At 41.8% G+C, this 1,153,433-nt stretch overlaps 4 protein-coding genes across 6 annotated transcripts; 2 read left to right on the top strand and 2 right to left on the bottom strand.

Moving 5' to 3' along the window:
• The first annotated feature begins 233,490 nt into the window (after positions 1–233,490).
• Positions 233,491–942,904, top strand: LOC126411634 (cadherin-87A). Of its 2 annotated transcripts, XM_050081379.1 has the most exons (39): positions 233,491–233,636; positions 577,860–577,908; positions 632,640–632,709; positions 673,369–673,440; positions 721,138–721,337; positions 727,977–728,105; positions 728,943–729,068; positions 738,537–738,671; positions 743,778–743,970; positions 746,823–746,935; positions 747,817–748,014; positions 758,332–758,487; positions 758,789–759,027; positions 780,202–780,313; positions 784,417–784,572; positions 784,686–784,850; positions 789,660–789,783; positions 799,988–800,179; positions 805,575–805,672; positions 806,300–806,455; positions 823,471–823,603; positions 829,130–829,345; positions 851,633–851,790; positions 853,418–853,690; positions 867,644–867,830; positions 881,867–882,087; positions 882,178–882,375; positions 886,570–886,741; positions 886,841–887,043; positions 887,642–887,756; positions 891,958–892,247; positions 898,846–899,021; positions 900,424–900,559; positions 906,601–906,725; positions 906,893–906,994; positions 910,065–910,179; positions 917,882–918,070; positions 927,936–928,089; positions 941,707–942,904. In XM_050081379.1, exons 4-38 carry the CDS (start codon positions 673,380–673,382, stop codon positions 928,086–928,088), a joined length of 5,715 nt encoding a protein of 1,904 aa, XP_049937336.1. In that variant the 5' UTR covers positions 233,491–233,636; positions 577,860–577,908; positions 632,640–632,709; positions 673,369–673,379; the 3' UTR covers position 928,089; positions 941,707–942,904. The 2 variants fall into 2 exon arrangements, with proteins under 2 accessions (XP_049937336.1, XP_049937335.1); XM_050081378.1 differs by lacking the exon at positions 632,640–632,709.
• LOC126411661 (uncharacterized) lies at positions 931,703–941,576 on the bottom strand. 2 transcript variants are annotated; one of them, XM_050081380.1, is made up of 2 exons: positions 941,449–941,576; positions 931,703–933,376 (listed from the first exon to the last, which is right to left on the bottom strand). In XM_050081380.1, the coding sequence occupies exon 2, from the start codon at positions 933,120–933,122 to the stop codon at positions 931,725–931,727; it is 1,398 nt and encodes a 465-aa protein (XP_049937337.1). In that variant the 5' UTR covers positions 933,123–933,376; positions 941,449–941,576; the 3' UTR covers positions 931,703–931,724. The 2 variants fall into 2 exon arrangements, with proteins under 2 accessions (XP_049937337.1, XP_049937338.1); XM_050081381.1 differs by lacking the exon at positions 941,449–941,576 and adding an exon at positions 933,740–936,777.
• Positions 942,905–977,720: 34,816 nt separating the features above from the next.
• Positions 977,721–1,053,330, bottom strand: LOC126411687 (cytochrome c oxidase assembly protein COX18, mitochondrial). Its single transcript, XM_050081382.1, has 6 exons — positions 1,052,725–1,053,330; positions 1,049,526–1,049,663; positions 1,023,371–1,023,518; positions 1,015,412–1,015,536; positions 988,994–989,104; positions 977,721–978,142 (listed from the first exon to the last, which is right to left on the bottom strand). The coding sequence occupies exons 1-6, from the start codon at positions 1,053,148–1,053,150 to the stop codon at positions 977,939–977,941; spliced, it is 1,152 nt and encodes a 383-aa protein (XP_049937339.1). The 5' UTR covers positions 1,053,151–1,053,330; the 3' UTR covers positions 977,721–977,938.
• A 180-nt stretch (positions 1,053,331–1,053,510) lies between these two features.
• LOC126411618 (replication factor C subunit 5) lies at positions 1,053,511–1,146,970 on the top strand. Its single transcript, XM_050081377.1, has 8 exons — positions 1,053,511–1,053,664; positions 1,117,761–1,117,825; positions 1,121,606–1,121,733; positions 1,123,608–1,123,770; positions 1,123,981–1,124,140; positions 1,128,399–1,128,610; positions 1,138,226–1,138,303; positions 1,146,619–1,146,970. Exons 1-8 carry the CDS (start codon positions 1,053,615–1,053,617, stop codon positions 1,146,771–1,146,773), a joined length of 1,011 nt encoding a protein of 336 aa, XP_049937334.1. The 5' UTR covers positions 1,053,511–1,053,614; the 3' UTR covers positions 1,146,774–1,146,970.
• The last annotated feature ends 6,463 nt before the right edge of the window (positions 1,146,971–1,153,433 follow it).

Genomic DNA, 1,153,433 nt, shown 5'->3' with positions numbered 1-1,153,433 from the left:
AGATGTGCTAATGGTGACTGTGTGTTGAAAATGGCTCAAAGAACACATATTGATTACGCTATGAGGGGTAGAATACTAGGACGACTGGAGGCTGGTCAGAGATAGTAGGGATAAAAATATTATGAATTTAATTTCAGTTTTTATGTTTCTCGCTGAATACATCTGATTTACAAAGAATAAATTTATTTGCTTGAATAATAAGAACACAGCAGGTCGTAGCACTAGCCCCCGGTGTGCCACAAAGTGTGATCTCAAGATTATGGCAACGATTCCAGCAGACAGGAGACGTGTTCAGCCGCTATAGTATGGGATATCCACAATGTACGAAGACCGATATATCACCGTCACTGCCTACAGACGGCCACAGAGTACTGCAGATAGCCTTTCTCGGGACCTTACCACAGCTACTGGAACAGTTGGCTCCAGACGTCTACAGACGACTGAACAGACATGGTTTATTCGCCCAGAGACCTGCAAGGTGCATTCCACTGACCCCTGGCCATAGGAGAGCCCATAAAGCTTGGTGTCAAAAACACAGTACATGGTCATTGGAACAGTGGTCCCAGGTTATGTTCACGGACGAGTCCAGGTATATAGTCTGACCAGTGATTCTCGCCGGGTTTTCATCTGGTGTGAACCAAGATCCAGATACCAACCCTTAATGTCCTTAACAGGGACCTATATGGAGGTTGTGGTTTCATGGTGTGGGGTGGGATTATGGTTGGTGCACGTACACCCCTGCATGTCTTTGACAGAGGAACTGTAACAGGTCAGGTGTATCGGGACATCATTTTGCACCAGTATGTCCACCTTTCCAGGTGTGCAGTGGGTCCCACCTTCCTCCTGAAGGATGATAACGCACGGCCCCACCGAGCTGCCATCGTGGAGGAGTACCTTGGAACAGAAGATATTAGGCGAATGGAGTGGCCTGCCTGTTCTCCAGACCTAAACGCCATCGAGCACGTCTGGGATGCTCTCGGTCGATGTATCGCTGCACGTCTTCAAACCTATACGACACTTCAGGAGCTTCGACAGGCACTGGTGCAAGAATGTGAGGTTATACCCCAGCAGCTGCTCTACCACCTGATCCAGAGTATGCCGACCTGTTGTGCGGCCTATGTACATATGCGGGGTGATCGTATACCATATTGATGGCGGAGTACAGGCGCAGGGAACAGTGGCGTGTGGAATCACATGTGTTTCGGGACGGCTTTCTCAACTTGTCACCGATACCGTGGACTTACAGTTATATGTCGTGTGTGTTTCCTATGAACCTATGCTATTAGCGCCAGTTTTGTGTAGTGACACGTTGTGTGTCACCACATTCTGCAATTATCCTTAATTTATGTGCATGATTGTATTTACCTTGGCACTAACTGTAAGTTGTCAGTGAATGAGGTTGCCAGTAGGGATTTAGCGGTGCAGCTCGCTCGCTCGATCATTTTAAGGCATGCGTCGAGTCTAAATGACAATAACACAGCAACAAAAGGTGTTTTCCATCTTCTGTTTCAATAGAATGGAGCTAGTCTTTATCTCGTGGGCATTCAAGCTCCGAACGAGTTATAACCGGCTTCTTACCTCAAGGTCACCGATACACTAGCAGTAAGTGCTACTTATACTGAAGGTCAAGCCCAACCCGCCTCTCCACAGGGAACCCCAGTTCCCCCCCCCCCCCCCCCCCGCATTTGTATGTGTGACATTCAGAGTCACTATCTCTCCTTCCTCCTTGCACTCTGGACCGGTAGGAATCAAGCCCTCTCCACCTTTTCATACTACAGCAACTGCGTGGGCTGCGTCATTCAAGGTTTATATGCTGTAGTGAGAAGATCAGGTTTATTTGGACTCAGGGTACAGGTATTTGCAATAAATAACAATACTAATAAATTAATTTTATTATAATTACTATTTTGTGAGATTCGTCATTCAAGGTCCGTTTTCCATAGTAGCAGGGAAGGGTATGCTTGGGATCAGGGTGTGGGTAGTCGTTATAAGTAATAATAATAATAATAATAATAAGTTAACTTTGTTATTATTCGAACTGTGTGAGTTGCTTCATTCGAGGGCTGTACACTGTAGTACAAGGACCATCAGCATAAGCATCCTAAATTAAAAATGGCGGTAAATATCATAATTTATGAGGTAAGGCACTTTTACGCTAGGATATGTGTATAAATTAATGACACCGTGGAATATTCTGCAAAATGGTGCTTAATATTAACGTAATTTATCTACATCTACATCTACATCTATACTCCGCGAGCCACCTTACGGTGTGTGGCGGAGGGTACTTATTGTACCACTATCTGATCCCCCCTTCCCTGTTCCATTCACGAATTGTGCGTGGAAAGAACGACTGCTTGTAAGTCTCCGTATTTGCTCTAATTTCTCGGATCTTTTCGTTGTGATCATTACGCGAGATATATGTGGGCGGTAGTAATATGTTGCCCATCTCTTCCCGGAATGTGCTCTCTCGTAATTTCGATAATAAACCTCTCCGTATTGCGTAAGGCCTTTCTTGAAGTGTCCGCCACTGGAGCTTGTTCAGCATCTCCGTAACGCTCTCGCGCTGACTAAATGTCCCCATGACGAATCGCGCTGCTTTTCGCTGGATCATGTCTATCTCTTCTATTAATCCAACCTGGTAAGGGTCCCATACTGATGAGCAATACTCAAGAATCGGACGAACAAGCGTTTTGTAAGCTACTTCTTTCGTCGATGAGTCACATTTTCTTAGAATTCTTCCTATGAATCTCAACCTGGCGCCTGCTTTTCCCACTATTTGTTTTATGTGATCATTCCACTTCAGATCGCTCCGGATAGTAACTCCTAAGTATTTTACGGTCGTTACCGCTTCCAATGATTTACCACCTATGGCATAATCGTACTGGAATGGATTTCTGCCCCTATGTATGCGCATTATATTACATTTATCTACGTTTAGGGAAAGCTGCCAGCTGTCGCACCATGCATTAATCCTCTGCAGGTCCTCCTGGAGTACGTACGAGTCTTCTGATGTTGCTACTTTCTTGTAGACAACCGTGTCATCTGCAAATAGCCTCACGGAGCTACCGATGTTGTCAACTAAGTCATTTATGTATATTGTAAACAATAAAGGTCCTATCACGCTTCCCTGCGGTACTCCCGAAATTACCTCTACATCTGCAGATTTTGAACCGTTAAGAATGACATGTTGTGTTCTTTCTTCTAGGAAATCCTGAATCCAATCACAAACCTGGTCCGATATTCCGTAAGCTCGTATTTTTTTCACTAAACGTAAGTGCGGAACCGTATCAAATGCCTTCCTGAAGTCCAGGAATACGGCATCAATCTGCTCGCCAGTGTCTACGGCACTGTGAATTTCTTGGGCAAATAGGACGAGCTGAGTTTCACATGATCTCTGTTTGCGGAATCCATGTTGGTTATGATGAAGGAGATTTGTATTATCTAAGAACGTCATAATACGAGAACACAAAACATGTTCCATTATTCTACAACAGATTGACGTAAGCGAAATAGGCCTATAATTATTCGCATCTGATTTATGACCCTTCTTGAAAATGGGAACGACCTGCGCTTTCTTCCAGTCGCTAGGTACTTTACGTTCTTCCAGCGATCTACGATAAATTGCTGATAGAAAGGGGGCAAGTTCTTTAGCATAATCACTGTAGAATCTTAAGGGTATCTCGTCTGGTCCGGATGCTTTTCCGCTATTAAGTGATAGCAGTTGTTTTTCAATTCCGATATCGTTTATTTCAATATTTTCCATTTTGGCGTCCGTGCGACGGCTGAAGTCAGGGACCGTGTTACGATTTTCCGCAGTGAAACAGTTTCGGAACACTGAATTCAGTATTTCTGCCTTTCTTCGGTCGTCCTCTGTTTCGGTTCCATCGTGGTCAACGAGTGACTGAATAGGGGATTTAGATCCGCTTACCGATTTTACATATGACCAAAACTTTTTAGGGTTCTTGTTTAGATTGTTTGCCAATGTTTTATGTTCGAATTCGTTGAATGCTTCTCTCATTGCTCTCTTTACGCTCTTTTTCGCTTCGTTCAGCTTTTCCTTATCAGCTATGATTCGACTACTCTTAAACCTATGATGAAGCTTTCTTTGTTTCCGTAGTACCTTTCGTACATGATTGTTATACCACGGTGGATCTTTCCCCTCGCTTTGGACCTTAGTCGGTACGAACTTATCTAAGGCGTACTGGACGATGTTTCTGAATTTTTTCCATTTTTGTTCCACATCCTCTTCCTCAGAAATGAACGTTTGATGGTGGTCACTCAGATATTCTGCGATTTGTGCCCTATCACTCTTGTTAAGCAAATATATTTTCCTTCCTTTCTTGGCATTTCTTATTACACTTGTAGTCATTGATGCAACCACTGACTTATGATCACTGATACCCTCTTCTACATTCACGGAGTCGAAAAGTTCCGGTCTATTTGTTGCTATGAGGTCTAAAACGTTAGCTTCACGAGTTGGTTCTCTAACTATCTGCTCGAAGTAATTCTCGGACAAGGCAGTCAGGATAATGTCACAAGAGTCTCTGTCCCTGGCTCCAGTTCTGATTGTGTGACTATCCCATTCTATACCTGGTAGATTGAAGTCTCCCCCTATTACAATAGTATGATCACGAAACTTCTTCACGATGTTCTGCAGGTTCTCTCTGAGGCGCTCAACTACTACGGTTGCTGATGCAGGTGGTCTATAGAAGCATCCGACTATCATATCTGACCCACCTTTGATACTTAACTTAACCCAGATTATTTCACATTCGCATTCGCTAATAACTTCACTGGATATTATTGAATTCTTTACTGCTATAAATACTCCTCCACCATTGGCGTTTATCCTATCCTTGCGGTATATATTCCATTCTGTGTCTAGGATTTCGTTACTGTTCACTTCCGGTTTTAACCAACTTTCCGTTCCTAATACTATATGCGCACTATTTCCTTCAATAAGAGATACTAATTCAGGAACCTTGCCCTGGATACTCCTGCAGTTTACCAATATTACGTTAACTTTTCCTGTTTTTGGTCTCTGAGGACGGACATTCTTTATCAACGATGATAATGTCCTCTCTGGTAAGCCGTCAGGTATTTTATCGTTTCGCCCAAGGGGGGGTCCCTCTAACCTAAAAAACCCCCGTGTGCACGCCACACGTACTCTGCTACCCTAGTAGCTGCTTCCGGTGTGTAGTGCACGCCTGACCTGTCTAGGGGGGCCCTACAGTTCTCCACCCAATAACGGAGGTCGATGAATTTGCAACCATTATAGTCGCAGAGTCGTCTGAGCCTCTGGTTTAGACCCTCCACACGGCTCCAAACCACAGGACCGCGATCGACTCTGGGCACTATGCTGCAGATATTAAGCTCAGCTTGCACTCCGCGTGCGATGCTGGTTGTCTTCACCAAATCAGCCAGCCGCCGGAAGGAACCAAGGATGGCCTCAGAACCCAAGCGGCAGGCGTCATTCGTTCCGACATGTGCTACTATCTGCAGCCGGTCACACCCAGTGCGTTCAATAGCTGCCGGAAGGGCCTCCTCCACATTACGGACGAGACCCCCCGGCAAGCACACCGAGTGCACAGTGGCATTCTTCCCCGACCTACCCGCTATTTTCCTGAGGGGCTCCATAACCCGCCTAACGTTGGAGCTCCCTATAACTAATAGGCCCGCCCTCTGTGACTGTCGGGACCTTGCCGGAGAATCGGCCACTGGCCCAACAGGCGAGGCACCCTGTGGTGGCTCGGAAACGATGTCATCACCACTAGGAAGCACCCCGTACCTGTTGGAAAGGGGTAAGGCAGCTGCCACGCGGCCAGATCCCACCTTCGCCTTTCGGCCAGGCACGCGCGAGCCCACCACTGTCCGCCATTCACCCTGGAGTGATGGCTGACCGGTAAGATGCTCACTGCCGGAAGACGCAGCGACATCAGGGGTTCCATGTGATTCCAAGGCCACCGAAGTAGGCATAGGTCTCACCACAGTTGCCCCAACGCCACTACGAGCCGACGCCTGCGCCTCGAGCTCGATGAGCCTAACAGACAAAGCCTCCACCTGCCCCCGAAGAGTGGCCAATTCTCCTTGCGTCCGCTCACAACAACCACAGCCCCTACACATGACTATGTTTACCCTACTCTATACGGTGACAAATTCCCAAGATAATCTTCTGATGAGCTACTCTGATAATCAAGAAACACTCACTGAAATACGAGACGCGAAAACTACGCTAGGTTTTCCCAAAAAAACAATTTAAAAGCTAAGCGCAGCAAATAAGTACAAAAACGCTTTATACAAACAGTACTCGCTGCTGCTGGTGCTGTCGCTCTGGCTGTCACAAGACAACTGCTGATTCAAGTGACTAGTGGCTAACGGCCGCGAAACAAACAAAAGACGGTTTTAGGGCGCTTTCTGTTCTAAACGATCAAGAAAACACTAAGAAATCTAACACGAAAACTACGTAAAGTTTTATCAAGAACTGTTAGTTTATTATGTAATATACTTACTAAAATTATATGACATCATGACTTACTCTGGAAAATGGCGGAAAATGTTAGTTCATCCACTCCTCTATGTGAATTATGTGGACAGAGTCTTACCCTACTTAAAAAATAGTAGCAAATATTACCGTAATCAGTGGTCCAAAATGATACCTTCAAGTTTCATACATGAATTAACGCAATAAGGCACCGAAGTATGAAGCCTATTCTGTAAGCATCCTACCTCTCATTGCAAGTTGCTACAATTTCAGCACGTTTTCCACACAAATAACCAGCGTGAGTACGGGCCAACGCTATTAGTAACACGTCCCTGTAGTATTAATGTTGTTCATGACGTACAAAGAAGGACAAAAAATTTGCACACACAACATTGTAAAAACAATTACCCTGACCACAGCCATAAATTTGACGTCGCAGCTTATTTAAAAAAAAAAAAAAAAAAAAAAAAAGAACAATAACGTCAGTACTAGGAAGCTTTAGAGACGTCAGACACTGAAAGAACATAGTTTGCTTGTGAATAATGATGGAATAATCCGACCAGGAGCGCTTATAAACATCACTAAATTTACGCTATGAACATCCTCCCCACGCCACAGCTCCACGACGGGGGAATAACCAACGTGGACGCTGGTACCCGCGGGCTATAGAACATGCCATGCCGTGGCCGCTAGCAACAGTCGAAAGCATCCCAGGCGCACACTGGAGCGAGAGCAATTGAGAAGCAAAATATTTTTCTCCTCTATGTTGCACCACGAACCGACCGTCAAGAACTTGTCCATGAACAGCAGGCAGGTGCAAGTAGCAGGCAGAGCCGCTTCTATCAAGTGAGAAAAAGTGTGAAAAAATTGAGCATTTTTCACAACTTAGAGAATTTTTCCTTTACCTTTTATAATTGTTCTGCCTGATTCCGAAAGATCTAACTCCGTTGCCAATTCATAAATTATAACTTTTCCATCGAATTCTTTGACAGTATTAAGATTACATTCCAAAGACAATAATTTTCTTTTCTTGTTTGATGCAAATGAATCAGTTCTGCTTCGCCATAGAATCTGTCAATCAACTCCATGAATGAAACGAGTTCATAATAAACAAGTTCGAACCTGTCGTAAACCAAGCACTGTGTGGGTGAAGTGGGCAGCGCTCAAACAGATGTATCGCAAACTCCACATTCGCATAAAACCAGATACTGTAAATTGCAGTGTTACTGTACTTGGGATCACCTTAGATTTGAATGCAGTCTAAAGTGGAATGATTCCATAAACCGAAAAATGATACACTTGGATCTCATATTGACATTGTTGTTGTTACTGTTGTGAGCTTCAAAAAAATGGTTCAAATGGCTCTGAGCACTATGGGACTTAACATCTGAGGTCATCAGTCCCCTAGAACTTAGAACTACTTAAACCTAACTAATCTAAGGACATCACACACATCCATGCCCGAGGCAGGATTCGAACCTGCGACCGTAACGGTCGCGCGGTTCCAGACTGAAGCGCCTAGAACCGCTCGGCCACACCGGCCGTCTGTAAGCTTCAGTCCGAAAACAGGTTTAATGTAGATCTCCATGTTACTTCATCCTGTGCGAACATCTTTATCACCGAGTAACTACTACAACCTATATCCTTCTGAATCTGCTTATTGTATTCATCTCTTAGTCTGCCTCTACGTTTTTACCTCCTTCCAGTACTAAATTTGTGAGCCCTTGATGTCTCAGAATGTATCTTATCAACCGATCCCTTCTTTTGGTCAAGAGGTGTCACAAATTTATTTTCTCCCCAGTTCTATTCAGTACTTCCTCATTAGTTACGTGATCTATCCGAGTAATCTTCAGCGTTCTTCTGTAGCATCACATTTCAAAAGCTTCTGTTCTCTTTTTATCTATCGTCCAAGTTTCACTTCCATACGCGGCACCACTGCACACAAATATTTTCCGAAAAGACTCCCTGACATTTAAATCTGAATTCGATAGTAACAAATTTCTCTTCTTCAGAAGCGCTTTTCTTGTCATTGCAAGTCTACGTCTTACATCCGCTCTACTTACGGCCATTATTAGTTATTTTGCTGCCTAAATAACAAAACTCATCTGCTACTTTAAATGTTCCGTTTCCTAATCTAGTTCTCTCAGCATCACCTGATTTAATTCGACTGCATTCCATCATCGCGTTTTCATTTTGGTGGTGTTCATTCATATCCTCCTTTAAAGAACACTGTCCATTTTGTAAAACTGCTCTTCCAAGTCCTTTGCCGTCTCTGACTGAATTACAATTCCATCGGCAAATCTCAAATGAATAATTCATCGGATAAATTGAAAGAAATAGAGGTAGCAGCGGTAAAACACAGGTAGCGAAATGCTATTAACAACTTGCGCAGAAATCAGACGGCAGTTCTACGAGCCGAGTGACATGAAGGGAAAGCAGTGGTTCAAAGCGAGTCAGACAGGGTTGTAGCCTATCCCCGATGTGTTTCTGTACGTATACTGAACAATCAGGAAAGGAAACCAAAGAAAAATTTTGAGTAGGAATTAAAGTTCAAGGAGAGGAAATAAACACTTTGAGATTTGCCAATGACACTTTAATTCTGTGAGAGACAGAAAAGAACCTGGAAGGACAGTTGAACGGAATGGACAATGTCTTGAAAGTAGGATATAAGACGAACATCAACAAAAGCCAAACAAGAATAATGCAATGTAGTCAAATAAAATCAGGTGATGCTAAGGAAATAAGTTTAGGAAACGAGATATTTAAAGTAGTAGATGAGTTCTGCTATTTGGGCAGCAAAGAAATTAATGACGATAGAAGTAAAGAGGATGTAAAGTGTAGACTGGCAATGACAAGAAAATCATTTATAAAGGAGAGAAATTTGTCAACATCGAATATAGATTTAAGCGTTAGGACGTCCTTTTGGAAATATTTGTGTGGAATGCAGCCATGTATGGAAGTGAAACATGGACGATAAACACTTTAGATAAAAAGAGAATATAAGTTTTCGAAATGGGGTGCTACAGAAGAATACTGAAGATTAGATTGGTCGATCATGTAACCAATGAGGAAGTACTGAATAGAAATGGGGACACAAAAAATTTCTGGCACCACTTGACAAAAAGAAGGTATCGCTTGATAGGACACATATAGTATTGGAGGGAAGTTTACCTGATAAAAATCGTAGAGAAGACCAAGAGATGAATACAGTAAGCAGATTTAGAAAGATGTAAGTTGCAGTAGTTGTTCGGAGATGAATAGGCTCGCACAGGATTGAGTAGCATACATCGGGCTGAAGATCACAACAATATAACAACGACAACTCTGAAACCTTATCGTCTCTGCAGCTCTCTTCCACGTGTAAATTACTTTATGATTCTTAAACCAGATGTTAGCAATAATTAAATTATATTGTGTGAAAAGTTCTACCAGGCGGCTTCCCCTTGCACTGTTTTCCTCCAGCCTGTATTCATCTATTATTTTCCTTCTCTTCCTTTTCATACTATCGAATTTCAGTCCCCACGACTATCAAATTTTCGTCTCCCTTAAATAACTGAATAATGTGCTTTATATCATACATTTCTTCAATCTCTCCCTCATCAGGTTAGATAGTTGGCATACAAACTTGTACTACTGTGGTAGGTGTGGGCTTCGTGTCTATCTTGGCTACAATAACGCATTCCCTATGTTGTTCATCGCAGCTTACCTGCATTCCTATTTCGTAATTAATTATTACACCCATTCCTGCATAACCCCCATATGATTTTATATTTATAATCCTGTATTCACCTGACCAGAAATCCTATTCCGCTTACCAACGAACTTCACTAATTACCACTATATATAACTGCAACCTATCCATTTCTCTTTTTAAGTTTTCTAACCTACGTGCCCAATAAATGGATCTAACATTCCAGGTTTCGATCCGTAGAACGCCAGTTTTGTTTCTTCTGATGATGACTTCCTCCTGAGTACTACCCTCCCGGAGATCCGAATGGGGGACTATTTTACCTCCGGAATATTTTACCCAAGAGGATGCCATTAACATTTAACCATACAATAGAGTGCATGCATACGGGAAAAATTACGGCTGTAGTTTCTTCATGCTTTCAGCCGTTCGCAGTACCAGCACAGCACTGCCGTTTTGATTGATGTTAAAGTCCAGATCAGTCAGTCATCCACAATGTTGCCCCTGCAACTACTGAAAAGGCTGCTGCCCTCTTCAAGCACCTTACGTTTGTCTGGCCTCGCACCTACGGTACGGGTCTCAGCGTCACTGAGGCACATAATCCTCACCACCAACGGCAACGTCCATGGTTCATTTGGCTAGGATATTGACATTACCACTGATAAAATCACGAGAATTTCACTGATGGAGGAGAAAAGTGCTCTGTGCGCGACACACGTAAGCACACAATTTGTCTACATGACTTACATTAGAAACTAAAACTACAGCCCGGCGTTTACTTAATGGTGAGCTATTCATTATAATTCTTAATCATTTTTTCTATTATTCTCTTTGGTGATGTCAGTGGAGGGGAATTTATTGCTTTAGATACATATAAAATTGCCTGATTTTGATATTAACAGACTGATTTTGGACGAGAGTGATTACGGGATGGAGAGACGGCCAAAGATGCAATGAGCGCGAATACGCCGCATATCACATCGCCACTGTGTGGAAGGTTTGGGCTGCAGCAACTGAATCGACAGGGCTTCTCGGTAATGTTATTTTACAGCTTGCTAGTGCCTATCACCAAACGAGTGTTTAACAATATTACAGCAGTGCATTATTTAAACAAAACAAATACACTATTTAGAACTAGCTGACGTTGAAATATGGTTGTTCTAACGGACTGAGCTCTATGGGACTTAACATCTATGGTCATCAGTCATACCGTAGAAAACTTAAGTTTTTAATATAACATTTGGTAGTAGCAGGAGGCAGTACCAAAACAGCGATACTGACAGTCATATTGTAATCAGTCTCTGGATGGAATTCTTTGTTACATATGTGATACCATTGCTCTGCTGGAAGACTAAATATTGGTGATAAGAGAATGAAGTCTCAAAATCACGGGGGAGGGGGGTCTATACAAAGGGTGATTCTTATCAATCTTTAAACTCCTTAGCAACGTAGATGACCCTCATATAAGTCATTTAATATAAAGCGCACGTGGCCGCAAACTTCAAGAAGTACCCCTAAAGTGGATTACAAGTGTTGAGCGTGTGACATCACATCCTAAATGCGGAGGCGTATTTTCAAGCCATGTTCTAAGGGATGATTGAGCGATACAGTAATTGCATACAAGCAAATCGTACAAATTTCGAACACCTTTTGTAAAAATGATCTGTTCAGATGTAGAAGTTAAGAAATTATTGTCCTCGCTGTAACCAATTAAAAGCTGTATTTATTTTGTGTTTCTGCCCTCCCCCCCCCCCTTTTACAGACGTTATGTAGTAAAGAAAACATAGGTTATTTACGGGTAATGACGCAGTTATGAAGCTTACACTTTTTTTACTTGTGACGCAATATGGTAGGTTTCTCTTGTACTGTACTCTGCAATAAGCCAGCGGAGACTGTAAGACCAATAAATAAATTAATACCTCAATGCAAACACATAATTGTCTCACGCAATGAAAAAAATACTGCCTGCCAGACGAAAGACTTGAACCCTGAGCCCCACGCGCTGAAGTTGCGCAGGTACGGAAGAAACCAAACCGACGTGAATACTCGACTGGTGTAGCGACAGACAGGATGGCTCAACTGCTGGACGTACGGCGTGGTACGTCATCTGGTGACGTCACATGTTCAACGTTTGTCATCCACTTTTGGGGTATTTACCGACAATTGTAGCCATAATGGTCTTATATTATTACTTGCCTCAGTGTCGTCTACGTCGCTTCGGAAGTTTTTAAACATTAATAAGGATCATTCTATGTATAGCATAGAAGACTATCGTTTAACATAACATATGGTAATGTCGTGTGGTTAAGATATGCATCAAGGAGGACAATCTACACTCCTGGAAATTGAAATAAGAACACCGTGAATTCATTGTCCCAGGAAGGGGAAACTTTATTGACACATTCCTGGGGTCAGATACATCACATGATCACACTGACAGAACCACAGGCACATAGACACAGGCAACAGAGCATGCACAATGTCGGCACTAGTACAGTGTATATCCACCTTTCGCAGCAATGCAGGCTGCTATTCTCCCATGGAGACGATCGTAGAGATGCTGGATGTAGTCCTGTGGAACGGCTTGCCATGCCATTTCCACCTGGCGCCTCAGTTGGACCAGTGTTCGTGCTGGACGTGCAGACCGCGTGAGACGACGCTTCATCCAGTCCCAAACATGCTCAATGGGGGACAGATCCGGAGATCTTGCTGGCCAGGGTAGTTGACTTAAACCTTCTAGAGCACGTTGGGTGGCACGGGATACATGCGGACGTGCATTGTCCTGTTGGAACAGCAAGTTCCCTTGCCGGTCTAGGAATGGTAGAACGATGGGTTCGATGACGGTTTGGATGTACCGTGCACTATTCAGTGTCCCCTCGACGATCACCAGTGGTGTACGGCCAGTGTAGGAGATCGCTCCCCACACCATGATGCCGGGTGTTGGCCCTGTGTGCCTCGGTCGTATGCATTCCTGATTGTGGTGCTCACCTGCACGGCGCCAAACACGCATACGACCATCATTGGCACCAAGGCAGAAGCGACTCTCATCGCTGAAGACGACACGTCTCCATTCGTCCCTCCATTCACGCCTGTCGCGACACCACTGGAGGCGGGCTGCACGATGTTGGGGCGTGAGCGGAAGACGGCCTAACGGTGTGCGGGACCGTAGCCCAGCTTCATGGAGACGGTTGCGAATGGTCCTCGCCGATACCCCAGGAGCAACAGTGTCCCTAATTTGCTGGGAAGTGGCGGTGCGGTCCCCTACGGCACTGCGTAGGATCCTACGGTCTTGGCGTGCATCCGTGCGTCTCTGCGGTCCGGTCCCAGGTCGACGGGCACGTGCACCTTCCGCCGACCACTGGCGACAACATCGATGTACTGTGGAGACCTCACGCCCCACGTGTTGAGCAATTCGGCGGTACGTCCACCCGGCCTCCCGCATGCCCACTATACGCCCTCGCTCAAAGTCCGTCAACTGCACATACGGTTCACGTCCACGCTGTCGCGGCATGCTACCAGTGTTAAAGACTGCGATGGAGCTCCGTATGCCACGGCAAACTGGCTGACACTGACGGCGGCGGTGCACAAATGCTGCGCAGCTAGCGCCATTCGACGGCCAACACCGCGGTTCCTGGTGTGTCCGCTGTGCCGTGCGTGTGATCATTGCTTGTACAGCCCTCTCGCAGTGTCCGGAGCAAGTATGGTGGGTCTGACACACCGGTGTCAATGTGTTCTTTTTTCCATTTCCAGGAGTGTATTTAAACTGTAAACAAATTCACTAAGGCAAATCCACATTGTAAAGTAGGACCACTGCCGGATAACTATGTATCACAGTGTTCTATACGTAGAATTACAGAACGTGGATGGCCCCGTTAGTGTGGATAATTTCAGGGTGTATGGAGTAAGGGATGGTTTGTTGCTAATGCAGCTGTGTCAAACAGCCCAAGTACGGACTGCAGCCAGAGGCAAATCGTCTGTATACGTTTCACAACGGAAAATCCTGGAAATTAGAGGTGATACACAGGTTTACTGACAATCACTCTTTAGCTTCATTACCAAGTTCTATTTAAACCTGTGAAATAATTATATTTAACGTGCATTTGTTTTGGTAAAATAGTAAACTAAAAGGAAATTGCTTCGCCATTCCGTTTATTGGGGTCAGACACTTGCTATGTTGCCGATAGAACTAACACTTGGTAAGATGATGATACTGGGAAATATGTTTCTTACTTGTGGTTATTTATTCGCAACTACGGCAAGCAACAGCTCCAACACCTTCCCAGAGGTTTGTACTTTTTGGTATGGAAATTGTGACCCCGCGGGGTAGCCGCGTGGTCTAAGGGCGCCTTGCCACGGTTCGCGCGGCTACCCCCGTCTGAGGTTAGTCCTCCCTCTGCTATGGGCGTGTGTGTTGTCCTTAGTTTAAGTTAGATTAAGTAGTGTGTAGGCCTAGGGACCGATGACCTCAGCAGTTTGGTCCCATAGGAACCTGCCACGAATTTCCAAATGGAAATTGTCATCAAGGAAAAAGCATTTTCTGATAGCAGGCACTCTGATCATATTCCTATGCCACAGAAAGCATAGGACGGTGAGTGGATGAATGATGGAGAGGAGACAGTATTAAGCTTCGATTTATAACTATAGTGTCTAACCCTACACACACACACACACACACACACACACACACACACACACACAAAGAAAGCATGAATAGAGTTGAGAAAATTGAAAAATACAAAAACTGAGACTGACCAGGAATGAAAACCAGCAGCTTCAGGTCCATAGATGAGAACAAAATAAACATGACAAAGATCAAGGATGTGCTGTATATAGCTATCTACAAATCAAAAGTATAAATAGTCTCAAGAGGTGATGTGAAGGACCACGTGAGTCTCATAGTTTTGTAGAAAAATCCATAGGTAGAGCAAAGCTCAAGAAGTTTAGGGCCACGATTGAGACTGAGTTGCATGAAAAATGCGCACACTAAACCAGACAAGAAAAGCAATGTTAATTATATGGGAACATCTAGTGAATGTCATTGTCTCTACAACAATATATCAGAGAATGCAAAGAACATCTCTACATCACTAAACTTGAAGATATTATTGCATTTTGGTCAAAGCGTACCCACTTTCAGACTCACTGAGAATAAAGAATACATTGGAGTACTGCAATACAGAAATATATTGCAGACGGATGCCTACAGTTATATCTTCAGCATCACAAACCGTAATGTATATATTTTAAATTGATCATTTGATCATGACATCACTTCAGGTTATAACATTTAAAATTGGAGCATATACTGACAATACTGGTAAAATCGTCTCACAAGACTGGTTGGTTCATGATCTCAGCTTAAACAAACCCAGACATTCACAGGCTGGAACAGATTTGTAGCACACCCATCGAAATGTATTATAAATTTGTTCACAGCGTTCTCCTCTTGGTAACGTCAGGCACGTACACTACACTTACTTCATCGATTGTAGAGAAAACCTTTAATAAAGTCAGTCATCAGTACCTGTGTCGTATGTTGCAACATTTTCAGAATTCCATAGGCAACTATCAAATTAATAACGAGTACTGTCGCCCGGCATTTATCGGTTTAGTATAAAGGATCGTAATATAGCGCATTTTTGGAATGCTGAGAGAGAATCGACAAAATTGTAAATAGTATTACAGGAATGCGACCATTCATCAGTGAGCTTGCAGAATTTACAAGCAGGAGTGTATTTGTTACTAAAAAATTGCACAAATTCTTTAACTGAGGAGTCAAGAGCTTATAACCTGGTCATGTGAAAATGTCACTTCCAATTACGACTCCTAAAATTAGAGGACATGTTGATACTACTGACAAATACGCATTACGTGATTGTTTAGTTCATGATGTTTCCAATGTATGTTAGGTGCTCCCACACTACTGCTCTAACGTTGCAAACAGACAACAGTATATCTGAAAATGTGTTACAGTTCCGCCATAATATGCTAGTGTCAATATGCTGTCGTAAAAATACCTAAAAAGTGATAAAGAGTGATAAACCGCAAATTTTCTGCACGTCATTGTCCCAAATTCATTTGTGGGGCACTTTCACTTTGACTGTATTATGATGCAATTTCCCAATAGTGCTGCAGCAAAATTTATTGACACGGAGACTTGGCAATACGAAAAAGTAGGAGTGGCTCTCCTTCCTTATCCTCTAACATAAAAATGGCGACATTTGTGCTGTGACACTTGTCACAAACAAGCGAAATGTCATTGCATTTATCTCTTGAAAGCTTTAAGCCACGTTCATTCCAGATCTCGAATGCATATTATTAAGATGCCTAAGAAATGCGTGTACAAAATCTATGTTACTTTCGAACGAGATCTATCTGTACTAACAATGTAAATACACTTGAATTCCGCAGGACAGTTCCGGGTGAACGTAACGTCATACCACAGTCACTTGAGCTTATTTGAAGACAACGTATGCTAGCTACAAAAATTCTGCTCTGCTCATCTGAATGCTCACTCCACAGATACTCTTACTCCATGCCTGCAACGAGACCTGACATATGCGTGTGTGATGAAACGTCACTCGCAGCGCCTTTGTTTCCATTGCAACAAATACACCACATACACGCACGGATATATACACTTACGAGAGAAAACGTTCTGACGTTTAATAGCTTCTTTATCCCTCTGTGGAACGAAATATATCAGGGATCAGACAGTCTGTTGGTAAGTTGTGGATATACGTTGTATTAGAGTTAAAGCACAGTTCAAGTAATTTGCGTAAATAACAGGCCGCTGATTTGCGCACGCAATGGTGACGCCTGATAGAGACCCAGATGGCTCCATAGGATTTACATCTGGCAAATGTGGTCGCCGAGACATCAAGGTGAGCTTACTATAAAAGTCCTCAAACTGCAGTACCACGGTTCTGGCTCTGAGACAATTATACAGCAGAGAATGACATCAAGTCGGGAAGACATAAAGTATAAAGGGATGCAGAGCTTCGCAGCTGTCAGCACGTCTTCGATTACTACCATAGGTCCCATGCAAGCACAAGTGAATGTCTCCCATAGTATAATACTGCTTCCACCACCCTGTGCCCATGGCGCGCTGCACGTTTTGAGCCATCGTTCACCTCGACAGTGGTAGCAGTGGGACAAGGGGGTATTATATCACATTGCGGGTTGCCTATATCAGGGCCAAGTATACATTAAGGGCAAAACCTATTGTTCTCTTTTGTTTGACAGGCCCTTAACCTATTATTCTAAGAAGGGGATTAAGACTTCCTGGGAATAATCCATCGTTTTGATTGACAAGTCCTTAATCTGTTGTTCCCGAAACCCTTCCCCCTCCTCCCCCTCCACCTCCTCCTCCACCATCTGTCAAGGAACTCACCTCGTTATACAAGCACACTTTGGATATCAATGTGATTGACTAACTAAATCGAACAGTTAATTAAATACACATTCTGGGAAACCCACAGCCCTCCCCTCCCTTCCCCCTTCCGAAAATTTGCGAGAAAATGAAACAGACTCAGGTGATAAGTCATTTGGAGTGAAATTGATTGTAGTGTATGGAGTATTGTCTAAGTTGTTTAAACAATATTCGATACACTGCAATCGATTTCCCTCCAAATGGCTGAGTCTTTTTCCCGCCAATTACGGTAGGAAGAGGGCTGCAGAAATTCCCAGAGGGTGGATTTAATTGACTGATCGATTTAATTAATTAGTCAATCACATTGATATCAAAAGTGTGCTTGTACCAGCAAGATGAGATCCCTGAGGGATAGGGAGGAGGAGGTAAAGGGGGAAGAGTAGGAGGGGCGAGGGTTGGACAACAATAGATTAAGGACCTGTCAATCAAAAGAGAGCAAAAGGTTTGCCTCTTAATGTATACTTGCCTTTGATGTAGGCAATCAGCAATGGGTGCTGATACCTCCTCCCCCCCTTCCCCGTGATATGATCAATGGTCGAGTCCCAATAGTTGCATGCCCACTGCAATCGTAATTGCCATGTCATTGCGTCAACATGTGAACACGTAGGGGTGGTCTGCTGTGGAGCTCCATGTTCAACAATTTACGATGAACGGTGTGTTCCGAAACACTTGCACATGCACCAGCGTTGTGTTCTTTTGAAAGAAAGCAGACAATTCTCCGTAACCCCACGTTCTGTGAAGAGTCGTGGACGTCCAACCATTTAGCGCCTAGTCGTAGTTTCACTGTCCTTTTAACTCTTCCCATAGATGTTCACGACAGTAGTGTGTGAACATTCGACCAGCTTCGCCTTTTTCGAGATACTCATTCATAGGCTCTACGTAGTAATAATCTTCCCTTTGTCAAAGTCGATTATCTCAATGTAGTTCCCCATTTTCAGCTTATATCTTCGCTAGGTTAATCCCCTGTCTGTGTCTGTTCAGTTCACATACTTTTCTTACCGTGTCACATGCCTGCAGTGCGACCAGGTGGTATCCAATGTCGCACTGATCATAATGTTTAGGATTATCAGCGTACATACATCCAACACTTACACAACAGGTTAATATTTGTCTGAGACAATGGGCAACATTGTATACACGGTGAAGCGAAATTCACCCACTCGGGCTTCGCAGCGGGACTCCTCTCATGCCAGAGATAAAAAAATTTATGTCACAAAATTTTGTCCAGCGAGTGCATCTGGCACAAAAAGGACATAAATGAGTGGCAGTCTGGCAACACTGTAACCACATGTATGATAACTACCTCTATCAGCACGTATTGGTCATACTATACAGCTGGTGCAGTGGACAGAGTTTTGGGTAGCATGCAGGGGGGTCGAGTATTCGATACCTGGTTGGGGCGCTTTTTTTATTTGCTAATTTCATTCTGACATTTCATACTGTAATATACACCGTTTCTCAGGTCACATGTATCAACATTTTGTAACGCTGGACATAGCAAATACATGGTTAGACAATTAAGAAACAGATAATTGAAACAAATTACCTGTCATAGGACAGAATAACTACAAAAACAATATCAGTTTGGAGATGCTAAAGATGACAGCGCAGTATAGTAACGCAGCATCTACTTGTCATTTATACTACATGTAATATGGGGGCTCAGATGTCGCACATTAGCAACCAGTGACAATAATAATGTCCATATTAATGACTGCATGACCTTCACAACAGAATGTGTTGTCCTCAACACAACAGATGCTCAAAGGGACCTCTGTTCGCGTCCAAACATTGCGCAACCCGCTGGATCATACAGCTCTGGACCCTTCGCAGCAAAGCTGTCCACAGTAACAAGAGCAGCATGAACAGGCACTACCAATTCTCCTACATTCGTAGGTGTGGTAGAGCACACATGCTCCTTCAGGTGTCCCCACAGGAAGAAATGCAGGGGATTTAGGTCGGGTGAACGCGGTGGCCATACAACTGGACCTCCATGTCCAAGCCATTTCCCTGGAAATGTTCTGTCCAAATACTATCGCACTTTAATTCCAGAGGGTGGTGGTGCACCTTCATGTTGGAACCATATCCTCTACCGAACATATAGTGGAACATCTTCCAGCACATCAGGTAGATAGTTTGAGAGGAATCCATTATACTGCTCAGGCAACATGTATGGGGCTAAACACCTGTCGCCCAACATTTCGGCCCAGAAGTTGATACCAAAACGAACTCGATATCCACAGTCGCTGGTAACGTGCGGGTTAAACTCACACCAATGGTGGGTATTGTGTATATTGAAGACACCCTCATGAGTAAATGCTGCTTCATTCAACCATATTGCAGTGTTCACAAAGTCATCATTGGCTTCCTGTTGTTGTTGGAACCATTCACAGAATTTCATATGCTGATGGTGATCTGCAGGTTTCAGGTGTTGCGAGAAAGCATAATGTTAGGTGTGCATCCCATGCTCGTGCAGCACGTTAACGACCGTGCGTTCCGGGACACACAGCTGCCTTGCTACGCTACGTGTACTTTGCTGCGGTTCTTGGTGTGTGATGACCTCCAGGATAACTTCCTCAGTAGCTGGAGTAAGGTGAGTCCTTGGACAAACTCTGACCCACGATGGTGGAAGGAGAGAAATGACTCCCCAAGGCGCAGCTCCAAACGACGAAATACATTTTTATCTGGATGGCGTCTACGAGGATATCTAGCAGCATATTCATGAGCAGTAACACGATCCCGGTTATCAGATGCACCAAGGAACAGAAGCATATCCACATATTCATCGTTTGTGAACGCCACTCGTCTGCCACACTGGTTTAGAGTTTTCCAATGGGAAAATTCGATACGCGTACACATGTACATTGGAGTCTCTCATGGGCGTCTTACTCCGCTCACAACTAGTTCCTGTCTGATGGACAGCACCTGTAGTATAATCACGCTGTCAGTCATGCACGCTAATCCACTGAACGTGCATTACCACTCTGACAGATATTGATCAGCATGATTCCTCCCTACATTGATAATTGTGAAATGTTCAGTTTCGAATTGCACTGTTTCCCTGACGGTAATAGACGTGATGTTTCCTCAGTCCCATAGATAGAACAATAATAATGCCAGAAATATGTATTAAACAGCATGCAGTTCCCAGACTCAATGTTGCAAGGCATAATTAGTGGGACCATGATGATAAGACATACAAATAGTGACCGAGTTTGGACATTATTTGCAAAGCATGTTACTAGTCCGACTGGTAACGTAAAGCCCTAACGACATGTGATGGACCTGAACGAGACCAGAATAATAGTTCGTAACAGTCTGTGGGACCATTGTAGGAGGGTACAAAGAAAAAAGGTTTCGCATCTAGTAGATGAACTGGTAGGAATAATTGTAAGCGTAGGCTTCTGCGGCCGTTGTCTTCTTCAATAAAATTCTTCAGGGTATCAGACCGCATCGTCATAATTTAAAATGCGCCAACGTTTCAGCCAGCGTTGCAGCTAGCCTTCATCAGGGCCTTACGTTAACTGCTAAATGAACACACTTGATTCCTTAAATGGTTGCACGAGAAAACCGTGTCGTTACTTGATTGGCTGTAAAAGGAGGAGGAGGAGGGGTGAAAGGTATACTTTATTGGTGTTTCCTTTATTATCTGTCATTGGCTGAAATAGCTGTTTTCTATTGGTCTTTATACTAATCCACCCCATTGGAGGAGACGGACGAATAGCGAACAGGTGATGGCTGTGACGTCACACTGTTTCCATGCTGTCCAGAAGCCGGCTGCGGCGTGCCATTGCTTTGTGTGCTCGCGACCACTACTGCGGCTATCCGCCTTTCTGCATGGGCCGCCACGGCTCTGCCGCCGATCCGTAGCCCTGCTATTGCAGGCAGCCAAGACCTCGGAAGCTTGTACCCGTCCTCTCTATTCATGTTGGCGGGTCTTCTGGCTATTTCTATCGCCTCTCTAATCTTTCTTTTGAAAGTGAGAGGCTGTTTCGCCAGGACGCGGGCTTCTTGAAAAAATATTGGTTTCCCGCACTCGTCTCGGTGTTCCGCCACTGCTGACTTAGTGTGTTGTTTCAGGCGGATATATCTTTCATGTTCCGAGAGCCTTGTGCTATTCGGACGTCCAGTCTCACCTATGTAGACTAATCCACACGCACAACCAATTTCATACACGCCAGCTGTGTGTAGTTTGTCAACTGCATCCTTGGTAGAACCGAGCATGTCTGATATTTTGTTTCTGCTTCGGAAAATTGGTTTGATGTTGGCTTTTCGTAGAATTTTGCCAATACGTTCGGTGACCCCTTGTACATATGGTAACACAGCAATGCTCTGTGCCTCCTTCTCCTCTTCCCTATTAGTCTTCTCCCTTGTCGACATGGTGCTGTCTATCATCTGCTTCCCATAGCCATTAGTTCCGAAGATGGACCTGAGGCGTTCAAGTTCTGTCTTCAGATGTTCTTCGTCGCTTATCCTGTACGCTCTCTTCGTTAGCGTGTGCAGGGCGGACTTCTTCTGCGTGGGGTGATGGTGGGAGGAGGCGTGAAGGTACCTGTCCGTATTGGTTGGTTTCCTGTACACTTTGTGGCCAAGTTTACCATCAGGTTTTCGATAAACTTCCACGTCGAGAAAAGGCAGCTTCCCATTCTTCTCTGTTTCCATTGTAAACTGAATTTTCCTATGCTGTCGGTTAAGGTGCTTGTGGAAGTTCTGTAACTCCTCTTCTCCGTGGGGCCAGATGACGAAAGTATCATCGACATAGCGAAGCCAACAATTTGGGCGTAATGGTGCGGACTGGAGGGCTGTTTCCTCAAATGCCTCCATGAAAATTTCTGCTGCGATAGGCGATAGGGGAGGGCCCATAGCTACACCGTCAGTTTGTTCATAAAATTGACCTCTCCACTTGAAATAGGTGGTCGTCAGACAGTGGCGCCCAAGCTCACATATATCAGGTGCCACGCGTTCTTCTAGGATGTTCACAGTATCTGACACTGGGACATTCGTGAATAGGGATTTGACGTCGAAACTAACCATCAGATCTTGGTCCGTAACACGCATTTCCTTTAGGAGAGACACGAAGTGAGTGGAATCCTTAACGTAGGACTCGGTTTGGTGCACTAGGTGTCGGAGCCTAGGTGCCAGTTCTTTCGCTAGGTAGTAGGTCGGCGAATTTATACTGTTTACTATGGGCCTTAAGGGGAAGTCGGTTTTGTGTACCTTCGGTACACCATATATCCTTGGTGCCTGTGTCACTTGCGGGATGAATCTTCTGGCCTTGTCGAAGTTGATTCTAGAGTGCTTGAGCAGTGCCTGCGTCGTTTTGATTACCTTGGCCGTCGGATCTCCCTGAAGTTTCTTGTAGATAGGTTCTGCGAGAATATCTTCCATTCGTTTGTTGTAATCAGTTGTGTCCAAGACTACAGTGGCGTTGCCCTTATCTGCCTGTACCACTACTAAGTGGGGGTTGTCCCTGAGTTCCTTGATGGCATGGTATTCCTCAGCGTTGATGTTTTGCTTCGGTGGCTTTGCTTTATTCAGAACTCTGACCGTTTCCTGCCGGATCTTCTCCGCCTCGGCCTGTCGCAGATGACGTACCGAAGCCTCTACGGATTCTAGGATATCTTCTTTTGGAACTCGCTTAGGTGCGACTGCGAAATTCATCCCCTTGGCCAGAATTGCTGTGGTTGCTTCGCTCAAAGTGTGGCTGGAGAGGTTGACCACTGTCCGTCGCCTGTCCAGCGTCAATGTTTCGTCCGTGGCTTTCTGTTGTAGTTTGTCGTACTTTCTCATCTGGCGGTTAGTAATACTATTGCTGGTCCTTGATGCTTGCTGAAAGGTTAACCTGTCGACTTTATCCCAGTCTTCCATCTGAAGTTTTCCGGCCAGAAATAGGTGCAGATCACACAAATTCCTGTTGTGAGCATCGAGACTTATGCGGATGTGGCGGATCCTTTCCCGTAGCAATGCTTTACCCGCTTTAACACAGATATTCCTCGCCTTGTTCGTTTTTATGTGAGACGGCAACCGCAAAGAATACGGCACAACACTCGTGTCTCTGCATCTCTTCTAAAAAGCAAGGTCATTCAGCAGTTTACACCTTTTTAACCGCAGTGCTTCTAACTTCTTGATGTTTCCGTGGATTTCCTGCCCATACAGGTTGGTTAAATGTAAGCGTAGGCTTCTGCGGCCGTTGTCTTCTTCAATAAAATTCTTCAGGGTATCAGACTGCATCGTCATAATATAAAATGCGCCAACGTTTCGGCCAGCGTTGCAGCTAGCCTTCATCAGGGCCTTACGTTAACTGCTAAATGAACACACTTTATTCCTTAAATAGCTGCACGAGAAAACCGTGTGGTTACTTGATTGGCTGTAAAAGGAGGAGGAGGAGGGGTGAAAGCCATACTTTATTGGTGTTTCCTTTATTATCTGTCATTGGCTGAAATAGCTGTTTTCTATTGGTCTTTATATTAATCCACCCCATTGGAGGAGACGGACGAATAGCGAACAGGTGATGGCTGTGACGTCACACTGTTTCCATGCTGTCCAGAAGCCGGCTGCTGCGTGCCATTGCTTTGTGTGCTCGCGACCACTACTGCGGCTCTCCGCGTGTCTGCATGGGCCGCCACGGCTCTGCCGCTGATCCGTAGCCCTGCTATTGCAGGCAGCCAAGACCTCGGAAGCTTGTACCCGTCCTCTCTATTCATGTTGGCGGGTCTTTTGCCTATTTCTATCGCCTCTCTAATCTTTCTTTTGAAAGTGAGAGGCTGTTTCGCCAGGACGCGGGCTTCTTGAAAAAATATTGGTTTCACGCACCCGTCTCGGTGTTCCGCCACTGCTGACTTAGTGTGTTGTTTCAGGCAGATATATCTTTCATGTTCCGAAAGCCTTGTGCTAATCGGACGTCCCGTCTCACCTATGTAGACTAATCCACACGCACAACCAATTTCAAACACGCCAGCTGTGTGTAGTTTGTCAATTGCATCCTTGGTAGAACCGAGCATGTCTGATATTTTGTTTCTGCTTCGGAAAATTGGTTTGATGTCGGCTTTTCGTAGAATTTTGCCAATACGTTCGGTGACCCCTTGTACATATAGTAACACAGCAATGCTCTGTGCCTCCTTCTCCTCTTCCCTATTAGTCTTCTCCCTTGTCGACATGGTGCTGTCTATCATCTGCTTCCCATAGCCATTAGTTCCGAAGATGGACCTGAGGCGTTCAAGTTCTGTCTTCAGATGTTCTTCGTCGCTTATCCTGTACGCTCTCTTCGTTAGCGTGTGCAGGGCGGACTTCTTCTGCGTGGGGTGATGGTGGGAGGAGGCGTGAAGGTACCTGTCCGTATTGGTTGGTTTCCTGTACACTTTGTGGCCAAGTTTACCATCAGGTTTTCGATAAACTTCCACGTCGAGAAAAGGCAGCTTCCCATTCTTCTCTGTTTCCATTGTAAACTGAATTTTCCTATGCTGTTGGTTAAGGTGCTTGTGGAAGTTCTGTAACTCCTCTTCTCCGTGGGGCCAGATGACGAAAGTATCATCGACATAGCGAAGCCAACAATTTGGGCGTAATGGTGCGGGTTGGAGGGTTGTTTCCTCAAATGCCTCCATGAAAATTTCTGCTGCGATAGGCGATAGGGGAGAGCCCATAGCTACACCGTCAGTTTGTTCATAAAATTGACCTCTCAATAGGTGGTCGTCAGACAGTTGCGCCCAAGCTCACATATATTAGGTGCCACGTGTTCGTCTAGGATGTTCACAGTATCTGACACTGGGACATTCGTCAATAGGGATTTGACGTCGAAACTATCCATCAGATCTTGGTCCGTAACACGCATTTCCTTTAGGAGAGACACGAAGTGAGTGGAATCCTTAACGTAGGACTCGGTTTGGTGCACTAGGTGTCGGAGCCTAGGTGCCAGTTCTTTCGCTAGGTAGTAGGTCGGCGAATTTATACTGTTTACTATGGACCTTAAGGGGAAGTCGGTTTTGTGTACCTTCGGTACACCATATGTCCTTGGTGCCTGTGTCACTTGTGGGATGAATCTTCTGGCCTTGTCGAAGTTGATTCTAGAGTGCTCGAGCAGAACCTGTGTCGTTTTGATTACCTTGGCCGTCGGAACTCCCTGATGTTTCTTGTAGATAGGTTCTGCCAGAATATCTTCCATTCGTTTGTTGTAATCAGTTGTGTCCAAGACTACAATGGCGTTGCCCTTATCTGCCTGTACCACTACTAAGTGGGGGTTGTCCCTGAGTTCCTTGATGGCATGGTATTCCTCAGCGTTGATGTTTTGCTTCGGTGGCTTTGTTTTATTCAGAACTCTGACCGTTTCCTGCCGGATCTTCTCCGCCTCGGCCTGTGGCAGATGACGTATCGAAGCCTCTACGGATTCTATGATATCTTCTTTTGGAACTCGCGTAGGTGCGACTGCGAAATTCATCCCCTTGGCCAGAATTGCTGTGGTTGCTTCGCTCAAGGTGTGGCTGGAGAGGTTGACCACTGTCCGTCGCCTGTCCAGCGTCAATGTTTCGTCCGTGGCTTTCTGTTGTAGTTTGCCGTACTTTCTCATCTGGCGGTTAGTAATACTATTGCTGGTCCTTGATGCTTGCTGAAAGGTTAACCTGTCGACACCAATAAAGTATACCTTTCACCCCTCCTCCTCCTCCTTTTACAGCCAATCAAGTAACCACACGGTTTTCTCGTGCAGCTATTTAAGGAATCAAGTGTGTTCATTTAGCAGTTGACGTAAGGCCTTGAAGAAAGCTAGCTGCAACGCTGGCCGAAACGTAGGCGCATTTTAAATTAGGACGATGCGGTCTGATACCCTGAAGAATTTTATTGAAGAAGACAACGGCCGCGGAATCCTACGCTTACATTTAACCAAGCTGTATGGGCAGGAAATCCACGGAAACATCAAGAAGTTAGAAGCACTGCTGTTAAAAAGATGTAAACTGCTGAATGACCTTGCTTTTTTGAAGAGATGCAGAGACACGAGTGTTGTGCCGTATTCTTTGCGGTTGACGTCTCACATAAAAACGAACAAGGCGAGGAATATCTGTGTTAAAGCGGGTAAAGCATTGCTACGGGAAAGGATCCGCCACATCCGCATAAGTCTCGATGCTCACAACAGGAATTTGTGTGATCTGCACCTATTTCTGGCCGGAAAACTTCAGATGGAAGACTGGGATAAGGTCGACAGGTTAACCTTTCAGCAAGCATCAAGGACCAGCAATAGTATTACTAACCGCCAGATGAGAAAGTACGACAAACTACAACAGAAAGCCACCGACGAAACATTGACGCTGGACAGGCGACGGACAGTGGTCAACCTCTCCAGCCACACTTTGAGCGAAGCAACCACAGCAATTCTTGCCAAGGGGATGAATTTCGCAGTCGCACCTAAGCGAGTTCCAAAAGAAGATATCCTAGAATCCGTAGAGGCTTCGGTACGTCATCTGCGACAGGCCGAGGCGGAGAAGATCCGGCAGGAAACGGTCAGAGTTCTGAATAAAGCAAAGCCACCGAAGCAAAACATCAACGCTGAGGAATACCATGCCATCAAGGAACTCAGGGACAACCCCCACTTAGTAGTGGTACAGGCAGATAAGGGCAACGCCACTGTAGTCTTGGACACAACTGATTACAACAAACGAATGGAAGATATTCTCGCAGAACCTATCTACAAGAAACTTCAGGGAGATCCGGCGGCCAAGGTAATCAAAACGACGCAGGCACTGCTCAAGCACTCTAGAATCAACTTCGACAAGGCCAGAAGATTCATCCCACAAGTGACACAGGCACCAAGGATATATGGTGTACCGAAGGTACACAAAACCGACTTCCCCTTAAGGCCCATAGTAAACAGTATAAATTCGCCGACCTACTACCTAGCGAAAGAACTGGCACCTAGGCTCCGACACCTAGTGCACCAAACCGAGTCCTACGTTAAGGATTCCACTCACTTCGTGTCACTCCTAAAGGAAATGCGTGTTACGGACCAAGATCTGATGGATAGTTTCGACGTCAAATCCCTATTCACGAATGTCCCAGTGTCAGATACTGTGAACATCCTAGACGAACGCGTGGCACCTGATATATGTGAGCTTGGGCGCCACTGTCTGACGACCACCTATTTCAAGTGGAGAGGTCAATTTTATGAACAAACTGACGGTGTAGCTATGGGCCCTCCCCTATCGCCTATCGCAGCAGAAATTTTCATGGAGGCATTTGAGGAAACAGCCCTCCAGTCCGCACCATTACGCCCAAATTGTTGGCTTCGCTATGTCGATGATACTTTCGTCATCTGGCCCCACGGAGAAGAGGAGTTACAGAACTTCCACAAGCACCTTAACCAACAGCATAGGAAAATTCAGTTTACAATGGAAACAGAGAAGAATGGGAAGCTGCCTTTTCTCGACGTGGAAGTTTATCGAAAACCTGATGGTAAACTTGGCCACAAAGTGTACAGGAAACCAACCAATACGGACAGGTACCTTCACGCCTCCTCCCACCATCACCCCACGCAGAAGAAGTCCGCCCTGCACACGCTAACGAAGAGAGCGTACAGGATAAGCGACGAAGAACATCTGAAGACAGAACTTGAACGCCTCAGGTCCATCTTCGGAACTAATGGCTATGGGAAGCAGATGATAGACAGCACCATGTCGACAAGGGAGAAGACTAATAGGGAAGAGGAGAAGGAGGCACAGAGCATTGCTGTGTTACCATATGTACAAGGGGTCACCGAACGTATTGGCAAAATTCTACGAAAAGCCGACATCAAACCAATTTTCCGAAGCAGAAACAAAATATCAGACATGCTCGGTTCTACCAAGGATGCAGTTGACAAACTACACACAGCTGGCGTGTATGAAATTGGTTGTGCGTGTGGATTAGTCTACATAGGTGAGACGGGACGTCCGATTAGCACAAGGCTCTCGGAACATGAAAGATATATCCGCCTGAAACAACACACTAAGTCAGCAGTGGAGGAACACCGAGACGAGTGCGGGAAACCAAAATTTTTCAAGAATCCCGCGTCCTGGCGAAACAGCCTCTCACTTTCAAAAGAAAGATTAGAGAGGCGATAGAAATAGGCAAAAGACCCGCCAACATGAATAGAGAGGACGGGTACAAGCTTCCGAGGTCTTGGCTGCCTGCAATAGCAGGGCTACGGATCGGCGGCAGAGCCGTGGCGGCCCATGCAGACAGGCGGATAGCCGCAGTAGTGGTCGCGAGCACACAAAGCAATGGCACGCCGCAGCCGGCTTCTGGACAGCATGGAAACAGTGTGACGTCACAGCCATCACCTGTTCGCTATTCGTCCGTCTCCTCCAATGGGGTGGATTAGTATAAAGACCAATAGAAAACAGCTATTTCAGCCAATGACAGATAATAAAGGAAACACCAATAAAGTATGGCTTTCACCCCTCCTCCTCCTCCTTTTACAGCCAATCAAGTAACCACACGGTTTTCTCGTGCAGCTGTTTAAGGAATAAAGTGTGTTCATTTAGTAGTTAACGTAAGGCCCTGATGAAGGCTAGCTGCAACGCTGGCCGAAACGTTGGCGCATTTTAAATTATGACGATGCGGTCTGATACCCTGAAGAATTTTATTGTGGTAGGAATGAATTCACGCCCAGGATGTGGAAGGGCTTCTTTCAAAGCTGACCAATCTTCCATTTCCACGATTGTAGTATGTAAGTGCAAATGTTTTCTAGAGGACCCACTGCAATTTATGTTGACATGTCAGATACCGTACCACCTGAACTACATTTATAAAATAAAAAACATATGCCTCAACCCAGAATCGAACCCTCGACCTCCTGCATGCTAACCCAAAATTATATCCACTGCACCAACTGCACAGCACGACTAGTAAGTGCTGACAGAAGTAGTTACCATACATGTGGACAGTGTTGCCAGACTGCCACTCTTTAACGTCTTTCTTCTGCTGGATGTACTTGTAGGACGAAATTTTGAGACAGACATTTTTTTTTTATCGCTGGCATGTGAGGAGTCTTGCTGCGGAGCCAGAGTGCACGAATTTCGCTTCACCCTGTATACACAAGCGAATACTCGCAGTGCCTGCTGCCAGCAACCCTAATGGTAGGCTGCACTTGTCGTAAAAAGTTATCGACCATAATTTGGATGAACATACATGAATACTTCTACTTTTATATTAGATTTTCATATTTTTATCTTAGACATCTAGCCTTTCATTCGGAGACAGATTTGACGCATCTGTCCATGCTAGTCCATTATGTGCTAGTCCACTACGTGTAAGCTTCTTCATCTCATCATAAGTATAGCAATGTTTCATCCATTTGTGCCTGTTGCTGTATTCAAGCCTTCATCTCACCCTGAAGTTTTTAGCCACCATAAATCCCTTCATGACCGAACTGATGAGTCCTTGCCTCCTCAAGATGTATCCTGTCAACTGATCCCTTTTTTATACTCAAGTTGTGCCATAAATTTGTTGTTCCCAAATTCGATTCAGTTAATTATTTGATCTACCTGTCTAATCTTCAGCACCACATTTCAAACTCTCCCATTTTCTTCTTGTCTGAACTGTTTATTCTCCACTTTTTACTTCCACAAAAGGCTTCATTCCAGCTAATCAGATTCCCCTAGCGCTGCCTGATTTAACTCTCCTAAATTACATTACCCTTCTTTTACCTGTGTTGTTGTACATCTATTAACATGTTTTGAAGACACTATCCATTCTGTTCAACTGCTCTTCCAAGTCCTTTGCTGTCTCTTGCAGTACTACAGTGTCATTGCAAACCTAAAAGTTTTATCCCATTTCCAAATTTCTCTTTGGATTTCTTTATTGTTTACTCAAAGCACAGATTCAGTAACATCGGAGATGGATTAAAACCCTGTCTCACTTCTTTTTGAACCATTGCTTCCATTTTATATCAATCTACTCTCACAACTGCAGTGTCATATCAGTGTAAGTAGTGTTTTAGCGCTGCTACCTTCAGAATTTACAGTATATTATAGAGTACAATGTTAAGAGCTTTCTCTGGCTGTGCAAATGTTATAAACATGCGTTTGCTTGTTTAACCAGTTTTCTGTAGGGTCAGTATTGCCTTGAATGTTACTACGTTTCTCAGGAACTCAAACCAACCTCCCCCAAGGTCAGCTTCTGCCAGTTTTTCCCATTCTGGTGTAAATAATTCACGAAAGTTATTTGCAACCACGGTTTATTAAACTGCTAGTTAGATAATATTCACATCTGTCACCATCTTCCTTCTTTGTAATTGGAATTACTAAATTGCTCTTCAAGTCTACCTCAGATACCTTCCACGCCGGGTGGAGCATTTTTCTCATGGTCGGCTTTCCCAAGGATCTCAGTCATTTTCAGGGGACATCATCTACTCCAGGGGGGTTCTTCGTACTTAGGTCTTCCATAACTTTGTCATATTCTTCCCACTGTGTCATACTGCCTTCAAGTTCGTTTCCCTTGTGTAGCCTTTGTATATATATTACATCCACCTTTTAGCTTTCCCTTCTTTGCTTAGTGTTGGCTTGTCTACTGAGCTCTTGATATTCATACAGCTGCTTCTGCAAAAGTGTCTTTTATTCTGTTGTTGACGGTATCTATTTTTCCCTTGCTCATGTATGCTTCTACAGCCTTGCATTTGACCTCCAAAAATTCGAGATTAATCATTTTTCATAGCCTGTCAGCCTCGTTTTTAGAACTCTGTTCCCTTGCACTTGCTTCATTTGCTGCATTTTTATGTATCCTTCTGTCATCAAATTCAAAACCTTGTAAATAAATATTTACATAATGATACTAATTTGTTTGATTAATGTTCTCATTAATTTTAGCAATACTGCATAATATCCATGATTTGTCACTGTTGTAGGTTAAAGCTGTTTGAATTACTGTTGTGTGTTCATATCTTACTTTATATTAAATGTATATCACACCTATTTTACTAGATTTAGAATGATATTTTCATTTATATTATTTTACAATGATGAGTATGGTTTTAACGTGAATTCTAGAAGAATATCTATCCAGGACCAATTTAATTCCTCAGAGGTTTAATTACTTTCATGCATAATCAACAAGCAATATGCGAACAGTCCACTTTCCCTTGGGAATGCAAAGTACTGAAACAAAGGAATCCGTTACAATCTCTCGATGACAAGTGACTGCTTCCATGCACAGATGAATGCGAATTCCGTATCAGTATTAAAGTTGCCAACAGGCTTTGAATTTTCCACTGTCCCCCCACCCCTCAATAGTTCGAAGTTCAGGCTAGAAATCATGCTCCAAAAATAAGGCTATGTAAAGCTGTGTTCAACAACAGCAAGATTTTCTACATTTCCGTATTTGCCGGATTCTGATAGAGAAGTGCACCATGAACAGTTAATATGACAAACACGTAGTGAATGACTTCGTGCCTGCATTATTTGTTGATTGCCCACAGCAACGTAAAGTGTAAAACTTTGAGTAAGAATGTATTTATTTTCTGGTATCAGTACTGTTGGCGGTTATTACATTACAAAAAAAAAGTAAACATAGGAAGTAGTTGAACGTTAGTGCTACAGTTTGGGTGGGAGCGAACCAATGTGCAGAAGGCAGTCTGCAGTCAGCGACGTGAGCGGCGAGAGAGCAGAAGAGGCCCTGTCACGCGGGTTGCCTGCACACCCGATTATCACCCCCTGATTGGCTGCCGTATGTCCGCTCTCCCACCCTACTTGGGCAGCGCGTACCCGGGAATTCGCGGCTTAACTCCAGGCGGTGTTGCAAACCGCCTCTCCCTCCCTCCCACCGCAACCCGACCAATCCCCTCTCTCTGCACTCCGCATGTCATTTGTCCTGTTATTCGGAAAATCCTGCGTGACGTGCGCCGCTCAGTGCTGATAGTATTATGTCGTCTGCTGCACACGCTTCTCGTTTTATTAATCTCTCACGGGACGAGCTCCAAATGCAGAGCCTCGACGTTTGGCGCTACTGCCTGAATGAATGTAATCCTTCCGAAAACCGTTGAGCAGATTTATCAGGTTGAGCAAAAAAAGGTCTGTTCACCTCTAAATCACCTTTTGCCATGATGCGTTATGCGTAGGTTACGCAAAATGAAATGGACGATGAGCAGAGAGAAAACTAGCACGAGAATTTCGTGAGTACCCGCCTCTCATAGCTACTTCGAAACCCTTTTCCACAATCTACAACGAATAACGGGGCCAATTGCTGTAGCCTATTAATCAGCAAAAGAAAAGAGAAAATGAGAAAAACCACAAATGCATCTCAGATTTCACAAACCGAGACACAACAACAGTCATCATAACAGGGTGTCGTTATGGTGCTGAACCTCATTTTAAACGTAAAGAGAGACAGCGAAGAAGTCCAAAGGAGAGAGTGAAAACTAATCAACAAAATTTCAGGTCCAGTTTATACTAAAGAAGCAACACACAGACTAATAGCAAGAAACTGAAAAGTATGCCAACATTTGTTCAGATACGAAAAAAGGCAGGCTAAAATTCTATGGGTATATTGAGGAATGGAACCAAGCAGATTAATGTTATTATTTGACATCGTCAGTGAGGGAGATATGCGATCTGTTGATTTAAAACGTGTTTGGATAAAAATTCGACGTCAAATCGCACATTTTCCATACTGATTACCGGGTTTCGGCTCATTACCGAGCTCTCTTCAGATTTAAAAATACAGAACATTGCATATAAAAAGTGAACAATAAAAAATATATTCAATACTTGAATTTCCATTATGCAATAAATACCGATCTAGAATGTTGTTCAGTGTCTGACACTCATTACACATCGTCGAATTTTTTAGAGTTAAGTCACCCTAGTTAAATAAAAAATTTTATAGACGTAACGGAAAAGTATTGAAATGTGTCAATACAAAATGCAAAAATATATGGTGAGTAATATGAAGTACCTTACCCAAACTGAAATTCTTAGTTGGTTAAGTAAATTGGCAACGTTCATCACTAATCAAATGTGATTAGAGTGCTCATTTTGCGACACGTAAGTACAAACAATCGACAATAGTGGTAGCTGCATCGCCCGTGAGTGGATGTAAACAAGATATCGTTTCTGACATTCATATCAGGAACAAGTAACAGTCTGACAGCTGTCAAGCAACTGGATGAGATGTAGCGCCATGGCTGTACGAAAACTCTGCCTGCAAAATAGCGCTGCCATCCTACTAATATAGTACAGACTTGACTGTAATAATTTTTTTATAAATTTACGTTATATAAATGTAAGAAATTATATTCATATCAGTACGTTTGTAATAAACAAACACTGAGTATTCCCGGTTCGTTAAATAACAAAAAATAAAGAAAACAGGAAGCACTGAATATCAGGGAATTACGTCCAAAAGTATGGCTGGAGATAGTGCATTATTTTAAATACAGAAAAATATAACATTATTACTGATCAAAAAACATAAATTCGTAATATTGAATGTTGGGACGAAATAATATGGTAACCCGAAGTCTAGGTGCGAGATTCAACTTGCTCGATCAATGACTGTGATGACCAATTAGTATATATGTGCCTAGCCAACAGTAATGTAACTGAGCCATTTAGTGTTTTGCTATCTTGACGTAAAATTTTTATCCACACATTCAAGCAGATTAATTACAGAGGTATTGGAATCCTAAGAAAGTCGCAGTAAAGCTAAAATCGAAACAATAAAATGAATCAGGGCTGTAACAAGATCTGAAGGAAACATTAATAACAGAACTTGGAAACAAATTTAAGCAGCACGTTCACTATTGGACAGCCGACCCGGCTAAACTCACGATCGGAAAAGGGCTCGTTCTGAGAGAGTGAATGTAAAATGGACACAAAGCAAAACTAAAACAAAATTCTGAAAATGCTCTTTAGTGTACACCACGTAGTCCAGTCGGAACCGAATGTGAATAATGATAATAAACAAAGAGAAGAGAATACATAAAGAAATGGGAAATTGCTTCCATAAAAGTCTCTTAGATTCCACAGAATGAAACATCATCAAACTGAGACAGCTAAAGGAGATAGTGTCTGTGATACACATTCGACTAAATGGCAAGTTTGACGAATATCCCCGTGCAGTGGTGGAGCACGTAGCCTTTCAATAAAGCATGATCATAAGACCCCCATGATGACGTACCCACAGTGCTGTTTCGATATCCTATTACACGCCACAGAGTTCTCACTGCCGCCCATTGGTTCCTCCGAATTGTTGTGTTAATTGTCGTTCGGGTACGAGGTACTCCAACCTTTGTTGTGCGTTAAATAAAAATTTAGAGACTCTTTCAGCTGTCTCACAGCGTTTGCCATCCAACAGTGTACCAGTCTGAAGTTAATTCCGTCTATCGTCTTTGCAGAAACTTATTGAAATTTCGTAATGTAATGGAAAAGGTATAATACTTGGGTTTTATTTGTCCAATAATGTATTATCAAGGCGCTACTTTTATCGATCGTCTGAAGGGAAGCTTAGAGCGTTATTCCATTGTTCAGTTTACTGAGCGTTAATAACATAGTGAGTAAATTTGAATTGATCTGTAATTTAAGATATTCGTATTATATTAGCTGCTCCGCAACTGCGTGATCCCATCTTCAGATGCCCGTAAAGTTATTTTACTGAAATTCACATAGATCATCGAAATCGAAACTGCATGCGCGGATTTCGAAAACAGGATTATCTTTAAAGAGATGAAAGGAATTATACGCTACTAACATGGCAGCTGTTAAGGACTCTATACTACACTATATACCTTCGCCTACAGCCGGTTTCATTAAAAAGAAATAATCCTTTACAATTATGGAATCCACTGAATTCACTGGAGATCTTTCGTAGGGAGCTGCTAGAAACTCACCTTAACTATTCGCCATAGTGCAAGCCAGAGTATAGCACATTGTTAAGATACACTGTTTTTAGTGTTAGTGCAATCGTAACTAAAATCGAGTCTCGGAATCCGTACGACAACAACATACGTATTACCACAATCACCACTCTTCCACTTTCATTTCTTTTTTTGTTTAATGTTACACGACAAATCACTTAATGCTAAAAGCCGTGAATTCAACTAAATACCTAGGAATTACAATTACCAACAACTTAAAATGGAAAAAATGCACAGAAGAGGTCGCGGGGGAAGGCGAACCAAATACTGCGATTTATTGTCGAAACACTTAGAAGATGCTTGTGCGTCCTCTTTTGGGGTACTGCTGAGCGGTGTGGGATCGTTACCAGATGTTGTTGTTGTTGTGGTCTTCAGTCCTGAGACTGGTTTGATGCAGCTCTCCATGCTACTCTATCCTGTGCAAGCTTCTTCATCTCCCAGTACCTACTGCAACATACATCCTTCTGAATCTGTTTAGTGTATTCATCTCTCGGTCTCCCTCTACGATTTTTACACTCCACGCTGCCCTCCAATACTAAATTGGTGATCCCTTGATGCCTCAGAACATGTCCTACCAACCGATCCCTTCTTCTAGTCAAGTTGTGCCACAAACTTCTCTTCTCCCCAATCCTAGTTACGTGATCTACCCACCTTATCTTCAGCATTCTTCTGTAGCACCACATTTCGAAAGCTTCTATTCTCTTCTTGTCCAAACTAGTTACCGTCCATGTTTCACTTCCATACATGGCTACACTCCATACAAATACTTTCAGAAACGACTTCCTGACACTTAAATCTATACTCGATGTTAACAAATTTCTCTTCTTCAGAAACGATTTCCTTGCCATTGCCAGTCTACATTTTATATCCTCTCTACTTCGACCATCATCAGTTATTTTATTCCCTAAATAGCAAAACTCCTTTACTACTTTAAGTGTCTCATTTCCTAATCTAATTCCCTCAGCATCACCCGATTTAATTTGACTACATTCCATTATCCTCGTTTTGATTTTGTTGATGTTCATCTTATATCCTCCTTTCAAGACACTGTCCATTCCGTTCAACTGCTCTTCCAAGTCCTTTGCTGTCTCTGACAGAATTACAATGTCTTCGGCGAACCTCAAAGTTTTTACTTCTTCTCCGTGAATTTTAATACCTACTCCGAATTTTTCTTTTGTTTCGTTTACTGCTTGCTCAATATACAGATTGAATAACATCGGGGAGAGGCTACAACGCTGTCTCACTCCTTTCCCAACCACTGCTTCCCTTTCATGCCCCTCGACTCTTATAACTGCCATCTGATTTCTGTACAAAATGTAAATAGCCTTTCGCTCCCTGTATTTTATAGCTGCCACCTTCAGAATTTGAAAGAGAGTATTCCAGTTAACATTGTCAAAAGCTTTCTCTAAGTCTACAAATGCTAGAAACGTAGGTTTGCCTTTTCTTAATCTTTCTTCTAAGATAAGTCGTAAGGTTAGTATTGCCTCACGTGTTCCAACATTTCTACGGAATCCAAACTGATCTTCCCCGAGGTCCGCTTCTACCAGTTTTTCCATTCGTCTGTAAAAAATTCGCGTTAGTATGTTTGCAGCTGTGACTTATTAAACGGATAGTTCGGTAATTTTCACATCTGTCAACACCTGCTTTCTTAGGGATTGGAATTATTACATTCTTCTTGAAGTCTGAGGGTATTTCGCCTGTCTCATACATCTTGCTCACCAGATGGTAGAGTTCTGTCATGACTGGCTCTCCCAAGGCCATCAGTAGTTCTAATGGAATGTTGTCTACTCCCAGGGCCTTGTTTCGAATCAGGTCTTTCAGTGCTCTGTCAAACTCTTCACGCAGTATCTTATATCCCATTTCGTCTTCATCTACATCGTCTTCCATTTCCATAATATTGTCCTTAAGTACATCGCCCTTGTATAAACCCTCTATATACTCCTTCCACCTTTCTGCCTTCCCTTCTTTGCTTAGAACTGGGTTGCCATCTGAGCTCTTGATATTCATACAAGTGGTTCTCTTTTCTCCAAAGGTCTCTTTAATTTTCCTGTAGGCAGTATCTATCTTACCCCTAGTGAGACAAGCCTCTACATCCTTACATTTGTCCTCTAGCCATCCGTGCTTAGCCATTTTGCACTTCCTGTCGATCTCATTTTTGAGACGTTTGTATTCCTTTTTGCCTGCTTCATTTACTGCATTTTTATATTTTCTCCTTTCATCAATTAAAATCAATATTTCTTCTGTTACCCAAGGATTTCTATTAGTCCTCACCTTTTTACCTACTTGATCGTCTGCTGCCTTCACTACTTCATCTCTCAGAGCTACCCATTCTTCTTCTACTGTATTTCTTTCCCCCATTCCTGTCAATTGTTCACTTATGCTCTCCCTGAAACTCTCTACAACCTCTGCTTCTTTCAGTTTATCCAGGTCCCATCTCCTTAGATTCCCACCTTTTTGCAGTTTCTTCAGTTTCAATCTGCAGTTCATAACCAATAGATTGTGGTCAGAATCCACATCTGCCCCTGGAAATGTCTTACAATTTAAAACCTGGTTCCTAAATCTCTGTCTTACCATTATATAATCTATCTGATACCTTTTAGTATCTCCAGGATTCTTCCAGGTATACAACCTTCTTTTATGATTCTTGAACCAAGTGTTAGCTATGATTAAGTTATGCTCTGTGCAAAATTCTACAAGGCGGCTTACTCTTTCATTTCTTCCCCCCAATCCATATTCACCTACTATGTTTCCTTCTCTCCCTTTTCCTACTGACGAATTCCAGTCACCCATGACTATTAAATTTTCGTCTCCCTTCACTACCTGAATAATTTCCTTTATCTCGTCATACATTTCATCTATTTCTTCATCATCTGCAGAGCTAGTTGGCATATAAACTTGTACTACTGTAGTAGGCATGGGCTTCGTATCTATCTTGGCCACAATAATGCGTTCACTATGCTGTTTGTAGTAGCTAACCCGCACTCCTATTTTCCTATTAATTATTAAACCTACTCCTGCATTACCCCTATTTGACTTTGTGTTTATAACCCTGTAGTCACCTGACCAGAAGTCTTGTTCCTCCTACCACCGAACTTCACTAATTCCTACTATATCTAACTTTAACTTATCCATTTCCTTTTTTAAATTTTCTAACCTACCTGCCCGATTAAGGGATCTGACATTCCACGCTCCGATCCGTAGAACGCCAGTTTTCTTTCTCCTGATAACGACGTCCTCTTGAGTAGTCCCCGCCCGGAGATCCGAATGGGGGACTATTTTACCTCCGGAATATTTTACCCAAGAGGACGCCATCATCATTTAATCATACAGTAAAGCTGCATGTCCTCGGGAAAAATTACGGCTGTAGGTTCCCCTTGCTTTCAGCCGTTCGCAGTACCAGCACAGCAAGGCCGTTTTGGTTAATGTTACAAGGCCAGATCAGTCAATCATCCAGACTGTTGCCCCTACAACTACTGAAAAGGCTGCTGCCCCTCTTCAGGAACCATATGTTTGTCTGGCCTCTCAACAGATACCCCTCCGTTGTGGTTGCACCTACGGTACGGCCATCTGTATCGCTGAGGCACGCAAGCCTCCCCACCAACGACAAGGTCCATGGTTCATGGGGGGCGTTACCAGATAGTATCGAGAAAATTCAAAGAATAGCAGCACGTTTTTTACCATCGAGAAATGGGGTAAGAGTGTCAAGGACATGATACAGGATTTGGGATGAACATCATTAAAAAAAAAGGGCATTCCTCTGGGCGGCAGGATCTTCTAACAAAATTTCTATCACTAACTTTCTCCTCTGCATGCGAAAATGTTTTGTTGACGCCGACCTACAACGTAATAAATAAGTGAAATCAGAGCTCGCGCGGAAAGGTATCGGTGCTCGTTTTTAACGAGCGCTTTTCGAGAGTGGAGTAGTAGAGAGTTATTGTGAAGGTGGCTCGATGAACCCTCTGCCAGGAACTTCAGTGTGATTTGCAGAGTATCCAAGTAGATGTAGATGTAGAATGTTGATCATAATACGTCTTGCATAATAATTTATGGTAATTCACGTGGTAATATGACGATATGACGTACATACATTGACGTATTTTAGACTTCATGGCGTTCAAAGTGCCTAAATGTAATAATTGATATATGTCTTGACGAAGTTTTTTTATTGCATCTGAAGGTGGCAGCTAGGTGCCGAAATCAGTAATGTGAACGTTACTTATTTTAAGTGATCATGACGTCATAAACTATTATTCAAACATATATGAAGATCTGATGCTTCAGTTTGGCAGCATGTCAGTTTTTAAATAATATTCTTGGTCTGGTGAACTTCTCCGTTCTAGACACGTCTGTAGAACAGGAGCATCCTGGCACACGGAAGAGGTGAAGGCAAACTCTGTCCCTTCCCTTGAGCTTCGTCCGTTCCTGTGCTTAGCCAACTACACTCCGTGTTTAGATTCAAATGTCGACTGACTCAGCGCCATCCCCACCATGTTGTGTCACTGGACGTCAGTGTAAAAAAATGGTTCAAATGGGTCTGAGCACTATGGGACTTAACTTCTGAGGTCATCAGTCCCCTAGAACTTAGAACTACTTAAACATAACCAACCTAAGGACATCACACACATCCATGCCCAAGCAGGATTCGAACCTGCGACCGTAGCGGTCGCGTGGTTCCAGACTGTAGGGCCTAGAACCGCTCGGCCACTCCGGCCGGCCGACGTCAGTGTAGAGAGGTGTGAACTTATTACGGCGCTTACCGCTCCGTTAATGAGGAAACCGCTACTGCCTCACAGTGTGTCCATTTATCTTCAAGGTAATAAACGTTCCCATAACTGCTCTGACCGACACCTGTGTACGTCCTTTGCAGACGTTGTGTGCAAGCCTCATTCCACACTCCTGTGTGCTCACTTGACGTTCTTGCCGTGAAGTTTTAGCGGCAGCTCTGTGCATTTGTTTAAATGTACACTTCTTTGTGAGTGTGATTCTACCATAGCACCATTTTGGTCTGCTAGTACGACTTTATTAAGGCATGTCTCGTTCATTTTGATTATTTATTTAGCACTCTGTCCCGCGTTTACACCATATTATATTGCTAGTTTTTGACTAGGTCTCTGCGGTTTCATCCGATTCGACGTGTACGTCAATGTAACACAGAGCCGTTTTATTGGTTTTAGCACGTCGTAAATAGAAAGGCCAGTAACAATTCCTTATTCACATTTACATTCGTGCAGTCTTTATACTTTTTTTGTTATCCCCATAGATAATCTGTAAATGCCCCACGAAGACGGAACGCGTTGTTAATAAAAGAAAAAGTTTCCACCAAGCCTGTTTCTTAATTCAGATATTCTTCATACGGTTGCTGTATCAGACAGCCTATTGAAGTGAAAAAAATTTTATGTTCTTTTCTTCATCATACAGCCTTAAAGATTGTAAAAGCCCAAATATGAACATGATGGACAATTATATCTGGTGTGATACATTCTTCGCGACCTTCTGCACTCTCACGTGGAAAATCATTGTAGTTCTGCAGTTGAGAATGACATTTCAGAGATTTGACAGCTACAGTTGACTTCTTTATTTATTTATCGTTTCATAACCAGTTTCTGGGTCAAAGTCTCATTAACGTTTGTAAATAGGCCACAAGGTACCGAAATGAGAAGACAAAACTACTTCTCGTACAAATTTAACTCAGTAGTACAGGGTTGATATCACATTGCAATGGACCTCCCACTAATGGAAACGCTTACATTACTCGCCCGTCTGCCTCAGCAACTACAGTTATTGAATTCATTATGGGACCAGATCCCAGAATTGACTCTCGAGGAGCACTTGGCTTCCAAATATACTTACTTACTTTGTGTTCTGCCTTACGGCAGGTTGTCATGGGGGAAGCCTCGTCAGAGAGGTCCACCGCATGAGCGTCTAGGGAAGTGATTCCAGTGGTGGTTTCCCGTTGCCTTCCACCCAATCCCTGAGTGGCGAAAATCTCCGACCCAGCCGGGAATCGAACCCGGGCCCCTTGGCGTGACATTCCTCCGCGTTGACCACTCAGCTATTGGGGCGGACTCCAAATAGACAACACCTTACAAAACCGCCTACATCAGTGTCCTGTCACTGCCTCTGTAATTACGAAGTCTACTGATAGGCTATGAATTACATTCGCCTTCGTTAGCCGGAACACCTCCTACCACCGTCCCTTCCAAAACTCTGTACATATTTCCCCTAAAAAACATGCACCTGGTGCTAAAAAGAGCACTGATGCTGGCATCAGATGACGGCGACTACTGGGTTGTCATCCCACCACAGCATCATCTGCGTGTCAAACCTGCTGGATGCTGACCACTGGGGTATGACTCGCTTGGAGGCACTCCAAAGATGGCACAACTACTGGCCCGGCATCACGGAGGGCTTCGTCATACATTCCTACGGGACCTGCCTGTCAACCCAGTCTGCACCCCTCAACGGTTCCATGCCTGGCCAAGGCCGCGGCGCCCTTGCGAGCACGTCCATATGGATTTCACCATCTCCTTCCTCAGAGAGATGTGGCTCAAGGTCGTACACTTATTTTCCAACTTGCCTTATGAAATTCGAATGCCAAATTCCACAGCAATGGAGACAACAAGTGCCTTGCAAATAATACTTGCCACTGAAGGGGCCCCAGAAACAACCGCTTCGGTCAGTGGCACTCAATTTTATTCGAGTATAAATCGTTTTCTGCTGAGGGCAACCGCAGCTGAAGTAATCCATGTTTCTCAAACAGCCCGTTTTCAGCTGTACATGAATTCAGATGTAACGCACCTGTCAACGGCACCGTTCCACTCAGCCTCCAACACCTGCGCAAAAAAAAGAAGCTAGCAGCTGTACACAGGATCGACGTCCTGACTCAGTTCCTGGCATCCAACTGGACCACACCGATATAGGGGCGCATTCCAGCTGAGCTGAAGCATCACCACGGACACTAGATCCTTTGAAGCCTCCTGAGACCACGGACAACGCCAGGTCAACCGTTGTGGCCACTATTCACTTAGCACAAGAGTTTTTGCCTTGCTCCTTTGGCTGATCCCCGTACGGACACTAGGCGTCAAAGGAACCGCTTGGGGACATGTTTAACGACATATACCTCAAGACAACCACCTGGTGCCAACTCTATACAACTTCAGAGACGTGGCACACCCGCATCCTCGGATTCAGCTGTTGGAGTTGGTCCCCCCATGGAACGTGACCCTCCTTCACCTCTGCAAGAGTGACTTCCAGCAAAGACCCGGAGACCGGGACACCAGCTCCAGTCGACACCAGCATCGGCACCACGCCCCTGCTGCAAGCAGAGGATACAGCAACACCTGGTGTCGAGATGGACAGCAAATCTTTACTTTTTTATTAAAGATGAAATTCCTCCAGCTGTACATAGGATTTCATATTTATTTGGCTACTAGTTTCGAAGTTGCGTCAACGCCATCTTCAGACCCGTACACTTTGATGATATAAATTGTGTGCGGCTGAGCACTAGAAGTCCGCGGTGAGACCAATACGTGCTCCACATGGATGGCGGGCAGTAACTAGTGACAAGTTACTAGCGACTAGTGACTAGTAACTAGTAACTGTGACACTAGTTACTGCCCGCCATCCATGTGGAGCACGTATAGGTCTAACCGCTGACTTCTAGTATTCAGCCGCACACAATTTATATCATCAAAGTGTAGGGCCTGAAGATGGCGGTGACGCAACGTCGAAACTAGTACGCAAATAAATGTGAAATCCTAAGTACAACTGGAGGAGTTTCATTTTTAATAAAAATTATACCAGATGATGTCCCACCATCATCCAATTCAAATATGGATGTACAAAGAATCTTTACTTTGGTTGCCCACCCACACCTCCCCCCCCCCCCCCCCTCTTCACTCCCAGTACTATAACGATGATACCGACAGGGTCACTTCTGGCCCTACACGCCGATTAGACGGTGGAAAGATGCTATATAATCATACGACAGCGGGCGTCACAATGACCTGGCTGCTTATGTCAAAGCAAAGACGAAACCCAGCCACCTAATGGCTGAAAGGCACTTCGAATCGTGTTGTGCCAAAGTTTCTATCTCGCTTATAACGTACTTTCGCGGCCTCGCTGTTAACTGGGTTTCAATTTTGAATTGTTGTTCCACAACTGACGTAGTTTATTGGCCCTGTAATATCTGGATTTTCGTCTTGGTGTGTGTTACAATTTGCGTTGATCCGACGCGGACTGAAATTGCGTACTTTAAAGTGATTACAATGATTCAGTCTTTTCTGTGTAATAGTCTGTGTTGCACAGTAGCAGAGGTAAACGTATGCTTCACCAATATTCTGGGACAGATCGTACAAGTGTTTTATTAACATACTCGTTTGTGGACATTCTACTTTCCCGATATCTTACCAATGAACCCAAGTCTGCCGCCTACTTTAACTGCGACTGAGGACATGTGATCATTTCATAACTTAGTTATTCAAGTCCACAGCTCGCTGTGGAGGTATTTGCTGGACGAATCCGACTGACATGACGCCTTAGTCAATATAATGGACTGATATTTGAGTAGAGTGGAGCTCAAATGTCTTATGTGCGGTTGGTGTCCCCACTTACCAGGGGGGAGGAATACCGAGTGTATGTGAACCAATTGAGGAAATTTTCTTTTCGGAGATAATTTCCATTGTAGCTTGCTTGTGGCAACAGACGACTTTTAATCTCGTGAGACGTCGGTACCTTTTACCGTCAAACATCAACGACAGGGACTCCATCGACAGTGTTACAGGGTGTTGTAGGAGATCTCTAGCTGCCTTGATATGTTTCCAGATGGTATTGTTACTGAGAAGGCTATAGAGATAACATGATAATTTACGCCCTTATGTCTGAGAAGTACTAATTTTTGCCTTCTACACACTAACGGTTTACTACATGAATAGGGGTAATTACTCAAGAGCTAATGTCTTCAATGAGACTTCATATGTCTCTCGTGGTGTGAGTTTCTTCGTAAATTGTTATTCCTAACCAGCATAAGTTTCCTTCATTTACATACCCATCATCTTGGCAGGCTTCGAAAGGGGACGAGTTATGTCATGTGGCGACACGCATTCGCATTGTGATATCAATTGTCGGCAAAATTTTCAGATTGTATGTAAGAGTCAGAATTTAAAAGAGCTTTGGACGACTTGAAATTAAATAAAGCAGAAGGGAATTCCATCGAACTTTCTAAAATCAGTGCATGAAGTGGCAACCAGACGACTGTTGCAGATGGTGAGTAGAATGTATGAGACTGGCGACATATCAGACTTTCGGAAATCCACACAATTCCTGAAGAAGCAAGGATAGGTAAGTGCGAAAACTATCGCACAATCAGCTTAAAAGCTCTGCAAATAATAATACATAGAAGCATGAGAAAGAAAACTGAGGATCCGTTAGATGACGACTGGTTTGGCGTTAGGAAAGGTAAAAGCACCAAAGAGGCTGTTATGGCGTTTCGCATGATATTGGAAGCAAGACAGGAAAAATCAGGACACGTTCATAGCATTTGTTGACCTAGAAAAAGGGTTCGACAATGTAAAATTCTGAGAAAAACAGGAGGATGTTATAGGGGAGGACCAGTAATTACAATATGTACAACAAACAATAGGGAACATGAAGCCTGAAAGACCAGGAACAGAGTGATATAATTAAAAATGGTGTAAGACGAGGATGCAGTCTTTCGGACTTATTGTTCAATCTGTTGGTTGGCTGAATTGGGGCAGGGCACCAAACAGCGAGGTCATTGGTCCCATCGGATTAGGAAAGGATAGGGAATGAAGTCGGCGGAGCACTTTCAAAGGAAACATCCCGGCATTTGCCTGAAGCGATTTAGGGAAATCACGGAAAACCTGAATCAGGATGGCCGGACGCGGGTTTGAATCGTCGTCCTCCCGAATGCCAGTCCAGTGTGCTAATCACTGCGCCACCTCGCTCGTTACTGTTTAGTCCGTACACTGACGAAATAATGAAGGAAATAAAAGAAAAGGTCACTAGTTGGATAAAAATTCAGGGTGAAAGGATATCAATGACAAACTTCGTTGACGACAAAGTTCCTGTCAGTGAAGGTGAAAAAGAATTGCGAGATCTGTTGAATGGAATGGTTGGTCTAATGAGTATAGAATGTGGTATGAGGGTACACCTAAGAAGACGAAAGTAACGAGATTAACGATAAACTTACATCATGATGTAGATGAAATTGAGCAATTCTGCTACCTTGAAAGTAAAAATAGCAAATGACGGACGAAGGAAGAAGGCATAAAAACGAGACTAGCACAAGCAAAGAGAGCATTTCTGGCCAAGAGAAGTTTACTAGTATTAAACATAGGCCTTAATTTGAAGAAGAAAATTATGAGACGTACATTTGGAGCACAGCTGTGTATAGAAGTGAATCATGGATTACGGAAAAACGAAAAAAGAGAACTGAAGCGTTTGAGATGTGATCCTGTAGAAGGATGTCAAAAATTAGGTGACCTGATAAAATAAGGAATGAGGAGCTTCTCCTCAGAAGAAAGGAATATACAAACCCCAGAAGAAGGGAAAGAATGACAGGACACGTGTTAAGACACAACGGGATAACTTCCACAGTACTAGTAGGAGCTGTAGAAGGTAAAACTGTAGGGAAAGACAAAGATTGCGAAATAGCCAAGAAATAATTGTGGACGTAGGATGCAGGTGTCACTGGGAGATGAAGAGATTGGGGGAGGATAGGAATTCAAACGAGTCAGAGGAACAAACAAACAAAAGTGTAATAATACATTATTGTAGCGACACCAGAAATAAAAGTAAGCAAGAAATGTAAATACTCCTTAATGACAACGTCTTCTGTTATTGAAAGGCTGTTACTGAGTCCTGAACATCAAAAGAAGGGCCGATAACTAATTTTCCTTTCTGGCAGCCATGTCGTCACAAGCCTTGTTTTTCAAGACAAAACACAAATGAACAGTGCCCTTGGGATTAGTCTGTGCGTCACTGCTTTCTTGCCCTGAATGCGACGTCTACGTTCAGATATTCGCCAGACGCCTAGGCTGCTGCCAGGTTATTTGCCGGATTACCCGCCCCCCGCACGCTTCGCAGGACCTCTGCTTCTGCGTCACCTCTTGCCGACGCTGTTCCCCACCACGTCTGCCGCCCAGAGACGGCAACCAGCACGACTAATTACAGAACTGCGCGCAGACAAACAGCCGCAAGCCTCGCTGCGCCTCCCAACACCAGCGCACAGCGAACAGCCGCGGCGCGCAGCAGGCGTCCCGCACGTTATTGCGGGGCGTTCCATGCTGTTCCTGCAACTCCGAGGAGTCAGCACGCCACGGCACGGCTGTCTTTCCCGTCAGTGCTTTAGCCGCTGCCTTTAACATGCATGGTGTCTATGACGAAGGTAATGGTTGTGTTTATCGTGTGTGAAGTACCACTGGGCTGAGCCCGACTGACTTCTGAATGCTCTTGGGGATTTCGTGAAGATTAGGTATTGGAATTGTGTGTGTGTGTTTTCAGTGCTTAATCTTGTGCCTGATATTTCACCTATGTGTGTTATTACTCACTTAAGTGGCGCGTAAGGATTAATTTTAGGCGTTTGTGAGAAGCTTCTGCTGGCTCGTGTTCTAAATTTTGAATGAGAATGTGGAACGAAGTTCGTGTTGTTTCGTAACATTTTTTGGATTTGTCCTTAATAAGTGTGTGAAGGGTTCAAATGGCTCTGAGCACTATGGGACTTAACATCTGAGGTCATCAGTCCCCTAGAACTTAGAACTTGTTAAACCTAACTAACCTAAGGACATCACACACACCCATGCCCGAGGCAGGATTCGAACCTGCGACGGTAACGGTCGCGCGGTTCCAGACTGAAAGCGCCTAGAACCGCTCTGCCACACCGGCCAGTTAAGTGTGTAAATGGTGGGTTGGCCTGAGAGGTCTCTTATGTGTGTGTTGGGACTTATCTGCCAGCTCCTGAGATGACTCGGAAAACCTTGCTTTGAAGCCGCTATAGTCAGTGTCTGAAGCCATAGACCATACTTCCAAGCCATACAAGACGACCGGAAGTATAAGCTGGCGCCAGAGGAGGACTTTGCACTGAACAGTTAATGCGTCACCTTTCAGGAGAGGATACAGCGTACAGAAACGAGTGCAGCCTTTGTTTGTGCATTGGTGCGTCGTCGATCTATTTCGAGGACAAGGTAGATTATTGGTGGTTTCTCCAGGTCAGTTCTCTGCCATTACTTGTGAGTTCATCAATTCAGGGAGCCTGATTTTGGGGTTTATCTTTATCTTCCATCTATCACACCACTTTTTTATATGGATATGGTGTCTGTTCTTTCGGACATGACCAGTTCTGGCAATACCGGCCATGACCTTCTTCTTCTGTCCGGATGCCCACATATTCTCCGAACTCTTACGGGACTTGGTAAGAATGTCTTCCACGAGTAATGAGTGGGTTGGGATGGGACACTATGTATGTAGTGTGTGGACATACAAGGTGAGAATGTGGGTCTCGCGGGAGGCGTGTGCGAGATAGTCCCTGCAGTGGCGCTATCCTCGGTGCCCTCGGTGGCTCAGAACGATCACCGGCATGGGAGCTCAGCGTGTTCGGTCAGAGGGTTAGCTGCCCTCTGTAATAAAAAAACTGAGTTAATCGATCAACGACGAACTTAAACCGGTGTCTCACGACGAGCAAATGCAACGAACGAAAACGAACAAAATGAGATTAAAAAAAAGGATGGGTATAGCGTCTGCCATGTAAGCAGGAGATCCTGGGTTTGAGTCTGGTCGGGGCACACATTTTCACCTGTCCCCGTTGATATATATCAAGGCCCATCAGCAACTGAAGGTATTAATATAATTCTAACTTTGTAATCTTGTTCAAGTAGGTGGCGGTATATGTGGAGGAAGCTGCGACTACTTTTGCAATGACGGTTTCATCAGCATAGAGAGCAATCTCTTCACCCATCTACTTAGGAATATCATTTGTGTATATGGTAGAAGAAAGGAGTCAATGATCAAGATAATGTGTACTGGGCACCCCATCTGATCTACTGTAGCTTATAATACGGTGTCGTTTAACCCTTCACGTCCCAACTGCGGTCTCGCAGACCGATAGAGTTAATTGTTACTCCGTTGCTAACGCATAATGGTGGTGCAGGTGATCACAGTGTAGCGTAGTTGCTCTTTCCCGAATCTGCCGTGGTTTCCTTTGTCAGTAGCCGCTTGAATATGAGGTGGACTTATACTATTACTGCTTATTTCGTGATAGCGGTCTCTGGGACTTAGCGTTATGAATTCAGTAATTAGATCTACGTCTACTGTTCATGTTTAACGGACCCTGACTTTGGGGATACTGTTTTGAGCCTTAGCTTCCCAGTTCGTTTTTTGCTCGCACACTGTCCCGGGTGCGGTCTGAGTGATCGCTATATTTAATAGCCGTAAAAATTGCATTCAGCGATTTCACTGGAACGGTTCAGATTTTACGTAAAAGGTTACATTAATAGTACACAAGAAATATATATTCAAACAAATTTTAAAGTTTACTTTTAGAAAAGAAACGCATTTAAACAGAGAACTACGCAAAATAAAGATAATGCTATGAAAATTCAAATACCCTGCACTCCAAATTTTACTTTTTGCTACATTTTCATTGATTGTTACACATGTAATAATAAAAACATAAAAGTCTCCCAAGAAACATTAAGAAATGAATATTACACTAGTACATTTTAGGCGTTTAGTTTCTTCTCAGAGGTTTTCTTTGTACTCGCTGGAAATTTTTGTAGAGGTATCGAAGTCAGATCGCCTTCTTGCAACAAGAGCAAGTATAAGATGACCTCTTCGGTTTTGGGTCACAGATGGAACATGTTTTGCGTTTTTCCAATCGTTCTACAACAACTTCTACTTTTGTTCTGATACACCCAAAACACGATGAAGGATACATGAAGTTCACAGGGTACATGATACTTGTCGACTCTCTATTTATCGATGGTGTCACTAACGAGTTTACAAGCTTCTTCAAAAATTAAAACGGTTAACTTGAACATTGTCAAGGACAAACGCATTCACCCCACTTAAGTCCAGCATGTGGGAAAACAGTGCCACTGGCCATCGTTGAAAGAGGCTTCGACGAGCAGTGATTTTGTTTCAACCTAATGTATTTCTAGTGTAACCTCCAGCTCAAGGCTCAGTCTCAACACTTGTCTTCATCACTGTGATCACTTGCTTCATTCAAGGAATCCACAGGTGGCAAAATAAATTCACTATCTGATTCAACATCACTTCCTAAACTGTCCTCAAACCATTTGAACTACAAACAAGCAGTTTTAGTTTGGATGTAGATTTCAAATCCTACACGTATGTTTTTTATGGGGTTTGCATAATAACTGGGTAAATATTTATGGTTATTACTTGGTGTGTAATACAATAATTTGAAATTTTTACAATGGGGTCATAAAATATCACAGGTTGTAACGCGGGAAATACATATCCTCCTATTTCCATCTATTGTACTATAATTTGTTTTCCTTATTTTTGCTACCTGAATATATGATATTTCTGTGTCTTTACATATTGTAATTGTTTTACTATTTGTATATATATATATATTTACGCATTTATTTCGATGTATAATTGGTTTGTTGTGTAAAGATTATTTGTATTTTTACGCTGGGTCTTGCCTAGGGAAAACTGCTATCGAACGATTACATCGATAGGTTGTGTGAAGAATCAAAGTGTGTAGGATCTTTGGTAGTGTTAACTCTGCCGCGTGGAGTGCGGGCAGAGCATGAGGGAGTCTGGCTGGAGTAGTGCAGTGGAGCAGGTGTGTTGTGTGACGTTCCCGCGAGTTGCCGCGCTTTCGGGGTTTGGCAGCATGTAATTGCGCTCGACTTGCGATGATAGTTTCTGACATGGTGTCGCGGACGGGAAGCATTAGCTGGCGCACATCAAGAGCCCGTTTCGTCTGGTGACCGTGTTGAGAAGAAGGCGCGCCAACATCCAGCTTCTGCAACAGAGACGGCCGACAATGAGTGACTGTCGCCACCTCCTCGATCGACGGCTTCAAACCTTCAATCAACCAACAAGGAAGACTAAAAGCACGTAAAGTTTCAGAACTGTATGGCAGACCTCAGCTTTTCAAATTGTTCCATTTGCCTCGCAAAATTACAGCAACTTAGCATGAACCTTTGTTGCTCATTGTCCCAATTGCATTGCCAAGCAGGGTCCCTTCCTTTTCCGAAATGAACTCGAGTGTCGTTGAAATTCAAACGCCAGCATTTAAATAATATAATTAGATTTCACTGCTTTAATTTCAAAGTTCAGTTAAAGTATTCATAGCTGGATACAATATTTAGGTTACACGAGCACAAATTAAGACTGCGAGTTTTGTTAGCATATTTTAGCTTACCTGTGACTGCAGCTCAGCTTGGTACGTACTAAATTTTACTATTGTTAATAGTTCAGAATCATTTAATTCAAGTTCAAAGTTAAATCTCTTGTTTCTAAATTGCGTAGAGTCAAGTTGCTTTTGAAATGATTGTTGAGATAGTCCAAGACTAACCGTATATTACTGGATTTCGATGTGCTTCAGAAAGAAAGCTCACTATTAAATTCAGTCACTAAATTAACTTTCGATTTTCCGGTTTTATTAATTCTTTTGCTAAATTAAGTCAGAGTGTAGCGAAATTTATTACTTCTGACAAACTTTCAGTTTTCACACTACACGTGTCAACCTTCAGTTGCCACGCTTCTAGTGCTAATTATATGTGTAATAACCTTTCTTTTTCAGTTACTATAGTAATTGTCCTTGGGACTGGCGACCGTGATTTCCCCCAAATCTCAAATATCTAATTACCGCTAGTTAATTGTTAACGTAACGGCCGCACATTTACTTTCTTTATTAACTTTACCCCTTTTCAAAACTAATTTCCACCAGTTTCATTTGCATTTTTCCTTTCATTTAGATGTAACCCTTTCCTCCCTCTTTACCGAGAGATTAACTTCGGTGACGATTGCTTTCCCAAATTTCCATTAGGTACACGCGGTTTAATTTTTCACTGTCATTAAGGTCGATAAGTGAGGGGGAGGTTACAAGGTGTACAACATGTGATTTTCGATGTCGTACTTCAGTTTTGTTACGAAAATAAAAACCTGGCAACAATACATCTTCTAAACCGACATTTATATGTCTATTGTGTAGAATACAGGTAGAAAATACGTACATGTGCATTATTAAAACAAATTCACAGTTAGGAAATGCGTTACAATGCTTGAAACGAGGTGTTACGTTTTATTCGTCATGGATGATGATGTACGTTTCGAAAGGAGCTACAATCTCGAGCATGCTTTAGCAGATTTACAGAAGAGTGATACTGATGATGATTCAAGCTTTGGAAATGAGGATGAGAGTGATCTGATGTAGGTATGATAGAGGAAGAAATACAGCTCGGAGACGAAGTGGATTTGAGTAAATGTGAAGAACATGATTATGGTATCAGAAAACTAGTGCGCCTACTTGTGTATCTAGAAGTGGACAGGTGACATACTTGATGTGCGTAAGCAGATTCAAGGAATGTAACACACAGAACTGACATATTCCACGTCACCTTAGACCACAATTACAGACAAGGGCAGATTGTCTCACGCTTTTATCACCAACCACATGCAGAGTATAATGGTAATGCACACCTAAAATCGTTCAGACGACAGTAAAATACTACATCCATATCATGAACGCTAGATTGAACTTGACTCTACAGACCTGCAGGCGCTCTTTGGTCTACTAATAATAGCTGGCTTACACAAGGCGCATGGGAAACCTTCGAGTGAATTTTGGTCGGATGAGAATTGCATACCTATTTTTCGAGCCACAATGGCCTTTCAAGATTAATTAATAACAGTATTGTTACATGATGTGTGGTACATGAATACACTCATGCTCATAAATTAAGGATAACGCCGATACATGGTGAACCAACGCTCTAGTGGGCGGTTTGATGGTTTACATCACCTCGGGGCATGACCATGTGGTGCATTTGACCTGCCGTCGTCGCACGGTGGCGCTGGCAGCAGTCCACATATGCAGAGGTGTGTTGGTGCATGTCAGAGTACGGTTCAGCAAGTAAGTGTGCAGACGTTTTCAGAAGTGTTGATGGTGACTGTGTCATGAAAATGGTTTCAAAGAACACACATTAATGACGTTACTAGGGGTAGAATGATAGGGTGACTGGCGGCTGGTCAAATGCGGCAGGTCCCTCCGTGTGCCAGAAAGAGTAATCTCAAGATTATGGCAACGATTCCAGCAGACAGGAAATGTGTCCAGGCACTACAGTATGGGACATCCACAGTGTACAACACCACCAGAAGACCGATATCTCACCAGCAGTGCCCGCAGACGGCCACTGAGTACTGCAAGTAGCTTTGCTCGGGACCTTACCGTAGCCACGGGAACAGTTGCCTCCAGACACACAGTCTACAGACGACTGGACAGACATGGTTTATTCGCCTGGAGACCTGCAAGGTGTATTCCACTGACCGCTGGTCACAGGAGAGCACGTAAAGCCTGGTGTCAAGAACACAGTACATAGTCATTGGAACAGTGGTCCCAGGTTATGTTCACGGACGAGTCCAGGTATAGTTTGAACAGTGATTTTCGCCGGATTTTCATCTGGCTTGAACCAGGAAACAGATACCATCCCCCTAATGTCCTTGAGAGGGACCTCTATGGAGGTTGTGGTTTGATTGTGTAGGGTGGGATTATGATTGGTTCAGGTACACCCCTGCATTTCTTTGACAGAGTAACTGTAACAGATCAGGTGTATCGGGACATCATTTTGCACCAATATGACCGCCTTTTCAGAGGTGCAGTGGGTCCCACCTTCCTCCTGATGGATGATAACGCACGGCCCCACCCAGCTGCCATCGTCGAGGAGTACCTTGAAATAGAAGATATTAGTCGAATGGAGTGGCCTGCCTGTTCTCCAGACCTAAACCCCATCGGAGTATCTCTGCATATCTTCAAACCCGAAGGACGCTTCAGGAACTGCACCTGATCCAGAGTATTCCAACCCGTTGTGCAGCCTGTGTTTGTATGCATGGTGATCATATCCCACATTGATGTCGGGGTACATGCGCAGGAAACAGTGGCGTTTTGTAGCACATGTGTTCCGGGACGGTTTTCTCAACTTGTCACCAGTACCGTGGACTTACAGGTCTGTGTCGTGTGTGTTTCCTATGTGCCTATGCTATTAGCGCCAGTTTTGTGTAGTGCCACGTTGTGTGGCACCACATTCTGCAAGTGTCCTTAATTTATGAGCATGAGTGTATTTTGTGCTAAAATAACTTTTGGAACTAAACTAACTAAACAATGCATACTAACTAAACAATACATTTCAAACATAGCTAGTATATAATTACAATTTATATGTAACTTGTAATATCGACATTGTGCATGGGTCTATCAATATATCATTATTATTTTTTTGGACATATTTTACTTTTTGTCGACATAGAGTTGCCAGAATCACGTTGTAGTCGAAAGAGACCCCAGGTGTATAATGTTTCTCCACAGCCGCACCACGTAAGAGTTAACACGCTGACAGCCACGAGCCCGCCGGCGGTCACAGTAGAGCTACACGTCTAGCAGCGCGCGTCGTGTCTGGCCTGGCCTGGCGGTGAAACATCCGTCACTATGCGTGCAGCAGTTAACGTGTTAAAAGCGTCATCGCCCTGGGAAGAACGATGAGGGCTGTTCCCAACGCCCAAGAGAGGCTGAAAAGAGGTATTTTGACCAGCAGAGAGGTAACGCACGTCCTATCTGGTCAATAATTTGTGGTGTACAGTCGAATCAAATCAGGGAAGCTGACAGATCTATAGGGTGATTCGGCTGCACCTACCGCTGTAGTTTCATGCAACCCGCAATGTTATACCTGGATTTCATAAACCAGGTGCGAGATTTTCATATTCTCTCGTTCGATACGTACAAACTATTAGACATACAGAGAAAGAAAGAGCAGGGAGTTTTTGTTGCAAATTTAATGTAATTGATTTTCGTATTGGGATGTGGTCCGCAGCTCGTGGTCTCGCGGTAGCGTTCTTGCTTCCCGTTCACGGGATCCCGGGCTCGATTCACGGCGGGGTCAGGGATTTTCACCTGCCTCGAGATGACTGGGTGTTGTTGTGTCGTCTTCATGATCATCCCCATTACGGTCGGAGGAAGGCAATGGCAAACCACCTCCGCTAGGACCTCGCCTAGTACGGCGGTGCGGGTCTCCCGCATGGTTCCCCTACGGTCTGTCAAGCAGTATGGGACTTCATCATCATCATTGGGATATGATTTCGATGAGTCCCCGGTTTTCGAGTTATTCAAGAAAAATCTACAAAAGTGACCTTCAATACCACCTCCGTCCCATATTGATCCTTGACCAGTCAGGATTTCTGGTACATTGTTGATAGCACTCCCTCCCACCACCGTACATAAAAGTCCGACTAGACGAACTATTACCGAACTTCGACCTTTTACAATCTCAAATATTTGAACTATTAAACCACCAGCAAAGTCGGTTATTTCGTTAACGTTATTAAATTAAACTTCCCTGTGAAGGTAATGAAAGAAAAATTACTTTTGCAAACGTTGCTCTAAAGCAAAAATTCGATCCAAACTTCACCCTTACAAGCACAGTTGTTTCGTAGTCAGAAAGCCTGACGAATACAACGATGTAATAGTTTACATGTAAACAACAAGTTTACATGAAATGATAATTAAATTAAGACCCTAAGCTGTCGACAGGCGTTAATATACATCAACTGGGACAATTAAAAATGTGTCCCCCGAACGGGACTGGAACCTGGGATCTCCTGCTTACATGGCAGACGCTCTATCCCGCTTTTTTCATTTTGTTCGGTACTGTTCGTTGCGTTTGGTCTGGGTGAACGTCACAAGACATCCATTCAAGTTGATCGTTGATTCCTTAACTCAGTGTTCGGTCAGAGGGCTGCTCGCCATCTGACCGAACACGCTGAGCTTCCGTCCCGGCAATCCATCTGAACCACCGAGGGCACAGAGTATAGTGCTACTGCAGGTATTTATCCCTTGCACGCTCCCCGTGAGACCCACATTCCCAACTTTAATGTCCACACACTACATTCGTAGTGCCCCTGCCCATTACACTCATTACTCGCAGCAGAGAATCTTACCGGTCCCGTAAGCAGGAGATCCCGGGTTCGAGTCCCGATCGGGGCACACATTTTCAACAGTCCCTTTTGATGTATATCAACAGCTTAGGGTCTTGATTTAATTATCATTTCATTCTAAGAGAGCTGCATGGTCACCGATGGTATCTGTTCTTTTGGACACGTAAGAAAGAACACATACCATGTTCATATAGTTAAGGCTAACCGGCCATTGACCTTCTTCTCCTGTGCTGCATACACACGCATTGCCCGAACGCTTACTGGACTCGGTAAGATTGTCTGCCGCGAGTAATGAGTGTAATGGCCATGGTTCAAATGGTTCAAATGGCTCTGAGCACTATGGGACTTAACATCTGAGGTCATCAGTCCCCTAGAACTTAGAACTACTTAAACCTAACTAACCTAAGGACATCACACACATCCATGCCCGAGGCAGGATTCGAACCTGCGACCGTAGCGGTCGCGCGGTTCCAGACTGAAGCGCCTAGAACCGCTCGGCCACACCGGCCGGCTAATGGCCAGGGACACTTCGAATGTAGTGTCTGGACATGTTGGGAATGTGGGACTCACAGGGAGCGTGCAAGGCGTAAATCCCTGCAGTCTCACTATTCTCTGTACCCTCGGTGGCTCAGATTGATAGAGTGTCTGCCATGTAAGCAGGAGATATCGGGTTCGAGTCCCGGTCAGGGCACACATTTTCAACTGTCCCCGTTGATGTATCTCAACGCCTATCGACAGCTTAGGGTCTGCATTCATTTCATTCTAAGAGAGCTGCATGATCACCGATGGTATCTGTCCGAAAGAACAGATACCATCTTCATATATTCAACAAGTTTACAATTTGTAAGTGCTCGAGTAAGCCAATTGCCAATTAAGACCGAAAAATGTTGAATGTGGGATATAATTCGTGCGGTAACAAATTTTTGTACAGTGGTAGGAGATACTGCTACGAACAACATACTAGAAATCCTGATATGTGGAGACTGAATGTGGGAGTGGAGATGCATCTGAAGGTCACTTTTGTACGTTTTTCTTAAATAACTCGAAAACTATGGCGTCTAGCGAGAACGTATCCTAGTACAAAGTTTAACTACATTAAATTTACTACAAAAAGATCTCATTCCTTTTTCTGTAGAAGTAATAGTTCGTGCATAGCGATTGAGAGAATATGAAAATCTTGCGCGTGGTTTATTGCACGTTGTTTATTGCAGGTTGTATAAAACGGCGGCGGTAGGGGCAGCTGAATCAACCGGTACATTGAGAATTGAGACCCTAATGGCGGCACAGTAAGACTGCAATAGTCGGGCGCTCACTAATCAGGTAGATCAGACAGTCCGATACGCATCAGAAGTTTTCGTGTATTTTTGCCTTGGCGCAATTGGCAGTACAGTCGGACGCCTTCGAGAAACAGCAGAACCGTTCGGCGCGTCGCCTCGTCAGCAACAATTTTCTGCCTCTCTGGGCGATTATATTCTCACCAAGATATGCAATTTTCTTTGCTAGTTTTGCGTTAGTATCAATAATTCTTCATTCACTGGACTTAAGTTTGCAGGACTTCATTTGCATCAGTGCAGTTTTATTTAATATTTTAATAATCTGCCATCAGTAGTGAGCTACTTCTTCTACTGTCAAATCGACTACAGCGGAGTAAAAAGTACAACTCACATGTCGTGGGCTGAGGCTTCTGAAGCCCGAAAGACTTTTGTGAAATTCGCAAGAGCAGCCAGCTACAGATCGTTTCTGACGAAACTGCACATCATAGAAGATAATTTTTGGGCAAAAAGGAGTTCAATCCAAGACACAGTTTAGCATTTCTGCCAAATAAACTGCTATATCTGCCTAATGTAGTGTAGGATCCACGCGAGCACGCATAAGCGCCGCAACACACGTGACATGGACTCGACTAATGTCTGATGTAGTGCTGAGGGAATTGACACCATGAATCCTGCAGGGCTGTCCATAAATCGGTCGGAGCACGAGGGGGTGGAGATATCTTCTGAAGAGCAAGTTGCAAATCATGCCAGACATGCTCAAGTCAGTCTTACAAGAGTGTTCCTGGAGCCACTCTGTAGCAATTCTAGACGTGTGGGGTCTCGCATTGTCCTGCTGGAATTGCCCACGTCTGTCGGAATGATCAATCGACATGAATGGATTCAGTAGGTCAGACACGATGCTTACGTACGTGTTACTTGTCAGAGTCGCATCTAGACACATCAAGGGTCCCATGTTACTCCAACTTCACACGCTCCACACCATTACAGAGTCTCTACCAGTTTTAAGTCCCCTGCTGACACGCAGGCTCCATTGATTCATGAGATTGTCCCCATACCCGTACACGTCCATCCGCTCTATACAATTTGAAACGAGACTCGTCCGACAGGCAATATGTTTCCAGTCATCAACAGTCCAATGTTGGTGTTCACGGTCCCCGGCGAGGCGTAAAGTTTTGTATTGTGCAGTCGTCAAGGGCACACGAGTGGTCCTTCGGCTCCGAAAGCCCATATCGATGAAGTTTCGTTGAATGGTTCGCAGGCTGACACTTGATGGCCCAGCATTGAAGTCTGCAGCAGTCTGCGGAAGGGTTGCACTTTTGTCACGCTGAACGATTTTCTTCAGTCGTCGTTGGTCCCGTTCTTGCAGGATCTTTTTCCGGCCACAGCGATGTCGGAGATTTGATGTTTTACCGGATTCCTGATATTCACGGTACAGTCGTGAAATGGTCGTACGGGAAAAATCCCCAATTTTCATTGCTACCTCGGAGATGGTGTGCCCCATCGCTCATGCGCCGACTGTAACACCACATTCGCTCACTTAAATCTTGATAATCTGCCGTTGTCGCATCAGTAACCAATCTAACAACTGTGCCAGACACTTGTTGCCTTATATAGGCTTTGCCGACCGCAGCGCCGTATTCTGCCTGTTTAAATAGCTCTGTTTTTGAATACGCATGCCTCCACCAGTTTTTTTGGCGCTTCAGTGCATAATCGGCAGCACTTAACGCACCATCACCCAGTTGTTCACAACACTGTAAGTCGACTGGAACTCCAACAGCACTCTGATTGTGCTCGTTGTCATCTGCTGAAGCTGTTCCTCGACTTCACTGCAGTGCACCGCGTGTCACCAAAGAATAGACAAAGTGCTCCCTCCACACGACGGCCATTCGTGCAGACCGTCGTTTACCCCGTCGTCTACCGTGCGGCCCTTGGACTGGACTCTAACAGACTGACCGTGTCTCTACAGCAATTAACCACCCCTGCGGCAACTCAGTCATGCCTACACCAAACGAGTATGGCCCTTTCGCAGTTAAAGGCACCGGCGCCGGATCTCAACTTGTCAGACACTACCTGCAGTGGCCTCCTGCACTGGTTAAAGGAGAAGTTGTTGCTTTCTCTCGGCACAGCATAATGACCACCCCCATCCGTCCGCTCTCCTAGCTGTCCCCTAGCAACTGCGCTCTGGCACCACTGTCCCATCTCCAAAAGCAGGACCGATGGCGCAGTGGAAAACAGCCGTGGCGTTCGACACAGCTCACTGAGGCTCATGTCCCCCGCTGACCTCATGTTCGCCTTTAAGCCAAATTATCCACTGGAGAATTTACGGTTTAGAAATAATCTTCTCCAACATAAAATTTATGCAACCTCCTGAAAGTTGGACACAGGCAGACGTCATGTTAAGCAAGCTCAGACATAGAATGATGGCAGGCCGACCTCATTCAAGCCGGGAGGCCAATTATTTGGAATGTTGGAGTAACGAGCAACACAGCGATGAAGGTAATGAGACCCAATGGAAATTTTCATTGCTAACAAACCTGCCACCGTCCTTCTTAAAAGTCCGCAGCCCGTGGTCGTGTGGTAGCGTTCTCGCTTCCCGCGCCCGGGTTCCCGGGTTCGATTCCCAGCGGGGTCAGGGATTTTCTCTGCCTCGTGATGACTGGGTGTTTTGTGATATCCTTAGGTTAGTTAGGTTTAAGTAGTTCTAAGTTCTAGGGGAGTGATGACCATAGATGTTAAGTCCCATAGTGCTCAGAGCCATTTGCACCATTTTGAACCTTCTTAAAAATTCTGAAGCAAAGATAATACATTTCGTTATAGGAGCAGTCAAATGAAAACCGAACACCCGCCACAACCGGATCATGGTATAATTCCATAGAAAAGTAATAACCACACGCTTTAAGACACCTATAGCACTGGGAGAGGAGACGATCAATACCTGTTTTGCAGAGCGCGGTCGGCCGCTGACGTATCGACATCCGCACCCATTCTTGCACTTTCTCGTTCGACTGAAATCGACATCCGCGAATGTCTTACTTCAGGTCGCCAGAGATGTGAAACTCACAACGTGAAAGATCCGGGCTGCACGGAGGGTGTTGCAGTGTTTCCCATTTGCTGAATCGCAGTCTTCTTCCGATTGGCAGTGTGTGAGTCGACATTACCGTGCAACGCGATGATTCCTTCTGAGGGCATTCCTTGGAGTTTTGAATTTGTGGCAAGTCGAAGCTTCTGAAAAGTGTCTTCATAGCGCTGCGTATTGATTGTGGTTCCACACTCGAGGAACTAGACGAGCAGACGGCCCCTGCAGTCGAAGGTCATCACAATCTTACCGGAACCATACCATTGTCCTGTTGTGGCGAGTGTTCTGTTTTCATTTGACTGTCACTTATAGTACTAGATACCGTATTTCTGTTTTCAAGGCGTATACCTTTGTATTCATTAAATTTCGATAACTGTCGCTGACAGAATACCTGAGAATCTGTCAGGTACACGCAATGGGCTGCAGCCTGTGCAGACGGAACTGTAACTAAACCATTCACGAATCAAGAGATTGTCTTGGAAAATGTTTCCCTGACTTCCTCCAGGAACTGTTCGCCGGTCGAATAGTTCAACGGGGGCGAATGGTGGCTGTGAGAGAAGGACCGATATGGCGTGGTGGGCAGTGCTCCTTTCAATTCGACTTCAATTTCCCGTCGACACTGCCCAGCCAGGACGCTGACGCTGTAGAGGGCGCTGCTGTCATCGCCTTGTCCCAGGTGCAAAAGTACGCATCGCCCATTGCGAGTCTTTGGCGAGAGTTGAAAATGGTTCAAATGCCTCTGAGCACTATGGGACTTAACTTCTGAGGTCATCAGTCCCCTAGAACTACTTAAACCTAACTAACCTAAGGACATCACACACATCCATGCCCGAGGCAGGATTCGAAGCTGCGACCGTAGCGGTCGCGCGGCTCCAGACTGTAGCGCCTAGAACCGCTCGGCCACTCCGGGCGCCGGCGAGAGTTCCACTGGACAGCAAGCAGTAGGCTGAAACGCTGATAGAGCGTGACTGCGTTGGCCCGAGGGGCACTGGCTGATTTGGCATGTGGACTCCCATGTGTCAGCGATGAAGACGTTAATGTTGTTGGTATCCTCCCGTGGCAGTTACATGTACTTTTGGTCGGTGGCTGTCTTAAGGAATCTGATAGGCTGAGCCGTTTCAGTGGTCACTTATAGCACCTGGATTTAATATCCCGTTGCTGGATACTTGCTCATATACCTACTAATATTTATGTCATTGTAGTTTTTGATTTTCAAAACAATTTGCCACATAATTTATTATTATCAAATGGCATTTGTGATTCTTTTAGGTTACGTATTTGGATATGTTGTGCTTTTGAGCGAACAAATCATGGTGTCATATATATACATAGACTAGTCAACTTACGTTACGACCACGTATTTTCGTCGTCGGGCAATTACAGGCGGCAAGTGGAAGCACTAGCAGTGGAGGATGTATAAAGCATGTCGGTGTGACGCGGAAAACAAAGCAGTAGTTATAATGCAGAAACAGAGCGATTTGTCTGAAGTCCAAACGGGCATGATCATTGGCTTTCGGGCCAAGGGTAAAAGCAATTCCCAGACAGCTAAGTTCGTAAACTGTTCGAGCGCCACTGTGGTTAAAGTATCCAGTTCATGGCAAAATGGTGCTCTACAGAACCGTTGCCGAGGCAACTGTGGTGCACCACGGGCCTTAGACGACAGCACTGAACGCCCGCTGTGGAGATGTGTGTGGGCGAATTGACGTGCAGCTTCTCATAGTTCCCCCACCAGATGAACCAAGGGGTGTCCACAGCAAGGGCCTGGTTCGTGCACCAATGTTGACTAATGTTCATCAGCGGTGGAGGCTGGGATTTGCATGCCAGTACCGCAACTGAACGTCCACTGAGTGACGACAGGTGGCCTTTGCAGATCAATCAAGTGTTATGCTTCATTGGCGTGAAACATCTGAAACAATCGTGGGAAGGGTCCGGCCCGGAAGAAGGAGCCTTATATTCAAAAAAATGTTCAAATGTGTGTGAAATCTTATGCGACTTAACTGCTATGGTCATCAGTCCCTAAACTTACACACTACTTAACCTGAATTATCCTAAGGACAAACACACACACACCCATGCCCGAGGGTGGACGAACCTCCGCCGGGACCAGCCGCACAGTCCATGACTGCAGCGCCATAGACCGCTCGGCTAAAAGGAGCCTTATGGTCTGGGAATGTTTCCATGGCATTCCCTGGGTAATCTTGTCATTATGGAAAGTACTGTGAATTGATAAAAGTATGTATGTATCTGTGGGGCCATGTCAGCCCCTATGTGATTTGTTTCTTTCTCGACACGAGAGCATCTACCAGCACGACAACGCGTCATATCACACAGCAAGCAGAGTACATGCGTAGTTCGAATACCAGCAAGGTGAGTTTACCGTACTTCTCTGGTCACCAAACTCTCTGTATTTAAGCCCAGTCGTGAATCTTTGGGACCAACTCGATAGGGCTGTACGCGTCACTGTCGTGTCCTGAGTTATATCGACATGTGTTATATTCATAGTTCTTAGCTCGTTCGTTCTGCTCGAAGAGTGGAAGGAGGCGCGGGCAGCTTCTGAAACTCAGACATCTAGAAGGAGTAAGCTACTGCTAAGGTGCAGGATACGGAACTCGTTGAGAAGTGGTTAATTATTCATAAGATTCCTATAGCTTGATAACTGAAAACCCCTACTGGCACTGCCTTGCATTAATTTTATCAGTTAAACCCTTTGATCTGGAATCTATTTCTCTGAATGCTACGAAGCCGAGGCTGGCGAATCGTACTAAGTTCCCACGTCTGCCGTAGAGCGACACGGAGCTTGTGTCGTTATACTCCGCAGATCCCGACTGACCACTGGATCCTCCTGACCCCCTATTTATACATCTTTCGAGAGTCACAGCTTCTAGAACATTCTATATCTCCTGCCGAGAGGCTGACCACTTACTTGGTGTATTTTCATCATAATGCGATGTGTGAAAGCTACTGGGATCTCTGTTTTGAGTCCGGCCACAGCGGTCATTTAGTCACGTAATATTATTTGTCTCCTGGCGCCGCTTCGTCGCCGCTGGTTAGTATCATCTACAAATACTGTTGCAATGCTTCTAGGAGCTTGAGCTTAGCTGCTTTTCGAGCTGAATAAGTCTTAATTTATAATTGTCGCTGATTGAGATTCGCAACACCATGACTCCTCAACCGAGAAACCTATCGCAGCTTGCCACGGCACTGGAAGCAACAGCGTTCCACAACCCTATCGGTACCTTCCAGAACACTGTTGACTCACTTCGTGCGCGTCTGCGCTGCAAATGTAGGTTACTCAGGCATTTCTTAGGTCATCACATTAATGTGACTGGACAGCGGAGTACCTTCTAACAACAGTGGTGACAAGTCATGGTATACCTCCTAGTATAGCGTTCAATATCGTTTTGCCCGAAGTGGAGCAGTAACACGACGTGGCATGAATTCAAAAAGTCGTTGGAAGTCCCCTGCAGAAACACTAAGCAACACACCCGCTATAGCCCTCCATAACTGCTAAAGTGTTGCCAGTGCAGGATATTGCGCAAGAAGATATCTCTCGATTAAGTCCGATAAATGTTCGATAGGATTCGTGTTGGGCGATCTGGATGGCCAAATCATTCACTCTGACCAGAATGGTCTTCAATCCAGTTGTGACCGGTTGTGGCGTGGTGACATGGCGCATCGTCATCCACAGAAATTCCATCGTTGTTTGGGAACTTAAGACCCATGAATGGCTGCAAGTGTTTTCCTCGTAGCCAGACATTACCATTTTCACTCAATAATCGGTTCAGTTGGATAGGAGTGCTCAGCTCAGTCCATGCAGACACAGCTCACACCGTTATGGAAGCACCACTAGCTCCACAATGTCTTGTTGACAGCGTGGGTCCATGGCCTCGTGGGGGCTGCGCCACATCGAACCGCACTATCAGCTCTTACCAATTGAAATGGGGACTCATCTGTCCAGGCCACGTTCTTCATCGTCTATGGTCCAACCGGTATCGTTACGAGCCCAGGGAAGACGCTAGCGGTGATGTTGTGATGTTAGAAAATGCACTCGCGTTGATTGTCTACTGCCACAGCCAATTAACGCTAAATTTCGCTGCACTGTCCCAACGGATATGTTAGTCGTACGTCCAACACCGACTTCTACGGTTATTTCACTTTGTATTTCTTGTCTGTTAGCTCTGTCAACTCCAAGCAGACGCGGCTCGACCTTTAAGTGAAGGCAGTCGACCACGGCGTTACCCGTGATGCGAGGCAATACCTGAAATTTGGAGTTCTTGGCATACTCTTGACACGTGGATCTCTGAATACTGAATTCATTAACCATTTCCGTAATGGAATATCCCATGCGTCTAGCTCAACTACCACTCCGCTTTCAGAGTCTTCATTCCCTTCGTGCTGCCATAATCAAGTAGGGAGCCTTTTCAGATGAATCACTTTAGTACAAATGAAAGCTCCGCCAATGCACTGCCCTTCAATACCTAGTGTACTTGATACTACCGCCAATCTGCATATGTGCATATCAGTATCCTATGACATTGCAACCTCAGTGTATTTGACACTGGACAAATTATTATAAGGTGTATTGAGCGCTTTCGTCATAGTTCTCCCACTCCTTTTCCGCTTGCTGTCGCTCACTGTATATGCACGATAAGAGAAATTTCGTTATTTCTCCTTTCTGGTGTTGCGGTTTTAAAGGCCGCCAGTGCAGATATCACTTGAAATATGTTAAGAGTACACTTACGTTTACCGCAACTGAAGTGACTATTAATGCGGCCAGTTTCAGAAAATGTTGTTCCATCTTCAGTGAACGCACTTCAGCACGTTAGATCTTTTCCTTTGGATGCAACATAATCTCTTCCAGCGTCCGTAACGTCAAAAAGGACAATTCTATCGTGGCAGTGGTGGTGTGTTCGTAACATAAGCCAGTGGTAAGCTACTGTCGTGACACATACACCCTCACCATGTAGACACCGTAGGCGCCTTTGTTGATCCTTCCACGCCGAGTCTGCATTCTCAGCATCGAGTAGCACAGCAATGAAGCGCTGATTAATTCCCGCCTCCGGACTGTTCCTCATAGCTGCCGCCCTTTATACAGCAACGCTTGCTGCGCGCCCTTTTGTGTGGCATTGGTCTCAGACAGCGGCGTCGTCAGCCGCTTTATTCTGTTCCGTTCTCGGAAAGCCAGCCGACACCCTGAGATCCCCTCAACCACAGCCACGGCTGTCGACTAAACGTCGCCTGTCTCCTCTCGCGTCAAACGCTTTAATGAACGTTTCATGCGGCATTTGCCGGCAAAGAATTGTCGCCAGTCACGAACGATGTTATAACTAGCGCGTAGTGTCATAGTCATGGAAATATACACTACTGGCCATTAAAATTGCTACACTACGAACATGACGTGCTACAGACGCGAAATTTAACCGACAGAAAGAAGATGCTGTGATATGCAAATGATTAGCTTCTCACAGCATTCACACAAGGTTGGCGCCGGTGGCGACACCTACAACGTGGTGACATAAGGAAAGTTTCCAACCGATTTCTCATACACAAACAGCAGTTCACCGGCGTTGCCTGGTGAAATGTTGTTGTCATGCCTAGTGTAAGGAGGAGCAATGCGAACCATGACGTTTCCGACTTTGATAAAGGTCAGATTGGAGCCTATCGCGATTGCGGTTTATCGTAACGCGACATTGCTGCTCGCGTTGGTCGAGATCAAATGACTGTTAGCAAAATATGGAATCGGTGGGTTCAGGAGGATAACACGGAACGCCGTGTTGGATCCCAACGACCTCGTATCACTAGCAGTCGAGATGACAGGCATCTTATCCGCATGGCTGTAACGGATAGTGCAGCCACGTCTCGATCCCTGAGTCAACAGATGGAGCCGTTTGCAAGACAACAACCATCTGCACGAACAGTTCGACGACGTTTGCAGCAGCTGGGACTATCAGCTCGGAGACCGTGGCTGCGGTTGCCCTTGACGCTGCATCACAGACAGGAGCGCCTGCGATGGTGTACTCGACGACGAACCTGGGTGCACAAATGGCAAAACGTCATTTTTTCGGATGAATCCAGGTTCCGTTTACAGCTTCATGATGGTCGCATCCGTGTTTGGCGACATCGCTGTGAACGCACATTGGAAGCGTGTATTCGTCATGCGCATACTGGCGTATCAACCGGCGTGATGGTATGGGGTGCCATTGGTTACACGTCTCGGTCACCTCTTGTTTGCATTGACGGCACTTTGAACAGTCGACGTTACATTTCAGATGTGTTACGACCCGTGGCTCTACCCTTCATTCATCCCTGCGAAACCCTACATTTCAGTAGGATAATGCACGACCGCATGTTGCAGGTCCTGCACCGGCCTTTCTGGATACAGAAAATGTTCGACTGCTGCCCTGGGCAGCACATTCTCCAGATCTCGCACCAATTGAAAACGTCTGGTCAATGGTGGCCGAGCAATTGGCTCGTCACAATACGCCAGTCACCTACCTTGATGAACTGTGGTATCGTGTTGAAGCTGAATGGGCAGTAAACGCCATCCAAGCTCTGTTTGACTCAATGCCCAGGCGTATCAAGGCCGATATTACGGTCAGAGGTGGTTGTTCTGGGATTTCTCAGGATCTGTTGTTGTTGTTGTGGTCTTCAGTCCTGAGACTGGTTTGATGCAGCTCTCCATGCTACTCTATCCTGTGCAGGGTTCTTCATCTCCCAGTACCTACTGCAGCCTACATCCTTTTGAATCTGCTTAGTGTATCCATCTCTTCCTGTACGATTTTTACGCTCCGCGATGCCCTCCAATACTAAATTGGTGACCCCTTGATGCCTCAGAATATGTCCTACCAACCATCCCTTCTTCTAGTCAAGTTGTGCCACAAACTCCTCCGCAATTCTATTCAATACCTCCTCATGTGATCTACCCATCTAATCTTCATGATCTATGCACCCAAATTGCGTGAAAATGTAAGCACATGTCAGTTCTAGTATAATATATTTGTCCAACGAATACCCGTTTATCATCTGCATTTCTTCTTGGTGTAGCAATTTTAGTGGCCAGTAGTGTATCTGCACCGCTCACTCGCTTGCATGTTTAGTATTTGCTAGCAGTTTGCTATCAATATTTGGTGAACACACTGAATGTCTCAACTAAGCAGGAGAAAAGCATAACTGGAGGCAAAATGTCGACAGGGCATCTAGCCACTTCCACAGCGCGCGACTGCTACGGTCGCAGGTTGGAATCCTGCCTCGGACATGGATGTGTGTGATGTCCTTAGGTTAGTTAGGTTTAAGTAGTTCTAAGTTCTAGGGGACTGATGACCATAGATGTTAAGTCCCATAGTGCTCAGAGCCATTTGAACCATTTGAACCACTTCCACTGACAAAGACTCCCCTGGCCAATTTTCTGTTTTATTGATTCAAAACGAACCGCCCGTGCCAAAGTGTCTACACCACTTCCCGTCAATCACCTATGTTAAGTACTGACAGGCGTGGCGAGTACTTGCGTGGGTGACCGACTGGGTAAGAGGCGCGCTGGTTACTATTTTCCCCTTTGCGGCACAGGGGACAGGAGGCGTCGTGGAGTGAAGTGCCTGATCACCAGTCCTTACGCCGGTGTCCGGCATTAAATTCCAAACTTCTCGGCAGTGTCTCATGATGTGAAGGCATGCGACATTGTTGATGGTGATCCATCCGTCAAATGGGGACGTTAAACTCGGAGGCCCCATTATCGCTCTTCGCAAGGATTAGGCTATGTGCCGGCACCGGGTTTCACACTCTCCCTTCTCTCAGCATCCTCAAAGCGATCATGATACTACTCCTCACATACAATCATTGCAGTCGCCTGCACTTAAGATACACTTAACGCAGACAGCTCTCATACTTTGCAAAGGAAATATGCCTGCGTATGAGAAATAGATCCTGCATGGTCTCAGAGCCGTTCTTACCATAAGATATTGCTTTATTATAATTTCGTTTCCATTACATATCACGATCTAACATGTGACAAAATTGAAAAGTTGAGAGAGGACAAGTTACTCTCTCACCTATCTTTCATAAAGATTCTTGTTACAGGGTTACGCACCTTGAGTGAGACTCTAGAAAGTAATCGGCCTGAGCTGACGTTGATGGAGCCTGATAGGGCCTAAAGGCATCAGGTATTTTTATGGTTCTTAGTTCGTAGAAGCAGCATGTTGGAAGTTGAAAGCAAGTGGCGGCGAGCCCATAACTCAGCAAATCTCGCTGGACAGGCCCACAGCCACACAGGGCAGACACAGTACCCCCTAGTTGAGACCAGTCTCCTGCTGGATAATGCCACTATACCTACATTGGCGCCAGACGAAGGTTGGGCTGGGGACGACGGACTGAAGGGACACGTTTACACAGTGGAGTCGTAAATGGGGCACTGTGTGCAGCGCCACGCCTAGTAAAATTTCACAAGTTTTCAAGTTCGTTGATACTGCAAATAGGCCTGTGACTCACTTTCACCAGACGTCTCGGTTGTATAAGAAACTCTGACGTTTGAGATAGAATCTTTATTACACCTCATAGCTAGGGCTAACATGCTCAGAGGCACAGGCGATTTAGTTAAAGATATTTAAGACTGTACGTGTTTGCTTGTTGCCACAGTAAGCGACATGATTTCCGAGGAAAACATCTTCTCCCACCACGAAAACTTAAAAAAGCCAGTAATTGGCGATTTCTTTCCAGAGACGCACAATTCTTCACTCTTGCGCTGGTTCGACATGAGTTTGTGCTGTAGTGTAGTAGGGGAGATTTAGCGCCTCTAAATCCCTGTGATTGGCCCAAGACGGGGTGAAGGAGGTGTCGTTCATGCACTTTGCGGAAAAACGGAATTTTTGTTATCTGGAGAGGTGCGATACACTGGGGTTCTGGACTTTGGTCTGGAAGTTTTCTTCTGCTCGAAGCTCTGGCATCTGTGGTTGGTGCTTAGGACCTGTCCTGACTTCACTTGGAAGTAATTAGACTGGGAGCCCCTGGTGAAGTTCTTACTGTACTGACAGTGTGACTTCAAACATCTCCCATCTCCAACTACTCGTTTGCTGAGAGCACACATATTCGTTTTTGGTTTACCAGTCTTAACGTTTGGTATCCTTGTGCACTCTGTCGTATAAGTGAGCCAAATTGGTCATTGGTACGACCAGCTAACGGGTGTGTCATACATTGAAATCTACTGTGATTTCAGGGCTCTGGTAGAGAGTAAATTGCGATCCGTCTGCCTGATCGCTAAACTGTGAGATTTTGCATTTCTTTCGTGACCACGATCGATTCACAGGTGCCACCTTACACCTCGCCCTGGCCGCACACATCTCGCCAGCTGCAAGTTACATCACTACACGAAGCAAACAGGGTAACGTACTGCTGCGCCGGCCTTGTCGTGGCATATAAATCACAATTGCCACCTGTTCTCAACTGTTCTTATATATATACTTCTGTAGTTTATCCATGAAAGTCTGCTCAGTGACAGATCAATTCAGATTGTGTTATCCACATTTTTAGGGCCAGAGTACTTGACTCACTTCTGCCATCCAGGATCCTTGTCCATTGAGGTCTCAAACCACCTGCATGTTGTTTACAATTTTCTATCATAACATGTTTTGCAGAAATAATGTTTGTCAGTCTTTGTTTTGAGAAAATAAATGTTGTCAATAAACTAGGTTTTGTATACGTTCTCAATCATTTTATATAGCCCCCAAACAGTTTTAGCTTTCTTTGTGTTGTCAGTAAACTAGATTTTGAATACATTCTCAGTCATCTTTTTATAGCCTCCAAACAGTGTTAACTTTCATTGTGGAGTCCCTGCCAGGATAACTTTCATTGTGGTATCCCATGCCAGGATGACTTTCAAACTCTTTACGTAAAACTACATTAAATCTTCGAAACAGAGAACACCTTAAAATATGGAGTAAAATTTAATTACTTGCACAAAAACAGGATCTTGTGTGACCACTGTCAAAAACAGTATACTGAAAAGACAGCAAGAAACTCTAACAGGTAAATATATGAAGTTTAAGTTCCGCATTCTGGCTGTAGCCGAATCAATTGGGCCCGAGCAACCGCCATGATATCCCCTGTAAATGACGTCAACGGACGCGGTATGTGTGGGGGACATCCAGACAGCACCATGTTTTCCCGGTCGTTGATGGCTTTCTTGTCCCTGGAACCTTTACTAATCACTCGAGCACCTGATTAGGTGGCTACATAAGGCTCAGGACACTCCGTGCCAGTCCTCCCACGAAGGAAAAATCCCTGGCAGTACCGGGAATCGAACCGGCTCTCCTGCAAGATAGTCTGTCGCACTGACCACTCAGCTATGTACAAGAACAAGAACCTCTAAAACGAGTTTAAAATCGTAGTCGTACAAAAAACAAAATCTTATTGGGCACATAAGCATTAAATAACAAAATAACGCCAGTTGGTGCTTTCTGCAACCCATCACAGACTTCTGGCTGCGTGAATCGCACTAGCGTCCTAAATAAAATAGAAGTTTTCTGGGATTGATGGTACGAGTATAGTCAACTAATGGATTTCGTATCTGACCAAAGGAATGCAGAAAGTTGTGCTATTTGACAGGGGGGGGGGGGGAATCATATGTGGTGTTCCCCAAGGCCCAATCTTGGATCCACTATTGTTCTTCGTGTATGTAAACGATACGCACAGGTCACAAAAGTATTGGCATAGCGATATGTACGTACACAGATGGCGGTAGTATTGCATACAGAAGTTATAAAAGGGCGATGCATTGGCAGAGTTGTCATTTGTACTCAGGTGATTTATGTGAAAATATTTCCAACCTAATTATCGCCGCACGACGGGAATTAGAAGACTTTAAAAGGGGAATGGTAGTTGGATCTAGATATATTAGACATCCCATTTCGGAAATCGTTACGGAATTAAATATTCGGAGATCCTGAGTGTCAACACCGTGCTGAGAATACAAAATTTCTGGGGTTACTTCTCACCATGTATTATGCAGTGGCCAACTGACTTCATTTACCGACCGAGGGCAGCGGCGTTTGCATACACCTGTCAGTGCTAACACAAAAGCAACATTGTGTGAAATAACCACAGATTTAATTGTGGGATGGACGAAGAATGAATCCGTTAGTACAGTGTCAAAAAAATTGGCGTTAATGGGCTATGGCAGTAGACGACCAATGGGAGTGCCTTTGAAAACAGTATGACATGGCCTGCAGCGCCTCTCCTGGGCTCGTGACAATATCGGTTGGACCCTAGACAACTGGAAAACCGTGACCTCATCAGATGAGTCCCGATTTCAGTTGGTAAGAGCAGATGGTAGGAATCGAGTATGGCGTATGGGTTGTCAACAACACAGTGTGCAGGCTGGTGTGAGAAATGACATGTTCTCTCACCTATTTTTCGTATAAAGAAAATTATTACAGATTTTCTTACAACCTTACGCACCGTGAGCGAGACTGTAGAAAGTTAACGGCCTGTGCAAACGTTGATGGTATCTGATAGGGCACTAGAAGCATGGGGTATTTTTATTGTTCTTAGGTCATAGAAATGGCATGTTTGAAGCTGAAAGCAATTGGTTGCGAGTCCATTCCTAAGTAAATCTTACTGGACAGGTCCACAGCCATACAGGGCAGACAGAGCAGCCCCTAGTCGAGACAAGTCTCCTGCAGGACAATGCCATTATACCTGCATTGGTGCCAGCTGAAGCCTGGGCTAGGGGCAACAGACTGAAGGGACGAGTATACACAGTGAAGTCGTAAACCAGGCATTGTGTGCAGAGCCACGTGCAATAAAAATTCGCAAGTTTCCGTGTTCGCCGATACTGCAAATAGGTCTATGACTCACTTCAGACGTCTCGGTTGTATAAGAAACTCTGGCGTCTGAGAAACGTTTAGAGATAGAATCTTTATTACACCTCATAGCTAGGACTAACATGCTTCAAGGCACAGGCGATTTAGTTAAAGATATTTAAGGTTGTACCTGTTTGCTTGTTGCCATAGTAAGTGATGTGACTTCGGGGAAAAACATCTTCTGCCTCCACGAAAACTCAAAAAAAGCCTGTAATTACCAGTTTCTTTTTTCATTTTATTTCCCAAGACGCAGGTTTCTTAACTCTTGTGCTGGGTTGGTTCGATACGAGTTTGTGCTATCATGTAGGAGGGGAGATTTTGCGCCTCTAAAGCCCTGTGCTTGGCTCAAGACGGGGTGAAGGCAGTGTCGTTTTGCACTTTGCGGAAGAACGGAATTTTTTTTATCTGGAGATGTGCGATACATTAGGGTTCTGGACATTAGTCTGGAAGTGTTCATCTGGTCGAAGCTCTGGCATGTGTGGTTTGTGCTTAGGACCTGTCCTGAGACTGACTTCACTTGCCAGTACCATTAGACTGGAGAGCCTGTGGTGAAGTTCTTATTGTGCAGACAGTGTGACTTCAAACGTCTCGGACTACTCGTTTGCTAAGGTTACACTTACTCGTTTTGCTTTACCAGTCATGACGTTTGGTATCCTTGTGCGCTCTGTCGTTATAAGTGAGCCAAATTGGTCCTTAGTACGACCAGCGAACCGGTGTGTCTCACACTGAAATCTAGCATGATTTCAGGGCTCTGGTAGAGAGTAAAATGCGATCCCTCTGCCTGATCGCTAGACCGTGAGATTTTGCATTTCTTTCGTGGCCGCGATCGTTTCACAGTGCCGCCTTACACCTCGCCCAGCCACACACATCTTACCGTGACCTCATCAGATGAGTCCTGATTTCATTTGGTAAGATCTGATGGCAGGGATCGAGTATGGTGCAGTATGTGTTGTCAACAACACAGTGTGCAAGCTGGTGTGAGAAAGGACAAGTTACATCGCCGCACGAAGCAAACAGGATTATGTACTGCTGCTCCGGCCTTGTCACAGCGTACAGATCTCAATCGCCACTTGCTCTCAACTGCACCTATACAAACGTCTGTAGATTTGAACAACCAATCTGCTCAGTGTCAGATCAATTCAGATTGCGTTATCCATATTTTTAGGGCCATAGTACTTGACTCACTTCTGTCACCCAGGATCCTTGTCCATTGTAGTCTTAAACCACCTGTTAGCTGTTTACAATATTCAATCATAACTTGTTTAGCATAATTTATGTCTGTCTTTAGTTTGGGAACATAAATGGTGTCAGTAAACTAGATTTTTCATACATTATCAATCATTTTTATATACAGGGTTATTACAAATGATTGAAGCGATTTCACAGCTCTACAATAACTTTATTATTTGAGATATTTTCACTAAGCTTTGCACACACATACAAAAACTCAAAAAGTTGTTTCAGGCATTCACAAATGTTCGATACGTGCCCCTTTAGTGATTCGGCACACATCAAGCCGATAATCAAGTTTCTCCCACACTCGGCGCAGCATGTCTCCATCAATGAGTTCGAAAGCATCGTTGATGCGAGCTCGCAGTTCTGGCACGTTTCTTGGTAGAGGAGGTTTAAACACTGAATCTTTCACATAACCCCACAGAAAGAAATCGCATGGGGTTAAGTCGGGAGAGCATGGAGGCCATGACATGAATTGCTGATCATGATATCCACCACGACCGATCCATCGGTTTTCCAATCTCCTGTTTAAGAAATGCCGAAAATCATGATGGAAGTGCGGTGGAGCACCATCCTGTTGAAAGATGAAGTCGGCGCTGTCGGTCTCCAGTTGTGGCATGAACCGATTTTCCAGCATGTCCAGATACACGTGTTCTGTAACGTTTTTTTCGCAGAAGAAAAAGGTGCCGTAAACTTTAAACCGTGAGATTGCACAAACCACGCTAACTTTTGGTGAATTGCGAATTTGCTGCACGAATGCGTGAGGATTCTCTACCGCCCAGATTCGCACATTGTGTCTGTTCACTTCACCATTAAGAAAAAATGTTGCTTCATCACTGAAAACAAGTTTCGCACTGAACGCATCCTCTTCCATGAGCTGTTGCAACCGCGCCGAAAATTCAAAGCGTTTGACTTTGTCATCGGGTGTCAGGGCTTGTAGCAATTGTAAACGGTAAGGCTTCTGCTTTAGCCTTTTCCGTAAGATTTTCCAAACCGTCGGCTGTGGTACGTTTAGCTCCCTGCTTGCTTTATTCGTCGACTTCCGCGGGCTACGCGTGAAACTTGCCCGCACGCGTTCAACCGTTTCTTCGCTCACTGCAGGCCGACCCGTTTATTTCCCCTTAGAGAGGCATCCAGAAGCTTTAAACTGCGCATACCATCGCCGAATGGAGTTAGCAGTTGGCGGACCTTTGTTGAACTTCGTCCTGAAGTGTCGTTGCACTGTTATGACTGACTGATGTGAGTGCATTTCAAGCACGACACACGCTTTCTCGGCTTCTGTCTCCATTTTGTCTCACTGCGCTCTCGAGCGCTCTGGCGGCAGAAACCTGAAGTGCGGCTTCAAGCGAACAAAACTTTATGAGTTTTTCTACGTATCTGTAGTGTGTCGTGACCATATGTCAATGAATGGAGCTACTGTGAATTTATGAAATCGCTTCAATCATTTGTAATAGCCCTGTAGTCCTTACAGTGTTACCTTTCATGTGGTTGCTCCATAATGGTGTGGGCTGTGTTTACGTGGAATGGCCAGGTCCTCTGGTCCAACTGAAGTGAATATTGACAGGAAATAGTAATGTTCGGCTACTTGGATCTCACTTGCAGCCGTTCATGGATTTCATTTTCCCAAACAACGATGGAATTTTTATGGATTACAATATGTCATGTCATGGACTCCATTTTTTCAAACAACGTTGTAATTTGTATGCATGACAATACGTCATGTCATGAGGCACAGTTGTTCGCGATTGGTTTAAGGACGTTCTGGACAATTCGACCGAATGATTTGGACATCCATATCATCGTACATGAATCCCATCGAACATTTGTCAGACATAATCGAGAAGTCAATTAGTGCACAAAATCCTGCACCGCAACACTTTCACAATTATGATCGGCTATAGGGGCAGCATGGTTCAATATTTGTGCAGTGGTCTCTCAATTACCCGTTGAGTCCACGCCACGTCGAGCAGCTGCACTGCGCAGGGCCAAAGGAGTTCCGACACGATATTAGGAGGTGTCTCAAGACTTTTGTCACCTCAGTGTACAACAAGCAGAATCAGCTGTCTTTGCAGATGACCCTAGTACTGTAATTGACCCAAGCATACACACAGAAGCAAAATAAATGGTAAACAGCGTTCTTGGAAGTATCATTGATTGGTTCTCTGCGAATGGCCTCACCCTCTATTTTAAAAAGACGCAACATAATTATTCAGTACTGAACCTCTAGGGGTACTACCACAATGATAAATGTAACGCATGGTGAGGAGTCTTTAAAATTCTTAGTGTCCATACTGATGAGAATTTAAACTGCAAAACAGAACATTTTGGAACTCCTAAAACAACTTAGTTCAGACTCATCTGTACGTAAAATCATTGCAGATCCTGGAGAGAGACAAATAAGATGACTTAGTTCGTATGTTTTCATTGAATAATGTCATGTGGAATAATAACATTCATTGCTCCAACTACGATTGTGTTTAAACAAAAGGGCTGCACAATGCACTGGCGATATGAAATGTCTGACAGACAATGTAAAATTTGAAAACAAATTGAAAAGTTTCTTCTTTACACCTCCTTCTATTCCGTAGAAGAATTTGTATTATTACCGTGTGTATAATCTGATTCGTAGGAATTACTATCTCACTTTTGTATGATTAAAAAAAACGAAAACAATATAAATATAAATATTCAGCATGTAGCCATATTTACAAATTAATCTGCTATGTGACTGTAAAATGACTCATTCCACATTACGATATATCGTATGAAATGATACGTAGGACACGAAACTATCTCTCCAGCTAATATTACCTTAATTTTAATCTTTTAGATAATTGGAATCTTCACCTGCTTTTACTTTAAAATGTCAACCTACAATCAAGGTGGCTTTTATTATACGACGGCGCTGAATTATGTTGGTAGCCGAATGAAAATATGTACGTAACTTTCTCTGTAGCTCAACTTCCATAACTTCAGGAGTTTTAACTGAATCCTCGCCAACTGACGACCTGCGCTTCGCGGTAATTCGATATGATTTGCCTGGCGCTGTTTTATTCTTCCTTTGCACGCTTCCACTCTACGTACTTTTATGTCACTTTCACTGTCTTTGTGCTATTGTACGCCCCATTTCCTTTTCGTAATAAATAGCTCTGAAAATGGTCTAAAGAAAAAGTCTAACCTGATTATCTAACAAAAAGTCACCTACACAATGTTTGTCTTTTCACAATAAATGCACAACTGTCCAGTTCACTCGCTTCGAGCATCACATATCCTTTTGCAGTTGAATTCTTCGTGGAGAATAGGTATTTCACGTTGAAAGAGACGTATTTTTTTCTTTTCGTTAAACAGTTGCCGTTTTGCCTATCCCCGATGCAGCGCCGTTCTCGGCGATCCATGTACGTGCGTTGAGTTGTTGCAAATGTTGACTGCGTGCAACAGACACATCAGAGGCAAGTCTCTGTTTACTTTTCTTAGTGTTTATTTGCAATATCTATTAACTGAACATCCATACGAATGTGTAATACCCAGTGTCTGGTTTCTCGTGTGCAAAAGGCGTGAAAGTAGTCGAAATTCATCGCTGCAATGAAAAGAAAATGGCTTAGATCGTTCACGATGAAGTGCAAAGGGGGTAACCATCGATTACACAGGAAATTTGGTGCCTTAAGTTGATCAAAAAACTTACGAAAACAGTAAGTTTTCAATTTCATCCTAGTCTATACAGTATTTAAGTTTCAATAAGAGGTCTTTACAAAAATCCTGCAGACCGTTTAAACTACCACAAGCCATCCTTAGCTTATATACGAAGGGCCATTCGGAAAGTAAGTTCCGATCGGGCGCGAAATGGAAACCACTGTGAAAATCAAAAATGTTCTATTTGCAACAGCTACATATTCCGGCCACCTCTCTACATGGTCACTGCTCAGACTTACACATTTGTCGTAGCGTTGTACCCACTTTCCAATATCCTCGTCATAGAAGGCAGCCGCCTGTGCTTTCCTCCAATTCTCTGGGCTGATCTACAGCTCCTTGTCTGCCAGAAAGTTGTTTTCATAGCCAGCAGTTCATGTTAGCAGAGACGAAACACAGCGCGAGTCAGTTACGGGCTTTATTGTGGGTGGTCAAACAGTTCCCATCGATAAGGCTGCTGGAGCATCTTCATTGCCCCTGCAGAGTGCGACCGAGAATTATCACGAAGGATCCCTGTGACAGTTATGTTATGCGGGCTACATGACCTAAGGCGAAATCTCTCACCAGGCCCTCATACTTGGCGGGAGACACTATTTTCTAGGCATGTTTACGTGCTCACCGTGGGCTCAGAACTAACAATAGCGGCATGACGCGAACGACTGGCATACTGGTAACATTGCCAACACACATGTGCAAAGCTACATCGGATTTTCACCGTGGTTTCCATTTAGTGACCGATGGGAATTTTCTGAATAGCCCTCCTATCACATATATGGAGTCCGGTGCCCAATCTAATAGAGTAGGGACTGCTTTGAATTTTCTTGTATAGTACAGTATTAATCCAGTAAATACTGCCTGTTACTAAGCTTAGAAAAACTGTACAGACTGTCAGCCCCACGACGCCAAAATACCAGCTCCGCAGACATTAGAGAAGTGGCAGAAAATTTTGAGAATGGAATTCAGATGTTGGCTGCTTATCATAAGTGCCTTAATGTTGACGGAAATTATATGTTGGAAAATAAGTATACATTCACGTGGCTCTGAAATTGTTTTGAAAATGCTTTTCCGTTTATTTAATCAAAAACCATACCTCGTCAGTACAATAGGTTACGAGGCAGGACTAATAAAAAATAAAGAAAAGTTAATGGGGTGGTTTTACCGCATCAGAAGTTCAACATAGTTTCCCTACACTTGAATAAACGCACACAATGTTCACACACTCATATCAGACTTTCACAAAAATCCTCCTTTGGAGTAGGATTCCATGGCCAGTGTTATCTTGAGTAGAATAATTTTAGATATTAGGCCGCGACATTATAAAACATTGAAGCAGCCAAACTGCCGATGTTTCGACCGCCCTGAAGAGGACCGTAGAATGTCGGTCGAAACTTCTCCAATTAAGTTGCTTTAGTGTTTTACGCTGGGTGATAAAATCCATGGAATAGTGACATGAAAATATGCAGACGACGGTAGTATCGCGTAGGTTTGATAGGGCGGTGTATTGGCGGAATTGTCATTGGCAATCAGTTGATTCACGTGAAACAATTTCCGACATCGTTCTGGCCGCACGACGGGAATTACAGACATTGAACGCGGAATGGTAGTTGTAGCTGGACACATAGGACGTTCCATTTCGGAAATAGTTAGTGAATTCAATATTCAGAGATCCACAGTGTGAAGAGTGTACCGAGAATACCAGATTTCAGGCTTCACCTCTCACCACGGACAACGCAGTGGCCGACGGCCTTCACTTAACGACCGAGAGCAGTGGCGATTGCTTAGTGTTGTCAGTGCTAACAGACAAGCAACACTGCGTGAAATAACTGTGGAAACGATGTGGGACGTACCATGAACGTATTAGTTCAGACGGTAAGGCGAAATCTGACGTGAATGGGCTAAAGCAGTAGACGACCGACCTGAGTGACTTTGGTAACAGCACGACGTCGTCTGCTGCGTCTCTCATGGGCTCGTGATCATGTCGATTGGACCCTAGACGATTGGAAAACCGCGGTTGGGTCAGATGAGTCCCGATTTCAGTTGGTAAGATCTGATAGTAGGGATCGGGTGCAGCGCCTACCCCACGAAGCCCTGTACCCAAGTTGTCAACAAAGCACTGTGCAAACTGGTGGTGACTCCATAATGGTGTGGGTTGTGGTTACATGGAATGGTCTGGATCCTCTGGTCCAACTGAACAGATCATGTTATTTATGGACTTTATGTTCTAAAACAACGGTGGAATTTTTATGGATCACAATGCACCCTATCAGCGGCCAACAACTGTTCGCGACTGGTTTGAAGTACATTGTGAACAACTGGAGCGAATGATTCGGCCATCCAGATCACCCAACATGAGTCTCATTGAACATTCGTGAGGCATAATCGAGAGGCCAGTTCGTGTACAAAATTCTGCACCACAACACTTTCGCAATTATGGACGCCTATAGAGGCAGTATGGCTTAATATTTATGCAAGGGACTTCCAACGAGTTGTTGAGTCCATGCCGCGCCGAGTTGCTGCAGTACACCGGGCAGGAGGAGGTCCGGCACGATATTAGGAGGTATCCCATGACTTCTGTCACTTCCGTGCATAATGACGCAGCCTAATACCAAACATTATTTCCTTGTTTTGCATGTTGCTCACTTGGTGTACCTACAGAGACTCATTCTATAGTAGATTCGTATTGATAACACCAAGTTTCGTCATCCCTACTGACTTTTTTTCCAGAAAAGAACTGTTCACCTTTTTCATCAGTCAAGCTGCTGCACGCACCTAAACGTCTTTGTTGGGAGTCAAGGTGTACGGCCAAAGTTTGCATACGGTCTTCTCTTCTTAGAAACGTTCTGGAGAATGTCTTAAACACTTGATTTAGATTTGTTTAGCTCATTGTTCCATTGTGACTTGAGAGACAACAACGTTGTAACGGCGTAGAATAGTAAAGAGCAGAAATCAGAAAATTTTATTATAATTCTTCAACAATGCCGCAGGCAAGCTCAAGTCATGCCAGAGACAGAGGCGGGAGCAGGAAGGCAGCCAGTATGATTGCAAGTGGGTCAGGTCGACGATGCACTACGACACTGTCAGCAGAGTGAAGATATGCATGAATCAGAAACGAGACTACGACAGAAAACCAGATGAAGCGAGGCAAGCGTATTTGTAAAGTCGTAAAACTTGCTGCTACGACTCGATCTCTTTCAAAAGAGCGCACAGCGAGGAAACGACACAGCAGTCAACAGCCTGTTGAGTGGAAATAGCAGAATAAGGAGGATACATGCGGTCATTACAAACCGACCCTTGCGTTATAGCCTTACGACAGTTCCCTCTAAATGCTCCAGCTCTCGTCGTGAGTTGAACATTGGGATCGATGGCATTCACAGTAATAGCACTCGATTCAATGATTACGGTAGTGTAGAGAATCTATGTCTTGGATGCTTCTCCACTGTCTATGAACTAGCCGAAGATGTACTGAAGATGATGACATTTACCTGATGAACCTAATGTTCCTCGTCGCTTACCATCTATTGATGGAAGAACTGACTGTCTTCAGGCGACACAACATCGCAGAGAGCTGTCAGTACCACTCTTCGGCACGGAAGCCAGCAATAGGGCCTCATGGGTCTACGTTCATATTCAGCACTCAGGAGCCTGACACCTGCCAGGGGATGGAGAAGATCAGCTGACCACACCAACACCGAAACCTGCAACATCGCACGTGGGTTATCAAAGGTCATCGTAGAATTGCAGTGGAACCGAGCACACTTAAACACCCAGCTCGAGTACCACTTCGTCCTCGACAATGGTCGCGCCTGTTCACGTGTACTCCGTTGCGGTGCCAGAGTCGCTTACATCTTCTCCGGGGCTACCCCGACTTCATCCAGAGGTGTCTCCGCTTAGCCCTCTGTAACGTTGACACACTATAGCTGCACCCTATTTAACACTGCCTGCTCACAACTGCTTGGTCGAATTCATACCTGTTGTTGACAGTGGTTAGTTCAAACAGCAGCCTCCGACATCGCTCCTACGCCAGGAATAAAATCAGTCTTGGAACTTATTGGATGGATGGTGTTCTTACTTAAAAAGTATGTTTCGTATTTACGTTTTCAGACAGAAAAAAAGAGACCACAATAGTGACGTATTCACGTCTTATAAATCGTTATTTATCATTAGATGTTAAGATAGTAAAAAAAAAAAACAATTTTGTCAAGGTCCGATCACTCGCGAAATTAATAACATCATGTAAATCCGATGATGCTTTGCGCAGATGTGTTGCGCGGTGTCTCTTGTATATTTCAATCGCATCACGTAGCACTTTTCCGTTCTGAGCACACACTGGACGCGTGGAGATGCATAGAACAATAGTGTCTCCTGCCAAATGGGAAGTGTGTGCCCTCATTCGATTTCTTCTTGCTGAAGAGTTCCACCTGATTTCATGCACCCACACAACGTAACTGCGAAGCTCAGCAATGTTCCTTGAACTCTAAAGTACGACGTACTGACATTCATGATGGAGGCTATCAGGGAATTAGCGAATGTTCAAATGGTTCAAATGGCTCTGAGCACTATGTGACTTAACTTCTGAGGTCATCAGTCCCCTATAACTAAGAACTACTTAAACCTAACTAACCTAAGGACATCACACACATCCATTCCCGAGGCACGATTCGAACCTGCGACCATAGTGGTCGAAGCCAATGTCAACCGATGATATTGTTCAGCGGGTGGAGCAGGCGATTCGAGATGAGCATCTACGAAGAGCAATTCAGACCAAACGAAGAGGAATGTTGCCATCAGACATTGCCCTTCTTCATGACAATTCTCGGTACACACAGCAGATGTAACTAAGACTCTCCCGCATCGTTTTCTACGGGAAGTTCCATACAGCCCGGACTTGGCTCCCTCTGATATTCATCCCTTTGCTTACGTGCACCGCTGGACGTGAAGATAGCATTTTCGCACAGACAACGAGCTGCAGACCAGCGTACAGAATTGGCGGAAAGCACAAGCGGCTGGTTTCTGTAACGACGGTTTTAGATAGTTCGTACAACGCTACGACAGATGTCTAAGTGGGAGCGGCTGCATTGCAGAGATGTTTTTGCAAGGTGGAACCAAATACTGCAGATAAAACATTTTTGATTTTAGCTCTAGGTTCCATTTTGCGACCGATCGAACTTAAACGCTCACGCTTGTAAAAGCCACAGTCATTGCAAAGCAGCACCTTGTGCAGTGTAACCGCAAACACAAACAATAGGGGCATCTTCAGTATGTAAAATCATTTGAAATAAGCCAAAAACATCGGCTGACAATTGGTTTTCCATTTTGCCCAACGAACCATTTCATTCTTTACACAGCACCTCGACACCTCAAACAGTCTCTAAGATAAATCACAGGGCAAGTGGGAGTCACATCTAGCTATGTTGTTAGTCTGACGGCTGCAACTCAGTAGTGTTGCGGCAAGAAACTAAATATTCGAGACTGCCGTTTTGCAATGAAGCTGTTATGCAGTACAACAGCGCATTTTGGCCTTACATCATGCTTTATACTGAGGTGACTAAAACTACTGGATAGCAACCTCATCATCTATACACGGCTGTAATATCGCGTACCCTATGTAGAAAAGGGCAATGTACTGGCAGAGCTATCAGTTGTACACAGGTGATTCAGGTCAAAATATTTCCGACGTGGTTATTACGGGAATTAGTAGACTTTGAACTTGAAATGGTAGAGCCAGATGCATGGGACATTCCATTTCGGAAATTGTTAGGGAATTCAGTATTGCGAGATCCACTTTGTCTAGAGCGTGCTGAGGACAGCAAATTTCTAGCACTACCTCTCACCACAGACAAGGCAGTGGTCGACGGTCTGCACTTAACAACCGAGAGCAGGGGCATTTGCGTGGAGTTGACAGCGCTAATAGATAATCAAAATTGTGTGAGATAACCACGGAAAGCCATGTGGGACGTACAACGAACGCATCCTTTAGATGGTGCGGAGATTGGCGTTAATGCACTGGGACATTAGACGATCGATTAGAGAGCCTTTGCTAATCACATCGCCTACAGCGCCTCTCCTCGGCTCGTGACCATAGACGATTGCCAAACCATGACCTGGTCACATGAGTCCCGATTTCAGTTGGTAAGATCTGATGGCAGGGACGGAGTATGGCGCAGACCCACGAAGCCATGGACCGATGTTGTAAACAAGGTACTTTGCATGTTGGCGGTAGCTCCATAATGGTAAGTGCTTTCTTTAAATAGTATGGACTGGATCCCATCGAAAATTTCTAGGACATAATCAAGAGGTCATTTCTTGCACAAAATCCTGCATCAGCAATACTTTTGTAATTATGGACTGCTATAGAGGCAGTATGAGTCATTATTTATGCAGGGGAATTCCAAAGACTTGTTGAGTCCTTGCCACGTCGAGTTGCTGCACTACGCCGGGCAGTAAGAGGTCCGGCACGGAATTAGACGATATCCCATGACTTCTGTCATCTCAGTGTATTATTTTATGGGAATGAACCACTGCTTTTAATCTGGAATTAGTATGGATCACAACACGTCTATTATTTGACACTCTCTGTGCCTGCACTGCGTTGAGTGGTTGCCGTCTTTTCCAGTGTATTGTTTTGCCATGGCTAATGAATTATTACCTGTTTGGAAACGCGATGTACTTAGAAATTAGCGAATGTAGTACCTCACGAGATACAGTGCTTTTCAAACATTTTTGAGGCAGAAAACAGTATAAACGCGTAAACGCGTAATCATTATGAGCCGTGTGCGGCTCGTGTTCATGCCGTTTATTGCTTGACATCTTGCCTTTGCAGTACTACCGTCCCGTTTCTTGGTTCAAATGGCTCCGAGCACTATGGGACTTAACTTCTGAGGTCATCAGTCCCATAGAACTTAGAACTACCTTAGCCTAACTAACCTAAGGACATCACACACATCCATGCCCGAGGCAGGATTCGAACCTACGACCGTAGTGGTGGCGCGTTCCAGACTGTAGCGCCTAGAACCGCTCGGCCACTCCGACCGGCGCCGTTTCTTATTCGATTTACTGGCGTCACTGAGTTGCTGGCTTGCCTGCCCATGAGTGGCAGCAGCAGCACTTATCTATAAGAGCACTCATACTATCTTTGGAGCGACCGCTTGTATTTCCAGGTCGTCGAGTGTCTTGAGTCGGGACGGAGCAGCAGTGAGGTCCGAACGGCTATGACTCGCCCGACCGTTTCCGACACACAACTTGAGTGGGGACCACCTTGGTTGGTCGGTCTGTCGGTCGTCTCATCGGAGTCGTGTATTTGGTCGCCGACCGCTTCTGGTTTCTCCGTGTGTGTCGACTTGTGATTCGTGCTTGTTGTTCCACAGTCACCGGTTTCAGTATTGTTCGAGTTGTTTGTGGAAATGTTTCGTGGAATCGTTTGTAGTTTGTGTGGTTTGACTGAGCAGCTATGCTGTCTGCGTGCTGCAGGCAGTCGATCGGTTGGGACAGAGTAGCAAGGAAATCTCCGCGGCGCGAGGTCAGGCTGAGTCTGTTGGCGGCGTGCACGCGCGGTCGGATTGTGACGACTTGGACACTGAAGTTCAGTGACCAGTTAACGTGTTATGAAACCTCAACTGATGTGACATCTCTTCATTCATTGCCGGTTGTTGTTTCCTGGGCCGTTCTGGCTAGCAACAATGTATGCTGTGTTGAAGTCAGCGAAATTTTGCAGCCGTCATCCTGTATGGTCTTTAACTATTACATTGGTTGTTATTTATCAGTGAAGTGACCAGCGGTATTTTCTGCCTTGTGGTCGTTGACGCCCCAGTTACCTGCCATGTTTATGCTGTTTGGCATGACATGTAGTTCGACAGCCTTTTAGTTGTTTGTTCATATTTTTTTCTTGGAGTGGTTATTATGCCTTGGCTGGTTTTAGACGCCAATTTTGGAAGACGTAGTGCTGCTGGTATCTTCGTCCTCGTCTGATACTTTCCATTGCCGTGCCGTTGGTCGGGCGGAAGGGAAATGATTAGATTGTTGGTTGGTCCTTCAGCCGTCCCTGGGTCGGTTTGCCATCTGGTTGTTTAACCTTACTTTTGGCTGCCTGTCTCACCTCACCTTACATTAGAGCCACCTCCTCAGGCCAAACCTTAGAACGCTTCTGAGCACCACTGTTCTGTTGGTTTTAGATTGTGATTTTCATTTTAGTCTGAAGCACTGTGCGAGGCCTTCAACCGTCTTAAATTAAAATTTGAAAATTGCTTTGTTGAAAACTGAGTTGTTCAATGCCTTGTGTGTGGCCTTTTAAAGGCCTTCAGCTGCATGAATACTTTAAATCAAGTTTTAATAACTCATGTTCAGACCTTCAGCCATTCTTGTTTTGGTGTGGTTTTGGGCCTTCAACCTAGTAAGTATCGCAAGTTTTCTTAACTAGGCCTTCCGCCTTATCGTTTTAATTTGATACTTTTAAGGCGATGTCTAATTAAGTCGTTCTTAGGAAAATAAAAGTTTGTGTGTTTGTGCAACTAACAGCAACTCATTACGGCCCCTTTCCACAACCATAACCTGATCCGCTCTATCCTGCGAAACCAACTTTCGCATTAAATACGACGACAAAACGCGTCCCTCAACAAACCCACAGCCGTGTTGAAAACCATTTCGGTGTACCGAGAATGAACAGTGTGTTTATTTTTATAAGATGGGCTAGCAGTAACCGTGAAAGAGGTATAAAGCATATAATACTTTGGTGGATCTATAAAAGAACACTACAAGATCGGAAAGAAGCAGATAAAAGTGCAAAATTTTTAATTACTATTGACAGTAGAGGTGTGTAATTCACCGAAGTACATAGTAAAAACCAGAACGTTTTTTGCCAAACAGTGATTTAAATAGATTTTCAACCTAATACAAATGGTAAATAACCACAGTTGACATTTAAAATTCTGTCGGCGAAAGATGCGCACTTTTCCGCTTATGTAAGTGTACATGATGGCAGTTGTTCTCGTTGTTACTTCAACACACGAATCACTGACTAAACAAACGCCTGCTGTGAAGGAAAAACTAATTTTGCTGACGGCAATGTACAACATAATAAAATGCGCCGTGTCTGCCTGGGATTCTGTGAAGCCTGTACCGCGCAACTGTCTGTATTTTTTTCAGTTATTCCCGGCAGGTAGCACAGTAGCTAGTACACAGGGCTCTCATTCGGTAGGACGACGGTTCAAATTCCCGTCCGGACATCCTAATTTACATTTCTGTGCTTTCCCTAAACCGCTTAAGCCAATACCGGACTGGCTGCTTTGAATGGACTCGGCTTGTGCTCTGTCCCTGGTAGGACTTTAAACCTCAATTTTTCTTTCCTTCCTTGTTCTAATTACTTATTCTTCACTTTCATTATGTTCATATATCAAAAGGGTTCAGTTAAAATTAAAGGAGAAAATTAGGGCTAGCAGTTTTTGTAAGTTATCTGTCGTTTTTTAAAAAGAAAAGGTTTATTCTCCTTTCTTCGCCACACAGTCATCTACAAGCTTCCATAGTTCGTCAGTAGATCGTAATGTTACTCCATTTCGAGCTGAGAGAATCAGAGAACAGTAGATATACTCGGAGGTATATGTAAGTGCTCTTCGAATGGTTCGAATGGCTCTGAGCACTATGGGACTTAACTTCTGAGGTCATCAGTCCCCTAGAACTTAGAACTACTTAAACCTAAGGACATCACACACATCCATGCCCAAGCAGGATTCGAACCTGCGACCGTAGCGGTCGCGCGGTTCCAGACTTTAGCGCCTAGAACCGCTCGGCCACTTCGGCCGGCAAGAGCTCTTCCATCCATCATAACTGAATTGCACCTAAACAAGCAATTCAAAAACTATATTTTCAAAATTTAGTAGCTACAGTTCAAGGAAGGCAATCGACGAACTAATAACTCAAGCATAAAGCCTACACAACACCTAATGAATTTTTTTCTTATTTGACTTGTCGATGTCAGCATCCTTGGAAGTACCAGAAATAACTGGAAACTGGCGTACCACATGGTGCAAAAGTCTAGACATGGGTGCACCACGTTGATCTATCTTAAGGAAATGAAGGCTTATCTACACTATTGGCCATTAAAATTGCAACACCATGAAGATGATGTGCTACAAACGCGAAATTTAACCGACAGGAAGAAGATGCTGTGATATACAAATGATTGGCTTTTCAGAGCATTCACACAAGGTTGGCGCCGGTGGCGACACCTACAACGTGCTGGCGTAAGGAAAGTTTCCAACCGATTTCTCATACACAAATAGCGGTTGACCGGCGTTGCCTGGTGTAATGTTGTTGTGATGCCTCGTGTAAGGAGGAGAAATGCGTACCATCTCGTTTCCGACTTTGATAAAGGTTTGATTCTAGCCTATCGCGATTGCGGTTTATCGTATCGCGACATTGCTGCTCGCGTTGGTCGAGATCCAATGACTGTCAGCAGAATATGGAATCGGTGGGTTCAGGAGGGTAATACGGAACGCCGTGTTCGATCCCAACGGCCTCGTATCAGTAGCAGTCGATATGACAGACATCTTATCCGCATGACTGTAACGGAACGTGCAGCCACGTCTTGATCCCTGAGTCAACAGACGGGGACGTTTGCAAGACAACCACCATCTGCACGAACAGTTAGACGACGTTTGCAGCAGCTGGGACTATCAGCTCGAAGACCATGGCTGCGGTTACCCTTGACGCTGCTTCACAGACAGGAGAGCCTGCGATGGTGTAGTCAACGACGAACCTGGGTGCACGAATGGCAAAACGTCATTTTTTCGGTGTTATATCCTAGCCAGTAATGCCACCCGAGCCCGCTGCCAAAAGGTTGGCAGCATCAAAGTCCGGACGCCGTCCGCATAAGCAGCGCCAGCGAGACAGGAAATCGCCGCAAGTCTGCGCGCGCCACAGCTGGCTTCTGGCTTCTTAAGCGCTGGAGTCGCGAGCGCTAGGACAGTTCTGTATTCGCCGCTCAGTTGTATACTCGTCACCGATTTGTGTACTTGCTAGTCAGTTGTGTGTTCATCGCAGCAGAGTTGTTGTTTGTCGTCAGCCGACGCTGACCTAGCCGCTCCGACTCGAACTAGACAGATCTCTGTAGACACGGAGTTCACTACTGTTTCTGTATCTTCGTTAATAAAGATAAGTACCGACTTTTATTTAATCAGAGTGTTTGGGTTTTCATCTTTCTGTTCACTGTTCCAGCGGACCGGTCGGCCCGCTATTAAAAGTGTGGCGGTGACTTCGTAAGCCGTTTCTACAGCGAACTGCTTGTCGCTACGAACACCGCCACAAAATTCGGATGAATCCAAGTTCTGTTTACAGCATCATGACGGTCGTATCCGTGTTTGGCGACATCGCGGTGAACGCACATTGGAAGCGTGTATTCGTCATCGCCATACTGGCGTATGACCCGGCGTGATGGTATGGGGTGCCATTGGTTACACGTCTCGGTCACCTCTCGTTCGCACTGACGGCACTTTGAACAGTAGACGTTGCATTTCAGATGTGTTACGACCCGTGGCTCTACCCTTCATACGATCCCTGCGAAACCCTACATTTCAGCAGGATAATGCACGACCGCATGTTGCAAGTCCTGTACGGGCCTTTCTGAATACAGGAAACGTTCGACTGCTGCCCTGGCCAGCACATTCTCCAGATCTCTCACCAACTGAAAACGTCTGGTCTTGGGTGGAGAAGCAACTGGCTCGTCACAATACGCCAGTCACTACTCTTGATGAACTGTGGTATCGTGTTGAAGCTGCATGGGCAGCTGTACCTGTACACGCCATCCAAGCCCTGTTTGACTCAATGCCTAGGCGTATCAAGGCCGTTATCACGGCCAGAGGTGGTTGTTCTGGGTACTGATTTCTCAGGATCTATGCACCCAAATTGCGTGAAAATGTAATCACCTGTCAGTTCCATTACAATATATTTGTCCAATGAAGACCCGCTTATCGTCTACATTTCTTCTTGGTGTAGCAATTTTAATGGCCAGTAGTGTATTTTATCCCATTTCATTTGCCTTCTCGGGCCAGTTTCACAATTTTAACCAATAAATTACCAAGAATAATACCAACAAGAGCTTGGGTATCGAGCTAGTGTAAACAACGGCTTCACTTTACTGGAGCGAGCTGCTTGAGGATACAATTTTCTTTTAGAGTTCCTCTTCACCTTTTGTTTTTCAAAATTAGAATACATACATTTCTGATGATTCCACTAAAACACGGAGGGCGCCTCTATAAAAATGAATCTTAAAAAATTATTTGTGTATTAGACACAAATTTCACTCTAATTTTGTAAGATGGAAAAGTTGTCAGAGAGCTACACGAAGAATAATTAACATTTAGAGGAAGGAGAGGAACGGAGAATGCTACTGTACTGTTAAGAATGCCTGGGGAAAGATTTCTTGAAAAACCAAATGTGTATGCGTGAGTTCATTTAATAGAGTGAAAGGCATGAGCAAGAATAAAAATAGAGTGCAGAAGAAATAATGCCACTGCTAATAATAAGTAACCTTTTTCAACACTAATGCGGAAAATGCCGGGATGGTTCCTCTGAAAGGGCACACCAGATTTCCTTCCCCACCCTCCTCTAATCCAAACTTGTGTTCTGTCTCTAATGGCTTCGTTGTGGACAGTATGCTAACCTCTGATTTGCCTTTCCTTTCTTTTTCTAAATATTGATTCTTCCCTTTCATTCTGTTCAAATCTTAGGAAGGACGTAAAGGAGGAAATTAGGTTTAGCAATTTTTGTCGTAAGTTAGCTCTCATTATTTACAATAGAAAATTTTGTTTCCTTTCTTCGTCACACTAAAATTCCTCTACCAGCTTACACAACTCATTACTTGGTGGTAGTGTTATTCCGTTTAGAGTTGACAGAAACAGAGAACTAAAGAGAAAATCGAAAGAATTCGTAGAAGCTCTTCCATACTGTATGTAAACAATTAATGTAAAGGAAGGCAATGAATTATTCTCTTAGTTGTGTTCTCAGCAGCAACGTCTTTTGAAGTATCAAAGATAACAAGAGGAAACTGGGATAGCAAATGGTGCAAGAATTTGGACAACGGCACATCATGCTGATCTGCCCTTAGAAAACTTTTCTGTAATCAATAGTTATTCATTATTTCCTAATTCGTTTGTCTTATTGGATACAGTTTCACAATTTTAAGCAGTAAATTTTTGAAAAATAATATCGGCAAACGTTTAGACACTCAGCTGGGACAAACAACGACTTGCCTTTACTAAAATCTGACCATTTCGAGCTGTTTGCAGAGTACAATTTTATTTTACACTTCTAACTCACTTTTTGTGTTTCGCAATCGCAATACACATTTACATTAATGAGCAGGGATATTAGTCCCATGATTTCACCGAAACACTGATAATGCCTGTCTAAAATAAGGAATTTTAAAAAAAATTATGTATTACTAGACACAACTTCCAATGAAGTTTTGGTGCTAAAGCTGAAAGATAGCTACACAAAGAACGATTAACTTTCAGAGAAAAAGAGAAAGTAGAGGAACAAGGAACGCAAGTGGACTCTTAATAATGGCTGGGGAAATACTTTATTTCTTGATGCAAAAGTTTGTGAGCAATATTTCTGGATTTGTAAAAGCATCCAATAGAGTGAAATGTATGAAAATCCAGGAGACTATTAGAAAGAAGGGACGCTATTTTTATATGCCACAATAAAATAGAGTGGAAAACAAATAACGGTACTGCTAGTTACAAGTAAAGTTTTTTAACATTTGTTTGGAAAAATTATCAGAAATGTCTCTTGGTAAAGGGAGATAAGGCATTTAATGCAAAGCTCAGGTACAACAACACATAATATTCTGATAGTGCTGAAAAGCAGCGTAAGAGGAGCCGTTCATAAAAAATAAAAAATTGAATTTACTCTTTGATATTGCGAGTAATGATAAAGAATGAGTCTTACAGCAGCGTTTAGAACCTTTTGAGATGTCAGCCTGCAGGAACTTACGAAAAATTAATTTATGAAAAAGACAGTGAGAGAAAAGTATTAATAGCAATTAAGAGTAGGCAAATGCACTGGCTGGTGTACTAGACGTAATCAACACAAAAAAAAAAAAAATTTGGAAGAACGTGTGCAAAAGCTGATGGGAAGAAGGCGTCACATTACAGAAGATAATAAATTAGTCATACTATGAGGCGGAAAGGACAGTGAAATCGAGAAAGACTAAAAAATTGTGAGCTTGAAAGGTATGCCTTTCTCGTACACTACTGTATTTCAGTCAGTCGAGAACTTTGAATTCTTTGCAAAATGTATCCCCGAAGAATTCCCATTCACTTTGGAAACATCTTGTCACAGCTGAAGTTGATATATTTTGACATGATATTATATCATTTATTTACAGACCTTTCCTGGGCATATGAGTATAGTTTGCAGTATGACCGAGTGAGGTGACAAAAGTCATGGGATACTTCTTAATAATAGTGTGTCCAATCATGTTTTCCCGAAGTAGAGCAGCAACTCGACGTGGCATGTACTCTACAAGTCGTTGTAAGTACCACGCTGAAATACTGAGCTATGCTGCAATTGCGGAAGTGTGACCTCTTGATTATGTCCCATAAACGTTCGTTGGGATTCATACCGGGTGATGTGTGTGGCCAAATCATTCGCCCGAATTGTCCAGAATGTTCTTCAAACCCTTCACGAACAGCTGTGGCGCACTACCATAAATAAAAATGAAGTCCATCAATGGCTGCAAATGATCTCCAGAGAGCCGAATAGAACCACTCCCAGTCAATGAGTTGGATCGGAGGAACCACTTAATTCAAAGTAAATACAGTCCACACCATTATGAAGTCACAACCAGCTTGCACAGTGCCTTATCGACATCTTCGGTCCATGGCTTCTTCTGGGGTCTGTGCCACACTCAACCCTACTAACTGCTCATACCAACTGAAATCGAGAGTCATCTGACTAGCCCACGATTTTCCAGTCGTCTAGGGTCCAACAGATATGGCCACGAGCCCAGGAGAGGCGCTGCAGGTGATCACGTGCTGTGCGCAAGTGCACTCGTATCGGTCGACTGCTGCCACAGCCTGTTAATGCCAAACTTCGCGTCACTGTCCTAACACTTACTTCCGTCGTACGTCCCACGACGATTCCTGCTGCTAATTCAAGCAGTGTTGCTTGTCTCTTAGCACTGACACCTCTACGCTAACGCCGATTTTGTTTTCCTTTATTGATTTTCGATTCCCCCCGAAGGGGGCGGGCTGGCAGCAGCTTAGTACACCGCTCTTCAGCCTACAGAATTTTTAAAACATGAGAAGAAGCTAATAAACAATAAAAGCATGCCATAAAACGGTGACTTAAATTATAAAACGGCGGAAAATTGTAGAAAGTTAAAACATAGAACAAAGGGTTGGCGATGCTATTAAAATACACAGGAAGCAGAGGGGTAAAATAGTAGACAGACAATTACTCGTAAGAAAACATTACGACAATCTGGTTTCTGTTCACACCCAACGACAGTATGATTTCCGTTCGCAACACTTCGAAAAAGAAGCACAACACTTAACTGAAGATGACACACCACAGCCAAGTGGCATATGAGGTGGGGGGGGGGGACCTGGACAGATGAGGGGAAAAAAGGGAGGACGAGAAGAAAACCGAAGTGGGGGAGGGGGAACCGACGGAGGGAGAAGATTCATAAGGGTGGGGGGGGGGGGCAGGGCAGACACCAGAGGGAATGGGAAAAGCCAGAGGAGGGGAATGCAAAAGGACTTTGGGGAGAGAAGGGAGGGATAAATGGAGGGAGAGAGGGCATCATCCAGGAGGGAGAGTCGACGGAAGCCACCTTGGGAAAGGAGATGAAGGGTGTAGAGATGGAGGGTAGGGGGGACACAACAGCGAAGGCGCAGCAGAGGGCGGAGGTAGGAGAGGAGGGGAGCAACCAGGGGATGAGGGGGATCAAGGTGGCGGGAAGTGTAGAATACACAACAGATACGTTCGAGGAATAGGAGCAGATGGGGGAAAGGAATCAGATCGTAGAGGATCCGAGTGGGGGGTGGGAGACGTATACGGAAGACAAGACGGAGTGCATGGCGCTTGAGGATCTGGAGGGACTTATAGAATTGCAGGGAGGGGGCGGTGGATATCCAGATGGGACTGGCATAACAGAGGTTGGGACGGATTAAGGATTTGTAGGTGTGGAGGATGGTAGAGGGGTTCAACCCCCATGTCCAGTCAGAGTGGAGTTTGAGGAGTTGGAGGTGGTTGTGGGCTTTGGATTGGACAGAGTGGAGATGAGGATTCCAGGTGAGGTGACAGTAAATGGTGAGGCCAAGGTAGTTGAGGGTGAGGGAGAGGCGGACAGGACAGACGCAGATTGTAAGGGAGAAATCAAAGAGCTGCAAGGAGCGAGTGCCTGGGTCTTGGAAGGACAGATTTTCAGGAGCCACTGGTTACACCAAGGTGATTCTAGACAAGGCGTTAGGACTGTTGAAGGGTAGGAGCGAGGGTAAGGAAGGCAGTGTCATCGGCATACTGCAGGAGGTGTACTGGAGCGGGGGGTGGGAGGGGGGGGGATTGGGGCATATCTGCTGAGTACAGGAGGTAGAGGAGAATTGAGAGGACAGAGCCCTGGGGCTGTGGAGGTGTAGGAGGTGTGGGAATCGGCGTTATGGATGGTAACATAGGAGGGGCGGCAGGAGAGGATGGAGGCAATCAGACGGACACAGTTGACAGGAAGGGCGTAGGTCTGGAGTTTAAACAGGAGACCAGGATGCCAGACATGGTCGTAGGCCTTTTTGAGGTCGAGGGAGACAAAAATGGCGGAGCAACGGGAGTTAAGATGGAGGGAGAAGGGATGAGTGAGGCATAGGAGTTGGTCATTGGCAGAGAAGGAAAGTCAAAAGCCACATTGGGTGTTAGGGAGGAGGTGATGTCAGTGGAGGTGGTGATGGATGAGCTGGGTAAGGATGGATTCCAGGAGCTTGCTGAACACCAAGGTGAGACATATGGGGTGATAGGAAGAGGCATCAGATGGAGGCTTGTTGGATGAGGGAGGTTTCCCACAGGTTGGGGTATCAGGCAGTGGCAAGGATTATATTGTAGAGGGTGGCAAGGACTGCAAGGAATGAGGGTGGACAGTGTTTGAGGTGGCATTAGGTAATGCGGTCGTGGCTGGGAGCAGAGTTGTGTTTAGTGTGGAGTCTGAGGCTGATGTCCTGTGTAGTGATGGGAGTGTTAAGTTCAGATGGTGGTGTGTGCCCCAAGTACTGGAACCTAGGAGCAAGGGGAGAAACAGAGGTATCCGTATGGTTGATGACATCAGGAAAGAGGGGATAATCAAATTGAGGATCATCTGGGATGGAAAACACATCAGATCCGTGAGAGGCAAAGTGGTTGGCCTTACTGAGGTTGTCAGGAAAGGGACGGTCATCAAGAAGGAGAGGGTACTGGGGTGTGGGGCTGGGGGGTGGGGCGGTTCCCAGTAAGGCAGTGGAAAGCAGACTAATACTTGGAAGAGTTTGGTGTTGAGTTGTGTACATATCTGTCGCCAAGTGTGGCGTTTCTTCACAGTAATCATGTTGCGGATGTGTTGTTGTAATTGCCAGTGGTGAGTGAGTGTGTCGTGGTCACGAGTGCGGAGAAAGGAGTTGTAGAGGTGGCAGGATTTATGAAGGAGAAGGACAGCCTGTGGTGGCCGGGCTGGGCGGTGGGGGTGGATGGCTTTTGTAGTAATATTGGTGGTGATGTCGTCAGACCTGGTCTGCTGCAGAGAGGCAGCAGGGCAGGAGATGTCATCAGGAGAATGGAGGGTAAGGTCGTGGCCATAGATCTGGGTGTGAATGGAGTCCCGGTAGGCATCCCAGTTGGAACAGGAGTAACCAAGGACCACTTTGGGAGGAATGTCAGGGTGAGGAGCAGGGCAGGGATGGCGGCCATTAGAAATAGTGAGGAGAATTGGAGCATGGTCACAGCCAATGAGGTCAAGGACATCTGCAGTGATGCGCCAAAGGAGGTTGGGAGAGGCGAGGATCACGTCAGGAGTGGTGTTGGATTCAGGTCGGGTGTGCTGGGAGAGGGGAACCAGGTCTCCCTGGAGGGTGCTGATAAACCGAGGCCACTGCTGGAGGTCGGCAGGAGCACAGCTGTGGATATCACATAGGTGGAGAAGCTGTGGTCAATGTGAGCCAGGAAATCGTATGGGATGGGGGTTCGAGGGCAGACATAAATGGTGGCACAGGTGACAGTAAGGGAGGGGAAGAAGAGGCCGAGGGTGAGATGCTCGGCAGGATTGTTGAGGAGAGGTTGGGGCCAAACAGGGAGGTGCTTCCTGTGGCCTATAGCAACCCCGCGATGCGCTAGAGGGTACAGGTTATTAGTGTGGCAGAGGGTGTAAGGAGCTGTAGAGATGGAGATACAGGGTTGAAGGAAGGTTTCATTTAGGATGTAGGCATCCACGCAGTGCTGATGGAGCATGTGGAGGAAGAGGAGTTTATGGGTGCACAGGGAGCGGTTATTATGGTGCAGGAACTGTAGTGTTGTCATGCCTTGGGAGAGGAGAGTTAGACAAGGGTGATGAGGGAGGTTGAAGGTGAAGTGGGCCTGATTGTGGGAGAAGGTGGCATAGGTGGTAAGATGGAACGGGCAGCGAGGGCTATTTGGGAAAGGGCGTGGGAGCATTGGAAGGGGTGGATGTTTTGGAGCACAATGGTGATGAAATGGAGGATGTCCTCTTCAGCAGGGGGAGGGCGGACAGAGTTGTTGGGGTGGATGGGGTCATCAACGGTATGGACAGGGACAGTGAGCTCAGAGGTGACAGGAGGTGGTTTCGCTTTACACTTCGAGGAGTAGGTAGGATGGTGTTCGTTACAGGTATTGCAGGAGGGGGGAGTGGTGAGGTTGGGGCAGTTCTTTAAGAAGCCTGAAGCTTTGCAGTGAGGACAGGTGGAGTTAACATTGTCATTGTACTTGAAGCAGCGTCACAAACGCCTTTGCTCTCAGTCGTTAAGTGAAGGCCACAGCGTTGTGCGTGGTGAGAGTTAATGCCGAAACTTGGTATTTGGCGCAATCTTGAGACTGTGGATCTCGGAATATTGCATCTAACGATTTCCGAAATGGAATGTCCTATGCATCTTGCTCCAACTATCATTGCGCGTTCAGAGTCTGCTAATTCCATAACCACGTCGGAAATTTCTTCACATGAATCACCTGAGTACAGATGGTAGCTCCCTCAACGCACTGCCCTTTTATATCTTGCGTACGCGATACTGCTGTCATCTGTTTGTGCATATAGCTATCCCATGACTTTTGTCACCTCGGTGTATATCGCTGCACAAACTACGATTCACTTGGGACGTCATGTGGCGCAGTGGTTACATGTAGAACGGTCCATTCGAAGTGGGTTTGATCCGAATATCTGGAGTTTCTCTAGCAAATTGAGTTAATGTTTCGCAAAACTAAACAGCGCATTCTCAACCACTTCTTAGTTCCATATTTCAGACTAAACTGAAAATTCTCAATCCTGAAAGCTTTTACTTTAGCCTGTAAGTTCATAAACTACTATGACCCCTTTTTGCAATGCTCTGAACTTCACGCCTTTACGGAAAATATAACTCATAAGTGAACAAAGGCAATTGGACTAATTTGATTTAGATTTCGCAGTTGCAAAGAACTTTCTCAATGGAATACTTGGGGGGGAAGGGGGATTAACATAAGCTAAACCAAGAGATAACTGCAACTATAATCTTTACAACAGATCTCGTGCAGCTGCTCACTAAGTGTGTATGTAATGGACACATTATAGTTGCAGTTGGTGCAATGCGAATGTATTTTTATTCTGCGTTCTACACCTACTAAACTGAAAAACATTTGAGCTAGTGTGATAGCCAAATATCGAAATTCCATTCACTGCAACCAAGTGCCTTGACGTTCCACTGAGCAGGAATTTACATGGCTAGCTGAAACTTTTATTCAAAAATAAGGAAGTGCCATTAGTGCTGAACACAGTTTATTTCACCTCTGCTTAAAATATAGTGAAAGCGAAACGTAATTTGCTCGAGAACGTAATTCTTAACTGAGCGTATTTACAGATTTAATAAAGATCAGAAGAGTGAAAAATAAGTTCGTAAGAATGCTAAATTATGTGGGTTCTGAATATACACTGAAGTGCCAAAGAAACTGGTATAGGTATGCGTATTCAAATATAGATATATGGAAACAGGCAGAATACGGCGCTGTGGTCGGCAACGCCTATATAAGACACCTATGATCATCGGCAGTCATAGCCCTGGATGGAAAATTTGGATCATCTTGAACTGTTTTGTGCAGTTTGGGACCGTCTGAAACCAATAGTCTCATTCGTCGTCGTTTATAATGCGAGGAACGAACTTCATTGAAATTCATCAGGTAGAAAGCGCCATCATGTCCCGTCATGTCCCGTCTGAAATTCCAACGATTTCACAAACATTGTGGAACATCTGTCTTCTGTCCTTGTTAATCATTTCACGCACTTTCCCCATAGTTTCCGGAATTGCGCATGATGGCGGTCGGTTCGAGTATTTGTGACCCTCCCAGCCTTCTTTAAATCGATTAAATCACTCAAATGGTCTTTCTTGGCTCAAAGGTTGCTCTTAAAAAGTCCATCTTAGGCATGCGATGGTTTCAGTTGCAGTTTTGTGGAGCTTAAAACAAAACGTAATACATACCCCTTGTTCCTTCGAGCAGCCTTTCTGTAACTCGAAGACACAGAAAAACACGATGTAAAGAAATCAGCAACAAAGTTCTCAACGATGCAGTCTCAGTGACACCACGGGGCAGACTGGTAATTGAGAGAAACCAGTGGCGCCTAGCAGAGAAAGTTTGTGTTGCTGATTGTTTGGGTAGCAGTTCATCAATTCCCCAGGCCAACAAATTTTTTTTTTTTACTTTCTATGCGCGCACTAAAATGTGCTTTGGTCTTACTTAAAATATGTATTTGGAAATCAGCCTAACAACTTATTGCCTGATGCGTAGGAGATTTTATAAAATATTTGCACAACTGTTATTTTTACGATTATTTCCAATGAATACGGACAGTTTTATTCTGTAATGATATTCAGTAATTCTTTGTAAAAATTGTGAATGATCCTTACTGTAGACCACTGCGTAGTTCAAAGTGATGTGTTCGTGTATGCTAAGCTGCTTACTTAAACTACGTAAGCCACACAAAGCCGTGGCTCTCGGCACACATATTTGTGCTCCAACGCCCTCTAGTGGGCGCCATGTCTTTTGCAGCGCAGACAGCTCCGCTTAACACTATAGTTGTAGCCTCAAGCCAGTTAGGTTTCTTGTTGCTATTAAAGATTTGATTGATGAAGCTTAACCTTTAATTGACAATACACGACTAGTGTGTTAAAGTCGTGTTGTATGTATCAGAGATTCGCATTTTATTGCTCTCATCTGTTATTTTATTGTAATGACTATTACAAGCTGCATGTAATATCTGCCATATGTAAAAAGAAATATTGCTTATTTGTCGGGTCATCAGATATTGGGATAATCCCGAAACGCTTCATAACAAGAAACAATAAATAAATTCACAAAAGACACAGTGATTTTTTTTTGCAACTTTATTAGCATTTCAGCGACTCTTTCATAATTGTTTTGATAATAGTGTTTCATTCCTCTTTAAGGATTTTCAATCAATTTAAATTTTTTACTTCCTGTTAGGTAGTAAATTAATTCCATTCTGTTCCTTGAATTCAAAGCCTACTTGTGTTTACATGTACTGTTTTGTTACAATGTCACTTCTTTATAGCACAAAAAGTTAACAAAACACGTGAGACAGTGGCATACGGGACGGTACATCGGCCGACATCTTTTCCTTTGCACCCTCGGTGTCATGTTTATATTTCTGTTTTAGTTTGTTCGTACGGACTTTAGAAAGTAAATATACATGTCCCACTTTAAGACCATTGCGCAACAAGAGTATTGCATCGTCAGAAGAGAGTATATGTTCCCGGTTTCCTTCGGAGACAGTTCTGCTGCGGCACGGATAACAGGCGCATCACAGTGTGCGAGTGAAATGGCGCGGCAACTGGAAACGTACTCCAAAGCTGAAGCCCGTGGGACAGTACTGTTATCGTGGGCAAACGTCTAAACTGTACACAGATTCACCGTGAAATTCTGGCAGTGCTGCGTCCAGCCGTAGTGAAATGGTGACAACAATTTCACGAACGCCGCGTAGACGTGGGTGACACTGATCCACAGCTCAGTCCAGATGCTGCACCACGAGATTTCCGCCTTTTCTGCATAACCGAAAGGAAGATGAGGACGTTCACACAGCGGTTCTCGAATGGCTCCGTGACGAACGACCAGATTTCTATTCGCAGAACACTTCGACTACTGTTTACTGCGACTTGGTGACTATGTCGACAAATAGTGACAACTATCTGTGTCACTTTCAAGAGTGGTATAGAATTCAATAAAAGTTACATCTCCCGTCACAGTAATGTTTAAGTTACTTTTTGAAATCCCCTTGTACTTTAGGACATTTTAGTCAGAAACACAAGAATAGTGGACATCCAGAAGTTTCAGCTAGTACACACGCATAGTTAAAATGTTCAAGAATTCAGTTACCACGAACCCAATAAATTTGAATTTGGCCAGTGCATGACAGTGTACGTCTGGCACTGGTGAAACTGCTGTGCACCTCTGTTAAGCAGGTTGCCGCGACTTGAGTAGTAGGCGTTATTCAATTCCGAAAATATACGACGGCTATACGGAAAGTAAGAGCCAATCGGTCACTTTATGGAAACAACTATAAAAATAAAAAATATTTTATTTGCAACAGTCAGCTACACCTTCCTGCTGCTTCTCTACGTAGTCGTCGCTACGACCTAGACATCAGTCGTAGGCTTGTAGCAAGTTTCCGGTGCCCTCGTCATAGAAGACAACCGCCTGTGCTTTCCGCCAATTCTCTACGCTGGTCTCCAGCTCGCTGTCTGTGCCAAAATGTTATGTTCGTAGCCAGCGGTTCATGTGAGCAGAGGTGAAACCAAGAGAGAGCCTATTACGGGCTGTGCGATGGGTAATCACGCCGGAACATCTGGAAACGGAACTGAATCATCTGAAACAGGCATTCGAAAAGAATGAGTACTCAAACAAAGATATTAATAGAGTTTTAAGACCTAATTACAGCAGGCCAAAGGACAAGGATGGTACACAACAATGGAAGAACACGGTGTCTTTACCTTTCATTAGTAAGGTTACAGATCTAATCGTCAAAATTTTGCTGAAACATAAAGTGAAACCGGTATTCAAACCTACCAGAAAAATAGGACAAGTACTTCGTTCTGCTAAATATAGAAGGCCACCATTATCATCTAGCGGTGTGTATAAAATTCCGTGTACCTGTGGCAAGGTCTATTTTGGTACTACGGAAAGAAGTGTGAATACTAGGGTAAAGGAGCATAAAAGTCTTTGCCGACTGGGTAAAATAGATAAATCGGCCGTTGCGGAGCATGCACTTCAGTTCGGTGACCATGTAGTTATGTTTTCTGAAACTACAGTTTTAAGTGCTACCACGAACTATTATCCACGACTGTATAGGGAGGCTATTGAAATTTACGAACATGAAGATAATTTTAATAGAAAAGAAGAGGCCTTGAAATTAAGCGAGATATGGACAGTGGCGTTACAGAACCAATAAATGATTTTTATCTATGACGGGCTATTATAGATAGTTACATTTTATCTTTGACTAGTTTTCTCTCTGCTACTATGTCCAAGCTAGACCACGCCCGCTTTCCTCGGTATTTAGGCCGCTCTCCAACGCCCGACTCGTCAGTCGGCAGGACTCAACAGGACGAGCCATAGCTCTGAGGATGTCCAACGTACTATTGGACGAAACGTTAGGAATAGAAGTATTCCATGGACCACGGCCATATAACCCGAAAGAATTATCAACAACAGTACCATCCGGTCGTGAAAGCCTTAATTGTATAATCACACACTTCTCACCGAAAACGGTCCTCGAGCGTCTTCACTGACCCTACAGCGTGCGGCAGAGAATTGGCATGGAAAAGAAAAGGCACAGCAGGTACATACGCTATGTGGGCTGCGTAACATAAGGCGGAATCTTTAAACAGGCGCTAATACTTGGTGGGAGACATTCTCACGTGCTCACTGTGGGGTCAGAACTAAAAAGAGCGACGTGCAGCAATCGACGGGCATGCTAGAGGCACTGCCCAACACATCGGTACAAAGCTTCATCGGATTTTCACTGTGGTTTTCATTTGCATCCGATCGGCTCCTACTTTCCGAACAGCTCTCGTAATTTTGTTGGGCTTCCGTTAAAATAGATTTACGTTTACGAAAACTACAGTTCGGTAGTTTTACTGGACTACATTAATGACATAGTAAATGATAGGATGATGGGCAGTATTCGTAGCATTGGTAGGGAAAGAAACATAAATGAATTTGTGAGAGAGGAATTGGGAGCCGACAACTTCTATTAGTTTTCTTTTTGTTTGATTTATTTTGCACATAATTAGAACCGACAATCTTTAGGTGTTAGTCCATTGTGTATTCTCTATCCTTATAACACATAAATTGCGATTTAAGTAAATACATTAGATTCTCGCCTAACTTTTGCACTTTTATGTAATAAAAACAATCAATTTTGAGACAAGTACAGATTACACGCAAAACACAAAATGTCCGTATAATTATTGTTGTTATTTTGTATTCAACAAAACGTTCTTCATCATAGAGTTTCCTGTTATAAGTATCAAAGTTGTTTAGCAGTAAAATGTTTCATACACTGAAGCGCCAAAGGAACTGGTTTAGGCACGCGTATTCAAATACAGAGATATATAAACAGGCAGAAAGAGGGCTGCGGTCGGCAACGCCTATACAAGACAAGACTTGTTAGATCTGTTATTGCTGCTACAACGGCAGGTTATCAAGATTAAAGAAAGTCTGAAAGTGATGTTATAGTTGGCGCACGAGCGATGGGACACGGCATCTCCAAGATAGCTATGAAACGGGAACTTCCCCGTACGATCATTTCACCAGCTGCAACTGGAAAAAAAATCCTGTAAAAACGGGACCAACGACGACTGAAGAGAATCGTTAAACGTGACACAATTACAATGTCATCGGCAAACCTCAAAGTTTTTATTTCTTCTCCATGAATTTTAACTTCCACTCCGAATTTTTCTTTTGTTTCGTTTACTGCTTACTCAATATACAGATTGAATAACATCGGAGATAGGCTACAACCCTGTCTCACTCCCTTCCCAACCACTACTTCCCTTTCATGTCCCTCGACTCTTATAAATGCCATCTGCTTTCTGTACAAATTGTAAATAGCCTTTCGTTCCCTGTATTTTACCCTGCCACCTTCAGAATTTGAAAGAGTGTATTCCAGTCAACATTGTCAAAAGCTTTCTCTAAGTCTACAAATGCTAGAAACGTAGGTTTGCCTTTCCTTAATCTGTCTTCCAAGGTAAGTCGTAGGGTCAGTATTGCCTCACGTGCTCCAACATTTCTACGGAATCCAAACTGATCTTCCCCGAGGTCGGCTTCTACCAGTTTTTCCATTCGTCTGTAAAGAATTCGTGTTAGTATTTTGCAGCCGTGACTTATTAAACTCATAGTTCGAAAATTTTCACATCTGTGAATACCTACTTTCTTTGGAATTGGAATTATTATATTCTTTTTGAAGTCTGAGGGTATTTCACCTCTCTCATACATCTTGCTCACCAGAGTTTTGTCAAGGCTATCAGCAGTTCTAATGGAATGTTGTCTACTCCCAGGACCTTGTTTCGACTTAGGTCTTTCAGTGCTCTGTCAAACTCTTCACGCAGTATCATATCTCCCACTTCATCTTCATCTACATCCTCTCCCATTTCCATAATATTGTCCTCAAGTACATCGCCCTTGTATAGATCCTCCATATATTTCTTCCACCTTTCTGCTTTCCCTTCTTCGCTTAGAACTGGATTTCCATCTGAGCTCTTGATATTCAAACAAGCGTTTCTCTTTTCTCCAAAGGTCTCTTTAATTTTCCTGTAGGCAGTATCTATCTTACCCCCAGTGAGACAAGCCTCTACATCCTTACATTTGTCCTCTAGCCATCCCTGCTTAGCCATTTTGCACTTCCTGTCGATCTCATTTTTTGAAAAGTTTGTGTTCCTTTTTGCCTGCGTCATTTACTGCATTTTTATAGTTTCTCCTTTCATCAATTAAATTCAATATATCTTCTGTTACCCAAGGATTTCTACTAGCCCTTGTCTTTATACCTACTTGATCCTCTGCTGCCCTCACTATTTCATCTCTCAAAGCTACCCATTCTTCTTCTACTGTTTTTCTTTCCACCATTCCTGTCAATCGTTCCCTGATGCTCTACCTGAAACCCTCTACAGCCTTTGGTTCTATCAGTTTATCCAGGACCCATCTCCTTAAAATCCCACCTTTTTGCAGTTTCTTCAGTTTTAATCTACAGTTCATAACCAATAGATTGTGGTGGGAGTCCACAAATTCCCCTGGAAATGTCTTACAATTTGAAACCTAGTTCCTAAATCTCTGTCTTACTATTATGTAATATATCTGAAACCTTCCAGTATCTCCAGGCCTCTTCCATGTATACAAACGTCTTTCATGATTCTTGAACCAAGTGTTAGCTATGATTAATTTATGCTCTGTGCAAAATTATACCAGGCGGCTTCCTCTTTCATTCCTCACCCCCATTCCATATTCACCTACTACGATTCCTTCTCTTCCTTTTCCTGTCATCGAATTCCAGTTACCCATGACTATTAAATTTTCGTCTCCCTAAACTATCTGAATAATTTCTTTTATCTCATCATACATTTCATCAATCTCTTCGTCCGTTGCCGAGCTAGTTGGCATATAAACTTGTACTACTGCGATGGGCGTGGCCTTCGTATCTACTTTGGCCACAATAATGCGTTCACAATGCTGTCTGTAGTAGCTTACCCGCATTCCTATTTTATATTTATTATTAAACCTACTCCTGCATTACCCCTATTTGATTTTGTATTTATAAATCTGTATTAAACTAACCACAAGTCGTGTTCCTCCTGCCACCGAACTTCACTAATTCCCACTATATCTAACTTTAACCTATCCATTTCCCTTTTTAAATTTTGTAACGTACCTGTCCGATTAAGGGATCTGACATTCCACACTCCGATCCGTAGAACGCCAGTTTTCTTTCTCCTGATAACGACGTCCTCCTGAGTAGCCCCGCCCGGAGATCCGAATGGAGGACTATTTTACCTCCGGAATATTTTACCCAAGAGGACGCCATCATCATTTAACCATTCAGTAAAGCTGCATGCCCTTACGGCTGTAATTTCCCTTTGCTTTCAGCAGTTCGCAGTAGCAGCATAGCAAGGCCGTTTTGGTTAGTGTTACAAGGCCAGATCAGTCAATCATCCAGACTGTAGCTCCTGCAACTACTGAAAAGGCTGCTGCCCCTCTTCAGAAACCACATGTTTGTTTGGCCTCTCAACAGACACCCCTCCGTTGCGGTTGCACCTACGGTACGGCTATCTGTATCGCTGAGGCACGCAAGCCTCCTCACCAATGGCAAGGTCCATGGTTCTTGGGGGTGGGGGACGCAAACATAGTGATCGAAATGAGGTGACGCCCGGGGTAGATACTCAACACACACAATCTAGAGCTAACGCGGTTACGATCTTAACTCATCAAAGCTACTAGTATAACAATCGTTGTCTACGCTTACTTCCGATGGTGTACCTTAGCCTATGGTATCTTTACAATTCTAACAGTCGTTACTCAGATTTGAACGTGACGGATACCATTATATTCGCGGAGTCTATTACGTTGGTATCCAGAATATGGAGGCCGGAACCAATTCTTAGTTTTGCAATGTCTGGAAATCTTGCGTAAATGCATCAGTCTCCTATGGTGTCCAAGGAATACAAGAGATTCGTGAATCGTTTATGTCGACTACATCTGTAATTCCCTATTCACGACAACTGTGCTCTGCTAACCAATGCGAAGTCCGTGGCAGAGGGAACTCCGCATTTCATCACCTAAGAGGGTTTCTCCCCATTCGATTCGCGAATTGAGCTCGTCTCTGGGAGCGCGCTAATTAGCCTAATCCAATTAGTCTAATCTCGTCAAAGTGGCTCCTACCGAGTACTGTAAGTATTCTTGTATTCCTCACTAAATACTAGTTAGTTAAACTACATAAGTAGCCTTTCACGGGATAAGTTTCACGAGCCACTTCAAATGTTTCAGCATTTTCTTTACTCTCTGCATGGTACAAACGTGTGACCATTCGTACTGCCCTTGTTTGTATACTTTCAACATCCCCTAACAGTTCTATGTGGTTTGGATACCACACACTGGGGTAGAATTCTACTTTTCGCTCGACTGTGTTGTAAATAATCTCCTTTGTAAAAACGTATTTCTCCAGTATCCTACTAATGAACCCAAGTCTCCCAACTGACTTACCCGCTGCTAAGTCTGTTTGATTTTGTCATTTGGTACCACTTCATATTCTTACAAAAAATGGTTCAAATGGCTCAGAGCACTATGGGACTTAACTTCTAAGGTCATCAGTCCCCTAGAACTTAGAACTACTTAAACCTAACTAGCCTAAGGTCATCATACTCATCCATGCCCGAGGCAGGATTCGAACCTTCGACCGTAGCTGTCGCGCGGTTCCAGACTGTAGCGCCTAGAACAACTCGGCCACCCGGGCCGGCTCATATTGTTACAACCGGGTATTTCCAACAGATGACTGTGCTCGTAACATATTAAATTTTCAGGTTTTCAAAACACAATTTTGCATTTCAGATTCAAAGCGAGGTGTTAATCGATGCACCACATTTAAACCTTGTCAAGATCTGAATGAATATTTATGCAGCTTCTTTCGCACAATTTCATTACAAATAACTACATAATCTACAAAATAACTGAGATTACTGATAATATAGTCTGCCAGTCCTTAATATGCTAAATGAACAACAAGAATCCTAAAGGAATGTCAGTGTGTGAACTGTCCTTTCTTGGAACCGTTAGTCACAGCTGTTTTTCTTTTTTTTTCGGAATCTATGATAGATTTTGGTCGAAAGAGAGGTAACACCACTGCAAAGTCTGTATACAATGCGACAGGGTCTGCTAGCTAAGTGGTGTGACTGGTATGCCAATAACTACGGAGCACCTTGGCCCAATTCCCGTACTGTCATGGATTTTTCTTGGTGGGAGGACTTAAATGTGGAGGTACTTGAATGAGAAGCAACTGCCGTAAGATTTGGAGAATTGGCAGCGGCCGGGAGAGTGGTGTGACGAACCCACGCTCCTCCATACCGCATCTGAATGACGCCGGTGGTAAAGGATGACATGGCGAACGGTCGGTGCTGATGAGTACGTCAGGGCTAGGGCACATAGTACTTCTGAAGAAAAAAACCTTTTAAAACGGAGTTGACCTTTTCTTCCATACCCTACATTTCAGTTTTTGTGTCTGGACACTACCTTTGGTGCCAATGATGACCAAAATCTTTTTGGATTTCCTGATAGGTCTTTCGATAAGATTCTGCCACAGTAGTCGAAGGCTTCGAGTATTACCCTTTTGACGGCCTGAATCGTTTCGTTTAACGTACCTAGATTTGTGATTTATTTTACACATGCTGTGTAGTAGTTCTTGTTTCTTTAGAAGTTCCCTGAAGAGCCTGTACACAATGGGGAGCCCCTACCATGACAAACTGTACTACTTCGTACATATCTCTCCAGTGCTTGCTCAACTGTTCCTCTAAGCCTGAGCTACAGTTTCCATACTCACTCCTGCCCTGAGCCTATTTTTTCATGTTCATCCTTGAGTTATGGCATTATTGCTTCTTTATCTAATTTACTGAACGTACACCCACTCGTTATAGTTGCCTTTTGTACTTTTGTAGTTATTATTGCTGTAACTGCCCATGGTGTCTGATGCTAAATTCAATGTGACATCCTCGAACGTCAGCATTACCTTGAGCCACATTATGATTCACCGGTGGACTGACCTTCACGATTTTAGAATGAATGAATAAAAATATCATATATTTTGGAGGTAATATCCTCTGTTTACAGAGTACAACTCTTTCCATGTAAATAGCCACGCCTATTAAACATATGCATCAATCTCATTAAGCTGGAAGACACTTGCAAAATACTCCACGTCAAACATAGTCGAATGACGACAGTGCATCCTCCAACTTTTGCTAATTTTTTTGTAAATAAATAGAATTAATAAATATACTCTTTTCAGTATAAAGCTGTTTTCTGCTTATATTTATTAATTCTATTAATGAAAATAAGCATAAAACAGCTTGATACTCTACTGTGGCACAAAGGCCAGTAGCTCCGAAGAGATATTTCCTCTTTCTTACCGTGAACATTAAACAGCAAGTAAATTTCGTGTTGTAGAAAACAATACTGCTCGGTACATATCCATGGAACTAGGCGTAGAGGAGACGCGTGTTAAATACAGTGCACTTAGCAACACATTATCTTTTCTACCGGTGTTTCAATCTAGTGATTGATTTTAGAATCACATAAAGGACCGCGCACAAGAGACCGACATAAATAGTTTCCAATATTTTCTACTGTTTTTGTTGCTGCAAGATATGGGGCTGTGATTTGTGGAGCATTTGTAAACATTTTTGGTTCAACACATTAAAGTGCTTTAGAGTATCTGCAATGTATTGTTAGTGCATCAGTTACTGAATTTTACAGCGAGTAAATTTCTATACATTTTGAAAGTTAGTTATACAAAAGGGCGTTCAAAAAGTTTTGCACAGTCGTCTCTAATTTTTTTTTTTTTTTTTTTTTTTTTTTGTTTTGCCTGAGGAGAATGAAATTTTTTTTTAACATACTTGTGGCATTTAGCTATAAGTTGGTGTATAAAAGTATTTTCTTTTAATTACAGGTGAGCCATAATGGACAGTGAAATAGATGTCAAACTGTGTTTTGACCGCGTCATTAACCAGGATGAAACAGGGTTGTTTTTGTCCAAACCTGAGAGCAAAACCCAATCCATGGAGTGGCGTCATCCGGGTTCTCCTCAGAAGAGGAAGCCAAGACTTTCACGTACAGCAGGCTGAAAGGTGATGGCCTCATTCTTCAGGGATCAGTGTGGTGTTATTTCATTGACTTTTTGGAACCTGGCTCCAGAATTAACCGGGCCGCTACTGTTTGTCACTGGACAAGCTGCGACGTGCCATCAGGACCCACAGATCACAGCTTCAGGGTCAGCTCATCAAGCTACACCATGACAATGCCAAACCCCTTACAGCCCTAATGACGCAGGAGAAAATAAGGAAAATAGATTGGAAAAGTGTTCTTCATCCTCCCTACAGTCCGTACTTGGCTCCGTCTAATTTTTACCTCTTTGGTCGTCTGAAGGTCCACCTGCGCGGTTAGACATAAAAGCGAGAACGACATTACTTCCTGTGTCAAGCGATGGTGTAAAAGTCAATCCCTAGAATTTTCCAAAAGTGCGTTTACATCATGGAAAGAACGTTGAGCCAGATAAATAACGTAGAAGAAGGTCGTTAAATTCAGTACTGAAAAGATTTTCTCGATGGCAACGCTTTAAAATTCCAGTAGCGTATTTGTTGCTAGGTACATGATCATGTTGTAACTTAGAACACTTTTTCACATTTGGCGTCATTTCTGTAATTTCAGAAAAAGACTGCATCGCACATTAAATAAATGCCGCCGTTTAAAAATGGAATAAGAAAATACATTAAAGTTTTATTGTAGGGCTGGCTAGAGGCAAAAGTGTGGAAAGTGTTTCAAGTTACAACACTCTCCCCTACTTCAAACCTTAGAATGTGGCAGACAGCGACAGCCAATATATTCTTCTTTCCGTACCCGTCTCACACGTTGCCTCGAAATACTTCTACGTTATGCTGCTTACTGCCTATTATTGTTGCCCGTCCTGTAGCATGCTGTGTTAGATTCATTTACCCAAGTACTCCTGGGTGTCCCTCTCAGTCTCTTACGAAAATAAACAGGGTGGGCCTTAATAAAACTGACAGGCTGCAGGAACGGTTCCTGACTGGAAATGGAGGAAAAAAGATCCCGTGAACATGTGTCCTAAAACGCATCGTTGCTACGGTAGATGGCGCTGACGAATGAAAGTTCCTCGGACCACGTGCCGGTTGTTCCTTGTGAGTTGCAGGGTGTGTGATTGATGCAGCGTACTGTAGGTAGGAAAGTAGTCCGGTATTCATGTCGGGAACAAGCTGAGATGGTGTTTACGTACGGCCAAGCAGATGGAAGCGGTCGAGAGATAGCACCGCTATACCAAAACAGTACCTTCACAGACACCAATCACATCACACAATATCTGAAGCCCTTTTTGGGCGTTTGTATGATCAGACAGCCAAATGTGCAGAGAGGCGGCGGACTGTGCGCACACTACATTTGGAGGACCAGGTTCTATGGGATATTGAGACGAACCGCTAGACCACCGCGGCCGGCTGTTCTGGTGTTAAGAGTCCTTAAAAGCAGATGTCGAATGAATTCAGAGACGCGTTATTACTATCACTAACATCGCAATTGGTCCTTGTAGACTATCTCCGTCCGAACAGGACTCGGAAGGCCCAACAGTACTGAGCGACCGCCGTGTCGATCTCAGCCTATACGCGTCACTCGATGCGGTTATGGAGAGACATGTGGTCACTACGATACTCTCCCAGCCATTATGAGTTTTCGTGAGCAGAGCCGCTACCTTTCAGTCAAGTGGATCTTCTGTTGGTCTCTCAATGGCTGAGTGCACAACGCTCGCCAACACCACTCGGATGACTCGGACAGGCGCCATCCAAGTGTCAGCCAAGCCCAACGGCACTTAACTTCAGTGATCTGGAGGGAACCGGTGGAACCACTGCGATGAGGCCGTTGGCGATCAGTGTAGCCCATACGAAACTGTAACTCACGTGGTCTGTAGCCTGTTATTTTACTTTTGTTTCATACAGAAATGATCCGCCCTGTTTTTGCTTCATGAAACTATGCACAGCAGGAGAGGTTCTCCATTAACTGATCTAGGAAAGGGGCTAATTCTGCAGCCTAGTCCTTGTAAAATCTGTCTTAATTTTCTTGAAATACCTGGGATGTTTGTATCAATATTTCTTACACACACTTTGCAACAAAATTAAAGGGTAACTTTTCGAAAAAATGTAACTGTCTTCCTTTGCAATGCAAAAGTTTACATTTGGCTCAAATGTGCCTACAAACTTACTCTGTATGGTGCAAAAGCGTGGTGCCCTCCGACCTCACATTCGGGTTCGGTAATGCTTCGAACACCCACGTGTCGACAGTTGCGAAGAAAAGGCCGGAGCCCAGAATTTCATGTTAGGTGTAAGGTAGGTTAATGGTGTCAGATTGGTACCAAATTTCACCAATACTCTGTCCAGTGCCACCTTGGACGTGGATGGAAAGATCGTCATTCCCCGCCCACCCCCGCCCGCCTTCTCTTACCACGTATCATCATTCTTTCAGTGCCTCTAGGATGGAGTCGTATGTCCGGCCTTTGTATCTGCACAGAGAGTGTACTAATGTGTGCAAACTTAGCTTACCACTTAGCGCGCAAATGGACAAAATGTCTGAACAGTCTTCTCAAGCCCAAGTTGTCAAACAGATAATCCAAATAAATATGAACCTGGCCCTGTAAGGCAGCTAATATCAGGTGCGGATTGTGACAAGAATCATTAGAAATATTGCTGTCAAATAACTAGAATGCATGAATTAATAAAAGTGCAAGTTTAGGGTCGGTTCTAGAAAGACAACACAGCTATTCCCTTGTTTAGTCTGCATACAATTTATCAACTGTTGCTTTCAGTGGTCAAGTGATAAACAACAATCATTTTCAATTACTTTTGACACTCAATAACAAAATATTTAATTCTTGGACATATTGAAATGACTATTATTAAAATCGTTATCTTTAAACATGAAAATTTTTTATCACAGGAAAGAATGATTATTAAAAATCCTCATCAGCTCCTTTAAAACTATGTTGTCGTAACTGGTCAATGCACTGAGTTGGTGGAGGATCAATTTACTTTTTGAACCAATGAAAAAAAACTCATGTCCTTAATGTGAGGGTAGGTTAGTATCCTAGGTTTACTGTGGCCTAATGCACGATGGTACTTTATCAAGCAGCATCTGCAACAGCGTTGTCTCCATGCTGGACATGAAACACTGATTCCCTACTCTAGCCTTGACTGAATTTACTCACTTTCCTCTGTTCTGTAGAATGTTAATCTTTCCCTAGTTGAAATAATGGCTATTGCGTACTCGCTACAGGTTGGAGCAACGTACACAATTTCGTTGTGCACAAAAATTCCCACAGGAATAATTACTTACTGCTTTGCTATCTGTCGCCATGATATGTGAAGCGTATCGTCCTCACGTCGCAGAAAGCAAAGCTCTCAATGCCCTCGCTTATTTCCACACACTTGTGCCGTCTGCTGTGTGTGTGTGAGAGAGAGAGAGAAAGCAATTTTAGGTCTCAAAATGGTTTTATATAATGGGAATCTCCCCATCGTGTCGCATCTGCATCGCCAAGTATGGCTTCAGCCAATCACTGTCTCGCTAGAGGTGAATACATTTTTATTTTTCTTGCTGACGCACAGCCTAGCTCTGTTAATGACTTACCCTCAGTCCCGGCCTTATTTACGTGAAAAGGAATAATGTATTGTTCTAGCCTTCTCCCTATCTGCACTGAAACTCGCCGTTTTCTTAGTAAATGGGAGTTTTACGATATCATTAACCAGCTGCTAGGTTTGTCTCCAAAATGTTCCATGCCATTGTCCATTCATTGGTAGATATTGTTTTGTTAGTTTTCGCTACATGAGATTAACTGCAGTTGTCTTTTGTTGATATAACATAATTATTATTTTCTGAGGATCTCATACTGTATTCTCCTGTTGTTATGGATCAAGCTCATGTAAGATCCACAAAATCCGGACGCCTTACACATGCCGTCCCTTCCAAATTAATTTTGTGCTGCTGTGATCAATGGTTGAGGCATTTCTCATAGCACTGCAAAATTATAAATTCAAATAATTTAATTATTATCCAGCTACTTGTCTATCTTATGCTATATGATGTTTTAACATTATATTTTGATTTGAAATGTATTGCTTTACATGGCATTTCCTATTTAGATGATTATTATGTGGCTCTCCAGTCCTTTATAGATAGTTATTTGACTAATCTTACAACATTTTTCTCTAGTACTTGTGGTTAACTTCTATTAGAATGGTTCATCCAACCTTTAGATTCTCTCTTTACAATAACTTCAGGCATTCCTAATTCTCAGACATTCATGATACTGGTCATCGTGAAAGATGAGTGAAGTTAAGGAAGTGTTTGTTTCTCTTATATCTACTCTCAACATTTAAATGCTACATCACTATTGAAAATTGCCTAAAACATCTTTATATACTTAAGTGGACATAACATATTTGGAATAGTTAATATTTTTGCGTATTTCCATGTATATTAACACAAACTTTATATTCATTGACATTATTTATCATTAAAAACATGTTTCCAGAACATATACAATACACAAATTTTTATTAACATATATTTAGATTGAATGGACATTTACAAATTCCACATGAAATACAAAATATAAAACATGGTACATTTACTAATATACTTTAACGACTTACATATCGAATTACAGAATACAAATAAAAGACATAAAGTATTAATTCTCAGTGGTACAGGTGTGACTGAATATTTACAGGCATCACAACTCCTTGCTGAAGTGATTATCTTTTGCAGTCTTTAAAATAAAACTTTGAATTTGTCACATGCATCACTTTCTTTCTTGACACACTTTACACTTTAAAATTTTAATTGGCTTTGGTTCTCGATGCTGCTGTCGATCAGTGGTGGTTGATGATGCTAGTCAATTGTAGACGCTGTATGATGTTGATGAAGACCTTCGACATTTACAGTTCGAGCACAAATGCCATTACATGGTCGATTCCATGTTGCATTGTTTTGATGACAAACTGCTCATCCAAGGCAATGCCATAATGTGATAACATAGGTGGCATAGTCCTTCATTGGTTTAGTTGCCATTGTGGTTGAAAATATAGCCCCTCAATCGTTGCTGCATTTTGATGTCCCCATTATGCGTTCTCTGTTTGATGGTTTGACCGCCATTGGTTGGCTTGTTAGTTAGAATGAAATAACTGCCATGGTTTTGTTGATCCTGCCAAATCTCACACTGGTTTAAGTTACAAGATTTAGAAAGCAATCATTCTGTCTTCTGCCCTCATCTTGGGACCCTATCTTTTCTTCGTTACTTGCTGTGTCTTCATGTCATCTTTCTTGGAAATTGGAACTTCTCGGGTGTAGGGATAGGAGACGTTATTCAGCGAAATTTATTCGGAAGGACAACCAGTTATGTTGTTATGAGATATGGTCAAGTCTGAATCGATAATTTCTGAAGTTCTGTATCTGTTTTCAGTTATCAACTTCTCCTTCTGGAATATTGAGAGAAATATTCTGAGTTTATTTTTCTAGGTGGTTGTACTAATGAGTTGTTGTAGACGGTTTGTTACTGTGCATCGCTGCTAATGGATTTCCTTGACCTTACTCGCAGATGTGTGGCCTTTGTCTCCCTCCCTGCTACTGGGTTTTCCTGTCCTCTCGCTATTGGGGTGAAGCGTGGGACAATATTCTTCCAAATACACCTGGCTCGGTCTCCATATTAAAGTGAAGTGTGAGACAGTTAATTCCTTACTTATGTCTTGAGTTTGTCACCAATTCCATATTGTGCAATCATATAAACTCTCACACTCAGACCGTAGCTACCCATCGACTTTCTGCTGCTGTTGTCAGTTTGTTTCCCTTCCCCCAGATGACTGTAGTGACATTGTGTTGTGTGTCTTCTTTGTTTCATTTGTTTTACAGTGACTTTTGCTCAGTGCAACTACTTACAACTTTCTTTATCTAAATTTACTAAGAGTATTACATTTGAACATTTACATGAATAATACAAACTGAACATTTAAATAGTTTTTTCGGTACCTTACATAAAAAATTAAAATATATTTCTGACACATTAAGTTACTTCATTCTAAAACGGTTCCTTTACTTCTCGAATGAGCATAGATTGATGATGTGTAGGTCAGTTAATTAGTACATCATGCAATTAGTTTTCTTTTATTTTTCTAATCTACTTTAATGATTTAAATGATTAGTATTATTGTGCCTATATTTGAATATTTACATGTTTGTAGCTCATCCTGTCTGCTTCTTGATATCTGCTGCAACCTGAAATATATCTACTTTTTTTTTTTTTTTTTTTTTTTTTTTTTTTTTTTTTTTTTTTTTTTTTGCTGTATCATCTGCGTTCCATTTACGTTTTAGTTTTCATGGATAATTGCCATATGGCCACTGCAATAATTATCATTCATTATAAGCCTTAAGGTGGCTGACATGATGTAAACCTATATGTTTTGGGTTCACCAAATCTACTGCATTTGCATGAACCACTTTACTAATTAGTCATGGGTTCTTTATAAACTGCATAAAATTTATGGCAGACCTGTTTTCTTTTATTACATAATAAGTGAGTTCTAACAAGAACCAACTGTCCCACAGTTAATAACCCATGTGGACCCACCTTTGTCTGCCTGTGCTTCCTTTTTGCAGCTGCTCGTTCTATGTTTTTGAGTGCTAATTTTATTATCTGCTGATGTGATGGCCTTCTGGGTGGAGGGAACTGTAAAACTTCTCTTACCCTGTCCAATGCGTCTGTAGAACAGCACGTCATTCTTCAGCAAATAGTGCTGACGAATATCAACCGAGTTCTTGTCCTTCCACTTATGTTTGACCATTAACACCTCTGGGTCTTTGTTCTCTTCGTTTGAAATGTTTGAGAAAGCTGTTGTTACGTAGTTTTCAAAAGGAACTCCTCTTATGTAATATATATCAATTTGGTCTTCATCTGCGCCAAACTTCATGTTACTTGCGGTTGCACCTTATGAACACTGAGAAAGATAACCTGCTAAGGTGTTTGCCGGTCCTGTGATATTTTTTACACAGAAATCATACTCTTGCAAGATTAAAATCCACCTTGCTATTTCCTTTTAGTTTGTCTCCTAGTCACACATCTGTGTAATCGTGTTTGATTTGGATTTTAGAGCCTGGAAAGTATTCTTTAAGTGTGACAATACTTCACACTTAGATTCTAGGGAGTCGTCAGATTCTACGTTAAGCATGTCTGTACTCGCACCGTGATTGAACTTGTATATTTGTTATCTGCCTCTGAGAGTTTCAGATTCAAATTTTCAGCTGTGTCGTCATTTATTACGACGCTGTTTCCTGTGTCTGGTGTGATGATTACATAGTCTCGGTAATACTGCGGTACTATGTCCTCGTATGTGCCAAAATTGTATACGCTTGAATCTGATTTATCAGATTGTTCACATACTTTATAATCTGGTTCGTCTTCCGATCCCAACGGAATATTTTCCTTGTTATTTTCCTCTCCATTATCAACTCATTCTTCCCGATGTTGTTCGATTCCTGCAATCCATAATGCTTCAGATTCTTTCTGCTTTTCTTTCAAAGTTGTGTGGAAGGATTTTAGTAGATCAGGTGTACTCATCTGTACTTCCTTCTTTTTTCTATAACCTGTATTAGCCGTTTTTGTCGGTTAATACTGTCGTTTTGATCAAACGTAGTGTCACAGATTACAGTAGGATATGTATTATCCTCTTGAAAATCATTTTTCGTCTGTGCAGACTCAAACATCTGCACCATATATATTAACGCTTCGTCATAATCAAATGGTTCCAGAGTTCATGCTCATCGTCAGTGTCAATCCAACCTATCTCGTCCTAATATATCAGTTGTGACTTCCTCCCTATTTGTAGTATCTGTGCGGACCTTTGATGATCTTCCTGTCGTTCCGTTTAGAGCCTGGCAAGTATTCTTTAAGTGTGACAATACTTCACACTTAGAGTCTAGGGAGTCGTCAGATTCTACGTTAAGTGTGTCTTTACTCGCACCCTGATTCAATTCGTATATTTGTTATCTGCCACTGAGAGTTGCAGATTCAATTTTTCAGCTGTGTCGTCATTTATTACGACGTTGTTTTCTGTGTCTGGTGAGAAGCTTACATAGTCTCGGTAATACTGCCGTACTATGTCCTCGTATGTGGAGATTTTAATTTGCCGGATATAGACTGAGAGACTCAAACGTTTATAACGGGTGGCAGGGACAAAGAATCCAGTGAAATTTTCTTAAGTGCATTATCTGAAAACTACTTTGAGCAGTTAAACAGAGAACCGACTCGTGGCGATAACATATTAGACCTTCTGGTGACAAACAGACCCGAACTATTTGAAACAGTTAACGCAGAACAGGGAATCAGCGATCATAAAGCGGTTACTGTATCGATGATTTCAACGGTAAATAAAAATATTAAAAAGGTAGGAAGATTTTTCTGTTTAGCAAAAGTGACAAAATGCAGAGCAAAAGTGACAATAAGCAGATTTCAGAGTACTTGACAGCTCAACACAAAAGTTTCGTCTCAAGTACAGATAGTGTTGAGGATCAGTGGACAAAATTCAAAACCATCATACAATATGTATTAGATGAGTGTGTGCCATCAAGATCGTAAGGGATGGAAAAGAGCCACCGTGGTACAACAACCGAGTTAGAAAACTGCTGCGGAAGCAAAGGGAACTTCACAGCAAACATAAACATAGCCAAAGCCTTGCAGACAAACAAAAATTACGCGAAGCGAAATGTAGTGTGAGGAGGGCTATGCGACAGGCGTTCAATGAATTCGAAAGTAAAGTTCTATGTACTGAATTGTCAGAAAACCCTAAGAAATTTTGGTCTTATGTCAAAGCGGTAGGTGGATCAAAACAAAATGTCCAGGCACTCTGTGACCAAAATGGTACTGAAGCAGAGGACGACAGACTAAAGGCCGAAATACTAAATGTCTTTTTCCAAAGCTGTTTCACAGAGGAAGACTGTAGTTCCTTCTCTAGATTGTCGCACAGATCACAAAATGGTAGATATCGAAATAGATGACGGAGGAAAACAATTAAAATCGCTCAAAAGAGGAAAGGCCGCTGGACCTGATGGGATACCAGTTCGATTTTACTCAGAGTATGCGAAGGAACTTGCCCCCCTTCTTGCAGCGGTGTACCGTATGTCTCTAGAAGACCGTAGCGTTCGAAAGGATTGGAAAAGGGCACAGGTCATCCCCGTTTTTAAGAAGGGACGTCGAACAGATGTGCAGAACTATAGACCTACATCTCTAACGTCGATCAGTTGTAGAATTTTTGAACACGTATTATGTTCTTGTATAATGACTTTTCTGGAGACTAGAAATCTACTCTGTAGGAATCAGCATGGGTTTCGAAAAAGACGATCGTGTGAATCTCAGCTCGCGCTGTTCGTCCACGAGACTCAGAGTGCCATACACACGGGTTCCCAGGTAGATGCCGTGTTTCTTGACTTCCGCAAGGCGCTCGATATAGTTCCCGACAGTCGTTTAATGAAGAAAGTAAGAGAATATGGACTATCAGACCAATTGTGTAATTGGATTGAAGACTTCCTAGATAACAGAACGCAGCATGTCATTCTCAATGGAGAGAAATCATCCGAAGTAAGACTGATTTCAGGTGTGCCGCAGGGGAGTGTCGTAGGACCGTTGCTATTCACAATATACATAAATGATCTTGTGGATAAAATCGGAAGTTCACTGAGGCTTTTTGCGGATAATGCTGTAGTATATAGAGAGGTTGTAACAATGGAAAATTGTACTGAAATGCAGGAGGATTTGCAACGAATTGACGCTTGGTGCAGGCAATGGCAATTGAATCTCAATGTAGACAAGTGTAATGTGCTGCGAATACATTGAAAGAAGGATCCTTTATCATTTAGCTACAATATAGCATGTCAGCAACTAGAAGCTGTCAATTCCATAAATTATCTGGGAGTAGGCATTAGGAATGATTTAAAATGGAATGATCATATAAAATTAATCATCGGCAAAGCAGATGCCAGACAGATTCATTGGAAGAATCCTAAGGAAATGCAATTCGAAAACAAAGGAAGTAGGTTACAGTACACTTGCTCGCCCACTGCTTGAATACTGCTCACCAGTGTGGGATCCTTACCAGATAAGGTTGATAGAAGAGATAAAGAAGATCCAACTGAGAGCAGCGCGCTTCGTTACAGGATCATTTAATAATCGCAAAAGCATTACGGAGATGATAGATAAACTCCAGTGGAAGACTCTGCAGGAGAGACGCTCAGTAGCTGGTACGGGCTTTTGTTGAAGTTTCGAGAACATACCTTCACCGAGGAGTCAAGCAGTATATTGCTCCCTCCTACGTATATCTCACGAAGAGATCATGAGGATAAAATCAGAGAGATTAGAACCCACACTGAGGCATACCGACAATCTTTCTTTCCACGAACAACACGAGACTGGAATAGAAGGGAGAACCGATAGAAGTACTCAAGGTACCCTCCGCCACACACCGTAAGGTGGCTTGCGGAGTATGGATGTAGATGTAGATGTAGAACGTCAGTCAATCCTCACGCTTCCCAGGATTTGGTGGTCGTAATTCAACCTCTATCTGTGGTTCGTTTCTCTGGTAATTACCTGAAGTATTTGCCTGTGGCTGCGCTCTCGCACCACCTCCCCATCTGCTTTCTCTCCATTGACCTGGGGATCTCTGATTAAAGTCAGTCTGTCGGTTATCCCGAGTTCTCCAGTTTCCATATCTGTTTTCCTCTATATTCCTCCTGTTCCAACCACTATTAAAAGCCGCGCAGGATTAGCCGAGCGGTCTGAGGCGCTGCAGTCATGGACTGTGCGGCTGGTCCCGGCGGAGGTTCGAGTCCTCCCTCGGGCATGGGTGTGTGTGTTTGTCCATAGGATAATTTAGGTTAAATAGTGTGTAAGCTTAGGGACTGATGACCTTAGCAGTTAAGTCCTGTAAGATTTCACACACAAACTATTAAAACTATATCCAGCACGCTATTGTCTAAGGTTTCCACTACTCCCATTGCCGTAATTGTTCCAATTTCGATCAAAATTCAATCACAATACTGGCCTACCATTGCTACCATTATTGTTATTCTCCTTGCTATTAATTGTTCTTTAAGAATCACTCTGTCCTGAATCGAGACGTCTCTGAGCGTCGTTTCCATATATGAATTCTACATCAACATTATCGGCCCCACGTCCTATCAAGGCTTGTTGATACTTCATTGGCAGTTTCGTTTTGCATATTTGAATCAATTTTCCGTCGCTATATGGGTTATCTAAGTATTGGTTCCTTTTAGCCATATTCTCAAAGAATCAGACTGCTGTTTTCTCACGCGAATTTTGAATGAGACATTTTGTAATGACCCCTATTTTATTCTCATCTGAGCCTCAGGAGACCAGTATCTTGCTATAAAGGCAGCTCTAAACGAATCGTACGAATCCCAAGTTTCTGCTATCTTCTGCATAGTTTCAGCAACACTTTCCTCCATATGTGCGCAAATAGAATCTAACTTATGTTTCAATGGCCAATGTATCAGTATTCCTTCTTTAAATTGGTCAATAAATGTGCGATGGTGAAGAGTATTTGCATCTTCCTCATAGTGCTGGTATTTCCACACTGTAAGAAAGTGGTTATCATCAAAACCTCTCGCTTCTCTCTGTGATATATCTGCTGGGTTTTGAAGAGTGGAATTCTGTCCTTGTTTTGCGTCAAATCTGCACAAACGTGTGTAACTTGGTTCATTCTGTGGCATTTGTGCCGTAGAGTCACTTGCAGGTCTCACTGCGCGATAAACGTGCATAACGCCCGCTACCGGCTCTGTATCTTGACGTGTAAGCAATTCTGGCTCGTTAGACGCCGTACTGAAACCCGTCGGTATTCGTCCCATAGGTAGTGGAATTGCGTAACGCGTCCCTATGGTTTATCAACGTATATCACGCTTTGTGCTTGACGTACTGAACCTTGCTGCAATCCACGCTCTTGTATTCCAGATTGACCTGTTATTCTTTCTTGAACAAGTGGTCGCAATCCCAACTGTTCCCTACGGTTACCGTGATGTTCTGGCATACGCTGGTTTGGACTAATTTCCCGTTAGCGGTTTGCGGTTTCGGACTGGCATACACATGTGCCTTATGCGTACCCTTTCAGTTGTATTATCGGCAACTGCTGATTTTGCACTATTCACAGTAGTATCTACCGACACTAGAGTGGATTCTGTCGTCGTCTGCAAATCCTCACTAACACTTTCAACGTAACCACGACCTTCGATCGAAAGTAAAACTTCAGATCTCAGCCGTTGAAATTGGTGTTCGTTTTTCTCTTGTATTTTTAAAATACAAGCATAGAATTTCTTTAATGCTGCTTTTGTCGATCTTTTATGAGACTTCGTCTCAGAAATAATATGTTTCGCTTTCGTCGCCGCTTTGATGGCAAAAGCCTCGACCTTTTGTTTAACCTTTTTGATAGTTTGTTGCGTATCTTCACGCATCTGTTTGGACAGTTTCAATGTCTGTTCTCAGTTGTTTGTGCCCTGTAACGAGCGTCTGCAGCGTGATTTGGGCTTCCTTTAGTTCGAATTTGATCTAATTGGCCTTTAATATTATCAAGCGTTTTTTTATTTCCTTGTTAGTTCCTTTCAGCCTCAGTGTTATGCGCCCTTCTAATTCCTTTTGCCCTTGTGTTATGCACCTTCTACACGCTTTTCCGATTCTTGAAACTGTGTTGTTTGATGTGTTACGCGCCTCTATACGCTTTTCTGATTCCTGAGATTGTTGTAATAAACGCTGCAACGTTCCAAATATGTAGGCGTTTTCATCGACACCATTTTCGCCACTTGCCATCTGACGCAACCGTTCCCTGTCTCGTTTTCCGTGAACTGTGTACTTCACTTTCGAACATAGTGTAGGAGCACTAACACTCATCTTTAATGAAATTGAAAGCCTGATTCATTCAATATGATTACGTTTCGTTCAGTATACTGCAAATCACATTTACATTTACATTTTTTTTTTTTGCTCCAATTTGGGTAAGCTTATTATTTGGGAGGTTCACGTGTTTTGTACCTTTGTTGATTTAAGCTGATTAGCTACACCGAGGTTATCTGCTTCTGCTATTCATGTTGGCAGTTGCTCCTGGTTCGAACTCAGGAACATTTCATTCATCTTCTTTGATAAAAGAATTTTGGGGAACCGTCTCTGCTTAGCAGCGCTGTCATCAGTAATATCACCATTGTTATCGCACAGTGAAGGTCTTGAATATGTCTTTCCGCTTGTGTGCTTTACATATATCCAGTATCTCTTTAGATCCTCTGCCAGATTTTGAGACAGCTTCGTCGTGGAAGATATTAAAAGCATCTCGCATTGAAGTTCTCACTACATTTTCAAGCTTCTGTAAAGCTTCGCCAATCTTGGAGGCTTTGCGTTCTTTTAAATTTGGCAAGATTTTTTTCGTTGCTGCTCCAACAGTTTTCTGACTTGTTTTGTGTACCATGGGGAATCAGTACCACCTCTTATTAATTTATTTGGTGTATGTCTCTCAATGACCGTCAATACTATTTCTTTGATTTTAAACTATATCTGGTTTACACTTACATACTCAGATAGGAAGGAGCGGAGACTCTTAGGAAAGCCTGAAGCAAATTTTTATATCCTTCTGAAATACACTATCGATGTACTTGGTGTTTATTTTTGGTGGGTTTGGGTCTTACGGTATTCAGTCTCGCTACAACAACCTAGTGGTTCCTAATCCCTGTATCCATCATGACCCTCCCTGTCTGCTCAGGAAAGAAAAATTGGTTCGTGGACTTATGCCGGAAGTCTTCGGCCTCCTCGTCTGATGATTTATATTCAAAATTTAGGTAGTGGCGGGGTGGGCGATTACGAATCAAACATTCTCTCCCGCCAATAGGGAGCATCATGATGGATACAGGGACTATCAACCACAAGGTTATCGTGGCGAGGGTGGAGGAGTGGACAGAGATTGAGGGTAATCTTTTGCCCTTGAGGTGTGAAACTGCTTCTAAAGGCGGAAGCAATGATCAGCGGCATGTGGACGCAGAAGGTAATGGAAACCATTGCATTAAAGACACATAATCTGTATCCAGAGGACATGTCTCCTGCAGTTGAGAAAAAGGATAAAAATGTGAGATGATGATATGGCCATTGATAAAATATTCCGGAACAGTACACCATTCGGATCTACAGGGAGGACTGCCAAGTGGGAGGTGACCATGAAAACCAATCAACAAAGGATAACGTTCTACAAGTCAGGGCTAGAATGGCAGAAGTGTGAATGTGGTAGGAGAGCTAGAAAATATAAAAAGAGAAATGCTAAGGCTCAATCTATGGTGGGGATCAGTAAAATGAATTGGAAAGAAGACAAAGATTTCTGGTCAGTTGATCGCAGAGTAATAGTATAACGGGACTAGAATTCATTATAAATGGTAAGGTAGGGCAGAAGGAAAGTTACTGTGAACAGTTCAGTGATAGGCTTCTTCTCACCAGAATCGATAGCAAACCAACACCGACAACAATAGTTCAGGTATACATGCCGACATCGCAAGCCGAAATGAAGACATAAAGAAATTACATGAGGATAATGAAAAGATCATGCAGTACGTAAAAGGAGATGAAAATCTAACAGTCATGTCGGACTGTAATGCGATTGTAGGGAAGTAGAATAAAGGGTTACGGGAGAATATGGGCTTGATGCTAGGAATTATAAGTAACACATTGACTTCTGTAATAAATTTCAGATAGTAATAGCGGATATCTGTCAAGAATCACAGGAGGAGGAGATATACTTGGAAAAAGCCGATAGAAATGCGAAAATTTCAGTTAGATTACGTCAAGCTCCGGCAGAGATTCTAAAATCAGATATTGAATTGTAAGGCGTACCAGGAACAGACATGGAATCAAAGCACAATTTACTAAAGAGTAGGCTGAAGTTTAAGAGATTAGTAGGGAAGAGTAGGGCGCAAAGAATGAAGAGGTACGCTTGAATTTCGCAGAGGCTATAGCTGCTGCGATAAGAAATAGCTCAGTAGGCATTTCAGTTGAAGATGAATGGACATGTTTAAAAAGGGCAATCAAAAAAGTTGGAAAGGTAACCGCAAAGAAGCCGTGGGTAACAGAAGACATACTTCAGTTGCTTGATGAAAGTAGGAAGTAAAAAATGTTCAGGGAAATGCAGGAATACAGAAGTACAAGTCACTCAGGAATGAAATAATTAGGAAGTGTAGGGACGCTAAGCTGAAACGGCTGCATGAAAAGTGTGAAAAAATCGAAAAAGAAATTACTGTCGGAAAGACTGACTCAGCATACAGGAAAGTCAAAACAACCTTCGGTGGAATTAAAAGCAACGGTGGTGACATTAAGAACGCAGTGGGAGTTCCACTGTTAAATGCAGAGTAGATGGGGGAGAGATGGAAAGAATACATTGAAGGCTTCTATGAGGGGGGACGACTTGTCTGATGACGTGACAGAAGAAGAAAGAGGAGTCAGTGGAGAAGAGATAGGGGATCCAGTATTAGAATCAGAATTTAAACGAGCTCTGATAGGCTTACAATCAAATAAGGCAGAAGTGATAGATAACATTCTATTATTGTGGGACAACAAAGCGGCTATTCACTTTGGTGTGTAGATGTATGACTCTGCGATATGCTATCTGACTTTCGGCAAAACATCATCCACACAATTCTGAAGATTGCAAGAGCCACCAAGTGCGAGTATTATCGCACTATCTGCTTAACAAATCATGCATCCAAGTTTCTGACAATAATAATATACAGAAGAATAGAGAAGAAAATTGAGGATATGATAGGTGTCGATCAGTTTGGCTTTAGGAAAGGTAAAGGCACCAGAGAGGCAATTCTGAAGTTGCAGTTAATGACGGATGCAAGATTGAAGAAAAATCAAGACACGTTCATAGGATTCATCGACGCGGAAAAAGCGTTCGACAATATCAGATGGTGCAAGACTTTCGAAAGTCTGTAAGGGGTAAGCTACAGGGAAAGACGGGTAATATACAATATGTACAAGAACCAAGAGAGAACAACAAGAATGGGAGACAAAGAACGAAGTGCTCGGATTAAAAAGGGTGTAAGACAGGGATGTAGCTTTCACCCCCACTGTTTAATCTCCACATCGAAGAAACATTGACGGAAATAAAAGTTCGAGACTGGAATTAACATTCAAGGTGAAAGGATATCAATGATAAGAATCGCTGATGACATTGGTGTAATTAGTGAAAGTGAAGAAGACTTACAGGATCTGTTTAAATGAATGATCAGTCTATTGAATTCCAATTATGGATTAAACAAAGAAAGACGAAAGTAACGTGAAGTAGCAGAAATGAGAACAGCGAGAAACTTACCAGGATTGGTGATCGCAAAGTAGACGAAGTTAAAGATTTCTGCTATCTAGGATGAAAAATAAGCTATGACGGACGGAGCAAGGAGGACTAGCACTGGCAAGAAGGCCATTCCTGGTCAAGAGAAAACTACTAGTATCGAACATAGGCCTCAATTTGAGGAAGAAATTTCTGAGAATGGAGAGAATTTGGAGCACAGCATTGAGTGGTAGTGAAACGCAGACTTTGCGAAAACTGGAAAAGAAGAGAATTGAAACATCTGAGATGTGGTACTACAGAAGAATGTTGAAAATTAGGTAGATTGATTAGGTAAGGAAAGAGGAATTTCTCTGCAGAATCGGAGGAAAGGAACACATGGGAATAATTGACAAGAAAAAGGGATAAAATGGTAGGACACCTGTTAAGACATCAGGGAATAACTTACTAGGGTACTAGAGGGAGCTACAGAAGATAAAAATTGTAGAGGAAGACAGAGACTGGAATACATCCAGCAAATAATTGAGGACGTAGGTTGCAAGTGCTATTCTGAGATGAAGAGGTTAGCACAGGAGAGGAATTCGTGGCGGGCCGCATCAGATCAGTCAGAAGACTGATGAGTCAAAAAAAAAAAAAAGTCAAGTATGTTTTCACAATCATTTACACTTCTGGTGGGCTCCTGAACTAATTGTTCAAAATACTTTTCTGAGAACGCATGCAGAACGGTTTCGGAAGACGTTTTATGCCTACCTCCGACTTCAAGCACGTATTTTCGTCAACACAAAGCGGGTACAATAATTTTATCTTCGAACTCTTCCATTTGGTCCGTGTTTGCATGGAAAACAGTAATATCAGAAATTGGGTCCGCCTTGATTCAAAACACCTTGTTATTCGGTTATTTTTTTATTCTCCAAACTAGTTTCAGCGACAAATATCACTGTCATCAGTGGGGTTGGTGGTGATATTTGTTGCCGAAGCTAGTTTGCGAGGATAAAGAAATAAACGAATAATAAGGTGTTTTGCATCAAGGCGGACTCAATTTCTGATAATACAAAGCGGGTAGATTGAAGTCATTACCAACAATTACTGTATGAGGGGATAGCTATTTGAAATGAGCCTCAAGTTTTCTTTGAACTGTTCAGCATCATCAGAATCAAGGGGAAGGTAAAAGGAAATAATTGTCAGTTTAAACCCGTGGTCAGATATAACCTCTGTCCGTACTAACTCACAGGAACTATCTACTTCGATTTCACGACAAGATAAACTACTTCTGACAGTAATAAACACTTCTCCACCAACTATTTAATCCACCCTTTCTGGACGAAGTTTTCGTAAAAATTTCGAGTGAACTTGTTTCCAACTTTAGCCAGATTTCCGTACCCATAACGATTCAAGCTTCAGTGCTTTCTATTAGCGCTTGGCGGCTCTGATTCTTTTCCAACACAGCTATTATAATTTACAATAGCGATTGTTTTTAGGTCTACTTTCTTATGTTTGTCCTGAACCCTTTCAGACTACCGCTTTTTCTGTAGTTCCTCGAGACTCTGTAACTTAAAAAACCACACAGTCCCCTCCCCCGCTTCCCATGTATCCGCTTCGTGTGTGTGATGGTCCCCTGTCCTATTATTAAGCGGAACCGAAAACCCACCACCATATGGAGCAAGGTGCTGGATCTGCAGTCCACACGATCGCAGAACTGTCCGAATCTCTGATTCAGACACTACACTCGGCTCTGTACCAAAAGACCACAGTCGGTTCTGTCGCCGATACTACTGATAGCGAGCTGCACTTTCATCTCGCAAACAAGGCTGGCGGTCATTACTATCCAGCTAGTCACCCGGAACCAGAGAGAATCTTTCTAATCCAAAGCGATACACATCATTAGTTCCGACTTGCGCCAATACCTGCAGTAGGAATCACCTGTGCTCTTCATGACATCCGCCAGCACCATTTCCAAACTGGAATGACATCTCCCGGTATGCACACAGAGTACACTCTGGAGTCTTCCCTCTGTTTGGCAGCCATATCTCAAATGGGCGCCCTTTAACATTGGAGCTCCCAACTAGCAGTAAACCCTTCCACTGTGAATGACCAAACCTTGCGGGCCGAGAGCCTTCATCTGGAAGAGGGTGAACGACAGCATCTGGCTCAGAGACTTCGTCGGCTACAGCTAGCGCCCAGAATCTGTTCGTTATACAAACCGGGCTGTCACTTTTACTTCCTAAATATCTTACTTATTTCCTTACTTCTTTCTTTATTTACTTATCATCTTCCTTACTTATTAGTTTTAATGCCTACGTCCTCCTGTCCTGTTATAATAGACCATTGTGGTTTTGTGTTGCTCCAACCTACATTCACGTTGATGACTGTTCGTCAGTAGCTCCATTCACAGCTATGACAGGTAAATGTAATGTTCCTGTTATGATAGGTTACTAAAATTATCCAATTTTTTTAAAAATTTAGTATTGCCCAACATCGTTGAAGAATACAGAGAGATGAAGAAATAGGGGAAGGAGCTTCATTCAGACCACGAAAAAAACAGGAGCGAAGGAAGCTGAACGTCCCGTCAACAGTGCTGTCACTAGAGATGGGCCACAAACTCGGATTAAAAAAGAATGGGGAGAGAAATTGACTGCGTCCTTTTCAAAGAAACCTTCCGGACATTTGCCTGGAGAAAAAACCATATCTGCATGGCCAGATGCGGATTTGAATTGTCGTCCTACCGAATGAGAGCCCAATGTGGTACATATTGCGTCACCGCACATGATCAGAAGTAGCAGGAGATAACAGGAGGTAATTCAAAATGCGAGGCCGCCATTCTTATATGTAGAGTGGAAATAAATAATCGGATGAGTGCCAAAACACTGAGTCCGAGTTTTTTTTTTTTTTTTCGACAAAAATATTTTAATGAAGAAACCTCAACAATATTTTTTGTTTATTGTTCACAATAAGATTGCAAAATTTTTTTAAGTTCCTTCTTTTATCAATGAAGATAAATATTTTATTCTGAAGACCGTAGAACATGCTAAATTCCATACAGGTATCGGCAAAATCAAGGTAAGTGCCAATGAAAGAAATTTGAAGCATTTATCAGTTTTGTTAATAATAAAAGTATTACATATACACTGTCCTAGGATTAATTTATTTTTAATCCTTCTTTTAATTTAATAGAGCACAAAGCAATTTTAATTGATTAACTGTTCGGAAAATGTTGTATTAGTTGCTTTCAAATAGGGCAGCATCTCTTGAAAATCTTTTTTCTTTTCAGCTGAAAAGTTGTTTTTAGATTGTTGTGACGGTAAAACAAAGTTCGTTATCAAGTGAGCGGTAATCCGTTTCTTAAAATCGGGAGTTGGTGGTCCAGTCTTCAAGTTCGTTAAACATTTTTCTCATCTTGACGACGCCATATATAACTTGTTTCACTTGAATCCAGCTACATTTGGAAGTATCTATTTTCGCTGTGTAGCATTCACCATAAGTTTTACAAGGTCCTTAGGTACTTCACACTCTGGCGGCTTTTGAATCTGGGCAAAATCTCTTTCACTTGCTGAAAACAATTACAAAGCTTTGTGGCACTTAGCCCGCTTTAGCCTCACAAGTGGTCCGGCACATATCACTCATGCTATCTTTCGGGACTCATTGCACAACTACAAATGATTGCAACGCTTAGGCGTTGTCGGCAACGGCACTTAGCACGGTTCTTTTTTCCCCTTAGTCCGTTATTGATTTCCGTTCTATATAATAATCTTTACAACTATTGCTAAGTACAGATAGATAAGACATTAATAATTTATTCATCTAAAGAAGTAACATGCTAAATTTTTGAAACAGCCACTCAAAAGATTATTTTACTAAAGAAAAAGGGTAGTGTGAAAAGCCACTACTTAGAACATTTCTCACTGCGACCAGAGCGTTGAAACTAAAGCCACAGAAGTCGTCTTTGTCGGAAGGTGGGAAGGCTGCCAGTGGGGGTGGAACGAGACAGGGAGTAGTAGGAAATGCCAGCTGGGCGCAAGGGCGACGCGCGCGCGCACACACAAACACACACACACACACACACACATACACACACACACACACACACACACACACATATGCACATACGCACACACGCAACAGGCCGTCTATTCAGAGACGTCATCCAGCTGCAAGCCCGCAATCTCGTGGAATGCACTGGTAGCTGACTGCAAATTTTTGAAGTAGATAATAGTTTTTAAGTTAAACAGAAAATATTTACTGTCTGTTTTGTTGCTGCCAAATGGCTCTAAGCACTATGTGACTTAACATCTGAGGCCATCAGTCCCCTAGACTTAGAACTACTTAAACCTAACTTAACCTAAGGACATCACACATATCCAAGCCCGAGGCAGGATTCAAACCTGGCACCGTAGCAGCAGTGCGGTTCCGGACTGAAGCGCCTAGAACCTTTCGGCCACAGCGGCCGGCTGTGTTGCTGCCAACTGCGCTTTAATTCTCCTGGGAGGATGAGTCGTCTTTCTTCATTGTTATTGAAGTTGTCACGTTCAATGCTAAAGTTTCTCTAGGGCAGTGAAACATATATTGCAAGTCTTCCTCCTTCGATGAGTCCGAGATATACGCTAAAACTAAATGCATGGGTTATAGCAGTCACCATAGCTGACACGCCCCCAACAGTCTAGAAAGCGAAATCAAAATTGGCTGCAGCCTGTCCATCGCCAGTACAGGGGAATGTTATGTGGGTTACAGCCTTTCAGCGGATAGGCAAAATAATGACAGCGCTGGACGTGAGTGGTAGGAAACAAATAGATGCGAGAAAACCGAATGCGGCAGGGCAAAGCATCGCTCCACGCCATAATAAATTATGCCAGTCAATGCGCCGCGCTGAGGTCAGCGTGCGCGCCTGAGGGTGGGGCGCTTCGTTCACGGCTGGAGCAGAAGAGAACTTCGTACTTCGTGGTATCAGTGGTAAATTTTGCGCGTTGCAGCTGTCCTTAACTGGTGATTAACTACCATTTGCCCACAGCCCTGGTCATTAACGGGACGCGTTAGAACGTGAGCAGATACTTCATAACTAATCCAATGCTTTTCCAGTTGATTGTAACATAAAAAAAGAAGGCTTTCACATACGTGATAAAATACCTTTAACATTTAGTCTCCGTACATAATCTGTGATGTCTTGAGGTCTCACATACTGTTCTCCCTTCTCCCTCGTAATTTCTTCATAGTGAGCAGCTATTTCAAAAGTAGCCATAAAATAACTATCTTTTAATTCTTAAGACAAAGAGCTTGGATCAGTAGTCTAGATGTGCAAGAACATTCATGTAAGCATCTTAACAGGGTGAAGACAATTACAATTAATGTTTTTTAATAAAATAGTCTTCGTTGCGAAAGTATCACATTAATGACGTGTTTCCCCTTTTTAGGGAGTTGTTAGATCATGATTGTTTGAGAGACTTTCGTAGAACTATTAGGCTGGAAAATAAGCATACGTCGAGATTGAGCTACTGAAACATGTGCTTCCGATACAGCCATGACGGCAGGTGCAGTGGAGCAGCGATAGGACCACACCTACAGATTTATGCACTTAGGAGGCGGATAGACGAATCTGTCAAAGGGATAGTCTCATTACGTGGCCAGGTGAATCCAGAGACGAAATGGACTGAACCTGTTATGTAGGAAAGGATAATTGATGGAAAATTTAGACTGCACATGCAATAAAGTATGTTCACGATATCAGCTGAAAAAGCAATCAGTATAGAAATACGAAACTCCGAAAGGAAAATAAATAAAATTAAGGAAGTATTCTCCAAAATAGCCTACAGCGTATGGACTTTTCTGGTCAATGTTGGTTCTATTGAATCTTCGTTTTCATACAAGTTGAATAAATACAAATCTGAGATTTGAAGACGTGGAAAGTATTTTATTCATATACAATCTCAGCTTCTTAAGCTTAAATTCTGGCCTCATCTATTCATCACTTGATTAACATTGTCTTATTTGAGATACCGTTAACGCGCTCTATCGTGGCAGTGACGGAACTGTTTCGCACTCCGTGCATCTAATTATTTCGCTTATGTTAGTAAGTCCATCTCTGTCTCTATAGCCAGTGTTACACTCTTCTTTTCACTCCCAGTTCAGATGGCGTTACCAACGCATGCTCCATTTATCGTTACTCTGTGTCCTTCCGGCTTGTGCGTATTACCATATTTCTTACCACTATTTGGTCCGGATAAGATAAGAGTAACACCAATAGTAACATATGTATGTGGAGAGAGGGAGGATACTATTGATGCTACTATTGGAGAAGAAAGAAAGAAATAAATAAGAATAGGTACGTCAGGATCCAAAGAGAAAAGACGGCAGATCCCAAAGACAGCAAAATAGATCAGCGAATGTCTCTCAGTCCGTGATATCCTGATGTCCTACGAAGGCGAAATACTTCATTATAGCAATATTATTTTAAAAAATAATCTTTATATGGCTGCCATACCAATCGGGCAAATGCAGTAGGGAATGTTGTATAATTAATTTTGTTCAGCAACTGAATATCAGCAATTGTCTTAAATCGCAAGTGCACAATGTATCACAGTCAACAACAGTGATCATATGATTGCGTAGCTAGAAACCAATGTTGTGTACCACTTTTTGAATGAAATCACGAAATTAAAATGGCACTCAGATCGAAACACGGGCAAAATACTAAATGTTTCAGGAAGCAGAAGCTACGCCACATGCCTTTATAGGTGTCTGAGTATATTAACGCATATAGAACACGATTCTATAGAATTAAAACACGCGTTACTTTCACAAAATCCCGACATCAGTTTCTCATAACGTTTAGCACTGAGCTGATGGTAAGTATTGATACTGACATGGTTTGTTTTCCGATAATCTGCCACACTTTATCAGAATAAGTTAAAGTCATTGTTCTGCAAGTTTATTGCAACCTCGAAAAATAACTTTCTTTTCCGCACTCTCTACGAATGGCAGGAATCATCAGTGCCACTGGAATGTTAATTTCCCGGTGGTAGGGTCCACGACTGAGACAAGCATTTGAATTAGAAACTCGAGTAATGCTAGAATATAGTGTCTTTATCATCACTTTGGTTTTTCTGTCACAATAATTTCTACATTCTTCATCCAACCATCGTACTTCTTGTCAAACGTAAAAGATGAACTCCACCGCATAACTAACGCTTGTATCACATTTCGTCTGACCTCTTACTAATAGCTTCAACGTTTTCATGACGCCCTTCATCCTGTCATCTCAACTGAAGATGCCGTTTTGTGTCCACTAATTATGGTAGTGGTATGTTCCTATAGGACCAAACTGCTGAGGTCATCGGTCCCTAGGCTTATACACTACTTAAACTAACATACGCTAAGGACAACCCACACACCCGTGCCCGAGGGAAGACTCGAACCTACGACGGGGGTACCACTGCGAACCGTCGCAAGACTCCATATACCGCGCAGCCACTAATAATGTCGACCCTACAACCACATGGGGCTCACACCGGATCCGTTTACTTGATTGTCTGTACGGCTAGACTGCTGCACTTAGTTTTCACATATCTAGGTCTTTTCTACACTATTGGTCATTAAAATTGCTACACCAAGAAGAGATGCAGGGGATAAACGGGTATTCATTGCACAAATATATTATACTAGAAGTGACATGTGATTACATTTTCACGCAATTTGGGTGCATACATCCTGAGAAATCAGTACCCAGAACAACCACCTCTGGCCGTAATAACGGCCTTCATATGCCTGGGCATTGAGTCAAACAGAGCTTGGATGGCGTGTACGGGTACAGCTGCCCATGCAGCTTCAACACGATACCACAGTTCATCAAGAATAGTGACTGGCGTATTGTGACGAGCCAGTTGCTCGGCCACCATTGACCAGACGTTTTCAATTGGTGAGAGATCTGGAGAATGTGCCGGCCAGGGCAGCATTCGAACATTCTCTGTATTCAGAAAGGCCCGTACAGGACTGCAACATGCGGTCGTGCATTATCCTGCTGAAATATAGGGTTTCGCAGGGATCGATGAAGGGTAGACCCACGGGTAGTAACACATTTGAAATGTAACGACCACTGTTCAAAGTGCCGTCAATGCCAACAAGAGGTGACCGAGACGTGTAACCAATGGCACTGGACACCATCACGCTGGGTGATACGCCAGTATGGCCATGATGAACACACGCTTCCAATGTGCGTTCACCGCGATGTCGCCAAACACGGATGCGACCGTCATGATGCTGTAAACAGAACCTGGATTCAACCGAAAAAATGACGTTTTGCCATTCGTGCACCCAGGTTCGTCGTTGAGTACACCATCGCAGGCACTCCTGTCTGTGATGTTGCGTCAGGGGTAACCGCAGCAACGGTCTCCGAGCTGATAGTCCATGCTGCTGCAAACGTCGTCGAACTGTTCGCGCAGATGGTTGTTGTCTTGCAAACGTCCCCATCTGTTGATAGCGTTCTCGCTTCCCGCGCCCGGGTTCCCGGGTTCGATTCCCGGCGGGGTCAGGGATTTTCTCTGCCTCGTGATGACTGGGTGTTGTGTGCTGTCCTTAGGTTAGTTAGGTTTAAGTAGTTCTAAGTTTTCGGGGACTGATGACCATAGATGTTAAGTCCCATAGTGCTCAGAGCCATTTGTGCCATCTGTTGACTCAGGGATCGAGACGTGGCTGCACGATCCGTTACAGCCATGCGGATAAGATGCCTGTCATCTTGTGCTAGTAATACGAGACCGTTGGAATCTAGCACGGCGTTTCGTATTACCCTCCTGAACCCACCGATTCCATATTCTTCTAACAGTCATTGGATCTCGACCAACGCGAGCAGCGATGTCACGATACGGTAAACCGCAATCGCTATAGGCTACAATCCGACCTTTATTAAAGTCGGAAACGAGATGGTACGCATTTCTCCTCCTTACACGAGGCATCACAACAACGTTTCACCAGGCAACGCCGGTCAACAGCTGTTTGTGTATGAGAAATCGGTTGGAAACTATCCTCATGTCAGCACGTTGTAGGTATCGCCACCGACGCCAACCTTGCGTGAATGCTCTGAAAAGCTAATCATTTGCATATCACAGCATCTTCGTCCTGTCGGTTAAATTTCGCGTCTGTAGTACGTCATCTTCGTGGTGTAGTAATTTTAATGGCCAGTAGTGTAGTAAAGTATTTGACTTTCGCGTTTTATGGAGTGGATAAACACCCAGATAAGCGTCCTTGAATATTTAGGATACGAAATTACATTTCGTGCATTTAATTTAAGTTCGTTGTGCTCTTCTGAATTATTAGCCAACGGGGGCGCAATACAATAGGTTACTGCAATTAATAGTTTGCTAATCATAAACATATCCGTTAAATATGTTTACACTTTGATTTTAAAATACGTATTGCATTATTCAATTTTTCTCTGGGCAACGATTTTGCCAAACATGGCTGATGACTGTCTGCTCCAAGCAGCAGAAATAACGATCATTGCATACGCCAACAGTTGTGGTGCCACGATTTAAATTGGAACAATCAATCAACAGCAACGTTGCCATACAGCTAGTGTAAATAATTTTATGGTACCTGACGATAAGTTGATCGAAACTGCTAGTTAAAGATGGTTTATCTCAAAGGCAGCTCTTCATGGTTGTGAAGCATGAATTTTTTCTAATACTTATCACCCGCTTAGAAGGTACTGATAAATATGTGGTGCCAGAAAACAGCGGGAATAAACCAGAGAACTAACTCCGCATTCGGGAGGATGATTTGACTAAATCACGTCAGGAAAATGCTGGGATAATTCCTTTGAAAGGGCACGGCCGACTTCCTTCCCCATCCTCCCATCATCTGATGGGACCGGTGACCTCGATTTTTGGTCCCTTCCCTCAAATCAACCAAACAAACTCAGCGCATTTCGATTTCAAATCTTCCTATCTCCTCCTTCTGAAGTCCAATGAACTTGCCCTCTGATCAACTATATGTGACGCACGTACTTTCCTGTGGATGTAGCCGCTCCGCGAACGTTAAAAGATGCATATTGGCAAGTGGATACTTTCTCTAAAATCCTATTCTTTCCTAAATGTTTTTATATGAGTGGCAGTCCCTCTTAGTCTAACGAGCCGGGATTAAATAAGACAGCTCCTACACCGCTAGCGGGACCCCTTTTCCTGTCTGAACTGCGTTAGAATAAAAATCAGCTCCAATCATTTGACATTTCCAGCAGTCCTCGCTTAACCTCCCAATCTTTGACATATAGTGCGATGGGTTAAAAGAAGTCTCGTTATAACAACTGAAACGTTTCAGTATCAAGAAGTCGCACAGAAACAAAACACTTAATTTAAATCCAGTCAAGGTTGACTCAAATCTATGCTTTTAGCTCTAGCAACTAATATATGGTGTCTGCCGAACCGTATTACACCCCTGTGGTAAATCACAGCTTCTGGTCTCAATGTCGTGCATGATACCAAGCATGTGCTCTACATTCCACAAGGATCTGTCGTCCAACTCTCAATTTGTGAGAACTCTAGGAAAGCACTACTCGAGTGTTTGGGATCACAGCTGAGTCGGATTAAAGGAAGACAACGAAGTAGTTCAGAGGCGTATTGCTAGATTTGTCACCTGTAAGTTCGATCAATGCGCATTACGTAAATGCTCCGTGAACACAAATAGGAATCCATGGAAGGAAGACGACGTTCTTTCCGATAAAATCTGTTGAGAAATTTAGAGAACGGACGTTTGCGACAGACTACAGAACGATTTTACTTCCACCAACATACATCTCGCGTAAGGATCGCGAATATATATGCAAGAGGACTCTTTCCGAAGTTTAGTCAGACGTTTTTTCCTCGCTCCACTTGCAAGTGTAACCCGAAAGAGAATGAAAAGCCTGCTAGAAGGTACCTTAAACCATGCACTTTATGGCGGCTTACGGTGTGTGTATGTAGATGCAGATTTAGAAAAATATTTAGTTCAGTGCAATCCTACAAAATAGTTTCACGTATCAGTGAACACTGCAGTTACAGATCACATTTAGTAACGGACATTTCCTTTCGTTCCATTGGACCCCGCTCCCCTCGCGCCCACCCCGTTTCTCTCCCTTATTCACTTCCACGTAATATTAATTCTCTGGTTTATGCGCCCCCCGGCATGACCTCGCACATTCAGACGTTTCATCTAGCCGCCCAGAGACCTGAAAGCGTTAAGGTGCTGTCCAGATTGAATCCGCCACGTGGATTAACGACAAGGTCTGGTGAGTCGGCCAGCCTGCATGTGGTATCCATATCCATCTAAGGTGAATACCTGAAGGTACCTACATCTAGCCTCTGATTCACGCTACGCAAACATTTATAAAACCTTCTCACTTCTGTACATGACATTTACTCTAGAAAATGCCGACCCCGTACAGCAGCATTACCATTAAAGTACTGTGGTAGTCTGGCCACTTGAGTTAAAGTTGCAGGAAGACTATGTAAATACAGAAAACCTTTCCCATGTGTCAAACTTACCCTCCGAGTGAAATGACAACAACTCGCAATAATGCAATTCAGAAAAGACTACTGCGGCCTCAATGACAAGAAACGTCGTCCGTACTAGGGAAGTCGCTCTACAACACTGTTCCCTCAACAGCAGAACTAGTCCTATCACGGTAAAAGCCATCATAACACTACACGCTAATATTAAAATAGTAATGTCCCGATAATGTTATTCCTGTGAAAGATACTTCTTGGACCGTATCGTGCTTAATGGAAAGATATCGGTCTAATTTTGTTCCTCTAAAGATTTCTGCTGGAAGCAAGCAGTAGCAAGATAAACGGGAATCGAACCAATTTTCTATTAGTAATCAAGTTAATTGTAATTACGCAAAAGAAAACCGTCACCAGCCTAATTAGGCGAAGTTGTACTCATTACTAATATGGTTCAGAAAGAAAGTTAGCTATTGGGACTGACTACTTGATACTGAATTTCTGCTTTATTGATCAGATACAAGACATAGCACAATTTAGCAAGTACGGTATCATTGATTTGACCTGAATTACACATGAGGAGTATTAATGCGTTTAGGCAACAACAGGTTCTCAATAACACATACTATCTGTACATTACAGTAGGAAGGTAATGATAATTAAAGGTAAGTGCTAATGGTGGAGCACTACCGGCTTGGACAAGAGATTCTTTTGTCAGTTTAACTATACGAAATTACTGCTATTGAAATAGTTATGAAATAATTGTATTTTTATTGATTATTATTTGCATTCTCAAGGAACATTCATTTCCTTATATTATCTAGCTCAAGTGGAACGTGTCATACATGGATCTAGTATAGTTTGAATATTTATAGCCATTTCTTATCCTTTATTGCTGTTATTGTAATATGACATTTAAAACTGGCTCAATTATTAGCTTGGGGACCCATAAACTAATCTATCGGAAGACGCAGATCAAGGCTGAACACTTAAGATACAACACAATATGAGCAACACTGTTAACTACATAACACATGAAATTGGGAACACTATTATTTCAATAAGAATAATTTTTGAACTGAATACTTTAAATATTCTCTTTGTACTTCTACATTGATGAAACTTTAACTGTCCATTTATGAAAACTACGTGGAGTATTTCAAAACGTATGCTCACAAAATAATTGTGTACTTCACAACTCCAAAAAGTTTATAAACTTTTGTTAAGCAAGATAATTGCTCTTCAGTTCAGAAAATTATAATACTCGGATTTATCGTAGCACTTGGGACAGGACCCTGACTAGGTAAACGCTTAAGGATAAAATATGGTGGCTCAAACAATGTTTACAGAAAAAAACTTATTATTGAAAACGAAACCACATAAATGCAGTACTCAGCTGATAATTTGAAATTAAGGTAGATGCAGCGTCCATCTCCTGTGCTAGTAAAAAAAGACAGCGAAAATATCCATGGCTCTTCCTGCCTAACAAACTCTGAAATTTCTCTTCTTAGTGGCGGATGTTCATAGTGCACAGCTATCCAAAGTATGCCATGAATAATAAGCCAAATTACTTCAGCATCTGAGGCTATATTTTATAATGTTGCAGTTCTTCTCGCCTCATTCTGTTCACAAGATGCGCACTTATTGCCTGCTATCTACCGACTGACTTATACCACAAACGAGCTTCGCAGTTCGACCGCCAGACGTACTTTTTTAATACCCGCCTATCCAGTGCCGTTGCCATGTTTCACATGATCACAAACCTACTTTCACTATGCGTAAACCAGTATTACAATCGAAGTTAGAACATTGAAATTACATTCATAGATTAATTACAAATACATAAATTATCATAAATAATGAATAAAACATTTACATGTTACATCAAAGAGCATGGTTACACAGAAGTCATATTAAGTAAAAACATACAAAGAAGTTAGATAAGACCATTATAAGTAATATCGATAGTAGCGTTACACCTCGCAGAACTATAAATGTAAGTATAACCACTCCTAATTAAATACATATTGGATACTTTATTTCTATGGGAGTGATTCAAATGAATACTTCAATTACACTCCTGGCCATTAAAATTGCTACACCAAAAAGAAATACAGATGATAAACGGGTATTCATTGCACAAATATATTATACTAGAACTGACATGTGATTACATTTTCACGCAATTTGGGTGCATACATCCTGAGAAATCAGTACCCAGAACAACCACCTCTGGCCGTAATAACGGCCTTGATACGCCCGGGCATTGAGTCAAACAGAGCTTGGATGGCGGGTACAGTTACAGCTGCCCATGCAGCTTCAACACGATACCACAGTTCATCAAGAGTAGTGACTGGCGTATTGTGACGAGCCAGTTGCTCGGCCACCATTGACCAGACGTTTTCAATTGGTGAGAGATCTGGAGAATGTGCTGGCCAGGGCAGCAGTCGAACATTTTCTGTATCCAGAAAGGCCCGTACAGGACCTGCAACATGCGGTCGTGCATTATGCTGCTGAAATGTAGGATTTCACAGGGATCGAATGGAGGGTAGAGCCACGGGTCGTAACACATCTGAAATGTAACATCCACTGTTCAAAGTGCCGTCAATGCGAACAAGAGGTGACCGAGACGTGTAATCAATGGCACCCCATACAATCACGCCGGGTGAGACGCCAGTACGGCGATGACGAACACACGCTTCCAATGTGCGTTCACCGCGATGTCGCCAAACACGGATGCGACTATCATGATGCTGTAAACAGAACCTGGATTCATCCGAAAAAATGACGTTTTGCCATTCGTGCACCCAGGTTCGTCGTTGAGTACACCATCGCAGGCGCTCCTGTCTATGATGCAGCGTCAAGGGTAAACCGCAGCCACGGTCTCCGAGCTGATAGTCCATGATGCTGCAAACGTCGTCGAACTGTTCGTGCAGATGGTTGTTGTCTTGCAAACATCCCCATCTGTTGACTCAGGGATCGAGACGTGGCTGCACGATCCGTTACAGCCATGCGGATAAGATGTATGTTATCTCGAGTGCTAGTGATACGAGGCCGTTGGGATCCAGCACGGCGTTCCGTATTACCCTCCTGAAGCCATCGTTTCCATATTCTGCTAACAGCCATTGGATGACGACCAACACGAGAAGCTATGTCGCGATACGATAAACCGCAATCGCGATAGGCTGCAATCCGACCTTTATCAAAGTCGGAAACGTGATGGTACGCATTTCTCCTCCTTACACGAGGCATCACAATGACGTTTCACCAGGCAACGCCGGTCAACTGCTGTTTGTGTATGAGAAGTCGGTTGGAAACTTTCCTCATGTCAGCACGTTGTAGGTGTCACCACCGACGCCAACCTTATGTGAATGCTCTGAAAACCTAATCATTTGCATATCACAGCATCTTCGTCCTGTCGGTTAAATTTCGCGTCTATAGCACGTCATCTTCGTGGTGTAGCAATTTTAATGGCCAGTAGTGTATTTATTACTATGCGAATGAGGTAATACAGAAAAATTACAGATATATCATTCTCCGATGTAGACCCTATGATGTATAAGGCATGCATTTCACCATTTCGGAAGAGCAGTGATACGTCGTGAAAAAAGTTCTTTTGTTTGTGAATGCAGCCATTCGTGTACTGCGGTTATCATTTCATCATCGTTCTATACGCTGTCTCCTTTATAGATGAGATACTGAAGTCGACCATTCACCTACTCTGCTAACGTCCTTACGTGCTCATTCCATTTTATATCGCTTTGCAACGTTACACCGAGATATTTAGTCGGCGGGACTGTATCAAAACATCACACGACTACTTTGTTCGAACGTTACAGCATTGTTGTCACTACTCATTTGTATAAACTTAGTTATCTGCGTTTAAAGCAAGCTGTCATTAATCACATCAACTAGAAATTTTACAGTCACTGGCACCGAATCAGGTTCAGCTTTCATCAGAAAACACAACAGAGGTCCACCTAGCCCTCCAGCGAGCTCTCGCTAGACACCACTGAAGTCGCAAATGGCGGTGGGTTGTGGTCTGTGAAATGAATGCTACAGGGCGTCCAGCTCCGAGAAGTCCTTGAAGTAATCGATCTATAACAGTTCGTCATGCCATCGTGGTGTCAACGCCTGCTCAGATTGCTGCTGCAGATGCAGTACCATAGCCAGAGTCATACGCCGAACACTATGGTATTCCCTCTCGGTACTGCCTAGTGGCCTCTCTTCTAGAGACCATACACTCTCGCAACAACGCTTCCAGCAGTCATGCACAGTGACTACACCCTGCTAAGTCTTTCTGCATTATTGCAGAGGGAATTTCAAGCTTTTGGAAGTCCTATTATACTATCATCATAGTGGCGCTGCTAGCGCCATCTTACGCAACTGGCGTGAGATTTGAATAGACATCATCTTTAAAATGTACAAACACGCGTACCGACTTCCGCTTTTTGGTTTCTTTTTTCATCAATATAGTTCGTAGATTAGCTGTTGCAGTTCGGACAGTGTGTGTACCACCAAAGGTGATTGGTGTAAACTGTGTGTTGTGTGACTTTTAGGCACTAACAAATGTGTAACCGATCAACTTCCAATTTGTAATGCGCTATGTAAGGGTACAAGCAACACTCTTAAATGTTCTAACAGGACAGTACCCGTACCATCACATAGTCTCTTAACGTATGAAAAGACAAGAGACAAGGGAAGTTACCATTTTTTTCTTCACTCGGTATATACAGTGTAAGCTAAAAATTATGACATCGAAAGACAAAATTATATGTTGGATATGCAAGCCGGTCATCGTTAAATCACTTAGAACAAACGAAAAAAAAAGAGAGAGATCCAGTATTTTCAGGATTCTTAGGCGTAATCTCACTTTTAAGACATGAGTTACTTGTGTGATTCAGAACAGCATGCTGCGGTAAAGAGTCTGAGATAAGTCGATACAGAGTGGTGGACGGGCGAGGTTTAGAGCGCGACGCTCATAAAGCGGGCTGCCACTGCCGTCCCCAGACCGGCGTTCCAATAGCCACCCATGTGGAAGATTCTCCGATGACGTTTGCAGCTTAACCTTCAGCTTGTGGAACAACTAAATCCAGCATATTACGGCCAGTGAGTGGAAGTTTTAGTCGGAGGGCAGAAAGCATTAAGACATCAATGTGATTTTCAGCCAGGGAGTGACATTTCGCTCGTGGAAAGAAAGTTAAACTGCAAAACTGGGAGGATGTAGAAAACTGAACCGACTCATCACTCTGTGCGGTTGAACGTGATTTACGGAAATAAAAGATTTTGTATGACGTTGCAAGTGAGGTAGTATCTGTCTGTACGAATTTTTTCCTCGAAACTAGTAGAGCGTCACTGATCTCTGAAGTCGCTATAGTATCATTACGTCCATTGTGAAATGCTGAGGCGAAGAATTACGTCATCCAGTGAGATAGGCACCTTTTCTTTATGAATCAATGTCCACTGTATAATTGTATAATAATAGGAAGATCGTCTGCATTTGACAAATGCAGTTTGAAAGGTTCCCGTCTAACCTCCTTGCCTAGGGACTCCAGATGAAAGTTGATGTCGTCAAGCCCTGAATGAAAATTGCGCAACGGATAACTGGGGAGGGGAGCTTGAGAGCGCTACCTAGAGAGCGTGCACTTTCTGTACGACACTAGGCAAGGGGCTGGAGTGCTGACACGCTGATGTGTGGGTCCCAGCATTCTATATCTTTTATTTTAAATGAATCCCTTTAACTTGACTTCTTTGTGATTTTTAAGGTATGTTAAAGATTGATGACAATTGATTACCTATTTATTTTAAACATTATCATTCGATTTTACAGCGATTGCAGCAATTGTTCCAGTTTATAGATATTACAATTTTACAACTTACAGCTCGGGTATATTATATACTAATCTGCAAGCACATTTCTACGGGCAAGACGGAATTGCGTTAACCAAATGTATACCACCAAAGTCTCCCAATATTTTACATAGGACAACCATTATGTGAGGAGGATAACGGGAAAACTGGGGACCAGATACATTAACACAGGAGGTGAAATTTCAGAAATTAAACGAGAACATTCATTTCCTTACACACTCCGTAGCTGGAAATAAAAGAATTAGTACAAATATTCTAATACCTCTCTTCACCGCGTGAACATTGAGACAGACGCACTGAGGGCACGTCTGCTCACTTACCCGTCTTCTGTAACAATTCTGGAAATATGGCGGGCACCCGGAGGTCTTCCTGGGCCCCGGTGGAGGTGATGGTCGAACCACTTAGCCGTGACCAACCTCTCCACCCCAAATCTTGTGAGACTGGAACGTCTTTGACTTTTACCTGCCTGTGATGTCTCTCTGATCCCCTACCTAGGAGTGAGGTTGGCATTACAATTCTACAGAACTAGTTCCCAACTAAGATTTGGCCACGCCTTACGGAAAGGTGTGAGGAGGATTAGGAAAGTTCATGTGCAGATTTACATTCACGTACAAGAAAAGCATAATACACGTCACATAAAAATACGTATTATGAAGCCTGACACATTTATTTCCACCCGTACACATGGTTCTGTTGTATTTGTTTGTATTTCTCGGTGCGAGCGAGCAGCGAAACCTGCTGCTTATAGAGCGGAAACTACTGTGCCGTTTCAAGTTATCGCAGATGATGACTAAGCACTTCACATGCACTCTTTCCCCTTCGGCCTTGTTGCTTGATCCTCTAACAATAATTAAAAATAAGAATTTTTTTCACAGTTTGCGAGACATCCATTCCCTCTATCGCCTTTACAAAGCGCGAAACTCCACCAGCCTTTCGTTGCAGCATTGTTCTGCTGGAAAAGTGAGTTCAATACGGATGTCAATTTTAAAAACAGCAGCTTGCGAAGTTCCAGATGTGGTAGAACGGAGAGAGAAATTTGTAGCCTGCTATGTGACGAGTAACGCACATTGAACAGCCCACCATACACCGGAGAAAAAGTACCAAGCAATGGATCTACATCTACATCTACATTCATACTCCGCAAGCCACCCAACGGTGTGTGGCGGAGGGCACTTTACGTGCCACTGTCATTACCTCCCTTTCCTGTTCCAGTCGCGTATGGTTCGCGGGAAGAACGACTGTCTGAAAGCCTCCGTGCCCGCTCTAATCTCTCTAATTTTACATTCGTGATCTCCTCGGGAGGTATAAGTAGGGGGAAGCAATATATTCGATACCTCATCCAGAAACGCACCCTCTCGAAACCTGGCGAGCAATCTACACCGCGATGCAGAGCGCCTCTCTTGCAGAATCTGCCACTTGAGTTTATTAAACATCTCCGTAACGCTATCACGGTTACCAAATAACCCTGTGACGAAACGTGCCGCTCTTCTTTGGATCTTCTCTGTCTCCTCCGTCAAACCGACCTGGTACGGATTCCACACTGATGAGCAATACTCAAGTATAGGTCGAACGAGTGTTTTGTAAGCCACCTCCTTTGTTGATGGACTACATTTTCTAAGCACTCTCCCAATGAATCTCAACCTGGTACCCGCCTTACCAACAATTAATTTTATATGATCATTCCACTTCAAATCGTTCCGCACGCATACTCCCAGGTATTTTACAGAAGTAACTGCTACCAGTGTTTGTTCCGCTATCATATAATCATACAATAAAGGATCCTTCTTTCTATGTATTCGCAATACATTACATTTGTCTATGTTAAGGGACAGTTGCCACTCCCTGCACCAAGTGCCTATCCGCTGCAGATCTTCCTGCATTTCGCTACAATTTTCTAATGCTGCAACTTCTCTGTATACTACAGCATCATCCGCGAAAAGCCGCATGGAACTTCCGACACTATCTACTAGGTCATTTATATATATTGTGAAAAGCAATGGTCCCATAACACTCCCCTGTGGCACGCCAGAGGTTACTTTAACGTCTGTAGACGTCTCTCCATTGATAACAACATGCTGTGTTCTGTTTGCTAAAAACTCTTCAATCCAGCCACACAGCTGGTCTGATATTCCGTAGGCTCTTACTTTGTTTATCAGGAGACAGTGCGGAACTGTATCGAACGCCTTCCGGAAGTCAAGAAAAATAGCATCTACCTGGAAGCCTGTATCTAATATTTTCTGGATCTCATGAACAAATAAAGCGAGTTGGGTCTCACACGATCGCTGTTTCCGGAATCCATGTTGATTCCTACAGAGTAGATTCTGGGTTTCCAAAAACATGATACTCGAGCAAAAAACATGTGCTAAAATTCTACAACAGATCGACGTCAGAGATATAGGTCTATAGTTTTGCGCATCTGCTCGACGACCCTTCTTGAAGACTGGGACTACCTGCGCTCTTTTCCAATCATTTGGAACCCTCCGTTCCTCTAGAGACTTGCGGTACACGGCTGTTAGAAGCGGGGCAAGTTCTTTCGCGTAGTCTGTGTAGAATCGAATTGGTATCCCGTCAGGTCCAGTGGACTTTCCTCTATTGAGTGATTCCAGTTGCTTTTCTATTCCTTGGGCACTTATTTCGATGTCAGCCATTTTTTCGTTTGTGCGAGGATTTAGAGAAGAAACTGCAGTGCGGTCTTCCTCTGTGAAACAGCTTTTGAAAAAGGTGGTGCCTCATGGATGATGGTGGAATACCTATACTAATATCATAACTGTAAATCCGTCCTGTTTGTATGTTTTTGAACACTTTAATCGCCAAACTATCAGACGATTTTCTATGATGTTTTCACTGAAAACTTCAGAGTAGCTTGGGGCAACGTATAGGCTTTATGTAATGAAAATCAGATCACTAAAAAAAAGATACCGTAATTTTTTGTCTCTCTGTCTGTCTATCAGTTTGAACACGAAAATCTTCAAAACTACTAAATGAATTTTCAAGGCATCTTCTCAGATAGCTAGAATACAGCTTTGGGCACCGAAAGGCTATATTGCATCAAAATCGGATAACTGAACAAAAGATTATAAAAATGTATGTTTGCGTGTGTGTGTATGTATGAATGTTCCACATCTCCTTCAAAACCAATGGACTGATTTCAACCAAACTTATTAAACATATTACTTATTGTCTGGAAAGAATCACTGTGGGGGTAAGAACCACCTACCTATCAAAAGGATGCGGTTGAAGCTGAAAAAGAAGTGTAGGCCACGATGTACGAATACCCAGATTTTATTCACCCAGTATTTGAGAACAAAAGCACTTAGAGATTTAAACTTTAGACCTAATTTCAAACCTTTACGTAACATTTTGTCGCCACCATCCTACAAAATATGGTGAAAGGAAAAAAAATTATCGCTTACTACATTTTCGTTCTTCATATTCGTATCACGCATGCTGCTTTAATTTTCTTCTCCTTTACTACTAACTTTAGTCGCGACACCTTTTGCAGACAATCTTCACATATACGACTGAACGTAGCTGCAAAATTGTATCGTTGTACGACACGTAGTTCAGGATATATGACTTCATAAACACTGAAATGCGTGAAGAACTGCCGCATCGTGCATGACGTTTCTTATCATTACTAACCCGCTAAACCAACTTCGATGAAATTTGGCGACGAGTTTGCTTGAATCCTGGGGAAGAACGTAGGCTACTTTAGGAAGTGAGTAGTTCAAATGGTTCAAATGGCTCTGAGCACTATGGGACTTAACATCTGTGGTCATCAGTCTCCTAGAACTTAGAACTACTTAAACCTAACTAACCTAAGGACATCACACACATCCATGCCCGAGGCAGGATTCGAACCTGCGACCGTAGCAGTCGCGCGGTTCCGGACTGAGCTCCTAGAACCACGAGACCACCGCGGCCGGCGAAGTGAGTAGTACAAGATACTTATTGATTTGAATATTCATCCAGTATTTGAGAATGAGAGCACTTAGTGACTTGCAACAAACTTTAAACATAATTTGAAACCTTCACCTAACTGTTTCTCGCTTGCACGCCCCGCAAAATGATATGCTGTAAAACTTTCGCATCAGGCATGACGTCATAACATTTAAAGTTCTTACTTCTTTGCTGCTAAGTATGTTCGCAACACATTTAGCAGACAGTATCTTCATATGACGCTGAATGTACCTACAAAATTGTATCATTCTACGATACACAGAGAGAGGGAAAAGGAAATGGACAGACATAGGAGGGAGAAGGAGATGGATAGAGAGGGGGCAGAGAGGTGGGCAGAAAGAAGGGAAAGGAGGGGATGGACTACTAGAATTGAAATAAGTATATACCCAGGCAGTGCCATGTACTCAGCTAGTTGTGAATAAACAAAGAGGCCTGTTATCACGAGTAACTTGTTTACTGCACAGTAAATCCTACTCGCGTATTACTTTCGTGCACAGAAACAGTTGCAGTCATTCGGCCATTCATTGTGCAGTCAACAACTCGCGCGATGCCAACGGGTCTAGCACCGAGGCTTGCAAAATATATGAATGGCGAACATGTAGAAGTGTGCTGCAGCCACTCATCCCCGCGAGGGTTAACGGTCCGCTCCTCCGTATCGCAAGATGCATAAGATTACGTTACGTCCAGACGGATGTGACCTTCTTGGTTTATGTTAGGCTACGATACGAAAGTAAATCATGTGAAATGTACGGGAATCCTTCTGCAAGTAGGTCACCTACTGGAACACATATTTTAGGCCTTCACATGCAAAATCTAAAAGTGTTTAAGCCTACCAATTTTAAAGATTCGGTTCCCTTAATTTTATTGCTGGAAAACTTAGCGACGTAAACCAGTGTTTTTCAGGTCGTATAAACAATAAATTAATTTAATCAGTCGATGATATTCTGGACATTTTCAACCTGGAAATGTTCGTTCACTTACGACGTTCATATTCATATAACCTAAAAGCTTTTAATGCAGTCATAGCACTCTCAATTACACATTGGGTATATTTAACACACAGTAGTTTCACGATGAATTCTAACGTAAGTTGTAATTTTTACCTTATTGTACGACGGGCCACGCAGCCATCCAGCGTTACAGAAGTGCGGGTAGCCTTCCCCATAAATCGCAGGGGCTACTTGCCTACCAGAGCGCACACGCCTCGCCTGTAGGCAGCAGTGGTACCGCTAAAAGAGGGCGCATTCAGTACGGACCTATTCGCTGCCGCAGGATCACGAGTTCGAAAATGGTCTTACCTGATCCGATTCAACAGTATTTCTTTAGGCCAGCACAAGGCTACGGAGAGTCAGTTCGCCACGGACGAGCTCTCTAGGCCATAAGGCTGGCCGCTGCAGCAGTTTTTCTATCAGAAGCTCTTCTGGAGTCATCCCACGACGTGTCGTGGAACAAGTTAGATTACAAGATATATATATATATATATATATATATATATATATATATATATATATACACATGAATAGTGTTAATATTAATGTTACTGAAATTTTTAGTTCTACACAGGCAACTACTTTTAGAGGAACAATTTTTTTTTTTTTTTTTTTTTTTTTTTTTAGCAGCCAGCTGCCGTCTTCGCACTACCTCTACAGCGTGGACCCTCTGGACTGGGTATTTTTGGCCGACACAGTGTTTCTGCGTAACCCGACATTCTGTTCCTCGTGAACCAATAAACTGACTCTAGAAACTGGGAATCAGTTTTCTACGGTTTTCATTCCTCTGGACTTGTCACTTCAAAGACAGCGACTTAATTGAGATGTGTTGTAAATACACTCCGAAGGAGGTGGACGGTCGTTTTTATTCGTTTTAATAAACATACTTTCCATTGACATCTTGGATCTTGGATATTCGGGAGTCCAGCCGGATGTTCGCGTCGCTCTCGCCACAGATGGAACACTCGACTCGGCGCGGACCGATTAGGGAACGCACAGCTCCTCCCAGGCATAAATACTGGACTCGTTCGACTCAAGGGCCAGTCTCAGGTAGCACATGAGGATACAGCGAAGCACGCTGTTGGAATATCGTGCGAGAACGACGCGAACATCCGGCTGGACTCCCGAATATCCAAGATGTCAACAGATCGCCGGGAAAGCATGAAGAGACACTTTCCATTGTTTACCTGAGCGTTATTTTCTCTGCGCCACAATATGTGTGGGCCACTTCACTTCCTACGTTCTACTCCCTGTGGCGGAAACAGTTGAAGATTGCTGGGTGGTGACCACCCAAGACAAAATTAAGTTTTTTTATGAATTATCATTTGACCTTGATTCCGTAGCCAGTATGTGAATCACAGTACAAATGCAGAGTAAGCAGTCAGTTGTCATGCTGTACTCTCCCATTCGTAGGTGGACCGACCGACATTTCTCGTCCGCGCATTTACGCCCGCCCAGGGGCCAATGAAGTTGCGAACTGCTGCGTCGCCCTGTTTGTTGTTCCCGGTAAGCCGCCATAGCCCCGCCAGTACGCGACCAAACAGTTTTGCAACTGATGTAGCTCGTGCGCGGTAGTTTAACCCCGTTCGGTTGCTTCCATTGGCAGAATAGCGCATCCTGAGGCTTCCAGTGATCCTCTATCTCCGGTTAACTATTGTAACCAGTTATCTCATGGCCGTGGTTGTATGCGGGTCCGTTTCACTATTCTACATCTACATGTATAGGGTGATTCAAAAGTCATTTGAAAATGCACTAATTCACAAAATAATGTTGGTATAGATAAAACTTAACACACGTGTCTGAAATGACATATGGTTTAATTGAAACCGGAAACGAGTGGGGAAACCGACCAGCAGATAGCGTTGGACAGCAATATGTCAGTAAAGCCGCGTGAGAATCGTGTGGAAAATGAGTTATAATGAGAGACGGAATCAGATGCGCCAGCAATGGCGGCGTATTGACTTTACAAGTATCACTTACAACCTTTATCCTCAATTATTTGCTGGATGTATTCCTATCTCTGTGGTCCTCTGCAATTTTTACCCTTGCATCTGCCTCTAATATCATGGAAATTATTCCCTGATGTCGTAACAGAGGTCCTGTCTTCCTGACCCTTCTTCTTGTCAGTGTTTTCTATATGTTACTTTCCTTTCCGATTCTGCGGGCAAGTTACTCATTCTCTGCCTTATCAGTCCACCAAGTTTTTTCCTATGGCACCACAACTCAGACGTTTCGATTCTCTTTTGTTTTGGTTTTCCCGCAGTCCATGTTTCACTACCGTACAATGATGTGCTCCAAACGTACGTTCTCAGAAATTTCTTCTTCGACTTAAGACCTATGTTCGATATTAGCAGCCTTCTCTCGACCGGTAATGCACTTTTTCCTAGTCTGCTTTTTACGTCCTCCTTGATCCGTCCGTCGCGGATTATTTTGCTGCCTAGATAGAAAAGTGATGACCAATTCTAATGTTAACTTTCTAGCTGTCCTCATTTTTGCTACTTCTCATTGCTTTCCACTTTCTTCGATTTATTCTCAATCCATTTTCTTCATTCATTAGACTGTTCATTCCATTCAGCAGATCATGTAATACTTCACTTTCCTTGAAGATAACAATGTCATCAGCGAATCTTATCATTGATATCCTTTCACCCTAAACTCTTGAACCTTTCTTTCATTTACCTCCTTCGATGTATAGATGAAACAGTAGGGGCGAAAGACTACACCCTGGCCTTACATCTTTTTTAATCTGAGCACTTCGTTCTTGGTCATCCCCTCTTATTATTCCCTCTTGGTTCATGTATATATTGTACATTAGCCGTCCTTCCCTATACCTTACCATTATTTTTCTCAGAAATTCGAACAAATTTGCATCATTTTGCATTGTCGGGCGCTTTCTCCAGGTTGACAATCTAATTAATGTGTGCTGACTTTTCTTCAGTCTTGGTTACATTATCAACCGCAACGTCAGCACTGCAAATCAGGTGCCTTTACCTTTTCTAAAGCCGAACTGAACGTCATCTAACACGTCCTGAATTTTCTTCTCCATTCTTCTGTATATTATTCTTGTCAGCAACTTGAATCCACAAGCTGACCGTGCGATAATTCTCGCATTTGTCAGCTCTTGCTGTCTTTTATTGGTGCGTTACGTTTTCCGAAAGTCTAATGGTATAACGCCAGTCTTATATTCTACACACCAGCGTGAATAGCCGTTTTGCTGCCACTTCCTCCAATGATTTTAGAAATTCCGATGGAAGGCTATCTATCACTTCTGCCTTAATTGATCTTAAGTCGTCCAAAGCTCTTTTAAATTCTGACTCTAATACTGGATCCCCTATCTCTTGCCCGTCGACCCCTGTTTCTTCTTCCACCACGGTCCGCAGCTCGTGGTAGTGGGGTAGCGTTCTCGCTTCCCACGCCCGGGTTCCCGGGTTCGATTCCCGGCGGGGTCAGGGATTTTCTCTGCCTCGTGATGACTGGGTGTTGTGTGATGTCCTTAGGTTAGTTAGGTTTAAGTAGTTCTAAGTTCTAGGGGATTGATGACCATAGATGTTAAGTCCCATAGTGCTCAGAGCCATTTGAACCAAGCCTTCCACCACGTCATCAGACAAGTCTTCCCCCTCATAGACCCCTTCAATGTTATCTTTCCACCTATCCGCTCTCTCCTTCGGATGTAACAGTGGAATTTCCATTGCAGTCTTAGTGTTATCCCCCTTGCTTTTAATTGTACTGTATGTTGTTTTGACTGTCTTGTATGCTGAGTCTGTCTTTCTGACAATCACGTCTTTTCCGATTTCTTTACATTCTTCACGCAGTCATTTTCTCCTAGTTTCCCTGTGTGGCGCGGCGGGTTAATAATAATTAATAACCAGTCAAAAATCATAAATATTAGTAAATTGGAAGTATTGTTCGCCGTCTTTTACGAGAGCCTGAAAACTATTTCTGTGGCTAGCCAGAAAGCAATGGAGAACATACTAACCATAGTTCCCAGTCTGCAAGTCCACATTCTTGTCCAGCCCACTGAAAGAAATGTTTCTATTCTCTATTTGCTCAGCGGAATCAGGACTATAACTATAAGTGAAGATTTTGAGTTCTAATTGACATATATTTGGTAAAGTTTCACACGCACAACATCGTAATATTCATTATGTAAATACTAATAATAAATCTCTCTATCTGAAACAGCACTATGAGCAGTCCAGAGTTCCTATTAAGTTGACCTTCGCCCTGACTTCTGATAATCAAAATAGTGTTCGCCACAAAAGTGGAAAATAGCTGTCACAACTCGCCTCACGGATTTGTTAACCTTACGGGCGGCACACAAAGTTACTTCTGCGAAATCTAAGCGGTTCAGGACTGTGTACACTCCTCGCGAGTTCACTTCCTATTATTACCGAAAAACATGAACTTAATTGCAATCTGGCTGTGACGTCGTCTGAGGCATCACGTACTCCGGCGTTTTACTGACTTGGATCGTACGGTGGCTGGATACGAAGTGAAGACTAGTCTCACCTCTCGAGCTGTATTTATATACTGACGCAGGAGACGGCCAAGAGAACATCCTGCTGTTATCCGCTCTATGCCCACGGTAGCAGCCTCTAAACGACCGCTTTCTCGTACACATAATATTTTATAACAACGTCAGGAATCAATTTAGAATCTTCCTAATATTTGTATGAATGTAGTTAAGTTGGATAAAATCACAGAAAAAGTTTTAGCTCGCCTGCATTTGAACTTTGCCACCTAGAATTCTTAGAACAGAACTGTCAGTAGAACCTGATCTCTGAACTACACCTTTAAGAGATCTTATATTTGTTACTATTTACATCCCGGCCTAGAAGCTTGTTATAGCTCTATTATTTAATAGGTTTCATCACGTGCTGCAACCAAAACTTTCTAGCACTAATATAACGGATACTTAATCTACTAAAAATAAGGACTTTTGTACCGAATTTCGTTTTCAGCAAATTACTCGAAAACTATTAGAGGTGGCTCAATGGGGTTACATAATTAATATTTTTAGTCTAAACTGAAGCTTCATACAAATTCTCATACTTCTAAGTCTAATATTTAGCGCCTTCAATGTTTCTTAAAAACGTGGATTCTGACAAAAATATTGCCTTAATCACGTTGAGACTTGTACCAGTTAATTTTGACATACATCTGCACATTATGACCTGTTTAAAACGATGCATTTAAGGAAAAATATTATCTGATCAATCTGAGATTTGACAGTTTAAACATTAATATACTAAATAACGTGCTGACAGAGTTTGGAAAAGCAACTTTCAATTCCACGGTGCAATGCTTGCATGCTACACACAGACGCGTTGTGGTGACGTGGCGCTACTAGCAGTGGACTGGTGTAAGTCCCGGCACACTCGCTCGCCTCTGTATCTCTCAAATGATACAGCGCTTGTTTCGCCACACCTGCGCTTCTTATTTATTTCGTTCCTACATGATTTGTATTTCTGTATTCCTGAATTTCCCTGAACATTTTCGTACTAACTTCTTTGGTCTATCAACTGAAGTATTTCTTCTGTTATCCACGTTTTATTCGCAGTTTCTTACCTTGTACCTACAGTTTTCATTCCAAGTTCTGTAACTGCCCTTTTTAGAGATGTCCATTGCTCTTCAGCGAAACTGCTTACTGTGGTATTCATTATCACAGTACCTACAGCCTCAAAGAACTTCAAGCGTGTTTCTTCATTCCTTAGTACTTTCGTATCCCAGCCATTGTGCACTGATTAATTCTGACTAGTGTCTTAAATTTCAGCCTACTGCTTCATCATTACTAAATTGTGATCTGCTCCTAGGTACGCCTTACAATCTAATACCTGATTTCGGAATCTCTGCCTGAACATTATACACTCCTGGAAATTGAAATAAGAACACCGTGAATTCATTGTCCCAGGAAGGGGAAGCTTTATTGACACATTCCTGGGGTCAGATACATCACATGATCACACTGACAGAACCACAGGCACATAGACACAGGCAACAGAGCATGCACAATGTCGGCACTAGTACAGTGTATATCCACCTTTCGCAGCAATGCAGGCTGCTATTCTCCCATGGAGACGATCGTAGAGATGCTGGATGTAGTCCTGTGGAACGGCTTGCCATGCCATTTCAACCTGGCGCCTCAGTTGGACCAGCGTTCGTGTTGGACGTGCAGACCGCGTGAGACGACGCTTCATCCAGTCCCAAACATGCTCAATGGGGGACAGATCCGGAGATCTTGCTGGCCAGGGTAGTTGACTTACACCTTCTAGAGCACGTTGGGTGGCACGGGATACACGCGGACGTGCATTGTCCTGTTGGAACAGCAAGTTCCCTTGCCGGTCTAGGAATGGTAGAACGATGGGTTCGATGACGGTTTGGATGTACCGTGCACTATTCAGTGTCCCCTCGACGATCACCAGTGGTGTACGGCCAGTGTAGGAGATCGCTCCCCACACCATGATGCCGGCTGTTGGACCTGTGTGCCTCGGTCGTATGCAGTCCTGATTGTGGCGCTCACCTGCACGGCGCCAAACACGCATACGACCATCATTGGCACCAAGGCAGAAGCGACTCTCATCGCTGAAGACGACACGTCTCCATTCGTCCCTCCACTCACGCCTGTCGCGACACCACTGGAGGCGGGCTGCACGATGTTGGGGCGTGAGCGGAAGACGGCCTAACGGTGTGCGGGACCGTAGCCCAGCTTCATGGAGACGGTTGCGAATGGTCCTCGCCGATACCCCAGGAACAACAGTGTCCCTAATTTGCTGGGAAGTGGCGGTGCGGTCCCCTACGGCACTGCGTAGGATCCTACGGTCTTGGCGTGCATCCGTGCGTCGCTGCGGTCCGGTCCCAGGTCGACGGGCACGTGCACCTTCCGCCGACCACTGGCGACAACATCGATGTACTGTGGAGACCTCACGCCCCACGTGTTGAGCAATTCGGCGGTACGTCCACCCGGCCTCCCGCATGCCCACTATACGCCCTCGCTCAAAGTCCGTCAACTGCACATACGGTTCACGTCCACGCTGTCGCGGCATGCTACCAGTGTTAAAGACTGCGATGGAGCTCCGTATGCCACGGCAAACTGGCTGACACTGACGGCGGCGGTGCACAAATGCTGCGCAGCTAGCGCCATTCGACGGCCAACACCGCGATTCCTGGTGTGTCCGCTGTGCCGTGCGTGTGATCATTGCTTGTACAGCCCTCTCGCAGTGTCCGGAGCAAGTATGGTGGGTCTGACACACCAGTGTCAATGTGTTCTTTTTTCCATATCCAGGAGTGTATAATCTAACAGGTATCTTCCCGTATCTCTCGGCCTTTCCCAAGTATAACTCCTTCTCTTGTGATTCTCCTACAACCGCATTCCATTCCTGCATGACTATAAGTACTGAATTATCCGTTCAGTACCCTCATATCTCCTCATCCTCTCCTTACGACGTCGGGATGTATTCCTGAACTGTTGTTGTCGACGTTGGTTTGTTGTTGATTCTGATGAGAACCATCGTGTCGCTGCACTGTTCGCAGTAACTCATTCTCTTACCTACCTTCCTATTCAAAACGAATTCTACTACCGTTACACCAGTTTCTGCTGCTGTTGATATTACCTTATACTCGTCTGAGCAGAAATCCTTGTCTTCGTTTCATTTCACTTCACTGACCCCCATTATAGCTAAATCGAGCCACTGCATTTCTCTTTTCAGATTTTCTAGCTTCCCTAGCACATTCAAATTTCTGATAGTCCATGCCCCAACTCGTAAAACGTTACCATACCGTTGGTTATTCGGTGCCAGTGATATTCGTCAGTGATAAAATCCACCGTCATTACGAACTTAGCCACCGATTTATCGACGCGGAGAGCATTCTACATCTACATGAGTACTCTGCAATTCACATTTAAGTGCTCGGCAGAGGCTTCATCGAACCACAATCATACTATCTCTCTACCATTCCACTCCCGAACAGCGCGCGGGAAAAACGAACACCTAAACCTTTCTGTTCGAGCTCTGATTTCTCTTATTTTATTTTGATGATCATTCCTACCTATGTAGGTTGGGCTCAACAAAATATTTTCGCATTCGGAAGAGAAAGTTGGTGACTGAAATTTCGTAAATAGATCTCGCCGCGACGAAAAACGTCTTTGCTTTAATGACTTCCATACCAACTCGCGTATCATATCTGCCACACTCTCTCCCCTATTACGTGATAATACAAAACGAGCTGCCCTTTTTGCACCCTTTCGATGTCCTCCGTCAATCCCACCTGGTAAGGATCACACACTGCGCAGCAATATTCTAACAGAGGACGAACGAGTGTAGTGTAAGCTGTCTCTTTAGTGGACTTGTTGCATCTTCTAAGTGTCCTGCCAATGAAACGCAACCTTTGGCTCGCCTTCCCCACAATATTATCTATGTGGTCTTTCCAATTGAAGTTGTTCGTTATTTTAACACCCAGGTACTTAGTTGAATTGACAGCCTTGAGAATTGTACTATTTATCGAGTAATCGAATTCCAACGAATTTCTTTTGGAACTCATGTGGATCATCTCACACTTTTCGTTATTTAGCGTCAACTGCCACCTGCCACACCATACAGCAATCTTTTCTAAATCGCTTTGCAACTGATACTGGTCTTCGGATGACCTTACTAGACGGTAAATTACAGCATCATCTGCGAACAACCTAAGAGAACTGCTCAGATTGTCACCCAGGTCATTTATATAGATCAGGAACAGCAGAGGTCCCAGGACCCTTCCCTGGGGAACTCCTGATATCACTTCAGTTTTACTCGATGATTTGCCGTCTATTACTACGAACTGCGACCTTCCTGACAGAAAATCACAAATCCAGTCGCACAACTGAGACGATACCCCATAGGCCCGCAGCTTGATTAGAAGTCGCTTGTGAGGAACGGTGTCAAACACTTTCCGGAAATCTAGAAATACGGAATCAACTTGAGATCCCCTGTCGATAGCGGCCATTACTTCGTGCGAATAAAGAGCTAGCTGTATTGCAGAAGAACGATGTATTCTGAAACCATGATGATTACTTATCAATAGATCGTTCCCTTCGAGGTGATTCAGAATGTCTGAATACAGTATACGCTCCAAAACGCTACTGCAAACCGACGTCAATGATATAGGTCTGTAGTTCGATGGATTACTCCTAATACCCTTCTTAAACACTGGTGCGACCTGCGCAATTTTCCAATCTGTAGGTACAGATCTATCGGTGAGCGAGCGGTTGTATATGATTGCTAAGTAGAGAGCTATTGTATCAGCGTAATCTGAAAGGAACCTAATCGGTATACAATCTGGACCTGAAGACTTGCCCGTATCAAGCATTTGCCACGTCGACTCTTCACTGGTTGTGTAACATGTTGTGGACAGACGAAGCCAATTTCACTGCGAGGATCTGTCAAAACCTACAATTCCAGAATCTGCGCTACCGAAAATCTTAGAACTGGCTTGGAAACCCCATTGCTTGACAAGAAAGTCAATGTGTAATGTGGATTAACCTTGTCAGTCGTGATGGGATTCTTTTTCTTCGAGGAAATGCTGGGTTCAGCTTTTCAAAATGTCAGTGCGAGGGTGCCAGGTACGCTGGGTAGCCGGCCGCGGTGGCCGAGTCGTTCTAGGCGCTTGAGTCCGGACCCGCACGACTGCTACGGTCGCAGGTTCGAATCCTTCCTCGGGCATGGATGTGTGTGATGTCCTTAGGTTAGTTTGGTTTGAGTAGTTCTAAGTTCTAGGGGACTGATGACCTCAGATGTTAAGTCCCATAAAGCTATTTGAATCATGCGCTGGGTACGTTAGAGAACAGCAGCATCCCTCTCCTGACTGATAAACGCTTGCTGGATGGTACGACTATTATGCAGGGTGACGAAACAGCCCATATTGCTACACGTGTGAAATATCTCTTGCGCATATCGTTTGGTAAGGATCGCGTGCTGAGCTGCCACTTCCGTCGTGCTTGGTCTCCCAGGGCCCCGACTTTAATCCGTGTGATTGTTGTTTGTGGGGTTACCCGAACTCGAAAGTCTACCGCGATATTCCGACCCCATTAGGAATGCTATAAGACACCCGTGGTCCTGGGATGCCGGCACGGTAGCTCAGCGTTTTCGGTTGAAGGGTTATCAGAGTGACTGGATCAACGATGAACTTGAAGGTTGTCATGGGACGTCCGCCCCGAACAAATGCAATGAACAAAATGATTAGTGATCAAAACGTCCTCGGTATCGCATTCGAACGCCGCCACCGCTTAAATTTTGAATACAAATCATGGCGGTCGAAGACTTCCGGTATAAATATCATCCTCATTCTGCCAACGACCTTGTCAAAGAGAGCAGAGGAGCGGACAGAGGTTCAGGATGCTCTCTTGCTCTTGGGGTGGGAAACCGCCCCTAAAGGCGGAAGAACGAGCAATGATCAACGATATGAGGATGCAGAAGGCAACGGAAACCACTGCATTAAAGACGCATAAGGTGTACCTCAGAGCATGTGGCATGTAACTGAGAAAGTGTCTTGATGATCTCTGCATTAGCAAGAGAGTCCAGACGAGTCCTCCATTTGGATCTTCGTGAGGGGGCAGCCAAGGGGTAGGTGACCACGAGAAAAAGGTTTAATAACCAACGAAAGGATATCGTTTACGAGACTGGGCGTGGAATCTCATAAGTCTGTACTAGGCAGAAAAGCTAGAAAATATGAAAAGGGAAATGCAAAGGCTGCGTCTAGATACAGTGGAGATCAGGAAAGTGAAGTGGAAAACAATTTCTGGTCAGATGAGTATAGAATAATATCAACAGTAGCAGAAAATGGTATAACGGGGTAGAATTCGTTCTGTTACTGTGAACAGTTCGGTGGTAGGGTTGTTCCCATCAGAATCGACAGCAAACCAACACCGGCAACGATAGTTCAGATAGTTCAGGTTACATGCCGACGTCGAAAGCTGAAGGTGAAGAGACATAGAAAGTATATGAGGATACTGAACGGGCAGCGCAGTACGTAAAGGGGGAAAAATGGCTCTGAGCACTATCTACATCTACATCTATACTCCGCGAGCCACCTTACGGTGTGTGGCGGAGGGTACTTATTGTACCACTATCTGATCCCCCCTTCCCTGTTCCATTCACGAATTGTGCGTGGGAAGAACGACTGCTTGTAAGTCTCCGTATTTGCTCTAATTTCTCGGATCTTTTCGTTGTGATCATTACGCGAGATATATGTGGGCGGTAGTAATATGTTGCCCATCTCTTCCCGGAATGTGCTCTCTCGTAATTTCGATAATAAACCTCTCCGTATTGCGTAACGCCTTTCTTGAAGTGTCTGCCACTGGAGCTTGTTCAGCATCTCCGTAACGCTCTCGCGCTGACTAAATGTCCCCATGACGAATCGCGCTGCTTTTCGCTGGATCATGTCTATCTCTTCTATTAATCCAACCTGGTAAGGGTCCCATACTGATGAGCAATACTCAAGAATCGGACGAACAAGCGTTTTGTAAGCTACTTCTTTCGTCGATGAGTCACATTTTCTTAGAATTCTTCCTATGAATCTCAACCTGGCGCCTGCTTTTCCCACTATTTGTTTTATGTGATCATTCCACTTCAGATCGCTCCGGATAGTAACTCCTAGGTATTTTACGGTCGTTACCGCTTCCAATGATTTACCACCTATGGCATAATCGTACTGGAATGGATTTCTGCCCCTATGTATGCGCATTATATTACATTTATCTACGTTTAGGGAAAGCTGCCAGCTGTCGCACCATGCATTAATCCTCTGCAGGTCCTCCTGGAGTACGTACGAGTCTTCTGATGTTGCTACTTTCTTGTAGACAACCGTGTCATCTGCAAATAGCCTCACGGAGCTACCGATGTTGTCAACTAAGTCATTTATGTATATTGTAAACAATAAAGGTCCTATCACGCTTCCCTGCGGTACTCCCGAAATTACCTCTACATCTGCAGATTTTGAACCGTTAAGAATGACATGTTGTGTTCTTTCTTCTAGGAAATCCTGAATCCAATCACAAACCTGGTCCGATATTCCGTAAGCTCGTATTTTTTTCACTAAACGTAAGTGCGGAACCGTATCAAATGCCTTCCTGAAGTCCAGGAATACGGCATCAATCTGCTCGCCAGTGTCTACGGCACTGTGAATTTCTTGGGCAAATAGGGCGAGCTGAGTTTCACATGATCTCTGTTTGCGGAATCCATGTTGGTTATGATGAAGGAGATTTGTATTATCTAAGAACGTCATAATACGAGAACACAAAACATGTTCCATTATTCTACAACAGATTGACGTAAGCGAAATAGGCCTATAATTATTCGCATCTGATTTATGACCCTTCTTGAAAATGGGAACGACCTGCGCTTTCTTCCAGTCGCTAGGTACTTTACGTTCTTCCAGCGATCTACGATAAATTGCTGATAGAAAGGGGGCAAGTTCTTTAGCATAATCACTGTAGAATCTTAAGGGTATCTCGTCTGGTCCGGATGCTTTTCCGCTACTAAGTGATAGCAGTTGTTTTTCAATTCCGATATCGTTTATTTCAATATTTTCCATTTTGGCGTCCGTGCGACGGCTGAAGTCAGGGACCGTGTTACGATTTTCCGCAGTGAAACAGTTTCGGAACACTGAATTCAGTATTTCTGCCTTTCTTCGGTCGTCCTCTGTTTCGGTGCCATCGTGGTCAACGAGTGACTGAATAGGGGATTTAGATCCGCTTACCGATTTTACATATGACCAAAACTTTTTAGGGTTCTTGTTTAGATTGTTTGCCAATGTTTTATGTTCGAATTCGTTGAATGCTTCTCTCATTGCTCTCTTTACGCTCTTTTTCGCTTCGTTCAGCTTTTCCTTATCAGCTATGATTCGACTACTCTTAAACCTATGATGAAGCTTTCTTTGTTTCCGTAGTACCTTTCGTACATGATTGTTATACCACGGTGGATCTTTCCCCTCGCTTTGGACCTTAGTCGGTACGAACTTATCTAAGGCGTACTGGACGATGTTTCTGAATTTTTTCCATTTTTGTTCCACATCCTCTTCCTCAGAAATGAACGTTTGATGGTGGTCACTCAGATATTCTGCGATTTGTGCCCTATCACTCTTGTTAAGCAAATATATTTTCCTTCCTTTCTTGGCATTTCTTATTACACTTGTAATCATTGATGCAACCACTGACTTATGATCACTGATACCCTCTTCTACATTCACGGAGTCGAAAAGTTCCGGTCTATTTGTTGCTATGAGGTCTAAAACGTTAGCTTCACGAGTTGGTTCTCTATCTATCTGCTCGAAGTAATTCTCGGACAAGGCGGTCAGGATAATGTCACAAGAGTCTCTGTCCCTGGCTCCAGTTCTGATTGTGTGACTATCCCATTCTATACCTGGTAGATTGAAGTCTCCCCCTATTACAATAGTATGATCACGAAACTTCTTCACGACGTTCTGCAGGTTCTCTCTGAGGCGCTCAACTACTACGGTTGCTGATGCAGGTGGTCTATAGAAGCATCCGACTATCATATCTGACCCACCTTTGATACTTAACTTAACCCAGATTATTTCACATTCGCATTCGCTAATAACTTCACTGGATATTATTGAATTCTTTACTGCTATAAATACTCCTCCACCATTGGCGTTTATCCTATCCTTGCGGTATATATTCCATTCTGTGTCTAGGATTTCGTTACTGTTCACTTCCGGTTTTAACCAACTTTCCGTTCCTAATACTATATGCGCACTATTTCCTTCAATAAGAGATACTAATTCAGGAACCTTGCCCTGGATACTCCTGCAGTTTACCAATATTACGTTAACTTTTCCTGTTTTTGGTCTCTGAGGACGGACGTTCTTTATCAACGATGATAATGTCCTCTCTGGTAAGCCGTCAGGTATTTTATCGTTTCGCCCAGGGGGGGTCCCTCTAACCTAAAAAACCCCCGTGTGCACGCCACACGTACTCTGCTACCCTAGTAGCTGCTTCCGGTGTGTAGTGCACACTTAAGTGGGACTTAACAACTCAGGCCATCAGTCCCCGAGAACTTAGAAATACTTAAACCTAACTAACCTAAGGACATCACACACATCCATTCCCGAGGCAGGATTCGAACCTGCGACCGTAGCGGTCGCGCGGTTCCAGACTGAAGCGCCTAGAACCGCTCGGCCACCAACGGGCGGCGTAAAGGAGGACTGGAATGCGGTTGTACAGAAAGAAGTAGATGAAAGGGTTACGGTAGAATAAGGGCTTAGTAGTAGGAAAGAGAGGGGAGAAAGGCTAATTAACTTCTGTAATAAGTTTCAGCTAGTAATAGCGAATACTCTGTTCAAAAATCGCAAGACGAGGTAGCATACGTGGAAAAGGGTGGGAGATTCGGGAAGATTCCAGTTAGGTTACAACTTGTTCAGGCAAAGATTCTAAAATCAGATACTGGATTGTTTGGTGTACCCAGGAGCAGATATAGTATCAGACCACAATTTAGTAGTCATGAAGAGCAAGCTGAAGTTTAAGAGATTAGTCAGGAAGAATCAACACGCAAAGCAGGGGGACACGGTGGCGCTAAGGAATGAAGAGATACACTTGAAGTTTTCTAGGGCTATAGTTTTGCAGTAAGGTACAGTTCAGTATGCAGCGTAGTTGAAGAGGGATGGACATCTCCAAAGAGGGCAATCACAGAAGCTGGAAGGTACAAAGAAGGTAACTGCGAAGAAACCATGGGTAACAGAAAAAATACTTCAGTTGATCGATGAAAGAAGGAAGCTCAAAAATGCTCAGAAAAATTCAGGAACACAGATATACAATTCGCTGAGGAATGAAATAAATAGAAAGTTCATGGAAGCGAAGATGAAATGGCTACATGAAAAATGAGAAGAAATCGAAAAAGAAATGATTGTCGGAAGGACTGACTCAGCACATAAAGTGAAAACAACCTTTTGTAAAATTAAAAGCAAAGCTGGTAACATTAAGAGAGCAACGCGAATTCCATTGTAAAATGCAGGGCATATAACGGATAGGTGGAAAGCGTACATTGAAAGGCTCTGAGGGGAAGATTTGTCTGATGTGATAGAAAACGAGATAGGAGTCGATTTAGAAGCGATAGGGGATCCAGTATCAGAATCAGAATTTAAAAGGGCTTTAGAAAACTTAAGATCAAATAAGGCAGACGGCATAGATAACATTCTATTAGAATTTTTAAAATAATTGGGGGAAGTTGCAACAAAACGACTGTTCATGTTGGTGTGCAGAATGTATGAGTCTCGCGACATAGCATCCGACTTTCAGAGAAATATCAGGCACGAAATTCCGAAGACTGCAAGAGCTAAGAAGCGCGAGAATTGTCGCACAATCAGCTTAACAGCTCATGCATCCAAGTTGCTGACACGAATAATAATGATAATGGAACAAAGACTGAAAAAAAAATCAAGATACGCTAATCAGATTTGTCGGCCTGGGAAAAGCGTCCAACAACGTAAAATAATGGAAATTCGTTCGTAATTCTGAGAAAAATAGGTACAGGCAAAGACGGGTAATGCACAATATATACATGAACCAAGAGGGAACAATAACACTGGTAGACTAAGAACGAAGTGCTGCAGTGGTTAGACACTGGACTCGCATTAGGGAGGACGACGGTTCAATCCCGCGTCCGGCCATCCTGATTTAGGTTTTCCGTGATTTCCCTAAATCGCTCCAGGAAAATGCCAGGATGGTTCCCTTGAAAGGGCACGGCCGGCTTCCTTCCCTGTCCTTTCCCAATCCTATGAGACCGATTACCTCGCAGTCTGGTCTCCATCCCCAAAGAACCCAACCCAACCCAACGAAGTGCTCAGATTAAAAAGGGTTAAGGCCGGGATGTACTCTTTCGCCCCTACTTTTCCATCTACACATCGAAGAAAAGAAACGAAAGAAAGGTTCAAATGTGGGATAAAGGTGAGAGTGAAAGGATATCAGTGATAAGATTCGCTGATGATACTGCGATCCTCAGGGAAAATGAAGAAGAGTTACTTGCTCTGCCATGATCTGCTGAATGGAATGGTCTAATAAGTAAAGAATATGGATCGAAAATGAGTCGAAGGAAGAAGAAAGTGGTGAGAAGTAATAGAAAAGACACAGCAGTGATTGTCACGAAGTAGATGGAGTTAATTCTGTTATCTGGCAGCACAATAACCAATGGCGGAAGCAGCAAGGAGGTCATCAAATGTAAACTAGCACTGGAAAAAGGGCTTTTCTGACCAAGATAAATCTGATAATGTCAATCATAGACCTTAATTTTGAGGAAGAAGTTTCTGGAAATGTACGTTTGGAGCTCAGCATTGTATATAGCGAAACATGGACTGTTGAAAACCGGAACAGGAGAGAATCGAAACATTTGTGATGCGGTGCTAGAGAACCTACCCTACAATTATCGGTTGATACGACAACGAGGGACGTTACGTTTTTACGTGACTCTCCGGTAGCCAACTACCAGAAATGAAGTTAACTTTACTATAAGTTCTTTACAAAGAAATGAGTAATTTAGATAAAATATATTTGTTTTCCAGAAGAAGACATTGAAGAAATTGATAGCGACTTGGACACTGATTTTAATGATGACGATAATGTTGCTGAGTCTGACAGCTATTAAAAACATTCACTCTTATCTTTCAATCAACTATTTTTTTTTTATTTCATCCCACTTTATTTTCGTGCCATTTACTTAAAAAATCATTCGGTGCGATTGTTCCGAGTAAGAATTTAAGGATTGCAAATGGTTCAAATGGCTCTGAGCACTATGGGACTCAACTGCTGAGGTCATTAGTCCCCTAGAACTTAGAACTAGTTAAACCTAACTAACCTAAGGACATCACAAACATCCATGCCCGAGGCAGGATTCGAACCTGCGACCGTAGCGGTCTTGCGGTTCCAGACTGCAGCGCCTTTAACCGCACGGCCACTTCGGCCGGCCTAAGGATTGCAGCTTATTCATTGGCTTCCAGCATAGACTCTCGTAACTCACAATATGATCTCGCAATGATTTTTGAGTATCGAAAAGTTGTCTGATTAATGAGGTGCTGCACTAAATTTGTCTGATACCAATTTTTTCTGCATTTATTTTCTCATATCCAACGATTTTCTGACGCAATGCTTTGTTACCGATCAGTAAAATTTTTTAACATTTTCATAACGACCTGCCGGCCGGAGTGGCCGAGCGGTTCTAGGCGCTTCAGTCTGGAACCGCGCTACCGCTACGGTCGCAGGTTCAAATCCTGCCCCGGGCATGGATGTGTGTCATGTCCTTAGGTTAGTTAGGTTTAAGTAGTTCTAAGTTCTAGGCGACTGATGACCACAGCTGTTAAGTCCCATAGTGCTCAGAACCATTTGAACCATAACGACCTCTTATTTTTTTCTGAGAAATTATTTTTGCGCATTATTTGACGCAAATCTACTAGTAGGACAAATTTTCAGACGGTTTGCTATGATTTTGTATTTTGATTCAATTTTTCTTTTATTTTTTTAAATGGTACCCTAGGTTTCAGCTACTCTACAGGCGTCTGAAACACATGTTTTTGGTGTTTTAAAGCTATCATTCAGCTACATTCCAGAAATAAGACGTTTTGCTATATTTCGGTAAAATTTGTTGACATTTTTGAAAATGTGATCAGATCAGATGTGAAATTTCTGAAATTACTGTAGCATTTTTTTGTTTACAATGATCTAATCTATCGATTTGATATGTGTTTGGCCGTATTGCAGTATGTTAAAATTTCGTCCTGGACTGTCTTACTGTGATATGAGACTTCGAGCAACGCCACAGAATCTAGATGACCGAATAGGAAGTTTCACTTATATGAGTAAGTGGTGTCCGAAAGACCAGACATCACGCGTAATCCGCAGCTATGATAAATGCTGTGTAAATTTAAAGTGGAGGAGGGAGCACAAAAGGAAAAGCAAGAGACTATTGATGTCAGCTGCACCGGGACTTTATGCAGAATCAGGGGCGACGAGTAAACATATGTGCCGGGTCGGAACTCTGACACGGAACTTCCTGGTTACTATGCAGTTGCGTTAATCCGGGGCACTGTGTTCATCGCAACTGCGCGGACTTTCTCGGCACGCTAGGTGGGAGTGTCGATCGGTCAGGAAGTGTACCGACACAGTTCGCGGAATTACGAGGGACACTGTGTCTGTACGGCACCGTGGTTAACACAATCGGCTAGGTAGCAGGAGACACCGGGTTCCAATGCCGGCCTTCCACGTATTTTCACTCGTTCTACATAAACTCCCAGTTCAGCCGACACCAATAGTTCTTTCCCTTTCCTTCCTTCTCTCCTTCCTCCATCTTCAGTTTACATAACATGGAAGTTTCGCTACCATGAATAAGGAACAAGGGATATACGTATCACTCTTATTATGAACTATTGTTTCTCTTTTAGGGTGAGAGGCACCCACATGCCTTGCTCATACTGTGGCATCAAGCAGTCAGGCCTGCAAGATGAGTGGTCTGCCAAGCGAGTGGATTCATTCTTAATTTTATCGAGTAACATGAACTCTAGTACTCACACTTAAGTTACAAGTTATCCTCCTATATGATTAATACGCAACGGAAACACGCATCTGACCTATCAGTAATTTACAGAACTCTGACTGTACACTACGCACTGGCAATACCACATTTTCTTTTTGTCTTTTATTTAACGGCTTTTGTCAACACGTGGCCACCGCACTGAATATGAATGGCGCACACATTATAAACTCGGGACATTATGACAACATACAATTCGAAGGAAAAATCCACCAGTCTTTTTCTTTTCACTATCTTATTTATTCCGATAAATTCTCTAACCTAAACACACAAATTCTACAACCTACAACAATAACACATGAGAAATTCCGCCCAGTGGGCATGGCTTTACAATGGTGAATCTCTACATTATGGTCTCGTAATTATTTTAACGCTACAGTGCACTTTCTGGATAGGATGGTGGATCTTTTATTATACCTCACACTTCGACTCTCACAATCATCACCACGTAACTTTCCTCCAGACCGAGCGGTACCGAAGGAACAAGCATAACCCACTAATCTTTTGAAACTACCTCGCTACTCTCCCATGCAAACCACACATACCCAAATTACATGACATACACCACACTACAATATGAAATACTACACAAAGAATGGTTACAACATTTTCACTTTCAGCTTTCCCACTTCAATTAATATTTATCCCAGTTTCACACGACACTGCCCCACTTTGTAATTCTACTTTCCTACTGTGAACTCTGGAGATATATGCACGTCTTCCTGTGCAATGCAAGCCAAGTGGCGTTGCTGGATAGACGGCCGACTCACCTTGATTCTCTCTCAGAGTTTAAATCTAGCGTCACACGGAATCATATCACACAATTTAACATTAAGAACATCACACACGCGAGTCCTCAACTGATACCATGGACGAGTACTTCTCTTTATCCTTTGTCTCATACACAGATTGAGACTCACACAGTACTCACCACGTGGAAGTACTCGTCTCTAATTTCAAGTCCTGCACACGCCATTTCTTAAATATTTCAACTTATGGTACACACGCTATTTCTTAAATCTTTCATCTTATTGTACACACGCTAGTAATTCAGCTTAACTTAAGCACACGGAAGTATTTCAACTTATTGCTACACGTGGTTTCATTGTGACCGTTGGTCACTTCTGAAGATTACTACAATCAAAGATGATCATATATCCACATTCACTATCTGCGGTTAGCAGACGACCATACATTCATTCATTTCACAGATCTCACCAAACTGGATGTAGGGATTTACTTTATGGGAGTGCACATGTGATCAATTAAATAAATAAATTGTCATTCTTTCCCACACTGGTAGCCGGCCTCGCTATATTAATTGAAATTAAGTTATTTTACAAAAAAAATGTGTTGTTCTGACAAAAATAATGAAGTATGTTGTACCTATTTTCAATGTCGGGCGGTACTGTACCCTTTCAAGGGTTGTGACGTTAGTAGTTATAAAAGAACAAAAATGCCACCAAAAATGTTTGTTTGTTCTTTAGGCCCCACGTGAGACTGCACGAATTGGCTTAGCGGGCCAATCAAACGCATTTGTCGCTATTACTCTTGACAATTCTTCACAGACGTCCAATGCTTGAAATATGAAGGTATGATCGAGCGGTGAAAAATGATTAATGTTCGCAGTTCACATTTACCTTTCATTTAAATACAACTGAGTCTATTAATCTCAACACCAAATAAAGGTAACGACGGTCCGATGTATGAATGCTTAAAACAATGGAAAACGAGAGCAGTATCTCACGTTAACTAACGCGTAATTTTCGGGAAAGATCTCGGAAATAGAAGTTTATTCAGAGCATGTTTTAAAGTTAGTTCCACACTTGTTCGTCCACGTAAAACCACAAGCTCAATTCACTCACAAAATTAACCGTGGAAATGTTTTTAAACTTCTGTCCTCTTCATCTAGCGTGAAGTTCACACTGTATCTCAACGCGCTGAAATATTTCGAAGTATTCGTAGCCAACGTGAGCGAAAAACACAAGTTCCCAATTTACCACTTACAAATTTTTTGTAGACTACCAAAAGGCGAACTAATCACCGCACATACGTAGGTGTTCACCGCTGTGTCTCTGGCAAACAAATAACGCTAGGCAAAATGGCCGATAGTAGTTTAAGCACTCATGTTGTCGCGAGTAAAGTCAACATCCTTCCGATTTCCAATATAATCTTATAAACTACTAGATTAGCGCCCGCTGCTTCGCTCGCGTGGACTGTACGGTGCGTACAATTTTTTTTTCTTTTACTGGATTTTTATATTGTTAAAAGATCTTCAAAACTGTGCACGGTAATCAAGACCATAGAACCATCGTCTATTCCGAACGTGCTTCTGGCCAAAAAACGTTTCTGATAGCTTGAGTCGGAGTCTTTTTTAATCCTGCCTTTCGAGTTCTTGTAGTGATATTTCTGCTGGGCAATGATGTGTCAGTCGGTCAGGATATTTCCTTTTATATACACTGAGGTGAGAAATGTCATGCACATAGCGATATGCACACATACAAATGGCGGTAGCATTGCGTACACGAGGTATATAAGGGCAGTGCATTGGCGGAGCTGTCATTTGTACTCTGGTGATTCATGTGAAAAGGTTTCCGACATGATAAGCGCCACACGAAAGGAATTAATGGAGTTTGAGGCAAGACGCATGGGACATTCCATCTCGGGTATCGTTAGGAAATTGGAAATTTGTGCTAAGGTCTTATGGGACCAAACTGCTGAGGTCATCGGTCCCTAAGACTGCGCACTTCTTAATATAATATAAACTAACTAACGCTAAGGACAACACACACACCATGCCCGAGGGAGGAGCCGCGCGGACCGTGACAAGGCGCCTGAGACCACGCGGCTACCCCACGCGGCGGTATCGTTAGGGAATTCAATGTTCCGCCGTTCACAGTGTCAGGAATGTACTGAAAATACTAAATTTCTGGCACTACCTCTCATCATGTACAACGCAGTGGCCGACGGCTTTCACTTAACGAGAGAGAGCGGCGGTTTTAGGGTACAGTTGTCAGTGCTAACAGACAAGAAACATTGCGTGACATAATCGCAGAAATCAATGTGTGACGAACAACGAACGTATCCGTTAAGGCAGCGCGGCGAAACTTGTTGTCAATGGGCTCAGGAAACAGACGACCGACGCCAGTGCCTTTGCTAACTACACGACGTCGCATACAACTCCTCTTCTGGGCTCGTGACCATATCGGTTGAACGCTAGACGACTGGAACAACGTGGCCTGGTCAGATGACTCCGGATTTGAGTTAATAAGAGATGATGGCAGGCTTCAAATGTGGCGCATACCCCACGAAGTCATGGGACCCAAGTTGTTCAAATGGTTCAAATGGCTCTGAGCACTATGGGACTTAACTTCTGAGGTCACCAGTCCCCTAGAACTTAGAACTACTTAAACCTAACTAACCTAAGGACATCACACACACCCATGCCCGAGGCAGGATTCGAACCTGAGACCGTAGCGGTCACGCGGTTCCAGACTATAGCGCCTAGAACCGCTCGGCCACCACGGCCGGCTGACCCAAGTTGTCAACAAGGGACTGTGCAAGCTGGTAGTGGTTCCATAATGGTGTGGGCTGTGTTTACATGGAATGGACTGGGTCCTCTAGTCCAACTGAATCGATCATTGACTGTAAATGGATATGTTCGCCTAACTGGAGACCAATAGCCATCCATGGACTTCACGTTCCCCAACAATGATGGAATTTTTATGGATGAAAGTGTGCCATGTCACCGGGCCACAATTGTTCGCCACTGGTTTGAAGAACATTCTGGACAATTCGAGCGAATGATACGTCTACCCCGATCTCGAGACATAAATCCCATCGAACATTTATGATACATAATCAGGAGGTCAATTAGTGTCAAAATCCTGCACCGGCAATACTTTCGCAATTATGGACGGCTATAGAGGCAGAAGCGTTCTATATTTCTGCAGGGGACTCTCAACGATTTGTTGATTCTATGCCACTTCGAGTTGCTGCATTATGCCCGAAAAAAGGAGGTCCGACACATATTATGAGGTATTCCATGACTTTTTCACCTCAGTGTATACGTCAGTGTATCTATAGATTCCAACGCTGACAAAAATAGTTCAGATGTACATGCCAGCTTCGCAAGCAGAATATGAAGAGAATGGTAGAGGGATTAGAGGGGAGAGAGACTGAGTTCTGCAATAGATTTCAGCTAGTAGTAACGAATACTCAGTTCAAGGATCACAAGAGGAAGAGGTGTACTTGGAACAGGCCAGGGGACACTGAAAGATTCCAGCTGGATTATATCACGGTCAAACAGAAATTCTGGAAACAATTATTAGATTGTAAGGCTTATCCAGGAGCAGATATAGACTCAGATCATAATTTAGTGATGATGGACCTAAATTAATTACCTAGTATAAAATACTATGGTCGGCAACTGGAATAAATATAGAACACTGTGGGCTATTTTTGCGACTATGTGCAACTCATTCGTTTCCAACTTGTCTAGCTACTTTGTGAGTTGCAAATGCTACCACATAGCCACAAAATCTTTTCTATGAAAGAGACATTCATACCTATTGGTGTTAAAACATTTTACTCCTGACGACAAAGGGTAAATGTCACAATAAAAACCTATTTTGTTGAAATATTGGTTTATTCTTTTATTTCGCAGTTTTATTACCTTCGGTTCTCAAATGTTGTACATTCGTTTCAGTAATATTTTGAGAGGAACCATTCAGTATCAAACACAGACGAGGACTGAACTTACTTGTTATTGTTATAGCAAATGCTGCGGAGGAAGTATGAAACAGGGCATGACAGTGACACTGTATTTCCTTGTTCATGTTATAAAATGACAGCGGAGTGATTGATTTGGTACTTTCTTGCGTCTGAGAAGAACTGCGAGGCCAAAGACAATATTCTCGAACTACGGTCAACACCAGGCAAGGAGAAAGTTCACTGTTTAGACAGTGGTACTTAAACGAAGTCGTTGTTTGTGACGCTTGCCAACAGCTCTCCATAGCAGCACATCAGAAAATCAATTCTCTCCAGTCAGCAGGTATTGCACTTTCAGTTATGCGTGTCGGCAGATAATAGGGTCGGACTCCTTCCTCTTTGGTTTCGTGTACAGGCAAAGAGCAAGTCTCGTACACGTCAATAATGCTTACGCAACTCTGCAACGCATTCGATAAATTGAGGACAACACTAGTTATCATCTATCCTTGTGGTTACCAGAAAACAATTGAAAATGGCGTATGTGATGCAACAGGCTAGATCAACATAATGAGAAATCCAGTAAAATTTGCTTAATTAAAAGGCCAAAGGCAAATTTTAAAAATTGTTTTCCGCATAGCCACGAATGGAGTTATAATAGGAAGGTTGCCCAGAAAGTATCGCACCGCATTTTTTTTCCTTCAACAATTCATTATTGAACATAATGAGAATTACACACACGAAAGAATGGTGTTTTATCTACACACTCTATTTTTCCACGTTATCTCCATCCCTTTCTGTGGTCTTCCTCCAGCGCCAAACCAAGGGCGTGCATGCCCTGTCGGTACTAATTCTTGCCCTGGTGATGGAGCCAGTACTTCACTGTGTGAATCACATCCTCATCGTTCTCAAAATGTCTTCCACGAAAGGCATCCTTTAGTGGCCCAAACAAGTGGAAGTCCGACGGGCTAGGTGAGGGCTGCAGGGTGTGACAGCAGTGGCTGGTCTCCCCGACCGCTGCAAATAGTGGAGCTGCGCCGAACCTTCTGATGACCTTACCCTCCGTACCCAGCGACTAACTGTACTTCCGTCGCAGCAGATGCTCCATAGACTTTGCACAAGCGTTTGTGAATATTCCCCACAATTTCTTTCTCTCCAGTGATAATATCAATGACGGCACGTTGCTTGTAACGTACATCACCTACAGACGCCATTTCGAAACTGTCCTGCAGCTACGCTATCTGTCGGAAGTGACGGAAACTTGGTGAGCCCACTCAGGAGACTTCAAATAATACATACGTAACTTTTCGCATTCGTAGCATTTTTTCCGCTGAGAAAAAAAAATGCTTACTTTCTGGGCAATCCTCGTACGTACCTCGTAACAATTCGATAGTTTCGTATACGGAGTGGGTCAGAAAATATTACACAATTCACTGTAGCTAGGGGGAATTATATTTTGTAGCTAAACGTGGCTCCTTTGAACCTCTGAAGCTGTCAGTAAATAAATGATCTTTTCAATCATTGTAGTATAATCATAATTGTTTACAAGTCTTACGGAGATTCAAATTCCTATTTTCGGACTGCATTCTGATTACGGCGCTACTATTCGTCCAAGATAACCTGTATTCTGGACTATCATGTGAGCAACTTGCGGCATCTATTATGGCGGTTCAATTTGAAATCCTTTTTGGCCTCTTTGTTAGTAAGGTGAGAACTGACCAAAGTACCATCGATACCGTTGTTTGCTAATGGCCGTCCGGTGTTCGAGAAGATTTGTGAGAATCACCTCAACGGTATATCGGAATAATGTCGCCATCAGTTTCTAGCAAGTATCGGCCTTTTTTGTCGCGAAATTCCTGAATGCTTGCATTCCATTGAGTGCCTTCTGCTCTTAGCTGGAAATGAAATACCCGGATTTCTTGATGCATTGATGACTTTCTGAGACTGCTGTGAATAACTTCCATAGAAACTTTGCAGATGAACGTTCCTTAAAACTTTTTCATCTTCCCTATCAAAAGTTGTGGAACCTACCGACAACAATTTTTCCCGTGTCAAAAAATGGTTCAAATGGCTCTGAGCACTATGCGACTTAACTTCTGAGGTCATCAGTCGCCTAGAACTTAGAACTAATTAAATCTAACTAACCTAAGGACATCACACACATCCATGCCCGAGGCAGGATTCGAACCTGCGACCGTAGCAGCAGCGCGGTTCCAGACTGCAGCGCCTAGAACCGCATTTGCCGTGTCACAATAGTTCATACAAAGTTAACAAAGATTCTTTATGAAATCAACGATATGGTGTTTGATGCTTCTCGTAGAAGCATATTCATAATTCTGGATGAGTTTATCAGTGCCGGGTATTTAAACTGACTTAACGTTGTCTGCAGCCGTCATTTTTCCTTTATTGGCTTTACTACTGTAAAATTCCGGTATTAGACCACTATTAAATATACCGAGCGAGGTGGCGCAGTGGTTAGCATACTGGACTCGCATTCGGGAGGACGACGGTTCAATCCCGTCTCCAACCATCCTGATTTTAGGTTTTCCGTGATTTCCCTAAATCGTTTCAGGCAAATGCCGGGATGGTTCCTTTGAAAGGGCACGGCCGATTTCCTTCCCAATCCTTCCCTAACCCGGGCTTGCGCTCCGTCTCTAAAGACCTCGTTGTCGACGGGACGTTAAACACTAACCACCACCACCACCACTATTAAATACCTATAAAGCGGAAGCACTGTACGTCCAATGTATTAGCAATCACTTAAGCATTAAACGTAGAAACACAGTCATGCATACTGGCATCAGATTTTTCACTTTTTCAGTCTTTACATGAAACTGCAAACAGTAATCTAAATGTGTGATTGCTAAATTAATCTATCTTCTTACAGCACAGAAGAATAACTGGCATTCTGTTATCTGTACTTAAGAAAATATTTTTTCTTGCTCTTTCCGCCCTTCTCAGTACACTTATTTATAATTTTTTCTTTGTTGATAATATAGTCTCAATGGGGTGCAACAAGGCACGCCTTGTTATGCGCTTTTACCCTCAACGGTTTCAGTGTCGTAGAAGATATTTGTGCTGTTGCAATTGACACAGGAAGAGAAGATCCCATTGAAGGAAAAATTCCTGTATTGCAAAACTGCAAATACTCATAGCCTGGCAGAAATGTTGCATTTGCAGCTTCCCTTTTCCGTTTTGCCATCCGTAGTTTGATCTCTGCCTTAGATTAGGAATGCAGTCACTTTCGTACTCCGTAATTACTTTGTAGTACTACGTAGCCAGACTTTCTGCATCCCTAGTCACTGGCCCCTTGGACCTTGTTGATGATGAGCAGATCTTTTGGTAGAACTGTGTAGAGACTGTAGTGACTGAGAAAATCTTTCTACTAGATCAGTACGTATTATGTCAAGAATAGTGAAAAAGACATTCACCCTTAAAGAAGCTTCCGTGTCTGATGGAGCAGCGTTAGGACTGTTAACTTGTCGACAAGTGGTCCTGAGTGAGCGGTGCTTCCTACAATATGTGGTATTTTTTTGCTTGATCGTACAGCAGCCTGAATTCCGAACCACATTTTCACACTTTGTTTTCAAAACTGAGAAACTATCGGTCAAGACCTCAGTTGCCTTGCTAACATCAGTAATCTCTTTTTGGAAAAACCTATAGAGAGGTAATGTTTTGATGAGTACATACATCAGCAAGACACGCGAGAGTTACGATGAATTCTTCATTGCTGATTGCATATAAAATCATCCTAGCTGTTACACTAAAGATATCACTCGAAAAATAAGACCATTGTGAAATTTCCTCAATGAATGATACCATTATATCAACTTTTTTTAAAAAAAAGAAAGGAAAGAAAAAACATGTTACAGACACGAACCTTCCTATCCACCTTGTTCCACACTTCGAGACTAGCTGGTTCCCTACATGCTTAATATCATTTATTTTTGGTGAAGCTGAAAGAAAAGAGGCGATCCCAATTGAGTTTCGCACTAACGATATGACAGAGCTCATAGAAACAGACAGGTGTAAAGAATGATTTAAACAGGGGTTCGTTCCGCGTTAATATATTCTTCCTTTGTGACACAAAGAGGGGGGCGGGGGGTGGTATCTGTTGTAGCTCCAGTGCATTTACTAAAATCGAGATTAAGACTTCTCACAGTGTTTAGCACAGTTTCACCTAATTTTTCTCCAGTCATTTGAGGCCTTTGTTCTCTTCATCTGCTTTACCTTTGTCTCAAATTTTGTCATCTTTCTCATCCTCTAAAGATTCCTATGGATTACTATCAGTTTCAGAAGGTGAAGAGAAATCTTCATTCACTTGACGTTTGTGGTGAACTCTGAGACTTTGTTTCCACAACTTTTTTTTCTGGCTCTCGACGACTAACGAAACCTATGAAATTTTCTCTGATCACACCTCGGTAAATATATATCTCGGAAAAAATCAGTGGTCTCTTCAAACCCAATACTGTAGAATCCGTTTTCTTAGGTTCTGTGGAATATTTCCGAAATAATTTCTTCGCCATAGCATTCAGTCAAGTCATTTTGCACAGTTTTACTAAGAAATGTACCTCTTTTACTATCAGTGCTGCTGACTCAGTATCTGCACATTCTTCGACATGAAATTTCACCAGTTCTCTAAAGTTACCTTTATTTGATAGACTGAACTCTTTTGAGATAACAGAGCCATCACCTCGATGCCCTGTACAAGGTATGTTCTGTCGCCCAGGAAATACAACGTTTTGCAAAGAAAATGACAGCTTTTCTTCGGTTTTCTGTACGCGTCCACTTGATTTTCAATCGATTTCTCGGCGGTTTTCAACAAAACTAGAAATTCATTAGCTCTTTCTGAAGTTTGATGATGATGCAGCGTTTTGGTGTGGCATTCAGAATCACCGTCTTTTCCTAGTTACTTAGAGAATTTTGTTAGGGGTTCGATCACTATCGTGCTTAGCTTCATTCCTCAATGACGATCTCCCTTAAGAGCAGGCACAGAAAAAGGACAGTTTTCGAAGTACGTCTTTTTTTGATGATGACAAAATTAAACGTGATTTGTATTTACCTAAATGTTCTTGTTTCAAATATCTTCTTTCAACCTTCTATCCCTTGTTGTGGTCAGAATGTGGAAATTCGTATTCAGCAGGAGGTTCCCAGTGACTCTCCAGTATGGTGGCAAGCACTCCGTCTGAAGGTTTACGAGGAGAACACGACAAGCGCCACAACCCGTTTTCTCAGAAACTTCGCTCTGTGAAAGAGCAGTCAAAATAAGTGAATACGTGATACGTGCCTCGGCTTATCCGCAGGTAGTCGACCATTTCTGAGAAAACGTCGGTCAAAGTTTTCGGCGCAATTTAGATACATTTCACTGTGCGGTACACTCAGCCGAAATGGTGACGGAGTGGCTAGCGTTGCAATCTCCCACTTATGCGGCCTGTGTTCGATATCCGATTATTATTTTTATTTCTTATTTACCTACCATGTCCGTAGAAGGCTACTACACGAATATTTCTCATGAAGTTAGGGGCGTTTTATTAATTGTAAAATTACAACTTGGTTTCACTATAAGTGTCGTACATGTATTACACAACCTGTGTTTGGTATTTTCAAGGGTTTCAATCTTTTTAAATTTTCGTATTCCTAAATTTCATTTTTATATCAATTCTTACGTTAATTCTTATATTTTATTCTTCTGTGTATTCTTCATGAAGACCTGTGCATACCCTTGGATTATACCGATCGTAGAAACGTTATAAAAGTAGAAGCTCCGAACACAACGAACATCGAGCGAGGGCAAGTTTTCCATAGTGACGTTCTTCGTATGAAACTCAGTATGGAAAAAACGTCGTTAAAATTGCTCAAGATTTCACGCGTTGGAAAAACTTCGCTGCAAGCAACGCATAATGGATCGTTTTACCGAAAAGTGGCACTTGCAACTGATTATGGATCAAGATACACTGCAGGAATTTCACCGAAAACACTTTCAAATAATTTTCTCATTCATTTATTGTTTTTTCCTTCCTTTCTTTAATTGATTCATCAACGTGCAACTAGTAGATAATAAAGAGAACTTTATTCCAATAGACATTGGAAAAAAATCATGTAATAATCTTCTACGAACGTGAGTAGAGGAATGAAAAACTAAAATTAAAAGTAATAATTGGGTTTCGAACACAGAGCACAAATATGCTATGCTCGCCATTGTGCCACTGCCTCAGCTGAGTTGTGTCGTCGCTAAAAGACACATAAGGTACCTTGAAAACTTTGAGAGATCAGAAACGGTGTAGTAACTACGGATAGACCAAGACACGTATTCGCTTACATAAACCCCTTTCCCACTGAGCGAAGTTCGTGGTAAATCAGGTTATAGCACTTCTCGTGTTCTCCTCGCTAGCCTCAGTATGTTTTCATAATTAATGCTTGAAGCTGAAATATGATCCGTAGGTAATGAAGCTGAGGAACAGCTGACTTGACCATCTTGGGCCTGAAATGTGTCACCCATTGGAAGCTCCGAATCGTCAACATGCTCATTTGGTCTGGAAACTAAAATGCATACGTAGCTCTGAAATCATAAACGTTGTGTGTTGAACGCTTTTGCCACACAGGCATAGACGTGAACGAACAGTTACACTGCATGCAGATATGCGCTGTAACTGTTCGTCGCACATTTTTGACAGGATTTTCGCATCTTCGGAAATACTGTTTTCGACTATGTTACGACGATTTGAAAATGTGTCTCGGCCCGAAACTAGTCATCAAGTGAATAAAAAATGTAAAGTTTGCAACTCTGGACAGATTTTAGGTTGTGCCGATTAACAGAAGTTGCTGCCCATAGCTATTCCAGCATGCTGGAAGTTCGAAAATATTTTATACATTAAACACACGCGACACTGCAGATGCTACTCATAATTCCATCTAGAACACGATGTAAATTACCCCTTTTGCTCACATGCCCCATTTCCTTTATTTCGGTTACTGTAAAGTCTCTCGTTGTGTCAAAAAAATATTACTTTGTATAATCACCGCTGCTTCACTCACTTGCTTAATATCGCTGTCACATCTTATCTGTTTGTAATTTAGGACCTATTAAAGACAAGATTATTTTGTTCACTCACACCTTTGGAGTATGTACAAGTGATGTAATTTGTCTATAGTCCAGTAGTTAATGTGTCGCATAGTTTCTTAGTTAAATGATCTTACGTCATATTTACATTGAAATAATTCCTCTTGTTTTATTCCTAATTCTAACATTAACACTCTTCATATTTGAAAATTGAGATACTCTGTACATGCACTAGTTTGAAATCTTTGATCCAACAAAACTTCACTGCACCACATAGTTATCTTTGTATCTGATGATGGCGCAACAGCCGAAATCCGGTAGGTGTAACAAATAATAAATACTGTAGAATATTACACCGGTGTTGTTTGCCTTTCATTCATAAAACTGATTTGGTTTGATCAATTACTCTCATCCGTTTACACCTGAAGATGATGGATGACCATCAAAATACTTTGTGTGTTTATCAAAATACTCTCTACTTCCTAATTTAGCTTTACAGCCGCAGCCTCAGAAACAGTCCACTAACAATGAGAAATGTTGAGTAATCTCATAAAACTAATATCAGTCTCAAATAATGTTATTTTAGTAACCTAAATTCCGGAATTAGGTAAAACAGGAACGAAACACACTGGTCCACATAATGCATCAGGAGCCATTCAACATTTTTTCAGAGAAGAAAGATGTTATTTTTTTAAACTCTTTTCACGACCCACGGAACTGAAAAACTCGACACTGTCAAGATGGACTGTTTGGAAAGGCAACTGAATGCTGGGCGAGCAGTCCAACAATAGTATCAACGACAACAACAGGGGCAAAACAGACAGTGCCGTATGGACGACGCCAGTCCTTGCCGGCGCTCGCAGTTCGATCAGGACGGAGAGCAGAAGACACTGGTACGTTCTCCCAAGCACACATAGCGGCGTGACTCGCGGAATACGGAAGGAAATGACTAAATCCAGTCACCTATACTCTAAATTTGTTTGTTGATCTTTGACGTAGATTACAACACTGTTGGTATTTAATATTAATTTACTTTTACCTCTCGGTGGGAGAAGTGGGTGGGGGGGGGGGGGGGGGGGGAAGGCACCTCTTAATCCACTCTTGGTGATATACAACGAAACAAAAATTACGCATCTGCCTACTTCTCACCATTAACAGGCTACAGTGATTGTAGCGTTATAGATTGACTTTTATTGCATTCATAGTGTGGAATTGATGCCTCATGCAACCCGCATTTCGTTATATAGTATCACACAATGCATAAAGGCTTGCGCTGCTGCCCATTAGCAAGCAGACGAGATCAGTAGACCACCCCTTCCCACAAACAACGGATGGCCGGAGAGCTTGAGAACCCGGTCCAATAGTTCTGAAGTTCACATAGATAAAGCTGTGATACACGCATTATTCATATTTTGACTATTCATGTTTACTGTTCAAATGTTTGCGTAGAGTTCCAGTTAGGCGGATCACTTATCCACACTGCTGGCTGTCTAATTATGCTTTCAATAACTCTAATTTCGCGTGCCAAATGAAGTTAAAGGTTTAATTTCATTTCATTAAATAAACCGACCAACCGTGAGAAAACCGTGAGTGGGCTGTTATGAAGCTCAAACTACCTCACTAAAGTAGTCTAAAACATACTTTCAGAGAGACATTATGTGTGTGCGGAGAATGCAGTTCATCACGCACTTTGTGACTAGCTTTCAAGCTGGTGGTATGTGTGCATTACATGTTCTAGTATCACGTACTTAAAAGTGACTTAAGTGTTAAACCAGTCTCCGAATATGTTCGTACATGCAGTATGTGGCTAGTATTCCGAGGTGCAATACATGTGAGTGAAGGATGTTATATTTACCGTAAAAGTGAATTGCTAGTTAAAATTCCTTCGGGAACATTGTCGTGCTGTTTCCACATGTAGACAAACACGTATGATGACTGTAGTGACATATTATTACGGTGCACTATAAGTGATAATTAGGTTGTGGGGTCTCTTACGCAAACTTTGATGGTAAACTGGTTATTGAGAAATAAAAACTTCTTACGCAAACTTTGATGCTAAGCTGATTGTTAAGAGATGAAAGCTATTTCAAGTTTTCTGATTTTGTAATAAAAAATATTAATCAGGTGACACATCGGAACTGTTAAATTGCATTGTCGTTGTATTGAATACTCCCCCACACTACTCCAAAGATTCAATGATCAATGCGTGCACGTTAGGATCTGCGACCGACGGAGATGAAAAGTGGGGACAACGAGACAGCTACACAAGACTCAAGGTACGCGTATCACCCCAAATTCACGCTAGGAGATGATCTGGGGAAAATGCTGGAGGTTATCTTACTAATTACTCAGCGTAGCCGTCCACACACGCAACGACTCTCAAGGAAAAACTTGCGCAGTAAGTAATGTGTCACTGCGGGAACATTCCGTATCTCATGCTAATTAGTTAATTAGTCATGCAAGGAACCGCTACACTTGGAATCCTTCAGGCAGGGAAAACTGCCGTTAAGCAGATCATTTTGGTGGAGTGGAAAATATTCTGAACATTGAATGTGAAACTACTACGCTTCACATTCTTTTGGAGAAAAATAGCCGTTAAATAGTTCGTATTTGGTGTAGTTAAAATTATTCCGAACGTTGATGCTGCGTATGAACTTTGAAAGAGTGACTAAGCAGTACATTTCAGCATGAAATATTATGAGATAACGATTAAAGCATGTGAGCTTTGGAAACGATTACCAAATAGTGAACATTCAACGCGAAAAAAAAAATCGATTCTGTGTAACTGATATTAGATACAGCTCAGATACTGAACATTGAAAAGGAACAGTGATTTTGCATTGTCGTCGTTGAATGCTTCATGAACAGTAAATGTTTGGATGTCCATGACCAAAAATTACGGTAAAGGCTATTATTTTATCCATTTTGGTTGGAGAACATAGCAGCTTTTTTCGTAAATTACCCTGTAACAAATACTGCAACCAGTCACAAATATTTTTGAAATGATTATATTATACCATTAATAGTTTCGGGTCTGAGCCCATCGTCAGATGGTAGCTTCGACTTCGTTTACATTTGTGTCCGAAAAAATTTAAAATTTTTATGATGCAAAAGATTTTATATTTGCGTCTTAAAAATTTAACCTTTTTTGTGATTACGTATTTTTACACTGTATAGGTTGTACTTACATCCTGAAAAGCTCTCCTTTACATATTATAGGACAAGAATCACTTTCCTTTTCAAATCCGCGTTGATCAATGAACTGAACTAAAAACAAGATGACGGACACATTTGTTTAAATCGGCTGCTGATTTGATGTGTAATATGTGTACAGCTATGTTGTACTTCCAGAGTTACCAATAAAAGAAACAAACTCAGTAATTAAAATTAACTTCCTCAAATATAAAAGAATCAGTATACTAAAAATTTATGAGCTTGCTGAACTGCTAACTTTAATGCTATCACATAAGTATTTCAGCATTAACAAAAAAAATTATGAGCTGAAAGATGGCCTTGCAATGGCAGTTGCCTAGCTAGCCTGCTAGCCACCATTTACATAAATCACATAGAAATATCCTTTCTCAATGTCAATTTGACAATAAAGAAAAAGTGTATTACAAATGCTATCTGGATTACACACCTATCTTATTTGATGGAACGGAGAAGAAATTGATCAGTTTGCAAAAGAGATTAACAAACTCCACAAAAAATTACTGTTGGTAATGGAAAAAATTTCTTGGATCTAAAAATTAGTAAATACAATGATAAGCATATAACTACAATGTACAGAAAATCCACTACAACAGATATCACAATGGCATCATATCGGACAATGCTTAACAGAATTGAAAAAATCCCTTTGGACACTGAAGATAAACTACAAGAACTAACAACAATCAAACTAATAACCAACACTAATGTTTACAGCTCTGACACCATCACTAAACTTCACAATAGATTAAGAAGAAGTACAGAAACAAAGACAGCTCTGAGTCCAAACAAACAGCACTTGAGCACAAATAGCTCCTCAAAATTCTGTAAACTGTCTGCATACCAGTCATTGGTAAAGTGTCATATCAGACTGCAAACTTATTCTGTGCCTAAAATATCAAAATTAGTTTTTCCACAAACAACAAAATGAAAAACAAAATTGTTCAAAGCATAACTTCAAAAACTAAAGTAAACCACATATCTGACATTTATAAACTAAATTGTTCTGAGTGCCGCAAATTTTACATTGGCCACACTGGTAAGAGTTCCAACGTACGATTTCATGAACATATGGATGCTCTCAGGCACAACAACTTAAATAAGTTAACTTTCACTACTCACTTGGTCCAACACAGACGTAATCATGGAAGAAAACTTAAGAATATTACAGTTGACCGAAAAAGGAGTATAGATGAATTTGTTGGGAGAATTAGAAATATGCGACCACATCCACAATAAACCTCATTGTTAACCGAATTATCAACTAGAATTGAAAAAGCAAAGGTACCTCCAAAATTTCCTACAACTCCTATAATTTGAAACGATAGAAACAATAATTAATGACAGGGTGAAAATTCTTAATTGGCCATTACCAGCGTCTTTCAAACCTACATTATTAAATGTCCAACTACATAAAATTATGTGTAACTTGTAGAAGTATCTTTGAAGTAACTCCAGAAGTATAACACATCTGTACGTAATTACGTTCTTTAGCACGTCAGATCAACAGCCGACGTAAAAAATCGTAGCCGCCATGTTGTTTTTAGTTCAGGAAAAAGGAAATCAATCATCTGTCCTATGGTATGTAAAGGAGGATTTTTCAGTATGTAAGTACAATGTATAGAGCGTATATAAATGTAAAACTATGTAATCACCAAAATTGTTAAATTTTAGGACGCAAATATATGCTCTTTTGTAAATTACGAATCACAAAATATTTGTGTATTTTAGGACAGAGGTGTACAGAAGTCAACACTATCATCTGACGATTGGCTCAGATCAGAAACAAGTAATGGTATAATAAAATCATTTCAAGAAAACTTGTGGATGGTTGGACTATTTCCTACAGTATGATTAGCGGTAAAAGCTATTTTCATAGTGGAGTAGTAATCGCGTTTTTGCGAACTTTTGGCTTCTGGGTGACTTCTTTAAAATACATAGGCATCATCCACAGAACACAGGATTTAAAGAACTGCCTGACCATGAGTATGGGCCGCCTCTGCGATAAAATACAGGATTGGTTGTTGGACTGCCAGAGACTCCTGCCTTGTTTTATTTTCGAAGCATTGCCAGCGACCTGTAAACACGTTTTGCTTCTTACTGTATGTATGTACTATATCTGCGATGAAATAATTTCGAACATTTTTATATATCGCAGTTTGTGGTGTAAATCTCCTTATGTTAAGCTTAAAAAGGACTTTTTAAAGGTCAGGTTTTAAAAAATTTTGATTCCACTTAGGACTTTATGGGACGCTTACATCATGTATGTGCCGCGATGGAACTGCGTTGGTTATCATGTGCACATATATGGACGTGTACTCTACATTTCTGTAGCGCGTTTCACTAAATGCACGTTGCTTGTGATGTATTGGTGTCGATGGGGAGACTGGATAAATTATATTTAGTATGACGCTGTTCTATATCTCATTTTGTTATTGTTTCACTAGCCCATATGATCAAGTGTTTGTTACTTACACTACTCTCTTATTCACTGCAAGGCGTTTTTGTAGATTACACTTCTTCTTTAATGTTAACAGCTTTCTGTTGTTATTCATTCTGATAACTTTCAAATCGTTTTCCATGTTAGGTGGTTTAATACCATGCTTTTTTTTAATTCGTACTTCCAGTTCCTCACATGTTCTTTGTTCCTTGTTTTCATATTTCTGTATGTCGTGTCCAGATTACTGATTTCACATCGCTCAACTGGTAAATACTTACTCCGTGATATATGTCTGGTTTTGCTATAGATGTGTGTAAATTTGACTCCAGTATGTTTCTCATTCTGTGTGCTATGTGAAAACCTCCTTTCTATAATATATGTACTATCCTATGTCTTGACTTGTGTGTGTATTGTATCGAGGATTTTTTATATTTGTTACTATTGTCATTAGCGTATAAAATGCTCTGGGTGCACTTGTCTCGTGAATTCACTATCAGAATCCAAACTTTCGATAATAATCACTATTGTCTTCCTCAAGAAAGCAACTGATTACCGAAGCAGTAAAAGAATCACGCAGATATGACAGTGTGGTTCCCATTGATATCAGAGATTAAATTGTCTCCAACGATGAAATGCAACTTCAGCACCTCTGTCTCTGTTTGAATAACGAGCTAAAGTGGTCAAAAGAAATGTTGCGTATTGTTTATTATGTATTCTGGACATAATAGGAAACAAAATCGATTTTTTCTGTCAGATACAGTCGTAAAAAAACATAAATAAAGCAGATAAACATATTTCCATTCCATAAAAACAAAGAAAATAACAAAAACAGAGTCTTACAAAATATTTCGCTGCATACACGACAGTTTCTTTTCATTGTCATTTCCTTCAGACGTTGTTTATGAACGAATTGGCCCTTCTAGTAATTGGACACACTTCCGAATTCGGTTAGGCGCACTCTTTACCAAATTGTCCAGATAAGCCTGCGGGATATTGCCCCATTCCTCCACAGCGGTCTCTATGATGCCCCGCAACGTCTCTGACGGGACTGGACGATTGCAAACCGCTCGTTTTACTGTGGTCCGTGCATTCTTAGTGCAGCTGAGATCCGGTAAATATGGAGACTATTCAACCTTAGATTCTATGCTCCACTAGGAAAGTTTTTCAAGATTGTGATGATCGGGGAGTGCACTGTCATCCGTCAGTGTGTATCCCATTCCAATATGCTCACCAAGTGGAGCCACAATGCGCGCAAGGATGGCGTCCCGATACTTCACAGCAGTCATCCTCCATATACTGGCAGAAGGGGTGCGCTGGTGCCCTACTAAACGTGGCTGAACCTCCTCGATGAGGGTGGCGGCTTATGATACAGTTAGGGAGTACAGCTGTCTTTGTTGCCTCCACACACGAATATCAGTATTGTCAGGATGCAGACTGATGCAGGTTTCGTCAGCTAAGAGCGTCTTGCCCCATTGCTGCGTAGTGCACGAAGAAAGGTTTCGCGCCCTTATGATAAGAGCCCCACCCCTTAATCGATTAAAAGGAGATTTGAGAGGTGTTCTGGCACAGGTCATGGAGCCTGTTTCATATCGTTTGTGTTGACTCCTGCAGCTGTTTGGAACTACCGCCACACACTTGTAGCATCAGCAAAGCGTCTTACTGTTATAGGCAGATATCAGTCTTGCACGCTCATTGTTTCTCTTCCGCGACCACTTCTGTGACGAGCCTTAACTTTCGCCAGAAACTTATTCCAGCTTCTAGAGACATCACTTTGACTCACAGCGATATTTTTTGCGACGTCCGCATGTCTCATTCCCTGCCCCATTACAATGGCTATATGGAGCCTCTGATCGTATATTTATTGTTGTCTGAACCATACGGAAGCAACGAAACTCTCGTAATGACACACAGTACAAGTACTGCAATGTCTATGGGTGACGCAGTTCCTATAGACTGCACATGCTGCCCCCTCACAGTAGAAACATGAACTGTTTCCGCTAGAATTAAATTACTATCAAGCCAATGTATTGATCCCATAACGTATTTATGGATCACAACGATCAGTATTGAAGTTTCATCTATATGTAACATTTATTTTGACCACTGTATAGTACGGGACATACACTTATGCTATCTCTCGGTGTTAAGCTCTTGCCTGCATGCAGCACACTGTGTGATTGCCGTTTGTTGACACGCATTTTGAATTCCACGGTCCTGTTCATGGCTGAGTCTCAGTACATGGAAGCCTGGTCTAGAAACAAAGACGCTGCAAACGACATTTCACTGTTGGACACCACCACATCTGTGGTATTCCGTTACTTCTTAGACATCAAGTCGCTTTGCTGATAAGATTAGCCATAGTCCTCATTAGAAAATATCCCTAATAAGGAGATCCTCTAGAATGTACAATATGCCAGAAAACAAGAATACACGATAAACATTTACAAAGAAAAGCAAATGTGCTAAAGTACTGTGGCCCCACATTATGAAAAAAATTAATATATTTATAGGATCACTTTGTTGCCTGTCTGTCTGTCTGCCTGCCTCCTTTTTCTCGGGGATTGGTAGGGTTGGAATTTATAACACACACCAAGGTGCACATCTAATAACTCAAAAAAGTCTTAAACATATTTTCATTTACAAGGTAAAAGCAAAATTGTCAAAAAATGTGTAAATGTTCATCTCATTAAGGTGCATGCGATAATTCTTAGGCTGTTGTAGCCATGCAACATCAAATAGAAAAATCATTTTACAGCATTTATTCACAGTGGTCACGTTACTCCGCTGAATTTGTACATAAGTCAGATTGAACTAACATTAAAGTAAGTGACTAAATCTTTTTGAAGATTATTTTGATTTTTAGTATTGATTCCACGAGCTGAGCTGTTAGTTTGAAAAAAAGATATCTTTAATGGCATATTTGATTCAGGAATAAATATATTCGAAAGCAGTAATTAGTACTGCCAATTACCTAAAGAGGTCTCTGCAGGAGACAATGGTGGACATTGCCGAATACTCTAATTTTCGTAGAGAATTAATGCGATAAGTGCAGCAAGAACAGTTTATACAACAAATCCGTCACGAAAGACGTGTTTCTGTCTCTGATTGTGAGTTCTGTACTGCCAGTGTTACGTCTATAGTTTTGGGTCGCTTTATCTTCTGCTTAATTTTTTTTTTTTTTTAGTTCACTTGATCCCCTCATGTGGGTGCTGTACTCACTGTTTTTCTGTGTGTATTGTAGTGTTTCTATTTGGTCATAGTTTAGTCTGTTAGAGGGATCGTATTTAGTATTTATGCAATGTCCATGCAGAAGGTGATATACAATAAGAAGGCACTAATAATCCATTTCGAATCTAAGGAACTACAGAAGACATATAAAGTTAATATAAATATTTACTTATTGAGATTAGATACAGCAAAATTTAACGAGTTTCACAATTTAAATACCTCAGTAAAACAATTCAGGAAAAAACCGGAAAAGTGCGAGTAGGAGTCGCACTTCGAGGGTTCCATATAAACATAGCTATGTGTCTAGATAGTTCATGCGCCCCTGGTGTCGAGAACATCGAAGATTTTTGCCTGTTATCAACTGTGAAACTGGCAAGATATAGGAATCCTAAGACTTTCAAGAATGGTTTAATTTCAGGTTTAAATTTTAAATTATGTATGTAATTTCACATTCGCTTTTGTAGTTTTTTATTTATTTTATTAATTTTGTAGTTATACTAATGTGTTATGATAATTGACAGTGGCAGACTCATTGATTTAGATTGTTTTCGTTCCTATTGTGACTACTGGCAAGATTTTATGGAAGTCTCCAGAGAAGAAAAACTATATAGCTGGCCGTAAGGCTATTGTTATTACGCAAATGACGAACTTCATCCCAAACAATGGAAGTGCAATCTTGTATCAATTTCCAATGCAATGTAAGGTTTTAAAGGCAAAAAATTAACAAATTTCTGTTTTTTCCGTTACTTGAATTCTTGCTTCTTGCCAAGTTTCATAACTGTTGGTCGACAGGAAGTACCATAGAGGTTTTTATTGCATGGACTTCGGAACTTAATTTTTTGGCACCGTCAAGAGCCCATAGACCTTGGTGTGTGTTATAAATTCAAACCCTACCAATCCCCGAGAAAAAGGGGGCAGGCAGACAGACAGATGGGCAACAAAATGATCCTATGAATTTAATAATTTTTTTTCATAATGTGGGGCCACAGTGATAATATATTTCTTTAAAGTCAGTACCGCCATTAGACTGTTTTTTATTTGCAATGTTACATAACACGAGAATGACTTCGGCTTTAAAACACCATTATCAAGTGTTTTAATGTTATACAGTGTCTAAGATGGCATACTGTCGTATTTTAGCGTATTTTAAATACGAAAGTATGCCATCTTAGACACTGCATAACATTAAAACACTTGATAATGGCATTTTAAAGCCGAAATCATGATCGTGTAATGTAACACTGCAAATAAAAAACGGTCTAATGGTGGTACGACTTTAAAGAGATCCTATAAAAGTTCAATTTTTACCGATTGAGGTACTGAACCCTAAAAATGGAATCCAAATAAAAGCAAACATAGCTAGATGCCAAGACGTGGAAACCGTATACAGACTTACCCAAAATATCTACAGGGAGAACTACATCTCCAAGCACAGTGATCCGTGGATGTGCTCATATCGATTCCGGCCGTTGGTTGAACGTCTCTGGTTCATTCCCTAGCGACGACCTTCCTGGCGTTACGTTAGGGGGCTGCCTTGCAGCTTGAAAGGATTTTTACAGCATGCTTGGCTTTCTGGGGAGTCTTGTCTTGAGGCTATTCCACTCACAAAGAGTTCTCGCTCGTCGAGGACAGAGTAGTGGTCGCCGTGGTTTGTTTGGTGGCTGTTTACCGTGGAGTGTATGGCGACGCTATCTGACGAATCAATGCTTCCCTCAGCCTTCGTGAATGCGGGTTGCGTCTTCTTTCTAGTGCATTGATTTACGGGTGTTGTCCTTTCAGTGTTCCTTTTTGCCTGTGGAGTATGCTGGTTAAATAAATGGTGAACACTTGTTTGCTTACGTTATGTGTTGGATGCGATTTGCGGAAGCCCCTATTCTTTGCTGAGCCCTGCTAAATGAGGCGTGTTTGTTTCACTTCTATAGCGTGCATAGATCTTACTTTAAAAGTTGATGAGCATCCTTGGTAACTGGAACATGTCAGATTTATTTTTCAGACGGTCGTAAAGGGGGTTACTTTTGGCTGACGCTAGTTCAATTATTATCTGATTAAGTTGTGGGCTTTGAAGAAAATTAATGGTGGCCGTCAACTACGTACCCTCAGAGTCAAAGTTGAAATATTAAAAGTTTTGGATGGTTTCGTTGTCTAGGGGCTGGGATACGTAGTTGCCAAATATTGCTGAGTCTACAGTATACAATATGAATATACACATGAATCGAATGGTCGAAGGTTCTAATCACTCGGCAATTGCGAATTCTGAACGTAACATAGAAATTTATAAATGAAAGATCACAATTAAATAAAATTTGCAGGTACTATTTTTAAGGACTTTAAATGATGAGAAAGATAGCAGAAGTACCTTTAAGAACGCTGTTTATTACTGCAAAACTATATATTGGCGTCGATGGTCCACCAATTAAATAAAATATAAGTTGAAATATAAGTTGAATAACAGGGAAACAATAGATTCCTACTTCATATTATTAGTTTTCAGCAACAGCATAGCTCACAAGATATTCACTTCTAAACACATACTACGTCTTCACCGCAGAAGCCACGGAAATCTCACAACTGCACAAGTCCTGCAATCATGCGCAAACTGCCCAACACTCTCCAAGTATTTCCTGCAACCATCCGATACGCCTTCCCATCCAGCACTTCCCCATGTCCTCTGCGACCCGATGCTCCCCCATTTCCATACAGTCTCTCCACTGACTCCGGTAGTCGCCTACCGAAGTAACGAGCGCTGTGATTGGCTAGAGCTCTCCCGCCATGTTTCCAAGCCAATGCACAGTCAGAAACATATTGAAACACATACGAAATACTGGATAGACATTTAAATGACTTGAAATTAAATAAATATTCCTACTGCTGAACCATAAACACGCTGTAACACACATTATTAAATACATAAACAGATTAAATAAACATACATCAAAGGAACAGAAACAAAAGTAGGCCAGTAGCCTAATGCCTCTGTGCTTTCTAAAACACAGTAAATATTTTACCAATTTATTCATGAATAGTATATATCGGATATAAACAAAGACATAGACAAATAAATATACTTATTAAATTGCTGTAACCGTTTTTTCGTGTAACTGTGGAGTACTTATGGCCTGTGCGATCAATAGTAATCGGCCACTTTGACCTCCAATAACTCATGTACTATTCAAGTTACACGTCTGTAGTTCACACGAATTTAGGTTTAGACTAATAGCTTTCTAAAGACACCTCGATCGACAAAATCGGATGAACCGTTTATACACTCCTGGAAATTGAAATAAGAACACCGTGAATTCATTGTCCCAGGAAGGGGAAACTTTATTGACACATTCCTGGGGTCAGATACATCACATGATCACACTGACAGACCCACAGGCACATAGACACAGGCAACAGAGCATGCACAATGTCGGCACTAGTACAGTGTATATCCACCTTTCGCAGCAATGCAGGCTGCTATTTTCCCATGGAGACGATCGTAGAGATGCTGGATGTAGTCCTGTGGAACGGCTTGCCATGCCATTTCCACCTGGCGCCTCAGTTGGACCAGCGTTCGTGCTGGACGTGCAGACCGCGTGAGACGACGCTTCATCCAGTCCCAAACATGCTCAATGGGGGACAGATCCGGAGATCTTGCTGGCCAGGGTAGTTGACTTACACCTTCTAGATCACGTTGGGTGGCACGGGATACATGCGGACGTGCATTGTCCTGTTGGAACAGCAAGTTCCCTTGCCGGTCTAGGAATGGTAGAACGATGGGTTCGATGACGGTGTGGATGTACCGTGCACTATTCAGTGTCCCCTCGACGATCACCAGTGGTGTACGGCCAGTGTAGGAGATCGCTCCCCACACCATGATGCCGGGTGTTGGCCCTGTGTGCCTCGGTCGTATGCAGTCCTGATTGTGGCGCTCACCTGCACGGCGCCAAACACGCATACGACCATCATTGGCACCAAGGCAGAAGCGACTCTCATCGCTGAAGACGACACGTCTCCATTCGTCCCTCCATTCACGCCTGTCGCGACACCACTGGAGGCGGGCTGCACGATGTTGGGGCGTGAGCGGAAGACGGCCTAACGGTGTGCGGGACCGTAGCCCAGCTTCATGGAGACGGTTGCGAGTGGTCCTCGCCGATACCCCAGGAGCAACAGTGTCCCTAATTTGCTGGGAAGTGGCGGTGTGGTCCCCTACGGCACTGCGTAGGATCCTACGGTCTTGGCGTGCATCCGTGCGTCGCTGCGGTCCGGTCCCAGGTCGACGGGCACGTGCACCTTCCGCCGACCACTGGCGACAGCATCGATGTACTGTGGAGACCTCACGCCCCACGTGTTGAGCAATTCGGCGGTACGTCCACCCGGCCTCCCGCATGCCCACTATACGCCCTCGCTCAAAGTCCGTCAACTGCACATACGGTTCACGTCCACGCTGTCGCGGCATGCTACCAGTGTTAAAGACTGCGATGGAGCTCCGTATGCCACGGCAAACTGGCTGACACTGACGGCGGCGGTGCACAAATGCTGCGCAGCTAGCGCCATTCGACGGCCAACACCGCGGTTCCTGGTGTGTCCGCTGGGCCGTGCGTGTGATCATTGCTTGTACAGCCCTCTCGCAGTGTCCGGAGCAAGTATGGTGGGTCTGACACACCGGTGTCAATGTGTCCTTTTTTCCATTTCCAGGAGTGTAAGTAGTAAGTGCACAGAATGTGAGGCGTAGCGCGGTATACTGATCCTGCCTTGGAGGCGGTTAAGTGGGTGATGTGTCTCAGAGCTGGATAGTGAAAGATGGTGACGCGAGACTGGACGCACATGTAGTTTATGTATCAGCTGATAGAGGACAGTATTGGATAGGAGACTGTGATTTAGTCTCGATTGTGCCCAATAGAGTGCACTAAAGTAATAGAATGTTTTTCATGAACTGTTCTAGTATTTTTATAAAGTGTTATTAAGTCTTTTTGTGTAACTAAAATGTTATAAATGTGTTTTAGCAATATGAATGATACGTGAGTGTGGTTTAAGGTTAATATGAAGATAATGGTTTAACGAGTTATGTAGTGGGATTCCCCCCCACCATGAACCATGAACCTTGCCATTGGTGGGCAGGCTTGCGTGCCTTAGTGATACAGATGGCCGTACCGTAGGTGCAACCACAATGGATGGGTATCTGTTGAGAGGCCAGACAAACGTGTGGTTCCTGAAGAGGGGCAGCAGCCTTTTCAGTAGTTGCAGGGGCAACAGTCTTAATGACTGATTTATCTGGCCTTGTAACACTAACCAAAACGGCCTTGCTGTGCTAGTATAATAATAACGTCGTGTGACGAGGGCCTCCCATCGGGTAGACCGTTCGCCTAGTGCAAGTCGTTCGATTTGACGCCACTTCGGCGACTTGCGCGTCGATGGGGATGAAATGATGATGATTCGGACAACACAACACCCAGTCCCTGAGCGGAGAAAATCACCGACCCAGCCGGGAATCAAACACTGGCCCTTAGGAATGACAGTCCGTCACGTTGACCACTCAGCTACCGGGGGCGGACTGCTGTGCTGGTACTGCGAACGGCTGAAAGCAAGGGGAAACTACAGCCGTAATTTTTCCCGAGGGCATGCAGCTTTACTGTATGGTAAAATGATGATGGCGTCCTCTTGGGTAAAATATTCCGGAGGTAAAATAGTCCCCCATTCGGATCTCCAGGCGGGGACTACTCAAGAGGACGTCGTTATCAGGAGAAAGAAAGCTGGCGTTCTGCGGATCGGAGCGTGGAATGTCAGATCTCTTATTCGGGTAGGTAGGTTAGAAAGCATAAAAAGGGAAATGGATAGGTTAAAGTTAGATTTAGTGGGAATTAGTGAAGTTCGGTGGCAGGAGGAACAAGACATTTGGTCAGGTGAATATAGGGTTATACATACAAAATCAAATAGGGGTAATGCAGGAGTAGGTTTAATAATGAATAAAAAATAGGAGTGCGGGTAAGCTACTACAAACAGCATAGTGAACGCATTATTGTGGCCAAGATAGACACGAACCCCACACCTACTACAGTAGTACAAGTTTATATGCCAACTAGCTCTGCAGATGATGAAGAAATTGATGAAATGTATGATGAGATAAAAGAAATTATTCAGGTGGTGAGGGGAGACGAAAATTTAATAGTCATGGGTGACTGGAATTCGAGAGTAGGAAAAGGGAGAGAAGGAAACATAGTAGGTGAATATGGACTGGGGGAAAGAAATGAAAGAGGAAGCCGTCTGGTGGAATTTTGCACACAGCATAACTTAATCATAGCTAACACTAGGTTCAAGAATCATGAAAGAAGGTTGTATACATGGAAGAACCCTGGAGATACTAAAAGGTATCAGATAGATTATATAATGGTAAGACAGAGATTTAAGTACCAGGTATTAAATTGTAAGACTTTCCAGGGGCATATGTGGACTCTGACCACAATATATTGGTTATGAACTCTAGATTAAAACTGAAGAAAATGCAGAAAGGTGGGAGTTTAAGGAGATGGGACCTGGACAAACTGATTAAACCACAGGTTGTACAGAGTTTCAGGGAGAGCGTAAGGGAACAATTGTCACAAATGGGGGAAGGAAATACAGTAGAAGAAGAATGGGTAGCTCTGAGGGATGAAGAAGAAGTGAAGGCAGCAGAGGATCAAGTAGGTAAAAAGATGAGGGCTAGTAGAAATCCTTGGGTAACAGAAGAAATATTGAATTTAATTGATGAAAGGAGAAAATATAAAAATGCAGTAAATGAAGCAGGCAAAAAGGAATACAAACGTCTCAAAAATGAGATCGACAGGAAGTGCAAAATGGCTAAGCAGGGAGGGCTAGAGGACAAATGTAAGGATGTAGAGGCTTATCTCACTAGGGGTAGATATTGCCGACAGGAAAATTAAAGAGACCTTTGGAGAAAAGAGAACCACTTGTATGAATATCAAGAGCTCAGATGGAAACCCAGTTCTAAGCAAAGAAGGGAAAGCAGAATGGTGGAAGGAGTATATAGAGGGTCTATACAAGAGCGACGTACTTGAGGACAATATTCTGGAAATGGAAGAGAATGTTGATGAAGACGATATGGGAGATACAACACTGCGTGAAGAGTTTGACAGAGCACTGAAAGACCTAAGTCGAAACAAGGCCCCGGGAGTAGACAACATTCTATTGGAACTACTGACGGCCTTGGGAGAGCCAGTCCTGACAAAACTCTACCATCTGGTGAGCAAGATGTATGAGACAGGCGAAATATACCGAGCGAGGTGGCGCAGTGGTTAGACACTGGACTCGCATTCGGGAGGACGACGGTTCAATCCCGCGTCCGGCCATCCTGATTTAGGTTTTCCGTGATTTCCCTAAATCGCTCCAGGCAAATGCCGGGATGGTTTCTCTGAAAGGGCACGGCCGACTTCCTTCCCCATCCTTCCCTAATCCGATGAGACCGATGACCACGCTGTCTGGTCTCCTTCCCCAAAACAACCAACCAACCTCGTTGTCTGGTCTCCTTCCCCAAACCAACCAACCAACCAACCAACAGGCGAAATACCCTCAGACTTCAAGAAGAATATAATAATTCCAATCCCAAAGAAAGCAGGTATTGACACATGTGAAAATTATCGAACTATCAGTTTAATAAGCCTAAACTGCAAAATACTAACGCGAATTCTTTACAGACGAATGGAAAAACTGGTAGAAGCCGACCTTGGGGAAGATCAGTTTGGATTCCGTAGAAATATTGGAACACGTGAGGCAATACTGACCTTACGACTTATCTTAGAAGAAAGATTAAGGAAAGGCAAACCTACGTTTCTAGCATTTGTAGACTTAGGAAAAACCTTTTGACAATGTTGACTGGAATACTCTCTTTCAAATTCTGAAGGTGGCAGGGGTAAAATACTGGGAGCGAAAGGCTATTTACAATTTGTACAGAAAGCAGATGGCAGTTATAAGAGTCGAGGGACATGAAAGGGAAGCAGCGGTTGGGAAGGGAGTGAGACAGGGCTGTAGCCTCTCCCCGATGTTATTCAATCTGTATATTGAGCAAGCAGTAAGGGAAACAAAAGAAAAATTCGGAGTAGATATTAAAATCCATGCAGAAGAAATAAAAACTTTGAGGTTCGCCGATGACATTGTAATTCTGTCAGAGACAGCAAAGGACTTGGAAGAGCAGTTGAACGGAATGGACAGTGTCTTGAAAGGAGGATATAAGATGAACATCAACAAAAGCAAAACGAGGATAATGGAATGTAGTCGAATTAAGTCGGGTGATGCTGAGGGAATTAGATTAGGAAATGAGACACTTAAAGTAGTAAAGGAGTTTTGCTATTTGGGGGGCAAGATAACTGATGATGGTCGAAGTAGAGGGGATATAAAATGTAGACTGGCAATGGCAAGGAAAGCGTTTCTCAAGAAGAGAAATTTGTTAACATCGAGTATAGATTTAAGTGTCAGGAAGTCGTTTCTGAAAGTATTTGTATGGAGTGCAGCCATGTATGGAAGTGAAACATGGACGATAAATAGTTTGGACAAGAAGAGAATAGAAGCTTTCGAAATGTGGTGCTACAGAATAATGCTGTAGATTAGATGGGTAGATCACATAACTAATGAGGAGGTATTAAATAGAATGGGAGAGGAGGAGTTTGTGGCACAACTTGACAAGAAGAAGGGACCGGTTGGTAGGACATGTTCTGAGGCATCAAGGGATCACAAATTTAGCATTGGAGGGCAGCGTGGAGGGTAAAAATCGTAGAGAGAGACCAATAGATGAATACGCTAAGGAGATTCAGAAGGATGTAGGTTGCAGTAAGTAAAGGGAGATGAAGAATCTTGCACAGGATAGAGTAGCATGGAGAGCTGCATCAAACCAGTCTCAGGACTGAAGACTACAACAACAACAACAACAACGTAGTGGGATTTAGTGTGGGAACGTTTCGAAGAAGTATGGATGTGGACAAAGGGGATTTTTGTGGAATAGAGTTGTAAAATAAGTTTTTGGTAAAGAGAAAGTTAATTCAGGTATAAATAACAATAGTAATTAACTTTATGTATAAACAAAACTTTGGCATATTAGATAATTATGTCGGTAAAAAGTGCAGTCGTTAGGTTTACTATTTTGCGATTTTTTATTGATTAAAAGCGCGGACTGACGTGGGAGAATGTTCTTTTGCTATTGGCTGTTGAGTAAACTGACCAATGGTAAAGAAATATTCTTCGCACGCCTTTCACTGCTGGTAGAGAAGATAGTATTCTAGAGAGGAGTCGAAACCTAGCCATGAAACAGTTCGGACGTGTGTAGTAGTAGTTCCGATGTAAATGATAAGTTGCTGGATCTAGAAGTTTTTCATACATCGAAAGTCTTGTAAAGTGACGGCATAATTATTCTGATGGGTGTGTAGAAATTTCGGATTTTTTAAATGAATTTGTGACGATAAAAGATATAAATTCCACGTGGCGTATTGGCTAAAACCTGTGACTGCATTAGGTACCGACAGACTTAATATTTGGCGAGCATTCTCAATCAAAAACAATCCGTATTTTTGTAGCTATTACGTTTTCGGGAAATGCAGCACCATAAACTTGTTAACGTGAGTGAAAGGGAGTGTGAGTGACTGTGTTAAGACTAGCACGGGCTTGGCAATGATACTTTCTGACCTAAGTTTCAGAATATACTAATTAAGGACAAAAATTCCAACCTTTCATTTCGTGTGAAAACTTTCTCCAAAAACGTAGATTAGTGACTTTAATTCCAGCCTGGTTCACGTCCAAGTACAGTAGGTTTCGCTCGGCTTCCCTACTGATAATCTGCTGAGACAATGTTCACAGGTAGGTGCAGGTTCGTCGTAAAGGGAAGGAAGGAAACGCGCCGCCGCAAATGTATATTAAGGTCTCCTCTGTGAGAGTTACTTAACATGAGAATCTTTAACTTTGAGACTTCTCAGTTGTAGGAAGATTAGCCAAACAACTTTAAATAGAGGTTTTTATAACTCAGAAGAAATAAATGCAAATTTAAATTGATATTTAAATGACAGTAAATGTTCTTATGCATTATATGGGACTGGAAGTGTAGTACAATCTCTGACAGTTAATACTGCAAAGATTTAGGTTGATTATTTTGCACTTGAGTAATCAATGCATGTAGAAGTACAAGGAAACTTTATGCACCGTGAAGTCTCGTATGACCAGCCCTGTGGTAATGGATACTTAAATAAAAATCAATCACCAATATTACAATGGTTGTTAATTCAGTGCACACGAGTTGCCTTGACTGAATGAACTTAAGAACAGGCCTATCACTGAATAGTTTCATTATAAAAAGTATGAAAGGGGACATTGGCACCAGATATTAACATGTTGTGGGGACATTGATGTATGAAATCTTCGTTTGTTCCAAGATACCGCAAACTTTTCCTATGACCATTGTACATCCAAATTATCCATGCACTTTATCTTGTTTGAGGAATATTGAAGAATCGTATTTAAAAAGAAGAAGATTTGACTTCCATGAACATTATCGCATGTTCGTCTGAATCCTGGTTATACTACAATTTGCATCTGTGCTGTTGTTACACATGGTCACAACAGCAGCTACACAAGACATAAAAGTCGTTATCCATTAATTAATTCATTGCACTGACTTGAGGAGAAGAGGGACAGTGCATGATGTATCCCCAAAATCAGATACTGCAAATCATGTATAAATCTAATGAATTGCCTGAGTGTGGCTTATCTATGCATATAAGCATCCTCTTTTTGAAAAAAGAATAATTATTACAAAAGTATTGTAAGTATCTTTAAAACATATGTTGTTACTGATAATAAATCATAACGTAATTTGTTATATAAGTGTTATTATTTATAAACTATAAGTAGTATATATATAGTGTTACCAAAAGGTACGACCAAACTTTCAGGAAACATTCCTCACACACAAATAAAGAAAATATGTTATGTGGACATGTGTCCGGAAACGCTTAATTTCCATGTTAGAGCTCATTTTAGTTTCGTCAGTATGTACTGTACTTCCTCGATTCACCGCCAGTTGGCCCAATTGAAGGAAGGTCATGTTGACTTCGATGCTTGCGTTGACATGCGACGCACTGCTCTACAGTACTAGCATCAAGCACATCAGTACGTAGCATCAACACGTTAGTGTTCATCACGAACGTAGTTTTGCAGTCAGTGCAATGTTTACAATTGCTGAGTTGGCAGATGCCCACTTGATGTATGGATGAGCACGGGGCAATAGCCGTGGCGCGGTACGTTTATATCGAGACAGATTTCCAGAACGAAGGTGTCCCGACAGGAAGACGTTCGAAGCAATTGATCGGCGTCTTAGGGAGAACGGAACATTCCAATCTATGACTCGCGACTGGGGAAGACCTAGAACGACGAGGACACCTGCAATGGACGAGGCAATTCTTTGTGCACCATGTACAGCGTGTGCAGGCACTATCAGCAGCTGATTGGCCTCCACGGGTACACTTCTGCGAATGGTTCATCCAGCAATGTGTCAATCCTTATTTCAGTGCAAATGTTCTCTTCACGGATGAGGTTTCATTCCAACGTGATCAAATTGTAAATTTTCACAATCAACATGTGTGGGCTGACGAGAATCCGCACGCAATTGTGCAATCACGTCATCAACACAGATTTTCCGTGAACGTTTGAGCAGCCATTGTTGGTGATGTCTTGATTGGGCCCCATGTTCTTCCACCTACGCTCAATGGAGCACGTTATCATGATTTCATACGGGATACTCTACCTGTGCTGCTAGAACATGTGCCTTTACAAGTACGACACAACATGTGGTTCATGCACGATGGAGCTCCTGCACATTTCAGTCGAAGTGTTCGTACTCTTCTCAACAACAGATTCGGTGACCGATGAATTGGTAGAGGCGGACCAATTCAATGGCCTCTTGACTTTCATTTATGGGGGCATTTGAAAGCTCTTGTCTATGCAACCCCGGTACAAAATGTAGAGACTCTTCGTGCTCGTATTGTGGACGGCTGTGATACAATACGCCATTCTCCAGGGCTGCATCAGCCCATCAGGGATTCCATGCGAAGGAGGGTGGATGCCTGTATCCTCGCTAACGGAGGACATTTTGAACATTTCCTGTAATAAAGTGTTTGAAGTCACGCTGGTACGTTCTGTTCTGTGTGTTTCCAGTCCATGACTAATGTGATTTGAAGAGAAGTAATAAAATGAGCTCTAACATGGAAAGTAAGCGTTTCCGGACACATGTCCACATAACATATTTTCTTTCTTTGTGTGTGAGGAATGTTTCCTGAAAGTTTGGCCGTAACTTTTTGTAACACCCTATATACACTCCTGGAAATTGAAATAAGAACACCGTGAATTCATTGTCCCAGGAAGGGGAAACTTTATTGACACATTCCTGGGGTCAGATACATCACATGATCACACTGACAGAACCACAGGCACATAGACACAGGCAACAGAGCATGCACAATGTCGGCACTAGTACAGTGTATATCCACCTTTCGCAGCAATGCAGGCTGCTATTCTCCCATGGAGACGATCGTAGAGATGCTGGATGTAGTCCTGTGGAACGGCTTGCCATGCCATTTCAACCTGGCGCCTCAGTTGGACCAGCATTCGTGCTGGACGTGCAGACCGCGTGAGACGACGCTTCATCCAATCCCAAACATGCTCAATGGGGGACAGATCCGGAGATCTTGCTGGCCAGGGTAGTTGACGTACACCTTCTAGAGCACGTTGTTTGGCACGGGATACATGCGGACGTGCATTGTCCTGTTGGAACAGCAAGTTCCCTTGCCGGTCTAGGAATGGTAGAACGATGGGTTCGATGACGGTTTGGATGTACCGTGCACTATTCAGTGTCCCCTCGACGATCACCAGTGGTGTACGGCCAGTGTAGGAGATCGCTCCCCACACCATGATGCCGGGTGTTGGCCCTGTGTGCCCCGGTCGTATGCAGTCCTGATTGTGGCGCTCACCTGCACGGCGCCAAACACGCATACGACCATCATTGGCACCAAGGCAGAAGCGACTCTCATCGCTGAAGACGACACGTCTCCATTCGTCCCTCCATTCACGCCTGTCGCGACACCACTGGAGGCGGGCTGCACGATGTTGGGGCGTGAGCGGAAGACGGCCTAACGGTGTGCGGGACCGTAGCCCAGCTTCATGGAGACGGTTGCGAGTGGTCCTCGCCGATACCCCAGGAGCAACAGTGTCCCTAATTTGCTGGGAAGTGGCGGTGTGGTCCCCTACGGCACTGCGTAGGATCCTACGGTCTTGGCGTGCATCCGTGCGTCGCTGCGGTCCGGTCCCAGGTCGACGGGCACGTGCACCTTCCGCCGACCACTGGCGGCAGCATCGATGTACTGTGGAGACCTCACGCCCCACGTGTTGAGCAATTCGGCGGTACGTCCACCCGGCCTCCCGCATGCCCACTATACGCCCTCGCTCAAAGTCCGTCAACTGCACATACGGTTCACGTCCACGCTGTCGCGGCATGCTACCAGTGTTAAAGACTGCGATGGAGCTCCGTATGCCACGGCAAACTGGCTGACACTGACGGCGGCGGTGCACAAATGCTGCGCAGCTAGCGCCATTCGACGGCCAACACCGCGGTTCCTGGTGTGTCCGCTGTGCCGTGAGTGTGATCATTGCCTGTACAGCCCTCTCGCAGTGTCCGGAGCAAGTATGGTGGGTCTGACACACCGGTGTCAATGTGTTCTTTTTTCCATTTCCAGGAGTATATATATATATATATATATGATGTCCCATTTATCTTGACCATCCTAAATAACTGTTTGTCCTGATGCAAATTACAAAATGTTTCAAGCAAAAGTTCTTTAGCTGTCAGGGTTACATCATTCAGCATGATTTCCTTCGTTGTAGCTTTGTTTTCTTTACAAAGATTTGAACAGTGATACGACTTTTTTCAATGGTAGCCTGTATTTTTTATTCGGTAATTCATCTCCTCTCCTAAAGACCTGCTCAAAAATGTATCACAGTGTACCATTCACTGAAATACAACGTTATTAATTACATAACACAAAATTGACTTTAAGCCTGGGATCACAAACTCGTCCACTTGCTGGAGTTGTCAGAAAACAAATGAAAACCAAGTAAAAACATAACACAAAATTGCCTTTGACTCTCCTGTACCATTGCCCAGGAGTAGAACATTGAAAGGTGGTCATAGTGGTGATCCAGGACGTCGCTACACTGGTGCTCTCATGGAATGAAAAAATTATTTACTGCTTCCAGTGTTGTCTTCTGAAGAGAATTACAAGCAAGCATCCCTGCATGTCCTCTGGAGTTGTTCGAATATCGCGATAGACAAAGCCTATAATGTCCCCAAAGAAATAAGTCCAGAGCTTTTAAATCAGTAGACCTAGCTGGGCAAGTAACTGTTCCTCCTCTACCGATCCATTTGGCAGGATACCTTCAGTACAGAACACGACGTGCACCCAAGGCATTATGCCCTGGACATCCATCGTGTCGATACCACATAAGCATTCTACTTCCTAGCGGCTCTTCATCCAGAAGAGGAGGAAGAATTCATCTGAGGAAGTTGACATACGCTGTGCCGATTAGACTACCACTGATGAAATGTGGACCAATAATTGTAATACCAAGTATCCCACAACAGACGTTAACTCTCCATTGACGCTGATGTGCCACTTGTCTAAGCCATCTATGGTTGTCACTGGACCAATGATGCATGTTACTTGTATTTAACTGTCCTTTGTTAGAGAAGGAACGTTCATCGGTAAATATAATATTGGAGAAGAAGTTAGGGTTGGCGAGGATTTGCTGCTGTGCCCACTGACAGAACTGTAAACGAATCTCGAAATCATTCCCATGCAATTTTTGATGTAGGTGTGCATGGTAGGAATGGAACCGGTGAGGTGTAAGAATACGATGTATACTGGTTTTAGGAATCTCAGTCTCGTGTTCAAGCTGTCGTGTGCTCAGATTTGAATTCTTAGCAACAGAGGCGAGAACAGTAACTTCGGCAGCTTCGTCTGTGCGAGTGCTACGACGACTGCGTTGTCCTGGGTTGAAACTTCCCGTTTCCTGAAGCGTCGCAACAAGACGAGAAAACATCCGTCGGGAAGGTGGGTTCTTGTCAGGATATCGCTCCCTGTACAGTTCCGCTGCCTGCGTAGCGTTTCGCCTTCCTTCAACAACAATAATAAAAGAAACGTTATGTCGATGCTGTTTGTAGGAAGGACAGCCTTTACTGTATGCCTACTCTACACAACAGTATTTAAAAGGACTAAACTACTGTACTAAATGCACCTGTACATAAGAAAACAGTATTGCAATTACTATTTTGTTAACTTACATTCCCCTTAGATGAGTAGCATTTCTACCTTCTCTTCGTTGGCGTACATTCTACTCACACAACTCTTCGACCGGCGACGGTTGACGGGATGACGGGTGTGCTTTCTTCTTATGTTTACATTTGTCCTCCGTCAACGTCAGCACGTGGATATGTTCCATTACCCCGAGTACCTGCACTAAGCACTGGGAGCGTCAACGTCAGTGTTGTGCTATGTAATTAAAAACGTTGTTTTTCAGTCAATGGTACATTGTGATACATTTTTGAATAGGTCTTTATGAGAGGAAATGAATTACCGAATAAAAAACACAAGGTGCCATTTAAAGGAAGTCATACCACTGTTCGTATCTTTGTAAAAAACAAAGCTACAATGAAGGCAATCATGCTGATTTATGTCCCCCTGACAGCTAAAGAACATTTGCTTGAAACATTTTGTAATTTGCATCTGGACAAACAGTTATTTAGTGTGGTCAAGATTAATGGGACACCATATATATATATATATATATATATATATATATATATATATATATATATATATATATTACAGTCTATTACAAATAATAACATACTAACACACACGCATTTTATATATATATATAATGTGTGAGAAAAAATGTTTACATGGTACACACAATAATGATATATAAAATTTGCAAGCACACATAGTGTGCAGTCATTCACATGCATACACATATACACATAGCTAGGACAAATGCTTCATCTAGCTATTCTGCATACAAACACATGAAGGCACTCTCACATACATGCAGACACATCAATCATGCTTGAGTGAATAGTGTCAGAAGAAGAGGGTCCCAATCCCATCCAGGCAGATGAAGCATTTCTTCTCCTGGTGCAGCATACACCTATAGCCCCATGAAAAAAGGACTACTTGGTACATCATATGCAGGAAAACATTGCTCTTGTGCAGCCACTCCTTGTAGTCCTTGATCATGAGAGGCTACGAGGCTGTACAATGCTCACCCTTAGCCTTAGCATGTATATGGTATGCACACATTTTGGATTTGAGCTTTACAACTCCACAATATATGAACTTTCGCCTCATTTTTCGTCAGACTGATAATCTTCTTTCTCTGTTGTGTTATGTAATAAAAATTATAAGCTGCAATGTCGAATACCTTGGGATTGTACCTAATTACTTCATATGAGCATAGCCTTTCATCCAATAGAAGGAACTTTCTGTATCCATATAAACTAACTTGACAGCAGTAAAGTTTGGTGCTGCAACTCGTAGTGGTATTGCTACTTGTGGAGTTTGGATAGGTCCAGAATACACATACAGATTTAGGCAGGCTTCGTGAACTCCATAGAAACCTTAGCCATCTCTGTAGCAACTACCTTAATTGAAGATTGTGACCTGCTTAAAATTTGGCTTGGTAATGTAACGCCCATCCAAAAGGAAAAATAAATTAATTATGTGGTGGGTTCTAATGTTCTTCGTGGTTTTGCCGAAAATAGAATTATTCATTAATTTAGAAAAATCTTTTTCAGAATCCTACATCACAGGAGCCCTCTGTTCGGTATTTAGGTTAATGTCCTCCTTCCACTGGGGATGCTGGATGAAGGAGATACTGTGGGTGATTCCAACAAGTTTCATCCCCAACCTGAGACATTGCTGCAGGGTTTTTATAGTGTAGAATGTGTCACTGCTTATTCCTTAGTGTTGTCATCAGCTTGGGAACGAAACTATTTCATTGGACTAGGCGCTCTGGACATATTGGAAAGTTTTTTATGTAAAATGTATTTTAACCATCAGCTGTTTATTGTCCCATGTGCCAGTTATACAGAACAGTAATGATAACGGCATACTATTGACATCCATTTCTAAGGTGCCAATGTAGAAACAGCATACACTCATATAACATTTCACCAGTGATGTGTTATATGATTGTATGTTGTTTCTGCATTGGCATATTAGAAATGGATGCCAGTAGTATGTCATATCATTACTGTTCTGTATATCCATCACAGTTAATAAAGATGATTTGAAACCTAATGCCTAGGTGGTTTTTGGCACTGTTTTTGTACCACATAGCGCAACACATTGGTTTTGACCTTAATGTTTGTCAATATAATAATTATTTCTTGTATATGGATTACTAGCCTCCTGAGAATCATTTAAGTCATTGGCTTTATGTGTCACCACAGTAATCTCTATTTACTCACCTGATAATTGTCCTTGAACTTTTAAGAATAGCCCTTACAATTTGAAGTGTAGATGATTTTTGGGTTACAACTGTATAATTACACATGAAGTTTGTTGTTGCATTACCTGGCACTATATAACTGATCATCTTCTAACGATGTTCGCAATTATATACCACTGTTTGTTTTAATTTAATACGTTAGATACAGTCTCTTTTGAAAATATCATCTAGTTAAAAAAAAGATACTAGATGTTTCTGAATTTGCACCCTGTCTTATGTGTATTATTCCATAGAGGGTGTTGCTGCAAGTGAAGTAGCACTGAATATCGATGATGCACTTTATATTAATATTATTTATTTTATTATGTAATTTGTTTTGCACCATAAACCAACTGCACTCATTTGTTATTGTAAACATATCTGGTTTCACTGATATGTGGTTCCACTTCTATCTTGCGACCGTTCTTACTGTAACTTTCAGTATCAATGTTTCTCTGTTTTTGTTTATATTTAGTCAAAGATGTCGGTAAAGATGTTCCATTCTTTCACTTTGCCACTGATGCTAAAGTATGCTGTTATATTCCCTATGTAGTGAAAATGCAGTATCTTTGATATAACTTGACTGCTGAGGGATTTTTCCAGTGATTGTTCATCTTGTTTATCCTGTGACATTTTTATGTTTGACATAAAATATGACTGCCAGTATTCTAAGAAAAATTGGTTATACAATTGCGGATAATTTCGATATGGTCCAGCTTCAGAAGAATATGGGATGTTCTTAACTAATCTGTCACACCTTGTAAGTATAAAAACGGTATTTTGCACCCATATATTGGTTGAGTTTTGCTGTTTTTATATGCATTGTACTTTCATAATTTTTTTTAATATTCATATTGATAGACATCCTGGATTATGGTTAATAACTGAAATCGGTAGATGACTAATGGGACAATAAACAGGCGATGGTTAAAATGCATTTTACAAAATGCTTTACAGCTGTTGGACCTCACCTTATGGAGACATTATTAACAGTGGCAAGTCGTCGTGCATGTCATGCAAGTTGGTGGGATATTCCTGGTCTATCTCCAGGACATATCCCTTACCAGCACAGCAGCCACATAATGAATCATTTCCTTCAATCTGATGAGCCCATCTTTGGAAAGCCATCAGGTCCATCCAAATGGTAGAGTTTGTTGCATGGCATACCCATAGAGATTGTTTACATCTACATAAAATTTGCAACTTAGATTGTCAGATGGGCTTTGTTCCTCACTCATTCACGGGTTTTTCACCTTGGCATACTGGCAAAGTCCCCCATAAGTCCCACTTTCGGAAAAAGCAACATATCGACATTGGCGACGAGTTCATTGTTGACATATGTCTTGTTAAACACTGTTTCGCATGAGAGCCCTTCGCGGAGTAATAGAATACTATATGCGCCCGTACATGCTATCCTGAATTTCTTAAAAACGTCTGTGAGCAAGTGCACGTATGTGTCCATGTACAATTTAGCATATCCCTAGCCGGCCGCGGTGGCCAAGCGGTTCTAGGCGCTTCAGTCCAAAACCGCGTGACTGCTACAGTCGCAGGTTCGAATCCTGCCTCGGGCATGGATGTGTGTGATGTCCTTAGGTTAGTTAGGTTTAAGTAGTTCTAAGTTCTAGGGGACTGATGACCTAAGATGTTAAGTCCCATAGTGCTCAGAGCCATTTGAACCATTTTTTTTTTTTTTTTTTTTTTTTTGCATATCCCTATAAATTACAGATACTGAACTCCTCCCAAATATTCACCATACACCCGTACTCGGTATCCATTATAATTGCTCCTGTTAGTTTTCTAGTGAATGCATTTATATCGAACAATGTGCTTTGATGGAGTCTCTTCATCGAATCCAGGTATATAAACAGAAAGACCACCTTCTTTGTCACAAGTTTAATCTTTGCATCATCATCTTTGGTGATATTCATATCCTCCCAATCCACTGTCTCAGCAACTTTCTGAAGAGGTGGTGCACGAATCATAGTGAATCCAGGAAGCAGGGTAATATTCTTGACGTGGTTTGCTTGGAGAGTGAAATGTGTTTTGTCTACATTGTCACATATGACAGTAGCCTTATCATTCTCTAAGCTGAAATCACCTTAGTGCTTAACAAGAAAGTGACCATCATACCTGCTACAGTTGTATGCACTGGGCTGCGCTGAAGAACTTCCCCATTAGATGTCAGTGGTCTCTACATGGAGTTTTCGCTTTTCTATGTAAATGCAGCCCACAAATATGTCATTCAACTGCCTCCTCGTATAATCAATCGTTCTCCTGTGAGTTGGCCATTGGAATGTTTTTGGTATAAAGAGAATCAACACTCAGCACAAGCTTTTCTAAGTCAGAGAGAAATCGCTCAGGGTTCTTCCTATGACTCAATTTTGTTATGACTAGAATCATATAAGCATACACTTTGATATACCATCAAATACAATATGTGTTGTTCTGTGAAAGTGGTGTGAGAGGCTGTTCGGATCACATTCACAATGCACCACAGGAGCTACTAGTATGTGTTTTATTAAGGAGAGTCGACTATTTGTCTGATCTTAATTACATGCACTGACAGTGCAAATCTCAAGTTACAGAATTTTTCAATCGTCCACAAAAGCTCTTATGATTCTTCTTAAAGTAACTTTTCCTCAGCCCAGAATAAAAATATTGCATAACGCGTTGGTATTTTCTGAAGGTCTTTTTTGTGGTTGTGATAAGCTGCAACCACTGTGACCACACAGTGTCATATGGATCAACCAATTGCACAATCTTTTTTTTTTTTTTATTTTTACAAGCGGTAATCTTGTTTTTATCCTGCATTAAAACTTAAATACGGTTGCTGAACGTCAGCCACGTTCAAGATTGTTTATAAAGAGTAGTTTTGAAGAGTCATTAAGAGTGTTTAGGAAAGTGCAATTAACAGCACGCACAGCAGTGACACTGAATGCAGCATTGATGCATCTCACACTACATACAGCCCCCCTCCCCCCCGCCCCCCAGCAACTGGGAAACGGAATACATGTGACCTTACTTCATCTGTATGTCTGTATGTTATTGTTACTATCTTATTTCCTCTGTCATGGCAGCTACACTATATCTAGATGCCTCCGAGACCACCATTGTCAGTGGGTGAACATGCAATGGTTTTAGGTGCTGTTTGTTTCTTCAAAGTTAGGGGAAGGGGGAGGAGAGGCGACAGTAGGTTTCCTGTGCATCCGAAAGTGGCACACTGTCTTGGAATATCACTGTCATTAGTGAAGGGATTAGGAGCCGCTTCAAAGGAAAATGATGAAAATATATTACCCAGGTCAAGAAAAAAGTGCAGTGTGTTTGTCCAGAGTATACGAAAATTCAACTCAGTGATTTTACTTTGTGCACAATATGAAGAACTATTCACGATTTTTACACAAATAAGGTATTCCCCATAGTTAGAAACCTCCACCTGAAACTGATAGAAAATATAGCAGGGTTTTTACCAATATTTTAATCTCTACTCTTTTGAAATCAGTTAAAAGATTCGGATTCCGTTTCAAAAACTTAACAGAAAACCAGTGCTAATTGTGTCGGTGACAGCTGCTGTGTCTGTGCATACCTACCTTAGAAAAATGAGAGCGCTATGAACACAAGGCTACAAGATCTTCTTTACAGACGTGGTCTGGTGAGGGCAGAATCACACAATGAAGTATGGGTGGCAAGAAGATGCGGTTCATCTTTTTTACAAAATCAGAACTGAGAGTATGTTCAGGAAATTTATGGATGGTGTAGTTGGTTCAAGACACCGCCAGGAGCTGAAAAATGCATCATAATTTTATACATCGGAAATTAAGAAACACTTTTTGATGGTCCAGAACTTCTTCTTATTGGGAAGAAAGGAACCGAGGATTACTACAACGAAACGAATTCGGCTCATTATCATAAATGGTTCAAGAATGTCCTCAATTGAGCCTCAAATATCAGTCTTTGTTATAGATCAGGCGCCATATCATACAATGGTCGATTTTTCAACTAAAACCCGTGCTTGTCATGGCTGAAAGATGAAATCATGATGATTTCAACAAATTCACTAAGGCACAGCTGATAGTACTAGTCAGCCCTTATTTTCAAAGGCCAGTAAAGGAACTGGAACAAGTAATTAAATAACTGCGACCAGACGTAAGACTTGTTTGATTGCCAGAGGCTCATTGTCAGCTGAACCCATTCTAGTTCATATGGGCTGATGTAGAGAGAAAAGTAGCAAAAACAAATATGGATAACATATTAGAAAATGGTAAAAGTAGGGAAGTATTTAATGCTTTATGCTAAAAAAAAAGCCTTCATTCTCTGGACAATGAATAGTGAACATGCCAGGGAAACTAACAACTACTGGGAGAAATTTGAATTGTCTGAAAAAGTTACTCATATAGAGCCTTTCATAATCAACATGAATGATAGCAGTTCTTAAACTTAAAGAACTGGAACACTGTCATTCTTCAGATGAAAAATATTGATAGATAATTATCTAACTTAAAGTGTGTAAATAATGTAAATAGCTCTTATAAAAATGTACAGTATGACATTTGTAAATGGAAGCAAAAAATTTTAAACCAACCATTGGGGGCCCAAACTCTCATCTGAAGAGATGATAGAAAATGGATATTTTTTATACGACAAAACAGAATCAGTCTGAAAGTGTAAATAAAGCTATGTTCCTTCGGAGCCGCAGTTGTTCGTGGCAACATAGCCCCTGTTTCTTGTACCGCACCCGCAGCTAATTGCACAATCCAACATGGACACAATGACTCTTCGATATTGCTCTTCATAAAACCCGTATCACATTGTATGGTCACAGTGGTTGCATCTTTTTACAGCCACGAAAGAGACATTCACAACAAACCCATGCTTTCTGCTTATGGCTATCCTGGACTGAGAAAAAGTTACTTTAGAAAAATCATAAGAACTTTTTTTTGGATGATTGAAAAATTCTGTAACTCGAGATTTTTACTACCAGTATAGATGCCTGTAACCTATTAAAATTTCATTAGTAATGAACTAATACATTTCAAGCTATATCGCTATTAAGTGAACTGTCCTAGCGAAAACATCCAAAATTGGACGATCATTACTACAATCTGAAAGAAAAATATTAAACTTTAAAACCAGCCTAATGCAGAATAAAACAAGAAAAATATTGGCATACCTCATTTTTCAACGGGCTATTGGCTCACTTGAAATTAAAGCCTAAATTCGAGTCTCCACAGTAAAAAAATCCTTTAGTAGTATGCACTCGAAGTCAGCGTATACAACAAAGGAACAGCGTTCCTGGTGGTGTGCATTCTTAAGATTAAAGCACTTCTTAACCCCAGCGGTCATTTATACACATATCTGTGCCTGGATGGAGAAATCAATTAGATGTCTTTCTAAATACTCACGCTTAGCAAAAGAGTTGCATTTTGGGTGAAAAGTAAGCGAGACAGTTTCTTAATCCAGACATAGTGACGATTCTCGCTTCCAGAGAATAGTAATAAATATACATATTTGGGATGAGGGCCTTCCGCTTTAGAAAAGCAGAGAGATCCAACTATATTGTGCTTCACATCCCCTGGCCCGGTTTTTTCTTCTTTTTTTTCTCGTCTATAGCCATACTGTAAACGTGAACCAAACAACTATGGTCCTGCATCTCAAATTTTGGTAGGTGTGGGATCTTGCAGGGGAATGAGATGCCTTTGAAGTCATAGTACCACTCTGCAATTGACTCACCCCGCAACACCAAACCATTCTTCCCCCAAATTTTGATGATGCTTTTCTCTCCAACAGTACTGCCTTCTTTGAGATGATGCATCAGCTAACAGAAGAAAACTGCTTTGCACTTGATGGGGGGATACCACTGCGTGTTGATGATTTCAGGGAGCTCCCTTTACAAAAATGAATGAAAGCACGATGGAAGGCAGCCGGATCTCGATATCCCGCGTTGCTGTTATCAATGTGGGACTGCAAGAGCCAGTCACTGAAAGCACTGGCTGATCTAATGATTTACCTGGTTTTCATTACTAAGAAAGGATCGATGAGCCGTACTGCTGCTACACACAGGACTTCACCATGGTGATCGATTGCAAAATGAACGCAGCAGACAGGACGCTCCAGACCAGCATCATAGGTGGTGATCACGGCAAATGTGCTGGAGTCGATGCTCCAGGCCGTGGTGCTTAAGGCCGCTAATTTGAGGAACCAGGCCTGGGAGATGATGACGATGATGATGATGGGCACATCATCGGCCCAGGTTGCAGCAATGGGGTACATGCGGAGAGCACAGCGAGTGTGATGATCTGGGTTCTGATGCTTGCGGATGCCAATTTGAGGGACAGGCTGAGCTGATGTGTACATCAATACCAGTGGCATGTTTAGGCCACCTCCAGATAGCTGCAATACTTTTGCAAAGGAAGAAATGAGATTGTTAAGTGTCAGTCAAACACACACATGCAATAGATGTACACACTCATCAATGATAATAATTCCTGATACACTGTGGGTCACAAAGGGGCTCTAACTGTTATTCCCATTCACGTCATTCAGAATGTTATACATATATTCGGATATTTTCTCATTCAATAAAACACATTACTAGCTATGTTGTCATCAAGTGCATCTAAAAGAAAGAACTAATCATGAGCACTCTATGCAAGTGTAAATTATTATTTGTAGAATATGTGGGAATACGTATCTAGTCCTCAATGGTCGATGACATCCCCCACAAACTGTAGGTAGATAATGGGGTTATGGCCCATGGCAGTTCAATGTCGGTAGCTGAAATAGAAAAAAAAATGGGAGCACATAAGGACTGTATGCAAGAATCGGAGAAAAATTAAGAGAAAGACATACAAATTAGGTGTACTTACACTCGTCCTCCTGCAAATCACCCATTAGAAAAGCCATAGCTTCGTCATCGAGTTGTAGTAACGCCTTGTTACTGTCTTGCTCATACTTACGTATGAGAGAATTCAGATCATCTAGGGAAAAACAGGGTCTTATAAGTACTGTCCACAGTTTTTTGAGAAATCACGTAATTGTGTATAGTCGGCCGGGGTGGCCGAGCGGTTCTAGGCGCTACAGTATGGAACTGCGTCACTTCTACGGTCGTAGGTTTGAATCCTGCCTCGGGCATGGATGTGTGTGATGTCCTTAGGTTAGTTAGGTTTGAGTAGTTCTAAGTTCTAGGTGACTGATGACCTCAGAAGTTAAGTCCCATAGTGGTCAGAGCCATTTGAACCATTTTTTTTTAATTTTGTATACTTACATTCCTGGAGAAAAGCCATCAAAGACTTGTGCTGGTATATCTTTGTCGCCCGATAAGCAAGGATGCTTATCTGCACCATCGTCATTAGCACTGCCAGACTGCATAATAATAATAATGAGCGTATGGCATTGGTGGCCGGGAGACCCCTCGCGGGACGGTTCGGCCGCCGCTCCACAAGTTCTTTAACGCCACTACGGCGACTTGCTAGTGAATGAGGATGAAATGATGATGAAAGACAAACAACACCCAGTCATCTCGAGGCAGAGAAAATTCCCGACCCCGCCGGGAATCGAACCCGGGACCCCGTGCGCGGTAATCGAGAACGCTACCGCAAGCCCACGAGCCGCGGACGGCATACTGAAGCTTCATGTTCATACAGTGGTCGACGATGATAATCGGCTGGAGGACGGGCTGCTCAGGCAAGGCAGCATCGCCACGCATTTCCCATCCTGCACGCGCTGGTGTTGCAGTCATCTGCTTGCTCATATCATATATTTCATCATATCGACACGTTCTACAAAGGAAAAATTGCGAATCTGCGATGGTATTTTTCGTGGTACGAAAGTAGCCAGCCCTCATATGTGTAATTTCAAGAACTCAAATCACATCACCAATGCTATTCTTCAGTCAGCTTGCGGATACCGCATGTTTCAGCATCTTGACATGTCCTCAAAGTACGACAGCAGTCGGTGCAGATAAGCGAGAACTCGGCGTTCTTCTTTTTGCGCGCTATTGCTAGCAGTGTGCGTGCACGCGGCTACAGGAAGTCGATCCCGGCACGGCGCCCTCACGTGGCTGTCGCGGCGCGAGCAATTTCTCGCAGCTGAGCGGCCCTGGCTGGCCGCGGTTGGCTATCGATGCTCGCCCCGTGCAGCGCGGCTGTCAGCGAGGAACGTGGAGAAACAGTTCACTCCTCACATAAGGTGTGTGCATCGATTCGTGTATTGGATGCCTGGCATTCTACCATATACAGAGAGGGCTGTGTTTGAATATGGCAGCAGGCTGCCGTCGCCCGCCTCCGATTTCAGTGCCGTATAGACTAGCGGTTCTCAACCTGATCCTACCGCACACTAGAATGCGTTTCAGCTGTCGTGTTGGGCTGTAGGCGGTAGAGGTTTAAAAAAAATTCATTAAATTTTCAAAAAATTTGACATGAAATACTTACGTAATTACTGCTATTTACTTAAACTTTCTGTAGCTTTGCATCATAAATTGTACAATAATTATTGTAGTTTACTTTAACTTTCTGTAGCTTTGCATGATAAATTTTATAATGAAAAGTTACTTTCCTATTTTATAAAGCACCATTAGAGTCGAACCAGTGGTTTGTTATAAAATTTTACTGCGAACAGAGATACAAAAGTGGTTCGCAAGTAAAAAAAAGATTACTGCCCTTGCTCTAAACTTATTCCCCCCTGCTCTTCAAGAGAAGCAGAGGCAGCACATGTTAAATATTTACATGAAGCCTGAAAGTGACTGATAAGTCGACTTAGAAGTGTCTGTACAATGGCTGTACCTTTGCTATTCTATGTAAGAATATTTTTGCTAATCCGATGTTGCCGTATCACACTATCACACTTGAATAGTCATTCAAGGGTAATTTTTTGTATGACAATATTACGAAAACACCTGTGTCATGCAATGTATCTCTATGACTCGAATAATAACCGATCTGATTCGTTTTACGTGCTGCTGTCACAGATAAAGCACTGTCGGATCTCCTGCCACTCTGACCATGCTTGAGAGACAGGAAATCAGGATTTTCAGTAATTCTCGACGTCCATCGTCTAGGACAACCTTATAATGGTGCCACAGCACACGCACGCACACACACACACACACACACACACACACACACACACAATTTAATTGTATGTACGTCTGGTTTAGACATAACAGTCCTGGCTACCACCAGCAGGGTAGTGGTGTAGAGTGGGTTGCGGCATGCTTTGTCTAAGTGGTTTACTGTGTTGGAATGTTGCATCTGCATAACAAGCTAGAGACTTCATCTGCATTGCATAGAGTAACACCAAATTCTCTGGTGTACTCTGCAAAGCTAGAGGCGTTCACAAAACGCCCTATGTTACAGCAATATCATATGCAAAGCCATGTATATAATGGATATAAATTCCTCTGGCTAAGGAGTATTTTCAGTGTGCGGCTCACCTCTTCTGCTTCGTCACGTCAGTCATACACTCTGTTTGATAATGTAGATTCTATGTCGCCGATTAACTATATTTCCAGCAACATTTAAAATATAAAGTCGCTTATACACTACTGGCCATTAAAATTGCTACACCAAGAAGAACTGCAGATGATAAACGGGTATTCATTGGACAAATATATTTTACTAGAACTGACATGTGATTACATTTTCACGCAATTTGGGTGCATAGATCCTGAGAAATCAGTACCCAGAACAAGCACCTCTGGCCGTAATAACCGCCTTGATACGCCTGGGCATTGAGTCAAACAGAGCTTGGATGGCGTGTACAGGTACAGCTGCCCATGCAGCTTCAACACGATACCACAGTTCATCAAGAGTAGTGACTGCCGTATTGTGACGAGCCAGTTGCTCGGCCACCATTGACCAGACATTTCAATTGTTGAGAAATCTGGAGAATGTGCTGGCCAGGGCAGCAGTCGAATATTTTCTATGTCCAGAAAGGCCGGTGCAGGACCTGCAACATGCGGTCGTGCATTATCCTGCTGAAATATAAGATTTCGCAGGGATCGAATGAAGGAAAGAGCCACGGGTCGTAACACATCTGAAATGTAACGTCCACTGTTCAAAGTACCGTCAATGCGAACAAGAGGTGATCGAGACGTGTAACCAACGGCACCCCATACCATCACGCCCGGTGAGACGCCAGTATGGCGATGACGAATACACGCTTCCAATGTGCGTTCACCGCGATGTCGCCAAACACGGATGCAACTATCACGATGCTGTAAACAGAACCTGGATTTATCCTAAAAAATGACGTTTTGCCATTCGTGCACCCAGGTTCGTCGTTGAGTACACTATCGCAGGCGCTCCTGTCTGTGATGCAGCGTCAAGGGTAACCACAGCCATGGTCTCCGAGCTGACAGTCCATGCTGCAGCAAACGTCGTCGAACTGTTCGTGTAGATGATTGTTGTCTTGCAAACGTCCCCATCTGTTGACTCAGGGATCGAGACAGCCATGCTGATAAGATGCCTGACATCTCGACTGCTAGCGACACGAGACCGTTCGGATCCATCACGGCGTTCCGTATTACCCTCCTGAACCCACCGATACCATATTCTGCTAACAGTCATTGGATCCCGACCAACGAGAGCAGCAGAGTCACGATACGATAAAGCACAATCGCGATAGGCTACAATCCGAACTTTATCGAAGTCGGAAACGTGATGGTACGCCTTTCTCCTCCTTAACAAGAGGCATCACAACAACGTTTCACCAGGCAATGGCGGTCAACTGCAGTTCGTGTATGAGAAATCGGTTAGAAACTTTCCTCATGTCAGCATGTTGTTGGTTTCGCCACCGGCGCCAACCTCGTGTAAATGCTCTGAAAACCTAATTATTTGCATATCACAGCGTCTTCTTGCCGTCGGTTAAATTTCGCGTCTGTAGCACGTCATCTTCGTGGTGCAGCAATTTTAATGGCCAGTAGTGTAGTTCATTTGCCATACGGTCTCGATATTTGCGATGTGCTTACAGAAAAATGCCAAATATTTTGCTGCTAGATACGAAAGTCATTAATTATAGCAATATTACCAACCATTTTCAAGCAGTCAGAAACAATTCACCTATAGGAGTGATTTGACTAGCATTTAAATTATATGTGCAAGGTTCTGGTATTAATTGACTGAAGCTAGGAGTGTAATAGGACTGGTCTGCACACGGCAATAGACAGAATGTTCATCCTAACAAGCTGAGGATAGTAAAAGTATCTGGTCAATACTTCTAGCTTTTTTTCGTATACATCCCACATAATCGTGTTTAGATTCTCATAGTATCTTACGTTAATATTTACCACACTTTTACAGAATATACTATGATGTCATACACACCACAGTTTCAAAGTATCTCACCTCGACATTTTTTTTTAACTCTAAACTCGTCGACTCTGCGACGGGTAGTGAAAATTAGACTCTCTTTTTGGTGGATGCAGAGCCTCTAATCGCGTTATCTTAATGTCAGGTAGCTAATTCTACCAACTTTGGTCTATTCCACCACATTTTATGGCTGGTTACACTTGTCAAGTTCCACTTCCAAATTCGTATAGCCTAGGAAACATTTTAATTATTTAAGATGACCAGTAAAAACACCACCATCCAAGCGGTTTTCTTTGCTAGCGTAAGAATAAGGACACAACCTAATAAGAGGAATGCAAAGAATGACTACTCATCTCATGGGACCTGGCTGGTTCACTGACAGATACATATATCTAAAGGAGCCAATGTGTCGAGCAGACTTAACATATTACCTACTATGAGCTCATAAGCTGGTTACACGACCATAACGTCGCCTTTCGTTCCTTAATGGTTGTTGTCTACACCATATATTCCAGTTTTCTTCTTCTTCGTTCTTGACTTTGATGTCACACATTTTTTGTTTTCGTTTGACGGGTAGCAAAAGTTTGTCTTTCTTTATAGTCGAGGCAGTGACCTAATCGTTTTGTCTTAACGTCTGGCAACTAATTCTAAAAATTTGTTTTTACGCTTCCATTTTCGTCTGTTCCACCACTTATTTTACTGCTGGTTACACTTGAAAAGGATGACATTTGGTCATGCTAACGTCATAATGACATGCTGTCATGCTAACATCATTATTATTGTTAACTACATTCTTTCTGCATACAGGTTTAATTAACTTCGCTGGCTCCAATAAATATGGCACAGAGGTTCTACATTAAAGCAGGAGAAATATATTATTTTTACCACAGTACCCGCAAGCAACATTATTCCAGCGGTACTGCCTTTCCTGTGTACGTAATTTGGTCATCTCGACATGTCCTATAATAGTCAATACTTTTTTTTTAGCAGTCGCAGACTCGGCAGAAATGCGTGTGTATAGGGAGGGACTGAGACTTGCAGAAATACGAGTTCAATTAAATATTTTAATGTAGATATGCACAGAGGGCAGTGCAAGACGTTTTTCCTCGATATCCATACCCTAATCCGCTCACCACAGACCAGTGGAGCAACAGCGCATGATCGATAAATAATTTAGATACTTTTTGAGTGTGGGCTAGATTGTGACAATGTAATAAACTCCTGCTCAAGTGCTGTTTTGGCTGAAGACCTACGCTTAATATTAGGCAGCTAATTATTTACAATGCACGAACCTTTTCTGTGGATTAACAGAGTAGACATATAAACATACATCCACCAGTTTCCGAATTTACTGCCACTTGATTAACATTTTGCAGACCACACTATGATATCATTATTTTTTTATACTCTGAAAGTATCTTACCACAGTGTATGTATGACATGTATAGTGTATATATAGTGATACGCCAGCATGAAATATTATGCCAGTGTAACACCAATATGATTTGATTCAAATGGCTCTAAGCACTGTGGGTGGAACTTATATTTGGGGTCATCTGTCCCATAGACTTAGAACTATGTAAACCTAACTAACCTTAGGACATCACACACATCCATCCCCGAGGCAGGATTCGAACCTGCGACCGTAGCAGCCGCGTGGGTCCGGATGGAAGCGCCTAGAACCGCGCGGCCGCAGTGGCACGCCGCCAATATGATGCTGGCATGATGCTGTTGCGATGCGAACACGATGCCAAGCATACACCACGTGCACTGGATGATGCTAGCGTGAGACATGTGTGAAGAATATGTGACACCATTGCAATGCCGATGTGACACATGTGTAAAACCATGCATACGTTGCATACGTCAGTGTGACGCCATCAGATCATTCAGATACCTTTGGGGCAAGAAATTAATTTGTTTCAACAAGTACCTGAACACTAAGGAAGAGTGGGGAGTATATTGCTCAAAAACAGTCGGAGCCTCTTCACTCTCGTTATTTATAAAAGAACCTGATTTTACAGACCATGCTACGACGTCCTTTTATACTGTCAAAGTATCTTACCACAGTGACGGTCCCTAACTAAGCGCATCTACATTCCAACAAAAAACATTGTTCGCAATATGTTCGCTGTACTCTGTACCAGTCACCTCCGTCTTGTGTGGTAAATTATAATGCAGTCACCAACAAAGAAGAGTAGGGCTACATGCAGTGGTCATGACAGCATCTCAGTAGTACCAATTTTGAAACTGCAGGTTATGTATGTTTAAATAGAGTGCTTTTATAAACTGCAGCTTTGTGTGTTGTTACTAACAACTCACAGGGAAATAACAAAAATATTTTGGTGTTTAAATGTCATTAGAAAAATTTTAAGGCTATTGTCAATAGCCTTCAGCACTGAGAACTCACGTAACTTAAAAACTGAAAATAAAAAAATAATAATGAAAGTATGAAATGTTTGATTCTTGTATACCCATCACCTTGCCACTCGCAGATCCAGGATTCACGGCATTTCGCAAACAAAACTCAGACATTACAGTACGTCAAGTAAATCAGAAAGCCTCTGTGGATCTGAAACACTAATATTTTGAGCGGGAAAACATCGAGAAAAAGAAAGCCACAATCGTAAAAAAATTGTGTCCAAAATTTGTAGACGAGCAATACCGGCTCAGAAGCAATAAGGAAACCCAACAATACACAAATATCCCTACTGACACTAAAAATAGGAGGTTAAGGTTCTATGATTACATTAAAAGAATAAACCCAGGCAATATCCTTTCTTCCAAGAGTGCTAGTTCTGAAAGGTTCGCAGGAGAGCTTCTGTGAAGTCTGGAAGGTTGGAGACGAGGTACTCGGGGAATTACAGGTGTGAGTGCGGGCCGTGAGTCGTGCTTAGGTAGCTCAGACGGTAGAGCACTTGCCCGCGAAAGCCAGAGGTCCCGAGTCCGAGTTTTAATCTGCCAGGAAGTTTCAGACACTCAACTTTTTTGACAATTGTAGTAACGAAAGCAAACACGATGAAATGAGCTGGCGAGATCAAAATTGGTCTGAAATTGACAGGAATTACTCCAGAAGATGTCCGAAACCGCGAATTCTTTAGGTCTAAAATTCACAGATAGCAAGTTGACCATAGAAGAAAACTGGAACCCAACATGGACTGAAGAGAGAAATGCAGCCCACAGAATGAAAATGAAAGAAATATGGACAGAAAGGAACGCAAATTTCGCACCTGTAAGTACTTTGTGTACTCCTCATGGGCTTATTCGCAAATAATAAATACACTGCCGATAAACAGTCAGTACGCCTAGAGAGACGGATTTTGATGCGATGACAGCGTATGCCACCTGGGGGATAGTTCATGTACTAATAATGGTTTCAACGTCGTCCGTGTAGTGGCATAGCTACCAGGGGGCCGTTTGTGTCTACACTTTAATATGGAACGCCCACAGCCAGAAGGTTCAGTGTGCTGCAGACGTGTGAAGCAAGGAGGCAACCATGCCACGGAGACGCACTCGTGCTTTCGACAGCCAACTGAGCCAGTGGTGGGATGGCCCTTTCGAAGAAATGCCACGCAAGTTGGAAGTGCTGCGTCAGTTGTGCAACGACGCTTGTAACAGAGGCCGCGTGAACATCTCACACCCGTGGCAGAGGTTCTGGACGCCCACGATCGTCTATTATAAGGGCAGAAGTGGCAGATCGTACAGCTATCACAGCACAGATAAGAAGGCTTGTGAGCCCAAACGTGTCAACAAGAACTGTTGCGCACCTGATACGAGGGTCGTTTGAAAAGTCCGTGCAAAGTCCGAGAGATGGCACCACTGGCGCGTATCGAGATCATGTTTAGTTAGTAGCATTTTTAGAAAGAACGCACACCAAGTTTCAGCCATATTGGTCTATTTCTTTGTGTTTGGCATTCGTGTGATTCAAGGAAGTCGAGTGAATGTCAAAAAATGGACGAGAAAGTATTTCGTGTGGTGATTAAACATTACTTAACGAAGGGCAAAATGCCTCAGGAGACTAAAGAGAAGTTTGATAAACATTACGGCGACTCTGCACCTTCGATTAGAACAGTTTATAAGTGGTTTCAAAATTTTCAGAGTGACCATATGGGCACAAGTGATGCTGAAAGTTCTGGACGCCCTGTGGAGGTTACGACTCCAGAAATTATTGATAAAATCCATGATATGGTGATGGATGACAGAAGAGTTAAGGTGCTTGAGATTGCTCATGCTGTGGACATCTGGAATGAACGGGTACATAATATTTTGCATAAACATTTGGACATGAGAAAGCTATGCGCAAGATGGGTTCCGCGATTGCTCACGTTTGACCAAGAACAGTATCGTGTGAAGAGTTGCAAGGATGGTTTGCAGCTGTTCCGAAAGAAGCCGCAGAACTTTAAGCGTCGTTTGGTCACTGTGGATGAAACATGGATACATTACTATACTCCTGAGAATAAACAACAATCTAAACAATGGGTTACCAAGGGAGACTCTGCACCAAAAAAAGCGAAGACCATTCCTTCGGTCGGAAAGGTTACGGTGACTGTCTTTTGGGATTCGCAAGGGACAATCGTCATCGACTATCTGGAAAAGGTTAAAGCTATTACAGGTGCATATTATTCATCATTTTTGTACCGTCTGAAAACCGAGCTGCAAGAAAAACGCCAGCGACTGGGCCGCAAAAAAGTCCTTTTCCATCAGACAATGCACCAGCACACACCTCAGCAGTTTTAGTCGCAAAATTAATGGAAATAGGAGTCCAACTCGTTTCACATCCCCCCTTTTCTCCAGACTTAGTTCCCTCGGACTACTGCGTGTTCGCCAATTTGAAGAAATGGCTGGCGGGACAAAGATTTTATTCAAACGAGGAGGTGATTGCAGCAACTAATAGCTATTTTGCAGACTTGAACAATTCCTATTATTCGGAAGGGATCAACAAATTAGGACAGCGTTGGATGAAGTGTACAAGTCTAAAAGGAGACTATGTCGAAAAATAAAAAAAGGTTTACTCCAAACACGTAAGTATTTTTTATTTTTGTATGGACATTTCAAACACCCCTCGTATATTAGCAGTGGGACTGCAGGAACGCACACCTCTAGCCTGTCTTCCATTCTGTCCATAGCATCGACCGTGATGAAAGCTGATCCTGCCTGCATGCAAGTGATGATCGTCTGCCCTTACGACGTAGGCCTGGTGAGCGCTGACTCGTAGAGGCCATTCGTCCGAGACACAGTTGCCCAACCGTAGGCCTTATGGCCTGGAGTACGATAAGCTACAGGTCTCTTTCACCTTTGGTGTTCTGGGAGGGGACGCTGAGCACCGTTCGCTCGGTGCAGAGTGTTGTTAGGCCCATTCTTTTCCCTTTCTTTTGTAAGTAGGCTGTTTATGTTTTCTCTATGTAAGTAGGCTGTTTATGTTTTCTCTATGTAAGTAGGCTGTTTAGGTTTTTTATTGGTAACGCCACCTCTGTATGAAAATCACTGGCTGTGCTGTGGGCAGTCTGTGTCTGCTTTGCATTGTTGTAATACTCGCCATTGTGGTGTTAGGCAGCTGGCTGTGAACAGCGCGTAGCGTTGCGCAGTTGGAGGTGAGCCGCCAGCAGTGGTGGATGTGGGGAGAGAGATGGCGGAGTTTTGAAATTTGTCATGAACTGCTATATTTATATATGATGATATCAAGGTAAATACATTGTTTGTTCTCTATTAATATCTTTCATTTGCTAACTATCCCTATCAGTAGTTAGTGCCTTCAGTAGTTTGAATCTTTTATTTAGCTGGCAGTAGTGGCGCTCGCTGTATTGCAGTAGCTTGAGCAGCGAAGATTTTTGTGAGGTAAGTGATTTGTGAAAGGTATAGTTTAATGTTAGTCAGGGCCATTCTTTTGTAGGGAATTTTGAAAGTCAGATTGCGTTGCGCTAACAAAATATTGTGTGTCAGGTTAAGCACAGTCTTATGTAGAATTGTTCTAAGGGGAAGTTTCATATGTCGACCCTTAGCCGAGGATACCTCACTGGAATCTTCTGATTTTTTTCTTGTAGTTTGTGTAATTAGTGTAGCTTTTATTTATTGCTAGCGCGTAATTGTAGAGAGAATCTCCTTTGTAGTTGTAGTTTTTCATTGTTGTACAGTAAAACAGGTGTGGCATGCATGTAGATTTGCACCAAGTATTTCGCAGCTGCAATTAACTAGATATTATTTTCAGTGCTATTTTAATGTGTTCTCTTATTTTTGATCTTCAAATTGTGTTTTTCTGTGTTGTCGTGTGAAATACTGTGACAATAATGGCGTGTGAAAAACGTAATACTAGGCTCCAAAGTAAACTGAGAAATGACAGTGAAAATGAAAGCAGTATGTTAGCGCCACCGCGTAATGAATTAACTGATGTTCAAAGTAGTAATTTGGTAATTGTGCATAGGGAAATGGAGCGGGCTGCAAACAATGGTGTACACAGTGAAACAGGTAGTGAACAGGGAAGCATTATCGATCGATCGGTCGGCAACAGATCGCCTCAGGAATCAGAAATAACAGGACACAATTTCGCAAATACTGTAGATTCAGGTTTTGGGTCATCACCGTTTTCTCAAATAAGTCAAGACACATTTTCTGCTTGTCAAAATGTGAATGTTGCCGGTGCAAATTCACTGCCGAAAAGCACTGAGGAACATGTTTCAGACACCAATGCATTGTTATTACAATTAATACAACAAATGGGACAAACACAGCAAAAGCTTCAAAAGTTAGACACACTGGAACAAAATCAGAGACAAACACAGCAACAGCTTCAAAAGTTAGACTCATTGGAACAAACTCTTGAACAAACGCGTGAAGATTTAACTACTGAGTTACATAACATTGAATCGAAATGTCAAAAAGTCTGTAATGACGTAAAAACTCAAATTTGTGAGCATTTCCAACCTATTTTTTCGCGTCATGAAAATGCATTACAGAATCACGAAGCAGCCATAAAAGAACTGCAAACTATTGTTCATGAAAATCACAACACCTTGCAAGCTAAAATTGACGCAGTTGCATCTACCGATTCGGTTACGCAACTTGCAAAAAGTCAAGAAAACTTAAAAGACACAGTAGATACGATTTCAACACAAATGGACACTCTGAAACTTGGTTCAGAAAAACACACTGAGGAAATGTGTTCACTATCGGAGAAAGTAGCCGAACTTTCGGATCAGGTCACTAACTTATCTACAAAGGTAGATGATGATCTGAATGACACAAGACCCGTAGCCTTCACTGACACAGAAGAGTATGAACAAATAAGAAAATTCAAACAAAATCAGAATCACATTAATACACAACACCAAAGAGAAATCCGGGAAGTACAAGATCAGCTGACACAGGTAATACAAGAATTACGTATTTCAGAGGACACTCGCGCTCCAACACGGGAAGAGGGACTTAGAAACACGGAAAAGCTGCAAAATAATAACACAGGGCATTTCGGAAGTAATGAAAGAAATTGGGAATGTGCACCGAATTTTGAGATGGAACGGCCGACACGACCTAACAATGACCGATATGCGACTCGCCGACATGATGATTTTGACTATAAGCTGTTCATTACTACACGTAAATTCAAAACATTTAAGAATTCTGGCAACGACATTCATCCACAAGCATGGCTCCATCAATTCTCGCATTGTTTTCCTCCCAACTGGTCGTTAGAACACAGATTAGAATTTGTGTGTGGCTACTTGGAGAATGAATCAGCTGTAAGAATGCGATCGGTCATTCACGATTGTCACAGTGAAGGAGATTTTTATCATGCCTTCCTCTCAGCATATTGGTCTCAAGCTACACAAGACCGGGTAAAATATAGCATCATAATGATGAAACATTTCGAACAATCTGAATTCTCCAGTCTTGTGAAATATTTTGAAGACATGTTGCACAAGAATCAATATCTTTCAAACCCATACAGCCCCTCAGAACTCATCCGCATTTGCTTACTCAAACTGCCCGAACATTTGAGACATATTATTTTGGCAGGGCGTTGCAAAGACGACATTGAAGCTTTTCAGGGACTGTTACAAGAACTAGAAATTGACACTGATAATCGCGGAACGCGAAAACAAGGACACAACAATTACAGGTCACATCCGTCACAATTCCGTGACGACAGAAACAATAACCGGACACGACTGGTCTATTCTTACAACGCAAATCGTGACCTAAACAGACACCACCCATATGACAACCACTGGCAGAGTAATAATTGTTACAGAGGAAGATCGCATTTCCCTAGTAATGACCACCACAGAGACAATCAGAGAAACAGACAATTTGGGAACCAAAATAATTATTATCAAGGGAGACAGAATAACTTTAGACGCAACGGTCCAGCGCGCAGTTACGATTCAGGGAGAAATTCTCCACCACTTAACCGACAAGAAAGACTCTACAGGAACTACCGACATGACGACAGACGATGTGATCGTAACGACAGACCTGAATTGCATCAGAACTGGCGGGATTCAAACAGAGCAGGGCCCTCTCGTCACGGTGAATTTGTAGAAGTTAGGTCTCCAAATCCCAATAACGACGCGCGCCAACAAAGAGACAATAGGCAATGACTCGCACAGCAGGCAGCCGCGTGCGCCCGCTGGCTCCGAGAAAAATAACATAAGACGCTAGCCTTGAGAAAAATTTTAGCATTCTTTACCGATGTATACAACATGATAATTCTTTGAAGTTGAAACTCTGTGCACTAGGAAGAGTAAAGGTTTACACCACATTTCACATGTAAAACCGTTTATTGAAAGATAATCTGCTTTTTAACTTAGTCTTTCTCATAAAATTTTTCGCTTCACATTTCTAGTATGCTTTGTCAGACTTAAGAAACTGTTAACATGCTACAATGTTTGAAGTTAAATATCCAGTCTAGAACCTAGGGAACATTTTTAAACAGAAATTACGAATGCATTATTATAGTGAACAGACGACACAGTGTTGTATTTGTACATTCTTGCTTGTTAGTTGCACGATTACGTAACGACTATCAGGCTTACATACTTAGGACATATACCAGTACTGCTAATGAGATTTTAATGCAACATTTTGGTTTATTTGAAAATACATTCTGAATTTAATGTGCTTTCTGAGAGATACCAGATGACACAGAGGTTAGTTTATGTGACAGCTACACGATTTTATCACGACGCTACTAATGAGTGACAATTTACAATGTTGATTTTGCGGTGTTTCTGTTTTATATCTGCACAGTTTTTCTGTATTATTCTGGAAAGTAAAACATGTTTTAGTAGTAACTTTTATGGTATAGCAACAATGAGACAGCCTTTTTTCGTGGCACAACAATACGTTACTGTACAGTACTTTCTTCATCACGCCAATAAGCATAATAACTACGATATCTATACGCAAAGCATTTCACTTTTGTTTATCATGAGGTAAGTACATTGGCTTCTGCAGAACTTAGCTTTCGGAGGAAAATAACTACGACACTTCCACAGAGATTATCTTACAACAAGATGCGCATTTAGCGCTACAGGACACGCATTTCAGTGATCAATTTTATACTTAAAACATTTATTTTTAAAAATTTTTGAATTACAAAGAAAGTTTTCCGTGATATATTTCATTCCATTGGTGTAATCTGTAACACCTGAGGGTATAATTACATTAATCCTCAGGGGGGTACACGCTTACTTTGTGTACCATGTGTGTGGCAGCCACAAGGAACCCTAGCTAATATGGTATTTGCTTATACAACTTTACACATCGGTACCATATTTCTCTAACACACAAATTACACAGCTATCTGATCATTTAACTGAGAGAGACAAACATTTATTTTTACTATATCAGTGACAGATGTTTACGTAATTACACAGTTGGATAACTTCACACTTATGAAACTGTATTTTGTCTGTACTTTGTAAACTGTTCATATTTTTTCGGAATCATTGTGATACTATGAGAGCTTTGAATGATGTATTTGGTATGAGATCATGATTTTTAAAGTACGTTTGAGGCAGATGACACTTTTGACATGAGCAGAGAATTTTTTTAATTATTGGAGGAAGCTACGACGATTTTGAGATTTGACTGGAGTGTTATGATGTTATTATTACGACGACGAGGTGTATTATGTTGTTGAGGAATGTTTATTATGCTACGTATTTCTCATGATGAAATATTGATGAAGTGTCGACGAATATGTATATGTATAATAAGGTAAGGAGTAATGAATAGTGATTAGGGACTCTGATTTATGAAAAGGATGTTGGAAACCAAGAAACGTACTTTAAGAGTTATGAAAAGTGTGTGTGTATGCGTGAATGTATTACAATGCAGACGAAAATTTTTTTGGACACTGTTGTATCAATAGGATTTTCTTTCTACAGATTTGCAATGCTAATTCTTGACCTGTGAAATATTTTTATATGAGACTGCCACTGTAGAGGAAACTGTTGTCGTAAATATTTCCGTAAGAAAATTAAGTGACCACCTGCACGTAATGCATCGTGGGCACCCAGCTGTGTCAGCCGCCCGGAGAAAAAGCCATTAGGTGGAGAAAAAAGAAAAAAAAAAAGAGGCCATTAACCTCGCTTCTGACATTCCTTTGTAGAAAACATCGCAAATATGACACGCTAATAATAACTTGGAAACATTCTTACATCTGCAAACCTAATAATGACAAGTGTCTTTCTACGAGAGTTGAGAGCTACTGACTTACGAAATGCCACATGACTATTGAATGATATTTTTATGCTTTGCTTTTCATAGTTGCTTATTTCATTTGATATCTGGTTTCCAGCTGTGTTGCAGCAATGCTTTTATAAAATGAAATGCATTTGTTAATGTGAACACTTTCTGTCAACAGATCTATTAAATAATTATTTTATGATCCACATTCTTTAAAAAAAAGGAGCACTTGGAAAGGAAAGAACAATAAGAAGGAACTAATAACAGTAACACATAATTTTCTTTTCAAGTACATTGTAATATTTCTTTTTACAATCAGTTGTTGTGGTGCACCACTTTAATTACATAGATATTAAGATGTGAATATACATTTCCCTTATCTGCATTGTTGTTTTTACTGTAATATTTTTTTCTGCTTGAGCTATGTCATGTTTTGATATAAGTTATTACAATTGCTGCTGCTAGCTTTGCCAATCTGTATTTTTTGTCATTGCTGCTTGTGTTAATTGTTTTGTGCTGCTGCATTGCCTCGTCCCTTAGTTTAATATCTGAGCTCAGTAGATTTAAGTTAGCTTAAGAGGGGGTAGACTATATAAGAAACGAACTATGGAGAATAGGGGAAGAATGCTTTGAAAGTTACATGAAAACGGTTTGGGCCTAAATGAGTATTGTACAATCAGAAATAATTATTTTGTAAGAAATATGAACAGAATACAGAAAGCATGCTTAGTTAGAATTTTTTTGGTGGAAACAAAGGATGAAATAAGATGAAAGATATATGAAGTTTTGGGTTGGACTGCAGTACCAAATGTTACACTGAAAACGAACCCTGTCCTTTCCTATTGGTGTTATCCCCCTATGTGTTTGTGTACCCTTGTGTATTTGTTTTCTTCCTGTCTCTGTGTAGTTTCATAGAATTTTTTCTTCTTTTAATATTAAGCTACATTCACTATGATGAGGAATACTGTTATCCTCAAATATAATTTGCATTAATAATATGTTATCTACCTTGTAAATATGCTTAGACATTATTTATTCTGGTTTGTTGCTCACATGTGAAGGTGATGTTTCAAAAGTTCTTGTGATCTTTATGTATTTACTTATGTCATAATTCCTGTAACACTGACGTATATGTCTATTTCTATTCTTTTGTAAAGCCTGTACTACAAATGTTATCTGTATTATTATGTTTTAATGATGTATTTTGTACCTTTGTTATTGTATTCTTATGTTATAAAATTGTAATTGTCACCAGTTCATGACATTATTAACTTGTTAGTTACATTTCACTGCACACGTTTCTGTTGGTCATAGTATGTGGACAATATGTGAGAAGTAGGGACTGTTAGTGTTTGCACGTGTGTTAATAACTCAGCAAGGGACTGGATAACAGCATTGCTGGTTCTAAGGACAATTTCAAAAACTTTGTGAGTGCACAAGTGGTGGTTTATGGACTTGCTATATTCTCCGCAAGATTCTTCGATGGTGAATGTGCACCTGCACAATCGCAACAGATGGCTGCTGGCCTTCTCTACAAGGACTGCAGTGGGTCTGCACCTCTGGTGGCCCACCAATACCACAATCTCTACCAGGACTACAGTGGGTCTGCTCTGTGATGACCTACCTACAATATTCTTCAAAACGTCGAATGAACTCTGCTGTGGGTTTGCTCTGTTGTGGCCCATTACCTGTCAGCATGTCAAGAGTCAGCACTGTCTTTCCGCTGGAAGGCCAACACTACTTCTTCAAGACTGCATGGAAATCCACTACTTCTGTGTGCATTTTCTTTTACTGCTCAGACTTTGAGAAAAACACTGCTATTCTCCTGTTATGTACGATTAGGACTGTCTTTATGGACTGTGAGAAAATTTGAGCTTTTGACCAACATAATATCAATAAGTGTGTGCATTTGATTTCTTTGTTATTGTAATTATGAAAAATTTTATCAAATCATTATTGGCCACTGCCCAAAAAAAAAAATTTGTAAAATTTTTTGTGGGGAGCATGGGGGCTATGTAAGTAGGCTGTTTATGTTTTCTCTATGTAAGTAGGCTGTTTATGTTTTCTCTATGTAAGTAGGCTGTTTAGGTTTTTTATTGGTAACGCCACCTCTGTATGAAAATCACTGGCTGTGCTGTAGGCAGTCTGTGTCTGCTTTGCAGTGTTGTAATACTCGCCATTGTAGTGTTAGGCAGCTGGCTGTGAACAGCGCGTAGCGTTGCGCAGTTGGAGGTGAGCCGCCAGCAGTGGTGGATGTGGGGAGAGAGATGGCGGAGTTTTGAAATTTGTCATGAACTGCTATATTTGTATATGATGATATCAAGGTAAATACATTGTTTGTTCTCTATTAATATCTTTCATTTGCTAACTATCCCTATCAGTAGTTAGTGCCTTCAGTAGTTTGAATCTTTTATTTAGCTGGCAGTAGTGGCGCTCGCTGTATTGCAGTAGCTTGAGCAGCGAAGATTTTTGTGAGGTAAGTGATTTGTGAAAGGTATAGTTTAATGTTAGTCAGGGCCATTCTTTTGTAGGGAATTTTGAAAGTCAGATTGCGTTGCGCTAACAAAATATTGTGTGTCAGGTTAAGCACAGTCTTATGTAGAATTGTTCTAAGGGGAAGTTTCACTTTCAACAGGAAGATGAGATGTTGTTCCGATAGGATAATGCTCGCTCGCACTCTGTCGATGAAACTCAACGTGTTCTCCAAGACGTGCAGCAACTTTCCTGGCCAGAACGATCTCCGGACTTGTCTCCAATCGAGCAAGTGTGTAATGTGACAGGACTCGTGAGACTCATTGAACCATAAAATTGCTACTGGTTCCCAAAGGTTATTAATCAGAATTAATGCACAAAATCTAAAGTGGAAGTGGGTACCAAGGAATAACTGGTGAAATTACACACAATTTTCAGTAACACTCTTTATTCACATTTGGTGCAAGACTTAACGATATTTTTTTTTTAAAAAAGAAAACCAACAATCATTTAACGAATAAGTCACATTTTACGATAAGAAAGGACTTTTATATTATTAAATTATTATAAAAAATTTCACGCCAGTAAAAGGCGTAGAGGCAAGCAATTTAACATATACAACGCGACGCTGTATAATATTTCAAGCTCAGCTAAATCACAGGTGAATTTCACTCCATTGATAAATGAATACAATTTGAATATACAACTTCACTTTTGGGCAGACATATTTCCCATTTGGTTACAACAGCCGTAGCTACGGCGGCCCACAACAGCCTCACTCAGGCTCATTAAATGGCGCAGAATCTAACTTGTCTGCAACATATAAAGACAATCCTGTTTAAAAAAGTTCTCAAAATAGAAAAACCAAAACGCACGCACACGGGGGGGGGGGGGGGGAGGTTAATAACATTAACATTTCCAAAATATATAAAAAAACAAATTTTACAAATATCTGCCAGTTAACTCACGGCAAACACACACGCTCACAAGATAGGACTTGCGAACTTTTACAACATTCTCCTTTTAATGCAACAGTTTATACCCGTAATGAAATGGCAAACTTTTGCATGGCAAGAAAACACACTAACAACCAACTACCTGTACAAAACACATAAGCACGTTGAGTAAAAGCCTTAAAAGGTATTGAATTGGAAAAACACACAACAGTTTTTGCTGACTAGAAACAATATTTTAAAAAATCCATTACGGCGTACATTAACAACCTTGCTTGATTATAGCCAAAGATACATAAACAGAAATTTACTTAAGTTACAGCTTCCAGATGAGCATGAATTCGTTATGCAGTTGACTAGTTCTTACCACGAGGCAAAAGGAATTTTTCTTCTTTCTTAGAGTACCTTTTACAAGTGAGTCTAGTTATACTACTTATGGCAGGCGAGAGAAAGCATCGAGTCTTAGTGCCTTTAAACAGTACAGCCATTGGTGCCTTAGACTTTCACAGACATGGCAGAGGCTAACAGTCGAATAACCCGTAGGTAAGCTGGGAGGGGAAAGAAGCAATCCGAACCACAGATTTATTCTGACTCCCCCCATACACCTTTCGTCCTCAAAGGGGACAAACGGACCACCCTTTCTAATACTACCACCTTCCCGCGGGTGGGCAGACGAGAATGAATGGCGGGAAACCCCCGAAATATACGGCTGGTATAATTAACAAGAATAAGTAAATTGAATTCAATTAAACTTCATAAAATCTGTTAACAATCAATACTCAACTTCTGGAGCGTTACGACTCCCAGGACTGAACCAACGCTGCACCTCCAAATGCTCTTCAACGGACGCAGGAAGGCGCGCCGATTTTCAGAACCTCCTCGCCGGTCGACAGCATACGGCCGAACTGCAGATTAGGCCCCTCGCGGACCCACGCTTAGGAAGATTCCTTTCGCGACGAGCAGTTAACGACCCATACCACGGAGCCGCTGCTCGCGTCGCTTACGCTGATGCCGCGGTCTGCGTGCTGTCCCTCTAGCACCGGCAGAGAAGTCGCTTCTTGATGTCCCGACTGCCAACTCCCCACGAGAGCCCATACAGCCACTTCTTAAACCCACGCGAACAGCCCACTTTTCCCCTTTCCCGCTAGAGGAAGACACCGAAGCCTTCAATTGCGACAACGGCGCCACCGCCAGAAAACGGAGAGCGACTGCTTCACGCTACGCGCTGCGGCGCGCTTTTCAAAGCTAACTTTACTACTGGTCACCCATCATGCAACAACTCTAACAGATATACAGGGTGTTACAAAAAGGTACTGCCAAACTTTCAGGAAACATTCCTCACACACAAAGAAAGAAAATATGTTATGTGGACATGTGTCCGGAAACGCTTACTTTCCATGTTAGAGCTCATTTTATTACTTCTCTTCAAATCACATTAATCATGGACTGGAAACACACAGCAACAGAACGTACCAGCGTGACTTCAAACACTTTGTTACAGGAAATGTTCAAAATGTCCTCCGGTAGCGAGGATACATGCATCCACCCTCCGTCGCATGGAATCCCTGATGCGCTGATGCAGCCCTGAAGAATGGCGTATTGTATCACAGCCGTCCACAATACGAGCACGAAGAGTCTCTACATTTGGTACCGGGGTTACGTAGACAAGAGCTTTCAAATGCCCCCATAAATGAAAGTCAAGAGGGTTGAAGTCAGGAGAGCGTGGAGGCCATGGAATTGGTCCGCCTCTACCAATTCATCGGTCACCGAATCTGTTGTTGAGAAGCGTACGAACACTTCGACTGAAATGTGCAGGAGCTCCATCGTGCATGAACCACATATTGTGTCGTACTTGTAAAGGCACATGTTCTAGCAGCACAGGTAGAGTATCCCGTATGAAATCATGATAACGTGCTCCATTGAGCGTAAGTGGAAGAACATGGGGCCCAATCAAGACATCACCAACAATGCCTGCCCAAACGTTCACAGAAAATCTGTGTTGATGACGTGATTGCACAATTGCGTGCGGATTCTCGTCAGCCCACACATGTTGATTGTGAAAATTTACAATTTGATCACGTTGGAATGAAGCCTCATCCATAAAGAGAACATTTGCACTGAAATGAGGATTGACACATTGTTGGATGAACCATTCGCAGAAGTGTACCCGTGGAGGCCAATCAGCTGCTGATAGTGCCTGCACACGCTGTACATGGTACGGAAACAACTGGTTCTCCCGTAGCACTCTCCATACAGTGACGTGGTCAACGTTACCTTGTACAGCAGCAACTTCTCTGACGCTGACATTAGGGTTATCGTGAACTGCACGAAGAATTACCTCGTCCATTGCAGGTGTCCTCGTTGTTCTAGGTCTTCCCCAGTCGCGAGTCATAGATTGGAATGTTTCGTGCTCCCTAAGACGCCGATCAATTGCTTCGAACGTCTTCCTGTCGGCACACCTTCGTTCTGGAAATCTGTCTCGATACAAACGTACCGCGCCACGGCTATTGCCCCGTGCTAATCCATACATCAAATGGGCATCTGTCAACTCCGCATTTGTAAACATTGCACTGACTGCAAAACCACGTTCCTGATGAACACTAACCTGTTGATGCTACGTACTGATGTGCTTGATGCTAGTACTGTAGAGCAATGAGTCGCATGGCAACACAAGCACCGAAGTCAACATTACCTTCCTTCAATTGGGCCAACTGGCGGTGAATCGAGCTCTAACTTGGAAATTAAGCGTTTCCGGACACGTGTCCACATAACATCTTTTCTTTATTTGTGTGTGAGGAATGTTCCCTGAAAGTTTGGCAGTAACTTTTTGTAACACCCTGCATGTGGACAGGTCGATCTGGTGTGGCATAACGTATCCCAGGACAACATTCGCCTTCTGTACGATCGACTGGATGTCAAAGTCAGTGCATGCATTACCCCTCATGGAGGCTGCGCCACGTACTAATATGGGTTTTTCACCATGGTTCGACACCTGGTACTTCAGAGTCATTTGTGCAATTAATCTGTAAATACAATCACTTCATTTACTCCATATGCACTGTTGCAACAATAAAACTTGAGTGAACTGGAAACCTCTAAAAGGATGCATTTATTTTTTTCAGCAATGTACACTCCTGGAAATGGAAAAAAGAACACATTGACACCGGTGTGTCAGACCCACCATACTTGCTTCGGACACTGCGAGAGGGCTGTACAAGCAATGATCACACGCACGGCACAGCGGACACACCAGGAACCGCGGTGTTGGCCGTCGAATGGCGCTAGCTGCGCAGCATTTGTGCACCGCCGCCGTCAGTGTCAGCCAGTTTGCCGTGGCATACGGAACTCCATCGCAGTCTTTAACACTGGTAGCATGCCGCGACAGCGTGGACGTGAACCGTATGTGCAGTTGACGGACTTTGAGCGAGGGCGTATAGTGGGCATGCGGGAGGCCGGGTGGACGTACCGCCGAATTGCTCAACACGTGGGGCGTGAGGTCTCCACAGTACATCGATGTTGTCGCCAGTGGTCGGTGGAAGGTGCACGTGCCCGTCAACCGGGGACCGGACCGCAGCGACGCACGGATGCACGCCAAGACCGTAGGATCCTACGCAGTGCCGTAGGGGACCGCACCGCCACTTCCCAGCAAATTAGGGACACTGTTGCTCCTGGGGTATCGGCGAGGATCATTCGCAACCGTCTCCATGAATCTGGGCTACGGTCCCGCACACCGTTAGGCCGTCTTCCGCTCACGCCCCAACATCGTGCAGCCCGCCTCCAGTGGTGTCGCGACAGGCGTGAATGGAGGGACGAATGGAGACGTGTCGTCTTCAGCGATGAGAGTCGCTTCTGCCTTGGTGCCAATGATGGTCGTATGCGTGTTTGGCGCCGTGCAGGTGAGCGCCACAATCAGGACTGCATACGACCGAGGCACACAGGGCCAACACCCGGCTTCATGGTGTGGGGAGCGATCTCCTACACTGGCCGTACACCACTGGTGATCGTCGAGGGGACACTGAATAGTGCACGGTACATCCAAACCGCCATCGAACCCATCGTTCTACCATTCCTAGACCGGCAAGGGAACTTGCTGTTCCAACAGGACAATGCACGTCCGCATGTATCCCGTGCCACCCAACGTGCTCTAGAAGGTGTAAGTCAACTACCCTGGCCAGCAAGATCTCCGGATCTGTCCCCCATTGAGCATGTTTGGGACTGGATGAAGCGTCGTCTCACGCGGTCTGCACGTCCAGCACGAACGCTGGTCCAACTGAGGCGCCAGGTGGAAATGGCATGGCAAGCCGTTCCACAGGACTACATACAGCATCTCTACGATCGTCTCCATGGGAGAATAGCAGCCTGCATTGCTGCGAAAGGTGGATATACACTGTACTAGTGCCGACATTGTGCATGCTCTGTTGCCTGTGTCTATGTGCCTGTGGTTCTGTCAGTGTGATCATGTGATGTATCTGACCCCAGGAATGTGTCAATAAAGTTTCCCCTTCCTGGGACAATGAATTCACGGTGTTCTTATTTCAATTTCCAGAAGTGTATTTGCCGAGAAATGTTTTTATGTAACGTAATGTTTAGAGCGATTCTGAAATAGTAATTAAGGGGCAGTGAGGTTACCGTTTCGCCTTTGGTTATGCTGTCGGAAGCAGCGCTATACTCCGTAAGAGCTCGGCACGCCCACCTGACGGCTGCCGGCGGCTGCGCCCACTGCCGCCCCCTCGCCACGGCCTCCTGCTTGGCAGCGCACTCCAGCGGCCGAGCACTGCGCATGCGCGCTCGCTGCTCCCTCGCCGCCACCAACACCGCCGCTGGAGTCGCCAGTAGGCTGCCGGCTTGCGGTCGAGCTGGTGATGTGAAGTGTAGCTGTGGAGCAGGCCGACACTGCCCGACTCCGAGCGTCTCGTCTCGCCTACGAGTCTGACATGTGACAACTACCGTCGCCCGACACAACGCTTCAACTGTTACGCCATCGACAAGGTAAGTGTCAAATGAGTGACTGCGTTACCTAATAGTGCACTCTCTGGAGACTACTGTCTCAGCGAGTGTGCTACCTGTGTCTTCTGCTGTGAAGGCCACGTCAGACTCTAGGCACGAGGAAAAGACACGCCACTTGACAGCAGGCAGTGCTTCACACTGTAGACTCCGACAGTGGATACATATTTACACCATAAAGCCCGCTTATCTTGTGCACAGCAACCGTCGATGCAGACAATACACTTCTTTTGTGTCCCATACCGGATCTTTAAACCTCTTACTATTTTGACCAATCATCACATGTGCTGTAAAAGTTTATCGTATAAAAATTTTTGTTCTGTATTTCTGGGCTTTTTGTATTCAAAGCACTAAGTGTTTTATCAAAATAAGGACATATTCTGAAGGCCATACTTTATTGGCTGATGCTGTAATAACTTAAAACATAAATGCTTTTTGCTTTCCCCTACACCTAGGTAGTTGTTACTTCCATCACAGTCCAATAAGACGACAATACCAATGAGAACTGTTTTCTTGCTTCTATTGTTCTACCTCTGCTTTCTTTTCGTTACGTGATACACAGTTATTTTTCAGAGCACACCTGAACCTATTTTCGCTTACTTAAAATGCCCAGCTTAGAACAATCACAATTATCTACCATAACAAAGGCAAGAACGTATGTTGATGAAACGAAAGCAAATAATGTGCAATCGGTAGACTACGTGTGAATATTACCTGAGAGTGAACCATTGGCTAAGAAACGCATTGTAATATATTAGACGAGGTGAAATAGTGGCCTCTGTTTGATCCTACCCTTCATTATCGACTTTTGTAACGCATTTGGCTCTACTGAAATAAATGTGAACTGTTGAATTGAAGTTAATCTATTTGCATTAGATTATTATTAGATTTTGTACACTGCGAACCGCTTAATGTCTTTCATTATCAATCTGAGTAAAGTGCATGTTGTTGGATACTATATGATAAAAATTTTATAAAGCGAAGATCGCATAAATATTTCTTTATTTACAACAAACTGTTTCGACAGACACTGGCGTCATCTTCAGGCCTTAAAAAAATTGTTGTAAAAAGGGGTTCATTTTGATGAACTTCATGCGTAGTTGTCAGGTTAGTGGCGTGAAGTTCCAACTGAAAATAAATCCGTCTTATAACAAAATTTTTGAAGACCTGAAGATGGCAGCAATGCCTGTCGAAACAGGTTGTTGTAAATAATGAAATATTTATGCGAAGTTGGAGTTAAAAGGTTTTTACCAAGTAAAACAGATAGCTCCTTCTGATTTCTCAACATGAGAAAATTCGATATGAGTTCAAGCTCTGTGTTTGACACACCGTATCCTCTAGGCAGAGGAAACTAAGATCATGTGTGATTTATTACATGAATTTGGGTCGTAGATTTACTCTCTACTGTGATACTTTATAAAAATTGAAGAATATAAAGCTAAAATGTTGAGATTGCTTCTCTTCGACTGCCCCACTACTGAAGAAATAATCAACTTACGCTGTCATACTCTGATCCATGCTATCGCATTATTCTGCGTTTGAATGCCTGCCCGGCGCGTACTAGCACATACAGATGACATTAAGAAAGGACTGACAGGATCGTCAATGAGAGAACATGAGCAATGGCTGCGGCGAATGAAGAAACTAACCCTTGTATACTCTGTGCTTCAAAAGCTTTACCACTGGCCGTGTTTCCATTGTGATCAAAAGGCGTGTGATGTTGAATGTCCACGTTCCAACCTTGACACATACCCACTTTCTGCTTTCTGTGAGTTGTTTACTGGAGAAAGTAACAGTAATTACGTTGACGAGGCCCTTTTGTAGTAGTTAGACTAGAAGAACACTGATTTCTTCTCTTGTTGGAGTTTTAATAAGTGACCACGAGAAAAGGCGATTTGGATTCAGACCTATTCCGGGACGCAGCCGAAACTAATCAAGATCAACACTCAAGACTGAACACCATCAAGCAATGCTTGGTTAATTACTGCGTGGATACCAGACACTGTACAACACCTCACGACGCAGCTGTCACGATTCGGCCGATCGCTTGTCTGGAATATTATTGTGAATATTACTGTGCGTGCCGTTGCATTCGCCAGCGCTTTGCAGCGTGCTGCCAGTCGGGACTATGGTCCCGTTAGACGGCAGGTCTGTTCTGGGCAGAACGCCGACCCCCGTGGCCACCTCTCCTCCCCTCCCCCCCCAAGTCCCCCTTCCCACCCCCCACCTCCCACACCGCACCTGTCGCGGCCTCCTCAAGAGATCGGCACAGCGCGTCCGGGAGTGCCGTGACGCCACGCTTTCTTACGCGCTGATATCACCGGCTCTGAAATGTCGCTGTGGCTCAGTGCAGTGTTTTACGTCTGAGTAATAGCAGCAAAATGCTGCGCGGTGCAGAAATACGAAACAGTTGTACAGGAGAAGAAACAACTCCGCAGGTAGAAGTAGCCGTGGGAGAAAAGTGTGGTAACGCGAGAGGCACAATTGACCCTACGAATTTTAGTAGAGTATAGCCTGGAGATAGACAAGCCTACCTTTGAAACTTCCTGGAAGATTAAAACTCGAACTCGGAACCTTTGCCTTTCGCGGGCAGGTGCTCTACAATCTGAGCTACCCAAGCACGACTCACGCCCCGTCCTCATAGTTTTACTTCCATTAGTAAAGCTGTGAGGACGGGGCGTGAGTCGTGATGGGTAGCTTAGAAGGTAGAGCACTTGCCCGCGAAAGGCAAAGGTCCCGAGTTCGATTCTCGATTCGGCACCCAATTTTGATCTGGCAGGAAGTTTCATATCAGCACACACTCCGCTGCAGAGTGAAAATCTCATTCTGGAAGCCTACCTTTGTAGATTTAGAAAACGCTTTTTCCAACGTTGACCACTGTTAGCGAAAACTGCTGTACTCGGAAGGAATGGTATGAATCACTTCACTGTCAGAGCATTTGTAGAACAGTTTATTCATTATAAGTGATTAAGATTACAGAGAGATGAAGTATATGCAAGGTCAGCAGTGCCCTCTTTTGTATGCCCCTGCAGGTAACTGTTACGTCAAGATCAGACTGTGGGGAGAGCAGTCAAACGAAGTGGAAATGTGCAAGCAAGTGCCGGCATGCCTGATCGATGTCAAAGGGCGCGATATCAGCACTGAGCAAGTTCAAAGGGGGCTCGTACAGGGCAAATTGCTAAGACCGTGAAGCGTATGTGGAGCCAGTGAGTAGAAGAGGGTGCTGCACTGTGACGAGCTGATACCGGACCATACGATGTGACCACAGCGCGGGACGAACGCCATCTTGTCTGACAGAACAGCCTTGTCCGCAGAGTTGAGTTGACGTGGGAGCACTGCAACGAGTGTGGACATGGCTACATCGACGGTTCGACGCCTTTACGAGGAATGAACTGTGATGCGCATGCCATTGTGTCGGCTTTCACCGACCGAAAGTTATCAATGGCTCAGAGTGCGATGGGTACGTGAGCGCCATCACTGGCGTTCTGAGTGGCTTCAGCTTGTGCTACAGAGACTGGCAGCGTGCATGTTAGACGCTACCGTTATGACAGTTACCGAACTGACTGTATCATTGAGCGACACGGTGTACAAAAGTCAAGTGCGGCGGTTTGGGGCGCCGTTACGTACTGAGGGCAATCTTAATGGCTACCGCCATATCAGTGGCGTCTTACAGCCGAGGCAATGCCCTCCCTGCAGGCAGACCCACATGCAATATTTCCCCAGCCACGTGTGTGTGTGTGTGTGTGGGGGGGGGGGGGGGGGGGGGGGGAGTGACGTGCAAGCTTTCATCGAAGAACAACGGGTACCACACTTCTGTGGCATGCCTGCCTTACATATCACCCATAGAACATGACTAGGGAATGCTCAGCTGGCAACTTGTACGTTCTGGTCCTCCTGCAAACACTGCCAACGCTTTGTGGACATACCTACAAAACACGTAGCAGTGTTTTCGACAAGTGCATACCAAGGCCCTCTCTGATTGCGTGCCATGAAATTGGGAAGACCACATAGATAATATGGTGGGGAAGGCGAAATAAAGATTGCGCTTTGTTGGCAGAACACTTAGATGATGCGACAAACCCACTAAAGAGACAGCCTACATTACATTTCTCCGTCTGCTGGAATATTGCTGCGCGGTGTGGGATCCTTACCAGGTAGGATTGACGGAGGACCACGAAAAAGTACAAAGAAGGGCAGCTCTTTTCGTGTTATCGCGCAATAGGAGTGAGAGTGTCACTGACGTAATACGCGAGTTGGGGTGGCAGTCACTGAAACAAAGGCGGTTTTCTTTGAGGCGAGATCTGTTCACGAAATTTCAATCACCAACTTTCTCTTCCGAATGCGAAAATATTTTGTTGACACCCACCTGCGAAGGGAGAAATGATTATTATAATAAAATAAGCGAAATCAGAGCTCGAAAGGAAAGATTTAGGTGTTCCTTTTTCCCACGCGCCATTCGCGAGTGGAATGGTAGAGGAGTAGTATGAAATCGGTTTGATGAACCCTGAGCCAGGCACTTAAGTGTGAATTGCAGAGTAACCATGTAGATGTAGATGAATAGACACGACGTCTAGAGGCTGTGATGGCAGTATCTGGGGGCTGCGCACTCTACTGAATTTGAGTATTCATCGAACCAGGAAAGTGCGGGTTCAACCCTGCAAAGCCGGCCGCGGTGGTCTCGCGGTTCTAAGCGCGCAGTCCGGAACCGTGCGACTGCTACGGTCGCAGCTTCGAATCCTGCCTCGGGCATGGATATGTGTGATGTCCTTAGGTTAGTTAGGTTTAAGTAGTTCTGAGTTCTAGGGGACTGATGACCACAGCTGTTAAGTCCCATAGTGCTCAGAGCCATTTGAACCAGCCAACCCTGTAAAAATGGATATTACTGGGGAGGACGGGTGAGTCCACAGCATACTCGGCATGTAGAATTTAAGTTCACCACTACGTCATCGAGAACGTAGAGATATACATCCTGGTTCATGTTTACAGTAACCTAAATCAGCGGCTCAATGGTGTGAAGAACACACCGAAAACATCACAGAAGCACCTTCCGTCTGTATTACGCACCCTCCATTCAATGCCAGTTAAACACCTTATAGGGCGTTGGGCTGACAGTGTACTCAGCACATTGCATGATTCGCAAAGAGGCAAAATAACGACTCCCCCCAACTACACTACACGCCTCCAGCCAGCTACAGTCCGTTTACTATACTTCACCCACTGAAGACGTGCAGCTTTAGGCTCTGCTGTGGGCAGTGGCCTTTTTCTAAGTACCCGACACCAAATGTCCATTGCAAGCAATTCGAAACGTTCGCTCGGAAACTGGTTAAGAAGGACTTGCATTCAGCGACAATAGCAATTCCTGTCGGGTTTTAAACCAATTTTCATTGACAAGACGTGACATTCGTTTCCCACATATGTCGTTTAGGACCTTTTTATGACCACTGTTCATCCTCCGTATTACTTGTACGTAGTTGCAGAGGATACGCCGTTCTTTGTAGACATGCCGGACTGCCCGTCCAAAATCCAGGGAAGTTCATTCTTGGTGTTGTCATGGGAATATTCAAACACGATGTCTCCTTTTGGCTGCGTAATGCAGCAACTCGACGTGGCGTGGACTCCACATGTCGTCGGGATTTCCCTGCAGAAGCATTGAGCCATGTCGCCTCTATAGCTGTCCATATTTACGAAAATGTTGCCGGTGCAGCATCCCCAGCACGAAGTGACCGCTTGATTGTGTCCCATATCGGACGATCTGGGTGCCCAGATCATTCCCTCGAACTGTCCAGAATGATCTTAAACCAAATCCTGAACAATAGTGGCCCTGTAACATGGCGCATTGTCACCCATAAAAATTCTATCATTGTTTGGCTGTAAATAATCTACAGCTAGCCGAACATAACCAATTCCAGTCAATGATCGGTTCAGTTGAACCAGAGCACCCAGTCCCTTCCATGTAAACGCAGCCGACATGATTATGGAGCCACGATCGGCTTGCACACTGCCTTGTTCACAACGTGCGTCCATGGGTTCGTGGGTTCTGCGCCACACTCGAAACGTACCATCAGTTCGTACCAAGTGAACTCGGTTCTCACCTAACCAGGCCACGGTTTTCCAATCGTCTAGATTTTAACGAATATGGTCGTGAGCTCAGGAGAGGTCCTGGAGGTGCTTACGTGCTGTTAGTACAGGCACTCGCGTCGGTCGCCTGCTGCCACAGCTCATCACCTCCAAATTTCGCCACACTTTTCTGACGGTCAGGAATGCGTTCGTCGTAATCGTACGTTGATTTCTGAGGTTATTTCGCGCAGTGTTGCATGTTGTTTAGCACAGAAAACTCTACGCAAACGTAGCTGTTCGCGGCTATAACTGCCCACGTCGTGTTGTGCCGACTCCACTGTAGCTTGAATGGATTTTTAAGTTTGTTTTATATGCTCGACTTCTAATTTCACCACACAGGTCTCCAGGATTGAGCAGTTATTGCCAGATGACGACACGCAATACAGTTTGTTAAAGCGGAGTTCTCCGTTATTAATTATGTTTTTAGATTTAATTTTATTACTCGTACAGAGACTCAACGTTTCTTTGTTTAACAGCGCGTCGTCAAAATAAGTATGAAATGCTAATGTCTTTGCAATACATAATGTCGACTATTGAGTTAAAGTTCCTACCTATTTTGCCATTTTAAAGAAGAGAAACCTTAAGCGCTTCTGATTCTATAGTCTCAGTATCAAATGTTCACTAATTTCAATTTAGTTCCTATCTCAGTTCAGTATTTAACACAAATTATATATCAATGTCATTTCAGAGATATTACGTCGGTTCCACACTAACGGAATAACACGTCATTGTCATTTAACATCACTTTTATTAATAATCCTTTTTCTTATGACGTAAATGTTAATGAATGATCACTATCTAGGAGGAAAGAGGGATTGATCCGAATCATGAGATAATAGCTTTTAATGAGCCCGCAATCGTTAATTAAATAAGAAGTCATGTTCAAGGATGATATGCGAACAACTTTCGTTACGTCCGTTTTCACGTATCCGTCAAAACTAATTCTGTCGCCCACAATTCAAATTAACACTGACGTTAACCCCTTTTGTCGGAACATCGAATCGTAACTATTATGTGAAAGTTTATTCTAGTCCCCGAATTAATTCCTTTCAGATACGCGCACGACCGAACAGCAAAACGGAAGACAAACGACTTTTTTTTAACAACCGAACAACGCAATGACGTTACATTACGACAATGTCCACCCAATGAACATCTCTTTGACTTTATCTTTTCTACTCTGCTTAATTAAATTATTCCTAATTACAATTTATTCAGCTATTTAACGAAAACATCTAACAAAAAATAAAATAAATTTATCCCAACGTAAAAGATCCGTTATACGGCCATTAAGTGGATACAGTCGGCCACTGTGTTGCTCATGGTGACAGGTAATGCATGAAATTGGGCATTCTCAGCACTCTCTTGACACTGTAGATATCGCAATATTTATTTCTCTTAACGATTTCCGAAATGGAATATCCCATATCCAAGTACTATTTCGCGTTCAAAACCCGTTAATTCCGGTCTTACGGTCATAATCACTTCGGAAACCTTCTCACATGAATCACATGAGTACAAATGAGAGCTCCGCCAATGCACTACCCTTATACATTTTGAGTACGCCATACTACCGCCATCTATGTATGTGCATATCGCTATCCCGTGACGTTTGCCGCCTCATTGTATCTACAAAGCTTTAAGGCGACCAGCCTGTTATTGTACGGAGCGGTTAATATATGGAGCGATCAATTTAAAGCGACCAGCGTGTTATTGTACGGTGGGGTTAATATATGAAGCGATCAAAAAGTTTCCGGTTGAGGGGGGCTGCAGCAGCGTATACGCAACGTAGCGCGATTTCGATGACGGATAGAAGCACCGACGTGTAGGAAAGCGATTAGTGTGGCATTCGTGTCTTTCCGACGTTTGTGTGGTAAATACGGAAACGTGGGTTGTCGCGACGTTATTACCAAATGCATCCGAATAGGACTGACGTGTTGTTATTCTCTTCTTGGTTACCGAAGGACAAGCACTGGTAGACATCCATCGGAGAATGAAAAATGTGTGTGGGGCAGCATGTCCATGGAAAGGGTCCTGTTTCATGGTAATGCACGTCCCCGTTAACGTAAAAGTTACATCTCAACTCGGATACCTTCCAGCACAAGTCCTGCAGTCCTGGTCTCCCCCCATGCGATTATCACATCCTTGGCCCTTAAAAAAAGCTTTGAAGGGCCACGATTCCTGTCGGACGCGAATGTGAAGCAGGTAGTTACGGACTTCTTCACGCAGAATGACAAGTTACCAAATGGGTATCTTCACGCTTTTGCGTCGATGGGATGATTGCATCAATGCTCTCGGCGATCGGCACACCGGTTCTGGACCGTACTTCCTTCGACCGGGAAGTTTTTGATCACCCCTGATATTTTCTCGGGTGAGCTTGGGGTGTTAGGAAACATCAGTTAGTATACAGCAGATATTTGATTCAGTACACTTCTGAGTACAGTTCAAGTGTACATGCAGCACATTAAGTAGCTCTAACACGGTCCATCAAGCATATACAAAGAAGAGAGGAGCGAACGATCGTAAGCGTTTTTAAGTGGCAAGAGAGAGTAACAAAAATGATGGAGAACCTCTGCTGGTAGACACTCGGAGTAAGACGCCGTCTTCTCGCGAGATTCAGCTCAGGAGACGTCATACCTGCCTCGCAGGGTAGAAAAAGGGAATATTTTTCAGCAGCCACGTGTCCATCACGCAGACAATACTTTGGTGCACTACTGGTCGTTCATTACCCAGTATACAGGCTGACCCAGAATTCCAGCGACAAATTTTAGAGCCTGTTCAGGGATATCTTCTGAGTATTTTAGCATAAGGGATCCACGGTCACCAGTGGCTCGGTACGGAGTAGTAATGTAATTATGATTTCAATGTTTTGAACATGGCTGTGATCGCCGGCCGGAATGCCCGTGAGGTTCTAGGCGCTACAGGCTGGAACCAAGCGACCGCTACGGTCGCAGGTTCGAATCCTGCCTCAGGCATGGAAGTGTGTGATGTCCTTAGATTAGTTAGGTTTAATTAGTTCTAAGTTCTAGGCGACTGATGACCTCAGAAGTTAAGTCGTATGCTTTGAACTAATTAAACCTAACTAACCTAAGGACATCACACACATCCATGCCCGAGGCAGGATTCGAACCTGCGACCGTAGCGGTCGCTCGGCTCCAGACTGCAGCGCCTAGAACCGCACGGTAACAGGATGTAAATCATAAAAGCAAGGGGGAGGAAAACAGTATTTAATGGCCTAACACGGAAGTGGATAACCAAAATTAGCTATCAGATATCTTTAAGCAACGGCTTTAAGCCAGTGAAAAAATTTTTATTGTGCGACTGCAGTTGTTGGTTATCCGCTTCCCTGTTAGGCCATTAAATACTGTTTTCCTCTCCCTTCCTTTTATGATTTACATCCTGTTAATTTGTCAATCACTGTTATATTAATTTCGTATATATGTTGTTAAACCTTTGTAAATTCTGCTACTAGATGGCGCGAGCTGTATCATGTTCACGTCGTCATTTGCTACGGCCTGCTCGCGCAGTCGCTGTTACTCACTCGTGTCCTATACCACTGTGGTGCCCGTAGTGGCATATTTATATATTGTTTTAACATTTTGACTATACCTGTTATGTATTCAGGTGGAAAATGTTTGAATTGTGGTTTTAATGTTTTGACTATGAGTATTTTTATGCAATTTAATTTGTAAAAATTAAGTGTTTGTTCTAATGCCTACCTGCTATTAACGTACCGTCATGAGATATTGTTAGGTAAGGTAACAGTTTCTTCTGAAGAAGGCGCCCCTAGTTAGCGTTGAAAACTATGATTTAATCGTTTTACTCTCGCAACTATCTTTGTTTCTGTGAAAGTATCTTCACAACAGTGAAGAAACCTGTAAACTGCAATAACCAAAACGTACGACACACAGCACAGAGTAATGCAACAGCTCTCAGACGAAACAAGTGCACTGTGAAGTGGTTGCTATCGCTGTGGGAACAGCTCAGCATAGCGCCGTTGTAGCGGTTTTCGACTGCATTCAGTGAACTCATACACGGGGTGCATATCGGCCAACACTTCATCTGTAAACCTATCCACAGTACTGCTGTGTCGGTAGTTTTGGTACCGTACATAAATGACGTAGCAAATAGTAGGATTATCGGCAATATTGTTAGCATTGGTAGGGAAAGAAACGTAAATGGATGTGTAAAAGAGGAGCTCGGAGCCGATGAATTCTCTTTTTTTGTTTGTTTAGTTGTTTGTTTTGCACATGACTAGAACCGCACATCTTTCAGTCCATTGTGTATTTTATATCCCTATTGCACATAAATTACATTTTACAGTAAAAAAAATTGTTCAAATGGCTCTTAGCACTATGGGACTTAACAGCGGAGGTCATCAGTCCCCTAGAACTTAGAACTACTTAAACCTAACTAACCTAAGGACATCACACACATCCATGCCCGAGGCAGACTGAAGCGCCTAGAACCGCTCGGCCACTCCGGCCGGCTTTTACAGTCAATAAAAATTAGTTGATCGCGTAACTTCTGGGCTTTTATGTAACCAAAGCAATTACTTTTGATGAAAATACAGTTCACATGCACAAAATAAAAAATCTATATAATTATTGTCATTTTGTACTCAATAGAACGTTCTTCATCATGATCAAAGGCAAGAGTTTCCTGTTATTATTGATAAACGCGAAAACTGTGTATGAATAACAGAATCACGATTTATGTACACTTGACGAAGTATTGAAGCGGTGTTTGATATATTCTTAATGTGCGGGTTTTTAATGTTATCTCTTTTTGAGGAAATTGCGTTTCCAAGCGCTATATGATAAATTTGTGTTGTTTCTTATTTTTACTACAACGTCCTCAGTTTCACGCTACAAATCAACAATTTTCGAATGAAAACCTGAATTAAATATTGACAATTTCAGTTTTGCTTTGAATACTGTTTATTTTTAAGTAACAGACAAGAGGAATACTATGTAGAACAAAAATGTCAAGTTATTTACGCGGCCTAGACGGTTCACTGCTTCCCGTTTCTAGAGAATATAGTAAGACACTGATCGCATACGTACATAAAGTGGTCGATGGGAGGTAAAGATCCAATAGGTATGCAACATGCCTAACGTAAAGGTAACACGGGTTCGATCTTAACTTGCGAGGATTACTGGGGAAACTACCGTAGTCCACAGTTACTTACGATTACGGTAACCTACGATAGTTTTATAACACTAAAAAAGCCACACGTTGCATACTGTCGATATCTGCACTGTTTTGCACTATTTTCAGTGATTTACAGATACAAAGCTAACTGGGGTAAGAAGCCAAATGAAATGCGGTAACCCTGTAAGGAGCTGCCGGAGACCATCGGTTCCTTATACCAGAATACTCAAAAGGTATCCCCGAACAACCTCTGAGAGTTTGTCGGTAAAGTTCTGGTTCACCCTGTATAATGGCTTTCGGAGTAGAACACTAGAAGCATAGTGGTAACACGTAACTGCGGATATGGTGGCGCCATTTATTGGTAGACAGACTGACGCGTGCGCACCGTTTGATGTTGCATAGCGCCAGTGTGGTTTCACGCCGAAGAGAAGGTGGTCACACAGGTTATCGTCCACTACCGAACATGCAGGCAAGTAAGCAGGAGCAACGAGAAGTGATTCAATTTTTTGGCGGCGGAGGGAGTTGGAGGCCGTGAAATGTATCGACGGATGACGGCTGTATACGGTGAGTACAGTCTGAGTCGTTCAAGTGTTGTGGAATGGCGCAGATGATCCCTTGAGGGGCGCAAGTCACTGGAAGACGATGCTCGTCCTGGACGGGCTCATCGTGCCCTCACGCCGGAAATGATTGCGGAAGTAAATGCTTTAGTGTTCGACAACCGCAGAATCATCGTGGACGAGATCCATCGGTTACTGGGTATTGCTGTGGGCACCGTCCACGCCGTAATACATCAACACTTGAACTTTCGAAAAGCCTGTGCGCAGTGATTTCTCCACCAACTGACCGCCGAACAGCGCAATACTCGAATGGCGTTGTCTCTGAGTCATGTGCAACGTTATCATGAGGAGGAATACGGCTTCCTGTCGCGTATTGTCACAGGTGACGTAACATGGTGTCATCGTTTTCAACCGGAAAGCAAGCGCCAGAACAGGCAGAGGAAACATGCGACCCCACCAGCTCCAAAGAAATGAAAGGCCGTGCAAACCAGTTCTGGTGAGGTCATGATGTCCTTTTTTGACCACAAGGGCCTACTGCTTGTCGAGTTCCTGGAACGGGGAACACCATGAGTGACCAGCGTTATTAACCCACTTTACATAACCTTAGACGAGCCATCAAGTCCAAACGCCGAGGCATGTTGTCCAATGGCGTTATCCTCCTGTGTGATAATGGCCGCCCACACATGGCCAATGCGGAAAAGATGACATTGCAGCAGTTTCGGTGGGAAACGCTGGAACATCCACTTTCATGTGTTTGGACCTCCAAAACAAGATATTCGGGGACATCGATTCGCAACAGACGACGAAGTGTGTGACTGGGTCCAGGCCTGGATCCGACACAACCTACTAGCTTCTTCTGGGATGGAATCGAACGGCCGGTGTCGCAGTGGGATAAATGTGCCAACAGTTTTGGCGAATATTTTTGAGTATGTATACTGTGTATAATTACATTCTTGAGTTAATAAAATCGTTACCGTTACTTTATACTAGTGACCGGGTTTCATTTGAAAGCCGCTTATAATTTTGGTATAATCTTCCCATAAGTGAACATTTTCAATTGTTAATACAGTATTTTACGATATTGTTTCTAAAGGAAGAAATCAGATGAGATTTAAACACGCTTAAATACAACATGACTGTCCCGGCATAAATATGTGAATGGCAGTAATATATTATTCTATCATTCACGTTTAAATATCATTATGTTCGTAACGTATAGACGAAATGCGTTAGTCTCGGGAGAGAGCTGCACATCTACCTGAAACGAGAGTAAAATTGCTCACATTTGGAGTGGCCTGCACGTCAGTACCCAACCACCTTTACGCCCTGCATTCAAACCGTGAAGTCGTGACCCCATTTAAGGGATCGCGGTGCTAACGATGTTAACAAGCCTGGACTTCATATCTGACTCATTAAATTTCCTGTGGCAAAGATGAACAGAAGGCAACACGACTTTCTCATCTCCCCTCTGAATTTGTGTAGAAAAATTGCGGTTGGGCGATGTGAGAGAGTTAAGCTAGTGTTTCTGATTAGCTGTGGCAACACAATTTCTCCGTGATATCCCTTCTTTTAGCAAAGTATGCAGAACAACTTATGGGACAGAGATAGTGACAGAATTCATCCGAAAGATTCGTTGTGGCGAATTGCATTTCCAGAGTAGGCTCGATAACTTGCACGAATGTTGAGCAGTCAAGCGGGCGATTGCATCTGTCGCTCATCTTTGTAATTGTTTTTGTCTCTGACGATCAACGTGTCGACCGAAAGTTAAACAAGAACATTTCCTCTTTTTGAGGTGAATTTCTTTCTACTCTACAAAGAAGCACATGCTACGATGAACATTTGAGACAAAGTAAATCTGTGTAACGGACTGAGATTGCTACCTTTTCGTAGGCAGTGCGCTACCAATTAGTGCATCTGTGTATACTTCTCTGACCGAGCCTTAATTTTGTCACCTGTCTCCTTCGCTTGCAACGAACTGACAAGTCATAAGAGATACTTGGAGTTCGTCTCCGCACTAAAATTGGAATGTGAAAGGGTGCAGAAATTCTAAGAATTAAAAAAAAAAAACTGAAACACGGGCAAATGTATCAAGCTAAAATTTTTCCTCCCCTTATGGCGAGTATGAATGAGGAAACGTGTAGAGTTGCAGCGTAATTTCTGGTATTGATTTATGTTATATGACGTAATCCTGCGGACTCGTTTTTCACTTATGTACTGTCCATATTTGACTCTGGATTTGAACACATTGTGTTGGAGCGCAGCAGCTGATGTCGTGACGTCAAAGCAAGTTCAGAGAGACCTCATCACCAACCGTAGCCCCAAGGAAAACACGAGACAGAAGATTCCTTGCACCATAACGAACAAGGGTAATACTCATTTCGTAACAGTTTCTGTAACCGTGATGTCATTTTGACTGCACGTGCAATATCGACGATCGCATGATCGGCTATCTACTTTGTGACAAGAAATAATATGAATGTTATTGCTCCTCGATTCACTCGCAGCAATTTAAACTGTCCTCTTACGTTCCGGCCTAACCAAACGCTTTGAAATCGCTAAATATGTATTTTATCCTTCATTCTTAAATGAGACGGAAATGTAAATCTAATATTGCAGAACATACTTGTATTACATTCATAAGGAAGTCCCAGTGTGTGTTAACAACGTTAACATGAACAAAAAACAGAGTGTAACCAGATGCGAACCTTTATCTTTTTAACTCCAGGAATCACGACGGCCGGCCACTGGTGGCCGAGCGGTTCTAGGCTCTTCAGTCTGGAGCCGCGCGACCGCTATGGTCGCAGGTTCGAATCCTGCCTCGGGCATGGATGTGTGTGATGTCCTTAGGTTAGTTAGATTTAAGTAGTTCTAAGTTCTAGGGGACTGATGACCTGAGATGTTAAGTCCCATAGTGCTCAGAGCCATTTGAACCATTTTTTTTTAATCACGATGTTATCCATTGCGCTAGCAATTATTCGTGCGACCTTTGTCTCTTGTCTTGGGTATCATAGTATCTTTTGAAGGCTAATATCGTTAATGCGTTATTAAGTGACACTTAATGATAATGGTAACTTCTGCGACTAATTTTCAGTGATCGATTACCTTGAAACGGCATACTGCAAATTATAATACAATCTTGTTTCACGATAAATTAAATTATTGACGATAGCAATTCACTCCTGAGAGAGCGCTCTTAAGAGTGAACGCGTTAGCGGTAGGTAAATTATTATGCGACATTTAGTTATAGCAATAATTATAATGAATAATTCAAAGAATTACGTGTTTTTATAATCTCCCATACGCTTGCATGAAGTCTTGTGAGAGGCCCGTATCGAACGCTAACGAAAGTCGATAGTTGTAACTGCGGTCGTCGATATTGTGCGTGGCGTCATGTTTGCAGGAAGTAGTGTAAAATGATTGCTACCCAATGAACAATGCTGAAGAAGAAAACATCGAGTTTGGAAGCATATTTTAAGTAGTGTCTTGTGTGAAGTCTCGAGATGGACCCCTCATATGGTAGTATCGCAAGCGCAAACACATCATACATCATAAATAAAGTAAATTGTTAACGAGAACTCCAGTGAACCGATTTAAGTAGAATGGGTGAATAACTGTTTTGTGTGGCGGTCTACGGTTCGAGAGCGGTACGGAGTACTGCACTGTCATCACGGGCACAGTTAAACGCAGTATTACCAACAAATGCGTGCGGCACCCCTGCAGATGATACGCAGAAGATTCACCTGGCGCTGCGGAACACGTAGAATCGTAAAAGAACGAAATGAATGGGAATAGAGCAATTGGTATCGGACTACTCGAAAAAAGACAAGCATCTAACAAGTGGAGGCCACGACGTTTGGAACGCGGATTTACTGCAAACTTAGTACACTCGTAGAACTCCATCAGGACAACAAAACGTGTAAGCAGTAGCACGTACTTCTCAAGCGTTACTGAGGAAATCGCAAGATAATTTTGGTCGTCATATATATAGCTGTGCTTGGCCATTTTTACCACGAAGCGACGGCAGCCGAGTTGAGCCGGCACGGTAGCTCAGCGTATTCGGTCTGAGGGCTGGTTGGCCTCTGTAATAAAAAACTAAGTGGAAGGATCAACAAACTAATTCTACCGGATGCCATGTGACGTCCGCAACGACCAAACACAACAATCAACAACGAACAAAATGGAAAAAAAGTGGTTAGCGTTCAAGCCCCGTATTCGCTGGATCGAGTCCCGTTCATCAATTTTTTTTTTATTTTCTACCCAGTCATTTTCTTTACTATTTATATTGCAATTGTTGTAATGGGAAAAATACGTGTAATCATATATATATATATATATATATATATATATATATATATATATATATATATATATATATATATATATATATATATGAAGACAGTAACTGTTCTCGAAAGAACAGATTACTGTTGTTGACCGTGCAGCTTTTCCCTTGAATAAATGATGACTAGCTGAAACCTTCAGCTGCCGACAGGTGTTGTTGATCTACCTCGTTGTGTGCCCCGACCGGGACTCGAACCCGGGATCTCCTGCTTACATGGCAGGCGTTCTATCCATCTGAGCCACCGAGGACACAGGTGAATAGCGCGACTGCAGGGACTTATCCCTTGCACGTGTAATCGGCTGAACTTTTATTAAATTTACAATTTTATTTGGCAGTCTACATTTTTTTATCACAAACAATATAATATTCATAACCATCGACTAGTGAACGACCAAATGCATAAAGTGATACTGAAAATGCATGCTTGTCCGTGCCTTCAAAATTGTTCGTATTTAATCGAAAGAGAACGAGAAATAGCCTTTCGTGATGACGCTATTAAAATACACTCGATACTGCATGGCCAATTATCAGCGCCGATATTTAAGGAAATGCTGCATTATGCATGGTTTGCTTCCAAAGTATCGGCTGAAAGAGAGGTTTCTGAAAATGTTGACGAGGTTGGTTTTTCCACGGAAAACCTCAAAACACCTTGCGTATGCGGAAACATTGCATTTATTCAATGCAGCTGGTGTCGTTTAACTATATGCTTGCCATGTTTTTACGAAAAATACCATCCTGCAACTTGTACTCGTAATGTCGAAAGCGACGATTAATTGCACATCTTTCGAATGCCGTCTCTGCCGGTCAAAACCTGGAGGTAACAAATCGTTTCGGGCTCCTTCCAGGTATAAGGGATTTCTCAAACCACGGACAAGCGTACATTTTCAGTATTTCTTCATGCGTTTGGTTGTTTACCAGTCGATAGTTACGAGTATTATATTATTTGTGAAAATAAAAATTTGTAGACTGCCAAATAACATTGCAAATTTAATAGTTCAGCCGATTACATGTGTTTTTCCCATTATATCAATTGTAATATACATAATAAAGAAAACGAGTGTGTTATAAATTTAAAAAAACTGACCAACGCGACTCGATCCAGCGATTACGGGACTTGAACGCTAATATCTTTTTTTTTAATGTAGTTCGTTGCGTCTGGTCTGGGCGGACGTCACAAAACATCCGTTCAAGTTGATCGTTGATTCCTTGACTCAATTTTTTTATTATAGAGGCCAACCAGCCCTATGACCGAACACGCTTAGCTACCGTGCCGGCATACCACTCGGCTGCTGCCGCTTCATGGTAAAAATAGCCACGCACAGGTGTATATTTGACGACCGATATTATCTTGCGATTTTCTCAATAACTCTTGAGAAGTACGCGCTACTGCTTACACGTTTTGTTGTCCTCATAGAGTACTACCAGTGTACGAAGTTTGCACTAAATCCACTTTCCAAACGTCGTGGCCTCCCCTCCCCTTGTAAGTTCGAGATCCGGTCCGGCAGATAATTTTAACTTGTCACAGGTTATTGTCATTATTTTTTTGCATTTATTATGGTTTTCTGGATTGCAATAAAGATTTTTAAAAATTATATTCCTTCCACGCAGCAAATGCAAACTTAAACGATGGTGATCCCTAATTAGCCTATGAAATATGCTCTAATTGAACGTCTACGGCATGACAAATACTTGTCTTGACGAATTTTGTAAAGCGTTGTGGAACTGAAACCTGCACGCTGTTTACGCATTAGATGTGAACTTTACACTCATCGACCGTGGCCACCATTCACCTTCAGCTGACCGTTGCCATGTCAGATGTGTTGCTAGTAACGAAACAAAACGATCGGTAAAGGTTTTCAAAAATTAATGGGACCGACGGTCTGGAAACATCACTAACCCATTTTTTTTCGGGCTGAAGCATCTGTCATGCTACACGAACTTGTTTCATTAGATGGTGGCAGTGCGTTAAAACCTAAGACAGTCATCAATCGCAGGTGCCTGGTTTGGCATTAATATGAAAAAAATGGGACGCGTGCAATAGATAATAGTAAGGAGGTGAAATATTCATGGATCAAATATTTATTATTACTATTGCAATTTCGGCCTAGATCCGATGGGACTCTCACAGTCAAAAGGTTGCATTTTGACGATGACATGAACTCATGTCAGATAGTTTTATATTCTCACAAAATGTAAGTAATGTACATTTCTCTCCAATTTTTATAATTGAGCTACTTTCTTAATTAAATATTTGCTTAATTATGTATATACACCCTGTGCTTCACTTTTGTATTTTTGTGTTTAGGTAACTTTTGCAGTGTTACTTGAAAATCGCCATAAGGCCGAAATTGCAATAGTAATAATAAATATTTTATACAGTCAACGGCGACTATGATGTCTTTTAAGAAATATTATATTTCTCTGAATCGCAACCATGAGAAGTTAATTCATGGATCAGTTATGTACTGCAGGCGCCCCACGTTGTTTGTTTTAAATTCTACATCTATTTTCGTAACTACTATAAATTCTCGAGCACAAATTTTCAGGACTACCAGTATGCTGTTAGGAATCTGGACGGGGCTACGATAAATTATTTAATACTCTTTAGTTCTCTTTAAAAACTGGTTATATTACAAAGTTTTTTATTTAAATAGTTATTTTCTTCTTTTTAGTCTTGTGTGCGTCAAATTTTCAATCGATTTCGAACGTTTCGGTGAGATTACAACAGAGACATGTGGTAAATTCCAGGGTTCTTTCAGTCTCTTACCTGAGCCAACCAACAAATTGCTTCCTATTATGATTGTCACGAAAAGACCTCGAAGAAACATAACAAGAGGGAAATAGCAGTAGTACACAAAGCTCCCTTCGCTACAAACCAGACACGAAAGGGAGTTAATACTGCATTGTTCATTCAGTTCTGAGATATAGTATGCTAAAAATTTTAATTATCTAGCGCTTGGGGAAGTTAGTTTAATATCAGTTGCAAAAATTTCACCGTAAACAAACAGACAACGTTAAAAAAGAAAGCGGAGATACGTGCCAGTTCATATTTGAAAAACTCCACAAGTTTCAAAAGAGAAACAACGGCGTGAATCTCTTCGGAACCAAATCAGCAGGAGAGGCGAAGACGTAAACTCAGACAGTCAGTGAAAACAAAAATAAATTGTCTGAGGAACATTTGCCACTGCATTCAAAAACTTCAAAAGCTGTTCCTGAGGAGAAATAAGACCTTCAATGTCCAATTAAAACAGTATTCCAGAAGCATGGTTCATGATGGGGCACACATGGTTTATGGAATTGGAAAAAAACTTGCAGTGTATCCCTTTGTCTAATTTTTCATCATCAGGCACAATTATCCACATATCATCTGATAACGAGACTGAATATCTCGAGATAAAATACAAAGCAAAAGAGCCCTAATTTTGCCTGTAAAAGCGTTTTTCAGCATCTTACTAGTTTAACAGAGAACACGGTTTAGTAAAATACTAGCCGGTAATGACACGACTTGAGATGTAATGTCATACACAAATAAAAGCTTCGCGCCAGACAATTAATGTAATGCAGAAATACATAGTACAACGTTCTAATCCTATAGTTGTAAGACACAGTATGTAAATTTATACTGGACTGTGAATGATTACAAAAAAATTGTTCAAATGGCTCTGGGCACTATGGGACTCAACTTCTGATGTCATCAGTCCCCTGCAACTTAGAGCTCCTTAAACCTAACTAACCTAAGGACAGCACACACATCCATGCCCAAGGCAGGATTTGAACCTGCGACCGTAGCGGTCGCGCGGTTCCAGACTGTAGCGCCTAGAACCGCTAGGCCACTCCGGCGGCGAATGATTACACTCTCATAATAAATGTATCATTACGTAACACATAAGGGAAAGTGGGAGGGGACGGGGACATAGTGCCAATTTAAGCAGAATACTATTCTTTTGACACATTCATAGTCAGTGATCCCAAGCCAACTACATGTGAGATTGCTGTAGTTCCTCTACTTTTACTATGCTATAACGTATTACATGTAAAAAAAAAAAAGAAAAGAAAACGGTACAGTGAAGTTTGATTTGAAATATCAACAAGATGCGATTGTGCACGATTCACCACAGCATGAGGTAAGTATCCGCAGCAGTTAGGGCACTGTGCGCCAAAGAAGGGAAGCTTGTGTTAAATACTAGCTGATAAACGCGGCATTCCCGGGTCTTCATTTTGCCAATTTTCTATTAGAAACGGAAACAAAAAATGAACACCGTTTGTAGTGTAAATATCGAAAAAACTTCATTTCTACGTTTCCGTGGAAACACCTTTGAAATTATGAAACAACGGTACAAAGAAATACGCATAATGTACAGATGTATAACTGCAGCTGCTTCGGGTGTTTACAACGCGATTTTGTAAACTTCTCTATGATAATGCATCTTCATAGCACTACGAAAAAAAAAAAAAATGGAAGTCACATGCGTCGTTACAGAGCGTAGGGGAGCGATGCGGGAGACCCGCACCGCCTTACTAGGCAGGGTCCTAATGAAGGTGGTTTGCCGTTGCCTTCCTCCGACCGTAATGGGGATGAATGACGATGATGATGAAGATGACACAACACCCAGTCATCTCGAGGCAGGTGAAAAATCCCAGACCCCGCCGGGAATCGAAGCCGGGACCCCGTACTCGGGAAGCGAGAACGCTACCGCGAGACCAGCCAGCTATTATTTTCGCCTAAACCTGTTCGCGCTTCGCAGGTGAAAGCTGTCAAAAGCGCTGCCAGGTGTCAGGGATTTCCTCAAGGTGGCTCGACTGCAGGAGTGTCTTAGTAGCAAAGAATAAATATATCGACACTTCATGCACGATGCGGCTGTATTAAAACTTCACGCATGATGTGGCATTTTTTTGACGCTTCTCAGTGTTTGACGTAATATCTCTTGAACTATATGTCGAACAATAATGATTCTGATCTATGTGTCGTACAATGATATAATTTTTTAGGTACATTCATCGGCCTATGTGGATACTGTCTGCAAAATGTGTTGCAAATAGAGTTACTAGCAAATATGCAACAAATTTAAACGTTATGCACAAAGCGGTTTTCCATGTCCCACACTGTTTATGACATCATATCTCCTGACCTACGATAAGTGGGTGGCTTTTGTCCCGACAGCGATTGTTGCCTGATAGCAAGGGACATTGTACCAAATCTGGTTGAAATCGGTGGTTTCGGAGCAGATATGCAGCGTTCGCGCGCGCACACACAATATATACCAAAGTGAAAATAATGTCAGTTAAAAGTATATGGCATTATCTGTTAGGACATTAGAACAGATGTGGACTTGTTTAAACAGTAATATGGAATGTGTAATAACTTTCATTTTCACATTTCCTCAATTTTTAGAATTTTATTTTCTCGTTTAAGCAATTATCACAAACATAGTCTTTTTGAATTCTTCCCTCTCCAGTAAATGCAGCATGATTTCAATTAGAACACACATCGCACCTGTTCCATAATTCTTTGCCTTTACCAGCTTCTCCACAGATGCAACCTAATTCATTAGGTTGTTTACTCCTTGTTGGTTGTAAGCGAAAGGTGGTATCTGTATCACACATTAACAAACTTCTCTTCTTCAGACACGCTTTTGTTTGATACAGTTTACAGTTCTGTGCTCAATCTGAGTGGATTCTTCAATCCCTGTATTTTACCAGTTTTGCTTTAAAAAACTGTAAATGTGTTTGTGAATGTGTGGAGAACATCGGTTTGCGCAGCTATAAACAGTGACTTCTCAATGTTAATAAATGTAACTGCGAGGCGACACGCTTTCGTTGCTGACGTGTGTGCTCTCTTTTCAGTAGTTTCAGCACTGCGTTCACTTTACTTGTTCTAACTGTTTTATAATGAATTTGAAGTTTCTGAGAAACAGTGATGACTTTTCGATCATTTCACAAAATTTTCCCACCGTGCTCGTGTTACAAATCATGTTTGCAGTTGACGTGAGTTAATTAACTTACGTATACATACATTTACAATAACTAATTGATTATTCATGAGGTCCTCCTATGCAACTGGTGGCCGTTTTCTGTGCAATTATTTGGTTTTGCTTTGCTTACCGTAATTTTTACGACTTATTGTGTGATTCTTGTCTAATCTTTTTGCTTTTATTTAGCTACTTCTTTGATGAAATTAGTCAATTTCGGTAACATGTTGCACACTTTCACTCTCTAATTAGCCTTTATATTTCGAAAACGTTAGCCTTAATTTTCGAACTCTTAGGTATAAACACACAGGGTCATAAGAACAGTCAATCGGAATGGGAGGTCTATTTTGCCATTGTAAAGGGAAGAAATGGAAGTGAACAAAAGGAAACAGAGGATAATATCATAACAGTCGGCAGACTACAGGTAACAATAAAATGACTCAGAGGACGCCGCGCGTTGTAACTGCGTGGTCTATGGCACCTTGCCACGGTTCGCGCGGCTCCCCCCGTCGAAGGTACGAGTCCTTCCTCGGCCATGAGTGTGTGTGTTAAGGTAAGTTAGTTTAAGTTAGATTAAGTAGTGTGTAAGCCTAGGGACCGATGATCTCTACAGTTTGGTCCCATAGGAACTTACAATAACTTAGAGAACGAATGTTATGTGTAAATACCTGGGGAGCAATTCGTGGGGGGATCAGAATGCCGTAGAAACATTTTATTTCACACAGAAGCATACCGACAATCCCTCTTCCCACGAACAATACGAGACTGGAATAGAAGGGAGAACCGATAGAGGTACTCAAGGTACTCTCCGCCACACACCGTCAGGTGGCTTGCGGAGTATGGATGTAGATGTAGATGTAGATGTACAGACAATTACTGCACTGGCGAAACTGCGTTTCCCCCATTCAGTGGGTATCAATGCCCACTTGCCCAGATTCACGACTATTTTATTTCGTTCGCAGTCTGTTCCGCTGCTCTGACAGCCGCCTCCAACAACGGCATTTCCACCCCAAATTAGATCCGGCCACACGTCGGATTTATAAAAAAAAGAATAAAACAAATTGTGCCTGACACGGGAGATCCTTTTTCTTTATTTGGTGCCAGCTGCCAATCACTACGCGGCAATTCGTGTGTGTGAAAAATTGTGTTTCGCCACAATTTTCATGAGAATTATTTTTTGTCGCCTTTGGGGCTTTGTGTCCATGCTTGCCGCCTTTGAGCGATGGAACCAATTTCCTGCGTTTGATGTCCTTGCCTGTAGCACTTCAGTCTCAGTACACGCTAAAGCCTCGCCGTGAGGATTATTATGGGAGTATTATCCAGTCATGCTGTATCTATTTTCTTGGGATTCCAGTAATACGTAGTTGAAGTATGAGAGTAGTTTCTCGACAAACAACTCGACCTCGTCACATTCGTGCTTTAAAAGTATAAAATTAGCCGATTGCATTTTATTTCCTTGTTTAATTCTTTTTTTTTTTTTCACTTCTACATCTGCGTCAGTGACGCAATGTCATAATATGCACGGAACTCACTAACACTAAATAAAGCAGACCAATGCATAGCTGGACTAAGACATTTCGGAACAAAAAAAAGTATCAATATACTGTACATACAAATAGGTATCATAAGGTTCCTTGCAGAGTACGAACGTGTGAAAATCATGGGAAGCAAAAACGGGAATGTCCGGACCAAATTAGCGAATCTGTATTCTTTTGCATACTTCTCAATGGATTTTAGTGACTTTCAATTATTATAAAAAAATAAAGTACAAGTAAATCACTTCACCAGGTGAAATAAATGCATAAATAATCATTCACGCAGACAGTATTGTTCACTGTTTCACTTTTTTCAGTGATTTATGTCGCCATAAGACGGTTATACGGACCTAACGAGAAGCACAATAAATTTTTTAAGAGAAAAGCTTCCAACTTGGGTTTTAAAATCTGCGGTTTGTCAACAATAACTTTCAACTCTCGCGAGATGAAGATTTTTCCTGTGATTTATATTCACTAAATGCTTGCTGCTGTTCTGTTTCACGGCCTCAACCATAAATCTGATAAGCGAGAACATGTATGCGATGCCTATCTAAGAATCTGCAGCTCGATAAATATAGCTCTCTTCGTGAATTAACACCACGTGGGTAAGGACGATTCGCTTTCTAATTACGAAAGCTATTTCTTAGAAAAAATGATATCCTATCGAAGCGGATCAGTGATTCACGTACTGCGAGCTTTCTTCTTTTTATTCACATACAGTCGTATCCTATGATAGTACCGGTTCTATGACATTACCGGTTTTGGCGAATGTAAGCCAAAATCGATCATGACTGTGTTACAAATTAAATTAAATTCACAAGACCATTTCTCTTTACACTGAGTTGCCTCAAAGTATTATTCCATATATAAGGCATGACTGTATGCAGAGTAAACAATATTTAGAGTTTCTTGGGTACCGACAGTGGACAATATTCTCGTCGGAGTGGTATCTGGATTCAGCTATTGCAGTTCGTGGAGGATACGTGATCTTACCATGGCCAGAAATCTGACGTCTTCGACTTTGCAAATTGTGCCACCATTATAATGAAGTTAAACATCGACACGAACAGAATTGTGTGTAAACAGTAGTGCTGTAGTTTATTGAAATTAAAACTCGGCCTATTAACTCTAAACCAAGAGCTGTCTCATTGCAAAACATAAATTGCTACATTATTCTGCTTCTGAATTGAGTCTGTAACAATTATGCTTGTATCACACACAAACGAAACAGCTTTAGAGCTTTCTGCTCCAGTCAAAAGCAAGACGTTAATATATATGTGATGTGTGTGTTTAGAAAGTGTTGACATTGCAACACGCAAATTGGCTGTTACCTTATTCCCCGTTAAGTGGGAGTTAAAAACAACCTCCTGTTACGTACTGCAAAGGCAAGATTGAAACCACTTAAATACCTTTTTCTGTATTCATAACATTGTCATTCATTTAGTAATACACTGTAATCTACACAATGAAAATCATTCCTTGTGCTTATTGTGTATTAACTGGTGATGTCAGTTGTGCAGATGGGTCATACAGTTATCTAGACACAATATGTCAGCGGCCGATCTGGCTACCATCTTCAGGCGAGAAAGCTGTGCAATTTTCATCGGAACTTACTCGTCCCAAAACAAAAAGAAGTGCCTGGCGGATATTGTGATACGCAAACAGAACGACAGCAGCGCTCCTGGTGGCCTTCCAGTCAACGTCTCGTAGTTGGGGTTCACAGTTATGTAATATCTTGCAAATGACGTCGTAGTCGTCTCTTGACTGTAAAATTATTTATTTGTAAAATCCAATACTTCAGTTTCGATCGTGAGGCCATTGTCATGTGGAAATAATCGCGCTTTATCACATGACATGACGTGACACAGGAACTAGTTCCGTCGCATTCTGTTCCTGATTACGACCTTCTTGTGAGTATTGCACTCTTTGAATTGCGTTGTAAATATGTTGCTTGTATCCTGCCAAATTTTTAGTCACGTCCGTAATACTGCGTATGGTAAATGATTCCACATTTTACTTTCATAAAAAACAGCAGTTGATTTAGTCGCACGGTATTCTGTGGACACTTACCTGTTGTTACTGCTTACGAATCCGTGTGTTAACTGCGCGATTTAAGTGCACTGTAACTACATTGCTCGTAATCTACGTTATTTATGTTCTCGCCCGTTTTTCGTTCTTTCTCGCACTTAACGTGGGCCTCCAAAATATACATCCTCTGCAAACCACTGTGAAAAGCATGGCATCAGTGGCAAGAAGCACTTAAAAATCGAGCTGTTCTCACAAGGAGTCTAAGCAGTAACAATTATACATAAGCTCACAAAACACCATCCGAAAAAATCAACTTGTTTTATATGAAACGGAAACAATTACATAATAGTTTACTCCGCGCAATATTACGGATGCGAGCAGAAATCAAGCAAGATACGAGCAACATATTTACAATGCAATTCAAGGAGTACAGTACACACTTGTCGTAAACACAAATAGAATATGTTGAAAAATTGGAAATTTGTGGTAAGATCTTATAGTACCAAACTGCTGAGGTCATCGGTCCCTAAGCTTACACACTACTTAATCTAACTTTAAGTAACTTACGCTAAGGACAACACACACAGCCATGACCGAGGGAGAACTCGAACCTCCGACGGGGGGAGCCGCGCGGACCGTGACAAGGTGCCCAAGACCGCGCGGCCAGGATATGTTGAAACTATCTTCTGTGAATTACGAAAGGAGAACAAATATGGAGGACATCAAATCATCCAATAAGAAAACAAGGTGATTACGGAACGATAAACTTGCAACGCTCCAAGTGGGCTGACAGCGAACAAGGCCGTGTTATCGGAAGTCCCAACAGGAGTTTCACACCCGGGTGTTTCATACCGGTTTTTTTTCTATTTTTTTTCACTCCTGGCAGCGGGATGGGCTGTTCGAGATGCGCCCCATGAAGAGACGAGGTTTTATTCAGCCAGTTATCAGACAAGCAGATAGTGGAGCAAATGGAGGGGCCCAATTGGAAATAAATTGGAGGGGTTTGCCGGTTCCGGCATACGCCTTACAACCAAGGGAAACCTTCCGAAAACCTATTTCATACTGTGTGCCGCGGCTCTCTTATACGTCGCGGTAGGTGAACATCTCGCGCGCCAGAAATTGTCGCTGCTGCCCCCTAGCACAAGCGAAGGTACAGCACCAAAGTGTTGAAAGCTGGAACAATCGATGAACCGCTATCGAGCATCTCTGTCAATAGATTCTACTGGTCGAGTAAAAGAAAATTGTTTATTAATGTCAGCATACAACTATACATATAGTGACAAAATCCACAAACACTGAAGTAACGAAAGTCACGGAATAGTGATAGGTACATGTACAGACGGCAGTGGTTTCGCGTACACAAGGTATCAAAGGACAGTGCGTTGCCGGAGATCTCATTCTTACTCAGATGATCCATGTCAAAAATTTCCCACGTCATTATGGCCGGGCGACGGGAATTAACAGACTTTCAACGCGGAATGGTAGTTGGAGCTAGGCGCACGGGACATTCCGTTTCGGAAATTGTTAGAGTCTTCAATATTCCGGTATCTACAGTGTCAACAGTGTACCGAAAATAAAGAATTTCAAGCCTTACTTTGCACCACGGACAAAACGCCGACGGGCTTCAATTAACGCCTGAGGGCAGGGGCATTTGAATAGATTTGTCAGTGCCAACAGACAAGCAACACTGTATGAAATAACCGCAGAAATCAATGTGGGATGTACGACGAACGTATCCGTTACGACAGTGCTGCGAAATTTGGTGTTAATGGGCTATGGCAGCAGACGACCGATACGAAAGCCTTTGTTCACAGCACGATATAGCCGGCATCGCCTCTCCTGGGCTCGTGACTGTATCGGTTGGACCGTAGACGACTGAAAACCGTAGCCTGGTCAGTTGAGTCACAGTTTTACTTGGTAAGAGCTGATGGTAGGGTTCCAGTGTGGCGCAGACCCCGCGAAGCCGTGGATCCAAGTTGTCAGCATGGCCCCGTGCAAGCTGGTGGTGGCTCCGTAATGGTGTGAGTTGTGTTTACGTGGAACGGATTGGATTCTCTGCTCCAACTAACCGATCATTTATTCAAAATGTTCGGCCGCTTGCAGACCATTTTCAGCCATTTATGTTCCCAAACAAGAGCGCGCCTTGTCACCAACCCACAATTGTGCCGGCCGAAGTGGCCGTGCGGTTAAAGGCGCTGCAGTCTGGAACCGAAAGACCGCTAAGGTCGCAGGTTCGAATCCTGCCTCGGGCATGGATGTTTGTGATGTCCTTAGGTTAGTTAGGTTTAACTAGTTCTAAGTTCTAGGGGACTAATGACCTCAGCAGTTGAGTCCCATAGTGCTCAGAGCCATTTGAAAAACCCACAATTGTTTGCGAGGTGTTTGAAGAACAAGCTAGATAGATCGAGCAAATGATTTGGCCATCCAGATTGCCCGACATGAATTCCATCGAACATTTATGGGAGATAATGGAGATATCCGTTCGTGCACAAAATCCTGCACCGGCAAAACTTCCGCAATTATGGACCGCTACAGAGGCAGCATGGCTCAGTATTCCGGCAGAGGACTTCCAACGACTTTTTGAGTTCATGCCACGTCGATATGCTACGCTGCGCCGGGCAAAGGGAGTGCAACATGATACCGTACTCAGAGCATCGCGATGGTTCGTTTAGTGCTGATCTATGCAACAAACGGATTACCAATAGCTTTTTTCTGTTTCTTGTGTCGAATGACCGGCTCTGAAGGACGTAGTGATCCTGCGCTACGCATCTTTCTGCCTTTTATGCGCTGAAGTAATTGCGAGTCTGTGGGTGTAGTGCACTGAGCGTTTTAGCGCGGAACTGAGCGAGATAAAGAAGCTCTTCCCTCCCGACCACCTGGTGGGCCACAAGTGGCACAAGGTCGGCCGTGGTAGACGCCGAGCCTCAAAGGAGATGAAAACTCGCTGGCGAGATGAAACAAGAGAACTGCTCTGAAACTACAAATTTCTTGAGCGACGACCTGTAGAGACGGGCCCAGGGCCAGTGGCTGAGCGTAAATCTACAGGGTGGGAAATGAAATAAATTCGTCACGATGCTGCACAATTCTGATGCAGGTACATAAGCGCCGACATTTAGGCAAGGAGTATGTGTGGCATTCGTGTCTTGCCGGTGTGTGTGCAATAAGTGCAAAACGTTGAGTATGACGACTTTACTGCCAAATACGTCCAAACAGGACCAACGTACTGTTATTCTTTTCTTGACAGCCAAAGGAATATACAGGGTGAGTCACTAACTATTGCCACCTACAATAACTCCGAAAGTATGATAGTAGCTGAAAAGTTTGTGGGACAAATGTTGCACGGGACAACGGGGTCCTAATATGTTGTTGTTGTTTTTTTTTGTTTTTTTTTTTTCCTAGATGGGGTCGTGTTACAGATAAGATGCTAAACTTTGTCTTTTTAAATGGGATGCTATTGTTTGCTACTTATTTTCTGATAGCGGCTATCAAGACGAATCCAATGATGTGTAACGGTAAGGTCTTTGAAGGTCAACAAAGGTTACAAAGGTGGCATGAACATCGATTTACAGAAGGTGTTCGAAGTGATGACCATTGGTATCAATGCAGTGCTGCAATCTTCTTATCATGAATTGAGTGGTATTCCTCATCACATCGGCACTTATCAAAGCACATGCTTTGATGCTTCTCTCTTGTATATCGTGCAAATAGTAAATATTCGCGTATGGTTCAAATGGCTCTGAGCACTATCAGACTTAATATCTGAGGTCATTAGTCCCCTAGAACTTAGAACTACTTAAACCCAACTAACCTAAGGACATCACACACATCCATGCCCGAGACAGGATTCGAACCTGCGACCGTAGTGGTCGCGCGATTCCGGACCAGCGCCTAGAATCGCTCGGCCACACCGGCCGGCCATTCGCGTATGCATCTAACGTGCCTTTGACATGTAAACTTTTTTGGCGACGAGTCAACGGAAAGGCTCTTGTTCTTTCTAATTGCTCACATTTACTTGTGTCATGGCTTCGCCAGATGTACTGTCCGAATTTTATCGCTTGCAGAATCAGCAGACGCAGGCGTTATTGGATGCCCTTGGACAGCTCGTCCGGGGTCAACGTGCACTGCAAAACGATGCGGCCGCCGCCGCTTCACCGCTACCGCGGTCACAACATGCCGTTGCACCCCAATTTCGTCCCTACGAACCAGATAAGGAAACATGGACGGAGTGGTCACGCCATCCTGCTTTAACTTAGCGCGTGCCTTTCGGCTTCCTCTCATTGTGTCTAGGCTGTCTTGTCTAGACACAACATAAACACCATTCAACGGTTTCGCAATAGAACACTAATAGGAACGGTAAGACCAGTATCGTCGAATCAAGCGAATGTGAATGATGTATTCCTTCGAAGATCATATCGATATGCTTCTCATTTACGGAGAATGCCAACGAAATTCAGTGGCAGCTAGAGACTTATACACCGAAAGATATCCTCAACGTACTCTCCCTACACGTCGTACATTTAAATATGTATATGATAAATTGAGAAAAACTGGATCTTTAACGCATCTGGAACATATCCGGCAAAGGAAAGTTACTAACGAGAAAACGGAAATTGGTACTCTTACGACTGTGGTTCGAGATCCTTGTGTTAGTTCGCGTCAAATCGCAAAGGAATCTGGCATGCGCCAGAGAAGTGTTGTTCGTGTTCTGCATCACCATTAATATCATCCTACTGATTGTACGTGTCGCACTGAATTCTGCCGATGGGCTCAACTTCAGATTCAGAGGGATGCACATTTATTAATTTGATTTTATTTACTGACGAGGCTACATTCACGAACCATGGAAATGCTAATTTGCATAACTTGCATTATTGGGCAATTGAAAATCCGTGTTGGCTGCACACCAAAAACGTTGGTCGGTGAATGTATGGTGTGGGATCCTCGAGGACAGGATTATAGGTCCCTATTTGATTGAAGTAAATCTTAATGGTAGGAAGTACACCACATTCCTGCAAGAAACATTAGGTCTGTTATTGGAAGAAATACCTTTAGGAACAGGGAACAGATTGTGGTATCAACGATGGGTGTCCGGCACATTTTTCGCTGATGGCTAGAAATGAGTTGTAGAGACAATGCCTAAATCGTAGGGTTGGAAGCGGAGGAGATGTGTCGTGGCTGGCTCCTTTGCGAGACTTGACGGCTCTGGAATTTTACTTGTGGAGATTCGTAAAAGACATTGTTTATGAAGGCTTTCCAACTACACCTGAAGATATGCGAGAGAGAACTGTCAGAGCATGTGCTTCGATAAGTTTCGATGTGATAAGGAGTACCACTCAATCCATGATAAGAAAATTGCTGTACTTCATTGATACCAATGGTGATCTCTTCGAACACCTTCTGTAAATGGACGTTCATGCCACCTTTGTAACCTTCGTCGATCTACAAAGACCTTACCGTTACACATCACTGGATTCGTCTCGATAGCCGCTATCAGAAAATAAGTACCAAACTATAGCATCCCATTTAAAAAACAAATTTGACCTTCATATCTCTGACGCGACCCCAGCTAGCAACAAAATACCAACGTCATATTATGGCCCCCGTTGTCCCATGCAACTTTCGTCCTACAAACTTTTCAGCTCCTATCATACTTTCGGAGTTATTGTAGGTGGCAATAGTTAGTGACTCACCCTGTATATAGGCAGCATATTTACGGAAAGCCACCGTTGTGGAAAACTGTCAGAATGTGTGCTGCTACTTCGTGGCAACGCACGTCCACATATAGCAAATGCAACGCAGGAGCTACGCCGACTCGAGTGGGAGACACTAGAGCACAACGCCCTATAGTCCACATGTCTCCCCATATGATTATCGCACCTCTGGTTCACTAAGAAAATCTTCGAAGGGTCGACGATTCGTGTCGGACACGGGTGTGCAGCAGGCAGTTACGGACTTCTGCTCGCAGGAGAACGCGCTGTTTTAGCAAACGCGTATCTCCAACCCGGTTCGTCGGTGTGATGATTGCCTCAGTGATCACAGCGGTTTTGCCTGACTGGCGTTCCGATTCTGGACTGTATGGTCCCTTATTATGGGCCTATACCGCTGACGTCAATCAGTTATAGAATTACGGAACATCTGTGCTCACGCATTAAGATGTTTCCGGAGAGGGAGAGTCACCAGTATGAAAACGGACACGGATTCAGTAACCAGAGATCTTGCGAAACACGGCTCACTCTGTTCGTGAATGAAATCCTGAGCTTCGTAGGCAAAGGCGCCCAAGTTGGTGCTGTGTTCCTCGACTTCTTGAAGGCGTTCGATATAGTTCTGCACTGTCGTTTAGTGAAGAAAACACCGAATATCGGACCTGATTTGTGACTCGATTCAGAACCTCCTAAGAGATAAGGCTCCATACGTTACCCTTAACGGGATTAAATCCTCAGATCTGAAGGTAATTTGTGGTGTACCCCGGGGGAGTGTTATAGAGCCATTACCACTTCAGTCACATTAATGTGACCACCTGTGAAAAATGTGAATAACCAGCTTTTACAATGTGGAATGCTGCGAGACGTGCAGGAAGAGAAGTAGGAAGGTTGTGGAAGACAACGACGGGGATGTGGGGCCATGCCGACTCCAGTGTCGTGGCCAGCTGCTTTAGTTTTCTCGGTTGAGGATGCATGGCGCGAACATTCCCCTACCATCACTCACCCTCTCCTCTGGCCTGGACCCTTCCGATGAATGTTGTAGGGCCGTACACGTCAACGACCATCTGTCGTATGGAGTAATAAACTTGATTCATCTGAAAAACCCCATATATCGCTACTCAGTGGACGTCCAGTTGTGGTCTGACATGCAAATTCCAGCGTTCATCTGCGAAGAAAAGCAGGCAAACTGAGTCCTTGAACCAGGCGTCTGGTGCGGAGGCTCGTACACAGCAAAGTTTGCTGAACGGTCGTTGAGAAGACACTTTTGGTAGCCCCTTGGTTCATCTGGCCGGCCAGTTGCTCGACAGTTGCACTTCTATTCGCCCGTACACATCTCTGCAGCCTTCGTTCACCCCTGTCGCCTGTACATGAAATGTATTCACGGGTTCCAACATGAACAACCATCATCTGTACAATGGGACGACGACAATGAAAATTTGTGTCGGACCGGGACCTAACACCAATTTACCAGTTATCGCGAGCGGCTGCCTGACCGTTAGGCTATCTGAGCATGAGTCATAGCCAAAATCAAACTCCCATAAGTCGCCCTTTATGTGTCTACAACCTGCACTTGTACATTGATTAAGAAGCGGGAAGTCGTGCTGGGATAGCCTAACGATCAGGCGACCGTTCGCGATAAGCGTGAAATCCGGTTTCAAGTCCCAGTCCGGCACAAATTTTCACTGTCGTCATTCCATTATTCAGCTGATGGTTGTGCCTACTCGCAACGGCTGTAGTCGCCGCCGTGCCTGTTCCTTTGGACATGCGTGCATGTCTGAAGGAACATTGCGTGGTATTTCTGAACAATACAGCACTGCAGAATCGTACCTGCCATATATAGCCCGTGGTGGACTACAGTTTCCTCGGTGCCGGTTTCGGATAGCGCCAAAATGCACCGCACGGTACAATTTTATCACGCCGGCACGCTAACAGTTTACAAACTTAGCTGTTTCGGAAATGCTTCAACCCATGGCCACAAAGCCAACTGTCATGCCCTTGTAGACATCAGATAAATCGCTCCGTTTCCGCATTACGACAGTGACTGACGGCCCGCTGACACGCTTTTTATACCGTCCATTGCTAGTGCTGCCACCTGTCGCCTTTGAATGGTTGTGACAAGTTGACGTCGAACTTAGGCAGTGGTCACATTTATGTGACTCGACCGAGTGTATAAGTGATCAAGTGGACAATGATGGAATCTCTGTGAGGCCTGTCTACAGGGAGGTTGCGGAATGCAGAAAAGCCTGCAAAGGATCGATGACTGGCGCACAGACTAACAGTTGAACCCTTTACATAAATGAATGTAACGTAATGCGCGTTAATAGGCCAAGAGATACATTACTGTCCGATTACGGTACTAGTGGAAAATCACTGGAAACAGTAACAACTGCAAAGTAGATAGTGGTAACCATCTTGAGTGACCTAAAGTGGAATGAGCACATGAAACCAATAGTAGGAAAAAGCAGATGCCTGGCCGAGACTCAGTGGGAGAATCGCAGTGGAATGTAATTCATCCACCGAAGGAAGTGGCTTACAAAATGACAGCTTCTTGAGTATAGTTTATCAGTCAGGGACCCTATAATGGATTATACTGTAAATGATGAAAGTATGTGAATGCAGCTTGCCGCTAACTTGGTGTAATGTCTCTCACACATAAACCTGTACAGTAAAGTAAGGGCCTCCTGTTTTATCTTTAGGCTGATCCGTGATAAGACAGGCAAACAATTATACTAATGGAGGATTCTGCGTATTTTCTCTAATTTCATTCGCTCTCTCTCTCTCTCTCTCTCTCTCTCTCTCTCTCTCTCTCTCTCTCTCTGTCCTTTATCTATATACAGTTTTAAATATAATATTTCATTACGTGAACTCAGCCCAATAGAATCTCTGGTGGAGCCCTTCGTCTTAATATTCAGCGGCTGGCTTGCTGTAAAAGATCTTTATATCTATTATTATTGTTAAGCGCTGCATTCAGTTGGGAAAATCGATCGTTTGAACAATTCGTTCATTTTACAACAGATTTAGAATTTCAGATGTGTCCGAAGCCTTTTTGGACGATTTTATAAAATCTCGGTGATTGCAGGCTCTCTTCGCACAACTGAAACTTCCCCACTAATTACAGGGCCAAGACAATCATCAATGATTCAGACAGAGAACTCATTCGTCATTCACTCTAGAATAAAAGGGTCACAAACCTTATTTCTGGGGAAAATTGTATATTCAATCCATCTCCATTACATGTTCCGTTTTCTGTTGATTCCCAGTCTTACTTAATTTGCGTTTACAGTTTTTCTCTCTCTTCAAATAACCCGCTAGTGGCACAAACGTTAATAGCTCGCTTTAGCGAGAAGAAGAGCAAATATGTCTCTTTTAGCAACCCGACAATCTTCCAACCTATACTTCCGAAGCTGTCCTAGTTATCCCTCTATAATAACCATGGAGAATACATATATGTATCTCTGTTATTCCAAAGAATAAGCGTACTAGAAAAATACCTTGGCGTCGACGAGCTGCCGGCGCATATATTACTAAAAAATCCGATCAGATACTTTTCAAAAGTGAATAACTGTGGATGATTTGATTGACCATTATTAATTATTGTTTGGTAGAGGGTAATTTTCCGTGGGGAGATTACAACCCTTAACAAACAGGAGTATAAGAAAAACTAGACAAGAAGATCCAATGAAGAACGGCACGTCTCGCCACGTTGTTGTTTAGAGCGCCTCGGTGCTGAGATAACTCCTGTGGCATGCGCTACAAGAGAGGCATCACGGAGGAGGCTGGTCACTGTTTAAATTCCGAGGGCCTACGTCCGAAGAGGAATTGGACAATATGTAACTGCTTCCCGCTACATCCCGCGAATTGACCTCAACGAGAAAATCAGAGAAATTAGAACTAATATGAAAGTTTGCCGACAGTCGTTCTCCCCAAGCGCCACTCGCGAATGGAATTAAGAAGCGGGTATCCGTTAGTGGTAGAGGAGATGGCCTGCACAGTATCCAAGGGGCGATCAAAAAGTTTACGTACGAAAGCGTTGCTGCAACTTACATGCAACGTAGCGCGACTGCGATGCTGGTACATAAGCACCGACATGTAGGCAAAAGATTAGTGTAGCATTCGTGTCATTCCGATGAGCGTGCTGTAAATGCGAAAACGTGAGCTATAGTGACTTTATTATCAAACGCGTCCAGACTGGGGCCAATATGCTGTTATTCTTTTCTTGGATGCCGAAGGACAAACGCCGGTAGTCATCCATCGCAGAATGAAGAATGCGTATGGGGCATCACGTCTGTCGGAAACCACCGTTGTGGAATGGTGCGCCAAGTCCCGTGCTGATCGCAGTCCGACAAAATGCGCCGATCGATCTGGGAGACCAGCCTCATCGATTACGAAAACAAGTGGAAGACACTCGAGCACACGCCCTTGTCCTGACCTCGTCCCATGTGATTATCATCCCTTCGGTCCCTTAAAAAAGGCCTTGAGGAGTTGACGATTCCTGTCGAAGATGTGCAGCAGGCATTGACGGACTTCAAGCAGCTGGACTGCCGTTTTACCATACGCTAATCTTCAACCCGGTGCGTCAGGCAGATGACTGTCTCATGGCCCACGGCGACTTTGTCTGATTGGCATACCGATTCTGGATTATACGGCTCTCGAACAGAAACTTTTTGATCGCCCTTTATATTACTAAATCGGCTGCCTACCTAACGATTTCCAAGGGCAACAAAAATTTGATTTTCATTATGTCTCACAATTATTGGCCAAAATTAAAATTTAAAATGTTGTCATAATCTACTGTCTAAGAGACATAGTCTTATCTTAAAAATTTAACGCAGTAAGAGAGGAACTACAGTTAGAAACTGTATGTTATTCTCGAGGTGAAGTAAATGATGGCGCGCAATTCCCTGAATTTTGTTCACAAAGTATTTGAGAAAAAGAGCACTTAGCAACTTCCAACAAATCTTACTCATAATTTCAAACTTTTACGAAACTTTTTCTGGTCGGCACCTCTCCTCTCAAAATGATGAAAAGGAAAATGTTACTTCGCTTACTACATTTTCGCTGTTAATACAGTCAAACTTTAGCGTCAGGCATTACGTTTTAATTTATTACTTCTTTGCTATCAATGTATGGTATAGGAAACGTTGGAGAGACAGGAAAACGGACAACTGAAACCCTTCAAGCAATGTGTGACAGAAGCCTGAGCGGTGTCCAGACCCAGATGGGAAGAACTGATCAGTTTAGGAATGTTATGTGGTTGAGTCAAGGAAGTGCGGTGTCAGCATTATTATTTCCAACAGTGCTGGACGAAATTGTGAAAGAGCCAAAAGACGATCACAGAGGAAGGGAGACTATGTTATTGCTATTCACACACATCGAGAGATTTGGAATGAAATGTGGTGTAGAGAAAAGCAAGACTATGTTGGTAACCAGAGGATACAGGGAAGGCAAGATATAAATTAACAGTAAAGGATGGGATACTGCAATTGTGGATAACCTCTATTTGAGTAAATAGGAAACGACTTAAGTGAGGGAGAAATTAGCGAAGGATACAACAGAGCAATGTATTTCACCAGGGTGTGAGAGGGTTAGTCTGAGGAAGGGGGATGCCAGTGAAATGTAACGAAGTGCAATACAAGACGTGCTCTACACTCATGCTGGCGTACGCATAGGAGACCTGAGTAATGTCAAGAACAGAGGAGACTAAAATCCAATCCAGTGAAATGAAATTCTCAAGAAGTATATTAAGAAAAACGAGGATAAATATAGTAAGAAATGAAGATGTTAGAAACGAAACTCGAATAGAAAAGCTGAATAAGAGAATTGGACATGTAAAGAGAATGGAAAAATACCAAAACGAATGATGGAGGCAAAGTTTGAGGGCAAGAGAAAGACCTACAACATGATTTATTGACTCAGTAAAGACGAGTTTAATAAGAAGGAATCTGGGCTGAAACAAAACAGTTATAGAAGAAGAATAGTGGAAACACTGAAAAAAGTGGAGAAGTACCTTAAATATTCCAACGCAACCTGATGCTGGATAAAGGGGTAACGAAGATGACGGTGATGTTATCGACTCTACTAGCAACACCGTTTGCAGACAGCATCCACATATACAACTGTACATACCTGCAAAATTATGTCACCGTACGACAAAGTGTTCATGAGATACGATGTTAAACCTTGAGATGGGGTAAGTTGCTTTTGCTTCAAATGAAGCTCAAATTACTGGACTATATTCATCCAGTGTATCATAACGATAGCACTTAGCGATTCCCAACAAACTCTGAGCACAGTTTCAAACCTTTCCTAAACTTTTTCTCGCTTACATGCTGGAAATCAAATGTTAACACATTGACTCATTCGCAGCCCCACGTTTAGAAGCTGTTTTACATACGAAACTTCGATTCTTTAAAGAACCAGGGGTTTACTAGTTGATGTAGATGCAGTAAAATTTTAGGCAACAAATCTGAACGAATAGATTGCACGAGTGCCGTGAAAACAATTTGATAACAATTTGACACTATCAATTGAAGACATAAAGTTTGCAAATGGGTCCGTGATCATATTTTTGACACTTTATTTTACAGGTCCGTCTTGATTACACAAACTTTTACACTTCACTATTACCGGTTTCGGCTACTGCCTCCTTCAGCACTTACTGTTTACTTACATGTTTAGTTTGACGTTGATACTATACCAGAATATTTTATGATCTGAAGATGGCAGTAACCGAAACCGGTAATAGTGAAGCGTAAAAGTTTGTGTTCAAGGCGGACCTGTAAAATAAATTTGACACTATTTTTAAATAATGTACGAGTAGTCTCGTTATTTACGATCTACATTGAATCTCACACCATCTTTCCAATCGAGCGGCAGATTACAATATCTACATTGAAAATGTGGATTTCAAGTACAATAAGTGACAAAAGTAATGGAATACCTCTTGATATCTTATGGCTCTGAGCACTATGGGACTCAACTGCTGAGGTCATTAGTCCCCTAGAACTTAGAACTAGTTAAACCTAACTAACCTAAGGACATCACAAACAACCATGCCCGAGGCAGGATTCGAACCTGCGACCGTAGCGGTCTTGCGGCTCCAGACTGCAGCGCCGTTAACCGCACGGCCACTTCGGCCGCCTCTTGATATCTTATCGGACCTCCTTTTCTCCGGGGTAGCGCAGCAACTCTACATGGCATAGATCCAACAAGTCGTTCGAAGTCCCCTGCAGAAATATTGAGTCACGCTGTCTACGCAACCGTCCATAATTGGGAAAGTGTTGCCTGTGCAGGATTTTGTCCACGAACTGATGTCTCGATTATACCACATAAATGTTCCATGGGATTTTCTTCGGACGATTCTGGGTGGCCAAATCATTCGCTCGAATTGTCCACAAGGTTCTTCAGTCTAATGGTGGCCATGTGACAGCGCGGATTGTCATCGATAAAAATTCCATCGTTGTATGGGAGAATGAAGTCCATGACTGGCAGAAAATGGTCTCCAAGTAGCCGAACCATATCCCATGAATAATCGGTTCAGGTGGACTAGAGGACCCAGTACATTCCGTGTAAATACGGCTCACACCGTTATCGAGCCACTACCAGCTTGCACAGTAATTCGTTCACGACTTGAGTCGGTGGCTTCGAGGGGTGCGCGCCACGCTCGGTAAGTGAAGGCCGTCGACCACTGCGCTGTCCGTGGTGAGATGTAATGCTTTTGGTATTTCCGGCACCCTCTTGGCGCAGTGGCTCACGGAATATTGAATTGTATAACGATTTCCGAAATGGAATGTCCTACGCTTCTAGCACCAACTACCGTTCCGCATTCAACGTCTGTTAATTCCCTTAGTGCAGCCACAATCATGTACGAAAAATTTTGATATGAATCGCCTCAGTACAAATGACAAGCCGGCCACTGTGTCCAAGCGGTTCTAGGGGCTTCAATCTGGAACAACGCGGCTGCTACGGTCGCAGGTTCGACTCCTGCGAGTGTCGCTAGAGTTTTACGTTTTTGTGTGATGTCTGGCCTTCTTCCCAAAATATTGGGATTGAAGTCTTAATGTGCTGTCCAGTGGTTTGGTCACCCATTATTTGTAAGTGGTCACTCAGCCACCGTTAATTATTTTTACCTGTTTGTACTGCTATTTTATTTTTAGTTTTATCTCCCTGTTTTGATGTGCTGTGTCCAATCTTGCAATTTAAACAATACCAATTCTCTCACAATTCGGCTCTGAATTGCACTTTTGGGAACGGGCGCTGATGACCTCGCTGTTGTGCGCCCTAAAACACTGATAATCATTATCATCATCGACTCCTGCCACGGGCATGGATGTGCGTGATGTCCTTAGGTGAGTTAAGTTTACGTAGTTATAAGTCTACGGTACTGATGACCTCAGATGTTAAGTCCCATAATGCTTAGAGCCATTTGAACCATTTAGTACAAATGACATCTTCGCCAGTGCATTGCCCTTTCATGTGTACGCAATCCTGTCGCCGTCTGTAAATATGGCTATCGGTATCCCATGACTTTTGTCGCCTTATATTCCGCGAAAGCTGCAATAGCATCTAATTCCCTACTCGGTTAACTACATTTGTTGCGCAGTTGAAACGCAATAAAAAGAAAAAGAGGTTCGAAGTAACGTCAACTCAATGGTTCTGTATTTGGCAGGTACTTTCGTGGAAGTAATATCATTGAATGACGGACATGTAGGAAGAAATCGCAGGAAAATACATGACTTCTTCTAGTCTGGACCGGCCTCGTGAGTTTCTCCTCAGTGGTGGTGCTTCCCTGAAATAACAGCAGTCTCTTTCACGTTGTGCAATGGCCAACAGCTGGTGACGCGCCGCTAAGCGCTGGAAGTCTTTGCTCGCCCACACACCACGCCACGCCACACCGCGCCTCGTGGCTTGCATGACTGGGCCAGCCGGTATCGTCTGGGGCCTGCCGTTACCACCGGGGCCGGCGAACGGCGGACCGCTAGCTGCCTGCCTGCCTCGCACAAGGACGGCGCGCCTGGCCCACATACTGCTGCAAGTACGCCTCAGCCCACGTCCGCCGTGCACACGGAACTCCAGCCTGTAAGGCACAGCTGGTGGTGTCGCGGCCGGCCACTGGCGGCGTGCTGTAGTTAAACTCCCCCTTGCTTCCATTACTGCAATACCAACTTCTACACTCGCAAGCCTCCTCTCCTGTTCAGCGTACATTCTCTCTAATTTTACCGTCATATTAAACTGATAGTTCGGTAATTGTCACATCTATCAACACCTGGTTTCTTTGGGATTGGAATTATTATATTCTTCTTGAAGTCTGATGGTATTTCGCCTGTCTCATACATCTTGCTCACTAGATGGTAGAGCTTTGTTAGGCCTGGCTCTCCCAAGGCTGTCAGTAGTTCTAATGGAATGTTGTCTACCCCCGGGGCCTTGTTTCGAGTTAGGTCTTTCAGTGCTCTGTGGAACTCTTCACGCAGTATCATATCTCCTATTTCATCTTCAGCTACATTCTCTTCCATTTCTATAATATTGCCCTTGTATAGACCCTCTATATACCCCTTCCACCTTTCTGCTTTCCCTTCTTTGCTTAGAACTGGGTTTCCATCTGATCTCTTGATATTCGTACAAGTGATTATCCTTTCTCCAAAGGTCTCTTTAATTTTCCTGTAGGCGGTATCTATCTTACCACTAGTGATATACGCCTCTACATCCTTACATTTGTCCTCTAGCCATCCCTGCTTAGTCATTTTGCACTTCCTGTCGATGTCATTTTTGAGACGTTTGTAATCCTTTTTGCCTGCTTCATTTACTGCATTTTTGTATTTTCTCCTTTCATCAGTTAAATTCAATATCTCTTCTGTTATCCAAGGATTACTAATAGCCCTCGTCCTCTGCTACATTCACTATTTCATCTCTCAAAGCTACCCATTCTTCTTCTACTGTATTTCTGTATACCATTCGTGTCAATCTTTCCCTAATGCTCTCCCTGAAGCTCTCTGCAACCTCTGGTTCTCTCAGTTTATCCAGGTCCTATCTCCTCAAATTCCCACCTTTTTGCAGTTTCTTCATTTTCAATCTACGGTTCATAACCAATAGATTGGGGTCAGAGTCCACATCTGCCGCTGGAAGTTTCTTACAATTTAAAATCTGGTTCCTAAATCTCTGTCCTACCATTATATAATCTATCTGAGACCTTCGAGTATCTCCAGGCCTCTTCCATGTGTACAACGTTCTTTTATGATTCTTGAACCAGGTGTTAGCTATTATGAAGTTATGCTCTGTGCGAAATTCTACCAGGCGGCTTCCTCTTTCATTCCTTACTCCCATTTCATATTCACCTACTACGTTTCCTCTTCTTCCTTTTCCTACTATCGAGTTCCAGTCTCCCATGACTATTAAATTTTCGTCTCCCTTCACTATCTGAATAATTTCTTTTGTCTCATCATACATTTCATCAATCTCTTCGTCATCTGCGGAGCTAGTTGGTATATAAACTTGTACTACTGTGGTACGCGTGGGCTTCGTATCTATCTTGGCCACAATAATGCGTTCGTAGTAGCTCACCCGCATTCCTACTTTCCTATTCATTGTTAAACCTACTCCTGCATTGCCCTATTTGATTTTGTATTTATAACCCTGTATTCACCTGACCTGAAGTCTTGTTCATCCTGCCACCGAACTTCACTAATTCCCACTATATCTAACTTTAACCTATCCATTTCCCTTTTTAAATCTTCTAACGTACCTGCCCGATTAAGGGATCTGACATTCCACGCTCCGATCCGTAGAACGCCAGTTTCCTTTCTCCTGATAATAACGTCCTCTTGAGTAGTCCCCGCCCGGAGATCCGAATGGGGGACTAGTTTACCTCCGGAATCTTTTACCCAAGAGGACGCCATCATCATTTAACCATACAGTAAAGCTGCATGCCCTCGGGAAAAATTACGGCTGTAGTTTCCCCTTGCTTTCAGCCGATCGCAGTATCAGCAGAGCAAGGCCGTTTTGGTTAGTGTTACAAGGCCAGATCAGTCAATCATCCAGACTGTTGCCCTTGCAACTACTGAAAAGGCTGCTGCCCCTCTTCAGGAACCACATGTTTGTCTGGCCTCTCAACAGATACCCCTCCGTTGTGGTTGCCCCTACGGTACGGCTATCTGTATCGCTGAGGCAAGCAAGCCTTCCCACCAACGGCAAGGTTCTTGATCATGGGGAGGCGGGGGGGGGGGGGGGGGGGGGGCTCGATAGGATAAGTCGAAGGAATGAGCAGGCCAGGCCATTCACCGAACATCCTCTCGTTGCAAGAGCTCCTCCATCTGCGTTGTTCGACGCCTCGTGCATTGTCATCCATAAATATGAAGTCAGGACCGAATGCATCAGTGAGAAGGCGCTCCTGGGGAAGGAGTACAGTGCCACAACGACGTTGACTGATGAGTGTACCGTGTTCAGAGATTTGGAGGTGAGTACCCCTATGCTGCATTATGCCTCCACATACCGTAACACCTGGACCACCAACAACTATCACGTCCGACAATGTGTGCATTACATGTTCCCATCTCTTCTCTTACGAGGAACATACAGCATTTCTCAACATCCGATTTCACTAGTGACCTATGTCGTAAAAAAAGGTCTAGAAAACATCCAAGGTAGCCGTAGCTATGCAGTAACAAAACTAAATAAGCGCTCGTATTTTTGTATCTCGCCAGTAATTCTTCGCATTATTTCCCTACAGCGCTCAAGTAATGAATGCTATAAACGGAGAAATTACGGCACCCTTAAAAGACAGTCATTAAGCTTGCTAGGCAGCAATGAACTTGTTAAATGACTGGAAATAACTAAAGGTTTGTATCCTTTATTTTCGGGAGTTAAAGTTTTACAGCTTCCTCATCGTCGAGTATCGTTTACACAAGTAGGATCTTGCATATACTACTATGTAGCCAGTGACAAAAATTGCAAGGTGTGAAGAAAACTAAAACGCCGGCGTGAGTAGTCGAGCGGTTCTAGGCGCTTCAGTCTGGAACCGCGCTACCGCTACGGCCGCAGGTTCGAATCCTGCCTCGGGCATGGATGTGTGTGATGTCCTTTGGTTATTTAGGTTTAAGTAGTTCTAAGTTCTAGGGGACTGATGATCTCAGATGTTAAGTCCTATAGTGCTCAGAGTCATTTAAACCATTTTTGAAACTAAAACAGTTTTATTTCACGGGCACAACTAAGAACCATAAGCGATGTGTGTCATACAACAAGTTAATATAAATCGTTGGAAACCAACAAATGTGGCAATATAGCTCACTAGGTTTCTTTCTTTTATTTATTTATTGAAAATAACTTTCGAATGTAATCGATGCAACCTTTTCAGATATGATTGTCTTTACAAAATTATAATGTTGTCGCACACACACAAATAATTCGTACAGTAAAATAACAGCACAGTATAAAAATAGAATCCACCACTATACCCCCGCAGATACACGAATACACTGCCTACTCGCGGTATTTTGACGGAGAGTTAGTAGCCAGAGTAGCCACCACCTCCAGCTCACAGAGTAGCTGGACGAGCTGATTTAGTCATCTGTTGTTGAGTCTTCACGCGTGTCTGGAGCAACGCTGTTCAGAGCTACTTCCGCCGCTATAGAAGGCATTGTGTCGGAGGACAGACCTCGAAAAGGTCACTATCGACACGCCGCCACAAATATTTAATTGCTGAAATTTACATGAAAATGCTGTGAGACGATGCAGCCATTTGGATACACTTTTAATATCTTTTCTTATTTCTTTACCATACTTTTATTTTTCTAACAACCTTACACGTTTCAACGTCCCGTCGTTTTCAAAAGCAGTGTTACGTCAGTCATATAAAATTGTTCATTAGATACATTGTATCACATAAACATTCTCGATTACGAGACAAGTGGAATATTTAATTCTGTTTGAAGTAACCTGGGCCAGAGATGTACTACGAAGTCCTTCCTTTCACCGGTGACAGTCAGACGCTCCTTGCGCTATTGAGCAATGAGAATCGGGTGTGCGATAACAATAATGTGCTGGTGCCTAAGTTTACAGCGTTTTTGCCTCACACACGTACTATAAGGGTATTTTCCCTTTTTTCACGGTACGATCGGCCAAGAAATTGAATCCACATTGAAAATCCGGTGAAGCTACTCTGCAGATGTGATGCGCGGTGTCTCTAGGACGTCCGTCGACCGTGTCATGTCCCAGTTTTCAAATCTGAGCACCCAATGAGCACGTGAAGATGCGTAGCACGTGAAGACGTCTATAACGATAATGCCTCCTGCCGAATGTGCAGTGCGTGACGTCATTCGTTCTCTTCTTGTTGAGCGGTTCCGCCTGATTTCATGCAGCCCACATAACGTAACGGTCGTGTGTGCCTGACAGCGAAGTGCGGCAGTGGTGCAGGAAATTTAAATTAGAATGTACAGACGTTCCTGATGCAGGCAGTCAGGGAAGGAAGCGAGTGTCAACCGACAGAGTCTTGTTCAGCGAGTGGATCAAGCGATTCGAGAAAATTGGCCACGAAAGAGGTTCAAGAGGCTCTGAGCACTATGGGACTTAACATCTGAGGTCATCAGTCCCCTAGAACTTAGAACTACTAAAAAACTAACTAATCTAAGGACATCACACACATCCATGCCTGAGGCAGGATTCGAACCTGCGACCGTAGAGGTCGTGCGGTTCCAGACTGAAGCGCCTAGAACAGCTCGGCCACACCGGCCGGATAGGCCACGAAAGGCGGTTTAGAACAAACGGAGAGGAGTGTTGTCGTCAGGCATTGCCCTTCTTCATAACAATGCTTGGCCGAACACGGCAGCCGCAACAAGGACGCTCCCACTGAAGTTTCAGTGACAAGTGTTTGATCACCCACCACACAGCCCGGACGTGGCTACCTGTGATGTTTATCCGAATACTCACATGAACCACTGGCAAAGAGCACAGCGTTTTGGCACAAACAATGAGACGCAGACCACTACAGAGAATTGACGGAAAACACAGACAGCTGCTGTCTATGACGAACGTAGTAGAAAGTTGGTACAATACTACAATAAATGTATAAGTCGGAGAAGCGACTATGTCGAGAAGTAGCTAAAAGTTGTAGCTAAATGTTGCAAATAAAACATTTTCAATTTTCATTTTGGTTTCCATTTCTTGACTGATGGGACTGTGAAAAAAAATTGTTCATTAGATACATTGTATCACATAAACATTCTCGATTACGAGACAAGTGGAATATTTAATTCTGTTTGAAGTAACCTGGGCCAGAGATTTACTACGAAGTCCTTCCTTTCACCGGTGACAGTCAGACACTCCTTGCGCTATTGAGCAATGAGAATCGGGTGTGCACTCGTGCTTCCAACAAGATAGGTCATATTCTAAAGAAACGCTTTGTGAAATGTGCTTTTCAACTTCTGTGTAAATTTAGGGCCCTTAGAGGTTTGTAGAAGAAAATAATGGTTTCCAAAAGCTCGGTGTTTATCATATCCCCTGCAATTGTCAGCCGGGACTGTGAAGGACTGTTACATAGAGCATAAGCATACACGCTTATAATAGCGGGGCAAATCTGCGACTGCGTGGTACGTCATAGTATGGAGTACAAAAATACATATATTCTGGCGTGTACTTCGAGGTATTGTGACAGGGTTATTAGGAAGCTCTAGAGAAAACTGAAAAGAGATTTTTATAAACAGACACGTAGGTTCCTGCATATATTATGCTTGCAGTCCGGCTCTCTTTCAGCTTAAACAATATACAGTGCCTGATAGAGAAGTGAAGCAGCCAGAAGACGTGGTCGGACGTTAATGTAATTTCGTACTCCACCACTGTCGATGGGTATGTAAATGCTTATTGTTGCAATTCTCTGCGACAGGTAGAGCAGTTACCAGAGTGCATCAGTGTTGTTCGTATTTAGTGTGGTTACCAGGCCTGGTAAGGTATGTAAGGAATGTGAACAGCGTCAGTGATCACTGTGAAGGACACGGAGGTGCCGCGTACTCGTGTGGGACAGCGTTATCAGCTCCTAATGAGAGTTTGAAATGGGTCTCATTGAGCGTCTCCATTTGACCGGCTGCCCAAGTCGTGCAGTATCCAGGTCTGTGGGGCATTCGGATATAACAGTGGCCTGATGTTGGACTGCATGGAGACATGAGGTAGACAAACTCCAATCGACCACGTCTGGGAACCACAAGGAAGGGTAGCCATATTCTGCACCAAGCGCTTCGAAGCTCCGTCACATCTGCACCTAACATCCGAAAACAGCTAATGGTATCTCTGGAACGTAATGTGGCGTCCCACAACTTTGGTCAGAGACTAGCAGCAGTAGTACCAGGGAATAACCGTCCTAAGCGTTGGCTACCGTGAACACCACAACACAGACGGCTTCGTTTGGGGTGATGCCGAGAGAATGAAGCATGCACAGCTGATGAATGTGTCGCATTGTGTTCAGCGATGAATCGCGGTTCTGCGTTACCAGGGATGAGCCTCATCGCAGAGCGACCTGGGGAGAGGTCTCGTTCTTCCAATGTATTGGAGTCCGCCCCCGGTGGTCGTTTGGTCAGAGGGCTACTCGCCCTCTGTAATAAAAAATCAACGATCAACTTGAACGGATGTTTTGTGACGTCCGCCCAGACCAACCGCAACGAAAAATACCGAACAAAATGAAAAAAAGTGTTCTGCGCGACAGAATGTCAAACCTAACGGTCCGGGTTCGATTCCCGGCTGGATCGAGATTTTCTCCGCCCAGGGACTGGGTGTTATGTTGTCCCAGTCATCATCATTTCATCCGCATCGACGCGCAAGCCGCCGAAGTGGCGTCAAATCGAAAGACTTGCACCCGGCGAACGGTCTACCCGACGGGACGCCCTAGTCAGACGACATTTATTTTATTTAATGTATTGGAGGGGCACAGTGATGTTACTCATGCGTCACGGTGTGGGGAACCATAGGGTATGACTTCAAGTTTTGGCTGGTAGTGACTGTGAATACTGTGATGGCACAAAGGTACATCAGTAACATACCGCATCCTCACGTGCTACCTCTTACACGACAGCATCGTGGTGCCATGTTTCAGCAGGACGATGCTTCTCCGCACACGGCACGCATCTCTATAAACTTTCTACGTGATGTTCAGGTACTCCAGTGGCCAACAAGATCACCAGATCTGTTCCCGATAAAAATAAAAATAAAAAAGGTGTGGGACAAGCACGGAAGTATCCAGGATATCAAGGACCGGTTAAAACAGTTAAGGGCCAGCTTGCGCTAGGAGAGGATACAATGGTCTTATGGCTCCCTTCCCAACCGAATCAATACTGCATCCAGATCAGAGGCGCCCGAACGTCATATGATAAGTGGCTCATACTGTCAAGTTCTTTATAAATTTCATTCGAGATTATAACCACTGAAATAACATCACATACCCTCTCAACCTATGGAGTTTCATTCCGTTTCCTCCTTTCCTTCTGGGTGCTTTACTTTTTTTTCAGTTACGGTAGTGTACAAACAGAGTTAGTGCTAGAATGAAAATTTCATTCTGCAGTGGACTGTGCACTGATACGTAACTTTCCGACAGATTAAAATTGTATGCCGGACCGAGACTCGAATTTGGGACCTTTGTCTTTCGCGGGTAAGAACCATCTTATCCCGAATTGGAGGTCTCGGTCTGGTACACAGCTTTAAAATGTCCTGAAGCATCAGAGTTAGTGCTGCATGCTCGTTATATGTAAATTGAAGGTGGAAGGTGGAGGGGGCAGGAGAAAGGAAAGAAACGAGATTACTGATGTCAGCTGGACCGGACATTACGTCGTTTCAGCGGCGACGGGTGTAAATGTGCACCGGTCCGGAATTCGAACCCGGGATCTCCTGCTTATTCGGCAGGTGTGTTAACTACTGCGCTATCAGGGACACAGTGTCATCGCAACTGCACGGACTGCCTCGGCACGCCTCACTGCCGACCCACATTCCCACCGAGCGCCACTATCCGCAGTCCCTGTCCACCATGCTCACTACTCTGAGATCCGCTTACGAGGTCGGACGTACTGGTGCACCCACAGGGAACATCGTGGTCTCTGTTCTTTCGGACATGTCCAAAAGAACAGACACCCTGCATTTATGTAACTACTTGCTCCCCTTTTCACTAATGTTTCACAATCGATAAAAAATCTGACGTTGGCCGTCTTTGGTCGTGTGGTGATGCTAGTCGTTTACTGTGGGTGTTGTCTTTCTACAAGCGCCTCTTCGGTTTTCCCGTCGGTGCAGCTTCGCGGGACTTACGTTTTAAGCTGCCATGCGCTCTCGTTGCATTTGTGCCGTGAAAGAGATAGGGAATTCGACAGCTGAATTATCGGTGGTTGTCGAAGATGTTACCCAATTGTATTCCCGTAAGTTATTTGAACATTCGATTCATCGAGAGACGCTCTAAGTTGAATTGTACCATGTCATTTCTACATCCAGAAACTTTTGCTGCTTAAAGTGACACACTGCGGCGGCGCGGTTCCTTCCGTCCCTTTACGACGAACCTGCACCTACCTGTGAACATTGTCTCAGCAGATCATCTGTAGGGAAGCCGGGCGAAACCTACTGTACTTCGACGTGAATCAGGCTGTTATTAAAGTCACTAATCTACGTTTCGGGAGAAAGTTTTCACACGAAATGAAAGGTTGGAAATTTTGTCCTTAATTAATATATTCTGAAACTTAGATGAACAAGTATCACTGCCAAGCCCGGACTAGTCTTAACACAGTCACTCACAATCCCTTTCACTCACGTTAGCAAGTTTATGGTGTTGCATTTCCCGAAAACGTAATAGCTACAAAAATACGGATTATTTTTGATTGAGAATGCTCGACAAATATTAAGTCTGTCGGTACCTAATGCAGTCACAGTTTTTAGCCACCGACCTGCTCAATACGCCACGCGGAATTTACATCTTTTCTCGTCACAAAATTCACTTAAAAATTCCAAAATTTCTACACACCCATCGGAATAATTATGCCGTCACTTTATAACACTTTTGATGCATGAAACACTGCTAGATCCGGCAACTTATCATTTCCATCGGAACTACTACTACACACGTTCGAGCTGTTTCTTGGCTAGGCTCCGACTCCTCTCTACAATACTCCAAGTCTTCTCTACCAGCAGCGAAAGGCGCGCGAAGAATATTGATTTACCATTGGTCAGTTTACTCAAAAGCCAATAGCAAAACAACATTGTCCCGCGTCAGTCCGAGCTTTTCATCAATAACCGATCGCAAAATAGTAAACCTAACGACTCCACTTTTTACCGACGTAATTATCTAATATGCTGAAGTTTTGTTTATGCATAAAGTTATTTACTATTCTTATTTATACCTGAATTAACTTTCCCTTTACCATAAACTTACTTTACAAATCTATTCTACAAAAATCCCCTTTGTCCACATCCATACTTCTTCGAAATGTTCCCACACTAAATCCCACTACATAACTCGTTAAACAATCATCTTCATATTAACCTTAAACCACACTCACGCATCATTCATACTGCTAAAACACATTTATAACATTTTACATACACAAAAGGACATAACAACACTTTATGGAAAGACTAGAACAGTTTATGAAAAAAAAAAAATTCTATTTCTTTAGTGCACTCTAGTGCACTCTAAATCACAGTCCCCTATCCAATACTGTCCTCTATCGGCTGACACATAAAGTACGTGCGCGTCCAGTCTCGCGTCACCATCTGTCACCATCCAGCTCTGAGACACATCTCCCACTTCACCGCCTCCAAGGCAGGATCGGTATATGGCGCTACGCCTCAACCCAAAGTCTTTAAAAGCACTCGTTTGTTAAATATTTAGTCCGTTCGTGACGATCTGTGGTATCCAATCCTCGAAATACCACAATTTTAGTTTCCCTTGTTAAAATTATCGTTCTACGTTTAGCGGCAATGTAGCCTAAGCTGTATACGGTTGTTGAAGTTATCTGAACAGCACATCTGATCACTGCTGTAATTTTAGCAGGCCATGCAGGATGCTCCAATAGAACGCAAAGTAATTGCAGATGCCACGGCCGTAGTTCGCGAAGTGCAGACAGCAGCAGACGTCCTCGAGACGAAGCGGTGGCACACCACTACAGGGCAGCCTTTAGCCGCACGGTCACGTGACCAGATTCCTGAGGCGGCGAGGCGGCCGGTACAGATCGGCGCAATGCCAGCTGCAGCCACGGGCTGCCCGCTTGCTTGGGTGACTTCCCGGCCCCCTGCGTCACAGTGCTCACAACACGCCCACTGTAAAGGCTCCAGTCCTGCCCTACCGCAGAGCTCAGCTTACACCACGGCCCGGTGTTCATATGCCCCTTTCAACGGCTGCTGCTACGTCACGCCGCTGACGGCTCTCTGCGTACATTAATGATAACGCGACCTGCAAATGGAGTGGAAATTTCCCCGGAGGACAGTGACGCACGTAAAGCTGTGACCTCTAGTACTGTGATAGATTAACTGTTCCAGTCAAATAACCTCTGAGATCTCACGACCTAGCTTCCAGAACCTCTATGTCTATGAAGTCACAACCTACCTTCCAAGTGCAGCTACCCAACCGCTCGTTATGACCTCAAACAAGCTTACATCGCTTAAGCTGCGTCCAAATTGCGACTGTTTGTTCGTGCTGTATACGTAGAATGCGCAAAAATAAATTAAAAAACGCAATAAAGCCCTGTTTTGAAAGTTACCTGTTACCAGCCGCAAAGTGCAATTCTGCATAGCAGAGATCTACTCTAGAGTCGGCCAAAGATCCGTGACAGGTTTCAGATGCGAAGCTCTAACGGCTGCAGGCTAAACAGTTGTCTACAGTTCAGCAGCCTCCATACAGCGAACGTCAGTACGTAGCGCTACACCCACATAGTGCAAGTAAGGCCGAACGAAGATTCATTAATTTTAGAAGCGTTTCAGTATTGTTTGTTAGTAAAAAGAAGGACGCAAACAGCTAATCGTAATACATACGAGGGTGAGTCAAATGAATACCTTAAATATTTTTTAAAATATCATTTATTGTGCAGAAGTGGTTCAAAGTTGTATCACTTTTCAACATAATCTCCCCCACGCTCAATGCAAGTCCACTAGCGCTTACAAAGTGCATAAATTCCTTTAGTAAAACATTCTCTTGGTAGTCCGCGCAACCACTCATGCACCGCGTGGCGCACCTCTTTATCAGAACGGAACTTATTTCCTCCCACTGCGTCTTTGAGTGGTCCAAACATATAGAAATCACTTGGGGCAAGGTCTGGTGAGTATGGTGGACGAGGAAGACACTCAAAATGCAGGTCAGTGATTGTTACAACTGTTGTACGGGCAGTGTGGGGCCTTGCATTGTCATTTTGCAAAAGGACACCTTCTGACAACAATCCACGTCGCTTTGATTTGATTGCAGGCTGCAGATGATTTTTTAGTAGATCTGTGTATGATGCACTGGTGACAGTGGGCCCTCTAGGCAAGTAATGCTCCAAAATGACGCCTTTTTCGTCCCAAAAGAGAATTCTTCGTTTCTGGTTGGTGGAAGTGAACCCAGGTTTCGTCCCCAATAACGATTCTTGCAAGGACGCCATCACCTTCTCGTTCAAAGCGCCGACACGTCATTCTCTCATTTCAGGAGTCAGCTGCCGTGGCACCCATCTTGCAGACACTTTGTGAAACTGGAGCACATCATGCACAATGTGGTATGCTGACCCATGACTAATCTGTAAACATGCTGCAATGTCATTCAGTGTCACTCGGCGGTTTTCCTTCACTATGACTTCAACTGCTGCAGTGTTCTGTGGAGTCACAACTCGTTGTGCCTGACCTGAACGAGGAGCAGCGTCCACTGAAGTCACGCCATTTACGAACTTCCTACTCCATTCGTACACTTGCTGAAAAAAATGGCTCTGAGCACTATGGGACTTAACAGCTGTGGTCATCAGTCCCCTAGAACTTAGAACTACTTAAACCTAACTAACCTAAGGACATCACACACATCCATGCCCGAGGCAGGATTCGAACCTGCGACCGTAGCAGTCCCACGGTTCCGGACTGCGCGCCTAGAACCGCGAGACCACCGCGGCCGGCACACTTGCTGAGGTGACAAACATGCATCACTGTACTGAACCTTCATTCGTCGATGAATTTCAATAGGTTTCACACTTTCACTACACAAAAACCGAATAACCGAACACTGTTCTTCCCTGCTGCAAGTCGCAAGTGGGGCTGCCATCTTTACACTGATACTGCGACGGTATGTGTGCATCTGCACTATGCTGCCACCTACAGGCCATTTTGCACACTGTTTGTAGCACGCTTACCAACTTACAGGATAATGGCGTGAAATTTCTATATGTTATTACAAATTTAAGATTTTCATTTGACTCACCCACGTAATATATATATATATAGCCCTTAAAATTGCTACACCAAGAAGAAATGCAGATGATAAACGGGCATTGGACAAATATATTATACTGGAACTGACATGTGATTACATTTTCACACAATTTGGGTGCATAAATCCTGTGAAATCAGTACCCAGAACAACCACTCCTGGCCGTAATAATGGCCTTGATACGCCTGGGCATTGAGTCAAACAGCTTGGATGGCGTGTACAGGTACAGATGCCCATGCAGCTTCAAAACGATACCACAGTTCATCAAGAGTAGTGACTGGCGCATTGTGACGAGCCAGTTGCTCGGCCACTATTGACCAGACGTTTTCAGTTGGTCTGAGATCTGGAGAATATGCTGGCCAGGACAGTAGTCGAACATTTTCTGAATCCAGAAAGGCCCGTACATGCCGTACATCTAAAATGTTACGTCCACTGTTCAAAGTGCCGTCAATTCGAACAAGAGGTGACCGAGAAGTGTAACCCATGGCACCCCATACCATCACGCCAGGTGATACGCCAGCATGGCGATGACGAATAAACGCTTCCAATGTGCGTTCACCGCGATGTCGCCAAACGCGGATGTGACCATCATGATGCTGTAAACAGAACCTGGATTCATCCGAAAAAGTGACGTTTTGCCATTCGTGCATCCACGTTCGTCGTAGAGTACAAATTTTCAAATGGCTCTGAGCACTATGCGACTTACGTTCTGAGGTCATCAGTCGCCTAGAACTTAGAACTAATTAAACCTAACCAACCTAAGGACATCACACACATCCATGCCCGAGGCAGGGTTCGAACCTGCGACCGTAACGATCGCTCGGTACCAGACTGTAGCGCCTAGAGCCGCACGGCCACTCCGGCCGGCCGTCGAGTACACCATCGCAGGCGCTCCTGTCTGTTTTGCAGCGTCAAGGTTAACCGCAGCCATGGTCTCCGAGCTGATAGTCCAAGCTGCTGCAGACTTCGTCGAACTATTCGTGCAGATGGTTGTTGTCTTGCAAACGTCCCCATCTGTTGACTCAGGGATCGAGACGTGGCTGCACGATCCGTTACAGCCATGCGAATAAGATGGCTGTCATCTCGACTGCTAGTGATACGAGACCGTTATGATTCAGCAAGTCGTTCCGTATTACCCTCCTGAACCCATCGATTCCATATTCTGCTAACAGTCATTGGATCTCGACCAACGCGAGCAGCAATGTCGCGATACGATAAACCGCAATTGCGATAGGCTGCAATCCGACCTTTATCAAAATCGGAAAGGTGATGGTATGCATTTCTCCTCCTTACACGAGGCATCACAACAACGTTTCACCAGGCAACTCCGGTCAACTGCTGTTTGTGTATGAGAAATCGGTTGGAAACTTTCCTCATGTCAGCACGTTGTAGGTGTCGCCACCGGCGCCAACATTGTGTGAATGCTCTGAAAAACTAATCATTTGCATATCACAGTATCTTCTTCCTGTCGGTTAAATTTCGCGTCTGTAGCACGTCATCTTCGTGGTGTAGCAATTTTAATGGCCACTACTGTATATATTTTCGAATTTACCTTCCAAAGACTTGCCTGGGTGACAGAAGAGTGAGTCGAGCCGTGAGCCGAGATCGGTTAGCTCAATGTGTTACGTACATGTACAGCGACTGCACATTTATTTAATTATAAGCAAGCTCCAAGAAATTACAGAAAATATTAAGCTCTGATAACAAATGCCGACTTCTGCACTAACATAACAAACTTGAAAAAGCAGAATCTAAATCCCTCTTATCTAACCATATTTCACGTTACATGCTGGGACGAAGCACTTCATTAGGTCGTAAATTTCAGAATAGTAATTCAGGGTTTGATACGCGTTTCTTATTCATCTTACAGTTCCAACCACATACACTGAAGGTGACAGCAATCAAGGGATCTCTCCAAATCGCGTGTCAGAGCTCCTTTTGCTTGCGTAGTGCAGCAGTTCGACGTAGTGTGGACTACACAGGTGGCCGGTAGTCCCCTGCAGAAATGTTGCGGCATGCCCCCTCTATAGCCGTTCATATACGCGAATGTCCTCCCGGTGCAGGATTTTATGCACGAACTTACCTCTCGGTTATGTCCAGTGTCGGGCTATCTGGGTGGCCAAATATTTCGCTCGAGTTGTCCAGAATGTTCTTCAAACCAACTGCGATCAATTTTGGCTTGGCGACGGGGTGCATTGTCATACATAAAAAATGAATAATTGTTTGGGATCGTGAAGGCCATGAATGGCTGCAAATGGTCACCAAGTAACCGAACATAGCCACTTACAGTTAATGATCGGTTCAGTTGGACCAGAGGATCCAGTCCACTCCATGTAAACATAGCCCATACCGTTATGGAGCCATCATCAGCTTGCACAGTGCCTTGCTGACAATTTGGATCCATGGCTTCGTTGGGTTTGCAACACACCAGATATTACAAGTTGAAATCAGATCTTACACACTGAAAACCGGGACTCATCTGACCACGTCCAGTCGTCTAGTGTACAACCGATATGGTCAAAAGCCAGGAGAGTCGCTGCAGGCGATGTCGTGCTGTGAGCAAGGCACTCGCATTGATCGTCTGCTGCCATAGCCCATTAACGCCAAATTTCAGCCCACTGTTCCAACGGACCCGTTCGTTGTATGTCCCACATTGATTTCTGAGGTTATTTCACGCAGTTTTACTTGTCTGTTGGCACTGACAACTCTATGCAAACACCATTCGTCTCAGTCGTTTAATGAAGGCCGTCGGCCACTGCGTTGTCTATGGTGACAGGTAATGCATGAAATTTGGTATTTGCGGCACACTCTTGACACTGTGTACCTCGGAAAACTGAATTCCCTAAAGATTTCCGAAATGAAATGTCGTGTGCATCTAGCGCCAACTACCACTCTGCGTTCAAGGTCTTTTACTTACCGCCGCGCGGTCATAACAACGTCGGACCCCTTTTCACATGAATCATCCGAATACAAAAGACAGCTACCTTTTTGTACCTTACGTACGCGGTACTACTGCCATGTGTATATGTGCGTATCCCATGACTTTGGTGTCCTCAGTATACATCTCTCTGCCTGAATGCACCAATCTTCATTTTAATTCAGTATTTCGCAAAACCGGCGACCAGCGCCATCCCTGATGAGAGGGTAAGGGAGTTGGGGTTCTGACCCTCTCGGTAGTGACCCATAAGGGCCTAACTGACACTGCTGTTCTTGCTATGCATTCGACTTTGGTTCGTAAGTCAAACTTTGAATGTTATGAAAGTCAGTTCGTCAATCGTCGGTAGAGCACTTCGCGAAAGGCAAATTTCCCCGGTCCGACACACAGTTTTAATATAGCAAGAAGTTTCATACTAATGCAAATTCATTGTGAATGTAATGCTATCATTGACACATTTCCCAACAAAGAGGCAAGGAAACCTGTTTTATGTGCTTGGCAATTTATTAAGTATATAACTCTGTTATATTCATTTATAAGAGTGCACAACAGTATGTTATGTGTGTTGGCAACTGTACATCACTGTACCTTCCAATGGAATGTAGTGTGGACGCCACATTATCGATGATGGCTCTAAGCATTATGGGACTTACCATCTGAGGTCATTAGTCCCCTAGACTTACAACTACTTAAACCTAACTAGCCTAAGGACATCACACACATCCATTCCCGAGGCAGGATTCGAACCTGCAACCGTAGCAGCAGCGCGGTTCCGGATTGAAGCGCCTAGAACCGCTCGGTCACAAAAGGCGCCACATTATAAATGCTTTCCTAGTGTGTGAGTAGTTCCCTGTGTATGGACTGTTACACTGACGGAAAAATAATCAGGACAATAAAAAATAATTAACGTTGAGTAATGAAATTTCGGGAATACATTTGTCTAGATGACATATTGAAGTGATTAATATTACAAGATGACAGGTTAATGTAAGCTCGAGATAAGCCATTGCAAATGTGAAATGCTGATACATTAATAACGGATGTAATCGCCAGGATGCTTACAGCAAGCATGCAAACGTGCATACATTGTGTTGTGTGGATGCCAAATGTCAGTTCGTGAGATGCCTGTTGCACTTGATCGCTCAATGCAAGGGCGGTCAGCTCTGATTGTGCATGACGCTGGAGTTGTCGTCCGTTGATGTTCCACATGTGCTCGATCGGAGACAGACCTGGCGATAGAGCAGTCCAAGGCACCATGTCGACACGCAGTAGAGCATGTTGGGTCACAACAGCGGTATGTTGGCGAGCGTTATGCTGTTGGAAAATAGGCCTTGAAATGCTGTTCATGAACGACAGCGCAACAGATCGAATCACCAGATTGACGTACAAATTTGCAGTCGGGGTACATGGGATAACCTCGAAGCTACTCCTTATGTCATACGACATCCCACCCCAGACCATCACTCCAGGTGTAGTTCCACCGTGTTTAGTACGCAAACAGGTTGGCTTCAGGCCCTCGACTGGCATCCTTCTAACGGACCTACTAGCATCACTGGGACCGAGGCAGAACCAGTTTACATCGGAAAACATAACGATCTCCACCCTGCTCTCCAATGAGCCATTGCGAATGGCGGTAGTTTGGGGTCAGTGGAATGCACGCTACAGAGCGTCTGGCTCGGAGTTGTCCTGGAAGCAACCTCTTTGTAGTAGTTCGCTGTGTCACTATAGCGCCAACTGCTGCTGCAGATGTTGTGCGATGTGCCAGAGCCATACGCTGAACGCGGTTGTCCCCCCTCCCGGTAGTGTCACGTGGCCAACCGGAACCCAGTCTTCCTGCGACTGTACATCTGCATTCCTGCCAAGTCTTTCTCCAGTGTCACACAAGGCACACCCATCATCTCGTAGCCTTATTACACGTCTTCCCTCAAACTCAAGAGGTGTTGATAATGGCGTCTTTGTCGACTTAAAGGCATTCTTAACTAACGTCAACTCACCACCTCCCATCTCGAATGTAATAACGCTCACGAGCGTTACAGCGAGTATTTAAGGCTAATCTGATCTGCATTCTCATGATGGCGCGACTAGTACCATTCTTATGACGCGAATTTTGAACAGACATCGTCTTCCAGATCTAGAAACACGTCTATCAACTTTTGTTTGTGCCGCGCAACTCCTTGTTTTTCTCGTCAGTGTATATTCAAAGACGTACCATGCTGTAATATGGAACTACCTATGTTGAAATATTTTTTTTGTAGTGCACTTAGAAGCCTTTAAATAAATTTTGTGAGGACTTTTTCTAAGAAATTTTTGTAACGAAATGGAAGACCTCAAAGAGTTCTTCGACAGGACTCGTGCTGGTACTGCAAGGGCCTGACCGCACATTACCTTCCGCCCGCATCCTTTCTGACACGTGACCGTTCACAGCAGCTGCCGACAACACGCCGCTCTCCGTTCTGCCCAAGCACTACTGCCCATTGTCGAAAACGCTCTACAGCGTATACTGTGGTGCCGGGAAGGCCTGTGCGTCAGCCTTAGGCGATGCGAATTGCTATGGCAGGGGCACCTGTATGGTTAATAGAGGAACCCTTCGGAAAAAGGGAATTCTCACGGCACCAACAATGAAGTTGAGTAGTTATATATCATCTGTCTTCGAGCATAAGCATCTGTGCAACAAGTACGTAAGCGGTGCAGATTCAAGTCCTACGAGTGGTTTAGTCCTACCACTGGTAACTGCGAAGACGCGAGACGCGAAAACATCACTGGTCGGAGATGGAGCGTCATAAGTTTGGCGCATCTCTGACTCAAGGCGAAACAACTGTGTTTACAAACCCTTAACGTTTTATAGGCTAGGACTCTCTTCTCTACGTTTCCCTGAAGTGGGTACAGGCGGACAAACCCTCGTGTCTGATTTCGGTAGGCGACACAGGACTATCCGAAATGTGCTCGACACCCTCGTGTGTCGCCGCGAGGTATAATTCCTCGTCTTTTTGGGTCCACGTAATATAAGCAACTGTCACCTGCACGGCGTTTCGTGGGGACGAGGCTGACTTTCGTTGCTTCACCGTTACCGTATTGGAAATCCCTTGCTTGAAGCCTTTGTTCAACGTTCCCCAGCCTACAAGACCTATGGTTTATGGTTCAAATGGCTCTGAGCACTATGGGACTCAACATCTGTGGTCATCAGTCCCCTAGAACTTAGAACTAATTAAACCTAACTAACCTAAGGACATCACACGCATCCATGCCCGAGGCAGGATTCGAACCTGCGACCGTAGCGGTCACGCGGCTCCAGACTGACGCGCCTAGAACCGCACGGCCACACCGACCGGCCCTATGGTTTATGATTTTGCATTAGTGGTAGCTAGCAACCATGTGCTTACAGCAGGCCTGATAGGACTGTCGCTATTATTATTATTATTTCGTGTCAAGGAAGGTACAAATTCAAAATACTACAATATCTACAATTTATACATTAGATTTTGTACTTGTCAAATTGGCTTTGAGGTCCAATATTAGGCAGTTTGGGTTGCCGGGACATTTGCTGAAACCAGGTCCTCCATCGTGCAGGCTTCGGGCAACTTCGGGAAGACCAAAAGATGTTTAATAAGTTCTCCACATCTCCAGTAATGTAGACCCACTGCTTAACGTTTTGTTTGCATCGCGTCACTCCAGTTCGCAGTCTTTTCAAAGTCTTCCACGTCTTGTAGGGCAGTTGAAAACCAGCAGTCGGATTTTCCCTTAGGTTTGGTTGTTACTTCCAGTTGCCTTGTTTCGCCACCTATTCAGCGAGCGGAAGTTGTTGATGTAATGGCTTAGGTTGTTCGAAGAAAGCTCTTTCTCGACTTCAGTCTAGGACATGATGTTTCGTTTCCAAACATGGGATGCCTGAATCATTTTCCTGTTTCTGCTTCTCAACCTCTGTCGCTGTTCTTCGTCTACTATTCGGGGCCGCTAATCCTATAAGATGGTATATTCTGTCAGATGGAGTTGGTCGTAGACAACCAGTTATAATGCATACTATCTCGTTAAGAGCGGTATCAACGTGCCTGGTGTGTGCAGTTCTACCAGGCTGGTGCAGCATATTCTGCCGCAGATAAACAGAGAGAGAGAGAGAGAGAGGGAGCAGACATACGTAGAACATTTGGTTAAGGGACCTCTCCCCCCCCCCCCCCCCCCGTATGTGCTGTTTAGTGAGCTTGCTTATAATATTATTTCTGCTGCAGACTGAGATTCAAGTCTCGCAATGGTCTTTCAAAGTAAGTGGACGGTCGAGCTTTACCCCGAGGTATGTAGCAGTGTCCGTGTGTTATAGTTGCTTTCCCCTCCGAGTTACTTGCAGTTTCTCGGAGTTACTTCCAGTTTTCTCATAGGTTGTCTGTTTCTCAGGAGAAACACTTGGACCTTGTTTTGGAAGGATTAAGCTTTAGGTGGTTGTTGTCATAGTATTCTGCCAGATCTTCGAAGATTGCAGTGCAGTAAGTTTCAGTCCTACCTCCTCGAAGTTCTTCTTTGGGCTGCAACCGCTGTGTCGTCGCATATATGAAAGATCTTGTATCTGGTCCGACAGGTTGGTCTTTGGTGTAGATATTGTACAGTGGCGATGCTGTCACATTGCCTAGAAGACCGTTCTTCTGCATTCTCCACTGGCTATTCTTATTGTTTATGGCGACGAAGAACCGCCTGTTTTGCAGAAGGTTTTGGATTAATTGCGTTAGTCGGCAGTCCTTGACGATTGTATAAATCTTCCTTGCGAGCTTGTTACGATTTTCTGTGCCATTCGCCGCAGTTACATCCACGAATGCCACGCCTATAATCTGCCCTCGCTTGTCTCCGTCGTCAATATGATGAGTTAGGTTGAGGTTCTGGCTACAACATTATTTTGCTGGGTGGAATCATGACTGTTGTCTAATAAGGGTCTGGTCTACATATCCAGATATGTGGTTCAGACTCATTGTTTCCAGCAGTTTATATAGCTGCCAGAGAAGCGAGACTAGTCGAAAGTTCTTGGGGTCTGTAGATACCTTCCAAGTTTTCGATAAGGCTACCACTTCAGCTTTACGCTAGATTTAGGACTTTGTAATTTCGAGACGCAGTTGTCAATCAGATTTAAAATCCACTTTTTAATACCTGGCCCGACTCTCTTTATTTGTGTAATTCGTAGGTCATCTAAGGCAGGAGCTTCGTTATTCTTCATGCAGCATATGGATTTTTCCAGTTCTACTGAAGTGAAAGGGTAAAGTCATTTTCTTCAGCACTGGAAGCTTTCGTAACATAGAAGGGCGTTTTCAAACGCAGATAAACATCGGGCGACATATCGCTTCCGGTGATATGACATCGTAACCGATAAGCAGTGGGTTATCAGTGGGAATTCTGGGACAGATAACGATCTCATCTCAGGTCGCTGATAAGTACTTCCGATGTCAGATTACACACTTGGTGACCCACACCCACCTTCCCCAGGGAACTAGGGGCAAGAGTATCCAGGGGAGCTTCCATGCAAACCAAACCAATTCATCACTAAGTGTGATCGACCAGCGGGTCGGCAATTAGCTAATGGTCGGCCTTCCTTCCGTCACGGGCCACAAACACATTATTATGTTTAATGCAAACTGTCACTTCATGCATGCTCTCCTTGAAGTAATAAAAAATCAATCTGTTTACTCGGAATCGTATATTGAAGTTGTTGAAGCACCTGCAGCCACGTTCATTTTATTCTAGCGCTACTAATTAAGTTTAAGGTGGTACACTACAAACATAACGAATTAGCGCGATGACTGTTCTCGGGTCCACGTATCGCGTTTTCATACTGTGTGGAACAGTACCAAATATTTATGAATAGCAAGCTGATGAGGAAAATTACAAATGGACCAGACAGCATCTCCAGTGCATCCCTCAATATTACTTTATTTTTTGCAGAACTTCAGGGAGGTACAGTGAAAGCTAAATAGCAGGTATGAGCAGAGCCGGGTGCCAGAGAAGCACTGGCCCCCTCTTCTTCCTCCCCCTCCCCTCCCCTCCCCCCCCCCCCCCCACCACAGTGTGATCGACCAGCGGGTCGGCAATTAGCTAATGGTCGGCCTTCCTGTCCGGCACGGGCTACAAACACACACACACACACACACACACACACACACACAATAGCTGCCTCCAATGTTTTCGCCCTGCCTGCCGGTACAAGATAAACGAGGCCGGTCGCATAGGTGAGCTGACAAGCGTGTTTCATGGCGAGTGTCGCTGCAATTTTCTACCAGAAGCCATCAGGGCCGCCGCCAACTCGTGTCACTGTGAGTGCGTTTATATAACTACAACGTCGCTGCACGGCCCGGCAATGATCAAACAAGCCCACTCTATCTTACCGGTGCACTTAACCTGCACCATCACTGCTCGCTATCATCCTCGCAGGCGAGGAAATCAAGCTGGTTTGTTGTGTGTGGTGTCTATTCTTTCGGACATGCCCGAAAAAACAGAAATCACACGTATAATAATAATAATAGCTATTCCTTGATGGCTTTTTATGATATCCTCAGTGTGGATGAGCATTAGGTCCGACCCCTTGAGGGAATCATGCAAGATGCTGTGGGTAATGTGGAAAATGGACAGGGGGCGCTAAGGAATTACACTACTTGCCATTAAAATTGTTACACCAAGAAGAAATGCAGATGATAAACGGGTATTCATTGGACAAATATATTATACTAGAACTGACATGTAATTACATTTTCACGCAATTTGGGTGCATAGATCCTGAGAAATCAGTACCCAGAACAACCACCTCTGGCCGTAATAACGGCCTTGATACGCCTGGGCATTGAGTCAAACAGAGCTTGGATGGCGTGTACAGGTACAGCTGCTCATGCAGCTTCAACTCGATACCACAGTTCATCAAGAGTAGCGACTGGCGTATTGTGACGAGCCAGTTCCTCGGCCGCCATTGACCAGATGTTTTCAATTGGTGAGAGATCTGGAGAATTTGCTGGCCAGGGCAGCAGTCGAACATTTTCTGTATCCAGAAAGGCCCGTACAGGGCCTGCAACATGCGGTCGTGCATTATCCTGCTGAAATGTAGGGTTTCGCAGGGATCGAATGAAGGGTACCACGGGTAGTAACACATCGGAAATGTAACGTCCACTGTTCAAAGTGCCGTCAATGCGAACAAGAGGTGACCGACACGTGTAACTAATGGCACCCCATACCATCACGACGGGTGATACGCCATTATGGCGATGGCGAATACACGCTTCCAGTGTGCGTTCACCACGATGTCGCCAAACACAGATGCGACCATCATGACGCTGAAAACAGAACCTGGATTCATCCGAAAAAATGACGTTTTGCCATTCGTGCACCCAGGTTCGTCTTTGAGTACACCATCGCAAGCGCTCCTGTCTGTTTTGCAGCGTCAAGGTTAACCGCAGCCATGGTCTCCGAGCTGATAGTCCATGCTGCTGCAGACGTCGTCGAATTGTTCGTGCAGATGGTTGTTGTCTTGTAAACGTCCCCATCTGCTGACTCAGGGATCGAGATGTGGCTGCACGATCCGTTACAGACATGCGGATAAGATGCCTGTCATCTCGACTGCTAGTGATACGAGGCCTTTGGGATCCAGCACGGCGTTCCGTATTACCCTCCTGAACCCACCGACTCCATATTCTGCTAAGTCATTGGATCTCGACCAGTGCGAGCAGCAATGTCGCGATACGATAAACCGCAATCGCGATAGGCTACAATTCCACCTTTATCAAAGTCGGTAACGTGATGGTACCTCCTTACACGAGGTATCACAACAGCGTTTCACCAGGCACCGCCGGTCAACTGCTGTTTGTGTATGAGAAATCGGTTGGAAACTTTCCTCATGTCAGCACGTTGTAGGTGTCGCCACCGGCGCCAACCTTGTGTGAATGCTCTGAAAAGCTAATTATTTGCATATCACACCATCTTCTTCCTGTCGGTCAAATTTCGCGTCTGTAGCACGTCATCTTCGTGGTGTAGCAATTTTAATGGTCAGTAGTGTATGTGGGACAAGTTGGGAATTTAAGGTGGATGGGAAGCGTGAACTGTTACGGTGACCGTATGCGTAAAGCGGAAAATTCGGGTTCGAGTCCAGGTCTGGCATAAATTTTCTCTTTTCGCCACAAAACTATTTCAATGCCCTCATGCGGCTGACGTCAGCATTTCTCTTTCATCAAGTTGGTTTATATTTGGAGAAGCGGTGTCGTGGACTTTCCGAACAGGGGCTCAGCGACCAGTGACGTCAGCGTTGTGTTTTCGAGCAGAAATGTTTTAGCGTGACTTTTACTATCGTGAAACGAAGCCGCAAGAGTGGGGGAGGCTCTAGTCGGAAATACCACACTGCGAAACTGGTTGGTGTTTGCCACGGCTTTTTTTTTACGTTTTATCTAGGCTTATGATTGGCTATGCGCAAAGTAGACAGGCAAGTTTAAATGTTTCTTTTATTTTTATTTTTTATTTTTCGTCTGATTGTAAAAAAAGGTAGTAATGACTTTTATATTCGTGCTTGTCATAAATATTTGGCTGTTTTTCGAATACGTCGTATATCCGAGGCGTTGTTAGGTAGAAACCTAGCAGGATAGCTCAATGCGAGTGAAACGAGCAGCTATGACATTTATATTCTTACTTATCAGAAATACTTGTCTGTTCATTTCCGAAAAGTCGCGATTTACGAGGGTATAATTAGGCAGGAACCTAAGAACACAGCTCAAATTTCTGGGAGTGAAATGAGAAGCAATGACGGTGTATGTCTCTGTTGCCGCGTCAAAAGAACTGCGGAGGAAGCTCTGGACGGAAAAGCCACGGTGCAAAAGTAGTTAGTCGGAAGTGCCACGGTACCTATGGCATCCACAAGAAAGGGTCGGATATGCTACGGTCGGAAAGTCCACGGAACCAGAGCAGTGATTCTGCAATTTGTGTTGTGACTGGCTGCTTGAAGCCGACTCTAGCAGCACCGTTGTTAGGAGAACTGGTCCGCATTTGCGCGGTTTCCCGTGCACCACGCATCTACGAGGCGAGTTTTTTAAGTAAGTACCGTTTTGAACTTAAGAAAAGACGTGCTAAGGTATCTCAATAATTTTATTTTTAAATGATAGCCTGTACCTTAATCTACTTTTCTACATAATTTCCGTCAATATTGAGTTACTTGTCATAACGTTGTACCAGTTTTTGAATACCCTACTCATAGAAGTCTGCCGCCCGACTTGTTAACCACTGCATCACCACTGTTTTGACATCGTCTTGAAGACGCTGACCGCCCAGGTGTTTCTTCAAGTGCAGGAACACATGGTAGTAACTGGGCGCGAGATCGGGGCTGTACGGAGGATGATCTAGAGCTTCCCATCGAAAAGATGTGATGAGATCTTTGGTCTGGTTTGCCATATGCGGACGGGCGTTGTCTTGCAGCAAAACGATGCTCTTGCTCAACTTCCATGGACTGTTGCTTTGATTCTGGTGTGACGTAGGCCACCCATGTTCCATCGCCCGTAACAATTTGGCTTAAGAAATCATAACCATCGTTGTGGTACTGCTCAAGGAAAGTCAATGCACTGTCTAAATGTTTGGTTTTGTGCACATCCGTCAACATTTTCGGTACCCAAAGTGCGCACAATTTTCGGTAATGAAAATGCTCGGTTACAAAACACTACGAGAAACATTAGGAAAGTCATCCCGCAAGGAGGAAATCGTAATGCGTCTGTTTTCTCTCACCTTGTTGTCCACTTCCTGCACCAAACTTTCATTAACGACCGCAGGACGCCCACTCCGTTGTTCATCATGCACATTTGTGCGGCCACCTCCAACTGCTCTCACCCACTTTCATACCATTCCACCACTCATAATGTTTCCTCCGTAAACTGCACAGATCTCACGGTTAATATCGATCGCTTTTAGGCCTTTAGCACTAAGAAATCTTATAACAGCCCATACAGTCGGCGGGACTCACGATTATCGGAGGCATCTTAAACACTCAGTACACAACGTAAACAAGGAAGAATCAGACTATAATGGCGTCAGTGCGTACATTACGGTACAGGCTTCCATGTAAAAATAAAATGATTGAGATATCTTAGTACGTCTATTTTTAATTTCAAAACAGTACTTACTTAAAAAACACGCCTCGTACATCTAATGTCACATCCATTGTCGGCAAACGGCTGTGAGTGCATGATGAAGGGTGCTTCCCGTTCTACAACATGCACCGTCCAGTCACATTAATGTGTCGACCACCTATGTTCGACTTCGACAGCAATAATAACTCACAGACGACGGGTGGCGGCACTAGCAGTGGAGGGAATATAAAGCGTGTCTAGGGAACGCGGGAAACAGTGTAGTCGTTGTCATAATGCGGAAACAGAGCGATTTATCTAACGTCTAAAAGGGCATGACCATTGGCGTTCGGGTCAAGGGTGGAAGCATTTCCGAAAAGGCTAAGTCTGTAAACTGTTCACATGCCGCCGTAGTTAAAGGATATCGTGCATGGCAAAATGGCGCTTTCCAAAACCGGCGCCGAGTCAAATGTGGTGCATCACAGGCCATAGATGACAGGGGTGGACGTCGGCTGCTGAGATGCATACAGACGAATAGGCATGCAGCTGTTGAGCAAATGACCGCCGAGCTGACCCAAGAGTCTACCAACAGAGTCTCCAACAGTGTCTCCTCAATTACCCTTCAGCGTAGCATGCACTCATTTGACGACGAAGGCCGGAATTTGCACGCCAATACCGCATCTGAATGTCTACTGAGTGACGACAGGTGGCCTTTCAAGTGATATACGGCTGTTGGCGTGTATGGCGTGGAACGTGTGAAAGCAAACGCCCTGCAGCATCCGTCGGAAGGGTCAATACCGCGTGTGGGAGCGTTATGGTCTGGAGAATGTTTGTGTAGTATTCCCTGGATGCTCTCGACATTCTAGAGCCACAGTGGATCAAAACAAGTATGCAAGTATAATTGGGAACCACGTCCACCCTTATATGCAGTTTGCGTTTCCTCGGTACGATGTCATCTACCAGCAGGACAAAGCAACATGTCAAACAGCTCAGTGTTTGGTTCAAAGAGCTCCAGGATGAGTTTACCGTATTCCCCTGGACGCCAAACTCCCGGGTTTAAACCCAGTCGAGAATCTGTGGGACTACCTTGTTCAGGCAGTTCGCGCCGTGGATCCTCAACAGAGAAACCTGGCACAGCTGGCCACGGCGCTGGAGTCGGCATGGGTCTTCATCGCTGTCGGTACCTTCCAGAACCTCCGCATGTCCATATCTTTAGAGATGGTTGCGAAACTCAGTTGTTCGATGCAGGATGTTAAACATCTTTCAGCTGCTTAGTTTCCAAACTTATTTTATTTGGCTACCAGTTTCGGCGATTTACTACACCGTCTTCAGGGCCCTGACCGACGGGTAGGAAGATTCCACCTCGGTTCTGATCAAAACAGGGTCCAGCAATACTGGTATTGGAAGATTTCTGCTTGCTATAGCGATACTTTCCAAGTTGGAAGAAGAAAAAGAAGTGCCTACAACATAATCTCCAAGAATTTCCAGTCCAAAAAAAATTAGCATCTGAAAGATATTTTCCTGAATATGTGTCATGCTTGAAAACTATAAGACAGAAAAAACGACGCAGCGCGAAGAAATTACCCGAATGAGACGGAAATTGGTGGTTGTGATGTACGTGTGCAGACAAGCAAATCATTACTATTTCAGAAAAATTGGATGATTAATTCAAGACAAAGAGCCTGACAAATTGAGCAACTCAATATCACACTGGTCCACCTTTGGCCCTTATGCAAACACTTATTCGGCCTGGCAAAGATTGATGAAGTTATTGGTTCTCCTCCTGGGAGACAGAGTACCAAATTCGGTCCGGCTTGCGTGTTGTACCATCAAAATCCCATGTTAGTTGAAGGACCCTGCCAATAATGCTCCAAATTTTCTCAGTTGAGGGGAAATCCAGCGATCTTGCTGGCCAAGGGAGGATTTGGCAAGCATGAAGATTAGCAGTAGAAACTCTCGTCTTGTGTGGGTGTGCGTTACCTTGCTGAAATGTGAGCCAGGATAGATTGCTTGAAAGGTAGCAAAAGGGGGAGTAGAATATCGGCGGCGTACCGCTGTGATGTAAAGGTGCAATGGATGACAACCTGAGGAGTCCTGCTGTGGAAAGAAAGTCAGGCTGGTATCCCACTGCTGTCCGGTGCGTCTCCAAACTCATCTTCCCTGGTCATCGAGGCTCAGTTGGAAGCGGGACTCGTTACTGAAGCCAAGTCTACTCCAGTCAATGAGGAATGTGTCTCAAGACGCCCCAAGCAGCGGTGGGATATCAGCCTGAATGTCACCCACCATGCGGCCTGACAGCTAGGACTGATGATCTGGAGCGCAATTTCTTTTCTTAGCAGAACCCACTGTGTAGTCATCTACGGCACCCTTACAGAACGGCTGTGCGTCAACCATATTGTACGCCCCGTTTTGTACCCTTCATGGCAAACCATCCTGGGCTTAGATTTCCGCAAGGTAATGCCGGCTTATACACGTCGCGAGATTCTACCGCTTTTCTTCCTGCTTGTCAAACCCTCCCTTGGCCAGCAAGGACGCTGGATCTCTCCCCAATCGAGAACGTTTGGAGAAATATGGGCAGGGCCCTCCAACCAGCACGGTATTTTGATTATCTAACGTGCCAATTGGACAGTATTTGCCTCGATATCCCTCAGGAGGTCATCCAACAACTCTGGCAATCATGCCAAACCGAATAACTGCTTGCATAATGGCCAGGTATGAACAATGCAATATTGACTTGCTCAATATGAGACGCTCTTTCTCTTGAGCAATTCACCCAATTTTTTCTGAAATAGTAATCATTCATTTTTCTGTACATGTACATCTTCTACCGCCGGCCGCGGTGGTCTAGCGGTTCTAGGCGCGCAGTCCGGAACCGCGCGACTGCTACGGTCGCAGGTTCGAATCCTGCCTCGGGCATGGATGTGTGTGATGTCCTTAGGTTAGTTAGGTTTAAGTAGTTCTAAGTTCTAGGGGACTGATGACCACAGATGTTAAGTCCCATAGTGCTCAGAGCCATTTGAACCATTTTTGAACATCTTCTACCAACATTCATCTGATTCGAATAATTGTTTCGTGATGCGTTGTTTTTTTTTTAATTTTTTATATTACCTTAGAGTGTACACAGGGACAATTTTTTTCTGAAGACTTGGTGTCATGCAATTGATTTAAAAACTATAATAGCAAAAAACTCTCAATATTGACAACGTCGTATTTTACACTACACTCCTGGAAATGGAAAAAAGAACACATGACACCGGTGTGTCAGACCCACCATACTTGCTCCGGACACTGCGAGAGGGCTGTACAAGCAATGATCACACGCACGGCACAGCGGACACACCACGAACCGCGGTGTTGGCCGTCGAATAGCGCTAGCTGCGCAGCATTTGTGCACCGCCGCCGTCAGTGTCAGCCAGTTTGCCGTGGCATACGGAGCTCCATCGCAGTCTTTAACACTGGTAGCATGCCGCGACAGCGTGGACGTGAACCGTATGTCCAGTTGACGGACTTTGAGCGAGGGCGTATAGTGGGCATGCGGGAGGCCGGGTGGACGTACCGCCGAATTGCTCAACACGTGGGGCGTGAGGTCTCCACAGTACATCGATGTTGTCGCCAGTGGTCGGCGGAAGGTGCACGTGCCCGTCGACCTGGGACCGGACCGCAGCGACGCACGGATGCACGCCAAGACCGTAGGATCCTACGCAGTGCCGTAGGGGACCGCACCGCCACTTCCCAGCAAATTAGGGACACTGTTGCTCCTGGGGTATCGGCGAGGACCATTCGCAACCGTCTCCATGAAGCTGGGCTACGGTCTCGCACACCGTTAGGCCGTCTTCCGCTCACGCCCCAACATCGTGCAGCCCGCCTCCAGTGGTGTCGCGACAAGCGTGAATGGAGGGACGAATGGAGACGTGTCGTCTTCAGCGATGAGAGTCGCTTCTGCCTTGGTGCCAATGATGGTCGTATGCGTGTTTGGCGCCGTGCAGGTGAGCGCCACAATCAGGACTGCATACGACCGAGGCACACAGGGCCAACACCCGGCATCATGGTGTGGGGAGCGATCTCCTACATTGGCCGTACACCACTGGTGATCGTCGAGGGGACACTGAATAGTGCACGGTACATCCAAACCGTCATCGAACCCATCGTTCTACCATTCCTAGACCGGCAAGGGAACTTGCTGTTCCAACAGGACAATGCACGTCCGCATGTATCCCGTGCCACCCAACGTGCTCTAGAAGGTGTAAGTCAACTACCCTGGCCAGCAAGATCTCCGGATCTGTCCCCCATTGAGCATGTTTGGGACTGGATGAAGCGTCGTCTCACGCGGTCTGCACGTCCAGCACGAACGCTGGTCCAACTGAGGCGCCAGGTGGAAATGGCATGGCAAGCCGTTCCACAGGACTACATCCAACATCTCTACGATCGTCTCCATGGTAGAATAGCAGCCTGCATTGCTGCGAAAGGTGGACATACACTGTACTAGTGCCGACATTGTGCATGCTCTGTTGCCTGTGTCTATGTGCCTGTGGTTCTGTCAGTGTGATCATGTGATGAATCTGACCCCAGGAATGTATCAATAAAGTTTCCCCTTCCTGGGACAATGAATTCACGGTGTTCTTATTTCAATTTCCAGGAGTGTATTTAAAATCGAAGGGTGTACTTACCAGCGTTAGTATTTCACTAAGCACTGCCATTATGGACACAGGTTTTGAGGCGGGATGGGGGAGGGGAGGGGGGGGGGAGACCCAGTCTGGTTCAGTCGTTTCCACCTACGTTTGGGAAGTCAGTCATTCCTTTACTCTTTTCGTGGAGGGTCTTTACCTGTTTGGTGTTTGTCATGCCCTATTCCACTTCCTGTGTTGTTGCTAGCCCCCGAATGTGCACTTCTACTTGGCTGAAGTCATAGCGGTCAGGTCGAAACACCATCCCCATGCCGCGTGGTCAGCTTTCACTCAAGCAATGAAGCCTATCCTGTGCTGAACGTGGCCTGTAAGCTATGGAATCCCTCGCAAATTTCAAGATACTTCAGTTCCAGGCTACTTCAGTCTCCGAAAGAGAACAGAGAAATTTGGAAACTGTAAAGTCGTCTACTAAAATGGTGTCTGGAACGACGGTGAGGAGAAAGGGGAGGGGGGCGTGCGAGATAGCGCCAGAAATACTTTTTTTTTTTTTTGTCAAAGCTCGCCATATATCTTCACAGGTGTTTCACACAAAATCAAGTAATAGCCCTTCATCATCACTTTCATCTTTCATGTAGCTAGTGGAATACTCCTTCATTTTTATATTGTACAGGTTAAAATAAACAGCAAAAATTCAAGATGTAACCCATTTGTTGAAATCCTCCTTTATTTTTATTTTGAATTAAGTTTTCGACGAGCGAGTCTAATGATCTACATTTATTTTCTTGAAAATTTTGATTCCTGCCAGTGTCACTACTCTGTGTATAGTGAAAATACCAACCGTTACTGTATTTTCGATTCCACATTTAACTGTAGCCTATGTGCCCACATAGCTCTCAGTGCGAGGTGGTTCACAACTCAAAGCAAGTCAAAATCATTTAGACATGCAGAGGGCTCAGCGCCTGTCTCGTCGAGTTCCTAACAAAGACAGAGCGATTAATTAACTGACAAACGATATCTCCGATCACGGATCCATACTTAATGCTAAATTGCAAATCCAGTCGTAGTAATCACAGGTCAACTGCGTTGATATTTAACGAGTCAGAAAACTTAATAAGCACATTTATCTAATATTATCAATTTTCCCCAACGTTAAGAACCCACATTTGTGTTGCCCAAATACAGGACAGCCAGATGGTGGGGACGAATTAATTGTAAAATCAGCCGAACAATTAATATAAGAAAGCCACGAGGTGGCCTAACCCGGTAAAGAACAGGGACGGTTGATTATATATCGTAGCCGCAGGCAAATGAGAGCAGGAGACGTTTTGCTGGCGGAAGCCGCACTTCTGGCGCCACCACAGCACCAGAACGCCCAGAGAGTCTTCCCGTCCCGCTGACCAAAAAACTGCAGCAACAGCATTCAGAGCTCGCCCCCCCCCCCCCCCTCCCCGGCTTGGTTAGGATGGGTACAGGAAGAACTTTTCTCAGAGTAGGCAATCCACTGAGTTTCCTCCGAGACAATAAAACCACGCATGGAAAGCTGCAGCTTTTTGACGGAGCCACTCTTACGCAGAATATTGTTTGTGCTGTATAACCGATAGTGTGGAAGCCACCGCCATCAGTAATTAACTTGAACTGGTTTCCATTACTTTCGAATCAGGCCTGTGTAAAATTACATTGGTCGAATTTCAGTTGGGCCACGAAAGTATGTAGGAGTGCACCTCACCTGCCGTAATTGCGCGAGCATGCACGAGCTCACAAGGATGTTGATGGGACAAGAATTGCTTTTACCGCCGTTTTTGTTCGTGTCTTGCATCTCAGATCACAAGTTGGTAATGATGAATAGTAGGCTGAAGCTTAAGAGACTAGCCAGGAGAATCAGTGCGATAAAGAATAGCTCAGTAGGCAGTTCAAAAATGGTTCAAATGGCTCTGAACACTATGGGACTTAACTGCTGAGGTCACCAGCCCCCTAGAACTTAGAACTACTTAAACCTAACTAACCTAAGGAGATCACACACATCCATGCCCGAGGCAGGATTCGAACCTGCGACCGTAGCGGTCGCGCGGTTCCAGACTGTAGCGCCTAGAACCGCTCGGCCAAACCTGCCGGCAGTAGGCAGTTCAGTTGAAGAGGAATAGACATCTCTAAAAAAGGCAATCACAGAAGCTGGAGGGAAAAAGTAGGAGCAAGGAAGGTAACTGCGAATAAACCACAGGTAACAGAAGAAATACTTCAGAAAGCAGCGTTCAGGGAAATTCCGAAATGCAGAAATACCAGTTATTTACGAATGAAACAAATAGGAACGGCTTATAAGCTAAGACGAAATGAAAAATATGAGGAAGTCAAAAATAAATGATTGTCGGAAGGACTGATTCAGCACATACAAAAGTCAAAACAATCTTCGGGCAAATTAAAAGCAAGGGCGGCAACATTAAGAGTGCAATGGGACTTCCTTTGTTAAGTGCACAGAAGAAAGCGAGCGTGTGCAAAAAGGACACTGAAGGCCTCTATGAGGGGGAGGACTTATACGACGACGTGATAGAAGAAGAAACGGGAGTCGATGGGGAAGAGATAGGGGATCCAGATTTAGAATTAGAATTTAAAATATCTGTGAAAGACTTAAAATTAAATGAGGCAGAATGGGTTGACAACATTCCATCGGAATGTCTGAAATCAGTGAATGAAAGCACTGGTGTGCAGAATGCATGAGACAGGGATGTCGTTTTTCGCCCCTTCTGTTCTATCTACACGTCAAAGAAACAATGACGGAAATAAAAGGAAGATTCAAAAGTGGAATTAAAATCAAGGGAGAAATGATTTCAGTGTTAAAATTCGCTGGTGACATTACTGTACTCAGTAGAAGTGTAGAAGACTTACAGATCCTCTTTAACTGAATGAACAGTCTAATGAGTACAGAATGTGAAATGATATCGAAGAAAGACGAGACAAATGAGAAGAAGCAGAAACGAGAACAGTGAGAAACTTAACATCATAACTGACGATGAGGAAGTAGATGAAGTTAAGGAGTTCAGCTCCGTACGCAACAAAATAACCCTTGACGAACGGAGCAAGGAGAACATAAGAGGCAGATTAGCACTGGCCAAAAGGGCATTCCTGGCCAAGAGAAGTGTATTAGTGTCAAACAAACGTCTTAATTTGAGGAAGAAATTTCTGAGAATGTGCGTTTGGAGCACAGCAAAAAAATTGTATGGCAGTGAGACATGACTATGGGAAAACCGGAACACAAGAGAAGCATTTTGAGATGTGGCGCTACAGGAGACCGTTGAAAATTAGGTGGACTGTAAAGGAAGGGAATGAGGAGATTCTCCGCAGAATCGTCGAGAAAGAAATATATGGAAAAACAATGAGAAAAAGAAAGGACAGGATGATAGGACATTTCACAAGCTGCGACGTGGTCGCGATTAAAACAGTGACCCGAATATAGAATAAATTTCCTCTACTTAACATCTATGCTCGGAATAACTTCCATAGTACTAGAGGGAGCTGCAGAGGATAAAAACGGTAGAGGAAGACAGTGTAAGTAGGCTGTTTATGTTTTCTCTATGTAAGTAGGCTGTTTATGTTTTCTTATTGGCAACGTTACGTAGCGCTCAATATGAAAATCACTGGCTGTGCTGTGTGCAGTCTGTGGCTGCTTTGCATTGTTGTAATACTCGCCATTGTAGTGTTAGGCAGCTGGCTGTGAACAGCGCGTAGCGTTGCGCAGTTGGAGGTGAGCCGCCAGCAGTGGTGTATGTGGGGAGAGAGATGGCGGAGTTTTGAAATTTGTCATGAACTGCTATATTTATATATGATGATATCAAGGTAAATACATTGTTTGTTCTCTATTAATATCTTTCATTTGCTAACTATCCCTATCAGTAGTTAGTGCCTTCCATAGTTTGAATCTTTTATTTAGCTGGCAGTAGTGGCGCTCGCTGTATTGCAGTAGCTTGAGCAGCGAAGATTTTGGTGAGGTAAGTGATTTGTGAAAGGTATAGTTTAATGTTAGTCAGGGCCATTCTTTTGTAGGGAATTTTGAAAGTCAGATTGCGTTGCGCTAACAAAATATTGTGTGTCAGTTTAAGCACAGTCATGTATAATTGTTGAAAGGGGACGTTTCAACAGAAATTGGGATACAGGCAGCAGATAATTGAGGTCGTAGGCTGCTAGTACTACTGTGAGGTGAAAAGGTTGGCACAGGAGGGGAAATCGTGGCTGGCCACATCAAACCAGTCAGGAGACTGACGATATAAAAAAAAAAAAAAAAAAAAAAAAAAAAAAAAAAAAAAAAAAAGGTCAATGTCAACAACTCTACCTCATGTACGTTACTTCTGACCTTTCTGGACTGGATGATCTGTTATGGACTGGATGATCTGTTATTTCTTGTTCCATTCTTTTTCTCTTGTTACTTATTTGCCCGCCGGCCGTGGTCGAGCGATTCTACGCGCTTCAGTCTGGAACCGCGCGACCGCTACGGTCGCAGATTCTAATCCTGTCTCGGTCATGGATATGTGTGATGTCCTTAGGTTAGTTAGGTTTAAGTAGTTCTAAGTTCTAGGGGACTGATGAACTCAGATGTTAAGTCCCATAGTGCTCAGAGCCGTTTGAACCATAACTTATTGGCCCTACACGGGACCTGCTATCCGGCGAGTAATCCAAAACTGTTGATTCAGGTATTCACATGGTGTAACAAGGCTGTCTCGTATTCACATGTTTTGAAAGTTGTGATCTCTGTCTTAAGGTTCGTTAGACATAGTATCATGAATCAACACAAAGGCAAGTGATAGACCAAGGAGAAATCGAAAATTCTCTCTGGTCGAGAAACAAATCTATAATTGTACAAGACGAGCGAGTGCAATGCTCGTTGATTAGTTCTGGGTCGGCTAACGATGGAAAAGTTGAAGGACAGTAGGGGATCTTCAAATCTAAGTGAAGACTGTGAGTAACATACTTATTTCGTCTTAACGACTGGCGCAATTCGCATAAGATTGACACACAGCCAAGTTCTCTAAAAGTTAGAAATGAAATTACAAAATTACGCTAATACTGTGTGGAGATAGCAAGTTAAATGGAAGGCTGTACGGAGTAAACACAAGATCTCCTCATGAGGGTAACTCGTGAACTGAGAGTTAGTGAGATATAAGGAGGCTGCAAATAACAACGAATTAAGCAACAGAAGTTGCGTGGCAAAAGTAAATAGCGAGCTGCTGAGAACATGGATCACGCAATAGCAATAGCGACGCTTACGTGTCCCGAAAAATTTAGGTAGCGTTCTTCGCTCAGCACCAGTCGACGGCCAGGAGACGAATAGCCCAGAATCTTAGAGCAAAACCCTCAATTCGTCACTTTCAGGAAAAAAGTGTCCCTGGAGGGGACGGCTCGTTGCTGTGGCCAATGTGAAGAACGACAATACTGCTTAGTTTAAAAAAAAATGGAGGGGGAACGCAGCAGAAACTACTTACTCTTGCACTCATGGTGTACAAAATGCACATTAACAAACTCGCGGTTGGTACTGCTCTGGAACAGTATTCCTCTATTGGCCTGCCCCTTTGTCCCAGTCAGAGTTGTGGAGTGACTCATTCGATTGCATATGCAATTATTTTCGAGTGAAAGCAACCGAATTTCCCATGCTGGTCGGGCTGCGCCGCGGCGTCCTGCCCTTTGATGGACGCACAGAACAGGCGTACACGTCACGCGCAATTACTCTCTGGGAACGGCAGTGGTGGCACGGCGTCCTCTTCCCCGTATGAGGGCAGGCTCCGGCTCTGCCAACAAAAGCACGGAGCCGGCCACAGCCTAACTCTCGCACAAACTGAATATCTCCCCGGCGATGCTCGCCACTCCTAATGAGAGTCCAGAGCCGGTTTGAGGGCCAAGTGACACAAGCCGCAGTTTGGGGAGCCAAGCTGCTGAGGGAGACGCCATGAGGTCCCAAATTCAAAATTAATATGCAGCTGCGAAAACTGACGTAGGTGAAAGTCTACGAGGGAAAATAATGGGGTGAGGGGGGGCCAAATCGTAAGTCGCTTATGTGGAAAAATGTCACCGAACCAGCCCTGTGAGACTCACTAACTGCTTCCTGCCTACAAAAGGGAACTGAAAACACATCGGGAGTGCAACTTCCTAGCGGGAAAAATGCAGAGTTTTCCTCCCAAACACACGTGTCCACTCAGTAAAATAACAAGGAAATACTGGCAGCAAAAGAAACAATATCGCATAGTAGTATGTAACAGTCATGTCACAGTGTTTACAAAAATTGTATGTATAATTATTCCATTAATTTACTATTTTGTCTGTTACAGGTTTGTGACCTTCTCGTATCATTCTGGTGGGAACACCTCCTTAAGTTCGTCATCCAATGCTGACACGGTCAGGAATAGAAGATCTGAATTCCTTCATCTGCTGGTAAGGAAGTGATGTCAGATAGGACAGCTAGTTCTATGCAGTTAATGTCTCTTACACAGTCGATTTTATTTCGCGCACAGTACACTGTGATAAAACCAAGTTTAGTGCCAATGATTGGTTCACACCACCTGTCTGTACCGAATATTTGAAATATTTAAACACTGACAGAAATAATGAAACTAATACGTGGGGAAACAGTCTAGTTGCATTACATCTACATCTACATGGTTACTCTGCAATTCACACTTAAGTGCCTCGAAGATGGTCCATTGAACCATTTTCAGACTACTTCTCTACCATTCCACTCTCGAATGGCACGTGGGAAAAAGGAACACCTAAATCTTTCCTTTCGAGCTCTGATTTCTCTTATTTTATTATGATAATCATTTCTCCCTTCGTAGTTGGGTGTCAACAAAATATTTTCGCATTCGGAAGAGAAAGTTGCTGATTGAAATTTCGTAAATAGATCTCGCCGCAAAGAAAACCGCCTTTGTTTCAGTGACTGCCACCCCAACTCGCGTATCATATCTGTGACACTCTCACTCCCATTTCGCGGCAACACGAAACGAGCTGCCCTTCTTTGCACTTTTTCGATGTCCTCCGTCAATCCTACCTGGTAAGGATCCGATACGGCGCAGCAGAGGACGGCCAAGTGTAATGTAGGCTGTCTCTTTAGTGGGTTTGTCGCATCTACTAAATGTTCTGCCAACAAAGGGCACTCTTTGTTTCGCCTTCCTCACAATACTATCTATGTGGTCTTTCCAATTTAAGTTGCTCTCCTGGTGAAAGGACACTGCTCTGCGTTTGATATGTCTAATATAACGCAGGCAATTAAATTTTAAAATATTTGTATGCCTGCAAGAACAGACATGTTGACGAGCCATAGCTGTTCAAAATATTTCGAAATTAATTCGCTGGCTGCGGATTCCTTGACATCAGCTATACTCGATATAGATAGACAATAATTTCGAAATATTTTGTACAGATACGAATCGTCAACACTGTCTGTTCTCAGAGACATGGATCTGAGTCATACAAGCCCAGGCAGGCACACGACGATAACAACAACTGTTTCGATTCGACGTTGTCTCATTCTCCCTGTTGCAAGAATGCAAGTAATGTTGCGAGCGCTAGGTTATTTAGTGGACTACTGGATGTAGGCGGGGTGAAATGTGGAAGTTTCGGTCGGGCCGGAAAGCGTGCACGGATAGCCGAAGTGGTAAAGGCGACCGCTCGCGATAAGCGAGAAATACGGGTTCGAGTCCCTGTCCGGCACAAATTTTCATGTCAGCACTGATTAGTAGATTTACTGCTAATGAAGCTGATATCAAGGAATTCGCAGTCAGAGAATTAATTTCGAAATAAAATTTTAACACCGTGAAGGCGATATCGAATAAAAACTACCATGAACTGAACTACACGCTTAGATACATACCAACCTCATACCATGTATATTATGTACATAAGAAAAGCTTAGCAGCGGGTTTCTAGTTCAGAAATCTCATTTGAATGGTGATTCAGAATGGTTCAAATGGCTCTGAGCACTATGAGACTTATCATCTTAGGTCATCAGTCCCATAGAACTTAGAACTACTTAAACCTCACTAACCTAAGGACATCACACACATCCATGCCCGAGGCAGGATTCGAACCTGCGATCGTATCGGTCGCGCGGTTCCAGACTGTAGCGCCTAGAACCGCTCGGGCACACCGGCCGGCGAATGATGATTGTTTGTGAGAAGATCGGGTTATGCCTAGTGTAAGAAGAAAGAACGTCTGTGAGGACGTGTCAGAATTCGTCAGCGGCAGTATCTTGGCCTTCCTGTGATATTGCAGTTCTTCTTGGTCGGGAACCTCTCGTTTCTTCGCGAATATGGGATGTATGGATTCAGGAGGTCCATACTGCACGCCATGAAAAATGTCAAAGGTCCCATTTAATTAGCCCCATGCAACTAGCGCCCGTTCGTTCAGCCGTGCTGGTTGTTAATGCTGTGGCACAGGGAGTGAGCTTGATTGCTACAGGACATACCTTGACGAGGCACCAGAGAACGAGGCATCGGCAGTGGTGCGCCCTACGACAACATTGGACAGAGGAGCGCTACCGTGTCATCTGTTCAGACGAGTCCAGGTTCAGCTTACAGCATAACGACGGACGCATCCGTGTGCGGAGGCTATGCAGGTGAAGGAGGGAGCACGTGGCCATATTGAGTTCGTCATTGTTATGGTGACTAAGCACCCGGCGTGTTTGTGTGGGAAGCCATTAGGTACACAACTCGATCACCTGTGGCTCGCATAGCTGGTAATTTGGGCACTTGTTATTTTTACGGCATGTTAAGACCGTTGATGATAAGACCGTTGACTGTGACCTATCTTGGAGGTTCCGTGTAGTTATTTTCCAAGGTGTCGCTAGACGGTATGTTGTCCTCCTGTCTTGGCCTACAGAGTTTGTTCGATTATTGCTCTGGCCAGTACGTCCTAGACATATCTCACCCACTGGAGACATCACGTCATGGGCTGCTGACAGACTGGCTTGCCACCGCCTGCTCGTCACAATGCTAATGAACTCCGGCGTACAGTTGAAGCAGCACCGAATGACGTACCGGGTGTGCTGTTACTAACAGAGGTCCGGTGTGCGCTGTAATTATCGTGTGGCAGCGAAACTTGGTAGATTTGCTAACGCGTTAATGTAGAACCGATTTATGCGGAAAAGCCAATTAGTTCCAATTGTGGCCACGATGTGCAAATCTGGCTCTGTACACTGTTTGTATGACGGTATCACAACCACATTCTCATTTGACACGCCATAACATCACCAAACGGTATGACTGTCGGGAGGAGAGACAGTGCGCTGTTAGCGAAACTGTTTCATGCGAACGTCAGCAACTACAGAGCTCCATTGAGACAGTATCGCCGACTGAAAGGTGTTAGGAGAGGCCCGATGTCATTAAATGTTTTAAAGAGGATGATAAATTCGAAACAACTGGTGAAGTTGGTGTGGCACCTGGAAGAGGAAGGCGTCCTATCTCGGTGGGAGTTATTGCCGAGGTTGTTGTTCCTGTAACTGACCAAGCAGCACGTACCCCACGTACTGCTACTACTACTACTCGTGCAGTGTCAAATGTACGGGACGATTTTCGATCTCTCTTGTAGTAGCACCCGTACAAGATCTAAACGGTGTAACTAACCGGTTACTACGGGTTATTTCGTTATTATTGGGAATGTAAATGCTTATTGCTTGTGAAGTTAACTTGAGAAGATTAGGGTCGCCACCGACTCTAACCATACAACTAATCGAAGGTTTGGTCGAGTCGGAAAATAAATTAATTTGATCACAGACCAAAAACTCACAGAAATGCATACGTTGTGAGGTCGCTCATAGCGGATACGATGTAATTAATAGTATTGCCCGTGCACTGTTCACGACAATCAAACATTTAAAATAAAATAGAAAATGCATGAACACTGCATAAGATCAGCTCCCAGCAACACACCTGAAAATAAGACTTAACCTAAAGAATTTGTTATGAAATACAAGGGGAGACTAATCACTGGACCTGTGCATAAGGAAACGGATTGGATGTGCTAACGAGAAAGCTACGAGGTGAGTGGCTTAGGGGCAAAAACATAATCTCGGAACACAAGAGAAAATTGAAGATAAAATCATTTATTCCTAAGATAAGGATGTGAGGCATGTACACAATTCCTGATAACACATGGTTTGTGGAGACACAATTTCTAGGTATAGTGCCAAATTCCAACAATATCACATCACACAATCATGTTAACATTATCTGAAACAAACATGCGATCGGACAGTTAGTGATGCCGGTAGCCCAACAACTATAATGTTCTACCACGTGGTTGGCTCCCCACGGACGAAAGACTCATAAAGCAAGGAAAATTTACGAGAAGGCAAAGCTCTAAATATTTAGAAAGGTGAAAGCTTATGCAGGCACAGCTGAAGGCAAACAGACATTCATACAGAAGCGAGTGCTCACTTCTTGTCGACACCTTTGTGTGGCGCTCTTCCGGCGGATCCAAGTCTGCTACAGAAATTTGCTAAAAGAAAAATCTGCCAAAGTTTTGCATTCCTTGCTGCGACAAGGCAAAGCAATCTTCCAGATTTGAAAAGCGAGACCAAAAGCTAACAGCTCTCCCCTCGCCAAGTAACAACGCGCCACGCGGTCAGTCTAACTCACACTTCTTGGACTGGAGCACAGCTGTGGATGCTTCCCGTACTGGCGGCAGACTGCCCCCTTTTTCCTCTCCAGTCTCCTCCACGCTCCGCGTGGACCGGAAAGCCCAAAGATGCCATTTCCGCCACCAACCTAACGCAGGTGGATTTCTCACAAGTAGCGCAAACCTCTTTGCCTACTTGACCACTACGAGAGTTGGCTATTCTGTACCAGTGCTGCTGAATCTGTACGACTATCGCAGACTTTCTGCAGCAGACTACGCCACCGTCTAGCAACGTGAGACACAACCACATTCATTCAATCACGCCACTATGAGAGTAAATAGAAAAGAGAAACAAGGAAAAGAAAGAGAAATACTTGTGAAATTGGGCTACCGGACTAATGAAAGGTGGCTACAGGACCCTTTCAGCGGTGCAGCAACTGAAACCTCATGATCCGCAACAGCGTTCTGAATTTGTTCTTCGGTTTCTGGCTCGGATCGAAGCTGATGACATGCGTATGGGCAATATTATATGGAGTCACGAGGTGCATTTTAGACTATAGGGTGAAAACACAGAACTGCCGAATTTGGGACATTGTTAAACCACGAAGAGCAGGTGCAGTCGCCGTATGTGACTGTGTGGTGTGAATTCACAAGCACCTTTGTCGGTCCGTTCTCCTTTCAAGAGACTACATCCAGAGGGCCTGTCCGGTGTACAGCGAAGTCTGTACTTATCGAGACCTCCTTGTACAGCATGTGATTCCTGCTTTGGAAGAGCGCAAAGGCGTGGAAACCACTGTTTTCATGCAAGATGGGGGCAACTCCTTATGTCGCTCGCCCAGTGACGGATGTGCTTAATGCAACCTTTCATGAACGTCTTATCTGCAGAAATTTTCCAGATGCACGGCCTGCAAGATCACCTGATCTGAATCCATGCGAGTTTTGGGTTTTGGAATACCTAAAAGGACGCGTTTACCAGGGCATGTTCGGCCTTTACCTGATCTGAAGGACAAAACACGTTGTTCCGATTCCACCGGAAATGCTGCAAGCAACTGTTGATCACGTCGTTTTACGGATGCAACATTTCGACGATGTCTCCGCTGCTCATATCGAACAAATTGTGTAAGCGGCAGTTAACAATAAAATCAACATTATGCCTTTCTCATCTGTTTGACCTTTCCTGTCCACATCCCTTTCCTAATTCATTCACATATAGAAACATTTCTGTACATCTTTTTTGCATTGACAACGCCAGATTTGCATCTGGTGGCCAAAATTGGAACTAAATTTTTTTCCAGAGTGATTCGGTTCCACATTAACGAATTAGAATATCTGCCAAGTTTCGCTCCCACACGATAATTACAGCCCACATCTGTGAGTAGCTGCTTCGATTATAACCACACAGTCGGTACCTATATGTTTTCCTTGCTCACTTCGACCCGATGTACACCCGCATTAGAGCCATTTGTTGCTCTGCCTACTAAATTTCGTGCCCCGCGTACCCCAAATCACCTACAAATTTAACCGTGTATTCTTCGTGCTGTACTGTGTACGTGCCAAGAGTAAAATTTCGTCGCCTCCTACCCTTCCTAATGTTGCCAATTTTAATGGCCAGCAGTGTAATTGGAGTGGGCGACTCCGATGTAGTGAGGGACTTCCCCGGAGTCACGTTTCCAGCCTACCACCTTTAGCGGGTACAGAAGGGAGACGTGCCTGTGGCTACCCTCTGCCGGGCTTCGTCTGCTGCGAGTGACGCAATCGATAGGTTGCCGACACCTGCCGGAAGACTCGCGGTCCCGACTGCTCTTCCAGCAGGTAGCGCCTCGGCCGGACAAGTGCCCTCTAACGGGAGCGGCCAACACTATCCACTGACCACCAGGTGAAGCATTCGCAACGGGAACCTTCCGCGTGGGATTGCCAGGTCCTAAAGTAGAAAAGCAGTAATATTTAGCAGAAAAGCTATTATATTTAGTCGGACATTTAGCCCTAAAAACCGGTTTACTTATTTTAAATATAATTAAAGTCAGATGGGTAATTTTTATCGTTTGTGAATAATCAATTACAGCTAGTTTTTTGCGAGATCAGCCTTGCCTTGTAATAGGACAGTTATGACAGCAACAAAGTGCTCGGATTTCTTAATTACTCAGGCATCTTCGTAAGATAATCTTATGTCAAAAAAGTTACTCAGTCATCTTACTAAGATAATCGTATGTCAATAAAAAAGTTCTTCATTAGACAAAATAAAGAATAATCTAATCTTCTGGTACGGAAAAGGAAAAGATTTTCAATAATTTTGGCCATGTCAATTAGATTTATAGATGATGATTATTTCTATAGCTTGTGACGAGGGCCTCCCGTCGGGTAGACCGCTCGCCTAGTGCAAGTATTTCGATTTGACGCCACTTCGGCGACTTGCGTGTCGATGGGGATGAAATGATGCTAATTAGGACAACAGAATACCCAGTCCCTGAGCGGAGAAAATCTCCGACCCAGCCGGGAATCGAACCCGGGCCCTTAGGATTGACAGTCACACTGACCACTCAGCTACCGGGGGCGGACATAGATGATGAGGTCCCATACTCCGAGGAGCCTAGGGAACGATGCGGGAGACCCGCACCGCCGACTAGGCAAGGTCGTAGCGGAGGTGGTTTGCCATTGTCTTCCTCCGACCGTAATGGGGATGAATGATGATGATGAAGACGACACAGCAACACTCAATCATGTCGAGGCAGGAGAAAATCCCGGACACCGCTGGGAATCGAACCCGGGATCCCGTGCGCGGGAAGCGGGAACGCTACCGCAAGACTACGAGGTGCGGACAGATTTATAGAAAATGACAATAATTCGTAGCCAAATATGTAACTTTTCTAAACACAAATTAATGTTTATTTGTTGTGAACTAAACTTGGGCTGGACTGGTTTTGTATTCTGTATAACTTCGTGTTTGTACCTGTGTCGTAATGATGAACAGTGCAAGCGTTACAATATCGGAAATTCTGTATGATTAAATGAGTCATCAAAAATATCTAATGTTGTGTGTATAACTGTATTTTAATAGACTTTTAACAATGTAGCGAGAAAACTGAAAACCGTATGCTAAAGAAACAGTCCTGTGAAATTTTGTATCGTGCGGTGCAGTGAACAATGCTACAGTGCGTGACGTCACAATACGTGACTTGCAGTTTTACCACATGTAACTAACACAATAAAAATCCCATTTTGAAAGAATAAATAATCCAATGTTTCTACGAAAATTCCCTGTGATACTAGGTAGGTAAACTGTCTACATAAAATTCCAATCGTTAATAACGCACACGAGAATGTAACACTGCACCGTAAGAATGTAACAGTCTGCATAAGAAGTGAAATCTGCACTAATTTTTCCTTAAACTGAACCTGATAATAATTCTGAAAAGCAACGCCTCACTTCCAATGATCTTACTATATTCTGGTTGTAAAAATGGCCGTAACTGATTTTTATGGCTTACCTGCGGCACTGTTAAAAATTGATGAACGTTGAAATACAGCGCAACAGCAAACCAGCTAAACAGGAAAGAAAGCCTAGTGCAGTGCAGTGCAAGGATGTCCAACTATGTTAAGCAGATCGCTTCGCTAACTGTGTTGTGCCAAGTGCATTGCAGACACACAATTTGTGAGGCAAGGGTGGCAGAATTTATATTTGTTGAATGATTGAAAGGGAACTAACTTTTAGAAACTATGAACTCTGGTACCTCCCTTAACAATTACTATCATCTCTACAAAAATTATCTTTTATTAAAAATATGACTGTGCCATGAAATTAATTATTGAAATAGTAAAGTACTGGTAAATCTGTAACTTCTGAATGCAAACCATGTGACTGACAACTTTACTTAATTACATCTCAACAAAGAAGGTAACTAACCCGAACCAATAAAGAAAAATCCCACTAAAACTTTCCGTTTTCCAAACACATCATAAATTATGCGCAGGCAAGCAACGCAGCTATAAATCAATCTTAACTCAACCATATTCCAAAATTCAACATTCTCTTTATCTTTATCTCTGTGGCCCGGAATCTAGTTCCAGACCCACCTGACTCACTCACACCTTCTCACTTTCTTACATTTCATATATCATGCCACAGATGAATGCCACACTACAGGTTATATTATGATAGACATTTACAGCTAGCAGTGAAACATTGCGACTCATTCAGCTGAGATACAGAGACTCCTGACTAGCTTCTCTCAGAATGCTACAGTAACGACGATGCTACCAGCAAAAGAAGGTCACAGTGTTTGTACTCAAGACCTCTGTGGCGTAACATATCGCCTGTTGAAAACTACTATTTGAAAAAGTCCAGAGTACAAATATGAAGTATGACATATCGCATGAAAACACAAGGTCATATCACTTTTCTTGAATACCAGAATAAACTAGAATCCTTAAAGTATTATTATTTCTCATTTGAACCGAGTTTATTAAGAACGTTATTTTTCTCGGAAATAATTTCCTGAAACTCTTGGCTGGATAATTTTAAGTTCTTAGGCTTCCACATCCAGTGTCGTTTTGAATAAAATAATTTTGGTATTAGGCCACATTATTATAACAATTAGTTGCTTTAGTATTTTAAAATGACGCGGCACAGTTCCCAAAGTTATTTTATTGAAAAGAATAATTTTCAATTACAAAACAATATTATTATCTTTGTGATAGTGTCGGTTTGCAGTTTATTGCGTTCCGTTCTCCTTTGGGAGTTTGTGAAACAGAACGTCCTCTCAGCGTTAGCACTATGGCCTGAAATGACAAAGTAATATTTTGCCAGTTTCAATAATTCTGAATAAAATTCATCATTATGGGGTGATCTGAAATAAGCTGTCCATTTTTCAAGAGCCAAAGTCTTTCTCTTGTCCCATGAATTTCGTGGAATTTTGCCGCTGATCAAAGAATTTACTGTAATCCAACTTTGTTTTTTCTAAAATAGTACTGATTGGTATATCTGTATATCATTGTAATATATCTCCTGATCCTTCCTTATTCATCTTGCTTACGTCGTTATCTTAGAATGGGCATTAGTTGTGCGTTATCAATTTCATCGCCAAAAAGCCTAACGAAAACTGGGCAGGCAGCACATGACCGTGAAACGTCGGGCGCCTGATTACCCTATTTTAGTCTTCTTCTTTGCCGCCCTCGCTTTAATTATCGGTAATTGGCTACAGCCCCAATGTTCTTTGGTATCTGCGCCAGTTATTCAACTTCGCACTTTCCTTTTAAATGTTGCAGTGTATTAGTCCATAATTATTGCCAGACTAGCTACGCTTGACTAGAAACCAAACGTGTAATTTGCCTTTCACTCTCTGGATAGTATGTTAATATCCTTGGCGATTGGGGAAGAGTAGAGTGCACATATTCGTCCGATTATCTTGATTCAGGTCTTTATGGTATCCATAAATCACTTCAGACGATTGCCAGTACCTTCAAAACAGAGAGTGGGGCCGATGTCTTAACTGTCTCCTTGTCCATCTGCTTCTCTGCTTGGTTACTCCATTCCCCATGGCGTTGACGACGATTTAAACTTCACCTTTATCTTCCCATGCAGCTATCGTTTAAACATCCGTACGCTCTTATTTAGTACCACAATCAAATGACTGCATCGTAAAGAGGGAAACAGCGCGCGTTTACGGATACAGTTAGTAGAGCGCTGACACAGAGAAAACCACTATCACCAACAACAAACATAAGTTTCACACACTAACGAGTTAAAGTCCATCAAACATGTTTCTCATCCAAGCGCCAGACACATTTCAATGCAAAAAGAAACCTTAGAGAAGACGAGCAAAACGAGCAAAATAATGAGCCGAGGAGTGCTGTAACAGTAGTAGTAGTTAAATAAAAATAACAAAGTGAAAAACAGCTCAAAGAGCGGCAATCTTATTTTAGACCTAAATTTTCGAACCATACAAAACTAAGCACTGTAAAGAAACTATTATTAGTTGCAGATTGCGAACTGTGCTGAAGATAGATCCAACGTAAACATTGAAATATGGTGTTACGGCTTGTATTTATGTTTAAACACTCTTTGTGAATACGGTGATCACAATACCAGCTCTTATGTTATTATTATTACTGTTCAAATTCTTATTTCTATAGGAATCTCAATTATGACTAATTGACATCACGGAAACTCTTTGGTTCGCTCGAGGTGATTTTTCAGAGTTTATTTACAGTTAAAAATTGTTTCAGTTCCTTTTGTCGCCACGTTAAAATGGTTCAAATGGCTGTAAGCACTATGGGACTTAACATCTGAGGTCATCAGTCCCCTAGACTTAGAACTACTTAAACCTAACTAACCTAAGGACATCACACACATCCATGCTCGCGACAGGATTCGAACGTGCGACCGTAGCAGCAGCGCGGTTACGGACTGAAGCGCCTAGAACCACTCGGCCACAACTACCGGCTCGCCACGTTATCAAGGCGCATAGCTCATTTATAAATAGTGTTGTGTTCTGGTCATATTGATTTCGCAAGTTCTCGTAGAGTTTTGGGCCAGAGTCGGCGATCACTAGATTTCATCTGCTGAAGGTGGCCTTCAGCGCCTGCACTGTTTCGTTCCTACCTTGATTCCTAGTTAGTAGAACTTCATCAAGTTTTCGCTTCCCATCTTAGTTCCTTAGCAGGTTTCTTTCTCATAGCTTTTTCTGTTTTGTCTGTACTAAGTTGAGTTCGTCGGGCGCGACAGTTCAGCTGCTTAAGTGATTTGTGATTCAATACTATGCTAACCTCTTGATTTTTCCCCCTCCAGTTTACGTGACTGCCTGTGGTTTGTTACTGGTAACAAGAAGTCTCCCTTCGGCTGAAGTGGCGCCTTAAACAGTTTCTTCCATTAGATCGTAGAAGTGCAGGGGTTTCACTCCATCGTAAAGACGCGTTGAGCGAGGGTATCAACGCACGGCCATACCACTTTCTCTCGTACTGTACTTGGCGTCACAATGCAGCGTGAGCTTTTAAGAGCAGTCTATACCCTAGGTAAAGCTTGCAAAAAAAGGGTTGTTTCAGTCCTCAGAATAATGGTTAGTAAAACACTATGGCGATCAAATTAATAATTTGAAAATGGACTCATTACTTTTGTTACATTTAACAGTGTGCTAAATTTTTAACACTGCAGTGGAATGTGCGTCTTTCGCAGGCAAGTACTGAGCTGTCCGCGTACGACTCACTATTTGCCCTTACAGCTTCACTTTCGCCACTATCTTATCTCCTACTTTCCAGATTTTCCAGAAGTCCTCCTGCATACCTTGTGGGACTAGCACGCCCGGAAGAAAGGATATTGTCTTTTGTTCATTTACTGGCGGAGAAATATGGCGTTGCCCAAGTAGTTATTTATACGATACACGTTCAATAAGCACGCCCGGAAGAAAGGACATTGTCTTTTATTTATTTACTAGCGGAGAAATATGGCGTTGCCCAATTATTTATATATACGAGAGACGTTCAATAAGTAATGTTACAAATTTTTTCCTCGGCCAGTTTCAAAAATCCTGATTTGTTGTGGGACATAGTGAAATATTCCTGTTTTCCCCCCTACAGTTTCATGAAGTACAGATTGATGGCAGCTCTATACGTATCCTTCTAAACGGGTTCTCTGAGATGCGTTCGAAGCAGAGAGTTACCATTCAGTTTATTTCGGTGAAAACCAGAGCATCACAGATATTCATACAGAATGTCTACGGAGAATTGACGATGAAAAAAAGCACGGTGAGTCGTTGGGCGAGGCGTGTGTCATCGTCACAACAAGGTCGCTCAAACCTGACGGATTTCCCGAGAGCCGGCCGGCCGCACATACACTCAGGAAACTGAGGGAACGACTTCATCGTGTTCGTCGAGACAAAAAGTGAAACGAACTGCTCCTTCCCCATAACAACGCAAGGCCTCACACTAGTCTGCGCACCCGTGAGGAGCTCACAAAACTTCACTGGACAATTTTTCCTCATCTACCCTATTGGATCTCGCACCTTGCGACTTCCATCTGTCTGACCCAATGAAAAACGCACTCTGCCTGAAGCAGTACGTGAATGATGAGGAGCTTATTGATATAGCAAGACGTTGGCTCCGACATCGACCAGTGATACCATGGCGGGCATACAGGCCCTCCCAGTAAGTTGGCGTAAGGCTGTCGCATTGAACTGACATTACGCTGAAAAATTGGTTCAAATGGCTCTGAGCACTATGGGACTCAACATCTTAGGTCATAAGTCCCCTAGAACGTAGAACTACTTAAACCTAACTAACCTAAGGACATCACACACACCCATGCCCGAGGCAGGATTCGAACCTGCGACCGTAGCAGTCCCGCGGTTCCGGACTGCAGCGCCAGAACCGCACGGCCACCGCGGCCGGCTGAAAAATTGGGTTTTATAGCCAAAAGAGTGGGAAATGATGCAGTGTATTGGAATCCTGAATAAAACTAACCTGCTTTCATAAAAACATGTCTTATATTACTTTACTGACCGCTCCTCGTAGCTGGGCGTCCAGTCCCGTACCGCGCAGCGTCTGGCCTTGAGCTTAATGTTTATGACGTCATATCTGCTGAATTAGATGTCGTACAAGGATACAATTTTGCAGGCAAGTTCAGTGGAATAAAGTGAATTCCGTCTGCGAAGTTTATCGCGAATAGAGTCAGTAGCAAAGAAGTAATAAATTTAAATGTTATGCACGTTGCGGCTGTTTTTCACGAGTCTCATTGTTTATGACGTCATCATTTGCTGCACACAATTGCAATCTCTGGCGTAATGAATGTCGTACACGCCGCAGTACATCTAGTGTAATGCCGCCGCAGGCTGCCACAATACGTTGTTTCATATTCTCTGGGGTTGTAGGCACATCACGGTACACACGGTACGTGATGGCCACCACATTGAACATCTATTGGACTGACATGTCGGGACACACTCTATTCCACTCCGTAATTGAAAACGGAAACCACGTGTGTACGTGTACCTCACCCCTCATGGTAATGTACATGTGCGTCAGTGAAAAAGACCAATAAAAAGATGTTAGCATGTGGACGTAATGTGCTGTTCCAGTCTCTTCTGTACCTAAGGTCCATCACCGTTCCCTTTGGATCCCTACGTAATTCGGTGCTCTCCGATACACACGATCGAACAGCGGAGGAATGGTAATCAAACGTCAACTTTAGGTTACAATATCTCCGGATGTAATTAACATTTTACAATGCAACAAACAGCACTGATTACGTATTTGTTTATATGTTCAGATATGCTAACAAAACTAACGGGGTTCCATTTAAAAAAACGTAGGTTTGTGTTAAAAAACATACTTCCATGCATTTTTTTATGGTTTGTATTAAACAATTACACTAGCCCCTCTCCTCACGTTCGGTCTGTGGAATCGGTTCTTCAGTATTTGATGTGGTTTACGAAATATATCCAGCGGTAACGTTAGGTGACTCACCCTGTACATTTTGTGACAAGTTTCTTATTACCTCTTCAAGGGATAAATGCTTAAGATTTTTTTACGTATTTCACATGAGTTAGGAACGTTTTCTTATATAAATATATACCATGTATTCATGTTTTATAACAAGTTCTACATATCCTCAGTTGTACCACCGCCAAGGCAGTGACAGGGGTGACAACGGCTGTGGATGTCTACAGCCGAACAGACGTGCAACCGTACGTATAATGTAAAAAAGAAATCTTGCGATTATGAAAAACACGAGCGTGATACCTCTCTTTTCAAAATCCGTATGAATTAAGACTTACTTCGTCAATCGCAAGTTGTCCACTTCAAATCGATAGCGACGTAATGTTTGCTGCCCATTTAGCTAGATATTGCCGTTGTAGCCTCCAAGTATCAGGAGACACCACAAGAAGATGGGATGGGATGGAACACGGCTGGCCTGCAATGGACACAGCGTTTGCCGAGATTTCTCGAGGCGCCCCTATTTTGGCGTCAAGAGCCCCCTGGGGGCTGCGCAGCCTGCAGCTTGTTGCAGCCTGCCACGCGCTTTTTGTTTCCTTTGCTCGCAGCACCACCTCTGGGAGTCGCCTTCTCGTTCTCTTCCCATGAGCCGATCACCTCATTCTGGGCGGTCCTTCTCTTCGGTTCATACTTTCCGCGGTAATTTTGTCTGCAGTTTCCTCCTGCTACAGTGACGAGGTAATTCTCGGGGCTGTTGGCAGGAATTTTGTTCTAAACTGTTCTGCAGTTCAGCTTTTCTTTCGTTTCATAAACTACAAAAATTGAAATACTGTTAAGATGGTATGCGTTAATACCGAAGTATTCATTCTTGTATCGCAAACTAAATAATTCTGCATGCTACCGAACTTTAAGAATAAATGTAGAGTCCCGTAACTCAGTTGTAGCGACTGGTGGTTAATTCTTCATGTATCAACCCTGTTCGGATAGTAGTAAATGGAAAATCAAATATTTACAAGAGTAAATGACACTTTGATTGTGACAGCATTTTAGGAGAAGTTAAAACTACTTCGTGAATTTGATATTATATTGGATGTCTGTCTGGCTCTTCTGGCAGTGCTGAGTTTAGTTGACGTGGCTTGGCTCGAATAAAACTGAACAGTAGTTTAACGCCCCGTCAATGGTTTCGTGATTATGGATAAAGGAGTTTGACCTTTGGGTAAGTTTCCTATAGTATAACAACCATACCTACGGAATGAGATTTTCACTCTGCAGCGGAGTGTGCGCTGATATGAAGCTTCCTGGCAGATTAAAACTGTGTGCCAGACCGAGACTCAAACTCGGGACCTTTGCCTTTCGCGGTCAAGTGCTCTACAAACTGAGCTACCCAAGCACGACTCACAACCCGTCCTCACAGCTTTAATTCCGCCAGTACCTTCTGCGAAGTTTGGAAGGTAGGAGACGAGATCCTGGCGGAATTAAAGCTGTGAGGCCGGGTCGTGAGTCGTGCTTGGGTAGCTCAGTTGGTAGAGCACTTGCCCGCGAAAGGCAAAGGTCCCGAGTTCGAGTCTCGGTTCGGCACACAGTTTTAATCTGCCAGGAAATTTCAAGCCATTCCTACGATTTAATTGTGTTCTTGTGTCTTTCTGTTCTGATTTCTTAATAGATGTGACTTCTTAATAGGTGTGACTTCGAGTTTAGTGTTCATTCAATAAGTTGGTCATTATGTACGTACCACTAATACGAAAAATATAGTGAAATGAGGCCGGCCGTAGTGGCCGAGTGGTTCTAGGCGCTTCAGTCCGGAACCGCGCTGCTGCTACGGTCGCAGGTTCGAATCCTGCCTCGAATATAGATGTGTGTGATGTCCTTAGGTTAGTTAGGTTTAAGTAGTTCTAAGTCTAGGTGACTGATACCTGAGATGTTAAGTCCCGTAGTGCTCAGAGCCATTTGAACCATTTTGAACAGTGAAATGAAATGAGAGGGAGAAGAAGAAGTACGAGTATAAGAAAAAGAAGAACAAGAAGCACGAGGAGGAGGAGGAGACGCAGAAGGAACAATAACAACAGCCAGAAGCAGAAAGCGAGAAAGCTGTGAATCTACGAAGGGCGTTCAATAAGTAATGCATCACTTTTTTTCTCGGCCAATTTCGATTGAAAAAACGCGGAATTTCTTGCGTCAGCCCCCGTAGTTTTATGAAATTCCGATAGGTGGCGGCGCTACACGTGGCCTTCAAAATGGCGTCTGTTATGGAGGTGCGTTCTAAACAGAGGGCTGTCATTGGATTTCTTGTAGCGCAAAACCAGAGCGTCGCAGATGGTCATAGGCGCATGCTTGTATTGAACAAAAGCACGATGAGTCGTTGGCGAGGCGTCCATCACCATCACAACAACGACGCCCAATCCTGTGCGATCTCCCGTGTGCCGGCCGGACGAGTACAGCTGTGACTCCTGCAATGTTGGAACGTGCGGACACTCTCATTGTAGGTGATCTACAGATCACAGTCAAACACCTCGCTGCACAACTGGACGTCTCTAGTGCTGACACACACGTCCACCACTTGAGGTACCCAAGGCTGTCTGCCCGCTGGGTTCCTGGCCACCTAACAGAAGACCACTAACAGCAACGAAGGACCATACGTGCGGAATCGCGCGCTCTTTACGAAGCTGATAGTGACAATTTTTTGTCGAACATCGTCATAGGCGATAAAACGCGGGTTCATCACTTCGAACCAGAAACGAAACGGCAGTCCATCGAGCGGCACCGTACCACCTCTCCTGTGAAGGAAAAGTTCAAAGTCACACCCTCAGCCGATAAAGTCATGCCGACGATCTTCTGGGGCTCTCAAGGGGCTATTCTGTTTGTGTCTTCCCTAATGGCGCAACGATCAACTCTGGAGTCTACTGTGCTACCCTCAGCAAATTCAAGACAAATTCGTCGCCACAAAAATACAAATGAACTTCTCCTACTCCATGACTAAGTCTGCGCACCCGAGAGGAGCTCACAAAACTTCACTGGACTGTTCTCCCTGAGCCACCCTACAGCCTTGATCTCTTACCTTGCCACATGCATCTGTTTGGCCCTATGTAGGATGCACGGGGAAGCAGTATGTGAATGATGGGGAGGTTACTGATGCGGCAAGACGTTGGTTCCGACGTCGACCAGTAGAGTGGTGCCGTGCGAGCATACAAGCCCTCGAAGTCGCATTAAACGGGGATTATGCTGAAAAATTGGGTTTGGTAGCCAAAAGTGTGCGGAATAATATAGCGTATTGGGATTTTGAATAAAAACAACCTACCAAAAAAAAAGTTGTATTACTCGTTTAACGCCCCTCGTATATGAACTGCCCAAGAATTATGCTGCATGACAGAATAACCAATGCCAGTTATGGAGAATGAATATAATAAAGACTGTAAAACTGCATCGACAGTGAAAAAGATTTTGTGTGAACTGTGAACCTCAGAGGCGGTCGTGCAAATAAATTCGATGATAGATAACGCATCGAACTGGAAAGTCATATTTTTTGCAGTTCTGCTAGAAAAAAAAACTGAAATTGCCGAGCAGTGGCATTTGTAAGACAGTGGCCAAGAATGTTTCCCGCAACGGAACCGTTTGAATTGACGGCTTCCGCCGCATGCCTGCACGTTGAGGCCGCATCCGGAGTAGCGATAAGAACTGCATGGAGAGAGCGTTCTGGGCTGGTGACGTCACCCAACAACAGCCATGGGCCTCGACACCAGGAATGGAGCTGACGTCGTATCAGATACTGCCCGCAACCCAGAGCAAGCGGGAAGGTTCAGCATGGAGAAGGGAAAGCAGAGGCTGGCTTTGTCACTTTACACTATTCCCCGTCATTATGCAGTGCTGATTCTGTTAGAAACTCGGAATATTTTAGTTCAGTGAATGACGTACCACATTACATAAATCTTTGAAAGTCAACACTGGAAATCCTCTTAGGAGCAAGCGTACTGCCTTTATATCACACTTTAAAAGGAGGGTCTTTGCCAAAATGAACCAACTACAATTTTTGACATCCTGAGTCTGCAGTGTCAGTTGAAGGTGAATATCTTAAAAACCAAGATAGAGGTTTTACATTTCTCTCATTTGCACTTGAGGCTTATCGAAACTACAGATATTTATGATGCGAAAGTGAACTGAATCCAGTAAGAAGATGGCAAACCAAGTTTTACACTTAAGATCACATGAGTCAGATGACAGTGATGTTGATATCGAGTGTGGTTCTTGTGATGATTATATGCGACCTTTGGTCAGTCAGTGACGTTACGTTTTAAACTTAAAACATGTAAACCTGAGTAAAAAATGTTATAAAATGTTCTCTAAATGCGTGCAGTTGTGCGAAGTTAAGGTCATACGTGAAAATGGACTAACTGCAAGTGAGAACTCCACCCATAGACATCCATTCTAAGTGATTATTACAGCGGTTGAACATCGAGAATATCATGAACGTCGTGAACATGTGAGAACGACAGAAGATTTTTAATCGCAGGCAACAGTTATCTGCCCGATTACATTAATTTCAACCACGTTCACAGCAAGCTGAAATGTAACCCACACCTTTACCACCCAGAAGATATTAAGAAAATTATCAAAAAACGCATAGTCAAATCCCAAAAGTTCAATGGCTCTGAGCACTATGCGACTTAACTTCTGAGGTCATCAGTCGCCTAGAACTTAGAACTAATTAAACCTAACTAACCTAAGGACATCACACACATCCATGCCCGAGGCAGGATTCGAACCTGCGACCGTAGCGGTCGCCCGGCTCCAGACTGTAGCGCCGAGAACCGCACGGCCACTCCGGCCGGCCCCAAAAGTTCGATGTGATCGAAATGGACCAGATGATTTCTTTGGGTCCACAGTTTAACATCAGTTAAAAAAAGAAAAAAACATCGCTGGACAAATTGTAGCTTGCATAAACACAAGATGCATCACAATCAGTTGGATATCAGCCGAATGTACTGCAATCATTCACTCACACACAAACACACACACACAAGAGGGCGTTCAGACACGATGAAGATGTGAAATATTGTAAAGTGAGTTTCGTTAAACGAGTTGGTTGTCGACCATCTTAGCTTTGTCAATAGTTTGCTTCATTCCCCCTCTTCACCACGATTTCTACAAGAATTTACCAAGGGCTACTCAGAGTGTTGGAGATCTAGTGATGAAGGAATGTCAGTAGATCAGTGAGGATCCTCAGAACTCTACTCAAAGCCATTGTCTCCTGATAGTATGCAACATGGTCATATGGTGACTGAAACATGACTGTTGTATGTGTAACATCTGTGATCTACCATAATAGTTGTTCAGTTGCATTTACTTATAATAACCACAATTTTGAATGGCATTTACTGTTCTCCGTATCCCCCTCTCTCTCTCTCTCTCTCTCTTTTATCTCTTGCGGCGCCAGAGAAGCTACTCAAATAGGCGACGCAGTAGCTTATCAGGTGCTAAAATGGAACATGACGTGTTTGGCTACGTGGTGTGTGGTAGGAGAGAGCCATGTGGTTAGATGTTGAACACCATAGGCGACATCATTTTAAAGTTTTTTATATTTTGACGACTACGTGGAGATGCACCTTGGAAGACACGGCTGCAACAAGGGAAGTAGCCACGATGTTTTAATATTATCAATTTTATTGTGGCTGGTGCATGTGCCATTTTAGCGAGCTTTAACGGGTTCTTTTACTTTTTATTATTCTGATGATGGAAGCTTGACTTCCGAAACGCGTCAATTTTAGTGTTTTACACTATAAACAAGTGGTTGAGCCGATATATTTTTTAACATTGACCGCATTATAGTCCCAATCTCATTCCATATGATTATTTCTTTTGGGATTATCTAAAGGACAGAGTCTTCGAAGTTGCACCTGCAACATCTCAGGACTTTTGTACTACAAATTCCAGAAATATCCATGCAGTCAAAAATGGTGACTCAGTTCATGACTCTGCATACTCGTTGCAGCAGAAGGAAAGCAATTCTCTATTACATTTCAGGATTTCACGTTCTTTGCTATAGCATAAATGTGATAACAAGAACCTATCACTCCATGTTATGTCATAGTAGATAAAAACGTTCCAAAACCGACTTTGCGCCACCTTGTAGAGGTGCTATGCAATAAAATGTAAGTGTTCATTGTGTAGGTAATGCTCTACAACCTCTTTCCAAATGGTTCAAATGGCTCTGTGCACTATGGGACTTAACTTCTAAGGTCATCAGTCCCCTAGAACTTAGAACTACTTAAACCTAACTAACCTAAGGACATCACACACATCCATACCCGAGGCAGGATTCGAACCTGCGACCGTAGCGGTCGCGCTGTTCCAGATTATAGCGCCTAGAACCGCTCGGTCACCTCGGCCGGCCAAACTCTTTCCAGTTAGTAAGTTTGATTCACAGTTCGATATTTTCCATACGAGACGGCATTTTTCTTAAATGAGGACGTATTCGGCTTTACTTTTGCAAACCTAGCGAAAACGTTACAACCTTATAACACAATTTACAGCACTTTGTTTAACGTCAAATACTGTTAGTTCATGCCAAGTAACGTAGAGGAGTGTGATCAGGTGAGCCAGCGATGAGGTCTAACCACCTCGTAAGTCTCTGGGAGACCGGAGCGAGAAACTGTGGAAGACAGGTGAAAGTTTTCTTCGCAGTCTTCGGAGGCGTGGCAAAAGTTGGCAACTCCGGTCGCAGAGCAAACTGTTCCTGTCAGCTCCGTCTTTGTCACAGCCAAGTGGCCGCCAACTTGAGGAAACCGCTCAAAAACGCCCCTCCCGTGCGGCACTAGGCAAACTGCGCCGGTAGTGTGTGTCGCTGGCGGCAATAAGGGGGGGCGGGCGCAACTTGGCGGAAGGCGTTGTGTGGGCGGCAGGCAGGCAGCTGGCTGTGGCGGGCTCTGCCGGTTACTGACCCTATGCAGGCGCCAGTGGCACCACTTCCCAAGTTCCGCCGTCCGCCGACAACTCCGCTCCGGCTGTACCAACGACCCCCCCCCCCCCCCTCTCTCTCTCTCTCACACACACACACCTTGCCTCCCACGCTCTCACAGAGTATTAGCTCACTGATATCACAGCGCAGAAACGCATTCGCCCGCCGCGAACAGAACACTGCCGTACTAACAGTGAGGAACGTGCGACTGCGTACAGTTATCCAGTGTAATGATTCCTTGTAGTCTCTTCCGGCTTGCTGCCGGACACAGAAATCAACATGATTCGATATCTCTGCGATCGACCTGTCGACCGTCTTCGGGAGAGACGCAGCTGTTGTTCAGTCCCCCTGAAAACCGATGCCAAAGCGGGAAACCGACCATCTACACACACGGGGGAAAAATCCGAAGAGGGACTTGTGCGAGATAACGAAAGTTGGTACGCGTCTTTCGGCATCTGAGAGAAGCGTCTATTCAAATTTTGCGAAAATCGCGTAAGAGTGGCGTTAGTGGTGCCACTATGAGAATGCAAATCAGATTTGCTTTAAATACGATCTAGCCGCGCGGTCTTGGGCGCCCTGCCACAGTTCGTGCTGCTCCCCCCGTTGGAGTCCTTAGCGGCCCAGTATCACTAGCGGTCTAGATGACAGGTATCTTATCCGCATGGCTGTAACGGATCGTGCAGCCACGTCTCGATCCCTGAGTCAACAGATGGGGACGTTTGCAAAACGACAACCATCTGCACGAATAGTTCGACGACGTTTGCAGCAGCATGGACTATCAGCTCAGTGACCATGGCTGCGGTTACCCTTGACGCTGCATCACAGACAGGAGCGCCTGCGATGGTGTACTCAACGACGAACTTGGGTGCACGAATGGCCCAAAACGTCATTTTTTCGGATGAATCCAGGTTCTGTTTACAGCATCGTGATAGTCGCATCCGTGTTTGGCGACATCGCGGTGAACGCACATTGGACGCGTGTATTCGTCATCGCCATACTGGCGTCTCACCGGGCGTGATGGTATGGGCTGCCATTGGTTACACGTCTCAGTCACCTCTTGTTCGCATTGACGGCACTCTGAACAGTGGACGTTACATTTCAGATGTGTTACGATCCGTGGCTCTACCCTTCATTCAATCCCTGCGAAACCCTGCATTTCAGCAGGATAAAGCACGACCGCATGTTGCACGTCCTGTACGGGCCTTTCTGGATACGGAAAATGTTCGACTGCTGCCCTGCCCAGCACATCCTCCAGATCGCTCACCAATTGAAAACGTCTGGTGAATGGTGGCCGAGCAACTGGCTCGTCACAATACGCGAGTCACTACTCTTGATGACCTATGGTATCGTGTGGAAGCTGCATTGGCAACTGTACCTGTACACGCCATCCAAGCTCTGTTTGACTCATTGCCCAGGCGTATCAAGGCCGTTATTACGGCCAGAGGTGGTTGTTCTGAGTACTGATTTCTCAGGATCTATGCACCCAAATTGCGTGAAAATGTAATCACATGTCAGTTCTAGTATAATATATTTGTCCAATGAATACCCGTTTATCATCTGCGTTTCTTCTTGGTGTAGCAATTTTAATGGCCAGTAGGGTATATACGAGGGTGAGTCAAATGAAAACCTTAAATTTGTAAAAACAAATCTAAATTTCACGCCGTTATCCTGTAAGTTGGTAAGCGTGCTACAAAGAGCGTGCAGAATGGCCTGTAGGTGGCAGCATAGTGCAGATGCACACATACCGTCGCAGTATCAGTATCAACATTAACCGTCCCTGTATTGACAGACCATGTGCAGCAGGCATGGAACTCCAACCCACAAACTGACATCAGGCACGCGAACAACACAACGCATGAACGTTTGCATGCTTGCAGTCAACATCCTGGCGGCTCACCGGTTATTAATGTACCAGCATTACATATTCGTAATGTTTTTTCTCGCGCCTACATCAACCTCTGGTCTTGCAATGTTAATCAGTTAAGTATATTACGTAAACGAATGTAATCCCGAAAATTCATTACTCTGTATGGATGTCCATCTTGTTGCAAGGACGACGGACTTCAGCCGATAATAAATATGAGAAAAAGTACCACGACAGCTGTATCTTGAGAATGTCTTTATTCTATCACACTACTGGTTTCGGCGGCACATTACCGCCATCCTCAGGCCCCACCACTGCCAAAAGAGTATTTTATTTCCTTGGCGCATTTACTGTGAGATCCTTGTTACCAGCACATGTTGGCTAGCTTTCATCAGGAGTCTATATTCGACATAGTGCCAATGCCATTGGAGACAACACGGTGTCTCTTATAGACTTCTGATGAAAGCTAGCCCACGTGTTCTAGTAACGAGAATCCCACAGTAAATGCGCCAAGGAAATGCGGTAACCTGCCGCCGAAACTAGTCGTGTGATAGAATAAAGACATTCTCAAGATACAGCTGCAGTGATACTTTTTCTCATATATTTATTGCTCTGCATTAGTTATTTACTTGATGATGGAATTATTTTTCCTGTAGCGTGTACCGTGCTTCGCTCATCACAGGTGCTGGCCCAAGGACTGGGCTTGTGGGGCCGCCAGTAATACACACCGGCGACAACGACGAACCGCACTCAGAGACTATCGTCAAACACTCGCCCCGAGCGCACCGAAGAACGTTGTGCTTTGATGCGGTGTAACAAGGGTTTTCACAGCATGTTAAGAGGAAAACCATTGTCTTTGTTAAACAAGGTGTCTTGCCAACCTAATTTCAATGGCTCCTTACAGACAGTGCCAACGGACGTCTCCCTCGTTAAAAAGTGTGCCGAATGTTTGTTGCAGTCTTGTGTGACGACTATGTTCCAGGTGCCTGCTCCGAACTATTCGAATCGACCAGGCGATGTAAGCCTTTCCACATTGACACGCAGTTTTGCTCCCTGAGCCCCGACTCATTGATGGCAGTACCGATTAGCCCTGTAATCTTTGCAGGTGAACAAAATACATTCCCCCGTCCGCAGCTCGAGGTCTAGTGGCTACCGTTGCTGCCTCTGTATCACTGGGTCCCGGGTTCAATTCCCAGCAGAGTTGGGGATTTTCTCTGTTCGGGGACTTGGTGTTCCTGTTGTCCTCATCATATCATCATCATTCGTGTCAGAAGCTCGATTGGACTGTGTAGAAATTGGACTGTGTTAAAATTGGGACTTTTGTAGGGCGCTGATGACCGCACAGTTGAGGGCCACACAAACCAAACATCATCAGAACATTCCTAATATAAGATTTTGACGACGTGCCTCCAGCAGAAGGAATAAGGGCCACAGATCTATGCGCCTCTGCATGCGCTCCGGTGAGGCTGCAAACTCCGTGGCCGGACGAATCTCCTTCTCCGAGAGTTCCATTTCCCTTACACATAGACGCCAAGTGTGCGTCCTGCAGACAATCCTCGCAAGAAATAGCATATTACGCTGTGCCTTTCAAAGTCCTAAGAACGCCACAGTGTTCGTACGCTAAATGGCAATTCTTTACATGCAGATATCGATAGGTATGAGTATGTTTTCGATGAATATCGTATCCCAGAAAACGTTCATGTAATTGTAAACTTCTAAGTCCAAACACGGAAGCTTCCCATCGCTTTTAACCTTCATAGTAAACTTAATGCTGGGATGAAGACAGTTGAAGTCAGCTTTCTACCAAACGTGCTTCTGGAGAACACGTCCCAACAACGTTTTCGTCTGGCCCCCATGGGCGACATTCTGTTAACCAACTTCTAGATCACTTCATCTTTCCATTTTGATTATAATTGTCATTACCAGCAATATTTTAACTGCAATGGGGTCCACAGCTGAAATAAATTTTTTTGATGACAATAATCTGCCGCTGAGGTTTCATTGCAAGTAGGGTATACTTTTCTTTCTTCCTTTTCACTACTGCAAATGGTATGATATGCCACAGCTATTCAGGACACCTGTTGTCATGCTGTTTATTTTAAATTCCGGTCCCTTAGATGCACTGTAACAATGTATGGCTGTAACCTTGTAAGTAGGCTATTTAGGTTTTCTTATTGGTAACGCCACGTAGCGCTCTGTACGAAAATCACTGGCTGTGCTGTGTGCAGTCTGTGGCTGGTTTGCATTGTTGTAATACTCGCCATTGTAGCGTTGGGCAGTTGGCTGTTAACAGCGCGTAGCGTTGCGCAGTTGGAGGTGAGCCGCCAGCAGTGGTGGATATGGGGAGAGAGATGACGGAAATTTGAGAGCCGATGATCTGGACGTGTGTCCATCAGAGACAATGCATTTGTAAGACTGGATGTCATGAACTGCTATATATATTATGACTTTTGAACACTATTAAGGTAAATACATTGTTTGTTCTCTATCAAAATCTTTCTTTTGCTAACTATGCCTATCAGTAGTTAGTGCCTTCAGTAGTTTGAATTTTTTATTTAGCTGGCAGTAGTGGCGCTTGCTGTATTGCAGTACTTTGAGTAACGAAGATTTGTGTGAGGTAAGTGATTTGTGAAAGGTGTAGTTTAATGTTAGTCAGGTCCATTCTTTTGTAGGGATTATTGAAAGTCAGATTTCGTTGCGCTAAAAATATTGTGTGTCAGTTTAAGCACAGTCATGTATAATTGTTCAAAGGGGACATTTCATATGTCGACCCTTAGCCGAGGATACCTCACTGGAATCTTCTGATTTTTTCTTGTAGTTTGTGTAATTAGTGTAGCTTTTGTTTATTGCTAGCGCATAATTGTAGAGAGAATCTCCTTTGTAGTTGCAGTCTTTCATTGTTGTACAGTAAAACAGTTGTGGCATGCATGTAGATTTGCACCAAGTATTTCGCAGCTGCGCTTGCAATTAACTAGGTATTATTTTCAGTGCTATGTTAATGTGTTTTCTTATTTTGCTCTTCAAATTGTGCTTTTCTGTGTTGTCGTGAGAAATATTGTGACAATAATGGCGTGTGAAAAACGTAACACTAGGCTCCAAAGTAAAATGAGAAATAATAGTGACGACGAGCGTAGCTTATCAGCACTACTGAATAGTGAATTAACAGACATTCAAAGTAGTAATTTGGTAACTGTGCATAGGGAAATGGAGCGGGCGGCAAATAATAGCGTAGATAGTGAAACATATAGTGAACAGGGAAGCATTATTGATGGATCCGGCGGCAACAGCTCGCCTCAGGATTCCGAAATGACAGGACGCAATCTTGCAAATACTGTAGATTCAGGTTTTGCGTCCTCACCGTTTTCTCAAAGAAGTCAAGACACATTTTCTGCTTTTCAAAATGCGAATATTGCCGGTTCAAATGCACTGACGAATAGCACTGAGGAACATGTTTCAGTCGCCAGTGCATTGTTATTACAGTTAATGCAACAAATGGGACAAAGGCTACAAAAGTTAGACACAATGGAACAAAATCTTCAAAAGTTAGACACAATGGAGCAACACCAGAGACAAACACAGCAACAGTTAGACGCAATGGAACAAAATCTTCACACCACGCTTGAACAAACACGAGAAGATTTAACTGCTGAGTTACATAAAATCGAATCGAAATGTCAAAAAGTCTGTAATGACGTAAAAACACAAATTTGTGAGCATTTCCAACCTATTTTTTCGCGTCATGAAAATACATTACAGAATCACGAAGCAGCCATAAAAGAACTGCAAACTATTGTTCATGAAAATCATGAGACCATGCAAGCTAAAATTGACTCAGTTGCATCTACCGATTCGGTTACGCAACTTGCAAAAACTCAGGAAAACTTAAAGGACACAGTAGATACGATTTCAACACAAATGGACACTCTGAAACGTGGTTCAGAAAAACACACTGAGGAAATAAGTACACTATCGGAGAAAGTAGCCGAACTTTCGGATCAGTTCACTAACTTATCTACAAAGGTAGATGATGATCTGAATGACACAAGACCTGTAGCCACCACTGACACTGAAGAGTATGAACAAATTAAGAAATTCAAACAAAATCAGAATCAAATTAATACGCAACACAAAAGAGAAATCAGGGAAGTACAAGATCAGTTGGCACAAGTAATACAAAAATTACAAATTTCAGAGGACACTCGCGCTCCAACACGGGAAGAGGGACTTAGAAATACGGAAAAGCCGCAAAATAATAACACAGGGCATTTCGGAAGTTATGAAAGAAATTGGCAATGTTCACCGAATTTTGAGATGGAACCGCCGACACGACGTAACAATGACCGATATGCGACTCGCCGACACGATATTTTTGACTATAAGCTGTTCATTACTACACATAAATTCAAAACATTTAAGAATTCTGGCAACGACATTCATCCACAAGCATGGCTTCATCAATTCTCTCATTGTTTTCCTCCCAACTGGCCATTAGAGCACAGATTAGAATTTATGTGTGGCTACTTAGAGAATGAACCAGCTGTAAGAATGCTATTGGTCATTCACAATTGCCACAGTGAAGGAGAATTTTACCATGCCTTCCTCTCAGCATGTTGGTCTCAAGCCACACAAGACCGAGTAAAACAAGCATCATAATGATGAAACATTTCGAACAATCTGAATTTTCCAGTCTTGTGAAATATTTTGAAGACATGTTGCACAAGAATCAGTACCTGTCAAACCCATACAGCCCCTCAGAACTCACCTGCATTTGCTTAATCAAATTACCTAAACATTTACGACATATTATTTTGGCAGGACGTTGCAAAGGCGACATTGAAGCTTTTCAGGGACTCTTATAAGAATTAGAAATTGACACTGACAATCGCGGAATGCGAAAACAGGAGCACTACAATTACAGGTCACATCCGTCACAATTCCGCGATGACAGAAATAATAAATGGACACGACAAGGCTATTCTTACAACGTAAATCGTGGCCATAACAGACACCACCCCTATGACAACCGTTGGCAGTGTAGTAATAATTACAGAGAAAGATCGCATTTCCATAGTAATGAATGTGACAGAGACAACCATAGAAACAGACAATATGGCAACCAGAACTATTATTATCACGGGAGACAGAATAACTTCAGACGCAACGCCACACCGTGCAGTTGATAATTCAGGGAGAAAGTCTCCACCACTTAACCAACAAGAAAGAAACTAAAGGAACTACCGACATGACGACAGACGATATGATCGTAACGACAGACCTGAATTGCATCAGAACTGGCGGGATTCAAACAGGGCAGGGCCCTCTCGACAAGGTGAATTTGTAGAAGTTAGGTCTCCTAATCCCAATAACGACGCGCGCCAACAAAGAGACAGACAATGACTCGCACCGCAGGCAGCCACGTGCGCCGGCTGGCTCAGCGAAAAACAACATAGACGCTAACCTTGAGAAAAATTTTAGCATTCCTTACCGACATATACAACATGATAATTACTTTGAAAGTTGAAACTCTGTGCACTAGGAAGAGTAAAGGTTTACACCACATTTCACATGTAAAACCGTTTATTGAAAGATAATCTGCTTTTTAACTTTGTCTTTGCCATAAAACGTTTCACTTCACATTACTAGTATGCTTTGTCAGACTTAGAATCTGTTAACATGCAACAATGTTTGAAGTTAAATATCCAGTCAAGAGCCAAGAGAACTTATTTAAACAGAAATTACGAATGCATTGTTATAGTGAACAGAGGACACGGTGTTATTGTGTGTGTACATTCTTGCTTGTTAGTTGCATTATGTAACGACTATAAGGCTTACTTACTTAGAACATATACTGCTAATGAGGTTTTAATGCAATATTTTGGTTTACTTGAAAAGACATTCTTTATTTGAAGTACTTTCTGTGAGATTAAAGATGACTTAGTATTTGGTTTCTTTGACAGCTACGCGATTATATCATGACGCTACTAATGTGTGACACAATTTACATTGTTGCTTTTGTGTTGTATCTGTTTTATATCTGCACAATTTTTCTGAATTCTTCTGGAAAGTAAAACATGTTTTAGTAGTAACTTTTGTGGTATAGCTACAATGAGACAGCCTTTTCCGTAGCACAACAATACTTTACAGTATAGTACTTTCTTCATCACGGTAATAAGCATAATAACTACGATATCTATACGCAAAGCATTTCACTTTTGTTTATGATGAGGTGAGTACATTGACTTGAGCAGAACTTTGCTTACAGAGGACGATTGCTACGACACTTCCACAGAATTATCTTACAGCAAGACGCACATTTAGCAATACAGGACACGCATTTGAGTGATTAATTTTGTACTTAAAACATTTATTTTTAAAGATTTTTGAATTACAAAGAAAGTTTTCTGTGATACATTTCATTCCATTGCTGTATTCTGTAACACCTGAGGGTATAATTACATTAATCCTCAGGGGGTACACACTTACTTTGTGTACCATGTGTTTGGCAAGCACAAGGAGCCCTAGCTAATAGGGTATTTGCTTATACAACTTTACACATCGGTACTATATTCCTCTAACACAGAATCACACAGCTATCTGATTATTTAACAGAGAAACAAACATTTTTTTACTACGTCAGTGACAGATGTTTACGCAATTACACAGTTGGATAACTTCACACTTATGAAATTGTATTTCGTCTGTACTTTGTGAACTGTTCATATTTTTTCAGAACCATTGTGATACTATGAGAGCTCTGAATGATGTATTTGGTATGGGATCATGATTTTAAAGTACGTTTGAGGTAGATGACACTATTGAAATGGACAGAGAATTTTTTTTTAGGTTTTGAAATTTTGCAGAAAGTTACGACATTTTTGGGATTTGACTGAGGTGTTATGATGTTATTTTTACGACGACGATGTGTATTATGCTGTTGAGGTATGTTTATGATCAATAAGCTGATGCTATATGAGGAATTTGATTATGCTACTTATTTATTATGATGAAATATTGAAGAAGTGTAGACGAATATGTATATGTGTAATAAGGTAAGGAATAATGAGTAGTGGTTAGGGATGCTGACTTGTGAAAAAAGATGTTGGAAACCAAGAATCGTACTTTAAGAGTTATGAAATGTGTGTAAATGCGTGAATGTATCACAACGCAGGCGAAAATTTTTTGGACACTGTTATATTTATAGGATTTTGTTTCTACACATTTGAACCGCAAATTCTCGACCTGTTCAATTTTTATATGAGACTCTCACTGTAGTGTAAACTGGTGTCGTAAATATTTCAGTAAGAAAGTTAGGTGACCACCTTCACGTAATGCGTCGTGGGCACCCAGATGCGCGACAGTCGCCTGGAAAAAAGCCATTAGTGTGTTCCTTTCAGAGGTACAGGTGGAGAAAAAAGGAGGCCATTATCCTCACTATTGACATTTCTTTGTAGAAAGAATCACAAATACGACACGCTCAAACTTGAAAACATATGATTACACTGTGGAGCTCTTAATTTATGATATTTACTAAAATGCCTAATGAAATGATGACAAACATTTTTACATCTATTGTCTTTCCAATTGAGAGATTGCTCAATTTGTTTAATATCTAGTTTCTAGCTGCACTGCAGCATTGGTTAAAATAAAATTTAATAGATGTACTAATACAAATATTTTCTGTCTACAGATCCACTAAATAATAATTTTGTGATATACTTCCAAAAAAATGAAAAATGAGGGAGCACAAAAATACATTTCCCTTCACAGGAACTGCATACATAATTTTCTTTTCAAGTACTTGGTAATTTATTTCGTAGAATAAGTTGTGGTGCACCATTTAATTACATAGACATTAAGATGTGAATAGACATTTCCCTTTTCTGCGTTGTTGTCTTTAGTGTGTAATATTCTTCTGCTTGAGCTTTGTCATGTTTAGGTATAAGTTATAGCATTTGCTGCTACTGTTTGCCAGACATAGTGTTACTGAATTTGACTTTGTATTACTCTGTTAAGCCAGTTTTACTACTGATTTATTTTTGTTGTTTGCTGCACACTGCCTTATATTAGTTGTAATATTGCAATTGCTCTGTTAATTTAGATTTACTGCTGCTTGCTTTGCCGATTTGTATTTTTTTGTCATTGCTGTTTGGGTTAATTGTTTTGTGCTGCTGCATTCCCTCGTCCCTTACCTTAGCATCTGAGCTCAGTAGATTTAAGTTAGCTTAAGAGGGGGTAGACTATATAAGAGAACGAGTTGCGATGAATTGGAAGAAATGCATTGAGAAGTTATATGAAAAAGGTACAGAAAGCAGGTATAGATAGGACTTTTTGGAAATAATGAAGAATGAAGGGAGATCTCCGAGAAGCAAAGAAAGTTTTGTTTGCAAAATACTGCAGTAAAACAAACCCTGTCCTACCCTTGTGTTATCCCCCTATGTGTTTGTGTACCCTTGGGTATTTGTGTTCTTCCAGTCTTTATGTGTTTATCTGATGAGAGTTCCGTTGTAGAATTTTCTGATAATATGTTATTTACTTTGTAAAGATGTTTAGACACTATTTATTCTGTTTTGTTTTAATGCTCATGAGTGAAGTTGATGTTTCAAAAGTTATTCTCATCTTTTATGTATTTACTAATGTCGTAATTCCTGTAGCACTGATGTATATGCTTATTTCTATTCTTTTGTAAAGCCTGTAATACTAAAAATGTTGTCTGTATTGTTATGTTCTTTAATCATGCATTTTGTACCTTTGTTATTGTATTCTCATGTTATAAAATTGTAATTGACACCAGTTCATCAAATTAAGTAACTTGTAAGCATTCATTTCACTGCACATATTTCTGTTGGTGATAGTATAAGCACAATATATTTAAAAAAAGGGACTGTTAGTGCTCGCATGTGTGTTGATAATTCAGCAAGGGGCTGGTTAACAGCATTGCTGGTTCTAAGGACAATTCCAAAAACTTTGTGAGTGCACAAGTGGTGGTTTATGGACTTGCTATATTGTCCACAAGACTCTTCGATGGTGATTGTGCACCTGCACAGTCGCAACAGATGGCTGCTGGCCGTCTCTACAAGGACTGAAGTGGGTCTGCACCTTCGATGGCCCACCAGTACCATTATTTCTACAAGGACTGCAGTGGGTCTGCACCTCTGGTGGCCCACCAATCCCATAATCTCTACTAGGACCACAGTGGGTCTGCTCTGTGATGACCTACCTACCATTATTCTTCAAAACTGACTCTGCTGTGGGTTTGCTCTGTTGTGGCCCATTACCTGCCTGCATGTCAAGAGTCAGCACTGTCTTTCCGTTGGAAGGACAACACTACATCTTCAAGACTGCTTGAAAATCTACTACTTCTGTGTGCATTTTCTTTTACTGCCCAGACTTTGAGAAAAACACTGCAATTTTACTATGATGAACGATCAGGACTGTCTTTATGGACTGTGAGAAAATCTTTGCTTTTGACGAACATTGTATCAATAAGTGTGTGCATTTGATATCTTTGTTATTGCAATTATGAAAAATTTTATCAAATCATTATTGGCCACTGCCCAAAACAATTTATAAAAATTTTTGTGGGGAGCATGGGGGCTATGTAAGTAGGCTATTTAGGTTTTCTTATTGGTAACGCCACGTAGCGCTCTGTATGAAACTCACTGGATGTGCTGTGTGCAGTCTGTGGCTGGTTGTCATTGTTGTAATATTCGCTATTGTATCGTTGGGCAGTTGGCTGTTAACAGCGTGTAGCGTTGCGCAGTTGGAGGTGAGCCGCCAGCAGTGGTGGGTGTGGGGAGAGAGATGGCGGAAATTTGAGAGCCGATGATCTGGACGTGTGTCCATCAGAGACAATGCATTTATAAGACTGGATGTCATGAACTGCTCTATATATTATGACTTTTGAACACTATTAAGGTAAATACATTGTTTGTTCTCTATCAAAATCTTTCTTTTGCTAACTATGCCTATCAGTAGTTACTGCCTTCAGTAGTTTGAATTTTTTATTTAGCTGGCAGTAGTGGCGCTCGCTGTATTGCAGTAGTTCGAGTAACGAAGATTTGTGTGAGGTAAGTGATTTGTGAAAGGTGTAGTTTAATGTTAGTCAGGGCCATTCTTTGTAGGGATTATTGAAAGTCAGATTTCGTTGCGCTAAAAATATTGTGTGTCAGTTTAAGCACAGTCATGTATAATTGCTCAAAGGGGACGTTTCAACCTAAATATGCCTGTTTGACGGGTTACACCGTAACCTGAAAATGGATATACAGCCGAGGACAACAAAATAAAAGGATATTCTAATCCAAGTTACGACAGGTAGCGCAGCAATTAATGTCATTCAGAAAATTAGCGGAGAATTTTGCTGGCGTGAGTAATGTTTCTTGAATATGTTCGAATTTTAAGATCAAACGCTTCACCGAAACTTAACATATTTCTAGTAACTTTTCATGCTTTCCCGACGGATCTGTTGCAAATACACTTCTCGGGTTTGCCGCCGAATCGTATTGTGTACCTCGCACGATATTTCATCGATGCAACTGCTCGACATCATCAGCAGCTACCACCGTCTTTACGCTTTTTACACATTCAACAGCTACCACCGTCTGATGATGTCGAGCAGTTGCATCGATGAAATATTGTGCGAGTTACAGAATACGACCCGGCGGCAAACCCGAGAAGTGTATTTGCATATTTTTAGTAGTTTCTTTCACAGAATTCGACCATTATTATATCGCTGTCAGTCGACTGACGAAGCTAGCCAAGAGACCCAGGATTGGTCGAACTGGGGTTTCTCAAGTGATCCTTATGGATCAATCTGCCAGGTACCTATATATCTGTCATCTGCTTTCGTCACAACTTGTTCTACATGTTAGAAATATGTCAGTAACAAATAAGATATTTTATTCATCTGTTTATGCCGAATGCGTTCCAAATCTGCAAACCCACTTAGAAGGACAGACAAAATTTCGCGAAGTATGAGTGTGATTGCTGAAGTTTTTACACATTCTGGAGTCGAACATGGGTGAAGAACTAAAGCGGATATACACTGTGTGATCAAAAGTATTCCAACACATGGCTGAAAATAACTTACAAGTTCGTGGCGCCCTCCATCAGTAGTGCTGGAATTCAGTATAGTGTTGGCCCACCCTTACCTTCATGACAGCTTTCACTGTCGCAAGCATACGCTCAATCAGGTGCTGGAAGGTTTCTTGGCGAATGACAGACCGTTCTTCACAGAGTGCTGCACTGAGAATAGGTATTGATGTCGGTCGTGAGCCTGGCACTGTCGGCTTTCCAAAACGTCCCAGAGGTGTTCTATAGGATTCAGGTCAGGACTCTGTGCAGGCCAGTCCATTACAGGGACGTTAATATCGTGTAACCACTCCACCACAGACCGAGCATTATGAACAGGAGCTCGATCGTGTTGAAAGATACAGTCGCCATCCCCGAATTGCTCTTCAACAGTGGGAAGCAAGAAGGTGTTTAAAACAACAATGCAGGCATGTGCTGTGATAGTGCCACGCAAAACAAGGGATGCAAGCCCCCTCCATGAAAAACGTGATCACACCATTACATCACCGCCTCCGAATTTTACTGTTGGCATGACACACGCTGGCAGAGGACGTTCACCAGACATTCGCCATACCCACACCCTACCATCGGATCGCTACATTGTGTACCGTGATTCGTCACTCCACACAACGTTTTTACACTGTTCAATCGTCCAATGTTTACGCTCCTTACACCAAGCGAGGGGTCGTTTGGCATTTACCGTCGTGACGTGTGGTTTATGAGCAGCCACTCGACCATGAAATCCGTTTTCTCACCACCCGCCTAACTGTCGTAGTACTTGCAGTGGATCCTGATGCAGTTTGGAATTCCTGTGTGATGGTCTGGATAGATGTCTGCCTATTACACATTGCGACCCTCTTCCACTGTCGGCGGTCTTTGTCAGTCAACAGACGAGGTCGGCCTTTACGCTTTTGTGCTGTACGTGACCCTTCACGACTACACTTCACTATCAGATCGAAAACAGTGGACCTAGGGATATTTAGGAGTGTGGAAGTTTCGCGTACAGACGTATGAACAAGTGACACCCAATCACCTGACCACGTTCGAAGTCTGTGAGTTCCGTGGAGCGATCCATTCTGCTCTCTCATAATGTCTAATGACAAGTGAGGTCGCTGATATGGAGTACCTGGCAGTGGGTGGCAGCACAATGCACCTACTATGAAAAACGTATGTTGTTGGGGGTGTTCGGATACTTTTGATCAGATAGTGTAGGTCTCAAACTCATATCAGTTGTTAAAAATGAAACTGGACATAAATGATGAATAAAACGTTGTTGTTGTATCTGCGTATTGTTACTGATATGTTTCTAGCAAATAGTTAGGGTCAGTCCTTTGTACGTCACCCGGGTGATATCGACATCATCGAGTGAATGAGGCTGCGCTCCCTGTGAATCACCTGGTCCCATCACCTAGAGGTCAAAATGCCTTTATAGCAGCGGCGAGAAGCTCCACAGTCATATCGTTCGACGAGTGAAGACTATACATCATCCTGGTGACTCGTTGTTGGAGCCTGGCTGCCTTCTACTGGATTGGACTACGTACTGTTATACGGACTATTTATCGTTGTGCTGATAACGACTTTGCGAGAACTTACGTATTTTCTGGTGTTATTCTTCCACCATGAAGTTCGCTCGCTTATGCCTTCCAGTTAGTGCAGGTTTTTGTGAACTTTAACTAAGAATTAACATACACTGTGCACTTTGGTACTCAGGAACCAAAAGGGTGTAGAAAACAGCCCACAACGGCAACGACTACTTGTGACGCAGACCTATACAAAACATTACACCCTGTTTCACTGTGGACATACCCTACGTATGTGACTATGGCGAGTATTTTCCGATAACATAATCAAACGATGTCTGCCATTCTTCCCTGTTTTTTATGTTCGGGGTCAGCCGCCGCATCAACTGACTTTCGCAAAAATGTTAGAAATACACTCCTGGAAATGGAAAAAAGAACACATTGACACCGGTGTGTCAGACCCACCATACTTGCTCCGGACACTGCGAGAGGGCTGTACAAGCAATGATCACACGCACGGCACAGCGGACACACCAGGAACCGCGGTGTTGGCCGTCGAATGGCGCTAGCTGCGCAGCATTTGTGCACCGCCGCCGTCAGTGTCAGCCAGTTTGCCGTGGCATACGGAGCTCCATCGCAGTCTTTAACACTGGTAGCATGCCGCGACAGCATGGACGTGAACCGTATGTGCAGTTGACGGACTTTGGGCGAGGGCGTATAGTGGGCATGCGGGAGGCCGGGTGGACGTACCGCCGAATTGCTCAACACGTGGGGCGTGAGGTCTCCACAGTACATCGATGTTGTCGCCAGTGGTCGGCGGAAGGTGCACGTGCCCGTCGACCTGGGACCGGACCGCAGCGACGCACGGATGCACGCCAAGACCGTAGGATCCTACGCAGTGCCGTAGGGGACCGCACCGCCACTTCCCAGCAAATTAGGGACACTGTTGCTCCTGGGGTATCGGCGAGGACCATTCGCAACCGTCTCCATGAAGCTGGGCTACGGTCCCGCATACCGTTAGGCCGTCTTCCGCTCACGCCCCAACATCGTGCAGCCCGCCTGCAGTGGTGTCGCGACAGGCGTGAATGGAGGGACGAATGGAGACGTGTCGTCTTCAGCGATGAGAGTCGCTTCTGCCTTGGTGCCAATGATGGTCGTATGCGTGTTTGGCGCCGTGCAGGTGAGCGCCACAATCAGGACTGCATACGACCGAGGCACACAGGGCCAACAGCCGGCATCATGGTGTGGGGAGCGATCTCCTACACTGGCCGTACACCACTGGTGATCGTCGAGGGGACACTGAATAGTGCACGGTACATCCAAACCGTCATCGAACCCATCGTTCTACCATTCCTAGACCGGCAAGAGAACTTGCTGTTCCAACAGGACAATGCACGTCGGCATGTATCCCGTGCCACCCAACGTGCTCTAGAAGGTGTAAGTCAACTACCCTGGCCAGCAAGATCTCCGGATCTGACCCCCATTGAGCATGTTTGGGACTGGATGAAGTGGCGTCTCACGCGGTCTGCACGTCCAGCACGAACGCTGGTCCAACTGAGGCGCCAGGTGGAAATGGCATGGCAAGCCGTTCCACAGGACTACATCCAGCATCTCTACGATCGTCTCCATGGGAGAATAGCAGCCTGCATTGCTGCGAAAGGTGGATATACACTGTACTAGTGCCGACATTGTGCATGCTCTGTTGCCTGTGTCTATGTGCCTGTGGTTCTGTCAGTGTGATCATGTGATGTATTGTAACCTCCCCACCGCAATTTTGAAAGAAATAAAATTGACAATACTTAATAGAAATGGGAGCCAAGTGTAACCTCCCCACAAAAGTTTTAAAAGAAAATAACGATACTAATTAGAAATGCTGATGGACATTACTCTATGCGTAACTTGCCCACAATCAAATGTACTGACAATGGCAACAAATGTGAAATTCGCAATCTGACTCAATTATAAATCCTTCAAAAAATTAAAGTCCATTCAGTGACAAGAAAATTCAATTAAACCGAAATATCGGTCTTTGGCCCTGTGTAAAAACAGTCAAAATTAAAGTCTTACCTCACAATAAATCGATGTCACATATCTGCTCTTGTTGTTGCGCACCGCTTGGAGGAACTGCATTGCAAATAATAATATTCTCCCTTTTTTTTTTTGTGATTTTAGTGGAATTTTTCTTCAAAAGAAGTGGAATGAAATGGGAAGTGCAACGAAATCTTGAGTTCAATAAAAAATTAAATTTTTGAGAAAATACTTTTGAAATAAAAAATTATTATTGGGAGACTTGTTGGAGAATAATTACAATAAATAAAATTTTTCATTATCTAATGATTATATTAATTAACATTATACCTTATTCCTCATCTTGACCATTGTTGCCGACCGCTCTGCATGACGACTACAGACTGAGTACTGCTCTCAACTAGACAGAGCTACAGACTCGCAACGACTGAACTGACTGCTACTCTGCATAGCGACAACTAACTCGCAAAGACTACTACTGACTGAGAACCGCTCGCAACACTCGCGCGGTCAAGCGCATACTCTCTGGTCACAGATGCTACAATGCCTCGCCATCGCTGCTGCGTTACATACGTGTTTCATAACCCTCCACTCGGGGGGCAAAAATTTGGCAGCGATGGTGAGTCATTTGGACTTGCCAAGCGCGGCAAAATTTTTTTTTAATTAACAAAATCCTACAACTTACAGAATATTTAAATGTTGTGCACACGCACTAAGTACAAAATATATCAGACAAGGACAAAATGTGAGTACAAAACATAGTAGCAAATCAGAAAAGTATATACAAACTTTTTGACAGATAACAAAGTGCACAGGCACTGAAAAAATTCTTTAGCATATTCAGAACAAATAAACAGACTGGCAAAAAATATTATGTTGACAAGTGTACATGCACTGAAAAATGTCTTTAGCATTTTCACAACAAATAAACATAATGGCAAAAAAAAAAAAATTCATGTCCAAAATGCACATGCACTAAAAAATGTCTTTAGTATTTTCACAACAAATAAACATAATGGCAAACATCATGTCGACCAGTGACATAAGCGTACTCACACTGGAGTTTAGCGAATCGAAAAATGTATAACCTATGAACATAAATGATGTTACCAAAAAAATTTTTTCTTTATGTGACAAGAATCAGGATAGGAAAGGGAGGGATTGCATCATGGTTGTAGCACTTTAGATTGCACACAGCTGCTCTGAAAGTCCATATCTTTCCACAGTAGTACAACACCAAGTGACACAACTTGAAGTTCTTTTCCCATCAGAATTTATCAGTGTAGCCAAGACACTGAACTGTCGTAGTAATGTTCCATGTTTTCATTTTGGCAGTACATTAGGTACACCAAACAGTGGGACCATAATAATGTCTTCATCGCTCATGGTGGTGGACAGCATGTCGTGTCAACACCACACTCTTACAAGGCACACCAACGTAGAATTAGTGCAAAACCAAATATAGTGCTCCATGATCACTGGGATAAACAGGACAAATGGACATTGCAGTAATTCAGGGTAGTCAGCTTATGAGGTGAAGGACATCAAGTCACATAATATTGACAATTACAGTCTTCATTGATAATTCGTGGCATTCATAGCCCAGTTATTGAACATTTCTGTACCAAGTATGTAGTATTACAGAAAAATGTTCATTAATTGTTTTACATAGAATCAGTAGCCTTCTTTTCCTGGTTACAAAACATTATGAAATAATCGCATTCCTTTCAGTTACAGAGTATAATCAAGAATCATTAACCTTCTCCTAATTACAGTTAATTAATCATTTGTTTTTAATTAATCATTTGTCTAATTACAGTTAATTAATCATTTGTATAATTACAGTTAATTAATCATTTGTCGTTAATTAATCATTTGTCTAATTACAGTTAATTAATCATTTGTCGTTAATTAATCATTTGTCTAATTACAGTTAATTAATTAATCATTTGTCATTTCAATATACTAAGAATTATTAGCCTTCTTCTAATTACAAAGCATTATTAAACAGTCACATTCTTTTCTGGTTACAAAGTATCAACATTGGAAACAAGAGCTAATCAATGGCATAATTAATCACAATTCGTGGAGTGACATTAATTATTGGCACTCAGTGGCCATCAAGTATTGAATAGAATAAAACATATTTCATCATTCAGTATTATTCACATCATTACAAAGTCATTATTAAAAATCAGTTAATTACAGTCAAATCATTAGTAATCACAGGCATTACAATAAACAGTGGCAGTTATTAGCTAGTGACATAGCATTATTTTGAATATAGTCTCATTAAGAGGTCATTACTCGAGTGACATGCTATTCAGAGTTGATCAGTATTATTCAGAATTATCATAAACTAGTGACATTATGTGGGACTGGTAATACATTTTTTTGGTAGCAATGCATTGCGTTGGGATCGATAATTAATTGCTGAGGCATAATACTTTTTGCTTTTGACCTATTGCTGCAAATGAGGATAGGTAACGTCATTCGTCATGAGTCAGCTGTAGCAAGATTATGTAACAAGGCAGTGCATGTGATCACATTTATAAATGATAAACACAAATGGGTAAAAAATATAAAAATGCAAGTACTAGAACAGGTATAATAAGTAACAGGTTTAGTAAGTGTCATGAAAAACTTCTCCTGGAAAAAATACAAAAACGGATTATTGACCTGAAAGAAGAAACGCACACTATGCTGAAAAGTAGTGAACTTCGAATTAACAAGTAGTGAAATGTGTATAAAATGCGTTCCATAGCTGTCCTTTCCAAAACTTTCCGTCATCCTACTATGCAATGTAACACCTGCTGTCAAAGCAAACCGCAACAAATACTTAAATAACTACGTGGCATAAAGAAAAAAAAAAAAAACCTCATTATCCATATCATCATAACTTCACCATTATCATCACCTGTAGAGAAAAACTTCATTATTCATAACACCATTTCCTTCATCATTATTCATCAGTATTCACTATCATCTGCAAGAAATCACTTCATTACTCATTACCTAACTATTCCTTATCTCTAGCATATTTCATCACTAAAACTAAGATGTGTAGTTCAGTCTGACAGCCTGCATCAATCACCTTGTATTCTGAAAGAAAAAATTAGTTAAGACTGCTATTCTGTGATGAGTACAGTATATTCTTGTTAATGCTTGTTAATCCTGATCCATTTACTCTTCCTCATAAAGTTATTGCATCTCCTTTCGTTTATTCCGTATGTGAAATTCCCATTTATGTTAAATTTATTTCTTAGAATCATCATTCCTTTCTGAAATTGATGAACAAAGATTAATGTCTTGCATTTAAATCCTATACCCACTAAATAATGACTGGTTTATGGAGACACAATTAACCATACAGCATAACATGACAGAAAACGTAATATGTCCAAGACATTGACAGTGTTCGGATGCGAAAAAATGTACACAGAATAATACAATGCAGTAGCAAAAAAAATGTGAAACAGTCACGATGTTGAGATGTCATAAGGCAAAAAAAAAATGTCAAAGTCCACTGGTGTGTGTTATATCTTAACTATTTCATAGTGCACACAAACAAAACTAGAGTACAGTCATATACACAAAAAATGGAAAATGTGCACGGTCGGATGTGTAACGACAAGAAAAGCGACCTGCTAACCTTACCTTGCCGGGCACTTGCCAAGAAAAAAAAATACGATAATCATCAATAATTAGTCAGGTGAATTAATTGCATTAGTAAATGGCATCATAGTGTGTTGAATCATACAGTGGTTTCACTCAATAAACGGTTTAATGTTTGAGATATGGTGATTGCCTTTCGATTTCCTGGTTCTCAAAGTTTCGACGTGTACAACATTGGGGTGAGGGATACTGCGAATCCGATACGGACCTGCGTATAGAAGTTCAAATTTACTGCACTTACCTTTTAGTTTGCTGGATAAATAGTGTGTACGTACTAATATCTTCTGTCCAACGTGAAAGTCGCGGCGTGTACAAACCTGTTTTTGCTGTCTTCTCCGGCGCTCTGCGGCACGTTTGATGTTGTTCAGCGCAATGTCAATTATTTCGTGGTGTCGTAGGCGACGATTTTTGGGGAAGTCTATTAATTCTTTAATTTTGTTCGGTGGTTCAACGTTTTTCAGTATAACAGTCGGAGATAGCATAGTGGATTCATTTGGAATGGAATTAATTACATCTTGGAATGAGAGTATGTGTGTATCCCAATCAATATGTCTTTTGTGGCAGTATATTCTGCACAGCTTACCAATTTCCTTCATTAATCTTTCACAAGGGTTCGAAGAAGCGTGGTACTTGGATATATAAATCGGAGAAATGTTTCTGGCTCGTAACATGCGTGTCCATACACTACTACGAAATTGAGATCCATTGTCAGAAATTACTTTCATTACATGCCCTACATGAGATAGAAAATGTTTTACAAATGCTTTCGAAACAGTTTTAGCAGTAGCTTTGCGTAACGGAGTGAAAGTAACAAATTTTGAAGTGAGCTCAACAGCGACAAAAATGTAGCAAAAACCTCTGTTAGTTCTCGGAATCGGACCAAAAATATCTACTGCGGCCATGTGTCTTAATTTCACAGGTATAATGGGATATAAAGGAGGAATATGTGAAGTGGTGTCTGATTTAGCTTTCTGGCAAATTTTACAAGACGCTAAAACTCGTCGTATACGTTTTTCCATGTTGGTAAAATAACAGTTCTGTCTCAGTATAAGAAAACATTTTCTTGCTCCGTAATGTGCGTAACTTAAATGAGTGTACCAAATTAGTTTGTTAACCAGTTCGTCAGGAATGCATAATAACCAAATGTTGCTGTCAGGATGATAGCGGCGAAACAGAATGTCATTGCGTACAGTGTAGTAGTTTCTAATCGTAACATTATTCCTATCTTGCCAAAGCTGTTTAATTTCTTTCCACACATTGTCTTTGTTTTGTTCTTGTGCTATGTCCTGTAATGACGATGAAATAAAATTTTCAAATGCAACTTGCTGAATGTACATGACACTGAAATTTGCTTTGCAGAAGTTGGTTGCTATGTCTTGCTGATTGTTACTGAGAGAACGCGATAGTGCGTCTGCTATAACATTTTGCGTACCGGGAATGTGAACTATTGTAAAATTAAATTCCTGTAAATATAGTTTCCATCTGCTTAACCTGTCGTGAGTGAATTTAGCTGAAAGTAAAAATTGTATCGCTCTATGGTCTGTGTAAACTGTGGTATGTCTGCCATAAAGAAAGTGCCTAAATCTCGTGAAAGCCCATACAACACATAATGTTTCAAGTTCTGTGACGGAATAATTTCGTTCAGCAGGTGACAAAATGCGACTTGCAAATGCGATGTTTTTAATTACTGTAGAACCATCTTCTTCTATTTCCTGGAAAAATGTGTACGCCTAAAGCGGTGTTGGAACTGTCGGTAGCAATGGAAAAATTTCTAGTAAGATCTGGATGCGATAAAAGTGGTGCATTCAACAAAGCATGTTTCAGGTTCATGAATTCAGAGTGTGCTTGCTTATCCCAAGACCAAATAGTGTTTTTACCCGTTAATTGGCATAGTCTAGGCGTGTCTAAAGCAGAGTGGTGAATAAATTTACGAAAAAAGTTAATTAAGCCCAAAAAACTGCGTAATTGCTTCTTCGTCGTAGGAACAGTAATGTCACGTAGAGCTTGAAGTTTTTCCGGATCAGGTGCAATGCCTTCTGCTGAAATTACGTGTCCAAGAAATTTTATAGAAGTTTTGTCAAAGTGCGATTTACTGAGGTTAACTGTGAGTCCTTGTGCATAAAAAGTTTGTAACAGTTGTTCAAGAATCAGATTGTGTTCAGACCAGTTAGCTTCTGCGATAAGAATGTCGTCTACATACGTCGTGATTCTGTCTCTAAGTTCTGTCGGAAGTATTGTGTTCAAACCGCGAATAAAAGCTGCAGAAGAAATAGTTAAGCCGAACGGTAGTTTGCAAAATTGATAACAGTCGCCGAAACAGAGAAAAGCTGTGTATTTTCTGCAGTTCGGATGAAGTTGAATTTGCCAAAATCCCGATTTCAAATCTAATGTGGAATAAATAGCTGTACCGTGAAATTTCTGTAAAAGTTCCTCTAATGTCTGTGGTCGATCTGTTTCATTAATAATAATGTCATTAATATGACGTGAATCAAGTACAAGGCGAAGTGAGCCATCTTTTTTCTTAACAATATGTAGCGGGTTTATGTACGGACTAACTGCTGGTTCAATAATTCCCTGATCAAGCATATCTTGCAGCTCTTTTTTAACCTGTTCTCTGTGAATATATGGAATGGGATAATGCTTTGCTTTAAATGTGTCGTGCGGTTTGACTTGAAATTCATACATAAAGCCGGACATAGTACCAGGAATGTTGTCAAAAACTGGAGCTTGCTGTAAAAGAATCTTGTGTAATTGCGTTCGTTCGTCGTCTGTAGTTGCACTGCTCTCTTTAACCTTATCAGAAATTAACTGCATAACGTCGTAGTCAGCTTCGTCTGGAGTATTATAGTTATGTACGTATGTATCCGTGAACAATGTGGGATTACAGTCTATGTCACGTGTTGCGGAAATGACCTCTGTGCGGTTAATTGTTTGTTCTTCCGTAGATAAAGAGTGCTGAAATTCTAAAGCAAGTTGTACATTTTCATCCTTTAACATTAAATAAGAATTCTGAAAATCAATGACTGCTTCGTGTTGTACCAGAAAATTCGTGCCTAAAATAACGTCTGTTGTCAATAAAGGAACAATCCAAAAATTAGAGTGAAAAGTATGACCTCCAATACAAAATGATAAATGCGTCTGTAATTTAACGTCTACACCTTTACTCGATACTGCTCCTTTCACTTTTGTTTTGCCTAAAGGTAACGTCGGATAAGTATTCTCTTTGTTGCACTCATTAAAAGTCTCCTCATTAATTACTGATATAGGTGATCCGGAATCAATTACTGCTGAGAATTTCGATGAACCAATTTTAATTTCGATAACAGGATGTGAAATGGTTTTCTGAATAACTGGTCTTTCCTGTAAAAGAGTGTCTCTAATGTCGTCAAAAGTAATTATATTTTCGTGAACAACATTTTGCGTGTCTAAGGTAGTGCTTGTGTTATTAGAAGATGCGTCCTGTGCAGTATTTAGTCAGATTCTATCTGACGTGATACTATTATTAGGAGGATTCTGTGGCATTTCGACTATTTGAACTGTCCTATTACTTCTTCCAGGCGTGTTACGCTCTGGATGGTACCTACTGTCGGGTTCATTCATGAGAATATGTTCTTGCGTATGATTTTGCTGTTGGTATGACCGACTGTTGTTAGATGTTCGCTGAAAATTGTCCTCATTATTTTTACGTCTGTCGTAATAGTCATTCCTATACGGTGCATTACGATAGGAATTGAAATACTGTCTTCTTTGTACGTAGTTGTTTCCTTGCTGACGTACGTTACTATTTATTGGACCAGGGGCTATACGTCCACGCGGCGAAACATTAAAGCCTGGTTGACCTTGTGTATTCCATTGTTGGTTAGGTATGTTAACCGGCTGGTTTTGATGTTGTTGTTGTGAAACACCTCTATTGTTACTAAAGTGTTGTTCCTGTTGCTGAAAATTTTGACGGTATTGATAATTCGAATTTTGCCTGTTATTAAAGTTTTGGTAATTGTCGTTCCTAAAACGTCTGTTATCTTTCCGACTGGAATTACGTCCCTGATCATAATTGTAGTACTGTTGCTGACCTTGGTTGTTACTCAAAAAGTTTTTGTTTACAAAAGAATAATCGGATTGCTGTACTTCCAAGAGCTGTAAAAGATCTCTGAATGCTGAAATGTTTTCTTTTTGTTGGCCCGTTAGAAGTGACACTCGTAATGACCGTGGTAATTTAGAGATGCATAGTTGTATAAGTGCGGATTCACTGTACGGTTCACTTAGGTACTGGTTTTGTTGTACCATGTGCTCAAAAAATTGCGTTACACTGGGAAAATTTGAGTTTTCATAGTTTGGCAAACTAATTAGTTGATCTTTAATTCCGCGCTGTGTCGTCTTCGACCAGTACGCTGACAGAAAAGCATTCTGAAATTCCTCTACCGAGTAACACTGTCTCGCGATCGGTCTCATACGAGTTGCCGGTTCGCCTTCCAAAAAACTGCAAATAAATTCAAGTTTATGTGTTACAGGCCAAGTCGGTGGAAGAGCAAAGCTAAACTGTTGAATCCAATCCAGTGGGTGAATCTGCGTTCTATCGTTTTTAAATATTTTGAACTTTCTTACTGACAGAAAATGTTTATAGTCGAAATTATCATCTCTGTGTAATGAAACAGGTTCAGGATCGTAAGAGAATCTATTGAACTGCGGTTGATCGGAATCTAAGTCCCGTACTCTCTGTAGATTACCCAAATTATACGCGCTGCGTGAGTCTGACACATGTTCATAAAGTGGCGTCTGTTGTGTATTATTAACAGAAGTGTTTTTCATTTCTATTACTTCTTGTTGTAAATTTGATAATTTCCTACGTAACGTGTTGTTAGATGAATCGATCTCATTAATAGTCTGCTGTAAATTTTGAAATTCAGGCGTTTGGATAAATGAAACCGGTGCAGTATCGTCTGATTTACTGTCATTAGCATTTTCGATAACATCAATACGACTGGCCAATTCATCACATTTTTCAGTCAATATCTTAACCTGATCATCGGTTTTAGAATCAGACGCATTAATCTGTTTTTGCAACTTGCGCGTAGTTTCGCTCAGTTTTTTAACATCAGCTTTGATGACATCGCAATCCTGTGTTAGATCTAGTTGTTCGAATCTATCTGTCACTGTTTGAATATTTACTGTGTGTGTATCCGTTTTTGCTTTAAGATCAGAAATTTCACCCCGTAATTCCGCGTTCAATTGTTCTATGGTATTAATTTTGTCGGACACTGTAGTAATATTATTGTCTACATACGTCTTCGCTTTCGCGAATATTTTACGTTTGTCCTCTTGTCTCTGTGCAGTAATTGTTTCCATGACTTGTCGTTTTACTTTGTTTTGATCTTGAATAAATCTGCGGAAACGCGTATCACTGTTCTGTATGTGCTGACTAAAGCGCTCGTTAATCTGAGTGTTCTGCTGTTCGAATTTCGCGTCTATCCTTGCGTCCATAGTGCGCGAAAGTTCTACCGTCATTGCTTTAAACTCGTCCCGTAATTGTGCAGCTTTTTCAGAGCATTGTTTAGCGACTCCGCTAATTTCGCCTCTGAGTGTTTCTGTCGCGACTGTTTGCATTTCTCTTAATTCTTGCGCAACAGATTTAATTTCTTCGCTATTTTTTTGTGAACACGCCTCAATTTCCGCGCGCAACTGTTCCTTAGTGTCATGACACTGCGCGGCAACAGCTTTAATTTGTTCACTAAGCTGCCTCGAATTGTCGTCAAATTTTTTATTTTGTTGTCTGACCTGTTCACTAAGTTGCTTGAGGTTTTCATTTTGTTGTTTGTTATCTTCCCTAAGTTGTTTGAGATTTTCGTCATTATTGTCAAGTTTTTCATCCGATCGTTTTGAAGTGCTGTCTATTTTTTTATTCAATTGTTCGTTCTGTTCACTAAGTCGTTTAAAATTGTGTAGCAAAAATGCCATAATTGGATCCGATAGAAAATTAGCATTTCTGTTCTCTGTGCTAATGAATACTGGATCTGGAATTGTCTCATTTTCCGTAACCATTTGGTTATTCAGCGATTGACAAAAAGGTTTATCAGTCGGATGTACACTATCAGTCATTGTTTCGGAATTAAATAAATCCGCCCTACTTTGTGTGATCTGTTCATATTCATTAGACAAATTTGTCTGTTCGTTACTTGGGTTTTCCAAATCGGGTGTGTTAAGCTCTGCAGCGCTCATTACAATAGAGCGTTCTGCGTCATCAATTGTCGTCAAGTTAACAGACGAGACAATTGAGTTCGTTTGTTCATCATTAAGGTGAAAGTCATCATTAATGGTTGTATTGCACTGATTGTTAGTGAACGCAGGATTGTCATCATCACACTGCGTGTCATAATTACTATCGGTCACGCTGTTTGAGTCGGTAATTTCATTCAAAATACCTCGCGATACACTATTCACAGTCTTTCGCGGCATTTTTACAATAGTCACAATTTTTCAGAAAAATAAACAAGCACAATGCAAAAGCAACACACAAATACAACAAAGCAACAAATTGCCGTTGACCTGTAGAGAGAAAGTCACAATATTATTAAAAGCGTTGCGCTAAATCCTAATTATATCTAAGCAAACAAGAGCAGATGTCTGACTGTTGCTCAAAAGACTCTCAACGAAATACGATCCTGGACTGGGTGTCGCCAAGTGTAACCTCCCCACCGCAATTTTGAAAGAAATAAAATTGACAATACTTAATAGAAATGGGAGCCAAGTGTAACCTCCCCACAAAAGTTTTAAAAGAAAATAACGATACTAATTAGAAATGCTGATGGACATTACTCTATGCGTAACTTGCCCACAATCAAATGTACTGACAATGGCAACAAATGTGAAATTCGCAATCTGACTCAATTATAAATCCTTCAAAAAATTAAAGTCCATTCAGTGACAAGAAAATTCAATTAAACCGAAATATCGGTCTTTGGCCCTGTGTAAAAACAGTCAAAATTAAAGTCTTACCTCACAATAAATCGATGTCACATATCTGCTCTTGTTGTTGCGCACCGCTTGGAGGAACTGCATTGCAAATAATAATATTCTCCCTTTTTTTTTTGTGATTTTAGTGGAATTTTTCTTCAAAAGAAGTGGAATGAAATGGGAAGTGCAACGAAATCTTGAGTTCAATAAAAAATTAAATTTTTGAGAAAATACTTTTGAAATAAAAAATTATTATTGGGAGACTTGTTGGAGAATAATTACAATAAATAAAATTTTTCATTATCTAATGATTATATTAATTAACATTATACCTTATTCCTCATCTTGACCATTGTTGCCGACCGCTCTGCATGACGACTACAGACTGAGTACTGCTCTCAACTAGACAGAGCTACAGACTCGCAACGACTGAACTGACTGCTACTCTGCATAGCGACAACTAACTCGCAAAGACTACTACTGACTGAGAACCGCTCGCAACACTCGCGCGGTCAAGCGCATACTCTCTGGTCACAGATGCTACAATGCCTCGCCATCGCTGCTGCGTTACATACGTGTTTCAGTATCTGACCCCAGGAATGTGTCAATAAAGTTTCCCCTTCCTGGGACAATGAATTCACGGTGTTCTTATTTCAATTTCCAGGAGTGTATGTGACGCCTCTATAAGCAGTTGCGTCTCATTTTCTAAGAAACCTTAGCGCCACGTATTTTTGCTGCAATACGGAAACTTGCAGAAGGTCAGCGTGAACAAAACGGGAAAGTTAGATTTCACTCGACTGGTAACTCGGATGTCACTGTTGTTATAGAGCCGGGAATGGGTTGAATATGCGGTTAGACGCAAACACAATCGGTGGAGGCGTGCAAGGCGCGTGTGGTTTGTGGACCGGCGGTCGGGTCGGCTTTGTCTGTCACACGTGGGTTGGCACCCGCGCCCTCTGGTGTCGCCGTGTTGTTGCGGAAGTGGCGTGAATGCAGCGCGCGGGGCGTGAAACCGCCGCTAACTGCGCCATCCGTCACCGCCCGTGACGTCACGCCGCTGGCCGCTTTGACGCGCACCGCGCCAACTGCCCGCTGCCGTCACAGGCACAGGGCATTAATCTCTCTCTGCGTATCTGAACACAGCTCGTCGCACGGCAGCGACCAGCCTAACGTGATACAATTGTCACCATAGCTCCACATTTTGACTGGTATCACGTTGTTCTCTGTCTCTTCCCGTCTCGTGCTAATCTCATCTCTACGTATCTACTACACTTAATAATTCGCACACAAGGAATCACAAGTGTTAGCGAATGATCTTGATTAAACTTGGCGGGTATGAAAACGAGGCAAAATAATGCGATTCATATTTTTTTGTTTGTGCCCAGTTTCACTTTTAGGTGATAAAACGCACCCCGAAAGGTAATTTGGCATGTTAGGTATGGAAGGAATATCCTCGAAACGGTGGTATGTGAAAGATGTTTCTCGCATAAAAGTTTATATGTAGTTAACGGTCTTGAAAACTGTATAGTCGGATTTTGTAATAATTTGAAATTTTGCAAAATACCCCACTACCATTAATTAATTTTTAAAAATGAAAGCTTTTGTTACAACATAAATTAAAGCAGTTTTCAAGCTACGTACTTCCACGTGTGAGTAAGCTGATTTCTGAAACACCATTCTTGGAAAATTAGCTGTACGTAATGTGCTACCAGAGTATTTTCAACATACCTAACTAAAGCATCTAAACATTTATTGTTAGTCTAGTTATATATTTTACTTATATTTGTTTTACATTTAAATTGTTATTTTATGTCTTACATTCATTATTGTTTTATTTAGTTTATGGTTTCATATTCGAGTATTTTGTTAATTAAAAATAATAAGTAGTTCATTATAATGATACAAAATCATTACTGAAACGTGATTTATTTTCAAAGAATATTCGCAAGAATTTATTTTATTTACTATCGATTCATCAAGAACATTAACACATTTAATCACACTATGTGAGCGTGGAAGTAGTTGCCAGGGAGTAGCTGATGAAATAATAAGCAAATTCCTTTTTAACAAATGGTAATTTATTCACTTTAATGGTGCCTAAAGCAGTTCTTAAAAAGAAACAGTTTTAAAATTATAATCACAAAGCACCCTTTAAATATCAAGCTACAATTTATTCAGAGGCAGAAAGAAACAAATTTTGACTGTATGAGCTTTCGGGCTGAGAACCTTGCTGCTCCCTTTTGACACGGCCGTAGTTACGACCGCTCACAAGAACCTCTGAAAGACTACACTGGTGCAAATCTGCAACACACCAGATTACTTTAAATTAAAAGTTTTAACAATTCACACAAGCACATAAACTATGCACCCAGTAGGAGGAATGTAAATGGTACAAAACACTAAAATTAAAATATTAACTTTGCTACCGAAGGTGCAACTTGATTTTAACTTCTAAGAAAAATCTTACGGTGGAAGGGTGGCAACTTTATATACTAAAATGACCATTTACATAAAAGCCCATAAAATGCAATCTTATGTGATATTATACAAGGTTGGTCCAACGAGTTAACATGCTCTACAGTACACCTATACCGCCTCTCAAGATGATAGGCAAGATCAAAACATATTTCAGAAATTAGGCCGTTACACTCCAAGCAATAAATTCGTTAGCACACCGAATCCGACAAACATGACAGAGGCAGCTACTAACGTACGGCATATTGATAGGGAGATTACCGAACAACCAAAACCGCAGGTTACTCTAACCCGCCCCTACTCCACAAGGGAAAAACGGACCACCCAATTCATAAATAACCATATTCCCGTGGGTGGTCAAACAGAGAAGAATGGTGGGACGACCCCAAAACATAGCGGCTGGTGACCTCACCAAGAAAACAAGTAGAATTTAACAAGTAACTGAAACAAGATGTCACCAATAACTTAACTTTTAATGAACTGCGATTTCTGGAGAAGACCTGGCGCAGCACTCCCAAATCGCTCTCCCGAACCGTCCGCTGCCAGCCGCTTCAACGGACGCAGGAAGGCGCGCCGATCTCCCGTCTCACGGCGTCGCAGCTCGCACCGGCCAGGCCGATGTCGTGGGTTGACTCCTGTTGCTCTCGTGTCGACTGCGGAGCCACTACCCCTCGCTATACGGCGCGGCCCACTGGACTCACGTGGCGACCCCACATGCGCCGATGCTCAAGGCGGACAAGTCATCTTGTGCCTCAGTGCGCGACCGACCGACCGATCGATCCAACCTCCAATGACCAATGAGCAACTCGAGCAGACTGGCGGCCTAACACGCAGACTCAGATGCAGGAACTAAGCCCCGACCGGGCGACAACTCGCTGAGTTCTCTTACTGGCGGAGTGGAAAGACTCTCATTTATCCGACTTTAAAGATTCACCCGAATGAAAGACATACTAGCACTCCGGACGACAGACCGACAGTAACTACCTCACAAATTCAGACGAGAGACTGACCCAGTCTGACCGACTGACCCAGACTGACCCCTCCCCCCACTGACTCCTAGCGAGCTTATAGCGCCCCTTAAATGCAAGTGAACAGGCAACCTTTCCTCTTTCCCACCAGAGGGAGACACCAAAGCTGCGATTGCCACAGCGGCGCCACCGCCAGAAACGGAGGGCGACTGCTTCACACTACGCGCTGCGGCACGCTCTTCAAAACAGCAAATTTTTACCACGGCTCAGTTACTATAATTATAATCTGTAGGCATATGCTCAAAAAATTTGATTATATACTAGTGACTGCAGCTTAATTATACTGTTTATCAAGTGGAGATTAACATCAAAATCATTCAACAAGCTACATCTGAAAATCTCACCAAGTTGTTTCAACGTCGAAGGCTGTTGCCGCATCACTGCGATACCTGTGCCGACGAGTCCTTTGCGTAGCTGTCTAAATGTGGAATGAAGTTTATCAAGTACCGTAGAACTGTCAATGACGGCTAGAAAAAAATGTCAAGACACAATTGCAGATTCCCAAGTGCACCTGCTATAATTTTGTACTGCTTGTTCAGGCCTGTTACGATCATAGCAGCGTGGCCCTGAATTCGTTCCAGGTCTGTTGTCACGCCTACTTGTGAAGGACTGCCGGCCGGAGTGACCGAGCGGTTCTAGGCGCTTCAGTCCGGAACCGCGCGACCGCTACGGTCGCAGGTTCGAATCCTGCCTCGGGCATGGATGTGTGTGATGTCTTTAGGTTAGTTAGGTTTAAGTAGTTCTAAGTTCTAGGTGACTGACGACCTCAGATGTTGTCCCATAGTGCTCAGAGCCATTAGATTTGTGAAGGACTACGTATTCTGGAACAGTACTCTAGAGATGATCGTGATTGCATCTTGTATTCCACTTCTTTTACAGATGCATTCCCCTTTCCCTGAACGCTTCCAACAAATCTGAGTCTTTCATGCACTGATTTCATACCATTCCGTATCACTTCTTAGTATTGCACCTAAATATTTAGACGATGGCTTGTTTGAGGTGTTCGCCAGTAACCTTGTACTGTAACACGGTGGGTTCGCCCTCTTTCTTGTTGGTGTTACTTGCATTTATCCACATTTAGAAAGAGCTGCAGTTCATTAAACCAAGTGGAAATTCTGTCGAAGTCAACATTTCCTTATGGTCGTCCAATCACAATACTTCCCTGTAGGTAGCGTTGTCAGGTCCAAAAATAGAAAAGCCGGACGGTGTTCTATTTAGCCGGACATTTTGCTCTGAAAGCCGGAATCAATTACTGGCAGTTTTTGCGGGATCAACTTTAAACGAGCACCATTGGTTTGATACCCCCTTTCTCCACACACGTCGTCAAGCCCAATACCTGCCTTGTAATTTGGCAGTTATAACAGCAACTAAGTGCTCAGTCTTATACCTAAGATAATCTTATGTCAACATAAACTCAGAGTTCTTCATTAAACAGAATAAACAATTAATTATTCATCTGGGACGGGAAATGAAAAAATACTAACTTTGGTCATTTCAGGTGGTCTTACAAAGCAATAACAACACTCTGTAGTAATGATGGCAAAAGTCGGTATTTTAGTTCTGAATAACGGTACTTCTTTGGTCTCGGTTATAACAGTTGTTATTATTATTTACTAATAACCGGTAAAACTGAAGCAACAAATACATTGCGTAAGAATTGGTGCAGCATTGCCTGGACAGTAGTACCTGTTTGCATGTGGCGTGGCACATTAGATGGTACGCGTGTACAAGCGGTGTGCAACACTTGTCATATCTGGTCTATTTTGTAGTTTATCATGTCATTACAGGACATAATTGTATTAGTCCGGAGGATATAACAGAAAACCGGTTGTTCCGCCATCCCTAATCTGCAGTTGCGTATTAATATTTCTCTTTGAAGCCCACTTTACTAAGAACGTAATATTTTTTGAAATCAGTTCTTGGAAAGTTATAAACTTCGTTCTTTTCATCATCTTGTGTGAGTTGTCAGCGAAAGAAAGCCTCGCAGAAGTTTGAAATTATGTGCATCAGGACATGCAAACAGTTTACAGCTGTAATACTTGACTTCCTGTGTTGAATGCTTCACAGAAAATTATACAGCTTAATGAGTATATTATGTCAGCATTTAAAATTTAGTCAATGCGGACACTATTTATGTGACATATTGAAAATCAAATGTTTGTTGCCCCTGGAGGCCGTCAAACTGATGAACACTCATCGTAGAAGGAACGTAGTAGATTTAATATGTTAAGAACAAATCAGTTACGTAATTTGAAAAGTAATTATTCTGTATGATCATATAATTATCCGTCGGCGTGTTGTGTGGCTTAAATAACATTTCTGAACTGTGGGAATACTGAATATACCTTCTCGTTCACGGTCTCGTAAGAATATATCGAATGTTTTTAGCCCATTGTGTTTCACGCGATTGTTGTAGAGAACAGAATAGATCTTGCACTTTTACATTGCTATCTGTACAATAACAGCCAAAAGTTCATTCATTTATCGAGGAGGCGGTAAATTCGCATTCGGCAATCGTAGTTGTAATTGTCCTATTTGCCAGCTCGCTTAAAAAGACATTTCCTCGTACTCCTTTCATCGGGTGAGCATTCATGCGTTATTTTGAAGGGAAGTGAACGTACCAGTTACGTATTTTCTGTGGATAGTAGCGCAATGAGCAGCTTTCTGAGAATTTTGCTGATCAGTGGTGTGCACGGGAGAGCAATAGTCTGCGCTCTGCAGCAGGTGTCACTGTCCGTCTGTTCGAAAACGTTCAGTCCCTACTGTTTGTGTGTGTGTGTGTGTGGCTTGTTTTTTATTTCGTACTTTCTTCCGTGACAGAGTGTTATCAACATTTATCAGTTTCTCTTTTCCATCTATGAATTTTGTTGCGTAGGAGTTCTCCCCAGTGAATGTGACTTCTTACTCCTTTGTGGCCGTATGTGGTCTATAAATCTGATGTTAAAATAACTGCATGTCTGGCCACTATACTATAAGGGATGATCAAAAAGTTTCCGTTTCATGGCGTCGCTGCACCGTATAAGCAACAGAGCGCGACTTCGACGTATGTACAGAAGCACCGACATACAGGGTGTTACAAAAAGGTACGGCCAAACTTTCAGGAAACATTCCTCACACACAAATAAAGAAAAGATGTTATGTGGACATGTGTCCGGAAACGCTTAATTTCCATGTTAGAGCTCATTTTAGTTTCGTCAGTATGTACTGTACTTCCTCGAATCACTGCCAGTTGGCCCAATTGAAGGAAGGTAATGTTGACTTCGGTGCTTGTGTTGACATGCGACTCATTGCTCTACAGTACTAGCATCAAGCACATCAGTACGTAGCATCGACAGGTGAGTGTTCATCACGAACGTGATTTTGCAGACAGTGCAATGTTTACAAATGCGGAGTTGGCAGATGCCCATTTGATGTATGGATTAGCACGGGGCAATAGCCGTGGCGCGGTACATTTGTATCGAGAGAGATTTCCAGAACGAGTCTGTCCCGACAGGAAAACGTTCGAAGCAATTGATCGGCGTCTTAGGGAGCACGGAACATTCCAGCCTATGACTCGCGACTGGGGAAGACCTAGAACGACGAGGACACCCTCAATGGACGAGGCAATTCTTCGTGCAGTTGACGATAACCCTAATGTCAGCGTCAGAGAAGTTGCTGCTGCACAAGGTAACGTTGACCACGTCACTGTATGGAGAGTGCTACGGGAGAACCAGTTGTTTCCGTACCATGTACAGCGTGTGCAGGCACTGTCAGCAGCTGATTGGCCTCCACGGGTACACTTCTCCGAATGGTTCATCCAACAATGTGTCAATCCTCATTTCAGTGCAAATGTTCTCCTTACGGATGAGGCTTCATTCCAACGTGATCAAATTGTAAATTTTCACAATCAACATGTGTGGGCTGACGAGAATCCGCACGCAATTGTGCAATCACGTCATCAACACAGATTTTCTGTGAACGTTTGGGCAGGCATTGTTGGTGATGTCTCGATTGGGGCCCATGTTCTTCCACCTACGCTCAATGGAGCACGTTATCATGATTTCATACGGGATACTCTACCTGTGCTGCTAGAACATGTGCCTTTACAAGTACGACACAACATGTGGTTCATGCACGATGGAGCTCCTGCACATTTCAGTCGAAGTGTTCGTACGCTTCTCAACAACAGATTCGGTGACCGATGGATTGGTAGAGGCGGACCAATTCCATGGCCTCCACGCTCTCCTGACCTCAACCCTCCTGACTTTTATTTATGGGGGCATTTGAAAGCTCTTGTCTAAGCAACCTCGGTACCAAGTGTAGAGACTCTTCGTGCTCGTATTGTGGACGGCTGTGATACAATACGCCAATCTCCAGGGTTGCATCAGCGCATCAGGGATTCCATGCGACGGTGGATCCTCGCTAACGGAGGACATTTTGAACATTTCCTGTAACAAAGTGTTTGAAGTCACGCTGGTACGTCCTGTTGCTGTGTGTTTCCATTCCATGATTAATGTGATTTGAAGAGAAGTAATAAAATGAGCTCCAACATGGAAAGTAAGCGTTTCCGGACACATGTCCACATAACATATTTTCTTTCTTTGTGTTTGAGGAATGTTTTCTGAAATTTTGGCCGTACCTTTTTGTAACACCCTGTATACACCAGAGATTAGTGTAGCAATCGTGTTTTTTCAACGTGCATGCTGTAAATGGGGTAACGTGCAATATGGTGATATTCTTGGTTGCCGAAGGAGAAACAGCGGTAGACATCCATCGAAGAATATGTATGGGGCAGCATGTCTGTCGAAAACCACCTTGTGGAATGTTGCGCCAAGGGGTGCTGCTGCTTCGTGATACCGCACGCCCCCATATCGCAAATGTTGTAAGGCGGAAGTTACCCAAGTGGGAGACACTGGCGCACCCACACTATAGTCGTGATCGCTTCCCACGCCATTACCACGCCGTCGGTCCCTTAAAAAAGCCCTTGAAGGATCGACGATTCTTCTCGTACGAGGGAGACAGTTACGGACTTCTTCACGCAACAGGGCAGCTTCAGATCGTTCTTTATCAACTACATTGTGTAGTAGCGGCTGCAACTGGAGGAAACATTTTCAGAAGTGCCGAAACATCATAGACACCCAACACTGAAACAAACGAGTAACGTAAGCTTTCATCGACCGGCACATCGGTTTGAGAACTATAGTTCTGTTCTAGGTATTGTGCTATTGCAGATAGTTATGAGTTACCTTCCTCCAATCTTTGAAATCACATGCTGTTACAGCGGAACTACAGCTTAACGTGGCCTCCGAACCGTGGTAGAACTTCGCGCATGTTTCTTGTTAACAAGCCGTTGCCAAAGGTTAAATAATGAACAACTTAAACAAAAAAAATCCTGACAAAACTTTGGCTTCTTCTCCGCGGATGTCCGGTCCACAGGACGTGGGCCCATGATTGTTAAGCATCGTCCCATTAGGGGACTTCCGTTAAGCCCGTGTAGATTGGCTGGTTGGTTGCTTGATTTGGGGGAGAGAGCCAAACATCGAGGTCATCAGTCCCATTGGATTAGGGAGGAATGGGGAAGGAAGTCGGCTGTGCCCGTGCATACCGGCATTTCCCTGAAGCGATGTGGGGAAATCACGAAAATGTGAATCAGGTTAGCAGGATACACGTTTGAACCATCGTTCTCCCTAATGGGAGTCCAGTGTGCTAACCATTGCGCCACGTCGCTCGGTGCCCGTGTGGATTAGCGCTACAATCGCCGCACAGCCGTGGCACGTTTGAGCAGTGCGAGTCTCTGGGCTCAGATGCCAACAGCGTGGCTCACGACTGATGCTAATATATTCTTATGTTGCGGTTTCACCAGCCCAGAGGGCAAGTGAAACCTGCCGGACCCCGATCTTTTATGAGCTTACTAGCTGCACCTCGCGGTGTTGACCGCGGTTAAACAGTCGTTTAAAAAATGCCCGGGTGTCTATTTATTCCAGTCTTCTATTAGTGAGTTTCCTCCTTCCCCCTCTCTTTGTGCGTCTCTCCCTTCCCCCAATACACTGCGTGATCAAAAGTGTCTGGACACCTGGCTGAAAACGACTTAAAAGTTCGTGGCGCCCTCCATCGGTAATGCTAGAATTCAATATGGTGTAGCCCCACCCTTAGCCTTGTTGACAGCTTCCACTCTCAGGCATACGTTCAATCAGGTGCTGGAAGGTTTCTTGGGGAATGGCAGACCGTTCTTCACTGAGTGCTGCACTGAGGAGAGGTATCGATGTCGGTCGGTGACGCCTGGTACGAAGTCGGCATTCCAAAACATCCCAAAGGTGTTCTATAGGATTCAGGTCAGGATTCTGTGTGCAGGCCAGTCCATTACAGGGACGGTATTGTCGTCTAACCACTCCGCCACAGGTCGTGCGTTATGAACAGGTATTCGATTGTGTTGAAAGATACAATCGCCATCCCCGAATTGCTCTTCACTAGTGGGAAGCAAGAATGTGCTTAAAACATCAATGTAGACCTGTGCTGTGATGTTGCCATCCAAAACAAAGGGTGCTAGACCCCTCCATGAAAAACGCGACCATATCATCACACCACCGCCTCCGAATTTTACTGTTGGCACTACATTCGCTGGCGGATGACGTTACCCGGGCATTCGCCATAGCCACACACTGCCATCGGATCGCCTCATTGTGTACTGTGATTTGTCACTCCACACAACGTTTTTCCACTGTTCAATCGTCCAACGTCTACGCTCCTTACACCAAGCGAGGCGCCGTTTGGCTTTTACCGGCGTCATGTGTAGCTTATAAGCTGCCGCTCGACCATGAAATCCAAATTTTCTCACCTCCCGCCTAACTGTCATAATACTTGCTGTAGATCCTGATACAGTTTGGAATTCCTGTGTGATTGTGTGGATAGATATTTGCCTATTACACATTATGACCAACTGTCGGTGGTCTCGGTCAGTCAACAGACGAGGTTAGCCTGTACGCTTTTATGCAGTATGTGTCCCTTCACGTTTGCAATTCACTGTCACATCGGAAACAGTAAACCTTGGCATGTTTAGGAGTGTGGAAATCTCGCGTACAGCCGTATGACATAAGTGACATCCAATCACCTGACCACGTTCGAAGTCCGTGAGTCCTGCGGAGCGCCCCATTCTGCTCTCTCACGATGTCTAATGACTACTGAGGTCGCTGATATGGAGTACCTGGCAGTAGGCGACAGCACAACGCATCTAATACGAAAAACGTATGTTTTGGGGTGTCCGGATACTTTTGACCACATAGTGTATGTTGGCCTCCTCCTCCCCCCTCTCTGTCCATTTCGTTTGTCCAGGTGCTGCTCTCCCCTCTCCCTAGAGATTTCCTCCACTCCCCTGTCTGTGTCTCTCTCCTCCTTCCCCCTCTCTGTCTATCTTCTCCTCGCCTCTTCTCTCTCCACGTTCCCACCCCCACCCCAATACAAGGCTGGTCGTTATTAGTCCCACACTGTTTCTTTCCAACTCGTAACTGACATACGTACCAAATTACGTTGAAATCGTTCCAAGGGTTTAGGATGAGCTTTTAACTTGAGGCTTTGCCTGTGTACTCACCGGTCAAATCCATTTTCACATGTGTACGACACATTTCACACGTATTTGTGCACATACTTCACCTGTATCTCTGGCGGATTTCATCGTGCAGTTTCATTTTCGTGCAGCTCAAAGTGTATGACGTCACATCTCCTGAAGTATAATGATATAAGTTTGCAGGTATACACAATCGTATATGTGGCCACTTCCTGCGAAATGTGTTGGGAACAGAGTTAGTAGTAGAGAAACAATCAACTAAAAGGTCATGCCAGTTGCGGCAGTTTTATTGCATGAACAGTGAAAACGTAGTAAGTGATAAACATTTTTCCCTTTCATCAGTCCACGTTGTCAGAGGGAAGAAGTTTCTTAAAGGTTTGAAATTATGTGTCAAGTTCAAATGTTCGAATGTGTGTGAATTCCTAAGGGACTAAACTGCTGAGGTCCTCGGTCCCTATGTAACCTCCCCCTCACTTTTCGACCTTAATAACAGTGAAAAATTAAGCCGCGTGTACCTAATGGAAATTTGGGCAAAGCAATCGTCTCCGAAGTTAATCTGTCGGTAAAGAGGGAGGAAGGGTTACATCTAAATGAAAGGAAAAATGCAAATGAAATAGGTGGAAATTAATTTTAAAAAAGGTAAACTTAATAAAGAAAGTAAATGTGCGGCCGTTACGTTAACAATTAACTGGCGTTAATTAGATATTTGAGATATGGGGAAAATTACGGTTGCCAGTCCTATGGAGAACAACTATAATAACTGAAAAAGAAAGGTTAATGCACAAATAATTAGCACTAAAAGCGTGGCAACTGAAGGTTGACACGTGTTGTGTGAAAACTGAATGTTTGTCAGAAGTAATAAATTTCACTACACTCTGATTTAATTTATCAAAAGAATTAATAAAACCGGAAAATTGAAAGTTAATTTAGTGATTGAAATTAATAGTGAACTTTGTTTCTGAAGCACTTCGTAGTAAAAAATAAGGTTAGTCCAGGGTTACCTTAACAATCATCTCAAAAGCAACTTGAATCTACGCAATTTAGAAATAAGAGATTTAACTTTGAACTTGAATTAAATGATTTTGAACAATTAACAATAGTAGCCTAAAATTTAGTATGTACCAAGCTGAGCTGCAGTCACAGGTAAGCTAAAATATGATAACAAAACTCGCACTCTTAATTTTTGCTTGTGTAATCTAAATATAGTTCTGTTTGGTCATTGTCGCCAGCTATGAATACTTTAACTGAACTTTGAAATTAAAGCAGTGAAATGGAATGATATTACTTAAATGCTGGCGTTTGAATTTCAACGACACTCGGGTTTATTTCGGAAAAGGAAGGGACCCTGCTTGTTAATGTAATTGGGACAATGAGCAACAAAGGTTCATGCGAAGTTTGCTGTATTTTAGTGATGCAAATGGAACAGTTTGAGAAGCTGAGGTCTGCCATACAGTTCTAAAACTTTACGTGCTTTCAGTCTTCCTTGTTGGTCGATTGAAGGTTTGAAGTCGTCGATCGCGGAGGTGGCGACAATCAGTTATTGTCGGCCGTCGCTGTTGTGTGCTTGATGTGTGCCAGCTAACGTTTCCCGTCCACGACACCGTGCCAGAAACTATCATACTAAGTCGAGCGCAATTACATGCTGCTAAACCCTGAAAGCGCGGCAACTCGCGGGAGTGTCACTCAACACACCTGCTCCATTGCCCTACTCCAGCCAGACTCTGCTCTGCCCGCGCTCCACGCGGCAGAGTTAACACTGCCCATTAAAACTATTGATGGCCTTGGGAGAGCCAGTCCTGACAAAACTCTACCATCTGGCGAGCAAGATGTATGAGACAGGCGAAATACCCTCAGATTTCAAGAAGAATATAATAATTCCAATCCCAAAGAAAGCTGGTGTTGACAGGTGTGAAAATTACCGAACTATCAGTTTAATAAGTCACAGTTGCAAAATACTAACGCGAATTCTTTACAGACGAATGGAAAAACTGGTAGGAGCCGACCTCGGGGAAGATCAGTTTGGATTCCGTAGAAATGTTGGAACACGTGAGGCAATACTGACCCTACGACTTATCTTAGAAAATAGATTAAGGAAAGGCAAACCTACGTTTCTAGCATTTGTGACTTAGAGAAAGTTTTCGACAATGTTGACTGGAATACTCTCTTTCAAATTCTAAAGATGGCAGGGGTAAAATACAGGGAGCAAAAGTCTATTTACAATTTATACAGAAACCATATGGCAGTTATAAGAGTCGAGGGACATGAAAGGGAAGCAGTGGTTGGGAAGGGAGTGAGACGGGGTTGTAGCCTCTCCCCGATGCTATTCAATCTGTATATTGAGCAAGCAGTAAAGGAAACGAAAGGAAACTTCGGAGTAGGTATTAAAATCCATGGAGAAGAAATAAAAACTTTGGGGTTCGCCGATGACATTGTAATTCTGTCAGAGACAGCAAAGGACTTGGAAGAGCAGTTGAACGGAATGGACAGTGTCTTGAAAGGAGGGTATAAGATGAACATCAACCAAATCAAAACGAGGATAATGGAATGTAGTCGAATGAAGTCGGGTGATGCTGAGGGAATTAGGTTAGGAAATGAGACACTTAAAGTAGTAAAGGAATTTTGCTATTTGGGGAGCAAAATAACTGATGATGGTCGAAATAGAGAGGATATAAAATGTAGACTGGCAATGGCAAGGAAAGCTTTTCTGAAGAAGAGAAATTTGTTAACATCGAGTATAGATTTAAGTGTCAGGAAGTCGTTTCTGAAAGAATTTGTATGTATTGTAGCCACATATGGAAGTGAAGCATGGACGATAAATAGTTTGGACAAGAAGAGAATAGAAGCTTTCGAAATGTGGTGCTACAGAAGAATGCTGAAGATTAGATGGGTAGACCACATAACTAATGAGGAAGTATTGAATAGGATTGGGGAGAAGAGAAGTTTGTGGCACAACTTGACCAGAAGAAGGGATCGGTTGGTAGGACACGTTCTGAGGCATCAAGGGATCACCAATTTAGTATTGGAGGGCAGCGTGGAGGGTAAAAATCGTAGAGGGAGACCAAGAGATGAATACACTAAGCAGATTCAGAAGGATGTAGGCTGCAGTAAGTACTGGGAGATGGAGAAGCTTGCTCAGGATAGAGTAGCATGGAGAGCTGCATCAAACCAGTCTCAGGACTGAAGACAACAACAACAAGGACAGATGGAAGTAGGAGGATATGCATTTCCGGCGTTGCACCTAGACTTACACACTACTTAACCTAGGTACAACACACTCACCCATGCCCGAGGAAGGACTCGAACCTCCGGCGGGATGGGCCGCGTAATACGTGACATGGCGCTTCTAACCGAGCGGCCACTCCGCACAGCGTGTGAAGTTCATTGGAAGTCACTAACTACTCTTATTCTCAAATAATGGATGAATAAAGCATGGATATTCGCGCGTCGTGGGCTACATTACTTTTTCACCCCCACCCCTTTGATAGGAAGGCATATACAGGGTGAGTCACCTAACATTACCGCTGGATATATTTCGTAAACCACATCAAATACTGACGAATTGATTCCACAGACCGAACGTGAGGAGAGGGGCTAGTGTAATTGGTTAATACAAACCATACAAAAATGCACGGAAGTATGTATTTTAACACAAACCTACGTTTTTTAAATGGAACCCCGTTAGTTTTGTTAGCACATCTGAACATATAAACAAATACGTAATCAGTGCCGTTTGTTGCATTGTAAAATGTTAATTACATCCGGAGATATTGTAACCTAAAGTTGACGCTTGAGTACCACTCCGCTGTTCGATCGTGTGTATCGGAGAGCACCGAATTACGTAGGGATCCAAAGGGAACGGTGAAGGACCTTAGGTACAGAAGAGACTGGAACAGCACATTACGTCCACATGCTAACACCTTTTTATTGGTCTTTCTCACTGACGCACATGTACATTACCATGAGGGGTGAGGTACACGTACACACGTGGTTTCCGTTTTCACTTACGGAGTGGAATAGAGTGTGTCCCGACATGTAAGGCCAATAGATGTTCAATGTGGTGGCCATCATTTGCTGCACACAATTGCAATCTCTGGCGTAATGAATGTCGTACACGCCGCAGTACATCTGGTGTAATGTCGCAGCAGGCTGCCACAATACGTTGTTTCATATCCTCTGGGGTTGTAGGCACATCACGGTACACATTCTCCTTTAACGTACCCCACAGAAAGAAGTCCAGAGGTGTAAGATCATGAGAAAGGGCTGGCCAATTTATGCGTCCTCCACGTCCTATGAAACGCCCGTCGAACATCCTGTCAAGGGTCAGCCTAGTATTAATTGCGGAATGTGCAGGTGCACCATCATGCTGATACCACATACGTCGACGCGTTTCCAGTGGGACATTTTCGAGCAACATTGGCAGATCATTTTGTAGAAATGCGATGTATGTTGCAGCTGTTTGGGCCCCTGCAATGAAGTGAGGACCAATGAGGTGGTCGCCAAGGATCCGCACCATACATTTACAGTCCACAATCGCTGTCGCTCTACCTGTCTGAGCCAGCGAAGATTGTCCACGGACCAGTAATGCATGTTCCGTAGATTCACTGCCCCGTGGTTTGTGAAACCCGCTTCATCGGTAAACAGGTAGAACTGCAACGCATTCTCTGTTAATGCCCATTGACAGAATTGCACTCGATGATTAAAGTCATCACGATGTAATTGCTGATGTAGCGACACATGAAACGGGTGAAAGCGGTGACGCTGCAGTATGCGCATAACACTACTTTGACTCAGTCCACCGGCTCTCGCAATGTTCCGTGTACTCATGTGTGGGTATATGGTAACAGCAGCTAACACACCAACTGCACCCGCTTCTCCTGTGACGGGCCTGTTACGAACCCGTTTGCGTGCTACGACCATACCTGTTGCATACAGTTGGTGGCAGATGTTTAGCAATGTGCGGCACGTTGAAAGCTCTCTGTCCGGGTACCGTTCTGCATACACCCTGCAGGCTTCAGCTGCATTTCGTCGACACTCGCCATAGATGAGTATCATCTCCGCCTTTTCAGAGTTCGAATACACCATGGTCGCAGTTCCTACAACACTACACTATCAGCCGGCCGCGGTGGTCTAGCGGTTCAGGCGCTCAGTCCGGAACCGCGGGACTGCTAAGGTCGCAGGTTCGAATCCTGCCTCGGGCATGGATGTGTGTGGTGTCCTTAGGTTGGTTAGGTTTAAGTAGTTCTAAGTTCTAGGGGACTGATGACCACAAATGTTAAGTCCCATAGTGCTCAGAGCCATTTGAACAACTACACTATCACAGACGTCTAGTAACACGGTGTACTACAGTTGGTCTGCGTGCGGAGACGAATGCAGAATAACAATAGCAGCAAGCGCTACATGCGGACACTGCGACAGCTAGACCAAACCACAACAGTGCACTACAGCCACACTCATAAACACGGTCGTCATCGTAAACATGTCCCTGCAGATGCTGCTCGCCGACCGTGGCCCGTGTTTGTTACAACACGCAACTGAACGTCGGAGGTTCAAATGGCTCTGAGCACTATGGGACTTAACATCTGTGGTCATCAGTCCCCTAGAACTTAGAACTACTTAAACCTATCCAACCTAAGGACATCACACACATCCATGCCGGAGGCAGGATTCGAACCTGCGACCGTAGCAGGAACGTCGGAGGTTTCAAGCGTCAACTTTAGGTTACAATATCTCCGGATGTAATTAACATTTTACAGTGCAACAAACGGCACTGATTACGTATTTGTTTATATGTTCAGATGTGCTAACAAATCTAACGGGGTTCCATTTAAAAAAAAACGTAGGTTTGTGTTAAAAAACATACTTCCGTGCATTTTTTTATGGTTTGTATTAAACAGTTACACTAGCCCCTCTCCGCACGTTCGGTCCGTGGAATGGATTCGTCAGTATTTGATGTGGTTTACGAAATATATCCAGCGGTAACGTTAGGTGACTCACCCTGTATATGGTAGCATGTGTGTTGATTCGGGTATAAACTATTTTCATTGTAAATTTCATCCAAATACGTCTAGCCATAGCAAACACACATACACACACACACACACACACACACACACACACACACAGAAACTTTCATATTTATAATATACAGGGTGATTTTTTTCCCACTCTAGGGATTGATCAGTGAGAGGATTCGGAACAAGAAAAGTCTAATGGACTCATCTCTGGAAATGTATGGTTTCCGTGCTAAAGACCATTTATTCAAACATACATTGTTACAGAGACTGCAGCCTAATAAGCGCTTTACCAGGCAGCCACAGCTACAATAAGTGTTGAAAATGGTTTCCATGTGCCCCAGCGCATGCATGTACGCGCTATAGCACGTTCTGCCTGCCAGGCTACATTTGAACAACGTCATAGGTAGCTTGAATACGCTGCTCCAGTGTCTCCACATCTGCAATGGGCTCTGCATACACTTTTGACATGGCCCCATAACCAGAAACCGCACACGTTGAGATCGGGTGAACGAGCAGGCCATGCAACTGGATCCCCTCGTCCGATCCATCGACCAGGGAAGACACGATTGAGATGCGTCTGGATGTTAACGGCGAAATGAGCTGAAACACCATCATGTAGCAGGCACATAACTCTTCGAATTATCAGTGGCACTTCTTCCAGCAGGGTTTGCGAAGTCACCCGCAAGAAACGCCAAAAGTTCCGACCTGTTGGGCGACGTGGAAGGAAGACCGGTCCCAAAATATGATGAGCAATTATGCCGGCCCACATATTCGGCAGCACCGACACTGATGATTCGCTGTCACCGTGCCATGGGAGTTCTGCATACTATCCCAGAGATGACTTATGAAATTCTATCCCAGAGATGACTTATGAAATTTGAAGGTGCTAGTCCCTGAATCGTGGTTGCCTGGTGAGCAAACCAGTGACAAAACAGCTCCCGACGTGGAAAGTTTATTGCTAGTAAACGCTGCACACGCTGTAAGTGATAAGGGTAACAACAATTGTCAAGGAGAATGCTACACACGGTCGTCTGGCTTACCCTGTACTGACGGGCCAACAGCCTCCTACTGACAAGGCGGTCGCCTTCCACAGCGTTAATTGCATTTTCCTCCAAGTCTGGTGTCCGAACATTCCGTCCTTCATGATTTCCTGCTTCCTGAAACGACCGTGTCTCATAAGCAGCGAAACACTGTTCCAAATATTGGATGCTGTGTTCAAATGTGTGTGAAATCTTATGGGACTTAACTGCTAAGGTCATTAGTCCCTAACCTACACACTACTTAACCTAAATTATCCTAAGGACAAACATACACACCCATGCCCGAGGGAGGACTCGAACCTCCGCCGGGACCAGCCGCACAGTCCATGACTGCAGCGCCTAAGACCGCTCGGCTAATCCCGCTCGGCATGGATGCTGTGATTGTTGTCGGCGGGAATAGGTCTCCTGATAAACTTGCTGCCCGCCAAACGTTGCGATTTGCCTTTCCGTACATAAACACCGTGTCAGCAAGCTCTCGATTCTAATACGAAACCATTGTGTACAACGTTGTATCACATCCACTACAGGGTGACACTGGACTCGCATTCGGGAGGACGACGGTTCAATCCCGTCTCCGGCCATCCTGATTTAGGTTTTCCGTGATTTCCCTAAATCGTTTCAGGCAAATGCCGGGATGGTTCCTTTGAAAGGGCACGGCCGATTTCCTTCCCAATCCTTCCCTAACCCGAGCTTGCGCTCCGTCTCTAATGACCTCGTTGTCGACGGGACGTTAAACACTAACAACCACCACCACCACTACTACACGGTGAGTCAGCAAGAGAAGTGAATCGGACACAAAATTACCAATTACTATTAGGCGAGTGCTCTAGGACATGATGCATAAGGAACAGTACCACCTTCTAGTAGGAAATCATGAATACTGTAACTGTGGCTTCATGGTACAGCGCATATTAGACCACAGTCTCTGTAACGAAGTATGGTCTCTAGCATGGATGGTTCAAATGGCTCTGAGCACTATGGGACTTAACATCTGAGGTCATCAGTCCCCTGGAACTTAGAACTACTTAAACCTAACATAAAAACATCACACACATCCATGCCAGAGGCAGGAATCGCGCGGTTCCAGACTGATGCGCCTAGAACCGCTCGGCCACAACGGCCGGCCTCTAGCATGGAAATCACATATTTATGGATAGAGGTTCATTAGACTTTTTTTCCATATACTCTCATCGACCAGTCGCTGGTGGAAAAAATCACCCTATATATGAAATGTAGTAACTTGGACACCCACTGAGACACAGCTGTGGTATGCACGCCACAGCATTCCAGCCTTGATCAGGGACAAATTACGAGTCCTCTCAGAACCGAACCCAGGATCTGTGCGTGAACAGACACAAACGATCCTTGGAAGAAAGGAAGTCGTCAGGCTCTATTGAGATGGCATTGGCGATTCGGGGACGTGTCCTGGTACTTACTGTCCACCGCAGGGCCTGCCAAGATTTCGGCACGAGAAAGGCTCTTGCTCGCATGTCACAGCCCTTTGGGCCGGCTCCACTTCCCCCGCCGCCACGCCACGCTGTCTGAGCGTGAGGAGGGAGAAGGCCACGCTTAACATGGCGATGCAGTCGCACTGCATACGACTTGTTTTCATATTTCTCAACGACAAACACCGCAAACAAAACAAATATACTTTACGATTTGTTTTTCTTGCACTGAAATGAAATGATCGTATGGCATTGTTGGCCGGGAGATCCCGTCCGGGTTCGACCGCCTTGTTGCAAATCGTATTTCATGTGGCACCACATTGGGCTGTTGCACCGAAGAGAACATAATTTTTATCTGGTGCAAGCTATCGGCGTACGGACGGACGCAGACAATTGCACAGATATTCGCACTCAGACTGCCACGTAATCACGACTGATGTAGTTACATAATGGAAACGTCAGAAGAGGTGGCTTTGATAAGAAGAAGCTACTGTTAAGCAGGGCGTGCTAAGCGCTCCTCACCCTCTTCTGTCTTGTTCAGTGGATACATTCAGAGGACAGCAGATGAAGCTAGGGAAAAACTAGGAGCTACAGGAAGAGTTAAAATTCGTGGTAAGACAGCGGATGTGCTGAGAGTTGCTGATGATATCGCAGTGTTAAGTGAAGATGCAGAAAAATTAGAAGTGATGCTGCCCCAGTTGGAAACCACTGGAAACCACCCTCAGCTCTTCCTATAATATGAAAATTAATAAAAGTAAAACAAAAATCTTAGTGGTGAGCAGACAAAGTAAACGTTGCCCAATGCTCACTTAACGATGAGCGACTGGAATCGTCGAATTCTGTGCCTGCCTAGGGAGTAAAATTACCGAGACAGAAGAACGAAGAAGGCTATTGGAAGCCGAATCGACCGGGCAAAAGCTTTTTTTAACAAGCGGAGAAACCTCATCGCATGCAGCGACATAGACGAACATCATTTAAAAAAAAAAAAAACAAAAAAAATTCAGCAAACTTACTGTAATGACACCGTATATACACTGCTGGCCACCGTAAATGCAACACCAAGAAAGACAAGAGGTAGCACAACAAAATTTATTTTGTAGATAACATGTTGACCAAGTATCAAATGATTACGTTTACAGACGTCTGTGACATGTGGTTCCTGCCAGAATCAGTAGCATGAGTAGCCGCCATTGTTGGAGATCACCGCTGCCACACGTCTCGGCATTGAGTCAAAGAGACGTTGGATGTGTTCCTGGGGTACAGCAGCCCAAGCAGCTTCCACACGTTGCCAAAGATCATCTGGTGTGGCAGCTGGGGATGTAATCTGGGTCACTCGTTGAGCAACCATGGACCACATGTTTTCTATCGGCGAAAGATCCGGAGAGCGAGCCGGCCAGGGAAGCAATTCAATCTGGTTATTGACGAAGAACCTTTGGACAATGCGTGCCACGTGTGGTCGCGCATTATCCTGTTGAAATATGGCTGTGGCCGAGCCCTGAAGGTAAGGAAGGACAACTGGCTCCAGCACCTCGGATATGTAGCGCCGGCTATTTAAAGTACCGGCAATGCGTACTAGAGGCATGCGAGAGTAATATCCAATACCGCCCCATACCATAATACCCGGTGCAAGACCAGTGTGGCGGTGCATAATGCAGCTGTCCAGCATCCTCTCTCCACTGTGTCACCACACTCGAATCCGACCATCGTGGTGCTGCAGACAGAAGCGTGCCCCGTCAATAAAGACAACGTCATTCCATTCTGCCATCCACATCCGTCTGTCATCACACCATTGGCGACGGAGACGTCTGTGGTTCTACTTCAATAGTAGACGAAGCAATGAACGTCTTGCGGATATAGCCGGCCGAAGTGGCCGTGCGGTTAAAGGCGCTGCAGCCTGGAACCGCAAGACCGCTACGGTCGCAGGTTCGAATCCTGCCTCGGGCATGGATGTTTGTGATGTCCTTCGGTTAGTTAGGTTTAACTAGTTCTAAGTTCTAGGGGACTAATGACCTCAGCAGTTGAGTCCCATAGTGCTCAGAGCCATTGTTTTTTTCGTCTTGCGGATAGACCACTCTGCTGTAAACGGCGTCGAATGGTACGCGCAGACACTGGATGATGCGTTACAGACGCAATGTGCTGTGCTATGGTTCGGGATGTCACTGAGCGATCCGTCACTGCCATGCGCACAATTTGCCTATCAGCACGTGCAGTGGTGCACCGAGGTGAATGCGATCGTCCAAGTCGGTCCGTCGTACCCTCCTGCATCCAACGGTCACATATCCGCATTGCAGTTGTTTGGTTTCGTCCAACACGAATAGCGATTTCTCTGTATGATAATCCACAATCTCGGTAAGCCACTATCCTTCCTCTGTCGAACTCGGATACTTGATCAAACGATGTTCGCTGTTGTCTACGAGGCATAACTGATCGTCTTCTGAAACAAGCACAAGGTAAATACACGTGCCCAACGTACACTCGTCGAAATCGCCAAGGCTTAAATGGCGCTATGAGGTGGCGCCACAGGCGCGCGTGATGTGCGTCTGCGCTGAAATTCTAATCAGTTGCATATCTCATCGCTGCAAACCCATGGTGTAAATTTCACTTGATTCGGATGCTTCCTTCAGGGTGTTGCATTTACGGTGGCCAGCAGTGTATAACAGAACTATGGTGCTCAAACCGACGTGGCCGCTGATGAGGTTTGTTTGCAGTGAGATGTTGTACTGAAGTGAAACATGGACACTGTAACAAGCAGAAAAACAGCCTTCGAGGTATGGTGGTACTGCAGAATGCTCAAGATTTCCTGGCTAGACAAGATAGCAAATAAGAAGTGCTCCGCGGAGTGGAGGAAGAGAAGCCATGACTCCTGAACACAGAAGGGACACATGTGTCGGCCATCTCCTGAGACACGATGGTATCATTAAAGGTATTATTGAAGGGACAGTAGAAGGGAAAAATGCAAGAGGCAGACCGAGACTAGAATACATCAAGCAGGTCGTAAGGACAGCAGGTGCTCCACCTATACCGCTCTCAAGATGAACGCCGGAGACAGAAATGCATGGCGAATGCTGCTGACCAATCTGATGGTTGGAGACCTAAGAAGAAGAGAGTCGAAAAAAGCCTTACACAGACACATATGTCGATCGAAATACTTTATCTAGTTTGCAGTCTCGTTATGGAGACATGGGGAATCTTCCTAAGAAAAATAATGTAGATCTTCCGAAGAGATTTAATGTAAAAGAATTCTTCTTTGAAACGGGAAATAGATCAGTTCCATCTGCACGTGTACAGGGGCGCTTTCAGCTGAAAGTGCAACGGTATCTAAAATAGCTCGAAGTAAGATGTAATAAGATTGGCAGTGTCCTCAAAAACGTTCAAAAAACTATGCTTATAATTCTTTCAAAGCGACAATGAATTCTTCGCACCCCGCTTTTCCTTTAATGTCATGAGTTTAGGGAAATGGACGATGCTTTTTTAATCAGAATTTGTCACTTCCGCAACGCGATTTTCTTATTAACTGCATCCCCGTCAAATCAGAAATAAGTTGTTTCTCATATTGCTGTGTCTTACTGTGGGCAGTGTGCAGTCAAGTCCACTTAAAATGGGAGCGCTGCACACCATTCGGGATATTCAAATTTTCATTCCTGCTCACCTTTTTCCTTCATAAATCCAACAATAGTGGCCTTAAAATCGAAAAATCGTTCCAGACATGTCCCATGACTCCATATTCTCCATTCAGTTTCATCGAAAAGTGTTGCAACTGACAGTGGAATAATGTATGCGACATCAGAAAATGTGGTGTTCGTAACTCCCATTTCATCACGAGCTCCACGCTTGTTAATAAAGTACAAAGTGCCTGTGGCTAGATCCCGACTGTCGATCGTCGTACTTTTTTCCTTTTTCATCTTCAAATAAATCTTTAAATTCTTTCTGCATTGTGTTATAAAGTCGCCCATAGCAACTTTGTGTGATGCGTCAAATGTGCGACTTTATACCGCATAATAGATATTGAGAATTCTTATCCTTCTCTTCCGTAATTACTGTCCATTTTTAAAGGTTTCTGACGGTACAAAGCTAGACTGTCTCTTTTTCGTGTAGAAGGCCATTGGTCATGTGGACTTCTTTTACGCAACAAACAAATCGGTAAAGAGGGCTGACATGATACTGACGAGCTGAAAAAAATGCTGCACAAGAATGCTAAATGCAATCGTTCAAAGACTTTTAATAACGTTAGCCGCATTAAGGTTCAAATGGCTCTGAGCACTATGGGATTTAACATCTGAGGTCATCAGTCCCCTAGAACTTAGAACTACTTAAACCTAACTAACCTAAGGACATCACACACATCCATGCCCGAGGCAGGATTCGAACCTGCGACCGTAGCGATCGCGTGGTTCCAGACTGCAGCGCCTAGAACCACTCGGCCACACCGCCCGGCCGCATTTACGTACTGAAATGAATCGGTGGTGACAGGTGAAAATCTGTGCCGGACTGGGACTCGAATCCGAATTTCCCACTTTATGCGAGTAGTTGTTGCCTTGACCGCCTCGGGCATCCGAGCACGCTACCCTTCCGACCGAAAGTCCCGGCCGGCTAGTCGCTACTGATGTAATGACACATATCCAAAACCCCTCACTGGCAGTCAACGATTCCCGTAAGAGATCCGGGACGGTGTGCATCCACACTGAGAGAAAGCATCGTTAGTCGTCGTCATCTAGTTGATATCACGCTGTACCGAGTACTTCCGAGAAGTACCGAGCAAAGCCGAGCCTCGGCCATCACGCCCCGCGCGTCGTAGTCGCGTGCAGTGCGTCACGCCTTGGCCGGCCCTGGCTCAACAGCCCGCACTCAGCTCGGTACAACATAGCGCGGAGAGCTGTGTGCCGCGGGAGAAAGCGGGCGCTAGCCGCGCAGCGGGGCGCTTTGTCTCGGCCGCCCCACCCACTCCTCCCCCTTCCTATCCCCACCACCCACCCACACCGTGGCTTGAGTAACCGGGCGCGGGCCTTCATTTAGGCATACAGGCCGCAGTAAATAACCGCCGTCTCGCTGCGCGGCGGGGCCCGGTGCGTGCCTTCAGTGCTACAACACGCACTGAGCGGCAGATGTCTCCATCGCGTTCTCCTGTCTGCATATACACTCCTGGAAATTGAAATAAGAACACCGTGAATTCATTGTCCCAGGAAGGGGAAACTTTATTGACACATTCCTGGGGTCAGATACATCACATGATCACACTGACAGAACCACAGGCACATAGACACAGGCAACAGAGCATGCACAATGTTGGCACTAGTACAGTGTATATCCACCTTTCGCAGCAATGCAGGCTGCTATTCTCCCATGGAGACGATCGTAGAGATGCTGGATGTTGTCCTGTGGAGCGGCTTGCCATGCCATTTCCACCTGGCGCCTCAGTTGGACCAGCGTTCGTGCTGGACGTGCAGACCGCGTGAGACGACGCTTCATCCAGTCCCAAACATGCTCAATGGGGAACAGATCCGGAGATCTTGCTGGCCAGGGTAGTTGACTTACACCTTCTAGAGCACGTTGGGTGGCACGGGATACATGCGGACGTGCATTGTCCTGTTGGAACAGCAAGTTCCCTTGCCGGTCTAGGAATGGTAGAACGATGGGTTCGATGACGGTTTGGATGTACCGTGCACTATTCAGTGTCCTCTCGACGATCACCAGTGGTGTACGGCCAGTGTAGGAGATCGCTCCCCACACCATGATGCCGGGTGTTGGCCCTGTGTGCCTCGGTCGTATGCAGTCCTGATTGTGGCGCTCACCTGCACGGCGCCAAACACGCATACGACCATCATTGGCACCAAGGCAGAAGCGACTCTCATCGCTGAAGACGACACGTCTCCATTCGTCCCTCCATTCACGCCTGTCGCGACACCACTGGAGGCGGGCTGCACGATGTTGGGGCGTGAGCGGAAGACGGCCTAACGGTGTGCGGGACCGTAGCCCAGCTTCATGGAGACGGGTTGCGAATGGTCCTCACCGATACCCCAGGAGCAATAGTGTCCCTAATTTGCTGGGAAGTGGCGGTGCGGTCCCCTACGGCACTGCGTAGGATCCTACGGTCTTGGCGTGCATCTGTTCGTCGCTGCGGTCCGGTCCCAGGTCGACGGGCACGTGCACCTTCCGCCGACCACTGGCGACAACATCGATGTACTGTGGAGACCTCACGCCCCACGTGTTGAGCAATTCGGCGGTACGTCCACCCGGCCTCCCGCATGCCAACTATACGCCCTCGCTCAAAGTCCGTCAACTGCACATACGGTTCACGTCCACGCTGTCGCGGCATGCTACCAGTGTTAAAGACTGCGATGGAGCTCCGTATGCCACGGCAAACTCGCTGACACTGACGGCGGCGGTGCACAAATGCTGCGCAGCTAGCGCCATTCGACGGCCATCACCGCGGTTCCTGGTGTGTCCGCTGTGCCGTGCGTGTGATCATTGCTTGTACAGCCCTCTCGCAGTGTCCGGAGCAAGTATGGTGGGTCTGACACACCGGTGTCAATGTGTTCTTTTCTCCATTTCCAGGAGTGTATGTATGCGGGACAGTGTTGATTGATTAGTCATTTTTGTACAACATATCTTGATTTGCTTGTTATCAATAGCACTTCCTTGGCACGTAAGCGCGCGAGACAAAAAAAAAAAAAAAGTCACACCAAAGGGCGAACACGTAAATACATTGTAACACCGCCCATAGACCTGGTAATAGCTTCAATCGACCGAGCAAAAGCATCCACAAATTTCCTCAGGTATGCCATATCCAGCTGATAATTATACTCCGTAGAACTACAACGAAGCCGGCCGGGGTGGCCGAGCGGTTGTAGGCGCTACCGTGTGGAACCGCGAGACCGCTACGGTCGCAGGTTCGAATCCTGCCTCGGGCATGGGTGTGTGTGATGTCCTTAGGTTAGTTAGGTTTAAGTAGTTTTAAGTTCTAGGGGACTGATGACCTTAGAAGTTAAGTCCCATAGTGCTCAGAGCCATTTTGAACTACAACGAACTAGGGGGACGTTCGTCGCTCCGTCACACCCACCGTCCCAAATAGTCATTTCTACGGGATTTAATGAGGAGAATCAGCGGGCCATTGACGATAAGATTGAAACGTCCCCTTAGAAAAATTAATGAATTACTATGCTGATAAGCCTCTTACATTATTTGATTTTCAAACAGCTGAGCAGAACTGAACGTACTCAGACATTTCGCTCTTTACCTATTCTGATCAACACTAAACTGATACACAATATTTTTAGCGCAACGCAATCTGACTTTCAATAATCCCTACAAAAGAATGGCCCTGACTAACAATAACCTATACGTTTCATTAATTATTTACCTCACAAAAATCTTCGTTACTCGAACTACTGCAATACAGCGAGCGCCACTACTGCCATCTAAATAAATGATTCAAACTACTGAAGGCAATAACTACTGATAGGCATAGTTAGCAAATGAATGATTTTGATAGAGAACAAACAATGTACTTATCTTATTAGTGTTCAAAAGTCATGATATACAGGGTGTTACAAAAAGGTACGGCCAAACTTTCAGGAAACATTCCTCACACACAAATAAAGAAAAGATGTTATGCAGACATGTGTCCGGAATCGCTTAATTTCCATGTTAGAGCTCATTTTAGTTTCGTCACTATGTACTGTATTTCCTCGATTCACCGCCAGTTGGCCCCATTGAAGGAAGGTAATGTTGACTTCGGTGCTTGTGTTGACATGGGAGTCATTGCTCTACAATACTAGCATCAAGCACTTCAGTACGTAGCATCAACAGGTTAGTGTTCATCATGAACGTGGTTTTGCAGTCAGTGCAATGTTTACAAATGCGGAGTTGGCAGATGCCCATTTGATGTATGGATTAGCACGGGGCATTAGCCGTAGCGCGATACGTTTGTATCGAGACAGATTTCCAGAACGAAGGTGTCCCGACAGGAACACGTTCGAAGCAACTGATCGGCGTCTTAGGGAGCACGGAACATTCCAGCCTATGACTCGCGACTGGGGAAGACCTAGAACGACGAGGACACCTGCAATAGACGAGGCAATTCTTCGTGCAGTTGACGATAACCCTAATGTCAGCGTCAGAGAAGTTGCTGCTGTACAAGGTAACGTTGACCACGTCACTGTATGGAGAGTGCTACGGGAGAACCAGTTGTTTCCGTACTATGTACAGCGTCTGCAGGCACTATCAGCAGCTGATTGGCCTCCATGGGTACAATTCTGCGAATGGTTCATCCAACAATGTGTCAATCCTCATTTCAGTGCAAATGTGTGGGCTGACGAGAATCCGCACGCAATTGTGCAATCACGTCATCAACACAGATTTTCTGTGAACGTTTGGGCAGGCATTGTTGGTGATGTCTTGATTGAGCCCCATGTTCTTCCACCTACGCTCAATGGAGCACGTTATCATGATTTCATACGGGATACTCTACTGTGCTGCTAGAACATGTGCCTTTACAAGTACGACACAGCATGTGGTTCATGCACGATGGAGCTCCTGCACATTTCAGTCGAAGTGTTCGTACGCTTCTCAACAACAGATTCGGTGACCGATGGATTGGTAGAAGCGGACCATGGCCTCCACGCTCTCCTGACCTCAACCCTCTTGACTTTCATTTATGGGGGCATTTGAAAGCTCTTGTCTACGCAACCCCGGTACCAAATGTAGAGACTCTTCGTGCTCGTATTGTGGACGGCTGTGATACAATACGTCATTCTCCAGGGCTGCATCAGAGTATCAGGGATTCTGTGCGACGGAGGGTTGATGCATGTATCCTCGCTAACGGAGGACATTTTGAACATTTCCTGTAACAAAGTGTTTGAAGTCACACTGGTACGTTCTGTTGTTGTGTTTCCATTCTATGATTAATGTGATTTGAAGAGAAGTAATGAAATGAGCTCTAACATGGAAAGTAAGCGTTTCCGAACACATGTCCACATAACATATTTTCTTTCTTTGTGAGGAATGTTTCCTGAAAGTTTGGCAGTACCTATTTGTAACAACCTGTATGTATATATATATATATATATATATATATATATATATATATATATATATATATGTCAGTTCATGACATCCAGTCTTACAAATTTACTGTCTCTGATGGACACACGTCCAGATCATCCGCTCTCAAAACTCTGCCATTTCTCTCCCCACATCCGCCACTGCTGGCGGCTCACCTCCAACTCCGCAATGCTACGCGCTCGCGCTGTTAACAAAAAAAAAATTACAAATTGTTTTGGGCAGTGGCCAATGCAGATTTGAAAATTTTTTTTCATAATTACAATAACAAAGATATCAAATGCACACACTTATTGATACACTGTTCGTCAAAAGCAAAGGTTTTCTCACAGTCCATAAAGACAGTCCTGATCATTCATCACAGTAAAATTGCAGTGTTTTTCTCAAAGTCTGAGCAGTAAAAGAAAATGCACACGGAAGTAGTGGATTTCCATGCAGTCTTGAAGAAGTAGTGTTGTCCTTCCAACGGAAAGACAGTGCTGACTCTTGACATGCAGGCAGGTAATGGGCCACAACAGAGCAAACCCACAGCAGAGTCAGTGGATGTTTTGAAGAATAATGGTAGGTAGGTCTTCACAGAGCAGACCCACTGTAGTCCTAGTAGAGATTATGGGATTGGTGGGCCACCAGAGGTGCAGACCCACTGCAGTCCTTGTAGAAATAATGGTATTGGTGGGCCATCGAAGGTGCAGACCCACTTCAGTCCTTGTAGAGACGGCCAGCAGCCATCTGTTGCGACTGTGCAGGTGCACAATCACCATCGAAGAGTCTTGTGGACAATATAGCAAGTCCATAAACCACCACTTGTGCACTCACAAAGTTTTTGGAATTGTCCTTAGAACCAGCAATGCTGTTAACCAGTCCCTTGCTGAATTATTAACACACGTGCAAACACTAACAGTCCCAACTTCTCACATATTGTGCATATACTATGACCAACAGAAATTTGTGCACTGAAATGAATTCTTACAAGTTACTTAATTTGATGAACTGGTGTCAATTACAATTTTAAATTTACAACATGAGAATACAATTACGAAGGTACAAAATACATAATTAAAGAACATAACAATACAGATCAAGATAGGGTGCCTGAGTGTTCTGTCCAATATCAGCATGGACTTGGAAAGCACTAGTCGTGAGAAAGTCATCTTGTCCTTTTCCCAAGCCGGCCGCTGTGGCCGAGTGGTTCAAGACGCTTCAGTCCAGAACCGCACTGCTGCTACGGTCGCAGGGTCCAATTCTGCCTCGGGCATGGATGTGTGTGCTGTCCTTAGGTTAGTTAGGTTTAAGTAGTTCTAAGTCTAGGGGACTGATGACCTCAGATGTTAAGTCCCATAGTGCTTGGAGCCATTTGAACCTTTTCCCAAAATTTAGTTGGTGTAATGAACGATAGCTTTCTCTAAATCTAGAAAGCTATAAGTTAATGCAGATCAGTACAAGAAACAATCCCGTAATGTTCGAATACAGCATCAGTAGTGTGCCGCATGACACAGTCACTTCAGTTAAGTTCCAAAGCGATATAAAATGGAACGAGCACGTAAGAACGATAGCACGGACTTTAAAAATGGTTCAAATGGCTCTAAGCACTATGGGACTTAACATCTGAGGTCATCGATCCCTAGACGTAGAACTACTTCAACTTAACTAACCTAAGGACATCACACACATCCATGCCCGAGGCAGGATTCGAACCTGCTGCTACTGCGGTTCCGGGCTGAAGCGCCTAGAACCGCTCGGCCACAGTGGCCGACGACGGTAAAAGATAGACTTCCGTTTATTGGGAGAAATTTCGGAACGTGTAGCTGATTTACAAAGTATACAACATGCAGAACATTTGTGTGACCTATTTTTGAGTGCTACTCGAGTGTTTGGGATCCCCAACAAATCGGATTAAAGAAGGACATCGAGGCAATTCAGAGACGTGCTGCTATATTTGTTACTGGTATATCCGATCAGCAGGCGAGTATATGCAGTTGCTTTGTGGACTCAAATGGGAATCCTGGAGGGAAGAGGATGTTCTTTTCGCTAAGCACTATTAAGGAAATTTAGAGGACCATCATTTGAAACTGGATGCAGAACGATTCTGCTGCAGCCAACGTACATTTCGCTTAAGGACCACGAAGATACGAGAAATAACGGCTCGTTCGAGGCAAATAGACAGTCACTTTCCCTTGTGACAGGAAAAGAAATGAATAGTAATGGTACAAGGTACCGTCCGCCATGCACCATGCAGTGGAGTATGTGTGTAGATGTAGATGTTAGTCGAGACACAAACGTAAAGGTGCAGCTCTGTGAACACGGCTGTTGTAACAATGAAAGACAGGGGTGTCAACGGTATACTCAAGACGATCTATAATTCGGTCACCAGCGGTATTTCCTGAACACCTTGGTACGTGTCCGCCGCGCGGGATTAGCCGAGCGGTCTTAGGCGCTGCAGTCATGGACTGTGCGGCTGGTCCTGGCAGATGTTCGAGTCCTCCCTCGGGCATGGGTGTGTGTGTTTGTCCTTAGGATAATTTTGGTTAAGTAGTGTGAAAGCTTAGGGACTGATGACCTTAGCAGTTAAGTCCCGTAAGATTTCACACACATTTTTGGTACGTGTCCACGGTAACCTAGATGAATTGGTGCACGCAGTGGTTTGAAACCCACCCCTAAAACTTCAGAGAACCACCTACGACCTGAACTCCATCTTCGGTACATTGCCGGTCCAATGCTCTATTGCACAGTCGGTGCGCAGGCCGCAGTGGCAGAGCGGTTGGAGGTGAAATCTTAACTGCTAAGGTCACCAGTCCCTAAGCTTACACACTACTTAACCTAAATTATCCTAAGGACAAACACACACACCCATGCCCGAGGGAGGACTCGAACATTCGCGTGACCTTAGGTTGGTTAGGTTTAAGTAGTTCTAAGTTCTAGGGGACTGATGACCTCAGATGTTAAGTGCCATAGTGCTCAGAGCCATTTGAACCATAGTCGGTGCACCCGACGTCCTGCTTCATTTGAAAAGACTTAATGACACTCATCGGACCACAGTGCGCGCATCTGCTCAGCTAACGTCCAGCTATGTTGTTCATGTTGCATACAGATTAATGTGTCCTATGAGCAACGGCCTTTTCGAGGTGCTCTAGTGGTTGAGATGGACCTGAATTCACTGACTGCAACAGTTCGATTAGAGTTTGAAACCTTTGCCATTGACAATGCGTGAAGCTCATCTCCGGTCTCTGTCAGTTACGATCGTTTTACGACTATTGTTCTTACGTCGCTTTATATGGGCACCAACACTAGTAGCATTCGTCGTGGTAGTCACGCTACACAGACCGTGTTGATACGCCGACAAATCTGACAACTTCATTCTGTCCCGTCTCCACGTCGACCCATTTTCTGGGGTAACTCATGACTTAGAAAGTATTGATTGCACAAAAGCGAACAGTAACTATAATATGTGGTGTTCACCCACGAACGACAAGTAGGTATCTCTTCAAGGAGCTAGGAATTTTAATTGCGCCGTCACAACACATACACTGAAGCGCCAAAGAAACTGGTACAGGCATGCGTATTCAAATACAGAGGTACGTAAACAACGGCGCTGTGGTCGGCAACGCCTATATAAGACAACAAGTGTTTGGGGCAGTTGTTAGGTCGGTTACTACTGCTACAATGGTAGGTTATCAAGATTTAAGTGAGTTTGAACGTGGTGTTAGAGACGGCTGACGAGCAATGGGACACAGTATCTCCGAGATTGCGACGAAGTGGGGATTTTCCCGTACGACCATTTCACGAGTGTACCGTGAAAATCAGGAAACCGGTAAAACATCAAATGTCCGACATCGCTGCCACCGGAAAAAGGTACTGCAAGAACGGGACCAACGAGGAGTGAGGAGAATCGTTCAACGTGACAGAAGTGCGAGCCTTCTGCAAATTGCTGCAGATTTCAGCGCTGGGCCATCAACACGTGTCAGCGTGGGAACCATTCAAAGAAACATCATCGATATGGGCTTTCGGAGACCTACACAAAGCTTTATGTCCATCAGCACCGATATTGGACTATTGATATCTGGAAACATGTTGCCTGGTCGGACGAGTCTCGTTTCAAATTGTATCGAGCGGATGGACTTGTACTGGTATGGACACAACCTCATGAATCCATTGACCCTGCATGTCAGTAGGGGTCTGTTCAGACTGGTGGAAGCTCTGTAGTAAAATGGAAATGTCGTGTGGCTAAGGCCTCCCGTCGGGTAGACCGTTCGCCTGGTGCAGGTCTTTCGATTTGACGCCACTTCGGCGACCTGCGCGTCGATGGGGATGAAATGATGATGATTAGGACAACACAACACCCAGTCCCTGAGCGGAGAAAATTTCCGACCCAGCCGGGAATCGAACCCGGGCCCTTAGGATTGACAGTCTGTCACGCTGACCACTCAGCTACCGGGGCGGACTCTGTAGTGGTGTGGGGCGTGTGCAGTTGAAGTGATATGGGACCCCTGATACGTCTACATATGTCTGTGACAGGTGACACGTACGTAAGCATCCTGTCTGATCACCTGCATCCATTCATTACCATTGTGCATTCCAACGTACATGGGCAATTCCAGTAGGACAATGCGACATACCACAAGTCAGAATTCCTACAGAGTGGCCCCAGAAACACTCTTCTGAGTTTAAACACCAAGCTCCCCAGACATGAACGTTATTGAGCATATCTGGGATGCCTTGCAACGTGCTGTTCAGAAGAGAATTCCACCCCTCGTACTCTTACGGATTTATGGTCAGCCCTGGTTCATGGTGTGGGTTCCTATAGTCATGTCCTAGTTCATGAACCACGGACAACGTATGAGTGGCCAAGTAAGTGGTCCCGACAGTCGGGATACCAGTTACTTTGGAATAAGGCTGGGCATCTCGGACATATTCCGAGTCGTGGTCACCTTTGTGCTCATACGGCAAAGACTACCAAATCCACCGGTTAGTCCCTCAGCCGTTAGGGGTAAAACCCAATGGGACTCGGGGCAAGTAAGGCTAGCAACCTGCTTCCCTGGTACTTTATAAATATGATGCTGGCAACAATCAGAGCAAAACGCCCTACAGGATTCATGATGTCAGTTCGCTCCAGCACTACTTCTGACGTTAGTCGACTCCATGCCACGTCGAGTAGCCGCACTTCTGTCTGCTTGCGGGAGCCCTACACGATATTAGGCAGGTGTACCAGTTTCTTTGGCTCTTCAGTGTATAATCGCTAGTGAAATTCATCATGAATAATCCATCATAGTTTGAGTAGAACAGTATTGTCCATGTCGACAGCATTAGGGGACGAGACGACCTTTATTACCCTTTGTTAAACCTGTCAGCGGCTCAGAAAGGAGTTTAAAATGCAGCAACAAAAATTTCTGACCATTTGCCCAATAACAAAATGTCTTACAGGTTGTGAAGCGCGTTTTAAATCTGATTTACAATCATTTCTCCAGGGCAACTCTTTCTACTCCATTGACGAATTTCTACTTACAAACTCGTAGCTAGTAAAAAAAAATTTAAATGTAGGTGCATTAGTAAGACTAAAAACAATGTGTTCATTAATGTTAATACATGTAATGTATACATACCCTGTAAACTAACCCTTTCCCACTTCATTTCGATAAAACAATCGTTTAAATAATCTACACCGAGCGAGGTGGTGCAGTGGTTAGACACTGGACTCGCATTCGGGAGGACTACGGTTCAATGCCGCGTCCGGCCATCCCGATTTAGGTTTTCCGTGATTTCCCTAAATAGCTCCAGGCAAATGCCGGGATGGTTCCTTTCAAAGGGCACGGCCGACTTCCTTCCCCGTCCTTCCCTAATCCGATGAGACCGATGACCTCGCTGCCTTCACTGCCACGACTTACGTCAGTGGAGGATCAAATGACCGTCTGGTACCAGTTCTACATTATCCAAAGCGACCAGTCAGCTCTTTTAAGAGGGCGATTAATAATTTGTCTGATGATCACATTATATACCTCCGAAAAAGCAAGTAAGCATCGACCACGCACGTAACGTGACGAGGGTGACGTCCCAAAAACGTCAAGGTGACATGAGTTGTTTTCGCAAGACGAACGCACACGCTGTGGTATTAAATCGCGTGCATGGGTCGTTAAAACGTTAATCATTTATGTGTATGCTCTTTAGCAAAAACTGCGACCACTCAGGTTGCGCGCGTTTGACCGGGTATTGCAGAACATGAATTGTTTACAGGCGACTTTCACCCTTTTAACAGAAAGCACGAACTGTTGCGGGTCAGCTGCAGTAAAATTACTAGATTATGCGCTCGTCCGTCAACGCTGTTACGGGCAGCACTATTTAATCAGGAGCACGATATTAGTTTCTAAATTCATGCGCTTTCACTGGAAAATTAAATCTTGCGAATGAAATACTGCTATTTCCATACGTGAATTGTCACTGCGCACTCGTAACAGGGGACATATGCAACAGCGAATCAGACTGATACACTTACACAGGTAAGTGCCGCCTTGTTAGAATCTGATCACTTACGTGCTTAAGTAACATAAATAATAGCATTTCGTGTAAATTACTGTTCCATCCGGTTGTATTTTCGTACATGTGTCTGAGTGCTTTTTCACAATTCTTTCATATTTATAAATCTAACTGATGTTTAAGGCAGTAAATCAAGAAAAACACTGCCATGCCAATATGGAACAAATGGATTCGTGATCGCCTTAGTCAACGGTATGCAGGGTTTCAATGACCACACGCGACTGGCGCCCGAGAGAATATTACTTCCTTGCCGGCCGCGGTGGATGAGCGGTTCTTGGCGCTTCAGTCCGGAACCGCGCGACTGCTACGGTCGCAGGTTCAAATCCTGCCTCGGGCATGGATGTGTGTGATGTCCTTAGGTTAGTTAGGTTTAAGTAGTTCTAAGTTCTAGGGGACTGATGACCTCAGATGTTAAGTCCCATAGTGCTCAGAGCCATTTGAACCATTTGATATTACTTCCCCGTCCATGTAGGACCGGACCGCCATGTCACGTACCTTGAGTCACGAAGTAGACCTGCTTGAACAAGACAAATATCCAGACTGACGGTGTGACGACATTTGCAGTACCGTGGACTCTTCGCGCGGCGATCTTTACTGCTATTTCCCCTGTCACGGCGTCTAAGAGAGCCACGCCGACAGTGATGCGCCTAACAGCAGTGGCATCACGAGCTTTTTTCATAAGTCTCGGTTCTGCGGACAGCATCATGATGGACATATCCATTGGTAGGTTGCGAGGAGAACGTACCATGGGTGATTGCAATCCATATGTGCACATAACTGGTCTAGTGGTATGGGCTCCCTTCGGTTACACACCTCACAATCCTACACGGCCAAGCAAGTAACATACTCTCGGGCGCCAGTCGCGTGGGACCCGCGAAACTCTGCATGCCGTTGAGTAAGGCCATCAAGAACCCACTGGTTCCATATTTGTATGGCAGAGCTTACCTTTATTCTTGATTTACTATCTTAACCATCAGTTTGATTGATAAACACGAAATATTTGCGGAAAAAACCTTCAGATACATGTTCGAAAATACAAATAAAAGCGAAGGTCATTTTAACAAACGCTCCTACATTTCTGACATGGTGCCCTCTCTCCGGATACTAATCATATTCCGTGCCAATGGAGTACCGTCTTAGTTGTGCGACTGGGTGATTTCCTCTCAGAAAGGATGTAGTTCGCTGTAACTGACGGAAAGTCATAGAGCAAATCGGAAATGATATCTGGAGTTCCACGAGGAAGTGTTGTAGGACCTCTGCTGGTCCGAATCTGTGTAAATAATTTAGGAGAAAATCTCAGCAGCCATCTTAAGAGTGTTTGAAGATGATGGCGTCATTTACCGTCTAGTAAAGTCATCGGAAGATCAAAACACATTACAAAATAATTTAGACAAAATACGAGAGCGTGTTGAAAAGTGACGTCCGAGAATTTTTATGTAGAAACTCTTAAAGCTGTTTGAACAAAACAAACGTTATTAACATTCTACATCGTTATTTTTCATGTCTATATTTTTGCGCCCACTGCCGCCGGGTTGTTCCGAATTGTAGAGTGTAACATGTCGGTGCGTGAGAAAGAGCGTGCTGTTATCGAGTTTCGAATTCGAAAAGTTCGTCCACACATCAAGCACTCTGTCTATGAGCATGACAATGCCAGACCACCCTCGAGCTTTCCCGCATCTGCAGCAGTCCGATGCCTTGGGTTCTTCGTCATCGGTCATCCTCCATACAGTCCCGACTTGGCCCAATTCGATTTTCATCTTTTAAAAAACTCCTTCGAGGACTTCACTTTGATAATGATGAAGCGATCCAAGCAGATGTGAGGTTGTGGCTGAGTCAACAAAGTCTACCGTGACGATACCAACAAACTGGTCTCTCGTTGGGAAAAATGTGTTCATCGCCAGACTGGTTATATTGACAAACAAACATGTAGACGTGAATAAACGATGTACAATGTTAGTAACTTTTGTTTTATTAAAAAAGCTTTAAGAGTTTTCACATCAAAAATCCGGAGGCATTACTTTCCAGCAGGCCTTCGTATCTGTATGGTGCGAGAAGTGGCAATTGACACTAAATAATGAAAAGTGGGAGGAATCCGTTAAATTTCGGTTACACAATAAATTACACAAATCTAAAGGCTGTCAGTTCAAGTAAATACATAGGGATACCAATTCCGAACAAGTTAAACTGGAACGATCACATAGATAATGTTGTGGCGAAGGCGAACCAAAGACTGCGTTTATTGGCGGGACACTTGCATTATGTAACGAATCCACTAAAGAGTCTGCCTATACTAAGCTTGTCCACCCTCTGCAAGAGGATCCTTACCAGGTAGGATCGAAAGAGTTCAAAGAAGGGCAGTTCGTTTTGCACTATGCCGAAACACAGGAGAGCACGTCACGCATATGATACGCGGGTTAAGGTGGCACTCTTTAAAGCAAAGGCGCTTTTACGAATTTCTAGCATGCTGGAGTAGCTTGTGTCAGCAACTTCTGTTAATCAGTAGAACGAAAAACTCATCCAAGTTGCAAATTTTTATTTTTTATTCATTCGATGACTAGTTTCGGGCCGAGACCCATTTTCAAATCATCATAACAAAATGAAAAATGGCGTATACGAAGATATCAAAAATGTTCGTTGCACATTTTTGACATGTTCGGAAATGCCATTTTCGACTTTGTTACGATGATTCGAAAAAGCTAGTCATCGAATGAATAAAAAGTAAAAGTTTGCAACTTGGACAGGTTTTTCGTTCTACGGAAAGGCATTTTTCGCTGTGGCGAAATCTTACCACGACATCTCCAACTTTCTTCTCTGGATGCGGAAATATTTTTTTGACAGCCATCTACATAAGGAGAAATGATCATCGGAATAAATTAGAGAAATTAGAGCTCGCACATAAGATTTTAAGCGTTCGTTACTCCCTCGCGGTGTTCGAGGATTCGAGAGTGTAACGGTAGAGAAGTAGTTTGAAAGTGATTCGATAAACCCGCTGGCACTTAAGAGTGAACTGCGGAGTTACATAGGTGTTGTCTCCGTGACGTTATCTTTGTACAAGATCGCGCAATACCGCACGTTGCCCGTGCTGTCCTCACGTACCTTGATACAAAGGCAGGTCGACCATTGTCCTCGCCAGAATGTTCACCTAATCTCTCACGCACTGAAAACATCTGACCCTAGGTTTTCGAGGAACCATCATTCATCAGCCACTATGATAAACTCTGGCACAGAGTTGAGGAGGCGCAGAATGATATACACATATCTGTCATTCAGTTCAGTTCGACTCGATACACAGGCAGTTCAGAGCATTGTTGATACTAGACGTGACAGCTCTCTACTCTAAATTTTGGAATCCGTCCAAATCACCTCTTAGTCCGCCCCTCGTGGGTGAGTGGTGAGCGTGACGGAATGTCGTACCTAACGGCCCGGGCCCGATTCTCGGCTGGGTCGGAGATTTTTTCTCCGCTCAGGGATTGGGTGTTGTGTTGTCCTAATCATCATCATTTCATCCCCATCGACGCGCACGTAGCTGAAGTGGCGTCAAATCGAAAGATTTGCAGCCGGTGAACGGTCTACCCGACGGGAGACCCTAGTCACACGACATTTACATTTATTTATTTCAGGAGATATGACGTTACAAACACTGCGCTGTGTGAAAACGAAAGTGCAGGGTGAAATACACTAGATATACAGGTGAAATATGTGTACAGACGTATGTGAAATAAACGTGACTTGAGCGTAGGCGCGCAAAGCCAGGAGTAAAAGTCTCCCCGTAAAGCCCTGTGTCGATTTCAACCACACTTCGTGCATATATTACTTACTGTCTGGAAAGCAATACTGTGAGGATAAACCACCTCCTATTGGGGTGGGCATGATAACATGGAAAGAGAAGGGGGGAGAAGGAAATGGAGGGAGAGAGAGAGGGGGAGGGGGAAAATAGAAAGGGAAGAGCAGAAGATAGAAAGAAGGATGAGGGGGAGATTGACTTATAGTTGCAGTGAATATAGAGGGGGCAGGAGCAGATGACAGAGGGAAGAGAAGCAGATGGACAGAGGGGTAGGAGCAAAAAATGGCTCTGAGCACTATGGGACTCAACTGCTGAGATCATTAGTCCCCTAGAACTTAGAACTAGTTAAACCTAACTAACCTAAGGACATCACAAACATCCATGCCCGAGGCAGGATTCGAACCTGCGACGTAGCGGTCTTGCGGTTCCAGACTGCAGCGCCTTTAACCGCACGGCCACTTCGGCCAGGGTAGGAGCAGATGGACAGAAGGGGGGGGGGGGGACAAATAAACAGAGAGAGGATGGGGGAGCAGATGGACGAAGAGAGGGACCGCAGGAGGTGGACAGAGTGAGGGCGAGGGGGAGATGAAGTAATCGAAGACTGGAATAAATACGTACCCGGACAATGAAGGGCACTCAGTTAGTATGCTATAAAATATTGACCGTTAATTGGTCCTCACGTTTTCCCTCGTCATCACCCCATTGTACTGTGTATATGGGCTCTGGATGCGTCTCTTCTGAACAGTTTCTTTAGTCAAATGGTTCAAATGGCTCTGAGCACTATGCGACTTAACTTCTGAGGTCATCAGTCGCCTAGAACTTAGAACTAATTAAACACAACTAACCTAAGGACATCACACACATCCATGCCCTCGGCAGGATTCGAACCTGCGACCGTACCGGTCACGCGGTTCCAGACTGAAGCGCCTTTAACCGCACGGCCACACCGGCCGGCTTTCTTTAGTCTCCCGTACGTTTTGCTACTTCTCCTTCCATCACTCAACGGACCGTCACGACAGTTAAATACGTCATATTACTGTGATCATTTCCTCTTAGTTACACTTCCTCTCCCAGTAGCAACTCCTTTCTTGCTAAATTGCATATCGTTCCTCCATACGTGGATAGAATACAGTCGGCAGTGATAAAGGGGTACCATCCTTCATGCACCGTGTAGTGATTTAAGTTTAAAGTACGTAGGCATAGGAGTAAGCCTACGCGAGTCAGCTTTTGTGCAGTTGCCCCAGGCTGTTTGGAATGGGAGTGCACAGAGCGAAAATGAACTCCTGCCGAATCTTCCGGGTCTGGTGCAGACGGTAGCAAATTGTGGCCGCCCGAGGCGCCTGACGCTTCGCCCGTGGAGACATCCTGCAGCGTCTCCGGGGCGCCACTTGACGCGCTCTGCCAGAAGCAGAAGCAGCAGCAGTTGTGAGGGCGCCGAGATCGTAAAGCGGGCGGCGTCGCGACGTCAAGGCAGAGGTGACGGTGGAGGGGGCTCGAGGCGGGGGGGGGGGGGGGGGAGCGGGAGGGGCGGACTCGACGGCGCCGGGACGGCTGGCGCCGCAGACTGTGCGTCTGTTGTCTTCTCTTCATGCACGAAGATAGGTGGAGATGCGGCGAAGCACGCAGACACTTGCTCCGCTGAAACAACCTAACCTAGAAACTCTGTTACAGTCCCGAAAAGCTCTAACGCGATCTGGCCATGACCATGCTTGGGTTACAGTGTTGACATTAAAATGTCGCCGAGAGGAGACTTCGTATTATCTAGATGAACAGTGAAAGTAGAAATCGTCCAGTAGCCAAACTTTGCACTACAGCTGGAACCGAAGAAGGTCATTACACATTTCCGACCGAAAATAAAATGGCATCATAAGATAACACGTTACTAGCCAAGTATAAGGTCAGATACGCCTCGTAGTGGACTAAATAAAAATGGGATAAAAACTCGTCTTAACTGGCATTAATTCAGCAAGTACAACTCAGTAATTTGAAAATCACCAAGGGATACAGTCGACAACTGTCCACAATTATAAGAGTTTGGACAGTCGCTATGCAATTTTAAAACTGTATGGAATATCTATGATGTATATGTACTCCTGGGTGTCCATAGAAGGATGGGGATGGAGGTGGTAACCTTGGAGATAACAACCTAAACTGCCTCAGGTGTAACACTCTCACCACTTACCTTATAACCAGAATGCCTTATGATACAGATACCAATGCTTATCTCCATCAAAAAAGTATCCTGCCCCTGTACTATTAGATCTACTCGAGTATATGGAAAATACGTATACTAACCTAGTGATGGAAAAGCCACTCTTTCACATGTTGTGTCTAGCCATCAACATCGACAGAAAGCGTAATTTTTTTTTTTTTTACTTTTACTTTTCTTTCATGTTTGAGTCTTCAGTCTTCTGACTGGTTTGATGCGGCCCACCACGAATTCCTCTTCTGTGCTAACCCCTTCATCTCACAGTAGAACTAGCAACCTACGTCCTCAATTATTTGCTAGATTTATTCCAATCTCAGTCTTCCTATATAGTTTTTCGCTCTCTAGTACCATGGAAGCCATTCCCTTATGTCTTAACAGATGTCTTGTCATCCTGTCCCTTCTCCTTGTCAGTGTTTTCCACATATTCCTTCCCTCTCCGATTCTGCGCGGAACCGCCTCATTCCCTACCTTATCAGACCACCTGATTTTCAACATTTTCTCAAATGCATCGATTCTCTTCTGTTCCGGTTTTTCTACAGTCCATGTTTCAATACCATACAGTGCTGTGCTCCAAACATTCATTCTCAGAAATTTCTTTCTCGAATTAAGGCCTGCGTTTGACAACAGTAGACTTCTCTTGGCCAGGACCGCCCTCTTTTGCCAGTGCTACTCTACGTCGGTCAAAATACTGTCTAAGTAGTAGAATTCCTTAATCTCATCTACTTCGTAACCATAAATCCCGATGTTAAGTTTCTCGTTGCTCTCATTTCTGCTACTTCTCATTACTTTCGTCTTTCTTAGATTTACTCTCAGTCTTTATTCTGTACCGACTGTTCTTTCCATTCATGAGATCATGTCTTAGCAATGTCATCAGTGAATCCACTACTGAACCTTTCTTTTATTTCCATCATTGCTTCTTCGATGTAAAGATTGAACAGTAGTGGCGAAATCCCTGTCTGACGCACTTTCAATCCGAGCACTTCGTTCCTGGCCGTCCACTCTTGTTATTCCCTCTTGGCTCTCGTACATATTCTATATTACCCGTCTCTCCCTATAACTCAACCCTATTTTTCTCAGAATTTCGAACATCTTCCACCACTTTACATTCTCGAACAATTTTTCCAGGTCGACAGACCCTGTGAACTTCTCTTGATTTTTCTTTAGTCTTGCTTCCATTATCAGGCACAAAGTCAGAACTGCCTCTCTGGTGCCTTTACCTTTCCTAAAGCCAAATTGATCGTCATCTAGCACATGTTCAATTTTATTTACCATTCTTCTGCATATTATTCTTGCAAGTAACTTTGATGCATGAGCTGTTAAGCTCATTGTGCGATAATTCTCGCACTTGTCAGCTCTTGCAGTCTTCGTAATTCTGTGGATGATATTTTTTACGAAAGTCAGAAAGTATGGCGTCAGACTCATACATTCTACACACCACGTGAATAATCGTTTTGTTGCCACTTCCTCCAATAATTTTAGAAATTCTAATGGAACGTTACCCATCCTTTCTGCCTTATTTGATCTTAAGCGCCCAAAAGCTCCCTTAAATTGTGATTCTATTACTGGATCCCTTCTCTCCTAAATCGGCTCCTGTTTCTTTACTATCACATCAAATAAATCTTCTCCTTCATAGAGGCCTTCAATGTACTCTTTCCACCTATTCGCTCTCTCGTCTGCATTTAACAGTGGAATTCCCATTGCACTCTTGATGTTGCCGCCCTTGCATTTAATGTCACCGAAGGCTGTTTTGACTTTCCTATACGCTGAGTCAGTCCTTCCGACAATCATTTCTTTTTCGATTTCTTCTAATTTTTCATGCAGCCATTTCGTCTTAACTTCCCTCCACTTCCTATTAACTTCATTCCTCAGCGACTTGTATTTCTGTACTCCTGAATTTCTCTGAACATTTTTGTACTTCCTCCTTTCGTCGATCAACTGAACTGTTTTTTCTGTTACCTGTGGTTTCTGTGCTGTTATCTTCTTTGCACCTATGTTTTTTTTTCCAACTTCTGTAATTGTCCCTTTTAGAGATGTACATTCCTCTTCAACTGTACTGCCCACTGAGCTATTCCTTATTGCTGTATCTATTAGCCTTAGAGAACTTCAAGCGTATCCCGTCATTCCTTAGTACTCCCGTACCTCACTTCTTTGCGTATTGATTCTTCCTGACTAATATTTCAAACTTCAGCCTACTTTTCATCACTACTAAGTGTGATCTGAGTCTATATTAGCTCCTGGATACGCCTTACAATCCAGTATCTGATTTCGGAATCTGTCTGACCATGGTGTCTTCCCGTATCATCCGCCTTTTCCTTTCTTCTCTCTCATTCCTTGTCCCAAGTCAATATTTTCCAGTGACCTTGTCTCCTACTCCGTCCCCTGCAACTCCATTCCAGTCCTACGGCTTCAAAAATCGCCGTCTGGAAGAAATAGGCAGCACTGGGAAGAACCATCTCGCTAGGCGACCACTGTACCAGAAAACAGACTTATTACCCCACAAGGCAACCAGACAGGAAACAAGGTAGCTTTCAGTCTCCTGAAAGTCAGTGTTAAAGAGGAAACACTGGCACAGTATGTGTAGAGGGACAGTGTACTTTCTGGTTGAGATAAGCATCAGGCACACATCACATTCGACTGATGAGATAAGGAGATCCGGTGAAAAGATAAGGGGTGTTTCATGTTGCACCTGACGCAATTCGACTTATCATCTCCAAAGTCAACACTCAGTCCCCTCCCCCTGGGGGTTTCCTGGGGGAATGGGGTGGGCGGTGGTGACCTTGAAGATAACAAGCCCAGTTGCCTCAGATGCAACATGATACCCCCTTATATTGTCACTGGAAGTCCTCATCAATGGAATGTGATGTGTCGCAGGATGGTTATCTCGATGAGAAAGTACTCTGCCCCTTAACTACTGGATTTAGTAGATTGCGGAGGTGGAAGAAAGGTGTCTATTAAACCATTTCGTATTCGTCTGAGATAACTTGGAGGGAGTGCAGAGGGGGGGGGGGGGGGGCGGGCGGGGGAGAAGTGGACACGGAACCTTAAACCTTAATCAAGACATGTGACCAAGGGTTAGAACCGACTCTTCAGCCGAAAATGAGTGCACTAACATCTCGGCCGTTGGGACATCAGGGCTGCTTTTAGTACGATGCAATTGCCGTTACTAGCCCGCGCTGTAGACAGCGTAAGAGCTAGTGATCCATAGATCACGCGAGGACGACACAATATTGATCAATAATCTCGATTGCCAGCCGGTATGGCCGAGCGGTTCTAGGCGCTACAGTCTGGAACCGCGAGACCGCTACGGTCGCAGGTTCGAATCCTGCCTCGGGCATGGATGTGTGTGATGTCCTTAGGTTAGTTAGGTTTAAGTAGTTCTAAGTTCTAGGGGACTGATGACCTCAGAAGTTAAGTCCCATAGCGCTCAGAGCCATTTGAACCATTTGAACCAATAATCTCGATTGGAAGATGCTCTCAGACGAGCAAAGAAACAAATCACTTTACTCCGTACCAGGTTGAAAATAGAGAAACTCAACTGTTGCTGATGTGCACCAACGACCCTACCCGTGTACCATCGGCGAACGCGATAGCAGCTGCGGGAAGTCAGAGCTTAATACGGGTAATGGGTAACTAAACGTACCCTGTATACTGTAAGAGATTCAGTCCCAGAAGCTTTTCGATGCACCTCCCCCGCTCTGTGACTGTAATAACACTACAGCCGGTGATATCAATCACATCCTACTTGCATGTGCAAAATGGGAGAGGCGCAGACAATATTTTTTACAACAGTTAGGTTGTCTGAAAGTTCAGTTTCCTGCTAGTGTCATCATTCTACTTTCTTTGAATAATGCTGCAAATACCATAGAGCTTTTCAAAGTTTCTCGAGCTTCCAAGATGTCTTTGTAATGAAATGAAATGATCGTATGGCAGTGATGGCCGGGAATCCCCACCTGGGGAAATTCGGCCGCCGAGTTGCAAGTTTTTGCAGTTGACGCCATACTGGGCGACTTACTTGTCAATGATGTTGAGGACAACACAAGACCCAGTCCCCGAACGGAGAAAATTTCCGACCCGGCTGGGAATCGAACCTGGGCCCGCTGTATGGCAGCCAGACGCTCTGACCAATCAGCTAAGGGGCGAACGACTTTGTAATAATAACGCAGCACTGAGCTACGTTAACTGTCTTGTTAATATGCATTTCATGTGTATACTTATTTCAAGTTAGGATCTGAACAGCTGTATGTATAGCGCTCTTACTTTTTCTGCGTGTGGTGGCACGTAAAACTGGTACACAGCATATTAAACACCTTTGTTAATTGTATACGTTTTTCTTTATTTATATTTGTGCCGCTACAGCAATGTTCATCGTTCATGTTGTTATATCAATCTATCGTATGTACTACAGTGTCTTATTTAACTTTTACCTGGCTACATGGCCGTAAGCTGCCGGAGGCTAAATAAATAAATAAATAAAAATAAATGTACCCTCGGTCACCCACGTTGAGGAGTTTCACCGCAGATGTTATCCGTCCATTATGGACTGATTGGTGCGGCCTGTGTCTGATAAATAATGCAGAGATTTAAAACTGTGTTCCGCATAAACCACGCTTTTATTCGACGTCCACGTGTTTCATTGATCACCTACCAACATCAGGTGGACTACTTCGTGTTTTCCGTTCTGAAGTCCGTCATTGACATGTACAAGTGCTGATTCTGAGGCAACAAAGGACGTAACAAAAAGATCAGGTGACGTCTTGAGTGATGCCACATGTTGCTCTCAGTTATGGTACTAAAGGGTTTTACATTTCGTCGTTATCCATTAGGAGTTACAGATATGCTATAGGCAGGGGTCTGCACGGATGCGGATATTTACTTTGGGGATAGAAGCTTGCGCCGGCGCGGAAAGCCATAGCTGTATTTGCGGATATCCGCAAAATAACTATTGTGAAGTTAAAAGTTAAAGGACAGTGTCAATATGAAGATTTTTCGTCTACTTGCACTAAATGCACAAAAAAAGATTTATTGTAAAGTGAGTAAATCTATCAACGTTCCTCTTAATGATATTTACAGATAATACTTCAAAAATGGTTCAAATGGCTCTGAGCACTACGGGACTTAACATCTGAGGTCATCAGTCCCCTAGAACTTAGAACTACGTAAACCTAACTAACCTAAGGACATCACAGCCATCCATGCCCCAGGCAGGATTCGAACGTGCGACCGTAGCGGTCGCGCGGTTCCAGACTGAAGCGCCTAGAACCGCTCGGCCACACGGGCCGGCTACAGATAATACTGTAACGATGTTTAAATTGAGATATGAGACACGTCAATATGATTTTACAATATGCGAGATGTGACAATTTACAACAAGACTTCATCTGACTTTCCAGTGTTGCGGAAATTCTCCGAAAACCTTTTAAAAAATAGTGCAATAGAAAGTTATAACTTGCGGACGTGACAGGCTAGGTTGTGTTAAAAAGAGGCAGTGATCGGCATATGCGTCCTTCGTCAATGACGAGGTCCGACTTCAGCAAGCGAAACTTTAGGCTAGTCGCAAGCCTTCCGTCAGAGCTGCCGGGTACTAAATGGGTTAAAGTGGTTCACAAAATTTTAATGTCCGCGGCTGTGGATGCCGATGGAAGACTTGCGGATGGGTATTAGGATTTTTCCGGATGCTGTGCGGATATCATTTCTCTTTGGCTAGCTTTAAGCGATCGCTAAAACTAAATTCCACGCGAACAGGCCATGAAGGCCCAACGGTACCGACCGGCCGCCGTGTCATTCTCAGACAACAGCCGTCATTGGGTGCGAATATGGGCATGTGGTCAGCCCACCGTGTGTCAGTTTACAAGACCGGAGCCGCTACCTCTCAGTCAAATAGCTCCTCAGTTTGCCTCGCAAGGGCTGAGTGGACCCTATTTGCCAACAGCGCTCCGCAAACCAGATAGTCAGCCATCCAAGAGTCAGCCCAGCCCGACAGGGCTTAAATTCGCTGATCTGACGGGAAACGGTGTTACCAATGCGGCAAGGCCGTTGGCTTTAAGCCGTCACAGCATTCAAAAAGTGTTACACTGAGGGATGCATGTTTGAGGAAACATGAACCGCTGCTGGATTTAAAGGTTGCATTCTATCATTGGCACAAAATAGCACTTAACTTTACCTAGTAACAATATCTGCTAAAACAAGTCGCATTTGAATGCCGAAGATTTAATGGTTAAGTCGAGGGACTAACGGAGAGGTAATGAGTCACATTGTAAAACAAAGAACTTGATGACATAGCTTAACGTAAAGATGGGATATATTGAGGCACCAAGGAGTGGCTAATTTGGTAAGGGAGCGAAATGCGAGGCGTAAAAATTGTAGAGGGAGACCAAGACTTGATCACAGCAAGCCGGTTCAGATGGATGTGGGTTGCGCCTCTGGATTTTTTCTTGTGGGGATTAGTAAAAGACATTGTTTGTAAAGACGTTTCAACTACACCTGAAGATATGTGAGAGAGAATTGTCAGAGCATGTGCTTCGATAAGTGCCGATGTGACAAGGAATACCACTCAATCCATGATTAGAAGATTACACAGCACTGCATTGATACCAATGGTGATCACTTCGAACACCTTCTGTAAATGGACTTTCATGCCACCTTTGTGACCTTCGTAGACCTTCAAAGACCTTACTGGTACACATCACTGGATTCGTCCCGATAGCCGCTATCAGAAAATAAGTGCCAAACTAGAGCACCCCATTTAGAAAAACGTATCTGACCTTCATATCTCTGAAGCTACCCCGCCTAGCAACAAAAAACCAACGTCATATTATGGCACCTGTTGCCCATGTAACTTTTGTCCCCCAAAATTTTCAGTTCCTATCATACTTTGTAGGTGGCAATAGTTAGTGACTCACCCTGTATAGGGTGCATGGCTCATCATTTCCGCAAAGGAGTTCCAACGACTTGACGAGTCCGTGAAGCCCGACACGGTATTAGGCGGTATCCCATGACTTTCATCTCGTCACTGCAGGTGGAATGAAAGTGTAAGTGGCAAAGAACGGACGTAGATGAAAAAGAGGTCCAAAATTAAGGTGACTCCTTTGTGTAAAAACGTGTGGTGTGCGTGACGTAAAAGAGCCCGTAAGAGCTGACGTGTGGAGGGCAAAGTGTCAGGAGTCCTGTGGAACCGGTGAGAAACGGCTCGCGGCGTGGCGCCAGTGGCTCATGTGAGTGCAGCAGCCAGGGCAGGACAGGACAGAGTAGCAGGGCCCGGCACGTCCCTGCGATGTGGGCGGCCGGAGCGGGCGCGCCAAACAAAAGTTTTAATTAATACCCGCGTCCCTGCCCCTGCCTCCAGGGCGGGCAGCGGCTTGTCGCCACGCAGTCGCGGCCGTGTCGCCCGCAGGGCCGCCTCTGTAATTTTAATCTGACCTCGAAACGGCGCCGACCCGGTAGCCACCCTACAATCGATGCGGCCCACAAAAGCGCTTTGTGCGGCTCAGCTGTCCGAGACAGCGAAGCGCAGTCGCCTGCCCTTTACGCTACAGTTTCTGCGTTTTCGCCCGGCAACAGGTACAAAGCCGCGATCTAGCGCTGCGTAATCCTAATGGAGAGTGCCACCACACAATGGAGATCTGCGGTGGTTTCCAACGAGACCCAGAAGGATGGCGCAGCGATAAACCGTTTGGATCGTTGTCTAGACAGACCGGCTTTGTTACAATGTTTCGTCACAATTCTGCAGCGGAAGGCTTAAATACTCTCTCCTGAAAAGCGCCAACTACAATCGAAATGTTGGTTCACTCTTCGTTTCTTTTTATTCACCCAGGCCTGTTCCGAACCCTACGTCTCATCTTCTGTGGGCGAAATCTATTCTTGCAAAACATGACACAAAGTTTATGGTCGTCTGGCTATTGTATGCCTAAAAAAATAAAATGTGCATTTTCTTTTGTTTGTTTCGATTGCTCCCTCCTTCGGCTCATTGTTGTGGCTAATTAATTATTTCTTTATACCTGTAGCAGGCTTCTCACCTTCATATCCGTTTTTCAGGCAATAATATTACATAGGATTTTACAGTGCTTTGTTCTTCTTAACAACACACGAACTGCAATATCGTATGTATCCGCCAATATCAGGCAGTAACTTTCAATTAAAACGTCTACCCATCCTTTAAGGGACTTACAAAAAAATGGTTCAGATGGCTCTGATCACTATGGGACCTAACTTCTGAGGTCATCAGTCCCCTAGACTTAGAACTACTTAAACCTAACTAAACTAAGGACATCACACACATCCATGCCCGAGGCAGGATTCGAACCTGCGACCGTAGCGGGCGCGCGCTTCCAGACTGTAGCGCCTAGAACCGCTCGGACACACCGGCCGGCTAAGGGAATTACATATTAGGGTACGAGTACGTGTTCTAGTACGGGAACAACGGCATTTGGGAGTTTGGGTCTGGCCATGAGTCGAGCACTGATAACCAAAGCGGTTAAGGCGACCGCTCGCGGAAAGCAGGAAATATTGGTTCGAGTCCCGGTACGGAGCCGGCCGTGGTGGCCGAGCGGTTCTAGGCGTTACAGTCTGGAACCGCGCGACCGCTACGGTCGCAGGTTCGAATCCTGCCACGGGCATGGATGTGTGTGATGTCCTTAGGTTAGTTAGGTTTAAGTAGTTCTAAGTTCTAGGCGACTGATGACCTCAGAAGTTAAGTCCCATAGTGCTCAGAGCCATTTGAACCATTTTGAGACCTTACAAACTGCATAATGAGAAAGTGTATAGCACCTACTGTTTCAGCTAAGTGTCTATGTAAATGAGGCTGTAAGGTCTCACCCGGTAATTATGTTTCCTTTAACTCTCTCAAACATGAAGTTCTAGCCGTATCAGAATGATTATGTCATACAATGTCAGAGGCGATTGACACGGACTCATATTACGCCCGTTTTCTAAATGAATTTCTGGGTTTCATTTGAAGCTGAGAAGGTACCCTTGAATGAAATCTCTATTATACTTAATAAGTTACGAATCAGCCAGAACAAAAGAAACTATTAAGAAGTAATCACGGGATTTGAATTCAAATTGCGGCGGCGTGACACAAAAACGGAGGACGCGGGATGCTCCACGCGACAGAAACAGCACACCTCGCTCCCCGTCCCTGCAGCATGGAGAGGCAGCAGACGCCGCTTCCCACGCCGGACAGGCGCCGCAAACAGCTGTCACTGTGCCTGATATTGGAATAGTTCTAACTGCCTCGCCAGCGTTGGCTAACTCGTTTTGCTTCGGACACATAAAGCGCCGAAGTGGCGTCCATTTGAAACTTTTGCAGCTGCTTTGAGCGACAATGAATTTAACTTGCTTTTATGTTCATTTACACGAAAGTCAGTTTAAACATTACATGATATCCAATCCCATTTTCCACACTCTAATACTTATTTCACATTTTCGTCAGAAGATATGTATTGTATGCAGCTGCAAAATCAACTCCAAGTGTCCCGTGAGAAAGCACATTAGAATTTCTGTTCTACACCGAATATTTGTATGGCGCAATTGAGAACATATTCGCAACAAATACACTGCTAAACGAAAAATAAATGTCATAAATTCTCTGTCACCTAGGATAATCTTTCTTTCGCAATGTAGAGCGGAGAATATTATTTCAACGCTTTCAATGAAACAAGTTGGAAGTATTGAAGTCAGGTCATTTACATAGTACTCGCTGGAGTATTCTCTGAGTGTTGCGTAATTATGCGAAATCGCCTGGGAAGAGCAACTGTTGAGCGGTAAGTCTAGTACTGTAATTGGTTTTAGTGTCTGAGCGGGTGCACTATACACCAGTTCGGCTGGCATTATCTGGCTTATGCGTGAGAGCTCATAACTATGCACAGTAAAACTTCTCGAAAGCGATAACGTGAAAGATACGGCGACATTAGCGGGTTTTAGCGAAATAACACGAATATCCGATTTTTATGCGGTATGGCGAAATTTATGATTTTACCGTACAAAAAGTTATAAATATGAGAACAGCAGTTTACTAGTATTCGTCACTAATAGGTACTGAAAGTGAGAATTGCATTTTTTAAATAACAGTTCATTTCCCAACTAACGTACTTTCCTTTCATCTGACGATGAATAAAAAAAATCACACCGAGCTCGGCAAAAAAAAAAAAAAAAAAAAAAAACGGATTCGGCAGAAAAATAACACCGCTTTCAGCAGAAAATATACACCACATTTGGCAAAAAATAACAACGGATTCGGCAAAAAATAGCGAACACAGAACACAGAATTCGGCAGACGGAAACACCGAATTCGGCAGAAAAAAACTTCGAATTTGGCTGAAAATAACACAGAATTCGGCAGAAAATATTGCCGAATTTGGCCTAAGATGGCGCCGAATATGGCATAAAATAGCGCCAAATTCGAAAAAAATAACACCGAATCCGGCAGAAAAAACAACAAATCCGGCAGAAAATAACACCGAATCCGGCAGAAAATAACACCGATTCCGGCAGAAAATAACACCGACACCGGCAGAAAATAACACCGAAACCGGCGGAAAATAACACCGAATTTGGCAAAAAATAACACCAATTTTTAGGAAAAAATAAATCTGATTTTTAGCAATAATGACACCGGTTTTGGTAAAAAATATACCAATTTTTGGCAAAAATAACACCGAATCCAGCAAAAAAATAACATCGGATCCAGTAAAAAGTAACACCGAATCCAGCACAAAATAACATCGGATCCAGTAAAAAGTAACAGCGAATCCAGCAAAAAATAATACTGAATTCGGCAAAAATAACATCGAATTTACCAGAAAAATAACACAGTTTCTTGACGAAAAACAATAAATTTGACCATAAAGTAAAAAGATTTTGTCGTGTCCCCACTCATAACTGACTGGACAAAACATAAGTCAGATCGATACAAGAACGAGTTGATCGTTTTGGAGTGCTGTAGATCGTGTAGACCTGATACCAGGCGCTCAAGTGACTCTCCATTCACACGCTAGTCATGATAGTGAAGTGTTGCAATTGTACCAGTCGGCTGTATGGAATCAGCGCTCTAAGACTGGTCGAGGTGGTGACGTGACAGACTGACAGAAAGGTGCCCATGAGAAGCTGCCAGATTTGTCGTATCAACGCAAATTGTCTAACGATAGTCATTTAACATAGCCGAAGAACAGTGGTCTTAAGAAGTAGTAACCGACAGGCACTGAAGATGAGCACCACTCTTGTTAACGACAGGCCGTTACAAACTCAACAGGAACTGCTGCTATCAATGAGTGCACATTCATCTCATCCAGATACAGAGTGAAAATTGCAAAGCGGTTGCTATGGGTTTATTTATAGAGTGTAGTTTTTTATTTTGTAGTTCACTGTTGTTGTTTGAATTTAAATATTGTCATTTTATCATTTGGAAGCAGTGAGTGAAGGTGTGGACGCTAGAAAATAGTGCCAAGTGGAAAAACTGAAACATCTCCGACAAATGCTTCTGTTTGAGTTCAATAGAGGAGTGACAGCAGCGAAGGCAGCCAGTAACATTTACGCCGTGTATGGGGATAATGTCACTGGACAGAGCACTGCAAGGAAATGGTTTTCTCCCGGTAAGCGGGATCGTTTTGACATTAGTGACTCTACACTTTCAAGAAGACCTTCGGGGTTTGATGAAGATCGAAATTAATCCACAATGATCCACGTCAGTGCACTCGAGAACTGCCAAATGTGATAAACTATGATCATTCCACCATCACGCGACAATTATAAGCACTGGAGAAGGCTCAAAAATCGGATGTATGCGTACCGCAAGCTCTAAACCAAAATCACAAAAATCATTGGGTGGCCATATGTGAACTTTTGCTTGCTTATCGTCAATTAGCCTCATGAACAACACCGACCACAAAAGATAATGTTATGCATCTGATGGAACAGTGACAGTGTGGTGTGCTACGAATTCCTTCCCCGAGGTGTAACCATCACTACTGACATGGGTAGTCAACAACTGAGACGTATTGCAGACGGATTCCAAGACCAACGACCAGGAAGAGTGAGTGAAGTGACGCTACTCCACGATAGCGCCTGCCCGCCTTCTGCTAGACTGACAAAAACCACTATACTGGAGTTGGGTAGCGAAGTCACTCCGCACTCACCTTCTTCACCTTGTCTTGCGCCCTCAGATTTTCACCTTTTCCGCTCTCTATGGAACAACCTTCAAGGAACTTTCTTCCCGATAAAAATTAGCTCCGAACACGTCTCGACGGATTCTTCGCCTCAAAACCACATTTCTAAAGTCGCGGAATCGAAAAGTTGCCCCAACATTGGCAGTCTGTTGTAAACAGTGAAGGAGACAAAAGTCTCTATTATGTGTAACTGTTGCGTTTTTTATTAAACTTATGGAAAATTGAGATACGAACTGATGTTCCAACTCAATAGTTCGATGGTTCTGGGGTGTTTTTCGTATCTTGACTTGGGGCCATTCATTTATGTTGCCTTGAACATGAACCTAGATGTGTATTTCACTACTCTAGATGAACAGTTGTTGCCCTTTCTTCTTCATCTTCATGATGGATAAAGTAGGGTGCAACAAAATGACATGGCCAAACTTTCATGAAACATTTCTCACACATAGAGGAATAAAATGTTTGTATGGGTATGGGTCCGTAAACGCGTTATTTCCATGTTAGAGCTCATTTTCTACTTCTGTTCATAATCATATTAATCTTGGGAAACATACAAGAACAGCACGTACCGACATTACATGAAATGTTGCGTTTGGTTAGGATGTATAGTCAGTTGTAATTCTTAGGCTCACCACCAGTGTTGGTTGTTCCAACTGGGCTAAGGTAATATTGACATATGAGTACTTCATGGCTTGTGTTCACATGCTGTTAACTTCATTGCTCTCCTTGCATCAAGCACGTAGCATCAACTGTTAAGTGTTTATCACGAACTTGATTTTCAGTACAGTGCAATGGAAATGAATTAAAATACGTAATTTTCAGGTGCCGGTTTTCTGTACGGATTAGCAGGTTGTAATGGCCGTGGCGCTCAAGGATTGTATCAAGAGATCTCCAGAATGACGGTTCTCCGACAGAAGGACATTTCATGCAATAGATCATCGTCTTAGTGAGCATGGGACGTTTAAGACTACTAATCACGACTGGGGCAGGCAGAGAAGAACGGGAACTCCTCAACTGGCGGAGGAACTACTTCGTTGAGTTGTCGACAGCCCCAGCGCCGGCGTTAGACAACTACCTGCAACAATTAATACTGCCCACATGACTTTCTGGAGACCGCTACATGAGGAAGTGCTGTATCTTTACCACGTACATCGCATGAAGGCACTATCAGCAACTGACTTTCCCGCACGGTTACCCCTCTGCAAATGTTTCATTCAGCAATGTGTCACCCTTACTTTAGTGCAAATGTGCTGTTCATGGATGTTCGTTTCAGTAATTGTAGACCCTGAGCTCTGACATGGGCGTAAAGCGTTCGAGGATCCATATCTATATAACTTATTCTTTTCCTGAAAGTGTGGCAAATGCTTCATGGGAGTATTCTCATATCTTTTTGTTAATCCATGATGCCATCTGCCAAGATGCCAACACCCGTGTTCACACTATTTGATGAACACTCAAGCACCTTATAAAATATAGAGAAGTCAGGGATATTTTGGAACAACGGTTGAGACCAAAATCCCCGTTACTTGGTAGCTCCACAGGATCTAGTCATCAATAAGATACGCCAACTGGATATGGAAGCGTGCAAAACTTGTAAGTGTTTCACGTCGAACTGAGTCCATTATCGAGTCTAGAGGCTGTATTACTCAATATTAGCATGATGACAATAGGGGTGATTAATTTTTTGTCCGTACTTACTTGAAGAACAAGGAGCGGTAGCTGTACATTGTTGTGCCGAAAGTTCATTTCTCATCAAGGAACATGCTGCAGCAAATTAAGGGCCCTTGAAGTTGGAAAGAGCCTTCCTAGCCACATTTAACAGAACTGTCGCCTGTCACAACAGTTCCGGTGTTTATCGAACCCGCCTACGAGTTCTTTTTTCGCGCGGCCTTTGAGCTTGAGTGCGGTACTTCGCGTAATTAGGAGTAGCACACAACAACAGGACAAGTTAGCAGCTGCGAAACTCAACAACGCGCGGGACTCTGAATACCGCTTCAAGTCTTCTCCACAGAACAATAGCCGGATCGTATTGTAAAACAAAACTCGACAATTTCTGATTTTTTGCTCTTCCATTTATTTTGCTCTGTTACTGTTACCGATGAATTATCTCTCGCACCAGCGTTATTACGTTAAGTACGATAAATTCATGTGTCTCAGTCTTTTATCTATCGCTCTTTTCTCTTTAATTTAAAAAAGTGACGAATTATATACTAATAATGCCTTCGGCTCAACATAAATCGTCGAGGTTCCTGTTTCCATTATTAAAAATTGTTGTTCCATTGCTTAACAGTGACCTATCCCAAAACATTCCGAGACATCGTTAAGTCAGATACTCAGATTTTATCAGGTTAGGTCCTTATCATCCTGCTCGCTACTGATAATCGGACAATGACGTGAAAATAGCCTTCCTTTTCAAGCTGGAAGCACAAAATCAATACATATTATAAAAATTTACATATGTATGTATATTCCATATCTGCTCCTAAACTACTGGACCGATTTCAAACAAACTTGGCACAAGTATCACTTACTGTCTGGAAAGAATCGATATGGAGGAACTAACCACCTACGCATCAAAGGGGTTCTGGTGGCAGTGCAAAAGAAGTGCAACCGACGATTCGTTAATACTCAGATTCATTCATCAAATACACTCCTGGAAATTGAAATAAGAACACCGTGAATTCATTGTCCCAGGAAGGGGAAACTTTATTGACACATTCCTGGGGTCAGATACATCACATGATCACACTGACAGAACCACAGGCACAAAGACACAGGCAACAGAGCATGCACAATGTCGGCACTAGTACAGTGTATATCCACCTTTCGCAGCAATGCAGGCTGCTATTCTCCCATGGAGACGATCGTAGAGATTCTGGATGTAGTCCTGTGGAACGGCTTGCCATGCCATTTCCACCTGGCGCCTCAGTTGGACCAGCGTTCGTGCTGGACGTGCAGACCGAGTGAGACGACGCTTCATCCAGTCCCAAACATGCTCAATGGGGGACAGATCCGGAGATCTTGCTGGCCAGGGTAGTTGACTTACACCTTCTAGAGCACGTTGGGTGGTACGGGATACATGTGGACGTGCATTGTCCTGTTGGAACAGCAAGTTCCCTTGTCGGTCTAGGAATGGTAGAACGATGGGTTCGATGACGGTTTGGATGTACCGTGCACTATTCAGTGTCCCCTCGACGATCACCAGTGGTGTACGGCCAGTGTAGGAGATCGCTCCCCACACCATGATGCCGGGTGTTGGCCCTGTGTGCCTCGGTCGTATGCAGTCTTGATTGTGGCGCTCACCTGCACGGCGCCAAACACGCATACGACCATCATTGGCACCAAGGCAGAAGCGACTCTCATCGCTGAAGACGACAAGTCTCCATTCGTCCCTCCATTCACGCCTGTCGCGACACCACTGGAGGCGGGCTGCACGATGTTGGGGCGTGAGCGGAAGACGGCCTAACGGTGTGCGGGACCGTAGCCCAGCTTCATGGAGACGGTTGCGAATAGTCCTCGCCGATACCCCAGGAGCAACAGTGTCCCTAATTTGCCGGGAAGTGGCTGTGCGGTCCCCTACGGCACTGCGTAGGATCCTACGGTCTTGGCGTACATCCGTGCGTCACTGCGGTCCGGTCCCAGGTCGACGGGCACGTGCACCTTCCGCCGACCACTGGCGACAACATCGATGTACTGTGGAGACCTCACGCCCCACGTGTTGAGCAATTCGGCGGTACGTCCACCCGGCCTCCCGCATGCCCACTATACGCCCTCGCTCAAAGTCCGTCAACTGCACACACGGTTCACGTCCACGCTGTCGCGGCATGCTACCAGTGTTAAAGACTGCGATGGAGCTCCGTATGCCACGGCAAACTGGCTGACACTGACGGCGGCGGTGCACAAATGCTGCGCAGCTAGCGCCATTCGACGGCCAACACCGCGGTTCCTGGTGTGTCCGCTGTGCCGTGCGTGTGATCATTGCTTGTACAGCCCTCCCGCAGTGTCCGGAGCAAGTATGGTGGGTCTGACACACCGGTGTCAATGTGTTATTTTTTCCATTTCCAGGAGTGTATATTGAGAAAGAGAGCACTTAACTACTTCCAACAAACTTTACTCATAATTTCAAACCATTACATTTATTGCTCGCTGACACACTGTCACCCCCCACCCCCCACCCCTACCCATCTAAATAAAATGATGAAAGGAAAAAAGTTTATCGCTTACTAACGTTCAGTTTTGCTGTTCATGCGGTAAAACTCCAGCATCATACATGACGTTTTAATTCTTTACTTCTTTACTACTAACTGTATTCGCAATACACTTTGGAAACAGTGTCCACGTATAATCATGAATGCACATGCAAAATTATATCATTGTACGACACATAGTTTAGGAGATATGATGTCATAAATACTGAGATGCATGAAAAACTGCTACACCATGCATGACGTTTAAATCTATTACTTCTTTACTACTAATTCTATTCGGAACACATTTCGCATACAGTGTCCACATATAGTGCTGAATCCACCCACAAAATGATACACATATTATTTACTATCTGCCACGAAATACTGTGGGATTAAGAACCAGCAACCTCCTTTGGGGTGGAAGCGGTAGCGCGAAGAGAGAAGGAGACAGACATGGAAAAGCAGGAGATGGACAGAGAGGGGCGGGGGAATGGACAGTGAAAGAGAAGAAGAAATGGACAGAGAGAGAGGAGAGGGGGAAATGGACAGAGAAAGGGAACAGGAGGAGATGGGCAGGGAAAGGGGCGGAGGAGATGACAGAGAGGGGAGGGGGATAGAAGGAGAAAGACAGAGCGGGGGGAAGAAGGAGATAGACAGGAGAGTGGAGGAGATGGACGAATACAACTGTGATAAATACAAAACAGGGCAACACCGGGTACTCAGCTGGTTACATGCACTGAAGCGACAAAGAACCTGGTATACGCATGCGTGTTCAAATACAGAGATAACTAAACAGGCAGAATACGACACTGCGGTCGGCAACGCCTAAATAAGACACTTGTCTGGCGCAGTTGTTAGATCGGTTATTGTTGCTACAGTGGCAGGTTATCAAGATTTAAGTGAGTCTGAACGTGATGTTACAGTCGACGAGCGAGCGATGGGACACAGCATCTCCGAAGTAGCGATGAAGTGGGGATTTCCCCGTACGACCATTTCACGAATGTACCGTGAATGTCAGGAATCCGGTAAAGCATCAAATCTCCGTCTTCTGCGGCCAGAAAAAGGTACTGCAAGAACAGGACCTACCCTTGCGCAAAATTGTCTCAGATTTCAGTGCTGGGCCATCAACAAGTGTCAGCATACGAACCATTCAACGAAACATATGGGCTTTTGGTGCCGAAGGCCCACTGGTGTACCCTTGATGACTGCACGACACAAAGCTTTACGCCTCGTCTGCGCCCGTCAACAGCGACATTGGACTGTTGATGACTGGAAACATGTTGCCTGGTCGGACAAGTCTCGTTTCAAATTCTATCGAGGGGATGGACGTGTACGGATATGGAGAAAACCTCAAGAATCTATGGATTCTGCATGTCAGCAGGGGACTGTTCAAGCTGGTTGAGGCTCTGTAATGGTGTGGGGCGTGTGCAGTTGGAGTGATATAGGACCTTCGATATGTCTAGATGCGACTCTGACAAGTGACACGTACGTTAGCATCCTGTCTGATGACCTGCATCCATTCATGTGTCCATTGTGCAAGCCGACGGACTATGGCAATTCCAGCAGGACAATCCGAAGTGGATAATAAACTCCTCAGTCATGGACATTGCTGAACGTATCTGGGATGCCTTGCAACGTGCTGTTCAGAAGAGATCTAGACGCCCTCTTACTCTTACGGAATTATGGACAGCCCTGCAGAATTCATGGTGGCAATTCCCTCCTGCACTACATTAGTCGAGTCCATGCCACGTTGTGTTACGGCTCTTCTGCGTGTTCACAGCGGTCCTACAGGATATTAGGCAGAAGTACAAGTTTCTTTGGATTCTCAGTTTATAAACATAAAGATTCTAACAGAAAAGAGGAAGTTTTGAAACTTGGCTATAGAAGCAGTGGACAGCAGTTGTACGTAATCAATACATAAGTTTTATCTTTGACAGAAGTCAATTCGATTGTTAGTTTTATCTCTGAGAAGTATTATCTCTGCCGATCACTTGTAAACTTCTGGCACGCTCCGTTTTTCATAGTATTTATTTCATTCTCCGACGGCAGTCGGAAAGACTCATCTGAACAAGAGTACTTCTGAAGAAGTCCAGCGGAGATCTGGACGGATCGTTTGGAACCTAAATGTTTCACAGACCACGACCGTACAACCCGGAAGATTTATCAGCGGCAACGAATTATTGGATCGATATTTTTCACCAGACCGCAACGTCTGATAGATGTAAGAACAATATGTTGCAACCGTGAAAACAGATACATCGCCTGGCACGCTGTTCGAGCAGTGCACCGGGGTGTAACAGGCGATCGCAGTCATATGTATTGGTTCCGCATAATCTGCGTCGCATGTGGAGCACCCTGTATGTTCAAACGAGAAAGTACCTTAGCGTTTTCGCAGAAAGTGGCATCATATTCGTTTAGCACACGTCGAATGGAACAGCATTGTTTCGGTTGCCGGGGAACCGTTAAAAAAAATACTTCCGGCTACCTGTAGGAGGCAGCGGACCGGAGCGGAGAAAGCCAGGCGGCGAAAGCAGCCCAGTTGTGCGTTTCCTACCCGCGGCTCCGGAATCGCCGCCACCCGTGTGCGGTCGGATAAACCACTCTGCTTACGACCACAACGCCACTGGCTTCGGTAAAGATTGCGTCATTGTGATGCCGTCGAGGCCTACGAGAAAGACAGGCTGCGGCGCGTACGTCACGAGAGTGGGCCCGAGCTAGCTAGCTCGCTCAGCTCAGCAGACGAAATGCGTTTCTACTCGTGTAACTCGTAACTGGATGTTTCCGTAGTAATGAGAATTGCACGCTCCACTGAAATCTGCTTTATAGTGTGTTACTGATCACTAGTACTACAAAAAAATACACAACTATGCAGAAGCTATAATTTAAGATTTATGCTCTGCATAAATGGTACAACAGCTTGTTTATAACATTTAGTTTCTACTGCTTAAAAGTCCTCATTTAATACACGATGTGGTGCCTCATCCAACCAATAAAATTTTATTATACCCAGTGTATCCGTAACAATTTATTAGTAGGCAAATGGGCTTTCGATCGTTGTTGGACTAATAAGCACTAAGACTCCATAATAGCGGATTAAGAGTAGAAAATCTCGTACATAAGCAGGCTATTATGAGTTCACAGGTGCAGAAGCGTAGTTTGTCAGCTGAGCTGAGCGAGCGTGCGAGTCAGGCCTACCTTTGGGATGCACGCGCCGCGGTCTGTCTTTCTCGTGGGCCTCGGATGCAGTGTGCACACGGGGCTACTCAAAGGTAACTCGTTTACAACGCGAGTTACCTGAGAGTTTCTTCTAGTCTTAGTCAATGGTATCCCACTTACGGCACTATCAGTTAGAAACCCACAAGTAACTTGTTTGCAACCAGTTCGGGGTAACTCGCAGTGTCGGCTGTCAGTGACTGTAATTGTGAAAAATCAAATGCGATGTTAATACCGTCAGTGAACAACTTTTTAGGATTACATTTTTCTGGCGCCATTCCATCTGCCCATCCAATCGATTTTCTTTCACTTCATCATCTAGGTCATACTCTGCAAGCCACCTAACACTGTGTGGCAGAGGGTACTTCTGGTGCCACTAACTAATCCCTCTTTCCGTGTTCTACTCGCGAATGGCGCGTGGGAAGAATGAGGGTCGGTAACCCTCTATATTAGCTCTTAGCTGCTTAATCTGGTGTTAAAATTCTTTTCAAATCATCCAGGATCTTTTAGATAGCGCTTTCATCAAATATAGTGGCAAAGGGAATGCTTAATCCACTACTAAATAATAGAGAAAACGACTATCTATCTCATAGTACATTAATTTGGAAGGTAAAGGAATATCAAGGTCTGCACATCCTGTCCAGTGTTTTTACTGCTGCAGCGTAAGATTTTCTTCCACCACAATACTTTCTAGCATAACCAATTCTATCACAGAAACTAGTCCACAGCATCGCAACTTGCCATTAACACTGAAGAGTGGTATGAATTGTATTATTATGTTGAATCGTTATTTGCTGATTTATGTTTTTACAGCCTCAGCTACGAACACCGAATAGCGGTCTCTTCTCGAATAAAATACAGTCAAAGTGAAAGAAATGCGCAGCACGTACCCAAACATGCGTAAGATTATACTATCCGTTTATCTCGCAACTGTCTAAATTTTATTCCAATTTGAGTTCTGAAGAGTGATGTCAGTTCCTTTGCTCGAATTCAAATAAAAATGGAAGCACTTACGAACTGCCTTCGTTTGGAACCTGAACGCTTAAATTACTTACTGCGTGTATAAATTAAATACACACAATGTAAGCCCAGAGTGATTAATGTCCCTTTCCTGGAGTAAAACATTTTCACGTGTGCGTATTACGATGCGTTCTGACGACGAGAGAAATAGACTGTACTAAATGCTGTTGCGCTGTTTAGACGTTCTATAAAAACCTAGGTCTGTTGCAGCTCCTTCGCTGCTGCAAATAGCCTGCAGTTTAGTTTTTTTTATGTTTAGATGAATTCACTTGAAAATGTAATTGGCATACCAGCTGCTGCAGTGCAAAAATAAGCAGTCATCAGTGTCCACTTCTACATCTACATGGATACTCTGCAAATCACACTTTTAAGTGTCTGGCAGAAGGTTCATCGAACGACCTTCAAAATAATTATGTATTATTCCACTCTCGAACGGTGCACGGAGAAAACGAATAACCATATCTTTCCGTGCGAGCTCTGATTTCTCTCATTTTATTATGATGATCGCTTCTCACTGTGTAGATCGGTCAACAAAATATTTTCGCACTCGGAGCAGAAAGCTGGTGATTGAAATTTCATGAGAAGATCTCGCTGCAACGAAAAACGCCTTAGTTTTAATGATTTCAACCCCAAACATTGTATTATGTCCGCGACATTCTCACCCCTATTTCTCGACGGTACTAAACGTGCTACACTTCTCTGAATTTTCTCGGTGTACTCCGTTAATCCTAACTGGTAAGAAATGTAAAAACAACCAACTCTCACTGATTCAGTGACATAACCCGTAACTTATTCATGAAGAAATGCTTTCGAATAACTGTGTAATTGGCGGCCGGAGTGGCCGAGCGGGCCGGCCGAAGTGGCCGTGCGGTTAAAGGCTCTGCAGTCTGGAACCGCAAGGCCGCTACGGTCGCAGGTTCGAATCCTGCCTCGGGCATGGGTGTGTGTGATGTCCTTAGGTTAGTTAGGTTTAAGTAGTTCTAAGTTCTAGGGGACTGATGACCACAGCAGTTGAGTCCCATAGTGCTCAGATCCATTTGAACCATTTTTTTTGGCCGAGCGGTTAAAGGCGCTACAGTCTGGAACCGCACGACCGCTACGATCGCAGGTTCGAATCCTGCTTCGGGCATGGATGTGAGTGATGTCCTTAGGTTAGTTAGGTTTAAGTAGTTCTAAGTTCTAGGGGACTTATGACCACAGCAGTTGAGTCCCATAGTGCTCAGAGCCATTTGAACCATTTGAACTGTGTAATTGCAGCTTACTCCCTAGAAAACAAGAGAATCTAAACACATATTTCGTGCCTGAGAAGCACATATTTCTGTTGTCTGTTCTTACTATTATATAGACTTCCCTCGATACGTAAAAACCTTTTATGGAGTCTAACGATTCGGCTGTTCTTACACTTCACTCGAGTTTCTAATATATGGATATTTTTGTAAATGTAATTACTATTGCTTCAAAAGATTTTTGCCTTTTGTGGTTCAGATGTAACAATTATTGTCGAATTGGTTTCTTATGTATGGGAGTTGTATTTCCTCTGGTGTTTTATCATCACGTCTATGTGACTTTCCCTTCAGCTACAGGCGTGGTGGCTTATTTTGTACGTTAAACATTCACTGATTTGAAGTGTAGCGAACAAAACTTCGCGTTGCAAGGTAGATATACGACGTCTTTTTGCAAAAGGTCATGTCCTCTGATTTCCACTAGCAGTTTTTTGTTATTTAAGGATAACGACATTCTTCAGTAAATACCTGTACGTTACAAGAGAATCAGAAATGAACTGTCCTGTAAGGTTTCGTTTCACACCACCCAGCGTCCTTCGGAAACTAAATAATGACAAATGTGTTGTCATTTTTTGATATTGTCGATTTTTATTGCACTACATATGCTCACTATTGTATAAACTGTGTTATAAATCAACCTAAACGATAGTATTCGCGCTTATGCGATACTGCGTACAGAAGTACCGCATGCTGATCGCTTGGCGCGCTGCTATCATAGTGGGTAATAAAAACAGAGAGGTGTCGCGACTGTTATGTTAGATTGTGGTAGTATTTTACTATTTTGACAACACGTGAGGAAAAATTCACGAAAGTCAAGGAATAAGTCACTTTATCAGAACAAATGAAATGTAACTTGTAAAATAATCACTACTGTAGTTATCATAACTAAATTCATCAGCACCACATTGAACGATCCCTAAAGTAACAGATCATGCCACTGGCCCAGTCCAGTCCGCACTGTCCACACTATTAAGTCACGTCCAAAGGTAAGTAACAAAAACACAATTATACTTTCACCTAAGTCATACAAGTGCCCCGTCAAATCCCTGACTACCCTGAAAATCATTAACCACAATCAGAATGAAGTTAAAGAAAGCTCGGCGCTGTTCGATCGTTACAGGAATCGTGAGGTAATAGAACTGTCTCTTTATTTTTTGATGTTTTATATTCATTTTCAGCAGGGACTGTCGATAATCTTTCTCTCTGGCGTCACTACCATCCTTGACCCGCCACAGTTTATACTCGTACGTCGCCAGTGGCCAAGTGCACAGTCCTCTGGTCGTGGCAGGCAACTTTGTTCGCAAGTATCCCTCCACTCTGTAACATATTTCTCAACGCTAAAACAAGAAAATTCTTCCTCTTGGACCAAGTCTGTATATCATTCAACTTATCCCTTCACTAAAATGTTACGTGAAACGTAGTAACACCTTGGCAATAGGCGAACCCTTACGTAGAGAACGCCTTCTTTATCCTACCAGTTGCGTGCCATGTTCCCTCATATGAGTGGCCAGAACCTAATGTAAAGGATGCCTCTTGTTACGTTAGGCCTCAGGCTGTTTCGATGTCAATATATTCATAACACATTTGTTAACTCTCTAGGTGATTGACGTAGATCATCATAGATTAAAATAGTGAGATGATATTCATTCAAGTCCAATGCTCTTCCAGAAAGAAGAGAGTATGCCTCCTTGAATCGTCAGAACCATTTTCGTGTCCTTACGTCCATCAATAGCAGCCTGTCCGTAGGTATCAAAAATGCTTTCAAGTCACCCCGATGCTTTTTGTAGATCATAAGCTGAACTCTAAACGAAGACTTTCAAAAAGGTTCATTTTATTTCCGATTGACCTTTTTCTTCATCGCATACAGCACAAATCCGGAAACGTGAAGGCGCACTTACAAGCCCCACACTCCAAATAACGATTGATAGAATGTCCTAGCGACGCTATGTTATGGTAACGAGTACAAACGCTCTGAAAGTATGTAAGCATCTAAAAGGCCAGTGGTTATACATATATAATCATGACACAGTTCCATTACGCTGATTATGGCTGACAGTAGAACTTTATGATGGGCATCAGATGATTTATAGCTCTTGACACTAATATTTCAGCGTCCATTTAATGCGTTGTTTGTTGCCCTGTGCTGCAATTTCTTCTATCTGACGTTTCTTATTTTACATTAGTCACACTACACTGCTTGTAGCTTGCAAGAATATAGTTGGCAGCGGACTGTTTTGTGTGTCTACTCAGGAAATGTAAAGGGCTTTGCATAAAGGAGATATCTCGGATTCCAGATCTGGAGGCCCTTTTGAAATCGCTAATGTTCTTTGGAAACAACTTTTTTTAGCTCAGATGATCGAACGAGCGATTTGAGATACGGCCATCGTAGAATTGGGAAGAAGGTTACAAGTTCCAGCATTTGCTTTGCAACCAAGGGAAACCTCACAAAAACCTTTGTCAAAACTGGGGGATTAGAGGTACTTTTATTTTGTTTCCAGACAAAAATATGAAGGCCTAGCTAAGTGTGAGAATGCGCATCTATAAGTGTGTGTAATACAGTCGATGGCTTGTTTCAGATGTGCCGCATTATACCCACCACGATCTCCACAATTTTTGGAAATTTAATTCCTATCCGAATGAATGGACGCAAATTTCTCATCGCTGAGCGAACCAGCACATCACACAATCTTAGTGTGTGAAATGTACCGCTCAGCTAAAAGTCAGCTAGCGTGAAGGCCTAGGCGTCCAAAAGGTGAGTATGAGGCTATGGGGAAGGGGCAGGGATAGGGTCAGCGGTAAGAAGGAGCATATTGGGATGTAGGCTTCTGATCATTACAAATTTCTCAAACGTTTCTAGAAAAGTCTGTCTCTGTGGCAAAGCGTAGTTTTCCCGCAATTTGGAATTACGTAGCCGAGAGCAATGGAAAACGTTATGGGTTTACCAGCTGTATTTTTTAGGTTTCATGGAGTTCGCGGCAAATTATGTCGTTCCCTTGGTGAGATGCTGTTTCGCCGCCCTGTGACCAACGCGGATGAGAAACTTCACAGAACAATGTTAAAATGGAGTACCTGACTTTCTCTGTCTACATCTACATCCACATTTATACTCCGCAAGCCACCCAACGGTGTGTGGCGGAGGGCACTTTACGTGCCACTGTCATTACCTCCCTTTCCTGTTCCAGTCGCGTATGGTTCGCGGGAAGAACGACTGTCTGAAAGCCTCCGTGCGCGCTCTAATCTCTCTAATTTTACATTCGTGATCTCCTCGGGAGGTATAAGTAGGGGGAAGCAATATATTCGATACCTCATCCAGAAACGCACCCTCTCGAAACCTGGCGAGCAAGCTACACCGCGATGCAGAGCGCCTCTCTTGCAGAGTCTGCCACTTGAGTTTATTAAACATCTCCGTAACGCTATGACGGTTACCAAATAACCGTGTGACGAAACGCGCCGCTCTTCTTTGGATCTTCTCTATCTCCTCCGTCAAACCGATCTGGTACGGATCCCACACTGATGAGCAATACTCAAGTATAGGTCGAACGAGTGTTTTGTAAGCCACCTCCTTTGTTGATGGACTACATTTTCTAAGCACTCTCCCAATGAATCTCAACCTGGTACCCGCCTTACCAACAATTAATTTTATATGATCATTCCACTTCAAATCGTCCCGCACGCATACTCCCAGATATTTTACAGAAGTAACTGCTACCAGTGTTTGTTCCGCTATCATATAATGATACAATAAAGGATCCTTCTGTCGCTTGTTGACGTGTCGAATTGTAGGAAAGGATGGGCAAAACGCAGCCCCCGATGTCTGCTGTAGAATCCTAGGACACTCCCGTTCTACCCAAACAGTGGAGCACAAATGTGGCCTATAGTGCATCTGGCCGACGTTCGAAGCCAATGCCCACAATAAACACAGCTGCAAAATGATCACGATGGCACTTTCTGTCCGAAACACAAACGAAATCCGAGGCGGCGTAATGCGACTATATTCAGGGGCCTTTTAGTGGATCCTGGGGAAAGTGATCAAGTACACTGCAAGTGGGCTCCATTATAGGTCTAACTGCACCAGCAAACCTCTCATTTTTATAAAATCGAACTCCCATGTACAAAACAGCTTGAAATATCTGACTGCTTTACAAATGAGTTACTGTATTAAATATTTGGCGTTCAGCATGTAAGCAAGAAGAAGTTTAGAAGAGGTTGGAAATAATGCGTAAAGTCTGTGGAAAGTCGGTAAGTGCTTTCATTATGAAAGAATGGATGAATGTAGTGTGGATAATTTGCGCTCCATTTTAAGCAAAAACTAGTTTTTCGCGCACCTCAATGTTTATGACGTCATACCTCCTGAAATATGTACAATGATACAATTTTGTATCATTTTATTTTGTATCATATTTTTATTTTGTATCATATTTTATGGTATATGTGGGTACCGTCTGCAAATTGTGCTGCGAATAGAGTCGGTAGTAAAGAAGTAATAAATTAAAACGTCGTGTCTGATCAAGTTTTACTGCATGAACGGTGAAAATTTAGTAAGCGATAAACATTTTTACTTTCTTCATATTGTAGTGGGGGGGGGGGGGGGGGGAGGAGCGGGATGAGCGAGAAAAAATTTAGAAAAAATTTGAAAATATGTGCAAAGATTGTTCAGAGTCGCCAAGTGCTCACATTCTCAGACACTGAATGAATGAAGTCTGGCTATTTGCGCGCCTCAATTAGGCTGCCTCATTACAAACACATAGCTTCTAGCTATAATACTTGCCTTATTGTGTTAAACTTTTAGAGTAGGATTATACCTCTGAATGAGTAGACTATGATAGCATTTTAAATTTTTAAATTTTTTTCAATAATTACGAGACATATTGAAAGTCAAATTTTTGTTGCATGTGGAAACGGTTACATAGGGAATCTGCAACTGTTACCGAGTTCCAAGTTCCTGAATAAACGCGTAGTTGTTAGTAACATACATCATTCGGAATAAGAATATGCCATTGTCTGTTCTAGAAGAGAGAATTAGAAAATACCAGTGGCTGTAATTAAAGTGCTGCTTTTCAAGGATCGTATGGCAGCGAAACATGGTAGAAATGCTAATGCGTTAATGTGCAACTGCTTTACACTGGAAAAAAATTAGTTCCAGATTTGGTCACCAGGTGCAACTCTGGCACTGTACAGCATCTCGTCGATGTCTCCGGTGCTCATATCGAACAACTTGTGTAAATGGCGGTTAAAAATAAAATCATCATTATGCCTTTCTCACTTCTTTGACGTTCTCTGCCTGCGTCCCATTTCGAACCCATAACACATGGAAACATTTCTAGACGTCTTCTTTATATTCATAACGCCAGATTTACACCTGGTGACTAAATTTGGAACTAAGTTTTTCAGCGTAAATCGATTCTGCATTAACGTATTAGAATATTTAGAAAGTTTTGCTGCCACACGATAATTACAGCCCACACTGGACCTCTGTGAGTAGCTGCACTTCAGTTATAACCATCCGGCGCGTCCTCACCAGGAGTTGGCAGCTTCTCCAACTAGACAGTCAAAATGCTGTCACATAATCAGACATTCTGCCTCCCTATCGCATGGGTGCGCAATAGCGCTCCCTATCGCATGGGTGCGCAATAGCGTGTCAAACAACGGAGACGAAAGTACTTTCGGTTCAGTGATAGGTTGTTAAGAGTTGGTTCTACCGGGCAACCTATAGTTTTCGGAGGTTTCCAGATTCTAGTCGTGTAATTGTGATGGGTGACGAACTGGACAACAGGAAAAGGAAAAGAAGGAAAAATAATAGAACAGGAAATGGGGCTGGGGGGATAGGAATGAAAGAGGAAGATGTCTGGTAGAATTCTACAGAAAGCGTAATGTAATCATCGCTAGCACTTGGTTTAGAATGATAAGAAAAGGTTGTATACGCGGAAAGAGGCCTGGCGACACTGAAACGTTTCAGACTGATCATATAGTGGTACGACAGATTTAGAAACTAGGTTTTAGACTGTAACACCCTTCCAGCGGCAGATATGGACGCTGACAATAATTTATTGGTTATGAATGGCAAATTACAGTTGAAAAATTGCAAAAATGTGAGGAATTAAGGGGAAGGGACCTGGATAAGTTGGTTGTTGAGAGTTCAGAGGGAGCATTAGTTAACGTTGAACAGAACCAGCAGAAAGGAATAAAACAAAACGCGATTGGGTAGCTTTGAGGGATGAAATGGGGAAGGCATCAGAGGATCACACATATGAAAAAACAAGGCCTCCTAGAAGTCCTTATATAGCACAGGAGGCACTCTTTGTGCAAAATGAGGACATAAAAATGCATCAAATGAATGCAAAATGTCTAGGCAGGAATGGCTAGAGGCCAAATGAACGGCTGTAGAAGCACGCATGGCTAGGGGAAAGTTAGATGCTGCCTACGAGAAAATTAAAAATAACTTTGGAAAAAAGAGAAGCAGCTGTAAAAATATCAAGAGCTCTGATGTCAAGCCATTACTAAGCAAACCATGAAAACCTGAAAGGTGGAAGGAATTTTTAGTGGGTCTGTATGGAGAAAAGAAATTTGAGGACAACAATATGTGAAGACAAGAGGAAGTAAATGAATATGAGATGGGAGAGAGGGTACTGCGAGTAGAATCAGAGAGAGATCAGTCTCTAATGACACAAAACTTAATCTTTCGTTCTCATCTTCTTCCTTCTGATAGAGCATTGAGTGACTTAAGCGGAAGTAAGGCCACTGGAGCTAGGCGAAATTTCCTCAGAATTACTGAGAAACTTGGAAGCTCAGTCAAAACTATTCCACCTGGTGTGCATGATATATGAGACAGAAGGCTTCGAGGAGAATTTAATAATTCCAATTCCAAAGAAATCTGGTGCTGACAAATACGAGTACTAGCGGAGCATTACTTCACTGAGCCTCGGTTGCAAAATATTGACACGAATTATTTACAGAAGAATGGAATAACTGGTTGGAACCGATCTCGGGCTCTGGAGAAGTGTAGGAACACGCGAAGAAGGCAGGTTGAAGAAAGGCAAACACACGTTTTTAACGTCTCTCTATTTAGAAAAGGCTTTTGACAGTTTTAACTGGAATACAATCCTCCATACTCTTAAAGCATCTAGGACAAAATACAGGGTGCGAAAGGTTATCTACAACTTGTACAGAAACCGGATTGCAGTTATAAAGTCGAAGGACATGAAAGGGAAGCTGTAGATGAGAAGAGCATTAAGTAGGGTTGTAGCCTATCCCCGACGTCAAGTTCAAGGAGAAGAAATAAAAGCTTTGCGCATCGCTATTCGATACTTCAGCACTTCATCTTTGGAAAAAGAGAGGAATATACGAAATAACTTTTAACTGTGGCGAATTCTATATACACTCCTGGAAATGGAAAAAAGAACACATTGACACCGGTGTGTCAGACCCACCATACTTGCTCCGGACACTGCGAGAGGGCTGTACAAGCAATGATCACACGCACGGCACAGCGGACACACCAGGAACCGCGGTGTTGGCCGTCGAATGGCGCTAGCTGCACAGCATTTGAGCACCGCCGCCGTCAGTGTCAGCCAGTTTGCCGTGGCATACGGAGCTCCATCGCAGTCTTTAACACTGGTAGCATGCCGCGACAGCGTGGACGTGAACCGTATGTGCAGTTGACGGACTTTGAGCGAGGGCGTATAGTGGGCATGCGGGAGGCCAGGTGGACGTACCGCCAAATTGCTCAACACGTGGGGCGTGAGGTCTCCACAGTACATCGATGTTGTCGCCAGTGGTCGGCGGAAGGTGCACATGCCCGTCGAACTGGGACCGGACCGCAGCGACGCACGGATGCACGCCAAGACCGTAGGATCCTACGCAGTGCCGTAGGGGACCGCACCGCCACTTCCCAGCAAATTAGGGACACTGTTGCTCCTGGGGTATCGGCGAGGACCATTCGCAACCGTCTCCATGAAGCTGGGCTATGGTCCCGCACACCGTTAGGCCGTCTTCCGCTCACGCCCCAACATCGTGCAGCCCGCCTCCAGTGGTGTCGCGACAGGCGTGAATGGAGGGACGAATAGAGACGTGTCGTCTTCAGCGATGAGAGTCGCTTCTGCCTTGGTGCCAATGATGGTCGTATGCGTGTTTGGCGCCGTGCAGGTGAGCGCCACAATCAGGACTGCATACGACCGAGGCACACAGGGCCAACACCCGGCATCATGGTGTGGGGAGCGATCTCCTACACTGGCCGTACACCACTGGTGATCGTCGAGGGGACACTGAATAGTGCACGGTACATCCAAACCGTCATCGAACCCATCGTTCCACTATTCCTAGACCGGCAAGGGAACTTGCTGTTCCAACAGGACAATGCACGTCCGCATGTATCCCGTGCCACCCAACGTGCTCTAGAAGGTGTAAGTCAACTACCCTGGCCAGCAAGATCTCCGGATCTGTCCCCCATTGAGCATGTTTGGGACTGGATGAAGCGTCGTCTCACGCGGTCTGCACGTCCAGCACGAACGCTGGTCCAACTGAGGCGCCAGGTGGAAATGGCATGGCAAGCCGTTCCACAGGACTACATCCAGCATCTCTACGATCGTCTCCATGGGAGAATAGCAGCCTGCATTGTTGCGAAAGGTGGATATACACTGTACTAGTGCCGACATTGTGCATGCTCTGTTGCCTGTGTCTATGTGCCTGTGGGTCTGTCAGTGTGATCATGTGATGTATCTGACCCCAGGAATGTGTCAATAAAGTTTTCCCTTCCTGGGACAATGAATTCACGGTGTTCTTATTTCAATTTCCAGGAGTGTAGGTGAGTCTGGCAGGGCAATATCCACCCGCTTGAAGGAAAACCATAGAAAAGATGCACAAGCTTACACTTCGATCACTTTATTCTTTTGTGCGATGCGCTGTAGCTTTCAGGAAGATATTTTGTTACTTACATGAACACTTACTACTTACCAGTAGTGAAGACATGTGTGCACGCGCGCGAGTGCACGTGTGTGTGTGTGTGTGTGTGTGTGTGTGTGTGTGTGTGTGTGTGTGTGTGTGCGTACACGAGCAGTTGCGTGGTGTGTGTGTGCGTGCGTGCGTACACGAGCAGTTGCATGGTGTGTGTGGTGTAGAACAATTGAAAGTCTTCATTTGAAATATTAACTACATAGCTACGAACATTCGAATACGCATTTCCAGTTATTAGAACACATTCACGCCTCAGTAACGAAATGATGGTTTGATTTGACATTGCTGTTATTGGGTTATCTACTTCATTAAGAGCCTGATAGCTGTAAATGCGGCCATATTGTTCTGCAACACAAGGTAGTGATCCTAACTCTCGTATTATAAGCTTTCATTGCAGTTTAGAGTTCTGTTTCTCTCTTTTTGTATTTATGAAACTTGCATGCTAAACTAACAGATCTACGACTGTTAATGACATTTACGTCTTTCCACAAAACTATGAGGAACTATTTTTCTGAAATAAGTACACACATCTAGAGATAAACTCTTTGGAGACAACCTCTTCGTCTCCAAAACATTGTGACTGTCGCTGACGGAAAAGCAGAAGTGTATTAACGCATTCAAATGGTTCAAATGGCTCTGAGCACGATGGGACTTAACAGCTATGGTCATCAGTCCCCTATAATTTAGAACTACTTAAACCTAACTAACCTAAGGGCAGCACACAACACCCAGCCATCACGAGGCAGAGAAAATCCCTGACCCCGCCGGGAATCGAACCCGGGAAATTAACGCATTATCCTAACTGACACAGTACGTTGTTTGAACGCTCCAGGTGCTGCTTGCCTTCGAAGCAGAAACTGAATGTTTCTATAACTGGTTGCTTCACAATTAGATCCTCCGCGGCGGAAGAGAAATGTAGCAAAGCTTTAATTTGGTGCAGTTTTGAATTCCAGATTCAAACTCTTATCACAAAATCGATAACGGTTTTCAGCGAGTCTGGAGTAGAAATAAGGAATAGATGATACGCAAAGTGCAGTTTGAGCTGCATTTTTATGTGAAACAAGTACAGGGCTATTACAAATGATTGAAGCGATTTCATAAATTCACTGTAGCTCCATTCATTGACATATGGTCACGACACACTACAGATACGTAGAAAAACTCATAAAGTTTTGTTCGGCTGAAGCCGCACTTCAGGTTTCTGCCGCCAGAGCGCTCGAGAGCGCAGTGAGACAAAATGGCGACAGGAGCCGAGAAAGCGTATGTCGTGCTTGAAATGCACTCACATCAGTCAGTCATAACAGTGCAACGACACTACAGGACGAAGTTCAACAAAGATCCACCAACTGCTAACTCCATTCGGCGATGGTATGCGCAGTTTAAAGCTTCTGGATGCCTCTGTAAGGGGAAATCAATGGGTCGGCTTGCAGTGAGCGAAGAAACGGTTGAACGCGTGCGGGCAAGTTTCACGCGTAGCCCGCGGAAGTCGACGAATAAAGCAAGCAGGGAGCTAAACGTACCACAGCCGACGGTTTGGAAAATCTTACGGAAAAGGCTAAAGCAGAAGCCTTACCGTTTACAATTGCTACAAGCCCTGACACCAGATGACAAAGTCAAACGCTTTGAATTTTCGGCGCGGTTGCAACAGCTCATGGAAGAGGATGCGTTTAGTGCGAAACTTGTTTTCAGTGATGAAGCAACATTTTTTCTTAATGGTGAAGTGAACAGACACAATGTGCGAATCTGGGCGGTAGAGAATCCTCACGCATTCGTGCAGCAAATTCGCAATTCACCAAAAGTTAACGTGTTTTGTGCAATCTCACGGTTGAAAGTTTACGGCTCCTTTTTCTTCTGCGAAAAAAAATGTTACAGGACACGTGTATCTGGACATGCTGGAAAATTGGCTCATGCCACAACTGGAGACCGACAGCGCCGACTTCATCTTTCAACAGGATGGTGCTCCACAGCACTTCCATCATGATGTTGGCATTTCTTAAACAGGAGATTGGAAAACTGATGGATCGGTCGTGGTGAAGATCATGATCAGCAATTCATGTCATGGCCTCCACGATCTCCCGACTTAACCCCATGCGATTTCTTTCTGTGGGGTTATGTGAAAGATTCAGTGTTTAAACCTCCTCTACCAAGAAACGTGCCAGAACTGCGAGCTCGCATCAACGATGCTTTCGAACTCATTGATGGGGACATGCTGCGCCGAGTGTGGAAGGAACTTGATTATCGGCTTGATGTCTGCCGAATCACTAAAGGGGCACATATCGAACATTTGTGAATGCCTAAAAAAACTTTTTGAGCTTTTGTATGTGTGTGCAAAGCATTGTGAAAATATCTCAAATAATAAAGTTATTGTAGAGCTGTGAAATCGCTTCAATCATTTGTAATAACCCTGTATTCTGTTTCCTGAAAGAATCCTTCATGCTGCAGTGGAATGTGATTTGTTCCAAAACTTTTATGATTCGCTATTCATAAACTTTCAACCATTTCTTCTATAATTTTGCTCATCTACTGCACACATAACACTCTGATAACAATAATAATTCAGTCCAAAACAACGCGTTACCAGTTTAAAGGTTCTGAATATTTGATGCGTTTCATACTCGCATTTGTATTTCTGTATGCATCTTTTCTAAAAGTAAAACATGAAAAAAAAGAAACGAGTGAAACTTATCATTTGTCAGAAAAGTAAATAGTCCACAATCTAATAAAACAAAGTTACTATACTTCAAGTAGCTTCAATTTCATAAGTTAACAAACAGTTTCTTTGTTTTCAATTTTCAGTTTATTTTCTCTTTACCGTTGGAATGCATTGCAGAACTGGTTCATTGGATGATAACTGGGAGCAATGAATAGCTAATCTCAAAATGGAATCCAACAGTGGTGAGAAGGTTGTGAGAGAAGGTGCCTTACTTTCGAAAAAATATAAGTTGCGGAAAACAAATCCACAGAAAAGGAGCAACATTCTCATTATATTTAAAACTTCGCTCTCAATGATGCCTTTGCTTATATTCTTTTTCTTGTCACTCCTGCTTCTTTTTCTGAATACATCGTCTCCTTCTTTTCTCTCTGACGGCGTCAGTACACTTACGTTCACTTTATTTAAATGATATAACACCGCTGTTTTGTAGCCATGCAGTACACCAAGCCCCTACTTCCATGCCCATTGCCTCCACAATTAATTTGGAAGATATATAACCATCACTGCAAGCAGAGATCGTATCAAGTTTACGAATATACAAGATGTGACAATTGACAGAGCCCCTTCTCACCCTCCCCACCTCCCACATTTCCCAAAAATGTATTCATAACAAGTGCAGTAGTGCGGGCAATGTAGCGAATTTTCTGACTAATATAAGTAATTTTAACGTTTATTGTTGCAAAATTGTGACACTGAAATTTGTCAAATGGAATTACTCATTGAAAGGAGTGTTGAGAGAGATCTTCAGCTAACATAACGTGTGGAACCTTATCAAACTGTAACAAGACAACAGCGCCGCAGAACGAGTTCCCACCATCAGGAGAAGAGTTCCCTTAAATACCTGACCCAGTGCACCAAACGAAAAGACATCCTTATATTTACTCATGCTGGATGTATTTGGAATTGCATGTCTTATCTTCTTCACCCCTTATACAGAACCTTTTGAAAATAATTTTATTGTAGGGCTTCTATCCCAAGCAACCGTAAGGGGCAATCAGATTAAACGAGACAGATGGGAAAAAGTAAGTAGACTGTTTATTATTTCAAAAGTAACCGCCATAACGTTGATACATTTATCTCACTGTGAGACAAAACGTTCAGTGCCTTCATGAAAACGTGTCTGCGGTTCCTCCGAAGCAAATCGACCGCCAAGAATGCCTACCTTCAGGGCACCTAAAATACGGAAATCTCACGAAGAGAGTTCGAGACTGTATGGATGGTCCACATGTCGCCAAGATTGCTCCGAGTACCCTGCAGAAGTTCCACCGGCTGGCCTTTACACATTCTCCTTACAGTCCCGATATCTCCCCATGCAATTTTCATATGTTTGTAGCCCCGAAGAAAGATATTTGGGCTGTCGATTTGCTTCGGACGAGGAGGTACACACATAGGTTCATTCATGGTTCTTCAGGAGATCGCAAACATGTGCATCTTCATATTTTCGTGACGCACTGATTGTTCCATAAAATTTCGGGCGTCCAGCCGCATAAATTTCACTTCATCTTATGGTATTTCGGCTGTATATCGTCCAGCCATCATAATGAGACGGCTCACTGTGAAGATGGCTGGGCAGAATATAGCTGAAATATCAGAAGAAGAAGTGAAATTTATGCGGCTGGACGCCCGAAGTTTTATGAAACAAGAGCAAACATTTTATCCATGAATGCATGGAGCGCCTAGTCTAACAGTGGCAGTGTAATAAATGTATTAACATTTATGGAGATTACTTTTGAAATAGTAAACATGTTACATGTCACTTATTTTTTCCATTTGTCTCTTTTTTTACTGAACCTTCTACATTGTGTGAATCAATTGTGTTCTGAACGGAATCCATACAAATATGTGGAGAAACAAAGAAATGACATTCAATGTCGAAACAGTGCCATCCAGTGGGAACCCAGAACAGAACGTAGAGAACATCTGAGCTACACCTGCTCGAACACCTCATAACTCAAAAAGTTTAAAAGATATTTGTTTGAAAATATTTTTCTTAGCAGTTATAATCTCTGCTTTGCACAAAATCTCAAAAGAGTGAAACTCAATTCTTTATTATCAAACGTGGCTACTGCTAACCCTCCATAGTGGTTACGTGCAGCGACAAGCAAAGACAGGCTCAAGTGAGTTAGAGGTCTCTGTTTTAACACGCTGCGAAAATTCTTCAGTATTCAAAAGTTTGGTAGAAAAACATACGACATTTCTTATTATGTTAAATAGTCTCGAGACGGATATGTATATTAAACGTAGGAACAGAAGCAATCCACTAGTTGTCTGTTCCCATGTTGCATTTTGTTCATGAAGGCCAGGCAAAATAAGATGCGAAACGTCACAGCCAGGTACAGGCACTTACGTATACTTATCGCGGAACTGTGTCCGCAATAAAAGATAATGTGAAACCTGCTTCCCGGAAATATTATGCCCGCGTAATAGCATTAGGCATAGTTCCAAAAATTTGCGATTGTTTCTTCTTTCTTTCATAAATTATTTGCTTTCTGACGATGTATTGATTTTTGTTAGATCTAAAAACACATGTCGCTTGTTAACGAGTCTCCTTTCTCCATAGACATCGCTGGTAAATTATCCTAATTTATATGAAATTCGTGGCCGTCTCATTGAAACGAAAAACTGTAACAAAGATAGAAAAATAGCAGTCGCTGGGCTCCACTGTGGGGCGAAGGAAATGAAACACAGAATTGTTACACTCATAGAAAACCTTATACCAGGCAATTCTGAGAAGTTCAATTATAAGGTCTGATAACTGTTGTTAAACTGAGACAGCAGAAATAAGTTTTCAGTGACTATGATGAATAGCGAAGCTCCGAGAAAGTTTCATCGGACTTCCACAGTTCATCCTTCCCATTACTAAATGTATCCGGCTACGTCAGCTTTTCCGTAAACTGTGACGGACGAAGTAATTGAAAGAACAAGGACAGACTCAGCTTTTAGAAACAGTTACGGTACAGTGGAAAAGTACCAGAATAATGAGAGCGTATGCAAAATGAAAAGAGTAGATGGATGGCAGTATATCGAGACAAAATGTTAACTGAAGTGAGACAGGTGTAAAATTTTCATGAAGAAGAATAGCGGAGAAACACCGTTAGTTGGAAGAGTATATGGCAAACGATAACTTGTACTGCGAGATTGCTGCTTGTTTGTTAGCAATGGCAACTCTACGCAAACGCTGCTGCTCTCAGTCGCTAAGAGAAGGACGTCGGCCACTGCGTTGACACTGTAGATCTCGGAACATTGAATTCCTCAACGATTTCCGAAAGCTCCAACTACCATTCCGCGTTCAAAAACTATTAATTCAAGTTGTGCGGCCATAATCACGTCATAATCACATCAGTCACTTGAGTACAAATGACAACTCCGCCAATGCACTGCCCTTTGATAGCTTGTTTACGCCATTTGCATACGTGTTTATCGCGTGAGTTTTGTCACATCAAGTGTATTTTTCTTATAACTTTAGGTGTTTGTTTTTCTTTTCCCTCCAAGAAAACCTTCATCTTCCTCCGAGGAAACCATGGTACTTAATGAGCTCAATCAGTAAAATTTTACACTGACCAGCCAGAACATTATGACCGCCTGCCTAATAGCCGGTATGTCGACCTTTAGCACGGGTAACAGCGGCGACGCGTCGTGGCATGGAAGCAATGTGGCCTTTTTAGGTTACTGGAGGGAGTTGCCATCACATATGCACATACAAGTCACCTAATTCCCGTAAATTCTGGGAAGGGAGGCGATGAACTGTGGCGCAACGCTCAATCACATCCCAAATGTGTTCGATCGGGTTCAGATCTGGCGAGTTGGTGGGCCAGCACACCAATTGGAACTCGCCACCGTGTTTCTCGAACCACTCCATCACATTGCTGGTGTTGTGACATGGCGCATTATCTTGATGGAAAGTTCCATTGCGTCGGAAAACATGACCGTCATGAAGGGGTGTAGATGACCTGCAGTGTACGATACTTTTTGGCCGTCGTGATGGCTTACATGAGCTTCATCGGACCCATGGATGTCCACATGAATGTTCCTCAGAGCATAGTGGAACCACTGCCAACTTGTCTCCGTCCCACAGCACAGGTGTCAAGGAGCTGTTCCCCAGGAAGACAACGGATCCGCGCCCTCCCATCGGCATGATGAAGAAAGTATCGGGATTCATCAGACCATGCAACGCTCTTCCACTACGTCAACGTTCGGTGTCCATTTCAGTCGTAGTTGCCGATGTCGAAGCCTTAACATTGGCACATGCATGGGTCGTCGACTGCGGATGCCCATCGTTAGGAGTGTTCAATGCAAAGTCTGTTCAGAAACACTTAAAGTTACTTCCGCCACTATTCGCCGCCTGTCCTATTTTACCAGCCTGACCATCCTACGGCGCCCAACATCTGTAATGAGGGGTGGCCGTCATTCCCCGCGACGTCTGTACGTGGTTTCACCTTGGTTTCGCCACGATTTGAAGACGCTCACGATAGCACTTCTCGAACACCCGACGAGTCGTGTAGTTTCCGGAAAGCTCGTGCCGAGCTCCGGGCCATCACGATCTTCTGTCGGTCATACTCGCTAGGGGAGGCCAGGACGTTGGGATCACAGATTTGCTTCAAACTCTGTACACCTTTTGTAGGCCAATAAAAGAACATAATGTGCAAATAGTAAGATGCACTACTCTGGCAATTCTGAGAAAAGCTCAAGAGAAGTTTTACGCGTGTATTATGTCGCTTATGTATCTGTGCGTAGGGGACGGACCTTAGAGTTCATGACGGTCAAGTGGTGTTCGGTCAGAGGGTTAGCTGCCCTCTGTAATAAAAAAACTGAGTTAATTGTTCAACGACAAACTGAAACGGGTGTCTTGCGACGTCCGCCCCGAGCAGATACAACGAACAAAAACGAACAAAATGAGCCGGCCGGAGTGGCCGTGCGGTTCTAGGCGCTACAGTCTGGAACCGAGCGACCGCTACGGTCGCAGGTTCGAATCCTCCCTCGGGCATGGATGTGTGTGATGTCCTTAGGTTGGTTAGGTTTAATTAGTTCTAAGTTCTAGGCGACTGATGACCTCATGAGTTAAGTCGCATAGTGCTCAGAGCCATTTGAACCATTTGAACAAAATGAGATTAAAAAAAAAAGTGGTTAGCGTCCGAGCATCATAAAACCAAAGTGTGTGAGGCGACGGTTCGACTCGGGCTCAATCTTATTTTTTTTCATTCTATCCGATGTGTAATTGTACATTACTCTTGTGGTCTGGCGCACAGTGACTTTCTACATTATTGAATAACGTCATTATTTATCGTGGTTTGACTTGGACTCTCCAAGCCTCTCTCTCGTCCTTGAAAATTTAATTAAAATAGTAAATAGTCAAATAATACATGAAATTCACAACAGCTTAATGAAAAAATTTTATTTCATTATATTACCTCTCAAATGTCTTATAAATTAAATAATTTGACCAGTGATGAAAAAAATATAGATTAAAAATACGAGTGTAAGGGGGATTCGAACCGTCGCCTCGGTTACGACCTTCCTGTATTGCGCGTACGCTAACTACTTAGCCACAATAGCTTTTTTACTACCGGCTCCTGCGGACACACAGATCACTTACGTAACAGACGTTTGAAACTTTTCTTCCTATTTTCTTGGTATTGCCAGAGTGGTACACCTTACTGCTTGCACATTATTTTGTTTTAATGGCCTACTAAAGGTCTAGAAAGTTTGAAGTAAATCCGTGATCCCAACGTCTTGGCCTCCCGTTGTCAGATAGATCGCGCGTCTTTCCCATTCTTCACATGGACAGCACGCACACTGACACTTCATGATGATGATGATGATGATGATTGGTTTGTGGGGCGCTCAACTGCGCGGTCATTAGCGCCCGTTCGAAGTCCCAATTTGTACACAGTTCAATCTAGCCACTGTTACGAATGATGATGGTAATGATGATGGAATGATGAGGACAACACAAACACCCAGTGCCCGGGCAGAGAAAATCCCAATGCGGCCTGGAATCGAACCCGGAACCCACTGATCCAGATACCTTAGGGGTTGCGAAGCAACTCAAATCGCTTGATACGGGCAAGTCTTCAGGTCCGGATTGTGTGCCGATTAGGTTCCTTTCAGATTACGCTGATACAATAGCTCCCTACTTAGCAATCATATACAACCGCTCGCTCACCCATAGACCTGTACCTACAGATTGGAAAATTGCGCAGGTCGCACCAGTGTTTAAGAAGGGTAGTAGGAGTAATCCATCGAACTACAGACCTATATCATTGACGGCGGTTTGCAGTAGGGTTTTGGAGCATAGACTGTATGCAAACATTATGAATCACCTCGAAGGGAACGATCTATTGATACGTAATCAGCATGGTTTCAGAAAACATCGTTCTTGTGCACGAAGTAATGACCGCTATCGACAGGGGATCTCAAGTTGATTCCGTATTTCTAGATTTCCGGAAAGCTTTTGACACCGTTCCTCACAAGCGACTTCTAATCAAGCTGCGGGCCTATGGGGTATCGTCTCAGTTGTGCGACTGGATTCGTGATTTCCTGTCAGGAAGGTCGCAGTTCGTAGTAATAGACGGCAAATCATCGAGTAAAACTGAAGTGATATCAGGTGTTCCCCAGGCAAGCGTCCTGGGACCTCTGCTGTTCCTGATCTATTTAAATGACCTGGGTGAAAATCTGAGCAGTTCTCTTAGGTTGTTCGCAGATGATGCTGTAATTTATCGTCTAGTAGGGTCATCCGAAGACAAGTATCAGTAGCAAAGCGATTTAGAAAAGATTGCTGTATGGTGTGGCAGGTGGCATTGACGCTAAATAACGAAAAGTGTGAGGTGATCCACATGAGTTCCAAAAGAAATCCGTTGGAATTCGATTACTCGATAAATAGTACAATTCTCAACGCTGTCAATTCAACTAAGTACCAGGGTGTTAAAATTACGAACAACTTCAGTTGGAAAGACCACATAGATAATATTGTGGGGAAGGCGAGCCAAAGGTTGCGTTTCATTGGCAGGACACTTAGAAGATGCAACAAGTCCACTAAAGAGACAGCTTACACTACACTCGTTCGTCCTGTGTTAGAATATTGCTGCGGGGTGTGGGATCCTTACCAGGTGGGATTGACGGAGGACATCGAAAGGGTGCAAAAAAGGGCAGCTCGTTTTGTATTATCACGTAATAGGGGAGAGAGTGTGGCAGATATGATGCGCGAGTTGGGATGGAAGTCATTAAAGCAATGACGTTTTTCGTCGCGGCGAGATCTATTTACGAAATTTCAGTCACCAACTTTCTCTTCCGAATGCGAAAATATTTTGTTGAGCCCAACCTACATAGGTAGGAATGATCATCAAAATAAAATAAGAGAAATCAGAGCTCGAACAGAAAGGTTTAGGTGTTCGTTTTTCCCGCGCGCTGTTCGGGAGTGGAATGGTAGGGAGATAGTATGATTATGGTTCGATGAACCCTCTGCCAAGCACTTAAATGTGAATTGCAGAGTAGTCGTGTAGATGTAGAGGTAGAAACGCTAGCCACTAGACCACGTGCTGCGGATTGATGCTACGTGCACCATGCGTCTGTCTGACTAGCAGTAAATTCTCGCCAGGTGACACTGCTGGCGTCTGGACGGTTTTATCTCGATAGTAGGTCGATTGGTTCAAATGGCTCTGAGCACTATGGAACTTAACTTCTCAGGTCATCAGTCCCCTAGAACTTAGAACTACTTAAACCTAACTAACGCAAGAACATCACACACATCCATGCCCGAGGCAGGATTCGAACCTGCGACCGTAGCGGTCGCGCGGTTCCAGACTGTAACGCCTAGAACCGCTCGGCCACTCCGGCCGGCAATAGGTCGGTTGTCATAGTGTTCTAGCTGATCAGTGTACACAATAACGCAGATTTTATAATGCATTGTTGTGAAACTTCCTGGCAGATTAAAACTTTGTACCGGACCGAGATTCGAACTCGGGGCCTTTGCCTTTCGCTGGTAAGTGCTCTACCATATGAGCTACCCAAGCACGACTCGCCGGCCGCCGTGGCCGAGCGGTTCTAGGCGCTCAGTGCGGAACCGTGCGACTGCTACGGTCGCCGGTTCGAATACTGCCTCGGGCTTAAATGTGTGTGATGTCCTTAGGTTAGTTAGGTTTAAGTAGCTCTTAAGTTCTAGGGGACTGATGGCCACAGATGTTAAGTCAGAGCCATTTGAACCAAGCACGACTCACGCCCCGTCCTCACAGCTTTACTTCTGCCAGTATCTCGTCTCCCACCTTCCAAAACGTCTGTGAAGTTTGGAAGGTAGGAGACGAGATTCTGGCAGAAGTAAAGCTGTGAGGAGGGGGGCGTAAGTCGTGCTTGGGTAGCTCAGATGGTAGAGCACTAGCCCGCGAAAGGCAAAGGTCCCGAGTTCGAGTTTCGGCCTGGCTCACAGTTTTAATCTGCCAGGAAGTTTCATATCAACGCACATTCCGCTATAGAGTGAAAATCTCATTCTGAATGCATTGTTGTGTGCTCCACTTACAGGCGCCAAAATATCTTGTCAACTCAATAACAAGGTAACGTGAAATATTTTGTTAAAAACGCCGATATCCAGGACATTTGACCTTTTAATAAAATACGAAGGAATGACAGCATTTTAAACTTTTTGCAATTATAATATTGCTGCCCTTGTAACATTGAACGAAGGCCTGCCTTTGGTGTTTCATAATCAGTGAAAAAGTGAAAATCGTAAAAAGTGTGACATTTGACCTTTTAGTAAATGGCGATTCAGTTGTTCTAGACCTCACAGAGCGAAGGTTACAGCACACAACTTTAGCTTGCTCCTTTTTTCCATTTTCTGTGGTATGGAAGTCATATAGGGTATTCAGGATTGTGCTGCATGTTGAGAATCGCATGGTTTGCTGTTCTCAGACGACCAGCTGCCTCTCTGTGTTTCACCCGGCGCCGTAAATCCCCGCTCGGGGCTAGCTGTGAGTTGCGCACCTCGCGCTCGGATTCGGTAAAGCTGTGAACTCCGAGCAGCAGGCGGTGCGGCGCCTCTGTGTGTGGAGATGTAGCGTGCGTCGGCCGCACGCCGGCGCCGGCGCTAAAAGCCCTTTCAGCCCGCGTCTCATTTCTCTCCTGTTGAGCAGTTTTGAGCTAAGCCTGCTGAAAATATATCTGCTTAAGCGCTTCTCGAAACGTACCGTCTGGCTGTAACAAAGTTTGTTCTACCCTTTCACCATCTTAGAGGTTCACTTTGGCCCTTTTTCCTCTATCCTTCAGTCCGGAAAGTAGAGTAAAGGTGCCCTCTCGCCAACTCTGAACTACTACGAATAAAATCTGAGCCCCGCTAACACAGGTTTCGAAATCGCTTACGACAGGCTGTTTCCTAAGAGATTAAGTGACTTGCTAGAAGTTATTTACGTAACTCGCTGAACCTATACAAACTGATCTACGTATATTTTAGCTTTGCACCGCGATCATTGTCTATAAATTGTTGTCTGTAATCCAGTTAACACATCTGCGAAGTTAAATCAATTCCTCAGTTGAGAGAGACAGTGGTCAAAGATAGAAGAAACGTTGGATCTTTAAGAAATTTCTGTCAGGTAAGTTCGGATGAGGAACTAGGTCTAGATGGAAGTGGTCCTCTTTTTAAGCCATAAGAATTTCACTAACCCCCGGAATCGTCTAGTCGTTTATTGTGCAAATCCTGAGGCATTTAGTGGTAGCGTTCCAATGCTGAAACTTTTGTCCTTGTTGTTGTTGTTGTTGTTGTTGTGATCTTCAGTCCAAAGACTGGTTTGATGCAGGCAGCTCTCCATTCTACTCTATCCTGTGCAATCCTTTTCATCGCCCAGTAACTACCACAACTTACATACTTCTGAGTCTGCTTAGTCTATTTATCTCTTGGTCTCCCTCTACGATTTTTAACTCCAAGCTTCCCTCCAGTACTAAATTGGTGGTCCCTTAGTGCCTCAGAATATGACCTACCAAACGACCTCTTCTTTTAGTCAAGTTGTGGCACAGATTCCTCTTCTCCCCAATTCTGTTCAGTATCTCCTCATTAGTTACGTGATCTACCCATCTGATCTTCAGCATCCTTCTGTAGCATCACATTTCAAAAGCTTCTATTGTCTTCTTATCTAAACTGTTTATCGCCCATGTTTCACATCCATACATGGCTACACTCCATACAAATACTTTCAGAAAAGACTTCCTGACACTTAATCTATACTGGATGTTAACAAATCTCTCTTCTTCAGAAACGCTTTCCTTCTCATCGCCAGTCTACATTTTCTATCCTCCCTACTTCGAGCATCCTCAGTTATTTTGCTGCCCAAATAGCAAAACTCATCTACTACTTTAAGTTTCCCAGTTTCTAATCTAATTCCTTCAGCATCACCTGATTTAATGCGACTACATTCCGTTATCTTCGTTTTGCTTTTGTTGGTGTTCGTCTCATATCCTCCTTTCAAGACTCTGTCCATTGCGCTCAACTGTTCTTCAGAGTCCTTTGCTGTCTCTGACAGAATGACAATGTCATCGGAAAATCTCGAGATTTTTATTTCTTTCCTCTGAATTTTAAATTCTACTACAATTTTTTTTTGTTTCCTTTACTGCTTGTTCAATGTACAGATTGAATAACATCGGGGATATGCTAAAGCCCTCTCTCACTACCTTCTCAACTTTTGCTTCCCTCTCGTGTTACTTTTATCATTATCTTTACGCATTTGCGGAATACATAAATTTTGAAGTGCATTTACAACCCACGCACATAATGTCCTCGTTCTCCTACATGGACAATAGTGCCAGAAGATAATTGATGCTAAAAAAGACGTATGAAAAAATCTAGACTGTTGAGAACTCACTTCAGAAATGTACAAGGTTGACCATCACCAAAGATTCTGCTATTGTAATGTTTCAACATTCAATTAATCCTTAGTTATATTATAAGGGGCAGTGAAATGAAAACCGAACACCCTCCTCAGTGGGACCATGGAATGGTTCCATTCAAATGTAATCACCACACGTGTTAAGACATTCATCCCACTGGGAGAGAAAACGATCAGTTCCTGTTTCGTGTAATACTGTCGCACGCTGACTTATTCACAACCGCACCCACTCGTGCTATCCATAGTGCGACTGAAACCGATGTCCACGCATGTCTTTCTTCAGTTCGCCAAAGATACGACAATCACACGGTGAACGATACGGACTGTACGGAGGATACTGCAGTCTTTCCCAACCAAATCGCTGAAGAGCAGCCTTCGTCCGACTGGCAGTGTGGGGGCGGGCGTTATCGTGTAGCTGGATGATTCCGTCCAACACCATTCCTGACCGTTTTGACTTTATGGCGCGCAGTAGTTTCTAGAAAGTGTCGTATAGCAGTGCGCATTGATTGTGGTTCCACATTGTAGGAGCAGAGGCCCCCAGCAGTCAGAGAAGATTGCCATCGTGGCTTGGTTCAATAGCTTTGGATTTCTTTGGCGGGGGAAATGTGGGCTGTTTCCATTGATAGCTTTGCTGTTTGCGCTCGGGCTGTTGGACTGCTGTCGGATGGAATCATCCTGTTGCACAATAACGCCCGCCCCCCAAGCTGCCAGTCGGAGAAAGGGTACGCTTCAGCGATTTCGTTGGAAACATTGCAACATCCTCCGTAATTCTCGGATATTTCACCGTGCGATTTTCAAATCATTGGTGACGAAGAAATAAATGCGTGGACGTCGAGGAGGTGAAAGACTGGATGCTGACGTGGATCCCTCAGCGGCCGACAGCGTTCTACGAAACAGGAATTGGTCGTCACGGCGATAAACGTTTTATCGCGCGGGGTGATTACTTTTAAACGGAACTATTCCGTGGTCCCGCTGTGGCGGGTGTTCGGTTTTCATTTGACTGGCCCTCGTATTCACTAACTGCGCTGGTGAAATTGTAGTTGCAGGATAAATCTGCATGTGAACATTTGCGTAAGTCACTCAGACTGCCGTGAATTTTTTGGATACCATGTAGGCTGACTACTTCACTTATGAAACTTCCTGGCAGATTAAAATTGTGTACTGGACCGAGACTCGAACTCGGGACCTTTGCCTTTCGCGAGCAAGTGCTTGGTAGAGCACTTGCCCGCGAAAGGCAAAGGTCCCGAGTTCGAATCTCGGTCCAGCACACAGTTTTAATCTCCCAGGAAGTTTCATATCAGCGCACACTCCGCTGCAGAGTGAAAATCTCATTCTACTTCACTTATGTTCATTGTAATTTGGCTGTATCCTGTTGACTCTGCGCTGAAGCATGAAGATAATTAATGAAATTGTACTCTTCGCAGCTGGCAGTGTTCATTAGTCACTGATACATTGAGACACTCATGATATATCAAGGCAGTAATTTTGCGAACAAACACGAACCTCTTATAAAACATTACTCGCAGTGAAAGGTTTATTACAAATTTGTCACAGTTGGAATACTTGTATTTTGGCGACCAGTCTCAAACCGACTGATACATTTTCAAGCCTGACCTGCTGAGGCTGCTGTATTTACCCACTGTCTCTGAGCGATGCATGTATTGTCAATTTTAGACGGTATTTAAGATCAGGCATCTTCAGTGCAGTCTCACGAGCTCAAGCTTGAAAATGAACCAGTCCGTTCGAAACTAGTCGCCAAAATATGTACTTCAACTGTGACAGATTTGTAATTAACTATTCATGAACTAAAAAGGCTGCTGGTCCTACATCAGCCAAATTTTGAAATTTCATAATTATTCGCAAATTTCCCGGTGAAGTAGAATAAAACGGAATAGTTATGATAAATTACATGAGCCGAGGTTTAATTGAGATGCATCACTGTGTTCCGTTTTAGTCTGTCTACTTTTTAAATATTTCTGCTTTCCTTTCTCCATAACTAATAATTACGAAATGAAACGTTGTTGGTGACTGTAAGATGTGAGAACCAGTTGTCAACAGCACTCATGAAGTCGATGGGCAAGAGGTCATACCTACATTAACACGCCTGTACTAATATGCAGGGTGGCTCAAAAGTAACTGTACACACTTCGTGGGTGTAATGTATGCGTCAAAAGAAGCGTAAAATGTTAAATAAAGTTTTGCCTGAATTTGCTTTATTTCAAAGTTATTTAGTAGAGTAGGAATCACAAGTGCAACACAAACAACACAAAAGTAATTCTTCTCAGGAAGAAACGACAAGAAGGAACCCGAAATTCGGCACGACTACGTAATGTATATTTACTCCAGAACATGTTCGACATGATGTGCGTGTAGACGAAGACAGTAAAGTGCTCAACTTCGTACCGCTCACGTTCATCTCTTCTATACAGTTGCACAGTTATTTTCACTTCGCTGATGTAGTTGTGCTACATTCTCAGTTGCAACACCATACACGAGGTCCTTGACATGGTTCCAAAAGTAGAAGTCCAGGGGTTAAGATCCGGAGATCTGGCGGGCCAAGCTTATCGGGACAAGCAACAAGGAGCTACTCTCTTGCCTCCTGGCTGAAATGTGTAGACACGCCGTCGTGCATAAACCATAAGTTGGTTCGTGTATCGAGTGGGACATGCTTCAAACACTGTCTATACAATCTGCCAATAGGGCGCTGTGTAATAACATGCCGTCCAAGGAACTTACTGTCCAATATAACACCCCAAATGTTCACTGGAAAACGATGTTGATATCCTAGTACTGTAGTTACGCGAGGATTCTTATACTCGGAAATAGAGCAATTTCGGATAAAACTTTATTTAACATTTTGCTCTTATTTTGATGCATTCATTATATCCACGAAGTGTGTACAGATACTTTTGAATCACCCTGTACATACAACAGCTACTTCAGTGCTGTTTCTCAAGTGTGAGACATCTGCAATTAGAGGATGCGTACCATCCGTTATAATCCCCTCTCCCGAAAGAAATGAGTTAAATGGCGTCATATCGGCTGAGGGTGAAGCACACTATAAGCTAGTTTTCTCGTCTGATCGCTTTTGACCAATTCGGCGTTAGGGGACAACATCATTCAACCGACATTAAAAAATGAGTCTAAGCACTATCGGACTTAACATCTGTGGTCATCAGTCCCCTAGGACTTAGAAATACTTAAACTTAACTAACCTAAGGACATCACACACATCCATGCACGAGGCAGGATTCGAACCTGCGACCGTAGCGGTCGTGCGGTTCCAGACTGAAGCGCCTAGAACCGCTCGGTTACACCGGCCGGCCAACCGGCATTACATAGTATTGAGTCAAAGAGGAGGTGCGCTATATTGTTGACAAAGTACGTTCTCTGATTCACATTACGGTTGATGCCTTCGTATCAAGATAATAAAATCCATGTACACTTTCTGCTAGGAAATGTACGACTTGCGAACTTTTTGTCGGGATAGAAAAGAAAGTTTTTTTTCGGGCTCTCGGCTATTCTGGAATCTCTCATTTGATTCTGGCTCCCAGATAGGCACTTTATGAGTATGTATGCTGTCGACGTGAAATATCGATTCATCAGTGAAAACTACATGATCAAGAAAATTTTTATACTTTAGCATTACGCTTGGAAAATAAACTCGCAAACTTCAACTTTAGAGCTTCTGACTCTTGAAAGCAATATAGACGCAGCTACAAGTGTTCCCTTATAAAGCTCCACACGTACGTCCCTGGAATTGGTAACTCACCGATAGTTCTTTTTCTTAGTACAATGTATGGATAATTCTCATACATAAACATTTATCACTCGCTTTGGGGACCTCCGCGCATCCCGTACTTTCTCAGTAAAAGACGTACTTGCAAAATGATGATACCGTTTACAGATTTTAATTATTTCTTGAGGGATCGTAATATGAATTAATCCGGAACGAAAGTGGTACCATCATTAGTTAAACTATTTGCCAAGATCAAAACCCAAAAAGCTATATGTTCGGGAGTCGCCATCTTTGCTAATACCGCCTTCATGTGATATGCTAGAGAAACAGATGATGGGCATGCACGAAACTAAACTGGCATAAACGAGTCCTTCTAATCCAGCTTTGAATAATTACTGTACATAGTATATAAAACGTCCAGTAAACAATTGAAACCCCATATCCTCTTTGAAAACTCGGTAATAGCGCAGATATTATATAAAAGACACAATCGATACCAGCACAGCTGCTAAAAATAAAACTTTACTCTGCTGCGTCCATCTTCGACGTAATGCACCATCTTGCAAACTAGTCGGAGGAAGGTAAAGCTTTATGTAATTACAGCTGTTGGTGGGAGGGACACGTCATTCGTACGTATAGAAGCTGTAGAGAACAACTTAAAGGTCAGGCATTACAGTACCAACATCGAATTCTGTGGGAAAAAAGAAAAAATTCATCCCATCAATCTTGTAGTTAGCTACGATGTAAAGGTACACATATTGATTTAAAAGGCAAGGCTTCCTACTATATCACTTCCCTACGCCAAGGAAGCACACCTTATCAAAGCACACGACAATCATTCCGATACCACAAATACTGATGTCTTCAGCGCTGAGTGAGCAGTGAAAACGATGGTGTTTGTTTACACAGAAACGGCGCTGGCCTTGGAAGGGGGGGGGGGGGGGAGGGGGGACTGTTGCTATATTACAATTTAAGACAGTGTTAACACGGATTCAGATATCTCTTACAACATTCACACATCTGCAGCAAGAGGTGAGTATTAATTGTGGTGTGCCGTACCAGCACCATGTGAAAAGTTGCGCAGTCAGGGAACGAGCACACACTGCCTTGCTACCTATTCTGACCGTTCCTAAAACATCGAATGTATCTCCTACTATAGGCTTGAATCGACATTTTCTTCAGTCACCATGGAGTAGATCTAGTGTGATGAGAGGTTAAGGACAAAAGACGGTAGAGCAACTCTACAGTGTACGTCGTTCTCTGTAGGAGCAGCGAAGCGTTCCCCAGGTCAATTCCATTTTTAAGAAGTGTCGTCGAAGAAACACACATAACTATTCGCCTATTATCTGAGCCGTCGGTCTGTTGCAAAGTTTTGGAACATGTTTTACGTTGGCATAGGGCCTATTGTGACTTTTCTCGAGACCAAAAATCTCTTCTGTAGGAATTCACATGCTAAAACAACGCCGGCGTGAAACCCAGCTCGCTGTATTTGTCCACGAGACCCATAAAGCAGTAGATACCAACGACCGAGCAGATAGCACGTTGCTTGTCTTTCCAAAAGCGTTCGATACAGTTCCAGACTACCGCCTAATAATGAAAATACGACGGTGTGGAATACCAGATGAACTGTGTGACTGGACTGAAGAGCATGTCATTCTCAACGGATAAAGGTCTTTAGACGTAAGAGTAACTTTGATCGTACTACTTTTCATAGTATTTGTAAATGACATATCAGATAATGTAAGTTCCGTGAGGGTTTATGCGAATGATAATGTCGTATGCAGAGATGTCGCAATGCTAAAAAACTGAAGCGAAATGCAGAAAGATCCGTTGAGCAACGACGCTTTGAAACGTCCCCTTTGAACAATTGTACAGGACTGCGCTTAAACTGACACACAATATTTTTTAGCGCAATGCAATCTGACTTTCAAAAATCCGTACAAAAGAATGGCCCTGACTAACATTAACCTATACGTTTCACAAATCACTTACCTCACAAAAATCTTCGTTACTCGAACTACTGCAGTACAGCGAGCGCCACTACTGCCAGCTAAATAAAAGATTAAAACTACGGAAGGCACTAACTACTGATAGGCATAGTTAGCAAATGAAAGATTTTAGTAGAGAACAATAATAGTCATAATATATATATATATATATATATAGCAGTTCATGACAAATTTCAAAACTCCGCCATCTCTCTCCCCACATCCACCACTGCTGGCGGCTCACCTCCAACTGCGCAACGCTACGCGCTGTTAACATCCAGCTGCCTAACACTACAATGGCGAGTATTACAACAATGCAAATCAGCCACAGACTGCACACAGCACAGCCAGTGATTTTCATACAGAGGTGGCGTTACCAATAAAAAAACCTAAACAGCCTACTTACAGCTTGTAGGTAGTGGCAATTGAGCCTCAACATAAATCACACGGTTGCAGAACAATCACTTTAAGTACTTATCTTCCATAAAGTGTCTAGAAGTAGGCGTACGAAGCGATTTGGGGTGGAACCACAAAGTAAAATTAATCGCGGGTTAGGCATATGCCAGACTAAGATTCAGTGGAAGAACTCTCAGGGAACGTAGTCCATCAACATAAGTTAGCTTACAAAACGCTCGTTCGACACATACTTGAAAATTGCTCATGAATCTTGCATACTTACCAGATAAGATTGGTAGGGGAAATAGAGAAGATCCAAAGAAGGGCAGCATGTTTCGTTACAGGTTCATTTAGTAAGCGTCACGCAGATGCTCAGCCAACTCGCTGCAAGAGAAGCGTTCTACATCACGGTCAGGTTTCGAGAGTGTACGTTCCTAGAAGAGCTAAACAATATGTTTCTGCCTCTTACGTATAGCTCGTGAAAAGGCAATGAAGATAAAATTAGAGAGATTCGAGCCCACACAGAAGCTTACCAACTATCGTTCTTCCCGCGAACCATTCGCGACTGGAACAGGAAAAAGAGCGAGTGACGCTGGTACACAAAGTACACTCCGCCACACACTGTAACACTCAATTGAAAGCGAGCGAGACATATGCTTTCTAATGATGGCAGATTTCCGTATCAATGGCATGGAGGCGTCGCCGGTCCGCTGTGATCGTAATTACTAGACGCCATCGTTATTATCGGGGATCGAATTCTCGTAACAAGATCAATAACTGTTTCTCCCATATGGTGCCAGCAGCACAACTTTCTCAGCATGGCACCTAAACGGTGGGAGGATCTTTTGCGGGGTACCTTCCCACATCGGGATACAGAGCAACGACATGGCCGACAAAGCCGCCAAGGAAGCAAGTCGGGATGGTGCTGTCCATCAATGTCCTATACCGTTGCACGCAATCATCTCATTTTCTGACAGACGCATCGTGCGTCAGTGGAAGACTGAATGGTTGCAGGTGACAGAAAACAAACTGCGGTCGCTCAAATCGACCACAAAGGTATGGCGGACTTCATGTCAGCCTCACCGCTGGAAGGAGTTTCTGCTTACCAGACTGCGCATCAGACATGGCTTCTTCTTCCGGCGGGAGGGCCCACCACTCTGTGAAGTTTGTGACGTGTCACTTTCAGTTCAGCATATTTTGGCAACGTGTGTCCTGTATACTGGTGTTAGGGCAGCCCTCCGTCTCGATGGAGATCTGCTCACCATCCTCGCAGATACTGATTCCAGTGTTACAAAGGTAGTGAAATTTTGTCAACTGTTAGTCCTCATCCCTCAGTTGGTGGGGAAGGAAGGCGGACTTTAATACACTATAAAATGCTCCGCATTTGGGGACAGCCTTCGTTCCCATCCATGAGATTAGCACGCTGACTTTTCGTCAGGGCGCTGATGACCTTGATGTCGAACGCCCCTCACCTCAAATCATCATAAACGATAGAGTCATGTAGCATGATGTCTAGTTTGCCACTTACGTGTTTAGACTGCACAACAAGTTGGATCCTAGTGAGGCAGAGCTCCTGCCGCAGATTGTAGCGAAGAAAACGGCCCACTGTACAGAGGGCTCTGCTTTTCATAGCCAACCTAACCGTGTGCGTTTCGCGCCCGGGTTCCCGTGTTCGATTCCCGGCGGGGTCAGGGATTTTCTCTGCCTCGTGATGACTGGGTGTTGTGTGATGTCCTTATGTTAGTTAGGTTTAAGTAGTTCTAAGCTCTAGGGGACTGATGACCATAGATGTTAAGTCCCATAGTGCTCAGAGCCGTGTGCGTTTGAAATGTTTTGGGCAGCCCACTTGTTACGTTAGGTTGGCAGGCACATTGCAACGGCCAGAACCGCTTCTGTGGCGCCTCTGGTGTATTCATGCGCTAAGGGCCTTTGAAACTTATCACAAAGGCGTCCCTTTCAACAGGAAACGCCATTTTGGCGAAAATTACTAACTTCTGACTCAATTGCAGTAAAGACCAGCAAAAATTGTTGACAAAACCTCCATATCAGCGCGTCATTATTATCTAATTGTTACCTCTAGTCCTTCGTCGCAACACACGAAAAACCTCGATTGAAATTATAGTCAGAATTAATTCGTTTTGTAATATCACCGCTTCCTTTTTTTCTCTTTTTCCACCCCTAAGAGTGGAGCGGGCTGTTCTAAATCCGGCCCATTGAAGAGTCGCGGTTCTATTCAGTTAATTATCAGACAAGCCAATGGTGAGGAAAATGGAAGATCTCAATTCAGAACAAATGGGAGGAGCTTACCAGTTTCTGTTACGCCTTACAACCCGAAAACCTTGGTCGGAACCGGGGGACGAACACATATTAATTTATTTCTGGAACAAAGTTCTTCTGCGAGAACGAAACTGCACACACACACACACACACACACACACACACACACACACACACACACACGCACACCTTTTTAATTTTTGGTTGGGATAGCGTTCTCACCGAAGGACGTTGTCTCACCCAAACATTAAAAGTTGTTTATGTGTAACGTACATGTCCCAAGGGCTACTTAATCTCTAATTAACCTAATTCTGCTACGAGAATAATAATTTGCCAGCACTGAAGTATGTAGCATCACAACCTACCATGCAGCACATACGGAGTGTACTGGGTACACCGTTTTTGGCGAATGACAATCATCACTGGTGGCTTAAAAAGTTTTAGTTCTCGCACACTACTTTTACATGGAGATCTCAAAACCAACTTCCTATTACCGCTTCTTGTTGGTTGTGTAAATACTCGAATACAGATTCTGGAAAAATTAGTTTTAGCTGTCGGATTTCATCTTCCACAATCGATTTTGGCTCCCATGTGAACGCACCAACTGCTTCTGAAACGCGCTTGGGTTGTCAGGTTACGTCTCATTTTTAAAAATATTCCGCTAATCTGGACGGTGTGAGTTTTTGTGCAGTGAAGAAGGAGAAATAGAAATATTACACTGAGCATGAAGTTGTTTACCTCCGATATTTAAGTGAAGAGAAGCAGCCATTGTGCTGACTACATCAGAAAGCGGAACAACATATTTCCAGTGGTCATGTGAGTAAAACAACTGACGATCGGAAAATCAATGCTTATCTGTCTAGCTGAGCTGCTTGAGGCTTTAACATTTAAACACGCCACCGAGAAACGGTTTCTGAAATTGGGCTTTCATATTCCTGAAGTTGTACGCTATTTAAACGTAGATACAGTGACCACCGCTAAAGAAAAGTCAGCAGAGGTATGTTTATCGTGAACTGTCGCGCACAGTTTTCCATCACCTGTAAACATGAAAAGGAAACAAAACACCCTGCACCCGCACCCTGGAAGCTTGTAACTTCGCATTTCCATAAAAATTGAACTTTTTTATCGAATTAGTGCCCGTTTTTCTGTCCAGGATAATACGCTTGCGTCCGTTACTGGTTTCATCCCTGTTTACTTTTTACATGTGTTGTGTTACTGGTCTGATATTTCCAGTGCTTCACGTTTTCTGCTTCAGTTGATTTCTATGACCATCATAGCGAGTATGTCCGTACTCTTTGTCTTAAGGAGCTCACAGTGACTTCCTCACAAATGTCGTTACGCGGAGCACAGGGCGCACACTAGACATGGCCACTGTTTCTATGTTTGGATACAGTGTATCGATACGTGGAACTGTTTCAGTGTTTCGGAACGGCTGTGGTTCACTGTTTCGAAACAGTGGTGTTTCATTCCGCCCCTGTCTCGGATAACCGGACCAGATTCGATCTCGTGCCAGACACAGAAACTGAATCGTTGTTTCAAAATAAGGCTGTTTCAGTCCTCCTGTGCTTGGAACGGACTAATTGTATCGAAACAGTGATGTTTCATTCCGCTCTGTGTCGGACGAGATTCGGTCTCGGCACAGGTACTGAAACACAACATAACACTTCATGAAACACTTTCAAGAGTGTCAAAGTCTTTTTGAGAAGTAATAGCATGAAGCTTAAGATATCCGAAAATAAAGCTTCGTTTCTAGCTGACTGTCCTATTCCGAAATGGCTTAACATCTGCTTTATAAACACCAATCAAACAATAAAACAACGCATACTATTCACATTCAAAATAATAAATATGTGAAAATCATTCAGTTAAATTACACTTTTTTTATAACATACGCTTCTCTGTTCATGTACAGTAATCATACTAAGAATAGCAAGTAAGCCTACAACATTTTGAATAAAAAAGGGCGTAGAATGACAGTTATTAGACATATACATAAATCTGATGTAGGTATAATTGCGAGCAATCTGTTTGACATATCACTGATAGTGTAATGGTGAACAGGAAGGGCTGGGAAGCATGGTGAATTTATAGTAACGGTTCGAAACACCTTGAAAGACAAAATTTTTTTCTGTTATATTTTGTAATTTATTCGAATTATTTGGCGTTATTTGTGAGTCTATAGTCACTGTGCCTATTATCCACAATTATTCCATTTGTGTACATGGAAATTAGCAGGATGGGTATATTACCCATACTAACGGAATGTGGGAATCCCAGTAGCATATCCGTTGTTTCTGCAGTTTGCTCACACCTCCAGTTCCGTTCGTGGTGGTTCTTCTGTCTCAGCCAATTGAAAAGTATGAAAGTCACACGACACGAAAGCAGCGCATTTGCTGCAGAAAATACGAAACTGCCAAGACGCCAAAGTGATAGTTTCATACTTTCTGCGACATAATTAGCGCTCTCGCACCTCATTTGTCTTTATATGGACATACTTATGCAGTAGACATTCAAGATGATAAAATGTGTAGGTTTATTAGATTACAAAACACAAACTGTTTCACTGTTTCGAAACAGCGTATCGAAACATTACATTGTACTGTTTCATTTGTTTCGAAACAGTTACGTGTTTCAGTTTGCCCATCTCTAGCGCACACTGACGCTTCGTCGTCTTTCTGCTGTTTTAGGTGAGTGCTGCCAGGAAGCTCAGACAGAGCCGCCACCATCGCTTGTGCTGGTGCTTCTGACACCACACGCCACGCATCGCCAAGTCTCCAGTTGAGCTCCGAGAGCAGCAGGCCTACCTGTCCAGCTACATCCACAACTGCTGTGTAAGTGCACGTATACTGTTACAGGCGAGAATTGCATTCTTCAACTTCAATGCACGTGCTAGCCAAGCCTATACGTTGCAGTGCTGCTTTTGACCACGAACGGCATCTGAGCAGTGCCCTCAGTACGTTGCAGTTGTTAGCCTTGGGAGTGTTCTGTGTAGCTGTGATCGCTTTATGTCAGGGCTAGCACAATTCGAAGGTGGGAAAATTGTCGATGCTCGTAAGGTGGATTGGTGGATGCTTCGGTAACTATGTTAACCGAATTGTGTGGTGTTTCACGACGTACTGTATCGAAGATTTATACCGCATGTAGATAAAGCGGAAAAACATTATCCGCTAAGTAAAAACGTGGACGAAAGTGTGAGTTAAGTGATCGTGACACACTGCCATTGAGGAGGATTGTGATCAAAACTAATGAAATACAGTGGCGAACGCCACTGCAGAACCAGATGTCGCACTCGCGAACTCTGACAGCATCAAAATAACACGGAGATCCATAAGCAGCCAATTCTACTATAATACACTACAGTATAACTCCAAAACCATCCACCAATGATGGCCGTAATAAGAAAACGTAGTGCCGAAGCCATAACACCTGGACTATGGATCAACGGAAGAAAGTCATTTGGTGGGATGAGTCTTTTACAGGGGGGATCCGCCGATGATTTGGGCAGCCATATCGCGGTATTTCATGGGCCCCATGGTTACTCTGGAAGATCGCGTTCCTGCCAGGATTATGTGGAGTATGTAACCATTTTGGCTCATCCGTATCTCCCTCTCCCTCCCCCCCCCCCCCCCCCCCCCCCCATCACTCTCTCTCTCTCTTCCTATATATATATACAGGGTGTTTCAAAAATGACCGGTATATTTGAAACGGCAATAAAAACTAAACGAGCAGCGATAGAAATACACCGTTTGTTGCAATATGCTTGGGACAACAGTACATTTTCAGGCAGACAAACTTTCGAAATTACAGTAGTTACAATTTTCAACAACAGATGGCGCTGCAAGTGATGTGAAAGATATACAAGACAACGCAGTCTGTGGGTGCGCCATTCTGTACGTCGTCTTTCTGCTGTAAGCGTGTGCTGTTCACAACGTGCAAGTGTGCTGTAGACAACATCGTTTATTCCTTAGAACAGAGGATTTTTCCGGTGTTGGAATTCCACCACCTAGAACACAGTGTTGTTGCAACAAGACGAAGTTTTCAACGGAGGTTTAATGTAACCAAAGGACCGAAAAGCGATACAATAAAGGATCTGTTTGAAAAATTTCAACGGACTGGGAACGTGACGGATGAACGTGCTGGAAAGGTAGGGCGACCGCGTACGGCAACCACAGAGGGCAACGCGCAGCTAGTGCAGCAGGTGATCCAACAGCGGCCTCGGGTTTCCGTTCGCCGTGTTGCAGCTGCGGTCCAAATGACACCAACGTCCACGTATCGTCTCATGCGCCAGAGTTTACACCTCTATCCATACAAAATTCAAACGCGGCAACCCCTCAGCGCCGCTACCATTGCTGCACGAGAGACATTCGCTAACGATATAGTGCACAGGATTGATGACGGCGATATGCATGTGGGCAGCATTTGGTTTACTGACGAAGCTTATTTTTACCTGGACGGCTTCGTCAATAAACAGAACTGGCGCATATGGGGAACCGAAAAGCCCCATGTTGCAGTCCCATCGTCCCTGCATCCTCAAAAAGTACTGGTCTGGGCCGCCATTTCTTCCAAAGGAATCATTGGCCCATTTTTCAGATCCGAAACGATTACTGCATCACGCTAACTGGATATTCTTCGTGAATTGGTGGCGGTACAAACTGCCTTAGACGACACTGCGAACACCTCGTGGTTTATGCAAGATGGTGCCCGGCCACATCGCACGGCCGACGTCTTTAATTTCCTGAATGAATATTTCGATGATCGTGTGATTGCTTTGGGCTATCCGAAACATACAGGAGGCGGCGTGGATTGGCCTCCCTATTCGCCAGACATGAACCCCTGTGACTTCTTTCTGTGGGGACACTTGAAAGACCAAGTGTACCGCCAGAATCCAGAAACAATTGAACAGCTGAAGCAGTACATCTCATCTGCATGTGAAGCCATTCCGCCAGACACGTTGTCAAAGGTTTCGGGTAATTTCATTCAGAGACTACGCCATATTATTGCTACGCATGCTGGATATGTGGAAAATATCGTACTATAGAGTTTCCCAGACCGCAGCGCCATCTGTTGTTGAAGATTGTAACTACTGTAATTTCGAAAGTTTGTCTGCCTGAAAATGTACTGTTGTCCCAAGCATATTGCAACAAACGGTGTATTTCTATCGCTGCTCGTTTAGTTTTTATTGCCGTTTCAAATATACCGGTCATTTTTGAAACACCCTATATATATATATATATATATATATATATATATATATATATATATGACACCAACCTGTGGACGGGTGGCGCGGGCCAGCTCAGAAATCGTCAATGGGACCCCCACCCCCATTTATTGCAGATTACGATTCTTCGGCAAAATCTATAAACGTCTTCGCCACAGATGGCGCTGTATTCGAAGGTATAGAATGGGTACACAATGGCCTTTGAATATCCAAGGAACGTGGGACTCCATGCTGCGGGGTAGGACAGATCAGTATTTCATAAATTCTAATTGTAAATCCCAGTGACAACGTTGTTTTCCTCCGGCTTACCAAATATGGGACTACTCGACGCACCACCTTAGCCGTGTAGCGAACTACGACGTATCATAACACCTCAGCTCACATAATAACGTGATCTGGGATAACAGGGAGTACACAGATAGCAGAGCTCACGTATGGTGCAGACGTAGAACAGATGGAGGCTCTAAACATTACAATACCTGCGCAGCGCTTATTGCCTGCACACCTGCCTATCATTTGGAGAACAGGCGTGCAAGTGGACGATGAATGTTGCAACCATAGAACAAAGAATTGAAATGATCGTGATTTACAGAGAATGTAGGAGGAACTTTGGGGCTAGTGTTGCTTTTTATGGCGACCGTTTTCCGCAGAAACATCTCTTTCTTTCGTTCTTTTACAAGTTTGTGAACGCCATTATGTCTGATGGCAGCTTACAGACCGTCAAAAGGAAACGAAACAAACGTGTTACAGGCGAAGGTAATGAAATAGCCGTACTAGCGTCAGTACACCACAACCCACACATAAGCGCCCGGCTATTACACCACGATTCCGGTTTGTCGGTAGGTAATATTGTCACAATACTGCATCGCCATAAGTATCATCCATACCACGTTTCATTGCATCAAGGATTTCATGGTGCCGATTTCCATAGTGATTTGTGAGCAGGCACGTCAAAAAAATGCAAACGATCCCCACGTCACTGCCTTCCGATGAGTCGACATTCACAAACCATGGCAGCGTTAACCGGCATGACAAGTATTACTGGAATGCAGACAATCCCCACTAGTTACGCAAGTTGATCATCAATGTAATAAAATTAGAATTATATTAATACCGTCAGCTGCCGACGGGCGTTGATATATATCAACGTGAACAGGTGAAAATGTGTGCCCCGACCGGGCCTCGAACCCGGGATCTCCTGCTTACACGGCAGACGTTCCACTCATCTCAGCCACCGAGGGCACAGACGATAGCGTGACTGCAGGGACTATCTCGCGCACGTCTCGCGCACGCCCCCGCGAGACCCACGTTCTCACCTTGTATGCCCACACACTACATTCGTAGTGTCCCACCCTAATACACTCATTACTCGTGTAAGACATTCTTAGCAAGTCCCGTAAGAGTTCGGGGAATATGTGTGCATCCGCAAAGAAGAAGAAGCTCATGGCCGGTATTGCTAAACTATATACTTATATGGATATGGTGTCTGTTCTTTCGGACATGTCCGAAAGAACAGACACCATACCCATATAAGTGTATCAATGTAATAGGTCGGCTGACGTATGGTGTGCCATCTTTGTGAACAATGGACCGTATTTTATTTATTTTATTGACGGCACTTTGAACGGACGCAAATAACGAACGTTTTTAGAACAGGAAGTATAGGTACTACTGCAGACGCTGGCCTGAACTTTCGACAGCGTACGTGGCTTCAGCATGATGGTTGCCCAGTGCATTAGGCAATTGAAGCTCGGGGGGTGTTAAACAATGTTTATAGCGGTCGGTGGATAGACAGAAGTGGCCTTGTTAATTAGTCCGCTATGTCGCTGGATGTGACGTCGCCAGAATTCTTTCTGTAGGGATATTTAAAAGATAAGGTGTGGCAGCGAGTGCCAATAGGGCATGACGACATGGTCTGATGAAACGCCTGTGCTGGCATTCCCGCAGATATGCTTCTGTCCTCTTTATGTTTATTTGAAAATCCGATCACTAAGTGTATTGAAGGTGGCGCTACTATGTTTGAAACCTAGGGTGGTGTTCGCCTCGAACACGGCCATAGTGGCGCATCGAGTTCGATATGTCGGGGGAATACGACGTTGCGAGTGGGGTTACCAATTGGAAGTTATGAAATACCGGCCTGTCTTATCCTCGAGGCATGGAGGCGGGGTCCCACGTGCCATTGGACATCCAAGGGGCATTGAGTAGCTTGGCGTAAATTACGATTGCTTACTCGTTTCTGTTTCTCTTGTTGCAGCGCCATCCGTAGCGTAAGAAGAAAATTTTTCCGTCGAATCGTAATCTGCAAGATAAAGACTGGGTTCCAATTGAAGATTTCTAAGTTGCTTCGCTACCCACTCTTGGAATTGGATAGTGGTTCGAGTGTGATATCATTGGATGTAGCCCTCCGAGACACATATTGGAATTATAACCTTTTTTTGGTCTGATGTGTGGTTTCCGACATATTTCAATGTCTTCAGTTAAAATAGAAACCTGTACATAAATATATAGACATTGATCAGCCAGAACACTATGACCACCGAACTACTATCGACATAAACCCGTCCAGGCGGAAGTAGCGTCACCTGACGAGGAACGACTGCTAGTCAGACACACACACGGTGCATGTAGTATCAGTCAGCGTGCTGTCCGTGTGTGGAATGAGGAAGGCGCGATCTACCCGCCTTGACCGAGGGCAGATTTTGATGGCCCGGAGGCTCGGTCCGAGTATTTAGGAAACTGCGCGACTTCGAGGAGTGCTGTGATGAGTGTCTTCAACACGTGGCGAAACCAAGGTAAAACCACGTCCAGACGTCGTGGGGCTGGGTGTTCAAACCCCCATTACAGATGTTGGACGTCGTAGGATGGGCAGATGGTAAACCAGGAAAGGGGGCGAACTCTGGCGGAACCAACATCAGACTTTAATGCTGAGTACAAGTGTGCCTGAACGGACAGTACACTGAACACTCCTAATGATGGGAATCCGCAGCCTACAACCCATGCATGTGCCAAAGTTAACGCCAAGACATCGGCAACTACGTCTGAAATGGGCACGTGACCATCGGCACTGGACGTTGACGGAGTGGCAGATTATTACATCGTCTGATAAATCCCGATACCTTGTTAATCATGCCTCTGGGAGGGTGGGAATCAGTCGCCTTCCAGGGAACAGGTCCTAGACACCTGTACCGTGGGACAGAGATAAACAGGCGGCGGCTCCATTACGCTCTGGGGAACATTCACGTGTGCATCCATGGATCTAGTGGCGCTCGTGCAAGGCACCATGACGGCCAAGGAGTATCGTACACTGGTTGCAGACCAGGTACGCCCCTACATGACCTCATGTTTCCTGACAGCAGTGACATTTTTAACGAGATAATGCACTATGTCACAAGGCCAGAAGTGTGATGGATTGGTCTGAGGAACACAGTGGCGAGTTCCAGTTGATGTACTGCCCCCCCGCCCCCAACTCGCCAGATCTGAATCCAATCGAACACTTTTGGGATGTGATTTAACGTGCCGTCAGAGCTCATCGCCCCTTCCATCCTTCCGGAATTTACGGGACTTACGTGACTTGTGTATGCAGATGTGCGCGACCTACCAAGGCCTCATTGCTTCCATGCCACGACTCGTTGTTGCTGTTGTCTGTGATAAAGGTGGACATGCCGACTATTAGGTAGGTTGTCATAATTTCTGGCTGATCAGTGTCTATTAGCTCTCGTTGCATACGAGTGGTAGGGAAAACAAACAGTCTTATTAAGCTCTCCTTCTTTAGACCATGTCAATACAGTGGCAAAGAAAAGTATTCCCACTGGCTTTGCTTATGAAGTACCTCCTCCTCTTTATTTATGTTTGTGGTGATGCAACACCACTAGAATAAGCAGAACATTAACAGTTCGAAAAAAAACTTCCGCCAGTTATTCCGGTTATATACACAGAGAACTGAAAAAAGGTAAGAATATTTTCAGAGTCCCACCATCATAAGAGGAAATAGTGATCCTATAATTCGTTTAAGATAAAAAAAAATTTCCCGCCTACAACCAAACACTACCTCAAATTGGCATTCTTGGAAAATAAAATCTTTATACCACAAGTAGTATGGAGTTTAGAGTTGCAGTCATTGCAGGGCTTGGCCGTGCGGTTCTAGGCGCGTCAGTCTGGAACCGCGCGACCGCTACGGTCGCAGGTTCGAATCCTGCCTCGGGCATGGATGTGTGTGATGTCCTTAGGTTAGTTGGGTTTAAGTAGTTCTAAGTTCTAGGGGACTGATGACCTCAGTCCCATAGTGCTCAGAGCCATTTGAACCATTGCAGGGCTTGTGGGGGCATGTGTCCACCAAATCGAGAGCAAATAAAGCACTACGCTTACGTCCCACGAGCTAAGTAAATGAGATGAAGCAGCAGATATGCCTGCAAAGGCAACATCAAACGGGCGTGCACAGTGAAGCACCCCTATCGTACCAACCGCATGTGCTACACATGTTCCCATGGACTCTGCACGAATAATAGTAAGTACTTCACAAACTGCTACAAGATGTGAACAAATTTTGCTTTGCCAGTGGTTGCATTCTGAAACAACATACAATAAAGATCATGTAACCCACTTAAAACCGCTTTTATGAATCGTGATTTGCGTGCTTGACTGCACGTATGTTAATAAATAAGAATTCTGACAAAGAATTTATTGCTCGTCAAGGAGAATCAACCTGATCCATTAGAATTCGACACATGAACTGTCTCAAAACTTACATCGGCCAGAACTTCCGTTTCACTTTTCAACACTACACTGACAGGCTATTGCACATTTCACCGGACTAGCACTCCTGGGAATGATTCAGCCACAGAAAATAATTTTGTGCCCTTAATAAACGCAGTGTGTGCTCGGCAGAATAGTGTACACGTCACTACAGCGTCCCTGTATGGCAACAGTGAGAGACTACTAACAGTAGCAAATGGCAACCACTCACATGCGTACGACTAATGCCAGTCAGAAGACGAAACTGTGGCCTAAAAATTAACTCTGTGGGAAGGAGTTCATTCCACTCTCCGGTCTGCGTCAATTTGGTTCTTGAAAATGTCTACTGAGAAACGGCGTTGCTCGGTTCCCTTGGAAGTGTACATTACCTACAGTAGTCCAAAGATCGGAGAAAACTGCAACTCCGATGAAGATAAATCTATTCGAAATGAATTTAATATCCAAGCTCAGGCGCATGACAGGATTTTAATGACTGTAATGTCAGAACAGTAGGCGTGGCTCGCTGGCTAAGTAGATGACTTACACATCTAAACGTCCGGGTTCAGTCCTCATTGTGTCCTACCGCTTACCTCTTCTTTCGTCTCTGGCAATCTCTTGAGTATGTGAAAAGTGTTAAGTTTTACCATCCAGTACCTCTTTCAATTCGTACTGAAAAGAGCAGCACTTTAAAAAAAAGTAAACTTAGTTTGTATCCTCATAGAGAGCTACTAGCTCCAACCTATGCGACTGGCGCGAAATTTGAGTAGAGGCCAGTTTCCAGATGAAGAAACACGCCTACCAATTTTCATTTGTCTCGCACAACTCCTTCTTGGTGTAGAGATTTTTTCCGTCAGTATATAAAAAGATTTGTTTTAAATTTAAGAAACCGTTATTTTTGGTAGAATGTGTCCACAATGAGATGACTGCATTCCTCTATTTCAGTGGGCTTTTGAGGTGAGAGCATTTACCTGTCCTGCTGCAGAGAAGTTCAAGTGGCTCTGGACACTATGGGGCCTAACATCTGAGGTCATCAGTCCCCTAGAACTCAGAACTACTTAGACCTAACTAACCTAAGGACATCACACACATCCATGCCCGAGGCAGGATTCGAACCTGCGACCGTAGCGGTCGCGCGGTTAGAGACTGAAGCGCCTTGAACCGCTCGGCCACAGCGGCCGGCGCAGTGATAATCACTTAAGTATGTTACCTAGAGATATGCATTCCCAAAATTTTATTACGCTACATTTATTATTTCTTGATGTTAGGATTTTTTCCGTTAGTGTATAATGGGTGGCTATTGGCAGCCTATTTCAACCATTTTTACACTGTAAAAAGCACTGAGGAACGCGTTTGTATAATCACTTCGTACAGATAAAAACATAACGCTATGACATCCACCTATTCGGCTGTATAAGTTCAATGCTTCTGTAATGCATGGTTACGAGATCGCTCATTCATCTGCGATACAAAAGAACGCTCGGTATGTCATCTGATTTGGCACTGTTTTGCGTTTGCTCGCAGGTAACGGGCATGATAAATTCCAACAGCATATCATTGATAATGTAGTCAAAGTAAAACGAATTCTGTGAGTTCATTTCGGAAAATACCTTGTATTCACCGGCTTTCAAAACAATTTTCAGTTATTGTAGTAGAGTGAAGTGTTCGTAGTGGCTGAATCGATATCGGAGGAATGTTCCCTCCCTAACACCATGATGGAATTTGTTTCGCGCTATACGTGATAATGTATTCCTACTGCGAAGGTCATGTAAGTCGCAGCTTGGGACGCCAACCAGCAAAACCGATACTGCATACGAGCAAACGGCCAATAATAACACTTGCTGGTAATGGAGCGAGTAAATACCGAATGCAGAACTCAATTTCAGCTTAACTCTGCCGGTCGTTAAAGTCATACACGAAGAGTAAATACGTGAGCATAATTTAATGAGAAGTACTTCCATAATCGCACCTCAACTGAAAACCGAGAGACCGACTCTCTGAGCAGAGCCACAGATAGCTTTCCGTTGGGACCCGAACTTGAGAAATGGAGCTGCGATAGTCTCATCCGGTAAACTGCTTTAACCTGCTCGCGAACACTGTCTTCTTCTTACAGAAAGAGTCCAGTCACTGATGTAGTCCACTCGGTTAGACATTTGTATCGTTAAATAAAAATTAATGTTAAGTAAGCTGCCAGTTAATCTACTGGTTTGACGCCGTTTTCTGTATCTTCCTATTGTGATAGCATTTCTGCACAGGGTTTTTTTTAAAAAAAAAAAAAAAAAAAAAAGAAAGGTCACGTATTGCTCAAATCCTGTTGAGATGTAGGCCAGTCTGTGCTCTCATTCCCATGTATTTATTGCGTAGAAGTAGACACCATACGCAGTGCTTCATTTGGTTACTACGCATCCTAATACATAATTCAGCCCTTTATCGGTGTGAATCACCCAATTTTTGAAATACACCAGGCTCCATTCGAACTGCGCCACACGCACTGGTCACGTGGTCCTGTAATCCCAGTACAGTGGCCATCGGCTTCGCAAACACCAATGCTTCCATAGCCAGAAATCCAACGGATTCAGGCCGAGTGAACGGGGACGCCGTGCTACCGCTCCTCCTGTATCAGTCGACTGCCCATGAAACGCTATCATGATGAACTGTCAGACAGTTCGTAGAAGATCGGGTGGTTCCTCGTCGTGCATAAACCTCAGTCGTCGTCTTTCTGCAACGGCAACGTTTTTCATCAGCTCTGGTAATTTATCGCACAGAAATCGGCGATTCACAGCACAGGTTAATCTGTTTGGTAAAGCGGATGGCCCAGTGAGACTGTCATCGGTTATTCCTGTCCAAACACTAAAATTGAAGCGATCGTGATATCTCACCTCTATGACTGCTCGAAGGTTTGCATCTGTCCACACGTATTGTCGTAATCCGCTATGCCGTCACTTATCAATCCAGTAAATAAAATGCAGTCTGCGGACTGCGAATCTTCAACGGTCCATATCTCGACAGGTATTACTTCTCGGACGTATCACTGTAGGAACTTTTCCCGTAGTTTTGTCCCGTATTGCCTCCTGCAGGAATGTGTGCTACTGTTTTTCAAACAACCTGTATATTACCTGCTAGATAGAGTATGTGTATTTTATATATTGTATTCTTTCTTTGCTTCATATATTTTGTGTTCTAACCACTAATCTCCACCCCGATTTTTTTTTTTTTTTTTTTTTTTTTTAAAAAAGAATCGAACTTCCATCTATAGAACAGCTTCAACCGACTGATTACAAAAAAGTTAATGCGTTAAATACTAGACGTTAAGCATGTAAAACCTCAATTATGTTAGTTTCATTAATTTCGTACTAGTACGTTTTAACAAACGCTAGTTTTTCACGCATCTCAGTGCTTCTGACGTCACATCTCCTGAACTATGTATCTTACGATGATACAATGTTGCAGGAACATTCAGGGGTATATGTGGATACTGCCTGCAAAATGTGTTGCGAATAGAGGTAGTAGTAAGAAATAAATAAAATAAAATTAAACCCTCATGCCTGATGCTGAAGATTTACTGCGTGAACAGCGGAAATGACGTAAACGATAAACATTTTTTCCTTTCATTGCCTTTTCTTCGGGGGAGGGGGGGGGGGGGGAGGGTTGGCTGTCATATACACCATTTCCAACTCTAATGCTTGACTTATTGTGTTAATCCTTTAACGCAAGATTATACCTCTTAATGAGTAGTTTATACACCCAATCCCCCATTTACAAGGAAATGAAAAGTAGGATTCGGATTCTGGGGACCTACAACATCGTGCAAAGAATGAATCAGAGCACTCTGAAACCTGCTTTAAACAACAAACCCCTAAAATAAATCACAGAAACATAAATTACCTGGCCACTTTTAACGTGAATTCTCTCTCAAAAATAGGTAAACTTAAAACTTTAATAAACTTTCTGAAGGAAAAAAGTATAATGATAACAGCACCGCAAGAAACAAGATTTACTGATGAATATCCTTTCGATTCAGAAGGATTCAGGATATTTAGGGGAAAGCGAGGAAAAAGAGTTATGAAATACGTACCCCAATTTGGAACAGGTTTTATTGTAAACAAGAACATATCAAACTCAATAACAGAATTTAAATCAGTTAATGAAAGACTTTCCACACTAACATTTAAATCACCAAATAAAGTTGACACCATTTTAAATACGCATGCATCGACAAATGAGAATGAGAGAAACAGAACACAGAGAGGGTAAACAGAAAATGTTTGGCAAACTATGTGAAACAGCCTAGGTCACATTCCATCGAGAAACACAGTAATACTATTTGGAGGCTTTAATACGCAAATTGGTAAAGAACCTCAGAAGATATCAATAGAAGGGAAATTCCCTGCACGTTAGAGACCCAACGCAAACGGAGAAAGTCCCTTCAGCCTATGCAGGCAGCTTAACACAGTATTAAAATATACATTCTTCGAAAAACTTCCTAGAAAACAAATCCGATTTGTGATGAAAAACAGCTCGATCACGTTGCTATAACGAGACACTTTGCACTGGAGCTACTCAATGTGTGAAAGTTGCAAGAGCACAGTTTTAAATTCAGACCACTACCTATTTATCGTTAAATTCAAGGTTAGACCGATATTTAGAAAAGAGAACCAACACCAACCCAGAAAGTTTGACATACAGAAATTATCTAGAAAAAATGATTACAAAATGTAGTTGAAAAAAAATACCTAGATGTTGGAAACAACTTCAAAAAGACATTATTGACACTACAGAAGAAACCTTCCCTCTTAAAAAGAAAGGGGAACATGCTTCGTGGAATGACGATTGTGATGACTTAATTATAAAGAGACAACGAGCTTAGACTATCTGGAACGCAAATAAAAATGATAAGAACAGAAAAAAAATTATAGAAGCAAGGAAACATGCATCAAACGGCCTCAAAAACATCAGAGTACAACATATAAGAGATCAACTAACGTCAACTGAGACGTACTTTAAACAAAACAACACAAGGAACTCTTATAAAACATTCAAAAATAGTTTAAAGATACAGACACCACCAAATTTACTGTTTACAAATTCTAAAACGTGCAAGGCTGGACATAATAACACAGAGAATTGCAGAATACTTGCAGACTACTTCTAGAAATTACACAACTGCGATCAACCAGAAATAGGGATTTAAAGAAATCATAAAACAGCTTAAAAATAACAGTGTTTCAGAAGAAGACGATGTAGTTGCTGTACTATGAAAACACTCTATTGGCAATATTATTCTGTATATAACAGAACTCACTAATAAAATCTGCACCACCAGAATGGATATCGGCATTAACACATCCACTACATAAAAAAGGAAAGGAAGCTAATTCCAACCATTATTGAGGGATCTCCCTCTTACCAGCGTCATATAAGATCTTGTTCATGGTACTTTTAAAGAGAGCTGAAGGAATACTCGTTCCACAACTGGGAGAGTATCAAGCAGAATTTACCAAGGCAAGGTCTTGTGCAGAGCAAATACTAAATCTAAAGAACATAATAGAAATGAGGAAACTAAGAAACCTAAAATACATTATAACTTTCGTGGATTTTATAAAAAGCTTATGACTCAATTGACAGAAATTCACTGATCAACATTTTAAAGGAATTCAGACTCGACAACGAAAGATCAGGCGTAATTAAAGGAACTTTAACAAACACAACATCAAAGGTAAAATTTATGTGGGAACTGTCAAAACTTTTCGAAATAAAATCGAGAGTAAGATATGGAGGCTTTTCAACTGCGTATTAGAGAAAGCAGTGAGAGAATGGGTGTTCAACTAGGAAGAAACCCAAATAAAATTACCATAGATTGTCTGCCTTTTTCAGAAGGTATGACATTAATTACTGACTCACTGGACAGCGCCAAAGAACTAATCACAGAACTACAGAAACAAGCAGACAAAGTAGGACTAAAAGAATCATTTGAAAAAGTAGTGTGTAAGCCTAGGGACCGAAGACCTCAGCAATTTGGTCCCATAGGAACTTACCACAAAATTTCCATATCCGAAATGCTTCTCGTATTTTCTTCTTTACTTCAGTTTACATTTCGCTACGATACAGCATTGTACGCCAGACGTACTTTTCATTTCACAACTGCATGGCACATCTGATGACCACAGATCTCTTCGCCTACGCCTCTTCTGACAAGCTTAGAACATCTTGTGTAATCAGATGCTTCCAAGTTGGTAAAATTATTTCGCTTCGTACGGTGTATGCAATCCATTTTGCGTGCTTAACACATACGTAATCGTATTAGTGATCATTTTATTTTTATTTTGCTTTATTCTTCTGCCTAAATTCTTTTCTAAGGTGAATGGCCATTACTTCCGTCAGTTCTGATTCGTCCTTACTTCCGCGCAGCTGGTATACGTCAGCGCGAACCCTCTGTTTTCCTGCTATTGTAGACAATAGACGCCCCAATTCGTAGTATGTTGTTGACTTTATTGACACCTCCTTGAGCAGCACCACCCGGAGAGCGGTAAGAGCTACTAGGAATTTTTCTGCGTGGCAAAAGTTCATCACGATAATAATTTTAGAAGACTGCGTGTTCTGTGGATATTTCTTTGTGCCCTGACAACAGTACTTGTCATGTCCGTGGTCGTAGATGATTGCAGATTCTTTCACGTTAAAGGCGCTTTCGCAGTAGAAGAGTAAGAGAATACGCTGAACTACTATCCGCTCGTCCGAACGTTTCCTGTAGGTTGTTGACTGAATGACGGTGAGACCTCCAGTCGCACATGATTCACGATATTTAATTCGAAGCCTTAGCAAGGCTGGGGATTAACTAGATTCTTTAAATTAATAGTCACTGTCGCTAACTACTGTGACACTAGTCAGGGCGGGAGGTTTAAGTAAAATTAATAGATTTTTTTCAGAATCACACGTTCTCACAGTTTATTTCTCTCGCTTGTTTTCGACTATATTTCCAAAGCTGAAACCCGCTTCGGTACATGGAGAGCAAACTTTGAGCCAATATCTGATAATCTCACTCACTCATGAACAGCAGTACAATGTAGTTAACAGCAACAGACATCAACGCTGAAATACATTCAGCATAAACTCTGCTGTGTGTAACCTTGCAGTTAGCTCCACGACGACGGCGCCGTTTTGCATGGAAGTCACCAGCGAAAGGACGGCCGGCAGCTACGTTCCACTCATGAATCTGTAATGGACAAACATGACTTGGCTCTTCCGTAAATGCAGCGACGGCTGCACAAAGGAATCTCTTAGCGGAAGAGAATCAAAGCCTGGAGCACTGTTATTAAAAACTAATACGAGCTTCCTGGAGAAAATTGTTCCGTCTATCATGAACGGCGGGCATTGAGTTCTGCTGCGCGATATGTCAAAGGGTGAGCGGACTAGAAGATAAACAAGAATTTTGTAGCAGGGCGTCACTGTCGCTAATAGCAGGGCAGGATTTTTTTGTTCTTTTGCGTTGCTTTTGGACTGGTGTAATATCACTTTGTGACAAAAGAAAATTCTTGTTCGTAAACACAAAAGAGGAATACAGGGTGAAAAGTATTTAAACCGACAAACTCTGGGAGGTTGTAGGGGACATCAAAACAAATATTTTTCCCTAATGTCATTTTTTCCTATGAAGAGTATTTAAACCGGCAGAGGAAGATTTCTCTGGCGGCAAATTAATTAAACCAACAAACACTCTGCCTCTGCCATTCCACGTTGCTGGCAACCGTCGGTCCAGGAATCGACGCACACGATGACTGAAATGTGCCGGCGTCCCGTCATGTTGGAACCACATGCGTTGTCTTGTAGGGGGCGGGACGTTTCCAGCAATTGTGGCAATGCTCTGGTGAGAGAATTCCAATAGTGCCTGCCATTTAATGGCCTACGTAGCAGATACGGCCCAATTAAACAGTCCTCAACAACACCGGCCCACACATTAACGAAGAATCACACTTGATGAGCGCTAGTAACTGTGACATGGGGGTTACCCTCACTCCAAACATGCGAATTGTGCATCTTGAAGACTCCATCACGCCAGAACGTTGCTTCCTCGGTAAACAACACAGAGGATGGAAATGTAGGATGCATTTCACACTGTTCCAGGTACCACTGCGGAAATTGTGCTCTGGGTGGATAATCAACTGATTCCAGGTTGTGCACACGCTGTAAGTGAAATGGACGTAACAATTGCTCTCGAAGGACTGTTCTTACATTCGTCTTATTCGTCCCCATGTTACGTGCAATTGCACGAGTGCTGATTGAAGGATGCCCTTTCACATGCTCCGAGATAGCTTCCTCGAATTACAGCGTTCTTATCGTGCGACGGCGTCCCTGTCCAGGTAATCTGCTAAGTGACCCGGTCTCACACAGACGTTGGTACACTGCAGTAAAGGTCGTATGATGGGGGATACGGCTATTAGGATATTATTGTTGATAAACCCGCTGTGCAGCTCGCCCGTATCAGTGTACTCACTCCAGGTGTATCGCTCCATTAGTAAACAGAGACAATGCACTACTACACTGGTGGACAGCAGTTGCCTACAACTGAAGAGCGTAATACGGCCTCTACCAACTGAAGATCCTAATACGGCCTCTAACAATTGAAGAGCGTAATACAGCCTCCACCGGTTTAAATAATCCTCATAGGAAAAAATGACATTAAGGAAAAATATTTGTTTTGATGTCCTCTACAACCTCCCAGAGTTTGTCGGTTTAAATACTTTTCACCCTGTGTATGGAAGAATGAAGACTGCAAGAAAGAGAGAAACAGTTGGAGGATCTTCGCACTTTTTTCTGTCGTTCATTGGGCGTAATCCACTCCAGTGATGCAGTCGCTGGCAAAACAACCCCAAGTCTAACAAGACAGTTTGAGCTCTTGTGGGAGGGGGGGAGGGGGCGCGGCAACTCTGACAATTTATGTGGAAGTGGAAGTCGCACGAAAACACTTTCATAAAATCTTGCTCCCCGCAGCGAGTCTTATAGGCGGGGGGAGCAATATACTGTGCGTGGATGACGTCAGAGGGACCCTGGCCTTAGCTGGCGTTGCGCCCAGCGCGGAAGCCGTTCCTTCTTCTGTTTATCAGCCTTAACCAGCCACTGTAGCTGCGCCTGCTGCATGAAAGGTTGGTACTGATTTACCGGGACTCTGGCAGCAATTTTATTTCTCACCAGCTGGTGAGGTAACAATGGTCACCTCGCACTTTTCTCGCGTGTCATCCTGAAGGCCATCGGACAAAGTTATCGAGATGATACTGTGTTCCTTGACTTTCGGAAAATATTTTCTCTGAGCCACACCAACGTATTTAACAAAAGTACAATAACAAAGGGGTATCGAAATTATTTTGATTGGATTCAGGATTTCTTGTTAGCGAGTCCGCAGTTTGTAATCTTAGATGGTCATCGACGGAATATCTCAGGCGAGTCCCAGAGAAGTGTATTCGGATACTCGTTCTGATCTGGTAGACCATATTGATAGTAACGAATAGTAACATTTGCAGATGATCGAGTTATCTTTTCGATTCACACTTTTGAAAGGTTTGTGTACATGATTTTACACGTAATTTTCTTGTTATTGTATGTCTTAGGACGCGCATGTAATACTTGTATTGTTTAGTTATGCGCGTGCAGCCTCGTCAGAGACGCTCCGCTGCCCGGGTACTAGTTAGTTCATCTTTGCTCTGCGAAGATGGGCGGGTGTTAAGTGTTGGTCGGGAGGAGAGGAGAGGAGACAGGGAGTTGTAGTAGGGTATCGTGGCTGTGAGCTTGTACGGGAAGGACGCAGGACATGGTGCTCTTGCAAATTACTATACTGATCTGATGGAAGATGGTATTACGAAAAGAATATGGCCATTTCGCATAGAATGATATGGACTTACTAAATTAGATACTATTTTGAGAATATTGGGATTTAAGGTAATGAATGAATATATTTTACTTTATAGCGGCAGCATTCAGTTAGGCATTCTTGATTCGACACATACATCCAAATCAGGAAATTCTTGCTAATTTTATAAAGTTTTGTCAAAGTCACTGTCAATGGATTTGAAAAGACGAAAATAATTTAATCATAAGTACGAAGACTTTTGTGTTACAATAAATGTTCATGTTGAGTTACATATTTGTATTTCTTCAGTGTTGATCTAACGCAATTGTAATTTGTAATGAAATATTGTTTATTGCTTGCTAAGCCTCCAGTGGTCAAATTTTGTAAATGGAATAGTGTCAATAACTTTTTTAAATGATTTTTTTAATACGGATTCTTGAGAAGAATTATTTGTCTAGACAGTAACCCAGATTATCTTACATCTTGATCTAGCTCCCATTACCTGATGAAAATTCTTTTTATGAGAGGTCAGTTTAATGAGAATCAAGTTTGTATTGCATGTATTTAAGAGATCACATTGCACTACCGCGATTCTCTGTAATTAGTAGCAGCTCAGAAACTGAGACGCGCCTTTTCTTCTTTTTCCACGAGAGCAGTAGCACGGCGTTTTCGATTGCGGCACGAGTAAGCCAAGTACAAGAGACATTCCAATTTCACAGGGTCAGTTAACAATGTTGAGTTTAATTATTCTCAATAAAGTTCAGAGTCTTCTTTTTGTTTTTGTAACAGACTGTGTTGGTTCAGAAAGGGCATGTTTCAGTTACATTCTCGCAGTGAGATTTAGTTTTTAACTGTGAAAGTGAGGTTAGCTTATGCATATATTTCTCTTATTATGAATGGAATTTTTTTTGGTATGCAACAACATTCATAAAGAAGCTATACATTTAGAAAGAGACAATCCAGAAGTAAAATGAACAGATGCACATTCACGTAATCTTCTTTGTTTTTCATTTATTAAGATAACTTCACTTTATCTATGATAAAGGTAGAGGGGTGATCAATCGTTAACGCAGCCGCTTTCGCGTAATGTGGCCGGCCTGCGAGGCCAGTTGTGGTAGCCACGGTGTGGGAGGTCCGCAGTAAGTTCAAAAATGGCTCTGACCTTTATGGGACTTAACATCTGAGGTCATCAGTCCCCTAGAACTTAAAACTACTTAAACCTAACTAACCTAAGGACATCACACACACACATGACCGAGGCAGGATTCGAACCTGCGACCGTAGCGGTCGCGCGGTTCCAGACTGAAGCGCCTAGAACCATAGTGCTCAGAGCCATTTGAACCAGCCATTTTTTCCTGTCAAGGACTCTTCCCGTTCCGCCAAATTTATTTATCAGTCTATGAATTCTACTCCGATTAAGAACTTGAACATAAGGAAATTCCTCTCAAAAAAATATCCTTATTGCACGCAATGATTCTCTAAGCTGTAGGCACGTGCGAATCGTACACGAACACGCTTTGGTGTCTCGAATACTTGCATTTCACCATTACACTTTACTTTCACTGAAAATATTTATTGCGTCGTCTCAAGTTATCTACCGGCGGGGCAACAAAATCAAATGGTTCAAATGCCTCTGAGCAATATGCGACTTAACTTCTGAGGTCATCAGTTGCCTAGAACTTAGAACTAATGAAACCTAACTAACCTATGGACATCACACACATCCATGCCAGAGGCAGGATTCGAACCTGCGACCGTAGCGGTAACGCGGTTCCAGACTGAAGCGCCTAGAACCGCACGGTCACACCTGCCGGCGCAACAAAATCCCCGCCGGGCGGTTGCGTTAAGGATTGATCACCCCGTATGTTCATTAAACCGTGCGGTGCTATCTTAATTCTTCCACTCCAGATTATCACAATACTGTTAAAAAAAAAAGTAAGAAACCTGGAATGTGAGAGCCAGCGCACAATCAGTATGCTAGCTGACAGTTTTAAATTGTCGTTGTCTCGCTATCATTTGGCTCTCACTTCAACCAACCCTTTTCTCCCTCCTAGTCATAACAATGTGTTCCATGCAGTTTGATTTTGTATTCGTGCTGTCTGTTGCTGAAGCGATATAGTTCTCAACTGCAGCACTCCTTAGCGATATATCGGACACTCATGTGGAAAATCTTGCAACGTGACTGCCGTATGTCATACTATGAGGGCGCGCTGAAAAGCAATGCCTTCGAATTTTTTAAATTCTGTTCTCAACATCGGTTGAGGTATTACATGTCATGCGTACTATTCGGTCGATTCTCCTGCATCGCTGACGCAAGTTGCAACCCTCTGCCGCTACAGGGCTCCGCATTCTAGCGTGTAACGTGGCGGTTTGTAACGTAGCTGTGTCCGTACGTGAGAAACGGCTCACTGCAATCAAGTTTCGAATTCGAAGATTCGTCCACACATGGAACACCCTCTCGTTCAGTATAACAATGCCAGACCACACACGAGTGCTTCGACATCTGCAGCAATCCGACGCCTATCCATCGATCATCGTCCATTGTAAGTAGGCTGTTTAGGTTTTTATGTTGGTAATGCCACGTAGCGCTCTGTATGAAAATCACTGACTGCGCTGTTTGCAGTCTCTGGCTGGTTGGACTTATTGTTGGTATATTCGCTTGTGTAGTGTTGGGCAGTTGAAGGTGAACAGCGCGTAGCTTTATGCAGTTGGAGGTGACCCGCCAGCAGTGGTGGATGTGGAGAGAGAGATGTTTTGAGCGGACGATCTGGACGTGCGTCCGTCTGAAAAAGGAAATTTGTTTAATTGGATGTCACAAAATTATATATATATATATATATATATATATATATATATATATATATATATATATATAAATGACTTTTGAACGCTATTAATACATTGTTCTCTATCAAAATCTTTCATTTGATAACTATGCCTATCAGTAGTTAGTGCCTTCAGTAATTAGAATCTTTTATTTGGTTGGCAGTATTGGCGCTGGCTGTATTGCAGTAGTTCGAGTAACGAAGATTTTTGTGAGGCAAGTGATTCATGAAAGGTATAGGTTATTGTTAGTCAGGGCCATTGTTTTGTAGGGATTATCGAAAGTCAGACTGCGTTGCGCAAAAAAAATATTGTGTCAGTTTAGTGATGATCAGAATAAGTAAAGAGAGAACTGTCTGAGTACGTTCAGTTTTACTCAGCTGTCTTTGTATCAAATAAAGTAGAAGTATACTAGCACAGTAATTCATAATTTTTCTAAGGGGACGTTACACCATATAGTCCCGACTCGACCGCATACGATTTTCATCTATTCCCAAAAGTTAAGAACACAGTCGAGGACATCGCGTTGGTAGTGATGATGAAGCGGCGCAAGCAGAAGTGAGGTTGTGGCTCTGTCAACGAAGTCAAACGTTCTAACCTCACGGTATCAACAAACTGGTCTCTCGTTGAGAGAACTGTGTTCGTCACCAGGTTGCATATTGAGAAATAAACAAGTAGACATGAAAAATACAGATGCAGAATGTTAATAACGGTTATTTTATTTAAAAAGTTTTAATATTTCTCACGCAAATTCGAAGCGACTTCTTTTCAGCACGTCCTCGTACTTTTACTCAGCGTCATAGAAAACCAAGCGATGTGCTTTACGAATTCGGTGGAGCCATAGCGTGTTCCGAGAAAAGTGAAGTTACTCTCAACGGCAACCACTACATTTGGGAACCTTTTAGACTATGATGTCCTACCCTCATTTAAGATAATTTATAGATCTATACACCAACTAGATCGAGCTCATTCATCTGTTGAGAGCACTCTCGGTAGTTACCACCTACTCACCTAGTATATTGCCTCACGAGAGTGGAATTCCATCGGTCTGGGACATATTTATGTCGCTGAATAAGCAGCCAAACAAGCTTGGCTGGTGGGCACAACTTAGGATTGTAGTCAACGCCGGTTTTATTAGACAGAGCAACGTGAAGCAGATGATATTTGGAGCGTGGGGCGCTCAACTGCGCTGTCTTCAGCGCCCGTTCGAAGTCCCAATTTTTACACAGTTCAGTCTAGCCAGTGTTACGAATGATGAGGACAACGCAAACACCCAGTCACCGGGCAGAGAAAATCCCCAACCCGACCGGGAATCAAACCCGGGACCCTGTGAACCAGAGGCAGCAATTCTGCCCACTAGACCACGAGTGCAACGTGCAGAAGTAGACATCGCTGCACGAGGCGGTTTCAGGATTTTTGGGTTGATATCCATTTATTGCTCATATATTTGTGTCACTCTAATATTTGGACGAAATGTCGTTCATTTGTGATAATTCCTTGATTGTATTTCTATTTTCACAATCCCTAGGGTATTAAATGCATCAGTTAATCTTGTGTGTATCTGTATGTGTGTGTGTTTTAATACACTCATTTATCATTTGTATATCAGTTTAATTTAATCATTCAGTGCCCGAATAGCGGATAAATCGATGCAAGCCTGGCTCGTTCTGGAAATTAAGAGAACAATACGCCGGAAAAAAGTAGCCTCGTTTGTAACTTCGAGAGACGGCTATTACCACATCCCTGTCCGCGTTCTTGTGACTGATCCTGTAAACACGGTTTTCCGTTCTGCATGTCCTGTAAAACAAGCAACCACGTTCTGTCCAAGACATTTAATTAAGCTTTCAATAACATATCATGTATCACTATGTGAGTTATTTGAATCTGTATTTCCCAACGAATGATAACCTAATATCTCAATACATATAAAAGTACGTCTGCACGTATAAAGCATTATACATCAATTTTAGGGTCTGATCTGTAGCAACAGTGGATCTTCCAAAACATCGACAACCTTGTCCCCCAGATGAAATGTAAAAAGTGCTCTTTCCGCAAAAAGAAATCGCAAAAAATCTACATGAAAAAATACTAATTTGCACCTGTAGGAAATATCTTATGAAAACGATTTGCAGACGGAATGGCAAAATGTTTGTCGCTGCAAAGAAAAAGCAATGGATGCCCTTGAGAAAAAGAGAATGAAAAAAAAGGATATATCGAGGCATATGGAACGAGAAAATTGAAAGAGCTGTGAATAGCATAAACGTTGCTAAGGTGCAACACTTATAATACAATTCAGAGGAAAAACTACGTAAGTCGGAGGGAAAATCAGATCCATGGTAGACGTAGTTGCATGTACAAAATTTTGAAACAAAAAAAGAGACAGTAAAGGATATAGTAAGAATAAATTTGATTAATAAAGATCAGTGTGTGGAGCACTGCAAAAACATAGTATCAGCACTGAGAATAGAAAGACCGACAAGAAGACAATGAAGTTGATACGGAAGAATAGACCCAGAAACTTAACTGGTACTTTCCGATGAGTAGTAACTGGAAAGTGTCGTACACTTAATGAACCGGTGTAAAACCAAGAACCCACAGGATAACTCCACAACAGTTACAGACCTAAATAATACACTCTATAGGTGAAATTATAGTGAGACATTTGGTATTGTGTAGAGATTGGTAATGAAGTAAAAAGTGAATTATAATATCTACATAAATACCAACGACGAATAAGAAAAATGGGAAGGGAAGATTGATTTAGAAGTTTTCCAACTCTTCCTTGCAGGTTGCCATCCAAGCTATTTATTTTGTTGGTCGAGAAGGCAATGGTAGAACCGATAGAAAGATAACTCACAAACCACATTGCTGTCTGCATTAAGCTAAACTCAGTTTACGTTAAACACAATCGAAAAAAACACATAATTATTGCAGAGTAAGAGGATGAAGAATAACAACCAGGAAAAGTTAAGAATTGTGGGAGATGTACTATAAGAAGCGAAAGCTGTTAGTTATCTAGCAAGAAGTATCGTACAGAATGGGTGTAACGTTTCAGTACTGGGCAAGCCAACATTCGGTAAAAGAAAATCGATGATATCAGACATTTAGCTAGGAATAAGTGAGGAAATATTAAGCTGTCGTAATCAATCGATTGCTTTGACCCATGATATCATCAAAAATGGTGGACATGAACCACTCATCGAAACACAATATGCATAAAATACGCACCAAAACAAGAATTATAGTTTTGCTCATGAAGTCACATTCGTTGGCATTACCAACTCAGTCACATTTCAACCTAATCTAGACCTCGAGCGAAGCTACATACCACATTTAAGATTTAATGTGTAAATTTGTTGTTTTCACTAATTCACAAAAAAACTGTTTTTCCAACCTATCGCTCACATGTGGCCACGCTATAGATGAGTCTGTAATCACAATTTTTTTTTTTTTTTATCAGTCTTCCGACTGGTTTGATGCGGCCCGCCACGAATTCATCTCCTTTGCCAACCTCTTCATTTCAGTGTAGCACTTGTAGCCTACATCCTCAATTATTTGCTGGATGTATTCCAATCTCTGTTTTCCTCATAGTTTTTGCACTCTACAGCAGCCTCTAGTACCATGATGTCTTAACATATTTCCTAGCATCCTGTCCCTTCTTCTTGTTAGTGTTTACCACATATTCCTTTCCTCTCCGATTCTGCGCAGAACCTCCTCATTCCTTACCTTATCAGTCCATCTAATTTTCAACATTCGTCTGTAGCACCACATCTCAAATGCTTCGATTCTCTTATGTTCTGGTTTTCTCACAGTCCATGTTTCATTACCATACAATGGCGTACCCCAGACGCACATTCTCAGAAATTTCGACCTCAAATTAAGGCCGATATTTGATATTAGTAGACTTCTCTTGGCCAGGAACGTCCTTTATGCCATTGCTGGTCTGCTTTTGATGTCCTCCTTGCTCCGTCCGGGATTAGGTATTTTTCTGCCTAGGTAGCAGAATTCCTTAACTTCATCTACTTCGTGACCATCAATCCTGATGTTAAGTTTCTCGCTGTTCTCATTTCTACGACTTCTCTTTATCTTCGTCTTTCTTCGATTTACTATCAACCCATACTCTGTACTCATTAGACTGTTCATTCCGTTGAGCAGATCATGTAACTCTTCTTCACTTTCACTCAGGATAACTATGTCATCAGCAAATCGTATCATTGATATCATTTCACCTTCAATTTTAATTCTAATCCTGAACCTTTCTTTTATTTCCATCATTGCTTTCTCGGTATACAGATTGAACAGTAGGGGTGAAAGGCTACAGCCTTGTCATACACCCTTTTTAATACGAGCACTTCGTTCTTGGTCGTCCACTCTTATTATTCCCACTTGGCCGTTGTATATATTGTATATGACCCGTCTCTCCCTATAGCTTACCCCAACTGTTATCAGAAGTTCGAACATCTTGCACCATATTACTTTGTCGAACGCTATTTCCAGGTCGACAAATCCTATGAACGTGCGTTAATTTTTCTTTAGTCTTGCTTCCATTATTAACCGCAACGTCAGAATTGCCTCTCTCGTGCCTTTTCTTTCCTAAAGCCAAACTGATCGTTATGTAGCGCATCCTCAATTTTCTTTTCCATTCTCCTGTATATTATTCTTGCAAGCAACTTAGATGAATGAGCCATTAAGCTGATTGTGCGATAATTCTCGAACTTGTCAGGTCTTGCCGTCTTCAGATTTGTGTGGATGATGCTTTTTCGAAAGTCAGATGGTATGTCGCCAAACTCGTACATTCTACACACGAACGTGAATAGTCGTTTTGTTGTCACTTCCCCCCAATGATTTTAAAAATTCTGGCGGAATGTTATCTATCCCTGCTGCCTTATTAAGTCCACCAAAGCTCTTTTAAATTCTGATTCTAATACTGGATCCTCTATCTCTTCTAAATCGACTCCTGTTTCTTCTTCTATCACATCAGAAAGATCTTCCCCCCCTCACAGAGGCTTTCAATGTATTCTACCTATCCGCTCTCTCCTCTGCATTTAACAGTGGAACTCCCGTTGTACTCTTAATGTTACCACCCTTGCTTTTAATGGCCCCGAAGGTTGTTTTGACTTTCATGTATGCTCTGTCCTTCCGAAAATCATTTCTGTTTCGACGTCTTCACATTTTTCCTGCAGCCTCTTCGTCTTAGCTTCCCTTTATTTCATTCCTCAGCGACTTTTATTTCTCTATTCCTGAGTTTCCCGGAACATTTTTGTACTTCCGCCTTTCATCGATCAATTGAAGTATTTGTTCTGTTACCCATAGTTTCTTCGCAGTTACCTTCTTTGCACCTATGTTTTTTTTTCCCAACCTCTGTGATGGTCCTTTTTAGAGGTGTCCATTCCTCTCCAGCGGTACTGCCTACTGAACTATTCCTTATTGCTGTATCTATAGCCTTAAAGAACCTCAACCGCATCTCGTAATTCTTTAGTACTTCCATATACCACCTTAAATTACTAAAAATGGTATAGAAACAATATATAGATATATATCTGCTTCAGCGTGTATGCTGTCACACGTCATACATCATTACGTCACGGGTCATTGGCAACCTGTTGTATCGATAGTACAACCAAACCTTAAGTTTTAGAGCGCAGTACTATGCGGAAGTACACTGAAGAACCAAAGAAACTAGAACAGCTGCCCAATATCGTGTAGGGGACCCGACGAGCACACAGAAGTGTCGCAACACAACGTGGTATGGACTCGACTAATGTCTGAAGTATTGCTGGAGGGAATTGACACCATAGACCCTGCAGGGCTGTCCATAAATCCGTGAGAATACGAGAAGGTGGGGATCTTTTCTGAACAGCGCTTTGCAAGGCATCCCAGATATACTCAATAATGTTCATGTGTGGGGAATTTAGTGGCCAGCGGAAGTGTTTGAACTCAGAAGAGTGTACCTAGATACATTCGATACATTCTGTAGCAGTTCCGGACGTGTGGGGATCGCATTGTTCTGCCGGAATTGCCCAAGTACGTCGGAATGCAGAATGGACATGAACAGATGCAGGTGATCAGACAGGATGCTCACGTACGTCTCACCTGTTTTATCTAGACGTATCATGGGTCCCATATCACTCCTACTGCACACGCCTACACCATTACAGAGCCTCCACCAGCTTGAACAGCCTCCTGCAGACATTAGGGTCCATGGATTCATGAGGTTGTCTCCACACCCGTACACGTCCATCCGCTCGATGCAATTTGAAACGAGACTCGTCCAACCAGTCAACATGCTTCCAGTCATCAACGCCCTGGTGAGGCGTAAGGCTTGTGTCATCAAGGGCCTTCGGCTCCGAAAGCTCATATCGATTATGTTTCGTTGAATGGTTCGCACCCTTGTTGATGGCCCAGCATTTAAATCTGCAGCAATTTCCGGAAGTGTTGCACTTCTGTCACATTGAACAATTCTTTTCAGTTGTCGCTGGTTCCGTTCTTGCAGTACCTTTCTCCGGCCGTAGCGATGTCGGAGATTTGATATTCTACCGGATTCCCGGCGGACGTCTTCCTCTCTGCATAAATAGTGTCGCCACACATACATAAGATGCTCTGCTGAAGGGCTAATGTAACCCCTGTTGAAGTTCCTTGTGACGCGGTTAGGTAAGGGGGGTGCGACGTGTTCTTTCTCTGTCTTGAAGCTGCCAACAGACTGTAACACAGGCTTCAGGCAAAACACTACGACGAAAGACGCCCTCAAAAGTCGTCCATTCGACGGCGGAAGAGACTAAAGAAAGTTTCTTCTGGTTTAGGCGCTTCCGCTAGTTGAGAAAGATAAAAGTAATTTCACTGTCTCTCGTTAAAGTTAATAATTCTGCCGTCTTGGCACCTTCCTACTGCAGAGTGTTAATTTAAAGAACGACGTCTGCAGTGGATATAGGAAAGCTTGCAGAACTTGTTACTATGAGGAACGTGGGCTGGTTCGCTTTATTACTGCGGAATTTCTGAATTTATCTGACGGTGACAGCGCTTCTTCAGCAATGAGCGGAAAAAAGGAAGACTTCTGTCACCTTACCAGAGACCTATTACCGCGGAGTTGATCAGGGAGCGAGGAACAGCTTTCCGCCACCCGGTTTGGAATGACTAATCTCCGGCGGTCTGGCAGCGCTGAAATAGCAGTTCAAGAGCAGCAGCCAGAAATGGGACCAGTGCAGAACTCTGCAGCATCTATATTGATGCACCCTCATCGAGCCGTATACTCTCTCTTATAACGCACACCGTATACAGAGCATACACACACACTCACACACACACACACAGAAAAGCGCGCTCGCACACACACACGCAAGCGCGCGCACAGTGTCTTTATGAATCCTTACATCATGCACAACACAAAATTGTGAATAGTTTACTGTTATGATGTATGTAACACAAATATCAGGGGTAACGGAAGAAAATCAAATCAAAAGTTTCAATGTAACGGTATTGGTTAATCTACGAAAAGACTAGCTTGCTGACTCAGTCAGATACGGTAACGTGAGCACACCAGTAGGGGAGAGATGTGTAGTTTAGGTGTACTTCATCTAGGAAAACGTGATGTTACGTGGTCGATTTTAGAATCACATGAAGGAATGCGCACTGGAACAGTAACGTGTTTTCTACTGTTTTTTATTGCTGAGAAACGTGAGGTTGTGTTTTGTTCAGCATTTGTAAATATTTTGAGTCCTACACGTTTAAGTACCGCATAATATATTAAAGCTGTTTGGAAGATATTGTTAATTGCTCTTAGCTACAACACTCTCCCCTACGTATTTTTTGCTTTAAGGAATTTCAGAGCTGCTAAAATTATTCTTACTAATTGTATTTCGATCTAAAAATTGGCATATTGGGCCGGAAAGGGATATTTTAATAACTCCGCCGTACCTCATTTCTTGATCTGCCGGTCACGTTTCAGTTTTGTAGCGAACGAACAAGGCATTACATGCTCTTAGTTTCATGATTTGCATATGCGTCGTTGTTGAATTTTACACTCTTCTACTCCACATGCCACCTTACGTTCTGTGGTGAAGAATACTTTGGGTACAACTGTAATACGCCTTTTCAGTGCTGCATATTCAATGACTCTCCTCAGACCAGGCGTTAGTCATTATTTTGAAGTGAGTTACATCGAAGTGTGTAACCACATAGTAAAACGTACAGAGAACTTTTAACATTGCAGTGCGTTACGAAAACTAGTGTGTTCCGAAGAAGGCGTGGTTATCCGCGCCGAAACATAGGTCAACATCCGGTTTCTATTTGCAATCGAGGCGGATTCCTTACAATCATTAAAACATACAGCCTTTACTTAGCTGATTGTCTTGATGCTGGCGTCGAAGGGTGTAGCCACATAGTAAGGGTAAGGATCAAATTCGGACGCGGCCTAAATTAATCAACAGAGCAATTGATAATCAGATTGTCGTACGTGAGTATTGGAGTTTCTGAATTACTGCAGCGTAAGTATTCGTACGACAGACTTTTTTCATATTGTACATATTTTCAGATAAAGATATTTCACATGTCCTGGGTGAATACAAAAAAAATTGTTCGTTAACATAGATCGCCTTTAAAAAGGCTGTTTACAGTGTTAACAGAATATGACTTTGAAGTACAATTATTTTTACTTACATCTCGTCACGCTGATGAAAAGTATCATCGATCGGTGATAGATGAAGCAAAAAGATGTTTAGCCAACTCGCCTTCGGTCAGCTACGACAGTTTCACCGTTTCGTGACATTCTTCCCTGTCAAGAAATCTTACAGTTTCTGCTGTACTAACGATAGTGAAAAAAAAAAACATAGAAATACTGAAATGATAATTATAGCCCCGTAATTGTAATACTTGAAATTCATCAACCTAACTAGTAGGAAAACCGATTTCTCAGGTGTAGCCACTCTCTTGACTCCAACCAAATTGTAAAAGTGTTGTTGGCAACATTCCACTACCTATATCCGAGTTTGTTCCCGGTGCACGTATTTTATTTATTTAGTCGTAAGGCTAGGGTGCCGGTCTTTCAATCTGACGCCACTTCGGCGACCTGCAGTCGATGAGGATGATAGGATGATGATGAGGACAATACAACACCCAGTCCCTGGGCGGAGAAAATTCCCCGATCAAGCCGGGAATCGAACCCGGGCGCAGATGACTGACAATCGTCACGCTGACCATTCAGCTACCGGGGGCGGACGGATGCACGTATTAAGTTGCTGGGAAAACGTAACTGAATTGCAAAGGGAAAGAAAGAGGCGCTACATTTTTCCATAATTGATTACAATATATCTGAATTTCAGAATTTCATGCAGTACGTAATTTGTAGCTGTAGTGAATTACAGTGTAACATAATTGATTGTTAGTGTATAATGAAATGTAATAAAACGTAACAAGGAGCCTTTTGATCCTCATTACCGAACAAAATCATAAAAAGTTTTCAAACTGTCATATTGCTTTGATAAAACCAGGTACCTCACTTAAAAATAAACAAGAAAAAAGTTTGTGGTCTAAGGATGCATTACAGAATGATGTTAGTTACTACTAAGTATTATAGTCATGGACAAACACAGTTGCTGGGGTTATGCATTTAATAAATACATAGTTTTATTTTCCCACTATCATCGGATTTGGGACCAGTCTTGTCTTTTCACTGTCCTCCTGCCTCTCCGGCTGGGCTCTGCTATTTCCTTCGAAGTATGAGAAACTTCCGCCACCAGCTACTTCTGCCTTCCTGATTATTCCCTGTTTCCACCCTGTCAGCAGAATTTACTCATCTGTATGCGTAAAATGTCGCCAATAATTGACGTACCTGCAATTTACGTCGTTTATCTACATTCTGACCTCCACTATAGCTGAATGATCAGCTTACAAAAAAAGTACATCACTGGTCAAAATGTACAAGTTCTAAAGTATATTGTCAGCTTTGTAGTACTCTGTTATTTTCCAATAATATGGTTTACTACATTGGTTATAAATTTTGTCAGCTTTGTAGTACTCTGCTATTTTCCAATAACAGTGGTTTACTACATTGGTTATAACATACGTAAGTCGTTCGCATTTCATAGTTAACATTTATGCATTGCAAACTATTGTCGGCTGTTCATTGTAGCCCTTGATGCTACTAACTGTTGCACTCTGAGCTAACGAAAAGTGATCAGGAGTATTTGACAGCCACCATTTGTGTTCATTTCTGTATTCCTGCTCACTTTCTTCATAGCACAGAACTAGCGTGTGCCGGCCGAGGTGGCCGAGCGGTTGTAGGCGCTACAGTCTGGAACCGTGCGACCGCTACGGTCGCAGGTTCGAATCCTGCCTCGGGCATGAATGTGTGTGATGTCCTTAGGTTAGTTAGGTTTAAGTAGTTCTAAGTTCAAGGGGACTGACGACCTCAGAAGTTCCATAGTGCTCAGAGCCATTAAAACCATTTGAACTAGCGTGTCTCAGTTAGTTTTTCAGTGGCACCAGTATAAGTGCAGCTTTCGATATTTGACAATAACATTTGTAGACAAATTTTACATACCTCTTTCATTAGTTTCAATCTAAATGTAATACGATGGTAGAAAAAATGTTTCGCTCAGTATCAGAGTTCTTTAATATGTTTCTAAAATTAATAAAAGTTGTTTTAAGATTTTCTGAAGTTCATAAAAGACGTTTTAATAATACATATTCCGTTAAAAAATAATTTAAAATTGCCTTCATAAAAGCTACTTTGTACTACCTACAACCCGAAGCGCTGTTGTATGCGTTTACAGCCCACAGTGCACTGCGTAGTGCTACTGTATATGTACTTTAGTATATGGGTTGGGTTGTTTGTGGGAGGAAATCAAGCGAGGTCATCGGTTTCATCGGATTAGGGAAGGACGGGGAAGGAAGTCGGCCGTGCCCTTTTCAAAGGAACCATCCCGGCATTTGCGTGGAGCGATTTAGGGAAATCACGGAAAACCTAAATCAGGATGGCCGGACGCGGGATTGAACCGTCGTCCTTCCGAATGCGAGTCCAGTGTGCTAGCCACTGCACCACCTCGCTCGGTTTTAGTATTTGTATTTTACCTTTTGGCTAGTGATGTATTTAAACGTAAGTGATGATTTGAAACTAGTCACCGTTAATTTAAAAAAGAACAGCAGAAAAATAAAGAAAGAACAAGATTAAATAACGTTGCTGGTCATTCTGCCAGTGCAACGTTGCAATCCAAAATATAATCACGTAGTTTGTTTTGGTTGACGTCGCGATGGTCATCAACAAGTTGCACGAAAGAATCTCTTTCCCCCCTTCGCTTGTCTGCCCTAGTCTTGCCCCCGCCCCAATCTCCCAGCCGGTATGCAGCGGTCGCAGTGCAGGGCTATGGTCGTGATGGCAGGTCCGCAGTCTGCAGCCGCCCCCACTTGACCCTTTGGCCGCAGCTTTAGTGGCGTGGGTAGCGTTACGTCTACCTCACAGACGCTCTCAGCATGTCAAGTGTGCATTGCCAGAGGCAAAATGTCCCACTACAACTACACTGGAACACTGCACTTTTAGTTTGTGTGTTTACCATGAGTTAAACGGAGGTGCCCGATTAGCATTTCGGTCGTTTATCGCGAGGCGCTTCAGGCTGCCCGAAAGGAAGAGTCCACTGCTTCTAAAATTTTAAAAAAAACTGCAGTAATCATCTTGTGCAAACATTAGACCCTTACTTATCTCGTATTGTAGTTGCTTGCTTTTTATGTGAGGCGATTGAAATTTACTGTGAAAATAAAGTTTCTTGTCGCAGATAAACTATGATCCGTAATTTTACTTCTCCATGCATAAACGCCCAGTGCGTCTGAGACTCGCAGCTAACCGATAGACGTCCCGAACAACGTTTTCTGGATGTTTTCCTTATTCTCAAGAGAGTGACGTAACGGGAACCCGTTTAAATAATACTGAACATGTCCAGTCAAAAGTCGTCGATGACATTTATAGCAACTGTGTTTCGGTTTCCGTCGCAAGCAGGTGTGCTGTTGGTGAATTTCACGGAGGGATGAAAGGTTAGGATTTAACATACCGTCGTCAATGAGTTCATTAGAAACGAAGCACATACTCAGACTGGGCAATTATGGGGAAGGAACCATCCCGGCATTCGCCATAAACTACAGTGACTGAAAAAAATCGCAACACCAAGAAGGTGTTACGTGACATAATCGACATTTGGTAGGCGTGTTTCTACATCTGAAAGACAATATCTGCTCCAATTTAGCGCCAGTGGTATAAGAGTAGAGCCCTATGAGGAGATTGCAAATCAAGTTTGGTTTGAATATACGCTGTAACGGGCATGAGCGTTAATAACCTTTGAAACTGCACGTGATGAGTTGATGTTAGTCAAGACTGTATTTAAGGCGACAAAAACGCAATTTTCAACACCTCACTGAGTTTCAACGAGGTGATGCATTACGGCTACGAGTAGCTTGATGTTCCTTTTGCGATAATGCAGAAAAACTTGGCAGGAATGTAGCCACTGTACATGATTGCTGTCTGCTGTGGTCACGAGAATGTAAGTTCACGAGAAGACCGTGCTCCGGGCGGTCACATGCCGCTACCAAAGGGGAAGACCATAATCCTCGGCATATAGCTATGCGGCATCATACTGGGTCAGCAGCGGCAATTTGAGCAGCATTTGGCACCACAGTAAGTCAAAGAATCGGTTACTTCAAGGACTGCTCCGAGCCAGACGCCTTCTAGCGTCATTCCACCGACCCCAAATAACAGCCTTTTGCCACTTCAGTGGTTGTCAAACGAGAGGGCAGGGTGGAGGTCTGTTAAGTTTTCTGAGGAAAGCTGGTTCTGTCTGGGTGCCAGTGACGGCCGAGTGTTGGTTAGAATGAGGTCAGTTGAGGGCCTGCAATCAATCCGTCTGCGTGCTAGATGCCGCGCGGAGTGGCCGTGCGGTTGGAGGCGCCTTGTCACGGATTGCGCGGCCCCTAGCGCCGGAGGTTCGAGTCCTCCCTCGGGAATGGGTGTGAGTGTTGTACTTAGCATAAGTTAGTTAACGTTAGCTTAAGTAATGTGCAAGTCTAGGGACGGATGACCTCAGCAGTTTGGCCCCTTAGGAATTCACACACATTTGAAAAATTTTTTGCGTGCTAAACACACTGTACCTACGCCTGTAAGATAGCAGGAGCCTTTCGTGTTTATCTTGAAACACGTATGTAACGCAGCAGCGATGGCGAGGCATTGTAGCATCTGTGACCAGAGAGTATGCGCTTGACCGCGCGAGTGTTGCGAGCAGTTCGCTAGTTGTCGCTATGCAGAGCAGTAGTCAGTCAGTTAGTCGTTGCGAGTCAGTCAGTAGTTCGCTACTAGTCGTCATGTAGTGCAGTACTCTGTCAGTAGTCGTCGCGTGCTGTACGCTAATAGTCGTCATGCAGAGCGGTCGGTCAGTAGTAGCAGCCCAGTCCGGTTGTGTGATGTAAGCGGTCGGCAACACTGGTCAAGATGGTGAATAAGGTATACTGTTAATTAATATAATTATTAGATAATGAAAAATTTTATTTATTGTAACTATTCTCCAACAAGTTCCCCAATAATAATTTTTATTTCAAAAGCATTTTTTCAAAAATTTAATTTTTTATTGAACTAAAGATCTCGTTGCACTTCCCATTTCATTCCACTTCTTTTGAAGAAAAATTTCACTAGAATCACAAAAAAAAAGAGAATATTATTATTTGCAATGCAGTTCCTCCAAGCGGTGCGCAACAACAAGAGCAGATATGTGACATCCATTTATTCTGAGGTAAGACTTTAATTCTGATTGTTTTACACAGGGCCAAAGACCGATATTTCGGTTTAATTCAATTTTCTTGTCACTGAATGGACTTTAATTTTGAAGGATTTATATTTGAGTCGGATTGCGAATTTCACATTTTTGTTGCCATTGTCAGTACATTTCATTGTGGGCAGGTTACGCATAGAGCAGTGTCCTTTAGCATTTCTAATTAGTATCGTCCTTTTTCTTTTAAAATTACGGTGGGGAGGTTACACTTGGCTCCCATTTCTATTAAGTATTGCTATATTTTCTTTAAAAATTGCGGTGGGGAGGTTACACTTGGCGACACCCAGTCCAGGATCGTATTTCGTTGAGAGTCTTTTGAACAACAGTCAGATATCTGCTCTTATTTGCTTAAGTATAATTAGGATTTGGCGCTACGCTTTTATTAATCTTGTGACTTTCTCTCTACAGGTTAACGGCAATTTGTTGCTTTGTTGTATTTGTGTGTTGCTTTTGCATTGTGTTGATTTGTTTTGTGAAAAATTTTGACTATTGTAAAAATGCCGCGAAAGACTGTGAATAGTGTATCGCGAAGTATTGTGAATGAAATTACCGACTTAAACAACGTGACCGATAGTAATTGTGATACGCAACGTAATGATGACAATCCTGCGTTCACTAACAATCAGTGCATTCCAACCACTAATGATGACTTTTACCTTAATGATGAACAAACGAACTCAATTGTCTCGTCTGTTAACTTGACGACAATTGATGACGCGGGACGCTCTTTTGCAATGAGCGCTGCCGAGCTTAACACACCCGATTTAGAAAATTCAAATAATGTGCAGACAAGTTTTTCGAATGAAAATGGTCAGTGTACTGAAAATTCGACGGATTCATTTAGCGCGACAGTTGCAGGTACACAATCAAACAGCACAGTTGATAGAGTGGGTAATATTACTTTGGATCAATTTATGGCAATAATGCTACAGTTTAGGAACGAACTTGATGAACAGTACAAACAGCGGAAGGAAATAATGGATGATGGTTTCAAACAACTTAATGAACAGTATAAACAACTTCATGAAAAACTTGATGAGCAGAACAAACGACTGGAAGAAGAGAACAAACAATTTAGAGAACGGAACAAACAATTTTCTGAAAGTATTAAACAGCCGAGAGAAAAACACGATAACCTTAATGAACAGAACAAACAAGCTAGCAAACAGATTACAGGTGTTACCATGCAATGCCAGGACATTAAAGTACATTTACGTGTAGATACTAAGACTTGTGCTAATAACAGTAATGAAAAAGTTGGCACTGTTGCACAAGAATTAAGTAGCACACGTGTAGGCACAACAGAATCACATAAAGACGAAGTTAATGCAGTCACTGAACAATGTTCAGCAAACGCAACACTGATACACGAAATTAATGCAGTCACTGAACAATGCCCTAAAAACGCAGTACAGATAAGCGACGAGTTTAATTTAGAGCCACTGGAAGTTTCACACACTGTGGATACGGAAGTTGTTAATAAAAGTGAACGACACGACAACCAAATTGACGAAAGTATTAAAGTAACAGAATTAACAATTATTTCAGTCACCAATACGTCACAGAATCCGCCACGTTGCGAGCATTTATCAGAGTCACGCAGCGTGTATAATGTGAGCAATTTACAGCAACTACGCGACTTAAAATCCGGAAAGCCACGCGACTTAAAGTCTGAAAAGCTACGCAACTTGAAATTCAAAATGACACAGACGAACAAATTCTCACACAAACCCGAACGTGTTCTCAAATTCAGTGACGAGAACGTTGATAATAAGCAGTTTGCATTCGCAAGAAAATGTAAAGAATTTAATAATGACAGAACACAGGTACACGCTTTGAGGTGTATACGACAATTTATCTTTGTACATTCACCGCTATTACCTGTAATGCAGAAACTAGCTTTGAACCAGATGCGACAATTTATTTTTGTATTTACAACAGCATTGCCTATAATGCAGAAACTGGAATTAGCACGGATACAACAATTTGCCTTTGGAATTTTACTGCTATTGCGTGCAACGCAAAAGCTAAAATTTATTTCCAGTGCGTAATTGACCTCAGGGGATTCATTACGCTTTAATGAATATGTGCCGTAGCGAGCATAGGGCCCCGAGCTGTAGTAGTGCTATTTCATCTTTAGTTTTCTGCACTGCTGCCTTTTCTTCTACTATCCTTTATATCTATCCAAACTGCTCTTTAACTATTGCTCTACCTAGTATTAAGAAACGAGTAATGAAAACCGGATATGACAAATATTTTACCGAATGTGACAATTTTCATTAGGCACTCCCGTAATGACATCTACCGCCGTAACTTTATTAACAGATAAAGTCGTAATCATCAGTATGTACAAAATTTTCGGCAGTCGCAACCACATTTTTGTAACAATAGATGTTTTTCACCACAATAGCATGAAAGTCAACCGCTTAGCATAACTAACCAACAATGCAGTCTACAAGGTCAACCAGGCTTTAATGTTTCGCCGCGTGCACGTAAAGTCTCAGCTACAACAAATAGTAACGCACGGCAGCAAAGAAATAACTACGTACAGACAACACTCTATTTCAACTCGTATCGCAATGCGCCGTATAGAAATTACTATCATGACAGACGTAAAAAAAAAAATGATGAGCACAATTTTCAGCGTACATTTAATAACAATCGATCTTATGAGCAGCAACAACATCAGCAACAACATATTATGATGAGTGAAACAGACAATAGGTAACATCTATAGCGTGACACGTCAGTAAGAAATAACAAAGCAGTTCATATAGTGGATATGCCACAATATTCTCCCGTAAATAATAACATACGATAGATTTTAACCAGATACAGCACAGATTGCATATTACAGTAACGCAAACATTACTTTTGACACGCAGAATTTTGTTCACGAGAATGTTATTTGAAACATGCTTTGTTGAATGCACCACTATTATCGCACCCAGATCTTACTAGAAATTTTTTCCATTGCCACCGACAGTTCGAACACCGCTTTGGGCGTACATATTTTCCAGGAAATTGAAGAAGATGGTTCAATAGTAATTAAAAACATCGCATTTGCAAGCCGCATTCTGTCACCTGCTGAGCGAAATTACTCCGTTACAGAACTTGAAACATTATGTGTTGTATGGGCTTTTACGAGATTTCGGCACTTTCTTTATGGCAGACATACCACAGTTTACACAGATCACAGAGCGATACAATTTTTACTTTCGGCCAAATTCACGCACGACAGATTAAGCAGATGGAAACTATATTTACAGGAATTTAATTTTACGATTGTTCACATTCCCGGTACACAAAATGTTATAGCAGACGCACTATCGCGTTCTCTCGGCAACAATCTGCAAGACGTAGCAACCAACTTCTGTAAAACAAATTTCAGTGTCATGTACATTCAGCAAGTTGCATTTGAAAACTTTATTTCATCGTCATTACAGGACATAGCGCAAGAACAAAATAAAGACAATGTGTGGAAAGAAATTAAACACCTTTGGCTAGATAAGAATAATGTTACGATTAGAAACCACTACACTGTACGCAATGACATTCTGTTTCGCCGCTCTCATCCTGACAGCAACAATTGGTTATTATGCATTCCTGACGAACTGGTTAACAAATTAATTTGGTACACTCATTTAAGTTACGCACATTACGGAGCACGAAAATGTTTTCTTATACTGAGACAGAACTGTTATTTTGCCAACATGGAGAAACGTATACGACGAGTTTTAGCGTCTTGTAAAATTTGCCAGAAAGCTAAATCAGACACCACTTCACATATTCCTCCTTTATATCCCATTATACCTGTGAAATTAAGACACATGGCCGCAGTAGACATTTTTGGTCCGATTCCGAGAACTAACAGAGGTTTTTGCTACATTTTTGTCGCTGTTGAGCTCACTTCAAAATTTGTTACTTTCACTCCGTTACGCAAAGCTACTGCTAAAACTGTTTCTAAAGCATTTGTAAAACATTTTCTATCTCATGTAGGGCATGTAATGAAAGTAATTTCTGACAATGGATCTCAATTTCGTAGTAGCGTATGGACACGCATGTTACGAGCTAGAAACATTTCTCCGATCTATATATCCAAGTACCACGCTTCTTCGAACCCCTGTGAAAGATTAATGAAGGAAATTGGTAAACTGTGTAGAATATACTGCCACAAAAGACATATTGATTGGGATACACACATACTCTCATTCCAAGATGTAATTAATTCCATTCCAAATGAATCCACTATGCTATCTCCGACTGTTATACTGAAAAACGTTGAACCACCGAACAAAATTAAAGAATTAATAGAATTTCCCAAAAGTCGTCGCCTACGACACCACGAAATAATTGACATTGCGCTGAACAACATCAAACGTGCCGCAGAGCGCCGGAGAAGACAGCAAAAACAGGTTTGTACACGCCGCGACTTTCACGTTGGACAGAAGATATTAGTACGTACACACTATTTATCCAGCAAATTAAAAGGTAAGTGCAGTAAATTTGAACTTCTATACGCAGGTCCATATCGGATTCGCAGCATTCCTCACCCCAATGTTGTACACGTCGAAACTTTGAGAACCAGAAAATCGAAAGGCAATCACCATATCTCAAACATTAAACCGTTTATTGAGTGAAACCACTGTATGATTCAACACACTATGATGCCATTTACTAATGCAATTAATTCACCTGACTAATTACTGATGATTATCGTATTTTTTCTTGGCAAGTGCCCGGCAAGGTAAGGTTAGCAGGTCGCTCTTCTTGTCGTTACACATCAGACCATGCATATTTTTCCAGATGAATTTACACATTTATGACTATTTCTGCAATTATATTTATGTGACTACTTATTGATGATTATCGTATTTTTTCTTGGCAAGTGCCCGGCAAGGTAAGGTTAGCAGGTCGCTTTTCTTGTCGTTACACATCAGACCGTGCACATTTTCCATTTTTTTGTGTATATGACTGTACTCCAGTTTTGTTTGTATGGACTATGAAATAGTTAAGATATAACACACACCAGTCGACTTTGACATTTTTTTTGCCCTATGACATCTCAACATCGTGACTGTTTCACATTTTTTTTTGCTACTGCATTGTATTATTCTGTGTACATTTTTGCATCTGAACACTGTCAATGTTTTTGACATATTACGTTTTCTGTCATGTTATGCTGTATGGTTAATTATGTCACCATAAACCAGTCATTATCTAGTGGGTATATGATTTAAATGCAGGACATTAATCTCTGTCATCAATTTCAGAAAGAAATGATGCATGTAAGAAATAAATTCAACAGAAATGGGAATTTCACCTACGGGATAAACGAAAGGAGATGCAATAACTTTATGAGGAAGAGTAAATGGATCAGGATTAACAAACATTAACAAGAATATACTATACTCATCACAGAATAGCAGTCTTAACTAATTTTTTTCTTTCAGAATACAAGGTGATTGATGCAGGCTGTCAGAGAGAACTACACATCTTAGTTTTAGTGATGAAATATGCTAGAGATAAGGAATAGTTGTATAATGAGTAATGAAGTGATTTTTTGCAGATGATATTTAGTGCTGATGAATAATGATGAAGAATATGATGATATGGATAATGAAGTTTTCTTTACAGATGAGGATAATGTTGAAGTTATGTATTTATGTTATGTAGTTATTTAAGTATTTGTTGCAGTTTGTTTTGACAGCAGGTGTTATATTGCATAGTAGGATGACGGAAAGTTTTGGAAAGGACAGCTATGGAACACATTTTTATACACATTTCACTACCTGTTAATTCGAAGTTCACTACTTTTCAGCATAGTGTGCGTTTCTTCTTTCAGGTCAATAATCCGTTTTTGTATTTTTTCCAGGAGAAGTTTTTCATGACACTTACTAAACCTGTTAGTTATTATACCTGTTCTAGTACTTGCATTTTTATTTTTTACCCATTTGTGTTTATCACTTCTAAATGTGATCACATGTACTGCCTTGTTACATAATCTTGCTACAGCTGACTCATGACGAATGACGTTACCTATCCTCATTTGCAGCAATAGGTCAAAAGTAAAAATATTATGCCTCAGCAATTAATTATCGATCCCAACGCAATGCATTGCTACCAAAAAAAATTGTATTACCAGTCCCACATAATGTCACTAGTTTATGATAATTCTGAATAATACTGATCAACTCTGAATAGCATGTCACTTGAGTAATGACCTCTTAATGAGACTATATTCAAAATAATGCTTTGTCACTAGCTAATAACTGCCACTGTTTATTGTAATGATACTACTTATAATGCTTGTGATTACTAATGATTTGACTGTAATTAACTGATTTTTAATAATGACTTCGTAATAATCTGAATAATGCTGAATGATGATTCTATTCAATACTTGCTGGCCACTGAGTGCCAATAATTAATGTCACTCCATGAATTGTTATTAATTATGCCATTGATTAGCTCTTGTTTCCAATGTTGATACTTTGTAATTTGAAATGAATGTGACTGTTTAATAATGCTTTGTAATTAGGAGAAGGCTAATAATTCTTACTATATTGGAATTTCAAATGATTAATTAACGATGCCATACTTTGTTATTGGAAATGAATGTGACTGTTTCATAATGCTTTGTAATTAAGAAAAGACTAATGATTCTTAATAGATTGGAATGACACATAATTAATTAACTATGGTACTGTTTAATAATGCTTTGTAATTAATTAAGGCTAATAATTCTTACTATATTGAAATGACAAATGATCAATTAATTAACTGTAATTAGACAAATGATTAATTAACGACAAATGATTAATTATCTGTAATTAGACAAATGATTAATTAACTGTAATTAGACAAATGATTAATTAACGACAAATGATTAATTAACTGTAATTAGACAAATGATTAATTAACGATAAATGATTAATTAACTGTAATTAGGAAAAGGCTAATGATTATTATTGGAATGACAAATGATTAATTAACTGTAATTAGGAGAAGGTTAATGATTCTTAATTATACTCTGTAACTGAAAAGAATGCGATTATTTCATAATGCTTTGTAACCAGGAAAAGAAGGCTACTGATTCTATGTAAAACAATCAATGAACATTTTTCTGTAATACTACATACTTGGTACAGAAATGTTCAATAACTGGGCTATGAATGCCACAAACTACTAATTAAGTCTGTAATTGTCAATATTATGTGACTTGATGTCCTTCACCTCATAAGCTGACTACCCTGAATTACTGCAATGTCCATTTGTCCTGTTTATCCCAGTGATCATGGAGCACTATCTTTGGTTTTGCACTAATTCTACGTTGGTGTGCCTTGTAAGAGTGTGGTGTTGACACGACATGCTGTCCACCACCATGAGCGATGAAGACATTATTATGGTCCCACTGTTTGGTGTACGTAATGTACTGCCAAAATGAAACCATGGAACATTACTACGACAGTTCAGTGTCTTGGCTACACTGATAAATTCTGATGGGAAAAGATCTTCAAGTTGTGTCACTTGGTGTTGTACTTCTGTGGAAAGATATGGACTTTCAGAGCAGCTGTGTGCAATCTAAAGTGCTACAACCATGATGCAATCCTTCCCTTCCCTATCCTGATTCTTGTCACATAAAGAAAAAATTTTTTGGTAACATCATTTATGTTCATAGGTTATACATTTTTCGATTCGCTAAACTCCAGTGTGAGTACACTTATGTCACTGGTCGACATGATGTTTGCCATTATGTTTATTTGTTGTGAAAATACTAAAGACATTTTTCAGTGCATGTGCACTTTGGACATGATTTTTTTTTGCCATTATGTTTATTTGTTGTGAAAATGCTAAAGACATTTTTCAGTGCATGTACACTTATCAACATAATATTTTTTGCCAGTCTGTTTATTTGTTCTGAATATGCTAAAGAATTTTTTCAGTGCCTGTGCACTTTATCTGTCAAAAAATTTGTATATACTTTTTTCTGATTTGCTACTATGTTTAGTATTCACATTTTGTCTTTGTCTGATATATTTTGTACTTAGTGCGTGTGCACAACATTTAAATATTCTGTAAGTTGTAGAATTTTGTTAGTTAAAGAAAAATTTTGCCGCGCTTGGCAAGTCCAAATGACTCACCATCGCTGCCAAATTTTTGCCCCCCCAGTGGAGGGTTATGAAACACGTATGTAACGCAGCAGCGATGGCGAGGCATTGTAGCATCTGTGACCAGAGAGTATGCGCTTGACCGCGCGAGTGTTGCGAGCAGTTCGCTAGTTGTCGCTATGCAGAGCAGTAGTCAGTCAGTTAGTCGTTGCGAGTCAGTCAGTAGTTCGCTACTAGTCGTCATGTAGTGCAGTACTCTGTCAGTAGTCGTCGCGTGCTGTACGCTAATAGTCGTCATGCAGAGCGGTCGGTCAGTAGTAGCAGCCCAGTCCGGTTGTGTGATGTAAGCGGTCGGCAACACTGGTCAAGATGGTGAATAAGGTATACTGTTAATTAATATAATTATTAGATAATGAAAAATTTTATTTATTGTAACTATTCTCCAACAAGTTCCCCAATAATAATTTTTATTTCAAAAGCATTTTTTCAAAAATTTAATTTTTTATTGAACTAAAGATCTCGTTGCACTTCCCATTTCATTCCACTTCTTTTGAAGAAAAATTTCACTAGAATCACAAAAAAAAAGAGAATATTATTATTTGCAATGCAGTTCCTCCAAGCGGTGCGCAACAACAAGAGCAGATATGTGACATCCATTTATTCTGAGGTAAGACTTTAATTCTGATTGTTTTACACAGGGCCAAAGACCGATATTTCGGTTTAATTCAATTTTCTTGTCACTGAATGGACTTTAATTTTGAAGGATTTATATTTGAGTCGGATTGCGAATTTCACATTTTTGTTGCCATTGTCAGTACATTTCATTGTGGGCAGGTTACGCATAGAGCAGTGTCCTTTAGCATTTCTAATTAGTATCGTCCTTTTTCTTTTAAAATTACGGTGGGGAGGTTACACTTGGCTCCCATTTCTATTAAGTATTGCTATATTTTCTTTAAAAATTGCGGTGGGGAGGTTACAATCTACATCTACATTTATACTCCGCAAGCCACACAACGGTGTGTGGCGGAGGGCACTTTACGTGCCACTGTCGTTACCTCCCTTTCCTGTTCTACTCGCGTATGATTCGCGAGAAGAACGACTACCAGAAAGCGCGCTCGAATCTCTCTAAATTTTACATTCGTGTTCTCCTTGGGAGATATGAGTAGGGGGAAGCAATATATTCGATACCTCATCCAGAAACGCACCCTCTCGAAACCTGGACAGCAAGCTACACCGCGATGCAGAGCGCCTCTCTTGCACTGTCTGCCACTTGGGTTTGCTAAACATCTCCGTAACGCTATCACGCTTGCCAAATAACCCTGTGACGAAACGCGCCGCTCTTCTTTGGATCTTCTCTATCTGTACGACTGTAATTTTGTACGTCAGTCTGGTAAATGTAAATGACCCATTGGGTAGACCGTTCACCGGGTGCAGGTCTTTGGAGTTGACGCCACTTCGGCGACCTGCGCGTCGGTGGGGATGAAATGATGATGATTAGGACAACACAACACCCAGTTCCTGAGTGGATAAAATCTCCGACCCAGCCAGGAATCGAACCCGGGCCCTTAGGATTGATCCACTGTCGCGCTGACCACTCAGCTACTTGGGACGGACGTCAGTATGGTGATTCGACCAGTTACCTGCCATTCATGAGCAACATTTCAAGATGTGCTTTCCAACAGGATAATGCTTGCCTACACACCGCTGTTGTAGCCCAACATACACTACAGAGTGTCGACATGTCACCTGGGCCTGCTCGATCACCAGATCCAATCGAGCACGTATGGAACATCATCGGACGACAACTCCAGCGTCATCCACAAACAGCTTTAACCGTTCCTGTATTGACTGACCACGTGCAGCAGGCATGGAACTCCATCCAGCACCGACATGCACATTTGCATGTTTGCATTCAACAGACTGATGGTTACACCGGTTATTAATGTACCAGCATTTCACATTTCCAGTGGCTTATCTCGCGCTTACGTTAACCTGTGACCTTGCAATGTTAGTCACTTAAATACTTTACCTTGATAAACGTATTACAGATATTTCATTACACTCCATTAATAATTTCTTGTTATCGCGATTTTTTTCTGTCAGTGTCTTTACGTAAATTACAGGAAACCAAAACAAAGTGTCTGGACGGGGCTTTGAACCATCGTTCTCCCGAAAGCAAATGCAGTGTGCTAACCACTACGCCACCTCGCTCGGTGAACTTCGTCGAGCTGGAACTCGGAATTCCAGCAACTTATTTGGTACATCGTTAAACTGGATCCTGCCATTCAGAACCGATGGAGTGGAAAACAGAGACTCGAAACTGTCTCGATTCACTGTTGTTCATGCCCCTCATACCACACACTTCCGAACTTCAGGTGCGAAATTGCTGGAGGCCTCCTTCAGCCCTCCCGTTGATGTCGATGCAGATTACGACGTCTCATGAAACGACTTGCTTCTCGGTGTTTTGTAGAACGTTAGAACATTTCATTTTGTGTGTGTGTGTTTGAGGTTTACGGGCGCTAAACAGCGGGGTCATCAGCGCCCAAACATTTTTTTTTTTTTTTTTTTTTTTTTTTTTTTTTTTTTTTTTTTTTTTTTTTTTGTACTGACGGTGAGATTCTATGCATGTAACTTATGAAGCTAATTCCAGGTTACGCAGAGAACTTGGAGCATATTTGGACTGTTTCGAATAAAGAGCCAAGAGTGGATGTGTGTGGGTTTCATTCATTTTGATCTGCATCTCTTTTTATCTTTCCTAAAGCAAGGTTGGAACTTAATGTCCCAAGGATAATGAGGCCATTAGAGTTTAAAAACACGAGTTGGACTACGCCGAGAAAGGAAACCGGTTGTGTCATTTTTCAGACGAACCAGCTGTGTCTTCATATAGGGTACACTTCCCAAGTCAGAGTACAGTCCACCGTACCAATACTCTCGATTTTCTTCCCTGTTCTATTCGCATTCTGAACGAGGGTTGGTTGATTATGGGGGAAGAGACCAAACTGCGAGGTCATCGATCTCATCGGATTAGGGAAGGATGGGGAAGGAAGTCGGCCGTGCCCTATAAAAAGGAACCATCCCGGCATTTGCCTGAAGTGATTTAGGGAAATCACGGAAAACCTAAATCAGGATGGCCAGACGCGGGATTGAACCGTCGTCCTCCCGAATGCGAGTCCAGTGTGAACGAGGGGACAAACAACTGTCTACAAGCTCCTGTATGTACCACCTTCACATGCACTTACGCACAGAATTCCTAAATACGAGAGGTACTCAATAAGTAACTCAATGCATTTTTTTGCTTGGCTAATTTCGATTGAAAAAATGCGGAATTTGTTGTGGGACGTCGTGCCGGCCGGTGTGGCCGAGCGGTTCTAGGCGCTTCAGTCTGGAACCGCGCGATCGCTACGGTCGCTGGTTCGAATCCTGCCTCGGGCATGGATGTGTGTGATATCCTAAGGTTAGTTAGGTTTAAGTAGTTCTAAGTTCTAGGGGACTGATGACCTCAGCTGTTAAGTCCCATAGTGCTCAGAGCCATTTGAACCATTTTGTGGGACGTCGTGCAATATTCCTGCTTCAGCTGCAGTAGTTTCATGAAGTTCCGATAGGTGGCGGCGCTATACGTAGCGTTCGAAAGGCGTCTATAACGGATGTGTTTTCCAGGTAAAGAGATGTCACAGAGATTCTTTTGGCGGAAAACCAGAGCATCGCAGATATCTATAGGCGCTTGCAAAATATCTACGGAGACCTGGCAGTCAACGAAAGCACGGTGAGTCGTTGGGCAAGGCGCCTCATCATCGCAACGAGGTCGCGCAAACTTGTCCGATCCCCCGCGTGCCGGCCGGCCGCACACAGCTGTGATTCCTCCAATGTTCTCCTCCGAATAAAAGGTCCAAAGCCGCACCCTCAGCTGGTAAAATCTTGACGATGGTCTTCTGGGACTCTGACGTTCCCCCTCACGGCGCAACAATCAACTCTGAAGTGTATTGTGCTACGCTGAGGAAACTGAAGAAAGGACTTCAGCCTTTTCGTCGCCACAAAAATGCAGACGAACTCCTGCTTCTCCATGGCAACGCATGGCCTCACATAAGTCTGCACACTCCAGACGAGGTCACAAAACTTGATTGGACTGTTCTTCCTCATCCACCCTACAGCTCGGATCTCCAACCTTCCGAGCGGAAACGCGTCTTGTATTGTAGTACGTAACCACAACACACACTGAGTGATCACTTGTTTATTAGCTTCTCACCACGTTGTACGCTGACGCCCTCCAGCCAGTCACATTTACGTTACCGATAGTCTCACTGCATTGATTATTGATCGTATGATAATACAGAGCTTGGATCAAATACATAATTTTAAGAGTATACAGTGTGAGAAATGACAAGCAAAATACATGTACAGAATCAAATTTTCAAAGTATTATGCTAAATTATCTACACATTACACAAGTTCTTAGATTTCTAAGTCCAATCTGTTAATCCAGTTGAGCCCTTCAGGTGATGCATGGTGGATGTCATATTGATCCCCCAAAAGCTCGTTTCGGGCATTCACCAACAATGTGATTAATTGTTTTTAGGGCAGCTCCACAGTCACAATCTGGAGATGTTGCCCAGCCCCATTTGTGCATAATATATCCACAGCTCCCTTGTCCTGTTCGGATGCGGTTGATGATTTTCCACTGGCGTCTGGGGAGTGTGAAACCTAGAACTCGCATGGAAGGCTTTTCAACCAGATGACCGTTGAACACTGACGATTCGTCCCACTGACGTCTCCCTACTTCGTTGATGTTAAAGTCGGAGGCTTCAAGATGTTGTGCATTTCGCCAAGGTGGTTTTCTTGACTTTAGACGCTGATGTTCTGCTATTAATACATTGCTGTGTACGGGTAGCTGGGGGTTCTTCTGAATGTTTCTCCAGGTCTTCAGGAGAGCATCTGATCTTCGTAGAGCTGGAGGTTGGGTGTTACTTAAGACTGGTAGCCATGCAGTTTGAGTGCTACGTATGTAGCTTGTGATAAGTCGCATTGTCTGGTTGAGTTGCGTATCTATCTTGCTACAGTGAGCACTGTTCATCCGCGCTGGACAACAGTATTCAGCAACAGAGTATGATAGTGCCAAAGCAGTTGATCTTAGGGTTTGAGCGCTGCAACCCCAGGAGGTACCAGCAAGCTTCTGAATGATATTATTACGGGTTTTCACTTTTGCGGCCACGTTGGGGAGATGTTGTCGGAAAGTTATTGCATTGATGATTCCTTTGAAAACCACACTGCCGTTTCCCATCCCCATGACTGTCAAAGTTCAGTTCCAATTTCGTCTTTAATTGTCTTCTATGGGATGTCAAACTTCTCTGTATGTCAAACTTCTTTGTACATTAGCTGTATTACCTTCTTTCTGGCAGATGATCACAAAAGCCTAATCCATAGCAATGCGATTACTCAGGCGCTGTATGCAAGCGTCCGAGTGTAATAGCTAAAGATGGCATTTATGAATATTTGATCGAGAACACACTTTGACCTTTACGTGTAGCTTAGCGCGCAGCGTGCTAGCTTGGGGGACAGCGAGGTGAACGAGACGCGGATCGAAGCCGCACAACTGTTGGTCTGGCAAGGTACATCAGCTAGCGTGAGTGTGTCTGTTAGGTGGATTTCCATGCTCGTTTAGGGAAATGCTGGGCTGGGGACCATGGTCTAAACTAAAAACATTAAAATTAGCTGGTGGTCATATGTGCGTCTCTTTCCTCGTCTTCAATTGGCTAGTGAACAACAGCGACCATTTCTATCCTGTGTCGCTACTGATGACGAGAATTGGTATCTTTATGCTAACATAAGGAAAAGAAAGGAATGGTTGAGCGTACACAAAGAAGCAAGTCCCCGTCCAAAGACCTGCCGGCATCCATAAAAGATGTATTACGAGGTGTGGCTAGAAAAAAACCGGACTAGTACTGGTGAAACAATAAAACGAATGCAATAAGGCTGAAAGTCGCGTAGCCTGTCACGTGACTCTCGCTCCGCCTACTGCTCGTGTTTCATCTGCCTCCTGCACTCAGTCAGCCCGTTATGTCTGTGCGTCGGAAAATGTTGAGTGTACAGAAAGAACAGCGTGTTAACATCAAATTTTGTTTCAAACTAGGGAAATCTGCAAGTGAAACGCTTTTAATGTTACAACAAGTGTACGGCGATGATTGTTTATCGCGAACACAAATGTTTGAGTGGTTTAAACGATTTAAAGATGGCCGCGAAGACACCAGTGATGACACTCGCACTGGCAGACCATTGTCAGCAAAAACTGATGCAAACATTGAAAAAATCGGTAAACTTGTTCGACAAGATCGCCGTTTAACAATCAGAGCAGTGTCTGAGTTAACAGGAGTTGACAAGGAAAGTGTTAGGCAGATTCTTCATGAAAGTTTCAACATGAACAAAGTGTGTTCAAAAATGGTTCCAAAGTGTCTCACAATTGAACAGAAAGAACGCCGAAGAATGATTTGTTCTGACATCCTGGAAAACAGTGAAAGTGATCCCACCTTCTTACAAAATGTTATTACTTGCGATGAATCGTGGTTTTTTACTTACGATCCCGAAACTAAACGCCAATCGATGCATTGGAAAACTCCTGGTTCTCCACGACAAAAAAAAGCACGAATGTCAAAACCGAAATTCAAGGCAATGATGATTGTTTTTGACATCAAAGGGATTGTGCACATTGATTGGGTACCAGAGGGACAAACAGTGAATCAGCATTACTACATTAGCGTCCTGGCTACCCTACGTGAGCGAGTACGGAGAAAACGGAACGATTTGTGGAGAAAAAAGTCATGGATCCTTCACCAAGACAATGCCCCAGCTCACAGTGCGTTGTCAGTGAAGACTTTTTGGCAAAACATAACATTCCCATCTTAGATCATCCACCCTACTCACCTGATTTGGCCCCCTGTGACTTTTTTCTTTTCCCTAAAGTCAAGTCAGCTTTGAAAGGAACTAGATTTGAGACTGTTGAAGGAATAAAAGAAAAAGCGACGGAAGTAATGTATGGACTTACCGAAAATGATCTGCAGCATTGCTATGAACAGTGGAAAATTCGTATGGAGCGGTGTAGAGACCGAGGAGGAGAGTACATTGAAGGAGATAACATGAAATTGTAAATAATTGTAAATAAATGTTTTTTCCAGCATCAGTCCGGTTTTTTTCTAGCCGCACCTCGTATGTCATCTGGCGGAAAAGCGACTGTGTGCTGTACTTCGAATTGCTTCCCCGAGGTTTAACCATCACTCCTGACACTTACTGTCAAGAACTGAGACGTCTTGCAGAATCCTTCAGTCTGGAACCGCGCTGCTGCTACGGTCGCAGGTTCGAATCCTGCCTCGGGCATGGATGTGTATGATGTCCTTAGGTTAGTTAGGTTTAAGTAGTTCTAAGTGTAGGAGACTGATGACATCAGATGTTAAGTATCATAGTGCTTAGAGTCATTTGAACCATTCTTGCAGAATCTGTCCAAGAACAACGACGAGGAAGACTGCAGGAAGTGATGCTCTCCACGATAACGCTCACCCTCATTCTGCTAGACTGACAAAAAGAAACACTATACAGGAGTTTGGTTGGGAAGCCATAACATGGCTCGACGAGTTCTTCGTCTCAAAACCACTTGTTCTCTACAGTCACAGAATCGAATGTTTACCCCAGCGTTGGCTGACAGTTGTAAATAGTGACGGAGAACATATTATTGATGACTAAAGTCCCTGTTATGTGTGTCTGCTGTGTTTATTAAACTTATGGAAAAACGTTACGAAGTTATGCGCCAACCTAATACATCGGAGTTTTGGTTGATACTCAGTCGTACGTACGTTTGATACCGATTTGACTGACATCTAAGGTTTGGGTGTAAGTATACCGCTTTCACACGTGTCGCACATTGGCTGATACCGACGTGAAAGTACCTCAGTCGGTTAAAGCAAAGCTACATTCGAGTCGGTGCGGCCACGCACGCAACGAGCCAGAATACGCCGCCGTGACTGCACGCTGAGCCTGCGGCGGGACGTTGAGTCACGTCGCTGGGAACTGGAGAGCGACCTGTGGCGTTGTTAGTGGACACAGCGCCGTGGGGGGCCGAGCGGGCCATAGGGGCTGACCTGACTTGACCTGACTGCTGACCCGCTTACAGATGATTCCTGTTTGCTTGCCTGCGAATGTTCGTCGGTTGTGTTGCGTCTTCGCAGACCTCCGCATTGCTCGGCACGCAGTTTTTTTTATCATTTTGTTATTGTTGTAACAAATAGACCTGATAATTCGAATACAGCGAATAACTAAGAGCAATCATCCGGAATGACTTAAAGTGGAATGACCACATAAAAAAAAATTGCAGGAAAAGCAGATTCCTGACTGAAGTTCTTTCAACCGCGAAAGCAGTGGCGTACAAAATTCTTCTTCCGCCGATTCTGGAGCATTGCTCTTTAGTTTGGGATTCTTAATTAGTGGGAAGACGCCAAAAGAGTGGCACGTTTATTCACTGTGTCGTGTTGTCGATGCGCCAGTTTAACGGAGATGTTCAACAACAGTGGTAGGCCTTACAAGAGAGGTGTTAAAAAAAAATCTGAAACTGCAGCACATACTGCGGTCCATAATTCACGAATAGAACAGAGAAGGACAGAAAAGGTAGAGGCACCAGAAGCACCCTCCGCGACACACCGAGTAAGATATAGATGTAAATGTAATATTGATACTGAAAAAGCTATGAATCTGAAATATTTGGAAACAACAATGAACATGTCAGACATGCACCCACATAGCAGTGTTAAGTGACGTAGCGGAATACACGCTGTGGAGATGACCTACCTGCGAACGACTGGCCGACTTCAGAGACATAACTATCTCACACATGATGCATAACAAATATTTATTGCATCCGATTGAGGAACTGGTACAGACAATCTTTCTCAGAGCCTTTCTCTAGACTCTTGCTTGGAGCCAATCCAGCGACACAACCTACCACCGAACAACTGTATCACTTCTTCACTTAATTTCAGCTCTTGGCTTCTTATATCTGAGTTGGCAAAAGCCGCAAGTGTTCGCGGTTTGGCAGCTGTGATGACGAAATAACATCTTTAGTGCTGTTATTGTTGAAAGTCGTCTGTCGTGTCATAATTTTGTGCTTAGTATTATGGTTCCAGATTACGCCAATCATTCATCAACTCATTGTTACCTTTGGAGGCGAGTTTTAGTAAAAAAAAAAAAAAAATGGCTCTGAACACTATGGGACTTAACATCTGAGGTCATCAGTTCCCTAGAACTTAGAATTACTTAAACCTAACTAACGTAAGGACATCACACACATCCATGCCCGAGGCAGGATTACTGCGACCGTAGCTGTCGCGCGGTTCCAGACTGAAGCGCCTAGAACCGCTCGGCCACATCGTCCGGCCGAGTTTTAGTAGGTACTTCCTACGAAAACAGAGCAAACGCTCCCGCAGCAGCCTCTCTCCTCCTAAAATGTCTGAGACGACTAGAAAAAATGCAAACAAAGCAAACAGTAGTATACTCATCAATGTGACATTTGCACTGTCGCTAGAACTGGGTATCAATGAACATTATAAATATAGCTAAGTTAGCAATAATAATTAACATTTAAATTAAGGCGTATTTCCGCTGAGGTCGAATATCTTTATTTGCTGTAGCTCATTTCAACATCATGGTCATTATCAAATATTCAGTAATAGCTGTCAATACGTTATGGTTTATTTTATTTTTTGATTTTGTATATGGTCTACGAACAGGAGACGTGTGGCCACTTAAATGCTCATCACGAATACGAACGTATTTCTTAAGCACTTTGCCACCCACTCAGTCTAAGTAAACTCACTGTTTGTTGAAATGCAGCGCAAGCCTAGTTTACTTAATAGAAAGGTTTCCAAAATCCACTTAGACATCAGCTGTAAAGTCATGCTGATGAAGGCCAAAAGAAACATGGGTATTACGAGAGGCGTCCAATAAGTAATGCAACACATTTATTTTTCTCGGTGAATTTTGGGTGAAAAACTGCGTAATTTATTGTGAAAAATTGTCGAATATTCTCGTTTCAACCCCTACACTTCCAAGAAGTACCGATTGGTTGCTGCGCCATACATAGCCTTCCAAACAAAACAGTTTATTCTGGCGGAAAAACAGAGCATCGCAGATATTCGTAGGCGCTTGCGGAGTGTCTTCAGAGACTTGGCAGTGAACAAAGGCACGGTGAGTCGTTGGGCGAGGCATCTGTCACCATCGCAACAAGGTCGCGCAAACGTGTCCATTCTCCCGCGTGCTGGCCGGCTGCATACAGCTGTGGCTCCAATGCTGGAACGCGCGAGTAGTCACATTCGAGGTGACCGACGGATCAGAAACACCTCGCTTCTCAACTGGATGTTCCTGTTGGTAGTGCTGATACATTCGTCCACCAGTTGGGGTACTCAAAGGGGTGTGCCCGCTGGGTTCCTCGCCGCTTAACAGAAGACCATAAAGACCAACGAAGGGCCAACTGTGCGGAATTGTTTGCGCGTTACGGAGCTGATGGTGAGAATTTTTATAGAACATCACCACAGGCAATGAAACATGGGTTCATCACTTCGAACTGGAAACAAAACGGGTCTCCATGGAGCGGCACCACAACACGTTCCCTGCGAAGAAAGAGTTCGAAGCCGCACTCTCGGCCGCTGAAGTCATGGCGACGTTCTTCTGGAACCGTGAAGGGGCTACCCTGTTTCATGTCCTCCCTTATGGTACAACGATCAACTCTGAGGTGTCTGGTGCTACGTTGAGGCAACTGAAGAAATGACTTCAGCGTGTTCGTCGCCACAAAAAAGTAAAATTCTCCTCCTTGCAAGGCTTGACACAAGTTTGCACACCAGAGAGCAGCTCACAAAACTTCATTGGACTGTTCTTCCTCATCCACCCTACAGCTCGGATTTCCCACATTCCTGCATCCATCGCGCCTTCCAACTTCCATCTGTTTGGCACTGCACGGGAAGGAGTCATGGATGATGGGGAGGTTATTGTCCATTATAATTATCCGGGCTGTTCTGCCGTGGTCGGTTGATGAATTCTGCGTCAGTTCCCAACGTTTCGTCCCCGTCTGCGGAGGACATCTTCAAGGGGGTCTGTAGCTCGATGGAAAGTCCAACACATTCCGTGTCCGGGGCCGAGGCGTGACGTCACGTGTTTTGAAAACGTCAGTGCAATTGGCCGCTGTCCGCTGCCGTCGATCGCCGTTGCCATCATCCAGCAGTGGACGGGCGGTACACATCTTCAACACCGGCATCCCTATACCGTTTAATTTCGCGCCCTCCTCCTTTCGATTGAGATTATTAGGGTGTTTGGCGATTTCGATTGCCTCCCTGTAGAGCCTTTCGTAATATCCGCTTGTGGCCGCTAGTACATGCGTCTTCCCAAAACAAATTTGGTGGTTACCTGGCTGGATAGCATGCTCCACAACAGCTGATGATTCTGTTTCTCCTCTTCTACAATTGCCCTTGTGCTCTTCCAAATGTTTTGAAACAGTTATTTTAGTGGTACCCACATAAACATCTCCACAGCTGCATAGGATCCTATACACTCCAGCTTTTTCCAATGATTTACGAGAGTCATTGGCAGGCTTAAGGTAGTCCTGTATCTTCCTGGTGGGCTTGTAAATTACGGTAATATTCCGCTTCGTCAAGATCCTCCCTATTCTTTCCGTTACATTTTTAACAAACGGCAGGGAAACCATAAATTTTGCAGTAGCCTGTACGTCACTACGATTTCTGCGTGGCTGTCTCAACGAATGTTTTATTTCGGCGGACGAATATCCGTTCTTCATTAGTGCATTGTGGAGATGTTTCATCTCAGCGTCGAGGGGAGGTTATTGTTGCAGCAAGACGTTGGCTCCGGCGTTGACCCCAGTAGACTGGTACTATGTGGAAATACGGGCTGTTCCAGTAGGGTGGAATAATGCTTTCGCATGGAACGGAGACAATGTTGAAAAAAAAAGTGATTTTGTAGCCAAAAGAGTGGGAAATAAAATGTTGTATTAGAGTCATGAATAAAGCCAATCTGCTTCCAGGAAAAATGTGTTGCATTATTTATTGTGTGCCCCTCGTACAAGTAGTACCAAATTTATCTTGCACTAAATAAGAAAACGTCAGTTAATTGCGACATAGTTTATTGTACTGTTGTACAAGTAGCTGGGTGTAACAGCAGAGATCTGAAATGGGACGATCACTTAGTCTCAGTCACAGGAAAAGCAATTACTACGGTTCAGTGCTAGAATTCTAGGAAAATGCAATCATTCTACAAAAGAGAATTCGTAAAAAACACTCGTGTGACCCATATAGTTCAGCTGCATGGAAGCCACACCAAATAAGACCAACAGTCTACATTAAACAGACACAAAGAAGAGCTGTACGAATGGTCACAGGCTTATATAACCTATGCGAGTGTGTCACGAAGATGTTGAAATTACTGGACTGTCAGACGCTTAAAGACAGGCGCAAATGTATTACATGAAAGCCTACTTAGAAAGTCTCTAAAAACAACATAAACTCCCGTAGAGATCGCGAGGCCAAGAATAACGTAATTACTCAGAAGCTATTATACAGTCGCTGTTTCTAACCTCCGTATACGAATGGAACGGTAAAAAGTCGTCATAACTGATACAGTGGGACGTACCCTTCACTTCACAGTTGTAAGTAGGCTGTTTAGGTTTTTGTGTTGGTAACACCACGTAGCGCTCTGTATGAAAATCACTGGCTGTGCTGTGTGCAGTCTGCGACTGGTTGGCACTGTTGGAATATTCGCTATTGTAGTGTTGGGCAGTTGGATGTGAACAGCGCGCAGCGTTGCGGAGGTGAGCCGCCAGCAGTGGTGAATGTGGGTAGAGAGATGGCAGCATTTTGAGAGCGGACGATCTGGACGTGTGTCCATCAGAAAAAAGAAATTTGTAAGACTGGATGTCATGAACTAAATGACTGTTGAACACTATTAAGGTAAATACATTGTTTGTTCTCTATCAAAATCTTTCATTTGCTAACTATATGCCTACCAGTAGTTAGTGCCTTTAGTTAGAATCTTTTATTTAGCTGGCAGTATTGGCGCTCGCTGTATTGCGGTAGTTCGAGTAACGAAGATTTTTGTAAGTGATTCATGAAAGGTATAGTTATTGTTTGTCAGGGCCATTCTTTTGTAGGGATTATTGAAAGTCAGATTGCGTTGCGCTAAAAATATTGTGTGTCAGTTTAGTGTTGATCAGAATAAGTAAAGAGAGAAATGTCTGAGTACGTTCAGTTTTGCTCAGCTGTTTGAAAATCAAATAACGTAAGAAGTTTACCAGCACAGTAATTCATAAGTTTTCTAAGGGGATGTTTCACAGTATTTTACAGAATACAGGTGTACTTGTAGATTTCATGTAAGTACATGTTTCGAGTGAGATACTCTTCAACAAGCAGCAGTTACTTGTTTTGTGACTGTACATTATGCATTAAAGGTACACTAGGTATGTTGTACAGATATCAAACGAAATTTCAGGCCTTGATTTCCCTCCTGATGTCATCAGCAATGTGCTCCATATAGCGTCAGGGGCCAAGTGTTACTGTGGCTGACAGCACTATGTTTACAAAAACACACAGGGGATAAAGTCTGTCGAAAACGGAAGAGGAAAAATAGAGAGTTTAAATTCCTCCCGGCATCAGCAACAAAGACGGTCTTCAGCAGACGACTGTAACGCAGTGCGCGTACTTCCGAAGAGCTCGGTCACAGGTAGAGCAGTGTTCCGCACACTTTTTTGGTCAAGAGCCAGTACTGAAATTGTGGGGCGGCGCCTCGGCCGCATATACAGGATGGTCTACTGATAGTGACCGGGCCAGATATCCCACGAAATAAGCATCAAACGAAAAAACTACAAAGAACGAAACTTGTCTAGCTTGAAGGGTGAAACCAGAAGGCGCTATGGTTGGCCCGCTAGAAGCCGCTAGATGAAACGGATATCAACTGCGTTTTTTTTTAAATAGGAATCCCCATTTTTTATTACGTATTCGTGTAGTACGTAAAGAAATATGAATGTTTTAGTTGGACCACTTTTTTCGCTTTGTGATAGATGGCGCTGTAATAGTCACAAACGTATAAGCACGTGGTATCACGTAATATTCCGCCAGTGCGGACGGTATTTGCTTCGTGATACATTACCCGTGTTAAAATAGACCGTTTACCAATTGCGGAAAAGGTCTATATCGTGTTGATGTATGGCTATTGTGATCAAAATCCCCAATGGGCGTGTGCTATGTATGCTGCTCGGTATCCTGGACGACATCACCCAAGTGTCCGGACCGTTCGCCGAATAGTTACGTTATTGAAAGAAACAGGAAGTGTTCAGCCACATGAGAAACGTCAACCACGACCTGCAACAAATGATGATGCCCAAGTAGGTGTTTTAACTGCTGGCGTGGATAATCCGCACATCAGTAGCACACAAATTGCGCGAGAATCGGGAATCACAAAAACGTCGGTGTTGAGAATACTACATCAACATCGATTGCACCCGTACCATATTTCTATGCACCAGGAATTGCATGACGACGACTTTGAACGTCGTGTACAGTTCTGCCACTGGGAACAAGAGAAATTACGGGACGATGACAGATTTTTTGACGCTTTCTATCAAGCGAGGAAGCGTCATTCACCAACAGCGGTAACGTAAACCGGTATAATATGCATTATTGGACAACGGAAAATGCACGATGGCTGCGACAAGTGGAACATTTGCGACCTTGGTGGGTTGATGTATGGTGCGGCATTATGGGAGGAAGGATTACTGGCCCCCATTTTATCGATGGCAATCTAATTGGTGCAATGTATGCTGATTCCCTACATAATTTTCTACCGATGTTACTACAAGATGTTTCACTGCATGACAGAATGGCGATGTACTTCCAACATGATGGATGTCCGGCACATAGCTCGCGTGCGGTTGAAGCAGTATTGAATAGCATATTTCATGACAGGTGGATTGGTCGTCGAAGCACCATACTATGGCCCGCACTTTCACCGGATCTGATGTCCCCGGACTTCTTTCAGTGGGGAAAGTTGACGGATATATGCTATCGTGATCCACCGACAACACCTGACAATACAGGTATGCGTCAGCGCATTGTCAATGCATCTGCGAACATAACGGAAGGCGAATTACTCGCTGTTGAGGGGAATGTCGTTACACGTATTGCCTAATGCATTGAGGTCGACGGACATCACTTTGAGCATTTATTGCATTAATGTGGTATTTACAGGTAATAACGCTGTAACAGCATGCGTTCTCAGAAATGATAAGTTCACAAAGGTACATGCATCACATTGGAACAACCGAAATAAAATGTTCAGACGTACCTACGTTCTGTATTTTAATTTAAAAAACACACCTGTTACCAACTGTTCGTCTAAAATTGTGAACCATATGTTTGTGATTATTACAGCGCCATCTATCACAAAGCGAAAAGAGTGGTCCAACTAAAACATTCATATTTCCTTACGTACTACGCGAATATGTAATAAAAATGGAGGTTCCTATTTAAAAAAAAAAAAAAACGCAGTTGATATCCGTTTGACCTATGGCAGCGCCATCTAACGGGCCAACCATAGCGTCATCTTGTTTCCCCCTTCAAGCTAGACTAGTTTCGTTCTTTGTAGTTTTTTCGTTTGACGCTTATTTCGTGAGATATTTGGCCCAGTCACGATCAATGGACCACCCTGTATGCCGATCTTATTATTGATTGGTATCCTAAGTAAATTAATATGTTATGAGCCTCCAGTAGACTAGCTATTGTCAGTGAGCGATAAGTTGGGTGCTGGCACCCCAGCACTGATCGTTAACAGTCATCACAATTCAGAACACTTTGGTGGCCTATGTTCTCTATTTTAGAGTGGCGCCACGTCAGCCACCCCAAAGCTGTGACTCTGTAATTACCCGATAAAGTGTTTTTGTTTTGTCGATGTGAGCGGATGATTAAATGAACCACAGACATGAAATTAGAAAGATTCGAGTGTACACGTAGGCCTACCAGCAATCTTTCTTCCCGTGAGTCACACGCGACCGGAACAGGAAAAGGGGGGAGGGACACTGGTGCACAAAGTTCATTCATTCATTTCATTGTTGCCCTTATGGACAGTGTTTGAACTCGAAAATCACATGATGACACAATTTTCACTTCTTTCCTTTCTTCCTCTTCTCTTCTCAAAATCTCTTCATCCTTTGGCTGTGCTCCTGTTTCCTTTGCTCTGTCCATAATGTTCCTTTCTTCTTTCTCTCCTTTACAATAAATTTTGCACTCCTAACTTTGTTTCTGAAGTATTTCCTGTCTCCTATCATTTGCCTGTTGATCCCTATCTGCCTTAAGTCTTCGTCTATTTCATGATACCAATTTGTTTTCTTGCTTGAGCTGTTTACTACATCAAAAATTTTCTTTGTAAGTCGGTTGTTGTCCATTCTCTGTATGTGCCCATAGAAAGTTAATCTGCGTTTTCTGATCGCGTCTGTTAGTCTGTCAGTGTGCTGGTACAGCTCTTTGGTAGGTCGCTTCATCCATACGCCATCTCTGTGAATTGGTCCAAATATTTTTCTGAGAATTTTGCGTTCTATTTTTTCTGTGTCTATGATGCCTGATGCTCCAATTGTGGTTGTTTCTGACGCGTACAATGCTTCTGGTAATACAACTGTTTTGTAGTGCCTAAGTTTGACCTGCCTCGATATGCTTTTCTTATTATAATGTGACCATGTGAGTTTGTATGCCTTCTGGAGTTTCTTCGTTCGTTCCATGTTAGCCGCCTTGTTTGATCCTCCCATTTGTATGTACTCCCCTAAATACTTAAATTTTTCGACTCTTTCTACGGATCCATATACCATATGCATGGTGTGTACATTGTTGGTCTGTCGTTCCATATATTGTGTCTTCTCGTAAGATACCTGCAGACCTGTTTTGGCAGCTATTTCATGCAAGCATTCCAGTGCTTCCTTTGCCTCCTGTGTATTATTGCTGAGTGTGGCTATATCATCTGCAAATGCCAGACATTTTATGATTGTTTTGGTTTCACGTGTTCTTCCCAGCTGTATTCCTTTAACTTGTTCCTCCCACTGCTTGATAATTTTGTCTAACACCATGTTGAACAGGATTGGTGAGAGCCCGTCTCCTTGTCGGACACCTGTGTGTATGTGGAAGGGTTCCGAAATTTCTCCCATGAACTTAATCTTGGAGGTAGTGTCTGTAAGCGTCTGTTGTATAAGTGCCCTGGTTTTTCTGTCGATACCATATTCTTCCAGTACGTCAAAGAGTGTCTGTCTGTCTATGGAATCATATGCTTTTTTAAAGTCCACAAAGGTAACTACAGTGTTTCTTGCCTGTCTGACTTTCAAAAGTGTTCTCAAGTTCCAGATCTGTTCGATGCATGATCTCCCTTTTCTGAAGCCTGCCTGGTATTCCCCAATTTGCAGATCTGCTTGTGGTTCTAGTCTGTTTAATAGCACCTTAGAGAAAATTTTGTATGTAACTGGTACTAGCGAAATGCCTCTGTAATTGTTTGGACCTGACTTATCACCCTTTTTATGTAACGGATGGATCAATGCACATTTCCATTCCTCTGGCACTTTCTCTGTGATCCAGATTTCGGAGATAATCTTATGGATTTTTTTGGTGATGTTTTCATCTTGGAGTTTCCAGATCTCGGCGATAATACCATCTTCTCCGGCAGCTCTGTTATTTTTCATTTGTTTTATGATTTCCTCTATCTCTTCTATTGTGGGTGGATCAGAATCGGCATTAGATGTGGTCTTTTGGAATGTTAATTTTCCTGTAGGTTTTTTGCAATTAAGAAGTTTATCAAAGTAATGTTTGAGAATTTTACAGTTTTCTTTTGTGTTTGTTTCCAGGGATCCATCTGTTCTTCGGAAGCAGAGGCTAGGGGGTTGATAGCCCTTAATATTTTCCTTGAAAGTTCTGTAAAAATTTCTTGTGTTATTTCTTTTGAAATCTTCCTCAATTTCTTTTAGTCTGTTATTGTCATATGCTCGTTTTTCCCTTCTGATTTCCTTCGATGCTAGTTTCTGAACTTCGTGAAATTCTTTCCATGTTTCTGAATTTCTGTAGCTACTGAACTTGTCCCATGCTTGCTTTCTTCTCTCAATGGCTTCATCACACTTTGCGTTCCACCACCTATGTTTGCGTTTTCTAGGTGGTTGTCCCCAGCACATAGTCTTCTGAACTGCCTTCGCCAGATCTGTCCATGTGTCTATTGAGTGCCCATTAATTTCTTCAACGATTTTATCCCTGTTTATCTTCAAGTATTCCGGATCAGGTTTGACTATTTTGTTTTGCGCTGTCTGTTTCAGTCTTGGGATTGGCCTAATCTTAACTTGTAGCAAATAATGATCAGACTCGAAGACTCCTTTACGTGTTCTGACATTTAGAATTTCCCGCGAATTTTTCTTGGATATGGCCACATGATCAATCTGAAATTCTCCCCACACTGTGTTGGGTGCTTTCCATGTTGTAGGTTTTCGTCTTGGTTTTTGAAATTGTGTTGACATGATTTTGAGGTTAAAGTTTTGACAATATTTTATGAGGTGTTCCCCATTTCTGTTCGTGCGAATATGTGCTGAGTATGGGCCTGTTATTTCTCTGAATTTTCTCTCCTTACCAAGCTGCGCATTGAAATCACCCATTACAATTTTCACATGTCTTTCTGGTACGTTGTTAGTTACTTCCTCCATGTCTTCCCAGAAGTCTTCAATTTCTTGTGGCTTCTTTCTGTTATGGTCATTTGTAGGTGCATGTGCGTTGATAATTGTGTATGCTTTATTACCTGATTTGAAGGACAGTGTCGAGATACGTTCTGATATTGAATTGAAGTCTGTGATGTTATCCATGACTGATTTGTGTACTGCAAACCCTGTACCAAACAATAATGGTGTTCCTCTTCTGCACAAAGTATGGTTTGCGGAGTGTAGTTGTAGATTAATAACAATAATTGTACTTATATTTAAACGCCTTATGCAATATGAGACACGATCACAAACGTTTACTAAATGCTTCGAATGTCATTTTTGTTTTACTTATTGTGGTGTTTTACAACAGCCTTAATTTGATTTCGTGTTCCTTCCTAGAAATATGCACCACATTTGAAGATGTGAGAGTCTGTAAAGCGCGTTGACGAATCCAGGTACTTCCGTGTCGAAATTTATACCAAGGCAGCTGATCGGTATGACTCGCTCACGCCCCGAGTTGTCAGTACTGGAAGACAAACGGTAAAACATTCCCCATCTCACATCAGCTAAGCCCGCAGTGGACTCGCTATTTATCTCACTGCACCTGAGGTAAGAAGCCAACTTCACGCAGCTCACGTCCGAATTCACCAAATTCAATTAAAATTAAGCACGTCTTAAAATACTGTCTCTGTAAGTATTTATATAAGTAATTTTTCACATCTACATCTACATCCATACTCTGCTAGCCACCTGACGGTGTGTGGCGGAGGGTACCTTGGGTACCTCTATCGGTTCTCCCTTCTATTCCAGTCTCGTATTGTTCGTGGAAAGAAGGATTGTCGGTATGCTTCTGTGTGGGCTCTAATTTCTCTGATTTTATCCTCATGGTCTCTTCGCGAGATATACGTAGGAGGGAGCAATATACTGCTTGACTCTTCGGTGAAGGTATGTTCTCGAAACTTCAACAAAAGCCCGTACCGAGCTACTGAGCGTCTCTCCTGCATAGTCTTCTACTGGAGTTTATCTATCATCTCCGTAACGCTTTCGCGATTACTAAATGATCCTGTAACGAAGCGCGCTGCTCTCCGTTGGATCTTCTCTATCTCTTGTATCAACCCTATCTGGTACGGATCCCACACTGCCGAGCAGTATTCAAACAGTGGGCGAACAAGCGTACTGTAACCTACTTTCTTTGTTTTCCGATTGCATTTCCTTAGGATTCTTCCAATGAATCTCAGTCTGGCATCTGCTTTACCAACGATCAACTTTATATGATCATTCCATTTTAAATCACTCCTAATGCGTACTCCCAGATAATTTATGGAATTAACTGCTTCCAGTTGCTGACCTGCTATTTTGTAGCTAAATGATAAGGGATCTATCTTTCGACGTATTAGCAGCACATTACACTTGTCTACATTGAGATTCAATTGCCATTCCCTGCACCATGCGTCAATTCGCTGCAGATCCTCCTGCATTTCAATACAATTTTCCATTGTTACAACCTCTCTATATACTACAGCATTATCCGCAAGAAGCCTCAGTGAACTTCCGATGTCATCCACAAGGTCATTTATGTATGTTGTGAATAGCAACAGTCCTACGACACTCCCCTGCGGCACACCTGAAATCACTCTTACTTCGGAAGACTTCTCTCCATTGAGAATGACATGCTGCGTTCTGTTATCTAGGAACTCTTCAATCCAATCACACAATTGGTCAGATAGTCCATATGCTCTTACTTTGTTCATTAAACGACTGTGGGGACCTGTATCGAATGCCTTGCGGAAGTCAAGAAACACGGCATCTACCTGGGAACCCGTGTCTATGGCCCTCTGAGTCTCGTGGACGAATAGCGTGAGCTGGGTTTCACGCGATCGTCTTTTTCGAAACCCATGCTGATTCCTACAGAGTAGATTTTTAGTCTCCAGAAAAGTCATTATACTCGAACATAACACGTGTTTCAAAATTCTACAACTGATCGACGTTAGAGATATAGGTCTGTAGTTCTGCACATCAGTCCGAGGTCCCTTCTTGAAAACGGGGATGACCTGTGCCCTTTTCCAATCCTTTGGAACGCTACGCTCTTCTAGAGATCTACGGTACACCGCTGCAAGAAGGGGGGCAAGTTCCTTCGCGTACTCTGTGTAAAATCGAACTGGTATCTCATCAGGTCCAACGATTTTAATTGTTTCTCTATCCCTCTGTCGTCTATTTCGATATCTATCATTTTGTAATCTGTGCGACAATCTAGAGAAGGAACTTTTGTTTGTTACTGGACAGAAAATTTACATTCTCAAGAAGCTCTTAACGTTAACTGACGTTTTCGGATTGAATTAATCGTTGCTATACGTATATTATTACAAAGTATGGCTGAGAAGCACGGGGTCGCTCGAATACTTGACTCGAACATCATGCGGCCTGAGGGCCACGGTTTGACGACCATTGATGTAAAGGGTAGCATAAATTTGCGTCTGTCCGGCTGTCAGTTTTTGACAGCAATCTTATAGTTACACGAAATAAAACCGTACAACCAGTTACTGCGATTATTTTCCTTTAAGTAAGTTGAAAGTAAGACTGCAACATAAAAAGAATCTGTTACAAGTCCCTGATGGCACGTACATGACACGGCCGCCTGTCAGTTTCTAAGCTCGCGGCCCCGTACTAAACGCTCGGCGCTTGCTATTGTAAGTTCTCGCCTTCGAGCTGCTGCTTCGTCCTTGAGTCAGCCCACACGGTACAGCGCAGACCTCAGAGGCTGTCTGGAGTGAAAGCTCTGCGCACGGCTGCCAACCCGACAGCCAGGTACCTCTATACGGACGACGAGAGCCGTATACAGTATACAGCAGGTATGCGGGTACCAACTGGGGAACTTGGAAGGCTCTGCTCTCTGCTGCAGGTGGAGATTTCCCGAGCCCCCTACCCCTACCTCCTCAATTTCCTTCATGACCTAAGTCGACAGCACCGCTTCATCGGCCCTCTGCCGGCGCCGTTGCCTTAATGACTGCTGTAAAGCTGAGTGTAACAATTGGTAGGCATATGGAACGGAGTGATTAAGCCCAGTCGTAGGTAAAGCAATTGGCAGACTTCGGTTCGTAATATGATACTGCAAAGTATATTGCTTAGCAAACACTTGTGAGACCCATCGTAGAATGCTGTTCAACTCCGTGGGACTCGTGGCAGACATGACTAACAGGGTATACTGCACGAATGATCACAGATTTGCTTGACTTGCGGTAGAACGACGCTTGAAAGCTGAGAAACCTGAGGAAGCAGATGCTGGAAAATAGGAGCTATCGCCCCAATGCCCATTTTTCTTTAAAAACCAGTATTAAGTGAAGAATCTAGGAATGTATTGCTACCACCTAAGTATCACAGCCATTAGAATATTTTTCCCGCTTCTGTTTGCAAAGTATGTATATAGATGCATGTCTATGAATTTTGAGGTGAAAATGTATCATCGATACCCGCGGAGTGGAAAACTCTCCAAAATTAATCAAAAAAGGAAAAGTTGAAGGTTGTCGTTATAATGTTTTAAGTGTCCTACGTAGTCCCCCGCCCCCCTCGCCACGTTAACATACAACGCACAGAACGTTCATAGAACCATGTGAAACAGTCATAAAAGTTCTCCTTTTGGATATAGCTCAACTCGCGCATCATATCGCCTTGAATGTCGTTTATGACGTCAAAGCGTTGCCTCTTCATGCGGATTCCTGCTCTTCGTCGTTTTGTGGTAGCTTCGTGTTGATAAAGCCAGGCCTTGTCACATGTGATGAATTTTTTCTAAGAAAAGAATTGCCTGCGTTTTGCATTTCAATCGAGTCGCGGCAGGCGTCCACGTGTCGTCGTTTTTATTCGGGAGTAAATGTGTGCGGGATGAACTTTGCACACATTTTTCTTTTCTTCAAAACATGCTAGAGAATGTTTTGAACACTTGATTTAGAGATGTTTACTCATTCCGATTTGCGACATAACAATCTACGTAACAACTTTGACACACTACGGCCGCACGTCCACTAGTTAACTTGTTCACAACTGACTGATCGAATACACATTCCGTTGTTTACAGTTGTTTGTTCACGCTGCCGCCGCAGTTACTACACTGACGTCGCTTGTACGCCAGGAACGAAACCAGTCTCGGAACGTTTTGGACGGACGCCGTAAGTACAACATGAAAACATAAATGTAACAAATGGCGAATTTTGCTCGAAAACTTCTTCGTGACACCTCTTACCGAAACCCTCTTCTTATTAACCCGTGGTGCGCCGTTGTCCCAGTGCCGTGAACAGCTGTTAACGGTCGCTTGAATCAGTCCTGAGGCTGCCAATTTACACAGTCCACTGCAGTGGGCACTATCTACTGGTGTTATTCCCTGCATGCATTTACAAGCTCCGTAACTGATTGAAAAAGCCAAAGAAGTGGCCATTAAAAGCTTCCCACTGCAGGGAAAATGGTGCCTCGCGGGACTAATACCGAAATAAGGTTTTTGCCAAGTTACAGAGAGCAAAAGTGCGCTCATTTTGCTGCGTAATTAACAGTCGTTACTTTTTAATTGGAACAGGATCTTTTTTAAAAAATGTTGCGTGGTTTCAGCGGCAATAGCTAGATCTGTGAAAGTGGAAGTCTTATCAGCACTGACGTTTCCCGCAAAAAAAAAGAAAAAAAACCCGGTGAATGCGATAAAGGCTCAAGAAAACTGGATGCGATGTTTACATGGCAGTCAAGGTGAAACTGAGCTCTCATGTCTTGGACCTCATGTTTAAGGCGGTTTTTTTTTATTTATTGTATTTCGATTCCCCCAGGGGGGGGGGGGGGGGGGGCAGGCAGTAGCGTAATACGCAGCTCTGCAGCCTACATATAAGGTTAAAAAACATGATGAGGAGATAGAATAACTAAAACAGGTGATGAAACGGTGACTGCTTAAAACGAAAATGCTGAAAAGTTGCGAAGAAAATATAAAAAACAAAGGATGAGCGATGCTGATTAAAACACATACTAATTGAACAGGAACAGTTAAAAAACACGGCGAGAGTCTGGTTTCTGTTCGCATCACTTACAAATGCAGATGTGGGGGGGGGGGGGGGGGGGGAGGAAAGGAAATCAAAAAAAGGGGTAAAGCCGACGGAGGGAGAGGACAAAAAAAGGGGGGATTGCGACAGTGTAGAGGCGTACTCTTTTTTTGTAGCTGTCAGAGACTACTAAAAAGAGTGCACCTTCTATTATAATAAGCTCATCTCTAGTAAATAAAACTGTTTCCTAACGAAATAATCTCTAGTTTGCACTTTACCAAGTGTACAAAATCTTATTTCTAAATGAAGAACTGTTCATGAGAAATTATTAATGTCATGTTTTGTGCACAAACTCGCACACGATACACAGCTGTAACCAGAGGGCGCTAGCAGCCAGGCATTCTCCATAGTGGGAGCAGTATTGTTCCGATAAGCCGCCACACTGATGGCCTACATGACATGAACCTTATTATGCTCCCATCAAAAGACAGTAGAGTAGACCTGTAAGCTGATAGTTAAATCTGGTGCCAAAGAGTGCTCTGAAAGCAAGAACTATTTTGTACATCCGCCAAATATAGCGCGGATGACGATGCTTCCGCTAATCGCCGATACGCAGATAAAAGTCTCAGCACACCTTCGCTCGGCCAGTTACCGACGAAATGTCACAGCTGCCGATCAGTTCCAGTTGCCGAGTAGTTACATACACAGCTATTTTTTTCTTTCGTTCTTTCTTTATTTTTTGCTTTGGGCAGCAAAGACCATACAGCCAATAATAGTTACAGAAGTGCAATGTTAACATAATTGCAATTTCCACAATAAAACAATAAAAAGAGCTCGATATACAAACATAAGTTCTTAATGAAAATAAAAACAGTAAAAGACGAACACCAGACAGCCAGCAGTAGTTACAATACTACCAAGTGAACGTTAGTGCAATTTTCACAACAGAACAATGGTAAGAGTGTGAAGTTAGTTGGTTGCTTGATTCTGGAGAGGTGACCAAACGAGTGTGAAGTAGAAAGATAAGTATATAAATTAAAGAACACAGAATTACGACCCAGGCTTAGAACCGTGCCGATTCCAGAGGAGAAAGGCGTCCACAGCAACTTATAATTGAAACCTGGATAACAGCTCGTTTACAAAGATACGTTCTTAATGCAATGTAAAATACAGCCGTCCCGCCGCCTATGCGGCCGAGTGTTTGTACACGCCAACATGACGTGGTTCAGATCTGTGACCTCCGTTGTTTCCTGATCACAATGTCCGTAAGCAACGATTTTCAGCAGCAGGGGTATAGTTGGGCGGGTAACACCCCTGTTCCAGCCTCATGCTGCACCGAGGTTAACCACGGCCGAGAAGAGAAGTTCGGTTGTTTGATCGCCAAATGGCCACCCTTATAATGCGCCATTCACGGTTCCACTCTGAGAAGCAGCTCTTTTTTTTTTTTTTTTTTTTTTTTTTTTTTTTTTTTTTTTTTTTTCCGAGTTGAAATCCCTATAGGGGATTGCTGTTGGACGGAACTGTCCTTCCGTGAGAGGCGGTCAACTGTTTCATTATGGGAAATGCCTTGATGCCCTTTTATCCAAAGTAAGCGGACGTCAACGTGCGATGTCCGTGCGTCTGTTATGGCCTCCAATATATCGAAGACATACCTGTTAGTCTGTTTATCAAACGCCGGGTGTTGTTTCTTTGGGAGTCCGTTAAGATCAATGCGAGTCGGAAAGTCTACGCGCCATAATATAGCCCCCCTGATGGCTGGTAATTCCACCACGTAGATAGACGAATCAGGTGGCATTGCAAACATTTCGTATGTATCGCTAGAGAGGGTGAAGAAGGCGTGTCGCACACCCGTCTCCGTTTTTGATTCATCCTTATAGATGTAAGCATACTGTGGCCATTTTCGGGTAAGGAAGTGCTCCAGGTGGTGATTAATGTTCGTTCCCGTTCTGAAATCGGATGGCAAATACGAAACCGCGGCTGGGGTTTTCTGCCACTATCAATGACTGATTATCGGCCAGTTAACGCCGAGAGTCAAAGTTTTTATCTTATTTCGAGCTTGAACTTTGAACTGTCTAACAGCAATGCAGACTAAAGTATTAAATGAGTTAGTCAACACAACTAGGTTCAGAGGTTTTACTACAGTTCTATACCTGTTCGTCACACAAAGATGAGTGTTTATTTTCCCCGTATTACAAATGTAGTTGCAAGCGGGCTAACCCGCCACTAAATACAGCAAGCCGGCTCCTGTGCGGTTCTAGGCGCTTCAGTCGGGAACCGCGCTGGTGCTACGGTCGAAGGTTCGAATCCTGCCTCGGGCTTGGATGTGTGTCATGCCCTTAGGTTAGTTAGGTTTACGTAGTTCTAAGTCTAGGGGACTGATGACGATGTTAAGTCCCATAGTGCTTAGAGGCATTTCAACCATTTCTTACAGCAACTACTTTTCAGTGGTAGGGGGTTCGCTTCCTGCTAGCTATTATGTTCAGCGCCAGATTTATTTAGTGAATAAAATGTCATGTTGTATGTGAAATGCAACAGTGATAGCATTGGTAACTCCTGACAAGCTTTCTTGTTGTGCACGCGACGTTTACTCTTCTTCTTGACGATCGTAAGTAATCAGTGGCATTCGGGACGGGCTTTGCCCTGTTACACGACAAATAATAGAAAAAGAAGTATATCCTTTCCAGATGTAATGGAAGCTCAGTTAGAATGTTGAGGTTGTAATGGTACTTGAATTACGTAACCATTACGGCAGCTCACCTGAACTTCTCGATACCAGCAATATTCTACTGTGTTTCTGTAAAGCAGTTAACATATTTCTGACACAACATTCAGATTTGATTTCATTAATGTAGAGGTACTTTAATACATCGATATGTTTATGTTGCAATGATATTACTCTTATGTGTATTCTTTCTTTTGTCACCATGATCTTTGACGTACTTGTAACTCGGAATTTTTGGGCGCGTAAGCAGTTAGTTAGAGTCGGACCTTGAAAAAGTCAAGTCTTGGACGTCATGTTGGAAAGACGTATATTGTAGTCAGCTTATAAAATGTGAACTTTAACAGTGAGGAAGATGTTTTCAAGTATGTTTTGTATCGTGAAGTGATGTTTTGTGTGTTACGTGATATTGCAACAAAAGCAATAAAAAGGAAGTGTAACTTAAATTCGGAGTGCTGATTATTTTTTACATCACCATTCTGCTAACTTTCAAAGGTCTAATCTTCAAGAATGGTTTGTGAAACACATCTATAAAACTTTTGAATGTAGCAGAATAAAACCTAGGCCTCTTTTCGTCCGAGCTTGGAATCATCACCACGTAGATTTTCGACGATTGAGCCATGATTTTACAACGAGACCAGCGTGGGAAACACGAAAAGATGAGTGCCTAGTTTATTCTTTATTACATGAAATGACTTTATTAACTGTACTCTAATGACACCTGCCACATAATAACTTTGTTGTTGCCCAAAAATGCAGTATTTAGCAGCGTGAGCAACACCACAATCATTATTAAATGTTGACCTTTGTTTTGGTAGGGTTGTTAGAAGGTACAGTGAATTACATGACGAAAGAACGAGTCTGCAGTTTAAATGAAGTGCATAGTAGAGTTGCGGGTTGCAGCTGTGCCGTTATAGGCGTAGGCACAGGTGAAAACCCTACTCGTTGATCAGTAATGGACGCAGTCGGACGTATGGTGACCTTTACGAGGTCAGGAGGCTACACGTCACATCACATCGTGGAAAGGCCGCGGCAGGAATAGTAGCGCTCTGGGCCGTGGACCGCCCCCGCAGGCAGCAGACAGCGCAGCTCTCGGCCGCCCGTCTGTCTTATGTCTCTGATACGGGTGTGGGTGGCCGGGGCGGGGGGGGGGGGGGGGGGGGGAGGGGGGGGAGAACGGTGTTTCCCTTGAGAGGCGGCACTGACGCGAAACAGCGGTCGCCGCTACGTAAGCTTTTCCAACATTAACTTCATTAACTTCTTGCTGCTCCCTGGCCTTTGTTTTGCGTTTCCTTCTCTTTCTCGTGTCGTGCGATTTACACTTTGTGTCTGCCGCTTTTCCCACTCTTTCCTCCGCATTACATGTTAGTGCTACCGCATTCGCTGCTCGTTTATAATCTTCGCAAGGCCTATTCGCTGATTAGTTCTTTGCGTCCTTTTATTTTTCTTAAGGTCTTCCTTTCCGCCGCCCACGTTCTTTTTAGGTCGACGTCGCTATACAATGAGGCGAAATTAAACACTGCTGCTTCTCTTCTACTCTTTAGAGCAGCAGTAAGACGTCTCATTTATGTTATTGTCATCTCTTCATATCTTACCGCCAAATATTAAGCGTACAGGCTATAATAAAGAACTGTTCGTTGTCACAAAACTTCGTCGCCTCCACAAAAGTACCAATTACATTTCTCGTTAGCCTTTCTTTCTTTTCCTCAAACAGTTGACATAAAAACATCACCGAAAGACACGGACACAAGGCTATTTTATAGAACCCCTGGCTCTCCAGTGTTCCGAGGTCTGACTGCTGCATGTCTCATACTGGTTAACGCAATGAACAAGTCTCACAGTACACTCGCAGTCACTCTTGTGCAGCTTGGCTCATAGTCTTCTTTCCCAGTACTTTCTCTGTGTGTAGGAGTCACATAAACTTGTAAGACGTCTGCATGGCTCCTGGCAGACAGCAGTTAGGATATGAAACCAGGTTCTGAAACTTCCCATTTCCTGGCAACAGAAACAAAACTGTAAAACTCTGTATACAATCGTGCTATGTTTTCAGAGAGAAAAAGTGGCGGTAATTTACGGTGACTGACAGTAATTTTACATTTAGCGAATTACCTAAGGTAGAAGAGTGCATCACGCAAACCACTGTGTCAATAGTTAAACGGTGTTCGTATTTATCAGTAATCAAATGGCTCAAATGGCTCTAACCACTATGGGACTTAACATCTGAGGTCATCAGTCCCCTAGACTTAGAACTACTTAAACCTAACTAACCTAAGGACATCACACACATCTATGCCCGAGGCAGGATTCGAACCTGCGACCGTAGCAGTCCCGCGACTCCGGACTGAAGCGCCTAGAACCGCACGGCCACCGCGGCTGGAACTTACGATTGTCTACGGTAGCCTACAGCAGTTATAGAACTCTAGCTACGTGTGATCCCTTCAACAATTTTCACCTCAGTTTCTGGAGAAAGATTTGTCACAAAATTTTGCGACGCTCTGGTCATACATAAAGTCAAGAAACGGGTCGAAACCTTTGAAACATCCCCTTAGAAAAATTTATGAATTACTGTGCTTGGATACCCCTTACGTTATTTGATTTTCAAACAGCTGAGCGAAACTGAACGTACTCAGACATTTCGCTCTTTACTTATCCTGATCAACACTAAACTGGCACACAATATTTTTAGCGCAACGCAATCTGACTTTCAATAATCCCTACAAAAGAATGGCGCTGACTAACAAGAACCTATACCTTTCATGAATCATTTACGTCATAAAAAAATCGTCGTTACTCGAACTACTACAGCGAGCGCCAATACTGCCAGCTAAATAAAAGATTCTAACTACTGAAGGCACTAACTACTGATAGGCATACTTAGCAAATGAAAGATTTCGATAGAGAACAAACAATGAATTTACCTTAACAGTCTTTAAAAAAAACTGACTCCACACTTTCAGATCATCCGCTCTCAAAACTCCGCCATCTCTCTCCCCACATCCATCACTGCTGGCGGCTCACCTCCAACTGCGCAACGCTACGCGCTGTTCGCACCCAACTGCTCAACACTACAATAACGAGTATTCCAACAATGCCAACCAGCCAGAGACAGCACACAGCACAGCCAGTGATTTTCAAACAGAGCGCTACGTGACGTTACCAACATAAAAACCTAAACAGCCTACATACACCTTCCATTTATTTTTTCGTGGATCTGTCTGGTATTGTTGACACAACAGATAGAAGGAAGAAGTAGTAAATTCCGCATATAGAAACGAATTCATGATGATTTTATTACTGTACCATTTTTCAACTGCCGCAAAAACTCGCAAATGGAAATGAGCGATCGGCATTGTGGGCCGGGAGTCCCCCATTAGAGGGAGGTCGGCCGCCAAGGGCAAGTACCTACTACATTCGACGCCACATTGGGCGACTGGCGCGTCGGAGATATCGTAATTAACACCCCCGGTATATTGAAAAATAAGTAAGAGTACTTAAAGTAAACAGGGCACCAGGCCTTGAAGGAATAACAGAAAAAAAATGGTTCAAATGGCTCTGAGAACTATGGGACTTAACATCTTAGGTCATCAGTCCCCTAGAACTTAGAACTACTTAAACCTAACTAACTTAAGGACATCACACACATCCATGCCCGAGGCAGGATTCGAACCTGCGACCGTAGCAGCCCCGCGGTTCCGGACTGCAGCGCTAGAACGGCACGGCCACCGCGGCCGGCAATAACAGATTTCAAACTGAATACACCGCGGAATTCGCTCATATTATTTGATAATCTGTTGCACAGCGAATAGTCCCCCGCGACGACAAACGCGCGTCTGTTTACAAAAACGATAAAACATCGGAGAAGCCAACCGCTGATACTGGTACGATGTACCCTCTTGCCACGCACCGCACATTGGATTGCGGAGTATACAAGCAGGTGTTGGCATATATTCCGTTCCACTAGGAACACCGAAAGTTGTGTTTCCTTACGTCTGGGATCCGTCGACAGTCTTTATGCGGAGTTGTGATTGTGGCAAGCAGAGCGCGTCTGTTGCTGGGCGTGTCAGGGTGTGGGAGGCGGAGAGATGAAACGGAAGCCGGCCTATTGGAGGGGCGTCGCGGCGCCACTTTCGCCAGCAGACTCGATGAGATCGCAAGTGGACCGGCCCCACTTCGGCTCGCTTCGCCTCGCCTTTCACCGGCCGACACGCACTTCCGAACCGCCGCGTAACACTCCACGTCAGCTGCCGCAGGCAGTCATCGTATCTGGCCGTGGCGCTGTCTCGTAACGCTGACGAAACGCCCCGTGTCAGATGCAGTTTCACAGCGCGTGTTCCGTCACGGCATTGGCCTACACCAGTAACAGAATGCTGACACTTGAAACATTCCTTCGACTCCTCATCAGGGATAACGTGGCGTTGTGCGAGACAAATCACACCACCGTTTTGCCCTGTTAATTAACATGGAAACGTTTATCGGCGAACTCGGATCAATATTCTGCGCTGACCTTTTTTTTTTTTCATTGTCTATTGAAAGCAAGAGATCCAGCCCATTATAGAGCTATGGTTCTTTTCGCCCAATGCAACCATGCAAACCGGTAGTGCAGCACAATTAGTCCCCGTTGGGAATATTTAAAAGAGGATTTCCAATTTGAACATTTGCCATACTACCAAGGGAAACGCTTCGATAACCTTGGTCGGAACGGGGGGGGGCATGAAACTGTTTTTCATTTTTTTCTGGGACAATGTGTTCCCGAAAAAAAATCGAAAGATAAAAAAGCTTTCCCTCCTTATGGATGTGGAACACTGCTACTTTGATGAACAGAGGTTTTCGGTAATAACTGATACTAGTCGAATTTTATGATGGTTCATTTTTTTTATACCTTGATCGATTTCAAGTCGCCTAGCTGCTCATTATTACATGGTACACACTGTTAATGGTCGGTCGGAGTGGCCGTGCGGTTCTAGGCGCTGCAGTCTGGAGCCGAGAGACCGCTACGGTCGCAGGTTCGAATCCTGCCTCGGGCATAGATGAGTGTGATGTCCTTACGTTAGTTAGGTTTAATTAGTTCTAAGTTCTAGGCGACTGATGACCTCAGAAGCTAAGTCGCATAGTGCTCAGAGCCATTTGAACCATTTGAACACTGTTAATGTTTCCAGAATAAGATTTTCACTCTGCAGCGGAGTGTGCGCTGATATGAAACTTCCTGGCAGATTAAAACTGTGTGCCCGACCGAGACTCGCACTCGGGACCTTTGCCTTTCGCGGGCAAGTGCTCCACCAAGAATATATCCTTTCTTTCAGGAGTGCTAGTTCTGCAAGGTTTGCAGGAGAGCTTCTGTAAGGTTTGGAAGGTAGGAGACGAGGTACTGGCAGAAGTAAAGTTGTGATTACCGGGCGTGAGTCGTGCTTCGGTGGCTCAGTTGGTGGAGCACTTGCCCGCGAAAGGCAAAGGTCCCGAGTGCGAGTCTCGGTCGGGCACACAGTTTTAATCTGCCAGGAAGTTTCACTGTTAATGTTTGTTTGTAGCATTGTGAGGGTCGCTACTTAGCTGTGGTAATGTACAAAATTTGTAAACATTGAATGTTTCGAGATGTCAAAATTACTTACATCATACGGTCATCTTTAACGCACTATTTACAGTTATTAACATCCGTGGTTCTATGTTTTCCAGTTACGTTAATTCCACAGCACAACACGAACTTTGTTACAGACCTTACAGTAAAGCACGTGGGAGCTGAATGCCTGTGATGAAGTGTGTACCACCTAATGATGAGTCGCTTGGCGGCTTGAAACCAGTCAGGCTGTAATCAAAACTGAGCCATCACAAAAGACGTCTGGTTGCAGTTAATTCTGAAAACCTGTAAATATTGAAAGACAAATGGATGTCAAAGCGTTTTCGTTGAAGTGTCTCCAGACAAAATCGATGACTTTGTCGACAAGTATAGTGTTCTTATGTCGCTGCCGATTGCAAACGGTGCATGTCGCATGATTCTTGTTTTCTTACGTTTTTCATCCCCGCTTCCGGAGAGCAGGGCGAGCCGTTGCAGGACTTTGTTCTTTTCAGCGAAATAGGCTAGTAGGGTGAGAGTGGCACAGAGGGATTCCCAGTTGGGAATATTTAGGAGGAGATTTCAAGTTCCAGAAATTGCCTTACACCCAAGGGAAAAGAATCAGAAACCTTGATCTGAATCGGGGGTGTGAAATATTTTTAGCTCAAGGGGAGAGGCACTCGAAGAGTGACCCATGGAATTCCACGCAAAAGGTAGGCTTCCACGTTCAAGTCTCTATCTTGCGCACGGTTTTGACTTATTAAGCACGATCATTTCTACTTATGGCTCTCAAAAATTATTTTCTTTCTTTTTTTCTTTAATGGGACTACAGTTTAGAGCACTGGTCGTATTAAGACAGATATCTCAAATGCAAATATCCACTCAGGTATAAATTCAGCAGCTAGTCCAAAAACCAAGCCAACGTGAACGTTGAGCAATTCATACAATACGCTAAACAAACATAAAATATAAATATCACAACTGTAACATATTTTCTAAAGTTGATGTGGACCCGCTTGCCATTTCAGTAATTTACCTTAGAGGTTGGTCAAGCAACCTCTAGTCTTTCACCTAGCCTAATAGTATTAGAGCACAACACTCATAAGGTACTCGCTTGGGTCGTCTGCTGCCCTAGCCCATTAACGCCAGATTTCGCAGCACTGTCGTAACGGATACGTCTGTCATACGGCCCACATTTATTTCTGTGGTTATCTCACGCGGTGTTGCTTGTCTGTTAGCAGTAAGAACTATACACAAAGGCCGCTGTTCTCGGTCGTTAAATGAAGGCCGTCGACCGCCGTGTGGTGCCTGAAATTTAGTACTGTCGGCACACCCTTGAAACTGTGGATCTCGGAATATTGAATTCCCTACCGATGTCCGTAATGGAATGCCTAATGATAGCTCCAACAACCATTCCGAATTAAAAGTCTTAATTTCCGTCGTGCGACCATAACCACGTCGGAAACCTTTCACACTGAATCACATCAATACAAATGGCAGCTCCGCCAATGCACCGCCCTTTTATACCTTGCGAACGTGATACTACCGCCAGCTGTATACGTGCATATCGCTAGCCCATGACTTTTGTTATCTCATGATGCTCATTATTGCCAACACTCTTTTTCTCTCAGCTCATAGCTTGAATGGTTCTGAGAGAGTGTCCAAAATTGCTAGTCTGTTGCAGATACGAGATTTAATGTCAAAACTATCCATTGTGCTCACGTGGACAAGGAAAACTACGTACGTGTGAGCAGCTGGTCACGCTTGGCAGCTGTGTTGACGTCCTGGTGTGGCAGCGGCCACAAGCCTCCATGTATTTGACTGGCAGCGCTGTAGGGCCGGCTGGCGTACCAGCAGAAGCTCGTGGGGGCGGCTCTGCTGGCAAAGCTATAATACCACACTGAGACAGATGCCAAGTGCGGCGGGCTCCATTGTGTCCCAGGCGTTGCACCTGGTGTCTCTGTCAGTAGAACTACCGTCGCGTCCCACTGCAGTAACGTCCTCAGACTCGAGAGGACTAGAATTCGTGCCGCAAGTAAAATTCGGAAAGAATAATTATTCATCCAAGTCCTCCTTTCAGTAGACTATGTTATAAAATCGGTGTGAATGTCAGAGACGTTTTGAAATTTTAGATATTTATGTTCCACTGGCACGATTTAATTTTAGTTTTAGATCAATGAGACACATGCTACAAGCACAGTTCCACAGAATGAACGACTTTTTTTCTCATACTAATTTAGAATCAAAGGCTACCTTCAGACAGTTGCATACGTCCCACGTGGAAGTTTAGATGTTCCGTTTTGCATGCATTCTGTAAGATCTTTTTTGTGCAGTTTTCACTGTGTCTCTTATACCAGGAATGTGTGCGGTGCTGGATGTTAGAACTGGAAATAGCCAGAAGTGCAAGCAATATAGACTGCTGCGCCAGGGAAGAAATGAGACCCAGTTGTAGCATTGTACAAAATGTTAAGGCACATTTCTCAGAAGCTACCCCGAAATAAATATCGGGAATTAATATTTCTGAGTTAAGTACAAGTTTCGTCAACGAGTTCAAGAGTTAACGACGATGTACAGGGTGATTAAATGATGATGTTACAAACTTTGAGGGATGATGGAGAAACGTAAATTTATCAGTCTGAGGTAAGAGACCCGTGTTTAGAGACGAAATAGTCGAAAGTTGTAAGCGAAAACTGTTCTGATATCTCTGACAGTGGAATACATGTACCGGTACTGTTGTCGCTGATATTTTAGGGTAAACAAATTTCAGAGGTGATAGTAGAATCAAAACAGGAAAAAACATTGTAGTAAACATCTGCTCTGAAATACACTCCTGGAAATTGAAATAAGAACACCGTGAATTCATTGTCCCAGGAAGGGGAAACTTTATTGACACATTCCTGGGGTCAGATACATCACATGATCACACTGACAGAACCACAGGCACATAGACACAGGCAACAGAGCATGCACAATGTCGGCACTAGTACAGTGTATATCCACCTTTCGCAGCAATGCAGGCTGCTATTCTCCCATGGAGATGCTGGATGTAGTCCTGTGGAACGGCTTGCCATGCCATTTCCACCTGGCGCCTCAGTTGGACCAGCGTTCGTGCTGGACGTGCAGACCGCGTGAGACGACGCTTCATCCAGTCCCAAACATGCTCAATGGGGGACAGATCCGGAGATCTTGCTGGCCAGGGTAGTTGACTTACACCTTCTAGAGCACGTTGGGTGGCACGGGATACATGCGGACGTGCATTGTCCTGTTGGAACAGCAAGTTCCCTTGCCGGTCTAGGAATGGTAGAACGATGGGTTCGATGACGGTTTGGATGTACCGTGCACTATTCAGTGTCCCCTCGACGATCACCAGTGTTGTACGGCCAGTGTAGGAGATCGCTCCCCACACCATGATGCCGGGTGTTGGCCCTGTGTGCCTCGGTCGTATGCAGTCCTGATTGTGGCGCTCACCTGCACGGCGCCAAACACGCATACGACCATCATTGGCACCAAGGCAGAAGCGACTCTCATCGCTGAAGACGACACGTCTCCATTCGTCCCTCCATTCACGCCTGTCGCGACACCACTGGAGGCGGGCTGCACGATGTTGGGGCGTGAGCGGAAGACGGCCTAACGGTGTGCGGAACCGTAGCCCAGCTTCATGGAGACTGTTGCGAATGGTCATCGCCGATACCCCAGGAGCAACAGTGTCCCTAATTTGCTGGGAAGTGGCGGTGCGGTCCCCTACAGCACTGCGTACGATCCTACGGTCTTGGCGTGCATCCGTGCGTCGCTGCGGTCCGGTCCCAGGTCGACGGGCACGTGCACCTTCCGCCGACCACTGGCGACAACATCGATGTACTGTGGAGACCTCACGCCCCACGTGTTGAGCAATTCGGCGGTACGTCCACCCGGCCTCCCGCATGCCCACTATACGCCCTCGCTCAAAGTCCGTCAACTGCACATACGGTTCACGTCCACGCTGTCGCGGCATGCTACCAGTGTTAAAGACTGCGATGGAGCTCCGTATGCCACGGCAAACTGGCTGACACTGACGGCGGCGGTGCACAAATGCTGCGCAGCTAGCGCCATTCGACGGCCAACACCGTGGTTCCTGGTGTGTCCGCTGTGCCGTGCGTGTGATCATTGCTTGTACAGCCCTCTCGCAGTGTCCGGAGCAAGTATGGTGGGTCTGACACACCGGTGTCAATGTGTTCTTTTTTCCATTTCCAGGAGTGTATATACCTTAAGGACTATAAGCAATTGTTCATCTTCCCTACTTTGAAACATATCTGTTTTACTGAACAAGTGCCCATAGCTCTTCAGCTGTGCCTTTTAGAGTCCATTTTTACTGGTCTTTTTCCTTTTTCAAAAAGTGTGTGAAACCTTATGGGACTTAACTGCTAAGGTCATCAGTCCCTAAGCATACACACTACTTAACCCAAGTGATCCTAAGAACAAACACACACACACCCATGCCCGAGGGAAGACTCGAACCTCTGCCGGGACCAGCAGCCCAGTCCATGACTGCAGCGCCTAAGACAGCTCGGCTAATCCCGCGCGGCTGTTTTCCTTGGTTCGGTCCATACTACCTTCTCCAAAAATATGGAAACCAAAGAGCTTGCAGCAGAAGAGATGTCATTCACAGTCTCGAACATGAACAAGTGCGCATCACTTTCTGGATATGCATTTTAGAGCCCATAATTACTACATTTTTTTTCTTGTTTTGATCCATAGTACCACCTCTGAAATTCACTTACCCGGAAATCTTAGCAACAACAGTACAAGTTCATGAATTCCACTGTCAGAGGTATTAGAACAACTTTCGCTCATCCGGAGCGCCAAAAAGGAAGTTTCATCTGGGACGAAGCACAAGCGCGGACTGGAGAAAGATATCGGCCATTGTCAAAGCACTGTCCCGCCATTTCAGTAAAACGAGTCAGGAAAACCGCTCGAACAAAGCAGCCGCACTTATTTTCCAGTAACTAATGTCACTGAACTGACGAAAGTAATCGAAGCACCGGCAAAGGTGACAACAAATTTGAACTTTGTGATTATTTCACTTAGCGCAAGTTCAACTACAACACCTACATGCCTAGTCGTTTCTGACTGCAGTGTGAGAAGTGTAAACAGGCAGCGCAGAACTCTACATACTGATTAGTGCATCAGAGCAACCGGCACATTGTCAATTTTCAGCATTTGCAATGTTTTAAGCCGGGTGAAGCAGACAGTTTCAACATTTCACAAATATTCATGGCAGCGAACACTACACGGAAGACAAGAAACACTTAATCTCACTGTAAATTTCATTGCTGTAGGTATATAGTATTTACAGGATTCGAGGCTGTTTATTGTGAGAAAACGCACTCCGGCTGTTGCATAAGCATTTACTGGCGATGACATTGGCAGCAGCACACAGTGCCAGAAGCACCGCTGTCAAAACAGGTACTTACGACAATATTTCGGCGCATGGTTAAATATAGTTGGTTGTTCTCTTATTTCTTGGTGGGTATCTTGTGTGCTAATACATTTCACATGGGAGCGTACCGGCGTTTATTACGTACAATAACGAAAATGGAGTACCATAAGCCTTCGACCAATTTGAGCTTTGCTTAATTGCGTAAATTAGCCATGGAACGGAGAAGTGTCAGTGATTGTTATTTACCACATTATAAATTTGTTAATGTGTTTTGTTATGTGTATCACCCTAATGTCACACTAATAGTATCATTGCCGAGCTCTACTCCTTCGTAAGTCATCATCATGGTAGTAGTGGTAAGTTCCTATGGGACCAAACTGCTAAGGTCATCGGTCCCTAGGCTTACACACTGGTTAATATAACCTAAACTAATGTACGCTAAGGACAACACACACACCCATGCCCGAGGGAGGACTCGGACCTCCGGCGCCGGCCGTTGTGACCGAGCAGTTCTAGGCGCTTCAGTTCAAATCCTGCCTCGGGCATGGATGTGTGTGCTGTCCTTAGGTTAGTTAGGTTTAAGTAGTTCTAAGTCTAGGGGACTGATAACCTCAGATGTTAAGTCCCATAGTGCTCAGAGCCATTTGAACGGGGGGGAGAAGGGGGGGGGGGGGAGCCGCGTGGACCGTGGCAAGGCACCCGAGACCGTGCAGCTACCCCGCGTGGCAGTCATCAGCAGATGAAAAAGAGAATAGTATTTCACTATGAAACTAAATCAGAAAGTCAAGTTAAATTCTACATAGCTACACGGACTTGGAATCGTTACTGCATTACCATGTAACGTGTTCAAGAGTACGATATGGTGTACTGTCATTAGATATCAGTGTATTTGGATAAAGATGCTGACGCTGAATGAATGTTTACGGTTTAGTAAGAAGTGTCTGCAAAAGAACTTATACCAAGATACGTAATTGTAAAAAATAAAGTGCAGATCAACGGCAGCTATTCGTGTGAAGGCATACAGTGAAAAACTTTGGATTAAATTGTCGCTATGTACGCAGGAAATGTGATGATCTTCCACACTGGTTTTTCAAATGCTTGAAAGTGGTTTATGGTAGAAAGTAGCTATGCGCAAGATTTAAAAGTTTACGTTATAGCCTACTACCGACAAGAGTATTTCATGGTATGTAGAAGGTATTTTAATTTTGTAATTTAATTTGCTCGTGTTATAATATTCCCTTTTTCCTTTCTATTTAAACACATCGTTCGATGATGACTTACGAAGAACCGGAAACCGGTAATGATACTGTTTGTGTAACCTAAGAGTGAAATATACAACAAAGATATTTAAAAATCATAATGTAATTACTAACATTTGTTGGCGCTTCTCCATCAGATGATTAATCGAGACAAATAAGCCAAGCGTAAATGATTGAAGGCTTATGATACTCCAGTTTTGCTACTGCAGATTCTAAATGTTTTTTCCTAGTCTAGTTGGTGATGAAGAGAAACTGTTGCATTAGCCGTAAAAGTTGTTTTCGACTGTAGCGGAACACAGAAATACTTAATTTATTCGTGAAAATAAGCCCCTTTATTTTTTTAATAATCCATGTAAAACGCAGAACTTTCTGAGAGGAGTATGCTACCATCTGAAGGGCTTGAGCCTGAAATTAGGTTGCTTTGTCCTCATCTCGTTATAGATTAAATATTATTGTTTGATATTATTTCAATGTTTCCCCAAGTCGTCTTTGTCTGTGGCTTCAAGAAGCGGTTTCACGTGTTTTCGCAGTCTCATGGTGCGTCCACTGTGTTCTTGCAGCGGAGGCGGAGAGCGGAGAGATGGGCGGTGGAGAGGGAGTAATAAGGGAATTGTAAATCCGATTAGACGTCTGTGAATTTTTCATTCACCTCCGGGAAAGCTGCAAAATCAAAGGTCTTCTCGTTCCTTTACTCCTTCCTGGCTTCACTCCGCCATTAAAGGACCCACACCTGCCAGGCATTATTGGTCGTGATACTCGATCCTGCCGTTTCTTCCTAAAGTATCACTTTGACCTAACAGCAGAAATGCTCCGTGTTTACTGTTATATCCTTTACGCAATTCGATTGTGTTTGACATCGTCAGATCCTCTAACCTCGTTCACACATGGAGTATGAAAGGGATGGCTATTACATGCTTTGCTGGATGTAGAATTTGATCTGATCTGCCCTTAGGGACTAGCGTGTGATGGTCCAAGTGAAGATCCAGGATATGTCATGAATTGTGACTAACGCTTAAAGTGCTAGTCCTGCGAGTTTCGCAGGAAAACTTCTGTGAAGTTTGAAAGGTAGAAGATAAGCTACGGGCGGAATTAAAGCTCTGAGGACAGGTTGTCAGCCGTGTTTGGGTAGCTCAGACGGTAGAGCACTTGGCCGCGAAAGGCAGAGGTCCCGATTTCGAGTCTCGGTCTGGCACACAGATTTCATCTGCCAGGAAATTTATAACAACAGCTCTGCTGCAGAGTGAAAATTTCATTTAGGCGGGAATCAGTAAGGCATTGTCTGTGGCAGTCTGGTTGTACCGTCCATGATGTGAACATGTATTGAACACGAGTGCTTCATTTTATGGAGGAAAATAATTTATACTTTAATTTTGACAAATGAAACGGTACTATGAACTGAATAAACAAGGAAATAGATAATGTGCCATATTTTGTGAATAGTGTGGTGTACGAAGTGTTTTAACCATGTTACGCGATCGTTACTGAGGATAAAGAGTTTAGACTAGCTCCCACATAGGACTGTCTGTGATTATTTTTTTTTTCTCTTTTTAGTTGGGACATTATTGTAGCGCCGTAGTAGCATTCCCAAAAGCTACTCCAAACTTTGCTGTTCGGCATTGCATGTTAGAATCCACAGCCTACAGATAAGAAATTAAATGGGGACAACGAAACAGCTTTACAAAATACGAGGTATACAAGCCTCCACTTGGACATCTAGGGAAGAAACGAGTACAATTTCCTTGAATTTCCCTTGGCTGTTCTTTCAACGTAGCCCTCCACATGCAATCTTGCACAAGCAACTTGGCGCGTTAGGAAGTCCGACGAAGTTTATGCGTCAGAGGAGGAACATCTCGTTTTCAGTGTAGCAATTTTTCAAAGAGAGGAAGCGCTACAGCGTGTCAGGACGTGCCCTTATCGTCCTCAAACAGGCGATAAAAGAGGTAAAAAAGGGTTTTTCGCAATGTAACTTCATAGGAAGGCAGAAACTGCAAATTACATAACCTTGAACTTTCAGCTGCAGGTCTTATGACCATTTTGTGTCAAGGATCAAGGAAGAAATCACCCGAATTTCCCACAAAGACATCTGTAATAGTCTTACAAACATACCACTTATTTTTACATATACAGTGGTGCGGACGAGGGTGATCCAAGAATTAATGATCGTTTGGCTTTATAAAAACAGGAAACATATCTTACTAACTAGAAATATGCCATCTCCAATATTTAACCATTATTTAACCGTTTGTTATATCTGTCCATGAACTTAAAAATTCCTGTGTTGTCAGCTACAGCTATCCATTAAGCATTCTTCCACTCGACAGCACGTTTTCCCATCGAGAAAGTATTTGAGCTTCGTGAAGAGGTGTATTAACTCTTAGGGTCATCTGTGATCGGTGATGGACGTTAGAGACAACTTGTCCTTTTGTGGGTGCATTACTGATCATTTCATCCCAGCTTCTCACATTTCCTTCATTCGCTTCTGTATCACCAGGAACGTGCTTCAGTTGATGTTAATAGCTTTCAGCTTCTGAGCATTAAAAAAGAATAACTTCTCTGACCCTACAGTGTGTGGGGATTTGTATCAGTTCATTTTAAACAATCACAGAATATGCAATAGCAACTTCTTTCGACCTGCATTCGCACAATACTGCCTGAGTCAAAATGTCGAGGAAACCATTTGACCTTGGATATATGCAGCAAGGCTGCACAATAGGTTGATTGTATGTATTAGCCCTTTACCAACAGCTTCACCAACGTGTACATTCTGCTCGTATATTGAACACTTCACCTCCTCCCCAGCTCTGTGTCCCCAGCTCTGTGGCCTCTGAGCCCACCTCATCCTCCTCCTGTCTCCACCTCGTCTTCCCACATCTACCTAGCTCTCTTTTCGTCTCCATCTCCACCTCTTCTTGCTGCCCCTCTACACCTCCCACCTGCCTCATGCATCTCCCCTCACCTCTCTCTGAACATTTCCTCCTCCCCCTCACTCTATCTGTCTCCTTCTCTATCCACATCAACATGCTCACCAGCACATGTAGCCCCTGCAATACAGTTCAATAAATCAGGCTGATGCTACCCCAAAACGCCTGTCATGCAAGGCAGCCTACATGTCAGGGCCCAGAAAATTTTTTCTTGCCCCTGACATGTAGGCTGACATGCAAAGCGGGTTGACGTGGCAGGCCGATACTGTTTCCCCACAACATGCCTGTCATGAAGGGCACTCTATATGTCAGGGGCTGGAGAAAAAACATTGTTGCTCATTTTTCTGCACCTATTGGAGCTAGGAAGTTATTAACCCCACACTGCTGCTTGCTGTTTGTGTGCCAACTGTAGTTGAAGTTGATCTGGGAGTTTGGGAGAATATCCCAGGCATACACACATACAGTCTGCTTTATATATGGATTCAGTGCTGTAAGATGGGTCGACATGGACTTGTGACTGATTGGCAAAAACGAGCTATTGCATTTTCACGTGCCCACGATCCCACAATGACTGCAGTGCCGAATTTGTTGTTGTACTAATGCACACTGTTTATTGTGTCTACAAGGATTGGTGTATCACTCCAAGCCAGGGCACAGGACATAAGAGCATTGGTCCTAAAAATATTCTAACAAAATAGGAACTGGAGAAGTAAGTCATGCCTGGTCAATGGTTATTGGTTTCAAGCCTGACAGGAAACTGTCGTTGTCAGTGAATACAGATCCATCTCATCCACTTCCCCAGCGATTAGTGGGAAGAGAAATTCGCAGGAAATGGACATTCAAAGCTGGGTAGCTCGGAAAAGACGACAGCACACAGCAGCACACAAAAAAATGGCTCTGAGCACTATGGGACTTAACAGCTATGGTCATCAGTCCCATAGAACTTAGAGCTACTTAAACCTAACTAACCTAAGGACAACACACAACACCCAGTCATCACGAGGCAGAGAAAATCCCTGACCCCGCCGGGAATCGAACCCGGGAACCTGGGCGTGGGAAGCGAGAACGATACCGAGCAGCACACAATTTTACACCTCTTCAGTAGGCCAAACAACATACAAACTGGAGGGTATCTGACTGGAGGTATGCAGTGAGGTCCAATGTGTCGCGTTTGGTGTCTTTTCCAATGATAAGAGCCGTTTGGTGCACCAATGGCACAGTTAGGCTCAAAATGATTCAAATGGCTCTGAGCACTATGGGACTTAACTTCAGAGGTCATCAGTCCCCTAGAACCTAACTAACCTAAGGACAACACACACATCCATGCCCAAGGCAGAATTCGAACCTGCGACGGTAGCGGTCGCGTGGTTCCAGACAGTAGCGCACAGTTAGGCGATTAACTCACAGTGTGTATGTGTGTGTGTGTGTGTGTGTGTGTGTGTGTGTGTGAAGTGTGTGGTTCAGGGCAGTGATGGTCCTATTATTATTTGGGGCCACGACTTGGGCCGTCTCATTACTGTGAACATGAATCTCTACACTCTCCGTGCTCAAATGTTGATCTTTCTTCTATATCGTAATGATGAGTATATTGAGGACGGCCCCATCATTCCAAATGACAACAGATGAGTCCACATAGCTGCATGCATACATTCCTGGTTTGGCGAACATTCAGGCACGCTTTCGAATCTTTAATGATCTGCAATTTCACCCGATCCTAATCTCATAAAGAAATACTTGAGAATATTTGAAACAGCTGATAAAACTTACAAATTAATATCCTCGTGATTTGATGGCTCTATACTCTACCGAATGTGATAATAAATGAGAGGCTACAGCTGGATATTGCATACCTGAACAAATTTGTGAACTCGCTGACTCTAAAAATTGAAAAAGTTGTCAAGGCTAGAGTCCGAACAACACAGCCTTAGCGTGATGCCTCCTCGGCGTGGCTAATATTCTGTCTGCTGGGTCACCGTGCAGCTGCAGTTATATCTTTGGGTAGAACAGATTCGCTAAGGAAGGAAGATCACTGTTTGAGCCGAAACTACTTTACAGCCCCGAGGAAGCGCGGCGTTTACGACGCGACCCGTAACGCCATTAAAACGCAAATAAATTAGGGAAAATCGCCCCGGGGTCGGGAAATTTGCGCCGTAATACGCTTAGCAGCTCGTTAGCCCCACGGGGGCAGTATAAGGGCGCGCTCTGCCGTCCCCCTCTCCGGACAGAAGCCGAGCGGCGGTAACTCAGCAGCGTGGGAAGCGACGCACGCGCCATCGCTGAATTATTCGCTGCGCGTCTGTGTGCACCGGTGCTCGCCAGTTACCCAGCACGCTCCAGCGTTCACAGGAGTAACCAGGAATTTCGGCTACACGCTACAAGTGATCACAGCTAGGAAGTTGGTCTGTATGTAGCTCTCAAAATTATGAACACAGTGCTACTTTTGCAGAAATTTTGTAAATTTAGTTTCCTTCGAGCAGCCGAATACTTCGCGAACGAATCTGCACTGTGTGTAGCAGCTGTTAGATACAAAGTAACAACCCTCTCCTAAACCAAAGAAAACGAAATTAATATTACAGAATTCGAATCAATAATTGTTGCCAACATGAATAACTTAGAAGTAGAGAGTCTCGATGACGCAAAGCAGCTTACATCGCTTAATGAAGGTAAGTCCTCCAGTCCACATTCTGCACCAGTTAGAGTCCTTTCAAAGTATTCTGATATAATAGCTCCGTACTTAATTATCGCCGGCCGTGGGGGCCGAGCGGTTCTAGGCGCTACAGTCTGGAACCGCGCGACCGCTACGGTCCCAGGTTCGAATCCTGCCTCGGGCATGGATGTGTGTGATGCCCTTAGGTTAGTTAGGTTTACGTAGTTCTAAGTTCTAGGTTACTGATGACCTTAGAAGTTAAGTCCCATAGTGCTCAGAGCCATTTGAACCATTTTGAACTTAATCATCACACACAACCGCTCGCTCGACGAAAGGTCCTAACCAAAAAAAATGGAAAGTTGCACAGGTGCACTCATACTCAAGAAAGTAATAGGAATAATCCGCTGAACTAAAGACCCATGTCACTACCGTTGATTTGTAGTAGAATTTTGGAACATATACTCTTTTCGAAAATTTTGAATTACCTCGACGATTTGTGAACAAATAGCCAACATAGATTCAGAAAATATTGTTCCTGCTAAACACGACCAACTCTTTATTCACACCAGGCAAAAAGTGCTATCGACAGGAAATGTCACATTGATTCCATATTGCTAGATTTCCAGAAGCTTTTGGCGAAATTCTTAACAAGCGACTTCTAATCAAATTGCATGGGTGTGGAGTATCGTTTCAGTTGTGCAACTGGATTAGTCATTTTCTGTCAGAAAGATCACAGTTGGTATTAATTGACGGAAAGTCAGCAAGTAAAACAGAAGTGATATCTATTGCTCTCCAAGGAAATGTTATTGGCCCTCAGCTGCTCCTAATCTATACAAAAAGAATTTGGGGACAGTATGAGCTTGGCCGAACGGTTCTAGGCGCTACAGTCTGGAACCGTGCGACCGCTACGGTTGCAGGTTCAAATCCTGACTAGGGCATGGATGTGTGTGATGTCCTTAGGTTAGTTATGTTTAAGTAGTTCTAAGTTCTAGGGGACTGATGACCTCAGAAGTTAAGTCCCAAAGTGCTCATAGCCATTTGATTGTGTGCAGATGATACTGTCATTTACTGTCTAGTAAAGTCATCACTCGCAAAATGATTTAGGTAAGATATCTGTCTGGTGCGAAAAGTGGCAATTGATGCTAAGTGATGAAAAGTATAAAGTCATCCACATGAGTACTAAAACGAATTCGTTAAATTTAGGTTACACAATAAATCGCACAAATCTAAAGGCTGTCATTTCAAGTAAATACCTATGAATAACAATTATGTACAACTTAAAATGGAACTTTCACGTAAGTCATGTTGTGGAGAAGGCGAGCCAAATACTGCGTTTTATTGATAGAACACTTAGAAAAAGGAAGGACTACTCTTGTCCGTTCTCTGCTAGAGTACTTACAGGGTGTTTCAAAAATGACCGGTATATTTGAAACGGCAATAAAAACTAAACGAGCAGCAATAGAAATACACCGTTTGTTGCAATATGCTTGGGACAACAGTACATTTTCAGGCAGACAAACTTTCGAAATTACAGTAGTTACAATTTTCAACAACAGATGGCGCTGCAAGTGATGTGAAAGATATAGAAGACAACGCAGTCTGTGGGTGCGCCATTCTGTACGTCGTCTTTCTGCTGTAAGCGTGTGCTGTTCACAACGTGCAAGTGTGCTGTAGACAACATGGTTTATTCCTTAGAACAGAGGATTTTTCTGGTGTTGGAATTCCACCGCCTAGAACACAGTGTTGTTGCAACAAGACGAAGTTTTCAACGGAGGTTTAATGTAAGCAAAGGACCGAAAAGCGATACAATAAAGGATCTGTTTGAAAAATTTCAACGGACTGGGAACGTGACGGATGAACGTGCTGGAAAGGTAGGGCGACCGCGTACAGCAACCACAGAGGGCAACGCGCAGCTAGTGCAGCAGGTGATCCAACAGCGGCCTCGGGTTTCCGTTCGCCGTGTTGCAGCTGTGGTCCAAATGACGCCAACGTCCACGTATCGTCTCATGCGCCAGAGTTTACACCTCTATCCATACAAAATTCAAACCCGGCAACCCCTCAGCGCCGCTACCATTGCTGCACGAGAGACATTCGCTAACGATTTAGTGCACAGGATTGATGACGGCGATATGCATGTGGTCAGCATTTGGTTTACTGACGAAGCTTATTTTTACCTGGACGGCTTCGTCAATAAACAGAACTGGCGCATATGGGGAACCGAAAAGCCCCATGTTGCAGTCCCATCGTCCCTGCATCCTCAAAAAGTACTGGTCTGGGCCGCCATTTCTTCCAAAGGAATCATTGGCCCATTTTTCAGATCCGAAACGATTACTGCATCACGCTATCTGGACATTCTTCGTGAATTTGTGGCGGTACAAACTGCCTTAGACGACACTGCGAACACCTCGTGGTTTATGCAAGATGGTGCCCGGCCTCATCGCACGGCCGACGTCTTTAATTTCCTGAATGAATATTTCGATGATCGTGTGATTGCTTTGGGCTATCCTAAACATACAGGAGGCGGCGTAGATTGGCCTCCCTATTCGCCAGACATGAACCCCTGTGACTTCTTTCTGTGGGGACACTTGAAAGACCAGGTGTACCGCCAGAATCCAGAAACAATTGAACAGCTGAAGCAGCACATCTCATCTGCATGTGAAGCCATTCCACCAGACACGTTGTCAAAGGTTTCGGGTAATTTCATTCAGAGACTACGCCATATTATTGCTACGCATGGTGGATATGTGGAAAATATCGTACTATAGAGTTTCCCAGACCGCAGCACCATCTGTTGTTGAAAATTGTAACTACTGTAATTTCGAAAGTTTGTCTGCCTGAAAATGTACTGTTGTCCCAAGCATATTGCAACAAACGGTGTATTTCTATCGCTGCTCGTTTAGTTTTTATTGCCGTTTCAAATATATCGGTCATTTTTGAAACACCCTGTATGTGTAGCATGGGATCCTTACCAGACAGCTTTACGGAAGACATCCTAGAACTTCAAAGCAAAGCAGCTCGTTTTGAAATAGAAGAGAGAGTTTGACGGACATGAGACGTGACTTGGGGGGTGTCAGTCATTAAAACAAAGGCGTTTCCCGTTACAGCGATATCTTTTGACGAAATTTCAGTCTCCAACTTTCGAATACGAAAATATTTTGTTTAACGACCAAAATGATGGTTTTAATAAAATAAGAGAAATCAGAGCTCGCGCGGAAAGGTTTAAGTGTTTGTTTTTACCGTGCGCTTTTTGAGAGTGGAACGGTAGAGAAATGGAGTAAAAGTGGTTCGAGGAACCATCTGCAGGCACTTAAGTGTGAACTGCAGAGCAGTCAAGTAGTTGTAGAAGTAGGTGTAAAACATGTACAAGCAACTGTTTTGTTGTAGGTGAAGCGCCTATAAAATTGATCAGTGATTTATAAAAATAAATTTTTTAATTACGTCGTTAGAATTGCCAAGACGCATACTAAAAATGTTTTGTTTGTTAGCAGATCCGCGTTCGATAGGACGGGGTTTATTTGAAATTCGATTCAGTGAACTCCTTTTCTTACTTGACCTTATTTGATTCAAATGGAATCGCAAATAGAATATTTAGTATGAAGTGGGAAGTCAGGAGCGAATCATGTGGCTATATATCAAAATGATAATTTGGGCTCATGTTAGTGCTGTTCGGAGATACAGTCTCAGAAACATTTATCATAGAATTAGTCATAATTTTTATTGGTAATCAATCTATAGTTATTAACTCACTCAATCAACTGAAATGATAGCGTAAAACTTATTTTCTTAAAGCTTCAACTGGATTCAGCAGCATGTGGTTTTTGAATCTAATTGAACACGTTTCAGGAGTCTACCGTCTCAAATATTGCTAATTTCAAAGTGTAGTGAATTCCATCCTGTAGAGAGGACCGTAGCTGGAAAATCGATTGTGTCATAATTTGAAACAGATGCGTCGCGGAATAACATCCTTAGCAGCCATCTCAACAGCCCTGTTATTTCCGCTTAGTTGCGGTAATGCTCGGCTTCTGTTGCGCCGCAGGACTTGGCATGAGCACTGTAAGCAATGCATTGAATCGTAAATGTCAGCACTGGCGATAATATACGGCGTGTGATGCTCCATAGCGCATTTCCGAGTAGATGACTTACCTCCAGAAAATTTCTTACTTGGTTGAAAGTGATCTGCTGTTCGGTGTTGATTGGTGCTTACGGACGTTCAACGGCGAGATTATCAGCGGCGCTCTTCGGATGGAGAAGATATTCACATGGGGTAGGCTTGCGCTAGCACCAGACTTTTGCTTCTCCTTCTTTCTGAGCATCATCATAATCATCATCATCATCATCATCATAAGCAACAACAACACAAAACAGTACAACACTACCCTCTGCACGCATTCGTTACAGGTGACTGCACCAATGACTGTTCACAAAGTATGTAAACGACTTAGTGATCTGCTTCGGAAAGACCATGAGGCTTTTCGCGGATGAATCTGTTGTTTACAGGGAAGTGATCGTAGCGAAGTGAAGCAAGGCCTGAAGAGGATCAACGCTTGTTGCAGGGATTGGCAGCTGACGCTCACCTTTAACAATTGTTAGCTTTTTTTAGCAGAAATGGGGAAAAAGACCCATTATTATATGATTACAAGATTGCAAAATAATCATTGGAGGACGTCACAGCCATTAAATATGTGTTAATATGCGTATGTAGTGATTTAATGTGAAATGACAACATGAAAATAATAGCAATAGAGGCATGAAAATAATAGCAATAGAGGCATGTACCAGACTAACATTTATTGGAAGCGTTCTCAGGAAGTGCAGTCCGCCCCCAAACGAAGTAGCTTTACCGGAATATGGCTCGTCGGTCTGGGGCACATAACAAATGGAATTAATAGAGGAAATAGAGAAGATCGGAAAAAGAGCACTGCGTTTCGTCACGGGTTTATTTACTAAGCACGAAAAGGTCACGGAGATGTTCTGCCAACTTGTTGCAGACACTGTAAGAGAGGCGTTGTGTAGCACGGTGTGGTTTGCTGTTAAAATTCCGATAGCGCATGTTCCTCGAAGCGCCAACCAAGATACAGGCTGTTTATAAATGAATATCGGGGTTTTAACGCTTTACAATATTTATCACATTAAACTTACAGTTATAAATGATATGTCAAATGAAAGAGCAACTCAAACACTTGTGTTTGGCACCAGTGTACATGTGCAGCGTGCAATGTTTCAGCCGCAATCCGCTAGACAGTGGTAGTACGCGAAGACGGCGACTAATGAACAGAAAGCATTTTATGTTTTGCAGTTTGCAAAGACCGAATCTGAAGTTACTGTGCAACGTGCGTTCCAGCTGAAGTTCGGTTGTGATCCTCCAATTGATATTAACATTCATAGATGGTATCATCAATTTGAAGACACCATCTGCCTTTGTAAAAGGAAGAGTACAGGACGACCAAGAGTTGGTGAAGAGACTGTTGAGCGAGTAAGAGGGTCGTTCACTCGTTGCCCAAAGAAAGCAGTCCGGAAGGCTAGTCGTGAATAACAAGTTCCCGTGTCGACTGTTTGGAAAGTTTTAAGAAAACGCATACAGCTACGTCCGTACTGTTTACAGTTATTACAGGCTCTAAAGCCGGCAGACCATGGATTACGTGCCAACTTCGCAAACGAAATATTGTTTGATGACGATGAAGATTTTCTGGATCATGTTGTCTTCAGTGATGAATCGACCTTTCACCTTAGTGGACATGTTAACACTCACAATGTGCACATCTGGGTCTCAGAAAATCCTCACGAGGTGGTACAAATGCAACGAAATTCCCATAAAGTGACTGTTTTTTGTGCCGTATCCCGTCGTAAAGTTTATGGGCCTTTCTTTTTTGGTAAACCTACTGTAACTGGCACTTCTTACCTTGATACACTACAGCATTGGCTCTTCCCTCAGTTGGAAGAAAATGTGCCAGAGAACTTCATTTTCCAGCAAGATGGTGCGTCACCTCACTCGCATAGCGAAGAACGCGATTGGTTGAACTTCACTGTACCCAAGAGGCCGCAAGGGTCCCAATGACAGGGCTTGCTTTGCATGGCCTCCGCGTTCACCCAACCTAACGCCATGCGATTTTTTCCTTTGGGGCTTCATCAAGGATCGTATGTACGTGACTCCGCTACCAGCAGACCTCCCTGAATTAAGAAACCGGGTTGAAGCAGATGTTGCTACAATTACTGAATACACACTTACCAACGTTTAGACTTGATGTGTGCTGTGTGACAAATGGTGCTCACATTGAACATTTATGAGGTTCTTGGTAAAACTGTTTGAGTTGATCTTTAATTTGATATATCATTTATAACTGTAAGTTTCATATAATAAATATTATAAAGCGTTAAAACCCAGATATTCATTTATAAAAACCCTGTATTGCTTCCATGCATGCATATCTCGTGAAAAGATCACAAAGGTAAAATTTAGAGAGATTTGAGGTCTTCCCATGCGCCATTACTACTGAAACAGAGAAAGTGGGGAAGTGATCCTGGTACACAAAGTACCCTGTGCCACACACCGTAAAGTGACTTGCGGAGTATAGGTGTACACTTAAAACATGCAAATCATATTTATATGTCAGGTCAATTGCTGTCAACATTCAACATTCAACATTCATTATTACTTGCAAGCGATACATTTCCCTTTTCAACGTCACAATGCCTGTTTTCTTTTTCTCTTTGAAGTTTATTTTCTGCCATTTTTCATGTAAGATACACATTGCTAAAGTAACCTGAAATGGTCTTTTAGCAGAGATAGGTGTTGTTGTACTTATGCTTTCGACGTCGCTGGTTCGAGACAGTCTTGCAGTATAAAAATGATTCATTAATAAATGATTAATCGGTAAAATGCAAGTGAAATAACGACAGTAAAATCTCAGATGTGGAGAAAGTGTACAGGTTTTACGAAATCATCCTCAATATAAAGTAAATCTATTATGATGTCAACATAAACAATACATCTGTTGCAACTGCCCATTTTATCTTTCTACTATGTTTGTTGCTTTATATCCAGCGTCCCATGTTCACTGTCATTATTTATGATAGTTTTACCCACCTACTTGTGCCATTTAGGCTCCAAAGTGTCAACTTCAATAACCACAAAGTGCTTTCCTTAGAAAATTTGAAGCTATGATTTGGGCGCTTTTGACGTTAGCTTCTCTGCGCTCTAAAACCCAATCAGACAAGCACCCGCGAATGCTCGGAAGGCAGAAATATTGAGGTTTAGGTCGCATCGATGGTGATTAGATTAAAGATCGAATAGGACTTGAATGAGGAAGCAAGTCGATCGCATCCGTTTCAGAAGAGCAGTTGTGGTATTCGACTTAATGGATTTAGAGAAACCACAGGAACTACGTGGACAGTCGGATGGAATTTGAACGCCGCTTCTCCTGGACGTGAATCCAGTGTCTTGGGCGCCTACCTCTGGTTCTGTAAAGAACAATCCTAAGGCAATGAACAGACGCTGTCCAGAGCGGAGACAAGTGGAAAGTTCGGGGCAACAAAGAAGTCTTAAGAACACGAAGAGGATGTCGGTCGCCACAAGGAGCAACAGCTAAAGTTTTTCGGAGACTCGTCGGAAAGAAAGTGAAACATACCAGCCATACATTCAACTACCACTGAAACAAGTGGCCTATTGCGGTACTGATTAAGGAGGCTCAGGAAGCCAAAATCTGATATGGGGAAAAAAAATGTTGGAAAGAGGTGCGCTATTAAATAAGGTAAAAAAAACGAAAAAAAAAAGAGATTTCAAGGCAAAGAAAGATCTGAAAAGGACATAGAAATTTTGCAAGCCAGTGAAAAACCGGACGAATAAAAGGACCTGTATTATGAAGAAGCTGTATTATAACCGTAAGTTCTCAACTCGTTTGCCGGCTGGTGTGGCCGTGCGGTTCTAGGCGCGTCAGTCTGGAACCGCGTGTCCGCTACGGTCGCAGGTTCGAATCCTGCCTCGGGCATGGATGTGTGTTATGTCCTTAGGTTAGTTAGGTTTAAGTAGTTCTAAGTTCTAGGGGACTGATGACCACAGATGTTGAGTCCCATAGTGCTCAGAGCCATTTGAACCATCTCAACTCGTTTGTCAATAAAGCACCGATGTAAGACTGTGCTCTAACGTCTCACACTTTCCATTACATCCAATTTCACAACACTGTGGTGCAAACCCATAGAGCGTTGTGAACGAGTGTTTCAGTATCTTCTTGAGGAGTGTTAACAAAATTCGAAGCCAGTCACTTTGATTTAAACCTTTCGCTTCCAGTGAATGCTGTAGTAGATCCTGCTACAAAGCTAGCTCGGGACCCATCCCTAATCCTTTTCCGCATCAGCTGCATGAACATGGTATCGACTTGCAAGGCGTAACTGTGGATGATTCACAAAGAATCATTGAACTGCACAAGACTATATCTCCTAAATTAGTGAAGATGAAAACTATAGGTACACTTTCTATTACAGAAGAACCATTCGATTTCACAAGGGTCGATATTTCACAAGCATGCACGTACAGTTAGAGGTACTTTGTACAATTCCTTTACGATCAAAGTTTACATTTACCTTTCAAAACTGTTCGATGTGCGCTCCACCGAAAGCACGAAAACCGTCCAGGCAATAGTCAAACCTGTCCCATACTTTTCCATACTTTTGCAAGCATGTCTGGAATTATTGCATTCGCTGCTGTTGATATGCACCGTCGCAGGTCAGCCAGAGTTGCTGGAATGGGAGGCACATAAACAGAAGGCTTGTCAAACACTCACAAGAAAAAACATCACATACCGTCAGGTCAAGTTACCATGGTGGACAGTGGCACAATGCGGCATCCGCACACCTCTTACCCCAAACCATCGTTGAGGCTGCTGACCTTTAGGACATGTTCTTACCAGGAGGCGCCAGTGCAGCGGTGCTCCGTCCTTTCCAAAATGGAATTTCATGTCTCGTAAGTGTGGAAGGAGCCAGATGTCCAACATACCCTGCTACAAGGGCATCCGCAACCGATGGCAAGGTTGAGAGGGGCGCCCTCCAACCCCCCACCACTCTCGCACCCCCCCCCCCCTCCAGGCTGTCAGGGAAATGAAACAAAATAGCATGGTCGACTGTTTTTCTTTCAAGAAAATTATTTAAAAGTCGGTTCTGTGCAGTTTTGTAACAGGGTCGGAACTGGAACTATTTTGTGGCTACTTATAAGTCGTGATTCGTCTTCGAAGATGTTTAAAATACTCCACACCCCCAGGTCTACCCCCTCCCCACCCCCTCCCCCCGCGTGCAAACTGTCGCCTATAGGTGTCCTTGCCTAAGTGCGAGAGAACGAAGGAGCTCCACCAGTGAAAGCCCTACACCAACTACGAGGAGTTTATAATAAAGAATGGTCGTAATTTTTGTACGGTCATAAGATTTCGCGCTAGAAATTAATCTTATGGTATTCTGTTACCTCAGTACATAACAAACACATCGTACTATAAAAAATGGCATTCTGGTTTTCGCCCTGTGACATGTGGGCAAACTAGGACATGCTGAATATCGCCTGCTGGAGCAAAGGAGGTGACGACTAGTGAAGAGTAAGCGGCTTCGAATTTCTGCTTTCGTCTCAACAAATCTTCAGCTAAGACCTATGAAGTGTTACAGGCAGCTAATGGAGAATCTGTTCGTTCCTACAGCGCAGCATGTGAGATGGTATAAATTGTTTAACGAGGGGACGCAGTTAGTTTCAAATCAACAAATAACCTTAAGAACACTTCCTGAAATTTTCAAAATTTTATTGGGTGCCATCCACAAGCTGTTGGCAGATAATTTACACATGACACGTGTCTGTACGCGGTGGGTTGCAAGAATGCTGGTTCCCTATCAAAAGAACATTCGCGTGCAGTCTGCATATAGCTGAAATTTATGTTGGAGGAAGATCCGAAGTTTCTTTCAAAGGTAAAGAGAGCAATGAGAGAAGCATTCAACGAATTCGAACATAAAACATTGGCAAACAATCTAAACAAGAACCCTAAAAAGTTTTGGTCATATGTAAGATCGGTAAGCGGATCTAAATCCCCTATTCAGTCACTCGTTGACCACGATGGCACCGAAACAGAGGACGACCGAAGAAAGGCAGAAATACTGAATTCAGTGTTCCGAAACTGTTTCACTGCGGAAAATCGTAACACGGTCCCTGACTTCAGCCGTCGCACGGACGCCAAAATGGAAAATATTGAAATAAACGATATCGGAATTGAAAAACAACTGCTATCACTTAGTAGCGGAAAAGCATCCGGACCAGACGAGATACCCTTAAGATTCTACAGTGATTATGCTAAAGAACTTGCCCCCTTTCTATCAGCAATTTATCGTAGATCGCTGGAAGAACGTAAAGTACCTAGCGACTGGAAGAAAGCGCAGGTCGTTCCCATTTTCAAGAAGGGTCATAAATCAGATGCGAATAATTATAGGCCTATTTCGCTTACGTCAATCTGTTGTAGAATAATGGAACATGTTTTGTGTTCTCGTATTATGACGTTCTTAGATAATACAAATCTCCTTCATCATAACCAACATGGATTCCGCAAACAGAGATCATGTGAAACTCAGCTCGCCCTATTTGCCCAAGAAATTCACAGTGCCGTAGACACTGGCGAGCAGATTGATGCCGTATTCCTGGACTTCAGGAAGGCATTTGATACGGTTCCGCACTTACGTTTAGTGAAAAAAAATACGAGCTTACGGAATATCGGACCAGGTTTGTGATTGGATTCAGGATTTCCTAGAAGAAAGAACACAACATGTCATTCTTAACGGTTCAAAATCTGCAGATGTAGAGGTAATTTCGGGAGTAGCGCAGGGAAGCGTGATAGGACCTTTATTGTTTACAATATACATAAATGACTTAGTTGACAACATCGGTAGCTCCGTGAGGCTATTTGCAGATGACACGGTTGTCTACAAGAAAGTAGCAACATCAGAAGACTCGTACGTACTCCAGGAGGACCTGCAGAGGATTCATGCATGGTGCGACAGCTGGCAGCTTTCCCTAAACGTAGATAAATGTAATATAATGCGCATACATAGGGGCAGAAATCCATTCCAGTACGATTATGCCATAGGTGGTAAATCATTGGAAGCGGTAACGACCGTAAAATACTTAGGAGTTACTATCCGGAGCGATCTGAAGTGGAATGATCACATAAAACAAAATAGTGGGAAAAGCAGGCGCCAGGTTGAGATTCATAGGAAGAATTCTAAGAAAATGTGACTCATCGACGAAAGAAGTAGCTTACAAAACGCTTGTTCGTCCGATTCTTGAGTATTGCTCATCAGTATGGGACCCTTACCAGGTTGGATTAATAAAAGATATAGACATGATCCAGCGAAAAGCAGCGCGATTCGTCATGGGGACATTTAGTCAGCGCGAGAGCGTTACGGAGATGCTGAACAAGCTCCAGTGGCGGACACTTCAAGAAAGGCGTTACGCAATACGGAGAGGTTTATTATCGAAATTACGAGAGAGCACATTCCGGGAAGAGATGGGCAACATATTACTACCGCCCACATATATCTCGCGTACTGATCACAACGAAAAGATCCGAGAAATTAGAGCAAATACGGAGACTTACAAGCAGTCGTTCTTTCCACGCACAATTCGTGAATGGAACAGGGAAGGGGGGATCAGATAGTGGTACAATAAGTACCCTCCGCCACACACCGTAAGGTGGCTCGCGGAGTATAGATGTAGATGTAGATGTAGGTAATCACTGGCTGGCTCTGAGCACTATGGGACTTAACTTCTGAGGTCATCAATCCCCTAGAACTTAGAAGTACTTAAACCTAACTAACCTAAGGACATCACACACACCCATGCCCGAGGCAGGATTCGAACCTGCGACCGTAGCGGTCGCGCGGTTCCAGACTGTAGCGCCTAGAACCGCTCGGCCACCCCGGCCGGCGGTAATCACTGTTCATGAAACTTAACTATACCATTTTGATCCTGAGACCAAACAATAGAGCTTAGTGTGTCAACCTCCTTCATCAAAACTGGCTGCTTCTGCAGGGAGAGTTATGCTCATTTCATTTTTTGATATTCAGGGAACGGTTTATCAGCATGTTGTACCTGCACACAAATCAATAACTGGACAGTACTATAGGGATGAACTGAAAACTTAGCAAGTCCATACCAGGCACAAAAGACCACTTATCAGTGAAACAGGCTCGATGTCGCATCACGATAATGCACAGCCGTATATTGGAAACGTTGTTATTCGTATCTTGCAAAACGCAATGTGAAGTGCATTCTCGTCCTTCCTACAGCCCGTATTTGAACCCATGTGACTTTCTTGCATTCCCTAACTTGAAAAAACATTTCCCTGAGAATCATTTTCTATCACTAGTGAAGGTTGTGAAGATGATTCTGAAGGACCTTTCAAAATTAATTTCCAGCATATCGTTGCAGACTGTCAGAAAGGATTGTCCTGTGCATCGCATACAAAGGACACTATTTTGAAAACGACCATCAAAATTATGAGGATGAGTCAAGGTATTGTAAGTTCCCCTTATGTGTTTCTTTATGAAAGTTAACAGAAATTTACCTCCCACTCTGTAAAAAGTCTACGTATTAACAAAACTATGTAACCAAAAATTGTTATCCAACTTGAACCCGTATGCTAAGCTTTGACTAAATGAAATGTAACAGGTCTGAATACAACTTGTGTTTATACTAATGCGCAACTGAAGCAATTATCTGGCCCTAATCAAAAATCCTTTTATCCAGCGTCTTGATAACATTGTTGCATACTTCTCTTAAACAGAAAAGCAAGCAGCAAGCAGGCAACGGCTATGCTAGATTTCTGTTTTTAAATAAAATTTACAAACAATCTTCAAACTGTTGCGTAGCACATGGTGCAGTGTGGTAATGCGTATTGATAAACCTTCTTTAAACAGTTGGATGAGTAGAGTAACAATTCCTATGAAATGATATTCCAAGACAATGCATGTAGAATGAATTACGTATTCAAGGAGACAGAGTAAAACTTCCCGTGATCTTAACACATAACATTGGTCTGCAAAATACTGTGCTTAAAGTGAACCATGAATTAACAAGGGTGCAATGTTAACAGAGAATTTCTATAAAAACCAAACAGCTTAATCAGTTGATGTGTTGACGCATGACTCTGAAAAGTGGTGTGGGCTTTCTCTCATTTCTGAGGAAGTGAACAAAGCTAACTAGCTGACAGAAAACATTCCGACAAACTAGCTGCGCAGTGCTTCAGTCTTACGTCCAGCTTCTTCCCTTCAAAAAATTAACATTATTCCAAGTTTATATTCTTTTAGCCTTTTAATATAAACATAGTATTCATCATTGCTGTCCTTTACAGTAAATCATTCTTCATCTAACTGATACAAACAGAAGTAAATACAGTATTACTGGAAACGCCGATCTCCTACCACACTTCAACTAACAACGTATCAGACTGCGCAACGGCAAAGACTGTACCTCATGAAAATCAAACATTGTTTAATAGCAACATAATTTGCTCTTTCTCAGACGTGCACATCTATACCTTACAAAAATCAAAATAACATGCCCACCTTACAGCACATTGTCAAAAGAAATAAGGATCATTTTTTATTGAACAGCTCTCGTACATAAACCGACAGTTTACAATCGACGCAAAGGTAAACTTTTATTATCGATTCGTAAGTTAAAATTCATCTCTGTTACTTATCGTATTTCATATAGAAGATTCAGCCTTGACTTTCGGACTACGTTCGATACTGTTCCGTACTGCCGTCTAGTAAAAAAATACGAGCGTCCAGAATACCACACCAGCTGTCTGTTTGAGTTGAAGAGTTTCTAGCAAACGTAACACACCATGTCACTCTTAACAGAGAAATGTCTTCAGATGTAAAAGTAAATTCGATCGTACACCAAAGGAGTGTTAAAGGACCATTACTTTTCACGGCATATACACTGAAGTGCCAAAGTAACTGGTATAGGCATGTGTATTCAATTTGAGAGATATGTAAACAGGCAGATTACGACGCTGCGGTTGGTAACACCTATATAAGACAACAAGTGTCTGACGCACTTGTTAGATCCGCTACTGCTGCTACAGTGGCAGGTTATCAAGATTTATGTGAGTTTAAACGTGGTGTTATAGTCGGCGCACGAGCGATGGGACACAGCATCTCTGGGGTAGCGATGAACTGGGGATTTTCCCGTACGACCATCTCACAAGGGTACCATGAATATCAGGAATCTGGTAATATATCAAATCTACGACATCGATGCGGTCGGAAAAAGATTCTAAAAGAACGGGATCAACGACGACTGAAGAGAATAGGTCAACATGACAGAAGTGCAACCCTTCCGCAAATTGGTACAGATTTCAATGCTGAGCCGTCAGCAAGTGTCAGCGTGCGAACCATTCAACGAAACATCATCGATATTGGCTTTCGGAGCCGAAGGCCCACTGGTGTATTCTTTGCACGACACAAAGCTTTACGCCTCGCCTGGGCCCGTCAACATCGACACTGGACTATTGATGACTGGGAACATGTTGCACCGCGCGACCGCTACGGTCGCAGGTTCGAATCCTGCCTCGGGCATGGATGTGTGTGACGTCCTTAGGTTGGTCAGGTTTAAGGAGTTCAAATGGATCTGAGCACTTTGGGGCTCAACATCTACGGTCATCAGTCCCCTAGAACTACTTAAACCTAACTAACCTAAGGACAGCACACAACACCCAGTCATCACGAGGCAGAGAAAATCCCCGACCCCGCCGGGAATCGAACCCGGGAACCAGGGCGCGGGAAGCGAGAACGCTATCGCACGGCCACGAGCTGCGGACGGTTTAAGTAGTACTAAGTTCTAGGGGACTGATGACCTCAGAAGTTAAGTCCCATAGTGCTCAGAGCCATTTGAACATGTTGCCTGGTCAGACGAGTCTCGTTTCAAATTGTATCGAGCGGATGGACGCTTAGCGGTATGGAGAAAACCTCTTGAATCTATGGACTCTGCATGTCAGTAAGGGACTGTTCAAGCTGGTGGAGGCTCAGTAATTGTATGGGGCGTGTGCAACTGGAGTGGTGTGGGACCCTGATACGTCTAGACTGACTCTGACTGGTTACACGTACGTAAGCATCCTGTCTGATGACCTGCATCCATTCATGTCAGTTGTGCAATTGTACAATAACGCCAGTTGCAAAATGACTGTATGGACGCTGTGGCCTATTTTACACCATATTTTAGATCCTTGTGACGGTGCTACGCTGAGTGTATTTATATGTTTTGACGATGGCATTACAGCTCTATCACGTTAGGGCATGGTGTAGAACAGATGCGTTTTACCTTATTTTATCTGTACATATCCCAGTTTGTATGGTAGTATATTGTAATATTAAAAGCTGTATTTTGCTGAAAGATAGACTGCCTACTAGGTGTATATAATTTTTACATTGTAGATCTGAAGATGGTCATTACTGACTAAAACCGGTCATCGTCAAAGGAATTTATATTGTGATCAAAGACTGGAATAAAAAAAAAGTTAGAAGAAATATCGTCATTTTTATCCGTTTTCCGTCTTTTCTTTTACTTGCTCTAAATTCGTGGAGGTATGTACCGTCTCTGCAAGTAAATGAACGCAGTTTGTTTGTTGCCATAATTACGCGTTTCGCTTCATTTATTTGGGAAGCATCATCAGTGGCCTGAAATACATTTTTTTTAATACATAGATGTAATATGCTGATATATTACATTTTGTCGTGTTCTTCTCTTGCTTTTTAAGTTAGAAGCAACTTTTGTAGCACAAGTTCCGTATTGTGAATGTATCGTTCGGTGTTACTTGCGATTTCCAGCGCTGTTAACACATGAATGTGTTCCTGGAGATGTATTTGTTTGTATTCATACTCCAACTGGCCGGTTTCTGGCATTGTTTATAGACATTTGTCACATCGCGTGTTTCACTTTCACTTCCATTTGGTGAATGACATATGTGTGTTTCCGGCGTGCAGTGTTCCCAACTGTTGTGTGTTTGTCTTTTGTTTCTATTGTGTTTGATGTTTTTCATTTGTTGTTGTTGTTTTGTGTGTGTGTCTGATTTGCAGTGTGCAAATGTAATTTTTTTAATAAACATGAGTTTGTGCGTGTGTATGTGTGTGTGTGGGGGGGGGGGGGGGGAGGTATCTTTGTTTTAACTGCGACCGGGACGGCCGAGGGGTTGAAATGACGGAAAGCGCGGCGGGACCCGCGGAGAGGTCCGCGAACAACACAACGGGAGAGGACGGACACGACCAACGAAGGACAGAACGAACAACAGCAAGATCGAACAACGGAGTCACAAGGAAACCTAACAAACACGTCCACTCGTATACAGAACAAGAAAGTAAGTAAGCTGTCTAGCGCGAGGCGATGTGTCCACAGACGTACGCGAGATTAGACTGGCTGGCTAAGATTTTTTTTTTTTTTTTTTTTTTTTTTTTTTCTTTATTGAATTTCAATTCCCCCCAAAGGGGGCGGGCTGGCAGCAGCTTAGGACGCCGCTCTGCAGCCTACAGATTTTCTGACAAAGAGCAGGAGAATAAATAATAATAAAAAACAGGCGATAAAATCGGGGACTTAGTGAGTAACAAGGTGAAAAGAAAATGGGGAAATTAAAACAAGCAACAGAGGGATGATGAAGCGAATAAAAATACATACGGAGCAGACAGGGAAAACAACAGACAGTTAAAAAAAAACACGGCGACAGTCTGGATTCTGTTCGCAAAGTATATAAAATTCACACCCAGCGACAGCATGGTTTCTGTTCGCAACACAACACTGAATAGGCACTAGAACACAGCACGAAAAAGTCGGCAAAGGTGACACCACAGTCGAGAGCAGGTGGGGGAAACTGGACAGGAGATGGGAAAACAAAAGGGGGGAAAGGAGAGTAAAAGCGAAGGGGGGGGGGAACCGGGAAAGGAGCTGATGGAGGATGAGGACCCATAAGAGGGGTAGGGGGCAGACGCGACAGGGAGGGGGGTAGGTAGAGGAGGGGAATACAAAAGGACTGGGGGGGAGAAGGGAGGTAGGGAGAGCCGTAGTGGGGAGGAAACAGGACGGAAGGGGGGGGGGGGGAAGAGGGAGCCCAGGGAAAGGACAGAGGAAAGGAGGGGGAGGGAGGATCAGAGTTGATAGGAAGGATAAATGGAGGGAGAGAGGGCATCATCCGGGAGGGGGAGCTGACGGAAGCCACCTTGGGAAAGGAGATGGAGGGTGTAGAGATGGAGGGTAGGGGGGACACAACGGTGAAGACGCTGGCTAAGAGAGAGGCAAGCGCTTAAGTAGTCTATCGGGGGCGCCGCTATCGGCCGCTGGAACCACGTGTTCCACTGCGGCGCCCTCACACTAAAAGCGGGCCAGGAGGCGCGCGCCGCCACAGCTTACCGCGCGATGGTGCAGGGACCTCTAGGGGTCTTCGACGTCCATGACGTCTGGCGCGGATCCAAATTCCGCGGCTCGCGGTACCAGAATCTTGCTGTGCAAATGATTTTTCAAGCAATGTCAGGAGCTTTTTGTTGTGATTATTCACTCTGATAACTGTCATGTCACATTCCATGTTGGATGGTTCACGTCTATGTTTTATCAGGTGTTCGGCGAAGGTACAATGACTGTTTTCGTATTTCCATAAATATGTTCTATATATCTAGTTTTAAATTTCTTGGTTGTCACCCCCAAATATACTGATGTACGTTCTTGGCAACAAACAAACTGCCTTCATTTAGTTGCATAGACGTTACATATCTCCACGAATAGAAGAAACGTGTTCATAATAACGAAATGAAAGAATTTCAATCATGTTTACATATCTAAATGTACACATTCGAAGCAGATAACGCAGCTTTTCTCGTTGCAAACTGGTGATGATAGGACCAGCACTCTTTTCTTGCTTTTTTGGTCCCCTTTCCTATTGCAAAGGACACATCGCATCAGATTTGGCAGATCAGTGTGCTCAAGATTTTTATCAACAACAAGATACTTTTTTTCAAAATTCCAGCGATGCCATATCTGTTGCCTCGTTGGAGCTTATTTACAGCGTACCTCTCCTCCAAGTACGGTGTATACCACACGAAACCATTTTTTCGTCTCAATGGATATCCTCTTGCACGAGAACTTTCGAGAAGCTTCTTCAAACTAGCGCCCTCCATTTCAGTATCGCCATCTGTATTTTCTTCGTCTCCTATCTTGTGTGTAGAATCTTCTTCTTCAGTCGGAAAATTCTCCTCGTCGCTTTTCAACAAACTCCTCACGATTTTCGTCCACTTCGAGCAACTTCTCGCATATACATAGATTTCGCTGATTGTTCACTATCTAATTATTTTAATAACAGGTATCCTATCGCACAAAAAATAGACAACATAAAACATAGTATACTTACTTTATTTTTCACTCTGATGCTAAAATATACTTGAAATGAAATGCACTTATATGTCACACATTCCACCTACTTGACAGCCTCGGTTGTATTGCACGTTCAGTTAACTATGGACGGCTACCGTAGATGGACTGACGCTTCCACTGTAATGCCACGGGCTTACCATCGAACTCATAACAGATGGCGTCATAGACCTGATTTTCTCAGGTTTAAATACTTAAACTCAGCGTTTTAAAAGGGACGTTGAGGTGTGCTGCACCCGTGTGTGTCAAACAACATACCTTATATTTGGTAGAAGTAGAGTACAAATCGCTGCCCGACCATCTAGATACAGGTATCACACATGTTACCGAAATACTTATCGCAAACGTCGGAACGCTTCCTTTTTCAACACCACGACCATTTCCGATTCTAGTGGTTGTCGAGTACGAACTACTGCCGTGTTTCCAGTGACCTCGGTGTAACCTTCGGCCCTTCGACCTCTTCACTAACGCCATCAGGCGTCAGACTCGTCCAGCATAAAATAACAAGTGTGCGTGCAGTAAGCGCCCTTTCTCATGCAAGTTGTGATCTAAAGCAAGATGATGGGAGTGATGCACCTCTTACGGTTGTTGTTGTGGTCTTCAGTCCTGAGACTGGTTTGATGTAGCTCTCCATGCTACTCTATCCTGTGCAAGCTTCTTCATCTCCCAGTACCTACTGCAGCGTACATCCTTCTGAATCTGCTTAGTGTATTCATCTCTTGGTCTCCCTCTACGATTTTTACCCTCCACGCTGCACTCCAGTACTAAATTGGTGATCCCTTGATGCCTCAGAACATGTCCTACCAACCGATCCCTTCTTCTAGTCAAGTTGGGCCACAAGCTCCTCTTCTCCCCAATTCTATTCAATACCTCCTCATTAGTTATGTGATCTACCCATCTAATCTTCATCATTCTTCTGTAGCACCACATTTCGAAAGCTTCTATTCTCTTCTTGTCTAAACTATTTATCGTCCACGTTTCACTTCCATACATGGCTACACTCCATACAAATACTTTCAGAAACGACTTCCTAACACTTAAATCAATACTCGATGTTAACAAATTTCTCTTCTTCAGAAACGCTTTCCTTGCCATTGCCAGTCTACATTTTATATCCTCTCTACTTCGACCGTCATCAGTTATTTTGCTCCCCAAATAGCAAAACTCCTTTACTACTTTAAGTGTCTCATTTCCTAATCTAATTCCCTCAGCGTCACCCTACTTAATTCGACTACATCCTTGTTTTGCTTTTGTTGATGTACATCTTATACCCTCCTTTCAAGACACTATCCATTCCGTTCAACTGCTCTTCCAAGTCCTTTGCTGTTTCTGACGGAATTACAATGTCATCGGCGAACCTCAAAGTTTTTATTTCTTCTCCATGGATTTTAATACCTACTCCGAACTTTTCTTTTGTTTCCTTTACTGCTTGCTCAATATACAGATTGAATAGCATCGGGGAGAGGCTACAACACTGTCTCACTCCCTTCCCAACCACTGCTTCCCTTTCATGTCCCTCGACTCTTAAAACTGCCATCTGGTTTCTGCACAAATTGTAAATAGCATTTCGCTCCCTGTATTTTGCCCCTGCCACCCTCAGAATTTGAAAGAGAGTATTCCAGTCAACATTGTTAAAAGCTTTCTCTGAGTCTACAAATGCTAGAAATGTAGGTTTGCCTTTCCTTAATCTTTCTTCTAAGATAAGTCGTAGGGTCAGTATTGCCTCACGTGTTCCAACATTTCTACGGAATCCAAACTGATCTTCCCCGAGGTCGGCTTCTACCAATTTTTCCATTCGTCTGTAAAGAGTTACGGTTATCGAATCGATTTTAGGAGTTATAACTCTCAATCTGTCCTACTTTATGTCTATTAAATTTCTATTTGATGACTTCATGATAAACAGTATTCTACAAAGCAGAAGAACATAAAAAGATATTTTTTACTTTTCCGGAAATAAGGTAATTTCAGGACCGTTTCGGAATGCAGCGTGATCGTTAAGCTCGCACGGCTATGTAGACGGCTGTCGTGTGGCTGCTCTCTCCTTGAAGGCGGAAGCGAGCAGCACGAGCGGTTTTGTAACGACCTCAGTCACTTTTTGAATTCCTCCGTCAGCTCCCACACTCGTACACCAAGCCAGCTCCTGCTTTCCGTTTCCCAAGCTTTCCACATCCTCTCTTCCATTCTACTAACTGTTCCCAAATTACGACAGCCTGTAGCATGTTCTCGTTAGTGAAAGCAAGTTGTCGCAAAAAATTCTGTTATTATAGCTACGAAATTCAACTCCACTTAGCCAAGTTCTCATAATCTATAGCGTTTTCTAACCTTTTATGTCTATTATATTACACATTATGATGAAGAACAGTCCACTAAAGGTAAAATATATCTGATAAATACTCGCTTCTCAGTATCCGTTAAGTAATCCATGACCGAGACATTCACTTCGTGTCGCAACCGACCTTCACCGAAGAGTAGAACATAAGTACAGTAGATAATCTAATAGTCTGAGTAACGATTTGTTGATTTTTATCAGAACATGAAACATATGTCTGAAAACTACGTTCCTGGTTCAAAAGTTTACATCTGTGACGAAATCATTGTGCGTCACAGCTGTTTAACAGCCATACAAACGCCAAAATAAAACCTGAAATATGTATAATACATGCAAGATTCTTGCATGTATAGTATCAATAGAAGGAATGACTTTTTTTATTTCATGCATTTTGTGCTGAGTGTACTTCCAAATAATCGGCAAGGAAGACAGAATCCGTTCAACCACAACTAAGGTAGGGCCTCTGGACGGTAAACTATCCGTTTACCCGTGTGAAAATAGTGGTGCTGTTTCTTTTCAATTGATTTAGAAACAAATTAAATGTTCGCTAGCGCTACACTCTAAATTATACAACGTGTACATCAGCCACGAATTCCTTTCTTGTACCAACCTCTTTATCTCCTAGTAGCATTTGTATCCTACGTCCTCAATTATTTGTTGGATGTATTCTAATCTCTGTCTTTCCCTACGGTTTTCTTCCTCTGGAGTTCCCTGTAATACAATGGAGGTTATTCCCTGATGTCTTAACACATGTCCTACAAACCTGTCTCTTAATTCTTATCAGCGTTTTCCATATGTTCCTTTCTTCGCCAGTTCTTCGGAGAATCTCCTCATTCCTATCATTGCACCTAATTTTTAACATCCTGCTATAGCTCCAGATCTCAAATGCTTCGTTTATATTCTTTTACGGTTTTCCCAAGGTCCATTATTCACTATCATAGAATGCTGCGCTCCAAACATATGAGAAATTTCTTCCTTAAATTAAGACGTATGCTTGATATTAGTGGACTCCTCGTGGCCTGTACTAGTAAGCTTTTTACGTCCTCTTTGCTCCGTCCGTCATATATTATTTCGCTTCCAAGATAGCACAATTCTTGAACTTCCTATACGTCATTGTCACCAAGTTCGCTGTTCTCGTATCTGCCGCACTTCATAATTTTCGTCTTTCTTTGATTTAGGCTCAATCCATAATGTGTGCTCATTAGACTCTTTATTCCATTCATTAGGTCCCATAATTCTTCCTCAGTGTCACTGAGGTTTGCAGTGTCATAAGCGAATCTTATCAATGATAAGATCATCCTGAATTTTAATACCACAATTCAACTTTTATTTCCGTCATTGCTTGTTTGGTGAATCGATTGAGCAGCAGGGGGCGAAAGACTGCACCCCTGCCTTACGACCTTTGGTGAATCGATTGAACAGTAGGGGGCGAAAGATTGCACCCCTTCCTTACGACCTTCTTAATCTAAACATTTTGTTCTTGGTCTCCCATTCTTATTGTAATCTCTTGGTTTTTCTACACATAGTATATTACCCGTCTTTCCATACAGCGCCGGCCGCTGTGGTCTAGTGGTTCTAGGCGCTCAGTCCGAAACCGCGCGACTGCTACGGTCGCAGGTTCGAATCCTGCCTCGCGCATGGACATGTGCGATGTCCTTAGGTTAGTTAGGTTTAAGTAGTTCTAAGTTCTGATGACCACAGATGTTAAGTCCCATAGTGCTCAGAGCCATTTGAACCATTTTTTTTTCCATACAGCTTACCCATATTTTTCTCAGAATTTCGAACTTCTTGCACCATTTTTAAGTCGTCAAATCCTATGAACGTGTCTTGGTTTTTCTAGCCTTCATTCCATTATCAGTCGCTACATCATAACGGCTCCTCCGGTGCCTTTACCTTTTCTAAAGCCAAACTGATCGTCCTCTAACAGATCTTCAGTTTTCTTTTACATTCTCCTGTATATTATTCTTGTGAATAACCCGGATGCAAGATATACTAACCTGATTGCGCGGTAGTTCAGACACTTAATTCCCTTTTCTGTCATAGGGATCGTGCGAATAATTTTTTTTTTTCCGATAGTCCGATGATATCTGTGCACATTTATAGATTCTATACACTTCCTTGGTTATCACATCCCCCAATGATTTCAGAAATTCCGAAGGGATGTTACCTCTTCCTTCTGCCTTATTCGGTCGTAAGTCTTCCAGAGCTTTGCTAAACGCCGGGTCTGATGTTGGGTCCCTTATGTCTTCTATATTGACTCCTACTTTTTCCTCAATGACGTCATCAGACAAGTCTTCCCCCTCACACAGGCCTTCAATGTACTCGTTTTATTTACCTGCTATATCCTCTGTGTTTAATAGTGGAATTCCCATTGCACTCTTAAATGTTGCTGTCATTGCATTTAATTTCCCCTAAGTTTTGACTTTTCTATACGCTGAATCAGTCCCTCCGACGAGCATTTCTTTTGCGATTTCCTCGCCTTTTTCCTTCAGTCATTTCGACGTGGCTTCCCTGTACTTCCTATGTATCTCATTCCTAAGTGATTTGTGTTGATGTATTCCTGTCTTTTCTTGAACGTGTCTCCACTTTCTTCTTTCGTCGATCAGTTGAAGTGGTTGGTCTGTTACCCAAGGCTTCTCCGCCATTACCATTCTTTGACTGCCCAACTCCTGTAATTCCGTTTATGCTAATGTCCATTGCTCTACAGTTGAACTACCTACTGTGATATTCATTATCGCAGTATCTTCAGCGTTAGAAACCTCCAAACGCTTCTTATCGTTCCTCAGCACTTCAGTTCCTCACTTCTTTCCATACCGCTTGGTCGCAACGATTCTCTTAAACTTCAGTCTACTTTTCATCAATACTAAATTATAATTCGATATCATATCCGCTCCTGGTATTTGCGATTACCATCTGAATTTTATTACAGAACTCAATTAGTATTTCTCTTCTCTCATTTCTACTACCAAGCCCATATTGTTCCGTATCTCTTCCTCCCTTGCTTCCCATACTACAACGATCCAAGCAAGCCCCCATGACTATCAGATTTTCTTCTCATTTTGTATACTGAATTACTCTTTCAGAATGTGTCGGCGAGTACTTGTCATTGTTTGACCTAAGAATCAGCGTCCTTGCTGATGGTAACGACAACAATGTTGTTGAGTAGTTTACGAGCTGGCAAGTGTGCCTCCGTTGTTTGTGTAGAGGTGGGGGCACAGTTATTGATATCGGTTGAAACTAATCGCAAAAGTGTAAAATAACGCATACTTGCTACCTAAGAAAGACAGTGTAAGCACACACGTGATCATCTGAGTGAGGGACATAGCGATGCGGCAGGCACGGCATCGCACGGCCAGGCCATAGTGTGTAGAAGCCCCGACTCGCACAAGGGACCGGTTTCGCTTCCAGGAAACTTGGAACCCGAGCGCTGGAGGAAGGCGCCCCTAGCCACCTGCTCCCGTCTGGCGCAGCTGCTGCCTTGTTGGTGCGCACTACTGGCACCCAAACTACCGAAACTTTTGCTATGAACCTCATACACACCATTTGCTGGTGTGAGTGGTAAACTAGCTCTCCCATCGCCGCTGCTGGAAAACGCTACGTCCATTTATCCTTGCGGTTACAGTGCCGTTGATGATTGTAAAAACTGAATATTTACTTTTCAGTCATCGACGACATTATAACCGCAAATCGGTATCATCAACATCATCGTTACTGCCTGTTTGACATACACTAATGGGAAAAGTCTCCTCCAGACTTCTCCGCGTCCTCTAAGAATGCACACTGTTCCAATAGGTCGTCGTCTCGACATTTACTTAGCCCTTGGAATTCAGCAAACAACTTCCTGTTCTCCAACTACTGCCCAATCGCCTGACTGTATGCCCCGCAGACCTTTATTTGACTTCCATTACGATAATAGCGTCCTCCACTCCACTCTGTCCCTCGATACATTTGTTCGTTTCCCTGCCCCTCCTAGTTATTACCATAATCCATTTCTCCGTTGCTCACTGAGCAACCCTCACTTTTCATACGCTTTTTGAACTAAAAGTCTGTGCCTCATTATCATTAGTCAGAACTGGCCGTTTGTACGAATTGTAAACTTTTCGATTCTGGCACATAGGAACCTTCGTTTTTAGAACCGTTTATGGGAATTGATTCCCATTTTCAGATGCGTTTTTCGAGTGTTATGCCACTTACTCATGATGTTTTCGATGTATGAGGTGCTGCATAGTTCTGTTGCCTTTACCGTAATATATAAACACGCGAAATTTTGCAATTAATGCTCGATCTTTATATTGAGTTAATGATTAATTTCGATAAAAACTGTTACTTGCGGCTTTCTTGTTTTCCACTTACGCAGAAACTCATACGTATTTAACATCTCACACAATATACTGCGCACAATATGCGCTGAAGACAGCAAACATACAAAAAAAGATAGTACGTTAGTTTAAAACTTCCTCAGTTGAATCCATATCGCTCAGTTTTGCTCAGTTGACAAGGAAAACAAATAAATTTCACTATTGTTATTAACTGCAGCTCACAAAATCATAATCTTATATCTGTCAATCCAGATTACCATAAATGTGACGTAAATTTGCTTGCAACTTCGTGAGCGTTCTCTTATAACAACCGCTGTAGCCGAGCAATTTTAAGTGCTTCAGTCCGGAACCGCGCCGCTGCTACGGTCACAGGATCGAATCCTGCCTCAGGCATGGATGTGTGTGATGTCCTTAGCTTAGTTAGGTTAAAGTAGTTCTAAGATAGGGGACTGATGACCTCAGATGCTAAGTCCCATAGTCCCATTTGAACCATTTGAATCTTATAACAACGTCTTCTAATTTAGCTCTGCATCCGCCATTTCCTAAAACTCATTGCCTAGCTCCGGGCAGTCAGTCGATAAGGATTAAATACTGGCCGACGATTTATGCACTACAATTAAGTTTAAATTGGTGCTGACTTTATAATAAATTAAATTGTACAACTTCTATGATTTTCCCTCTCTGATTGTCTTTCTTGTTTGCCGTGGCCCCCTTCCTTCTTTGTTGAATTTTAGGTACTCTCGTGGTTTATTATAGGAGGAGTATACATGAAAAATAAATATGCATGCAGTAGTTTTCATAGAAATGAATTACAGTTATTATTTTAATTTTATTCTATCTCAAATACGGAATCCAAACATTCGGAATTCCGTCCTGGTGTACGCCGCCATACTTTCTATGATTTTTGCTGCTGCTTCTATGTGTCTGAGAATGGTGGAAGAAAACTTTAAGTTGGTTAGTTCGTATTATCAGATTCTCTTCTTGTTTTTGAACGCAGGTTTAAAATGATACAACAGGTAAATAACTGGTGTCATTTATACCAATGTATTTTGAGACTCGTCGTTCATTTCTGCAAAAATATTACAAAAACGCGAGCAAGCTGTCTCTGCATAGCATTCGCTCAGCTCCACAGCTACCAGGGGGCAACCAATAAACAGCTGCCTCTAACTCTTCTCATTTATTTCAAGACAACTGAAAGTGAGAGGGCAGCAGAGACAAAATCTGCTCAAAAGAGAGCCTAATCGACGATAAAGGATTCTTAACGAGAAAAAAAGGACGAAAACTTTACACAAACTAAACATAATTAGTTATGCCGCAACCAGGGGAGGTGTGATACTCTGAGGTGACAAAAGTCATGGTATAGCTATATGAACATATACAGACGGCGGTGGAATCGCGTACAAAAGATACAACACGGCAATGCATTGGCGGAGCTGTCATTTGTATTCAGTTGATTCATTTGAAAAGATTTTCTACGTCATTACGGCCGCATGAAGGGAATTAAAGACTTTCAAAGCGGAATGTTAGTTGCAGCTAGGAATGGGGCATTCCAATTCTGAAATTCCAAGATCTACAATGTCAAGAGCATGCCTAGAATGCTATATTTCAGGCATTACCTGTCACCACGGAAAACGCAGTGGGCGGCGGTCTTCACTTATCGATCGAGAGCAGCGATGTTTGCGTAGAGTTGTCAGTGTTAACAGATAAGCAACACTGCGTGAAATAACCGCAGAAATCAGTGTGGAACGTACGACGAATGTGTGATTTAGGACAGTGAGACGAAATCTGGCGTTATGGCTGTGGCAACAGACGAACAACGCGAGTGCCTTTGCTAACAGCACGACATCGCCTGCATCGCATATCCTCGACTCGTGACCATATCGGTTGGGCCATAGACGACTGGAAAACCGTGGCCTGATCGGATGGGTCCCAATTTCAGTTTATATTAGCTAATGGTAGGAGTCGAATGTGGCACAGACCCCACGAAGCCATGGGCCCAAATTGTTAATAATGCGGTGTGCAAGCTGGTGGTAGCTCCATAATGCTGTGGGATGTATTTACAAGGAATGGACTGGGCCTCTGGTCCCACTGAACCGACGATTAAGTGGAAATGGTTACGTTTGGCTAACTGGAGACCGCTTGCAGCCATTCATGAACTTCATTTTCCCAAACAACGATGTCATGCTGCCGGACCTCAGTTGCTCGCAACTGGTTTGAAGAACGTTCTGGACAGTTCGTGCGAATGATTTGGCCACCCGGATGAACTGACGTGAATCTCATCGAACTTTTATGGAACATAATCGAGAGGTCAGTTCTCGCGCAACATCCTGCAACGGTAACACTTCCGCAATTATGGTGGCTATAGAGGCAAGCTGGCTCCGTATTTTTGCAGGGGACTTCCAGCGACCTCCAGGAAGGTATCCCTGCGCTCCTGGCGTCCTTATTCAAACCAGGGAGCCTCTCTTACAGCCACCGCCATCTTGGCGACCGCCAGGAATTACAGTTTCAAAAATGGTTCCAATGGCCCTAAGCACTATGGGACTTAACATCTGAGGTCATCAGTCCCCTGGACTTAGAACTACTTAAACCTAGGCTGGCCGCGGTGGCCAAGCGGTTCTAGGCGCTTCAGTCCGAAACCGCGCGACTTCTATGGTCGCAGGTTCGAATCCTGCCTCGGGCATGGGTGTGTGATGTCAAAAATGGCTCGGAGCACTATGGGACTTAACATCTATGGTCATCAGTCCCCTAGAACTTAGAACTACTTAAACCTAACTAACCTAAGGACAGCACACAACACCCAGCCATAACGAGGCAGAGAAAATCCCTGACCCCGCCGGGAATCGAACCCGGGAACCCGGGCGTGGGAAGCGAGAACGCTACCGCACGACCACGAGATGCGGGCGGGTGTGTGATGTCCTTAGGTTAGTTAGGTTTAAGTAGTTCTAAGTTCTGGGGGACTGATGATCTCCGATGTTAAGTCCCACAGTGCTCAGAGCCATTTGAACCAACTTAAACCTAACTAACCTAAGGACCACATACATGCCAGAGGCAGGATTCGAACCTGCGACCGTAGCAGCAGCGCGGTTCCGGACTAAAGCACCTAGAACCGCTCGGTCACAGCTGCTGGCTAATTACAGTTTAAAAGGTGTTGCGCTAAAATTAACCTGGCTCAAAATTACTCCAGAGCTGAGGGAAAGGTGATTTATAATTTCCCCTTCCTCGTCTCAAGCGTGGACGTCTGCAGAAATTCTAAGACGGCCATATTTTATATAATTGTGTCGGCGGTTTTGAAAAGATATCATGCGTCGAGAACTAGAACTGTCAGGCAGTCCAGAAAACGCACTTTATCTCAAACGAGTTATAGGTCTCGACTTTATGTTGTTGAAGTAGTTTACTTCGATACTTAAATGGTAAGCACATTCCTTAATATACAGGGTGGTTCATTGATAGTAACCAGAGGAATATCTCACGAAATAAGCATAAAACGAAAAAACTACAAAGAACGAAACTCGTCTAGCTTGAAGGAGGAAACCAGATGGCGCTATGCTTGGCCCGCTAGATGGCACTGCCATAGGTCAAACGGATATCAACTGCGTTTTTTTAAGTAGGAACCTTCATTTTTTAATACATATTCTTGTAGTACGTGAAGAAATATGAATGTTTTAGTTGGACCACTTTTTTCGCTTTGTGATAGATGGCGCTGTAATAGTCACAAACGTATAAGTACGTCGTATCACGTAACATTCCGCCAGTGCGGACGGTATTTGCTTCGTGATACATTACCCGTGTTAAAATGGACCGTTTACCAATTGCGGAAAAGGTCGATATCGTGTTGATGTATGGCTATTGTGATCAAAATGCCCAACGGGCTTGCGCTATGTATGCAGCTCGGTATCCAGGACGACATCATCCAAGTGTCCAGACCTTCGCCGGATAGTTACGTTATTTAAGGAAACACGAGTGTTCAGCCACATGTGAAACGTCAACCACGACCTGCAACTAATGATGATGCCCAAGTAGGTGTTTTAGCTGCTGTCGCGGCTAATCCACACATCAGTAGCAGACAAATTGCGCGAGAATCGGGAATCTCAAAAATGTCGGTGTTTAGAATGCTACATCAACATCGATTGCATCCGTACCATATTTCTATGCACCAGGAATTGCATGGCGACGACTTTGTACAGCTCTGCCAATGGGCACAAGAGAAATTAAGAAACGATGACAGACATTTTACACTCGTTCTATTTAGCGACGAAGCGTCATTCACTCATTCACCAACAGCGGTAACGTAAACCAGCATAATAGGCACTATTGGGCAACGGAAAATCCACGATGGCTGCGACGAGTGGAACATCAGCAACCTTGGCGGGTTAGTGTATGGTGCGGCATTATGGGAGGATGGATAATTGGCCCCCATTTTATCGATGGCAATCTAAATGGAGCAATGTATGCTGATTTACTACGTAATGTTCTACCGATGTTACTACAAGATGTTTCAATGCATGACAGAATGGCGACGTACTTCCAACATGATGTATGTCCGGCACATAGCTCACATGCGGTTGAAGCGGTATTGACTAGCATATTTCATGAAAGGTCGATTGGTCGTCGAAGCATCATACCATGGCCCGCACGTTCACCGGATCTGACGTCCGCAGATTTCTTTCTGTGGGGAAAATTGAAGGATATTTGCTATCGTGATCCACCGACAACGCCTGGCAACATGCGTTAGCGCATTGTCAATGCATGTGCGAACATTACGTAAGGCGAACTACTCGCTGTTGAGAGGAATATCGTTACACGTATTGCCAAATGCATTGAGGTTGACGTACATCATTTTGAGCATTAATTGCATTAATGTGTTTCAAATGGTTCAAATGGCTCTGAGCACTATGGGACTTAACTGCGGAGGTCATCAGGCCCCTAGAACTTAGAACTACTTAAACCTAACTAACCTAAGGACATCACACACATCCATGCCGGAGGCAGGATTCGAACCTGCGACCGTAGTAGCAGCGCGGTTCCAGACTGAAGCGCCTAGAACCGCTCGGCCACAGCGGCCGGCCATTAATGTGGTATTTACAAGTAATTTACAAGTAATCACCCCCCCCCTCCCCCCCCCCCCCCCATGAACCATGGACCTTGCCGTTGGTGGGGAGGCTTGCGTGCCTCAGCGATACAGATAGCCGTACCGTAGGTGCAACCACAACGGAGGGGTATCTGTTGAGAGGCCAGACAAACGTGTGGTTCCTGAAGAGGGGCAGCAGCCTTTTCAGTAGTTGCAAGGGCAACAGTCTGGATGATTGACTGATCTGGCCTTGTAACAATAACCAAAACGGCCTTGCTGTGCTGGTACTGCGAACGGCTGAAAGCAAGGGGAAACTACAGCCGTAATTTTTCCCGAGGGCATGCAGCTTTACTGTATGATTACATGATGATGACGTCCTCTTGGGTAAAATATTCCGGAGGTAAAATAGTCCCCCATTCGGATCTCCGGGCGGGGACTACTCAAGAGGATGTCGTTATCAGGAGAAAGAAAACTGGCGTTCTACGGATCGGAGCGTGGAATGTCAGATCCCTTAATCGGGCAGGTAGGTTAGAAAATTTAAAAAGGGAAATGGATAGGTTGAAGTTAGATATAGTGGGAATTAGTGAAGTTCGGTGGCAGGAGGAACAAGACTTCTGGTCAGGTGACTACAGGGTTATAAACACAAAATCAAATAGGGGTAATGCAGGAGTAGGTTTAATAATGAATAGGAAAATAGGAATGCGTGTAAGCTACTACAAACAGCATAGTGAACGCATTATTGTGGCCAAGATAGATACGAAGCCCACACCTACTACAGTAGTACAAGTTTATATGCCAACTAGCTCTGCAGATGACGAAGAAATTGAAGAAATGTATGATGAAATAAAAGAAATTATTCAGATTGTGAAGGGAGACGAAAATTTAATAGTCATGGGTGACTGGAATTCGAGTGTAGGAAAAGGGAGAGAAGGAAACATAGTAGGTGAATATGGATTGGGGGACAGAAATGAAAGAGGAAGCCGCCTTGTAGAATTTTGCACAGAGCACAACATAATCATAACTAACACTTGGTTTAAGAATCATGAAAGAAGGTTGTATACATGGAAGAACCCTGGAGATACTAAAAGGTATCAGATAGATTATATAATGGTAAGACAGAGATTTAGGAACCAGGTTTTAAATTGTAAGACATTTCCAGGGGCAGATGTGGACTCTGACCACAATCTATTGGTTATGACCTGTAGATTAAAACTGAAGAAACTGCAAAAAGGTGGGAATTTAAGGAGATGGGACCTGGATAAACTAAAAGAACCAGAGGTTGTACAGAGATTCAGGGAGAGCATAAGGGAGCAATTGACAGAAATGGGGGAAATAAATACAGTAGAAGAAGAATGGGTAGCTTTGAGGGATGAAGTAGTGAAGGCAGCAGAGGATCAAGTAAGTAAAAAGACGAGGGCTAGTAGAAATCCTTGGGTAACAGAAGAAATACTGAATTTAATTGATGAAAGGAGAAAATATAAAAATGCAGTAAGTGAAACAGGCAAAAAGGAATACAAACGTCTCAAAAATGAGATCGACAGGAAGTGCAAAATGGCTAAGCAGGGATGGCTAGAGGACAAATGTAAGGATGTAGAGGCCTATCTCACTTGGGGTAAGAGAGATACCGCCTACAGGACAATTAAAGAGACCTTTGGAGATAAGAGAACGACTTGTATGAATATCAAGAGCTCAGATGGAAACCCAGTTCTAAGCAAAGAAGGGAAAGCAGAAAGATGGAAGGAGTATATAGAGGGTCTATAGAAGGGCGATGTACTTGAGGACGTAGATGAAGATGAAATGGGAGATATGATACTGCGTGAAGAGTTTGACAGAGCACTGAAAGACCTGAGTCGAAACAAGGCCCCCGGAGTAGACAATATTCCATTGGAACTACTGACGGCCGTGGGAGAGCCAGTCCTGACAAAACTCTACCATCTGGTGAGCAAGATGTATGACACAGGCGAAATACCCTCAGACTTCAAGAAGAATATAATAATTCCAATCCCAAAGAAAGCAGGTGTTGACAGATGTGAAAATTACCGAACTATCAGCTTAATAAGTCACAGCTGCAAAATACTAACACGAATTCTTTACAGACGAATGGAAAAACTAGTAGAAGCCAACCTCGGGGAAGATCAGTTTGGATTCCGTAGAAACACTGGAACACGTGAGGCAATACTGACCTTACGACTTATCTTAGAAGAAAGATTAAGGAAAGGCAAACCTACGTTTCTAGCATTTGTAGACTTAGAGAAAGCTTTTGACAATGTTGACTGGAATACTCTCTTTCAAATTCTAAAGGTGGCAGGGGTAAAATACAGGGAGCGAAAGGCTATTTACAATTTGTACAGAAACCAGATGGCAGTTATAAGAGTCGAGGGACATGAAAGGGAAGCAGTGGTTGGGAAGGGAGTAAGACAGGATTGTAGCCTCTCCCCGGTGTTGTTCAATCTGTATATTGAGCAAGCAGTAAAGGAAACAAAAGAACAATTAGGAGTAGGTATTAAAATTCATGGAGAAGAAATAAAAACTTTGAGGTTCGCCGATGACATTGTAATTCTGTCAGAGACAGCAAAGGACTTGGAAGAGCAGTTGAATGGAATGGACAGTGTCTTGAAAGGAGGATATAAGATGAACATCATCAAAAGCAAAACAAGGATAATGGAATGTAGTCTAATTAAGTCGGGTGATGCTGAGGGAATTAGATTAGGAAATGAGACACTTAAAGTAGTAAAGGAGTTTTGCTATTTGGGGAGCAAAATAACTGATGATGGTCGAAGTAGAGAGGATATAAAATGTAGGCTGGCTATGGCAAGGAAAGCGTTTCTGAAGAAGAGAAATTTGTTAACATCCAGTATTGATTTAAGTGTCAGGAAGTCATTTCTGAAAGTATTCGTATGGAGTGTAGCCATGTATGGAAGTGAAACATGGACGATAAATAGTTTGGACAAGAAGAGAATAGAAGCTTTCGAAATGTGGTGCTACAGAAGAATGCTGAAGATTAGATGGGTAGATCACATAACTAATGAGGAAGTATTGAATAGGATTGGGGAGAAGAGAAGTTTGTGGCACAACTTGACCGGAAGAAGGGATCGGTTGGTAGGACATGTTCTGAGGCATCAAGGGATCACCAATTTAGTATTGGAGGGCAGCGTGGAGGGTAAAAATCGTAGAGGGAGACCAAGAGATGAATACACTAAGCAGATTCAGAAGGATGTAGGTTGCAGTAGGTACTGGGAGATGAAAAAGCTTGCACAGGATAGAGTATCATGGAGAGCTGCATCAAACCAGTCTCAGGACTGAAGACCACAACAACAACAACAACAACAACAACGCTGTAACAGCATGCGTTCTCAGAAATGATAAGTTCACAAAGGTACATGTACCATATTGCAACAACCGAAATAAAATGTTCAAACGTACCTACGTTCTGTATTTTAATTTAAATAAGCTACTGTTACCAACTGTTCGTCTAAAATTGTGAGCCATATGTTTGTGACTATTACAGCGCCATCACAAAGCGAAGAAAGTGGTCCAACCAAAACATTCATATTTCTTTACCTACTATACTACACGAATATGTAATAAAAATGGGGGTTCCTATTTTTAAAAAACTCAGTTGATATGCGTTTGACCTATGGCAGCGCCATCTAGCGGGCTAACCATAGCGCCATCTAGTTTCCCCCTTCAAGCCAGACAAGTTTCGTTCTTTGTAGTTTTTTCGTTTGACGCTTATTTCGTGAGATATTTGGCCCGGTCACGATCAATGGTCCAGCCTGTATATAAAGTACATCTTTTTATATTATTAGAATGCCAACTTTTTGATTCATTGTTTTGAAATGAAATTTTTCGTATAATTAAATCCAAGGTACCGTTCAAGTTATTCACAGAGAAAAAAACTATCGACATGCTTTGAATGACTCTAGAACTGCCACAGCAGACTCAAGGGATCAATAAAAACATCCGACAATTAGTTTACTTTCAGTTAGACCTGTCATACGCGCACAGTTAGTTTCACTGTCACACTCAGTTTCGACCTCAATAGAGAAAATATTTTTGCCAACTGCAGTGGACACTTCCCCTCCTTGGCCTCTACTCTGTCTGTCCGATATACGTTCCATGACTCATTAAATATATCAGAGCTTCCCACTTCGAGTTTCAGCCAGCTCTCGTTCCCGAGAATAATTTGAGCGGGAAGAATTTTTTGGAGGTCAGTAAGTTCGGGAACTTCGTTACGAAAATTTCGACCATTTACTGATAAAATTATGATAGTCGAAGTGTCTTCACTCTGAACGCGGTCTGACTTTCCTTGCTGCTTATCAACTGGTGAGTATTCATGAGAGTACCTGAAACTACTGCCTAGCCTAAAGCAACCCTCATGTGCACTCCGCAGGTACCCTGTTACAAGAGTAGCTGCTTCCTGATCTATCAAGGGGAGTCATACAAATCGTCAAGCGATAACGCGGGTCTAGAAATTTGCAGCCAAGACTGACACAGAGTCAACGAATCCTTAGATTAAGTCGCTCCACTCTGCTCCAAAGCATAGGGCTCCAATCAACACTGGAAACAAAGCTGCAAATCGCGAGCTCTGCTTGCACGCCACGCGTGAGGCTTGCGCCCTTCACCACTTTAGCAATCCGCCTGTATGAGTGGAGGATAGTCTTAGAAGCCGTGCCACATGCTTCGTTGGAGCCGACGTGAGCCACAACTTGCAGACGACTGCACCTTGCACGCTCGGTAGCCGCAAGCAGCGCAGCCATGAGGCCACCGCGGCAGATATACCAAGTGCACGTCGGCATTCTTTCCAGCCCTGAAGGCTATCTGCCTAAGGAGCTCCATAACGCGCTCAAGCTCCCGATAACTGGTAATCCCCACCGCCCATGTGCTTCCTCGGACCCTACTGAAGGAGCGGCCCCCTGCCCACTCACAGAGTGAATGGGTGCCAGATGGTCAGTCTCCACTTTTGCCCTCTGCCTCGAGCGATGTGAACGCGTCACCCACCACTTACACTGCTATGAGGGCGGATCCACAGCGTCACGTATTCTAGTAGGCGTCCCCGTGGTAGAACTCGTGGGCGAAACAAGCGACACCTGAGGTGTCCCATACAACGCGACAGTTTCTCCGCCACCGCCACACCCCAAGGCAGCAGGCTGCAGGTGATTGACCGTAGCCAAAAGCGCGTTCAGCTGTTCGCGAACTGCGGCCATTTCCTTCTGCGTCCGCCCACAGCATGCACACATCGTACTCATCCTAGCAAGACTAACTGAAGAAGTAAACTGTAAAAGCAGACAGAATGCTAGATATGCAACTTGCTACTCTCCTCATGTGTCACCAATGGACGCTGACGCCTCAGTGAATGGCTGGCTGTTTAGAAGAAATTAAAACTGCGCTACAGACTGCCCTGATTTACACTTACAAAATGCGAGCTTACACCTCGTACACGGAAACACGCACGAAATTTGAGAAATATACTACGAGGGAAAGACAGGAAAAGATAAAAACTTAGCTTGCTGCTCTGTAGATCTGTTTCAGCCGCGAGCTGTGGCCTCACTGACTGGTTTACTAAACGAACGGACGCTTGTCTTCAAAGCAAAACAAATAAGCAACACTGCGGTACATTGTGAATGAATTTGCACTTAGAAAACGCGAGATTAAACCTCTTAAACAGAAAAACGTGCACCCTTGTAATGATTTGTATATACAAAATATTTCACCGTGTTATAGACAGAACGTTGACTGTAGCCATGCGCCCCTCTCCCAGACCCTCACTTCTCCCCCCCCCCCCCCCCCGCTTCTACCCGTCCATCCCCCGCCACACCCCCACACCCCGCCCCACCCACTCTGCACACACCAGTAATGGTTCCAATGGCTCTGAGCACTATGGGACTTAACTTCTGAGGTCATCAGTCCCCTAGAACTTAGAACTACTTAAACCTAACCAACCTAAGGACATCTCACACATCCATGCCCGAGGCAGGATTCGAACCTGCGACCGTAGCGGTCGCGCGGTTTCAGACTGAAGCGCCTAGAACCTCTCGGCCACACCGGCCGGCACACCAGTAATGGACAACTTTGGAAGCTCATGAAATGTATTGGCAGTTGCGAATATGGACAATCATCAACTGTATAATGGAACAACGACAACGAAAATTTGTGCCGTACCGGGATTCGATTTCTCGCTTATCACGAGCGACTGTAGAAGTTGGACTAAGCTAGTGGTTTAATACTGCAAATACTGAAGGATTTTGGCATCAATATTAAGCTCCAGAACGACAACTAATTTATTTACGTTGATACAAAACTAAAACACAAAGAAGGTAGGCTACATATCTGAAGGAAAGTGCCGACTTGGAGCAGTCAGGCGCATCTTCACATTGCTTCACAGGTCTACGTCGTGACTTCGTACTAAATTTATCGATCGAAGATTTTCTAAAACGCTACTGCTGTTCAAATATTTCCCATTGGTCTCATGAGCTAAGTGCAGTTAAGTGTTTTCATCCGAGACAACCGTTTATCCTCTTGATTAAAGAGCCTTGGTGGCTACTACAAGTGGGCCCATAGTACAAGTGGGCCCGTAGTACAGCTTGTCGAACGAAAACGGGAAGAGCTGTAAATTACCGTCACATTTGCGGATTTAAGCAGTTTCTATGTCCTACTATAATCTGGAACAAAATCGTGAAAATTATATTTAATGACGCATCTCATTTGCTTGTCAGCTCGCACGTGACTCAGTTTAGTTCGCAGATCACGAAACTTATGTTTGCAACGGGATCCGTAAAACCGTAATTGTTTAATTTACATAACTAGTTTACGTTCCATTACCAGAGATAAAGACTGTTAATATGTCAACTGAAATTCACTAATCTTCAAAGACGCAGTAAAGCACCATTTATCTTTGTTTTCTGTTACAGACTGCTGCTGAGGACACCCATCGCCTAACGTGCGAGGTCTATTGAATGCGTAAGTTAACCTTCCACTTTTCTATATCAATAGGCATCTCTACAGTTATCCTAGGCTGGATCATGCTGGAGTTTTATCGGCCTAGTCCTATGCCGTGATTCATTATCCACCCTTAGACCGCTACTTATAAATGCTTTTATCCATTCTTCGTCCAGACAGGTTCGTCTAAAGTTTTCCATTTAACGTTCTAATTCTCACTGCGACGCGTAATTTTGCCTCGTCCTCTACAGTCGCTTTCCTGAGAGAGCGTAGCATCTTTTTTCGTCCTGATGATGGAGGAGATGCATCCGTATGGATTTCACTTGGCGCCCGTAGCGTTGTAGAGCCGTGCTGATCCATGAGCTCATAACGGCCGGCCACAACTCAGGGTGACGAAGCGGTACAGAGTCCAAGGAGCGCTCCCGTGCCTCGAATGTATCCCAGGTCGCCTCAGTAGGGTTGAGCTCATGTGATTCAATGACCGGGCCGGTACTTTTATGTCCGAGGAGTGTTTATGGAATCATGGTGGCACAGTTCAGAGGTAACGTCTCTCTGAATATACACTTAATTACACAAAAGCCTGTCGCACCTGAAAACTGAGTTACCCCGAGTTTTACGTAGGAGCCACTCCGATTACATAACGTATAGCACTGCTCGTAAAAGAAAAAAATACACAAAAAAGCTGAATTGTCTTATTCCTAGATTATAAACGCAGTGAGGTGCAGTCAAGGACGGAACGACGGCAACAAATAAATGCCCGACGTTTGTGTTACCAGCGTGACGTCTTCGTAACTCGGCGTGCTAAATGATCACTGGAATGTTACCGCAAGGCTAATGTTTATTTGGCTTCCAACTGAGGCATAAATCCTTTCAACTATAAAAAATGGTATTAAGAGAGCAACAAGATCAGGATTCTTATCAAACAAATTGTTCCTCAAAAGACCACAGTACGTGATATTTCGCCACTTGCTATGTATTCCAGAAGCATTTGACTTCAGTAATCATCCATATCCAGCGAGAATAGAGGATATGGGGTGAACAATAAATCATTCATATATCTAAACTTTTCACCGTTGACGGAACCAAGGGAACGAAGTCGTATGATAGGTTACGAGTAGGAACGAATTGCCCTCAGACTGCAGTTAAATTATCTCCAACTTTTAATTTTAACATGATCGACTTCAAGGCTTCTAGTCTCATCTTCGGATGTACCTGTTCACATTAAAAAATTACAAAAATCTAGAGCGTGTATAATAAAATTGAATTGCGTATTGATTATGTATTAACAACTTCCTTGATCACTTTCGGTAGTGACATTAATTAATGTCCTTATAGTCGAGCTAAATATTTAAATAAAATTACAGTTTCATGTAGTCGTGGGCAGGAAATATTATGCAATAACATTGTCTAATTTAAGTATGTGGGGTATCACCTCACTGTCTTGGAAATTAGTTTATACCTTAAATTAACAAACGTTTACAAGGAGAGTTTTTTAGTCACGCACCACTGTCATTGCGCCTTTTTGCGTTACAAACGAAGTCAAAACACACTAAAAGATAAACAAATTTAAAAATCGTGGAATCGTAGTACTAAAATGTTGTGGAAATATATCCAATAGCCCCAGATTATACGCTGCAGGCATCCTATTTACAACATGGTATTGTGGGACGTTCCATCCGTCTTCATGTTTCTTCTTTTTCCACATAATGTCCCGTGTCTTCATAGGTACGGCATGCCAATTTGGATTTGGTAATGTTACACTACTCGCCATTAAATTGCTACACCAAGAAGAAATGCAGATGATAAACGGGTATTCATTGGACAAATATATTATACTAGAACTGACATGTGCTTATATTTTCACGCAATTTGGGTGCATAGATCCTGAGAAATCAGTACCTAGAACAACCACCTCTGGCCGTAGTAACGGCCTTGATACGCCTGGGCATTGAGTCAACAGAGCTTGGATGGCGTGTACAGGTATAGCTGCCCATGCAGCTTCAACACGATACCACAGTTCATCAAGAGTAGTGATTGGTGTACTGTGACGAGCCAGTTGCTCGGCCACCATTGACCAGACGTTTCCAGTTGGTGAGAGATCTGGAGAATGTGCTGGCCAGGGCAGCAGTCGAACATTTTCGGTATCCAGAAAAGCCCGTACAGGACCTGCAACATGCGGTCATGCATTATCCTGCTGAAATGTAGGGTTCCGCAGGGATCGAATGAAGGGTAGAGCCACGGGTCGTAACACATCTGAAATGTAACGTCCACTGTTCAGAGTGCCGTCAATGCGAACAAGAGGTGACCGATAGGTGTCACGCCAGTATGGCGATGACAAATACACGCTTCCAGTGTGCGTTCACCGCGATGTCGCCAAACACAGATGCGACCATCATGATGCTGTAAACAGAACCTAGATTCATCGGAAAAAATGACGTTTTGCTATTCGTGCACCCAGGTTCGTCGTTGAGTGTACCATCGCAGGCCTTCTTGTCTGTGATGCAGCGTCATGGGTAACCGCAGCCATGGTCGGTCTCCGAGCTGATAGTCCATGCTGCTGCAAACATCGTCGAACTGTTCGTGCAGATGGTTGTTGTCTTGCACACGTCCCCATCTGTTGACTCAGGGATCGAGTCGTGGCTGCACGATCCGTTACAGCCATGCGGATAAGATACCTGTCAGCTCAACTGCTAGTGATACGAGGCCGTTGGGATCCAGCACGGTGTTCCGTATTACTCTCCTGAACCCACCGATTCCATATTCTGCTAACAGTCATTGGATCTCGACCAACGCGAGCAACAAAGTCACGATACGATAAACCGCAATCGTAATAGGCTAAAATCCTACCTTCACCAAAGTCGGAAAGGTGATTATACGCATTTCTCCTCCTTACACGGTTCTAGGCGCTGCAGTCCGGAACCGCGGGACTGCTACGGTCGCAGGTTCGAATCCTGCCTCGGGCATGGATGTGTGTGATGTCCTTAGGGTAGTTAGGTTTAAGTAGTTCTAAGTTCTAGGGACTGATGACCTAAGATGTTAAGTCCCATAATGCTCAGAGCCATTTGAACCATTTGAACCTCCTTACACGATGCATCACGACAACGTTTCACCAGGCAACGCCGGTCAACTGCTGTTTGTGTATGAGAAATCGGTTGGAAACTTTCCTCATGTCAGCACGTTGTAGGTGTCGCCACCGGCGCCAACCTTGTGTGAATGCTCTGGAAAGCTAATCATTTGCATATCACAGCATCTTCTTCCTGTCGTTTAAATTTCGCGTCTGTAGCACGTCATCTTCGTGGTGTAGCAATTTTAATGGCCAGTAGTGTAGTAGTAGAGAGTACGATGACTACTCAGGGACTGAAATTGTTTGCCCCACCTGTTTGCGTCTATTGTTGTCCATGTGAAAGTGTGAGAACGTTTTTGAAATGTCTACTGGGGCGGGACGTGGATGCCAGCTTGGTGTCACCTAGTCGGATATGGGAAACAGGACGTTCCATCCGTGACAGTTGAAAACTGATACTATTTTGTACTACATGAGCTACAAGATCACAGCTAAACTTACGTATTTATTCATTTATGACTAACAGAATGAATAACAGTCGCCAAACCCAACCAGGCTCTGTTATATTGTGTATTAAACATAACAGTCAGGCCGACTGAAATTCTTTAATTTGAACAGGTTTATCTCAGGATTGGGCTAGAAACCTCGAAATAAATTAAGTTAAAATAAGAATTAATAATTTTATTGCAGTCTAAGGCAAATTCATTCCTATCCTCAATATATATCTTTCGTTTTCTGCCGCCGCCTCCTAGGTAATTTGTGTGACGATTGAAACATCAGCTCTGCTTTTTGGTCAGTTTTCTCACATCGTCCGTTTAGCTTCCGTTCATAAGTTTTCGAGGGCTGTGAGGTTGACAACCATTCAAGAACATCAGTTTAGTTCTGCCATGCAAAGCAGTCGGTATATCATCGCTAACGAGTGTGTTAGAGACTGGTCCTGTTGGAAACTAATTTCTCTTCACAATACGGTAGTACTGTATGATACTGCAGTGGTACTGACTGAATCATAGCGTTACTCATAGATCAAGCATACTAAGCAGCATCAACATCAATCCGAATTCCTCTTCCGTGTAGCATCTGATTTGTCTCCGTACCAGAAGATTAGTACTGAAACAGCACCAGTCGACTTATAACGTTTATTTAAAAACATGTATTTTTTCATTAGCCAGCTTTCCAGCCACTGCAGCCGGCCGCTGTGGCCGAGCGGTTCTAAGTGCTTCAGTCCGGAACTGCGCTGCTGCTGCTGCAGTCGCAGGATCGAATCATGCCTGGGGCATGGATGTGTGTGATGTCCTTAGGTTAGTTAGGTTTAAGTAGTTCTAAGTTCTAGGGGACTGATGACCTCAGATGTTAAGTCACAGAGTGCTTAGAGCCATTTGAACCAGTTTTTTCCAGCCACTACAGGCTCGTCACCAGATGGTAGGTGTTTACAGGCTCTTTAAGTTTTGGACCAAGTACAGCTAGTCCCTAGGATCGCAGTGCTGGTGAAAACTGTGGGGTTAACACCGATTTTACCGACTTATGCACAGAAATAAATATTTTACGATAGGGACGTCATAGGACGTTAAATTAGCAAGTGAGAGCGGACACATAAGTTTTTCGTCTCATTCATATCAAAATAAAACTCTATATGTATAACCTTGATCGTTCGTGTTTGGGGAACTAACAATGGCGCTCATACAGCTACTCCCGTCTTCGTGTTGTTTGATGTGTGTCTACCTTATAGCGAGGAGATTACGCTGCACAGCAGAGTTGCTTAAACCACACCATCTTGAAATTTCGGAGCTAGTGTGTGATGTGCTAGACTGTGAGCTCTTTAGCCCTTGTTAGTTGGAAGTAATAGACGACCTGTCCGCTCGTCCACGTGCCACATACGGCAGTTGATCCCGGCGATGAATTTATTGCGCGGCAGATTAGTTAGTTACCTTTGATGCAGTGGCACCTAATGAAACTAATATTCAACTGTTTGTGTGTAGAGCTTTCTACGAATCATGCACTGGTGGCGTGAACATGCGACCAGTCCAAGAACTCACTACATCAAATCCTATTTCACCTGTGATCAGGCTGGAGAGCTATGACCCACCCTCTCCCTTTTTCCACCTCTTCCCCCCTCTGTCTATCTCCTCCAACCCCGTCCCCCCGCCCTCTTCGTCCAATTACTCCCCATCTCTCTGACTACGTCTTCTTCCCCCTCCATTTGACCATATCTTCCTTTTCCTCTCTCTTCCCATTTCTACCTCCCGTCTTCCATTTCCACCTGCCCACTACCTCTCTACATCTTCCACCTGTCGTATGCATCTTCCCCTATCCCCTTATATCAACCACTCTCCAGTGATGCTGATCGGCACATGTAGCCTCTGCAATACAGTTCACTGAAGCAGGCCAATATTACTCCCATAACACACCTGTTATGCAAGGCAGGCTACATATCAGGGGCTTAAAAATCATTTATACAAATACCTCCAGAAAATACTTCCTAACACTTATATTTATGTTAAATGATTACAAATTTCTGTTTTTCATTAATGATTTTTTAGTAATAGTGAGTCTATATTTTATATCCTCTCCAACATTCGGCTCACATCACTTATTTTGCTGCCCAAAAAGCAAAACTCACATACTGCTTTAAATGTCTCATTTCCTAATGTAATTCCCTTGGCATCACCTTTGTTGATTCGTCTACATGTTATTACCATTGTTTTATTTTGTTCAGTTTCATCTAATAACCTCTTTTTAAGACACAGTCCATTCTGGTCAATTGCTCTTCCATGTCCTTTGCTGTCGCTGATAGAATTACAGTGTCACTGGCAAACCTCGAAGTTTTCATTTCCTCTCCCCAAAATTTAATTCTCCCCAATTTCTCCTTGCTTTCATTTGTTGCTTACTCAATGTACAGATTGAATAATATTGGGTAGGTTACAACCCTTTCTCACTCCATTCTCAATTACTGATCCCCTTTCGGGTCATTTGATCCATATAACTGCAGTCTTCTGTACAAGTTGTAAATAACCCTTCGTTCTTTGTAGTTTACACCTACTATCTTCCAAAATTTGTGGACTGTATTCAAGTCAACATTGTCAAAAGCTTCCTCCAGATCTACGAGTGCTATAAGCGTAAGTTTGCCTTTCCTAAACCTATCTTCTAAGGTAAGTCGAAGGGTCAGTACTGCTACATTTTTCTAGAACGCAAACTGATTTCCTCAAGGTTGGCTTCTACCAGTTTTTCCGCTCTCGTGTAAATAATTCGTGTTGGCATTTTACGAGCATGACTTATTAAACTTATAGTTAGGTAACATTCACACTTGTCAGCAACTATGTTCCTTGGTATTGGAATTATTATATTCTTATAAATGAAAAGCACAATAGTGTGTATGTCCTACAGTATTAATTTAATATGTTAACCGGTATTAGATTTACAATGCCATCATCAGACTTTAACTGACTATTGTCCTCCAAGAGGGTACAGTATTCAGTAACGACACTGAAAAAGATGTCACACGTCGAGAGTGAGATACGAACACGGAGTAAATGTCATTTTTGATAGTGCAGTGGTAATACAATTTGAAATGTTGGAGTTGATCAATAAATAAACATTATAGAGAACAGACTAGAAATACAGTAATATTAACCTCAAAAGAAACTATGCCTATAAATCAAATTAATTTAACAATCCCACGAAATAAAATTAGTATGTGGCAAGAGAACTAAAGAACAGTTTGAAAAGATATTAAAAGGTAATACGGGCACAGACTAAAGAACATAATTAATATCTGTAATATCAGAATATACGTAGTATATAGACAATCATAAAAAAATTAAGAAATACGTGATAAATGGAGGAACAGGCTGGAACAGGCAGTGTGGGCACAATTGTGAAACTTTAAGGATTAAGCTAAGATTAAAAGAGGGAATTATTGAGCTGTGTACGTTCGTTTAATATTAAATCGGGTCTGTGGACCAGATGTCTATTACTTTCCAGGGCTTCCAACAGAGTGTCTGGCCTTTGTTTACAAAGTGAAGGACATGAGACAGTGTCTCTTTTCTCCAAAGCTCTCCTTAATATTACTATAGGCGGCATCTATCGTTTCTCTAGTAATATATGTTTCTACAGGTTGCATTTGTCCTATAGCCATTCCTGCCTAGACATTTTGCCCTATCTCTAAATCAATTTTTTTTTTTTTTTGACATTTGTATTCCCTTTCGCTTGCTTCTGTTGGTACATTTATATATTTTATGCTTTAGTCGATTATATTCAGTATCTCCTGTGTTCATTGAAACGTCGGCCAATGTTCCCTCTGATACTCTCAATCATTTCTGTGTCTTTAAGCTTATCCACGTCCCATCTGCTTGATTTTCTGGAGTACTAGAGCAACAAATATCATAAGCGGTTAGCTCGCGGCTGCAGACGCACCATGAAGTTTTAATAATATCAGCAGGAGAAGCGGAAAGCAATTATTTTAGCACGGCAGCTGCTTATGTTGGTGAAACGGAAATTATCACCCAGAAAGCCGGCCGCTAAAGAATCCGAAACAGATGTCGCCACTCAATACGTACTTTGTTTGAGAATATGAAAACTGAAATTATATAATCAGAAAAATAGTGTTTCGGTGATGAAAGATATACAAACTTATCTTTAGCTGTGGAATATGTAATTTAAGTATAAAAATTAACTCAGGCAGAAATTTATACGGAATCGACTATTTCAATTGAAGTATGAAAGTTCTGATGAGGAAAGATTCATTGCAAGTGGGAGAACGACCTCTGCAGACGCAGCGAGTTTTTGCCAAGATCTTAACTGTAGAGACAACTGTCAGACGAAACATATCTTACGGACAGGCCTTAATCTAATCAGAGTGCACCTTGCGGGGGTTCATTTGTATTTTTAAGTTACCTCGTTGTGATCCTCTGTTCGGAGTAGTCTGCGAATCCCCGAATTGTTAAATATTCTTCTTGTCTGTAGAATAACTAAATTTTTACTACCGTAAAAACCAGGACCTGGAAACTCCGATCTTTTAAGGCCTTTATAGCTCCTTTAAATACAATTCATATTAGATTATAAGTATCTTACTAAAAGAGATCTTCCAAGAAACGAATAACAAGCGGTTTTGTGTAGTACATACATATAGGGTATTGGCAAAATGATGTGAACACCTGTACTTACTAGAGAATGGTTTATTAATTAGGGATTGGACCCCACTTTCCCGTAATACAGCTGAGATTCTTCTTGGTATACTGGCATATAATGACTGAATAGTGTCCAGTGGAAGGTTATGCCACTCTTCGATCAGAACCTCTTCTAACTCCTGTAGTGACGAGGGAGGCGGAAATCGGCTCCGTAGTCTGCGCTCCAGTACCGCCCACGAGGGTTCCATAATGTTCAAGTCCTGGGACTGAGCTGGCTAGGGAAGACGCTGCAGTTCAGTCGCATGCTCGTCATACCATGATTGTACTGTCCTGGCTACGTGTATGAGTGCAGTAAAGTCCTGAAATATGGTATGACTGTTAGGGAACAACATTTGGATCATGGGGTGCACCTGATCACCTGAAATGTTCACATAATCGTTGGCTGTAACACGGTCTTTGAGAGTAATTAAGGGGCCAAGAGAATAACATGATATGGCTGCCCACACCATCACACTCCCACCTCCATGCTTAACCGTTGGAATCAAGCAATCAGTAGTGTAGGCTTCTTTTGGCGTTCTCTAGACGTAAACCCGGCCCGATGTTGGAGAAAAACGAAAACGTTGACTCGCCGGCCTATTCGATGTGTTTCCACTGATACGCCGTCCAAGATTTATGCTCCCGACACCATGTTTTACGCTTGTACTAATGGTTTCAGTGTAGCAGCTCGTCCATGAATATTCGCTTTATGGAGTTCTCAGCGGACAGTGTCCATAGATACGGGGTCTCGAAGATGGCTATTGAGCTCAGCAGTCACTTTAGCCGCCGTAGTTTTGTGGTATTTTAACACAATTCGTGTTAGCGTACGACGATCTCTTTCATTTAGTTTCGATTTGTGCTCACTATTACGTTTACACGACGATGTCTTTCCATGTTTTGTGTAGGCTGTCATGGCTGTTGAAATAGTTGCTCTTGAAACATTCAATAAGTTGGCTATCTTGGTTACTGATGCTCTAGCTAGTCGGGCCTCCACAATCTGCCCTCTTTGGAACTCTGTTAGATCTTTCATTGCACGTCGACCTCGGATTCTGAATGCAAATATGAAGTGTACAGCCTGCACTGATGCCTAGTCCATACTGAACACATATGCCTTACTTGCGTTGTTGGCCGTCAAAGACAACCATCCCATTGCTATCATTGTTCATATTATCTTGCCTACCCCATGTATGTGCATTATTAACATAAACTTCTGGTCATTGGTATTCCTTGACAGCGTGGATGGCGCAGGAGACTCTTTGCCGCCTTTGACAACTTTGCCCGTCTTCAGCTCTCTTGGAATGGCACGTAAATAACCCTCCTGATAACAACAAACAACACGGTGACATTCTTTCACTTTTGAGAAGTTAGTTCAACAAATGCTTCCAAGATTTCAAAAGCATTTCAGTTGTTGCACAGTTTGCCAAATCGCCTTTTATGGAGATTGATGCTGAAGAGTTCTCTACGTGTGTCATGAAGCATTTTGATTTTCAGGAAGACAGTGCTGCAGTGGCATTAGAACTGATTGATTTTCAAAATGATTTATCTTTGAAATAGCTTCCTTCAAGCTCTGAAAATATTTGACCTCTTGTTCCTAAAGAAAACACCTAATTTTGGTCCAGGTTGATCTCAAACTGAAGGCAAAGTTCAGCTCTACATATCTGTGCAAGGTTGTGAGGTTTCTTCTTCCAGTAGGAAATTTACAAAAAGCAAGTACAGAAACAGCCTGCATCACAAACTGAACAACTGTATTCGAATGGCAACCACTAGCTAATCTCCCAACGTTGAAAAAATTGTTGTAACAAGAAAAAGTGCCATGCTTCTCACTGTAGTTAATAAGTCTGATAAAAACTCTCTTCACACACTCGTAATTTATTACTAACTACACTTCAGTTTTCTTTTTTATGTTCAATTTCAGTGCCTTTTTCTTGTACACAGTTTAATTAAAATCATGTTATATTTAATAGAAATGTAAGTTTATGGGCAATAAAAAATCTAAGATTTTTTTAAAGGTTTTTATTTTTCCTCTAGTTTCTTTGGGTAGTTCACAGTAGGATTTAAAAACGATATGGTACGTTAGAATCCTCATGAGTTTCGGGACAGCTAGTGTAAGATAATTGAAATCTCATATTCCGAACGGAACTGTAAAAAGAACCTCAAGATTGTGTATGTGCATACAATAAAAAATATTCCGATGTTTTAATCTGGCAGGTCGTTTGAAAATAGAAAAGTCGCAGTTTTTAGCATAAGCTAGAATTTGCCCGTGGTTTCTGTTCTCATTCATGTAGAAGCTATAGTCTACTCCCTTTAGAATGCCCGTATTATCAGCTATCGGGCGTACGTTCTCTCATGAAATGCCCAGTACACTCGCAACCGTGCTGGTAGTTCACAAGTGGTCTTGCTGCATTCAGTGGCTGGCTTTAATTACACGGACGCAGAAGCAGTGACCGCAAGCCGCACATCTGCTAGCTACCTCGGAGGGTACGGCCCAAGTTGGAAGCTTCCCTGCAACAGGTAGAATCGTGCTGCCTGCTGCTCTCTCTCTCTCTCTCTCTCTCTCTCTCTCTCTCTCTCTCTCTCTCTGTTTCTGTCTCTCCTCTTCCCCCCTCCCCTCCCTCTCTCCTCCCCTGCCTCACCCACATGCACAGACCGTGTGTTGCCTCGCTGCTGCTGCTGCTGCTGCTGCTTTCCGGCCTATACAGGGTCGAGAGCCGTCCACGTTACGTTAAAACACCAGAGACTGACGCACGAGGCACGTCGCGGAACCGTAAACACGGACGCGGTCGCTTCTCATGCTGAGCCAGGTCGCACAAAGCAGCTGCCAGGTACCGCGGCCACTCTGCATTCATTCTACGTGCACGGGGGTAGGGAAAGAGAGAGGCACAAAACAAGGTACCTAACTAGCGCGGGAGCCCGGTTCCTTGCTTCCCTGAGTTTATTTCGGACTCCTGTTCTGTTCTTTTTCTAGTCTGCTTAATCATGTCTTCGTGCCATGTCAAACTCGTTTCAGTAAAACCGTTGTACGAGGGTAACGAAAAGTTCTGGGACAGACTGGAACAGATAGAGACGCCTTACCTCACTGAAACTCTATTTTTTAGTGTAGTCTCACTGTACACTAATGCACTTCGTCCAGAGATGTCCCAGTGCCTTGGTCCCATCTCGAAAATTAGATTCCTCCAGGCTTGCAAAATACCCGTCAACGTAGGCTGTCAGTTCTTCGTTTGAAGAGAATCTCCGTCTACTGAAGAAAATTTTGAGCTTGGGGAAGAGATGGAAGTCCGATGGAGCCAAATCGGGCGAATAAACCAAGTGTGGCGAAAATTCGTATCTTAGCTCATGTTGTCATGGAAACGACACTTTTGTGTGGGTGCGCATTTCCTTGCCAGACTTGGCCTTTTTCACGTATATTTTGCTGCAGTTGGTTCTGGAGGTTAGTGTAGTATTTTCCCGCAATTCGTTGATCCGTTGGAAAATAATCTATCAGCAGAAATCCTTTCGCATCACGCAAAATTGACGCCACGACCTTTCCAGACGACCTTTGCTTTCTTTAATGGTGGTGAATTTTCCACTGCTATGACTGTTGTATTGTCTCTGGGGTATAGCAGTGGACTCAGATTTCATCTGTGGCGATAAACCGGTGGATACAATCTTTTTGGTTGCCCTGAAAACGGATCAAACATTGTTCGGACATTTCCATTTTGATGCATTTCTGATCCTGCGTTAAGAGTCACGGCACCCATCTAGCAGATAATTTTCTCGTTTCCTATTTCACTGCTAAAATGTGGTATCTCCGTTCAGTGACAACCCTACAACTGCGGCAACTTCTCGCACCTTCAGTTGACCATCCTCGATGACCATTTTACGCACTTTTGTAATGATTTCTGGTGCAGTGAAACATCTTGGCGGTTCACTATGCGGATCATCACCTAAGCTATCCCGGTCCAGTTTAAATTTGTTAGTCCACTTGGCCACAGTTGAATATCAAGAAGCAAAGTTTCTCAATATGTTCTACATCTACATCTACATGGATACAGAGAAAATCACATTTAAGTGACTGGCAGAGGGTCATCGAACCACTTTCACAATTCGCCATTATTCCAATCTCGTATAGCACGCGGAAGATTTCCCTTATTTTAGCATTGTGATCGTCTCTACCTATGCAGGTAGGCGTCAACAAAATGTTTCCGCATTCGGAGGAGAAAGTTGGTGATTGGAATTTCGTGACGTCGCGTGGGATTAGCCGAGTGGTCTAAGGCGCTCATTCATGGACTGTGCGGCTGGTCCCGGCGGAGGTTCGAGTCCTCCCTCGGGCATGGGTGTGTGTGTGTGTTTGTTATTAGGATAATTTAGGTTAAGTAGTATGTAAGCTTAGAGACTGATGATCTTAGCAGTTAAGTCCCATAAGATTTCACACACACAATTACGTGAGAAGATTCCGTCGCAACGAAAAACGCCTTAGTTTTAATTATGTTCATCCCAAATCCTGTATCATTTCAGTTACAATCTCTCCCCTATTTCGCTATAGTACAAAACGTGCCGCCCTTCTTTCAACTTTTTCTATGTACTGCGTTAATCATATCTGGTAAGGATCCCACACCGCGCAGCATTATTCTAAAAGAGGACGGGCAAGCGTAGTGTAGGCAGTCTCCTTAGCAGATCTGTTACGTTTTCTAAGCGTCCTATCAATAAAACGCAGTCTCTGGTTAGCCTTCCCCACAACATTTTTTGTGTGTTCCTTCCAATTTAAGTTGTTTGTAACTGTAATTCCTAGGTATTTAGTTGAGTTTATGGCCTTTAGATTTGACTGATTTTTCGTGTAACCGAAGTTTAACGGGTTCCTTGTAGCACTCATGTGGATGACCTCACAGTTTTCGTTATTTAGGGTCAACTGTCAATTTTCGCACCATACAGATATCTTTTCTAAATCGTTTTGCAATTTGTTTTGATCTTCTGATGACTTTATTAATCGATAAACGACAGCGTCTTCTGCAAACAACCGAAGACGGCTGCTCAGATTATCTCCCAAATCGTTTATGTAGATAAGGATCAGCGAAGCGCCTATAACACTACCCTGGGGAACACCAGGAATCACTTCTGTTTTATTCGATAACTTTCCGTCTATTACTACGAACCATGACATCTCTGACAGGAAATCACGAATCCAGTCAATCCAGTTATATAGCTGAGACGATATTCCATAAGCACGCATTCCACTACGAGCCGCTTGTGTGGTACAGTGTCAAAAGCCTTCCAGAAATCCAGACATGTTTTCCGTGGAACAGCAGTTTGAAGTGTTCCCTACAACTCCCAGTTCGTGCAGCCGTCTCAGTTATTTCTAGATTATTTTCAATATTCTTTAAGGGAATCTTCTTTTGCGGCGGCGGCAGGTAATGTCAACCATCGTATTGTTACGCTGTAGCTCTTTCCAATTTTTAACAAGTTTTTTTAAGGTCGCTATCTTCTCTGTCTGTTCTTACGGTACAAATTTAGCAATTGATTTTAAAGTAACTTTCAGCTGAGCCAGAGACCTGAAATTTTAAACATAGCTCAGAACTGGATGACTACACAATATTAACTCGCTTCCTTGTTGGTTTGGCCGGTAGGGGTGGAGGGGAAAAACTTCGGCAACGCTGCCCTGTAGGACCGGCCAGTTATGCGGGTAGTATCACAATGCGTTCGAGGCGCAATTTGAACGGACGGGTATGGCTGCACGGCTGAGCAAAGAGAGAGGAGTCGGGTGGGGGGGATGGAAGAGGAGATGGGAGAGAGAAGGAGATGAGTGCAATATAATGTGGCATATGGACGGAGCTGTGACTAAAAAGCTATATATATATAATTTCATCAAGGTGATAGTATCTTGTAAGGGTTCCTTGCCGGGATAGCGGGCGAAAACCAGAACGCCACTGAAAGTGGAGGTGCAGAACATCGAAACGGTGGAACTGGCTGAAGAGGCAAGCTTTAGAAAGAAGATAGAGCATATTTGAAAGTCCAGACACGTCTGTGTGGTAACCACCAGTACTCTGGCCAGCGCCCGTTCATCCTGTGTGGTGCGACTGTAGGGTCCAGTAACTAACAATCCCAGGTTTTACCCAACCACCATTACCTGGAACCTAATTACAAGCAGAATGATTCGTACAACTAGTATTAATATTACCCCAGATGCTCAATCCGCGTGCGACAACCAGGCTGTCGGATTCTGGGGAGCTTGGGTTCGTACAACAGAGAAAGTCGGAGTTCTCTGGTAAATTTCCACGAAAATCTCACACATATTTTGACACACTTAACATCCAGTTATTCAAACTAGCAAATTACAGGATCGTACTACAGAACTCGACTGATAGAAAATTTAAATCCATGCACTTCAAGAGACGAGATTCACCGTTTCTAAAACAACAATCTAAACAGCTCCCGTATCCTTAAAAGCAAAACAGACAAGAAAATATGCAAAGGACCTGCAGTATTTGGCATGGCCTTTATTGTGAATAAGGACATCCTTACCTCTGTTAGATGTAAGTCAAATCAGCAACAGAATAATTACCATGCGAATTAAACGCACCGACAAAACGTATACAGTTATAAATGTTCGCGCACCTACTAACATTGACAACAAAGCAGAATCCGAGAAGACAGAAAAATTTTGGAAAAATCTTGAAACGGAAATCTCCAAAATTCCGAAGGAGAGTGTAAAAATTCTTCTCGGTGATTTCTACGCACAAATTGGCAATGAAAGGAAATACGAAAAAAACCGTTGGCAATTACCTTGCACATGGCGTCACGCTAATCGAGTTGTGCTAACAAAACAGTTTAAAAATCATATCAACATCACTTCGAAAGAACCAAAAGAAACAAAAAACGTTGTGATCCCCAATTTTTTAGCTAAGTGAATTTCAAATAGACCATATTGCGATCTCCTATGTTTTCCAAAAAGAAATACACGACGTTCAAGTCTACAGAGGGGCCAATATAGATTCTGACCACTATCTTACAAGAGTCAAAATTAAATTCACACCAAACAGGAAATGCCAACGTAAAAGACCACTAATTCCCAAATTTGATTTGAAAAAAAAATCAAGAATCAAACATTACAGAAGTATGGGGAAAAAACCTACAAACAACTGGAGAGATTTCCAAACGAAAATTATACAGAAATCCAAACACCTATGGTGCAATCCAAATTGTGATGACGGAATAGAAGAGAGGCGACGAGCCTTCTCAAACTACAATTGTGACCAATCAGAAACCACACATCAGAAGTTTTTCGAAGTCAGAGAACAAACAGCTAAAATACGTAAATGAACTAAAAGTAAACACCTTAAAGAACAGCTAAAGTCAACTGAAGAAGACATTAGGAACCACAAAACACACGACTTTTACAACACGTTTACAAATCAAATCAAAAGATATACTCCACAAAACCTCTGTTTCAGGAAAAAAAATGGAAAACTGACAGTAACTAATAAAGAAAATAATCAAGAAGTAGTGAAATATTTCTCACAACTTCTAAACTGCTCACAACCTAGTAAGAGATTTCCGAGACTACAACCAGAACACACGAAGGAAACGTCACTACCGCCATCTCATGAAGAAATTTGTAGTCACATAAAAAAGGTCAAAAATAATAAATTATCGAGAGAAAATGGAATTATAGCTCAGCTACTGAAGAACCTTGGTCCGAATGCCTTAAAAGAGATCACTCAAATCATTCAAGAAATTTGTCAGGCAGAAAATATTCCGGATTGGAAATGTGCACTAATTCATCAAATGCACAAAAAGGGAGAGAGATCAGATGTAAACAACTTCAGCGGCATTTCACTTTTGCCGGTCATTTACAAATTCCTATCCGTGCATCTCCTAAAGAGGACACAAGAACAATTAGAACTTACAATTTCCAATTACCAAGTTACAAAGTAGGCTTTCGACCTAATAGCTTGTGCCCAGAACATATCTTTAATCTTATAACTATTTTAAAAATTATAGCAGTCAGGTCTAAACCAATAGTCTGCACATTCGTTGATTTTAAACAAGCATATGATTCTACAGATAGACAATCTCTATGCAATATTCTAGAAGGCGGACTAGACACCGAAATCCCAAAACTCATCGAACAAACAGTGACAGAATCCAAATCAAAAATTAAATTCGTAGATGAAATTTCGGAATCATTCATAGTTAATGCAGGAGTAAGACAAGGAGATGGGATTTCGCCACTTTTATTCAACATAGTTTTAAACAAAGTAATGAAAGAATGGGAAATGAATCTAAGAAAACAAAACTTTTGGAAGCTAATCGAACAAGGACGAGGTCAAGGAAAATTCAACGATCCATTTTTAGCGTTTGCAGATGACTTAGAGATTCTAAGCAACAATGAAGAAACAACTAGTAATACAAATCGAGACCCTCAAAGAATGAGCAGAGAAAGTCGGCCTGCAAATCTGCTCTGAGAAGACTGAATTGATCTGTTCCAATTTATATATTGCTGAAACCAACAAATACTTTAACTATCCCGGAGAAATTACTGAACCAACAGGACGTGAAAAAATAGCACAGAAAAGAGAATGCAGAAAATCAAGAAAGCGTCCGGACTTGCTCAAAATTTATATAACAAAAAGAGCCTGTCAAAACGCACGAAAATCAGACACTAAAACACTGTAATCAAACCGACTGTCACATTGCAAGTGATTCGCATTGAATGGAGAGAGGAAGATCAGAAAAAAGTTCTTGGCCCATGATACACTCAAGATGGATACAGAGACGAATGAAGTTCTATGGGGGCCTAGACAGTTTACCTGGAAACAGACTAACTACAATATATTGGACTATGTGACGTCACTTACAGCATCAGTACTCTGGGTAACTGAAGTTTAAGATGGATTTGAAAAAAGCAAAAATTGACATAACAAACACATCCGACAGAGATACATTCAGAAGCAGAATTGACAAGTGGAAGTTTACTCCAAAGACGGAACCAAAACTATACCTGCCTATGTGGACTAATGAAAGAAAGAAGGCCTTCAGGGAGAAAATGAAGGAATATTGGGAAAATAAGATGAACCTTAGGAAATATTGAAAATCACCTGCATATCGTTCTCCGATGGCAACATCCGCTAATAATAATAATAATAATTTCATCAAAATGTTTAAAATCCATTGGAAAATTTCACACACACACACACACACACACAAGACAAAATGGCAGAAAGTAATTATTGAAATGAAAATAAATTTTTAATGTAACACGTTTTTCGTTTTTAAATTGGACCAAAAAGAAGGACACGGCATCGTCTTTATCCCTTTCAGATATCAGTAACATACCTGCTCTTTCCTGGAAACTGTGTACTACAGCCAACACAGTCACACTCCGTCCCGAATGGATAATAAAAGTGACTTAAGACTAATAATTATCACTGCCTGTCATATGTAGCCAAATAGACGAAAATGGTAGTGCTGACATTATGTTTTAAGTTTTAAACACAGCCGGCCGAAGTGGCCGTGCGGTTAAAGGCGCTGCAGTCTGGAACCGCAAGACCGCTACGGTCGCAGGTTCGAATCCTGCCTCGGGCATGGATGTTTGTGATGTCCTTAGGTTAGTTAGGTTTAACTAGTTCTAAGTTCTAGGGGACTAATGACCTCAGCAGTTGAGTCCCATAGTGCTCAGAGCCATTTGAACCATTTTTTTTTAAACACAAAATAATTATTATTGAAGATATCCGCAGATACATTCGTTGATATTTTCTCGGCACGGTTCTCTAGCAATGGGTATATCCGTAAGACTCTTGAGGAAAAACTGACTACTATTTAAAAAAAAAAAGAAAAATATTCAAATGTGTGTGAAATCTTATGGAACTCAACTGCTAAGGTCATCAGTCCCTAAGTTTACACACTACTTAACCTAAATTATCCTAAGGACAAACACACCTACCCATGCCCGAGGGAGGACTCGAACCCCCACCGGGACCAGCCGCACAGTCCATGACTGCAGCGCCTTAGACCGCTACTATTTTCAATAAAGGTGCGTGATAAATTATAATAACAGTGAAGTTACATACATATTCAGCTTTGTAATAAATAAAGTTTTATCCCCTTATCTTTTGCCCTAGTGCTTTTTTTATTTTACTTTCTGGACAAACCTCGCTCTGCTGTTTTAGTAATACCCACACTTTTTCATGGAGGAATTCTTATCTTGGAACCGAATTCCAGGTAAAACCGAAAAGCCCGATAATTACAATAAGTAGGCGGCCGCTTTCGGTTTATCGTAGCGCCATGGGACCACTTCGTTTAAGGCGGATGCTCTTTATCGCAGAATGGAATTACTCTCAGTTAACCAGACTGCGTTTGGGGCGAGAATCTGCATTAAGGTACTTCGAGTCGCTTCAGATTCAGATGCGCATTTATATACAACGATTCGAGATAGTGCAGTAGGATAGCGTTCCGTTTTATTGTGGCTGCTGCTGTGGTCATATTCTGCCTTCGGAGTTTTATCGGTTCGAATTCCGTGGTGGCTGAAGGCCAGTCAGCCTCGCCATAGGACTGTATTAGTTTCCAGAACACGCTGGACGCGCAAGTAGACGCTCTAGGCCAAGAATGCAAAACTTGACATCTATTCTGTATCACACCTTCCATAAACAAATGTTCACTTCGTTTTCCCGTTCAACGATAGGGATCGACCGTAGTTCATCATGCTAGCGATGAATGTGTTGAGAAAAAGTTGCATAGTGTCAAGATAGGAAAATATTACGACCATAAAAAGAAGAGTAGAGACAATTCTTCGCATTGCCATCATGGAAGAAAGAAACAATCTGAGATTGTACGCGCATTTAAAAATAGCCAATTGATTGCATCCAGGAAAAGAAGAGGACCAATAAGGACATGGGACAACCAGTAAAAGAAGCATACATATCAGGGAGCCAAAGGAGGATCATACCCACAACAATTCTTTTTGTGATATCAGATATAATTTCTTTTACTGAATTTCATTAATTATTTGCATATTTATTTACATCTATTAGCCGTTTATTCTGTTTCTGCACATCTCCTTTATTGCTGTTTTAGTTACCTTATGCTGTATTTATTCTTAGTGTCCTACCTTCTTGAACTTTTTTTTAAACTAAGGACCTCGTGCCAATTTCAGTTCCTTGATCGTTGTTGTCTTCTTTTCTACCAGTACTCTTTCATCTGTTCGCTGTGTTTTTTCTTCACGTCTCCTGATAATTTCATATCAATTTTTTTCACTCTTCTGTCTTGGAATCCTTCCATAATCAATAATTTTCCCCTCTACACTTCTCAATAAGTTGCTTCTTCAGCTTTTTTTATTATTTTTCTCTAAACCATTTCTTGTATTGTATTGTATTGTATGTTAACCGGGGACCTAGAAACAACGGAGAGGCTCCGTCCCCGCCGCAGCCGCAGTGGTCCACAACCCCACGACGACTACCGCAGCCCACTTCACCCCTCCGCCGCCCTACACCGAACCCAGGGTTATTGTGCGGTGCGGCCCCCGGTGGACCCCCCAGGGAACGTCTCACACCAGACGAGTGTAACCCCTATGTTTGCGTGGTAGAGTAATGGTGGTGTACGCGTACGTGGAGAACTTGTTTGCGAAGCAATCGCCGACATAGTGTAACTGAGGCGGAATAAGGGGAAGCAGCCCGCATTCGCCGAAGCAGATGGAAAACCGCCTAAAAACTATCCACAGACTGGCCGGTTCACCGGACCTCGACACAAATCCGCCGGGCGGTTTCTTGCCGGGGACCAGGCCCGGAAAGCCGTGCGTTAGACCGCACGGCCAACCGGGCGGGCCTAAATCATTTCTTACTTCATGGATCGAGCTTGTTGTCAACTTCTTATTCCACAAATATTTGAAGATCCTTTTGATCAAACTACTGTCTCGCATTCGATATAAATGCCCGAAAAATGCCAGTCTTCTCTTTCTCATTACTTTTCATATGTTTTCAAACTCTCGACAAATTTCATCATTACTACGTAATTTCCAACTGTCCATAGTCTTTTGTAGACCTAGTATTTTCCTAATGATTCACCTTTCTACTATTTCTTGTTCATCTGAGCTACAGTTTAATGCTAGACATTCGGGTGGATGTTGACATTCTGGCTTTACTTCTGTACGGTAATGCCTTATTTTTGCAGTTTTAGGCAGGCGATCTTCTGTTGTAAAAGTCTTTCTTTATACCATATGAGCTATCAATTTTATGTATGCTTTCCTCTGTAGCAGCTTCCGCCAAACCATTTTCTTGGATTATCTCCACAGATGTTTAATTTCGGTACATTTTTAATGTTTTTACAGAATTAGTTACTTCGTTTTAATTATTTTTATTTTCCTGATTAATGTTGGTTAATCTGTATGTTATATTATAGTTCATGCGACTTATGGGTAGAGTCAAATAAAGGTTTTATAGTCTCCGTGCCGGTTGTTGTGACCGAGCGGTTCTAGTCGCTTCAGATCGGAACCGCGCTGCTGCTACGGTCGCAAGCTCGAATCCTGCCTCGGGCATGGATGTGTGTGATGTCCTTAGGTTAGTTAGGCTTAAGTAGTTCTAAGTCGAGGGGACGGATGACCTCAGATGTTAAGTCCCATAGTGCTTGGAGCCATCGGTACCATAGTCCCCATATCTTGCCGAATCCTTACATTATCTCTCATTTGAGTTAACTTACAGTACACTTTAGTTGTTAGTTTCATAACTGTATCTCTAATATCTACATCCTCGCTGACTGTCCTAATTGATACCCACGAGGAGATGCAGAGCATCCATCGCAGCCTTGTTATCCTCAACATGGATATCCACAGGTTGTTATCGGTAAAATTTATTTATTTTTTTTTTTTAATTATGCCCATTTCCTCTTCAAAAGTAGCTCGTCGGATACGAAGAAGGGACTGTGGGCTTCCAAGAGTCTATGAATCTTCTTTCCCCTGAGATGTTTCTCAAACAGCCGGTTTTTTTCGATCTTTCTAAAGCGTTTGATTGTGTATATTTTATTACTCTCTTAGAAAAGCGTACGTTTAATTGAATTGATAGCTTTACATGCAAACCATATTTAACAGATCGAATGCACAAAGTTATGCTGAATAGTTCAAACAATGTTGGAAAGAGAAAACATTTTAGTGGCCTAAAATAAATCACAAAGGAAATCGCACAGGGTTTAGTTTTGGGTTCAATCCTATTCCTAATATATGTGAATAACCTTCCACTTAACATTGAACAAGCAGAATTGGAACTTCTTACTAAAGGTACTAAAGCTGTTGTAATAAATCCTAACTGAGTGGAGCAACAGAAGAGATGGTTAATGATGTTTTTCAAAGAATTATTAAGTGGCTCTCTAAAAATGGTCTCACTCTGAATATTGAGGGAAACAAATTATATTCAATTCAAGTCTTACCAACAATTGATGTAGCACATGAACAGGACTCAGTAACCACGGTAGAACGCTAACAGTTTTTTGGGTGTACATACTGTTGAAATTTGAGCTGAAAGAAGCAAATTACTGAGAATCTGAAACAAAAAAGTTTACCTACTTTTGATCTTCGTATGATTGTCAGTCTTCGACTGACATACTTTGCATATTTCGACTCAATAATGAGTTATGAAATAATTTTCTGGGAAAATTCATCACTTACAAAGAAAGTACTGATTGCACAAAACCTAACATTAAGATTAATTCGTTCCTTTTGGCCGTGGTCGGCATGTTGTTACCTCATCAAGGAGTTAATCATTTTAATTGGACCGTCACAATACAGTTCATGTATTCTCTAATGAAATTCGTCACAAACAATTCAGCACAATTTGAGAAGAATGGTTGTATCCATATCATCAACAATACAAGAAAAATGACATTTATTACCCATTAATGTAGCTGTCAGTGGCACAGAAAGGAATTCATATGCAGCAACAAACATTTTGTATTATTTGCCCCACAACATAAAATGACGGACAGACAACAAAGCACGTTTCAACTATGACCTAAAATCGCCTTTCCTGGACAAATCGTTCTATTCCATGAACTATGACCTAAAATCGCCTTTCCTGGACAAATCGTTCTATTCCATGGACGAATTTTTATTTAAAAACTGGTAACCTGTAGAAAAACGTTTTTTAAATGTAGTTGCAGGAATAAGACTATACAATATGTTCGTGAGTGTTACAACTAATCATGTATACATATCCTGTTAACTGATGCCGGCTGCAGTGGCCGTGCGGTTCTAGGCGCTGCAGTCTGGAGCCGAGCGACCGCTACGGTCGCAGGTTCGAATCCTGCCTCGGGCATGGATGTGTGTGATGTCCTTAGGTTAGTTAGGTTTAATTAGTTCTAAGTTCTAGGTGACTGATGACCTCAGAAGTTAAGTCGCATAGTGCTCAGAGCCATTTGAATAATTTTTGTTAACTGACTCGTTCCACATCATTTCGATTAAAGAATCGTTCAAATGATCTGTACGACATGCAGCTAACTGGCTACAGTAGCTTTCTTGTCTCTGTTCAAAGAGCACCACGGCGTTGCGGTGGAAATTCTGACCATGAATTGGTGTTCATCGAATAATACATATCTATGGTCTTCCCTGTATTCAGTTCCATTTTGTTGCACTGACGTAATCTTCCACATTATCCATCTATGTTGCGTCTGCGTGGTTCAGAAGGTGTTTCGTCTGAAAACTGGGCAATCCTGTTCTTTGGTGTAGGCCGAATCTCCGCGTATACGGAATGAGACGCTCACTTCAAGCAACGTTTGACTCAATAATGATACTTGTAATCATTTTCATTCAGACCAACAGAGGCCAAAGATCAACGCGTTTTTATAACTTCTTTTACCGCCAAGATACAGGCATTAACTTTTTTTTAAATGAAACTTCAGTATTTTAGTCGCCAGAATAACAGTTCTCCATGAGGCAAATTAAGTGCTATAACTCTTTTTAAGGTCTGACAAGAAATTACCAAGTATAACAAGGCGCTTTTAATGCTTAAATATTACCTTTTTGTGCCACCATTGGGTCGTTACAACGGCGCAAAGTCCGTAAGCTTCCTGTCCCCTCCACAGAAACTGGAGCCGCGGAGTCAGCGTCACGTGATGTTTACACTCTCTCGACGGAAAATTAGGTTGTCCAGCCTATAAATGAGGCTGAATGACTTTCGGTGGATACAATTTCATCTCTGCATCAAAAATTTCTGAAACATTGTTATGTCTCAACGATGAAGCAGGTTTCTGCACTTCATCCTGACGGAGGAAGTTGTCATTTGAGGTAGTATGACATTCAGGATGCAGTGTAAACGGCCGCAACATCAGCACAAAAATCAATTTAGTTTCATTCCTTTATTTCTTGTCAGTCCAGCAAAACATTTATGTCACTGCATTTGTTTAATACAGATGCGCTATTGTGGCACAAAGAATACCGCCCATTCATTTTAAAAAAATGTGCTTCTCTCCCAGCGATTAACAAAGACGCGAAAACCCATTAACATTTGTTTCGTGAACAATTGGTTGCTATTCGTCTAGGTGAAAAGATGTTACAAATACCTTTATCGGCTGAAAAATCCCTTTTTCGGAACCTCGGTACTCTCCTCCATTGCGTCGCAGAAGTTTGAATTCTGTCTCAGGAGTGCTTACAGTCTTATTCTGTAATGGCGAAAAAGCGTGACACCCCGCAAAATCACGCTTGGTCACGGCGACGCTTCAAACAGCTCAGAAAATGAGGTGTAATGTGGCATAATGAGGTCACATTAGCACCAAATTTCATCAACATTTTTCCCAACGCCACCGTGGACGCATCAAATGATAGGAAGGACGCCATACCTCCTTTTCAACACTTTTCACCGCTTCTCTGGGCTCTTCTGCGATGGAGCTCAGAACCGCGACGCCCAGCATCAAAATCAAGCGGTTTTCTTATGGGTGCCTGAGGAAAATCCATTTCAGACATACCGTAGCTCAGAACTGACATGAAAATCTCAATAGGTGGCATAAAGGGTGTGAACTGAACGAAACGACCCCTTCGATTGGTGCGTTCATTTACACACACGTTTGCAGTGCATTGTGCGTCAGAACGATATAATTGACACGCTTCGACACTGCTGACACCCACTGGACGATTCAGCCCTTTCCTAAGGATACTGTAGGGCTGCAACCCCATTGAACGTGATCAGAGTGTAGTGCAACTGCAGTTTTTGCCCTGATATATAGGATGGAACCACTAGAGAGTGTTCAACCATTCGCCGAAATTTGTGTGCAGTCCGAAGCAACACAGGGTGTTCATGCTATTTCAGGCCTCCTGTTTAGCACCTTCCAGTGGCGTGATCACAGGGGAATGTGACATTTACATGTGCATGAATAAAACAGCAAAAGGTCTCTTAACCAACCCCCCCTCCCCGCTTCGTCAACACCCTCGACACTACCACACACCTTCGTTGAACACTTTAAGAAAGCAAGCAGCTGCACGGAGACAACCGTTGACCGATTCCTAGGCGCCTGTGGGCAGGAATGCCCCTCGACACACCTGATTCCACGTGCCCACAAGCGGGCGCTAAGGGCAGCAGTGTGGCGCCACTCAGCTGTAGGTTGTCGAAGGGGTTGCCTGCCCGCAGATGCCTAGGACTCAGCCAAGGTTTTCTCTGCAAAAGTATATTTCTAAAGTGCACTGAGGGTCCCTTTGTCATTTTATTCATACGCGTGTCAACGTTGCCGCATCCACCCACAGCCACAGGAGAGCGCTTTAGCACGCAAGACCCTATGCTGCTTCGGATCAAGTTCAAATTTCACGCTTTGAAGTGACCCTAGCAGTTCCTGTCTGTATATCAGAGCAAAAATTGGGGTTGTGGTACACTCGGAAGCGGTCAGACCGTGTTCAAAGGAGATGCAGCCCACCATATGCATAGAGAAGGGGTGAATCGTCCGGGGATGTTGGCAGTGTCAAAGATTGTCGGGAACGGCGTTCTGTTGCACAACCCACAGCAAACTATCGTTGCGTAAACGAACGCCCCAAGGGAAAGGGTGGTTTCATTGACACCGTCTGTACCACCTATTGAGATGTTTCCGTGTCAATTCTGAGCGGCTGTGTGCAATACTCTCGTAATACACAAGGGGGGGGGGGGGGGGGGGTATTCCTGGGTTTGGTGGGTTTGGGTTGTTTGGGGGAGGAGACCAAACAGCGAGGTCATCGGTCTCATCGGATTAGGGAAGGATGAGGAAGGAAGTCGGCCGTGCCCTTTCAAAGTAACCATCCGGGCGTTTGCCTGGAGCGATTTAGGGAAATCAAGGAAGACCTAAATCAGGATGGTCGGACGCGGGATTGAACCGTCGCCCTCCCGAATGCGAGTCCAGTGTGCTAACCACTGCGCCACCTCGCTCGGTAGCGGCGGTGGGTCTGAAATGTTTTCCTCAGCCAACGATAATAAAATCCCGTGATTTCAACGCTAGGCCCCGCGGTTCCAGGCTCTATCGTAGAAGCGTCAGGAAAAGGGGCGAGATGTGGCTAGAGGAAGAGTGATGTGATGACATTCCCGTTGTGCGACGCACCGATGTTAGCGTTGGTCAGAATTGTGGTGAATTTTGTTGCCGGTGTGACCTCATTAAGCCACCATACAGCTCTCGCCTTTTTTTCGTGTCTGCCCGAAGCCCGAGTCACAGGACGCCAAGCGTCTGCACCGTCTCAGAGAAAGGTTGTAGGGACCTGTAAGCCAATTTCAAACATCTCCGTCGCGGGGGGGAGGGGGCATGACAGGGTCTCAAAAAAGTGACTTTTTAATTCTTTTGCGCACTGTATTTGAAGTGAAAAATTTAAGCGCCTGACCCTGAACAGAGATGGCCAGAATATCGATCCTTGCGGGATTTCCTCGTCTTCACGCTAGCCTACTGCCCAAAGCATCTATTTTTGTGTTATGAGGCTACACTTGGAACGTTTGGCAAGTGATGCGTTTTGAAGATGAGCCATCAGTCAAAGTCTTCAGCCATTTGGTCAGGCTCGTCTGTGACGCAGGTATTTTGGCAGTATACTTGCCCAGCCGAACGAACCTTTTCCGAAATGTGACTCTTTGCTAAGAAAATAGATAGTGGCTGGATTTTGTCCTGAAATCTACAATTCTGTCTAAAACCATTGTTTACTTGCATCGTGACTGATTTCACTGCAAAATAACATTTAGTCAAGTGTAACAAATAGGCCAATACAAGAGACCGAACATAGTAAACGCTGAAACGTCCCCTTAGAAAAATTTATTAATTACTGTGCTGATAAACCTCTTACGTTATATGATTTTCAAACAGCTGAGCAGAACTGAACACACTCAGACATTTTCGCCCTTTACTTATTCTGATCAACACTAAACTGACACACAATATTTTTAGCGCAACGCAATCTTGACTTTCAATAATCCCTGCAAAAGAATGGCCCTGACAAACAATAACCTATACCTTTCACAAATCACTTACCTCACAAAAATCTTCGTTACTCGAACTACTGCAATACAGCGAGCGCCAGTACTGCCAGCTAAATAAAAGATGGGGGCTATGTAAGTAGGCTGTTTAGGTTTTTATATTGGTAACTCCACGTAGCGCTCTGTATGACAATCACTGGCTGTGCTGTGTGCAGTGTGTGGCTGGTTTGCATTGTTGTTTGCTATTGTAGTGTTGGGCAGTTGGATGTGAATAGCGCGTCGTAGCGTTGCGCAGTTGGAGGTGAGCCGCCAGCAGTGGTGGATGTGGGGAGAGAGATCGTGGAGTTTTGAGAGCGGATGAAAATGGTTCAAATGGCTCTGAGCACTATGGGACTTAACATCTGTGGTCATCAGTCCCCTAGAACGTAGAACTACTTAAATCTAACTAACCTAAGGACATCACACACATCCATGCCCGAGGCAGGATGCGAACCTGCGACCGTAGCAGTCGCGCGGTTCCGAACTGAGCGCCTAGAACCGCTAGACCACGAGAGCGGATGATCTGGACGTGAGTCCATCAGAGACAGTAAATTTGTAAGACTGGATGTCATGAACTGATATATATTATGACTTTTGAACACTATTAAGGTAAATACATTGTTTGTTCTCTATCAAAATCTTTCATTTGCTAACTATGCGTATCAGTAGTTAGTGCCTTCAGTAGTATGAATCTTTTATTTATCTGGCAGTAGTGGCGCTCGCTGTGTTGCAGTAGTTCGAGTAATGAAGATTTTTGTGAGGTAAGTGATTTGTGAAAGTTTTTAGTATTTAGTATGTTAGTCAGCGCCATTCTTTTGTAGGGATTATTGAAAGTCAGATTGCGTTGCGCTAAAAGTATTGTGTGTCAGTATAGTGTTGATCAGAATAAGTAAAGGGCGAAATGTCTAAGTGTGTTCACTTCTGCTCAGCTGTTTGAAAATCAAATAACGTAAGAGGTTTATCAGCACAGTAATTCATAAATTTTTCTAAGGGGACGTTTCAGCGCTAAAACAATTACAGCCTATCTTGTACCGGCAAGTCGCTCATGCACCGTACTACAGATTGAGGTGATGCCTTACATACACGGCCGGCCGAAGTGGCCGTGCGGTTAAAGGTGCTGCAGTCTGGAACCGCAAGATCGCTACGGTCGCAGGTTCGAATCCTGCCTCGGGCATGGATGTTTGTGATGTCCTTAGGTTAGTTAGGTTTAAGTAGTTCTAAGTTCTAGGGGACTAATGACCTCAGCAGTTGAGTCCCATAGTGCTCAGAGCCATTTGAGCCATTTTGAACCTTACATACACGATTGCTGCTAGAAGTGGCGAAATCTGCCTGCTTCTCAGTGCTTAAAATAACTAAGTTTTGTATTAGAGCTGGGCGATATTAAACATAATTATTAAATTAACCCTTGTTCTCAGTCGTACGTGTTAAACGAATGATACATTCCACGCTGGACTCTATTAAATTGTTAACGGGGTAGGATTTTGGCCAACAGAAAAGAGAGTTTTCACCATTCACCACGATTTTGGATAGCGTGACAAGGCTATTGTTTTTATCTGAATTGCTTTCTTCATGCTGTTGAAATTTCAGTAAACAAGTTACTTTCGTGCAGTGTCGCTGTAACAGGCAGCCTCAGAGTTTCGCCTCTCTAGCTATTACGTACACGTAGCTCGGTGGAGTCAGGGTGTTATTTGCGCGCCTGCAGCGTATTCCAGCGAACGTTCCACCACAGGCATTCCGCACTGCAGCCGTGACTCATTAATAGCTTACTGTGGTCAGGACACTACTCGCAGTCGGATCGTATACGTTCCTTCGAAACAGTTAACGGTGCCGATTCGCTTTAGCACGCAAATAGTGTTCGCATTCCCCCGTGGAAGCTGTGGCACGTTTACTACAGTTCAAAGGGTGTTGCGTGTTCTTCACTGCAGTTCGCTACTCACGTACTATGCAGATTTGATATATTATAGGAAAGGCAAATATACAAACTTTACATAGTTTAGTATGTTGCTTTGTGTGGTTATCGACAATGAATAAACATCTTTTTATCTGTGGGGTTATTTTCATGTCCAAGACGAAATTAACAAAATTGCACAGTAATGCACTACTGGCCATTAAAATTGCTACACCACGAAGATGACGTGCTACAGACACGAAATTTAACCGACAGGAAGGAAATGCTGTGAAATGCAAATGATTAGCTTTTCAGAGCAATCACACAAGGTTGTCGCCGGTAGCGACACCTACAACGTGCTGACATGAAAAAAGCTCCCAACCGATTTCTCATACACAAACAGCAGTTGACCGGCGTTGCTTGGTGAAACGTTGTTGTGATGCCTCGTGTAAGGAGGAGAAATGCCTACCATCACGTTTCCGACTTTGATAACCGCAGCGCTAACCATAGCGGTTCACCGCAGCAGCCTGCAGTCGCAGCTAGAGCCATTTTCGCCTCCTCCGACCTTGGCCTATGCTCCTGCAGTGCCCATTAACAGCCACTAGTGGCAGGCGTACAAATTGCTCCAAATTAGCTGTCAGCAGTGATTGACTTCCGACTGGACTTATTTTAACTCCAAGTTTTGCTACATACGATAATGATGTAGGGTGAAGCAATGAATTAAAACCTGCACTAGCGGCCGGCCGGAGAGGGCGAGCGGTTCTAGGCGCTACAGTCTGGAACCGCACGACCGATACGGTCGCAGGTTCGAATCCTGCCTCGGGCATGGATGCGTGTGATGTCCTTACGTTAGTTAGGTTTAAGTAGTTCTAGGTTCTAGAGGACTGATGACCTCAGAAGTTAAGTCCCATAGTGCGCACAGCCATTTTGAACCTGCACTAACGGCAGGATTTGAAAGCTGCTCTCTCGCTTACTAGGCCAGATGCGCTATCCATTGCACCACACTGGCACTGAGGCTACCAGAACTGCACAGACTACCCTAGTGGATATCCCTCCCCAGTACAAATTCCAATTCATGCCTCAGCCCATTGCTATTTTTCTAACATCGCATCCAATTCATGTGTCAGCCGATTGCTAAACTGGAATTTGTGTCGGTTAGGGAGATTTATTAGGATTTGCCATGCAGCTGTGGTAGCCAGAGTGCCAATACGGTGAAATGGATTGCGCATCTGCATAGTAAGCAGTAGATTCCGGTTCGAATACCAATGCTGCTATAAATTTTCATTCACTGTTTCATTCATTATTGTAGACAAAGTTGAAATGGGTCAAATGGCTCTGAGCACTATGGGACATCAGTCCCCTAGAACTTAGTACTACTTAAACCTAACTAGCCTAGCCCGCCCGGTTGGCCGTGCGGTCTAACGCTCGGCTTTCCGGGCGGGAAGGAGCGCCTGGTCCCCGGCACGAATCCGCCCGGCGGATCTGTGTCGAGGTCCGGTGAACCGGCCAGTCTGTGGATGCTTTTTAGGCGGTTTTCCATTTGCCTCGGCGAATGCGGGCTGGTTTCCCTTATTCCGCCTCAGTTACACTATGTCGGCGATTGCTGCGCAAACAAGTTCTCCACGTGCACGTACACCACCATTACCACGCAAACATAGGGGTTACACTCGTCTGTTGTGAGACGTTCCCTGGGGGGTCCACCGGGGGCCGAACCGCACAATAATCCTGGGTTCGGTGTGGGGCGGCGGAGGGGTGAAGCGGACTGCGGTAGTCGTCGTGGGGTTGTGGACCACTGCGGCTGAGGCGGGGTCGGAGCCTCTCCGTCGTTTCTAGATTAACATACAATACTTACAACACAATAACTAGCCTAAGGGCATCAGGACATCCATGTCCGAGGCAAGATTCGAACCTGCGACCGTAGCGGTCGCGTGATTCCAGACTGAAGAGCCTAGAACCGCTCGGCCACAACGGCCGGCCAAAGTTGAAACTAAATATGTCTGAGGAACACCCAGTTATTGTTCTTCACAACGAACTAATCACGTCAGAGACTATTATTCCTTATCGAAATTCAAATCAAGAAGATTATTATTTGTGTGTCATGAGATTCAATTACTTTGCGTTCCAGAGGACATTGTTTGCGAACCCATTCATTTAGTGTGTTGTCGGAATAAAGTAAGGAGCGTAGTGCAGCAGCTAGACGTGTAATGGACTCAACAAGTCTCTGGAAGTCGGCTGCAGAGTTATGCTGACTCCATAGCAGCCCATAATTGCGAAAGTGTTGTGCACGAACTGACATCTCGATTATCTCCCACAAAACGACGGGATTCATGTCGGGCGATCTGGATGGACAAATCATTCGCTCGAATTGTCCAGAATGTTGTTTGAACCAATCACGAACAGTCATGACCTGGTGACACGGCGCATTGTAATCCACAAAAATGAAGTCCATGAATGACTGCAAATGGTCTGCAAGTAGCCGAACGTAACCATTTCCTGTAAATGATCGGTTAGACCAGAGGAACTAGTCCATTTCATGTAAAAACAGCCCATGCCATTATGAAGCCACCAACAGCTTTCACAGTGCCTCGTTGACAACGTGGGTCCATGGCTTCGTGGGGTCTGCTCAACACTCGAACCAATCATCAGCACTTAACAGTTGAAATCTGCACTCACCTGACCAGGCCACGGTTTTCCAGTCTCTAGGATACAAACGGTATGATCACAAGTCCAGGAGAGGCGCTGCTGATCACGTCGTGCAGATAATGTTAGCAAGGCCACTCGATTCGGTCGCCTGCTGCCGTAGCGCATTAACGCCAAATTTTCCGGAACTGTCCTAACGGATACGTCTTCGTACGTCTCACATTGATTTCTGCGTTTGTTTCAAGCAGTGTTGCTTGTCTGTTAGCACTGACAACTCTTAACAGCGCAGCTCTCGGTCATTAAGTGAAGACCGACGGCCACTGCATTGTCCGTAGTGAGAAATAATGCCTGAAATTTGATATCCTCGGCACGCTCTTGACACTGTGGATTTCGGAATATAACAATAACAATCGTATTGCGACTATTCAGGAGGTATGTTTTTTGCGACAATGCATCAGCTGTAAGTAGGCTGTTTAGGTTTTTATGTTGGCAACGCCATGTAGCGCTCTGTATGAAAATCACTGACTGTGCTATGTGCAGTAGTGATGGGGAGCTCGTGAATGAGTCGTTCAAATGAACGCTTCACTCCAGTGAAGTGTGAACTAACCACTCAGTTTCAATGAACTGCTACTTCAAACTCCTCACAGATAGCACACTCCACACTTTTTTCTAGTTCACTCACTCTCTTCCCCTCTCCCTCTCCCACTATATCGGCGCTACGTCACTCATCCTCCCTTCACTTCAGTCCTCCCTCTACTGCCTGTCGACGAATCGCGCGGTGTTTGTGGGGAACGATAGGTTTATGAGCGCTTGGGAGATGAGGGGCGAGGGGAAGGCAACGTCAGCTGCTTCCTGCAGTGCTGACATCATTACACGTGACTATTTGTGCAGTTAAACTTCGCGTCTACGGGTGCCTACCGTTGGCAGCGCTTGCAGACAAATGAATATTAAAGATACAAGGAAGAGGTTGGCTGTGTACGCACACACAGCCAACATGAAAATAAAAGGTTTGTAAATAACACTGAAAGTGGGATTTCACCTGAAATCGTACCAATGACTACAGGTGCCAGTTTACGTTTTGAATGTGGAGGGTTATTATTCTCAACAAAAATAAAATCTACAGGAAAACTTCTGAATAATTACTTAACGTAGGTACATAGACTTTGTGACAGTGGTAAACATACTCATTCTATTTTGGATTAAATTTTAAAAGGAACATAAAATTGGACTGCCCTAGTTTTCAGTCCATGAATAAATGGCTCAAATAGCTCTGAGCACTATGCGACTTAACTTCTGAGGTCATCAGTCGCCTAGAACTTAGAACTAATTAAACCTAACTAACCTAAGGACATCACACACATTCATGCCCGAGGCAGGACTCGAACTTGCTCGGCTCCAGACTGTACCGCCTAGATCCGCACGGCCACTGCGGCCGGCAGTCCATGAATACAACAAATAATGTTTCATTTGGCAGATAATGGCTTTTTTGGGTGCTTCATGAGGAAATGTCGAGCAAGATAAAATGTAATACCTTCTTTATATGTGACAGGCTTATCTGTTTATCTTTCCTTTGTCCCCTACGACTATGCTCTATTTAAGTTAACTCAGATGCTGTAAGAGCGTAAAACGTTGCGTGCACGTTACTGCATAGTTCGGCCATCTGTTGGTAAAGTTATGAAGTATTACAAAGCTTTATTGTACGAGAGAGGCGAAGCCGCGGCTGAGCGGCGAACTGGGGAACTTCGCCAGGCTTCCGTACTTCATGAATGAACTACTTCATTTGAACGCTTCACGGCAAAGAGTGAAATGAATGAAGTAGTTCACGGCAATGAACGAGTTCGATTCATCTCTAATGTGCAGTCTGTGGCTGGTTGACATTGTTGGAATATTCGCTTGTGTAGTGTTGGGCAGTTGAAGGTGAACAGCGCGTAGCGTTGTGCAGTTGGAGGTGAGCCGCCAGCAGTGGCGGACGTGGGGGGAGAGATGCCAGAGATTTGAGCAGACGATCTGGACGTGTGTCCATCAGAAAAAGGAAATTTGTTTAATTGGATGTCACAAAATTATATATATTATGACTTTTGAACGCTATTATGGTAAATATATTGTTTGTTCTCTATCAAAATCTTTCATTTTTTCTTTCGAATAACCCATTTGGAGGGTACGATGAATCAACTGGCTACTCTTCATTGTACTAGATTTCTGCAGTTTCCAAATTTCCTTCATCCTTTTAGAGCGTTGTTCCCTTTCTTCTTGAGTCCACTTTCGTCTAGTTATTTTCTTTCTCTCCTGAAATTCTGCCTTTTGAACTGACTTTCTGAAATGTGTTCTGTTTTCTATTGTGTCTATTGTAACTCCAGCATTTTCAATGTCCTTTTCAGTCTCTATGAACCATGCTGGCTTGGATTTGTAGCTATTGAGTAATGTGAATATCCGCTTGGTTAGTCTGTTGTTATCCATTCTGAACATATGTCCAAAAAACTGTAGTCTCCTCTTCCTCATTACATCAGTTAGTTTCTCCGTTTTCAGATATAGCTCTCTGTTTGGTCTTAACCTGTATTCAGCATTATCGTTTCTTTTAGCTCCCAGTATTTTCCTTAAAATTCTTCTTTCGACCTTCTCTAGTTTCTCAAGATCTCAATTTCTTGTTAGTTTAAGTGTTTCTGCCGCATAGAGAGCTTTAGGTCTGGCCACTGTTTGGTAGTGTCTTAATTTCGTGTTCCAGGACAAGGATTTTTTATTATAAACGTTTTTGGTCATATGAAACACTCTTTCCATTTTGTGCACTCTAGTTTCTATAGCTATCTTTTCTTTGGCATTGTATGTAATCCACTCTCCTAGGTATTTAAAGGAAGCTGTTTTGTGTATTGTGTTGTTGTCAACTGCAATATTTTGAGGAGCATCACAGATGTTTGTCATAAACTTTGTTTTTTCATAGGATATTTGTAGTCCTACTTTGGCTGCTTGTTTTTGTAGTTCTCTTATTTGTTCTTGGTCATTGTCTAGTGAATCTGTAATCAAAATCTTTCATTTGCTAACTATGCCTATAAGTAGTTAGCGCCTTCAGTAGTTGGAACCTTTCATTTAGCTGGCAGTATTGGCGCTCGCTGTATGGCAGTAGTTCGAGTAACGAAAATTTTTGGTGAGGTAAGTGATTCATGAAAGGTATAGGTTATTGTTAGTCAGGGCCATTCTTTTGTAGGGATTATTGACAGTCAGATTGCGTTGCCCTAAAAATATTGCGTGTCAGTTTATTGACGATCAGAATAAGTAAAGAGAAAACTATCTCAGTACGTTGAGTTTTGCTCAGCTGTTTGAAAATCAAATAACGTAGAAGTTTACCAGCATGGCCATTCTTAATATTTCTAAGGGACGTTTCACAGCCTAATATGTGTAAGGCTGTGCGTTTATTTCATTTTTCGAACTCGACTGACTGGGAAGGACCAATAAAGCCGTGGGTGGCAGTGGTTCGCCGGGTCTCACTTTCCTATTATACGAGTAGCAAAGCGAAGAACATGTCTAAAAGCCATGAGCGAAGTTTGTTCATAAGTATTTACATACAGGAATCGTCACTTAAATTTCGTTCCATTCAGTAGAAACGCATCGAGGCCTATTTGATTTGAACCGGCAGCGATCTTGTTTATAGAATTTCGGGGGAAACTGATTGTGACGGAAGTGATCGGAACAGAGGGTGTCCGGCCCCAGACTCCGCGCTCTGCTCCTGAGCCGTGTGCTCCGCTCTGCGTTATCGACATGGTCGCCTCTCACTCGCGACAGCGCACTTTGTTCGCCGTTGAAATTTGTTTGCTCAGCGAAATCGAAACCGGTCTGAGGACAGAACTGTAACGAAACAGATCTCGCCGCGGTAAATAAAACCATAGTAAGAAACAAGATTTCCCGGAGTGGACTGCGACCACCGAAATGTCTGACGCAGTACAATACAGAATTTGATCCCATTATAAAATTTAACTAGATTATAAATTTCCTACAAAAAGGTACTGTTCATTTTTTTCTGTAGGACTAATAGTCTGAGCGTAGCGAGTGAGAGAATATGAAAATTTTGCGGGTGGTTTTTGAAGGCCAGACGTTGCTCTGCAGGTTGTAGAAAACGACATCGATAGGGGCAGTTGTATTAGTCTGTGTATCCGTATCGGAGTCGCTCTAGGTTGCATATACGCTACTGTAGTGCGCTGAAACGGGAGCTTTTTGATTCCTCCTTGTAGCAGAGAGAGTTGTTCGAGTATGACCCATTATAGAGTTACTTTCAGCCGAATACCAAGCGAGCTGGTACTAGGGCAGAGGGTGTCGCAATTGGGACAACGGGTAACATTTGGGAAGGTATTTCCAATTCCAGCATTTGCCTTGCAGCCTAAACAAACATCCTGAAGATCTCAGTAAGCTCGGGAGAATTGAAGCTGTTTGTAATTTATTTCTGGGAAAATTTGTCCCAGACAAAAACTTGAAGAACATGTAGACATTACTTTCTTCATGAGTGGACCAACAGCCTCGACGTAATTTTTGAAGGATAAAACCATTTTAAACGTTCACCGTACACTGGCAGACTGTTTATACATGCTGACATTTATTTCATCTTGTATTACATTACATTACTGGCCAATTTCGGCCTGTGGCCATTTTCAAATGTAAACCGTTCATTTAACATTGCTACACTATTCACATTATAATTACTGTTACATTATTTACTGCTGCGTCGGCGATATGTGCGTCTTATTGAAAAACTATTTAGTGCTGCGTGGGAACAGACACTTATCCCCATACAAGCAATTAAGTCCCATAGTGCTCAGAGCCATTTGAACCATTTTTGCAAATTCATTCCGGAAAGATCCGTAAGATTGTGGCTCAGCTATTTCTTCGCAACGTCCTTCCTTCGAGGAGACCCGTCCGGATAGCCGCGCGTATTAGAGTACGTACATCTACATCGATAGTCTGCAATCCACCTTACGGCGCGTGGCGGAGGATACGCCGTGCCGCTACTACTCATTTCCTTTCCTCTTCCACTCGCAGATAGAACAAGGGAAAAACAACAGTCTATACGCCTCCGTATGAGCCCTAATTTCTCGTATCTTATCTTTGGGGGCCTTACTCCCAATGTATGTTGTACGCAACACAATCGTTCCGCAGTCAGCTTCAAATGCCGGTTCTCTAAATTTTCTAAACATTGGTTTCCAAAGAGAACGTCACCTTCCCTCCAGCGATTTCCATTTCAGTTCCCGAAGCATCTCCGTAACACTTGCATGTTGTTCGAACCTACTAGTAACAAATCTGGCAGCCCGCTTCGGAACTGCTTCGATGTCGTCCTTCAATCCGACCTGATACGGAGCCCAAACTCTCGAGCAGTACTCAAGAATAGGTCGCACTAACGTCGTACATGCGGTCTCAATTAATTGAAGTCGACCATTTGCCTTTCCTACCGCTCTCCTCACATGTTCGTTCCATTTCATATAGCTTTGCAACGTTACGCCCAGATATTTAAACGAAATGACTGTGTCAAGCAGGACATTGCTACTGCTCTGTCCGAAAATTATTCGCCTGTTTTTCCTACTCATCCGCTATAACTTACATTTTCCTACATTTAGAGCTAGTTGCCATTCATCATACCAACTAGAAAGTTTGTCCAAGTCATCTAGTATCCTCCTACAGTCACTCAACTTCGGCACCTTATTGTACACCACAGCATCATCAGCTAACAACAGCAGTTTGCTTCCCACCTTGTCCGCCAAATCATTTACGTATATAGAAAATAATAGCGGTCCTATCACATATACCTGGGGCACTCCCGACGAGCCACTAGTCTCTGATGAACACTCGCCGTCGAGGACAACATACTAGGTTCTATTACTTAAGAAGTCTTCGAGCCACTCACATACCTGTGAACCTGTTCCATATCCTTGTACCTTCTTTAACAGCCTGCTATGGGTGACACAGCTTTCCGGAAATCTAGAAATTTGGAATCTGCCTGTTGACCTTCATCCATAGTTCGTAGTACGTGATAAAGGGCAAGCTGAGTTTCGCATGAGAGATACTTTCTAAAACCATTCATGGACATAATCTTCTCGCTCAAGAAAATTTGTTATATTCCAGCGGAGAATACGTTCAAGGATACTGCAGCAAACCGATGTAAGAGATATTGGTCTGTAATTTCGCGGGTCCGTTCTTTCTTCCCTTCCTATAGTCACTTGAGCATACAACTACTGTCACCGTCACACTTTAGTAAAACATCTGGCAGAGAATCCGAGAAAATTCTGGTCCTATGTAAAATCGATGGGTGAGTCTAAGGCTGCCATCCTGTCACTTGTTGACCAGTCTGGTGTGCCAGTTCAAGATATCAAAACGAAATCCGGAGTTTCTAATTTCGCATTCAGGAAATCGTTTACGTGGGAGAATCGTACAAACAAATCGCCATTTGGCCATCGTACAGACTCCCTTATCGACAACACAGTACTGAGCATCCCTGGTACAGAGAAACAACTGAAAGAGTTGAAAGCAAATCGTCACCAGGTCCGGTTGAAATCCCAATTCGGTTTTCCAAAGAGTACTCTACGACATTGGCTCCTTACTTGACTTGAATTTATCGTGAATCTCTCGACCAGCGCAAAGTCCATTGCGAGTGAGTCTGTCTTCAGCTGCCAGCATGTGTGTGTGAGCAGCGTTTGCGCGCGCGCGCGCGCGCGTGTGTGCGTATGTGCGTATGTGTGTGTGTGTGTGTGTGTGTGTCTTATTTATTTTCGACTAAGGCCTTGTTGACCGAAAGCTCAGTTTCCAACAGCCTTTTTTGCGCCTGTGACTTATCATCTCCGCTGGTAAGTAGCAACTATCCTTCTCATGATATTGTTACATTCCATCCTGGATTTTCCGTTGTTTAATATTAATGCTGAAAGATTCATAAGACACATTTCAAACAAATTCTAAGCGTGAACGTAGAATCGTGAAATGTAATCTTTCACGGCTAGAAATGTCATACTTATTAAAATATGCTAGACTTGGTGAGTTGGTCGAATGAGTTCCTTGGAGAAACATAGCTTTTTGTTATTATCTGCGAAGGACATCTTCAAGAGGTTTGCCGGCCGCGGTGGTCTCGCGGTTCTAGGCGCGCAGTCCGGAACCGTGCGACTGCTACGGTCGCAGGTTCGAATCCTGCCTCGGGCATGGATGTGTGTGATGTCCTTAGGTTAGTTAGGTTTAAGTAGTTCTAAGTTCTAGGGGACTTATGACCACAGCAGTTGAGTCCCATAGTGCTCAGAGCCATTTTTTTCAAGAGGTTTAGTAGCTTCAACGAAGATTCGTTTCACATACTGCTGTTTTCCGAAGGAAAAGTATGTCCATTACAGATGGGACGAAACGTTAAGTTTCGCCATGAAATGACCACAACCACTGCACAACAGCATGGAATATTTTAATATCTATAAATTTAGAATATTCATCTAAAACTGCGTTTATGTGTAATATTTGAGGTGTAATACACTAATCTGACTCAATTTCGACAAATTTCTTACTTAGCTGTATTTATTTTTCATTTTTTCTTTACATATAGAAACAGTTGCATTCAGATGGAATTTTCTCTTATTTCTCAAGACGTTAGGTAGCTGTAGGTTGCCGGCCGTGGAGGCCGTGCGGTTCTAGGCACTTCAGTCCGGAACCGCGTGACTGCACGGTCGCAGGTTCGAATCCTGCCCTCGGGCATGGATGTGTGTGATGTCCTTAGGTTAGTTGGGTTTAAGTATTTCTAAGTTCTAGGGGACTGATGACCTCAGATGTTTAGTCCCATAGTGCTCAGAGCCATTTGAACCATTTTTGAAGCTGTAGGTTAAAGATAATCTTGTAGAACTTGTAAGGTGCATCTTACCAGAGGAAGACATTTTTACCAGTTTTAATAAATTATTGTCTCTATTGGTGTATTCACGATAGTTATGAAGTGCTGTAGTCCGTAGCCGGCCATGAATCGGAGAGCATTTCCCACGCTGGCTGGCCAGGTGACGAAGCGACCATACGTCGCGCGTAGTGAGGTGGGGCTCGGCGCTGGACCGTAGCAACAAGCGTCAGCCTGGGAAATATACATGACGGGAAGTACCGCGATCTTGGCGCCAAAGTCACCGATTTTGTTTATTTATATTTAATAATTAAAGTCATTTATGACAGCATGAATACTAGGAGGAGCTTCTGGATGTTTAAAACTATTTATCATAATTTTGCGTCGTTAAAATTCACACCCGTTCATTAACAAATGCATATCTTAGTAAGTACGAACTTGATCAGAAATCCAAGAACTATGACGAAACTAGTAAGAGATACGGACTGCGCGCCAAAGTCGGCAGTCGGCGTTAAGAGCTCTTCCTGTCGTGTTCGATGGTAGCCATGCTCTGGGTTACGAGTAGTTTGTGACAAGAGTGTTTCATTATTGATCTAAAAGGAATAAAAGTGATATTACGGCATTCTGAATGTTAATTTAGAGTAAATAGATACCAGAAAGTTGATTGACACCAATTTCAGATAATTAGCTTCCACCGACAGAGACATCCAATGCGCCAATCAAGAATCTCCACGGGACGACATTCACGAGAGCTGCACCGCGCGCAGGTAGGAGGAAATCCGACGACACGACGCACCAAGGCGGATCAAGGAAGGTCCGACTTACACTCGCAAATTCCGGGTGGAAATGCTGACCAGTCATACTGAACGTCACATATACCACCCTCTACGGACTCGCGGCTAAACTGGGTAATAATAGTATCAGTTTAGAAGCGAGGGGATCTTGCAAACTACGTATCTTTTTTTGCTTCCATTTTCTAAAATCAACGTTTTCATTTTATTTGGAGCCAGAACAATTCATTTACATTGTACTACAACTGCTGTGTAGTCAGTTATGGTAAGACATGTATGCTATTACACATGAATCTCGTGCATAGCTAACAGGTAGTCGTATTATAGTTAATTGATTTCACCACTTTTGAATGTTCGTTCTGGAGTATAAGAACTGTCTATTAATGTTCACGGACTTATAAGCGTCAGTTTTTCTTTTATTTGTGCAGCGGTTTTAATTTTTGTATGATCTATTCTGACTGGACAACGAAATGTCAGCGAAAGAGTTTGCAACGTGCAAAGTCTCCCGTAGTCTTTGTATTAAAAGTGTTTTGTGATCCATCTTCCGTGCTTGAAAAGATAGTTTCCGAAGCATGACAACAGTGTGCTTTGTTTTACCATCAAGATGGAAGTGAGCTCCTCGCGTGGTGATGTTTTTAGAATGAGTAAATGAGAGTATTCGCTTTTTGAGGTGTAAATTACTATTTTTCACTTCGTTCGTCAGCACCAGCAGCTGATATATAAAACTAGCGTTGATTACACTACTTTGATTAATCATGTTAGACACTTTCTCAGATACAATTGTTTCATCATTTTACTTGCAACACTCAAGTCTTTCTCGCACCCTCTATATCTTGTCCCAAATGTTAATTTAGCGATGTTTTTGCGCGCCCTTCTGAGTTATCTGTCATCGATCCCTTTGCTTCTGCAGTCGATACACACTGAGCTGACGTCATTTCCCTCGGATGCGTCCTCCTGCGTCACACGCCGAAATCACGTGGACAACCGCAGGGGTTTGCGAGAAAGAAAGTAACAAAACATGCACCTTTCACGTGAACCTCGGAGGAGCCTAATACTCCTAAACAATTTCTTTACTGTCCTATTATAATGAAAAAAATGCATCAGAGGTGCACCGAGTTCATAGGCAACCTAAGATATTCGTTTACAAATAAACAATTGTAATCAGCTGTGCATTAATAAAAATGTGAGGTGACATTTGAGACAAGATAATTTACAGAATCTGTTAAAAACTAAACGGCAGGTCGAGTTACGAATACAAGGCTCAATTGCGGCGAATCATTTATGGTTTCGCTGTTACTTGTCGGATCAGGTACCTGGTGCCCTTGTTAATGTGTGACACGCCTCTTGTATATCGAATTTCCTTGCCGTACAGGTGCGGATTTCGCTGAAAGCTTTTGTTCCCCAGCACAATGGCGAACCGCAGCTCGCCGTCCTGAGCTCAACAGCGGCCGCTTGCAACAAAGGAGAACAGCCATAGCTACTGCGTAGTCGCTAGCTGGTTGGTTGGCGAGCAGCTCTATCTGTCAGCCAGACCGCTCTTTGTGACGCTGCCGAGCTGTGTCTGCGGCGCTGTTTATTTGCAGAACGGGGATCGCTAACAAGCTGACACGTGGATAGCCCAGACAATAAGCGGCGCTTCACGGTGTCCGTACCAGGTCAAGGGAGAAGACTTTATGCGAAACTCCTATCTGTACTTCATAATAACACAGCCCGATGCTCAAACCTAAATTTAAGTAGTATATGTGGCTGTATAATCACGTGGTGACCTAATCTCGTTATGTTATAATGAACAAACTTAAGTGTCAGATACAATTGTTGAACTATGTAAGCATTCACTTGAGCACGAACAACTGCTACAATTCCGCACTGCATTGATAATGACCTGACACAGGTCGAAATCTGATCTGCGTTGTGACTATAAATGTCATATTAAAGCAACTTAATTCTACGACTGATTGCTGCTCTATCTAACCCAAACTTAAGTGTGTTAGTCAAGAATGATTAATTCCATATCTGTCATTCCGAGGTGAAATTAATGAAATTAAATGTACTGTCTAACTCAAAATCATATCCACGCTCTGCACCTTTACCACAGCGCACAAAAAGCAGGATCCAGAAAATTAAATGAACATCTGTCTCTGACATTAACCCTTTAAATGACTCTGGTTAGTATACACTGATGGAAAAAAATTGCAACGCCAGGAAGAAGTTGTACGATGTAAACGAAAGCTGGCTGGCGTGTTTCTACACCTGAAAGATTATATCTACTTCGTTTTCGAGCCAGTAACATAAGAATGGCGCTGGAAGAACTCTATGAAGATGCAAATCATGTTTGCTTTAAATACACGCTATAACGGTCCTGAGCATTAGTTACCTTTGAGATTTATTTATTTTTATTTAGTTATCATTTTTTTTTTTTTGCGTATAGTCACCAAATGGTGACTTTTGCAAACGTCATAGCATTTTTATACCATTTTTGTACAAACAGTACGAATTTGCAATTCACATGTACAAGAAGCCACATACGGGTGATGCACTTAGCAATATATGGTACAGTACTTCATAATGCAACATACAGTTGTTACATAGCATAGGTATTTGAATTTACCGCACGTTGTTACAAAAATAATATATATAACAATTACCTCAGAACAGTGCATCGTATAGATAGAAGAGTTAGGCCTACATTTAAGAATAGCTACATTTTAATATCAGTATTCATTCAGTGAACACAAACATTTGAGAGTTAAGAATGATTTTAATACCCTTTTGAATAATTTACCTCTGTGGCATCTTGTAGCACTTGGCAGTTTGTTAAACCATATCTGCTCATTAATCCAAGGACAATGATGTGTTGTCTTTAGTTTCTGTTTCTGAAGAAGCAATCTTTTTGTCTTGTGTTATGGGTATGCGCATCAGACCACTTAGTTTCATTATTTTTATGGTCCACAAAGAATGTACAGATACAAGGAATATACTGTTAGATATTTATGTTGTACAAAAGTTGCCCTACATGAATCTCTGTATACTAGTCGATGCATGGTCCTGATTGCTTTTTCTCAGTGTTATGATTCTGTTCATGTGTGTATCAGCAACGCATCCCCATACCTCTATTCCATAATTAATGTATGCAAATATTGTCCCATAATAAGCAGTTTTTAATGTTTGTTCAGAGACTAATTTTGATAGTTTCCTAATTAAGTGCAGTGAACTGCTGATTTTATTGCATACAAAATTGATAGACGTGGTGAATGGATATCAGTCACGAATGCCGTTAAGGCGACAATACCTCACTGAGTTGGAACAAGGGCGTGTAATAATGCTACGAGAAGCTGGGTGTTCCATCATGCAGAAAGACTTGGTAGGAATGTAGCCACTGTACTTGACTGCTGGCAGCAGGGTCACAAGAATTTACGGTCGCAAGAAGACCGCGCTCCGAACGGCCACGTGACTCTACCGAAAGGGAAGACCATCGTGTTCGGTGTATGGCTCTAGCGCGTCGTGCTGCATCAGAAGCAGTGAACTGAGCAGCAGTTGGCACCACAGTGACACAAAGAACTGTTACAAATCGGTTACTTCAAGGACAGCTCCCAGCCAGACGCTGTGTAGGGTGCATTCCACTGACCACAAAGCCGCTGTTAGCGACTTCAGTGATATCAACGAGAGTTCATTGGAGGGCAGGGTGGAGACCAAGTGTGTTTTCTGCCTCGGCGCCAGTGACCGTTGTGTACAGGTTAGAAATGCGAGGGCATGCAACCAACCTGTCTTTGTCCTTTACACACTGGACCGACGCATGGAGGTATTGCCTGGGGTGCGATTTCGTATGACAACAGGAGCACTCTGGTCGTTATCCCACGCACCCTGACTGCAAATTTGTTCGTCAGTCTGGTGATTCGACATGTTGTGCTGCCATTCATGAACGGCTTTCAAAAAATGGTTCAAATGGCTCTAAGCGCTATGGGACTTAACATCTGAGGTCATCAGTCCCCTAGACTTAGAACTACTTAAACCTAACTAACCTAAGGACAGCACACCCATCCATGCCCGAGGCAGGATTCGAACCTGCAACCGTAGCAGCAGAGTGGTTCCGGACTGAGGGGCCTAGAACCGCTCAGCCACAACGGCCGGCATCTACAAATTTAATCATCTTTTTTTCCTACTTTGCTGATTCAATAAATAATGTGTTTCATGACACACGCATTGCGCGGACTTCGTCATTTTTAAGATTAATTGAAAATCATGCCCGCCATTATAAATTACAGTTCTGGTTCCTGGCTGTTTATGTTGTTGTCTTATTCTCAGGGGTATGATGGTCTCGGACATTTTTCTATACGAAGAAACATAATATATTTAGGTTTATCGAATTGGTGGCTTGCTAGCTACGAAATAAAACAATTTTTTCATTGAATCCGCTGTATATTTAAACTTTCAGATGTTTCGTTCACAAAGATAACACGACTTCCACATTCAGATAACGTTTAAATGTTCACAAAAGCTACTGATTGCAACCAGTAAACAGAGACCGGTCTACCTTAAAATCCAGCGCAACTCCGCGTTTACAACTCGTCATGCCAAGTGCGAGCATCAGGGCCAAATATTCTATTATATATGCAAGTGAAAGAATTTAATGATTGTGACAGATATGCAATAGAAATGTTTAACATTGTTCTTACATAAATTCGTATTTACGTATTATGAAGTTTCCTTAAATATATATGCAGATTGCTTTACAAGTTTAGGAAATTTAGGTTCTAGTCAAGTTAATAACGTGTGTTAAATATGTATTGAATGAAATGGCAGTTTACAAGCTGTAAGAATTGTTTTATTCAAAAAATGGTTCAAATGGCTCTGAGCACTATGGAACTAAACATCTGAGGTCATCAGTCTCCTAGAACTTAGAACTACTTAAACCTAACTAACCTAAGGACATCACACACATCCATGCCCGAGGCGGGATTCGAAGCTGAGACCGTAGTGGTCGCGCGGTTCCAGACTGAAGCGCCTAGAACCGCTCGGCCACACCGGCCGACAATTGTTTTATTCAAAGTTTCTATTTGAATTTGTATGAAGAGATCGGTACCGGATGGTATCGTAGATTTCATAATATGCGTAAGGCTTGATTACATCACAATAAGCACGATAAATAAAATTTCGTTATTTGCTTTTTTTCCCTGGTATTGCACTATTAATAGACAGTGGTGTATTATACGATTATCTTGTCTTCATATTCCTTTCGTGGAGGCTGTGCTGGTACGGCGGTTCTCTGCGAGCCAGGCACCACGTCCAGCACTCGTCGGTGCTCGCGCAGCGTTAGCTGTCTTCTTTGCAGCGCGCTGTCCCTATTAGGGCAGGGAAAATACGAGTGTGGAACGGTAACTAACACAGTCCCGCCGCTGGCGCCCCGTACGTCCGGAGCGCAATGCGGTGCATAAAGCGAAGTAACACGGCAGAGCGCCGCACCGCACCGTAGCTACGTGCGTCCCCGTCTGCGCCGCCGTACGGAAATTGCAAATTAGCCGGCGCTGTGCTGGCGTGGGTGCGGGCTGTCGCGATAGCGGCCGCACTGCCCGCTGCCCGACTGGCTGCACGCAGCTATCTGTACGACCACACTCGCACTCCGTCCCCCGTGCCGCCCCTCTGTACTCCGATCGGCAGTGGCGACCTGTCACCATACTGCAAATGGTTCTCCCAACACGGACTGAGACCTGATAGTCAAGGGAAGGCAGGATTCGGTTACGATTGTGGACGGGGCCGTAATCAGTTACTATTGGTTGCCTTTTACAGTTACACACAATTTATTTTAAACTAGTTATTCCAGACTCAACAATAAATAAAATACCACACGTTATTAATGAAGGAATAAACAACTGTGCAAATAACAGAGTTTTCAGTGAGCTACAATTTAGCATATCACCATTAAATAGCGCGGGATTAGCCGAGCGGTCTCAGGCGCTGCAGTCATGGACTGTGCGGCTGGTCCCGGCGGAGGTTCGAGTCCTCCCTCGGGCATGGGTGTGTGTGTTTGTACTTACGATAATTTAGGTTAAGTAGTGTGTAAGCTTAGGGACTGATGACCTTAGCAGATAAGTCCCATAAAAGTTTCACACACATTTAAACATTTTTGAACCATTAAATACTGTTGTTCTTGTTGTGGTCTTCAGTTCTGAGACTAGTTTGATGCAGCTCTCCATGCTACGCTATCCTGTGCAAGCTTCTTCATCTCTCAGTACCTACTGCAACCTACATCCTTCTGAATCTGCTTAGTGTATTCATCTCTTGGTCTCCCTCTACGATTTTTACCCTCCACGCTGCCCTCCAATACTAAATTGGTACCGAGCGAGGTGGCGCAGTGGTTAGACACTGGACTCGCATTCGGGAGGACGACGGTTCAATCCCGCGTCCGGCCATCCTGATTTAGGTTTTCCGTGATTTCCCTAAATCACTCCAGGCCAATGCCGGGATGGTTCCTCTGAAAGGGCGCGGCCGACTTCCTTCCCCATCCTTCCCTAACCCGATGAGACCGATGACCACGCTCTCTGGTCTCCTTCCCCAAACCAACCAACCAACCAACTAAATTGGTGATCCCTTGATGCCTCAAAACATGTCCTACCAACCCATCCCTTCTTCTAGTCAAGTTGAGCCACAAACGTCTCCCCAATCCTATTCAATACTTCCTCATTAGTTATGTAATCTTCCCATCTAATCTTCAGCATTCTTCTGTAGCACCACATTTCAAAAGCTTCTATTCTCATCTTGTCCAAACTATTTATCGTCCATTTTTCACTTCCATACATCGCTACACTCCATACAAATACTTTTAGAAATGACTTCCTGACACTTAAATCTATACTCGATGTTAACAAATTTCTCTTCTTCAGAAACGCTTTCCTTGCCATTGCCAGTCTACATATTATATCCTCTCTACTTCGACCATCATCAGTTATTTTGCTCCCCAAATAACAAAACTCCTTTACTACTTTAAGCGTCTCATTTCCTAATCTGATTCCCTCAGCATCACCCGACTTAATTCGACTACATTCCATCACCCTCGTATTAAATGCTGATACAACAGATAATGTTTTAGAAACAAGACACTGTGATCTGGCCTTACACGCTGCAACTTACAAATTACAGGTATTGAAATATTAAAGGCAAGTCGCCACAAACACAGAAGAAGGCATCAGACGCCAGGAATGGCAGTAAATAAGATTTTAAAGGTTACTATGTAAAAACAAATACTAAATTAGAATTTTAAGGCAAGTAGTGACCACAATCACAGCTGAAGAGCTTACACGCCAGAAATGGCAATAATATAAAAAATTTAGAAACCTGCTGTAAAACAAATACAATAGCAAAGACTAATTGAGAAAACAAGTAACTAATCACCAAACGGGTGAGATAAGATGATGGTAAACTTTGTAACACAAGGGGCTACAGACGGTGCTCCAGGACTGGACCTCTGAGAAGGTCCGGCAACAAACACTTTCGCGAGTGCATTCACTTCACAAGATGGTAATTCAGAGTAGTGGCAGTCTAACGAATGACTATTGATAGTCTTGCTGAAGCTGCCAGACGTCCGATAAACCAAATGCAAAGATGTAACAATACGCGAAAGCCGGAACGCAGTAAATAGTAATAAGAAGTCGAGGAAAGCTAATCAGATCCGCCTTCCCCAAGCACACCACTCGCTGTTCTTCGCCCCGGCAACACTACGAGCAGCAACACGAACCCAAGTCGCTGGAGAATCGCGAGATATCACAATGGTGGAGGTTTCTCTACTTGGGCTGAAATGCACTCACCTTAAAGCTTGCTGGGTCCGGTTTACTAGGAGGTCGTGCACCCTCGTGACCACAGCCCTTCCATCCGGCAGTCCATGCGCGCCGCCAGCGGTCCCGGCGTGTTCGCACACTGCGCGGACCTGGCTCCTCCTGAGTCCCCAACCAAACTCGCCACTCACACGACCCGGCAAAACAACGACGTCGCCCCAAAGATAGGGCAACAGTTACTACATATCGATAACAGCCGCTGCTGCCACTAACGGACAAGCAAAGCTTGCGAAACCGAGTGGCGCCAGTCAACATGAAAAGCAGACAAACAACCGCAACAATGCCAACGAAACGATACCATGTGTCCCCCAACAGAGGGCGGAAACTTACAAACAGCACCAACGTGAGCCGCAGCACAGCTCACGGACTGTTTGCCAAGGGCTGCCACTTCTCGACAGTATGCTCGACGGACAAAATACGCTATCTGACAAAAAGCACCCGGACATCCCTATACGGTGCGGAATTAACGACTGGGTGTCACGAGAGGCGATCCGACTAGTATAAAAAAAGTCAGTAGAGAAGCAGTACGTGCAGAATGAGTCGGGCAGGAGAGCTCAGTGACCTCGAACTTGGAATAATCATTCATTGGATGTCACCTGGCTAATAGATGTCAGGGACATTGCAACCCTCCTAAAGCCGACCAAGTCAACTATTGGTGATGTGATTGTTGTGGTGTCAACGTTAGATACCACGCTAGAGGTTGCGATGATCGATAGCGGTCCAGCACTTGCAACCTCTCTGGTCTCGCCGGCGCTTGCAGCGCCGCCGTATGACACAAACAGAGACTTGCAGATCGCACCGGCCGAGTCAGCGACAGGTCGTAAGCGAAGTCAGATTAGAATAGCCTTCAGCTCGGTAGGTTAGCGGCCTGTAGTTCCCGCATGTATTACGCACGTAATACCAGAATCGGTTGTTTGTAGATGACGCTGTCGTTTATCGACTAATAAAGTCATCAGAAGATCAAAACAAACTGCAAAACGATTTAGAAAAAACGGTGCGAAAAGTGGCAGTTGACCCTAAATAACGAAAAGTGTGAGTTCATCCACATGAGTGCTCAAAAGGCCGGTCGCGGTGGCCGTGCGGTTCTAGGCACTTCAGTCCGGGACCGCGTGACTGCTACGGTCGCAGTTCGAATCCTGCCTCGGGCATGGATGTGTGTGATGTCCTTAGGTTAGTTAGGTTTAAGTAGTTCTAAGTTCTAGGGGACTGATGACCTCAGATGTTGAGAGCCATTTGAACCATCTGAAGTGCTAAAAGGAATCCATTAAACTTCGGTTACACGATAAATCAGTCTAATCTAAAAGCCGTAAATTCCACTAAATACCTAGTAATTACAATAACGAACAGCTTAAATAGGAAAGAACACATAGAAAATGTTGTGGGGAAGGCTAACCAAAGACAGCGTTTCATTGGCAGGACAATTTAGAAAATGTAACAGACCTACTAAGGAGACTGCTTACACTACGCTTGTACGACCTCTTTTAGAATACTGCTGCGCGGTGTGGGATCCTTACCAGATAGGACTGACGGAGTACATCGAAGAAGTTCAAAGAAAGGCAGCACGTTTTGTATTATCATGAAATATGGGAGACAGGATTTGGGATGGGCATCATTAAAAGAAAGGCGGTTTTCGTTGCGACGGAATCTTCTCACGAAACTCCTATCAACAACTTTCTCATTAAAAGAAAGGCGTTTTTCGTTGCGACGGAATCTTCTCACGAAATTCCAGTTGCCAACTTTCTCCTCCGAGTGCGAAAATATTTCTGTTGACACCGACCTACATAGGGAGGAACGATCACCACGATAAAATAAGGGAAATCAGAACTCGTACGGAAAGATATAGGTGTTCATTCTTTCCGCGCGCTATACGAGATTGGAATAATAGAGAATTGTGAAGGTGGTTCGATGAACGCTCTGCCAGGCACTTAAATGTGATTTGCAGAGTATCCATGTAGATGTAGATGTGTTATCTTCCATTCTGGAAACATCCCCCAGGCCATGTCTCCGCAGTATCCTTTCTTTCAGGAGTGCTAGTTCTGCAAGGTTCGCAGGATAGCTTCTGTAAAGTTTGGAAGGTAGGAGACGAGATACTGGCAGAAGTAAAGCTGTGAGTACCGGGTGGGAGTCGTGCTTCGGTAGCTCAGATGGTAGAGCACTTGCCCGCGAAAGGCAAAGGTCCCGAGTTCGAGTCTCGGTCGGGCACACAGTTTTAATCTGCCAGGAAGTTTCATATCAGCGCACTCTCCGCTGCAGAGTGAAAATCTCGTTCTGGAAACATCACCCAGGCTGTGGCTAAGCCATGTCTCCGCAGTATCCTTTCTTTCAGGAGTGCTAGTTCTGCAAGGTTCGCAGGAGAGCTTCTGTAAAGTTTGGAGGGTAGGAGACTAGATACTGGCAGAAGTAAAGCTGTGAGGACCGGGCGTGAGTCGTGCTTCGGTATCTCAGATAGTAGAGCACTTGCCCGCGAAAGGCAAAGGTCCCGAGTTCCAGTCTCGGTCGGGCACACAGTTTTAATCTGCCAAGAAGTTTCATGTGTTATCTTGCTTGTTGTATAATCCAGTTAATTTGTTAATGAGTCATTTGTGTTCAAGAAAGATAGTTGTTATTAGGTATGTTCCTGGAGTGCTGTAGCAGGACAAAGTTAAGTAATAGTTATTTACTAAAGTATTCCAGTACTAATTATTATAGAATGTTCCAAATTCCTACAACCACCCCACTCGTGCTAGCCTCTATCATCTCACTGCAAATTCCAGGGGTACCGGTCGAAAAGCATCCTGCATTTGTGTGAGTTCGTGACATGCTGCCATAGACCTTCACGTCAGTTGTGAAGCGGAAACGCGTAGAAACATCATAACAAAACCTAGACCGGACCGACCGCACGTACTGACGGACAGAAACTGTCGAGCATTTCGGAAGACGCATTGTTAAAAATTGCGTGAAATGAACGGAAGGAATCACTCAGGAGTTCCAAAGTACTTCCAGCAGTCTAGTTACCACAATGAATGAGCGTAAGGAGTAAATGAGCATAAGGAGTAAATGCTAGGTGATGCTTGATATAGCAGAAAAAGCGTCGCCAATTAACTCTGGATGACTGGAAACTAGTGATTCGGTGTAGTGAATCCCATAACACTGCGGCACTTCGATGGAAGGGCTTGGGTCTGGCGAATTCCTGAAGAACGTTGCCTGCCATCGTGTGCAGTGCCAAAAGCGGGGTACGTGGCGGTAATGTTGCAGTAGGGGTTGTTTTGCGTGGTCAGGGTGCGGTGTCGTTATTGCGCTTAAAGAAAACGCTAAATGAACACATTTTACAGAATACTGCGTACTGTAGAGGAACAGTTCGGAGACAATGATTATGTCAGCATGACAATACACTCCGTCACAAAGCAGCATCTGTGAGGCAGTGGTACGTGGTCAGTAACGTTCCTGAAATGGATTGGCCTTCCTAGGATCCCGACCTGAACCCACCTTTGGGATGAGTTAGAACGTTCACTTCGCTCCAGACCCTAGCGTTCAACATACTACCTTCCCCGCTTTCGGCTCCTGAGGACGACTGGGCTGCCAGTCCTCAACAGACATCAGACACATTGAAAGTGTCTGCAGCAGAGTTCAAATAGTCATAAGGGCAAAATGTTGACGCTCTCAATACGTCGACTATGTCCGTATAACATTTGTCGAAAACTGTTTCTGCCGTGTCCATAATAAATAATGTCATTTTTGTTTTACTCCGAGTAAATTTATTTTATTGACAGTTACCACACGTTCTGATGTAGTCCTCGACATCTTTTGTCATTTCCTTCCTCGAGCCATATCTCTTTAGCGATCCGGTGTTCGGTTAATTACTTGATTTCTACCCAGTGGATTGTCGTGTACTTCCTTTCTAATGTTGGCATTCCGTTCCTCGCTTAGATCTGCATGGTCTTCACTTATTTCATTAGTCTCTGTTATTACTTGTATGGGCTCTTGGTTTTTCCGTTACCTATACCTGTCCATCACTTTTTCGCATTCTACTTAATGCATCTACATTGGCATTCAGTCTGCCTGGTTTGTATATAATACTGTATGAATATTCTTCTAGTTTCAGTCCCCGTTTTAATAAACCTGAAGAGGGGTCATTCAGACTTAAAATCCAGGTTCATGGCTTATGGTCTGTAACGATTGTGAACTTCTTTCTGTACACATATGGTCGAAGTTGTTTCGTTGCCCATACTAACGCCAAACACTGCAGCTCGGTGGCTGAACAGTTTCCATCTGCTTTATTGGATGGCCTCCCTAGACACTTATGCTATTTGTAAGCCGCTTCTGATCTTGCCTTGTGATAATATCACATCAAGTGCCAGTTCACGTGCGTCCATCACAATAAAAAAAAATATATTTCTCAAAGTCAGGATACTGAGGTATGCGGGGACGATTAACTTCTCCTTTAGTTCTTCAAATGCATCTTGCTGTTTGCTTTCCCACTCATAATTTTTGGTGTGCTTTAGCGACTTATGCAGAGACGCTGCAATTTTACTGAAATCTTTTAGCAAGTTACTGTAGTATCCGAGGTAAACTTAAGTATCCTTTCCATCCTTTCTTTGTCTTTGGTAGTGGAAATCTCTTCGACTCGTCTTCATTCCACCCATCCGGTTGTACTCGTGTAGCAATTATTCTATGTCCTAAAAATATTATTTCCTTCCTTAAAAATTCACGCTTGTGTGGCTGCAACTTCCGACAATGTTGCATGAGTCGGTCGAAAATCTCTCATAATTTATCATAAGGCTCTCATAAACAACTTCCGTGACAGATAATATTGTCCACATATACCAAGCACTTTGTTCCCCGTAATACTGACAGTTCAACATTCATTAGTCTCTGAAATGTACTTGGTGTCCCTTTTAATGTCACCGGCATCCTCTTGTACTCATAGTTCTGGTAATTAGCTCTAAATGCAGTTTTCTCCCTGTCCTGGAGTCCATTAGTATCTGGTGGTATCCGATGGCAAATCCAAAATGGAAAAATACTTTGCTTTTCCTAGCTGGGATTGGAAATGCCTCCCCAACTCAAATATCTTTTATTTTACGATATAAAATCATCAGACTGTATTTGACTTTCCCACTTGCATCTACCGAGTGATCAAAAAGTCAGTTTAAATTTGAAAACTTAATAAACCACGGAATAATGTAGATCGAGAGGTAAAAATTGACACACATGCTTATTAGAACAAAAAAAAAAAAGACAAAGTTCACAAAATGTCCGACAGAAGGCGCTGGACAGCAAAACGTCAGTGACTGCGCATGACAATCGTGTATAAAAGGAGCTGTAATGAGAGAGAGACTCAGATGCGCCAGCAGTCGCAGCATGTTGACGTTACCTGAAAAGGCGCTTTTAGTGAAGCTGTACCACGGGTTGTTTGGACGTTAGACCCCTTAGTGGCCGACCGAGCACAAGGCGTAATGCTGCTGAGACAGTTCAGGAAGAAATGGAGACTGTAGCGGGTTCGTCTATGCACGGGGAAGTCAGCGTTCGTGCAGTCGGACGCCGCACCAGCATTCCATACACTACTGTTCGGTTGGCACTTAGGCGTACCCTCCGATGCTATCCGTACAAAATCCATCGGCATCATGAACTGTTACCTGGCGATTTAGTGAAGCGGAGGGCATATGCGGTGTGGGCGTTTCAAAAGATGGCGGAAGATGACGATTGGTTGAGTAACGTGTTATGGACCGACGAAGCTCATTTCACGCTCCGAGGGTCCGTCAACGCCCACAACTGCAGAATTTGGGCTTTCGAAAATCCTAGAACTGTCGTGGAAACTCCATTGCACGACGAGAAGTCACGGTATGGGTTGGATTTACCACATCTACCGTTATCGGGCCTTTTTTCTTCGAGGAAATGCGTGATTCTTGTTTTGTAACTGCTACCGTGACGGGTGAGAGGTAGGTCGATATGTTAGAGAATCGCATTATCCCCAGCCTGGCTGATAAACACCTTCTGGAATGTGCAATGTTTATGCAGGATGGCGCTCCACCCCTATATTGCTAGACGCGTGAAAGATCTCTTGCGCGCGTCGTTTGGTGATGATCGTGTGCCCAGCCGCCACTTTCGTCACGCTTGGCCTCCCAGGTCCCCAGACATCAGTCCGTGCGATTATTGGCTTTGGGGTTACCTGAAGTCGCAAGTGTATCGTGATCGACCGACATCTCTAGGGATGCTGAAAGACAACATCCGACGCCAATGCCTCACCATAACTCCGGACATGCTTTACAGTGCTGTTCACAACATTGTTCCTCGACTACAGCTATTGTTGAGGAATGATGGTGGACATATTGAGCATTTCCTGTAAAAAACATCATCTTTGCTTTGTCTTACTTTGTTATGATAATTATTGTTATTCTGATCAGATGAAGCGCCATCTGTCGGACTTGTTTGAACTTTTGTATTTTTTTGGTTCTAATAAAGCCCCATGTCATTCCAAGTATGTGTGTCAATTTGTACCTCTCTATCTACATTATTCCGTCATTTATTCAGTTTTCAAATTTATACTGAATTTTTGGATCACCCGGTACATACTTTCTTCCGACGGCTGTTTGGATGCGGTAGCTTTTTTCTGTTGTTACGAAGTTGTTGAGATGATTACTGTGTTTTAGTATCTGGAGGCTTTCTTCTATGCCATTAGGGTGATGGTTGTTTTCACTTAGGTGCTATCCTAATGTGGAGTGTATGATGTCGCTTTTCATTGCTCTTAAATATTCGGTTTATCTTATTCTGAAATTCTACGTGTCTTTCCGATCTATGTTAAAAACAGTCTTTGCAGATTAGCTGCTACGTGCCTGCTTTGTTGAATTTATCTATTGTGGTGTTGTATATTTGTAATCTTTTCATGAACAATAAAATAAAAATCCACTGAGGACGTCACAGCCATGGTGAAAGGTGATTGGCTATTAAATCAAAACAATAATTGTGTATTTGCCTCGTTATTTCCTCCGAACTATTTGACGTAGTTGCGGTTTTAAGTACCTCAGTTGTGGATAAAATTAAGCATAGAATTTTAGTTGACGGAGCCAGTACGGCAACTTATTAATGAGCTGTTTGATTTGTTGTCGTAATATTCTACATCGCCAGTGAACATGTGCCTTGCTGCGTGTAACTGCTGTGCTGACTTACCGGATCTTTTGTGTGTTGCAGGCGCGGTGGCGCACTCCCGCCCAGACAGAAGAGGATCACCCACTGACGTGGCTTCTAGCAGCCTTTGAACGTAAGTACCGCAGCTGGGCGCAAGACACGACTGATATGCTTGATTTGGAGCTTATTATTCCAGAATCGGGATAGCTCCACCAAGTTTCTGTAAACGATACCAACTATACACAGGGCGGATCAGTTAAAACTTGCATCGTAAAAATTGCGGAAATGGAAACTGCTGTTGACGTGCGGTTTTCACAGAATGGATTGGTAGTCCGCGGCTCGTACTGTTAACCTATCACTACATTGCAATGACACTCACGAAGCGTATTTTTTGTACAACATACACTTTTATAAATGGAAAAATGCCTATTGACGTTAACATACTAAAGGTAGGCTAAATTAGAGTGTCAGTGGTATTTGTTGTAGGATTCTAATTCGAGTCGTTGATGAGATATAGTACTTTGAAAAGTTACCACACTGAAACTTGTACAGTACATGTTGTAGCAAACACTGTTTATGTGGATTCTGACCAGTAACGAGACAATTGGCCATCAGAGATTGTGTTCAAAACGACAACCCGCAACAGCAGTACACACTGTCAGTCTGGCATGGAACGACTGCTGTATACGTACTAGCATTTCAGCGAAGATGCCCGAGCAGAGTGCAGTAACACGTCGCTGCATGTCATCGGGTGTAGTTGGTATGTCGTCCTTCAGCTTTTCGCACAGAAAAAAGTCTACAGTCGTCAAATGCAGGGAATTGGTCGGCAAGGTACAGGTCCCCTGTGTCCAGTCCAACGACTTGAAAGCAATTCCTAAAGATGTGCTGTAGTACTTTGTGCAGTATGGGCTGCACACCCATCATGTTGGTACCACAGGTTCCTAGTATGCAGGGGAACGTCTTCTAGCATCCGTGGAAGATGGTCTGTTATGAGGCTGCAATACTTGTGTGCGTTCAGTAGACAATAATAAGATGGCCTGTGAAAGGCGGGCCTACGAGCTGATGCTTCACTATCCTGCACCATGGACGCTGACGTTCCACCTGATCAATCAAACAGGGAATGTCAACAGACCAGTAGTTCATATTTCGGCGCTTTACCTGGCCGTGATTGGTAAATGTGGCTTCATCGCTAAAAAAGATACATGATTCATATAGAGTATCCTGTCTTAATGCACATGTACAGAAGTTAACACGATTCTCATATCATTTCGTCCGCCCCGTTAGCTGAATGGTCAGCGTGGCGGACTGCCGTCCTAAGGGGCCCGGCTTCGATTTTCTTAGCTCAGGGACTGGCGTCGAATGTAATAAGACATGCACCAAGGCGGCCCAACCTGCCCCTAAGGGGCCTCCCGGCCAATGACGCCAAACGCTCATTTCCATTTCATATCGTTTCCTTGCAGCTCTTGATGGAGAAAGATGTAACACGCGGATCAACTGCAAGAGCAGCAAGAACATTAATTTCCCCCTCTTCTGTCGTCACTGCTTTTCTTCTGTTACGCTGTCTAGGTGTTACATTACCACTTCCACATAACTGGTTGAGGAGGTTGATAAATAATTACCTAGATGGTTGACACCTATTGGGGTGTCGTGACGTATACATCGTACAAGAACGAACTGAATTCTTCCTACTCTCTCCATACACAATGAGCAGGTAGGCTTTTTCGACATTGATAAATCCCATCGTCCACCCACGACCTATTGCCTGAACTGCCACACATTAGCCTGAACTGTCACACATTGCCTAAACTGCCACTGACTAGCAAGTCACATTGCGCTCAAGGGAGAAAAAAGCACACTGTAAGCAAACATAACAATATCGTACCTAGCAACTACACAGGCTGAATGGCACAAACAAGTTTCGGTATGGAAACTTTCCAAAATACTATTTCTCGTGAACGACTCGCAGTATAACCCTACAACAAACACCAGTGACATTCTAATTTTCCCTACTTTTAGTTTATTAATGTCAATAGACATTGTTCCATTTCAAAAAAGTGAGTGTTTGCACAAAAATACATTTTATAAGTGTTATTACGATATGTTTATTGGCTAACAATACAAGCCCCTGACTACTAATCCATTCTGTGAAAACGGCACGTTAGTAGCACTTTCCATTTCCGTAATATTTGCGGTGCAAGTTTTGGGTGATCCATCCCGTATGTAAGAGGCAGTGTCCTGACTGACTGACTGACACATCATCGCCCAGCTAACGACAGAAAATTGAAATTTGGAGATGTTGTTGATCTTATACTGTAAGAGTCGTTTAGGAAGGAATTTTTCGAAGATCCGTTCCTAAGCGGATGGAAATTCCACTCTTAAGAGGGTGAAATAGGGTGTGAAATGTTTTTAGAGAATCTGTCGCTATCAAGGCAACTTTGAAACTAGACTTACGAAAATTGATATTTGGTTTCTGGGCCAGAAATAAAGAAATACGTGTTTTAGCATTTTTGAAAATGTAGCTGCTATGGGGGTGATGTAGTGGACGAAAGTTGTTTTTTTTAAATAAATCATTACTAACGAATAACTAAAGTATTTTTAAACCTACATCTATGAAAATTGATATTTGACTTCTCGGTTCGACATAAAAAAATACGTGTTTTATTGAATTTGGAAATTCAACCCCTAAGGAGGTGCTTTATGAAGTATTCAGTATGAAAGTATTTTTAAGGCTAAATATATGAAAATTTGAATTTGGCTTCTCAGTTAGAAATAAAATAAATACGTGTTCCACTGTTCTTGGAAACTGGACTCCTTTGGGAGTGAAATGAGGATGAAAGTTTTTGTGGAAGTATGGAAGCATTTTTCAAGCTAAAATTTTTGTTTTGCTTCTCTGTTAGGAATAAAAAAAATTGTGTTTCACTGTTTTGGAACTCACCCCTAAGGGGGTGAAATATGGGGTGAAATGCTTTATGAAAATATTTCATTGTGAAAACATTTTAAAACCAAACCTATGAAAACTGATATTTAGCTTTTCGGTTGGAAATACAAAAATACGTGTTTCAATCCCTAAGGGGGTGAAATGTTTTTAGAAAATCTATCGCTATCAAGGCAACTTTGAAACTAGACTTGCGCGTACTGCTGAGGATAGAAACTTGAAATTTGGAGAGAGTGTAGATCCTAAACCATAGGCATCGTTTAAGAAGACATTGTTCAAAATTCCATTCCCAAGGGGGTGAAATTCTGGATGAAAGGCATTTGAAAATCTATCGCTACTAAGACAGTTTTGAAGCTAGAACTACAAAAATTGGTATTTGGTTTTTCAGTCAGAAATACAAAAATATCTGTTTCAGCATTTTTGGAAATTCAATCACAAAGGTAGTAAAATAGTGGGTGAAATTTTTCGACAATAAATCATTATTAAAGAACTACTAAAGCATTTTTAAAGCTACATCTCTGAAAATTGGTATTTCACTTCTCGTTTAGAAATTAAAAAAATGCGTGTTTCACCGTTTTTCGAAATTCATCGCCTAAAGGAGTAAAATGGGACATGAAAAGTTTTATGAAGTCATTTCATTGTGAAAGCAGTTTTTAAAGTTAAATCTAAGAAAATTTACATTTGTCTTCACCGTTAGAAATAAAAAAAGGTGTTTCCTTATATTTGAAAATTCAGCCCTTAAAGGGGTGAAATAGGGGATGAAAATTTGTAAGAAAATGTTCTGTCACATTAAATTTTTAAATCTAAATCTATGAAAATTGGTGTTTCAATTCTCGGTTAGATCTGAAGGAATATGTGTTAGGTGACGACAGTTTCTATGGAAACATCACCACAAGAACGCAAAAGGCGTGATTAACAAAAAACCTTGGATTTCTTCTACCAGAATCACATTTTAGTCGCAAGTACTTTAGAAAAGGCCATGTTTCTATGACCTTAATTAACATGAAAAGTTTAGAAGCTTTTGCAATTTGTGAATAACATAAGAATTCGATTAAAGAAAAACAAAAGAGCCCGTGCAGACCATATGTTCTACATGAGTGAAGCAGCGGACGCTGAGCTTGTCTACAGTAATTCACAATGCACCACTTGAAGGAACAAAAGAATAAACCTACACCCCTACAGGTTCAAATGGTTCAAATGGCTCTAAGCACTATGGGACAACATCTGGGGTCATCAGTCCCCTAGAACTTAGAACTGCTTAAACCTAACTAACCTAAGGACATCACAGACGTCCATGCCCGAGGCAGGATTGGAACCTGCGACCGTAGCAGTCGCGCCGTTCCGGACTGAGCGCCTAGAACCGCTAGACCACCGCGGCCGGCCCACGGACAGCCCGAGCAAAAGAAACGCTTATCTGTAAAAGAACTCTATTGTTTCCTTGACTAATAAGAAACGATTTTTTGAGGATGTTTGTATTTGGTCACTGAGGAAGAGGGAAAAGAAATGACTACAACTTTCGAGGTGTGGTGTTGGAGGAGAACGGAATGACAGAAACTCAAAGGAAGAAGTGTTGACAAGAGCAGGAGTGGCAAGGAGCCTAATCAAAAAAAGTCACTGCTAGGAAGAAAATCACGGTTAGCTATCTAATCTGCAATTCATCCCAGTTCATTACTCTATTTGAAGGAATAGTGGAGGGAAGGAAACAGAGAGCACGGTAGAGACATCGGTGTATGGATGAAATTAAAATGCAGAAGATACGTGAACACCAAAGACTAGCAACTAGAAGGGAGGAAGTATGTGCGAGCCAACCAACTTCCAAGCTGCTTCGAAAAAGGTCGCTTTAATAACTACGGTACTCCTTTTTAACTTCATTTGTATCAAGTCTGTGTTCGAGTTCTGCAGGTTGTCAAAAGGGTCAGTATAGTTACGTATTTACGTAATTTTGTTTAATGAGCTTTAGCTGCTGCAGCGCCGCGCGGGATTAGCCGAGCGGTCTCAGGCGCTGCAGTCACGGACTGTGCGGCTGGTCCCGGCGGAGATTCGAGTCCTCCCTCGGGCATGGGTGTGTGTCTTTGTCTTTGTCCTTTGAACATTTTTTGAAATGCTGCAGCTGCCTTGTGCAAAATCACAGTTTCTTTAGCCATATTGTTTTTCGAGTTACTTATTATTGTCTACACGAGTTTTGAGATGCACTTACTTTCATGTTGCGATCAACATCCCTTTTTTTTCTAACGTTATGTACATATTTTGTGCACTTTTTCACGAGCTGCTATTCATACTTTGAACAGTATACGCAGTTATACTGCTACATGCGTCACGTACCCGTCATAAACGTTCGTTGTTATCGGGATTAATATGTTCTAAAATCACCTCCGAAGTCAGTTGCGTTATGTAAATAAATGGTGAAAAAAAATCAAACTTCGGATTAGTATGTATATGAATGGAATGGTGAAGCTCTATACGACGTCAGATTCATTATCTGATGATTTCTTTTTTTATGTGTGGCTAAGGTGTGTTCGCCTGCGTAGCTCAGTGGTTACTCTAGATGGCTGTCATGCGACTCCTGGTACTACCAAGGAGTTTTACTTGGTGGGAGGGCATGCCCCACCATACCGCATCCCGCATGACCGCACATGGTACAGGATTGCACAGCGGCCGACCGACATCGCATGGTCTTCAGGGCCTGATCGCGGAGTTTCGTTTTTTCGTGACTGTGGTGTGAGCCGATTTGAGGTAAGGGATTGAGAACAAGGAGAAACTAAAACACAGTTTTACGTAAACAAATAAATGTAACTACAAATAGCCAATGATAAATTTGTGTGCTTACAAGTAGTTTTCAGCTAATGTCGTTTCCCACTTCTCAGCTTCCCCGGTTTACGGTATTCCTAAACCCCCTCTTAGCGATTGCTGAAGTCCGCAGCTTCCTTAACATCTGTGAGCCACCTTCTAAGCATTCGATATCGTTTCTCTTTGTTTCGTCTGGTATCCATCTCCATACCTTCTTTAGCCATTTAATATGGCCCGTTCTTTCTGAAAGATCCTCTTCATGACATCGTATAGAGCTTCACCTTTCCATTCATGCACGTACTTATGCGAAGTTTACAACCTCTTCATTTCAGTAGCATACAAGATACTGCCCTCTGTTTCCATAATTTTTCTTATTTCTTCATTTCTCATGTGCTGAGCTAATTTGTTTTATAGATAGATTGTTGATGATTATGAAGACAGTTTTGGGTAGCTCGAATGGAAAAATAACAGATCGCGTAGATAACGCAAAATTTATACCATATATTGTACATCAAGTTACTGAACTGGACATCGGACAGGAAAAACAGAAGAAAATTTATTTAAATTTGTCAGAGCTGTATTTAGTGAGTAAATGTTATAGATAATTTTTGTGAGAGACACTTTTTTTGGATAGCTCTGTTTTATAGTCCAGGATGTCATCGGAGACACACGCTTGTGAGAATGAATTTCTGTTTTTCGAGCAGATAATCCTTTCACTTTCATTGGCCAGACGTAGAATTTGATGACTGCTGAGGGCAGTGATTCAATTCACAGCCGCGGGCTTACCCACTACTTTCAGTCAAAAAATAAATCAGAATGTGCACATCGCTTAGCTCAGAAATATTTACAATTTAAAAGGAAATTCGAGCACTGAAGAAAGAGTTTTTCTAACGTTTTGAGGGATGTAGGGTACGTCCAAATACTTGGATAAAAGAGCATCTGAAAGGTTTAGCATATTAAGTGGAAGTTATTGAAGACCTTATACCTAGAGGCTATGTTGGCGTGGTGAGCTCAGCACAGTGAGAACTGTTCGGTAATGCTTCCATAGGGATAGTTGTGGAAAAGATGAAAATGTGGAGGAACAGAATCCAAACTGTCTGCAGTCTAAAATTTGGCTTGATCACAGAAAAAAGCCGGCATGACTATGCGTTGTTTGGTAGGACTCCTTCCTGCTCCTTTGCACCGTGGTAATTAGTACAGAAAGTAATTGCTCTGCCAATGCGCAGAAAAATCGAGAAATCTAAGGCGTATTGTGCAGAATTCCATGAAGCGTCCGATATTCATACGGAATTTGCAGGTAAATGCGAAGCCTCCCCTATGGCCCTCGTTAATTAATGAAATGTCTGAAACAACAGTCCTAAAGCAAAAAGAACTGCAATGCACTTAGAGAAGGGTTAATTACTCACTTCAGCGAGGAAGCTGTATAATACATTATTTGTGTGAGTATTAATCACCTAAACATCTCAAAACTTTCACTGGAAATTAATTCTTTTGTAGTCCAGATACCTCGAAATTAGTCCACATTAAGTTCCTTTGTACCAGTTTGTATGTAATAATGCGGAAACTTTTACGGCGAATGTACAGACGTCTTTGCTTTTCTAAAAATGTAAGAAAACTGCAGACCGTTAGAAGATTTATAGAGAACAAAGTTCAACGGCCCCGCTCTGATCACCAAATAGCAGTGAAATAACTGTCCGAAATCAATTTCATACGATGAAGCCATCCGAAACATATCCAAGAACGTAGTACGCTTTATAACCACCCTATTAAATTGTTAAAAGCTTAGTCAGCCGGTGTCGTAATTATGAAATGAGAGTTCGTATGAATGTCAGTTAATAAATATTTCGCGTTAAGCGCCGTTGCGACAGAAGGAAAGGTCAATTGTAGAAACTAAGGCACTGAATATTATAAGTAACGTTATTAAGGAATACACCCGACTGTCTACATAAAATAAGAGGGCATGTACATTCGCGAGTGTGTGGTTCAAAATAAGAATTAATACCATGAAGCAAATGGGTCATAAGTATAGTTACGTCAGAACACACTCAGTTGTATGCGAACGTACGATCGGGATATAGGCACGTTCATACTATCGTTCCATGTGACCTGGGTAAAGAGAATTGTGGTTAAAATACATTTATTCATCTAAGAAAGAAAATAATCGGACTTCGTAATTAAATGAAAAGAAAGATTGCAGGTTCTGAATGTCGCGGCAAGTATGACCTAAATACTGAAACTGATATTGGCGGTTACGAAGGGAAAGAGGTGGACACATTCATGTACCTCTATTGTTGAGCAGCGCCGTCGTGAAAATCGTCGCCTCCATCTCTACACACAATCGAAATAATAATAACCTTCCAGAGTTACAAGAGCTGGCATCAATGGTAGCGTAAATGAGAAAGTCGTATTGTTTCAGAAGCTGCTTTGATTATTTAGTACAATTTCACTAGAAATTACACAACACTTCACTTGTACGTCTTCTCACCAGGGCATGAGAACAACGACAGATAACTAATACTAAAACTAATAAATGAATAACGTAAATTTTCTTTTGTCCGTCAGTGTTAAATACTTTTCAAATTAATCTTTGGTACGAGAGTTGAATACTTATCTACACATTTATCAATAAGAAAAAAATGCAAAAAAAAAAACGAAAACTCGGCCGTTGCAGCTAGGTGCCTGGAGGAAGCAGACGTGTGGTGACAGCTTTAAGCACTTTAGCACGTTAATGGGAGAAGTTATAAAATGATTTCAAAATGGTTTTTGTTAGATAATGTTCAGAGTTAGGATTTGTAGTTACCCAACAAATTAAAGAACGTAAAGAAAATGAAGTGTCTATGCAATATATATGTGTAGTTCATGGTTTGAAATCGATTTTGGTATAACTTAAGTTATCAGAGCAAAGTTATTTCAAATAACTAATTTCATGCCATTGCACAACTGGCATTATTCAAGTCAAGATATAATTTCATTAAGTAAACATCAGGGCCAAACGTTAATTTTTCAGTACCATCTTAATGCCATTGCACAAACGGCATTATTCTCTTAAACTTGATTGCTGCGTCGAATACATGTTTCATTACTGGCAAAATGGGGGAGTGCACGAAACAAGTTCGCAAATGCAGTCAGATGCAGGTTTGTTGAGTAATTATTTGGGAACAATTTTATCTTTGATACTTTCAGCCTTCATAATTTTGCAGTTTTAATGACCTGCAATACGTAATAGCGAATCACCAAGAAGCCACGATCGTATATCAATGGAACTTCGTACACGTACCTACCATCAGCAGGTATGTAAATGATTAGAGTTGATATTCTCCGTGACATCTAGCGGTGGCTTTTTTTTTTTATCATGCGTGATAGGGTATATAAAAGGCGTGAACAGCGTCAGATAGAGTGATCGCTGATGGACAAGTCAGATGCCGCGTAGTCGTGCGTGACGGCGTTGTCAGCACCTTACGGAGTTGGAGACGGACCCCATTACGGGTATTCGGTATTCGTTAGGTCGGTTGGTCGAATCGTGCAATATCGACATTTGTGGGGCGTTTGGATGTGACAGTGGCCTGATGCTTGGGAGAGTGAGGGCAGGCATACTACTAGTCAAGGTTTCAGTCGAGCACATCCTACAACCACATGGAGAGGAACGCCGTACTGTACACCAAGCACATCGCAGAGACTTCAAATGTGTGCCAGTAATACGAGAACAAATAACGGAATCCGTTCGCTGCGACACTGTGTGTCATCCCACACCTTTGGTGGGAGACAACTGGACTATGGAATTACCGTCGCCGACCACGATGGCCGAGCGGTTCTGGGCGCTTCAGTCCGGAACCGTGCGACTGCTACGGTCGCAGGTTTGAATCCTGCCTGGGGCATGGATGTGTGTGATGTCCTTAGGTTAGTTAGGTTTAAGTAGTTCTAAGTTCTAGGGGACTGATGACCTCAGATGTTAAGTCCCATAGTGCTCAGAGCCATTTGAACCATTTTTGAATTACCGCCCCGAGCATAGGCTACTGTCAACATCACAACACAAACGGCTGCCTTTGGAATGTTGCCGCGACCAGAAAATATAGACTGCTGATAAATGGCACCACATTGTGTACAGCTATGAATCTTGGTTCTGCAGTACCAGGGATGATCTTTAAGGCCAAGTACGACGGCGGCCTGGGGCGAGGTCCAATGCTTCCAGTACCTTGGAGAGGTGCATCGATGTTACTCCTGGCATCATGGTCTCTGGAGCCGTCGGATATTACTTCAGGTCTTGGTTAGCTGTGATTTAGAAAACTGACTGCACGACGGACGTCTCGGACATCTGCGTCCTCACGTGTCACATTCCATGCGGTAGAATCGTCGCTCCATTTTTCTGAGTGATGTTCAGGTACGCTCGTGTCCAGCAAGATCCCCAGATCTGTCGCCGACAGAACATGAGCAGGATCAGCTCAGACATCAACTGCGTACCAGTGCCAGTATCCAAGACACGAAGTACAAATCATAATAGTTGTGGCCCACCTTGCCTCAGGTGCGGTATGGAGAGGCATGTGGTCATCACACGGTTTTCCCGGTCGTTGTCGGGGTTCTTGACCTTGGAACCGCTTTTGACTGGTCGAGTAACTCGTCAGTTGGCCTTCACGAGGCTGAGTGCACCCCGCACTAACTCTGCCACCAAGGAAAAATCTCTGGCAGTACAGGGAATCGAACCCGGATGCCGCACCCCCCCCCCCCCCCTCCCTAGCAGTCAGATGTGTGCTGATCACTAAGCTACGGAGGTGGACTCTCATTATTGACAGTTACTGTATGAATAAAGTCCAGGTATTTGCGGGCCATCAGTTACACTGCCTCAAGTCACACACACATCCTCTAACTGTAGTACTTTTAACATTAGATTACGAGGTGCGTAAGAAAAGTCATGAGACTGACAGTCCAGCGAGCGATCTGGCAACGCTGTGTCGCTCTACTTGTCCAGACCGGTGTGTTCATCCCTTCCAGATGCTCAGTTCGAGTAGCAGATCGGTAAAGCCATCATGTGACTTTTGGGAGCGCCATCATGGAAATTATGTCTTTGCTGTGAGTTACGAAAATGGAACAGCGAAACTTAGAGCAACTTTATGGCATCAAGTTCTCAGTTAAACTCGGGGAATTCGAGAGTGTGACCGTTGCAGTATTGGAAACAGGCCTATCGGGAACATTCCTTGTCAAGAGCACAGGTTTTTTTTTTTTTTTTTTTTTTTTTTTTTTTTTTTTTTTTTTTTTTTTTTTTTTTTTTTGCTGGTACAAATTATTTTTGTAAGGCCGAGGACAGGCTGAATACGAACCTCTCTCAGAGAGACCTTCAACTTCAAAAACCGACGAAAACTTCGAAAGTGTGCGTTGTCTTGTGAGATCAGACCGGTGTTTAACAGTAAGGATGACGGGTCACCTGTCAAACACTGTCACCGTACATGAAATTTTGACCTTAAGAGTTGCACATGCAAAAATCTCACAACTGAGAAGAAGGCCAAATGAAGAAACGTGAGAGTTGATCTTCTTGAGAGGATTGCCAGTGATCACCAATGGTTGAGTCGTGTGGTCACAGACGGATAAATCCTAGATTTTTGAGTACGACCCTGAGACAAAGAAGCAAAGTAAGGGGTGACACTTTGAGACATCTTCTTGACCAAAAACAAAAATTCGAATGAGTAAATCAAACATCAAAACGATGCTGATTTGCTATTTTTACAGTAGGGGAATCGTGCATAAAGAATATTTTCCTCCAGGACAAACTGTCAGCTAAGAGTTTTACAAAGATATCCTTGAAAGGCTCAGGAAGAGGGCGAATCGGATGAGAACGTGCATTGCAGACAGGTCGGTGCTACATCATGAGAACGCCCCATGTCACGCGGAATTTTTGACATCAAAAGGCACTGCTATTGTTCCACAACCCCATTATTCATCTGATTTCTTGTGACTTTTTTCTTTTCCAGAACTTTAAAAAGTCTTAAAATGACGTCATTTTGGGACTCTGGAGAACATTCAAAAACGTGTGACCGACATATTAAAGGCTCTACCAGTTGAAACCTTTCAGCGCTGCTAGCAAGACTGGGAACAACCACTCCGCCAGTGATTGTTGTTTGACACAAATAAAAACTTTGGTAGTTGGAAAATCAGTCTCATTACTCTTCTTACACAACTCATTTACGGTTTGATGAGTAGATTTCATACTTACGCGAAATACTGCACATCAATTTTTTGTTCTCCTTAATAGCCGGTAAATAGAAAACCCACAACTGATACTGGGTTCCAGGATTGTCATTTAGTAATTTAGATGTAGATACATACAAATTTTACCAAATATGGTGGTTCAAATGGTTCAAATGGCTCTGAGCACTATGGGACTTAACTGCTAAGGTCATCAGTCCCCTAGAACTTAGAACTACTTAAATCTAACTAACCTAAGGACATCACACACATCCATGCCCGAGGCAGGATTCGAACCTGCGACCGTAGCGGCCGCGCGGTTCCAGACTGTAGCGCCTTTAACCGCTTGGCCACCACGGCCGGCAAATACGGTGGTTGTCACTATTGGCTAAAATAGCCATTTATTAATTTAATTTTAATTAATTTGTGGTGAGGTCCTATGGGACCTAACTTCTCAAGTCACCGGTCTCTAGGCTTACACTGCTTAAACTAACTTACGCTAAGGGCTACACACACATACACACACGCATGCCCGAGGGAAGACTTGAACCTCCGACCGGGTGGGGGGAGGCGCGCGAAGTCATTTATTACTTGCGTAAGCAGCTAAATGTACTTACGACAACATCAGTTTACGACAACATTAAAACGCGACGCATTTCGATTGGGTATCACTTAACATCAGGCGTATACCGAGTAGTTACCATATTTGCTACTAAACGGAGACCTAAGCAAGAGAATGGCCCTATGCAGAATTCCATTGCTTGGGTAGGGAAGTGATGTTCGCAGTTTCTTTTTCTTTATTTGTGTGCTGTCGTACAGTATCGATATAACACCAGCAGAACGCATCCTGAGGTTGGCACTAAACCTCGCCAATCTGCCGGCAGCTTGCAGGTACACCTTCGGCTGTATGCACACAATGTCTACAAGCAGTTTACGGGCTGAGTCAGCCTAAACCTCAGTAGTTATAGTAGTCTGTATGTGAATGTGTTTGGTTACGACAACTTTACCTGTATAACGCACTGTCTCTCTCGGATTTGCTGTTGTAGCTGACTAAAGGCAGCGCTATTCTATTTACTCGTGCTTCTGTTCATTTCCGCTTTCTATTCCTCGGCACTCACCTCTGGCGGAACTAACAATTTTCGTATCGGCTTTCTGTCGGCTGCCTTCTACGACGTGGCCAGTCAGCCCGTATTAAATGGCAGGCTGACATAAGCATTAAGGAATTGAGTATGTGGATGCGTAATCTTGTCACGAAACACTTAACATCGTAACTTAGGCTTTTATGTTCAAAGTTCCCGTCATTTTTTACACTTTGCTGGTTTTATGAAGCCACAGAGCACAACATTTTGTTTCTATGTTAGATACTGCTTTAGATTCCAACGCCTCCAAAACTGCTATTTTCATTGTGATACGCCTCACACTCAACGTTCTTAACCATTCGTCCGTCATGTATGGAATTCTTATCGTTCAAAGCTTGCACGCTTTTAAATACATGAGTAGAGTGGTATATATTTCAATATAACACAGCTCCAAAGAGATTCTCTACAGAATATAGTGTCTAGTCTTTTAACGTTAATTTTTGCTTTGCTGTAACGTTTACTTGTAGTGAATGATAGAAGAGGTGGACCTGAGACAAATGCGTTCTCGAGACCGAAGATATTCAGCTGAAATTACGAGGGTTGCCCAGAAAGTAATGCATCGCGTTTTTGCGTCTTTTTTTCTTTTTCTTTCTCAGCCGAAAACAATACTACGGATGCGAAACGTTATATGTGAACTATTTCAAGTCTCCTGAGTGAGCGCACCCAGGGTCCCTCACATCCGACATGTAGTGTAGCTACAGGACAGTTTCAAAATGGCATGTACGGTACAAGCAACGTGCCGTCATTGAATTTCTCACTGCAGAGAAAGAAACTGTGTGGAAAATTCACAAATGCTTGTGTGAAGTCTATGGAACATCTGCTGTCGACAGAAGTACAAAAAATGGTTCAAATGGCTCTGAGCACTATGGGACTTAACAGCTGTGGTCATCAGTCCCCTAGAACTTAGAACTACTTAAACCTAACTAACCTAAGGACATCACACACATCCATGCCCGAGGCAGGATTCGAACCTGCGACCGTAGCAGTCGCGCGGTTCCGGACTGCGCGCCTAGAACCGCGAGACCACCGCGGCCGGCGACAGAAGTACAGTTAGTCGCTGGGCACGGAGGGTGAGGTCTTCAGAAGGCGGTTCGGCGGAGCTTCCACGATTTGCAGCGGTCGGGGAGCCCATCCACGGCTGTCTCACCTGACACACCTGACCTAGCCACCTCGTACTTTCACTTGTTTTTGCCATTAAAGGATGCCATTCGTGAAAGACATTTTGAGGAGATGCGGAGGTGATGCACTGGCTCCGCCACGAGAACAAGGATTGGTACCGACAGGGCATACACGCCCTTGTTTCGCGCTGGAGGAACGCCGTAGAATGGGATGGAGATTACGTCGAAAAATAGGATGTGTGGATGAACCACCATTCCTTCGTGCGTGTAATTCTCATTATGTTCCATAAAGAACTGTTGAAGAAAAAAATGCGATGCATTACTTTCTGGGCAATCCTCGTATCTAAACCATTTGAACGCAGTACAGTGAAATGGACAGTCCTCTCCAAGCGCTGGAAATATTACTACGAAGCCCAGTTTTATTGAAAAATGGTGGCAGGAAATTACTAGCTGCTCTTATTTCTTAGAGAGCAATATTTGTTCAAGCTGTGAGTTGATTAACAACTGTGGCGACTGTGATGACAGGGAGCGCACAAAGTAACTCGGCCTGCACATGCGCAGGACATCCCGGTAGGGGAAGGGGTAAGGTGCAACTCGACAGCTCAGGCCTATGCTCCAACACGTATCAAGAATGGCATGAGGTCTACAGCTAGCGAGTCTGCAAGCTACTGTCGTTCAGAGTCAATAGTTTCTCACCAGAGAACCGAAAAAGAAATAGCCACATAAACAAAGGAGCAACCAAAGCAAAAGGAAACCAACCACACACTGCAAGCAGCAAAATCATAAAACAAAAAATGGGGAAAAATTTTGTGCAGCGGACAATATCGCTTACTATGGTTCTGATATCATCATCTTGGACAGTTTCCAGCCACTGGCTGGGTCTGTCGGGAACACAAGTCTCTCCATCGTGTTCTGTCTTTCCACCATTCCCCCTCTTCCACCTTCGTCCAGTTCTCTCCTCTTCTCATCACACATTCCTTCACTCCCTTCACCCATCTATCTCTTGGTCTTCCTCTGGGAACATGCCTCGGATCATGGTACTGATAATCTAAATAAAAATGTAAATGTTTCTTTGTTCAAAAGCTTAAATTTCTGCAGGTTCTTCGCCGATGGCTTTGAAATTTTGATACAACAGTGCATTCAAGTATGTGCATGTTTTTACGTACCCACTGGATCACTTTTTAATATACACACACAGGGTGATTTAGCTGCCCCTACCTAACGGTTTTATGGAATACGGAACGCTTTCAAATATCATGTGAAAATTTTACACATTCTCTCGCCCACTACGTGCAAATTATTGGTCCTACACAAAAAATGAACAGGAGCTTTTTGCAGGAAACTTAATGTAGTTAAATTCTATACCTGGGAAAACTTTTTGCTAGAGGCTGTAGTTTCCAAATTAGTCAAGAAAAACGTACAAAAGTGCCCTTTCTTTCTTGAATAACTCGAAAACGTGGCCTCCCGCGAAAATGTATCCCAGTAGTATATTTACATTAAACTTCCCATAAAAATGTCCTGCTCAGTTTTCGCTGTGGAACTACTAGTTTGTGCGTAACGAGTGGGATAATCTCAATCTCACACATAGTTTTCGGAGAAAATAGTTCCAAATTACTTTTTATTTTTTTTAAGATGTATAGATCAACTGCAAAAACCGGCTGCGACAGAGGAACTGCTGTGCTATGCTGTGCTGTGAAAATGCGCAGTTGCGCTTAACTACAGCAGCAGGACATTTAAACCATTCGAAAAATGGTTACTCCCATATATATTCTTCCTCCTTATATATAATTTCAAATAAAATCGTTTACACAATTATGTGCCGTTTTGTTTTCTTCCTCGCAGTCGGAAAAAAGGAAAGTTGGATTTATAGCTTACCTCCTTATGATGAGAATACTACTACGGAATCTGAGTCGACCGAAACTTCGTAATTCAACCAGTTCGCAGATTAAGACTGCGCGAAATACTGTCATAGAGACTACTATCCTCACAGATGCAGCAGGAGGAGACGTCTCTCATACCCTGCATACCGATGATCCGAACCAAGTTACTCTTTTTAAGCTATTTCAGTTTCCGGACAAGGCTCCGTTACAAATAACGAGGCTCAGTCAAGGTCAGAGAGAGGGAGGGGAGCGGAATAAACTGATACAGAGAGGCGGAAGGAGGACACGAATGGAGAGAGGGAACAGGAGGAGATGGAGAGAGCGGGGTGGGGGGAGAGGAGGAAGTGGAGACATACAAAGACAGAGGAGGACATTGGCAGAGAGAACGAAGAAAGAAATTAGAACGTGTGTTCAATTCTGACCCATATTTAGCAGTTGCAAAGCATTGCTAGGTTCGCAAGTGTTAAGTAATCAAATGTGTCACATGGCAATTATGTGCCAGTGTCTTGATATGCTGTCCGGCAGTATTACATTTCTGAAGTAGTGAGGCCTTTAGGAAGCACCTTTAGCTGCCCCCCCACCCCCACCCCCTCCAACCCGCTCTTCTTTATTCTCTGTATTGAGCGACTGGAATTGCTGGCAGTTCGCGCAACGCTGTCACGCACAGTATTTAATGAGATTTTCGTTTGCTCATTAGCCTCTGCCGACAAAAATTTAATGGCATTGCATATAATCACACGTTGCTGATTACAGAGAATTTTCCCTGCACCTATTCTGCATGAAAACAGTGCTATCACGCTACGTAGCAAAGAGATAGGAATGTGGAACGTCGAAGTGTGGAATTTGGCAGGCGACAGTCAATTTAGGCCGTCGCGCCTTCAGAACACTGGAATGGAAACGCCAGGCGTTCACAACGAGAAAGCGTTTCTGCGCAAATGTCATGTTGCTTTGTGCAAACTAAGAATTCTTCACTGTAGCATGTAAAGATTTTAACTAGCTTACACGCAGGTTGTGATTTGTTCGCCTGAAACCTTTCGATATGGACGCCATATTATAGTGGCGTCAGTGAAGATTATAACATCATAATTACCACTGTATTTCTCAAAACGTATGTTCTAGTTCACCACTGGTCCAGTATGCCTGTGCTCATAGTTCGTAGCGTTATTCCAGAATTTAAAAAAATAGTATGTGGAAAACTTGTTACGAACCCATGTTTTTGTTGTAAATTTGCAGCACTCCAATACGGATTTCAGAAATTTTGTGTAGCAGCGTCCATGCCACACATTGTGTAAACAGAAAAGCTGTCTCTAAAGATCTGAAAGCTAGGTGTCATCAACCACTAATAAAAGATCAAGCAACTGATAATCCAGTTTTTTATAGTATGTGAACTATGAACTTGCTGTGAGAGATAGAGATTTAAAATTGAAGACACCTTCCGACATGCAGTGATACTTTGTTAACGGAATTTTAATGGAATTTGTTTTGTACACTAATTTTTCCAGTAACTGGGAAACACTTCTACAAACTTTTATCCAGCGCCACGCTTCTTTCTCGCACCTCAAAGGCTGGACCATTCGGTATGTCCGAATTTCAAGTCTGCGCAGGCTGACTCGGCATGGTGGAGGAAACCACCGTGTTTCACCCGAAAGGTGAAAGTGGCCTCGCGCCACGTGCTCACCCGGCTGGAATGCAGGGCCGCTCTGGGCGTGTGCTTTTACTCACGAGCCAGCGTTTTACTATGCCTGACGTCACGCGAGGCCTACGAGAAAGACAGGCCGCGGCGCGTACGTCACGAAGGTAGTCCTGCGCTCACTAGCTCGCTCAAATCAGCAGACAAACTACGTTTCTACACCTGTTAACTCGCAACTAGGCGTCTCTGTATAAACGAAAACTGAATCTTCTACCGGAATCCGCTATTGTGGAATCTTACTGTTATTAGTCCTATAATGATGTGAAGTCCATGGGCCTACTTATAATTTGTTACGGCTGTACTGGCGTACAATAAAATACAATCATGCTAAAATGATTATCAGTTGCATAAGGCACCACTTCCACCATGTAATGAGTACTGTTAAGCAGAAGACACTAAATGCTATAAACACGACGTTATACTATTTATATCGAGTACTGATCTTAAATTAAATTTTGCTGTAGTACTGTTAATCAGTAAGACTTCATAATAGCAGATTCCAGTGGAAGATGCAATTCTCGTTATTACTTACACGCCCAGCTGCGAGTTAGCAGGTTGAGAAACGCATTTTGTCTGCTGAGCTGAGCGAGCGAGCGAGTTCAGGACTACGTTCGTGACGTACGCGCCGCGGCCTGGCCTCGGACGTCACGCGGGTGACGTCACGCGGATGATACCCAACCGTCGCTACATACTGTATGTACCAGACTCCTACAAACTTTTCAAACATGATAGAGCAGTATAGAATTTGTATGTACTTAAAATGCGTTGCATTTTAAAAAGAATAAAATACACTAACAGAAAAAATCGCAACAGCAAGGAGTTGAGCGACAAAGCAAAAGCTGGTAGGCGTGTTTCTACATCTGAATGATGATGTCTATTGTAACTTCACGCCAGTCGGATTAGAGTGACGCCAATGGCCCTACTATGGCCGGCTGTGGTGGCCGAGCAGTTCTAGGCGCTACAGTCTGGAATCGCGCGACCGCTTCGGTCGCAGGTTCGAATCCTGCCTCGGGCATGGATGTGTGTGATGTCCTTAGGTTAGTTAGGTTTAAGTAGTTCTAAGTTCTAGGGGACTAATGACCTTAGAAGTTGAGTCCCATAGTGCTCAGAGCCATTTTTTGGCCCCACTATGAGGAAGCAGATTGGGTTCGCTTCAAATACACGCTGTAAAGGTCGTGAGCGTTAGTTATCTTTCAGACTGGACGTGGTGGTTTGATGTTTGTCAAGAACGCCTTTAAGCGACAAAAACATCACACTAAATTTGAACGAGGTCGTGTAATAGTACTACGAGATGATGAGTGTTCCTTCGGTGATATTACGGAAAGATTTCTCAGGAATGTAGCCACTGTACATGATTGCTCGGTCACGAGAAGACGAGGCTCCGGACAGCCACATGGCAGATCAAGGGAAGATCAACGCGTACGGCGTATGGCTCTGGCGCACCGTACTGCATCTGCAGCAGCAATTTGAGCAGCAGTTGACACCACAGTGACACAACGAACTGTTACAAATCGGTTACTTTAAAGACAGCTCCGAATCTGGAGCCCTGTAGCGTGCATTTCACTGATTCCAAACCACCGCCACTTGCGACTTCAGTGATGTCAGGCGAGGTCTCATTGGAGGGCAGAGTGGAGGTCTGTTGTGTTTTGTGATGTAAGCTGGTTCTGCGGCGGTGCCAGTTATAGCTGTGTGTTGGTTAGAAAGAGACCAGTTGGAGACCTGCAATCAACCTGTCTTTCGCCTAGACACATTGTCCCTACACCTCGAGTTAAGGTCTGGGGTGCAATCTCATATGACCGCAGGAGCACTCTCGAAGCTATCCCAAGCACCTTGATTGCAAATTTGTTCGTCAGTCTGGTGATTCGACTTGTTGTGCTGCCATTCGGGAACAGCATTTCAGGGGGTATTTTCAAACAGGATCACCACTCTACGGAGTGCCGACACGTTGTCTCCGCCTGCTCGATCACCAGATGTGTCTCAACCCAGTACATTTGGAACATAATCGGACTACAATCCAGCGTCATCGACAACCAGCATTAACCGTCCCTTTATTGACCGACCAACTGCAACAGGCATGGAACTCCATCCAACAAACTGACATACAGCACCTGTAAAACACAAAGCATCTACATTTATATACTTGCATTCAACATTGTGGCGGTTACACTGGTTATTAATGAACGATACTTCACATTTGCAATGGCTTATCTCGTCCTTACGTTAACTCGTGATTCTGCAATGTTTATCACTTAAATATGTTACCTACACAAATGTATTCCCGAAATTTCATTGTTGTTGTGGTCTGTTGTTGTGGTCTTCAGTCCTGAGACTGGTTTGATGCAGCTCTCCATGCTACTCTATCCTGTGTAAGCTTCTTCATCTCCCAGTACCTACTGCAACCTGAATCTGCTTAGTGTATTGATCTCTTGGTCTCCCTCTACGATTTTTACCCTCCACGCTGCCCTCCAATGCTAAATTTGTGATCCCTTGATGCCTCAAAACATGTCCTACCAACCGATCCCTTCTTCTAGTCAAGTTGTGCCACAAACTTCTATTCTCCCCAATCCTATTCAATACCTCCTCATTAGTTACGTGGTCTACCCACCTTATCTTCAGCATTCTTCTGTAGCACCACATTTCGAAAGCTTCTATTCTCTTCTTGTCCAAACTGGTAATCGTCCATGTTTCACTTCCATACATGGCTACACTCCATACAAATACTTTCAGAAACGACTTCCTGACACTTAAATCTATACTTGATGTTAACAAATTTTTCTTCTTCAGAAACGATTTCCTTGCCATTGCCAGTCTACATTTTATATCCTCTCTACTTCGACCATCATCAGTTATTTTACTCCCTAAATAGCAAAACTCCTTTACTACTTTAAGTGTCTCATTTCCTAATCTAATCCCCTCAACATCACCCGATTTAATTTGACTACATTCCATTATCCTCGTTTCGCTTTTGTTGATGTTCATCTTATATCCTCCTTTCAATACACTGTCCATTCCGTTCAACTGCTCTTCCAAGTCCTTTGCTGTCTCTGACAGAATTATAATGTCATCGGCGAACCTCAAAGTTTTTATTTCTTCTCCATGGATTTTAATACCTACTCCGAATTTACCTTTTGTTTCCTTTACTGCTTGCTCAATATACAGATTGAATAACATTGGGGAGAGGCTACAACCCTGTCTCACTCCCTTCCCAACCACTGCTTCCCTTTCATGCCCCTCGACTATTACAACTGCCATCTGGTTTCTGTACAAATTGTAAATAGCCTCTCGCTCCCTGTATTTTACCACTGCCACCTTCAGAATTTGAAAGAGAGTATTCCAGTTAACGTTGTCAAAAGCTTTCTCTAAGTCTACAAATGCTAGAAACGTAGGTTTGCCTTTTCTTAATCTTTCTTCTAAGATAAGTCGTAAGGTTAGTATTGCCTCACGTGTTCCAACATTTCTACGGAATTTCATTACTCTGCATTAATCTTTTAGGTATTGCTATTTTTTCGTCAGTGCGTATACAAATAAGCTACATAGCAATTCATAGATAGTAAATCGCTTCTGAGAACACTGCAGCTCTAATTTTTACCTTCTTCCTTGCATGTGACATTGGTGTCAGCAATCTAAAACTCATATAATATTAATACATAAAAGTCCGCCCTGAGTGGTCAGCGCGACGGCCTGGGTTCGATTCTCGGCTGGGTCAGAGATTTACTCCGCTCAGGGACTGGGGTGTTTTCCTTATCATCATTTCATCCCCATCGACACGCAAGTCGCCGAAGTGGCGTCAACTCGAAAGACTTGCACCAGGCGAAGGGTCTACCCGACGGGAGGCCCTAGCCACACGGCATTTCCAATACATAAAATATGTCATGCTATTACAACAATGATTTGTCGTTTATGTTTTATTTGCAACGCTTCCGCTCAATTTTGGTGAAGTACGTGGCGGAGACAGTGACTTTGAGGCAGTATATCTCTTTGGTAAATGCAGGACGATTCTGCTGCCGCCTACTTACATTTCGCAGAAGGACCTTGACGATAAGACGCAAGAAACTAGCCCTCTTATAGAGGCATGCAGATAATCGTTTCTCTCGTGCTCTATTTGCGAATGTTACAGGAAAGAAATGGCTAGTACTGGTAGAAGATACCCTCGCTCATGCACCTTACGGTGCCTTGCGGAGTACGTAGATGTAGACTATTAGACAAATATTTTCGCATCTCGTAAAGAGAAATATGATGAATATTAGCAATTTTGTGCACCAGTTTTGTAAACAGTGGCCAAGGCAGAGTGGAGTGTAAGGGGCAGTGCAACCAGCGAGTTGTCTCGACGATTCGTCAGCTACCATAAGCCTCTGCCTTCCATTGCCAGAGTCGCGAATCAGAAGACTGAAACAATTCACGAGGCCGAAATGTTTTCTGAACTACACGTCAAAAAAAGGAGGGGAAATGTCATTGTGGCATACTCCTGAGCTGTAATCCTAACCGAATTAACGGTATAACAAATTTTACAAAAACAGTACAAGTTCTTACCGGCCTTGTACTTCTTAAACTGTTTCTGTACTTTCTGATGTCACAAAAATAAATATGCAACTATTACTATAAGCAATAGAATGCCAAAAATAGAGAACACAATGAAGGTAGTCACATTTACTTGAGAAAAACATAACAGTGACGCTAACTCTGAAGAAACTGTGATTCGCGGAAAAGTTCAAAAGTGAAAAATAGTCACCAATACTCGAAATGTTGCGTACAGAACTTCGTCGTGTAAACAATTACAACTTCGTTAATTTTCTGTTTGAGCTATGGAAATTAAATAAATTTACCAAATACAAATACTGGATCATGACCATCAATCGGTGATTATTAATCGGCGCGCTCGCGGAGTATGATGAGAAACGATAGGTCCACTTTCTGGCATCAAGAGAAAATGTGACGCTGTAAGCAGTCAGAATGCAGTATGGTAGCAAGAAAAGAGAGTACGAACGTGATAACGGTGGTTCTGGCACGTTTCTTTGGAAATGGTCACAAGCTAAACAAGTGTTCAATATGGTCTCCACTCTTAGTAAAATGCTTCACCTGTAACATGGCAGTGTCGACAGCAGCATAAACGGAGTAATTAAGAGTGATAAGTTGTATGCATCCTTCAGATCATGAAGAGTCCAGATATATCCCTGATAGATACTGTCTTTCAGATATCCTCACAGCCAGAAACCACATGGATTTCGGTCGGAGTATCTGGAAGGTCATATATCTTGAAATTTTCTAGAGATGTTGCGGTCGTTACCGCAGGTCACTCGAAGCAAATCTTTCACCTGGGAAGCGACGTGTGGTGTCGCCCCATCTTGCATGAAAATGGTAGTGTGGACACAGTTGCGTTTTTACGAAGCTGAAATCACGTGTTGTACATGGAGGTTCTTACAACACACAGATGTCACTGTACACCAATCAGGTCCTTGAGATGTCATCTCCTCACCGGCTACTGTAGCCGAGCGGTTCTAGGCGCTTCAGTCCGGAACCGCGCTGCTGCTACGGTCGCAAGTTCGAATCCTGCCTCGGGCATGGATGTGTGTGATGTCCTTAGGTTAGTTAGGTTTAAGTAGTCTTGAGCATAGGGGACTGATGACCTCAGATGTTAAGTCCCATAGTTCTTAGAGCCATTTGAATTTTCATCTCCTCGAAGAAAAACGGGCTGAGAATCAAAGAGCACAGTCAGGGAGCGCGCTGAGTGCTGTGGATGTTCCTGCACAACGTGTGGTGGAGCAGAATAAAATTTACCTCGTCCATCCAAGGAATATTCCCGAGCCACATGTCTTCCATTTCCATCAATGCCAAAGAACGAATGGCAAAATCACGGCGTCGTAGTCCGTCTTGGGGTTTGATCAGATGCACATTCCTAATAACCTTGTATGGATACCAGTGTGAAATGCACCGTAAAATCTTTTTAATTGTTGGCACAGCTTGAGCACTAGCTGCAGATTTGAGGCGTGTGCTGCACAGTCGGTTATAGCTACAGTAACTTCATCAACAACTGCCACGGGAATGGGCCGTCTCCCTCTCCCTGTGGCACCACATAATTCACCTGTCTCTTCAAATATTTTGATCATATTCTGTAACCCGTTGATTGAAATGGGGCCTCTTCGCAGTTGTTTCTGTTAGCGATATTCCCGCACTGCAGCGCTGCTATTGCTGCCGTTCTGAAAAAACAACTTTGCCACCAGTGCTGAGGTTTTCAACTCGGTAGCCATAGGGTTTCGAACGGAAACCTTTAACCTTCTTGACCCTTTACACCATCACAAAAGAAGTCGACACGCGCCGTCAAGAGATAAAAAGCATACTGACATCATAGCAGGAAACATTTCACATTCTGATTGCTTACAGCGCCATGTTCTCTCCTCGTGGCAGAAAGTGACTCTCTTATTCTTTTCAGCATACCGCACGAGCACACCATTTAATGAGCATACCTACGATGTTTCAGTGTCCTGTGCTGCATACAGCCCGCGTAGCAGCACTCGGAACACCGTCTGTTTAATTATAACCACCAGGTAGATGCTTACTCTGAGTACAGGAAATAAAGTGGTTCATTTCAAAATTAAGTGATTTCATCTTTCAAAACTGGAGGAATCAGTTTCCTAAAGGTGTGGTCAGTGTTAACAATTTGTAGATGTGTCACGGTCACAAACGCTGTTGGTGTGCAAATCTTTTCGAAATTAAAATGCCTGAATTTTTTTTATGGATTTTCAGTTATACACGAACGACGGGAATCACTTGTCGTTACAACTGCTGAAAACTAGGCTTTATAGAAAATAATCTTCAAAGATATCATGAAATATTTTATTCTGAAATAATTGAGGTAAGCGAGTGTATAATATACATAATACAACAGTATTTAGTTTCGTGTTTTTAACAACACATAGCAATCTTGAACAGTAATTCTAATGCATTTTTTGTAACAGCGTTACTAATTATTGACATTTATTTTGCTAAACGAAATTTGTTTGCTAAACGTATTTTTTGCCTATATTAAAGAGTTAGTAGGAAATAATTTTGGAGGAGGACTTCTGATTCGAATATCACATGGTTTAATCTGTCTCAGTAAACAATCGCGGGTTTGTTTATGCTTCCATGGGATACAAGTGCATCCCGATATTCATACCATTTCCATCCGCAACTCTTACTTCGTCAACGCACACCTTGGTTGGATGATTAATGAAATAATTTCTTTTCTAGAATCAATCTAGTAATTTAATTATCCTACCTCATCTGATCCGGTATAGTCGACACTGAGAAACTGAGTTAGGAACGGCGACAGAATTCAGTGAAATTTAAACTCTGCCCTGGGCTTAATAAATTTTATCACGTTCACCTCCCAGGAAGCGAGAAACGGTAGAAAGACAAACAGAGAAAAACCTGCGAAGTCTTTCTTGTACAGCTCAAGAGAGTCTCTAATTGAAATTGCTGGCTGATTAATATTCATGCTCTGTCATCTTCCGACCGGAGCGCTGTGGAGATGTCCGCAGTGGGGGCAGCCAGCTAGTTTTGCAGCCGCAGAATACAAGACGGTCACAAATTATGGGCGTTATTCAGATGGCTACATTTTCACCTACGCTTGACGTAGCCTTGTCACCCTCTCTGAAAGAATGAAGTGTTATTGTTTCCTCAGAGGCACCCCACGCAAATCAGTTGTCCAAGCGGTAGTCGCATTCTCGTCGGGATCTCTCAAGTACGCCGGCCGGAGTGACCGAACGGTTCTAGGCGGCCCAGACTGGAACCGCGCGACCGCTACGGTCGCAGCTTCGAATCCTGCCTTGGGCATGGATGTATGTGATGTCCTTCGGTTAGTTTGGTTTAACTAGTTCTAAGTTCTAGGGGACTGATGACCTCCGCTGTTAAATCCCAATTACACCTCATGCAATACTCTCGATGGTGAAGTAACGGACCTTTGGCAATGTCCGCCTCGGTAGTGCTGGCACGGTAGCTCATCGTTTTCCGTCAGGGGGCTGATTGCTCTCTGCAATAAAAAAATGAAAGTAAAAATAAAAAATGAGTGAAGCTTTCAACGATGAAATTTGAGAGATATCATGCGACATCTTTCGCACTGTATAATTAACGAAAAACAACAAAGATACAGATTGAAGGAAAAAAACAGAAAAAGAAGTAAAAAATGTAGCTACGGGGTCAGTGCGGTAGATTTCTGAGCGAAGGGACCTGGGTTCGATTTCCAACCGCGGCAGTTTTTCTCAGCTTGTTGACTGGGTGTTGTGTTGTCCTTGTCTTCGTGTCGTCATAACTAGCACTAAAGTCGCCTGTATGGCGTTACATCACAAGCGTGAGCTGATGTAATTTCGTTCTCGGGTACGGCTTGACGCTAATATTCTGAATTATACGGGGTGTTCAAAAAGTCCCTCCGCAGTGCCGTATGATTGTTAGCCGAGCGTGCCGTATGATTGTTCGCCCGCCTGGGTTACGTCCCGTCAAGTGGACTCTCCCAACATTCTACTGTTTCGTTTATCTTAGCCAGCGTCAGTAGTATCGTTGGTGTGTGTTATTTTCAACAAGATGGTGCAACGGCGCGCATACAGCTCGCGTTTCAATGTCACTGCTTGCTGATGTTTTTGGTGATCGCATAATTTCACAGGGACTTTGGCCTCCAACTGTCCATAAAAACCGTCCAAAATCCATCGATGAAAACTACAATATCCACTTTCACTGCTTCTGTTACAGAAGAAATGTTACAGCTTGTGTTTTAAAACATGATTAGACGAATTGAATTGTGTACTAAACAACAGAGGGACACTTTCAACATTTAATGTGAAAATTTGTAAATAAAAATGAATATTCAATAAATTAATAACTTGTATTTCACTGAGTTTCATTTCGGTATATTCACTGCGGCATGCGGCACGCGCGCCTAACAATCATGCGGCACTGCGGAGAGACTTTTTGAACACCCCGTCGAAGCGCAGTCTCGTATCGTCTTTCCACTGGCTGCATGGGCAGTTACCGAAAGCCAACATATTTTTAAAAAAATCTGACAACATCATCGTAAGTTCCTGGTATTTTGTCAAGAATACCCACTGAGAGATGAGGCTCATCATGTGGAGGTCTGCTGCCTAGAAAAAAGGGCAAAGCTGCTCTCAATTCGAATATTGGTTTCAACAGGGTAGTGCTTCGCAAGACTCGGTCCTGCTTAGTGATATGCGATAATGCTAGGAGTTTAAGCATCGATGTTGCAATAACGATACTGAAGTACTCGTAACATTGTTAACATCGCTCTGGTAAAGATATAGTGTTCTATGTTGAAGGGGGGGGGGGGGGGGGAAGCTACTTCTTACCACTGTCAATAATTTTTTCTTCATTTAAACAAATATCTTTCTGATCATATAACGGCAACAGTGCAATGGATAAAGCAACAGAAATAGCATGTGAAGAAACAGTCATATATTGTGTTTTGCCCACATACTCAAGTTGGTAGCAAAACGTTCTATTGAAAGACAGACAAATTGCCTGAATGGATCACTGGTGTGAAAAAGGTTGCAATGTGGTTTAAATAAAGTACAGTAGCAAATGAGTCAACGGCCGCGCCTTGGTGGGTACACCGGAGCCCGTCAGATGACCGATGTTAAGCACCGTCAGGCGTGGTTGGCACTTGGTGAACGACCATTTGGGTCATCATGTGCTGTTGACCTGTAGGGGTGCACTCATCCTCGTGATGGCAGTTGAGGAGCTACTTAACCCAGTGGTAGCGGCGCGAGGTCACGCAAACTGACAACGGTCATGAGAACGGTGTGCTGACTCCACGCCCCGCCAAATCCACATCCGGTGATGCCAGTCGTCTGAGGATGATACGGCGGTCGGTCGATGCTGTTGTGCTATCTGAGGACTGTTCGGACGGAGAGAGAGAGAGAGAGAGAGAAAGAGAGAGAGAGAGTAAAGGACACAGAGTAGCAAATGATAACCTAAGGTAAGTTTCAAACCTCACACTAATTCAATATGTATCCACTAGAAACAATTCAACGTTCTACAAGAGTGAAATATTTTTGACCCTCCGCACGGATTCAGATTTTCTGCAGTTTCACTACATCGGATAACGAACACTGGCGGTCGAGTTTATCTTGTTCTGCGGGTCTATATCTCATATTCTCCGACAGCTCAAATGGTTAAAATGGCTCTCAGCACTACGTGAATTAACATCTGAGGTCATCAGTTCCCTAGAACTTAGAACTACTTAAACCTAACTAACCTAAAGACATGACACACATCCATGCCCCAGGCAGGATTCGAACCTCCGACCGTAGCAGTCGCGCGGTTCCGGATTGAAGCGCCTAGAACCGCTCGGCCACCGCTGCCGGCTCTCCGACAGCCCATGAGCGTTCAGTGGGATTCTAAACGCTCCGTTGTGAATGTCGTGGTCACGGTAACCATTAAACGTGATCGTAGTAAGTTATTTGGTGAATTGTTATGCCATTTGTTGCGAGTTGGCATCGAAGATAGTGGTAGTAAGCGACGAATCCATACGAATACACGGTCCAGTCGCATTATTGTGACCACCGCATACGTTCGAGGTCAACCTGCAATAAGAACTCATAGGACGGCAGGTGGCAGCACTAATACTGGAGGGTATACAAAGCGTGTCGGGAGGCCGCTGAAAACAGTGCAGTCATTGCTGTAAAGTGAAAATGGCGAGATTTATCTGACGTCCAGAAGAGCATGATCATTGTCTTTTGGGCCAAGGGTGTAAGCATTTCCGTAACGGCTAAGTTTGTAAGCTCTTCGGGTGCCACCGTGGTTAGGATATACCGTGCATGCCAAAATGACGCTATCCAAAGCTGATGGCGAGGCAACTGTGGTGCACCACAGCCACAGATGACAAGGGTGAACGACTTATGCGGAGGTTGGTACGGGCGAATGGACGTGCAGCTGGTGAACAACTGACGGCCCAGATGAACCGAGGGGCCACCGACAGTGTCTCCACAACGACCGTTCAGCGAACTTTGCTGCGTATGAGCCTCCATACGAGGCGCCTGTTTCATGCATCCATGCTGACTGCTGTTCATCGGAGACGAAGCTCGAATTTGCCCGCCGGTACCGCTGTTGGACATCGACTGAGCGGCGGAAGGTGGCGTTTTCACATGAACCACGTTTAATGCTCTATGGAACTGAAAACGAACACACTACCATAATCGTCGGAAGGGTCCAGGCGGAGGAGAGAGCCTTATGGTCCAGTAAATGTTTTCGTGGCATTCCCTGGTTGATCTCGTCTTCTTGGGCAACCTAGGTAACATGTGGGCGGGCTGACAAGTTGTTTCGACTACACTGCAGAAGTTTCGTTGGGAATCCCTCACACATCAGTGCCGACGTCTCCCCGTGCTCTTTCCCTATTTTTGAAGCCATCAAGAAAGCCCTTTCGTAGCCGTCGATTTGCTTCGGACGAATAGGCGCATGCCTGGGTATAATGATGGTTCCGTAGGCAACCGCAAACTTTTTTCCATGAGAGCATCAACCGTCTTGCATCATACTGGGATAAATGTGTTAGCAGTTGTAGCAATTACTTTTGAAGTAATGAACAGTTTACTGACTTTTTTTCCGAACTCTCTCGTTTTCGTTATACAGGATGAGTCACTAACATTTTCCACATAGAATAACTCCGAAAATATGATTGTAGCTGAAAAGTTTGTGGGACAAAAGTTGCATGGGGCAACGGGGGCCATAATACGACGTTAGTTTTTTGTTGCTAGGTGGGGTCGCTTCAGAGATATGGTCAACTCTTAAAAAAAAAAAGAATTGGGATGCTATAGTGTGGTACTTATTTCCTGACAGCGGCTATCGAAACGAATCCAATAATGTGTAATAGTAAGGTCAACGAAGGTCAAGAAGCTAGCGTGAACGTTCATTTACATAAGGTAATCTTGAGAACGGAATAAAAAATTCGGAGGCATTACTTCCCAGTGTGCCGTCGTATAAATAAATAATATTACAATCAAAGCCGTCCACAACGTCCTTTAAAAGAAAATTACATGACTGTGACCCCAGCTACGAAAAATTAAAATAAGACAGCTCACTATCAGTGCAAACAGGATAAGTTCCGTCAATATGAATGCAGAACTAGGCGATTCTTGCATGTTATAGGATCCTTTTATGCCTGAGCACAGACAGTAACAAAAATTAACGCAGGTATCAAAATACTAGAAAGCTACAGATTGCCAGCATTTCGAGATCTAGTAGACCACATTTCTTGTGAGGATAAACAGTCGACTGTTTAAAATTAACGGATGCCACGGAGGTGGGGACCAAGAAACCAGAGGTGTAGACACTCGACTGTTATCTTGCTCGGAAACTATAGCTGAGTGTCCTGGAAGCAAACATTGATCTTAGTGATATACAACGAATTCTTGATCAGTATTTGCGTCGAATGGTGTCACACAAATTGACATTAGTGTCTGAGACGACTCCTGCTGGCTCTGGTAGCCAACTGTTGTGGTCTTCAGTTCAGTCTCGAACCGCGCGACCGCTACGGTCGCAGGTTCGAATTCTGCCTCGGGCATGGATGTGTGTGATGTCCTTAGGTTGGTTAGGTTTAAATAGTTCTAAGTTCTAGGGGACTGATGACCTCAGATGTTAAGTCCCATAGTGCTCAGAGCCATTTGAACCATTTTTGTGGTCTTCAGTCCGAACACTAGTTTGATGCAGTTCCTCATGCTACTATATCCTGTGCGAACCTCTTCATCTCCGAGTGACTACTGGAGCATACACCCTTCTGAAAATGCTTACTGTAATCATTTCTTGGTCTCTCTCTCTACGGTTTTTACCTCCCACACTTTCCTTCATTACTAAATTGGTGATCCCTTGAAGTCTCAGAATGTGACACATCAAGTGATCCCTTCTTCTAGTCGGATTGGGCTAAAAATTTCTTTTCTCCTCAGTTCTATTCAGTACCACCTCATTAGTTACATGACCTACCCATCTAATTTTCAGCATTCTTCTGCAGCACCACGTTTCAAAAGTTTCTATTCTCTTCTTGTCTAAACAGTTTCACTTCCATACGCGGCTATAACCGATGCAGATACTTTCAAAAAAAGACATCCTGACACTTAAATCTACACTCGACTAAATTTCTCTTCTTCAGAAACTGTTTTCTTACCATTGTCAGTGTAAATTTTATAGCCTCTCTCCTTCGTCCATCGTCAGTTATTTTGCTGATCAAATACCAAAACTCATCTACTATGTTAAGTGTGTCGTTTCCTATTCTAATTCCCTCTGTGTCATCTAATTTAATTCGACTACATTCCATTGTTCTCTTTTTGCTTTTGTTGATGTTCATCTTATATCCCCCTTTCAAGATACTATCCATTCCGTTCAACTGCTCATCCAAGTCTTTTGCTGACTCTGATAGAATTACAGTGTCATCGCAAACCTCAAAGTTTTTATTTCTTCTTCCTGAACTTTAAATTCCTACTCCAAATTTTGCGTTTCCTTTATTGCTTTTTCAGTGTTACAGACTTAATAACATAGGGGATCATTAAGCTGCAACCCTGCCTCACTCCCTCCTCAATCACTGCTCCCATATCCTGTCCCTCGACTCTTACAATTGCCGTCTGGTTTCTGTGCTACCACTGCTGCCCTCAGAATTTCATAGAGAGTATTCCAGCCAATATTCTCAAAAGCTTTCTCTAAGTTTACAAATGCTATAAACATAGGTTTGTCTTTCCTTTACCTATCTTCTAAGGGAAGTCGTAGGTTCGATATTGCCTCGTGTGTTCCTACATTTCTCTGGAATCCAAACTGATTTGTTTTGCAATATTGACATATTACACATACAAACAGCTGTGTTCCACGGAAAATTGGCCGCAGCTGTACCTGGTCTCAGTCGTGCCTAAGTCAGACTGTTCGGAGAGAGATGTGAATTCTGTTCCTTCCGAGTATGAATCCAGTGTTTTATCCATTGCACGGCACTGATAGCTGGCTCCCATTGTTTTCTGTCTCTCGTGTCATTTGTCCAGAACGATTTGGCCGGAACGATTTCCTCTTGCAGATTTGCCAAGGAATTGCAATTCATCTACGGAGGAGGTAGCTTTAAAAACATTCGCTCGATCAGTTCGTAAGTGGTGTTCGTCAGTCTGCGGCTCTTAGCAGGAATTAGAGAAGATCCAACAAAGAACAGCCTGTATCGTTACTGGTTCGTTTAGTAAGCGTGAGAGCGTTACGGTCATGCTCAGAGAACTCTAGTGGCAGATGCAGATTTAGGTGCAGAAGTAGACCGTGTACGCCCGCATCTCGTGGTCGTGCGGTAGCGTTCTCGCTTCCCACGCCCGGGTTCCCGGGTTCGATTCCCGGCGGGGTCAGGGATTTTCTCTGCCTCGTGATGGCTGGGTGTTGTGTGATGTCCGTAGGTTAGTTAGGTTTAAGTAGTTCTAAGTTCTAGGGGACTGATGACCTAAGATGTTAAGTCCCATAGTGCTCAGAGCCATTTGAACCATTTAGACCGTGTACGGCCTGACGCCTGTATGCATATAAATGGAGGGGGGACTTTCATCTGGAGGTTTCTAAATTTCTCGTGAGAGTTCAATAGGTCCGTTACAATAATCCCATAGTTCCTTGTGTTTATTTTGCAAATCATTGCCATCTTCCTGTGCTGGTGATACGCCATCCGTCGGCTAAGTGCGCAGCGTCGTGTTATCAGGACATACGTCACAGGTGCATCCGAGCAGCACACGCAGCCCCACACCCCGTTATTCAACTACCATTTTCACTAGACAGAGTCTCCAGCCTTAGCTTTAGCTCAGTAACGGCTACCGAAGATCCATATACACTCTGTACGCCATAGATGATTCCAATTCCTGTTCACTGATAGGCATTTTCTAATAGCAAGCACAATCTACTTCACAGTCCCAGAGTTACTACAATGTTCAACGCTTATCGTAAAACAAAAAAAGTTTGTGAGGTCTCTGGAATACAAAAACATTTCATAATTTATTATTTGTACCTCTGCTCTTAAACCACCTAACTGATTACTCCCGACAGTCGTGGATTTGAATATCCTTTCCCAATGATCATATGCTCAGATGTAGCATGTACAGGAAATACACACATCAAAAGAAGTTTTGCATCTCCTCGGTACCGAGATTTCCGGAACCTGTACAAAAAAATGGAATAGAGATCAACATAAACATTTCTGCCCTTTTTATTGCTCATGAAAACCACCCATTGCGTATTGTACCACCACACTGCGAGGACTTCAGAGGTGGTGGTCCAGATTGCTGGACACACCTTTACCTCTAATACCCAGTAGCACGTTCTCTTGCATTGATGTATGCCTGTATTCGTCATGGCATACTATCCACAAGTTCATCAAGGCACTGATGGTCCAGATTGTCCCTCTCCTCAACGGCGATCCGGCATAGATCTCTCAGAGTGATTGGTGGGTCACGTCGGCCATAAACAGCCCTTTTCAATCTATCCCAGGCATGTTCGGTAGGGTTCATGTCTGGAGAACATGCTGGTCACTCTAGTGGAGCGATGTCGTTATCCTGAAGGAAGTCATTCACAAGACGTGCACCATGGGGGAGCGAATTGTCGTCCATGAAAACGAATGCCTCGCCAATATGCTGCCGATATAGTTGCACTATCCGTCAGAGGATGGCAGTCACTTATCGTACAGAGACATGTAAACAGGCAGAAGACTGCGCTGCGATCGGCAATGCCTATATAAGAAAAGTGTCTGGAGCAGTTGCTAGATCGGCCACTGCTGCTACAATGGCAGGTTATGAAGAATTAAGTGACTTTGAAAGTGGTGTGATGGTCGACGCACGAGCGATGGGACACACCACCTCCGAGGTACCGCAGAGAGGGGTCTCTGTAGTGTGGAAGGATATATATATATATATAATTTCTATTTATAATATCTTTTTATTATATTATTTTATATTTTATATATATTATTTAATTATTTATAATATCATTTTTATTGTGATACGAAAACATGTATATCCCGTAGCCTTGTAAAAGTGATCTACAGATTAATGAAACTGTAAACTATTACTACTACTACTAAAATCAAATGTCCCAAACAGTAGAGTTGACATCGTTTGTACAGACATGCCACAGCTGATGATAACAATTACGACACAGTGAGACGAGAAATGATTTCGAAAGTGATATTAAGGGCACTCTCTTGTCATATAAAACGAAATACGTTTTCGCACACTTCGTGTATGAAGTGATGCAGTGCTGCCTCCCAGCATCCACGTTCCCACTGAGTGTCGTAGAGTCACCTATTGCGCTGGTGAAAATATATTTCTATCAACAGTACATTAAATATCGACTTTTTAGGATAATTGTGTGCAGTTCTGGGTATTACAAAATGGTTCAAATGGCTCTGAGCACTATGGGACTCAACTGCTGTGGTCATAAGTCCCCTAGAACTTAGAACTACTTAAACCTAACTAACCTAAGAACATCACACACATCCATGCTCGAGGCAGGATTCGAACCTGCGACCGTAGAGGTCGTGCGGTTCCAGACTGTAGCGCCTTTAACCGCTCGGCCACTCCGGCCGGCCTGGGTATTACACTTGGTCTACTTTGTCAAGGGGGGGGGGGGGGGGAGGTCGTGTACAAACGGCAGGTAATGGGTTTCGGGCAATGTTACAAATGCTTATCAACTTGCTGAAATATATACATGTTAAATGAGCTTTGACAGTTTTATTTTAATAATATATGCACCAATTGCAAGAACGAAACCAGAGAGACAGTAAAACTTTCAGCATATCTAAAGGAAGGAGTGTTTCCATTTACATGGTGCGGTCATCTTATAATGTATTGAAATCTTGTGTTTCTCTGGTAGTAGTGTACTTCGACCAATGTTACAATCAATGGCTTTAGGTTAATAACTAGAAATACGTAAACAGTCCTTGTCCGCAGCTGGCGGTCTAGTGGCTAGCGTTGCTGCCTTTGGATCACGCACGATTCCAAGCCGAGTTGGGGATTTCTCTGCCAAGGGACCGGGTTTTTGTGTTGTCCTCATCATTTCATTATAATCATCATTCGTGACAGTGGCTGGATTGGACTGTGTCAAAATTGCACTGTGTAAAAGTTGGGACTTTATACGGGCGCTGATGACCGCGCAGTTGAGCGCCCCAAAAACCAAACGTCATCATCATCATCACGTAAACAGTCCTTAGTCACACACTGATCGATAGAAACCTTTCGTCTGGCTACAATACAGATGACGTGAAGTTGCCGGCACGCGGAAGTTCTGTGCTCCAAATGTGGGTGTTCTCCATCCACGTAGTATACAGATCACTGACCGGTGGGTTCATCCGCCGACACGCCAAGCGCCCCAAGTCCAAACTACTCTGTGTCACAATACGACCCAACAACATTCTACCCGCAGTCGTAGGTAGCCTGAACCTGCGAAACGTTCTTCGGACGTAATAGTGCATCCATCAAGCTGAGGACTGCTTTACTAGTAATAGTGTTATCAGAGATGATACGTCCTCGCCTTCCTCAGACCTGGGAATGTCAATTCCTGTCTTCTGCAAACTTACTACGATGGTTTCCAATACTGTTACATCTCGCGATGTGAATCGTATTACATGGATACCACATTGAGGGGTCTCCGCAGCGTGGAAGGGTTGTTCATTTTATTTAAGTGCAATATCGTGAAATTATTTAAATTTGTCAAGTATAGTATTACAGTCGTAATTAATTTCAAGACTTTCTTTCCACTGAATAGAAGGAGTTACCCAAAAGAAATTCCTTCATTCAGTTTCAAACTACAGTATATTGTATGGGTTATATATATCGATACTACTACGGCGTTCCGAATCTTACCCTTACCCATATCTGCTGGAACCAACATCACAGGTGACGCGGGGATGCCCCCCGTTAACTAGGGAGTGGGCTGAGCTTTTGACGCCTACAGAGAAGGCGCGTAGGCTGTTGGTATGAGAGATTGGCTCATGGAGTGTACAAGTACGAATCGGATCACGGATCCGTTGGCCCGAACAGGAGCGCGAGATATTTGTTCAATGATTAGTATTCAAGCAATACGGAACAGTATATTTCTCTTTACGAGGAACGAACGAAGTCTTAAAGGGTAGTGCGTGTGTTCATGTAAGATGAGTGAACTTTAGATCGACATAGAGCCTTCTTATGAACTCAAATTTAATAAGTCCACTGTTTATCATAAACTGTTTAATTTCAAGTTTCCTTCTCATCATAGTATGTTTACTCAGCTACATATATTAAAGACTGTCAGTAGCAGATTGAGAGGACACGTGTCGCATAGCCACAGTAGTATCATTCACACTTGGCATTACTTTTAGGGAAAAATAAATGTTGATAATGCCGAAAGATCTTGATAAATATATACGATCTTATCAAAAGTATCCGGATACTCTTATGTAATGCAGAACTGATCATTAAGTGTCATCAAAGGTGGAGTCACTAGTATAAAAGTAGGCAGTCCCTATGGAAAATTTTTGGGAACACAATATCTCGTCAAAGCAGTCACAGAAACATATTATGGAAGGCTCAGACATGGTTCTGTGTAAACAGATTCAAGGGACTATGTATGCAGCAAATGAAATTTACTCTGTGACTGAATGTTCGTTCCGAAAAACACGATGTACACTGCTCAACAAAAGTTCGGAATACTACCGTAAAATGTGGTTAACGACACTAGAGGTCTCATTGACCTAGGCACTGCGTGCATTATCCAGTTAGAGCCCATATTGTATTGTACTGTATTGTATTGTATGTTAACTGAGGGCCTAGAAACGACGGAGAGTCTCCTTCCCCGCCGCAGCCGCAGCGGTCACAACCACACGACGACTACCGCAGTCCACTTCACCCCTCCGCCGTCCCACACCGAACCACTCTTTCAGGCTTATTGTGCGGTTCGGCCCCCCGGTGGACCCCCCTTTCCCTCCTCCCCCCCCCCCCCCTAACCAGGGAACATCTCATACCAGACGAGTGTAGCCCCTATGTTTGCGTGGTAGAGTAAGTAATGGTGGTGTACGCGTACGTGGAGAACTTGTCTGCGCAGCAATCGCCGACATAATGTAGCTGAGGGGGAATAAGGGAAGGGGAACCAGCCCGCATTCGCCGAGGCAGATGGAGAACCGCCTAAAAACCATCCACAGACTGGCCGGCTCACCGGACCTCGACACAAGTCCGCTGGGCGGATTCGTGCCGGGGACCAGGCGCTTCTTCCCAGTCCGGAAAGCCGTGCGTTAGACCGCACGGCTAACCGGGCGAGAGCCCATATACACTCCTGGAAATGGAAAAAAGAACACATTGACACCTGTGTGTCAGACGCACCATACTTGCTCCGGACACTGCGAGAGGGCTGTACAAGCAATGATCACACGCACGGCACAGCGGACACACCAGGAACCGCGGTGTTGGCCGTCGAATGGCGCTAGCTGCGCAGCATTTGTGCACCGCCACCGTCAGTGTCAGCCAGTTTGCCGTGGCATACGGAGCTCCATCGCAGTCTTTAACACTGGTAGCATGCCGCGACAGCGTGGACGTGAACCGTATGTGCAGTTGACGGACTTTGAGCGAGGGCGTATAGTGGGCATGCGGGAGGCCGGGTGGACGTACCGCCGAATTGCTCAACACGTGGGGCGTGAGGTCTCCACAGTACATCGATGTTGTCGCCAGTGGTCGGCGGAAGGTGCACGTGCCCGTCGACCTGAGACCGGACCGCAGCGACGCACGGATGCACGCCAAGACCGTAGGATCCTACGCAGTGCCGTAGGGGACCGCACCGCCACTTCCCAGCAAATTAGGGACACTGTTGCTCCTGGGGTATCGGCGAGGACCATTCGCAACCGTCTCCATGAAGCTGGGCTACGGTCCCGCACACCGTTAGGCCGTCTTCCGCTCACGCCCCAACATCGTGCAGCCCGCCTCCAGTGGTGTCGCGACAGGCGTGAATGGAGGGACGAATGGAGACGTGTCGTCTTCAGCGATGAGAGTCGCTTCTGCCTTGGTGCCAATGATGGTCGTATGCGTGTTTGGCGCCGTGCAGGTGAGCGCCACAATCAGGACTGCATACGACCGAGGCACACAGGGCCAACACCCGGCATCATGGTGTGGGGAGCGATCTCCTACACTGGCCGTACACCACTGGTGATCGTCGAGGGGACACTGAATAGTGCACGGTACATCCAAACCGTCATCGAACCCATCGTTCTACCATTCCTAGACCGGCAAGGGAACTTGCTGTTCCAACAGGACAATGCACGTCCGCATGTATCCCATGCCACCCAACGTGCTCTAGAAGGTGTAAGTCAACTACCCTGGCCAGCAAGATCTCCGGATCTGTCCCCCATTGAGTATGTTTGGGACTGGATGAAGCGTCGTCTCACGCGGTCTGCACGTCCAGCACGAACGCTGGTCCAACTGAGGCGCCAGGTGGAAATGGCATGGCAAGCCGTTCCACAGGACTACATCCAGCATCTCTACGATCGTCTCCATGGGAGAATAGCAGCCTGCATTGCTGCGAAAGGTGGATATACACTGTACTAGTGCCGACATTGTGCATGCTCTGTTGCCTGTGTCTATGTGCCTGTGGTTCTGTCAGTGTGATCATGTGATGTATCTGACCCCAGGAATGTGTCAATAAAGTTTCCCCTTCCTGGGACAATGAATTCACGGTGTTCTTATTTCAATTTCCAGGAGTGTAGTAGAGCGTGCTTTGTGGATGTTTCCTGGTCATGTAAACATACCGCTGCCAAAGCGGCACACCACGAGCAGTCCAGTATCAACAACAGCTTCATTCAGGTTGTGTCCAACACTGCAGTAACACCCCACATAGAGGCGTGCAACGCTCTGACAGAGTCAGGGTAGTGGCTTTACTTTCTGCAGGTCATACACAGCAAGACGTTGCCGATCGGTTACGTGTCACTCAAAGCGGCGTGTCTAATGTGTGGAGAAAGTACAGAGAAATGGGAAATGTGAACAACAGGCATCGCAGTGGCCATCCTCGCATGACAACACCAATGTAGGATCGTTTCCTCCAATTGTCGGCTCGCAGGCGCCGAGCATCAGCTGCCAGAAGTATTGGAAATGACTTCTACCTGGCAGCAGGGATTCGTATCTCGGACAAAACAGTGTGTAAAAGATTGCATCAGGGGGTTCTTCATTCCACAAGAGCAATGAGACGTTTTGCACTGAACCAGTGGAACCGATGCAGTCGAAGGACCTGGCTCTCGCACATCAAAATGGACCATTGGAGAATGAAGTAATGTCATGTTTGCTGATGAGACCAGGATTGGTTGGCGACCGGACACTAGACGTGCTAAGGTTTGGAGAAGCGCTAGACGACACCAGAAACGCCGATACTTTCAGGAAGTCCACCCGTTTGCAGGTGGAAGTGTAATGTTCCGGGCGGCAATAATGATGGGACAGCGGGCTCCTTTATCCCGACTACGGCAGTTAGACTGGTCCCCGATACCTCCAACAGGTCCTGCAAACGATTGTAGGGCCCTAAAGACGAGAGTGGTGACAACATCGTCGTTGTCGATGAAAATAAAAGACCGCACCGTACTCTAGTCTTGTCTCGATATCTTCATACGTGCAGCATCAACCGAATGCTTTGACCAGCATAGTAGCCAAACATGAATGCATGTTGAAGGTGGCCACGGCATAGCGTCCGAATCCACCTGACAATTTTCAGGACCTCACTGAAGCTGCCACTGAGGATAGGGACCTCATACGTCAAGATAAACTTGATAGTCTCATCCAGAGCATGCCTCGCAGAGTGGAAGAACTCATCCCTCTGCGGGGAGGACGTAATGACTACTAAAGACTGATAATCGTCATCATGAGATAAAAATTTTCACTGTTTTTGTTTTCAAGATGTACACTTGTGAGGGAGCCTGCCTTGCTTTGTAACTAACCAAAATAGTTCTTGTTTTCAGAAGAAATTATGTTTATTTTGCCAACAACGCATTGCACAAAGCTTAATTGGGGTACTATAAGAAGTCATTGCAGTAAACTTTTGTTGAGGTATGTACTTATTGAGTGCAAATCAATGATAGCGTAAGCTGTAAGAAAGCGCTCCTGTATATACCGGGTGATCAAAAAGTCAGTATAAATTTGAAAACTGAATAAATCACGGAATAATGTAGATAGAGAGGTACAAATCGACACACATGCTTGGAATGACATGGGGTTTTATTAGAACCAAAAAAATACAAACGTTCGAAAAATGTCCGACAGATGGCGCTTCATCTGATCAGAATAGCAATAATTAGCATAACAAAGTAAGATGATGTTCTTTACAGGAAATGCTCAATATGTCCACCATCATTCCACAACAATAGCCGTAGTCGAGGAATAATGTTGTGAACAGCACTGTAAAGCATGGTGAGGCATTGGTGTCGGATGCTGTCTTTCAGCATTCCTAGAGATGTCGGTCGATCACGATACACTTGCAACTTCAGGTAACCCCAAAGCCAATGATCGCACGGACTGAGGTCTGGGGACTTGGGAGGCCAAGCATGACGAAAGTGGCGGTTGACACACGATCATCACCAAACGACGCGCGCAAGAGATCTTTCACGCATCTAGCAATATGGTGTTTTTTTTGTTTTGTTTTTTTTTTTTTTTTTTTTTTTTTTTTTTTTTTTTTTTTTTTTTTGTTCTAATAGACCCCATGTCATTCCAAGCATGTATGTCAATTTTTACCCCTCTATCTACATTATTCCGTGGTTTATTAAGTTTTCAAATTTATACTGACTTTTTGATCACCCGGTATTTGTGTGCGTGTGTGTGTGAGAGAGAGAGAGAGAGAGAGAGAGAGAGCGAGACCTCTCAGGGAAAAATGTTAAATGTGTCTAATATTTGTTACAATATCTTACGTGATACCGACGCTGCCTCAGCAGTGTGGGAACTCTGTTAGGATGCAGGAGCGTTTCACTGTGCGCCGAGGCCGGAGCCCGGGATTTGGCGGCGCTATTCGCGGTGGCTTCGGCTAATCCGCCGCCAGGCAGGACCCACACCCGGCCGCCACGTTAATGTGAACACGCCGTCACGAGCCGCCTCTTTCCTTTGTTGCAGAGTGCCGGCAGATGGAGCGCGCGACGCTGCTGGCTGTGCTGCTGCTGGCCTGTGCGGCTGCGCCATGCGCTGGTGAGTACTGCCACGAACGGCTCCTACTTCTGCGCAACGCTACTTTGCTGTGCCGACTGATTCGTAACTGTTCAAGCAGCTCATCTGATTTCATATTAAAATAAACTGACCAAAAAATATTTTGCACCATCCCGCAGAGTGTGCTTCTTAATTGGAAATGACTTTCATTATGCTCTGCACTGCCGACAGGCCGCCCGTGTAATGACTTTAAAAGTAATCCTTTAGTTAAATAGAGTGCCCTGTGTCTCCATGCGTGAACGGAACAATGCGCCACGTGCCAACACGCCTCAAAGGGCCATCTCAAATTCACACTGTACATGCATTGTCACTTTACGCTCTTAGGCCGGTATTACACTGTCAAATTTCTTTGTCAAATATCTTTTTCAAAAATCTTTGTCAAAGTTATTAGATGGTTTAATAGTGAACTTTGTCAAATGTCGTCCAATATTTGACCAAATCTAGGGCCTCGCTGTAGATTTGATCAAAGAAGTCGCTTGTCTTCTGTTCACTGCGATGTGACATGTTACCACATGGAGCGCTAGCATCGCTGCAGCGTGCTGTCGTCTGTAGTGTTTTTATAAACATTACCGGTAAATACAGTTGGTGTGTGCCGACAACTACAAAATTACGAGAGATGTATGAAGCTGATGAGGCGCTTTACAATGCGAGGCACCCTGAATACAAAAATAGATTAAGAAGATTGGAGACCTGACCTGACCTGACCTAACCTAATCTGATCTGACCTGACCTAACCTAACCTAACCTAACCTAACCTAACCTAACCCTCTCCTGTAACAAGGAATCAGTGTGTTACAGTGAGCCTGTCTTCTACAGATGTAGAAGTTCTTAAGTGAATATTATTCCTTGTGATATGAGGATACACTTCACTGAGCACATACAGAAATGTATGCTCATCCATTCTTAAGTAATTGATGTACGACTTGACGTCCTCCACTATAAGCTCACGTAACAAGTTTTGTTGAATGCTTTTATCGTATCGTCGTAAAACCAATGGCTTCAGCCAGGTATGTTTCCTTTTTTCCTCCGCTTCTCTTCCGCATGTGCACACAGTGCAATTGTGGTACATGCAACTGCTGCGGTTAATAACATGTTGTTGTTGTCAGCCATCTTGAACTTTGACGAAAAATATGATGGCAGTGTAATACCCCTTCTAGCGCTACGTCAAAGATCTTTGTCAAATATATTTGACGGAATATTTGATCACATCTTTGACAAAGAAATTTGATAGTGTAATACTGGCCTTAGTGTTGTCAGTAGGGAGGTGAACCGCGGAATAAGCGTATAACAGAGCGACGTCGCTCGAACGTTGAACAGCTGCTGTCAGCCACAGAACTGAAAAGAGCCTCGTACTGATAGCAGCTGACCAAGAGTTAAGGTCTCTACAAATCATACCTTTTAGGCACCACGAGTCGGGCCTAGTTATCAGTTCTGTTTGAGCGAGCCCACGACGAATCTGGGTCCCGCAACGAACTTGTGACGTCACACTAGTCGCCCTGTCCGCAATGCTTCACGAGCGCTCGGCTGTTTACAGACGCCACGGGAAATCGGTATGTCAGTGAAAGGTACCCACTGAAGGTCTTAACTTGGGCATGTGCTGTCGAGAGCTCGCATACGTTTAAACGCGCAGTTAAGGATTATTAAACCCGTCTGAAACGCACTGCCGGAAAAAATTTGTATATATGGGGAGAGGACGTCTATTTTGATCCGATGACGGTATCCGTAGATGTACCGACACTGTTTTCATCTTCGTTCTTCAGCAGATAGCGTAGTGGCATTGTTACCAGAGCGTCATCTGTGTCTACCCTTTAATAGGGAATGCTCACAGCCAGAAGACTCAGTACAGTGCAAATGTGTGAAGCAAGCAGGCAACCGCGCCATGGAGACGCACTCGTGCTTCCTCAAGCCAAGTGAGCGAGCTATAACGGGTCAATCTGGGACCTTCTGAATGGCGGGATGGTCCTTTCGGAGAACTGACACACAAGCTGGATGTACTGTGTCAGTTGTGCAACGATGCTGGTGTCAGCCGTCACACGAACATTCTCACACCTGTAGATGAGGTTCTGGAAATGGCTCTGAGCACTATGGGACTTAACATCTGTGGTCATCAGTCCCGAGGTTCTGGAAGTCCGCTACTGCTATACCATAACCTCAAAGCTGGAGGCAGTTTGTATAATGAAATTATTTTTATTCAAGCAATTATAGTATAAAGAAACAGGGCAGTGTTACCCTCTGAGAGGAATTTTGTTATGTTGACCGCGTTGTACCTGACGGGGTAGCTTATCGGAAGTGAAAGTCAAAATTACGTAAATACAAACAATTTTTTACCTATCTACACTATTCAAAGAATAAAGAAAACGGTCGCCAGCCTAATTAGGCATGAGAATGATTAACATTCTTGTTTAAGAAAGTAGGTATGAGTAACTTTAACGGACAAACACAACCTATATTTTGCCATACGCGAGTGCGATGAACTCTGACACCTGCATATGTTAACGTTAAGTTTGGAGTTGACAGCTAGAGCAGAACAAACTATTTGCATAAATATAACAGATAACGATGCACACTACTATCTTCAGGTCTTAGTCAAACTGAGTGGTTTCAATAATATTACTGTTACAGTGCACTTTAGAATCAAAAATATTACTTTACAAACATATTCCTATATGACATGAAATATAGATATGATGTACTGCACAATTAGTTATTGTGCATAGATTAAGTCTCTCACTGCTAGACATCTTTTTATTTAGAATGAAAATTAAATGGAATTCACTAACAGATTACTTCTCACTGTCTTTTGAATAAAGAAGTTACTGTTTTCATAGATAGTTGTCTTTCTATTAATCGTTATGTAGCATGAGCACAATAGACAAACTATGGATCCTGTTACAACATTAATATGCACTTTTAATACGCAAGAGGAACCCAATATTGCACAGAATTTGACTTGAATAGCAAGAGTAATTGAAACTTTCTATAATTAAGTAACTTTGTGCCTTTGAACTACTTTCAATGGAGGGGGGGGGGGGGCTTAATCTTGACCTCTCTAGCAGAGCAAACTAAACACACTTTCATTACATCAGTGAACCACTTAGCAAGCATGAACATATAACTCTCAACAGTTGCAGTTCTTAACTTTTATTGCAGTGAAACACAAATTTGAGATATTTGTAAGATCCTTTCAACAAACAATATTAATTTTAGAACACTCTATTGCCATATTAATTTTAATATGCCTTCAGTAAAGGACACTCGGTAAACACTTTAGCGTGGAAGGGACCCTAAGTGGATATGTGACTGAGGATAAATCGCGGTAGGTACAAGAGTTTAGTCAAATTTTACCTTATATTTGCGTACACTATAACATCCTATTAACTGATCCTTCACTGTACATTACTATAGTGTTCCATTACAGTGATTGCGCAATGTGATGGCGATTGCATGTTGGTAGGTGGATTTACAGGTAGAATTGCTGGACTCTGTCATTTCTTGGTGGTGATGATAGATACCAATTCCAGAATGGTTCCAGCTCTTTGTCCATCCATCCGAGGCATTGGAAGACGTCAGAAAAAGGCTCTCTCTCGGAACCAGCACAATACACAACTTTTACATGAGCGGTTGATATTTTGGTAGCTCGTCCCCGACTGACTCTTGGTCCACCTCTTCTACCTACGCCAACCACAATTTGCGCGCGCTACTAAGTTCCGTTCCGGAGGGGAACCACATAACCTTTTACATACAAAATAACCAAGAACCCTAAGTGAGGATCAGCAATTACATAAAAACAACCAAACATATTAATTAAAACAGAACGTATTGATATTTCTACAAAAAAAATTATTTAAACAAAACTATTCAACCTCAAAGATAACCAAAGAGATTATATGAGGAAGACAAAATATCATTTGCTCATATTGTGCATATTACAGAGATTACACTTCATTACAGTATTGAATTAATCATACACTAATTAAAGAAATTCAACGATGGGATGTTGAACAGAATAGAAAGCTAAATGAATCAACAAAAGGTGTGTATAAATGCGTAGGCTTCCGCGGTCAGAGTCAGCCGACATAAAAGTTTTCTGGGTATAGTTGTTGTTGTTGTGGTCTTCAGTCCTGAGACTGGTTTGATGCAGCTCTCCATGCTACTCTATCCTGTGCAAGCTTCTTCATCTCCCAGTACCTACTGCAACCTACATCCTTCTGAATCTGCTTAGTGTATTCATCTCTTGGTCTCCCTCTACGATTTTTACCTTCCACACTGCCCTCCAATACTAAATTGGTGATCCCTTGATGCCTCAGAACATGTCCTACCAACCGATCCCTTCTTCTAGTCAAGTTGTGCCACAAGCTAATCTTCTCCCCAATTCTATTCAATACCTCCTCACTAGTTATGTGATCAACCCATCTAATCTTCAGCATTCTTCTGTAGCACCACATTTCGAAAGCTTCTATTCTCTTCTTGTCTAAGCTATTTATCGTCCACGTTTCACTTCCATACAGGGCTACACTCCATACAAATACTTTCAGAAACGACTTCCTGACACTTAAATCTATACTCGATGTTAACAAATTTTTCTTCTTCAGAATTGCTTTCCTTGCCATTGCCAGACTACATTTTATATCCTCTCTACTTCGACCATCATCAGTTATTTTGCTCCCCAAATAGCAAAACTCCTTTACTACTTTAAGTGTCTCATTTCCTAATCTAATTCCCTCAGCACCACCCGACTTAATTCGACTACATTCCATTACCCTTGTTTTGCTTTTGTTGATGTTCATCTTATACCCTCCTTTCAAGACACTGTCCATTCCGTTCAACTGCTCTTCCAAGTCCTTTGCTGTCTCTGACAGAATTACAATGTCATCGGCAAACCTCAAAGTTTTTATTTCTTCTCCATGGATTTTAATACCTACTCCGAACTTTTCTTTTGTTTCCTTTATTGCTTGCTCAATATACAGGTGGAATAACATCGGGGATAGGCTACAACCCTGTCTCACTCCCTTCCCAACCACTGCTTCCCTTTCACACCCCTCGACTCTTATAACTGCCATCTGCTTTCTGTACAAATTGTAAACAGCCTTTCGCTCTCTGTATTTTACCCCTGCCACTTCCAGAATTTAAAAGAGAGTATTCCAATCTACATTGTCAAAAGCTTTCTCTAAGTCTACAAATGCTAGAAACGTACGTTTGCCTTTCCCTAATCTTTCTTCTAAGGTAAGTCGTAGGGTCAGTATTGCCTCACGTGTTCCAACATTTCTACGGAATCCAAACTGATCTTCCCCGAGGTCGGCTTCTATCAGTTTTTCCATTCGTCTGTAAAGAATTCGCGTTACTATTTTGCAGCTGTGACTTATTAAACTGATAGTTCGGTAATTTTCACATCTGTCAACACCTGCTTTCTTTGGGATTGGGATTATTATATTCGTCTTGAAATCTGTGGGTATTTCGCCTGTCTCATACATCTTGCTCACCAGATGGTAGAGTTTTGCCAGGACAGGCTCTCCCAAGGTTGTCAGTAGTTCTAATGGAATGTTGTCTACTCCGGGGGCCTCGTTTCGACTCAGGTCTTTCAGTGCTCTGTCAAACTCTTCACGCAATATCATATCTCCCATTTCATCTTCATCTACATCCTCTTCCATTTCCATAATATTGTCCTCAAGTACATTGCCCTCTATATACTCCTTCCACCTTTCTGCTTTCCCTTCTTTGCTTAGAACTGGGTTTCCATCAAAGCTCTTGAAATTCATGCAAGTGGTTCTCCTTTCTCCAAAGGTCTCTTTAATTTTCCTGTAGGCAGTATCTATCTTACCCCTAGTGAGATAAGCCTCTACATCCTTACATTTGTCCTCTAGCCATCCCTGCTTAGCCATTTTGCACTTCCTGTCGATATCATTTTTGAGACGGTTGTATTGCTTTCTGCTTGCTTCATTTACTGCATTTTTATATTTTCTCCTTTCATCAATTAAATTCAATATTTCTTCTGTTACCCAAGGGTTTCTACTAGCCCTCGTCTTTTTACCTGTTTGATGCTCTGCTGCCTTCACTATTTCATCCCTCAAAGCTACCGATTCTTCTTCTACTGTATTTCTTTCCCCCATTCCTGTCAATTGTTCCCTTATGCTCTCCCTGAAACTCTGTACAACCTCTGGTTTAGTCAGTTTATCCAGGTCCCATCTCCTTAAATTCCCACCTTTTTGCAGTTTCTTCAGTTTTAATCTACAGTTCATAACCAATAGATTGTGGCCAGAGTCCACATCTGTCCCTGGAAATGTCTTACAATTTAAAACCTGGTTCCTAAATCTCTGCCTTACCATTATATAATCTATCTGATACCTTTTAGTATCTCCAGGGTTCTTCCTTGTATACAACCTTCTTTCATGATTCTTAAACCAAGTATTAGCTATGATTAAGTTATGCTCTGCGCAAAATTCTACCAGGCGGATTCCTCTTTCATTTCTTAGCCCCAATCCATGTTCACCTACTATGTTTCCTTCTCTCCCTTTTCCTACTGACGAATTCCAGTCACCCATGACTATTAAATTTTCGTCTCCCTTCACTACCTGAATAACTTCTTTTATCTCATCATACATTTCATCAATTTCTTCGTCATCTGCAGAGCTAGTTGGCATATAAACTTGTACTACTGTAGTAGGCGTGGGCTTCGTGGCTATCTTGGCCACAATAATGCGTTCACTATGCTGTTTGTAGTAACTTACCAGTACACCTATTTTTTTTATTCATTATTAAACCTACTCCTGCATTACCCCTATTTGATTTTGTATTTATAACCCTGTATTCACCTGACCAGAAGTCTTGTTCCTCCTGCCACCGAACTTCACTAATTCCCACTATATCTAACTTTAACCTATCCATTTCCCTTTTTAAATTTTCTAGCCTACCTGCCCGATTAAGGGATCTGACATTCCACGCTCCGATCCGTAGAACGCCAGTTTTCTTTCTCCTGAAAACAACATCGTGTTGAGTAGTCCCCGCACGGAGATCCGAATGGGGGACTATTTTACCTCCGGAATATTTTACCCAAGAGGACGTCATCATCATTTAATCATACAGTAAAGCTGCATGCCCTCGGGAAAAATTACGGCTGTAGTTTCCCCTTGCTTTCACCCGTTCGCAGTACCAGAACAGCAAGGCCATTTTGGTTAGTGTTACAAGGCCAGATCAGTCAATCATCCAGACTGTTGCCCCTGCAACTACTGAAATGGCTACTGCCCCTCTTCAGGAACCACACGTTTGTCTGGCCTCTCAACAGATACCCCTCCGTTGTGGTTGCACCTACGGTACGGCTACCTGTATCGTTGAGGCACGCAAGCCTCCCCACCAATGGCAAGGTCCATGGTTCATGGGGGGCTGGGTACAGTACCGCTTCATAATGTAAAAACTATTGCTGCTGGAGAAAAACCAACGTTTCGGCCACGATTGCAGCGGCCTTCTTCTGGGTTTGGGTCTAATTAGACCCAGAAGAAGGCCGCTGCAGTCGTGGCCCAAACGTTGGTTTTTCTCCAGCAGCAGTAGTTTTTACATTATGAAGCGGTACTATACCCAGAAAGGGTATGTAGTGTCTAAGATATGGTGTTACACATGCAGCACAGACATCCACAAGGATCGTCCTATTTTGAGGCCAGCAGTGACAGAACGCACAGCTACCACACCAAGCCAAGACTATTGTGAACCGGTTATTGACTTGGGACTACGGACAAGCCCACCTCTAGCCACTCACGCTATAGCACCAACCTGCGCGACTCCACTGGTGTCGTCATATGATCACTCAGAAATGGAACGGCACGCCGTGGTCTTCAGTGATGAAAACAGAATCTGCCTGCACCCAAGTGATTTCGTTTTGGTGCACGACACAAATCTGGTGAGCGCTGTCTTGTAGAATGCATTCGTCCAAGAGACACTGGCTCCACCCCATTCCTTATGATCTGGCGTCCGATAAGCTTCAACTTTCGTTCAACCTTGGTCTTCCTGGAGGGGTCGCTAACCAGCGCTCGGCACGTACAGAATGTTGTTAGACCCATTCTTTTGCCGTTCCTGCAGCAGGAAGGTGACGTGTTGTCCCAACAGGAAAATGATCGCTCATGAAAGTCAACGTGCTCTGCAAGACGTGCCGCAACTTCTCTGGCCAGCACTATTTCCCGACTTGTCTCCAATCGAGTACGTGTGGGATATGTTAGAACTCGTGCGACTCGTCAACCAACAACTCTTACAGAACTGTGTGAGCAAGTCGATCTGGCTTGGCATAACGTATCCCAGGACAGTATTCGCCATTGTACGATCCACCGAGTGAGACAGCGCAGTGGTTAGCTCACTGGACTCGCACTCGGGAGGACGATGGTTCAAACCTGTGTCCAGCTAGCCAGATTTAAGTTTTTCCGTGATTTGTCAAAGTCGCTCTAGGCAGATACCGAGATGGTTCCTCTGAAAGAGCACGGCCGATTTCCTTCCCCATCTTTGGCACAACCCGATATTGTGCTCCGTCTCTAATGACCTCGATGTCGACGCTACGTCAAAGTCAGTCTTCCTTTCACCTGTACTATCGACTGGACGCCAGTGTAGGCACCTGCAGTACGGTCCGTCGAGGCTACACCAGATTTTAAAATAAAAAAAAATTCTAATTTGATTAAATATCATAGAGGAGAGATTTGCCTTTGTAACAGCACATGCCGAAGAAGTTAACTTTTGGTTTACTGCAAGAAGAGACGATTATTGTTTTGCAATTACAACCAAAAAGGACTTCCAGTTATGAATGTTTCTCAAAGAAGATTCATTTTATGCCCAGAAGAAGGAGCGTTTTTATTTGTGTTTGCAACAAAAACAGAATTAACAATGGTCTAGCAGTAAAGCGCGTGCGTGGAAATGAAAGATCGCGGGATCGAATACCTATCGGACCACGGATTTCTCAATCTAAGGTAGCATTCACTTCCCAGTGCTGTGAATATTCGACAGAAACGACACGTGGTCCGGATTCGACATCAACGGATGGATAGCTGGGATAGGTCAGGGACACGCAAGTCACCGAAACGGCGTGCTGTTAGAAGACTGGCACCAGACCACTAAGCCACACGACTTTCAGATACCCTGAAGAGAATGCGAAAAGTAAAAGTCCGCTAGAACGAAAGGGGCAAGGAAGCACCTGGAACAGAATCTGGTTAATGGCGTCGGGTTTTCATGGCTGTCGAGTGTAAGATTTGTCTGATGCCTGATTAACATCGTTGGCGAGACTGAAGACTACCAGATACCAAGGCACGTTTCTGTCACGGTGTCCCGCTGGTTCAGCAGGAAATGGGTCAGTCAACCATTAGTGCCAATAGCACGCACAGATGCCGAACATCTCTCTTCGCCACCTATGGGAAATTTGAGGACTGTGCAACAACGGAAAAGGGTTCACGAACCTATTGTCCAGCTCCAGTCAACACATCCGAGATGATTTCGGCTTTCAAGTCGATAAAGCACTAGCCCGCAACCACGCCGCCTCCTGTCCACCTTTGTCCAGGAGACAGGAATAAACTGAATGGCATGACCAGGGGCATATTATGGGAAGAACCCAACTGAGCGTTCTTCGGGTTTGTTGAAATTTGGGGTGCGTCGTTGCGGAAACCCGTCTGATTCACTGCATGTGCCCAGGAGTGTCGCTGTGGAAGTGTCGAACAGACTTGAGCAGCAATGGGTCTGGATGACTGTGGGACAGCATGCCAAGGAAGCGCCAACTGCGTCACCGTGTACGGGGAGGAGTAACACGATACTCTGTATTACCCAGCAGCAGATGTTGATTTAGGAGGAGAACAATCTGCCTTTATTTCAGTTAATGTTTTGTTTTATTTCACCATAACGCTTTATTTTGATTTTCATACAGATTACTCTTTTATTTCCTGATCTCCTCGAACAAAAGATCACAAACGTTCATGGATGTATAAGTAGTATATACACAGGGCTATTACAAATGATTGAAGCGATTTCATAAATTCACTGTAGCTCCATTCATTGACATATGGTCACAACACACTACAGATACGTAGAAAAACTCAAAAAGTTTTGTTCGGCTGAAGCCGCACTTCAGGTTTCTGCCGCCAGAGCGCTCGAGAGCGCAGTGAGACAAAATGGCGACAGGAGCCGAGAAAGCGTATGTCGTGCTTGAAATGCACTCACATCAGTCAGTCATAACAATGCAACGACACTTCAGGACGAAGTTCAACAAAGATCCACCAACTGCTAACTCCATTCGGCGATGGTATGCGCAGTTTAAAGCTTCTGGATGCCTCTGTAAGGGGAAATCAACGGGTCGGCCTGCAGTGAGCGAAGAAACGGTTGAACGCGTGCGGGCAAGTTTCACGCGTAGCCCGCGGAAGTCGACGAATAAAGCAAGCAGGGAGCTAAACGTACCACAGCCGACGGTTTGGAAAATCGTACGGAAAAGGCTAAAGCAGAAGCCTTACCGTTTACAATTGCTACAAGCACTGACACCCGATGACAAAGTCAAACGCTTTGAATTTTCGGCGCGGTTGCAACAACTCATGGAAGAGGATGCGTTCAGTGCGAAACTTGTTTTTAGTGATGAAGCAACATTTTTTCTTAATGGTGAAGTGAACAGACACATGTGCGAATCTGGGCGGTAGAGAATCCTCACGCATTCGTGCAGCAAATTCGCAATTCACCAAAAGTTAACGTGTTTTGAGCAATCTCACGGTTTAAAGTTTACGGCCCCTTTTTCTTCTGCGAAAAAAACGTTAGAGGACACGTGTATCTGGACACGCTGGAAAATTGGCTCATACCACAACTGGAGACCGACAGCGCCGACTTCATCTTTCAACAGGATGGTGCTCCACCGCACTTCCATCATGATGTTCGGCATTTCTTAAACAGGAGATTGGAAAACCGATGGATCGGTCGTGGTGGAGATCATGATCAGCAATTCATGTCATGGCCTCCACGCTTTCCCGACTTCACCCCATGCGATTTCTTTCTATGGGGTTATGTGAAAGATTCAGTGTTTAAACCTCCTCTACCAAGAAACGTGCCAGAACTGCGAGCTCGCAGCAACGATGCTTTCGAACTCATTGATGGGGACATGCTGCGCCGAGTGTGGGAGGAACTTGATTATCGGCTTGATGTCTGCCGAGTCACTAAAGGGGCACATATCGAACATTTGTGAATGCCTAAAAAAACTTTTTGAGTTTTTGTATGTGTGTGCAAAGCATTGTGAAAATATCTCAAACAATATAGTTATTGTAGAGCTGTGAAATCACTTCAATCATTTGTAATAACCCTGTACAGGGTGGACCATTTTAATCCATAATGGGGAGCTCGGGATGGAGATGAGATACAGCAAAATGCTTTAGATAAAAGCTGTTGGTGGCAAAGAGAGTCACGCATTGCCGAACGTGATTTTCAAGAGGTTTTGTAGGTTAAAGTGTTTTTTTTTTTGGGGGGGGGGGGGGCCTAATATCTGATTCAAGATTTGAAAAGGATGGCAAATTTTACGTAAAAAATGATACATTATTCTAAGTCATGGCTAGTTCAACGAAAGTCAAATAAGCAAGTATGTTTTAGTTTAGTAGAGACTAACTTAGAATAGAGGAGGAATACAGCAGAATACTCGTACAATGATAGATACAAATGGGAAGGGGAATTCCGAGGAGTGAGAGGCGTGGAGATTCATCCAACGATTTGTAAATCAATGGTCTACGTTTTATTGATGTTTTCTCTGTCTTTCAAATGCCGCAATAACATTTATACGCTGTGATGTATTTATTTTTGCAAATAAACACGTTAATTAAAACTAAAGTTCCAATCTATGTTTTCTCTTACCAGATCCGATATCAGCAATAGGAGTTTCCATGAAACAAAACTCAAACTTTGGATGACTTACGATAATTATGCCCCTTCCAATCTGCGTCTAACATTATATTTTGCTGTATCCCTCCTCTATTCCGAGTTAATCCCTACTAGAACTAAAAACGTTGTCACTTGGTTGAACCTTGTCATGACCCTGAATAAGAATCGTTTTATACGTAAACTTGCCGCTCTCTCGAACTTTAAATCAAATTTTAACATTCCCATTTCAAAAAAATCCCCTTGAACTTCCAAATCATCTTGAATAATAACGTTCAAGGTCACGGCCACTAGTAGCAATGCATGACTCTCTTCGTCACTTACAACTTTTATTTTGCTGTATCTCATCCCTATCCCGATTTATTCTCCATTATGGATGAAACTGATCCATCCTGTATGCCTACTCAATACGTCTATTATAAGAGTGGGTAATATTCATGATAAGGACATGTAAGGAGTGATCTTAGTATTACTTGATTTCCATACAAGAAAAAAATTACAAAAACCGAAACATGACTGAAGGTAGAGCAACTGACAGGGTGGGCTACTGCCATAAGTTTGTATTTCTGTGTAACTGATTCATTTGTAGTCCGAATAGGCAGTTCTAAACACATTCCTCAGAAGCCCGTTGCCCAAATTGCTTCACAAACTGTTGGATAGCCTGTAATCAAGTTATAACAGCTTATTAAGAACAATTTTTATTTCTTGAGCAAAACTACATTTAAACACAGCACACAGAACACTAGCAATTAACAATGCTAATAGAAAAACGGTCTGCTATGGAATAAAAGATCATGTGTCAGTTAGATGTGCCGAAGACAAAAATTACATCAGATGCGACATATACGTATAACGGACAGTCAAAAGAAAACGAGAAACTTGGGAAAAAAGTAAATAAACTATTTATTATTTCAAAAGTAATCGCCAAAACTGTTAATACATTTATTCCACTGTGAGACATGACGGTCAACGCCATCATGGAAAAATGTTTACAGTTGCCTAACAAATCATGATAGTACCCCGGTGTGCTCTTCGTCCGAAGCGGATGTCTTTCTTAAGGGCTCAAAAAATATGGAAATCCCGTGGGGAGGATCGGGACTGTACGGGCAATATCTAAGGGCTTTCCAGCGGAACTTCCTCAGTGTAGCCGTAGTAGCCATGGAAACATGTCGGCGGGCGTTACGCTGCAACGTAATGATCTCGTCCGTCAACATACCTGGGCGTTTGGACTACGCTACAGAAGTTTCTTTCGGATGATCTTACATATCCTCCATAAAGTTCCGATTTCTCCCCCAAGCGATTTCCATGTTTTTGGAGCCCTGAAGGAAGACATGTGCTGGCGTCGACTTGCATCGGACCACGAGGTACACGCCTGGATGCAATCGTGTTTCCGTAGGCAACCGCAAACATTTTTCCATGAAGGCACTGACCGTCTTGTTTCACACTGGGATAAATGAATTGCTTTTGAATTGATAAACAGTTTACTTACTTTCTTCCCATCTGCCTCGTTTTCAATTGACTGCTCCTTATACCTACACACAGACATTTCAAGGATAATCAGCACAATAAACTGTTCTACGCAACAATCCCACTCTTGCTTTCTACTTTTAAAGACACAATTCATAATGATTTGCAATTACTTTAAAAATTTTCTTTTGAAAGTGCTTTGGTGAACATGTCTGCCAACTGATCCCGTCTTCTCACACAGTAAAAAGAATGGAACCATATTTTATTTTCTCACTAACGTAATAAAGTTTAAGTCAGAGTGTTGTGTCATTTTGTGTTGTTCATTGTTTTTCATTAATTGTAACGCGCGCTAGTGGTTCACAGAGACTTGAGATGGTTTCTCCATGTTGGCACTAAGTTCCTGTAAGAACGTACGAACCCAGGAGATTTCAACAGCTGCATCAGATGCTGCGACAACGATGTATCTTCATCGGGATTTCTTCTTCCCTGGTGTTTTATGGAGTTTAAATCTTCCAGTTATTTCTGTCGTTCTTTTTACGCTTGTTCTTGTTATTCGTTATTGTTTATTTGTCTTCTTGATGACCTATTTTCTTTCATGTCTTCTGATGCTAACTAGAATGACGCTAGGAAACATATTTTGTGCTCTTCGGGTTTCACGAGGCCTGCGTTTTTCTGTAGAATGATCGTCCAGTCTCGAAGTAACGTTCAGACAGATGTTGAACGTCAGCAGTTTGGTGTACGATGTCTGATGGGACATGGTGCTCCACATGCACCGTTATCCTTAGCACTCGATTCTGCATAGTTTGGAGCCTTTGACATTTTCTGCTGTGTCGCTTCATGCTGCCGCAGCTTTTTCGACTAGAGGATGAAACAGCGTCTTGGACAGTATCACGCAGAGATCTGGAGGCGATGCCGACTTTGGATTGAGAACCGGGTACAAGGTGATGAGCCTCGCAGTAGCCACTATTCCGATATCGTCAACATGCTGATGCTCCCTTAGGCCCTTGTGCAGCGTGACGCCAAGGTAACATGCTGTATCGCCTTAGAGAACTGTGCTGCCAACGATGCTGATCTGTCAAAGGTCCGTTAGAACTGGTCCGCCTTCAAACCTGAGCCACCTCTTCACTGCCCAACTGGCTGTCGCACCAAAGGCGCTCTATAGTCGATGCTGGAGAAGGTACGGACGCATGCTGTGGGCGAACATGTCGGTAACATTCGCACATAGCGCCAGCTGTATGCGGTCGGTCCTGGATGAATCGGTAGTGTGCATGGTGTACAGGATCGGCCAGAGAACCGATTCTTGTGGTACATCTCCATGGAGTCTGCGTTCGGTGGACGCGCCGTTTTGTTCTCTTGCATGGAACATCTGGGCTATCAGGTAACCTTGGAGCATAAAAACGTCCATGAAGACGGCTCCAAAGTACTCCTGGCGACCCATGGCATCGAAGGCTTCCTCTACCAACCATAGAACTGATGTTCCTTCGAGTGGCCTCACTGGAACCCGGATTGTTCTTCAACTGTAAGAGTCACAGCTTCGATGCAGCACAGGGGACGACGACGACGACAGATTCTTTCAAAGGTCTTCCATATTGTACATAGCAGACTAATAGCTCTGTAGTTATTCGCCACCCGAAGATCCTTGCCATCATTTGGTATGTCTACTAATGGCTCTGAGCACTATGGGACTTAACATGTGAGGTCATCAGTCCCCTAGAATTTAATACTGCATAAACCTAACTAACCTAAGGACATCACGCACATCCATGCCCGAGGCAGGATTCTAACCTGCAACCGTAGCGGTCGCGCGGTTCCAGACTAAAGCTCCTAGAACCGCTCGGCCACACCGGCCGGCGGTATGGCTACTACCTCAGCACATTTCCGCACCATAGAATAGCAACCGACCCTGTCAGTAAAAATATCTGCCCACTGTGCAGTGGCAATAGATGATTGCTGATTCAGGATAGTGTTAGAAATGCCGTTCAGTGGTTCTGCATTCTTGGTGTTGACGTGACGGAGTGAAGGTGCAACTTATTCAGCGGAAACAGGCTGAATCTCGTCGCCATGATCGCGGTCTGCGAGATACACGGCCCAGCCACATTAATGTGACCACAGCCTGTATTCGACATCAACGCAGACGTCAGGTGGCAGCATTAACAATGGATGGTATATAAAGTCTGTCGGAGAACGCGAAAAACAATGTAGCCACTGTTGTAATGCAGAAATGGAATGATTTATCTGAAGTCCAAAAGGTGATGATTATTGCCTTTCTGAAACGGCTAAGTGTGTAAACTGTTCACATACGCTGCCATGATTAAAGTGTATTGTGCGTTGCAGAATTGTACTATCCAAAACGCACGCCAGTACCGTAACTGGAGGTTGGGTTGGGTTGTTTGGGGAAGGAGAACAGACAGCGAGGTCATCGGTCTCATCGGAGAAGGGGTGGACGAGGAAGGAAGTCGGCCGTGTCCTTTCAAAGGAACCATCCTGGCATTTGCCTGGAGCGATTTAGGGAAATCACGGAAAACCTAAATCAGGATGGCCGGACGCGGCATTGAACCGTCGTCCTCCCGAATGCGAGTCCAGTGTGCTAGCAACTGGAGGTCAGCTGAGTGACGACAGGTGGCCTTCAGGTAGATCACGTTTTATGCTTCATCAGACAGACGGCCGTTGCCGTGTACGGCTTGAAACGTGTGAAAGCAAACACCTTGCAACAGTTGTCAGGCGAGAGAGAACGGAGAGTATTCCCTGGGTAATCTCGTCATTTTAGAACGCTCACTGGATCAACACAAATGCATCTATCCTTGGGGCCAATGTCCATCCCTACATGCCATTTGTTGTTCCTCGGCACTATGGCACCATTATCAGGGCAATGCAGTGTGTCACAGCTCGCAGTGTGCGTGCGTGGTTCGGAGAGCAAGAGCACCAGGATCCGTTTTCTGTACTCCATGGCCACCAAACTCCCCGGATTGAAAGCCAATCAAGAATCTGTGGGACCACCTCGGTCAGGCTGTTCGCGCCATGAATCCTCAACCCAGTAACCTAGTGGGCTGGCAGCATCGCTTGAGCCAGCATGGCTCCATTCCCTGTCGTCGCGCGGGATTAGCCGAGCGGTCATAGGCGGTGCAGTCATGGACTGTGCGGCTCATCCCGGCGGAGGTTCGAGTCCTCCCTCGGGCATGGGTGTGTGTGTTTGTCCTTAGGATAATTTAGGTTAAGTAGTGTGTAAGCTTAGGGACTGATGACCTTAGCACTTAAGTCCCATAAGATTTCACACAAAGGCCTTTGACAGGTAGTCACATATGTGTTGCTGGACAATATACAGGGTGTTACAAAAAGGTGTAACCTCCCCCTCACTTATCGACCTTAATGACAGTGAAAAATTAAACCGCGTGTACCTAATGGAAATTTGGGAAAAAGCAATCGTCACCGAAGTTAATCTGTCGGTAGAGAGGGAGGAAAGGGTTACATCTAAATGAAAGGAAAAATGCAAATGAAACTGGTGGAAATTAATTTTGAAAAGGGGTAAAGTTAATAAAGAAAGTAAATGTGCGGCCGTTACGTTAACAATTAACTAGCGGTAATTAGATATTTGAGATTTGGGGGAAATTACGGTCGCCAGTCCTAAGGACAATTACTATAGTAACTGAAAAAGAAAGGTAATTACACATATAATTAGCACTAGAAGCGTGGCAACTGATGTTGACACGTGTAGTGTGAAAATTGAAAGTTTGTCGGAAGTAATAACTTTCGCTGCACTCTGACTTAATTTAGCAAAAGAATTAACAAAACCGGAAAATCGAAAGTTAATTTAGTGACTGAAGTTAATAGTGAGCTTTCTTTCTGAAGCACATCGAAATTCAGCAAAATGCGGTTAGTCTTGGACTACCTCAACAATCATTTCAAAAGCTACTTGAATCTACGCAATTTAGAAATAAGAGATTTAACTTCGAACTTGAATTAAATGATTCTGAACAATTAACAATAGTAAAATTTAGTACGTACCAAGCTAAAATATGGTAACAAAACTAGCACTCTTAATTTGTGCTTGTGTAATCTAAGTATTGTAGCCAGCTATGAATACTTTAACTGAACTTTGAAATTAAAGCTCTGAAATGGAATTATGCTGGCGTTTGAATTTCAACGACACTCGGGTTCATTTCGGAAAAGGAAGGGACCCTGCTTGGTAATGCAATTGGGACAATGAGCAACAAAGGTTCATGCTAAGTAGCTGTAATTTTGTGATGCAACAATTTTAAAAGTTTGAAAAGCTGAGGTCTGCCATACAGTTCTAAAACTTTACGTGCTTCCAGTCTTCCTTGTTGGTTGATTGAAGGTTTGAAGCCGTCGATCGAGGATGTGGCGACAGTCACTCATTGTCGGCCGTCGCTGTTGCAGAAGCTGGATGTTGGCGCGCCTTCTTCTCGACACGGTCACCAGAACGAAACGGGCTCTTGATGTGCGCCAGCTAATGCTTCCCGTCCGCGACACCATGTCACAAACTATCATCGCAAGTCGAGCGCAATTACATGCTGCCAAACCCCGAAAGCGCGGCAACTCGCGGGAGCTTCACACTACACACCTGCTCTACTCGCTACTCCACCCAGACTCGCTCTGCCCGCACTCCACGCGGCAGAGTTAACACTACCAAAGATCCTACACACTTTGATTCTTCACACGACCCATCGATGTAATCGTTCGATAGCAGTTTTCCCTAGGCAAGACCCAGCGTAAAAATACAAATAATATTTACGAAACAAACCAATTATACATCGACATAAATGCATATATATATATATATATATATATCATCAACGATCAGCTAAACTCCATCGAAGAAGACTTCAGAAATTTCAACACACGTGATTTCTACAGGACGTTCGCCAAGCAAGTCAAAGGATACTCACCACAGAACCTCTGCTTCAGAAAAGAAGACGGAAAACTGGCACTTACCAACAAAGAAAACTGTGAAGAGCTCGCGAAGTACTTTTCAAAATTACTAAATTGCCCGGAACCTAACTCAACCTTCGAACCCCGAGAACCGGCCAACGCACCGGAAGACTCACCATCACCAACAAAAGAAGAAATCCTCCACTGCATAAAGAAACTGAAAAACAACAAGGCAGCCGGTGAAGACGGAATAACGGCAGAACTGCTGAAGAACCTAGGACCAAAATCGCTAAACGAAATCACACAAATCATACAGAACACCTGGACAACCGAAATCATACCTGACGACTGGAAGACCGCACTCATTCACCCGCTACACAAGAAAGGTGACAGGACAGACACAAACAATTATAGAGGAATTTCCCTGCTACCGGTCATCTACAAAATTCTATCAACCTGCCTTCTCACCAGAACGCAAGGACAACTGGAACCCGCCATCTCGGAATACCAAGCGGGTTTCAGACCCAACAGAGCCTGCCCCGAACAAATCTTCAACCTGAAATCAATCATAAAATCCCACATGACAAGCCCCAAAAAAATCATCTGCACTTTCGTCGACTTCAAAAAGGCTTACGACTCGATCGACAGAAAGTCCCTCATCCAAATCCTCAGAGAAAAAGGCCTAGACCAAAAGACCCGAAGACTAATCGAACAGACACTAACCAATACAAAATCCAAAGTCAAATTCATGGGCGAAATCTCGGACCCCTTTGAAATCCACACTGGCCTAAGACAAGGAGATGGACTATCCCCGCTATTGTTCAACATCGTCCTGGACAAAGTAATGAGCGAATGGGAAGCTGAAGTCAGGAGACAAAACACCTGGAGACCAGTCACATTAGGAAGGAAAAGACTGGAAATCCCTTACCTAGCACTCGCAGACGACCTAGCGATACTGACCTATGACCCAACATCAGCAAAAACACAGATCGAAATCCTGAAAGAATGCGCCGAGAAAGTCGGCCTACAAATCTCTTTTGAAAAAACGCAAGTCCTAACAAGAGAAGGCGACGACATCACAACCAAGTACGGCAAAATTAAAGGGGTCACACACTTCAGATACCTAGGCGAAATCATCGAACCGACCGGAACAGAGAAACTGGCTTACGAAGACAGACAACAGAAGACACGGAAATCACTAGGCATGGTACGAAACGTCTACAACAAACAATGCATTTCCAGAAACACCAAGATCAGACACTATAACACAGTGATCAAACCCGCCGTACTGTATGCCAGCGAAACACTAGCACTCAACAGGAAAATCAAAATTGAAGAAATCAAAAAAGAAGAACGCAAAATCATGAGGAAAATTTTAGGAGGAAGACCCACACCAGATGGCTACAGACTACAGAAGAACTCAACAGTAGAAGCATATTCGAACATCGAGAACGATATGAGAAAAAGGCGCCTTAAATTCTACGGACATTTAGATAGACTCCCTGAAACAAGACTCACCAAGAAAATTCTAGAACACATCAAGACACTTAAAGTCTCGACACCCTGGATGGAAGGAGTCCGAAAAGACCTACAAGCAATTGGCACCACAAACACCACAGACAGAAGCACCTTCCGAAAACACATAGACAATTGGGAAGTAAAGTCAGAAGCGCTAAAACAGCGGACCAAACAAGAATGGTCTGAGGAGAGAAAAGAGGCCCTCTCCAAGAGAATGAAGGAGTACTGGAAGGACAAGAAGAACAAGCCTTCAAAGTCATAAGCTTAACGATTTCCTTTTAGGGAAAATTCGCCAACAATAAATAACAATATATATATATATATATATATATATATATATATATATATATATATATATATATATACACAAATAGTAAAACAATTACAATATGTAAAGACACAGAAATGTCATATATTCAGGTAACAAAAATAAGGAAAACAAATTATAGTACAATAGATGGAAATACGAGGATATGCATTTCCGGCGTTACAAAGGTACGATCAAACTTTGAGGAAACATTCCTCACACACAAATAAAGAAAAGATGTTACGTGGACATGTGTGCCTAAACGCTTAATTTCCATGTTAGAGCTCATTTTAGTTTCGTTCTTCCACCTACACTCAATGGAGCACGCTATCATGATTTCATACGGGATACTCTACCTGTGCTGCTAGAACATGTGCCTTTACAAGTACGACACAACATGTGGTTCATGCACGATGGAGCTCCCGCACATTTCAGTCGAAGTGTTCGTACGCTTCTCAACAACAGATTCGGTGACCGATGGATTGGTGGAGGCGGACCAATTCCATTGCCTCCACGCTCTCCTGACCTCAACCCTCTTGACTTTCATTTATGGGGGCATTTGAAAGCTCTTGTCTACGCAACCCTGGTACCAAATGTAGAGACTCTTCGTGCTCGTATTGTGGACGGCTGTGATATAATACGCCATTCTCCAGGGCTGCATCAGTGCATCAGGGATTCGATGCGACGGGGGGTGGATGCATGTATCCTCGCTAACGGAGGACATTTTGAACATTTCCTGTAACAAAGTGTTTGAAGTCACGCCGCTACGTTCTGTTGCTGTGTGTTTCCATTCCACGATTAATGTGATTTGAAGACAAGTAATAAAAAAATGGTTCAAATGGCTCTGAGCACTATGGGACTCAACTGCTGTGGTCATTAGTCCCCTAGAACTTAGAACTACTTAAACCTAACTAACCTAAGGACAGCACACAACACCCAGCCATCACGAGGCAGAGAAAATCCCTGACCCCGCCGGGAATCGAACCCGGGAACCCGGGCGTGGGAAGCGAGAACGCTACCGCACGACCACGAGATGCGGGCGACAAGTAATAAAATGATCTCTAACATGGAAAGTAAGCGTTTCCGGACACATGTCCACATAACATATTTTCTTTCTTTGTGTATGAGGAATGTTTCCTGAAAGTTTGGCCGTACCTTTTTGTAACACCCTGTAAATGGGCAGCGTTGTGGCTGCCGTGGCAATTGTATTGTCCACAGGATCTTCATGTGGTCGAAAGTTAGCAGTAAATGTGTCTGCAAAGATGTTGGCTTTCTCATCAGGATCGCAAACGGCACGTTGGCCATCATGTGGAAATCGCTGGGCGCCAAAGAGTTCAAATTTCACAGAGTGGCTGTACGTCCGCCTTCCTTGAAACAAACAGAATTCCCGTCCGCCATTCATTCTGAAGTCAAGAGCGTTGTCTGCTTTGTCACGCCCCCTTGAAATTAGTTTTAAATAATTTAGTGTAGTTCATGCCAGCTTTATTTTTTTTCCGAAAAAAAGTAAACATTGGTGATTTCTATGCAGGTTGGCAGCAACAAGTGAAATATGGATAAACTTTTCGATTTAGTCAGAACTACAAGAAGACTCAGAACTTGTTCGTCTGCTAGCGATAACTTCCTGTTGCTCGCAGACTGAAAGTAAATCAATGCAATATCATGAGTTACTACCTGAAGATTGTATAGAAACTGTGACTGACCGCAAAAATTCTGTATTTTTGATTTTATTTTAAGCTTCTAAAACCAGTCCACTATGGACGATAATATTTTAAAAAAATAATTTCCTACTAGCGATTAACACAAGTAGTAAATAATAATAATGATGATTTATAAGACAATACAATAATTTATTCAATTTCATTCTTACAGTGTTTTATTGATATTTCATTTCCAGAATGTTTTCATTGGCATTTCATTTTTGCAATATTTTCATTGACATTCTATTTTTGTAACGTTTTCACTGACCTTTAAATAAAATAAGCTCGATTAATAGTTGTCTTGCAACTTTAACTTTCTTTTAAAAACATTTAAATTTACATAAATGATTTATCCTGGATATAAAATAGTGCTTGTTGTGCTGATTTGTGTTTCACGTAATGACCTCCTTCCCCAACTCAGTTGCTGTAAAAAGATGGACACTGTTTACAAATAAGGAACTTGTCAATAATTGCAGTGAAGTGTTCATGGTTGAGATAATTTAATAAACTTTCGAAAGTAGCTCTACGCCGTCGCAGAATAAATATGAAGGGTCTGAGCTAATGTCCTTATTTGCTGAGAATATTGTAATAGATTGACATCACCCTGAAGTTCCAAATGCTCCTTCAACAAATCCGTTCCGTTTTCACTATTTAAAATATCAGAAACTGAATTATATAGTCTTTAAAAAAGACCATCAATTCAAGTTTCCAAATGCAATAATGTTCTTTTGTGTCGGACACTAATTTGCTTTATATACTTCTCCAGTAGCAGATTCTCCGCTTGTACTGTGTCAAATTGCACTTTCAACTTTTTTGGACTTGGAAGCTCGTAACTGTGACCATCATAAACAGGTGTACTAGGCGTCAATTCCACCAGAAGATTATATTAATACTTGTACCGTATAAAAAATAGAAGTTATCAGGATCCTTCGGTATCTACAGACAATCAAATTGGGAATTGTAGAACCTGATTTTTAACTCGTTGGACTACTCTTAACCTTCTGACCACCGTGGAAACGCGGCTGAGTTAACGTTGGTTGCTGCAAGGACTGGTGTAACTCGCATTAGCCGCTCTGTGAAACTGTTTAACTCGTTGCTGGGTGCACCTTAGGAAGCTTTTAGAAAGAGGCCACTTTATTGAAGAGGCCACTTTATTGAAGAGGCCAATTTATTGCCTGTCTCCTTCCACCACTGCCTTTATTTCGCGGCGATGGCGGTTTAGCAACCTCTTTGTCGTAGGTTGTCTCGTGAGCTGACATTGTCTGAAGACACGATTCTTGTCCGTAATGGATGTCAGGCGGCAGCTGTCGCTTATTGTCTCGTTGTGCTGTGAGGCGGGCTTTGCCAGGCTGAGTCTGCCGCTCTCAGCGTTTCCGCCGTGAAGTGTTCACTGGCTGTTTCAGTGACGTTGCCAGCTGGGGCTGGTGCTGACAAATTGTTTCGGAAAGATAGTCTAGAAATGTGGCTCATTGCTGTTCTTCAGGTTGCTGCCACGGTTGGGCTCTGTAGTGGCGTCTGTATTGGAAAGCTACACTTCTCTTCTGTTGCTAAGGTGATAACGTGTAAACTGTGTCCTGTCGTGGAGACAGACGTAAAGTTACTTTGCCCCTGTCACGCCGGCAGACGTAAGTCGTCTCACTTCTTTTTTATGTTAATGTCTCTTTTCTTGTTTATTTCAGCGAGTGTCTGATTATCGGACTCAAGTATGTGACCTTTACGTAGAGATCACCTTACGTAAATAACCTGACCTTGTGCCTAATACAAACACGTGTCTCTTATACTTTTCAAATATTGAAGATGTCTATGGATTCAGTACAGGTGGTACAGACAAGCTGTCGTGTGAATTACTTTTGAACACACTACCCGAAAACTGTCTTGAGCAGCTAAATCGACAGCCAACGCGTACTGGAAATATTTAAGATCTGGTAGCCACGAACAGACCAGACCTCACCGACGGTGTCAGTGCTGAGACAGGGATTAGCGATCATGATGTTGTCATTACGACTATGGTTACGAAAGTTAAAAAGTCGGTCAAGAAGGCTGGGAGAGTATTCTTAGTAGAAAGAGCAGATAAGCAGTTGTTAGCATCCCACTTAGTAAATGAATCGACTTCATTTACTTCCGGTACGATGGACGTGGATGAATTATGGGCAAATTTTAAACACATTGTGAATCACGCATTGGACAAGTATACGCCGAATAAGTGGGTTACGGACGGAAAAGACCCGCCGTGGTTTGTGTATGCAATTCGGAGAATGCTCCGGAAGCAATGGCAGTTGCACTCGCGTTACAAAAAAGATCGGGAGAATGAGGACAGGCAAAAGTTAGTGGAGATTCGTGCTGGTGTAAAAAAAAAAAAACGATTCGCGAAGCATTCAACCACTACCACTGTCATACCTTAGCAAAAGATCTTGCTGAAAACCCAAGGAAATTCTGGTCTTACGTAAAATCCAGTCACTCACTGATTAGTATGGCCTGGCAACGGAAGACAGCAAAACGAAAGCTGTAATTTTACAATTAGCATTTGAGAAATCTTTCACGCAGGAGGATCGTACAAACATGCCGCCGTCTGAGTCTCGTACAGATTCCCTTATGGAGGACATAGTGATAGACATCCGTGGGGTTGTGAAGCAGCTGAATGGGTTGAAAATAAATAAATCGCCAGGTCCTGATGGGGTTCCAATTTGGTTTTACAGAGAGTACTCTACTGCATTGGCTCCTTACTTAGCTTGCATTTATCGCGAATCTCTTTCCCAACGTAAAGTCCCGACCGACTGGAAAAAAGCGCAGGTGACGCCTGTATATAAGAAGGGTAGAAGGGCGGATCCTCAAAATTACAGACCAATATCCTTCACATCGGTTTGTTGCAGGATTCTCGAACATATTCTCAGTTCGAATATAGTGAATTTCCTTGAGACAGAGAAGTTGCTGTCCATGCGTCAGCACGGCTTTAGAAAGCATCACTCCTGCGAAACACAACTCGCCCTTTTTTCATATGATATCTTGCGAACCATGGATGAAGGGTGTCAGACCGATACCATATTCCTTGACTTCCGGAAAGCGTTTGACTCGGTGCCCCACTGCAGACTCCTAACTAAGGTACGAGCATATGCTATTGGTTCCCAAGTATGTGAGTGGCTCGAAGACTTCTTAAGTAATAGAACCTAGTACGTTGTTCTCGATGGTGAGTGTTCATCGGAGGTGAGGGTACCGTCTGGAGTGCCCCAGGGAAGTGTGGTAGGTCCGCTGTTATTTTCTATCTCCATAAATGACCTTTGGATAGGGTGGATAACAATGTGCGGCTGTTTGCTGATGATGCTGTGGTGTATGGGAAGGTGTCGTCATTGAGTGACTGTAGGAGGATACAAGATGACTTGGACAGGATTTGTGATTGGTGTAAAGAATGGCAGCTAACTTTAGATATAGATAAATGTAAATTAATGCAGATGAATAGGAAAAGGATCCCGTAATGTTTGAATAGTCCATTAGTAGTGTAGCGCTTGACACAATCACGTCGATTAAATATTTGGGCGTAACACTGCAGAGCGATATGAAGTGGGACAGGCATGTAATGGCAGTTATGGGGAAGGCGGATAGTCGTCTTTGGTTCGTTGGTAGAATTTTGGGAAGATGTGGTTCATCTGTGAAGGAGACCGCTTATAAAACACTAATACGACCTATTCTTGAGTACTGCTTGAGCATTTGGGATCCCTATCAGGTCGGATTGAGGGAGGACATAGAAGCAATTCAGAGGCGGGCTGCTAGATTTGTTACTGGTAGGTTTGATCATCACGCGAGTGTTACGGAAATGCTTCAGGAACTCGGATGGGAGTCTCTAGAGGAAAGGAGGCGTGAATCGCTACTGAGGAAATTTAGAGAACCAGCATTTGAGGCTGACTGCAGTACAATTTTACTGCCGCCAACTTACATTTCGCGGAAAGACCACAAAGATAAGATAAGAGAGATTAGGGCTCGTACGGAGGCATATAGGCAGTCATTTTTCCCTCGTTCTGTTTGGGAGTGGAACAGGGAGAGAAGATGCTAGTTGTGGTACGAGGTACCCTCCGCCACGCATCGTATGGTGGATTGCGGAGTGTGTATGTAGATGTAGATGTTATTCAGTTACAGACTGAAAAATGTCACTTTGAAATGATAACAGTTCAAACCACTTGTGTTTATTGTTCCTTGTGCACATAACATACTTCCCTAAAAATGCCTACTTTCATCCAGTCTCTTTTCCGCACTAGTCCGGTTGACAGTATCCTCGCAGAAGCTGGGATTCCCCCTCTACAAATACAACGGAGCCAACTCCTGGTTTCTTACGCAATCGCCATTCGCCAATTCCCTGACCATCTAGTGTACTCTGTCCTCTTTGCTAATGAGGGATGTCTCCCTCCTGACAACCGCCCACGGGTGGGATTGCGGGTTGGCGTGTGTCTCACTTTCCCCTATCGGGATCCCCACATCCACTCACTGGAATGCGTCCTTTGTACTTTCTCCCCCCCCCCCACTCCCCCACCCCCACCCCCCACCCCTTCGATGGTGCCTAGACCACGGAATTGGACCGACGTATTCCAGGGTCCTAAGGTCTCTGTCGCCCCTACGGTTTTCCAGCGTCTTGTGTATGCCATCATTACAGAGTTCCGGAGTATCACTATCTTCTATACAGATGGTTCTAAGACAATCGATAAGGTGGGATATGTTTTCACGTCTTATACTGGCTTAGAATACCATTTATTGCCGGGATCACGTAGCGCGTTGACAGCAGAGCTTCTAGACATTCACAGAGCCCTCCATTTGTTTCTCTGACCACCCTCCACAGTGTTTGATGTGCAGCCTGCAGGTTATCGACCGGTGCTACTCTCGTCACCCTTTGGTCTCTGCTATCCATGACCTTCTCTCTGCTCTTGGCTGTGCCGCGTGCTCAGTTGTCTTTCTCTGGGTCCCAAGTCATGTGGGCTTCCCAGAGAATGAACTGGCTGACCATTTGGCTAGAGAAGCAGAGACTTACCCCATTTCCCTTTCATGATGCCAGCTGCGGATATGCGGATCTACGGCACATCTCTCTTAGCCCAAAAGTGGAATGACATCTGGTGCGCTACTGATCTCCGCACAGTCAAGGAGTCCACTGCAATTTGGCGCTGTTCCTTCCGCTCGTCTCGGAAGAAGTCGACTGTTTTATGGCGTATACGCATTAATCATACCAGGCTTACCCATTGTTTCCTCTTGCGTAACGAGCCACCCCCACACTGTGGTTGTGGAACCAGACTGACGGTATCCCACATATTAGTGGAATGTCCCCTTCTTTTGGCCCTTCGTGCTATGTATCGTCTTCCAGATTCCTTTAATTTAATATTAGCAGGTGATTCACGGATGGTTGAACTGGTCCTCAACTAACCTAAAGACATCACACACATCCATGCCCGAGGCAGGATTCGAACCTGCGACCGTAGCGATTACGCGGTTCCAGACTGAAGCGCCTAGAACCGCACGGCCACACCGGCCGGCCATGACTGGATCCATCCACTTTTAGTGGACCCCATTTCTTCTGAGAGTAATTTCGGAATCGCGGGACTGATGACCTCGCCGTTTGGTCCCATAAATCCCCTCAGTTAATTAATCAATCGTTTAACAGTTACGTTGGCTTCACATTCACACTGATGCACCCATTGCTACGTTGCTTTTTCACGTTAGTTAAACAGGTAATCACTGATCACGGTAGCTCCACAACAATGACTGATTCTTAGACACGACACTTATCAACAATAAATCTCTTACTTAATCTCTCCGAAGAATAACTGAAATATTTTTCACCTATAGACCGACGTAGTTCTTTTTTTAGCTGTTAATTCCACTTTGTACCCAAATTCTGCACATTACTTATCTGCGGCGCGCAACCGATCCGTGGGAAATCTCAACACCGACTCTCCTCCCCACGCGAAGAGGGCGTGACCACTAGCACTAGTGAGTCGGGAACCGCGCTGCTGCTACGATCGCAGGTTCGAATCCTGCCTCGGGTATGGGTGTATGTGATGTCCTCAGGTTAGTTAGGTTTAAGTAGTTCTAAGTTCTAGGGGACTGATGACCTCAGATCTTAAGTCCCATAGTGCTGAGAGCCATTTTGAAACTAGCACTAGGCCATTGTTGCCATTATACGGCAAGATCTCTCGGAAAAGGAGCGCTAGATGCCGAAAGTTCCAGAAGTCGGCGGTTAGTAAGGAATTATTAAATCAAAGTTAGCAGTACTCCTTGCAGCATCGATCGTGTCAACCACAGGTGAGTCGCCAGACGCCAAAGCATTGCGCAGTAAAGCGTAACACTTTGTCCTACCCCCTTGGTAACTGTTAGGTGGTCGATGTCGTCAGGCCTTCCCTCGTTTTATGGGCAAATAGTTGGGTAATAGCGAAAGAATGGTTCAAATGGCTCTGAGCACTATGGGACTTAACATCTGAGGTCATCAGTGCCCTAGAACTTAGAACTACTTAAACCTAACTAACCTGAGGACATCACACACATCCATGCCAGAGGCAGGATTCGAACCTGCGACCTTAATTGTCTCGTGGCGTTTAGCGACGCGAAGGTGCCGCCCGCCGCTTGTGTCGAGCTTTAGTTTCCAAGCCGAATGTTTGGCATTCAGATCTCATTCAGATGTCCCGCCAGAAAGATTTTGCAATGGCATGACAGCTGTGCGGGAGAAACATCAGGGTCCATTGAAGTGGATGCATTCCATTGATGTTTTCACAGCCACTCCAGTGGCTTTCAGTGGCTTTAACGCTGGTAAGGCGATCTGAAAGCGGCGAAGGGAGCTGCAGATCTAGCAACATACTCTGCTGCTGTTGTAGAGCTGACAATACATTTTTGCCCGCGAGACGACGAGGTAGCAGGTTGGCTGGTCAATGCACTGACGTAGCCCGCTGGGTGAACGACGAGTACCTGTTTATCTCCAGCAACATTTGAATCTCGGCACATAAAATTTAAGATTACTTACCACTGTATTTAATAGTTTTGTCTCTTATATCTTCAATCGTGTGTTTCACGTCAATCCAATGCTCAGGTCGAGTGTTGAGAAATCAATTTACTTTACTGATTGAAAACGTTAGGTCAGGACTGCCAGATTTTCAGCAAAAATCAACCCATCTACAGCCCAGCGAAATGGAACATGCATTTATTGTCTTTATCAGCTAGACACTGTCTCAGCTGATACCGTAGACTGCAATCAGTCTATAGAGCTTGCAGTTGTTGCTGTTGAGTTTTTCTCGGACACAACCAATATAGCCCTCTTGACGGATTCAAATGGCTCTGAGCACTATGGGACTTAAACATCTGAGGTCGTCAGTCCCTTAGAATTTAGAACTACTTAAACCTAACTAACCTAAGGACATCACACACAGCCATGCCCGAGGCAGGATTCGAACCTATGACCGTAACAGCAGCGCTGTTCCGGACTGAAGCGCCTAGAACCGCTCGGTCACAGCGGCCGGTACGCTTAGTGCACTACAGTTGGCTCGACGCCGGTTTTGGACAGCGCCATTTTGTCACTCACTGTATCCTTTAACCACGCAGCGAAATGTTTACAAACTTCGCCGTTTTGGAAATACATTACTTCTACTCTTGGCCCGAAAGCCAATGATCACGCCGATTTGGACATCAATCTCTCCGTTTACGCATTACGGCAACGGCCGAACTGTTTTCTCTTCCCCCGACACGCTTTATGCCCTCTCCACTGCTAGTGCTGCCACCTTCCATCTCTGAGTGTTCATTGCGCTTTGGCGTCAAACATAGCCGGTGGGCGCATAAATGTGACTGGACCGTGTATCCATAGCTGTTATTGTCTCGGCTACAGTGATATCATATATATTTCAGAATAAAATTCAGTCATCAGTTGTACAGTAATTCTTATTTAGGTCTGGGATTGGTTTACTCAGAATTAGTCCCTTATCAACAAAAATAGCTATAGACTGTTCTTGGCCATAAAAAAAATGGCTCTGAGCACTATGGGACGTAACATCTATGGTCATCAGTCCCCTAGAACTTAGAACTACTTAAACCTAACTAACCTTAGTACATCACACAACACCCAGTCATCCCGAGGCAGAGAAAATCCCTGACCCCGCCGGGAATCGAACCCGGGATCTTGGCCATCAACTTGAGCGCGAAACATACAATTATCTACATAAAGAAACTGAAATCAAAAAACGTAATAAACTGAACAAAATTTTTATTCCAACAACTAGGAGAGTGCTTGAATCCATAAAGGCATTAAAAAAAATTGCTGTGTCAGGAAAATATTTTCCTGCCATTACCGTTCAGAAAGACATTTTTCACATCAAACTGCTTGATGCCCATATTATTATCTTTGATCACAGTTAAAAGAACACCCTTAATACTTAACAACAGTGAAAAAGTTTCTCCATAATCAAGCCCAGGTTTCTAGGAATATACTTTTACAAGTAGCCTAGCTTTATATCTTATTACTCTACCATCTGGTTTTCTTTTAATTCCGTACAACCAGTTTAGAACAGGCAGCCTGGCAATCTGGAAGTAGATTCACTGAATTCAAATGGTTCAAATGGCTCTGAGCACTATGGGACAACATCTGAAGTCATCAGTCGCATAGAACTTAGAAGTACTTAAACCTAACTAACCTAAGGACATCACACACACCCATGCCCGAAGCAGGATTCGAACGTGCGACCGTAGCAGTCGAGCGGTTCCGGACCGAAGCGTCTAGAACCACTCGGCCACAAAAGCTGGCTCACTGAATTCCAAGTATTATTTGGTGCCAATAAGGACATTTCAACTCCCATAGTTTCGTAGCACTACTCACAAACTCTGGATGCTGTCGCCGCCTTGATAATTCGTGAGACATCAGTGACTGCCGTGCAAGTCAGATACAGTGCCTGACAAAGTGAAGCGGCCACAAGACATGCTCCGAGGTCATTGTAATTTCGTACAAATGCACATCATCTACGGGTATGTAAATTATGAGTTGCAATCCGCTGTAAGAGGTAGAATGCCACCAGAATGCATTGGTGTTGTTCTTGTTTAGTGTTGTTGCCAGTCCTGGTACCTTTATAAGGTGCGTGAACAGCATCAGATGTAGAGTGACCTCTGTGGAGGACAAGCAGATGCCGCGCAGTCGTGTGAGTTAGCACCTGGCAGAATTTAAAAGGGGTCTCATTGTGGGTCACCATTTGCCCGACTGGTCGAGTCGTGCCATGTCCAGAGTTTTGGGGGCAATCTGATGTGGCAGTGTCCAGATGTTGAGTGCAGTGAATATGACGACAGATATACTCGCCATCAAGGAGACAGTCGACCACGTCTGATCGCTACAGGGGAGAATCGCCCTATGACGCACCAAGGACACCATAGCCCCTTCTCATCGGCGCCTGCCATCAGAAAACAAGTAACGGACTAGCAGCAGGTGTCACCCTATACCACTGGTCGAAGATTAGCAGGAGCTGGTCTAGGGAGTTGCTGTCCCATGCGTAGGCCACAACACAAAAGGCTACATTTGTGGTGGTGCCGTGGCGGGAAGCATAGACTGTAGACGACCGAACGGCATTGTGCTCATTGATGAAGCGAGCTCCTGCACTACCTCGAATGACCATCATCGGCAAGTAGGGCGGCGACCTAGGGAGCGTTCCCGTTCCTCCAGTATTTTGGAGAGGCAAGGCGATGTTACTCCTGGCATTATGGTGTAGGGCAGTTGGGTGTGACTTCAGTTCACGGCTGGTAGTGATTGACGGTACTCTGACGGCACAATGGTATGTCACAGACATCCTGCATTCTCATCTGTTATCTCTTATATGACAGTATCGTGCTGGCATTTTTCAACAGGACAATGCTCGTCCACAAATGGCATATGTTTCTATGAACTGTCTGTGTGGTGTCAAGGTAGTTCCTGTAGAACTTGTGTGTGCTCAGCTCGAAGCCAGTACCAGTTTACAGGATATCAAGGGCCAGTTACAGCAGGTGTGGGCCAGCTCTCCTCAAGGGAGGATACAACGGCCTTATGACAAGATTCCCAAACCGAAACACTGCATGCATCCAGGCCAGAGGGGATGTAACGTCATATTCATAAGCGGCTCACACTGCCAAGTTATTTGTAAATCTGAATAGATTTTTTAATCGCTCAAATGCCATCACATACCCTCTCTACCCGTGAAGTTTCCTTTCCTTTGCTACTCCCCTTCTGGATATTTCACTTTTTTTTTTTTTTTTTTTTTTTTTTTTTTGTTAGGCAAGGTAATTTTGGAAACGAATTCGAGGACGAAGTTCATCACGATTTCTAAGATTCATTCCGAATTGAGCAACCTTCTCGGTTGTCAGGGTTCTTGGTGTTGCGCAACTTCGTCTCCATTTTCAACAGGCTGCTGAAGTCCATCTCCTTCTGTATCTGTTGCGAAGTCGGATTTATACGTAATGTTACTGATTAAGGGTTTTGTAAGATACCTTGTGGTATTTTTGTTGAAGATAATGGGTCGTGGAATAGTTATCCTTTGATCATACGTCGCCGGCCGCGGTGGTCTAGCGGTTCTAGGCGCTCAGTCCGGAACCGCGGGACTGCTACGGTCGCAGGTTCGAATCCTGCCTCGGGCATGGATGTGTGTGATGTCCTTAGGTTAGTTAGGTTTAAGTAGTTCTGAGTTCTAGGGGACTGATGACCACAGATGTTAAGTCCCATAGTGCTCGGAGCCATTTGAACCATTTTTGATCATACATCCTAAAATTGTTACTGTAAGCATCCACTACAATCTTTTTCGAATTGCTTTGAATTTTGGACGGAATCAGTTTTGGTGTGTGCATAAGACATTCGGCTGCAAACGTACTTATATGCTTTAGTGATATTTCCTCCCCAAACCAATTCTCATAAGATACCTGACATGGACGGCGATTTAATATATAGACTGGCGTGCTGACAGTTTCTTCTTCAAAGTGTCTCGAGAAGGCCACAATCGAGAAGCATTGTGCAACCACTTTACATCTGATTTCACATGCAGCTTTACCATTCTGGTCTGTTGCAATGGTGAAATGGTATCATGAATGATCCTAGTCTTCCGGAATTTATTTGGAAGTTAGTCATTAACAAACTCCGTCCCATTTTCATCTAATAACGTTAAGTCTGTTCCCTGTCTGCCTTTCCACCAACGGTGAAACTCTAAGAACACAGGAACAGCATCACTTTTGTTGCTAACGAAATATGCAGATCTACATGAACTTCAGTCATCTTTACAAACAACTAAGTAGTAGGCTCCACCTAATATGTGTGGCATCTCCCACAAACATCAGTATGAACAAATTCTCCTCGAGCACATACAGAAGTTTGAAAATTTTATCTAAATCACTTCCTATGTGTTTAACACACTGACTTGATTCACAAAAGAATTTCCTTAAAATATTTGATTTTAAAACTGGAATCAAACAACAGTTAGCCATTTCCTTCAAGTTCTCGAAGATTACACGTCCCAGTCTCTTGTGCGATAACAGATTCAAGTCAGACGATGCGAAGTTTGTTTGTTCAAAATTCAGCATATAAAACAGCATTCTGTAACGCTGATTTTCAGCTTTTATACCAATTACCACTAGCCTCTCACTAAAGTCCTCAATATTGTTGGTGTCAAAAAATTTGATTTTTAAATATTTACTGTCTGCTGCTCCCACGTTAAAAACATTTTTTTTATCAACCCATGTACGTAACAATGTATCCTCCAGTGCTCAAGGTTACCATACACGGTTTACTAATGCATTTACCTTGACTGATACAATACCTTCAGCGCAGACAATTCAATTATTTCCTATCAAGACAGGAACTTTCCAAATTTTCTCTTGTTTTAAATATTGAAAATTATTCCTTGCGTGAGGCATGTGCTTTGACGTAGTGCTTGCTATTAACAAGCCAAACATTATCACAAATAGTAGCCAAAATGTTTCTATTTCTCCACTCAGAGCTTGATGCTTCGGTTCTTGACTTTCTCTTTTTTTTTTTTTTTTATTTATTTATTGTTCCGTGGGACCACATTTAGGAGAAGTCTCCATGGTCATGGAACGAGTCAATACATGAAATTATAACACGATTGTAGAAACAGATAAAATGAAATATAAGAAACATATTCAGGCGACAAGTCGTTAGTTTAAATAAAGAAAATCAAGAATGTAACACTGGAATTTGCTTAATTTTTTAGCTCTTCCAGGAGCTCCTCGACAGAATAGAAGGAGTGAGCCATGAGGAAACTCTTCAGTTTAGACTTAAAAGTGTTTGGGCTACTGCTAAGATTTTTGAGTTCTTGTGGTAGCTTATTGAAAATGGATGCAGCAGAATACTGCACTCCTTTCTGCACAAGAGTCAAGGAAGTGCATTCCACATGCAGATTTGATTTCTGCCTAGTATTAACTGAGTGAAAGCTGCTAACTCTTGGGAATAAGCTAATATTGCTAACAACAAACGACATTAAAGAAAATACATACTGTGAGGGCAATGTCAAAATTCCCAGACTATTGAATAGGGGTCGACAAGAGGTTTTCGAACTTACACCATACATAGCTCGAACAGCCCGTTTTTGAGCCAAAAATACCCTTTTTGAATCAGAAGAATTACCCCAAAAAATAATACCATTTGACATAAGCGTATGAAAATATGCGAAGTATACTACTTTTCGTGTTGAAATGTCACTTATTTCAGATACTGTTCTAATGGTAAATAAAGCGGCATTTAGTTTCTGAACAAGATCCTGAACATGGGCTTTCCACAACAGCTTACTATCTATCCGTACGCCTAGGAACTTGAACTGTTCCGTCTCGCTTATAACATGCCCATTCTGTCTGATTAAAATGTCAGTTCTTGTTGAATTGTGGGTTAGAAACTGTAAAAACTGAGTCTTACTGTGATTTAGCATCAAATTATTTTCCACAAGCCACGAACTTATAACATGAACTACATTATTTGATAATGTGTCAATATTACACACAAGATCCTTCACTACCAAGGTGGTGTCATCAGCAAACAGAAATATTTTTGAATCACCTGTAATACTAGAAGGCATATCATTTACATAAATAAGAAACAGCAGTGGCCCCAGCACCGACCCTTGGGGAACGCCCCATTTAACAGTGCCCCATTGGGACTGAAAATCATTACCACTCTCAATATTGCGGAGGATTACCTTCTGCTTTCTGTTCTTAAATTAGGAGGCGAACCAATTGTAAGCTACTCCCCTTACTCCATAATGTTCCAACTTCTGCAGTAATATTTTGTGGTCAACACAGTCAAAAGCCTTCGTTAAATCAAAGAAAACACCTAACGTTCGCAACTTTTTATTTAATCCGTCCAAAACCTCACAGAGAAAAGAGACTATAGCATTTTCAGTTGTTAAGCCATTTCTAAAACCAAACTGTACATTTGACAGCAAATTATGTGAATTTAAATGCTGCAGTAACCTTGTATATACAACCCTCTCGATAACTTTAGCAAACACCGATGGCATAGAAATAGGTCTATAATTGTCAACATTATCCCTGTCTCCCTTTTTATAAAGTGGCTTCACTACCGAGTACTTTAATCGGTCAGGAAACCGACCACTCCTAAAGGAAAAGTTACAGATATGGCTAAGTACTGAGCTAACATACGTGGAACAATACTTCAGTATTCTGCTAGATACCCCGTCATATCCATGAGAGTTCTTGGTCTTTAGTGATTTAATTATTAACTCAATCTCCCTCTTGTCAGTATCATGGAGGAGCATTTCAGGTAACAGTCTCGGAACACTTTTTTCTAAGAGCGCTATATGATTCCCTGTTGGGACTAGGTTTCTATTTAGTTCACCTGCTATATTCAGAAAGTGATTATTAAGTACTGTACATATTTGCGACTTATCAGTAACACGGACATCCCCACTACGCACTGATTCTATATTCTCGACCTGTCTCTGCAGACAAGCCACTTCCTTTACGACTGACCATATGGTTTTAATTTTATCCTGAGACTTAGCTATTCTATCTGCATACCACATACTTTTTGCCTTCCTAATAACTTTTTTAAGCACCTTACAATACTGTTTGCAATGGGCTGCTGCATTTAGATTTTGACTGTTTCTAACGTTTTGATATAATTGCCACTTTGTTCTACAAGATATTCTTATCCCTTTAGTCAGCCACCCAGGCTGCCTGTTTGTGCTAGTACCCTGTTTTGAACGTTCTAACAGAAAGCAACTTTCAAAGAGCACGAGAAAAGTCTTGAGGAAAGCGTTATATTTATCGTCTACTGTATCAGCACTATAAACATCTTGCCACTCTTGTCCTATAATGACCTTTTTGTGGCGATAATAGGACTCAACATTCATATTCACAGAACTTTTTCTGACTTTTTATCCATTTTGTAATTACCCTTAACAGCGGCAAATGAAGTTGGCGTTTCTTTAATCTGCGTCAAAAGCTGCACTTTTATCAGTAACTTTGCTGTTTAAAAGTATCACCGCCATTCCAATTGAACCATACTTCACAGTAAGTCCAACTAAAACTTTGGAAATCTTGTTCTGTATCTCCTACTGGTTCACCAACATCGGGCTTTCACTAATATGTTGCGGAGTAAGATCACAGTCTGACGTTTTGTAATTAAAGAACTGTTTCAGTGTAACTTTATTTACAGCAGATCGCTGTTCATGAATTATCTTAAACCGACTCCACATACGATTTGCTGGCTTAATAATATCTGGTCAAATTCCACAACAGATGAAATAAAAAGCATTGCTTTTGCATTAACCTCATCCTAAAGTTCTGTAGCAGCGCTGTTTTCAACTGGCCTTACTTTACTTTTGTCAGTACAGGCGCGAAAGGTAATTTCCATTTGATATACTCGTAAATGAAAATTACCTACGTCACATATGTGGATACTGCCAAACTTATTTCGATCCAGCTTTTACCATTTCTTCACTTTACAAGTAAAAATCCATCGATGTAACTGAACTCGCTTCAGAGACTTGCTTGACGCGCAAGAAATGAAACGATACTCTAGTAAATAAATACGTTTTCCTAGGTCCATAACCTGTTGGACAGACTGTAATCAAATTATAACAGCCTATGATGAACGAGTTTTATTTCGATAATAAAAGGCCACTTAAACACAAGCCACAGACACTACACAACATAACCGACAAATATATTGCGTAATTCCAGACTGATAATAATCACAAAGTAAATCACAAGTTATTACAAAGGTGCTCCTGTAAGTATGGCCTTTGATCTTTTACTTGAGATTCAAAAGGAAAAGATCGTTTAGACTAAGTTTATGAACAAACGTTTCAAAGTGTTTAAAAGTCATATTCCGCTTTGACGACAGTGTCCGTTAATAGATTTGTACATCATGACCTGCTCGACATTGAACAGCCTCGTTCGCGAACTGGCGTCCGGGACCAACTGCATAAGAAACTTCGTTCTTTGAGTATAAGATTTCACACATATGACCTGTTGTTTTATGTACATTTTTGATCACTCTGTAACTGTAGCCATGCATCCCCCATCTCCGACTGGTCACTTACTAAAGCAGAAGTTGGCAGTCAGAGTTGGCCACAACGAAGCACCGCATACTGAAAGAAAAGGTTCGGGTTTATTTGCTGATGCCGCTGCTTTTTGGAGCATCAGCCATAGAGAATTCGTTGTATTCGCTGTATGATGCAGACTGCCGAAGTTTCTGTGGTTAATTTACGGAACATCAGCGTCTGTAACTCATTTTAAAAAAATAAATGAATAAAACTCTAATATCATTAAACTATGGCAAATATTCTTCGCTTTTTGGGACGTTCACACATAAAAGCCAAAAAATGTATACAAGGGTATTAAAATAATTTTAAAGAGACATAGTAAAATTATAATTGCCACGTTTGCAGGCATTAATACACAAGCCGGCCGCTGTGGCCGACCGGTTCTGGGCGCTTCAATCCGGAACCGCGCGATTGCTATGGTCGCAGGTTCGAATCCTGCCTCGGGCATGGATGTGTGAGATGTCCTTAGGTTAGTTAGGTTTAAGTAGTTGTAAGTTCTAGGGGGCTGATGACCTCAGATGTTAAGTCCCATAGTGCTCAGAGCCATTCGTTAATATGCATACCATGTATATATCCGGTTATTAATGACATTAAAACTGATCTATATTAACATAGATTAAACGCAGATTCAGACGTGGTGGCACGATTCCTCTTACATACACAATTATTAGAGTGCAATATATAGAGAGGAAGATATTTAAACTTACGTATTTATTTACAAAGCAAATATTTGGTACATATACATATTTACTTATACTCATGAAGGTAACAAATTTCAAACTGCATGGAACTTTCGTATTTAAACCAGACGGCAATTAGGAAGACCATTCATGTTGGTTCTGTTGACGTTATAAAGATGGTAAAGAGTCGCCGCCTTTACGAGCATGAAGACATTTCTAAGATTCATAACTATTTATAAACCCTTTTTAAATTAACATTAAAAAGACATTAAAATTGCCGTTTTTTAGGCGTCGATGTACGCATGTCGTCCTTGTAAATGCTCATTAAAATCATTAAAAACCACCTACAACTAAATGTATATTATTGCAGAAGTCGAACATAGCGACATTATTCGCCAAAAGATTACATTTTACTAAGGTAGAAAAACGGAATTTTTTCCCACTTACGGATCACGAACTTTTTGCATCTAAGCAAGACAGCAAATACACCACAGAGAGTGGCACTGTTAAGAGCACTGCGGTGGTAATGAATCACCGCTTTTACGGGCATAGTGCAAATATCTAAAATTAACCCCTATTTGAACATGACATAGTAAAAAAGAAATTAAAACTGTAATTGCCGTTTTAACGGACAGTATGGTGGTAAGCAAAAAAGCAGTCATGGTGTTCAAAATGGTTCAAATGGCTCTGAGCACTACGGGACTTAACTCCTGAGGTCATCAGTCATGGTGTCACTAACAAACTGGCAACCGTCATACTTTTCAATTATTATGATTATAATGTGATGACGATCACATTTACTGGAATAGTTCATTCCCATTGTAGTTCAGTGTGGGACAATGATTACGATTGTCAAATACTGTCAGCGTGTAAACACGAAGGACAGGCATAGAAGTAAGTTTTCTCTCTTGTGAACTCTTTGAACTTCTCACAGTGATTGGTATTCTCTTGCTCTTATCCTACTTTTGAATAGATGTACCCAGCAAGTAATAGGTGGCAAGTGACGTGTCAAGGGTATTACCCAGGCAGGTTGGTAAGTTAGTAGTGGCCATCGATTTAAGGCGATGCTTAGTTTCTTTCCAGCATCTTGGCACTTGCATCTTTGATGAACTGATTGTGTTTCTAGTGGTCGTGGAAGCTTCCAGCGGCAACCACTAGAGGCTTTTCTACATTTTCCAATTAGTCTTACTGTGGCGCCAGAACAAGAGCGTCAGCGTAGAGAGAAGGCTTGGTGTTCTGAGGCCTAGGTCAAGTTTATCCATTTAGCGTTTGCTACAGACCCCAAGCTACCAGGGTCCCACAGCCTCACTGCTGAGTTCTTACCAGAGGAAAATTAACCGTCAGTCGCTCCAAACTGAAGATAATAAATTTATTATTAACAGCTTCCTGGAGATGTGGTTCGTCTATGCAATTAAGTAATAAAAATAAACTTTGTTTTTGTGTCATACATGTTACGCGCCTTTTTATTTGTGAAGCATCCTCAGTGGGCTGTAATATATGTGTATGTATACAGGATGTTAAGAAACAGTCTGAAAAGCTTGTATGAGAGTTGCAGGGTAGGTTGTGCTGAGAAACAATTGTTAAGAAAAAATCGATACATTGCGCCGTTTCCAAATCAATTAGCCAATTGAAGTTAGCCAGTCAGGCAGTTGCGCGCGCAAATTCAAGCGGCCCGCCAGATACAGGTAGCGTCAGATGTTCTCTAGCGTAGATGATAGCGCACGAGACGGCTCACCCTTTGGCTCGGGTTAGAACCTTACTACCGTCCCTTCTCCAATTTTAGTATCTCTCCCTTGTTCGGTTTTAGGAAACCAAACGAATACTTTTGGCGACACCATCTCTGGTTGGCCGCTTGAATTTGCGCGCGCAACGGCCTGATTGTCTAACTTCAATACTAATTAACTCGTAAATGGCGCAAGGTAGCGAATTTTTTTTCTGAACCACTATAACACCCTTACAACCTTTTGAGACTGTTTCTGAACACCTTGTATATTAAATGTGTTTCCCGGTTATACTATGCTGACGTTTTTTCGTTAAGAGAATATTCTCTTGTTGTTATATAAAATGGTCCAAATGGCTCTGAGCACTATGGGACTTAACTTCTGAGGTCATCAGTCCCCTAGAGCTTAGAACTACTTAAACCTAACTAACCTAACGACATCACACACATCCATGCTGTTGTTATATAAGACACAACTTTTTGGAGTACAAGTTTCATAAGCTTACTTTGTTGTCTAGTTCTACTTACGACTTTTTTGAATCATTGTCACATATGTGTCGCCCTCGAATTGTGTGTCGTTGCCCTTTGTACACCAGGATATTCGATTTTTGGTGTGTTGCGTGCACATTTTATCCAAACAATTCACTACCACTGTTTCTTTGTTGAACACATGTGTTGGCTGTGTTTTTTTGGTGTTCATAGTGTTGTGTGCTTTTCGGTTGTGCGGCATTCGTTTGTTATTCTGTTCGCGTGTGCGTTATTGCGTGTGGTCGGTGGCGCTCCGGGTGAAGGGTGGATGAGTGTGGGGGAGAGAGGGGACGAATGAGGGAATCACATCGTCTTACATTTTGTTGCATGTACGGATCACAACTTCAAGAATATATTAATACAGAAACAACTAAGAAACGACAGAAAAAGCGAAAATGACGATAAAAATACTGCCGGCCGGTGTGGCCGTGCGGTTCTAGGCGCTTCAGTCTGGATCCGCGCGACCGCTACGGTCGCAGGTTCGAATCCTGCGTCGGTCATGGATGTGTGTAATGTCCTTAGGTTAGTTAGGTTTAAGTAGTTCTAAGTTATAGGGGACTTATGACCTCAGATGTTAAGTTCCATAGTGCTCAGAGCCATTGATAAAAACACTGTTCTGATTGTGCAATTTTTTTTAAAGCACTGGAAATAGTAGGTTTTAATATAAAAAGTTTGTATTTTCGAGCCTTTGAAGATTATATTCGAAGCATTTTTATTTTATTGAGCCACATTTTATTTATTACAAAGTGTCACAAAAGCTTTATTTACATATTGTCTTCTGTCCATTATTACGAACTTGCAGCTTCATATAGTCGGGAAAGGCTACTTGCTACGCCCTGTTGAAAAACTCGCCTGAAATTCATATGTTAGTATTCCCTCACACCAAACAACGTAGGCTGCTAAGGGACAACCAGAATTCTTCCAAAGTGTATCAGCTGTTCGTCTTACGGCGAGCGCTGATCCAGGTCATTTAGTGCTGTTTTCGCTATCCTGCTTTACGTCCCGTTCACTAATTTTCAATTCAGCCGCAGTACTTTTTTACATTATGTTTGTCTACCATGTTACAACGAAGTTCTCTAAAGTTTCCATGCGTGCTTTAATGCTTAACCCATTCAGAAAGGCCAGCGTGCCCGTTCTCTCCCACCGAATGTCACAGCGTCAGGTTTCCAGCTTCCACCATTAAGCATAACATAGGTTGGAGCTTTCCTAACAAGTATGCCACGAATTTTACTGTGCTACACAGAAGTTTCGAGTGTGTCTTGAATTGTTTTTTAAATCGTGAGCCTTCTGACTTGTTTGGTGCAGCGCGCTACGAATTTCTCTTCTGTTCAGTCTTCTTAACTTCAGAGTAGTACTTAGACCCAATGTTCTCTGTTTTTTGGAATACCGGTATTGCAATCTCTGTCTGCCCCTACAGTTTTTGCCAGCTACAGATCCCCGAGGTACCATGGGAACAAAGCTGCTTGGAGAACATTTTTGCACGTAAGCGATTTACTATTTGGCCCCACCTCCTCCACCCCCACCCCTTGTCCCTCATAGCCTTCCAGCCGTGTCAGTTTTTGGTGCCAATAGCAACATGTACTGTATACAAATCTTGCACCCCTGTCAGCCTGGCGTCCCAGGAGACCGCTACTAATAAATTGTGATGCCGCCCTGTGTAGAAATGTGATTACAGTTGTGAGGCCTTTATCAGCTTGGCGGCTTGTGTCTCTTTGGATCTTAAAACTGGCCATACATGGAAGCTATTCCTAGATGTCTTAACACGTGTCATATCATTCTGTCCCTTCTACGTATCAATGATTTCCCTCACGTTCCTCTACTCGCCGCCGAGCGGTTCTAGGCGTTACAGTCTGGAACCGCGCGACCGCTACGGTCGCAGGTTCGAATCCTGCCTCGGGCATGGATGTGTGTGATGTCCTTATGTTAGTTAGGTTTAAGTAGTTCTAAGTTCTAGGGGACTGATGACCTCAGAAGTTAAGTCCCATAGTACTCAGAGCCATTTGAACCATTTTGAACCTCTGCTCGCCGTTTCGGCCAACTGCATTTCTCTCCAACACACCATTGGCACGAAATTACGATCAATCATCACCACAAGGCATTCTGCGTATTGGTGGGTCCATGACACCATCCCTGTCACAATCTGGTCCTGTTTCTGAACACCAACTGCTTCGTAGTCTAGTACCAGTATGTTCCTCTTTTCGTTCCATACAGCTTTTTTTTTTAGTTTTTTCCTTATTTTCTTCTGTCCTTCCACTGTACCTTCGATAGCTGTTTTTAGAATTCCTATAGGTCTCACCCAGTTTGTTTTAGAGAGTCCCTTCCGGTATCTCACAATGCTTCACTGTATCAACATTTTTGTTTTCTTCATTTTCCTCCAAACGCACATCTCTAGTGCTTCAGTTTTGCCTTTTTCTCTATTCTTCAGCGTCCATTCTTCACAAATGTGCTTAAAAACACTCTACACTAAGTATAAACCAACCTTTCTCTTAACTCCAACCTCAATTTGTTTCGTAATAAGGACGAAGGCTATTCGGAAAGTGAGAATCAGTCGTGAAATGGAAACCACAGTGAAAATCCGATGAAGCTCTGCACAGTTGTATTGGGCAGTTCACAGGGCACAGTAAGTGCGTAAAAATGCCTATAAAATAGTATATCCCGCCAAATATGGATGCCTGGCGTGAGATTTCGCGTGATTTACGTAACTCCACGTAATGTAACTGTCATACATTTCCTTCTTCATGACAACCCTCGGCCGCACACTGCGGGGACAATGAAGACACTCCTGCAGCGTTTTCGATGGAAAATGTTTCGTCACCCCTCAAATACAGCCCGGACTTGGTTCCCTCTGATTTTCATCTCTGCTCAAATAAACCGCTGGCTATGAAGACAACATTTTGGTGCGGGCAACGAGTTGCCGTCCAACGTGAAAAATTGTCGGAAAGCACAGGATGCTGCCTTCTGCAGTGAAGAGCCAAAGAAACTGGTATACCTGCCTAATATCGCGTAGGGTCCCCGCGAGCGCGCGGATGTGCCGCAACACGACGTGGCGTGGACTCGACTAATGTCTGAAGTAGTGCTGGAGGGGACTGACACCATGATTCCTGCTGGGCTGTCCATAAATCAGTAAAGAGTACGAGAGGGTGGAGATCTCTTCTGAACAGCACGTTGCAAGGCATCCCAGATATTCTCGATAATGCCCATGTCTGGGGAGTCCGATGGCTGATGGAAGTGTTTAAACTCAGAGAAGTGTTCCTGGAGCCACTTTGCAGCAATTCTGGACGTGTGGTGTGTCGCAATGTCCTGCTGGAATTGCCCAAGTCCGTCGGAATACATAATGGATATGAATGGATGCAGGTGATCAGACAGGATGCTTACTTATGTGTCACCTGTCAGAGTCATATGTAGACGTATCACTCCAGCTGCACACGCCGCACACCATTATAGAGCCTCCATCAGCTTGAACAGTCCCCTGCTGACAGGCAGGGTCCATGGACTCATGATGTCTCCATACCCCTACACGTCCATCCGCTCGATACAATTTGAAATGAGACTCGTCCGAGCGGGCAACATGTTCCCAGTCATCAACAGTCCAATGTCGGTGTTGACGGGCCCAGTCGAGGCGTAAAGCTTTGTGTCGTGCAGTCACCGAAGGTACAGGAGTGGGCCTTCGGCTCCGGAAGCCCATATCGATGATGTTCCATTGAATGTTTGCACACTTATTGATGGCCCAGCATTGAAATCTGCAGCAATTTGCGGAAGGGATGCACTTACGTCACGTTGAACGATTCTCTTCAGTGGTCGTTGTCCCGTTCTTGCAGGATCTTTTTCCGGCCGCAGCGATGTCGGAAATTGACGTTTCCCCGGATTCCTGATATTCACGGTACACTCGCGAAATGGTAGTACGGAAAAATCTCCAGTTCATCGCTACCTCAGAGACGCTGTGTCTCATCTCTCGTGCGCCGTCTCTAACATCAGGTTCAAACTCACTTAAATCTTAATAACCTGCCATTGTAGCTGCTGCAACCGATCTAACAACTGCGCCAGACACTTGTTGTCTTATATAGGCGTTGCCGACTGCAGCGCCATATTCTGCCTGTTTACATACCTCTGTATTTGAATACGCATGCCTGTACCAGTTTTTGTGGCGCTTCAGTGTATGACGGTGGTGTTGGAAAGTTGGTACAACGATGCAACTGATGCTTAAGTCGGAGCGGCAACTATACAGATAAGTATCTAGAAGGTTGTTGCAAATAAAACAGTTTCGATTTTCATCGTGTTTTCCGTTTCGAGACCGATCGTTCCTTACTTTCGGAATAGCTCTCTTATTTCTTTTTCTGGACACCTTGCTTAGCCATTGCAGTTTTCGATCTTATTTCTTTTTAACTCGTCCAGTTATCAGTTAATATCTTTCCCAAATATTTGCACTGTGCAACCTGTTCAGTTTTACCTTCTGTTGGCTTCGTTTTCGTATCCTCTTTGTCGTGTACTCTAGTCATTTTAGTTTTCTTTGCGTTGATTTTCAGTCTGTACTCTTACAATCAGTTTTCCAGTTTGGATAACGTTCTTAGAAGCGATATTGTTTTATCTCCAAGCAGTAACGTGTCACCGGCAAATCTGATGCAGCTGATCTTTGGCCTCCTGTGTTTACTGTTCCTTTCTCTACTTCCAGCGTCTTCACTACCAAGACTTCGATATACAAGCTGAATAGAATGGTGAAAGACAACATCCCTGTTCTACTCCTCTTCCGATTTCAAACCAGTCTGTTATACCATTTCTTAGCTTCATGATTGCATTTTGTCTTCCGTATAACTCCTTTACTTAGCCTTCAATCCTTCCAGTTCACCTTCTTCAATTTTCGAACTTTCATCATCTTGTTCCATTTCACTCGGTCGAAGGCCTGTTCTAGATGTGTGAAGCGCAAACTCATTCCTTTTCCTCTGCCTATATATCTTCCATCGATTATTGTGATCAGTGCAGAAGAATATCTTGTACCTCTCCCTTTTCTGGAACCAAATTTCTCTTTCCCTGCGTTCTCAACGATTATATGTACCAATTTACGATCAAGCATCCTCAATATAATTTTAGCAGCACGAGAGATTTGGGACACACGCACCTCCCTCCAGTATTTAAACAATTAAATATTATGAGTTTAGATTAACCAATGCGAAGATAGGAAATCACGGGAACAACTGAAATAGCACATCGCTTCACTACAATTTGCACTTATTGCGACACTTGATAACAGACCAAGAAAATGTCGCCTGTTACATTTGACAGATAACAGCACTACAACAATAATAAACACCTGATTCAGTTTTCTGCAGTTTAGTTACAGTTCAACAGGGGATCACACTTTTAAGTTCTCCAATTATGTCCATAGGCGCGTTAAAGAACTGGTTATGGAACAGTCACCTATAAAGTCAAGACAGGCACACTCCATGTAAAGAGAAAGTAATTAGCAAGTTTACACATTGACTAGAAAATTAAAATAAATAACAGGAAAGTGCACCGTCCACAACACCTTACGGCGACAGTTAACATCCAATCAATATATATATATATATATATATATATATATATATATATATATATATATAAACTGGTGGAAAAACAATAAATTGGAAATTGACAAATCTATACTCAAAGGAACCGCACTCCATCTAAACACCCCAAAACTGGCAACTTAATGGCTACCTAGAGTAACAAATTAAGAATAGCATGCTTATAGATTGACTAGAATAAAGGAATAGGATACTGTGTCCTTGTTGAAACGGTTTTTATATATACTGTGTTGGTTACTACGGCTTCTGACGGCCGACAAACTGTGTTGGGCTACTGAGCAGTGATTAATTTAAAATAGCCACAACATACGCTAACCAGGTTAGCGGCGTATTTAAAGACAAGCGTCGAGCAAGGACCTTGGTCAGAAGGTACCGGTAATCAAAACTAGCAGGATTCCCTCACATGGCAGAGGCGCCAACACATCCGTTCATACCCCAGAATCAATTAACGCAACATAAATCATTGACACATTTCGGATAATATTTTACAACAACATACTTAAATGCCTTTGTTTACCACAAGCCTTAATTAGTTAACAGGTTAGGCTCTGTTATTGAAGTCACGCAAATGAGGTAGCAAGTTAAGATCTACAGTTCTACTTTGCCATTTAACAAGCGTCGTGTCGAGGAAAAGGAAGAATCCAGCTAATTAATTGAAAGTCACTACTTGGATCCAGTATTTGACGATGCGCTCAAAATCAACAGACAAAGGCGAGAGTCAAGTTTACACTCTATGTACCACGGTCGGACGAGCACTTTGTGGAGTCACTGTATTCTTTCCATCACTTTCTAACTTCTTCCTCTTGTTTCTTATCATTTTCATCCTCAGTGTATTTTCCCCTGCAGTATAAGGATATCTAACAAAGAGCGGGAACTTGTCCCAGCAAGACAATGGCCAATGATGCAAACAATGTGATATATAGATGAGATGGCATCTGTTACAGAGTACTAATGTAATAGTGAGCATAGCGTACTGTTTATGTCGCCAACATCAAACTGATAATGAGACTGTCACGCAACTTTCATAGGACGCTGTATGTTTACGATTTGCATGAAGACATAAATTTTAATATTACACGTATTTGGACTCTTTTAAACATTTTTTTATTAGGGGCAGCAACGGTGAATAACTGTTTGCTGCTAAGTCAAAATATGTCGTAAGAGAAAAACATGCCAAAAAGTTTTAATTACAGTTTACGTACTTCTAAGAGACGCTCTGTGTGTTGAAAAATCTCGAGACTCACTGTAATAAAGCGTTAATACCGTATGGCTAATTTATGTGATTGCATGGTCAAACATTTACGAAATAGTGCTAGATAATTTCAGCAGTGTGGAAGTTTGCTACAGTCAATCTGTTGAATGTGTACACATTTTAAGCAATGTTCATCTGCAGATAAGATCTATACATGACAGCCGTGAGTCAGTTGCTCCGGTTTATACAGATCTCCAAACCATTATTCTTATGTAGAAGCAGTCACAACAGGAAACTAGGCTACTACTAGGTAGACAACCTATGACTTGGAGAACGATTATTAGTAATTATGAGGGTGGTTTGGTAAGTACAGTAAATTTCCATGAAAGAAAGGAACATTTTTGTTGCACCTTCATGGTTGACAAGCTCGAGAATGAAGATGTATGGATATATATGCTTTTGTATTTGGATGACCAAACAAGAAAGGAAAAATATATATTTTTTTCAATTGTAGCTTAAAAACGTATAGTTAAGTCGGGAAATAGCATGAGAAAAATGGTAAAAGTTGCTTAAATGATATCATTACTGATGAGATAATGTTCACATAAAAATGTGACTACATTTAAAGCTGTTTCTTGTAGAGGTAAAGTTCTGCTACTGCTTGAATATTTAGTTCTGCACGGACATAGTTCTCCTTCAGTCATATCTTTTTTCTTGTATTCTGCAGCCAACCAGCCACCAGTACTGACGAGGGATATGGATGGGCTGGTGGTGTCAGAGGGTGTACCATTGGGAGAAGAAGTGTACCAGTTGCAGGGCAGTGACCCCGAGGGATCACCACTTCGCTATGGCCTCTCTGGCACTGACCGCCTCGCTGTCAACCCCATCACAGGCTCCGTCCGTGTCGCTAAGCCTCTTGATCGTGAGGTGAGTATGTCCAATGATAATAACATAGGGTACAGCAGTAGTGAAGCCGTAACTCCCTACCTGGTTGTGTGCGAGTGCTCCCACACTGCTAATAGTCTGTAGACACCCATTGCTGTTTGTTTCAAAGATCCCAACCAGTTAAGTGATACCATGTAGAACTCTCTTTGTTTACTGGTAGAATGTTTAAATCTTGATGAAGGCCTTCCATTGGGAACTTCTACATCAGATTCAGAGGTAGGCTATGCATCACATGCCAAACACAGTGAATTAAACAACCTGAGTTTCTCATTCCAATAGTTACATTTCACAACTTTCCATAGGATACTGTGTCCTTGTTGAAACGGTTTTTATGTATACTGTGTTGGTTACTACTTAATCATAGAGTTGCCCATTATGTTACTGCCAGATGGTTCTGATCAAACAAATTACCTGAATTTGTTGCTAACAGTAATTCAATGGTAGAGAAGTTATGTTCTGCTACTGCTTGAATATTTAATTCTGCATGAACATAGTTCTCCTTCAGTCATATCAGTGGAGCATCCATTATTGCACCCACCATCTGTGAAATGGCACAGAGTTTCCATTGTCAGTCAGTAAATTCCTTTCTCATCCAAGTATCATCTTTGAGCTGTTTCATTTGTTATGTATGACGTGACCAGTATGAGGTTTGATGTACAAGAACTCACTCCCAGATGAACAAGGAACAAAACATTTATTGATAATAACATAAGATCACAGTTCTGTAGCAAACTGTTGTCTGAGTTGACACAGGTAAGTCCTAACAAATTCTGTTTGTGAAGATAACAGTCTCTGCCTGAGCACTTCAGTAGCCTGATAAAGGATTGTAACTGTTTATCATAGCTGACAAATTCACTGACTCTAAACAGGCAACCCCCCCCCCCCCCCCCCCGCCCCCCCATGAACCATGGACCTTGCCGTTGGTGGGGAGGCTTGCGTGCCTCAACGATACAGATAGCCGTACCGTAGGTGCAACCACAACAGAGGGGTATCTGTTGAGAGGCCAGACAAACGTGTGGTTCCTAAAGAGGGGCAGCAGCCTTTTCAGTAGTTGCAAGGGCAATAGTCTGGATGATTGACTGATCTGGCCTTGTAACCAAAATGGCCTTGCTGTGCTGGTACTGCGAACGGCTGATAGCAAGGGGAAACTACAGCCGTAATTTTTCCCGAGGGCATGCAGCTTTACTGTATTATTAAATGATGATGGCGTCCTCTTGGGTAAAATATTCCGGAGGTAAAATAGTCCCCCATTCGGATCTCCGGGCAGGGACTACTCAAAAGGATGTCGTTATCAGGAGAAAGAAAACTGGCGTTCTACGGATCGGAGCGTGGAATGTCAGATCCCTTAATTGGGCAGGTACGTTAGAAAATTTAAAAAGGGAAATGGATAGGTTAAAGTTAGATATAGTGGGAATTAGTGAAGTTCGGTGGCAGGAGGAACAAGACTTCTGGTCAGGTGACTACAGGGTTATAAACACAAAATCAAATAGGGGTAAAGCAGGAGTAGGTTTAATAATGAATAGGAAAATAGGAATGCGGGTAAGCTACTACAAACAGGAGAGTGAACGAATTATTGTGGCCAAGATAGATACGAAGCCCACACCTACTACAGTAGTACTAGTTTATATGCCAACTAGCTCTGCAAATGACGAAGAAATTGAAGAAATGTATGATGAAATAAAAGAAATTATTCAGATAGTGAAGGGAGACGAAAATTTAATATTCATGGGTGACTGGAATTCGAGTGTAGGAAAAGGGAGAGAAGGAAACGTAGTAGGTGAATATGGATTGGGGCTAAGAAATGAAAGAGGAAGCCGCCTGGTAGAATTTTGCACAGAGCACAACGTAATCATAGCTAACACTTGGTTCAAGAATCATAAAAGAAGGTTGTATACATGGAAGAACCCCGGAGATACTAAAAGGTATCAGATAGATTATATAATGGTAAGACAGAGATTTAGGAACCAAGTTTTAAATTGTAAGACATTTCCAGGGGGAGATGTGGACTCTGACCACAATCTATTGGTTATGACCTGTAGATTAAAACTGAAGAAACTGCAAAAAGGTGGGAATTTAAGGAGATGGGACCTGGATAAACTGAAAGAACCAGAGGTTGTACAGAGTTTCAGGGAGAGCGTAAGGGAACAATTGACAGGAATGGGGGAAAGAAATACAGTAGAAGAAGAATGGGTAGCTTTGAGGGATGAAGTAGTGAAGGCAGCAGAGGATCAAGTAGGTAAAAAGATGAGGGCTAGTAGAAATCCTTGGGTAACAGAAGAAATATTGAATTTAATTGATGAAAGGAGAAAATATAAAAATGCAGTAAATGAAGGAGGCAAAAAGGAATACAAACGTCTCAAAAATGAGATCAACAGGAAGTGCAAAATGGCTAAGCAGGGATGGCTAGAGGACAAATGTAAGGATGTAGAGGCTTATCTCACTAGGGGTAAGATAGATACTGCCTACAGGAAAATTAAAGAGACCTTTGGAGATAAGAGAACGACTTGTATGAATATCAAGAGCTCAGATGGAAACCCAGTTCTAAGCAAAGAAGGGAAAGCAGAAAGGTGGAAGGAGTATGTAGAGGGTCTATACAAGGGTGATGTACTTGAGGACAATATTATGGAAATGGAAGAGGATGTAGATGAAGATGAAATGGGAGATACGATACTGCGTGAAGAGTTTGACAGAGCACTGAAAGACCTGAGTCGAAACAAGGCCCTCGGAGTAGACAACATTCCATTGGAACTACTGACGGCCCTGGGAGAGCCAGTCCTGACAAAAATCTACCATCTGGTGAGCAAGATGCATGAAACAGGCGAAATACCCTCAGACTTCAAGAAGAATATAATAATTCCAATCCCAGAGAAAGCAGGTGTTGACAGATGTGAAAATTACCGAACTATCAGTTTAATAAGTCACAGCTGCAAAATACTAACACGAATTCTTTACAGACGAATGGAAAAACTAGTAGAAGCCAACCTCGGGGAAGATCAGTTTGTATTCCGTAGAAACACTGGAACACGTGAGTCAATACTGACCTTACGACTTATCTTAGAAGAAAGATTAAGGAAAGGCAAATCTACATTTCTAGCATTTGTAGACTTAGAGAAAGCTTTTGACAGTGTTGACTGGAATACTCTGTTTCAAATTCTAAAGGTGGCAGGGGTAAAATACAGGGAGCGAAAGGCTATTTACAATTTGTACAGAAACCAGATGGCAGTTATAAGAGTCGAGGGACATGAAAGGGAAGCAGTGGTTGAGAAGGGAGTAAGACAGGGTTGTAGCCTCTCCTCGATGTTGTTAAATCTGTATATTGAGCAAGCAGTAAAGGAAACAAAAGAAAAATTTGGAGTAGGTATTAAAATCCATGGAGAAGAAATAAAAACTTTGAGGTTCGCCGATGACATTGTAATTCTGTCAGAGACAGCAAAGGACTTGGAAGATCAGTTGAATGGAATGGAGAGTGTCTTGAAAGGAGGATATAAGATGAACATCAACAAAAGCAAAACGAGGATAATGGAATGTAGTTGAATTAAGTCGGGTGATGCTGCGGGAATTAGATTAGGAAATGAGACACTTAAAGTAGTAAAGGAGTTTTGCTATTTGGGGAGCAAAATAACTGATGATGGTCGAAGTAGAGAGGATATAAAATGTACACTGGGAATGGCAAGGAAAGCGTTTCTGAAGAAGAGAAATTTGTTAACATTGATTATTGATTTAAGTGTCAGGAAGTCATTTCTGAAAGTATTTGTATGGAGTGTAGCCATGTATGGAAGTGAAACATGGACGATAAATAGTTTGGACAAGAAGAGAATAGAAGCTTTCGAAATGTGGTGCTACAGAAGAATGCTGATGGGTAGATCACATAACTAATGAGGAAGTATTGAATAGGATTGGGGAGAAGAGAAGTTTGTGGCACAACTTGACCAGAAGAAGGACATGTTCTGAGGCATCAAGGGATCACCAATTTAGTATTGGAGGGCAGCGTGGAGGGTAAAAATCATAGAGGGAGACCAAGAGATGAATACACTAAGCAGATTCAGAAGGATGTAGGTTGCAGTAGGTACTGAGAGATGAAGAAGCTTGCATAGGATAGAGCAGCATGGAGAGCTGCATCAAACCAGTCTCAGGACTGAAGACCACAACAACAACAACAAACAGGCAAAAGCCTGTCTGGAAGGACCACAGTTCCTTAACTGTGTTCAAGAACACAACACAGTAATACCAAAGTCCTGGTGCCAAGGCTAGTAAGCAGGCGTCAACTGTTGTACACTGGCTGTGCAGTGTCTTAAGTCTAGTCCTGGTGGGAGAATCTGTCGCAGACTATTTGTAGCCACATAATAATATGGAAGTAAATAGAGCTGCACCAGTTGCACATCCTAGGGGTGATGCAGCTGCTGCCTGTTGGCATGGTGGGCACATTGGATAACAGATGCCCTGGACAACATGCCATGATTGTTGTCATTCAGAATTCGCGTTGTTTTTTGCTCTGTTTGGTAGGACCCCTAAGAGCTTGTATATTGGCTACCTTGGATGCTCTCCCATTATGTTGGTGGGCTGCATGCCCAGACATGCCAGTGCATGTATTTGATTATTTGAAATTATGCAAATTTACTTGAAGACTTAGTAATGCAACCCTACTTAAAACACTAATAGTGATTTAGAATGGTTTCACTCAGTTTCGTGACACCCCAGCAAGCCCCATACAGGTATTCTGCAATGGAGCACTAAGATGATATTTGTGATATCAGAAGTAGTTTTGTTCTTAAAGGTTTGTTAATGTGACTGCTCTGTATTAGGCAAAAAGCTTAGACCTCGCATCTGGACCTTCCAGATATATCTTTGGCAAGCAGTTTTGTTGGTTGAGAGTGTGAAGTAAAGCATCTAAGGAATGAGCACATATGGGGCAAGAATTATAAGTATTAGGAAGTGTACAAAATATTTCAGGGCACTGAAGGAAGAGACCAAGGGCTTTGCTTATTGCTTCAAAGTGACACCCTACTTGCCCTATTAAACTGATATTTATTGGCTGAAAGAGTATATCCTAATTTTTTATGACAGTGCGTAAAGAATAATGTTTATGCACAAATGACAACAACATGTTAAACTGCCACTAAGTACTTGAAGAAATTATGAAGTTCCTATATATTTGCATTTTTGGACTTATTTAAATGTCCTATCAGTAATTTCACAGGTGGTCATGATGCAAACTTTAGTGCCACAGCAGCTTTTATGCAATGATCTAAGCAGTGACATTACAAACGAACATCAGTTCTAATGTAAGAAGTATACAAAGAATAAGTTTGAGACCAAATGTACTTGTCATTATCAAGAAAATCTAACACTGGTTGTTGTTGTTGTTGTTGCTGTTATTGTGTCATCAGTCTGGAGATGGGTTCAATGCAGCTCTCCATGCTAGTCTGTCCTGCACGAGCTTCTTCATCTCTATGTAACTACAACAGCCTACATTCATTTGATCCTGGTTACTACATCCAACTCTTGGACTCCCACTGCAATTTTTACCCCCACACTACGTTGCATTACCAAATTGATGATTCCTTGATTCCACAGGATGTGTCCTATCCACTGATAACTCCTTTTGCTCAAGTTGTGCCATAAATTTCTTTTTCCTCAATTTGATACAGAGTCTCCTCATTAGTTCCTTGATATACTCATCTTCTGTAGCACCATATTCCAAAAGCTTGTATTCTTTTCTTGTTTGAACTGCTTATCGCCCATGTTTCACTTCCGTACAAGGCTACGCTTCAGACAAATACTTTCAGAAGGAACTTGCAATATTAAAATTTTTATTTGCTGTTAAAATTCACTTGTTTTGGAAATTTCTTTTTGCTATTATTAGTCTGCATTTTACACCCTCACCACTTATGTTGTATCAGTCATTTTGGTGCCCAAATGGCAAAACTTATCTACTACTTTTAGTATCTCATTTCTTAACTTGATTCTATCAGAATCACCTGATATGATTTGACTGAATTCCATTACTCTTTGTCTTACTTTTGTTGATGTTAATTTTATAACCTCTTCTCAAGACAGTATTCGTTCCATTCAATGGGTCTTACAAGTCCTTTGCCATCCTTTTAGAATTACGGTGTAATCAGCAAACTGTCCAGTTTTTATTTCTTCTCTCTGAACTTTAATTCCCTTTCCAAAGTTGTGCTTGGTTACTTTCACTCCTTGCTCAATACACAGATTAAATGCCACTGGGGAACCGATACCCATTTTTAAAGTTGTTTGTATCTATCATTAAAGTTGTGTGTTTTTGTGTTATTGTAATGTGTTATGCCAATAATCCAGAAAAGGTTTATAATCCAATTAGAAACATAAGACTTTTGTTTTAAATTTCTGATTTCTTGCATGAATATGCTCACTATCAGAATTTTGGAGAATTTGATTGTTGCCTCATGAATTTCAAACATCTAAGTGTACCCTTTGTTACGAAATATTCTCTTCGGTAATTTTTAGTAAAAGTTTGTTCTTATAACTGTTTAGGTAAATAATAGTGTAAAATAATATGTGAAATTAACACATACACCTCTATGTATTAATTATTATACTCTTGACGATAGTACTTACACTGAATGCCCTTCCTTGTGACAGGTAAATGACACCCTGAAGCTGTTTGTGACACTGGAAGATGAAGTGGAAGATGGAAATAACAACATAGTTACAGTGCCAGTCACCATCATCATTGTTGATGAGAATGACAATCCGCCAGTTTTCAAAGGTGTAAGTAGATTTATGGATATATGTAGGCAAGACGGCAGACCATTGCCTGAAATTCTGTCTCAGAGAGAATATGCTTTTAAACTGTATTTCTATTAAAGTGATCAGTGGTCCAAGATACATGCAACATAAAGTGACCTGTGAATTTAAATATCAATGATGTGGAAGATAATCTATCCACAGATTGGGAGCAGATACATACATACACATGCCTGTGCATGCACACATCCACACACACACACACACACACACACACACACACACACACACACACACACACACTAGGGGCTTCTTCTTCTTCTTCTTCTTCTGGCGCCAAAGAGAATAAAAGAGACTGGGAATGGTTAAGAATACAGGGAAAGTCACCCATGACCCCTGGCCAAGGAAATTTACTGGAGGAGACGAAAGGGGAAAACAGATGTCTGTTTAAATAACATATGTCATGACAAGTAACTGCTTGAAATTCAGATTCTTTAAATAAATTCTTCTGGAACTGTGCATGTTGAATTGACTGCTTCTTGAAGTAAGAAAACTTTATTTAATTGACTCTTCACTAATTTTAAATTCCATCAACTATAGCCAGACTGGAAGTTTACAAAGTACACTATGCTCATACTTGTGCAGTTTGAAGTTGTCCTTTATAAATGATTTTTAACTGATTGTATGTAATCAGCATTAAAGTTTTCTTTTTATGCTTTTCATAAATGTTACATTAATACAGAACATAGAAAATGAAAAAAACTAATAATTTAGCAATTAAGGTATCAGTCGCTTAGTTATTAATTTTTTCATTTTCTATGTTTCTCACAGGATTGGTATACCAATTCTTATCTTTTACAGGAGCCCTATGAAGTGGTTGTTCCAGAAGACACACCTGTGGGAAACACTGTCTTCAGTGGAATTCAAGTTGAAGATCCTGATGTGATCGGTGAAGTGCTAGAAGTGACGTGCCACAATCTTCCACAGGTACAAAAATCTTGTAATTGTAAATGACTAAGTAATAATATAATAGAGGGATACATTCCACGCGGGAAAAATATATTTAAAAACAAAGATGATGTGACTTACCATACGAAAGCGCTGGCAGGTCGATAGAAACACAAACAGACACATACATACACACAAAATTCAAGCTTTCGCCACAAACTGTTGCCTCATCAGGAAAGAGGGAAGGAGAGGGAAAGACGAAAGGAAGTGGGTTTTAAGGGAGAGGGTAAGGAGTCATTCCAATCCCGGGAGCGGAGAGACTTACCTTAGGGGGAAAAAAGGACGGGTATACACTCGCACACACACACATATCCATCCACACATATACAGACACAAGCAGACATATTTAAAGACAAAGAGTTTGGGCAGAGATGTCAGTCCAGGCGGAAGTGCATAGGCAAAGATGATGTTGAATGACAGGTGAGGTGTGAGTGGCGGCAACTTGAAATTAGCGGAGATTGAGGCCTGGTGGGTAACGGGAAGAGAGGATATATTGAAGAGCAAGTTCCCATCTCCGGAGTTCGGATAGGTTGGTGTTGGTGGGAAGTATCCAGATAACCCGGACGGTGTAACACTGTGCCAAGATGTGCTGGCCGTGCACCAAGGCATGTTTAGCCACAGTTTGTTGCTGGTCATTCCCACATGTGGGAATGACCAGCAACAAACTGTCCATTCGTATGAATGGACACAGGCAGACAGTGTTTGTTGGTAATGAGGATCACCCTGTGGCTAAACATGCCTTGGTGCACGGCCAACACATCTTGGCACAGTGTTACACCGTCCGGGTTATCTGGATACTTCCCACCAACACCAACCTATCCGAACTCCGGAGATGGGAACTTGCTCTTCAATATATCCTCTCTTCCCGCTACCCACCAGGCCTCAATCTCTGCTAATTTCAAGTTGCCGCCACTCACACCTCACCTGTCATTCAACATCATCTTTGCCTCTGCACTTCCGCCTGGACTGACATCTCTGCCCAAACTCTTTGTCTTTAAATATGTCTGCTTGTGTCTGTATATGTGTGGATGGATATGTGTGTGTGTGCGAGTGTATACCCGTCCTTTTTTCCCCCTAAGGTAAGTCTCTCCACTCCTGGATTGGAATGACTCCTTACCCTCTCCCTTAAAACCCACTTCCTTTCGTCTTTCCCTCTCCTTCCCTCTTTCCTGATGAGGCAACAGTTTGTTGCGAAAGCTTGAATTTTGTGTGTATGTATGTGTCTGTTTGTGTTTCTATCAACCTGCCAGCGCTTTCGTATGGTAAGTCACATCAACTTTGTTTTTAAATATATTGACTAAGTAATAATTTATTTATAATATTCTCTGTGATTACCATAATTATTAGAGTTTCCCCATACTGGAAGACTCTGAGATAAAAACATTAGATTCTATTTCAGAACTCATTATATTAGGCATAGCCTCTTTTGGCTTTATAGGAAATTACCAAGGCTCTCCATTAAAATGCTTAGAAATTTTAGAATTTGTACTATAAAATGTTCAGTATTTTTACAAGCAACTGGCTTTCTCAACGAACACCACCGATAATACAGCTTTGTACGTAGGTAAATGCTGAAATCTAATCATATATTAATTACATACATTGCACATATACATGGACATTTACAAATATAAATCAGATATTTACACATGTACTTATGGCTACTCGAAGCACAGTTCTTGTACATCATTCTCCATGAATTTTTCCATTGAGCAGAATTCATGCTCTTTTGGTCAAGTTTCTAGAACTTTTAAAATCTTTTGTAAGAGAGTCAAGGTCACTGTTTTTAGCAATTTGTTGATGAATTTCAAGTTCATACATTTATGCCTATTGTGAGTGTGAGAAAATCTTGAGGATGGTAAGTGTGCCTTGTGGCTATTTCTTGTCTAATGCAAATGAACATTATTTCTTAGTCTAAGTTTGTGTATTTTCTTTGACATAATTTAAAGGACTATAGAAGTAGAAGTTCGGACTGTCGTAATGTTAAGTGATATGAACTGATTTGCACACATTTCTCTAGGAGGCATACGTGGAATACACCTCATGGGTTTCTTCTGTTATTGGAAAATGTAAGCTGACTCTGATGCTTTTCCTTACGATGGTGTCCCATGGTTCAGGTGTGAGTGGAAGAAAGTGTAATAAGAGTACAACAGCAGCTTTTAACTGACATTTTGCTTTAATTTGTAACAGAAATAGTACTCTTGCTAGTTTGCTGCTTAAGTAGTTTATTTGTCCAGTCCATGCAGGGGTGCCTCCAGGTTTTCATGTCACTACACGCATTATTTAGTAATTTTGATGACATTGTTATCTGCTCATCATTTTCTCCTACTTGTTTCTACAATACAGTTTTAGGATGCGGCTAGTGTTATACAGATAAAAAAAGGTAACAGAATAGTTACAGTAAAACCTGTTTTTTCATTCCCAGATTTTACATATTCCCTCCCTGTATGTTTTTTTCTGTTGGTCTTGTAGTGAGCACTATTGTCTCAATTAACTGTTTTCCTGGCATCAAAAATTTTATATGGATAACATTTCCCACATTTTGCACTTTTGAACCACTACCACAAGCTTCAACATTATTTTTCAAATCAATTTATGTGTAAACTACATCATGATACCATCACGGATAAGCTGTAGGATGTTGCAAAATATAGAACTGTACAGTTTGTTTGAGAGTCTAAATTAATTTGGGTTGTCTGAGAAATGTAGGTGACATTTTTAGGGACACTTTCAAAATGTTTCTGCAATGTTTTATGCCTTACTGTATGCTATACTGCGATAAATCATCAAAAACAGCACTTTAATTTGTACTTCTTTTTAAAGGGAAGTCACCTGTTTGAGACATTCATTCTGTTGGCATTAAGAGGTGTACTGAAGCTGTAAAAATTGAGTGATGAAATGAGTAGGAAAGCAGTGAGCAACTTCCTGGTAAATGTGCAGAAGAAAGCACCAAACACTATGCAAGAAAAACTGATCCCAGACTATACACGAAAAACTGATTCCATCTTTGTGCAATTAGTTTTTACAACTTTTTCAAAATTCTCACTGATGAGCTCTTTCACAGTCATATTTGGTTTGTCACAATGCTAGAAAAATTAGGTGACTTTTCAATTGCATTTTGATGCCTTTTGAAATTCATATATTTTTTTGCAGATTCATGAAACTTTTTGAAAATGTTGCAAATTATAAGTGCACCGTGATGACTGTAATCCATTATAAGTGCCCACAGCACCACACACAATTTACAAAGCGTACAATTAACAGCTTTATAATAAACCAGCCATGGATATAATCACAGCCAGTTAGATCAAAATGTTCACCTTACAACATCTATGTTACTCTTGAAATTATAATGTTTGTCAGATTGCCATGAATTCAGGAAAATCTTTCAATAAAATCTTGTACTTTAGGGAATCATCTTTTTTTCCCAACGTAATTCCTGACATCTGAAATTGTGTGGAGTGCACCCAAGAGATTTTTTAGATTAAGTGACTCTCCATCGAACACAGATAATGATAGCTCTAGGAAACCGAAAAGTATCAGTGCAAGACTGAAAGAAATGCCTCCCAGAGGTGAAAATATTAAAATCCTAGTGATTAACTGCCGAAGCATTTGCAACAAAGTGCCAGAATTTGAAGTGCTCATGAAAAGCAGTGAAGCTAACATAATACTAGGTACAGAAAGCCTGTGTAACCTGATGTTGATAGCAGTGAGATTTTTGTGGAAAATTTCAGTGTATATCGAAAACATAGGCAGGTGGGAAATGGAGTGGTGTATTTGTCACAGTAGACAAGAAACTCAAATCCACTGAGATAGAAATTGAAACTACATGTGAGATTGTCTGGGCAAGAGTCAGTGTCAGGGGTTGGCATAAAATGATAATTGGAGCCTTTATTGCCCACCAGACTCATCTCCTGATGTAACTGAAAATTTTAGAGGAAACCTCAGTTCACTTGTATGTAAGTTCCCCAATCATACTGTGATTGTCACTGGAGGCTTTACTCATCCAACAAATAATTGGAAAATTACAGTTTTGTTTGTGGTGGGTGTGATAAGACATCCTGTGCAACATTGCAAAGTGCCTTGTCTGAAAACCACCTAGAACAGTGAATTAGGAACCTCACTCGCGATGAGAATATTTTGGACCTACTGCCAAAAATAGACCTGACCTCTTTGAAGATGTCCACGTCAAAACCGGTATCAGTGATCACAATGTGATTGTGGCAACAATGATTAGTGAAGTACACAGGACACTAAAACATGCAGAAAGATATATGTTCTTCAGTAAACTAGGTAAAGTATCAGTAGTGTCATATCTCAATGAGGAATTTGAAACTTTCACCACATGGCAGGAGCATGTAGAGAAACTATGGCTCAACTTTGAAAGAATAGTTGATCATGCACTGGATAGAAAGGTACACAGTAGAACAGTTCATAATGGGAGGGATTCTCCATGGTCACTGTAAAGAAACTTCTAAAGAAACCTAGGTTACTGTGTAATTGGTGTAAAACAAAGCATAGGGCTATAGATAGAGAGATACTGAACAAAATTCATTAGTCTGTCAAGAGTGCAATGCATGATGCCTTCAGTGATCACCATAGCAGAATATTGTCAGAGGATATTTCACAAAATCCAAAGAAATTGTGGTCATACATAAAGGCTCCTAGTGGCACCAAAGTTAGTATCCAGTCCCTAGCGAATGAAACAGGAACTGGAACTGAAGGTAGCAAAGCAAAAACTGAAATGGTTAATCTCATTTCAAATGCTCCTTTACAAAGGAAAACACAGGAGAATTGCCCTATTTTATCCTTGCACCACTGAAAAGAGGAGTGAAATAAGCATTAGTGTCAGTGGTGTTGACAAACAGCTGAAATCGTTAAAATTGAACAAAGCTCCAGGGCCTGATGGAGTCTCTATCAGATTCTTAACTTAGTTTGCAGTTGATCCAGCCCTTCTTCAAACTGTAATCTATCATAGATCCTATGAACAAAAATCCATGGACAGTTCTTGGAAGAAAGCACGGGTCACACCTGTCTACAAGAAGGGTAATACTAGTGGTCCACAAAACTACCGCCAATATCCTTCACATTGATGTGCTATAGAATGTTAGAACATATTCTGAGCTCACACATAATGAGGTATCTTGAACACAATGACATCAATGCCAGCCAGCATGGATTCTGAAAACATCAATCATGTGAAACCCAACTCGCATTCGCACTTTTCTCACATAACATATTGAAAGCTTTGGATCAAGGCAGTCAGGTAGATGCAATCACTTATTGTCAAAAGTATGATCACATAAGGTATCAAGTAAAATTTGTGACTGGAATGAGTACTTTTTGTTAGGGAGGATGCAGCATGTTATCTTGGATGGGGAGTCATTGTCAGATGTAGAAGTAACTTCTGGTGTGCCCCAGGGAAGTGTGTTGGGAGACTTCCTGTTCATGTTGTATATTAATGACCTTGGAGACAATATTAATAGTATCCCCAGTTTTTTTGCAGATGGTGCAATTATCTGTGATGAAGTGCTATTGAAAGAAGCTGCATAAATATTCATTCAGATCTTGATAGGATTTCAAAGTGTTGCAAAGATTGGTAACTTTCTTTAAATGTTCAGAAATGTAATATTGTGCACTTCACAAAATGAAAAAAACATAGTGTCCTATGACTGTAATATCAATGAGCCACTGTTGGAATCGGCCAACTCATGTAAATATCTAGATGTAACACTTTGTAGAGATATGAAATGGAATGATCATAGAGGCTCAGTTATGGGTAAAGCAGGTGATAAACTTAAGTTTATTGGTAAAATACCGGGGAAGTGCAATCAGTCTACAAATGAGATTGCTTACAAATCACTCATGTGACTCATCCCACAATATTGCTCAAGTGTGTGGTAAGTGTACCAGATAGGACTAACCGTGGATATTGAATGTGTACAGAGAAAAGGACAGCACAAATGGTCACAGGTTTGTTTGATCCGTGGGAGAGTGCCACAGAGATACTGAAGGAACTAAACTGGGCGACTCTTGAAGATAGACTTAAAGTATCCTGAGAAAGTCTACTAACAAAGTTTGAAGAAAAGGCTTTAAATGATGACTGTTGGAATATACTGCAACCCCCTACGTATCACTCATATAGAGATCGTGAGGATAAAATTAGAATAATTATGCACACACAAAGGCATTCAAACAATCATTTTTCCTGCACTCTGTATGTGAATGGAATGGGAAGAAACCCTAACAACTGATGCAGTGGGACGTAACTGTGCCATGAATGTCATGGTGGTTTACAGAGTATAGCTGTAGATGCAGACGTAGATGTAGATCGGAAATGCTGACCAGGAGACCACTATCCTTTTCGCGTAAGGACTGGAAGCCTGCACAGATATTGGTGAGGCCTACATTTTCTTCTTAAGTCTAATTATTGAGATTTTTAACAGAGATGTTTGACTGATACTTTTCTTGTGATATTTTATCACAGTTAGTATATTTTTCAATTCTCTCACTTTAATTTTCAATAAATAGTGGAAGATTTTCTTACTAGAAGCATGAGTTGTCTGACAATGCACATTCCTCAGTTTAGAACCTCTGCTTAAAGACTGTGAAAAGGAAAGTTGCTACTGACCATATAGCGGAGATGCTGAGTCGCAGATAGGCACAACAAAAATACTGTCACAAATACAGCTTTTCGCCAGTAAGGCCATTGTCAAAATTAGATGACAAACACACATGTAAGCACTCCCACAAGTGCAGCTCACACACTCATGACAGTAGTCTCAGGCAAGAAAGTCTCAGGAAACTGAGGTTATCTAATTTTGACAAAGGTCTTGCTGGCCGAAAGCTATCTTTGTGACAGTCTTAGTGTTGTGCCTATCTGCGACTCAGCATCTCCTCTATATGGTGAGAAGCAACATTCCTTTTTATGTTATTGTTACATTCCAACCTGGATTTTCCATTGTTTGATTTCTGCTTAAAGACTCTCATATACTGCAATAGCTCTAAGATGGTTATGCAACATTTTTCACACACATTCATACAATGAGATTTCTTGAATAAAAATGTAGTAATTTTAAATTATTATCCTTTTAGTAATTTCAGTCTCATATAAAGTTTTCCATTACTCTTGTAACTCTCTTTAAACATGTTTTATATACTTTTTATGTACTTTTATTGATATTTTCAGATCATTTAAGTAATAATGTTCCAGTATTGTAAGTCATAAAAAACCCACCCCGTGTGTTTACAGCTCCTTTTTCATATATGATTGATAAAATAATTTATCTGAATTGATGGAGAGGACACCTTATCTACATTCCTCCCGAACCTCAATGGCTCCACTGATTGCTTCACTTAATTCTCCTCAGCCCAACAAACCACTTCAGGTGTGCCAGTGGCCTCACTGAGGTCTTCACAGAGCAAAATTACCCTTCCCACCTTTTCCAGGAACAGATCTCCCATCTCTTGTCTCCCCAGTCAGCTACCATCAAGCACATACTCACTGTACAGACACAAAAGAGCCTCCATTACTCAGTTCTGTGCAGGACACAAGCAACTGAATCTTGTTCTCCACCACAGTTTTGAATACCTCTTGTCATGGCCTGAAATGAGAAATGTCTTTTCCACTACCCTCCCACCCTTCCCACAGAGGTGTTCCACCATCCACCTCTCTTATGCGATATCCATGTCTGCCCCTATTCTATTCCTGCTCCTGAACCTTTGCCCATGGACGATATCCCTGCTATAGACCTAAAGGCAATTCCTGCCCACATCTTCCCATAACCACCTACTGTGTTCCTGTCACAGGGATCTCCTACACTATCAAAGGCAAGGCCACCTGTGAAAGCGGCTGTGTGACCTATCGACTTAGCTGCAACCAGTGTTATGCATTCTATGCGGTAATGACCACTAACAAACTATCTGTTCAAATTAATTGCCATCGCCAGACAGTGGTCAAGAGACAGCTTGGCCAACCAGCTGCCTGTGCTTGATTTCAACAACTGTTTCACAGCCTTTGCTATATGGATTCTTCTCACCAACACCACTTTTCTTGAACTGAGCAAGTGGGAACTCTCTCTGCAACATATCCCTCCTTCCTGTAACCCCCTATCCTCCACTGCCTAGCCCTTCCTTGCTCCCACTCCAGCTCTAAATATGCCTTGTGTCCCACCAGTACACATCCATAGTCCTTTCACCTTCCCTACTTCTCTCCTCTACTCCCTGACATGCATAAATACTGAAAATGTTTGATAATCATAAAAAAATCAGAACTTGCAACTGCAAATAACTTAGATGGTACAGTTAGGTATAAGTGTAGAATCAGATATTAGTTATGTTGAGATCTATTTTTTTTTCTTGGGGGGGGGGGGGGGCTGAGTGAAATAAATCTCAAAATTTAATGAACATAGTTTTATGGAGGGAGCAGATCTGTGAACCAATTAGACAATCAGTTAAACAAATTCCCTGTTCTGGTAAGAGCAATGTAAGTTTTTGAAGGCTTATTTCACTGTTCTAATTGTGAGGCATTATCAACAGATTTCAGTGATCTTCCCCACACTTTAAATTCAGCTGAATATATGTGGTGATGATCTCCTTAGAAACACTGAAAATTTCAACATTTCTTTCCAAGTTATGACCCAAGAGGGTTCCATTGTTGGATTCATCTTGAACAATGTACTAAATGTCATAGTCAGTTATTAGATGGATTTGAATCAACAAACAGTTGATGCCACTTGAACCATCATGTATTCCTCACAAGTTGGTGCAAAAGTTTCACTCTACCAATATCTCTCTCACATATTTTCAAATTCTCAAAGACTGTCCTCTGTACTTTGTTGATATTGTATACCTGGATGAAATTTACTGAAAACGTACAGGTTAGCTACAGCTTAGGTAATATTTCCAAGCTTCATGCCAACTCTTTGTCAGAACTTGAGACAATTAATCCAACAACTATTCAGGTTTTGAGAGAAATAAATTAGGGATATGAGATTTAAAGAGATAACTTGCAACTATTGGAGTATTATATTTATTAATTTAAGCATTCTCTGTTTCATTAGTTGCAAACTGTGAAATGAACTTATTATAATAAGTTCATAAAATATTATAATAAGTTCATAATGCGAACATTCATGTTCTGTTTGCTAGCTGTTCTGCTCAACAGCAAGGATGAAAATTGTTACAATAAAAAATTGTCAGCCAATTGCTGTACAGCTGTGATACTTTATTCTTCTTGTATGTATCAAAGTGTGGTCCTGTGTAGCAGTTGTCATAAATCATCACCATAATACAGACTTTTGAGACTGGTGAGATTGGGGGTGTAGATTAATTCAGTAATCATAACTAATGATCAGCTACATAAATCAATTTGGCAAGATTAGATTAGCTTTATTATCAGCAAAATCTAGCAAAGATTAATTTTTGTTCTGTTCTATTTCTTTTCAGTTTCCAGATTCCTGTACCAAGTTCAGAGTTCTGCCATTGAATGCAAGTGAGAGAAGTTTCAGTGGAGCCATCGTCCTCCAGCAGGCACTGGATTATTCAGAGCAGCAAATCTACCAAATACTGCTAGTTGCTAAGGTGTGATAAGTAATATCCAGGCTAGTTCCTAATCACTATTTTAGTTTGAGTCCAGTAAGGTGATATTTAATGTGTAATGAGTCACCTTTTGTATGAGTGTCTTTAACATGCTGAATTATGCTATTATGCTATTAAATTATCTTGTAGTCTACCTTAATGTGTGGCTGCAAGTGCCAACTGTGAGTCAACTCAAATGAAATGAGTTTCTGTGTACAGCAATTGTGATTAAAAGTCAAGTCATTTTATTGATGATGGGCCCTAAAGCATTTTTCTTTATAAAGAGTCAGCTGTCCGTCACAATTTAGGCAGTAGTAATGTGATTAATGAGATTTCTTCTGTCAAATGCAAACTCTGAACTATTTTGTTAGCCTTGTTTTCTTCCCCTGGACTACTATTGCCTCTGAATTCACGCATAAGTGACTGGCGTTAGTGATTATGAGGCAGTTGTAACAGCAATTATTGCCAAACCTCCAAGGGGCAACTAAAACAAGTAGAAAGATTTACTGTATATTCTCACTTAACTAGATAAAGAGGCAATAATGTCTTGTCTCTAGGAAGAAATTAAACATTTAGCTCTGGGCAGGAGCATGTATAAAGCATGTGACGCTAGCTTTGAGGACCAAGCACTGGACAATAAAACAGTTTATGCTTCCAGGGGTGCTCCATGATATACAGTCTCCATATAGAAACTTTTAAAGAAACAGTGACCACTGCACAATAGGTGTAAAACAAAGGACCCTAAGAGAGATCCTAAATGAAACACATTTGAATGTAAAAAAAAAAAAAATGCAATATGTTACCAGCAATAGCATTTTATTGAAAGCCTCTCACAAAACTCAGAGAAGTTCTCATCATATGAAAGCCCATTAGTGACACAAAAGTTAGTGTCCAGACACTCACAGGTAATGCAGGAACCAAAAATGAGGGTTGCAAAGGAAAAATAGAAATTCTGAGCTCTGTTTTCAAATGGTCCTTTACAAGGTAGACACAGAAGGGCTGCCCAATTTAATACTCCACCACTGAAGAATGAGTGATAGGGCAATTAGTGTCAGTAGTGTTGAGAAACAGCTGAAATAACTGACTTGAATGAAGCCCCCGGGCATGATGAAATCCTTCTCAGATAGTATATAGAATTTTCAGCTGAGTGAGCCCTTCCCTTAACCATAATATACTGTAGATTCCTTGACAAAAATCTGTGCTCAGTTGCTGGGAAAGAACACAGGCTACACCCATTCACAAGAAGTAGCTTAAACAAAATGACATCATCCAGGCCAAGCACCATGGATACTAGGATCAATAGACATGCAAACCCAACTCACTTTTCTCTAACATGACATCCAGAAAGATGGATTAAGACCATCAGGTGGATGCAATATTTCTTGGCTTCTGGAAAGCATTTGACTCAATACCATACTAACACTTTGTGATCGTATGTGGTATGTAATAAATTTTTCACTGGACTGAAGATTTCCTGGTAGGTTCAACAGATGTAGGTGCAAATTCAGATATCCTAAGGGATGTTCACTATTCATTCTGTTATTAGTGATCCTACTGAAAACATGACCAGTAACCTCAAACTTTTTTCCAGATGATACAGTTATTTAATGAAGTATTCAGTTAGATCTTGACGAGATTTCAAATGGGTGCAAAGACTAGCAACTTGTTTTAAATGTTCAGAAATATGAAACTGTGCAGACCACAAAATGCAAAAACATAATATCCTTCAGTTTCAGAATCAATAAGTCACAATTGTAATGAGTCAGTAATTAAAAATAACTGATTGTACATATATCCTTCCCAGAATATTGCTAAATTGTGTGTGGTCAATGCCAAACAAGGGTAACTGTGGTAACACATATACAAAAAATGGAGCAGGGTTTTTAGACTCAGGGGACAGCACCACAAAAATGCTAAAAAATCTAACTGACAGATGAATGATGACAGTACCCTACGAAAGCCTACTTATGAAGCTTGAACAATTGACAAAAAGTTAGGAGTTTAGGAATATACTACAGCCCCTGGGCAACATTTCAGTAGGGTCCATGAAGACAATACTGGACTATTTCAGCATACACTCAGGCATTTAAGCAGTCATTCTTCCCACAATTGATATGCAAATTGAACTGTAAAAGACCTAAAATGTAGTACAGTGGAAATTACCCTTTGCCATTCACTTTACAGTACTTTGTAGAGAATGGATGTAGTTGATAGGTGAACAAAGAAATGTGCTTTCTGTTCATTTTTCTTCATAGTGACCAATGTCTTGTCCCTTATTCTTGCCTGAGCGAACATTCTCTCTAAACGATGGAGATCTGATGGAGCCACCAATTATTTGCATGTAACACTGTGTAAATATTTTTCCATAATATGTATAATTAGCATTTTAACCATTTAACAGTGTTTTGCGGAACTAAACAGTGGGAAAGGATTTGGCAGACTAATCAATTCCCCACATGCTGTTGCAATAGTCTGACACTGCATTAGGTTTTGAGGAAACTTCGTTATTTTGATTAATAACTTTGACAATTTCATCACGGTGTGTGTTAGAAGTGGTGAGACTTCACTTTTGTCATTCCACTTGCAAACATCTAAATTGTAATTTCTTTTCTGTGAGAGAACATATTTGGTAGTGCTACAAAATTATAAAAAAATACTTTATGTGAAGCCCATATCATTTTTCAAATAGGCTTCTATCAAGTACAAAACAATTCCAGATGCTCAGCTTGTCTCTCCTTTTTGTTTTTTCCTCTGATTTGTTGCAGCAAATTTTTATTGTCAGAGCTGCTCTGTTAACTTCAAAAAATTCACAAATTTTCACATCATACTTGTGATTCTAGTGTTTGATATACTGCATGCAAACAGATTTGTTGATGCAGGGCTTCTTGGTTGGAACATAATTATTGCTTATAATGACATAGAAATGGAACATAACTTTTCTAATTTTACAGTCAGTCATAGGTTGAAATGAGTTGACTGAAAAGTAAAGATATCTCAATAACCAATAAAATCTACTCCTTCACATAACAGATCACAAAAATATAAAGGGTAGGAAGGACCTGTATTTCAATAACTTTCTATTAATGACAAACAGTAAGGCCACATGTGCAGGAACACACCTTCATAAAAACATCAACCGTATCCCTCCATCTTAAGAGTCTGATTGATCTTCCTCTCTCACATTTTTATATTTCCTGCCTTGCATGTAGAGCTGTTTGTTCAACTAATAATGCTAATAATGCAAGGAACTCTTCAGGGGAAAAAATCAACAAATACATCAATGACACCTATTAGCTGAACATAAATACTGATGGATTTTTAAGAACTTCTCTCCGTATCTCAATGCTGTTTGTATTACCTGTTACTGGACCAACATAATCATCTTTTTCACTGTATTCACTGCCATCTGGTTCTGAATACTTGTCATAATGCTTGCTTGAAGATGGTTTGTAGACACTCATTGCAGTCTGATTCATTCATATTAAATATCTGTTCAAGTTCTACTTCATGTAGCTTTTATTATGACGCGGTTTTTTTTAGTAAAACTGGCCAAAACAACTATAAACATCAGTGAACCACCTGCAATGAAGACTAGAACAACTACTGATGCATAGCAACAAATACATGTAGTGCAGACCTCTCCTCAAATACATCTAAAAAGAACAAGCTGGGAATGAATTGTTATTGGACAGACTTTCAACTCCCTATACTGATTATGAGATAATATTACAAGATTTTCTAACCCACCAAAAGAGAACTTTTTACTTACAACAACGCAAATGGACTGCAAATGATATGATGAATAAAACAGTATAAACTGCTTAACAGTTCTGTTAATTTCATTGAAGGTTGCCAGTGCTACCTCTAGTTGCTTATATTTTCATGAAACTATATTTTCAACATCTCCCCTTACTTGTTCAATAGACTAACTCCGCCCTATTTCTGATGCTGTACTTAAGTGAAATGATTATTAAAAATCTTCAGAATTTCTGAATTATCAGTCACAGTGTAGTCACTCTACTTAGTTTCAGTACCATCTTATTCACTGTTTTCTTGCCTCTCATTGTACTATACTCTGTAATTTAATTTTACTATCAGCAATATTAAAATGTATCAGTATGTGCATATGTGTGAACCTTTCAATATCTCTTATTAATATATTGCAGTAATTTTTTTAGAAATATGCTCAAGAGGGTTTTTCAGCTAACAATTTTAAGCTAACATCTATCATTCTCATTGTGTCAAGATAGTTTTCGTCGTTCACTCACTCACAGTTCCTTTTATATTTGTGAAACATGTGAACGAATTTGAGAACTTCAGAACAGTTACTCTATAAACTTCCTTTATAATTTCTTAATATATGGAGAAATTTTCATACAGCTCTTTTCAATCTTGAAGTTTACAGCTCCACAAATATCTCTTCTACACATACACTGAAACACTGAGGTATGCAGAAGGTCTACTATTCACTTTCTTTCATATGTTCTCCTCTTTAATGAATTTATTTATTTGTTTATTTACTCATTCTCCAAAGACAAATGCAAGATTTGTTTTTGAGCCCCATGTTTCAGTAATGTGTAAACAATATTATCTTCAAAACTGATAAGAGTCACTAATAAACTTCCTCACTGGTGACCTGAACTGATTAACTGGAATCAAACTGTTATCAGCTCTTTTCATCCTACCATTTGCCCTGTGTCACATACCACTTTTAGGTTCAAAATTTTGTGGAATATATTGGTGCTATATTTTCCCAGAATTTCCCCCCCCCCCCCCCCCTCTTACTATATCAGTTAGATGTTCTATGCTTTCTCACCCTCTCACAATTGCATTTCTGTTACTTGACAATCATAATTTAAGTTTATTTTACTTTTTTTATGTTTTGTAAAACACATACGCGTGCACACACACACACACACACACACACACACACACACACACACAAAATGTAATTTTGAAAGGGGCACTAAATTTCTCAACTCTTTGTTTGTGTATCTGTACATTGTCAAAAACTTCTTATAGGTTGTAAATATTTTGTCTTTCTGTATACCATTTTATATTTCACCAACATCTTTCAAGCTATATATATCATTTACTGTGTGCTTGCAGGATGGTCATTTCAAGAGCAGTACAGGAATGGAACTGAGAGTTGGTGATGTCCAGAACACTCCACCAGTGTTTCTTGGCTCTCTCACAGGTGTGGTAAAAGAAGATGCTCCCATTGGAACTCTTGTAATGACAGTCCAAGCTCGAGATGGTGATCGAGGACAGCCTAGGAAGGTTGTTTATGAATTAGTGACAAGTATGTACAATGTGCCCAGATATTTTATTTCCTTTCTTTATTGATAGTCAAAAATTGAATCTTTTGTTCTGCACAGGTGTACACAAAGTTATGAAATACATTCACCCTTGAAACAACTTTTTGGTTGTGGCAAAATCATTACCCACCATATCCTGTCGAGCATAACTTGTGAAACGCAAGGATCATTTTTAGAGTCCCAATCTGACACACTATTTTTGGTGTGTCAGAAAGTTTTATAACAATTTTCCATTTATTCAGATTCATTTCATTTGTTGTTATTACTGTCCTACATTTATACGTTTGATAACTTTCTGTTGTTTTGCTACTATGCAAATAATGGATGCTTTTCATTACACAGAAGTTAGTTACATCTAATTTTAAGTTATGATGCGGCTGAACATTTTCATTTTGCTTACTATGTGCAAGGAAAAAATAATCTGATGTTTGTCTGCAGTTCACCAGTAAAAAATGACCTGTTACAATTCCTGTAATGTAAATCTCTTCTAGAAATCTAAGTATCAGCTAAATAGAGCTTGAAAAGCAGCTCTGCTCAAAGTTTTAGTAAATATACCAAGCAGTCATCTGCTGAAGTTGCTAAGATGTGTGTTGACAGAAAAAATTTAGCATATTGGAATCTTAATTATATTAGTTTTTCTTCTTTGTTAAATACAATGATCACTTCCTTATGGAAGTAAAACATATTCCGGGATAAAATTTTCATTCTGCAGTAGAGTGTGTGCTGATACAAAAATTCCTTTCCGATTAAAACTGTGTGCCGGACAAAGATTCAAACTGTGGGCATTTGCCTTTCGTGAGCAAGTGCTCTACCAACAGAGCTACCGAAGCATGACTTATGACATGTCCTCACAGCTTTACTTTCACCAGTACCTCATCTTCTGCCCTTCAAACTTCACAGAAGTTCTCCTGCAAAACTTGTGGGACCAGTCCTCCTGGGGCGGCCGGAGTGGTTGTGCGGTTCTAGGCGCTTCAGTCTGGAACCGCGAGACCGCTATGGTTGCAGGTTCAAATCCTGCCTCAGGCATGGACGTGTGTGATGTCCTTAGGTTAGTTAGGTTTAACTAGTTCTAAGTTCTAGGGGACTCAGAAGTTGAGTCCCATAGTGCTCAGAGCCATTTGAACCATTTTGAACCAGTCCTCCTGGAGGAAAGGAAGTTTGAAAGGTTGGAGATAAGGTACTGGTGAAAGTAAAACTGTAAGGATGGGTCATAAAGCATCCTGGGGTAGCTCAGTTGGTGGAGGGCTTGGCCGTGAAAGGCAAAGGTTCTGATTTTGAGTCTCAATCTGGCACACATTTTTAATATGCCAAGAACTTTCGTAAAACATATTGCATTCACCAACAAAATATACATGCATTAGACTACTTTGGCAGATGATTCACTCATGACCAGAAGACACTAGTTTCAAAAATGGAATCCCTAAAGAGATTCGATAATAGGAAAAGGAAGAGAAGGAAATGTAGCAGGTGAATATGGAATGGGTGTAAGGAATGAAAGAGGAAGCCGCCTGGTAGAATTTTGCACAGAACATAACTTAATCATAGCTAACATTTGGTTCAAGAATCATGAAAGAAGGTTGTATACATGGAAGAAGCCTGGAGATACCGTAAGGTATCAGAAAGATTGTATAATGGTAAGACAGAGATTTAGGAACCAGGTTTTAAACTGTAAGACTTTTCCAGGGGCAGATGTGGACTCTGACCACAATGTATTGGTTATGACTGTATATTAAAACTGAAGAAACTGCAAAAAGGTGGGAATTTAAGGAGAGGAAGGGTTGGAGGTTAAGGTGGTTAATGGCAGGGAGCAAGAAGCAGCAAGTGCACGGAATAGGAATGTTGCACTGACGAGCTGTATGCATCATGATTTGGAGTAGTGGACTAGGTAGGAGAAGGAGATAGTGCAGAGAAAGAGAGAGACTGCAGAGAGGAGGGTGTGAGTATACAATTAATGAAGTAGAGAATGGGCTGATGGGGACAGTGATGGAGGGAGGTTTTGGTCAGGCTCTAGCAGCTATTGAATCCAGTAGTATTGCTAGATAGAAGGATATGCTGTAAGGATTGTCCTTACACCACATCCTTCTGTTTACAAAGTTAAGAGAAACTGGGATTTGGAAGGAGGATCCAGATTACATGACATGGGATGTGAGGCAGCCATTGAAGTCACAATTGTTGTGCTCAGCTGTTTCTTTCACCAGTGAGTTGTCATCAGTGCTATTGGCCATAATTTGGCCGTGGTCATTCATTTAAGTAGACAGCTGATTTATTGGTGGTCATACTCATAAGAGGCTGTGAAGAAACTATAGCAGAGTGAGTGGTAATCAAGTAAGTCATCATTAAGTACAGCATGTGAAAACCACATAAAAAGCTGATAATAGCATGTCATTTTGAAAAAAAAAACATGAACAGTACACTAGGTAAAATTGTAAGATAGAAAGAAATATCCCCTATACTGCCCTGCATACCTTTTCTTCCAGTCCCACTCCACATTCTCCATGAATCTTCAGTCCCCTCCCCCCCCCCCCCCCACCCCCCACCCCACACACACATACACACACAAAAGCCTCTTCCTGGGCACCTGCTTGCAAACTGTCAGTGATGTCCTGGTCACATGGAAGTACACTTGTGTGTGTGTGTGTGTGTGTGTGTGTGTGTGTGTGTGTGTGTGTGTGTGTGTGTGCATGCATGTGGTAGTGTGTGAGCTAGAAAAATGTGATACAATTTAGTTTCTTTGACAACTGCCCAATACTTTTTAGTTAGATTTGTCTATACGCCACCAATTAAATATACTGTTGTGTCCCAGTGAATATCCCAATGTATTTCTTTTATGTTATAGATCCATTAAACTACTTCCTGCTGGATCCTGAAACAGGAGAGCTACGCACAGCAAAACCATTGGACAAAGAAGCTCTAGAGGATTCCACTGGTGTTTTGACACTTACTGTGAAAGTGAGCAGATTTTCTTTTGTGTAGAGTTTTAACTGGTATTAAAAATATTTATATTTTAGAATTTTCACAATAATAAAGATTATAGTTATGAGTTTCTGTATCTTAACTGCTCCTTAGTCGCATATAGCAAAAGAGCCATTTTCATCAACATTGAAACAGTTAAAGATGAAATTTGTACATTTTGCTTTTATTTTAGAATAACAGTTAAACTTGTAATGTGGTTGTAAATATATCTATCATTCCTTACAGAGGCGTTAATATCATACAATTCAAATATAAGTTCTTAAAGAACTACATTGGTAAAACATTTCAATGTAAAATGCACCTACTGAGATTTCACTGTATAGTGAAATCATATATAATTTATAAATAGAACACAGAATACTACCATAACCACTGAAGTCACTTTGCAGCACAGCTGTGAGAATTGTCAGAAATAAAATTTTCAGAGAGTATATTAAAGTTGGTCTAGATATGTTTCACCTTGTTTTGACCTTCAACTATGTGGTGTGATTTGGGTTGTTAAGTCCAAAAAATTGTATTATTTGGTAGGTGATACCTAGTGTCAATTTTTTCTTGCAAAGAATACTCATTTTGTGATGCAGCTTCTAGTTTTGCAATAATTAATGATGATTATAATAACATTAGTAATAAACTGTATACAAGAAATTTGGATATTATTTAGGGCTCTGGAATCATAGACCTGGTAATAAGTTTAAATACAGCGTTGACAGTGTTGATAAACTGGGAGACTTACGTAACTAACAGACAATTTATGAATAATCATGTATTCTTTCACAGTGTTTGATTTTTTGACCTTTGGTTACTATGTATATCTGAAGTGAATCAAAACTAAGATATGTCTTTCTTTTAATAAAAAGGCTCGAGAGGTTGTAAAGGATATAAGTGAAAATGATCCACTAACAGTAACCACCGCAAAAGTTACAGTCACTATAAAGGATGTTAATGATGAGGCTCCAAGGTTTAATAGCCGTGAATACAGCATTACAATCCCTGAGAATGTGCCAGAAGGAACACCACTGCCGCACTTGGATATGAATGTCGAAGACCCTGACGTGGTAAGTGGGTTAAAAAAAATAGTATATAGTTTCAAGTGTTCGTTCATCCTGATATTTTTCATGGGTTTGTCCACTGTTCTTTATAAAATAAGCAACTCAAAAAAACTTTGTCCGTGCATTGTTTGAAATCTTGGTAATGTTTTCAGTCTTGTTTATTGCCTCTCACCTGCTCAGTGCCACAACTGTGCAGTGTAAATAACTACTGTTACTCTGTCCATCATTTGTACCCAGGACTTTTCATTATCATACTACTCTATAAAATATTTTTTTATCCTATCCAGTTGTTGTTACAGATAGTAAAAACAATAATAATTTTCTCATAAATAACACACTAATTATTTTGTGGATTAAATGATGGCTGGTTCAAGGTAGGAGAGCTTACTGGTTAGCACTTTCCTGACCTTACATCAGTGGTTTCTCATTCAGATTTGGCAGGTTTCTCAAGAAACACCAAATAAAATGTTTATTCTGTCCATCTCAGTTGAGTGTAAACATTGCCGAATTCTGTAAATAATAACCTCAGACTACGGGGACAATGAACACACAAGGTTCCTTTCAGTGTTGGGAATCATACGTCTGCTAAGTGTGTTGCACCATTAAAGGTAGATGCAAAAAACACTGATGTATCGTAAGAGTAGGTCAGTCAGAAAAAGGTATTGTTGCCAACTATTATCCAGGTACAGGGCACAACTTGGAAAGCATGTAGACCAATGCTCTGTCAGTCACATCAAGTTATTGGGACTTCAATATTAAAGATGCATTCAGCATTTATATATGCTTACATTGTAAAAAATCCAAACGTATGACATCTGCCTCTGTCTGCTTCTCCTGAGTGAAAGATAAAGATTAATAATATACTCAAAACAGCAATTCAAATGAAGTGACAAGATGTGATTAAAAGATTCACTGAGACATTGAAAATATCTGATCAACCACCTGCAGGTTACCTTCATCTCCAAGCATGCCATATTCCCACCCTCATTTCATGTTAGTGTTTACTGCAGAGGCAGTGGCTCTCACACAATGCCTTCAGTTCATCAAGCTTGGACTGTAAAAAATATTGATCATATTTGACTTAAGTGTACTATCAGCTCTCAACACCCCAGAAACTTGAAGGGACTAAGATGTTCATCTTATGAAAGTAATGCATAATGCATATGGTAGTTAAGCTACAAGGGTATGGAACCCCAGTAAACTTTCTCATGATTCCTTAACACCAAGGCCTCCATCAAAGCAAGTATGTGAACCTCCTATGAGATATGTTGCTTAGTCTCCATAATTGTATTATAGCACAGGAGAACATATTCATTTGTATCAGTACTGTAGGAAGTAACTTGTGTTTTAACAATGCAGGTGTACATGGGCGGCACCTAGTGCTGCCCACCAGTGACCCTTCTATCTGAGCTTTCTGGAATAAAATATAGCCAACTGTTATCTGGACTTGGCACACTCTTGGTGAATATTAGAATCCCTCTTGTAATGTGGAAGGTTACTTGCTATCTCGACTGGAATTAGCATGTGCCATCACGCCTTACGTGAGGCATCACTACCAACTCCATACTTTGTGGGAAAAAGCAAGCAAGCTGATATACTTAACTTAGTTCTCGATGTTTTTGTTGGTGTTGAAACCACATGGTTGTCTTCTCCAAGTTCATAATCTCCGCCATGCAGTTCAGGGCATAATGGATCTATCTTATCACAAATAAAATGCTGGTCTTAAATTTAGTAGAATTCTCTAATGTTTTCAGTCAGTGTGTTTACCTCAACTCAATATGATATACGTTCCACCATAATCATCACTACTATGCAATACTACAACTTAATGCACTTAACAAAAGTATATCTGTGCTCTGTAACCTCCAAATAATGTATCTTCGTCTGGCTTGTTCATACCAGACATGGCACACTTAGCCCAATCATTAATAAGGTTACAGTTTAACATCGATACATAGGTGACAAATGAAAAAGATGCGAAACAGATGTTGTTGGTTTTCACACAATACTTTTGCATTTATGTAATGATCAGTAATAATTTATCATTCCCGTCTTTAACAGTACAATGAACATGAACGTAGAAATTGTTTTTAAAACTTAATTGTAAAGTCACATTTTAATGTTTACTTTTCTTTGAAAGTGACTTTCTAAGATTTGTATATTACACTTGTGTTGTAAAAATCCCAATAAATTTCTTTGATCAACATCTGTGAAAACTGTGTTTTGGTATTCTGAGTAACAATGCAATTTAAATATTTCATGTTTTGATAATAGCTCAACACATCAAGTTTGACAAAATTTAAAGTGCACTTTAACCACACCATCATAATACATATAATCACTAATGAAATTAATCATAAATAATCCCTCACAGTTTTGGAAGAATAGTGTTGTCCGCACCTACAACACCAGAGGAAGCTATCAGTGGCTCAGAAAGGAGTTCAATATGCAGCAACAAATATTTCTGATCATTTGCCCAGTAACATAAACTGTCTTACAGCTAGCAAAGCAACTTTTAAACCTAAACTATGCTCATTTCTCCTTCTATTCCATTGACAAATTTCTATTTAAAAACTAATAACCTGCAAACAAAATAATTTTTAAGTTAAGTTGCATGAATAGGACTAAAAAAGAAAGTGTTCATGTATTCTACATCTATATCTACACTGTGGAAACCACTGTGAAGTGCATGGCAGAGGTTTTGTCCATTGTATCAGTTATTAGGGTTTCTTCCCATTCCATTCACATATGGAGTGTGGAAAGAATGATTATACTTGCTGTAATTATACTACTTTTGTCCTCATGATCAACATGTGAGCAATGCATAGAGGATTGTAGTATGAGCATTGGAACTTTAATAGTGGCAACTATTTATTTACAGCTTGTACAAAGTAGATACGTGTTTCAAAGTTTTACTGACCTTCAGAGCAGTCACCAGCATTGTGTATAACCCGTTGTCAGTGATGTGGAAGTCGTAGGATACTCTTAGCAGTGCCAGTTGTGTTGACAGTTCGAGCAGTGCGGTATATTGCCCGACGAATTTGTAGCAGTTCTGAAGCGAATGCTGTGAAGTGTTTCCTTCAGTTTAGAAATGGAGTTCAACTTACAAGGGCTTAAGTCAGGGGAGTGCAGTAGGTGGTATTGCACATAGCAGCCCCATCAGTCTTACAAACCAGTAACAGCTTGCACTGTACGTGCTTGAGCATTGTTCTGCAAAATGATGGTCAGGTCCTGCAGAAAGTGTCATCACTTCTGTCTCTATGCTGTTCATTTTTGTTACACAACCTACGACCAGCTTAGAGTCAGAAGTGATGACACTTTCTGCAGGTCCTGGCCATCATTTTGCAGAACAATGCTCAAACACATACAGTGCAAGCTGTTACTGATTTCTTTGACTGATGGGGCTGCTAAGTGCTATACCACCGACTGCACTGCCCTGACTTGAGGCCTCGTGAGTTCAACGCGATTTCTAAACTGAAGGAAACACATCATGGCATTCACTTCAGGACTGCTACAAATTCATCAGGCAATAGACTGTGCCACTCGAACTGTCAACACAACTGGCACTGCTAAGAGTATCCTTTGACTTCCACATCGCTGGCAACGGGTTATACACAATGCTGGTGACTACTCTGAAGGTCAAAAACTTTGAAACACATATCTATTTTGTACAAGCTGTAAATAAATAGTTGCCACTATTAAAGTTCCAACACTCGTATATGCCTAGAGTCATCATTTAAAACCAGTTTACTTCTATCTTCAAGAGTCTACCAGTTCAGTTTCTTCAAGATCTCTGTGACACTCTTCCATAGGTCAAACTAACCTGTGACCATTTGTGCTGCCCTTTTCTGTATATGTTCATTATCTGCTATTAGTCCTATTTGGTATGGGTACCATACACTGGAGCAGTATTCTAGAATGAGTCACACAAGTGATTAATAAGCCTTGTAGAACCTTTGTAAGCCTTTGTAGACTGATTGCACTTCCCCAGTATTCTACCAACAGACTGAGGTCTTCCACCTGCTTTAACCATCGACTGGGCCTATGTGATCATTCCATTTCATATCCCCACAAAGCATTACACTCAGATATTTGTATGAGTTAGTTATATTATAGATATAGGATACTATGTTTCTTCACTTTGTGAAGTGCAGAATTTTACGTTTTTCAACATTCAAAGCAAGTTGCCAATCTTTGCACTATTCTGAGATCTTATCAAGATCTGACTGAATATTTATGTAGCTTCTTTCAGACAGCACTTCATCATAGATAACTATGGCGCACATGAAGTTACTTATACATCTGACGATGACTCTCCATCCAAGATAACGTGCTGTGTCCTCTATCAAAAAGTCCTCAGTCTGGTCACAAATTTCATGTGGTATCCCATGTTGTTGTATTCTTTACAATAATCATAAGCATGGTACTGAGTCAGACGCTTTTTGGAAATTGAGAAATACTACATCTACCTGCCTGCCTTGATCTAAAGTTTTCAGATAGATGTTTTTAGAATCCGTGCTGGTTGGCATGGAGCAGATCATTCTGTTCAAGATACCTCATTATATTTGAGCTCAGAATGTGTCCTAAGATACTACAATAAATCAAAATCAAGTATATTGGATGGTTGTTTTGTGGATCACTTCTTTCACCCTTCTTGTAGACAAGTGTGGCCTGTGCGTTTTTCCAAGAACTGGGCATGGTTTTTTGTTCAAGAGATCTACGATAGCTTATATTTAGAAAAACAGCTAACTCAGTCACAAATTCTAGGGATTAGGTTGCACCTTGGAGCTTCGTTCAGTTTTAAGGATTTCAGCTCTTTTTCAACTCCACTGACACTAATACTTATTTCATTCATCTTGACAACCAGGATCCATGTCTTCATGGGGTCTGTACCACACTCAAACCCTACAATGAGCTGTTACAAACTGTAATTGGGATTCATTTGGCCACAATTTTCCTGTTGTCTAGGGGCCAACCAATATGGTACGAGAATTAAATTATGTCAATTCTCCTGGGTTTTCCTTTGTAATGGAACATTTGAAAACAGAGTGAAAGATTTCAGCTTTTGCTTCACTACTCTGTTTCATTTCCTTTATTGTTTTCTGTTGACTGGACAGTAACTTTGATGCAACTAACAGCCTTTGGGTTTTGTGAAAGATCATTTGTCAATATTCCATTACAGTAGGCATTGAAGGCTTCATGCATTGTTCTCTTGATAGCCAAATGAGCTTTGTTGAGCATATCTCTATCTACTGTCTTTTACTGTGTTTTACACTTATTATACAGTATTCTCTGTTCAGATACTTTCAGTGACTGTATACCATGGAGTGCCTCTCCCATTATTAACTGTTCTACTGGGTACATACCTATCCAATGCATGGCCAATTGTTCTTTTAAACTTGAGCCATATTTCCTCTTCATGCTCCTGCCTTGTGCCTAAAGTTTAAAGTTCCTCATTTGGATATGACACTACTGCTTTTTGTGTAGTTTACCGAACATATGTATTTTTCTTCTTGTTTTAGTTGTGCTTTGTACACTGGTAATTATTGTTGCCTCTACTGCATCGTGGTCACTGATAGCAGTTTCAATGTGTTCATCCTCAAAGAGGTCAGGTTTGTTTATTGCCATCAGATCCAATATATTTCCATCATGAGTGGGGTTTCGAACAATCTGTTCAAGATAGTTTTCATAGAAGGCATTTAATAATGTTTCACTGCTTATCTTATCACAGCCACCACTAACAAAACTGTAATTTTTCTAGTTGATTGTTGGATGATTAAAGTCTCTGCTGATGATTACTGTATAATTGGAGAACTTATGTAAAAGCAGACTGAGATTTTCTCTAAAATTCTCAGTTGTGACATAGCGCATTGTCATCCATAAAACTTCTGTCATTATTTGGGAATACGAAGTCCATGAATGCCTGCAGATGGTCTTCAAGTAGCCAGATGTGACCAGTACCAGTCAGTGATCAGTTCAGTTGGACCAGAGGACCCTGTCCATTCCATGTAAATGCATCCCATACCATTATGGAGCGACAAACAACTTGCAAAGTGCTTTGTTGACAACCTGGGTCCATGTCTTCATGGGGTCTGTGCCACACTCAAACACTACCATGATCTGTTACCAGTTGTAATTGGGATTCATCTGGCCACAATTTTCCTGTTGTATAGGGGCCAACCAATATGGTCACGAGCCCAGGAGAGGTGCTGTAAGCAATGTCGTGCTGTTAGAAAGGTGTTCGTATTGGTCGTTTGCTACCACAGCCCATTAATGCCAATTTTGCCTGACTGGCCTAATGGGTACATTCCCGATATGTCCAATGTTGATTCCTGTGGTTATTTCACACAGTGTTGTTTGTCTCTTAGCACTGACAAATCTATGCAAATGCCACTGCTCTTGGTCATTTAGTGAAGGCCATTGGCCACTGCATTGTCCATGGTGCTAGGTAATGCCTGAAATTTGGTGTTCTCAACACACTCTTGACACTGTGGAACTCAGAATATTGAATTCCCTAACAATTCCTAAAATGGACTGGGCATGTGTGTAGCTCCAACTACCATTCTGCGTTCAGAGTCTGTTCATTCCTGTCATGTGGCCATAATAATTTCAGAAACTTTTTCACATGAATCACCTTCATAAAATGACAGCTCTCCCAGTGCACTGCCCTTTTATACCTTGTGTATGCAATACTACCTCCATCTGCAATTGTGCATATCGCTATTCCGTGACTTTTGTCAGCTCATTGTAAGCAATATCATGTTCAGAACCTACATCTGATGTTAGATCAGATTACCATTTAATATCTTGTAGTTAGTACTTATCACTTTTTAAACTTACTTTTGCTATCTGGAACTATGACACTGGTAAATTGTATGAAAATGTATCAAGTTCACTACCATATGTGTAAAAGGTAGCAAGGCTTTGCTTATTAATATTAATAGGAAGATCTTTCAAATAAGAAGTTTTTAGACTTATACACTGCTCACCATTAAAATTACAACATTGTGAAGGCAGCATGCAGCTAGCATCAAATAAAGTGTATCATCTGCTTGGAAATATGTATAGATAAAAATTCTACTCAACAAGCAGTTGCAGGAGAACACACATATAAAAAAAGGTATTACAATTTGCTAGCTTTCAAAGCCAATCATTCCTTCTACTGGCAGAAGAGTTGAAGAGGAAGGAAGAAGGATGAAGGAAAAGGATTGGTGTCTGATAAGTCTTCCCTGACCCAGGGTTCTGGCCAACTTCTCCGAAGTCTGCCAGAAGAAGGAGACACTGACTCAGAAAGTTAGCACATTGTAATACCTTTTTATGTGTGTGTTCTCCTGCCACTGCTTGGTGAATAGATTTTTTTATATATCAGATAGTTGTATTTTCAAAAACTGGTCATTTTCATTTATATATTATATATTTGAATAGGCAAATGATCACCATTTAAATGCAACCACACACGCATAGTAGGAGTAGTTCCATTTTCATCCTGTGTGCAAGGAAAGATTGCACAGAGGTTTCTCCTTTCGAAATTCCATTTGAATTTTACAATATTATGAAAAGGGAAGTTGCTACTCACTATACAACTGAGATTCTGAGTAGCAGATAGGCACAACAAATAAGCTTTTGGCCAGCAAGGTCTTTGTAAAAACTGGATAACACACACACACACACACACACACACACACACACACACACACACGTGGTCTATTTTTGACAAAGGCCTTGCTGGTCAAAAGTTTATATGTGACAGTCTTTTTGTCATGCCTATCTGCAACTCAGCACCTCCACTATGTGGTGTGTAGCAACTTTCCTTTTCATAATATCGTTACATTCCATTCTGGACTTGCCATTTGAATGTTAGTCATTTATGGGCATGGAGACCTCCAGGAAGGTAGAAAAGAACCTATAAACATGGAAAGGGTTGGAATGTAAAAATAGCAGAGACCATGTACAAAAGAAAGCTGGCATTAGACACCTGTACAGAAAAAGAGGTGTGGAGATTGGATTGTGGTAGATAGATGGCCAGTGGTGCTGAAAAACAACTTTCACAATAACAGTTACTCCGATCACTCACAGTATTATATTTGACCTATCACATCTGACCTTTCTGTGTCCTATATCTTCTCTCACTTGTACATACATGTAACTTCCTCAAGAGTCAGCTTCTGACTCATTGAGCTTATTTGCCCAATTACTCATTGTTTCAGCTATAAGAATACAATAATTACTGAACCCGAGAAAAGCTAAATAGTGACAACGTCCAAAATACTGAAAATATACAGAAGAAATTATAAAATAGTGAGTTCAATATATGAAAAACCTAACATATAAACCATATATTAAGCCATTTTCTCACCATATGTTTCATCTCCTTTGTGGTAACCTGCAGTGCAATACTTGTGCAGCCTCACACCTACAACTATGATGACCGGCTACATCAAAAGGAGAGACATTCATGGAATTACCAACCTCAGTTACCAGTGCATCACCAACGTTTACTCTACTGTGTTTACTCTCTTCTTACATCCGTTATTTCATCCATCATTTTCTGACTTTTTTGTGATCAGTATTTACATGTCCAGCCTTATTTTACATTTCAAACTTTTTTTTGCTGCTCTTTTTCCCCTATTGTTTCTTTCTTTCCTTTACTGCTGCCCATTTTTATATTTCTGTTCTGTTATTTCTTTCCAAATGACTCATAAGTGAACATATTTGCTTCATCAAACTTCTTTGACTTTCAGATCCTACACGTTGCTACCATTTCATTCATTGATTTCATTATTGTCTACACTTCTGTGTCTCCTGTGACTTAGAGTCCAGAGTTCTGTCATACTTTCGTATTTCATCTCTGAAATAGGAAACACATTTTCATCTCTTGCTGGGCAAGGAACCTCTGCTTTTGGGAGCTAATATGTAGGGTAAAGTACCCAAATTACGTACCCTTAAGATGTTCTGCCAGTACCTAAAATCTGATAAGGAGTAATAATGTGGGAAATTTCATGAAATAATCTTGAAATATTGGGAAACAGGTTTTATGATCATTAGATTATAAGAAATGAATACAAAACAATTATTAATCAAAATCAAACACAGTAGCAATTTAAATTTTTTATGAAAGTATTCCTTATTTTGCCTCCATATATCATCTTAGTACCTTCAAATACAGAGAAAAACACTAAAAAATTATAGCATAAATCACTGATCCATAAAAAAATCATATGAGAAATTCCTCTTCTTAGGCATGGATGTGCAGACTTCATGACACCAGTTAAAATGGCAAGAACATTGAAGCCATACCTCTCTTTGGTATCACTTGAAAATGTTTTACCGCACATAGGACATTCTACACCATCATCAGAATCCTCATCATATGTTGATGCATAGGGGATATCTGATTCATTCAATGAATCTTTTTCCAAGTCCTCCTTTTTTGAAGATGTGTCAATACTGGTGACTGTCCAATCCTCTTTTTCAACATTTCTTCAGGAGAATGAGAAGATTTGATATAGTCTTTCAGCATGCCTCTGTGTACATTGAAGGTTTTTGATGCAGTTTTGTAACCCATCTTCTTTGCTGTTACAACATTTACTGCTTCAACCATTGCTTTATGTTTCCAGTCTTTGCATTTTCCCATTGAAATATGCACAATAAATGAATAAATAACATCAGCTATAATTAGGTCCTAAGAGATTTATAAAATGAAAGCTGTTCCAAATTTCAAAATTAGGACCCTTAAAGGGGACAAAATTAGATTAAATGTTCCTTTAAAACATTGTTGCTGATTCCAACAAAACCAAAAGAAAGACTATAATGCCACTAGACAGTGTTAAAAAAAGAGAAGCAGACTATACATAGGTAATAATACGATGTAAAATTACATAACATGATACTTAAATATAATATTTTTGAACATTTATGGTGCTGCACCGAACTGCACATTTCAAAACAAAATCACCTCTTTGATAAAGATGTCACTAGATGTCAATGATACTGTTGCCACCTGACTAATACTATCTGTGCTAGTATTTCCTACATTCACCACCAAATTGCAGCAGTTGATTGACGAGAAAAGCCAAGGAACAAAAATAGATATAGGTACGAATTATGGTGCATTTACCCTATGCACCCTTCCATATGTGCCTGTATGAGCAGTCATTTCGTACGCGGATAATTTTTACATCTTTATTTGCTCCATTATAGTTTTTACAAGAATATTTTTTGTTCATTGCTATCGTAGCTAAATCCAATGGATCAACCAAGAATCAGAACAGCTTCTTTCACCTTGAGTATAAATAATTTGTGTTTTTCTTATGTTGCTTTCAGGGCAACAATTCTGTGTTCAGTTTGCGACTGGAAGATGTCTCTGGAGCGTTTGATGTTGAGCCAAAATCAGCAACTGGATCCACTCCTGTAAGCATCCGAGTTTCCAATGGCTCACTGGATTACGAAAATCCAAATCAGAGGAAATTTATACTGCTGGTTAGTAGCAAATGCATTGAAGTTGCATTTTTTTTATTAATATATATTTTAAACAGCAAACAAGCTACAAATTAAGAAATGTGAATGCAGCATATCTTAACTATTGAAAAATGGAATATAAATGTCATGAACCTCATAATTAAATTTTTCATTTTGCTGATCACAACAGATACTTGAAAACTATTCTGCTGATTATTTAGAACAATGTGTATACCTCATCTCAATAAACAATTGTGAATAACTCTGACCATAATGACAGGTAACCTCACAGGTATCACTTAAACTTTTTTTTTCAATGTAGGTGATAGCTGAGGAGCAGCTTACTAACCCCAGACTCTCTTCGACTGCGACTGTCACTGTAACTATCACAGATGCTAATGACAATGACCCAACATTCGATCGTGAATCTTATACTGCATCTGTGTCTGAGATGAGTTCACCGGGCACTGTGGTCACAACTATTACAGCAAAGGACAGAGATAGTGGGCAGTTTGGTGAAAATGGCATTATTTATCAGCTGGATGGTACAGGGGCAGACAAGTAAGATATTTTATCATTTAATGAATTATTTATTAAAGTTAGAATAAATAAAAGAGAATTCAATAAGTTATCAAAAAAATACTGTGATATGAATCCCACATATATTTTTCTGTAAAAATAAATTATTCATTCATCCACTGTGCATTCCCAAACTGATTATCTAATCGAAGCAAAATATCTGCAACACTATAATCAACTGTATTACAGTGAAGACAATACATTTGTACAATAAGAAGAGAAAGGTCTCTGTAATGAACTTGGAGACAGAGCAAAAGTTTGGGTTATTTAGGGAAACCAAAGAAAATCTACATCTGTACAATTGGATAGATAAGAAAATCTACTCACCAACTGGCAGCAGGAGAACACACTACAAAAAAAGGTTTTAAATATGCAAGTTTTCTGAGCCACTGACTCCTTCTTCTGGCAGAAGGGTCAAAGGGGGATGAACAGGGGCAGAGGAAAAGGACTGAAGAGGCTTAAGAAAAGGAGAAGGGTTATGAAACATCACCCAGAACCCTGAGTCAGGGGAGATTTACTAGGCAAAATGAGAAGATTTTCTTCTCATCCTGTACAGTAAGTTTTCCCTGACCCAGAATTCTGGGTGCCTCTTTCCAAACTCTGTCCTTTCTCCTAAGCCTCTCCAGTCCTTTTCCTTCATTCCTCTTCTGTCCCCTTCAACCCTTCCTCCAAAAGAAGGAGCCATTGGCTCCAAAAGATTGCAACGCAAAACCTTTTTATTGTATGTGTGTTCTCCTGCTGCTGCATGGTGAGCAGATTTTTTATGTGCCCAATTACATTATATTGTTAAAAATTGATCTTTTTCATCACTATACATCTGTATAATGCAAATTGGCTGACTGCTAGAGGGGGATTTGCGGTGCAAAGGAAGTGAGGCCATCTCCCACTGTTACCAACAACTGCCTCCCACAGTGTGATGTGCTTCATACTTCTGCAAAAGCAGAAGTCACGCTGGGAGGTAAAGATTGCTTAACTGTTATTTGTAATCAAAACTAAATTATCTTATGTACTAACATGTTTAACCTTCTAACCATAGGCAATTTTCCAATTTTGTATACAAAAGGCATTTCTATTGAATAATTAGAATAATTGTAAGGACAGAATTGTAGGAATTTAACAAGAAAACCAAAACAAACATTGGAGTTGATTTTTAATTCACATGTAATATAATTCACATTCAACGTTATGAAAGAAGAATAAACATATTGATAAAATTTCTCATTATCATATTCTGTTTTGGTGCCAACAAGGTCAGTGAATGACTGGACAAATGATTTAGATCCACTTACTGACCTTACATAGGACCAAAACTGCTCAATACTTTTCATCTGATAGATGGGCAAAATTTTAATTTCAAATTCATTGAAACCTTCTCACATTGCACCCTTCATGTGCATTTTGGCTTCATTCAGCTTTTGTTTGTCAACTAGGTTCAAAAATGGCTCTGAGCACTATGGGACTTAACTTCTGAGGTCATCAAGCCCCTAGAACTTAGAACTACTTAAACCTAACTAACCTAAGGACATCACACACATCCATGCCCGAGGCGGGATTCGAACCTGCGACCGTAGCGGTCGCACGGTTCCAGACTGTAGCGCCTAGAACCGCTCGGCCATGCCGGCCGGCATGTCAACTAGGATTTGACTTTATTTAAATATGTGAGGAAGCTCTCTTTGCCTTCATAGCAACTTTGTGACATAGTTATTGAATCACAACGCATCTTTCCTGTCATTCACAACACACACTGGTCTAAAGCATATTTATAGTACAAAGCTTTTGAATTTTATCCATTTTGCTCCACATCTTGTTCCTTGGTGCTGACTTCGATGTTGACTGGCCAGATACTGTGCAGTTTGTTTCCTTTCATTCTTCTGAAGCGAAAATATTTGCCCTTCCTTTCTTAATGTAACACATGTAGTCATTCATTCTGCAACTAGCCTATGATCACAAATGCACTTGTCTACAGGAACTTACATAGAACTTACAGGTGTAATATTAAGATGGTACGCTCATGAGTTCATATTCTAACCATCTGCCCAAAGTAGTTTTCAGAACAGTTGTCACACCAGTTCCTGCCTATGATACCTGTTTTAATTACATGACTCTATCATTATATTGATAGAAACTTGAAGTTGTGTGCTATTGCTAGAGCATGATCAGGAAACTTATGATATTCTCCAATGCGCTGTGAAGAGCACTGCTGCTGTTTTTCTGAGTAGGTGATCCATAAAATCATCAAATACCCATGTTTAATCCATCTTTGATGCTTATCTTTATCCAAACTGTTCCACATTCATAATCTCTAATAACTTTGCTCTGTATTATTGAGTTCTTTTGTGGCAATAAATATGCTGCCCACAATTTACGTCTAGCATACACTTGTGATATACAGAGTGGTCCATTGATCGTGTCTGGGCCAAATATCTCACGAAATAAGCATCAAACGAAAAAACTACAAAGAACAAAACTTGCCTAGCTTGAAGGGGGAAACCAGATGGCGCTATGGTTGGCCCACTAGATGGCGCTGCCATAGGTCAAATGGATATCAACTGCGTTTTTTAAAATAGGAACCCCCATTTTTTATTACATATTTGTGCAATACGTAAAGAAATATGAATGTTTTAGTTGGACCACTTTTTTCGCTTTGTGAGAGATGGCGCTGTTATGCATGCTGTTACAGCGTGATTACCTGTAAATACCACATTAATGCAATAAATGCTCAAAATGATATCCGTCAACCTCAATGCATTTGGCAATACATGTAACGACATTCCTCTCAACAGCGAGTAGTTCGCCTTCCGTTATGTTCGCACATGCATTGACAATGCGCTGATGCATGTTGTCAGGCGTTGTCGGTGCAAATATCCTTCAACTTTCCCCACAGAAAGAAATCCGGGGATGTCAGATCCGGTGAACGTGCGGCCATGGTATGGTGCTGTGACGACAAATCCACCTGTCATGAAATATGCTATTCAATACCGCTTCAACCGCACGCGAGCTATGTGCCGGACATCCATCATTTTGGAAGTACATCGCCATTCTGTCATGCAGTGAAACATCTGTAGAACATTACGCAGGAAATCAGCATACATTGCACCATTTAGATTTCCATCGATAAAATGGGGGCCAGTTATCCTTCATCCCATAATGCCGCGTCGTACATTAACCCGCCAAGGTCGCTGATGTTCCACTTGTCACAGCCATCATGGATTTTCCGTTGTTCAATAGTGCATCATATTATGCCAGTTTACGTTACCGCTGTTAGTGAATGACCTTTCGTCGCTAAATAGAACATGTGCAAAAAATCTGTCGTTGTCTCGTAATTTCTCTAGTGCCCAGTGGCAGAACTGTACACGATGTTCAAAGTCGTCACCATGCAATTCCTAGTGCATAGAAATATGGTACGGTTGCAATTGATGTTGATGTAGCATTCTCAACACCGACGTTTTTGAGATTCCTGATTCTCACGCAATTTGACTGCTACTGATTTGCAGATTAGCCACGACAGCAGCTAAAACACATACTTGGGCATCATCATTTGTTGCAGGTCGTGGTTGATGTTTCACATGTGGCTGAACACTTCCTGTTTCCTTAAATAACGTAACTATCCAGCAAATGTTCCGGACACTTGGATGATGTCGTCCAGGATACCGAGCTGCATACATTGCACACACCCGTTGGGCATTTTGATCACAGTAGCCATACATCAACACGATATCGACCTTTGTCCGCAGTTGGTAAACGGTCCATTTTAACATGGGTAATGTATCATGAAGCAAATACCATCCGCACTGGCAGAATATTACGTGATACCACGTACATATACGTTTGTGACTATTACAGCACCATCTATCACAAAGCGAGAAAAGTGGTCCAGCTAAAACATTCATATTTCTTTTCGTACTACCTGAATATATAATAAAAAATGGGGGTTTCTATTTAAAAAAACACAGTTGATATCCGTTTGACCTATGGCAGCACCATCTAGAGGTACTATGTGAAAAAAGAATTTTCATTGAACAGATCAATGAATTTAAACTATTTCAAATTCAATTACAGTGGATACTTGATTAACTTGACTGACTTGTTGTATGTCATTCGGATAGTTGAAAATCAAATAATTGAATGTGTAAAGAAAAGCATTTTTTGTATTGTTAACTCAAGAAAGATAACCTATGCTACCAGCATATAGTTATCTCTTAGACACATTGTCATATGGTTATCTTTCTAGGGTTAATACACAGTGTTAGGTGTTTATTAAAAACAACAAAAGCAAATTAAACTTATGAAAATCAACAAAATTAATGTTTGTTAAGAGAGTAGAGACACATTTTCATACAAAAGTACACATTTTCTTAAAATTAATAAACTACTGCAGCCTTAATCATGAACTACCTAACAAAGGTCACATCAGATAGTCACTGTAGTTTAATTTTGTTTAAAATATTTGATAATTGTCATTTGACATAAACAGTTTTTTCTCTTCATTGCTTCTACAAAAGAATTCATTTTAACCATAGTAAACTCATGGTATCAAACTCTGTTTTGTTTTCAGGGCTTGAAATGTTTTCATCTAAGATGGTATTACATCATTTTCTACATCTACGTTTTCTTCTGTTTCATCTTCTTGCATTTCCTGCTGCTCATTTGCCTGCAATATGTTTTCAGCAACTTTGTCAACAGACATGATCTGGAAACCTTGATCGTTACTGTCATAAGTTAGCCACTCTTTCATATCAATGGCATCACATTCCTGGTATATTTGTATGTTTGCAATTAGTCATTTATATTCACTGAAACAGAATCATTATTGAACTTTTGTGTTCCCATTAAAGTGTTCTGTTGCAAGCTTTGTTCAAAGTCTTCTTTTCAGTCAAATCCTATGCATCTACACGGATGTAACAACTCTCCTTTAAACATACACAACATGGTGCAGCCATTGGCAACAGTCTAACTCAAAAAGCTGGCCGGTGTGGCCGAGTAGTTCTAGATACTTCAGTCTGGCACCGCGCGGCAGCTACAGTCGCAGGTTCGATTCCTGCCTCGGGCATGGATGTGTGTGATGTCCTTAGGTTAGTTAGGTTTAGGCAGTTCTAAGTTCTAGGGGACTGATGACCTCAGAAGTTAAGTCCCATAGTGCTCAGAGCCATAACTCAAAAAATAATGAAATGCATGCTGCCTAACCCAAACAATAATGAAACATGCAGTGCTTAACTCAAACAATAATGAAATCAGAGTGTATACGACCCGGGACAACCGGGAGATCCAGGAAATACCCGGAAATTTTTTCATCCGGGAGAAAACCGGGAAAACCCGGGAAATTTTTAGAATTCCGGGAATTTTTCGTTGTTTTAGTTTTCAGTTAAATTTTTGTAATTTTGACTGGTAAGAACCGATACTCTAACAAAGGATATTACTGTATCCCACTACTGCAGAATAATACTGCAGCATTAAAACATGAACGAGAGAAAAAAACGAAAATAAAACTTAAATTGCGAAGGAAATGCGCCATATAAAATAACACAGTGCTCGTACAAGCGTCTGCCAACAGCAAAATGTGTCAAAGGCTTTCGGAAGACTATGCAATGCTTCATAACAACAAATTTCCTCCAATGAGCATGACGTCACAACTGTTTGCATCAAGGCCTACGAGGCTGCGGCGCGTATGTCACGAAGGTAGTCCTGCGCTCTCTCGCTCCCTCAAATCAGCAGACAAACTACGTTTCTACACCTGTTAACTCGCAACTAGGTGTGTCCGTACAAACTAAAACTGAATCTTCTACTGGAATCCGCTATTATGGAATCTTACTGTTAATAGTCCTATAATAATGGGAAGTACATGGGCCGACTTATAATTTGTTACTGTTGTACTGGCGTACAATAAAGTAAAATCATGCTAAAATGATTATCAGTTGCATAAGGCACCACTTCCAGCATGTAATGAGTACTGTTAATCAGAAGAGATTAAGTGCTATAAACAAGCCGTTATTGATCTTAAATTAAATTTTGCTGTAGTACTGTAAGTCAGTAAGACTACATAATAGCAGATTTTAGTGGAAGATGCAATTTTCGTTAATACCTACATGCCCAGGTGCGAATTTACAGGTTCAGAAATGCATTTTGTCTGCTGAGCTGAGCAAGCATGCGAGTTCAGGACTACCTTCGTAATGTACGCGCCGCGGCCTGTCTTTCTTGTGGGCCTCGTGTTTACATTAGACTCAATCAGTTACGAGTGGGCTCGTGCACACGCACAGTTGAGTGGCGTGGCGTATGAGTAGTACCTTCTCCCGCTTCTGGCTACAGAAATGTGGCTGTTGGCTGTGTAAGCAGCAGCAGCAACCAGGCACATGGTACCCGGAAAAATTTTACTGGCGCGCCCAAGCTGCCAGATTCACGCGTGCGCAGCAGGCCCGGATCTACTGGGGGGTGAGGGCAAACCGTGGTATCTAACCGGGCGGCAATTTTGGGGGAGGGGGCAAATTCATATTTTTGTGGAAAAAAACCTTGTTTCACAAAGCACCTAGCATCCAGCGCACGTCGGTCTATTGATTATTCATATGATTTTGAAACGCACCTCTGCTGGTTTTTGAACACATTCTAAGTTGATTTCTGAATGAATTATAAGTTGATTTTTGAATGCATGCATAGTGTTCGTGATGTCTCTGCCAGAGGAATCCTCACCACATCTAGAAATAAACTTTCCTGCAGACAAAACGGGATGGGGCTATAAGAGCTGAGCGGAATAAAGCCGAACAGGTGAATGCCAACTGCTGCTTGTTTATGTGGTTGATTTGGTTTGTGAATGTTCAGCGTTGTTATAATTACTAGCGAAATCCATAGATTCAGACTACCAGAGTGGAAATAACAGGTAAGAAAGATTACGTATTATCTTCTCGGTGTATCCAAGAAAGTGAAATTTTGACAGAAAACTTTTGGCCAGATCGCTACACTAGACGGGGCCAGTTGAAGCCCCTGTGTGTTTCATTTCCACTGTCCTGAAATATTTTGATGGCATTCATTACAAAATATCCATGTTTGAGCTCCACAGAGCAAAATGCAGTGACGTGCTGTATAAGAATATTGTTTGAAGAGGCGTGGCACTGCACTGCACACTTAAGACCAATACTGTGTCGTAAATTTCATCGAAGATATATGTTTTATGTATCAGACTCTTCAGAAAGATGTGCGCTACAAAATGAACTTATTTTTGAAAAGTCTTTTTTTTTTTTTTATTTTTGACGGCTTTTACTAAGCTTTCCTACTGAGGCAGTCAATTTATTTGAAACGAAGTGTTTAATTCCACACTATTGGCTAGTTTCAACTGTTCGCCGCATTTCAAGTGCACGTTTTCATCTTATAGCACATATGGCATTATGCCATAATAAAGAACCAAACATGGCATAATACAGTACTTGTACTCCAAGAAAATTTACGCCTCGAAAATCACACTGAAAAGCTTCATATCAGTTCGAGGCCTACGTCATTGGGAATCTAGACATTCGAATGTGCACTGTAAGGTGAACTATGCATTTTAGTATGGTTCACGAAATTCCGACGCTCTTGGAGTATCCTCTGATGTTTTGTTTCTTTTATGACATAATGGAAGATCGTGATTTCCCTAAATCACTTCAGGCAAATGCCGGTATGGTTCCTTTGAAAGGGCACGGCCGACTTCCTTCCCCGTCCTTTCCTAATCCGATGAGACCGATGACCTCGCTGTCTGGTCTCCTTCCCCAAACAATCCAATCCATAATGGAAGATCTTTTAATGTTTTACACGTACGAACATACGGGCTTACTACTCGCTGCGCCAGCGCGGTGACGCCTCTTATCTGGCGCTCGTTGTTCGAAAAGCGTTATTTTCAAAGTAAATTTCCTATGAACTATGTGCGCAAATGTACGATGAATTCCTTAAATCACAGAGCGTTTGCTCTCCTTTAAAAATCAACTCTTTTATGACGAGCCATTTAGAAGAATTTTGAGCCCAATACTGGCGTATTTGTGTGATGTACCTTAAAGTGTAACATGCGCTAAACAGATCAACATTATATGTGAAAGCTTAGCTTCTCTTGTTGCTTATTAATCTTAGAGATTAATATTATATGCGAAAGCTTTGCTTTTCTTGTAGCAACACTATGTATACTAATTTAAACCATTGACTTTTCCTGTTGGTGGAATTCGAATTTATACTTTCGTAACGCGAAAGCATACATGTTGCTGCACATCAAAGATCTTTCCAAAACGTGTTTTTCCCCCTGAGTTTCGTTTTCTAAAGTGCCGGGAAGTTCTACGCAGCTATATAAAACCATATCCATTCAAAGGATAAGTTTTACAGTTTAGAGAGAAAGTATACTGTCACTTAACACGGAAAATGTGTATTTTCACCCGGGAGAAAATGTATTTTTCACCCGGGAGAAAATGTATCCGGGAAAAATCCGGGAATTTTTTTTCCTTGTCCGCGTATACACCCTGTGAAATGCATGGAGCAGACATCGCATGGCATGTCCATGTGCATACATGGACTAGACTACAAAAATATTTGACTGTGGTTGACAATCCCGATAACCAAGAATCTGTGTAATTGAAGTCTGGATAATTGAGTCTCCACTGTATGTGTAATATTTCTACGATCTCTAATTCTGTGTGTTATGCCTGTCTTTGTTTCTGAGTATGTATACTTAATGAACTTACTGACATCTCTTAACCATGATTGACTATGTTGGCTGTATCAAAAAAGCTGTCATCGTCGAGACCAAGGCCATCTGACTTCTTTCAATATAGATATGCCCATCAGCCATTGCACTGTAGCTCTTCTTAGAGTGAATAATTAATACTGTGCTACCTGACTAGTCATTTCCTCTATGTAATGTGTGCCTAACTTACAGGAGGGAGGGACTCTACAGTTATGTATCTCATACTGGAGGTCAGGAAATCACATCCAAAATCAACATAGAATCACCTGAGCCTCTAGTTTCCATTTTCTATTCAGTTCTAAATGAGTTGATTGTGATCCGTTCTGGATGGTGCAAACAATAAGCCATGCCTCTATCCCACGTGTGATGCTAGCTATCTTCAGTAATTTTAACTACTATTTGTAGGAATTAAGGCTGCATCTCTGATGAGACCTCCCAGAAGACATATTGAGCTCACATTGGACTTCTCTCCAGACCCATTACAATAACACATTAAAAACTGAAAAAATAAATGCACAACTTCCAAAAGTATCAGGTACTGTAGACATTAAGTCATTATATTCTCTGTAATTTTTTGTTATTTGGTTGTCTGAGGACATTTGATACTCCCGACTTACTTCTCCTTGTATCATTTGTGTTTTATCTGTTTGCAAGAATAGCTGAAAGTGATGCTGTTCTATAAGTAGACTGGTTACATTTGATTTAAACATGATCTAACAAGAAGTGATGTTATTAATATTTCCTACCCTAACTTATTTTTTAATATATTTTCTGAAAGCTATAATTAGAAGTGAAAACAATGTTGGTGTTACTAACATAGTGATGTTATTGATCAGCAGTCATTCCTGTGCCTTAAAAGCATACTGCAAGATCAAGAAAAGACTACTAGCAATGAAATATTTATATTTCTTTCCATGGTCATGCGTCACTTTATTAGTAGCAGACAAAAAATTGAACAAATCACATTTAACCATTTACCCAAGAGGGAGGAGGAATTATACCAACTTCTATTTCCCAGGGGGGCTCCATTTCCTTCCTAACAAAGCTCCTAATGAGCAACACATCCACCTTCTGTGCTTTCTCAGACTTGGGATGAAATTCAACTACTGTCCCAATAGACGAGGGATCCCATGCTGTCTCAGATGAATTTTCAACGCAGGGCAGCAACTTGAACCTGGTATACTAAGGTATAAGAGGGTGGCCTTGTCACTTGTTACTGCATTCACATTCATCCCAGAGTCACACAATCCCAACACTATTCACAAATCATCCTGAAGTGAGCAAAAACTGTTGTGTATTGGAAGACACAATGACAGTAGGGTTTCTAAGGGACTCTATTGGCACCAGAGGCTTCACGTCTGTTACCGTTGGGTACCTTCACCTCACTGCAGCTTGGGGCAGCAGCCTGAAGCCTATTGATCATGTTCAGTGCAGCTTCTAGTTGTTGTGCGACTGTGGCCAGTTCAGTTTGTATCTGCACATATCAAGTGTCGTAACTTGGGCACACAACACAACCAATTATGTTAGTACAACTTTATTAGACTGTGGGATATATGCAAATCACCATAGCATACACTAAACACAATAAGATGTCCGCAGTTCGTGGTCTTGCGGTAGCATTCTTGCTTTCCCGGGTTCAATTTCCAGTGGGGTCAGGTATTTTCTCTGCCTCGTGATGACTGGGTGTTGTGTGCTCTTCATCATCATTTCGTCATCATTGACTCGCAGGTCGCCGAAGTGGCGTCAACTAAAAAGTACTTGCAATACGGCGGCCGAACTTCCCCACACGGGGCCTCCCGGCCAACATTGCCATACGATCATTTCATTTCAACACAATAAGATAAGGCAAATGTATTCAAGCAGTAATAACATGATAACCAAGCATGAGGATAGTGCAGCAGGGTTTAAATAGACACTAGCCCGTGGCGGGCTCTATTGGAAATTCACAGTATTGCTCTTTCACAGTGCACTCTCGTGAATGACTACACACTGCTAATGCGCACAGCTTTCAAGTGTGCATACATTGCCTCATTTCTCTTCCCTTTGGGAACAGCTCAGATTTGTAAGATTTCCACAGCATCTTCATCCACGTGGTTCTGACTGAGATGACATGCTGATAAAGGGGTATATGGCAGGAAGTACTTTGGGCATGGGCACTGTTGCAAGCCACTGGCGGTGGTTGTGCCCTGCAGTTGGTGGCTGAGACAGAGAAGGTGGCTCCAGTGTAGACAGCAACTACAACAGTATTGGTTGCAGTATTGGAGAAGTTGTACCAGGTTCATCCACTGGTGACAGGGACCCCTCAAATGTTGTGGCAGGTACACAGCCAAATCCGGTGATCCATCAAGCGACGCAAACTGGCATGGTGATGTCAGTGTCCTGGGTAGGGTTGTCTGGTCGGCCACACGCAGGTGCAACTGTTCGTATCATGTGCACAGAAGCCCTCCTCCATACATACATCACAGAGACAGAGCTGTAGCAATGGGAAATGATGGCAGTAATCCATTTTGGGAGAAGACCAAACCCATGTGTCCAAACAGCCACCCCAGGCCAGGAACGGGATGATGGCTACACAGGTTGGTGCCCCGGCTGGGCCCCTGAGATGCAGGAGCTTCCAGGGTTGACGCCCGTGGAGCAGTTCAGTGGGGCTGATGTTGCCAAATGGTGTGAACCGATAGGAAGATAGAAATTGATCCAACATTTAATGGGGACCAAGTCACACACTTTTTCATCTGCGTTTTGGATGTTCTAACTAACCTTTTGGTCTCACCATTGAATTGGAAGTTGTGAATCCCGTGTGCCTTTCAGAAGGAGGCAAATTCCTCCAAGACAAACTCAGGGCTGTTATCAGAGACCAGAGTTGCCAAAAGTCCCTCAATGGAAATTTTTTTTGACAGGGCTGCTGCAGTGACAGAGGCTGAAGTCGACGGGCAGCGAACAACATATGGGAACCGAGAGAATGCATCAATTATTATTAGCCAGTATGCATTAAGGAAAGGGCCAGTGAAATCGATGTGGAGATGATCCCAGGCCTGTGAAGCTTGTGGCCACAGAGAGAACATTGCCCGCAGGGCATCTTGTTGCAATGCCCATTGAGATCATGCCATAACCAAATGAGTCATGTCACTGTTCAAACCAAGCCAAAAACATGATGGTGGGTTGACACCGTGGTGTGTGACACTCCCCAGTTATAAGCATGCAGCAGTTGCAAGATCTCTGAACTCAGAGCCGAGGGAATGACTAGGCGAGGAGCTGAATAGTCTGTATCAAGGAGTAGAACACCACAAGTGACAGAGAAATGATGCCAAATCACATATTAGTTATGGAGAGATCGGCTCCCTGTGATGGAGGTGCCTCAGGCCAGTCATGTTGAATGCAATGTATCCATAAAATCAGATTGGTAGGACTAGTCTGCATGACCTGAAGACTCGCAATTGGAAAACCATTGACAGTTTGTTGAGCACGTTCATCAAAGTGGAATCAGATTAACTCCTACCAATCAAAAACTTGGTCTAGACTGGCCAGAAGAGGGGAGATTGCATCAGCATTCGCATGTTTAGCCATGGGGCAGAAGTAAATCTCTTAGTTGTACCGATAGAGGAACAGTGCTCACTGTTGAAGGCAATGTGCTGCTTTGTCTGGTAATGACACTGAGGGGTTAAACAGTGATACTAATGGTTTGTGATCCATGATGAGATGGAATTTTACACTGTACAGGAAAACATGAAACTTCTTTAAGGCATAAACAATGGTGAAGGCTTCTTTCTCTATTTATGAATATCTAGTGTGAGCCAAATTAAGCATCTTCCACATGTATGCAATAGGCCTCTTGGAGCCATCAGAATATTTATGAGCTAACACTGCCTCCAGCCCATGCTGGGCTACATCTGTTGCTAACACTAAATGTTTACTCGGTTGGTAGATTATGAGGCAAGGTGCGTATTGCAACATAGACTTCTGTCTGGAAAGTGCCATTTCACACGCCTGCGACCAGTGGAAAGATATCTCATTATGCAGCAAGACATGTAACAGTTTTGCAACTGGCAAAAACTGATGATAATAAGCAATCTTACCTAAAGAAACTTGGAGTTCCTTGACCGCCTTAAGATGTGGAAGAGCCACAATGGCAGAAACATTCTGATGAGGGGTTTGATACCAACAGTAGAAACCTCGAACCCAAGATAAACAATAGAAGGCTGAAATAAGTGGCACTTTTCCAAATTTCGTGTTAACCTGGTGGCCTGTAACATCAAAAAGAGCGTAATTAAGTTGTTGAAATGTTCAGCAGTGGAGGAGTCGGAGATCACAATATCATCAAGATAGTTGTCAAAGCCAGGCACGAACCTTGTAAATTGTTTCAGAAACTGTTGAAAAATCTCTGGGATGCTGGCTACATCAGATGGTAACCAGAAGTATTGATACAAGCCACAAAACATGTTAACAACCAAGAGCTGTTGAGAGTCAGCATCAATTGGAAGTTGCAAATATGCATAAGAGAGTTGATTTTGGTAAAACATTGACCACGAGCGATCTTAGCAAAGAGTTCATCAGGGTGCAACAAGGGATATGTGTCAATGATTGAACATTGACAGAAACTTTGAAATCGCTGCAAAGGCATAGCCACCCTGAAGGCTCCTTGACAATGACTAAGGGGTTAACCCATTCACTGGATGCAATCAGTTGGACAACCCCAGATGCCATAAAGTGATCAAGCTCTGCTTTGACTTGGTCACGGAAAGCCGTTGGCAATGGGCAAGCCCAAAAAAAAACAAGAGTCTAGCCGAAGGTGTCATGGTGATATGGGCTTCGAGATTATTGGCACAACCCAAACTCGCAGAAAACAGTATGGAAAATTCAGAGCATAAAGAGTCGAGTTGTGTATAAGGCACCTGATCAGAGATGAGATTAACTTCATTAGAAATAGTAAATGCAAAAAAGGTTAAGGACATCCGAACCAAACAAATTTTCGGTGTGGCATTGTTCACCACCAGAAAAGTCGGCAGATAAACCACAGATTTATGTGACTGGAGCCAAGAAACTATGTAATATAAGGGGTATTCAAAAAGAAATGAACCGGAAGCATAATTACAGAAACCAGTACCTGTATGTTGGAAGTATTGACCCTGGCTGTTGAAACACTTCTCCGACTGTGACACAAGGTGGTGAATGGTTGTCTCATAAAATTCCCGGGGCTGCAATGTTAACCAGTTCCGCACATACAGCTGGGCATCGCTATCCATACGAGTGCAGGAAAGGTTATGCTGACATTCTTCTTTGACCAAGATGGCCCCCTTCTGATTCACTTCCAGCAGAATGGGACAACAGTGAATGCCCAGTATTACTCACAAACCTTGACCACCATTCACAAAGTGATCAAATCAAAACGACCAGGCAATTTCAGCTGTGGGGTCATTATGCTCCACAACAATGCAAAGCCTCATACACAGTTGTGGCACTCCTGCAGAAATTCAAATGGGAGGTTCTTGGCCACCCTCCATACAGTATGGACCTCTCTCCCTGTGATTACACCATTTTTGATCCCCTTACAAATGTTCTGCGGGACAAACAGTTCACCTCGCACGACCATGTCCAGCTGTACATGCGGAATTGGTTAACATTGCAGCCCCTGGAATTTCATGAGACAGCCATTCACCACCTTGTGTCACAGTGGGACAGGTGTCTCTACAGCAAGGGTCAATACTTCTAACATACAGGTATTGGTTTCTGTAATTATGCCTCCAACTCATTTTTTTTTTTTTTGAATGCCCCTATATCGGAATGTTTTGTTCTTCGTAAGTAACTAATGTACATGATGCTGACACTAAAGGGGGAGAACCCATGTCCATTTATGTTTGCAGATTGAGTGGTGACATAGCAGCACTGTTGTTGACTTACATGTGCAAAACGTTCTGATAAACCTTGACATCAATAAATAGCTTATTGCATGCAATGAAGATTGCTGATAAACATTTGACATCCATTTCAGTATCTGCAACAGGCTGTTGGAATTTTGCATTACATACAGGAGCAATGTGGCCTGTCTTGTTGCACTGGCAGCAAATGCCCCACAACTTAGGACAATCCAGCCTATCATGAGTGACAAAACACGACAGATAAGAGGGAAGTGTGGAGTGCTTGCATTGTAGTTCGTTACCAGGTTTACTGTGCTGCTGCTGCTGTGGCCGTGGCTGCCACAGTGGGTTGGTCCAGCTGCCATGATGTTCTGCTCACACGTGGACCACTGCCACCATATCGTCCCCCTGTGAACCACCCAACAAATGGTAGGGGAAGGGGGTTAACTTCTGCAACCTCACATCACAATTCAATTTGAATACCTGCAGCCCTCAAAACCTCAAACAATTGTGCAATAGTCAGAATGTCGGAGAGAGAGGGGTTATCACATTGAAGGGCTTGCTCACGAACCTCACGGTTGGGGGCCAACCGCGTGATTACATCACTAACCATTTGGTCAGCATATGAGCCCTTATGTACATCAGTGAAAAAGTGACAATGACAGCTTAAACCTTGAAGCTCATTTGCCCAAGTATTAGAGCAATGTTCCAGTTTCTTGTGACATTAATAGAACTGAACTCGAGCGACAGTGATGTGAGTTCATTTACCGTAGTATTTTGAAAGAAGGTTGCACACATTATCAAAAGAGAGTGAAGATGGATCCTGGAGGGTGGCCAGTTGGCAAAGGAGTTGATACATGCAATCAAGACAAAAAGAAAGCAAGGCATAAGATAACATCAGTCAGTCCAAATGCATGAAAGTGCTGCCGCAACCATTTTTCATAGGCTTCCCATTCTTCGACAGACCCACTGTAAGTCAGAAACAGTGGAGGATAAAGAACCAGGGCAGTGAAAGGCTAAACAAGACGTACAAGGGGTAACGCGGCAGGCAGCATAGATTGAGAAGGATGCAAACCGGCCAAAATAGAGACAGGTGTTTGCAATACATGGGTTTGATTTTCTTGCATTTTGGCGAACACCTCCTGCTATTGACTGAGATGCTGCAACGCCCCCGCAGTAAGAACACTTAATGATCAACCAGCCAGCATAAAAACTCATCAGTAACACCATCAGACATTATAGATGCAATGGAGGACCAACCAGAGACTGAAAAAGTGCAAAGGGAGCAATCCCACATTTGTCGTCACTTATGTTGTAAGTTGGGCACACAACACAACCAACAATGTGAGTACAACTTCATTGGACTGTGGCATGTATGCCAGTCACCATAACATACACTGAACGCAATGAAATAAGGCAGATGCATGCAAACAATAATAACATGATAACTGAGTGTGAATGTAGCACGGCAGGGTTTAAATAGGCACTCACCCTTGGTGGGGTCTATTGGAAGTTCGCAGTATTGCCTTTCATGGCACACTCTCATGGATAACAACACACTGCTAACACAAACGGCTTTCAAGTGTGTATGCATTACTTCACCAAGCATAGTGCCCTATCAGTTTCCTATTACATCAAATTATATAAAAGCATGAAACAGTGAGAGTCTAATAGAGAAAGTACAAGCAGACATCACGAAGCGGTCAAATTATCTAACTGTGCTACTTTAGGTAGCAGATACATATAAAACTAGCTCTAGAATCTACAGTACAAAGTGAACTTACACAACACTAATGATTGCAAAATACGCACACTCAAACTTCAAAATTAATAATACTACCAAAAACAAGTAAATAAATAGTTACTCTTCACTTATTTCAGAAGCAAGCTACTAAATTAAATGATGTATATGAACTAGGTACTGCTGCTGTTCCAACAACCTCCTCTTTACACTATGACTACCCAAATCTGCATGACCAAATGAGAATTTGAATTCCACTTCTGCTTGTGAGTCAAGTGCCTTAATCACCGAGCCACCTCCTTCTGTCAAAATGCTAGTGTTCACTTGATTTGAATATTTGCATGCAAGGTATACTGATAGAGACTCATCATCATGCCAGTGGCCACCAAAAGACACAACAATATCATTTTTTGACTGCTGTTTCTCTGGAATTATGGATATACTTTAAATGAAACAACTTCCAGACCTTTCTCCTCTTTTTTGTTTTCATGATTATGTGTAGCTTTTCAGTGCAGTATCTTATTTGGTATGCCCAGTCAAATTGCAAATCTTAATTCCATGTCTAGATTGCATCCAAAATTGGAACAACCCACCTATTTTCAGGTTTGACTTTTTAATCATTAGTATGTGACATGAGGTAACAGCTCTTATTCTGTATGCCTATATATGTGCCAGTACTGTGGCTATTTACATAGGCTTGAGAATTCTGTTTCAGTCTGTCTTTGTTTTCTGCAAGTGTGTATTCAGCAGGACAGCCAAAAAGACTCAAAGTGTTTTGAAGGATAATTAGACTCTTTAACATTTATTACATTTAGGTTCTTAGAGATGGAGCATTAGCTGAGTTCGTTATGTATGAGTGAGGAAATTTGTAATGTACTGAAGGAACACTTTGGATATTTACTTGATGAAAATTGTTTAGAGAAATCAAAGAAACTTAAGTGAAGATTAGAAGATACTCACTCATGAATGTGAATCCACTTTCACTGTATCAGCACTACCTCACTTTTAGAGTTGTACTCTACTGAAACTATTGTTCAGTGGTTTTGGTACAGTATGTAAAAGACAGTAAATGTTAGGATTACCAGTAGTATTGCTAGTGAAAGAATTTAAATGTGTGAGAGAGAAACTGGGTGCTGATATTGCAATGAATATTTCAGAACACGACATCCACAGTAGAATACGACACACTGTAAGGAATTTCAGTACAAAAAATGTGGAATATTTTTGTTCTCTCCTAAAGGGTGAAAGTTGGAAATATGTAATGACTGTAATGATACCAATGAGAAATATGATAAGTTTATGGCTACATTCAGACATGTTTTTAAAATGGCCTTTCCCAAGAAAATAGCTGCTTTAAATTCTACTCAAAAAACAAACAAGTGGATTACAAAAGGGATAAGGATATCATGTCAAAACAAAAGGAGATTGTATGAGTACCCCAAGCAAAATACTAATCCTTACTTTATTACATATTTCAAAAGACACAAAAGAATACTAACACGAGTTATTTCAAAAGCAAAAAAACTAAGAAATGACAAAATATTGTGTAATTCAAAGAATAAAACTAAAGCAACCTGGCAAATTATAAGGAAAGAAATGGGAACCAGGCCAGTTAACCACAGTAATATAGAGCAGATTATGAATAAAAGTAAACTGACTGACCCCAAACATGTGGCTAGTGCTTTCAACAATTATTTCTCTATTATAACTCAGCAGTTAATAAATACACACATTGACAACAGCCAGCCAGTCACTCAGATCAAAAAATTCATCCAAACACATTTTTCATTAATCGAGCAACACCTGAGGAACTGTCAAGAATCCTAAAAGAACTACCTAATAAGTATTTTTCATGAAACGAGCAACACCTGAGGAACTGTCAAGAATCCTAAAAGAACTACCTAATAAGTATTCAGTGGGTGTTGATGAGATACCAGATGCTATTATAAAAGTTAGAGCAACATTTATTGTGGAACCACTGACAGACATAGCAAATTCATCTTTTGAGGGGGAGGTGTTTGCAAATAACCTAAAAACTGCAAAAGTAACACCTTTGCATAAGAAGGATGCACAAAGTGTTATTGCTAATTATAGGCCCAGTTTGAGTATTGTCAGGCTTCAGCAAAATTGTGGAAAAAATTTTCCTTAGAAGATTAACAGGATTTTTTTTAAAAATAAAGAGCGGTTGATAAGTGACTCCCAACATGGAAAAGTCAACTCAAGACAGCAAAATTTTATCTTCTTAAATGAAGTATTAAAAGCTGGGGATGATAAGCAACATGTATCTGTGATATTTCTGGATCTAAGTAAAGCCTTCAGTGTAATTGATCATGGCATTCTCTTGTGTAAATTAAGTAATTATGAAATTAGAGGCCAGTCTGAAAGGTGGCTCCAGTCATACCTCAGTAATCATCAGCAGATTACAGAAATAAAACACAAAGATAGTGAAACAAAAAATTTCTAGTTTTTACAGTGATGAGGAGAAAAATCAAGTATGGTGTCCCATAAGGGTTGGTTCTGGGACCTGTCATGTTTCTGCTGTATATAAATGACTTGGCTAGTCAAATACATGATGGAACAACTGTACTCTTTGCAGATGAAACTAATATTCTAATTAAATCACAGATTGAGAAAAATCTGCAGGAGGCTGCAATACCAGTTATGCATACCGTAATGCACTGGTTCATGACCAGTAGGCTCATCATAAATTATGAAAAAACTGTGGCACTTAACTTCCACACCACACAAAACCTACATCCTGCAAAACCTGTTTTCACTATAGAAGGAAAAAATGTGTCGAAGGTCAGTCATACAAAATTTCTAGGCATTCATGTTCAGGCAGGTCTTAAGAGTAAGGTACACCTAAACAGTTTAAATAAGAGAGTGAATTTACTAGCATATGCTGTTAGGATCCTCACTCAGAATACAAGCTGCTCATCAGTGTTGACAATGTACCATTGTAGTATACAGTTGCTACTTATGCAGAATAATTTTTTGGGGAATTCCACAAATTCTACAAAAATCCTGTAGATCCCTTTTTTTAACTCTCAAAATATTACCAATGCCTTGCTTGTATATATACAAAATATATATTTTCACAAAAGGGAGCATCTTAAAAGAAGGAAAATCTACTCAAACACGACTATGACATACACACGTATGAAACTAGGGAGAAGATGAACCTACACATGAACATGGTAAATACAAACGTATGCAAAAGAGGAATGTATCATACTGGAGTTATGTTATATAACCATTTGCCTTCTTACATAAAATGCATACCAACATTAAATGCATTTAAAATAAAGTAAAACAGTACTTGCTTGACCACAGCTTCTATTCATAATATTGTTTACATTGTGCTTATCATTTCATCTCACTTAATAACTGCTATTGTCACATGTAGAAGCAATGTAGGACACCAACTTACATTATTATGCATTTAGATAATGTCATAACTAATGAGAAGGTATTGATAGAATTGGGGAGAAGAGGATTTTGTGGCACAACTTGACTAGAAGAAGGGATCGGTTGGTAGGACATGTTCTGAGGCATCCAGGGATCACCAATTTAACATTGGCGGGCAGCGTGGAGGGTAAAAATCGCAGAGGGAGACCAAGAGATGAATACACTAAGCAGATTCACAAGGATGTAGACTGCAGTAGGTTCTGGGAGATGAAGAAGCTTGCACAGGATAGAGTAGCATGGAGAGCTGCATCAAACCAGTCTCAGGACTGAAGACCACAACAACAACAACATAATGTCAACAATGTAGTTAAAATGACTACCGTGTTGTAAATTAACTAGGTTTACCACTGTACAAACAATGTACTAAAATGATTCTTGGGCAAATACATAAAATAAATAAAAAATAAATAAATAGATATCTCCTCATTGTTTGTTCATTTGTTTTGCACACAATTAGAGCTGCACACCATACAGTGTGAGCCCATTGTGTATTTTACATCCTTACAGGTATAAATTGCATTTTATAAACAATAAGAATTAAGTGATTGTATAACTTCTGCACTTTTATGCAAACAAAGCAATTACTTTGATGCAAGTGCAGCACACATGCACAAATGTGAAAAATATCTATGTAATTAATGTTGATATTTTGTACTCAATAGAACATTCTTCATCATGGTCAAAGGAAAGAGTTTCCTGATAGTATTGATAAATGTGAAAGATTTTTATGAGCAACAAAAACATGTTTTAAATAAGATGTTCCATAGGTTACACAGTCCTTCAAATATCCTCACTCAGATGGTTCATCCCTTCCAGTTTCTAGGAAATCTAGTAATATTTAAACAACACTATCAATATGAAGTAATACCTGATATGTATGCAGCACATCTTATGTACAGGCAATATGGATACAACTTTAACTGACTGTGGCTACTAGGAAAACAACCGTAGTGTACACTTACTTGTGATAGTCTACAGTAGCCTACAGTAGATTTAAAACTCTACTCACTTGACCAGGTGACCATAAACATACTTTTCAGTTGTAAAACTTTCCGAAATGTTACTGACCATAACTGAAGAAGCATCAACTTTTTTCAAACCAGTGCATTTCCTGTTACACATTGACTTGTTTGACATCCTTGAACATTTTCATTCATGATAGGAACATAAAAAATAAATGAATTAATGAAGCACATGTGTTGATATGATATGGCAATGCTATTTTTGTGTGGTATTCCTATTGCTTTCTATTGCTGGACAAAAAACAGTAGAATCACTAGAAACACCTGTTTGCATAAATTTTTGTCGTCACCCTGAAGCATTTTAAACAACACAGTTTTATGTAATTATAATCAGCTACAAGCTAGTTCAAATGAATGATGTTCAATTTATTTTATTTACAGATTTATGGTTAATAACCGAACAGGAGTGATAACAGTAGCAGATTGTGCAACTCCTGGTAAGGACCCATGTCTAGATTATGAATCAAGGCATGAGTACTTGCTGACGTACAAGGTAAGATGAATGCATTCTCTGATTGTGTTGCATGAAAATATGTAAAAAATATTCAGCCCATGATGTATTGTTAAAAGGAGCCTATCAATAAGAAATGCTTTCTCTGAAAATTATTTTGAACTATTAGTTCAGGAGGCCACTGAAAGTATAAATTGTTGCAAAAATATACTCGACATCTTAGCAACAAATAACTGTGAGCACATAAGAAGCATTATGACAGATACAAGGATTAATGACCACAAGATCATTGTAGTGAGACTGAATACCACAGTACCCAAACGTACCAAAAATAAATGCAAAACACATCTAATAAAAATAAATAAATAAATAAATAAATAAAAACAGATAAAAATTCACTTGATGCCTTTCTAAGAGATAGCCTCCATTTGTTCTGAACTAACTATGAAAGTGTAGACCAGATGTGGTGTAAATTCCAAGAAATAGTATCAGTAACAATAAAGAGATTCATACCAGATAAATTAATAATTGACAGAACTTACCCCTCCTGATGGTTCACAAAAAATGTCAGAACAATGTGGACAAGCAATGGAAAAATTGTGCCAAATTTAAAAGAATGCAAAATCTCCAGATTGGCAAAGTTTTACAGAAGCTCAAAATTTAGAGCAAACTTCAATGTGATATGCAATTTAATAGTGTCCATAACGAAACTTTGCCTTGAAATCTGTCCGAAAATTCAGAGGATTCTGGTCATATGTGAAGTTTACTAGCATAGGAAATGTTACTGATAACAGTGGCACCAAAGCAGAGTTACTAAATACAGATTCCAAAAGTTCTTCACCATATAAGATGAAGTAAATATTCCTGATTTTGAATCAAGAACCACATTAGGTTGTTTTGGTTTATTGTCTGTATTTTCTCTTTGATCTGCACTGAATATGTGGAAGACTTTTTCAGTAACTTTAAAATGTAGCAAGGAAAAAATGTTCACTCGCCATTTGGCATGAGGGATCAATACAATTTAAGGCCATAGAAAATATTAGATTAGAAACCTCTAGAAACCAGAGGTTTCTTCACTTGAAGTGAGAGGAGGATAGGATTAAGGCTGCATGAAATGAGACTAAACACAAATTAGACCCTTAGGTAGGAAAAGTAAATGCCAATTATTAACATTAAAAAATGCACCAAAATTTCTGAAAACAGGTACTAGCCAAATAGAGAAAGCTAAATAATTGAAATTCCTAGGGAGATAAACCAAGAAAATAGTTTGGAAAAAATTGCTGTAGAAAAAAAGGATACATAAAATGGGAAGGCATATGGAATAACTACACTACAATCTTAACAATTAAAAATTAAAAACTAAACTCTACCCAAACAGGCCATGAAGGCCCAATGGTACCGACCAGCCCACAGGTGTCACTGGATGCCATTATATGATGGGCATGTGGTCAGCACACCACTCTCCCAGCCATATGTCGGTTTACGAGACCAGAGCTGCTACTTCTCAATCAAGTAGCTCCTCAGTTTGCCTCACAAGGGCTGAGTGCAACCAGTTTGCCAACAGCACTCGGCATGTAGGATGGTCACCCATGCAAGTTCTAGCCCAGCCCGACAGCACTTAACTTCGGTGATCTGAGGGAACAGGTGTTACCACTGCTGCAAGGCCATTGGCTTACAATAAAAAAAATGCCCATCTGTAAATGTAAAAATAAGGTATTACAGGATGGTAGTGATGCCAGAGTGTCTATATGCAAGTGAATGTCTGGCATTGAACTATAATTTAGATAAATTAGAAATATTGGAAAAAACAATTAGGAAAATGAAGAAACTAATAGAGGTTGATAATTAAGAAATGATGATGAAATTTATCGAATCAGAAAATATTTCAGAAGTAATGGGAAAAAGACAACTGGTATTTTTTGAACATTTATATTGAATGCAGGACAGTAGATACAATAAATCAACCAAAAAGAACTTCAAATATTTTTGGAATAAAAAGTCAACTTCAAGTTTGATCCATGAAATAAAAAGGGACTTGGAAAAAAATATAATAGCTGAATAAACAACTCACAGAGAAGAGTTTAGGGAAAAAGTATTAAATGTGGAACAACTACAAATTAGGTGAGTGTAAAAAACCAGTCTGAAGTGGTCAAAAGACAGGAAGAAAAAAATGTAGTGAACAGATCGAAGAAAACTGAAAGAAAAGAAAAGAACAGTGAATAAGGAACTGATATTCACACTTGGTCGTTAGTTGGCCCAACCGAGAAGAAAACAAATATACACCTCATATGAGGACGACCACTGTAAGGTCTGTTATTCACATTTCTCCGTGCCTCAGACACACCACTTTGAATGACATGTAACTGATCAGCAGCATTTTGCCATGTATGACTTACTGAAAGTAAAGTCGCTATCCTGACTCTGTCAAAGTGTTGTATGCCTGTAAGTGTCATGTTATGGCAGTGCTGAACACAAACTGAATGAAACTGTTGTTGATACTGGACTGCTCATGCTGTGCCACTGCAGCAATGGTCCGTTTACGTGTCTGGCCTGGGAAATGGCCACAAAGCATGCCAGTGGTAACCACCATACAGTATATGAGCTCTAACTGTATAAAGCATGAAGTTCCTAGGTCAGTGATACTTCTGGTATCGTAGACAACATTTTACGATAGCATTGTAAACGTTTGTTGAGCAGCATATATCTGTCACTGCTGTCTCTCATAACTTGCCACTAATTTCCACCAACAATCATACATCTTAACACTTCCATGGGTCATGGGTAATACACTTAACCACTAACTGTATTTCCTTACTGCATTCATTTGGGTAGGTCATATCACCACTGTGTGCTCCTGGCAGGTAGTGGCAGACCACTGCAACAGCTGTAGTTTCTGTTTGTTGTGAAATATAGCCTTTTTGGTTGTGAAATGTCTCTTGTGCCTTTCAGGGTCCTTGAGAAATATACATACCATCAAATAATGTTGTTTTAAAGTGCAATGGAAAGTATGCCTATCACCAAAGTAATTTTCCTGTGAGACTTGGGAGCTATACTTACTACAAAACTAATATTTGTTTTGTGGCCTGCATAAAGCTTACTTAGTTGTTTTATTGCACCATGGGAATATACCTTGCCATCTGTGGATGTGGCTGACATCTTGTGGTAGCATGTAGTACTAGGTGTATAAAAACTGCTACAGTAATCAGTTTCTGTTTGTTGTGAGATCACTACTCTTGTCACTTTTGAAATCAGAACACATTGCCCTATTTCTACAGTTTGTACTGTTGTGACCTGTATCAGCTCATTTCCAGGTGCAAAATATTTTTTTAACAAAGCAAAATAAAAACACCAAGTGTCATATTTTTTTTATTTTTTCACTTGTAATGGCAACTGATAGCAGCTCACAAAAGGGCAATGGGAAGTATATTTACCTCTGTAGTTTAACAGCTCACAAAAGGTGAGAGGGAACTATAATTACCACTATAGCTTTGGTTCTAAATCAGAAACACAAAATCATCAAAAATTAAATATAGTCAATTGATTATGATTCTAATGTGGTACCAAAAAATTAACTTCACTGAGCCAGTACAGATTAACTTTTTTTAAATTGAAAAGTTTGTCAAGCACTGTAATTTTATAGCTTAATACTCCCCTGATTTATCTCTAACCTTGTAATTTATATTGAAATCTCTTCTTCTAGGTCCAAGGAATGTATATGCAACTTCCAGAAATGCAAAGAATTAGGTTCCAATTTGACTGTGGTGTTGAGCATCAAATGGATGACTTAGATTTATATTTATCAGTTGTAAAAAACTGATGTAATCACTTTCGATGGCATATTTGAAAAGCTTTCAAAATTTATCAGCAGTTTCATTGACTTGAGTGATTATTACTTTGCTAGAGATGGAGGTGTAAGTCAAGTTACAGTGTTAGGATTTGAAACAGTTAAATAACAGTTACTTGGATGCATGGAGACAGTTTGAAATATGATTTTCATCACTTTCGAATAAAAAGTTTTCCTTTTTAAAAAAAATCGGTCATAATTATTGCAGGACTAAAGTTTTGTAACTTTACTCACAATTAATACATCATTCATATATTTGTCCAAATGCTGTAACACATAAAAGAAATAAATTATTTTTTAGGCAACAGATGACAATGGAGAGGGCCATACCACAGCTGTTCCAGTCAGAATCCTACTCATTGACAGCAATGACAATGCACCACAGTTTACAAATAATAATTATCTTGTTGCCATTGATGAAGGCGCCAGTAATTTTGAACCACCACTGCAAGTTCAGGTACAGTAAAGCATGTAACAACAAAATAAAACCCAATACGAAATGAGAATTCTGTATCATCCACTATTGATGACTGTAAATTTAAAGTAAATGAAAAATATTGCTTGTTTCAGGCAAGAGACACTGATGTAACTTCTGAGATAACATACTCAATAGTAGAAGGAAATGTTAAGAACCTGTTTGAAATTAATCCTCATACAGGAGAAATTACAGTTCGTGCAGCTAGTGGCCTTGACATGACCAATGTTACAAGTGATGTAATTACATTAACAGTACAGGTACGGCAGATTAAACATTTTTCTTTTAGTATATCTTAATTATTACAACCAGCTGGTGTACATTAGGTAATTATTATGTGAGGGAATGGACTAAGAATTGACATAATTTTGTGCTAATTGTTGAAAGGAATGGTGCAAGTAAGAGATATCAAATGCACATACATTCCTTCATCTTAGTTTAAAACTAGGGGATCATTCAGACAAATTCAAGTAAATCCATAGACAAATGTGTCAGATATTGTTGCCTGAGATATGGGTGAGTTAATAGCTCAGATCAGTATTGTAACAGTGAGTTGAATAGGTTAGGTAATTTGTTAAAGAGCTCCTGTAATTTGCAGCAAATGTCACAAGCTTTGTCAATTATCTTAGTAAAGTAGATGGTTATTATAAATTTTACAGCCTTCAATTTGAAGATAAATTCAAATGGCAAGCTTGTAAGTGCTTAGCTGGGTTGACAATCCATTTAGTCATCTTTGTCATGAGCTATAGGCAACAAATTTGTGTGTTCACTGCCTGAACCTAAACTAGACTGCAACAGGGTGTTAGTGCTGAATGGCTGTTTATACTCAAGTTTGACACCCGACTACCCACTATGTATTTTGGTGCCCATTGTAATTCAGTGACCACATCTGTGTACCACAGAACTACATCCCTTTGATATTTTTGACTTGGGCAAGTGAAGTGGTAGTAAAGTCTTAATAAAAAGAATGAACAATCTCAAATTTGCTCAAACAGACATCACCATCCTTGTTTTTCATGCTGTAGGAAGGATGTTGAGAAACCTTATAATCATGGCTGGAGAGTTCATTTTAAGGAAGTCTCTCTGTCAGTCAGGAAGGGAAAGAGCTGTATGCTTCATGGACTAAATCCAACAGTTCTAAACAATAAATGTACACAGTGGGGTATCAAACTTGGGTCTAAGTATCAATGTGATGACAACAATACTGAACAATATGATTGAGGTACATGGAGTGAATTCACATAAGACAATAAATCACAGTGACTCATCTCTGTGGTATATTAATCCAATTAAGCATTGTATTACTGGAAAGATTTGAAGGATCACTGCCCATATCCCAAAAAAATATTTTTATCGGGTAACCCACATTCATTAAGTGCTACAATACACAGATAAATCACCAGCACACTCCAAATTTTGTTACATCACCATGACCTTTAAGCCAAATGATAATCATCGGTATTTAACTCAAAGATAGACACAATGAAAAAGACTGCTAAAATAATTAAGATTTCTGTTTTAGTCCTTCTGAAATAGAAAACACAGACACATTCACACCAAGTGCACTTCTGTAAATGTGTGTGTGTTTCGTATTTGGGAAGAAGGACTTTGTGCTTGTTTCAATGTGTTTGTGTTTTGTATTTTGGAAGAAGGACTTTGTCCAAAAGCTTAATTAATTTAGCAATCTTTTTCATTTTTTCTGTCTGTGGCTCAGTGCCTCCTCTCTGTGGTGAATAGCAATCTGTCCTATCCCATCCCAAACTTCACATTGTTTGAGCTCATCAGTATTTAATTTACACACACTTCAAAAATTAATGCACAGTAGTTGCTAACACTTACAGCTGTGGAATCATTTACCTGAAAGCATCCACAAAACTACATTTAATTTTGGAGTTTTATAGACTATGATGCCTCAAAGAGTTATCCTTTCTGTACTTGTTATCAAAGCCAACATAACACCAGTACATCAAACTGCTCAAGTAATTTAATTACCGTACAGATGTTCTTTATTGGTCGATGACATCAAGTTTGACTTTGAATTTTAATAGCATTAAAGCAGCTCGTGGTCAAACTTGGGTTACCTTTGCTTTCGAACAGTGTGATGCAGTTTTGCTAGAAACTGCAAGTTTGCAAAGGATGCCTTCTTGATGTGCCATGGCCTGCAGAACTGTAGTGTTACATTATTCACTTTGAGGGAAAGCTTCTGTAATTGATAGTGATGACAAATCATTTTGTATTAATTCTTGGAATATATATAACTTGAATGCTAATGACTTTGTATAAAAGATTTTTTATTATTTTATGATGTTACAGAATTTTGTTTTGTTGATCATTTAATCAACATATCAATGTGTGTTAAATGAAGAAAAGCATAGAAAAGCTTTTATTATGGTTATGGGTAGCAGTGCACAAGAAATCAGTCATTAGAATATTATGTATAAAAATAAAATTGTCTACCTTCTTTGATATCCATAAAGGCCTAAACTATCAATTGCACTAGAAAACCTCAGAAATTGCAAACAGAATATTACTGAGGATAAAACTGTAATAATCTGTACAGCATTAGTCAATATTGCCACGAGCTGTGCTGCATGCAGTATGGTGCAGCAGTTAACATTGCTGGCTGGCGTGCTACGAGTTGCCAGTTCAAACCTGACCACAATCTATTTGTGTTTTTAGTATTTATCATTTCTTGGAGCCTCTCAAAGTTTCTTATGTTTGTAACGTTTGTATGTTCTGAAATGTTTAATGTTTGTATAAATAGTAGCACTCTGCTCTCAGGAATTCACCTCTGTTTTATCTAATGTTTGTATAAATAGTAGCACTCTGCTCTCAGGAATTCACCTCTGTTTTATCTGTACATTAGAATTTGTAATAAACATGCTTTCAGTGCTGATTGTTCTACTTCATTGATGATCCTGCTGTCAGATTTTGACTTCATAGTGGTTGCCATGTGACAATATTTCTGCTTAGTATAGTTCCATAATATATTGCAAATTTAAGTCACACACATAATGCTACAGCTGCTGGCTGATATTTCGTAACAAAATAATTTGCATCTAATTTTAAAATTTTCATATGTTGGATAAAAGTCTATGCAAGTGTAATGAATTTAAAATAAAAGTATTTTCATTGGATAATTAGTAGCCTTATTTTACATAACAGTCTTAGTAAATAAATTATATTCTACATAGTGTCTCCATTCATGCCAAGGGTACAAGTGTGTTAATCATTGCAGCTAGGTCTTTGTTTCCATAAATTGACTTCCACACTCACCCCATGCACAGTTGCTAAGATCACTACTCAACCTAAGTCAAACCAAACCAATCAAAATGGCATGGTTGCTAATGCAGTCATTTTTGTTTTGGATGAGTGTATTTCAAACCTTTATGTGGCCACCCTACTATTAGTTTTCTGCTATTTCCATAAATCATTTCAAGTGAATACTGAGAGGGTGCTTGAGAATTGCAATTGTCCATTTCTTTCCTCACCCCATTGTGATCTGAGTGTGTGTTCCATCTCTAATTGCCTTGATAACAATATTATGTCAGACTGTAATATTACATCCGTGCACACACCAGCCTGGCAGCAACATTAAGAGTGAGTACCTATAAGTGTGTACTCTGAAGAAGGATGTTACTTTGACCACAGGGATATAACAAGCAACACTTGTTTAAATGCTTATCTACTTCTTGTACCCTCTGTTAAATAGTGACGAGTTGCCTTTTCTCAGGTCATTGTTTATATTCCATCCTGATTTGATCATAAACATAGTAATATAGATTGTGCATTTTTTCAGTTTCCTTAACACATGTCAATGAGAGATCAGTAGATTAGATTAACTGTTGGAACAATAGACCCAAAGTGAGGAGAGCTTTGTGGGTGTGGAATATGAGCATAACATAATTCTTAGGCTATTGCAGCCTAAAGAAGAATTGCAAAACTTACTTACACAGATCATATTGGTACACTGAAACTGTGCTGAAGTCAGTTATCACTTAGTAACATTCATTTTATGTGATATCTACAGTTAATAATAAGTATGTTTTGGTTCTACTATCAAATTCATGAGTGGAGTAGAGGGATTTGGCACCAATAAACCATTTAGTCTCCTCTGAAACAGTACTTTATTTGTACATAATTTTTTGTGGTTGCTGGTGCATTATTCAACGTGTGAGTTACTGGATAATGGGCACCTTTCTGGCTAAAGTGAATGATATTAAATCTTTGTGAAGACTGTTCTTATTCTTGACATTGATTCAATGAACTGAGCTATTGATTCAATGAACTGAGCTGTTGCTTTGAGAGAGCTTGTATTACTTACGACAAACTTAATTAAGGAATAAATGTTCTGACAATCAGTTGGTATTATACCCAGTTCTTCAAACAGGCTGCGCAAGACACTCTTGAATTCATACTACAAGGAATTTACATTATGTGCTTTTGGGACAAGAAAACTTCAGTTTGATGTGATGAGTTATCCCAAAATATGATACCATATGAGAGCATGGAATGAACATAAGCAAAGTATGCCAATTTAAAAAAAAATTATATTCAACATTTGCATTGTGAATAGAGATTTATTAAAACAATGGAATCTCCTGGTTGGATGTCAATAATATTAGATAAAGGGTAGATTTCTACTCACTGTAAGAATGATGCGTTAAGCTGCAGACAGGCACAATGAAAACATGGTTACAGACGGAGCTGCCAGTGGTAGTGTTCTTGTGTGTGTGAGGTTTGCTTGCTTGTGCGAATGTGTATGGGTGTGTGTTTTCTTTGCTGAAGAAGGCTTTGGCCAAAAGCTATAATGTGTAACAGTCTATTTGTTGTGCCTGTCCACAACTCAACAGGTCATCTGTATGGTGAGTAGCATCTATCCTTTCCTAATATTACAAATTTATTTAAGTGTTTCAGCAGTTTTGTTATATGATCCCCAAGTTTTAATTCTAGGGTTTCATGTGGGAAATCTCTTCTACCTGCTTATCCTCATATGTTATTCATGTGTCAAAATATGTGTGTGATTAGTTATGATGTATTAAGCAATTATGACGAATTATGTATTTCAGGCTAGTGACGGAGTATTTGCAAATACAGCGACAGTGCGTATTACAGTTCGTGATGTAAACAACAATAGCCCAGTGTTTGAGAGGGAGAGTTATGTTGCTTCAATACAGGAAGATTCCCCCATAGGTAAGAATACAAATTATGCATGTACATACAGAAATCCATTTACATGTTTCACTTCTCATATCTCAAAAACTATCAGTTCTTTTTTCTATCAGCTCTTGTCTCACCCAATCCTCATTATATTTCCTCCAAAACTTTCTGACTACAGTACAATTCTTTTTTCATTTTCAAATGAAGTGAGGAATTACAACAATATGGAAAGAACCGATTGCTACTCACCACACAAAGCTTTCACTGAGTTGTATTCAAGCACGGTGAAAAGAATACTAGAAATATTCAGCTTTTGGACAAAGTCCTTCCTCAGATGTAGAAAACTCACACACATTCACTTAAGCTCAACTCACACACACACACACACACACACACATACACACACACACACACACACACACGACCTCTGTCATATCCTGCATAACTGCATAACTGTGACTGTAATTGAGCAGCAGTCTAGTTGGGGTGGGTAGTGGAGGTACAGAAGGGGTGTGGGGCAGAGAAGGGGAGGGATAACAGTGTAGTTGTGGGACCAGATGCTACTGATGCCTGTGGGAGTGTGCAGAAATGCGGTGGGGCCAGTACAGGACTGTTAGGAGCAGCATCAGGAGGTTGTACTTGGGGTTGAGGATGAGAAGAGAGAAGTAGAGAATGGAGCGTGTGTTTGGAGGATACAAGTCATGTGTAGTACTATAGTGGGCGTGGGGAAAGGGATGGGAAGGTGGAGGACAAGGGATAGCAAAGGGTGAGGCCAGAAGGGGTGAGGAGTTATTTCATTAAATTTGAAATAGTAGCAGTCTTCATTGACAGTTTGTAAAAAACTGAATTATTTATTTCATTAGAGTCATTTATTTTTCACCATGATGCCAAAAAAATTATAAAATGGAAATAGATGCATCATGAAGGAGTTATGCAAATGGTTCAAATTGATATTCATACAGGTATTGAGGGAAAATGCAAAATCATAAACTTTGGCAGCTGATAGATGAATGTGTGATGGTGCAGTGCAATTTCACCACATAGGTGGTAAGGATAATAAACAGGGGACATGTTGATATGAAGGCATAACGTCTTTGTGAATTTCATTCCGTGTACTCAGTTGGACAGTAATCACATCTCGCAGACAAGTGCATGAACAATATACACAGATATCAGCATTTGAGAGGCTACGTGCCTGGGCCCAAAAAGCCAGTTGGAGTAATTGACAAATTGTTCAACATTGAATTGGAGCGATGCCACTATTCAACAAAGTTGGCGGGGATGGGTGTAACATGACTGAACACAGCATCAAGAAAGAAGCGGTTGACCTACAGAAATGAGAGAGTGTGAGGATCAAGCAGTCATCAGTGAGTTACTCAGAGTGAGTCTGACATGCGAACTGGAGCTTCAGTGACCACAAGGACCATTAATAGGTAGCTCACAGAAATGGGGCTGAGTTCATAGCACCTCTTGCTCTGACTACCATTCACCTTTGTACACCAACAAGCCCATTTGCAATGTTGTTGGGCACATTTGGCCTGGACTGTCGTTGACTGAGTAGAATTGTCTTCAGTGATGAGTTCCACTATGAAGTGAGTCCTGATGACCTGTGAAGACATGTCTGGAGATGCCTGACAACCAGGAGTGATAGTTTGGGTGCCATTTCATTTCATAGTAAGACTCGTCCACACACTGCAAGAGTTTCTACTGCTTGGCTTTGCGCTTGCAAAAGCCTACCTTGGCCAGCAAGGTCACCAGATCTCTCCCCAACTGAGAACGTTTGAAGTATTATGGGCAGGGCCTTCCAGCAAGCTTGGGATTTTGATGATGTAACACACCAAATGGACAAAATTTGGCACAATATCCCTCAGTAGAACACCCAATAACTCATCTATCAATGCCAAGCTGAATAACTCATTGCATAAGGCATGAGGACCAACACATTATTGACTTATTCCAGTTGTGAAGGCCTTTCTTACTTGATATCACAAGTATGATTGTATCTGAATCATTGAGAACCATAAGGTTTTAAAGCACACCATTGTCAAATGGAAGATAGTTACATGTATGCATTCTCTTGACATCTGTTGATTTATGGGAACCAGCTATAGTTTTTAGAACCCGTACTTGATATCACAAGTATGATTGTAACTGAATTATTGAGAACCATAAGGCTTTAAAGCACACCATTGTCAAATGGAAGACAGTAACATGTATGTGTTCTCTTGACATCTGTTGATTTATGGTGAACCACGTATAGTTTTCAGAACCCATAAGTGTGTTACCATCCTCACTACCAAACCAGAAGTTGATGTTCATGGTAACAATGTTCATTTCAGATATTTTACAATGATGAAGTTTTCAATAGGTTGTCATAAACTGTTGTTGAAAGTAGCATATTCTTCATTGGAGTCATGGGAGGCCACTATTCTCTTTAAGTCGCCGTGAGGGGGACCACAATTTGTTATTTCCCCACAGTTTTAGACGCCTTGCAAAATCTAGTGCCCAAATACATAGTTGGAAGGCAAACCTCAACTTGGAAACATACAATTGTATCAAAACTACTAGACCAAGCTTGAATACATAGACTTAACAAAATTAGTAGATTTCATGCCTGAAGTGAATGGACAGTTTTATCTGAAACCAGAGAATCTGCTTAATAAAAATTATGGTAATGAGGACCATGAAGTGTTGAGATACGTCATAATTGTGTAAGTGGTACATGTAGCATCTCTTCTTTATGTTCTGGTTTTAGTTTCACATTAATTACAAATCACACAACAGTCAAAAAGACACTATTGCCACTAGCCTACACATGAAAATTTTGTGGATTAACATTAATAATAGTAATCATAAATATTAATTGAAGTTTCATAACATAACTTGGGTACATTATTCTTTTATAGGAAAGTAGGACATTGAGACTTGGGTAAAAAGCAAGTCAAACATATGAGACTGGTGGTTTGCCTACAAATTTGATTTTCAAAAATATCTATTTTTCTCAAAACGTTGTGTCTGTGCTTTGGGTCCTTATGGTTCTAAGTGCCTCATTTTATTTTATTTTACCTTTGCACTTTGGTACTTGTATGTGTTATCTACAAAAAAGCAATAAAAACTTTTTGAATTGCTTAGTGTATATAAAAGAGATTTTAGAAGAAAATGGTGTGCAGCATTACCCCCTTCAGCACCTTTAATGTAGTTTCAAGGGAGACTGTGAATAGACAGTCAAAGAACATCTGTTTATCAGCTTCAAAACACTTGCAAGTCACTGCTTAATTCCATTAATCACTTTTGATATAAGATGTGAGAGGATTGAAATCAGATGAGAAAATTTTGTTGATGTCTTTGAAATACTGAGTCACTAGTGGTGTGCTCCGACGCTGTTTTGTTGAGGGATCAGCAGTACCAGGATTCGTCACGATGGCTTGGGAAATCTGCTTTTTAACTAAGCTGGTGGGGAAATTACGTGCGTTGAAGACGGAGGTGAGAATGGTGGTGTATCGCTATAAAGAGTCTGCATCCGATTGTCAAACGTTCCCTCCCATACAGTGTTTGAATCTGAGGCAAACATATTATCCTGGTCTGGAATGTGTTAATCAGCTACTTCGACAGAGCTATGACTTCCTAAAACCACGCCCTGAAATGTGATCCATTCCTCCTGAAATTTTGTCCACCACACCTAGAATAGCTTTCCGTCACCCTCACAATCTCTGGAATATTCTTGTCATACCTTATGCTCCTTCTGCACCCATCTCCCTAATCTATGGCTCCTAACCCTGTGACCATCCCCACTGCAAGACTTGCCCTATGTACACTCGTACCACCACCTATAATAGCCCTATAACTGGCGAAACATATACTATCAAAGGGAGAGTCACCTGTGAAATGACATGTCATATATCAGCTATTACGTAAATGCTGTTCAGCCTTCTACATCGATGTGACTACCAAATTATCAATTAGGATGGATGGGCCTAGGCAGAGGGTATGCACTGGCAATTATCAGTATCCTGTTGCAGAGCAAGCCCTGAAGTTGCATGACATTCGTGACCTGTTCCACCACACGTGCCATCTGGATTTTTCCCCCAGACACCAGTTTCTCAGAACTCCACAGGTGCAAACTAGCACTGCAACAAGTTCTTGGTTCTCTCCACCCACCTGCTTTAATTTACATTAATATCTTCCATCTCAGCTTTTCTTCAGTGTAACTACCCTTTGCTTCAATCCATTTTAGTTTTTGACATCTTTCATTGTCTTTCTCATCTATTTTTCACCGTCCCCTCCCACCTCTGTTGCGTACAATGCACTTAGCTTCTCACTCTTATTAACTCGTGCATGATGTTTTAGTAGTAATCTCTGTCTTGCATATTACCCTGTCTTCCTTTTATAAGCTCTCAGCTTTTCAAATCTCATCCAATGCACCCCCAAACAGTCAGTCTTTCCTTCTCATCCTGTGTGGTAAGTCTCCCCTGGCCCACAGTTCTGGGTGACTTTCCAAAAATCTACACCTTTTCCTAGTGAAACTGCAAACAGTGAGGATAATGGATGGTGGATTCTACATATATAGTGCTCTCATAGAACAAGAAATCCAGGTTTGAGTCCCAGTCTGGCACAAATTTTCATTTTTCGCCATTGGATTTGTTTAAATTCCTGATTTTGGCTGACGCCAGAATTTCTCTTACATCAAGCAGTTTTTAAGTATGTTAAGATTTATGAATGGTGAGAAAAAATGTGCTCATAACATTTGGACTGGGGGGAAAGGAATGAAAGGATAAGCCATCTGGTAGAACTGTGCACAGAGCATAATTTAATCATTGTTAACACTTGATTTAACACTCATAAAAGAATGCTGTATGTGTGAAAGAGATCTGGGACTCTTGAAGGTTTCAGACCAATTATATTAGACAGTGACTTAAAAACCAGATTGTAAACTGTAATACAGTTTCAGCGGCAGATATGGACACTGACCACAGTTTATTGCTTATGAACTTCAAATTAAAACTGAAGAAATCGCATAGAGGTTGGGACTTCAGGAGATGGGACATGGATAAATTGAAGACACCACATGTTGTTGAGAGTTTCAGATGGACCATTACGCAATGTTGGAATGAAATAGGGAAAAGAAATAAAATAGAAGATGAATGGATAGTTTTGAGAGATGAAATAGGGAAGACAGTAGAAGATAATGTAGGTAAAAATTCAGAAACAACTGGATATCAAAGGAGATGTTGGATTTAATTGACATAGGTAGAAAATATAAAAATACAATAAATGAAGCAGATGAAAGGGAATACAGACATACAAATAATTGGTTAGATTATCAGAAAATGTAAGTATGGCTAAGCAGGAATGGCTAGAGGACAAATGCAAGATTGTAGAAGTATGCATAATTAGAAGAAAGATATATGCGACCTATAGGAAAATCAAACAGACCTTTGTTAAAAGGGAAGCAATTATATGAATGTCCAGAGCTCAGATGGCAACCCTATATTAAGTAAAGAAGGGAAAACTGAAAGGTGGAAGGAACATATAGAGGATCTAGATAAGACAAACAAACTGGAGAACGATATTACAGAAAGAGAATAGGAAGTAGGTGAAGATGAGATATTGGAAGAAGAATCTGATAGAGCAGTGGAAGACCTAAGTGAAAACAAGGTCCCTGGAGTAAGTGATTACTATAGAATTATTGAGATCCTTGGGAGAGGCATCCATGACAATACTATTTCAATAAGTGTGCAAGATATGAGACAGACAAAATACTCTTAGACTTAAGGAAGAATGTAATAATTCCATTTCCAAAGAAGACAGATGCCAACAGGTGAGAATATTACTGAACCATAAATGGTCATGGTTGCAAAAAATTGACACATATATTCACAAATTGTTACATTCCATCCTGGAGTTTCCATTGATTGACACATAAATTATTTATGGAAGAATGGGAAAACTGGTATTGGCTGACCTTTGGGGATGATCAGCTTGTGTTCCAGAGAAATGTAAGAACACAGGAGGCAATACAGACCCTACAACTTATCGTACAAGATTTAGCAAAAGAAAGTCAACCCTACTTCTGTAACATTTGTAGGTTCAGAGGAAGGTTTTGACAGTGTGGACTGGACAACACTCTTTGAAATTTTGAAAGAACTAGAGACAAAATACAGGGACCTAAAGTTTCTTTATAACCAGACTGCATATGTAAAAGTTGAAGGGTAGCCATAGTTGAGAAGTGAGTGAGGCATGGGTGCAACCTATCTGTGATGTTATTCAACCTTTAAATTCAGCAGGCTGTGAAGAAACCAAGGAGAAATTAGGAAAGGGAACTAAAGTTCAGGGGCAAGAAATAAAATCTTTGAGGTTTGCCAATGGCACTGTAATATTGTCATATACACCTAAGTACTTGGAAAAGCAGTTCAATGGAATGTCTCAGATTGAAGGTAGGTTGTAAGATGAGCATCAGCAAAAGTAAAACAAGGATAATGGAATGTATTCAGATTAAATCAGATTAGACTGAGTGAATTACATTAGGAAATGAATGAAATGCTAAAAGTAGAATATAAGTTTTGCTGTTTGGGCAGCAAAATAACTGACGATGGGCAAAGTAGAGTAGATATAAAATGCAGACTGCCAATAGCAAGAAAAGCATTTTTGAAAAAGAGGATTGTATTAATATATGATATGAATGTGTTAGAAAATCTTTTCTGTAGGTATTTATAGAGAGCGTAGCCTTGCATGGAAGTGAAATATGGATGATAGGCAATTCAGACAAGAAGAAGATTTTCAATCTGTTGCTACAGAAGTATGCTGAAGATTAGGTGATTGTATTGAGTAAAAACTTAGGAGATACTGAATCAAACAGGGGATAAAAGAAATATATGGCACAAATTGACTGAAAGAAAGGATTAGTTGAATAGTTTGGTAATGGAAGAAAGAGTGGCAGGTAAAAGTTGTAGAGAGACGTCAAGGCTTGAATACAGTGCGGAAGTTCAAATAGATGTATGTTACTTTAGTTATGCAGAGATGAAGAAGCCTGTATAGGATAGACTAGTATCAAGAGCTACATCAAACCAATATCATTTTGTTGAAGTTTGCTCATGTTGCTTCATTTTTGGCTCAGATTTCTAAGTATGGGACCATATACCAGACACATGAAAGGACTCTTTCCCTCAATTAGCTGACATTTCAACTGTAACAATATGTTTTGTGAGTCTTGGCTCTGTAAACAATGGATCAACATCGATGTTAAGGTCTCATTATTGGTTTTGATAAGCAAGGACTATAGGTTACTAAGATTGTCAGTTGCAAGTGTGGTTTCATCTGCACAGCTGGATGTGTTTTTTATGGTTCTGTTTATTCTTGCATCACTTTTATATCAATGAACCTTCTCAGAATATTTTATCAAAACTCTAATTGAATAGCAGTGGGAAAAATATATTACCTTTCTCAACACTTCTGCCAATCTTCCATTCAATCTTTAGTTTAACAATTGTTTTCAAATTAGTCTTCAGGCAAAGGTCCCGAGTTCACGTCTCGGTCGGGCACACAGTTTTAATCTGCCAGGAAGTTTCATATCAGCGCACACTCCGCTGCAGAGTGAAAATCTCATTCTGGAAACATCCCCCAGGCTGTGGCTAAGCCATGTCTCCGCTATATCCTTTATTTCAGGAGTGCTAGTTCTGCAAGGTTCGCAGAAGAGCTTCTGTAAAGTTTGGAAGGTAGGAGACGAGATACTGGCAGAAGTGAAGCTGTGAGTACCGGGCGTGAGTCGTGCTTCGGTAGCTCAGATGGTAGAGCACTTGCCCGCGAAAGGCAAAGGTCCCGAGTTCGAGTCTCGGTCGGGCACACAGTTTTAATCTGCCAGGAAGTTTCATAGTCTTCAGATGTCTGATCACTTTAATTCTTAATCAAAAATTTTAGAATGACTATAAACTAAAGCTCAGTTTATTCACTCGAAGGGATGGAGAAGTCATCTCAAACCCACACAGGACTTTAAAGTTTGACTTTGAAGTTTATTTATCAGTAATGTGCGTCTTGTTGTTTCTAGTTCAGTACATGTTTATACTCTCATTGTAGATAAAATTAGAACTTATTCCTGAAGATTACAGTTGACTCCCCTGAAACTCCTGTCACAGCACCAGTTACAACTGTCTAACAGCTGCAAGGGGCAGCAAAACTTTGATTTTCAATATTTTGCATAGTTACTGACCAAATCTGAAAATTCAATATATTGTCACAATCTGCTCATTATGAGGTATAACCATATGTTAAAAGTTTAACACAATAAGACAGGTATTAAATTTAAAAACCATGTTTGTCTTGGGCTGTATATCTGACAGTCCACTAACACCTGGGCTTTATTCATCCAGTATTTGAGAATGAGAGCACTTATGAACTTCCAATAAACTTAAGACATAATTTCAAACCTTTATGAAACTTTTTCTAGCTGACAATCTTTCTCACTGATCCCCCTCCAAATGCACACACAAAATGTTGAAAGGAAAAAAAATTATCAGACATTTTTGCTGTTAATGCATCAGATGTGATAACTTAATACTTTTTTGTTACTGACACTATTTGCAACACAGTTTGCAGACAATATCCACGTATATTATTGAATGTAACTGCAAAATAATATCATTGTACAACACATAGTTCAGGAGATATGACCTCATAAACATTTAGATGTGTGAAAACATTAGCTTTTACTTAAATTGGCATGCAGTAAAACTTCAACATCAGGCATGATGTTTTAATTTCTACTTCTTCACTACTAACTCTATTTCCAACACACTGTACATATTGCTAAATATATCTGAAAAGTTATATCATTGTTATGATGCATTGTTCAGGAGATATGAGGTCATAAAAACTTAGCTGCATAAAAAACTAGCTTTTACTTGAAATGCAAATTACCAACACTATATTATTCATTTGGCGTTACATAATGAGAGCATTTAGTGACGACCAACGAACTTAAAGCATAATTTCAAACCTTTTCTTAACTTTTTCTCGCTTAGATGCTTAAAGTCAAATATATAATGCAGTAACTCATTTGTAATCAGATGCCTGAAGCTGTTTTATACATGTGAGTACAGTTCGCGAGCTGTTTTATACATGTGAGTACAGTTCTTTAAGGAATCAGGGGTTATTGGCAAATTTATTAGTAGGATTGCCTTGCACATCAACATTCTACACAAATATTTATTCAAAGTGAACTTTTATATGTATAATATCCCATAGCATCCATAATATCTTCATGTAGTTCTTTGATTTATCATACCCATTTTTCCAAGTACTCATGGAAGTGTACTGCTCACTAGGGATCAACATTTTATGAATCTAGCCCACAATGCAAATCTGCAAGGAATTTTTATTAAGTGAACCTTCTTCCATAGCTTACATGACACTAAATGATAATGAACAGGGAGCCACTTCATAACTTTTTCCTACCTTTGATGCCTTCTGAACCTGCAAACAAATATTGCCTCCTAACCATTTCAACTGGTCCCTATCACAAACACCACACATATGCACTTTATTTAGTACCAATGTTGGTAGTTCTGAAAACTTCTACAGTCTCATAGTGGTCAGTGCCATTACAGTAGTGGTACTGCATCTTAGTTCCTAGAATTCATTTTTGTTTATTATTACATGTTACAGCTTGTGTGTCTTAAAAAATCTTTCAGTTCTTCATAACTTATTCTTTACATTAATCATATGTGATGTAAAGGACAATAGGTATGACATACAGCTGCTTTACAGTGCAGTACCAGCACTTTAATGGTTCTTATTCCATGTGAGCTGTCCAGTTCTTCCTCACAAATGTCAGAGTGAGTATCACTCATTATATTCAAAACTGTAATTGATAGACACTAAAATGAAATGCTGTGCATCACAAAATGGAGTGCTTTCAAGCTTTCGAACCCCCTTTTCTGATAGGTGATTATTGTGGAATGATCATCATGATAAAATTAGAGAGATCTACTGACCCATACAGAGATATACTGACAGTCATTTTTCCTGCCATTTGTAGACTGAATAAAAATGGGGTTAGGGCTGTCTAATGATACCTCTTTATTGTTAACCCTACATACCATAAAGCAGTTTCAGAATAGAAATATAAAAGTAAAGATATACATAAGTTTCTTGATTAATGTTTCTCCAATCTAAATTCTCAAAATGTGGGAATATGTTTTAAGGAGTTTATTTCTTAAATCTGTCACAATATATTTTCACACAGGAACAAGCATTGAGACCACACATGCAAGTGATGCAGACTCAGGTGTTAATGCACAGATAAAGTATCGTGTGCAGAAAGGAGCATTTGATGATTTTGAAATTGAAGAGGACAGTGGACTGGTGAAAGTAACAAAGAAGTTAGATTATGATAGAAGAAGCCTATACAACATTGAAATAATAGCAGTAGATGGAGGTAAGCATAGTGATTAACTGAAGTGCAGGGTTCTTATTGTTTTTATCACACTATTCTTTAAACTATTTACTGAAATGATAAAAACATAAATTTCTTATTTATGTTTATTAAGCACAGAATATGATTTTTTCTAGGCACATTGTCAGCACATTAAGACTGGTAAATTTGTAATAAAGAACAATAGTTTACTTGTGGTTGTTTTAGAAGTTTTAATTTTGGTTATTGAGTATAATGAGAAATTGTAACCTTTCACTTTTATTTCTCCCATGAATTTATAAATTCAAAGATTAATAGTCCATAAAAGTATTATAACAGATTAAGAATAACATGCAAAATTTATTTCTTTATGTCATAATAAGAATGTGTACATGTGTCTGAAAAATTATCAGTTTTTACTTGTCACTTGAAGAAACACAGCAGCAGATTCTGAATTTTGTAGAAGTACACATTTAGAGTTATATGCTTTCTGTATGTTGCTGTATGAATATGTTGCACATTAAAGATCTGGTGTATGTACTGCCTCTACCATGTAATTTAGCAGATTTGATTACATCTGTACAATGATTAGTTCTTGTATAATAAATAATTGAAAGTGTTCCTGGACTTTCTGTACACCGTGTATAATAAGGTACAGTACATAGTCCCGTCTTCACAGATTTTTGAAAAATATATCAATAAATGACTGTTTCTTTTATCCTAATTTGAATGTAGTGTTGTTCTTAGTTACTAATTTCATCACTTCTTTTGTGACATCAAAACTCAACACATAATGTGTAACTGTGTTCATTGCTTCAACGGCTCGTGATATTGTAGGAATGAGCAAAGGTTCTGATTCATTCTCATCTTTCTTTTTGTTCCTCTACTATATGTTCCTGTAATACTTCACCTACAGCCATGGACTGACAGATGGCAACACCTGCATCACATTCGACATGTGCATTGAACCTAAGGTAGTCAATGTTTTCTTCTTGCCACATTATTTGCTGCCATTGTTCAGCTGCATTTCCTTTGTTTTCTCATGTGATGTCTTCTGTAAGTATCTGATGAAAGTCAGCCTTCTTGAAGCAGTTTGAGATTTTGGTTTCATGCACCAATGAAAGAAGGTTGTATACATGGAAGAACCCTGGAGATACTAAAAGGTATCAGATAGATTATATAATGGTAAGACAGAGATTTAGGAACCAGGTTTTAAATTGTAAGACATTTCCAGGGGCAGATGTGGACTCTGACCACAATCTATTGGTTATGAACCGTAGATTAAAACTGAAGAAACTGCAAAAAGGTGGGAATTTAAGGATAAACTGAAAGAACCAGAAGTTGTACAGAATTTCAGGGAGAGCATAAGGGAACAATTGACAGGAATGGGGGAAAGAAATACAGTAGAAGAGGAATGGGTAGCTTTGAGGGATGAAATAGTGAAGGCAGCGGAGGATCAAATAGGTAAAACGACGAGGGCTGGTAGAAACCCATGGGTAACAGAAGAAATATTGAATTTAATTGATGAAAGGAGAAAATATAAAAATGCAGTAAATGAAGCAGGCAAAAAGGAATACAAACATCTAAAAAATGATATCGACAGGAAGTGCAAAATGGCTAAGCAGGCATGGCTAGAGGACAAATGTAAGGATGTAGAGGCTTATCTCACTAGGGGTAAGATACATACTGCCTACAGGGAAATTAAATAGACCTTTGGAGAAAAGAGAGCCACTTGTATGAATATCAGGAGCTCAGATGGAAACCCAGTTCTAAGCAAAGAAGGGATAACAGAAAGGTGGAAGGAGTTTATAGAGGGTCTATACAAGGGTGATGTACTTGAGAACAATATTATGGAAATGGAAGAGGATGTAGATGAAGATGAAATGGGAGATACGATACTGCATGAAGAGTTTGACAGAGCACTGAAAGACCTGCGTCGAAACAAGGCCCCGGGAGTAGACAACATTCCATTGGAACTACTGACGGCCTAGGGAGAGCCAGTCCTGACAAAACTCTACCATTTGGTGAGCAAGATGTATGAGACAGGTGAAATACCCTCAAACTTCAAGAAGAATATAATAATTCCAATCCCAAAGAAAGCAGGTGTTGACAGATGTGAAAATTACCCAACTATCAGTTTAATAAGTCACAGCTGCAAAATACTAATGCGAATTCTTTACAGACGAATGGAAAAACTGGTAGAAGCCGACCTCGGTGAAGATCAGTTTGGATTCCGCAGAAATGTTGAAACACGTGAGGCAATACTGACCCTACGACTTATCTTAGAAAATAGATTAAGGAAAGGCAAACCTACATTTCTAGCATTTGTAGACTTAGAGAAAGCTTTTGACAATGTTGACTGGAATACTCTCTTTCAAATTCTAAAGGTGGCAGGGGTAAAATACAGGGAGCGAAAGGCTATTTACAATTGGTACAGAAACCAGATGGCAGTTATAAGAGTTATAAGAGTTAAGGGACATGAAAGGGAAGCAGTGGTTGGGAAGGGAGTGAGACAGGGTTATAGCCTATCCCCGATGTTATTCAATCTGTATATTGAGCAAGCAATAAAGGAAACAAAAGAAAAATTCGGAGTAGGTATTAAAATCCATGGAGAAGAAATAAAAACTTTGATGTTCACCAATGACATTGCAATTCTGTCGGAGACAGCAAAGGACTTGGAAGAGCAGTTGAAAGGAATGGACAGTGTCTTGAAAGAAGGATATAAGATGAACATCATCAAAAGTAAAATGAAGATAATGGAATGTAGTCGAATTAAGTCGGGTGATGCTGCGGGAATTAGATTAGGAAATGAGACACTTAAAGTAGTAAAGGAGTTTTGCTATTTGGAGAGCAAAATAACTGATGATGGTCGAAGTAGAGAGGATATAAAATGTAGACTGGCAATGGCAAGGAAAGCGTTTCTGAAGAAGAGAAATTTGTTAACATCGAGTATTGATTTAAGTGTCAGGAAGTCGTTTCTGAAAGTATTTGTATGGAGTGTAGCCATGTATGGCAGTGAAACATGGACGATAAATAGTTTAGACAAAAAGAGAATAGAAGCTTTCAAAATGTGGTGCTACAGAAGAATGGTGAAGATTAGATGGGTAGATCACATAACTAATGAGGAGGTATTGAATAGAATTGGGGAGAAGAGTAGTTTGTGGCACAACTTGACAAGAAGAAGAGACCGGTTGGTAGGACATGTTCTGAGGCATCAAGATATCACAAATTTAGCGTTGGAGGGCAGCGTGGAGGGTAAAAATCGTAGAGGGAGACCAAGAGATGAATACACTAAGCAGATTCAGAAGGATGTAGGTTGCTGTAAGTACTGGGAGATGAAGAGGCTTTCACAGGATAGAGTAGCATGGAGAGCTGCATCAAACCAGTCTCAAGACTGAAGACAACAACAACACCACATCAAATCCCAGCACTTCCTACAAAATGTATAGCATCCAAAATTGTTACCTTTCTCATTGTAATATGAAGACAGACCAGTGTCTTCTGTACAGGAGCCTTCTTGTATTTTGTTTCTGGCCTTTTGTAATACCTTGGTGGAGTGTGTGAAGGTGACTGTAACAGTTAGGGGGGAAAAGCACTGTTTGTATGACATAGATATAATGTATTTTGAGGATGCGCTTCACACTGGGCAATAAACAGGATGATTTTCCTATTTCTAACACACAACTTAGCATCCCAGGCGTGTAGACGTTTTCCAGATATAGTTGTTGTCGCCAATTCTTATGTATTAGACATATTTGCTTTTAATCTTTCAAACATGCTGCTTCAATTATTTTTTGTTTGCTCACTATTGAATTGAATGTTTACCTTTTACTTATTGGACATGGTCTCCTTCAAAATACTCTCCTCCACAATTGATACACCGCTCCCAATGCTGTTTCCACTTTAGTAGCAGTTTTGGTATGCCTCTTCCTGGACCATGTGAAGTGCTGTCTGCAAATTTTCTTTTATCTCGTCCATTGTTGCAAATCTTCATCCTTTCAGCAGGATTTTCAACTTTGGAAATAAAAAAAGTCCACAGGAGTCAGGTCTGCAGAGTATGGATGCGCAGCACAGGGATGAATGTGCGGGTGCATTATCGTGAGGCAAGAGCCATGAATTGTTTCACCATATTTCAGGCCGTTTTCTTCTCACATTTTCAAACGTGCATTGCAACACGTCAGTATAGAACCATTGATTAACAGTTTGTCCCTGTGGCACAAATTCATGATGAACTAATCCTTCAAAGTCAAAGAAAACTATCATCATGTCTTTGACATTTGACCTGACCTGATGAGCTTTTTTTCTTTTATCTTTGAAAACCCTTCCCGATGAATTGTGAAGATAGAACCTTGGTCTCAACATCATAACTGTAGAACCACATCTCATTACCAGTTATGATTCTCTTAAGAAACACTTCATTCTGTTTTGTGCAATCCTAAAGCTCATCGCAGATTGCAAGGCAAAGGTCTTTCCGTTCCTGACTCAGGAGCTCTGGAAGGAACTTTGTGGAAACACAATACATTCCAAGATGTTGTGTCAGGATTTCATGACATGATCAAACTGAAATGTTACATTTTTATGCAGTCTCTCAGGCAGTCAGTCTTTCATTGGCATGCAAAATTTCATTGATATTTCCGACATGAGCATCTAGGTAGACATCGAAGAGTGTTCTGAACGAGGGTCATCTTTAACTTCCTTCTGGCCATTTTTAACTGTGTGAATCATTTGTAACACCAAGTATGGTTTAAACACTCATCTCCATAGGCTTCTTGCATCATTTGGTGTGTCTCCGTAAAGGTTTTCTTGAGTTTTATGTAAAGTTTAATGCCGACACATTGCTCCACTAACTCTGCCATCTCAAAATTCACAAACTGTGCGACACAACAGTCTCCTCAATACAGTACTGAATAATAACTAATGGACATACAACAATGAAACTTCCAGCAGTTACACATTAAACACAGTTGTGTGCAGGGATGCCAACAACATTTCACTCCAGCTCATCATTGGTGTGAAATTATGAATTTTTCAGAATTTTTGAACTGAGGCCTTAGAGTAAATTCATCTGCAGTACACTTGATTCTGGAATAAGATGTTTATTATGACTTTCAGTATGCCTTAATACTGGCTTAGTATGATACTGAAGATATGAATATTCAGACTTTATAGACGTAGAATTCGACACTTACATAACACCAGAACAAGATCTAGAAAATGATGGATTTCGACTTCTAGATGTAGATAACTGAACAATTCTCCCAATAAATACGGAAGTGTTTAATTTTCAGAATTATTAAGGAAAAAGTATGTAAACAAGTAATACAGCATTAGTACCTATCTTATAGAAGTTTTTTCTTTTCTCTGCTGCAGATTTTCTTTTGTGTGAAGCTATGACTGATTTTTGTTTCATATATTTTAGGTACACCTGCACTTACAGGAACCACAACTCTGACCATCAGTATCATAAATAGCAATGATAGAGATCCATTTTTTGAACCTTCAACACAAAGGGCAGAGGTAAGTTTTGTGTAAGCAGTTTCATATGTGCCATAATACTGTTTCATTGGATATGAATCATACTCATCTCCAAGAAGAAAATGCAGAATTTCCTATTCCTTAACCATGATATATAAAGATGTAAAACAGATGGGTTTAAGAAAGAGGATAATGTAGAGAACTTTACAGGAAATCTACTAGAAGTTTATGTTCATTTCTGATTATAATGTACCCTGTGATGGGTTTCATTGTTTCTGATTTTTCTCTAGCAATTCTAAAAACAATAATTTAAAAATTAAGGCAGGACCTCAGGTTTTTTACAGTTTTATCTCCTAGATGTGTAATAGTCTCTTCTCATAATCATTCCAGGCTAACTTGGACCCAAGGTGATATAGCCCTGCCTTTTGTACCTGTGATATCTTTGTATCTATGCTGTATTTCTCTCTTTTCTTTTAATCTTGTAGCTCTTGACTAAGGAATTTATATGTAAAAAAATCTTGAGATTTGACTTTTAACAATTCCATGTTGTTGCCAGTTTTAATCCATTCTCTTTTAAGCATGGTTTCCTCACCTTCTTAACGTAGCTCATGGTACTAATGTTTGCATTCCAATTTATGCATTAATTTTTCAATTACTGTGTCATTTCAGATCTCAGAAGATGCAGTTCCTGGTACTATATTTTACACCTTACAAGCTCGGGATCCAGACGTCAATAGCTCGGATGCACTCAATTTTGAAGTTTCAGAGCCAATTACAGCTGTCGATTGGAATGGGAAACAAGTGGAGCAGAATAATGCTTTCAAGGTATCATAGAGGAGGGGTGCCCAAGTGTGAACTTTGAACAAGAGATAAGGATGTTACAATATTTTTATTGCTACACACAGTTGCCTTGTCTCTCAAATACACACTGATTAAAACAATTACTACTTCATCAATAAAGAATTTGGCTAAAGAATGCTGATATGTTCTGGGCAGAATGTTTCTCAGGGATAGGAAACAAAATTTAGTGGTCAGTACCACCACAGGTAAAAGAAAGTTATGGCTTACATAATCGGGTCAGCTAGGCTTGTGACTGATAACAGCTGGAATTACAGGAGTCATATATGTTCAGCAATATTGACCACTTCTATGTGAGAGAAGACAGAAGATGGTACACATCTTGAGAAATGAAACTTAAGTGACTCATCCCAGAATAGAACATTTCATAAGTGATTGTCTACAGCTGTCAGATATTTTGAAAGCATATTTGTGCCATCAAATGTAGAATTGTGTGTTTATTCTTTACCATTTTTGGTTATTACAATTATCTTCACGGGAAAAAGTATACTGATTTTCTCCTGTGAACATGACTGGAATAGTTTAAACTGGTAGAGGATGAACACAATTGTACAACTGATAGCCCAAATATGCTCTTTTTTTTAAAAAAAATCTGAGAATATTGCATACATTTGTGAGACCTGTCCTAAATAGGTCACAGGTTTGTTTGACCCACAAGAGAGCATCACAAAAATGCTGAAAAATCCTCAGCTGGCAGATGCTTGAAAACAGACATCAGCCACCCCACAGAAGCTAATTACAAAGTTTCAAGAACTGCTGTTGAGGATTATACTGCAGTCACATATGTAACATTCCCACTGCGATCACAAAGAAGAGTTTAGACAAACTGTTGCATGCACAGCGGCATGTAAACAGTCATTCTTCCAATGGTCCACACATAAATGGAAGTGTAAGAAACCCTAATACATGATTCAGTTGGAAGTACCCTCTGCCATACACTTCAAAGTGTTTTGCATATTGTGGCTGCAGATGTGGAATAAGCCAGCCAAACTTGCAATCACACCCTCTTTGGAACTGTTATGTCTTTCATGCAATATCTAAAAGCTGGAGATAAGAACAACATATACAGAAAATTTTCAGTCATCATAAGTTTTACTCATTCTAATTCTTTAGTATTTTTCATAGTTTTCAACATATTAATAATCGAAGACATTTGTAACAGCCCCTCTTCCTCATTGTTAATTTTATGTGACTGTCCAATACTGAGTTATTCCAATAAACTTTTCAATCACATAACTATCCTGAAAGTAATATTGTAGTTTTCTTCTCCTCTGCTCGGCTGTCTTCCATAGTCCAGTATTTTCTGATTCCATTTTAATAGTATGCTCCACAATTCCTGAATTATGTCTGATATTATCTGAATGACTTATTTCTTTCTTTAAAATGCTTTCTGCTAATTTTTCCAAATTCTTATTTCCTTTCCCCTGCCCAAATAATGACCCATTGTTCCAAAAATTAAAATAAAGTGTTGCCTATCATAAATGCACAACAGATAACACATGAATCCCGAGAATTTATTTATTTTTATTTGCATTTTCTTACATGGAACCATCAAATTTTTATAAATGTCAGAAATAACAGTATTACAATAACTAAACTTACAAAATGTGTCATGTTCTACAGTTGTTGCATCTTATATCTCTTTTATACATTTATTAATCTCCTGCTGATATATTACTGTTTCATATCCGAAGCTGTGTCTTAAACTTCATTGAATAATTTAATGTTCTTACCTATGTGATGAATTTATATATTCATTGGGTTTCTGAGGGAGTTTCCTACATAAAAACGTGTCTTGATTTCCTTCCTGATACTGAACAAGCCATGAAAACTGTTTCATTTCTTACAATTATAAAATCATATATTCAGCTTTAAATAAGAAGCAAAGATGTAGATAAATGAGGTACAGTAAATAACAAATACATAAAGCCCATAAAACAGTTCATGAAATCAGTACAGATAAATGGCCAAGAACAACATAAAAAATGATACAGCATGTAAAAGAGAAACTCTCAAAGCTTTTTCACAATGTTTACATGTTCTGTGTGTCAACCCTTTGGTCACATGGTATACATCTAATCAGCAGTCTGCCTGTACCCAACCCATCACATCACAATTGATACTAAGAACACCTGTTGCGATGTTCCGTCAAGAGTCTTAAGAGGTTCTGTGGTAGAGCTGGAACATAAACTCTATCTTTGATGGAAATGCACAAGAAAAAATCACAAAATCTCAAGCCCAGCGCCCAGGTAATCTTGCACACAATTGTGGAAATATGGAGGAGTGTCATCTTGTTGAAAAATGAAAGTAGAGTGGGGGAAAGTAGAGTGGGGCTCCTGGAATGTGCAGGTATTTGAAATGCACACCTCCCATTTCCCTGCTATGAATTATTAGAGTCTCTGTTGTTGCCTGTTGGCTTGTCTGGAGGGTCAGCAGTTATGTTTCCTCTGCTTGCTTCTCTCCTTCTGCACCCTGTACAGGGTGCCAGTGCTGTCTGATCCTCTTGAACTGCCTCATCATCTGATGTGAGAATATAAACTGCTTTCACATGTCCTGTTGACACCATCTGCTGCTTGCTGTTACACTGTATCCAAAAAGTATGCTCATTATGTTGTAATACTTCATACAGCCTGATGTATGATGGTTGCAAAGGGAGGTGTACTGTGTTTGTCCATGGCATAATGTGCAAGCATGTTTACAAATCATTGTGGATGAAAATGTTGTTATCTCCATAATGTGATGCTGGAGTTGGACAAACTTTGCAACATGATTCTGCACCTGTTGAGGCAAATATGTTAAATTTACATTTTATGTTCCTCAGCATGCTGAAAAGAACTCTGACGGCAGGTGTGAAGTCTCTCCATATACCATCTCTGCTACAGAACCTCCAACGTCTGCTCTGCATGCAGTTCAGAGGCCTGACAAAACTAGCAGCAGCACAGAGGTCCATCTGTTTTCATGGCAGATAAGTGTGGTCTTTAATGTTCTGTGCCACCACTCCACCATCCTATTACCTAATGGATGGTAGCTTGTGGTGTGATGGTGTCAAAATCCAAACAGATTGGATAGCTCATGGAACATGGCTGAGTCAGACTGTGTGGCAGGCAACCAAACTGCATTATCCATGTCAATAAAAACGCCCTTGTCATCATTTCTGCTGGTATATCTGCAGTCAGTACTACTTTGCTCATTGAATATGCTTATCTATGGCAATCAGCAAGTAGTGATACCCATCAGAGGTGGGCAGTGTTCCTTCAGTATCTTAATGTATGTGTGAGAATTGGTCTGTTGTCTCTGGAAACTGTCTGACCTGTTTATGCACATGTCTGCCCACCTTGCATTGCTGGCATGATATGTACTCCCTCACCCACCTACGGAAGTCCTTGATGCTGGATCTTGTGAATCCCTCAGTCATGACTTTCATGCTTGTGTTCATTCCAGGGTGCACCAAGCTATGCACACTATCAAATAACTTTTTGTGCAACCCCCCAGGGTATGAAAGGTTTGGGTCAATCTTGAGACATATCACATCAAAGTTGAACCTTCACCCCCCTGCCTCCTGGCCATATGTGTTTAATTAGTGAAATGAATAATGTACTTTAATTTTTGACAATACTTGGTTGTAATAGGCAAGAAACTAGCAAATGTCTGAATGATGGATTTAATGAAAGCAGATGTAAGAATTAAACCTGTAAATATTAGAAGTTTAAATTTAATTTTACTGTTTATTGACTGAGGATCATTAAAATTAATGAAACTTAATGAAACTCAAGTTTTTCTAATTACATTTTTGTAATGTGTTTATCTGACATGTTCCACACCCAGGAGGATTCCCTCTTTTATGGGTCTATGGAATGAATAATTAATCTAATCTAATCTAATCTTTGCAGTCTGGTAGAGCTGTTTTTTAAATGGTCCTGCAATTGTCCCTTAGTGGCCTGTGCTTTGATGAGTTACTCATAATCAACCTTATGTGTGATAGCTCCAGTGCATGCAAAAGAAGGCCACTGCTTTCTCAGCTCCTCTAATGTGCCTCAAATCTGTTGTGAATTGTCTGATGAACTCCAGCTGTTGGTATTGCCTCAAGGAGCTGTCTGTTTTTACCGAAAATGAAAGTTATTGGTTTATGATTCATATATACGGTGAATGGTTTTGCTTCCACATATGGTCAAAAATTTCTTATCACTTCATAAATTGCTAGCAACTTGTGGTCGTATGTGCTCCATCTGACCTGTGCTTCTGCGAGCTTGCACAGGAAAAACCCTATCCGCTGCCCCCCCCCCTCCCTTTTTTTTTTTTTTTTTTTTTTTTTTTTTTGCACCAACTGATGGAGTGTGGCTCCAGTTGCCTGTTGGCTTTTTTCTACCACCATTGCTAGTAGTGCCTCATGAAATTGGTGGGCTAAAAGAGCTGTTTTTCTAAGCTGGTTTTAAACTGGTCGAAAGACAATTGCACCTCTATCATCCATGGCAGCAGTCATCGTCCTGAGGTATATTTTCCTGCTAGTGTTGCTGTCAATGGTGCTTGCATCTTGGCTGCTTCTAGTATTGTTGAACAGTAGAACTTTACAACACCTAGAAATCTTATTAAATGATGATAATTAGTTGGGTGAGTTATGTGCTTTATGACATCAAACTTGTCTATCATAGGATGAATGCCAGCCACTGACACTGCACGGTTGAGAAGTGTTAAGTGTTTCTGTCGCAGATTACAACTTGCCTTGTTGACAACTATGCCATACTCGATAATCCATTCAAATACCTTCTTGAGATGTTCCTCGGGTACCAGCGGCCTACCAGAGAATACCAAAATGTCATTGTAATACATGAAACAGCAGTATAACCCCATAGGACTCACCTATAATATCCTGCCATATCTGTGTGGCATTTGTAAGTATTCAAATAATTAAAATGGAGTTGTTACTGTTGTCTTTGTCACATATTCTTCTACTATGGGTATTTGTTTGTAACCTTTTTTTGCAATCTGTGATTGAATATTTTGCCCCCACTAGCCCATTGGCAAAATGTTCAATATTCCACACTGGATACTTATCAAGAATTGTGTGTGCATTTAATTTGCAATAATTTCTGCAGGCCCTCTACATGTTATCCTTTTTCATGCCGGATCAAAAAAGTCAGGTGCTAATGTTTTGGGTATTGCAATATCGGTTGGACTGATACAGTCTTAATGAGGTGACCGTGTTATGTGTTGCACTTTTAAATCAACTCTCACTACTGTGGTCCTCTTGCTATATCTCCAGTGATGCCTCACATACAACTACATGACCACTTTAGGAAGTTATATCGATTACTTACTCACAGGGTGGCTGCAATGTCCTTGGTTCTTTTTTTGTGGCATTTCTGTTGTCTTCTGTGAGCTGCTGTGCCTATTGCTGGCCACTGACTCTGGTTGGGTAGATACATGTGGATGTATATCTTGTGGTTTGTTCACCAAAACATTGGTATCATTCACCGAAATGTCATTGGTACCAACAAACTTGCTCTTGTTGCTTTCACTGAAATGGTTTATCTCTGTTGTTAGTGTCTCATTTGGTCGTACTCCTCCTATTTCACATCAGCGCTGTTATCTCCTTTTGCAGTACATCTACCTGCTTTTTCAGACTGTCTATTTGCTTAGTGATTTCTGTGTAATGTTATTTTCATATCAGTGTGGTCTCTTGGTTGTCGCTTTCCTTAGTCGCTTTCATCATACTCGATGTGGTAGATCAGTCCTGTGCTAGGTATGCTCTTTCAGCTATTGCAGTCAATGAAGTTATGTCTGTTTCTTAATATGTGACCACAGCCACTCTTACTGCTACTGGTAGCTGTGCCATCCGTACCTACCACAACATTACATCTGACAATGCCATGTAAGTTGTGCCAGGTTTCCAAAGGTTTTCTGTTCCTCATCTGTTCATGATGTGTGATTAACTGTAGTCATTGTTACACTCGCTTGCACAGCTGGCTGATCAGGGTTTTTCTCGGATGGTAATACTGTTGGTCTGGTGGCAGTCTCAGTATGACATCTGATGCTATACTTGCTTTTCTACCATCAAGACTGTTGGCTGTCACTGCAAATTTCATGCTCTCATTAGTCATGTCATTCTGCACAAACTGCAGACCTAGCATGGCAGACCATCACTCCACTTTATCTGATAAGAACTGCGGAACTTATACCTTCATCCATGGCTTGACTGTTACTGTGTCATCAAACCCAGTACTCATTGCATACCTGTTTTCTCCCATTAATTGTGGAACTGACTCTTTATTGTTCTGCATATTTATTTTCACTAGTAGCTCTTCTATTTGTTTCTGTAACTCCTCTTGCATCTACATCAGTTGTATTTCCACTTGCCTTCGATTTGTGTCTCGATACTGTAGCGTCTGCTGTGAAGTTTGTGCCAACCGGCATGGTTATTGTGTTCAGTGGTGCTGTGTTATGTAACCAAAACATCATAAATTTGTTCTCAAAGAGTCCAAATGGAGTGATTATTGCTGTCTTGGGAATGTCCTCTCTGGCCACAGGTATCTGCATATGTGGCTTGGCGCAGTCCAAAACTCTGAACATTCTTGCGCCCTGCAACATATAATTATAGTTGCATAACAAAGGCACAGGGTATCGATCAGGCACAGTTCTTGCATTGAGTGTGTGGTAGTCACTGCACAGGCTAAAAGCTCTTCCTTTCTTCAGAACAAGGCACAATGCAGACAACCATGGACTACTTGATGGCTGGTTTATGCCTTACCTAATCATTGCATTGAATTCTGCTTTAGAGATGGCCAAATGATCAGGTGCCAGTCTTCTGAGTGTAAAAGACACCAGTGGGTTATCTGTGATTTCTATATGCTGTACCATGTCATGTGCCATGTTTGTAAGGACACCTGGTGAAATGGTCAAGGTTTGATATTACCTGAATGATGCAGCGTACTCCTTGTCACACAACTGTATTAGCTTGGCATTATACAACTATGGATCACAATGAAAACCCACTGCAATCAGTCCAGTAACACTGCATTGGTTGCATCTGGTAAAAGATGGTAATGTGACAGAAGATCAGCTCCTATTGTTGGTTCCATAACGTCAGTGACAGTTAAGTCCCGTATAATAATAAATGGAATGCAATCGGTGGTCTGCAGCGGTGGACTGAAGTTGTTGGCAAGATGCTCAAGTCTGATCTGGTGTCTATTAAATACTTCTGACTAGATCTCCTGTCACTAACAAACAGGCACTATGACTTTATTGAGCAGCTTGTTGCGCTAGTTTTCCGGCCGCTGCTGGCATTTGGGTCGAACACAGTGCTGTACATTTATGCACATGTCTGCCAAACCTATGGTGATACCAACATATAGGGTGTTCCATGTTCGACGACACAGCATTGGTTGGTGATCGGCTTCTCGATCTTCAGTGATTACATCCTCTACCATTCCAAGCACCACCCTGAGACAGTAGTGCTGATTTGTGTGCATAGCATGTCTACTTTTGCTGCCAGTGAATCGAATTCCTTGTGGGGTGACTGTTGGTGTCACTATCGCACTACTGCATACCAATGTCACTGATTTAACCTGTATGGGTGCAATGGCCTCTCAAATCCAATCTGCTAGCTCTCCCATTGCATCGAATAACATTTCCGTCAGGCGATGCCATGATCAATTTGACTTGTGGAGGTAATTGGCTGCTCCACAGGGTGTGTAGCAAGTTGTCAGGGACAGTAACTGAATTGACTTTGCTCTGCAGATGACCCAGATATTGTAACAGCTTATGATCACTGATGTCTTTTTGCATCAGTGCCTCTCTGATCCATTCTTTGTGTGATGCAGCAACTCTCTGGATTAATTCTGATTAGAGCTTTTCATATGAATTTTTGTGCAGCAGCACAATTATCATGTCTTGTACCTCTGCAGCATAGCAGTTTTCAAGTTGGCTCATGATGAGGTGAATTTTGTAGAGTCAACCATAATGCCTATGTGACTAAAATTGGCTTTAACTTGAGCAAACCCTAAGATCGGGTTGTTCGGCCAGAACGGAGGTAAACAGACTGCTAGTCTAGACACTGTTATCTCATCCTTATCTTACATGATGTTTAAGTTCGATGGTAGTTGCTCAACCTTTTTCTTCAGTTCAGATCACATCAGGACTTGTTGGGATTAGCATGATTTGAGCTAACTAATGTTTGCTTGCCATTAACAAACTGAGTTTGGAGGTTTCACAGAAGAAGTCTGCTGAACAGGTGTGGTTACTCCCTAAGCTGGGTAAGAATCCAAATGTTTAAATCACAAATGAAATGTTCTGATTGTGTATATAACTCAGGAAAAGGGGAAACAGAATGAACAAAATTATATAAAAATCCAAATGTAAAGGAACCAGCAGTACAAAGAATATGAAACATATTATGAAACACAGCACCCGTGACAGTTGGGACAGAAGCTGTTTGACAGCTGTGACACTTTTGTTAACACAGACCATGCGCACACACAACACTACATCTCTGAACACAAGAACCACACCAGTTGACACAAACTTTGTAGCAGACACTACAATATAATCCAGAATGAGATTTCCACTCTGCAGCGGATTGTGCGCTGATATGAAACTTCCTGGCAGATTAAAACTGTGTGCCCGACTGGAAGTTTCATATCAGTGCACACTCCGCTGCAGAGTGAAAATCTCATTCTGGAAACATCCCCCAGGCTGTGGCTAAGCCATGTCTCCACAGTATCCCTTCCTTCAGAAGTGCTAGTTCTGCAAGATTTACAAGAGAGCTTCTGTAAAGTTTGGAATGTAGGAGACAAGATACTGGCAGAAGTAAAGCTGTGAGGACCGGGCGTGAGTCGTGTTTCTGTAGCTCAGTTGGTAGAGCACTTGCCCGCAAAAGGCAAAGGTCCCGAGTTCGAGTCTCAGTCGGAAACACAGTTTTAATCTGCCAGGAAGTTTCACTACAATACAATGACTTTGTACTACTTTGTACAGTTTGTTCTGCTCATGCTGGCTTGCTTTTTTTATTATTGTTATTGTGGGGTCACCAATTTGTAACTCTCATGCATGGTGCTTAATATTGTGAGTGAAGCAATCACACTACTGCTCTACAGTAACATTTTATTCTCTCTGAAAAATATTACAGCTATAAGTTAGTAACAACCAAAGAGTAATTAACTGCTCGATACAGCAAACCACATATAGGTGATTTCTGACTCAAAGCATGCAAAAATCACTTTGCAGGTTTCTTTACTATGACATTTTTCACAATATATAGCCTATTTTCACAGTTTTATTAATTACAGAGAGGTCAGTATCAATTCTGCTTTTTCAAATGGACCTGTAGTAATTTCTGCAGCTTATAGCAGAGTTTGAAAAGCTAATAGCAAAGTTTGGAAAAAGATGAATTCAATGGCATGTCGCTCTTCAAAATCCAGCTACAAGTTTCAGAGAAATTACAATATTTAGAACACAGGATTCACTTATTTTGAACTGAAACCAATTGCTGTCTTACATAGAAGTTTATGATTTCATGCCCTTATAAGGAAATATGTCACAACAGATAAGGAGGAAACAGTGTTGCACTGCTGCAATACTGGTTTAAAATGGGCACAAGGGAAATCTAGCTTCCATTCTGTCTATGTCATTCATGTGTACCAAGTGTTCATTAGTTTGAAAAAATAAATGCCTTTCACAGACCAAGAGAAAATAGGCATGCTACTACTTAACAGAGAATGCAGAAGGAATGTGAAGAGAGCAAGTGAGTTGTACATATAATAAGGGAATGGCAACCACTCACCCATTGCGGACCAGGGCATGGAGCACAGAAACCTGTAACGGGAAACAGCATTCACAATAGCTTTTGAGGTTCTTGCTCTTTTCTAGCAAAAAGACACACATTTACACATACAATCAACAGACACACAAACATGCAGTCCCATGACTACTGACAAGTGTATCCCAGCAGACAGTGTCCAACAAGAATGACAGTTCAGCAAATGTGCAAAAAATTGTTATAGAAGGGTAGTGGATTACTGTGCAAGGTAAAGTAACAAGCCTGCAATGAGCAGAGCAAACAAAATTGATGTTCTGCCACTGCCACATGCGTTATTGGGACACTGGGAGTCCATGCTGGGTGATGCAGGTTGAACATCAGAGGCAATGAAGTGTAAATGACCACTGGGGGATAATTGTAGACCTTGTGAGTGGTCTTTATTTTGGATAAGCCTTACTACGTGAAAGATATGCAAAATTTCTTGCTGGTGTGTTTCAGCACTCCTAAAGGAAGTACCATTTGAAGTATGCAGATATGTGTGGTACTAACATGATGGGTTTATGGCTCACTACTCTCTTGTGGCTAGGAAATCACTCACACAACTTATTTTTGTTCACTGAATGAACATGAAGACATGATCAGTTGGCCTGAATGTTTACTGTATTTGATGCCACTGGAATCTTTCTGCGGAGAATGGTCTAAGATAGAATCTATGCACAAATTTTGATGACTCAAGAGGTTTAAGGCTTGATGCACAAGAGCGATTTATTATCGCGAGCACACAGCATTATTCCTTGCACTTTTCGCAGAGTATGTGCAATAATGAAGTTGCACATGCTACAGCAATGATGCTGTGAACTCATCACGAGAACACAGAAAGAGAATTGTACTTCCCAACCATGCAGCATTGCGGCAGCTTCACCAGTCACCACAAAACAGTAGTGACTGTTGGTGAATAGGGCAGTGCACACTTGATTGTAATGCTAGCAACACCTGTCATCAGCCTGCCATGGATACAGCTGGTGCTGACGTGGAATTGTTCATTAAAGAAGTGCAAAAATACCCAGGAATATGGAATGCATCTCACAAGAAGTACTGTAGTTTGAATCAATAAGAGAGCCACTTCATTTCAGGTGTGTGAATAGTTTCGTGAGGGCTTAGCTGCAAAATTGGATCAGGAGAATAATGATATACCAAAGTATCACTGTTAAACTATTTTCCATTTGTGTTCTAGTAGTGGCTTTTTTGCTCAAATGTAGCCATTCAGAGCTTGAAATAGCACTAAGCAGCAAATTCCCTGCTCCCTCATGAGTGCCCTTTCATTTAAATGAACAAATTTTCAGTTAATAAGAACATTTTAAAATAAAATCTGTTAGCCGGTTCAGTGCACTCAATGATTTATTGTATTTAAGGCCACAAAATACATAATTATGCACATTTCAATGGTGATGTAAATTAAACAGTCTTTCATGTTCAGCAGTACATGTTCAGCACTACATTATTTCAGTGTTCACTATGGTTGTTACCAACCATATTTAGGTACATTTGTGTTGCCATGGTTCCTTTTCATCACTGTCTGTAAAATAATCGGTGAAAACATTTCTTCTTTTGTTAAGTGAACTTTCCCCTTGGTTTGTGTGTATTGTGCATTGAACCGGGGACCCAGAAACAATGGAGAGGCTTCATTCCCCCCTAGCCCTCATTGGTTCACAACCTCACAACAGGCCACAGCAGTCCATCTACCTCACCACAGCCCCACAACGAACCCAGGACCGAGCGAGGTCCGGCCATCTTGATTTACGTTTTCCGTGATTTCCCTAAATCGCTCCAGGCAAATGCCGGGATGGTTCCTTTCAAAGGGCACGGCCGACTTCCTTCCCCGTCATCCCTAATCCGATGAGACCGATGACCTCGCTGTCTGGTCTCCTTCCCCAAACCAACCAACCAACCAACCGAACCCAGGGTTATTGTGCAGTTTGACCCCCTCATCTCATACCAGGCAAGTGTAACCCACATGTTTGCGCGGTAGAGTAATTATGGTGTACATGCGCAGCAATCACCTATATAGTGTAACTGAGGCAGAATAAGGGGAACCAGCCCACATTCACTGAGGCAGATGGAAAACTGCCTTAAAACCATTCACAGGCTGGCTGTCACACCAGACCTCGACACTAATCCATCGGGCTGATTCATGCCGGGGACTGGCACACCTTCTCAGTCACAAAGCAGCCCACTAGACCGCGTGGCTAGCTGTGTGGGCTCCTTGGTTTGATGGGATTTTATTGTCCTGATCACATAGCCCCTGTATACTTCAAGTGATTTCATGCTAAAATCCATCTCTGGAATATCAGTAGTTGTGAAGGACATAGCAATGTTTCACAATGCTACCAATAAAGTACAGCTTAACACTGATATGATATGTCTGTGAAATTCTCCATTTATTCATTAGAATTCCCAATGCAAACTACCTATCTCCAAGCATGACTTAAAACAGTAGGTAAAGATATATTTCTGGTAGGCTAGAAAAGTTCTGATGTACAGTCACATGACAAAATTAGACAGATAAAATTATCCATCCCCCAATAAAGTAAAGGGCACAGTAAGTTTTATAGTTCCTCGTGGAGACTGTCCTGTTAGGCTTGCCTGGCCACACTCTAGCATTTCATACAGCTTAGTGTTTTCGAAGGTAGTGCTATCAGATTGTCTACCACAAAATCCAAGTGCCACATAGTTGAACAGATAGTTTGCATCTGTGAGCACCAATAGAACTACAGAATGTAATTTCTTGTTGTTGAGTAACTGAGAACCACTGAAACTTAGTTTACCTATTCTCATGTGCTTGTAATTCAAGGCAACAAAGAACTCCAGTCCAGAATGAGATTTACACTCTGCAGTGGAGTGTGCGCTGATATGAAACTTCCTGGCAGATTAAAACTGTGTGCCAGACCAAGACTTGAACTCGGGACCTTTGCCTTTCGTGGGCAAGTGCTCTACCAACTAAGCTACCCAAGCACGACTCACGCCCCGCTTTACTTCTGCCAGTACCTCGCCTCCTACCTTCCAAACTTTACAGATGCTCTCCTGCGAACCTTGCAGAACTAGTACTCCTGAAAGAAAGGATATTGTGGAGACATGACTTAGCCACAGCCTGGGGGATGTTTCCAGAATGAGATTTTCACTCTGCAGCGGAGTGTGCACTGATATGAAACTTCCTGGCAAATTAAAACTGTGTGCCGGACCGAGATTCGAACTCGGGACCTTGGCCTTTCGCAGGCAAGTGCTCTACCAACTGAGCTACCCAAGCACCACTCACGCCCCGTCCTCACAGCTTTACTTCTGCCAGTACTTTGCCTCCTACCTTCCGAACTCCAGTAGTTGAACCGCAAGTACTTCATGAACTAACCATTGTGTGAGTCCAAAACCTTCTGTTGTGTTTTTAAATGCATTTACAAATGAAATAAACAAACACTGCCTGCTTTCTTCTGCCTGCATCCATAATGGTTGTCTTCCAATCTAACTCTGCTGCATTATTGTCACAGCAATATCGCTATGTGTGCACTGAAGCAATTTCTTACAATGTGATCTCATTGCTAACAAGGACGGCAGTTACTCACTCATGTGCATCATGGCATTGTTCTTTGCTCTGTCCAGGATAGTGTGCTGCTTGACACCGTCATATTGATTAAATATCTAGCCATAACATTGCAAAGCTATGTGGGATGGAATGAGCACTTAAGTTCAGTAGTAGGGAAGGCAAATGGTTGACTTCGGTTTATTGGGAGAATTTGTGGGGAAGTATAGATCATCTATAAAGGGGACTGCATATGGAACACTACTGTGATCCATTTTGAGTAATGCTTGAGTGTTAGAGATATCCCCCTAGATGAGGTTAAAGGAAGATGTCAAAGTAATTCAGAGGCATACAGCTAGATTTGTTACCAGTAGGTCTGATCAACAAGCAGGTGTTACACAGATTCTTTGTGAACTCAAATGGGAATCCCTGGAGGGAAGATAACATTATTGTTGAGAAACAATATTGAGAAAATTTAGAGAACCAGTAGTAATGGCTGACCACAGAATTATTCTACTGCTGTCAAAGTATGTTTTGCATAGGGACTGCAACAGCAAGATATGAGAAGTCAGGGCTTGTGTGCAGGCATGTAGATAGTCAATTTTTCCCTCACTCCATCCGTGAGGCAAACAGGAAAGAGAATGACATGCAGTGGGACAAGGTAGCCTCTGCCTTGCACTGTATTGTGGAATGTGGAGTAAATCCTTGCATCAGTGAATGCCAGCATGTATTGCACAGTAGACAGTGTTCATTTATAACACTTGTTGACATAAACAGAATTTTGAGTGTGTGTTTAAGAGCACATTATCCTGTAATTTTCTCTTTGTTGCTGTTGCTGATTAAATATTGCAATGGAAGTGTGTATCTTGACATTAAATTCATGATGTGAAGTTATTGTTAATAGCCTTTATACCTCAATCCTCTGTTTTCCAAATCCATTAAGTTCTTTAAGTGCACCTTTCTTTCAAGACCCTGGCAGAAACAAGAGCAGAATTGTTACAATGCTTAACTTGGGAATCATTATTAGGTGCCACATACCTCACTTTCTAGTTTGTGTGTCAGTCCTGTCACATGTAGCGGGGTGTCCATTTCAAGTTACACTTTTCTCCACTATTCCAGTTTTGTAAGTAAACTCTCTTAGTTGCATCAAGCTGTAGCAGTTTATCAACCTGACGCAACAGTTCCTTATTACAACGATTGATTCATGTTCAAAAAAGATAAATCACTAGTTCTAAATATTGTAATTTCTCGTAAACTTCTAATCAGATTTTGGAAAGTAAAACACTGTTGAATTTGCATATTTTAGAACTAAAATACTGGCAGCAAAAATTAGTATATTGCCTTTTGAGAAAGTAAAGTTTATACTGATACCTCCATAATTAATATACCTATGCAAAGAGAATGTACATCATTTATTCAGCACTTTTTCAAAATTAAAATGTATGACAACAGAATTATGATATCTTAAATGGTTCAGGAAATACACTAGTGTCCAAAATTAAAGCAGCAAACTGTTATTTCCCTGCCCTGTGTCTAATTCACATTGCAGTCATACAAACTGTTAACAGATGCCCATTTGATCGTGTTCTGCACAGAAGATGGCATTCTGGTCAACGGACAACCACGCCGGCGGTGATGTCATGGCACCTACCAAACGGGCTAGTGTTCACCGAATAGTCCCACATCCACTGCTGTGTACACAGTCATAGTGAGTGTGGTATGACACAGAGAAGATGCCTCCAGACTCTCTGTGGTGGAGGGCCATAGGAAGAATGGAAACAGGGCAGTCACAAATTGATGTGGTCTGATGGCTTAATGAGAATCATTCTGTCATTTCTTGGATGTGGCGACAGTTTATAGGGACCAAAACTGGATTCCAAAGACTAGCACAGGGTTGACCACATGTGACATTAGAAAGAGAAGACTGTTATTTGGCTGTAAGGGCACAACAGTACTGCCTTAGTACTCATGGCACGTGGCATTTGACCTCACAGGATCTACTGGCCATGTTGAATCAAGGCAAACAGTGTACAGAAGACTTCATCAGAGAGGCCTCTATTGTAGAGACGTGCTGCATGTGTACCTCTAATGCGTCACCACAGAAGGGAACGTCTAGAGTGGAGTCGTCAACATGCCACCTATACGGTCGAACTGTGGGCCAATGTTCTTTTCACAGATGAGTCTCAATTTGGTCTGGAGAGTGATTCTTGATGGATTCACATCTGGAGGGAATGTGGAACATGATTTTAGCACCTTGTGAAAAGAGGCCAATATCAAAGAGAGTCACTAATGGTGTGGGCAGGGATTATGATAACAACTCTTCATGAAATTGCATGGGTGAATCAACAAGACTTAACTGCTGTCAAGTATTGTGAAGAGATCTTGGGACCTCTTGTGCAGTTGTTGCAAGGTGCTGTAGGCCCAGACTTCATATTGATGAACGATTATGCTCTACCTCATAGAGCACGGGTGATCAGTGTTTTCTTGGGAATGGAAGATATTGCACGCAAGACGTGACCTGCTTGCTCTCCAGATTTGATCCTATAGAGATGTCTGGAAAGCACTAGGGAGACAGTTGCATCCTGTCAGCATCCACCAACCACTCTCCAACACTTGCGAGCAGCTCTGCAAGAAGAATGGGTGTTGAAACTTCCTGGCAGATTAAAACTGTGTGCCCGACCAAGACTCGAACTCGGGACCTTTGCTTCTGTAAAGTTTGGAAGGTAGGAGACGAGATACTGGCAGAAGTAAAGCTGTGAGTACCGGGCGTGAGTCGTGCTTCGGTAGCTCAGATGGTAGAGCACTTGCCCGCAAAAGGCAAAGGTCCCGAGTTTGAGTCTCGGTCGGGCACACAGTTTTAATTTGCCAGGAACTTTCATATCAGCGCACACTCCGCTGCAGAGTGAAAATCTCATTCTGGAAACATCCCCCAGGCTGTGGCTAAGCCATGTCTCCGCTATATCCTTTCTTTCAGGAGTGCTAGTTCTGCAAGGTTCGCAGGAGAGCTTCTGTAAAGTTTGGAAGGTAGGAGACGAGATACTGGCAGAAGTAAAGCTGTGAGTACCGGGCGTGACTCGTGCTTTGGTAGTTCAGATGGTAGAGCACTTGCCCGCGAAAGGCAAAGGTCCCGAGTTCGAGTCTCGGTCGGGCACACAGTTTTAATCTGCCAGGAAGTTTCATATCAGCGCACACTCCGCTGCAGAGTGAAAATCTCATTCTAGAATGGGTGTTATTGCCTCAACATGAGATTGATGACATCATTCACTGTATGCCCTGTCATTGCCAGACCTGATTTCTGCCAGAGGTGGTCACACCCCTTTCTGAGCACTTTAACCAGTTGTCAGAATGTGTGTGTAAATCTGTTAAGTTAGAAAAAATGAAGAACATTTTTGTCTACTGTTATGCATGTTGCAAATGTTGACATTCTGTATTCTTTACGCTGTTTCTACTTTACCATCTCCCATTTATACTGTTTTGTGGCAAAATAAATGTAACCTTGCAAAATTTCTGTTTGTCTCTTTAATTTTGGCAAAATAAAGCTTCACCATGTAATTCTGTTTTGACGTTTTCCATGGAAAGATATTTTCCGTTAATTTCAGATACTGCCTTATTATAAGATATAAGTTTCTGTTTTTGTGTATTTACAAAGCTTTCACATTTCAGTCCTTCTTTGCCGTTGACCGAGAAACAGGTGAAGTGTCGGTTGCCAAAACACTTATGCGAGATATTGCATCTGTGGTTAGACTAACTGTTGTTGTCACTGATGTAACAGCTCCATCACTCCAGCAAGGCAAAGGTAGGATCTACATGTAACATATTTTATGAAAACACTGTGTATAGATTAAGGCTTTTCCAAAGTGTTGACACAATGAATGCTTCTTGGTATTCTATCTTCAGTTTCATCTGAAGTTTAAAAGCTAAGATGTATTTTTGAACACTTACTGAACTATGAAGAACTATATATCAAATTTTTAGCTGAATAGCTCCTCTTTCAACCATCCACTGTAAATACCTTGATTAGGAAAATTGTGCCCTGTAGCTGGAAAAAAGCACATGTCACACCTGTCTATAAGAAGGGTAGCAGAAGTGATTCACAGAACTGCCATTCAGTATCCTCAATGTACATTCATTGTAAAATCTTAGAACATATTCTGAACTCAAATGTAATGAGATATAGTGAACAGAATTACCTCCTCCATGCCATCCAGCATAGTTTCTGAAAACATCAGTCTTCTGTAACCAAACTCACACTTCTCCCACATGATATCGTGATAGCCAAGGATCAGGACAGTCAAGAAAATATAGTTTGTACCAATTTCCAAAATACATTTGACTCAGTACCACACCTATGTGTATTATCAAAAGTGCAATAATGAGTGGTGTCAATCAAAATTTGTGAGTGTGTTGAGGATTTCTTAGTAAGGGGGATGTAGCATGTTATCTTGGATAGAGAGTCACCAACAGATGTAGAAGTAACTTTGATTGTCCCTCAGGGAAGTGTTTTGGGACTCTTTCGGTTCGCATTGTATGTTAATGACCTTGTGGGCAACCTCTGGCTTTTTGCATGTGATTCGGTTAGCTATAACAAAGTACTGTCCAGAAAAAGCTCCACAAATATTCAGAGACTAAAAGATTTCAAAATGGTGCAAAGATTGGAAGTTTGCTCTAAATGTTCAGAAATGTAGAACAGTGCACTTCACAAAATAGAAAAATGTACTCCATGACTACAATGTCAGTGAGTCATAGTTGGAATCAGTCAACTCAAAAAAACACCTAGGTGTAACAATTTGTAGGGATATGAAACGGAACAGTCCTATAGACTCGGCCACAGGTAAAGCAGGTGGCAGACTTCGATTCATTGGTATAATCCCAGTATAGGAATTTAGTTCCCACACATTACAGGGCAAGTCCCAGCAAATTCAGCTACAATGTAACATTAGTAAGTGCAATAGTGTATGCCACTTACAACAGTGTCACAGGAAACAGAAAAATAGATAGTAGCTTTGTCTGATGACATGAACTTCAGCAACCAGAAATTTGGGATTAAAACTGTCTTAAGTGGGTTTGATTTACTGAGTTTTGTTGAAAGACCTTATACAGAAGTGGTAGAGTTTGTTCAAGATAACACAGTTGAACATCTACACCCAACATAAAAAGACAACCATAAACACAAGTATTCCACATTATAGGTGATATCTGGATATGTAGTATAATGCTTATTTAATAGGTACATACACCATCTAATACAGTCTTGTTGTATGTGATTTGTCAAGAATACAAAGGGACCTTACCTTACATTCAGAATGCTATATGAGCTTTTATTTTGAATTCTTATAATTTATGAGTTTGTCCACTGCCTCCACATAGTGTTTGTTGTAAATATTACTGATTTCTTGTGGATTTCTGCATTCCTTTTCTTCAGTATTATGTTTCCGTTTTCTGCCTCATGTGGATCTTTTGTAGTTTCTTTTGTGCATGACAATAAAGTCCTAGAAATATTATTTGAAGTAGCAATGTCCTTTTGGAAAAAAGCTGTAGTTAAGTTCTCATATGAGTGTAATGTACACACATCAAAGAAACTTTTGCATCACCTCAGTTCCAGAACCTGTACAGAAAATTGGAGTAGAGATCAACATAAACATCATTTCCACCCTTTTTATTGCTCATGAAAACCACACATTGCATGTTGCACCACCATACAGCGAGACCTTCAGAGGTGGTGGGTCAGGCTGCTATACACACCAGTACCTCTAATTCCCAGTAGCGTGTCCTCTTGTATTGATGCATGCCTGTATTCGTCGTTGAATACTATCCACAAGTTCATCAAGGCACTGTTGGTCCAGATTGTCCCACTCTTCAACATCGATTCAGCGTAGATCCCTCAAAGTGGTTGGTGGGTCATGTTGTCCATAAACAGCTCTTTTCAGTCCATTCCAGGCATGTTTGATAGGGTTCATGCCTGGAGAACATGTTGGCTACTCTACTTGAGCGATGTCGTGAGCCAGAAGGAAGTCATTCACAAGATGTGCATGATGGGCGTGTGTGTTGTTCTTAGCATAAGTTAGTTTAAGTGGTGTTTAAGTTTAGGGACCGATGACCTCAGCAGTTTGGTCCATTAGGAATTCACACACATTTGCACATTTTTTCAACTTGGTGACATTGCTGTCAGGGTTCTTCCAAGCCATAATCTGTAGGTAGCAGTCATCCACTGCAATAGTGGCCTTTGGGCAGCCTAAGCAAGGCATATCATTGACAGTTCCTGTCTCTCTGTATCTCCTCTATGTCCAAACAACATTGCTTTGGTTCACTCCAAGACGCCTGGACACTTCCCTTGTTGAGAGCCCTTCCTGGACAAAGTAACAACGCAGACGCAATTGAACCACTGTATTGACCATCTAGGCATGGTTGAACTACAGACAACATGAGCTGTGTACCTCCTTCTTTGCGGAATGACTGGAACTGATAGGCTGTTGGATCCCATCCATCTAATAGGCGCTGCTCATGCATGGTTGTTTACATCTTTGGGCCGGTTTAGTGACTCTCTGAACAATCAAAGGGACTGTGTGTGTGTGTGTGTGTGTGTGTGTGTGTGTGTGTGTGTGTGATACAATATCCACAGTCAATGTCTATCTTCAAGAGTTCTGGAAACCGGGGTGATGCAAAACTTTTTGTGTTGTGTGTACGTTCTCTTTTCTCAGTAGCATTGCTGTAATTTGTTTATTTGGATAATGTTACAGATATTTGAAGTTCTTCCCTTGCATGATAATACATGTTGTAATTTATTTTTTACCGTAGTTTTCAGTTCTGTTTCTGTTTAAAATTTGGTATGCTGTTTCCATGTAATAGCATTAAGATGAGCAAAAATATTCTCATTTGTCTTCTGTATTTTTATCTGCATGCGTGTGCCTCCAGTCTTCAGATCCTAGTAATATTTGTACCCTGCCTAAAAGGGCTGGTGTAGAATTTTTTAACAGTATTAACAGTTTTCCTAAATCTGTACTCTTTTCTATTTCAAACTCTTTGACCAGAGTGGCATTCTATTTCATTATTTATTACCTATGCTGCTTCTGTATCCTGTGGAATATTACTTATCACGTGAGCTCTGAAGATACTTGAGATTCTTCAATACCTGGTTGGGTTGTTTACTTCATTTATAAATTTTGATCAAATCTCAGACAGTCATATGGAAGCTGTCTGTCTGTGTACTAATATTTATACCTCTGACCAGTACAATGTGAGAGAATTATATGCTAATTGTAAGTGCTTTTAATTCTTCCAAAACTGTCAATCTGTAAACTGGAAGCTCAGTAAAGATCCAGAATCAGACACTTTCTACGCAGTCATTGTTTCTGTTTTATGAAATCAAACAGTTAATAAGCACTTCTTGAATCATGAAAAGTTGTATTATGCTGTAGTTAAATGTTCCTGTAATTTAGATTTATGCTCTAACATACTGTAATTACTGTCTTCCCAAAAGTTATAAAATCCACTATTTTGGAAGAAGTGCCCATGAGAACTGCCAGGTTGCAGTTTGTGAATTTGTGTGAAGTGTGTCATTCGCTTGTGCACATTTTTAAAGTGCTGAAAGAGCTGTATGATCTAATTACTGTTAAAAACTTTGTTTTTCAAAGCTAATGTAAGTTGAAATATGATATACAGGGTGTTACAAAAAGGTACGGCCAAACTTTCAGGAAACATTCCTCACACACAAATAAAGAAAAGATGTTATGTGAACATGTGTCTGGAAATGCTTAATTTCCATGTTAGAGCTCATTTTAGTTTCGTCAGTATGTACTGCACTTCCTTGATTCACTGCCAGTTGGCCCAATTGAAGGAAGGTAATGTTGACTTCGGTGCTTGTGTTGACATGTGACTCATTGCTCTACAGTACTAGTATCAAGCACATCAGTATGTAGCATCAACAGGTTAGTGTTCATCACGAATGTGGTTTTGCAGTCAGTGCAATGTTTACAAATGCGGAGTTGGCAGATGCCCATTTGATGTATGGATTAGCACGGGGCAATAGCCATGGTGCGGTACGTTTGTATCTAGACAGATTTCCAGAACGAAGGTGTCCCGACAGGAAGACATTCGAAGCAATTGATCGGCATCTTAGGGAGCACGGAACATTCCAGCCTATGACTCGCGACTGGGGAAGACTTAGAACGACGAGGCAATTTTTCGTGCAGTTGACGATAACCCTAATGCCAGCATCAGAGAAGTTGCTGCTGTACAAGGTAACGTTGACCACGTCACTGTATGGAGAGTGCTACCAGAAAACCAGTTGTTTCCGTACCATGTACAGCGTGTGCAGGCACTATCTGCAGCTGATTGGCCTCCACGGATACACTTCTGCGAATGGTTCATCCAACAATGTGTCAATCCTCATTTCAGTGCAAATGTTCTCTTTACAGATGAGGCTTCATTCCAACGTGATCAAATTGTAAATTTTCACAATCAACATGTGTGGGCTGACGAGAATCCGCACGCAATTGTGCAATCACGTCATCAACACAGATTTTCTGTGAACGTTTGGGCAGGCATTGTTGGTGATGTCTTGATTGGGCCACATGTTCTTCCACCTATGCTCAATGGAGCACGTTATCATGATTTCATATGGGATACTCTACCTGTGCTGCTAGAACATGTGCCTTTACAAGTACGACACAACATGTGGTTCATGCACGATGGAGCTCCTGCACATTTCAGTCGAAGTGTTCATACGCTTCTCAACAACGGATTCGGTGACCGATGGATTGGTAGAGGTGGACCAATTCCATGGCCTCCACGCTCTCCTGACCTCAACCCTCTTGACTTTCATTTATGGGGGCATTTGAAAGCTCTTGTCTATGCAATCCCGGTACCAAATGTAGAGACTCTTTGTGCTTGTATTGTGGACGGCTGTGATACAATACGCCATTCTCCAGGGCTGCATCAGCGCATCAGGGATTCCATGCGATGGAGCGTGGATGCATGTATCCTCACTAACGGAGGACATTTTGAACATTTCCTGTAACAAAGTGTTTGAAGTCACGCTGGTACGTTCTGTTGCTGTGTGTTTCCATTCCATGATTAATGTGATTTGAAGAGAAGTAATAAAATGAGCTCTAACATGGAAAGTAAGCGTTTCCGGACACATGTCCACATAACATATTTTCTTTCTTTGTGTGTGAGGACTGTTTCCTGAAAGTTTGGCCGTACCTTTTTGTAACACCCTGTATAGCCACATGTTACCTTACAGCTAAGTAGACTTTACTTGTGACCTTTATCTGACATCAAAATATTTGTGCAAGATTTCAGCAAGTTTTGTCTTTAATTACAGGTATATTGGTTATTACCATCATTGATGTGAATGACTATCCTCCAACATTTGCTAAACCATGGACTGTTCAAGATCCTCATTACACTGTTGACATACTGGAAGAACAGCCTCCTGGAACTATAATTGATACTTATACCGCAACTGATGTAGATTCAAAGATTGCTGCATATGCAATCGAACCAGAAAATGAATACTTTACAATTGACAATACGACTGGTAAGTTGGTTCAGGTTTACTGATAAGATTTTTCAGATTCTGCTGAAGAAATACTCAGTCTGAGAGCATTATTAATGAGAAAGATATTCAGTTAATCTGAGTTAGTTATTAATTCAAGTGGGTCCTAGGACAATGTGTCACTGTCTGCAGTTGTTTGATACTGAATATGTCTGTGCCAAACACAGATAAGCAAACAGAAATATTGTAACATGTGCATTGTTGGGAAATAAAAATTGTATAGAAACTTTCACACATTTGCTCCAGAAACCTGACTGGATGGATGTGTAAGGTACCTATGATGTTGACAGTAAGGTAGATGAACTGATGGGTACTCTGCAGTAGTGTTGATGATGTAGCATTTTCAGTCAGGTTTATGTCTACATAACGCCAATGGAAAAATCTAGTAAGAATTGTTAACTTTAGGAATACAAATGTCTTACAGTAATTAAATATAACTGTTGCATACAGCAGAACCAGTGACAACAAGTTATTTCATGAATACTTCAGACTTTATAATATTTTCAATGAAGTTATTCACCAAGCCAAGAAACTGTACAACCAGAAATTTGTAATCAACTTGAAGAATAAATCAAAAGATGTATGGGAAGTTATCAATGAGACAACTGGTAAGATAAAGCCAGGGTCACTCAATGACATACATTAAAAACAAAGACAGTGCTACCTCTCACCTGAAAGAAATATATGAAATAGTCAATAACTACTTCATAAATTTTGATAACAAGCTTTCTTCACTAATAGGTGCTTCGTGCTCTCTCCCTCTTCAGACCTAGAGTTATTATCTAAAAGATTGTTTCTTAACCCAGTTACACCAGGGGAAATCTGCAGTATTTTAATGCAGAAATAAGGCTAACACTCATGTTGTTTTAATGGCATACCTGACTACCTTCTTAAACTTAATCTGCCAATGTGAAAAGGGTAGATTGTTATTCACAACATACAGAAGGCACTGAGTGACAGACAAGTACAGTGAAAAATACTGCTAGATTTGTTCAGTTATAAGACTAAGCCCTACACCAGATGTACACAAAATAAAACTCACATACATGTAAAGCAGACCAATGCATGGAGCACAGTAACACATAACAGGGAACAGCATTCGCAGTAGCTTTTGAGCACTAGCTCTTTTTTCAACAATAGTATACACATTCACACACACAATCACCCACACTCTCACTCTTGTGTCCACAATGAGACAGCCCAGTGGTTGCAATGAGGTTGGTAGATTATGTGGCTGCTTTCACAGGTAGCCTGCCTTGATGGAGTTAGGGAAGCCTGTAGCATAACTAGAAGTAGATGATTGTGGAATAATGTATGGGATAAGTATTGCATCTACGTCTGTTGCCGAGATGTGAGCCATGGGGTCAGTGGTTGTGTTCATGTGGGGGAGGGGGGGGGGAGATAGGGGAAGGGTTGGGGAGGAGGGGTGAAATAGGGACATACAAGGATATTGTGTTTGTTGGATGGATAGTGGAATACCACTGTGGGGGGAGTGAGCAAGATCAGATTAGTGGGGGGAATATTTCTTGTTTCAGAGCATAATGAGAGGTAGTTGAAAGCCTGGTGGAGAATGTGATTCAGTTATTCTAGTCATGTGTGATACTGAGTAATTCAAGTGGTGCTGCTTTGTGGCTGGACAGTGGATATGTGACAGATGTTAGGTGACTGGGGTGATAAGCTGTGCGAGATCTGTGAATAGGGTGTCCTCGCCCTTTGTCAAGATCATGAAGATGTCATCTATTAGATTCGATTAGATTAGATTAATACTAGTTCCATGGATCATGAATATGATATTTCGTAATGATGTGGAACGAGTCAAATTTTCCAATACATGACATAATTAAGTTAATTTAACAACATACTTAAGTTAATATAGCAACTTTTTTATTTTTTTGTTTTTTTTTTATTTTTTTAATATTTTTTTGTTTTTTTCTTTTTTTTCTTAATTTATACCTAAAAATTCCTCTATGGAGTAGAAGGAGTTGTCATTCAGAAATTCTTTTAATTTCTTCTTAAATACTTGTTGGTTATCTGTCAGACTTTTGATACTATTTGGTAAGTGACCAAAGACTTTAGTGCCAGTGTAATTCACCCCTTTCTGTGCCAAAGTTAGATTTAATCTTGAATAGTGAAGATCATCCTTTCTCCTAGTATTGTAGTTATGCAACCTGCTATTACTTTTGAATTGGGTTTGGTTGTTAATAACAAATTTCATAAGAGTATCAATATAATGGAAGGAAACATTCCACGTGGGAAAAATTATATATAAAAACAAAGATGAGGTGACTTACCGAACAAAAGCGCTGGCAGGTCGATAGACACACAAACATACACACAAAATTCAAGCTTTCGTCTTTAAATATGTCTGCTTGTGTCTGTATGTGTGGATGGATATGTGCGTGTGTGCGAGTGTATACCTGTCCTTTTTTCCCCCTAAGGTAAGTCTTTCCGCTCCCGGGATTGGAATGACTTCTTACCCTCTCCCTTAAAACCCACTTCCTTTCGTCTTCCCCTCTCCTTCCCTCTTTCCTGATGAGACAACAGTTTGTTGCGAAAGCTTGAATTTTGTGTGTATGTTTGTGTTTGTTTGTGTGTCTATCGACCTGCCAGCGCTTTTGTTCGGTAAGTCACCTCATCTTTGTTTTTATATATAAAATTTCATAAGAGAGTATATATACTGAGAAGCTACTGTGAATATCCCTAGATCCTTAAATAAATGTCTGCAGGATGATCTTGGGTGGACTCCAACTATTATCCTGATTACACACTTTTGTGCAATAAATACTTTATTCCTCAGTGATGAATTACCCAAAAATATGATGCCATATGAAAGCAATGAGTGAAAATAGGCGTAGTAAGCTAATTTACTAAGATGTTTATCACCAAAATTTGCAATGACCCTTATTGCATAAGTAGCTGAACTCAAACGTTTCAGCAGATCATCAATGTGTTTCTTCCAATTTGATCTCTCGTCAATGGACACACCTAAAAATTTGGAATATTCTACCTTAGCTATATGCTTCTGATTAAGGTCTATATTGATTAATAGCGTCATACCATTCACTGTACGGAACTGTATGTACTGTGTCTTATCAAAATTCAGTGAGAGTCCGTTTACAAGGAACCACTTAGTAATTTTCTGAAAGACAGTATTGACAATTTCATCAGTTAATTCTTGTTTGTCAGGTGTGATTACTATACTTGTATCATCAGCAAAGAGAACTAACTTTATCTCTTCATGAATATAGAATGGCAAGTCATTAATATATATTAAGAACAACAAGGGACCCAAGACTGACCCTTGTGGAACCCCATTCTTGATAGTTCCCCAGTTTGAGGAATGTGCTGATCTTTGCATGTTATGAGAACTACTTATTTCAACTTTCTGCACTCTTCCAGCTAGGTACGAATTAAACCATTTGTGCACTGTCCCACTCATGCCACAATACTTGAGCTTGTCTAGCAGAATTTCATGAATTACACAATCAAAAGCCGTTGAGAGATCACAAAAAATCCCAATGGGTGGTGTTCGGTTATTCAGATCATTCAAACTTTGATTGGTGAAAGCATATATGGCATTTTCTGTTGAAAAACCTTTCTGGAAACCAAACTGACGTTTTGTTAGTACTTCATTTTTTCAGATATGTGAAGCTACTCTTGAATACATTACTTTCTAAAAAGTTTTGGATAAAGCTGTTAGAAGGGAGATTGGACGGTAATTGTTGACATCAGATCTATCCCCCTTTTTATGCAAAGGTATAACAATAGCATATTTCAGTCTATCAGGGAAAATGCCCTGTTCCAGAGAGCTATTACACAGGTGGCTGAGAATCTTACTTATCTGTTGAGAACAAGCTTTTAGTATTTTGCTGGAAATGCCATCAATTCCATGTGAGTTTTTGCTTTTAAGCAAGTTTATTATTTTCCTAATTTCAGAGGGAGAAGTGGGTGAGATTTCAATTGTATCAAATTGCTTAGGTATGGCCTCTTCCATTAACAGCCTAGCATCTTCTAATGAACACCTGGATCCTACTATATCGACAACATTTAGAAAATGATTATTAAAAATATTTTCAACTTCTGACTTTTTGTTCATAAAGTTTTCATTCAATTTGATGGTAATACTGTCTTCCTCTGCTCTTGGTTGACCTGTTTCTCTTTTAATAATATTCCAAATTGTTTCAATTTTATTATCAGAGTTGCTGATTTTAGACATGATACACATACTCCTGGATTTTTTAATAACTTTTCTTAATATAACACAGTAGTTTTTATAATGTTTGATAGTTTCTGGGTCACTACTCTTTCTTGCTGTCAGATACATTTCCCTTTTCTGGTTACAAGATATTTTTATACCCTTAGTAAGCCATGGTTTGTTACAAGGTTTCTTACGAGTATATTTAACTATTTTCTTGGGGAAGCAGTTTTCAAATGCATTTACAAAATTTTCATGAAATAAATTATATTTTAAATTGGCATCAGGTTCACGGTACACCTCATCCCAGTCTAACTGCTGTAGGCTTTCCCTGAAATTTGCAATTGTTAAATCGTTGACTGAACGTACTACTTTGGAGGACTGTTTAGTATTGCTGAATGGAGCTATGTCATATATTGTAACTAGCTGTGCACCATGATCAGAAAGACCATTCTCAACAGGCTGAGCATTTATCTGGTTAAACTTATCTTGGTCTATAAAGAAGTTATCTATCAGTGAGCTGCTATCTTTTACCACCCGAGTAGGAAAATCAATAACGGATGTCAAATTGAAAGAACCGAGTAATACTTCAAGGTCATTTTTCCTATTACCCTCTTTCAGAGAATCTACATTGAAGTCCCCACAAATAATAATTTGCTTCCCCCTGTCTGACACATAGCACAACAAGGAGTCCAAATTTTTCAGAAATAGACGAAAATTTCCTGATGGGGACCTATATACAGTTACAATTATAAATGTGCCTTTATTTAATTTAAGCTCACAGGCACATGCTTCTATATGTTTCTCTACACAAAACTTTTTTGTTTCTATACTTTTTGCACAATGATAACTTTTGACATATATGGCAACTCCTCCTTTCTCCATATTTTCTCTCATTACATGTGCAGAGAGCGTATATCCACTTACATTTACCTTATCCATATCAGTAACAATGTGATGCTCAGACAGGCATAGTATATCTATTTCATCCTCAGCTTCTAAATCTTCTAAACAAACCAGAAGCTCATCTATTTTATTCTTTAAACTCCCAATATTTTGATTAAATATACTTACATTATTTTTAATTATACTTTTATGAGAACCTTTCCTTATTCTAACATTTGCAGTACTCTCCTGTCTGAGTTTCTCATTGTGCTTAGGCCTAGTTCCTATACCAGTGGTCACATGGTGTTCAGAGAGGCAGATTATGTCAACTGGGTTGGGTGACTTTAATTCATCAATGCAATTACCTAGGACTGAGATACAACTTGGTGGAGATAAAATTTCTGGTGATTGGTGAAAATTTATAATTGACAGCTGTGATTGGTGATTCAATGTGCTAGAATTGTGCTGTTTAATTTCTTTCCTAAACTGAAGATTTGTTTCAATCCTGACCTCTTGTAGAACTTGACATCTTTCTGTCTTACCTATCCTAAAAAAGGTGCTGCTCCAACACCTGTAACCACTGGTATTTTACCATTCATGGCAGTGCCTCCCCGCCTTAAATTTCCTGCTATTACCCCAGCCAGTTTCCCCTTCCCTTTCCTGTTGAGATGTAGGCCATGCCTGGTATAGTCCCACCTACTGAGAGAATCAACAGGAACCACACCAATATGAGCCCCCGCACCCGACCCAAGCAGTCGTTCCAACTCCAAATTAACTCTCCCAACAGAAGAGTTCAAATGAGGCCGGTCATGGCGTCTCAGGACAGATACAAATTCAACATTGGTGTGTCTCGATGCAGACGCAATCTTTACCAGGTCACACTCTATACTGTACCCAGGATCTCTGTCGATGCTGTTCCCTGGCCCTCCCACAATAACCACGGTGTCTTCCCTGGTAAATCCTTTACAGAGTGAACCTAAATCCTCTGTCACCTGATCCAGACTAGCACTTGGTTTGAAAAAATTTGTGACCTGGTATTCTGGTCCTAATTCCTCCTGCAGAAGTTGGCCTACACCTCTGGCATGAGAACTGCCTAACAACAAAACTTTCTTCCTTTTCGATGACTTTCCTACATTCTTTTTCAATTTCCTATTGAAAGTTTGTTGTGTCCTGTCTACACCTACCTCTGCTTGAGGCTCATCAGTTTCTAACTGAAGCAACAGGTCAAACTTATTTTTGACATTCACCACAAAACTGTCAGACTTAGTTCTAGGCCTGTTCCTTCTGCTACCTGTAGCCACTTCCCACCTCTCTTTGCCCTTCTCCCTCCTTAACCTGTCCAGATCTTCCCTAGCCTGATCTAGCTCAGCCTGAAGGGCAGCAATTTTCCCCTCCTGTTCCACTATCTTCCTATCTCTGCTGCAAATCCTACATAACCACTGATGAGCCTGATCCACTTTCCCAACACCCACGCCACTGCAGTCCCCCCGGTGAAAAAAACTACTGCATCCATCACACCAAACCCCGGAACAAACAATTTTATGGCAAGTCAGGCACTTCTCACTCATGGTAAAAATAATACTTTAGCTAGAATAAATCAATTAAATTACCGAAAATCAAAAAAGACGTTACAAGAATTAAGCCTATTCACAAATGTATATAAGCAAGTTTCTGATTTAAAATTCCGTTGTTTTTCTGAGATCTGTATTAAAACCATGAAGGTATACGCTATTTATTATATATTTCACTCGATGGAATGAAAAAAAGGACAATTAAACGAGATACTTTAACTTTGATTCTCCAAAAACGTTATGAGAATTAGGCCTATAAACAAATATACACTCCTGGAAATTGAAATAAGAACACCGTGAATTCATTGTCCCAGGAAGGGGAAACTTTATTGACACATTCCTGGGGTCAGATACATCACATGATCACACCGACAGAACCACAGGCACATAGACACAGGCAACAGAGCATGCACAATGTCGGCACTAGTACAGTGTATATCCACCTTTCGCAGCAATGCAGGCTGCTATTCTCCCATGGAGACGATCGTAGAGATGCTGGATGTAGTCCTGTGCAACGGCTTGCCATGCCATTTCCACCTGGCGCCTCAGTTGGACCAGCGTTCGTGCTGGACGTGCAGACCGCGTGAGACGACGCTTCATCCAGTCCCAAACATGCTCAATGGGGGACAGATCCGGAGATCTTGCTGGCCAGGGTAGTTGACTTACACCTTCTAGAGCACGTTGGGTGGCACGGGATACATGCGGACGTGCATTGTCCTGTTGGAACAGCAAGTTCCCTTGCCGGTCTAGGAATGGTAGAACGATGGGTTCGATGACGGTTTGGATGTACCGTGCACTATTCAGTGTCCCCTCGACGATCACCAGTGGTGTACGGCCAGTGTAGGAGATCGCTCCCCACACCATGATGCCGGGTGTTGGCCCTGTGTGCCTCGGTCGTATGCAGTCCTGATTGTGGCGCTCACCTGCACGGCGCCAAACACGCATACGACCATCATTGGCACCAAGGCAGAAGCGACTCTCATCGCTGAAGACAACACGTCTCCATTCGTCCCTCCATTCATGCCTGTCGCGACACCACTGGAGGCGGGCTGCACGATGTTGGGGCGTGAGCGGAAGACGGCCTAACGGTGTGCGGGACCGTAGCCCAGCTTCATGGAGACGGTTGCGAATGGTCCTCGCCGATACCCCAGGTGCAACAGTGTCCCTAATTTGCTGGGAAGTGGCGGTGCGGTCCCCTACGGCACTGCGTAGGATCCTACGGTCTTGGCGTGCATCCGTGCGTCGCTGCGGTACGGTCCCAGGTCGACGGGCACGTGCACCTTCCGCCGACCACTGGCGACAACATCGATGTACTGTGGAGACCTCACGCCCCACGTGTTAAGCAATTCGGCGGTACGTCCACCCGGCCTCCCGCATGCCCACTATACGCCCTCGCTCAAAGTCCGTCAACTGCACATACGGTTCACGTCCACGCTGTCGCGGCATGCTACCAGTGTTAAAGACTGCGGTGGAGCTCCGTATGCCACGGCAAACTGGCTGACACTGACGGCGGCGGTGCACAAATGCTGCGCAGCTAGCGCCATTCGACGGCCAACACCGCGGTTCCTGGTGTGTCCGCTGTGCCGTGCGTGTGATCATTGCTTGTACAGCCCTCTTGCAGTGTCCGGAGCAAGTATGGTGGGTCTGACACACCGGTGTCAATGTGTTCTTTTTTCCATTTCCAGGAGTGTATATAAGCAAGTTTCTGATATAAAGTTACGCTGTTTTTCTGAAGTCTGTATTAAAACAATGAAGTTATATGCTATTTACGGTAGTTTACTTATTTGTTACCGAGAAACTAGTTAAATTACCGTGAAACAAGAAACAAACACGTTTACAAAATTTAAGCCTAAGCGCAACTTCGCGAAGTTACGATCTTTTCGTGTTTTCTGAAAAAATACGCAAATAAAAGTCAAACCGTTATCGGCAAGACTAAATGATACACTAATGCACGTATTTAATTTGTTGTCGCCGTTAAACTAAATTATATTCCTGTCTAAATCACTTAACTTTCTGGAAATGGTTTCTGGCGTCACTTACTCGGCGGCCATCTTGGAAGAACCAATCAGAACCATATGAGATGTTTTGGATTCTGGGTGGTTGGGAAGGATTCCTCTATATGATGTATGAATAGCTTAGTATATGATGATGTCATGCAGGTGCCACTGTGCACCTTATAAACAAAGCCATGATACAGCAGAGGGCACTCATTTCTGTTATGAGGAATGCACACAAAAGCTTGTGCTACACTATGACAGGTGCTTGCAAAATGGTGGTAGCTACATAGAAAGGTAGTTAAAGATTTGTAGTTTTTTCCAATAAATAGTTTTTCCTTATTTGTACTCGTTTTTGTTACTAAATGGCACTTATTTTCTAGAAATATCTTGTAATAAACTGCTCCTTGCTATCAGGCCAGACTCTAAAATTTTCAGATCAGCAAAAGTCGTTCTTCACTTTAAAAAAGAAGAAAGTAGTGATGTTAATAACTAAAGAACCTTTTCTATCCTATCACATATATCCAAGGTTTTTTTAGAAAGTAACTGTTCATTGAATCCTTACAAGTTTGGCATTTGTAAACAGAGGTCAATAAATCGGACCCTATGTTAATTTCTAAATGAGGTTAGTGGTGCACTCAGTAATAGAAATCGTACCATAGGCATATTCTTTGAGCTCACAAAGGACTTTGATCTTGTCAACTATGCATTACTTATGGAGAAACTGATGCAATATGTACCTTGGTAAAAATGCAATGATTGGTTTAGATCATGTCTGTCAGACAGTGTACAGAGAGTTGTAGTCACTTAAGAAAAAGTTGAAAGCATAGAGTGAAAGAAAGAAGTTGCAAAACAAGGCATTCTTCAAAGTTTCACACTTGATCCCCTTATGTATAATAATCAATAATCTGGTGCAAAGCATTCAGAAAGGGCTACCAGCAATATCTGCTGATGACACAAATACCAGGTGGCTCGAAACAGCATATCCAGACACTCCGGGATGATGATGGCATTGAAACAGAGGATGACACGCATAAAGCTGAAATACTAAACACCTTTTTCCAAAGCTGTTTCACAGAGGAAGACCGCACTGCAGTTCCTTCTCTAAATCCTTGCACAAACGAAAAAATGGCTGACATCGAAAGAAGTGTCCAAGGAATAGAAAAGCAACTGGAATCACTCAACAGAGGAAAGTCCACTGGACCTGACGGGATACCAATTCGATTCTACACAGAGTACGCGAAAGAACTTGCCCCCCTTCTAACAGCCGTGTACCGCAAGTGTCTAGAGGAATGGAAGGTTCCAAATGATTGGAAAAGAGCACAGGTAGTCCCAGTCTTCAAGAAGGGTCGTTGAGCAGATGCGCAAAACTATAGACCTGTATCTCTGACGTCGATCTGTTGTAGAATTTTAGAATATGTTTTTTGCTCAAGTATCATGTCATTTTTGGAAACCCAGAATCTACTATGTAGGAATCAACATGGATTCCGGAAACAGCGATCGTGTGAGACCCAACTCGCTTTATTTGTTCATGAGACCCAGAAAATATTAGATACAGGCTCCCAGGTAGATGCTATTTTTCTTGACTTCCGGAAGGCGTTCAATACAGTTCCGCACTGTCGCCTGATAAACAAAGTAAGAGCCTACGGAATATCAGACCAGCTGTGTGGCTGGATTGAAGAGTTTTTAGCAAACAGAACACGGCATGTTGTTATCAATGGAGAGACGTCTACAGACATTAAAGTAACCTCTGACGTGCCACAGGGGAGTGTTATGGGACCATTGCTTTTCACAATATATATAAATGACCTAGTAGATAGTGTCGAAAGTCCCATGCGGCTTTTCGCGGATGATGCTGTAGTACACAGAGAAGTTGCAGCATTAGAAAATTGTAGCGAAATGCAGGAAGATGTGCAGCAGATAGGCACTTGGTGCAGGGAGTGGCAACTGACCCTTAACATAGACAAATGTAATGTATTGCGAATACATAGAAAGAAGGATCCTTTATTGTATGATTATATGATAGCGGAACAAACACTGGTAGCAGTTACTTCTGTAAAATATCTGGGAGTATGCGTGCGGAATGATTTGAAGTGGAATGATCATATAAAATTAATTGTTGGTAAGGCGGGTACCAGGTTGAGATTCATTGGGAGAGTCCTTAGAAAATGTAGTCCATCAACAAAGGAGGTGGCTTACAAAACACTCGTTCGACCTATACTTGAGTATTGCTCATCAGTGTGGGATCCGTACCAGATCGGGTTGACGGAGGAGATAGAGAAGATCCAAAGAAGAACGGCGCGTTTCATCACAGGGTTATTTGGTAACCGTGATAGCGTTACGGAGATGTTTAACAAACTCAAGTGGCAGACTCTGCAAGAGAGGCGCTCTGCATCGCGGTGTAGCTTGCTCGCCAGGTTTTGAGAGGGTGCGTTTCTGGATGAGGTATCGAATATATTGCTTCCACCTACTTATACCTCCCGAGGAGATCACGAATGTAAAATTAGAGAGATTAGAGCACGCATGGAGGCTTTCAGACAGTCGTTCTTCCCGTGAACCATACGCGACTGGAACAGGAAAGGGAGGTAATGACAGTGGCACGTAAAGTGCCCTCCGCCACACACCGTTGGGTGGCTTGCAGAGTATAAATGTAGATGTAGATGTAGATAATTAAATTGCAGTTACTCATAGAGGTCCAGGGGGGGCTGCAGTTATCATGTCTGTGAAACTTGGTAGATATTCTAATGTGTAAACAATTTATGCTAGGAGAAAATTAGTTTCACCCTTGGCCATCAGGTGCCTGCTGTGAATGCAAGAAAGACATAAAGGAATATTTATACATGAACGGATTAGGAACAGGATGTTGTCAGAAAAGGTTAAACAAGTGAGAAAGACATACTGTTATATCAACCACCGCTTACACAATTTGTTCAGTATAAGCATCAGAGACATCAATGAGATGCTGTACAGCCCCAGATTTGCACCTGGAACTAATTTTTTTCCAGCATAAATCGGTTCCATATTAACACATTAGCATATCTACCAGATTTTGGTGCCATACAATAATTACGGCTCACACCAGACCTCCTTGAGTAGCTGCACTTTAATTGTGACCATCCTGTATAATTTATTCAAATTGCTGTGCTAATGAATTCCATAACACAATTTCTGTTACAAACTCCAAGCATGTAAATTGGTTAAACACAACTGTTTTTGAATAAAGACAGTGACTCAGTACTCACATATTGCGTTGCATTTTGAGAGCTCTTTCATACATTAGCTAAGTACTGGGACAAGTGCCTTTCTCCTCCACCACTAAACATCTATTTCTGGAGCTCAGTGTCCTGCGAGTGCCTTGTATTTATATTCACAAAACAGTGTGTTTCATTCACAAAAATTTATACATTTTTACAAAAAATAGTCATCTGCCATCACCAGACCTGTCATTCCAATGAAATATATATAATTAGGCACAGCAGTGTAAGTCTCATGGGACTTCTCCTGTATAGTAAGCTGCAAGAAAACTTAGAAAGTCAAATAGAAAAGGATTCAGAGCAAAAACAAGTTGCTTTCTTCTAGTTTAATATTTTCTTATATACTATTCTAACACTCTGATGACTTAAAGTGTGAGTATGGGTCTGAGTTATACTGATTTATTTCCCCAAACCACATTCCACTACTTTACGAGGTGACTTACTTGGAATTTTGCAGCCCCTCTTCTTTATGGGATAGTCAGTTGCTGGAAAATCTCTCGACTTCTTCTCCGTTGAGTAGTGCTTGGTACAGGAACTGTTAAGCCTCTTTCTACTTATAAAATTGGTAGACATACAAACTTTCCTTTTTGTATTTGACTTTCATGCACAATATAATTCACACTTTCAACATACATATGTAACTTTCTGTAAGTACCTCGTACTGTCGAACATTAGAAACAAAATGAGTTACAGATAAAAGAAAGTTGGCTTGACTACAATGACTTTCTTAAAATGAATCAGAAAATAAGTCTTGCCTCTACCAAGGCTGAGTCAAGAGCCTACAAGAGTACTTTTTCAGCTGTTCTTGCTTTAATAACAATAGTCAATGACACAATAAGCACAGAGCAGCATGAAAACTCCATGGTTCTTCCTTACACACACACTAAAACCTCAATGGAATGCCCTGCAGGTACTTGTCAGTGCCGTTTGACCACCATGTCTACTTTCTTCCCGTGACTGATTTTAAACCTGCACTCACAAACATGTGACACACAGTAGGTAAGGTTTTACCATCCCACACTCGTATCTAGAATATCATGTGTTCAAGACAGCAGAAGGCTGAGTGGTTCTAGAATTTACACAGAAATTCTCAAACCACTACATCTCCCCCTCCTCAGATCGAACACGCGATATTTTATACATAATATTATGCAAGTAATATCACTCTTAATAACATTTCGTATCTTAACAATATACATTTTTTACTTTTGTTTATATATATGAATCCTCAGAACCTTAGGCCCCCTACAAAACCTTTCACCTGACTCCATCAACCTCCTGACCCCACCGACACCCCGCACCCCAACCTTCTACCTTCTTCCTAAAATTCACAAACCCAATCATCCCGGCCGCCCCATTGCAGCTGGTTACCAAGCCCCCACAGAAAGTATCTCTGCCTATGTAGATCAACACCTTCAACCCATTATATGCCATCTCCCATCCTTCATCAAAGACACCAACCACTTTTTTGAACGCCTGGAATCCATACCCAATCTGTTACCCCCGGAAACCATCCTTGTAACCATTGATGCCACTTCCTTATACATAAATATTCCGCACGTCCAGGGCCTCGCTGCGGTGGAGCACTTCCTTTCACACCAATCACCTGCCACCCTACCTAAAACCTCTTTCCTCATTACCTTAGCCAGCTTCATCCTTACCCACAACTTCTTCACTTTTGAAGGCCAGACATACCAACAATTAAAGAGAACAGCCATGGGTTACCAGAATGGCCCCCTCGTACGCCAACCTATTCATGGGTCGCTTAGAGGAAGCCTTCTTGGTTCCCCAGGCCTGCCAACCCAAAGTTTGGTACAGATTTATTGATGACATCTTCATGATCTGGACTCACAGTGAAGAAGAACTCCAGAATTTCCTCTCCAACCTCAACTCCTTTGGTTCCATCAGATTCACCTGGTCCTGCTCCAAATCCCATGCCACGTTCCTTGACGTTGACCTCCATCTGTCCAATGGCCAGCTTCACACGTCCGTCCACATCAAACCCACCAACAAGCAACAGTACCTCCACTATGACAGCTGCCACCCATTCCACATCAAACGGTCCCTTCCCTACAGCCTAGGTCTTCGTGGCAAACGAATCTGCTCCAGTCCGGAATCCCTGAACCATTACACCAACAACCTGATAACAGCTTTCGCATCCCGCAACTGCCCTCCCGACCTGGTACAGAAGCAAATAACCAGAGCCACTTCCTCATCCCCTCAAACCCAGAACCTCCCACAGAAGAACCACAAAAGTGCCCCACGTGTGACAGGATACTTTTCGGGACTGGATCAGACTCTGAATGTGGCTCTCCAGCAGGGATAAGACTACCTCAAATCGTGCCCTGAAATGAGATCCATCCTTCATGAAATCCTCCCCATTCCACCAAGAGTGTCTTTCTGCCGTCCACCTAACCTTCGTAACCTCTTAGTTCATCCCTATGAAATCCCCAAACCACCTTCCCTACCCTCTGGCTCCTACCCTTGTAACCGCTCCCGGTGTAAAACCTGTCCCATGCACCCTCCCACCACCACCTAGTCCAGTCCTGTAACCCGGAAGGTGTACACGATCAAAGGCAGAGCCACGTGTGAAAGCACCCATGTGATTTACCAACTGACCTGCCTACGCTGTGACACATTCTATGTGGGAATGACCAGCAACAAACTGTCCATTTGCATGAATGGACACAGGCAGACAGTGTTTGTTGGTAATGAGGATCACCGTGTGGCTAAACATGCCTTGGTGCACGGCCAGCACATCTTGGCACAGTGTTACACTGTCCGGGTTATCTGGATACTTCCCACTAACACCAACCTATCCGAACTCCGGAGATGGGAACTTGCCCTTCAATATATCCTCTCTTCCCATTATCCACCAGGCCTCAATCTCCACTAATTTCAAGTTGCCGCCACTCATACCTCACCTGTCATTCAACAATATCTTTGCCTCTGTACTTCTGGCTCGACTGACATCTCTGCCCAAACTCTTTGCCTTTGAATATGTCTGCTTGTGTCTGTATATGTGTGGATGGATATGTGTGTGTGTGTGCGAGTGTATACCCGTCCCTTTTTTCCCCTAAGGTGAGTCTTTCTGCTCCCGGAATTGGAATGACTCCTTACCCTCTCCCTTAAAACCCACATAGTTTTGTCTTTCCCTCTCCTTCCCTCTTTCCTGACGAAGCAACCGTTGGTTGCGAAAGCTTGAATTTTGTATGTATGTTTGTGTTTGTTTGTGTGTCTATCGACCTGCCAGCGCTTTCTTTTGGTAAGTCACATCATTTTTGTTTTTTATATATAGATATATATCCTTTGAGTAACAATTCTCTGTCCTCTCTTGCACAATCTTTCGCTTATTTTTTCTCTACTCTTTTCTTACTTTACATTGTTATTAAGACAGGAGCATTTATTCATTGGTTTAGTCAGCTTTACTAATATTTAGGAATTGTGATGACTCTTTTTCTTTTCTTTATTTCCTTTTTCAATTGAAAACTTCAGGTGTTTATGATGCAAGAGTAATCTATTTTTTATTCTTATCTTTTTGTACTACCTTTTTCCTAGTATGTACGGTTTTCATTAGTTGTAGCTTGCCAGTTTTTCATAGAATTTACACTTTCCAGAACAAGTCCTGTAAAATTTGTGACTTTTGTCACAACACTATTCCCTTCTCCAAGGATCAGCACCTATTCCTTGCTTGTGGGTTGACCTTATGAGAGCACTTCCTCTTTCCATTCTGGTTGGTACGCCCCTTACAAAACATCTCTATTTTTTAGACTGCAGATCGTCCTATCTCCACGTAGGTACATCTGCCCTTTATACTTAGTGATTGCTGGGTATGCCCCTCTTATACTTTCTGAGTAGGCCTCACAGTTCATTACTCTAATATACATTTCTATGTATACCATAATTAAGTATCTTCTGGTAAAGCTATAAATCTATTTTAAACTTTGCATTTATTCTTCAATATATCATTCACTCCCTAGAGTCCTCTTCTACTTATCAACTTTTACACTTTCAATAGATATTATGTTTATATGTACTACTTATGTCCCACTATCATTCAATTCATCAGAGTTTTTATTGCACTAATGTTTTCTTATTTATCCATTACTCATTACTATTTTATAGTTGTTCATCATAGTTTGGGCATCTTTCCTTATGTATATTCGATGTATACCCATCATAACTCCCCATATATGTGCGCATAATTCCCTATGTACACAGCTTTTCCCCTACAAAACCTGGCAGTTCTCACATTGTGTCAGGCTTTGTCTTATATAATTTAATGTTTGCTTAGAAATGTATATTTGTGTATATGCGTATGTGTATTTGTGTAGTCTTATTCTTCGGCCTTCTTATCTAAAGATAAGATGTAGGTTATTAGTAACCACAGAAATAAGAAAGGACTTCAGCGACAGAAGTATCTGAATGTAGAAAGAGGGAAAAGATAGACAGATCCTCAAGATGAGAGCTAAGAAAGGAAAAAATAGATGTGGTTGCTAGGATCGAAGAAGAGAAAGAAGATAGCCTCAAAGACAGGAAACCCTTCCCACCCCCTTTCCCCAGGATCCCTACTTCCCTACTTCTCAGGTACTTGAGTTAAACGCTGCAGGAGGTTTGGTGTTAAATCATCTCCTACAGAATGGACTTTTCCCCCCTTCACCCTTTGAGGTCCCCAGAGGAAATCCTAGCAACCCAATGGAAATGGCAAATGAAGAAGAATCAGGCACACTTGTTTGTGAGGGTTGTTTGAAAGGTGTGCTGTGTGTTACAATACCCATCCCTTTCAAAATTTATACAAACTCTCCCATCTATATCACATCTCATAAAATATTCTATACAAAATAGAAAAGCTATAAACTTCAGTATAACAGTTGTTCAACTAGTCACCTCATATTACATTTTCCACAAATATAATACTATATACAGTTTATTTCGTTTAGATATCACTTTTTTGTGATTCTCTTAAGTTGGTCTCTATATTATGGTCCTATCCAATTTTCTAAGCAATAAGATATTAGGATAGTTCTAGATCTTAAAGGAATTTGGTGCAGGAAACTATTTGGAAGAAACACTGAAAACAACTTGTGATCCAACGGTCATTACTCTGCCCATTAACTCAGAATGTTAACATCCATGGGGGATAGTTGACTCCACTCAGGTCCCATGGATCTGATATTAACTTTTCTTGTGCACTGGCAGACCAGTAATTTTCTTTAAATTTCTTTTGAAAGTCTTCCCAAGAGGAAAAATTCTCAATATTTACTTTACCCACTCTGAGGCTTCCCCTAAAAGGTATCTCACCGCAAATTTGATCTTCTTGGAATCTTCCCAATTTTTTGGTAATGCTTGGTTAAACCCCTTTAAGAAATAGGTCAGATGTACATCTCCGTCCGGCTTAAATTTAGGGAATTGTCTAGATAACCTTGTATTAGCTCCCCATTGTAAATCAGTCACAGCTTCAGTAGTTAATACAACATTAGGTGAAGTTATCCTTTTTTCTACTTTGTCTTGGATAAGCTTAATCTCTTTCCACAAGTCATCCATACCCTTCCTGGTATCATTAAGTTCAGAAAAAGGTATAGGTGATACGTTCCCGGATGTTATTCCCTCGGTAACTTTTCGATCTATAATTTCTCCAAATTGTTCCTCCAAACTAATTACATTTATAATATCAGAGTTGGCTATTTTCTCTTTGAAATTAATTTCTACATTATCTACTTGTGTACTGACACCTGTAATTTGCAATTGAATGATTGGCATTTATTCATTATTCTTCTCTACACCCTCTTTCAAAGTATACAACCCATGCCTTACATCATTATATTTAATATTGTACACATTTTCAAAAGATCCCAACTTTTCAATAGGTTCTGATTCTACATTTTTACATTTGTTCTTAATGTCTAGTTCTAACCTTTTTGACAAATCCTGAAAGGTATCATTCTGTTTCTTACTAAGGTTGGTAAACATATGATTTATATGAGTAGTCAAAGAGTTTGTCAACTCATTTTTTAGATCTACTTTTAAATTCTCTACTTTGTTACTTATGGTGTCGAATTCAGTCTTCAAAGCACCCATGCCTTCGCATAGATTACTAAATTCCTTGCTTTGAGAGTCGACTTCAGCGTTTAACAAACCTAAATTAGTCGTTTGAATATTTAGAGTTTCCCTCTGAGCATTTAAAGCCTCACTCTGGGTATCTAATTGCTAATCTAATGAGTTTAGCTTAAGACTATGAGCATTTAATTGAAAATTTACTAAACTTAGTGTCACACTCAGAGCTTTGATTAAATTTACCAACTCAGCCCAGTCAGGCACTTCTTTGCTAATTTTCATGGCTATATCTGGGTCTTGAGTTTCCTCGACCTGCTGTAGATTTTCTATACACTTGTATGCTTTAGCTCTTGTCAGCATTTAAAACTAACTTTAAATATGATAACGACACATAAAAGTTCACTCAACAGTATCTTGTATCACTTCGTACTAAAGTAATGAAGTTTTGTTTCACGCTCACCCGGCGTAGAAGAATTCTCATAGTGTAGGTGAGCGGATGTGGAGGCAGGTCAGCACTGGTGAACAGCAGCTGGTGCCAGCAGCATCAGATGTATGTTGGTATCCACGTCTGCATCCCTGCGATGTGTGTGAGAGCTGTATGCTCCCCACACTGGATCTTCTTGGTTGAAGTGTTCTATGCGTCCTTCTTCTTAGACAAATACGCCGAAATCTTCTTTGCTGTTTTATCATTGTGAATTTTTCATGTCTTCACTATTTTTCATTCAAATTTTGCTCTATTACATACTTGAACATATTCCAATGTCTGATAGTAAATTCCTTGTCATATTATATTTGGTTGCTATGGCAATACACAACAGCTTCTTTTCTTGTTTTTGATTGAAAAATCGTCTTCCCCCCCCCCCCCCCCCACCATCACCACCACCACCACCACCACCACCACCACCACCAGACACACACACACACACACACACACACACACACACACACATACACACAGTTCGCCAGGTTCTAATGCTCTGACAATTTAAAGTGTGAGTATGGGTCTGGGGTATACTGATTTATTTCCCCAAACCACAGTCCACTTCTTTACGAGGTGACTTACTAGGAATTTTGCAGCCCCTCTTCTTTACAGGATAGCCGGCTGCTGGAAAATCTCTTGGCTTCTTCTCCATGAAATAGCACTAGGTACAGGAACTTTTAAGCCTCTTTCTACTTATAAAATGAGTAGGCATACAAACTTTCCTTTTTGTCAGTTAACAATGTATTTGTCTTTCATGCACAATATAATTCGCACTTTCAATATAATTCGCACTTTCAACATACATATGTAACTTTCTGTATGTACCATTAGAAACAAAATGAGTTACAGTTAAAAGAAAGTTGGCTTGACTACAATGAATTTCTTAAAATGAATCAGAAAATACATCTTGCCTCTATCAAGGCTGAGTCAAGAGCCTACAAGAGTACTTTTTCAACTGTTCTTGTTTTATTAACAATAGTCAATGACACAATAAGCACAGAGCAGCAAAAAAAACTCCATGATCCTTCCTTACACACGCACTAAAACCTCAATGGATTGCCCGACAGGTACCTGTCAGTGCCACTCGACTGCCACGTCTACTTTCTTCCCGCGACTGGTTTTAAACCTGCACACACAAACAGGTGACATGCAGTAGGTAGGATTTTAACATCCCACACTTGTATCTAGGATATCGTGTGTTCGAGGCGGTAGACGGCTGAGTGGTTCTAGAATTAACACAGAAATTCTTGAGTTACTACACAATAAGTTTTTAACTGATTTCTGTCATTTGTCATTCTACAGATGTAACTCTTGTTTTTTGTTAAAAATTAATCGTAAAATTTATACAGATTGCAACTGTGACTTGTCCCATATCAGTGTGTAACAGCACACAACAGGATATTTTTAATTTATGTTCAGATATTTTTGCTGCTGACCTTTCAGCCATTCAAAAGGTGAGTCACTTGTTAGTTTTTAAATCACTTTAAACACTGTGGAGTAAACACTCACTCCACAATGTGTAAAGTGATTTAGAAACTTGCAAGCCAGTATGTTGAGAATGACTAAAAGGTTGGCAGCCAAAATATTGGAACATGAATTAAAAATATCCTGGATGCACACTTTAAAGATGATGGAATATTTGACCTGCCAGGAGAAATTAAAAAAACACAACTGGATTTCTGAGAGCAACAAAAATCAAATAAAAAATGTAGGGTTACATAAGAAACAATTACAATCTGTAGATCTAGGGACCAAACTCTTCTGCTTTAAGATTGATTGAGCATTTGTTTAAATAAACCAATAAATATGTAAATGCTTATGTATATGCATGAATTATATTATTTATTCATCCATCTTTAAGCATTTACATGCAATTGATGTCGTCATGAGTAATGTACAATTTACATATTAAGAAATATAACTATTGTGAGGTATCACGCAAAGCTAAAGTATACATTTTAAAAGAACATACATAATAAAGGAATATATTTGATACATAAAGATATCCCACATAACTAAAGTGTGCATTTTAAAGAATGTGCATAATAAAAGAATACATTTCATACCTAAGGATTTCTCCACATGTTTAACAGTTAAATGTGGAACTACAGAGACAAAAAAGCTTAGGAAGAGGTACAAACAGAGTTGCAAGTTGTTTCGTAAGTCAGGTCTATTTTTGAAGAGTTAGTTTTATTGTTCTTAAATTTTAATACTATGACATTTGCAATATTCTTGTGAAAATGATCCACAGATGGATAAAACTGCATCAACAACAACTACTACTCCTACTGCTGCTGCTGATGCTACTTATGTCGAAATGTGTGTATTTAGTTAGATCCTCTGTGTAAATCTATGTTGCAGTTGGCTCATCGTAATATAATATTCTTCCATCTTCATTCAGAGAAAATAACAGAAATTAGAAGCCATGTCGTGTTTTGTAAGTGTTTCATCCAGTGCTGGTAGAATATTAAAATGTTCTACATTTTTTTTGAAAAGCTCAACACATAACTGTTTTATTATATCAGTCCATATAGGAATATCAACAATAGGAAAATATAGATTGCTTTTTACGGTAAAGAGGACAAGTTAAGTTGGAGACAGGCTCAATTAAAAGACGCTTACTCAAAGCTTCTAACCACAGCCTTTATAAGCAATAGAGAAACACACACCATTCATACACACAAGCAAACACACCTCACACACACATGACTGCCAACTCTGGCAGCTTGGACCAGAATGCATTCTGACCTGAGCTGCCAGAGTTGGCAGTCATGTGTGTGTGAGGTGTGCTTGCCTGTGTGTGTATGAATGGTGTATGTTTCTCTTTTGCTGATGAAGGCTGTGGCTGGCAGCTTTGTGTAAGCGTCGTTTAGTTGTGCCTGTCTGCAACTTAACTTGTCCTCCGTATGGTAAGTAGCAATCTATCTTTTCTACATTATTGTTTTAATATGTCTTTATTACTAGCAGTTTCAGTATTGTATCATCTTCTCAGTACGAAAAAGATTAATACTACTTACATGTTATAACAATTTCTGACATGGATAACCAAATATTGCATATAACATCGTTACAATTAGTCATATGCAGAATGTTAGTAAGTGCTTTAAACAGAAAATGGTATGACCCATTACTACAGAAGGTTAGAAATATTACCTGCTGTTCTAAAGGGTCATGCCCTTTTCTGTGTTAAAGCGCTTATTGCTGTTCTGTGTTTGCCTGAATGTGAACATTTTGTACATAATATGTGGTTGTTGATGTCAGAAACTGTCATGACATGTGAGTAATATTAATATTTTTGATACTGAGAAGATGGTACAATATCAAAACTGGTTGTAAGAAAGGAGTTTAAATACAGCTCTGTGTCATGCATTTCAAAAAATGCATTACTACTATTGGATGTCACAAGCAAGAAAGGTCGTGCTACATTTTACCATTTCAGGTGGAATAAATTTGGATGTATAGTACAAGCAACAATATTACCTCATATGTATAGATATTTTATGTGTGCAGCCTGTTTTTTTCTGAAATCAGAGATTTCTTATTTGTGAAATAGGATATGGGGTAGATATCATGTTAATGACTAGCTATTCAGTATTGCACCTATAAAGCAAGAAACATAGCCTGCACATACATCTGAGACAATGTTTTATATAAGAAAATCACATCTGAGACAATGTTTTATATAAGAAAATCTGTTACAGATAGTCCAGTTGTTGCTGTGAGGTGATATTTGTTGTGATGTAAATAAATCTGTTGCTCCCGTGAAGTGATAATTTGGATGTAGATTCTCCATAAAAGATAATACAATAGAATGTGGTATTTTTTTCTGTTTTAGGAACTGTGCGAACTAAAAAGAGGATTGATTATGAAAAAGTAAAGCAACTGAATTTTACCGTTGTTGCTTATGATTCAGGAATACCACAAATGTCATCAACAGCAGATGTAGTGGTGAATGTCATCAATGTTAATGACATGGATCCCGTGTTCTCAAAGGTAACTGTACATAATTGTTTACTAAATCTTTTGAGGAGTTAATTTTACTTCCAGATTCTTCATCATGTATTTAAAAAAGTTGCTAAACATTTGAAATGAATCACATCTAAACTGAGTTTAGAAAAAAGCCCAAAATATGACTATATACCTGTACTGAGTGAAGAAACTTGAAGTAACCCATTATAAATCAATGAAAATCAATGAAGCACAGCACACAAAGAATTAAGCCAATACATTAAAAGAGTTTGCAACAAAATGGGAATAAAGAGAAATTGTTCGACAGTGAACTGTCATGGGTGGTAACATATGAGAAGTAGAGGAGCGGCCTATGCACTGTAGTGATATTTTAAATACAAGACCAAAAACAGCAATAAAGTTTCAAAAAAACTGTGGCACCACTGTAGATACATAGTAAGAATGTTTGAGATGCACTTCCACACTATAACTATGCCAGTAAGCATACTTAATTGATGTTAAAATGCAAGATTTTCCAAGAATGTCTGGGCAATTTTATTAATACACTACAGAAACAAATTTACAAACAACTGAGAATATTTCCAAATGCTGTGTGACACACATCATGACATAGCAGTTAGCAATTGTCTGGTGATGTGAGGATTGTTGGTTCAATTCAGGCTTCCTGCAACTTCTTGTGATTTGACATTTATGTTTTGTGTTAGGTTCTGGAAATAAGTTATTTATTTACTACATCTACACCTGCCTCCATACTCTACAAACCACTGTAAAGTGCATAGCAGTGGGTACATCCTATTGTACCAGCTATTAAGGCTTTTTCTCGTACCATTCAACTATGGAGCATGGGAAGAATGACTTTTTAAATGCCTCCATGATTAATCTGAGTGAGGTGGTGCTGTTGTTAGCACATTGGACTCTTACTCAGGTGAATGATGGTTCACACTCATGCCCAGCCATCTAGATGTAGGTTTTCCATGATTTCGTTAAATCAATCTGGGCAGATGCCAGGATGGTTCCTTTGAAAGGACACAGCTGACTTCCTTCCACATCCTTGATGCAATCCAAGCTTGCGCTCCATCTTTAATGACCTCAACATCTATAGGATATTAAACCCAATCTTCCTTTCTTCCTTCCTAATTAATCTAACCGTGTCGTCATGATCCCTATGGGAATGATATAATAAATTCCTAGAATCATCATATAAGAAATCCCTAGAATCATCGTTTAAAGTTGGGTCTTGAAACTACATAAGTAGGCTTTCTTGAGATAGTTAGTGTCTATCTTCAAGGGTCTGCCAGTTCAGTTCTTTCAACATCTCTGTGACACTCTTCCACAGGTCAAACAAACCTCTTACCTTTCATGCCACCTTTTTCTATATATCCTCAATATCCCCTGTTAGTCCTACTCTGCCAGTGGGGAAAAAGTGAAGTAATAAAAACTATTGATGCCCATCAGTGTGCTCCTGTCAGCATGCATAGTTTTCTCTATTAGCTGAAATAAATCTGTGAGATTAACAGCTCTCCATGTGCTTTATTATTTTATGAACATGTAAATTATATCCTGATGTCCTAGAGATTGTCCTGTAAAACAATCTGTGTGCACATAATAAGACAACAGAAAAAATTTCATAACTGTTTGTTATTTCCAACAGACTTCATACGAGGCAGAGGTGCTGGAGAATTCGCCTACTGGTACTCATGTCATCACAGTCACAGCAAAAGATGGTGATGAAGGTGTATTTGGAAGAGTGACATACAGTCTGGCTGGTGAACACAGTGCTGATTTCAAAGTGGGTCAGGAGACTGGTGAGATCACAGTGGCAAACCCTCAGTTGCTGGATCGTGAGACACTGCCCAGGGTTACAGTGCAGGTTATAGCCAGCGACAGTGCCCCACCAGATCAGAGGAGAACTGTTGCAGTTCCAGTGAGTGACATGAAAAATTATTTGCATTTCTATTTCTTCTTTATTATCCACTTACATCTTCCTGTGTCATGCTGGTCAATCAAGGGCCTCCATCATTGTCTGTATCACTGCCACTCCTCTCCTTCTTTAAATACATATTCTGATTTCCTTCCTCTCTTCTCCGTGGTTCCCTCATAGTATCTCCTATCTCTTTTTTGGTCCTCCTCATGGTGTCTTTCTAATCAACCTTTCAGAAAATAAACCACCCTCCCCCCAACTCTCTTCTTTCCTTCTCATCCCATACAATAAGTCTTCCCTGACCCGTGGTTCTGGGTGGCCTTCCTGAAATGTACCCCTTTTCTTATACCTCTCCAGTCCTTTTCCTTCACCTGTCTTCCTTCCCCTTCAACCCTTTTGCCTGAAGAAGGAGCCACTAGCTCCAAATGTATGTCTAAATAAACATCATTTATGTGTATGTTCTACCACTGCTTCTTGAGAAGATTTTTTTGTCTTTCCATTTAAATTATTTTGCCATCATTTGTGATTTTCATTTGTTTATTCTGAATTGGCCCATTAAGATGATGAAAGATTTTTCAACAATGTAGTCATGATTGTTTGATAAGCACAAATTTATAGATATAAAAGATGAAGTATGAGTTGTAACAATACCAGAGAAGGAAAGTTGCTACTCACCATATACCAGAGATGCTGAGTCGCGATAGGCACAATAAAAAGATTCACGCAGTCATAGCTTTCGGCCATTAAGGCATTTGTCAGCAATAGACACACATACACATATGCACACAGTTGCAGTTTGGACAGAGGGCAGGAGAGAAGGTGCAGAGGGGGGAGGGGGATAAGTAGTGGAAAGGAGAGAAATAAATTAAAAGACTGGGTGTGGCGGTGAAATGACGGCTGTGTAGTGCTGGAATGGGAACAGGGAGGGGGCTGGATGAGTGAGGACATTGACTAGTGAAGGTTGAGGCCAGGAGGGTTACAGGAACGTTGGATGTATTACAGGGAAAGTTCCCACCTGTGCAATTCCGAAAAGCTAGTGTTGGTGGGAAGGATCCATATGGCACAAGGAAGCAGTCATTGAGATTAGGGGTATCGTGTTCTCTTCTCCATGACCAACTATATCCTCACCCACAATTATTTCTCCTTTGAAGGCATTACCTACAAACAAATTCATGGTACAGCTATGGGCACCTGCATGGCTCCATCCTATGCTAACCTATTCACGGGCCATCTAGAGGAAACCTTCCTAAAAACCCTGAATCCTAAACCCTCACCTGGTTCAGATTCATTGATGACATCTTTGCTATCTGGATTGAAGGTGAGGACACCTTATTCACATTCCTCCAGAACCTCAACAACTTCTCCCCCATTTGCTTCACATGGTCCTACTCAACCCAACAAGCCACCTTCCTAGATGTTGACCTCCGCCTCAGAGATGGCTACATCAGTACCTCCGCCCATATCAAACCTACTAACCACCAGCAATACCTCCACTTCGACAGCTGCCACCCATTCCATACCAAGAAGTCCCTTCTGTACAGCCGAGCCACCCATGGTCATCACATCTGCAGTGACGAGTAGTCCTTCTCTAAATATACTGAGGGTCTCACTGAAGCCTTCACTGACTGTAATTATCCTCCCATCCTTGTACAAAAACAAATCTCCCATGCCTTATCTTTCCAGACTCCCACCACCTCCCAAAGTCCCACAGTCCAGCCACAGAGGAGCATTCCCCTCGTAACTTAGTACCATCCGGGACTGGAGCAACTGAATTACATTCTCCGCCAGGGTTTCGATTACCTCTCGCCATGCCCTGAAATGAGAAATGTCCTACCCACTATCCTTCCCACTCCTCCTACTGTGGTAGTCCGCCATCCACTGAACCTACATAATATACTCATCCATCCTTACACAACCCCTGCTCCCAATCCCTTACCTCATGGCTCATACCCCTCTAATAGACTAGATGCAAGACCTGCCCCATGCATCCTCCTACCACCACCTACTCCAGTCTGGTCACTAACATCACCTATCCCATCAGAGGCAGGGCTACCTGTGAAACCAGTCATGTGATTTACAAGCTAAGCTGCAACCACTGTGTTACATTCTATGTAGACATGACAAGCAACAAGCTGTCTGTCCACATAAACAGCCACCGACAAACTGTGGCTAAAAAACAAGTGGACCACCCTGTTGCTGAACATGCTGCCAAACATGATACCCCTTTTCTCAATGACTGCTTCACAGCCTGTGCCATATGGATCCTTCCCACCAACACCAGCTTTTCTGAATTGCACAGGTGGGAACTTTCCCTGCAATACATCCTACGTTCCCATAACCCTCCTGGCCTCAACCTTCGTCAGTCAATGTCCTCACCCATCCAGCCCCCTCCTTGTTCCCATTTCAGAACTAGACAGCCGTCATTTCACCACCACACCCAGTCTTTTAATTTATTTTTATTTTTATTTCTCTCCATTCCACTACTTACCCCCTCCCCTCTCCGCACCTTCTCTCCTGCCCTCTGTCCAAACTGCAACACTCCACTGTCCGCCACTCCCGCCATACTATCCCTCCCCCTCCCCACCCTGCCCCAGCCTCCTCCATATCCCCACCCAGTCGCCACTCCCATCATGCACTGGTGCTGCTGCTCACAGTGTAGTTTCAGCTCTCTGAGACTGCAGACATGTGTGCAAATTGCATTTGTGTGAGTGTGTGTGTGCATATGTGTATGTGTGTCTATTGCTGACAAATGCCTTAATGCCCGAAAGCTATGACTGTGTAAATCTTTTTATTGTGCCTGTCGTGACTCAGCATCTCTGGTATATGGTGACTAGCAACTTTCCTTCTCTGGTATTGTTACATTTCATCCCGGATTTTCCAAAGTATGAGTTGTATTTTAAAAAAGACTGAAATTCTGAAATAGGGCATCAACCAGCATAAGGAGAGTGCTGTGGCTACTAAGCATGCCTAGAAACAGGTTTCGACAACAAACTGTCATTATCTTCATTTCACTGCGACCATTAGTGCTTAGCTACAGCCACTGAATTGAGTATGTGCTCAAGCTGTTCCTTGAATTAGTGACAAAGTGAGAGTGAAAGAGCTCGAAGAACAATGTGCGTGTGTGTGTGTGTGTGTGTGTGTGTGTGTGTGTGTGTGTGTGTGTGTGAAGTTTTGCTGCAAACATGACAAAACTTCTACAGACACATTTTGATTGCTTAGTCAGGCATGCATCAAGAACTGGTAGCACATTTTAGGGATGTTGTGTGCAGTAAGAGACCTGAATTGTGGAAAAGCCGGACTTGAATGTTGCATCATGAGAACATGCTGATTCATGAATTACTTCTTGTACATAGCTATCTGGCAAAAGATCAGACTCTCATTGTGCTCCACCCACCCTATTCTTTGGACCTAGCCCCACCATACTTTTTTTGTTTCTCTGATGTAAAACGAAGTTGAAAGTAAATTTTTCCAAACCATAGATTCAAGATGATGCAACAAGAGACCTGTATGCTATCCCAGAAAGTGCACCCCAGAGGATTTCCAAACATGAAGAAATGTTGGGTATTGTTTATTACCAGTGGAAGGGACTACTTTGGGGGCAGTGCTTAATATGTTGTACAATCAGCAATAAAAATGTTTAAACAAAGTTTTTAACACACTTTTATGTACAACATTGTGTACACAATGCACATTACACACATTTTTCAAGATGTAGGAGAAACGTTGATGCTCTTAAAATACAGGGATAAGTCCATGCATGCATAAAGTATATACAATAAGTAGTAGACAAATACACAATTCACAACCTCACTTCACAAAAGCATTGTTTTGCACATGTACTAAGGAGACAGAAGTTATGGGATACTCATAATGTCATGTCGAACCTCCTTTTATCTAGTGTAGTGCAGCAGGTCAGCATGGCATGGACTCAATGAGACATTAGAAGTCTTGTAGAAATACTGAGCCAAGCTGACACCATAGGCATCTGTAATTGTCAAAGTGTTGTCAGTGCATGATTTTGTGCATGAACCGACCTCTTGATTATGTCCCACAAATGTTTGATGGGATTCATGTGAGATGACCTGGTTGGCCATATCATTCCTTCAAATTGTCTAGAATGTTCTTCAAGCCAGTTGTGAACAATTGTGGCATGGTGACATAGCCCATTGTCATCCATAATAATTCTCGTCACTGTTAGGGGACGTGAAGTCCATGAGTGGCAGAAAATGGTCTGCAAGTAGTCAAACATAACCATTTTCAGTCAATGATCGGTTCAGGTGGACCATAGGACCCAGTCCATTCCATGTAAATACAGCTCATACCATTATGGATAGTGCCTTGTTCACAACTTGGGTCCATGGCTTCATGGGTTCTGCACCACGCTTGAACCCTACCATTGGCTCTTACCAACTGAAGTTGTGACGTATCTGACCTGGACACGATTTTCCAGTCATCTAGGGTCCAATTGATCTGGTCACGAACCCAGAAGAGGAGCCACAGGTGATGTCGTGCATTAGCAAAGGCACTGGTGTTGGTGATCTGCAGCCATAGCTCATTAGTGCCAAATTTTGCTGCACTGTCCTAATGGATATGTTCATCATCCCACACTGATTTCTGCAGTTATTTCACACAGCATTGCTTGTCTGTTAGCACTGACAACTCTATGCAAACACCGCTGCTCACAGTCGTTAAGTAAAGGCCCTCAGCCACTGCTTTGTTCATTGTGGGAGGTAATGCCTGAAATTTGGCGTACTCTTGACACTGGAAATGGAAATGAGCGTTTGGCGTCATTGGCCGGGAGGCCCCTCGCGGGGCAGGTCCGGCCGCCATATCGCAGGTCTTATTACATTCGGTGCCACATTGGGCGACTTGCACGCCGGATGGGGATGAAATGATGATGAACACAACACAACACCCAGTCCCTGAGCGGAGAAAATCTCCGACCCAGCCGGGAATCGAACCCGGGCCCAGAGGACGGCAATCCGTCACGCTGACCACTCAGCTACTGGGGCGGACACTCTTGACACTGAGGACCTCAGAATATGGAATTCCCTAACAATTTCCAAAATGGAATGTCCCATGCATCTAGCTCCAACTACCATTCCATGTTCAAAGCTATTAATTCCTGTCATGTGCCCGTAATCATGTTGGAAACCTTTTCACATGAGCCACCTGAGTACAAATGACAGCTCCGTAAATCCACTGCCCTTGTATACATTGTATACATAATACTACTGCCATCTGTATATGTGCATATCGCTATCCCATGACGTGACACCTCAGTGTACTACACACAGACTGAAGCGGCGCACTGGTAGTCACACTTTTAACATTTTTTATCTAACAGGAAACAATGGGTCTATATTTGCTTGCAATGAATGGTATGTTAAGGACATCAAAATTAAAATAATTGACACTATCCATCTTAGATGATACTATACTTTCATTTACAATAAAACTTTATATGAACTTGTGCTCTGCTTGACTTAAATTGTTATGTGCTGCATACTAACTGTTATTTTAAATATACATTTCTGATTCCTCTTTAAATGTGTTGATTTGACATAACGCATTTGTCTCCTTAAATGTTCACTGCACACTTTTATTCTGCATTAGAGTCAGTAGTTCAGTTATCGTCAGTTTCATCTGTGAATGAGTTTAGCCCTTGTACTTGGTTGGACCAGTAAACAACAATGAAAAAAAAAAGAAATTAAAAAAGAAATAAATATTTAAGAGGATAAATATTTAAAGTTAAAATATTGTGATAATCTCAGACGTTTGATAACAGTGATGGTTAACCCATTCAGTAAGTCACACACATTGAAATGGATAGTGACCAGTTTTAGACAAACATTAGCAGAATTTCTTGAATGAAGAAATTTGTATAGCATTTCATGTTGCTATGGTGAAAGTGTGTTGTGATTGGACTAATAGCATCATTATCAGTGACTGTGGAAGTACTGTGGAGCACCATGCGCCATTGTTCTGGCAGATTTCTGTAATATTGGATGTAAAAAAAGTGTTGAAAAAATAGGTAAAATTATAAAAAGGCAGAAAGAATTACCAGTATCAAGATACAGAATTCTTAATATTGCCAATATAAACACGTAGAACAGAGAATAACAATCCTAGACTTCACAGCTGTATAGGAGGGTTGCCTTGAAGGTAATGCACTGCATTTTTTTTTCTCAGTCGAAAACAATGCTATGAATGGGAAATGTTACGTATGGATTGTTTGAAGTCTCCTGAGTGAGCACACCAAGTTTCTGTCTCTTGTGTCAGATAGCATAGATGCAGGACAGTTTCAAAATGGCATCTGAAGGTGATGTATGTTACAAGCAATGTACTGTCATTGAATTTCTCACTGCAGAGAAAGAAACTGGAGAATATTCACAATTGCTTGTGCAAAGCCTATGGAGCATCTGCTGTCAACACAAGTACAGTTAGTCACTGGGCACGGAGGGTGAGGTCATCAGAAGGTAGTTCAGCAGAGCTCCACAATTTGCAGCAGTTTGGGGGAACATCAATGGCTGTCATACCTGACATGTTGCAGCGAGCTGACGTGGCCATTCACGAAAACAGACGCATTATGACTTGGCCATTCGTGTCATTCATGGAAGACATTTTGAGGATGATGAGTCAATGACTCACTCAGTGAAGCATGGCTCCACCATGAGGACAAGGACTGGTTCTGACAGGGCATACATGCCCTTGTTTTGTGCTGGTGGAATGACACAGAATTGGATGGACATTACTTGGAATAATAGGGTGTGTAGAGAAAACACCATTCTTTCATGTGTGTAATGTTCAGTAAAGAAATATTGAAGGAAAAAATGCAGTGCATTACTTCCTGGGCAATCCTCATATTCCTTCTTTATGGAGAAAGAAAGATTTGTTGGAGGCAGGACATATCACTCAGACCCTAAGTTGTGGAGATCCTACCTGCTGTGAGAACAAAAGAAAGCAAATATCAATGAAAATGTGTCAGAGAAAGAGCAGGATGTCAGAGACAGTATATACTAGGATGGTTTAAGGCTCAATCAACAAAAGCAGCCACTTGGAGTACCAGGCTGAGACAGGCATCATAGGCTAGTGCAAAATTTGTACACAGAATGTATCATAATTAATAGTGAAAATAATCAGTTCCATGCTTTTTTCCTTAAGATATTACCGACAGTGCAAAGAACTGCAAGTAATGTATGAAAGATGGGTAGAGAGGTGGGACTCAAATGATATGTCAGTTGTGTGGGAAAATGTTCTCAAAAGGAAAGAAAAATTAAAAGAAGAAAAGAAATGTAAAGTGGAAAGATAATGCAATCAAAGAAGAGGAAGAAAGAAAAAAGAGAGAGACAAGATGACAATTTAAGAAAGTAATATCACCTTGTATCACTCACAGATCTTATGACATTCCCAGGCCATTATCCCTCTTGAAAGGTTTCTACCAGACCAGTCATTCCCACCATAAAACATGCACCATGCATCCACACACTATGGCTCCACTTCTAGCAGTTTTCTTTGTTGTAGAGTTGGCATATATTCACTGCATCACTTTTTATCTAATAATGACCACTACTAAACTGGCTTAAAGCATGAATGAACAAAATGTCCATCTTGCTGATATCCATTGGCCAGTTGCTAAGCATGATGTACGGTATGACTCAAGAGACCTTATTTCCCCTTAACTGTGGAAATTGGAACCAACCTACCACAATTTTTTTAATTTTTCATTCACTCTCTCTCTTTTTCCCTTTTATTTCTGTTCAGTAAGTACATTAGTATTTCCACTTTCCGTTTTTCTTCTCCCTTTAATCTATTTTTACTTTTAGATATGTTCCTTATAATATTCAAGCAGGTGCAGTGCTTATCAATGTTCTGTCTTTGACTTTGATGCCTTTTGTCTCTTCTCACCCTCACAATAAGTTGATCATTCAGAACCTCAGGGCTGAGTAAACACGCGCACAATAAAATGTTTCTTTGTGAACTAAATATACTATTGTCATCAGCAATAGGTAAACTATACCGTGAATAATTAACTTCAATGAAATGCTGCATGAATAAGAAGTGGGCAATTTTGTATATACATGGCATGGATAATGGGTATACTGGAACAAAAAAAAAAAGATTCAGTATATCCACTATGGATGATGAACTGCAGCTGTAATTTAAATTTGTTATTTATTTGGGTATAAACACCCTAGTTGAAAAACTCCAAAGGAAATTTAAGCAACCACCATCACTATTACAAGCTAAAAAAGAAATCCTAAAATTAACCAGTCTTCTGTTCTTTGCCAAAGTATCTTATAACTTTGCAAATCTTTTCCAACCATATAACATAAAAATGACCTTCCTAACAAAAAAGAAACTACAAAATAAAATGTTCACAGTAATTACTCTGCTGAAGATTGGCATCAAAAGTCTGGCACATGTTCCTGTAATTGCTTCTATATGGGACAAATAGGGAGAAACTACAAATTTCTACAAGAATGTATGGATTCAGTAAAACTAAAAAATATAAATAACTCCATCTTTTCATCACATATTGCTCCTTATGACTAAAAAATATAAATAACTCCAGCCTTGCATCACATATTGCTCCTCGTGAACACTCTTTTAGTAATATCAGTGACAATCTTCTTTGCTGTTTGTTGCTGACAAAGGGTTGCAGAGGGATCTCCTTGAACACTTACAGATTTACACTCACAAGTCAGAATTGCATAAAAAATCCTTAACATACAAGCTAAATCAATGTAGAACCATTTCTTCCATAATATGTAAGATATCCTGACATCAAAACGCCAAAAAAGAGAATAGTGAGACATACTCATTGTCCTGCATAAACTATATTCTCTTGGATGCAGAACAACTATGACATTCTCTAACTCAGACACTCTTTAAGTACATAGCAAGCTATCACTGTATTTATCTTTTGTATAATCCACATTACACATACACTGCCAATATAAGAACTCTGCTGCAGCTAGCACAATTCAGTTAAATTTATTACCTGTACTTGTAAATATTTTTTCTGTAATACAATTCATCTCAGACCAAAGATCACAATGCAGCAAAGTGTGATGTCTATCATATTCATGTTCTTTGTAATTACATCCTGTGATTACCCTTTGTGAATAGTGTCAAACTGAGTGCAGATAAGCACTGTGTTTATTTGTGTGTATTGCCTGAGACTGTACATTTGGGAACAGATTTGCTATGAATATCATTATGTAGTGCACTATAAGTACCCAAAACATAACTTTACCATTCCATAAACATTTCGTTACTGACAACTAAATTTCCATCATTTTTACCAGCACCATCTCAACAGTGTCTAGCTATACTTGGTCCATGATATAATGATCCTCTAACTCCCCCATCTGATGATGAGCCTGCAGTAGATCAAAAACTAATTAATAGTACAATAAACCATGTCAAAAATCCAAAAAAGTAAATGGTGGCATATTTATATCGAAATAAATCGCAAAAAAATTATTTATTTAAGGTGTGAACTGTGGCAAATTGAGCTATCCAACTTGCTATCAGGTCAATACATTTAAAATCACCCAGGAAATGTTGCTCAACATTTTTGATTTTCCTTATTTTTTTATTGTAGGCAGACATCCACAAAGCACTGTTTGAAAAACTTTTATAAGTCATAGTTTTTTTCTGGCACCCATTTTTAAAATGGTGGTTGGACAAATTTTAATGGAAAACATGGTTTGAGGAAAGTTTAATTGCCAAGTTATTTTAAAAGATATCGGAATAATTAAAAAGCCAGTGTGTTCAGCATGAAATTAAGTTCAGGCATACTTTAAAAAAAAAAAAAAAAAAAAAACTGTCAGTCAAACTCTCTCTGTAAAGACTCAGAAAACATTTATCAATAGTTACTTTTTAAAGCCATAAATTTTTATGAAGGAAGCGAGACTCACTAATAATATGTTATTTCTGTGTTGAGTACTAACATAAGCACCTGAAGTATAAGTTTTAGTCCTGAGATGCACTTTTCAGATATGATCGAAAACCTTTCAATGTCACTTTTCACAGGTCTATATCTAAAAAGAGGCTGCATAAAAAAAGTGAAAATTTTATAGAATGTTCTATATACTCATAGGAATATCTCATAAAAAAATTGACTGAGACTCACCTACATTGAGACTAATAGGACAGTGAATTTCAGTAAAAACGCAACCTTTCTACACACTTATTCAAAGCCAAATTAGCAAACAAAGGCTTGAAATTGGTTGAATGATGTTTTAATCATTGCATACAATAAATGATCAAATATTCCTAGTTTCAAATAACAACAGGCATTGATAACAATAGGTAGGAGTTCTAATTCTTAAACTTAACTTACCAATACATTTGTTGTACTACACTTGCATACAGTATACACACAATAATGTTTCTCTATATGTTTAGATTGAAGCTTTAGTTGTAACTACTTGCCAGGTGGAATTTTCATTAGAGAATTATACAAACATGATATTTTATTGCATAGTTTATCAGTTATATTGTGTGTTCTACTAGATACTATTATGAGTTCCAGTGGAGTCACTTTTTGTACTATTTTCTTTGCAGGCATCAAAGCAGTATATTTTTTGGAAAGTTGAAAGAAAGATTTTTATCCAGAAGGGTGAAAGAAATGCACCAAAACATCACTGTTACCTTCACTTTTGTCTTCAATTATTCCAAGCCACCACTTCTCCATACAAACGACAAAGGCATTATTTGTCAAAGATGATATGTTTGTAGAAAGTATTGAATTTTGATAATTATCAAAGTTTGTGCCTTTGGAAATAACAATACACCTTATTTGATTACCACTAATGGGGAAATATCTGTGATAGCTTCTTTTTCCTTTAACTGGTAAACAACATTCAAATCTCTCAGTCAGTTTTGTTTTGATTTGTTCAATTTCAGGTAAAGAAACAAATATATATTTATCTTGAGTAATATGCTGTTGACAATATTTGAGCATATTTTTGGAGTCAGGATCCATTCTGTGTAAAGTCTTTGAAGGGAAGTTTTTGTAATGTCTTGTTTTGTTGTTCCACCTATCCCATTAGAAGAATTCTCTCCATGTGATGAAGCACACTACTAGTAAACCAAAATCATTTTTGTGTTGTCAAACATGAGTGAAGTTTCTCATATTTTTTGTACTGGCTGCTTGCACCATTGCTATATTTAATGACCATTTTGACATTACATCCATTTCAACATTACATATGATATCCATAATTTCCCTAATGAGGTGCTGCTGAAATGTGTACACTGTCATGGTATGGTGTACGAAGTGTCCACTATTACACATATAGATTTGCAACATATTTTGTTTTCTCTTTTAAAGTAGATGCCAAATGGATGCAGTGTCGCTTGTGTATTAGTCCAGTTCATCCTGTAATGTTAAAGGTATAGTTTTCTGCAAAATCACCGATCACCAAACAGTAGGTTTCTTTCAGGTTTTCTTTCATTTTCTTGAAATAATGGGCTTGAGCTTTTGAGATAAAGTTATGGGAATTGAAAAGTACCAGGTTATCAACAACTGAATATAAAAATACAGCACTGGGTATTACCTCTGTAATGAGCTCTATTGGTTTGTACCCATTGTTTTAAAATTATTTCATCAGGCAAGATGTCCTGTTCCTTTTTTAAGGCATCAAGCAGAGTATCTAGTCCAGGACATTCTGCACAAAGGTCAACCATACATTTTTCAGTATTAATGTCACGTACTCTGGAAGCCATCATGTCTTTAAAGTTTGCATTAAGCTTTCCTCCTCCTATCATAAGCTTTGTCTTTTGATTATGCTTGCAGACACATACACTGTGAGTTCCTGATGAATCTGGAAGAAGACGCCAGTTTGATCCTAGAACACTAAACACAGATTGGACAGTGTTGTGCCCTGGGTATTTCTGTTTGTAGAGTCTATCTAGCTCATTCAGTGAGAGAAGAATTAACCTTTCCTGCTTCTGCAAACTAACTGTTAAAAACAGTTGAAACACGCACCTTTTTACCAGGTCATAAATGACTATTTTCATCATCCTCACAAAAATCTTTAACACAATTAATAACAACTTCATGTATTTTTTGACACCTTCCCTTTTTGAAAAATGTGGTAAGATACCTTGATCCTTTACTGGCTGCCTAGTTAACTTCACCATGTATTCATATGAACCAAATTTCTCAGTTACCTTTTTCTTTGACCATGATCTTGGCAAGAGGCTACGTTTTAGATATTGACCTGTGGAAATTGACACTGAAAGGTTTTCAGCCATTTCTGAAAAGCTCTAGAAAAAACAGGAGTGCATCTCAGGACTAAAACTTATACCCCAGGTACTTATGTAAGCTCTCAACACAGAAATAACATATTATTGTGAGTCTCTCTTCCTTCATAAAAATTTATAGCTTTAAAAATTAATGATTGATTTATGTTTTCTGAGTCTACAGAAAGAGTTTGGCTGACACTCTTGTATGATAAAATTTTTTTTAAAAAAATGTATGCCTGAACTTCATTTCATGCTGAACACACTGGCTTTTTAATTATTCTGATATCTTTTAAAATAACTTGGCAATTAAACTTTCCTCAAACCCCGTTTTTCTATGAAGATTTGTGCAACAGCCATTTTAAAAATAGCTGCCAGAAAAAAACTATGGCTTTTAAAAAATTTTCAAACAGTGTTTTGTGACCATCTACCTTCAGGAAACCAATGATAAAAAAATCAGGAAGATAAAAAATGACAGGCAAAAAATTTTATTTATTTTGAGTGATTTGAAATGGATTGATCCTATGCCTCAAATGACAATTGTGTTCTGGAGGAGTTTAAGGACAACCAAAATTTCATAACATTTCTTAGAACCTCAGAACAACATTAATGGAATCACTGTAATCCGCATTTGGTCTATAGAACCTATGCTACATCGTGCAGCTGCCAGTTATAGTTGACAACTAACACAAACCTCATTCAGTTAAATTCCAGCCTTTGTACATCTCACGGTCTTCAGAAAACCATATTAGAAGTTAGATAATGAATTTTTTACTGTTAATTCTGGTAATACTAAAAAGATTCAATTTTGTAAGAATTAGGATTGTCTAGCTTTAAAACTGAATTGAGTGCATATTTGTAAAGTTGTGAGACTGGTTTCATATAATTATGGGAAAATCAAATTAAATAATTATTTGTGAGCATAATCTGATTACATACAATTTTTGAAGACTTCTGCAGGCCAGTGTGATTACTTCCATCACATAATTCAAGTTTTCCTGCAAATGTCTCCCTAAATCTGAAAAATAATACTATTTGTCAGCCTCGCTGTTTATTTCTCACCGGGAAACATTTTCCTATGCAACCGAACATATGGTATCCCAGAGATGGTAAATACACTATTGATGTTGCACCTGTTGATAATTCTGATTATTTGTTGGTGTTCAAAATATGGAGATTTGAATATTTGGAACTAATGGGAAAGTTACTGCATTGTGCAAGCTGAAACAATTTTTATATACAGGCTCTTTTATGTGAACCCTGAGTGACTCTAATTTTATTCCACCTCTAAGTCAGTAGTCAAATGACATCAATCTCATTCTGAATTAGGAACAATATGTAAATTAAACAGGGTGTTATAATTTGCCAAGTCTTCTTTGCTTGCCTGAAGTAAAGCAACAATACAACATCACAAAGTTTCTACATGTTAAAGTCAAGTCCACACACTAGTTGATCCAGCATCTTATACTTCAACATGCGAGAATACTGGTGTTAATCTTATAATACAATTTAACTTTGTATTGTTGTTAAAATTATAACAAGAGATAGATATTTCACTTGAGTTCTCCTTTGCTATATTTTTTATATGTTTATTTTACATGTAACATGTTTGGTTTTTTACCATTGTCTTTAATCAGTTTGGGGTGCACATAAAAAAAACTTGGTAAAAATCTTGTTTTTGCTAATAATTAATTTCAGGTCTACATTAAACTACTTGATGAAAATGATAATCCACCAGTATTCAGTCAGAGAAATTACCCAGCACTGATAGTGGATAACCTACCACTCCAGCCACCACCACCAATTGTGAAGTGCCATGCAGAGGACCCTGATGAGGGAGTTAATGGAGCAGTTCGATACAAAATAATTTCTGGAAATGAGGGTGGTAAGTAAAAGTAACTGTTCACTTGAGACAAGTACTGGACAGAAATTGTGGCAAACATATGGAATCATAGCATCCTGTGCTAGTTAACATTAATTTAAAGGAACATCAGTTTCAAGGACAGACCCAGCCGAGAGACTACAGGCATTGTCAGCTCAGTGAAATGTGACAATTCTTCTGTTTATGTAAGTTAACAAAAATTGTTTGGTGATTTGGTAGGAAAGTCAAGTTATACATTGAAAAACCCAAGACAGAATAAAAACAGTATATTCATATCACATTACATATTTATAGAGAGAAGCTGCTTTTATAGTTTTCATGCTAATAGTTACCTAGTTGACTCAGAAACAGCTAAGTGAAAAATCTGTGCAATTCACAGATTTATTTATATATAAAAGACGACTTCAGAATTTTCCTTTGTGTGAGACCGCTCGTACAAGATCTGTGTGCCAATTTTAAATTCTAGAGTCTCATAGTAACCTGTTTGCATTGCTTACACATAGTCTTTAATTGATTGTATCCATATCTGTTTGTATTGTGATATATTGTGAAATTTCAAACATTCACAAGTGCTGCAGTAAACTCAAACTGTTATTGTCACTCATAGACTTAAACTTATTTGTGTTCTTTTACAATTTTTGAGAACAGTAGGCCTACCTTCATTGAAAACAACATTCTCTAATTTCATGGCACAATTACGGGAGAAATAGTCATTTATGAGAATTTTTTGATGCTTACAAAACTATATTTTCAAAAGTTACTGGTAAAAGTGTTTGGAATACATAACTTATTTGATAGCGAACCAGCATTTGTGGTTAACACTTACTTCCAAAGAATGGGTTCCCCTCGAATTTCATTGGACATCAACACAAATAAATGTGCAATTTTGAGAATTTTCTGAAGCTATCATTGTCCTGTGCATAATCTAATATTTAGTAAATCGGAATTTGTGATTTATTTACTCAAGCAAACATTCCAACTACCATATTGTATTGCATCTAGTTTTCCCTTAAAGAGAAGTACATACTAAATATATTTATTGTAAATTCACTCTATTTTTGAGTTTGCTAATAACTATAATTAACCTCAAAATGTTTTATGAAATTAGTAATTTTTACCAAGGGCTTTTCTGTTGCCTTAATAGAAATATCATTTTGTGTATTTGCTTCAGTTGTTATTGGAAATTAGCAGCTTCTAGCTCAAGAAATTGAAAGATAATCAGTGGGCTTAATTTAAAGTTATTTGTTCACTGTCCTGTAATACACCACACCAGCTAAAATGGAGCTGCACACTGAATGCTGTTCTCGAAAATGGAATGAGTTGGTTGAGATTTGGCAGCAGCCAGAAATTGCCCTGACTACTGTCAAATGATTGGCAGCTGCTGCAAGTTGTTTTGTTGGAAGAGCTCCCGAGAGTCATGTACCTGTGGTACTCGTACCAAAGGTACACCAAGTACTGTCTGCTCCTGTGGAGTGGCATGTCTGTGGTATATCTAGGTATCCAGTACAGGGTGGACGGAGACCAGAGATGACTTAGGTTGTTGTACTGACCCCTTTATCTAAAAACTTTGAGATGCAATCTTTCACTGAAGCTGAAAGTTAGTTTGTGGCACTCACTTCACCTGTTTTGTCCAGTGTCAAGAGGAGGCAAACAAAAAAGGGTAGGGATCTATTAATTGTCAGCAGTTCTATTGTACTGCAAGTGATAATACCCCTTAGGGAAACAGTAGTGAGGAGCAGGAAAGGACACCAGATAGACTCAGTGTGTGCCAGAGGGCTTCAGTCAACATGTTGAAGAGGCTATTCCAGCAACCATTGAGGGAACAGGGTGCAACCAACTGCAGATTGTGGTGCATGTAGGAAGAAATGATGCCTTTCGTCTGGGCTTCGAGGTCATACTTGGATCATTCCAGTGACTGGCAGAGAAGGTTGAAAAGACCACCCTTGTGCATGGAGTATCAATGAAGCTCACAATTTTCAGCATTGTTACCAGAATTTATTATGGCCCTTTGGTTCTGAGTCAACTGGAAGGACTGAACCAAAGACTTTGAAGCTGACTCTCCATCCAATCCAGATAACGGGATAGCTGTAGGAAACCCAGAAGTATCCATGTAAGATCAAAAGGAATACCTCCCACAACCGACAGTATTAAAATCCTAATGGTTAACTGCCAAAGCATTTGTAACAAAGTGCCAGAGTTTGAAGCACTCCTGAAAAGCAGTGAAGCTCACATAATACTAGGTACAAAAGCTGGTTGAAGCCTATAACTGATAGCAGTGAGATTCTTGGGGAAAATTTAAGTGTATATCAAAAGCATAGGCAAATGGAAAACGGAGCTGGTGTAGTTGCTGCAGTAGACAAGAAACTCAAATTCACTGAGACAGAAACTGAAGCTGCATGTGAGAATGTTTGGGCAAGACTCAGTATTAGGTGTGGGCATAAAATGATAATTGCCCACCAGGCTCATCTAGGCCATGCATAGCAAAACCCCATCTGTTGATAGTCCCGACGAGCTCCAGAGAAACGTGAGCAAAGTTGGCTGTCCTCAGAGCCATCCTTAACCCCATATTGATTCGCCTCACAGCTCCATCAACGTGTAGTCGATTATGATGCCGGAACAGCTCGACAAATTGTATGTTGGTGCTATGAGTCAGGGAAGCTATCTTGTCCAGGTCACCACCTGTGTCATATGCCCCACCCACTATCACTACATTGTCCTCTTTTGTAAAGTCCTTACATAAAGACCCTAGATCCTCTTATCACATGACTTAGCCCTGCATTTGGCTTGAAGATACTGGTGGCCTGGTATGCTGCCCCTAAACTTTCCCTTAACTGAGGGCCTACACCTCCTAAGTCATTATATAAGTAGTATCCATCCTATCTCTTTGTATGAACCGAGATAATCCGAAAATGAACTGAAAATGAAGTGAACATTAATTTATTAGATTATCAAAACATAATTTTTCCAACTTTTGACAATAACATAATAATGAAATCTTTGGTTGTAGTGTGAATAATGTCAGAAATAGAATGATGCAAAAGCCAGTATTAATTCATTTGCTAAAAATAGAGTGACTTTCATAATAAAAAATTGGCAGTAAAACTTTATGTAACTTGGACACTGAATTTCATTGTCAAAGCACAATTCTAATTTATAGGTTGTGGCATAATTTTTAACTTTTATTACAAAGAAATATCAAAGTAACTGTTAAATTTAAACAAAATCTCTGCTTGCTACAATTACAACAGTCAGAATTACAATGAATAATGTAACAAATAGTTTCTGTTTACAGGCAGTAAACAATCTTACTTTAATTGATCTTTGTTTGCTATTTGATTATTATTGGACTACTGTGACATATGTAGTGTGAAGTACTTGACAGTGTGTGTTAGGTACTGTTCCTACATGATGTTTCCAAGAACTAATCTTACGTAAGATTGCTTATGAGTATAAAGTTCAGTTTCAGTTTGATTATTCTCGTTCCCAGTTTAATTATTCTTGTTCCAGTGAGGAACTGGCGACCGCTGAATATTTAATTAATAACATACTTTGAAAACCTTTCTTCCAAATTTTCCACTAAATACAGTTAATTAAAAAACTAGTTTACACAGTTAAAAATATATAAAGTTAACTGAACTTTGTTTCTAATCATCATTGCTAAAATACTGAGCAGTGACGATTCGGTTATAACTTCATGTACTTCTCTCAGTTTTGCATTATTCTTCAGAGTAGGTGCCTTTTCCCCACCTGTTAGGGACTTTAGGTACATGGTCATATAGAAAAGCCTAATTAGCCAGAGAGGTAGGAGGGTTATACCTATCATGGTCACCACATACAACCCTCCTATCTCTCTGGCTAATTAGGCTTTTCTACATGACCATGTACCTAAAGTCCCTAAGATGTGTTTTTTGCTTGAGGAAGATGTGGTACATTATAATTAAAGAGGGGTTAACTCAGCCACAATTGTAGTATGTAATCTGATAGGGATTCCATTGAGCACTGGAGCTTTGTTCAGTTTTAACGATTTCAGCTCTTTCTCAGTGCCACTGACACTAAAATATATTTCACTCATATTTTCAGTGAAACAAGAATTACATCTCAGCAATACTCCCAGATTTTCCCTAGTAAAGAAACATTTGAAAATGGAGTTAAGCATTTCTGCTTCTGCTTTGCTATGTCATTACCTTTCCTGGTTCCTACCCAACAGATGTCTTGTGCACTGGGTAACAAATGACCTGTCTTGGAGGGGTTTCCAAGTTCACTGACCAACATAGTTCTACCTATAAGAGGACTGCATTTTAAAGTGTAACGTAATTACCACTCTGGTGGTTAAATTAACATTTGTACATCACATGAATGGACACAGGCAGACAGTGTTTGTTGGTAATGAGGATCACCCTGTGGCTAAACATGCCCTGGTGCACAGCCAGCACATCTTGGCACAGTGTTACACCGTCCGGGTTATCTGGATACTTCCCACTAACACCAACCTATCTGAAGTCCGGAGATGGGAACTTGCTCTTCAATATATTCTCTCTTCCCGTTACCCACCAGGCCTCAATCTCCGCTAATTTCAAGTTGCCGCCACTCACACCTCACCTGTCATTCAACATCATCTTTGCCTCTGCACTTCCGCCTCGACTGACATCTCTGCCCAAACTCTTTGTCTTTAAATATGTCTGCTTGTGTTTGCATATGTGTGGATGGATATGTGTGTGTTTGCGAGTGTATACCCGTCCTTTTTTCCCCCTAATGTAAGTCTTTCCGCTCCCGGGATTGGAGTGGCTCCTTACCCTCTCCCTTAAAGCCCACTTCCTTTCGTCTTTCCCTCTCCTTCCCTCTTTCCTGATGAGGCAACAGTTTGTTGCGAAAGCTTGAATTTTGTGTGTATGTATGTGTCTGTTTGTGTTTCTATCGACCTGCCAGCGCTTTCGTATTGTATGTCACATCATCTTTGTTTTTAAATATATTTTACCCGCGTGGAATGTTTCCCTCTATTATATTGGTATCATTAATTTGAACCCAACAATTACGTTTGTTATTGTCACTGTTGCATCTCGAAATCTTTTCTGTCGTCTTATTTTCTCTTTCTGTTTTTGCCAGTAGTTTCACTTTGTATTCACCTTCTCCTTTTTACCGTAATCTGCTGAACAATTTTATCCCGCCTATATATACTCAATAATACGTAACCCACTTCCAACCCATAACCAAAAAAATTTTTTTGCCGCTTTCAACACTACCGCCGCTATAAAATCCACCATTTCTAGTTCACAAACAGTTCCTTTCACCTTTTAAACAACCATTTTGGCTAGTTCTAATAACTTTCGCTTTATTTCCATTTCCGTTTTTCCCACATCACTGACAATTTTTAGCCGATTCCCACAGGTTTTAACGTCATTATTTCTTCGTCAGACAATTGTTAGCCTCATTTTCATAATCTGCCTCCACAAAACCACTCCTTTTAATATATTACACGCAGTTTTTTTCGAAATTTTCCCGAATTTCTCCGTCCTCTAACGTGTTTTGGAGGCAACAGAACCACCTAACCTTTGTGCACATCGTTGTCTACCAACCCAAGTCCAACATAGCCCAGCTGTAACCAACACCTTTTCGTCTTTTTTCTCACCAGATCTCCAGTTACTTTCCAGTCCACCTTTATCCCTCCCCATATATTTTTATTTTCATTTTCATTTCAGCCTCATGTTACGCTTTCCACCTTCTAATACCATGTCACCCTCACAACGACCCCATTAAGTTTCATTAACATTCCCTCCGCAAACATGCCTTCGCCCTAGCCAGATTACACTCCCATATTCTATTTTCTCAGGCTTGTCTGACATTTGGCATTACCCCCAAAGGCCTCACACTTAAAGTTCCCATCTCTGGCTGCAACCCTTCTTTCCATCAGTCCCTATACCAGTTCCAAACTGAACAATCCATTGCCCTCACCCACCTAATCCTTCACCTACACATCAACTCAGTCAATGAACACACCCGTCAACTCCTATCCTTAATAAAAGTCCTTAATCTTTCCTCTCCCACATCCACATCGGCTGTTCAGAGCATCCTCCTACAGGCCAACCGTAAATTAGAAGAGCATGCCACCCTCCACCTCAAAAAACTATCCAATCTCCTGGTTTCCCACCTCCGGAAAGGCAACTCACTCACCCTTCACAACCTTTCCAGCAAACCTCAACCTCCTCTCATTGCACACAAACCCAGTCTCTCCCATCTACTCAATCTCCCACTTCCAGCTCCACTCCCTCCAAAACCTCAAAATTCCAATCAACACAATCTGGAACCACAACACCCTAATTCAGTAGTTAACCTTTCCTCCAAACCTCTCTCCCAATCCAAAACCTCTGTCCTATCCAAAGGCCTCACCTTCAGCCCCTCTCCCAGATTCAACCAAACAGCCCTCGTCAAAGATTTACTGTCCTACACTCGTACTCTCTGCTGGAAATATCACTTTGCAACGAAGAAAAATGATCCTAATCCTACTCCTAATGATCCAACTCCCCAAGACACCATCCAAATTGAACCCTGCCTGGAACAGTTCCGTCCTCCGTCGCAGCGGGACCCACCTCCTCTTCCTCAAAATCACCCTCTCCAAACCTTCCAGGAATTTCTGACTTCCAGCCTTGCATCTCAATCCTTCTTAAAAAACCTTAATCCTACTCCCAACATCACAATTGCTGAAGCCCAGGCTATCCGTGATCTGATGGCTGACCGAACCATCGTCATTCTTCCGGCGGACAAGGGTTCCACGACCGTGGTACTTGATCGTCGGGAGTATGTGACTGAGGGACTGCGTCAGCTTTCAGACAACACCGCATACAAAGTTTGCCAAGGTAACCCCATTCCCGATGTCCAGGCGGAGCTTCAAGGAATCCTCAGAACCTTAGGCCCCCTGCAAAACCTTTCACCTGACTCCATCAACCTCCTGATCCCACCGACACCCCGCACCCCAACCTTCTACCTTCTTCCTAAAATCCACAAACCCAATCATCCCGGCCACCTCATTGTAGCTGGTTACCAAGCCCCCACAGAACGTATCTCTGCCTACGTAGATCAACACCTTCAATCCATTACATGCAGTCTCCCATCCTTCATCAAAGACACCAACCACTTTCTCGAACGCCTGGAATCCTTACCCAATCTGTTACCCCCGGAAACCATCCTTGTAACCATTGATGCCACTTCCTTATACACAAATATTCCGCACGTCCAGGGCCTCGCTGCGATGGAGCATTTCCTTTCACGACGATCACCTGCCACCCTACCTAAAACCTCTTTCCTCATCACCTTAGCCAGCTTCATCCTGACCCACAACTTCTCCACTTTTGAAGGCCAGACATACCAACAATTAAAGGGAACAGCCATGGGTACCAGGATGGCCCCCTCGTATGCCAACCTATTCATGGGTCGCTTAGAGGAAGCCTTCTTCGTTACCCAGGCCTGCCAACCCAAAGTTTGGTACAGATTTATTGATGACATCTTCATGATCTGGACTCACAGTGAAGAAGAACTCCAGAATTTCCTATCCAACCTCAACTCCTTTGGTTCCATCAGATTCACCTGGTCCTACTCCAAATCCCATGCCACTTTCCTTGACGTTGACCTCCACCTGTCCAATGGCCAGCTTCACACGTCTGTCCACATCAAACCCACCAACAAGCAACAGTACCTCCATTATGACAGCTGCCACCCATTCCACATCAAACGGTCCCTTTCCTACAGCCTAGGTCTTCGTGGCAAACGAATCTGCTCCAGTCCGGAATCCCTGAACCATTACACCAACAACCTGACAACAGCTTTCGCATCCCGCAACTACCCTTCCGACCTGGTACAGAAGCAAATAACCAGAGCCACTTCCTCATCCCCTCAAACCCAGAATCCCCCACAGAAGAACCACAAAAGCGCCCCACTTGTGACAGGATACTTTCCGGGACTGGACCAGACTCTGAATGTGGCTCTCCAGCAGGTATACGACTTCCTCAAATCCTGCCCTGAAATGAGATCCATCCTTCATGAAATCCTCCCCACTCCACCAAGAGTGTCTTTCCGCCATCCACCTAACCTTCGTAACCTGTTAGTTCATCCCTATGAAATCCCCAAACCACCTTCCCTACCCTCTGGCTCCTATCCTTGTAACCGCCCCCGGTGTAAAACCTGTCCCATGCACCCTCCTACCACCACCTACTCCAGTCCTGTAACCCGGAAGGTGTACACGATCAAAGGCAGAGCCACATGTGAAAGCACCCACGTGATTTACCAACTGACCTGCCTACACTGTGATGCATTCTATGTGGGAATGACCAACAACAAACTGTCCATTCGCATGAATGGACACAGGCAGACAGTGTTTGTTGGTAATGAGAATCACCCTGTGGCTAAACATGCCTTGGTGCACGGCCAGCACATCTTGGCACAGTGTTACACCGTCTGGGTTATCTGGATACTTCCCACTAACAACAACCTATCCGAACTCCGGAGATGGGAACTTGCTCTTCAATATATCCTCTCTTCCCATTACCCACCACGCCTCAATCTCCGCTAATTTCAAGTTGCCGCCACTCACACCTCACCTGTCATTCAACATCATCTTTGCCTCTGCACTTCCGCCTCGACTGACATCTCTGCCCAAACCCTTTGTCTTTAAATATGTCTGCTTGTGTTTGCATATGTGTGGATGGATATGTGTGTGTGTGCGAGTGTATACCCGTCCTTTTTTCCCACTAAGGTAAGTCTTTCCGCTCCCGGGATTGGAATGACTCCTTACCCTCTCCCTTAAAACCCACATCCTTTCATCTTTCCCTCTCCTTCCCTCTTTCCTGATGAGACAACAGTTTGTTGCGAAAGCTTGAATTGTGTTTGTGTTTGTTTGTGTTGTGTATGTTTGTGTTTGTTTGTGTGTCTATGCTAAGATTCATACTGCCCATGAAAAGGACTTTCCTGGCTGATTTTAATGTAGAATGTGACCATAAACATCACACTATGACAGCACTGCAATTTCAGCTGCATAGAGCCATCTTGTTGTGTGTTTGAGCATGTGAGATTTATCACTGCCATTAACTCATGTTTAACCTCATCAGCATAAATAATTCACATTTTTCAGCTTATGTTCAATTTTGAACTCATACCCTTTGAGAAATACCTATGAAACAGGAAAATGAAAATAAATAGGTGAATTATTGTCTGTGCTGACAACTATTACACTGCTGGCTAAATTATTACTTGCACAATCACTGATAGTATAAGGAGCAATATCACAATTTGGACTTTACAAAGATATTTCTTTTAGACACACTTTTCTTTTCTGGTCATTACTGACATTGGTGTGTACTTGACAAACAAATGTCAAGTGTGGTTTTTTCCCACTTTTGATGATATCTTTTTGGCAGAACATTGCCACTAAATCTGCTCAGGCCAAGACCTGGAGATGAAACTGTTTCTTGGTGTTCATTATATTACACTGAAAAATAATTTCCCAACTCTACAAGCAACTAGGAGAGGATTCATTTATTTTCTTTCACCAATATTTTGTGTCTCCTTATAAAGCAAGAATGCATTTGTGATGGCCATAATGCACTATGTCGTTGTTGTTGTGGTCTTCAGTCCTGAGACTGGTTTGATGCAGCTCTCCATGCTACTCTATCCTGAGCAAGCTTCTTCATCTCCCAGTACTTACTGCAACCAATCTGCTTAGTGTATTCACCTCTTGGTCTCCCTCTACCATTTTTACCCTCCACACTGCCCTCCAATGCTAAATTTGTGATCCCCTGATGCTTCAGAACATGTTCTATCAACCGATCCCTTCTTCTTGTCAAGTTGTGCCACAAGCTCCTCTTCTCCCCAATTCTATTCAATACCTCCTCATTAGTTATGTGATCTACCCATCTAATCTTCAGCATTCTTCTGTAGCACCACATTTCAAAAGCTTCTATTCTCTTCTTGTCCAAACTATTTATCGTCCATGCTTCACTTCCGTACATTGCTACACTCCATACAAATACTTTCAGAAACAACTTCCTGATACTTAAATCAATACGCGATGTTAACAAATTTCTCTTCTTCAGAAACGCTTTCCTTGCCATCTTATATCCTCCTTTCAAGACACTATCCATTCCGTTCAATTGCTCTTCCAAGTCCTTTGCTCTCCCTGACAGAATTACAATGTCATCGGCCAACCTCAAAGTTTTTATTTCTTCTCCATGGATTTTAATACCTACACCAAATTTTTCTTTTGTTTCCTTTACTGCTTGCTCAATATACAGATTGAACAACATTGGGGAGAGGCTACAACCCTGTCTCACTCCCTTCCCAACCACTGCTTCCCTTTCATGTCCCTCGACTCTTACAACTGCCATCTGGTTTCTGTACAAACTGTAAATAGCCTTTCACTCCCTGTATTTTACCCCTGTCACCTTTAGAATGTGAAAGTGAGTATTCCAGTCAACATTGTCAAAAGCTTTCTCTAAGTCTACAAATGCTAGAAATGTAGGTTTGCCTTTTCTTAATCTTTCTTCTAAGATAAGTCTTAAGGTCAGTATTGCGTCACGTGTTCCAACATTTCTACGGAATCCAAACTGATCTTCCCTGAGGTTGGCTTCTACCAGTTTTTCCATTCGTCTGTAAAGAATTCGCGTTAGTATTTTGCAGCTGTGACTTATTAAACTGACGGTTCAGTAATTTTCACATCTGTCAACACCTGCTTTCTTTGGGATTGGAATTATTATATTCTTCTTGAAGTCTGAGGGTATTTCGCCTGTCTCATACATCTTGCTCACCAGATGGTAGAGTTTTGTCAGGACTGGCTCTCCCAAGGCCGTCAGTAGTCCCAATGGAATGTTGTCTACTCCGGGGGCCTTGTTTCGACTCAGGTCTTTCAGAGCTCTGTCAAACTCTTCACGCAGTATCGTATCTCCCATTTCATCTACATCCTCTTCCATTTCTGTAATATTGTCCTCAAGTACATCACCCTATTCATACAAGTGGCTTTCTTTTCTCCAAAGGTCTCTTTAATTTTCCTGTAGGCAATATCTATCTTGCCCCTAGTGAGATAAGCCTCTACATCCTTACATTTGTCCTCTAGCCATCCCTGATTAGCCATTTTGCACTTCCTGTCGATCTCATTTTTAAGACGTTTGTATTCCTTTTCGCCTGTTTCATTTACTGCATTTTTATATTTTCTCCTTTCATCAATTAAATTCAATATTTCTTCTGTTACCCAAGGATTTCCACTAGCCCTCGTCTTTTTACCTACTTGATCCTCTGCTGCCTTCACTACTTCATCCCTCAGAGCTACCCATTCTTCTTCTACTGTATTTCTTTCCCCCATTCCTGTCAATTGCTCCCTTATGCTCTCCCTGAAACTCTGTACAACCTCTGGTTCTTTCTTTCAGTTTATCCAGATCCCATCTTCTTAAATTCCCACCTTTTTGCAGTTTCTTCCGTTTTAATCTACAGTTCATAACCAATAGATTGTGGTCAGAGTCCACATCTGCCCCTGGAAATGTCTTACAATTTAAAACCTGGTTCCTAATTCTCTGTCTTACCATTATATGATCTATCTGATATCTACTAGTATCTCCAGGGTTCTTCCATGTATACAACCTCCTTTCATGATTCTTGAACCAAGTGTTAGCTATGATCAAGTTATGCTCTGTACAGAACTCTACCAGGCGGCTTCCTCTTTCATTTCTTAGCCCCAATCCATATTCACCTGCTATGTTGCCTTCTCTCCCTTTTCCTTCTCTCGAATTCCAGTCACCCATGACTATTAAATTTTCATCTCCCTTCACTACCCGAATAATTTATTTTATCTCATCATACATTTCATCAATTTCTTCATCCTCTGCAGAGCTAGTTGGCATATAAACTTGTACTACTGTAGTAGGCATGGGCTTCATGTCTATCTTAGCCACAATAATGCATTCACTATGCTGTTTGTAGTAGCTTACCCGCACTCCTATTTTTTTATTCATTATTAAACTTACTCCTGCATTACCCCTATTTGATTTTGTATTTATAACCCTGTATTCACCTGACCAAAAGTCTTGTTCCTCCTGCCACCGAACTTGCCTAATTCCCACTATATCTAACTTTAATCTATCCATTTCCCTTTTTAAATTTTCTAACCTACCTGTCCGATTAAGGAATCTGACATTCCACACTCCGATCCGTAGAACGCCAGTTTTCTTTCTCCTGATAACGACGTCCTCTTGAGTAGTCCCCGCCCTGAGATCCGAATGGGGGACTATTTTACTTCCAGAATATTTTACCCAAGAGGATGCCATCATCATTTAACCATACAGTAAAGCTGCATGCCCTCGGTCAAAATTATGGCTGTAGTTTCCCCTTGCTTTCAGCTATTTGCAGTACCAGCACAGCAAGGCTGTTTTGGTTAGTGTTACAAGGCCAGATCAGTCAATCATCCAGACTGTTGCCCCTGCAACTACTGAAAAGGCTGCTGCCCCTCTTCAGGAACCACAAGTTTGTCTGGCCTCTCAACAGATACCCCTCCATTGTGGTTGCACCTACGGTATGGCCATCTGTATCGCTGAGGCATGCAAGCCTCCCCACCAACGGCAAGGTCCATGGTTCATGGGGGAGGGGGGGGGGGGATATAATGCACTAATAGAAGAAGAATTTCTTCCTCCATTAGAATGAACATGATGCATGAATGACTGAATTAATGAAATGCATGTTTGTTTTTCTTGGGGAATCATTTTTTATTTCTTTCTACCAAATTTTATGTTAGTTGTCTGTAACATGGGGAATAGATTTTTGCCTTTCAAAAAGCAGTATATTGAAAATCACCAGAGATAAAATAACATTTTGTTTATTCTTTTATATTAGTATTTAAAATAATTTATTTTTAGAAATAAACAGAAAAAATACTGTAGGTGAATTACACCTTTGACATTATGATCCCATTAATCATCGTCTTTTGAGAAGAACTCTTATACTGAAATTGTTTGGAGCACATACTTCAGTGGTTTGAACATAAGAAGGCAAGTTGTGGGGCATTATGTGGGGTGGTAAGAGGCAGTGTACCACATGAGGCTGCAGCTAGTAGTACCGTTCTGTCATGTCTGACTGTAGCGTGCACAAGCATTTGATTTTCATGCTAGTGCAGATATGGTGAAGACAATTAACAACTGGTGTTTTCATAATGGGTAGCGTAGAGTAAATATGACAAGTATTTTCTTAAGAAGTAATAGCAGATGTTTTCTGAGCATATAACTTTATCTAGGGACAGTCAGAAACAGGAACAATGGGCCAATGTGGCAATTACACCAGCACTAGCAGAAACCAGGATAGGTAATGGTAGGAAACTGTAGCATGAGACAAGGACAGAGAGCACGAACATGATGCCATGAAGTTTGATCTGTCCCTCTCTGTGCAGACTGTATTAAACATACAGCCTTTTCTTGAAGAATATTCAAACAATAAGTGAATGGTGTCAAATATTTAACTAAAAGAACAGGTGCCTTTTTATTTCTTATTCATTTGCAAATATATAAGGGGTAATTAATTACTAATTAATCATATTCCGTATTTGTTGAGAAATAGCTTGCAACAGTTGTTCTCTTTTCGTATTCATGACAATTCTACAAAGCATTGTGTCAATTGATTTCTAGAAGAGAAAAAAAATTACTTCTGGAAACAATGTATTTTACAACTGCAGTTGATGAAATACATGTAAGAATACAATGCGACTGAGTCTAATGTTACTAGCTATATCAAAATATCCCAGCCAGTATGGAATTCATGGCAGTGGATTAGATATAATGGTCTTTTCATCCCATACATGAACAGAATGAGGAAAGAATGATAGCTGATATGCTTCTGTGTGACTTATTACAAGCCTAATTTTCATCCAATCCTCCATTTGGTACTCAGTTTTATTCCCCCCCCCCCCCCCCCCCCCCTATATCACATACTTTTTCTGTCAATAATTAGTATGATAACACAATCTTATTTTCAGTGCCAATGATCTGATTTTATGTAGTTAATGTTCTTCTTTGTTGCAGATGTTTTCCACCTAGATCCAGTATCTGGAATATTATATGCTACAACATCACTTGTCGGAAAACCAAGGAAGTTCCACATAGTGGTAGAGGCAAGAGATGGCGATGGTCTCGGAAAACATGCGGATAATGCCACTGTGGAAATAAAAATACTTTCTGTGAATCAGAATAAACCAGAATTTATAATGCCTGCTCTTGCCAATGCCACAGTTGAGGTTCCTGAGGTAATTAATATTTCTGTACAAGTGTTCTTGAAGAAAAAGCGGAGAGGTATGGATTTTAAGTCTATTCATTTCTGTTATATTTGTTTGCAGAATGCTGGCATCGCAAATTATTTGGTCATGACAGTGAAAGCTGTTGATAAAGATTCTGGAGAAAATGGCCGAATTAGCTACCATCTCAGGGTTGGAAATAACATAACACAGGAAACTAATGAGTTCTCTATCAATGCTGACACCGGTGAACTAAGAACTAAAATAATTTTGGACAGAGAAGTTCAAGCTAAGTATGAAGTAAGTATTTTTTGCTCATAACATGTGTTTTTATATGCATGGGTAATGTCAACAAAGTATAAATTACAATATTATATTTTGTGCACACATAGAAATTATTTTTACAATATTTTAAAATTAAATAAATCAAATTGTTGGACAATAACTAATTCCATATTGAACATTTGGTTTTATATGAAATTTAGTACTATACTTATTTCTGGAATAGGACTGTTTGTTACATTATTATTCATGTTAAATCCAAAGTATACAGGCATTTATGAATAATCTGCTACTTAAATCACTTTTCAAAAATGTCTTTTGTCAAAATATTAAGATCACTTTGTAGACAAATATGAAAGGCAGCTCCTTTGACATCCTCTTTTTTTTCTGTTAAAATTAGTCTTCTGTTAACCAAATGGAAGTCTGTTTTATGCCTTGTACCATGGTTGTGAATTTGTATATTCCTGTTTGTGACTTTAATGTCTTCTTTCACCAGAATAATGGTTTGTAGCATACACATGGCATTAACTGCGAGTTTATTAAAACTAGTAAACAAGTTTCTACGTAATGTTCCTTGTTTCCCTTCCACTACAATACTCAAGGCTCTTACTTGCAATATGAAAACCCTTTACATATTAGTTTGGCAGGTCCCACCTCACAGTAGTATTCCATAAGACAAGAAAGTAGGCAATCCAAAGTAGACAGTCCAGAGGGTTTCAGAATTAAGGTTTTGTGACCATCTCCCTTAACACATAGATAGGACATTACAATTTTGCAGGCATGGTCAGCCTGCAGCTTCCATGAAAGTCAGTCATCTGTGTAGAAACCCAAAAATTTACGTCCTGAACTGGTTTTTGCGAGAATCTCATCATTCACAATATTTTGTCTCTTTGAACCACTCAGTTTAAAGTGTACAATATTTGTTTTTTCTATGTTGACTTTTAAGTTGTCTTCTTTAATGTGAGCTCTTGCCTTTTCAAAAATGTTTGGATCAGTTCATCAAAGTTGGGCAAAGTGTGAGTACAAGAGACATGAGACATGGCACCAGCATACGTAGCGATCAGATGCCTATTATCTGGAGAACTTGGCAAATCACTTACATAATGTACGAAGTGGAATGTAACTAAAATGGAGCCCTGAAGGAGACAAAAATGTATAATTCTTATTCTTGGTCATCTCCTCTCTAGTACTTTTCCATTATCATGGTAAAAATCATGAAGGGAGACCAAGAGATGAATACAGTCAGCAGATTCAGAAGGATGTAGGTTGCAGTAGTTACTTGGAGATGAAGAGGCTTGCACAGGTAGAGAAGCATGTAGAGCTGCATCAAACCAGTCATTGGACTGAAGACCACGACAATAACACATAATTTGTGCTCATTGTTGTCTGACTTTTAAATATGTGTCTAGTAACTACATGTGTTTACCATTTATCACAGTTTCTGGCAATAATGCCCCATGTTGTACTGTGGCGCTGATGAAATCGACACCAACATTAATGCATCCATCTTTGAACTAAGCTAAGATTATCTTTGGCCTCTTCCGCCATAGCCAGTTCTTTGTGAGCCTTGCTTGTGTAAAGTGGTGAATAAATGAACTACTGCTAAATGGGGGTTGTTTGGTGTAACTAACCCAAACTTCTCCCTCAGTGCTATACCAAAATGGTTGGGTGAGGTTGAAGAATAACCCTGCTGCTTGGTACTTTTAATTTATTTTTTCAAGTACATAATGGACAAATTGTAATGCTGCCAGTATGATATTCTGTCCTATTCTGAAACAATGCTGGATATAATCTCTCAGCATAGTTGTCATTCACCTAGATGCTTTTTAACATTATTTTCCAAACCAGTTTACTGAATACCTAAATTAGGGCAATACATCTGCTGTCATGAACATACTTTATTTTCCATCTTTTGTGTAAGGGTTTCAACTAGACAGATAGTACTCAATCTTCAAGAACAAAGTTTATTAGCTGAAGTAATGGTTTCACTGTCTCATGTTTATATTTCTTCAATAGAAATGGTGAAATTTCATCTAAGCCTGCTGATACTGCAGGTAGTGCACCACTGGTTTGCTCGTCAGTGGACTCAAATGTATGTTGTGCATCCTGTTTCTTGCAGCAGTATCTATAAAGTGATCATTAAAGATATTGCTAACCAGAAGGAGATCAGAAATGTCATAATGTTTCATGTTTGATTTTAGAGTTGGCTGCACTGTTTCTAATTTTATTTGCAATTGACCAGCAAGACTCTGAAAAATTGTCTGAGCTTCATATCTGTTGTCTGATTCTTTCCATTTTTAATCTCCTAACTTCTCTGTAGAACTGATATTTACATTGCTTCTAGAGGTCTTTATATAACTTGATGTTTAGCAGTTAGTGCAGGCTACACAGATTCTTCATTTTTTCTCTCAGATCTTTTGTTTTAACATACAATGTCAGGCTTTTGTTTTTAAATTTGGATGTTTGTGGATATACACTTTTTTAAATGGGATGTTAGCATTCATGAGCCCAGTCAGTACTTCTAGGAACATATTCCATTTGTTGTTGACCCTAATTGTAGTAATTACTGAGATTCCTGACTTAAAGTACTGGGTGGCTATAATTAAAATGTAGCTACTCACAGAGGACCAGTGTGGGCTGTAATTATTTGTATGGTGGTGAAACTTTGTTGATATTTTACTGCATTAATGCAAAATCAATTTATGCTGGAAAAATTTTAGTTCCAAATTTGGCCAGTAGGTGCAAATCTGACACTGTGAATGCGAGAAAGACATGTAGAAATGTTATACATAATGGATTAGGAATGAGATCTGGGCAGAAAAGGTCAAACAGGTGAGGAATGCATAATACTGATCTCATTATTAAATGCCACTTAAGCAAATTGTTTAATATGAGTTCTGGAGATGTTGATGAGATAAGAGTACAGCACCTGGTCGTCAAAATTGGTACTTTTTTTCAGCATTAATGCATTAGCATACCTACCAAGTTCTGCCGACATATGATAGTTACTGGACCTCCGTGAGTAGATGCACTTTAATGATAACCATGCATTTTGTCTTAATATACAAAAGTTGTTTCCAAATAGTATGGTCTTGTGTTCTTACATTTTTATTGGTTTAAATTTGGTACTACATTTTATCACTAGTGTCTGACCTAAATGATCTGAGAGGTGACCATTTATAATGACCGCTGAGATGATGTGTTCATAATTTGTTACCTACTGGACTACTGGATGTATTAACTTTTCTAGAAATTATTAGTTCAATTGGATCTTTATCCCAGTAAGATAGAATACAATATGTAAAATGCTTTGGTTCTGGACAGTTACATAAAGTGTTGATGTTAATATATATGAGTAGCCCACTTCTATGACCCAATATTAATTTACCCAAAAATCCATGAAGTGAAGTGATGCAGTAAGATGTTGCTAGGTGTTAGGTTATAGCCTTCATATCTGAAATAATGAATTGTCTACTGATTTGTTGTGTAACAATTACAGAAGGAGCAAGGCCGGTGACAAATAATTCAAAAACATCTATTTTTATCACTTATGCCTTGAACATTATAATGCAAATATGATCAATTACTCACGTGTAAATTGAAGTCTATGTGAAATGAAACAATGGAAATTCCAGGATGGAATAACAAAAATATGAAAAAAGTAGACTCTAAGTCACTATATAGGGGAGATGTTGAGTCATAAACAGGTACAATGAAAAAACTGCTATAACTTTTGCTTTCAGCCAGAAGACATCCTTCTGAAGTAGGAAACACACACACCTTCACACAAGTACAATTCACATACACATGACCACTTTGTCTGATAGCGACCAGAGTCAGTGGCCATGAGTGTGTGTATTGTGTTTTATAAATGTGTGGTAGTTAGTTAATTCCATGTTCCATGGATCATTTGCACAATGAATTGTAATGATGTGGAATGAGTGATTTTACATTCACATCGCACATTAATTTGTGAATATGTTTTCTACTTTAAAAGCAGACCTTTTGGCCAGAAGTTAAAACATATAGCAGTCTTTTTGTTGTGCCTGTCAATGACTCAATGTCTCCTCTATATGGTGAATAGCAATCTATCCTTTTCATATTTAAGTCTGTGCAAGACATACACAAATCATAAACACACTTTGTTTAGTGTAGCGCTGGTGGAGAGTTTATTTGTGAAATAATAATTAAATTTTGCATCTCTGTTTTCAGTTAGTTCTTGTTGCTAAGGACCATGGTTCACCAGTTCCTTATGAAACAATGCATTTCTTAACAGTACTTCTAGTAGATACAGATGACAACAAGCCAGAGTTTCCACTGGATGATACAGTGAATCCATACAAGTTCCGTGTAGTAGAAAACACACCGGCTCCACAACTTATTGGTATGTTTTCAATTTTTAATTTGCCTTAATATTGGCAGGACTGTTTCTACAGAGACACATTACAAAATGATATGTCATATGCATTATGTTGTGTTACAGGCAGGGTAGAAGCTATTGACAGAGATGAAGGGCAACATGCACGCATATATTATTACATTATTTCTGGGAATGAAGAAGGAGATTTCTATATTGATAAGACCGATGGTAGTCTCTATGCCAATAAATCATTTGACCGTGAAAAAGAAGAGTTATACATATTGCACATCAAAGCTACAAATGATCCTGATTATTATACTACCCAGGTAATAAGAGATTACAGCCAACCAATTATTATGCATTGCCAGAATACACTGTATTTTTATTATTCTCAGAGATTAATTATGAACCCCGTCATGCTTATATTTAACTGATTTTGAACACGCATATTTTATGTGACCGAACTGGAGGCAGGCTTTTGCTTTCTACAAGTTACTTAAAATGTGCTTTGCTACATTAGCAAATCTAAATGACAGAAAAGTTGTATATTCAAGAGTCCCCATATTATTTAAGTTATTTTTTTTAAATAAGATTTTTCATATCCAAGTGACCCTCATTTATATTGCTTTCTCTGTCTTTGAAACAATCTGAGAATCCACAATGGATAAAGCAAACAAAAATGTGAGGAAAGGTAACTACTAATGTGCAGACACTCTTTACAAGTTGAAAAGCATGAGAAATTTTTTAATCTATTAAATATGTCTATGCACCAAACACCCTATTTGTCTACAGGCGAGTGGGTGGCATGCCTTAGTTTTGCTTGCTAGAATGAGTCTGAATGATCCACTCTGGCCAACATTGTCATTTAAACTTGGTTGAAAAGATGTCTTTTTGAATTCACACAACTGTGTTTATCTTTCACAGGAAGAGAAAGCAAAACTAACCTTTGAGAGAGACACCAGTATAGCACAAATACAAATAACTGTACTGGATGTAAATGACAATGCCCCACATTTCTTGCACAGTGATTATTATGCAGGTGAGTCCAAGCAAATATTTTTGAAATTATAAAGCTAAGTGAGAGATAAAGCTCCACCACATCAGATGTTTATATTTGCGATGTCTAACTGCAGTAGTAAAACACACACGAGATTTCTGCTCGCCATGTGACAATCTGTTCAGTAATCACATCATAAGCTAACATTTTAAAAGACTGAAAGGCAAAATGACTAACATTGTTGAAAATAAAGTATAAAGCATCTCAAGAATCCTTCAGGCAATTATAAAAACTCTTGGATAACACAATAGAGCAAAATAACGGGAGGGAGGGATGGTGAGTGGCAGTTAAGCGAAAGTGAGGTATAATATGGCCCAGTGTGCGTTTTTTTAATAAAGAAGAGCGCAGAAACTTTAGTGACAACATGTGACAATGATTTTGTTTGCACAAGTGACAACACCCTTGATATATTCATCACAAGAAAACATTCTCAATTTGGTCTGTACAATTTTTATTTTGTTTGCTATTGGCCAATTTAGCAGTAATTATCAAGCAACATTCAGATATCCTCTATACAGCATGTGGCAACAGATTTGACATACAGATCAATCTACATATAAATATTAATATGGTCTGTATAAAATAGGAACAGAAAGTTTGTAAAACATATGGGATAACCATGTACAATACTTAAATACATATTTGATGTGCCATCACTGAGACTCCATATCACTCTGTGTATGAATATTCCTATTTGATATGCATCCTGTTACTGTTTATAAGTGGTTCCACATGTGGGTCAATGGATTCATTTGTATCTGATGTCATATCTTGCATAAAGGTTATCTGAATGTTGCTTGATAATGGTTATAAAGTTGAACTTGGGCAGTAGTTAATAAACAGAAAATTATACTCCTCATAACAGTCAAGGTTTTCTTTTGAAAAAAATATGTGACAATAATTGAGAGAAGAATCCAGAAAACACTAAAGCACCTGTCAATATTGACATTATCGTAATTCATATTAAGACAGATTCATACAAAATGAAAGTATTAAATGAATATTAACAATATTTAAGACAGAAGGAAAACATATATTTAGCAGCCACTGGAGAGGAACAACTGGAAAGGGTCCCATCAACAGTGGGGTTATTAGAGATGGTGTACAAGCTTGGATTGTTTCAAGGATAGGGAAGAAAATCAGCTGTGCCCTTCAAAGGAACCATCCCAGCACTTGCCTGTAGCAGTTTAGGGAAATCATGGAAAACTAAAATTTGGATGGGCAGATGCAGATTTGAACTGTTGTCCTCCTGAATTAGAGTCCAGTGTGCTGCAATGCACCACATCACTCAGTGAAACAACTAGAGAGGGGTGACAGATACATACATTTAAAAATATAGCATTTTACAGAATTGTTTTGAGATTCCATTTTAGAAAATAAGAAATAGAATAGCATAAGATCTGGACAAGTCAGTCTGAAGCTAGGACCAATACAGTAAAGGAAGCGAATAAATTTTCTGTTCTTTTTTTATATATTCATACCATTTGTTCAGATTTGTTTTCTTTGCCTGTTACCAAGGGAGAGTAATGTATGTGCATTTGTGTATCTACAGTTACATACGTACCCTGCAGGCCATCATATGGTGCGTGGTGAAGGTTGCCTTGTACCACTATAGGTCATTCACTTCCCTGTTCCACTCACAAAAGGACTAAGGGAAAAATGACAGTCCATATGCCTCTGCCTGAGCCTCAATTTCTCTTATCTAGCCTTCATGGCCCTTAAGCAAAATGTGCATTGGCAGTAGAGGAATCATTCTGCAGTCAACCATAAATGGCGGTTCTCTAAATTTTGTTAATTGTCTTTTACAAAATGGATGTCATTCCCCCTCTGGGGATACTCATTTGAGTTCATGAAGCATCTCTGTAATACTTGCATGTTGATCAAACCTAACCAGTAACAAATACGGCAGCGTGATTCTGAAGTGCTTCGATGGATGTCTTCCTTTAACACGATCTGGTGAGGATCCCAAATACTCGAGCAGTACTCAAGAATAGGTCACACTAATGTTCTGTAAGCAGTCCCCTTTATAGATGACCTACACCTTCCTAGTATTCTCCCAGTAAACCGAAGTCGACGATTCGTGTACCCTACCACCAACCTCACATGCTTGTTCCATTTCATACTGCTTTGCAATGTTACATCTAGGTATTTAATTGATGTTACTGGGTCAGGCAGCACATCACTAATATTGTATTTGAAAATTATAGTATTGTTTTTTCTACTCACCTGCATTAACTTACATTTCCCTACATTTATAGCAAGCTGCCATTCATTCCACCAAATACAAATTTTCTGTGTCCTCCTCCAGTCACACAGCAACAACAATTTTCCATTCGCTACAGCATCATCAGCAAACATTTGCATATGGCTGCTCATTCTGTCCATTGGTTTCCCTAATACCACTCCAAAACACTGCATTGATGTGTAATATCTATGGTATTCACATTAACTGAAATGTTTGTCAAACTGCTTGTTATCTTTGTATTTGCTATTTTATTGAAGATAATATCAGAGAGATGGCAACTGCACTGAAGCTGACCAATGGATGACACATGCAGTCACTGACCCCCACAATCAATGATCTAGCAGTGGCAGCAAAAATTGAACTCACTCATAAAGGATTAAGTATAAATGCCTTAGATTTAATTTGACAGTTACCGCATACAGCACCAAAAGATATTAGTTCCAAAATACAGTCCCTAAACATATTAAAAAAAGCATTGAGTCATTAAAAATGTAGTAATTCTGAAGGCTACGATGGTCTACCAAAGTACTAAAATTTTGTGTGGACTTGATAGGACTAACCCTGACATATCTTTGTAATCAGCTAATGACTCAAGATATAATTGCTGAGAGTCTTAAATATGCTGTAAAAACACTCCTCTATAAAACTGGAGATAAGCAAACCAAATAATTGATCCTTTCACTCCTTCCAGTTTTTTCAATAGTTCTGTGAAAATAAGCTATAATAGAACACTGCCTAAATTTTCTGCAGAGAACTTTTTGTTTGTCTCTCAGTTTGACTTAAAGTATTCACCACAGAGAAATAATTTAAGAAGTGTAGGCTATAACTCACCAAATAAAGGAAGCACTGAGTCACTGATACATGTATAAACAGTATATTCAACTAGGTACGCGCTTCCATTTTCATATGAACCACAGTTATACCAGAGGTCATAAAGGAAATCCTGACAGAGTTCAGTGAAAAAGAACTATCCTGTTGGTACATTCTGCGAGTCTGCCAAAACTCTTGATTGGCTGGATTATAAAATTTTACTGGGAAAACTAAAATGATATTGGGAAAATGACATCCCCCTGGCATGTATGAAGTATTACCTTCTTTTCTAAAATCAGACTGGCAGACTGTGTCACAGAAATGAAACTGACTGCAGATTGGAGTAATGTAACTTATTGGAGTCCACACAGATAAGTACTTTGTTGCCATTTTCTTTGAAAACAAAGAGTATAATTAACTAAATATTGAACCACCAGTAGAAGATAAACAGCAGTTAACTATTTAATGTAATGGAGGAGGCAGCAGCTTTTTTGAGGTTAATAGATTTTGTTCTAATTTGTTATGTTGTATTTAGCTAGCATAAGCATAAATAATGTTAAGAAATAAAGAGATACAGTTGTTAATACAGTGTGCACATTAAATTTCTACTACTTGTTAGCCTTTTCTTAAGTATACCTTGACTCATTCCACATCCCTCAATGTTTCCCATCTTGACGGAGTCTAGGGAACATCATCAACAAATGAATGAATGGGTGTGTTATTAGATTTCAGCGCTTTTAGCTCCAACCTTATTTTCCTTTATTTTCAGTTTCTTTATATTTAGTTGGTTATCTGTCTACAGTCTTTTTTTCTTTCAACATTTGTTATAATTCATGCCACTTCTGCTATGTTTTTACAAGGCGTGTTTAGCAGTCAACTTCCAAAAGGTAGCATTTTGTTTTTCAGGTTAACATTTCGTCTTGACTTTCTGTTTGGTTAATTTCATTCAGCAGAAAATTAAATGCTGTGAAGACGTAATGTATCCTCTATCTACATTTTGTCCCCTGTGTAGTGTAGCACTCATTTCACATACTGGTATATCAACATATTTGTTTCATGTACTTCTAGTTTGTTGTTGTTATTATTATTACCTCATTTTAATTGGTGTCTTTTACTTCTCTTTGGCAGGCATAAATGCAATGGCAAACGTCAATGAATTTGTGTCAAAGCTGTCTGCAACAGATCCTGATTTGGGAGATAATGGCACTGTTCTTTATTACATTGCTGCATCAAATCTATACAAATATGGAGCAAATAAATCATCAGGTTCTATTATACCTTCACCATTCAACATAAGCGAGGAAGGAAAACTAGTCACTGCAAATTACATGGCTGAATATAATCAGGACAGATTTGTGCTTAATATAGTTGCTAGAGAAAAGGCTCCACCAGAAAGAGAAGCAACAGCAAAGGTCCATGTAAGTATACTGAAAATGCTTCTCATTTATGTAATTATCGGTTTTTTTAGTGCTGCATGTGATAAAGAATTGAATCATAATATTCAATTATAGAAAAACATATCGCACACATGCACAAGCGTGCCACCCCCCATCCCCCATGTACACCCCCCCCCCCCCCCCCCAACCATCCCTGCTTCCACCCCCGACCCTCCACACACACACACACACACACACACACACACACACACACACACCAGGGTGGGGGGAGGCAGCAGTAAAATTATATTTTCATATTACTAAGAATAATAGTGAATTCAACAAATTGGACAATGTGATTCTGTTTCTTCAAAGCTATCAAAATCTCTTGAATTGAATGTTAAATAGAGTTTCTGCTTTTGATACATTAAATGAAGCCTTTTTGTAAATAATCTACTATTTATATGACTGGAAAGCCAATGATTACAAACCTGAGCTGTTATATTGTCAGTTTGGCTTTCCATAAAGCTGGTACAAGGCTGGACACAAAATGACATTTGTACTTGGCCCTTTGTGGCTCCTTGGTGGGGAGAAAGGGAAAGAAGAAAACAACAGAAACAAAGATTGGCATAGGTAGTGAGAGAAGAAAATGTAATTTGAAACTCTGAATATGCAAAGACAACTGACAGGAAAGGAGTAGAATGATAAAAAATTAAATTATAAGGGAACATGTACTTTAAAAAAATTATTTAAAAGTAAGATAAAGGATGGAGGAGCGTGAGCACGAAGTCTTGCTCTGACTATAACAATTTATTACAGAATAACCGTTTGCCATAATAATTTTCATTTGTTGCTGTTACATAGGTTAGTGTGTTGCTAGTTCTTTTTTTTTTTTTTTGGGGGGGGGGGGGGGGGGGGGACCAATCGCATTAGTAAACCTCAAAATGTTCTCCCTTGGTAGCTCAGAGAATGTCGAGGCAGTATTCCAGTTCCCGCCGGGTGTTTCATAACATGTGTTCTGCCACAGTACCCATAGCAGCTTGTATCCTAGCCTTCAGTTCGTCGACGTCAGCAACTGGTGTGACGAAGACTCTGTCCTTGATATAGCCCCATAAAAAAAGTCAAGGGTCGTAATGTCTGGAGAGTGGGGTGGCCAGGGTGTTGGACCATTCCTTCCAATCCACCAATCCGTAAATGTTTCATCTAGGAAATAAAGCACTATCAAAGCCCAATTGGAGGGGGGGGGGGGGGGGGGGAGGGGGGTGCTCCACCTTGCTGGAAAAAAATTATCCATGGTTGATATTCTTCTAACTGTGGGGCAATGAACTGTTGCAAAACATCTAAGTAAATGTTAGCGGTAATGGATTTTTCTGCGAAGAAAAATGATCCAAAAACCTTGTTATGCATGAGGACGCACCAAACATTCACTTTTTTGCTGTCTCACTGTAACTGTATAGTAGCATGTGGAGACTCTGAACCCCATATATGGACATTATGCTTATTTACCATTCCACTGACATGAAAGGTGTATTCATTGGTAAAGCATATGCGATTTAAGTAATCATTAGACGATCAGTCCTGTTGAGAATCTCAGTTGCATATTCAGCACATTGCAAGGCCTGCACGATTTGCTCTTTGTAAGCATGCAACTTAAGCCATTCATGAAGATGCTTCACCACACTTGCTTGCAGTATTTGGTGTTCACGTGATGCTTGACGAGTTCATTCAGACGGACCCCGTTGAAACGATTGCCGAACACGATCAACAATTGCATCACTCAAACGAGGCCTGCCACTTCAAGTACGATCTTCAATTCTGCCTGTTTCATTAAACTTTGCATAACTTCGCTTTATTGATTTAACGTCAGGAGGGCTGCGTCCATAAGAAGCCCGAAATTTACACTGAACACTGACGGGTGATTTCGTTTTGTGAAACCAAAGCACACATTGCGCTTTCTCCTGCTTCGACACCATTTTGCCAGCAACTAACGTGACCTAACAGACCGCGTCGGTGTTGTGGAGCACTAGTGCCATCTATTGGTCACAACTAGTGACACTAACCTATGTAACAGCATCAAATGTAACTTATTATGTCAAGCGGGTATTCTGTGATAAATTTTTATAATCAGGGCAAGGCTTTGTGCTCACCCTGTACTTTATTAGAAATTAACAGGAAAGATGATAAATATATGGCTTGTATCAGACATTGAATGATACCTCTGTGAGTAAGATGAAAGAATATGAACTCTCCTATTCCCTCTCTCCACCTGCTCCTTCTCTCTCTCTCTCTCTCTCTCTCTCTCTCTCTCTCTCTCTTGTGTATGTGTGTGTGTGTTTGTAACATAACATGACACAGATGAGGAATAATTTTCTTTGGCACCTCAGTTAGAGAACAAGAAAATTTAATGAAGTAAATAATTAATTTAATTAATTTCTGAAAATTTCTGCCAACAAAAGATGTTTTTAAGATATGAGTTTGTCATTGGTCATTTACAAATGACTAGAAAGTAATATTTATACAGCTGAAATGAGATTTCTTAGGGCTACAAAAGGCTGTACCAGCAGACAGATTAAGAAACAGTGACATCAGGAAAGAATTAAACATATATAATGTAAGAAGTGATATTGAAGACAACAGAGAAAATGTAGTGAACATCCTGGCAGATTGAGACTGACTACCTTAAAAGACATAAACTAGGATCTGGCAGGCCAAAGAAGTCTGGGATGACCAATGAAGTAATAGGCACCACATATCACACAAACACCTAATATTCGAAGTTCAGAAGAAGAGGCTGAGGAAGAAGAAGAATATACCAGCAGCATTGGCAGTCTTTCACTTATGCAACTTTCAGTTGGAGTACACCCATATGTTAACCTGCTTGTGTTCAATATACGCATACTGCAAATTAATTTTTATTGTCATTTTTGTCATGTGTGAATTTACAGCTCACTGTGCAGAACTTCAAAAGTGTCCTGGAGGCATATCAGTCCACCATACAGATAAATCAGTAACATAAATAACATAACCAAATTTAACACCCTCCACTATGAATGACAACAGGTAAAGTTAATTTACTCAATAGACAGATGCAAAATGATCATTCTCTTTGACCGATTTTGAGTCATGCTCAAATCTTCCTGCCATCTCCCATCTTCACATTCATAGAACACTATATTGCAGACATAATTTTCCTGAGACATTTTTTCAGTTTTGATAACAATAGTATTCTTTTGTTCAGTAAAATCTTTATTCGTGAGTGCCAGTCTCTTTTTGATGTGTTCTTTGTTTTGGTCATATTGTGTATTCTTGCTACAGCAGAATTCTTTCAGTACTTCTGATGTGTCCACCCACCAAGGGGGCACAGTGGTTAAGCAAATGGATTCATATTTTAGAGGAGCAGGGTTCAAATTCATTACTGTCCTTCAAGATCTAGGACTTCTGTGAATCATATTAATAACTTCAGGCAGTTGTCAAGATGGTTATTTGACTAGGTTATGGCCAATTGTAGCCTCCATCCCTCCCCAACTGAGCTACCACACAGCCTCTAAAATCCTCAATGTCAGTGGTAAGTTAAACTACAAAATTTCTTCATGCTGTGCATTTCTCATCTTTGCAGTACTTTCCTTTCCATTCTTCTTCATAAATTTCATCTTTGCTACTACGCACATCTAGCTCAAAATCTGTCTTAAGTAGTTTCTCAAAGCTTTTCAACAGTTCTAGTAGGCCCACTGTACTTTTAGGCAGAATGGTTATTAGGCAGAATGGTTACATTCTCTATAAATTTTAGAACGAGCGTCTGTTGTTCTTGATGAACTAGTTCATGAGTTTCTTTTTATATTTATTTAACAGACTCCTTGACATGGAACTCAAAAAGCATAGATAATGCTACAACTCTGCTTGCCCGGCTGTGACATCCCATTTTTATAAGAATTTCAAATGTCTTGTTCCACTTAACATCGCGGAGAGACCTTCTCTAAGATGAACATTGTTAAAATAACTCGTCCCCCCCACCCCCCACCCTTTCTTCATGCTCTGTAGTAACAAGACTTTAAATTTTTTGCAAGGCTATCTGACATTTTTCCATCATATCGGATAGCGCACCAATTTTTGCACCTGTTGATTTGTTCCTGCTGGCAAGTGTACAGAAATTGTGTAACTTAACACATTTTCCTTTTTCATAGAATATTATCAAGTAGATGAGAGCTATAGTGATTATTGAAAATGATAAGTTTCATAGTCTGTAGCTTGGTTTGAAAGGCAGATAATGGAAATGATAAGAGGTAGTGCCCCATCAGTGGAAAACTTTATGTTTGTGACTTCATGGACTGAAACCACTAGACAATTAGATAAATTCCTACAACATTTGAACTCCCATCATAATAAAGTTCAGTTCGCAATGGAGGTGGGATCTTCTATAAATTTCTTGGACTTTAATATAGACCTTAGCACAAAGATACACATATTTATCATTTACATAAAATTAGTTACTGATAATACAATCCCTGCAAGCTCCCAGCACTCACAAAATCACAAAATGTAGCTTTCCATTTCATGGGGCATCACCTCATATAAGTTCCTTTATCAGAATCTGCAAATGAAACCTAGCTGTGGACTATCAAACTTATCACTTCCAGTAATAGCCATCTGTATCTAAATCTTTGCTCTGCAAACCACCATGAAGTACATGGTAGAAGATATGTACCATTGTACCAGTTTTAGGGTTTCTGCCCATTCCATTCATGTATGGAGCATGGGATGAATGATTGTTTTAATGCCCCTGTGCCTGCTGTAATTATTGTAATCTTATCCTCATGATCCCTTTGTGAGCAGTATGTAGGTGGTTGTAATATATCCCTAGAATTGTCACTTAAACAAGTTTCTTGAAACTTTGGTAACAGACTTTCTTGGGAAAGTTTACATCTGTCTTCAAGAGTCTGCCAGCTCAGCTTCAGTATCTCCATGACACTTTCCTCTTGGACCAAACAAACCTGTGATTATTTGTGCAACCCTTCTCTATATACATTCAATACTCCTGTTAGTCCTATTTCGTATGGGTCCCACACACTTGAGGAGTATTCTGGAACTGGTTGCATGAGTGATTTGTAAGCAATCTCCTTTGTAGACTGATAGCACTCCCCCAGTATTCTACCAATAAACCTGGTTTACCCATGACTGAGCCTATGTGAAAATTCTGATCTAAGTGATAATATTCTATGCAAAAGGAAAATACATATGATTATGTTGCTTCTTTACAGTGGCCAACAGGAACCTGACACTAGTTACAGAAAGCGGTGCTCTGTTCCATATGTGAACAAAATTTCAGATGGACTAGAAAAAAATTAGCCTTATAACTACAGTCTTACATTTTACAATACCAATAGCATATCAAGTTATTATTTGATAGTACAGACAAAATGAAATCTTTGACACTGAGTGACATGCAATCGCTGCCAGTTAAGAAAAGCTATGGCAATTATGCTATCAGAACTTCAGAGAAGTTGGGTGCTAGAAAAGGCCAATTCCATCTTTATGGAACATATTTGAATCCCCCCCACCCATCCCCCTCCCCGCACACACACACACACACACACACACACACACACACACACACACTCACACTCACAGAGCAGAGAGAGAGAGAGAGAGAGAGAGAGAGACTGCTACATTGTGCTGGCTGTGGGTCTGTGTCAGATGGGGCGAGCAGATGGAGAAAGAGGTGGCTAACGATGGGACGAGCAGATGGAGAAAGAGGTGGCTAACAGGAAGATGGCTTGGGATTGGGGAGCGGTAGCTGGCAGCTCAGAGGGAGGCAGCTATCCTTCACACCAGTTGCCTCCCTTCAAACCACTGGTTACCCTTCCCCCAATCCCTCCTCCCACTTTGTTCAGCTGTCACAATGAAGCTGCACAGCTCTCTCTCTCTCTCTCTCTCTCTCTCTCTCTCTCTCTCTCTCTCTCTCTGTGTGTGTGTGTGTGTGTATTCTAGCTTATTAAAGAAAGTTTTTCCAAAAGCTAGCAAGTTTTCATTCTTTTTTATGTGCTTGTTGATGACTCACTTCTACTATTCAGTAAGAAGTCTCCTTTACTCCAAATTATTGAAATAAATAAACATATTTTAGAGAGCGGCAGCTTAGTTGTAAGCAACCAAATACAATTTTCTTTTTGTACGTATGTTAAATTAAGTTCCATTTATGCAAATGTTAGATTACGTTAGTAAATTCAAATTTATTTCTCATCTGTTTTCAAATGTAATGATTTCCACAAAAAACTTTATTTTTCATTTTTTATAAATGTAACAATTTCTGCATTTAAAAAGTAATGTTTTCCTTTGCAAGCATTGTCTCACCATTTTATGTATATTCTCTATTTGTACCAGTAAAATCATTGTAGCTGCACATCATTTTATATGCAAGAGTGATAATCCATTGTCACTTGACAATGGACCAAGAAGCTTTAAACTAATTTGTAAACAAATAAATAATGTTTTGCAGAACATAAGAATAATCTTTCATGTTTAGTATTGTTGTCAGGTTTTGTAAAGCACCAATGGAAAATGCAGTTAAAGTTAATCTAGAATAGCTACTAACCGTTTATAGCCTAAGAAATGTGATCTTTTCCATGAACATTTTAAATCCTTTCAGATTTGGATCTTTGAGCCTGATCAGCTTATACGTGTGATACTTTCTCGACCACCAGAAGCTGTTAATGAAGACCGGGATGAAATAGTTGCAGAGTTGTCTAATATCACCAAAAGCTTGGTTGTTGTAGATGATATCAGATATCATGTAGACTCCAATGGACATATACATCATGATTGGTATGAATAACAACCAAATACCGTATTGATACTTTAGTGTCAGAAGTATTTTTATCCTTCACATGATTAAATGAAATATTATGTGAGCAATATTTGCAAACGGAGTCGTGTGACTACTAATTTTACATTGAAGAGCCACAGAAACTGGTACCCCTGCCTAATATTGTGTAGGGCCCCGCGAGCATGCAAAAGTGCCACAACACAACATGGTATGGACTCGACTAATGTCTGAAGTAGTGCTGGAAGGAACTGACACAATGGATCTGTAAGAGTATGAGGGATTGGAGATCTGTTCTGAACAGTATGTTGTTAGGAATCCCAGATATGCTCAAGCAGAAGTGTTTTAACTCAACAAAGTGTTTCTGGAGCCCTCTGTAGCAATTCTGGACATGTGGGGTGTTGTAGTGCCCTGCTGAAATTGCCCATGTCTGTCAGAATGCACAATGGACATGAATGGATGCAGGTGATCAGACAGGATCCTTAAGTAAATGTTACCTGTCAGAGCCGTATCTAGATGTATCAGGAATCCCATATAACTCCAACTGCACACACCCCACACCATTGCAGAGCCTCCACTTGCTTGAACAGTCCCCTGCTGACATGCAGGGTCCATGGATTTATGAGGTTGTCTCCATACCCGTACACATCCATCTGCTCGTCTGACCAGGCAATATGTTTCCAGTCATCAGCAATCCAACATTGGTGTTGATGGACCCAGGCGAGGCATAAAGCTTTGTGTCATGCGGTCATCGAGGGTACATAAGTAGGCTGGCTCCAAAAGCCCAAATCCATGATGTTTTGTTGAATGGTTCACACGCTGACACTTGTTGATGGCCCAGCATTGAAATCTGCAGCAGTTTGCAGAAGGGTAGCACTTCTGTCACGTTGAACAATTCTCTTCAGTCGTCGTTGAGCCCATTCTTGCAGGATCTCTTTCCAGACCCAGCAATGTTGGAGATTTGATGTTTTGCAGATTCCTGATATTCCCGGTACACTTGTGAAATGGTCGTATGAGAAAATCACCACTTCATTGCTACCTCGGATATGGTGTGCCCCATCACTCATGCGCTGACTGTAACACCACATTCAACTGACTGTAACACCACATTCAAATGCACTTAAATCTCGATAACCTGTCATTGTAGCAGCAGTAACTGATCTAGCAAATGTGCCAGACACTTGTCTTATACAGCCATTGCTAACCGCTGCACTGTATTCTGCCTGTTCACATTTCTCTGTATTTGAGTATGCACGCCTATACCAGTTTCTTTGGTGCTTCAGTGTAATTATTACTGTTAGCTGTGTGCTTGGAATGACTGTTTCTGTCACTCACCATTTCCTGACATGCTTGGGTGTGTAGACATGTTTCTTTACTTGACTGCTTTTTTTTTTTTTTTTACAGGTGTGACATGTATATGCATGTTGTTGATGAGAGTACTCAAACAATTGCACCAATAGCTGAGGTTTTAAAAGTGATTGATGCAAAATATGATTATTTGAAGAGCTACTATGCAGGAATTTCAATTCAGAATGTTGTGGTAAGGAATAAACATATATAATTTAACCATTATAGAATGTAAAATCATCCATGCACTAAGTGGAAATCGAAGATATTATTGAATGTGTAAAGCTAAGAATGATGTCTTTCTCTCTTGTGATAATAAAGCTGTGCAGTGAAGGATCTTTGTAACACTGAATGCAGTTTAGTAAGACTAGAGACAGAAAAATCATATCTCATTGTCGTGTACATGTCTTTCCATTCAGCATTTTACTCACCATGCTGTATTGATTTTCTCTTTTTAATATAAGTGACAAATCACATAAAACCAAGACTGGAACTTTTAAGCGGTCATTTTACAATAAGTTTAGATTTAATGCTGTATGATGTAGGTAACTGAGTTTCAGGATGCTAAATAGGTTGCAAAATTATAATACAGCAGAAAACTTCAATTTTTGGTCCCTTTACAATGTCATGCACAGAAAGTATTATACTGCCCTAAAACATCAACAGCAGAATGCCGATACACAAAAACTACAGAAACCTCTGCCAAATTCAAGTGTTCATTAAGTGGAAGCAGAAAAAAGATATATTTTATTTTTTAAGCACAAGTACTCAACATTTGTATCAATTGTTCAGAATGAAATTTTCACTCTGCAGTGGAGTGTGTACTTATATGAAACTTCCTGGCAGATAAAAATTGTGTTCTGGACCGAGACTCGAACCCGAGACTTTTGTCTTCCACAGGCCAGTGCTCTACCGACTGAGCTACCCAAGCATGACCCACGACCCATCTACACAGTGTTTCTTCTGCCAGTATCTCATCTTGGAAGGTAGGAGATGAGGTACTGGCAGAAGTAAAGCCATGTAGATGGTTCGTGAGTCATGCTTGGGTAGCTTAGATGGTGGAGCACTTGACCATGAAGGCAAAGTTCCCAAGTTTGAGTCTCAGTCTGGCACGCAATTTTAATCTGTCAGGAAGTTTCATGTTGCTAAAACATTACTTCGTTTTATAGAAGAAGATTTTTAAACATATGTTCAGTATCTGCAGCGAGGAGTCCTGTCATAATAAACTTGAAAACTTTTTGACAGCTGCTCTCTTCCATTAGATGATGCAATGCAGAATTCCAAAAATTACACAGGCCAATGATGAAAAACTTTTTTGCTGAAAATACCTTATTCTTATGTTTTTTAGGATGGGATATCCAAATATGAGACTTAAAAAAAACGGTATCACTCACCATTTCTTCCCCTTTTACTGTTAAATTTATTAAATTACACAATTTTTTAAAGAATTTAACAGCTTTTATATAGTTAAAGTAATTTTAAAAGGACGTGTAATGAATGTAGATGATGTTGGTAACACTGCTGAAAAACATTTGCTTGCAAAAAAAAGGTCGATTCTATTTTTGTGTAAACAGATGCTGTTTTGTTCACTGTCAACCTAACCTCACCTTCCTGTTTCCTGTACATGTCCTCAGTACAATGTCTAATTGTGGTCGTAAAAACTCTGCTGACAGTTTTTGTTATATTTGGGTGAATTTGTTATTAAAAAAAACACCAAAGTAACATTACAGGCCTTGTGAAAAGGTTTATCTGTATTTGAGTATGCACGCCTATACCAGTTTCTTTGGTGCTTCAGTGTAATTATTACTGTTAGCTGTGTGCTTGGAATGACTGTTTCTGTCACTCACCATTTCCTGACATGCTTGGGTGTTTATCAAGAAGGTAATAAGCTATCCTAACCTTCTGTCCGCCATCCGACCAGTAGGGCATGGTGTAGATTTGCTGGTTCCTGAACCACCAGATGATTTAAATTCTATTCCAACAGAAGTATTTTCTGATGTACAATGTAATTTTCATGAACCAGATGATGATGAATTCCATTGTAATACAGAAAGTCTAGAGCCCAAATAGACTGAGTTTAACGATTTGGTTAGGGATCTGGGCTTAATGAAAGAAAAAACTAAATTGCTTGGCTCTAGATTAAAAGAAAAGAGCTTATTGGCAGTTGGAACCAGCATATACATGTATAGAAAGAGAGAGCAGCAGTTTTCCAAGTCTTTTCAACGAGAAGGTGATTTAGTATACTGCTCAGACATTCTCAGTCTGATGAATGAGTTTGGTATTGAATACAAAAAGGAAGACTGGAGGCTGTTTATTGATTAATACAAAACTAGTTTAAAGGCTGTTTTACTACACAATGGTCACATGTATGCATCTATACCTGTTGGACATTCTGTACATATGAAAGAAAGCTATGAAATAGGCTATTCTGCTCATGGTTGGATGACATGTGGTGATCTAAAAGTAACATGCATGCTCCTTGGTCAGCAAGGTGGCTTCACCAAATTTCCATGTTTCTTGTGTGAATGGGACAGTGGGGATGGGGATCAACACTGGTGCAGTAAAAACTGGCCTTTGAGGTAGTCTTTAAAACCTGGTGAGAAGAACATTCTATGCAAAAACCTTGTAGATCCAAAACATGTACTCCTACCATCTCTACATATAAAGTTAGCCTAATGAAACAATTTATGAAGGCTTTGCCTAAAGATGAACCATGTTTTAAGTATCTCTGTCAAAAGTTTCCACACCTTTCAGAAGCTTAACTAAAAGAAGGAGTCTTGTCAGACCTGACATTAGAAAATTGATGTTTGATGTTAACTTTGAATCCACAATGACCTTAAATGAGAAAGAAGCGTGGGTATCATTCAAGTAAGTCGTCTCAAATTTCCTATGACCTGAAATGACCCAGAATATGTTTCTATTATAGCTACAATGTTAAAGAAGTTTAAAATTTTAGGATTTTTAATTAGCCTGAAAGTTCACTTTTTGAACAGTTACCTTGATTAGTTCCCCAACAATATGAGACATGTTAGTGAGGAGCAAGGAGAGCATTTTCACCAGGACATTAAAGTGATGGAAAAACGCTACCAAGGCCGCTGGAACATCAACATGATGGGGGACTACTGTTGGTCACTTCACCGAGAAGTTCAGCAAGCGACTCATCGTAGAAAAAGCTATATAAGAAGCTTCAAAGAAAAAAGGGAAATAAAATACAAACCAATTCCAGCTGACAAGTGAAACCGCTATTAACACATATGATTGTTTTAAGTAGCTTACTGTAAATACAAACCATGCTTATGTTGTAACAAAGCATTTCATTAATTTCCCCATTTACCGTATAGCATAGGATTTTTATACTATATACTAAAAAGCATATTGCTTGAAGACTATGGGTGATAAAAAAACTAAGGTAAATCTGGATTCAGCTTAAAAAAACTATATAGATCAGCTATCAAAGTAAAAAAAGTTAAAAAAAAAATTTCTTTGGCCTGTGTTATTGATACAGCTACATGGACGAATATGCATCTTGTGCAAAATTCTATTGCATTTTCTTTGGCATTGGATGAATGTGTCAACCTTTTTGACACAGTGCCTTGTAGCTGGCAAATTGTTCTCACATTGGTTACAACATTCTCATCAACCCATGTGTCTTACTAGGCTTGGTCCAGAGACAATGCAGTAGGTGCAGATGTTCTAGCATTTAAAAAGGAGCATACTGACAAAACAGTTTTTCAATTGAAGACTTTTGCTTCTGAAAATACATATGATACATCCATGCATGTGAGTTTCATTCAGTCGAGAAGTCCTTCGGTGATGTGGATGACATGGGACTGAATTTCAGTTACAAATAGGTTCATAGTGTGGTGTACAACTGTGTTATAAAATTTGTAATAAAATTAGTTTATTTGATTGCTATAATATTTCTAAATTTCCTCAACTTGACAAGCTAGCCATTCAAAATGTTATACCTGAGTGCACAGCACTTTTCCCCTCGATTTAAAAGGGCTATATCTTGAGATAGTAAATACACATTTTCTAAAATGAATGTGAATTTCCATGGACAATTTATGGTATACTTTACATTTAGTATCTCAAATGGTGAATAGAATTTAGACTAAATACCGTTTTAGATGTTGCACATTCCAAACACATCACAGAGGATGGCAACCTGTTCTTATAGCACCCAAAAAGTGTATGGCATCATCTGAGGCTCTGCAGGAAGCACAGTAAGATGAATGAGTTTGATTTATTTGAGTACTTAATTTATAACTCAATACTGGTTAATGGCTATCATGCAGATCTCAGTGGAACATTAATGAATATATGCAAATCCCATTTATACATAGATGAATAATACCATGAACAAAGTGTAAGACAAATTTTACTGTGCTATCTCAACAAGTTCAACTGCAGGAACAATGCCACCTTCCTGCATTTATGAGATAGACCCCTAAAGCTGGAATAAAAGACTTTTGTTTCCTTGGCATGAAGAGTAGCTCCTCACCTCTGAACAAAATTCCACATGTTTTGGAAGAGACCACTGCCAACATTTTTGCTTCAGTTTAGAATTTTTAGCCGCAAGAGATCTGGGTGATGACCGTCATGTTTGCATGATGTCAGTGAGATGGTTCAGGCCATGACTTCTCACGACTTTTCACCTAGTTCTTCAAATTTATGTTTGGTTTTTTAATAATACTAATTCACTGCTCCTTTTGAGAAATTTTTTATTTTAAATTTGTAAGTGTGTCACCATCTGCATATCATTCACAACTGAAAAAAGATGCCCAAAATATATCCACTGCAGGCATCATTTTTATCTTGACTTTGATTATATTGTTTTATAGTTGACCAGTAAATAAACAGGAACCACGGTACAAAATATTTCCTACATGTAGATTACTGATCTAGTTCATATGCCTCTGACTTAAAAGTCTTGTAGAATGTCTGCTATGATCTCCTTAATGTAGTTAATGATGATGGTGAATTGTTATTAAATGATGTATCCAATACTAAAGAATTTGGATTTCATTTCTCTTCACATTTATTAAGTTAATGTTTAGCTTGATGATAAACTTTATAAACTATAGGACATGTATCCTTTGCATAGGTCAGTAACTTAAACAACTTGGAGAATGTTCAGGGAGTCCACAAGTGGCAGCAATAAATGAAACAACTGTACATGTTATGCAATTCACTGTGAATTTGAACTGCCTGATACATAGTAACTGCATACTTTTAAATGTCTATCTTTTGACTAGCAGGCACATACTGACATAGTTACTTCACATTGTAACTGCTTTGTGCTGACTGATAGAGGCTATTTACAGATGTGCATATTACAAAAAACTACACGTAGCTAAAATACTAAGCTATTCCAGTGTAGACATTAATATAAAAGGCAGCAAAATTAAAATGGACAAAGGTACAATAAGCAGTGAAGTAACTTTGCTTAACAGTCAGCTGTATAATTTGAAAATGGCAAAATTAATGGCACTATTTCATCAGTGAGAAGTATAGTGAGCATGGGATATTCAAGTTTGACAAAAGTTTCTGATCTGAATAATTAACCAACTAACAAGTTATTTTAGTGAAAGTATACATTTTTGGCAACAGAAAAATCAAAGCTACAAAACCATGGAACTGAATTTTAGAAATTACATTTTAGGATTCAGACATTCTGGAACATGAAAATCTTGAATACAAATGGCTTTTAAAATATTATGTTTTCGAAATAAAGTTAAGCATTTGTTGAAAAGAAGAGAATAAAAGCTTTTAAATCAGCTATGTTAATCTTGAAATACACAATTTTTAGGAGTGTGGAGTTCTGAAATGCACATGGTCTCCAGGTATCATAAATTATGAATATTTCTTTAAATAAAATGTTTCCATAAGAACTAAATATACCACTATCATCAGTGGCCAGAAAACTACTATGGTTTCATGAAATATAGCAAGGGAAAAAATTTAAATATCTTTGTTTAGTGTGTATGTATGTGTGTGTGTTTATCATATATGTATTTCTGTTGTATATGTACTAGTAATGAAGCAAAAATACCGGAAAGTAAATAATAATAATACTGCCCCCCAAGAGTGGTATACGGATGAGTAGCATAATTCCACTTTGCTGTGTTACAAGCAAAGCCACAATTTGGCTAACTAAAACTGAAATAAATTACTTACCTATATGTATGACATTTACACTGGTAAATTATTTGTCTTTCTTCTTTGTTACAGCCAGCATTTGTTGGAGTGCAGGAGGAAGCATTTGATCCAGCACTTGCTGCACTCATTGCCCTTATAATTGTTCTTTTTGTGGGCTCAATAACATTTGTTGTTGTTTGCTGCTGCCTGAGACATTGGTATGTATGTGTGATGATGATATTTTTACTTATTTTATTGATATTTTATGGACATACCATGCAGCTGGCACCATATTACATTAGCAGTACATCTGATGATTACAGCAGATAAAACATTAAGAATTGTTAATTCACTAGTTTAATGTTTTTGCTCTTTTTTCTCTTAGGGTCATTACTGTACCAACAGATCTGAAGAAGAAAGAAGCATTGATTAAGAAAGAAATTCTGGATGAGCTTAACACAACAGAAAATCCGCTGTGGATAGAACAGTAAGTAGTGATAATTTTTTCCTCTTTTTGACAGCATATATTATGACTAATTAAATGACTAATTAAAGTGACATAGATAATAAATTGGTGGAGGAAACTTATGTAATTAAATGAGGGCACCACCTGTTGTGAGAAGGGAGGGCCTAAGTGACTTCTCTCCTCTGAAACCCCTTTCTGAACTCTCCCAACCAATTCCTATTCTCTCTCAGTAAAAGAAATCTACTGTTTCAAAAGCTGGTAGCACTGTTGTCTATTTTAAAAGTTTCTGTCAGCAGTATTCAGAGTTGATTCAACAGAAAGTAAATATTACTAATAATTTTGTGATCTTATACATTATTAAACTGAATTTTTGTTTTTACACAATAATCACTCTGCAAAACCTGCTGACACAAAAGTGGACATATACTACATTTTCAGCTCTTAACATTTGCTCTGACTTCTTGTGTGTATTTCCACCTGTTTTCTTCTCACAACACTGCCATTATTTCTATAATTCAGTCCTTTCCATGTTTCACTAAATGTTAGTGTAAGCTTTTCAACAATTTATTAGTTAGACTTTTCTGTTTTTTTCTGTAGGTACTTATATTTGCATCATCTTTCTTAGTACCTACTCAGTTTTTACAGCTTCATGCAGTCCAGATATTCACAATGTACAGATTATGGTTAATTATGGTTAGCTAATAACTGCTCACTCTTATTCTCTCCCCCCGCCACATTTTCTACCTTAAAAAAAGTGTTCCATAGTGCTGCCATTTGGCTCTTAGCTCTTTTCTTGAACCACTTTTCCATACTATGGTAACCAGGTATTACAAATTGATGATCATCTTTTTTACCCAGCAAGGACTTTCCATTCCTTGATTTTGATAAATCCTCCTCCTATTCCTTTTGAACATCAAACCACTTATCATGTGTTACAACTTTTGTTCTACAGAATGTGTTATTAATATATTGATTACTTTATTCTGGCCTGTCTTTATGTACTCACATTTTTTTCTCTTCTGCCATAATATTTTCTTTATTCTCTAGGTGTAAGTATGAGATGTGATGAAAAATATATTAATCAATGTTAAGTGGTCCAGTTTTAAAAATTGTCCCCACTATAACACAAAGGATACTGCTCATGTTTGGGGTGTGGCTATGAATACATGTTTTAGGTAGCTCCACAAATTCTTAGTTCACAATATTTAATACTTGAGTTTTAAAATACCTGTGAGTAAAGGAGCATAGCTTCCTGATACCACACCCAGCAGTGGTATCCTGTTCCCATCATGTCCCTATATGCTCTCACATGCAGCACTAGCATTGTCCCCCACCCCTATAACTGGTCTTGTCTGTGTGAGTGGCACTTGTATGTGTGTGTGTGTGTGTGTGTGTGTGTGTGTCTGCAACTCAACGCCTCTTCTATGGAGTGAGTAGCAATGTATCCTTTCCATACTGTTGTTATTCCATCTTGGACTTTCCATTGTTTGGTCCAACACATTTATTTCGAGTAACATAGAAAAAAGTAAAATTTCATGATTGAAATAATATAAACATGCTATAACTGCTTTTAACATGTAGCGTAGGATTTGCTAAGTAATTAAGTTTTGCTTCTTTTTACCACTTTTATTAATGCATTCCTTGACAGTTTGGTTCTCTCTCATGCAAATGTTTACAGAACATGGTTCTTAGGCGAGTTAATGAATGTAAAATCTTTGCAGCTCCATTTGCTACTGTGCTTCAGTAGAAGGGAAATAAAACTATTCACAAAGTGGGCAGTTTATTTTATGATCATAACTTTTAAAATGTATATTTTCATTTTACTCCTTACATTGGACAGATGTACTCTTAACAGAACAAAGCCTGTATTAATCCTCATTTTTGACAACGCCTTTGTCAAAATTTGCTCATAAACAGTAGAGAATATTGATCAATGCACTTCGTTCAAGATTGTAACCTGGTTGAATTAGTACCACATTTGTAAATTTTTCCTTCTGTAATCTGTACTTATATTGGACACACTCTCAGAATTTTAGATTGGGTTCCTAACAGCTTTCTTCTTAGAATTTAGTCTTCAACTTAATTCTTACAATATACACTGATAAGCCAAAACATTATGACCATCTGCTTAATAGCTTGTTTATATGTCTTTGGAACTAAATGCATCACTGATTCTGCATATCAGGGATCTGACAGTTTGTTGATAGGTTTGTGGAGGTATGTAGCATTAGATATCTATGCAGAGGTCATGTAATTCACATAAATAATGGGCTGCCGATTTGTGTGCATGGTGATTGTGCCCCATGGTGACCCAGATGGATTCCACAACATTCACATTAGGCAAATTTAGTTGCTGAGACGTGAGTTCACTATAATGCTCCTCAGACCACTGTAACGTGGTCCTGGCTCTGGGACACAGATAATTGTACTGCTGAATCATTGTCAGGGCGTAGGGGTGGTCTGCTACTGATCTCCATGTTCAACAATGTGTGATGAACGGTGTGCTCCATAACACTTGTGCATGCATCAGCACTGTGCTCTTTCCCCATTTGCAACACATATCTTTGCTAGAGTGATTCCCCATTCATGTCTGCTCTGCTTATATAATTTTGTTACCGTATCATGTGCCCACAATGTCACCAGGCAGCATCCAACATCACAGTGGGCAGTAGTCATAATGTTTTGGCTTGTCAGTGTCACTCATGTATCAAGATGACTGTTGGCATATATCAGATTCCCGATGGCATATACAAAATGTAAATAGAGCAACATGTAATAATGTTTAAGTTCTAACATAGAAAGACTTGCTTCCCTTCCTAAGTCATGTTCGTTTGTTAAAACCAAAATAATTATTGGGAAGGAAGAAGGAGCTTGATAAGTCTGATTAAAAAGTTCTCTATTATGCAGTATATGGTTGTGGCTCTAAAAGAGGGAATACATAATATTGTACACTAGAGATGAAATTTGTCACACTGTACCACTACATACATTTTTTTTATTTTATCAGTGGTCCCACTGTACAGTAAAAAGTAATTGCTACTGCTCTTCTGCTTGGCAAAAGAATGATATGCTATTTGACCCTTAATTGCAGGAAACTGAAATTATATGAAGAGCAGGAATTGACAATGCAAGTGTTCAGTGAACCAGATATGATGGCCTCACAACAACCTGGAGGTGATGGTGGAAACACAGGGCAGTTCACACAGGTATGACTGATATTTAGAAAAAAAATGTGGTAGTCACCTTCATAATGAACAGTAGATCAGGAATTTACAATTACTTACAGAACATGCATAGATGTAAAATCATTCCAAGAGTTTATAGATAATTCCTTTATTTATATTTATGACATCGTCTCATAGTTTATGGTTACGGAAATGAAGTTTTAATTGATGGAAAAAGCTGTTTGAGACACTAGGCTTGTGTATATGATGGGGTGTGTTTAAACAGAGACTTGTCCATCTTGATTTAGGCTTTCTGTTAATTTGCTAAATTGGTTTGAGCTGATGCTGGAATGGTTCTGTTAACATGAGTGCATCGTGTCCTCCCAGCATGCTCGATTCTCATCTTTTGTATTCCATCTTCTGTTAGACTCTAACCAGTCATTTATGGATAAATGATAGAACATGTTCTTTCCCATATACCTTTCATGTCTGTATCAGTGCTGAAAGATTCTGCACCTATACTGTAAAAAATGATGTGAGGTGTGCTGATATCACTAAATGTGCCTGTTCTTTAAGTCAAATGTTTACAGGCAATCTTCCTGGACAATATTAGAATTCTGCCAGATGTAATGAATCTCCAGGCAGAGAAACAGTTTGTTCATGGCCACATATAGATCAGATAGTTTGCAAACAAACTATGAACTTCCTCTCAAAGTTACATTTTTACAGAAACTGGTCCAAAATAAGCTTCGCCTTTATTTCATTCTTCACTCTGTGTGTGTTATATTCCACTGTCTGTAGAATCTGCCCTATATTTGTGACAGAAAATGGTATCCCTGTTCCATATCAATGGGACTATTTAAACTGCACACAGTTAAAACTATCCATGGTTGAACCATGCTACCTTTTGCTGATATGATATTGCCACACATAAACACAAATGATCATCTCATTGTTTTTTATTGCTGCCACATAGTAAACCAATTCTAACTCGAATAATTTTTTAACTTCTTTACATTCCTCTTTTAGACATTTTGTTTTGTTATATTCTTTGTAGAAATATCTTCTTTTGAAACTCCGGATATTTCAAATCCTTTCCTCTACACCAGTGAATGTGGTTATTTAATCTATCTGGATGAACAGATTTTCCTACAATATTTGCCAACAAACTTCAGAAAATCTTTTTAAAATTATTCTCCCTGTATTTAAGGCTGAAGATGTAGGCATTTGCAGTGTAGAATTTACACTTATTTTTTCAGAATGGTTATTCACCATTATGAAATTGCTCTGACACAAATTAGTATGATCAGAATGTTAACAGATATTATTCAGTGTTCAAACTGAAGGAAGATTAGTGAATAAAGTATCTTTTATCATCAGCAATGGGCCTACCAGTCTAATGGTAAAGTGCATGGCTGGAAACCAAGAGGTTTCAGGATCGAATCCAATTCAGACCATTGAAATTTTTCAGTCAGCCTTTACACTAGCATTCACATCTTAGTGATATGGAACTATGTCAGAAGTGACATGTGGTTCAGATTCATGTGAAACAGGAGGTCCTGTCACTCTGGTAGGATTAGTGGAGTAGATTAAAGGCACAGAAGTCACCAAAGTGGTGTCCAATTGAAACAATGTGCAAACAGGTGGATGAAAACTCCTCTTTAGGCGTTTCCAACCAATTAAGCCCTACAAATTTACTTTATCATCATTAGAGAAAAAACACCATTTTAGATGAAGCAGAATGGTGAAGATCAGTATTGTGTTTGAAGAACCATTCCAAATAACACCTGAAGTAATTTCAGGAAACCCAAATGTGGATGGCAAGACAGAGATAGAACACCACATCTACCAAACTGCTCCTTATCTCAAAATATTTTGTACAGCCAAAATATGAATCACTCCTTTTAGACAGAAAAGACATTTAAAAACGTCACATAAATGTGCCAACAGTTCTTTCAGCTATGTACTTTATCTTGGGAACACTATTCCGTAAAGATGAAAAGATGAGTGCATCATATACTCCCAGCATGCTCGATTCTCATATTTTGTATTCCATCCTGTGTTAGACTCTAACCAGTCACACACTGTTCCAGTTATTTAAGAAATCCTTTGTGAGCATGGATAATGCTATTGTAGCATCCACGTTCACTTCATATGCTGTTTGGGAAACACACTTATCCTGGCACTGATCCATCAAGAATCTCCACCAATCAGTTTCAGTAAACATTGTACTTGCAGTTACTTATATGTTAAAATACTTATAATATGCAGACATTTGAAAAATATGTGACCATTCACACAATCTAACCAAGTTGTGTGTATCTTCAGTATTGCTGGGTTTCAGTACATGTATTTGCAAAGCCTTATTAAGAAATGTTATATGTTTGTAGGTGCCATCAAGCAAACGAAGATAGGTTCAAATGTAATCATGGTCAACCTCAACATGGTTTCCCTTTACACAAAAGTAACAGTAAAAGAGACATTAAGACTACGGCTGCTCATTTCTCTCTTCAAATTTTAAAATTATTTTGACACACTTAGACAGCCATGTATTGTTTGTATGGTGGAATTTATTATGAAATGACTTATGTAATATCCATCATTTACCACTAACACCAGCATAGCTAATCTTTTCATGGAAGATTTCGAAGAATGGACATGGAGTTGTGCCCTCCTCTGTGCATCCTGCTTCTCTGCTTCTTCAAAGATGATGAAACGTTTGTAATCTGGCCGCATGGCAATGAAGTGTTGCAGGAGTTCATCAACCATATGCACAGTACACCTCCAAAAATAAGATTTACATCAGGGATGGAGGAGGATGGGAAGCTGTCTTTCTTAGATGTGTTGGTCAAGCAGATCTGTGATTCAGTGGGCATAGTTGTTACTATCCAGCTTGAAAAAGAGGTATGCTGAACACACCAAGACACAGAGCCAGGACTGTTTTGGACTAGGAGCACCTCAGCTCCAAGATTAATCATCTGATGACAGTGGTTTGGAAGAAATAAAAACAGGTATTCTGTCCATGATATTACATCAGTGCTGTTAAGAAAATCAAGATAGGATGCCTTACAATTAAACAGGGAGGATCGATATACAATACGGCTTCCATTCTGTAGTGCAACAGCTAGTAAGATAGGTTGGGTCCTAAACAGGAAAGGAATCAGACCAGTAATCCAGGTACCCAGGAAATCAAAGAAAGATTGCCACTTGTTAAAGATGATCATCTTGACCTGAGAATACCAGGAATTTATAATATTCCTTGCAAGTATGGCAGCAGTTATGTGCAGCAGTCTGTACAGATTTTGCTGATCACTGCATTGAGTGTCGGTGTTGCCTTAAACACAGAAATTTTAAAAAACCAGTGGTGGCCCAGCACAGCCTCTTAAATAAAAACAAGATTATGTTTGAACAAATGAAAAGCCTTAGTTACTCATTAAAGTATTGGGGCTCTTGTGATCAGGAAAGCAGTTGAAATTAGACTGTGTGGACAACTTTAATAGAGACACTGGCTGTGCACGGAAGCATGCACTTAATAAAGAAATTGAACAGAAGAAGATTTATCATGGTTTACTGCATGCAAGTGATGGGGCTGCAAGCGATACCTGCTAGCAAGTGAAAATTTAACCTTTAATAGGAAGAATGAAGTTTTTTAGTTAGCTAGAAATATGTGTGTGAGAGACACGGTAACAAGGGGAAAAATTTTACTATTCTGACAAAAAGCACATTAATATATTGGTACAATAAAAAAAAGTTGACAATAATTGACTAAACATCACCATCAAGTTAAGGATTGCAGTATGTATTACTTTCATAAATTCTCATATAATGAAACTCTACAAAAATACACAAACTGTGTAAAGCAATGTCAGGGATAACCTTCATATTCACAAATATTTTTAGTTGGTTGATCCATTAAGTAGTCCATACACATTTTTCTGGTACGTTCCTGCACACTGATCTATCACAATTCACATTCTTATGCGCAGTGGTGTTGTTGCGGTGAGAACAAAGACGGTACTTCCTCTTACTTCCAGTTTTCCACTCTTCACCCTCTCTTGTTCCTCTTCCTTCTTCTTTGAGTCTTGTCCAAGGAGATTCTGAATTATAATCTTCAAACCTTGTCTCAAATTGGAGATAAGTAGCCAATTTTCAAGAGGAGGTCTCTAAATTTACAGACAGATACTTGACAATTCTATACTTGGAGACACTTTTAGTGTTTCTAAGGCAGAAGTAGAGAATGCAGCTGTCCACTGCATTGATGTTTATTGATGTAAAAACAATACTAGACGCCAGCATCGACATTTTCTACTGGCTGAGCAGTTTGCTTATTTTTGGTCCAGTGCGTCTGTTCCACCCTTGGTGCTGTTGTAGAAGGACAATTTCAGGTTTCCATGTCATTTCATCCACTACTTCCTAGAAAGACATCTGCACAATAGTATTACAGCTTTTTTATTTTTCAGAACTACTGACAACAGTGTAATTTAGTCACTGAATTAATAAAGAGAAGTGCTGACAGCCCCATTCTTAGAAGCCAGCAATTCAATAGAAATTTCTGGTTTATTTTTCTCCAAGTACCTACTTATGGTAACCCTATGCTTTGAAGTTGTCTCACTAGTTATGTGGAGGAAAATCAGTTGTCACCAGTTATGTTTCTGTTGCTGCTTAAAACTGGCTGTGTAATCAAAGAAATTATTGCGTACGAACACAAACTTTTCCACCTTCATTGCTCAGTCCAGTACTTGTTAGAATCCTTATCAGTATACTCATAAATGTAGTCATTGTATAAGTATGAAATGCGGAGATCTGTTAGACACAAGATTTTTTATTCCATGTATGGCGGACTTTTTTGGATAAATATACTTTGAAGCCACATCTACCATGAAATAGTACAAGCATTTCATATATGCAAGTATATTCTCCAAGGGAGTACAATTTCTGACAATTAGTGATGAATTTGGAAAAAAATTCCAAAATTAGTGCTGATCTGTGTTCCTCCTTCTGTATTTCTCTTGTTTCAGTGTTATCAAATTGGAACAGGGTAACAGGAACGGGAACTGCATTACTGAAACAGTGGTTCTAAATTTAGGTCTTCCAGTATTGTCAGTAGAGAACAATGATGGCGTGTCTTTATGCTCAGATTGACAGATAGAAGTTAGATAAAGCAATTACAGCCCTCCGTCAAAAAATTTAAGTTTTTTGACCAGATTTCAACACTTCTATGAGTGCCTTCATCAGAAATTAAATATTCAAATTGGCCTAAAGCAATTACAGCCCTCCATCAAAAAATTTAAGTTTTTTGATCAGATTTCAACACTTCTATGAGTGCCTTCATCAGAAATTAAATATTCAAATTGGCCTATAACATAAAATACAAATTTACGGGAAAATTTTTTATATAAAAGTGTAAGTAATGACTAACTGTACTAGAAAGAAACAGTACTTACATGTCACATATAAGATAAATATCAAGCGAGAAAGGCTTTAGTCACAAAAATTTAAAAAGAATACATGGAAGGTGAGCCACTATGGGCTGCTCAAACCTATAATGCCACAGGTAGCAACAGACTGAGGCACCCGTGTTAGCAACTGTGGCAGGTGAACATTACACCAGCAGACATGGTAACTTTTGTTTATGTTAAAGCTTAGACATACAGTTTGAAGACTGATTAATAGTACAAAAAGAAACAGCACTTACATGTCACATATAAAATAAATATTAAGCACCTTAAATGCTTTTAGTTCACACAGATCAGTAGACCTTTTGTTACTTTGCTGATGTACTTAAATCCTGTTTCTGTAGTGTTCCAGTTTAATGCTTGTCCATTTCACAATTAGTTCTATGAGTTCACTATCAAACATCAAAGAGCAAATATCTTCTATCTTAGGATTATCAGCTACATTTCTAATAGTCCTTGTTATGCCTGGTATCACACTGATTATGCTATCACAAGATGCTCCTCTATCTTTAGTTGGTTCTTTTCATGCTCAACAAAATCCATTTTCCCCTTTGTAAACAAAAGGAACTGATACATCATCATTTTCTTGGTCACCTGTGCAGGAAAAGTCAACAACTACAACACAGTTTTGTTCATCAGAGTAAGACCTGGATGTTGCTTTTTCAAGAGAAAATAATCAAAAATGGGATCATCAGAAAATAAATCCTCTACATCCATTTTCTCTCCCTCTAAGTTTCTCTTCCAAATTTGGATTGTCCCCTCTCAATACTTCAGTTCGTTTTCTTTTTTACGATGTAGGTGGAACCAGCTACATTTTTCCCACCTGTGTAATAATTACAAAAATGGAGGCCTTGTAACTTTAAGGAATGTCTAAAAGAAAAGGAAATTAGCTGCATTAGTTCTATTCATCAAAAATAAAAGTATCACTTTTGTAAATATACGTCTAATAGACACACAACAAAACTTGCGTTACTGGAAATATATGTTTCACAGACACCATGATATTTCACAAAACAACTATTACTTCATGTGTAACAGTCACAAGGCTGACAAAGATATTGTATGAAGCTATAGAGGCATTCCCATCAATAGCGCAAAAAGTATTGTCAGTCTAACAAATTAAAAATGCATGTGTGACCCTCAGGCACATATTTCCTTTTAAGGGTTAATCTGTAGATACAGATGGCACCACCCAGCATGCACCATCTCTATGATATAATCCAAGGAATCAGACACTGTCCTTTCAGCATAAAAGTGGGAGCCTCATCAGTTTCATGTCGAGCCTCATCAGCTTCATGTCAGTCAGACTTATCCTCTGATGACAATGATGTGCGGTCATAGTGAATCGTAATATGACAGTAGAATGCCTACATCCATTCAAAAACAATGAATCTACTCATAATTTGTATGTACAAAAAAATTTTCATACTGCAAATAGTGGTAATAACAATAAGAGTTCAAAAGTATCATGTTGTTGTTGTTTTTGTTGTGGTCTTCAGTCCTGAGACTGGTTTGATGCAGCTCTCCATGCTACTCTATTCTGTGCAAGCTTCTTCATCTCCCAGTACCTACTGCAACCTACATCCTTCTAAATCTGCTTAGTGTATTCATCTCTTGGTCTCCCTCTACGATTTTTACCCTCCACGCTGCCCTCCAATACTAAATTGGTGATCCCTTGATGCCTCAGAATATGTCCTACCAACCGATCCCTTCTTTTAGTCAAGTTGTGCCACAAACTCCTCTTCTCCCCAATTCTATTAAATACCTCCTCATTAGTTATATGATCCACCCATCTAATCTTCAGCATTGTTCTGTAGCATCACATTTCGAAAGCTTCTATTCTCTTCCTGTCCAAACTATTTATCCATATCATAGCATGACTTAAATAATCAACACCATAACATATAATAAAACTGACCAACACTTACACAATCAATGTTTATGTGTATTACCTTTTATTTTTTATTCTTCCTTTGGAAATCAGCTATATCGACCAGAAATACTTCAATTAACTGATGATGAAAAAGTAGTTCAGGCAACAGAAACAGTGAGTGAACCTTTGCTTCCAGCTATTCGTATTTGTCATTATGTTCTTTGTTGTACTTATTCTGGTTTTTCCTACCTGCTCTTTCCTTTTCCTCAGTTTTAAAAAATAGGCAAGCTAGAGCCTTGCAATCCTAACAGAAAATTACTTCTACAGTTCCATGCTCACTGTAACACTTGATTCATTAATACATAAGTCTGCTGGATAACAGTATTTTGTAAAAAGCATTTTGCACACTCTGCAGGCTGACAACACCTATGCAACAATCCGGCAGCCAGCTCGGCAGGGCTCCCCGAATGCATCACAGCCATTACCCAGCCATCAAGCCTCAACTGGGGAACTGGCTGACTATGCCACTTTGTCTGGTGGTGGCATAGAAGCTGCACGTGGTGGGAATAGTGCCCACGGGTCTTTGAGAGGAATGCCACAGCAGGTAAGTAACATGACATCACAGTTAACATTAGATTTCGTCTGACACCTTACATGCAAGGGAGCAGGCATTTTATTCTGGGTACTGTTGTGTTATAAACATTTCACTTGTCAATCAGCTTAGGCAATCCCAAAACCCCAGAAACCTGAAAAAACATACAGGAGGCATAACTACTTTTATATCAGAACAAAAATTCAAATACATTAATTAAATGTACAATTATTTAATGGAAATGTCTAACATTCTTGTTTCAAATTATACCAAAAATTGTCTTATTTTACAATAACATTAAGTGGGGCAATCATGAAACAAATACAAAATGATTAGTACAGAGACTTTAGCCTTTAATCATGGCAAAACAGTATCTCATCTGAGAAAACTGTAAAATCACTTACCTTCCAGAGGAATAATTCCATGTACTGCTAAAAGAATCATTTAAAAGTAGAAAAAACACTACTTAGCTTTTGGAACTGTTAGTCTTTTCCTTAGGGAGAAAGTGGAGGGAGGTTGAGGAAGGCTGTAAAAGAAAAGCAGGTCACACGAACCTCAGGTTGAGGGAGACCCACCTGTAACGAGCTACTCTGCTGCTGCTGATTATGGGTTTAAGGGGACTTAAACATCTAAGGTCATCAGTCTCATATTCGCCTCCCCCTCCCCCTCCCCCCCCCCCCCCCCTCCTGCTCCTCCTCCCGGTGGAATCACTGCACCCGATCTGACTACATCTAGAGTAAATTCTAGGGGCAACTTAGAAGCATGTACGTGAGGCAGGACGTGGATACCAACCCGGTATTCACCTAGTGTGATGTGAGAAGCTGCCTAAAAACCACACCTGGCCTGGTCAGCACACCGGCCACTGACATTAATCCATTGGGCAGTCCTGGGATGAGGTGGGGGAGAGACAGAGATAAAGCAGAGGGGGTTGGGTGCCAGAGAGAGTATGAGGTAAAAGATAGTACAGTGATAAGCACTGTCCCAGCTTCTATCCATAGATGATAGTACGGCAAAGCAAGAATTAAGTATGGTTTTGAGGAAGAGAGTTGAGAAGTGGAAAGAAAAGTTAAATTAAGAATGAGGAGTAGAGCAAGAAAAGTGAGGAAAAACTTGAGAGAGAGAGAGAGAAAGGGATGAGAAGACGGGGAGGGGGGAGTTAAAGATAAAAAGCAATAAATAATGAAACTCTACCAAGCAGAAAAGTCTACAGATGATAAAAGGGGAGATGGAGTGACTTGTTAATGGTGATTATGTTTAGGAGTGTGGTAGGATTCAACAGTATGATGAAGAAAAGGTTTAATTCTCTGGATTTCAGAGAAACAGGTACTGATGAGAGAATCCAAATGCCATTATAATGTACTAGGCACAGGGTTTCTGGAGTCATACCACAGAGCAGGCTGTCCTAATGCTGCCCCATGGGGCAAGGGCACCCCTGCCTGCCCCTGTTTAGCTTGTGGGCAGGTGCAGGTAGTGTAGGCTACCAGACAAATCGCCATATTGCATGCGTTCTGCACATGTGCACACTTCTAGGCCATCCATGCTCAGATGTGTTAGCCAGTGGGATACAACTGCATACGCTATAGCATGGCTACAAGACTGCCTGTGCATCAGCTATGCTTGTGCTGCCTAGCAAGCTGAACAGCCTGCTATAGAGGATGCACAATAACTGGCTGCTGGTCTCCCCAAAGCAGAAAATCCTACTGTGTTCATATATGCACTCAGTCAGTTTAGTCGTAGTCTCTCCTATATAAAAAGCTGTGCAGTGTTACTTTGTAAATAACTTTATAGTTTCACACATTGCTCTCCCATTGACATTGAAGCATTTAGCAGTGGTGAGGTTGGTGCAGGTGTGTGGGGCCTGATACAGTTTTACAGTGGAAATGATGGCAGGTAGGTTAGAAAATTTAAAAAGGGAAATAGATAGGTTAAAGTTAGATGTAGTGGGAATTAGTGAAGTTCGGTGGCAGGAGGAACAGGACATACAGGGATATAAATACAAAATCAAATAGGGGTAATGCAGGAGTAGGTTTAGTAATGAATAAAAAAATAGGAGTGTGGGTAAGCTACTACAAACAGTATAGTGAACGCATTATTGTGGCCAAGATAGACACGAAGCCCACGCCTACCACAATAGTACAAGTTTATATGCCAACTAGCTATGCAGATGACGAAGAGATTGATGAAATGTATGGTGAGATAAAAGAAATTATTCAGATAGTGAAGGGAGATGAAAATTTAATAGTCATGGGTGACTGGAATTCTACAGCAGGGAAAGGAAGAGAAGGAAACGTAGCAGGTGAATATGGAATGAAGGTAAGGAGTAAAAAAGGAAGCCGCCTGGTAGCATTTTGTACAGAGCATCACTTGATCATAGCCAATGCTTGGTTCAAGAATAATGAAAGAAGGTTGTATACGTGGAAGAACCCTGGAGATACTGGAAGGTTTCAGATAGATTATATAATGGTAAGACAGAGATTTAGGAACCAGGTTTTAAATTAGACATTTCCAGGGGTAGATGTGGGCTCTGGCCACAATTTATTGTTTGTGAACTGCAGATTTAAGCTGAAGAAACTGCAAAACGGTGGGAATTTACAGAGATGGGACCTGGATAAACTGACAGAACCAGAGGTTGTAGAGAGTTTAAGGGAGAGCATTAGGGAACGACTGACAAGAATGGGGGAAAGACATACAGTAGAAGAAGAATGTGTAGCTTTGAGAGGTGAAATGGTGAAGGCAGAAGAGAATAAAGTAGGTAAAAAGATAAGGGCTAGTAGAAATCCTTGAGTAACAGAAGATATATTGAATTTAATTGATGAAAGGAGAAAATATAAAAATGCAGTAAATGAAGCAGGCAAAAAGGAATAAACGTCTCAAAAATGAGATCGTCAGGAAGTGCCAAATGGATAAGCAGGGATGGATAGAGGTCAAATGTAAGGATGTAGAGGCTTATCTCACAAAGGTTAAGATAGATACTGCCTACAGGAAAATTAAAGAGACCTTTGGAGAAAAGAGAACCACGTGTATGAATATCAAGAGCTCAGATGGAAACCCAGTTCTAAGCAAAGAAGGGAAAGCAGAAAGGTGTTAGGAGTATATAGAGGGTCTATACAAGGGCGATTTACTTGAGGACAATATTATGGAAATGGAAGAGGATGTAGATGAAGATGAAATGGGAGATAGGATACTGCATGAAGAGTTTGACAGAGCACTAAAAGACTTAAGTCGAAACAAGGTCCCGGGAGTAGACAACATTCCATTGGAACTTCTGATAGCCTCAGGAGAGCCAGCCCTGACAAAACTCTACCATCTGGTGAGCAAGATGTATGAGAAGGCGAATACCCACAGACTTCAAGAAGAATATAATTATTCCAATCCTAAAGAAAGCAGGTGTTGACTGATGTGAAAATTATCGACCTCTCTGTTTAATAAGTCACGGCTGCAAAGTACTGACACGAATTCTTTACAGATGAATGGAAAAAACTGGTAGAAGCCGACCTCAGGGAGATCAATTTGGATTCTGTAGAAATGTTGGAACACATGAGGCAATACTGACCCTATGACTTATCTTAGAAGATAGATTAAGGAAAGGCAAACGTACATTTTTAGCATTTGTAGACTTAGAGAAAGCTTTTGACAATGTTGACTGGAATATTCTCTTTCAAACTCTGAAAGTGGCAGGGGTAAAATACAGGGAGCGAAAGGCTATTTACAATTTATACAGAAACCAGATGCCAGTTATAAGAGTCGAGTGGCATGAAAGGGAAGCAGAGGTTGGGCAGGGAGTCTGACAGGGTTGTAGCCTACCCCCCATGTTATTCAATCGGTATATTGAGCAAGCAGTAAAGGAAACAAAACAAAATTTCCAAGGAACTCTCACGGCATTTACTTGTAGCGATTTACATGAACCATAGAAAATCTTAAGCTGAAAGACTGAACATACATCTGAAACCCCCTTCTGTCCCTCTAAAACACTGTTCCTGGGTCACATACAATGATGATAAAACCTTCATGATCGGGATTCTTGGTAAGGAGAGCCTGTGGTATTTCCTCCAAATCCTCAGTATCTACTGTATTTACTCAAATCTAAGCCGCACTTTTTTCCGGTTTTTTGTAATCCAAAAAACCGCCTGCGGCTTAGAATCGAGTGCAATGTAAGCGGAAGTTCTGAAAAATGTTGGTAGGTGCTGCCACAACTAACTTCTGCCATTGAATATATGTAGCGCTACACAGGCATGCTTTGCAGGCACAAAGATAAATACTGGCGCCAAAACCTCTGTGTCAGTAAAAGTAAATACAAATTCCGTATTGTTCTTCTTCAAATGTAGCAGCATTTCAATGTACTACAAAAATCCGACTGGCAAGACTGTTTGGGATGTTTGCCAATATGGCCAACTCTATGTTCTGAATTTTTTCCTACCTGTGAGAAGAGATGGTTGCTAATTGGAACTTTTATGAACTGTGAATCACATGCAGTATTTTCTTCACGATAAGAATAATACAAATATAAACATTTTGCCATGTATTGTTTCGTGTTTGCAGGTATCTCATTTAAATCCTGTCTGCCTAATAAACTACGAAACTAGAATGAGACAATAGCAAACGCGGAAGAATATACATATCATGTCACGTTTATATTCGTATTATTCTTATGCCTAATAGTGATACAGTCAGAAATGAAGCATGGCAATTGACTAGATTTTTAAATCTAAGATGACTCTAATTTCTGTGCAGAATGTTATGTACTAAAGAGGCGTCTGCAAAGATTTTCAAACGGAGAAATATTTTCGCTAAACTCTCGTTCAAAACTTCTATCATACGCAGTATATTATTTGGTTCTTGTTGATCATTATCAAAGAAAGCAGCAGTGTACGTAACATCAAATTGCAGTCTCTTGCCATTGTTTCGTTTAAAGTGGTGGTAGCGTGCACAAAAGCAAGTCATGCCGCGAGCGGCGACAGGCCGTAAACACTCATTATCAGAATGCGACAAACAGTGCATGGCACAGTACAGTAATGCTTTTTCAGCTTAGAGTGACGTAAACACCTATAACAAAGAGAACAGCGCTTATCAGATCAAAGAAAAATAAGCAATCAATTCAAACCAGACGAAGCACGTGAAAAAGGAAGGGTACCCGTATAAATACGGATGGAGCACCTGACGCATAGCAATGGGTACCTGATAAAGCTTAACTGCTAAGCTTACGACTCGAAGCAAAGTACTGTAGCTGTATCGTCATTCGTTTGACCTAAATTGTGTCTCATATTACAATGGACCAACTTCGTTTCGATTTGGAGGTGCGGCCTAAAACTTTACTCTCCTCTTGAATTTCGAGTCTCAAATTTCAGGTGCGGCTTAGATTCGGGAAATTTGTTTTTCCTTGATTTCGAGTCTCATTTTTTAGGTGCGGCTTAGATTCGAGTAAATACGGTACTCCCAGATCTGCTTCATTTGAGCATATTCACCTAAATGAGCTTCCTTTCTGGGAGATTCAAATGGCCTTGCAAAAACTTCTGTTCACATCAACCAACAATAGTACGTCCATTTTAATGGCTATCACCTAGTCTGCATTAAGGTGCCCTACCATAGGGATTCGGCATTTGCATGTCCAGGGGGTAGCCTCAGTTAAACATGGTTGATAAACTTGCCAGAGCCTTTACAAATTCACTATATCTTGCTCAAGTAGTCCAAAATCAAATTTTCAAGTCCACCTCTTCCTGGTACATCGGAAAACACGCACCCACTGTATACCAGTCACTGACCAACACTCCCGTCAATACCCAATGTCACCCTGACCTTGAAAAGCTCAGGCACATCATTTTTCAGAGCTTCAAACATCTTATTGCATCCTGAGATGAGGGATATTCTACCACTCTCTCTCTCTCTCTATTCGTTTAGTCGGTTCCGACTCTTCGTGACCCCATGAACCAAATCACGCCACTTTTTCCTGTCTTGCACTTTCTCCCGTAGACCTTCCAGGTTGGAACACATTGCTTCTGTGATGCCATCGATCCATCTCATCCTCTGACGTCCTCTTCTTCTAGTTCCTTCAATCTTCCCCAGCATTAATGTTTTTTCCAGCGAGGCATGCCTTCGCATTGTGTGTCCAAAGTAGGTCAGCTTTTGTTTTAAGATTAGACCTTCCAGGGAGAAATCTGGTTTAATTTGCTCCAAAATTGATCTGTTGGTTCTCTTTGCACTCCATGGAACTCTAAGAAGTTTCCTCCAACACCACAATTCGAAGGAGTCAATTCTTCGCCGTTCAGCCTTTCTAATGGTCCAGGTCTCACATCCATACATCACAACTGGAAAGACCATAGCCCTCACAATACGGATCTTTGTTGCTAGTGTTATATCTCTGGACCTTATAACCTTGTCAAGGTTTGACATCGCCTGTCTACCGAGCAACAGGCGTCTCCGGATTTCATGGCTGCAGTCACCGTCAGCAGAGATCTGGGAACCGAGATAACTGAATGTGGTCACTACTTCCATGGTTTCTCCTGCTATATCCCACGAATTGGTAGGTGTAGTTGCCATAATTTTCGTTTTCTTCACATTCAGCATAAGACCAGCCTTTTCACTTTCGTCTTTCACCTTCAGTAAGAGTGTTCTCAAATCTTCTTCACTTTCTGCCAATAGGATCGTATCATCCGCGTACCTGAGGTTGTTTACATTTATTCCAGCTATTTTAATTCCTGTTTCTCCTTCATCTAGCCTTGCATTCCTCATGACATGTTCTGCATACAGATTGAATAAGTACGGTGACAGTATGCAGCCTTGCCGGACCCCTTTCTGAATCTTTATCCATTTCGTTGTTCCATACATAGTTCTCACCGTGGCTTCTTGGTCAAGGTATAAACTCCGTATCAGATGAATGAGGTGATCTGGTACACCCATGTTTTTTAGTACGTTCCATAATTTGTTGTGATCGACGCAGTCAAAGGCTTTGGCGTAGTCAATAAAGCAGAGGTACACATCTTTCTGGAATTCTCTCGCTTTTTCCATAATCCACCGAATGTTAGCAATTTGATCTCTAGTTCCTCTTCCTTTCCTAAATCCAGCTTGTTCTTCTGGCAGCTCTCGATCTAGATATTGGCGAAGTCTATTTTGTAAGATTTTCAACATAACTTTGCTAGCATGTGAAATAAGTGCGATTGTTCGATAATCTGAGCATTCTTTAGAACTTTTCTTCTTTGGAATGGGGATGAATACTGATCTTTTCCAGTCTTCTGGCCACTGCTGCGTGATCCATATTTTTTGACATATTGAGTGCAGCACCTTCACTGCATCCTTTCCAGTGACTTTAAACAATTCTGCTGGTATTTCATCATGTCCACTAGTTTTGTTATCAGCCATATTTTCAAGGGCCCACTGGATTTCGCTCTCCAAAATATCTGGCTCTAGTTCTAAATTAACATTAACATCAGCAGTAGGAGCCCTGTCATGATGCAGTTCTCTCTTGTATAGGTCTTCTACATATTCTGCCCATCTTTCCTTAACATCCTCCGCTTCACTCAGATCTTTCCCGTTTCTATCTTTTATCATTCCAATTTTTGCCTGGAATTTTCCTTTAATTTCTCTAATTTTCTTATAAAGATCTCTTGTCTTCCCCATTACGTTACTATCTTCAACTTCCTTGCACTGTTCATTAAAGAATATATTTTTATCTCTTCTAGCTAATTTCTGAAAATCTTTATTTAATTCAAACATAGCTGATCTATCTCCCTTGATTTTTGCTTTCCTTCGTTCTTCTGCAACTTGCAGTGCCTCAACTGATAGCCATCTAGCCTTCTTACTGTTCCTTTTCTTGGGAATGTGTTTCTCTGCTGCCTCCTTGACAGTATTAGCTACTTCTGTCCACATCTCTTGCGAGCTTTTGTCCTCCAGCTGTAATACATTAAATCTGTTTTGTACCTCTGCAGCATAGTCGGAGGGTATAGAGTTAAGGTCGTATCTGCAAGTTGGGATACTTTTTGGTACATTCTGAAGTTTCATCCGAAATTTTGCAATCAGGAGCTCATGATCTGATCCGCAGTCAGCACCAGGTCTTGTTGTAGCTGACTGAACCGCGCTCTTCCACCTCTGATTACAAAGTATGTAATCAATTTGGTTCCGGTGTTGGCCATCTGGCGAAGTCCAGGTATATAGGCGTCGTTTTGGTAGTTGAAACAGTGTATTAGTAATTATCAATGAATTTTCTTGGCAGAATTCTAGGAGTCTCTGTCCAGCTTCATTTGTTGTACCAAGACCATATTTCCCTGTTATACCTTCTACAGCTTCATTTCCCACTTTTGCATTCCAATCTCCAACTATGAAGACGATATCCTTTTTTGGTGTTGACAGTAGTAATTCTTGTAAATCTCCATAGAACTGGTCAATAATTTCCTTTTCAGCATCGGTTGTTGGTGCATAAACTTGAATTACTGTGATGTTGAGGGGCTGACCTTGAAGTCTGATGGACATCATTCTATCATTTTTATATTTGCATCCCATCACAGCTTTTCTCACTTTATCACTAACTATGAAGGCTACTCCATTACTTCTGTTGTTATCGTGCCCAGAATAATACACCATATGGCCATCCGAAGCAAATTCTCCCATGCCAGTCCACCTCATTTCACTTATTCCCAATATGTCGATGTTAATTTTCTCCATTTCTCTTTTCACTATGTCTAGTTTTCCTTGATACATGGATCTTACATTCCATGTTCCTATGCAGTGCTTCTCTTTGCACCATCTTACTCTTCGTGAAGCTCCTCTCAACCTGGTTCCCCCCGGAGATCCGATCGGGGAACTTGAAACTCCGGAACATTTTGAGCTGAGCGAAGCCATGGGGTTTTCTTGGGATAGTTCAGTGGTGGTTTCCCGTTGCCTTCCACTGTCCTCCAACTCCTATCTGCTCACCGACTCAGTTTCCCGCTGGGGTTGGTTACCCAACCTTCCGCTGAGTTGCTCGGCTTAACAGGGGCACCACGTGTAGGTAGGAAGTTGGAGAATTGAGGTGACAGAGGCTGTGAGAACTCTCTTGCTGAGTTCTTGTAATCGCATATCACCCCCATTTTATGCCAGAGTCTCATGATGTCTGCAGAGACCCCCCCAGGTCATTTCCTGGGCCCTATTCTACCACACATCATCTCATACTATCTGATGTCATAGACCATCCCTATGCCAGCCCTGTTCCTAATCTTGCATCACTTGGGTCGTACACAGGTGAATGACACACACACACACACACACACACACACACACACACTTGTGCCCCTAAGTGCTGGCTGGACGAACAATGGACATTGGGCATTATGTGTCCAGCCAGCACCATGTAGGGGCATAGGCACCTACAGTATTTACATTCTACCAGAACTTTTCTACTATTATCAAGACTTCAAATAGCTATTTCAGTAACTGTGCCATTTGGATAGCCCTGCTTACTCTCCCAGCACCAGCTCTTCTGAATCATATGAATGTAACTTCCATTCAGCAAATCCTCTGTCCTTACAATCCCCGTCATCTAAAGCTCTACAAGTTCACTGACCATTCCTGTACCATCACATTTCCTCATTTTCCATAGCCATCGTCCCATGCCCAAATCTCGTATGTATTCCCCCGCCCACTTTCTCATTACCTTCCATTGTCTTGTTGGCTTGTACAACTTATCCTCCTTCCCAGTTCTCACATGATGCACATTTTGTCCCCCCTCCCACTCTTTTTAGCCTGAGCATCCACTTACAAATAGTCAATGGGGATGAGTCTGTTTGTGTGTCTGTGTGGATTAGCTTGAAACCTTGTTAAGTCTATATGTCACAGGCCAGTCAGTTATAAGTAAGTGGTTATCTTCCCTCATTTTTATCTATTATTTATTTTTAATCTCCTTTTTTTTCAGATGTTTGAAGCTAGCCTTGGATTTCAAGGTTCAACTTTTCAAGTCCCTGAGCAACATCAGAATTCAAATAGTAATTCTGATGGCTTCAGATCACGAACAGCATTGACTATAAATAAGGATGGACAACCTGAATTTGTTGCAGAACTCATATAAGGTAAATTCTACGTGAACTAGTCTACTTATTTAACGTCTCAGTGTACAGCAAACAATGATTTGTTTGTTGTTACTTATTACAGCTAATTTAGTATCTTTATCTAGCACTACTGAGAATGATTTGTTCCGGGAAGAGTTACAGATCAAAATCACAACCACAGAAGAAAAATATGAGATATCTAATTATCAGTATATATTGCTTCCATTGCTGTTGCTTCCATTTTGTTTTGTGGTAGAAATTAGGAATTTTAGCTATCTGTATAGAGATGTAAAAGGAAGAAATACATGAATAAAGGAGTCAAAACCACTAGTTGTGTGTGTGTGTGTGTGTGTGGGAGGGGGGGGGGGGGGGTATAGGGTTTGGGCAAGATGTGGTTAAAAATAAACTGGAGCAAAAGGGAGCAAACATCGGTACAAAACTGATAGGACACATGACATAAGGTATTGCAGCCAAAGGATACTTTTATGTAAAAGAACATCAGATCTTTGGCTACTGAAGCTCAACTTAGCCATTATCAATCACAAAGAAGTGGTTCTGTGTAGGTCATATGACTTTGTAGCCTGGTTTTCCAGCCTATCATAGCTGAAAGGTTCACTGATGTTACCTTCAAACATTCACAACAGCCAGCTCAAAACCACCCATCAGCAATAATTCAAATCTGTAAATCATTAAGGTTTCATAGTTGAAACTACTATGGTGCCACTGCCAATACACTTCACCACAAAAAGTGAACAAAACCATCACGCCTCTTCGCTGTAGTCCGCATAATGACTGTTGTTGTTTACAGTTGTTTATCAGTAGTCGTGTTATCCTAAGTGAACGTAATAAAGTTATTAGTGAATAACTGAGAAATATCTGTTGTGGACAGGAGGTAAAGCTTCAGTTCACATTGTGGTGACCTCGAAAAGAAAAAGAAAAGTAAAGGACAACAGTGGAAAACATAGTCAGAAATAATGGATCCATTGACACAGGCAAGAAACTGGAATCAGAATGGAACAAGGTTTACCAGTTGACCCAGGAACCCATCCGCGACTTTTAATTCACTACAAAATGTCATGATAGAAGTAAATATACAAGATGTGAGGACATACATGTGACATGGGAATGTTAAGCTTCTTTCATTCTGCCTGATGTGACCTCAGCTTTGGTTTGCGCAAGCTGAATGAATATTTCAACTGTGTCAGATGTTCAATAATACTGACAGATTTAATATTGTGGTTTTGCGTCTGGATTTAGAAGTGGTAGAGGAAATAGGATAAACTTTCTCACAGCAAAGATACGCTGCACTATAGGAAGTTCTCGTGTGGCTATCATGAGAATGGCTTTCACCAGAATGGCAGTTACAAAAAATTCACACATGAAAACATGAGTGACAAGACACTGTCACAAGTGCTCAAAGCTCTACACAAATTAGCAGGCCCAGAACTCCTGCCTGTACAGTCTTTATGCATATTACAGCTTCATAAACTTCCAGCCACCATCCAGGCCATCATTGCAGCACAAACAGACTTCCCATTGAAAGTCTTGGCAAAGAAGGCAGACACCATTGTAAAAAGCTTAAGAGACATTTCTGTATGCGCAAAAATCAGCAACAGTCAAGACAAGGACTGAGGAATGGGCAGAGAGGTGGAAGCTGACACCATTGGTCCTGTAATGCGCGTGAATACCTCTCCCCAGCGGCAAACGTCAGTCGAACCCACCATGGACATCTAGCAACACAAGGGGCAAAACTAAACATGCAGGCAGCCACATACCAGCAGCAACTATGAAGTTGCAGTTGGAAAACAAGGAAAATTATTGCCATTCAACAAGCCTCCTGGAACAGTAGTGCTGGTGCCATAAGCATTTCAGCAACTCATCATTGTAATTACCCAAATTTCAAAGACAGGCATTAAGGGTTACTAATATCCATCAGCAACAGCACAAGTGCGTGGACTAGAGTGTGGTTAAAAAATATGCAAATACCACATTAGCAGCAGTCATCCAGTCACACTGATTGTTCACACAAGACTATCCAGTGGGTGACAAGTTTCTTATTGATACATGTTTGGAAGTCAGTGTCTGTTCAAGAGGAACCAATGACACACTGATGGCAACAATGCAACAGGTACTTACTGTGGCTACATCCAGTGAAAATGCTTAGCACTATACTTGGATTCAAACTTCCACCTGATATGGGCCTTAATGATTGCAGACATGCCTTGTCCGATAATCAGAGTGAACTTTTTACATCATTATCAGTTTATGCCCTACTTGATCAACTGCTGTTTAGTACCAGTACGCACAGAAAGGCTATTGCCAACTGTGCCTTCTGTGTCGGATCACATGCAGCGCAATGTGCCTATGGCTTTCCACAGGAAGATCCATTATCTCTTCCACATCATCCATGTTAGAGTATATTGATTCCATATTTGCAACAACACACTTATACATGTGTGCATCATTAAAGCAGAACCCCTCGAATTGTAACAATTCATATGCTGTTGGCAAAATCGTAGCCGTTATTTCATAATCTACTTCTAGACCTTCCAGACTCACCATGCCCTTCTATGCTCACACAATGTTCCGTATAACATCTGCATGACATGAAGTCAACACACTGCATTCTGCTCACAGTGTCTGCGCACAGAGAAGCTACTTGTGGTGCAAATGGAGTTTGACCAACTTCTGAAAGCAGGTATTGTGATCATGTTGGATAGTAAGTGGGCCTCCCCAGTCTACATTTTGTAAGAAAGATGATTCCTGGAGAACATGTGGAAATTGTAGAGTGCTCAATAGAAATACAATTCCAGACTGCTACCCTGCACCTAACGTAATGGATTTAAACAGCACCATTAGCATTTCCAAAATATTCAGTGTGATAGATTGCACCAAATTCCAGTGGCGCCAGCGAACAAAAAAAATCAGCAGTGATCAAACCATTTGGCTTGTATGAGTACCATTTGATGCCATTTGGCCTCAGGAATGCCACCCAAACTTGGCAGTGGTTCATGCACAAAGTGCTTAGAGAATTACAGATCATTTTTTTACTACATGGATGACATTCTTGTGTTTTCTACTTCAGTAGAATAGCATGCCATACACTTGCATCAGCTTTTCAGCCACCTACAACAATATGGCATGATTATTAACATAGCAAAGTGTGCATTGGGAAAATGTGAAGTTAAATTTCTGGGAGACTTGATTTCCCCACAGGCCTGTCACCATTGCCTGAGCGGGTCAATCAGTATTACAGATGCCTCTTCCCACAACTTACAAGAGACATCACAGATTCTTAGGTATGCTGAACTATTACACTGGGCAACAAAAAAAGATTTTTTTTTAAAAAGTCTAGGGTTTTCCTGCTGAATTAGACTAATTTTGATGCCCTGGGTCCGAAAATGACCTTGGTTTTGTTCTATCAGGTCAGGATTTTTTGCTACAGAAATTTTTAAAAATCGATTTTTCGTAAAAAAACAAATTTCTTTGTATCATCTGCTGAGAAACCCCAGAAGATTTTTTTCCGTTTTCCTCAAGAAATAAAAGTCAACGTATGCAAATTCATTAAGTTTTTATTTACTCCATCAAAGTAAATAAGCATATTTATCATAATATTAGTATAACAATGAGCGTTACGTGACACAAAAGTTCAGAGTTCACGGCATGAATCGGCATTTCTTCGATTCCCGTTTGTGAGCAGCTGCTGGGTTGTCTCTCTTCAGCATCCAGCAGTAGTCCACCATCATGACTGCGTCCCACCTCCCCTGGTACCTATCCTCCATTTGGCGCATGTCCTGATGGAACCTTTCTCCCTGCTCGTCGCTCATCGCCCCAAGGTTTTCAGGAAACTTCTCCATGTGTGAGTACAGGAAGTGCATCTTTATACTCATCAAACACCCGAGCTTTTGAAAGGCCTCTATCACGCTGCTGATGAGTCTGGCGTGGTTTGCTGCCTTCGTGTTCCCCAGGAAGTTGTTCACCACCTGCACAAACGATTTCCACGCGGCGCACTCTAACGTGTTCATGGAGTTTTCGAACTCTGTGTCCTTTATGAGCTGCCGTATCTGTAGCCCATAGAAAATGCCGGCCTTCAGCTTCTCAATGGTCAGTCGCGGAAAGGCTCGGCACAGGTAGTGGAAGCACCTCCCATCCTTGTCCAGAGCACGCGTGAACTGTTTCATTAACCCAAGCTTCATGTGTAGCGGTGGGATCAATATCTTCTCCCGGTCAACAAGAGGTTCGTTTATGATGTTTCTCGCACCAGGTACTAACTGCTCTCGTGGCGGCCACACTTTCTTTACATAGTGCTGGGCTCTGTCTCGACTGTCCCACATACATATAAAGCATGGGTATTTCGTGAACCCGGACTGCTGACCAAGTAGAAAGTTCACCATCTTGAAGTCGACGCAGATGATCCATTGGTGCTGCTCATATTGTATTTTGTCGAGCACGTACTTCACTGCTTCATATTTCTCTACGAGAGTTGTGGAGTGAGCAAGAGGGATTGAGGCGAACTCGTTCCCGTTGTGGAGGAGCACACACTTCAAAGAGCGCTTGCAGCTGTCAATAAAGAGTTGCCAATCTCTCGGATCGTATGTAGGAGCCCCGAGTTTAACAAGAAGACCGGCGACATCTCGGCAGTACACTAGGTCTTCCTCCTGGCAGAAGTAGCCCATGTAGTCCTCATGCCTTCTACGAAAGAAAGTGATACGCGCGTCCTCGCCAAGTAGATTTTTCTCTTTGAGTCTGGAGGCCAACAGCTCGGATGAAGTCTTCGACAAGCTGAGATCCCGAACAAGATCATTAAGCTCACATTGTGAAAAGAGCTGCCGACCATCTTGTGCTTCATACTCCTCGTCTGCTATATATCCTCCCTTGTCTGCAGTGGTGGCCTCGTCGATGTTAGGAAGCTCTGTGAACGCTGGTACAGGAATTTCTTCGCAGTGAAGGTCGGGGTACTGGAGGCTGTGCCGATTCTTCCGGTTGATGCCAGTAATATTGATGGCGCAGAAGTAACAATCCGATGCATGGTCAAAGGGCTCCCTCCAAACCATCGGAATCCCAAACTTCAGTGAAGTTTTCGTGCCCTTCGTCCACCGCCGGAGGTATTCCACGCACTTCTTGCAGACCGTGTGCGGTGCCCAGGGCTTATCTTGGTCACCCAGCTTGACTTGAAAGTAAGCCTGGTAGGCCTTCTTCACATATCCAGTGATGTTCTTCCTGTCCACTGAAAGCGTGTATTCTCCGCAGATGTAGCAGAAAAGTCTGGATTATTCATGCATGAACGTCGCGCAGAAGCCATATCAATCTGAAATAGTAATAGAAATATGCAGTTGATTGTCAGACAATAAAAATTAGAATAAATTTTATACTATAGTAAGAAAAAAAGGCATCTATTGGAATGATTAACTGTTACAATCTTAAAGGCTTCTTTTGTTTTCATATGTCCTGAATAATCCCCTTAAAACCCCTAATATTAGCATATTGAAGCCTATAAAAAGGCTTACATTTCAGGGAAAAATGGTCATGTAGGCCTATGGCTGTATCTCAAAAAGTTGACCTGATAGAGCAAAATCAATGTGATATTCGGACTCAGAACACCAAAATTAGTCTAAATCAGCTGAGAAACCCATGACTTTTTTTGGTTGTTGCCCAGTGTTATTGATGTCACCTGCCTCACTTAGCAGCCATCCAGTAGGCACTCACAGTGCTAATTGTGCAAGAGTACTGCAGGGAATCTTAAGATACTGTGGACTCCATATACTGAAATATCTTTCCACAAACTCAAGAAACATCTATCACAGGCAACACAGCTGGGACACCAATATTGAGTGCCCCCTTGATATATATGGTAGATGTGGGCCAAACAGCGGTGGGAGTGGCTCTGCAACAAAAAGTTGAGGGCATTTGACAGCCATTTGCCTTTTTCTCAAAGAACATGAGCCAACAATGGCAAAAATGGAGCACCACTGATCATGAGTTGTTTACTATTCATTTAGCAATAAAAAATTTCGGCCCATTGGTTGAAGGGAGACATTTTGCAGTTTATATTGACTACAAGCCACTGGTAGCTATTTTTCAGTGTGATACTAATTTCAGCTCATCACATCAGTGCAGGCAGGTCAAGTATATTGCCCGGTTCTCAAGTGATGTGCAGCACATAGCAGCACATAGCAGGGAAAGACAATGTGGTTGCAGATAGCCTCTCTTGGAACTGTGCTAGTTTAAACTCCATTCATTGGGCAAAGATAGTGTTAAAATAACAGAACTGCATTGCAGCTCAGATCTGTGCCAGCCATGGATGTGCTGGACAGTATTTGGTGTGACATAGCAAAAGCAAAGCAGTGACTCTACATACCAAAACAGTGATATAATTTAGCACATCTGGGAGTTCAAGTGACAGCCAAGCTTGTCTCCACTGAAGTTGTGTGGATGAAAGTGCAGAAAGATTGTCATGCATGGGCATGTATGTGCCTGACATGCCAGCATAATAAGATCAGCAGTCATGTCTTCACTCTTGTTGCTTACTTCCTGATGTCGTCAGCTAGATTTTTGCATACACATTTGGACAATGTATGGCTGTTACCATACTCTGTGCACCAACTTTATTTGCTGATGATCATTGATCATTTTGCAATGTGGCCAGAGGTCATTGCGATACAAGATACTGTACATCCACTGAATCGGTTGGGAGAGCATTACTGCAGGCTTGGCTCTCCAGGTTTGGCATTCCGCAAGATGTAACTATGGATCGAGGGAGACAATTTGAAAGCCAACGTTTCAGTGAACTTTTCCTCCTGTGTGGCCACAACCACATCCATGATGCAAGCTACCATCCAGCTAGCAATGGACTGGTAAAGCAGTTTTACCGTACTCTTAAAATGGCCCTAACGTGCAGTTCATCACAATGGTCAGAACCACTGCCACTGGTTCTACTCAAGTTGAGAATGGCAGTGGAGAGCATCCAATGCCCACCAGCACAGTTGGTCTAAGGCAAGCAGCTGAAGGTTCCAGGAGAATTGATCTTGCCAGCATCCACTCAACTAGTTGTCTTGGAGCTGAGCACACAGTTTGGATAAAAATCAGTCTCAGAATGAGGGCCATTCAGCCTACCACTCCTGTACTAAATGGAGACTGGCAGGTGTTTGTTCATAGAAACATAACAAAAACATCCCACATGTGGCACAAGGATGATACCGTGTGACCACCCCTTGTTTCGCCATATTTAGTACCGTACTGAGAAATCACACTTTCAATGTTGGTAAACAGGAAGCAGTCTCAATAGAGTGACTCAGGCCTGTGTACACTGATGAAGAGATGCTCCCTTATCATTCCTTGACATCGCACTCAAAGGAGGCTGATCCTTTGGCACCAATAGAAGAAACCAAAGCGTCTACCTTGGAACAGGAGCAATCCTTGCCTGCACCAGCCATTTTCTCGAGAACCAGCAGGCAGATAAAGTGCAATATCCCTCGCTTACTGGGGGGCACCCAGTTTCAATAAAGGGAAAGGTAGTTGATGTGGTGACACCTCCAATACACTCCGCCACAATAACCGAACAAAACAACCACAGATTATTAAAAGCATCTTTGATGCAGTCAGCATATAGTGATTGTTGTTATTTACAGTTGTTTATCAGTTGTTTGTTGTTTTATCCTAAGCAAGCATAATGATGTTACTGGTGAATAAATGAGCAATATTTACGGTGGATGACAGACAAAGCTCAATTTCCCATACTACCATCAACAATACCAGACCAGCACAACCAGAAACAGCCTAGGATACAGAAATACAGACACATACACATTATACATTAAGGAAATTATATGTGACAGTTCAATTAAGTATTAGATTGAATATAGGTAAATATTGTGTTATCAACTACATTTGAATCTGTAGTAAACTCACTAGTGTAGTGAGAAGCAAATATTAGAACTACTGCTGAAGAGCAACACTGTGAGGTTGGCCTCCTTATTAGCATTGTCTGCAGAACACATTAATGCTGTGTGAATGACAGTGCTTCATTCATGAACAGAAACTTGTGGAACACTGTAACTGTGTTGTTTAGCAAAGTACAGTACTGGAAGTAAATTAAAGGAAGGAAGGAAGGTTAAAGTTTAATGTCCCACTGATAATTAGATCATTAGAGATGGAGCACAAACTCGAAATGTTTCAAGGATCAGGGAGGAAATCACCCGTGCCCTTCTAAAGGAACCATATTGACATTTTCCTGGAGCAATTTAGGAAAATCATGGAAAACCTAAATGTGGATGGCCAGATATCGGTTTGAACTATCATTCTTTAGAATGCGAGTCCAGTATGCTAACCACTGCTACCTTTCTTGGTGATTTAAATTAGGCCCTGTGATAGCTTTTTAATGAATTCCTACTTAACAGCCTTCTTTGGCTTTTACAATAACTACATGTGATGCTCTGCACTGATCACCTGGATTCTGTGCAGATTATCAGGCACAAATTCTCTGATGCATGCATGAAGTATCTTGTCTATTTGTGGCTACCATTTGAACTGGCATTTCTTTTCCAATGTCAAAAGATATATCTAGGGTTCATTTCAAGTCAAGTGTGGGCTGTAATTATTGTACGGCATTGAAACATGGTAGATATTCTAATGTGAAACCAATTTATGCTGGTAAAAAAAATAGCTCCGATTCTAGCCACCAGGTGCTAATCTGTCACAGTGAATGCAAGGAAAGACATACACAAATGGTTCCAATTATAATGGATTAGGAATGGGACATGGGCAGAAAATGTCAAAAAAGTGTTGATATTATTAAAGACTGCTTACATGATTTGTTCAATATGAGCACCAGAGATGTTGACAAGATGATTTACAGTTCCAAATATGCACTTGGCCAAAATTAGAACTAATTTTTTCCAATGTAAATCGATTCCACATTAACACATTAGAATATGTACCAAATTTTGCTACCATATGATGATTACAGCCCAAACGGGCCTTTGGGAGCAGCTGCACTTTAATTTTTTTTAACATACTGGGTAGTTATAATTAAAGTACACTATGGGAGGATAGTCCTGTTAATAGGAAAAGCTAATCAATAGAGTTACCCTTTTTACAGAATTTGACCATGAGTTGTGTATAATGGATAAGTAAATCAGACTATTCAGTTCTTTTCTAAGATCTTACTCAGCAGTTAGAAAGAAATGCAGTATGAATAATATTATACTGAAGCTAGGACAACTCAGTTCCAAATACATTTAGTGGTTTAAAATATGTACTAACAGTCACCAGCCTATCCAGGCAATGAAACAGTGAAGTACTGGAAAAGCAGAAGTATGAATTTTGCCTATTTTCTTCTACTGTTGCTTCTTCAAATAAATATTACTCCGCATAAACAAAGTTGGACTACACCCTTATACATTACGTTTTTAAAAGAGAAAAAGCCCAGTAGATAATTTAAGGAACTAAAAAAATTTGGCCAAGGGGTACCTTTAGAAAAGCACTTTCCACAATCATCAAACTCAGATACTAAAATACTTAAATACTAAAGCATACACTTTTTATACTGAACATTTCAGGTCAAGAAAACCTATTTTTCTGGAATACACTTTCAAAAACTATTATTCTCTGATCTAACTCTGTATAGTCATTTAACAGATTCTAGTAACTTGGCTTCACTCTGATTGAATTTTACGTAAGAAAACTTTTACTATAATAGTTTGTAATAGTTAAGAAAACTTTCTCATTATTTACAAAAAACAATTTAAATGGTGCCTCTTTACATTAACTTGGCACTTCATAAATCTGTAAAACAGGGTACTCGGATTAATCAAAGACCAGAAAGGAACGCTATATAGGTGTATGATTAGGATGAAATAACAGGGTGAACCAGTTTCTTTAAAGTTCATGAGAGAGGAGGGAGGGGGGGGGGGCAAAAAAAGATTTAAATTAATGGTTCATGCTTGTTGTTGTTGTGGTCTTCAGTCCTGAGACTGGTTTGATGCAGCTCTCCATGCTACTCTATCCTGTGCAAGCTTCTTCATCTCCCAGTACTTACTGCAACCTACATCCTTCTGAATCTGCTTAGTGTATTCATCTCTTGGTCTCCCTCTACGATTTTTACCCTCCACGCTGCCCTCCAATGCTAAATTTGTGATTCCTTGATGCCTCAAAACATGTCCTACCAACCGATCCCTTCTTCTGGTCAAGTTGTGCCACAAACTTCTCTTCTCCCCAATCTTATTCAATACCTCCTCATTAGTTACGTGATCTACCCACCTTATCTTCAGCATTCTTCTGTAGCACCACATTTCGAAAGCTTCTATTCTCTTCTTGTCCAAACTAGTTATCGTCCATGTTTCACTTCCATACATGGCTACACTCCATACAAATACTTTTCAGAAACGACTTCCTGACATTTAAATCTATACTCGATGTTAACAAATTTCTCTTCTTCAGAAATGCTTTCCTTGCCATTGCCAGTCTACATTTTATATCCTCTCTACTTCGACCATCATCAGTTATTTTACTCCCTAAATAGCAAAACTCCTTTACTACTTTAAGTGTCTCATTTCCTAATCTAATTCCCTCAGCATCACCCGATTTAATTTGACTACATTCTATTATCCTCGTTTTGCTTTTGTTGATGTTCATCTTATACCCTCCTTTCAAGACACTGTCCATTCCGTTCAACTGCTCTTCCAAGTCCTTTGCCGTCTCTGACAGAATCACAAAAATGCTTACAAATCATGCTTACAAAAGGAAAATACCAAAAAAAATCTTGTCTGGTGGCTGTAGGCTTGGGTGTATGACGAACAATTATGCTGACTACACTACCCACAGTAGTGCTGTGTGGGCTCAATTTCTCTTCTTGGCATTGTTCAACCTTAAATACAGTAGCCCAGCAACTTGCAGCCATGCCATAAGCCATTTTCAATCTTCATCTGAGGCATTTTTGTGCAAATTTGCAGGCAAAGCTTCTCCTGCTCCTCAATAACTGCTGCCTACAGACTGCGTGACTTACTTTCCACATTTACTCTAGGTAGCGTGCCAATTCGCCCTTGCCACCTTTTCCAGTCCCCAAAGCCATTTTCATTTCAAACAACAGCACACTGGTTTTTACATAACACCTATTTTTTACATTGTTCCTAAGCGTGAACATTTCTTACAATTGTCCAATTTACATCACCTAGAATAGTTTACACACACAACTATTTTTAAATACAAATGTCGACAGAAAATTTTTAATGTAATAAATATAGTACCAATATGTGAAAATTTTAAAGCAAAAAAATTATTAAAATTATAGATGAACCATAAACAAATAGTGTTATAATACAAAACTTTGCACTGAGTTTGAAGATTTATTATTTGATGTCCACACAGTGCATTATTATTTTCTGCATAATTTCACCGTAAAGTGATAATTAACTTAAAAGTGATTGGTCCATGTGTATCTGCTCATTAATAATATAATTTTTTATCCTTAGTGTTATTTGTAAAGAAAATGCTTCAAACAACAGACTAATGGCCATAAAATAAAAATCACCAGTGATATGAACACTGGCCATGGCAGCCTACATTGTACAATTAGTAATTTGACTATCTTAAGTGATTATGCTGCTGTTATAAAATTGATCTCCACCTGTAGGAATGTGTGAAAATCATTTCACTGGAGAGAAGTTAAAGATGCGCTACTATACTATAGAGCGTGAAGCTAGGGGATGGAGGGGCCAGTATTGAAGGCACCACCACAACCTTTCCCTCACCCTTCCCCCACTTGTGTTCTTGTCATACACTTCTGTCATCAGAAGCCTCAGCCTGCAGACCCATTTATATTTAGCTGAAGTTGGCAAACTACGTCACTGTCTAACAAATATATACATAACACATCACACGGCACTCACCTGAAAGTGCCATGATTACCAAAATTGTCAGACAGCACACTGCAATAAAGATTTTAGTGCCAGAAGTGGACAATGAATTCTTTAGAACAGTTTATTATGGCTGTGAAATTATGTATCAAGAACTGTGTGAAAATGATGTAGTGAAATAGCAGCTATAGCTCCATTCTCGAACCATTCCCTGTTAACATATTCTTGTGTGACTTATAAGATATATTGTAGCAAAATACATGATTACTACTCATCTGCGAAATTATAAAGCTATTTCAGATCTGATTAAAGGACATCAACCATTCATTAGCTCCGCATGTTAGTTTTAACCTTACTACAATGCAGAAAATAAATGTTATTGTTATTATAGACAGTGGCAGATTTGGCAATATATACCACTATTTCCTACTCTTATCTAAAATCTGATGGTGACTTTTGTGTCAGAAAAGAAAGTGGTGAATGTGCAGCTGAGTTCTTATTCCAGATCAGTTTGTCACTTATTACTGAATCCAGCTTTCTTGGCCACTTTAAAATGACATGCAAAATAGTGGACATCAAAATGTGGTAAAGCCCTTTATATAAAAGGGTTATCATCTCAGCTGAAACAATGAGCAATGGGAGTATGGGAGTATCATGTGGTCCCCAAAAGTTTCTGCACTCTAAGTACAGTTCAAAAAAGAAAGAGCAAATAATTGTCAACTCCTTTATTGGAGGCTTTAAGTCCATTGCTTTACATTAGTGAAAGCTAGGACACATTTTGCAAGCAAAAAGACTGAGATTCCTCAAACTTCAGCATAGATGGGAAAGTTCCCATTAGCAACAAGAAGGAAGATGATACAGACTATTGAAGTGTATTACAAATCCACACGATCAAGCTTTCTGTAATCATCTGAAGATGAGGGCTACCACAAGATTAGGTGAAGATCTCTGAAAAGTGATTAGAACCAGTCATGTTTTGTATCATGTCTTGTATTCATTTTGTATAAACTTAAGGCAGTTTTACAAACAAGTGACCAATCATGTGCCCCAGCTGTCATCCATGTAGCATCATAAGAAGCAATGACTACCAAACATACAAATTTTGTTAACAGGGTTTATGTGGCAATAATGCACTTCATTCATACTACTGCTGGCATGGCTTTGCGACTTTTGCTACCATCATTCACTTCTGCATTCACTGTATGGAAATGTTGCACATTTGTGAAGAGAGCTATGATTTTCCATTGTGTGCTATCTATTTTTTTGTTTGCAAATTAAGATGACTCAGTTGCAAGCCATACAGATCCAAAAAAAGGAGAGTGAATTTTTGATGGTATTTTTCATATACTTTTCACAGAGATAATGAGCACAGTCACACAATATCATCTTTCCTATATCTAAAAAACTGACAAGTATTTTTTTCTTGCTTGTGGATATTTTAATTCATCGCATCCCCTTCATACATAAAATAGAACACCCAGAATGTTTATAGGTAGCTGTATCCACTTCATATCACATACAAACTCACAATTTTTGTTAAATAATTAAGGCAGCAACATAGCAGTGGCAGCATTTTCAAGTAGAACTTTTCAAGGAACACGTCATCACAATTTTTCATCCTTCATAACCAATTTTCCTGTAATAAAGGCTCCAGAGATTGGAAACTCAATACTACTACATAAATTTTAGTATGAACATATTTTCTGCACAATTTAACATATTTTCTGCCTAATTTTTTGCTCAATAACAACAGAATAATAGTAAAAAATGTTACCTTTTGTTTCAGTCTGAGAAGACCTCTCCAGTGAAGCATGAATATGGTACTGGAAAGATTTCTGCCAAAGTTTTGCTTTCTCGTGTTGACAAAAAACCACAAATGTGATAAGAGAATTGATGGACTGCCCAGAGCAACAGTAATACAAAACATGAATGTACATATGTGTGTGTGTGTGTTTGTTTGTTTGTAGGCCTGGTACTCTTAATGAATGACATTCAGATTTTATACCGATCAATTGACTTAAGATGACACAGAATGGAAATTTTTTGAATGTCCATCCTTTTGATTGGAGGTGTCAGGGACTTTGGCCATTCACTTATGCAATAAAATGGAACACCTACAGCCATCCTTTCGATGTTACTTATTATATGGCTACCAGTTTTGGTGCACTATCTTGAGGTCATAACTGATGCTGAGGGGGTTAACTCCAAACATCTGTGAACTGGTTTTCACAGACTACCTGTAACAACAATGTTGTGTCTCCAGCAATCAACTTGGTAGTAGATGGTTAGAGACACAACATTGTCATTATAGGTAATCCGCAAAAACCATTTCATAGATGTTGGCCACTGATAAATCGTTTATACAATTGGAGTTAATCCCTTCATTATCAGTTAAGGCCTGAAAATTGTGCACTAGAGCACCAAAACTGGTAGCCATGTAACAAATAACATCTTAAGGACAGCTGTAGGCATTCCATTTTATTACACAGAATAGTGATATCTGTAGCAGACCAACCTGATATGAAGTACAGAATTCTGCTGCATTGTGTAATATTTTTTATAAAATAAGTGCATCAACTGCACTGTAAAAATTAAGAAATTTTCACAAGTGGTGTCTTCATTTGTACCTCATAAGGAAAATGCGTGGATGTAATCAGTGCCAAAGTGAAACATACAACTGTATGGCAGGTTTATGCAACTGATAAATGTAATAGATTAAGTCCAGAAACAATGTGTTGTAACAAACTTTTAATAGCTGAGTAAAAGGAAGAATAATTTTCTGTACAACAATTACACTTCAATATTAATAAGATATAATTATTGTTGTAAATGTAAAAGTGTATATATAATGTTAATAGTGTTTTAAACTACATTGTATCTTAGAACTATTTGTTTCATATCATGAGAAATTTATACACTGTTAATTTAAGTTACAATGTCATGTGAAACTTATTTTTACAATTTAATATTGTGACAAACTGAATGTGTAAAATACAGTAAACAGTATGCCAAATGTTTTTACAAAATAACTTTTTTATTCACTTACACTAGAAATTTTCATCTTCCTGTCAACAAATTAACAATTAAACTTTGTTTCCATCGAGTATTTAAAAGCCTATAATTTCAAAAATAATATATAGGGACACTAAAACTGATTTGAATATGCACAAATTGTTCAGGCTATCTACTTCAACCCTACACAAATAATACAGATTGTCATATTTGCACAGTTTGTGTGTTGATACTTACTGAAAATGGACAATTCTGCCCATGAACACTCTGTCTCTCTCTCTCTGTGTGTGTATGCGTGTGTTGCTCTCTTTCTAATACAATGAAAAGTTGTGAGGTTCCTGGGGTGCACTTGAAATTATCTATTGCTGTGTCACTAATCCCAATTGCCTAGCAACACCTTCACTTCAGCAATGGACTGATTATGTTCAGGGAAGATTACAAGATGTTGGTATGGCTGGATACAGTTAACTATCACATGGATATAAGTACCAGATGCCCAGAAAATCCTAGATGTGCCATGTATTTTAACCTCCTTTCCAGCGTCTGGAATCAGTTTAAAAAAAAATCTTAATTATCCTAAAATTTGAGAAATTTTATTTTCATTAGTATTATTGGAAGTGCAAAAAACAAAAAGAATATGGATATTACAACCAATTTTGATGATTATGTAGGGTATTGAAATTTACATCTAACTTTTATATTTGCATAGTTATTTATTTGAAATTATACAGTACGTACATTCTTTTATGGGAATATGATTGCATATATTAAAAGTCCATTAAATTTCGATGTAGGCACCTGTGGAATCGATCAATCTCCTCAAATGATCTGGAATGGAATCCACAGGTTTCTGAACAAGGTTGTGTGGAATGTGAATAAGAACTTGCCGAATCTGCTTCCAGTTCATCCAGGGCGCAAGATTTTATCCAGCACACCACCGTTTTCCTTGCTGTGCTGGTAATTTGAATGGCCACAGAGTGTCAGGTCTGGATTTTATGCAGAAACTTACCATCCAACCAGTTCCACATTATATTTGCAAAGTGAGACAATGCACTGTCTTTCATGAAGATAATGTCATCGGTACTTTCCCATCCACATACTGTGGGCCAAATGTAATCCTGAAGCATTTGGGCCGATGACATTTGTAGCCATTATTCCACACCACATGGTCACTTTCGAACAAAAATGCATCGTCTCCGCCTTTGCTCCAGGTCGTGTCTGCCCAGTAATGGTAACTGTGCCACCTGATGGGAACCTCCCATATGGAATATGATCTCATCACTCCAGAGGAAGTTGTGAAACAACTGACGCCTGTCTTCGTGCCAACCGAACATCCACTCCCCGTAATCCATTCCATGATCAGTCTTCTAGTGTCAGCTGCTGCACATAATGTAGTTTCCATGCTTGAAAGTTTAATTCTTTATGAAACACCTGATGCACAGTGTGCCTCATGTGTCCACTCTCACAAGATGCCTGATGTGTTGATTTCCCCAGGCCATGATTCAACATGTTCCGCAAAATTATCACATTCACAGGACACTGATACATGGATGGATGATCTGTTTTTGCTGCATCCATTACTGAACCTATGATCACTAGCTTCTTGTGACAATTCTTCCCTACACTGTACACCACCATCCCTGCATCGGAACGATCAAATTCCACAGCTCATAGTGTGAAGCAAACAGGAATTTAGTGATACCTAGTTACTTCCTGTCCATCCTGTACATATATCCATGGTCATTCAGAATATGGCTACATACAGAGGATGTAAAAAAAACTATGTATACAAAATTTTGGAGTGTTTAGAGGAGATGATAATTTTAAAAAAAATTTATTCAGATGCTTAATCACATAAAGATAGCCCTGAAAAATCATGCCTGTGAAATTTTAATTGCTAAACAACACTTGTACAACTTAGAACAAAAATATCAGGTGGATGCAATAAGTAATTTATGCATGAACAGTCCAGTTCCCATGAACCATGGACCTTGCCATTGGTGGGGATGCTTGTGTGCCTCAGTGATGCAGATAGCCATACCATAGGTGCAGCCACAACAGAGGGATATCTATTTAGAGGCCAGACAAACATGTTGTTCCTGAAGATGGGCAGTAGCCTTTCCAGCAGTTACAGGAGCAACAGCCTGGATGATTGACTGATCTGGCCTTGTAACAGCAAGCAAAATGGCCTTGCTGTGCTGGTAATGTGAATGGCTGAAAGCAGTTGGAAACTGCAGCTGTAGTTCTTCCCAAGGTCATGCAGCTCTACTGTACATTAAATAGTGATGGCATCCTCTTGAATAAAATATTCCAGAGATAAAATAGTCCACTATTTGAATCTCTGGGTGGAGACTGCTGAGGAGGACATCATTATCAAGAGAAAAAAACTGGCATTTTGAGGATTGGAGTGTGGTATGTCAGATTCTTTAATCGGTTAGGTAGGTTAGACAATTTAAAAAGGGAGATGGATAGGTTAAAGTTAGATATAATGGGAATTAGTGAAGTTCAGTGGCAGGAGAAATAGGACTTCTAGGCAGGTGAATACAGTGTTATAATTAAAAAATCAAATAGGTCTAATGCAGGAGTAGGTTTAGTGTTGAATTAAAAAAATAGAAATGCAAGTAAGCTTCTATGAAAAGCATAGTGAACACATCAATGAAACCAAGATAGACACAAAGCCCATACCCACCACAGTAGCACAAGTTTATATGCCAACTAGTTCCTCAGATGACGAAGAGATTGAAGAAATGTATGAAGAGATAAAAGAAATTAATCAGATAGTTAAGGAGATGAAAATTTAATAGTCTGGGGGAACAGGATAATTTAGTCATAGCTAACACTTGGTTTAAGGATCTTGAAAGAAGGTTGTATATGTGGAAGAGACCTGGAAACATCGGAGAGTATCAGATTAATTATACAATGGTAAGACAGAGATTTTGGATCCGGGTTTTAAATTGTAAAACATCTCCAAGGGCAGAGGTGGACTCTGGCCACAATTTATTGGTTATGAATTGCAAGTTAAAACTGAAAAAACTACAAAAAGGTATGAATTTAAGGAGATGGGACCCGGATAAACTGAAAGAATCGGAGGTTGCAAAGTGTCTCAAAGGGAGCATTAGGGAACAGTTGACGAGAAGAGGGGAAAGGAATACAGTAGAAGAACAATAAAACAATGGAAACTACAGGCTGGAATATCAACAATGTAGGAAAAGAAAGATTAATACTTACCATAAAGAAATAAAGAAAACACGTCAAGTTGCAGACAGGCACAATTAAAAGACACTCACATACAGCACTCGGCCGCAGCCTTCATCAGTAAAACACACACACACACATGACAAAGGCTATGGCCAAAAGCTATATGTGAGTGTCTTTTAATTGTGCATGTCTGCAACTTGACATGTCCTTCTTTACAGTAAGTAGCAATCTTTCTTTTTTTACTTGTAGAAGAAGACTGGGAAGCTTTGAGAGATGAAATAGTGAAGGCAGCAGGGGTCAAGAAGGTAAAAAGATGAGGGCTAGTATAAATCTTTGGGGAACACAACAGGTATTGAATTTAATTGGGGAAAGGAGAAAATTTAAAAATGCAGCAAATAAAGCAGGTGAAAAGGAACACAAATGTTTAAAAAATAAGATTAACAAGAAGTATAAAATTGCTAAGCACAAAAGGCTAGAGGACAAATGTAAGGATTGAGAAGCATATTTCTCTAGGGGGAATATAGATACCACCTGCAGGAAATTTAAAGAGGCCTTTGGGGAAAAAGAGACCCAGCTGTGTGACAGGCAAGAGTTCAGATGGTAAGTCAATCCTAAGGAGAGAAGGGAAAACTAAAATGTGGAAGGAGTATATGGTGGGTCTATACAAGGGAGATGTACTTGAGGGCAATATTACGGAAATGGAAGAGGACGTAGACGAAGATGAGGCAGGAGATATGATACTGCATGAAGAATTTTACAGAGCACTAAAAGAGCTAAGTCGAAACAAGGCCCCCGGGGGTTAGAGAACTTTCTATTAGAATTACTTATAATCTTGGGAGAGCCAGCCATGACAAAACTCTTCCATCTATCTGGTGAGCATGATGTATGAGACAGGTGAAATGTCCTTAGACTTCAAGAAGAATATAATAATTGCATTTCCAAGGAAAGCAGGTGCTGAAAAGTGTTTAATAAGTCACACTTGCAAAATACTAACATTAATCCTTTACAGAAGAGTGGGAAAACTGATAGAATCAGAGCTCGGGGAAGATCAGTTTGGATTCCGAAGAAATGTAGGACCATGCAATGCAATAGTGACCCTACAACTTACTATAGAAGATAGATTAAGGAAAAGGAAACCTACTTTTATAGCATTTGTAGCCTGAGAGAATGCTTTTTAAAATGTTGACTGGAACACTGTCTTTCAAATTCTAAAAATGGCAGGGGTAAAATACTGGGAGTGAAAGGCAATTTGCAACTTGTACAGAAACAAATTGGCAGTTATACGAGTTGAGGAGTATGAAAGGAAGGCAGTGGTTGAAAAAGGATAGAGAAAGGGTTTCAGCCTATCCCCAATGTTATTCAATATGTAGTATAGGAAGTAGCAAAGGAAACGAAAAGAAAAATTTGGAGTAGGAACTGAAGTCCAGGGAAAAGAAAGAAAGACTCTGAGGCTTGCTGACGACACTGTAATTCTGTCAGAGACAACAAAGGACTTGGAAGAACAGTTGAACAGAATGGAAAGTTTCTTGAAAGAAGGATTAAGATAAATATCAGCAAAATAAAAACGAGGATAATGGAATGAAATCAAATTAAATCAGGTGATGCTGAGGGAATTACATTAGGAAATGGGACACTTAAAGTAGTAGATGAGTTTTCCTGTTTGGGCAGCAAAATAACTAATGATGATTGAAGCAGAGAGAGATTGGCAATGGCAAGAAAAGTGTTTCCAAAGAAGAGAAATTTGTTAACACTGAGTATAGATTTAAGTGTCAGGAAGTCTTTTCTGGAGGTATTTGTATGGAGTGTAGCCATGTATGGAAGTGAAACATACACGATAAACAGTTTAGACAAGACGAGAATACAAGCTTTTGAAATGTGCTACAACAAAAGAATGCTGAAGATTAGATGGGTAGATCATGTAACTAATAAGGAGGAACTGAATAGAACTGGGGAGAAGTTAAATTTGTGGCACAACCTGACTAGTAGAAGTGATCAGTTGGTAGGATTCATTCTGAGGCATCTTTGGATTGCCAGTTTAGTACTGGAGGGAAGCATGTGGGGTGAAAATCATAGAGGGAGACCAAGAGATGAATACAGTAAGCAGATTCAGAAGGATGTACATTGCAGTAATTACTCAGAGGTGAGGAGGCTTACACAAGATAGAGCAGCATGGAGAGCTGCATCAAACCAGTCATTGGACTGAAGACTTCAACAACAACAGTTCAGTTAAGTCACTCATAATTTTATTTTGCTGCAAATGATGTGAATTGTTCTGCGATGTTTTTCAGTGGCAGCTATTCTCTACACTCCTTACTACTATCTCCTGCATGCACTCCAGGTTTTTGATTTACATTTTATAAGCATTGTCGTAGCTATTAAAAATTTGCAAGCACAAATTTTCAGGATTATGTGTATGGGCTTAGGCATCTGTATGGGAGAAATGACTTTATACTTGGTAGTTCATCTTAAAAACATGTTGTATTAAAAAGTTTTTTATTTAAGAAATTGTTTTCTGCTTTTTAATCTCATGTCTGTGAAATTTTTAATTCAATTTCGAACATTTTGATGAGATTACAACAGACATGGTAAATTTCAGGTTTATTTCAGTTTCTATTCACTTGAATTAACCAGTATATTGATTCCTCCTACGTATTTCTGGCAAAAAATGTGAAGGTAAAAATAAGAGAGAACTAAGCTTACAGGTGGGCTTACCAGCAATCATTCTTACTGTGTAACATTTGCATCTAGAAGAAGGAAAGAGGGAAACAGCAGTGGTATACAAAGTACACCTCCACCATAGAACAGACAAGAATGCGAGTTAATATTGCTCTGTCATCCAGTTCTGATCTATGTTGAAAGTTTCAGTTCTGTAGTTTATCAGGATGTTAGTTTAAAATCAACTGCAAAATTTGTACTGGACAGACAAACAGCCAAGAAAGCAACCTCATAAAAATATGTTAAAAAAGGAACACTTTTTTATGCAATAAAAATGTCAGGGGAGCACCACATTCTCACTAGGGGAACATGAATGTTTTGATGGAAATGATGTCCAGGTGTTCAAACAGCTGTGTGATGAAGATTGTTTCAGAGATACTGCTAAAAGTGTTGTCAATTTACATTAATGTACAACTGGCATCTGCATGCTAATGATTGTCTGATATGCTCAAAACAACACAGCATTTCATAAATAATGGAATGTAAAATGAATGTAGCTTCAGCCAAATAGACAATAAGCACTTCATGGGTGTCATTTAGTGTCTCATACATCAAACACTTCATTTCCTCCCAGCAAAAAGAAATCCATAAGAGTGAGATTGGGGAACCCAAGCATACCAACATTGTTGGTAATACCTCATGGAGAAAAATACAGTAATTTCCTTCATTGAGCAGGTTAAGCGGAAGGCACAATCCAATCAGGTGGTTGTCAGTAGTACCAATATGGTAAATCTCTGTTGATAGTGAAACACACTAGTTACAAAGGATTTTCCAACTCCCTGACATGGTTATTTTGATTGTTGAATATTCATCCCGTTGTGAAGGCAGCCTCATCAGTCACCAAAACATATGTTTGGCAGTAAGGGGTATTTACAGTTTGTTGTTAATACCATTGACAGAATTTCATGCATTTGGGAAAATCATCAGCTGACAAATTTTGTACTTTTTGATACCATACTTGGATGTATGCCCCTCTCATGCAGGACATTCCACACAATGACACTGGAGATATTTAGTACCTTGGCTATGGATTGTGTGCTGGCACTGTAGTTGTCCTCAATTCATTGTAACTTAGCTTCCTCTAACTGAACAGTTCACACATTGTGAGGTCTACCAGTTCCCCATCACCCTGTCCAATGATATTCTGTTTCACAGAAACAGCCGTCAAGTCCTTTAAATGTTATATGACTTGGGAAAAGTTCCACTCCTAAGGTGTTGTATCATGCTTCCCCATAATTGACATGCATATCAGCTAACTCACGAGCATAATCTGCCACCAAGAACTTGTAAACACCAGAAACTTTCATGATAACACCACGTAATATAAACAATAATAGTATAATTATTAATCCAGGGACATGAATGCTGCTAGCGGTAATGAAGACTTTCCTTTCCTGACAGTAAGGTGTAATTGCATTGAAAACTGCATTTCATTGCCAACATGTTTCACAAAAAGAATGTATATGTTTATCCAGGGACATGGACACTGCTAGAAGTAATGAAGACTTACTCTACCTGACAGTAAGATGCAATTGTGTTGGAAATCAAATTTTGTTGTCAACATATTTCATACAAAGTGCTCAAAACAACTGTGAATGTTGATCTAAGGGGAAGGCCAGCGTCAAATGCATCTAAGATTCTAACAGGGAAAAGTGTGTTTCTTCTTACCTCCTCTAATAACCCTACAGATACATAAAGGTAGTTTTTTTTTTACACCCCATATACAACTGTCAGCTCCAGCATAGCACGCATAGAAGAAATTTCTGTAGCAAAATATCATTGCTATGTTTTGTGATAAAATAATTGTTTTGCAGAAAGAACTGTATGAACTTGATCCTGGAAGTGGGATTACTTGATAACATTTTAGAACAGTAGAAAATTGTACAACTGCATAAATAATTCAACAAAACCTAAAGAGCAAGCCAACTGTACTTCAGGAATGTGTAAGTCCCGAAAATAAATATATAATAAACAGGCAAAAGTGTTCATGTTCATCTTTTTTTTTTTAAAAAAAAAAGAAAAAAAATTACACTGTGAAAATATCTGTATGACATTTTGCATTATCAAAAAAGTAGCAGGCGAAAGCAGAAACACAGATGAAAATGGCAATAAAAGAAACACATCCAACCCAGTACATCATTTCACAACAAGCCACAGAAAATACTGAACACAGGTTCCTACTTGTGTAAGAAACCTGCTATCGAGGGTATAATGTGCTTAAATTGTAGAATCGTATACCATTTCACTTGTATTAATGTACATCCAAAAGAAAAAGAATTGTTTTGCACAAAAGTGATGAACTGGGCCAAAAACTGAAGGAAAAGGATCACAAAGATGTAATTATTACATTGCTTTTAGAAGAGATAAACACTTTGAAACATAAACATTACAAATATAAACAATAAAACAGTAACTACAACAGTGAATCACATAGTGATAAGATCGAAAACATGGAAAGTCTTTCAGTTTCACATCTCAACAGGATCCAAGAGCACAATGAAAAAAAAAAAAAAAATGTTAGTTAACCAATGTGAGCAAACTTCAAAACAATACTGGACCAAAACTGAAAATAATGTAGGTAAAATATTAGAGTTATCAGTCATACGTGGGCGAAGACTTGCTGAAATTATTAATCGGACCGGTCGGAGCTGCCAGTGGTAGTGGTCATGTTTGCAGGAGGTGCGCTTGTTTGTGTGAATGTGTGTGTGTGTGTGTGTGTGTGTGTGTGTGTGTGTGTGTGTGTGTTCTTAGGTGAAGAAGTCTTTGACCAAAAGTTAAAATGTGTAACAGTCTTTTTGTTGGGCCTGTCTGCATCTCAATGAGTCATATTTATGGTGAGTAGCAATCTATTCTTTTCCTTATACTAAAAAATGATGTTGTCCATATATTGTCTACACATTGTGCAAAACAACAGTAAACAACAGCCTAATGCTATGTTTCATAGGCAAAACTGCTTTCATTTTATGTGATTTTAAAATATTTTCATGGAGCATATCTGTAATATATATCACACCTTGCCCTTGCTACATGACTGTGTAGGAAGAGTTATACACTGAATAACAAAAAACACATTAGATGCATGCAACAATAAATTAACAGCTCAACAGAGTAGAATTTTCATCAACAAACTCAATAAAAACGATGCTGCACGTGCAGTGTTGTCACTTAACTGAGCAGCTAATTCAACCAATAGGTAATAATAATAGGTAATAATTTGTTGTTTTAAAAGTAAACTGTGTAACCATGTTTATTTTGAGGTGCATACAGAAGAGCTTGTGGAGGATTGTGATTTTGTAGGTAAAAGCTATAAGAAAGAACAATGCGAAGTCCAGTGTGGAACATAAATAACAGACGGAGCAAAAGTCATTATCAAGTGTATAGTTGAGGTGTTGAGCAGTTGATGGGCTTGTAAATGAGGCTGAAAGTGTTGCCTAAGGTTATAGATACTGTCCTTTTTCAGAGATAGCTAAAACACAATGCACATATGTATGTATATTTGTATTCTGTAACACACAAACAAACACAAACATACACACAAAATTCAAGCTTTCGCAACAAACTGTTGCCTCATCAGGAAAGAGGGAAGGAGAGGGGAAGACGAAAGGAAGTGGGTTTTAAGGGAGAGGGTAAGGAGTCATTCCAATCCCGGGAGCGGAAAGACTTACCTTAGGGGGGAAAAAAGGACAGGTATACACTCGCACACACGCACATATCCATCCACACATACAGACACAAGCAACAAACTGTCCATTCGCATGAATGGACACAGGCAGACAGTGTTTGTTGGTAATGAGGATCACCCTGTGGCTAAACATGCCTTGGTGCACAGCCAGCACATCTTGGCACAGTGTTACACCGTCCGGGTTATCTGGATACTTCCCACCAACACCAACCTATCCGAACTCCGGAGATGGGAACTTGCCCTTCAGTATATCCTCTCTTCTCGTCATCCGCCAGGCCTCAATCACCGCTAATTTCAAGTTGCCGCCACTCATACCTCACCTGTCTTTCAACAACTTCTTTGCCTCTACACTTGAAATATGTCTGCTTGTGTCTGTATGTGTGGATGGATATGTGCGTGTGTGCGAGTGTATACCTGTCCTTTTTTCCCCCTAAGGTAAGTCTTTCCGCTCCCGGGATTGGAATGACTCCTTACCCTCTCCCTTAAAACCCACTTCCTTTCGTCTTCCCCTCTCCTTCCCTCTTTCCTGATGAGGCAACAGTTTGTTGCGAAAGCTTGAATTTTGTGTGTATGTTTGTGTTTGTTTGTGTGTCTATCGACCTGCCAGCGCTTTTGTTCGGTAAGTCACCTCATCTTTGTTTTTATATATAATTTTTCCCACGTGGAATGTTTCCTTCCATTATATTGTATTCTGTAACAGATAGATGTGAAGGAGGACACTGTCCTTGATGATTTACTCTGTTTCCAAGGATATGTAAGGAGCATCTGTAAAGGATGCCACATATAGGACACTAGTGTGACTTATTTTGAGTACTGCTTGAGTGTGTGGGATCCACACCAGGTCAGATCGAAAGAAGACATCAAAGCAGTTCGGAGGCAAGCAGCTAGAATTGTTACCAGAAGGTTCAGTCAACATGCATGTGTTACAAGTGGGAATCCATGAAGGGAAGAAGACATCCATTTCAAAGAACGCTACTGAGAAAGTTTAAAGAACCGGCATTTGAAGCTGACTGCAGAACGATCGTATTGCTGTCAACATATATTTTGCGTGGGTACCATGAAGATAAGATATGGGAAATTAGGACTCATATGGAGGCATATAGACACTTGTTTTTATCTCAGTCTATCAGTGAGCGGAACAGGAAAGGAAATGACTATTAGTGGTACAGCGCACACTCTGCCACACACCATATGGGGGCTTGTGGAGTGTCTACGTAGATGTAGGTGTAGATATAGCTATGTGTTGTCCCTGTCATAACTTCTTACGTATTAAATTGTATCTCCTCCATGTTTATTGAATGCCATATAATAATTCAGACAGCAGAGAATCTAAAGTTCTATTTTATGTGCTGTGTACCAAAATATTTCATTGGCTGATAATATTAATATATATTTTTAGACTGCAAGTTCAGTTTTGTACAGTGTGAAAAGGAAAAGATAATAGGATGTGTAGAGCAGGAATGATGACTGGGATAAAGGTCTAATGTTCTCGTTGTACATAGCATTCAATAAATTGGCAGAGAGCTTCCATATACTGTTCAGAGATACTAAATCCAATTCTTCTCATTTCAAGTTGTCTTCATATCCATAAATAATCTACAGACTTTTTGTCGTATATCCCAAGCTCCAGCATTTACTAAAAATTAAAATATATTCTTCCAATAAAATTAATTTCTGTCTTCTCATTAAATTCAACATACTCAAATCCAGAGCAACTATTTCCTTACCTTTCAATCTTTGTATATTAAAATGAGCAAGTGTATCTGATAAACAGGACTCAAATCAATCCCATTCCATTACAAGACAGTGACAATATGTGAGCTCTGAGGGACAATGGCCTTACAGCTTATCATAAATGCCTTATCCAAAAACTGCCTTGAGCAGCTAACCAGCAAACTGACTCACAAAAACAACATATTAGTTTTCCTGGTCAGCAACAGGCTGCAATTTTTCAACTTAGTTCACACAGAACAGGTAATCAGTGATCATCAGGCCATTATAGTGTCACAAAATACTGTTGTAAACAGGAACATAAAGGAAGATAGGAAGCTAGTTCTGCTTAGCAAGAGCAACATGAAAATTTCATCTCCAGCATTGATAATGTTGAGCACCAAAAGGGAAAGTTCACGAATATTGTGCGATACACTTTAGACAGGTACGTGCTATGCAGAGTTGTGAGGGATGGGAAAGACCTGCAGTGGTTCATCGCCCATGTTAGAAAGCTGGTATGAAAGAAAAAGACAGCTTCACTGCAAATTTAAACTACAACCTCACATACAAACTAAAACTGAACAAATCACAAAAATTAGTGTAAGGAGAGCCATGTGTGAAGTTTTCAATAAATTTGAAAGTAAAACTGTATCTAGTAATCTGATAGAAAATACTAAAGTCTTTTGGTACTACGACAAATCAGGAAATGTGTTGAAGCCATCTGTCCAGGTACTCTATGATCATAATGGCATCACTGCAGAGGATTACACATAGAAGTTCGAAATACTAAACATCTTTTTCCAAAACTGTTTCACTGAGAAAGACTACACTGTGGTTTCTCTTTTAAATCATTGCAAAAATGTCGAAATGACAGATATTGAAATAAGTGACCATGGATAAAAAAACCAACTGAAACTGCTTAACACTGGAAAGGCTGCTGGATCTGATGGGGTGCCAATATGATTTTACATGGAATTTCTTCAAGCAGCAGTGTAAAAGTGGGTTGCCAGAGAAGAGACACATTCCTAACGATTGGTAAAACACACAGGTCATTCCTGTTTTCAAGAAGAATCATCAAACAGATGCACAAAACTATACACCTGTACCTCTGATGGTATGTTGTAGAATTTTGCAACACGTTTTGTATTTGCATATTAAGTCATTTTTGGACACAAAAAATATGAGCTGTGTAAATCAAAATGCATTCTGAAAACAATAATCATATGAAACCCAATTCTCCCTGTTCATTCACAAGACCCCAAAAGTGTGTTCCTTGACTTCAGGAAGGCATTGAATACATTTACAAACTGTCATCTAATGAACAAAATACAAGCATACGAAATATCAGAGCAGTTGTGTGACTGGTTTGAAGAGTTTCTCGCAAACAGGACACTGCATGTTATTATCAGTGGAGAGAAATTTTCAGATGTGAAATTAACTGAGCATACCTCAAGGAAGAATTATAGGACCATTACTTTTCACCATACATATAGATGACCTAGTTCCAGGAGGCTTTTCATAGATGATTCTGTTGTAAGCAGTGAAATAGCAAGGTTAGGAAATTGTAGTGAAATGTTTGAAGACCTGCAGAGGATCGACGCTTAGTGCAGGGATTGGCAATCAACCCTCAACATAAACAAATGTAACATGTTGCACATAAACAGGTAGAATGATCCATTATTGTAAGATTACACAATTTTAAAACAAACTGAAGGCAGTCACATACATAAAATATTTAGGGGTAGTTTAAAGTGGTACAATCACAGAAAATTAACTGATGGTAAGGCAGATGCTAGACTGTGATTCATTGGAAGAATCCTCAGGGAATGTAATTCACCAGTAAAGGGGGTAGCTTACAAAACTTTCGTTTGATCAATACTCGAATATTGCTGATCAGTCTGGAATCAGTACCATACAGGATTGGCAGAGGAAATAAGGAAGAGCAGCACGTTTCATTACCGGTTCATTTAGTACCAAAGTTTCCTTCACCAACTCTCTATAGTTCCTGTTCCTTTGCCACCTGCAGATTGTTCATCATTGTTGATGCAACCTCCCTCTACACTAACATCTGCAATGCCCAAGGCCTTGCCACTACTCGACACTACCTTTATCAGTATCCATTTGATTCCAACATACAACCTCCTTTTTGGTCACCATGGCCAACTACATCTTTGCCCAAATACTTCTGCTTTTAATATATCACAAATAAATAAATCTGTGGTTCAGCAATTGGCACATGGGTGGCACCATTCTATGCCTACCTATTCATAGACCATTTAGAGCAATCCTTCCTAAACACCTAGAATCCCAAACCACTCACACACTTCAGATTCACTGATGGCATATTTGTGATAAGGAATAAGGGTGGGGGCACCTTATCCACTTTGATCCAGAGGCTCAACATATCACCCATTTGCTTCATCTTGTCCTCCTCAGCCCAGCAAGTCGCCTTCCTCAATGTCGGCCTACAGCTCTGGGATAGGTATATCAGTCTCTTCCATACATTCTAGCCAGCTGTGGTCCCTCACCAAATATGCTAAAGGTCTCACTGAGGTCTTCACAGACTTACATTATCCTCCCTACCTTGTACCTTGTCTCACATCATCAGCCACCTCCCCACGTACCTGCTGTCTGGCCATCACACCTCTTGTGACTCAATACCACCCAGGACTGGAGGAACCAAATCACAATCTCCACCAGGGTTTTCATTACCTTTCATACTGCCTTGAAGTGATAAATATTGTCCCCATTATCCTACCCGCCCCTCACACAGTGGTATTCTGCCACACACCCAATCTGCACAATATGCTTGTCCATCCTTACTACAATCCAGCTCCCATCCCCTTGTCCTATGGCTCATATACCTGCAAAAGAACTAGATGCAGGACCTATCCTACACATCCTACCACTAAACCCTACCCGAGAAACATCATAGGCTTCTCCTACCCCATCAAAGGCAAGGCTACCTGTGAAAGTAGATATGTGGTCTACCAGTTCAGCTGCAGCCACTGTGCTGCATTCTACGTGGGCACAACATCTAACAAGCTGTCTGTCAACATGAATGGCTACTGCCAAACTGTGGCCAAGAGACAGATGGACCATCCAATTGCTGAGTATGCCATACACCATGATGTGCTTTATTTCAACGATTGTTTCACAGCCCATCCCATTATATTCTTCCCAACACCACCAGCTTTTGTTAACTGCACAGGTTGGAACCCTTCCTGCAATATATCGTTCACTCCTGTAATGCCCTTGCCTCATTGTAGCCTAGCTTATCTCCTTTCCTACTCCCGCTCTAGCACTACACAAGCCTTCTATCCCACTGGCGCACGTGTATAGCCATTTCCCTTCTCTACTTCTCTTGTCTCCCCTCAGTGCCTCCTCCCCAGCTGCACCTAGCAACCCACTCTCTTGTCCCCACCACATCCCTACACTCTCCCACAGGCAGCGGTAGCACCTTCCCCCACACCTATACTGCGAAAAAGAGCATATAATAACTTTTCCACCTGCTATTGTTGCATTCTACCAATAATGGTATTTCTTTTCTCAGTTTTCATTTTGAGTCTACATAACCAAATCTTATATATGTAGTGTATGCCCAAATCAGTTTACAATGTTATTCAATCACACTCTGTGCAAATTCATTATTAAGTCTATAATTTTCCGTATGCTGATTAAACAACACAATGTCCTAGCTGAATGGTTAGTGTTGTTACCTTGAGTACAGAAGGACCTGGGTTTGATTCCAGGTACCACCTCAGTTTCTTCTGAGGTAGGGGAGGGGGGGGGGGGGGGTCTGATACAAAATCCACTCAGTCCTTGTGAGGCCAAATTAGGAGCTGCCTGAATAGAGAAGCAGTGGCATCATCAGGAAGCATCTATTGGCAGTATCAGATGAAGGGATTGGCAACACGCTCATCACATGTCCAAAGATAATAGACCATTCCTCATACTGCCATGCAGGCAGCAGGCAGCCAAGTGGAACAGGTTTAAGGCCTAATGTGAGAGTGGTGTTTACGTATATGCTAATTACAGTGGTGGGTTTAATTTTATTGGTAATCATATTGATTACAAAAATGAGAAATTGAAGTTATCATAATGGTGGGTAATGATAGATTGTACCTGAGCTGATCAGTGGTTTTGAAAATAATGAAGCATGTCATTAGAAACCTATGACTTCAGAATTTATAGTAACATATTTTAATTTTCAGTAAACTAATTACTGTAACTCAAAAAATAATTGCTATTGAAGTTTGGACATGTCCAAAATTACTTTTGCCTTTCAAGCCTTTAAACCAGTTTAATTTCCAAGTATACCAGCACTCTTTTGTTATCCTACTATTTTGGGACCAAATGACACCCTTTGTTAATCACAGAACTGAATAACTGCAGTATGACAATTCTTTAAAATGACCAATAGTCTGTTATTCGTGAACAACATCAAGTTAACTTATGTAATCCTTCTAATAAATTGGTTCATCACCATATCCAGCTGGCTTCATCATTATCAATGTCATTCTTACTGCAACATTGAAGAGCTTCTGTCCAAAACATTTTTGCTTCACACAAAGAGCTGTCAAAACACTTGAATAGTGTTTGTCATCTTCGGCATTTTTCTCAATGACTTTTATTTTCTAATCTTAGTAATGGAGTTTTGTCCATTCCTCTAAAGTTGGTGAAATTTCTTTCAGCACTTCAGCCAAGATTGGAGATCCGTAATACATGTTTTTTTACTTTGAGCACAAAATTATTTTTTGCAGCCTTCTGGTATATGAGAACTCTTGCTTCACTTATCTTGAGTAGTAACTTCTTTTATTGACTTTGTTACCTGGGGACTTCATACAGTAAAATTCGCAGTCTCTCGCAAGTACCATCCAAGTGTCATGACCCTTCAGCAGCACTTCATGGTACTGTGAAGGCACTGTGATTGTCTCCAATTTTCTCACTTGTTTCTAAACTATGCTGAAAACCCTGTCAGGTGGCATATAACAGTGCCACTAATTGGAAAATAATGCAGGATTTTCATGAAAACGTTTGATGCTGTACAAAATTGAAGGTGCATAGCCACCATAACCGAATTGATGGTTATGTAAACCAAATTATTATCTGAAGCTTTAGCTCATCTCTCTCTATTTCCAAGCATTAATCCTGACTTGGCGGGGTCTGCTGTTATGGTTAACTGGATATGGCATACTGATTTTAAGGGGTGGCTGGATGCCCTTCCTGTCGCCAAAGTTTTAGCTCATCTAAATTAGTAAATCATTGTCTAGCAGTTTTATAAGCAAATACATACTTTCCAAAAACCTAAAATATCTCTACACCCTCCCACCCAAAAATCCTCAGTCCAGGGGATATTGTACATGCCTAACATCTCTGTGAGAGTTCACAACTAGCATTACCATGTTAACATCTATGTAACAAGTCTGAATAGAGCAAGTTCATGAGTAAAATCTATGTACACAGAGTCCTGAGGGAGCTAGCACATGAGCAAAAACCATATAATGAGTCCGCTTACTGCAAATCTGTGTGCTAAAATCTGTGTCGGTATCAGCAATCATGTAGTACAGTCTGTGCCTAGAAAGTACTTAGTTAACATTAAATTGCTAGTTTGTTGGATCAAGTTAATGCAGTGAAAGATATCTGCCATCTGATGTGGAACAATTAACAGTCTCCTGTCATTTTTCTTGTCAACAACTATGTGTTTGTAAAATCAGTGTGAACTTCTTTGATTGAAACAAGTGTAACACGTGTTTACCAGTCTACACTTTGCAGTTGTGTTTTGTGAATCTGTGTTGCATTAAATGTTCAAGGTGACCTGTGTAGAGAACTGTGCTCAACCACCTGTGTTTTGCGTAAACTATGATTTGTGGAATGAGTTTATGACAAGTATGTTCACTGATTGTTGGATCTAGCCACATTCTTTTGATATGAGAGTAGAAGAGTTAGAACCTGGTCAGGTTAGTTTCAAGTTAATGAATACTGTGAACAAGTGGTACCAAAAAACAACAGTATTGCATACAACAATATTAGAGAAGGAAAGTTGCTACTCGCCATATAGAGGAGATGCTGAGTTGCGATAGGCACAACAAAAAGATTCATGCAGTGTGGTTTCAGTTATCTGAGACTGCAGACATGTGTGCAAGTTGTGTTTGCGTGAGTGAGTGAGTGTGTGTGTGTGTGTGTGTGTGTGTGTGTGTGTGTCTACTGCTGACAAAGGCCTTAATGGCCGAAAGCTATAATTGTGTGAATCTTTTTGTTGTGCCTATCGCAACTCAGCATCTCCACTATATGGTGAGTAGCAACTTTCCTTCTCTAATATTGTTACATTCCATCCTGGATTTTCCACTGTTTCAGAATTGCACACATTATTGTATAACATTGTTCAATACCCAAAAAGTTTTTGGTTATGAGACAATGAACTTACATGCTTGCGAGGACCAGATGAGGCTCAAACCAAGTTAGAATCATCACAACTGTTATACTTCCCTCTCCCCAACCCATGCTTATTCTGTACTTCCACTACCCATTCCGGCAAATTTTGCTACTCGCCTCAGATACAGTTAAGAGTCAGGCTTCTATGCGCTGTAGCAAGCCTAGATTTACTTCAGGAGGAGGTCAAGTAGTTACTTCAATACACAAGAAATATTAGTTCAGCATAGTATAGCCCTTTAACACAAAATACTTGATTTAGGAGCAGTTCATTTCCACATGAATGACAATAGATATTTATCACTGTCACTGAGTAAAAGACTACTATTTATACCTGAATAGTAATGAAGTACAGTCACAGATCAAAGTACATTTAACTTTAAACTTTGGTACTCAGTTCTGACTAATACCACAAGCTCTGCCAGAACTGAGCTCTGCTAATGCTGATTATTACAGAATAGGATGAGCAGCACTGCGCTCTTACATAAGTGGTATTTGGACAGCAGCGGCATACAGAACCTCTTGAAGTGTGTTTTCGTTGACTTCTCTCATTTGTGGTTGTGCCTGGCTGCGACTGTCTTTAGCTTGTGGTGCTGCAATGAGGTACCAATTGCAACCCAAGACTTCAATCTTTAGATGACACCAAATGGGCCATAACACCTGGAGGCGAATGTCGTAATGTGTGTGTTACTTTGCGTTACTTTGACAATATTGTGAAACGGATAGTTGCTACACAAGGTATAGTGGGGATGCTCAGTTACAGATAGGCACAACAAAAAGACTGTCAAACAAAGCTCTAGGGCAAAGAGACCTTCATCAGAATTAGACAAATGTGAGGTCCGTTCAAAAAATTCTGGAACATTTGCAATTTCATGTCAATGGTGTGTTGGAGCAAAATGTGGTTGGTATCACTGCACAAGTCTGGGTTTAATGTGTAACTGACAGAAGTTTCATTGTTGGATGTCTGTTAGTTACTGTTCAGTGCTGTATTGAGTAGAATGTGGTGTTGCACAGTTTGCAGATTCCAAGATGGCAGAGTTACTAGGTGTTACAAATGGTTCACATGGTTTAAAAATGGCTGGACAGAAGCTAAAGATTACCCCCATTCAGGATGCCCTTCAATGTCTATTGATGATGCTCATGTTAGGAATGTCAATGAAACTGTGTGTGGCAATCAAAGACTGAGTGACTGAGAGATTGCAGAAGGACGTAACATTTCAGTTGGACCATGTCATGAAACCGTGACACAGCATCTTGGAATGCATCATGTTTTCGCCAAATTCGTCACATGGCTCATGAATCCAGAAAGACCTTTGCCTTGCAATCTGTGAAGAGCTTTTGGATCATGCAAATGTGAATGGGATGTTCCTTAAGAGAATCATAACTGGTGATGAGATATGGGTCTATGGTTATGATATTGAGACCAAAGATCAACCTTCAGAATACATCAGGAAAGGTTCTCCAAGACCAAAAAAAGCTCATCAGGTCAGGTCAAATGTCGAAGCCATGCTGATAGTTTTCTTTGGCTTTAAAAGATTAGTTCATCATTAAGTCATGACATGGGGATAAAATGTTAATCAATGGTACTATTAGGATGTGTCGTGATGCCTGTGAGAAAATGAAAGAAGGAAATGGCTTGAAAAATGGCAAGACAATTCATGGCTCTTCCATAACAATAATGCACCATCACATTCATCTCTGTTGGTGTGCACAGAAAACGAAATCACTGCTGCCTCATCCTCTGTTCTCTTCAGACCTGGCACCTGTGGATCTTTTTTCTTTCCTAAGTTGAAAACCCCATTGAAAGGATGAATATTTGCAATGACAGATGTGATAAATGGGATAAAAGAAAATTCACAACTTTGCAGACTTGGCACCTGCAGATCTTTTTTATTTCCAAAGTTGAAAACCCCATTGAAGGGATGAAGATTTGCAATGATAGATGAGGTAAAAGAAAATTCACAGACAGCACTTCCTGCAATCCAGCAAGAGGCATACCAAGACTGCTTCTGTAAGTGGAAATGACATTGGGAGCAGTGTATCAATCACAAACTCACTCTCTCTCTCTCTCTCTCTCTCTCTCTCTCTCTCTCTCTCACGCAAATGCAACTCACGCACACACACACACACACACACACACACACACACACACACACGATCACAATCTCTGGCTGCCAAGGCCTCACCCTCAATCTGCTGGGTGGTTGCAAATGATTCCTCTAGATGGCCCATGAAAAGGGTGGCATATGATGGTGCCATGTGGGTGCCAATAGCTGTACCCTATCAACATTCCTCCAGAACCTCAACACATTCTCCCCCATTCCCTTCCCCCTGGTGCTCCTCAACCCAACAAGCCACCTTCCTCAATGTTGACTGCCACCTCAAAGATGGCTACATCAGTACCTCCGTCTGTATCAGACCTATCAACTAACAGCAATACCTCCACTTCGACAGCTGCCACCCATTCTACAGCATGCAGTCCATTCCATACAGCCTAACCACCCATGGCCATTGTATCTGTAGTGACAAGCAGTCCCTCTTGAAATATACCAAGGGTCTCACTGACACCTTCACAGACCGTAATTACGCTCCCAACCTTGTACAAAAACAGATTTCCCATGCCTTATCTTTCCAGTCACCCACCACATCATAAAGTACCACTGTCCGGCCATGGAGAAGCATTCTGCTCATGACTCAATACCACCCATGACTGGAGCAACTGAATCATACTCTCTACAAGGGTTTCGACTACCTCTCATCATACCCTGAAATGAGGAATGTCTCACCCACTATCCTTCCCACCTCTCCCACTGTGGTATTCCATCTTCCACCAAACTTACACAATCGCCTTGGCCATCCCAACCCCTTGCGTCATGACTCATACCCCTGTAACAGAACTAGATGCAAGACTTGTCCCAAACATCCTCCCACCACCACCTATTCCAGTTCTATCACAAGCATCACCTATCCCATCAAAGGCAGGGCTACCTATGAAACCAGTCATTTGATCTACTAGCTAAGTTGCAACCACTATGATGCATTCTATGTGGGCATGATGACCACAAGTTTCTGTTTGCTTGAAGGCCACCAACAGACTGTGGCCAAGGAACAGCTAGACCACCCAGCTGCTGAGCACACTGCCCAACACAATATTCTTCATTTCAATGACTGCTTTGTAGCCTGTGGCATCTGACCAACATCAGCTTTTCTGAATTGCACAGGTGGGAACTCTCCCTATGATATATCCTATGTTCTCATAACCCTCCTGGCCTCAACCTTTGTTAGCCATTGTCCTTTACCCACCTGTCCCCTTCCCTGTTCACATTTTAGCACTACACAGCCCTCTATTCCACCAACAGCCCCACAACAAGCCTGTCTGCAATCAATGACTCCTCTATGTGGTGAGTAGCACTCTATCCTCCATATTGTTGTTAATCCATACAGGATTTTCTAGTTAGTTATGAAGGGGCACACTGCCCTAGATGATTTACTCTGTTTTCAGCAACTGACAGAACAATTTACGGGTAAGCTGCTTTAAAAGTTTATTTCTTATCCATGCCAAATCCACTTAAAATTTCAACAAATGGTTTTGAAACTAGGGTTAGTAAGGCATATTTACTTCACTTCAATAAAAGGTGGGACCCAAAAGTAATGAAAATATTTCTCTGGCAGGTGGTAAACACCAGTTCCAAATTCTCACATTACATGCCTTCAATAGACACCATTTTGTATCAGTTGCTGTAGTGACATTGGTATGGAAACATTATTGTAGTAGGTGTGACTGGTTTTGTAAGCTCTGTTTCATGTGCTTGGCAGTTTTCAATGGTGGACACTGAATACCAACATGACATCATCAGGTTCTGCTTCCTCTCAGAAAATCAGAAACTGTTGGAGTGCTTTGAACAGTATATGGAGAGGTAGTTTTGAGCCAGGCAAAGTTTTCCAAGTGGTTTTCTCATTTTGAAAGTGGTCAAATGTCAGAGACAAATCATGACCAGGCCATCACTCGACTTCCAGAATGAATGAAAAAAATCAATGTTGCCATCATGTTTGATCGTCGTAGAACTGGTGGAAATGACTGGAATATTCTGGAGTTCACGACAATAAATTCTGACTGAAAATGAAATGTGTGGCAGCAAAATTTTATCCATGTGTACTTCCATAACCAGGGCCAACTGTTTGCATATGTGCCATGAATTGAAAGAACAGTTAGAAAGTGATCCAGATCTTGAGGGACAAGTCGTCACAGTTGACGAACCATGGTATTATGGATATGACCCAAAATCCAGCCAGTGGAAGACTTCTTCATCACAAAGATAAAATAAAGCACGACTGGTGAAATGTCATGTGAAGACAATGCTGTTTTCTTCTTCTTCTTCTTCTCTCCTCTTTTTTTTCCATCAAGAGGATCGTAAATTTGTTCCACAACATACCACAGTTAACCAACATTACTACCTTCAAGTGAAGCAGTGAGACCATGACAATAGCCCTATATACGCAGTATTGAGTGTCAGGTAGTTTTCGGCCAAGACCAATGACAACAGTTTCTCAAGCACCCTACTCTCCTGACCTGTCCCCCATGACATTTTTAATTCCCAATTATTTATTTTTTGCCCCCCCCCCCCCCCCCATCCACCTTATATTTCAACACAGTACCAAACAAATTTTAAGTAAGAAACCTCTATTGCCTTAATGACTAGTGTACAAATGTATGTTCTCTGTTAAAGAATAGATCTAAAGTTTCTTTAATTCTTTAAAAATAATTAAAATAAAGTTGATTGCTTGAGAGGAAGTGTTCAGGAAGGAAGTACATAATTTTATCCATGATTCTCTTTCAATGTATGATGCAAGCCTGAACTATTCCAAGTACTGAAGAGTACTAATTGTATATTTAAAATTTTTTAAATGGAAGAATATAAATTCAAGAGTGTTTATTAAGTTCTGGTGCACATTCAAAGAATTAGGTGTGCTAACTCTCATACAGTGCAGACTTCCAGAACTGATACTGATACCCTTGGTGATTTTTGGCACTGGTCTAAGTCACATAATGTTATGTCTCCTAATGCTAGAGACATCCTCTGAGGCTATAAAGATGTCACTGATGTTTGAACTTAGCAACCCAAACTGTTTATATGTAACTGCACATTGGTCGGGCCACAAAATGTCATACAACTGATGCAAAAGATAGCAGAGTTGCACTGACCTGTGTTCTGGAGCTTGTACTGCAGAAGACTCGGTGCTGTTTGGTTTATTTAGCACTTTGGTTCACAACTCATCTGATTTCAGTCCTTTTCCTTTCCTGTTAAACAGTGTTTTTTCTATTTTATGTTTTTGAATTTCTACGGCCTGTTGGTACATCCTAGCATGGTAATAATTGGGTCATGATAACTCTACAGTGCCAGAGAGTTGAATTTTGATGTTCCCTGGACCCAGTGCATGATCTGCTACTGCCGATTTACCTGTGCTGCCCAGGCACCAATTGCTCTTCTTTCCTTCAAGCTGGGCATTGATGCTTCTTTTGGCAGTTCCTATACACACTTGATAACAAGTGGAAGGAATTTTGTATACTCCTGCGGAGGCCAGCATTGGCTTTAGGTTTTTCACAATATTCCAATATTCACACACCTTTCTTGTTGATTTAAACACTGTGTCGATACAGTGTCTTCTTGGGACTACGATAATCCATCTGTTATTTTTCTAGTGGATGGGAGAAAAACTTACCCTTTAGCTGGTTATTTTGATCAGAAGCTGCAGACCTGTTTCAATGTAGTGCTTTATTTATCTCACTATGAGAGAAGTCATTTCATCTTTATGTAATTCTTGAATGATCCAACTCTCCTTCCAAGTACTGTGATCTATAGATTCAATTAGCCTGATTACCAATGCCTTAATTACTCCTTTCTCTGCTCGGCATGGTGATACGAATACCCATGAAGGTATATGGCCATGTCAATTGGTTTTATGCAGAATATGTGCCACAATGATACATCAGCTGAAGTAGCTGTACATCCAAAAATAAAAGGTGATTTTCTTTCTCTCTTCCCAAAGCGAACTTTTTGATTATAAACAATATAATTCAGAAAAGTAACTTTTCCACATATTAAATGCATTTTAATTTGATCAGTATATGTAACCATTATGTATGTTTGTCTGGCTGCAATATCACAGAAATTATTTCTCTCTGTGTGTGTGTGTGTGTGTGTGTGTGTGTGTGTGTGTGTGTGTGTGTGTGCACATATGTGTGTATGGGTGTATTTTATGGTGAGTACAGTATTACTCAATAAATGAGGGTGAATTGCAACTTCTTTTACTTTTTCAGCATCCTTGAGAATCACTTCAAGAGTGTTTGTGAAATGAACATGACATATTAATTCTAATGTGCAATATGTATTCTCTATTATGTTTTTATGATGTGTTACCAGACATCCAAAAGGATCTCCTCACCTTGAATCTAAGAAACAAACAACACATCTGATCTATGTATCCAAGAACACATGTACTCAAACCAAAAACCTTGGTTAAGCTACATAATTCTGTCGCATTGTGTTATGCTTTGTCAGTATTGGTGTGACAGGAAAAGACCAAATTTAGAAGTTGATTGAACACTTAAATTCAGTTTTGACAAGGAGTTACAAATCAAATTTTCAACATACAAATAATTTTGTGGCAAATATTTAATAAGCATGAAGTAACACGATTTCGCTCATATTACAAAAAAAACATCGACTCAATGACAATTTCAATTTAAATATTTCCAGAAGCAGTATGTTTCAGTGACACCATTATTTATTAACCAACTTAAAATTTAGTTACAGGTTGTATGACACAACACTTTTTTTCAATGTAGACATTCAAACTGATTTTGCTTCTCTTTGCTGGTAGCTGCAAAAGCCAAGGTTTAAACACTTAACAACTTACCCCCACGCCTGCATAACCCGATGAATCCTGATTTCTTCTTTTTGATGACGTACAGTATGCTTCCTCCCCCCCCCATGAACCATGGACCTTGCCGTTGGTGGGGAGGCTTGCGTGCCTCAGCGATACAGATAGCCGTACCGTAGGTGCAACCACAACGGAGGGGTATCTGTTGAGAGGCCAGACAAACGTGTGGTTCCTGAAGAGGGGCAGCAGCCTTTTCAGTAGTTGCAAGGGCAACAGTCTGGATGATTGACTGATCTGGCCTTGTAACAATAACCAAAACGGCCTTGCTGTGCTGGTACTGCGAACGGCTGAAAGCAAGGGGAAACTACAGCCGTAATTTTTCCCGAGGGCATGCAGCTTTACTGTATGATTACATGATGATGGCGTCCTCTTGGGTAAAATATTCCGGAGGTAAAATAGTCCCCCATTCGGATCTCCGGGCGGGGACTACTCAAGAGGATGTCGTTATCAGGAGAAAGAAAACTGGCGTTCTACGGATCGGAGCGTGGAATGTCAGATCCCTTAATCGGACAGGTAGGTTAGAAAATTTAAAAAGGGAAATGGATAGATTGAAGTTAGATATAGTGGGAATTAGTGAAGTTCGGTGGCAGGAGGAACAAGACTTCTGGTCAGGTGACTACAGGGTTATAAACACAAAATCAAATAGGGGTAATGCAGGAGTAGGTTTAATAATGAATAGGAAAATAGGAATGCGGGTAAGCTACTACAAACAGCATAGTGAACGCATTATTGTGGCCAAGATAGATACGAAGCCCACGCCTACTACAGTAGTACAAGTTTATATGCCAACTAGCTCTGCAGATGACGAAGAAATTGAAGAAATGTATGATGAAATAAAAGAAATTATTCAGATTGTGAAGGGAGACGAAAATTTAATAGTCATGGGTGACTGGAATTCGAGTGTAGGAAAAGGGAGAGAAGGAAACATAGTAGGTGAATATGGACTGGGGGACAGAAATGAAAGAGGAAGCCGCCTGGTCGAATTTTGCACAGAGCACAACATAATCATAACTAACACTTGGTTTAAGAATCATGAAAGAAGGTTGTATACATGGAAGAACCCTGGAGATACTAAAAGGTATCAGATAGATTATATAATGGTAAGACAGAGATTTAGGAACCAGGTTTTAAATTGTAAGACATTTCCAGGGGCAGATGTGGACTCTGACCACAATCTATTGGTTATGACCTGTAGATTAAAACTGAAGAAACTGCAAAAAGGTGGGAATTTAAGGAGATGGGACCTGGATAAACTAAAAGAACCAGAGGTTGTACAGAGATTCAGGGAGAGCATAAGGGAGCAATTGACAGGAATGGGGGAAATAAATACAGTAGAAGAAGAATGGGTAGCTTTGAGGGACGAAGTAGTGAAGGCAGCAGAGGATCAAGTAGGTAAAAAGACGAGGGCTAGTAGAAATCCTTGGGTAACAGAAGAAATATTGAAATTAATTGATGAAAGGAGAAAATATAAAAATGCAGTAAGTGAAACAGGCAAAAAGGAATACAAACGTCTCAAAAATGAGATCGACAGGAAGTGCAAAATGGCTAAGCAGGGATGGCTAGAGGACAAATGTAAGGATGTAGAGGCCTGTCTCACTAGGGGTAAGATAGATACCGCCTACAGGAAAATTAAAGAGTCCTTTGGAGATAAGAGAACGACTTGTATGAATATCAAGAGCTCAGATGGAAACCCAGTTCTAAGCAAAGAAGGGAAAGCAGAAAGGTGGAAGGAGTATATAGAGGGTCTATACAAGGGCGATGTACTTGAGGACAATATTATGGAAATGGAAGAGGATGTAGATGAAGATGAAATGGGAGATATGATACTGCGTGAAGAGTTTGACAGAGCACTGAAAGACCTGAGTCGAAACAAGGCCCCCGGAGTAGACAATATTCCATTGGAACTACTGACGGCCGTGGGAGAGCCAGTCCTGACAAAACTCTACCATCTGGTGAGCAAGATGTATGAAACAGGCGAAATACCCTCAGACTTCAAGAAGAATATAATAATTCCAATCCCAAAGAAAGCAGGTGTTGACAGATGTGAAAATTACCGAACTATCAGCTTAATAAGTCACAGCTGCAAAATACTAACACGAATTCTTTACAGACGAATGGAAAAACTAGTAGAAGCCAACCTCGGGGAAGATCAGTTTGGATTCCGTAGAAACACTGGAACACGTGAGGCAATACTGACCTTACGACTTATCTTAGAAGAAAGATTAAGGAAAGGCAAACCTACGTTTCTAGCATTTGTAGACTTAGAGAAAGCTTTTGACAATGTTGACTGGAATACTCTCTTTCAAATTCTAAAGGTGGCAGGGGTAAAACACAGGGAGCGAAAGACTATTTACAATTTGTACAGAAACCAGATGGCAGTTATAAGAGTCGAGGGACATGAAAGGGAAGCAGTGGTTGGGAAGGGAGTAAGACAGGGTTGTAGCCTCTCCCCGATGTTGTTCAATCTGTATATTGAGCAAGCAGTAAAGGAAACAAAAGAAAAATTCGGAGTAGGTATTAAAGTCCATGGAGAAGAAATAAAAACTTTGAGGTTCGCCGATGACATTGTAATTCTGTCAGAGACAGCAAAGGACTTGGAAGAGCAGTTGAACGGAATGGATGGTGTCTTGAAGGGAGGATATAAGATGAACATCAACAAAAGCAAAACGAAGATAATGGAATGTAGTCGAATTAAGTCGGGTGATGTTGAGGGTATTAGATTAGGAAATGAGACACTTAAAGTAGTAAAGGAGTTTTGCTATTTGGGGAGCAAAATAACTGATGATGGTAGAAGTAGAGAGGATATAAAATGTAGGCTGGCAATGGCAAGGAAAGCGTTTCTGAAGAAGAGAAATTTGTTAACATCCAGTATAGATTTAAGTGTCAGGAAGTCATTTCTGAAAGTATTCGTATGGAGTGTAGCCATGTATGGAAGTGAAACATGGACGATAAATAGTTTGGACAAGAAGAGAATAGAAGCTTTCGAAATGTGGTGCTACAGAAGAATGCTGAAGATTAGATGGGTAGATCACATAACTAATGGGGAAGTATTGAATAGGATTGGGGAGAAGAGAAGTTTGTGGCACAACTTGACCAGAAGAAGGGATCGGTTGGTAGGACATGTTCTGAGGCATCAAGGGATCACCAATTTAGTATTGGAGGGCAGCGTGGAGGGTAAAAATCGTAGAGGGAGACCAAGAGATGAATACACTAAGCAGATTCAGAAGGATGTAGGTTGCAGTAGGTACTGGGAGATGAAAACGCTTGCACAGGATAGAGTAGCATGGAGAGCTGCATCAAACCAGTCTCAGGACTGAAGACCACAACAACAACAACACAGTATGCTTTTGTAATAATGGCATCCTTGTTCTTGGACAGACAGCTAGACATCCTTTTAGAGATATATACAATCTAATATGGCTTACAGAATATTACACACAAATGTGTATTTTAAAAGCACCTGTTTTTATTTTCAGTCAAGAGATTTTTTCTGTGTATTAACAGTGTGCTAATATACACATGACACTTTCTCACTTTTTTGATTGCTGGACCACGGAGAAATGTGCAAGATGGCATTAAAGAATTGGGAGAGTATCAAAAAGTCAAATGAGTCATAATTTTGGTTGGCAAAACTCATCCTTCGTGTAAGAGATGGAGGTATCAGTTTGCTTATACTGATGAAATTACTCAGCAGTGTCATACTAATCATTCTGGCAGTAGCATTGACATAGTGACCGATAGTGTAATGGAGATTCCAGCAACCTCCGTTTCTGCCTATATGCAAATATCTTGAAATTAAAATGATATGGGACTTTCTCTCAAACACTTTTTGAAATCTCATAATTACGTCACTACACGACCTCATGGCAAATATTATAAGTAGTGTAACTAGGTAGCTAAGCAGGTCATGTATCAATTTAAATCAAAATTTAGGGTACCAATCCCTGATCAGTAGCTGGATTACGTCTGTCACTGGAAACTTTAGGGAAAACCTCAGTTCACTTGTATGCAAGTTCCCCAATCAAACTATAATCATCAGTGGAGACTTAAATGATCCAACAATTAATTGGGAAAATTACAGCTTTGTTAGTGGTGGGTGGGATAAGACATCCTGCGAAACATATTACTAAATGCATTCTCAGGGAACTGCCCAGAATAGATAGTTAGGAACCCAACTCATGATGAAAATACAGTGGATCTAATGGCAACAAATAGACCTGTCCTTCTTGAGAGTGTCTACATCAAAACTGATATCAATGTCCATGACAGGGTTGTGGCAACAATGATTACCAAAGTATAAAGGACAACTAAAACAAGTAGAAAGGCATATAATTCAGTAAACTACATAAAAAATTATTAGTGTCATACTTCAATGAGGAACTTGAAACTTTCAGCACAGGGCACAAGCATGTAGAGGAACTATGGCTTATGTTTAAAAGAATAGTTGACTGTGCACTGGGTAGATATGTACCAAGTAGAACACTTCATAATGTGAGGGAACTTCCACGTATACAGTCACTGTAAAGAAACTTCTAAGGAAACGGAGATTATTGCATAATAGGTGCAAAACAAAGTATAGGATTATAGATACAGAGATGCTGACTGAAACACATTTGGCTGTCAAGAGAGCAATGCCTTCAATGACTACCATGGCAGAATATTGTCAAATGATCCTTCACAAAACTGAAAGAAATTCTGCCTGTACGTAAAGCTTCTTAGTGGCACCAAAGTTAATGTCCAGTCCCTTGAGACAGAAACTGACACTGAGGGCAGTAATGCAAAATCTGAAATGCTTAACTCCAATTTCAAAAGTTCCTTTTCAAAGGAAAGCCCAGAGAATTGCTCCAATTTAATGCTTGCAGCCCCCATGAACCATGGATCTTGCCATTGGTGGGGAGGCTTGCATGCCTCAACGATACAGACAGCCATACCGTAGGTGCAACCACAATGGAGAGGTATCTGTTGAGAGGCCAAACAAACATGTGAATCCTGAAGAGGGCCAGCAGCCTTTTCAGTAGTTGCAGGGGCAACAGTCTGGATGATTGACTGATCTGGCCTGTAACACTAACCAAAACGGCCTTGCTGTTGTGGTACTGCGAATGGCTGAAAGCAAGGGGAAATTACAGCCGTAATTTTTCCCGAGGGCATGCAGCTTTACTGTATGATTAAATGATGATGGCGTCCTCTTGGGTAAAATATTCCGGAGGTAAAATAGTGCCCCATTCGGATCTCTGGGCGGGGACTACTCAAGAGGACGTCGTTATCAAGAGAAAGAAAACTGGCGTTCTACGGATCGGAGCATGGAATGTCAGATCCCTTAATCGGGCAGGTAGGTTAGAAAATTTAAAAAGGGAAATGGATAGGTTAAAGACAGATATAGTGGGAATTAGTGAAGTTCGGTGGCAGGATGAACAAGACTTTTGGTCAGGTGAATACAGGGTTATAAATACAAAATCAAATAGGGGTAGTGCAGGAGTAAGTTTAATAATGAATAAAAAAATAGGAGTGCGGGTAAGCTACTACAAACAGCATAGTGAACGCATTATTGTGGCCAAGATAGACGCGAAGCCCACACCTACTACAGTAGTACAAGCTTATATGCCAACTAGCTCTGCAGATGATGAAGAAATTGATGAAATGTATGATGAGATAAAAGAAATTATTCAGGTAGTGAAGGGAGACGAAAATTTAATAGTCATGGGTGACTGGAATTTGAGAGTAGGAAAAGGAAGAGAAGGAAACATAGTAGGTGAATATGGATTGGGGCTAAGAAATGAAAGAGGAAGCCGCCTGGTAGAATTTTGCACAGAGCATAACTTAATGATAGCTAAAACTTGGTTCAAGAATCATGAAAGAAGGTTGTATACATGGAAGAACCCTGGAGATACTAAAAGGTTTCAGATAGATTATATAATGGTAAGACAGAGATTTAGGAACCAGATTTTAAATTGTAAGACATTTCCAGGGGCAGATGTGGACTCTGACCACAATCTATTGGTTATGAACTGTAGATTAAAACTGAAGAAACTGCAAAAAGGTGGGAATTTAAGGAGATGGGACCTGGATAAACTGAAAGAACCAGAGGTTGTGCAGAATTTCAGGGAGAGCATAAGGGAACAATTGACAGGAATGGGGGAAAGAAATACAGTAGAAGAAGAATGGGCAGCTTTGAGGCATGAAATAGTCAAGGCAGCAGAGGATCAAGTAGGTAAAAAGATGAGGGCTAGTACAAATCCTTGGGAAACAGAAGAGATACTGAATTTAATTGATGAAAGGAGAAAATACAAAAATGCAGTAAGTGAAGCAGGAAAAAAGGAATACAAACGTCTCAAAAATGAGATCGATAGGAAGTGCAAAATGGCTAAGCAGGGATGGCTAGAGGACAAATGTAAGGATGTAGAGGCTTATCTCACCAGGGGTATAATAGATACTGCCTACAGGAAAACGAGACATTTGGATAAAAGAGAACCACATGCATGAATATCAAGAGCTCAGATGGAAACCCAGTTCTAAGCAAAGAAGGGAAAGCAGAAAGGTGGAAGGAGTATATAGAGGGTCTATACAGGGGCGATGTTCTTCCGGACAATATTATGGAAATGAAAGAGGAGGTAGATGAAGATGAAATGGGAGATATGATATTGCGTGAAGAGTTTGACAGAGACGAATGGAAAAACTGGTAGAAGTTGACCTCAGGAAAGATCAGTTTGGATTCCGTAGAAATGTTGGAACACGTGAGGCAATACTGACCCTAGGACTTATCTTAGAAGAAAGATTAAGGAAAGGCAAACCTACGTTTATAGCATTTGTAGACTTAGAGAAAGCTTTTGACAATGTTAACTGGAATACTCTCTTTCAAATTATGAAGGTGGCAGGGGTAAAATACAGGGAGCGAAAAGCTATTTACAGTTTGTACAGAAACCAGATGGCAGTTATAATAGTCGAGGGACATGAAAGGGAAGCAGTGGTTGGGAAGGGAGTGAGACAGGGTTGTAGCCTCTCCCCGATGCTATTCAATCTGTATATTGAGCAAGCAGTAAAGGAAACAAAAGAAAAGTTTGGAGTAGGTATTAAAATCCATGGAGAAGAAATAAAAACTTTGAGGTTTGCTGATGACATTGTAATTCTGTCAGAGACAGCAAAGGACTTGGAAGAGCAGTTGAACGGAATGGACAGTGTCTTGAAAGGAGGGTATAAGATGAACATCAACAAAAGCAAAACGAGGATAATGGAATGTAGTCCAATTAAGTCAGGAGATGCTGAGGGAATTAGATTATGAAATGAGACACTTAAAGTAGTAAAGGAGTTTTGCTATTTGGGGAGCAAAATAACTGATGATGGTCGAAGTAGAGAGGATATAAAATGTAGACTGGCAATGGCAAGGAAAGCGTTTCTGAAGAAGAGAAATTTGTTAACATCGAGAATTGATTTTAGTGTCAGGAATTCGTTTCTGAATGTATTTGTATGGAGAGCAGCCATGTATGGAAGTGAAACATAGACGATAAATAGTTTAGACAAGAAGAGAATAGAAGCTTTGAAAATGTGGTGCTGCAGAAGAATGCTGAAGATTAAATGGGTAGATCACATAACTAATGAGGAGGTATTGAGTAGAATTGGGGAGAAGAGGAGTTTGTGGCACAACTTGACTAGAAGAAGGGATCGGTTGGTAGGACATGTTCTGAGGCATCAAGGGATCACCAATTTGGTACTGGAGGGCAGTGTGGAGGGTAAAAATCATAGAGGGAGACCAAGAGATGAATACACTACGCAGATTCAGTAGGATGTAGGCTGCAGTAGGTACTGGGAGATGAAGAAGCTTGCACAGGATACAGTAGCATGGAGAGCTGCATCAAACCAGTCTCAGGACTGAAGACCACAACAACAACAACAACCATTGAAAATAAAAATGAAATAAGTATTAGTGTCAGTGGTATTGAGAAACAGCTGAAATCATTACAATTGGACAAATCTCCAGGGCCTGATGGAATCCCTATCAGATTCTACACTGAATTTGTATCTGAGTTAGCGCCTCTTCTAGCCATAATCTATCGTTGATCCCTTGAACGAAAAATTGTGCTCAGTTCTTGGAAAAAAGCGCAGGTCACACCCGTCTATAAGACGGGTAGTAGAAGTGATCCACTAAACTACCATACAGTATCCTTGACATTGATTTGTTATAGAATCTTAGAACATATTCTGAGCTCAAACATAATGAGGTAATTATGTAGTGACGAAATTATGAGATTTCAAAAAGTGTTTGAGAGAAAGTCGCATATCATTTTAATTTCAAGATATTTGCATATAGGCAGAAACGAAGGTTGCTGGAATCTTCATAACACTATCGGTCACTATGTCAATGCTCCTGCCAGAATGACCTCTTCAGTGTCAACCAGCATGGATTCTGAAAACATCAATCATGTGAAACCCAACTCACACTTTTCTCACATGACATACTGAAAGCTTTGGATCAAAGCAGACAGGTAGATGCAGTATTTATTGTTTTCTGAAAAGCATTTGACTCAGTACCGCAGTTCAAAAGTATGATCATATGGGGTATCCACTGAAATTTTTGACTGGATTGAGGACTTTTTGATAGGGAGGATACAGCATGTTATCTTGTATGGAGAGTCATCATCAGATGTGTCCCACTGAAGTGTGTTGGAACCCTTGCTGTTCATGTTGTATATGAACAACCTCATAGACAATATCAATAGTAACATCAGGCTTTTCGCAGATGATGCATTTATCTATAATGAAGTACTACCTGAAGAAGCTGCATAAATATTCAGTCAGATCTTGACAAAATGGTATGACCACATAGGTTCAGTTGTGGGTATAGTGAGTGGCAGACTTCAGTTTATAGGTAGAATACTGGGAAAGTGCAGTCTGCCTATAAAGGAGATTGCTTTCTACAAAGGAGACTGCTTACAAATCACTTGATCACATGTGTGACCAGTTCTAGAATATTGCTCAAGTATGTGGGACCCATACCAAATAGGACTAACAGAGGATACTGAATATATACAGAGAAGGGCAGCATGAGTGGTCACAGGTTTGTTTAATTCATGGGAGAGTGTCACAGAGATACTGAAGGAACTTAACTACAAAATTCTTGAAGATAGGTGTAAAACTAGCCCAAGAAAGTCTACTAACAAAATTTCAAGAAATGGAATCTAAGTGATGACTCTATGAATATACTACAACCCCCCAGGTACCGCCCACATAGGGATCATAAGGATAAGATTAGAATAACTGATGAATGCACAGAGGAATTCAAAGAATCATCCTCCCTGCACTCCACATGTGAATGGAACAGGAAGAAACCCAAATAACTGATACAATTGGGACATATCCTCTGCCATATAACAGCTGAGCAAATGCTAGTCTTAGAAAAAAGTATGCTGTGACACATTATATCACAGTAAAGCTCATAAGGAAATACAACAATAAAAATGAATTATAAGTCAGAAATCAACACAGCAAAATGCAAAGCAAATGATGAACTCATTCTTAACAGACCAAAGAGCTGTAAGAGAGAACGGAAGGCCATTAAACCAGAGAGAAAGCGTCAAAACAAAGCCAGTGCTATTCCAGTCTCTCTGGATGTATTACAACACATTTTATAAATCCTACCCCAGACATCAACTTATTGAAAGTTGTGAGCAAAACAGAAGCACTACTGGACACACAGCTTCTAGAATCTAGACAATAATGCAAATGGTAATGTTAGCTTCACTAATGTAAATAGTAAATAACTCAATGAATCAATAGAGAAACCCAGCAACTTGAGAGCTGAAGATCAGTATGGTCTCTCAAACTTTGTAATTCAAGGAATAAGAAAAGATACCATAATGCCAGTGACAAATCTCATTAACACCAATAAGAACTTATTTAGCCTGGCAGGTAATGGGTAAATAACTTTCTAAATTGTTAATTAATGTGTTTGACCCCTAACAGGGTTACCCAAAGCTTCAGATATGACAACTGCCAAGTCATAAATCACACACACTCATGCTTTCCTATATCCAGCAGGGCATCCACTTTCAAAATGTGAACAAGATTTCACCATAGCATGATTGTCATAGGAAAGCACATGATACGTCTGTAATAAAGATTGACCTTGTTGTCAAAGACAACAAGGAACAAAAGCTTAACTGAAATTCACTCTAATATTTGAGTGTACAAATTAAGAAATGTGTCTTATATATGCCCATTCACAACTTACACTACACCAGTCACTGTACCAGTATCTATTTCAACATATAGTAATATTTCTTCATGGGTGGGTTCTCTTCCTCCCTCTGAAAACCTGTATCACAAAACAAGCGTGCTACTTCTCCTTTGACACTTGTGTTCCAAAAGTAAACAGTTTATCTACTTTCTCCCTTAAGCGCTTGTAAATATGCCTGTATGGATGTTTTAGTTGGGAAGGGGTTTCTGGTATTCTAAAGAATTTCTTGACACGTGGTGACATAAGAACTATGTTTTGTACCAAGCCGTAGAAACTGGACGTCACCCAATAAACTGTTAAGCACTGAAACAAAGCAAAACAAAAATGTAAATTATACTAGAAATTCAAAGGTGAAAATTTCACACATAAATGATAACAAACATTGCCAAGAGCATATTTATTGTTTTTGGAGCTCAAAGGAGAGCAATGTAGGTGTTCATGGGTCAGTAATTAAATAAATGATAATCATATTGTAAATTAAAGGGAAGTTTAAAAATTAATTGCCAATATTCAATATCTAAGAGGAACTTTTTTAAAAAAAGGACTGAAAGGAGAATTGTGTATCAAGGCTGACAGAGACACAATTTGGAACAGACACACACCCACAGGTCGAGCATTAAGTGTTTCTTTCTATCTTTTACATTCAACATGGTTCCATTAGTTCAATCATCTTTTCCATCTCACAGCTGCAGAGTCAAATGCAACCACAGAATATATCTTCGCTCTGGTAAATCTACCATCTAAGCCCTGCAGTCATTCACACTATGGAACCTCCACTGCAACAGAACTGTTCTACAATGCATCCCACTATACTGGAAAACACCCAACGCTGCCATGTTTTTATTGCTGGAACAGTGGAGCTTATAGTTTCCAACGTCTTTGTAGTGTCTCTCATAGTTACTGTTTTTATATGGTATAAAATAATAGAAATTATGTAATAGATCAAATGTGATTTATCCACACTAACAGAACATGAGAGAAATTTCAGAGAAAAGGAAATGAGCACATAAATAGAAGTTAGTAGTGAACAAGGCTACAGTAATGAGACACGTCACAGTTGCTACAGAGTTTAAACCTCTCAGCTCTTATTTGGAAGGTGCCTAGTAGAAACCCAGGCCAGCTGAATTGATTAAGAACCTGTTCTTACAGCTAATGTCCCTCCACAAATAGATACTGTTCAAGCAATGGTCTTGTCTGCCACTGTATTAACATATTACACAGTGATTTTCTGTAGAATATAGATGCTGTGTTAACTGATAAAGATAATGATGTCCTGAGAACATTGGGCACATGGTGTACTTAAGTGCTGAGATGAAGTTCAGTGTATTCAATGCAGTTGCACTTTTATTAACGTTTATGTGCATTATTTTGAATTTACCCATAATTATGGTCAGCTGTCATTCACAAGCTCTAGAGAAAATTTTGCCCAACTGTTGAATTTCCTTACTTCTGGTAATGGTGGTATTTTCCCATACACAACAGCATTGTGAGCAAACAAACTGAGGTCAGAATTGACAATATCAGGAAGACTGTCGATATACAAACAGAAAATGGGAGGTCATATACTATCCCTAAATAAGATCTCACTTATCTAGTATCCTAACAGTAGCAATTTATGACTTAAAAACATTCTCATACTTCCATTGCAACTGTTTGTCTCTGTAACAAGGAATCCTGCACTCTGCACACACTTGAATACCCTGTCAAGTTTAACAAACAGCTGAAATATTTCCTTTTGTCATCCTTAAACAATAGTCATACATGGAGCTGGAACAACACTGATGCATTGCCATAAAGACAATCAGAAAATCATGTTATGTAATTCACTGAGATAAGTGTGCAAAGCTGCCACGTCTATACCACTGCAATTGCCAGGGTTCTTCTTATGCTGGCTTGACTATAAATGCAGCATGAGGAAGCTGTGCTTGCAGGGTGGGGGGAGGGGGAGAAAGAGAGATGGGAAAAGGACTATGCAGGTTTGCTGGTAGGCTAAAAGGCATGTGTAGGTCTGGAGTGGAAGCACAGAAGGGTACAAGCAGGTAGGGGACACAGATTAGTGAAGACTGAGCCCAGGCAGGGAGGGGGAGGGGGGGGGGGACAGGATGAAGGATATGTTGCAGGGAGAGCTCCCACTTTCGCAATTCAAAAAAGAAGTAGGTGTTGCTGGGAAGAGCCCAGATGGCAAAGGCTGTGATGCAGTCATTGAAGTAAAGCATATTGTGTTGAGTGATATGTTCAGCTACTGACTCTCTCTTGGCCACAGTTTGGCAGTGGCCAGTCAAACAGATGATATTTTGTCAGTTGCCATGTCCACATAGTACACAGCACATTGCTTGCAGCTAAGTTGGTAGATAATATAGCTACTTTCACAGGTCCCTGCCTTTCATGGGGTAGGAGATGCCTGTTACAGGACTGGAGTAGGTGGTAGTTGGAGGCTGTATGGGACAGGTTTTGCACCTAGGTCTATTTAGGGATTTGAGCCATGGGGCAACATGTTGGGAGCTGAAGTGGAATAGGGATGGACAAAGGATATAGTATATAGTGTAGGATGGGGGAATGGTAAAACACCACAGAGGGATTTTTTTTTTTGGGGGGGGGGGGGGGGAAGATAGTGGGAGGATATTCCTCATTTCAGGAAACAACAAGAGGTAGTGGAAACCCTGACAGAGAATTTGATTCAGTTGTTCCAGTCCTGGTAATGAGTGATGAAAGGGATGCTCCTTCATGGCTGGACAATGGGTATGTGGAGGATGTGAGGTGGCTGGGCAGATAAGGCATGGGAAATCTGAGAAAAGTGTGTCCTCGCCTCGGTGAAGATCATGAAGATGTCATCAATGAATCTGATTCTGGGTGGTTGGGAAGTATTTCTCTAGATGACCTATGAATAGGTTACCACATGGTGGTGCCATGAGGATCCCCATTAGGCATCTTACAAACAAATCTGTAGTACAGCAAAGGGCATCCATTTCTATGTGGAAGCCACACAAAAACTTATGCAACAGCTGGCAGAGAATGTGATTCAGCTGCTCTAGCCATTTGTGATACTAAGTCATGAGAGGGGTGCTCCTTTGTGGCCAGATAGTGTATATGTAGAGAATGATAGGTGACTAGGGAGACAGGGGATAGGGCATCTGTTCCTTGACAAGGTGGGGTGGGTAACTTCATTCTGTGAAGACCTTAGTGAGGCATCTAGATTATTCGGAGAGATACTGCTTGTCACTGCAGCTGTGACCCCAATGCATGAATATGCTGAATGGAAGGGACTTCTTGGTGTAGAATGAGCGGCAGCTGTCTAAGTGGAGGTATTATTTTGAATTGATCCAAATGGAAGTACTGATACTTCAGGTGAAGGTCAAAATCGAGGAAGTGGCTTGTTGAGCTGAGGAGAACCAGGATAAGTCAATGGGGGAGATGGAGTTGAGGTTATGAAAGAATGTGAATAGAGTGACTAAACTCCCTATCCAGATCACAAAGACGTCATCAGTAAATCTGAATCGGGGGAGGGCAGGGAGGGGAGGGGGGGGGGGGGGCGGACTCTGTGTGATTAGGAAGGATTCCTCTATAAATGGCCTATGAAAAGATCAGCTCAGTTTGGTGCCATATGGGGGCCATTTGCTATACCATGAATTGTTTGCAGGCCATGCCCTCAGATGAGAAGTAACTGTGGGTGAGGATACAGCTGCTCATGGTGACAAGGAAGGAGGGTTTAGGTTTGGAGTCAGTCAGGCACAGGTAAAGGTAGTGTTGAATAGTGGCAAGGACATGGACATGGGGAATGTTAGTATAGAAGGAGGGAGACACTAGCCAAGGGTGAGAGTTGTGCTTATCTGAATATGTAAGGAGTTACGTTGCCTACGTCTTATTAAGGACTTAGTCTGACAGCTGAATAATGTATAGTAGTCCTTTTCATAGTGTCCGTCTACCTCCTCTAAGTAGTGAGTAGCAATCCATCCTTTTCATATCATTGTTAGTCTATCCCAGATTTTCTAATGTTTGATTTCACCTAGCGGCTTCCATTTTATCCTACAACCAGTGCTGTTTATCTTTATTACTGTTCTCTACTGCATTACATTACTCAGTGACTGTCCTATTCTTTCTCTACTTTCCTTTGTCTCCTTGTCACCTTACAAACTATGTATGCTGTCCACTCCTTACCACACACTGTGTGAAGCACTGACATCCAAGACATTCTGTATCAACAGTCTCATCCACACAATACGTGCCTGCATGGACTGTAGTTGCAGAATATTATGTCCCACTTTCTCTGCATGGAGATAATTATTCTATGATCTTAAAATTGGTACCTTCACCCAATAGCATTTACACATTTTCTCGGCCCTGTCTGAATTAAGACGTACTTTCTTGCACCTTGCACCTAACATCAACACCCCTGTTCTTTCCATATTCAAGCACTCAACTTACTTACCTCATCCAATTGAATTACACCTGATGTCCCTCCCTTCCCATACATCCCACCCACTGACATGCACCTCACTGTATTATTGTTTTTTTTTTATTTGTAGTTTCAGTCTGATTTCATCCCATTTCTGTGTTAATTGTAATTTGTTTTCATGTTATTTTTCAGTATACTTACTCAGGTCTTCAGGTTTAATCTTTTTTCACTTTACTATATCAGTTTCATCTTTTCTGTGACTTGCTCCTTCCATCTGTGCCAATACAGAAAAGTTTCCCTATCCATAGCCAGAATCCAGTCCCACATACTGTTCCTGTGTTACCGCCTAGCTTTTGGAATCCCCCCCCCCAAATGGCCTGAGCATCAAATTACCTATCTCCATCTGCAACCTGTCCATCCACAATGACCTCACAAACCTAGCCTTGCAAAACCAATGTCTCAGGTCTAAGGCCCTTGCACTAACTTTCTTCATCCATAAACTCCTCTTGCTATGTAGTCTCAAACTTCCGCATCTCATTTCCCAGATTGAAACATTTGTCCTCCAAGAACTGGAGCAGCATGCACAATGTTGTTGTTGTTGTTGTTGTTGTGGTCTTCAGTCCTGAGATTGGTTTGATGCAGCTCTCCACACTACTCTATCTTGTGCAAGCTTCTTCATCTCCCAGTAACTACTGCAACCTAAATCCTTCTGAATATGCTTAGTGTATTCATCTCTTGGTCTCCCTCTATGATTTTTAGCTTCCACACTGCTCTCCAATACTAAATTGATGATATCTTGATGCCTCAGAACATGTCCTACCAACCGATCCCTTCTTCTAGTCAAGTTGTGCCACAAACTTCTTCCCAATCCTATTCAATACCTCGTCATTAGTTATGTGATCTACCCATCTAATCTTCAGCATTCTTCTGTAGCACCACATTTCGAAAGCTTGTATTCTCTTCTTGTCTAAACTATTTATCATCTATGTTTCACTTCCATACATGGCTGCTCTCCATACAAATACTTTCAGAAACGAATTCCTGAGACTAAAATCAAGTCTCGATGTTAACAAATTTCTCTTCTTCAGAAACGATTTCCTTGCCATTGCCAGTCTACATTTTATATCCTCTCTACTTCGACCATCATCAGTTATTTTGCTCCCCAAATAGCAAAACTCCTTTACTACTTTAAGTGTCTCATTTCATAATCTAATTCCCTCAGGATCACCCGACTTAATTCACTACATTCCATTATCCTCGTTTTGCTTTTGTTGATGTTCATCTTATACCCTCCTTTCAATACACTGTCCATTCCGTTCAACTGCTCTTCCAAGTCCTTTGCTGTCTCTGACAGAATTACAATGTCATCAGCAAACCTCAAAGTTTTTATTTCTTCTCCATGGATTTTAATACCTACTCCAAACTTTTCTTTTGTTTCCTTTACTGCTTGCTCAATATACAGATTGAATAACATCAGGGAGAGGCTACAGCCCTGTCTCACTCCCTTCCCAACCACTGCTTCCCTTTCGTGTCCCTCGACTCTTATACCTGCCATCTTGGTTTCTGTACAAATTGTAAATAGCCTCTCGCTCTCTGTATTTTACCCCTGCCGCCTTCAGAATTTGAAAGAGAGTATGCCAGTCAATGTTGTCAAAAGCTTTCTCTAAGTCTACAAATGCTATAAACATAGGTTTGCCTTTCCTTAATCTTTCTTCTAAGATAAGTCATAGGGTCAGTATTGCCTCATGTGTTCCAATATTTCTACGGAATCCAAACTGATCTTCCCCGAGGTTGGTTTCTACTAGTTTTTCCATTTGCCTGTAATGAATTCAGGTTAGTATTTTGCAGCTGTGACTTATTAAACTGATAGTTCAGTAATTTTCGCATCTGTCAACAGCTGCTTTCTTTGGGATTGGAATTATTATATTCTGCTTGAAATCTGAGGGTATTTCGCCTGTCTCGTATATCTTGCTCACCAGATGGTAGAGTTTTGTCAGGACTGGCTCTCCCAAGGCTGTCAGTAGTTCTAATGGAACGTTGTCTACTCCCAGGGCCTTGTTTTGACTCAGGTCTTTCAGTGCTTTGTCAAACCCTTCACGCAGTATCATATCTCTCATTTCACCTTCATATACATCCTCTTCCATTTCCATAATATTGTCCTCAAGTACATTGCCCTTGTATAGACCCTCTATATACTCCTTCCACCTTTCTGCTTTCCCTTCTTTGCTTAGAACTGGGTTTCCATCTGAGCTCTTGATATTCATACAAGTGGTTCTCTTTTCTCCAAAGGTCTCTTTAATTTTCCTGTAGGCAGTATCTATCTTACCCCTGGTGAGATAAGCCTCTACATCCTTACATTTGTCCTCTAGCCATTCTTGCTTAACCATTTTGCACCTCCTGTCGATCTCATGCACAATATCACCTCAAAGAACTGTCCAATCTATTCACTTCATACTCCCATCCATTACCACAACAAAAGCCTCCATTAAACATCTCCTTAGATCTGTCAAACCTTGCCTTCCACAACTGACAAAGCCCCGAACCACAAACACAGCCATGAACCAGTCCTCCAAAAACATCAGTCCTAAAAAAGTTTCCATTCTTTCCAAAGGTCTTACCTTTCTTCACATTCCCAAATTCAAAAATGCTGGGCTTGCTTAAGAACTTCTCTCCTTTCCCCAGCCCCTATAGTGTGTTATTTCGCCACTAACCTTACCAAGGAATGTAGTCGAATTAAGTCGGGTGATGTTGAGGGTATTAGATTAGGAAATGAGACACTTAACGTAGTAAAGGAGTTTTGCTATTTGGGGAGCAAAACAACTGAAGATGGTCGAAGTAGAGAGGATATCAAAGGTAGACTGGCAATGGCAAGGAAAGCGTTTCTGAAGAAGAGAACTTTGTTAACATCGAGTATAGCTTTAAGTGTCAGGAAGTCATTTCTGAAAGTATTTGTATGGAGTGTAGCCATGTATGGAAGTGAAACATGGACGGTAAATAGTTTGGACAAGAACAGAATAGAAGCTTTCGAAATGTGGTGCTACAGAAGAATGCTGAAGATTAGATGGGTAGATCACATAACTAATGAGGAAGTATTGAATAGGATTGGGGAGAAGAGAAGTTTGTGGCACAACTTGACCAGAAGAAGGGATCGGTTGGTAGGACATGTTCTGAGACATCAAGGGATCACCAATTTAGAATGGAGGGCAGCATGGAGGGTAAAAATCGTAGGGGGAGACCAAGAGATGAATACACTAAGCAGATTCAGAAGGATGTAGGTTGCAGTAGGTACTGGGAGATGAAGAAGCTTACATAGGATAGAGTAGCATGGAGAGCTGCATCAAACCAGTCTCAGGACTGAAGACCGCAACAACAACAACAACCTTACCAACCAAATTCAATCCAAAACCAATAACCAATATCAAACCCTGCCTTGCTCAATTCAGTCCTCCGTCTAACAGTGATCCATCCCACTACTCCATAATCTTCCCAAGTTAACTATCCAGGATTTCCTAATGTCAAACTTATTATTCTCCAAATTCTTCAACAGGGTCCCAAAGTCACATCCTCAGAATGAACTGCAACCCATCACCTAAAAATAGATCCCGACCTCATAATCCCATCTGTTGACAAAGGCTCCAAGAAGTGCAGGGATTAACTGGTGGAAGGACTCTACCAGCTGTCAGATACATACACTAACAAGCCTGCTGTAGTGATCCATTCCAGAAAACCAGCAGAATCTACAGCCTCTCCTCAAAACTCTAGTGCCACCCCAGAACCTTTCCCCTGAGTCTATCTCCCACCTCACCCCACCACTCCTTGCGCTACTTCCTTCTACATGCTTCCTGAAGTACTTCAACCCAACCACCCATGATGTTCCACTGTGGCTGTTTACTGAACCCCCTGTAGTACATAAACCCAACCATCCAGGACATTCCACCGTAACTGTTTCCTGTGTCCCAGCAGGGAGAATTTTTCCCTTGGGGACGATCATCATCAGCCTATTACCTGTAACCTACCCTCTTACACAAATGACACCAACCATTTCCTCTACTTATTTTTCACATTTCCTTTTCATTTACCAACTTGTGCTTATGCCCATAGCCTACTCCACACTACCTTACCCAATGCCCAAATGACCCCAAACATACAACCTCTCCCTCGCCACCATAACCAGGCATATACTAATCCACAATTACTTCTCCTCTGATGGTATCACGTACAAACAAATCCATGATACAGCAATGCACACCCACATGTCACCAACCCTTGCTAACCAACTTCTTGCCCCCGTGATAAATATTCCTGAAGAGCCACAGGTGCAGGAATCTGTCCCATGCATCCACCTGGGACTTTCTACCTACTCCATTCATGTATCAACCATCTTCTATACCACTGAAGGCAGCACCAGCAGTTTCCCAATATTGCATCTAGCAGCACACTATGCTGTTCCCATCACATCCCTGCATGCTCAGACAGACAGCAGTAGCATTTTCCCCCACCCCTACTATGCCATCCTTACTCTTCCCTCACTGGATCTACATAACTCAAATCAAGCCCTATCTAGTTGAGCTCTTTGAGGAACACACCATCTGGCATCCCAGCATTTGACAGTGCTAGATTTTGAGCTTATTGAATGTTATGGAGATGCTGAGCCACTTCTTTCAATCATGTATAGCCATATTTTACAATATCATGCCCTAATGTCTTACTTTCACAACTGCAATCATGTAACCATAGCAAATCTTATGAATTACACCCTCATGAGCAATTGAATTGGAGATCATAGATATACTGGAGGGAGGGGGGGAAGGAGGAGGAGGAGGAGGAAGAGGAAGAGAAGGAGGAGGGGGAAGGGGAGGGGGCAGGGAGGGGGAGGGAGGGGAGGGGGAGGGAGGGGAGGGGGAGGGAGGGAGGGGGAGGGAGGGAGGGGGAGGGAGGGGGGAGAGAGAGAGAGAGAGAGAGAGAGAGAGAGAGAGAGAGAGAGAGAGAGAGGACTTCTGTCAAGAAGGTAAACAGAACAATTTGGCCTTTCATGAAAATGGTACAGCAAACTGGATACTGATGAGAAATCTGTGCACAGGATAGGCAAGGTGTGCTACACCACTGAAAGGTCACAGCCTTATCAAGGATGTCCAATACTTTGGATACTTTATCTCCAAGGCCATGCAGATACCTCGAATGCTACCTGCCAATAGCCTATGGTGAGCTCACAGACTTGGAGAAACTTTTCTGCCAGCTGGGTTAACTGCCATAGTTAAAAATGTCATGATAACAGGCATCACCGTCAACTATCGTGAATTGTTAACAAAGGACATGCAGTCCATAAAGCAGCTATCCACTAGACGATTCAACTGGTGAGCAACCATTGCATCTAGAAGCATCTTCTCACTATAGCTCACACATGTGGCTCTGCTTACCAAATGTCACAGCGATTAGAGACTGGTGCTGGCACAGGCACTGCCATTGGATTTCACAGCATGTGCAAAGTTCACATGCAGTGATGAGGTTCAGTAGAAGTTGATACATGCCAATGGCAAGTCATAGGTGTGTGAAAACCATATGAGGCAGGGCATCCTCCTGGCCCACTAGCCAATCCAGGCAGGTGGTAGAAGTGGTACGAGGTCACACTGAAAAGTAATGGTCCCGAATTCTTTATTCTGTTGTCAAGGTCAGTTCAGGAATAACATGTCACGCATGTTACTTGGTCAACTTTCGCAGCCCTCTGCTACTACAGGGGTCCAAATTGTAGTGAGTAGCTTGGCACTGTGCAATGCTACTATGTTGGTGTGTACGAAACAGTGTGCAGTAATCAAGCTTCTAGCTTCAGAAGAGTTTTTCCACACACGGAGCATCCTCTCATTCAGCAAGACAATGCCAGACCACACATCCAAGCACTGTGACATCTGTAACACACCAATGCCTTTGGTTCATGTCATTGATCATCCTCCGTGAAGTCCCAATTTGGCCCCATCTGATTTTCATCTGTTTCCAAAACTTAAAGCACAACCAGAGGAGTAGTAAATATGTATAAATAAATATGTTTATGGAACCACAATCTCACCTCTGCTTGCATCGCTTCATCACTGCCAAAGTAAAGTCCTTTAACGTGTTCCTTAACTTTTGGAAACAGATGGAAATTGGATGGAGCCAAGTCAGGACTGTATGGAAGGTGATTGATAACAGTGGACCCAAGACATATTGTTGCAGTTGTTGCAGCACTCTTGTGTGTCATCTGGCATTGTAATGCTGAAGGTGATGGTGCTCCACATATGGATGAACTATTCTGCAGTTAGAAACTGGATTACAGCATGCTGTTTCTCACACACTTCCATGTTACACGCCACAATTCTAAGCCTTCTAGCAGCAAAAGTTTGCAGCTTAAGTCAGTAAAGAGGGAAAATCAACTGGTGATATGCACGACGTGTAATATCTCAACAAATTTTGAAAACAGAATAAAAATTTTGGAGGCACCACTTTTCAGCACACCCTCATAAATCTTATAACTTTCGCAACAAAAAAACAACATTGTGCTGCTAGAAATTAATCTTGTCACAGAAATTAATAGTGTTTTTGAGATTCAGAAAAAATATGGTTCATTTTCATAAAACAATAAAATAGTGCAGAGTAACACTACATGCTTAATGGAAACAAAAAAATGCAAGAGCATAACATATTTTGTGCACAAGAGTAAAATTTGAGCATTTTCATAAGAAATTAGTAAGCTAAAGCTACATTTATTTTGCATATTCAAAGTTACTCACAGAAGGCACCTGTGTTGCTATTGCAGTCATTCCTATTGTAAGAACCCTGAAAATATTTGTAATAAATTTCTGCAATTTTCCAGGAGTTTTAACCTTTGAGAGTGACACAATCTGGAAAAAGAGATGCACACCATTACTATGCAGACATCTGCGTACAGTTAACACTCAATGAGGAGACAATATGAACAGAGAGGAAGAGGAGGAAGAAGAACAACTATAAGAAGATAGGAAGATGATTCACAAAAGTAAATACTGATTTTTCAAAGCACAGGTGACAGGGAGAAAACAAACAAGAGGCAGTAATACTACCAGCCAAAGATAATGCTACTAATACCAGCACCCTAACATATTCTGCTCGCTGCACAAATCGTAGCATATATACTGTGTCGTATATAGCAAAAAATTCTCATGTGCTGCATCAAAGAACTTGATCGACTTATGATCAAATTATATGGCAGTAGGAAAAGCTTGCAAAAACTAGGCAAACTGTGTGTTCACGCCAGCTACAATCACAACTCAAAAATAAAAACACTATGATTCCCATGCCCAAAAAGAAGGAAAATGTAAGTAATACACCAAATGCTGCTGGAACAAACTATTTATTTTTACTAGGTGATAGTTATCTTAGAGGTGTTACCCTCAAAACAAAAAATAATGCTAACAACAAGGTAAGGGCCTCAGATTATATCAAGCTAGCTGCTCCCATTGACCAATGAACAGCAACTGACTTTTCTCAAAAGATAATGAAGGAAGAGTACATTGTGATCTGTGGTGCTTAAAATGATGTTGCATACAACAAAGGTCTGCATGCTGTTAAAGTCTAAAGAACAGCTCTAAACCACCTGAAGCATTCTAATGTAATTGTACTTATATTCCACACAGACATGACTTAATACAATCCTCATATGCAAACAAGGCAGTAATATGCTGAAACCTGCAACAGTTTTGCAAATATTCATAGGACTGTAGTATACAAATTTGATAAAGAACTTTAGACCACTATGACTTTCACCTCAACTAGAATGGGAAAAATCGTATAGTAACTATAATTTGTGTCATCATTGCAAATGCAAGGATAAGGTGAAATCAGGACAATCAGATTTGAACAAAGATTGCACTACAACACAAGAAAATTGTAGGGATGGGTATAAACAGACTACATTTTACAATAGGCTGGTGAAAAATAAGATAAGACTGCTTCTTCCCAATGTTTCAGTGTATGGAAACAGAACACCTTGGAGAAATCAGTAGGGAAAAATACCTAGCCCAGACCTTCAACTGATTTTTTTTTTTTTTTTTTTTTTAGAGAAAAATCTGTAACTCTTTCTGCAAAACAAAACTGGAAATTTATCAGCGAAACATTAGAAGCCTCTGCAGTACTGTCAATGAACTTATAATCAGTGTCCATGAGTCACGAGGTATAGGTTATGCCCATTTTCTGTGTTTTAGTGAGCACCATATTAATTCTCACCATATTAATTCTCGTACAGAAAAAACTTGGGATAAATAATTACTACTTAGCAATGTTATTCTGTAGAAAACATAAAGAAAAAGGTAGTGCTGCCATCTATATTAAAAACAATGTCAGATGTAGAGCAATTTATGTGCAGAATTATTGCTTAGAACAAAATTTGGAAGTGTGTGCCATAGAAGATGTGATTACAATAATTCTCACATGTCAGTAATAACAGAATACAGAACACCTTCAGGGAACTTGAGTCTTTTTCATTAAGCAGTTAAACACACTCCTAATACACACAATGTGACACAAATAAAATGGAAATGTCGTGTGGCTAGGGCCTCCCGTCGGGTAGACCGTTCGCCTGGTGCAGGTCTTTCGATTTGACGCCACTTCGGCGACCTGCGCGTCGATGAGGATGAAATGATGATGATGATTAGGACAACACAACACCCAGTCCCTGAGCGGAGAAAATCTCCGACCCAGCCGGGAATCGAACCCGGGCCCTTAGGATTGACAGTCTGTCACGCTGACCACTCAGCTACCGGGGCGAACAATCTGACACAGAAGAGATGTGATAGTGCTTTAGGACATCAATGTAAACTTTCTAATGAATTCCAGAGACATGTCAGATCTGGAAAATTTGATGTTCACATACAATCAACTTCTGTAGTTAGTTCCCCTACTAGAATAACTTCATTTACAAGCATACTAACTGACAATATATTTATAGACCAGACCAAAATAGGTGATACAATTACCAGACAAATCCTGAATGGTCTCTCTGAGGATGATGGACAAAGACTCACTATTAATAGTGCAAGAATCTATTAGAATAAAAGTGGCACCCACTGGAAAATAGCTAAGATGATTAATGATGAAACTATACAGCTATTAAATCATCTCCAAGACACGGATTGGAGAACTGTGTATAATTTAAATACTGCCAGTTCCAAGCACAATCTTTTCATTAATGAGTGGCACTGATAGCTCAAAGTAAATTCCCAAAAAGGATACATAAGACTCAGACCAAAAACTCATCAAAAGACCTGAAGAACCGCTGGTATTAAGATTTCATGCAAAAGGAAATGAGAGCTGTACATTGCTTCCAGAAATTCAGACAACCCCAATTAGTTAAACTGCTATAAAAATAATGTAAAATACTAAATACAATTATTCAGAAGTTGAAAAGTTTGTATGTATGTTCCGAAATTAATAAATCTAGTAACAAAATCAAAATGGGAAATGATAATGAGTGAGACTGGTGCAAATTGCCTCAGTAGGATACAAAACAGTTATCAACAAGTACAAAATCAGGAGATTTTGGCAAAAACATTTAATGAACATTTCTAAAGTATTGCTGAGAAAACAGGACACAATGGCTCCTTAGAAAGGGCCATAAAAATACTAGTAGATAATTTCCCTAATTCTTTAGAGCAAATAGGCATGGGTCTATAACAGTACAGGAGATAAGAAAAATCATAATTTCTTTAAGAAGTAAAAATTCAACTGCTGTTGACACTATTTCCTACAACCAGCTAAAAGTCTGCTGCAGTCAGTTCAGTAAAGTGCTAACTCATATATTCAATTCCTCTCTCAAACAAGGTATCTTACCTGACAGTATGACTACTGTAAAGCCCCTCAACAAAAAAAAAGTGATGCCTCAGATGTTACAAATTATCACCCTGTCACTCTTTTGACTGCATTTTCTGAAGTCCTCTAAAAATTAATATACATCGAGGATAGTCAATCACCTAAAACACTTCACAATAATTAGTAAAAACCAGTTTTGATTCAGAGAAGGTATCTCCATAACTGAAGCTATATTTTTGTTGACCAACAGCATTTTGTAATGCCTTGACAAGGAGCTATTGCGTTGACATATTTTGTGACCTGTCTAAGGCCTTTGAATGTGTTGATCACAGAATACTTACGGAGAAAGCATGTCACTATGGAATCCGAGGACAAATGGGTAACTGGCTCTGGTCCCATATACAGGGCAGACAACGGAAAATAGTAAATAAAATTCTTCTGGGTCTGCGACTACATTTTCAGTGTGGAAAACTCCAACATTCTGGCCACTATTGTAAGGGGTCTTCCACAGGATATTTTTTTTTTTTTCCTTACTACTGAATGATAAAAGTGTGGTTCTTATATACTGGCAGAAGAGGCTGTTATCAAATTCTAATAGACTATTGAGGATGAGGAGGGGTGGTGTTAGACATCCTTTATATTTCATTATTTCTTTACACTGGTGAGAGTAGACATTCCTGATTTGTGTTTGCTTTGTAGCTTGCCACTGACGGAAACAGACGAATAGCAAATGGATGGCAGTTGTGATGTACTGCAGTCTACCTGCTGCCAAGTGCTGGCTGAGGCATGCCAGTACCCTGTGTACCTGAGACCGGTGTGGTCCCCCCTCCCCTGCATCTCTGTGTGTGTTGCTATGCATGAGCTGCCGTTCCATGGTGCTGTTACTGCCTGCTGGCAACCAAGATGCCAGAAGTCAGTACCCACCCTCTCTATTCACGCTGACAGGTTGCTTATCTATTACAATTGCCTCTCTAATCTTCCACGTAAAGGTAAGAGGCTGATTTCCCAGTATGCGAGCTTCTTGAAATTCTACCTGTTTGTTGCACTCATCCTGGTGTTCTGCGAGGATGAGTTAGGCAAACAGATAGGATTTCGAGAACCCACATAATGGAGAAACAACCTCTTGCCCTTAAGAGAAAGACTAGAAAGACTAGAAAATTGATAGAAATAGCTAAGTGAGGTGCCTAAGCGAACAGAGAGGATGGGTACTGACTTCCAGTGTCTTGGTTGACAGCAACAACAGTGCTACAGAATCGTAGGTCAGGCAAAGCAAGATACACAGGCATGCAGCAGACCACAGCAGCCACAGATACATCGAGTACTGGCACATCTTAGCTGGCACTTGACAATAAGTAAACAATGCTATGTCACAACTGCCACCCAATTCTCATTTGCCTATTTCCATCAGTGGCAAGTAATAAAGCAAACACCAGTCAAAAACGTCTATTTCCACCAATGTTAGAAACAATAATGAAAACACCAATAAAGGATGTCCAAAACCCCTACTCCTCATTAGAGTCTAATAATAGCCTCTTCTGCCAGCATATAAGAATCACACTTTTCTCATTCAGCAGTATGGAAAAAAAGGCTCCCTGAGGAACATCACTTGCAATAGTGGCTGGAACATTGGAAGTTTTACTCATTGACAATGCAGTCACAGACCCAGAAGAATTTTATTGACTGTGACAGTGACCATGGATGCCTATGCTTTCAACAGAAAATAGTGTTACATGGTAACAACATGCAGCTACGAGGGCAGAGTCCAACTGGGGAACAGTACATTATGGAGTTCCACAAGGTTCTGTCCTGGTCCCCTGTTATTTCTCACATATATTAACAACCTGCCTCTGTCCTCAAACAAACCAAGCAATTTTACAATGTTTGCAAATGACACAGATATTGTGATAGATAATAAAACATCCACTGACCCAGAGTTAGATGTCAACCAAATACTTACAGATGTTCTCAACAGGTTCACAGAAAATTCTCTATCGATAAACCTAACCAAACCCATTACATTCATTTCCATTCTGATCACAAAATAGCCAACAGGAGATAAACACTGCATGTGAAAGCCAGCAGATGCAGAGGGTACAGTGTTCAAAATTCTTAGGTGTCCATATAGATCACATGCTTATCTGTGAACACCACATCCACCAAGCCCAGAAAACGCTTAGTGCAGCAACATCTGCCATCTAGATAAGCACCAAAATTGGAGACACCAATAACTCAAAATCTGCCTATTTTGGCTACTTCCATTCACTTGTGTGTTATGGAATAAACTGGAGCAATTCACCGCTGTTGAAAAAAGTCTCTGCAAGTCATAAAAAGGTTTTCCAAATTTTGTGTAGAGCAACTCCAAGAGCCACACATCATAATCTTTTTAAGCAAATAGGGATACCATCCAATTCCTCACAATATATCTTTTAAAAACTAAACTCTTTCCAAACAGGCCATGAAGGCCAAATGGTACTAACCGGCTGCCGTGTCATCCTTAGCCCATAGGCGTCACTGGGTACGGATATGGAGGGGCATGTGGTCAGCACACCGCTCTCCTGGCCGTAAGTCAGTTTCCCAGACCAGAGCCACTACTTCTCAATCAAGTAGCTCTTCAGTTTGCCTCACAAGGGCTGAGTGCACCCCACTTGCCGACAGCACACGGCAGACTGGATGGTCACCCATCCAAGTGCTAGCCCAGTCCAACAGTGCTTAACTTCAGTGATATGACGGGAACCGGTGTTAACCCAGCAGCAAGGCCGTTGGCCAATATCTCTTTTAAATTATGATATTCATGCTTCACAATCCTTGTCAATATTAAATGAATCATCATAATACCAGAAGGAAATGTGATGTACATTGTGACCAGAAAAATTTGTCTCTGAGGCAAAAAGATGTAAAATACACATGCACTTAAAAATCTTCAACACATTTCCAAGTAATATTTGGTGTTACAACGTAATAAAATACTATTTAAAAGTAAGCTAAAAGAGTTCTTTCTTGAAAAAAGTTTCTATTCTCTAGATGAATTCTTTAGCAGAGATAGATAAGATTATTCCCCATGTATTTCTGTGTATTCTTGCTTTAATGTATCTTGCTGTGTTAATTAAACTGTGTTCTGTAAATCAAGAAGACGGTGTTTTTTAATTGATAAGTAACTCTTTAGATAATACCTGAAAATTTTATCTTAACCTATGTTTGTGATTGTAATTAGAACTTACAGAGTGTTTTTTTTCATTATTATTATTTTCTAATTTGTATTCTTTATCTTTGTTCATGGATCCTAATGATACAAACATATTAATGAATTATGTAAATGTGTTCACTCATTCCATGTCCATGTTTTACCATGCAAAAATGAATTTATGGAATATGAATCGCAATAGCGCTGCTAACACAATACTTTCTTGTAAATAACTGCTGTGCAATGACTATGCTTTGTGCAGTTTCCCTAACAATGATTTAATATAAAGGCCATCCAACATACTAAAATACAGAAAAAATTGTTTAAATAAAATTATATCTTAATAAACTACTTGCTTCAAGCATTAGTTTTGCAGTGGCAACATGTAAATCATCATATAGGGAAAAGAAAGCAAGGAAGATGAGGATTTAGCATACCATTGATAACAAGGTAATTAGAGATGGTGCGCAAGCTGAGACCGAGGAAGGACACAGAAGGAAACTGAGCACGTCTCTTTCCTAGAAACTATTATGGCATTGGTCTTAAATAATTTTGGAAATGGTTAGATGGAGATTTGAACCCCAGTTTCCATGAAAGCGAATCCAGTGTCTGACCCAGTGTGCCACATTGCTCAGTAATCAATCATATTGACTTCATCTAATATGTCTCATTTGTTTTTATTACCACAGCAGATGATTACTATAAATACATTGGCTTAGTGATAAAGCTAATTTACATTTTATTATTTTAAAGTTGTGTTTAAAAACTGACAAATGGCAGTGGCATTATCAAAAGAACCATCCCTGCAGCTACCTACAGTGATTTTGGAAAAGAACACAAAATTTAATACACGATAGCTCTCAATGACTTCATCTCCACTTGTCTAAAAGTGTGGCCAATATCATTCAGTTCTACTGATCGTAAAATTTTGTGTACATTATTTCATATTGTTGCTCTATTCATCACCGATTAAAACACACACACACACACACACACACACACACACACACACACACAGGCTGTACCATAATTTACACACATATATATAGGCTGTATCATAATTAATGGTGAAAAGGCATACAGTTGAAAGTACACAATACTAGAAGCAAAATGTCTCAGTAAACATAGGTCCACAAACAAACTATTTGTGAGATGATTGCAGTGCTGTGATTACCAGCCAATAGTAACATGATTCTGTGTAAACATTCCGCACTGGTCTATGGTGTAGTGTACATTCACATTTTTGGGACATGGAGCTGTAAGCAGAATGGATACGACAGTACAGCACACAGTCAGAGTGCCACTCATGTCAGTTGTTTGCAGAGTGTCAGTTTTATTGTACAGGCATTGATGGTGAAATGCAACATTACAATAATGAGGAGTATGCAGATCTGCATTTCATGTATGGTAGGCTAACAACAATTCAACGCATACTTGTAACAAGACATATACCCTGCCTGAAGGAACCCTGAGAGTCAGAACATTTACAAGGATGCATCAGTGCCTCTAAGAAACTGTGAGTTTTGCACATGCTGCAGGAGTGGTTAGGCCTGCATGAATTACACCTATACTTGAAGATGTGGTACTGGAATCTCGACAAGGAGACTTGTCACACAAATTCCTGAAATTAGCCACTGTAGAGTTTGGAGATAATGCATCGCAATGCAATGTGTCCATACCACCCCCAACAAGTTCAGTGTCTTAGTGAGGCAGACTTCAGTCCTAGACTAATATTCTGTTAGCGGATGCAGCAACAAGCTGTAGGCAACCCTATGTTTGACAATAACATTTTATTTACACGTGAAGCATCCTTCACACATGATGGTGTGTGTATCACAACTTCCACATTGGGAGTCATTCAGCTCCAAACCACATACTGTGCATAAGGCTCCACATCAGCAATGTTTCTCATTGAATTTGTGGCTAGGGATACTAGATGATCATCTTACTGGGCTGTACATATTACCAAGCAAACTCAATGATCGAATTACCTTTGGTTCCTGTGGCATCATCTTGCAAATTGCTTGAGTATATTCCCTTAGAGCAGGCCTGGCAAAGCATGGCTCACAGGCCACTCCCCTGCTGCAGGGATGACTGTCTGTCATCATCGGTCGCAAGCCTTGCCCACTTCTTGTACGCAAACATCATAACACACATTCTGCTAAAATCTTGATGTTTGTTGGTTATGTGTCTCAAACTCTTGTACTTACATTAATGAGATATATAACTATTTGGGTTAGATTTATTCACTTGGTTCTCACAAGCACTCCAATAATGATTTTAATTTGCATTATAGCTAAACGAAGTTGATGTTCTAGTGAGTCATTGGTCACTGCATTACACTGAACAGAATTAATGTATTTCATTGAAGAAAATTTAATTCCACAAATGTGTGTTGAACTGGAAAAAGATTTTATTTTAAGAGGAAAGTCTGCAAAGTTTTGGGTATTGATCTTGTGGGCAGACTTCAAAATTGTGACTTCTGTTTCTGTTCTGGATAACATTGACAGATCATTTGGTAAATTGCACACTTCTTCTTTAAGACCACTTCCAAGACTAATTTTCATTGGATTATGAAAGAGAATGATATCTGGCTCTAGAGATTTAAAATCTTTAAAATGGCTATGAAATTCATTGGAGATTGATCAACAATGGAGGCAAATCTTGAAAATTTTACTTCATTGTATTCTTCTTTCAACTCACAGCAACTCAAGAAATTACACAAATTTTTCCTTGTTTAGTTGCAATTTAAAAAAATATTAGTGTATATCAGTGACATTTCATCAGTAACATTACCAGATGCCAAGTTCATTTTGTTTGCCGATGATACAAACATTGCAATAAATAGCAAATCAAGTGTAGTCTTAGAAAGATCGGCTAGTAAAATATTTGTGGACATTAATCACTGGTTCCTAGCCAATTCCTTGTCACTAAACTTTGAAAAAACACACTACATGCAGTTCAGAACTCATAAGGGGTGTCCCACGAGTATATGCCTAACATATGATGAAAAGCAGATAGAAGAAGTGGACAGTGTTAAATTCTTGGGATTACAGCTGGATAATAAATTCAACTGGGAAAAGCACACCACAGAACTGCTGAAGCGTCTTAACAAATCTCTATTTGCAATGTGAATTGTGTCAGACATAGGGGATACAAAAATGAAAAAGCTGGCATACTATGCTTAATTTCATTCCATAACGTCATATGGGATTATTTTTTGGGATAATTCATCAAGTCAAGCTAAAGTTTTCCGGGCACAAAAACATGCAGTAAGAGTTATATGTGATGTGAACTCAAGAACATCCTGCAGAGGCCTGTTTAGGGAACTAGAGATACTAACTACTGCTTCCCAATATATTTATTCTTTAATGAAATTTGTCATTAAAAATATATCACTTTTTCAAACCAACAGCTCAATTCACGGAATCAATACTAGAAATAAGAATAATCTTCACAAGGATTTAAAGTCACTTAGTCTTGTACAAAGGGGTGTGCATTATTCAGGATCACACATTTCCAATAACTTGCCAGCAGCCATAAAAAGCTCAACAACCAATGAAATTCAGTTTAAGAGAAGCCTAAAGGATTTATTGGTGGCCAACTCCTTCTACTCCATTGATGAATTTCTCAGTAGAACCAACTGATTTTTGTGTGTGTGTGTGTGTGTGTGTGTGTGTGTGTGTATGTGTGTGTGTGTGTGTGTGTGTGTGTGTGTACATATCTAAGTACAATATAACTTCTGCACAATTTCAGTGCAGTAATGTGTTCATTGTAAATAAATGTGTGTGTGTGTGTGTGTGTGTGTGTGTGGGTGTGTGTGTGTGTAAGTACAATCTAACTTCTGCACCATTTCAGTGCTTTCAGTGCACTAATGTATTCATTGTAAATAAGTATTATAGTAGTTGTATTATATGTTTATTACCTTATAAATAAATAAAAGGGACCTGCGGAATGGTAAATTAGCTTATTTGTTTGAGTTGTAAATATTTTTCATGTATTGTTGTTTTTCTGACATGTTCTACATCCTGGAGGACCTCCTCACTACGGATCAATTGGAATGAAAGTAAATCTAATCTAATCTAGTTTACATCAGAATCAGTTAATGTCTGTAAACATATCAGAAATAGTGCATTCCTTTCCTTGCAAATAAAAATTATTTAAATGATTTGCAAAATCTGTTAAAAATGCTAATTGTGATTTAAAAAAAAAAGGGCGAGTCCTTCAGCTTATTTTCAAATTATATAACAGGCAATTTTACCTCTTTATTTAAAACTCTAATGAGTTCTTTTCTAAGTGCAAAAAAACGGGACTAAATATTTTCCTGCACCCAACCAACAAATTTTGGAATGAAGAAGTATGTCTCAGTATTCTGTCAGCTTTTTCTAAAAATGTTTAAATTTACAATGAGATATTAATCGATTTTGTCCACATACCATACCTGTAATTTTCTTTAGATCTTTTGTCGCAAATAGCACTCTGACACTTTTCCCACACACTGCTTCCTGATGAATAATGCATGAAAACTAAAGCATTTATTCCATTTATTCTTAATTGACCAATGAAACCATTGTTGGTACCAACCACAACTGGTACACTTTCAGTTCCAATTGCACAGCATTTTTTTTTTTAATCACCAACTTCATTAACGCACTTTGTAACTATATTACAAATATCCAAACCTACTGTCGTAAGTAACTAACAAGTGCATAACTCTTCAGTCATTTATTATCGCACGGATAAAATTTAGTAGTTGGCAAAGATCTGTTGGATCAGCACTCTCATAATAATACCAACAGTTTGGAGTTAAACTGTTAAGCTATATCCTATATCAACAATTCGCCTTTTTACGGTGTTACATGGCAAAACAGTTGTTTTAAAATGTTCAATGACATTGTTGTAAACAAATGTTTTTGCCAGTTCTATTGCACATTCTTTCATGAGCACACTGTAGCTGAAACACCCATCACTCATTATGACAGAAATGCTTGTGTGTTGCTTCATGGAGCCAAGAGAAACGTCAAACAAGATTAGTACCTTTATTTTGACTTAACTACTTTTTACATATTATATACTGGGGATATTCATGGAAATTGCGCAAAAAGTACTTAATCTCCTGCTTCTCATAGAAACTATTGTTTTCCGTATTCTTTCTTTTCAACAGTCTTGAGAATCATAATAGAAAAATGGCCATAGTAATAATCAGAATCAAACCAGAATAATAGCAACAGTAATGACCAAAATTACAACCTGAGATACAGCAACCTAAAACTTCATTATCAAAAAAAATAATAATAGCTCTTTCACACCTTTGGAGTGTGTACTCTTAGATGCCAAAATGATTTGGTTGTATTCAGCTTACAAGTACTACATGAAGTGTCAGGACCTCCTTTTAGTACAGATGCTGTGGTCAAGATAGTATCTGTCTAAAAGAGGCTTGCACCTATAACACAATTGGATAGATAAAAATAATTTACTCACCATGTGGTGGCAGGAGAACACACATACAAAGGTATTCAAGTTTGCAAGCTTTCAGTGCCAGTGGCTTCTTCTCCTGGCAGGAAGTTGAAAGGGAAGGAAGAGGGGTGAAGAAAAAGGACTGGTGAGGTTTAAGAAAAGGGGTAATTTTCAGAAAAGTTGCCCAGAACCTGGGACAGGGGAGACTTAGCACACAGGATGATAAGGAGACTGAGATTGTTGGGGACTGCACTGGACAAGATATGAAAACTTGAAAGGTTAAAGGTGGAAGACAGGGTAATATGGAACACAGAGATTTCTGCTAAAACATTAGGCAAGAGGTGTTGAAAGCTAAGTGCATTACATGTGACAGAGGTGGGATGGGAGGCTGCAAAAAATAGACAGGTCAGAAAATGAAAGATGTAGAAAACTAAAAAGGAGTGAAGAAACGAATAGTTACTGTTAAACATGCTGAGATTAAAGAAATTAATATAAATATAAATTAAGGCCAGGAGAGTGGCCAGAACCATGGACATGTTGCAGTGCTATTTCCCACCTACAGAGTTTGGAGAACCTAGTGTCTGGAATTAGAATCCAGATCGCACATGTGGTGAAACAGCACCAGGGTCACAACTGTCATGTTGTAGAGCATGCTTTGCAACAGGATATTGTGTGCTGCCAGTGTACACCCTCTACCTCTGCCTATACATCCTTACTGATAACTTGGTTGTAGTCATGCCGATGTAAAAGCCCGAACAGTGTTTGCATAATAGCTGGTACATGACGTATCATTTCACAGGTGGCTCTCCCTTTGATAGTATATGTTTTGACAGTTACAAGTCTGGTGTAGGTGGTGGTATGAGAGTGCATAGGGCAAGTCTTACAGCGGGGATGGTCACAGGGATAGAAGCTATAGGGCTGGGAGATGGGTGCAGAAGGAGCATATGGTCTGACAAGGATACTGCGAAGATTGGGAAAGCGACAAAAAGCTATTCTGGATGTGGTCGGCAAAATGTCGGACAGAGTGGACTACATTTCAGGGCATGATTTTGGAAGTCATAGCCTTGGTGACTTAACCAATTAATACATTCAAGACCAGGATAGTAGTGAGAGACAAGTGGTGTACTTCTAAGTTGTTTTTTTAGAGGTCTCAGCAGTACTAGGATTGGATGTGACAGTCCAGGAAATCTGCTTTTGAACTAGGTGGGTGAGGTAATCACATCCCGTGAAGGCTGAGGTGAGAGTGGTGGTGTATTGCTGCAAAGTCTCCTCTGAACAAATACACTTGCCTTGAATGCCAAGGCTGTGTGGCAGGGAACATTTGACATGGAAAGGATGGCAACTGTCAAAATGTAAGTACTGATTAATGCAAACAGAAGAGTGTAGCTGATCTTTGCTGATGATGAGTTCAACATGGCATGGGACTGAAATAGGACCATGTGAAATTTAACTGGGAAAATTTATTTAGAGATTCCAAAAATCTCATCAAACCAGGGGCTGAAGGTTTGTGGATCCCAGGAAACTCCCTTCTAAGCAACCCATGTAAAGGTTATCATAGGAAAGAGCTGTCCTGGTTCCCATGGGTGTGCCCATATCTGTTTATATGAGACTTGGATCTGATGCACTACTGGTAAGATGCACTGATGGCAAGACACAAAATGCAATTGAAAGTTTGCACAGTATTATTTAGTCCAAGCGTCCCAAATAAATTTTTGTGTCTAAGAAGAAGATACTTTCGGGTGTTGCAGAAGGGAGTTTCTCAATTCAATACGGCATGTTTGAAAACTGGAGAGAGCAGGAGTCCCAGTACTCCTATATCATCCTTGCAGAAGAAGATCTGTTTGTGTGGAGATCAATGAAGCAATCTCCGAGATGATGCCTGGAGAAGATAAAGTCTACCCTGGTCTTGAAATTACAAAAGGAAGAAGCTTTGTAGGAGCAGGAAGGTAAGCCATATAGTGCTGGTGAATCTTAATGAGTATATGCCTTGTACCAGCATTCATTTTCCAATAAAATTTTAAAATCCATTTCCCACATAGACCATGACAACACCGCACGATTACAGTTGGAGGAGGAAGCAAGCACTGGAGAGGATAGCTTGCAAGTCACACTTTGCCGGGCTGCCTTAGAGCAATTTACTGCTATAGTGAGACAACATATAATGCACCAATATGGTCATGGATGGAGTGGATGAGGAGGACCTGTACCATGGCCTCCAAGATCACTTGATATGAACCTCATGTATTTCTGTGTTTGGGGCACCTTAATGGAATAATGTACACCATTCCCGTTAACACGGTTGAAGAATTGGAGCAGAGATTTGTCAATGCTTGCCAATATCTGTGAAATGATACATGCACATTTGGAAGAATTCAAAACTCATTGCAGCAATTGGTACATGCCAGCATCCGGGTACAAAGACGACACTTTGTACACTACTTTAACTACAAGCACAGTCATGTAACTTTTATCGTGTTCATTCGAAACACCTGCACTTCTAGCAAAGTATCTCTATTAACTTTTTGTGCAGTACTGATACCTTTTCCTAACTGGGATGACGCTTACACGGAATCAAGGCAGTGGTGGCCAGTAACCACAAAGTCGCCTTGCAAACAGTTCGTTTGTAGATCTATATTTACTCAGAACTTTTTGCTTCCAATGTTGTGTACCTTCAGCTGTATGCATTTACGCGTAAATTATGATTCAACGTGATTATGTTTTGCTGCACCCCGAAAAAGTTCAGCATGAGAACTTAAAATTTTTGAAGTTTAATTCCTGCTGGACCCAGGCAGTACAGGCCAGCTTGGGCAATGTCCTAGTCAACTAAGCCACTGAGCAGTGTTACTGATATTATGTTAAAACATTCTGGGCAGACAAGATTATTACACCAGTCACAGCCAATGTACATAGAACCATGAATGCTGCATTACAATGTAACCAAGACCAAAGTAATACTTTGTAACTAAGAGCACTTACATGCTACAAAGAAACTCACACATTACAAATTTAACCAGTCCTAGTACTCTGTGCTCAGTGCACAGCGAGCTAGGAAAAGCTTGCTGGACAAATAATATGGCAAAGCCACTTGTCTCCCCTACATCAGAAGCTAAGCTCGAAGGGCATAAATAATCAAAATTAGGGGCTCAAGGCATTCAGTTGGGCTCATTTTTGCAATCTTGCAGAGCATGAAGTGCTGTGCACTAAAGTTGAAGCAGCCACAGGTTTTACTTGTAGACATGTTGGTCATTTGGGCCGCGATTGTTCATAGTGTAGAAGGATGATGATACGCTTCAAAAAATAATTCATGCGGTTTTGTAAGTACTGAGAGCATTAGTTACTTACCTTAGTTTCTGGTATTAATTACATTAAGAGGTAAATTACATAAAATGGTAGAAACACTTGCTGGTATTACTACAGAGTCTCTTGTCGATCTGCCAGAGCAAGTTCATGTGTTAACAAATGAAAATTTTCACCAGAAGCAGGAGAATGAGGACTTCCTTCATAGATTTAAGGCTTTAGAAACCATTCAGGTTCAATCACAGCCTGAATCAGGGGAAAATAAGACAGAGTTGGGGGTGGCTTCTTCTTCTTCTTCTTCTTCTTCTTCTTCTTCTTTTGATCCAGCTGTAGCCGCAGTTATCAATCGCTTTTCTGGTGAAACAATGGAAGCTATGTCAGTATTTATTAATGATGTTACAGCTACAGCTGCAATGAGTGGTTGGTCAGGTGAAGTAACCCTTTGTGTGGTGAATTAACATTTCACAGTGGAAGCCAAGATATATGTGTTGTATCATTTCACGCTCAGTAAAGCACAGTCATTTAAGCACTTTATCACTGGACTACACCAGTGTTACCAATAACAGAACAGAAAACAATGTTTTTGCAGGAAGCTCAGTACTTTGACTTTTAGATGTAATGAGCCAATGGAAGGAAGTACTTTCAGACAAAATTCACAAAGCCAATTTGCACAAGTATGTGTCTACCCAGAATGCAGAGGTCAATTAGGTGTTACTGCAGGAAGAAGAAAACAGAACATAATACTTTTCTTGCATGGAGTACCCACAGAAATGTCATGAAGGGATCACATTGAGAATTATCATGATTTAACAGCAGCTCTTAGAACTGCAGTGTAATTGGAGGAGACATATTTTTACATATGCAATGGGTAGATCACTGTGTATTTGCTTAAGAAGTCAGATGTTACAGGTGTAGATATAAGGGCCATATGCAGAAATAGTGTAGGCAACCAGAGTGGGGAAGAGGGCCACAGAGCATTGGATCATCAGAATAGAAAGAATGCGGAGCACTATTGGAAGAAGCCACCATTAAACTAAAACTGGAATGATCCAACCACTAGAAAGCAGTCCTGATAGACTATAGCAAAGCATAAGTTAGTGCACAGATGAAACGCTGCTTAGTGGCCTTAAAGGGGGGTGCAGAACAGAGATTTTTAGTAGACACAAGGACACACGTGTCCATTATCAGTCTGGACCTGGTGAGCGGGAGGAGACTTGGGCCCACATGATACAAGTTACATAGGTTGGTGATAATTGTGTGGAGTTGTTAGGTATAATGGTACTCGAGTTTACTATTGGGAAAACTGAGTCCACAAAGAGTAAGGAAGTTTTGCCATATGTGGGTGAAGGCTATTCAGTGATTTTCAGGCTACCTTTTCTCAATGGATATCATGCTAGGATTAGTCTTTGGCAACACGAGGTTGAGCTCAGTGGAATTTTGTTTCAACTGGGTGATACAGTTGCAAATGAAGCCATGTTGCAAGGCTCACCTGACATGAAAGTGATGACAATTAAACTGCACATGAGTTCTTTAAAGATTGATCAACAGGATGAAATATCAGCAGTTTTGGGAAAACTGGTGTGGGTTTCAGTGGGTACCGATTTGTCTTGTGGGGCTTCGTAGTATATGGCTGAGCCACTCTCAAGCAATGAGGAGTCAGATGGTTCACACAGTTTTTTGCATGAAAGCATAGTGCATGCAATTAATGTTAATTGCAGATTACAGAATATATAGTTCCAGTCAGCATAAACTATTTTAGCAGAGATGAAGTTAGTCTGTCAAAAGGTACGGTTATAGCTCCCCTAGAAGTAAGAGAGGAAGCAGACCTTGGCAGATAAAATCTGGATATCAGACATAAGTAAACCGTCAATGTAGCAGCATTACACAAGACAATGGGTCAGTTGAATGGCAGTGATCACACAGCTGTGGAAAACATTGTAGAAGTTTAGTGACTTGTTCCATAAAATGGGTGGTTACCAGACACTCAGTAGCATATACCTAATAGTACACCAATTTACAGGCAAGATATTTACAGCCACTAATAAAGGAGTTCATTGAACAGCATCTTTGAGATGGAATCCCTGGAGCACTGACATTGGTATTGTCCCTAATAAATCATTGGATGCAACAAAGAAATATAAGTTTTACTGTTATTATAGGTTTCTGAATGCACAGACATTACAGATGCTTATCCAGTCCCTAACATTACGGAAACCTTAGCTAATCTGGGTCAGTGTCATAATTTTAGTACAATGGGTCTCAAAAGTGGTTATCATAACTTAGAAGTAGAACTTGAAGATGGACCACAGACAGCATTTATGGCACAATGTGGCTATTATGAATATAACTGGATGCCAGTGGGTTTAAAAATGCACCTGCTACTTCTCAGTGGTTACTGGATGGAGTTTCAAGAGGTTAAACTATCAAAAACCCCTATCGTGTATTTTGATAACATAATAATTTATTCAAAGGGTATGCCACAGCATGTAAGACAGTTGGAAGATGTGTTTACTAGATTATGATAAGCGCATTTGACACTGAGCGTGGTCAAGCGTCATTTTTCTCTAACTAAAGTTAACTATCTGGGACACGCAACTAGTCACCATGGTATGCAGACCGATCCTCATCTTACAGAAGCAATTCAAAATTTTCCAGCACCATGAGCAACCAAACAGATACAGTCATTCGCTGGTTTGTGTAACAACTACCATATATTTGTAAAAGATTTTGCAAAAATATCCAAACCTCTGAACAGATTACTTAAAAAGGGTGTAAAGTTTCAATGGACACAGGAGTGTCAGTTAGCTTTTGAGAAATTGAAGGAGGCATTGATTTCAGATCTGGTATTGGAGTTTGAAAAACAGTTCATCGTCTCATACACTTCTAACAAAGCAATCCACCATATTTTGGGTCAGACTGTTAATGGATGGGAATAGCCAGTAGCATATGCTTCAAGTCAGTTAAATAAAGCACAAGGTAACTGTTGTATCCTGCCTACTTGTCAAATATGGGGTGCCTAGGAGACCTGCTCCTCGGATCACTAGACAAACAATTCAAGCAAATCATATTAATGAAGTTTACTACAAAAGGAAATGATTACAATACTTAACTTTGTGAAATACAGATGTGTCGCAGGCAAAGGGTGACAGACAAAATAAGTCCTAAAACAAGTGAACTAATACAGTGGATGCTTCTATCCAGGTCGCTGGTCTTGACTTGTCATAGAACTCACAGAACTGAGGCACGGTCAAGCGGTGTGACACTTATGTCCTCTTCTTATAGAGGGTGCTGCTGTTGCACTGTCGACCTGCAGAGGGGTCGGTCAGCATTTCACAGCCCTCTTTGCTCTAACGTTCCCACCTGGCTTTATGCCGGAACAGTAACTACACGACAACTCGAAGGAAACATTAGCAACCATACGCAGTATTACATATTTCCAGTGTTACTAGTATGGTAGATTCAAGGTTGTGACTGATCATGGGTCACTGAAGTGGTTGCTTGGTCTGAAAGACCCATCTAGTTGTCTAATGTGTACAGTTCTCAAGCTTAATGAATCTGATTACGAGGTAATCCATAAGCCAGGTAGGAAAAGACAAACACAGACGTGTTAAGTTGCAAAGTGGCCATGTTGAGTACACTGGGCAAGAGTGTGTTGGAATGGCAACAAGCACAGACAGACCATAAAGACTCTCAGGCTTTTAAGTCATAGCCACACTTTATCTACATGAGGATTTGTTGTGCAGAATCATGAAATGCAGACCACATGTCATGGTTCCAGCAGATTTTCAAAAGGAGATGTTATAACAGGCTCATGACCGTATGTTGTCAGGTCATGGTGGCTGATAATTAACAGATGGGAGTGTTGTGGAACAGTTTTGGTGGAGGAATAGGAAACACAATGTGGAGCAGGATATCAGAGATTGCGTACCTTGCGCACAAAAAGAGAAGATATTTCACATCAGAAAATCCCTTTGCAGAGGTCACCAGAGACGTCAAAGCCATTTCAAATGCTTGGCCTTGACATATGTGGGCCATTCAACAAAACACCTGCAGGGAATGGGTATGTGCTTACGATAATTGATCACTTTTCATGCTTTCTAGTAATAGTAGCAATTCCAGACCAATGGCAGCCAGTACTGTGGTACAGACATTAGTTAACAGTTGGATATTAAAGTTTGGAGTGCATGATAGCTTATTCATGGATCAGGGCATGAGCTTCATTTCAGAACTTAAGAAGTTCTTTCAGCTATGCTATCTGTTACATATTTAGAAGTTCAGAATGAGCCCATTCCACCACCAAACCAACGGTAAGACAGAGCATGTTCATAAGACCATTTTGAAGATGCTGAGCTTTAGTGTGAATGTTTGACACGATGACTGGGATATCTATTTTCTGTGTCTTTTGTGCATACAACTTAAAGACTGGTACGAGAACAGACATATCTCCATTTGAGGTTGTATGTGGGACAAAAATGATGTCCCACTTTGACATTTTAACCCTTTTGAGGGTGCATTTTTTGTAGCAACTCAGCAAAGATAACTTTTTTGCTATTCTATTAGTACTGTGATCAACTGACTACATTTATTTTTTGATAATTTTATTTTTGTCCTTTAGGACCAAAAACTATGGTGGTACATATATCACCATGCCACCTTTGTGAGTTATTAAAGCTATGGTGGTAAATGGATTTCCCACTTCCCTTTTGTGAGCTGTTATATGTTGCCATTACATATAAAAAATAATGAACAGTGTTTTCTGTTTTTATTTTATGTTTTCTTTTACTTTATTTAAAAATACTTCATGTAGATATTGAAGTTTACTTACCATAACATGAAAACATTCCTTGAAACTTTATCACACAATAAAGGTATGAACTGATACAGGTCACAATAATGTATACTACAGAAGCAAAGCAATGTGTTTTGACAACTGTAGTGATCCCACAGCAACCACAAATTGGTTGTTGTGGCAGTTTTCATACACATGGTGCAGTGTACTACCACAAGATGTCAGACATAGACAGAAGAGGTAAGCTTTGGGATATCCCTAATTTGGTGGTAAGCATGCTTCCCAATGACCACAAATGTCAGATCAATTTTGTAGTAAGTATCCTTCCCTAGCTCCTTCCAGAAACTACTTTGGAGGTAGCCATACTTCCCAGTAATCATTAACACACCATTGTTTAGTGGGATATATACTTCCCACAGTCCTGAAGGCTATATTTTGTAACAAACAGAAGCTACAGCTGATGCAGCCACTAGATGCCAGGAGCGTACAGAAGTGGTAATACATATTACCTTAAACGATGTAAGGAAATACAGTTAGTGGGAAGTACATCCCCCACAGCCTGCAAAAGGATTGTCCTAAATTGGCATAAGACTGCACATCAGTAAAGAAGTTTGCAAGATGAATAGGGGAAATATGGAGAAACATTCAAAAAGCTAACACAAAAGCTCTGGAATGCCAGGAACAGCTGTATTAGTGCACGGGCAGCATCGTATCGTATAGGGAAGTGAGTATTGATCACTAATTCCTATAAACTGAAGGGAAAGATGAATAAATTCTTGGCCAAATATCACTGACCATATTAGGTCATGGAGATAATGAGACTGGTTAATGTAAAGTTGCAACTTTCCTTCGAAACATGTATCAAGACGGCAGTTGTACAAAACCATTTAAAGGTATGATGGATGTGGTACCACAAGTACCTGCGAATGACCTGGTATGCAAAGATGCAGCAGACAGAAAAAACGAACCTTTAGTGGTTTGACAGCAAAAGACACATGACATTCCTTATGCTTTGAAGTCGTATAATTAGCTATGCATTCTTCATGACATTGTCAGCAATGGACATATGTTACAGGAAACTAAACTGTTTTACTGCAGCCAAGTGTCACGAGTTACCTGTAATTAGTTATGTTGTTAGAGTCTTTGAAATGTTTTAGTGGTTTTAGCTTTATTCTTGTCATCTAAGTTTACGGATATGTTTTACATTGTGTTGTATTTGGATGGATTCAGTGTTTTCATGTCATTGCCATGCATATTTTTCTTTTACTGTTGCAGGATTATTTTCAGGTTTCTTTGATGTTGTTTCTTGTTTTCTACTAGTTGTTAGTTACTCATTTCAAAAAGAGGGAATGAATGATGAATGATTCCATTCCTCAGGCAGAAAGTTCATGAGACAGCATGGCGACAGGGAAACGGACACGTATATGGATGTAGAAGGTTCTGTTGATTTCAGGTAATAGGAAGCCCATGTACTTAACGTTGGTAGCGGATGTGTAGGTATGTACTCAAGGGAGTATTGTTGTCTGCCCAGAGAGACCGGTACAGACTGATGCGTGGACATGTAAGGTGAGTATGTTTTTAGGGAAACGAATGAAACAAGTTACAAAAAGGAAAATTTACCCATACAATCCCACTTTGAAAAGATTGGGATGCAGTGGCTGCACTTGGTCTTCTCACCAGAAATTGTATTGACAAATTGTTATGGAAAAGGGAGAACTGAGGGATTGAGGAAATTAGAGCTGCAAGGAAACTGTGTTATCATTAATGGTACGCCTTGTGAGATAGTCAGGAGGGATTCCCTCCTTCAGGCTACATTCACTGGTACAACTATCATAACACTGATGCAGAATATATTGTATTGGCCAGAAGGGGGTCACTAATAGTATTGCCCACCCAAAATTTAATGATATCCTCAACCCTGAATTAGGCATTCATTACACATATTTATCGAGTCACAGCATGAGAAAATTTCAATGGAACAGAAGTTACTACAAGTTTAAATCATTAGCACGAGATTATATCATTAAGCAGTTCAGCTGCCAGTTGCAGCGTGCTTCTACTAGGAAATTGCATATTTCATTTCTATAATAAACACAGACGTGCACAGACTACAGATCAAGTGATGCATCAATTGCCAGTCGAGTGGTTAGCCAGCATGGGCTGAGGGAACAGTTAACGGAAATAAAGCCACTGTATTTAATAGTGTAAGTATTAGATTAAGGACCATATTGTAATAAGGTTCTGGAAACCTCACTTCAAGAGTAAACTCACACAGTAGTGAATAAGAAAAAATCCATGAGGGATAGATAACGATTGAAGATGGGTGCTGCCATCAGCACGGCACAGAGTTCCATTAGTTAAGAGTAATTTTAAGGGAAGATTCACCTCGGAAGATTTGGGTTGAATCTTTCAAATGAGGGGAGTCATGCTCCAGATTGAAAAAGTTTGGTGCACGAATTGAATATTTTTAAATTTAAATCCAGCTGCAGCCAGGCAGTAGGGACAGCTCTGGCAATGTACTACTCAAGTAAGCCACTGTGGAGTACTGCTGACATTACGCCAAAACTTTCTGACCAGACGAGGTTGCTACACCAATCACGACCAAGATGCGTAGAACTGCGAACAGTGCAGCACAATGTGACCCAGAGTGAAGTAATACTCTGTAACTCAGAGCACTTAGGTGCTAACGAGAAACTCACATGTTGCTAACTTAAATGGTTGTAGCTGGAGGGGGGGGGGGGGGCACTCAGGCGAAAACATTTGCTACTGGGTGGAGCGACGTGACGTCACGACGAGGACCCTAGTGCAGCGCAGCCGTATGCTTACATGGGGCAAATGCACCGCACCACAGACTCAGTGCCATGTTACTCGTTCATTTTACTTACGGTTTCGTTCAATACACATCTGTACAAGTCAAAACAAGGGGCATGACAGGTTTTGTACACATTAAGAGTAAATAAATGATGATTAAGATGAAAAATAACTCACTCATTTGATGAAGAAGCAAATGTTAATGTAGTCTGTTTCTACTGCTGTTTACCAGACGACAATGCAATCCATAATTGCTTCCTCTTTGCGGCACATTTCTTCATTGCTTCCAACTTTGCTTCTTGATTGAGATCCCTAATCCTTATAAATGTCTCATTTTTACGTAAAGTGTAATAACTGCTTCATGAACCTCAGGAAACTTTTGTTTTAAAATAGAGCACAGAGACTTTACGACATTTTTTTGTTTACACACTCCATTTCCGTGAAAAGCAGCAAATTCTTCTTCAAACTGCAGCACTCTGTTTTCCCTTGCTGGCATTGGAGTGTAAAGACCACCACGGGATATAACTGATATCCAGTCTGCAGCATGATCTCCTTCACATTTTGCTGCTGGAAAGCCTAGTGATTTATCGATGTTGTGGCACTTAAATGCAATATAGCCTGCAATGTATTTTACCGCATCTGGAAGAACATTGATATTACAGAGTCATCCCCCATTGTTACCACATCTGTCAGTAAATTTTCTTCCACATTCACAGTTTCTGGGATTTCTTGTAGCAGCGCTACGTCAACAACATTTACACAGAGCTCACTGGTAATGAAACTTAGGGATGCAGAATCCGGGTCGACGTCACACTGGGAGGACTCTGAATTTAATTCTTTAGTAACTGGCATGATCCCAGAGAAAAAAATATCACTTTCATTACCCGTCAGTATAAGGAGATGTATCCTGTTCCTTACTTCAAAAGGTGTAGGATGTTATAAAATATACCTAATCCTCATACCCTAGAAAAAAAGTTTTCCAGGCAATCTTGATTCAGTCTACAAGTTAATATATAGCTAACTTTCATACTTTTCAGACTTCCGAAAAGACCAAAGAAAGATTTTATTGAAGTTATGAAACCTTTTTGGAAAGGCAACATCCACCACGTTCCCCAGACCTAACTCCTCTGGACTTTTACCTGTGGGGAACACTAAAGGACGTTGTTTATTGACAAAAGGCATGCACATTGGATGAACTTCGAGAATCCATTGTACCTTAATGTTCAAATATCCAACAGAACACGTTGCAGTCAGTAGTTCATGCTACAGTTCGGCGGCATCATTTGTGTGTGGATGTTAATGGTGACCATTTCGAACACGTACAGTGATATCTTTAAGTTGGACTTTAAGCTACACGTTTTCACCAAAAATGAGACAACTCCGTCAATTAGCTTGCAAGTTATGAACTTTTAAACAGTGGATAAATTTTTTTGGACCCCTCTGTATGCTGATTTTGTCATTTGAACTATATACTAGCATTAAAATAGTTAACATATCAAGAATACCAGGTTGAGATTCATTGGGAGAGTGCTTAGAAAATGTAGTCCATCAACAAAGGAGGTGGCTTACAAAACACTCGTTCGACCTATACTTGAGTATTGCTCGTCAGTGTGGGATCCGTACGAGGTCGGGTTGACGGAGGAGATAGAGAAGATCCAAAGAAGAGCGGCGCGTTTCGTCACTGGGTTATTTGGTAACCGTGATAGCGTTACGGAGATGTTTAATAAACTCAAGTGGCAGACTCTGCAAGAGAGGCGCTCTGCATCGCGGTGTAGCTTGCTCGCCAGGTTTCGAGAGGGTGCGTTTCTGGATGAGGTATCGAATATATTGCTTCCCCCTACTTATACTTCCCGAGGAGATCACGAATGTAAAATTAGAGAGATTAGAGCGCGCACGGAGGCTTTCAGACAGTCGTTCTTCCCGCGAACCATACGCGACTGGAACAGGAAAGGGAGGTAATGACAGTGGCACGTAAAGTGCCCTCCGCCACACACCGTTGGGTGGCTTGCGGAGTATCAATGTAGATGTAGATGTAGATGTAGACAAATGAAGCCATTAGATCCAGGAGGAAAAGCAAATACACCTGAGAAACATTATTTATCGCCTGTACAATACAGCGAGTCATCCACTCCCATAAAGCAAGATAGTAAAGTGTCAAAAAGCGTTGCATTTATGTGAATTCGTTTGTATTACGGTAATTTTTCAGTTTCAATTATTTAAAGTGTTATGTATGTGCATGCGTCTTACCTTTTCGTTTGCATCACCGCTTTCCACAATTTCTTCTCCATGCCAGTTCAGAATGTTTATGCAGGGGATTGCTGTTGGTAATAACTTCTTTCTTGAAGGTAACCCTAGAAGCTCATTTCTCAGATCCCGTTCATAGTCTTCAGGCCGAAAATGAGCTGAATACACACGTGCAGTTTTCACATTCACTTTGTCCTTGCGTTGGCATTGAACTATCCATTCATGTTGCAAGTGCTCAACCTTGGGAAAAACGTGATAAATAACGTCCGTCGCCGTTAGAGCAGTATTAATGCAATGTGCCATGGCACAGTTACAGTGACCCTTGCTCATGACTGTCTCAAAACAAATCACTTTTATTGGATGTACACTACCACTTCCGTGTTCCACTGAATGCACAGCACTGCAGTGTCCTCTCTGTGACGTCAAGGCGCGCACGGGCATCTGGGAGTTTTTTACTCGCTTGGGGCCAGAATGGCCTACCCGCTTTTTCTATATACCTTGGGTTGTAGCAACCCAAGCTTGGCATGGAATGAGCTAGGAAAAGCTGGTGGACCAAGTAATAGACAAACCCACTGTAGGACTACATCAGAAGCATGGCTACTAGGGCATAAATAATTGAGCTTAAGGGTTCAAGGCACTGAGTCATGCTCCAATTCTGTCTGAATCTTGAACTAGAGAGAATGACAGACTTTTGAGTTTCACAGAAACCACAGCTACCACTGGGTGATGAAGATCGGCTGTCTACCTATCCACTGACTACCTCATCGAGTTCCAGCAGAAGGCGAGCCATAGTAGTGGCATGATGCATATGGGACTTAAGGTAGTTTCAGCAAAGCAGGGAGCTGGTATCCGGCCAGCTGTCACTTTCCGAGAACCTCAGGCTAATGGACCATAAGCTGTCTATGATCTGTCTGGAGCAGGCATGCCCTCGCAGCCTCCTAGTCACCCATGTCATCGGCCACTATTCTGGTTTACCCCTGGGGTCACTTCTAATCAGCATCAGGGCATCTAGTGTCAGCTATCACACCCTAGCACTCGACGTGGGGACAACAAATTCATGCAGGGGTTCCTAGCCAACACACATTCAGAGGGCTTGGGAGGGGGAGGGGGGGGGGCGGGAGAAGCACTTCTTGTCTTCACGTGCTGGCAACAAGCACAGCAATACAGGAGCTGCCACCCATGATCCAGGACAACAGGCCATCAGCACATTCTGCAATCAGCTGTGTCTGCATGCACACAGTGCAACCCTGAGGCAGCCTGGAATACTGAATAAGGCTGCTTGAAAAAACACGCCTGTATAACCACTGTTTAACTGCACACTCCATCATTAATCTGTATCTCACTCACCATTTCCCTCACCCATCCTGCTGCATAGCAGTCCATTGCCATTTGGTCAAGGACTTTTTGACATCATCAAATAAAGTGAACTCCTCAGTCATCATAGATGACGACCCTATTAAAGGTGTGAGAACCAGAATCTGGTCAAAATTAATGTCTCAAGATTTGAACAATGCCAGGTCAGCATGCCATAACTGTACAGAAAAAAAGCTGAGAGTCCAATGAAAAATTATAATTTTAATAACTTACCTCAACAACGGCAAGATTTGTCATGCCAAAAATTAATGGCAATATGAAAGTTGAATCAGGCAAAGTAAGATCTGAGAACCAGAGCAATCCCTCCTTAGTAAGTTGAACAAAATTTATCTCGGCACCTGAAAATGTGAAGCAGTACATTATTAGATTTTTTTGTTGGTCTGTTGATAGTACACACCTAGACAATAAGTAAATAATCATTGAAATATGTTGAGCAATATGTATATATAATCCCAATGGAACTTCTCTGGATTATAGTATACTCTCAGCTGTACCTTTCACTATCATATGATGTCCCATTATTTCAGTTAACACCTCCACCTTCCTATTGACTTTGTCATAGTATTGATATAAGAGTAATTCTTTCATGAAATATAATAAAGAATATACATATTCAAACAAAACTAAGTACAGTTTCTAATTCACTCAGCTCATTGACTGTACTAGTGTATCATCAATCATATAAATACACAATACGACAGCCAACATCCTTAACAAAAGGCACATCTGAATTCTGTGCTCATCTCTTCAAAAGGTCTTTTGTACACACTTAGTCCCTGAAAAGGAACAGGACGTAATGGTGAGAACACTTAAGCTGAAAAACACTGACAGTGACATGGGTTTACTAATAATGTGACTCCAAACAATTTTTATGTAGTGTTATATTACAATGATGTTAATAAATGAGTAAAATGGTGAAATTCAGAGTGAACAGAATAGAAAAGGTACATCTTATGAGAATTCTCTTTAACAGCAGAGGCACGTTACTGTGAAAGATACAAAGTGCTTTGCATAACCTAATGTAATCCTGGGAAATACCAATGGGTAACAAATGTCCAACAGGATCTAAAATTTCATTTTATAAGAAGGAATGCAAAAAACTGGTAGTGACAGGCACAGTGCACAGGAAATAGATGGCCCACACGAATTTTTGGGGGTTCTGACAACTTTTACAAATATACCAAACAAGAACACAACTTCATTACGGAAAAAAATGAAATACTGTCAATGGAGATTGGGTGACTCACTAATTATCTCCTTTTATTTCCTTGTGACAACAACCACAAGTACATTTCAAAATCAGTTACTGGTTTTGATCAGTAATTTGTCATTGCACCTAATTCCATGCTCGGCAAATGGTAACATTAGGTCTCCATTGTTTTGTCAGCACAAGTATAGACAGCAGCAGGAAGAAGTCAAGCCTTTATATTCAAGAGTTCAGTCTTTCTCTGTCTACTCTACATTTACACATGCATGAAAGGAACAGTCACTTTGGCCAACTTTATACTTCCATTTTTTAAAAAAATTTGATTTTAACATTTTTTATGAAGGAAAAATAACTATTTATTCAGATGTTATATTCATTAGTAGAAACACATACATGCTGCACGCTGAAATCTATGGCACACTCCATTTATGTCATTGCTTGTAGTTGTTACCACATTGTTTTCATGTAGCATGTAGCATGCAGCATCTTAAAGAATGGAACACAGTGGTTGAATACTGCAGTTGGAGGTGAGACACTTGTGCAGCGCCAAGAAGTTGGCGCAGGGAATGTCAACTGAAAATTCAACACACGGCCACCCAAGGCATAAGCACAGTGGGGTACGAAAGCTGACTGTCAAAAAGAAATTTAAGAATTAACAACAGGTATGTGAGGTTCCCTATCCTGAATGCTCTTATCTTCTGCCTACAGGAAGAAGCCTTGTCCTCAGCATGGAACTGTAAATTCACCCTGTTATCACAGTGTCATTTAATTCAAGTTGTATCATAAAGAAACAAGTAATAGTGAACAGACATCTACACTGATTTAGCAAATCTCATATGATAGTGGGCCACAGAGAGCTCAGGTATGCTGTATATGCGCCACACACCCACTGTGCCAGCTGCAGTTGTGTAGGACACCTGATAAGTGGTTGTGCAAGTGATCTGTGTAGTATGTAACATCATGAGCTGATGCCGTTCGAACAGTGTACAGTGGTTGGTGCCTGAGAGATGGGAAATTCTATTTCAGCAGTGGTGCTGGTATTCAGGTTCACACATTCAACTGTGTCCAAGGTATATTGTGAATGGTAGACAGTCCAAATCAGACAAACTACTGCTGTCCGGTCACCACAACAGACAAACTACCAACCGTCCAACCACCCCCGATGACCGTGACTGGTAACATCTGAGACTGATCATCAATAGTGGCAGTGCAGCAAATCAAGGCTCAATTTAACACAGGAGATGCTACACACATTTCCCAGTGGACAATCTGTAGGAACAAGGGTTCCATGGGGTATGAGAGCTGACACCACAAACAGGTGTCACTGTTAACACGACAGCTTGCATTTGTCACCAATCACCACAGATGGACACTGAAACAATGGTATAGCATGATATGGTCAGACGAATCATGATTTCAACTGCACCATGCTGATAGGAGGCACCGTGTGTGGCACAAACTACATGAACTGATGGACTCCATTTGAAAAGAAGATGTGGTCCAAGGCAGTGGTGTCTCTGTTATGGTCTGGGCTGCATTTTCCTGCTGTAGAATTGGCCACCTAGCTGTATTGGAAAGGACTTTTAATGGTCCGCAGAACATTGAGCTACTCAGGGACTGTCTCCACCCATTTTTGGCCTTCCAACACCCTCAAGGTTCTGCAGTGCTTCAAGATGATAACATGGCACCAAATCCCTCCCATGTCACTCAGGAATGCTTCCAGGAACATGTAGAGGAAGTCCAAAGACTGAGATGGCCACCACAGAACCCAGATTTGAAATCTATCGAGCATATCTGGGATATCAAGGAACACAGGCTCTGTATCAGGGGTCCTGCACCCATGTACAGAGCAGAATTGGCTGCCGCTCTGCAAACAATTTGGTCAGCTGCTTCCAGAGGAGCGCCAGTAGGGCTGTTGATAAAATATCGATATTTACCCAGGAAATATCCATATATCAGCGATATTTTCTTCCCTAATATATCGGTATGTCAATATCAAAATGGTAATATCGAGTGCCGATATTTTTATTTTATATAATTTTATTAGAATTTTTATAGAATTTTCAGTAAATGTTTGAAATTGTTCTTTTGAAATTGTAGTAGAACATAATTTTACTTTCACTGTGTGAAGCAAGTATAGGTGGCAGAAAAGAAGAAATTTGATTGCACTGGGGAGTGGTGGTGTCAAGATTTCCAAGGTGAAGAAACAGCACATGAACTGCATTAAAAAACAATTTTTGGTGTAACTACTGTGCTATTTCTTCATATCGGCATACTTCAAAAACAGTTGCTGAAAATTATGAACAAAAATCTAAATGACGGGGTTGGTCTTTGCAGCAGGTGGAGACACGTGAGGGGAAATGCTGACATAATCGGTGCTACCAACAGAAACTGCAATGTTTAGCTTCACCACACAATTTTCCTACATCAGCCTGAAGCAAGGTTTATTTCAACACATAGCCAACACAAATTAAGAACATAAGGCATGAGACAAACTGGAATGAAATACTGCATGACAGTCCACCATGGGCACAGTTGTTAATTAACAACACAAGTCGACCAAAAAAGTATCGTAATAAAGTTTTTCATGTGCACAAAGTCCCATTATTAACTTACAAATTTTCGAATTAAGTGTTTTTCTTTCAGTTCTTGCTCTAAGGGGGATAGGCAGGCTGCTACCATGATTATGTACAGGATATCAATAATAAATCAGTACTTAAATATACAACTCTAAAACTGTGAAGCCAATATTTTTATAGGCCAATAAGTTGATATTTTTTCCTTCATTATATCATTTCATTTTTTTTTCCCTGATGCATTGCAAGCCGATAATAATATTTTTTTAGACATAAATATATCAGATTCTTGATATTTTTAAAATTATCAACAGTAGTAGTACCAGGGCCTTGTAGATTCACTCCCATGGTATCTCACTGCAGTCTGCACAGCCAGAGGAGGCCTCACTTGATATCAGGTACCTATCCCATGACATTTGCTAAGTATTGCAAATTAGTGAGAAGAATGTGAGACATTAACCAAAACTTGTGTAATGAAGGGTTAAACAGGAATTAAGCAAACATTTGTGTAACAAAGGATTAAACTTGAATTAAAATCATGTGAATAAAGCTGGTGGAGAAAAAACATTACATCTGAATAAACCAATAGTTTTGGAATATCAGTGACACATTGCTAATAATTAAGAATGAAGTTAACTGTTGAGTGGCTTCTTAAACATTATACTATGGAATCCAGAAAAACCAAACTCAAAAGTCATACCAAAAACAGTGAAGACTGTCCGTCTGAATCTGTCAATACTTTTTGATGTACTTTTGATTGCAATTCTCCTTCTCACACATGTACTTGGGCATGCTGAGAAGTAATGTCTCCAAATTTTTTATGTGGAAACTCTTAAAGCTTTTTAAACAAAACAAACATTTTTAGCATTCTACATATTTATTCTTAATATCTACAGATTTATTTCTCAAACAATGGAAAGTCCAGCTTTGAATATCAACAATATTATGAAAGGGATATATTGCTGTTTACTGTAAAGATGACACACTGAATTGCAGATAGGCCTGATAAAAAATCTGTTACATGTGTAGTATTTGTGGCCCTTAAAAGGGTCGATTTTGAGAACTGCTTTCAATGATTATATAAAGTACAATCACCCACAATGCGACAATCTTCCAAAGAAGAAGGACCACTAGCCTTCACCCACAAGTGAATACTACAATCGGAATTTATCTTACAACATCTACGACAAGGCAAAGACAAACTCCCGTGCGGTAAAAGGTAGGAACCCTCACTAGCAATAATAATCTCAGAAACAGGTATAGTACGGTAAGCTAAGATTTCACGAGTTTCAAAGGATTCCAAACCGGCTCTCCCTGCATTGTTACAAGCAACGAAAGCAACTGTTATCCATCCGTTACCCAAACTGGAAGAAGAAGAAACTTTCATTAAAGAAAAATTTAACTTCGCACCACAAAATAAAGTAGGTCCATGAATAAGAACAAATTGAGTAGTTTTACCTACTCCCCTTACTTCGTTCTTTTTACCCTTAGCAGAAGATGTCGAAGCACCAAGAGTGCCGTCCACATTGACCTAAAGCCTTCTCCACAGGAGTGGGACTGAGCCCACACTGACACAAGCAAGAACACCTAACACACTCATGATCATCACCGTCAATTCTGGACAGTAATCATCATTATATACAAAAGAGGTAATAGGTGTATTAAAAACTATGGGAACAGTTCAAAGTCAAAAATTGCAAGCCACACTTCTGTCTCTTTAACTCCAAATCAGAACATACTGATCGTAATACTGTTACTATGGTTACTGGTTGCGTCCCTGTAAGAAATTGTTCCACAACAGATGTCATACACAAATCCTCATAGAGAGCACTTTGGGTCTAGCTCAAATGTTGATCATTTATTTCCTTATTATGCTTCTTTTACATGCTCTTTCATTATATTTTATGCAACCCTGTTTTTATATTTACATGACTCTTGTCGTGGCCCAAATATTTCATACTACAATTGTATTTTTATTGATTTTATTTGTATTTGATGGCCATTTGCCATCACTGACATAACACACTATTTACGCAACAGCAACTGCATGTCATGCAGCAGCTCTAGCCGTTGGCAAGGGTATTTTTCTTTCTTCTTCTTCTTCTTTCTTTCTTTCTTTTTAACAGCTTTTAACTCTTGTGGTTATCTTCAGAGAAGTTACAGTTATATAGCTTTTTGCTATTGTGTTTATCTTCATATGTCTTCTAATAACTTTCATGTTACTCCATTTACAGAGTATGTAATGGTTTGAAGAAATAAAATATTTTTTTGCAATCTTGACTGTTTTTATTATATTTTTAATAGTATTTCATAGCTGCTGACATTTCCTAAAACTACGTTCCAAAGATTTTTAAAAATAAATATATAAAAGAAATACTCGCAGCCAAGATAGGCAACACCAAAAGTTTTAGAACATAATAAAACTATGTTATAAATAAACACAAATGACCCGTAGCATAGGGTTGGTGTCAGCATAAAAGAAAAATTTCTGCAGTCAAAGACTGTTTTCAATTCCACAAGGATTAAACAATGGATTGCTGTGTCTTTCACTGTGTTAACATTTGAGAGATATTGCTCACATAGGAAAGCCAAATGGATAACCACCTCCATCAGGACCAGTTTACCAGTCAAAGAACGATTTCCTTGGATAATCACTGAAGTGACTAAGGAGCTTTCTTGATTCTAAGATTCAGACAAGGCACTGATTGACCATGTGCTTCAAGGTACTTTCCTCACAGTTGGTCAGAGAAACAACTCCGTTCAACTTAGAGACAGATTTCAAAATCTGTATGATTATTCTGCTTGTTATTCATCAAATATAACCAGTGAAACATCACCTGATGGCTCTAGTGCTATTGTTTTAGGCTTGATATTGGTCAAGGAGATGGAGATTACTCTTGTTTTGTGATCTACTACTTCTCTTTTGTTTGTAAGGCTGCTGAATTAGTGTAGCAATACTGATGATGTTCATTTCAATGTTGATTGTCACTCAGCATTGCACGATGGTGTACATTTTTTCCAGGTACTGGAATTATGTTTGCCATTTCAGGTGCTAGTGTCCATAATGCCTGTCACCATTGTGTACCAATACTGTTCTTCAGAATGGGCTGCTTAACTGCTGAGGCAGACAACTTTCAGAAAGTGGGGAAAGGTTGGCCTTAAATTCCTTCTTTGCTTCAGAGTACATGAAGTGTTTTATTACATTCTAGTTCCTGACTTTTCCATTCCCCGACAGAGCAACTGATAGAATCAAGCAAAGGGGTACACTGAGTACCTGATTCCTGAGGTGATAAAACACAATTGCACCAGATCATTATGGTATGCCCAAATTATGGATACTTGCAATCTAGCGAGGCATTGGATACACAAGTGATAACTTTGTCAGATAAAATCAGCTGCAACAAACTCTGTAAACTTCAGTCTATGAAAAGTTAGCACAAAAACAGCATTCACTTCACATTCTCTTTTCACTATTTTCGTAATACTTCTTACTTCAGTTAAATCATCTTACTTTTTCCACAGTAGATCTTTTGTGTGAAAGCGTATGACCCCTTGCAGGTGACAAAGCTTCTTCAATAAATTAATACTATGCATAGTTCACTGGTAAGAGCATACGGCCCCCTGCTCATTTGGATTTAAGATCTTGTTTACTTGGCCAGTTTTCACTGATTCTACTAGAAGTGTCATCTTACAGTACCGATTGATGTGACAGAACTTGTTGGTCTTTCTAATGATTTATGCATATAAAATGACGAAAATTTTCCAGCAGCTCCAGAATCTTGTTTAATAACAAGAAATACAATTTTCAGCACAGACATGACCTGTTTAATTATTTATTTTGGGTCCAACTGTCTCCTCTAATGGACTAGCCATACAACCCCTTTTATTTGGCCACTGTGAAGATTCTCTAAAAAATCACCTGAGCTGCTGGGGGCGTTTGAATGTAAAATTGGAGACTCCATTCAATTACTATGAATAAATGAAAAAATTAACATCCATACAAACTGATAATTTTTCATTACTTTAATATAAAGAGGTTTGTAGCGTTCTTGTGATCTATCGTCACTATCCAAGACACACAATGTCCTCCCATCATACCTAATGGTGGTTGCTGAAGGGGCAGGAGAGAGGAAGAGGTGGGAGACAAGGATGGGTGGGACAGTGGGATGGACAGCACAGTAATTCCTTTGTGATGCTTCCTGTCTAAGTACAACAGTAGCAATGAGAACTCATGTCATTGCAGTTTACTGACTCCCATGACATTACTGATGAGCGAGATAATCCCCACATACATTCCAACATGATGATCCTGTCTCTAATTTCCATTTCCAACGTACTGTTTAGAGTTATTCAAAATTATAAATACTTTTATAATTTTTTGAGGAGTACCTACTGAATGCTGTGGTAACATGTACACCAAATTCCTCAGAGATGCCGACAAACAAATCCACATTGGAATCTGAACCCACACTAGTAATGATGCTTTGGCTGGATGACAGTTATCCCTTATAATTAACTTTTTTAACTGCTTCCGCAACTGTAAAAAAAAGGTAATACTATGAACATAATTCTTTGTGGGAAACATACATTTAGTGGCCACATAATTATAAGCTTATTGTAGTGCTATATGGCTATATGCCGTCAAACTAAATCATTAAAAAGTTAAATAAAGGTAAACTTTAGAATATTTACCCATATAATATGAGTAAAGAGTTTAAATTAAATTAAATTTTGTTTGATGATATATTTTATTTCATGATAAAATCTCATAATCAAAAGTATTTTACTGAACCATTTCTCCATGTCAGTGTTTGTATAGGCTGACAGATAAACATCAGTAAATGAATTGGAAACAAGCTTTTGATGCTGATCTCAGTCCGTCACTACTCATGTTAATAGTAGGAAACTTACACTTTATTTGTGAGGTTGAAAGGGGAAAAAATTTACAATTTAGGTACAAGCAAGTAATTTAATCACATCCAGAACTCAATACCTCCTTTTTAAATGGCAATCATGTCTTCTACTTAATGTAAAGTTGTAATATAAATGTATAATGAAAATCTACCAGCACCAACATTTACAAATAGTATAAACCCAGGAAATCCATTTTTGAATGTTTCTTTATAAAGGAAAATGAAGGAGAATTGTGCCAATTTAATCTTCATACCACTAAAAAGATGACTGAAGTAAGTATTAGTGCCAGTGGTGTTGAGAAACACGTGAAATCATTACAACTGAACAAAGCTCTAGGGCCCGATGAAACCTCTGTCAGATGCTATACAGAATAGGTGACTGAATTAGTCCCTCTTCTAACTGTAATCTGGCATATACCCTTTAAACAAAAAACCTTGCCCAGTTCTTTGAAAACAGCACGGTTCACACTTGTCTACAAGAATGGCAGTAGAAGTAATCCCAAAAATACCATCCCATATCCTTGATATCAATTTGTTGTAGAATCTTAGAACATATTCTGAGCTCAAGCGTAAGGAGGTGATTTGAACAGAATGACCCCCTCAATGCCAACCAGCATGGATTCCGAAAACTTCGATCAAGTGAAACCCAACACATATTTATCTCACATGGCATGCTGAAAGCTTTGGATCAGTGCAGCCAGGTAGATGCAGTATTTCTTGATTTACGAAAAGCATTTGACTCAGCATTACACCTACACTTACAGTAAAAAATACGATCACATAGGGTATCCAGTGAAATTTGTGACTGGATTGAGGACATTTTGGTAGGGAGGACGCAGCATGTTATCTCAGATGGACAGTCATCATCAGACGTAGAAGTAACTTTGTGTGTCCCCCAGGGAACTTTGTTGGGATCCTTGCTGTTTATGTTGTGTATTAATGGCCTCACAGACAATATTAAGAGTAACATCAGGCCTTTCACAGATGATGCTGTTACCTGTAATTAGGTACTATCTGAAAGAAGCTACATAAATATTCAATTAGATCTTGACAAGGTTTCAAAGGGGTGCAAAGATTAGTAGCTTGCTTTTAATGTTCATAGATGTAAAATTGTGCACTTTACAAAATAATAATAAAAATAATAATGTTCTATGACTATAATATCAATGAGTCACTGCTGGAATTGAACAACTCTCACAAATACCTGGGTGCAACACTTTGTAGGGATATGAAATAGAATGATCACATTGGTTCAGTTGTGGGTAAAGCAAGTGGCAGACTTCAGTTTATTGGTAGAATGCTGGAAAAGTGCAATCAGTCTACTAAAGGGATTGCTTATAAATCACTTGTGTGACCAGTTCTAGAATATTGTGTAAGTGTGTGAGATCCATACCAAATAGGACTAACAAGGGATATTGAATGTATACAGAGAATGACATTCTGAATGGTCACAAGTTTGTTTAACCCATGGGAGAGTTCACAGAGATACTGAAGGAACTGAACTGCAAAACTCTTGAAGATAGGTGTAAACTATCCTGAGAAAGTCTATTAACAAAGATTCAAGAAACGGCTCTAAATGATGACTCTAGGAATATACTACAACCCCTCCAGTATTGCCAACATAGGGATATTGAGGATAAGATTAGAATAAATACTGCACGCACAGAGGCATTCAAACTATTATTCTTCTTGCACTCCATGTGTGACTGGAGCGGGAAGAAACCCTAATAACTGGTACAATGGGACATACCCTCTGCCATGCAGCTGATGGTGGTTTGCTGAGTATCGATGTAGATGTATTCAGAAAGACACTTTAAGATATACCTGGCTCACTACACTAGTAGAAAATCCTCTTTAATCTGAGCAATAGACTGTACAATAAATCAACAAAGTGAGTAGTGCACAGTTAAAAACAAATAAACTGTCTGCCTTTGGATTAGTCTCAATGTGGTCTATTCACAAAACGTATGGTGAGGGAAGTAACGTCATTTGCAAAGAAAGGCCTAGAATTTTTATGTGATGCATTATATTTTTTGAATAAAGCCTCCCACTGTCACTGTCTCACTGTCTCTGTAGAGATTTTGTTCTGCTAAGAATAGGTCTTGGAAATGATGTCATTTCAGTCTGACAGGAGACACCCATGATTGTTGAAATCCTTGTTTTGAAATAAATTAATTTATTTCTTGGCACTACCATAATAACAGCAATATGAAATTACTGTTTTTGCCTGGCAACAGCCATCTTCAGGTCATAAAACAGTAGTTCACTCCAACCACTGAGGAAATCACATAGTAGTTCTCAGAAAACAGGGGAACAATGGTTACAGCACCAGATTTTTATTCAGAAGCAATATAGTTTAAATCATTACATTGTCTGGATAAGATAAAAATACGGGATATGGTATTTTGTTCTTTTCATCTTTCTTTTACAACATGTGAAAGTTTATTTTGTTCACTGACATTGTAATTGCAAGGTAGTTCAAAATGATTTAATTTAACCACAAATTAAGTGGACACAGCTGGGTGAAACAGTCAGAAATTTTTTAGCCTTATCTGCATTTCTTGCAAAGGGAAAGGGATTAATGAGCCATAATAGCAATGTACTAACCCTCTCACACACACACACACACACACACACACACACACACACACAAATTGTACTCGGGAGGGCACAGATTTAGTGTGTGTGTGTGTGTGTGTGTGTGTGAGAGAGAGAGAGAGAGAGAGCATGCACCTATTACTTCATTTTTCATGGCATGTCTTACTACAACCTACTTTGAAGAGGCTTACATTTTACTAACGTAAAATGAATCAGTATATTAGTCAACAGTAATTAGAAATGTAGTGTTTTGTTTTTCCAAATAGCAATTATGGGGCAGTCAACTTAGTGGTCTATCGTAGCCTTCTGAGAGGGCACTGTCAAAAAATACAAAGAGGTAATAAAGAGTATCCATGGGATAACAAACGTCCAATGAAGTAGAACATTACTGTACCCACAGGAGAATGCAGAACTGTGTGCCACCTTTCTGGCTACTGGAAGGGCTGTGTTGACCCAGATAGTATGCAACTCTCTCCACATGTTCAACATGGAATCTAGACATCCATTACAAACAGTAATACAAACATACTGGCATTGTAGTGCATGAAAGGGAAAAGTGAACACCTAGATTGGAGGCAGTATCAATATTGTTTGGTTCTCTTCATTGGCAAATTTAGGGAACAGCATTTGAAGCTGACTGCCATCAACATACACTACGCGTAGGGACCATGAAGGTAAGATACGAGAAATTAGAGCTCATACTGAAGCATACAGACAGTCATTTTTCCCTTGCTTTATTTGCGAGTGGAACAGGAAAGGAAATGACAAGTAGTGGTACAGGGTACCCTCCGCCACACACTGTATGGTGGCTTGTGGAGTGTCGATGTAGATGTAGAAGTGCAGTATTTGTCTGCTGCCTGATGGCCATCATGATTCTGGTATTGGAAGAGGATCCTCCAACCTATTGTCCAGCCCTACAGGCAACATTTCAGCTATGGCTTCCTTTCGATAATGCACAGGCACACTACATCCACCTAAGGAATACTTCTCATCAGGACACAGAACTCAAGTGACTGGAACGGTTGGCAGTATCTGTTATATGAACCCAACTGAGCACGCCTGGGACCACTTACAACCTGCAGAATGTCTTTACAGGAAATCTCCTCACACTGGATGACCTCAAGCCATGAAATAGTGCGACAGGCTTGTACAACAACGTGTCAACAGCATTATGGATAGAATGCAAAGGAATAATCATATTACAATAACCTAGTGGAGTGATATAGTCCTGAATGTTACCCAGTGGCAGATTTCAACTTCACAGACTTGCATGTCGAAATAGGCTGTCTTTATTTTGGTTGTTGTTGTAATCTTCAGTCTGAAGACTGGTTTGACACAGCTTTCCAAGCTCTTTATGCTGAGCAAGCCTCTTCATCTATGAATAACTACTGCAATTTACATCCTTTTGAATCAGCTTACTGTAATCATCTCTTTGTCTCCCTTTACAATTCTTACTCCCCAGACTTCCCTCTAATACTAAACTGGTGGTCCCTTGATGTCCCAGAATGTTTCCTGTCAACAAATTCCTTCTTTTAGTCAAGTTGTGCCACAAATTTCTATTCAGTGTACCTTCATTAGTTGAGCGATCTACCCATCTAATCTTCAGCATTCTTCTGTAACATCACATTTCAAAAGCCTTTATTCTCTTCTTGGCCAAACTGTCTATCATCCATGCTTCACTTCCATACATGGTTACGCTCCATACAAATGTTTTCAGAAAAGTCTTCCTAACACTTAAATCTATATATTCCTCTACCCATTCCTGCTTAGCAATTTTGCACTTCCTGTCAATCCCCTTTTTTAAATGTTTGTAATCCTTTTCGCCTGCTTCATTTGATGATTTTTAAATTTTCTCCTTTCATCAATTAAATTTCTTTTGTGTCATCCAAGGATTCCTACTAGGCCTTTTTTTCTATTTGATCCTCTGTTGCCTTCACTATTTCATCTCTTAAAGCTATCCATTTGTCTTCTACTGTATTCCTTTCCCATTGTATAAAACTCCTTCTGAAGCTCTCAGCAACCTCTGGTTCTTTCAACTTACCCATATCCAATCTCCTTAACTTCCTACCTTTTTACAATTTCTTCAATTTTAATCTACATTTCATAACAAATAAATTGTCGTCAGAGTCCCTTGAAATGTCTTACAATTTAAAATGTGGTTTCTAAATCTCTGCCTAACCATTACATAATCAATTTGGAACCTTCCGGCATCTCCAGGCCTCTTTCATGTACACAATCTTTTCTTATAATTCTTAAACCAAGTGCTACCGACGATTAAATTATAATCTGTGCAAAATTCTACCAGGTACCTTCTTCTTTCATTCCTTTTCCCCACTCCATATTCACCAACTATTTTTCCTTCCCTTCCTTTTCCTAATATCAAATTCTAGTTTCCCATCAAAAATAAATTTTCTTCTCCCTTAACTATCTGACTAATTTCTTTTATCTCATCAAACATTTCTTTCATTCATCATCTGTGGAGCTAGTGGTATATAAACTTGAACTACCATGGTGGGTGTGGGCCTAGTTTCTATCTTGGCTATGATAAACGATTCACGATGACGTTCACAATAGCTTACCCGCATTCATTGGTAAACCTACTCCTGCATTACCCCTATCAGAATTTGTACTTATAACATTTTATTCACATGATTATATGTCATGTTCCTATTGCCACTGAACTTTACTAATTCCCACTGTACCTAACTTCAATCTACCCATTTCACTTTTTAAATTTTCTAGCGTACCTGCTTAATTAGGAGATTTCACATTCCATGCTCCGACCAGTGGAATGCATGTTTTGTGTCTCCTGATGACAACATTCTCCTGAGTATTGTCTGCCTGTATACTGGAATATGGAGACTATTTTACCTCTGAAATATTTAACCCAAGAGGATGCCATCATCATTTAACCATACACTATAGCTGCATGCCCTTAGGAAAAATAACAGAAGTAGTTTTCCATTGCTTTCAGCCGTTTGCAGTACCGGCATAGCAACACCATTTTGGTTGATGTTACAAGGTTCAGTCAATCATCCAGACTGTTGCCCTTGTAACTACTGAAAAGACCGCAGCCCCTCTTCAGCAATCACACATTTTTCTGGCTGCTAAAGAGATATCCCTCCATTGTAGTTGCACCTGCAGTACGGCTATCTGTATTGCTGAGGTATACAAGCCATCCCACCAACAGCAAAGTCCATGGTCCTTTTTTTAGTTTACATTCTAAAGTGCATTTATATCTTATTCTTTCATTCACTATTTCCCTACAATCAACGACCACAGATATTCGCATATATGCAGATGGTGCAACACTTTTTTTGAGTAGTTTGCGTGTTGCTACTTCAATGCAAAAGTGTTGTTATTTGAGCACACCTCATAATGTAGACAGTTACAATTACTTTACCTAAAGTTAACTTTAGCTAAAACTTTAAAGGATTCACCTACTAGTACCAAGCAGACAACAAAATGAGTCAGCTGAATATCTTATCAGAGACATGCGCACTATAAGCTACTAATTATGTAAAACTATAATGTAATTGGACAGATAAAATATCTACTCACCAAGTGGTGGCAGGAGAACACAATTTAAAAAAGAAAAAAGGTATTACGTATGCAAGTCTTCAGAGCCAAAGGCTCCTTCTTCTGGCAGAAGGGTTGAAGGGGAAGGAAGAGGGGTGAAGGAAAAGAAATGGAGAGATTTAGGAAAATAGGTACAGTTCAGAATAATAACCCAGAATTGTGGGTCAGGGAAAATTTGCCAAACAGGATGAGATGAAAAGACTGATTGTTGGAGACGGCACCAGATGAGATTCGAAAACCTGAGACCTTATAGGTGGAAGACCCGGTAATATGCAAGACGCTGCTAAAACACTGTGAAAAGCTAAGCGCATTTTATGTAGTAGAGGTGGGAGGGCGACGGCCAAAAATAGACAACTCAGAAAATGAAAGGTGTAGAAAACTAAAATGGAGTAGTTACTGTGAAAAAATGCTGAGACAAAAGAAATTAATGTAAATTAAGGCCGGGTGGGTGGCCATAACCAAGGTCACATTGTAGTGCTAGTTCTTACCTGCAGAGTTCTGAAATTTAGTGTCTGGGGGAAGAATCAAGGTGGCGCGTGTGATGAAACAGGCACCGAGGTCACAACTGTCATGTTGTAGAGCAAACTCTGCAACAGATATTGTGTGTTACCAGTATATACCCTCTGCCTTTGCCCATTCATCGTAACTGATAACTTTGTGATAGGCATGCTAATGTAAAAGGTTGGAGAGTATTTACATAACAGTTGGTATACGAGTATGATGTCTCATTTCACAGGCAGTTCTCCCTTTGATAGTATATATTTTGCCAGATGCAGGGCTGGTATAGGTGGTCATAGCAGGGTGCATGTGGTAAGTCTTGCAGCAGGGAAGGTCACAGGGGTAGGATTCAAATAGTAGGGAGATTGGTGCAGAAGGGGCATAGGTTCTGACAAGAATATTGTGGAGATTGAGAGAGCGGCAAAAAGCTATTCTGGAGGTGGTTGGCAAAATCTCTCACAATATGGACCTCATTTCAGGACATGATTTTAGGAAGTCATGGCCTTGTCGAAGTGCTAATTAATACATTCAAGACTGGGATAATACTGAGTGACAAGTGATATACTCCTTTTTTTGGAGGGCTCAGCAGTACCAGGATTGGATGTGCTGGCCCATGAAATCTGCTTTTGAACTATGGTGGTAGAGTAATTACATCCAGTGAAGGCTGAGGTGCGAATGATGGTGTATTGCTGTAAAGAGTCTTCATCTGATCAAATACGTCTGCCTTGAATGCCAAGGTTGTATGGGAGGAAACATTTGACATGGAAAGGATGGCAGCTGCCAAAATGTAAGTACTGTTGTTTGTTAGTAGGTTTAATGTGGACAGAAGTGTGTAGGTGGCCTTCAGTGAGGATGAGATCAACAGCAAGGAAAGTGGCAGGGGATTCGGAATAGGACCACGTGTAATCTAAATGGGAGAATGTATTTAGAGATTCCAGGGATTTTAACAGGTCAGTCTCAACATGAGTCCATATAGCAAAGATTTCTACACTTCTGTCAAACAAATGAGTCTTTGGCTCTGAAAGCTTGCATACGTAATACCTTTTTTCTTTTTTATATGTGTGTTCTCCTGCCACCATTTGGAGAGCATATTTTTTATCTACCCAATTACATTAGACTTTTACATAATTACTAGCTCATAGCGTGCATGTCTCTGATAAAATATTCAGCTGACACGTTTTGTTCTCTACTTCTTACTAGTATATGAATCCTTTCACTTGTCACTTTAAAAATGATCCTTAATTTTAGCTAAAGGCAGCTTTAGATAAACCAATTTTTATTGCCTTCATTATGAGGTGTGCTCAAATAACAACACTTCTGCACTGAAGTAGCAACATATAAACTACTCAAAACAAGTCAAACAGCCACACCATCAACCACCACTCCTCTCCTACAAACCAAGCTTGGTCAACCTCCTTAACATCCCCACAGCCTTCATTGCTGCCTCTCAGAACAACAGTAACTGAAAATCACAAGAACCAGTCACAACAGTGCAGCGTTCTCAACCTCTTGTCTAAAGCAATGTCCCCTCCTGAATTATCTGTATTAGCCAAGGGTCTCACTTTCAGTACTAAACGAGCATTTAATCATGCTGCTTTGGTGAAGGACCCATTTCCCTTCACACATAATATCAGCTGGAAATATTACTTTGCAACCCAATCCCAAAACCTTTCCAACAGCAAACTTGACATTGAACCCTGTCTTGAACAGTTCTGACTATGATCCCAACTTGATCAACCACCACTACCTAAAAATCATCCCTTAAAAGCCTTCCAAGAATTCCTCACATCGAGTATTGATTCACAACCCTTCAACACCTTAGTGACACTCTTCCACAGGTCAAACATACCCCTGACCATTCGTGTTGCTCTTCTCTGTGTATGTTCCATACCTCCTGCTAGTCTTATTTGGTATGGGGCCCACACTTTTGAGCAATATTCTAGGATGGATTGCAAGAGGGATTTGTATGCAATCTCCCATGTAGACTGATTGCATTTCCTTAGTATTCTACCAATAAACCAAAGTCTGGTATCTGCTTTACACACAATTGAGCCTATGTGATTGTTTCCTACTAAGTGCTACCTCGAGCATTTGTATGAGTTTACAGCTTCCAACTGTGACTAATTAATACTGCATTCATACAATATCAAGTTTTTTGTTTTTGTTTTTTGAAGTGCACAATTTTACATTTTTCAACATTAAAAGCAAGTTGCCAATCACTGCACCACTTTGAAATCTTGTAAAGGCTGATTGAATATTTATATATTTTCACTCAGACTGTAATTCATTGTAGATATCTGCATCACCTGTGAAAAGTCTGAGGTTACAATTAGTATTGTCTGCGAAGTCATTTATGTAGAACTTTAACAGCAAGTGAACCAACATACTTCCGTGAGGTACACCTGAAGTTACTTCTACATATAATGATGTCTCTCCATCCAAGATAACAAGCTGCATCCTTTCTACCAAGAAATTCTCATTCCAGTCACATATTTTGCCTGATACCCATGTGATTGTGCTTCTGATAATAAGCATAGGTATGGTACTGGGTCAAATGCTTTTCGGAAATCAAGAAATACTGAATATACCTGACTGCCTTGATCCAAAGCTTTCAGCACATCAAGTGATAAAAGTGCGAGTTGTGTTTCATCTGTTTTCGAAATCCATGCTGGTTGGGTCATGTTTGAAGAGGTTGTCTTTTAGTATTTTTTGGCACACTCTAGTGCTGTATATCAATTTTTCAAATTTGCTTTTGAGTGTTGTTACTGTGTGAACAGACTGGTGTAGTGCTGTTTATCAGGCATTGTATGTTATTTATATATTTAGTATTGAAATTGAGCATTTGGAGCTTTTTTACTGAATTATTGTTGTGTTAATGATCATTGGCTATGTTAATGATCATTGGCTACAGATTTATTTTCGGCTTTGGAATTGTTAGTCTGGCATGTTGTTAATCACTGGAGATTTTACTTTTTCTTTGTATTTGTTTTGAGGAGGAAATTCACTACTATGATGTTGCATGCACAACAGACAGTGATATGGCGACAAAGATAAAAGACCTCCCATTGTGTGGTCTGGTCGCTGAGTATGTCAATATGTCTGAGTATGTATGTTATGTCATTAGTTGCAGTTTTTGTGTTACCAGTTGTAGTTAATAATGACAAATTAATTTAGTATCTGCAAGGGCATGAGAATGCCATGGAATAATCACTGCCGGCACAAATGTAATGATGCTACTCGATGGTGGTTCAACACAAAGCCAGGAAACCGAACCCCAGAAGAGGTAACAGATCCCAATGTGTGAGCCAGTCTATGGGGGACCAGTGAGTTTGAACATTGTTAGAGAACAATCATAGAGGAAAAACACAACATGAACCAGTGTGAGCAACTGACAATTGAGCACACAGAAACAGAGCACTGCATGAGGCTAAGGCTTGGCCCTTGGGTGCTGAAATCACTGTTAGAACTGCTGGGCCAGGTCCATCACTGCCATATGTAAACACTGATTTCCTACCATTTCATCATTTTATGTCTATTCTCTACATATGTGTCTGGTTTGGTTATGTACTTCCCTAGCTTAGCCCTGACTTTGAAATACCTCTCCCTCATTAAACGAACAACTTCTTTTACCTCTAGCCATAACCTCATTTCTTCAACTGCAGTGAAATATTACACAAATGGAGCATCCTGGTAAAGGGACAGTCTAATTGGGGAAGTGGCAGACATCATGCAACAATGTACATGATGAAACCCCCACAGGTCCCTCTTGTTGTACACAGCTCAACCTAGCATTGGATGGTACTGTTCCCATTAACATGACAAAACATAAAATGCTTCCTAAAAACATAAACAATAAGCAACATCATGGTTTTTAACACTAGTCACAGTTGCTCTTTCAATGCCATTGCTTTATTTACATTGTATGCACACAATGTGCGACAATATCTATAATAAGGCATCTGCTGAAGTACGCTCATAATTCTTGCTGCTGAAATTTTGTCAAGTAATTTTTTAGTACCTTTGCCTCGTATAAATTATTTATCAGAGATTAATAAATAATCATTTGAAACAAATAATCTAATTCTTCTGTTGTGCTGATCTGTGTACAATGGGTGGTGGTAAATACTGGTAACAACAGCTACTAATTTATTTAGTGGCACTATTTTCTTTATTTACCTTATAAACTAGTTTTGTCCACTACATCCAACTTCATGAATTTAATTCCTCCCTTTTCTAATGCACAGGAAAAGCATGCAGTAGTGTGTTTGCATATTGATATGATCAATTCAAAGAAAGATATCACTATGCTGATGGTATGAATACGTGAGGGACCAAATTATGATGTAGAGGCTAAAGTCTAGATCAGGGTCACTGGCAGTCACAGCAGTGTTTCTCTACTGCTCATAGGTTCGCAAAGAATTAGTTTTAATATAGCCAATGGGTAAAGTAACCACTACCAAAATTGGATTTATAGTTCCAAAACAGACCATTCCCTTCTTCGCTGTTGTCACAAATATTGAAAAAAAATTGTTACAAATTATAAGTTTGTGTTTACAAGGGGAGTTAATAGCAGAGAATATTTGTTGCAAGCAAGATTATAAATTTCACTGCTGTGCACACAGCATCAGTAAAATTTATAATTTTACTTCCCACATATATTCAGCTACTTTTCAGAATATGTTAGGATTTCCGAAGGCATTGTTAGGCTGGGATCCAAGAGTGCAGATTGGACGTATAATATTCTTTGTCACAAACCTCTAAGCATTTTTCCCAAGGGGAAAAAAACAACAAAAAACGAATTATGAGGTTGTGGTTAGCCTGGAATTTGACAGTCTGGTTGGGTGTCAGTCAAGCCAGTGAATGTGGAATCTAAAAAATTCTGGTTGTGGTTACAAACTGACCTTTAGTTCAGCCTGGCTTTAGGTTAGGTTGGAATGTAGCACTTTTGTTGTGTTTTGGCTATGTGAAAGCTAAAAATTCTGGTTGTGAGACTGATACGTATTTTAGCCCAAGGTTTAGATTATGTTGGAATGCCAGAACTTTCCAAACTATATAAATATTAAAATTATTTATTTATTTTGCTCTTCAATATGTGAGTTGTTGCAACCGTTCCCAGTGCGTACAAGGTAACCAATATGATCTCTGTTTAATACTGTAAAATGTGATGGATCATATTATTTTTCCTTTCTTCGTCTTTTCCTTTTATACATGTAAAACTAAATGTAAATTAATGAACTGCTTTGTGCCAGAGATAATGTTTTGATACGAAAAAAGAGAAGAGATACGCTCTTCAAGTGATTAATTTCTGTATATTCACCAGTTTGTTTTTTTAAGTGGTAGTGGGCGGACATATGACTAGCTCCGCAGCACCAGTATTAATTAAAAAAGTGTATTCCAATCGTGTATTAAAAATTGTTATAAAAATGATTAGGAAGGCAAGTTCATTCACATATATTGTATATTTACATCAATAACACCCATCTGTTCACCATTTCACCCGCACCGAGAATTCTGCATCACAAGGTTTGAAGCAGACAAGAGGAATTTGCGTGACCAGCAGAGGGGCAATCCTGTAGTGGTATTGTCATAAGCAGTACTACGAACAATGGAATTAATGTGAAGAAGTACGAAACTTTAAATGATGAATATTGATCTTAAATGTATTGACACTGAAGGTCTGTTGACACTAGTACTAGTTACAGTTCACCCAGTATATGTGTACCGTACCTTCCAATTTCTGTCAGTTATTCTTTCCAATTATTTTTTTCTGTCAGTTATTCTTTCCAATTATTTTTTTCTGTCAGTTATTCTTTCCAATTATTTTTTTTAATTATTAAAGCAGCAATTATTAATAAGTTTCCATTATTCTGTCCCCCCACTCATATGACACTATTCAATGGCATGGCAATCATTTAAAGGATGGTGCCGAGCGGAGTATGAACAGACCTTTCAATTGTCGAGATAAAAAAAATTCTCTTTGAGATAAATGATTCATTTTATTGTAACAAGAAACTACTGAGACTTTTGTTGTATTTGTTACATGTCCATGAGACTATAAATAAGAAAAACATTGAAGGAGCAAATTAAAATTAAATTCTGCCTGCAAATGAGACTCGCTGGGAATGCTGGTTTCAGCAGCAAAGGTAGGAAGCTGCTAAGCTGTATGCTCATATGGCCGCACTTGGCACCATCTTTCTAGCAGCAGATAACTTCTTTTCCTTCCAATTAATATCCTTTATGGAAAGTGCATTTCTATAGAAAACACGAAAATTTGTATAAAGTCATCATTAAAGTGCAAAATAAAACATTGAATTCTATAAGACTGTGTCAGATAATAATCAGGTTTATTAGTGAATACACAGCTAAATCTGCTTTCATTGAAAAGTACCGATACAGACAAAATTTCATTTTTTAATTTTTTTTCATAATTTTGTTAAACACTATTCACAATGGAGTCAAAGGAAATGGCTATTGTTGAAAAATGCACTATTCTAACTAATCATGATGTCACTTTTATGATGACTGATGAGACAATTTCTCAGTTCTCACTGGGAAACATTTTTTCAAATAGTGAAACTGAAGCGCGCGACAGTGAAAATTCCTTTGATTATTTGCTCACGACATTGGGAACACAAGAACAGTTCATAAAAGCAATGTATGGGAACACAAGAACAGTTCATAAAAGCAATGTAAATATTAGCGAGACATACAATTTGACACAACTCATGCAGCTAATAACACAACAGTTTACACAGCAGTTCACAAGACATCGGGAAAATATAGAACAACAGTTTGTGTGTGTGTGTGTGTGTGTGTGTGTGTGTGTGTGTGTGTGTGTGTGTGTGAAATCTTATGGGACTTAACTAGAACAACAGTTTACACAGCAGTATAACTAAACACCAGGAAAATATGGGACAACAGCTTACACAGCAAAATCAGACATTTAACGATTTCAAGAATAGTATTAGTCAACAGTTCAACGAGATGAGCAAAACTATTGGCACTGAATTATCTGACGAACTATCCGGGAAGTTGACAGAGTTAGGTAAACAACTAAAACAATAAATAATTACCAACATATCCTGCAATATTAATATGTTAATGGAAAAAGTACCATCTGTAGATGATAAACAGCTACAATTTTCAGATGAGTTACAAAACCTTAGTAAAGCATATTCTCAAACTCAGGAGACGCAATCCCAAGTGGATGCTTCGGTAAAAAATGTGACGAATGCAGTCAGCGAGCTGCAAGACGTATGCAAAAACTTACCTACATAAATACAAAAGTTAAGTCTAAGAGTAGACTAGTTAAGTTTAGAGTCAAAATTTGCCAAAAAACAGGGAGATAAAGATATGTGCAGATATAAAGGAAATAACAGAAGAAGCTGAAGCCAGGATGCTGGATAAGGGCAGCACCCTTGCTGAAAAGATAGTGTCAGAGTGCAAAATTTATGTAGATACTGTAGAAGCAACTCTTAAGGAGAAAGAAAGTCAACTTCTAGCTAAAATAGATCCAGGTTTAAAGGAAGCAGAGGAAAGGTTACGGGGTAGTATTGCTAAAATCACTGACATTCCAAAACAACATTTGATGGAAAACAAACCCATGCTTTTAGAGAAGTTAGATACTTTCGCTGGATACCCACAATAGCCTGTCAAAGGAAAATAGTGAAGGTTACAGAATGCAACAACACTTGTTGGCAGCTGTCCCTGTTAAGCAAGGACAACTGCCATGTGCTATGCCACAAGTGAACACAAACACGACTGTCACTGACAGCGTGGCATGTTTGTTAACATTACTTGCAGATGACACATTACTTAGGCACCAACAATTTCCGGTATTTACCTCTGAAGGGAAAAGAACAAACACTGTGGTCTTTATTAGACAATTTCGAAATGTTTTACCTTGTCCCTGGACTGAAGCCCAGAAAATTAGATTTGTTGTTGCATACACACAGGGTGACATTCTGCTATGGGCTACTGACATGGCGGAATGTTATCACTACTATGGACAGTTTGAGAGAGCCTTTCTGGATAAATATTGGTCTGAGGCTGTACAAGAGAGGCTCAGACATGAAGTATTCAACCCAGCTCCATTCAATAGCAAACACGGAAGCTTAAGGGGCTATTTTGAAAAATATTTGAATAAAACCAGATACTGAACAAACCCGGTATCTCAAGCAGATGTGCTGATTTTTTAAACAGCTATCTTCCTGCCCATCTTAGGCAAGAACTTATTACCATTCCAGAAAACGAGACCGAATATTGTCTATCTGTACTGGACTCAATAGATCTGATATACGAAAAGAGGCCAGTACAACCCAAGCCGGTTAATTCGCAGATAGTGCCACCAAGATTTACAGACCAATAAGTAAACAACGGATTCGTAGTACAACATGGATGGCAACCTTATCCCACACAGACCTATGGTAATGGTAATGGCAATCACAACGACAATGTACAAAGCCGTAAATTCAAGGGTGGATACGAAAGAAATGGGCAAAAATTTAACAAAAACAACTACAATGGGCGAACAGCATATGGCCAGCCTGTCAATATGTACAGACACAAGCTACCACCAATAATCAGCCAACCACTTGGCAAACACAAAACAATACTGAACAGCCAAATAAACCACAGACAGCGGGATTCGGCCAGCAAAATAGTGCACATATGCCACATAACGCGCAAAGGCAAAGAGAATTTCAGTAAAGAGCTTCACAGGATACTAATCGGCATAATCAAACACCAAGAGTCCATATAGAGGAAGTTACACCTAACCCAGAGACCAATGCCATCGTGAGGCCGGAAAACTTGAACTGGTCACGGTAGGCCCCCATTCTGTGACCACTGAGGAGAGTGGGGGCACAAGCTTGATCGACACTTGCTTTATCAGATACGATCAAGGTAGCTATACCCTCTAAGTTGCATATATGAACAATAATATTAGATTTAGAATGCTGGAAAATCACATTCCAGAATTTATGTTGTTAGGTGATAAGGAAAATTTTTGTTTGTGTTTTTTCTTATATGTCAAATGTGTAAACAATAAGCTGAATGGATGCAACAAGGAAGAATTTTACTTTCATGTGTCTAGAGACGACGATGCCATGTGCATGGCCCAGCTGTAAACAAATAAACGAACTTGGGAAATGCATTGTAGCACGCAATGCAATAAAAACTCACCGCGACGTAAATACACTCATGCTCATAAATTAAGGATAATGCCGATACATGGTGAAACAGCGCTCTGGTGGGTGGTTTGCGAGTTTAAATCACCTCGGGGTATGACCTTGCGGTGCATTTGACCTGCGGCTGTCGCACGGTGGCACTGGCAGCAGTCCACATATGCAGAGGTATGTTGGTGCATGTCAGAGTACGGTGTAGCGAGTAAGTGTGCAGACGTTATCAGATGTGCTAATGGTGACTGTGTGTTGAAAATGACTCAAAGAACACATATTGATGACGTTATGAGGGGTAGAATACTAGGGCGACTGGAGGCTGGTCAAACACAGCAAGTCATAGCACGGGCCCTCCGTGTGCCACAAAGTGTGATCTCAAGATTATGGCAATGATTCCAGCAGACAGGAAACATGTCAGGGTGCTACAGTACGGGATGTCCACAGTGTACTACACCACAAGAAGACCCATATTTCACCATCAGTGCCCACAGACAGCCACGCAGTACTGCAGGTAGCCTTGCTCGGGACCTTGCCGCAGCCACTGGAACAGTTGTCTCTAGACACACAGTCTACAGATGACTGAACAGACATGGTTTATTTGCCCAGAGATCTGCAAGATGCATTCCACTGACCCCTGGTCACAGGAGAGCCCGTAAAGCCTGGTCTCAACAACACAGTACATGGTTATTGGATCAGTGGTCCCAGGTTATGTTCATGGGCGAGTCCAGGTATAGTCTGAACAGTGATTCTCACTGGGTTTTCATCTGGTGTGAACCAGGAAGCACATACCAACCCCTTAATGTCCTTGAAAGGGACCTGTATGGAGGTCATGGTTTGACGGTGTGGGGTGGGATTATGATTGGTGCACGTACACCCCTGCATGTCTTTGACAGAGGAACTGTAACAGGTCAGGTGTTTCGGGATGTCATTTTGCACCAATATGTTTGCCTTTTCAGGGGTGCAGTGGGTCCCACCTTCCTCCTGGTGGATGATAATGCATGGCCGCACCAAACTGCCATCATGGAGGAGTACCTTGAAACAGAAGATATCAGGCGAATGGAGTGGCCTGCCTGTTCTCCAGATGTAAACCCCATCGAGCAAGTCTGGGATGCTCTCGGTCGACATATTGCTGCATGTCTTCACACCCCTAGGACACTTCAGGAGCTTCGAGAGGCACTGGTGCAAGAATGGGAGGCTATACCCCAGCAGCTGCTCGAACACCTGATCCAGATTATGCTAACCCGTTGTGCGGCCTGTGTACGTGTGCATGGTGATCATATCCCACATTGATGTCGGGGTACATGCACAGGAAACAGTGGCATTTTGTAGCACATGTGTTTCGGGACAGCTTTCTCAACTTATCACCAATACCATGGACTTACAGATCTGTGTCGTGTGTGTTGCCTATGTGCTTACACTATTAGAGCCAGTTTTGTGTAGTGCCACATTGTGTGGTACCACATCCTGCAATTAGCCTTAATTTGTAAGCATGAGTGTAAGTGGTATCAGAGAAACACAGCGCATACGCACCAGACAGACACAGCAAAGAGTGTTGGAGCACCCAAAACAAACAAACCGTATGAGCTACGGCCTTCACTAGCATTTGTAAAGCCTATTGCATAGACAGGGACATAGAAAATTGAGGGAGAGTCTATACTACAAGTACGACTATCTACATAATACACACATACAAAGATAAGCTAGGGAATCATACACACGGAAAGCGACAGTCTATACTACAAGTACGAATATCTACACAATACACACACACAAGATAAGCTAGGGGATCATACACAAGGAGGGTGACCCTAAGCTATGAGATATTTACTTAAGTTACGCTACTATATACATTATATCTATATATGTACAATATTTACAAATTTAAGTATTGAAAGTACAGGCACTAATTACATTTGATGGACCAGAAAAGTCTTGCTGCAGGTAAAAAAGTTTGTATAGTATAAGTAGCAAATCGAATAAGACGTCACACCATGCCTATAATACACTTTGTCTTTCAGATTTATACGGTAAGTAGAGACACACACATGACATTGAATAAGTTTTGTGATAGCACGACTGCACACTGAAGTGAATGAATATGTGGTTGAATTTATCAAAAGGTATAAGTAGCAACTGAGCCACTATACACTTATCTATGAAGATTTAGTTTTAAGTTAGTATTAAGTTTTTCTTCCAGGGAACAATGCATCGATACGTCCTAAAGTGAAGCAAGATAAATGCTTGTAGAGTGTTAGGTACCATATAAAAATAAGAAAGGACCGCACCACAAGATAAATATAGTTGTAAGTTTATGATACATATCAATGTAATAGTGTGAAAGTATGTGAAGAGGAAAACAGTTTCAGTACGTCACATATCAGGTCTAGGTTGAGCACTACCAAATAATCAGGGGGTCAAAACCAAAGTATTGTGAGCGTCGACTACCCATGAGAGAGTCAAACACCTGATTTCCACTGAAATTTTTATGCACATTTGTTATTTGCGTAAACACTGTTTTACGCTCATTGCTAGTTGAATGTAGTATTGATGATAATACTCCATATACCTCAGCATATCCTTTACACAATGAACATAACAAGTAAATATTGAGCTGCACTTTTAAAAACTGAATAAGTATTTGATACGATTGGTATCATCAGATCTGAGTTGTGTTCATAAACAACAAATTATTTTGCTCTTGGGATCACAGTTAATAAGCCCAGTAACAAGAAGTAACCGAGCACATAAATGTCTTTCTGTGGAATTTCCTCAAGCCTGTAGTGTGATGCTAGAGAGGCGAGGCCATACGTAGTTATCTGAGGCGGTGCATAGTATCTATTTTAGTGACTATTGCTTACTTCTTTAATTCTTTGGAACTGATAAATATGCTCTGACAAGAAGTCATAGTAAATTGAAATGAAATGTACGTCAATTTATGCCATAAAGGAAAACAGAATCTATTATTGTATGAATGTTATAGGCAGAATGTATAACCAAACGAGAGTAAAAAGTGTACTCATAAAACTGGAATTGAACAATGTAATGAAATTGTAATTTAACAAAATGTACAAAAACAAAATGACAAGCACACTGTAATGTATATAAGCGACAATAATGGCATGTCAGCAAATGAACGGACTGAGTGTATTTTGTAATTGTATTTTTTTAATGTTATTTGTATAGTATGTGGAAAGGACACAACAGAAACTTTATGTAATGCAACTGTATGAAAGACGCTCAAAAACAAAACGCAAAAACATATGAGACCTGGCTGCAAAGTGTTAAGTGTGTGTACGATATAAGTGGGTGTGCACGTGATAAACTAAAGGTGGGAATACCTTGTGTGACATGAATTTTCTGTGTTCAACAATGTAGTAAAAGCAGCAAGAAACTTACCTTGCCAACGGATGTCGGATGAACAGCTCATGTCTCCACTGAATAAGTGAGAGCGACAAGGTGAAATAAATTCCTCGGGCCACTGTTCTGGAAATCAGTTGTCACAGCATCGAAGATTTCACAGAGGATCATGCCACTGAACACGAGCTTCACGAATTTGTGCAGTGAAAGCTACTGTGAATGCATGAGATGGACACTCTGGCGTTGTACTAAACATGTGAGCACGAGATGGGACGATTTGCAAGCGAAACACAGGGCAGATACTGACTGACAACAATGGGACTATGCGGTTACAGCAAGCACTTGTTATGAAAGAAAACTTATGTATGTAAGTGTTAAAAGAAGCTGAAATGCCCGTACACATTGATAACCATACAGGATAATTCCAATGGCCGAAAATAAAGACTATGTCCATTCCGGCCAGGGCTATCAACCCTCAAAAATAGAAACATGCTCAGACACTGTGCACCTCTGTAAGATGCCAGTGCATAGTGGGGGGCAAGTGTAGTGGATCACATTATTTTTCCTTTCTTTGTCTTTTCCTTTTATACATGTAAAACTAAATGTAAATTAATAAATTGCTTTGTGCCACAGATAATGTTTTTATACAAAAAAATGAGAAGAGATATCCTCTTCAGTTGATTAATTTCTGTATCTTTACCTGTTGGTTTCTGTAAGTGGGTAGCAGGCGCACATATGACTAGCTCCACCGTGCCAGTGTAGATTAAAAATGTGTATTCCAACCATATATTAAAAGTGTTATAAAATTATTAGGAAGGTAAGTTTATTCACATATACTGTATATTTACATCAACAACACCTGTCTGTTCATCTTTTTGCCCACGTTGAAAATCCTATATCATGAGGTTCGAAGCAGACAAGATGAATTTACATGAGCAGGAGAGGGGCGATCCTGTAGCAGATTGTCATAAGCAGCACTATGCACAATGGAATTAATGAGAAGAAGTACGTAACTTGAAATGGAATAATGATCTTAAATGTATTGACACTGAAGGTATGTTGATATTAGTACCAGTTAAAGTTCACCCAGGATATGTGTACCTTCCAATTATTCTTTCCAATTATGTTTTTTACTTGTTCGTGCAGCAATTATTAATCAGTTTCCCCTTTAGCCCCCCCCCCCCCCCCCCCCACACACACACACATTCATATGACACTATTCAAATAGGAGTTGGTCATCCCTGTCAACACATCTTATTTATGGCATAAAAACTGATAATAAAAGTAATACGGTACAACATCAATAATTCAAATATCAATCAACCAAAACACTGGTTAAGCAAAAAGAGTTCCAGTCAGCAAATTTAAATATGCACTCCACACACTTCCACTAGCAGATGATAGTTCTTTGGTACTGTAGCTCTTTTCCTCTTTCTGCCTACAGCGAGTAATCATGTGCTCGAACTTGAGCCTCTGACAGTCTCTAGGCAGCAGCATGTGAGCTTCACTTGCGACATCGTGCCACAGTTGTAACATTCGCATTGGTTCTCAGTGCTTCAGACTGACTGAAGAACGATACTAGCGAATCAAGTCTAGCTGTGGAATACTGAGTTCAGCATACCATAATATCAGATATTAAAATGAACAGTAGTGGCATCACAAAACTTGCGAGTCAACTTGACAGTGGTGATTGAACATTACACAGAAAAATGTTGAAAATGGCAGGAAACTGGGATGTAGACTCTTCAGTATACATTTGGTTCATTCAGGTACATAGCCAAGGATAACCAATAAGTGGCCGTTTGATCTGTGAAAAAGCCCTTGAAATGAATAAGAAACTTGGGGGGTAACACCAGTTTCAAAGCAGCTATAAGCTGGCACGTGATTTTCAAATTTAAGCATGGAACTAAGGAAGTGGACATTCAGGGTGAAAAAAGTTAGCTGATACTAAAGCTGCTGAATGTTTCAATAAATATTGATAAATGAAGGCTATAACAAAGCAATGTCTGCAACGCAGATAAAACTGGTCTACACTGGAAGAAAATGCGACGTAAAGCCCAAGTTTCCACGAAAGAAATGTCAGCACCTGGTTATAAGATGAGGAAATCTTGCATCACTGCTGAGGTATGTGGAAATGTTACCGGAATGCATAGGTTACCCTCGCTGACCATATGGAAGTCTTAAGAATCTGTGGTGCTTTACAGGACAAAAAGTATTGTTGGTCATCTACAAGAATCAAAAGAATTTGTGGATGGATTCAAGCATTTTTACAGAATTATTTGACACTATTTATCTTTGAAGTCCAAATGCATCAACATGTGACTGGTAATTCTGGAAATGTTTTGTTGTTGATCGATAATGCCGCAAGTCACCCCTCAAAGTTTTCAATGGGAAGAGAAAATGGCAAGATTAAAGTTCCTTCTCTGCCTCCCAATGCAACTTCAGTCCTCCACCCAATGGATCATGGGATCACTGAAAGCTTCAAATGGTATTATAGAAAGGCATTGCCGGGTATGGTTCTGTCTAGGACAGGATGCGGCGGAGGGGGGGGGGGGGGGGGTGGACCTCAGGAAGTGTACACCCAAGGTTCTCAGCTGTGTATTTGGCAGCAGAAACTTGAACTACTGTGAAGGACACTAACCTAGGAATAGATTGGAATAAGTTCCTGCCATCAGATGAGCTGATGACTGTAACTGCAGACTCACTAAACAGCCAATTAGTACCAGAAATGGCTGGACTGATAAAAGAATCTTCCGGATTTGAAGATTGTGACCAAGAAAACATTCAAACTGGTTGGAATGTGATGCCAATCAACCTGGTTATTTTTACTGATTGCTGAGCATTTTAAATGTAATCATGGTGAAAGCTTTGTGAGAGAACATTTTATTTCATGAAAATCATTACATGTACACTTATGACTACACACACGAACCCATTAACAACCACAGAGTAACAGTAACAACTAGGTGCTGCAAATATCGATTTACATTTCCTAACACATCCCCTTAAATTGACATTGACACACAATATGACGTTCAAATATACAGCTACTCCTTCATTTATTTCACAAGGCCACAATTTCATATGAATTTCCCTTTAATTACTGAAGGGTTTTGTAACAGTATGTGCTAACATTACTTCAGAAGTCAGATGTTTAATATTAATTACACCTGGCTCAACATGCCTCAGTGTCTGATGTTGTCAGCTTCAGTTTTATTAAACCTCGTCAATTTTTTGGTTCCAATTCTGATCAGCCGGTTTACGTCCATAAACAGCTTTCTTCAGCCTCCATACTTTTCCAAGAGCTGCAAAATTTTCTGGTGGAATAGCATATGTTTCTTCATTTGAGTCTCCATAGAGATAAGGGATGATGATATCTATGCAATCAATCTCCATGTTCTCTTGAGCTACCATAGGCAAGAGATACCTAATAGATGCATGACTGACCATCAGTGTGAAGGTTTTCTGATAATTAATACCTTGCACTTGAGAGCAACCTTTTACTACTTGGGGCGCCGTAAATTTTTCTGGTGTACTGCTAGTCCCAAGCTGTATCTTTAATATCCACTTAGTCTTGAGAGGTTCATGTTCCCTGGGTACTTGTACCTCTTCAAATGTGTCATTACAGCCTAGAGTATAGAATTCTTTTTTCCACTATTTTCATTCTTAGACATGAATGTGTTAATTTAGAAATCCTTCTTCTAAGTAGTAAGTAAAATAGTCAGGCATCTCTTGGGTTTTGGTTCTCTGCTTGACATTTGAGATGTAGCCTCGTGTCGAACTCCAGAATACATGTTCCGATTTTCATGTTCCTCATATTGAGATTGAGTCTATTGTATCACTGTCGAAACTGCAAAAAAAGTTCATTATGACAGAATACAGAAATCTTTTTAGTTCGTCATTGGCATATACCTTTCCACTGTAAGTCTGCAATTTCTCCATACTTCTGCCTATCTGCTTTCCCACCATAACTTTGAAGTTTTTAAATATCTATGAGACCTCAGACTTTTGCTTCAAAAAATAGACGAATTTATATTTGAAAAATAATCAATAAATGTGAGGAATTAATGATTACTACCAGTAGATGCAGTCTACATTGGCCCATGCAAATCAGAATGTACTAAATCCAAGATGTTTTTAGTATAACTTTTCTGTTTTTAATGGAAGATGTGACTGTTTTACCATGATGAATAATTCCCAGGGATTTTTACCACATTATCCTCATTTAGCGGCATTGAAATCTCAGTCAACTTCTGCATACTTCTGCAATTCACATGTCCTAGCCTGCGATGCCATAAGAATAAAATACCTTTTGTGTAGCAGCATTGTTTCAGTTCGCTTGTATTCAAGCAACAGATCCTATTCTTAGGTGATGCTTTGGCAATTAGTTCACCTTCTGCATCATAGATGAGTCCATCTTTTTTTGTTAAACATCACTTTATGCCCTTTACTTACAATTTTACTAAATGAGACCAAATCTGTTGCTGAGTTAGGTATATGAATGATGCCCGACACTTCTACCTCCACAGTGTTATCACAAGTATAGAATGTCAGATCAACACTTCCAGAAGTCTTTGCTACTAAACCACCATCACCCACACTGCCTACTGAGCTATTGCATGGCTTGGTATTATGAAGCTTCCATCCATCATTAGTGTTGAGTCGAGGCAGAAGAATCTAAATTCCACATCTCCCTTTCATGAGACTGTATAGAATCTGCTGCAAGAAAGGCTCTCTCTTTTCTGACCTTTTCCTGGTTATATTTCCTTTATAGTTATTTTTTATGACCTTCCTTTTTCCCTTGTGCTAGAACAATATTTAGCATTATGACTGGGTTAGTTGCACATTGGGTTAGTTGCGCTTGAAGCATTTGATGATGTACTATACAGTTTATTTATTTACACATAACGCCGATTCTTCATTTCCATCTGCATCTTCAAGTTTGACATCTTGTAGTAGTTTTACTTTAATAGAATCTCTGGTGACATGTGTGGCACTGTTTTAAAGTCCCATAATCAAGGTCAGGTAATCCAGCAAGGAGCAGCGCTTCTATCAATTCTTCACTCATCAGAAACTTCATTTCATTTAACTTAAATGTGCTCATTATGATTCGATTGCATTAGTCATCTTCCAAATTTAATTTTTCTAATTTGCTGGTGATTAACGTTTTAAGCAAGTTCACTGTATGTCGAAGTCCAGAGCGTTTAAACGCTTTTCCGAGGCCATCCAAGCTTCTGCTCTTATATTTTGTGTCCCTTGTGTGGGAATAATTTGTTTTTTCAATGAAGTGTACAATCCAGGAATGTGGTTCTCTGTCTCTTTTCTTCCAAGAATCATCTAGTTTCGTTGGATCCAAAGAAGAGTTCTCTATAACATCCCATAGTTCAATGTGAACTAAATACACCTTCATAGCAAATTTACACATCAAATAATTTTCTTGGCTGATCACCTTTTCAAGTACTGGAAGTCAAGATGGGGCTGAACTATTCACTTTTAGGCCTGAACATATAAAATAAATGGCAGTACATATGTGCGAACAATCAACTGACAAAAACAAAAAAGTGATCGGTCATGTGTCACTTATGAAAAGGCTTCGGATTTCCATGCATGACTCCTATTCCTTAACATTTATAAAAACATTGTTTTTATACCTGGTCCTGGGCCCATACCTTTTTGTTGAGCATTTCAAATATAATTATGGTGAACGCTCTGGGAAAGAATGCTTTATTACACATGAGCACATCACAACCAGAGTTAAAGCAACAAAAAAGAGTAAAGAGTATGCTTTTGATATCAATTTACTTATAACAACACTGATGGCTGATGGAATCATTGCTAGTGTCATTGATGACTAAGACCCTTGTCACAACAAGGAAGAACATGGTGACAGCCATATTGTAAAAGGACCATCCAGTGAGGAAGCTTCTCTCTGCCTTAAGATTCTATTATGTGGTTTGAAAAACAAGGTTATATTTGCTAGTAGTTGTGTTTAAGAGGTATGCGAGATTTAGTAGCTGAAAAGCAAGTATCAGTTCTGAAGGAAAAATCAATTTTGGACTTCTTTTATAAACTATAGGGCTGCTTCATATGTGTAAAATATATGTAGTTTTGTGGTTAATACATATACCTGTCTCTCTGTTTCATATTGCTCTCATGATAGTGATACAATTTTTTTTAAGCAATTGGTTATCCAAGAAATCAGCTAGCCAAACACACTCAGTCCCAAAATGTTCCAGTTAATTGATGTTCTACTTTAATATAAGAACCACCTACCCATCTTGAGGATGGAATGAGGTGACAAACAGCCTTAAAAGTCAGCAGAAAATTTCAGATTGGGCTGATAAAGTCCATAAAAATGTTGCATCCACGTATGAAACAAAGCAAACATCACCCAAGCAGAATTCAATCATGGCTACTTACTGAGCGGTTATATACTACTCTTGCTTGCTTTTCTGTCCACTGAAATTTTTTCACAGCGTACGCCGTCTCTGCTTTCAATTCCTTTACAATAGCAGGCATTTCTTGAAGTATGTTTTCATATCTGGCTAGTACATGATTCTGAAATCAAATTATTTAAATAAATTCTTGCTGAAAAATAGAGATATCAGTAAGACATGAATTATATAAAGTTACATTTGGATGGAGGAGGACAAAAGGTGAGCAAAGTGACAGAGTGCACTATGAGTAGATACATGAGAAAAACAGCAAAGTGATGGCAATGGTGGGGACGGAGGGGGGGAGCAGTTGTTGGGTGGGGGAAAGTGTCGAAAAATGAAGAAATGATGTGGCTGGGAAGCGGTGAGTGAGGGCTTCTGAGTGGGTGAAAGGGATGGAAGAATGAATATGGGAGAAACTGGGTGCACAAGAGCTGTCATGAGGGGGCAATGAGCACAGGATGAAGAAAATGGGTTAGGGTGGAGGAGAGAGGACGAGAGGATGAGAAAAGGGGTAAGGGAGGGAGGGGTCAATGTAAGTGCCTGATTCCAGCCGTATGATTTCACGCGACGTCACTACAGTGCAGAGTTTTTGAGTTGGTTGTGTTTGTAGATGTTGTGTTGTTGAGTTTGATGGTGCCCTCTTGTGGTGTATGTGTACATTCTAAGTTTAACATGCCATATTGGATTTATTTGAGTTTTGGTTGTGACTACACTAACGTGGCTCTGAGTTTACACAGTCTGTGCAGTAATGTAGGTTGTGGAAGTGTTTTCAGTGGGTTATTAAGGGTTTTTGTTTGTTTGTGTGTTTGGCGTTTTTGTTAGGTCTTATTGGTTTTGTGTTTGTTGTGCAGAAAGAAGTTTAATTTGTTTTATTGCTGTGTTGTTAAGTATGGATATGACAGCAAAATTTGCGAGCATATCACTATGTTCACAGATGGGTGATGATGCGATGTCTGTCATAAAATTTCCGCAAATGTTTGAACTTATTGCAGAATAGATTAGATGTCACATTTGTGGCAACAACATGAGACTGACAAGAGCTCCGGCAGCTCGGACCAGGGGCACGTTTATGTGGAAATTGTCGGCATGATAAGATCTGTCGGTCAACTAGATGCGATACCTGGTTTGAGAAATGAGGCAGATTGACTTGCTCACTTATTATTTTTGTTATAGGTCATCTATAAGTTTTTATTTGCGTGAAACTGGCTTAAGTGAGAGAACTGTTTTGGACTGGTTTTCATTTTGTCGAGAGGTTTGTCCAGAGTATGTCAAGTATATGGGCAATTTGGATGGGCTCGGAGTAGTTGTTGAAATTAATGAATTACAGTTTGATAAAAGGAAGTATGGGAGGGGCAGTTCCTATTTTGGTCTGTGCATGTGGAGGGGGGGGGGGGGGCTGTTATTTAGGGGAGTGGGTATGCCAATACTGTTTTTCGAGTTTTTCAGAGTTGTAGTAAAACACAATTGATACATTTTATTGAGGAACCTATTGAGGAGGGTAGCACTATAGTTTCTGATGCATTTTCGTCTTAAAGTAGTTTGGGGAAGAGGGGGCTATAATCATTCAGTAGTTAATAAAAGTATTTAGTTTAAGAATTATGAAACTGAGGCTTATACTAAAATAATAGAGGGGTTTTGGGGGGCAATTAAATCAGTTATAGGGAGGGAGGAGAGGCACTCTTCCAATATGTTGGAGAGGACCAGTTTGGTTGCTTGGTTTTTTTAAGTGTGATTGATGTTTTTTTTGTTTTGTTGTATGCGGGTGGTGGCCAACTTATATAGCCGGAGGCTTCTATTGGTAAGTAACTTTTGTTTTGGTTTTATTCTATGGTAATTGTGACGTTTTGTGTGTTGTATATTTATGGTAGGTCAGTTGTGTTTTAATTGAGGTGTTTGGATTTCAGTTCCACTTTTTGGTATTTTTGATCTGAGGACTCCGATAGAGCTATATGGGTCAATGGAAACGTCCGATTCCACTTTTTGGAGTTGTAGGTGTTGATCTTTTGAGCTATATAGATCAAGGGAAACGTCGGATTCCTGTGGTTTTCTTAGTGTAGCAGAATGCTGTAATTTATTTTTGGATATTATTTGTTTAGGGATCATATGGTGCTTCTTTGTTGTTGTATATTTAGCTTGTCCCCGTTCTAAACCCCAGTTTTCCACGGCTGTCCCATTAGTTTTATTTTATTTTTGGAGTGAGGCATTATTACGTCTTTTTTTTGCATTTGTTGGTGTGTGTTGGTGTGTGTGTGTGTTGTGTGTGTGTGTGTGTGTGTGTGTGTGTGCGCGTGCATGTGTGTGAAGTGATGTCATTTTGTATATACTGAAAGTTACAATTTCTGCCACACTGGTGATGTCATGGGTCAGGTGGAATCGGACACTTCTGTAATGTCGGGAAGGAGTGCTGGGAGACTAGGGGCAGGGGAGGAGAAGGTAATGGAAGGTGTGTAACACAACTTTTAGAAATTTTGTGTGCTTATGTATTACTGGGAAAAATCGTATTGTTTACTTTTTTGTCAGTACGTGCCTGCACACAATACAAAGTAATAGATAAAGTCATTCTACAATGAGATAAAGGAGAAACTACATTGTGGGTTGAGATTAACAGGTTGATACATTGATACCAAAATGGATGAGCTACATACCACAATTTAGGATAATGTGGGATTTGCCAGGAAGTCATAGGTGACACATGGTGGCTTGTTCGTCTTGCAATCTGGACACAATACCATAAAATTTTGAGCTGTTTTCTAAGCTAATTGTGTACACACAAGGAAATCTGGAGAAGTTGTTCATCCATTTATAACAGATTCTATATTTTATTTTAGATCTGGAAAGCCACAGTGCCTTTTAACAAAATGAACAGGCAAAATCACATTGAGCATTATTATGACAAAGTTGTCACATCGCCTTCTGATTCCGAGGCTACATCCTCCACTCACCCCCTCCCTACCTATTCATTCAACGTATACATTAGCCCCTAATTATTTTAGCACGTATGCAACGAATTCAATATTGGTATCCCCTTATCATCACCCTACATGGTCTTTAATGAGCTGTCCTCATCTATAGTGAAGACTTTACTTTTACTTTCAACGGTTGACACAGTTAGCAGCTACATAATTTTTAGATGACTTATGGGTTATAAAGCACTTTATAATGAACAACAGAGTCAGCATTACCTGATACACAGCAAGTGGTAATGTTACTGCTGTGCGGAGTATGATAGTTGAAGAAATGATCGTGGCCCACCACGGTAGACATGTCAGATCGTGAAGAAGGACTAGGTTTTCTTGAGCAAAAAGCACTGGGCTGCTTTCGGACAGAAATTTTAAAACCATGGGAGGATGAGGCGCGATTTCCGGTGAAAATTGTGAGGAGAGGGACCTTCGCTGACATTTGTTTCTTCCCATACTAGACAAGAAAAGCCGACATTTTTTCTCTTGGTGTAAATGGTCCAACTCAACGCCAGAATAAGATCTGTTTGCACAAACGCTGTATGCCCGATTTAACGCAGCACTTTCAACTTTAGAAACACAAAAATTCGAATATCGTGAAAACATTTTGTCCACGATAGGTGACACAGGAAGTTTCATTGAATGGTGCATTGTAAGCACTATTGACCTATTACTTCACGTTAAATGCTGTTGACATATACTTTTCTGCGAAGTTCACAAACATACACCTAGAACAACTAAGGTCCCATCTAAACAAATAATAAACAAATGCTTCTTCGAGCTAGAATCTCTGACATCTCCGATGTGATCTAAACATGTCCTGCTAGGTCAAATACTGATGTGAGAGGGCATTCTGTCATTGGCACTTACGAAAAATGCTATTACGACTAATAAAGAACAATAGAAGGATCCCTCAGAATGGACTACATCGAGGACTATGATGATGGGTTAAAAAAAAAAAAAAAAAAAAAAATGCTCAATAGCGACAGGCAACTGTTCAGAATTCATTGTTTTGGTTTTCGTTTTAGCTTTGCCGCCAATTACGTATATGTCTATATGAGTTTTCTCTGAGAGTTTTGCCGCCACATTTCGGAAGTGCTAAAGTATTGTTTATAATGGTAGGAAAAGCAGGCAGCGAGGAAACGACAAAAGAAAACTTGCCATGGTAAGATGTTCGACTGGAGAATTTCTAAATACGGAAGGAAACGGTCCCTTGTATTTGTTATATACGCACATACATACTCGACGGAATACGCAACCTTCAAATAAAGTAAATTTGATATAGAAACAAGTATAATAGAATTAGATTGTGGAGTAATGGTATATACACGTAGATCTTTGCGAAACTGCACACCCTGTACAAAATTTATTTTTGAATCATCGCCTACAGTTGTGGGCGACTCACTCATTGGATGAGTGACCAATTGATAGTTTGTTCTTGTAAACGGCTTTTGATTTTGTAGTTAGGGCTTACAGAATATGTAAAGAGTCAAATTTCTACATAGTATCACTTGATCCCAACGATTTAAGGGAGACTTGCATCCGATTCAAAGGACATCAGGGTTTTACTGGCAATTCAGAAACCTCATTGTTTATAAAACTTGGAATGCAGAGGAGTGTTCGATACGAATCGTCGGCATTGGCCGTCTTAACCGAACTTTGGCAAACGTAACATGACTTAACGAGGGATCTATTAAATCGTGCTATCATAAGAATAAAAGGTAGAACAGAAGTTACAAAAAGTTAATACAGACTTAAATCAATCGTATAAACACAATCCTGTTTCAATGTATTAAATGTGCACTAGAATATTTTAAGTAGGCGATGAAAACCATAACACAAATTTTACTCTATCTGGTTTTCTGTACCATGTGGCATATAATGTTTGAGTTTGTGGGTGAGTTATCTGATTCATGTGTGTACCTTCTATGTCACATTTTATACAGTCTTTTGAATAATGTTGGCTGAGCTCTGTCTTGAGCAGAGTCAATAGGGTTTTCTTGGTTGGAATCATTGCTGTTGTAGGCTGAACAACAGGTAGCCTGGATGCTGATCTACATTTTGATAAAGATTTACTTGGATGGTTTTGCTTTCCAATCTTTTTTTAGAGTTCGTCGGAGGAAGACACTTTCGATCTTTTTAACTGAAAGGTAGTACTGTCCTAAACACTTTTACTGGATGGAAGTGGCTGGAGAGTAGAGACTGAGATAAAATGATTCGGTGACTTGGTTGAACTGTTCTGCCTCCTTTCATATTTGCAGAAGTGTTGGTTTGGTAAACTCATTTTTTTAATATGGACAATTCTTGGTGCTTACTGTTCATATCCCCCCCCCCCCCCCAGTCCCTCAAGACAGAGACTTTAGTCACAGGTTCTGCTTTGTACATCACAACATTCTGGGATATTTCTTCAGCATTAGTCAGCAACTGCTTCTCAAATGCAGGAATCCAAATAACAGTGGTTGCATAATTACAGTATCGACTTTCCTGTTCCTCATAAATGTAATTTTCAGATCTCTGACAATGCAGATGAGCTCATTCTGTTTGCAGCTGGTACTTGAATGATAGGGAACAACATACAAGAATCTTTGTTCACTTACGTGTTCACTGTCAACAGTTAAACAGAATGTAACAATGTGTATTCATTTTGGGGTCAATCTATATAAAGTGGTCCAGTGATGGTTACTTTACCATTTTAAAATATTTTAATTTTTTATATGTGATTGCCCTATATTTGAGAAGTTAAAAACAGTTTTTTAAAATAATTTATCTTGTACATTTACTCGAAGCGGCCATTTTTATTTGTAGGCCCGTGATGATTTTTCAGTCTGGAGACATTAGGGCCAAGCGAAAATTTGAATATCTCTGCACTGGATTAAGTTACAACATTGCAATGTACATGATTGTTTTAGAAAAGTGTCTGCTACAACATTGTCTATTACACAAAATACCGTAAATTCAAAAACAACCAGTCAAAATGGCCTCCAAAGTTTGGTATCCAAGTTTTCAAAAAATCCACTTTTTAATAACAAACAAGGAGTGATTTATTAGAGTCTATTTTTTTCCTATAGTTTGATATCATACACTACTAGCCTCATACAGAGCAAGAGCACTTACAAATGTGTCCTTAATGTTTTATGGATTTTTGAAATTTGAAAATTTTCATTTTTTGCAAAGTTTGGGGTTAGTTATCTCACGTGGGACTGAATATAAAAATATAATTTTTGCACAGTTTGTACATCTGTATGATAGCAACGTACTGTAAAAATTTCAACATTGATATCTTACTGTGAACAAAGATATGAATTTTTGAAAAGGAGGAAATAATTCACATTACTCTATAACTGATCTTATGACTGTTGCCTATTTAAATGGTTTATTGTGTCATTGTAATAAAATTTAATTGTGACATATATTTAGTTAACACTATCACCCAATATTCATTTAGTTTATTAATTTTTAATAATGCGATATTAAACAATAGGAGCTTTTGCTTTTGTTCTATGGTAATAAAAATGCCAATAAAAATGGATTCACAACAAATATTTTTGAGTAACAATTTGGGCACAGTGAATTTCCAGGAATCGCATTACGTTTCACTTTGGAAGCTGTTTCACTCTCACATAACAAGGACAAATATTTAAGTTTTATTTCCCTCAAACCTTTAGTAATATGCTTTTTATGAAATTTAAGTGGATCGCAGTACTTTCTTCCAAAAATGTGGTTGTACTTTAGAATATATTTCTTCTCATGATACTCGCACAATGATGTTACAGAAGAACTTACTCGAAATTTAAACAAAGTTTGTCTAACTCCATCAAATCAATCAATCAATCTCTTTATTCATCCGTTTACAGTATACATTGCATGGATGTAGTCAGTTACAGAATAGTTTCTTATCTTTAATTTGTTTCAAGTGCTTGGATAATAAATACAAATATTTTATATCAGTGTATATAAGTAATATTACTTTTTCATATTCAGATATTCTTCAATGCTATAAAAAGTATGTGTTAGTAAAAATTGTTTAAGATCTACCTTGAATTTATGCAATTCTTAAATTACAGTAGAAGGCAATGCACTAAAAAGTATTTTGGGCTGGTACTTTACACTTTTTTGGTAGGGTGCTCCTTTGTGGGTGTGTCTGTGAAAATCATCCCTGTTCCTTGTTTCATGGTTATGAACCTGATTATTTAATGTTGAAAATTCCTGGTGAGTTTTCAGAAAGCATACACATTCATAGATGTATAAGCTAGGAAGAGTCATTTAAATATTTCCCTGCATGACACTCTGCAGGGAACCCCTTTCATTATTCTAATAGCCCTTTTTTGAAGTTTGAAAGCTTGTTTTGCTATACATGTATTTCCCCAGATCACACCATATCTAAGCAAACTGTTCATGTCAGCATACTAGGCACACAGCAATGAGTCAGTGTTGCAGCATTCCCGAAGCATTCTTAGCACAAAGCAGCATGTACTTAATTTTTTACTCAAAACTTCTAGATGCTTTTTCCATCTCAAGTGCTCATCCACCCATATACTGAGGAATTTTGTGTATGGAGCTTGTGCAATAACATAGTTCCCTAACTCAGCTTTTACTCTTTTTCTAGCTTTACTTTTAATATTACTGAAATTCACGAATACCGTTTTATCCTTATTTATGATCAAAGCATTATCACTTAACCATTTTCCTGTCTCATTTATTGTCCTAGAGACACTCTGCTGCAGATCATCCTCAGTGTATCCTTTTATAAAAATGCTAGTGTCATCAGCGAACATCACTGTTTCTGCAACTGTCATAACGCGGAACCCTGGGGCACTCCATAGCTAGTGGTGGTTTTAAATCTGAAAGATACTCTTTGCTTTCATGACATATTTGTACTTTCTGTTGTCTATCAGAGAGATAAGACTTGAACCATTTGAAGGCAAGTCCCCGGACCCCATAACATTCTAGTTTCATTAGCAATAAGTCATGGCTGATTAAATAAAATGCTTTAGATAAATCTAAGAATATTCCACAGCTTAATTCATTCTTGTTCAAGGCATTTAGAACCATTTTCATGAATTGGAAGACTGTCATTGACATTTTTCAAGTTTTTAGTAACTGAACCGTAAACTGTTTTGTGACACAATTCACTTGCTATCTGTCCAACAGAGCACTGTTCATCCATGTTATTGCATTCCAGTTAATCTCTCAAAATTAATTACAAATTACACACAGAACAAAGCATATAAAAATTCGACACTCTCAATGAAGGATGTACATCCACTCAGAGGTTTCAGAACAAACTGACTACAACAGTGTCACTCCCAACAATAATGTACTTCTACAGTGCCACACCCTGCAATAATGTTCTTCTTTGTTGACAATAAACCTAACTAACGCCAAACTTTACAAAAAATTTAAATTTTCAAATTTCAAAAATTCGTAAAAAATTAAGGAAACATTTGTAAGTGTTCTTGCTCTGTATGTGGCTAGAAGTGTATGAAAGCTAGAAATAGGAAAAAATAGACTCTCATAAATCACTCCTTGTTTGTTATTAAAAAGTGGATTTTTTTAAAAATTTGGATACCAAACTTTGGAGGTCATTTTGACTGGTTATTTTTTAATTTACGGTATTTTGTGTAATATACAATGTTGTAGAGGACACTTTTCTAAAAACAATCATGTCAATTGCAATGTTGTAACTTAACCCAGTGGGGAGATTTTCATACCTTTGCTAACGTCTGTAAACTGAAACATCATCGCTTGCTTACAAACGAAAATGGCAGTCATTCAGTAAAGGTGAAAAGTAATTTTTTTTTTTAAAGAAAAACCTGTTTTGATCTTCTCAGTTATAGGGTAATCACACACAAAAAAATTAAAATATTTAAAAATGGTCTAGTGACCAACTTAATTTTTCTGGGACCACTTCATTTGGATTGATCCTTTGGCTGACAAAAATTTAGTGTATGCATTACAAAACTCATTCTTGTTCACCAAAGCTTTAAATAAAAATACTAGTACTGAAACAGAAATGAACTTTAACTAGCTCAACTAGCTTAACTGCACGTGTAGCATAAAACCAAACAACATGACACAGTATCCAAAACATTCGACTAGTGCTTTGGAGGATTGGAGTTCAGATCCCCATTTGCTAAGCAGTTCTAAGATTTCCATCAGTACCATAATCACTTCAGCTGAATGCCAGGGTGTTCCCTCCAACAAGACAGCTATCATTGCTTCCGTAATCCTTATTAAAACTGGGCAAGATAATTCACTTGTAAGAAACTGGGCTCATATTCAGGAGGATGAAATTTCAAATTAGTGTCCAGCCATCCAGATTTACATTTTCCCATATTTTGTCATTATGCATAACATCTGTATCAGTAGTAGTACACAGTGGGTTAAAAACTGGAAATGGAAACTTCCATCACAAAAATTAAGTGAAACAGGTGCCATTAAAATCTGTTGATTCCTCTCCATTATATATCTGTTGTGGTCATCATTCCAAATATAGGTTTGATGCAGCTCTCCCTGCCAATTCATGCTGTGTAAGCTTCTTCATCTCTGTATTACTACAGTTGACAGCCATTCGAACAATGCCACCAAGGAGTAGGGCCTAGACACTCCGTGCATGATGTTAACAGTACAGGTCATACTATTACAAAACATATTTTTAGCTGCTAGCCTATATTGAGCTCCACATATATCAGATTCTTGCCTAAAATATAAAGGAAAGTGTGATACTTTAATTAGGGTATATTTGTTCTCTTGTTTGTCTTTTTTTCCCCTTCATAAAATTGTCTTGAAACTTTTTAGAACTTAAGAGAAACTGTGCAATATCGATACAAATCTCTATGTAGAGGAATAAGAAAAGGTTTGGAGATTCCAGTAATTTTTTCTTTGTGCTTAAAAATACAGAAAAAAAACTTCAGTCATTTTCTCTTAATCTTGAGTATTGTAATTTTATTGATATGTACAATGCAATTAACCCTCTTGATATAATTATTCAAAAGAATACTGACTGAAGAACCAATCATACAGTCAGTGTCGTCATGTACAGTGTGATTTGTCGTACACTACCCAACAAATATATCATACCAAGCAAGTTGCTATGACACACACAAAACAATACATTTCTTTGGCACCTTTCCTGAAAAAGCAACTCTTCTTTTTCTGTAAGCAATTTTTGTGCAGTAAAAAATATAAATGCTGCGCAGGCTATAGCATCCTAAGTTAACACAGCCCACCTCTACTGGTAACGGGTGTTAAATGAATTCAGTCATCTTTCACTTCCTTGTCATCTGCCAGATACATTTTTCAATAATTGCTTTTACTTTTCTTAAAAGTCTCGACTTGTCCAGTAGCCTCTTAGGTAATGAAGCACGGGCCACACATCCTCATCTAACACATAAATTTAACTCTTCGTTGTATGTAACTTTTGAAAGGTCATTTATGTCTGATTCATTAGAGAAAATATCTTCCATTGAAACCACATTATCACCCAATTTTTGTGACTTCCATGTGAATGCCACATAGCTTTGTACCATTGTTCTATTGTGTCTCAAAAATCTATGTAATTGAGAAATGGTAATTACCACCACTCATCTGATGATAATTCCCAAATGTGCTTTCCATGTCATCAGTTTGAATCTTGCCTGTTAGAAGGTACTGTCTATTTCTCTCAGTGAGCCAGTACCAACCAGAACCGTCAAGGCAAGGGTGGTATATGAAGAGCTAAATCAGTTTGTTTACCAAGAGCAATTACACTCCGACAGTTTTCCTTCACTAACCAATTTGCAAACTGATGTAGGAACAGTAGCATGTGTTGAGAATTCCTGGTTATTGGCTCTTGAAGCTTATTAAATAATCTTTGACCTTTTAATAGAGTTTTAATGTTAACTGCATCCCACTACTTGCAAACTCTCTCATTCAAAGTTGTAGTATCATTTGAGTATTCAGTATTGTGTTTAGAACCTAATTCCTTCAGAACAATAACTGTTGTGTGGTCAAAAACATGAAGAGCAAGTGTTACGCTCTGCCTTTGCATGGTTGATAGATACAGTGATTTAAGACATTTTATTGGCGAATTTCAACAAATTTGCCTCCCCCTGCGGATCCAGGGGTTAGAATAGGTCCGAGGTATTCCTGCCTGTCGTTAGAGACGACCACGAGGAGTCTCACACTTTTTGGCCCTATAAGTTCAGGTCCCATTTTCTGGTTTGACCTGCCACTTTCTAAATTCTACAGAAGTGCAGGGCAGGCTATATGGGGAAGGACACCTTACGTGATGCATGAGTTATCCATAGTGCTATTAGATTTGATCTTCTAATCCTCTTCTCGTCATGGCTTTGCATCTCCACCTGCAATTCAACTATTTGGGCAAGGACACTTTCCAGAGTATGTCATCTTCTTTCATCGTCTCCTGTCCAGACTTCACAGTACTCCAAAAGGAGCGGAAGATCATGGAGTACAAGACCCTGGACCAGTTTACTTACCAAGAGGCTAAACGTAAATTTGAACAATTACACCCCATTTGATTGACGTCCACATATGCTGCAGCTACATTACCATCGCCATCACAAGTACAAGTCGTAGCACTCTTGGTGCCACGAGCAGTGGGCCCTCCAGGCCACCAGAATACACCAGTGCCCTTTTTGCTCCCAAATTACTTATTTCGGGAGCAAGCTGCCCCCCACCCAAATGCAGGGGACTTTGGTCCCCTCCGCCAGCCAGAGAAGCAACAGCCTTCTCCGGCTCCTCTTGTGCAGAAGGGGTCCCTTGGGACCCTCTCTCCCAAGGTCTCTACTAATGCCACAGTGGACACTCGCCAGTGGCTGAAGAGCCAAAAGCTGCGGGACGAAGAGCTTCGCGGTCTTCCTCCATGCCTGAAGCTACTTCGGAAAAGTCCTCCCAGCACGCCCCTAAAGAGAAGCGAGAGAGCAAGCAAATAAAAAAAAGGACCCTCCGGTGACCCCAACACCACAACTTCCTACCAGTTCTGCATCTGAGAATGAGATGGAGATCTTAGCGTGCCCTGAGGACCTGGATCTCACTCATGCCTCATCCACAATAGGAATGGATACAAATAATCAATCGGTGCAAGCAGGTGACCCTGAGGCATAACATGCATCCTTGCACACTTCATGCCTTCCCAACCTCACGACATCATCATCCTCCAGTGGAATTGCTGTGGTTTCTTCCACCACCTGGCTGAGCTATGGCAACTGTTAAGCTTTACACCTGCTTTCTGCATTGCTCTCCAGGAAAACTGGTTCCCTGCAATGCGGACCCCTGCCCTCTGTGGCTATTGGGGATATTACAAGAACCGTAGCAGCTATAATAAAGTATCAGGTGGAGTTTGCGTTTATGTCCTGAACTCTGTGTGTTGTGAACCTGTGCCCCTTCGAACTGCTCTTGAATCTGTGGCTGTCAGGATAAGGACGACACAGGAAATAACTGTCTCCAACATATATCTTCCTCCAGATGGTGTAGTACCCTTGAATGCATTGGCTGCACTGATTCATCAACTCCCTAAACCTTTCCTACTTTGGGGAGATTTTAACGCCCATAACCCCTTGTGGTGTGACACCGTGCTTACTGGCCAAAGTAGAGATGTCGAAACTTTACTGTCTCAACTCGACCGCTGCCTCTTAAATACTGGGGCCCCCCCACACATTTCATGTGGCTCATGGCACTGATTTATCCCTCTGCAGCCCAGGACTTCTCCCGTCTGTCCACTGGAGAGCCCACGATGACTTGGGTGGTAGTGGCCACTTTCCCATCTTCCTGTCACTCCCCTAGTTCCATTCCCCCAGATATCTACCAAGATGGGCTTTAAACAAAGCAGACTGGGAAGCTTTCACCCCTGTTGCCACCGTTGAATCTCCCCCACATGGTATCTTCGATGTGGTGATTGAGCGGGTCACTAGAACGATCGTTTCTACAGCAGAAAACACGACCCTTTGTTCTTTAGGACACCACTGGTAAAAGTCAGTACCTTGGTGGTTGCCGGAAATCACTGAGGCCATTAAAGAGTGTTGGAGAGCTCCACAGCGACATAAGCGGCACTCTTCCTTCAAGCACGTAATAACTTTTGAACAGCTTCATATCTGCGTTCGCCAGCTTGTAAAAAGATGGAAACAGGAATGTTGGAGAGGAACGTCTCGACCATTGTGTGCCATACGTCACCTTCCCAAGTTTGGACAAAGATCAGACGTGTTTTTGGGTACCAGACCATGACAGGTGTCACTGGCATTAATATCAGTGGTGTGTTATCTACTGACACAAACGCAATTGCTGAGCACTATGCGCGAGCCTCCGCATCAGAGAATTATCCCACAGCCGTTTGCACCCTCAAACGGCAGATGGAAAGGAAAGATCACTTGTTCACTGAATGTCACAGTGAACCCTATAATGAGTGGGAGCTCCTCAGCACTCTTGCCCATGGCTCTGACACGGCTCCTGGGCCAGATTGGATCCACTGTCAGATGATCAAACATCTCTCATCAGACTACAAGCGGCATCTCTTCGTCATCTTCAACCTGATCTGGTGTGATGGCGTCTTTGCATTGCATTGGTGGGAGAGCACCATCACTCCAGTGCACAAACCTCGCTAATACAAACTTGATGTGGATAGCTATCAACCCATCAGCCTCACCAACGTCCTTTGTAAGCTGTTAGAACATATACTAAGTCGGCGGTTGTGCTGGGCCCTGGAGTCATGTGGCCTACTTAGTCCAGGCCAGGGTGGTTTCCACCAGTGTCACTCTACCGCGGATAATCTAGTTTCCCTCAAGGCTGTCATCCGAACAGTGTTTTCCAGTCGCCAGCATCTGGTTGCCATCCTTTTTGATTTACAAAAGGCTTACAACACGACATGGCGACATCATATCTTGTGACATTATATGAGTGGAGTATCCGGGGCCCGCTCCCGATTTTTATCCAAAATTTCCTGTTGCTTTGTACTTTCCATGTCCAAGTTGGTGCCTCCCATAGTTCCTCCCCCCCCCTCCCCCCTCCCACCTCCCCCCTCTCCCTTCCTATCGAGGAGAATGGGTTCCTGCAGGTCTCTGTATTGTGTGTGTTTCTATTTTTAGTGGCCATTAACGGTCTAGCAGTAGCTGTCAGGCCGTCCGTCTCACCTTCTCTATATGCAGAAATTTCTGCATTTTGTACTGCTCTTCCAGTACTGGTGTTGCTGAGCGGTGCCCGCAGGGAGCCATCCAGAAGGTGCAGTCACGGACTCTAGGCCTCGGCTTCCAGCTTTCAGCTGCAAAGTCATGTGTCACGCATGTGTGTTGGCGTTGTACCGTTCATCTGGAATCAGAACTTTACCGTAATGACGATCCACTCACTGTAGTGGAGACATATCGATTCTTAGGCCTGGTTTTTGATGCCAGATTGACGTGGATTCCTCAACTTCGCCAGCTGAAGCAGAAGTGCTGGCAGCACCTAAATGCCCTCCACTGCCTGAGCAACACCAACTGGGGTGCACATCGCTTTATGCTGCTGCAGTTCTGCAGAGCCCTTGTCAAATCCCGCCTTGACTATGATTCAGCAGCACCCTCAGTGTTGCATTTACCTGACCCAGTGCACCACTGTGGCCGTTAGGGTGGGTCCGGTGACCAGCGTCCTGCTGGAGGCCGGAGTCCATCCATTGAAGGTTAGACGTGCACAACTGCTCGCCAGTTATGTTGCACACATTCCTATTTCCCCTGAGCATCCGAATTACGATCTCCTTTTCCCACCCACAGCAGTTCATCTCCTGTATCGGCGGCCCAGGTCAGGGCTCACAATTGCATTTTGCGTCTGATCTCTTCTGTCTGAAGTGGAGTCCTTGCCTTTACCACCTATACTCAAGGTCAAGTCACGTACACCTTCATGGTGTACACCTAGGCCGAAGATTCGCCTGGACCTTTCACGTGGCCCTAAGGACTCAGTTAACCCCGCAGCTCACCGGTGTCACTTCCTCTCGATTATTGACATGTACTGGTGCCATGAAGTGGTTTACACCGATGGTTCAGTGGCTGATGGTCACATTGGCTTTGCATATGTTCATCGAGGACATATTGAACAGCACCCCTTGCCAGATCGCTGCAGTGTTTTCACTGCAGAGCTGGCAGCCATTTGTCGTGCTATTGAGTGCATCTGCTCATGCTCTGGCGAGCCATTTCTTCTCTGTACTGACTCCTTGAGCAGCCTACAAGCTATCGACCAGTGCTACCCACACCATCCTTTGGTAGCACCCATCCAAGAGTTCGTCCATGTCCTGGAATTGTCCAGTCGTTCCGTGGTGTTCGTGTGGACCCCAGGCCACATCGGAATCCCAGGAAATGAACTTGCTGACAGGCTGGCCAAACAGGCTACATGGATCCAGAATGAGATTTTCACTCTGCAGCGGAGCGCTGGTATGAAACTTCCTGGCAGATTAAAACTGTGTGCCCGACCGAGACTCGAACTCGGGACCTTTGCCTTTCGCGGGCAAGTGCTCTATCAACTGAGCTACCGAAGCATGACTCATGCCCGATACTCACAGCTTTACTTCTGCCAGTACCTCGTCTCCTACCTTCCAAACTTTACAGAAGCTCTCCTGCGAAACTTGCAGAACTAGCACTCCTGAAAGAAAGGATATTGCGGAGACATGGCTTAGCCACAGCCTGGGGGATGTTTCCAGAATGAGATTTTCGCTCTGCAGCGGAGTGTGCGCTGAAATGAAACTGGACATCGGCATCCCTACAACTGACCTGCGATCATTATTACGCCACAACATTTTTCAACTTTAGGAGACGGAATGGCATTATCTCATTACGCACAACACACTGCATGGCATTATGGAGACTATGAATGTGTGGAAGTCCTCCATGCGGGCCTCTCGCACTGTCTCTGTGGTTCCCTGCCGGCTTTGCATTGGCCATACATGGCTAACACGTTTACCTCCTCTGTTGTGTGGACCCACCTCGGTGTCGCTGTGGCTCACAAATGATAGTTGTCCACCTCTTGCTGGACTGCCCACTTTTACCTGCTCTGTGGCAGACTTTGGCGGACTTTTTAACTTTCCCAGCCCACTACCTTCAGTGTTGGGCGACAATACTTCAACTGCAGATTTAGTTTTAAGTTTTATTCGTTAGGGGGATTTTTATCGTACCATCGAAGAGGGGGCGTTTGGCCTTCTGTCCGAGGCCTTTTAACATTTTAATGTTCAGATAATAAGTTGCCGTCTCTTTATCTAAGAATAGATGATGAACGCAGCTAGCCGCTATCTCTGTGTAATGTCTTGTCTGTATAGACGTGTATCTATTGCCTTTAAGATCCCTTCACCTTCACACATAAATCTATACAGTAAAGTAAGGCCCTCCCAGTTCTTGGCTGATCCGTGATAAGACAGGCGAAAAATTAGACTAATGGAGGATTATTAGTATTATCTCGATTTTCATTCGCTCTCTCTCTTTCTCTCCTTTATCTATGTACGGTTTTTAATATAATATTTCATTACGTGAAATCAGCCAAATAGGATCTTTGGTGGAAAGATTGCGAATTCCAGATGTGTACGAAGCCTTTTTGGACGATTTAACACAGACTCGGTGATTGCAGGCTCTCTTCGACACAGCTGAAACTTCCCCACTAATTACAGGGCCAACGTGATCATCAAATGATTCAGAAAAAACTCATTTGTTCATTCACTCCAGAACAAAAAAAAGTCATAAACCTTATTTATGAAGGAAATTGTGTATTAAATCCATCTCCATTACATGTCCAGATCTCCGGTGATTCCACGCCTTAATTATTTTCCTTTTACAGTCTCTTTCTCTTCAAACAAACCACTAGCGGCACAAATGTTAATTGGCTCGCTTTAGCGAGAAGGAAAGCAGAATATGTATCTCTCGGAAACACGTCAATCCCTCAACAGATACTCCAGAAGCTGTCCTAGTTACCACTCTAACAACCATGGAGAATGCATATATCCATCTCTCTTATTTCAAAGAATAAACGCACTAGAAAATACTTTGGCGTCGTCGAGCTGTCGCCGCATATATCACGAGAAAATCAGATCAGATAACTTTTCCAAAGTGAATGAATGTGGATGGTTTGATTGAAAATGATTAATTGGTGCATGGTAGAGGGTATTTTCTGTGGGGACATTACAGCCTCCACACTCCCTCCATTTTAACTGTCTGTCACCCTTTCTCTGCATTTTTTTGTCTTGGTGTTCATCTTTTCCCTTCATGTGTTCATCTCACCTTGTCTTTTTCAATTGGACATTTTAATGTGTTGCAGAGTGGCTGGCTCCTCCTTTTTATTCTTGTGTGCAGCCAGCCATGGTACTCTGCTTTCTTGGTTTAATATCCTCTACCTGTTTCTTGCATCTCTCTGTTGTTGTTGTTTGTTTGTTTGTTTTTCCTTCCTTTCGGTATTGTTCTTGTGCAATTGTTTTAACAGGAACAAGGGAATGATGACCAAGCAGTTTGATCTTCTCCCCCCCCCCCCCCCCCCCCTCCAGCCCTTTTCAACCAACCAGCCAACAAATTTGCCTTTTCAAGCAAGTGAAGAGATTTCAAACTACTGAAAGATTCAAAACGACCATCAATTTCATTGCTAAAATCTGGAAACTCTACAAATTCTTCTTTCGTTTTTATCCAGTTGTTATGTATACACTTCAAAAAGTGCACACTATCAAGTAGAAAATAGAAAGGTGTACATCCAACATCTGGAGAAGAGAGTGGATGTTTAATTTTAAGTTCTGGTGGACCACTGACATATGATACAGCTTTCTTATTGTTGGCGTTATCATCAGATTCAGCACCAACAACTTTGAACCCAATGCTCTCCAATTTCAATATAATATCTTTCTACTTAGGCTGTAGATGCACATTCGCCACTATTATAGGCCTGATCTACAAGAGTTCACTCCACTCTCCCCCCTTTTGTAATCCATCTGTGACTTTAAATGGATTTTATCCATCAGGAGGAGAACAGTTCAGTCTTGTTCCGTTAAAAATGACTCTTTCTTTCTTATGCACCTTAGAAAATGTGTAGAAATTTGTTCAAGAGTAGGATGACTAGAAAATCCACCACATATTCCAGTCAGAATAGCAAACTTAGGCATAGTTATTATTCCACTGCTTCTTAAAAACCTATAATAATGAGGAGAAATGTAATAAACTAATGACCCTAAAACTAAAATATCCTATCAATATCTTGCCCTGTTGTTATGTTGTAACAACAAAACCTAATCTTTCAAAAGTGTGGTCATTTTTTGTTTATCTGACAACTTTTCAGATAAATGATTCAAAATAATACCTACAAAATCAGTGCTCTCGTTAGTATTCTGATCTCTTCTATTGCTAAATTTTAAATTGACAGTATGAAGCACATTAGTTAGTTGTACTGAAATCTTGAAGTTCCTAATTCAGTCAATCTGTAGATCATTAACATGAATAGTGAGACTTAAGTTTTCACTAATTAAAAGCGAATATACACTAGTCTCCTTTTTATCACAAAGCCACTCATTCAAATTATAACTATCAACTTTATCATATAATTTCTTCATAGAAGAGAATGATATTGACTTCAGATGATCTTCATGACAAGATATACTTTCCTTTAGGGCAGAATTGATGAAAGCGTGTTCCAAATGCTGTCTCTGATCCTCAGGATACTCTCATGATGTTGGAGGTGTAGATAAATATTCAGGACATCGAGGCAATAGTGAAGATACTGCACCTGTAACAAACGTTAATTCCCATTACCTCGCCTGGTAAGTCATAAGGGTAACAGATTCATTCAGTAATGACATGTCCTCACTCGAATTCAGTAAATACCCAACTAATCTTTTCTTAGGCGCGGACGGTCAAGAAGTGCTGTAATTAATTTTCCAGTCTTAGTATCATATTCAGATACAGTTCTTTCTATGTTGTGTACATGAAAGTGCAGCTCCCAGACATCTTAAAAATGGTGGATGAGGTCACATTAAAATGATACAGCAATTTATGTATGTAGGTCATGTTTATAAATTACAGTTAACACCCAAAGTAAATAAAAATATTTAATGAGTTTATTTACTAAAGCTGCTACTTACCACAAAATGATCTTAAAGGTGTAAAATTTTTTCAGTGAACTACTCTTATTCATTCTATCATCATATTTTCATCATATGAAAAAGAAAATGTACTGACTGTTTCCTTAATAGTGTAATTGCCTCTCTGTGGCATATTTTAATGTTGAAGCAGTAATAATAATAACGATTATAATACCTTTTCCATATTTCAGTTCGTTCTTCATACCACAAGTCTGTGACAGAAAAGTAACAACCAAAAGTTTTCTGTTTATCACCCCTAGCATTTACGCCACAAGCAATTCCAGAGAGAGTGAAAAGGCCATATTCCTAGATGGCATTGATTTGAATGTGCTTATTGTAGTCAAGCCGTGTTCTTGCTCTAGTTTTTACATCCTGTACTTCTGTCCATTACCAAATTGATGATTCATTGATTCCTTGGGATGTGTCCTATCAACTGATCCCTTCTTTTGGTCAAGTTATGAGCTAAATTTCTTTTTGGCCCAGTTCATTTCAGTATCCAATCTTCAGTATTCTTCTGTAGCATCACATTTCAAAAACTTGTGACAGCATAATCTGTATCACCTTCATAGTTTCGGGTTTTATTGAATATAGTGAATGTTAAAATTCAGGAGTAAGTAAGAAACATGAGGTTTTTTTTTTTTTTTGTTTTCTCAAAAAAAAAAAAAAAAAAAAAAAAAAACCTGCCCTGAGATACAGCCCTCCAAAGATAACACTGCAATTACCATTTTGAAGATGCAGATTTTGGGAAAAGTCTTTTACTGTCACCTTTTGAATTTTTTTTTTATAATTTGCTCTTTTTTTCCCTCCAAAAATGCCAATGCAGAAAAGTTAATTTATTTTTCTGTTGATTAGTACCTTTCTCTGTAAAGGAGAGCTTCCACTTTTAAGTTGGACAGGATTTATTTTTAAAAATATATTTTTTTAACTTTCAAGGATAATGTGTGTCATCACTGAAGTTGTTTCTTACCAATTTCTTTGTTACAATGTTTATTTTTTGTCTTTGTTGTAGTTACTTCTTATCACTTTCTTTGTTGCAGTTACTTCTTATCACTTTCTTTGTTGCAGTTACTTCTTATCACTTTCTTTGTTGCAGTTACTTCTTATCACTTTCTTTGTCGTGGTTTTTCATTGCAAGTTTCTGTTTTGTAGTTGTTCAGTGTCAATTTGTTTACTGAAGAGGCTTATAAGAAACCTGAGACCATCGAGTGAGTTCTGTGTTTTTGTGAGGAATTTGCCAGTTGACACAATTGCAGTGTGTTTTGTGAAAAGGACTGTTTGAAATGTCTTCTGACTGGGGCCACAGGAGAGTGAAGTGTGCTGAATATTTGTATATCGCTATCCTTAAAAGAGTGATATGTAAGACAAACAACAAAACAGTCTTAGTTCAGGTTGGAAATAAGTGTTCTCATTTTGAAGACTCTGTTTCAAAATGAAGATTTTTTCAATGCAGATTTGTGTTCTAAATGTTTTGACAGATCAACAACAATGATAGTATATGAACAAGGTGAAACCTCCCATGGTGCAGACTTTGCATCAGTAGAGGAAGAATTAAATACCCTGAATCAGTTAACCACAGAGATAGGCATTAGGCCATGTCCTACGTGAGCAACAGAAGCGACCAACAGCAAGCGACTTCTGGATTTGCGAGCAGCAGCATCGGACGAAAAGCTCAGGTGTCCTACGTGCGAGCGACCTTGTCGCACTACAGGATGGCTGTTTAGAGCCAACCTGCTGTTTCTATAAAACGGCGTCCGCTACTGGACATCGGTACGTCGACGACATACTCATTCTGAAAAAAATACGTGTTCCTTACTTAGTCTTTCATTTTAACATATGCTAAGTTCAATAACATCCGTTACTATGAAGGTAAGATTTTTTCCTAGTCTGCCTGAAGTGATATGGACTATGCCTTCTGCGTACTTCCTCTCTAATGACTCTTTCGTACTTGACACATATACAGTGGAGAGACCAATGACCTTTTAGTTTGGTCCCTTTAACTTCATTAGTCCAATCGAATCCTTAACACTTTGGAGACCAGTCACTTAGAGGAATAAGAGACTTAGGAAACTGGCCGTTTATGCCAGTTTTTAAAGCATTACTGGCTCATGTGTAAGTGGTGTATCTTCCAAAGTAGTACATACTAAAAAAGGGCCAGGCTTCAAGGTGCTCACTCAACAAACATGATTTATTTATAGCAGAATTAAAGCTAACAGCGAAACCTAATGAGTACATGCATGAAAGTACGCCAGTGCGATCATATTGGCTCTGCCATTCATGATAGCAACTGACGTTTCTTTAGAAATTGTCAGCAGAAAGCAGCACCAGTCAAGGTATGTCATGAGATGTCCATACATTGTTCTCATACGAAAGGAGTCCAGTTTTTGAGTGATAGGAGGCTCACGCATCGAGAAACTCAGGATCTAACATATACTTGGGCACAAAATTTTTTACACAAATTTGTGGCTCGAGCTGTGCTCCAGCTTGGACTCTAAAGCATTGACAGTTGGATCTAATAAGACCCCAACAATAAAAAGTAATTTTAAAAACTGTTTGAGCTTGTGGCCAGAACTGTGATATATTAATGGAAATTTTGTGTGTCTTATATTCATTTTTCCTGAATACTTTGAACAGTCAAATGGTTTTGTAGTTCTTATAATTATAGTGCAAATTAATTCATGGAAAGCATGGGAAGGAAGGTTGTTTTGGAGTACACTAGTGCGATTTCTATTTTTTTGGTCTCACAAACGGTCTGTGATTCCATAATTCTTGCTGCACATCAGTCCCTTTCACCATTTTATTTAATTTGTGGTAGTAATGCTGAGAACATTCGTCTTCTGTTCTTCATATAAGAAGTCATTTGTGGAGAAAAGACCAACGTACTGTTATGGATTATGATGATATTTTTTGGTAAAAATGTGATAATGGAGAGTGCTTGATTGAATACAAATAATGGGAGGAGTAAAGGTAACAACTCACCATATAGACAAGACTTTGAGATGTTGATAGGTACATAAACGAAACTGAGAGTATTGCTAGGTTTCGGATGAACCCTGTTTTGGAGACACAAACGTACCATTGTGTACCTGCATCATACTGGCTGACTATACTGTGTGAACATTACAGCTTGGCCAGGGTGAGGGGTTGTGTCGTTTGGCATGGGAAAAGGGAGAAAGGAGATAGGGAATGAGAGGCAGGGTTGGGGGAGGAGGATGGCTGAAGATTGGAATGGAGAGACAGCAGGTGCACTGAATACAAATGTGCAGTATGAATGAGTTAGGGTCATAGGGCAGGTGTGGAGGTGGCTATGTGCATGAGCTATAAATGATTGAGGCCAGGAGGATTATGGGATCAAAGAATGTATTTGAAAGACATTTCACATGTATAATACAGAGAAACGTGTTGGATCCAGATGGTATGGATCGTGAAGCAGCCATTGGAATGAAGCACTGGGTGGCCAGCTGTGCTCTTGGGGACAGTTTATCACCAACTATCTGTTCTGATGAATAGCTGTTGGTGGTAATGGCTACATAAAAGGCTGTATAAAAATTACAGTGGAGCTGGTATATATGACAAGATTGCTTTCACAGGTGGCCCTTTGTATGATAGAATTGAATATAACTGGAGTAGAATGTGCTGGATGGTTGCATGAGTCAAGTCGAGCACTGGAGACTTGTACGGGAGAATGACCCATATGGCAACGGATTGGTAGTAGGTGTGGTATCGACATTTTTAGGTGCTATGACAAGTAGGTTGTCACTGTGATCTGCAGGTAGTCTCCTGGATCCCAGGTTTGGTTTCATCCAGTGTATAAATTTTGAATAAAACTCATTAGAAAATTTGGTCAAAGGCTTGCAGTATAAGAAATCACTTTCATCCTGCAAATGGCATAGGCAAAAACTGTATAGAAGTGGACAGAAATCTGGGTCATTATCTTGCTTTTCGAGTGCGAAACAGGCCCTAAAAGATGGAATAATCAGCAATGGTCTATGGTATGAGGATGTAGAAGCAAATGGAAACTACTCCCTTAAAAACACACAGTATGTATAAACAGGAGCTATGGCATGTAAGTAATTGAGAAAGTATCATGATAATCTCTCATTTGTCAGAAAATTCTGTATGAGTCCTCCATTCGAATCTCTGGCAGCAGACCCCGAGAAAAAGATTGAATAACCATCAAAAGGGTAACATTCTATAAGCCTGAGTGTGCAATGTCAGAAGTATGAATGTGGTGGTGAAGCAATAGAATCTCAAAAGGGAAATGCAATGGTTTTACATAAATACAGTGAAGTGAAGGAGATGGAAATAAGGGTTATAGAAGTATAGGATAATATCAGGAGCAGCAGAATAATTGTATAACTGGAGTAGGATTCGTATTGAGTAGGAAGGTAGAGCAGAGAGTGAGTTACTGTGAACAATTAACTGAGAGGGTTATTCTCATAAGAATATACAGCAAACCAGTGTTATCAACAATAGTTAAAGTACATGTGCTGAGGTCACAAGCTGAAGCTGAAGACGAAAATGAAGATGCAGACGAAGTATGATGGGCATTCAATAAGAAATGCAACACTTTTTTTTATAAAAGCAGGTTGTTTTTATTCAGGGTTTCAATACACCATACTATTTCTCACTCTTTTGTCTACAAAACTCTTTTTTTCAACATAATCTCCGTTTAATGCAACACCCTTACGCCATTTTACAGGGAGGTTCTGTATGCCCACATGGTGCCACTCGACTGGCCCACGTGGAGCCAGCATCTTGCTTCATCAGTAACCTCCCCATCATCCATATACTGCTTCCCGTGGAGTGCATCCTTATAGGGCCAAACAGGTGGAATGCAGAAGGCGAGAGATCCGGACTGTAGGGTGGACGAGGAAAAATAGTCCAATGAAGTTTCGTAAGCTTCTCTCAGGTGCACAGACTTATATGAGGTCTTTCATTTCCCTAGAGCAGGAGTAGTTTGTTTGCATTTTGTTGTGACAAACAAGCTGAAGTTGTTGTTTTTTTTATTTTATTTATTTATTTACTTTTCAATTTGCTGAAGGTAGCACAATATACTTCAGAGTTGGTCATTGTACCTTGAGGGATGACATCAAACAGATTAACCCCTACAGAGCCCCAGAAGACCGTCACCATGACTTTACCAACAGAGGGTGCAGCTTTGAACTTTCTTTTCGGAGGAGAGGTGGTGTGGTGCCACTCCATGGATCACTGTTTTGTTCCCGGTTTGAAGTTATGAAACCATGTTTTGAAAGTTGCATATAGTGTCGCCATGTAGTGTAACCTCGTGAAACGATAGGGGGTAAAATGCCAATATTCTACAATGTCACACAACAAAATCCACATTTTTTTCAACCAAAATTGGCTGAGAAGAAAAAGGGGTTGCATTATTTATGATGTTCGACAAAAAATTATCAGATTGGGTTCATGAAGTGCAGGCAACTCCAGATGGTTCTCTGTTGCTCATTATGGTCTTCTGTAAAGTTACGAGGAACCCAGCAGGCCCAGAACTTTGAGTACCCCAATTGGTGCACAAGAGTGTCAGCACTACAAATGAAGATGTCTAGTTGTGCTGCGAGGTGTTTGACTGTGATTTGTTAGTCACCTCAGATGTGAGTGTCAACACATTCCAACATTGCAAGAGTCACAACTGTGTGACTAACTAGCAAACAGGAGATTGAACAGGTTTGCATGATCTTGTTGGGATTATGACAGACACCTCACTCAACAATTTGCCTTGGTTTTGTTCATTGCCAGATGGCTGTAGACATTCTGCAAGGGCTTGCAAATATTTTTGAAGCTCTGGTTTTCCACCAAAAGAAAGTCAGTGACAGCTCTCTGCTTGGAGCACACGTCCATTCCAGACGCCATTTTGAAAGCTGCGTATAGTGTCGCCATGTAGTGGAACCTCGTGAAACTATAGGGGGTAAAATGCCAATATTCTACAATGTCACACAACAAAATCCACATTTTTTTCAACCAAAATTGGCTGAGAAGAAAAAAGGGTTGCATTATTTATTGAACACCCTCATGTAGGACTATATTAAATAGGTAATTAAGTATGTAAAGGAAAATGAAAATCTAGTAATTGTGGATAATTGGAAAATTGTGGTAGGGGAAGGATACTATGGACTTAGCAGTTGGAATGAGAGAAGAAGAAGAAGGGTAATTGAGTTCTACAATAAATTTCAACTAATAATAATGAATACTCTGTACAACAATCACGAGAGGTGTAAATGTACTTGGAAAGGGTCTGGAGACAGGAAGATTCCAGCTAGCTTAAATGATGGTCAAAACGAGATGCTGAAATCACGTACTGGATTGCAAGGCATGCCCAGGAGCAGGTATAGACTTGGATCACTGTTCATTAATGATGAAGAGTAGACTGAAATTGAAGTGAATCATCCAGAAAAATGAATGTGGAGAGAAGTGGGATACTAAACTGCTGAGGAACAATGAGGTGCATTTGAAGTTATCTAAGGCTGTAGATAATGTGGTAATGAATACCACAGTTGGCATTGTAGTTGATGAGGTATGAGCATATCTACAAAAGGCAGTCACAGAAGTTGAACAGACAAATATAGGTACAAGAATGCTGTGAAGAAGCTTTGGATAGCAGAAGTAAGTACAAAAATGTTCAGGAAAAGACTGGAATACATCAATATAAGTCAGTCAGAAATGAAATAAATACAAAGTGCGTGGAGGCCAAAGTGAAAGGGCTTCAAGAAAAATGCGAAGAAATAGAAAAAGCAATGGTTATCAAAAAGGTCTGATTCAGCATATAGAAAAGACAAAACAATCTTCAGTGAAATTAAAGGCAAAGGCACCAACATGAAGAGTACAAGAAAAATTATGTGGCCTCGTGATAAAACCTGATAACACATACAATGTTACTTTTGAGATATTAAATAAAATGCAAATGTGATATTTTACAGGCTATGATTGAATTATATTTTATTTATACTTGCCTTTTCAAAGTTAACCATATAAACTAATTATCCACAAATTTTTGACAGTATACCTTAATGTTTTGTCTTTGAAAACATTAAAATAAAAAAGTTTGCCAAACAGAATTTAATTAGCTCATTGCATGAACAATACACCACAATAACTTTTTTTGCTCATCTTCATCACCCAATGAATATTCTGACTCATTTTCAGGCTGAGAGTGTTGTTGTCATTGTTGCGGCTGCTCTTATGTTTCTTGATCTGTTACTTGTCTACCCCATAGTTTGCATTGTGTAGGCACTTTGCTCCTCAGTCCAGCATAAAATTCTCAATGTTCTTTGGGTATAAATTGACACAGTTTCCTCAGATCCTTCAGTTTAGCTTCATTGATTGGAAGGCAGTGTTGGTGGAGAGGTGTTTGGCATGTTGTGGGTATCTTATCTTTCCCTACAATGTTTACTCTATGTATTTTTTTCTATTTCTGGATTGTGTGAATGTGCTACACAGTATTTTCATGGCAAGCGTTGGGTAATCATGATGTATGCAGGGTTTTGTACACACACAGTGTTATCATTGTCTTTATTCCTAAATGTTAGGTAGTTCTTCAAATTTTTAAGCGACACAGTCTTCCTGTGCCATCACTTTCACGTGAAAAGTCTGTTTCCTCTAGTACGTTTCTACTATTTTCTACCAACTTACTGGTATATAGACAGCAGCGATTTTCCTTTTCTGTACCACCGAAATTACTGTCACAGAATAAAAATGTATGCCCAGATATAGGAAATTTGTGTTCCACTGTATGGAATAATTTCCATACATGAACAGCATAGCACCAAAAAGATACCGAATTCCCTTTTTTGTTTTGCCCCCCCCCCCCCCCCCCCTCCCCTGCCCCCAAGTGTCTGGCCAAGCGATCAAGTGTTTGGCTTCTGTTGAGCCCTCTAATCGTTTTAGGTGTGCATGTGATCCCCGACCAGCAACATTCTCTGACCACATATGCACATGAGATTCTCCTTTAGAGTCAGGGACTCAAAGGTTTTGTGTCCACAATTGCCTGGAATAAAAATATGACTCTGGTATATATGTGTAGAATTGGTAGGCCTTCCTACATCTCAAATGCTGTTGTGAAAAGTATTTCCCTTCAGCAGAATTCTCAGAATCTACAGTAGACTCTCGCTAATCCAGCCATTCCTGGCACATATGGGTGCCAGATTAGTGGAAGTGCCGGATTATTGAGTGAGTGTCTGAAATTTATTTTATTCATTTATTTTGTTTTTTATTTTATTTTGAAAACATAGGGTGTGTAGTGTACTGTACTTTATTTAACCGAAGAATACTATTTTAAAACATGGAGGATATAGTTTATTAAATCCAAAAATACATGAATTTTCAAAGAAAACTTAGTCCTTGAGTGTATACTGTACATAATTATACAGTCGTATCACTCACTATGAGACATTTCCCTAATTTTTAACTGTCGCAATGATGATATGCGACAGTGGCGTGCTCTATCACGCAACCACTTTACAAGCATCTGGTTGTTGCATAATGTACTGCAGGAAGACCTCTGCAGCTTCAGCACCAGCAGTGTGAGAAATCTTCATGCTCTCTCCTCCTGTGTCCTCTTCTTCATCACTTCCATCATTACTTTTGTGCACATTGTACTTATTTCTTCATCTGTTAAAGTTTGGTCTGTATTGCAGTTTTCCTCATTCATCCATTTAGTAACATCTTCATCATCAATTTCTTCTCCTCCAGGAAGGTTGTGGAACATGTCAGTGTAGAAAGTAATTGATAATTCCAAATTGACTGGCTCATCGCTGTCACTCACTACTGGATCCAACTCAGCATCAATGAATGGCCATAATTTTATCCAGCTCTTCATTATGGTAGTGCTCTCCACTTTATTGCATGCTTCGGCTGCTTGGAAAACAACATCACATAGGTTAATTGCTTTCCATGCCTTCAGCGTAGTCTCAATAGTCGTTTTCACTTTCTTTCAGCAAGGGGATTAGAAGTGAATGTTAATAATGACGTTTAATTGATTCCAAAATTCCCTGCTCCATGGGCTGAATTAGGGCTGTCACATCGGGTGTTTCACGTAACCTTCCCTTTTCCGAACTCCCTATCCATTTGTATTGAGTACTGTCAGATAACAGCTTCTTTCTTTTTGATGTCGTAAATAGTTGCTCGTCCAACATTGAACTTGGCAGCAATGGCTTTCTGCGAAGAACCTCGATTTAACTCATCTAAAATTTTGAGTTTCTGCTTGAGGTCTAGCGTAACGTGTTTCCTTTTAGAAGGTATGATTCCGAACTGTAAAGAAAGCTACAGTTTCAAATACAGTATATATAAAGCATTGTTTAATTAAGCACGATAATTCATTGTGCACGTGTTTTTTGGATGTGTGCCAAATTACTGAGAAGCCGGACTACTGAGGGCCAGATTAGCGAGAGTCTAGTGTATTTTCATTTGTGTTTGGAATTTTTCAGTTTTCTGAAGGTGTTGCTCTTCATCTCTTACGATACTCCTTTTCTCTGTTTCTGATTTAGTACTCCTTGCAATCATTTCTAGAACATCACACTGCTTATATTTGTCCAAACTGAGCTTGCCAAAGTGGAAGTTAAATTGTGTTCTGAAAATGTGTGTGAGAATGGTGAATGTTGTTGGTTCTTGTGCGTTGCCAGTACAACTCTCCATAAGTCATATTAGCTTCCTCTCAAAGAATTCTGGAGACAGGTATTTTGTATAAGGATTATGTCTCCTTGTGTATTAGGGTGTTCTGTTATCTTGAATAATATTCTTCTGTTCTTCTTATTTTGTTTTGCCATTTCTGAGGATTATCAGGTTCTTGCACAGGACAATGCTTCATTAAAAATACATGCAACCACTAGCGGCCTCTGTGGAGTCAAAATCGAAACATAAATAAATTCCTTTGTTTAGCAAATGATAGCAGATGGCATTAGCGGTCACTCAGTTATATTAAGTCATTTTTTTTACGAGATTGTGGGTTATCGGTTTCATGCGCCAGGCCAGACAGCTACTGTTGAATGCAGCCAGTATGAGGGGAAGAAATGGCTGATGGTGTGATACAAGAAGAAATAGGGATTGATTTGGAAGACACAGTGAATCCAGTATTAGTCAGAATTTAAGTGCAGTGTGGAAGACTTGGGATCTGGTAAGATGGAAGGTATAGTGTAGTGAAACAAAGGGGTCCCTATTTTCACGGATAGTAACTAAGTCCTCACTTCTCAATCAGTCTGTCATCTCAGTGTCATTCATGAGCACTTTTATCTTGTTGAAAATTTACAGTTACCTTCTCAGGTCTTCTTGATGCAGTAGACCTGCTATGCGTACCACTAATTGTGCCATGTGACATTTTGTTTTCAGCTGCTGAGGGTCGAGGACTGTAAGAGTGCTCACATCTATGCCAACTCACAACAAAATGATGTAATTTACATTGTAGAAAACACTTTTGTTTGCTTGTTCTCATTTTGAACATTTACAATGCTTGGTGACAATGCTGTTATTACTCAGAACAACATATCTGAAGTGAGTCTCAGAACAGCATGTAAAAGAATGAAATTTCTCCCTAGCTTCCAGAAACTGTTTTCTCTGGCATTTACATTGTCAGCAGAAGTAATTGCTCTGTGCTTTCCAAAACACTACCAAGCGATGATGGCAAAGTATAAACACCATCTTCATAGTAGGTGGATACTCTTGGCAGCATTGCACCATTACAGTGTCCTGTGCGCACACTTCTCCCATTGTTTCTGCACAAAACAGAATCGAAGCGCACACAGTGAAGAACTTGCAGGTGCTAACTAGCGAAACAAAATTTTTACACGAGCATCTTTCATGTGGTTGCTAGAAGAGGTGGACCAGCCTGTTACACCACAATAGTAACATTCCTTTGATATTTCTAAAATAGTTGAGAAAGTACCAAGCAAACGACTGTTCAGTTTGGTTTGTAGAATGAGTCTGGAGACATACTACCAGATTTCTGGAAAACTGTTGTACACACAGTCCCAAAGATAACTAGGACAGATACATGTGAGAGCCATTGCATAATCAGCTTAAAGACCACATACAGAAAAGTGAAAAATAAAATTTTGATCCCTCGGGTGACAACCAATTTGACTTTGGGAAAGACAAAAGCACCAGAGAGGCAATTATGACATTGTGCTTGATAATGTAAGCAATGCATAAGAAAAATCAAGACATATTCATAGAATTTATCGACCAAGAAAGGTGTTCAAAAATATATAATGGTACAAGGTGTTGAACATGATCAGGAAAATAGAAGTGAACTGTAGGGAAAGACAGGTAATATTCAATATGTGCAAGAATCAAGAGGAGAAAAAATATGAATGGAAGATGAAGAAAGACTTGTTCACCTTAGAAAGGGATGTAGCATTTTGTTCCATATTTACAGTAAGGAAGTAAAAATGTAAGTAAAAGAAAAGTTCAGGAGTGGGATTAAATTCGGGATGAAAGGATACTGGTGATAAGATTCACCTATCACATTGCTATTATCAGTCAAAGTGAGGAAGAATTGCAGGAGCTGTTGAAGGGATCGAACAGTCTTAGCACAGAGTAAACTGAAGATAACTACACTGAAGTGCCAAAGAAACTGGTATAGGCATGCGTACTCAAATATAGAGATATGTAAACAGACAGAATACGGCACTATGGCCAGTAACACCCATGTAAGAGAACAAGTGTCTGGCGCAGTTGTTAAATGGGTTACTGCGGCTACAATGGCATGTTATCAAGATTTTAAGTGAGTTTGAATGTGGTGTTATAGTCTGCACACAGTGGCACACAGCATCTCCGAGGTAGCGATGAGTGAGGATTTTCCTGTAGACAACCATCAATTACATTGTTGTAGACAAGACAACATTTAAAAAAAAAAAAAAACCATGTGTTTTCATCGGAGGCGTGCCAGCTAGTACTTACATTCCGCGGTACTCACAAGATTCCAAAGAATTTACAAAACAAGAGAGCTTTCTTGACAAATGAAGATTTTCACCAGGTTATATCATTATTTTATAAATATGTCCAGAAGTAAATTTAATAAATATTGTCAGATTGTAAAATTAACAATAGGGATTTTTAAGTATGCCAGATATTTCGTAATTTCAAATATTTTTAAAAGAAAAGTAACTTTAACTGTACTTACAGAGTACTAACAAATTAATTTCTTTTTATACATTTTATCTTGTAATACAATACACCATATACAAAATCAAATGAAATTCTTTCAGTGAAACATCTGAGAATGTTCACCTATACAAGATTTGGGATTTATCCTGGTATTGTCTATTTCTATAAAAAAAAATGGTGTTAGAAAAGGGTGTCCCATTACAAACCATTACACGAGTGTACCATGAATATCAGGAATCTGGTAAAATATCAAATCTCCGTCATTGCTGTGGACGGAAAAAGATACTGCAAGAACGGGACCAACGACGCCTGCAGAGAATCGTTCAACTTGACAGAAGTGCAACCCTTCCTTAGATTGCTGCAGATTTCAATGCTGGGACCATCAACAAGTGTCAGCATATGAACCATTCAATGAAACATCATCGATATGGGATTTTGGAGCCGAAGGCCCGCTCGTGTACTCTTGATGAGTGCACAATACAAAGCTTTACTCCTTTCCTGTGCCCGTCAAGCTGGTGGAGGCTCTGTAATGGTGGGGGGCGTATGCAGTTGAGTTATATGGAACCCCTGATATGTCTGGATGTGACTCTGATAGGTTACACATACATAAACATCCTGTCTGATCACCTGCATCCATTCATGTCAATTCTGCATTGTGGGAAAACCAGATAATAAGAGAATCGAAGTGTTGCGATGTGGTGCTATAGAATGATGTTCAAAATTGAGTAGCGTGATACGATAAGAAATAAGGAGGTTCTCCGCATAATCAGCAAAGAGGGGGATATGTGAGAAATGGTTATAAGAAGAAGGGACAGAATGAAAAGGCATGTGTTAAGACATCAAGGAATAACCTCCATTGTACTTGAGGAAGATGTACAGGATATAAATTGCAGGGGTGAGACTGGAATAAACTCAAAAAATAATTGAGGACTTAGTGTTTAACGTTGCTCTTACATGATGATGTTGGCACAGGAGAGGAAATTGCCCTGGGCTGCATCAAACCAGTCAGGAAAATGGTAATGGGCACCGCCGCATTCCCCTCTGCCCCCCCCCCCCCCCCCCCCAAAAAAAAAAAAAAAATAAATGTGTGTGCAGGTAGTCACAGCTCTGGTGGAGGATATTGGATATTGTAAAGTTGTTTCTGTTAGAGAGGATACTAAGTGACCTTTCTTTTTTGTGTGTGCTGCAGGCCCCGCATTCAGTATGGTTAGGTTTATAGACTTGGGAAACACATAAGGTGAGTGTGCAGTAGGTAGCTGGGGTAAGGACTGGGATGGTTGCAGGATATGCCCAAGATTTGAGTAGCAGTTGGCATAACCACCCACTAGCCACCAAACTGAATAAATGAGAATGTGTAACCGTCAAACAGCTGTCCACTCGAATGAATGTCCACCAGAAAACTATGGGTAAGATCAGAGTTGAGTATACAATCGCTAAACACACTACTGAATGGAACACACATGATTTCCTGTTGCTTCATGACCTCTACTATGCAAATCTACCCCTCCTCCGCCCACCGACATCAGCTTCTCTTATTTGCACAGATGGAAATTGTCTTTGAAACATCATTTGATCTCATAATCCCTTTGCCTCAATCTCCACAAGTCCATTCCCTAAGCCCACCTACATCCTTGCCTCACCATGCAGTGTCAGCAGCTAGAGTAGACCTGTCGTAATTCCTTGCCTGCCGTAAAAGGCCTCTAAAAGATGTCTTATACACAGTCAAGCTTTTACATTGATGACTTGCTGTTATTAGGCCACTCGTCATTTTAAACTTATTTCACAATCTCTGCCTCAACTGTTTTTGACTTCATTACCTAGTCTCCTTTTAGGGTTTAACCTCCACTTTTCTAAAATTTCAATGAATGGCAGGGGAAGAACAACTTATTTTGTGCGTAATCTCTTCACTGTGTAGACTTCTGCACCTACTATCAGAGTGTATTCATTTTTGGATACACAATCCAGTACAGTAGCGAACCTGTCATTGGGGATTATCATGTAACCTCATGGCTGTAGCCTCCTGACAGTGCTGGGATAGCCTCTTAATGCCCGAGCTGTAACCTCCCCATACATGCGTGGGACTAGGTACCTGTCCAGTCTTGGGCTCAGAGACTGTGGAAACCAGTAACCATGCCAGACAACCTTTTCCTTGGTGGGGTGGCCCCTTTTTGCTTTTTGCTTTTGCTCTTGGAGTGAGTGCCATCTGGGTGGACGATCAGCAACAAAACATATCTAACTCTCCCTAATCAGTGTCTGTGTCAACACAGTCATCTAAGCCAATAGAATTCAAGATTTTAGTGCAGAGGCTTATAACTGCATAACATTTCCATCTTTGGGCATGCCGTGGGATGAGAGTAGACAAGGAGAAATGGAGGTGGACAGTTCGCCCGGTTCTTGGTGTGCCCCAGAACTAACAGATGGAGAACTTTTTGCAACAACAAAACCCTGTTTTGTGTTTGAAATATTGAGGTTAGATTTGAGGAAGTTTCTGTGATGCAGAAAATGTGAAATGGATCTCTGTTGATCAGAACTTTGAACATTAAACAGTCACAGTTACTTCAGGTCCGTGACAAATTCAGGGGCATACCAGTTACCATCTCTCTTAATAAACTGAACAAGATTCAAGGTGTCATCTTCCATCAGGACCGAACACTACAAATTTACGAAGAAGTGCATGCTGACGTGGGGTGTTGCAGAGTACATTCTGTTAGTCACATTCACAGATGTCATGAAGATAATAGGACACTAGAGCTTTTTTCCTACTTTAGAAAGTTAAGGTCATGATTTATATCTGTGATGTTATCCCTATATCCCTTCTCTGGGATGTTTTAGGTGCCAGAGGTTTGAACACACGTCCTCCCACTCTACTAATAAGGCTACTTGGGGGGAAGTACAAAGGGACGATGCCTGAGTGCAACCCTTGTGAACAACACCTGCAAAAGTGTAAACTACCCAGCCACCCCCCCTCTCCCCCCTCTCCCCCCTCTCCCCCCTCTCCCCCCTCTCCCCCCTCTCCCCCCTCTCCCCCCTCTCCCCCCTCTCCCCCCTCTCCCCCCTCTCCCCCCTCTCCCCCCTCTCCCCCCTCTCCCCCCTCTCCCCACCTCTCCCCCCTCTCTCCCACCTCTTCCCCCCTCTCTCCCACCTCTTCCCCCCTCTCTCCCACCACTTCCCACCTCTTCCCCCCTCCCCCACCCCTTGTTTGCTGATATTGTCAGTTTAAAAGAGGGAGAAGAAAATCCAGTAATATGATACACTTTGACCACCTTCTTATCAAGTTGCTGTCAAAAAGTTTATCCGACATTCCTTCAATGCCACCTGGCCAAATTCCTACAATTAATGGCTGCTTTGCAATTGGCGTGGCACTTCAGCTGACTCAATTCTCAGAAACCCATTTCCGTACTGTTAAAAATTACAAAATCTTTTAATGCCAAGAGGGCATCTGGAGGAGTCAGCATTCTCATACTCTGACACTTTCAGTGAGCATGTGCTACTAAGCACTTTGTTAGAAGATGTGGCTGTTAAAATCTGTCTCTGTGTAATATCTGTCTATTCCCGAATGGATCTGTAGCGTATCATGGGCTACTGGAGCTAGTGGAAAAGTTGCTTCCATGCACCCTTCTAATGGTTGACTTCAGTGCCCACAATCTTATGTGGATCAGTCAAACCACATCTAGTGGGGACCAAGTAATACAGCAATTAATTTCAGAAATGGAAGTCTCCCTAGTTAATGATGGAACTGCAACACAGTTCATTATGGCCTTTAGAACATACTGAACCGTAGATATTACAATCTGCAGCCCAGGTCTCTCACACTTGATCCTTCAATACGTTCGTGACACCTCTGCAGCCGCGACCACTTTCCTAACACTATCTCTTTCCCAAACTACCGACCAAAGGAACATGCAACATATTGATCATTTTGGAAATCCAACTGGCAGGGTTTTACCTCCAAAGTAACTTTTGAAACCAGTTAAGAGATTGGTATTGAAAGCGTGGTAAAAGATACTGTTGACACAACTATACACTCTAGCAGTGCCCCCCAGGGGATCCACAACTCTTTTGTGGATACGTGCGTAGTGAGCACGGGGCCCCGAGCTAATGTGGCCTTCCTTCCTTTCCGGGCTGCATACCTTCCCTTTCCGCATCCTTCCCCATCCCCTGTCTTCACCCCCCCCACCCCCCCCCCCCCCCGCCCCCCCCCCACCCCCCGTCACCTCTGGCTCTTTCCTTCACTTTCTCCCCCTCTGGGAGTATGGTTTGTGCCTACGTCCGGAGACGGACGCTTGTAAATGTACCGCACTCTTCGCTTTCCTTGCTTGTATGTCTTCATCTTTCTTCGTCCTTCTCTTTTCCTTACCTCTTCTCTTTACCTCTTCTCTTTACCCTTTTCTCCGCTGCGGCGTTTGAGACCCCTCTTCTTTCCTTTCCCTGTCTCTTTCTTCCTCCCTGTGCGTGTCTGAAGGCCGACCCACGCACTTCCATGCGTAGCCGGTGACGGGGTAACGCGTAATTCCCCGCCCCGGGTAGACAGGTAGGACACGTACGTACCCCCTGGTAAAGGCCAGGCCCAGGGAGGGGTGATTACCCGAGCTGATACCTTCCGAAAGTGCCGATTGGTCCCTCCGTCCGTTTGTCGGGAGGTGTGACCTGAGGTGTGAACAATCACCTAAGGCGGGTGTGCCCTCGGTGGGGGCCCCCACAAGGGAGGAGCGCGCCATCGGAGACGCCGGTAATCATGGGGGATTCTTCCGCAATGGTTTCCTCACCTTCCACTATGTCTGCTCACAAACGTAAGTTCACTGAGTCTCAGCCACAGACGGTTCTTCCATCGTTGCCACAGTTCCTTGTTGTTTCTCGGTCTGACGAAGGTCACGACTTTTCCACGGTCAACCCTTTCATTATTCAGAAAGGTGTCGACGCAATTGCGGGTCCTGTAAAGTCTTGTTCCAGATTACGGAATGGTACCCTGTTGTTAGAAACACACAGTGCCCTCCAGGCTCAAAAATTGCTGCGTACTTCTCTGCTCCACACCTTCCCTGTCCGGGTGGAACCGCACCGTACCTTAAATTCCTCGCGTGGAGTCGTTTATACACGCTCCCTCGATGGATTGTCTGACGAAGAAATTCAGCACTACCTGTCTGACCAGGGCGTCACCGCTGTTCATCGGGTTACGAAAAGGGTTGATTCGAACATCATTCCAACCCGCACTGTCTTCTTGACATTTGACAAAGTTCAACTCCCATCAAAAATCAAAGCAGGCTATGAGATAATTTCCGTTCGCCCTTATGTCCCAAACCCTACGCGTTGCTATCGATGTCAGCGGTTCAATCACACCAGCCAGTCCTGTTCCAATCCGGCCAAATGTGTTACGTGTGGCAAGGATGCCCATGAGGGTGCTTGTCCACCTCCATCCCCACACTGCATCAACTGTATGGGTGACCACGCTGCTTCCTCTCGAGATTGCCCCGTTTTTAAGGATGAAAAGCTCATCCAGGAAATAAGAGTGAAGGAAAAGGTGTCGACCTTTGCTGCTCGAAAGTTACTTGCCAGTCGACAGCCCACCGTGCCTCAGAAAGGAAAATACAGCACTGTCCTTGCTTCTCCTCGGCCAACAAAGGAGGCGGCCACGCAGACTTGCGACCTCACATTTAGTACCACGGTCGTCAGATCGGCCAGCGCAAAGATCGCCCGTTCAACCTCACCACTTTCGCCTGCCCACTCTATGGCTCACCCTTCGTCGGGTTCTGCTAAATCTCGAGCCCAAAAGTCAGACGCCAAGTCTTCGAAAAAAGAGCATTCTCGTGAAGAGTTTTTACGTACTGCAACTTCACAACCATCGGTTCCTCCTTTATCTAAACATCATACCTCCAAGAAGGCTACGAAGAAACACAGTTCCTCTCCTTCTCCGCCAAGGCGTGTCCCAACTACAGCACCACCTGGCGGAAATCGCCCTCGGCCATCTTCCGTGTCGCCGAGGCGCACTGCTGGTGGCCGGTCAACTGGCTGATCGTTGGTGGCAGGAGCTGCTCCTGACCAACCTATGGATCAGGATCTTCTGCCTTCGACTGAATGCCATTCCATGCTGTCGGTCGCAAGCTCTGAGCAGTCGTTGAGTTGACAGCACCCTTGGTCACGTTTCTCCATTTTCTGTTCACCCTATGTCCATTATCCACTGGAATATCCGCGGCATTCGCGCCAATCGGGATGAATTGTCGATCCTCTTACGATCCTACTCGCCGGTCATCTTCTGTCTTCAGGAAACAAAGCTGCGTCCCCATGACCGCTTTGTTCTCCCTCATTTTCAGTCCGTCCGATATGACCTCCCCTCTGTTGAAGGCACTCCAGCCCATGGAGGACTCATGATTCTGCTCCATGATACTCTCCATTATCACCCAATCCCCTTGAACAGTTCCTTCCAAGCTGTCGCCGTCCGTCTTTCCCTTTCTGGATACACGTTCTCTCTATGTACGGTATACATTCCATCGTCTACACCACTGGCACGAGCTGATCTCCTTCATCTTCTTGATCAGCTTCCACCCCCCTATTTGCTGGTTGGGGACTTCAATGCCCACCACCCGCTTTGAGGATCTCCACATCCTTGTCCACGTGGCTCACTATTGCTAGACGTCTTCCACCAAGCGGATCTAGTCTGCCTCAACACTGGGGTCCCCACGTTTTTGTCTGCCTCCACGGCAAATTTATCTCATTTGGACCTTGCGGTCGGTACTGTTCCGCTAGCCCGGCGCTTCGAATGGTTCGCCCTTGATGATACACACTCGAGTGAGCACTTTCCATGTGTCCTTCGACTGCAGCCTCAACTGCCATATATGCGCTCGCGACGCTGGAAGTTTGCCCAAGCCGATTGGACACTTTTTTCGTCTCTAGCGACATTCGATGACCGTCGCTTTCCCAGCGTCGACGATGAGGTCACACATTTTACCGACGTTATTTTCACAGCTGCGGAACGTTCAATACCACGCACCTCCGAATTGCCCCGGCGTCCCCCAGTTCCTTGGTGGAACGAGGCATGCCGTGACGCAATACGTGAGCGGCGACGTGCTCTTCGCATTTTCCGTCACCATCCAACTTTGGCCAACTGTATCCGATATAAGCAGCTCCGTGCGCGTTGCCGTCGCGTCATCCGCGATAGCAAGAAGGCAAGCTGGCAATTCTTTATTAGCTCATTTAACACCTTCACTCCCTCCTCGGAAGTTTGGAGTCGGCTTCGACGGTTCTCAGGCGCGCCTAGTTTCTCCCCGGTCTCTGGGCTCACTGTCGCGCATGATACCTTAGTGGACCCCGTCGCAATTTCTAACTCATTGGGTCAGCACTTTGCTGAGATTTCGAGCTCTTCAAATTACCCGCCAGCGTTTCTCCCGAAGAACCGTGCAGCGGAAGTGCGACATCTTGCTTTCTCCTCTCAAAATCGCGAAAGCTACAATACTGTTTTCTCCATGCGCGAACTCTAACATGCACTCTCTTCTTCTCGCTCCTCCGCCCCAGGACCGGATGGTATCCATGTCCAAATGTTGCTGCATTTATCAACCCATAGCCTGCGCTACCTCCTTCGCCTTTATAATCGAATTTGGACCGACAGTACCTTTCCCAGGCGATGGCGGGAAGCTATTGTCGTTCCCGTTCCGAAACCTGGAAAGGACAAACATCTCCCCTCTAGCTATCGCCCCATTTCTCTCACGAGTAGTGTCTGTAAGGTTTTGGAGCGTATGGTGAATTACCGTTTAGCTTGGTGGCTGGAATCCCGCAGTCTTTTAACACCAGCCCAATGCGGATTCCGACAACATCGTTCTGCCGTTGACCATCTTGTTGCTCTCTCCACTTATATCATGAACAATTTCCTCCGGAAACGCCAAACGGTAGCAATATTTTTTGATCTGGAGAGAGCATACGATACCTGTTGGAGGACAGGCATCCTCCGCACACTGTTCTCTTGGGGCTTTCGAGGCCGGCTGCCCCTTTTTCTTCGCGAATTTATGGCAGAGCGCACATTTAGGGTGCGGGTGAACACTACTCTATCCCGTATTTTCTCCCAAGAAAACGGGGTACCCCAGGGCTCCGTGCTGAGTGTTGTACTGTTTGCCATTGCCATTAATCCAATTATGGATTGTCTCCTTCCTGATGTCTCGGGCTCCCTCTTTGTGGACGATTTTGCGATCTACTACAGCTCTCAACGGACCAGCCTTCTTGAAAGACGTCTTCAAGGATGTCTCGATCGCCTCCACTCGTGGAGCATCGAAACCGGCTTCCGTTTCTCACCCAGTAAGACCGTTTGTGTTAATTTTTGGCGCCGTAAGGAGTTTCTTCCGCCCTCCTTACATCTAGGACCTGTCAACCTTCCGTTTTCCGACGTCGCTAAATTCTTGGGTCTTATGTTTGACAGAAAACTGTGCTGGTCCTCCCACGTTTCCTATCTTTCGGCTCGCTGTCTGCGTTCCCTTAACACCCTCCGTGTCCCGAATGGCACCTCTTGGGGAGCGGACCGAGTGGTCCTTCTCCGCCTCTATCGCGCCTTAGTGCGCTCGAAATTGGATTATGGAAGCATAGTCTACTCCTCTGCTCGGCCGTCTGTTCTTCGGCGTCTCGACTCTATCCACCACCGTGGATTACGTTTAGTGTCTGGAGCTTTTTACACCAGCCCTGTGGAAAGCCTTTATGCTGAGACTGCTGAACCTCCGCTATCCAATCGGCGGGCAGTCCTTCTGAGTCGTTATGCTAGCCATTTGTCTTCCATGCCTGCTAATCCAGCCCATGACCTTTTTTTCGACGCCTCCCTTGATGTCGGGTATGCAGGCCGCTCCTCCTCCCTACTACCCCCGGGAGTCCGCTTCCGTCAACTGCTCCATTCTCTTTCCTTCCGCTTTCCTAAAACCACCTTGACAACTTGGGGTACAGCACCGCCTTGGCTCCGTCCCCGGATCGACTTGCTCAGAGACCTATGTCAATTTCCCAAGGATGGTACCCCTACACTTGTTTACCGTCGGGCATTTGCTGCTCTATGTGCACAAATGACGGAAGCCACATTTATTTACACCGATGGCTCGAAAACATCGTTAGGTGTAGGGAGTGCCTATATTGTTGGCGACACCCCAAATCACTTTCGGCTTCCCGACCAGTGTTCGGTTTATACTGCGGAGCTTTACGCTATTCTCCAGGCTGTCCACTACATCCGCCGCCATCAGCGGATACAGTACGTAATCTGCTCAGATTCTCTCAGCTCTCTCCTAAGTCTCCAAGCTCTTTACCCTGTGCACCCTCTGGTCCACCGGATTCAGGACTGTCTGCGCTTGCTCCACCTGGGGGGCGTCTCAGTGGCGTTCCTCTGGCTCCCAGGACACGCTGGTATCTGTGGAAATGAGGCGGCCGATATAGCGGCCAAGGCTGCAGTCTCTCTTCCTCGGCCAGCTATTCAGTCTCTTCCGTTTACCGATCTACGGAGCGGTTTATGTCGCCAAGTTGCTCATTTATGGCATGCGCATTGGTCAACACTTCCCCATAATAAATTGCGGGAAGTGAAAGCCCTTCCTTGCGCATGGACCTCTTCCTCCCGATCGCGTCGTCGGGAGGAGGTAATTTTAGCTAGACTCCGGATAGGGCACTGTCTTTTTAGTCATCGACATCTTTTAAGCGGTGATCCTCCCCCACTCTGTCCCCACTGCTCTCAGCCGTGGACGGTCAGACACCTTTTAATTGAATGCCCCTATTTTAATCCGTTACGCTCCTGTCTACAGCTAACGCCGGATCTATCGTCGATTTTAGCAGATGACACGCGCTCAGCTGACCGCGTTCTACAGTTTATTAGTGACAGTGAAATGACGTCCGTCATTTGAAGCCTTTTTTTTTGGGGGGACAACCAACCCCTTTCTATAGTGGAATTTTAAGCATTCCTTCTGCCTTTAGTTTCTCAAATTTTATGACTTTGTTCCCATTGCTGCTGATTTTAAATTTCGTTTTTTTCCTGTTTTCTACGTCACGGGCTGGGCGCTAATGACCATAGAAGTTTTGCGCCCTAAAACCACAAAAAAAAAAAAAAAAAAAAAAAAAAGCTCTAGCAGTGACATCCCATTCTTCAGGCCATCTGTGCCAGAAACCTATGCTGTGGTGGTCTAAAGAAGTTGTTGCAGCTATCGAAGAGTGTTGAAGGGCATTTCATTGACATAAACACCATCTTTATACAGAACGATTAAATTATCAAGACTTCGAGAAAAGGCACAGTTTTTAATTTTAAAAAAAAAGGGGGGGGGGCCTAGCAGTAGTTTTGGGAACAGTATGTATCGTCTGTGGGAGCCCAGGCACCATTGTCTGAAGTATGGACTAAACTCCATTGCATTTTTGGCTGCCCACTGTCCACAGTTCCTGGTCTCTCTCTCCCTCTCTCTCTCTCTCTCTCTCTCTCTCTCTCTCTCTCTCTCTCTCTGTGGCAAGATCTGTACTAATCCCTAGATCATTGCTGAAGTACCATTTTGACTTCTTGATCCTGAAATGCTTGGCAGAGTGAAACTAGGTGCTTATCCTTGTGTGCACATTCATGGTTTTTTTTCATTATATTTGGTGGGGAGCTTCTCGTCCCTCCTTCCCCACCACCCAATGGCTGGAGAGTATTACTAGCCCTATCCTCAAAACTGGGAAAAGACTCTCAAAGTTTGACTCATTATCAGCCATACTATCTAATGAAAAGGCTGTGTAAATTATTCAGAGGAGTGGTCAACAAACAACTTTGTTGATTCCTGGAAGCCAGAGGACTTTTTTTGCAATTTCAAAATGGCTTTCTGGCATTCCAGCCCACCACAAACCAGCTGATTTGTCTGGAATCTGCAGTGTACAATGCTTTCAGGCATCGCCAACACCCGATCACTGTGTTTTTTGGCCTGTGGAAGGTGTACAATACCACCTGGCATCATCACACCCTGTCTACACTGCACGATTAGAGCTTTCCGGGCTGCTTATCAATTTTGATCCAGGATTTCATATTCCTCCAACTGTTCCAGTTCCAGATAGGCCCAACACTGAACAAGTAATACATTCAGGAAATTGCAGTCCTTCAGGGATTGGTTCTGAGTGTAACCCTCTTCACCATCACAACCTTTGGTATCATGGTTGCATTGGGACCCACAATCATACCGTCAATGTTTATGGTCAACCTTTGCATATATTACAGCTTTACAACATTGCCCAATGCAGAGTGCCAACTTCAGGGGGCCTTACACAAGGATGCAGCCGGAATTTTGCTAAAGGGGAGTCCAATTTGTTTAAAAGGATATTAAAAAGACTTCTGTTTTTCAGTTTCTGCTGATAGTTTACGTAACAAAACATAAGAAAAACACCTCAAATTTTAAAGAGCTCCTTCATAAAAACGTGTTAAGTGGAGCCTTAAGCTACTCTAAGAGAAAAATAAACCCTATTTATTTTAAAATAGAGGTCTTATACAGCATAATTGTCCCTGGATGATTTTATTTATCAACATCTGTTAGCATATGTTCGTTGTCCTCCTCAGTTAACAGTGACAATATCTTTTTTTGCAAGTGCTGGTAGAGAAACTGAATCGCCAATTTCGTGTGCCGTTGATGTTACAATCCATGTTCACTAATAGTGTCCATTACATTCTTGCTTGTTGGGTGAGAATACTATGTATGATACGTAAGTGGGAAGTATATGCTGCTCCATATTCACCCCCCCCCCCCCCCCCCACACACACACACACACACACACACCTCCCCGTTGTTCCTTATAGGAACCGGTTTTAATAACTTAGTATCACCCCGGTGACCAGGATGGGCGATATTTTGCCATTTGGGCTAATAATGGTAGAATTTTGAGCAAATTTTGTAAAGAAATGCAATCATCATGGTCTGGGCAATATCTTTGTCGATCAGTATGATTTTTGGGCAACATTGGCAAATCCAAGTGCATTTTTATGCACTGATTTTAATTTGATGTTATTTGTTATGATCTTAACCGCAGCACTGCCTTGTGAAATGCTGAAATATTGCAATTCTAAAGTTCTACCCGTCTCCAAATAATGACTCCAGTGTTAACATTAAACTGAGAACTGAACTGATTAATAAAACAACTGGACTCAAGTAAGTTCAACAGTGTACAATGGTTGGTCTAAAGTTAGGATAGGCAATATACAAGGGGGCATCAAAAAGTTTCCGTTCAGTGGCCGCACAGTCCACAATTGGTATGCCACTGTGGTAAAATCACCATGGGCACTGAGGCAGCCATTCCACTAAAACACCACCAGGTTGAAGTTATCCATTTGGTAAAACATTGTGTTCTGCTGCTTGAAGAAGTGTAACTATCTGCTGTACATCTTCGTCCAACAGGAATCTTCAAACCTTCGTTGCCTTTTTTTAAGGGGCCATAGGTGTGATAATCACATGGGAAGAGATCACGAGCATAGAGCGGATTCTCGAGTGTCTAACACTTCAATTGGCGTATTGTGCATTATGACATTTACGATATGGGGACGTGTGTTTCATGGAGCAGTAATACTCGTTTCACCATTCAACAATGGTGGGTTTCGACAGGCATGCTTCCCCGCACACATTCTTCATTCTCCAATGAATGTCTATCAGTGTTTGTCCTTCTGCAGCCAAGGAACGAATAACAGCACAAAGGTTCTGTTCGGATGCATTTGCTAGTAATGTCGTCATAATTCATTTTTCCACATTTACCCCATGCATATCAGAAAGACATGAGTGCCACACTAGTCCCTTGCTCACATGTTGGTGCTTATACACCCACATCAGAGTCACGCTGTGTCGCATGTATGCTGCAGCAACACCCTCAAATGGAAGATTTTATCGTACTTGTATATCTCAATTTGAGCACACGGTGCTAGGTTGTGTGCAATTTCAAGCAGGCGGGAGGAGGGTGGGTGTCCGGACCCATGGACCCCCCCCCCCCACCCCCCCTTTGGCTACATTCTTGCCTAACAGACAGTACACAGCTGACCTCTGAATCATGGATATCAGTTCTGTCTCGTGAAAACTTGCATCATGCACTTTTGTCAACTCAGGTCTATGCATCTGAACCCAGAATTTTACCTTTGTAACCAGTTACTTGAAGTCATTGAAACTTTCATGTTTTCAGGCCTATTATTTCACATAAAGTTAATATGGTTACCATGTGTACAGCAGCTGAAGGCAAATTGCATGAAGAAATTTAATACTTTCAGATATGTCAGCGGCAGCACCACCTAGAGCACAGACCTTGCAGTTCTGTGATTTTAGAAAGCTTTGATTTTATACCGCCTGGCTCATGGATGTGTGTTGCCTATGGGTCGGCAGAAACATCAGTACTGACTTTGTTAGACCCTGTCCGCCACAGTACTGTGTGGTTGGCAGTTAGAGGCTTCCTTTGGAGTCCTTTTGACTACCTTCTGGTGGAAGCTGGTATCCCACCACTGAGGGTCAGACACCAGCAACTCTTGATGAGCTACCCCTCAGGGGCTCAACATTGATTTGCTGGCTACAGGTTTGACGACCCCGGGGTTCCTGAGCTGGGGACTGGTAAGCGCCGCCAATCACCTGTCACTGTAAGCTCTGGGCATGGCGTGGCGGTGGAACGCTGCATGCCTCAGGAAATGGATATCTTGGCTCTATTGAAAAAACCTTCAATCTCAAGGTGTGCTGCGCACTGATAGGATGCGTGGCTGTTGAGGTGGAACAGTCGTTAGCAGGCAACCTCTGGGGAACTTGCCACACCTCAGTTGTATAAAGCTTATTGGGGCTTGCGGAAATCTGAGTGGACCCTTATTTCCCTAGTTGCTCGCGGGACTGAGATGGAACCCTCGAAATCATCATCTTCTCCTCCCAGTGGGAAGGGTGTACCAGCTTGGAGTATTCACAACCATTCATCCAAAAGAATGAGTGTGTCTAGTCATCTTGATAATAAGAATACTTTGAACTGCAGTAACAGGGCTCATGGAGTCGTGAATAACAATGTGTTTCTGGTAATAAAGAAGAAGGAGGGGACATTTGAAAAAATGTCTTCCTTTTATAATCATAAGGCTTTGGAAGGCCTTGCTGGAACTTTAAAATCTATAAAACAATTATGTAATGGCTCATTGTTGGTAGAGACTAACAGGTCAAAGCATGTAGACCTTCTTAAGATATCGCAGAAGCTGGGTGACTATGATGTCATTGTTGAGATGCACACCCCTCTCAACTCCAGTAAGGGCGTTGTCACATGCCTAGACATCATGGACATGGACACTGGAGAACTGAAGCAAAAATGGGCTGTGATGTGGAGCAACGAATGCGCAGGAATAATGGAGCAGCTGGAAAGACTGCCACTTTCATTGTCACATTCAGTTCTCTGACACTTCCTGAGCATCTTATGGCAGGGTTCCTTCAACTTAATGTTTGGCCTTACATTCCAAACCTCACGTGGTGCTATAAATGCCAGCATTTCGGCCATACAACCATGAGTTGTGGAGGTGAAGTGATCTGCGTGAACTGCGGAAAAGCCGCTCATGGCGCTGTGGCTGACTGCACGTCTCCGGCAATCTGCATCGACTGCTTTTGGAACCACCTAGTCTGGAGCAGAGGCTGCCCTGTTTTTGCTGAAGAACACAAAATACAGGAGATAAAAGTGACCAAGCAGATCCCCTACACTGAAGCCAAAAAAGAATATGAGGCAACGTAACCCTGTCTTTGCCACGCCATATTCTTCCATGGTGCAGAAACTTATTCCCAAGGCGAACGCTTCAACACAGACGATGCCTAGTATGCCTGTATCCACCATAACACCTATACTTGCACATGTACATGTCAAGGGAAAAAGAGTAAGGACAGAGCAGTCCAGGCAGCTGCACAAGGAAAGACCAACAACAGTTCCGCAGCGAGCATCCAGAAGGTACAAGAAAAGCAGAGTATCTCTCAACGCCCTCTTTCTCCCTTATCCTCAAAGGGACGGCACCAGGGATAGGCTCACGACATTCAGGTCAAAAGCTGTCCCGAGTGCCGTCAGACGTCATTCTTTCCCGCCTGACTGATGAGGAGGATAATCATGGTGCTAGATGCTTTGAATCCAGGCAGCCCCTCCACTCCCCCTCGATTATCAAGTGCTGCACCTCCCCAGTGTGAAGATAGGGGTAAGTTAAAACCGCACCAATGACATGACAATGGGTTCAGGACTCATGTGGAGGAACTGAAACTCATAGCACAGACATGTCCTTTGTGCTTTTTTTTTTTTTTTTTTTTTTTTTTTTACAAGAAACACATTTTAAGGATACAGATGTCCCTGTGCTACAGGGGTACACGCTATACCGCAAGGATGACGTACTGAGGGGAAAGTGCCGAGGGAGGTGCCCCAGTGTTTGTCATTAATGCGCACCACTACTCTGCCCTCCCCTTGACTACTGACCTTCAAGCAGTTGCAGTTCAAATTTGTGTGTGTCGAAGGATCACTGTTTGCTCACTGTATTTACCTCCGCAAGATGCAATAGACTCCGAGGCTCTCACAGATCTTATCACACAACTCCCACGATCATTCTTCCTCATGGGAGACTTCAGTGCCCATCATGTCCTGTGGGGCTCGACCAACACTTGCCCTCAGTGTCAGGTTTTAGAGGGCCTCGTGGTGTCTCATGAGCTGTGCATCCTCAACACGGGTACTCGCACACATTTCTCTACTGCTACCGAGTCATTTTCAGGCATCAACCTCTTTCTGTACCCCCACGCTTGCTGACTGTTCAGTGGGAAGTCATTGACAACTTTCATTCCAGTGACCACTTCCCAATCTGCCTTCACCTACTAAATGGCTCATCACCTGAAGTTAAGCCAACAAAATGGATAGTCAGCAGGGCTAACTGGACGCATTTTGGACAGCTGGCTGTGTTTGAACACTGCGACAGCATCCTAGGATGAGTGGATCACACACTTAAGTGATCCTTTGTGTCGCTGACCTCTCCATCCTATAGTCCTCAGGTCATCTTAGGAGGGAACCAGTATCTTGGTGGACAGATGAGTGCCATTCCACGATCCAGGAAAGGTGTGCGGCTCTTCATTTTAAATGCCGACCAACAGCAGACAACCTTGGGGCCTTTCAAGTAGGGAGGGCCAAGGCTCGACACAACATTAGGTAGTGTAAGAAAAGGTCGGGGCAAGTGTTCCTGGACTCCATCAATCATTTCACTTCTTCTATAAAAGTATGGGAAGCCATCTGGACGATTTTCGGTAAACGCAACTGTTTACCAATAGCAGCAGTGCTGAAACAGGGGTGCCTCCAAACAACACCCACAGATGTTGCTCAGAAGCTGTCCAAACATTTTGCACAAACTACTGCCAATGCAAGCCAGGATCCAGTGTTTTGTCGCTGCAGTGCGACTGTAGAGAGGGAAACAGTTCTGAGGCCTAAACTCACCTTTCTCCATGTGGTATCTCGGACCGGCACTGACTGAGATTGATGACACTGCACCCAGTCATGGCCAAATCCGGTATTGCATCAGCCAGCGACATCAAAGAAAATCCTCCTTGAATGTTTTAATCAAATCTTTCAGACAGGCAGCTTCCCCAACTCATGGAGGGAGGCAACTCTGATCCCTCTCCTCAAACCAGGAAAGGACTGTACATGTCCCACTATCCCTGTAGTTATCGGAGTGTTGCCTTAATGTGCTGTGTGGAAAGACCCTGGAGCGAATGGTTAACCATCATCCGGCCAGAACCCTGAAGGCACTGATCATCATCAAGTGCCTTAGTCCCAGGTCTTGGGGAGCAGACAAGGCACCTCTCCTTCAGTTTTATCAGGCTTGTGTGTGTTAGCGGCTGGACTATGGTTGAGCGGTCTATGGGTCAGCGAGGCCCTCTTACTTGCGGATCATTGATGCTGTCCATCATGAGGTGATTTGGCTGGCCACAGGTCTTATCGGACCACTCTCATACCTAGCATCTGTACTGAGGTGGGGGAACCACCACTTACCATCTGGCGCCAGCTCCTCTTGGTGCATCAGGTGTGTAAATTCCTTGCAGCTCCGACTTCATCCGCACACCATACCGTTGCCCGTCCACCTCTGCAACACCTTTTTTTTTTCAACCGTCCACGAACCACGATGCCATTTGGGATCCATGTGCAACGTGTGCTGGAGTCACTCAGTGTGGAGCCAGTACGATCCCAAATCCAGGGTTTTAACCATCTGCTGGCCGGGTTACTGGAGAGGCCCAGAGTGATTTTAGATTTGGTGCGGTACAGGAGAGGTAGCACTCCTGCTTTCGTTTTAAATGTGCTATGCTCCGATATTTTATCGAGTACAATGACCGTGTAGCTGTTTTTATGGATGGGTCTAAGCAGGTGGACTCTCTTGGTTGCTCTGTCGTTTTCCCGGATTATGTGCTCAAGGTCAGACTGCCTCCAGAATTTACCGTCTTCGACACAGAATTATATACGGTCTTGTGAGCACAGGAGCAGATGAGACATTCTCCCAGTTCTCGTTTGCTCAGATTCTGTGAGTGCCCTTTACTCTCTCCAACATTTGTACCCAGCAGATACAGTACCCAGAATATCCAGAATGCCCACCTACAACTACAGTGACTGGGGAAGGAGGTGTATTTCTGCTGGGTATCTGGGCACACTGGAATTGGGGGGAATGAAAGGGTGGATTGTGCAGCCAAGGAGGCGTGTCGTTATCCTCTGGTATTTCAGTGTGCTATCCCACTGCATGCTATTATCTCGCTGTTGAGGTATAAAGTCATGTTTCGATGGAAAGATGAGTGGCTGGAAGTGACCAATAACAAGCTCTGTGTCTTCAAGCCCACAACTCGGTCGTGGAATACTTCCTTCCAGCCACGTCGGCGAGACCATTTCCTTCTTACTTGTCTTCACATAGGTCACAGCCCTATGACACATGGATTCTTACTCCAGCGAGAGGACCTCCAATGTGTGGTGCTTGTGGCGTGCAGATCACGGTGTGCCACATTTTATTGGACTGCATGTTTTTAAAGTTTTGTGAATTGTCCAACGTTTTTAACCAGATTTTAGGGAGATGTTCTTAATGCGTCAAAGGGTGGCAGGCTCACCCTAGATTTTTGTAAGTGGTCAGCCAGTCACATATCTCTGTGCTTTTTTTAGTTCTTCTTTGTTTTGTTTTCTCTGTGTTTTAATTTCTTGATTAGCTCTCTTCCCTCCTAATTTGGTTTCAGTGCATGTGATACAGAGTGACTGTGTGGTCATTTTGAGTGCATCAGTGTACAACGCTTCAGTTCATCTACACATTAGTTTGTTTTCATAAGTGTAAGGGCGCTAATGACCTCGCCATTGGGTGCCTATCAGATCCGCACTCGCGCCCGCGCACACTCACACTCGCACTCACACTCTTGATGAGCTATGCAGCCACCCTCTGTCAGAGTTGCGTACTCATCTGTTTTACTCAACTCTTTTCACGACCGACAGTTCAGACTGTTTTCGAACCACCCAGAAATGGGTAAATCAGCTGAGATAAGATTGGTGGCTCTATGCAACGACCTCCAAATGTCCCCTGTTGTCTGTGACCTTAGAGTCAACTCTTAGTACCCTCCATTGTGTGTACCTGGTTCTATGATTTAGATCAGGGCCGGCCAAATGCTGCACAGTGTGCAGAGGTGCGGAAGTGCGCACGTGTGCGACAGCGAGGGACAGCGACATCTGTTATTAGACATGTGTCCTAAATGAACGGCGGCGGCTCCACTTCCCTGTTTATGTGGTACAAGCAAGAGCGCAACATACCCAGTCTCATTTACCCCTGGAAACCGTAACCTTAACAGAGAAGTACTGAGAAATGGCAGGTACTGTGAAAAAGAAAAGGACGGGAGATCTATGTTCTCAGTTGTTTAAAAGTGACTGGGAACTGCAATTCTTTTTTGTAGCCGTTGGTGAAAACTCACAGTGTTTGCTATGCCACCGAATAATAGGCAGCCAGTGTAAGTTTTCAATTGAAAGACACTACAATACATATCACAAAGACGAGTGTAGCGTACTCAGCAGTGAAGAACGGCAAGCAAAATTAAATGTCCTTAAGGAAATGGATGAGAGACATCAACTCGATTATCATTTCTCATGACGAGTGATAAACGTGTCTGGATTTATTCCTTTCATAATTAAAAATTATTGTTTACTAACTGAGCATTATTGCCTCATTCTGCTCCATGTTACACTATTATCAGGTAAGTTGGTCATTAAACCGATTGTCCCAATGTATACTTACATTTAGTTGTTTTTTTTTTTTTTTAAAAAAAATTGTGTGAAGGGCTACGCTCAGCTGAAGTCGATAAAAAGTAACATTCATCTAATTGTCGGTTATTATGCAGATTTCAGACGGAACTGATGAAAGATATAGCAATAATGGTATTGAAGTAACAGGTGATCATCGAGAGGTCTGCAGTTATCATTCTGTTCAGAGGTCAGTGAGACAGAAATGATGTGGCTGTAACTGAGGGCACCGAGAATTAGTTATAGGAAACTTTGCATTAGTTTAATGTTATTTGAAATCATGAATAAGGTTCATTGGAAGTCGCTAAGTGCTCTCTTTCTTAAATACTAGATCAAAAACATTACGCATATTTACGTGCCGTCAGTCAAGCTGCCTTAATAAAAACCCACGGTTGTTAACTGTATTACTTGTCTTACTGGGCGAAATTGTCAACATAAAAGTAGACGTCGCAATGAGTAGACTGTGACAGTATTTTAAATGTTTAATACGCGAAATACCTTCCCATGGTTGGCTTGCAAGCTGTGGAAAGAGCACTAGAATGCGCCGATACAGACTGTCCCAGCAAGTGGATAAAGTGACATCTGTGCGTAGAAACATGCACTACATGAATGCTGACGGCTGCGGCGTGCACACTGTGACCCGGAAATTGCACATGTGCAGGAGCACCGCACGCGTGCAGAATTTCTGGCCAGCCCTGATTTAGATAGACCTTTTCTGTGGTCCGAAAGAAACTCCTAATCCTACCATTCTCAGATATGTATTCTGTTCACTTCTCCATGATTGCCCAAATTCAACATGCGTCTACACAGATGGATTGAAAGTCAATGACAGGGTTGGCCATGCTTTTTCACATTGGGGGGGGAGGGGGGGGGGGGGATGAGAAATACTCTCTGCCGAGTATTAGTGGTCTCCATATCAGGGGCTCAGCAATATATTGAAATACTCACAACAAAGGACTTCCTTGTTTGTAGCAACTCCATGAGTTGCTTACAAGGCTTATACCAGTGCTACCCCAGAATTTTTTGGTTGCTGACATCCTATCAGTTGACTTCCACAGCTCCAGAACCATTATAACACTCATATGGGCTGTTAGCCATATGGGTATTCCAGGAAACAAGCTCAGTGACACATTTGCTAGACACTTAACCACAGGCAACAAACATGAATTTGAAGTACTGGGTGCAGACGTATGATTACAAGGGAGACATCAATTTTTGAAATGAAAAGGTAGGCTACCACAATTCTCAGTAAGTTAAGGGCAATTAAGGGGGCCACCAAGGTATGGCATACTTTTCTCCAAGCCTCTCGGAAAGATGCCATCGTACTGTGCTGACTGTGGACACCATACTTACCAGTGAATTCCTTTCACATCAAGAGGACTCCCCCCAATGCAGTTATGGTAATAATATCACAATAGCCTATATTCTCACAGTGTGTGACCTGCTGGCTGTTATGAGATGATCCATCAAACTGCCTAACTCCCTTCCCCAGATATCTATGGATGGTGGGATAACTGCTAACAAAGTCATACGTTCCTGGGCGAAAGTGGATTTCATAACAAAATTTAATGCACTTCAATGTCTGGGGTCAGGAGTGGATGAGCGGGGAGGGGCTCTCGTTGCGGCGTGTGCCCCAAGTGACCATCAGCTACTTTCTACATCTACACCGTTGTGCATTTTTAAATACTTGTACATGTATTTTATTTATCTAACAGAGTAAGTTAATTGCCTCTGTAGTCCACACACCGTTCATTTTCTCAAGCCATTTTCTCAGTACATTGATGACTCTTCTTGGAGTGTCCTTCAGTATCCAAATACAGTTTTTAGCTACCTGAGTTTTATCTCACTTTTAGCTGTCTGACTTAAGCTGCTGTTGCACAAATTTTCAACCACGCTGACTAGTTCACAGACCCTTTTTCTCATTCCACATCATTTTATGTGAATTTCCAGTGCATTGAGGAATGAGGTGTTTAGTTTTTTTCAACCCATAATTATCTTCATAATTATCATTATGATCCTTGCCACCACCAGTACCACCACCATCATCAGCAGCAGCCATGCAGCCCTAACTTCAGTCATATTGCTTTCACACCCTCCTCTCCATAGTTCCCATCTTCCTTATTTTGTTTCCCACCCTCCAAATCCATCCTCCACACCATCATATGCAAGGGTGTGATTGGTGCACTGCCTTGTCGTTTTAGTCCTTGGGCAACGATGCTGATTGCTTCATTTTTGGAAAATTTAAGCGTATCTCAAATGGATAGGCAAATGGGAAATGGAGCTGGTGTATTTATTGCAGTAGACAGGAAACTTGAATCCATTGAGATACAAACTGAAGCTGCATGTGAGATTGTTTTGGGTAAGACTCGGGTATCAGGGATGGGCAAAAATAATTGGATACTTCTGTCGCCCAACAGACTCATCTTGTAATGTAAACCAAAAAATTTAGAGAAATCATTACTTCACTTGTACATAAATTCCCCAGTCATACTGTAATCATCAGTGGAGACTTTAATCCTCTGGTGGACACGCTTTCTGATTTCACGTGAGTGGCCACGCTGCTCAATTTACACTGCAGTTTCGTCTTCACAATATCATTTTTTGGCAAAACAGAGGGTAAAAACTGAAATAAAACAGCATGTCATTGCATTAAATATTTATTTCGGATAAAAGTAAAAGAAAAAAATTCAGTCAACTCTATTAAAATAGGTTACATAAATAAACATCTTCAGTCAGAACCAATTTCCATCTGCCGATCATTAGTATCACAAGAGAAACACAGGACGTTTTGACGAGAATACTTCTTGCAGACATTGTTTCCACAATTGTTGCACGATGTCTTCGTCCTGCCATTTTTGTGTCGTCCACATATGTGACATATTCCAGGTTTAGGTTCATCATGAACTGGGCCTCCTTTTCTGAATTTTTCAAGGAACATTTGTATATTTTTCAGAAGGTTCGTTAGTTTTGCATTTTGTCTTAGATGAGCATTCATAAGACTATACGATAGGTTTTTTAGAAAAAGCCGTCATCAGTCTTTATTGTCTGGATTGTTGTGGCTAAAGATGGCATTCAAATTAATTGCTGCGATATCAAGATGTCGATAGAATAATGCCAGAGGCCATCTCCTGGTCGTTCTGGCTGTTGTATATGATGCACTCCTCCCTTGGTTCTGGTACAGTCCTAATTTCTGCTAATTTCCCACTTTCAGTGTCAATTTCATTTGTATTGTGCATCGTAGAGATAACATCACAGCTTTGTTTTTTTAGTGACAGTTGAAGATAAACAGAAATCATACTGAAAGCCATTGAGTGTTAATTTGCTTTCCCTTTTGTTACTAGCCTGAAATTTGGGTGGAATGCTTAAATGTGTAATAAGTATTAAGTGTCAGTGGTATTGAGAATCAGTTGAAATCGTTAAAATTGAACAGAACTCCAGGACCCAATGAAACACCTATTGGACTCCACACCGACTTTGCGGCTGAATTAGCCTCTCTTCTAACTATAATCTGTCATAGATCCCTTTGAACAAAAACCTGTGGGCAGTTCTTCGAAAAAAAACACGTCACACCCATCTACAAGAAGGGTAGTAGGAGCGATCAACAAAACTACTGTCCAGTATCCATGACACCAATTTGTTAAAGAATCTTAGTACATATTCTGATCCCAAATGCAATTGAGGTATTTTGAACAGAATGACCTCCTCCATGCCAACTGTCTTGGATTCCAGAAACATCAATCACGTGGAACGAAATTCACACTTTTCTCATGTGACATACTGTAAGCTTTGGAGCAAATATCCAGGTAGATGCAGTATTTCTTGATTTTCAAAAATCATTTGACTGTACCACATCTACACTTACTGTCAAAAGTATGATCATACGTGGTATCAAATGAAATTTGTGACTGCATTGAGGACTTCCTGATTGGGAATGCGCAGCATATTATCTTGGCTGAAGAGTCATTGTCAGATGTGAAAGTAACTTCAAGTATGCCCCAGATAAGTATGTTGGGACCTTCGCTGTTTGTGTTGTATATTAATGACCATGCAGACATTATTAATAATAAACTGAGACTTTTTTGCTGATGAGGAGTTTCTATAATGAAGTCCTGTCTGACAGAGGCTGCATAAAAATTCAGTCAGATCTTGATAAGATTTCCTAGTGGTGCAAAGATTGTCAGCATGCTTTAAATTTTCAAAAATGTAAAATTGTGAATTAAACAAAACAAAACGTAGTATCCTATGACTACAGTATCAATGCGTCACTGTTGGAATCGGCCGATTCATACAAATACCTGGATGCAACACTCTTTAGGGATTTGAAATGGAATGATCACATAGATTCAGTCATGGGTAAAGCAGCTGGCAGACTTCGGTTTATTAGTAGATTATTGGAGAAGTGCAATTCGTCTACAAAGGAGATTGCTTACAAGTCACTTGTGTGACCCCTTCTAGAATATTGCTCAGGTGAGTGGGACTCATACCAAATAGGACGAGCAGGGGATATTGAACATATATAGAGAAGGGCAGCAGGAATGGGCACAGCTTTGTTTAATCCATGGGAGAGTGTCACAAAGATACTGAAGGAACCGAACAGGAAGACACTTGAAGATAGATGTAAACTATCTTGAGAAAGTCTGTTAACAAAGTTTCAAGAACCAGCTCTAAATGATGACTCTAGGAACATACTACAACCACTTATGTATTGCTCACATACATATCATGAGGATAAAATCAGGATAATCATAGCACACACAGAGGCATTCTTTCAGTCATCCTTCCTGCCCCCCATACATGAATGGTACAAGAGCATGAAGAAATCCTGGTAACTGGTACAATGGGACATACTACCACGTACTTCATGGTGGTTTGCAGGATGTAGATGTAGTAGTAGTAGTAGTAGTAGTTGTAGGCCTGTAGATAATTCAAGAGTATGTTGGTGTGACATTAAATGATACAAGTGTTGTGGACTGGCAAGACAGCCAATCCACAATGACGGGTAGCCGAAAGGCACGCGTTTAAGCTCACGCAGGCTGGCGTGAGGTCTGGAACAAGTAAAGGAAGTTACAGTAGCAAAGAACGTACGTAGCTGCGGGAATACTTAACTTTAATCCATAATTGGTGAACATCGATCTGACGGTACATGCATCACAAGATAAATAGCAAATGATAATGGCGCCTTGCTAGGTCGTAGCAAATGACGTAGCTGAAGGCTATGCTAACTATCGTCTCGGCAAATGAGAGCGTAATTTGTCAGTGAACCATCGCTAGCAAAGTCGGCTGTACAACTGGGGCGAGTGCTAGGAAGTCTCTCTAGACCTGCCGTGTGGCGGCGCTCGGTCTGCAATCACTGACAGTGGCGACACGCGGGTCCGACGTATACTACCGGACCGCGGCCGATTTAAAGGCTACCACCTAGCGAGTGTGGTGTCTGGCGGTGACACCACAATAAGGTTTGCAGTGTCAAGGATGCCTATATTCTTGATTCCGTGTATTAATTCCTTTGCGTTTTCTATGTTCCAATTGTTTTTAAAAGTGTGTGTTTTATTTAGTGACTGGTCTTAATGGAATACTTTGTGTCCTTTCAGTAGAATGGGTATCTTTGGACCTTTTGTACCATTCTTTTTATCTGGACTCTCAGGTATGTATTTGTAATGTTTTTCAGAGTGTTTGTTGGACACTTTCCTGGTACACTGGTGTTGGGCCACATGTCAGTTTGGTGATATTGTTGTCCTTCAGAACATCTGCTGTTTATCTGTGCGTTCCTTTCCATTCATGATCACCAGTATATTGCCTTTATTAGTATGGCATAGTATTGTTTTTGTTTTATTTTCTTGGATGTGATTCTTCAGGTGTTATATTATCGGAGATTATGATGGACTTGTGTGTTCCGCTTATTTATGTTACTTCTCCAACTACTAATTGTCGTGTTAAGTTACCATTAAAATTTGGTGAGCTGAGTCTTTATTGTTCCTTTATTATGTTTTCAGGCTCTGTTGTGAGGTCTTCTGTTGTCTGGTGTGTGTGTGTGTGTGTGTGTGTGTGTGTGTGTGTGTGTCGTGATCCTTTTTCTGGAAGGCACTTTTCTTGTTTGACGAGTATCACGTCACTTAGGTTGATGATTCTGTTATGGAAGTTATATGTTTGATTGTAGTGATTGTTTGCAGTGGGTGTACTAGTGCTGTTTATTATTCTGTTGAGTTTTTTGCTTTGCATCTCATGTTTTTCTTGCATTGTGTTCAACAAAGAATTTTATTTGTGACATGAAGGACTGTCAATAGTATCATCAGTATGTGGTCCCATAACCAACAAATTCTTGAATAATTTTAAGAACAAGATTTTCAGGCACATAATAAAACAAAAAAAAAAATTATAAAGTTATATACTGGTACCATTATGTCAATGACATAATATGCCTGATCGATGAACTGCATACACACACAAAACAGCTACTCAATGAAATTAAAAAATTATAGCCAAAAATTCACTTTACATAAGAAACTGAAATGACAACACACGGAATTTTCTGGATCTCCCTGTACAAAGAAGAAATGACACTCATGACTTCACAATATTCAGGAAATCAACAACCACAAGCACCACCATTCACAGTCAATCATACCATGCGGGGACACTCAAATATGCAAACTCCTTTTCCATTTACATATTTGTTGGTTTAGTTTCTCTATCACATGGGTGTCATTACTATTCGTGGAGCGTGGAGCATTCCACAGATTAAACAAAACACCCGTAAGCAAACTAAACTGCACACAGGAGCTAAACACAATGAAACGGGTAGCAGTGGAAAATAGTAATGACACCCATATGATAGAGAAACTAAACCAACAAATATGTAAATGGAAAAGGAGTGAACAGGCCACAGTAATTATGAAGTCTGTTTTGTGCAACGTGTGGACTGAGTTTGTGATGTTGCATCCCATATTTCTAATATATAATTCAAGTTTTTTGAGACTAATGAATGATGAGCAGTTTTCAGCACACACACACATCTTTACTATGTATGTTAATCATGTTTACAACATTTGCTTACAAGCTATCCAAGATTGTTCAGTTTGCAACAGTCTTAGTAAAAGGAGAGATTGCTAGTCACCGTAAAGATGATGTGCTGAGTTTCAGGCAGGCACAATGAAAAGACTGTTATTCATTATAGCTTCTGGCCAAAGCCTTCTTTGACAAAGAAAACACACACAAAATCAAATAGTTGAAACTCCAAATAGGAACATCAACAGTACAGGAAAGGACAGATTGCTTCTTACAGTAAAGAAGACATGTTAAGTTGCAGACAGGCACAATTAAGACACCCACATAATGCTTTTGGCCACAGCCTTCACCAGCAAAAGAGAAACCAGACTGCAACTACACATGGGATGCAAGCTTTCTGGAAGGGAAGGGATAATAGTGTACGGGTGGGGAGAGAGATGAACGCTGTCTGGTAGAGTGTGCAGAGACTAGAATGCCAACAGGTGCAGTGTTGTCAGGAGCTTGTGGGTTTGGGAGATCAGGGGAAAAAGGGGAACAGTGGGTGGGTGCGTGCGTTGGCATAGGGTGGGAAATAAAGAGGGTGGAAGATGAGAATGGGTAGGAGATGATAGGACAGAGAGGGTGAAAACTGTTGAGCGGAGGGTGTGGGAACAGTATGTTACCGTAGGTTGAGGCTGGAATAATTACAGGAGCAGAGAACATGTTGTAAGGGTAGCTCCCATCTGTGCAGTTCAGAAAAGCTGGTGGTGGAGGGAAGGATCCAGATGGCTCAGGTAGTGAAGCAGCCATTGAAATCAAGTATTTTATGTTCATCTGCTTGTTGTGCCACAGGGTGGTCTACTTTGCTCTTGGCCCCAGTTTGGTAGTGGCCATTCATCCTGGTAGACAGCTGCTTGGTAGACACATGAATATAAAAAGCTATGCATTGATTGCAGCGGAACTGGTAAATTACATGGCAGCTTTCACAGATGGCCCAGCCTGTGATGAGGTAGGATAAACCTGTTACAGGACTGGAATAGGAAGTGCTGGATGGTTGGATTGGGCAGGTCTCACACCTGGGTCTGCCACAGGGTTGAGATCCTTGTGGCAGGAGGTTGCCATTGTGACTGGGGTAGGGATAGACTAGGATGTTGTAGAGATTGGGTTGGTGACAGAACACCACTTTAGGGAAGTATCTTGGGTTGGATATCCCTCATTTCAGGGCATGATAATAGGTAATCAAAGCCCTGGTGAAGGATGTGGATCAGTTGTTCCTGTCCATGGTGTTACTGGGTGACAAAGAGGACACTCCTGTACTGGGTGATGAGGAGAACATTCCTTTGTGGCTGGCTCTTGGGGGTGGTGGAAGAATTGGGTATGTGAGACAGGGTGTATACGGCCCGGGAGATCCGGGAAAAACCCGGAAATTTTTTCATCCGGGAAAAACCCAGGAATTTTTTAGAATTCCGGGATTTTTTCATTCTTTTAGATTTCAGATAAATTTTTGTAGGTTTGACGTGTAAGATCTGATACGCTGACAAAGAACTTTAGCCCACTACTGCTGAATAATACTGCAGCAATGAAACATAAATCAGAGAATAAAACCAAAATAAAAGTTTAGTTGTGTAGAAAATTAGTAATTTACACAATGCACAGACCAGTTTGCGGACACCGAAAAGTGTCAAAGGCTTTCGGGCGAAGATTATGCAGTACGCCCGTAACAACTAACGTGCATTCGATGTGCTTGCGTCGCAATTGTTTACATTTCTAACAGATCACTGGAAAATATTACGAATAGTGACTTGAGAAGCGTTACTTTCAAAGTAAATTTCCACTCAAGATGATGTATGTTACATGTGAGAATGTGCAGTGAATTTCTTCAATCACAGGGCTTTATAACTCTCATTCAAAACGTACCGGTAACACTTGAGGGTCAGTCATTTGAAAAATTTCGGGCCCAGAAGATAAGTCATTTGTGTCACTATTTAAAATTTTACCGCGCATTTGTATTTGATATGACTTAACGTGTAACACACGTTATAAAAAGACCGAGCTTCAAGTTAGTTTTCATATTTAATGTTGTTCTTCCTTAGATAAAAAATTTTGCAATCGATGGCAAAAAGTATAATTGACCTTCAAAAAAAGTGAATAATATGTTACTGAGCAATGTCACAAGTCTCTTCATGCCAGAGCACTTCGACTTTTCTTTAGTATAGAAAAGACGAAGTGTTCTGGCATGCAGAGCAATACCAGCGCTTCTTTTCTACTTTTTTGCCGGTTAATTGGATCTTCGTCTCCGAGCAGCTCTAACGTTCGCTACTACTTCTTTCTAACTAATCCTATAAATGGACAACAGAATGCAGCACCAGTCACGCGACAGGTAGCGGGACACCTGTACCTTGCTCTCGTACGAAATTAGTCCAGTTTTAGAGCGAAAACCGGTGTCAAGCACAGCTGCTATATTCCCCGCTCTAAAATTTGCTTTCAGTAAGGACAAGTATATCTTTTACCTCTTCCATTCCTCAATTTTGCTGATTTTATTATTTTTTATCTAAATACAAAAGCTTGCGGTTTAATCGTTGTTAAAGACCTTTAATTACTGTCTTTCGTTTTAGAATAATAAGAGATTTTTTTCCGTAAAATATTTTGTGCATTTTTACAGTCCTTTCTTTTCGGATTTTCGTGTTGCTAAATTTTAGCTCCGGTCTTTATTTTAATACTTAATTTCTTAAATTAGGCTTATTTTTCAAATATTTTTTAATCACGAAAGTTATTGTTTGAAATCTATATTTAAACATCTGTGGGAGTTAGCAGTTTAAAATAAATAACGCTATTATATTCATTTGTTTTAAAAACATTTTATTAAAGAAACGTTTTCATTATTATTAGACAATACTACAAATAATTTAGAAGGAAGCACCATGTGTAACAACAAATATTGTAATTTAGGAATTGACCTTGGAGAATAGCTCACTTGGAGCTGTGTGCGAGAGCATTGATTCGTTCTGTAATAGATTCTCGCTCTATCTGAGCGTTTTGAATGGACACCTCAAGTTTTGCCTTCTTCTGTCTTATTTCTGCGTCAACAATCTTCCTTTTAGTCAGATGAATCTTTTTCCTGGATGACTCGTCTTTTCGATTTTTGAGGTCTTCAGCATATCGATCTCGTGAGTTTCTTACAGAGTGTATAAGGGACTTTGTTATAGGCACTCCTTGGACTCCGCCGTCTGTCTTGACGGCGTCGAACACTAGTCTTCTGCTCACTACAGATTGTTCCCCTCATTTCTCGAAGAGGCACTCTTTGTTCACCGAGAATCCTCGCTCCACAGCTGCTTGACCATGCGACAAAGTGAGCGCGATTTCCATTGCCTTCTGCAGCTCGTGGCACGTTGCATTCTGGTTCTTGAGACATTTCATCCAGAACTCATCCAGCCGTTGCTCCTTTTTGTTGAATGTTTCGAATTTTGTTTTACAGTTCTTCTTTACAACAGAAGCGTATTGCGCTTCTGCTTTATTGGCACATACACTGTTCATCCAATTGCTCTCCACCAAAATCTGTAGAAAGGAATGAAATCGTTTGGGACCAGCCTCCCAGCACGGTATTGTGGGATCAAAGCAGCTTACAGCTTTTGTCAACCTAAAGTGTAAGGGAGATTTCTCCATCAACTTTGACACGAGCTTGATCATTCCTCTTCTGCATTCGCTCCGGAACCTAGCGATTTCAAGGGCTGTGAGAGACCTGCACTTTCTGAATTCATTCTTGACGGTGAACCCAATCTTGACGTGGTTCACACCCAAAAGATTGGATTCTTTCTCCAAATTAACTGACGGCGAGATCTTCGTCGGCTGGACAAATCGTGTCATCGTTGTCTCCATTATCTTTGTCAAAGCAGAGTGGAGGAACGGTGCTAGCGGCCAATCGGATTGGAAATCCTTTAGGAAAGGTGTCAAGTCTCCAGCAAGAGTCTTGAAAAAGGCAATTTTCGGACCAAGTAGCTTGTCCTTGAGGTGATCCTCCACTACTCTGTAGCTAGCACATTTTGGTTTGTTTTTTTCTTCCTGTTTTCCAACAAATATTCGCAGAAACGGAAGCATTACTAGAGCTCGCTCAGCAACTTCCACATTCTCCAGCCATCGGATCGCGCAAAACTTTAAGGGAAACAGTTCCGATTCCGTTGTTGAAATATACAGAGCTCTTCTGGCAGGGACATCCTTAAAAAGATTGCACAAGGCACGTAAAAACTGAATTATCATCCACTGTGTTTCTTGAATTGCGGACTTGAAGGCGCCGTGAACAACGTGAAGCCCGCACGTTCCAATTTCCAGTAAAACAGTGTCTACTCTTTCAATTTCTTTCAAAAAAATTTTAAGTTCCCTAAAGAACCCTAAGTTGACTTTAGGGCCGTCCATCGATACTTGTAAAAGTTTTTTCATTGCTTCGCCGGGAATTTTTTTCTTGAAGGACTCGAGTAGCTTAGCTGCTGTCGAACTGCCTAGAAAAGCCGATGCGTAGTAATGGGTGCACACTAGATTTTTTTTAATGTCCCAATAACGTACTAAAATGTCCATCTGGATTCTTTTGCACACCTTGTTCAAGGATTCGTCAAAACAAATAACAATCCTTGATGCGTTTACGAGGTCAGATTTAATTTCAGACTCAAAGAAGGGAGCTAGTCCATATTGCACGATATAACCGATTTTGTCCTTTTGTAAACACATGCTCTTGGCCACTTCACTGTCGGGGAACATTGCGGGGAAAAGCAACACGTCGTTCGCAGAACTACGCAGCTACTTGTGTGAAACGATGCACTCCAAACACCACAGTATTTCTGCCTTTATTGCCATTCGATCAGTTCCTCTCATTTTATCCCCAGGTTTTGACATTGCAGTGACATCCTTCTGCGGAGGCGCAACAATTTCAGCGGCCAACGCCACTGTTGTTGACCCAGCTGAATCCGCAGATGTGGTAGTGGAAGTAGAATCTGTCTGCTGGATTGAATTGGTCGCCGCCGGTCGGGTGTAGACATACAAACTTGCTGTGCTTCTCGGGGCAGCTGCTTTCGCGACTTGCTTCTTGGATTTTGTCATGTGACTTGTAAGAGCCGATCTTCCCATAGTACGGATGTTAATGAGGGTCCCTGGACATAACCCACATTTAGCACTATAAAGGTCTGTAGGTACTTTCACCAACCAGTCCTTGAATGCTGGATCTGAAAGCCAGCTATCTTGAAAACCAATCGACATGGCGCAGTCGCAGTGGTTGTTGTTGGGCAACCTTTATTGGAGAAGAAGAACGATGGATGTAAATAAGGCTGCGCCTCGTTATTACGCATAATGAAATATGACACAATGAGTGTTACCTACCTTGTCAGTTTATAAAGTTTTGCCCCGCACGTGCACAGAACTGAATTCAACAGGTGAGCCGAGCACACTGACTACTGACAGACTGTGTGATTTGAAAATCGAACTAGGCACGTTTGACAACACTGTCTCTGCCAAGCAACAATCGGCGTTAATTACGATATTATTAGTAGCGCTGCGTTGGTTGACCCTTTAAGAAACTATGAATGACAAGACGTATCAACCAGTCTTACTCCGGTAACCTGTTGCAAGTTTCTAGCTAATTTTACATGTACAGTACAGCACCTCAATTATAAAGACGAAAGATATTAAGGCTCATCGACCAAAGTTCTGAAGGCTTCGCCACCTTTTCGTTCTAGCTTATTCCTTACCATGAGGCTTCTTCTCTCTCTCTCTCTCTCTCTCTCTCTCTCTCTCTCTCTCTCTCTCTCTCTATCGGCTGCTATTGGTTACTTGCTCTCGTCTCCCATCCACGAATTCTAAGTTATGAAGTCTGCCGGTTACGAACGACTTGGCCTCCCAGTTACTTTACAGCTGAGGCGCTCTACTGTGTGTAAAATTTCCGAAGTGCTTTAGGACTTGGTAGACCTATTGTACATACACCGATTTTAATTTAAAGTCTAGATTCTGTAGCAGCGTACATGTTGATTTACTTGTAGAGGAATGATTTACCCGCTTAATTTTAAAATATGGTTTTACTTGACATCCAGTAAATTGATAATGTCGCTTTGTATGTATCCCTCCGTACCTAGAAAAGTAATAAGCCCTGTTCAGCTGTTATTGTTGTCTTCACATTATGTTTTCTTGCTGTTCTTTGACGAACTTGCAAGCCCCCTCTCCATATTTTTCTGCTAATCAAGTCCGCAGTAAAGGAAACACTCTGGATGATAATTCAGTTTGTACATGCCTTGTAAAATCTATTTAAGGATTTCCATTCCAGACTAGCTCTGTATATTTGGACCATTGAATCGGAACGTTTGCCCTTGAACATTTGCGTGATCGATGGCTGGAGAACTTTGATGTTGCGGAGTGCGCTCTAGTAACTGCTTCTGTATTTGCCAATGTTTGTTGCAAAGATAGAGCACAAAAAACCCGAAACGTGCTAGCTACACGGTAGTCTATGATCATCTGAAGAACATGCTACTCGGCTCAATAGACTCGTATTTCAAGACTCTTTCACCAGACTTGTCTTCTTTAATTATTGACCAACTTACGTAATGTTTTTGTTTACCACTTATTTACCAGCTAGTATTTTCCTGTAATACTGTCTCGACGTTTTTTTTCTCTTTACATATACCAAGTTATATTTTTTGGCATTGAATGTATAAACGGCAGTTGTTTTATTTGTATTTAATCACGGTAACAGCGGCTGTATTATTACGGCGTTTCACAGTATTGGGATTTTGAACAGGCATGTAACGATGTTAGCTGCTGAAAGCGATGGCTCGTCTTTCGTGTGATCGATTGCTGGCTTGGTCATCTCACCTCGCCTCCTCAGCTCGCAGCGATGTCTCTTCCCACTTCATCCAGTCACTGGATCGCTTTGCATTGACCAGCTGACGCCATGGCGACCCCTATTCTGTCCCATCCTTCATTGCCACTCCAGTCCCAGTAAGGCAGAACGCAGAATGCTCTCAAAGATCCCTAGACATTGTGAGTGCTCGCAGCCTTACGTCAGTGGGTGTTTAAATGTTGTACAGTATATTCAGAGTTTCGAATAAAAACAATGTAAAAGTTGATGCATCACTCTTCGAGAAAACATGACACCAACTACAGCTAAGTATAAACTTCACTTTGTAAAGGTTCTCCTAAATCGCTGCAGCTATGATCACGAAATAAAAACTAAATAGTGTTATTGGAAAACGGCTTATGGAAAGTTTAGGGGTTTTATACTTCCGAGCACTTTAGGAAACGAAATCCGGCAAAAAACAACGCGTTTTGGAAAGATCTTTGATTCGCATCGGCATTTGGACTGCGTGTTTGCATAATACGAAAGTATATGTGTGAAATACATCAAATACAGCAGTTTAGCTTCCGAAGCATTCTTAGGTTCCTGCCTAACCACGCCCTTCGAGAAAAAACAGCAAAACATTGTTAATGCCCAATATTATATGTGAAAGTTCAGCTTTTCGTGAAGATATAGTGTACTTACATTACTTTAACCCATGAACCTTTTGTCTTCGTATGGTCGTGCTACTTAACAATGATGCTGCTAGTGGTTGAGTACATAACATGTATTATGCACTGATCGAGGCCCACGAGAAATACAGGCCGCGGCGCGTACGTCACGAAGAACGGCCTGAGCTCACTCGTTCCCTTAACTCAGCGGGCAAAATGCGTATTTAACTCTGTTAACTTGCAACCGGGTGCGTGCATACTAACGAGAATTTCATCTTGTACTGGAATCCGTTATTATGAAGTCTTACTGATTACTGTTCGTACAACAAAATTTTAAATCAATTCTCGATAGAAATGGTATAACCGCTCATTTACAGCATTTAATCTCTTCTTTGTAACAGTTCTCCTTTCATAGAAGATGTGGTGCCTTACGCAACTGATAATCATTTTGTTATGATTTTAATTGCCAAATTAGGGTCTGTTAGTAGGCCTACGGACTTCCTATCATTGTAGGACTAATAATAGTGGATTCCAATAGTCGATGCAATTCTCGTTCGAACATACACATTTAGTTACGTAAGCCGGTGTAGAAACGCACTTTGCTGAATTGAGCGAGCTCGGCCTACGTTCGTAACGTACGCGCCGTGGCCTGTCTTTCTCGTGGGCCTCGTGCTCTGAATAACTGCCGTCAATCGCTAGCGAGATCACGTGATATGAGCTATGACTGGCTGACAAAAGTGCATCGCTCAACGCAATCTCTATTTTAAGGCTTCGGGAGCTACTGTGTTGTAACTTGTGGAATTTGTGTATATACTTTCGCAATACGAAAATAAAATCTGTCCGTATTGTCTCGCATCAAACATCTTTCCAAACGCATTGTTTTTCCAGTTTCCTTAAGTGCTGGAACGTCCTCAGCCGGTATAAGACCTTCAGTATTCAAAGGACTGATAGGTTTTACAGCCTGAGGGAAAGTATACTGTTGCTTAACACGGATGTATTTTCAACCGCTTTATACGTAATTTCATCCGGGAGAAATTGTGTTTTTAACCGGGAAATCCGGGATTATTTTTTTCTTGTCCACGTAGACACTCTGTGAGAGGAAATGGCACAGGAGATATGTTTGTGATCTGGGTCTGGGGGTAGTGCCTGTCTGTGAAGACCTTGCTGAGACCCTCATCATACTGAGCAACAGCATTCTTGTCCCTGCAGATAAGCTGTCCCTAGGTTGTCATGCTGTATGGGAGAGATTTTTTGGTGTGAAAGGGATGACAGCTGTCAGAATTCAGGTACCAGGTACTATTGATGGTTGGTGGGTTTAATGTGGACAGAGGTGCAGATGGAACCATTAGAGAGGAAGAGGCCAACACCTAGCCAACAGACAGCTGATGGCCAGTATTTAGGAAGGTGGCACGCTGGGTCGAGGAGGGGCATGTGAAGTAGATGGGAGAGAAGGTGTTGACATTGTGAAGGAACGAAGATAAGGTATCTTGGCCCTGAGTCCAGATCATGAAGATATCAACTAACCTGAACCAGACTAGGGATTTGGCATTTTGGGAGGCTAGGAAGGTCTCCTCCAGATGGCCCATAAAAAGGTTAGCGGAGTGGGTTTGGAGTGTAAAGAAGTTGGGAAATGTAATGTTCAATAGTGGTAAGACCACGAGCATAAGGGATGGTGGTGTAAAGGGAAGTGGCATCAACAGTAGGGACTAGTAGGAACCAGAACGTAAAGGGCTGGTGATGAAGTCAATAATTGGTGTCTTTGGCATGGAAGGCTAGAGTACGGGTGATTGGTGTGCAGGGTGTCATAGGGGTGAGGAGGGAAATGGATTCAGGGGAGAGGTTCTGAGAAGGGCCTAAGGCTTTAAGCAGGGATTGGAAGTTGTATTTGACTATAACTGGCAGAGCTGGTATGGGATCACTCTGGATAAGTGTTAGGTAGAGGATTCAGATAACTGGCAGAGGCCTTCTACCAGATAGTCACTGTGATTCATAATAAGTGGTGGAACCTATGTCTGCAGATAGGGTGATTATACCAGAATTTGTCTTGAGATTGTGTATAGCTGTTCTTTCTTTTACTAAAAGGTTGGTGTTCTGAGGAAGGGACCTGGGGAAGGATGGTGAGTCTTAAGTTGTAGGTAAAGAATTCCTGGAAGGTGCCCAGTGGGTGTTTCACAAAAGCATCACACTTCTCACACATGACCGCCACCAATGGCAGCTCTGACAGGAATTCTTTGCTGAAGAAGGCTTTGGCCGAAAGCTATAATTTGTAACATTCTTTTTGTTGTGCCTGTCTGCAAGTCAACAGGTCATCTTTATGGTGATTAGCAATCTATCCTTTTCCTAACATTGTTTATATTCCAACCTGGAATTACCTGGGTTTATTTTTCCTTTTATGCAATGTCACATAATGTAGATAATTTCATACCAAATGTACTTGTTTCTTGGCATTGAGTTCTGTAATTGCAATCTTTGTAGGTCTTCCATTTACACGGCTTTCACTGAAATACTGTACTATGTCATGGTCACACTGTTACGCAGTACCTCTTAAGATTGTCATAGGCTTAGTTTTTGCACATAATCTACATATAATCTGCATTCATTATATTGTTTTTTAGAGTTACAAGAATAGTATTTTATCTTTTTAATGTAAATCAAGAACAGAACAGGTCCTAACACAGAGCATTTAGCCCCTCCATATTTGATATTAATAATTATGTGAATGACTCACTGTTTGTTTTAGTGACATAAATGGTTTCTTATCACTAACACACAATTTTTATCAATTGATAGCCAGTTCCTCTTACACCCAGGTTTCATTGATTGTTAAGTAATATTGTGGTGAAAACAGAATCATTCTCAATGGCAGTTATCATTCCATCTTTTAAATATGCTGCAGCTGCAGGGCTTTCCATAATACCATTCCGATTGTTAGACATTAAACTCAGTTGACTAAGTAGGTCTATTGGCGTTGGCGTACTGTAGATAACATTCTAAATTGCCATAAAAATAGGGGTGGGATTGAGATGAATCAGTAGTTTTAAATTCTAGATTTATCACCTTCTTATCAATCAGAACCACTTGAGCTGTTTTTAGGTTGTCTGGGAAACTACCAGTGCAACCTGTCTTAAAACTGCAAGAAGCAGTTATCATCAAAGATCTTAAAAATACACTGCTGCCTCACATTCATAGACCTTAGCAAATACGAATATAAAGTTAGAGAAATGAGATCATTTGAGACATGGGGATAGTTTTGTGGGTGCAGAGTACTGTAATATATTAATAAGGAGAACAGAATGTAATAGTCACATGCCCTTCGTTGCATATTGTGTTGTGACTTGTAATTTGTAGGCATAGCCTCATTACTTTGTGTTTTCTGCCATATATTGTCTACCTGTTGCATATAGAATGTTACAATTTGTTTTTGTTACAGGGTTGAAAAATATCGACCAAAAACTCTTGATGATCTGATATCACATGATGATATTGTTAAAACAAGTAAGTATTTTTTCTCTTATTGATTTCAGAATTTATGGATTAGTGTGTTTAATTTCACATGGTGCATAAATTTTATTCAAAACTCTAGTTATAGATTTTCTATTTTATTATATACATTCATGTACTACACATCAGGCAATGGACTAAATTACCATAATCACCCATTTATAAAATGACCCAGAGTATAACACGACCCCCCCTTTTTTAATAGGCTCCTTGAGAAAAATGTATTTTTTAACATGTTCTGACTAATCAAAATTAGAAACTTTCTCTGCGTAAACTGTTTTAACATGCACCTATGCTGTTTATTGATTGTATACATTTTGATAATACAAGGAGAAACAAAACAAACAAAAAGAAACTGTGTACAATAATTTTTATTTTCAGTGCCTTTTTCTGTTTACTTAGATGGCTCGCCTGTGATATCACACTTTTTCATCTTCATCGCCGTCATCATCCTAACAGAACAGCTGTGAAACTTATATCTTCATTGGCACAAATATTTGGCTGTTTCTCCCGAATATGTTGTAATTTCTGTGGTTGTGATTCCGGCGGAACCTGAGAACACAGATATTTTTTTAATTAATTTATATTCCCCCCCCCCCCCTCCCCCCGCTCTGAAGCCCCAGTGTTTCGTTTCTGTACTGAAGTGAGAATGTTACAATGTCTAATGCTTCCATATATATCGTCTGCCCGCCTCTCTCTCGTTGGCTGTGTAGAACCAGCAGCTAACACACCTCCAATTGTTCCTGTCATACTTCACGGGGAGCCTTGACAACATTGATGCACAAAACACGTATCTACACCACAGGCCCCAATCTTGATTATTAGCACATCCTGTGGAAATATATGTTGTTGTTGAGTATTTGTCCAATTTTAACATGAATTCGATTCCAAAAAATGGATTGAAGCAAACTGCTGTTTAAATATGGTTGATGTGCATAAAAAGCCAGAAGTCACAGTATACATTTCCATGGATGGCAACAAAGCGTAATTTCTGCTCACTCGTAGCCAAGCTTGTTTCATGGTGAGTCTTCCAATGTTCCGTAATGTTGTTCTTGACCAACAATAAAATGTGGATGGCAGTATCTTACAGGGTGCAGGTCATACGCGGCATCAACAACTAATACATACTAAGTAAAAGATTGCAATCACGACAGTCCAATTCTCGAAACTGTGATGGGGATTTACTTCTATTGATACTATCTCGAATACAGGTCTTTCCGCTGTAATCTATTCTCGCGATAGCTATTGCAGTCAGTTTAATGTGATTTATTTCTTTTTTTAAACTTTTAATTCTGCGTTAATTCTATTTCTCGTTTCGTCTTCTCCAAAGCTGATAACGTTTTTCTGTGGTATCCTAATATGGTACGTGAACCCAAGTGGCATATCGTTACAGGTTCTCATAAACAAAATATTGACTTGAGTTCAGAATCAAGTAATGGTTTTTGATGGAGAAGATTTTCGCCATTGAATGTTACTTTTACTTAAAAAGCAGCATAAATGTGTGTATTTGGTATCCATATGTTTGGAAACATTTATTACTAACCTGTTCAGAAACAACAGAAGTTCGTAAGTTGACAGAATTTAATGTAATTTCCTCCAGTGTTTCACAAAATTGTCAATTTTTGAGCAGAGCATTACATCGTTGTACTAACTAGTACATAGTTTCTCGCGTATCCCTTGCGCTAGCGCCACGAGTCAAATTTCACGTGATTGGTCAAGCAAGGTCAATACTATATTGAGTGCTTTGGAGTATCGAGAAACCTCGAGGCCATTGGAACACAAGTGTTGGGTATGACTTTTTTAAATGGCACCCTGTATTTTTTATTCCGTAATTCATTTCCTCTCCTAAAGACCTATTCAAAAATGTATCACAGTGTACCATTCAGTGAAAAACAACATTATTAGTTACATAACACAACATTGACGCTGACGCTCCCAGCGCTTAGTGCAGGTACTCGGAGTAATGGAATGCATCCACATGCTGACGTTGACAGAGGACAAAGGTAAACATTAGTAGAATGCACACCCGTCATTCCATCAACCATCATCAGTTGAAGAGCTGTGTGAGTAGAATGTACACCAACAAAGAGAAGGTGGAAATGCTAATCATCTGTGGGCAATATAAGTTAGCAGAACGGTAATTGCCATACTGTTTTCTTAAGTATGCGTGCATTTAGTACAGTAGTTTAGTCCTTTTAAATACTGTTGTGTAGAGAAGGCATACAGTAAAGTCTGTCCTTCCTACAAACTGCATCGACATAATGTTAGTTGTTGTTGTTGAAGGTAGCCGAAATGCTTCACGGGCAGCGGAACTGTACAGAGAGTGATATCCTGACAAGAACCCACTGTCCCGACAGATGTTTTCTCATCTTGTTGCAACGCTTCAGGAAATGGGAAGTTTCAACCCACAACAATGCAATCGTCATAGCACTCGCACAGACGAAGCTGCTGAAGTTACTGTACTTGCTTCCGTTGCTATGAATCGACATGTGAGCACATGACAGCTTGAACATGAGATTGGCAATCCTAAAACCAGTGTACATCATATTGTTACACGTCACCAGTTCCATCTTACCATGTACACCTACATCAAGAGTTGCATGGGAATGATTTCCAGAATCGTGTACTTCTGGATGGTGTGGCTATGAACCAGAATGCTTATGTTGTATCAACACGATGGATGTCCAGCACATAATGCCTTGTGTGGACAAGTGCTCTGAACCGCAGGTATCCTGCCAGATGGATTGGTTGAGAAGGAGCAGTTACTTGGCCTGCTAGGTCTCCTGATTTAAATCCTCTGGACTTTTTTATTTGGGGATGCATTAAAGACGTGGTCTATCGCGATATTCCAACAACTCCAGAGGACATGCAGGAAAGTATCGTGCTTGTTTGTAATTCTCTTCAGCAGGCAACACTGGAAGCAATAATTAATTCTTTCATTCAACAAGTGCACCAGTGAATCGGTGTCCACGGTCACCACTTTGAGCACCTCTGGATGTTCTATTCCTGGGCAGTGGTAAAGGAGAGTCAAAGTCAATTTTGTGTTATGTTTTTACTGGGTTTTCATTTGTTTTCTGACAGCTCCAGCATGTGGACGAGTTTGTGATCCCGGGCTCAAAGTCAGTGTTGTGTTATGCAGTTAATAACGTTGTGTTTCAGTGAATGGTACACTGAGATATATTTTTGAATAGGTCTTTAGGAGAGGAAATGAATTACCGAATAAAAAAATACAGGGTGCCATCTAAAAAGTCATACCGCTGTTCATATCTTTCTACAAAACAATGCTACAATGAAGGCAATCATGCTTATTGATGTCCCCCTGGTGGCTAAAGAACATTTGCTTTGAAACATTTTGTAATTGCATCTGGACGGACAGTTATTTAGGGTGGTCAAGATAAATGGAACATCCTGTGTGTGTGTGTGTGTGTGTGTGTGTGTGTGTGTGTGCGTGTGTGCGTGCGTGTGCGCGTGCACGCTCTCCTCAGCAGAAGTTTCTGCATTTCTACTATAGAATATACTGCAGAGTCTCATAATATTAGCAAACTATTGTACTTACATTGCTGTTTGAGAAAAATGGACCTGATCATTTATGACAAGTTCTGTGACGTGTTGAATGGTAGATGCAGTCAGAATTTGACCAATAAATATTCACCAAAACAAAAAAATTTTTGTGTTACTGAATTAGCATTTACAGAATATTTCGTGTATAGCTGATAAAAATTTTAGTTTGGTAATGGAGTATACCGAATAATGCTTACTTTCTTTGTTGTCTAGTTAACAGATTCATTAAAGAGGACCAGCTCCCACATTTGCTCTTTTATGGCCCTCCTGGAACAGGCAAAACTAGTACCATTCTTGCTTGTGCCAGGCAACTGTACCCGCCTAAACAGTTTTCATCAATGGTATGTTGATTTTACTAAAAATGAACTGTCAGAACTAACTCATAGTACTTAATCTCAAGTAACCGATGATTTTACCTATAAAAGTCAGTTTTTACAGGAGTTTTCAAAACTGGATGGGTATTTCATTCGTGAACTTAGGCCATTTATGTTTACTAGGAAAATGACAGTAAACAATAGAATCACACATGTGTTAGTCATAAGATTACAGTGACACTACCAAAATGTAGGTTGTATAGGAATATTGTACTTTGAACATTGAATATAGACCACAGAGCACTCATAAAGTTCTCCAACAGTTTGGCAGACATTAAATGCCATCTGTCAAAACAGGTTTCATATTTATATAATTCTCACTGTCTTCTTCCATGTAGTGGCTTGTGGATGTTTCTATAAAGTTGATATCGCATAAAAGAATTTTTGAGTATAAAGTTTGGTACAGCAATTCCCATCCACAATAATTCACTGTTTCCCATTGTAACACTTTTGTAATATATGCTTTTGTCTGGAGAGATGTACTGTAATCTGCAACAACATTTATGTGGACTAATATAAATGTATATACAGCGAATGCTAATAGTACGACACTCTCATTGTTGTCACGAAACTTACAAACATTCACTAATGCCACATTGTACATCCCATTCATCACATCATTATGAGAGAAGTGCATTGTCAAAATGTCTTTTCCTGCAGTCTTTAAATGTTACACCATAAACAGTCAATTTTTGACAAAATAATGTGATTGGATAAAAAAAAATCTACTCACCAAGTGGCAGCAAAACACACACATAAAAGAGAGTTATAATTAGGCAAGTTTTCCGAACCAGTGGCTCCTTCTTCAGGCAGAAGTGTTGAAGGGGATAGAAGAGCGATGAAGGAAAAGGACTAGACGTCTACGAAAAAGGGTGGGTTAAGTCACCCATAACCTTGGGTCAGGGGAGACTTACTGGACGGTAACAGTAAGTCTCGTCTGACCTACAGTTCTCGATGACTTTCCCGAGATCTACCTCTTTTCCTAGACCTCTTCACACCTTTTTCTTCACCCCTCTTCCTTCCCCTTCAAACCTTCTGCCTGAAGGGGGTGGCACTGGCTCCAAAAGCTGGACTAATTATAACCTCATTTTAGGTGTGTCCTGTCACCACTTGGTGAGTAAATGTTTATCTATCCACTTACAAAACTTTAAATGTTATATTTTTTGCAGATTTGGTTCCACAGCTAGAGTAAACTTTTTTAAATGGAACATGTTTACTGCATAGACTCTATTTAGCTGTAATTACACTTCCAACTGGCCAATTTTGACCCCAGTATTCATTTATCAAGTAACATCACCTAACGAGTGCAGACATTATTACTGTAAGCTTTGATGATATAAAAAGTTGTTGGCGCAACTCCAAGTGTAGTAGTCATCTGCCACATGTAGGATTATTTTTGGTGATGTTGCTTGATAATGACAAGTCAACATTACCTCATGGAAGAGGTAATTACTATTACATACTGCCTATGTAGGAAAGATGTGTCTTTTTAAATGTCACATTTTGTTTCATTTGATTTGATTTACCTAGACCCAGAATTTATTAGATTGCATTTTAGCAAGCCTATGCGATCCTTCTGGGTGGTAAATTATCAGTTGCACACTACACCAAACTGAGCCTAATTGAGTACATGCACTATCAACCTTCCTACTGGGAGACAGTGAAGGGTGGTTCAGTTGCCCTAGTTGCAACTTTTTATATTTGTGAACTAAGTTTATGTATGACGTATTTGTAGAAAACATTTACCGTATATGAAAATTTGATTTGAAAAGTAGTCTGTTACATATTTGAAAATAAAATCATTGTGTTGATTCATTTCTGTTTCTTTCTTTGTTGGCCAGGTTTTGGAGTTAAATGCATCAGACGACAGAGGAATTGGGATTGTTCGTGGGCAGATCCTCAGTTTTGCTAGTACAAGAACCATTTTCAGTGCTGGGCACAAGCTTATTATCCTTGATGAAGCTGATGCAATGACAAATGATGCACAGAATGCTCTGAGACGAAGTGAGCTGTTGCTTTGGCTTCTGTTTTATACAGCTTAAACTTTATAACTGCTGTTTGATACCTCAAATTTAAGATTAAATTAACTTTTGGGAAAATTATTTGACAAGCACCTTCATCATTCTCCAGCACAAATTGTAATCAGTATTTCATGTTAGTTATAGTTTTGCTGTCATCCCTTTGTCACTAAACATAGAATTTTAATTGTTACAGTCATAGAAAAATTTACAGAAAATGTGAGGTTCTGCATTATATGTAACTATCTCGGCAAAATAATCCCAGCCCTCCAGTCTCGATGTACAAGATTCAGGTTTGGTCCTCTGGATTCAAGTCAGGTCATGTCACGCCTTAATTTTGTCATTGAACAAGAGAAGTAAGTATTCATCTTGTTACTCTCCATACTACTTTTTTTTTTAAAGGTGTTTTAAGCACTTTATTTAACTTTTTACAGTAATGAATTTGTAATACAACTGCATTTTCATTTTTGGTTATGATTTTCAGATGAATTATAAATTAAAGAAAATTGCTATTGTCAGTTATAAGAGTAGTAGCACATCTCAGTAGACATAAATTGTTGTCATGCTTGCAGTTTGGTTCCAGCAAGAGAGAGCCACAGAAAACGCGATTTAGTGCCTCACACTAGCAGGGCTGAAGTACAGGTTGAGGACAGTAGCTAATTTCTTTGATATAAAAAAGCATTTGATTATGTGTAACATGCAATACTTTGGCATGAATTATAAAATTATGGGAGCAGGGAAGCAGCTCAACAGTCGTTCACCTCATAGCTGGAAAGTATGTAGTAAAAGGTGGTCCTCCATTGTCAACAAACCAGGAAGAGGTGTTAATATGTCTGGGATTCATGTAAAGTGGGGATGCCACAAGGTTTTGTTGTTGATCCATTACTTTTTCTTGATATGTATTAATGATCTCACACAAAAAATTCTCTTTGCCGACAACTCGGTATTATTGTGAAAACCATGGAACATAATGTAATGTAATGTCAGCAAGTTGATGCAGAGAACAGATGATTGCGAAAACAAAAGGCAGTGCATACAGTTTTTAGGTGGGAGTCCTGTAAAAATGATTTTTCTGTTCCTATGTATTCTGTCAGTCACTATTTTGACTGATGGTAAATTGAATTATATTTTTTTTTTTTTTTTTTTTTTTTTTTTTTTTTTTTTTTTTTTTTTTTTTTTTTTTTTTTTAGTATCGCATTCAAGATCTTGTGGGGAAACTGAATTCTGCTGTCTGCACCATAAGAATAATCTCCACTCTGTCTGGCACTGGGAGCTTCTTTACTTTGCTTTTCTCTTGCATGGTGTTATATTTTGGGGCAACTTTGCGCACTCTCCAAGAATATTCTTAGCGTAGAAAAGGCATTTAGACTGATCTGCTGTGTCAGTTCACAAATTTTATGGTAGGCTGTCACCCAGATAATGTTTCCATCAGGTGAGAACCAACAGCCGTTAAGTACTTTAGAAAATACAGTGTATTTTCGTGTACTTCGCACTTTTTCAGATTTTTCAATTTTTGCTCTGCACAATTTTGATGTTGACAGACATACAGTGGTGATGGTCTGTGGCGGAAACTGGTAGATAATATATTGGTTAAATAAAATGGTTGATGGTTAAATGCATTTTCTAATGTCATTTAGGTGTCTCAGAAGTTTTAACTCTGCCATACCTGTATGTGCATTCCATCACAAGAGTTGGTGATAACATTGATTCATTCAGAAGAAACTGCAATATCAACCCAGTGAATATTATATGGGAAAAGATATGCATGAACTTCAATGAAATGAGGATTCTGACACCGACGCCAGATAGTGGGACAGTGTTATAAATGGGTCTATGGAGATACAGGTGACAAATAACCTAATGAATCATCAATCTGAGAACCCACAACGGGGGCAGCAGTAGAGCTCCATACAAAGAGCAACTATGGGTGTGGACTAGAGAAACAAACTCCAGATAGAACACCAGGTGCACCAGTTTGAAGCTGGGACGTCGCAGGGCAGTTACAGTGGGAGCAAACCTCAAAGGGAACACCTGGAACCACACTAGACTGAAAATGGGATACCAGCACGCAAACGGGTGCGTGGGAAGGAAGACAAAACACCAGTGCTTGGCCTGGTGCATCGAATCATGGAAGGAATGCCTAAGAATGTTTCTAGTGGGAGCGTACTGCAGAGAGAATATCTGGAAACGCAGCAGACTGAAAACAGAATGTCAAACCATAGACAGGCGTTCAGGGCAAAGAGGGAATGCCTAAGTATGCTGGGAGCAGACTGCAAATGGAACCCTTGGCGTTGACAATGGAGTGGTGGCCCATTCCACTGATGAACAGTCTCAGGTAGCACCTGATGAAAATAATTAGTCACATTGTTAAAATATCATCCAAGAATGACATTGATGTCTGGCAGAATGTCTGACACCTTGATTGAATTTAAATTGTGGGGTGACATTGAAGAATACTATGATCAAAGAATGTGAACCAAAAATATTATTTATGTAACCAGATCCTAACAAATAAAACTGTCCAGTGTTACTCCATATGATGGTCTAATTTTGGACACTCATTGAATTTATGGTCTAATTTTGGACACTCATTGAATTTCAAGCCATTGTTCTATATTTCCCTCTTAATATAATTCTGGACACTTAATTGTCTTTTTAAAAAATACACATATTCAGAAATTCCGTTTACATGTGTAGAAAATACTTTACTTGCGGTTACAAAATATTTTACACGTCTTCAGGAAACATGTACCACATTAAAAACTTTGGCAAACGTATTTAGAAAATATTTGATTAGTAATGACAATCTACTCAAACTGTAAATCATAAGTTTTCAGTATGTTCTCAGTGAATAAAAACTTCTCATTTTCTTCTCTAGGAGTAGCAACACTCAGGCAATTTGGTGTTTGTGTACCATAACATCATCTGGAATTTCAAGAAAAATAAATACAGATTTGCTGCCTTGATATGGACCCAGAAATCTGACTCCCACTTCTTTTGCACCCACGTCATTAATGATTCTGACAAACTGCTTATTTTGCTGTTTCCTTGTAATCATGTTTGTATCTCTGAAGTTCAAGCGGTATGTTAAATTTGCTGAATGCCTTTCTGTATGACAGTTTTGTTGATCCTATAGCGGCAACTGCCTTTTCAGGATTTTGAAGGGTCATAATTGCACCTCAGAAGTGCAACAAGCCTCCTGTTATAATGCTGTGGCATTGTCCAAAATTCTCTCTATGTGTGTAGATATCTGTAAACAGTACACCAGGCATTAGTGCAAGTGAGATATGCAGCCATATTACATTCACATTTCCTTCTCAACATTTAAATAAGGAAATTATGCTTACCTCTTTTTCCTCTTCTAGTACTGTGACGAAAGTATTCATGTAAAGATAACTAACAGTAATTGTACATAGCACTGAAAACTGCTACAGACTGCAGTCTCAACTTCCAAGGGCAACAATGTATGTTTGAATCTGCTTAACAGTACATAAGATGTAAACAGCAAAATGCATGCACGAAGTAAAAGCTTGCCTTCAGTGACCTCTGAAGTTATCCCTGTGTCTGATCTTTTCCTGTCTTATCGTACATTAGTTTGTTGTTAATACAATTCACATATTAAGTTTCTGTGAGTTGCTTATCTTTTGCTAGTATGTAGTGTGACTCATTCCATATCCCTGAAGATTCTCCTCCTTAGTGGGATCTATGGACAGGCTTCTGTAATTTGTTTGGTTATCAACAATTACTATATAGATCTATAGAACACTACTTAGTTGACCAGAAGATTGTGCCATATAATAGATATGATAGTATACTAGCAGCCTTATCAGTTAGTCAACATAGAGAAAATTCTAAGTGCAAAGCAGGCAGAATTACATTTTTGAGTTAACTTATGCATGTGCTGGTAACAAGACTCTTTAACATCCATCTGGACGCATAACAAATTCACACGTGGAGGTTTGTCTGATGTTCATCCATTGATCCCTACTTCTGGTACCAAGAAGTCCCATTTCTCTGTTTGGAATTATGTAACACCAGTCTGTGTTTCAAATTTGCAGAAAGTGAGGAATTTAAAGCACATGGGCTGTGCACATTCACCCTGTTTATCAGATTGGCTCTGACTTAAACATGTCCCCAAATCTAAAGAAATGAGTGCTGCAAAAATTATTGGATTCAATTAAGAGTTTATGGAAGCCATAGATGAGTATTTTGCAGACCTTGCAGTTGAGTTACAGGATGTACTTACTTGGAAAACATTGGACAAAGTCTATTGATTTAACAGGATACTAAATTACAAAATAAGTGCACTTTTTACCTAAAGAAACAATCTTTCATTATAAATGAAAAGGGGGGGGGGGGGGAGGAAACACAAAAACACAAGACATGGGTGTAATATTCTACAACATTTTAGTGTTGCATGTCTTTTTAGTTGTAATGTGTAAAATATTCTGCAAGAACCAGTGGAGCAGTGAATTAATACAAACTACTTTTCACTGCCAGGCTTAGAAATTTTCTCCTTTACTTTGTATAAGTTTCTGTAGTTAATAAAATGTAAATGGAATGTCTCCTGTTAGTGCTAGTATCATTATTTGTTTGTGTGCTTTGAATTCACAGGGTTGACTGTACAGAGGATGGGAAGAAGGCATTATTAACACTTTCAGGAGGTGATATGCGAAAAGTTCTCAACATATTACAAAGCACCTCAATGGCATATGGGAAGGTAACCGAGGACAATGTCTATACATGTGTTGGCCATCCTCTCAAAAATGACATTGCAAATATTGTGAAATGGCTGCTTAATGATGAATTTGCAGACTGCTATAAGAGTATCCTTTTATCTGTTGTTCCAGTAATGTTATAGTCTCTCTTGAAAGTTGACATAGATTGCCTTGAGCTATTGTTATGTGCAAGATGTACAGACCTCATGGAAGAGCTGGGATTTTACATGTTATGCAGCTTAAAAGAAAAAAATTTGACTGAAAATTTTCGGTGAGTCTGTTACAAAAATAATGCTAGTCATGAGGACCAGTTGATTGTAACAAAGCCTGCAACATTTACAGGTTAGCAATGTTTTACATTAACAGTTCTTCGTGATTTCTTGAACGTTTGTCTACAGTTGGCTAACTAAATAGCATTTATTAATATTAACATAAATAATATAGGAGAAAAGGTAACATCTCAACAAAAGCAGAGGTGTTGAGTCATTGACAAGCAAGTAAATATACAAAATTGAGAACTTTAGAGCCTTTCAGAAGAAATCCGTTTTTGAGCTAGTGCATGTGTGTGCCCACAGCTGCATAGTGGTGGCTGAGTACATAGCTGAGTACACAATCACAGTTCTGTATGTAGAATAAGATGAGAGATTGTGTCAGGCACAGAAGTGAGAAAAAGGAAGGTTTGGTGAAGGGTGACAGACATCTCTGAGGGAAGCAGCTGGTGTATGAGGTAGGAATGTGCGAGGGATTCGCAATAACTCGTAGTATAGGAATGTCACTCTTGGACAGCATTACCAGCATGTGGGGCACATGAGACGATGACTTGGGGGAGTGAATTGGGAAGGGGTGACAGAACAGAGGAAGGCGAGACTGGCACTCCAGGGTTAGTGGGAATTGAGGCCAGGAGAATTACAGGAATGGAGGATGAGTTGCAAGGATAATCCCCATCTAAATAGTTCAGAAAAGCAGATTCTCTTGGTTCTATTGAACTAAGAGCATGTTTGTGAAATCTTGCTGCGATTATGAAGCAGTCATTGAAATCAAGCATGTTGCACGCAGTAGCATGTCTTCCACTGTGTGGTTAACTCTGCTGTTGATAAGTGTCCTCATGCTCAGAATTGAGGGACATCCTACACACAATCTCTCCCACCCCTCCTGATGTATGAGGGGGAGTTGGAAAATAAGTTTCCCCTGTCCACTGTGGGCAGAGTTGTGTGATATGGGCGAAAGATGACACGACAGGTGAAAGCACACATGCAAGACAGCAATACACCATTGGGTAGAGGTCAACCACGATCAAGCAGATGGCGCTGTCGCAGTGCCTGCACAAAGCAGAGGCCAGCTGCTCGGTCTTTTCCCGGAGCTATGGAGAGAAGGTGCGTTTTGGAGTCGGAAGTGAGAGCTGTTATCCGCTATGAATTGGCACGTGGAGTATCAGGCACAGAAATTCATAACCACCTTGTTGAGGTGTATGGGTCAGGTGTGATGTCGAGGCAAATGGTGCCAGCAATTCAGTGATGGATGTCAGCAAGTGCAGCTGGACAGACACGCACAGCCACTGCAGAATTCAAATGTCAGGAAGGTGGATGACATTATTAAAGCAAACCGGCGTATCACCATTGATGAAGTAGCGGCATAACTTGGAGTTGGACATGAGCAAGCTCACAAGATCATCCATGACATTCTTCGATACAGGAAGGTGTCAGCACGATGGGTGCCCCGCCAACTGACCCCGACACACGTGCAACATTTCTAAAGCATTCCATCTGCAGGTAAAGTGCTACTCGCTGCTTTCTGGGATGCCAAAGGAGTTTTGCTGCTGGACTTTCTGGAGGCAGCAACCATCAATGCTGCGCGGTACTGTGCCACTCTGTCGAAATTTAAAGAGGTGATTCGGAAAAAGCGGCCTGGCCTTCTCAGCTCTGGCGTTCTGCTGTTTGACGACAATGCGAGACCACACACGGCTATGGCAATGCAAAACCATATTGCAACTCTTGGTTGGGAGTGCCTACACTATCGGCCTTACAGTCCAGATCTCGCACCAAGTGACTTCCATCTGTTTCCTGCTTTGAAGAAGATTCTCAGCGGAAGGCGCTTTGCCAGCAGTTCTGATGTCAAACAAGCCATTCAACACTTCTTCTGTATGCAACGCCCTGATTTTTTCTTGGAAGGCCTTTTGAAGCTTATAAAGAGGTGTGAGGAATGTCTCAATGTACTTGGAAATTACGTAGGAAATTAAAGATATGCCTTATCTTTAATGTCTCATTCTCTTTTTTTCTTTTCACACACAACTCTGACCACAGTCGACAGGGGAAAATATTTTCCAACTCACCCACGTAATATTCTGCCGACCACCCAACCTACTCAATATCCAGTTCCATCCTTATGCCACAACCACTCCCAACTCCTTGCCACATCACATGGGTCATACACCTGTGGAAGACCCAGGTGCAAGACCTGCCCGATTCACTCACCCAGCATGGTCTACTCTACTCCTGTCACAGGCTTGTCCTACACCATCAGAGTCAAGGCCACATGTGAAAGCAGCTGTGTTGCAGTTCCTGTACGGCATTTTATATGGGCATGACCACCAACCAACTATTCACCCAAATGAATGGCCATTGTCGAACTGTGGCTAAGAACAAAGTTGCCCACCCAATGGTGGAAAACACTACCAAGCGCAATATACTCGCATCCAGTGGCTGTGTCACAAACTCATGCCATCTGGATCCATCCCCCCAGCACCACTGTGTATAAGTTATGTAGTTCGGAGTTATCCTTAAATCATATCCTCTGTTCCTGTGACCCTTGTGGCCTCAGTATTCGCTAAATCTCTGCACTCACACCCTCTTCTCCGCATCTCCCCTTCCTCTGTTGTCACCCCTTCCCAGTTCATTTCCCCATATCATCATTATCGTGCACTGCACGAACTCACTGAGTCTGATGGCCAAGTGTTACATTCATATTCCATGAATCTGCTGCCTTTCCCTCCTACATTCGTATCTCATACACCTGTTGCCTCCTCCTGAGACATCAGCTACCCTTCCTGCTCCTCGCCTCTCTTTCTCTCCTTGCCCAGGCCACCTGACACTACCCTTATCTTGGTTCCATTGAACTAAGAGCATGTTTGTGAAATCTTACTGCTGATCGGCCTGTCTCAGTTGGTTATATCATTTTAAAAACAGAGTATAGTACCATAGAACTTAACAGAGTAAAAAGAAGCAAAGTCAGTTAGTTTTTAGATGTGTGTATCGATGACAGTTTATGTGGTTCTTGTACATCTACTTGTAGAGGTAGGTATTACCAGAGATGGATAAGCCTGTTACAGGTCATTTTTACTTAACTGTGTACCTCAAATTATCCATTGTACCGTACTACTCCATATTGGAGAAAATCAGGAAAGGGGTATGGAGGGATACAGCATTATTTTTCTGGTATTTCCCTCCAGCAATGCAAAATTTGGCTTATCCCTCCGTATGCTTTACCGTTTGTTCTCGGGCCCTAGATTAAGACACTTAGTTTCACTTGGGTATCTTTTTCCATTGTCAGTTGCACAATTTTTTGCTGCTTTTTCCAAGTGATGGACTGCTCTGATTGTTACTGCTACCAGTGAGCAGCTGGAGAAGTGATTGCAACAAAATTCTTCCTTTCGGCATATTTATTTTCAATTTTTTGTTTTCTCCTTTTTCAATATGATGAATTTCACCCAAACTCCTCATTCAACCTTTTAGTTCATCAAACTTTCACATTGGAAAGGCTACTTTTAGACTTTTGATACCTGACATGGGTTCTGCATCACTTAAATAGACCTTCCATGCTCTATTGTTGTTCCAAAACAATGACCATGCAGTTATAAAAGCCTAAAATTCTCATCCTATCTTTTCCCAAAATTCTAGACCTGTGAGTTCAGCACGTTTGTTGCCGTATCTACCAGGCACATTTTTGAGAGTGACTAGATCACAAATGCAACCCACATGCCATAAAACCACAGGAACCAACTTCTGTCAAATAGTATAGCCCTAAAAGAACAGAGGAAAAACACACAATGAATTAGTAAAAACTAGAGTTGTTGCATAGCAAAAACACTGGAACCAAGTCAATATAAAGGTATAAAAATAAATATAAATTGACATTATTTTTATAAATTGCTTAATAGCTAATTACTTTTACCATAAATGCGTTTATGAGTAGGTTTTTTTTCTCTTTTTATGTATGCTTACAATGATGCATTACTTATAAGCATGCCTTTGTAATGGTTGTGTTACAATATATGTCCATATATGTTCATGTAAGCTTGAATTCCAAAGTCAAGCTCCCCATATTGACTTGGGGCTAATACTGACCTCTGTCTTTGTGATTTCTTGAACTGCTTAATACAATTCACATTGACAAGATCACTGTTATGTAAGCACTCTACACCTACGCATGTACTTAGTTACATGTTCTGGGATGCCAGTGCCATTTCCTGATTATTTCTAGATGGTAAATGTAGGGGGTATTAACAGGGGCTAAGGTGTATGTGGCATGATCTCTAGGTATAAATGGTTTATAAATAGTGTGTGTAGATGACATGCAAAAATGCTCATACACAGAGGCTGGACACAATGGCCTAATTTTTTAAATTTTATTTCTTAATTTTAATTTTGTTCTTAGTTAAGTGTGTGTAGTTTTTCCCGTGCAGTCTACAATTAATAGTCTTTTCAGTTTTTTATTACTGAATTAGGTACCCAAAATAGTGTATGATGATCTCACAGCAAATAATTGGAAATACTGTGTGCTGTATGGCACGTAATACAGTGTTTTGTAAGAGAGATCTTTGTAGTGGGTATCACATCATTTGAGTGTAATCTGTAATTAGATATGCATGTCAAGCCAGCAAATGTGTTAGAACATGATGTTTGAATCTGAAGCCGTGTTTACTAGGAGAGCACTTACGTGCATCTATGATTGGTTTAGCATGTCTAGTTAGTAAATTATGTCAGGTCACGATGTTTGTACATAACTGTTGGTGTAATCATAGGGGTGCTATATAAAGAAGGTTGTTCATGTAGCATGCATGACCAGCTATGCAAAATTGTGTGGAGTTATGTAAAATGCTTGAGTGTGTGTATTTTAGTATTTGACCTCTGTGATTTACAAGAAGAAGACGCACATGAACGGATATGGACTTTGAGTACAGGACAAGGTGATTTCGAGGTGGTTGCACATGTCGAGATGCCGTAATGGTTCTGTGCCATGAGACACTGTTTTAGTGGGACTATGTAACTGTTATTTACAAAACATGTTGGTTAAACAAACAATATGTATTATTTTGATATATTTTATCTATTTAAACTATTTATGTATGTAGACTTTTGGAAGACAACCGTCTGTATGTATGATGCAAAATTTGTAATGGAGCAATTAATCTGATTTGTTTTCTTTTTTACAATAAGTAACAATCTGTCTTTTCCTATGTTGTTGATATTCCTACCTGGAGTTTACATTGTTTGTTTCATGGTCAAATTTGTAACGGGTACATGTGGCACTAGATTTGTATTTGTGTGATACTTGTACATTGGTCGTTGTCTTTCACTGTATTAATGTCAGGTTTAGTAAAAGTGTTTAGGCACATCCACATTTAAAACATGGCATGCCCATTGGCAACAGACGTGCGCTTGTAAGTGAGGCATGTTAGCACCATCGAAAGTTTCCTACTGCTTTTGGATTTGTTGACCTCCAGTTTGATTTAGACTTTGTAAGGGAATGTGTGGATTGTGACATTCATTCTGCCAACATTTATAAAGCACATGCTGCCACTTTGATGCTTATTATTGAGATCAGACACTGTCAGTGCAGGTATATTTGTATTCAAATAATTAATTTCTGTTACATTAAAACTTTTTATTGTAATACCATTTTTCTATTCACTGTTAACTGACAAGTATGTACTGTTTTTTTTTTTTTTTTTTTTTGTAGCCTCAGTACACCAGGCTTGAAAATGAACCTGTAAGATTTGCAGCTAGTCGCCTAATATAGGTACTGCAGCTGTTGACAGAAGCATTAATATATGCTTTAAGGAAAAACAGCCTTAATATTACATGGTAGACAGCATTCCTAATGCGGTTTGATCCCCTTTTACACCGCCGCGAGGTGACTACATTGTGTATAGTTCATCATACACAATCATCAGATTGCAGTTTAAAAATAAATAAATGTAAACTACATCTACATTTATATTCCACAAGCTACCCAACAGTGTGTGGGGAAGGGCACTTTACGTGCCACTGTCATTACCTCCCTTTCCTGTCCTAGTCGCATATGGTTTGCGGGAAGAACGACTGCTGAAAAGCCTCGGTGCGTGCTCGAATCTCTCTAATTTTACATTCGTGATCTCCTCGGGAGGTATAAGTAGAGGGAAGCAATATATTCGATACCTCATCCAGAAACGCACCTTCTCGAAACCTGGACAGCAAGCTACACCGCGATGCAGAGTGCCTCTCTTGCAGAGTCTGCCACTTGAGTGAGTGTGCTAAACATCTCCGTAATGCTATCACGCTTACCAAATAACCCTGTGTTGAAACACGCCACTCTTCTTTGGATCTTCTCTATCTCCTCTGTCAACCCGGCCTGGTATGGATCCCACACTGATGAGCAATACTCGAGTATAGGGCGAACGAGTGTTTTGTAAGCCACCTCCTTTGTTGATGGACTACATTTTCTAAGGACTCTCCCAATGAATCTCAACCTGGCACCTGCCTTACCAACATATAATTTTATATGATCATTCCACTTCAAATCGTTCTGTACGCGTACTCCCAGATATTTTACAGAAGTAACTGCTACCAGTGTTTGTTCCACTCTCATATAATCATACAATAAAGGATCCTTTTTTCTATTAATTCGCAATACATTACATTTGTCTATGTTAAGGGTCAGTTACCACTCCCTGCACCAAGTGCCTATCTGCTGCAGATCGTCCTGCATTTCACTGCAATTTTCTAATGCTGCAACTTCTCTGTATACTACAGCATCATCCGCGAAAAGCCACATGGAACTTCTGACACTATCTACTAGGTTATTTATATATATTGTGAAAAGCAATAGTCCCATAACACTCCCCTGTGGCATGCCAGAGGTTATTTTAATGTCTGTAGACATCTCTCCATTGAGAACAACATGCTGTGTTCTGTTTGTTAAAAACTCTTCAATCCAGCCACACAGTTGTTCTGATATTCCGTAGGCTCATACTTTATCAGGCGACAATGCGGAACTGTATTGGACGCCTTCCAGAAGTCAAGGAAAATGGCATCTACCTGGGAGCCTGTATCATGAACAAATAAAGCGAGTTGGGTCTCTCACAATCGCTGTTTCCGGAATCCATGTTGATTCCTACATAGTAGATTCTGGGTTTCCAGAAATGACTTTATACACAAGCAAAAAACATGTTCTAAAATTCTACAACAGATCGATGTCAGAGATATAGTCCTATAGTTTTGCGCATCTGCTCAACGACCCTTCTTGAAAACTGGAACTACCTGTGCTCTTTTCCAATCATTTGGAACCTTCCATTCCTCTAGAGACTTGCGGTACACGGCTGTTAGAAGGGGGGGGGGCAAGTTCTTTCGCGTACTCTGTGTAGAATCGAATTGGTATCCCATCAGGTCCAGTGGACTTTCCTCTGTTGAGTGATTTCAGTTGCTTTTCTATTCCTTGGACACTTATTTCAATGTCAGCCATTTTTTTGTTCGTGCGAGGATTTAGAGAAGCAGTGTGGTCTTCCTCTGTGAAACAGCTTTGGAAAAAGGTGTTTAGTATTTCAGCTTTATGCGTCTCATCCACTGTTACAATGCCATTATCATCCCAGAGTGTCTGGATATGCTGTTTCAATCCACTTACTGATTTAACGTAAGACCAGAACTTCCTAGGGTTTTCTGTCAAGTCTGTACATAGAATTTTACTTTCGAATTCACTGAACGCTTCACGCATAGCCCTCCTTACGCTAACTTTGACATCGTTTAGCTTCTGTTTGTCTGAGAGGTTTTGGCTGTGTTTAAATTTGCAGTGAAGCTGTCTTTGCTTTCGCAGTAGTTTCCTAACTTTGTTGTTGAACCACGGTGGGTCTTTCCCGTCCCTCACAGTTTTACTCGGCGCGTACCTGTCTAAAACGCCTTTTATGATTGCCTTGAACTTTTTCCATAAACACTCAACATTGTCAGTGTCGGAACAGAAATTTTCGTTTTGTTCTGTTAGGTAGTCTGAAATCTGCCTCCTCTTGCTAAACAGATAAACCTTCCTCCCTTTTTTTGTATTCCTATTTACTTCCATATTCAGGGATGCTGCAACGGCCTTACGATCACTGATTCCCTGTTCTGCACTTACAGAGTCGAAAAGTTCGGGTCTGTTTGTTATCAGTAGGTCCAAGATGTTACCTCCACGAGTCAGTTCTCTGTTTAATTGGTTCAAATGGCTCTGAGCACTATGGGACTTAACTTCTGAGGTCATCAGTCCCCTAGAACTTAGAACTACTTAAACCTAACTAACCTAAGGACATCACACACATCCATGCCCACGGCAGGATTCAAACCTGCGACCGTAGCGGTCTGTGTAATTGCTCGAGGTAATTTTCGGATAGTGCACTCTGTATAATGCCACTTGATGCTTTGTCCCTACCACCAGTCCTAAACATCTGAGTGTCCCAGTCTATATCTGGTAAATTGAAATCTCCACCTAAGGCTATAACATGCTGAGGAAATTTATGTGAAATGTATTCCAGATTTTCTCTCAGTTGTTCTGTCAGTAATGCTGCTGAGTCGGGAGGTCGGTAAAAGGAGCCAATTATTAACCTAGCTCGGTTGTTGAGTATAACCTTCACCCATAATAATTCACAGGAACTATCCACTTCTATTTCACTACAGTATAAAATACTACTAACAGCAACAATCACGCCACCACCGGTTGTATGCAATCCATCCTTTCTAAACACCGTCTGTGCCTTTGTAAAAATTTCGCCAGAATTTATCTCTGGCTTCAGCCAGCTTTCCGTGCCTATAACGATTTCAGCTTCAGTGCTTTCTGTCAGCGCTTGAAGTTCCGGTACTTTACCAACGCAGCTTCGACAGTTTACAGTTACAATACCGATTGCTGCTTGAGCTGTAATGACTGTTATCCTGTTTAAGAATTTTGATGTCCTGCATATTCTTTTTGTTTCTTTCTTTCCTTTTTTCTCTCTCCATGATTTCATGACACTACTTTCTATTAGGATGTTTCTATAATCAAGTTTTGCAAAGTAGACAACACCAGTGATGAAGAAATTGTTTGGTAACCATGTCATCTTTAGATTTTATGAAATTCCCTGGCCTTCAAGCTAAGATTTGTCTGCTTATGATTTTTTTTCTCACCTTCATGGGAATAGCTTGAGAATTGGCTCTGGTGGGACTCTGCAAAGGACACTGAATGGATTAAAACAATGAAATCAAGATCAAATTTACAGTACCTCACTTGAGATGGTGCAGAAAACAATGAGGAACCTCCATGGCCAATTACATGATGCATAATAAAGATCAATACAGTATTCAGCCATCCATGATTGTCATTACTATTAAGAATTTTCTAGTTTATAATTTTTTCATGAGTTCTGTCTTTTGTCATTCTAAACTTAAAAATGAACTAAGTAACTTATGATGTATGTGTCTCATCACCTTCCATACTGGACATTCCACATAAATCTTTCCTTAATGATCTCAGGACTTAAGGACATTAAAATGGCTAAGGGCTTGGCACTACAAGATATATTAACAGAAGTTCATCACTTTGTACATAGAAGTAAGTAACTTTAAGTTACCAATTGTGTGTGTTATCTGAGAGATGATGATGTTTTAGCACCTGTATACTAGCATGTAGTTTAATTATATTAATAATATGAGGAGGAGATTAGTGTTTAATGTCCCGTTGATAATGAGGTGGTCATTAGAGACGGAGCACACACTCAGATTGGGGAAGGGTGGAGATGGAAATTGGCTGTGCCTTTTCAAAGAAACCATTCCAGCATTTGCCCCAAGTGATTTAGGGAAATCAGGATGATGCATCATCATGCTGAAACCATATTCATTGGATGATGTCTAGAGGTTCATCATAAAGGAAACGAAACAACTGATGTCTGAGAAAACTGTTGATACATTTTTCCAGTAAGATGTTGTGGAAAGAAGTAGGGACCAGTGAGATGATCATGAATGATTCCATCCCACTTGTTGAGGCTGAACTTCTTTTGATAATTGTCTTGCCACACCTCATCAGGGTTTTCATATGCCCCAGCTTGATTGGTACAATACTTGAGGCTGGATTTTCACATGATAGGACCTTCATCAGTGTCAACAGAAAGTTATTGATGGTTGAACATTTGGCTCGTGTAATCTTACACTCATTGAAGGTGTTTGGGTACAGAAGATTTACGTGCAAAATGTTTCAGATTGTCATATGATTAACTCCTTCCCCTCTTGCAGTTGTCTTTGTACTAATTGCTCAAGTTTCATTCACAGTACGAAGAATCTGTTCATCATACTAAGGCATTTGTACATTATATGGTCTCCCACAGTTTGCAGTTTTCATCTCAAATGAGCCTCTGGCAGTAATGTTTATCATAAAGTTGATGTTCTGTGTTTGCATTCCCACCTGTAGGCTGTACATATGGTGCTTACTGCCATGTCCTGGCTTGGGTTGTAGGAAGCGTATTAGAACTTAAAGGAGGGGGGTGGGGGGTCAGATCAGTCTGCTATTTCCACATGGATAGGAGGAAACACAGAAAGACAAACTGATGGCAGGTGATTGCTTGGATCAGCACCAAACACTGTCATAGAGCACCTGTGAGATGTACAGATTTTTTGGGAATGGATAAGGATACTTGTAGGAGGCTCAAGGAATTCAGTGTTAAGCCCCTATTATAGATGGTAACAATGTACAAAACACAAATAGAACTGCGTGATCTCTTGTAAAGTTGTTCATTCTACTGTGTGAAACTCAAGGGAGACCTTGTGATATATTGGAACATCATTCGTTCAAATTAATTCTTTGAGATCAGTTTTCTATTTAACAAGAAATTAGTTTTGTATTATGACACTTCGTTACAAAGGTATATGTATATCTAAATTGATATTTATACAGCATTTTGTACATGGAGGATCCACTCTTTTCTGGAGCTATTGCCCTGACAGTGACAGTAAACCTTCTGATTAGAGTAGAACGAAGACAAAAACGAAAAGCCATATGTTCTTGGGTTTCGACCTTGGCTGAAAAGAAGGGACAAAGACAGGGGACTGTATTCACTGCTAATGAAAGAACTGAGGGTCGAAGATTTGCAAGAATTTCGAGAAGTTGCTGCCTATGATAGAAGATGGAATTAGCAAGTGTGACACAGTCATGGGGGAGACTATCTCACCTTCTTGAAAGTAGGAATTAAATCATATGTTTATACATTTTGTGACCATACCAGCCTTGATCACTGATAAAATACCAGTACAAGCCCTGTTATGTTGCAGGCTGGTTACAACATTACATTTCCTGGTGACTTGGGGATCTTTTACGAGTCTGGCTTGTAGCCACAGAATAACAGCCCACCATTTCAAAAGTTTTCCGTTAAAACGTCCTGGCTGAGAGGCCGTGGTCAATGTATAAAATTTCCACCTAAAGTTTCGTCTCTATCTGCGGGAGACAACTTCTGAGGTCATCCAGCTACTGCCACTGAGGCTCCAGGTACTCTCCCATTTATAGAGCGCATAGAGGGCACCACCATTCGTCATGTGATGCCGACGGTATGTCTATCTTTGGAAGGCGTCATCATATGTCGACGTTGCGCCAGCAGAATGACAATAGATTACTCTTAATCAAGAATGATGACGCCTTCCAAAGATAGATATACCATCGGCATCACGTAACGAAAGGTGGTGCCCTCTATGTGCTCTATAAACGCGAGAGTAGCTGAAGCCTCAGTGGCAGTAGCTGGACTACCTCAGAAGATGTCTCCCGCATGTGGAGACGAAACGTTAGTTGGAAATTTTATACGTCGACCACAGCCTCTCAGCCCAGAAGTTTTCACTAAAGACAACACCGGCTGTGAAATCCTACTACATTGTATGATTTCAAAAGTTGTTGTGGCTGTATGCACTGCAATTTGCAACAGTTTAGAGGACCCGTACTTAAAGGTGTACGTGTGTTATTTTTCCGAGTTCAGAAAATGTATGTATTATAACAAAATTCTGAAAATGAACGTTTCAACTCACCATATAGCAGAGATACTGAGTTGCAGATAGTTACAACAAAAAGACTCTCACAAATAAATAAAGCTTTCAGCCGTTAAGGCCTTCGTCAACAATAGATTTACACGCACACACACACACACACACACACACACACACACACACACACACACACACTCACTTTTATACAGCGTTTTGCAGGTGGAAGACCCACTCTTTTTTGGAGCTATTGCCCTGACAGCGACAGTAAACTTTCAGATTAGGGTAGAACGATAATGAAAAGCCAGTGCCTGGGTCACTAAAAGTTTTACAGTCCTCTTCTGTTACACTGGGCAAAACTGCGCAGACTTTCTCGTCTATCAATGCCAGTTTCTCTTTCCTGGTATGCTGAAATAAAGCAAGAGATGCAATCAAATCAAACATGAGCTTTCGTAAGCAAAGGCATTATGATATAAATCGAAAATCACCGTGTGAAGTTATATGCACATTACTCAAAAATAAACGATTGCGATTGCCAACATACGTGATTACGATACAGTGTCTCGTGCGGGTCATACATACACTTTTCCTCGCTGTATGCCTGAATTAAGATGCTTAATACCTCTTTGCTCCATTCCATTTCTACAATGTGAAGCAATCACTATAAAAATGCTTTCACAAACGGTTAATGTAATAGGAAGTCTACTGGCAAATAAAGTATTGCCTCTCTCTTTTTTTTTTTATAGGAAAACCTACTTACTGAAAGAAATTCAGAAAATCACCAACACAAAAATCAGGAATTAGCCACTAGACACCTAATAATAAGCAAATAACAAGCAGAAAGTACTGCGGTACCACCTCCTGCACATGCACGAGGAGTTATTGCTGTTTAGTGTGCGCGTGCAGATTGATGGCAGTTTAGAACTGCTCTCTATTCTGGCACACTGATAATGCATCTGCTGATTTTCATAGTCACGCTAGACCAGTACCATTTGCAGCAGATGGTTGTGTAATACCCCCTTTAGGAATAACACTTGTTTATTGCACTCAAACCTTCACTGAAGATGGTTTCTAAGCATTAGAAAAAGCAAAGGTCTGATTGTTGGCACAACAGAAATTGGGTAGTGAGGGTATCACAATTAAGAGAATTATGCTCATACATAGACATACTACAATTGTGACATGTTGTAATGCAGATCTGAGCTACTTCTAAAGTTTGATGAGTTAAATAGAAGCACCCATGCCATGTATATTCCATATACAAAATACATGACCTTTGAAAGTGAGCAAAGCCTGAAACTAGTCATTCAATAAATAAATAAGAGATTTGGGACCACCAATTACAAATGTCTTTTCTTCATTTTTTTTTATCATTCATTTCTCAATATTCTCCATGCCATCCAAAAATATATGACACAGTCCAGTTACAGTAATTTTTTCTGTATAGTTGATTAAAGTGGCATAGCACCTTACTGTCAAAATTGACACACTGTGATCTATAGCAGGATTTTTTTGGAAAAACCTGAGGTAGTGACATGTAAAAGATCCACAGTAATTTAATAATAGCATGACCGAGACACTAGACTTGCATTTGGAAAGAAAATGGTTCAGATCTGTCCAGACAAGTGGGATAGTGTGTCCATAATGTCATTAAATTGTCTCGGGGACATTCTGAGATGATTCCTATGAAAAGGATGCAAGTGATTCCCTTCTATAATCCGAGTGTGTGTACCATTTGCAATGATCATGTGGAGAGCACATTTATCCCTAATTTCCCATGTATTAATGTTAGGTAGGTGTCAAGGAAACAGAAAGATTTGTGCCAGATGTAAAATGATTACATTGTGAACAAGGATCTATGTGGAAATAAGACACAGAATTTTAAACACAATATATTTGATAAATTTAATTTTATATAAAGAAATATCAGTGAATGCCGTAAGCTTTGGTCATGACTGTAAAGTACAAAATTGTAAATAGACAAAAGCATCTTCTTAAATTTTTTAGTGCACTTTTGGCTGTATCAATCTGGAATTAAAAAGTACTGTAAAAACAGATGTTTCGAATGTCTTTCTTAGGTCCTCTTGAGGGCAACTGAACTGGAGCTTTCTGCGAATGATCTTTCCTGTACAGTGTGTCCCAGGAGGAATGGTGAATCTTCGGGGATATGACAGGAACACTAATTTGAAGCAAGAAACTTGTTATAGACATATACCGTATCCTGAAAAGTACTTTTGTTTTTGGGCTAGTGACACCCACCTTTGTATTTTATCCAACCAACCTCTAATGTTTTATTTTAGCCCAATCTACTTCGTTGCTTTCAGTCTCTTAGCTTAGGTTGTCTTACTGCCATTAAAGTAACCTGTTTTAATGCACCATTCTTCATGGTGCGTTGTGAGTGAAGTAGTGCACGGGATTTAGCCTGTATCAGAGAGCAGCATCAGTTTACTTAATTCATATATACACTGGCTAAAATACCACACAAATCAACACTAATGAAGACTATGCATATATGGTGTATGTATTTGGCTTCTGTGATGAAAGCTCCTGCTGCTATCAAAGAATACTGTTGGTGCTTTCCGACACATCAAATTCCTGATCATAGAGTCTTTACCAGAGTTTTCAGCACACTGTATGAGACATATTCTTCCAAGTCCCCAGTTTTCTTCTGAACATGTTGTTCAACAACCTGTACAGAGACAGCAAGACATTGTTGAAATGGTACACCCTGCGCGCAATGACTTTCTACGCATAATGTCCCACAAAATGTTATGAGTAGGAAACTTGTACCCATTTTACAATAGTGTATCCACAGTCTTCACATTGGCGACCATGTCACATGACTTGCGGTTTGTCACTGGTTAAATGAAAATCGTCACTTGTTTCCACTGATCACTATTGAAGCCATATTTACATGGGTTGGAGTCAATACTACATCTAATAATCATCAATGGTCACAGGAGAGGCGACTCACTAAAGTGGAAACCAATTTCAGAGTTTTTCGAGCCATGTTTGGTACTGAACACCTTGATGATTTTCCATTGCCACACAGACTGCAATGTATTTCCCCCATGATGGAGCTCCTCCACATTTTACGAGACGTATGAGGGAAAACCTCAACCACACTTCCCCTAGTCGCTGGATTGGTCATGGTAGTACATTTAATTGGCCACTGAGATCACCAGACCTTACGCCATTACAGTTTCATTTATGGTGTTGAATGAAGTCTGAGATATACAAATGAAACATGAATATGAAAGCTGAACTGCTTGGTCACATCATGGATGCAACTTGTCTCATTAGGGAATATGTAGAGGCGCTCAGACAAGCAACATAACATGTTCTCCCAGCAGTTCACAAATGCATTGAAGGTGATAGTGGGATTTTTGAACAATTATTGTGAACTGTACAACAGCTGTAATGTGATGTATACTATAATTCTTGGAGGTGAATGTGTTGAAAATTCGTATTTTGCAATTGATGCTTTGTAAAGTGCATATTATTGTGTTTACTGTTGTTTATGTGACAGTGTATTGAATAATGCAGAAAATAAATAACACTGTACATTAAATGTTCTCTATCTCGGAAATCATTCAGAATAGGGCACTGTCCATATGAAGTTTTTTGCTTCAAATGATCATTCCTGTTGTGTCACCGAATACTGACCATTCCTTATGGGACACCCTGTCTATCATCCTGTTTTGGTTGTCATGTGACATGCATAGTCACAATAATGGAATGTCACTGATTAGGTCAAAGCGTAAAAGCCTGTTGCAGAAGATTGGTCATATGGAATACTGTAGCCTCTTCTATGATGGTAGATTGTCAGGAACAGTGATTCTGCAACTTGTATCCATGGTCTGTGCTTCCTGCTGAAATAGGTAGATGCTCCATTCCTCTACTCTTATGGTTGATTGTTTACATGGGTGAGTCCAGTTCATGAGGAGCTGCTAGTTAGTCAGAACACAAGGACTCATTGGACTGGGATTGCTGGCAGCTAGGCTGTTGGCATCTTTCAGTGGCCTCCATTATTTTCTGCTCAGCATTCATGGCTGCCTGGCAACCATACAGACTTCTTGAAAATTTGTGGGCCAGCAATAGTCCAGGTGGTGTTTCAGCTGTTGCTGGTGTGCTGTTTGGCTCCAGTTGCATGTAACATTGATCACAATGTGGAGAGCATCTATGGAATCCTTCATGGACTTCAGCAGATCTTTGATCTTATGGCAACTCTCAAATATTGCATTAATTCTTATGTGGTGCAGTACTTTACTTTAAACACAATACCTGAACCTGGAAATGTAGGTGTCCTAAAGATCTCAAAGTTTGGTTTACAGAATAAATTTGCGAAAAGAAATTTTTTTTTTTTTTTTTTTTTTTTTTTTTTTTTTTTTTTTTTTTTTTTTTTTGACAGTTCAAGCTGTGCCATGCTGAAAAAGATAATTGTGTCTCTTGTGTAATACTCTCATGAAAATTTGGTTTGTGTTCATCACTCAAGCCATGTAATTGAAAAAATGCCTTTGATTGACTGAGCTCCTAAAGACAAAATTGTCTAATTTCTCTTTAGAAATATGTAATACAAGGGAAAGCTTACCACTCACCTAAAGCAGATTGATGCGTGGAGCACAGAAACACATTACAGAAAACGGCATTCACACTAGCTTTCAAGCACTAGCTTTATTTACAGCAGTAGTACACACATTCACACACACAACAATACAGACACTCAAATGCACATTCCTGAGCCCATGACAAGACTAATTACTGATACTTGATTATTGAAAGCAGTTGCTTGAGCTGTTGGAGGTGTGGACAGGGCAGTAGGAAAGCGGCAGGTCCTTGGACAGATGACTCCACAGCCACACAACAAGATGAAAAAAATACAGAGTTCGGAACAAAGTATCTCTGAACCAAACACATGGAGATTGTCTCTTACATCACATCCTGCTCTCTCACAGTGCATCTGCCCTAAGCTCTGCTGACCTGTTCCCACTGTCTCGCCTTGCCTTTTTCCCTTCCCTCTTCTGTCCACACAACTCCTTTTCTGTACAGACCATGCTCTGCCTTCTCCGACAACTCTTCCCCTCTCACCTTCCTCATGCAGGCATTCTCCCTCTCCTACCTCCTTTTTCAACCACTCCCACTCCCCTCCCCCTTTCTACCTCTTCATGTTCATGTTACTCTCCCCCCCTTTCCCGCCCTTTGAGCACCTGTGAGCTCATCTGACCAAAGACCTTCCCTACTGCTCCCTCATTGCAGCCATCATTACCCTCTTACCACCTCCATCAGCTCAGGCAACTACTTCAATAATTAAGTATAAACAATTAGTCCTGCCAAGGCCATGGGATGTTGCTTATGGGTGTCTGAGTGGTTGCGCATGTGGATTTGCATACTATTGATGGAAAGCTCAAAAGCTAGTGTCAGTGCTGTTTCCTGTTTTGTGTTTCTGTGCTTCATGCAACAATCCACTCTAGGTGAGTGGGTTGCCTTTTCTTATTTTGTGTGTTTTTTTTTTCTTTCAAAATAGTGTGGGAGAGATTCACCTGAGGTTATTCTCACAGATATGGGGGAGGGGGAGATAAGTTTTTAGGGAGAAGTCCGTCCAGCCAGTTCATAGTTCATGTCCCCTGAAGTCAGATGTGTGAAACTGTTTCACTTTTTTAGAATATTTTATAGCTGTATATGGATTATGTTTTTGTCAATTACCAAAAAAAATTGCAATACTGTCATCAGAGAAGCGTAGATTTGGTATGGTTGCACTGATAATCTGCTTATATTTATGTGATTCATGAATATTGTAGATGAAAAATTGTGCTCTGACTGCCCTTATAAATGTTTTCTAGGTTATAGGTCTAAGATTGCTGTATAGGTATTTAAGCTCTGTTTCTAATTTACAACTAATTTTGGTTCCAGTTGAACTTCCAGCTTCAGCACTAAACACTTTGCTAATAAAAATGGCAGATATTGAATACAGGCTAGCTACTGGCACAAGTGAAAATGTTCAAATCAGTGCTTTGATGGCAGCCTTCTTTGAAGCACGAGAAATTGTGCCATCTGAGGCTTCTTGAGAGTTTTATGGGTGAGATACCTGTGAAGCTGTTGGATCCAGAGTCTCAGAAGGCTTGAGGAGATATTGATGAAGGAAAAATATGAGTTTGACACCAAGCTGTTCCACGCTATTACCATTTATTATTTACTTTCGTATTGTTATTTGCTGTAATGTATACAATTTCAATGCTGTAAAATAAAAAAAAGACTGTTTAAATTGTATTTACTTGACCTTGGAGAGCAAGACTTCCTCACATGTTGATTTTTATGATTAATATTGCAGATGTGTAATACTGGATGAATATTGTAGAAGTGATGAATACAGGAAGTAATGATCTATTTGCACATTTCTACAGATTGATTTGTGCTTCTATCCTGTCTTGAATTCCTCCCTTGACATCTTGTCTCAGTCTAGTATGACTGCCAGTTGAACAGGTTATTGTGCATTTTATGATTATTTAAAATGTAATGAAAGCACGCCACATCTGAGGAGTTACTCAGTTTTTGAATGCTCTGAAGTTGAAATCCGCAGAAATGTATTGTCGAATAAAGGAAGTAAACAGTGATATAGCAATGACTGAAGGAAAGGTGAGAAATTGGTGTGAAATTTTTCAACAATGGATGAACATATGTGAATGAAGATGTCTGGATCAAGTTTCACTTTTCAAAGTCGATTTGAAGAATCAAGTGAAGAACAAAACTCGTGCAAGACAGACAAACAAATAACCTTTGATGAGCTGCATATTTCTCAGACTTTTCTGGGTCAATTCGTTTCCAAATAACTTAACTACAGCAAAAATCTAGATTTACATCTGTATTCTGCAAACCATCTTGGCATGCATGGCAGAGCGTACATCCTAATGTACCAGTTATTAGTGTTTCTTCCCATTCCAGTCAAGAATGGAGCACAGAAAGAATGATTTCTGAGTGTCTATGTGTGTGCTGTAATTATTCTGATCTTATCCTCACTGTCCTATTCCCTTGCAGTCTGTCATTTCTGCACTCCGCAAGAAGTGCATGAAGTTGTGCGAGGAAGAATGGCTGGCGGTGGCAGCCAATAAACTGCGGTTGGTGAAGTCAACAACTCGGCCGTGGCGTTCCTCCTGCCGGTTGCTGAGGTGGGAAGAAGTGACCCTCACACATAGCTTTCTATTATGGCAGGAGGATCCCCCGTTTTGTGATGCTTGTGGTGTGCCCATCTCTGTCCGCCACATTTTAACAGACTGCATTTTATACTGTGATGCAAGGGCAGAAGCACAAGTTGATGGTGGATCTGCTCTGTACTTTAGCTAATGATGAGACGCGTGTATCTAGGGTTTTAAAGTTTTGTGATGTGTCTGGACTCTGGCCTAAACTTTTAGGCTGGTGGTTTTAGTGTACTGCAGAGTGGCTGGCTCCTCCCTTTCTTCCTTGCCATCAGCCAGCCACTTCCATCTGCTATATTGTTTTAGCTCCCTCTATCGCTTTCTTCCTGTGTTGTCCGTGTTTTACTGCTGACGGTATGCTTCATCCCACACTTCGGTGTGGGTAGGCACATTTTTTCCAACCTTTTTACCTGCATTTTACGTTCTGTTTTATCCTCCTGTTCTGTGTATTTTCTTGACACCAGTCTCAGTCTGTTATTGAGCGGTCGCTGAAGACCTTGCCGACGTGCACCCATGCAACCCTCTCCATCCATCCATCATCCTTGCAGTCCCTATGTGAGTGATATATAGTGAGTTGTAGTGATCATTTTAAAGCTGGTGCTTCAAACTTTGTTAGACATAATCTGTCCCAAAAAAAATTTACTATCATCAAGAGTCTACCAGCTTAGTTTCTTCAGTATTTCTGTGACACTCTCTCATGGATCAAACAAACCTGTGACCATCCATGCTGCCCTTGTCTGTATGTGTTCAATATCCCCCGTTAGTCCTATTTGGTACGGGACCCACACACCTGGCCAATATTCTAGAACTGGTCACACAAGTGATTTTTAAGCAATCTCTATTGTAGACTGATTGCTCTTCCACGGTATTCGATCAATAAACTGAAGTCTGCTACCTGCCTCAGCCACGAGTGGGCCTATGTGATAATTCTATTTCATATCCCTAAAAAGTGATACACTCAGGTATTTGTATGAATTGGCTGCTTCCAGCTGTGACTCATTGATAGTATAGTCATAGGGTACTAAGATTTTCATTTTGTGAATGTAGATCTTTACATTTTTGAACATTTACAGCAAGTTGCCAACCTTTGCATCACTTCGAAATCTTACCAAAATCTGAGTGAATATTTATGCAGCTTCTTTCTGAGAGTACTTCATTATAGATAACTCCCTGATCTCCAAAAAGTTTGAAGTTACTATTAATATTGTCTGCAAGATGATTAATACACAACATAAACAGCAAGAGTCCCAACACAGTTCCTTGGGGCACACCCAAAGTGGCTTCTACAACTGACAATGACTCGTTCCAAGATAACATGCTGTGTCCTTATCAAAAGGTCGTCAATACAGTCACAAATTCCACTTGAGACCCCATATGATCATACTTCTGACAATAAGCATGGGTGTGGTACTGAGTCTAATGCTTTTCAGAAATCAAGAAATACTGCATCTACCCAACTGCCTTGATTCAAAGCTTTCAGTATGTTGTGACAAAAGTGAGAGTTGGGTTTCATATGATTGATGTTATCAGAATCCATGCTGATTGGCATGGAGCATACTGATTCCACGAATGTTTTCAGTGGTATGAGGACTGAACTGGAGTAGTTCTCCTGGGTTTTCCTTTGCAAAGGAACATTTGATAACAGAGTTATGCATTTCAGCTTTTGCTTTGCTACCCTCAAGTTCAGTTTCTGTCTCATTCGATAGGGATTGGATACTTACTTTGGTGCCACTAACAGCGTTTACATATGACCAGAATTTCTTTGGGTTTTGTGAAAGATTATTTGACAGCATTCTGCTATGGTAGTCATTGAAGGCTTCACACACAGTTCTCTTGATATCCAAGTGCATTTCACACAGCATCTTTCAATCAATAGCCCTACACTTAATTTTATACCTATTATGCATTAGTATCTGTTTCTTTAGAAATTTCTTTAGTGTCTGTACACGATCGAGGTTCCCTTCCATTACAAACTGTTCTCTGTTGGGTACATACCTATCCAATGCATGGTCAACTATTCCTTTAAAGTTGAGCCTTAGTTCCTCTAAATGCTCCTGCCGTGTTTCAGGTTCCTCATTGGGAAATGACATTACTAATTTTTTTATGTAGTTTACTGAATATACATGTCTTTCTGCTTGTTTTAAGGTCTATTTCTTGCCATTAGATCCAATTATATTTCCATCATGAGTGGAGTTCTGAACTACCTGTTCTTTGTAGTTTTCAGAGAAAGTATTTAGTAATGTTTCACTGGATATCTTACCACACCCACCACTAACAAAGCTGTAATTTTCCCAGTTGATAGTTGGATGATTAAAGTCTCCACTAATGATTACAGTGTGATTAGGGAACTTGCGTACAAGTGCACTGACGTTTTCTCTAAAATTTTGGTTACATCAGGAGAAAAGTCTGGTTGTCAATAGAAAGATCCAATTATCATTTTATGCCCACCCTTGGTACTGTGTTTTGCCCAAACAATCTCACATGCAGCTTCAGTCTCTGTCTTGGTGGATTTGAGTTTCTTGTCTAGAGCAACAAATAAATTAGTTCCATTTCCCATTTGCCTATCCTTTTGATATACACTTAAATTATCTCCAAAAATATCACTGCTGTCCATTTCAGGTTTCAACCAACTTACTGTTCCTAGTATTATGTGAGCTTCACTGCCTTTCAGGAGCACTTCAAACTCTGGCACTTTGTTGCAAATGCTTCAGCAGTTAACCATTAGGATTTTGATACTCTCGCCTGTAGGAGGTATTTCCTTTGATGTTACACTGAAACTTCTGGCTTTCCTACAGCTAATGTTACCTGGATTGGATGGAGAGTCACCTAATGTAAAAAACTTGCATGCACTCCACACACAGTCTGCTACCTGAGTAGCAGCCTCTGATGTTTAGTGCATGCATGACCCATTTAGTGGGTCCCTACACTTCTCTACCGTATGGCACAAGTCCAAGAAGGGTCACAGCCTAGCATGTCACAGAACCTTCAGTCTCCTGTTCAGTCCTTCCATTCAATTCAGAACCAAAGGGCCATGATCAGTTCTGGAGACAATGCTTTTTTGAAACTCTGCCAGTCGTTGGTATGATCCAAGTATGACCTCGCAGCCCAGATGATAGATTTGTTCCAACGTGTGCCACAATCTGCACTCTGTTCCCTCAATGGTTGCACTCTGTTCCCTCAATGCTTGCTGGGATAGCCTGAACGCCGGCCGAGCGGTGCTAGGCGCTTCAGTCTGGAACCGCGCGACCGCTACGGTCGCAGGTTCGAATCCTGCCTCGGGCATGGATGTGTGTGATGTCCTTAGGTTAGTTAGGTTTAAGTAGTTCTAAGTTCTAGGGGACTGATGACCTAAGATGTTAAGTCCCATAGTGCTCAGAGCCATTTGAACCATTTTGATAGCCTGAACAACATGTTGAATTAGGCACAGACATACACACCGAGAGTACCTGGTGCCCTTTCCTGTCCCTTGCTGCCATTTCCTTAAGGGTACCTTCGTTCCCCATACTTTTGAATTGCCAACAATTAATAGATCCTCTACCCTTTAGCGTTTGCCTTCTCTTGACACTCAAAACAGGTGTAGTAAGTCCCGCTGGCTCAGTTTCAGTGAAAGACAGCACCTCAGACTTGGTAATTAGGAGGATCAGTACCACGTACTGAGTCCTGTCCAACCTGTACAGGATGCCTAGCTCTGCTATTGAAATACCACTTGCAGCCAAGTGGATGGGTAATGACAGATCCTGTACATTCTGCAGAGGAGACAGGGACCACAGGAGCTGATAGTACTTTTGGTACAGGTTCCACAGGCACACAACAATTCGTAGCAGCTGCCAATTGTTTGACAGTAGTCAGGGCAATTTCCAGCTGCTCATGAATGCCAACCAACTCGTTCCATGTTTGAGAACAGCAGTGACAGTCGGGCTGAGTTTTAACTGATGCAACGTATTTTCGAGAAGTTGCTGCCTATGATAGAAGATGGAATTAGCAAGTGTGACACAGTCATGAGGGAGACTATCTCACCTTCTCGAAAGTAAGAATTAAATCATATGTTTATACATTTTGTGACCATACCAGCCTTGATCACTGATAAAATACTGGTACAAGCCCTGTTATGTTGCAGGCTGGTTGCAACATTACATTTCCTGGTGACTTGGGAATCTCTTAAGAGTCTGGCTTGTAGCCACAGAATAACGGGAGATTCATAGGCACAATTGTCACTGTAACTGAGTAAGCAATGACTGTTAAGTGCCTTCGGAAAAGGGTTGGGAAAAAGAACACTGTCTTTGTTTTCCCAGACGAGGACGATATATGTGAAGTGACCCCAATACAAATGGAGAGGAAGATAAAAGTCGCTAACATTCAAAGGGTCAACAAACCTTTTATGTGGATTCCATGTTTTTAGAATGAGTTGTAGCATTATTTTAAGTTTTCTACATAAAATTTATTTCTTTTTTTTCAATAAAATAATTTTAATCGTGTGTAGACTTCTTTTTTTCTATGTGGCAATCATCTTTTTTTTTTTAATAATCCAGTGATCCTAATCACAAAACAAGCGTCTTAATGGAATAATTTGGGAAAATACTATGGCTGATCCTATTCACCCCGGCCTTCAGAACAATAGAACCAGAGTATTTAAAAAATTATTAAAATTTGTCATATACAATAAATAGAAAGCCAAATATCGGATTCAAAACTACAGATGAAGACACACAAAATGGCTATTGTTTCATCAATTGGTTGAGGAGATACACATCTTTGAACATGAAAAGTTAACCTATTCACCTCGTTTTTCAGTACAATCATTTCATTCATATTTCCAAAGACTTCTGAGTTGTTTTATTTTAGCTTAGTAATAATTAAAATTGGTTATTTCAGGTTCTTTTAAAATAGCTTTCTTTGATGTAGTTTGCAAATTGCGACACCATCTTACCTTTCACGCTAATTAAAGCCATAGAAACATCGTGATTTTCCAAATGTACTTCTGACCAAAAAGTGATTCTGGCTAGCTGAAGTCTTAGGTTTTTGTTAATACTGCCTTTTGAATTCTTGTTGTGATATTTCCACGTGGTGGACTTTCGAAAAATTCCTTCTTAAACAATGCTTACAGAATAAGTTGAACACTGTCTCTGAATTTAGGTGTAAAAACTCTTCCATGTATTAATTCCTGTATTTTCACCCTTTTGTTTTGATAAGGATAGTGTACGGACGTATGTTTGGGTCCGCCATACCAGCATTGTTAAAAATGTGTATTTCAACTGTACATTAAAAATGTTATAAAAAGTTATGAGAAAAGCAAAATTTAGTCACACATTTAAGACGTCCACTCTTATCTGTTCGTCATTTCACTCACTGCCATGATCCTGCATCAAGAGGTTCAGAGCAGACAAGAAGAATTTACACAATATCCGGAGGATATGATAATGTGAAGCAGTATGTAATACAAATTACATTTATTGGCCTTGAATGTATATATATTGAAGGTCTGTTGATATTGATATCAGTTAAAAGTTCACCCAGGATTGTGTATAGATTCCTAAA

Source organism: Schistocerca serialis, chromosome 1, assembly GCF_023864345.2.
Source record: "Schistocerca serialis cubense isolate TAMUIC-IGC-003099 chromosome 1, iqSchSeri2.2, whole genome shotgun sequence".
NCBI lineage: Eukaryota > Metazoa > Arthropoda > Insecta > Orthoptera > Acrididae > Schistocerca > Schistocerca serialis.
Note: the sequence above shows the minus strand (reverse complement) of the source record. Positions and strands in the feature narration are given on the sequence as shown.

What these genes read in the sequence shown, in the direction of transcription:
- LOC126411634 (XM_050081378.1), top strand. An exon ending in TGGATCCCGTGTTCTCAAAG is followed by an intron (nt 851,791 to 853,417) that starts GTAACTGTACAT and finishes TATTTCCAACAG; the next exon opens with ACTTCATACGAGGCAGAGGT. An exon ending in CTGATTATTATACTACCCAG is followed by an intron (nt 887,044 to 887,641) that starts GTAATAAGAGAT and finishes TATCTTTCACAG; the next exon opens with GAAGAGAAAGCAAAACTAAC.
- LOC126411661 (XM_050081380.1), bottom strand. Translation starts at nt 933,122, where the DNA reads ATGGTTTGGAGGGAGCCCTTTGACCATGCATCGGATTGTTACTTCTGC.
- LOC126411687 (XM_050081382.1), bottom strand. Translation starts at nt 1,053,150, where the DNA reads ATGCACCATTCAATGAAACTTCCTGTGTCACCTATCGTGGACAAAATG. An exon ending in TACCACTTGCTGTGTATCAG is followed by an intron (nt 1,049,664 to 1,052,724) that starts GTAATGCTGACT and finishes ATTTGATTTCAG; the next exon opens with AATCATGTACTAGCCAGATA. An exon ending in CAAATCTTGCCGTTGTTGAG is followed by an intron (nt 989,105 to 1,015,411) that starts GTAAGTTATTAA and finishes CTCTTTTTCCAG; the next exon opens with ATTGTGTCACTCTCAAAGGT.
- LOC126411618 (XM_050081377.1), top strand. Translation starts at nt 1,053,615, where the DNA reads ATGGTAGGAAAAGCAGGCAGCGAGGAAACGACAAAAGAAAACTTGCCA. An exon ending in TGATGATATTGTTAAAACAA is followed by an intron (nt 1,117,826 to 1,121,605) that starts GTAAGTATTTTT and finishes TTTGTTGTCTAG; the next exon opens with TTAACAGATTCATTAAAGAG. An exon ending in TTTGTCATTGAACAAGAGAA is followed by an intron (nt 1,124,141 to 1,128,398) that starts GTAAGTATTCAT and finishes TTGAATTCACAG; the next exon opens with GGTTGACTGTACAGAGGATG.